The sequence below is a fragment of the Schistocerca americana genome, chromosome X (assembly GCF_021461395.2).
Source record: "Schistocerca americana isolate TAMUIC-IGC-003095 chromosome X, iqSchAmer2.1, whole genome shotgun sequence".
Lineage (NCBI taxonomy): Eukaryota > Metazoa > Arthropoda > Insecta > Orthoptera > Acrididae > Schistocerca > Schistocerca americana.
In genome coordinates this window covers 705,346,061-706,499,493 of record NC_060130.1, presented here as the reverse complement: position 1 = coordinate 706,499,493, position 1,153,433 = coordinate 705,346,061, and the positions used below count along the sequence as shown (strand labels likewise).

At 42.9% G+C, this 1,153,433-nt stretch overlaps 1 pseudogene; it reads right to left on the bottom strand.

The window, feature by feature from the left end:
- Window positions 1-1,101,573: 1,101,573 nt before the first annotated feature.
- Window positions 1,101,574-1,101,691, bottom strand: LOC124557042 (annotated as a pseudogene).
- Window positions 1,101,692-1,153,433: the final 51,742 nt, after the last annotated feature.

Sequence of the window (1,153,433 nt, the reverse complement as noted above, 5' to 3'; positions counted from 1 at the left end):
CTTGCTTGACGTATCAGTGTTATTACTGAGTGGGTGTAAGTCTGATTTGCCTCCATTCAGGTACACGCGGTCAACCTCTATACAAAAATCCTTTCTCTTAAGGTGAAGCCCGTCAACTTACCATAGTACAGGCTTTAAAGAGTATCGTGTGCAATAGCGCAGCGTTACAAAGAGACACCATGGATCCCGCAGGGGTATTCATATATCCGTAAGAGTACGCCGGGATGGAGACCTCTTCTGAACAGCACGCTGCGAGGCATCCCAAATATGCTCAATAATATTCATGTCATGGAAGTTCGGTGGCCAGTGGAAGTGTTTAACCTATTCTCCTGCAGGAATTGCCCAAGTCTGTCGGAATGCACAATGCACATGAATGGATGCAGGTGATCAGACAGGATGCTGACGTACGTGTCACCTGTCAGAGTCGTATCTAGACGTATCAGGGGTCCCATATAACTCCAACTGCACACGACCCAAATCATTACAGACCCTCCACCGGCTTGAACGGTCCCCTGGTGACGTGCAGGGTCCACGGATTCATGAGGCTGTCTCCATACCCGTACACGTCCATCCGCTCGATACAATACGAAACGAGACTAATCTGACCAGGCAACATGTTTCCAGTCATCAACAGTCCAGTGTCAGTGTTGACGGGCCTAGACAAGGCGTAAAGCTTTGTGTCGTGCAGTCATCAAGGCTATACGAGTGGGCCTTCGGCGCCAAAAGCCCATATCGAAAATGATTCGTCGAATGGTTAGCGCGCTGACACTTGTTGATGGCCCAGCATTGAAATCCTCATCAATTTGCAGAAGGGTTACACTTCTGTCATACTGAACGATACTCTTCAATCGCCGCTGGTCCCATCCTTGTAGAATCTTTTTCCGGCCTCAGCGATGCCGGAGATTTGATGTTTTACCGGATTCCTGATATTCACGGTACACTCGTAGAATGGTCGTACTGAAAAATCTCCACTCCATCGCTACCTCTGAGATGCCGTGTCCCATCGCTTGTGCACCGATTACAACACCACGTTCAAAACTTAATTCTTGGTAACCTGCCATTGTAGCCGCACTAACCGATCTAACAACTGCACCGGACAATTGTTGTTGACGGCAGCGTCGTAGTCTGCCTATTTATATATCTCTGCATTTGAATACGTATGCCTGTACCAGTGTCTTTGGCGCTTCAATGTATTTTGTTAACTGTGGAGCGTGTGTATATGCCTGTGTAATATGGGCCTAAGTGCTTCCCGAAAATGAAATTAGCCAACACCCGTTTTCACTGAGTGTTTCTTGAAGCATCTTAACAAATGTTCGGTCTGTTTCGTCATAAGAGTTTCACTTTCTGGGCAACTAACGAATCTATAGTTTTCCAACGTTATTTGGAACAACTGACACCATCGATTGCAACCGAAGGGTGTGTGTGCTTATCCAAGGCGACGTCCACAATTTTAGGCATATATTTCGGTTACATAGGATCAAAATCATTTTAAGACTTTCGGCTACCATAAATAAACACTGAAAAAGATGACCGCTAAGGTTACGAAGCAATGCCTTCACCTTAAACCTATTTCAATAAGCTGTTTCTTCATGAAAACAATTACGTTCTGCTGGAGGACGGGTACGAGTAATCGACAATGTTTACACTTTTTTTAGTGAACACACCGCAATTTCACTTTATTGTTGTTTATTTAATTAGGGCCAAGGTTTCGGTCTTTTATGCTATTTTCCTCGATGGGTAGCCGTGCGGTCTTGGGCGTCTAGTCACGGTTCGCGCGGCTGCCCATCCCCCCTCCCCCCCTCCCCTACCCCCCTCGTCGGAGGTTCGAGTCCTTCCTCGGCCATGGGTGTGTGTTGTCCTTAGCGTATGTTTGTTTAAGTAGTGTCAAGTAGTGCTTAAGCCTAGGGATCGATGATCTCAGCAGTTTGGTCCCATAGTCCTTAGCACAAATTTCGAAAAAAAAAATTTATGCCATGTCTAAGTGACTGAGTTTATGTCATTAACATATATTGCAGGACACTTTCCGCTGAAGTGTAGGTATTGCAGTCATTGTCGATTGGTGGTTGTTTATACTTTTAGAAAGACAAATATATTTTTGGCTCTGTATTCTACCGTTTATAGTGGAAAACTTTCTGTCCGATCGCTTGGAAAACTTTATACCTTCATAGTAGCTGTGGTTAGAATTCCATCCATACCAGTGCTTACGATATACGATGCCCTTCGCTGGACGCTGACACAGATGACGAAATATTGCATAATTTGTTGTAAACAGAGGCACACATCCATTACGTCACTTCTGCAGTATATATACGGCCATTGCATTGATCTTTAGTTTTGTAATATTTCTATCATATTTACGTACAGAGGCAGGTAGTGTTTCAAAAGGAAACTTCTCTTCCAATGTTGTTTACAAAAGTTGTAACTTCATTGATGACAATACTCAGTAAATGCTTGAAGATGGCCTTTTAAGCCGAAAACCGGTTAACACAATAAAAGTAATACTCTAGAACAAAAGCAAACTAGGGATTTTCATTTATTATAATGTTGTTCTACCAAGAACCGACTGAAGATTCAGTTAACATGATCAGTATCACTTTATTGTCATCTTCTCCTGATGTGTGTAGTGTTTCCGGTGCGGTACTATGTCGTTTCATCTGTAAGATACCCTTCATTATAGCTATCATAAACGCTTTTATGAAGTTCGTCTTTATATTCGTTACTGTAACAACTGAATCACTTTCCTATAATTTCTGGTAATTTTTAACCTCTTTTCTACACTGTAAAAATTTTTCTTTGGTTACCGACAATTAAAGCATATCAACGGTAGTGAATCGTCAGAGTTGTGCCTCCATCTAAGAAGTTTATTCTTTGTTTAATTATTTGAATCTGGTATCAGATCTCAATGAAAAATGCAGTTGGTCTGAAACAACAATGCCGAAATTTCTCGACTCGTCAGTAATGATAAACAGCAATGATTTATGGCGGAGGAATGGTCAACTGCTGCAAATAATAAATGATTTAATCTGTCGTATCTGTCAGAAAACCTATGAGGATGCAAGTAACCCAGGAAATGTATATGAATCCAGAATCGAAACTCTGCCTATAGCCTTGTCGGAGAATGAGAGAGATTTCTGTGACACCCGGATGATAAATTTTGCTTCAAAGTTAGTCGGTCAGCAGTTAGTCTTCTCGTGGTATAAGAAAAACACAGCTCAGTAGCATTCAGCATTCGGTCTCTACGCGTATCTTTTTGCCGCGTCAGACTTTCCACGACTTCTGTGCTCCTTTTTTCGTGAAGACCGTATTTCTGGCTGAGAGTCCCCTGTTGGCAGGATGTAGCGTCAAGAGACCACAAAGTAAAGTCGTTCTTTCTCAGTTTCCAAAGGCATTCTGTAAGTTTACCTTCTGTCATTGCTTCATATATATAATAGAAGAAATGGTAAAATTTTCAAAAACCCATTGTAAGGACGTAAGCTGCAGTACACATATAAGAGTGTAAATAATAATTGCTACTTTATAACAGACGATGCAGGTATAATGCATTGTTCATAGACTCTCGGGAATGATAAACCTTTCGAGGTATAAGGTCTGTTCCTGACGTTTCGTCCAGAAATACGCTGTACATGTTTAGAGGCGTTGCGCCTCCTTTGATTCTTTCCGACTGACGGGTCGGACCGCTTCTCGCCTATTTAAATTATCTCTATGTTTATGTATTCCAATGGCTTCTCTTCATAGCCGTGGATAAAAATTCGCCATCGCAAATACAATTTTTGTTTCAGAAAACTTCATTACGTGACTTCCTGATCAAAGAGCATGCTCTGCTAAGCCGATTTGTCTATTTTCCCGAATCGGCAAAGAAACAAATCAGATTGGGAAGGTATTAAAGTAACTTGACGTTAGATCGGTTTTTAGATCAACATGGAAAATAGATCAAGCACTCCTGCCTGCAAAGGATAAACGACCTCCTCTCTCAATATGTGGCGTGTGCTTGTGGTAACAAACAAAAGAAGCGTGAATACACGGCTACAGGAACACAAAAGTCTTTGCGGCCTAGGGTAAATAGACAAAGCAGCCACAGCAGAGCATTCTGTTCAATCACACAGTCATGAAGTGGAGTTTTCTGGAACAAAAATTGTATCTACGACGATGAACTACTATCCACAGCGATTTAGAGAAGCGACTGAAATATAGAAACATAGGGATAGTTTTAATACGAAAGAAGACGATGAAACAGATTTTTATGTTTGACAAGACGACTGCAGAGAGTTAAGTCTTATCTTCGAGAAGGATTTTCTGCTTGTCACGTGTAACTCCAGCCACGTCCCCTTCCTTACAGTACGTATGTCGCTCTCAGACGTCCGAACAGTCAGTCGGAAAGACTCTACGGTGGAGCAACGCCTCTGAAGATGTCTAGTGCAGCTCTGGACGAAACGTTAGGAACAGAAGAATTTCATGGACCACTACCTCATATGCCGAAAATGTTTACCAGAAGCAATGTCTCATCCGGTCGTGAAAGCCTTCGTTCTATCATTTCGGGAATGAGACAGTATATACGAGGCGTAGTAATGAAGTTTTAATTATACTCTCAGAAAAGTTACATAATTAATTTTTCGTTTATGTGGAGCTACGTGACTGCAGTCCTGGTACACAGTCAAATTCCTGGGCCACAGCACCGTAGCATGCAGCTAGAGGTGCCAGACGAATTGGGGCGGTCCAGTGACGACGTTCAGTATCGGGCAGTAAATCTATTTATGTATTTGAAGGGTACAAAGCTGCAACAGTCCGTGCTGAAATGGTGGAAGTATACGGCAACAGTGGACCGTCATGTGGAAGTGTGGCTAGGTAGCGCAGGCGGTTCCTGTCTGAATGACGAAGAACGAAGTGCCAGACCACCTCTGTGTACGACTAGGAATCGCTAGAATAGTACAGGTGAGGATGCCAAAACACGGACGTATCACAGTCGACGCGTTATTGGAACAAGTGAAAATGAATTTCGAATCAGCCTTTAAAATCTTGCACGATTCACTAATTTTGACACAGATCGTCGTTCACTGGGTTCCGCGATAGTTCACACCCACTGGAGAAGCTCTCCGAGCCGAGGCAGCATCGGACATGTTACAGCAGTGTCAGGCCAATCCAGAGTACTTCCTTAGCCAATTTTCTACCGTGGAAGGGAGCTCGGTCAGTCACTATGATACAAGACAAAGTATCAAACCAAACAGTCGAGACATGTGGACTCACGGCCACGAAAAAGACGATGAACCATCCATCATCAGGAAACGTGAGGCTGATCGTTTCTTTGGACTGCCGTGGTGTGGTGCTAATATATGATATTCGAAAAGAGGCAAACCGTCTCTGGATTGTAGTACCGAAATCTCTAGATGTGGTTACTGGAAGATGTCATTACAAAGCGTCGCGGGAAGCTGTCCGACGATATGTTTTCTGCTCCACGTCAGAGACCTATCTCATTTTGTACAGGATACAGTCACACAAGCTATTTCTTTGGGCTATCAAATTTTGCTTCCATCTTTCCACATCGCCCATCTCCTCCCTCGTATTCTGCTGAAATTACACCCAGAGACTTCTTCTTCTTCTTCTTCTTCTTCTTCCCGTGCGTGGAAAACCCATGGCGCGTCATCAATTCCAGAATCACGACGAGGGTTTTTCCAGATGAGACGTTTCCTAAACAGACAAAATACAGACGTCTAGAGGCAAAAGTCTCCACAATTTCATCCATCCTAGGGAATGATTTGTCGTACTGAATGGTGAATATGTAGGTAAACACTAACACAACCACCCGCTTCCAAAACCGTAGATTGACTTTTTGAGGTGATAATTAACACAAGATGACTATCCACTGTATTTGTCTAGGCCAAGCCAGAAGACACCGGTGAAACACGGGGTCACACTCTAGAGGGTGCAGTTTTACATACCCATACTGCCATACAGATTTAAATCCTCCTTGTTCTTCTTCTTTAGCCTGTCTTACTCCCTACTGGATATAGGCATCTTCCATATGTTTCTACTGTCTTCGATTCTGCGCAACCTGGTACCATCGTGTTCCAGCCACTAGCTCCACGTCATTAAGCCATGTGTTTTTGCGTGTTCCAACGCGTCTCTTGTGGTGCTATGGTCTTCAGGCAACGATTCTAGGGGTCCACCTGCTTTAATCTTGTGGAGCTAGGTGTCCGAACCATTTTCACTTCAGTTTTGCTATTCTCTCTACGATGTCTGTTACATCCGCTCTCCTCCTAATGTCCTCTGATCGAATCCTATCCCTGAGGCTGCCTCCTAGCGTACGCCACTCCATGGCTCGTTGTGTGTGCTTTTCTTGAAGAACAGCAGCCTTAGTTACAATCATAGTCTCCAGGCCGTAGGTTGTAACTGACAGTATGCACATATGATAGAGATTAGCCTTCAGGTTATTTGGGAAATCCTTGTTCGTCAGGATAAATCTTAGTTTCTGGAAAGCTGCCAGCTCAGTCCTCTTTTGCGAGGAATTTGTCCATTTTTATTATTTATAATTATATTATTTATATTTATTAATTTTGGGACCAAGGTAGATGCATTTATCAACAGCGTCTACAGGCTGGTTTCCGATGGTAAATGGCTGATTGTCTGGGCTATATACTTTTGTTTTTATTGATGTTCATTTCCAAGCTAATCTTTGCAGAGACAAGTTTTATTTCTTGGATCATACTCTTTAGTTTTTTCAGGTCTTCTCTTATGAGCACAACATCGTCAGCAACGCGCAGATCTTTCAGATATGTGCCGTTGATTTATATTCCTCTGTTATTCGGGCCTAATGATTTCAAAACATCTTCCAGTACAAGGGTGAACCGTATCGGAGCGATAGTGTCACCTTGGCGGACTCCTTTGCCTATTTGGTTCATACTGGTGATAAGGTCTTCATCCATTTATCGTTGCCTTTACATAGACATATTTCAGGAGCTTTAAATACCTTGAATAACCTGGTATTTTAAAGAGCCTCCATGAGTGCTCAAATCTCCACAGAGACGAAAGTTTTTCGATAATTTATAACGGCCAGATGAAATCTGATGTTACACTCAAGCGTTTTCTCAAGAAAGCAGGAACTTTTCCGAAACAGGATGAGGAAAATCCAGTTCTCTTGTGAGGCGGTTTGTTAAATTTTTTGTGAACTTGGCTTAAAGTTGATTTGAAAATGATGGAGCCAATTTCTTGTCCTATCCTTTCCCCATCTGTTCCTGTGCTCCGTTCGTAAAGATCTCGTCGTCGACGAAACGTTAAGCCCTAATCCTCATTCGTTTCTCCTTGTATTCGGCTAGATGCGTGTACACAGAAATGGCTGCACCCAAACATATTCACCGGTGATTAAAAGATAAAGCACGGTGTACTCAACGACAGAAAAACGGTGAGGGCGATATGGATAGGCATTAAAAATTCATAATTGATGGTACAACTGGCAGAGTTATAATGTCAGTTACGGACTTTTTTCAATGTTTTGGTGTATCAAGTTTCTCCCAGCAACTGCTTATGGGAGCAAATTTGAGAGTGGGAGGAGATCGGATGTGTTATTGGAGATGCTTATAGCTTACGACCTACTCCTTGAACCCAGAGGAATGTGGCTCTAGTAACACTGTTCGACAGATCGTATTTCGAATCAACAGACTAACACAAATTTGTATGGTCATGAATGGCAAGCAACTGTGGCAACCAGTGTTCGACAAAGGCCAGAGGTGTACACTGAAGAATACAGGAAAGTCATCAAATGTAAAAGACAGCATTTGGTAATTAATATTTTCTCTTTAGACAGAGCTGTCTCTCTAAACTGTTTGTTATACATTCAGTAAAGTAGGTAAGTCACGTAACGGGCTAAACTACAAAATGTTAAATCTCGCCACTACATTTTTTACCATCACTACAGGAGTAGACATCGAATCACTAAAAATATAACCAAATAACTTGTAACTCCGATAGCTGTACCTTTTAAATATCATTCTAAATTCAATCGTGGAGTATAGAAGTATTCCACGCTGCAGTACTCTACAAGCAAAATAAGTGGTTCTGGTCGTTAACTGGGCAGTGTAAATGAAAAATTTATGCTTACACTTCATGTCTTTATGAAAGGTACAGTATTTAACACATGTCTCTTGAAATAAAATACAACAAACATATTGATTCCATCCATTGCACTGAAACTCGCTGGGAAGATCACACGAGTTTCTTTAATAATACCATATCCAGCTGAAGTCACTCATTCATTATCAAGTACTACCGTACATTTTCCAAACTGTGGGGCTGTTGACTGCTCTTACAGGTAGTCCCCGATATTTCCTTTGGAGGTTACGATCTGGTGATTTATTAGGCCAGTCGAGAGTGCATTGGATGGTCATTCCCTTCGTATGCGTATGATGCTTATGCAAGTGCTTCCTGCCTGGATCTTCACAAGTTTCTGTGCAACAGATGTTGAGCAACACTGTCCGTCACGGGAAAATTACTCCCCTTTCGAATCAGCTTCGTCATTCCCGACCACCGCCGATTTAGGACTATGAGACTAACGACCCATCATCATCAGACTGAACAAAAGCAGACTTCATCCTGCAACTGGAAACTGCACCTGGCTGCCACAGTAGCGAACCGGACTAACACACAGGAGTAACCAAGAAATGATATGTTACAGGCGCCGATGGCGTGTGCAGTTCCAGGTACACTACTGGCCATTAAAACTGCTACACCTCGAAGATGACGTGCTACAGACGCGAAATTTAACCGACAGGAAGAAGATGGTGCATTCATACAATGTTGGCACCGGTGGCGACACCTACAACGTGCTGACATGAGGAAAGTTTTCAACCGATTTCTCATACACAAACAGCAGTTGACCGGCGTTGCCTGGTGAAACGTTGTTCTGATGCCTCGTGTAAGAAGGAGAAATGCATGCCATCACGTTTCCGACTTTGATAAAGGTCGGACTGTAGCCTATTGCGATTGCGGTTTATCGTATCGCGACATTGCTGCTCGCGTTGGTCGAGATCTAATGCCTGTTAGCAGACTATGGAATCGGTGGGTTCAGGAGGGTAATACGAAACGCCGTGCTCGATCCTAACGGCCTCGTATCACTTGCAGTCGAGATGCCAGGCATCTTATCCGCACGGCTGTAACGGATCGTGCAGCCACGTCTCGATGCCTGAGTCAACAGATGGGGACGTTTGCAAGACAACAACCATCTGCACGAACAGTTCGACGACGTTTGCAGCAGCATGGACTATCAGCTCGGAGACCATGGCTGCGGCTACCCTTGACGCTGCATCACAGTTAGGAGCGCCTTCGATGGTGTACTCAACTACGAACCTGGGTGTACGAATGGCAAAAAGTCATTTTTGTGGATGAATGGCAAAAGTCATCGTTTCGGACGAATCCAGGTTCTGTTTACAGCATCATGATGGTCGCATCCGTGTTTGGCAACATCGCGGTGAACGCACATTGGAAGCGTGTATTCGTCATCGCTATACTGGCGTATCATCCGGAGTGATGGTATGGGGTGCCATTGGTTACACGTCTCGGTCACCTCTTGTTCGCATTGACGGCACTTTGAACAGTGGACGTTAGATTTCAGATGTTTTACGACCCGTGGCTCTACCCTCCATTCGATCCCTGCGAAACCCTACATTTCAGCAGGATAATGCACTACTGCATGTTGCAGGTCCAGCACGGGCCTCTCTGGATACAGAAAATGTTCTACTGATGCCCTGGCCAGCACATTCTCCAGATCTCTCACCAATTGAAAACTTCTGGTCAATGACGGCCGAGCAACTGGCTCGTCACAATACGCCAGTCACTACTAAAAAAGTGTTCAAATGTGTGTGAAATCTTATGGGACTTAAGTGCTAAGGTCATCAGTCCCTAAACTTACACACTGCTTAACCTAAATTATCCTAAAGACAAACACACACACCCATGCCCGAGGGAGGACTCGAATCTCCCCGGGATCAGCCAGTCACTACTCTTGATGAATTGAGGTATCGTGTTGAAGCTGCATGGGCAGCTGTGCTGTACACGCCATCCAAGCTCTGTTTGACTCAATGCCCAGGCGTATCAAGGCCGTTATTACGGCCAGAGGTGGTTATTCTGGGTACTGATTTCTCAGGATCTATGCACCCAAATTGCGTGAAAATGTAATCACCTGTCAGTTCTAGTATAATATATTTGACTACTGAATACCCGTTTATCATCTGAATTTCTTCTTGGTGTAGCAATTTCAATGGCCAGTAGTGTATTGCGAGTTCTGTTTTAATATAATAATCTAGTAATGGAAGTAACATTACGCACAAGAGTGTTTCAAGATAATACCCGTCAAAATTAAACTACTTATTTCATGGAGGAAAGTAGTAATGCAACTTGACAATTAGAAGCTGCACTGTTAAATGTGATTTGAGACTTTCTCGGCGTATTCCATTCGTGAAATCTTCTCGGGTGATCAGCCGAGTAAAGGCGTCGTCTTCTCGCAACGTTTCGAGGGGTTTCGTACCCATCATCTTCGCTTGAAGATGATGGGTACGAAACCCCTCGAAACGTTGCGAGAAGACGACGCCTTTACTCGGCTGATCACCCGAGAAGATTTCACGAGCTGCACTGTTGTGAGGCGCCGGTGCGATGTAGATTCGGTGGATTTGGCCCTACTCTGTTATAACACTGGTCAAACGTTAAAATAACTTTGAAAACAATCCTGATGACAGGGCTGTACGTCTTAATCTCCTTCCAGTCAAAGAAAAGAACGTTCTTTATAATTAATTCGAGCATTAATTAGTCTCTAAAGACTGTGCTCGGTCCATCGACGTAAGTAAATCAGAAACTAAGGGATGTAGTGAACTAATGAAACTTTTTGTTAAAATCCAGAGTTCAGTAACGGTGTCAGTGACAAAGCGCAGGAATAAGTAAAAATAATGTACTTCATTCAAAATTGATTTGTAATTTCGCAGTGAGAGTCAGTTTAAGTGTACAAATGGTAAGGTGGTCTCAAACTTTTGTGATAAAGCGCTTCCTTACATCTAACTGGGCTAAAAAGGTGAAACTGATCGTATTCTGTTTCAGCGAGAATGCCTACAAAAATGTCAAGGGCTTTTGACGTTTCTCTTATTTCAGAAATCAATTATTTGACAATTTTCTCAGTATATTTGGACCCTGCATTAAAGATAAATTAGTGGCTATTTTCAGCACTGATACAGATCGAGACAAAGACGACTCGGGAGCCAGTTCCCACGGTTGTCAAGGAGACAGCGAGGCTGATCGCACCATTTCAATTCAATTTGCAGTAGCAGCTACACAAACTGACTCAAAGTAATCCGCATGTTGCTGTAGGTATGCTGGCGAGATGATAAATCGAGTCAGGTGTGAGTGTATCTCTCATTGCAGCCGAAGATGCTGGGGACCACTCGACATTTAGACATGAAACAACTACTTTTTCTCTATTAAATATTAATTGTTGGAACCTACTTTCAACATTATAAATGGCACAAGTGGGTCAAGACCCATTAAAGCTTTTTCCCATTATTGCACTATGCAGTAAACTAATTTTAATAAGAAATGAATGATGGTGAATATGCTGTCAGCAATGTGCAAATCCTTCAGTAGTTATAAGAAGTTGGCTATTAATAACGCATCTTACATTGAATTCCTGAAACAATTTCGCTTAAATTGATATCTCACACGACATAGTTAAGTGAAACTGCACAAATTTTATTGATATGCAGATCTAATAAGTAAGCCAGCATTTCGTGAACATAAACCACTAACACTCACATTAGTATTTGCATGCAACTAATTTCCCTACCCGCGCTACAAGACGTAACTGTTAGCGAATAAGACTTTTACGACGGCACGGCTATCCCGTGCGGCCAAAACCTCACAACTGGACATCTAGTGGACACAATGAGACGCCGGAGCCACTGTTTCAGCCGTCGGCAGAAGCAGCCCTTCTCCCTGCTTTTAACGACGACCCTTTGGAAAATCTTTCTGCAGGAACACGATGGGAGATGCAAGATAAATGTCCAGCGAAACCTAACTCAAAACGTTGGTGACTCACTGTAGCCACCTGTGTTACAACTCGCATGAAAGAAAAGCTGTTTATCTCAGTATTACGTAGCAGATTAAACTCTGCCATAAGAAAGAAACAACGCCTGTGATAGGCTACAAAAATTCTAATGGATGGAGTTATAACATGTATGATTGCTTCAATCGGCCAAAAAGAAAACGCGTGGTCACCAGCTTTGATACAGGCAAATTTCATACAGAGTAATTCGATTCTTCTGTTGCTGGAAATCGTCTAGTGTTTCAGCAAGGAGAGTCGCACCAACCTGAGACGATTGCGAGAGTCATTGTGTGAACACTTGCTTGTTCACAGGCTTGTCTTAACTCGTAAGGAATTAAACTGAAAAGTCTCCTAGTATGGAGAATCACATTGAGCACTGACAGTTAACACATGCGAGTGATTTGAGGGCAACAACGTACGCACTATTCCAGCCAAATAGCGTGTACCATGCCAATTACCTTAGCTAGAAAATAAATAGGAGTCTGGGCCACAACAAAGCGGTAGGAAATGTATCCAACTGGTGTTTAACAGTCAAGAGAGATTTAGAATAGATTATCAGGTTCACAGCTCACATCGACAGCAGTCACTGCCGCCGCCAACCAAAGGTAAACACACACGCTCGTACTACACCAGAAAGTGATATTCAATTGACACTCAGCACTGCGGTCGTCTCAATCCCTCCTAATTTTTGTAAATTCAACCACGCCCTCTAGTTAAACATATTCATAATTTGTCAGGATTAGTTGAAGCAGAAACGGGACATATCCGATCTACTGAAAAGGATTGATCACCCACTGTTGCGGGCTTCATACTCTTAAGTTTTGAAATTGTTTTAACTGTGTACCTCTTTTTGATTGCTCTTTACCGACCCCCATTTAATATTGGGTACTTTCATTGCGAATTTTAGCGTAATTGATATCTCTGGCCCCAAATGTATTTCATTTTTTTGTATTTTTATCGATGCCCAGACATAGTCATCAACCATCTTACCATTAAAGCACCTTATAATATTTAGGAATTTCACTTGACAGTTGTGAACACTCAATATCAATATTTTACAATCCTGTACTTAATTTTGCTAACATTGCTATGTCATGAAGTCATACTTAGAGTAAAAATAATCCTTAATAACGAAAACCAAACATTTTCGTTGTTGCTAACATGTAGTTACGCCTGAACCCGTATACTAATTTCTGTTAGCGATAATGTTTCCTTCACAGGGAGTGTAGTGGAACTGACATTGAGATCATTGTCTGATTACATCGTTGTCTGTTGTGCTGCACTCTTCTGAACTCTGCATGCATGAAATGGTATGTTCCTACCTTGCACCTCGTAGGTTCAACACCAAATTCCTAAAACTCTCAAACAGCGTCCTTGTACAACTGTGGTAAGTAGATAGATTAGAAACAGTCTCACACATGTTAGACAGTCTGCATTAAGATTTACTCCTGGTTCAACTACATGACCGCAGCCTTGATTTTCAATATTCTATGAAAGTCAGGGTATCAACATGAGTGACTGTGAATTATTTTGCGGTATTTATCAATAAATGCATCGCAACGGCATCCCGTTGTATTATTTAAATTAGATTTCTTATCCAAAGATCCAGTCATATTCATATACACTACTGGCCATTAAAATTAGTACACCAAGAAGAAATGCAGACGTTTTCAATTGATGAGAGATCTGGAGAATGTGCTGGCTAGGGCAGCAGTCGAACATTTTCCGTATCCAGAAAGGCCCGTACAGGACCTGCAACATGCGGTCGTGCATTATCCTGCTGAAATGTTGGGTTTCGCAGGGATCCAATGAAGGGTAGAGCTACGGGTCGTAACACATCTGAAATCTAACGTCCGCTGTTCAAAGTGCCGTCAGTGCGAACAAGAGGTGACCGAGACGTGTAACCAATGGCACCCCATACCATACCATTTCTAGGGGACTGATGACCATAGATGTTAAGTCCCATAGTGCTCAGAGCCATTTTTGAAGTAAAGCCTATCTTCCCTGTTTACCCAAAATAGCAAGGGTCAAGATAAACCGTTCTTGACTTCCCTCTGATAGTTGATGCTTATGACACTCTCTTATCTGTTCTGTACAGTGTTCTCGCTGATTCCATCTCTCGTAAGATTTTATGAGGATTATGCGAAAAAACTTGCTCTCCTCATAGCAGCAATCTATCGTAGATCGATGGAGCAGCGAAGGGTACCTAGCGTGTGGACAAAAGCACAGGTCATTACTGTTTCCAAGAAGGGACGTAGGACAGGCGCACCCTATTATTGGCCTATATCGCTGATACCAATCTGTTGTAGAATAATGAAACATTTTCATGCTCACATATTATCATGTTTTTAGAGAACAAAAATCTCCACCACAAAAATCATTATCTAGAGGTAGATGTAGATATGAAAGCATCCACGTAGATTCTGAAAACAGATATCTTACGAAACTCAGCTTGCTGTGTTCCTCCATGACATCCACAGTACTATAGACGTCGGCGCTCAGGTTGATTCCGTATTCCTCGACTTGAGGAAGGCATTTGACACTGTCCCGGATTGCCGTTTAGTAAAAATTCTACAAGCTTACCGAGTACTGGACCAAATTTGCGATTGTATTCAAGACTTTCTTGCAGAAACGTCGCTCTTAGTGGAACAAAATAGTCAGATGTAAAGGTAAATTCGAGAGTATGACAGCCGACCGCGGTGGCCGTGCGGTTCTGGCGCTGCAGTCCGGAACCGCGGGACCGCTACGGTCGCAGGTTCGAATCCTGCCTCGGGCATGGGTGTGTGTGATGTCCTTAGGTTAGTTAGGTTTAAGTAGTTCTAAGTTCTAGGGGACTTATGACCTAAGATGTTGAGTCCCATAGTGTTCAGAGCCATTTGAACCATTTTGAGAGTATGACAGGGAAATGTGATGTGACGGTTACTGTTTGCAATGTATATAAATGATCTAGTAGAATATGTAAGAAGCTCTTTAAGGCTGTTCTCAGATGATGCGGCTGTCTTTAAGAAGACAGCAACTCTACGAAAGGATAGTGACTTGCAGAAGAGCCTACACAGGACTAATGAATGGTTTAGGAACTGGCAGTTGACCCTGAACACAAAAAAATATAACACATTCCACATACATAGGAAATGAACTACTGTGTAACTACATTGTTGATGATAAATTCCTAGAAACATTAATTAACGTAAAATTTCTAGGAGTAACTATCCAGGGTGACCTTAAGTGGAATGACCACAAAAACGAAATAGTAGGAAAAGCAGATGCGAGACTGATATTCATAGGAACAATCTTAAGGGAATGTAATTCATTGACTAAAGAATCGTCTTAAAAGGCGCTTGTTCGACCGATTCTTGAGATTTGTACATCAATCTGGTATCCTTCCCAGGTAGGAATGATGGAATAGAAACAAAAGATCCAACGAAGAGCGGTGAGTTTCATCGGAGGATCGTTTACTGCTCGCGACAGCGTTACAGAACAGAGATGGTCGACAAACTCCGGTGTCAGATGCTTCAAGAAAGGCGTAGTGCATCACGGAGAGGTTAGCAGTTGAAATTTCGAGAGAGTGCTTTCCGGGAAGAAACGGATCTCATATTACCGCCTCCCACATACATCTCGCGAAATGACCACAACGAGAAAATTCGAGAAATTAGAGCTGATACAGAGGTGTGCCGATAATCAACCTCCCCACGCAAAATTTGGGATTAGAATAGATAATGAGGAATTAGTTAGTGGTACCTAGAGTACTTTCCGCCCTGTAATGTCAGGTGGCTTGTGAAATACTAATGTAGATGTAGTAGATCTTGTAGAACCTTGGAAACGCACAGAGCTGCAAAAAATCAAACAACACCACTGACCATTAAAGTTACTACACCACGAAGATGACGCGCTATGGAGGCGAAATTTACCGACAGGAAGCAGATGCTGTGATATGCAAATGATTAGCTTTTCAGAGCATTCACACAAGGTAGGCCTACGAAGTTTTGACATGAGGAAAGGTTCCAACTGATTTCTCATACACGAACAGCAGTTGACGGGCGTTGCCTGGTGAAACGTTGTTGTGATGCCTCGTGTAAGGAGGAGAAATGCCTACCATCACGTTTCCGTCTTTGCAATGGTCGGATTTTAGCCTATCGCGATTGCAGTTTATCGTATCGCGACATTGCTGCTCACGTTGGTCGAGATCCAGCAACTGTTAGCAGAATATGGAATCTGTGGGTTCAGGAGGGTAATACGGAACGCCGTGCTGGATCCCAACGGCCTCGTATCACTAGCAGTCGAGATGACAGGCATCTTATCCCCATGGCTGTAACGGCTCGTGCAGCCACGTCTCGATCCCTGAGTCAACAGATGGGGACGTTTGCAAGACAACTACCATCTGCACGAACAGTTCGACGACGTTCGCAGCAGCATGGACTATCAGCTCGGAGACCATGGCTGCGGTTACCCTTGACGCTGCATCACAGGCAGGAGCGCCTGCGATGGTGTACTCAACGACGAACCTGGGTGCACGAATGGCAAAACGTCATTTTTTCGGATGAATCTAGGTTCTGATTTAGAGCACCATGATCGTCGCACCCGTGTTTGGCGACATCGCGGTGAACGCACATTGGAAGCGTGTATTCGTCATCGCCATACTGGCGTATCACCCAGTCATCACGAGGCAGAGAAAATCCCTGACCCCGCCGGGAATCGAACCCGGGAATAGGCTTTACTGTACGTCTTCTATGGTCATCTTCTATGAACTGGTGGCTGTTCTAAAAAAAATTTATGGAGGTTTAGTGCACGATGTTATCTTGGAAACTACCGGCCGTATTCACATGTATAAATATGTTAGTGTCACCAGTGAACAGTTGAAACTGAACAAAATTTGTAATTTAGTTAAGTAACCGTTGTTAAATTGTAAAACCATTAAAATCGTATAACTGGTTCACAAACAGTATTTTAGGTATCGGAAAATTTTTGCAGCGGAGAATGTATGTGCGTTGTGTCACTCAATCAGGACGAGAGTGTTCATATTGTAAGTTTTGCCCTGTTACTTCAATCTGCAGTCATAATTCAGTTTTGCTGAGTGTTAGAGCATCGTGACTGCAACCTACATAGCAACAAAATAACTTTACGTCAAGGAATAAATTTAAGTATCTGATTCGACAGACATTCAGAAGACAGGAAGAGTAGAGAAGAAGGTGTATCTGATCCGACTGTTGGAGGTTCGAAGCTGGGAAGTGCTGTATATATGGTCCCATTTCTGCTTCCATACTCTGTCAGACGTAGCGGCCGCTATAGAAGGCGCCGTCGTTCGTAAAAGCCGAGAACGCCGATGATACCTAATGGCTCGTGCACCATAAAACCTGCCGTCCGTCCAGTATGATGGAACAAAACGCATGAGGCCATCACTTCTACCCAAGGGACTCGTTCTAAAAAACGACCTGTTGCAAATCCGCACACCTATTCCCAAGCTCAGGTGCCCAATGCAGTCTGAGGCTCTGCTGATACTGTCTAAAGGTAAACGGTCACAAGCGAATCCACCGCAATCTATAATGTTGCAGATGGCGTCGAGCCGTGAGAACGGAGAATATCGGACCGACCGCAGTTTCCTGTGGTTTGATAATACTGTTAAAAAAGGTTCACTGTCTGCCATTTCTATGCAAACGAGATACCCATAATTTCGTAATGAAGTTTGCTTTCATAGGTTACAATCGCATTTGCTGTTCCCTCAACTCATGCGATACATGCATCGTAGTAGTATTGTTATCACGCGTATTTTGGCGTTTATACTGATACATCACTCAGGTCGACCATTCGTCACGGCTGAAATGCTTTAGTTTGGTTTTATGAGGTCCTTTGACGCCGACGAAACATAATTGTCGTCGTAAAGTTTACAACTGGCTGGAGCTGATATATAGCTTGACCCTTCAACGGCCCACCACACTACTGCTAGTACGGCTTTATAAGGCCGAGGCGTACTTACTCACTCTGCATTCCAAACATTCTAAAGTATTCTGCTGCTTCGTACCTTTAAAAATTTGTGTCAATTGTACAAGAAGACACAATTTTCACGTATTTCAGGACACAAATGTTCCCTTTCTGTACTTCGTACATACGTAAAAGACGACCGAACACGTGATATCACGTTTTGACATAGGCTCCATTAAAATCATTCCAAGAGTGCCAATGCTTTACTAATGCCTAGATTCTACATAAAGGAAATACTTAAATGAATTGGATTAGTTTTCACTTTATTATCATTGCTAAACTTCTTGACATCCAATGCATCCTAGTGCCTCCTTCTATAGAGAGTTGCCTTGGTGCTACGCCACACGAGTCTGCATGATGTGACAGACAACACTATAAGGCCGAATGTTCTACATCTTTAACTGAACTGTTTATGGCCTGGCAGAATAATTAGCAATACCAAGGAAATCAAGCAACCACGACAGTTCTACCTGATTGTAGCTGTCGGTCGATTCGCAAACTGATTATAAAATGACACGCTATTTATAGCGTACCTTTTTGGTATGTATTATTTCAGGGCTACAGCTCTGTGTTTTCAAAATATTTCTTTCCCAGGCCATAGAATTTACGGAATTAATTGGGTTTAGGCGTAAATGTATATTGGCGCTCGTTCTTGGTTCTTTTATTCTTTGGTTGAATGTATTGCACTCAGTAAGTAGCAGGAGGAAGGAAAATGTTTTAAGAAAAGCTCTCCTTCAGCTACTGAATTTAGCAGGAAACATTCACACACGTTCACAAAAATTTCTTTAAAACCAGGCAAAAGACACTTTGGCATTCACCTAACAGAATCTTTGGGTTGTTCTAGTACGTCATGGGCGCTTTGGCATGGAAAGCGATGGTCAGTGTACAGATCTGTAGCAATTTTGTCGTGCATTACATGCCACTAAGCCTGTCATTTAACTCGATACGTAAAATGGTGTTACCCGACGTAGCCACATCGTGCAAGTGGCCAGAGCGAAGCAAACCAATCATTGCTCTGTATTAACATGTATACTACAGGAAATTAAAATTGCTACACCAGGAAGAAATGCAGATACTAAATGGGTATTCATTGGACAAATATATTATACTAGAAATGACCTGTGATTATATTTTCACGCAATTTGGGTGCATAGATCCTGAGAAATCAGTACCCAGAACAACCACCCCTGGCCGTAATAACGGCCTTGATACGCCTAGACATTGAGTCAAACAGAGCTTGGATTGCGGGTATAGGTACAGCTGCCCAAGCAGCTTCAACAGGATACCACAGTTCATCACGAGTAGTGACTGGCGTATTGTGTCGAGCCAGTTGCTCAGCCACCATTGACCAGACGTTTTGAGTTGGTGATAGATCTGGAGAATGTGCTGGCCAGGGCAGTAGTCGAATATTTTCTGTATCGAGAAAGGCCCGTACAGGACCTGCAACACGCGGTCGTGCATTACCCTGCTGAAATGTTGGGTTTCCCAGGGATCGAAGAAAGGGTAGAACCACGGGTCTTAACACATCTGAAATCTAACGTCCACTGTTAAAAGGGCCGTCAATGCGAACAAGGCCGGCCGCGGTGGTCTAGTGGTTCTAGGCGCGCAGTCCGGAACCGCGGGACTGCTACGGTCGCAGGTTCGAATCCTGCCTCGGGCATAGATGTGTGTGATGTCCTTAGGTTAGTTAGGTTTAAGTAGTTCTAAGTTCTAGGGGACTGATGACCACAGAAGTTAAGTCCCATAGTGCTCAGAGCCATTTGAACCATTTTTTGAATGCGAACAAGAGGTGACCGAGACGTACAACCAATGGCACCCCATACCATCACGCCGGGTGATACTCCAGTACGACGATGACGAATACACGCTTCCAATGTGCGTTCACTGCGATGTCGCCAAACACTGATGCGACCATCATGATGTTGTAAACAGAACCTGGATTCATCCGAAAAAATAACGTTTTGCCATTCGTGCACCCAGGTTCGTCGTTGAGTACACCATCGCAGGCGCTCCTGTCTGTGATGCAGCGTCAAGGGTAACCGCAGCCATGGTCTCCGAGCTGATAGTCCATGCTGCTGCGAACGTCGTCGAACTGTTCGTGCAGATGGTTGTTGTCTTGCAAACGTCCCCATCTGTTGACTCAGGCATCGAGACGTGGCTGCTCGATCCGTTACAGCCATGCGGATAAGATGCCTGTCATCTCGACTGCTAGTGATACGAGGCCGTTGGGATCCAGCACGGCTTTTCGTATTACCCTCCTGAACCCACCGATTCCATAGTCTGCTAACAGCCATTGGATCTCGATCAACGCGAGCAGCAATGTCGCGATACGATAAACCGCAATCGCGATAGGCTACAGTCCGACCTTTATCAAAGTCGGAAACGTGATGGTACGCATTTCTTCTCCTTACACGAGGCATCACAACAACGTTTCACGATGCAACGCCGGTCAACTGCTGTTTTTGTATGAGAAATCGGTTGGAAACTTTCCTCATGTCAGCGCGTTGTTGGTGTCGCCACCGGCGCCAACCTTGTGTGAATGCTCTGAAAAGTTAATCATTTGCATATCACAGCACCTTCTTCCTGTCGGTTAAATTTCGCGTCTGTAGCACGTCATCTTCGTGGTGTCGCAATTTTAGTGGCCAGTAGTGTACATACATAAGCCACATCCCACCTTACGGAGAGTAGCGAAGGGTAGTTTTTATTACTACTAGTCATTTTCTTTCCTGTTCCACGCGCGAACAGAGCGAGGCAAAGAAGATTGTCTATATGCCGCGTGAGGGCTCTAATTTCCGTTGTCTTATCTGTGTGGTCGTTACGCGAAACGCACGTTGACGGCAGTAGAATCGTTCTGCAGTCAGTCTCATTGCAACAGCTCCTCGCGAAAAGAGTGTCGTCTTCCCTCCAGGGATTCCCATTTGAGTTCAAGAAGCATCTACATCATGCATCAGTGCTGATCGAACATACCGGTAGCAAGTATAATAGCACATCTCTGAATTGCTTCGATCTGGTGGGGATCGCAAACAGTCTAGCTGTACTCAAGACTGGGTTGCACTAGTGTTCTATACGCGGTATCATATACAGATGAACCACAATTTCCTAAAATTCTTCCAATAAACCAAAGTCTACTATTCGTCTTCCTTACTACAATCACCGAGCGAAGTGGCGCAGTGGTTAGCACACTGGACTCGCATTTGGGAGGACGACGGTTCAATCCCGTCTCCGGCCATCCTGATTTAGGTTTTCCGTGATTTCCCTAAATCGTTTCAGGCAAATGCCGGGATGGTTCCTTTAAAAGGGCACGGCCGATTTCTTTCCCAATCCTTCCCTAACCCGAGCTTGCGCTCCGTCTCTAATGACCTCGTTGTCGACGGGACGTTAAACACTAACCACCACCTTACTACAATCCTTAAGTACTCGATCCATTTCATGACGACGTATAACGTTACGCTTAGATATTAAGTTTACTTGAAAATATCAAGCAGCACATTACTAGTGCTGTGTTCGAACATTACGGGACTGCTTTCCCTACTCATCTGCATTAACTTGCATTTTTCTACATTTATAGTTAGCTGCCACTCCTCATGCCACTTGTAAATTTCTGCGCCACTACACGCATGATTAAGCAACAGAAGTCCTCATCCTTTCCTTTATGCTTCGAAACACCTGGCCATTGCACGTTGATCTTTACTCGTACATGTCTCGACGTTGGAAAAGTATAACAGCATGCTTTGTTGTATCTACAGTAGGAGTACACTCATATACTTCCATACACGGGTACTTAATCACTGTGCTTAAAAATTCGGAACTTTATAACTTTAAGTTAATTTTTCACTCAGCCTTGCCAACAAAAAAAGCAATGAAAAGGTAGTCCCATGCGGTCGGTACACTGCATAGTGTATTTTTGTTGGGTAACTTGTATTTCAGTACATTTTACATCGTATGTAACGATAATATTGAGAAGATATGCGTTTAATTGGCAACGATATCTCAGAATCATGTAGGCTCACTATGGTGTAAAAGCCGTTTCTAAAATTTTAAAGTAGAATTTTATTACACTTCTATTTCGAAAGGAATAGAGCTTTAAGCGCCAGCCGACAGGAAAACTGGATTACGTGATCTGGAAACTAAGACAGAGTGAATGAAATTTTCAATGAATCAAGTGGAGATGTGATACACAAATTAATATCCGTATTATCAGAGCATATGAGATGTTACAGAAATACGTGCGTTAATAAAAAATAATCAGTGGAAGCAATGAAATATTTATTACAGATTTTTCAAATTCGTTCTTGGCCTCTTGATTAAAAATATATTCATCTGTGCACCCATTGACGTAATTATTCTTCCCTAAGACACTCTATTACGGGAACCGAGAGAGCATTTAATATTATTGATATTACTGGTCTAACAATAAGTATGCATAAAATGTTTTAGTTTCGTAACTGTATTATGTGACATGAATTTAGACAACATAATCTATGGAGAGAAGCGACCTGATGCTATATTTAAGTTAAAATGAACAGTCGAATTCACAATAATATTTGTTAATTTAGTGGTTTCGGCTTATGTTAAAACCATCTTCAGAATTTTCGGTCCTGCAAGGGTAGGAACAACGAAGTTATAAACAGTGCTATTACATATGTCCTTAAAATAAGATAAAGAAACTGCAGTAAAAATTACAAATAGCACTATTGTATGTGGCGTTGAAAATGGAGAATTGCACGCAATTTAACCTGTGGCTCCACAACCATCAGTCACTGTGTACAATTGTGGAATCACTAGAAAACTGAGGAACCTCAAGCTCCAGACATAGGGGTAAACGCTATAACCCTTCCCTATTTTTAACGCCACATACAATGGTACTATTTGCCAATTTTGCTAAAGCTTCTTCTGTATCTTATTTTAAGGCCATTTGCAATAATACTGTTTGTAACTTTGTTGTTCCTACGATTTCAGGGGCGAACATTTTGAAGATGGTCTTAACATGAGCCGAAACAAGGAAATAAACAAATATTATCACGATCTCAACTGTTCATTTTAACTTATGTATTTATATGTCTTCGAAATTTTTAGCTTCAACCAATAAATTTCATTTTTAATAACTAGATGGCTGAACAGGCAAGTTATCATATGAGACATGTTCTGTCTGATTTAAGGCTATATTCGATTTCAGTTTACACTGTATTGCTTGATTTTCCGTAGATATAGGTATCTGGCTATATATCAACTTAAAGTGGTGAAAATCAATTGAAGAACTGCTTTACTGAAGAATAAACAACACCTATTGGTTCTTCCCGTCATCAGAATCGCCTGTTGTTCCAAAGGGTAGTAGTTAGTGTGCATGATCCACATGATAATCGTGTAAATTTATATTTGTACTGTTTTTCACTACATTTATAAGGACGAGATGCGTATATGGTGGGGAACTGAAACAAATACGCCAACTGTACGGTGGACTTGTTTCATGACAGTGCTTGTTACATAATACACTAATTTACACCATACTTAAATGCCAGAAACAATTGCATGAGATCGTTGAATAACTCCTTACAACCTTTCATTTTCCATGTAGTTTAGATACATCTCTGTAAAGCAGCTGATCGTAATGTAAACACTTTCTCGACCTCTACTTACATTTTCATATGGTGGCTTTCCGAGTGAGTGAAGATGCTTTCTCTCTTTTCAAACCAGGAAAAACAGTTATATATTGATGTACAGCCTGTTCACCGAATGCTGGTTACTTCTGAAAGGCTGGAGTGGACGAACCATCAGAAATCCAGCAACTCTGTGTGGTGTGGGTGAGATGCTACGGCGAGACACACCTTACCATTTTGTCTGCCCTGAGGGAGACAATTCAGTTACAAATCTAGAAGCTGTTTCCGTAGTACAACTGGTGCGACATTCTGGCTTCAGAGTATTTCGACAAAGCTCTCCCTCACAAGCTATTCTTCGAAGTGTGCTTTGCTGCAAACATGCCTGCAGTCATGGCAGCCCCCACAAGGTCTATATGGGGAAGCAAGACTAGTGGTCGCATTCCAGAGTCATTAAATAGCTATTATCGTAACAAATTGGCGCCATTAAGTTCACCCAACAACAAACTTTTACAATAACGGGTGGTAAAATCGTATCAGCCACTCACTAAACTTCATTTGGGAGGGGACAGCAACTTCGCATTCCTCTCATCGAGTTGGAGGATCGAAAAATGTACGATTTTGATTGGTCTTATCAAGCTATGCATATTTCTGAGGAGAGGCTAAGTGGCACTGAGATACAACAGTACGAAAGACATTCCGGTGCGAGATTCCCATCGGGGCAAAAGTTTATTCTCAGCAACTGTCTTGGAGAATTTGACGCTGGCGTCCTTCATTGTGTTGGGTGGTACTGAGCGGCGCAGTTTCAGAGTCTTTGGGATCAGCGCCGAATGTGTGCAGACGATGACTTCTCTCTGCGATGAGAGGAGTTAATTTTATAAGCGAGGCATCGGTAAACAGGATGCTAGGGTCGGACGGAGTTTGTTGAGCTTCACGAAAAATGTGGAAGCATGGGTTTCACTTAGTTTCATTCCGTTAATTCAGTTGGCCGCTTGTCTTTTACTCGTAAATGGATGACAGATTTGTGATTGCTTACCCATTGTCGAGCATATATAATTCCACCTCATGCCTGGTTAACTAACATTTCTAGAGTACAGTATGGGAAAAGCAATTGTTTTGTACCACCGCACCGTAAAGATTTTTTCCAAACTTATTTCCGGACATACTTTTCGTTCAGTCGAGCCGGGATTCCTTGCTGCCTAGTTAGAAAGTACCATGTCAGTTTCTTAAGTTCTTTGAAGATGTTAATCAATATTCTGATGTCCCTTTGAGATGTAAATAACTTGTGAGATCCTTACTGCTACTGTGGTGATTACGAGAAATATTAAATTTTCTTCGTGCAGTTAAGACTATGCAGCCTAAGTCAATTTGGTTTTTAATAGATGAGTGCAGGAGACCTCCCATAAAACACTCTCAGACTGACCACTGTTGCTAGACCAGTGCCCGATAATCCAGTGAGCGATTTAATCCGAGCCTGGCTCACTTCACAGCATCTCAAGTTAGCACTCTGCGTGTTAGGCAATACACGAAGGTCGTTCGTTGTAACTCATACATGATAAAATAATAAGTCAAGCAAATACATCGCTTCCAATGAGCCAAGAGTCTTCAACAAATCTTTTTGAGACTCTTTTTCAAAGTACGGAAAATGACACAGTTACATATTGTATGTAGCGTGGTTGTCTGTAATTTTTTATTTTCCTGACAGCTTTAAAACACATCGACAGTCAAAATAAGTATAATATATGATAACGAATGTAACTACTCGTAATTCCCATCAGATGGCATAAAACTGCATTCTGAATATCTCTTTAAAATGAATCTCAAACTAACATCGACTACTGTTTTCCAGCTGAAATTTTCTACAACTAATAGCTTCAGCATTTTTTTTTTTTCGTTCCGAAACTCCACAAAGACTACTGTACTGTCACTGAAGTAACAACACAGTGTTAGACGGGAGGTAAAAGTAAATTATGAAGATATGGAATCTTAGAAACGATCTTTCAGGTGAGTGTTCATAGCTCTTTTGGCGGAGAATAATATACCGGAAGCCGTACTCCAGTCCTGATCAAATACGTGGTTTGGCTCCGTACGTGAGCTCACCGTAGAGTGCCTACTACTGCGATCTGTAGTCACTTTGAACTTTTCTTTTTCCACACCATTCTACAACTTTCTGTTAATCTGATCTCAAATACATGGACAGATGACAGCTGCGTAATCTGCTTTGGACTGTAATTGAACATATCTGATTCTTTTCTCTTATAAATTCAACACGATAGATTGCTACCCTGCCAATAATTTGATCTGGAAATTGAGTTTTTATCCAGATCGCTTCGTATTCTGATTCACCACGCACTGCGGTAGAGGCAATTGAACTGCTCACATCGTTGAATATTGCCTCAGCTTTGCATATACTCTGCCTCTTAACGAAACGTTTTTCTATCACGAGAGTTAATTTCAGACCACTCTCCTCACTCTTTCATACCACGTGGTGTTGTCTATGCCGTTACGAGTCCAAATGTCTCATTCACATCGTCGCAGGGGTGAAGTAAGCAATGTACACTATTTTAGGCACTCTTGCTTTTATAAAGCAGCTACACGCAGAGTTAAAACTTTAAAGACGTGTTCACAGACTATACCACACACGTAGTGAGTTTATTCTGTGAGTCATCCAAAAGATACCAGGATAAGAAATATGCATTCTTCTCTCTTTGCATAATATGATTAAAAATAGACCGTAATCTGTACGTTTCGTGATTTACTTAATTACCTATGTGCTTTCAGGATTTCTGGATGATGCTGTTACCTTGACGCTCACTGTCTTTCATCCCTAAATTTTATTGCACAACTAAAACTGAAGTACTCGAATAATGGTAATTGAAACCAACAGCGGGAGTGGCCGAGCGGTTCTAGGCGCCACAGTGTGGAGCCGCGTGATCTCTATGGTCGCAGGTTCGAAACCTGCCTCGGCCATGGATGTGTGTGATGTCGTTAGGTTAGTTAGGTTTAAGTAGTTCTAAGTTCTAGGGGACTGATGACCTCAGCCGTTAGGTCCCATAGTGCTCAGAGCCATTTGATCCATTTGATTTGAAACCAACTGCTGTATTGGAATCCAAGGTCGTTTATTCAAAACATGCTACTACGTTCGACGCCAAAAAGCGTCATCTTCAGGCTCCCGTATACAGAAAACAGTATTGTATTATAGAAAGTTATGAGAGTACAGACAACAAAAGTTAGCTAGTCACTCAAGAGGGGATTAGTCACATCACAAAATTACATAATAAAAATATACTATCGATATTCACACAAAAAACTAAGCATCTAACGCATATCGCTCATTCGTTTATTTATTGTAATTTTTTTATCCCGTTATCAGATACTCCAATGACGTATCATACCCGGGGGGAGCCCACGCGTACAACGAATTACACCAGAAAAGCAATTGAAATCGCATCTATGCCTATCGTTAACACATACAAAAACTGGATGTACCAATAATAAAAAAAGACTAAACAGACTAATAACATAATACCAAACGGCTGGCGTAAACAAATGCAACAAAAACGTAATGAACAGACGTTCATTGGATAATACAAAGTGAACGAACTAACCTGTACTCCAGTTACCTCCGAAACATAAACAACTGTAAAAACGGTTTAAAGCCTAGCATAAAAATAGCATTGAAGTAAAAAAACACATGCTCCATTCATATTACTATACAACAACCCAGTAATATTCCTAAGGTCTATGACCCTAGCGTAGCAAACGTGTAACTTATGTAAGTAAAAGCCCACAAATGCAATATCTCCACAGTAACAACGAAACAAGTCACCAATGTGTACTAATTCCCGGAAATTTACTGGACGTAAAATGATGTTGCCAACATTAGTAAAATTCACCGTCATTGAATAACTCCTTACAACCTCTCATTTTCCATGTAGTTTAGACACATCTCTATAAAGCAACTGTTCGTAAAGTAAACATACATGATGTATGTCGACCAACAACTACCGAAGACCATCTCGTGTGGCAAATCTTGTAATAATATGTGAGAACTGCCTACAAACTAACCTAGCAGAATTCAGTCAGTAAAACCAGTAGCCAAATATGTATAACATACACATAAAGGATCATGAACTCAGAAATGTCCATATGGAAACCTAGCGGAATAAAACCAAGAACAAGACAATGCACTACGAAGATTCTATAAGAAATGGAACACAGAGAATAACTTACACCAACGTGACAAGGGCCGAGCACATCCTTATATGTAGTTGCTAACCAAGAAAAACGTGATGGCAACCGTCTCATACCCAATCACAGCCTATGTGACGTAATATTATACAAAATGCATAATTCATGTATTAAAATTCCACACACCTAAACTACATTGTGACAGCGTAACACCAGTGTAAAACCAAACGATGCCCCCAAAACGCACTGCGCACACAGAAAACCAACACTGAACCCACTACCAGTTATTAATGAACCAGACTCAATTGTACATTTAAAACGAAAATAAAAGTGCCTCAGTAGTCAGTTCGAAATAACCACAACGACTATGCATATGTTAACCAGCAAAATGAACATCTTTTAGTCAATCACGACAGAAAACTTAAAAACAGAAAAACTTTAGAAAACTCTAAGAGGTAAATACGTATTCTCATCGGGAACAGTGAGTCATACGAAACATATTTACGAGTTTAAAAACACAGAAAGACGAAACATTTAAATAGAAACAAAGCAACGAGTGGTATACACAGAATCAACCGATGCAATTACTAAAAAGTACATGTGGAACGTAAAGTGACACTATGTGGTCCGGGGAACTGCCCACACCACGACGCTTCGCGATAGACAACACTACCACCAACCCAGATGCGTACGAAAATAACAGGTCAGCACCACGTGCCATGACTTACTTCAGTGCAGCAAACCAGGAGTCGTGTGAAGTTAGCACCCCTTTCACGAGAAATATGCATTTTTTCTCATAGTTCTTGATAGATGTGCCATAGTTCTAGAGTTCTTTATACAAAATTTCAATAGTTCTGCAGAATTTAACGAAGAAAACAACAATACTCAAAAAAATTTCGTATCGAAAACATTCTTTGTCAATTTCCGCAAAATGTAAATAAGTACAAGAGTTCTGAGCACAGTTTTGAACAGAGCTCCAAGAGTTCTATCGAAAATTCAAGTAACATTTTTTTGTGTGCAGTTAATAGTTTACGAGATAATTGCAATTTAAGGAGAAAATCCTTTCACTTACTGTGAAGTTGGCACCCTTTTTTTCAGAAATGTGTATTTTTTCAGAGTTCTTGATAGATATGCCATAGTTCTAGAGTTCTTTGTACAAAATTTCAATAGTTCTGCAGAATTTAGCGAAGAAAACAACAATACTCAAAAAAGTTTTCGTATCGAAAACATTCTTTGTCAATTTTCGCAAAAATTAAACTTGTACAACAGTTCTGAGGACAGTTCTGAACAGAACCCCAAGAGCTCTATCGAAAATCCCAATAACATTTTTCTGTGGTGATAACAGTTTATGAGATAAATTGATTTAATGTGAGACACACTTTCTCTACAGAAAATATAAATAGATTCGTACAACAGTTCTCATGACAGTTCTGGACACCACATGAAGAGTTCTATCGAACATCCTAGTAGCATTTTTTTGTGCAGGTAATAGTATAAGAGGTAATTGCAACTTAATTAAGAACTGCATAAGAGTCCTACTGTGAAGCTGGCACCCTTTTTTTCAGAAATATATATATATTTTTTCAGAGTCTTGATAGATAAGCCATAGTTCTAGAGTTTTTTGTACAAAATTTGAATAGTTCTGCAGAATTCACCGGAGAAAACAATACTCGTAAAAATTATGGTCTCGAACCCATTTCTTGTCGATTTTCGCAAAAAGTACATTCGTACAGCAGTTCTGAGGACAGTTCTGAACAGAGCCCCAATAGTTCTATCGAAGATCCAAATAACATTTTTTTGTGCAGCTAATAGTTTGCGAGATAATTGCAATTTAAGGAGGAAACCTCTTCACTTACTGTGAAGTTGGTACCCTTTTTTTCAGAGATATATATTTTTTTCAGAGTTATTGATAGATATGTCATAGTTCTAGAGTTCTTTGTACAAAATTTGAATAGTCCTGCAGAATTTAGCGAAGAAAACAGCAATACGCGAAAAAATTTTCGTATCTAAAACATTCTTTGTCAATTTTCGCAAAACGTAAATTCGTACAACAGTTCTGAACAGAACACCAAGAGCTCTATCGAAAATCCTAGTAACATCTTTTTGTGGCGATCATATTTATACGGCAACTGCTTTGATGTTAGACCCACTGTCTCCACAGAAAAATATAAATTCGTACAACAGTTTTGATGAACAGTTCTAGATAACACCCCAAGACTTCTAGCGATAATCATAATAACATTTTTTGTAGTTATAATAGATTGTAAGATAACTGATTAATTGTGGGGCTCACTTACTCTACAAACAAATTATGTCCAGTCGTACGTTCTGATGACAGCTCTGGATAGCATTGTAAGAGTTCTATCGAAAATACTAGTAACATATTCTGTGCAGGTAATTGTTTACGTAGTAACTGCATTTAATAAGGAATGCTTATGAGCATTTCCCGTGAAGTTTGCACCCCTTTTACGAGAAATATGCATTTTTTCATAGTTCTTGATATGTATGCAATAGTTCTAGAACTCCCTGCTCGAAACACGAATATTTCAGCAGAACTTTGGGAAGAAAACAACAACTCGGCAAAATTTTGGTATAGTAAAAAATTATTTGTCAGTTTGGTAAAAATAAATTTGTATAACAGTTCTGTTGGCAGTTCTGGATAGCACCCGAAGAGTTGTATTGAAAATGATTAGAAAATTTTTGTGGCGATAATAGTTTATATGATAATTATTTTAATCTGATACTCACTTTCTGTACGGAAACAAAATTCATAGAATAGTTCTGATGACAGTTCTAAATAGCACCCACAGAGCTCTACCAAAAACTATAATTACATTTCTTGTGACGATGACATTATATGAGATAATTAATGTGGGACTCACTTTTGTCATGTAAAAGTAATAAATTCGTACATAAGGCTTGATGGCATTTCTTAATAGGACCCTGAGAGTTCTACCGAAAACTGTAATAACATGTTTTGTGGGGATAACAGTTAATGAGACAATGTCATTTACGAGAGACCCACTTGGTCTTCATTATAATAAATTGGTACAACCCTTTTGCTGACAGCTCTGGATAGCATCGAAAGAGTTCTTTTAAAAACCTTCATAACATTTTGATGGTGCCAATAGATTATGAAATAGATTGTGTGTTCACTCTGCAGTGGGTGTGCGCCGATGTGAAACGTACTGGCATATAAAAACTGTGTGCCGGACCGGGTCTCTAACCCCAGGCTGTGAAGAAGGAATATCGTCACAATATCCTTTCTTCCAGGAGTGCTACTTCTGCAATTTTCGCAGGACAACTTCTGCGAAATTGGGGACGCAGGAGATGAGGTACTGCTGGAAGCACAGCTATGAGGACGTATCGTAAATTCTCACTTTTATTTTGGAATTTTGTGAGACTAAAAAAATGTTACAATGTGCAGTGCAGTACGCAAGAAGCTCTTTTATCCGGACTAGATGGGACCGGAAGTAATCCGGATAACCGAAAGTCAATATTCTAATAAATACAAAAAGTTGAAATGTTCAGCACTGTACAAATGCCGGTACATCTTCTTAAGACTGACTGTATTAACTGTAGGTGGAAGCGTGAGATGTGCACGCTTAGATGATTCAAAGAGAGAAGGCTCGTCAGTGCAAAACAAACAGACGGCTGAGAGAGCAGATACATTCTCACACGCCACTAACCAGATGGTGGCACACCTGTCGAGAAGCGCACCAGAGGTACAATGAGCTGTGAAGGAGTGCTGTTGGCGTGGTTCCTATGCAACTTACTTGATGGGCACCAATACACCGTTATATTAATGTACAATACTTGAGAAACAATGCCATTCACACACTCTGAGCTCCTTAATCACTCAGTACTAGACTAAATTACCGGCCTAGTGATAAGCAGTCTATGTACCTCACCGACTACATATCTTCGTGTTATAAGAAAAAAAGAGAAAAATACCAAGGGACACAAAATATGAATCCGGATTAGTGAGGACCTAATAAACGGGGCTCTTGTTCACAAATTTCGAACTCCTTATTAACGTTAATACTGTATCCCCTCAACATAACAACATCTCTATCAGTCGTGTACTGAATTAGGTTTTAAACGTACTACTTAGTTCATTTGTACAACATATTCATTTAAATATACTTACATTTCTATACATTGTAAAGACTTTTGACTCCCGCTGTAGTGTAACTCATCAAACTTCCACGCTTCCTTTCTAACTAGAACAAATGTTTGCAACAATATTAATGATTGCAATTTCAAATTTATTCGTTACAGACAGCACATGTTTTTATGTATCCTAGCGTCTGGTGTTGTTACCCCCAAACTTTCATCCATGAGGGTCTTGGGCATATTTTTAGCTGTTATTGGGTCCTGGATGTCATGAGAGCTCAAAACAGTTACTGTTTTACATAATAAAATTCTTCTGGTTCTTCCTGATTCTAAAAATATACACTTCATGTACAGTAGACTACCTGTCATTCTCGTGCTTAAATGTAATTTCGTTTAATTTGGGCGCCGCAGTTTCCGTAGAACCTCATTTATGTAATATCTTTGAAGAACCTGTCGACTGTCGTATGTGCAGAAAAAATGTTTACATGGCATAAAATAAAATGAGAATGCGTTTCAGCATTTGCAATATGTTTTAATGATGGAGTAAAAATTGTTCAAATGGCTCTGAGCACTATGGGACTTAACTTCTGAGGTCGTAAGTCCCCTAGAACTTAGAACTACTTAAACCTAAGTAACCTAAGAACATCACACTCATTCATGCTCGAGGCAGGATTCGAACCTGCGACCGGAGCGGTCGCGCGGTTCCAGACTGTAGCGCCTAGAACGGCTGAGATCAGCTGGAAGAACATGCAATTTAAATGTGACTCCCAGTTGATACACGTCATCTGAAACATGAATCTTAGACACTGCTATTGATTTGATGACAATATTTGTGCAACTGACTTTGATCTTTCAGCCAATATATACAGAAGAATGGGTCCAATCCAATTGCGTGAATTTCGTCCCGATGGGTTGTATGTTTTTCGATTTGCAGCTTTTCAACAGGCTCACTAGTTGTTATACCAAATCGTTTGTCCCTTTCCTCTTCTTTAGCCTTTCTCAAGACATCAGCATTTGGTAAATTTGGAGGAATCATGTCTCCGAAGACATATTTTTCGCTTCATCATTTCGCCAAAGAGCTGCAGGCATCCTGTTATCAACCAATTTAGCAGCTACCTGTTGTCTTCTCGTGCCACGAAGTTGTCTTCTTTTCAGGTGATTATTATCGTCTGAAAAGTTTGAAAGTCTGCAGTTCAGAATAATGTCGTCGTTCTTTTTTGGCTTCTTCAGAGCAATCCCTTCGAAAGTGGCTCCGCATTCTGTACATCTTTCTTTGATCTTCAAGAAGTACTTTGAACTTGCACTTTCACACCTTTCGCGTATTTGAAAGAAAAGGCACATGGAATTTTGTGATGTTCATAAATTTTATCAGCCATGAAATCGGTCCATTTCCCTATTTCCAGTCTTGAAGGCTTTCCAACTTTCCTCTTTGTTGGTTTTATGGTAGACCATTTTATTCCTGACAGTAGTAAGTCAAATTGCTTTATCATGTCCTTGTTGCACGAAGAACCAAAAACATTCCACGACTCATCTTTGCTGTCTTCGTCTTTTTCTTCAACGAAACATTCCAGCCTGAAAGTGTTTCTAACAAAAGTAAGCAGATCATGACGATCTTCTTTAATTGTTGTGTAAATATGTTTTGAAGACATTTTCGAGCCGATGTCGGTCATGGCATCGGACCGTTGTTTGGAAGACCGGATGAGACGGAGTGAATTGAATGCCTCTATCATCGATTACTTTAAATTCCTCCATGCTGAGAAGACGTTTCAATTCTGGTAGATTGTACATTTTTATTGGTATCATGGTCCATAAATATCATTTACGCAACATCACCGACTGCACAACAGGCACCGACTGCAGAAGAGCTCTGACTTAACGAGCGTAATGATTATTCGCATGATAGTGAGTAGTATTGTTTCGTTTAGTCATTAGGGGCAGATCAAGGAGCGAAATGCACGCGCCACCCAAAAAGTGCAGCTGTTGATGCTACCTCTATCGTAAATACTATGCTGACGTCACTTGCCGATTGTTTAGAAGACGCAGTTCACGTGTTCATTGTTTCCAGATGTAGTGCCACGACTTTTGCATTGTTGCTGTGCTTTGTTTATTATTTTTGGGTCTTGAGAGGTCTCAGGGACGTATCATAGTTTTTATTATCCTTCCATCGGGCGCAGCTGTTCAGATTGATACATGTCGAGATTTTCTGTAAATTACTTTTCAACAATTTGCAGTATTGGCGCCTTCTCTTTAATAGCTTCCGTTCTCCGTATGTTTTTCATTGTTGAGTGATTCTGTAAATTACTTGCCAACAATTGGCAGCACTGGCGCCTTCTCGTTATAGCTTCCTTTCTGTGTATGCCTCTCATTGTTGTATGATTCAGTATCGACGCTAATGCTCTCTTAATGAGATATGAGCCGATTGCTCGTTTTATCCACTGTGTCCATTCGTATTTCATTTCAGCAATTAATTTATTTATTTATCAACGTAGTAAGTAGTACAAAGCTAATCCAGAATGTAAAATGCTCTTAAATTCTGATTGAACTGTTTAATCGTCAGTGTCCGCTGCCTGAACGTCAAATATCAAATTAATACACTGCACCTGGTTGCGTTATTTTATAGGAATTTTATTATTTTAAGTGGGATGTAGTAGATCATGTTGAAGAAATCCAAAGCATATAACATTATTCGAAATTTACCTGGACCAATAGGCGCAGCCAAAGCAGCCTTTGTGATGCTGTAATTGCCTCATAGATAACGATATTTGTCTATTGTAGTTTTGTATTCCAATCAGCATTTTGAGAGCGTCAAAGCTTCATTTTAGCGTGTGAGAGGGGTAAAATCAAGCCTTCATCAGTCTCTTGTTTTTAATTGTTGTTAAAGCATGGAAGATCTGTGTGGAACTGATGAGGATGGCATTGAAAAATTTCACCTCGCAAATGAACATAAAACGTTTCAAATTTATTGTGGAGTGCCTTAGATTTTACAGTTGCGCTGTTCGTGATGAAAGGAGACAATTAGACAAGCTAATAGCAATTCATGAAATATTTACTGTGTTTGTACGCAAAAATAGCAGAAATCTTATACCCTCAGAGAAAATGTTACAGTAGACAAGAAGCTGGAATGATTCTGTGGAAGGTGCAGTTTTCGCCAATATGTACCTATCAAAACAAACAAGTATGGATTTAAAAATTATGATTTTGTGGGTTCTTAAGTATTTTACCTGTACAATTTGGAAATATACGCTGTGTTGCAACCAGAAGGATTTACTAACTGAGCAATAAACATTTTGATGTTGTTCTGTGACTGTGTAAACCCTTACATCAGTCAGGTCGAAATGTGAAAGCGGACAACTGGATTGCTAGTATTGGAATGGTAATAGAGCTATAAAGGGAGAATTTTTATTTTGTTGGCACGATGAAGAAAAACAAACGTGAGATTTCTCTAGAGTTCGCTATCAGTAAAAGAAGGGCTGCCCAAAGTTCATGTCTTGGCTTCCACAAGACTGAACTCTAGATTCCCCTGTACTAACAAAGAGGAAGTGTGTGATCCTGGCATCACGTTTGCATGAAGATAATTCGATAAATGCTGACACTGTAGAAAACGGAAGCCATCCATCGTAAATTTTACAATAGCATTAAGTGTGGTTTCATTTTCACAGCGAATATTTATTTATTTACTTAACCTGATCAGATTAGGGCCATCAGGCCCTCTCTTACATCGGACCAGTGTTCCACACATGCAGCATTTCACACATCAGAGTTACATCATGGCCATAGTTTAAATGAGAAAATTAGCTTACTCTAGTGACAATATGAATAAAAACTAGTGACTTAAGACCTAATAAACTAAATGCGGCAGTATTTTTACAACAGGTGATATACATACAGATTATGATAAAAGCAATAATAATAACAGTAAAAAAGAATCAAATAATAATGACAAACATGACAAATAGCTGAATGCTTTGTACAATGCTGCAAGAAATGTGCGCCGTTGGTCAATGGTTATATTTTTGTAATGATCAATACGGTTGGAATATATGTACAAGTGATTTATTGTGGCAACAGTAAGAATTGTATCAGAAGGAAAGGGTTCCTGAATCAGCTATGTTATACGTCGTTATTTTCTTCGCTATATTCTGCACAACTATTGAAATTGTGTACAAAGAACTCTAGAACTATGGCATATCTATCAATAACTCTGAAAGAAAAATACATTTCTGAAAAAAAGGGTGCCAACTTCACAATAAGTAAAAAGATTTTCTCCTTAAATTGCAATTATCTCGCAAACTATTAGCTGCACAAAAAAATGTTATTTGGATTTTCGATAGAGCTATTGGGGCTCTGTTCAGAACTGTCCTCAGAACTGTTGTACGAATTTACTTTTTGCGAAAATCGACAAAAATGGTTTCGCTACCACAATTTTTACGAGTATTGTTGTTTTCTTCGTTAAAGTTTGCAGAACTATTCAAATTTTGTACAAAGAACTCTAGAACTATGGCTTATCTATCAAGAACTCTGACAAAAATATATATTTCTGAAAAAAAGGGTGCCAGCTTCACAGTAGGAGCTCTTATGGAGTTCTTAATTAAGTTGCAATTACCTCTTAAACTATTACCTGCACAAAAAAATGCGACGAGGATTTTCGATAGAACTCTTCACGTGGTGTCCAGAACTATCATCACAACTGTTGTACGAATATATTTATATTTTCTGTAGAGAAAGTGTGTCCCACATTAAATCAACTTATCTCATAAACTATTGTCGCCATAGAAAAATGTTTTTGGGATTTTCGATAGAGCTATTGGGGCTCTGTTCAGAACTGTCCTCAGAACTGTTGTACGAATTTACTTTTTGCGAAAATCGACAAAAATGGTTTCGCTACCACAATTTTTACGAGTATTGTTGTTTTCTTCGCTAAATTCTGCAAAACTATTGAAATTTTGTACAAAGAACTCTAGAACTATTTCATATCTATCAAGAGCTCTGAAAAAATATACATTTCTGAAGAAAAGCGTGCCAACTTCACAGTAATAGAAAATATTTTCTCCTTAAATTGCAATTATCTCGTAAACTATCAGCTGCACAAAAAAAGTTACTTGGATTTTCGATAGAACTCTTGGAGTTCTGTTCAGAACTGTCCTCAGAACTCTTGTACTTATTTACATTATGCGGAAACTGACAAAGAATGTTTTCGACACGAAAATTTTTTTGAGTATTGTTGATTTCTTCGTTACATTCTGCAAAACTATTGAAATTTTGTGCAAAGAACTCTAGAAATATGGCACATCTAACAAGAACTGTGAAAAAAATGTATATTTCTCGAAAAAGGGGTGCTAACTTCACACGACTCAAACCAGGAGGCCAAATGTGCCACGCATACCACATACGGCTCCTGCAACGCCCAGCTGCCACAAGCAAAAACATAGTATTGTTTTGTATGGACGATCGTGAGTCTGGAGGAAAGCCATGTTCAACTGAAATTTAGCGTCTTTTTTTCTCGGTGGATTAGGAGATCTGGAGTTTTCTTATTCATACAGGATAAATTTCTAATATCTGACTTTGTCCAGGGATGATTTTAATTCTCTAAGATTAGTCACCTAAAAGAGTTTGATCGTGGCTTCATTGTTTCAATTAGTCAGGTGTAAGGCATCTATACTATTTAGATTTTTCAGGTAATGAACCTCTTAGTTAAACACCACACATCTCTCTAAGTTGCAGCAGAGGCCACTGCGTTGTAAGGTTTTGAAAAGAAGTCAGATGATATCCGTACATTTTCTCCTCATTTCAGAAGTAACTAGGATGTAAGCCAGGCAGTTAGCTCAGCACAGGTCACTGCGGATTTTACGCGACCATTTTGACGAAACGGTCCCGTTGCGTTGCGTTAAAAATGTATGACAGGATTTAATTAAATAAGAATAAACTAATCTCCACGAGATGATGAAATATGAATTAGTTCGAGGGCATGCTGAAAAGTAATGTCTCTGAATTTTTATGTGGAAACTCATTAAGCTTTTTAAATCAAACAAAGTTTATTACTATTCGACATTTTTATTGTTCATGCCTACATATTTATTTCTCAAAATAGTCACCCTGGCTATGAAGACACTGTGAGACCTGTCACTGTCGAATGTCTGACTTTGTTGGCCGAGCCACAATGTCGCGTCAGCTTGCACCGCTTCATCACTATCAAGGTGAAGTCATTGAAAGTTTTTGTTAAGTTTTGTAAACAGATGAAAATAGAATGCGACCAAGGAATGTACGAAGGATGATCGATGACAGTGAATCCAAGGTGTTGAGGGGCGGAAGAAGCCGCAGTTCTTGTGTGTGGTCTGTCACTGTCATGCTGAAGAAGAAGGTGCTCTATGTCTGAATAAACTCGAAAAATTCGTGCTTTCATTTTTCCAAACGTCCCTCACACACCAACGTAGTTATGTTACACACCGCTGTGTTAGTTGATACGATTCGGAACACTTTAGTGGCAGTGGATTGCCACTTCTGTCAGCGAAGTGATAAATTCGACTGAGTAATATGCATAATATGTAATACGCCTACAGATATTGAGCACAGAATACACAAATCTGACTGCATTACTTTTCAGTACGCCCTTGTATTAGTGAGTGCCAACATACAAGTACTTATATTTTGATTTACTATGTTAAACTGCATACTTACTTTAAAGAGAGTCAGCTATGGAAGCAGGTTGATCACCGCTGAGGACAAGGGGCGCCCTGTGGGCCATAGAACCCTAGGGAGTCTGTGAAATTGGTAGCATAACCAAGCCTGGGCTCGAAGAAAAGTGAAATCTCCTCACATGATCTCTTAAGATCATCGAAAGGAAACACAGGGGAACAATTTTTACTTAAAAGTCAGGCTGGAAAGCATGTGTATGAAATGGTTGAGACCAAAAATATTTGGAGCAATACCTGAAACAGTAGGGCATCACTTCTCAGAGATCACGAAGGATGATGTTATGTAGGTTGTAGCTCATTAGATGCTGATGGGCTGGATTCAATTGGAAAGAGCAAAGCTGAGCGCAGGTATTCTCATTTATGAGAGGCAAAGATACACCTGTATCCTCTCGAAATGTAATCAGGTGACCGAAAATTGCAAATACACTCCTGGAAATGGAAAAAAGAACACATTGACACCGGTGTGTTAGACCCACCATACTTGCTCCGGACACTGCGAGAGGGCTGTACAAGCAATGATCACACGCACGGCACAGCGGACACACCAGGAACCGCGGTGTTGGCCGTCGAATGGCGCTAGCTGCGCAGCATTTGTGCACCGCCGCCGTCAGTGTCAGCCAGTTTCCCGTGGCATACGGAGCTCCATCGCAGTCTTTAACACTGGTAGCATGCCGCGACATCGTGGAAGCGAACCATATGTGCAGTTGACGGACTTTGAGCGAGGGCGTATAGTGGGCATGCGGGAGGCCGGGTGGACATACCGCCGAATTGCTCAACACGTGGGGCGTGAGGTCTCCACAGTACATCGATGTTGTCGCCAGTGGTCGGCGGAAGGTGCACGTGCCCGTCGACCTGGGACCGGACCGCAGCGACGCACGGATGCACGCCAAGACTGTAGGATCCTACGCAGTGCCGTAGGGGACCGCACCGCCACTTCCCAGCAAATTAGGGACACTGTTGCTCCTGGGGTATCGGCGAGGACCATTCGCAACCGTCTCCATGAAGCTGGGCTATGGTCCCGCACACCGTTAGGCCGTCTTCCGCTCACGCCCCAACATCGTGCAGCCCGCCTCCAGTGGTGTCGCGACAGGCGTGAATGGAGGGACGAATGGAGATGTGTCGTCTTCAGCGATGAGAGTCGCTTCTGCCTTGGTGCCAATGATGGTCGTATGCGTGTTTGGCGCCGTGCAGGTGAGCGCCACAATCAGGACTGCATACGACCGAGGCCCACAGGGCCAACACCCGGCATCACGGTGTGGGGAGCGATCTCCTACACTGGCCGTACACCACTGGTGATCGTCGAGGGGACACTGAATAGTGCACGGTACATCCAAACCGTCATCGAACCCATCGTTCTAACATTCCTAGACCGGCAAGGGAACTTGCTGTTCCAACAGGACAATGCACGTCCGCATGTATCCCGTGCCACCCAACGTGCTCTAGAAGGTGTAAGTCAACTACCCTGGCCAACAAGATCTCCGGATCTGTCCCCCATTGAGCATGTTTGGGACTGGATGAATCGTCGTCTCACGCGGTCTGCACGTCCAGCACGAACGCTGGTCCAACTGAGGCGCCAGGTGGAAATGGCATGGCAAGCAGTTCCACAGGTCTACATCCAGCATCTCTTCGATCGTCTCCATGGGAGAATAGCAGCCTGCATTGCTGCGAAAGGTGGATATACACTGCTCTAGTGCCGACATTGTGCATGCTCTGTTGCCTGTGTCTATGTGCCTGTGGTTCTGTCAGTGTGATCATGTGATGTATCTGACCCCAGGAATGTGTCAATAAAGTTTCCCCTTCCTGGGACAATGAATTCACGGTGTTCTTATTTCAATTTCCAGGAGTGTATGATCCACACTTCCTGCAGTTTCTCCATGAAAGCATTGCACTGAGGAAAGATGACGTCAATGTGTCCATGCTCGCACCGTGGTTCAGTAAGACGTGTGTGGCTGCTGCAGGCGGTGACAACGTGGCCGAGATTGTGTCATTCCGAGCAGCATGCGTGTTTATGAGGATACCATTGTCGGTTGGGCATACGAAAAGACTGTAGACATCCAGGAAGGCGCAACAGCGTGGGCAGTCTGAATCTGAATATGATGTAGGAGACTGGTTATCTGCATGTGATCTATGAAGCCCAGAGGGGCGAGCTAGCTGAGTAAAGTCTCCGCTAAGGGTAAGTCATTGCAATCCGGATTCCGCAATTTGTCGTGGAAACAAGGAGCTTAAAATGTTCGCTTTTCCTCTGTTTATATTAGTTCAATTCTGAAATTCCACACCTAGTTTTTTTCCAAGAGGCATTATATAAAGTTTTAGTAATTGTAAAGTGAAGATTTGAGCAGTCTGAATCACAGATGTCCTTTCTTTTGAACAGACAGCTACACAGCTCAGTAAGACGTCAGCTCCTGTTGGTGACACATCAGACTTCTCTTTGTGCTATTATTGTTACTTCTTAATTTATTATTACTAGAATGGACAGGATGTGCAGATTCAGGATGACAGGAGGAGCTGGCCGCAGTTCGCCAACAGCTGAACACCCTTGTGCCCGTGTTCAACAGTACGTAAACTGCTGCCCCAGGTTATTGTGGTGGTGCAGAATCTGGCATTTCGCATGGAGCACGTCAGGTGAGCGCTTGTTTCGTTCATGGGCTCTGCTGCCGAGGTACTCTGCAGTGTATCCGGTTTGGAGGATCTGCCCTCACTGCAGAATTAGTGGCAGGTGGTGACGCGTTCGCATCAGTTGAGGCGAAGAGTTAGTGCGTAGGCTGGCCGGTTAGCTTCATCCATTCGCCCTAGACGTGTACAGGTGGCCGCTCCTTCACCAGGGTCCGAGCTGGCACACGGGAGGGGGGAGGCGTTTGCTAGTTATCAGGAGCAGCAATGTCAGGCACGCTATGGAGCCTCTAGGGCTGGAAAGAAAGCAAGTGTACACTCAGTACGGCTTCCAAGCGGCCTCATTCAAGATGTGGAGGACGATCCAGTTACAGCTATTTCGAGTGCATGGTGCCGTCGTCTGCAAGTTGTAGTACACATGAGCACCAATGATGTCAGTCGCTTGGATTCTCAGGTCATCCTCGGTCCATACGGACGGCTGGCAGAGGTGATGAAGACTGTTAGCCTCGCCTGTGAAATGCAAGCAGAGCTCACAATTTGCAGCGTCGTTCTTGGCACTGATCGATGTCCTTGGGTCTTGAGCTGATGAAGGGTCTCAGCCAGAAGCTTCGTCGATTTTGTGACAGTCTTGACTGCAGATTTCTGGACCTGCATTGTGAGGTGGAGAGCTGTAGGACTCCCCTTGATAGGACAGGAGCGCCCTACACAAAGGAAGCAGCTACTTAGGTAGCAGAGTACTTGTGGAGTGCACACTGGAATGTTTAAGGCTCGGCGGTAGTTTGAGATCCTCTGGTGCACACTCGGCAGTTGATACGCAGAGAGCAAAACTAGATCACGTACGGAGTACACACACCTCGACTGTCAAAATTTTAACAATTAATTTTAGAAGTAGTCGTAAAAACGTTCCTCAGTTTACAGCCCTCCACAAAAGTTGTCGCGCTCAAATTGTTCTCGCGGCCAAATTCTGGCTCAGACCCGATGTACAAAGCTCTGAAATACCTAGCGAGGCATGGAATGTATACTGGAAATGAGAGATCAGACGCCATAAGATGCGGAGTTCCATTGCAGTCGACAAAAATACTGTATGTAACGAGGTCGAAATTGAGTCTGACAGTGAAGTTATCGAAACGCGTGTAGCGGTTGGGTGAACTCAATTTAATTATTAGATGTTTTTACCGTCCACCATATTCCACAGTGACAGTTTAGAATGGTTCAAAGGAAGTCTACGACCAGTAGTGTGCAAATACCAATACGTATTTGGAGGCGACTTTAATCTATCGAGTATAGACTGGGAGCTTCATGGATACATTGCAGGTGGTACGGACAGGCAGTCTTGTGAAGTACTTTTCAGTACTTTTTTCTAAAAACTGTCTTGAACAGCTTGTTCGACAGCCCGTACGAAACGGAAATATTTTAGACCTTGTAGGTGCAAAGATGATTGATCTTATTGATCGCATCAATGTAGAGACCGGGTTTAGTTTTCATGATGTTTTCATAGCGTCGGTTATGAGTTAATTAATCCACCCAGGGGGCAGGGAGGCTGTTTTCGCTAGGAAGAGGTAATTGGCAGTTGTTAGCATCCCACTTAGTCAATGAATGGACGTCATCTACTTCCAACACAATGGACGCACAGGAATTATAGGTAAAGTTTAAACACATTGTTAATTTCAGCCGGCCTATTTGGCCGAGCGGTTCTATGCGCTTCAGTCTGCAACCGCGCGACCGCTACGATCGCAGGTTCGAATCCTGCCTCAGGCATGGATGTGTGTGATGTCCTTAGGTTAGTTAGGTTTAAGTAGTTCTAAGTTCTAGGGGACTGATGACCTCAGATGTTAAGTCCCGTAGTGCTCAGAGCCATTTGAACCATTTGTAAATTTCACTCTGGAGAAGTATGTGAGAAACACATGGATTAAAGACGGTAAAGATCCACCGTGGTTTTATCATAAAATCGGTAAAATGCTGAAGAAGCACAGATGTTGCACTTTCGGTTCAAAAAGAACGCCCGAACAGTGATATGCAGAAGTTAGTAGAAATTCATGAGTCTGTAAAATTATTGGTGCATGATGCATACAACAAATGCCGTGGTCGCACAAAGATAGATCTCACCGAGAACTCGAGAAAATTCTGGTCCTACATAAATCGGTATGTCGTTTGACCGTCGCGCACCCTCGGATCGAGTAAAAAGCGACGGTGGTAGGGGAGGCGAACGGTCGACTTCAGTTCAGTGGGAGAATTTTATGATCGTATACATAACTAATGAGGAGGTACTGAATAGGACTGGGGAGAAGAGAAGTTTGTGGCACAACTTGACTAGAAGTAGGGATCGGTTGGTAGGACATGTTCTGAGGCATCAAGGGATCACCAGTTTAGTATTGGGGGCAGCGTGAAGGGTAAAAATCGTAGAGGGAGACCAAGAGATGAATACACTAAGCAGATTCAGAAGGATGTAGGCTGCAGTACGTACTGGGAGATGAAGAAGCTTGCACAGGATAGAGTACCATGGAGAGTTGCATCAAACCAGTCTCAGGACTGGAAACCACAACAACAACAACAACAACAACAACAACAACTCATACATAAAAGAGACCCCATATAGAACACTAGTGCTACGCACTCTTGAGAACTGCTCGAGCGTTTGGAATCTCCACCATGTCAGATTAAGCGAAGACATCGAGATAATTCAGAAGCGAACCGCTAGATGTGTTACCGGTAGGTTCTATCAATCGCGAGCATTACGGAGATGCATCGTGAACCCAAATCGGAATCCCTGAATGAAAGAAGACTTTTTCGCGAGTGGAATAGGAAATGAAATGGCTAGTACTGGTACAAGATATCCTCTGCCATGCATAGTTCGGTGGTTTGCGAAGTATGTATGAAGTTGTAGATTTAGAAATTTCAACAGAAGACACGATGCTATTGCTACTGGAAGTTTTGCAATCCGATCCCGCGTTCCACAGTTTTTTGTAGGAACGTAATTATCTAATGACAAAAGACCTATATTGCTCCTCGAATGGGGTTATGGCTGATGTGAAACGTCGTGAGTATTGACTAGGATTGGACTGATTTAATATAGTGCTTGTAATCATATGGCCTGATCTGGAGTGGACCAGATGATTACACCTCCCACAAGCGAATTTGCATACGATTTATTGCAACTCGAGATAGTATATGTAAAACAGCATTTGTAGGTAAGACCTTGACGTTCAGCTTCTCATGTTTATGGATAACTGATTAGAGCGTTTGTGACTGTAAAATTTCTTCTCTGGCTGCTATTAAATCACACTTTTGTCAGAAATGCTAGGGAAGTAACATACAAATTTCAGAAAATTTAGGAGTGCTGGGTCTGCTGAAGGCTTAGGTTTGGAGGCCAATTCAACAATTTCGGTTCGGTAGACAGAAGATATGTGCGTAGGAAAGCCATAAAATAAATGTTACTTGCCTGGAAGTGCTGGGAGTGGTGCCGGTTACAGTTGCACTGTTCCATGACCCCTGGATGAACAGGTGTGGTTGGCCTCGGTGGCCGAGCGGTTCTAAGCGCTTCAGTCCAGAACCGCGCGACTGCTACGGTCGCAGGTTGAATCCTGTCTCGGGCATGGATGTGTGTGATGTGCTTAGGTTAGTTAGATTTACGTAGTTCTAAGTTCTAGGGAACTGATGAAAAATGGTCAAATGGCTCTGAGCACTATGGGACTTAACTGCTGAGGTCATCAGTCATCTAGAACTTAGAACTACTTAAACCTGCCGAGGCAGGATTCGAACCTGCGACCGTAGCGGCAGCGCGGTTCCAGACTGTAGCGCCTAGAACCGCTCGGCCACTCCGGCCAGCTGGGGACTATGACCTCAGAGATTAAGTCCCATATTGCTCAGAGCCATTTGAACAGGTGTGAATGGCGGCAGTTGGTTTACTAGCCTTCCTATTCGTACTAGGAGTTTCAGTATCAGCTTGTCTTGTGACTCTATCCATTGTTCCAAGCAGTCTTGTTGCTCTTGAAGTTTTTGCTGGCACAGCATTAATTGCCGCTGCCGAAATTGTAAGAAACATTGAGTCCATGTCTACTACGTTCACTAAATGCATGCTGGGTTCGAGTCTTGTGCCTTGAACTACGGCTGAAATCCTTGTCCCAACTTTCATACATGCTTGTGTGGTTCCTGTGTACCAACATTAACAGCCTTTACTAATCCACCACCGGAAAACCACAGGACGAAGTTATAGATTCACAAAAACTGACCGAGCTGTGTCGAGCAAACGTGATTGAGAATTCCAAAACGAAAATATAGTAAACTACATTTTCCGTTCTTCAGACTTGGTAGTTCTAAATCTAACCTGGCCTATCATCTGACAAAACTATATTGCTTACAAATACGTGAAAATAGTTTTCCATACAAAAATTGCTTTTTTCGCAACAATGGAACATCTACTTCCTGTGCATTTTACAGTATTTGTAAAACTTTCCTTTTTCGCTAAGGAGGCGTCTCTCTATTTTACACGAAGTAAATTCTCTCTTAACATAATTTTAACACTTCATTAGCGTCACAATATTTTTACACTCGTTTCTCACATATGTAGGGCACCCAGGTATGTGGCATCCATAACATTTAACCTTCAACTACAGTTCAGGCTTCAGTCAGAAATACGTAGTTCCTGAAAAGAGAGTTTCGTCTAAGCCTCCGAATAACAATTACATCTTCCTTAAATGAATCATTATTACATACGTTTCTTAAATTCCATCTTCCAGTTAACAAGGTTAACACAGACTTTATCCTAACTAGAGCATCGAAATAGCACCCAAATAAAATTACTTGAAATCATAAATATTTAAATCGAAATATTTTCATAACTTCAGCAAACTACGGTAGCTAACGCAAGCACTTTGTTCCTTTACTTAGCTAACTGAAATATTTAGTTAATTTTATTCATGTTCTTCCAAAATTGACTTACACATAGTACAAATAATTTTTTAACAATATTTACAACATATCATATACTATGTGTTCAAAAGTATCCGGACACCTCCAAGAAGATACGTTTCTCCTATTCGGTGCTCCAAATTAACGACCTCAGTAGTCAGTAGACGTCGTGAGAGAGCAGAATGGGGCGCTCCGCGGAACTCACGGACTTGGAACACGGTCAGGTGATTAGGTGTAACTTGCGTCATACGTCTGTACGCCAGATTTCCACACTCCTAAACATCCCTAGGTCCACTGTTCCAGACGTGATAGTGAAGTGGAAACGTTAAGAGACACGTACAGCACAAAAGCATACAAGCGTCTGTTGACTGACAGAGACCTCCGAGTGTTGAAGGGGGTCATAGTGTGTAATAGGTAGACATCTATCCAGGCTATCACACAGGAATTCCAAACTATATCACGATCCAAGGCAAGTACAACGACAGATAGGCGGGAGGTGAGAATACTTGGATTTCATGGTCGAGCAACTGATCATAAGCCACACATCACGCAGGTAAATGCCAAACGACGCCATGCTTGGAGTAAGGAGAGTAAATATTGGACGATTGAGAAGTGGAAAAACGTTGTGTATAGTGACGAATCACGGTACTCAATGTGGCGATCAGATGGCAAGGTGTGGGTATGGCGAATACCCAGTGAACGTCATCTGGCAGCATGTGTAGTGCCAACAGTTAAATTCAGAGGCGGTCGTATTATGGTGTGGTCGTGTTTTTCATGGTGGGACTTGCACCCCTTGTTGTTTTGCGTGTCATTATCGCAGCACAGGCCTACATTGATGACTTAAGCACCTTCTTGCTTCCCACTGTTGAAGAGCAATTCGGGGAAAGCGACTGCATATTTCAACACGATCGAGCATCTGTTCATAAAGCACGAACTGTGGTTACACGGCAATAACATCCCTGTAAGAGACTGGCCTGCACAAAGTCCCGACCTGAATCCTATAGAACAAGCTGGGGATGTTTTGGAATGCCGACTTCGTGCCAGGTCTCACCGACCGACATCGATACCTGTCCTCAGCGCAGCATTCCGTGAAGAATGGGCTGCCATTCCCCAAGAAACCTTCCAGCATCTGATTCAACGTACGCCTGCGAGAGTGGAAGCTGTCAACAAGGCTAAAGGTAGGCCAACACCATATTGAATTCCAGCATTACCGATAGAGGGTGCCACGAACTTTTAAGTCATTTTCAGCCAGGTGTCCAGATACTTTTGATCACATAGTGTAGTTACCACTCCTTATACCAGTTCCTTCATTATAACTCACGTACAGACGCTTCTTCTTTCGCTTGTGACTTAATCCCGCAGTTTGTGCAGGGTCGGCATGGTTACAATCGGATTTGGCAAGGGTAGGTGTCCGGATGCCCTTCCTGTCACAACCTCGCACCCCCCGAGATGGAATCAGTGTATCACAGTTGCCTGCATCCAGCGTAAATCATGAAATAGTGCGAATGTGTTTCGAATGTCTGGGAGTCATGTAACTGTGGCGGGACGCGGGGACCAGTCCAGTATTCACCTAGTGAAGTGTGGCAAACCGCCTAAAAACCACATCCAGGCTGGCTGGCACACTGGCCCTCGTCGTTAATCCGCCAGGCGGATTCGATCAGGGACCGCCGCGCCTACCCGAGTCCAGGAAGCAGTGCATTAGCGCTCTCAGCGAACCTGGTGGGAAACTCACATACAGTCGCTCATCTGGTATAAATACTATAGTGAAGTTGTAGTGCCTCTCACTATCTTTGCCATAATGTTTTGACTTAATATAGACATAGGTTACGCACAAATTCAAAAAAATATTACTTAATTTTTCCCTTTCATGTTCTTTCTGTCCAACTCTCTCACACATGAGTTTACCTTATGTCAGTATTAGTATTCTCCTTTTCAAATTTCATTAGATTCTTTACATCACCATAATCAGTTAATTTCAAGAGTCACATCCGGTATTTTTCTGTGTTACAAGAATCTATTAATAATTTTACACCAGAAAAACACACTGTATCCTTGTAACAGATCATGTTACTCCATCATTATCTGTTTTTCATTATGAAAACTTACTTTTGGTTGAAACCAAGTCCCTTATTCCTCATTAGTCTCCATTTGCTAATATATTCCATCACATGTCACGTTCAGTAAATTTTCCATAACCAACTCAAAATCCACAAACAATTTTTCATTTGCACAACCTCCCTCAATCTCCAGTTACCTCAAATCATCATTAATAACTTCATTCACACTACCACACCCTGTAATCACTTCAAATTACATCAACCCTTGCTTTCACAATTAAACATTTCTCTTTGTTTATAATCTTCAACACGACAATATCCCCTGCTGCTTGTACTTTACTTCAGAAGTGAGAAAAATTAAATATGACAGAACAAAGTTTAAAATGACAGAAGAGGAAGACTGACAACAGGAAAATATGCTGAAATTTTAGTATGTTCAATATTTTTACTTTATAAACACTCCTTGAACTGTTTTGAATTAACAGTGGGCCATCGTCTGATGACATGGTTTAGATACTCCCCACTGTAATTAAGTAGGCCTTTTGCAGTTTACTTACTAATTATTTTGCATTTGCTTACCTAACAGGGTTTAATTTTACAACTTTGATAAACCCATCAACTAGCACAATAACATATTCACATCCTCCTCTTTTAATTTTACAACTTTGATAAACCCATCAACTAGCACATTAAGGTATTCACATCCTAATCTTGATACAGGCAAAGGCCCGAACAAGTCCACAGCAACTAGATCAAGTTCGTTTTGTGGTTTCAAACCATACATTTGACCATGTATTATCCTGTTAGCTGCCGTTACTTTCTGATGTATGCCACACATCTCTACTCCTTTCTCTACAGGCCTCCACATGTAGTTGAAAAAACAGTCTCACTTAACTTGGAGATACATTTAGTTGCCCCATAGTGACTAAACATTTTGTGTACATAGTCGCCGGCTGGTGTGGCCGAGCGGTTCTAGGCGCTTCAGTCTGGAACCACGTGACCGCTACGGTCGCAGGTTCAAATCCTGCTTTGGGCATGGATGTGTGATGTCCTTAGGTTGGTTAGATTTAAGTAGTTCTAAGGTCTAGGAGACTGATGACCCCAGATGTTGGGTCCCATAGTGCTCAGAGCCATTTGAACCATTTGTTTTGTACATAGTCAATTAACACAGCCACATGTTGCTCAGGAAAACATATTTTCCCTTGAATTTCAGTGTTCTTTCTCCTCCCAAATAAGAGTTCTTTGCGCAGCTGACATTGAGGAGCAAAGAAACTGGTACACCTGCCACTGCGGGCACGCAGAAGTGCCGCCCCAAGAAGTGCCATGGACTTCACTAATGTCTGAAGTAGTGCTGGAGGAACTGACACTACGAATCCTGCAGGTTTCCATAAATCCGTAAGAGTGCGAGGGGGTGGAGATATCTTTTGAACAGCACGTTGCATCACAGATATGCTCAAAAATGTTCATATCATGGGAGTTCGGTGGCCAGTAGAAGTGTTTAAACTCAGAAGAGTGTTCCTTGAACTGTAGCATTTCTGGACGTGTGGGATATCGCATTCTCCTGATGTAATTGCCCAAGTCTGTCGCAATGCACAATGGACATGAATGGATGCAAGTGACCGGACAGTATGCTCACGTTCGTGTCAATTTTCAGAGTCAAATCTAGACGTATCAAAGGTTTCATATCACTCGAACTGCACATGCCCCACACCATTATAGAGTCACCACTAGCTTTTCAGCTTCCTTGCAGGGTAAATGAATTTATGAGGTTGTCTCCATATCTTGTCCAAAACATGTTTCCAGTCATCAACAGTCCAATGTCGGTGTTGATGGGCCCAGGCAAGCCGTAAAGCTTTGTGTCGTGCAGTCATAAGGGTACACGAGTGGGCCTTCGGCTCTAAAAGCCCATATCGATGATGTTTTGCTGAATGATTCACATGCTGACACTTGTTGATGGCCCAGCATTGAAATCTGCAGCAATTTGCGGAAGGGTCGCACTTCAGTCACGATGACGACTCTTTTCAATCGTTGATGGTCCGTTCTTGCAGGATCTTTTTCCAGCTGGTGCGATGTCGGAGATTTGATGTTTTACCGGATTCCTGATACTCATGGCACACTCGTGAAATGGTCGTACGGGAAAATCCTCACTTCATCGCTACCTCGGAGATGCTGTGTCCCAACACTCGTGCACCAACAAGGCCTTGTCCTACGTGAGAGACAGGAGCGAGCGACAGCGCGCGACAGCTTCAGGCGACAAAACATAACCGCAGGTATAGTTACCGAAGTGTTCTGTGTCGCTGTCTGCCTCCCAATGCAACTGGCGATGTTAGAATTCAAACGTGTTTGAATCTTGTCGCTGCAGTACGCGCGACAGTGAACGACAGCCACGTGTCTGGAGCGAACGCGACGGCAGCTATGAATTACTTAACATCCGATTTTAAGAAAACTGTTCGGTGAAGAAACCTGATTCTTCGGCAACCTATAGATTGATATATTTAAACGATGAAGGTCTGAATTTATTTTCGTTATTCGTCATACGTACTGTGCTGCACGAAATTGAGTACATGGCTGCTCGAAATTTTTAAGACTTTGCAGAGGTAAAATCACACTGTGTAGGCTCTCCGTATAGTTCATTTAAGGCCATACATTATTGCGTATGAAATGTAATATCTAAATTGTATTTAAAGTTGAGACCAGAATGATATCCCTCTTCATTCTTGAGGTATTGGTTGTTATATCGGCGGACGGGTCGTTCGCGGCGCGTTCGAACCTTTCCTGCGCTTCAGGGATCAAGTGGTCATAAAAATTGTCGTATTTCATAAAACCTTCAAGATATCGAAACGACGAATTTTGGAAATGACAGCATGCAGAAAGGACGGTTTTATCATATAATTAACACTCGATACGGTTTCGTAAACGCGTGAGCAGTGCGATAACAAGACTCCCCATAACTTACACCACGAGGTTTTGTCCAAATTTTCAAAGCCAAACTAAGCGAGAGAAACAGGTAAATGGGGTATCTAAGTGACTAGCATGAGGTCTAGTTTGGCAAGAAAATATTCAACTGTTTGAAAGTAATCAGGGTAATTAACGAAAACTTAATATAAGCTGATGAAAAATTGATATATTTCACGAAAAGGTGCTGTAAATGAAATGTCAAAAATTTCATGTGTTGACCTAGTTATTTTGCACATAAAAAGATAATAGGTGCGGTATTTAAACGTCAGAAAGGCTTTCTTCGAATCAAGTACGTTAGGAAGGCAAATGAGGAGTCAGTAAGATCATCCTTGCTGAATAAAACTTGAAATTAAAAAATGAAAGAAATCAGAAAAAATATTTTATGAAATGATTTGTGTAAAAGAAATAAGTAGATCAGAGAAACGTTCTGTGTGCCTTTGAATGAAGCTAAAAATCATGAACAGAAAACGAGGTGCACCGAACATTTCCGTGATATTTTTTACTTCATACTTTTAGACAAATCATGACACAAAACGTTTGACTCTTTTCAAAAATTTTGTGAGCTTCCCTTTTACAGACTATTTAGAATAATTGAAACGCTTGGCCTTAACATTGACTGCTGAATTACGTTTTCAACATCAAATATCTGTGAAATTTCATGGTTGATTGTAATTTATTAGGAATTAAATGTGTGTGATATAGTGGGATAGGTGTGAAAAATCAAGTTCTTTGGCAAGACCTCAAAAATATGCTTTGTGATGCAGTGTAAACACTATACATAAAACTTAGTATACAGTGTTGTAACTGAGTCAGTAAAACTATGAAAATGGCCCAGAATCGAACCTGGGACTTTTACCTATACCGTTATCATGAACTATATACACTACCTCTACAGCACATCCATCTTTTGTTCAATGATATTAAATTGTGTATTTATGTTTGAATTTGGAGTAGGTAGTCATTTAATAGTCATTCCCCTGCATTTATTGGCTGTTAAAAGTTCTTTATCATGTAAAACACATTCGTATTTAATTTATTGATGAGACAGTCGAATGCTCCCCTGCTGATTCACGTGTATGCGGAGAATTTGTCTGATGATCTTCGTAGTTGATGATATTTATGATATTCTCCATGGAGATTCTTCCCTTCGTAAATTTCATGCACAGCATTCCTTTTCGCTTTATTTTCTTAAGTATACCAAATTCTGCAGCCTTACTGTCCAGTTACAGTATTCTACAGGTTAGGGACGCCGTTTTGTAGAAACACCTGGTTGGATCTAAGCCGCCATCTTGTAGTGCGACTTGGCGTCTCGTACGCAGGACACCCAAGCTTTTCGCCCGATGTTGCTGCTTGTCGCTTGAGTGTCGCGTATCCAGAAGTCGCCTAACACCACGTTCAGACTCACTTAAATTTGATAACCTGCCATTGTAGCAGCAGTAACCGATCTAACAACTGCGCCAGACACTCGTTGTCTTATATAGGCGTTGCCGACTGCAGCGCTGTATTCTGCCTGTTAAATATCTCTGTATTTGAATACACATGCCTATACTAGTTTCTTTGGCGTTTCAGTGTATAATATTCTGCTACACTAGGATATTCTGGGTTTCCCAAGTAACTTTTAAGTAACTTCAGGTTATCATCAATATTCTGTTCTCGCCTTAGTTCTTTACAAACCCTCTTCAGTTGACCTTCCCCATCCACTTTGATCACTGGAGCAAAAATGTGTACACCTTCTTTATACAACAATGGATTCTCATTCTCACGCCCTTCTTCTACACTTCGATACAATTTATCAGCAAGCACATTTGCAGATCCATTAATGTGCTTAATATCATACTGCTGAACGCATTAAGCCAACCTAGTTAATCGAGGATGCTGACGTTTCCATATTTGTGAAAACGTCAGTGCCCTATGATCACTGTACACCATCACTTTGTGCCCCAGTAAATACTTACGAAATTTTGTAAGCCAAATATATCACCCAAAGGCTCCTGTTATGAAACAGAATAGTTCTTTTCAGATTACTGCAAAGATCTACTAGCAAACGTTATACTTTTGTGAACCTCTACCTCTTCTTCCTTATCCACTTGAAACAAATACAGCAACTCCATACCTACATGCTTCCATCATTAAAGAAGTGTGGGATGGGGAAGTATTTCACTGTTACATAAAGCTTCTCTCAGTTTCTCGAATGCTGTTTGACACTCCACAGTTCACTTAAAAGGTAATCTTTATTTAACAGATTTCTAAAACATGGAGCATTAAACAAATGTCCTGGTACAAAACAATGATAAAATCCGAATAGCCCATACATATCCTTTAATTCTTTTCTGTTGGTGGGAGCTTTAAATTCCCACTATATCCTCAATTTTCGTCGTATCTGGAAGAGTTCCTTCGCCACTAATGACATGTCCCAAAAATTTCAATTCCCTTTCAATAAATTCAGTGTTATCCAACTTCAATTTCATCCCCTCTTTCTGAGGTGCCTCCAAAATCTTGTATAATAACACACAATATTCCGTCGTCAACACAAACAGTTATTTTACTCATTAGTTCGTCACCTAAATCTTTTGACAGAGCTCTCACGAAAGCACAAACACTTGTATTTAGCCCAAATGGTACAATCTTATACTGATAACATTTACCTTCAAATGAGAATGCTGCATACTTCCTGGGTTCCTTTGCTAGTGGCAAATTCCAATAGCCACACATCACGTCCATTGAACATTAGGACGTAGCCCCTTTAAATTTTTGTAACAGTTTATCGATGTTTTCAAGCCTATCACTTTCTGGTATAACTGTTTTATTCAAAGCTCCTCCCTCAGGCATGGGTGTGTGTGTGTGTGTGTTGTCCTTAGTGTAAGTTACTTTAACTTACATTAAGTAGTGGGTAAGCTTATGGACCGATGACCTCAGCAGTTTGGTCCCATAAGGCCTTACCACAAATTTCCAATTTTTTTCAAAGCTCTAGCTTCCAACACAACAAGACAGATCGATTTCGTTTAATAACCACGATTAATGGACTATTGTACACACATCTTTCTCTATAGTGCCCCACTTAAGCATTTTTTTGGATTAAGTCCCTTACTGCATAGCTCTGTTTTTCTGCAATTGGTATAGGTATTCTGAAAAACTGTGCTTCTTCTATCTCAAACAAATAACATTCATAGTCTCTTACTAATCCTGGATAATCTGAGAAAACATTTTTATGCTTAATCAAAACCTCTTAACTCTTCCTTCTGCCTTTCATTTAATTCAGATATTTCTTCTACTTTCCCTTCAATCTTTTCCTGTACAACTTGCAACTCTTGTGGATCAAGCCCCATTTCCTCAGTACCACACTCATTATACCCTTCTATATAGTGCCTTTTTCAGCAATACCTAATGAGAAAACACTCATTCTCCTCAGTAGTTAGAGTGTTTTTCCTAGAAAATGGTATAATTACATTTCTTCCCTGTATTTTAGACATCGTAGCATCCTTATTGAAATTTAGCTTTCCTTCGTTTTTATTGAAGAAACCCACCCTTATCAACATGTCCACACTTAATTCTTGAATTATCAGGAAAGTATGATACAACTGTATACTATTTGTTTTAAGAGGCAGCAACACTTCATGTTTAAAAGGTTTCTTAATGTTTCTGGTTGCTACAATTATTTGAATCTCCATAACAGGCATTATTACTAATTCCTCTTTGTTTGGGAAAGTATCTGTTCACATATGACTAATAGCACAAAGATAACAATTACTGTAAGCTAAACACTGTTTTTCTTCTCCCTATACCACTAATTTAACTACAGGTTACACTGTCTTCTCCTCACTATTGGTGCCTTCAGATTCATCTAGCAAATTGTGTACAACTTCCCTGTTCTCAGAACCTTCCTTTTGCCTAGAAATTACACAGATACTTGTAGGATTATTTTCAATATATATCCTCTTAGTGGCAGTCAGTCTATCCCATAATGACAAACCAAACACAGTGACACATCACCACTCTCTTCCTGAACCTCCTCTAATCCATTACTTAACTGATCCCCACTATGGTCATGCTCTTCATGCACCTCTGACCGTATTACAAACAAATTCTCATTAATCAACTATACAATATTTCTCTCCTGCAATTCTTTACTGTATGTGCTCTCCCCTTCTATGTGGAGAGATTCCTAGTCTACTACATTCCACAAGTTTCATTGTTGATTTGAATCTGCGTCACCATCTGTACACACATATATATTAAATCCTCATTACTGCACTGTTTCCTTCGTCTGTCCCCATTCAGAAAGTCACCTAAGATACCATAAACACACATATTTTGATGTTATTTGCTTCATTTGTCTCATTCGTACTGCCCACATCATTACATCTTAATTCAGTCACTCCTCCATTCCATATCACAAAAGGAGTTTCTAAAGGTTTGAACTACCATTTCCCGCCCTGCAAACGCTAACATCTTCATGGAATGCATTTAGTTTCGCGTACTTTGTGATTCTACACTCTCTTCCACTCGAACTCCCGTCTGTTGTCTGTTCTGGATAACACTGTCATTATGTACTAAAGATCACAATCTATTAGCACGTTCTTGATGGGAGTTAGTTTGCCTGTATGCCTTAGAACGGCGCCAGCCTCTTGTGCCTCATCTTCTCCAACCTCGAGACACAGTCACATTGTTTACATGTTATACTCCGTCGACGTTCCATGTTATTCGGAGGCCTAAAGTTTCTATTAGCCCACTCCTCCTCTAGTGTTGGTCTCTCTACTCTTTCCAAATAATTAATACATTTATTAATGACGCCTTTGGGACCAGCAATTATTTTGTTTCGTCAGTTCATAGGCAGTTCCCATCTAAACCCAATGTAATCTGCTATAGCTGTAATTTGTTTGTGAGATACGATAAATTAGTAACCCACTTCAAAGAAAATCTTTTCACACTCTGGGTACTGGGAGTAAACGTTTCTCCAGCCCAGAAAAATTTTTGCATTTCCATCTGCTTTTGTTTACACCAACGTTCTTTGAAAAAATGCATATTTAAACTTCTCCAAAGTATCACATCGTTCAGTAGTACTCACACTCCAGGTCCTGGCTCCCCCTACAGATTCTGATGAAATAAAACCGATCTTTTCCCTATCGGTCCAAAATCTTGGTAACACATTTTTAAACCGTTTCAAAATTCCTTTGGATGCACATGCCAGCAGGATCAAAACGTAAAAACTTTCTGTTAGTAATGTAAGCTACTTCAGCTGATTCTTAACAGACAACTACCCATACTGTTAGCACCAACTTTTGTGATATGTTCTCCTTTAGTCAGTCTGTTGTGATGATCATGCAGTTCACTTACTACTATCCCACCTGATCAGTCTAATGATTCGTGTTAATTTCTACTTCTTCCTCATGGTCAGACACAACCTTTGCAGCTTTGAAACAATTTTCACTTTCCTCATTCATTTTACTACTCTAAACTGGTTACTCACTTTCACATACACCTAGAACTGTAGCGATTTTCTGCTCTACTTTCTGGACATTTTCTTGGATCTGACCTATTCTTTGCTGGCTTCCATTAGCTACCCTTTGTGTAGTCTGTTAATTCCTTTCTAACACTATCTGAGGATTTTGGGTTGGGTTGTTTTGGGGCAGAAGACCAGACAGTGAGGTCATCGGTCTCACCGGATTAGGGAAGGATGGGGAAGGAAGTCGGCCGTGCCCTTTGACAGGAACCATCCCGGAATTTGCCTGCAGCGATTTAAGGAAATCACGGAAAACCTAAATCAAGATGGCCGTACGTTGGATTGAACAGTCGTCCTCCCGAATTCGAGTCCAGTGTGCTAACCACTGCACCACCTCGTTCGGTATCAGTGGATTTCTTACAACTTTCCTCAATTTCTGAACCTTTAACTTCGATCTTTTCATCAATAGCCTTCAATTTATGTTGCTGTATTTCCTTTATTTCAGAAGTCTGGTTCTTAGCTTAGCATCAATTTCAACTCTGAACTGTTTAAGCTCTCCAACTAAACCACCGAGAGTATTGGAGTGTTGATCAGTTTTCCGGTTAAAACTGCGCTTCAGATCCGTAGCTAAATTTATATTTGCTTCATTGACGCTAAGATTTAATGCTGTTAACATCTCCTTTTTAGCATCCTGTTCAATTTGCTTTATTCGCAACATACCAAGTCTGGCATCTGCCTCTCTTGTTTACTGTTCATTTATGTCACTCTGGCTAACGTCACATAAATCAGAGTTACTAAAATCATTCAATTTACTATTGAAACAGCTTGTACCCTCTCCCATAGTTACGTCTGTTGAAACATTTTGCCGCTATTCCTCTCCCACAACTGCAGATAACTGTTGTCAATTAGGAACTGAAACAGCAGTAATTTCTAACTCACCTACATTTCTCTGCCTTTTGTAGTGCTTGTCTGACTGGCACTTCCATCAAACCGAATCATATCCTCTTCCTTCACAACTACAGAATTATCATCCCCTTCCGTTTTAAAAAGTCTTTTGATGCAAGCAAACAAGAGATGGAACTGAACTTATCTCTATTTGTGAGCTGAAACTGCAGGTCCATCCTCCACCTCCAGTATATGAATTCGTGGGCTTCCAACTACTGCTAACACCGTTAATGCAGTTGTTGTGATAGCTGCTGCCGCTGCTTCAGTCGTTCTGTCTGCTAACACCTCGCCGCTTCTTCTGTTGTATCTACACTACTGGCCATTAAAATTGCTACACCAAGAAGAAATGCAGATGACAAACGGGTATTCATTGGACAAATACACTCCTGGAAATGGAAAAAAGAACACATTAACACCGGTGTGTCAGACCCACCATACTTGCTCCGGACACTGCGAGAGGGCTGTACAAGCAATGATCACACGCACGGCACAGCGGACACACCAGGAACAGCGGTGTTGGCCGTCGAATGGCGCTAGCTGCGCAGCATTTGTGCATCGCCGCCGTCAGTGTCAGCCAGTTTGCCGTGGCATACGGAGCGCCATCGCAGTCTTTAAGACTGGTAGCATGCCGCGACAGCGTGGACGTGAACCGTATGTGCAGTTGACGGACTTTGAGCGAGGGCGTATAGTGGGCATGCGGGAGGCCGGGTGGACGTACCGCCGAATTGCTCAACACGTGGGGCGTGAGGTCTCCACAGTACATCGATGTTGTCGTCAGTGGTCGGCGGAAGGTGCACGTGCCCGTCGACCTGGGACCGGACCGCAGCGACGCACGGATGCACGCCAAGACCGTAGGATCCTACGCAGTGCCGTAGGGGACCGCACCGCCACTTCCCAGCAGATTAGGGACACTGTTGCTCCTGGGGTATCGGCGAGGACCATTCGCAACCGTCTCCATGAAGCTGGGCTACGGTCCCGCACACCGTTAGGCCGTCTTCCGCTCACGCCCCAACATCGTGCAGCCCGCCTCCAGTGGTGTCGCGACAGGCGTGAATGGAGGGACGAATGGAGACGTGTCGTCTTCAGCGATGAGAGTCGCTTCTGCCTTGGTGCCAATGATGATCGTATGCGTGTTTGGCGCCGTGCAGGTGAGCGCCACAATCAGGACTGCATACGACCGAGGCACACAGGGCCAACACCCGGCATCATGGTGTGGGGAGCGATCTCCTACACTGGCCGTACACCACTGGTGATCGTCGAGGGGACACTGAATAGTGCACGGTACATCCAAACCGTCATCGTACCCATCGTTCTACCATTCCTAGACCGGCAAGGGAACTTGCTGTTCCAACAGGACAATGCACGTCCGCATGTATCCCGTGCCACCCAACGTGCTCTAGAAGGTGTAAGTCAACTACCCTGGCCAGCAAGATCTCCGGATCTGTCCCCCATTGAGCATGTTTGGGACTGGATGAAGCGTCGTCTCACGCGGTCTGCACGTCCAGCACGAACGCTGGTCCAACTGAGGCGCCAGGTGGAAATGGCATGGCAAGCCGTTCCACAGGACTACATCCGGCATCTCTACGATCGTCTCCATGGGAGAATAGCAGCCTGCATTGCTGCGAAAGGTGGATATACACTGTACTAGTGCCGACATTGTGCATGCTCTGTTGCCTGTGTCTATGTGCCTGTGGTTCTGTCAGTGTGATCATGTGATGTATTTGACCCCAGGAATGCGTCAATAAAGTTTCCCCTTCCTGGGACAATGAATTCACGGTGTTCTTATTTCAATTTTCAGGAGTGTATATTATACTAGAACTGACATGTGATTACATTTTCACCCAATTTGGGTGCATAGATCCTGAGAAATCAGTACGTAGAACAACCACCTCTGGCCTTGATACGCCTGGGCATTGAATCATACAGAACTTGGATGGCGTGTACAGGTACAGCTGCCCATGCAGCTTCAACACGATACCACAGTTCATCAAGGGTAGTGACTGACGTATTGTGACAAGCCAGTTGCTCGGCCACCATTGACCAGACGTTTTTAATTTTGGTGAGAGATCTGGAGAATGTGCTGGCCAGGGCAGAAGTAGAACATTTTCTGTACGCAGAAAGGTCCGTGCAGGACCTGCAACATGCGGTCGTGCATTATCCTGCTGAAATGTTGGGTTTCGCAGGGATCGAATAAAGGGTAGATCCACGGGTCATAACACATCTGAAATGTAACGTCTACTGTTCTAAGTGCCGTCAATGCGAATAAGAGGTGACCGAGGCGTGTAACCAATGGCACCCCATTCTATCACGCCGGGTGGTACGCCAGTATGGCGATGACGAATACACGCTTCCAATGTGCGTTCACCGCGATGTCACCAAACACGGATTCGACCATCATGATGCTGTAAACAGAACCTGATTCATCCGAAAAAATGACGTTTTACCATTCGTGCACCCACGTTCGTCGTTGAGTACACCATCGCAGGCGCTCCTGTCTGTGATTCAGCGTGAAGGATAACCGCAGCCATGGTCTCCGAGCTGATAGTCTATGCTGCTGCAAACGTCGTCGAACTGTTGGTGCAGATGGTAGTTGTCTTGCAAACGTCGCCATCTGTTGACTAAGGGATCGAGACGTGGCTGCACGATCCATTACAGCCATGCGGATAACATGCCTGTCATCTCGACTGCTAGTGATACGAGGCCGTTGGGATCCAGCACGGCGTTCCGTATTATCCTCCTGAACCCACCGATTCCATATTCTGCTAACAGTCATTGGATCTCGATCAACGCGAGCAGCAATGTCGCAATACGATAAACCGCAATCGCGATAGGCTACAATCCGACCGTGATCAAAGTTCGAAACGTGATGGTACGCATTTCTCTTCCTTACGCGAGGCATCACAACAACGTTTCACCAGGCAATGCCGGTCAACTGCTGTTTGTGTATGCGAAATCGGTTGGAAACTTTTCTCATGTCAGCACGTTGTAGGTGTCGCCACCGGCGCCAATCTCGTGTGAATGCTCTGAAAAGCTAATCATTTGCATATCATATTATCTTCTTCCTGTCGGTTAAGCGTCGCGTCTGTAGCACGTCATCATCGTGGTGTTGCAATTTTAATGGCCAGCAGTGTACGATGTTCTTCTTCTTCTTACCACCGTAACACTACAGTTCTCGTTGCAGTCCTGCTTTTTGCCTTCGTCACACACTGTTCTATCCTGTCTTTTAATCACTGTTCGACTTTGTTCAATTTCACATTTATTTTCGACCACAATCTCTTCTTTGCAGCTTCTTATATTTCCCGGCCGATGCACCATTTGCGACGGCGCGCTGCTGCTGCTGCAGCCAATAAAGTTCCACTCACCTTGTAGTGAATCTCTTATCACACGCACGCTTCCTTGAAGTTAGCTCAATGCGGTTCTCAGCCAGAAAAAGCTACAGAAAAAAAATCAACTGTGCACCTCGTGACCCACAAGCCGCACTAAAAATTGTTTTGTCAGTGGAAGGTTGTTATTAGTTAAATTAAAGTATTTATATTCGTAAAATTCCACTCTTTTACGGTAAGCTTGCATACACTAGTTACTACCAAGCCTTACTTAAGCTGTGCAAAGTTTGAAAAGTCCACAAGCACGCATCATTCATAACTGTTGCCGGTTTATGTAATTATGATTGACGTTTAGAGAAAGATTACAAACGGATTGTTTCTTTTAGAATAGCTCTCTCAAACTTTCTGTAATCAGTCTCATGTAACAAAATGTTATCATTGCCGAGTAAGCAACACACCACGTGGAATTGTGTTGGTTAAAATGTCACCAAAAGTTCTGAATTTCAAACCGTGCACTAAATTTAACTTTATTCCACACTTTACGTAGGTTCTCAAACATTTTGTAACGAAATACGACAATATTAATAATTTTCATCGGAGCGTCTATAAATAGGTTTGGTCACCATGAGATCAAAGCCCCGACTCTACTCATCTCTCTACATAAAAGAAGTTCCTAGTTTCCAAAATACACCAGAATATGTTAATTTATGGTTTGAAGAGAAACATCGCATCCAATCGGAAAGCAGCATAAAATCCTCTCAGTCCCGCGCATATATATAGAGAACCAATCAAAATTTGTCACTGAATCAGAACAGTAAGTTAACATCAATAAATTTTGAAAACACACGAATATAAAATTAACTCCCTCTTAACAAAAGTACTGTGCCGAAATAATATTCTCAGTTCCCCAGTACCATAAACTGACGAAGCAGTTTATATCAAATTCCCCGGTACGAATTACTAACACACGTCATTCTCGAACATTTTTCATGAGACAAATTTCTTCAGCGTATAGTACAAAAACTTTTCACCCAACGTTATTTCATATTCAAACCTCCATTCACTCTCATAACTAAGCACAGTTATAATAGTAACTAATAAACAATTAGAAAATTAAACAAACAGATCTGCAAATAAAAATGACCGTATCTTGACTGCTGCTCAAACATTGTCAATCAGTTAGTGACCTTTACCTGATCACGTAGAAACTACATACACTCTGCCATCTGCCGCTACCTGTTCTGCGCTACTCATTCTGCACGTCTGTTTGCTGGTTTAATGATCTCAATAGGCACGATGTAAAGCGCTACGCCTCACAGGGCAGCAGTGAGCAGCCAGGTTCCAGGAGCGCCTCACGAGCATGATGAAAATCCTGGCTGCTGGCGGTATAGGCGATCTGGCCTCTAGTTGGCGGGAGCAAGCAGATCGCCACCTATCCTGAGTTGCAGTAGCCTCCAACCTCTTGGACTCGAAAATGTTTATATCCTCTGTAGTGGATTCGACCCCTTCGGTAGGGCGAGCTACAAGACTGTTGATATCAATCGTCTTACGGCTTCGTCGGTGTGTATCATGTTTCCTTGAACTAAGTGGGGAAATCTGCAGCTAAATGCATATTCCCTATACATAGCACTAAATCACAGTATCACCTTGCTTCTGGTATGAATAGTGTGAAATACTGTTCGGTTACTGTACGGTCTGGATTGATTTCAAACAGTGTATCGGCTAACGCTTTATATACCTAAAATTATTTGCATATGACGTTTCTCTGTTATATTTATTTTTTATGATTTCGTGATGCCTTCTGAGGCCACTTCTATATTTGTTGTAGGGTTGTACAATTTCGACCGTAGGTCACTTTCAAGTGCCTAAAACGAAAAAATTACACAATGGACACATCATCATCACTTACGAATTTAACATAGGAACAACTCATATCTCAAGATATGCTAGGTGGATCATATTCTATTTTATGGAAGATCCTTTAATGGTATATTGTGCCATGTACGTCAGTGCTCCTTTAACTGCATGTGAATTGTCATAAAATAAATTAGAAATAGTTTTACGCTATTTTAGGAGCATGTTACTTTTGAGCAGTTGTTGCAAATCTCTTGTAAGGAAGATGTTTTTAAGGTACTTACGCTAGCAAGATTATAAATATTTTTACATAAATCTGTTGATTAAGCTATAATTGATAACATAGACATATATTGCTTAATTAACAAATTTCAGTACAATAATTATAATCTTCCTAGTGTAAGTACGTTAAAAACACCTACCTTACATACAAGAGCTATGCAACAAATGCTGAGTAGCAACGTGCTTCTAAAATAGAGAAAAACTATCTCTAATTTATTTTGTGACAAATACATGCAGTCATAGGAGCAAGGACGTGCGTGGCATAACATACCGTAAAAGCATCGCCCATAATTGCCAGAATCCGGACATGGACTTCATGTCATATAGTATTCTCAGGTCAGTTCCCAGAAATGATGCGATATTGAATACTAAGTTACTGGAAACTAGAATGTCAAGCAGTTAAGATTAAATTACCATGCAGTGCTTAATAAGTAAAGTTTAAGATGAAACTGAAATTCCAGAGTTGGCTGTGACGGAGCACACGACAGTACCATTGTCACGTGACGGGCAAGTTACGTTGGATTCCTAGTTATTTTCCGCTACTGAAGACTTTCTTCAGTGCTCATTACGCCTATATACACGAGTGGTGTTACGAAATTTAATTCAGAGATACTGCAAGGTTCGTATGACGGTAAACGTACCCACATCACATTTGTCAGGACATCTGACGCACAAAGGGATTCCAGAAAGCCATTGCCACTTCATTTTAACTCTGGAATTCATCACAGAGGAAACCACGCGCTTTCTGTTACTACAGAGGCGTGTGCGTCAAGTAATTTCTTTCAGCGTGAGAGCGACGTCTATTATTGCATTCGAAAACAATGTGCCTTTGCCTGTACACTATCGGTCGCCTGTAATAATGTTTTTCTGTTACAGGGTGGGAGAAACTTCGATAAAATAATAACTGTTTCTGTATATTATGAATGAAAAAATACGGGACACTCTTTCAGTAAATAATTTGACATTGCATGAACATTGAGAGTATCCTGACACGCTACACAACTATTATACGTCAGAACACCACAAGTACTTAGACTCTTCGTCTATTTTAGATTTAGTATATCAGATGACAGTATGAAATGAGTGAGAGGTGAAAATATATGGGCACTGAAGCATTATTTTTCTGAACCAAATCCTATCTATATCTGAGACTAGTTCTACTTCAGACCTGTTTACTTTATCGAGCTTATTCAAGCTGTAGAGGAATACGATTTCCTTGATAACTTACAAAAATAAAAGCATGTATTTCTATCATGATGTCAAAAACGAGTTTCTTTATGTGAATGTAATGGAATCATAAGGAATGAAAATTGGGAAAATGTAATGGACGACACATTAATTCAGTCGGTCATTGCAGAATATGGCGAAAATGAGATAAGAGCGTCGTCGCTTTCTTGGACCCTATGCACGTCTCTACGCAGAATCGGCAGAATTCTCTTGATCTTAAACCCGGAGCAGACTACCGCAGCCATTCCAGGAATGGGATAATCAGCGACATGTCTCCTTTCTGCGCTGAAGTAACGAAGGCGTGCACACGACAGCCAATAAGGTGAGTTCTGGGAAAATGGCGGATAAGCTGGGTATAGCAACCAGTTCATAGGAAAAAGAGTGTTTGATTCGTGGTAAACGTTAGTGTAATGAGAGTGGTTATCACAGAAACGTAATCAGCAATGGTAGAGGAACGCAACATGTGAACTCGGTTGGAAAGACGCACCGAGTCGTAAAACAAGAGAACGATGAAGGGAGATAGCAAACTAACTTTTGAAAAAAGATTACACCGTGAGGTTGAATGTAACTGTCTATTAGTTATATAAAAACGTTTAAGGTAATATTACCCAGTATGCTTTAATGTTCGCAGATGCAAAAAAGATAGTCTGACATTCTAAATGACAAAGATCCTGTGCATTCTACTACAAAATGAACTCGTTCGCTAGCAAAGAGGAACAGGTTATTCATTTGCAAGGTTCCTGTAAATGACATATCATTAAGAGCGACAATACAAAGACAGAAGTGTATAAGTAAGCATCTGCCAGCCTGTACAGTATAGAGAAGAGGCAAGTCGAAGAACTGCGTAATTTCTCTATTAGGGACAATCCCAGAAACACAAAGGAAGGTTGAATGAAAAATTAAATACCATATGAGGGGAAAAATTGTATCTGATCCAACGATGTATTAGGTCTTTTCCAACTTGAGATGCTTACCATACAACTTCGTGAATTTTTATCACTGCTCTTCGGCTGGCCACAGGTGGATCACTGTGGCAAGTGTGAGAAGCAAGAGGCTATAATAAGAATTTCAGATTTGTGTCAATCGCGGCCTGCGGTTGCAACTGTGACGGTCCTAAAGCTAATAATTGACAAGTTGTTTTGTGCACTGTATCCGAATATTAAATTTGGTAGTTTTCAATCCTCATCCAGATATGAGCAGGGTGTACGTTTCACGGAGTACAACTGCAGTTGTATCGGTTCTTATGTGCTGACAATGTTGTTTGTGCCCTGTTATTTGTTTACTAAATTTATTAGTTTTCAACGGTGTCTCGCGCTGCTTCTGCAGAAATGGCGCTTTCCTATACTTTCGGCAACTTTCGCTCACTGTGTTTTATAGAGTTGTTTGTGGATTGAAGTCATTTATTAAATTTAGTACACTAGTTTTCGGCTGACGTTTCTAATTGTTTGAAGGGATATATTTCAGTAAAACTTTCGTTCACTATGTTTAATTTCGTTGAGAGTTCCAGAGGTCACTTGGATTTTTGGTTTTATATTTGAAGTTTTTGTGGTTTTGGTATTAGTTGTGGTTTAGTAGTTGCTTTCGTAGAAGAGAGCTACATTCAAGATCATTATAGTTAGTTCTTTAAATAGTTTTGCTGTTGTAACTGAATTCAGATAACGTAGATGTTTAGTTTTTTCAGTAACTCTTAACATTTTACTTTGAGCGAGAAGTGCGGGCTTTGTCCTAGGTTTGTGAGTAGTGGGTTACGGTGTGAGATTTGTTCAAAGTATTTTCGTTGGGGGAGTGCAGTGGGGAAGCCAGTGGTCATTCTAGCGAGATCCTTTCCGGGAAATGCAGAATTTGTAGCAGAAATAAGTTGGTAGAAGAGCAGGAGCGTAAGATCGGTGTCATTCAGACGCAGCTACAAAAGGAAGGGAGGAACTAAATAGGTTGAGGAGGTTGACGAGCGCTGGGGAATGGGTACTGGCAGTTGGTAAGAAGTCAGCTAGGAGGAAAAGATACTCAGACGGTTGTGCTTCATGTATAGCCGTCAGAGCTCAGTGGAGCTGTAGGTGTAGGAAACATACAGTAGTTCTTAGCAGTTAGGAAGCCTAAGTCAGTTGCAAATTCTGACAGAAAGATGAAGTTTCTGCTGCCAGGTAGTTCGCATGGCAGATGCGTGGGCCAGCAGTTGCAAGAAGTACTGGGAAGCGAGTACCAGGTCACCAGCATTATGAATCCTAGTGCAGGGTTGGTTCAGGTGACTGACAGCATAGGGGAGTTATGAAGGAATTTTACGAAAGAGAATCAAGTAGTGACTGTGGGTGGAGCTGGGAATAGTCTTCATCGGGACGGGTAGTATGGCGTAGGTGGTGACCTGGTAAAGATAGCTACTCAAACTGGTGGCACTAATGTGCACTTCGTACAAGTGTTTCAGCATCGGCGCTATGCGTGATAATGTGGGACTGGGGAAGGCGTTGATGGCGGAGGGCATGGCTCAAATTGCAGTGGTGCCAGTTGAGTCTATCACTAGATCGGGTTTCACTAAGCATGGCCTGCACCTCGATATGTATGGGAAGGGGAGGCAGGCAAAGCTTATAGGTGACAATATTGTGGGCGATGGTGGGATCATTCATGAGAAAATCCCTGTAGTAGTTGGTGTCAGAGCTGCACCATTTTTAGACTGAAGACAAAAAAAATTTCAAATGTGTGTGAAATCTTATGCGACTCAACTGCTAAGGTCATCAGTCCCTAAGCTTACACACTACTGAACCTAAATTATCCTAAGGACAGACACAAAAAACCCATGCCCAGGGGAGGACTTGAACCTCCGCCGGGACCAGCCGCACAGTCCACGACTGCAGCGCCCTAGACCGCTCGGCTCTTCCCGCGCGGCAGACTGAAGACAGCTGATAGTTATTTCTGCTTAAAGGAAGACCGTCTAACAAAGGAATCAGCTTCAAAAGAGGCCAGGTGTCCAATTAGTGAAGGAATTAGCATATTTCCTCATAATATAAGAGGTATTAGAGATATAAAGTTAATGAACTATTTACATATGTTGACTGACATTACTGGTATATCGGAGCACCACTTAAATAATTTGACAGTTCAGAGGCTTCCTTTACCAGGACACAGTTTAGATGGCTGGTTTTGAAGGAGTTCTTTGCGGAGTGAGGGAGTGCCATGTACATAAGAAACAGTATTATATCTGAGTCCATAGACGTTTCTCGGCGCTGCACTGAACAGACATTTGAATGTTTTGCAAGGGCAGTTGAATTTAGTGAAACTAAACTTCTAATTGTTGATGTTATAGGTCCCCTAACTCTGATTTCAGAGAATTTCTGTTCAAGTTAGAAAGTGTTCTTGGTTCACTTTGTAGGAAGTACCACAAACGCATGTGATTATGCAAGAAAAGGGATGTTGGAAGACCTCCTAAATTCATGTGATCTGATGAAAGCAGTATTTTTTCCAACCAGACTGCAGGGAAACAGTAGCATAGCCATAGATAATAATTTTATTCATTCTTCATTACTAGATGGGCATTCTGTTAGTAAAAGGGTGAATGGCCTTTTAGATCATGATGTAGAAATTTTAACAATAAAACGTTTTTGTACTCAAACAAATGTTGCATATAATTACAAACCATGTAGAAAACCTAATCCAACTGCAATAGAGAGTTTTTTAAACCTCGTTAAGGAACAAGAGTGGCAGGATATTTATAGTGCCGATAATAAAGATACCAAATATAAAGCTTTCCTTAACATATTTCTCATGCTCTTTGAAAGTTGCTTTCCATTAGAACGGTCTAAACACGGTAGTAGCAGTAAAAAGCAGCCTGAGTAGCTGACTAATGGGATAAGGATATCATGCAGAACGAAGTGGGAATTACATCAATATGTTAGAAGTAGTCACAATCGAGCTACAGTAGCCTATTACAAACAGTGTTGTAAGGTGCTTATTATGAAAACAAAGAGTATGTGGTACGCAAATAGGGTAGCTAATTCACAAATGGCTCTGAGCACTATGGGACTTAACATCTGTGGTCATCAGTCTCCTAGAACTTAGAACTACTTAAACCTAACCAACCTAAGGACATCACACACATCCATGCCTGAGGCAGGATTCGAACCAGCGACCGTAGCAGTCGCGCGGTTCCGGACTGAGCGCCTAGAACCGCTAGACCACCGCGGCCGGCGCTAATTCACAGGATGAATTAAAAACCATATGGTCAGTCGTGAAGTAAGTATCTGGTCAGCAGCACAAGGTCAACGACATAAAGTCAGTTCATAGTAATAATATTTCAGTTACTGATAAGTTAGATATATTTAAAGTATTTAACAATCACTTTCCGAGCATTGCTGGTGAATTAAATAAAAACACAGTTTCTACAGGGAATCATTTAACTCTCTTGGAAAATACCTTTCCGAGACTGATGTCTGAAATACTCCTCTGTGATACTGACAAGGGGGAGATTGGGTCAATAATTAAATCACTGAAGACTAAGGAGTCTCATAGGTATGATAGAGTACCTAGCAGAACATTAAAGTACTGTGCTGCATATGTTAGCACTGTTCTTATCCATATTTGTAATGTTTCCTTTAAGAATGTTCATTTTCCTGAATGATTCAAGTACTCAGTAGCAAAGCCGCTCTATAAAACGGCAGAAAGGGGGTGATTTTGACAACTTTAGACCTGTTTCTACGCCATCAGTGTTTATTAAAGTTATTGAAAAGGCTGTGTATGTGAGGATAATTGATCATTTAATTTCACATAAGTTGCTATCAAAGGCACAGTTCGGTTTTAGAAGTGGTTTAACAACTGAGAATGCCATATTATCTTTTCTCTGTGAGGTAGTAGATGGATTAAACAAAAGGTTTCGAACGCTAGGCGTCTTTTTTGATTTAACTAAGGCCTTTGATTGTGTTGATCCCAAAATATTGCTCCAGTAGCAGGACCGTTATGGAATACGGGGAGTAGCTCACAACTGGTTCACCTCTTACTTTAACAGTAGACAGTAGAAGCTCATTATCCACAATGATGAGAATGATTATAACGTGGGGTCTGAGTGATATGCCCACCAGCACTACAGGTGATTCTCAAATATTTCTGTTTGCTGATGTCACTAGTTTGGTTGTAAAGGATGTTGTGAGAAACATTGGAACTGTTTTAAATTGTGCAGTTAATGACATAAGTTCATGGCTTGTAGAAAGCAAATAAACGCCAAATCACAGTAAGACTCAGTTTTTTTCATTTTCTAACACACAATTCAACAAAACCAAACGTTTTAATTTCATAGTATGATCGTACGATTAGTGAAACTGACCGGTTCAAATTTCTTAGATAGGTGGTATACAGTAAGCTGTTGTCGAAAGCCCAAGTTCAGAGCCTTGTTCAAACGCTTAATGGTGCTATCTTTACTATTCGAAAGGTATCTGAAGTAAGTGATAGTTTGACAACAAAAGAAGTCTACTCTGCTTAGTTTCATTCGCTTATGACTTATGGTATTATATTTTTGGGTAACTCTTCCCACTCTCAAAGAATATTTTCGGCTCAGGAACGGACGGTTCAGACAATAAGTGGTGTAAGCTCGCGAATCTCTTGTCGACCACTGCGCGCTAGTCTGGGTATTCTGACATTGGCCAACCAGAGCGTTGTTTCACCATGTATCAGCATTATCCTTAATTTATGAGCATGAGTGTAGTATAAGCTGAGTGAAAGCTGCTAATTCTTGGGAATATTGCTAAAAGTATCAGGCGGGACAACTAAGAGTGAAACAAATGGTGAGCCCAACTACACTCGATCGGTCGGAACCCAACCAAGGGACAGCCACGGACTGACTGACAAACGGCTTGCTTGCCACCAATCAGTACATGAGAATTAAAACACAAAATGTTACTGGTGTGATTATCCACAATAAAATATGTATATGTATTACACTGTCAAAACTACACTCCGTATTGGACAGCAACAACAGGTGAGGAAAGGACACTGCCTGAAATTACGTTAATGGCCAGGGCAGGTAATCAGAATACTAGCGACCACAGGGCAGAAAATTCCGCTGGTGCACTTTATTTGTAGTCAGCCAATATAGTTAATTCCACCGCATGGCGGCTAAATTTCAGCAATAGAAACACTTGGTGTTGCTCACAGGAAAACCTCCCCAACAGCGAACCACCAAAACGAACCACACAACATGAATGGACGTGGATTGAGTTCTTAAAACCACTACTCAACTTTGACGTCCTGGGACAGTGAACCGCGAAGCTCGTAGCGATCGAGCAGCTCCACACACGCTCTGACACTGCGCAGGGACCGCCAGCGGACCCAGGCGACTACACTGCACGGAGATAACTCCCTGGTCCGCAGCAACCGACCGACTCCCCTCAGAATGCCGACAACATCTAAAATAGTCGTCACGAAATAACGCCAACTACACACTCAACCTGACAAACACTTGCACTAAGACCTGAACGATACCCAACAGTAATTAAACACGCATGAAGACAAATTGGGAGTGGATGCACACACACACACACACACACACAAACAGCCGGTGGCTCATGAACGATCGCTGAGCCAAATCACGTCGTCCGATAGGACGACTGGCTGACAATCCACCAAGACCGTGACCCGGCTCAAGTGATGGGTGGCGGTAATGGTTGGGCGAGCCATGTCGATGCAGACCTCACTGCTGCTCCAACCCGGCTGCACTAGTGCCGCATTGCAACTCCCCGACTGGCAGGGCCGGACAGTGCTCCAGACGCGTCCAGCCGACTGGCAGACCCGAACACGCAACCCGAACTCGTCTACAACAGACAACGACCGGGAAGTAATAGCAGTCGAGCAAAGATACTACAAGAGGGGATATATTGATACGCGCTGCTAGCGCCGGCCACTGTCAGGCAAAGCACCAGCTCAGTGACAGTAGTAATTTAAATTAACGTAGTGAGGTAGAAATACGTTAAAAACAGTGTGTAAAATACATGATGGCGGGAACACGAGTCACGCACCGTTCAAATATTGCACTCCTCCCCCTCCCACCCCTTACACACACACACACACACACACACACACACACACACACACACACACACACACATAGAGGGAGCTAGCCCACAGATGGTGAAACTGGTCCTTGATATTCCAGATATTGGCCCTGGAACGGAGTTGACGCCGGAATTGGTCCCGTATATATTACATATAAAACAGATCTGTGGATTTTGCTGGCCTCTGGAGTACCTCAACATCAAGAAGGCAGTTCATTGAGACCCGTGCCATGAGTGGACGAGCAATGTCCTTTTGAAAAATAGCTTCACATTACAGTCACATGAGGGGAAAAACACGAGGATGCTGCATGACCATGATGTACCATTCCGCCTGTTCATCGCTGAACACACTGCAAAGACATCCATCAGCTGCCCATTCTCCCCAGTCACAGCGCTATTCCAAACGCACCCGTTTGTGTTGTGGTGCTACAGCAGCTTACACATGTGACTGTAACTCCTTGGTCTGGCTGTTAATAGTCTCTGAACACAGGTGCGGGAGGGCGCAGAATTCTGCATGTTGTCCACTATTTGTTCTCAGATGTAAGTCCCAAATATGAAGAAGTTACGATGTGCATTGTGTATAACATAGCGACTGGAGGAGTGGGGCGGGTGTGTCAGCTGTATAAAAGGAGTATAGCAGAGGGAGGACCATCGACCCTAGTGGCATCAGAGCTCATGTCTCCACTCTGTAGACAGCTTGCCCTCTGCCGGAACATGGCAAGGTAGGCATAAAGTAGCGATCGGGGGAGATTGGGACCCTGTGCACAAAGAGTTTACATATCAGGTCGTCATCCCTCTGGGAGTTGAACACCCTAGGAACGTAAAGGAGAACCACCTCAAGGTACTCAGGACGCTCCAGCGCTCCCGTGGCCAGTTTCAAAAGCCACAGTAGCTGATGGGATATCGAGTGGCCTCTCCAGCAGCTGAACTATTCATCCATGATATGGGCCCTCTGCAGAAACCTGAAGAAGAAGCTGCCTGGTGTAAAGCCTCTACAAGACTGAAGAGGAACAGCAGTAAGCTGATCGATCAGAAGTGCTGTGGTAGCTGTGGTTCCTTTTCAGTCTTCAGAATGATCACTAATTATACACATTTCCATACAGAAGGCTAGTCACTGGGATGCAGTGTGGCCTTAAAGATGGTGAGCAACAGGCAATGAGCAGCAGAAGGGAACTGCTGCAACATGTGTTATCGATCCCATGAAAACCGCCACCTCCTCCTCCCTGATGGAGTGGATCACGTCATCGTTACCTATGGCAGCCAAGAAACTGAATAGCCACTCCTATGCCAAGTGAATGTGCTTGTGGTTGACCAGGTCCATCGCTAGCGTAAAGTTTTCCTTGAAGGCGTCAGACAAGGTGCTGATCGTGGCGTAAGGGGCTTACAGTCAACACCCTGTGCCACTTACAGGGCCAGAATCTGCTGCTGCCGATGGAGGAACTGCTCCATCAGTCACCAGGTGCTGCCATCGGCAATAGAAAGGGTGGCAATTTTGGCCACCTAGTCTCAGTGTCAATGCTTGTCGACTGCTGTCTGCATGACCCCAAACAACCAGTTCTGAATGCGCTTTGTTTCTTGCTGCCAGGTCAGTTATCACTGGTGGAAGGAGAGGGTAAGCTGTTTGATGCGTCGAGGATGGGAGGCAGCAACGAGTCTGAAGGCTGGGAAAGATGCATGGAAAAGGCTGCATCCACTGCCTGCAGAATCTGACACCTAAGGTAGTCCAGTGCTGTGCCAGCACCAGTGATAACAGGATGGCAACCTCGAGTACAGTTATAACTTGTGGCAGGAAACACTCTGTCAACAGTGCAAAGAGAGTGTTGGAAGCTAGGTCGCTTTGTGTTGTCTACATCCATATAAAACTGCACTGGTAAATTGCTAAATTGCAAGACAATAGTGTACAGTGAGTCAACACAGACGCAAAGTGGCCAAACCCATTGATAATGTCAGCTTCCAGGACATCAGATGGACGCCAGTTAGGGTAGAAGGCGGGATCACATGGTCCCAGGACATTTTTTCCATGCTGTTTGGAGACACAGTTGCTGTTGCTGCTGACCCATGAATTCCATTCCGTGTGCTTTGCTTAAAGTCTCCAGCACTGAAGAGCTGCCTCTCTATTTACATAAAATGTTGAAGTCTGCCTGCTCAAGTGCCCCTTTGGGCAGAACCATTTGCAGTAATGAAGGTGATGAGTCTTGCTGAAGTGTGGACAGCAACACCTATCGCCTCCACATGGTAACACCTGGTAGTTGCACCATGGTACTGGAGTGACGTCTTAACATAGACCGTGCTGCCACCACTAGCCATTGGTCTATCTTTGCAGTAGCTGAAGTAGTTCGCTGCATGCGTGGCGACTCACTATTTGTGATTAGTTTTGCAGATAAGGTAGACGTCAATGGCCTCATCAGATAGGAACAGACAGAGCTCACGAACATAGGTACAGAGGCCATTTGTGTACCACACACAAATAATACGTTCATAGGTGAGGGTGTAAACCATTGTGCTGCTGTTGGTGAGTAGGAGATATGGCCTGGACAGTGACTGTGACTCTGGAGACTAAGAGCCCTGGGAGCTACTGAATGAGCTCCCTGAGAGACTGCAGGAGCGATCAGAGCTGGCTGCTAGTGGTAGGTACCACATAACTGGGGTGGGAGCGACACTGGGCCCACTGCCATAGGTAGAACAGCTGGTAGATGCTGTTCAAGACAGGCTGATGGCTGGTCTGTACACTCAGGGGTGAGTGGCTGTGGAAGGGCACACTGCTCTATTATCTTCTCTGTGGACAATAGTTGAAACATTGGCAGAATGCCTGTGCCAGATGGTCTGGGCTAGAAGAGAAGCCCTGGATACACTTTGAATAATGATGAAGTGAGCGGGGCAGGTTAATTAGTCGGTGACACCTGTCGCAACATGGTAGCATTGAAGATCACACCAGGCTGCACCTACTGATATGGTGCAGTGTCTCCATTCTTCTTGGCATCAGGTTTCTTGACAGTTGGGCAGTGGCAGTAGCTCGTGGCGTATGGCTCGCTCCAGTTTCAGCAGTGTAGTGTATCTTCATGAAGATTCAGACAGTCTCTGTTGTGGTGTGGGGCAGCACACTTGATGCCGTGGACGGGCATCATGTAGTAGTGGCACATGTGATCCCTGTCATGAAAAGCAGTGTGTATGACATCCTTCTTGAAGTTCTTCTACCATGAGTGTCGGCCTCTGAGTCGAGCTGGAACATCTTTCTGTTATTCATGTCGTATATGAGTACAATGAGGAAGAGTGCTATATTGATGTGAATGTGAGAGGATATTATACAAGATGTGGAACACATGCCGAAGGTGAGCTCCTCCTGTTCTTCGTTTAAATAATTTGGAGACATCTTGACTGGAAGATCGTGGAACACCACCTTCAGTAACTTCAGAGGCTCTGAAGAGTATATATGACAATGGATGCCCTCCTTAGTAATTCCATGACCTTAAGGCAGTCATTGGAGTGCAGGATCACTTTCCAGAGATCCTACATAGAGATGAGAATAAAAGATGGCGTGGAAACTCCAGTGAGCTTCATCTGGAAGGAGTTAAAGTCCTGCCTGTACTGGATTACGATGGGCAGTGAGGAAGGATCCTTCTTCACCTGCATGGTGTCATCACAACCCTTGACCGAGTTAGAGATATTCCCGAAGCAGTTGACCATGTGCAGTGGTGGAATCTGATTTAGTACAGCAGTACTAGCGCTTGGATTGCGCTAGGGTAGTATAAAATCTAACTGAAATTGTGGGTCAGTGGCTTAGATGCTTTGGCGCCCTGCCTGGAGGCCTTCTTCACAGGGTAAGGCCTGCATGTAACAGCAGAAGAAGTGGTGGAATATGTTTTCCTCCTCCTCGGCAGTTGGATGACGCTTGCAGGAAGCATGCACCACATCCATCTGAGTATGATAGCTTGGTGGGTTGTAGATTTAAAGGGACGTGGTTTAAGGGAACGATTTTTAAAGGGAGGGTAGTAAAGCAGGGTGGGTTCAGAATATAGTGGGCTTTGTTGATAAGATGAGGACATGTGGTGCCAGTTTACACGATTCGATGACTTATATTGAAGATCATCCCCACTCCCTCCATCCCAGAAAACCCCCAGGAACTGATCAAGGTACACAGGGGAGTCCCCACAGGCAATTGTGCAATACTTGTCATTTGATATAAAACTGGAAGGAAACACCTCCATATTTCTGTGAACCTATTGGAGAATAGTAAAATGGCTGGCAACAATGCACCAATAAGAGTTGAGCTCCTACAGCTCCACCTGATCTTCCTTTATAAGTAACTCAGCTGTGTGTAGGTCTCTTCATTGGAGATTTGAGCATCATGGGTAGACATGCAGGTCTACTATAAATAAATTATTATTAACAATAACTCTTTAATGTCATGGCTTGGAAATGATATCAGTGATAAAACAAATTAAACGTTTTATTTGCAAAGCTATTTGTTTCTGATGATGTATCTCACAGCGGTTTTTTAGAAAGCTAGTTTTTGTATAAAGTAATTCGCTAAGCTAATTTTTGTTGATGTTTTTCACTGCTGAGTCTTTTTCACACATCATTTATATTTACAAAGTTCCTGCAAATGGTTAAAATGGCTCTAAGCACTACGGGACTTAACATCTGAGGTCATCAGTCTCCTACACTTAGAACTACTTAAACCTAACTAACCTAAGGACATCGCACACATCCATGCCCGAGGTTGGATTAGAACCTGAGAACGTAGCAGCAGTGCGGTTCCGGACTGAAGCGCCTAGAACCGCTCAGCCACAACGGCCGGCAAAGTTTCTTCTTTCCGATAACTTACGACTATTATCTAGGTACGAAAAGGTGATCGCTACCCTTTCAGTTACCTAGTTTCATCACTTTTGAAGACCATAGTATATAAGGGACATTTTAGGATTTTTAGTAGGGTAGCAAATAAGAAAGCATGATATATTCTCATACAAGAACTTTATTAATTATTGCATTTACATTTACACACAGAAAACAACTCACTCTTCATTTAGGGACCAATGGCCTCAGCACTTTAGTCCATAGGACTTAGCACAAATTTTCAATTGCCAATTTCTCTCTTCATTTTTATTTGGTGAAGTTTTAACAACAACCTGCTTAGTTTTTAGTTTATAGTTCAAATCTATATCTAATTCAGCCTTTTCCTTCTCCAGCCAGTAATCTCACAAATACAAAAAAGGAATATTCTCGATTTCTAGCAGATACCTTATTTTATTCCCTGTAAAATATCTGTTTTCTGGCTTTAAGAATTAGCCCTTTTCCTCCCAGTAGTTTTTTACGCGAGAGAAATCATAGATTTTAATTTTGCCTCTTATCTCCTGCATAACACTATTGTTAAAATCCTCCACATCCTCGTCGGTGAACCTTTGCAATCTTTCTGATTCACATTCTAGCTTAATTTTTGCACACAATTTAAAGTTTACAATTTTTGCAAACGACCGTCTATTAAATGTTGTTATTCCATCGGCTTGAAACTCCGTAAATGACTGTTCTTTTAACAGGTGCAGAACATCCAGGCTGCCACAGCTTGGTAGAATATAAGCATTAATTTAAGCAAATCGGAATGTGGGTCTATTAAAAAAATTGTGTATCCTTTAATGTAGTAAACAATCGCGATTCCATAGATTTCGGCCGGTACTCCGACATGTGACCAATTTCCATTGCCATTTACTGTGAATGTAGATATTTTATATTCCCCAGTTATAGGCAGGTTTCGACGTACACTGTGTTTAAAGCAATATGTAAACCTTGCTTACACATCTGCAATAGATTCATCATTTCCAGCTGCAGTTTATGTTCGTCCTTCGTGACAACTGTATTAGTCATACACTCAATTTTACTTTTCTTGAATCCGATATTTTCCGTTTCCAGTTTTCTTTGTCGTACGCGCAGCACATTAATTGCTTTTGAAGGTGTTATTTCTTTATGGGGGGATAACTGAAGCCTTTGCAATACAATTCCTATTTTTCTTACGACTTATGTGATAACACTCTTTGTGGGTACCAGACCTAATTTGTTGCAATCCCTATCTCACGACATTGTGGAATGTCCTAGATTGACAGAAATATGTTTTTCCTGCCTTAATATAACAATTCTGTATAAATCTTATTTAGTGTTTGTTGGAGTCATTGTCTCATTGTCAAGAAACTCCACATAGTTTGCAAGTAGATAACTGAAATTGTATTCAGACAGAATACAGCTTATAAGCTGTATCCGTATTCAGTGTCTGGAAGACCTATTTGTATACCAGACAAATTTTGGCGGTCCTTATTTCCCCAGTGGGCGAAATGCAGCACGTGTTAAACACAATACAACAGCTGTTATGTAAGTTATTTATTAGCTGACACCACATAGATATGACTGGCACAGAGTACAGTGGATCGTATTCTAATTACGGTTTTTTAGGGTTTAAAACACTGAAACAATCTTGCAAAACGTGAAGCAAACGATCCATTCTGTAGCTGTATTCTGTAGCCTCCGGCCTGGTAATACCATGATTTATAGACAAGGAGGACTTGATGTTCCTCGTAGTCGCATGACTGGACACGTTATAAAGATTGTAAGGTGGTTACTGATAACTTTATACAGGTACAGAGTTTGTCCAAAGGTCGACCCACCTGCAGTACGCTCTGTGATCAAGTGGATTTTGAGGAGAAATTAGAGAACGGACGGTCTGTGATATTAAAAAGGGAGATGTGTGCATCATTTAACTATGATCTACCTAGTACAATCTCCCAGTTCGTCAATGCGAGACATAATGTCAAGACGAAGCCACCGTTCCTCCTACACGGGAACAACAGTGTGACAGCAAGAGGCATACTGGAAAAAATTAGCAAGGAAGCACTGGAAACCATTTCGACGAAACATAAGCAGCCTTTGCGTGTACCGTATAAAGCGGAATTAGCCGACGTTAAATTGGATGTTCTAATGAAAGAACCGCCTGCGATATTGCAGCAGATTTTTGTAGGCGAATATTACTTTTGGATTCCGACAAAGGCAAAATTTCGGCGGAATATTTAATAAAATGGAGATGTGTAACTATCCTACATCAAACTACGACTCCTGCGGGAAGGAGACTGCCAGAAACAGCAATGTGGTTGTCGACAACCATAAGACTGTTGGGATACAATTAAGCAGAATGACCTCCAATTTTAGAGACATACAATGAATTCATACGCCAAATTACAAGCCCAGAAGTGTAAAAAGTTACCGGTAACCACATTACAGACTTTTTGTTCATATATAGGCCTACCAGGAACTTTTATGTCTTCCTTGGCTAAATATCATGATTTAACCAGGCTAGATGCCTCAATATACAATTATAGAATGGATTGTTTGTGTGGAGAAATGTGACTGCGACTGGGGAAAACAGAGAATCTTCATTTTCAGTGTACAGCAATGGAAATTGGTCATGTGTAGGAGTAATGCGATAAATCAATGGAATTGAGACTGTTTACTACATTAAACATACACGAAAAAAATTTCTAAACCTCCATTCCCACTTGGACCAGCTTAAAAGGAATGGTCAAATTTTATCACGTTGTGATGGCCTGGATGTTGCACACCTAGCAACAGAACAGCCACTTGCGGAGTTTCAAACCGATGGAATAAAATCATTTAACAGACACTCATTTGGAAAAGTTGTAAACTTTAAGTGCTATACAGAAATACCACCAGAATGTGGAGCAGAAGAGCTGCAAAGGTCCACCCACGAAGATGTGGAGGGTTTCAACAATAGTTTTATTCAGGAGATAAGAGGCGAAATTAAAATTCATAATTGCTCTCGTGTAGAAGAAATGCAAGAAGGAAACGGGCTAATAGTTAAAGACAGAAAACAGATATTTTACAGGGAAAGAATTAGGTATTTGCTAGAATTTGAGAATATATCTTCTTCGTGTTTCTCAGATTACTGGCTGGAGAAGGAAAAAGTCGAAGTAGATGTAGATTTGAACTACAGATTAAACACTAAGTTGGTTGTTATTAAAACTACACCAAATAAAAATGATGAGAAGGTTGTTTTCTGTGTGTAAATGCATATGCAAGAATTAATAAAGTTTTGGTACCAGACTATATTATTCTTTCTTATTTGTTAATCTGTCGAAAGTCCTAAGAACTCCCATATTTACGATTATCTTCTTGTGTGGGATGTTGCTGGCTGTATGACTTGAAAAGTAGCTGAAACTTGGTAGTTGAAGGCGCAGTAACACCTTTTCGTGTGTAAGACCGAGCGAGGGGCACAGTGGTTAGCACACTGGACTCGCATTTGGGAGGACGACGGTTCCATCCCGCGTCCTGCCATCCTGATTTAGGTTTTCCGTGATTTCCCTAAATTGCTTCAGGCAAATCCCGGGATTGTTCCTTTGAAAGGGCGCGGCCGAGTTCCTTCTCCACCCTTCCCTAATCCGATGAGACCGATGACCTCGCTGTTTGGTCTCTTCCACCAGATCAACCTAACCGAGAGTGTAAGGACATCTACAAAAGTTAGCTTTGCAGATTAATCTATACAAAAATTAGCTTCCTACAAAAAGCCACTGTGAGATATATCATCAAAAATATATAGCTTTGTGAATGTACAATTGTTGACAATCTACAACCAAATCATTTACAGAACTGTATCGAAGAAAAAAAATTGTTAATAATAAACCATAGAGTTAGTTTGTTTTATCATTTTTATTACTTCAAAACCCAGCTATTACAAAGTTATTGGTAATAATAATTTGTTTATAATAGACTTTAATGTCTCTCCATTACGCTTAGACGTGGAATGAAGCGGCTTACACACATTTGAGTTAGTTATCAAGGATGAGAAAGTGGCGTAGGCGAAGCTCTAATCTTATTGGTGCATTATGTTTTGCCACGATTTTATTGTGATCCCATTGGTTGACAGAGATACGGAGAGGTTTCCTTCCAACTTTATATCATTCGACCACTATTGCACAACTGCCTGTGGGGATTCCCCTGAGTTTAGCTCCTGGTGGTTCCCTGGTGTGGGGAGAGAGGCGGTGACCTTGAATAAAATTCGATCAAGTGTGTAACCTGACTCCGGATCATAACAACAACGTGCACTATTTTCCAAACCCGCTCTGGTATAGTACTCTCCCTTTAAACTGCGTACCTCTTTATATCTAGAACCCTGTCCTACACAAGTGTTCTTCCGAATGCCCGCCCTCAGAAGTTCAATGGGGAACGCGAGATTTACTTCAGGAGTGTCGCCCATGCCAGCGTGTTGGGCCACGGCATGTGTGGCGGCGGTAGACGACGAAATAACAGTGTCGCCAGCGAAACGTGCAAGAGTAGAATCCTGCCGATGTCCGCTGATATGAGACGGTAAGCGCCAAGCATTAAATCAGCTGAATCGCTCTGGTGTTGTGGACCACCAGTGGTCTGACATGATTTGCGACATTCATTGGCCCATTACTCTCCACCGACGTGCGCGGCAATGTTAGCAAAGAGCGCACGAAGCAGGAACTTCTTCCACGCGCCGTTCGCGTGGTAATGAATTCGGGTCCAAACCTTCGATTAAGACAAGAAAACGGGTTGTCGTAACTTGAGGCCGTATGGGGCCACGGTATGCCCATCCGCCACACAGCTCTCCTCCTTTATCCTCTTCCGCGTCGTAATTCTGAATGAGCGAGTGCGAGCGCCAACGCGAGCGGGAGCGAGCCGACCGTCAACATCTGTAGCTATTCACGTCCCTTTTATACCCTACCAGTCATGATAACAACACTGAACAAGAACAACACTGATGCATTCTTGTGGACTTTCTACTTGTCACACAGAACTGCAACTCTAATCATTTACATACACATGGATGTTGTGTACGAGTACGAAGCTAACATGCCGGCCGGAGTGGACGAGCGGTTAAAGGCGCTACAGTCTGGAACCGCACGACCGCTACGGTCGCAGGTTCGAATCCTGCCTCGGGCATGGATGTGTGTGATGTCCTTAGGTTAGTTAGGTTTAAGTAGTTCTAGGTTCTAGGGGACTTATGACCACAGCAGTTGAGTCCCATAGTGCTCAGAGCCATTTGAACCATTTTTTTGAAGCTAACATCCGACCATGTCTTCTTGTTGCTTCACTTTTTCTTTCAGTCAGTGAATATGAGTGAACGGACTGTCATGATGCACATGAATCACGTTTCTTGTGTAATGTAGTTATACTTTTTTCGAGTATTTGATGTGATATTTATATATCAAGGATCATCTCTATATATTTCAGGAATTCGATAAAGGAAAGAAAGCACTTGTAGCTGCTACAAAATTGCGCATGAGATACATGCTTGGTCTACTGTTAACGTAAGTGACGGAGTACTTAGGTAGAATAGACATTTTACATTTGCCATTCCCAAATGAAGTAGGAGGAGAAAGACTTGCAGAATGTCTACGGAGATCTAGCAGTGAACAAAAGGACGGTGAGTCGTTGGGCGAGACGTCTCTCATCATCGCAACACGGTCGGACAAGCCTGTCCAGTCTCCCGCAAGCCGGCCGGCCGCACACAGCTGTGACGCCTACAGTGTTGGAACGTGAGGTCACTCTCATTCGAGGTGATCGACGGATCACACTCAAACACTTCGCTGCGTAACTGGACGTCTCCGTTAGAAATGTTGATACACTCGTCCACCATTTGGGGTATACAAAGATGTCTGCCCACTGGGTTCCTCCCCGTCTGACAGATGACCATAAAGTGTAAAGAAGGACATTGTGTGTGAAATTGCTTGCACTTTACGAGGCTGAGCGTGACAATTTTTTTGTCGAATATCGTCACAGGCGATGAAACATTGGTTAATCAATTCGAACCGAAACCAAAACGGCAATCCATGGTATGGTGCCACACCACCACACCTCCGAAGGAAAAGTTCAAAGCCGCACCCTCAACCAGTGAAGCCATGGCGACCGTCTTCTGAGACTCTGAAGGGGGTATTTTGTTTTATGTTCGCTCTCATGGTAACACAATCAGTTCTAAAGTGTACTATGCTACCCTCAGGGAATTGAAGAAACGACTTGAGCTTTTCCGCCGCCATAAAAATGCAAACGACCTTCTCCTTCTCGGTGATAAAGCAAGGACTCTCTCACGTCCGCGCACCGGAAAGGAGATCACAAAACTTGATTGGAATGTCCCTCCTAACCCACTCCCCAGCCCGGATCTCACATCTTCCGACTTCCATCTGTTTGGCCCACTGAAGAATGCACTCCGCGGGATGCAGTATGTGGATGATGGGATGATGATGCAGCGAGACGTTGGCTCCGAAGTCGAGCAGTAGAGAGTTACTATTTGGTCTTACAGGCCCTCCCAGTAAGATGGCTAAGGCCGTAGCATTGGACGGAGATTATGCTGAGAAATAAGGGTTTTTAGCCAAAAGAGTGGGCTATAATATAATGTATTGGAACCCTAAATAATACCAACATGATTTCATATGGAAAAAACAAAAATGTGTTGCATTACTTATTGAATGTCCCTCGTAATTGTACCATGCTGTTACATACCAAGTTCCTGAAAACTACAAACGCTTATTTAGCTCATAAAAAAAAGAAGATTAGACTTTAACGTACCATCTACAGTGAGAGAATTAGAGACAGAGCACAAGAAAGCGAAGGGTAGGGAAGGAAATCGGTCTAGCATTTTCGAAGGAAATATCCTGGCATATGTCTTAAGCGACCTAGAGGAATAACGGCAAACTTAAATCTAGGTTGACGGACTGGGATACGACCCGTCGTTCTTCAGAATGCGAGTCCAGATTAATAACCATTGCGCTACCCTCCCCCGTATCTAAATCACACTGGAAACCTGACAAAGTTTTTGGTCTTTGGTCCGTTAATGACACATCTCGCAACTAATCTATCTGATACACACGTGAACACTTCAGAATTTCGACAGAGGGGGCTGTCGATGCAATATACATAATTTTGATAACTAAGTCAATGCGTTTGAGCTGATGTGAAAATTTTTCTGACTGATGCACAACAAATGTAAATTCAGAAATACGAATTATATTTATGTGCTTAAGAACTTTGAATGGTGGTGTGATTCGGTGTCTTTCACAGATCCCCAGCGCTATGAAAATGTAAACGTTTGCTGTAGACAGTAAGGACATTCCTGTAACACATTCGTTTGAACCTAGATCTTATCGATTTAAGGCGTTTTTGACGAGGTTCATGAAAATATTTAACATATCAGAAAGGATAGTTTCTATGTTTCCAGAAAGACAAACATATAATTTCTAACATATTGACGTACATGAGCTCTCTGCTCGAGCAGTGTTAATAGTTATTATTTGAAACAGTCTCGTTCCACTTGTAAGGGCCTCGCTAACACACCACCACAGTGTCCATGTATACAGAAGCGTGTAGCTCACATAGAATAACAAACAGCGCACGCGGGAACAAAGCAGCTCGTAGCTGTGAGAGTATGCGGAAACGTACCTCCACAGATAATGCTACGGATAGCGCACCGCTTTGCATATCTAACATGCTTTTCCTACGCCTTCAGCTAATAGCCTCTTGCTAATTCAAAACAAGATGAAATACAAGCGTAATCGGTTGTATCGTGACACGTATCGGTTAGCCATCAGAGACGGAACTGTAGTCTAGTAGTAGAAAAATGAGGATATGAGCTGCACGTCTCTTGTTCAAGGAACGCGTCTTAGCATTCTACTACAGAATTTGACTAAAAATACAGAAAATCGCAAGTGCCGTGGACTGACGTTGGATACCGCATCTTTTCCAGTATGAGTAACACAACAACATATAACTAAATAGTGACGAAAGTCACTAACATATTTAAAAAATGAAGATCCTACTCTGTTTTGAATTTTTCTGACAGATGAAAACCGTGTACCGAACAGGAATCGAAGCAGCAACTATGCCTTTCGGTAGTAATGCACTTAACAACTAAGCTATCCGGGTACGCCTCACGATCCGCCCTCACAGTCTCACCTGTGCCATTACGTCCCTCCCGCTTTCCTAACTTCATAGCAGCTCTTCAGCTTACCTTGCAGGAAGTATCAAAACACGGCACACTACACATCAGAATTAAAGAATCACTCTGGCAACAATTCGCAACACGGAGGACAAGCAATTTTTACGTAATATCCTTTCTTCCAGTAGTGCTAGTCCAGCAAGGATTGGACTCTTATTGACAGTTTATTTTAGTTATTTACCCTTTCGGTGCTTCATACTTTTGACAAACTGCTATGATATGCAGCATGAGAGCACGATTAGGGACGTTAAAGACCTCATCAGTGGTGATATGGCTATATGCTGGCTGCTTACATAATTCGGCTTTCACATTAATCTTAATTTACAGTAACATGGTGCACATTTCATCTAACAACAAAAATATAATTTCTATCCTTAAATTACGCTAAGAAGTAAAAGGAGTTATCACATAGAAACAAATGAAATTTGGATTAAAAATGTTTTCATTATCTGCCAGCGTCCTCAGTTCATAAAAACGTGATTACGTTTTTTGTTTGCAAGCTTCACTGCTTTCAGTGCAAAGCTAATGTTAAATTGTGCTTAATGGAGATAATTTTTGTTCTTGTTATATTTTTGAATATTACATGTCCCTTCAATCTGTTCCTGGTTCTTTAAAACCAATTTAATATGAGGTAAAACAATTCATGAGTCTGTTACTAATATGCTAGTTGCGACCACTTGTGGCACACAGTTTTAATCTGCCAGGAAGTTTCAGGCATAATGTTGCTTGGGCATGCAGATCTCTAGATCTTTGAACACGGTAGAAAAAAATGTGTTCAAATGTGTGTGATATCTTATGGGACTTAACTGCGAAGGTCATCAGTCCATAAGCTAACACAGTACTTAAGCTAAATTATCCTAAGGACAAACACACACACCCATGCCCGAGGGAGGACTCTAACCTCCGCCTGCACCAGCCGTACAGTCCATGACTGCAGCGCCCCACACCGTTCGGCTAATCCCGCGCGGCGAACACGGTACACTGAACGGTCAACATTATTGTGTACTCCTTCCCCATGTGGTTTTTTTCACGTTGGATTCGGTCCTGACTTCATTTTTATGGATAACAATGAGCGACCGCATCGAACTGTGCTCTGTAGAGGAGCTCTTGGAACGAGACGATGTTCGGCGAAAAGAATGGCCTGCCCGTCTCCCGACGTAATTACCATAGAAGACGTGTGGTACGTGATGGAGAGACGTATTGCTGCAGCGCGACGACATGTATCAGCGACCATGCAAAAGATTTCAGCCGCACTAGTACAGGAATGGAACGCCCTACCGTAAGAACTCTTTACCAGCCTAATGGCCAGCATGGGAGCACGTTGCAGAGCGTGTATTGCCGTCCATGCGGATTACACGACCTGTTAAGGTCAATGTCCCGCTTTTTTAGTGCCTAGAGGACCATCAAAAATCGCCGTGAGTTAAGTGTAATTACTGACTGAATAAATGTGTCGTTAGTGCTTGTCTCATTACATATTCTTTCAGTTACATTCCGTACTATACTGTAGGAGTTTCATCGAGCTGTATGTTACATGGCAGTGACACATAATGCGAAAGTTACTTTCAACCTTAAGTAATGCACATCAGTGTATTTTGGTTTGTTCATAAAGTTATACGCTACGTTACTAGGAATTTTTGTCAAACATACATTCTGATGACATTTTTCGCAGTTTCCGTGTTTCCCCCTACTATCGTAACACTTACTTTGATATAAAAGATGAAACTGATACAGAATTTTAATTTAATTAGCTTGAAAATTAACCAAAATGTGAATGACCACAGTGCTGCAGAAACAGTTGCTTTTCGTTTCTCGTTATTTACTGATCGCTGTTGACACATTCTGCGTTCTAAAGGCTAAAATATGACATGTATCACCCTTTTGTTTAAAAATTTATAATGTTTTTCTTAGAGAGTCATGTTGTAGCCGGAACGAGGCGTGAGGTTCTCCATGGCGCGAAATTGCAGCATCTCGGGCTCTGCCGATATTGGCTGCGCTCTTATGTCAGCACCGCAAACCGGCAAATTGCACAAAAGGGTAATGGGATGGGGAAAGGTGCGTGCCGCGGAATAAAAATTCAAATTAGAGGACTTTACCAAACGCCACCCTGAATTTCAATAGCTGTTTCGGTAACTATCGCTTTCTTGTGACGAATCATCGAAGGTTCATGACTGTACATTGTTTACCTTTCTTTCAGGGACGTGATTAGTCGATCAAAATATTATTGCACCTAGGAGTGAGGCCCCTTCAGTCGGCTTATCGCGAGCTTTTATCGTGATATTTCAAAAGGAAACGCTAAACGTGGTCGCCTGTCCCCGGCAACTGCCACTGAACGCCAAGTGCAATAAAATCATGGTCAGGTAATATTTCTGAACCAAAACTGCTGTCCAGAGCATACCGTGAATTATATAAAATACCATACTTTAAAGAGAGACACAAAGTGACTCATCACGGTCTACCACCTATTTTTACGAGAAAGGTTCTTCGATTCAGTTTACAAAACTAATAACTTCAGACATACAGGTATTTTTTGCGTTCGAAATTAAACGTTCTCAACAGGGAGTCACATAGCTTTTATTTAAGGGTCCATAAAATGCTACACTGAGATAAAAGAGTATTCAAACCCACATGACTTAGAAATTTTATTAACTTGCTGAATCTTCCAAGGAAAAAATAAAGCTGTAATTACACATTCATTAATTGTAGGTTCTTTCCGTAAACATTTTTAGAAATGACCTACTGTTGCAAAGATAAGAGAATAAATAATTAATATTTTATTTCAATTTATTTATGTTACGAATGTCAATTTCGTCCTGAAGGACAGAAAGCTGCTTGTTGTTATTACGTACTGTAGTACAATGAAACACATAAAAGCAATATTCCAATATAGCCTTTTGTGAGTGATAATTTCAGCGTACTTAAGGCACCCTTGGTGGACTGTGCATTTAGGATGTCAAAGTGTTGTGGAATTATCACTTTATTTTATCGCTTTCAGAGGCAAATGGGCTCGCTGCTGGACACTTCTTTCCTCTGTTGAGGATAGTAGATGAAGTAGCGTTTGTGTGCAATGCACATTCAAATGTAGCGAAAACCTCAACGATTCAAACCAATCTGTCCAGAAACTCAGTGCTACAGTGGCATTGAAACAGAAGACGACAGAGAGACGATCTATGTACCAAATTCCTTTTCGAAAACTATTTCACTGGGGAAAATCGTAATGCGGTTCTTCCTTTCAATCGTCACATGAACGCCACAATGACAGATTTCAAATAAGTGACTGTGGCATAGAAAATCTATTAAAATCGCTGAATAGGGAAAAGACGACCACACCTGTTGGGTTACTTATAATATTCCACAGCGAGTATGGGAAAGAGTTTGATAATGTTGTAGCAGTAGTCGACCGTAGGTTGTAGGAGGAACTAAGCTTTCCAAGTGATTGGAGAAATACTCAGAAATTCTCATTTTCAAGAAAGGTTGTCAAGAGATGTACGCAATTATTGTCTTATAACGCTGACGTCAGTCTTTTGCAGAAGATTAGAACATGATTTAATCCCGCCAATTATGACCTTCTGAGAACTCAAAATCTTGTCAGCAGGAAGCAACATTGGTTCCACAAACAACAATAATGTGCATCCCAGCTCGCTCTGTTCATGCGCGAGACCCAAGTGACAGTATATACCGACGCTCAGGTAGATGCCGTGTTTTTTGACTCCCAGAATGCTTTCGATACAGCTCCGCACTGTCGCCTAATAAACAAGTTACGAAAGTGTGGAATATAAAAGTAGCTTTGTGATCGACTGAGGAGTTAGTAGCGAACAGAAACAGTATGTCAGTCCTAATGGACATTAATGTTTATAGGTAAAAGTTACTTTGGAATGTTATATGGATGGTACTGTTCAGAATATGTCTGTAAATAACCTAGATGATAACATCGGAAGCACTACGAGGCTGTTCTAGGGTTATCTTTCTATATAAAAAGGAGTTGCAACGCTAGTAAATCGTAGAAAAATGTAGAAGGACCTGCACAGGGTCGATCCCTGAGGCAAAGACTGGAACTGACGCTCAATATAAACAAACGTAACGTATTGTGTCAGTAGGCGGAAATACCAGTAATAGTTTGATTAAACCGCTGCCGAGCAATCACTGGCTGCACTCACGTTAAGTAAAAATCTGTGAATACGCGTACAGAGCGAATTGAAGTGAAACGATCACATAATACCAACGTAGCAAAGGGAAATATCAGACTCAGATTTATTGGAAGCATCCTCAGGAAGTAAGTCCCTCATAAAACGCTGCTTCGCCGGCCACGGTGGTCTAGCGGTTCTAGGCGCGCAGTCCGGAACCGCGCGACTGCTACGGTCGCAGGTTCGAATCCTGCCTCGAGCATGGATGTGTGTGATGTCCTTAGGTTAGTTAGGTTTAAGTAGTTCTAAGTTCTAGGGGACTGGTGACCACAGCAGTTGAGTCCCATAGTGCTCAGAGCCATTTCAACCATTTGAAAACACTGCTTCGACCGGTGCTTGAGTTTGGCTCTTCAGTCTATGACCCTTACCAGATAAGAGCAAAATAATAAAGAGAGAAAATGCAGAGAAGAGCAGCTCGTCTCGTCAAAGGCTTGTTCAGCAAGCGCGAAAGTGTCAGGGAGAGGCAAATCCCACAATCGCAGATGCTACAAGAGAGGAGATTATCATCACGGTATGGTTTACAGATAAAATTTCGAGGGGGTTGTTCCGTAAAGATTCAGGCGACACGTTTCTTTCTCCTACGTATATTTCGCCAAATCATCATGAAGGTAAAATTACAGAGCTAGGAGCTCACGTGGAGGCTCACTAACAGTCGTCCTGTTCACGCACCATTCGCGACTTCCAACAGGAAATGGAGGACATAAAAGTGGTCTACGGAGCACCCTCCGCCACCGCAATGTCGCTTCTGCAGTATAGGTATAGCTTTATCTTCTCAAATTGTGTTCCATATCTTCATACCCTGCCAACTACCCGTTAACACTTACCAGGATCCATCGCGCCTCTAGAAGAGATACACCTGCTTTTCTGTATGCCCAGTGACTGTATTCAACTGTTCAGAATAGAGTATTAGGCCTACTTGGAAAATATGAGAACAAATATGCGAATTGGAATTCGTCGCCATAGTTCTCATACTACTGTGGTTCAAATGGTACAAATGTCCCTGAGCACTATGGGACTTAACATCTGTGGTCATCATTCCCCTAGAACTTAGAACTACTTAAACCTAACTAACCTAAGGACATCACACACATCCATGCCCGAGGCAGGATTTGAACCTGCGACCGTAGCGGTCACGCGGTTCCAGACTGAAGCGCCCAGAAACGCACGGCCACACCGGCCGGCTACTACTGTGGAGTGCATCAAATACTGTAGATATGTCTCCTAGACTCCTAGGTTCTGTTAAGTCTCCTGAAATTTGCGACTGCGCCTACAGATTACTGTATATCCAGCAGACGCGGTACACAGCGATAGAATTCAGAGGAAGCCACACTGCGAGCAGTCTCAACGTGGCGCCACAAACAGAATGATCACTCGTCACTTAGATGGTGAACATACTAGGAACTACTTCATGCTCCCGCTACAGGAAATTCAAATGGGTCATTCACCCGCCATTAGTAACGTGTGCCACCAGAGAGAACTTCGGAGGTGTCTGACGCATCTCGCAGATAGACTGCAGCTACACCTTAATAAGTCGAGCGAAGGATTTAAGCAAGCAGCATGGCGACACTGTGCCAGAAAGCACGCGGTTCTATCAGTTGTCGACCAGTTCCAGTGTCTGACAGTTAATGTCGAGTTTCGAAGATTGGCCAAAGAGTTCATCAGTTGAGAGACAGAATCTGAAACACCATACTCCACACTGAACTTCAGCTGGATTAGTTAGTAATCATGTACTGTGTCAGGCTGGATCAGGTTAAAAACCTTTACATTAGTGCCACTCTTTATAAACAAAGCAAAAGCTGAGTATATTTTTTGATATGCGTTCCATTAATAAATCATTGTTCTCCTTTCTCATTTGTTTCCTCTTCTGGTTTAAATATACTACCTTCTGACGTGGCCGTGGCAAGGGCCACTTTCCCATAGCTAAGGAACTCTGTACCTGGGGGTTTCTTTCCTCCTACCTTTTGTGTTGGGAACCTACGTCAATGGAGAATGCAACACAAAAGGAACAGCGTTAAGAGCACCTTAGATGAACTATCTTTGAACCTGAAGAAGCATTTACAATCTGCTTTTGTGTTCAGACGTTATCAGACCAATAGTCCTGTCCACTAAGTGTAGGTATTGTTGATAATTGACACCGATTTTTACGGGTGATTGCAGTTTGGTATACTTTACACATTCGGTAAGAACTTCCACAATTTATTCCATTCATACAGACTTTTGCGTAAGATGCAAATTTATCATACTTCAGTGTCACTCCAAATGTGGTAGAGAATACGCAAATAACACCGGACGTATTACTTTCATATTAAACATTGTTTGGAGACATAGAGGAGCTATGGTGTAGTTACGGTTACGATTGACAGCTCCTAAAATGCAAGAAAAAGTTGAACACTATGTGGCAACGTTTCTCAATCTTTCAGTATTCGATACCAAATTTTCGATCGTGATTTTCAACGCGCCACTCCGTCCTCTCCCCTCCACACACGATAACAATATATATATATATATATATATATATATATATATATATATATATATATATATATATATAGTAATTTGCGTATTTTTCATTCAAGCTACATAGTTACAACATTAAAAATTACCAAAAATAAGAAAATTTATTGCTATTTCGCAATGCCGATCCGCTGCACTGACAAACCCAGAATCGATGGCCCTCTATTGGTCTCTGTCTTAAAGGCAGCGAGCGAAAAGCTACATAACCTCGGGGAAGTGCGAGATGGAGTGGGAAAGTAGCACGACCGCTGTCTTCGAAAAACTTTGGTCTGGAAGCCAGACTCAAGGGAGTCATTAATGTTTACTATACTTGTTTTTAATTCAGCACTGAACTGTTAATTCCTAAATGAATTGTGCACTACTGATATAGTTCTATGTATATGTGGACTATATAAGTGTAAACGTGAATTTTAATTTTTTATTATATCAGAATGTAGTTTGCTTTGCTTTCGTTCCCCCCCCCCCCCCTCCACCCCCCCCCCCCTCCCAGCATTTAGTTGAGGACCTTTCTGAAAGTTATGTTTCATACTCAGGAATCTTTATGTAAATAAATTAAAATTTGTCATTCTGTTTTTGCCGTTGTGCAGCACCACCTGTTTATGCTTCACCGCCCCCTGGTGGCGTAAGTTGTCTACCTGGAAAGCATGATGTAGTTATGAAATTTGTCTGCCATGACAGCTGTATCAGATATAACATATATTTTTGCTTCTGAATACCTAGATGACGTTGGTGTAGGTGTTCGGTCTCTATATGACGGAAGGTTGTATAGCTTTGCATATTTTCTGTCATTTATATTTTGGTTTCCAGACTATCTGATGAGGGGTATTTCTTGAAACGCGTCAAATAAAGTCATTTGTTATTTAAGTAGGGTCATCTCATTTAGTGACCAATTCATCAATTTTGCAGCAGTCACTTTAATTCCCAGTTTTGCATTGAATAAAACCTTTTTAGAACCAGATACATTTTGTTTCTTATTATCTGAGAAACAATGAAAGGATTATCACAGCTGTTTCTATTCACACCCCTTGCGGGCTGAATAGAAACATCAAAACTAATTATAAGTTTAAAGAAATTCTTCCAATCCATCTGTGGCATAGAGAAAACCAGTGCCTAACAGTATTGGCTGAAAACAATCTTGGTTGCAATTCTTTTTTTATTTTTTGTTGAAAAATAAAAAACTAAAATTGCAACCTAGACTGTTTTCAACCAATACTATAAGTTTCAAGCTAGACATCAGACCCATAGTCTCATATAATTTTATTTTAATGAACTTTTTAAAATTATTATTTTTTCTTTTGAAGTTGAAAATTGTTTCTATTCACCCATTTCACTGTGATTTATTTAGTTCGGTTACAAGAGATATGTTTCCTTTTGTCAAGCATTAAACGTTGTTGATCAGAATTCAAAGTTCATTCACTGACTGCGCAAATTAATTTGTATGTAAGAATTAACAGACCTTCAACATAATATATGGTTACAGTCTAAAGATACATGTAACAAAACTGATTAATTCTGATATACAAGTGACAAAATCTACCGGATCCCCAAATTTTGTTGTAGCTCCTTTGTGATTTATGATGATGATATCTTTCCCTTTAATTTTGTTGAAAAGGTTGAACGAATAGTTCCGTCACACAGCAGTTATAATATTAGATGGATAACAGGATAAACATTTACGTCCACGTAAAAACTTCGTTATGTATTACATATCTCCCTCGTATTTACACAGAATTTTCTTTGCGGAAACGTATGGGCAAGAGTAGCGTTTTCGTTGTCTGATCGCATAACAATGGATATCATTCACTTTAAAGTGCTCCGCTAAAGTGCTGCATCACGTATATATTATTCAATGATAATTGCTATCTTAGAAATGTACGTTACCGTGAGGGTAGTCATCCCACTTCTATTTTTCGTTCTTCCTGGCCAAGTAACAGCAGAAAGGTGCGACGTCACCTGTAAAACAAATTTCCCATTATTTTATAAGGAAAGTGACAATACTCAAAGTATTTCTTTATTGAAAGGCTTTTACAATTTCATTACAAAATTATAAGACTTCACAGAAGACAAGATACTAGGTTTTCTTGTTTCTTGTTACGTGACAGTCTTCGGAGATAGTTGAGTTATTGATTTGTGTACAATAATTTATTATTTATTTAGTCATTGGGGCCATCTAGGACCACGTTAAGTCTTGTCGCACTTAGCACTGAGCCTGGCTTTTTCCGAGCCCAGATTTGTCTCATTCGTTGTGAGTGGGCCTGTTTGTGCCCTTCTGTCCAAAGCACACCGCGTTTTCGGTAGCTCGTCTCGGGTTATTCGGTTTGTCACTACCTTCTTCCGGAAAAGAACTCTGTCCAAAGCATCTGAAGGTCTTCATTGGTTTTTTGAAACAATGGCATAGTAATTTTTGGTTCTGAATGAAAAAAGAGAAATATATTTCTGATTAACCTGTTTCCGTCCATTCGTGTGAGGTGACCATAAAATCGAGCCCATCTTTTACGGATTGTGTCTGTTTTACTGTAGACTTCCTTGTTGGATCTGTTTTGATGGATACCATTCTTGTACTTGGATCCTAGGATTCTTCTAATGATTATGTGCTCTTTTTTCTCCAGTTCTTCGAGGACTCCTTTATCAGCGTTTAGGGACAAGGTTTCTTCGGCATACAAAACTACTGGCTTCAAAACTGTTTCGTAGTTACGTATCTTAGTGTTCTTGCAAAGACATTTTTTGTTGCACAACGTGCAGGATGTTCGGTAATTTATCTATATATTATTTTGTCTATTTTAGATATGCTTGTCCTGAAAGAATTACTGACGTTGCATGAGAAGTATACATCTGTTGAGATTATTTTGTATGGTACTTAAGAAACATGTAGCGTTGAAAAGATGCTGTGGACAATTCAGACGAAAAGATAATGGGGCATATCGGAAACGAGTGCTTAATCGTGGAGGTTGGTAAATACGAGAAAATTGCATAGTGAATCAGTTTCTCTAACTTAAGTGCTCTGTCTTGTAAGAGGGATATTCATATTCTCACATAAATTAGGTAAGAGCTGAGACTCTGACGAGACAACTGTACCGGACAACGTACTGAACCCCCTTACGGCCCTTCTGCCGATTCTCTGTAAGGTAAAGCAGTGACATGTATTCCTATAGGATATAGTATGTTACATAATACTGCATGCACAGGACTGTTAACAACTACTCGTGTTTCTATATCAAGTCTTTCAGCGAAACGCGGAGGGCATGTGTAAAATTAGCCATATTCAAACTGTAAAATGCTTTTAACACGGTGCACTCTGACAGTTCTGTAACTGTTATTAGAATCTCAAACAAACCCCCCATATAAGGTGTTAACTGATGTGGGGAGGGGAAGGGGGGGGGGGGGGGAGACGACTCATCGGATCTAAGTGTACGTCGAGATTTTCGTAGGAGTGGTTACTTTACTTTAAAACTCTATGAACGAAACTACAAATCGCCACCATTAGCGGTTACAATCTTATGATTGTAGGATAACTGATGTGAAGCCATCTTATAACTGTTACATATCCAATATGTAGGGTATTCAGCACAGTTGTCGATTGTGTGATTATAGCCACAACATGGTTTGGGGCAATATTATCCCATTTTCTTTTGCTATAGTCAAGGAGACAAAAGAAGATCTAGAGAAAGTCCTCAGAACAATGGAAAGGATTCTATGCAATCAGTATGGAATGAGAATAAACAAGAAAAAGACTAACGTGATGGTATGCAGTTCAAGAGCAGAATATGATCCTCTGAGAATGAGAATGGGAAAAGAGAAGCTGGAAGTGATAGAGAAATCTACTTACCTGGGAAGCAAAATCACAAGGGATGGTAGAAGCATCAGCCGGCCGGAGTAGCCATGCGGTTCTGGGCGCTACGGTCGCAGGTTCGAATCCTGCCTCGGGCATGGATGTGTGTGATGTCCTTAGTTTAGTTAGGTTTAAGTAGTTCTAAGTTCTAGGGGACTGATGACCTCAGAAGTTAAGTCCCATAGTGCTCAGAGCCATTTGAACAATTTTTTAAATGGTAGAAGCCGGAAAGAAATTGCGGGCAGAATACAAAAGGCCAAAATTGCATTTAATTGGAGGAGGAACTTACTCAGCAGCAAGAACATCAGTCTGAAAAAAAGGAAACGCATCATGAAAGCTTTTGTTTGGAGTGTGACCCTATACGGATTTGAAACTTGGACACTGGGAAGAGAAGAGAGAAGACGGCTATAGGCCCTGGAGATGTGGTGCTATAGAAGGATGATGAAGAACATCTGGAAAGACGAAGTAACAAATGAAGAGGTGCTTAGAAGAATCAGGAAACCATTTCTCTGTGGAGGCACATCCAAACAGAGATGAACTTGTAGGGCACATCCTACAACACAATAACATCGTTGGAACAATAGCAGAAGGAGCTATTGAGGGAAGGAAACGACGGGGGCGACCAAGGATACCATACATGCTACAGATCATGAATGACGTTGGATGTAACACATACGTGGAAATGAAGAGGAAGGTAGACAGAAGAGAGGAAGGGCAATCTGCTGTAAACCAACCTCAGGGTTCAACACTGAAAGAAGAAAAGAAGAAGAAAAACAAGGAAACTAGGTGAAACTGTCCTCCTTATACCTACACACATATAAAAATTACATACGTCCTTAGTTACAACCTACCTTTAAGAATTTTTTTATGCCATTAGGCCTTGTCAACAGCTTAAAAACAGGCTGCACACGTGTAATGTCCACTCAAACCATAAAGAATAAAACATCCCATGACAAGGTAGGTTATAACTCAGGACATATGTAACCTTTGTATGTCTGTCGGTATAAGGAGGATTGCTTATGATTCTGATTTTTTCGTGTCAATCAATAGCATGGTTACTGGAATCCTTATTAAAATAATGTGATGCACATGTGGTAGAAAATGGCAAGTGGTGCTAGATAATGAATTCTTCACGGTAACACTGCAATCGGGTCTCACTTGCATGTCCCCACAGGGTGTGTTGTTATCTTTAATCCGAAAAATGTTTGTATGCAGCTTTCGATGCTTGTCTATCCTGTGCAAGCCTTCGAATAACTACTGCCACCTACATCCACTTGGACCTGTTTACTGTACTCTTGTGCCGGTTCCAAAATGGCTCTGAGCACTATGGGACGTAACATCTGAGATCATCAGTCCCCTAGAACTTAGAACTACTTAAACCTAACTATCCTAAGGACAGCACACACATCCATGCCCGAGGCAGGATTCGAACCTGCGACCGTAGCGGTCGCGCGGTTCCAGACTGAAGCACCTAGAACCGCTCGGCCACACCGGCCGGCTGTACCGGTTTCCCTCGACAATTTTTATCCCCTAGACCTCCCTCGGATACCAAATTGACAATTCATTCATGCCACACACTGTGTGCTCTCAACCGATCTCTTCTTTTAGCCGACTTGTGCTACAAATATCTTTTCTCCCATGTGCAATTCCGTACCTCACACACCGAGCGAGGTGGCGCAGTGGTTAGCACACTGGACTCGCATTCGAGAGGACGACGGTTCAATCCCGTCTCCAGCCGTCCTGATTTAGGTTTTCCGTGATTTCCCTAAATCGCTCCAGGCAAATGCCGGGATGGTTCCTTTGAAAGGGCACGGCCGATTTCCTTCCCAATCCTTCCCTAACCCGAGCTTGCGCTCCGTCTCTAATGACCTCGTTGTCGACGGGACGTTAAACACTAACCACCACCACCACCACCACCACCGTACCTTACACTTAATTATACCATCTACAAATCTAGTCTTCAGTATTCTTCTGTAGCACCACATTTCAAACCCTTCTATTCTCTGCTTGTCTGAACTCTTTATCGTCCACGTTTAACTTCTGTAAAAGATTGCACTCAAGGATAAATACCTTCAGGAAATACTTCCTAATACATAAATTTATATTCGATGTTAACAAACTGATCTCTTTCAGAAACTCTTTCCTTGCTGTAGCTAATCTGCATTTTAAGTTGAAGTCACAAAAGACATGGGAAACCTGCTAATATTGTTTCGGACCTCCTTTGGCCGGGAGTAGTGCAACACCTCAACGTGGCATGGACTTGACAAGTCTTTGAAAGTCCTCTACAGAAATACTGAGCCATACTGCCTCTATAGCTGTCCATGATTGCAACAGTATTTCCGGTACCTGATTTTATGCACGAACTTATCTCTAGATTATGTCCCATCGGTATTTAGTGGCATTCATTCCTGGCGATCTGGCTAGCCAAATGATTAGCTAGAATTTCCCAGAAAGTTCTTCAAACTTTCCGTGGACAATTTTGGTCCAGTGAGGTGGCGCATTGTCTTCCATGAACATTCCATCATTGTTTTGGAACATGAAGTCCATGAATGTCTGCAAATAGCCGAACGTATCCATTTTCAGCCAATGATCGGTTCAGATGGACCGGAGGACCCAGTTCATTCTAAGTAAACGCGGCCCACACCATTATGAAGCCACCACTAGCTCGCACTGTGCCCTGTTGGCAACCTGGGCCCATGTCTTCGTGGGGTCTGCGCCACACTCCAGTCCTACCATCAGCTCTTACCACTTGAAATCAGGACGCATCTGACCACGCCACGGTTTTCCAGTCGTCTAGGGTCCAACAGATATGATCATGAGCCCAGAAGAGGCGTTGCAGGCGATGTCGTGCTGTTAGCAAGGGCGCTTGCGTCGGTCGTCTACTGCCATTGCTCATTACGATCAAATTTCACCCCACTGTTCTAACAGACGCGTTCGTTCCACATTTATTTCTGTGATTATTTCACGCAGTGTTACTTGTCTATTAGCACTGTCAACTCTACGCAAACGTCGCTGCTCTCGGTCGTTACCTGAATGCCGTCGGCCACTGCGTTGTCCGTAATGGGAGGTTATGCCTAGAATGTGGTATTCTTGACACACTCTTGACACTCTGGATCTCAGAATACAGAATTCCCTAACGGTTTCCGAAATGGAATTTGCCATGCATCTAGCTCCATCTACGATTGCGCGTTCAAAGTCAGTTAATGCCCGTTCTGCGGCCACAGTCACGTCGGAAAGCTTTCATGTGAATCACCTGAATACAAATGACAGCTCTGTCAATGCACCGACTTTTTTTACTTTGTGTACGCGATATACCGCTGTGTGTATATGTACATATCGTTATCGCATGACTTCTCTCTCTACTTCGGCCATCATCAGTTATTTTGCTGCTCCAATAGCAAAACTCATCGACAACTTTAATGTCTCATTGCTTAAATTAATTTCCTCAGCGCTGCCTGATTTAATATAGCTACATTCCATTACCCTAGTTTTGCTTTGGTTGATTTTCATCTTAGACCTCCCTCGGAAACACCGTCCAATTCGTTCAACGGTCCTGTAAGTGACCAACATGCTTGTATACACTCCCCCAAACATACAGAAGTTAAAACGAATAATATTGTCGCAAAATCTTGAAGACAAGTGGTAGTTCAGCTGACCAAACGCAGAGTCTGGATATGAGGCTTGAGTTAAAAACCTCTGCTGTCAGTATAATCCCGTGATGCATAACACAGAGACGGAGCCTCACACATTTATTTAGTAAGATAGTGTACACTGAGTGGTTTCAGCTAGAAGTAGAACGAATGTAACATGTGTGCCAGCACCAATAGACTACAAGTGCTAGCAAAATGTTTGCAGTGCAGTCTATGAACGATAACTATTATAAGTAAGTCGGGTGACCACAACAAAGCAGCACCAGACAGAAAGTTTGATGAAACACTGCTGGTACACAAGTGAGGCTTTGCGATTTCTCGGTTGGTGAGGTCCAGTCACTTCCGCGAAAGTCTGTAAACTGCCTCTCTGTCAGAGTCCGATTGGGAAATAACAATGACGTACAATGGTCTTAGGAAGCCGACCGATGTGGCCGAGCGGTTCTAGGCGCTTCAGTTCGGAACCGCGCTGCTGCTACGGTCGCAGGTTCGAATCCTGCATTGGGCATGAATGTGTGTGATGTCCTTAGGTTAGTTAGGTTTAAGTAGTTCACCATCTAGGGGACGGATGATCTCAGATGTTAAGTCCCATAGTGCTTAGAGCCATTTGAACCATTTGATCTTAGGAAACAACTGGCTACAATCCGAAAATAGTAAATATAACTGGGATTTAAAAATTGGTTTGATAAGTTCCTCAGACGTGGAATATTTGCTCCCTATTGTCATTGGCCTAAGCTTTTACTAAAATACAAGGGTTAGAATTTAAATAGTGGAGACTATTTATTCACGAGCTATACAAAACAGTTACATGTTTGCACCTGTTACTGTCCTTCAAAGTAGTCACCAGCGTTGTGTAGAACCCGTTACCAGCGATGTGGAAGGCGTATGCGAATTGAGCGGTCTAAAGTTATGTTAATTCTCGTGTACGAATGTGATGGAGTTATCCTAACGCATTCAAATGGTTCAAATGGCTCTGAGCACTATGGGACTTAACTTCTGAGGTCATCAGTCCCCTAGAACGTAGAACTACTTAAACCTAACTAACGCAAGGACATCACAAACATCCATGCCTGAGGCAGGATCCGAACATGCGACCGTAGCGGTCGTGCGGTTCCAGACTGTAGCGCCTAAAACCGCTCTGCCACACTGGCCGGCCCTAACGCATTACCTTCCTCCACGGCAGACCATCTATGCACAGTATTAGTGTTCGTTTTTGGAGCATCACCTGCGACTAGCATTGCGAAACTTTCTCCGCAACCTACCCACCGTTTTGCACGACAATGCGCGGGCGCATACGGCGCAAGCTGTGGCTGCTCTGTTCGGTCGATGGGACTGGGAAGTACTGCATAATCCACCATACTCCCCGGAATTAATTCCTTGTGTCTTTGATTTGATTCCGAAGATGAAGGAGCAGTTCGTGGCATTCGCTTCAGAACTATTCCAGAGATTCGACAAGCAGTAGACAGCTCCATTCGCACCTTCAGCAGAACAGGCTCTGCTAATGGTATACTACGGTTTCCACATCGCTGGCAACGGGTTCTATAGAACGCTGGTGACTACTTTGAAGGACAGTAACAGGTGCAAACATGTAACTCTTTTGTATTGGTTGTGAATAAATAGTTGCCACTGTTTAAGTTCCAACCCTCGTACAATACGTCATAGTAATTCATTTCGACATTTCGAGCAGTGTACTTCATAAGGATTTTAGGTAAATGAAAGGAGGAAAAAAGACGACGGTTAGATATGCCTACTGACGCTTGCTGCATTTTATTGATACATTCACTAAGATGATCGCAGTCTTCCCTGATTGTCTGCTCTTTAGTATCAACCATTGTGGACTACGTATGTTGAAGCGAATTCATAGTTCGCTCTTAAGCCAAATTTGTCAATGGCTGTAATTGAAATGGATAGCGTAATACTGTAGCATGGTCTGCTATATTCCCAGATTTAAAACCGAGAGACTGTTAAGTGTGATGTTGCCTAAAACTCAACATTTATTGCGTTTAGTCACTTCCTTACATGAGGATTGTTGTACTGAGGCGGCAGTACTCAAGAAGGAGCACAGCCTTTCTGGGCAGGTGAGAAATTTAATAGACGGAGACTTCAGCAGGGAACATCGCCTTTCACGAATTTCTCTCTTCTAACGTATTAGTCCGTGCTCACCTCAGGAGCTCTACTGAAGCGATCAGCCACTCTACATCTCATTTTATCTACATAAACGAGTTACTTTAATATCTTTTAAAGACAGTATACGGCGCAGAAAATTCATAACAAAGCACAAGGCGTTGGAGAACGATGTTTACTTCTGAACCCCACAATCAAGCTACACATTAGTAATTCTACGCTGTAATAACTGTTCCGATGCTACTTATCAAAAAGTTTATGTATAACAGGCTCTGCGCATGTAGGAAATACAAGCGAGAGGTTGTGAGACACTGAATGACAAAGTCATACCTTGGAGAGCTCTCAGACGATTCGATTATGAAGGTGGTCTGCAGTGCGCATGCCGATGGAGAATAGAAATTAAGTTCTGAGGTGGGTCGGTGGATGAGGGAAGGGGCTGTTACTGAATAACTTGTGCACTCTTCGCCATTCCTGTGCATTATTTATGAAAACGCTAAAGGCCAGAATTTTGAAAGCTTATGGTAACGTCGCAGTGTTTTTAAACTTTCCACCATCGAAAGCCTTGTACACAGCGTACATATTGAATTTTAGTTTCCAATAAACCATGTATTTATTGTGTTGTGTGAATATAACATTTCCCTAACTATTAATAAAGAAACTGTTTCCGGCGTGAAGTTACTGTATAATTTACGGTCTGTGCAGAAGGGCTACCTTAATTGAAACGAAACAAGAAACTAATCTGTATTAGATTTACACTGTCTTTACCTTTCACCAGGAGTGCTGTTTAGTGAGAGGAGCTCTGTTGTAATACATCAACAGTATTAACGTACTTCTGTGATGCGCTTTGAACCCCTTGATAATAACTGGTGTAGAAATGCTTTCAGCAGTTCTTCTGTTACATTTGAAAACCCTCAAAGAACCTACTGAAAATAGAATAAGGCGAATTACTGCAGGTTGCTTCACTTAATACTCAAGGAACGGACACTAGTAAAATATCTGTGCTCAAAAAATAAAAAGAAAACAGCAATGTGACAAGAAGAGAAATGTCACATAGTCATTATTGTTAGAATATGACTTAAAATAATGCAGTTCACTACAACAAGTGCCGAAACTTACACAAATATTAATATTAAATAACGCTAAACTGAAAAGAGATGAGAAATATATATTATTCCAATGTCTTTTCATCATTTTGGGACAAATATTGTGTGTTTTGCAAAGGTTAGGACTGTATATTCTAATGCTCAACACATTAGCTATGCTCACATGACGCAAGATTATTTGGTAATTTTTTCTTCCCTACGCACGTATGACATAACGAGTGTAACATCTCTGGACATCATTTCTATGTCCATTATCTCCGCTTTTCTTCACGTATTATTCCATATTGCTTCAGTCTCAGCTAAAGACCTATACGAATTCCTCCTGTACTTAAACTTCTAAAAGCCAAATGATACAGAGCTAATGCGTAACACAGTACTTTAAAAAAAATTGTCTTATAACACTCCTTTCGCTATTGTTTAGATATAATATTCGCGCATTTATTATACTGCTCATATATACCACAGAAAACCCATGACCATAGCCAGGCTGTTATACCAAGTGTACAAAGCGTCACTGGCTCGTACTCGACCACTGGTGCCGTCAGAGTGGAAAGATTCTGTTTACCCTACGTGCCGCATTCGTGTATCCTCACTTGTATGTAATGCTAGAATCACGCAAATTCCTTTTCAGGAACAACAGACACAAGTGAATAGTATGTTTTGAAGCTGAAGATTAAAACATTTCCTTTGGTGGTAGTGTACGTCAGTGGAATCAGGGGGTTGTTCTTTTTACTGACCCTCAAAATGAGTTGTCCTCATAGCACTATCACTCCAATATAAATAAATCAAATGCCAAATATTAATTACGACCTGGCTGATAAGTGGATACAGATAGTTTCTAAACACAATCCAAGTTTTGTTCTTCGAGTTCAAATTCCTTCTCCGATTTATATTTACTCTACTCAGGCTATTTCTCAATCCTTCCACTTATTTTATTCAATGATTTTATACTTTTCTTGCAACTTTCGTTGGTCAATTATATCTCATGTTAAGCGTTAAAGGCCTTTTAGGTAAAGTATACGGATATGGCGCGTCAGTTTCAATCAGTCCACAAATTCACGTCAGACCGTAGCAAAAAAGGAATAAAAAACGATTTACGTTTTCAAATATGTTGTATTACTTACTATGCAACGTAGATAAGAAACTAGATATACCGAAGACATAATAAATAACGTTATAAAGGGGATGTCGATCTATGAAAAATAATGGACAGAAAACTTTTCTGCCTGCCGGTGTGGCCTGAGCGGTTCTAGGCGCTACACTATGGAACCGCGCGACCGCTACAGTTGCAGATTCGAATCCTGCCTCGCGCATGGATGTGTGTGATGTCCTTAGGTTACTTAGGTTTAAGTAGTTCTAAGTTCTAGGAGACTGATGACCTCAGAAGTTAAGTCCCATAGTGCTCAGAGCCATTTGAGCCATTTTTTTGATTGTCTGGAAATGGTTATGTGCGGGTAATTGGAGATCATTTGCAACCATGCATGGACTTCCTGTCCCAAACAAGGATGGAATTTTTATGGATGACAATGCGCCATGTCAACAGGCCACATTTGTTCGCTACTGATTTGCAGCACATTCTGGACCATTCGAGCGAATGGTTTGGCCACCCAGACCACCAGACATGAACCTCATTAAACATTTATGGGCATAATCGAGAGAGCAGTTCGTGGACAAAGTCTTGGACCAGCAACACTTCAGCAATTACGGACGGCTATAGACGATTATGAAAGGTAGTAATCGTCTTCAAGATACTTTGGAGAAGCTCGTTTCATTGGATAACGCTATTCATTTTGTTTTCTCTGTGACGATAAATACGACGCAGATGTGCAGAGCTGTGAGGAATACTTATATTATGTGCAATCTGTTAGGGGTATAAGTGTAAATATTGTGATCATTGGTACCTTAATATGCATGCACTTCTGTGGGTTTATTGCTTTTTCTGTGCAGCTAACAGTCTCCCAAAAAACACGTCACGTAATTTACTACTTAATGTTTTCTGCAGTCATAACTATATCACTATGTGAGATAAGCTTGTCACTATAGACTAACTCTTTGGCGTCCACACGTCCACATTTCAACACCTCACCTGCTGCCAAAGGAAAATAAACATTAATGGCGTGCTCTTTCCACGTGTACTAGACGATACTAACCAACCCATAAACATACTATTCCTAATAACTATAATTATTAGTCGTAAATGAATGGGTTTTACGCAACTTGCAACGCCTTCAAATACCACAGGCAAGATTTTCGTATTCTCTCATTTGCTACATGTAAACCATTAGTCTTACCAAAAAATAAAAAAAAGTGTATTTTTGTACTAAGATCCGTTTACGCAAAACGCCAAAGTTTCCAAATTAGCAAGAAAAACGTAGAAAGTACCTTCAAATACGTATCTTTTGAATGTCTAGAAAACTGTAGACTCCAGCGAAAAAGTATCCCAGTACAAAATTTAACTGCATTAAATATCCTACACAGTAGTCCTGTTCATTTTCTTATATAGGTCTAATAGTTTGTATACAGCATGTTACACAGCATGAAAACCTCGTACGTGGTTTTCGAAGGCGTTGCGTGTTACTTAAAACCTATAGGTACGGGCAGCTGTATCACACTGTTTATACACTGGGTTAACCACCTAAAACTTTCACCACACATATTGCGGAAATTTAAATTGCTATTGATGTACGGTTTTCACATTATGGATTGGTACCCAGGGGCTCGTATAATTAGAAAATAACCAAATTGTAATAATACTTAGAAAGTGTATTTTTGTGAAACATACACTTCTTAAATGGAACAATGCCTATTGGTATTAACAAACTAAAAGTAGGGTACATTAGAAACTCAGTGGTGTTCGCTGTATCATTCTAATACGAGTCGCTTACGAGATATTGTATTTTGAAAAGTTTCACACCGACACTTGTCTGTCCCATTCAGCCTACGTAGTTGTTACCTGTGGTAGCACGGAACGACTGCTGCACATGTGCTAGCACTTCACTGCACACGTCTGAGCAGCCTGCAATAATATGTCGTTGCATATCATCGAGTGTAGTTGGTATGTCCTTGTAGACAGCGTCTTCTAGCTTTCCCCGCAGAAAAAAGTTTACAGGAGCCAAATCTGGGGAGTGGGCCGGCCTAGATACAGGTCCCCTGCGTCCAGTCCAGCCATCTGGAAACAATTCGTGAAGTCATGCTGTGGCATGTTGCGCACTGTAGGTTGAACAGCCATCATGTTGGTACCACAGGCTCCTCCTAGTCTGCAGAGGAACGTCTTCTTGCATCCGTGTAAGATGTTCTGTTAGGAGGATACGATACCTGTGAGCGTTCGGCGTTCCGTCTATCACACACAACACATTTACATTCCATGGTCGCTGACGTTCCGCCGGACGAAGCCAACGGGCGTTGCCAACAGTCCAATAGTGCATGTGTCTGCGGTTTACCTGGTCATGATCAGTAAATGTAGCTTCATCACTAAACAAGATAGATTATACGTTTTGAGTATGCTGTCTTAATGTCCGTGTACCGAAGTTAACACGATTCTGATAACCTTTTTTATGCAGCTCTTGACGGAGAGAGATGTGATAAGGATGGAACCCATGTCGACGGATAATGCGTAGGACACTTCCCTGACTCGCACCACTTCCTCCTGCTACTGCGCGAAAACTTACGTGCGGATCAACCGCAACACCGTTCTCTTCTTGGTCTAGATCTTACACTACCACTTTCACCTAACTGGTTGAAGACTATAGTAAATAAAGGCCGAGACGGTTGACGTCTACTGCGATATCTTGCCGCATACACTGTACAAGAACTAACTGCATTCTTCCTACACTCTTCATACAAAATTAGCATACATTCTTTTTCCGCATTGGTAAATCCCATTCTTGACTCACAACCTACTGCTTGGATTCTTGGATTGTCACACGCTAATTGACTAGCAGGTCACAATGCACTCAAGGAACACACAAGTGCAGCGTAAGCAACCATAACAGCATCGTACCTAACAACGACGCAAGTTGAATGACACAAACAAGTGTTCGCGTGGGAAATCCTCAGAAAATGACATATCGTAAACAATTCGCATTAGAACACTACTGACATTCCAATTTGCCCTGCTTTTGGTTTCTTAATGCCAAGAGGCATACTTCCATTTTAAAAAACGTATATGTTTTCATAAAAAACACACTCTCTAGGTTGTTGTTGCTGTGGTCTTCAGTCCTGAGACTGGTTTGATGCAGCTCTCCATGCTACTCTGTACTGTGCAAGCTTCTTCATCTCCCAGTACTTACTTCAACCTACGTCCTTCTGAATCTGCTTAGTGTATTCATCTCTTGGTCTCCCTCTACGATTTTTACCCTCCACACTGCCCTCCAATGCTAACGTTTGTGATCCCTTGATGGCTCAGAACATGTCCTAGCAACCGGTCCCTTCTTCTTGTCAAGTTGTGACACAAACTCCTCTTCTCCCCAATTCTATTCAATACTTCCTCATTAGTTATGTGGTCTACCATCTAATCTTCAACACTCTTCTGTAGCACCACATTTCAAAAGCTTCTATTCTCTTCTTGTCCAAATTATTTATCGTCCACGTTTCACTTCCATACATGGCTACACTCCATACAAATACTTTCAGAAATGACTTCCTGACACTTAAATCTATACTCGATGTTGATAAATTTCTCTTCTTCAGAAACACTTTTCTTGCTATTGCCAGTCTACATTTTATATCCTCTCTACTTCGACCATCATCAGTTATTTTGCTCCCCAAATAGCAAAACTCCATTACTACTTTAAGTGTCTCATTTCCTAATCTAATTCCCTAGGCGTCACCCGACTTAATTAGACTACATTCCATTATCCTCGTTTTGCTTTTGTTGATGTTCATCTTATATCCTCCTTTCAAGACACTGCCCGTTCCATTCAACTGCTCTTCTTCCAAGTCCTTTGCTGTCTCTGACAGAATTACAATGTCATCGGCGAACCTCAAAGTTTTTATTTCTTCTCCATGGATTTTAATACGTACTCCGAATTTTTCTTTTGTTTCCTTTACTGCTTGCTCAATATACAGATTCAATAACATCGGGGAGATGCTACAACCCTGTCTCACTCCCTTCCCACCCGCTGCTTCCCTTTCATGTCCCTCGACTCTTATAACTGCCATCTGGTTTCTGTACAAATTGTAAATAGCCTTTCACTCCCTGTATATTACCCCTTCCACCTTTAGAATTTGGAAGAGAGTATTCCACTCAACATTGTCAAAAGCTTTCTCTAAGTCTACAAATGCTAGAAATGTAGGTTTGCTTTTCCTTAATCCATTTTGTACGATAAGTCGTAAGGTGTGTATTGCCTCACGTGCTCCAACATTTCTACAGAATCCAAACTGATCTTTCCCGAGGTCGGCTTCTACCAGTTTTTCCATTCGTCTGTAAAGAATTCGCGTCAGTATTTTGCAGCTGTGACTTATTAAACTGATAGTTCGGTAATTTTCACATCTGTCAACACCTGCTTTCTTTGGGATTGGAATTATTATATTCTTCTTGAAGTCTGAGGGTATTTCGCCTGTCTCATACATCTTGCTCACCACATGGTACAATTTTGTCCGGACTGGCTCTCCGAAGGCTGTCAGTAGTTCTAATGGAATGTTGTCTACTCCCGGGGCCTTGTTCCGACTCAGGTCTTTCAGTGCTCTGTCAAACTCTTCACGCAGTATCATATCTCCCATTTCGTCTTCATCTACATTCTCTTCCATTTGCAGAATATTGTCCTCAAGTACGTCGCCCTTGTATAGACCGTCTATATACTCCTTCCACCTTTCTGCTTTCCCTTCTTTGCTTAGAACTGGGTTTCCATCTGAGCTCTTGATATTCATACAAGTGGTTCTCTTTTCTCCAAAGGTCTCTTTAATTCTCCTGTAGGCAGTAACTATCTTACCCCTAGTGAGATAAGCGTCTACATCTTTACATTTGTCCTCTAGCCATCCCTGCTTAGCCATTTTGCACTTCCTGTCGATCTCATTTTTGAGATGTTTGTATTCCTTTTTGCCTGCTTCATTTACTGCATTTTTATATTTTCTCCTTTCATCAATTAAATTCAATATTTCTTCTGTTACCCAAGTGTTTCTACTAGTCCTTATCTTTTTACCTACTTGATCCTCTGCTGCTTTCACTACTTCATCCTTCAGAGCTACCCATTCTTCTTCTACTGTATTTCTTTCCCCCATTTGTGACAAATGTTCCCTTATGCTCTCCCTGAAACTCTGTACAACCTCTGGATTAATCAGTTTCTCCAGATCCCATCTCCTTAAATTCCCACCTTTTTGCAGTTTCTTCAGTTTTAATGTACAGTTCATAGCCAACAGATTGTGGTCAGAGTCGACATCTGCCCCTGGAAATGTCTTACAATTTAATATCTGGTTCCTAAATCTCTGTCTTACCATTATATAATCCATCTGATACCTTCTAGTATTTCCAGGATTCTTCCATGTGTACAACCTTCTTTTATGATTCTTGAACCAAGTGTTAGCTATGATTAAGTTATGCTCTGTGCAAAATTCTACCAGACGGCTTCCTCTTTCACTTCTTTCCCCCAATCCATATTCCAATACTATGTTTCCTCTCTCCCTTTTCCTACCCTCGAATTCCAGTCACCTATGACTATTAAATTTTCGTCTCCTTTCACTACCTGAATAATTTCTTTTATCTCATCATACATTTCATCAATTTCTTCATCATCTGCAGAGCTAGTTGGCATATAAACTTGTACTATTGTAGTAGGTGTGGGCTTCGTGTCTATCTTAGCCACAATAATGCGCTCACTATGCTGTTTGTAGTAGCTTACCCACATTCCTATTTTTTATTCATTTTTAAACCTACTCCTGCATTACCCCTATTTGATTTTGTATTTATAACCCTGTATTCACCTGACCAAAGGTCTTGTTCCTCCTGCAACCGAACTTCACTAATTCCCACTATATCTAACTTTAACCTATCCATTTCCCGTTTTAAGTTTTCTAACCTACCTGCCCGATTAAGGGATATGACATTCCACGCTCCGATCCACAGGACGCCAGTTTGCTTTCTCCTGATAACGACGTCCTCTTGAGTAGTCACCGCCCGGAGATCCGAATGGGGGACGATTTTACCTCCGAAATATTTTACCCAAGAGGACGCCATCATCATTTAACCATACAGTAAAGGTGCATGCCCTCGGGAAAAATTACTGTTGTAGTTTCCCCTTGCTTTCAGCTGTTCACAGTACCAGCACAGCAAGGCTGTTTTGGTTAATGTTACAAGGCCAGATCAGTCAATCATCCAGACTGCTGCCCCTGCAATTCTGGCCCCGAGGAAGTAAAGCTTTCGTAGGGTGCCCTGGTTGCGAATTTAGAAATGTTTGGCAAGGATGAACTAGACCGTGGTTTTACAGCAAATTACAGCTGAAGCACAGGACACAGAATTAGTGGAAAAACTGTTGAGTGAGTACGTGGAAATATTTAATCCATTTGGTCCATTACCCGCAGTATCACTTGTTCAGCACCAAATTCTTATTGGAAGTGAAGCATCCATCTAAAACCGACTAATCAAGTTCCAATGCATTTACGACCCATGGAAGAGTTTATAGATCAGCAACTTAGAGATGACATCATAGAACCTAGCTGTAGTCCCTCGACTGTTCCGATTGTAATTGTAAGCAAAAAGTCACCAGATGGTGGCAAAGCATATCGTTTCTATCGTGAATACCGGTTCCTTAACCAGGAAACGGTGTCGGATGTCTATCCTATGACTAATATAACACAGATAGGGGACAACTTGGATCAGTGTCGGTACTTCACAACACTGGATTTGCGTAGTGGTTACCACCAGAAACAAGCGACGTTGTAGAATCGACCGATTGTTGTGCCAGCGCCTTTGGGACTTACTAAACCGACGAGGAAGGTGTAATTGACTATTTACTATCACTTGGCTCCTGTTATTAGCCAGAAGAGAGGGTCTCACTTGGAAGTTAGTGTACCAATACCACTAACTTGTAGATACTGCTATTTGGAGTGCTATGCAGTACACGCATATCCAGTAGCATGGGAGTCTTTGCGCAAGTGCTTCTCGCTGAAGGTGCAGGAGATGTTGCTAGTGGCACCAGACAGACAAGTCATGCGTTAATGTCTACACAAGAGCCGTTACACTGTGCACCGGACCAGTTACCATTTGCTCATTGAAGTTAGTTCATACAGTGCATAAATCTTGCTAGTTCGCTTTGTTTCGTTCTGAGAAGGGTGTCGCGGAATGCTCTAAGGAACTATTGACGGAGAAGGGGAAATACTTCCAGCGGGTAGGACAGCACTGGTTATATTTGGTGGCACAGCCGACAGTCGTTATTTGTACATGTTACAAGAATGGCAAGTTATATAGCACACAAAGGTTGGTTCTTCAGGGTCAAGGATTAATGGAGCTCGTTGTGAGATATCTTGATCCACTTTCCGCTTACCAGCTACGACAACAGGCTATAGCAATTAGTACCTTCCCCAGTTTTGCCTCCCTGAACGCCTTTCGTTTCTTAACGACACCACTGACGAAGACCTGCTCACCTCTCTGGGTCAGATCATCACCACCCAACCTGGTTGTGTTACCATGAAAGATCTCTTAGAGCACGTTGAAAGCTACAGAAGTAGTCAGCAGCAGCGATTGGAAGTCTCCGGTTCATCGACATCAGCCGCTTGCGTATTCCTTCTGGTGATCGGAGTTATATATTTCATGTTCGAGGAAAGAAATTCCAAACTTCCACTCCTCCCTAGCTCCAGAACGGCACTCCCTCCCCAAACTACACAGTGTAATGAGCGAACACTCATGAAGACAAAGACCAAGTGTGCTCAGTATCCTTAATGAAAAATGGTGTACAACTGTGGTGTATTTAGTACTGCCAATCCACAGTATATAATTTCAAATATGTGAACTGCGTAAATATGGTGTAAGTCCAGTGTTGATAGAGGGTTCTAAGCCATGTAAATAGAGTCAAGTGTAAATAGAGGTAGAATGAGGGGACGCAGTCTTCTCATAGAGCGGACTAATGTAGAGGGCCAAATGATTAGAACAATTAAGTTGACTAAAGGAAGAAGTTTTACAGTAACGAAATTTGTTAAAATATGAAGCAATAATGGGAGCCAGAAATTGTATGTGTGTTCCATTCTGTTGCACATGTCAGTGGTGTGGAATCCTGAAACAAGTGAGTCGGAAGACCGCCAAGTTAAGCAACATGGAGAACACTGCGTCGCCGACCAGTGTAGGACATGACAAGAGTCAGCTCGCCGTATCGAGAGGAGCAGTAATTGGGTCAGTTTCGCTAGCCGAGCAACACCAGAATATTCCACCCCCTACCGGGCAGGAAGAACCTCAAACTTCAGCAACTGAAAGCTGTATTAAAGGACCCGCCGCAAGCTCGTTATCATTGATGATTGTGAGGTGTAGTAGTGATGCAGTCTGTGTCACTCACCGCCAGTTCGGAGTCGTCACTGTCATCACAGTCATCGTATTAGTCACCATCGTAATGCAGGTCGACGCCTAGGAGGTATCAGATTGACGCCAACGCTGTGATTATCACCATCGCTGTTGTCAGCAATCAGCCACCTGTAATGGGAGTCATCACCTGAGGGTGCAATATCGCCATCGTCCTGGGATGCTGCCTCCGCAAACACCGTGACCGAGGCCAGAGCCCGGGACCCTGGCAGCCGACGCCAGACAGCCGCCACTGGGGATGGTCGCTGAGACAGGATACTGACATGCCGCCGCCACGACCCTCAGACGTGGTCACAACAAAGGTCCACAGCACGTGGTTCCAGCCACCGCGTTACGACCCAAGAAGGCCACAGCGCCGCTGTCGAGCCAGCGGATTCCGATTACGCCAGCGGAGCCACAGTCGCAGCAGTGGGCACACGTGTGAGCGTCAGCTGCCCCCTTCGTTGCCACCGAGAATATTACGAGCGGAAGCAAACTTCGCCCAGAGGGCCAACAACCAGTGTGTTACAGCTGATCAATAAATGTTGTTACTCTGTCATTAGGATCCATCCGGAGACACACCGCACCACCCCCTTCCTCACACCAAGCAGAGAACCACGTTAGAATCCAGCAACGGGCGGTTGAGTCTGGTGCCAGTTTACAGCTTTTTCTAGTACAGAAACGTTTTCCTTCAAGGGTATTCGTCAGGCGAACCGAAGTTGTTAGTAGAGGGAACACCTATAGCAGCTAGCATGTGCGAGGAAGCAAAGAAAATATTGTTAAATTGGGACGGAGATGGCAGTCGCATTATATAGTCGCACTTCGCTGGTTTGGATGTACTAAATACATTACAGTCAGTGGCAGCTGAAACTCTGAATAGTAAATTCCGGGACTGTGAAGGCCGTATTGAAGCAATGCATGCCCTAGGAGAAGACGTCACGGCACACTGTAATTTTCTCACTCCGAAAATTCTCGAACATTTTATGTTGAAATGTCTCATAAATGGGTTATTCCTGCTGGAAAAAGAACTATTGAAGGAAATGTACTCAAATCGCCGAACTTTTTGGAAGAAGAATTTCATGGTGCTCTTGCTGCACAAATGATTCGTGCCGAGTATCTGTCATCGTCTAACTTCACACTCACTGCAACAACTCTTCACATAAATTCAAATCAAGCTAAAAAGTCGCAGAAACCTAAACTAGAAGTACAACCATACTGTGAATCTTCCCAAGCTTGCACTCGTTGGCTTCAGCCCGCAACCGCGCTGCTGCTACGGACGCAGGTTCGAATCCTGCCCAGGGCATGGATGTGTGTGATGTCCTTTGGTTAGTTAGGTTTAAGTAGTTCTAAGCCTAGGGGACTGATGACCTCAGATGTTAAATCCCATAGTGCTCAGAGCCGTCTGAACCATTTACACTCATTGCGCCCAAGGCTGCAACATAGTAAGTGGAGCCAACAATGTATTGCTAAACTAAAGAGAAATAATCGTTGAAACTTCCGGCAGATTAAAACTGTGTGCCGGACCAAGACTTGAACTCGGGACCTTAGCCTTTCGCGGGCAAGTGCTCTACCAACTGAGATACCCAAGCACGACTCACGACCCGTTGTTTTATACGTCCAAACCAAAGTCACAGTCTGAAAAACTGCAGTAAGACGTGCCAGATATTGTGTTCTAGGTTCACGACACGTCATCACAACCGAGTGAGATGGCGCAGTCGTTAGCGCGGGGGACTCGTTTCCGGGAGGACGACGGTTCAAACCCGCGACCGCCCATCCTGATCTAAGATTTCCCGAAAACGCTTCAGCCAAATGCCGGGATGGTTCCTTTGAAAGGGCACGGTTGACTTCCTTCCCCATCCTCCCTAATTCGATGGGACCGATGACCTTGCTGTTTGGTCCCCTCTCCCAAATCAACCAACCAACCAACCAAGCATGTCATCACAAAGCTATCAGGAGTGACACTGCTACCTCTGTTTCATCTTTTCAGCAAGTGACCACTACTTGTGCAGGGAAAATCGATATACAGATTTCAATAGCTTTTACTTCCGCTGGGACAGCTCGAGTTAGGGCCAGTGGACCGGATGGATTAACCACACTTATTCGCTGCGTTCTGGATAGCGGTAGTCAGCCAAACTTCATTTTCTGCATCCTAATTGATGACCTGGGCTGAAGAACTACAGAACATCGCGACCTGTTTGTCGGCATCTCTGAAATTCTATCCGCTACTTCAACGCATTTTAAAGTAGTTGAATTCTCTTTAAAGTATATCTGGACAAATTTCAAGATGTCTTAACTACATAATCACTCTCCGCGTTATCAATTGCACCTTCCAATATAAGAAAACTAGTGCGCACTAGGAGACTTCTGTTAGCGGATCCAAAGGATGTTACGGACGTTCTTCCCATTCAGATCGTCATCGGGGCAAATCACTGTTGGAAAACCGTTAAAAATTCCTCTCCGGGTAGATTAACGTCAACCATTGTCGTAATATCTTCCATTCTAGGTTGCATTCTTAGCGAGAGGAAATCAAGCGCCACACGACAAAGCTCATGATGGCAACCTGGATCAGAATAGAGGCAGCAACGTCAAAAAACGATATCTTACGACATTTCTGGGATTTAGAAGCAATGGGGATCACAGCGGACGAAACAAGAAATCCGAATCCGAGGAATTGGACCTGTTGTAACATTTCTCAAAATCCTACTGCACTGAAGACGAAAGAAGATTGGTTTCATTCCCAAGAAAAAGCAAAGTTATGATGCCTAATAACGTTCAGCAAGTAACCTGAAACATATTTACGAGGCACAAATGATAGACCACATCAAAAAGATATATGTGGATTTCACCATCTGGGTAGACATTACGTGACACATTTTATATGCCACATCATGCAGTAAAGAAAGAAATGTTAGGTGACACAAAATGGAGGACTGTATTACAAGATTCGTCGCTTGAGAAGAATGCACATTCACTGAGTGCCTGTTAGAAATGGGTCCTAATTTACTCCCTGACATTCTTTCAATATTAATCGATGAAAGACCTTAGTGTCAAACCGTGTTACAGAAATACAAAGACTGACATATCCGTCACAGTAGAGACACTGCCTTGCTGAAAAAATCCCAGCTGATCTGCTCTGCAGACGTATCACAGCAAACTTCAGCATGCTACTATATTGTTCCATGGGCCTGCTTAGTTAACAAAGAACACAACGCTGTTGTCACAATTTACACTGAGAAGTTGTAACAACAACAACGCTGTACTATTGTACATATGAAAATTTTTTTCTTCTGATTTTCGATAAATTAGTGTAATCAATGTTCTGATTTCATTTCTTTTTTGTTTCATGTCATTATGTTAAAGAAGCTGTAAACAATTTTCCATGTGAATATTAATGTTTATGTCAAATTGCAAGCAATATTATAACAAAATTGAAATGTAAGAAATGTTGAAACTGTTGTAAGATGTTAAAGTTGTAATTGTGCGTCTGGTCCATACGTAGGCAATGTATTGGTATATGTAGAATGCAAAACCTCGGGTGAATACCCTGCCTGTAGGGGAGCGGTAAAAGGTGGATGGCAGGCGAGCGCGGGAAAATGCACACGGGCGCGGGATGGCATAACGGGCTCAGTAGTAGTAGTCGGAGGTGGGCATTGATCCGAGCAACACGTTCTGGATCAAGGAGGCTCTCCTGGAAAACGTGATTTCGTTGAGCCTCGGATGTGCCGTTTCCGACGCCTATACAGCATGGCAATATTACATAGGCACTAAACGGAAAAGTATTGCGACGCTAAGAAGAAGCAAAGTGCCGATACCTCAAGAGCTATTGCTGTGATTGTATGTGTGCTCTGTGCCTCGCCATCTCGCCGTCCGCCAACCGCCGCATCGATACGAACAGGTTGAAACTTTTAGTACTGTATTCGTGTGGGCCAGTGTTACTTTTGTTCCATACTGTTCAATAACAACTTAAATTTTACCAGAACTGTCCTATCATTTAATTATCCTCACAACTAACTTAGACAGGGTCCTTTCCACATGTTATGCATTCCGAGTGTCCCGAAATGAAGAATTAAAGTTTATGTTAATAGTAATCACCTGCAGACCTATCTATGTTAGAATGATGTTTAAAGAACTTTGTTGTTAATGAATATACAGGTAAATAATACAGGTCTGACAAAGTTGGAAGATAATGTTAAAATTGGTTTAGTAATGAAGTTTAATTAATTAGAGACAAAAAATAATGGTAGTTAAATGAGCAGGAAATAAGATAAAAAAGAGTAGTAACTCATATATTGGAAATCTTGAGCACTTAATGATTTTAATAATCAAAAGTTTCAATACAGTGATCATAACAGTTTAAGGTCACCCCCCCCCCCCCCTCTTTCTTGTTCAATTGGATTCTGAACTCTACTGAACTGATTTGACCAGCAAATTTAAAGTCAATATAAAACCAAAATTTATCAATGTTTTACCCTTTTCAAAATTGACATTGTATGTGTGTTTCAAAAGTGCTATATCCAGGGTAACCTATGCCTGATTTTAATCAGATCAATAGACAGTACGAAGCTTGTAGTAAACATTGCAGTGTATTGTTGTGTATTTATGGCTTGTCCATATTAGTACAGAAAGTGAAATTATTAGTTCAGTAGATTTTCTGGTTCTAAAATTTAGCATATTATGCAGTGTTATTACGTGTTGTTTTGTATGAACGTACATCAACTTGTACAGGGAAGAAACTCAGTTAATGCCTAATTAGGCTGGCGAAAGTATTATTAACAATTTCGTAGCATCTGCTGTGTTGTTTCTTGTCCGTCCTAACGTGTAGTTGCACTTCGGAATTGTTTGACGCTTCATTGTTATTACTGAGTGGGTGTAAGTCTGATTTGCCTCCATTCAGGTACGCGCGGTCAAAATCTACAGAAAAATCCTTTCTTATAAGGTGAAGCCCGTCAACTTACCATAGTACAGGCTTTAAAGAGTACTGTGCGCACGAGCGCAGTGTTACAAGTGGCTCCCGGTGACAGGACATCCAGTTGTTGTCGGCCACAAATTAATGTGAATACCGAACAGTGGATGTTCAGTGGCACGAATTGTAATAATATTCAGTAAAGTCAATAGCAGTGAACATCAAGTACGGTAGTGTGGTGTAATTTGCATTCAGTATGGACAAGAACGTAGAAACAGTAGATGTGCCGAGCGTAATGGAAAATGCGCATGGCAATAGCAGGAGCTTACGCGGCCAGATAACAGATGGCGTTAGCGGAAGACAATTGGCGTACATACAATACCACGAACACGTTAACGAACGGATTGAAATGTCGAGATCACCTAGAACACAGCAAGGAATAAAACAGGAAGTAGAGGATGACTTTGTAGACGATAGTGGGTACGTGAACGAATCCACTGACATATTTGATTCTCCACAGATAAAGAAAGAAAGAACCGAAAGGAACTTTTGAAGTAGAATCGGAACACACCGATTCCGTAGAACAAAACAGTGTGAAAATTTTAAGCATGAACGATTTATTTGAACAATTAACCAAACAAATTGCAGGACAGAGTGAGCAGCTCAAAACACAGAATGATCAGCTTAAAACACACGTTGGTCAGCTTAAAGCACAGGTAGAAGAACAAGGAATTAAAATTAGTAAACAAATAGAACAGGTAGAACAAAAAGTGGGTGGTTTAAGCTCTGTAGTAAACACTATGAAATTTGAAATTGACACAATTAACAAAAATATGGATACTATGCAGGGGGAAATTGACAACATTAACAGTAGGTTTGATGTTGAAATTCCCAGCATCCAAGAGAAAGTAGAGCCTCTGGTTGAAACAAAATTAGACGAAAAAGTTTTCGGTCTTAAAACTGAGATCGTAAACGAATGTCAACACGGACTCTCACAGTTGAAAAAGGCAGTTTCAGACACTGGAAGAGATTTAGGTGAGAAAGTTATCGGATGTGTACAAAAATGTGAACAAAATACTTCGAAAATTCAAGGCAAAATTTTCGATCTTGAGAGTAAAATTAAAGATAGACCTGGTGTTGTCTGTAATGGCACACCACTTACGAGGCCGTTAGAAGGTGAGGAACGCTTCGATCCCGCCAAGAAACATAACGGATGGCATCCGTTAGATTTCATCAAAAATTGCGAGAGGATATTTCCTGAACACTTGTCTGGCCAGGAAAAGATAAACGTAGTAATTAGCGCCTTAGCAGGTGACGCTAAGCGCTGGGGAATTAATTTGAATACCGAAAAAATGACGTTCGAAGAATTTAAGCAAAAGTTTACGGAAGAATATTGGTCCGAACAAAAACAGGATGATCTGTGGCACGAGTTTATCATGGCCAAACTTCATGATAACAGGGGCAGGAATTCTATGAAAGATTTCTGCGAATATTGGTACCGGAAATTGACGCATTTAAGAGGAAGAAGATCCGATTCAGAAATCATCTGGGAGCTATATAAAAAGCTTCCAGAAGATTCAAAGAGATACGTTGGAAGCAATCATCGCAGCTTCCAAGCATTTCTCGAAAGGGTCGAAGACGAAGACCATTGGCGCGAAGGTCGTGCCAATTATCAAAATTTTGGTAACAGAAATAATCGTAATAATGACGAGAGAAATGACGGCGATGGGTTTCGCGTAAGTATGATACAGAGAGGTAGAGGCAGAGGAAGAGGGAGTTATCCCGGTCGCGGTAGAGGGTACACCGCGCAAAATAATAACGACGCGGGAAACTGATTTCCGCGAACGTTGAGGGCCAAACGGAAGCGGACAGTACATACCGGCCCCGATTTAAGAAATGTTACCGGACTAAAAGTAAAGTTACGAGACAGGTTAGAGACAGGCGTGGAACGAGGCAACGTGTTGTTGCGAAACAAGCGTCAGGTGCAAGCGCGGATGAGTCACCTTCGCTGCGCAGAGTGCTACATGTTAACAGGCGAGTGGAGCATCAGAGGGCAACGGCCCAGCCTAGCAGAACAGATGTTCAGAGAGAAGCCGCTAGCAATGCGGCAGCATTAGGTACGAACATTGCCGTGAGAACTGGTGTATACATAACGAGTGATAATTCCGTGGCGAAGGAAATAGTAGATGAAACAGTGGATACACAGAGAGGTGCGGTTAGCAGTGTTAGCATTGAAATAAATGGCGAGAATGAATTAGTGGAAGTAAGCAATTGGCGTGTGCAGATCGACGATCTGTACAAGGGCCTCAAGCAATGTGAGTGGGAGGATTTTAAGAAGGATTATGAGGCAAGGAGGTTAATTAGTGGAAAAGGAAATAGTAGGGACGTCGATAAGGTGACGTGGCCCAAATTTGAAGAGGAGAGAGTAAATAGCGCCGCGCAAAGTACGCGTGCTGCCGATAGGACGAAGGTTAAAGATAGGAAGGAATTGGAGGATGAAATCCTTAGCATTGACGAGGAAGTAACTTCTGTTAATGATCCGCCAACAGTACAAGCTGCTACCGAAAGGCACCGTGAGGAAGAGGCAGGTAATTACCTAAAGGAATTGAAGTCCACGAGGATTACACTAAATATGAAGTAACAGTGGATGTGAGTAAAGCTGATAATGAGGCCGTTTTGTCGAAAGAGGATACCGAGTTAAAATCAAAGCCTGACGAAAATGCAGAGGGAGAACTCAGTGCCTGTCTCAGAAAAGCTTTTGTGTTAGAACCTGAAAGCGATCCAGAATGGTCGGATTCGGACGATAGTTAAGATGACGAATATTTCGATGCTAGTGAAAATAATGGGGATACAGCTAATTGCGATATTGTACCTAATGATGACGAAGTTTCAAAACAAAATCCAGATGTTGAGACTGAACAAAGAAAGAAAGGGCCACCTGACGACTCAGGGTCTATTTTACAAAGAGTTCAAGTAATTAATGATTTTGAACTCCCAGAACCAAAGAAACCGCCAGATATAGGTGATGTGAATGTTAAAAGCATATCTTGGGACAATGTTATCGTCGACCCGGATTTGCTTAGGGAAGACCACAACAATGAAAAGCATTTGACGGTTAAACAAACTGTATACCTGTTGAAATTTATAATGTGAAATTGCAAGTACTTCTTGATACTGGATCTCAGATAAGTGCAATCTCCCAGTCGCTTTTCGAACACATTTGTGATAAGCCTGGACTAGTAATTATGTCAGTGACGGGTGTAAAAGTTGTTGGTGCTACTGGCAAGACTAGCAAGCCGGTAAAGAACAAGATTTTGGTTGAATTTAGTATAAAAGGACAAAAGTTTGAACACGATTTTTTGGTTGTGCCAGACTTGAGTACTTAAATGATTCTGGGAATAGATTGGTTAGATAAAGAAAAGGTTATTATTGATTGTAGCCAGGAAGTGATTGAAATTAATAATGCATCTATGAATTTGGAATTAAAAGTTGAGGAAAATGGGAAGGTGTTCGATTCAGAAATTGATTCTTTATTGTTGGAGGCCGGCCGCGGTGGCCGTGCGGTTCTGGCGCTGCAGTCCGGAACCGCGGGACTGCTACGGTCGCAGGTTCGAATCCTGCCTCGGGCATGGGTGTGTGTGATGTCCTTAGGTTAGTTAGGTTTAAGTAGTTCTAAGTTCTAGGGGACTTATGACCTAAGATGTTGAGTCCCATAGTGCTCAGAGCCATTTTTTATTGTTGGAGATCGACCAAGGGAGTGTTGGTTTGACAAACATGTTAGAGGTGTACCATGTCCAGAGGTTAATAGATGAGAGTGACAAGCAGGGGCATAATTTTAAAGAAATTGTGGAACGTTTGAAGGAAATATCTCCTGATCAGAAAACAGAGTTGTTTGATATTTTAGAAAGTAATAACACCGTATTTTCGGACAAACCTGGCCTAGTTAAGAACTTTGAATACCAGATTGAGACAATAGAGCATAAACCTTTCTTTCTAAGACCGTTTTCGGTACCCATACCAAAGAGGCAGGCTGTTCAAGTGGAAATAGATAAAATGATAGAATGGGGTGTAATCGAACGGAGTAGCAGCGAATATAGTAGTCCCCTTATCATCGTGAATAATAGGGATGGGAGAGTGAGAGTAGTTATTGACGCCAGGACTTTGAATAAAATTGTGAAGAAGGAAATAGACAGACCTGAAAATCTGGACGAAATGCTCCAAAAATTTTATAATGTGAAGTATTTAATCAGTCTGGACATGACCGCACTGGCAAATTCCATTGAGCAAAGAATCCCATAAATATACCGCTTTTTTATTTGCCGGGAAATGCTATCAGTATAAAGTAGTGCCATTTGGGCTTAGCACTTCTGAGGCAGTATTTATTAGGGCACTGTACTTTGTATTAGGGAGAGAATTGAGTTCCTGGCTAACCATTTATGTAGATGATTTACTGATTGCTACAGAAGAATGGCAAGAACATTGTGAATTATTACAGAAAGTTTTTGTTGCTCTACAAGCAGGGGGCACGACACTTAAGTGGAAGAAATGTGAATTTGTGAAGTCGGAATTAAAGTTTCTGGGGCACATTATTACTACGACCGGTATTGGCAAGGACCCGGAAAAGTTAAGTGCAATAGCAGGGTGTCCCGCTCCTAGAAATAGAAAAGAGTTGAAAGCCTTTTTAGGTTTATGTGGGTTCTATTGAAAATTCGTCAAGGGGCAAGTTTTTAATAGTCCTCATTTGAATAATCTGCTTAAGAAAAATAGTGCTTTTGTGTGGACTGAAGGGCGCATGAGAGATTTTGAAAATTTAAAAAGTGAACTTTTGAATGACAATATTTTGCATCACCCCATACTGTCCAAACCTTTCCACATGAGTACCGACAGCAGTGCTTATGGAATTGGTATAGAAGTTTTCCAAGAAATCTGTGGTGGCAAAGAAATCAAACACAGGACTATCGCGTTTGCAATTAGAACTCTAACAAAATACGAGAGAAACTACACTATATCGGAAAAGGAAGCTTTAGCCATTATATGGGGGTTAAAGAAATTCAGAAATTATCTGTGGGGCCATAAGCTCATCATACATACTGACCATAAAGCTTTAACTTTTCTTAAAGAGTGTCATTTACTTAATGGCAGGCTAACTCGTTGGGCATTGTACCTGCAACAATTTGATTACGAGATTTGCTATGTTAAGAGTACTGAGAATTATGTGGCAGATGCTTTAACTCGATTGCCTAATGGTATGAGTGAAGTGCCCAATGAAAATTGTGAAGAGGGTACTTTTCAGATCAGGTATATGAAAGAGGTTTCAGGCAAAAGGAAAATTGAGCAAATATGTAAAGATATGAGATACCATCAAAATTAGGATCCGACATGGAAATCTGTGAAGGTAAATTTTGACAGTGTGCAGTATCCTCAAATTAAGAAATATTACAAAATCTTTAAAGGCATTTTATATAGGAGGAAAGATTTAGTCACTGAGGAATGGAGAGTATGTTGCCCACACCAGTTTGATACTGCGGTCATAGACTATTTTCATTTAGCATTGGGGCATAGTGGGCTAAAGAAATTTTTGGATAAATTGAATAATGTAGTAGTGATTGCTGGTAGTGTCAGTAAGAAGGTAAAGGAACGAATTAAGCCGTGTGATGTCTGTCAAAGGGCCAAAGTACCGAACAGAACTAGTAGAGGTCCAATGCAAAGTACACTCCTGGAAATTGAAATAAGAACACCGTGAATTCATTGTCCCAGGAAGGGGAAACTTTATTGACACATTCCTGGGGTCAGATACATCACATGATCACACTGACAGAACCACAGGCACATAGACACAGGCAACAGAGCATGCACAATGTCGGCACTAGTACAGTGTATATCCACCTTTCGCAGCAATGCAGGCTGCTATTCTCCCATGGAGACGATCGTAGAGATGCTGGATGTAGTCCTGGGGAACGGCTTGCCATGCCATTTCCACCTGGCGCCTCAGTTGGACCAGCGTTCGTGCTGGACGTGCAGACCGCGTGAGACGACGCTTCATCCAGTCCCAAACATGCTCAATGGGGGACCGATCTGGAGATCTTGCTGGCCAGGGTAGTTGACTTACACCTTCTAGAGCACGTTGGGTGGCACGGGATACATGCGGACGTGCATTGTCCTGTTGGAACAGCAAGTTCCCTTGCCGGTCTAGGAATGGTAGAACGATGGGTTCGATGACGGTTTGGATGTACCGTGCACTATTCAGTGTCCCCTCGACGATCACCAGTGGTGTACAGCCAGTGTAGGAGATCGCTCCCCACACCATGATGCCGGGTGTTGGCCCTGTGTGCCTCGGTCGTATGCAGTCCTGATTGTGGCGCTCACCTGCACGGCGCCAAACACGCATACGACCATCATTGGCACCAAGGCAGAAGCGACTCTCATCGCTGAAGACGACACGTCTCCATTCGTCCCTCCATTCACGCCTGTCGCGACACCACTGGAGGCGGGCTGCACGATGTTAGGGCGTGAGCGGAAGACGGCCTAACGGTGTGCGGGACCGTAGCCCAGCTTCATGGAGACGGTTGCGAATGGTCCTCGCCGATACCCCAGGAGCAACAGTGTCCCTAATTTGCTGGGAAGTGGCGGTGCGGTCCCCTACGGCACTGCGTAGGATCCTACGGTCTTGGCGTGCATCCGTGCGTCGCTGCGGTCCGGTCCCAGGTCGACGGGCACGTGCACCTTCCGCCGACCACTGGCGACAACATCGATGTACTGTGGAGACCTCATGCCCCACGTGTTGAGCAATTCGGCGGTATGTCCACCCGGCCTCCCGCATGCCCACTATACGCCCTCGCTCAATGTCCGTCAACTGCACATACGGTTCACGTCCACGCTGTCGCGGCATGCTACCAGTGTTAAAGACTGCGATGGAGCTCCGTATGCCACGGCAAACTGGCTGACACTGACGGCGGCGGTGCACAAATGCTGCGCAGCTAGCGCCATTCGACGGCCAACAGCGCGGTTCCTGGTGTGTCCGCTGTGCCGTGCGTGTGATCATTGCTTGTACAGCCCTCTCGCAGTGTCCGGAGCAAGTATGGTGGGTCTGACACACCGGTGTCAATGTGTTCTTTTTTCCATTTCCAGGAGTGTACATTACCTGGAGACACCCTAGAATTATTATCAGTAGATTTATATGGTCCCCTCCCAAAGACTTCGGGAAATTGTGCATATATTTTAGTAATTTTGGAAGTATTCTCAAAGTTTGTGAAATTATACCCCTTGAAAAAAGCAACGGCAAAAGCTGTATTTAGTAGGAGGGTCTAATACTTCAGAACCATCAGGAAACCCAGGGCAGTACTATCTGACAATGGACCCCAGTTCATATCCAATATTTGGAAAGAGGGAATGGAGCAAAATGGTGTGGAGGTTAAATATATCTCAGCCTACCATCCTGCTAGCAACCCGGTTGAAAGGTACATGCGAGAAATCGGGAGATTGTGTAGGATGTACTGCAGTCCTAACCATAGAGCCTGGGGTAGATTTATATCGGATTTAGAGAATGTCATGAACACCTTACATCATGAATCTACTGGATTCCCACCGGAAGAAATTTTGTTAGGCAGCAGAAATAAAAGTTTAATTGAAGAATAACTAGAGTATCCGCATTGTAAAAGTTTGGGGTTGAGTCAAAAGAAAGAATTAGTCAGAAAAAGGGCAAAGCAAAAAGCAGAATCTAGATCTAAAAGACACGATAAAAATCTGAAAGTTTCAAAATTTAAAATTGGGGATGATGTTCTTTTAAAAACCCACGAAAAGTCTAGTGAACTGAACCATGAAATTTCCAAATTTAAATATATTTATAATGGACCGTATACAATACAGAACATTCCACATGATAATGCTTACTAACTGATCTACCCAAAATCCAAAAGACCTTTAGGTGTAAGATATGTTGTGGACCTGGAACTGTATGTTCCTAGAAGTGAGTGACTTAAGTACAATCAGAAAGCAATTTGCAGTAAATATGCTGTATATTATGCTGAAACTAATTTATTCCAAATGTAACAAATCTTTGTAAATATATGTGTACCAATATCAGTGTGCTAATGTACTTATGTGAGTTTCAGATTACCAAATGTACTGTAAATGTAAAGATGTATGGAGAAAAGGGCTGAAAAGAAATAGCAAATGCTGCAAGCCAAATAAAAGATGGGACTGCCGAAAACCAAAGTGGGCAGTATATGAGTCATAATATAAACGACTGCCAAAAACCAAAGACGGCAGATAAATAGTCAATGGAGAATTGTAAGTGTGGTACAGGAGATGTGATAAAATGATGTGCAATGGACTGCCAAAATCTGAATAACAGGCAGCAAAAATATGTAGTGATCTTTCTAAATATTATTGTGTGTTTTTTTTAGTAAGTAAGGAAATGGACTGCAATTCAACGCAAGCAGCATCAAATTGTCTTATAGTGTATATAGATATTTGTATTTGCTTTTGTAGTTTCTTTGAGAGATTTAATAAAAATGAGTAATTTGCTATTTAAATCATGTTGTGATAGGAGGATGGACTGTGCTAAAGGCACATAAGCAAACGATAGGTAATTGTTCTTGATATGTCAAAAAGTATAGACCTAGATAATGTGAGTGAAAGGAAGTTTGTGGTATAAATTTTTTTGATGGAACAATCACACAAAGATTCAGAACCACTGTATAAATATAAAAATTAGTGTTCCCATCAAATTTGCAATTAGTGAAATTTACTGGAAACAGGGGCATGTGTATGTAACAACAACAACGCTGTAATATTGTACATATGATAATTTTTTCTTCTGATTTTCGATAAATTAGTGTAATCAATGTTCTGATTTCATTTCTTTTTTGTTTCATGTCATTATGTTAAAGAAGCTGTAAACAATTTTCGATGTGAATATTAATGTTTATGTCAAATTGGAAGCAATATTATAACAAAATTGAAATGTAAGAAATGTTGAAACTGTTGTAAGTTGTTAAAGTTGTAATTGTGCGCCTGGTCCATACGTAGGCAATGTATTAGTATATGTAGAATGCAAAACCTCAGGTGAATACCCTGTCTGTAGGGGAGCGGTAAAATGTGGATGGCAGGCGAGCGCGGGAAAATGTACACGGGTGCGGCATGGCATAACGGGCTCAGTAGTAGTAATCGGAGGTCGGCATTGATCCGAGCAACACGTTCTGGATCAAGGAGGCTCTCCTGGAAAACGTGATTTCGTTGAGCCTCGGATGTGCCGTTTCCGACGCCTATACAGCATGGCAATATTACATAGGCACTAAACGGAAAAGTATTGCGACGCTAAGAAGAAGCAAAGTGCCGATACCTCAAGAGCCATTGCTGTGATTGTATGTGTGCTCTGTGCCTCGCCATCTCGCCGTCCGCCAACCGCCGCATCGATACGAACAGGTTGAAACTTTTAGTACTGTATTCGTGTGGACCAGTGTTACTTTTGTTCCATACTGTTCAATAACAACTTAAATTTTACCAGAACTGTCCTATCATTTAATTATCCTCACAACTAACTTAGACAGGGTCCTTTCCACATGTTGTGCATTCCGAGTGTCCCGAAATGAAGAATTAAAGTTTATGTTAATAGTAATCACCTGAAGACCTATCTATGTTAGAATGATGTTTAAAGAACTTTGTTGTTAATGAATATACAGGTAAATAATATAGGTCTGACAAAGTTGGAAGATAATGTTGAAATTGGTTTAGTAATGAAGTTTAATTAATTTGAGACAAAAAATAATGATAGTTAAATGAGCAGGAAATAAGATAAAAAGAGTAGTAACTCATATATTGGAAATCTTGAGCACTTAATGATTTTAATAATCAAAAGTTTCAATACAGTGATCATAACAGTTTAAGGTCCCCCCCCCCCCCCCCCCACCCTCTTTCTTATTCAATTGGATTCTGAAATCTACTGAACTGATTTGACCAGCAAATTTAAAGTCAATATAAAACCAAAATTTATCAGTGTTTTACCCTTTTCAAAACTGACATTGTATGTGTGTTTCAAAAGTGCTATATCCATGGTAACCTATGCCTGATTTTAATCAGATCAATAGACAGTACGAAGCTTGTAGTAAACATTGTAATGTATTGTTGTGCCTTTATGGCTTGTCCATATTAGTACAGAAAGTGAAATTATTAGTTCAGTAGATTTTCTGGTTCTAAAATTTAGCATATTATGCAGTGTTATTACGTGTTGTTTTGTATGAACGTACATCAACTTGTACAGGGAAGAAACTCAGTTAATGCCTAATTAGGCTGGCGACTGTATTATTAACAATTTGGTAGCATCTGCTGTGTTGTTTCTTGTCCATCCTAACGTGTAGTTGCACTTCGGAATTGTTTGACGCTTCATTGTTGTTACTGAGTGGGTGTAAGTCTGATTTGCCTCCATTCAGGTATACGCGGTTAAATCTATACAAAAGTCCTTTCTTATAAGGTGAAGCCCGTCAACTTACCATAGCACAGGCTTTAAAGAGTAACGTGCGCCCGAGCGCAGTGTTACAAAGGTATTATTCCTTACCAGCAAAGAAGAAATTAACAGACGAAGCCATCATGGTAAAAACAGTACTCCCCATTTTAACAGCTACAAGGCTGTGGGAGGGGGTGGGGGGAGGGGTGGCGACAGGAAGGGCATCCACCCATTCAAACCAACCATGCAGGCCGATGTGGGACAAAGGCACACGAAATAAATGAGCGAAATACATCAAATGATCTTCTGTAAGAAAATTCTCGTCATTCTTCGTCGTAAAGGCCCTACCTGTATTGTATCAAATGCAAAGAAAAGTTGACCGTGGTGCGCTGCAAACACGGTTCTCGTTAGATGAAACTTTTTTATACCACTTTTTAAATAATGTACGGTGCAATTCTCCTCGAACCCCTCAACGAGCCTTCCTGGCGGAGGAAGTATAAGAGAAGATGCAAGATGGAAGCAGTCGATGATACTCTGGATTTATTCATTGTGTGTATTCATTACTTGGTTGAGGTGACTGTTACCTGTTTTCAGAAGTGAAATAAGTGATCGACTTCCAGCTTTTGCCGTTTTTAGGATATCTTAGGGAAGACCGTAAATTCTCCAGCCGTTTCTCTCAAAGATATTCACGTCCAATGAACAACGACTGCTATACATACACACACACACCTGGTATGATTTACGAAGTCCATGGTCCTTAGTCTCAGTGACTGTTTTAACGACTACGTGGAACAACATGCCAAACGTGTAGTAGCAAAAATATTTTGTGTTCCTTCTTGTATATGTGTAAAAGAGTTAGTAGTTAGGTTTAACGATCTCCTCGTCCACGCCTTGAAGACCCGATGGATGTCGTCGTGCCGCCGTGTCATCCTATGCCGTACGGAATCACTCGGATGCGGTATGGAGACGCCTGTGGTCAGCAGACAACTATTCTGGCCATTTTGTGAACTTTCAAGTCTGGGATCCGCTACCACTCAAAGAGCTTCTTAACTGTCATCACGAGGCTGAGTAAACCCCGTACACATCCTACCAGCAGAAAAAATCCTTAGCAGTACATTGAATCGAACCAGACTCTTCCACACTGCAGTCAGCTACGTTGACCATTCGTCTGTGGTGGCGTACTCGGCTGTGGAGGCGTACAGTAACTACCTACCTGACCATTTTTTACTTTTACACACTGTATAAACATTCTCTTTGCTATCTACACAGCAGATTTTTTTCTGTATATATTTTGTTGCTACACTTTATACATCTCACACAGCCAAATCTCGACAAGCTCTTCGCAAATAATACATGTCTTACTTTGCTCTTGCTCAATTTCATTTTATAGGTTCGAATGTTTTTATCTCATACGCTGTTGTGAAAAAATTTTTGGCAGTTTGTTTCGGACTGAGGAATCATCTGGCCTTCCTTGATACCTTAAATGAAAATTACTATACCAGGTGTGAGTATTTATCTGTATAGATTTGGATTCGTTTGTTTTCTCAAGAATTTATATGTATTGTTTCACGCCGTAACATTCTACATTTTTCCAGTTTTTTGGAACAAGAGCATACAGGACGGTGCGGATTGAATACATAGTTGGAAGGAGAAATTTTACCTAAGCCTCTCTGGCATGATGCAAGCTATGATATATTGTCTCCCAGTTTTACACAGACTTCACATTAAGGGTAATACTTTGAAGGTGAAAGAACGAAGGCGTGCTGAAAAGCGATGCTTTCGAATTTTGTATGTGAAAACTATTAAAGCTTTTAAAATAAAACAAACGTTACTAACATTCTTCTTCTCTACGTATTTGTAGCCCAACATAGTCACGAACACATATCTCCCAACGAGATATCAGTCTATTGGTTACTTTTGAATGTCTAGCTTTGTTGAAGGAGCCACAACCTCAAGTCTACTTGCACTGCTTCATCACTATAAATGTGAAGTCCTCGAAGGCGTTCTTTAATTTTTGGAAACAGAGCATAATCGAATGAGGCCAAGTTGGGACTATACGGACGATGATCGATGACAGTCAACCCAAGACGTCGGATTGTTGCAGATGTCGCAGCACTCGTGTGTGACCTGGCATTCTCTCGCTCAAGGAGATGGTGGTCCACGTGGACGAACCCTTCGAATTAGGAACGCGGTTACAACACGCTGTTTCTCACGCACCGACAGAGTTACGTTACACGCCGCCTTATTAGGCGCTACAATTCGGAGCCCTGTTGCACTAGTGGGCTGCGAATATGTAGAAATGAAGAATAAAGATGTAGAGTGTTAATAAAACTTGTTTTATTGAAAAAGTGTTAAAAGGTTGTCATATAAGAAATTCGTAGCCATTACTTTTCAGCAAACCTTCCTTTATTGAGACCGGTGGATAATGCGTACGATCTTGTGTAAAATGGAAAGTCATTGAGAGACTGTTCAGATTATAGTAGTTCATCATACCAGATGCAGAAAAAACTGAATTAAATGGGAAAGATAAAAGTGCTTCGGAAGCGGTTACAAAATTTGCAGTAACCATCTTAATTTACGTTCACAAACCAACCATAAAGTAGAATGTCAGATATTTCACGAAAATTCAACGTAGACAGACATCTTTCTATCACTATGTAATAAAAGGACAAAATAAATACATATTAATTTATTTGGTGCTGCATGAATTTAAATTTAGTGGTATTGGAAACATTCATCGTATAAACAAGGAAAATGATAAATACATATACGGTAGGTAGTTTACTGCAGAGGGCTGAGCATAGAGGATGCGCCTCTGTAATTTTACACGAAAGGCAGTAATACAGTTTTAAGTTGTGATGTTACCGTGGTACGTTCCTCTAGCAGCAACTGCCGAACTGTGTCCACAAGTCACATCTAAGATAAGATTTGTTACTTCATTGTTTCAAGAAAACAAATCAGAATATAAGTAGAGAATAATTTTTATAAAAAGATCACTTTGTTTGCAACGATTACTCAATACAGGTCGACATGTATACTTAATGATTTTAGTTTTGAACTAGTGTATATGACACGCGAATGGCTTCTGAGAATTTCAGCAATGGAAAGGTTTTGCTATCACAATATCAGAGCATCGTTGTACTGTAGAGTCACGTTGTCATATTTCTACGCTGCTTACACCAAGTGTAGTTTCATATTTTGCTAAAATCGTTCGCCTTAAAAATTAGCATGAACCTATGTGTAACTTGATGCACGTAATGTCTGTCTTTCATTGCAGTATCTCTACAGCAAAATCTGATTTGTGGTGGGAGGAAAATAGACCCAGTTTTTATGCTTCATCATAGCCGTTGCGCTGTTATGAGATGATAAAATGGAATCCAGAAAGCTTTACTGGAGTTCACTTAACGTTAAAAACTTGGACGGTAACACAGAATATTGTTTCAATTACATTAGAATTCTGTGTCAATGAAAACCACCAGATCAACATAATATAAAATAAAATTTTGTAGGAGATATGGAATGAGATTTCTTTGATTCTCCTACAGAACTGGTCAGTAGACTGAAACGAGAATTAGAGAAAGTATAAGAATATAGCGTCAAAAAAAAAAAAAGATCATGTGCTACAGAACTGAAGCATTACAACACTAGGTGCCAGAAAACTTACAAATTAAATGTTGATCATTTAGTAGATATCAATGAGCTAAAATACCTGACGTTTGTGAGGCAGAATACTGTCGCCCCTTCCCTCACTCAGTGCCTTTCATGGAATACATTCGCCCGTCCTATGTCTGAAGCAGCACACTCACAGAGTCCGATGATATCCGTAATCTGTCTGAATCTCTATAGTAATGCAGTAACAAAGAAATTGTAGGCAAAATAAATATCAATGTCTTATTACTGTTAGCTGTATTTCGTACTCTGCACGCAAAAATGAGACACTTTATTACGCTGGAACATTCTCAAATTCGTCCATACTATATGCCAAACATCTCACCGTCTAGTAAGAAAAATTATAACCACCGCCTTCGTCATATGCCCAGATGTATATTTCTGACTGCCAGAATGGTGGATTAGGTGGTCCAGTAAGAACGAAGGTCTTACACGTTACATAATAATTTGCAATTTTTACAGTCAAGATTAAAAAAGTATGTTTAACAATTAGTTACAATTTTTGTAATTTTGATATTAAAAATGGTGCAAAACGTAGCCCTGATTTGTTAATCCAATGACAACACATCACATTTTGCACAATAAGTCGAAGATGAACTAAAGAAATCAATATTATAATAATGAAAACGGAAGCTCAAAAACCAGTTGCTATAAGGTAATATATTTAGTATTTTACACGACAGGTCCGTTTCGGCTTCATTGACATTTTCAAGTGACCTGCGAAAATAACATAGTTAAAATTTACTATATGTAAATCAAGGTTGTTTCATGTTTACATTTGCGCTGGTACTTACATCTAGTTGTAAGCGACGACTGTATTGCATCTATAGCAATTTTTCTGTGTCAAGTGTTGGTAAGAACATAATAGGTTTTTTAGTTACGCAACGTTAAAATACGATTTTGACATATATCTTGACAGTTCAATGTTTTGACAGTTCTTTACTACAACGCTATATGTTTAAAGGTATATTCAGCTTAGCAGAGGTGTAACATAAAACGATTTACATATAGACAGACTACAACTACATTTACATGGATACTCCGCAAATCACATTTAAGTGCCCGGCAGAGGTTTCATAGAACCACCTTTACGATAATTCTCTATTATACCAGTATCGTACAGCGCACGGATAAAGCGAACATCTGTATCTGCCGGTGCGAGTTCTGATCTCCCTTATTTTATTATGGTGATCGTTTCTCCCTATGTACGTCGGTTCCAACAAAATATTTTAGCATTCGGAGGATAAAGTTGGTGGTTGAAATTTCGTGAGAAGATTCAGCCGCAACGAAAAACGCCATTGTTTTATCGATGTCCACCCCAAATCCTGTATCATTTCAGTGACACTTTCTCCCCTATTTCGCGATAATACAAAACGTGCTGCCCTTCTCTGAACTCTCTCGATATACTCCGTCAATTGTATCTGGTAAGGATCCCACACCGCGCAGTAGTATTCTAAAAGGGGACGGACAAGCGTAGTGTAGGCTGTTTCTTTAGTAGATCTGTTACAATTTCTAAGTGGCCTGTCAATAAAACGTAGTCTTTGGTTAGCTTTACCCCCAACATTTTCTGTGTGTTCCTTCCAATTTATTTTGTTCGTAATTGTAATTCCTACGTATTTAGTATAATTTACGGCCTTTAGATTTGGCTGATTTACAGTGTAACCGAAATTTAACGCATTCCTTTTAGTACTCATGTGGATGACCTCACACTTTTCCTTACTTAGCGTCAGTTGTCAATTTTCGCACAATATAGATATCTTTTCTATATCGTTTTGCAATTTGTTTTCATCTTCCGATGACTTTTCTAGTCGATAAACGACAGTGTCATCTGCAAACATCCTAAGGAAGCTGCTCAGATTGTCTCCTAAATCTTTTATGTAGATGAGAAACAGCAAAGGGTCTTTAATATTACCTTGGGGAATGCAAGAAATAACTTCTGTTTTACTCGATGACTTTCCGTCAGTTACTACGAACCGGGATCCCTCTGACAGGAAATCGCGAATCCAGACAATTCGATTCAATTCGTTTCAGTTTCCATTCCATAGATCCAAAAAGTGAGATGATTCTCGTGGGTGTGGAACATGTCAGAAAGTATAACATAAAATATTTGAATATAATACTTACTACCCTGACCATTTGTCAGGAGATTGACGAAATAGGTGATAACAATGCGGTAAAAGAAAACAGGTAATATTTACAGAATTAACACGCTCAGAATGAAACATTATTATGCACTATTAATAAATTTATCATACACAAAATACCTTATCTGGACTGTTGTAACCAACTGCTGTCAAAACTGAAATTTAACAGACATTTTTACTGAAGTGGCTTAATAGACTGTATTAAATATTCATCTACAGAGTAGAAGGAGTTGTCTATCAAAAAGTCTTTCAAACTCTGTTTAAAACGTGCTTTATCTGAAACGAAGTTTTTAGTGGTTACTGGCAGTTTATTGAAAATGTGTGTTCCCGAATATTGGAACCCTCTTTGGTCCAAGGTAAGTGATTTTTAGTCTTTAGGTAGACTGTTCTTTCTCCTAGTACAGATAATACGTATTGAACTATTGGTTGGAAATAGAGATACGTTACCTCAACAAATTTCATTAAGGAATTAATATACTGAGAAGCAGTGGTTAGGATACAAAATTCCTTGAACGAGTTTCCACATGATGTTCTTCAAATTACACCACAAATGATTCTTATCACACGCTTTTTCACCCTAAAAACTTTTTCACGGTTTGATGAGTTGCCCCAGAATATGATCCCGTATGTCATAATAGAATGAAAGTAAGCAAAGTATGCAAGTCTTTATATTTATATCTCCTACATCTGACCTCTTTCTCAATGCAGATACAGACTTATTTAGGCGCTTAAGCCGTTCTGTGATATGCCCTTCCCAACTGAATTTACTAACGAGTTGTAAGCCCAAAAATGTAACACTGTCAACCTCTTTGATCTGCATGTCGTCATATGTTATACACATAGTGAAAGTAAATCCCTTATATGTTCTGAACTGCGTATAGTCGGTCTTCTCAAAGTGTAATGACAGTGAATTAACTTTAAATCATTTATTATTGTCAGTGAAAATTTGATTAGCAGCTATTTCTATATCTGTACTTGACTTGCTACTTATTGCAATGTTTCTATTATCTGCAAACAAAACAAACTTTGGACAGGGCAGTGTTACAGACGAGAGGTCATTAATGAATACAGGAAAAAGCAATGCACCCAAGAAGAAACATTGAGCAACACCACATGTAATTAATTCCCAGTCAGAGGAAGACTGACTGCTTCTTGGAGAGGTATTTTGCAACGATAACCCTTGTTTCCTATTATAGAGATAAGACTCAAACCATTTCGCAGCATTGCCGGTAACACTATAATATTTTAATTTACTTAAGAGAATGCATGGTTCCCACAATCAAAGGCTTTTGACAGGTCACAGAAAATGCTAGTAGCCCTTACTTTATTATCTAATGAATTGAGTACAATCTCACTATAAGTGTAAATAGCTTCCTCTATATCAGAACCCTTAAGAAATCCAAACTTTGACTTGGACAATATATTATTTCCAGTCAGATGCTTAAGGAGACATTTGAACACAAGCTTTTCTAATATTTTTGAGGAAGCCGGCAAAAGTGAAATTGGGTGATAGTTTGATGGTATCTCTTTATCCCATTTCTTGTAAAGAGGCTTCATTTCAGCATATTTTAGCCAGTCTGGAAATGTTCCACTGATAGGAGATTGATTACGCAAATAACTTATGATAGAACTCAACTAGCATGAGCACTCTTTGATTAATTTAGTTGATATGTTATCATACCCACTGGAATACTTAGATTTTAGGGATTTTATGGAAGATGCTACTTCTTTGGCAGATGTGAGTATCATTTCCATTTTACTGAAGTTATTGTTGAAGACTGGTCTCAGATACTCCATTACACTGCTCACCGAACCTGATAACCCCAAGCTGTCAGTAACAGAAATGAAGTACTTGTTTAGGAGGTTTGCAACACTACGTGCATTTTTTACCAATGTCTCATTTATTTTTAGAACTATCTGCTCCTCTTTCTTTTTGATGCCACATGTCTCTGCCTTCACTTTATCCCATAAAGTTTTTATTTTCTTGCCTGATGTAATTATCTTTTTCTCATAATATAGCAGCTTCGATTTCTGGATTACTTGCTTGAAAATTTTGCAGTATTCCTTGTAATACATTAAAATTCTAAAATCAGACCTGTTCCTAGATAATAATAATTATTGTTGTTGTTGTTGTCTTCAGTCCTGAGACTGGTTTGATGCAGCCCTCCACGCTACTCTATCCTGTGCAAGCTTCTTCATCTCCCAATACTTACTGCAACCTACATCCTTCTGAATCTGCTTAGTGTATTCATCTCTTGGTCTCCCTCTACAATTTTTAGCCTCCACGCTGCCCTCCAATGCTAAATTTGTGATCCCTTGATGCCTCAGAACATGTCCTACCAACCGGTCCCTTCTTCTTGTCAAGTTGTGCCACAAACTCCTCTTCTCCCCAGTTCTAAGCAATACTTCCCCATTAGTTATGTGATCTACCCATCTAATCTTCAGCATTCTTCTGTAGCACAACATTTCGAAAGCTTCTATTCTCTTCTTGTTCAAACTACTTATCGTCCATGTTTCACTTCCATACATGGCTACACTCCATACAAATACTTTCAGAAACGATTTCCCGACACTTAAATCTATACTCGATGTTAACAAATTTCTCTTCTTCATAAACGCTTTCCTTGCCATTGCCAGTCTACATTTTACATCCTCTCTACTTCGACCGTCATCAGTTAGTTTGCTCCCCAAATAGCAAAACTCCTTTACTACTTTAAGTGTCTCATTACCTAATCTAATTCCCTCAGCATCACCCGACTTAATTCGACTACATTCCGTTTTCCTCGTTTTGCTTTTGTTGATGTTCATCTTATATCTTCCTTTCAAGACACTGTCCATTCCGTTCAATTGCTCTTCCAAGTCCTTTGCTGCCTCTGACAGAATTACAATGTCATCGGCGAACCTCAACATTTTTATATCTTCTCCACGGACTTTTATACCTACTCCGAATTTTTCTTTTGTTTCCATTACTGCTTGCTCAATATAAAGATTGAATAACATCGGGGACAGGCTGCAACCCTGTCTCACTCCCTTCCCAACCACTGCTTCCCTTTCATGCTCCTCGACTCTTATAACTGCCATCTGGTTTCTATACAAATTGTAAGTAGCCTTTCGCTCCCTGTATTTTACCCCTTCCACCTTTAGAATTTGAAAGAGAGTATTCCACTCAACATTGTCAAAAGGTTTCTCTAAGTCTACAAATGCTAGAAATGTAGGTTTGCCTTTCCTTAATCTATTTTGTACGATAAGTCGTAGGGTCAGTATTGCCTCACGTGTTCCAGTATTTCTGCGGAATCCAAACTGATCTTCGCCGAGTTCCGCTTCTACCAGTTTTTCCATTCATCTGTAAAGAATTCGCGTCAGTATTTTGCAGCTGTGACTTATTAATCTGATTGTTCGGTAATTTTCACATCTGTCAACAACTGCTTTCTTTGGGATTGGAATTATTATACTCTTCTTGAAATCTGAGGGTATTTCGCCTGTCCCATACATCTTGCTCACCAGACGGTAGAGTTTTGTCAGGACTGGCTCTCCCAAGGCTGTCAGTAGTTCTAATGGAATGTTGTCTACTCCCGGGGCCTTATTTCGACTCAGGACTTTCAGTGCTCTGTCAAACTCTTCACGTAGTGTCGTACTTGCCATTTCATCTTCATCTACATTCTCTTCCATTTCCATAATATTGTCCTCAAGTACATCGCCCTTGTATAGACCGTCTATATACTCCTTCCACCTTTCTGCTTTCCCTTCTTTGCTTAGAACTGGGTTTCCATCTGAGCTCTTGATATTCATACAAGTGGCTCTCTTTTCTCCAAAGGTCTCTTTAATTTTCCTGTAGGCAGTATCTATCTTACCCCTAGTGAGATAAGCATCTACATCCTTACATTTGTCCTCTAGCCATTCTTCCTTAGCCATTTTCACTTCCTGTCGACCTCATTTCTGAGACGTTTGTATTCTTTTTTGCCTGCTTCATTTACTGCATTTTTGTATTTTCTCCTTTCATCAATTAAATTCAATATTTCTTCTGTTATCCAAGGATTAATACTAGCCCTCTTCTTTTTACCTAATTGATCCTCTGCTGCCTTCACTACTTGATCCCTCAGAGCTACCCATTCTTCTTCTACTGAATTTCTTTCCCCCATTCCCGTCAATTATTCCCTTATGCTCTCCCTGAAACTCTGTACAGCCTCTGTTTCTTTCATTTCATCCAGATCCCATCACCTTAAATTCCTACCTTTTTGCAGTTTCCTCAGTTTTAATCTACAGTTCATAACCCATAAATTCTGGTCATAGTCCAAATCTGCCCGTGGAAATGTCTTACAATTTAAAACCTGGTTCCTAAACCTCGGTCTTACCCTTATACAATCTATCTGATACCTTCTAGTATCTCCAGTCTCTTACAGTCTCCTTTTTGTCTCACATGATATCTTTATGCCATGTGAAATCCACAGTTTACTTTTTGACTTCTGTGTGACTTGAGTTACTTTTAGGGGAAAACAATTTTCAAAAGAGGGGGTAACTATATTAATGTATACTTTGTATCTTCCATTTGAGTCGGAAGTAGTATAAACATCTATCCAGTTCATGTCTTTGAACAAGTTCCCGAATTTCTCAAATTTTTACCTATTTATTACCCTCCTGTACTCAGATTTAATGGATTTTTTATCCTGACAAGTTTCAACATTTAATACAAGATGCTGCATGTCATGATCAGATAGCACATTTAGTGTTGGTTTTGTGATATGACTCCTTTCCCGAGATTGGTCTACAAATATATTATCAATAGCAGTCTCAAAGCATTTACATATCCCCTAGTTGCAAAGTTCACAGTAGGAACTAAACTGAATGATAGTGTTACTGACTGCAGTAATTGTTCACTGACAGTGCTTTTCAATAAATCCACATTAAAATCACCAGCAACCATTATTTCCTTGTTATTTACCATGAAATGGGACATCAGAGCTTTCAAATTTTTTATAAATATGTTAAAATTTCATGAAGGCGATTTGTATGTCCCTACTATTATAAAGAACTTATTATGAAATACTACTTCTGTTGCACAAGCTTCTAAGAGCTGTTCTCAGCAAAATTTATTAATATAAATATTCTTGAAATCAAAACAATTTCTAACAAATGTGGAAATTCCTCCTTTCTCCATATATTCTCTACAGTAGTAAGAAGCTAACTTGAATCCTGTAATATTTAACAAATCTATGGCAGTGGTCACATGATGTTCAGAAAAGTAGATAGATCAACTGGTTTGTTCAACTCTAATTCTTCAACACAAGTAAGCAACTGATTAAGCTTACCCCTTAGTCCTCGGATATTCTGATGCAATAAGAATAACAGATTTTGTGCACTGGCTGATTTGTTTCTGACCTCCCTACACTTAAAAGACAGCTGATTTGTCACTTGTAACCACTGGTAATTTACCACCTGTGACAGTGCCCCCTCCCCCCTTAATTTATTTGCTATTAGGACCGACAATTTTCCCTACCCACTACTGTTGAAGTGAAGGCCATGCCTAGAATAGTCCCACCTACTGATGGAGGAACCGAACCGATACGAGACCCCATACCTGAACCAAGCAGCTGTTCCACCTCTAAATTAACTCTCCTAACAGAAGAGTTTAAATGATGCCGATCATGGCGCCTCAGAACAGACACAAGCGAAACACCTGTACGTCTAGTTGCTGAAGCTATCTTTACCATGTCACTCTCAGTTGAATAATTAGGGTTCCCATCTATGCTGTTGCCCACCTCACCCACTATTACCACGGTGTCTTCCTTTGTGAAGTCTTTGCAAAGTAACTGTACATCCTCTATTAACTGACCCAGACTTGCATTAGGTTTAAAAACCTTGTGACCTGGTAACCTGTCCCTACTTCATCCTGCAACAGTTGGCCTCTACCGTGTGAACCACCTAACAACAAAACTTTCTTCTTTTCTGACTTCTTACTTTTCAAACACTTTTTGAAAGTTAGTTCTGTCCAGTCTGCTCTTACAGCTACATGAGGCTCGTCAGTTTCCAACTGTGGCAACAGATCAAATCTGTTTTCCACATTCACAACCACACTGTCTGAGAACGTTCAATTCCTATTTCTTTTATAACCTGTTATCACTTCCCACCTCTCTTTTCATTCTCCCCCTTAACCTCTCCAGATCTTGTTTCACTTTATCTAGTTCCGCCTGAAGGGCAGAAATCTGCTCCTCCTGTTCCATTATCTTCTTATCTCTACAGCAAATCCTACACAACCAATTAGCCTTCTTTATTTCCCAATCTCTCACGCCGATAGTCAACCACATGAAAGGAACTGCAACAACCCTCACACCACACAGTGCAACTAACAATCCTACGGCAAGTCATACACTTCTCACTCATGGCAAACAATAGCTTTATTCTAAGATTACTCCATTAATATATTAAATTTCTTAGATAATTTAGGCCCAATGTTCGGATACTAATTCAAAACTTCTGGACAAACAAAAACGATTTAACCTGTATTGATTACGTGACAAAACAAAAAGTAAACAAAGAACTGAGCCTACACTATGTAAACTTTTCACTTATTTCGGATCTTTTCTCTTCGGCTACTTACTAGAGAACCGAATGGATAGTGTATAAGAATACACTAACAACACAAACTTTACTTTATTGAAATAATCACGTAACTTACAGCATACCACAACGTGAACAAATCCTAGTCCAAGATTCGCACCTATGAAATGTTTTCTTTTTCCATAAAATACGCAAAAAAATGTGAAACCTTCATCTGATAGTTTACAATCGGTATTAATTTACTTATGATGTAATACTACCTTATTTAATCGTTATTATTCAATTAAACACTTATCTTTACGTCTCATAACTGAGACGATATCCCATAAGCACGCAATTTCCCTACAATCCACTTGTGTGGTACAGTGTCAGAAGCCTTCTGGAATCCTAGAAATACAGAATCAATTTGAAATTCCTTATCAACAGCACTCAACATTGCGTGTGGGTAAAAAGGTAATTATGTTTCACAACAACGATGTTTTCTAAATCTGTGTTGACTGTATTGCATAAGACCGTTTTCTTCGAGGTAATTCATAATGTTTGATCACAATATATGTTCCAAATTCCTGTTGCACATCGACGTTAGTGATATGGGCCTGCAATCTAGTGGATTCTCCTACTAACTTTCTTGAATATTGGAGTGACCTACGTAACTTTCCAGTCTTTGATTAAGGATCCTTCGTCGGGCGAACGGTTCTATCGGATTCTTAAGTATAGAGCTATTGTATCAGCATACTCTGAAAGGATCCTAACTGGTATACAGTCTTAGCAATGGTATTTTCGCTGGTCGCTTGACAATAGAAATTAAGGGGAAACAAGCGTGTCGTGTAAAGTATTAAATATGTTATCTTACTGCTGCTAGTTTTGGAGATTCCATTTTCATTATGTCTTATAATGACGTATACTATGCTACGGACCCAGTGGAACGTAAAAAAATACATAATAGTAGAAACTATATGGCACCAACTATATGGCTCAGACCCGAAGTAGAAAGCTCTGAAATATCTAGCGAGGCATGGAATGTATACTGGAAATGAGAGATTAGGCGCCATAGGAGCCGCGCAGGATTAGCCGAGCGGTCTGGGGCGCTGCAGTCATGGACTGTGCGGCTGATCCCGGCGGAGGTTCGCGTCCTCCTTCGGGCATGGATGTGTGTGTCTGTTCTTAGGATAATTTAGGTTAGGTAGTGCGTAAGGTTAGGGACTGATGACCTTAGCAGTTAAGTCCCATAAGGAGTTTGTAACGGGTATTTCTGAGCACCCTGTATACAGGTCCAGTGATGGTCAGCTTACTATATCCTACTTTACCCAAGCTTCTGAGTCGTGTGTAGGAATTACTGTTCATAAGAGGCCACATCAGATTTCGCTCACTATATCGTTGCCGTTGTCTTAATTACAAGCTGATGACCTTTTAAAGTTCTGCGAGAAGTTTGTACATACTGATTGTTTCTAAGGACTACTCATCCGTTGGTTCTTATTTAGTTTTGATTGATTCATATACCACAGCTTCGAAATGTATCTCGCAACGCATGATTACACCTCTTCAATCTGTAGCATATATACTCGTAATTACTCTCTCCGACATGTTTCTTAGGTTGTTGCCTTTAGAATTAACATAAATTTGAAACAAAAAGTGCTGTAACAATTGTCCCTAAAACTACATATACTTTTTGATGTAGAAGTCCCTATTGCGTTAAACAAGTAGTTATAAAAAATTGATTCCAACAGAACCAAATTTTTTCATAATAAAATATTTGGAATACAGATTCTAGACAAGTTCTTACAGGCAGTGGGTTGCCAGTGTAGGCATTAATTCAGACTGTTGTACCTGCCACTCGGTGCCCACTGTTGGTGACTGATCTGGAGGAAACGCAGAGCAAGTGCTGGAGATAAAGGGGCGGAAGGAAGACGTCCACTATGTGGGGCGCCCACTGCAGTATCTCCCGCGTAAAGTGCTCCCTCTCGTCCGCGCTAAGCGACCTGCTCTCGTTAATGGAACTGGCACACTGAATGTCAGTACCAGTGGTCGCTTACTTCAAATAAAGATTTTCATGTCATGTTCCTAATAATGAGCTGGCCGGTGTGGCCGTGCGGTTAAAGGCGCTTCAGTCTGGAACCACGTGACCGCTACGGTCGCAGGTTCGAATCCTGCTTCGGGCATGGATGTGTGTGATGTCCTTAGGTTGGTTAGGTTTAAGTAGTTCTAAGTTCTAGGGGACTGATGACCTCAGAATTTAAGTCCCATAGTGCTCAGAGCCATTTTTGAACCTAATAATGAACTAACTGGGAGATTACTCAAGAACATTATTCAAGCATCTTCTATCGCTAATGTCCTCAGTAGAAAAAACAAAATAAAGAAAAAAGAAACAAAGAATGGAACTGCTACAGCTACACGAAACAAAAATAGCTTTTATAACTGCACGAGACTTAAGTACCGGGTGGTTATAATTAACGTGCAGCTACCCTCGAATGTTCACTGTGGGCTGTAACTGTCGTATGGAAGCGAAACTTGGTAGATGTTCTAATGCGTTAATGAGGAACCGTTTTACGCTGAAAAAAATTAGGTCTAATTTTAGCCATCAAACGCAAATGTGGCGCTGTACAGCAGTTCATAGACGTCTCCAGTGCTCACATTGAGCAAACTGTGTAAGTGGTGCTTAATTATGAAATCGACATTCCTTTTTAACTTGCTTGCCTTTTCTTCCCACATTCCGTTCCAAATCGATTACATATGTAAACAAATCTGCAACTGGTGGCCAAAATAGGAATTAATTTTTTTTTTCCAGCGTAAATCGGATCCGCAGTAACACTTTAGAATGTCTATCAAGTTTCGCAGCCATGCCACTGGACCTATGTGAGTAGATGCACTTTAATTATAACTACTCAGTACATGATTTGAGTTTGTATTTTGTTAATTTCCGGATATTTTCATCGCCGAAATTTTCTGCAACGTTAAACGTCCGAGGAAATGAATGAGGTAGCTCATGCAATTATCATTTTCACACTTGTAACTGAAACACGCAATAACGAAATAAATCCGTAGGGAACCGTAAACATTTTCCCATGAAGCCATTGACGGTCTTGCCTCACAGGGGGATAAATGTATTAACAGTTTTGGCGATTATTTTTGGAACAATAAACAGTTCACTTACTTATTTTCACCTGCGTCGTTTTCATTTGACTGCCTTTGATTATGGGCGATAAGAGCACAAGGGAATCAAGTGCATATTTGGTTGTTTTGGACTTATTCCACTTTTAAGTAGTATTTATGAAGCTGTTTCCAGAGCATAGAAGATTCATTTCCTGATATTAAAAATAACTACTACAGGATTAGCAATACTGTTGAGCATGGAGGGAAGCCGTCTTTTCTTCAGAGCACAATGTGAACATGTCCATTGTCACAGATTTTATGGTTTGTTTTGTTGGGGTGTGAGACTTGATTAAAGCAGATTGTTGTTTATGAGTGATTCTGAAGACATGGAAGGTAACGTATTGAAATATCAGTGCTCCAGGTCAGGTAAGCTAATAATTACTTTAATAATTTATTAAGTGACTATCAACTAACGAGTTAATATCTAGACTGGACTATTAAGTTTAAATGTATAAAAGAATTTTACGGCACATTTTTGTTTTCATGCAGGAGATGACAGGGCCTCTGGGACAGGTGGTGCTTCTGCTGCAGCTGAAAATAATATCTGCAATTAAGAAGGGGTAGAGAGCGCAGGAAGAAGACGTTTTCGACTTCGTGGCAGGTGGAAGAGGAATATGAGACAACGGCGGTGAAACTGTGGTGTAAGTGCACTATCTAAAAGCCTTCCTGCAAACGCCTCCCATTGCATGTTACAATGCCTCAATCAGCTAGAAGAAGAAGAAGAAGAGAGAAAAAGAAAATATATTTCATTCGGTCAGGAAACTTAGTGATTACAGTAAAAAAAAAAAAAGTGTACCTTCAGGGACTTGTTGAATCAGCTCCGATTATGAGGTCTTGGGAAATAGTTGGTTCGGAAAGACTTGACACGTTAGCTTCAAATATTTCTTAACGATTTGAGTGAGATCTGGAAGGGTGTGTAACATCTGCACATAATAAACTAATCTTGTATTCAGACTCTTGTACCGGCCAAAAGAAGAACATAAAAACGTCATTGTGTCTTATGAAGTTACGTCAATATCCGAGTGTGAAGTCACAGCCACTGATCATAAATTCTTAATATCAGGACATTCTTACTTTCCTGACGATGATGATTTTGGTTTAGTGGAGTAAGCCAGTACGAAAAGTTTGCACATTTACACTCCAAATGATTGGACAGATATCGTTAGATAAACAAAGGAAATTTTTCCCGAATTTGAGATCATTAAAAAGAAATTCTCACACTTCATATACACAGGAAACTCTGAGAATTCAGTAACAATCAGAAAAAAAAAATTGTTGATGGTTATTGCATAACTGGTTCACTATGAGATGATTACGTTATGGTCTACAGTCTCCTTTTACCCTTAAACAGGCTCTGAACCCAGAAGTGTAGTCTGACAAAGCTTACTTAAAAAACAAGCACGGCCACCTCGTATTATATTACTGTAATATCCAGCAGGGATCTCTTTACACCAGAAGTCGACCAGTAACCAGAGTGTAGAAACAGGACGTGAAGCATTTACTGCTATACAATGCATCTGTGCATCACCAATTTTTCAAAACCCTGCAGTGTTACACTGCCAAAAGAGCTTTCTCGGCTTTGCAACAGCAAGGAGGTAAAAGTGAATACATTTTTCCTGTTTGGAAATATTTGTTTTCAGCAAACACAGAGATTAAAATTATAATCACATATTTGAGTATATGCTATTTCCTTAACAAAACCCGAAGACTAGAATAGAGAGGAACAGATAGGAACAATATATTCAGTGGACAAAAGAATCAAGTCCCAAATTTTATTTTTCTAGTCAAGGTACCAGGTAATATCATTTAAATTTAGCCTCCTTCAGTATAAGATCGCATTATCCAAATTATCTTCTGTCACTAAAACATTTTAAAATATAGAGGAAATTTTCTTGTAATTAATTATTCAGCAAAACTTCATGTCTATTTTTCTCAACACTTCCGTAATATGACTTGATTTCCTTGTGCACTGGACGCCCCGTGTCTTTCCTAGGAAAATGTTAATGCTTCTAGAGTTAGTGCTTTATTTTAATATCACAAAAATAATGTTAGTTTCAGTCTTAGTAAACTCGAAGATTGGGTGAATACCTGTGGAGGAGTATTATCTTGTAAAATTTCAATAACATGCAGTCAAATATTGGCATAAAATAAGTCTGGTAAAACATTTTTAAACTGACTTAATGGGGAGAGCTATAAAGTCATGGAGTTCATGAAACGTAAAAATGTACAACTTAAGGCTCAATAATTCATGATTCACAACTAGAGCCAGTTATATCACACAAATTCCTTAAAGCGACACGTGTGTTGACATTTGATGAAAAGATCACATGGACTTAGTTCAGGCACAGCAAATGTCAAGCTTTCCAGTGACAATATACCGAAAACTGTGGTGTGCTTACTAACACATCGTTTACGAAATGCGTCACCATGTATGCTAGGATACAGCTCAAATGTGGCGGGCTCGTAATACGCGACATAACACGAATACATAAAAGAGAAGCACTAATTTCCACAGGCTTCCTTTACTTGCTGGAGAATAAAAGGCCACTTCGAAAATATTAAGCTTTCGAATCGTTCAAACGTACAGAAAAATGAGCTCTATTGAATCCACTTTACTGTACAAGGGAGGAAGCTGCATGGCACCACTACCGATTCCCCTATTGCTGTTGCATGCCACAGCTGAGTGAAGTTAATGACCGTCAGCAATGCTCCGAGGGATATCAATTTTTTCTGATTTTACAGTCATAATCATTTCGCGAGATGTATGTGGCAAGTTGCTCTACACTTCTTGAAACATACACGATTGGAACTTTAACTGTAGACCTCTCCGTGACGAATAGCACCTTCCTTACTGCATCTTCCAACGTGCTTCTGTACGAATCCGGAATGAAGTTGGCCACTATTATCTCAATCTTCTGTAATCTTATAAGTCTTCTCTATTCAACCTATTTGGTAAGAGTCCTACAGAGACTCAAAGTATTCAAGAACTGGTGTAACAACGGTAGTAGACGAGTATGCTATCCCCATCTTGGCTGTGTTATAGTATCCTAGGAATCTTCGAATGAATGACAGTCAGGTATCTGTCTCTCTTAAAACTCTTTTTAAATTGTTCTAAATGGATACGTCCAAATATTTGGCGGTTGTGACCATATCCAGTAACTTATAGTCAACTAAAACATAATAGGTGTCTCGAATGATTTACAAGCTCTATGTTAAATTGGTTTATATATCGGGTCAACTCCAGATGCTGCCCAGATGATGCGCAGATGCTGCACTTCGATACGGTCTTCTTCTTGCGACCTGACTCACTTAGCTTCAGATCGTTTATAAATATTGTGAACGGTAATGGCTCTAGACAACTCCCTTAGGATCAACCAGAAGCTACTTCCACGTCGAACATCTCGTTGAAAATTGCGTGCAGTCTGAACAGAAGTTCTCATCTCAATAAAAAATCTGGTCCAATAATCGGTAAACTCGTATTTTGTTCACAAATTGACTGCGGAATACCTTCCAAAGTTACGGACCATGGCACCAACCTATGCGTCGCCATCTAATTCCTTCTGCTTCTCCTCGATAATAAAAGCTCGCACAGCGACATATAATCAGTTATTCATGCAACAATGAATGTATCAAGAAGAAACAGTAACTTATGGCGCAATGAAGGGTATTATCTTCCATGTATTTAGCATATCTTTGCAGTGTATAGATGTAACGGAATACAACAACCTACAGGGATTTCGCTAACGACACAAGCGCTACTGCCGGGTTATCGCAAATGGGGCATCGGTTTCAGAGGAATTCAACGATTTAGGAATGGCCCCTCGAAAAACTCAGAAGGAATCGTTGCAAGATTTAGCGCTCCAGACTTGACTGACAGTTGGTATCCTGACCTCAAATACGCCTCATATTGGCGTCACAGACACCTTGGCGGTGTGTGCTCTTGCATTGCCAACAATGAAAGTTATTTTCGTTAATTGAGGCGCTGACATGGGGAGGGGGTAAATCGTGAAAAGCAAATTCGACAGGAGAAGAAATTTGACACTACGAAATACGAAGTTTTGGTTACAAAATGGTTACAGGAACCCCAAATTAAATTTACATATGTGTTTACATAAAGCTGTCATATTGGTATAAGCAATATAATAATGGTCCACAAAGACTGCATAAAAATGCATGATACTTTATGTACATGTTGTCCAACATCGCCACAAGGTCTCTCTTTTTAGCATTCCTAGTGATGGGTCTTCGTCCAATTGGTTGTGGAAAACGAAATGCAGAGATGTTCTTGAGAGATTTATCCTTTTTTCAAAATATTGTGTTCCCTCAACGGTTCCCTATCATTGAAAGAATCTTTTACTCGTATTTCAATATGGGACAGCTTGTTCCTCACAATTACAATCCAAGAACCAGAACCGGTCTGTACTGGTGCTGTATGCAGTTATGTATCACCTGCCGAGGTGAAAACACAGAAGGCTTCGCCCGTGACCTTTATAACACTGAATTGTTGTACATTCTTTGCTTCTTTAATCATATCGCCTATTTCGTCAAGTGTAAATGGTTGTGAAACCTTTTTTCTCTTCTCTATTACGCCGAAACCTCAGTCACAAGGCATGTACGAATGCCCCGACAATAGAAATTTCAAATTCATATTTTCAATCTTACTGTTTATCACTGCGTAGATTAAAGCCATTAAAATCTCCCAATTTTTAATTTGGCCGGCGCAGTCGTCACACTACACAGAGTCAGAGTAAATGATAGATATTTCAAAAATGTTCAAACGTGTGTGAATTCCTAAGGAACCAATCTACTGAGATCATCGGTCCCTGGACTTACACACTACGTAAACGAACTTCAATTAACTTATGGTAAGAACAACACACACACACACGCACACACACACACACACACACACACACACACACACACACACACACACACACACACACACACACACACACACACACACACACATGCCCGAGGGAGGACTCGAACCTCCGGCGGGAGAGGCCGTGCAGTCCGTGACATGGTGCCTTAAACCTCGCGGCCACTCCGCGCGGCTCGACAGATATTTGTCTTCTGCTGAAAGCACCTTAACTTCTCCAATTTTGGTTCCGAAACTCTTAATGCAGCTTCCGTATGTCATTCTCTTCAAAACTGCGGTAGCTATATTTGCTCTTACAAGAAACCCCCACAAAGGAAGTGTGTAGATAGGTTAGGTCGTTATAAAACACAAAACTAGGTGTTGTCACTGAATGTAAGGGAATAAACTTCATTGCGGACGTAAAATGTAACTTACCAGATTGTATGAAACAGGTTTTGGAGGCATTTTGTCGTATCCTAGTAACGTTACTACCGAATCGCTAACAACGTAATGAACAGTCTGTCATAGAGTAATAGCTGTTAACTCGGTAGCTTGTTGACTTACTCCTATATCCATTTAAGCTTACGTGATGTTATTACAAGTGCCATCTTTCAGCGTTTGTAAGAATGCAACCGTTCTCACCTTTGACATTCTATTGCTTCTGTGCCACTGGCGACATGTCGCACTACCTTTCCGATAAAAATATCTGAAAAATGATTTGTTTTAACTTACTACCATTCCCATACCCGTGCCTTAATCGTTAGATACCTGAAATAAGGTTGAAGTGTGTTGTTCACATATCTAAGAGAAGTTATGGTTTCCCTGGAAAAAGATGATTCCAGTAATTTGTGTTGCACTTTTGCTCACCAACCTTCTATTTTCACATTATGCAGAAGCTCTTGATTTAACTAATGGTGATTTTTCTAAGCTCCAGGGTAGATTGCTGTACGACCACATGCACCCTAGTAAATTCAGCAATATTACATTAGAAACGAAAGAATTTCTAGGGTCAACCTCCACGTCATGCAAAGATGAAATAGCCATTTACAGTAGTGGCGTCAAGAAACAAATTCAGAATCCATTAGCTGATCCACAGCCGTCACATTGTAAGGTTTCAGTTTTTAAATAGCGAAAGGATTTTCTCGAACGTCTCCCCATTGTATCTTGTAGCTCGTCCATTTCGGTGAGAAACTATACACCACCTAAGTGTGAGAAATGCGCTGATGCGTATGCGGTGGCCGACCCAGGACTGGTTCTCACCACACGCAGACACAGTGCTTACACCGCAGGTTGGACACCCATTATTTTTGAAATTACATATTTTCGAGAAAAAAAGTCTGTAAAATAAAACCTACGCGTCCTTCCTATAACGCTGATATTGTTATCTGTTTCAGCTAGTATATCGCGTAGTGTATCGCATCTGTGAATGAAATTATTGCTTTCGATGAAAACGAACCCAGCTATTAACAAAGGTGAAGGTCCCTGTTTACTGAACCTAGCCGGCCGCTGTGACCAAGCGGTTATAGGCGCTTCAGTCCGGAACCGCGCTGCTGCTACTGCCGCAGGTTCGAATCCTGCCTCGAGCATGGACGTATGTGATGTCCTTAGGTTAGTTAGATTTAAGTAGTTCTAAGTCTAGGGGACTGATGACCTCAGATGTTAAGACCCATAACGCTCAGAGCCATTTAAATCATTTACTGAACCTAGACAGGCAATAAATTTTGTTTGTTCGCGCTGAGACTGATACAAATTTGTGTCGAATGCCGGGATATGGATCGGAAAAGTAGCTAATTCTGTTACAAATTACATTCAGTAACGGGTAATTTCACTGTTGGCAGAGTGATTCAAACTTTTTGAGTTTCACTTATTTCTACTATCACGTACAGTCAATAGCAAGGTCATTATATAGACAGACAGTGAAAGTCACATGGACTGTTATTTCGGCTCTGTATGTTTCCTGCCGCAGGAGCAGACAGCAAAACATGAAATGTTTCTGTCTGAAGCCTAATGGTGGAATTTAAAATATGTTAAAACTGTTTACAAACTTATCGTGCCGCACTATTCTTCTTCTTCTTCTTCTTTTAGTGTTCAACTATGAGGTTAGTTCGCAGCAGAGCGCCCTTCCTCTCTTCTGTCTACCTTCCTCTTCATTTCCACGTATGTGTTACATCCAGCGTCATTCATGATCTGTCGCATATATGATATCCTTGGTCGCCCAAGCCGATGCCATCCTTCAATAGCTCATTCTGCTATTGTTCCAATAATGTTGTCGTGTCGTACGATGTGCCCTACAAGTTTGACTCTTCTTGTTTGGATGTGCCTCCACATAGATCTGGTTTCCTGTACTCAACTAATCATCTCTTCATTTGTTACTTTGTCTCTCCAGCTGATCTTCTTCATCCTTCTATAGCACCACATCTCGAGGGCCTCTAACCGTCTTCACTCTTCTCTTCCCACTGTCCAAGTTTCACATCCGTATAGGGCCACGCTACAAACGAAAGCTTTCATCGTACATTTTCTTATTTTCAGACTGATTGTTTTGCTGGTGAGTAAATTACTCCTCAGATTAAATTCAATTTTGGCCTGTTGTATTCTGCTCGCAATTACTTTCCGGCTTCTACCATCCCTTGTGAGTTTGCTTCCCAGGTAGGTAAATTCGTCTATCACCTCCAGCTCCTCTCTTCCAATTCTCATTCTCAGAGGTTCACATTCTGCATCTGTACTGCGTACCATCACTTTAGTCTTTTTCTTGTTTATTCTCATTCCATACTGAAGGCATAGAATCCTTTTCATTGTTCTGAGGACTTTTTCTAGATCTTTTGTCTCCTTGACTATAGCAATATCATCTGCATATCGTAGCATGTCTATCTTCTGTCCATTAATTTTGATCCCTACGTAAGCAGTTTCTCGAACTTGGTCTATAGCTTCCTGGATGTAAGCGTTCAATATAAGAGGAGACAGAGTACATAACGAAATTTATATTACTTTTTATTTACTGACAAAGTATATAAGCAACTTAACATGTATCTGCAAACAATTTCACTAATACCGTAATATACGAATTAAATTTGGTCCATATACGATTGATGCATGGGTTGATGTATAGAAAGGGTTAAATCTATGGAGCTATGAATCAAACTTACAGTCCGCAGCTCGTGGTCATGCGGTAGCGTTCTTGCTTCCCGCGCCAGGGTTCCCGGGTTCGATTCCCGGCGGGGTCAGGGATTTTCTCTGCCTCGTGATGACTGGGTGTTGTGTGCTGTCGTTAGGTTTAAGTAGTTCTCAGTTCTAGGGGGACTGATGACCATAGATGTTAAGTCCCATAGTGCTCAGAGCCATACTCAAACTTACATGCTGATAATCAGTATTTAATGAAATTTCGCTAAGAGCTTTTCCACGTCGAGTCTTCTAAGCAAATTTGCAGGGAATTCGGATGACTCTGTAGACGAATTTGTAGCACAGAGAAATGTTTTCAGTATACTTCCCTATAAATTGATGATCATTCTCATGTTAGAGTAAAATCCCTCTAACATATTGAAAGAAGGATGCCACGTGAAACTTCACAATGTCAGTCGTTGTGGAGAGCAGCTGCGAGTCTGAGCAACAACGTCTGTTCACGATAACCAACGCTTCAGAAGAGCGAAACCTCAGGCGATAGTTTAATATGATGTTCAGTAGTGAGATACTGAAATTGCGTCTCATACTTACTGTGTCATTGTAGTAAACAGAACTGAAATGCTCTTGTTAGAAAAACTGCTGTCTGCCATATATTCGATAAGGCATACGAATCAGGTATTTCACATCCGGCGCTGAATTCAGCTTTCGCGGTTCAAGTTTAGGTTTGGAATTCTTTCATTCTATTTCTATTCTTGTCTTAGAACAAAAATAACAAATATCAGTGCAGTGATGTTACGAAACATACAAGAAGGAAGCCCACGAAATGACAACACTCTCTGTAACTTGATTAGTACAAGAAAAAAATAAGAGAGTGGGCACAGAAATGAAGACAGCATGATACAACTTCGTTAGGAGCATACCATGGGCAGTGATGATTGATATATCAAATTAACCATTCCCAATTCGAACATGTCTGCTGATTTTCTTCTACATGTGTATGTTTAACTTCTTGTCAGCAGAATGTATGAGCGATAATCGAAAAATCACGAGCGTAATGAAATATTTACTGTAAGTAGTCCATGTAATTAATTTTACTTAAGTGCTCGAAACGACAGCAGATTCAGGCTTCTTTTGTAATATATACTAGAGCGCACTTGGAATATTTGTTACGTACTACTAACGTTTTTAACGACTGTTGAAGATAATATGGAAACAGCAAAAAAAGACTTCTTCAAATCAAAGTGACGCGCGCAAAAACTAAAATGACTGAGACCAAACTGGGAAACGAAATTGCTTATACCAAACAATAACGAGTCGCATGTATGAAGAAGAGTGTGAAGACTGAAGTGGTGTGAAGATAATATATTTAACATATTAAAAATAATAAGCATTAAGATAACATTAGCACGAACACCGCCTAACTGCAAGCCTGCACTAGCTAAAGTTAAGAACAGCGACCGCTACAGATCGTTGGGTTACAGGAGTTAATGTAATGCAGCTCCAGAGAGCAGTAGGAACCAGAACTTCTGATTCCCGCTCACGCGAATTGAATTGTTCGTCCGGAGATGCAGTCAGCGAGTCGGTGAAAGAACCTTTAAACAGTTTCAGAAATGGAAGACCAGAACTTCAGGAGCGTTGGGTCCTTGTTGCTGTAACAGGTCAGCTACAGAAAGTTTTTTAAAAAAATTTGTTCATTGTGTAAACGAATAATCACTCTTAGAGAAAACATTTTTATATGTAGAGAATTTGATTGCAATCTGTTTGTTTTGTGGAAACGGTCAGTCTGTAGAAACGAACCGCTATGGATATTAATACAGAGAGCTATCTCTTTAACAGACAGTTGTCATATATATGTATAGAGTAAAAAAAAGGTGAAATATAATTTATTTGAGATTTTATTTATTACTACCAATCTGGCAGTTTTAATTTGAGATAGTAATGTTATGCTGTAGCTACTGTAGTAAGTGTTGTAGAGATTATTTCAGGAAAACAGTACCATAATGTTGAGTTACGAGGAAGTCAAACCTACATTCCTCCATTCAGAGCCAGATTTATTAGTAGTCCTCTGGTCTGATGCGGCCCTCCACGATTTCCTCCCTGACGTCGAACTCTTTATCTCAGAAGTTGTACTTACGCTGAGTGTCTTCGATGCTCTGTTTGATACGTTCCTATCTCTGTTTCCCCCTACAGTTTTGACCATCTACAGCTGCCTCAAGTACCATGGAAGTTATTTCCTGGTGACTTAACACTACCTATCATCTTGTCCCTTTTTCTTAAAAATGTTTGCATAGCGTTTCTTTCCTCAAATAAATTCCTGAGAACTTCCTTTATCGTACCAATCAACCTAATTTACAACATCCTTTGGAGTACCACATATCAGGTGCACCGACTCTCGTATTTTCCAGTTTTCTCTCAGCCCATGATTCACTTCCACACAATGCTGTGCTACAATGGTACATTATCAGAAATTTCGTCGCGAAAGTAAGCCCAATGTTTGATGCTACTGGAATTCAGATAGTAAAAATCCATAAAACAAGAGTGGGTAAACTACTTATTGTCAAAGCTATGGCTTCTGTACACAAATATTTCTTGCAATATACAGGGAATCACTGTGTATGTTATCAAACCAGGAAGGCATATATTTCCATAGTTTATACTGTACCTGTGGAACTGGGTTCTGAAAACACTAACTGACACAGGACGTTAGACGGTGACGTTTCCATCGATGTTATGTCCATTACTGAACCTGTGAGAGAATTTGAGGATGAAAAAGGAATACGTCAGGAGTTATGATCCAAGAGTTCCGAACTTGTCGTCCGAAGATAAAAGCGAGCTGTGAATTTCGTAATCATGCCCACATGATGATGTGCGTTGATTTTAGTGAAATGAATTTTAAAAGCACCATTTCTGTAGACGAAGACGTGTCATAGGAGGAAGATTTGCGGCATCAAAGTAATGACAATTACAACTAATAATTTGACTGGCAGTACTGGCATCAACAGAAAGGAAACTAAATCCAAGAGAAAGCCTGTGCGAGATCTTCTGTAGCTATTACAAGAGACGGAGAGAAACTTCTCCTACCCCTGAAGCAGAATTCATGTTGAAAAATTCTACTTGAAACTTTGCTCAAGACTTTGGTCGTGAGCGTTAATGAGATGACTATCAGACAAGCTCATAGACGTGGTCCAAGTCCCCGTGGGTTGCCGTGAGGACCTCCTGCAACCGACGCCTACCGCACACTGATGCCGATACACAGTGACTGTTTCGGGGGCGAGCGGCATGTTCACTCCCACCACAATCTCTACCTGTCGTCTGGAAATGAACCAAACTAATACGCATCAACGGAAGTCGAACGGATAGTGTTAGAGATTATATCACAGCTGAGATTATTTAATACCTCTTAAAAATAATAATCTTGATATCATAACTGAAATTTGTCCATAAAATATCAAAGGATAATTTACTATAATGAAGTCTTTTACGCTTTAAATACTGGAATTACATTCTCCTGGAGACATATGAGTCTCACTTTTATCTTCGATAAGGATAAAAGCTGAAGCAATGAGATGAAGTTTAGGCCACAACCAGGACTTGAACCCAGGTCTGCTGCTTACTAGGCAGATATGTTAGTTACTACACCACTGCAGCTTTATGGTTACCACTGCTGCACGAATTGCACTAGTCAGATACCCTGCCTAACACAAATTTCAATTCACACCTTCAGCCCATTTTCCCCTTCTTAAATCGTAAGTATTGCCGAAACTGTCGGACAATGGAATAGCACCCAGCTTCGAACTGGGGAAATCCTGTCTGTACCTCAGGCGTATGTGATATGTTGATCTGATGGAGTTACATTTTCCTGGAGGCATATGAGTTTCATTTTATCTTCGATAGTATGCAGGAGACACGAGTTCAAGTTCGAGATGTGGCCTAAATTTTAATTCATTGCTTCAGATTCTATCCCTATCGACACTAAAGGTGAGACTCACATCTCTCCAGGAACATGGAAGTCAGTCATATCAATAGATCACCTACATCTGAGGTACACGCAGGATTTCCCCATTACGTACAAATCTAGGGTGCTATTCCAACGTCAGGGAGCTGCGACGATAAGGACGACTAAGGTAGTCCGTGCAGGAGTGGCGAAAGTGCCACGGTGGTGTAGGGCTAGCACAACTGCAGGAGACCGGTGTTCAAAATTGCCGGCGCGGTAGCTCAGCGTGTTCGGTCAGAGAGCTGGTTGGCCTCTGTAATACAAAAAATTAGTGATTAACAAACGAAATTCAACGGATGTCATGTGACGTCCGCAACGACCAAACACACACAAAAAAAACCAGGCTGTATCCCAAATTTTAATTCATTGCCTCAGCTTCTGTCCTTTTCAAATATTGTTAAAGTACTGTCTGAAACTTCCTGGCAGATTAAAACCGTGTGCCGGACCGAGACTCGAACTTGGGACCTTTGCCTTTCGCGGGCAAGTGCTCTACCAATTGAGCTACCCAAGCACGACTCACGCCCCGTCCTCACAGCTTTACTTCTGCCAGTACCTCGTCTCCTACCTTCCAAACTTTACAGAAGCTCTCCTGCGAACCTCGCAGAACTAGCACTCCTGAAAGAAAGGATATTGAGGAGACATGGCTTAGCCACAGCCTTGGGGATGTTTCCAGAATGAGATTTTCACTCTGCAGCAGAGTTCTGCAAGGTTCGCAGGAGTGCTTCTGTAAAGTCTGGAAGGTAGGAGACTAGGTACTGGCAGAAGTAAAGCTGTGAGGACGAGGCGTGAGTAATGCTTGGGTAGCTCAGTTGGCCGCCGGCACGGTAGCTCAGCGTGTTCGGTCAGTGGGTTAGCTATCCTCTGTAACAAAAAAAACTGAGTTAATCGATCAACAACGAACTTAAATGGATGTCTTACGACGTCCGCCCGGAGCAGATGAAAAACCATTCTGTCTCTACTACTGTGCCGTTTTCAGACGAAAAACCGTGGCGTAATTTAACCTTACTGTAATACTTACAATCAATAATCTACAGCTAAAAATAATTAATTTTTTCCCTAACAAAAGTTTCTCATACGGTTCCTACACTAGTACGCAATATTGAAAAATCAGTGTAACATCTATTTTGTAAGGTACCGCTTTCATGGGTAGCTATATTTCTTAAGAAGTCTTCGAATAAATTTCAGTCTGGTGTCTGCCTTTCTTATGATTAGTTTGATGTGGAAGTTCCGCTTAAAATCGTTCTATACGCATGCTACCTTTATTTTCTGAGTGTGACTGCTTGCAGTGATCGTTCGGCAATCGTGTTACATACTCGTATAATAATATAATTTTCCACCCATCTGTGTGTAATATGTTACTTTTGTCTATGTTGTGGGTCAATTGTCATCCCCGGAGTCAATATCGATCCTCTGCATATCTACCTTTATTGAGATACAATTTGCTAGCATTGAGACTTCTCTATGTACATCGGCATCATCCGCGAACAGTTTCGTGGAATTTCCGACATTATCCATTAGCCCCAGTATACAGTGTGAAACAAAACTTCACTGACTAAATTTCAGACGTGCTTCAGGGAAATTTTCCGAGTATTTTGGTATGTGGGACCCGTTGTCACCAGTGGCTCGTTACGGATAAATTGCATTTCGTTTGACATAACAGTTTTCTTTATTGGAAAACCAACGTTTCAGCTACAGTTACTGTGCCATTCTTCTGGATCTATTGTTCAGTAGACCTAGAAGAAGGCTACTGTAACCGTGACTGAAACGTTGGTTCTCTAGCAAAGCTTTTTTTGGATTATGATGCTGTACGATACACAGAAAACTATTGCGTCAATTGACTCTGATCCCGGAAGCCCACGAAGTTGTACATTTTGTTTCATCTATTGCCCTTGTGTTGGTATTACTTTGAAAATATGTGCAAAACAGTGCAAATATCGACCTTATGCGTTGTGTTTCTTGTTCGGAAAGACAACTGTTTCATTCGCCCAACTTGGTGTTGCAACGTAAGACCTATTTAATCCTTGGCCCTCCGGCTTGCATTCAGTACTGCTCGGTCCTGTCTCGGATTTGTTTTTCATGCAGTATCGTACGTTAACAGTGATACACAGTGGTATGGGTAGGTTTACTGATGAAGATTCGGCATGTATGTCTCACGTATATGGGTTCACTGGAGGCAATGGAAAAACGACACGATGACACTCTGCCTAAGTGTTCCCGCAGCGATGACGGCAAGTAGCCTCATACCTTCAAATAGCCGCGCGGGATTAGCCGAGCGCTCTTAGGCGCTGCAGTCATGGACTGTGCGGCTGGTCCCGGCGTAGGTTCGAGTCCTCCCTCGGGCATGGGTGTGTGTGTTTGTCCTTAGGATAATTTAGGTTAAGTAGTGTGTAACCTTATGGACTGGTGACCTTAGCAGTTAAGTCCCATAAGATTTCACACACATTGAACATTGAACCTTCAAATAGGAGGCTGCCGAGCCGTTGCTATTTATGCTGGCCAGCCTAAACCTTGTTAGGTCACTTACGTTCAAACTCAAACGTCAGATCACTGAACTTCCACCTCAGGACGTTGTATCTCCAGCAATGCCGACAATCCTCCCAGTAACTTACGTGGCAGCGCTCACATCTCCCCGCAGTGCCGAAAGCACCCTCCGCAGACCGATACCAGGCCGATAAGTCACACTGTAGAGTGGTAGAATTCTGTCCAATGTCATCGACACCACCGGAAATTGCAGGCACCCCTGCCAGCAGGATGGCAATCGATACACTTATCGTTCCTATGAAAGCCTTTGTGCTGTCGAGGAGTGAGTCAATGCCATCGTCCGACGCGGAAGGCCACACGCGAAAACAGCGCTCTCCGAAACGCCGAAAAGGATGTCGTATAACCACGTCTAAACACGGCAGCCCCACTCGCAGAAAAAGTGATCCATCAGGACGCCGACCATGAGGCCGACATCATTGCCACTGACTCTACCCCTGCAGAACGGACGGCGTGGCTGGTGGAGTTCATCTGTCAATCCTCTGCAGTGAACAATGATGAACAGAAATGTTGCAATGCAGGTTGCGAAGCGGGTCGGTCCCTTCTCATCAACCACCACGACCTTATGGAGCGTGAACAGACTTTCGCGCCCAAATCGTGGCCCGTGAACGTCGAGACTCAGCAAGACCCCCTTCCGATTCCCCCTGAGACCTGAACAAAACCGAGAAGGACACGGTCGGCGGAATGTGACGTCTCTCGCGACGTCCCCTTCTCTCCACCATCACCATTGATAACCCTGCCCAACCACTGCACCGCTAGGCTTACCGCCTGGCCATGATGGATAATATAGTTAGCTCTCCTGCCAAGATCCAACTTCTGAGAGAAACAATATGAGCCACAGGAGTCGACTTCACATCCCTGCAAGAGGAGCGAACGACCGTGCTTCCGCAATATTATGGCTACTCAACGTACGTAACGCGTGGTGGTCCCACAGACACCGGGGTGGCGAATTTAGTGCGTGACGGTATCGAAACCACCGACATCACGAATCTTCCCTCTGCACGAGGATTAAGGATCACGGCACTCGACACCAGATTCATTAATGTTTATGCACTGTCGGTCACCACCAAACATCGGTACCTGGCCAGGTTCTACTCAGCTGACATTTCCCAACCCCCCCCCCCCACCCCCCACCCCCCCCCCACCCACTTTTTCCAGGATAGTACGAACAAAGGGTCTTCGCTGGCGATTTTAACTGCGTCCTTCATCCCAAGATATACGGTGACGCATCTTACCAGTCATTCGGAGAGTCGACTGGGTCACTTATGTATGTGTGTGTGTGTGTGTGTGTGTGTGTGTGTCACAAGGTCTTACACAGGAAGCTGCCAAATGTTGACCTCAAACATTTTCTGACCACAGTGGCTACATCTGCGTGGTACATCTCCAACCTAAACAAGTCTAACAGCCTTTGGAAGGTGAATGTAACACACCTCCAGGACCCGGACTGCCGTCGACAAGTCGCCGCAACGTGGGCGAACTATGAACGCCGACTCTCACGATACCACTCGACTTTCACATGGTGGCTCCTCCTCGCCAAACCTGTAAGTCGCAAGACATTTACGCAGTTTGGTTAGGACGCGGCTGGGTGTCATCGGAGACCCTTGACTTTAACTATGTGGCGCTCAGAGACCTCAACGCTCTACCCCCATCGCCGGAGAGGCGACGGGAATGACACTCAATCAAGGCTTACACATTATCGTTGCCAAAGCACCGCTTAGAAGACGCCGTAGTCCACTCGCAACGACATGGCCGAACAGCTGCTAGAGGTCCCCACCATTCACCACACGTTGCTGGACATGTGCCGACAACGTGGAACAAGCCGTAGGCAACAAGGCCACTGCGGAAGCGCTACAACAGGTGACATGCACTATCGACATGGCTACGGTGACGGTATTAATGGAGGAAATCTCGTCTGAAGAGGGGGCAGGCGGAAGTCAATAAGTTGGGGGAAGGGGGACCTTGGATAAAAGTCACTAAGTCTCCAGGGCTTGATGGATTACCAGTCGAATTTTACCGGACCTCACGTGACATCATATCCCCCTGCTCGGTTAGAATGTACCGAGATATCATGTCCCCAGACTGCACAATACCTTCTTCCTTCGTCGAAGGACTTCTCATACCAGTACACAATCCAGCAGGAGGGTAATCGGTCAATGACTATCGACCATTTACATTGTTGAACGCTGACTGCAAGATCTGCGCCAGGCTTTTGGTAGGCAGCATTAAGAAGACCTTGGTAACGATTCCCAACCCAGAACAGACGTCGCAGGGTGGAGACGCCAACATACAAATGGCCATCGGCGACTGCAGGGACTTAATAGTCACCGCCTTGGCATGCCGCCTGCGAGCGGCGATCGTTTCCATCAATTTCAAGCGAGCATTTGATAGAATGTACCATAACTTCCTCCTACAAGCAGTGGACTGTGTGAGATTACCCCCCAGGCTCATTGTTATCCTGCGACGCCTTCTGCAGCACCCAGCTCTCAGGTCCAGGTCAACGGGCGGACGGTGGGCCCAATACCCATCAAGAGATCTCTATGACAAGGTTGCCCCCTTTCTACCCACCTTCATGCAATCGCACTCGAGCCACTCCTCGGGGGCTTAACCAAACGCCATCTGGCATCACCTTGCGAGACATTACGATGCTCTGTAGGACGTACGCTGACGACCTTTTACTGCTGATTCGTTCCGCCGATGAAGTTCGCAGTGTACTAAACTGGATCGGGTGATATGGATAGTATGCGGGCTGTCCATCAACAAGCCGGCTGCGCTGGATATCGGGTGCGATCTTGTTTCGGGCGCTGTCGCCCCCTCCTGCTAGTTACTGAAATCAGATATTTGGGAGTCACGTTTACGAAGGTGTGCGCGGAACGGCTGCGGAAGACTATCGACGGTTCCTGCATATTGTACGCATGATGGTGCGCCAGAACCTACTCCGGGACTTGAACCAGCTGCTATGTGTGGAATACCTGAATCTCTAAGTGGCATCAATACTCAGTCACGTGGCACAGGTCCTGCCCCTATAAGCTGCGATAGGTCGCAGAATTCTGCCCTTCATATGAACAACATGTGTAAACAATGGACCAGTGAACGCGTCTCCCTCACGGATTGTTTACCGGAGGTCCTGATGCCGTACTCTCACGTCCCGACGGTGTCTGTGGCGCATGTCGCGACAGAGCTCTCCCATGTATCGATATTCATTTTGGAATACAGCTGTGTGGCGTCGCCTCTCCCCACAATGCGCCCGCCGAAGGTGCAAGGTTTTCACACCACCCTTCTGTGGGCAGTTCCGCATAACTTTCAATTGGCCACGAGTGTGGAAAACAATATACCACCATTTTGTGCCAACCACAGTGCGCGTGAAGTGGTATTAAGTCATCAACAAGAAATATGCGACGAGGCACCGGCTCCAAGATATCGGATTAATAGACTCCACATTTCGCCCCGACTGTCGCCTCCTGGACACTGATGAACATCGCTTCACGCGCGTGTCCCGTCCGGTGTTTCGCAACTGACAGGAAGAGCTTACATTGTTACCTCTGTGGCACACCTGACGTGACTGACCCTCGGTTCCTTCTGTGTCCGGATGACTATTACCTTGCCTTCGCCAAGTGTCATGCGCTTACATAGACCTAGCTCAAGGAAATGACAATCGACTACATCTTTGGCGAAGGGGTGAAAGTGGAGCTTGATTACTGATGGTATGTGCAAAACTCTCACAACGCTCTAGAATACACACCGCGGTACCGTGCGCTCTCTGCAAGTTATTTACGAACTGTTTTTGTAAGTTGTAAGAGCCGCTCCCCCCCCCCCCCCCCCCCCTCCAGTTCGGGAGTTCCAAGCTCAGTGTAACGTACCGCGCAGCATCACATCGGAGACAGAATGACGTGCAGAGAGAATGGCTAAGTCAAGGGACGCTTCATTCACTGAGACATTAGCAAGACAGCATGAGTCTGTTGTAGAGATTTTAGAGGACAATATTGTAAAAAGAAAACGCCAGTGGTAATGGAAAAGGAAACTCTAGTTGCACTGTTTCTTGAAAATGATTCCTTCAGCTGAAGTAGCACTAGAAGTATACAAAACTATTATACTTCATGCTTTGATTCAAATTTTTATTGTGAGATTTTGTTTTATAGCATTTCATCATATGCATTTACTAATTGTAATCATGTAATTAAAAATGAAGGAACAAATAAATAAATCTTTGATATTAATAATCGCTTCAGCTTTATTTTGGTGCTTTATTACTGTACCACTACTGGTTTCTGATTACTGAAACCGAGACGAGAATACGACACAAGGTGGATTAACTGCTAACGACCATTGGCATGAAAAGGAAAACGAAAATTGGCTTTTGGAATACACGAACCTTGAGGGAGAGTAGCAAGCTGAAACAAGTGACAAGGAAAATGAATAACTATAAGCTTGGTATCCTGGGTTTGAGTGAAGTGTGGTGGCCAGACTTTGGTGAAATTCAGACATCGGACGGAATTACGTTTTTATATTTAGAATGGCAAGAGGAACACCGGGATGGAGTTGGGCTATTGTTGACTAAGGCAGCAAAGAAGAGCCTTCTAGAATGGATACCTGTGTGCAGCAGGATCATGACTGCCAGATTTAAGACGAAGGTCAGAAACGTGACGCTCATCCAATGCTATGCCCCACAGAGACATCAGAGATTGGGAAGGAGGAGGAGTTCTATTACCTGCTACGAGAGACTATAAGAAAAGTGAGCAAGAAAGATATCCTCATTGTTATGGAGGACATAAATGCCAAGGTGGGAGATAAGAATGAGGGTTTGGAACAGATAATGGGGATACATGGCTTGGGTGAAATGAATGCTAATGGGGTAAGATTTAGTGACTTCCACGCAAGTCAAGACCTTGTAATAGGAAGGGCCTCGTTTCCTCATCGGAGATGTCATAAGATAACATGGGTATCCCCAGACCATATTACAGAAAATCAAACTGACCACATATCATTAACCAGGAAGTTCAGGAGGAGCCTGGAAGATGTACGGAATAGAGGAGGAGCAGACACCAGCAGCGACCACCATCTTGTTATTGCGTTTCATAATTAAGATTGTGGCTTCCAGAAGGAAATTCGAGCCAAGGAATAGAAGATTCGACGTATGTAAACTGAAAGATCCGCAGATAGCTGAGGGGTTCCAGCTGGAACTACGGAATAGATTCCAGGCGCGGGAACTGGAGATGGCTGAGGATAAGGACAAGGAGGAAATGTGGACCGAAGTTAAGAATACTTTTGTGCAAGTGAGTGAGAGACAATTTGGCTTTGAAAATCGCCTGCAAAGAGATTGAATATCCGAAAATACTTGGAGGAAGATCACCCATAGAAAGGAGGCCAAGAGAAGAGTAAATCAGAGCAGGACTAGGCAACAAAAAGCACAGGCACAAGCTGATTACAGAGCGGCACATAATGAAGTGAAAAGGAGTGTGAGAAGAGCCACAGAAGACAGATAGATGAGCAGGTTGATAGAGCAGAATAGGCAGCGCGGAAAAGGGATGTGAAAGAACTATAAGATGCTCTCAAAGAAGTAAGGAATAAGAAAGGGGAGATACTTACTACACATGAAGAACAATCAAGTAGGTGGAAGGAAAACTTAAATGAAGTTCTAAATAGAAGGTAGAAGAACAAGAACAAACGGAATACAATGATACTAGTCCCAGCATTGGTGTAAATGCACCCACGAAAGCAGAAATTCGGATAGCACTGAAGCAGATCAAGAATGGGAAGGCGCCAGGACCAGATAATATAATATCTGAGATGCTGAAAACAGACTTGGACACCGCTGTCGAGTTATTGTACAGCCTCTTAGAGAAGAAATGGAGAGAGGAGGACCTGTCAACAGATTGGAAACGAGGTATTATCGTAAAAATACCCAAAGAAGGAGATGTTATTAACTGCAACAACTGGCGGGACATTACCTTACTGTCAGTACCGAGTAAAGTACTTTCGAGGATCATTTTAAACGACATGGAGGATTCTGTGGAAGCACAACTGAGGAGAGAGCAGGCGGGTTTTAGAAAACATCGAAGCTGTGTGGACCTTATCAATACTCTCAGAATTATTCTGGAACAATGTGCGGAGTGGCAACACACGCTCTACCTTACCTTCATTGACTTTGAAAAGGCTTTTGACTCTCTCAATCGAAGAGTCATTAGGGTATACAGTTGCAAAATATGGCATTCCAACCAAGATTATTAACATCATCAAGGAAATGTATGAAGACTATGAATGCCAAGTACTACATAATGGAGAACTAACAGAGCCTTTCCAAGTTATTTCGGGAGTACCACAAGGGTGTATTCTTTCTCCAACACTATTTCTTTTGGTGTTGGACTATGTGATGAAGAGAGTGATGGGGGACGTAAGAGAGTTGTGCAATGGGGGATGTGAAATAGGCTGGAAGATCTAGATTTTGCAGACAACCTCTGCTTAAAGGCACAGCGATATCGACATACCGAAGAGAAACTGGCCAGAAGAGGCAGAAGTTGCAGGCCTCAAGATAAATGTTCGCAAAACCAAAGAAATGCAGCTTAATTCGACCATCACGAATAGACTGGCCATTAAAGGAGAGCACGGAGAACAGGTCCAATCTTTCCTCTATCCCGGAAGTATAGTCACGACTACAGGAGGCGCTGTGGAGGACGTCCGTAATCGCATCCTTAAAGCAAATGGGGCATTTGTACAACTGTACCCTATTTGGAGAAATAGGAACATGTCGAAGAAGACCAAACTCTGGCTTTTCAGTAGCAACGTGAAGGCTGTTCTGTTGTATGGTGCGAAACTTGGCAGGTGACTAACCACATCAAAAACCAGTTCGAAGATTTTATCAACCGCTGTCTCCAGCGTTCCTGAGATATGAGATGGCCAGATGTAATGACAAATGAAGATCTTTGGAGGGACACAAATCAGCAACCAATCAATATACAAATCAAGGAAAGAAAATGGAAATGAATTGGGCATACACTGAGGAAACTAGCTGGAGCTCTTGAAAGGGTGGCATTGGATTGAAACTCTCAAGGAGTTAGAAAACGTGTTCGTCCCAAACAGACGTGGAATAAGACGATCGAGAGAGAAGCTGCAGAGTATGGGAAAACCTGGAGTGAAGTGAAGAGACTTGGTAGGAATCGTACCAGGTGGAGGAATTTCGTCACGGCCATATGTTCCAGAGGGAACGACAGGAACTAAGTCAGTCAAGTCACTGGTTTCGCGACGCTAAAGCGACATCTTCAGGTGACATACGATTTAAACATTAGAGCGGAAAAACTCGGAATCTCTTTTTCCCAACATTCGTTAAATGACGGTATGTTTTGGCTTAAAAACAGGCAAATGACAGAGCACGTGGCCGCCTCATCTGTACGCTGTTCGATATAGATTGGAGAAGCTATCACTATTGTACGATTTGTTTTGGGCCTATCCACTATATCGGAATGTTGCAGTTTTTAATCCATGAAATACTGTCTTTTAGCGGTGTTATGTATTTGACAGACAACGAATGTTGGAAAAAAAATATTCCTATCTTTTCCGCTCTAATGTTTTAATCATATGTCACCTGAAGATGTGGCTTTAACGCCACGAAATCGGTAGTGCTACATTAATAAAGGACCAAAATACAGCTGAAGCGATTATTAATACCCAAGATGAATACTCATAGCTGTGATTGCCCCACCTACAAGATTGTATGCAAATAAATAAATAACATAAATTATAGGCCTGTGGAGCCTATCGCCTTGGAAAAGTTTGTGGAAATAGTTGGGGGCAACACCATTATAGTCACTGAGAATCTGCACATGTGCTTCTTATCCGTTTCCTGATTTAAAATAAAGCTGAAGTGTCTTAAGAATATCTGCTAGATTTTTAGACAGAGTTGTTGAAATTATCATGCATAGGTCTCTTAATTCTTGTTTCAAACAGTTTCTGATTTCGGAACAGCTTGTGATACTGCTATCGAATTACGGCGGTTCAGAAGTGTATTACAGAACACGCTCGAACTCTATGCATTCATCCTCAACATTGTCATTAACGTTGCAACTAAGTTAGCTCCTCAGACATTCCGCATCTTATTTCCTGTCAGAGTTTTCAAGCAGAAATATCTTCTTACCTTTCCTTATATTCTTGTTTCATCTGTAAACAAGGACACTACACGGTCCAGTCACATTAATGTGACTACCACATTATGTTCCTCGTCAACGTGTAATAACCAACCACTCACAGACTGACGGTGTCAGCACTCCCAGTGGAGGGTATATAAATCTGTTCGAGTGCCGCCGTGGTTAAAATATGCCATACATAGCAAAATGGTGTTATCCAGAACCAATGCGGAGGCAACTGTGGTGCTCCATGGACCATAGATAACGTGGGTGAACGACTGTTGCGGAAATGTGTGTGGGCAAATACAGGTTCAGCTATTAAGCAACTGCCCGTCCAGACGAACCAAGGATATACCAGCAGTGTCTTCTCAACGCCCGTTCAGAGATCGTTGCTGCGTATGGGCCACCGCACCAGGCACCTGGTTGATGCACACACGCTGACTGCTGTTCTTAGGTGACGATTGTTCAACTTTGGAAACCAATACAGCAACTTGAATTCCACTGAGTTGTGAAAGGTGGCCTTTTAGGATGAATCACGTGTTATGCTCCATCTGACAGATGGTCGTTGGCGAGTACGGCGTGAAAAGCCATAAAGCAAACAAGGAGGGAATATTGTGGTCTGGGGAATGTTCCCGGGTATTCTTTGGGTGATTCGTCATTCTGAAAGGCACAATGGATCAACACATGTATGCATCTATCCTTGGAGATCATGTCCACCTCTACATGCAGTTTGTTTTTCCTCGGCACGATGGCATCTACCAGCAGGACAATGCAACGTGTCACTCAGTTCGCAGAATACGTTCGTGGATCGAAGATCACCAGGATAAGTTTACAGCGCTCTTCTTGCCATCAAACTCATCGAATGTAAGCCCTATCGACAAACTGTGGGAATATCTCGATCTGGATGTTAGTGCCGTGGATCCTCAACTGAGAAACCTAGCGGAGCTGGTTCCAGCACTGGAGTTGACATGGCTACTTATCGCTGCTGGTGCCTTTCAGAACCTCACATCTCTCATCCTGTACGTCTCGCAGCAGTCCGCACTGCAAAAGGTGAATACCCCATCTGCTGTCTTGCAAACTTCACTGAATTTCTCCCTCATACCATGTGGGATTAGCACTTCTACACGAGAAGATATTGCAGAGAAAAGGCTTAACCACAGTCTAGTGGATAAAGAGTCGTGCTTGGATTGCTCAGGACACAGAAACGTTCCCACGAAAAAAAAGGTCACGGGTTTGAGTTCCAGTCGGAACACAGTTTTAATTTACTAGGGAGTGTCATAGCAGCGCACATTCCACTGAAGAGCGAAAATTCACTGTGGACACTATCCCCTATGCTGTGGCCATGGAATGTCTCCACAATATCCTTTCTTCCCGGAGTGCTAGACCCACGACGTATACAAGAAAACGTCTATTAAATATGGAAGGGAGGAAATGAGGTACTGGTGAAAGTGGTGCGGGTTGTGAGCCATACATGGATAGTTCAGTTGGCTGAGAACTTGCCCGCGAGAGGCTAAGGGAACCACTTTCGATTCCTAGCCAGGTTAAAAATGGTTCAAATGGCTCTGAGCTTTATGGGACTTAACTGCTGAGGTCATGAGTCCCCTAGAACTGAGAACTACTTAAACCTAACTAACCTAAGAACATCACACACATCCATGCCCGAGGCACGATTCGAACCTGCGTCCGTAGCGGTCGCGCGGTTACAGACTGTAGCGCCTAGAACCGCTTGGCCACCATGGCCGGCTCCTAGCCAGGCACACAGTTTTAATGTGCTACTAAGTTTCAACATTATCTTTATGCGTTTAGTCATGACAAATGTTACTCTCTGTGACTGATGAGCCTGATATTATTTCCTCTCTGAAATCAGAACGGAGCTTATCGCACCTGAAGAGGGATATCTCTAATCTGAAAAATTGGCCATGATCACGTCTCACGTCCTCTGCTACCCATGTAGCCGTTTTCTGCGTGTAGCACACGAATGACCTATTTAGAGAGAACGTACACTTCTCCGCCCTGTACCGTAAGTCGAGCAGTCTGCATAAAAAATCCCTAAAAACAATCAGAGCCTCTGGTGTAGCCAAAATACTACCTTTCTAGGCTGCCTTCACGAACGTAGCCAGTCGCCAGTTTGAACCACGGGTGTTCTCCGCCCCCAGGTGCAACTGAAAAGGATAACCCCTCTCTTATTTAAATGAGAGCTTAATCGGAGGTTCGTTTGTCCTTAAGTTAAGACTTTTAATTGATGCATTTGGCTGTAATATAAATGTAAATGCATCATTCTCCATAATTTGTACCTGATCAATCGACTTACCTGTTGGAAATTTTGTTGGTTGATGTTTTTATGAATCGAATTAGAAGTGGTGTCACTTCTGGGCTACAGTATTATTACATGCATACACTGTTCTACAAACATTTTAATACAGAAAAAGACATTGATTATGTGGAGTGTGTACTCCACAATTTGCGTTGATTGTTTTAGTGATGACGCATATGCAATGATTTCAGTCGTCGGAGGTACACAAATGTTTCTGTTTTGCTTTTTAGGATGTGCAATGGTGAACTTGCTAATGACAATGACAGTATAATATAGTAGTGTTAAAAAATCTGATTATCTTGAGATTAAAAAGAAACTGTGTATGTCACACATCGATGTTGACGTCCACTTTAAAGAATTTTTCGACTAAAATGTGAATATTATCCGAAGGAGACGAATATGATACTGTATGGAATATTAAAATGATACATAAATTACATGTGATCAGTTGATGACATACAAAAATTTTGGATGAGTCAGCCAAACTCAAAACACACTACAAAAATGTGACTTTTAATAGTGGGAGAAGTGTGTATATTGGTTGGGTCTCTAAGACAAGCACCATACTATCTCACTTCGTTTAAATTAGGGCAGATCCCTAAATTGTCAAACCAATCTAATCTTGTCCTAAAATTAGAGTCGTTTAAGTGATGTGCGGCGCTTTCAGGGATCTGTACGCCGCAAGAGCAGCTCACAATTTTCGTGGGCCTTCTCTCTGCAGAAGAATACCGTGTGCCTCTGAGCAAGGTCTCAAATCTCCCACTCTCAACCAAATGAGGTAAAGTCCTCCTGTCATAATCACCTGGAAAGCTTACACTATGATGATATTCGATTTTCATTTGTTCATTCACTTTTTCACTAAGAGAAATTTATTTTTTCAGCAATCATTAACAATGAAGATATGGTATGCAATGGAACTACACTTACTCTCCCCCCAAAAAGTCCTCTTGGCTTCAGTCTCAGCTAAATCATTGCGTTGGATTATGATGTATCCCGGACCGTAGCATAAACTGTTTTGTTACAGAAAGGAAAAAAAACTGAACTTTCGTAATTGTGTTTCAGCACAGTACAGCTACAGGACTGCCTGAACAGTATGCAGAGACAAAGAGGAATTGAACTTCAAGTTCCCAATCATATCTCACTTGGCCCAATCCCGTAGGCATTACCCGTAATTTGGCATCAATTTTGTGACTTATTATGGAAGACTCTTCGCTACCACCTATGGAGGGAAACGATAAAACATCGGAGCATTTCTCTGTCTCTGAACTATTTAGTGTAGACCACTAAAAAGTCACGTCCTAATTCAAGGTTGAATTTTATGCACAGGGTTGATTTTAGTCAATTTAATACACAATTCACTTTTGTCTGACCACATAAAGTCATATACTCTTGGTACAACCTAGAGACAGTAATTGCACACCTACTTCATGGTAATAATTACTGACATTATATGTTGGATCGGTCGGCCTTCTCCCCAAGATACTTCAATTCAGACCCAATGAAATATTCATTGTTTCCAGAGTTCCCCACCGAGATTCTGCACGTCTGGCAGCTAAGCAATATTTTCGCAGCATCTGAGCTCCATCCAATTCCCCAAATTATTGATATACAGAATTATGGCGATGCAAATTTTCGGAAATACAATGAGATGTGAAGTACGCTGCAAAATTCGCGGAAAAACCATTTTTAGTTTAAAACGCGGAACCATTGCGTTCTGTTCAATTCTCGAGAGTATAAGGTGTCATTTTTAAATAACGACTCATGACTGCAGGTCTAGAGAAACTACAGCAACTCACAAGTCGCTGTAGAAGAAAGTGTTCTCCACTGTCACTTAACGATGTTGGATATGCTATATATATATATATATATATATATATATATATATATATATAAATTATGAGAAACACGTATTAAAGTGTAAGTTTTTTGAGTAAATGGAGCTTTCTGGACATAATGAGACAGCTACACTACTGGCCATTAAAATTGCTACACCAAGAAGAAATGCAGATGATAAACGGGTATTCATTAGATAAAGATATTATACTAGAACTGATATGTGATTGCATTTTCACGTAATTTGGGTGCATAGATCCTGAGAAATCAGTACACAGAAAAACCACCTCTGGCCATAATAACGACCTTGATACGCCTGGGCATTGAGCCAAACAGAGTTTGCATGGCGTGTACAGGTACAGCTGCCCATGCAGCTTCAACACGATACCACAGTTCATCAAGAGTAGTGACTGGCGTATTGTGATGAGCCAGTTGCTCGGCCACCATTGACCAGACGTTTTCAATTGGTGAGAGATCTGGTGAATGTGCTGGCCAGGGCAGCATTCGAACATTTTCTCTATCCAGATAGGTCCGTACAGGACCTGCAACATGCGGTCGTGCATTATCCTGTTGAAATGTAGGGTTTCGCAGGGATAGAATGAAGGGTAGAGCCACGGGTCGTAACACATCTCAAATGTAACGTCCACTGCTCAAAGTGCCGTCAATGCGAACAAGAGGTGACCGAGACGTGTAACCAATAGCAACCCATACCATCACGCCGAGTGATACGCCAGTGTGGCGATGACGAATACACGCTTCCAACGTGCGTTCACCGTGATGTCGCCAAACACGGATGCGACAATCATGATGCTGTAAACAGAACCTGGATTCACCCGAACAAAAAATGACGTTTTGCCATTCGTGCACCCAGGTTCGTCGTTGAGTACACCATCGCAGGTTCTCCTATCTGTGATGCCGCGTCAATGGTAACCGCAGTCATGGTTTCCGAGCTGATAGTCCATGCTGCTGCAAACGACGTCAGACTGTTCGTGCAGATGCTTGTTGTCTTGAAAACGTCCCCATCTGTTGACTGAGGGATCGAGACTTGGCTGCACGATCCGTTACAGCCATACGGGTAAGATGCCTGTCATCTCGTCTACTAGTGATACGAGGCCGTTGGGATCCAGCACGGCGTTGCGTATTACCCTCCTGAACCTATCGATTCCATATTCTGCTAACAGTCATTGGATCCCGACCAACGCGAGCAGCAATGTCGCGATACGATAAACCGCAATCGCGATAGGCTACAATCCGACCTTTATCAAAGTCGGAAACGTGATGGTACGCATTTCTCCTTACACGAGGCATCACAACAACGTTTCACCAGGCAACGTCGGTCGTCTGCTGTTTGAGTATGAGAAATCGGTTGGAAACTTTCCTCATTTCAGCACGTTTTAGGTGTCGCCACCGGCGCCAGCCTTGTGTGAATGCTCCGAAAAGCTAATCATTTGCATATCACAGCATCTTCTTCCTGTTAGTTAAATTTCGCGTCTGTAGCACGTCATCTTCGTGGTGTAGCAATTTTAATGGCCAGTGGTGTACACAAATTTGCTTTTATTTATTTAAAATACAGGTTATTTGTTGATCGAATAAAATTATTTCTTTTATTGCCTAAAAATATATTCACTTTTTTATAAATTAGTTTGACGTACGTGCAAATGTTTTATGAAAGTGAACTGACAGATGTTGTGTGGATGTCACCACTCACTCAAACACAACGTACGTCTGCCGTTTAGTGAGGAAATACCACACTTCCACGGTAAACCTGCCACATGTGCTGGATGACCGGGAACATCACAGTCAATTAAAACGCATTAGGAGTCTTAGTGCTCTTACTATGGCTGCAGGAAGTGGATGCTGCTTGAAAACAACATTGTCAATGTGGTTAAAATACTGTCCTGGTGAACATCATTCAAATTTGATTAACGTTTCATGGTTGGGGCTTTTAAACGACATCATATTTGCTTTTGAATGTAGAAATTATATATTTCACAATTGCAATTTCGACCGAAACCAAAAAGGTGCTCCAAGTGCGTTAAAGCTTTCTTAGTAGTCACATCCACCGTGTTCAGATTCTCGAAGGAAGTAACCTAATACGTTTTTATTTGTTCACCCTCCGAAAAAGCGTCATTTATTCGAGGCTTTTGATCGATATTACGTCAGATGCTTGTACAAGATGGCTCCTTTCCAGGGTTTTATAGCTGGTGTCACAACAGCTTACTGGCACGGCGCACCCTCTACCACGCACAGTGTTCGGTGGCTTACTAAGAATATGTAGGGTGTCCCTCCTGTGAATCTTCAGGCGCATTTTCTCTCGTGTTTTGGTCAATATTTGCAATTTCATTTTTGTAAGGCGTATCTACAGTCATGCGACGCACTGTACTGACCGATCGCGTCGGTTTGTTTCCCATCATAAAGAGAATGATTTTTATAGCGGAAACTTACGTTCCCACTTGACAGAGAGGTCCTAAATTACGCTAGTGGAATATTCTTCTTATCGATATGTATTAATAGGGACTGTTGCTCTTCCGATGCACATGGGGGGTCGTTAGCAGCTAATGTTTTTCCTGTCATCATTGTTAATACAACACTATGAACTGAGCATTGCTAAAGACTGAACTTGCGACCTTGCACTCAAGTGGTTCCCTGTTAGACTGCTAAGAGATTCTAAACAGAGAGAAAATCCACCTTCAGAAAGATCTGGGTCAGCAAACCTTAGTATAACTTAAAATTTTTACGCAATACTCATTCACTTTCATGACACGTTACTGACACTGAGGTCGAGGTTTCCTTTCTTTAATTTTTATTGAAATTACCAACGTACTCACGGTTGAGACGGTTAAACCTACATCCCAGATCTCTGTAACTCACCATATTGTTCCTGCCGCCAAGTAACTGATAATGGCTCTTCAAAATGGTTCCGATGGCTCTGAGCACTATGGGACTTAACATCTGAGCTCATCAGTCCCCTAGAACATAAAACTAGTTAATCCTAACTAACCTAAGGACATCACACACATCCATACCCGAGGCAGGATTCGAACCCACAACCGTAGCGGTGGCGCGGTTCCAGACTGAAGCGCCTAGAACCGCTCGGCCACTTCGGCCAGCCTGATAATGGCTCTCGAACGGAACTTACGGTGACAAAGTACAGCCAGGAACGACTGTTTTACGATCATCGGGTTCTCCAAACCTGTATCCTAGGCGAGACTGATGGACATCCCTGATGTGTAGCCGGTAGAGACATAAACGAGGAACTGCTAGAACACTAGCGATAGCAGTACAGCTAGATACGGTCTCCACGAGCCACGCCTCTGTTACACCGCAGCATATCCATCAAGTTGAGCCGCCATCGACGTACGAATGCCATGGCAAAACTCTCATCAGATTTCAGGACTGGTTGATTCTTCTTTGATATGCGTGCATCGCTGCCGTCTCGCTGGTATTTTTCAAGGGCTGATTGTATTTTCACGACAGACTTGGTCAAGAGAGGAAACTAGCATGAAGTGTCTTTATAGAAGATTGCTCTGTAAAGGCAATCTTTTGTTTTCTGCTGTTTAGTGTTTTAACAAATATCATCACTGAGCCACCACATCTGTCGACGTGCATGCTACGTAACGCGCTCTTTCACACATCTACGGCGGTTCTGCGTCATAAATTGTCCACCTACCTCGATACTCCTGCAGATCTGCCCACGTAACTCCTGACTGCTGCTACTTAAGGGATATCAGAAAAGCAGTGTTGAAGAAACTGAGATTTCATAACTACACGTCGGAGGCCGCTATAAGTACAAAAAGCTGAAAATAGTCTAGTGAACTCTAAAGAATAAATCGGAAACGGGTTGCTGTTCAAATTTCTAAGTTTGAAGGTCCTTTTAAACTTGCATTAGGATTTTTTTATTGCTATTAAGCAAGGTCATCAGCCCACATGTGTTCAAATCATTAAAGTTCCTGTTCACTGTCCTCGTCGCACTCAAACAGCCAGAACTTTTCCTATCCAATTCCGAAATCATTTACGAGAGTAACACAGTCAATAAACTGTTATTTACTTTTGCACTCGACATTCAGTGGTTGTCTTTAAATGTTGTTTCTGAGCACTATGGGACTTAACATCTCAGGTCATCAGTCCCCTAGAACTTAGAACTACTTAAACCTAAGTAACCTAATGACATCACACACATCCATGCCCGAGGCAGGATTCTAACCTGCGACCGTAGCGATCGTGCGGTTCCAGACTGAAGCGCCCAGAACCGCTCGGCCACCAGCAGCCGGCTGTAAATGTTTCATTGTCATGCAATATTTCATTCCAGTTAACCACTCATACCTTATTTTCTAAATCTGTCATTGGCTCTATGTTGAAAAATCATTTTTCACACTGATGTGAGAAATTTGCGTGGTGAAGCTAAATGTTGTAGTTCCTGTTGGCATCACTGAGCTTCGATTACGTCATCAATTCCCCTCACACGTCTCTACCCGCCGCAAAGACCAATATTGTCATTTACATTTTTGTTCACCATTTCGGCAACTGTTTCTGAAGAACGCCGATGCGAGGAAATAGCACACTAGTGGCGTCAAAAATGGTTTTTTAATACAACTGGTGTGCTATTTCTTCAAATCGGAAATCTTGTTATTTCTTTCACATCCCCACTCGCCAGTGCGATCGGACATCTTCTTTCGTGTCACCTATACTCGTTACACACAGTCAAAGAGAAACACTGGGCGTGATGAAAGCTTAAGAAAAAGTCAGACTCCTTCACACAGTGAAAGTAAACTAAGTTACACTACAATTACAAAAGAACAATTTCAAATATTTACCGAAATATGCGAAAAAATATAATATGAAATAGGAAAGGAAATATCGCCTACATGTATCGTTATTTTCTGGGGAAGTATCGATATATCGATATTTTATCTACAGTTCTAGTATGTACCGTGTAGAGACTTTTAGAATAAGATAGGAGGGACAGTCGTTTTCTCTCTACTAATATACAGGTTTTATCCGACAGAAAGTCATTAATACTGCCAAGGGGTTGTCTGTGACGTTCTGTGCAACAGGGTCTGGAGTAGGTATAAAGATGAAAATTGAGAAGAAGAAATGCATCTCTAAGTATGCTCCTTGTCTGTTAAGCTCTGGACATTGTCTTGAAATGGTATTACTTACGTTCCCATATCTCCTTGGTAAGGCATTGTTCGAATAGAGTAGTTTCTTAACTTTGTTAGAGAAGTAAGGAGAAAATCGGCTTGGCTTTCTGTAATTAGTCATCGTGGAATTTGCTATGAGCGATTGTACGAGTGTGAAACAGCAGAAATTCGAAACCAGTAAGTCACTCACGGGGACGAATTCCACCAATTATGACTGTAATGTGTTTCAGTTGAGATGATTTCGTTTATAACGATAAACTATCTAGCTGCCATACGTGCAACAGTGGCAGAATTTTGACACCACGGCATTACGTATCAGGACTGATAAAAGTTTCACATTAATTAGTTCTATCTGTGTGTTCTCTGGTTTCTTTTCATGAGGAGTGAAATTATATTCAAGAAAGAGTAAACATGTCTTGAGAAGGTTTACAGAGGAGGGAATATGAAGAGGAAACATGCCGTAATTCATATACATGTCCAAAACTACCCAGAAAACATGAGAGATAGTAGATGCCCTGGATACTTTGTACACCACTATGTATAATATTAAATACACTGAAGCGCCAAAGGAACTGGTACAGTATTCAAATACCGACGTATGTAAATGGGCAGAATATGGTGATGCGGTCGGGAACACTTTTATAAGGCAACAAGTGTCTGGCGCAGTTGTCGGATCGGTTACTGCTGCGACAATCGCAGGTTATCAAACTTTATGTGAGTTTGAACGTGGTGTAATGGTTGGCGCACGAGCGATGGGACATAACATCTCCGAGGTAGCGATGAAATGGGGATTTTCCCGCACGACCATTTCACGAGTGTACCGTGAACATCAAATCTCCGACATCGCTGCGGCCGGAAAAAGATCCTGCAAGAAAGGGGCCAATATCAAATGAAGAGAATCGTTCAACGTGACACAACTATAACCGTTCTTCAAATTGCTGCAGATTTTCAAATGGTTCAAATGGCTCTGAGCAATATGGGACTTAACATCTGAGGTCATCAGTCCCCTAGAACTTAGAACTTCTTAAACCTCACTAACCTATGGACATCACACACATCCATGCCCGAGTCAGGATTCGAACCTGCGACCTTAGCGGTCGCGCTGTTCCAGACTGAAGCGCCTAGAACCGCTAGGCCACACCAGCCGGCGCTGCAGATTTTAATGCTGGGCTATCAACAAGTGTCAGCGTGCGAACCATTCAACGGAACATCATCGATATGGGCTTTCGGAGTCGAAGGCTCACTCACGTATCCTTGATGACAGCATGACATAAAGCTTTACGCCTTGAATCCGTGGACCCTGCATGTCAGTAGTGGTGGACTGTCCAAGCTGCTGGAGGCTCTGTAATGGCGGTGGGGCTGGGGGGGGGGGGGGGGGGGGGGGCGTGCGCAGCTGGACTCATATGAGACCCCTGCTACGTCTAGATTAGACTCTGACAGTGACACGTCCGTACGTATCCTGTATGATCACTTGCATCCATTCATGTCCATTGTGCATTCCGACGGATCTAGGCAATTCCCCCCCCCCCCCCCCCCCCCCCCCACCAAGTTGAGAACTGCTACAGAGTGACTCCAGGAACACTCTTTTGAGTTTAAACACTTCCTCTGGCCACCAAACTCTCCAGACACGACCATTATATAGCATATCTGGGATGCCTTGCAACGTGCTGTTCAGATGTGATCCCCATCCTCTCGTATTCTTACAGATTTCTGGAAAGCCCTGCAGTATTAATGGTGTCAATTCCCTCCAGCACTACTTTAGACACTAGTCGAGTCCAAGCCACGTCGTGTTGCGGCACTTCTGTATGCTCTGGGTGCACTACACGATATTAGGCAGGTGTACCAATTTCTTTGGCTCTTCAGTGTATATGAAACGACAACACAAAAATTTAAGGTTCAAATGGCTCTGAGCACTATGGGACTTAACATCTATGGTCATCAGTCCCCTAGAACTTAGAACTACTTAAACCTAACTAACCTAAGGACAGCACACAACACCCAGCCATCACGAGGCAGAGAAAATCCCTGACCCCGCCGGGAATCGAACCCGGGAACCCGGGCGTGGGAAGCGAGAGCGCTACCGCACGACCACGAGATGCGGGCAAAAATTTAAGGAACGTAGGTATGTGTATGACCTAGAAAGTGAAATTTTTCTTCTCTGAAAAACTTTATATGCTAATACAAGACGTTACTTATACATTCACTGGGGAAAGTCTCTCCTGTTGAAGGCAGCAATTACAGATATGACTTTGTAACCAGTCAAGGAGTATGAGGGCCAGCCACTGCAGCCGGCTGTTGCAATGGTGCTCTGCACTCTGATCTGCAGGATTCTACCGTCAGTGGTAAACTGAACTGCTACATGCTGTAGTTCAGCCCGGCGTTTCCACCGCTGCCTACGTGATGGGGAGCTACCTTAGTCATAACACACCTGCTCATCCGATAGGAACATTCTTTCGGCCCTGTGTATTAAACCGGTGCAGTCTCCACGACTACGTTCAGCCAACCCGTTGTACCCTCATGGGGTAGCGTTACCAACTAGGTGGAGACATCGATCTGCACGCCATAAGCTAGCCCTGATGCTTCTGCGCTTCAAACGCGATCTACTGAAGTGAGGTCTTTCCGTGCGTGCCATCATCTGCCACACCAGCTGGTCTCTGAGGACCCTCGGATCTGTTTAGGGTGCCTGTAGATTCCTGTCAAACGCGTTGGGCCGCAAATGAAGCGTGCCGGAGCCGCTGCGCCCTTGAGCTGACACCTGACTTACGTCAGCAAGGGCGCCGTCATCGCCAGGCACTGTTGTGATGTGACTGCATTCCTCTTTCTCAGCATACACTGTCTCTCACTACTTAGCAGCGGTAACTGAGTTCTGGGCTGTATTCAGCATGGTGCTGTGTGAAAGTCTTATTGACTTCGCGTTCGGCATAGTGTTGGAAATCTAATCCTACAGCGCGCCGCAAACGCCTCTCTGGAGGCAGAAGTGGCCATTCTGAAACATAAGTCCCAGCCAGTTGCAACATATTCATTGTATAGTGTTAAATGTAGATGAGATGTAGACTTAATTGTTTGATTTTTGTCAAGAACTTTCTGACCAAACATACTGTGACTGAGTTTCTATATTATGAATATCATCACTTCATTATAGAGATAGTTAATAGATAGAAACATACGTTGTGAATCTTCAAACTACGTCAGCAAATATGCTAAGTGGGCGGTTCTCGGGTGTTCCGTTGCATTACCTTGTGTAAATCCCAAAGTCGTTCTAGCAGCAACTTGTCTACGTATTCAACTGGCTACTGACTTCAGAGTAGTAGCAATTGCTATTGCTCACACACAAGCAGTGTTCATATGGAGGCCACGTCAGGAAATCGTGCATTAACGATGTAACTCACTGTAGCATATCGAGAGCTCTGTACCTGGAACCAAAGTGTATGTTTGGCCTTCCGTTTGTGCGCTGTCAATGGTGGTGCCACTGGGCAATGTTGTGATCAGCAGTCGAACAAATCTAGGTTAGTGTGAAGAAGCTATCATACTAAGTTCTTGTCTTTCTCACCTCAGTCTGATGTTGCAAAGTGTAGGCTTCCTTAATGAAATTAGTTGGAATTTTGAGACACTATCAGATGCCAGCTGTTACTGCAAAATTACGGTATTGGCTGGAGATTTGAGGACCCTACTAGTATGCAATGGGCATAGGAACTGGTTGCATTGAGTTAAACATTTGAGGTTAAGTAGCACTCGGGTCTGGACTGAGACTGCTGCGACCATCTCACTATGAAAGTCTGGCCAGCTGATCTTCCTCAGTTTTCTTACTTTTCTAGCTTTTGGGTGTACCAATACAGCCAGTCCTTACAGTGCTGCCTTCGAAGGAATCACTCTATCGTTGCTACAGATACTGAGAAATTTAAAACAGATTTCAATGAGCCACTGACTAACACACAAATTTATCCTGATTTATATTTACTTAAATAAGTAAATTTACGAGCATAACTAAGAAATAACGGCTTTGGAATTCGTAGATTGTAACCACGAAACAGGGTCTGCTACTGCATATTTATTGGATCAGTACAGTTACTATCAGCGAATGCGGCAGACAAGAATATGAGAGGGTGTTATAAAGGAACTCAGACATATTCTCTTCAGTGGGTTTCTCCTACAAAATTCTCACTGTGTACTTGGCATCGCCTTACGCGGTGTACATGCAGCTGAGAGTTGCCACGGAGCAGACAATTTTTTCGGAGTGATTCAATCTCTTAACGACCTGTTCAGTTACAGTCCACAACGATGGCATGTTCTGGTGCGGAATGTTGGTAGTTCTTCACATTCCATATCCGATACCCCTTGGAGTGCTCTGGTTGATGCTGTAAGTTCAACTGCAGCTGCCTTCGATAAGATTGTCACTGTTGTTGAAACTTCCAATAAGTTAAATCTCTCAGCTGAAACTTATTTTGAGGTACAGGTTTCTATGCATTGCTGGAGGCATTTCAAGTGTTTAATTATGAAATAAGTTTGACTAACCTTGTTGGCACCAACTGACTACAGAATCAAATTACTACATGCTCAAAATACTACCACCGATGTTGAGGTAAGACACCTTGACAGCTTATTAAACCATTTCATGATGAAACCGGGTACGAAGTGACAAATGTAAATTCAGAAAATTTATTGAACATAGAAGTTTTTCATGTCGTAACCGACAATCCAGAATCTAACTTGAAAACAAGACGTGAAACATATGGGTTTTTATGGATATACGCACAGTTGACTGATGATCAGGTTGCTGAGGCATGCAAGTTATTTATCAAGGAACACCATAATGCGGTGAGGACAGATTTAGAAGAAGAAATTAAATATTTGAAAATATTCATACTTCCAGTTATGTGTACTTGCTTTGTAACAATTATACCTCCTGAATAAGATGCACGAGTTTAAAATTTCTAGCTCATTTCAGAACGTACGTATAGCTATGCACATTCTTTACACTTTTCCATTGCTGTAGCTGAAGCAGACAGATCATTCAGCACTCTGGTTCGTGTTAAAAAGTTTGTCACATCAGCTTCGCATCAACGACGACTCACAGATTTGCGGAGCTTGACAACTGAATATATTTTGGCAAGGCAAGAATTCGATAGTGTCATTCAAATACTGCCGAACGAAAGTCCCGCAGAGCGCCACTGACAGTGTTTTAGGCAACTACGTTAAAGTATGCTACCCACTACACAACACATTGCGATTTACATGCGAGTGCGCTGATGGATGTACACTGAAATGTATAATCACGCCAGGGAATGAGCGGGGACAGAACACTCCATATCGCAGCGTTACTTTTGTTTTAAAGTGATGTTAAAGTAAATTAAGTTAATCTAAAAAATAAAATTAAATGGTAGGTACATAATATTACAATAATTCATTATCGAGCAGCATCTGAAGTCAGACTTGTAAGTTAACCAGTAGTATCAGTTTTCTCTATTGCCCTGCACGTCTCGGTCGAGCTATCATCTGTTTTCATAGCTGAGGTGGTCTTTGGTTCCTGACAACTGTCTTAATTACTAATTTTCAGAACGATGTTTATTACTATTCACTCAGTATCCTGCTCCATGAAAGCGACACGGTGCTGGCATTCTTTCTTGATATACTTGTATTTAATCTTAGCACACTCATTCACTATTCGTCTGATTTGTGCATTCTTTCGAAGTGGCAGTGAGAAACTAGAGACATGGATTATGACAATTTTCGTATCTCTACATTCCAAATGACTTTGATTGCAACAGAAAATTATACAAGATGTATCACAATAACTGTTTACCGTTTTCTGAAATAAGAGGGCATAAAAAAATTTTCTTAATAAAACTATGTTCACTAATGAGGCGTTTCGGAGTTATACTAGGATGAAGAAAATTGTATATTGTAATAAAAGTGTTGGGAGGGCTTCACTGGAAAATTAGTGTAAAATTTTGGGGACGATCTTAGCAATGGAACTACGAACAAGTGTGATATAAACTGTTTTCTTAGCACGAAATTATCATACACAGATGGAAAAAGTCGCAACACCAAGAATGAGGTACACGACATAACCGAAAGTTAGGAGCGTTTCTACATCTGAAAGATGATTTCTATTCAGATTTCGCGCTAGTGGCATACGAGTGGTTCTAGTAACGCCACTATGAGGATACAATCAGGTTTGCTTCCAATATGCTCTACAACGGTCGTCATTGTTAGTTACCTTTGACACAGGACGTGGCATGTTTGTTACGGCGTAAAGTCAACCGCCGGGATGCCACTCGGGAACGATAGAGAAGAGATGGCTGTGAGAACAAGTCAGCCAATCGCACGCTGACCGGACCTCCTTTCAGGACGACAACGCGACAGCACCGGCCCCTATGTGAAGAGGACATAATCGCCACGACCGATTGGTGACGCCCCAGTTGAATAGCAGCTTCAAGATTAACGACTTCGATAGCAGCGTCACGCTAGTCCCTTTCCTTGTACTCTCTGTGTACCACAGACTTCGGATTGTCCATACTGATGAAGATAGATTATTTTGTATGTCACCCTTTGCTTGCGACACATCTGTTAAATTAGCAATGTTAAGCATCGTAGCCGCGCGGGATTAGCCGAGCGCTCTGAGGCGCTGCAGTCATGGACTGTGCGGCTGGTCCCGGCGGAGGTTCGAGTTCTCCCTCGGGCATTGGTGTGTGTGTTTGTCCTTAGTATAATTTAGGTTAAGTAGTGTGTAAGCTTAGGGACTGATGACCTTAGCAGTTAACTCCCATGCGTTTTCACACATTTGAACATTTAAGCATAGTAATTTTCTTATTGTAATAAAAATCATTAATACGACTTGTTTGATTGTTTGTTTAGAGAACAGAGTATGCTGGCTTCCGAGAAGCTACAATGCTGATGTTAGTCAAGAATGCCTTTAAGGCGACAAAGACGCTACTGTCATCACCTCACTGAATTCGAACGAGGTCATGTAATAAGGATACCAGAAGCGGGATGTCCTTTCTGCGACATTTGAGAAATCCTTAGCAGGAATGTAGCCACTGTTCATGGCTACTGGCAGCGGAGGTCACCAAAATGTACGGTCCCAAGAAGACTGGGCTCCGAAATGTCACGTGGTGCTACCGAGAGAGAAGATCAACGTGTTCGGCTCATGGCTCAGGCGCATTATACTGCATCTCCAGCAGCAATTTGAGTAGTACAGGGCATCACAGTGTCACAACAAGTTATTACAAGTCTGTTACTTCAAGGAAAGCCCTGAGCCAGACGCCCTGTGGTGCGCATTCCACTGACCCAAAACCACCGCCATTTTCGTTTTCAGTGTTCTCAAGCGAAATCTCATTAGAGAGCAGGGTGGAGGTCTGTTGCGGTTACTGGTGAAATCTGGTTGTTCCTCGGTGTCAGTGATGACCATGTTTTGGTTAGGAGGAGGCCAGTAGAGAGCCTGCAATCAGCAAGTCTGCGTGGTAGACACACAGGACCTGCACCTGTAGTTACGGTCTGGGGTTCGATTTCGTATTACTACAGGAGGAATCTTATGGTTATCCCATGTACCATGACTGAAAATATTTCTACGTCAATCTGGTGATTCGACTTATTCTACTGCCATTCATGAGCAGCATTCCAGGGATGTTTTCCAACAAGATATCCCATCCATCCAGCGGAATTACCAGCTCCAATGCAATCTGGAGGTCCACCACGAATAAACATTTCAGAATATTTGAGCCTGGGAAAAACGAGCATCGGTGAGATAAAATTACCCGTAGCGTTAGAGTCACAAGCAAGTGTTACAGGAGTTCTCCTCTCGGCCGATGTGATAGCTCCAATTTTCTTTTGGCCACGAGCAGCTACTATTTTCTTATATTTTTGAACCGCTGTGACCCCTGTTTCATCAATGTTCCATATTCGAGAAGCATTAGACTGATATTTTTGGAGAAGTCGTAGATATATTGCAAAGAATGAGATAACGTTAGTCTTAAAGAACGACGTCGCTCGACTTAAAGACGTCGCTTCTGGTGTCCTTAAAGATAACTGTGGATTTCTGCGCATAAAATTTTGGACTCAATCAGTACCAGCCATGTTATTTTGATGCCGAGAAGGAGGAATGTTTTTAGCATTAATGTGCACACCGCATTGGCAAGCTAGATTCCTTACTTCTATAGGAAGTAGTCCAAAATATATTTCGGCGCATTTGAGTAAGTAGGAAGCCATCTTACCCTCTTCTTCAGCAGTAAATACTTGTCTAGGCTTAACATAACCAACTCTTAAACATTCATTATTCTTCTTTTCCTTTATGTATCTACAAAGAGAGACGTGACGTAATCCGAAAGTCTGACTAGCTTTCCGAATACTGCATTTTTTTTCTACAACTTCAGCTGCCGCTAACTCGTACACTTCTTGGCTTTGTGTTGCTCGCTCTGACTTTCTTTTATACACCCTCATCCTAGAAGAACGGAAAAAAGTAGGTATCTACATCATAATGTGGGGCATGTTGTAACACGTTACAACAAGTCCCGGGATTTTGTTACAACTAACCCCATGGTATGATTTTTAACATTTATTAAGATAACCATTTAAACAATTCAGCAATCTGAAAAACTGTTAATCATTATCAGAGATAGATAAATTTGAATGTAGATAAGATATAGAAAGTTTACAATTAGTCGATAATAATAACGCAAACCAAAATGTTACAACAGTACAATTTTATATTATCTGGCAAAAGTGAAGCACGTGCACATTTACGCTCACTGCGCTGGCCGGCGGGACACGCTATGGCAACATGATGCGGCGCGGTTTATAGGTGAAATCGAGGCAAAGAAATACGTTAACAAAGTTTAAGATCCTAGTGAAAAGAGCCTGTTACTACTTACCCCTGTTACAACAAGCCCTCGCTTCCCTGAATTCATTATGTACATTCCCGTGCTGGACAGACGTTGTACTTAAAAGTTGCTTGACAATAAAATATTGCAGTGTATGTGTCATTCCCATTACGACGGAAAGTTCCTTTGGACATGCATGGATGTCCAAAGGAACAGGCCTTGCGGCGAATACAGCCGTGCAAACTTTGCATCATAATCAGAATAACACAGGCACTGCAATGTCTTATTTATATGCCGACTTTCAAAAAATGGTTCAAATGGCCCTGAGCACTATGCGACTTAACTTCTGAGGTCATCAGTCGCCTAGAACTTAGAACTAATTAAACCTAACTAACCTAAGGACATCACACACATCCATGCCCGAGGCAGGATTCGAACCTGCGACCGTAGCGGTCACGCGGTTCCAGACTGAAGCGCTTTTAAGCGCACGGCCACACCGGCCGGCGCCGACTTTCAAATACAAAGTCAGACCTGTACGGGTACAGGCCACAGACGCACGGTTGACGACATATGCAGGTTCGGGTCTAGCCGTAGATCGTGCACGGATAGCTAAATGATAAGGTGACCGCTCACGACAAGCGGGAAATTCGGGTTTGAGTCCCGGTCCAGCACAAATTTTCATTGTCGTCATTCCACTCTACAGCTGATGGTGTCCTTATTCGCAATTGCGAATTCATTTAATGTATTTCATAACGGCTGTAGTCGCCGCAGTGCCTGTTCCTTTGGAAATGCATGCATGTCTAAGCGAACTCTGCATCGTAATCAGAATAACACGGGCACTGCAATATCATATAGACAGATGTATTCCCAGAATTTCATTACTCTACATCAGTTAATTTTTGCTGTTGCAATTTTTTCCGTCGGTGTATTTAAATATAAAGAATACTGCAAATGGATTTACAAATGATAGCTAAAATTGTAGCAACCGCAGTCTGTTGTTGGGTTGGGTTGTATGGAGGAAGAGACCAAACAGCGAGGTCATCAGTCTCGTCGGATTAGGGAAGGGCGGGGAAGGAAGTTGGCCGTGCCCTTTCAAAGGAACCATCCCAGCATTTGCCTGGAGCGATTTAGGGAAATCACGGAAAATCTAAATCAGGATGGCCGGAAGCGGGTTTGAACCGTCGTCCTCCAGAATGCGAGTCCAATGTGGGAACCACTGCACGATCTCGCTCGGTACAGTATGTTGTAATTCTGGCTGAAAATGCGTGTGGAAATGAGAAATGTGGATGCAGAAACTGTGCACGAAGGATATTTGACTTTCAGTGTTAGTTCTGTAATTGGGAGATCTGTCTTTCCTCACTTTCGTAGAAAATCAATGTTAGGAATTTTAATACCCAAAACTAAGTAACAGATTTCATATATGGTATTCTGTGACTTATAACAACAAACTAACCTCTGTAGTTCATTGTTTCCATTTTAAGAATAGCATCTGAAGTTAAAGCGTGAAAAATATAAGTGATGAGCGCTGGCTTTTGTACAGGAAATGAAACATTTGTAGACACTGTATTATTGGGAAGTGGTGTTTATGTTCATTTTCTCAACAATATGAGAAACATGAACCATGGACCTTCTTGTTGGTGGGGAGGCTTGCGTGTCTCAACGATACAGATAGCCGTACCGTAGGTGCAACCACAACGGAGAGGTTTCCGTTGAGAGGCCTGACAAACGTGTGGTTCCTGAAGAGGGGCAGCAGCCTTTTCAGTAGTTGCAGGGGCAACAGTCTCGATGATTGACTGACCTGGCCTTGTAACACTAACCAAAACGGCCTTGCTCTGCTGGTACTGCGAACGGCTGAAAGCAAGGGGAAACTACAGCCGTAATTTTTTCCGAGGGCATGCAGCTTTACTGTATGATTAAATGATGATGGCGTTCTCTTGGATAAAATATTTCGGAGGTAAAATAGTCCCGCATTCGGATCTCCAGGAGGGGACTACTCAAGAGGACGTCTTTATCAGGAGAATTAAACTGGCGTTCTACGGATCGGAGCGTGGAATGTCAGATCCCTTAATCGGGTATGTAGGTTAGAAAATCTAAAAAGGGAAATGGATAGGTTAAAGTTAGATACAGGGGGAATTACTGAAGTTCGGTGGCAGGAGGAACAAGACTTTTGGTCAGGTGAATACAGGGTTATAAATATAAAATCAAATAGGGGTAATGCAGGAGTAGGTTTAATAATGAATAAAAAATATGAGTGCGGGTAAGCTACTACAAACAGCATAGTGAACGCATAATTGTGGCCAAGATAGACACGAAGTTTAAATGCCAACTAGCTCTGGACTCTGACCACAATCTATTGGTTATGAACTGTAGATTAAAACTGAAGAAATTGCAAAAAGGTAGGAATTTAAGGAAATGGGACTTGGATAAACTGACTAAACCAGAGGTTGTACAGAGTTTCAAGGACAGCATAAGGGAACAATTGACAGGAATGGGGGACATAAATACAGTAGAAGACGAATGGGTAGGTCTAAGGGATGAAGTAGTGAAGGCAGCAGAGGATCAAGTAAGTAAAAAGACGGGGGCTAGTAGAAATCCTTGGGTAACAGAAGAGATACTGAATTTAGTTGATAAAAGGAGAAAATACAAAAATGCTGTGAGTGAAGCAGGCAAAAAGGAATACAAACGTCTCAAAAATGAGATCATCAGGAAGAGCAAAATGGCTAAGCAGGGATGGCTAGAGGACAAATGTAAGGAAGTAGAGGCTTATCTCACTAGGGGTAAGATAGATAGTGCCTACAGGAAAATTAAAGAGACCTTTGGAGAAAAGATAACCACTTGCATGAATATCAAGAGCTCAGATGGAAACCCAGTTCTAAGCAAAGAAAGGAAAGCAGAAAGGTGGAAGGAGTAATGTAGAGGGTCTATACAGGGGCGATGTTCTTGAGGACAGTATTATGGAAATGGAAGAGGAGGTAGTTGAAGATGAAATGGGAGATATGATACTGCGTGAAGAGTTTGACAGAGCACTGAAAGACCTAAGTCGAAACAAGGCCCCGGGAGTAGACCACATTCCATTAGAACTACTGACAGCCTTGGGAGAGCCAGTCCTGACAAAACTCTACCATCTGGTGAGCAAGATATATGAGACAGGCGAAATTCCCTCAGACTTCAAGAAGAATATAATAACTCCAATCCCATAGAAAGCAGGTGTTGACAGATGTGAAAACTACCGAACTGTCAGTTTAGTAAGTCACAGCTGCAAAATACTAACGCGGATTCTTTACAGACGAATGGAAAAACTGGTAGATGTTGACCTCGGGGAAGATCAGTTTGGATTCCGTAGACATGTTGGAACACGTGAGGCAATACTGACCCTACGACTTATCTTAGAAGAAAGATGAAGGAAAGGAAAACCTACGTTTCTAGCATTTTTAGACTTAGAGAAAGCTTTTGACAATGTTGACTGGAATACTCTTTCTCAAATTCTGAAGGTGACAGGGGTAAAATACAGGGAGCGAAAGGCTATTTACAATTTGTACAGAAATCAGATGGCAGTTATAAGAGTCGACGGACTTGAAAGGACGGCCGAAGTGGCCGTGCGGTTAAAGGCGCTGCAGTCTGGAACCGCAAGACCGCTACGGTCGCAGGTTCGAATCCTGCCTCGGGCATGGATGTTTGTGATGTCCTTAGGTTAGTTAGGTTTAACTAGTTCTAAGTTCTAGGGGACTAATGACCTCAGCAGTTGAGTCCCATAGTGCTCAGAGCCATCTGAACCATTTGGATTTGAAAGGGAAGCAGTGGTTGTGAAGGGAGTGAGACAGGGTTGTAGCCTCTCCCCGATGCTATTCAATCTGTATATTGAGCAAGCAATAACGAAAATAAAATAAAAGTTCGGAGTAGGTATTAAAATCCATGGAGAAGAAATAAAAAATTTGAGGTTCGCCGATGACATTGTAATTCTGTCAGAGACAGCAAAGGACTTGGAAGAGCAGTTGAACGGAATGGGCAGTGTCTTGAAAGGAGGGTATAAGATGAACATCAACAAAAGCAAAACAAGGATAATGGAATGTAGTCGAATTAAGTCGGGTGATGTTGAGGGAATTAGATTAGGAAATGAGACACTTAAACTAGTAATGGAGTTTTGCTATTTGGGGAGCAAAATAACTGACGATGGTCGAAGTAGAGAGGATATAAAATGTAGACTGGCAATAGCAAGAAAAGTGTTTCTGAAGAAGAGAAATTTATTAACATCGAGTATACATTTAAGTGTCAGGAAGTAGTTTCTGAAAGTATTTGTATAGAGTATAGCCACGTATGGAAGTGAAACATGGACGATAAATAGTTTAGACAAGAAGAGAATAGAAGCTTTCGAAATGGGGTTCTACAGAAGAATGCTGAAGATTTGATGGGTAGATCAGATAACTAATGAGGAGGTATTGCATAGAATTGGGGAGAAGAGGTGTTTGTGGCACAACCTGACCAGAAGAAGGGATCGGTTGGTAGAACATGTTTTGAGGCATCAAGGGATCACCAATTTAGTACTGGAGTGCAGCGTGGAGGGCAAAAATCGTAGAGGGAGACCAAAAGATGAATACACTAAGCAGATTCAGAAGGATGTAGGCTGCAGTAGGTACTGGGAGATGAAGAAGCTTGCACAGGATAGAGTAGCATGGAGAGCTGCATCAAACCAGTCTCAGGACTGAAGACCACAACAACAACAACAACAACAACATGAGAAACTTATGAACCGTGCTCTTTCTTTGGGGGCCTCTGCTTTCTAAATACAATGCAGTGACATGTCGCAGTATGTGTCCTTTCTTCGAACGTTTACAGGCTCTGTAATACAGGATAATGCTACATCCAGCGTGCAACTGAACGTGGTGCTCAATGATACTTGTATGTATACTATCGCGTACTCTGATTCAACCTAATGTGCCACGAACAACTGTTTGTTTGCTCGAATTCCACCAGCAATATCTAGTGCAACACGCAGTGCCATTGTATACACTGCAATTGTGAACATAATTAGCTTAGTGTTTAATAAGAAACTATATTTATTGTATATTTAATCCCAATGAGTGCTTTTTGCGTACTTGCAATATCCCCCGAATTGTGTTACGTTTAAACCATGTCAGGCCTTCTTTAAGCTAACAATGTCGTTTTTTGGAATCCAGAATAAAACGAACCTACTTTCAGAAAAAAATATATCTAACCATAACAGCTAACCATATTGTAACACTCACGGACTCGCTCTCCACTGCGCAAACACTGACACAATTGTTAAGACCAAAGGGAGTTGTTACCTACCATACCGAGAAACTGCTGCTGTATCAGAGTTGCACAGAACCGATAGGGAGGGATCATTTGTGTGGATTGAGTGCCATGCTGGGATTTTGAGGAATGAGAAGCTGGCCAATTGCCTAAGGACGCAACGACGAATGGCATAAAAGAGCGATGCATTCCAGTGGATGACCTCAGTACTGTAGTTCGAAATACAACCAAAAGCGAATGGAACAGGGGGTGGGAGACCGAAGGTCTGTACAGGAGCACCTTTCGCAAAAAAATCTGTCCTCGATTACCGAAAGATCAATTGGTGAAAACTGGTCTGTGAAATGCAAGTCAAGCGGCATAGAGAATTAGAGACAATTTGTAAGGATCAGTGCTGGCTAGCAACTCACCCACACCTGCTCCTGTCAACTCCCAGGGCCACTGTGAGCCGAGGCAGCGCGCGAGACAGAATGAATGATTGTACCTCATCTCCAAATACAGCAACCGAATTTTATTGTTAGCTTAAAGCAGGTCTGGTTGTGTTTAGAACTACAGTAATTAGGTCATCCACTGGAATGCATCGCTCTTTCATGCCATTCGTCGTTGCATTGTGAAGTCTTTCACCGTCATAGAGAAGGAGAAATTCGCTTGCATTTTTGCGGCGATGAACACTCTGAAGTCGTTTCTTCAGTTTCCTGAGGGAAGTGCTATACACTTCAGAGTTGATTGTTGCACCATGTGGGAGGATATGGAACAGAATAACCATTTCAAAGACTCGGAAGGCCGTCGCTAAGACTTTACCGGCTGAGGGCGCGGCTTTGAACTTTTTCTTCGGAGTAAAATGTTCAAATGTGTGTGAATTCCTAAGGGACCAAATTGCTGAGGTCATCGGTCCCTAGACTTAAACACCACTTAAACTAACTTATGCTCAGAACAACACAGACACCTCCGGGGAGAGCGGCTTCGCAATCGGGACATAGCGCCTCGAACCGCGCGGCCACTCTGCGCAGCATCTTCGGAGGAGAGGTGGTGTGGCGTCATTCCATGGATTTTCGTTTTGCTTCCGGTTTGAACTGATGAATCCATGTTTGATGGTCTGTGACGATGTTCGACAAAAAATTTGTCACGATCAGCCTTGTAATGCGCGAACAATTTCCACAGATGGTCTTTCGTTCCTCTTTATACTCATCTGTTAGGCGGCGAGAAATGCAGCGGGCACACACCTTTGAGTACCCTAATAGGCGGACAAGTTTGTCAGGACCACGAACAGAGATGTCTAGTTGTGCAGCGAGGTGTTTAATTGCGAGCGGTCGATCACCTCGAAAGATAGTGGCCGTACCCTTCCAACACTGCAACAGTCACAGCTGTGTGACCGGCCGGTACGTGGGAGATCGGACTGGTTTGGCTACGTGATTGCAATCGTTACAGACACCTCGCCCAACGGCCTCCGTTGACATACGCCTAAGTATATCTGTGATACTCTGGTTTTCCGCCAAAAGATACTCAATTACATCTCTCTGTTTGAAACGCACCTGCTTTACACATGCCATTTTGAAGGTTACATATAGCGCCCTCACCTAACGGAATTTCATGAAACTATAGGAGTTCTAGCGGGAATATTCCATTATGACCTATAACAAATTACTCATTTCTTCAACCGAAAAAAGTGTTGCATTACATACTGAACGCCTCTCGGAGGTATGGCCGACAGATTCCTTGTATTTAGACCCATCGCTTACACACATGCAGCACCTAGCTATTGTTGGAGATGGCTGATTAAGTTGCAGTTATTGATTACTGGTTTCTCAGACTAATTCAGATTAATACGTCTGTCCTGTACCTTACTGATATATATTCGTACTCTTACTCAAACTAAGGTAGCAGTCACGTTCTTCGATAGATGTTCTGGTAATTGTTTAGAGTTGAAAATGTGGTGGTGGTATTGATTGTTTGGTACAGTAACGGTCGGCGTAGTATAGCACTATCACATCGCAAATTTTATCAGCTCATCCAGAAGCGTTATGGGTGTTTCAGAATAAACTTTCTTGCGAGATGTTTTCTACGTATGGTAAGGATGGGTCCATTGTTTTCACTAGCAATAAGTTCGTCAGAGAGGATTCCAGAGATCCTACACAAAATCTCAGCGCACCAATCGATTGCCTGCAGCGGCTGCCTGGGGGCTGCGATCCACAAGTCATGTGTTTGCCGTAGTGGCATGAAGTATATTCTGAGCACTTTCACGTTTGGCTTTTATGTGGTATATATGACGGGAATATCGAAGCTTATCTTCTATATGATGGCCTTGACATTTAAGGTACCCTTTAAAGGGAAACTGGCAAGAAACTTTCCGTATGGCTTCAAACATTATGAGTCAATACGTTCTGACTGACGACTTACTTGGTGTACTCCGTTCACCTGGTGCCAGTGTCCGATGTGGTGTACTGGTTCGCTGAGGTTATTTTTAACGACCTCCCAATATCACCAGAATCATAAAACCACGGATCATCGGCGTTCTGAAGTGTCTTAATTGTGTCTGACTGGATACATCGGAGGCCACTGGCATAAATGTTAAACAATATGGGGAATAAAATAATTGATCACTGTGCCAATGCCGTACTGGTCGGCCTCAGTGCGATAGTATCCTGATCTGAAAACATTATTAACCTCATCTCCGTTAACAGAGACAGAATCCTGTAGACGAAACTTCGTGTCGGCTATTAGTTTGTAAGATCTTGAGTGAGGATATGTAAGAAGACATTGTTGTATGCATGATTTAAGTTCGTATAAAACGCCATTAAATATTCATTCGTAGAATGACACAACTGGATGTCCACTTTCAGGAGCGATAACATATGCCGTGCCCTATCCACGCGGGAAACAGTTGAAAATTGGGTACCTGCTCTCTACATACCATTCGAAACGCCTTTTAATCATACGTTCCAGAATTTTATGAACACAGGATAATAGAAATATTTGTCTACATGAATCGGACCGCTTTGCGTTTTTCCCTTTCGTTAAAATGGGCACTACGATTATAGTTTTCATGCTTGTGACCTAATTCTGCCATTCCATGTTTTGTTTAAGATGCTTAATAACATCTGTTTGTTCCGCGCGTATATCAACTCGATAATGGGACAGCAGATGTTATTCGGTCCGCGGGCTGCACTTTTGGTTGATTGGACGATTATTTCTTGCTCAGTTAATGTGGAACTGGGCTGGAATAACACTCCGGCGGCGGCAGCGAGGCCAGCCAGCAAGGAGCAGTCGGGGGGCTTGTGAGCGGCTCCAATAAAAAATACTGCAGTGGAAAGTCGGAAGCGCGGAGGACTGCCGAGGGATGGGAGAGCGTTCTGCGTACGAACTACCGTTCTTCCAACTGCAATACTTGTTCCATGCCAGCCGCGGTGGTCTCGCGGTTCTAGGCGCTCAGTCCGGAACCGCGCGACTGCTACGGTCGCAGGTTCGAATCCTGCCTCAGGCATGGATGTGTGTGATGTCCTTAGGTTAGTTAGGTTTACGTAGTTCTAAGTTCTAGGGGACTGATGACCACAGATCTTAAGTCCCATAGTGCTCAGAGCCATTTGAACCATTTGAACTTGTTCCATGGTAACATTATAATACGCTTTATTATGTTCAATACATTTCTGCCTGAGAAATTTGTTGCAAATTCTATCCGTGGCCAGATGGGACCACGTCAGTACACACACTGAGTAACTCCCTTGAAACTGCATTCCATTATGCTGTGAGGTCCTCCACATTTTGCACATCGTACATCACTGTGACACTGTTTCTGCGTGCGGCCATATCTAAATCATTTATAGGCAAAGTGTGTCATTCTAACGCCAAAGGCCCTGCCGAAGTGGTAACACCGGTCCCCGACAGATCACCGAAGTTAAGCGTTGTCGGGCTGGGGTAGCACTTGGATGGGTGATCGTCCGTCTGCCGAGCGCTGTTGGCAAGCGGGGTGCACTCAACCCTTGTGAGGCAAACTGAGGAGCTACTTGATTGAGAGGTAGCGGCCTCAGTCTCGTAAACTGACATACGGCCGGGAGAGCGGTGTACTGACCACATTCCCCTCCATATACGCATCCAGTGACGCCTATGAGCTGAGGATGACACGGCGGCCGGTCGGTACCGTTGGGCCTACTAGGCCTGTTCTGGCGGAGCTCAGTTTAGTATGACATTCTAACAATAAGTACCTACGCAGCACCTCTTACTCGTAATCTAGACTGCTGTCTGAGGTCTCTGAGTGGTAGCAAAGAAATTTAAACTGACTGAGGCGAGACATATATAACTTCTCCGTGTCACGAACATTTTTTCAACATACGGTGAACATCAAAAATGTTTACTTTTTGAAGCCAGTTCCTACGTAAGTTCTTTGTCATTGATGATAATATCTACGTCTCGTATCAGAACTTCCTAGATGACAAAGAAACAACGTACATAAAAATTTGAGTGGGATGTGAGGTGCAGTAGCTGCAATACTGATAACCCATTGTGCGTGTTTCTCTTTTTCCGACGAAGACTGTGGCGGAAAGCTTTTAATTGTGCCTGTCTGCAACTTAGTGTGTCATCTCTACAGTAAGTAGCAATCTATTTCTTCCTACGTTGTTGATATTCCTGTCTGCAGTTTCCATGTTCCATTACTTCTACTAATTTTTATTTACGGTAAATAAATATGCAGAACAATATTATACGAACATAGATGGTTTGGAAGACGATATAAGTATGTAGTGCACGTGTCAACAGCACAGCGAATACACGAAGAAAAAAATTAAAATTAGGTCATGTGTTTCAACGACAGATGATCAGAGTAGAAAGGAAATATATATGAAGATGATATCTGTTCTTTCGGACATGTGCGAAAGAACAGATACCATCTTCATATATATAGTCAAGGCTCACTGGCAATTTGACCGTCTTCTTCAGTGGGATGCACAAACAGTGTCCGAACTCTCACGGGAATCGGCGGTAAGGCCGCGGGTAATGAGTATGATGGGCAGGGGTACTATGAATACAGTGCGGAACAATAAGTTGCAAATTTGGGTCTGACGGGAGGCGTGCCAGAGATAGATCCCTGCAGTTTCACTATTCTCTGTGTCCTCGGTGGCTCAGATGGATGCCGACACAGTAGCTCAGCTTGTTCGGTCAGAGGGCTGTGTGCTCTCTGTAATAAAAAAACCGAGTTAAGGAATCAGCGATCAACTTGAACGAATGTCTTTTGACGTCCACCCAGACCAAACGCAACGAACTGTACCGAACAAAATAAAAAAAAGGTGGATTGAGCGTCTGCCATGTAAGCAGGAGACCCCGGGTTCGAGTTCCGGTCGGGGCACACATTTTCAACTGTCCCCGTTGACTTATATCAACGCCTGTATGCAGCTAAGGGTATGCATTTCATTGTAATTTCATAGAAAGGAAACTCCGTAGCAACCTTTATTGAGAGGCAGAGTATTGAACACAAAATTATTGATACTGAAGGATCTTAAACAGAGCAGCAAGAGTTTTCTTTGAAACTAAACAAACGGTATCCCACGGAAATCATTTTTAGTGTTACGTACCTCATTCGGTAAAAACGAAATTCTTATAATCACTTCGTGTTCCGTCCGTCTGTCTTTCTACCTGTCAGACTGTTAAGCCCCTTTTATTATCAGGAGCCTGTAGACGTACAAAGCCGAAATTTATGTCAAATACTATGGTTCATGGTTTCTTGGCGGTGTAAATAACTTAAGCTTCAACGTCTATGTAGTCAAAAGGTAGGGCCATATATCTCACGTATTTTGATACCAGCAAACTCACTCCTCAGTACCTATAGATGAATTAGCCATACACATGTCGGGTCTAGTAGTCCAGTGCAAATATTCTCCTTTTACCTTGTAGTTAATAGTGATAGTTTTACTCATTATGTTACTTGTACTTTAATGCAACTTATGGACTAGAAGTATAATACAGATAGTGAAAAGAAAATATGTCAGAACGAAGTAGAAGAAATGTGTTTTATTTAGCCTCCAATTCTCCTGAAAAGAAACAAGAACCTTAGTTTCTATAGATGACAACGACTGGATTTCGACAAAGTATCAGAATTCTTAGCATTTACAAAGAAGCATACACTTAGTTTTTAGAAGGAAGGGAGACTAAGGATTTCAGGAGAAAGATAAATTGCTTTAGAGTTTAAAGATGATGAAATATAGAACCATCGAAAAAGACTTTCACGTATTATTACTTTCCGTTTTCGGTTGCACGAAATGAAACACTCTTCATACCATATAACTTTCAATTAAGAGTAAATCTTGATTAAGTAAATGACAAAAATAGGCGAAGTTTAATTTAAATAAATAACAATGAGTAGAAGTTGCCACATCCAACGAAATATTTTCGTAAATTAAATTCTTCAATTTCAAAGGAGAAATGTTATGTTTTTACAAAGAAAAGAAAAAAAGCGTTACAGCACGTACCTGGAAACCCAGAGATCGCGTAGTCGAATTTCCATCGGACCACAGAGTGTTCAGTTTTCGTTTGAATCTAGCGTTCATCTTTCTACGATGTGAGGAGTCGCCAGAAACAACACGTAGATCAGGTATGCCTCGTTAAACAGTAGGTCTCCATGCCCCGGTTGGATAACTGGGGTAGGTTATGAACAAACAAGTTGCCGAAGAGGCGTCCAATAGAAAGACTTCCAGCTGGCCACTGAGCCGGAAGAAATCATTATTATTATTATTATTTCTATTTCTCTCAGACCTTAGGTCTGGTTAAAAATGGAAAGTGACGCGGACCTTCATCAAGCGTGACTTCCTTTTAACTGTACGGTATATGTTACATTGTATTTAGGAACTTTCGGGTTATTGAACACGTATCAATAATTACGGATTTCTGTAGTTGTATATATAAGTTTGGATGTAGCTGTATTGCGTTGATGAACTGGTGTATATTGTGTGGTATGACTCCTGTAGTTGATAGTATAATCGGTATAATGTCAACTTTATCCTGATGCCACATGTCCTTGACTTCCTCAGCCAGTTGGATGTATTTTTCAATTTTTTCTCCTGTTTTCTTCTGTATATTTGTTGTATTGGGTATGGATATTTCGATTAGTTGTGTTAATTTCTTCTTTTTATTGGTGAATATAATGTCAGGTTTGTTATGTGGTGTTGTTTTATCTGTTATAATGGTTCTGTTCCTGTATAATTTGTATTCATCATTCTCAAGTACATTTTGTGGTGCATACTTGTACGTGGGAACGTGTTGTTTTATTAGATTATGTTTTATGGCAAGTTGCTGATGTATTATTTTTGCTACATTGTCATGTCTTCTGGGGTATTCTGTATTTGCTAGTATTGTACATCCACTTGTGATGTGATCTACTGTTTCTATTTGTTGTTTGCAAAGTCTGCATTTATCTGTTGTGGTATTGGGATCTTTAATAATATGCTTGCTGTAATATCTCGCGTTTATTGTTTGATCCTGTATTGCAAGCATGAATCCTTCCGTCTCACTGTATATATTGCCTTTTCTTAGCCATGTGTTGGATGCGTCTTGATCGATGTGTGGCTGTGTTAGATGATACGGGTGCTTGCCAAGTAGTGTTTTCTTTTTCCAATTTACTTTCTACGTATCTGTTGATGTTACGTGATCTAAAGGGTTGTAGAAGTGGTTATGAAATTGCAGTGGTGTAGCCGACGTATTAATATGAGTGATTGCTTTGTGTATTTTGCTAGTTTCTGCCCGTTCTAGAAAGAATTTTCTTAAATTGTCTACCTGTCCATAATGTGGCTTTTTATGTCGATGAATCCCCTTCCTCCTTCTCTACTGGAAAAATCAGAAAATATAGAGATGTCGAGCTTTTTTAAGATCAGTAGATGACGATTTAAAACATGCATGTGCAACACTGACAGTTATGAATGTAAAGCATCGGAAAATCGAGAGAAGGATTCTATCATGCTGTGGATATAAAAAGGCCGAAGATGATAAAGTATTCTCAGCACAATTCTTAACGACGTCACCCTTCCAGCGATTTCAACAAGGACGAGAGCTACAATTGTTCTGGTGTTCCAATCCAGCGTTTTCATATTTCAATGCTACAATATTATTTTGTTTCCTGGCGGATAGTTACATTAGCAACATCTAAATTGGAGGTGACGTTTGTTTAAGTTGACTTAAGAACAGTAGCAGATTTTAAAATGCTACAGTCGTTCAAAGATTCTGCACTGTTAGACAATTTACCCCAGTTAGGAATTCCAGATTGCAGAAGTTAATCAATGTATAATATACATCTAATATTTGAAAACTGGTTAGTTTCAATGAAAGGAAAGCTGCTATCCAGTGCAAAATTAACATAAACTAAAGGTTATTTCTTTTATGCCCTACAGCAGTTAACTCGTATTCTATGAACAGAAAAGTTAAATGAATATTTCTTTGTTCCAAAAACTGGCGGAAGCCTAAGTTTTAATGAGCTTCTGCTTCTGCATTAAAGGCAACCATTAGTTTGCACTTCTGGTTTGTAGACCTCCAGGAGCACGCTAGGGTACATTTTTAAGGTCGAAAGCTGTAGTCCCGTCTTTGTTTAGTTGACTGCGCGTTTTATATTAACATATGAAAAAGAGGAGTTATCAAAAATAAGAACAATGTTTATGTTTTAAAAGCCTGATTAGAGAAGACAGCTGACGAACCTTATTTTCCCGCGGCGTATAACGACACCCCAAACTTTGAAAGCAGCATCAATGAGAGGAGACACACTTTAAGCGGCTTACTGTTTCGACGCATGTCGCGCTGCATCACCTCTAATGAACGCGCTGTCGACAGGTGGTGGACCCACAACGGAACAACAGAAAATTAGCGAAATAAACGTGTCCATCCAGCAAAGTTATTTTTCTGTCAGCGCACATTAGTCACATTGTTCTCGGAAATGTTCGTTACGTTGCACTGTGGCCCTTTTACTGTTTATTTGCAATTTGAAATCCAGGTGTAGGGGAAGTGAGTTTCAGGATGACTAATATTCAATTTTTCTTATACTCTTTAGGGCTTAATACCTTGCCGATCAGAGTTGCAGCAAACGCATCATTTTCTCAATAACAATGATTCGGAATCTGTAATTATGGAGATAACGAGAGACTAAATGAGTGATAATGAACGAGGGTTGTAGTTGCAATTTTTGAAATTTCTAGAACGAAGTTGAGCAACGTTGAAGTGTAAGTTAATTACTGACGGAACAGTAACTTCAGCGGAAAAGGATAGCAGGGTAAGGAGATTAGAAACATGGGGGGGCATTCGTGCAAAGATATTTACAAAAAAACACGAAATACATGTATCTGAATGGCCAAACGGAAATCTGAACGTCACTTTTTTTTAATCCAGTGCCTTGACCACTGTCCTACCTCACTCGGTTATAAATGTAGAGTATGCAGGTTTCTGCTACAGCATTTCTTCTGATCATGTCTAATCTTGCATCATAGTTCACAATCAGGGAAATAAATACAATGTTTCCAACACCCTATTCAAATACGAGAGGAGTCAAGGTTAAATTCCAGCCCGGGCATTGTGATACTGAATATGAATGGTCGGCGGAACTGACTTCATGTTATCGCCAAGGTGTTGCTACAAGAAATTCCATAAACAATTATAAACCCAACATTGCTGGTATGGCGTTCATGTTTTGTTTTCAAGTGTTTATCTTTCAGTTGTATCTCAAAGTGTAAAGAAATGTATATCTAATAAAGAAATAAAAAATTCATTTACGCTGTTGAAGATTGTAATCGCTAGATTTTCCTTGGCTCGGTAAACAACAGCTATGAAATACTTTAAGACATATGGACACAGTTTACTCTTTTCCTGATCTAAGTACTGAAAACATACTTCTATGCGACAAGAAACGTTTATCCTAGGAATAAAACCAACTTGTTCATTGAGAGTGTTTTCGTGCTCTTTGTATGTTTAGCATGCTATCTTCCTCATTCTTTAAATATTTTGATGACTAGCTGTACCCAGATAGGATGGAAAATTCGGGTGTAATATTTCCTCCGCGACATGGTCATTAGAGACGGAATATAATCTCCAATTGGAGCACGATGGAGAAGGATACCGGCCACTTTCAGTCAAAGAATCTTACTGGATTAAGAAATAACACGGAAAATCTGAATGTAGAACTCCATGGTTCCGTCGAATACGAATCAAATTTCTTAACAATTGCACCACTTTTTCAGTTCCGAGAAAAATAGTTGCTTTGACAAGAATAGATTGTAAACATCAGCCATCCAGCAGATAAATACAGATTTATTAAACCTGGATCACACAGTTTTAAAGCTGTCTTTTTCAGAAGATACTGTACGTAGAATCGCATACTATCTGCACCCGATGTGGCAGTCGTTGACTCTAATACATATGCGTGTCATACACTTAATCACCATTTACAATACTACCGTAGGGCTTTGTCTTACAACTTTTTCAAATACCAAAATTTGACAATTGGTCCAACTAAATGAAGTGTGCCACTTGAAATATCTGTATATATTTCACATTTAAATATAAAACGTGTCATCGGAACCTACAGAGTGTAAATATGCCACATACGGAGTTAATGAGATACGCCGACTCATGTCTCATGAGGTGGAGCCATTGCCTATCGAGACGAATCAGTCGTATGAATGCGCGGTGTCTGTTCTTTCCGACATGTCCTAGCCACCACATTCAGTGCTTATACACATTTCTGTACGACTTCCTGCAGGAATCTCTGAGTAACGAGAATGGAGAATACGCACAGGGACTGCGGATTAGTGACGCTAGGTGGGAATGTGGGTGGGCTCGGAGCCGTGCCGAGGTAATCCGTGCCGTTGTGTCCGGATGACGCAGTGATTAACGCAACTGCGTAGTAAGCAGGAGATCCCGGGTTCTAATCCCGGTCGAGCACACATTTTCACTTGTCGCTGCTGATGCTGCACAAAATCGTCACTCATCTGATATCAACTGAAGAGCTTATTTCAGTTGTGGTACAAGTCCATTTTTGTTCATATAGAGGTGCAGAGTCCTGAAGTTAAAGGTGCGCTGAAAAATCTGCAATTGAGATATCAGAAATATTCAAGCATATGGCTTCTTGCTAGAGATGAACCTTTCTTTTTGTTTGTTTGGCTGATTAATGTCAGAAACAGTGTAGACAGAAAAGTGGAGGTAATGGACTTGTACCACTATTGAAATAAACCTTTCAATTATCCCTTCCCTTTATTTTCCCTTCCTTTCTTCCTCCTCCCCCCCCCCCCCGGTCCTTCAACGTGCATTATATGTTTCACAGCGGCGGATATCGAGTGGTGTCTGTTCTTTTGGACATGTCTGAATGAACAGACACCATGCATTCATTTGAGTACAGACATTGGCTGCCAGCGCTCATTAATTGAAATCAAGAAAATTTGTTGCGGACTGGGATCCGAACCAGGGTCTCCTGCTTACAAGACACACGCTCTGACCACTAAGCCATGCGAACGTAGTGGTAACTGCTACTCCATGAACTACCCTAGCACGCCTGCCGTCAGACCCCTATTCTCAAATTATCCACACGCTAGTAATGTAGCGCCCCCTGCCCATTATCCTCATTAGTCGCAGCATTTCGCTGAATTTCGCTGATTCCCGTAATAATTCGTGCCTGGTTAGCATCAGCACTGAAGCCATTACTGTATGTCTCGCCTTAAGTGGAGGGTAGGACGGGGGATGGCCTTGAGGTCCTCATCAGCAGATTTTGCACTAGTGTCCTGGATTAAATTCAAAACCTCTCCGCAATGTCTCGTGGAGTGAGGGCATGTGATACTGTTAGTGGGGATCCATCTGATGGATGGGGACGTTCGGTTCGCTATTCAATAGCGGTATTATCATAAAACAACGCAAACGTAGGACCACAATACACGCACATTACTTTCATCTACACGTAACGGATACATTTGAAGGGGAAGTTCATAAAAACACACACCATTTAGATGATGCACCAAATCCACAATTTTGGAAATACGACAATGAAATTTTTTAGCGTGCTTTACATTAAATTACCTAATTTTCAGTTACTACAGGGGCCTTGTGTTGTATATATTCAAATTTTTGATGAAATTTAAATATTTTATTTTCAACAAATAATGTATGTACGTTTTTCCCAGAAAATATTCGAGAAATCTCTGCAAAATTTCCACTGGTTAATCTGTTTGTGTATAGCAAAGCTTCACTCATGAGGTTTCCTTTGAATACATCGAATAGAAGAATTTTAATAAATTCTGTAAGTATTATACAAAATTCATGAAAATTTCCAAGCACTTTGCCCTCGTATCTCAGTATACACTCTGAATTTCCAGATTTACTCTTTAGACAACATTTATTGGGTATATACACTACTGGCCACTAGAATTGCTACACCACGAAGATGACGTGCTACAGACGCGAAATTTAGCCGACAGGAAGAAGATGCTGTAATACGCAAATCACTAGCTTTTCAGAGCATTCAAACAAGGTTGGCGCCGGTGGCGACACCAACAACGTGCTGACATGAGGAAAGTTTCCAACCGATTTCTCATACACAAACAGCAGACGACCGGCGTTGCCTGGTGGAACGTTGTTGTGATGCCTCGTGCGAGGAGGAGGAATGCGTACCATCACGTTTCCGACTTTGATAAAGGTCGGATTGTAGCCAATCGCGATTGCGGTTTATCGTATCGTGACAACGCTGCTCGCGTTGGTCCAGATCAAATGACTGTTAGCAGAATATGGAATCGGAGGGTTCAGGAGGGTAATACGGAACGCCGTGCTGGATCCCAACGGCCTCGTATCACTAGCAGTCGAGATGACAGGCATCTTATGTGCATGGCTGTAACGGATCGTGCAGCCACGTCTCGATCCCTCATTTAACAGATGGGGACGTTTGCAAGAGAACCACCATCTGCACGAACAGTTCGACGGCGTTTGCAGCAGCATGGGCTATCAGCTCGGAGACCACGGCTGCGGTTACCCTTAACGCTGCGTCACGGACAGGAGCGCCTGCGATGGTGTACTCAACGACGAACCTGGGAGCACGAATGGCAAAACGTCATTTTTTCGGATGAATCCAGATTCTGTTTACAGCATCATGATGGTCGCATCCGTGTTTTGAGACATCGCGGTGAACGCACATCGGAAGCGAGTATTTGTCATTGCCATACTGGCGTATCACCCGGCGTGATGGTATGGGGTATCATTGGTTACCCGTCTCGGTAACTTCTTGTTCGCATTGACGGCACATTGAACAGTGGACGTTACATTTCTGATGTGTTACGACACGTGGTTCTACCCTTCATTCGATCTCTGCGATACCCTACATTTCAGCAGGATAATGCACGACAGCATGCTGCAGGTTCTGTACAGACGTTTCTGGATAGAGAAAATGTTAGACTGCTGCCCTGGCCAGCAGATTCTCCATATCTCTCACCAATTGAAAACGTCTGGTCAATGGTGGCCGAGCAACTGGTTCGTCACAATACACGAGTCACTACTCATGATGAACTGTGGTATCGTGTTGAAGCTGCATGGGCAGCTGTACCTGTACACGCCATCCAAGCTCTGTTTGGCTCAATGCCCAGGTGTATCAAGGCCGTTATTACGGCCAGAGGTGGTTGTTATGGGTATTGATTTCTCAGGATCTGTGCACCCAAATTGCGTGAAAATGTAATCACATATCAGTTCTAGTATAATATATTTGTCCAACGAATACCCGTTTATCATCTGCTTTTCTTCATGGTGTACCAATTTTAATGGCCAGTAGTGTAGAAATAAGGGTACTAAAGATCACAGTTCTAGCCTTCATAGAATCGGAAAAAAGGTACAAGAACTTTAAAAACACATAAGTTTCAGGAAATGCAATCTGAAGTTCAACCTTACATTTTCTTCTTGTGTCATCTCTCCAGAAGGCCCCAGATGTGCGCAAAGGATCCTCTTTCCCTTCAATGCTTCTCTTCCGGTGTTTTGTTTTCTGTCTGCTCTCCTTTAGCAGGTCTACAACTGACTTTTCAGCTGCAGAGACGCGCCGTACATACATTTTTCTCAAGATTTCTTGACTGTAATTTCCTATTTCTATCATTAAATACAAGAACTTCATCATGAGTTGGAATTCAGACAACTGTAGCAGATAAAAATGTGATTTTACGGCACCGTTTCCATATGAGTGGATTTAGAGACACATTAGGATTCCGGGTTTTGTTTCTACGACACGGAACAGAGTCGCAGATGATCTATAAAACGAAAGAACATGTATGACATCCTTCTAGATGTATCCCGCACAAGTTTGTTTAAAAGTTATCTACAGAATCGTTATTCACCGAGCTGATGTAGAAGTGTTGCTCCAAAAAGTGAGTGTGGCAGGAAGGTCGTGTAAAACATTTAACTATTTTTCAGGCACCTCGCATGCAATTTCATCATTGAAACTTTGGGAACTTACTGTCCATGAGTCCTACCAATAAGTGGAAGCCCCTCCCGCCGGAGGTTCGAGTCCTCCCTCGGGCATGGGTGTGTGTGTGTGTGTGTGTGTGTGTGTGTGTGTGTGTGTGTGTGTGTGTGTGTGTGTGTGTGTTGCTCTTAGTATAAGTTAGTTTAAATAGTGTGTACGTCTAGGGACCCATGACCTCAGTGATTTGGTCCCTTAGAAATTCACATACACTTGATTTGAATAAGTGAAAAATAAATTGAAAATTGACGTTTCCATAAAGTTACCTTCCACTAGGAATGTAGGTTCATCTCAAAGAATGTGATATGACTTTCAAATGATAGAGCATAGTAATCAGTCGTCCTTTTCTTTTAGATTTTATTAGGCAGATCAAGATTTCGGCTAGTGCCTGGCCATTATCAATACACTATTTCATAGTATCACTGCATGTCCCAGTCAGTCCCTTGTTGTTCGGGCTTCTGTCACTAGTCGTTCAAAATTACTGACGTTTCCGGTCAATTTCATGAACTTCCATTCTTAACACACAAATTTCACGCTTTGCGAAGGGAAGGTGCCAATGTGCACGAAGGACAGAAAAAACCTTTCTAATTAGACGGCTTAACCCGCCTCTCGGTGTCTCCCAACAAATCGTGCTATACGCCTCTACTTTATTTGTATCAGACAGTAACTGTAGCCATTTTAGTCAGAAAAAGGTTCCGGAAAATCAATGGCAGACGCTATTTCATCGGCTACATTTTGTCGATCTGCAGAGATGCGTGAAAGAGGTTGTAAAAAGGGCACTCGCAGATCTGATCATTTAACATGCTTATATCGCTTGTGTCCCATTTCAGATAGACAGTTCAGAGAATGAGGAAAAGATATGAAACTTTTATTGCTTTATTATATCAGCTATGACAGGGCTGCTTGCGAATGTGGGGCAAGAGTCAAAGGGTTACGCCCTAAGTTCAAATAAAATTTTTTCGTCTGGCTGACGAAACGGCGAAAGAAGGACACTTCCACTTCTGAAGTAGCAGAACGGCCACAATACGTTCACATTTCGGAAGTTACAGCGCACGTTTTGGTGAACGCATCAATCCTCTTACTCCCACATATGACACGCTAGAGAAGTTTATCTAAAACTATTCTGAAATATTGTCAATATTTAATGTAATCACTTTTTAACTCAAGTCAGAGTTGCTCGTCATTGGTGGGCAGCGTATTCAGAATAGGACAGGACTGGTTCTTTACAACAAGAACGCTTCGATAATTTCATCTTGTTTGTTTTTTCCACAGATATTGGACTTGCGATGTATCTGAAAGTGACTTAAGCTGCTCCACAATCTTAAGCTGAAAATCATATACAAAATAAGAGTCTTGCGTTTCAGCTGAACACAATTTCCTCAGAGAGCACTGTTTAAACGTATCCGCCCTTGCTGCGATGTACTGACTACGGAATAAACGTAGGCTGTTAGTGGCTGGACCTTAAATGACGCATGTTATTTCACTGACGGTGCATGAGTAAAACCAATATTAATAAGATACATTGCAGAGTACGGCACCACTTGAAAGAAAAAAAAAAAAGTTAGGAAGCACGTTTAAATAATCGATGTGTAGGTGGAAAGGAATGTTAGCAAGGGCCTGTGGAAGACGTAAATCTACATTTTATTTTTACAAATTAATAACTCAAATACTCTATAAGAGGTCAAAAAACAAACAAATTATTTACCGACAGCTCTTGAACAGCGCTACCGAAATTCCGTATTAGATTATTTTTATATAAGCAGTACAATCTCAATAATGGCCAAAATTTTGATGCCCATGATAAAAGACACAATTACGTATAAAATAATCTGAAAAACAGTACATACATCGGCATTATGGGATAAAAAACATGAACAGATATGTACAGATTTATAATTCCCCGTAAGTTTAATAATTAGACATTTTAAATAGATACTAATGTGTAATACCAATTATGACTACTCAAAAACAAAGTCCCCCAGTATAAAAAAATGTCATCCTGTCAATGCTAGTGAAATTCTAGCTCTATTTTACATACTATACCTGTGATAGCGGTAAAATTAGTATATTATTTTGTTTGTGAGAGGTCCGTGCGTGTTCAGGTGTCAACGTGTCCGAAGTGTCTGCACGTTTGCCTGAATTACGTAAAATGTTAGTGCGAATAGTTTTAGCAAATAACTAGTATTCCCCCGCTCCCAACCCACTGTTCCCTGAAGAGTCGAACACTCATTTATAAAACTATCATTATTAAACACTGGATGAATATAGTGGCGTAATATGCGCCCCGTTTTAAGAAAATGTATTTCACACATCTAAATGTTCATGACGTAATATCTTCTGAACTATGTGTCGAACAATGATATAATTTTGCGGGTTTATTTAGTGGTATGTGTGAATCTGCTGAAATGTCGTGCTTGGTAGTGAAGTGTAGCAGCGTGAACTGCGAAAATGTAGTAAGGGATAAAGTTTTTTGCTTTCTATATTTTGTTTGGATATAAGCTAGAAAAACTTCTAAAAGGTTTGAGGCTATGTTTAAAGTTTGTTGGTAATCGCTACGTGCTGTCATTCTCAATTCCTTGATGTATATAGACTGGGTGATTTGCACTGCGTGAGTTAAACTGCATCAAGACAGATACAAACCCTCTAAACTGAATACATCGCATCTTATATTCTACCTTCAACGTAAGATTAAATCTCTCAATAAGTACATTATGACAGCATTTTAAACTTTTAAATTGGCAAAAATTACACGAAACAGCGACAATCAAAATTTTGTTTTTTCTATAAGCCTCTAGATAGGCAACTGGGACTGGGTGACTGATTATCTACACGGTCCTGTCACATTAGTGTGACCACTGCCTATGTTCTACGTAAACCTGCAATAACCGTTCACAGACGGCGGAAGCAACACTAGCAGTAGAGGGCATATAAAGCGTGTCGGGGGGACGCGACATACGTTGTCGTAAATGCGGAAACGGAACGAATTATCTGACGTGAAAGGGGCATGGTCACTTGCTTTCGGGCCAAAGGTGGAAGCGATTCCGAAACAACAAAGTCTGTAAACTGTTGGCTTGCAGACGCAGTTAAAATGTCCCGTGCATGGCAAAATGGGGCTATCCAAACACTGCGCCGAGACAACTGTGGTGCACCACGGGCCAAAGATGACAGTGGTGGACGAAGGTTGCGGAGATGTGTGCGGGTGAATAGACGAGTAACTGTTGATCAACTGACCGCCCAGACGAACCAAGGGGCTACCAGCAGTGTCTCCTCAACGATCAATCAGCGAACGCTGCTGCGTATGGCCCTGCTCAGTGGGTGCTTGGATCGTGTACCCAAGTCGACTTCAGTTCATTGGCAACGAAGACTGGAATTTGCACACCAATACCTCAGCTTGACGTCCATTGAGTGGTGAAAGTTGGTCTTTTTCGATGACTCACGGTCTATGCTCCATTGGACAGTATGGCTCTAGGGGGTTGGGTTGGGTTGTTTGGGGGAAGAGACCAAACAGGTCATCGGTCTCATCGGATTAGGGAAGGAAGTCGGCCGTGCCCTTTCAAAGGAACCATCCCGGCATTTGCCTGGAGCGATTTTAGGTAAATCACTCCATTGGACAGAGAACTGTTACGTGTACTGCGTGAAACGTCTGAAAGCTAACACCCTGCAACAATGGTCAGCCGGAGGAGGGGGCGTCATGGTCTTGGGAATGTTTTAGTGACATTCTCTGGGTGATCCCGTTATTCTGGAAGGCACAATGGATTAACAAAAGTGAGCATCTATTGCTGGGGAGCATTTCGACTCCTATTGCGGTTTGTTTTTACTCGGTGCGATGGAATCTACCAGCACGACAATTCTGTCTCGAAATTTGGCAGAAAACTCGAAGAGATTCTGGTCATACATAAAGCACACCAGTGGCAAGACGCAATCAATACCTTCATTGCGCGATAACAACGGTGAAGTCACTGATGACAGTGCCACTAAAGTAAAGTTATTAAACATGGTTTTCCAAAACTCCTTCATGAAAGAAGTCGAAGTAAATATTCCTTAATTCCAATCAAGAACAACTGCCATGAAGAGAAACATAGAAGTAGATATCCTCGATGTAGCAAAGCAGCTTAAATCACTTAATAAAGGCAAGGCCTCCGGTCCAGATTGTATACCAGTCAGGTTGCTCTCAGAGTATGCTAATAAAATAGCTCTATATTTAGCAATTATACACAACCACTCGCTCACAGGAAGATCCGTACCTAAAGACTGGAAAATTGCTCAAGTCACACCAATACCCAAAAAAGAGAAGTTGGAGTAATCCACTGAATTACAGGCCTGTATCACTAACGTCGATTTGCAGTAAGTTTTTGGAACATATACTGTATTCGAACATTATGAACCTCGAAGAAAACGATTTATTGTCACATTGTCAGCACGGATTCAGAAAATACCGTTCTTGTGAAACACAACTATTTCTGATTATACTCATGAAGTAATAAGTGCTATCGACAGGGGATGTCAAATTGATTCCATATTTGTATATTTGCAGAAGGCTTTCGAAACCGTTCCTCACAAGCGCCTCCTAACCAAACCGCGTGCCTACGGAGTACCGCCTCAGTTGTGCGACTGGATTCGTGATTTCCTGTCAGAAAGCTCACAGTTCGTAGTAATAGACGGAAACTCATCGAGTAAAACAGAAGTAATATCCGGTGCTCCCCAAGGAAGTGTTATAAGCCCTCTAATGTTCCTGATCTTGGTTCAAATGGCCCTGAGCACTATGCGACTTAACTTCTGAGGTTATCAGTCGCCTATAACTTAGAACTAATTAAACCTAACTAATCTAAGGATAACACACACATCCATGCCCCGAGGCAGGATTCGAACCCGCGACCGTAGCGGTCACGCGGTTCCAGACTGAAGCGCCTAGAACCGCACGGCCACAAAGTCCGGCAGTTCCTGATCTATTTTAACGTCATAGGAGACAATCTGAATAGCTGTCTTAGATCGTTTGCAGATGATGCTGTAATTTACAGTCTTGTGAAGTCATCAGATGATCAAAACGACTTGCAAAATGATTTAGATAAGATATCTGTATGGTGCGAAAGTGGCAATTGACCCTGAATAAAGGAAAGTGTGAAGTTATTCACATGAGTACCCTAAAGAAATCCGCTAAATTTCGATTACGCGATAAGTCACACAAATCTGAAGGCTGTAAATTCAACTAAATACTTAGGGATTACAATTACAAATGACTTAAACTGGAACGATTACATAGATAATATTGTGGATAGAGCAAACCAAAGACTGCGATTCATTGGCAGAACACTTTGAAGGTGCAACAGATCTACTAAAGAGACTGCTTACACAACGCTTGTCCGCCCTATTCTGGAGTATTTCTGAGCAGTGTGGGATCCGCATCAGGTAGGACTGGCGGATGACATCGAAAAAGTTCAAAGAGGCGCAGCTCGTCTTGTATTATGGTGAAATAGGGGATATAGTGTCACAGACATGATACGTGAATTGGAGTGGCAATCATTAGAACAAAGGCGTTTTTCATTGCGACGGGAGCTTCTCATGAAATTTCAGTCGCCAGTTTTCTCCTCCTATTGCGAAAACATTTTGTTGCCACCCGCCTACATAGGGAGAAATGATCATCACGATAAAATTGGAGAAATCAAGGCTCGCACAGAAAAATTTAAGTGCTCTTTTTTCCGCGTGCCGTTTGAGAGTGGAACGGTAGAGAGACAGCTTGAAGGTGGTTCATTGAACCCTCTGCCAGGCACTTTATTGTGAATAGCAGAGTAATCACGTAGATGTAGATGTAGATGTAGATAACGTGTCCCACAGCTCGCAGTGTACGTGCGTGGTTCGGTGAGCACCAAGATGATTGTTCAGCGTTCCCCTGGCCACCAAATACCCCGGATTTAAACCCAGTCTTCAGTCTGTGTGACCTCCTCGATCGGGCTGTTCCCTCTATCCATCCTCATCCGACAAACCGAGAAACCTGGAATTGGCATGGCTCTATAGTCCGTTCGGTAACTTCCTAAAACTAATTGACTTTATTCTTGCACGTCTCGCGCTGCAAACGCGTGGCTTTTCAGTCTTCTGTCAGGCGGCCACATTAGTGTCATTGGACAGCTTAGGTACGTACAGTAAATGCATTTTTGTGAGTTTTGCAACGAATGACTGAAGGTTAGTTAAGGGTGGAGACCATATTGGTCATGGGCAGTACGTTGAACGAGCATGTCGAGACAAAACTTATGCAGATGTACGGTGTCTGGCGCAACCAGATCCTGAACTTAGAAAGGTTTTCCTTAATTGATTTTCGTCGGACTCTATCTCTGAAAGCAGCATGGGGGCAGGACTTGGTTAATTCTGGATCAAGTTCGCCTATAAATCTGTCATTGCACCATCAGGAGTTAAACAAGGGTGATACAAATATTTTATTAGCACTGCCCTTCAAAAGTAATTACTCGACTGAATGGAAGTTTGGAAGCATGTTGCATAGGCGTAACAAAGAGGACTAGATCAGACATAAAACCAATTTTACATCCACAGTGTACTGAAAGTATTAAAAGACAAAAATGTAACAAAGGATACACAGGGTAGCCTACTACAAATATACTACTGATAATACAATAAGAAATAATAAATCGCCCATGGTACACATTTGGGGTATTTCTAACGTAATTCATAATTATTTCTATGTATTTAAATTAAAAATGATATCTTCTTTTATATGTCTGGTAAGAATTGTTTCACAAGCTGAGGAGAGAGAATTTGATACTTCTGCAGGTCTATAGGTACCGTCTAGGCAGAGCATGAGAACAGTATACAAGAACGAGATCTGGGTACTAAAGGACTACCTAATGATCCACTGGTATTCAGACGCATGAGGTACGTAGTGACATACATTATTTATAGATTGAGCGTTCCATGTCCTGTTGAGCAGCAGTTGGAAATATAGTAATTTAATGGTGCTTTGATTTTCACCTTGCGATATAATTAGCAAAAGCATTAGATTAGCAGCCCACGTGACGTTGGCACTGTTGAACTCGTGCAGTATTTTATAAGTTGCTATGTCACTTGACGCTAACAAGGTTTGGAGGCTACGTGGGAAGCGATGGCCAAGAGCTCTAAGATAGCTTGCAAGCAACTTTATGTGATACGTGTTCCGAGGACATTATAGGAATATATGTTTTAGATCTTCTTCTCTTCCATCAACACACAGTGGGTTTGCGCTTAATTAGAGTCAATAGAAGTGTTTTTGGAGCATTAAGCTCGAGCCGTGCTAAGCTCATCGATGTTTGTGTCTTGTTATAAGATGGTACTCTTTGAATCGTGGGATGAATTAGTGTGTAATGACTGTCTTTGAATTTAGATGTCCTCGATAATTCCTCTTGCCATTCCGAAAACAACAGATTTCTGAGGATGGGTATCATATCTGTGACAGGTAGTTTGTGATATTTGATAGTTCTATGTAGAGAGCTTTTCTTTCCAAGCATCCCAGAGCGCCCATTCATCCATACCATCACGATGTTGCGATAGCTACTCTGCACTCGAAACACAGCGTCGACAGTTGCTGGTACAAGTATTATTATGGTTTCTAACTAGTTGTAGGGCTGATATTCTATCAGAGGTACTGGGTACTGTGTCTGCTTTGGTGGTCTGTGTGAATATCAGGGCTTCCAAAGTGGCATTCAGCTCAGGTCATAACTGTTGAGTGTCGACCCATCTTGTATAGGCCTTGTCGTTTGCTTCGGGGTACACAGAATGCACTACTAGCGCCGTAAATATACTTTGACTCATCCGTATATATCACGCACGCATCTTCAAAGTGAGACAGGAGTTTCATTGTCGTTGCGTTGTTCGGGTCCTGGACTTGAAACGTTAAACTCGTCCTGGAATCGGTCTGCACAGTCGCCGTTTCGTATGACCTATTGTAGTGTAGTAGACGTGGACTTTTCCACATTTTGTGCCTTAATCTCTGCTTCTCCATATATTCAGCCGTGACGGGTTGGAGTTGTTTATTTGGCCTATATCTTCTGCACACACATTAGAATGTTCTCCGATATTTTCTACAAGGGACCCATATTTGTCGAAACAGAGCCGCAGAAGGAATTTCTTGCAGAAAAATATTCATCGCAGCTTTAACAGTGGTTCATTCGCTTCAACAAGTAATGCATTGTTTGGAGTTGACATGAACGCCCCAGTAACTATACGCAAAGTTATGCGCAGAACGTTGAACGTCACAAGGATTGAGGTCTGTTTGAATATTGCGCCAAATGAGTTGAAGGAACGGGAAAAGACAGTGTTTGTCAAGCAGAGAACAGTTAACGGTGAATTATGGTGGTGGTCATCATCATAGCACGACCCCGAGACAACATTTGGATATCTTCACACGGAGGGGAATTATTGGGAGTCTGGAAGAAGGACGAAGTATGATGAGTGTAGTCCAAGAGTTTGATACTGCTCACAGAATTGTTTCACGTGCATGAGTGCGTTCGGCACCACAGGCACTGATGCCCGAGGGAGATGAGGTTGTAAACCACGGTCAACTACAGCAACAGATGGCCGCTACATTGTGCGACAGGTACGAAGCGTCCCACCGCAAACAACGAGTGCATTTGCAACCACATTTAACAGGACTGCAAGGAACGCAATCTCACGCTCCACCGTGGCATGGTGACTGCGTGGGAGTGGTGCTTTGCCCGATGACCAGTACGTTGTGTTCCGTTGACAGCAGTACATCGGAGGCATCATTTGCTATAATGCTAAAAGCATGGTAACTGGACAAACAAGGAGTAGGGTCGAGAGCTCAGCTCGGATGATAGCGGATTCAATATGAAGACGTGGATGTGCCCTCACATAGCGAGAAATGTAAACAAATAATGCACCCAGGGACATTGTCGAACGTGATCGATTCGGTGGTCCAGCTGTGATGAGGCATAATGTTGTATGGACGCACTGACCTCCGAATCTTTGAAGATTCACCACTCCGCGTTACTGTGACACTGTACTTTTTCTGCCATGTTCATCTTGTCAGGGGGCATTCGGCTCTGACTTCGTTTTTGTAGGTGGCAATGCGCAAAGCATCGAGCTGCGAAAGTAAAGGAGCTCTTGGAACGAGACGATATTCTGCGAATGGACTAGCTTGCCCATTAACCCGACTTATATCCCAACGAGCACGCGTGAGATGATGTGGGTAGAGGTATTGCAGCACGTCCACATGCACCAAAGATCATCCAACAGTCGTCAACGACACTAGTGGAGGAATGGAACGCACTAACACAAGAGCTCTTCACCAACCTTGTGACCAGCATATGGGCACATCGCAGAGCATGCATTGCTTTCTGTGGTGATCACACAACCTATTAAGAACCATGTCCCGTGCCTTGTGAAATCCAGGGGACCACCGTAAATCGTGATGACTTCAGTGTATTTTCTGTCTTTTAACAAAAGTGTCATTTCTGTCTGTCTCAATGCGTATATCTCTGCGTTACCTTCTGTACTATACTGTAGGTGTTTTCTGTATAAGGATCATGATTCATCGGGCTACGTTACTTGGCAGTTACAACCTAAAGTTACTTTCATTTTTAAGTTTTGCGCACCGGTGTAGTTAATGGTATCCACACTGGGACAGTTTATTGCAAGAACGATATCGTACCAACGTTTTCATTAGTTATCTAGAACAAAGATCATTATAATTCAGTTTCGCATTTTGACGCTAACAGGGCGTAAGTAAATTTAAAAAAAAAAGTGTTACGTCGCATGAAATATTTTTTCTTTGCATTTAATAGTAACAATTAAACGAACAGGATGTCCCAGGAGAAGTGGTCAATATTCAGAGATATGACAGGAACGATCATTCAGAGCAAAAATATCCAGTAAATATGGGCTTTAAAAGGCACACCTTAAGAGTTAAGGGCACTTGATCATCTTCACTACTGTGAAACAAATCTCTTATACTGAAAAATTTGTGAGACACATATGAAAAAGAAGGAAAAGTCAGTCCTCGGTAAATTTCATTAATAAAACCTTGTCGGAATATCAATCGAGTGAGTGTCATCTTGACTCAACATATTAACTAGTTACCTTCAGACTAATGTGAAGAAAAGATAATTCGTTGTCATGATGGTTGAAGACGACGCTGCCAGTCGGATGACAGACCGAATAGAATTCTTCAACCACAAACCGTATTTAAAATAGGTAAAATACTAATAATGTCTGCCTGGTGGTTTTAGGAGAGACAGTGAAGAACAGTTTACGGTCTTCAAAGGAAAATCCCGTATTTCAGTCCAAATAGAATTCTTCAACCACAAACCGTATTTAAAATAGGTAAAATACTAATAATGTCTGCCTGGTGGTTTTAGGAGAGACAGTGAAGAACAGTTTACGGTCTTCAAAGGAAAATCCCGTATTTCAGTTCAAATTAAAACAAAATTATTTCTTAATAAACTGTAACAATCGTATCTGAAACAATACAATAAATACATATTCAACGACGATGTTAGTTTACATTTACCAAATCCTGACAAGTAGCAAAAATTATGCTGAAATCTTAGAGTATAAAAGTTTGTTTTGAGGTATCGACACCGTCTTCTTCGACTGCACATGAAGCCTCGCGCCCCTTTCTCATCTATGCAAAAGGGCCATTTACATCAGCCGCCGCGACCCATTGCTAGAGAGTGTCCGCCACAGGCCGCCAGGTGGAGCAAAACACGCCACAAGAAGACACCGAATTCGCTTCACATACTGCCTGCAAATGTGATTGGTCCACGCGTCTTTTTAAGCCGCTGCACTCACATCGCAGCCTTTATATCCTCATTGCCTCACTGTCCCATCTCACGCTGTACTCCTTCGTCGTGAACGCCGTCTCCTACATCGTTCCTTCCTCCGCACTCGTGACTAGGATACACTCACCCACCACCAACAAATACAACAACACATCAGCAATTTACTTAATGCCAATGAAACCCCGGGACTGGCGCCAAACACGCACCAGACTCAATGCCACACTCCCAGTAAACTCTTCCAAGTACTAGAAGAATTCCACCGACTTATTGGCACTCATCCCATCTTTCACTACCCGACCCTTCACAACAGCAGTTCCGTACCAGACGACCTGAGCAAAGCCAATCACTTTGCATCCTATCTTTTCGACATCATCTCCATCCCTGATGACACTCACTTTGACTACTCCAAATTACCTACAGGCCATGGATGCACAGATACCACGGTCCTACTCTGGCTCCTAGCTTACGTAACTTTTGTATTATTGCGAAATAGGGGAGATAGTGCCATAGACATGATACGTAAATTGGCGAAGCTGTCATTAAAACAAAGGCGTTTTTCGTTGCGACGGGACCTTCTCATGAAATTTCAATCACCAGTTTCTCCTCCGATTGTGAAATAATTCTGTTGGCACCCACCTACAGATGGAGAAATGATCATCACGATAAAATATGAGAAACCAGGGCTCGCACAGAAAAATTTAAGTGCTCGTTTTTCCCGCGTGCCGTTCGAGAGTGGAACGGTAGAGAGACAGCTTGAGGCTGGTTCATTAAACCCTCTGCCAGGCACTTTATTGTGAACAGCAGAGTAATCACGTAGTTGTAGATGTACTTGAACAACTCACCAGCAACAGAATTAACACACCAATCACAGGGCAGGACACAAAACAAGTAATTCACATAAAACACAACGCAACTCCTGGCCACGACCCTATTATTTATCGCCACCTCAAAGGCTACTATCTCGACCTGCGGTAAACCTCCCAAATCCTACTTTCCCTCAAACCAAACAAACCTACCTCTGATACCTCGTCGTAGCATCCCATCTGCCTCACCTCAGTGTCTAGGAAGATCTTTGAATCCATCCTGTCCCGATGCATTGACAGCCATATGCTTCCTGTTACGCAGTGTGGCTTCCATTACTACTTCTCTGCTGATAATCAACTCCTGAACCTCATCCATCTCCTCTCCCAACAGCTCTGCAACCTCAAATCTTTGTCTCCCTTGACCTAGAGAAAGCATACGACCGAATATAGCATTCCGGTCTCCTTTCCGAACTTCAGACTTACGCGCTTCCAGTCAACTGCACTGGTGTCCAGAATTAAAGCAACAAACGGAAATTTTGCAAGATTGCGTTTCTTTTTGCCACAAAAAGTGCAAATAGGTGATAGCAAAGAAGAAACAGTGGAAGAGTACACAACGTCAACTGCTTCAACATACATAACAGTAGAAGAAACTGTTCTTCGTTTTTTCCAACATAACAGATTTGCACGCACATTGCGATAACTGGTTAATGTGCTCACTATGGGGTGTAACCAACTCTGGAAGCAATACACGCCTGACGACAACGGAACATGCTTTCAATGATATCATCAATCTCATTTTGAGGCAACAATGCCCATTGTTCCTGGAGATCTGCTCGCAAGTCCTGGAGAGTGGTTGGTGGATGCTGACGTGAAGCAGCCCGTCTCCCTAGTCCATCCCAGACAATTTCTGTGGGGCTCAAATTGGGACAGCGAGCAGACCACGCCATGCTTGCCGTATCTTCCGATTGCAAGAGAACATCAACTACCTTTGCTCTACGACGTCGAGAATTATCGTCCATCAATACGAAGTCCCTTGGCGCACAGCACCTCGCAACAAACGTCAATGAGGTACCAAAACCTCGTCGCGATACCTGACAGCAGTTGAACATTTCTTGTTCTCCCGTACAATTTCATGAAGAGGTGTTTGAGTCGTCAACATAATCCCTTCCCACAACATTAATGATCCTCCTTGATACTGGTCTGTTTCCACAATGTTCGAAGTTCGAAATCGTGTTCCACATTCCCTTCAGATGCAAATCGTTCGAATATTACTCTCCAAATGAAATTGGGACCCATCCGTGAACAGAACATTGACCCACTCTTCAACTTTCCAGGTGGCATATTGACGACTCCACTCTACACGTTCCCTTCTGTGAAGACGTGTCAGAGGCACAAATACAACAGGTCTCCGACAATAAAGACCACTCTGTCGAATCCGTCTCTACGTAATTTGCCTTGATACAACATGTCTAGTGAATGCTGCGAGGACAGATGCCAGTTACTGCATAGTACTAAGGCGGTACTGTCGAGCCCTTACGGCAAAATAACAGTCCTCTCTTTCTGATGTCACACGTGGTTGGCCCTGCCCCGGTCATCGTGATACAGTTCCGGAAATTTTGGAAATTTGAGGTAAGTTCCTATGGGACCAAACTGCTAAGGTCATCGGTCCATAGGCTTAGACACTACTTAATCCAACTTAAAGTAACTTACACTAACGACAACACACATACCCGTCCCCCAGGGGGACTCGAACCTCCGACGGGGAGAGCCGCGCGAACCGTGGCAAGGCACCTAGACCGCACGGCTATCTCGCGCGGCACAGTTTCGGTGTCTATAAACTGTCGCCCCCTTCAGAGCAACAACACAACGATTCACGTGATGTGCCATTGGCCCACATGAGTTTGCGACTGTCCTGCTTCCATTCTTCCTACGGCCCTCCTCGCAGAATGTCTGGTAGGCGTCTTCTCTGTGCCATATTGCATTGTCTGTGGCTGTGTACACAACAATTGTGTGCCGCGCGGGATTAGCCGAGTGGTCTGGGGTGCTGCAGTCGTGGACTGTGCGGCTGGTCCCGGTGGAGGTTCGAGTCCTCCCTCTGGCATGGGTGTGTGTGTTTGTCCTTAGGATAATTTAGGTTAAGTAGTGTGTAAGCTTAGGGACTGATGACCTTAGCAGTTAAGTCCCATAAGATTTCACAAACATTTGAACAACAATTTTGGATGTCGGACTACAAGGCTAACACTACTCCGTTTAATAGCTGACCTGACGTCATCGTGGGTGTGGTTTTCCGTTGACCGAAATGCCATCTTTCGAGCAGAACACGATCATATGGACATCTGTTGACAGTTTGTATGATTAGATCGTTAATTAGACACAGGACGGGGAAACAGAAGTTTGTTGCTTTAATTTTGGACACTCGTGTATATCCGACTTATTGCATCCTTTCTCTCCAATCGCCCCTCCTATGCCACTGTTAAAAACACGAAGACCCGTACCTCCCACCTCAGTGCAGGAGGGCCGCAAGGTTCCGTTCTTTCCCCTCCCCTTTACCTCTTACACACTACCGATGTGCCCAAACCACCTGCTTCCATCCACCTCCTTCACTATGCTGATGACACTGTTTTCCTAACCCTCTATCCTAGGCTCCAAAAATCTCAACGATCCCTCCAAAGTCACTTCAATCAGCATACCTCGTGGTTTAACCAATGGCTCCGTAGGATTAACCCCTCCGAAGCCCAGGCAATAATTATAGGACGCACCACCCGCTCCTTCTGTCTACATCTCTGTTACCTCACTGCTTACGACCGTCCCATCCAGCTAACTAACACACTAAAATACCCTAGACTAACCTTCGACTGGCAATTAACATGGAAACCTCACCTACTAACCATCCAGTGGAAAAATGATGTGTGGAGTGACGAATCACGGCACACGGTGTGGTGATCCGATACCAGGGTGTGGGTATGGCGAGTGCCCGGTGAACGTCATCTGCCAGTGTGTGTAGTGCCAACAGTAAAATTCGGAGGTGGTGGTGTTATGGCGTGGTCTTGGTTTTCATGGAGGGGGCTTGCACCCTTTGTTTTGGTGGCACTATCGAAGCACGAGCCTACAATGATGTTTTACGCACCATCTTGGTTCCCACTGTTGAAGAGCAATTCGGGGATGGCGATTTCATCTTTCAACACAATCGAGCACCTGTTCATAATATACGGCCTTTGGTGGAGTGGTTACACGACAATAACATCCCTTTAATGGACTGGCCTGCACAGAGTCCTGACCTGAATCCTATAGAACATCTGTGGGATGTTTTGGAGCACCGACTTCTTGCCAAGCCTTACCGACTGACATCGATAGCTCTCCTCAGTACAGCACTCAGTGAAGAATGGGCTACCATTTCCCAAGAAACCTTCTAGCACCTGATTGAAAGTATGCCTGCGAGAGAGGAAGCTGTCATTAAGGCTAAAGGTGTGCCAACACCATACTGAATTCCCGCTTTACCGATGGAGGACGCCACAAACTTTTAAGTCATTTTCAGTCAAGTGTCCGGATACTTTTGATCACATAGTGTATGTCGCATATAGTTCTAGGGATACCTCGTCTGCAATGCTGTTTATAGAGTTCCAGTCATCTTATCTTGGTATTAACTGCCCTATGTCCTGGTTTCCTAAAATCTGTCTTATGTGTCCTAGGGCATGAGAAATGAGCACTATGAGTTCAGATGTGCCATTGTCACCACAGGCACAAGCGTGAGTCTGTTTTAGGCCAAACCTGTGGAGGAGAAGCACAGGATACGGGCCATGGCCCATGAGGAAGTGCACCATGCCACGTGTTGGGTTAGTGTACCTCAAATTCATCCGCTCTCGCATACTGGGGAAGAAAGAGTACACTCATCTTTCCTTATCGGTTATGTCCAATTCTGTCTGCCATGTATCAGTTCTCCACTTGCTTAATTTCCGTATGTCGGTTATGTCTGATCCAGTTATTTCTCATATTTTGTCACGTCTTTCCCTCTTCAGCCAGTAGTCAGCTGGTCTGTGGCGAATTGTAATGATGAACGCAAGGAGCCGCGTGGGTTTTCTCTCTAGTTGGGACCAACAGTTTGCAGGTTCCATGACCATAAGGTCAACAGCGAATTCAACAACCCCGTTTGCCATATCGTTGTCTCCTAATGCATTCAGTAGTGATTCTATGGCTATGTCCCAGAAAATCGTTCCGCATATGGATCCTTCCATACATCCCTTTGTTACTCTCTTTATTAACTTTTGGTTCCCAGTCTTCCGTTCCACTATACCGTTTTTACAATAATCTATCAGGCTGTTGAATAGAGCCAGTGGAACATTCATCTCTAAGTCTTGCAAACAGCGCCGGACACCAAAGGTTGTGAAAGCACCAGCTATGTCAATTAGGATTGCTACTATGTATTTGTCATTTATTGTCTGTGTCATTTCTGTGACCGTTTTCTGCGTCGTCGATGGATTTATGTGGTCGAAAACCAAACTGATGTGGGCTAAGGTCGAGGAGCTGCCGATACGACTGAAGTTTATGGCACAGAAATCTCGTTTGTTCCTTTGCCAGAATGTTAGTGACGCATATTGGTCTGTATATCTTAGGGTCGGTCGGGTCTTTGCCCTCCGCTTTCTTGATTATAACTGCATTTGGCGTATTCCATATATTCGGTACTGTCCTTCTAGTAGAGCATCATTCAGTAAGTCTTTCAGATGCGGTACGATAAGTGATGCAGCTTGTTTGATGGTTTCTGGGTGGATGCCATCAGGGACCGGAGCCTTCTTGTTCTTTTTACTGTGTATTGCCAGTAAAACTTCCTTGTGAAGTAAAGGAGGCGGTGATACCTTCGTTTCCTCATCGTCAAATGTAGTTTGTTGGGGAGTTCCTGCGCTGTGCATCTCCAGCCTCTTATGGTGGTACCATCTGGTTTCTCCAATGTTGGTCATACTGTAGGAGTCTTTATACGTTCAGTCTGCAGTTTAGACGGCTGTCCTAACAAATGTGTCGCAGGGCACTTTCCTAATCTTACGTAGTTCACCTTTGTATCGTGTTTTATCGTCACGATAATGTAGAAGTCTAATCTCTCTTTCCTGTGCCGTCTTTGATTTTTGATAACATGGTCGTTTGTCACGAACGTCTTTTCTTAGTCTGTTGAAAGTTCTGGCCATGGTGCCATTTGTTTGGGTGCGTCGCGTGCTGGAGGTGTTGCTGGAGCTTGTACTCTCTGTAAGGCGTCTGCAAGAGCGTGAGCTCTGTGATCTATGCTTCCTTGGGTGAGACTCTTCACTCACGTGCCTTAGTTTTTGTCCTTTTGCTTTGCTTAGCAGCAACCTTTAGTGTTGTAATGTGTCTGCGTCTCTGTGTTTGTTTTAGTGTATGTAATTATTGCGTTATGTTCAGTGAGTATTTTCTTATCGGGCACATGCCAGTTCGCTACCTGCATTAATGACGCGTTGTTTTCCAGACAAATGTCCATGTTTCTGCCTACTCCACTGTTTCCGTGTTAAGTTGGTGGCTGGACTGGTTTGTTTAAAACGAAAAGATTACATTCGTTTATAACGTCGACTATTATTTGTCCTTTGGCGTCCTTTCTGTTAGAGTGTTAGAGGTTGACCTAGAATTTACATCTGTTAAGATAAGTAGTCGTCTGCCATTTGTAAATCGAGCAATTTCTTTCATTATTTCAGCAAAACGCTCTATATCAAATGAGTACTGGGCGAAGGTCGACGAAATGATCCATGTTTCCATGCCTGAAGTTAGTTCGACTGTAACCGTACGTTGTGTGAATAATTGTGTTATTTGCGTTACTATAATGTTATTGTTTACTACAATGATTGCGCCCTTGGCCTTGTTCGTACCTGTAATTTGCTTGTACTTATTCTGAAGGCCTGGAATTCTTCCGTCTCGTGTGTATGGTTCTTGTACACACAGTATGTTCGGGCGTACCTCGTTCACCAGCCTACCAAGCTCTGCGGCCACCATCGTGCTACCCATACAGCTAAGCTGCAAGACTTTCATTATGGAAATTTAGTAAAAACATAGAACTTCGGCCCGCGCTGGATGTAATCGAGGTACACGCGTCCATGCACCCTTAACAGGCCCTTGTAGACCTTGTTAAGATTAAGGTTTTCATTTCTTCGTTCACATGATTTACGTAAAAGACTACGAAGGTCGAGTTTATCTGTTGGTAGATTTTCGGTTCGTAGAATCATTGTGTCAGTTTTTCATTCATGGGGTAGCGTATAACGTCGCCCAATGGGTGATTCAGTCTTGTCATCAGTGTTAGTGCAGTTTGAAAAACTCCTTTCCTTTCTAGTGGACTTAGGCGCAAGTTCTCTTCGATGTCATTTTATCCTATTTTGTTTCTTACTTCATGGTTTTGTAACTCTGTTTTTTGTGCTGGGTCGTGGTATATTGATGTCGTTCCCAGTTTTGTGTCATATGATGTCTCGTCAGTTGATGATTGTTGTGATTTTTTAGTGTGAGCTTTTTGTGTTTTCATGTTGTTCTTAGTATCCATATGGTGTGTGGTCACTTTTTGTTGTTTGAAGTTTTCTGTTTGCGTTTGTTTCTCATTGACAACTGTTTCTTCCACCTCAGCTGTCTTTTCGTGGGTATTGCCACCGTAGAAGAAACGTACAGTTTGCATGCATCGTTTATATTTTTATGTATGATATTCATTTTTTTTTTTTTTTTTTTTGAAATTGTTGTTTCATTATTCGGTAACTTATCCTCTGGCGAGGGAACAGTTCATTTGTGTTTATGTTGTTTCCGTGTGTCCAGATGTACTGGTGTTAGGCCTGTTTCATTATCCTGTTCGGAATGGGCTTGACTGTGTCTCGGATGTCCGTTATCATTGTTATGTACTTCTGTTAAGTGTGGTGTGTTGTGTTGAACGATTATGTCATGGTCCTGTTCTTGGTGGGTATGACCGTATCCTGAATGTCTATCGCCATTTTTATATTTTTCTGATGTGTATCGTATGTTGTTTCTAAGGCCTTCTTTACTCAAGGTTTCCTCTTCCAGTTCTACTCAAAGAAAGGCCGCCGTTTGTAGTGTTGGTCACTGGAAAAGTTCGCGTTCGATGTGCCACGCCGCATTGTGGTCTATGACGCCGTAAATACACGTGTCGTCGATGTAATCTGTTAGTATAAAATATTTTTATTGCACAATGTTGCAACTATTGAGGGGATTCATATCCGTTGGAGAATCTACGGTCAGCAGCAGCCCAAGTTATTGCCTCCAGGCTACTGCACATCACCACGCTCTTGTTTTGGTTGCTGGTGTTTTGTGTTTGCTTCGGCGAGGTGGGATGCTGACGTTCATATCCGTGTTTTGTTGGGAGAACGTCTGTACATCTCCATAGTTGATACTTGTATTCATATCCATATCTAGGAGTCCAAATAGTGTTGTCTCACTGCTTTTGTTTTGGTGTGTGCTAGCTGACATTGTTGGTGACCATCATACTCCGTTTTTTTTTTTTTTTGTCATTTGCAGAGTTCTTTGTAAGGCATTCTAATGCCCCAGCTTTATTAGATGCTCTTTTCCTATTCTTGCAAGGAATACTGCGAATAATTGTTACTTCATGATAGTCGATTTTTTTATGGCCGGGTTTCGCACATTTCTAGCAGATAGCTTCCCTGTCACATCATCTTGACAAATGGCCAAAATCCCAATAGTTGAGACACTTTTGCACTGACACATAATCCATAAAGCGTAAAGATTCAAATTGTATGTACAGCTTATCCCTCCGTATTAACAGTAATCTAATCCTTGGTGTCACGTCTAGAATATTATTTACCGCTCTTTCCGCTTCAGGGCCTGTTCTGCATCGTATTTTGAATTCTTGTTGGAGTTCCTCTTTGGTGATCTGGTCGCTGAGATTTATTTCAAATAGTTCTCCTACAAAGTCCTGATCTGTACGTGTTGTTGCAATGTAGTGTACTGCCAACAGTGGTCTTAGTTTTCTGGGTTCTTCGCATCAAATGTCCTCTAAGTTTGATGTTTTTTTTTAATAATCATCTTCTTGTGTGCTTGTATCTCAGTTTAAAGTATTACTATGTATGATGTATTCCTTATTGCTTTTATTTTATCAAGTCTAGGGTTTATTGCTTTATTTAAGGTTTCCCTTATAGCTTTAGCATCTTGGTTGTTCTCTGATTTAAAAAAGAGGACAGCTGCCTGTTTATTTTTTGCTAATTCGATTTGTTCTTCAGTTCTGGTTTTCAGCTTGGTGACAGGACCACCTGCCGCGATTGAAGAGAAAATCAGTGGCGTTGGCCTCGCTCAGGTGCGCAATTTTTGATTTTCTTCCTTTATGGGTGCGATATCCATTTCCAAAGTTTCAGTTCTGTCTATTGCGTCAGGGGCATTTTCCGCCGCTAATTCCCTACGCAGTCTTTCGATTTCAGTTCTTACTTCGGCAAAATAAAATGGCTCTGAGCACTATGGGACTTAACATCTGTGGTCATCAGTCCCCTAGAACTTAGAACTACTTAAAGCTAACTAACGTAAGGACAGCACACACATCCATGCCCGAGGCAGGATTTGAACCTGCGACCGTAGCGGTCACGCGGTTCCAGACTGAAGCGCCTAGAGCCGCACGGCCACACCGGCCGGCTTACTTCGTCATTTTGTCCACGAAATCTGATTTGGCCGATTGCTAAAGCCCATATTTTGTTCCTGACTGTTGCAGTAATTGTGGTCGACACCCGTATCTGCTTTAGCTCTGCTTGAAAATCCGCCAGAATTTCGTCTACAGCTGCTATCATTTTTGATTCCATGTTTGTACGTCTAGGCGTTACATCCCCTGTTGAGCTTGACTGTCTGATCGCTCCTTGTTCCCATGTTGGTGTGTTGTCATTCTTGTTGCCGGCTGATGTTACTGCAATGTTTAATTTCGGCGTCTGGCCGCCTTCTTCGGTGTTTGATGCAGCCGACACCAGCTTGCCCGCGATGTACGCTCCAGTGGCCGCGTACTTAAAATATTTCACAAAGTGAGGTGGAAGTGGCCTACACCAGGCAATAATTGGAAACCGACAGCCAGCTCCCGATGTCTGAGTCTGTGAAAAACGGTCTTAACTTCTAGTATATACTCTTAACTCTGCCTTCGTGTTCAGGCAGTATGCTAGTGTCAAAGAAGCGCGAGGAAATAAGGGCCACACGCCGGCTGAAAATACCTGCAGCCAGCTGGCGTATATGGTGTCCGCTGTGTCGGGCGCTACTGTCCGGGACGCCTGCCACAACGAACAGCTGTGGCTCGCGCAGTCAGCCCGCCGCAAGCCGCGCTGTCAGCGCCGCCCGCGTCCGACGTCACTGCAGCCCGCTGCACACCGCACCGTCAGCAGAAGGCGCCACGCGTCGCCGCCACCAGAGGACAATGGCCACCCGCTCCGCCGACGAAACTTGCCACACGGCTCACAAGAATAAACTCACTAACACGGAGAAAAAAAACCTCTCTAGCCGAAACTGCAGTCCCAAACTAGTCTTCATTGCGTAACGTGACAGACTACACCTTTAACTATCCGTGCACAAACTTGCACAGCACTCCAACCACGTTTTCCCACCACAATCGCAACAATAAGGGGAGCGCTCGCCGAACACGTCCGCACGCCAAGCCACACCACCTTAAGTCGTTGGCACACGAACCGTGCTGTCGAACGTCAACGTTGAGCGTGACAAGTTCAACGTGCTGCTGAACGCTCAGGAACGATGAGACTTGTGCATACGGTACGTGGGGCCCAACGTGGCACACGCGATCGCAACGCACTCCAGCGGCAGTTGAGGGATTTTTCTAGTTCGTAAATCACACTGTTTACTCAACGGGCGCCCGTAAAATTCCCACTTTAGCTCTATTAAAATGCACATTTCCTTCATCGTCCACGAAAAGGAAAGTACCCGGTCCAATCAATAGGGACACAGGCTCATAAAAGTTCCATTACAAACAGTGCGGTACAAATTTGGAATACTTCTCCGCTTAACATAAACGTTATTTCATCATTCCCACATTTTAGTAAAACCCCAAGGTCAGTCTTACTTAATCACTGTTCCTACCAAGTAGCAGAATCATTGCAACATGTGAATTACGAAGCGTAAAAGGAGCAAAAAATCTTTATACAAGTAGCGCAAGCTGTCCTGTAGATTAAGCCATTCGAACAAAGTCAGCCCTCAAAAAAAGGTGAGCTTATATTTAGATAACATCAAATATTATAACATATACTTATATTAAACTAATAATTAAGTATCAGGACCTAATAAAAACGCGTATGTTAGGGAAAGAAATGTGGAAGTGTTGAGACGCGAACAACCGCCCCAACCTAAATCCATTGCTGGGTAGAGACGCTACTCTTTACGCTGAACCAACATCTCGTAACGTATCCTTAGGCATATTCTGTTACCCGTTGCTAAAAACGTAAATCGTAGATACTTATGTTACTAATCGAAACTTAACTATAACAAATTGTACCATAACAATGCGTTTTGGATGAATTTTCAGTGTGTCGCTGCCTTCAAATAGCGTACTCTCATAATACGCAAGTTACAATAATTCTTTTGCCACGAATGTGATGTTTCTCATTATTTTATTGGAACGAATCACGCAGTTAACAACGGGTTTTCCAGTGATTTTCAATTAGCTGGTGCTCAGAAACGGAATATATACATTTAGGCTTGAAATGAATGCCAATATGGCGCCTCACAATTCTGTACTGAAGGGAGACGGCGTGCGTGTGACGTATGTGGCGTTGTCCCATCTCATTGGTCAACGCTCAGACGCACGCTCAGAATATCTGACATGCCGGATATTGATCTGCACGTTCGGAGAGACTCCCGAACGTGCTATTCCACGCTATGACGTCAGAGACTCGGCAGGCTCAACGCTCAACGTTCGGATGCACGGTCCGTGTGCCGACGGCTTTACAGTCTCGGTTGGAGACCAGCGGCAGGCGAAATAGGCAATTAATGTCCCATGCGTAAGGTAGCGTCAACACCACAAGGCAAACAGTTGTTTTTGGAGTGCTCCCGTGAACGGAAAGCACGGAGCGTTGATGAATGGCGTCGCATTGGGCTCAACATCACGCTTCCGGGATAGCCCGGACAACCACCCTAGGTGACTATGGAGGCGACCTGGGGTGTGCTCCCATTCGTCAAACGTTTTGGAGTGGATCAGCGCTGTTTCTCCTGGTGTCATGGTCTGTAAGCCAACGGGTTGATTTCAGGTCACAGTCAGTAATGACTGAGGGGGCTCTGGTGACGACAAAAAAGTGTGTCACGTACATCCTGCGTCCTCGTGTTTTATCTCTGATGTGACAGTATAATGGTGCCATTTTTCACACAACACGAGTCTCTATGTGTGTGCGATGTTAAGACACTTCTGTGGCCAGCAAGATTCTCAGATCTGTCCCCGATAGATCAAATGTAGGAACAACTCAGACGTCAACTATGTCTTAGTAGCAGTACCCAGGAGGTCAACGACCACTCGCGATGGTTATGGGCCAGCTTGCCTCAGGAGAGAAGGCAACGGATTTATGACACACTTTCCAACCAAATAAGTGTGTGCGTCCAACCCATAAGGGGTGCAAAGTCATCCTTATAAGTCGGCTCATACTGCCAAGTTCTTCGTAAATTTATCTTGGTTTTGTAGTCACTTGAATAACATCACAAAACCTCTAAAATCATGAAGTTTCATGTCATTTCTTCCTCCCCTCCTGCATGCTTCACATTTTTTGTTAAGAATTAGGGTGTATATATTGCCTTAAGAGCTTGCAAAAATGTAACAGGACATAGAGAATGATACACTGAAAAATTTGAGACAGGGAACCTGGGGTCGGAGAAGACAGCTTAAGGAGATATGGAAGCCAACTTATCTACCGTTTTGTCTTGCATTGCTGTTTTCCAGCTTATTTACAGCTAACATGCGTACAAGTTTACATGCACTGTGCTCTTTATTTACATGTACATTCTTTATTTCTGCAAGGAAACAAGGAGAACTAGCCTGATTACTGCACTGTAGTACCCTCTCTAGATTTTCGCACAGATGACAAAATGGTAGACATCGAAATAGACGACAGAGGGATAGAGAAACAATTAAAATCGCTCAAAAGAGGAAATGCCGTTGGACCTGATGGGATACCAATTCGATTTTACATAGAGTACGTGAAGGAACTTGCCCCCCTTCTTGCAGCGGTGTACCGTAGGTCTCTAGAAGAGCGTAGCGTTCCAAAGGATTGGAAAAGGGCACAGGTCGTCCCTGTTTTTAAGAAGGGATGTCGAATAGATGTGCAGAACTATAGACCCATATCTCTAACGTCGATCAGTTGTAGAATTTTGGAACACGTATTATGTTCGAGTATAATGACTTTTCTGGAGATCGCTCTTTGCAACCACGACACCATGGAGCGCGATGCAGATGGGCCCAACAACATGCCGAATGGACAGCTCAGGATTGGCATCACGTTCTCTTCACCGATAAGTGTCGCATATGCCTGCAATCAGACAATTGTCGGAGACGTGTTTGGAGCCAACCCGTTCAGTATGAACGCCTTAGACACACTGTCCTGTGAGTGCAGCAAGTTGGGAATTCCCTGCTGTTTTGGGGTGGCATTATGTGGGGCCGACGTACGCCGCTGGTTGTCATGGAAGGCGCCGTAACGGCTGTACGATACGTGAATGCCATCCTACGACCGATATTGCATCCATATCAGCAGTATATTGGCGAGGCATTCGTCTTCATGGACGACAGTTCGCGCCCCCGTTGTGCACATCTTATGAATGACTTCCTTCAAGACAACGACATCCCTCGACTGGAGTGGGCAGCATGTTCTCCAGATATGAACACTATCAAACATGACTGGGACAGATGGAAAAGGGCTGTTTATGGACGACGTGACCCACCAGTCACTCTGAGGGATCTACTCCGAATCGCCGTTGAGGAGTGCGACAATCTGGACGAACAGGTCACTGATGAACTTGTGGATAGTACTTTACGACGAATACAGGCATTCATCAATGCAAGAGGACGTGCTACTGGGTATTAGAGATACTAGTGTGTACAGCAATCTGGACCACCACTTCTGAAGGTCTCGCTGTATGGTGGTACAACACGCAATGTGTGGTTTTCATGAGCAACAAAAAGGGCGGAAATGATGTTTATGTTGATCTCTATTCAAGTTTACAGGTTCCGGAACGCTCAGAACCTAGGGGATGCAAAACTTTTTTTGATGTGTCTAATAACAACAATAATAATAATAATAATAAGAAGAAGAAGAATAAGAAGAATTTTAGGAGTGTCCTGATTTTTTATCAAGAAAGACATGTTCTGTAAGTTACCTACGAATATCATCCTTTTTGTCTTTGTACGGAGCCCTTAGCATGAACATCGGTGTTTGTACGCCACTGTTAATGGTATGTGGTGGTCAACTGAAGAGAAATCTTTCTACTTCATACCACCACTTCCAACCTCTAGATTGGCGGGTACCACACGCCGTCGCCAAAGAACAGCAGTCATAAAGGGAAGGGAGACTCAGCATCGTTCTAAAACAATGTTTGTCGGTATTCACGTTAGTGGCCACCCGATGTGAAGAAGCGAGATGAAAGGTGATGCGAGACGTAAAAGAAGATCCGGGGAATATAGTGTTTGCGGACTCGATGGCAACTCACCAGAGAGCGGTGGCCGGCGGTTTTACGACGCGCCGTAAACAGCAGAATGTCTTGCAAAGCCAGAAGCGTCGTGCGCAGGCTTAGCTAGCGCTGTGCGTTAAGCCAGCAGCGGAACTCGCTACGCGCTCCCTTCTCAACAGCTCTCCCTTCAGTTAGCTCAACTGCAGGGCAGTGGCTACACTCAATGCACACATTCTGTCTCATGAAAGAGGTATATCTGAGCGACGTTGGGTTACAGTTTCCGATTCATATTTACAGCTGTCATAAATGCCGAAGGCTGCGGAAAATCTGTAAAAGAGTAATGACCATAGAAAGTTGGTAGAGGATCTTACTCTAAGTTTAGCTTTTGAGAGTAAAATATGAGATACTTTTTCTTAACCAGTCGTATGTCTCTTGAAAGAAGTATCAGTCCTTGAAAGGCCATCGCGGCTCTGACTAATAATTCAAGACAAAAAGAAATACGGTACTCGGCATTCTTCTTACCTGCTTAATTTGTCTGCCCTATTTGCTTCAGACGCATCCTCTTATCCTTTTCTACCACGAAAGATTTCATGTCCTATCAGACAGACATGAGAAAATTAGAACTAAAAACTTTCTATAGTTATTGTGAATGAAGACTGCAGCGAGTATTTAAATTTTTAATCTAGTTATGGAGGTTTATTGTGCAATGACATCATACAACTTCATCTGTGTGGCTATAGAGATTTGCTGAAACTGTTTGCGATGGTAGCTTCAGTATGGAAAGTGTCAATTTAACTTTAGCCTACATTTCGACATTTCATCTCTTCTGTATTGACCTAAAACGTAAAGGGACAACCAGTCACATGAAAGTACGACAGTGCATTCTAAACAGCTACTGTTTTTAAGTGACAGAAGTACAGCCACAGTATTTTACATACATAGGCAAAACTAACAGTGGGAAATGATATCAAGTGTAACATGAAGCTCTCCCCTCTACGATGCGTTAACTGTTCCGGTCAGCGCCCTACGAGATACGAACGCTTGAAACAGAGAATGTGACGTTATACTGCAGAGAGAAAAATGAAAGAAATTTGAACTACCATATTTTTATCACATGGCGATATTAATAATATACCCGGAGCTACAGAATTTCAGAATTCAGTAATTTTATTTGACGTCTTTAAGAATCCGTTAATCAAAGTACAAGAGTTTACTTAGAGATGAGTTACTGACCTGTCAACCGGCACCTATTGCTGCAAATACACTGGCGGAAAGAAATCGCAACGCCAAAAAATAGCTAGTGTAGAGTAATGATATTTTGGGAATACATCTGTCTACGTAACAAAAATGGCTCTCAGCAGAATGCGATTTAACTTCTGAGGTCATCAGTCGCCTAGAACTTAGAACTAATTAAACCTAACTAACCCAAGGACATCACACACATCCATGCCTGAGGCAGGATTCGAACCTGCGACCGTAGCGGTCGCTCGGCTCCAGACTGTAGCGCCTAGAACCGCACGGCCACTCCGGCCGGCCTCTACCTAATATATTTAATTGATTAACACTGCATGATCACAGGTTAACGTAAGCCAGAGGGAAGCTATTGCAAATGTGAAATGCTGGCACATCAATAACCCGTGTAACGGCCACACTGTTGAATGCAAACATACAAAAGTGCATGCATTGTGTTGGCAATATTCCTGATGTCAGTTTGTGGGATGTAGTTCCATGCCTGTTGTATTTGGTCGGTCAATATATGGACGGTTAATGCTGTTTATGGATGACGCTGGACTTGTCGTCCGATGATGTCCCATATATCCATATGTGATAGATTGGAGACAGATCTGGTATCAAGCAGACCAAGCCAACATATCGAAACACTGTAGAGAATATCGGGTTGCAATAGCGGTATGTGGGCAAGCGATATCCCGTTGGTAAAAACCCTTTGGAATACTATTCATGAATGGCAGCACAACAGATCTAATCATCAGAATAACGTACAAATTTGCACTCGGTGCGCGTGGGATAACCACGACAGTTCTCCTGCTGTCATACCAAGGCACTCGCCAGACAACAACTCCAGGTGTAGATCCAGTGTGTCTAGCATACAGCCAGGTTGGGTGCAGGGCCTCAACTAGCTACCTTCCAACCACCACACGGCCATCACTGGCACCGAGGCAGGACGAGCTTTCATCCTGCCTTATAATAAGCACCTGGTTGACACAACTTGAGTCGCAGATGGCGGTGGTTTGGGGTCAATGGAATGCACGCTACAGGTCGTCTGGTTCAGAACTGTCCTTGGAGTAACCTCTTTGTAACAGTACGTTGTGCTACTGTGGTGCCAATTAGTACTCGAATCCCTGATGCAGATGCAGTACGGTGTGCCAGAGCCATACGCCAAACACGACGGTCTTCCTTCTCGTTCGTGCCACCTCGCAGTCCGGAGCGCGGTCTTCTTGTGACTTTACATGCTCGTGACCACTGCTGCCAGCAATCGTATACAGTGGCTGCATTTCTTCCAAGACTTTCTGCAATATCGCAGAAGGGAGAGTCGGCTTCTCGTAGCCGTATTACACGGGCTTGTTCAAACTCAGTGGCATGTTGATAATGTCGTCTTTGTCGCCTTAAAGGCATTCTTCACTAACATCAACTCACCACGTCAAATTTCAAAGGTAACTAACGCTCACAACCGTTACAGAGTGAATTTAAAGCAAGCCTGATTTGCATCCCCAGATGCTGATATTGTGATTTCGTTGAAAGCTGATACTGACATTAGCAAAAGTAATGTGTTGCTCGATATTTATTCTGCCCAGAACCGACAGTGATACCCTACTTTTTTAAAGACATTATTACAGTGTGTATAGTAATTTTCTATTCATCTTTTAAACTTCAGTTTTCGATCTGTTTGCTTCCTCTTCATATTACTGACAACTTAATATTTATTGTAATTATCAGACAACTCCCCGTAGCATTTATGCTGCACATAATATATAATACCTGCCCCAGAGTTGAAAAATTTTGTTCATTCTGTCTGAGGACGCCTGTCTAATAAACAGTGAAGAGTCGACCTATTTTTATTCTGACATTGGTTTAATAGGCACTGTTAATCTGTAGATGGTTTCACGCATCATCACTGATCATGTTGCCTCAGGATTTATGATGCAATGATATTCACAACGGAACTTACTTCACTTATTGGTTTTGTTGATCTGCTGACAAAAAATGAAAAAAAAGGGAGCGGGCCAGGAGAAACGGCGACGTCAGAAAGGGGCCTTCATGGAGAGGTATAGCCGCGAAAGACTAGAGGGCTGGGCACAGCAATGGAATACTGCAGTAAGAGGCGCGGGGCGCCCTCGGCCGATGCGTCGCTCAGGCGGCGTCGGCGTGGCTGGCACGCTCGGAATTGGAGTGGAGTGCTGGACGCACTCTGCTCACGGAACGGCTGGCGAGCGATGTCGCTGGAGACGTGCCTAAGGAAAGACGTACAGTAGAATGGGACGCCAGCAATCGGTGAGCTGGCTGTAGGAGACAGCGACCGGCAGTGACTTAGGGACGACGGTCAAAGCATTAGTGGTTTTGGTGTGTAAAACGAAAGCTTCGAAATTATGATCGAGGATGAAAATTTTGAAATATAGTGGTATTGGTCAGTTTGATGCTGGAGCCACTTCAAGTGACTCTACTCATTACATGCCACCAGTTTTCGTGCTCGAGCTCTGCTTGTTAATATTCCTTTAGTAACGCGGAAGTACTACGTAATCAGACTCGTCCCCTTACGCAAGGCGACGAAGAGCGAAAGCACTCTGTTCAAAAAATGGTTCAAATGGCTCTGAGCACTATGGGACTAAACTTCTGAAGTCAGCAGTCCCCTAGAACTTAGAACTACGTAGACATAACCAACCTAAGGACATCACACGCACCCATGCCCGAGGCAGGATTCGAACCTGCGACCGTAGCGATCGCGCGGTTCCACACTGTAGCGCTTAGAACCACTCGGCCACCCCGGCCGGCAAAGCACCCCGCTTGTGTCTTGTAAGGTGGATCTCTGTGTGATGTGAGGGTCATGCGTTGCCCGCCATTTTCACGTCCAGGGTAGGGGATCTAGTGCGGCTCCTTTGTGTCTACCTCTAGCACTGGTTCTGGTATTCCGCTCATATAATTTGGCCCCAAATCAGTAGTAGTGTCAACGTGCCACGTGATATTTGCGTTGGGTGACCATTCCCAACAGAAACCGCACGTCCGCATTCCATGCTTTTCGTGGCGGCTCCTCGCACGCACACTTTCCAGGTTTCGATTTGAACGAGGGGCGTTCAATAAGTAATGCAACACATTTTTTTCCGCCAGTTTTGGTTTAAGAACTGCGGAATTAGTTGTGAAGCATCGTGGAATATTCATCCTTCAGCCTCTAAAGTTTCATGAAGTTCCGACAAGTGGCGACGCTATACGTAGCGTTCAAACCGGATTCTGTAGCGGAGGTGTGTTCGAATCAGAGAGCTGTCATTGAGTTTCTTATGGTGGAGAATCAGAGCATCGGCGTTTTTCATAGGTACTTGCAGAATGCCAACAGAGACCTGACGGTGAAGAAACACACGGTGAGCCGTTGGGCGAGGCGTCTGTGTTCTTCACAATACGGTCGCTCAAACCTGTCCGATCTCCCGCTTAACGGTCGGCCGCACACCGCTTTGACTCCTGCAACGTTGGAGCGTGCGGACACTCTCATTCCATGTGACGGACGGATCACAATGAAACATGTCACTGCACAAGAGTGCAGTGTCATCATACAGTACTGTAAGTGAGAATATTAGTTGACGGCTTGGCGTCTTCACCAACCTTTTCGACGTTGGTCATGACCAACATATCAATTGTCGAACTTTCCATAGAACTGGCTGCCGATATGTCTGTAGTTCAAAGAGAGAGTGCAAAATCTTTCATACGTTTTCATTAGCTTTGTCTAGATACGTCATCGAACGATGTGTCAAGGCTGGGCAGCATACGAGACAGAACAGCTGCGTTTGCGTTCCCTACTGCAGGATGGTAATTGATTTCTTGTTTTAAACCACTAGGGCGATTGTCCCAACACTGAAAACGGCGAGTCATTCGGTCTAATATGTCTCTTGTGGGGTGGAAGGGAGCAAACTGTTGTTCAGATCTAGGATTGGGTGGAACATGACGCCATACGAATATTGGTGAAATTCAGTCAGCGAGGAAGTCATATCTAATGTACCTTTTTAACTTTGAGGGTAATTACGCAGAGCCTTAAATAGCGTCTTTGAGATGAAAGCGGTAGGGTGGTCTAACCCATCCGACTGGCGATGGGACAGCACTGTTCCTATGCCTAGTTGTGATGCATTTGCAGCAACTCTGAGTGTTTTCAGCTTCGAAACAGTGTAAACACTGAGCTGTTAGCAGTAATTCTGTAAGTCGGTTGTATGTCTTTTCGCATTCCGCGGAGCATGTATAACGGACGTTCCTTTGGCGAAGGAGGTTTAATAGAGCCATCAATACTGCCTCATCTCATACGAAATGAAATTCATTACTTATTTCTCCCTGAGTGACCGTAGCTTCTTTAAGTTTTGTGATGATATTAACTTTTGTACTGACTATAAACCTGAAGACGTAGGCTGGATTCTCGGAATTTCCAAATGTGCTGCAAATACTCTATTTCCGGTTGGAAAATTTGTTATTGCGAGAGACTCCTCATAAGGCTACGTTATTATTAGATCTGGAGCATTTTTTCCATACTTTCCATGTGATTTTCGTTGGTGACACCCTCGATCATAACATCAAGCAGGTACCGCCCCAGTAAGGAACGCTGTTGGTTAGCTGTTCGAGAAACATCTGAGAAATAACGAGGTGCTAGCTGTTCCAGATGGAGACGTTGATATTTGCAGAAACCGAACGGTGTGTTTACTACTGTGGATAGCGTGGTGATGATGTATAGTGATACCTCAAGACAAGCGTTTTAGATAAGCACTGTGTTCAGCGAAACTGGTTAATAATTTGTAATGGTTGTGGAATTGGTTAAGCCTAATCAACACTGGATATTGAGCAACACTTCAAAAATCTCTAAATTTCTAATTTTTTCTTTCCACTTCTAACTAGCAGCAACAGTAGTAGCCCACTGACTTGCTTGGCTAGTCATTGTGGCCGAGTGGTTCTAGGCGCTTCGGTCTGGAACCCCGCGACCGCTACGGTCGCAGGTTAGAATCCTGCATAGGGCATGGATGTGTGTGATGTCCTTAGGTTAGTTAGGTTTAAGTAGTTCTAAGTTCGAGGGGACTGATGACCTCATATGTTAAGTCCCATAGTGCTCGGAGCCATTTGAACCATTTTGAACTTGCTTGGATTTGTCGTAATACGCCTTGGAACTCCCAACGACACTACTTTCCCTTTGGAAACCTAGGCAGGAAGAAAAACAAATTGGATTATTTGTTACATAAATCTTCAAACCCTTGTATCAGATTCATTGTAGTACTCAGTGCAATCTCAAATAGTGTGAAGGTATCCATGCCATATGCACTCTAAAATAAAAAGGAGCAACGCACCGTGATGAATCAGCGTGAGACGGAAATCGGTGTAAGTGATCTACATGTACAGACAAACCAATGATTAAAATTTCACAAAGTGTGGGTGATTTGTTCACTACAAAGAGCTTCACAAATTTAGCAAGTCAGCAATGCATTGGTCAACTTCTGGTTGTAATGCAAGCCATTATTTGGCTTGGTACTGATTGACAGGGTTGTTAGATGTCTTCCTAACAGATTTCGTGCCAAATTCTGCACAACTCCAGAGTTGCTTGGACGGCGCTTCCCATAATGATCCAAACATTCTCAGTTGCGGAGAGACGCGGTGATATTCCTTACTAATGTAGGGTTAGATAAGTACGAAGACAAGCAGTAGAAACTCTCGGCATTTGCTGGCGGGTATTATCTTGCTGAAAGATAAGCCCAGAATAGCTTGCCATGAAGGGCAACAAAACGAGGCGTACAATATCGCTGGCATTCCTCTGTGCTGTGAGGTTAGCGCAGATGACAACCAAAGGGGTCCTGTTATGGAAAGAAACGGCATCCCAGATCATTACTCCTGGTTGTCGGGTCGTATGGCGGGCGACAATCAGATTGGTATCCCACCGCGGTCCGGGCCATCTCCAGACACGTATTCGGCCTGCAATCTCATTCACTGGAGTAGACCTGTATTCAGTGATGAGCCTCACTTCTAACTGAGCCAATAAGTAGAGAAGACGTGTCTGGAGACACAGAGAGCTGTGGGATGCCAATCTCACTTTCACGCCCCATCCTGCCCGACATCGAGGAGTGATGGTTTGAGTGCCATTTCATTTTATAGCAGGACCACTTTGGCTGTCACCCGCGGCAACCGTATAGCACAGAGAAGCGTCCATAATATTCTACCCTCCGTTTCGTTGCCCTTCATGGTAAGCCATCCTGGGCGTACATTTCAGCAAAATAATGTCCGCTCGTACACGAAGAGAAATGGTTCAAATGGCTCTGAGCACTACTGTGCCGAATTCTGGGACTTAACATCTGAGGTCATCAGTCCCCTAGAACCTAGAACTACTTAAACCTAACTAGCCTAAGGACATCACACACATCCATGCCCGAGGCAGGATTCGAACCTGTGACCGTAGCGGTCGCGCGGTTCCAGACTGTAGCGCCTAGAACCGCTCGGCCACCCAGGCCGGCACACGAAGAGAGTTTCTACTCCTTGTGTTCGCCCTTAACAAACCCTGCGTTGGTGAGTAAGGTCGTGGGACATCTCCCAAATGAAATCGTTTGTATCATCATGGGCAGGTCTCCCCAACCGTCTAGGGACTTTGACGATCCAGTGGATCAGTTGTAGAGAATTTGGCACGATATCTGTGAAGAGGACACCAATCAACTCTATCAGTGCCAAACTAAATAAAGGCTTTCATAATGACCAGAGGTGTACCTATGCGTTATAGACTTGCTCCATTTTCTCTAGAAGCTTTTTCTCTTGAATAAACCATCCGATTTTTCTGAAATTTTTTCTCAGTACATGTACACCACATCCACCAATCCATCAGATTCGGATATCTTCGTGGTGCGTCTTTTCTTTTTTTTTCGCCTACAAGGAACCTCTTGAGTGTGACGCCGCAAGCGGCTAATGACGTACATTGTCTACCATTAAACCGCAATATTGGCTGCTAATGACAACAGAGAGCGGGACTGGAGGTATCCAATCGTGATCACAGCAGGACGCTGCGGAGCGTAGTTGAACTGTTTATTCAACGAGTAACTCACATCACTTCTACAATGCTCGTAGTGTGGATACAAAGCAGAGCAATTGCAACGATACACAACGAAAACATTGCATTATATCTACAACAACAGTGGCCGAAGCTGACATTTCGTCTGAAAGGTTCCCGAGAAGAAACAAATGGCAGGTGAAATATTAGGTTTTCCGTTAGATGAGTCGGTGGAATGTGATTTCCGAACGTTCGACTGTGAAAACAATGTATATGAGGAGTACAGTGATGACGTTAGGTGCTTAACAAGTGAAAATGTTATTGAAACAAGTGTCGGGTCGTGTAGTTCATCATTCTTATCGAAAATTGAGCAACAAATTCAATTTCCAGTGAACCGTAATAAAGGACAATCATTGCTCAAGGAGTGGGTGCTAAACATTTTACAAAATCGGAATATCATCCACAGCGTATTAAAAAACAATTATGAACTGATTTCGATAAAGTGCGGAGCTATATGACCGTGTTGTGCATAAGAAAAACTACACATATTCAGGGGAGGAAAAGGCGCACCTGTTACATATATTGGTGCTTGTGCGTTTCAAGGATGCTCGATACTGTCTACAGGTTATGCATGACAGTGATCTATTCTGTTATGTACGTCAAATTGCGTTCGGCATAGATTACAGTGATTTCAAGGAAATGGCTCTGAGCACTATGGGACTTAACATCTGTGGTCATCAGTTCCCTAGAACTTAGAACTACTTAAACCTAACTAACCTAAGGACATCACACACATCCATGCCCGAGGCAGGATTCGAACCTGGACCGTAGCGGTCGCGCGCTTCCATACTGATGCGCCTAGAACCGCTCGGCCACACTGGCCGGCTGTGATTTCAAGGAAAGTAACTTCAAGCAATGCAACGGAATTTGAAGACGTAAGATCACGAAATTTCAAAAAAAGCGTCAACTGAACGACGCACAGTAAACTGAGTAACCGTCTCGAAAATTTGTAGGTGAGATAAACAAACCTATCCCACCGTTGAGTAAGGAATTTGTTTTCAACAAGAGGAAATGCATATCAAAGAAACCCTGGAAATTACAGTACCAAGAGTGTTCTTCAAAATCAACTAACATCAATGCCTTAACGAATTCGTATACAATTACGCCGACTGTTAATCAGGTTGGCAAATTGGTTGGAAAGTTATTTGTTGTGCAGCGAGATGTTGGATGTGCTCTACCCTCTACGATTCTCTCTGATGTGCGTGACCTCGCAAGAGCAGCAGGGAATATTTAAGTCACAGAAAGCAACAGCTGGGAAATGGGCATAAGAGAACTTCAACTACGGTATGAGCACTCCTTTTGGACAAAAGCTGGTCAAAATAGCTTGCTTTTGCTTGATTCCTGGTCTGACTATGTCAGAGATTTGATGTTTCACCGGATTCCTGAAATTCATGGTACACTCGCGAAATGCTCGGTGGGTAAAATCCCCACTTCATCGCTACCCCGGAAATGCTGTGTCCCATCGCTCGTACGCCGACTATAACACCACATTCAAACTCACTTAAATATTGATAACCTGCTATCGTAGCAGCAATAACCGATCTAACGACTGCGCCAGACACTTATTGTCTTATATAGGCGTTGTCAACCGAAGCGCTATATTCTGCCTGTTTACATATATCTGTATTTGAATTCGCATGTCTATACGAGTTGATTTGGCCCTTCAGTGTATTTGCATTCTTTAAAAGTGGATACCTAGCCGAATGTCCCACAAGGATTTGTAAATCCCAAGGAGTTCCCCTCCGATCATAATGGTTGAATCCTCTTGGTAACTATGATGCGCCATTTATGATACGGTTCGTTTTCAACATTTCTTGAAAGTCGACGACGTCCATCTTGTGAATTGTAATATGTGTAATATGTAAGTTATGTTTTATAGAAGGTTGATCTCTGTATATACCGGACACTCATTTTCTATCGCCCACCTGATACACATGGTCAGTCATTAGCAGCTACCATTTTTCATGTCACACTTTCAAACGAGCCTTACTAAAAATTGAACTAACGACCTCGCGATCAAGGTATTCCGTGTTAGAATATATATTAGGTATGGGGTGCCTAGTTACGAATGTTTACAGCAGGCGTCGTCTTTACTTCTATGGTAATGATGCCCTATATTTAAAGTTTGTACTTGTAAGAACACGATTTATCATGCTGCATATGTATGTTGCTTTATTTCTGGTAAATGGCGAGATTGGTCATGGACTTTTTGAAGGAATGAAACGCATTTATTTAGAATTTTTCTTTACTTATCTTGTAAACAGAACTGGCAAAGGTTTAAAAATTTTAAAGCAGACTTTTTCCGTTTTCCTATTGTAGATGCTAAAGATGGCCTACATATCCCCATAATCGATAATAATTGTGTGTGTGTTCCATGATTCTGTCTAATAGAAGCAAAAAGACGTGTGTATCAAGTTAGCCAACGGCATTGCCACAGTGGTAACACCGATTCCCGTCAGATCACCGAAATTAAGCGCTGTCGGGTTGGGCTAGCACTTGGATGGGTGACCATATGGTCTGCCGAGTGCTTTTGGCAAGCGACATGAAATCAGCCCTTGTGAGGCAAACTGAGGAGCTACTTGATTGAGTTGTAGTGACTACGGTCTCGGAAATTGACATACGGCCTGGAGAGCGGTGTGCTGACCACATGCGCTTCCAACAGACATACGGTGCCACCTGTGGGCTGAGGATGACACGACGGCCGGTTCGTACCGTCGGGCCTTCTAGGCTTGTTCGGGTCGAGTTAAGTTTTAGTTTTTTTGTGTATCAAGTTCGCAGAGCTCACTGGCCTCTAGCTGCTGCGTATGTTTTGGTCTGAGAGAACTTTGCCTATCAACATCTCCGTACGGACTGACTTGAAGAAGAGGATAGAATCAATTATTTTAATGAAAACGGTATTCTGCCAATGCTACTCGTTCGATGTAACGATTCTGCCCATAACTCTGTTTGGCTTCAGTTACTATGTTGAAGTTCATTTGTTTGGCCACTTATTGTTTTTGACGACATGGCTTATGTGTTATCATAAAACTACATACGGCTGATTTTAGTACATGTATTTAACACTGTTCATGTGGCATAAGGATTAGTACACGTCAACGCTGAAGATGAGCAAGAGGAATTATAAATTTTAAACGTGTATCTTGTGTAGTTGGTGTTAACTTGTACTCGCGAAGAAGTTTGTAATATTTCCAGCTGTGTTACACGCTGTTCAAAAAATTTGACTGTACAAGTGCAATGCTGCTATTAAAAGTTTAAACTGCAGCCTTGACGAAGTTAGTAGTTAGGCGGTAATGATCCTGTGGCTACTTCATGCTGTTTTCGGGGTGAGGAAGCCCTTTGATGTTCCCATATGTGGGAACAGAAGAGTCAACGTGCTTTGCTCTCTGCCACTAATATTGATAATACAATAAGAAGCAATACAGAACAGCTCGACAGCGGTACCTGATGTATGTTTCAGCAGCCTTAAAATCCTGAGTAGAGGCTTACTAATTCATCGGCGCCTAGCTGCAAACAAATTTTGACCAAGATACCCACATGACTAGCTGCGTTACTGTGAGTACCTGAAACTTTTACTTGTCTTCTGCTCACTGATAATGGAACAACTGCGTGAAATTCATCGTGGTAATCTCAACAATTCCCTAAAATTCCTACACTGTGAGATATCTCTCTCCTCATTTGCGTGATAGTGAAAGCATATAGGTTTTTCGGATCCGTTTCCTGCTATCTGTGTAAATCGAATAAAAGCAACCAATATTAAATTCGAACATATAATGTCACCCTCTAAGCTGCTGGCTTATCAGGTGGGATTCTAAAATGAATGGCGATGCCTCGTCCCTGATGCGAATTAACATGTAGGAGCGCATTAGTGATCAGAAGACTGTAATAGCGCCAGTGACTACGTGTGTTACAAGTATTGTTAAGATAGGTAGGAAAACGTTTTTGACTGGAATGAGTGACCGAAGGCTACTGGAAGAGCATCTCAGTAGTCGACAACAAATATTCAGTTCTGAAGACGAAGAAGCATAGTACAAATAAATAAAATATAAAAGAATTATCCAATACGCCTCAGAAACGTATGTGACGAATAAGGTCTTAAGCCATGGGAAGGATCAACCGTGATTCAGTAGCCTTGATAGAAACGTGCAACGAAAGCAAAGGGAGTTTCATCATAGATTTGCGTAAAGTCAAAGCCTGGCTCACAAACAAATGATGAAAGGGATGGTAATGAGCATAAGGAGAGCAATGAGAAAAACGTTCACTGGATTCGAAAGCAACCCTAAGAAGCTGCTCAAGTGTCCATGGTGGTAGTAAAACGGAAAATGACGGGTACAAAGGTGAAATAATGCATTAGGCCTTTCGAAACTGTTTCACTGCTGAAAATCGCAATACGATTTCTCCTTTCAGTCATCGCATGAACGCCGAAATGGCAGATACTTAGACAAGTGAAAACGGAATAGAAAAGTAACTACTTGGTACTTTAAAAATGATTTTCACGACACTTTTCTGTGTTCAGAAGAGCCATTTACTGAACAAACGAATAAAGGTTACATTGCATGTATTCCCCACCAATGTCTATGCGCATTTGTCATTGTTCTGGCAGCTATGGAACTTACGTAGCAAACCATTCTTTGGAAGGATCAGAGCGCCACTGGTGGACAACTGCATCAAGTTCGTCACTGGTGGTGAGCTTCTTACCCCAGGTGACCTCTTTCACTGCGTCGAATATGGCATAGACGCTAGGATAACATGATGCATGTAGCAGCACAGTAAATCCTAGTTCACGCACGGTAGCAATTATCTGGTGACTGGCATGTGACCGCGCATTTTCGTGTTGGAGTAGAGTGCGATGGGCCCATTTCCTGTGGCGACGTTATTGAATGTCTCGGCGGGGTTGGTGCAGCTAACTGAAGAACCGACTACTGTTGAGGGTCGTATTGGAAGACAGCCAATCCACCGTCAGTATCCTTTCTTGACCAAAGAAAGCAGTTGCCATTCGTTTCTGCACGAATAGTCCCGGCAGTGACTTCCTGGGACCAGGGCTTCTAGTACGCTTCCATCCCACCGACAGGTGTTTATTTTCTGGTGTCTTGTCGACGGTAACCAGATGCTCAACGAACTCTGCTGGATGTGCACTTGACTTTTGTATCAATTGTTGGCAATCTACATACGCTTCTGTTTCTACGTGATGAAGAGAGTATAGGGTACCCATTGTGTACACACCTTTCCAACCTGCAGATCTTCTAGTACATAGAAAGTGATTCACCTGTGCACCATTATTAGGTAATTGAAGCGTTGGGCGTTGTTTGGTTTATGTGTGGTTGCTGGACACCCAGTGCATTTTACGTTTTTCAGCATAGTACCTGCTGTCTCTGAACTCTGATACCCAACGAAACACGGAACTGTCACTTGGTACTATTCCCCCGAATGTGGCCACTAACTATTCGAGGATGTCTGAAGTAATCACTGCTTTCCTCCAGGGAAACCACAATGTCCACATTTGCTCATGCTTATCTGCTTCCATGTTGTCTTATCGAAGTCCACCACCATACTCACTAGCCGTAACAAGTGCTGCTGCATCATTTGGTGGTGGTAGATAGCACTACAGTCTATCTTGACGCATACACCGACGCGCATTTAAAATTGCCACTTTGCAGGAGGTATACAGGGAGAGCCAATCAGTACTGAACGAACCAAATACAATCATTTAATAACAAAAATATATGCGGTCTGGATGAGTACCTATGTGATCCTACGAAGATTGTACGAAAGAGCTTGCTCCATTTATGGAAGATTTTTTTTTTCTTTTTTGGTAGATTGCTAGAAATTTGTGACTGGATTCAAGACTTTCTTGTAGATAGAACTTAACACGTCGCTCAACATGGAATAAAATTCAAAGGCAGTTTTATAAGTACCCCGATATTGCTACTGCTGTTTGCAGTATATGCTCTGAGTAAAGAAAAAGCTACGCACCACGCACACGTCTTCGGCCTCGAATCTCATTGTCTGGAGTAGAACTGTCTTCAGTGATGAGTCCCGCTTCGAACAGATTCCGAAGACCAGCGAAGATGTCTCTGGAGACGCCGTAGGCAGCTGTGGGATACCAATCTGACTGTCATCAACCGTCCAGACCGAAAAACCAGGAGCGATGGGTTGGGGTGCTATTTCATTTCATAGCATCAGGCCCTTGGTTGTCATCCGCTACACCCTTACAACACAGCGGTGCTCCGACGATAATCTACGCCACGTTCTTTTGCCCTTCATGGCGAGCCAGCCTGGGCTTACATTTCAGCAAGATAATGCCCGCTCGCACACGGAGACAGTTTCTATTGCTTGTCTTCGTGCTTACCAAACCCTGCCCTTGGCCAACAAGGTCGTCGGATCTCTCCAAAGTGGAAACGTTTGGAGCGTTACGGGCAGGGCCCCCTAGTCATCTAGGGATTTTGACGATCTACCTCGCAAATTAGAAATTGGCACGATAACCCTCAGGAAGATGTCCAACAACTCTCAGTCCCAAGTCAGTCCCAAGATAAATAACTGCTTCTGTAAGGGTTAGCGGTGGACAAACGCATTATTAGGCTTCCTCAATTTTCCAAGCTGTTTCTCTGGAATAAATCATCCGAATTTTCTGAAATTTTACTCGTTCGTCTGTCTAGGCGTGTACATCATATATACCGTTGTCCATTCCATTCGAGTATTTTCTTCGTGGTACACCTTTTTCTCGTTTTTTGTGTTAGAGTGTATATTCTATGGAGCTAATTCGTCTCCGCGAACAAAAGGTTTAAATAGCATCTCACTGTGTTAAACTTAGGGCTTAAGAGCTACCGTGCGCGGTCACTCTCTATTGATTTTAGTGAGCCATGCTGAAGTTTTGGGTCGTGAATCGCCAACACCAAGCTGTCACATTTTGTCCCGCCGTAATTGAGTTTTTCGCTCCGAAAAGACAGCATTAGATATGTTGTTACGTAGCAATTGAGTTTAACTCGTTCAGGAATAAAACAGCAGGTGACAGCAAGTACCATTGTACCCCGCTTGATTATGACCCTCCACCTCCTCCAGGTGCTTACAGTGCCTTACGAGGTACATACCACGATGCGTCGCCGCCATCCGAAATGCGAAAAGAAGTCCTAGACGTTACTGAAATGCGTCTAATTCTATTACACTTCCTTGCGTGTAAAGATCTCAGTGTTAATAAGTTCGGTATTGTATCAGACCATAAAAAAGAAATGGCTTACGCATAAATACTTACCAGTCCAAGTTACTTGACGTAGATAGCTGAAAGTGTCTCTTCTTTTGTTAGTTTTCGGCCAATGATTCAACTCTGCGATGATAGTGATGTTGGTTCGAGTGGACTGAAACTAATATAACATTTGTGTAGTGAAAATGGTGGTAGTATTCCATTAATAGCACTTGTCTATCTGAATATTGGCGACTGCCAAAGAATATCCATTTGCCAACAGGTAACTTTGCAAATTCAATATTGAGTTTTAAACGAAGACGGTGTTTCTGGCCGACTGTAACGGACTCGGTAAATGCTGTAGGTTTTACTGTACGAAGAGTGCTGAGCCGATGATCAGTTGAGACACTTGTTCGGTTTTTCTCGGTAGTGAACATGAACTCAAAAAGAAAGGTTATCGTTTGACATCCCGTCGAAGTTCAGTTCATTGGAGACAGGAAACTAGCTCATCTGGATACGGATGGAGACAGTCTTTCTCAAGCTCCACAAGCTGAGAAAATGAACTATGAATATGAGAGAGTGCAAGATATGAAAGCCATTTTCATTTACCGAAGGACTTCGTACATTCTGGCGTTAGTCTACATATACGCACATCAAAAACGTTTTGCATCACCCGGTTTGCTGATCTCCTGAAGATAGACGTTGATTGTCTACATCTAAAATGTACGTGGATACTCTGCAAATCACATTCAAGTGCCTGCCAGAGGTTTCATCGAACCACCTTCACAATTCTCTATTATTCCATTCTCGTATAGCGCGAGGAAAAAATGAACACCTATATCTTTCCGTACGTGCTCTGATTTCCCTTATTTTATCGTCGTGATCGTTTCACCCTATGTAGATTGGTGTCAAAAAATATTTTCGCATTCGGAGGAGAAAGTTGGTGATTGGAATTTCGTGAGAACATTCCGTCGCAACATAAAACGCCTTTCTTTTAATGATTTCCAGCCCAAATCCTGTATCATTTCTGTGACAGTCTCTCCCATATTTTGCGATAATACAAAACATGCTGCCTTTCTTTGAATTTTTTCCATGTACTCTATCAGTCCTATCTGATAAGGATCCCACACCGTGCAGCAGTATTCTAAAAGAGGACGGAGAAGCGTAGTGTATGCAGTCTCCTTAGTAGGTCTATAACATTTCGTAAGTGTCCTGCCAATAACGCCCAGTCTTTGGTTAGCCTTCCCCACAACATTTTCTATATGTTCCTTCAAACTTTAGTTGTTCGTAATCGTAATACCTAGGTATTTAGTTGAATTTACGGCTTTTAGATTAGGCTTATTTATCGTGTAACCGAATTTTAACGAGTTCTTTTTAGCAGTCATGTGGATGACCTCACACTTTTCGTTATTTAGAGTCCTGCCACTTTTGGCACCATTCATTTGTCTTTTCTAAATGGTTTTTCAGTTGGTTCTGATCTTCTGATGACTTTATTAGTAGCTAAACGACAACGTCATCTGCAAACAACCGAAGACGGCTGCTCACATTTTCTCCCAAATCGTTTATATAGATAAGGAACAGCAAAGGGCCTATAACACTACCCTGGGGAACGCCAGAAATCACTTCTGTTTTACTCGATGACTTTCTGTCAGTTACTGCGAACTGTGACCTCTCTCACAGAAAATCATAAATCCAGTCACATAACTGAGACGATATTCCATAAGCACGCAATTTCACTAAAAGCCGCTTTTGTGGTACAGCGTCAAAAGCCTTCCGGAAATCCAGAAATACGGAATCGATCTAAAATCCCTTGTCAATAGCACTCAACGCTTCATGAGAATAAAGAGCTAGTTGTGTTTCACAGGAACGATGTTTTCTATACCCATGTTGACTGTGTGCCAATAGACCGTTTCCTTCGAGGTAATTCATAACGTTCGAACACAATATATGTTCTAAAATCCTGCTGCATCTCGACGTTAACGAAATGGGCCTCTAATTTACTGGATTACTCCTACTACCCTTCTTGAATATTGGTGTGACCTGTGCAACTTTCCAGTCTTTGGGTACGGATCTTTCGTCGAGCGAACGGATGATGAAGATTGTTTAGTATGGAGCTAATGCATCAGCGTACTCCGAAAGGGACCTAATTCGTATACAGTCTGGACCACAAGACTTGCTTTTATTAAGTTGGTACTGTATCACTGACACAGTCCCTTTGCCCGTTCAGAAATGTCCCTAAACCCGCCCAAACATTCAAACAATTATATATGAGCAGCGCCTATTAGACGGAGGGGGCCCGACAGCAGACCAGTTCCAGTCATTCCACCAGGAAAGAGGTACACGGCTCGTGTTGTCTGTAGTTCAACCATGTCTAGACGGTCAACACCGCGGTTCGATCGCGTCCGCGTTGTTACTTTGAGCCAGGAAGTCCAGGGGTCTCGAAGTGAATCAAAGCGATGTTGTTCGAATATGGAGGAGATACAGTGAGACAGGTACTGACGATGACACGCCTCGTTCAGGGTGCCCAAGGGCTACTACCGCAGTTGATGACCGCTACCTACGAATTATGGCTCGGAGGAACCCTGACAGCAATGTCACCATGTTGAACAATGATTTTCGTGCAGACACCGGTCACCGGGTTAAGATTTAAACTGTGCGCAATTGGCTGCATGATGCGCAACTTCACTCCCCACGTCCATGGCGAGGTCCTTCTGTGCATCCACGACACCATGCAGAACGATACAGATGGGCAAAACAACATGCCGAACGAACCGCCCAGGATTGGCATCATGATCTCTTCACCGATGAGTGTCGCATAAGCCTTCAACCAGACAATTGCCGGAGACTTTTTTGGGGGCAACTCGGTCAGGCTGAATGCCTGAGACACACTGTCGATTGAGTGCAGCAGGGTGGAGGCTCCCTGCTGTTTTGGGGTGGCATTATGTGGGACCGACGTACGCCTCTGGTGGTCATGTAAGGCGCCGTAACGGCTGTACGATACGTGAATGTCATCCCCTGACCGATGGTGCAACCATATCGGCAGCATATTGGCGAGGCATTCGTCTTCATGGACGATAATTCGCGCCCCCATCGAGCACATCTTGTGAATGACGAACTTCAGGATAACGACATCGCTCTACTGGAGTGACCAGCATGTTCTCCAGACATTCAAATTTTCTGTACAGGTTCCGGAACTCTCGCAACCCAGGTGATGCAGAACTGTTTAAGATGTGTGTACTTTATCACTGAATGGAATAACTTAATAGAACAACATTGTAAGCAGGACTGAAGACCAATGCAATAACAATATAACAATTTATTGAAACTATGAGAAAAAACTGAACAAATTAAATAAGAAGTCACAACAATGTAATTAATGTAGTATTAACGTCAGTGGAAGAAAACAGCGAGACTCACAGAACATAAATAAAACTGTGAAAATTTGATGTAGTGGTTCAAATGGCTCTGAGCACTATGGGACTTAACATCTATGGTCATCAGTCCCCTGGAACGTAGAACTACTTAAACCTAACTAACCTAAGGACATCACACAACACCCAGTCATCACGAGGCAGAGAAAATCCCTGACCCCGCAGGGAATCGAACCCGGGAACCCGGGCGCGGGAAGCGAGAACGCTACCGTACGACCACGAGCTGCGGACTTTGATGTAGTGCTTTTGACATACTACACAGATTTTTTTAAAAATTGAAGCATCTGATATATCGTATATGGAAAGAATTTGCACAATGCAGTGACTTTTAATGCCAAATAGCTGTAATATTGCGGGCTGATCAGCGAACTGTAGAGAATAAATTTTTTTAATTACTAAGAGAGACACGAAAACAAATGGATTAGGTAACAGATCAGAAAACAATCGTTTCTTTAAACAATCTAAATCCTGCTTTGCAAACGAGTTAATGTTTTAAATATTTGATGTAAAGGAACTAAGAGAGAGATAACGGTTGGTAAGGTTTGAAATTATGGTTAAAGCTTGTTGGATGTCACTAAGTTCTCTCATAACGAAAAACTGGATTAATGTAGTCTACGTAATTTGCACTCCATTTCAAGCGAAATCAAGCTTTTCACGCATCACAATGTTTATGACGTCATATGTCCTGAACTATGTACCACACAATAGTATATTTTTGCAAGTACATTCAGAAGTACATGTAGATAGTGTTTTGCGAATAGAGATTGTTGAAAAGGAATAATAAACTAAAACGTCATGCCTGATGCTGATGTTTTACTGCACGAACAGCGAAAATGCAGTAAGCGATAAACTTTTTCATGGTTTTGTAGCGGGTGTCAGAGACAAAAAGTTTCTTAATGGTTTGAAACTAGGTGGAAAGTCGCCAGGTGCTCTCAGTCTCAAATGCTCACTGAATACAGTGAGTAATTTGCGAGCCGTGAGTTAGGCAGGTTGAAGACATGCACATTGTTTCTGACACTGAAAGATGACTTAGTGTGTTAAAGCTTTCATAAGACTATGGCTCTGTATGAGAATATTATCAGAGCATTTAAAATTTTAATTTCGGTTGATAATTGTGCGAAATCTTGAAAATCAAATTTTTGTTGCCCCAGTAAGCCATCAGATATGCGATCCGCATCTGTCATTTGGTTCCGGGATAGTCGTTTAGCAATATACATTACAGAGGGTGACGTAGATTGAAAATGAAATGTCGACTTGTGGGAAATTCAGACAGGTGGGCGGTTGGTAGATGCACGAAAGAAGCCTTTTCCTGGATTTCAAAAGAAAAGAAAAGGAAAGAAATGAAAAGGAAAGAAAAGAGAAGGAAAGAATAGGTCGATATGACTCGGAAATGTCACATTAGAAACTTTACAGGAGATCTTTTTCTAGCGATGTATGTCCAAAAGTTCCTAATGCTGCTGCGTGCCATCAAGTTTCCGACTTTGATAAAGGTCCGATTGTAGCCTATCGCGACTACGGTTTATTGTATCGCAACATTGCTGCTCGCGTTGGTCGAGATCCAATGACAGTTAGCAGAATATGGAATCGGTGGGATCAGGTAGATAATACGGAACGCCGTGATGGATCCCAACGGCCTCGTATTACTATCAGTCGAGATGACAGGCATCTTATCCGCATGGCTGTAACGGATCGTGCAGCCACGTCTCGATCCCTGAGTCAACAGATGGGGACATTAGCAAGACAACAACCATGTGCACGAACAGTGCGACGACAGAATGAGATTTTCGCTCTGCAGCGGAGTGTGCGCTGATATGAAACTTCCTGGCAGATTAAAACTGTGTGCCGGACCGAGACTCAAACTCAGGATCTTTGCCTTTCGCGGGCGAGTGCTCTACCAACTGAGGTACCCAAGCACGACCCACGCCCCGTCCTCACAGCTTTACTTCTGCCAGTACCTCGTCTCCTACCTTCCAAACTTTACAGAAGTTCTCCTGCGAACCTTGCAGAACCAGTACTCCTGAAAGAAAGGATATTGCGGAGACATGGCTTAGCCACAGCCTGGGAGATGTCTCCAAAATGATATTTTCACTCTGCAGCGGAGTGTGCGCTGATATGAAACTTCCTGGCAGATTAGAACTGTGTACAACACCAAGACTCGAACTCGGGGCTTTTGCGTTTTGCGGGCAATTGCTCTACCAACTGAGGTACCCAAGCACGACTCACGCCCCGTCCTCACAGCTTTACTTCTGCCAGTATATCGTCTCCTACCTTCCAAATTTTACACAAGCTCTCCTGCGAACCTTGAAGAACTAGCACTGCTGAAAGAACGGATATTGCGGAGACATGGCTTAGACAAGCCTGGGAGATGTCTCCAGAATGAGATTTTCACTCTGCAGCGGAGTGTGCGTTGATATGAAACTTCCTGGCAGATTAGAACTGTGTGCAAGACCGAGACTCGACCTCGGGACCTTTGACTTTCGCGGGCAAGTGCTCTACCAACTGAGCTACCCCATCCTACCAGCTTTACTTCTGCCAGTACCTCGTCTCCTACCTTCCAAACTTTACAGAAGCTCTTCTGCGAACCTTGCAGAACTAGCACTCCTGAAAGAAAGGATATTGCGGAGGACGGGGCGTGAGTCGTGCTTGGGTACCTCAGTTGGTAGGGCACTTGCCCGCGAAAGGCAAAGGTCCCGATTTCAAGTGTTGGTCCAGCACACAGTTTTAATCTGCCAGGTAGTTTCGTATCAGCGCACACTCCGCTGCAGAGTGAAAATCACATTCTGGAAACATCTCCCAGGCTGTGCCTAAGCCATGTCTCTGCAATACCCTTTCTTTCAGGAGTGCTAGTTCAGCAAGTTTCGCAGGAGAGCTTCTGTGAAGTTTGGAAGGTAGGAGACGAGGTACTGGCAGAAGTAAAGCTGTGAGGACGGGGCGTGAGTCGTGCTTGGGTAGCACAGTTGGTAGAGCACTTGCCCACGAAAGGCCAAGGTCCCGAGTTCGAGTCTCGGTCCGGCACACAGTTTTAAGCTGCCAGGAAGTTTCAGTTCGACGACGTTTGCAGCAGCATGGGCTATAAGCTCGGATGCCATGGCTGTGGCTGTGGTTACCCTTGACGCTGCATCACAGACTGGAGCGCCTGCGATGGTGTACTCAACGACGAACCTGGGTGCACGAATGGCAAAACGTCATTTTTTCGGATGAATCCAGGTTCTGTCGCATCATGACGGTCGCATCCGCGTTTGGCGACATTGCGGTGAACGCACATTGGAAGCGTGTATTAGTCATCGCCATACTGGCGTATCACCCGGCGTGATGGTATAGGGTGTCATTGGTTACACATCTCGGTCATCTCTTGTTCGCACTGACGGTACTTTGAACAGTGGACGTTACATTTCAGCTGTGTTACGACCCATGGCTCTACCCTTCATTCGATCCCTGCGAAACCCAATATTTCAGCAGGATAATGCACGACCGCATGTTGCAGGTCCTGTGCGGGCCTTTCTGGATACAGAAAATTTTCGACTGCTGCCCTGGCCAGCACATTCTCCAGATCTCTCACCAATTGAAAACGTTTGGTCAATGGTGGCCGAGCAACTGGCTCGTCACAATACGCCGGTCACTACTCTTGATGAACTGTGGTGTCGTGTTGTAGTTGCATGGGCAGCTGTACCTGTACACGCCATCCAAGCTCTGTTTGACTCAGTGCACAGACGTAACAAGGCCGTTATTACGGCAAGAGGTGGTTGTTCTGGGTACTGATTTCTCAGGATCTATGCACCCAAATTGCGTGAAAATGTAATCACATGTCAGTTCTAGTGTAATATATTTGTCCAATGAATACCCGTTTATCATCTGCATTTCTTCTTGGTTTAGCAATTTTAATGGCCTGTAGTGTGCCACATCTACATCTACATGGATACTCTGCAAATCACATTTAAGTTCCTGGCAGTGGATTCATCGAACCATCTTCACAATTCGCTATTATTCCAATCTCATATAGCCCGAGAAAAGAACGAACACCTATATCTTTCCTTACGAGCTCTGATTTCCCTTCTTTTATCGTGGTGATCGTTTCTCGCCATGGATGTCGGTATCAACAACATATTTTCGCAATCGGCGGAGAAAGTTGGTGATAGGAATTTCGTGAGAAGATTCTGTCCCAACGAAAAACGGCTTTCTTTTAATGATGTCCAGCTGAAATCCTGTACCTTTTCAGAGGTACTCTCTCCCATATTTCGCTATAATATAAGACGTGCTGCCCCTCTTTAAATTGAATTGAAGTGTGCAGTAGAGTCCCAAAGAAACTGAAGTCCTGCTATGTAGTAGAACCATGAACGTTCCTCAGATTATAATGTCACTTTAGGTGATAACGAAGTATACCGGAGTTCACAAAGAATAGTATTACAAAACTACTTTTATCTTGCATTATTTTGATATGATGGATGCTAGATACAGAAATTGATAAAATAGCTGATACAGTTAGATTTTATGTACTCATAATGAACTCGCCGTCAAAAAAACATATCAGGCAAGATTTTTTTAAATTTTTTACTTGTGGAGCGAGTTATTTCATCAAGAATATTAGTGTGTGTGAATTTGAGCGATACATGAATTACTGACGATATGAAAAGTCACATATATTTTAAGTAATAATTAAATGGTTCAAATGGCTCTATGCACTATGGGACTTAACATCTATGGTCATCAGTCCCCTAGAACTTAGAACTACTTAAACCTAACTAACCTAAGGACAGCACACAACACCCAGTCATCAAAGTAATAATTATATGAGGTAAATTATGTACATTTATGTTAACTTCATCGGTTTTGGTCAGTGGAGACAGTAGAGAGATTTCGTCACGAAATTTGGCATAATTAGGCCATTACCCTCCGAGTCGAATCATTAGTATCAATGTAACCAGACACTGTCGATTAGTAAGAGAAGCAAATTAAAAAAAAGCAGCTGTGGATCCATTTGGCTCTTCCGGTTGCGGAAGACAAATGTGACCCGCTTTTGTTCTCAGATGTGAGATTTACGTCTACCGCACGAGGTGAAATCTAATTTTGGTAACTTACTTTTCACTCTACGACCATTTAACAGCAATGCCCTAATTGAATAACCGATAAAGTGGATGGCTGTTCGCTCCGTGGAGCCCATTAATAAAGAGCCCCTCACTGGTGGTGCCAGACTCTATTCCTTGCTTCCTGGAACCTTGCTGCCCACTGCGATGTCTGCCTTAAAATCGGCGGCCCCGCCTAAACTGCCTGCCCACTCAATCATGAAGTTGTAATTAGTTTCTGCGTAGACGACGGTTGTACACCAAGTTTACGACACGATACTGTACTACACGTTACGAGATACCACGACACGAGTGATTATCATGAATGTGGGCTAGTACTTCGGTAGATGTGACTTCATATTTGTCCTTAAGCACATTGTTGTAGAGTTGAAATGCGACGGTACTTATAACTATCAAGTGGTGGACGAAAAAGTGGCTTAGAACAAGAGAGCCAGAACGTTAACAGATTACAAGAACAATATACATCAAAACTCAGCTTAGAAATTCAGAAATTGTTCTTATTCATTCCATCACCAAATTTCAATCACGAACTTTAACCTCCGAAAGCTAAAATATTATGTTGTTACCCACCTACCCAGAGATAAAGTGTCATCGTAATAAAATAAAAGAAATCAGAGCTCTCATAGAAAGACTTAAGTGTTCATCTTTAATGGGCCGTTCGAGAGTGGAACATTGGAGAAACAGTCTGAAGGTTGTTAGATGAACCCACTGCCACGTAGGTAACTGTGAATTGTAAAGTAGTCATGTAGATAATGTATTGTTGATGTGATCTTTGATAACTCCCACAAATAAGTTTAAGGGGAGTAATACATAAATTAGAAATAAATTACAGATTTCTGAAGTCGGTTAGGTAACATGTAGCCGTTGGTTGGTCACACTTTCTTAGGCCATTGTGTATCATAAAGCGAAGAAGAAACTATAGGTGGACGAGAGGCGTCCTTTAATTCCGCAAAACGGCATCGACTTTATTGACGCTTGTAGAAACATTGTACCACATATTTCGTCCATCTTGAATCACAAGTAGGAAAATCAGATACTGAAGCAGCCTAATATTCATGGGATGCTCAGATAACTCACTGAATTAAAACACCCGTGGTTGAACTAAATCCGTAGAAATGCGTACCCATTAAAGGTTATTTATTTGTAGAGGCATCCGCCTCAGCAGCTGAACGGTCAGCGCGTTGGCGTGCCACGCACGGGGGCCGGGTTCGATTCCCGGCTGGGCTGGGAGATTTTCTCCCCTCTGGGACTGGGTGTTGTGACGTCCTCATCATCATTTCATCCCCTCTGTCGACGCAAGTCGGCCATTGTGGCGTCGCATTCAATAAGACTTGCACTTGGCGGCTGAACTTCCCGCCAGGGAACTTCCGGCCACTGACACCATACGATAATTTCTATTTTTTTCCCCCATTTGTAGAGGTACTAGGAAGCTGTTCTTGTTAGTAGTAGTCTTCGTACCTTGTTACTGTGCCATTCCTTAAGTCATTACCAAACAGTTTTCTCTCTCTAACCTAAATATTTCCATTTTTCGAGAATTAGCAATCGAGACTGAAAATATTGGTCGCACTATTTTGTGAATGTCGCAAAGTAGACCTTGGATGGACCATTCGCCAGTAATATCGTATTGATACAGCTGTAGAGGACAGTGGCAACATCGCAACATTTTCTTATCTGTTTGTTTGTGTGCTCAAGCCACTGAGGCCACTGCGTGTGATAAGCATTGTGGTTAAAGTAAATTGCGATTGTAAGTTTTCTTTATATATTCGTTAACCAGATTATAGTACAGGCACAGAGCGAGAGGGCGCAGTGGTTAGTATATTGGACTCACATTCGGGAGGATGGCGGTTCCAATCCGCGTTTGGCCATCCTGATTTAGGTTTTCCGTCATTTCTCTAAATCGCTTCAGGCAATTGCAGGGATGATTCCTTTGAAACGGCACGGCTGGCTTCCTTCCCTATCCTCCCCAAAGTCGATGGGACCGATGATCTCGCTGTTTGCCCCCTCCCACAAACCAATCAATCAATCTAGCATAGTTATCAACAACAATTACAAAGCATTATGTTATCGTGGACATCGCTTCTGCACCAAAGGAGACAAAGTAAGCAAGAGGTTTTGATCACAGAGTAAAATTTCACTCATCGACTTATTACTGCGATAGGACACACATCAACAGTACCACATCATATCTCCTTGGGGAAAATTTCAGTTTTCTCCAGGGAGTCGTCCGGGATGTTTGGGTGGGAAGACAACGCATGCAGCACTTTCTGCACATGTATCTTGATTCACGTGCAAACTTTTTCAAACCTAAATATAACAGTTCATATACATTTTCCTAGCTTCATATATCTAAATGTGTCTAATGTTCAGGAGCTAGAAAAAATAGGGTACCAGGTCTAGAAATGCACATGTCCATTGTATATCATGGTGCCCACTCACAAATTGCTTCTGATACTAAGCTGCACTATGTGTTACACGACTGTTTTAATGAAAATGTCGTGTAACTTCTATAAATACCATAAGAGTGTCAAATTAAATTAGAATAAATAAATCCCCACTGGAGATAGAATCATGAGTTAATAATAGTGATTAACAACACATATCTGCAAAGATTTTGATTTCCTGTGTTGAATTGTGTGCACAGCTAAATGAGAAGCCTCTGTAGAAGCATTGCCGGCCAGAGTGGCCGAGCGGTTCTAGGCACTTCAGTCTGGAACCGCGCGACCGCTACGGTCGCAGGTTCGAATCCTACCTCGGGCATGGATGTGTGTGATGTCCTTAGGTTAGTTAGGTTTAAGTAGTTCTAAGTTCTAGGCGACTGATGACCTCAGAAGTTAAGTCGCATAGAGCTCAGAGCCATTTCACTGTGGAAGCAGGCTGAATACCACTGGGGCAAGGGGCCCTTTGTAGGCCATAAAGCACCATGGTTTCCACCCATCATCCCCTCCCCAGCGCTATTCATAGATTTACCGCTCGCTTCTGTGCGTGAAGGAAAACATGAGGCAAGTAAAGATAGCCAGAGCTGTGTATTGTTGAACGGAAGTAAGAAAAGAACGCTGCGCTGACGCTGACCCTCTAGAGTCAGACAATGCAGAGTATATCTCTAGGATGTTCAGGACAACCGAGTTTGTTTTTAACAAGCTGTAGTCGTGGGATGCTGGCCTAATAATGACCAGAGTCCTGGAAGAATCGCTATTGTAGAGGGAAACAGCCAGAAGTCAAATTTTTGAAAAAAAAGGCAGGTTGTTAAGGTAACATCTTATGAAGTGGAACAGGAAAACGAAGTTGGAGCTCCTTTGTAGCGTGTGAAATGCCGACTGAATGTTTAGTGTAACGTAAAGGCGCTCCCATTCGTTCGTATAAATAATCTGGAAATGGGAATAAAGAGTGCGACTGTGCTTCCAAGGATCCTACCACACTGGCCAGTGCTTGGAGGTAGGCAGAGAGAGGGAGTAATCGTACAAGTATTATAGCCAAAGACTAATAATTGCCGGCCGAAGTGGCCGTGCGGTTAAAGGCGCTGCAGTCTGGAACCGCAAGAACGCTACGGTCGCAGGTTCGAATCCTGCCTCGGGCATGGATGTTTGTGATGTCCTTAGGTTAGTTAGGTTTAACTAGTTCTAAGTTCTAGGGGACTAATGACCTCAGCAGTTGAGTCCCATAGTGCTCAGGGCCATTTGAACCATTTGACTAATAATTTTTTTTAATTGGCTAACCACCCGATATTCGAGTAAACAAAGTAGATTACCGTCCTGTAAGACATGTTATTGGTAGACAGAATTAGTATTATGCTAATCAAAATTATGCAATCCCATACAACACATTACTGTAAATTTTCCGTATTGGACACATTCTGCACGTAGTCCATTCCAGATTTCATCTTCTCCGAGTCTAAAGCTTCTTAAAAACTCCTGCACATCTGGGATAAGAGACTCTCATCTGGTCTAATTGAACTGGCATAGAGGCCGAGATGAGTTGTCGGTACTGGGCCAATCGCTTACTTTGCAGCCATTTCAGCGACCATTTGCGTATTCTAAGTATGGTGAGAGCCAGCTACAATAGCAAAGCAAACCATAGGATAAACCGAAGTTTATGTAATTGTTTGGTGTAATTCCAGCCGTTATTTGGAGGACTTACTTGCAGTTAGAAGTTCAACATGCTTTCCACTCCGGCAATATAAGCATACGCAAATCCTTCTGAAGTATTTTCTATTTCGATATACTAAGCTATGGCAATTAGGTTAAGTTCTGCATCAATGTAAATGTTCTGATCAGATACGCGTTAAGTGAATTATTTTTACAGATTCTTTACGCAAGTTTCCAAGGCTTTAATTTAGATGTTTCAATTACCGTTAAATTAGTTTCTTATGAAATTTGATCATTTGTGAGCAATAAACCAAATTCATTGAAATCATTGTTTGATTTAATAGCCACGTGCTTTCCATAAGCACTGGTCTGATGAGTTATGATTTACTTGAATCAAGTGTAACACAACTAAATTAAAGTATTTTATTAAAGTGTCCAATTAAAGAACTTCACCCACTTGATAGGCAAGGGCTATACATGGTGTAAGCTTACAAACTGGTGGCTCTGCTCAGAATTCTTGCGAACTATTGACGTCCCAGTTAGACAGTGATGAACATTTGTTTCCAATCAAAACTTACTAATGACGAATGATGCTGTCTTGATAATTCTCAAATTAACTACAATAAGTTTTAAGTTCGCGATATTTGTTACCATTTCATGTGTTTTATTTCAGCTAAAGGAGGAGGTAAGGGTATGTCAATCCTTGTCCCTCTGAAGATCATCATTGAATTTATGCAGGGGATTTTATATGTTTTCTATTGCCTGTGTATTTTTGTGCGTTTTGTGTCGGCAGAGATGTGAATTGTAATTGTGTATGTGGGATTTGAGCATTTCTATTGAAGGTTATCATATTTTGTTCAAGTATTAGTTGTACTAAAAACGGAGATACTGTTAGGGCACGTCGAAATTCACAAGAACACAAGCTAGGAATTTAGTGACAGTGAGAGAACTAAAAAAAGAAGTTTAAGTTCATTCAGGAATAGCGGACAGCGGATTAGAAATGCAAGCGCAGTAACAGAACGCTAGATTTTAGTGAGCCATGGATTGAAGCATCTCAAAGGGAAACGAATGTAGAGCATGAACAAAGTTAGGCACAGAATGAAGAGATATTTTGAGAAGCTGAGTTTAGGAATGAGAAAAATATAGGAATTGCACTAGAAGCGGAGATATACGAAGTAATAACCCACGAACACGCAGCACATAGTGATGTAGCTCTTAGGCCTACACCTCAACAACCGGCAGCATTCGATCTGCAGAGTTTCTTAACTGAAAAATTTAAGAGAAGTGAAAAATTAACTACAGAATAATTCAAGAAAAGCGGGGAAATAAATGAAGAGCGATTCAAGAAAAGTGAGGAAATAAGGGATGCACAATTCCAATAATTGGAGGAACGACTCCAAAATATTGCGAATATAGATAAAAAGACAGAAATTTGGAGAGGAATTCCACCTTATGTAAGAAACATTTGTAGTTCTGTTTTCACCCAGACGTGTCTCAGAACTTTTTATGCTATCTTCATTGGGATTATTTGTTTATTTTTCTCCTGAAAAATTGTTTTTGCAAGTTAACCTGTAAGGAATCCTTTTTACAAAATATTTATACTTGTAAAATGAGCGATTATTGTCAAATTGTCTATTTTGTACCTTTTTTCTCATGGTTCACATACAATAACAGTTTATCAAAAGAAAAAGAAAAAAATTAATCCAGTGAAGATAGCGGAAAATGTGCTGAGGCATGTACGGGCGAAAACAAAATAAAAAGGTGTCTTGCATAAGGTGCAATTCCTCTAGTATTTTCCTGACAAGCACGGAAATAAGAAGGACTGTAACATTCACAGGATGATTGAACATAGAAAAAGAAATCAGGGCAGTAAATAAGAAACTGGACGTTCACGTAGAGAAATTAGAGGCACAAATTTATGATCATGTTATTAAAGGAATCACGGTGGGTGTAAGAGACGATACCAAACCTCAGAAAATCAAAACAATCAAGACCAGTTAGGGAAGAAGAAAGGTTGTACAGAAGAACGTTGGCTCATAGAATATTACCTTAGACAAATTTATGGATCTAATAAAAAAGTTGACCATCACCGTCAAATATTTATCAACACACAATGAAACAGTTTCTGATAAGACCGTACCTGTAAACCCATGGAAGCACGAAGAAATTATACTTAGTTCAATTCAAGGAGATGGATGCTCACATGAACCAAAGGAATAGAGCGTCGTTATATGAACTAATGAAAAAAAAAGAGAGCAGTGAAAACTCGAGCAAAAATGTAAGAAAAAATGAGACGAATGGAAGAGAAGCAGAAGAAGAGCAGTTATGAGAACTTAGACAGACGAATAGTGTTGCACCACGGGCGTAATAATCAAATTCGGAAAATACGGAGGAAACAAAGCTAGTTGCACTCTCGCTTCAAAACACAAAGCGCAAACATCGACAGGCTAAAGACAGAAATTCGTGCATCCATAAGAAGATCAATGCGCGAAGCTTACAACTACAACCATTATACGTTAGCAAAAAGTCTTGCCGAGAACCAGAGAGAATTCTGCCTATACGCAAAATCACTAAGCGAATCGAAGGCTCGTGTCCAGTCACTCATCAACCCTTCTGGAGTGTGAATGGAAGACAGAAAAGGAAAGCGGAAGTTTTAAATTTGATGTTTAAGAAGACATCCATCCCGGAGGGTCATATAAATATGCCCTTTTCGCACGTGAATTGCTACAAACTACGGATGAAGAGCAACAGGCAGATTCAATACTTCTAGATTTCAGGAAAGCATTTAACGCGGTGCCCACTGCAGACTATTAACGAAGGTATGAGCAAAAGGATAGGTTCCCCGATATGCGAGTGGCTCTAAGACTTGCTAAATAATGGAATCCAGTAAGTTGTCCGTGACAGTGAGTGTTCATCCGAGGAAAGGCTACCATCAGGAGTGTCCAAGGAAGTATGATAGGAGCGCTGTTATTTTCTGTATACATAAATGATCTGGCGGACAGAGTTGGAAGTAGACTCCAGTTATTTTCTGACGGTGCTGTGGTGTACGGGAAGATGTCAAGGTTGAGTGACTATAGGAGGATACAAGCTGACTTAGACAATATTTCTGGTTTGTGTGATGAATGGCGGCTAGCTGTATTTGCAGAATAATGTAAATCAGTGTGGATGAGTAGAAAGAAAAAACTCGTAGTGTCCGGATGCAGCATTAGAACTATCCTACTTGTCACAGTAACGTCGTTGAAATATGTGAGCATACAATGGTAAAGCGATATGAAATGAAACGAGCATGTGAGGATTGTGGCAGTGGAGGCAAGTGGTCGACTTCGGATTATTGGGAGAATTTAGGGGAAGTGTGGTTCATGTGTAAAGGAAGCCACATATAGGATGCTAGTGCGACCTTTTGTTGAGTACTGCGCGAGTTCTTGGGATCCGCACCAGGTCGGATCAAAGGGAGACTTAGAAGCAATTAAGAGATAGACTACTAGATTTGCTAGGGGTAGGTTCGAACGACATGCAAGTGTTACGGAGATGCTTGAGGAACCCAAACGGGAATCTCTGGAGGAAAGGCGACGTTCTTTTCGAGGAGCACTATTAAGAAAATGTAGAAAAACGACATTTGAAGCTGACTTCAGAACGATTCTAATGCCGCAGATACACATTTGGCATAAGGACAACAAAGACAAGACACGAGAAATCAGGGCTCATAAGAAGGTGTACAGACACTCGTTTTTCAGTCGCTATGATTCTGAGTGGAGAAGGAAACGAAATTACTAGTAGTATTACAGCGTGCCCTCCACCATGCACTGAAGGTGGCTTGCGATATATGTTTTTAGATGTAGCTAACTGACTGTCACACGGACTCCTACACGGAGGGCATAGAAATAGACATCCGTGCTGTAGAGAAGCTACTCAAAGACTTGAAAACAATTAACTCACTAGGTCCAGACGGAATTCCAATTCGGTTTCACAAGGAGCACTCTGCTGCATTTGCGCCTTACTTAGGTTACATTTATAGAAAATCTCTCGCCCAGTGCAAAGTCCCAAGCGACTGGAAAGAACCTCAGGTGACTCCTGTACATAAGAAAATTAAGGGCACGGACCAGCATAATTGCAAATCAATCTCCTTAACATCGGTTTGCTACTGAGTTCTTAAATGCACTCTGAGTTCGAATATAAAAAATTTCCTTCGGGCGGAAAAGCCACTGACAAGAAATGAGCACAGATTTAAAACGCATCATCTGAAACTCAGCTTGACCTTTTGTTTCATGATATGCTCTTCTCTCATACCAATGATGGAGCAATTTGCTGAAATGAGGTGACAGCAGACAATACAATATTTCAAGGAGATGGTCGACAGGAATCAATTCTTGGACTACCATATGAGCCAACAGAATTAATTCGAATTTGTTTGGCGAAACTGTTGCATCAGATACAGAGGAATATCATAGTAGCAAGAAGAAACATGCAAGTCCTATGAAGATTCTAACGCGTATTGCAAGAATTAGGATATAATTATTGTACAGGACGAAGGGATTCTGTGAACCTCATACAGACACATTTTTCACCAGAAAACTAGCGACAAAACAATCAAAAGTCGAGGGTGAGGCACGTTCCATAGAGGCATGGGAACGGTGGGCATTGGCAAAATGATAGTAGGCGATAGGGGCCACAGTATCTAATAGATTTTAAGAGAAACAATTGAAGACGAAGCGATCAGCGAGAACAGAGAGACGAAATAGGGGAAATACGTGGGAGCAAAAAAGAACAATGTAAGAAGTTAACTATTTACAGGGGCAGTAGCGACGGTAAGGCCACCAGAAACCCTATGTGTAAAGTGCAGCAAATGAAACGACACACTAGCAGCAGGAATCAAGAACTTCCATAATAGACCGGAGGACACTGCATATCCAATAATATATGTGACGTGGACGGCAATGTAGTACAGTGTAATACTCAATTCTAGAAGTCAAGTATCGGTGGTTGAAAAGGAAATCAATGAGCCATGCGACAGAGAAAAGAAATAACCAATTTTTAAAATGTAGGACGTGGAGATATGAGGGGTAGAGAATGGAGAAGTGCAGAGCTCAACAAGCAAATCAGAGCAGAATTCTGGTGCCACTCACATGTATTTAGCTAATGCAGAAGGATTGGGTGGAGGAAGGCGGTACCCAAATTGAATATCATGCTGTTTAATAAAATGAAGCTAACTTTTCACACCAGCTAGGAAAATGATCAGAGTGCGATGGATTATTAGGATAATAAGGAATATAATAGCGTATGACATGTACCTTTAGCAAAATCCCTATTCTTCTGCAAACAGTCAGCACACAATCCCAGTGCCACATTAGGTAAAATTATTTGACGCATTTACACTACAACAAGTTTTGAGCGCTACTTCCGCTGTATATATTTAAAAAGAGGAGGACAGTGTAGTGTTACATAACAATTTTGAAAAAACTGTCGGCCGGCCGCTGTGACAGAGCGGTTCTAGGTGCTTCAGTCTGGTACCGCACGTCCGCTTCGGTCACAGGTTCGAATCCTGCCTAGGGCATGGATGTGTGTTATGTCCTTACGTTAGTTAGGTTTAAGTAGTTCTAACTTCTAGGGGACTGATGACCTCAGATGTAAAGTCCCATAGTGCTCAGAGTCATTTGAACCATTGGAAACAAACTGTCCTGTAACTTACACAAAACCCATGAAGTAGAGCCAAATTAAATGGAAATGAATTAATCCCACTGGATAATTAGTACTAGTGATTTACAACACATCACTATTTATATTTTAATTTCCCGTGTTAAATTGCATGTGTAGCTAAATGAGAGGGCATTGTAGAAACAGGTTAAATGCCGCTGAGTGTGAGGACATGCTGTAGCCCATACAACTCCAGGGAGTCCACCACCAGCACAATTCAAGAAGTTCCTGCTAACCCCCACCACCTCCTCATGTGAAGGGCTGCGCAAGGCATGTAAAATTGGCCAGAGGTATACTTTGTGGCGCAGGAGTGAGAAAAGAAAGCCAAACTGGCACCCAGCGCCTGGAGTCTGAGAATGTAGAGCAAATCTTCAAGATTTTCAGGACAATACAGTTAGTTTTTAACACGTTCTGTCCACAGGGTGTACTGGGTATTGTGTAATGTCCTTAGGTTAGTTAGGTTTAAGTAGTTCTAAGTTCTAGGGGACTAATGACCATAGATGTTAAGTCCCATAGTGTTCAGAGCCATTTTTTTGTCCACAGGGTGCATTCCTCATGAAGGCCAGAGACCTAGAAGAACCGCTATTGTAGAGGGAAATAACACGAAGTTAAACTTCTCCTAGAAAAGCTAGCTACTATGGCAAAATCGTAGAGATTGGAATGGGAACGTGGAGTTGGAACTTCTTTGTAGTGCATGAGACGCCAACACCTGACCAGATAAAGCCAAACTGAGTGTTTGAAGAAACGTGAAGACAGCTCTTATTATTTCGTATAAGTACTCTAGGAGTGGACACGCAGAGCGCGACAATGCTTTCAGAGACCCTATCATATTGGTCACAGCAAGAAAGTAGACAGTGTGAGGGAATAAATCGTACACATTTTGAAGCTCCACTATAAACAAGTTCTTTTAATTGCTTAACCACCTGAAACTTGAGTAAGAAATGGCCAGCATCTTGTAAGACAATATCTTACTGGTCAGCACTTACATGTGAAAGAATTAGTATACTGTTAATGAAAATTATGCAACGGATTAAAACATACAGCTCAAAGTTTCACTTGTCGGAAGCGCTCTGCAGATAGCCACTTCACGTTCCACATTTACTTTTCTCCATGCCCAGGCTCCTTAGAAACTTCTGCACATTCAAGACAAGATACTCTCATCCAGCTGAGTTGGACTTAGACACAGGCAAAGACGAATTGTTGGTACCAAGCCAATTAATGATTTTTTCAGCTACTTCAGCCACCACTTGCAGATTATATGTACGGTGAGACACAGCCACAGCAGTATAATGAACCATATGAAAGGAAAGTTTTTGTAACAATGTTCAGTAATTTAAATCTTCATTTCAAAAACTTATTTGCAGTTATAAGTTCAATATTAATTCAACTCCGACAGCACATGCACATGTGTAGCCGTCTAAAGCATTTTATATCTCGTATATACAATCCTATAGCAATCATAGCACATGTAGAATACAATCTCCTTGGTCGAGCAGCCACTGAGATTTTCACTTGTGAAGGGAGTCCAGTCAGTACCTCGGTTTGAAGCAGGCAAAATTGCTATGGGCGTTGTAGCCCATAGTATTTGAAGATAAATGTAAATGTTAACTTAGAATTATCATTCCAGATTCTTTATCCAACTTTGCCAAGGCATCAGTTTATTCATTTCAGCTATTGTTAAAACCTTTCTTGTGAAATCTGATTATTTATGAGAAATAAACAGAATTGACTGAGATGACTGCCTGACTAACAGCTAGAAGCATTCCTTAATCACTGATCTGATAAGTAATGATCTATTTTAATCGAACATTACGGGACCAAATCCAAAAAAAAGAAGAGAAAGTTGAAGAGGTTTGCGTTGAGTATACACATGTACTCATGTTAGCATCCCTACTGGAGGCAGAGAGAGAGAGAGAGAGAGAGAGAGAGAGAGAGAGAGAGAGCACTCTGTCTCCACGGGGAATGTAGTCGTATATAGTATGACGAGAATGAGATGTCGCCAAACCTTGTACTGGTCGTCTGATTGGCAGTCGACTGGAGATGAGTAAGACACATGATATCAGTACATTTAATTTCGGGCAAATCGCGAGTGTCAGACATGTAGAATACAATCTCCTTGGTTGAGCAGCCACTGAGATTTTCACTTGTGAAGGGAGTCCACTCAGTACCTCGGTTTGAAGCAGGCAAAATTGCTATGGGCTACAACGTATTTGAAGAGATCTGTATCGACTATCGTAGATTTTACAAGTGAATCGGCAGCGTTTTTATCACTAAATCACTGTGGGAAACGTATGACCTAATTTGTTTGTCTGACTCGAGGTATCTAACGCATGGGTGTGCATCCGCTCTTTAAAGTTTATACATTTAACTACAGAAAAACGCTAGAAAAAATAATAGAAATACTTAAAAAAATTACTCCTTGAATCCTGTAGGGTTGATGAGGTTGACAAAACCAGACACTCATAGTTTAAGTACTAAAGTGAACATAGGAGAGAATGAGATCCTCACACGGATTTCGGATTCAAAATAAAAACAATTACACAATAGTTATTGAGTACTATGAAGTGCGAACGGAACATCGAATGAGGAACACACCTTATACGCTCCAAGTAACGAGTGCTATCGACAAGGGATGTCAGATTGATTCCATATTTTTAGATTTCCAGAAGCATTTTGACGCCCTTCCTCACAAGCGTCTTCTAACCAAACTACGTGCCTATGGAATATCGCATCATTTGTGCGACTGGATTCGTGATTTCCTGTCAGACAGGTATCAGTTCGTAATAACTGACAGAAAGTTATCGAGTATAACAGAAGTAATATCCGGCGTTCCCTCCAGGGTAGTAGAGAGCGCTAACGCGGTGCTATCTGGACTCGGGTAGGCGCAACGGTCCCGGATCGAATCCGCCCGGCGGATTAACGACGAGGGGCGATGTGCCGGTCAGCCAGGATGTGGTTTTTAGGCAGTTTTCCACATCCCGCTAGGTGAATACCGAGCTGGTCCCCATGTTCCCCCTCAGTTACACGGCCCGCAGACATCTGACACAGACAGCTGGGGTACACTAATTCCATCCTGGGGCGGGGTACAGGGTGGCGGCAGGAAGGGCATCCAGCCACCCCTTAAACATTAACATGCCAAATCCGATTAACAATGGCTGACCCTGGGTAACTGCGGGACAAGGCTATAGCGATAGAATATCCGACGTTCCCCAAGGAAGTGTTATAGGCCGCCTATTGTTACTGATCTATATTAACAACACAGGAGACAAATCTGAGTAGTTCTCTTAGACTGTTTGCAGATGATGCTGTTATTTACCGTCCTGTAAAGTCATCAGATGACCTAAGTGAAGTGCCAAATAATTAAGATACGATATCTGTAATGTGCTAAAAGTGGCAGTTGATCCTGAATAAAGAAAATTGTGTAGTTATTCAAATGAGTACCAAAGTAAATGAGCTAAATTTCGATTACGCGATTAGTCACACAAACCTGAAGGCTGTAAATTCTACTAAATACCCTGGGATTACAATTATAAGTAACCTAAATTGGAACGATCTCATAGATAAAGTCGTGGGCAGAGGAAACCAAACACTACGACTCATTGGCAGAACACTTAGAAGTCGCAACAGGTCTACTAAAGAGACTGCTTACACCACACTTGTCCACCCGACCCTGGAGTATTCCTGTGCGGCATGGGATCCGCATCAGATGAGACTGACGGATGACATCGAAAAAGTTCAAAGAGGGGCAGCTCGTTTTGTATTATCGCGAAATAGGTGAGATAGTTCCGAAGACATGATACGTGAATTGGAGTGGCAATCATTAGAACAAAGGCGTTTTTCGTTGCGATGGGGTCTTCTCATGAAATTTCAATCGCTAGTTTTCTCCTCCGATTGCGAAAACATTCTGTTGGCACCCACATACAAAGGGAGAAATAATCATCACGATAAAATAAGATAAATTAGGGCTCACACAGAAAAATTTAAGTCCTCTTTCTTCCTGCGCACCTTTCGAGAGTGGAACGGTAGAGAGACAGCTGGAAGGTGATTCATTGAACCCTCTGCCAGACACTTTATTGTGAACAGCAGAGTAATCATGTAGATGTAGATGTTCGAGTAATGTTCATTTAAGTGAACAGCAATTCACGAGAATCAATAGAAACTTTCAACGTCAGATTGTGCAGTTGCCTTCTGCTAATCGCGACGTAAGCAAAAGTTTCTTATTCTGAATAGTCATTGCGAAAAACACGTGACAATCCCATTTTACGTGACTATACATATCAACTGCGGCAAGTAATTAAAGTTCACAACTGCCTCAACTCACATAAGCAAATTATACTTCGTATAGGAACACAAAATTAATCACTAAAAGCACAGTCAGATATTCTAAGTGGAATGAAACTCTGAAGTCCATAACCTACACTTAATAAGTTATACGAAGTCCACTGAAACATAGAAATATTTAACTTATGAGTACTCGGCCGCATAATCTCCTCGATAAACTCCCCATCACTGACCGCTTGTGAAAAACACTGTTTAAAGAACCACCGAGTAGGAAAGATCCCGCACGCCATGTCATGTGTTCTCAAACACTATCCGTGACACCCCACATTGCTGAATCCCAGTTAGTTATTAAAATGACTGCCGTAATAATGTAAAACTAAATATATAATGTACTATATACCGACTATAATATAGAGATAATGTACTATAAAAGAGAAAAAATTACTGCGATCATTTTGCGACCTCTCACTATATTATCAATGCGCTATTGGACAAGTGTTAACAACGTTCAAGAAATATGCCTAAATCTGGTATTGCAATGTGACACAATTTAAGTAAAATTGTAAACTCAAATTAAATAGTAAATTATGGTTAGTCATCCGCTGGAAGCAGTACGCTGTTATTTGGAAAACTCACGATGTCTTGATATTAAACGTAATTGTGGAGGATTACTAGTATTGGTACATTTACATATAAGCTTTTAATACACTTGCCTTGTTGAGTTCTTTACTGAACTTATCAGCTTTCATACAACACACAGTTTGATCAGACTGGTTCAATTGGCCACTATTACTGATTTTACGATCTATCATAATTTAAGAAGTGTAAACTTTTAATACACTGCCCTAATTTGAAAAGTATCTTGAATTTCTTAATAAAATTACCAGACTGCTCCTGTTGACTATTCTTATTGATTATAATCCATCATAATTTAAAAATACTATCTTTTATAATAGTCATTGTAGAATCTTTATTTAACTTCTAATGAGCTCTTCTTGTCACCGTGATTTTTCTAACGTAGGTGGCTTTTCTGAAGTAGATTTCCAAGATACGTCACGTACTTTCGTTCGAAATGTACAATTTGTCTTTCCATTTTGTCCATCTTGGCTGCCACCCTGTCGTCTCTACCTTTCTCAGCCAGTTTCACGTAACAGCCTCATGGTGACCAGCTGGTCTCTCAGCCAGCTTGCCTCACCCAGCTTGCTTGCAAGCCATGAAATATTCACCACTGTGTCTCATACTATGAGCTGTCTCCTCTTGATGTCACAATTATAACAGCAAGTAGATGGGCCACATTGCATAAAACCACTTGGAGTTCAATAATAGACATTAACAACATATGGACATCAATATACATCTGAAACGACCTGCTCTTTATTGGGAAGAGAGAGACTGATGTCTTGCATTATACCTCTGCTGAACGCCCTTCATATGGCACAAACATTAGTGTGAGCGAGGAAATACTGCCGTTGTAGGTTCGAAGCTTGGATAAGGCATGTTCGAGAACTGACACACTCCGATGACTGGTTACGAGTATGTTGGATTCCGCATGTGGTGATGCATTCTCCTTGGCGATGCGGCACTGTCTCGGTAATTGTAGAATGTAGTCTAATGCAAGGAGTGCTTACATGACTGAAGGTGCCCCTGACACGTCAGTCATTGGTGAACATATATGAAGTTTATTTCTGATAGGTACACCAGATCACCAGAGACGACTTGTTCTTTAAGAAACAAAATGCAGCACCTCAGCGTTGCTGATTTCTATCAGACTGATTTGAGGGATACATCGCCGCCCAAGACGATTCTTGTGTACATCCCTGCTCACCTACTTCACTCATGTTTACCACACCTACGTAGGACAACCCTAGCGAGATGGCTATGACCAGCCGCTGTCAGTAATGTGCGTCCGTTTGGCTAAAATGCCCCATCCCGCAATATCAACTGTGCCTAGTGGAGCAGATGTGTCTATGTTTTTCCTCGGTAATCAACGAGAAAAGAAGTGCTACACGTTACTGAGCAGATGTGTTTCATTCTATAACACATGGTAGCACATAAAGGTCTCATTGCCACTGTAAGACGTGTATATTTCAATTGTCTATTGTCAACCCACAATTTATGAAAGATGTTTATATTTTATTAATAGGATTAAGTAGGAATAATTAATATTGTCATGTTGGAAATAATTGTGGTAGCAGGGAATGTCTCCACCAAAGTATTGTTGGCAAGAGAGACCGCAAATTGATATAATTTTAAAAAGGCCGGGAGAGACCGCGTATGGATACATTTTAAGAAATGAGCGGGAAAGACCGCACATTGATAATTTTGTAATGGTAGCAGGGATTGTCTGCACCAGAAAGCATTGTTGGCAGGAGAAACCGCACTTTAGCGTTTGTAGGAAGTCAGTAGTAAGCGAGAGGTGAAGCGAGTTGGTAGCAGGTCTGAAGCGAGAGGTTGAGAGGAGCAGTGTGCCTGCCAGCCACCAGCTATGATTTGCAAGAGTTATAAACGGATGAACAGAGACATCAACTAAATATTATCATAAGAGAAACTAATAATATTGAATTATTTTCTTTGCGAAACTAAAGACTACTGAAGGTATGTTTGCGCAATGCTAGTTGTAAGATTATTGTAAAATGTAAGTCCCATTTGAACGTTTGTAAAATCATTTCATTACAAACAGTTTATATTGAAGCGTTTTCAGAATATAATAAATTTTTGCCAGCAATGTTGCATTACTGATTACAATCCATCCCAAAAACCATCAACGTAAAACTTTGCAAAACTCTTATTGTTGTCAAGATAAAGTGTAACTATGAATTACGTAAATTCAGTCTAATTAATTAAAGAATAACATAAGCGTTGCTATTAAAGAATAATGTCAGCTTTGGTAATAAATACAGCCACTCATTATGACAGCCACCAGCAGTTAATATATAATATAGTAAACCAGAGCAGGTATATTCATGTCGACGTAACAGTCAGATGGCGATCCAGTAACAGTAAAAAGGTAAGGAACAGTTTTGGGTTGTTGCAGATAGCGACCGAGGGTCGCCACGACGACACATTCTATGTTTCGTCGAAATAATCAGAAAATAACTTTTAATAAGCAGCATTTAAATTTGTATGCGAAGATTGAGGAAGAGAATTACAAAGGGAAGATTTCATTTGTTATTATTAAACAAGAGGTAGGAATCCTAAGGGAAGGTTTCATAGGTTATTGTAGAAGGGAACAAAAGAGATATAGGGGAGACGGGAAGGTTTCACCACTTAGTCGGGTTTTCCGATATCCCATACAAAAGAAATGGCTTTTGCACACTCACAAGTTCAAGTTATTCGACATAGATAGCTGTGAGGATTATTTCTTTTTTGCCTCAGATTCAACTTAGCAATAACAGTGTTGTTGGTTCGAGTGGAATGAAACTAATAATACATTTGTGGAGCGAACGTGGCGCTAGTGCTCTACTGATAGCACACGTCTAGGTGGATACTGGCAGCTATAACGAAATTCAGTTTGCTGCCAAGTAATTTTGCACACTCAGTCCCGGGTTTCGCAAGCATAATGTTGCCGGTATTGGCAAATTCTAAAACAATTCTTAAATACTGTAGGTCTTATCGTTATAAGACTGATGGCAAGATTAGTTATAGTGACAGGTATCAGTTTTTTTCTTTATTGGACGTAAACTGTAGAGTAAGGTTATGATTTATCATCTTGTCGTCTTTCAGATCTTTAGAGACAGAAAACTAGTTCACTTGGATAAGGATGGGGTGAAAGTGAGCTTCACTTACACAAAGATACAGCTCGTCATTCTCCTTAAGTGTTGAAGGCAACGAAACCAACGTAAGGTAACAGTTTAACGTCTGGTGAGCATAAGCTCAATCGAGTAAGAATGAGGCAGCAAATCTAATGTTTGAAAGAACCATTGCGACATTCGCCTGAAAAGACGTACGAAACGCCAGAAAATATAAATTTCACAAAATTTATCCCCAATCATCTTGGATTACTGTGTTTTAATCGCTGTGTCCTCTCTCTCGGTGTTCACAGCTGAGGTGAACGTACATCGAATTTTTGTAGTTAATCATTTTAGTTCTTGCAGTAAAGTGTTTCATCCAGATAAATTTCACCTGGAACGTGCCCACGAATCACGCTGTACTATTTCAAATGCTCGTTTCTCCGTTTTAAGCAAACTTTCCAGCAGGGGGATGATATTGGGTGCCTATGGTAAAGAAATATGATCAATTTCGAAGCAATCGTATGAAGGCATTTAACATATTGTCTTATAATCGTTTCTGACTTATCATATGCGAAATGTTCACCTACCAGTTCAGATGAACATTGTCTTATAGGTATTTATTTTTAATACCCAAAAAATGGCTCTGAGCACTATGGGACTTAACTTCTGAGGTCTTCAGCCCTCTAGAACTCAGAACTACTTAAACTTAACTGACCTAAGGACATCACACACGCATCCATGCCGCAGGCAGGATTCAAACCTGCGACCGTAGCAGTCGCGTGGTTCCAGATTGTAGCGCCTAGAACCTCTCGGCCACCCCGGCCGGCTTTTAATACCCACTATAGGTGACCAATCTCGTACATAATATAAAGGGTGTTTCAAAATTACATACACAAACTATGGGATTTCCACTGTAGCTCTTAAGGTATGAATTTTAGGAATAAAGTATTGAATCAGGTGGAGTGTATTATGCAGTACACCATGACCACTGGTGTGGAAACTAACATATAGGTAAGTACAACAGAAGTTCAGGGAGTTATTTACGCTTAAATCCCAAGCAGTGTACACGGAAGTACGGAATGGGTATGGGGTGAGTTCAAAGAAGCGTGTGTAAGGTTCGCAAAGAATAGTGTGACAGAATGTCTGTAAGGGCGGCATATAAGGATACAATATGGCCGAAAGAGTAGAGGAAGGAAACAATTAAAGAAAATAGGAAAGAATGGCGATAATGGAAAAGAAACAAAAAGGAAGAAAGAAAAAGGAAATGCCAGAGAAGAAAAAAGAAATGTACGAAAAAGGTAGCGGCAGAAAATAGGAAAGATTGAAAGAAAGTGATACTGGAGTTGGATAAGGATGTTAATGTGGATAAAAAGATGCTATATACAATTACAAGATGGAAGCGAAAAGGAAGTACTTACACAAAGCTGGTGAAAGGGAGAGTGGAGAGTTAGTGACAGAACCTGAGACGATAAGGAAGAGGTGGAAATAGTACTTTGACAAACTACTGACCGTGAAAAATGGTGACGAAAAGAAATAGAGGACCTGGAACTGAGAGAACAGAAAGATATTAGAACGACAGAATCGAAATTAAGAGTTGGAAGAACGAAAACAGAAAAGGCAGCTGGGATTCATGATACAAGAATGAAGATTATAAAAGCATTTGCACCTGCTGGTCTACAATGTTTATATAGTTTGGTAAGGCCCATGTCGACAAAGAAAGGTGTGCCTAAAGAATGCGGAAACGGAGTAATATTCTATCGTTCTTTGGAGAGGATAATCGAAAGAACACTGAGTTAAGTGGAAGGTCAGTTATAAGAGGAGCAAAATGGCTTTTGACATGGTAGATCTAGAGTTGACACAGCTTTTAATATGAGGCACTTGATGGAATGGCATTGTGTGTATGGGAAACACCTGATGATGACTTTTATTGACTTAGTAAAGGCATCTTGTAGTGTATCCAGAGGAGAGGTGCAGGAAACCTTCACGATAATGGGAGTGGGAAAGCAAACAATTGAAATTCTTCAAGCAATGTACGAAAAAGCTTCAGTAGGAAGAACTGATCAGTGTAGGGATATTACAGGGATGAGACAAGGAAATGTATTGTCAACATTATTATTTATAATGGTGATGGATAGAAGAGTGAAAGAGAGAAAAGAAGCTTATAGATGGAGAGATGACGTTATTTTCATTTGCAGCAGGGACTGAATCTATCAAGGCCAATATAACATGAACGAATCCTGGCTGGAAGAAACTGAATAATGGAAATACAGGGCAACGTGAAGAAGTGCCATAAACGTCCCAATCCGACCTGAGGCTGGATAAATCAAAAGAAAGATTAGTTTAGCGTTCCGTCGACATCTCTGTCATTAGAGACTGAGATCAAGATGCCCTTTCAGAGAAATCATGCCGGAACTGGCTAAAGGGAAACGACTACAACGACGACTACGATTAAGACCACTACATGCATGAATGTGTAGGTTCCATGTTGTATAGGGTTTCGCAGTTATTGTGTTACGTCTTTATTATTTAAAAAAGTAAAGTCTCTTCTGGAAAAGAACACATTTGCCTGAAGAATATACCGTCGATGATATACGTCCTTCTCAGGAATGTATCGGTGAGACTATTCCGAAGTACACGGGTTATCGCTAACTTTTAAAGTCAGAATTGTACAACTGGTAGAGGATTAAAAAGTAAATAATAAATCAAGACACGAATTCATTATTTGCGGTTTATTAATGACGTCATGTTGGAGAAGAGCTCCCTACGACGTGATTCTACTGTAATTCAACACATATATGGTCAATTATATCTCGCATGTAACCACAATTTTACGCTACATTAATAGTCTTAATAGTTTGAGAAAAACTGTAACAACCCATAATTATCGCTACATGATAACTCAATTTTCTGTAAACTTAGGCGTTCCCCAAGTAATCTGCTGAATGAGAGAGCAAACCATCGAAACCGCACAGCAGTGCCCGTATCATTCGCGCCGTTAGCAGAAAGAGAGGGCGCTATCGAAGACCCACTCAGACAGCAGTTGGAGCGGCGGTTGCGAGCACTGCCGTCTTTATGAGCTCTTCCGGGCGTCCGTTTTAAACTTCGCCAGCCGGAAATGGCGTGGGGACACTAGCTGTGGGGCTCCTGGGAGTGCTCGTCTCGAGGAGTTCGCTACAAGCGGAGGAGGCTGTATTCGACAAGATTCACGGCAGATGCTCACTGCGCACACGTTTGAGGCTTGGGGAACAGTTCCAGCTGAAGTATTGGCGAAAAGTCTGAGCTATAAATGAAACTGCGTCTTCTGCCAAACTTCGTAGTCTCACACGGTTCGTAGATAATACCAATCAGTGAGGAAAATCTTTAAACATTAGCTGCTGACACACGTTATTAGACTCTTCAAGAAGCTCCTGTATCATTATGTACTCTTCAAATTCCAGTACGCCAGACGGTGGGAGCCAGAAATCTCTTTTGTGTACTCTCTATTCAGTGAGGTAGAAGACGCTTTACGTTGCCAGACACTAGAAACATCTAGAATATGATTCTTCGCAGCTTTTCTTCTTTTTGGTTTCCAACTTCTCCTTTTAATCACTGGGCGTTGCCTTAGAAATACTTATTGTATTAAGCCTACGCCACTGATATGTGTCAGTATACGAAGATAATTCCCATTGAGTTCTACGTTAAGCAGCTCGGAGCGTCCTCGGCCAGATAATACGAGGGTGCAACACTCATTAATCAGCTTACTGTGAAAGAAGTGTTTAGTAGAAATCGGACAGGTTAAAGCTTGATGGAATATTATATTTTAAAAACCGGAAATTTATATCCACTGAATATCGCTGATTGACCAGTGAAGTATAGTGAAAAGAAACACGCTACGTTTTTTTCTTCTTTTCTGGTACATCACTGAACTACTAATAGTTCGGCAACATATCTCTAAACAATCAAAAACAGAAGGGTTGACCGAGAGAGACAGACAGACAGAGAGAGAGAGAGAGAGAGAGAGAGAGAGAGAGAGGGAGAGAGAGAGAGAGAACCGTACAGAGTATTTTGTGGCTCATTGATCTATTTTTGCGACTTGGCGCATTCTCAAACATTTCTGTGTAAGAGGTTGAAATGCAATGTTCATCATGATATTTAGTTTTGTGATATTAATGAGCGTACCCAGTAAACTGTGTTCTAGATTTGGTAAACAGCATTGTCAAATCGTCTCTGTTATACTATTTGCAAGTAACTGTCCCTTGTGAGAAAGTACTTGACTACTTTCGTTACGACTTAAAACTATATCTTCAGTCCGTTTATTTCGGAGTACGTCTGTATCATAGTTAACTTTCTCAGTACGATCCATTTTACTTGCAAGCATGTAATAAATAACGCGGAAACTAACCCGAAGGTCCTCTAGAGACCAATGTCCTGGAAAACGAGACACTATTTGTTGCCATTAGGTTGCCTTTTGTTCAGCCAGTTGTTGGATAACTGCCCTTTACTTCTGTTTCGATTTTACAGAAAGCAGTAATGATAAGAAAACACAGGGTAGTACGTAAACGAAAAATGAAGTGAAGTTGTTGTCTACTTTCATCCTTAGCACAGGAACAACATCACACTGTAGAAAAATGTACTAATGCCATTACTGAATGAAGAAATCGCCAGGAAGAGCGAATCCAGTGCATAAGAAATGGAGAGGCGGTAGACCGGAAGTAGAAAAGGAAATTAGTTGCTTTCACGTTTTCACCTTGAGATTGTAACGGAGGGAATAGGTCTTAGTTTTCACAACAGTACGAGGAACACCAGGTTTCCTGTCATAAACCATGATTAAGTAGACAGGCAGTTATTGGTTACCAGGATAAGCAATGATAGCGAAATATTAAACTTTTTTTCACTTCATAGTAAAATTTCAGAGTATTCTACTAACATTTTTATAACGAGTGTAGATAATTAGTACGGAGTATTAGCTGAAATATTGTACAAAAAAGTTCGTCATGAGCGCAGGAAAAATGTTCTTAGAGGCAGGCTGTGTAGATAGAGATAGCGAAACTGCAGGGTTTCCGCAGACTGGTATCTTGCCGGAATGTGGGCGCGTTGGCAGGGCGCCCCGAACCGGAGTTTACATTCGTCGTTTCACAATGCAGACCCGCAGAACAAAGAAGGTACCACGCAGAGAATTTTCGCCGTGCGGATTCCCCTTCATTGTCTGCATTGCTGTGGAGGAATTTAATCGCCGCGTTTTGCAGCTCAAGCACCGTTCATATCTTAATGCGGATCTCCTTTCTTAACAAGGTCAATGTCCAACAGGATGTATGCATACAGCTGCGCGAAATGCACAGTTTCTTACATTGAAACAGTGTATATAAATGCTTTTCTTTCCAGATGTATATATAGAGCTATATACAAAACACTGAAACCATTGTATCGAATTACAGAAGACGAAGGATCTATTCATTTGCTGTGTGGAGATGGAAGGAATATTAGTGTTAATCGTACCGTCGATGAAGAGGAGTACGAGCTAGGAACATAACGTCGAATTGTGTAATCATGGCTGAGGAAAGATACAACATCGTTACTGGCTGTCCACAGGAAACCTCATCTAGAAATCTGAATGGGGATTGTTCATGAACTCTTTCGGAAAATGAGTCCAGCGCCTTGGCCACTGCGTCATCCAGCAACTGCGATATACATATCCAACAGAGGCAGACTGAAACAAAGATGGAATCAATAGATCTTTCCATTGGAAGTACGTTACGTATTTTGAGTAGCTTCACCGGCTACGAACTAAACCGTCCATTTAGTCAGCAGCTCATTTTGTACGTTGCAGTATCTTATTTTTCTGTATAATACAACATTGGATTAATGGAGTACATTGCGCTGCTGTACAATTTTTCTACATTCACCTGCCATTACAGGTAGGTTCGTTTTCATGTTATATACAGAGGATAGCGGGTCTAAGCAGTGATATACAGTATGATTCAGTTGCTCCTTTCCATGTGTTTTATGCAATCCGCAGCGCCTGCAAAAACCAATCGTGAGTTTTTCATATTCTCGCGCTCGCTACAATCAAACAATCAGTCACAGAAAAAATGAACATGATCTATTTACAAGAAATTTAATGTAGTTAAATTTTGTACTGGGATACGTTATGGATGGGAGCCACGGTTTTAAAGTTATTCGAGGAAACCACTTTCGTATATTTTTCTTGAACAATTTGAAAACTACGGCCTCTGTCGAAAACGTTTCTCCATTGAAAATCTAAATACATAAAATTTCCTAGAAAAAATTCCTCCTTATTTTTTTCTGTATGACTAACAATTGCGCATAATGAGCGAGTGAATATAAATATGTTGCACCTGGTATTTGAGAGCGTTGCAGGTTACACAAAATCCATGGGTAATGGCAGCTGAATAACCCTTTGTATAAACTATGTGATAAAAAGTATCCGAACACCTGGATGACAATTACGTACAAGTTAGTGGCACTTTCCATTGGTAATGCTGGAATTCAGTATGGTGTTGGACCACCCTTAGCCTTGCTGACAGCTTCCACTCGTGCAGGCATACGTTCAGTCAGGTCCTGTAAAGTTTCTTGGGGAATGGCAGCCCACTCTTCAGGGAGTGCCGCACTGAGGAGAAGTGTCGATGTCGGTCGGTGATAACTGGCAAGAAGTCGGCGTTCCAAAACATCGCAGAAAGGTTCTATAGGATTCAGGTGAGGTCTCTGTGCAGGGCAGTCCATTACAGGCATGTTATGGTCATGTAACCACTCCGCCACAGGCCGTACATTATGAACAGATGCTCGATTGTGTTGAAAGATGCAGTCGTCATCCCCAAATTACTCTTCAATACTGGGAAGCAAGAAGGTGTTTAAATCGTCGGTGTAGGTCTGTGCTGCGATAGTGCCACACAAAACAACAAGGGGTGCAAGCCCCCACCACGACAAGCACGACCACACTGTAACACCAGCGCCTCCGAATTTAACTGTTGGCACTACACACGCTGCCAAATGATGTTCACTGGGCATTCGCAATACCCACACACTGCCATCGGATTGCCACATTGTGTACCGTGATTCGTCACTCCACACAACGTTTTTCCACTGTACGGTCGTCCAATGCTTACGCTCTTACACCAAGCGAGACGCCGTTTGGCATTTACCTTCGTGATGTGTGGCTTATAAGCATGCGTTCGACCATGAAATCCAATTTTTCTCACCTCCCGCCTAACTGTCATGGTACTTGCAGTGGATCCTGATGCAGTTTAGAACTCCTGTCCGATGGTCTGGATGGATGTCTGCGTATTACAAATTACGACACTCTTCAACTGTCAGCGGTCTCTGTCAGTCAACAGACGAGGTCGGCCTGTACGCTTTTGTGCTGTACGTGTCCCTTCACGTTTTCACTTCACCATCACATCGGAAACAGCAGACCTAGGGATGTTTAAGAGCGTCGAAATCTCGCGTAAAGATGTATGACACAAGTGACACCCAAGCACCTGATCACGTTATAAGCCCATGAGTTCCGCGGAACGCCCCATTCTGCTCTCTCATAAGGGCTAATGACTACTTACGTCGCTGATATGGAGTACCTGGCAGTAGGTGGCAGCAAAATGCTCCTAATGTGAAAAACGTATGTTTTTGGGGGTGTCACTAATATTCACAAACAAGGAATCATTTGCTCAGTACAGTTTGCGAGTATCATTTTGGATTGTGTGGGAGCAGATTCGTCAATAAGCATCGTTAACATACCCGTGAAACAGACACTTCGCTGAAGGTACTGAAGCGAGTACTAATGAAGCAGCAATTACATCCCTATAATGAACAACGTTTGCAAGTAAAGAGGTCAATTGGTTATAAACCGGTGATTGAGTTCTGTTAAATGAATATTCTGTAAGTTATGCATTGAGACTGCCGGTTGTCAATTTGATCGGTTTCTATACGCTGAAGTTGTTGTAATGTTATGTTGTAATGTTATGTTGTTCACGTCAATAAAGTTCTAACGTTGGTTTTCGACCAACAGTTCTCAATTTCGAAAAACTAAGTTAAGTTGAAGTACATACGTAAATGTGTTCTCCTCGGCCTCTTCTTAAAAACTCCGAGGTATTCGCTGCTCACCGTTTACAAGCGATTTTAGTGAGACTGCTGCTGGCTGTACATTTCCATTGTACCTATTTATCCCATGTGTACAGACTGGTTAGAAACTTTATTGTTGTATTTGCCGGGTTATGAAATTACTTTCTAATTGAGCAAATATCTACACGCTCCTGATGTTCTATACCTTAACATATGCGAAGTAAAACAATATGGATAAAAATGAAAGTCCATAGCTAATATGTATATATTTTGTAGTAATGCTTAAGTTCGGCATTTATTTCTTAACTGGGTCGTAATGGTGGTGGTCTAGCATTGTATATTTGTGATCTACGAACAACATGTCGAACGTGTAACTATTTCTGTAATAGAAGCTTCATCAACTCCGTGAAGTACATAGATTTCACTGATTCCACCACAGCTAAATTTAATATCACAGTTATTATTCACCAGTCTCTCTGGAGCTTAGCATCAATGTCGCATGCAGTAGTATTAATAGTTTTATGGCAACCAAGGGTATGTTTGAGTGGATATTCCCAACGTCTTATTCCAGGAGCCCAAGAGAAGTTTCCAGCGATAGGCGGTACTTCATTAACAATATTATTTTTTATTTTATGAAGTGTTGTAACACTTCTCAATACTTTAGACCATACCTGCTGTTTCAGTTCTAAGTGGTAACCTTCTGCTTCCCGGGTATATCGCCGTTTCTGTTCCATAGTTCGCCGAACGATTTATTCTTGAACAATCTTACAGCCATTTTCTGCTACATCATTTCTGTCTGTTATACTAGACCGAGGACGAATTCACGAGAATTTTGGAAATTGAGAGTTAGAGATTCTGAACACTGTAGCTGCGACGGACCATTAAGAGTTTTCGGTTGATGGAGCCTTTTCTGTGAAATAAAACAATGCGGCATTCAGGGTAGATCCAACACACTGCTTTGTTTAAGCAATGACGGTGTTTACATTATGGTCACAGACTTCACGACTGCAAATTCACATTTAAAGTCCGTTCGCAGGTCGGTTTACTAAATCATAGGAATTTTGTACAAAATAGAATCATTCTACTAGGCAACGTTCCCCCCGGACCCGCAAGACTTTGTAAGAAGTGGTGAATTTTTGCGTTGGTTAATGTGTTTCACGTTATTTAGCATATCTGCACAGTAACACTAACACAAATTTTTGGCAGCTGTAAGCTACTGTAAGAAGAAATTATTGAAAAGAAAACGGCAAAGGTCTCAGTTGAACTATGCTTATTCGTCTCTGCTGATTTCAGTGTGTGACTCTTTGCAGTTGTGTGCTACAGCTGCCTCTGCTAACAGCAGTTAATCTCTCCCGTAATAAACAAACGGAAATATGAGGCGAGAGTCACGTGCAGACTGGCGATGATAATAGCTGTATCCCAGTGATGTGGCTGCTTCACTAATGGTGGCATTATTCGACTGACCGGCGCCAGTAAAAGTTTTACAGATACTTCGCTCCGAAACCGCCATTAACGAAGAGTGCAGATTTGCTGCGGAATGCGATATCGCACACTCCACATGTTGGACGCCTGTGTCCCAGGCCTAAGGTTAATTAATGGCCATACAATTCTGGGCGTTACAGTAGGATGGGCTCTGTTCAGCATGTAACAATACAACCACAGAATTCGGGGTTTGTGCTGTGCAGTTTAGAGGTTGTTTGAATTTATCGGAAAGCTGCCTTTTGCATCGTTCTCAGCTGTATTATGTCATCATTTGTGTCACACAGGTTTTATCAGTTTTCCAGTTTTTCATCATTCTTAATTTTCAGTTTTTATTGTTTCTCAATATTTTTTCTCTCCTCTTCCCATTTTTTCAGTAATATCATGAAATCTTAAAAATCTTTCATTCTAGTTCAATTTTTCTTTTTTACTGTCCACGTCAAATACCGGGTGATCAAAAAGTCAGTATAAATTTGAAAACTTAATAAACCACGGAATAATGTAGATAGAGAGGTAAAAACTGACACACATGCTTGGAATGACATGGGGTTTTATTAGAACCAAAAAAACAAAGTTCACAAAATGTCCGATAGATGGTGCTGGACAGCAAAACGTCAGTGACGGGTGAGAGGTACGCCGGTATGTTACAGAATCGCATCATCCTCAGCCTGGCTGGTAAACACCTGCTGGAACGTACGATGATTATGCAGGATGGCGCTCCACCCCATATTGCTAGACGCGTGAAAGATCTCTTGCGCGCGTCGTTTGGTGATGATCGTGTGCTCAGCCGCCACTTTCGTCATGATTGGCCTCCCAGGTCCCCAGACCTCAGTCCGTGCGATTATTAGCTTTGGGGTTACCTGAAGTCGCAAGTGTATCATGATCGACCGACATCTCTAGGGATGCAGAAAGACAACATCCGACGCCAATGCCTCACCATAACTCCGGAGATGCTTTACAGTGCTGTTCACAACATTATTCCTCGACTACAGCTATTGTTGAGGAATGATGGTGGACATATTGAGAATTTCCTGTAATGAACATCATCTTTGCTTTGTCTTACTTTGTTATGCTAATTATTGCTATTCTGATTAGATGAAGCGCCATCTTTCGGACATTTTTTTGAACTTCTGTATTTTATTTTTGTTCTAATAAAACCCCGTGTCATTCCAAGCATGTGTGTCAATTTGCACCTCTCTATCTACAGTATTCCGTGATTTATTCAGTTTTCAAATTTATACTGACATTTTGATCACCCGGTATATACTGATTTCACAGAAAGACGGAAAGATAATTTCGTTTTGAGAATGCAGTGAGAAAAAGAATTTCGATAATTTTCACGGACTTGTCCTATTTCTAGAACATAATTTTGTAGAAATATCACTGAAACCACAAGGAGCCTAACAGTACTGGTATCTGAGCCCAAATTTTCGCAGATAAATATCTACGTTCCTCTCCAGAGTCATCTCTTCGCTGTGGAGTCTGAATTACGTACTTCCCCCAACGAATTCTGCGCAGAAACTTACTGACTTTGTAACAGTTCAAGTTCTTCCCGCTGCAGTCCATCAATTTTCGAGACTGGATTAATAATAAATAGAAAACGATTAAGAGGGTGGTTTTAATGCTTCAGGTGTTCTACATAGTGTGGTTCCATTTGAGTACGATGCAGAGAACGCTCATACAAGGTGTGCAACCGTCAGAAAAGTTCAATGACTGCTCACAACTGACATGTCGAATGCATATCTGTTGTTTATTGATGTTAGTTCAAGCTGCCGCCAGAGTTACTCCGCTGACATTTATACACTAGAAATGAACACAGTCTCGGACTTTTAGACGGACGGTATTACTCTTCCCAAATATGTCAAGTCAGTTTGGCTTCCACTCGATATTTCATCTTCAGTTTGCCTAAGAGCCATTCATTGGACATCTCATCAATATCTACGTACTTTTCGTTTCCAGCTTTTCTCCGTAATCACATGTCAAAACTTACCTTATTCCTTTTTCCTGAAAGTACACGTTTCTAAGTCACAAACGACGACGCTCCAAATGTTGTATTCTAGGAATTGCTTCGATAATTTCAGCCACACCTTGGATCCTGCTGCTGTCTTTTTATGGTGAATGGTGTCTTTGCGGAGCCCATCATCTGTGTAACTCCTTTGATGCCACAGGCACATTTCGCAGGTCGACTCGGTAACTATTTGAAGAGATCAACATTCCCAACTGGTGATTTTAACGAAAGATTTGCTATGGTAAAAGATGAGGAAGGAAGAGCAAGGCTTAACGATCCAGCTACAAAGAGGTCACTGGAGACGGAACAGAAGCTCTGTTTGGGGTGGATGGAGAAGGAAATAGTCTGAAGCTTTTTTAAAAGAATCATTCTTGAATTTGCCACAAATGATTCAGAGAGACAGCGGAAAACCTAAATCTGGCTGGTCCTATGGAGATTTGAGCAGTCGTCCTCGCGAATGAGAGTCCAGTGTCGTATGAATACGCCACCTCTCTCTGTACTTGCATCAGCCTGTCGTTTTTAGATATTCTCATTACTTTCCACTTTACTGCGTTGATCGCTGTGCCATGTTTGTTTCCAGCTTCCACCAACCTTTTAACAGTCTTAACTTCCACGTCATCAGGTGGCCGTTATGCTTGTGTACGTAAATAATATACCACAAATGATGTTAAGGAAACATCTGATGTCTGAACGTAGTCTGCTTAGACTTAAACTATTGTTTCAGTGGGCTAGTCTTTGTTTTTAGTTTCTATTGACGAATGCCATGTAATGTAGTATATTTTGGTCTGCACACAAAACTGCAGCAAGCGACCCATAGATTAGTTACCACGCATCGTCTGTTGTGCTACCCTGCAGTGCACGTAATGATGATTTCGGGGTACGGCATTAGCTTCGAGCTCGTCGAATGACAATGAAAATCGTCGGTTCAGAAGTATTCTTCATGGTGGCATGAACACACAAAAGTTTGGAATGGAATATTGCTGTCACAGCTTCTTTTCCTTTATTGCTTATAATGAAAGAATTCTCATAAGAAAATTCAGATATACTCCTTGGGTCGCCAAAATATTTCGACTAGAATGCATGTATTCTTTCTACTATCATTTCTGAATATCCTAACTCAGATTTTCTGCTAGTTTCTTGAAATACAATGTGAAGAAAAAATTTCCCACTTGGCGGATGTCATACGATACCTCATCCCAATTCAACACAAAAGTGTATCTAGCAAAATCTAGTCCCGCCAATATGTTTAATAGAAACGCTATTTAAAGAACGAGGCACTGGCAACGCTGTAACTGCGTGCAGCGTGACTAAGAACAGGTAGCATTATCTCGATGCTATTCCGCAGCTGTCCCGTTAGCTCAGTGAGACTAGGCAATGGCGTTGGGAGCGAATATGCAGAATCGTCGATTTCTGAGTCGATGGTGCCAATCATCTTTTTCAGTTAAAGCATCAAATTGAATCCAATTCTGTATCCGCAATGAAGTATCTTGTGCACATCTTTCTGTTACTGTTACCTTTATTTAAACATTAAGGCATAACATTAACTTAGCCGCGCGGGATAGTTGCGTAGTCTACGGCGCCTTGTCACGGTTCAAGCGGCTACTTCCGTCGGAGGTTCGTATCCTCCCTCGGGCATGGGTATATGTGTTGTCCTTAGCGTAAGTTAGTTTAAGTTAGATTAAGTAGTGTGTAAGCCTAGGGACCGATGACCTCAGCAGTTTGGTGCCATAGAAACTTACCACAAATTCATTGACTTGTTACAGACGTAAATTACCGTTTTCTTTGTCCATAACACTTAAAATCCAATAGAAAATAATAGTGCTTACAGTTGGGGGGGGGGGGGGGTGTTGGGTTGTTGGGGGAAGGAGACCAGACAGCGAAGTCATCGGTCTCATCGGATTAGGGAAGGATGGGGAAGGAAGTCGGCCGTGCCCTTTCAGAGGAACCATCCCTGCATTTGCCTGGAGCGATTTAGGGAAATCACGGAAAACCTAAATCAGGATGGCCGGACGCGGGATTGAACCGTCGTCCTCCCGAATGCGAGTCCAGTGTCTAACCACTGCGCCACCTCGCTCGGTAGTGCTTACAGTAAGATCGTCTTTATCCAATGAGCTACGAAAAACACAATAGGTAGGTTTCTGTACGTCTGACGTTCAGGCTGACGGTCACAGGACCGGTACGTATACGTAAAAGCAATGTTCACTTTAGAGAAAATGTTCAAAGCGACTACCTTGCATTAGCAAACACTTCTCCACTTATAGGGTAATACTTCGTTGGATCCTGCGCAACACACCACGATTCACCATTACCGAAGCGGCATGCACGCAAACTATTAGTCATGTACATTCATTGGTGGAGTGCTATAAACTTGTTCTTTTAAGCGGCCTCACAAATAAAAATCTAGTGGATTACGGTTCGGAGAACATGGAGGTCAGAACATTGGACATCCACAACCAATCCGTTTCCCTGGAAACGCTTTTTTAAATAGTTACGCACATTCATTCTAAAGTATGGCAGTGCACCTTCATGCTGAAGCTACAGCTGTCGTCGAACGCCAATTGGAACGTTGTCTAGTGCGTCAGATAAATTATTGCAAAGAAACGTATGATGCAGGACCGCATTCAACTTGTCCGACAGTAAGTAAGAATCCAAAAGCATTCGTCCCACGATTCCAGCCCACAGGTTTATGCTAAAGCGTGCCTGAATGCCATGTTCAAGTGTGACATGTGGCTTGTGTTCCGACCAACAATGACAGTTGTGGAGGTCGAAAATACTTTCAAAAGAAAAAGCTAGATTCGTCAGTCATATCACCTTATGTATAAAATGTTCTAATGCACTCTTCTGGCTGCTGGTGTTGAGTTAACATGTAATTATATGGATGCAGTTATTCATCGTGCAACACTTCGACAGCCAGTCTTTGAGATATCTGGAGCTGTCTTCACCGAGGTGACTGGTCAACAGTTTCAAGAATCGCGTCCTGTGTTTGTGGGGTATGTTTAGTTCTTGGGCGACCTGTGTCCACTACTTGCGAGCGAAGATTACAGGTTTCCCGAAGGCGTTGCTCCAGGCGACAAAAAGCATTTTTGTTGGAAGGCGTCTTCCAGGGTAATGTGCAACATACGCATGAGCAGTAGCTGCAGCAGCTTGGTTATCGAACGCACCCTATCGACGTATTCATCGTTTGTGTATTCCATCGAGAAGGCTCCCTATATGACAGGACCAGTTATGATCGTGCAATGCGCAGTTAGTAGACACATACATGGAGTTTAATGGATCTCACTGTAATGTGATAGGTTATTTTCACGTGACAAAATGATATCCTGCTTATAAATGGCGAAATCTAGTGAACGGAAGTATAAAAAATAAGAAAAAGGAACGTACGATGATTTGAACCACAGCTCCACGGTAGATGTGGGTTGGATGTCCTAGCAGTCTACACAGTGCGTTACTACAGCTAGAACAATAGTGCGAGGTGATATACGTTCCTTCTACACTCCGATGCGCTGCACAATGTGACAGACTTGACAGCTTCTCGTTTTCATATACGTGTTTTCAAAATGACCTCGATCAGATTTTGCCAGGTAAACTTTTGTCTGGAATCTGGATGAGGAATCGCAAGCTGACCTGTATGTATGGCATTGTTCCTTCATCGTGCATATCGTCAGTTTCTTGCGAGGTGCACTTGTTATCTAGTTATCTACTTTCATTCATTAAATTGATGCTCTAAGAGGTGAGTCAAGAGGAAAGGCACATGCTATGACGGTAATAGTATTGGTGATTCTGGATAAAAATTTTAAATGAACATAGCCCTTTTCTAAATCCTATCCCCAACACAGCTGTTGAAAAATCACGGGCATCAGTCACACGTCCTCCTTCATCAGAACTCTCCCGATAATACAACCAAAGCGACATCAGGCTACACACTGTTGTATTTGCTGACCATTTTTAATGCGCACTTCACGTGCGCATGGTGTGGCGAAGAGTCCTGCAAGTGTATACGTTGTTCGCCTTACGTCTCAGTAGTACAGTGGTTGCTCCAGAGTACAACAGTGTTGTTACGGGTGCAGTCAAAACAGTACGAATCAGTTGTGTGAAAACGCCACAAGTCTTCACAAATGCGGATTACGGTAATATGATCTTTGTTAACAGGTTTTGCAACGTATCTTGGGCGTTGGATAGGTGTCCGTAGCGTCATTTCTTCGCCACTGAGGTCACCCGATGTTACTTCATGAGATTATTGGTTGTAGGGTTGGTATAAGAGAGAAGGCTACATGCGCAAAGTGAACCTAAGGTGGAACTTCTCGCTCGTATTTTTCATGCATGAGCTATAATGAAGGACCCTTCGAATGAGCTCGGATCAGCAACACAGTAGCTGTCTACAAGGTCTTCAAAATAGACTGCAATTAACGGTGGAGATTTTGAACGCCTTTGTGAGGAAAAGTGTACATTGAAACAAAGCATTATATAGCAATATTGCATTTTCTATCACGTGCATGAGTCCGGTTCCCCCACTGTTTTCATTAGTTTCCTCTGAAGCTGTTAAGAAAGGGACGTATATTCATAAGGGTTTTTTTATTCATAGTCACTAATAATAACACCCTCGAAGCATGTGTCTCTCCTCCTAACTTTCCCTGAATTCTTTCACATGCAATCCTTTTATATGCAATAATATATTTTGTTCAGCTGAAGTCTTCTTCGCCGGCCGAAGTGGCCGCGCGGTTCTGGCGCTGCAGTCTGGAACCGCGAGACCGCTACGGTCGCAGGTTCGAATCCTGCCTCGGGCATGGATGTTTGTGATGTCCTTAGGTTAGTTAGATGTAAGTAGTCCTAAGTTCTAGGGGACTAATGACCTCAGCAGTTGAGTCCCATAGTGCTCAGAGCCATTTTTTTGAAGTCTTCTTCCCTCTTTCAGATACACCGCTGGAAAACATACAACTGAAATATAATATAAATGACTTCAGAATACACAGAGGAGTCTGTTTACCTATAATCAAGGTAAATTATTTGTAAAATTCTCTATCAGTATACAATCGATGTTTGAAGGTTGACATATCTAAATACTGCAGGAGAACACTGCGCTGATGACCCAGTACCGCGTAACAGACTTTCATAAAGAGTACATTGGCAAGAGTCATAAATAACGTAATATTTGGCAGCACGTGTGGTCTGTTGTGCGTTCGAAGTACAAATGTGGAGTTTCAGTGGAATAATGTAAACCCTAGAGAACGCAACAGTATGCACACTTCGTGAGGGTAACGTGTGGACGTGTTACATCATTTTCGGTGTATCTGCACTGCGATGGTCCAGTACCAAAATTAACAGTGACCGCAAAATTCGGATCATGGGCACTATCCATTTCACTGTATTGTATTTTGATTTCATTGAAACTAGATGGCAAATGAGAAAGCAACATACGACAGTTGCGAACGAATGACAGAATACCGAATTAGAAGTGGCTGTGACCTATTGTAGAACGTTAGCAGCCGAGTTCTGATACTGTATATTATAGCGAAAGGAAATTCAAATATTCAAAACAAATTAAATCACTGTCATATAGCTGCAACATTACCTCATACTAAAGATATCTCCTTTTACAGGATAAAGCAATAATTTAACAAAAGTTTGTGAGACCGTAAAAGTTGTTATCTGGTTGCGAACTGTTCGTACGTTAACAGGGAAACGTAATTAGTAACGTACAGGGACTTCCGCTTGGTTGCGATGTAGCGCGATATGGTTTTTTCGTTTTCTTTCAGAAAACACTCGCTTACGCTTCTCTGATTTATCACCCGCTTCGAAATTTTGCGTTACTAAATGACTTTAAAAGTTAACTGGAGCGAGAATACATGAGGGAGAAGCTCAGCCACCAGTTACGTCGTCCTCAACTGTCTCTTCCCAATCCTCAATATACTCTGACGGCGAGCTCAACTGTTTCATATCTGTTGGCTAATAGCACCATGGATCATATGTACGAATTGAAAATGTCATAAAGCTGACTGACATGGATACAGAGAAAACTACATCCTTTGTCAGAACTAAAGTGATTTCATTCGTACGAGGGCGTGATGAAAAGCATTGCCTACGAATTTTCTTACGTGAAAACTCAAAGCTTTTTAAATAAGACAAACTTTATTTACATTCCACATCTTACTCTTTATGGTTACGTATATGCAACCCACAGTGCTCCGAATTGTTGAGTATAACATGGCAGTGTGAAGTAACTATATCGGTGTGTGAGAATCATGTTGCCGTAATTGGGTTTCAGATCCCATGACTTCGTACTCTCATGAAGCACATTGTTCTTCAGCACGATAATGCCAGACCACACACGAGAGCTGCGACATCTGCAACAATTCAGCTCCTTGGGTTCACTGTCGCTGATCGTCCTCCATACGTTCCAAATTTCGTCATATACGATTTTCATTTGTTTGCTAAACTTAAAGAACACCGTCGACGACTTCACTTTGATAGTGATGAAGCGATGCAAGCAGAGTTGACATTGTGGTTCGTCAACGAAGTCAAATATTCTACAGTGACAGTGTCAACAAACTGGTCTCTCGTTACGAGAAATGTGTTCGTCGCCAGAGATACTGTGCTGAGAAACAAATACGTAGACATAAAGAACAAAGGCGTAGACTATTAATAACGTTCGTTTTATGTAAAAAAACTTGAGTTTTTAACTAAAAAAATTCAGAGGAATTAAGTTTCAGCACGCCCTCTCATGTAATGAACATGTACATGAAATGAGTCTCAAATTCAAGTACGATGTCGATCAAGCCCTAGCAAAATATTCAGAGAGGGGAATAAGTAAACCCAGGAAAGGTGTGACCTTGGCACCCTTATTATACCACACACAATGTTAGAAAGCTTCTTATAGCACAGAGAATTCTACACAATTAATCCGCTGCAAGGTGTAACTTCGCCGACAGGTGGATTTTAATTGACTCGCACTAGTAAACGAGAAGAGGAACAGCGAAAGTTTTCAATAAAAGCATTGAATACTATGGCAGATACTGTCTAAAAACACAAAGCCATATTAGTCTTCAATATAGCTATTAGCGTCCCAAAGGTTATTATGCAGGCATTCTTTGCCGAAACAGAGACGAAAGCACTTAAGATCAAAACGAAATCTGAATATATCCATACAATTTATAAATATAGATGTACGTACGTATGTAGAGGGTGACAATTATTAAACAATATGAAAAAATACTCAAATTAGTTACAAACTGCGGCGTGTACACACTTTATTCAACGTGTAAATGTCACTAAAGGTATTCGTATTTACGTTATCACATGTTCGATATTCCTGCCATCGTTGGCGATGATGTGGCGCGGGCGAATAGCGAAATTCTGCTTGATCCACCTAAGTGTCGAAACATCGATCCTGTCGACGACCTCCTGAATGGCTGTTTTCGGCGACAATGGTTTTGTGGTTATTGTTGTACACTTTGTCTTCAATACAGTCCCGCAAAAAGAAGTCGCATGTTTTCTGATCTGGAGAGTATGGCGGCCAATCGAGGTCCATGCCAATGGCCTCTGGGTGCCCCACAGTCAGAACAAGGTCCTCAAGAAACATTAAGTTTTAATTTACTACTTCTTTCCTACTAATTGTATTCGTAACATATTTTGCATACAGTATTCACATATACCCCTGAATGTACCAGAAAAATTACACTCCTGTACGACACCTAGTTCAGGAGGTATGTCATACACACTGAGAAACGTGAGTAACTGCCGCATCAAGCATGACCTTTTTAATGTACTACTTATTTACCGTTAATTCTATTCAAAACACATTTTCCACACTGTAAGCACATATACCACTGGAAGTACCTGCAAAGTAACATCATTGTACAGCACATTGTTCAGGAGATACGACATCACAAATATTGAGCTGCGTGTAAATGAAACTGCAGTACGAAATTCGCTAGTCATAGAGGTGAAATACGTGTACAAATACGGGTAACACATGTTAAATATATGTGGAATATATTTGACATGTTCGAACGTGGGTAAGGCCAAGGATCAAAAGCTCATCTTAAACCCCTGGATCGATTTCAGTCACGTCTGGTCCACATATTAATAATTACAATCTGGAAAGAAATAGTGTAGAGGTAGAATCACGTTTCCTATTAGGATGAGTGTGATAATGCTGAGAGAGAAGGTAGGAAGAGGAGGTGGATAGATAGTGTGGGAGCACAAGGAGATGAACAGATATAGGAGAGGGGGAAGTAGACAGACAGAGGGGTAGGAGGCGATGAACAGATAAAGGAAAGAGGAGGAGATGGACACAGAAAGGAAAGGGGAGGAGATAATCAGGGAGAGGTGGAAGAGGAGATGGATGGAGAGAGGGGGGGAGGAGAAAATGGAGAGGGATAGATAGATAGATAGATAGATAGATAGATAGATAGAGAGAAAGAGAGAGAGAGAGAGAGAGAGAGAGAGAGAGAGAGAGAGAGAGAGAGAGAGGGAGGGAGGGAGGGAGGGAGGGAGGAGAAAGTGACTGACAAAGAGAGAGGCAGGAGAAAATGGAATTAGAGGTGGAGATGAAGTAGATTGACAGAGTGGTGAGCAGCAGAGTGACAGATATAGGGGGACGAGGAGACAGACAGGGAGAGGGGTAGGAGGAGATGGAATTATAGAGGGGAGGAGGACACTCACAGAGGGGTAAGGAGCAGATGGACAGGGGGGGGGGGGGAGGAGGTAGCTCCTATAACACTTCACCAAGACAGTGAGATATTCAGATCAAGAAGTGGAGACAGACAGAGAGATCTCCAATCAACAAAACTATTCTCAGACGACGTACACACGTTTTCTGCTCGAGCACAAGGAATGTAGGAAGCAAATGCGTCCGCTGCCACTGAGTTGACCGAGCAAGATGAAATTCTTCGCAGCGTGTAGATGCAATGTAAGACGAAAATTCAGTCACACCGTAATACACTGCAGCAAACTGTTCCTCAACTACTATTCCCGTCAGTTAGAAGATGCTATACACAAAACCAAATTACCTGTTTCAATAACTGATATTTGTAATTTTTAAAACGACGATCCCATTTTCTGTATAACAATGAGCACTGACCAATACAAGCGTTACTGTTTCATATTATAATAGGGGTTTTGCATTTCATTTGGCTACTGTCAAGCTTTTATGTCTGCATCCTGGCTGACATCAATTTTATAGGAATTAGGTAGACGGCTAAGATGCATTACTGTTCCTGACGTTTCGTCTCCCACAATGAGGGACGTACTCAGAGTCAATAGAGACATAGTTAGTTGTTTCTCAAACCTAAACTACTTTCAAAAGATAATCAATATGAAATGTATCAGCTCAGATGGGGTAAATTACCGAACTGTTTCTTCGTAACCACGCAACGCTGGAGTCGTAATGTCATCCTACTGTCTACAGAAGGCCAACTCGCATCGACAAATACCTTCACAAAAGTTCTCATCGCCAACCGAAGCAGACAGGAGTAAAGGCTACTCTGACAGGTATAAATACACACTACATCCGAAAAGACATAGAGCTTCTGTCGAAAAAAACTGCCAGTTAACGGAACGATTTCCTTCCGTTTCTCACAAACTATCACAGATACGATAAAGAGAGCGTTAAGAAAGCGAAATATGGACACAGTGTGTGACTCAACAATAAGTCGCGTCAGTATCTGAACACTGAAGGACCCACGTGCCACGGTAGGAGTGGGGAAAATCATTTTCACATGCAGTCAGCTGCAGGTAGGAACTACATAAGAAACAACACCGGGCTTAAAGAACACAATAGCAAATGTTGTCTGAAAAAAAAAAATATCCACAGCAGTGAATCATGCACTGGAGCAGGTGACCACAAATTGCTTTTCTCTTGAAAAAAAAAATTTCATCAGTATCCATTTATTACTCTGCTAGAATGTCGTAGAAATTCAGCAATACTAAATCACTGTAGCAGGAAAAGAAGACAACTGAAATTAGACCAATTGTGCACCCCAGTGCTAAATAAAGTAATCAGCACCACCTATATTGCCGTATAGGCTCCACGACATACGTCATAGCGATTCTGCCGTCTTTAACAACTGTGGATGTCTTCACAAATCGACCGTTCAGCGGATAAGAACTTGTGCATGTTCAGCGAATATTGTATCGCTTTTCAAAACAGTTTCGCTGGAGAATAAACTATCTATATCTTGAGTGCTTTGAGGATTAATTCCGCACTAGCAGACAAAATGTCACATACACAAAACTGCCTATTACCCGGCCTAATTCAGAGAAACCCAATGAGACTGAAGACGTAACCACCGCCGTGAAAGCCTGCGTTTTACGAGAACAGTATCATAATAATGAGTGGGGTATCGTTTCTTTCTCATCAGTCTTAGTACTTTTTCAGGTTACTTTGGAAACAATAATGTTACAGTGTTGAAGCATTTTAACATTAACTCTACATTATCTTAGTTAACTAGTTTCTAAATAAAGCTCAAAACGTAAAAATAATCTTATAAGTAAGTGCTCGGACTCACGATAAATCTTGGACTGCCTTTAACCAAAGGATGAAACCTCCGAAAAACCATATGCCCTATAATGGTAATATTTCGTTATTTTGCAGCTACTAAACTGCAGACAATATGTTTCGAATTTATACAAGGAAATGGCAAAATAGTCTGCTAACAAAGTTCTGAGTTAAATGAAAGGGCCACGCCAAACGAGTATGGAACAAACATGAAACCAAACTGAGAGAAAATGTGCGTATAAGTAATAATTCTCATGTACAAAGTTTAACGTAGCAAGCTGACTTATTTCAATTTTCTCACAAGCGATGCAACGGCTGTAAGTCTGTCAGTGACAGCTGTGGGCAGAGATGGGCTACCGATTCGAAAACCTAACGCTATGGTGGGCCCTTGTGTGGTGGTTCTAAAGCAAAACGTTACATGTATATTAAGGCACTATGCTTGTAAAATTCACAACAAAAATAAAGTGTGCATCGAAAGGACGATGAAACTTACTGACGATTACGTAACCAATATGTAAGAGTCATGTTTCTTTTCCCTTTATTGTCATTTCATCCCCCTCACCCCACATGGGAGGGCGGTGGGCTGTCAACGGATACAAGTCATCGCACTTCAGCAATATGAGAGTAAAAGTTCTGAGACATAGCATAACATTAGATATGGCAGTTGTCATAACGAATGTTTCACACAGTAAAAAGACACATTGTCAGTTGCCTAAGTTAAAATATAAAACGCTGATTAGTTTACTAATTAAAATATTGACACAGATAAAAGGGTAAATGACTGTTTCACAAAATATAAAAAAGATCGGACAGTTGCAAGGAGGAATTCGGGAGAGTGAAGCGGGATGCCATTCTTGACCAATGCTTAGGATGTGAGTGGAGAGGAGTTGTGAGAAAGTAAACCCTGCTCTGGGGAGCTGGAATGGGTTCTTTTAGATCGGGTAGAATGGGTATATTCAGGTCAGGTAAGGGAAGGCGATTAAAGTTTCGTTGGGAGACGATGTGTAGAGTGTGGAGGTGTAGTGCTGAGCGAAAGTGGTGGTAAGGCGCGGCAGGGAAAAAAGAGCATAGAGCGGGTGTGGGTAGTGTCCAGTTGACTGATAACATAGGATATTCGGAGATGTTAAAAATGGAATAGGAGGGAGGGAAACTTTATGTTTGGCAGCGGATGCAGCTAGGGAAGGGTAATCGGATTCCAATGGCTAGGCAGAGTGCATGAAATTTGAGGACCTGTAGGGCATGATAAAAGGAGGGATGAGCGAAAGTCCATGCCACATTTGCAAAGGAGAGGAAGGGTCGGATCAGGGATACATAGATGTGAAGCATTTTGGAAGGGTGCAATGCCCACGTTCCGCCAGTTAGTAGTTTTATTAATTTCAGTCTTCTGTAGGATTTCTGCTGAATGTTTAGTAGATGGTTTGATCGTACTAGCATCATCCTTAACGGAACGTGTCGCTACTAATGTGTGTGTGTGCGTGTGTTTGTTATCGGATAGAATAGCGCAGGATCATAATTCAGCACAATTAACTTTGACCTTCTACTGCCAAACTGCTAGTCTTACTGGATTGCACTGTGTAAGAACCATTCAAAGACTGTGAAAATATGCATCAACAACGTTAATACTATACAGTGAACGATTCACATCTTACGTAAACATCTCGCTATAGTATAGTTACTCAGTATCATGGATGACAATGTGACTACGGAGCTCAAAAACCAGTGGACTCGAACTCTAAGAGAATGAAGCTACGATTCTGTAAATGAAATTCAACATCGACTCTAACATTCACAAATCATTTATCGGTTCCCGGAGTTGTATATAATGAACCATTAATGAAATTAATATTCCATAACTGTTTTGAAATAATAACATCACATAGTATACAATGAACGTCAGTGATGGTAAACGTATGTGACGAAACAGCGACGTTTTGCGAGAGTAACTGTCTATTCTCTTCCCACCCATAATGTTCTAACACGAGAAACAGACACTAGTGCAAGACATAGTATTTTTCAGCACGAAAAATAGGTACTTACGTAAGACAGCAGACCACAGCACACCATGTGTTTAACACCGACCAGAAGTCAGGAACACTAACTTCATATTTCAACCCAGACTTCGGAACATAATCGAAGAGTAATTTAAGATATGACCACCACCCATGGCGATCCTGATTGCAGAGCACAAGTCACACAGGTCCAACACGCATGAACACTTAAATCTACTTGACAGAGAGACATATTCGTTCCCCCATGGCTCCATGTGCAGGTGGAATAGCAAAAGATGTCGATTAGCAGTGATGTAGGATACTCCCCACGACGTGTTGTACGCTGGGACGCTGGCTTCCAGAATATACATAGTCGTCTTTCTAAGGTTTTGAGGCTTAGTAGAAGCAATACCAAAGTCAAACACGGCACACAACAGACACCTCTCATTTCTTATTTACTGTGAAGGTGTTTGTACTGGAAAATGTGCTATAATATTTCACACATTTGTTTGTGTCGCTTTATCTAAGTTGGTATAGTACCATACTAGCATATGTAGTAGTACAAGTAGTACTACTAGTAGTAGTAGAGGCAGCAGCAGAAGTAGTAGTAGTCGTAGTAGTAGAAGAAGAAGAAGAAGAAGAAGAAGAAGAAGATGGACTGTGCGGCTGGTCCCGGCGGAGGTTCCAGTCCTCTCTCGGGCGTGGATGTGTGTGTTTGTCCTTAGGATAATTTAGGTTAAGTAGTGTGTAAGCTTAAGGACTGATGACCTTAGCAGTTAAGTCCCATAAGATTTCACACACATGTGAACATGTGTGTGAAGAAGATTCAATAGATTCATACAGTGAGCCCCATGGAGAATTCAGATTGCAATAGTTTCCTAACTCCAGGATTCTCACTCAGCTTTACCACAGCGACAAACACTGATTTGAGGGGTGAAAAAATAACATTTTATCTAACGCTGATCTGTGCTACATGGGAAATGTAAGATTTCCAACAGGTTTATACACCCTACTCATCTGTAGCGTCCAGGCTTGCTACTCATCATGAATGAAGTCTCTACTATGAATTTTTAACGTGTTACTCACATCTGACGTTCCAACACTGTAAACCACTGAACGGAGTAGCCATATTTCTATGATATCACCCTGCAGTTACTGACCTGCATGGATCTAAGTATCGAATTCATGGTGTCTTCGATGACATCAGAAACCTAGCTGGCTTACCCTGAGGACATGTACGCAATGCAAAACAATTTTTCCGATCCCCATGCCACTGCTACCATCTACCACCCCCCCCCCGCCCCCACCACTCATTTTCTGTACAAGCTTACTAACCATCAAGCAAACCCACCACTTGTGCTCTGTACTCCATACTGAAACGTTGATCATAATCATCGTAAAGAGTAATCAGAGATATTACTGCCTCCAGGCAGAAGAAACTACTTGCACATTCAATTATGAGTATAAACGATTCATCTGCCTCAATATTTACTACTCTTTATGTGTGTGTGCGTGTGTGGGGATGGAAACCAAGTACATTCCAGCAGCAGAAATCAAGTCAGCACGCAGACAAGCTCACCGATGCAGCTGCCAATATGCTGGAGTCGAAACTAAATTAGCATGGAGAATTGTTCCCAGACTATGTGTTTTCACTAGAGCCATCACCGGCACCAATAGGTCAGTATGCAGACAAGTACCCTGATATGGCGTGTGATATATAGGAGCAGGGCAGAGAATTGTTTCTGGTCCTTGAATTTCCACTATAATCAACATCTCCACCACCCGTCGAGGCTCGAGCCTCAGTCAGCTACATTACATACTTTCGCCATAAAATGAGTCTCTCCATCGTGTTCCGTACTGCTGCCCACGTAATTGCTCACAACTTATTAGGTACTGTGAAACTACATTACTTTTTGTCAACGGTACGAAGTGCAGTGTTTCGCCTAATTCAGAAATTTTTCCCTAACTCTACTCCAATAGAACTTTACTATTATCAGGTTGTAGATTCGCTAACTATTATGACCAACAAGTGAATGTGGTGGCAGCTAAGTACCAATTCTTGCGTTTGCAAGAAAAGGTCAGAACAAACTTATTTTGAGTGGGTAACAGATTTGCAGGGTATGATGAGGAAATGTAAATTCTAATGTGCTTGTGGTGCTTTATAAAATGGTTCAAATGGCTCTGAGCACTATTGGACTTAACATCTGAGGTCATCAGTCCCCTAGAACTTAGAACTACTTAAACCTAACTAACCTAAGGACATCACACACATCCATGCCCGAGGCAGGATTCCAACCTGCGACCGTAGCGGTCACGCGGTTCCAGACTGTAGCGCCTCGAACCGCACGGCCACACCGGGCGGCTGTGGTGCTTTATATTCAAATGTTCTGTTACGTGATGCAATCGTGTACAATGTAACTGATGTCAAACTTAGAGAACTGATTTTTAAACAGTCAGATCCATCATTTCAGCGCGTAGAGCAAATAATAGATCAGTAAGATTCAGGTGCCGTGTCGGCCGATAAAATTGAGCATCCACCAATTTGCTAGGTCAAGTCATGTCTGGCTCGCGACCGTCCCATTAGGCAGTGACAGCCTGCGTGCCCGCGCCGCGCCGTGTAAACAGCTCTCTAACAGGAAAATAGAATTAAGTCATGCCCTCAATGCCATTCACGATACAAACGCCCAGACTGCCCGTCTAGACAAGCACACTGTTTTGCTTGTGTCAAGATAGGTCCATACAATCCGTATGTTTGTAATGGAACAAACATAAGAATACTGCCCAATCACAAATATCTAGTCACAAGGCAAAAGTAATCAGTACTGTGTACTCAAGCCTGCAAAACTAGCAAGCAAACTGTTTCTTCAGTACTACGCCAGTCCAATAAGCTTTTTGCTCGTTTGCATATTAGTGGAAAACGTGCGAAATTACATTTGGACATGCGTGTCTCTGTTACATTGCTAAATCGTAACACATATGAACCATTAGACTCCCCACGCCTGTCTAAAACTAGCACGCACCTGACGGCTTACAATGGAGAAGACATTACCGTTCTTGGAACATGTACTTTGCTTGCCACGTATCGCTCACATACGCGAACTGTGACTTTCACTATGCTAAAATCACGCGAGTGTGAGATGATATTTGGCCTTGATTCGTTTGATATGTTTGGCTTTAAGATTCAGAACAATGTGTTGTCAGTGACTGCATTCAATGCTAAAGACAGTATATCCAGCTTTCTGAAAGAAATAAGTGAACTCTTTTCTAAAGCTTTAGCAAAGGCTAATAATTTAGTTGCACATACTCTGAAAGACGATGCTCAGCCGAAATTTTGACGGGCCAGAAGTTTTCCCACTGCATTATGGGACAAAGACGCTGTTGAACTTAAAGAATAGCAAGATAGCGGAGTTACTGCGCTCATACAAGCTAATCAATGGGCAAGTCTACTGGTTTTGCTCCCAAAACCTTCACGTCGCATTTGCCTATGTGTTGACTTTACGTCTACAGTCAAACCACAAAGTGTGATTGCTAATTACCCACTGCCACGGCCAGAGGGTCCCATGGACAAATTAGGCGTTGGTAGGTGCCTTTCAAAAACTGATTTGCTCGATGCATATCTTTAGATACCACTAGATGAAGGATCTCAAACCATGTGTGTTGTGAACACTCATTTGGGCCTATTTAAATATTTGCTTTTGCCTTTTGGTAGTGCTTCTGCACCCGCCATTTTCCAACGCTATTCGGAACAGTTAACAGCCAAGTGCCAAATTGTTCAAACTATTTGGACGATACTTGCACTTGAAGAACACATTGCAAACTGGCGTGCTTTGTTTCGTCTGTTATCTGAAGCAGGCCTAAAGTGTAGACTGGACAAGCGTGATTTTTTTTTAAACCTGAGTTACAGTATCTTGGTCATGTCATAAATAGTGAAGGTGTAAATTCTCTTCACTCACATTTGTTAGCCATACGAGACCTGCCAGTTCCTCGCAATGTCACAGAATTGCAGTCAGTCTTAGAGAAAATGAACTATTATATTCGGTTCATAACGAATGCTGCACAAGTCGCAGCTCCGTTGCATCGCAAGCGTCGCAAGAACGTCCACTTTGTTTGGACAGATGAGTGCCAAGAAGCTTTCCAAAAACTTAAGGATGCATTGCTCAGTGATCGGTGCTTGGTTCACTTTGATCCTGACAAACCAGTTGTGTTGCAAGTTGACGCTTCAAATGTTCAAATGTGTGTGAATTCCTAAGGGATCACACTGCTGAGGTCATCGGTCCCTAGACTAACAAATTACTTAATTTAACTTATGCTAAGAGCAACACACACACCCATGCCCGAGGGAGGACTCGAACCTCCGGCAGGGAGAGGCCGCGGAATCCGTGACATGGCGCCTCAAACCGCACGACCACTCCGCGCGGCGTTAACGCTTTCTCTTACGGAATCTGTGCAGTGCTTTCGCACAGATTTGGTGATGAAGAAAGGCCTACTGTTTTCGCATCAAAAGTGTTATCCAAAGCTCAGTGCAACTATTCAATAACAGAGAAAGAGGCACTGGCTACGGTGTCACCAAATTCCACCACTATTTGTATCCCAGAAAATTGTACTTAATAACGGATCAGAAGCCATTGCAGTCCTTGTTTCATCCGACGAAGCCGCTTCCTGTATGAACTGCAAAACAATTGTCAAGATGGGCTTTGTTGTTGTCTCAATACCAGTATGAGAATGTGTGTCATCCGACAGCTCAACATGGAAATGCGGGCGCGCTTTCAAGTCTTTCTATTGGTCCTGATACAGACTTTGACGCTTCTGCTGCATCTTGTTGTCACATCGATGCTCAGGATTCTGAATTGCTTCACTCCTTTTGTATGAACTATAGGAAAATTGCACAGGCCATGGAAGCTGATTCAGATTTGAACATTTTGCTAAAATACGTTGGCACATCTTGGCCTCGCTCATTGCATAACATGAAGAACTCTTTAGTGCGCCGATGCTTTGCACGTCGGCATAGCCTCGTTATACAGAAAGGTGTAATTCTTGTTCAGAGCGACAGTCGACTTTCACGAGTGTTGATTCCCAAAGCTTTGCAAAAATAAGTGTTGCAGTTACTTCAGCAAGGACACTGGGGGATTATTCTTACGAAACAGTTTGTGCGACGACATTGTACTCGGCAGGGCATAAACACCCAAATAGAACATATGACGAGCCGGCCGCTGTGGCTGAGAGGTCCTAGGAACTTCAGTCAGGAACCACGCGGCTGCTACGGTCGGTCAAGGGTGTTTGTCATGTCCTTAGGTTAGTTGAGTTGAAGTAGTTCAAAGTCTAGGGGACTGATGACCTCTGATGTTAAGTCCCATAGTGCTTGAAGCCATTTGAACCATCTAGAACATATGACGACACAGTTTGCGAAAAATCAGTCCGCTCCACCACAAAAATTATCTGCTTGGTCTACGTCGCAATCACTATGGCAACTTGCGCACGTAGTCTTTGTAGGGCCTTTTCGGAACACTCGTAAGTCATTGTGTTAGACACTTAGAGTATGTCTTATTTTGCTGTGCCAATGAACTCGACAACATCAGGAAGCACAGTTCAGGCGTGTTCCTCTATTTATTGCCTCGAAGATTTGCCTGAAGTTATAGTGTCGGACAACGGCCCTCAGTTCACGTCAAATGAATTTTAAACATTCTGTGAACTCAATGGCAACTTTTTCTCGCCTCCTATCGTTCGCATCCACGAGATGGACCATCGCCGGCTGAACTGCTTCAGTTGCTTTATACAGTTGCAGAAGCCTATATATGATTTGTGTCAGTCAGAAGCGATGTGTTTGATTCACAAAGTAGTAGCTCAATTCTCTTAGAGTTTGAGACCGCTGGGTTTGGAGCTCTGTATTCACAACATTACCAATTATACTGAGTAACTACTCTATAGCGAGGTCCTTACGTGAGATGTGAATCGTTCGCTGCATGATATTCTTATTGTAGCTGTATATTTTCGCTGTCCTTGAATGGTACTTATACACTGCAATCCAGTAAGACCGTCAGCACTTGAGAGCTGAAGATCACAATTATTTATGCTGCATTACGATCCTACCCTATTCAGTCCTACAACAAACATAAGCACACACACACATTGGAATGGCTCTGAGCACTATGGGACTCAACATCTTAGGTCATAAGTCCCCTAGAACTTAGAACTACTTAAACTTAACTAACCTAAGGACATCACACACACCCATGCCCGAGGCAGGATTCGAACCTGCGACCGTAGCAGTCCCGCGGTCCCGGACTGCAGCGCCAGAACCGCTAGACCACCGCGGCCGGCACACACACATTGGTAACGACGTGTTCTTTAAAGAATGACGCTAATACGGTCAGTTTTAGGATACATGACAAACATATATCGAACGGAGTCATAGGCATCCTGTTCACATACAACATTTATGTGTATCTCAGACGAAAGTATAGCGGTATGACACGAAATTTACTTCTTTCGGTAAAATTTTCATCTATTTAAGCACAAAGATGCATGATTTGTCTTGGATGTGTGCTAGATTACCTAAGGGGGATTTTGTTGCGCTGTATTCTTGCATCCTGTGTTGATGTTATTGGTCAATTTGTAATCGTAGGAAATGTGAGGTAGCACTACTTGCCTGCTGCTCTCGATTGTGTCAGTTTTATATCTAATCATTTTCAATAACATCTCGCGTAAAGTATGCCTGTGCACACATCTCAAAACTTGTTTCGGCTTCTTGCTAGCTTATGTGAAGTGAGGGTGCTGCTGTGTACTATAAACGTCGGTATGATCAATATTGTGTGCCTACACATTTCTAATAGAAGTACAAGTCCATCGCTTACGAGTCCAATTTCATATCAGCAAACAAATACAGCCGTGTACGTGGCTGGCGCCAGCATGCTGCGCTCCGCGCCGTACCACAGTTTGCGTAGGGGGTCGTGCTCAGCTGTTACACGGATGGACTGTGGATTCTATTCGCTCGCATTCACCGGACCATGTCGGCAGGTTGCATAGCGGTCTAGCGCATGTGTTACTGGTGACAGATTTTCGTGTTTAAATGCCCTGCATAAGTAATCTACATGCCATTGCTCTCGAAAGACATTGTTTTTCCGTTGTTCATACTGAACGCATCTTTGACCGTTACAGCTCGCCTTGTAAATAAGTATACCGTGTATCGGTCTAAAATTGAATAGCTCTCTACGACGGTACCTAAAGGCTACTGCTGCTCAGTTGTTCTTTCTTACAGCATCTCACGCGAACAAACCAGCTGCGTCTTTATCTGTTGTTACTCGTACTTTACGTACTTTGGCCTTGCACTGCTATGTTTCAGAAAAATAGCTCGATGTGGTCATATTGTCGAGCCGTGCACGTCTGCTTTGGTGCCCTGCAGTTAATTCTCGGCAAACAGTACCCTGTAACAGTGATCATGCAGTCAAGTAGACTACGCATTGGATAGAATTGCGAATTAACGAATTACACAGAAATATAAAATAAAATATAAATAATTAATTTAATAACAATTGTTCTATTCTAACATCTCCAAATTATTTAGACAACAGAGATGGTTCAAATGGCTCTAAGCACTATGGAACTTAACATCTGAAGTCATCAGTCCCCTAGAACTTAGAACTACATAAACGTAACTAACCTAAGGACATCACACACATCCATGCCCGAGGCAGGATTCGAACCTTCTACCGTAGCAGTTTCGCGGTTCCGGACTTAAGCGCCTAGAACCACTCGGCCACCGCGGCCGGCGAAACGGCGACACTTTCTGCGCAACCCGCCCATCATTTTGCACTACAATGAGCGGGAGCATACAGCGCAAGCTGTGGCTGCTGTGTTTCGTCGATGGCTGGAGAGTACTATACCATCCACCACACTCCCCGGACGTAAGTCCTTGTGACTTTTATTTGATTCCGAAGATGAAGGAACCACTTCGTGACATTCGCTTTAGAACTGTTTCAGAGATTCGACAGGCAGTAGACCGCTCCATTCGCACAATCAACAGAACAGTCTCTGCTAAGAGTATACTACGCCTTCCACATCGCTGAGAACGGGTTCTACACAACGCTGCTGACTACTTTGAAGGACGGTGACAGGTGCAAACATACTCTTTTGTATCGGTTGTGAATAAATAGTTACCACTTTTTAAGTTCCAACCCTCGTATTTGCCGCGCTTTTTGTGGCTGCTATTCGTGCTGTAAATAAGTATAAATGTGTTTCAGAGTTTTGTTGCTACATGCCTCGTGGATGTAAGTTCAAGTGCTTGACAGCTCTGTTATGATGGTTATGTTATTGTACGCAAATTATCATTTTCCCTTCTAAAAACACCTTATTTACGTAGTGAACTTTTCAAGCAGAGAACCTTACTATTTCTTGTTTTCTCTTCGCTTCTTTGCACGGCACTAAAGCTCATAATAGTGTTAGGTTATCGGATGGATAGTATGCGCTTGGTGTCGCTTTATGCCAGGAGCTGTCGCTGACGGTCGTTGGGCTGACTACCGGCTACCTGATTCTTATACCTTAGGCAACGCAGCGACCTTCGCAGTACAGAGTTCTGCCCATTCTTCTGAGTGCATCAGTACTGCGCGGTGGCGGATTGCTCGAGCGCAGAAAGGGAACTCTCCGTGCAAACACATTTGTTTTAACAAAGACTGAAGTGTTCCTACTGAACGGTTTGCAGGCGGGACTTTAATTTAAGGGAATAAGTTGAGCGGTGAAAGGGTGTGGGGGGGGGGGGGGGGGGGAGGTTTAGTGTTTGTTTGGATAAAAACGCATATGGTGACACGCAAACATACAGTTAGGAGAAGCAGTGACCATGTACCTCTGAGTGAATAGTAACCAGCAGGGAAGACGTTTCAGCTATGTCAGAACACAGGCCTCTACTTGTACAAAGATCCTTTGTTTCTGACGTCGTAGTGCCAGAATTCCATAACTCAGATTCTGGTGACATAGAGCCTGTCCCAGTATACCATGGTCGTCATGTTCGGTCGCCATCTCGTATTTCCAGGTCACCCATCTTGGACTCTGATGTCATAATGGAGCCACTCCAGTATCTCAAGTCTGGGACAGTATGCCAAAATTCTACACTTTTATAAATGGCCAACAGGTTTGAGCTGGATAATGACATCATAGGGCAGCACCAGTCTGCCCCCTGTCACAGTCTTCGACTCCCATCTTGCATTCCGGGTAAGACGTCTTTGATTCTCACGTCGGAATTACGCTTCAGCTCGTATTCCATGTCTCGGTCTGTGATGTCACGAGCCAGGGCCTGTATTTCAGTCAGTCGGCATGACAAATGACAATGCACCATTTTGAATTTCCCGGCAACTTATACTTGGGATAGAAGCCCAACGACAACACGAAATACACTAGTGCACTTGGGCTATTTTCTGAATTTCCCACCAAATATTTAAATTTCCCACCTAAAATTGAATTCCCTCTATTTTATACGTATGACAATTGGACTTTGTCAGAGTGGTGGGGAAATCCTATGACCATGGATGACATCACTGACGACGTCAAAAAGTTAAATATATCACAATTCCCATAGTACGGCGCTCTGACTGCTACGTATGGTAGAATGTTGGTACAACGCTACGACCAGTGTCTAAGTTGGAGCGACTATGTAGAGAAGTAGCTGGAAGATGTAGCTAACTATTACAAACAAAAAATTTTAGTTTTTATCAGTGGTTTCCTTTTCGTGTCAATCGCAGCTTACTTTCCGAACAGCCCTCGTACTAGACGTAGTAACCAAACTTCGCGACACTCATTCAAAGTTTAAAAACAATATTGTCATTTAATATGTTTTTAGGCACACTGGTATCCCATCACATATCCTGTGACACTTCTATCACGAAAACCAATTTAGAAATAAAATTAAAATGTAATTTACTTGTTTGTTATTCTACTTTGTCTATATAAGGGCAAGGCAACAGTACAATTTTACACCAGTAAATATCAGCTTACTACAAATGAAGCGAAAACTTTGAAGCTGATGTTGCCTGAGTTATATCCCTTGGGAAATCTGGAACACCCAGTTGGAACATATATTATTCATACATACCCGAGTTGTAATGATGTTGGTACATGTTTCAATACCATGGCACAACATATGAGATCAAATGGCTCTGAGCACTATGGGACTCAACTGCTGTGGTCATCAGTCCCCTAGACCTTAGAACTACTTAAACCTAACTAACCTAAGGACATCACATACACCCATGCCCGAGGCAGGATTCGAACCTGCGACCGTAGCAACAGAGCGGCTCCGGACTGGAGCGCCTAGAACCGCACGGCCACCGCGGCCGGCCAACATATGAGTGTTGACTACACCTGTCTCTGTACCGTCTCTCACGAATGAGTACGCAGTGCTGCAGAATTATTACATATGAGTGACTGAAATATAGCCATGTCACACCGCAGCATATATTCCTTGTATGACAATGGACATCTGAACAATACGACATTGTTCACCTTTCATTTTCATTGCACTCATGACATACGTTTATAAAATTATTTCATTTCCGATACGCATAAAATTGGTATTATGAAAACATGGCTTACACGTTACTGTTGTTTTCGCTGCTGCTGTTGTGGTCTTCAGTAGGAAGACTTGTTTCGTACAGCTTTCAACGGTAGTTTGCCCTTGATGCTTAAGGATGAACTTCATTCTTCTTTTACTCAATTTGTGCTATAAATAGCTTTTTACCTCTACTTTATTCACAGGTTGCGGTGCACTCAGCCTCGTGATGCCCACTGAGGACCTACTCGACCGAATAGTAGCAGCTCTGGTCACAGAAAACCATCATAACGACCGTGAAAGTGGTGTGCTGATCACACGTCCCTCCTATCCGCATCCTCATCTGAGGATGATACGGCGGTCGGATGTTCCCGATGGGCCACTTGTGGCCTGATGGCGGAGTGCTAGTGCTGCTGCTGCTGCTGCTGCTACTGCTTATTCACAGGTTCTTTTTCAGTTATCCAAATCCTCAGGATTCTTTTGTAACACGCCATCTCGAAATGTTCTAGAATCTTTTTATCTGCATTGTTCATTGTCCATGATTGAGAGTCATACGAGACTGAACTAAACAAATACAGTGGTAGTTGTGCTACACATAAACGTATTTCTCTTTTGCAGAAAAATTTTCTTGTTATTGTTGTGGTGCATTTTATAGCTTCTTTACCTGTGCCATGGTCTCATCTAACTGCCCTCATGTAATTCGACTGCACTCCGTTCTTATTCCCACAATTCTTTTAATTTTCATTATGTTCACGAGATAAACTTTTTTCAAGTCATTATTCATCCCGTTTAGCTGATTTTACAAATCTGTCGTCATCTCTGACAGAAGTGAACAGGTAACGGCAAACTTAAATACCTTTGCCAGTGTTCTCCTTGATCTAATTACAACCTTAATAATATGGAGGATAGATTACTACCCCATCTCCTTCTGTTCTCGACTCCTAACTCCTTTCCATGTTCTTCGACTCTGTTAGCTACAGTCTGGTTCTGTAAAAGTTGTAGATCATTTTTCTCTCCCTACATTGTATCTTTGATGCTTCAAAAGTATCTGAAACAGTGTATTCCAACAATACACGTCCTAAGTATTCGTAAAGATGCTATGAAGATAGTGATGCTATCTTCAGCGTGTTGAAGTCTCCGTCTGAATATGTGCCTTTAATCTGTGAAATATTCTTAAAAATTCTCTAGCTAGATAAATCTGTTTATAGCTTTTTCATGATCCATGGGAAATTTTTAAAATTGAAATTAACTTTTAAATGTGTAAAAGGAAGTGTATTGGTTCACCATAAAAAAACCTAATTCAGAGACTCCTGAGACTGACCCTTAGCAAAAAATTATTTTTAGACCTTTAATGTCTGCAGTTTTCAGTGACTCTACTGTTAATTTCGTATTATTTAAAAATATTTTGTCATTCCCTCTGCAGAGTGATTGCTGTTCCCCATACTGCCAATGATTTTTCTTTAGTAGAAAAATTGATACGAATTGTGCACAGCCTTGTGTGGTCAGTTAGTGATAGCTGGGCAAGAACTTGTGGCTCTGGTTGGAGATCTTGCATTATTGGCCGGAATAGTGGTGTGCCAACCACATGTCCCACGCTCACTCAATTATACAGTGGGGGACAAAGAGGTCGGTCGGCAGCGCTTGGTACCCTACATTGATTGCGGAGGTGTACAGGATTATTCATAAGTACATCCAGGTTTTCAAAAGACTACTGCGCGTAAACTACAAGACCACAGAAAAATGAAACGTATCAGTGGATACGGCATCTCTTCGAGTTTCGATTCGTGATACGCCCCGCGACGTAGTTCTATGCAGGCGTTTCTGAATGTGTAGACAAATCATGCGCTCGATATCGTCACATCGAATTACTCCGTGCCTGCAGGTAGGGAGCCCAATGAGGAGATTCCAAACGCGGGCTGCTGTCACGCCCTCCCATGAGATTCGTGTCAGCGATGTCAACGAATTTCACCCTCTTATTGTTTGCCACGTCACAAACGGTGCCCATATTGACAATCTGCAATGTGAGTTAACACTTTGAGAGATTTTCTATCCACTGACATGTGTCCATTTTCTGAATGTCCCGCAATTTACGTGCTGTCGTTTGCTGAAACCCCGTAGCTGGTTATGAAGAACTCTGTGCACCGTATATTAGTAAGCATCTTTTCTGCGAGCACCCTTTCGAGACCAAGTCAACAGTGTGAATTTATTAAAATATTTCAACAAACGATGGAAAGAGATATTTGAACTGAAGGGTTTTCTTTAAGCATATTATTCAATCTCATGGATAACAATAAAGCAGATTATCAAAGAAGCAGGAACAGATGGTCCTTAGCTGGCAGGCCAAAGGGCTTAGGATTCTTTGAATACCATTTTTTGTAAGCTGTTCGCGATGGCGGCCGAGCGGTTAAAGGCGCTACAGTCTGGAACCGCACGACCGCTACGGTTGTAGGTTCGAATCCTGCCTCGGGCATGGATGTGTGTGATGTCCTTAGGTTAGTTAGGTTTAAGTAGTTCTAAGTTCTAGGGGACTTATGACCACAGCAGTTGAGTCCCATAGTGCTCAGAGCCATTTTGTTCGCGATGGCGTTTCATAAATGTATATCACCACAAGAAACTGCGGAGTTCATATGAAAGTTGTGAAAGTACCGTAGGTTACCAATCACAATCATAATTAAACCAAGACTACGGTAATTTTCCTACAGGCATTCGTCAGTTAACATCGTAACCGTGTTACCTATAAGTAAAATTTGTTGCATACCCATCGGGAGTTACCTCATTTCGATTGCTTTGTTTGCGTATGTGATCAGTGTCTTACTACATTCCCCTAGAAAGAAGAATAGCTGAACATTCCAGAAACTGAGTGAAGGTATATAAAGGGCTGCATAACCTACAGAACATTTCTGTTCTGTATAATTATCTTCCTGTCTGTTACTCAAAAGTAAACAGTATTTACAGCAAAATTTAAATTGTCCACGTTTAATTCCGGTTTTATCCGAATATTGTTGATCTGCAACGTGAAACAGAGGAATGTTACAATAGAAAGAAAAGAAATAACACAGATTTGTCATATATAACGAGTAAACGCAATTTCCAGAAAAATGGTTAATGTTAAAAAAGAAAAAAGAAACGCGAAACTAAAACAAACCGAACATCGCTTGAATATTTAATTGAGTTTATATAAAACATGTTCCTGTTATTCAGAAACAACTTCCACCCTTATGAATAATAAAAAGAAACTCTTGAGTTTCACTATGATGAAGAACGATCTATTGACTACACAATAACAATTACTATATGGTTTTTATATATTTGTAAATGTGAAGTACTTGCATCCAAAGTAATTCTTTTGGTTACATAGCAGCGTAGAAGTTCCGCGATCAACTAATTTTTACGAACTTCCAGCACGCTGGAATAGCTGCGGTCAGCAACTTCTGTTAATTAGTACAACGAAAAACCAGTCTAAACGTGCAAATTCTACATTTTTTATTCACTCGATGTCTAGATTCGAGCCGAGACCCATTTTAAAATCACCGTTACAGTGACAAAAATTATATTTCTGAAGATGTGAAAACCATGTCAAAAATATGCAACGAGCAGTTATCTACGTGCACTGTAACTGTTCGTTGTGTATTTTTGAAATGGGTTTCACACTAAAGGAAACATAATTTTTGACTATGTTACAATTTACGATGATTTGAAAATGGGCGTTGACCCGAAACTAGTCATCGAGTGAATAAAATAAGAAAACTTTGCAAGTTTGGACTGGTTTTTCGTTGCACAACTAAGTATTATTACGTATAAAATATAATTTATATTCTTAAGGGTATCACAACTTAAATGACTAAAACTGAAAGATATGCGGTTCTAAATATGTGCAAAACAATCAAGCAACAATGCTACCGAAACTTACGGTAATCCTACTACTTACTACGTCATTTATCTGCTGAACCGATACTACCGAACCGTAGTTTTGGTAGAGTGCAACTGTATTCACATGCCACTGATATTGGGACGACGACTGCGGCGTTATGAGGAAGCCAACTGACTGACTATAATGGAATATCTCCAAATAATCCAGGTCTCAAACAGCTTTCTCTCTACTGCTGTATTTAACCCTGGTAAACGCCTATACAGGAGCTCGAAAACAGATGAATATCGTACGAACGCATGCTAATGTTGGTAAAATTAAGGAAAAAGTGATGAATTTGCTTGACAGTATTGGACCTGGACTGCTACCAATTGACAGCATGTAGACTTTCGTTTGAATCACGTCTCTATAAGAGATGGATGTGGGTGCCCCTGGAGAGAAACACCTGATGACAAGCATTCTTCAAGTATTGTTTGGAGAACACAGGATGATGGGAGAGGCGTAATAGCCTCACGTGTGATTTCGTGGACTTACCTAAGAGTATTAATCAATGTGGACGACGCTTCTGGCCGATTTGGTGACAAATCCAGAGTTTAAAATCATTTCATTTCACCCATACCAGATACAGTTTTCCTCTGAAGGATGGGTATTTGTCAGGATGTTAACACACACAAATATACTAAATTTTATTCATTTTCCCCGAATAAACAGGACTATAAATCAATTAACCGTTCGGGGGATCACGTCGATCGTTGTTTTTGTATACTGAAACTGTTAATCGTGGTAAGACCATGTATTTGTCTACTTCACAGACATATGAAATTGTGATCGTCTATAACTGGAGCCGGGGTATTCCGATATGCGGTAAACTTCGAACCATTCCATCCGTAAACTGTGAACTGTATCTTCATCTGTAATTTCTGCATGTGACCTGTGTTAAAAAGCCGCCGAGCAACACCATACTTCATAGTGTTCTTTGGTAAAACAATGTTTCAGTAACACAATTGCTTACTTTTAGTACTAAACATTGTAAATACGACAAATTAAGTTGTTGTTGTTGTGGTCTTCAGTCCTGAGACTTATTTGATGCATCTCTCCATGCTAATCTATCCTGTGCAAGATCCTTCATCTCCCAGTGCCTACTGCAACCTACATCCTTCTGAATCTGCATAGTGTATTCATCTCTTGGTCTCCCTCTACGATTTTTACCCTCCACGCTGAACTCCAATAATAAATTGGTGATCCCTTGATGCCTCAGGACATGTACTACCTACCAATCCCTTCTTCTAGTCAAGTTGTGCCACAAACTTCTCTTCTCCTCAATCCTATTCAATACCTCCTCATTAGTTACGTGATCTACCCACCTAATCTTCAACATTATTGTGTAGCACTACATTTCGAAAGCTTCTATTCTCTTCTTGTCCAAACTGGTTATCGTCCATGTTTCACTTCCATACATGGCTACACTCCATACAAATACTCTCAGAAATGACTTCCTGACACTTAAATCTATACTCAATGTTAACAAATTTCTCTTCTTCAGAAACGCTTTCCCTGCCATTGCCAGTCTAAATTTTATATCCTCTCTACTTCGACCATCATCAGTTATTTTGCTCCCCAAATAGCAAAACTCCTTTACTACTTTAAGTGTCTCATTTCCTAATGTAATTCCCTCAGCATCACCCGACTGAATTAGACTACATTCCATAATCCTCGTTTTGCTTTTGTTGATGTTCATCTTATATCCTACTTTCAAGGCACTATCCATTCCGTTCAACTGTTCTTCCAGGTCCTTTGCTACTTATGATAGAATTACAACGTCATCGGCGAATCTCAATGTTTCTAATGCGTTTGCATGGATTTTAATTCCTAGTCCAAATTTTTCTTTTGTTTCCTTTACTGCTTGCTCAATATATAGATTGAATAACATCGGGGAGAGGCTACAACCCTGTCTCACTCCCTTCCCAACGACTGCTTCCCTTTCATGCCCCTCGACTCTTATAACCGCCATCTGGTTTCTGTACAAATTGTAAATAGCCTTTCGCTCCCTGTAGTTTACCCCTGCCACCTTTAGAATTTGAAAGAGAGTATTCCAGTCAACATTGTCAAAAGCTTTCTCTAAGTCTACAAATGCTAGATACGTAGGTTTGCCTTTCCTTAATCTTTCTTCTAAGATAAGTCGTAGGGTCAGTATTGCCTCACGTGTTCCAACATTTCTACGGAATCCAAACTGATCTTCCCCGAGGTCGGCTTCTACCAGTTTTTCCGTTCGTCTGTAAATCATTCGCGTTAGTATTTTGCAGCTGTGGCTTATTAAACTGATATTTCGGTAATTTTCACATCTGTCAACACCTGCTTTCTTTGGGATTGGAATTATTATATTCTTCTTGAAGTCTGAGGGTATTTCGCCTGTCTCGTACATCTTGCTCACCAGATGGTAGAGTTTTGTCAGGACTGGCTCTCCCTAGGCCGTCAGTAGTTCTAATGGAATGTTGTCTACTCCCGGGGCCTTGTTTGGACTCAGGTCTTTCAGTGATCTGTCAAACTCTTCACGTAATATCATATCTCTCATTTCACCTTCATCTACATCCTCTTCCGTTTCCATAATATTGTCCCCAAGTACATCGCCCTTGTATAGGCTCTCTATATACTCCTTCCACCTTTTTTGCTTTCCCTTCTTCGCATGGAACTGGTTCTCCATCTGAGCTCTTGATGTTCATACAAGTATTTCTCTTTCCTGCAAAGGTCTCTTTAATTTTCCTGTAGGCAGAACCTACCTCAGCCCTAGTGAGATATGCCTCTACATCCTTACATTTGTCCTCTAGCCATCCCTGCGTAGCCATTTTGCACTTCCTGTCGATCTTATTTTTGAGACGTTTGTATTCCTTTTTGCCTGCTTCATTTACTGCATTTTTAAATTTTCCCCCTTCATCAATTACATTCAATATTTCTTCTGTTCCCCAAGGATTTCTACTAGCAATCGCCCTTTTACCTACATGATCCTCTGCTGCCTTCACTACTTCATCCCTCAAAGCGACCCACTCTTCCTCTACTGTATTTCTTTCCCCCATTCCTGTCAATCGTTCCTGTATGCTCTCCCTGAAAACTCTACACCCTCTGGTTCTGTCAGTTTACCCAGGTCCAATCGCCTTATATTCCCACCTTTTTGCAGTTTCTTCAGCTTTAATCTACAGTTCATAACCAATAGATTGTGCTCTGACCATTAAGTAATCTATCTGAAACCTTCCATTATCTCCAGGCTTCTTCCATGTATACAAGCTTCTTTCATGGTTCTTGAACCAATTGTTAGCTATTGTAGGGAAGCAGCATACTCACGCCTTATAAAATTCACATCAGCCTTTCCATTGTGTGCCAGCCTATTCCGCTGCAACTAGCTCTCATGTCATAAATATTGCGCAATACTTTGAAACGAAGTAAATAACCTGAAACGTTTCTAGCATGTCAGGAGTAATACAAAATCAATATTTGTTGGATATCAATTCAATAACTTTAACCATATTCGAAATTTGGATGTTTTTCTGTAAAAATCATTGGCGCAACAGAATACAGCTAGAAACTTAAAATTTTTTATTTATATTCCTTTTGCATAATAATTTAGTAGAAACAGTATTCTGGATCTCACAAATTAAAATTTTAGTTGAAATTCACGATTTTCTGGTTTTTGTCTTACAAATTAAGGAAACAAGATAGATTAAGTAGGCGAATAAATAAAGCTAGGATGTTTAAATTTAAGTAGAAAGGAGATCCGCTATAATCATAAAAATGTGAGATGTTTCAACGGAATAACTATAAAACTATAGGTATAGCGTATCTCCAAAGAGCAAGTTCAGAGCTCGTCTACTGCGTGTAGTGTAATTAAATTAATTCTCTCGCCCAAAATATTTGACTTAGCCACGTCAGACTTTTATTACGATTACTTACTTGTATGCTGATTGCACAATTAAATTGAAAGCTTCATCGGCCATGAGCAAAGGAAGCAATGATTTATACGGTAACTTAAAGTGGCGCATTACTAGCCAAGCGGCTAGTCGGGAGAGCAGATTTGATCAGGCATTCCCTTAGCCGTCTGCACCGCGGCTTTATATGTAAGAACGCTGCGCGAGAAAAAGGAAGGCCCCAGATCTCTCCAGACGCTGATTAGCGCACCACCTGTGCCGGGAGTCGCGTCGCGTTGGTATCGTTGATATAAACAGCCTCGGATGCAGTAATAAGTTACTCGGGATACGCGTAACCATGAAATCGTTTTCTAGTGAAGTGTTAATTTTGGGATGACGTTAATGATCTATCTTTACTTTGCGTATGTCGTATTTTCACGTGCCGCCGCGGGACAGACATTCTACCATTACTTAGCGTGGCGTTTGATGAACATTATCATCAAATTATGGCGAGCATTCACTTAAAAATTTAATTTGGACAGTTATAGTTCCTTCAGTGCATTAGACTCTGAACTGCTCTGGTAGTTGGATTGTGTGGATTCTTTTTTTTTATCTGTGACTTTCAGAATATAGCGAACGTTTTTACAGGATCGTTTTTGGTTATGAATCCCAGACAATCTCCTAATTCCTCAGAGCTATAAGCTGTAGCTATAAATGTATTTCTCAGATGAAGTGGGCACTAGGAATTCTAATTACAGGCTTTTCACATTTTGCTAATCACTTTCTGGTTGCCAATATTGTAGTTAGAGAGCCAGTGTTGAGAACGGCAAACAACAGCATTAAATAAATAATAGGGACATTTAACAATTATTCCACCCGCCGCCCCACACTATGATTAACTTATGCTCTGTGGAGAAGCCTACCAGGCGGCTTCCTCTTACATTTCTACTACGTTTCCTTCTCTTCCTTTTCCTACAATCGAATTCTAGTCACACATGACCATTACATTTTCGTCTCCCTTCACTATCCGAATAATTTCTTTTATCTCATCATATATTTCATCACTCTCTTCGTCATCTGCAGAGCTAGTTGGCATATAAACTTGTACCACTGTGGTAGGCGGGGGCTTTGTGTCTATCTTAGCCACAATAATGAGTTCATTATTCTGTTTGTATTAGCTTACCCGCACTAATACTTTTTTATTCATTATTAAACCTACTCCAGCTTTACCCCTATTTGATTTTGTACTTATGGCCTTGTACTCACCTAATCAGAAATCTTGTTCCCTTGCCACCGAACTTAACTAATTCCCACTATATCTGACTTTAACCTATCCATTTCCCTTTTCAAATTTTCTAACCTACCTGCCCGATTAAGGGATCTGACATTCCACGCTCCAATCCATAGAACGTCAGTTTTCTTTCTCCTGGTAACGACGTCCTCCTCAGTAGTCCCCGTCCAGATATTCGAATGGGGGATTATTTTACCTCCGGAATATTTTACCCAAGAGGACGCGATCATCATTTAACCATACAGTAAAGCTGCCTGCCCTCGGGAAAATTACGCTTGTAGTTTCCCCTTGCTTTCAGCCGTTCGCAGTACCAGCACAGAAATGCCGTTTTGGTTAGTGTTACAAGGCCAGATCAGTCAATCACCCAGACTGTTGCCCCTGCAACTATTGAAAAGACTGCTGCTCCTCTTCAGGAACCACATGTTTGTCTGGCCTCTCAACAGATACCCCTTCGTTGCAGTTGCACTTATGGTACGGGTATCTGTATCACAGGAACGCAAGCCTCCACACCAACGGCAAGGTGCATGGTTCATGGGGTGGGGGGCGGGGTGGAGCGGGGGGGGGGGAGGCTTTCGAATTAATTAATATAAATTTTAATCTAGCTAATGGAATATTTGTAAGGCATAGAGAAAGTAATATTATTTCTGCATTCAAGCCTAATGCAGAATTTGCTGAGCCAGTAGTTCATGAACTACATTATCCTGTATATATTCTAATTTTTGAACCTATTCAAGATTTATAAACTACTGGAACTGATGAAAATAATAATTTAATTGACTTTAATGGTGCTTTTATAACAATAATTTTAGAAATTTTTTAATAAGTTTTATCCTTATTAAATCATTAATAGAATCGAAAGTTTTACTCATTACCAGTGAATGAGAATAGCGAAAATAAACTAAATCTCCTCAACAGAACCGGAGAGATTCATATAAATATTGGAGTTGGTTGGGTTCATGCTAAACATGCTCAGTTGTACATGAGTTTTAGTATTATTGGAACTGATGGTACTGATTTTCCATCATGTGATGGAAAATCCAATAAAAAATCGATTGATAGCTTTGTGACAAAGTTGTTCGATGTCATCACCATAAAGAAAGGAAACAATATTTTGTCTAGAATAGTACATCCATTCATTTCTTCATCTGACCTTATGCAATTAAGTTCGACTCTAGCTCATAAGTTAACTAGTGAAGGTCGTATCCTCAATACGGTAAGGTAAAACGAAAGAAAAATGAAGTACATTTTCCACTAGATTTGTTTAGTGTATTTTTCAAAGATTATAAAGAAGTAGTGTGGGAAGGAGATTTAACAGTAGTTTTTACTGGGAGTTCAAGTGCTGAAGATCTTATTCTTGGGTGGGTTGATGAAAACTATACTAGAATTGAAATAAAGATACGCTTCCAAAAGAAGGCAAAATTGTAGTAGGAACTATGGAAATTCATGTTCCTGTCATGAAATATGAACCAGAATATTCACTAGTGCTAGAAGAAGATCATTAAATAATCCCTTAGTGCACTGAACCTGGCCACATACTACTGTTTAATGATAACTTCAGTACGACTGAGTAACTATTTCCTGTGGAATCAATGAAAAACACAAAAACAGTGGAATATTTGCTTAAGAAAGTTAAGGGGTGCCTAGAGAAACATCTAAACCAGTGCAGAAATCTGAAGTGCGCTATTACAGTTGGATCTACGAATTCAAATTGGGTATGTTGACCAACTGAACTAAATATAGTAAATTAACTGTGTAATCTATCCAGGCTACGAAGTGACTTTCGTTCGTTATTTATACACTGGGTAGCAATGTGCAAGACTTTATTACCAGTAAAAAATATTGGGAATGTATTACAAAAGAATGTGAACTTTATTAGAATGAGTGGTTTCAGAAACGTTCTTAGAGGCTGCTTTATTACATCATAAAGATTTTCGCTCTCTCATAAATGTTCAATAGCAGTAGTTACTAAAACAGTGTGAATGCTGCCAGCTGAAATTATTCAGTTTTTTTTAACGAATTACAGAGATCTCAAATAACCACTGCCGCACGTATACTTCCTTTCCTTTTGACGTCATTGAGCATTTAAATAATCTTAATTTGACTATGCACGGACAACATATCCTTGTTCGTACATAATATTTTATCATGGGTAGGTCTGCAAGGGAATTTGATCTTGTGACATTACACATCAAAGTTGCATAATCGCAGAGTGTGAGTGTTACGCTGTGATACAACGTCAAAGGGACGTTTGACGCACCGTAGGCCGAGTTTGACGTGCCCGCGGCCTGAGTGAGCTAATGATGGAAGCATGCTGCACAGAAACCCCATTGTTTAGCGGTCGACCAGGTACGCCACAATGGAGATTGTGGATGAGGTTGCGGTAATGATAATTATTCTCCCAATACATATTTACTGGAAGCTATATCTTCACAAAGAGGAATGGTATTTTCAGAAAGAAAATACGCTCCCTTAAGGATCTTCTAAAGAAAATTCTTAGGAATTTAAGTTGTATTTTTATTCTGGGCGCAAAACGTTCCCAAACATGTACTGATTCAGCAAACCACCTTAAATCAATAAAACTTATACATGGTGCAACAAAACAGCAGGTCATAAATGAAAGCCATTAAAGAGTGTTTCCATTTCACCTCAGGGCCTATACTACACATATTCACGCACAGCTACCAGTGGGCAAAGACTAGACCTGTTTGTTGCTAGACATTTCCGACACATCATTTGTGTGTTACCACACAAGTAAGCAACACTGTATACTATGCCAACAACAGCTGTAGAAAAAAGGTATTTTAATTAACTTGTCTTTGAATATTTTTCGAGTACATTTCATATTACTGCAATTTCATTGTTGAAACAAAAGGCACAGTTAATTAGTTAAATGATCCATAGATTAATTTAACGGTTTTTTTATTGCAGTGATGCGGAACGAGTCACTTTACTACGTGTGTATACATGATTAGTGGCAACATTAATGAACATCACGGTAAATGATAACAGCCAAACAGTTGTGGCATAGAGATTCATTAAAATACTTGACCAACATTTCGGTACATCTAAATATACCTTCATCAGAAGTAAAATGCACTAAAATCATATCCTGCCAAAGGCACGATTGTTTTATGTATCTAAACTGCAGGATGTGATTTTAGTGCGTTTTACTTCTGTTGGAGGTATATTTAGATATACCGAAACCGTGGTCAAGGATTTTAATGAATCTTTATCCTGCAACTGTTTGGCTGTTATCGTTTAAAGTGAAGAATTTCAACAGTTGCTGTTTCAGCCATGTTTAAAATCTTGAAATTAATGAACATATTATTTTTAGTTCTATGCATGCAACTACACTTTATTTGTTTATTTACTGGCTACCAGTTTTAAAGTAGAAATTAGGACATCCAATAGAAGGAGTTGCTCAGGGGAAATGAGTTGAAGGTATATTTGAAACTTGCTTTGCTACCTGTCACACATTTTACGTTATTTGGAAAATGATCAAAAAATTTTACTGTGGCATATTAAACACTTTTCTGAGCCATTGACAGCCCAAAGGGTAATAAAATTCATTTTCCCCCTGTAGTGTTGTAGGTAGGGACATCATTGTTCTTCTCAAATTGTGAAGGATTATTTATGACAAATTTCATTAGCGAATATATGCATTGTGACCGCGCTTTTAAAATGACTAGCTCCTTGAAGAGTTACCTTCATGACATCTGTGGGTGAACACCTCACATTATTCTTACTACTGCCTTTTGTGCTGTCAGTATTTTCTTTGCAAGTCATTAGTTACCCCAAAAATTGTTCCGTAAGAAGTTATTGAGTGGAAATATGTAAAATACGTCAAGAGGTTAATTCACTTGTTTAGAGAATCACCAATTCTACGAAAAACAAGAGAAGCTGAATTTAACAGCTTGATAAGCTCAGCAGTATGCTTCTTCTTGTTCAGTTTTTCATCAATATGTACACCCAATAGTTTCGAGCGTGCTGCCCTATTTGTGGACTCTTGCTCATGTGCTACATCAACTGTTGGTATGAGTTACTTGTACAGATCTGAAAGCAGTGCGTTTCTTCAACATTTAGAGAGAGTTCGTTTAAAGAGATTAACTGAATAATTCTTTGGAAAATGTCATTTACCAGCTCTTCTGTTGCCTTTTCTTTAATGAGATTTGTTACAACGCTGGTAAATTCAAAAGCGGTACAATCCTCAAATACTGGTAGTGCCACTGCAACCAACACATAATAAATAAGTGGTTATCAACATACCGCACATGCTCACTATATTGTTACTCTACTTTCCATTTTGACCGGTACATCAGTAGGCATCTAGAGCTGCTTTCGTCGTACTTCTAACGTTTATTCCAACTAGTACGATGTCCACTGCTTTAGGGTTTGGCAACTTTTAACTCATTAACTTTGTTGTCAGACCCACTTTCTGGCAAGATAGTCGTGTAGATAACCTAAGTGAAAATGAGCCGTGCGTACCATTTGTCTGTTTATCGTGCAGTCTTTGTTCTGTGTGTTGACGTATTTTAACTATTTGTGTATCATATTCTCTGGGGAGAAATTTAGGAACCTACCCGGAATTTTCCTAAACAAGCCTGGGAAACCTCCAAATCCCGTATTCAGTCTGGCTGATGAAGAAGCCCACAGTCGTTAATACGCCACGAGGATTCGATCCGGGTCTGTTTCACTTTCACGTCTCGCAAACTAGCGTACGCTTTACGAGCAGGCGCGCCGTACTTTTGGGTTAATTCCGTAAATATTATTGTATGTAGTAGTATGCCGTGATATTCGTTATTTAGCACGTGATGTAATGGAGGAACCCTTGTGATAGTTTAGGGCAGCGATTTTAGTTGCAGGCAGAAGCGGACGTATGCTGGTATCAGCAGTGAAAAGGCCGCTGCTTTCAGACTTTAAATATGTTACAGTTTCAGTTATTTTTGAGTCTATTCAAATAGCCATGAACATTTGAGAGAGACTATTTATTCATAAAAGGAAATACTGAGTCTATGGAACTGAGTGTAATCCCTCCTGTGAGAGATTGTGCGGTCTTTGAATAAAGTGAGGCCTTATGAGGTCAATATGTGCAAATGTGAATATTCCACAATAGTTTAAAAGTCTTTCGAGAGTCAAATAAATGTGGTAAAACTGCAAACTGTGGTAAAACTGCAAGCTCTTGTCGTTGACTTAGTCATATGTTACCTCTTAAACCTCAGTAACTTTTATAACTCTAAATCATATTACGTTACTTTCAGAGATATTTCACGCCTGTGATCGGCATTAAAATAGAACTAATGAACAGTGCGGGATTTGGCAAAGGAGCCCTTATGACGTTCTTAGGTAAGTCCCTTCAGAGCACTTGGTGCTTCATTCCACAAAGCATCAACAGTAGCTGCTAGAGTAAAGTGGGTGCAAAGCTGCCTATCAAGCAGATCTCAGACTCTGCGACGGTCTATACACTGAGACGACAAATGTCATGGGACACCTCCTGATATCATGTCGGACCACCTTAAGCCCGGTATAGTGCAGCAACGCTACGTGGCATGGACTCAACGAGTCGTTGGAAGCCCCCCCAGCACAAATACTGAGCCATGCTGCTTTTACAAGCGTCTATATTTGCGGAATTTTTTCCAGTGCAAGATTTTGTGGACAAACTGACCTCTCGATTATGTCCCATAAACGTTCGATGGGATTCATTTCGGGTGATATGGGTGGCCAAACCATTCACCCGAACTGTCCAGAATGTTCTTCAAACCAATCGCGGACAACTGTGACCCATGACATGACATCGGTTTTTGAGAATTTGGCGTCCATAAATGGCTGCATATGGCCTCTATGTAGCCGAGCATAATTATTTCCAGTCAATGATCGGTTCAGTTTGACCGGAGGAACCTGTTCATTCCAGGTAAACACAGCTGATACCGTTACAGAGCGACCACCATCGTGTCCAATGTCTTGTTGACGACTTGGGTCCATGGTTTCATGGGGTCTGCGCCACACTCGAACTCTACCATCAGCTCTTATCAACTGAAATCGGGACACATGTGCCAAGGCCAGGTTTTCCAGTCGTCTAGGATTCAAACGAGCGCAGAAACGTCGCTGCAGACGATGTCGTGCTGTTAGGAAAGGTCCCCGCGTCAATCGTCTGCTGCCATAGCCTTTTAACGACAAATTTCGGCCGCACTCTCCTAACGGATACGTTCGTGGTACGTTCCACATTGATTCTGCTGTCATTTCACACAGTGTTTCTTGTCCGTTTGCACTGACAACTATACGCAAACGCAGCTGCTCTCAGTCGTTAAGTGAAGACCGTAGGCCACTGCGATAACCGTGGTGAGAGGTAGGGCCTCAAACTTGGTGTTTTCGGCACATTCTTGACACGGTGGATCTCGGAATATTGAATTCCCTAACGATTTCCGAAATGGGAAGTCCCATGCGTCTAACTATAACTATTATTCCGCGTTCGAAGTCTGTTAATTCTCGTTGTGCGGTTATAATGTCGGAAACCTTATGTACCTCAGTGCAAATGTTAGCTCCGCCAATGCACTGACCTTTTATACCTTGTGTAAGCAATACTACCACCATCTGTATGTGTGCATATCGCTACCCCGTGACTTTGAAACCTCAGTGTATGCCTGGCGCTGTTCTGACAAGGATATAAGTGATAACCCGTCATTCATCTGATAAGCCTTACACGCGTCTCACCGTATGTGTCCGAATTATATCCCGCTAATAAACGGCATACGGAGCTGGCCGAAAAGGCGGTAGTAGCTGGAATTCTGAAGTCACCACCGTGGTCGTTACTGTTCGAATTACTCTCATTATTCACAAGTCATATTGAATGCAGCCAACGTTGACCCAAAGTACTGAGCTTGTCGCTAACTATTACGCCAAATCCAAATTACGTCGCCAGATTTTCAGAGCAGCGTTCTAGGGTATTCAGCGCGAACAACGCAACAGACGACGCGCGGCTTCTACAGTTACCTCACAGTTTGGTAACGCTAGTTGACCTATGCTTATGCAAATTCACGTGGTCTGCTACTGCTCACTCGCTTGGCGCTACATGACAAGGGAGCGGAAGTAATAAAAGGGGTCAACGCGGGCTCTGAAAGCCACTCTTGATATCGCGATTAAGCTGCTCTCTGGTGACCTAGCATGCTGTGAGCCCCTTTACAATTTCACTGGACCGCACGACAGTTTGGTTATCGATTGAGATACCAGCGCCAGCGTAAGATGAATTGATTTGATATCTGAAGTTTCCTCTTCTCTGTCTCTGTAGGGGTCTCAAATATTCGAATTTACCGAATGGCTTTTCTTTAACATCTGGTAGACCTTTGTGAACTGGTCTGAGAATGAACTCGCCGTTACGTTTTAAATATTGACTCAAATTGCGTTTATGTTTTTTCTTTACTAAAAAAATGGTTTGACAACAACGTCTAATACATATATGATCAAACACTGTAGGATAAGTTTAAGAAGCACTACTCGGAAAACATTTTACCACTCAGTACGCCGGCAACAGCGTTCTGTTGCCTCTTGCGGTCTGAGTCCTCTGTGGTTTCTGGAAACTGTAATATAATGTAATTACCGGTTTGACACCAGTACAGCCACCGACATACGGGCAGAACCTTTGACGCTGACATCCAAATACGTGGCAGTGTCCCAGCGGTCGTACAAAACTTGGACGAAGTTTTACGATCAGTTGCGACCATGTAGTTGTAGTGTAGTGAAAAACGGTCGTTCTGTCGTGTAAAATCCCACAAAATGCAAAAACTGCGCTCTTTGTCGTTTACGGTGCATATTGACACGTGATTTCACCTTTCCGCGTCGTTTGACGGTTGTCCGTGTCCTTAATACAGGTGGTTCCTGTCATAAAAAAAGAGCACTGCTGAGCATACTTGCAATTTGATGGCCTTCTTCCGGTGCACGGTCCACATATTATTTTCACGAAAACATCTGTATATTTCCTACAGGAGTTGTAAGCGTGTAGCCCATATTCAAGCTTTTTTAATGTTTTTCTTTAATGAATACATTGCGTGCTATGCTTATGACTGCTCCGAGACATAGTTTCGTATTTCATTAATGGATGAAATTCCTAACGTAAACTAACGTTCCGGTATTCTCAACAGCAAATAAGAAATAAAACGCATAGTGAATACTACTGATCTTAATCGCATAAGATCTCTAACTTCCCAGTTTCCGTGAATTCATGGAAGAACATGTATGTAACGAAATCTCAGAAAATTCAGTAATCTGTAGCTCCAGCGCAATCACTTATAGACGTGGAAAGACTTAAAGGTCTATGCGGACAGCTAACAACTTAGTAACCCACACACAGTCTCTGGCTCGTCTCTAGGTGTTTGAGTGACGATAGCACATTCCAAAAATTCTCGCCAACGCTAACCTCTGAAACGTGAATAGGGACACTCCCACATTTATCAGAAGTGCTACGTGCATGACACTACACAAATCTTCGGTCCTGTGGAAAGCTGAAAACGTCGAATACTTTGGTCTGAAGCATACATATCACCTTCAAGATGCCTCATTCGATGACAATATCTACCTGTCGGATCAAACATTGTCGACTGTAATTAAAAGAATTGATATGTCAACAAGACGTAGAGCAAATAAATTTAACTGTGTGTGTGTTTGGTTTGTTCCAGAAGAAATACAAGACATTTTCATGGAGATGTCTACGAACTTCGCCGGCCGGAGTGGCCGAGCGGTTCTAGGCGCTTCAGTCCAGAACCGTGCGTCCGCTACGATCGCAGGTTCGAATCCTGCCTCGGGCATAAATGTGTGTGATGTCCTCAGGTTAGTTAGGTTTAAGTAGTTCTAAAGTTCTAGGGGACTGATGACCTCAGAAGTTAAGTCCCATAGTGATCAGAGCCATTTGAACCATCTACGAACTCCATACTAAGTGTGTGTCATCCTTTCTGGAAAGTTGCTGGCAGCACAACAGACAGTAAAAGAGTACTATGAACAGTACACGGGTCTCCCCAAAATATTCTATAGAATTAAGATCTACTAGTCGGTACGGCACCTCCACGTTCTGAAATGTTCGCTATAAAATATGTATTGCTGGATTAGGTAAACCTCGCGTAATCGAGTGCTGTTCTCTTCAGAGATGAAATAATCGTCTTTTACACTTATTCGAGGACACACATAGGCATACATTTTTTTCTGTGTCGATCTGAGCAAGCACCCGTCAAAGTCGACGTGGAGGTCCCTGAATCCACTTACGATATCAAAACGCGAAGGCATCACTTTCACGAAGATTTTATGATTGACAGTGAATTTGACTCCAGCCACTCCTAAACATTGCTTACGTGCCTTTGCAGGATAAAACAGAATTCATGAGGGAAATGAAAAGCCTTCCAATGGTCTGCAGTTCAGTATATTTGTTGATATGTCCAGTGCAAAAGCTCCTTCAAACGGGAATGGTCTACGTGCACATGAACGAACTTTATGGACACTTTAGCGTGCAGTACTCTATGAAACCATTTGTACTATGGCTGTAACTATTGCGATTGGTCATTTTCTAGTCAGTTTCATTGCATAAAACTGCAGATTGCACGCTTCCATCTTGAAGTCCGAGGCCGCGATTGGTTTAATTTTATAGATGTGAAACCGCTATACAGAAACTGTTGTCAAGTCATTGAAGGCTGAGTAAAGAAGTAGGAACTACTCAGGAGTAGTTTAAATTTTTTCCAATCACCCAACGGTCATCCATAGCATGATAAATCAATACTACTGGACGAGGTCTACTCAGCAAAGCCATTGGAGTGATCGGTAAGTTTCCTTGGCCGGTAGCCTCGGAAATGACTGGGCGTTTTACTATTTCCACGAGGTAAGAAATGCACTACAGGGATTAATGGAAAATATTGTCACAGCTAAACCACAATAAAGTCCAAATCCGAACTGAGGGTCGTCAGTGACTTAGATATGAAAGCACGTGTATTATTAACACAAACGTACAGCCAGTAACAGAAATGCCGGCCGAAGTGGCCGTGCGCTTAAAGGCGCTGCAGTCTGGAACCGCAAGACCGCTACTGTCGCAGGTTCGAATCCTGCCTCGGGCATGGATGTTTGTGATGTCCTTAGGTTAGTTAGGTTTAACTAGTTCTAAATTCTAGGGGACTAATGACCTCAGCAGTTGAGTCCCATAGTGCTCAGAGCCATTTAAGTAACAGAAATGATCTCCTGGACGGAGTGCAGCTATTTATACAAATATCAAATATTCCAGAATATTGGTATTTATGCATACAAGCAATATTCCAGAATATACAAACATCAGAAAAATGAAATATTTGAAGAAGATTCCAGAAACGATAACTCGTTATCATGTTTGCACTATGGATATGCGTCACGCCAGCCAGAAATGCTAACCACTACGCCGCACTGCACGAAGTGCCTAATCACTGTTCTATTGAAAACGGCGAAAGGAGTGGTTTGAAAATGATGCTATCTTAAAATTCTCTTAATACGATACATGCATTGGCCTTTCTATTGTCATGCATGAAATAATGAATTGTAGGTCTCTCCATTTGTTGTTAGTTATCTGAAAATAGGTTGCAGTACATTTCATCCGCCGGCCGTAGTAACCGAGTGGTTCTAGACGCTTCAGTCTAGAACCGCGCGACCGCTACGGTCGCAGGTTCGAATCCTGCTTCGGGTATGGATGTTTGTGATGTCCTTAGGTTAGTTAGGTTTAAGGAGTTCTAAGTTCTAGGGGACTGATGACCTCAGATGTTAAGTCCCATAGTGATCAGAGCCATTTGAACCATTTTGAACATTTCATCTACATATAGATACACACTCCGTAAGCGGTGCGTGGCGAAGGGTACTCTTTACTACAACTAGTCGTTTCCTTTCCTGCACCACTAGCAGATAGGGCGAGGAAAAAATGACTATCTATATGCCTCCGAATCAGCCCCAATTTCTCGTATCTTATCTTCATGGTCCCTACGCGAAATGTATGTCAGCGGCACTAGAATCGTTCTGCAGTCAGCTTTAGATGCCAAATCTCTATAATTTCTCATTAGTATTCTTCGAAATCAATCTCTTCTTTCCTCCAGGTATTTTCACTTGAGCTCTTGAAGCATATCTGTAACACTCGCATGCTAATCGAACCTACGGCTATCAAATCTAGCAGCTCGCCTCTGAAATGCTTCGATGTCTTTTTTCAGTACGATCTGGTGCAGATCAAGACACTTGACTAGTACTCAAGCATAGATCGCACTAGCGTCCTATATGCAGTCTCTTTTACAGATGAGCCACACTTTCCTTAAGTTCTCCCAACACACCGAAGGCGACCATTCACCTTCCCTAGCACAATTCTCACATGTTCGTTCCATTTCATATCGCTTCGCAACGTTACGTCCAGACATTTAAACGACATGACTGTGTCAAGCAGGACACTATTAATGCTGTATCGGAACATTATGTTTTTTTTTCCTACTTATCCGCATTAACTCATCTATGTGTATAGAAAACAGCAACGGTCCTATCACACTTCCCTTGGACACTCCTGATGATGCCCTTGTCTCCCATAAACACTCGCCGTCGAGGACAACACACTCAGTTCGGTTGCTCAAGAAGCCTTATCTGGGAGTCTATTCTGTAGGCACGTACCTCCGTTAACAGTCTGCTGTGGGCTACCGTGTCTAAAGCGGTTTGGAAATCTAGAAAGATGGAATCAGCCTGTTGCCCTTGATCCATAGTTTGCAGTATATCTTGCGAGAAAAGAGCAAGCTGGGTTGCATTAATTTCATACCACACTCTTTTTTCACATCATGTAGAGGCTCTTGATGTAACTGTTGTGGATTTTGAGAAACCCAACCTCGATTGTTCGGCGAAATATCATACCCCGTAAAACGCCGATTAATCACAAAAAAGAGCATTTTAGGAGAAATTTCTCTCTCATGGACAGACGTACGTCAACTGGCTAGTCGATGAACTACTGTTTCTTTGAAAAATATTTCAGTTTGAGTATATGATACTGTAATGACACACCATTAAGAAGTGCTAAATCATGCAACGATTTTCTCGGACGTCTCTCTAAGGACGCTGCTAACTCGTCCAGTATACTCGCGGTACACTACCTGCCATAGTGTACACACGACAAGCAGGGATGTCATGCTATGATCGCAATCTGCGTAACGGGCTACAGGTTCAGCGCAAAGCCGGGTTCAGTGATTGTCTCGTTCGTCAAATACCCTTTACTCCGAAATTACCACCACCATGGCTGATTCTGAGCAAATAACATGCTTACGTGCAGAATCTTGGCACGAATATGGCTTAAACACTGGTGAGAAGTTCCTATAATGATAAGAGAACGTTAAATTAACACTTAAAGGTCAAACATTGGTCTTGTAGGAAATGTAACACGCTTGTAGGAATATAAGGTAATACGTTGGTGGTACAAGATAAGTACCAAAAGTACATAGCAACAGTCACTGCGCTCAGTGGTAAAGAAATATAGACTTAAGAGGGAATGAGAGAAAAAAGGAAGGAAAGAAGATTAGGGTTTAGCACCTCGTCGACGAGACGTAGCACAAGCTCGTAATTGCCAAGAGTGGGGAAGGAAATCGCCTCTACACTTTCAAGGGAACCATTTGGGCATTCCCATTAAGCAATCTGGAGAAATTTCCAAATATTTAAATCTGGATGTCTAGATGGGTTGGAACTGCCACCTTCCTGAAGGCGAGGGCAATGTCCTAACCACCGTTGCTACCTCGCTCGTTATGTGAAGTGAGAGAACGTCTGGCCTACGTGACTGAAGAGCCCCAGTTCAAACTTTTAATAGAATGATGGTGTGGTAAAACACAGTGAAGTACGTGTTTGCTTGATAGGCAAGTGCCCACAGCAACCACACAGTAAACCCATCGCTATTTAAAGTTGGTGTCATTTGTGTATTTCGAATATCTTTCCATTTATATACATGATATAGCTAGTTCTGTTCCTGTTCATTGAATCTATTCCCACTCCGCCGCCTCCCCCCCCCCTCCACCCCACCACCCCTTTATTCACATCTGACAACAGGCTTATTAGAATTTATCACTATTTTAGCTTGATACACTTATTTTTTCTGTACCGAGCCAACATGGCATCATCGTAGTATTAAGTATGAGTTTGGTGACGAAACTTTGGTACACAGTTCAAATGGTTCAAATGGCTCTGAGCACTATGGGACTCAACTGCTGAGGTCATTAGTCCCCTAGAACTTAGAACTAGTTAAACCTAACTAACCTAAGGACATCACAAACATCCATGCCCGAGGCAGGATTCGAACCTGCGACCGCAGCGGTCTTGCGGTTCCAGACTGCAGCGCCTTTAACCGCACGGCCACTTCGGCCGGCTTGGTACACAGTCTGTAAATAACTGTTAACTTATTATATCTTCATACATATTAATTGAAAAATTTCTTATTGACGTAACATAAACAATTCGAAATTTTAATCACATTTGTTGGCATGAATAGAGCTAATGTTCTAGCCTAATAACTTGGAATACATATAATACCCTCGGCTGTGACAGTATTTAACACGGTTCTGTTCAGTGTAGGCCTGAACTGCTGTGTTATACACTAAAGGATAAGTTATAATTGTGCAGTTTTGAAATAACGGAACTCACTTTCTTTCAATGTTATAAAATATTATCATCCGAGTTTTGTGCGATGTAGGAATCTTCACAGGCCGAAAACGTCACCATTGCAAAATCTATTCACTGTATCGAATAAATTACTGTGGCATATAACCCAGGACGTGAACTGGGTAAACTTATGGAAGGATATTTCCGGCGGGATTGTTGAAGGACTATACTGTGACGGAAGGAGACTGAAAAATTGTTAAGCAAAGTCAGCCTAATACCTAGAGACAAACGCCAACAGGCAACACAAGACTGAAATAGTGCGAAAAGCTTAAAAGAGTTTAGTATCTATCGTAGACTTTCATTCTGAAAAAGACTGCATAACAGCGGTCAGTAGCAGCAACATAATGCAGCAAGCTAGGTAAAACAGTAGCTTACCAAAATGGTAAGGACACATTTGTTTCAAACGGTAATGGCCCGAAATGCGCTCAGAAGCATCAGTGTACTTGGCGCATGGACTATTGTGATAATTTCTGGAAACGGTAAACATGCGTAATAATTAAAGAGACATAACACAATAACCTCACGAAAAACGAAATTTTGCAACAAGAGTGTATCTAAAATAGATGTCTGTGAAAGAAAGTACCACTTCATAAAGCATCTAGGTTGAAGAATTCTGGAAAGTATTTGGCGTATGAAAACAAGTCCGCTGAAAATAATAGTAATTATCTTTATTACATTCTTGCAGCTAGCGCACGTTGTCCTTTTATTGTTATGGGTCACATTCCCATACTCAATGGCTTTACTTACAATTCGTAAAATCAGTTGATCACTAGTCACATTAATTACCTTTACAACAAGGGACTTGGCACGCACGCACACACACACACCACACACACACACACACACACACACACACACACATAGAGAGATAAAATGTAGATAAAAAAAAGGGTAATTATATTCAAGGTTTCCTAGTAAACTGTATACAGTATGCAGTTCTATAATGCTTTTGTAAACTTTTATTCACGAAGTCCAATAATTCAGATAATGTTAAACTGAAATGGCATCATTTGAAACAACATTCTGAAATAATCTGTTCAATTCTCCTCCACACTTCATCACAAGAAATTTGCAGAAATTTGACATCGTTGAAGGGATAGTGGAAAGTGAACTATGACACTGAGCTACGATCTTGAAATATAAAAAATCGTGAACTACGGTAGCTCACTAAAATTAGACTCTGTCGAATATTTCTGTAAATAAATGACGGTAACGGTAAAGATAATTATCAGTCCGAACAGACCATTTAAGTTTATTTCTCTCGAAGAAAACTTTTCTACATGTTACGCTGAGGATGTTATAAACACGCAAAACACAAAATCGAGTAGCAAAATTAGCGTCTGTTACAGATAACATCCCTCATATAGCAAAGAAATCAGGATCTTTGCTGACAATTATTATCTGTTTTCCTCGTTACTTATGAAACAGGTACTTATTTCCCTGCTGGCCTTATAAGAGGAGAGACTTTCTTATGTTCTTTAGATACTATTCTTACTTTCACTTTCCTTCGTATACATGTGAAGCAAAAGCAGAATCTTTTGAAAGGGGGAAAAAATTCCAGAAATGCTTCTCTCTGCAGCTTTGATCTGAGGCTGAGGCACACAAATTGCGAAACAGCTCACACAGAGAAAGGAATGTGTGCTACGCTGTCGGTTACGAGATGTTACAGCCGGCAGCAATTTTGGGAATGAAGGATGAAACTGGCGCCAGTCAGGGCTTCACGCCAACGTACAGCTTGTGAAGTTCCACAGCGGTTGCTTTGGCATGACGGAAAAGATCAAACAGTTCGCGCTTATTCTTTTCAACCTTAAGACAACGAAAACTGAGAAAATATGTATTCATCCTTCCATCATCATTATATGTGAATACTGCGAACACAGCCACCCAAGTTAGCGAATTTGATGTGCTCATATAAGAACTGTTTTTCTACGAAACTATGAACAAAGTCTTCATTTCTGTCAGCTTTATTGGAACTTACTGCTCGGTCACAGGAAAATCGTATAACGAAGCAACAAAATTATTTCAGCTTAAACGATTGGAGAAGTATTCACTATTTGTTGACGAAATCGTTCCACGATTTATTCCATTTAAGAGACAAAGACCTCGAATCAGAATTTATAGTGCGATATTTGAAGTCTATTCCAGCCAAGCGACACTTCACTAATGCACGGGAACGCAGCTATTGACTTATTTTGGTTTCCTTAATGCCGGCATTTAGTAGTTCCTTATAATACTCGCACACCTGCACCTCAACCTAAGGTACTAATGTACTGCATGACGTACGCTACTTCCTACGAGTGCTCGTGGATCATTTTCCTGATCCAGTGGCACATCCAGCGACGGGGCCCCGAAAACTTCCTACTACTTCTTGACAAATCATTACTGTCTAAATTCGAAATGTGAGATAAAGATAGAAGAAAGTTAACGTTCATGGAAATACTCCTATCTAAAAGCCAGTGTATCTCTGTAATTTTTGTTGGGCCGTAACTACTACGTTATTAAAATAAAAACAAATTTCAAATTAGCTTCTCTGTTTATCTTAAAACCAACTTTACGTGCCGGAGACTCGAAAAGAAACAGAGGACATCAAACTCTAGTATCCGGTCTTACTCGTCGTTAGCGAAAATTTTCGCACAATTCTCCCAACAAGAGTAAACTTTTTTTCCACTCCCTTGTCATTGGTTTTATGTGTCCATTAGACTTAATTCGCCACATAGCGTTAAATATATATATTTAAGTATTTGAATAACTTATCGTGTAGTTGATATTTGGTATGGGAGTATTTTGCACTCATCTCCATGTATTTTGTCTTGTATATATGCACCAAGCGAACATCACAGCATTACCTTGAAATGACGCAGTAGTCTTAGATTTCTCTATACCTACATAGCGATGACACTTTTGTATAATTAACATCGCCTGCATTGGAAAATCTGACAACGTTATTAGTTTTGTTTTAGCAATCGTTTGTTTGCGGTGAGGTCAATGACACCAAGCCCACAACCACTGTTACTAAAATACACAGGGAATTTAGGACGATGTGTGCGATTCAAGGTTACTTTGAACAATCGCATACTTGGTAAATGATTTCATGTTACCGTATCTTTGCTTCAGTCGAAAATTCTGGGATAGAAATGAAAGCCATTCTGAAGATTTGAGGAAAATGAAGCCACATGTTCACTCTATTCCTTTCCATGAACAGACACACGCACACACACACACACACACACACACACACACACACACACACACACACACACTGATGATCCAGTAAAGTGACTCAAGCAAAGAGCACGCATTGTTTCTGAGAGACTGCTGTGGTTCAATAGTTTTGTCAATTTTGGTGCACAGAGAATGAAGAAATATTGATATAGAAGTCTATGGTTAAATTACGAAAAAATGGACGTAGTATTGCTACGAGATTCAGTCATTTGTATAGATTTTTCTTAAGATCGCAAGAAGCACTGATATAATCTGTAAATGAAGAAGATAAAAGATATATATGGCCTGTTAGGATTGTTGTCTTTACTTATCGAATTTAATTTTAAGTAATTATGTATTAATTAATTAACTGCGGTTTTATGACAATTCTGCGGTATGGAATTGTTTGTGCGTTCTTAGTCTTGTCATTAGGGCCTCCAGTCTTCGAAATTTGTTGTGAATATTTCCACCTTTTCAAATCAAAATGAAATATACATATCGCTGGTCGATAACGTGCCGAAGTTTCGTACATTGTACTACTTGCGATACTTCTTCAATCACAGAAGAAATTACATTCTGTTCGATGCACGTGTTTGTAAGTGACAGTGTAAAGCAACCTCGTACTCTTCCTTTCGTTTGGAGTATATACTTGTTTGCTGCCTGTATCTCGCGATACATATACAGGGTGTCACAAGAGGAATGCTCGATATGCAGGGATATGACAGAAACGTTCATTCGAAGCAGGAAGTCTAGTAAACATGTGCTCTAAAAAGCGTACCTTAAGAGGTATGAGCACTACTTCATCTTCTATACTGTGAAAAAAATCTTTTCTACTACAGGGTCTTTGATCTCCTTGTTTTGGGAGGATGCAGTATGGACCAAAACAATAAGAAATTGTCTGGTAAACATGGATTCTAAGAAGCATAACTTAGGAGCTATGAGCATTTGTCCGACAGAAGAGTTGTGGTTTCAAGTATCGAAGATGAAGTAGTGCTAATAGCTCTTAAAGTGTGCATTTTAAAGCCCATTTTTACCAGATATCCTTGCCTCGAATGATGGGTCCTGTAATATTCCTGAAAATTGACCTTTCATTCGGGACAGGATGGATAAAGGAAATGCAAGTTTTTCATACATTAAATATATCGCAGTTTCACTAAGTTTCGCTTTCATAAAACTGTACCTTTATGGAAAAAGCTAGCTGTATAGAGGAAGTATAGAGAAAGATATATGTGGAATGAATGTTTAAATCCAGTTCAAGGAGAATATGTGGAGGAAAATATTATTGACGCCATCCATAGTGAATAGATTAGGTAGTTGTGGTAAGTTCCTGTGGCACCAAACTGCTGAGGTCATCAGTTCAAAATGGTTCAAATGGCTCTGAGCACTATGGGACTTAACTTCTGAGGTCATCAGTCCCCTATAACTTAGAACTGCTTAAACCTAACTAACCTAAGGACATCACACACATCCATGCCCGAGGCAGGATTCGAACCTGCCACCGCAACGGTCGCGCGGTTCCAGACTGTAGTGCCTAGAACCGCACGGCCACCACAGCCGTCTGAGGTCATCGGTCCCTAGGCTTACACACTACTTAATACTGAAGCTAGCTTACGCTAACGACAACACACACACCATACCCGAGGGAGGACTCCAACCTTTGAAGGGGGGAGCCACCAGAAACGTGGCAAGGCGCCTCAGACCGCGCAGCTACCCCGTGTGGCTGATAGATGAGGCTTACTGCAGGTGCTTAGAAGACGATTTCTTTTGCCACAGGTGCCTAGAAGATCAGTTACATACTTGGCCTCTGTTCTGTGGCAGTGAAGCCATAATTTGTCATCCAGCGGCATCAGCTCATGGTGCGTCTGACATTTAATTTATTGACTATTCCAGAATCAGTGGCATATAACCTGTTGCTCGCCATGCTTTGGGATCGACTTTTACAAAATACCCGGCAGCAAATGGGCCATTTGGCATGTGACCAAAGCACGAATCTATGACACTAGACGTGGGGCATCTACGAACTATAGCACTGTCCTGGAGCTCGCAAGTATCTGATTAACGAAAGAGGTTGAGTATTATTTTTAAAGTACTGAGAAACAGGTGTGGTCGCACTAATGCACATGTTTTCAACATTTTATGAAATTTTGAATGAGCAATACAACTGTACCACTCTGTTTAGAGATGGTTGGAGGTAGGAGGATTCTCTTAGTTGTTCACAGTTGTCCTTACGCCTGACCTCAGAAATATATTATGGTTTAAGAGTTCCACTATTCGATTCATGTGGTGAGCGGAATGTTTAGGGCACGATATCCCTCATATTCATAGACATTGAATGCTCTTCAATCGACATAGCAGAACTAATTAGCAGAGATACAAGTCCTGGATATCCAGGATAGCATTTCCCGCATACAGAGTAGAGCACAAGGAAATTTGGAGAAACAAGGAGGTATACATGGAAATAAAGAAAGATTGTACTGGAAAACCCCAGTTCGATGACCGCTTAAATACTGTTATCCTGGTTTTGAGGTACAGCCATGCGTCACTGAGAACAAGAGCGATTGGCAGTTAGGTAATCCGCTCGAACACGACACAGTGTTTCGGGTCAGACAGATCAGATGAAGTCTCCTTCACAACATTACGAACGGAGTGTAATCCAAGGATACATAGCTTCTTGCTCCAGCGAGATCACTCTTTAGTTTTTTGTGCTTGTGGCGTACAGATATTTCAGTACACATCGTGAAATGGAGCGAGCATGCAAGAATAGCAGTAAGGAAGGCAAATTGTCGTCTTCAATGGATTTTAAGGATGTGTGGTTCACTAAAAAGGAGAGCGGGTATGCAACACTAGTCCGAAACATTCTTGAGTACTGCACGTGTGTATGGGGTCCTCATCTTTTTTTTAATCAAAGGAAGACATCGAAGCAATCCAGAGGTGGGCTGCTAGATTTGTTACCGGTAGGTTCGATCAACACAAGAGCCTTGCGGAGATACTTCGCGAACTCAAGTGAGAATCCCTGGAGGAAAGACGACGTTCTCTTCGAGGAACAATACCGAGAAAATTAGGAGAACCGTCAGTTGAAGCTGACTGCAGAACGATTCTATTGCCATCAAAATACAAGTACATTTCCTGTAATGACCACGAAGGAAAGATAAGAAAAATTAAGGCTCATACGGAGGCATATAGACCGTCGTTTTCTCCTCGCTCCATTTGTGAGTGGAACAGGAGAGGAAATGGCTATTAGTGGTACCGTGGCTTGCAGAGTGTGTACGTAGGGGTAGATATGAACATTATTGTGTATTATATTCAGACGAAATAGTAGAAGATACTTCACCTATAGAGCTACCATTTATTTTTGCAGAATCTTGTACAACTTTCGAGGTATCCTGAAACGTCTAACCTTCCCTGTGAGGTACTAGTTACGAAATTTTAATGAGTTTCTCGCTGGCTCGCTACTCCACGTTGTAAGTCAACACGCAGCTATACTTCCCTAATTTCTTATTTCAGCCATCCCTTTGTAACGCTAAACAGGTTACCTCTCAGTATATTAACAATTTTATCGTGTCAGTGACAGAGCGAAATGTGCGGATGAATATAGATCAAAAGGGTGTGAGCTTCATTGGGATTTTATACTGTTGATTTTCACATGTTTTCAACACAATCTTCTCTAATAATTTTAAGAAATGCGCTGATAAATTTGTTGTTGAATCCTCTGAGTCCCCGTCCCCCATCCTCCCACCCCAACTAATAAAGCTAGAGCTCGTGACATCGGGGTGAGTGCATGTTTTTGCTTAGAAGCTTGCAGAATGTCCGCAGAGAAGTAACTCTTGGCTTTGCTGTTCTTTCGTAATGAGATTCCTGGATCACTTTCTCAAGCAGAAGTCCTTTCTTCTGCAATAATTCTTTTTTCCTGCTGTAGCTGCGACGAGGGAGCGTTTCCCCGTTGAAATTGTGACGAAAAGGACGTGGTAGTCTAAAAGGAAATTTGGGGGAGTAAATGGCTGCAAACTAAAGACCACAATCTTTTAGCTATTTCTTCTTCCTGAACAGTGGGACACTAATATCGTACAAAACTAGCTTTTCGTAACGTACTGCGCTGATTTGACAGAATAAACGTGTTATCTCAAAAGCTACCTTTTCGTAACGTACTGCGCTGATCTGACAGAATAAACGTGTTATCTCAAAAGCTACAGCGTCAGTCAAGTCTAACTGTCTCATTGACGACTTCCTTCAAGCTTTTTGAATAACCTAATTTCTTCAGTTCATGCTCAAGCAATTTTTTCGGAAGTTACGATTTAAATGTTTCATTACTCATAACACGATTTCTCTAACACGTTAATTTTTTCTGCTCCATGTAGAAGCAGTAATACCAGACAGTAAATAACATTCTGGTGTCATTATATTTAGAACATTTCCAGTGCTCTTTAAAAAATTCCATATTAGTATAATGTAATTTTGAAGAGACAGGCGTCTCATTTTCGTCTTTTTTTCAGTATAGATGCAGAGTAATAGGCAAGCGGGCGATGTATGCTCTTGTTGTGCGAAGAACCAGAATATGGAAAATTGCTATATCACTTGTCTAAACGATGGTATTTCGTCTTTTCGAGGAAATATGAATCAAGTCCCCACAGACGTCAGTAATTGAGATAGATGGTCAAATATGAAGTTTCCGGTCATAAACCTTATGTTACTGTATGTCACAACGCGTGGCCGTTTCTCTAGGTTCAGTCGTTCTGTCGTCTTGATCAATGACTATTGGGTGATGATTTGTTTGCACAGCCGATTTATGATAGCGCCTAGTCATGATCAGCTTTCGTGAAATGTGAACCTGTAATTAAAATGTAATAGAACTCATATCAAAGTAATAAAAGTCTAGAGAAAGAATGTAGCGTACATCTCACTGAGGGTAACAAAATTTTCTATTTATGGCGCGGAGGCCATAGGGCACAGTGCCATCTACGGCACAGCGTTATCAACCGTTTCCGTACGTCGCTCGTGCCGGTAGAAACTCATTTTGTCACAACTACATGCATATGTTTTAGCTAATACGTGCACATTCGAACTATGTGCACATGATGTGCACTTGATACTTCAATTAACATTCACTTGCAGTTAATTTTAAACGTAAATTGTATTTATTACATTTCTAAATCTGGTAGAATATTTTACAGAGATTACGGGATGTCTATTCTCAATATGAAAAAACTGTGCCATTTAATAATCGTGCAACTGGAAGTACACTTTAGCCTGCTGGAAATGGTGTTTCAGGAGAAACAGCAACTACACAGTGCAAAAGAATGAAATGTTTAGTTTTTCAGAAAACCTGTAATTGACGGCCACTGCGATGCGGAAGTTTGAACTTAGGCTCAAACGTGCCTACCACCTTCCTCTGTAATAGTACAGAAGCATCGCGCCCAGAAACTTCACCTTCGGCGTCGGCAACGCTTCAAATAGCAAGGTGTCGATGCTGTGGTTGGCAGGAGAGCCAACACCGTGTTACTAGAGGAAGCCGAAAGGCACGCGTTTTAGCTCACGCAGGCTGGCGTGAGGTCTGGAACAGGACAAGGAAATTAGAATTTAGAAAAAACGGACGTAGCTGGTGGAATACTTAACTTTAATCCATTAATGGTGAACGTCGCTCTTGACGGTACATTATGCACAGTATCACTAGTAACCGGTAATGGCGCCTTGCTAGGTCGTAGCAAATGACGTAGCTGAAGGCTATGCTAACTATCGTCTCGGCAAATGAGAGCGTATTTTGTCAGTGAACGATCGCTAGCAAGGTCGGTTGTACAACTGGGGCGAATGCTAGGAAGTCTCTCTAGACCTGCCGTGTGGCGGCGCTCGGTCTGCAATCACAGATAGTGGCGACACGCGGGTCCGACGTATACTAACGGACCGCGGCCGATTTAAAGGCTACCACCTAGCAAGAGTGGTGTCTGGCGGTGACACCACAGTCAACACATACGAAAAAAAGGGCAAAGCTCAGAATTCAAGTCACCTCTAAGTTGAGGCAATGATTTCACACTGCCACCAAATTTCACCACAGTTCTGCCCTGTGCCACCACGGACGTGTCACGCGATGGGAAGCCGTCACACCTACCCGGCGTGATGGTATGGGATGCCATCGGTAACACGTCTCGGTCACCTCTTGTTCGCACTGTCGGCACTTTTATCAGTGGACGTTACATTTCAAATGTGTTACGACCCGTGGTTCTACCCTTCATTCTATCCCTGCGAAACCCTACATTTCAGTAGGATAATTCACGACCATATGTTGCAGGTTCTATACAGGCCTTTCTACACTCCTGGAAATGGAAAAAAGAACACATTGACACCGGTGTGTCAGACCCACCATACTTGCCCCGGACACTGCGAGAGGGCTGTACAAGCAATGATCACACGCACGGCACAGCGGACACACCAGGAACCGCGGTGTTGGCCGTCGAATGGCGCTAGCTGCGCAGCATTTGTGCACCGCCGCCGTCAGTGTCAGCCAGTTTGCCGTGGCATACGGAGCTCCATCGCAGTCTTGAACACTGGTAGCATGCCGCGACAGCGTGGACGTGAACCGTATGTGCAGTTGACGGACTTTGAGCGAGGGCGTATAGTGGGCATGCGGGAGGCCGGGTGGACGTACCGCCGAATTGCTCAACACGTGGGGCGTGAGGTCTCCACAGTACATCGATGTTGTCGCCAGTGGTCGGCGGAAGGTGCACGTGCCCGTCGACCTGGAACCGGACCGCAGCGACGCACGGATGCACGCCAAGACCGTAGGATCCTACGCAGTGCCGTAGGGGACCGCACCGCCACTTCCCAGCAAATTAGGGACACTGTTGCTCCTGGGGTATCGGCGAGGACCATTCGCAACCGTCTCCATGAAACTGGGCTACGGTCCCGCACACCGTTAGGCCGTCTTCCGCTCACGCCCCAGCATCGTGCAGCCCGCCTCCAGTGGTGTCGCGACAGGCGTGAATGGAGGGACGAATGAAGACGTGTCGTCTTCAGCGATGAGAGTCGCTTCTGCCTTGGTGCCAATGATGGTCGTATGCGTGTTTGGCGCCGTGCAAGTGAGCGCCACAATCAGGACTGCATACGACCGAGGCACACAGGGCCAACACCCGGCATCATGGTGTGGGGAGCGATCTCCTACACTGGCCGTACACCACTGGTGATCATCGAGGGGACACTGAATAGTGCACGGTACATCCAAACCGTCATCGAACCCATCGTTCTACCATTCCTAGACCGGCAAGGGAACTTGCTGTTCCAACAGGACAATGCACGTCCGCATGTATCCCGTGCCACCCAACGTGCTCTAGAAGGTGTAAGTCAACTACCCTGGCCAGCAAGATCTCCGGATCTGTCCCCCATTGAGCATGTTTGGGACTGGATGAAGCGTCGTCTCACGCGGTCTGCACGTCCAGCACGAACGCTGGTCCAACTGAGGCGCCAGGTGGAAATGGCATGGCAAGCCGTTCCACAGGACTACATCCAGCATCTCTACGATCGTCTCCATGGGAGAATAGCAGCCTGCATTGCTGCGAAAGGTGGATATACACTGTACTAGTGCCGACATTGTGCATGCTCTGTTGCCTGTGTCTATGTGCCTGTGGTTCTGTCAGTGTGATCATGTGATGTATCTGACCCCAGGAATGTGTCAATAAAGTTTCCCCTTCCTGGGACAATGCATTCACGGTGTTCTTATTTCAATTTCCAGGAGTGTAGATGCAGAAAATGTTCGACTGCTGCCCTGTTCAGCACATTCTCCAGATCTATCACCAACTGAAAACGTCTGGTCAATGGTGGCCGAGCAATTGGCTTGTCACTATTCTTAATGAACTGTGGTATCGCGTTCAAGTTGCGTGGGCAGCTGAACCTGTACACGCCATCCGAGCTCTGTTTGAGTCAATGACCAGGCGTATCAAGGCCGTTATTACGGCCAGATGTGGTTGTTCTGGGTACTGATTTCTCAGGATCTATGCACCCAAACTGCGTGAAAATGTAATCACATGTGAGTTCTACTATAATATATTTGTTGAATGAATATCCGTTTAACGTCTGCATTTCTTCTTGGTGTAGCAATTTTAATGGCCAGTAGTGTATTTAACGCTTTCTTTTGACGCCTCTGCGATGGCGATCAGTACGGCGATATGAAGCTTTGAAATCACGCTGTTTCTTTGTGGATGGCTGACGAAAACATTTCAGACACACCACCGCTTACAATCGGCACTTAAACGCCTCAGAAAGTGGCTTAAAGGGCGTAGAAAACACCCTGTCACTGGGGTGTTGATTCCCGCACATTTCGCCCTCGAAACGATAGTTCTCAGTCGATGAGCAACAGAGCGGCGTTCTTGACAACGCATGTTGCTGGGTACACCCCCGAACGTTTCAATCCTCCTCTAAGGACGCTGTATCCCCATGGAACATAATTGCAGCCCTTTGGAGTGCAGTGCGACCGCAGTTTTTGCTCTTGTGTACAGGCTGGAATCATTAGAGACCGTTAAAAATCATTCGGCGAAATGTAAACGTGATTGGAAGCAGTAAAAGGTGCTTATGCGTTTCCAGCCCTCATGTTACACGCCCTTCTGTGGTATAATTACGAAGGGGTGCGACATCGAGATACTTGCATAAATAAAATGTGAAAGGGCTCCCTTAAACCTTCTCCCCCAACCTCAATTTAGCTGCACACTCGATTTGACCTGCGAGCATGTACTGATAATTTTAAAAATGTGCCTTTAAAGATAAAACCTGCGAAGTAGCCCTACACACATGTAGACAGGCAACTGGCATCGGATGGGTGTCAAGTAGCTGCCTGCCTGCAGGCGACAGTGGCTACTTCGTTTCTCAGACTTGGTTTTCATAAATTGAACCTCCGACTTCAATGTTCTTTCGAATTCTCTTGGCAAAATCACGTGGAACTCTTTCGATGTCATCTTGGAGTTCTTGTGTGTGGGGAACACTATTCATTAACGGAGCGAATACTTCCAATAATAATTGAAGATCGTTTTCAAAAAATCCTAGAAACGATGCCTTGAAGGCAATGCACTAAAAATACAGTACCAATTGACTGACTGTCTATGATACCACACCACTAATTTATACAGAAGCGTTCTTGAAAATATGTCTACACAGAGGCATCAGCGTTATGTCGGACCATCGATGTGTGTTATGAATGTTATTCATACTGCTACGAGTGAAAGAGTGTTAATGGAAATAAGCGGCGATTTGAAATTAGCTAATGTTAAAATACAACTCATTTACCTTCACCTGGTTCTCGAAGGTGTTGAGTCCGCTGTAAATGGTAAGGATAGAGATCATGCATACGTTATATCCACCATATTCTAATATGTAGACTATGTAGATTTTCAGAGCGTGCTTCCTGAAAGACTGTGTTCTACTAACTGGGTGATTTCTTTTTCTTCAAAAATGGTTCAAATGGCTCTGAGCAATATGGGACAACATCTGAGGTCATCAGTCCCCTAGAACTACTTAAACATAACTAACCTAAGGACAACACACACATCCACACCTTAGACAGGATTCGAACCTACGACCGTACAGTCGTGCGGTTGTAGACTGAAGCGCCTAGAACCGCTCGACCATCGCTGCCGGCTGTAAATTACCGGTCAAAAGTTTTAGAACATCAGTGATTTCGAGGAAAAAGTCCAAATAGGAACCAGAAATTTTAGAAATACTCGTAAGTCAACTTTGGAATGGATTTTTATTGAAACTCAATACATGTGGTCAAATTCTAGTCTCCTCAAAGGAGCCTCATTTGGCTTTAATCACTGCTCTGCATATGCGAGGCATTCTTGCTGTCAGCTACATCAGGGTTTCCTCGATTATATGCCACCATTCCTCTTGTAGTCTGGTGCAGAGTTTATGAACGTTGATAGTAGTCCTTGATTTTACTGCTCTATCCAACTGATCCCAAAGCAGTTCAATAGGATTACAAATAGGGGAATGGGAAGATGTGAAGTATGTTTAGGGTCGTTATCTTGCTGTAGGAAGAATCCCTTGCCAATCAAATTTCTTCCACACGGCTTTGCATGATACTGCAGAATGCAATGGTAATCCACTTTCTTGATTTTTCCGTTTCTTTGTACAAGATCACCAGTCTTACCGCCTCCAAAACATCCCCAGACCATGTGGAAACCACTTCCATGCTTTAATGTTGGAGATACACATTTGTTCACCTGGAATGCGGCGAATTAACTTGTATCGCTTTGTGCCACAGACCTCAAAATTGGATTCGTCAGTGAAAAGTACCTTTTACCACTGATTCGTTGGCCAACATTCATATTGTCTTGCCCCGTGTAGCCCCTTCTGCCTATCAACAGACGTCAGTAACGGTTTCTTAGCCGCGACACGCCCATTAAGGTTCACTGCCTGAAGACGTCTTTTCACAGTACTTTCATTCAATGGCTTTTCTCTATGAAGGTTGAGTTTTGCTCCTAAAACTAAAGCTGTTTTGAAGCGATCACGTTTAATTGTGACTACTATATATTTTTCATCACTTTTTGTGTGGCTTTTGACCTACTCTTCCACCGAATGTCGATATTCTAGCCAGGATCACCTTGCCTCAGCAATGTAAGCTACTGGCCATTAAAATTGCTACACCAAGAAGAAATGCAGATGATCAACGGGTAGTCATTAATCAAATATATTATACTAGAACTGACATGTGATTACATTTTCTCGCAATTTTGGTGCATAGATCCTGAGAAATCAGTCCCAGAACAATTACCTCTGGCCGCAATAACGGCCTTGATACGCCTGGGCATTGAGTCAAACAGAGCTTGGATGGCGTGTACAGGTACAGCTGCCCATGCAGCTTCAACACGATACCACAGTTCATCAAGAATAGTGACTGGTGTATTGTGACGAGCCAGTTGCTCGGCCAACATTGACCAGACGTTTTCAATTGGTGAGAGATCTGGAGAATGTGCTGGCGAGGGTAGCAGTCGATCATTTTCTGTATCCAGAAAGGCCCGTACATGACCTGCAACATGCGGGCGTGCATTATCCTGCTGAAATGTAGGTTTTCGCAGGGATCGAATGAAGGGTAGAGCCACGGGTCGTAACACATATGAAATGCAACATCCACTGCTCAAAGTGCCGTCAATGCGAACAAGAGGTGACCGAGACGTGTAACCAATGGCACTCCATACCACCACGCCGGGTGATACGCCAGCAAGGCGATGACGAATACACGCTTCCAATGTGCGTTCACCGCGATGTCGCCAAACCAGGATGCAACCATCATGATGCTGTAAACAGAACCTGGATTCATCCGAAAAAATGACGTTTTTCCAGTCGTGCGCCCAGATCCGTTGTTGAGTACACCATCGCAGGCGCTCCTGTCTGTGATGCAGCGTCAAGTGAAACCGCAGCCAGGGTCTCCGAGCTGATTGTCCATGCTGCTGCAAACGTCGTCGAACTGTTCGTGCAGATGGTTGTTGTCTTGCAAACGTCCCCATCTGTTGACTCAGGGATCGAGACGTGGCTGCACGATCCGTTACAGCCATGGAGATGAGATGCCTGCCATTTCGATTGTTAACGAAACGGGGCCATTGGGATCCAGCACGCCGTTCCGTATTATCCTCCTGAACCCACCGATTCCATATTCTGCTAACAGTCATTGGATCTCGACCAACGCAAGCAGCAATGTCTAGATACGATAAACTGCAATCGCGATAGGCTACAATCCGACCTTCCTCAAAGTCGGAAACGTGATGGTACGCATTTCTCCTCCTTACACGAGGCATCACAACAATGTATCACCAGGCAACGCCGGTCAACTGCTGTTTGTGTATGAGAAACCAGTTGGAAACTTTCCTGTCAGCACGTTGTAGGTGTCACCACCGGCGCCAACCTTGTGTGAATGCTCTGAAAACCTAATCATTTGGATATCAGAGCATCTTCTTTCTGTCGGTTAAATTTCGCGTCTGTGACACGTCATCTTCGAGGTGTAGCAATTTTACTGGCCAGTCGTGTATAATGGACACATCCCAAGGAAATATGTTCTTGACGTGCAGTTGGTAACATAGTAAGACCGGCTGCACGTAAAAACCGTACTGGAGAACGTTTTTCTGTTGAAAGCTCCTTTCTTCGCCTCATTATCGATTTTTATAATGGGTAGTACTGAAGTTCTCTCTTTGATATCTTGTGCATAACTACATGCCCCTTTCTTACCAGTAATCGTGTTTACAGATTTTTTGACGTCCTATGAACGCTATCTAGTGAGGACCCACTATATTATGCCACAACAACACAAAATTATCGTCATGCAGTGCTTGGAACCTGAATAGGATAACAACTGGAAGTTACGTTTTCAACGATTTCATTTTTAGAAATGTGGAACACTACTCTTAAACATCACATTCAGCTTGACTCTGAGGAAACACTATAGCTAATTCGTATTTGAATCTGGTAATCAGCTTTCTTTATGCCGTGTGGCTAGGGCCTCCCGTCGGGTAGACCGTTCGCTTGGTGGAAGTCTTTCGAGCTGACACCACATCGGCGACTTGGGTGTCGATGGGGATGAAATGATGATAAGATGGACAATGATGAAAGCAGGTGTAAAGCTTAACAGTTACTGTAGCTCAGCCAGGTGGTGGAAAAAGCCGCAGCAATTCCAGGTCCTCAGGGGACGCTAAGATCTCCACCTCATCCTCAGATGCAGAATTGGAGTGGTGTTGTTGGGGCCACCAGAGGGTTCTTTTTCTTAGCTGACTTCTTTGTTTGCTTGCCCTCTCGCTTCTCTTTAGGGGCTTGCAGGGAGGACCTCTCCGAAGTAGGTTTAGGCACAAAGGAAGACCGTGAAACTCTTCATCTAACAGATTTTGGCTCCTCTAGCCACCGGTGAGTGCCTGATACCGCGTTAGTGGAGACCCTGGGAGACAAGTTCCCAAGGGACCCCTTCCGCACGAGAGGAGCCAGAGGAAACTGTTGCTTCTCCGGCTGGGAGGAGGGGACCAATGTCCCCTGCGTTTGAGTGGCCTTGCTCCCGAAGTAGGTACTTTGGGAGCAATGGAAGGAGATTGTAATGTAGCGATTGTAATGTAGCTGCAGCGTATCTGGACATCAACCGAATGGGGTGTAATCGTTCAAATTTACGTTTAGCCTCTTGCTGAGAACTGGTCCAGGGTCTTGTACTCCATGATTTACCGCTCCTTTTGGAGTACTGTGCAGTCTGGCGAGCAGGGGGATAGCTGCTCTCCTCAACTGATACAACTGGTAGGAGGCGCACATGGAGTGTCTGGATGCAGTGGACGTCTGCAGTCTCGGCATGTGGCGCTGGAAGTTCCACGGGAAGACAAGTGCACAAATTTCCAGCACTTAAAAAACCTAACAGGGGGAGGGACGTATGGTTTAACGTCATTGCGGTAAACCATCATCGTGACCTTTTCATGTAATGAATCACCCTCAAAGGCCAAGATGAAGAAATCAGTAGCAATCCTGTAGTCACTGGGCCCCCTATAAACCCCCAGATGAAATGAACTCCCCGCCATTCTAGACTGGCGCGGAGCTCGTCGTCAGACTGCAAGAGGAGGTCGCGATGGAAAATAATCCCGTGGACCATGTTGAGGCTTTTATGGGGAGTGACGGAAAAAGGAATATAACCCAGCCAGTCACAAGCTAGTGACGCCCGGGATTGGGCTGGGGATGCTGTAACGAGTAACGCCCAGGATTGGGCTGGAGATGCTGTCTAAATCAAGACTGCAGCGTTTCTCATCTTGGACAGCTCTGTCACTTCCTCAAACTTATCCTCAAGATGTTCAACAAAAAGTTGAGGCTTCTAGGGTAGAAAGGGACCCTTCCATTCTAATACGTACTAAATACCGAGGCGAATATGGTTCTCTTCTTTCTGTAGCCCTACATTCCTCCCATGGTGAAGCGAAACAGGGAAACGATTTAGGGCCATATCTATCAGCATTGTACTCGATCTTGCCCTTCTTAGAGACTGCTGGCGCTGTACAGTCACCAGCTAGAGATGACTTAGTCCGCTTCATTGTGGGTCATCCGCTCGGATGCCAACCACTTCAATCAGGATCTCTCCGCATGGGCACCACACAGCCACAGCAAAGGCAACCTGCCGTCATGGCTGTTGGCGGGAGTCCTGATGCCCCAGGAAGGCAGGCATCTACTCCTTGGCATACGTGGGGAGTTAACAGCTTAGGCATCATCAGTGCGATCCCTGTGTTGTCAGGGGGCTACCACCAAATGGGTACATGACGGTCCCACCACAATGGACTGGCTACCATGCTGGATATTGGGCGCAGAGAAATCCAATATTGTCATGGGGGCGAAAGAGGACAGGAGTCAACGGAAGAAAATGACATACGCCGCAAAGTGTCCTCGCCCAAATAGTTGAATCTCAGGTGGAGATATAAAGCCATGACAAGAGGTTCAGGAGATCGAATCTAAGGGCACTATGGTTCAAATGGTTCAAATGGCTCTGAGCACTATGGGACTAAACTTCTGTGGTCATCAGTCCCCTAGAACTTAGAACTACTTAAACCTAACTAACCTAAGGACATCACACACATCCATGCCCGAGGCAGGATTCGAACCTGCGACCGTAGCAGTCGCGCGGTTCTGGACTGAGCGCCTTAACCGCGAGACCACCGCGGCCGGCGGCACTATGGGTAACTCGTGCACCACGTTAGGCGTCCTCCCTCATATGGCTCGCACTTTTGTAGAATTTGGAAAGTGGCAGGTCAAACCATAAAATGGGACCTGAACTTATAGGGCCGAAAAGTCTGAGACTCCTTTTAGTCGCCTCTTACGACAAGCCGGCCGGAGTGGCCGAGTGGTTCTAGGCGTTTCAGTCTGGAACCGCGCGACCGCTACGGTCGCAGGTTCGAATCCTGCCTCGGGTATGGATGTGTGTGATGTCCTTAGGTTAGTTACGTTTAAGTAGTTCTAAGTTCTAGGGGACTGATGACCTCAGATGTTAAGTCCCATAATCCTCAGAGCCATTTCAACCCTTTTCTTACGACAATCGGGAATTCCTCGGACCTATTCTAACCCCCGGACCACAGGGGGTACAAATTTAGGAGTGTAGATTTACGCCACCTGCAGCACCACAGTCGGATGATGATAGTCAGTCTGTACTCCCATCTCGTTGTTTGACCGTTTGCTGTACAGTCGTACTCAGTGCTCTAGTTCTCATGTGGCAGCTTGCGCTTTTCGTATTGCAACGCCTTCAGCGTCATCTAACGTAAATCGCAGATACTTCTCATTTTTCTTTTTCAGCAGTTTGAAGAAGATAGGAACTGTGTTTGTTGTGAAATGTTTTTTTTTTTTTCCGAAACAGCTGGAATCTGCGTTATTCATGGTTGACAAGCCTCTGGCTGCTGCTTTAAGATGAAGAGATGTTTGGGCACCAGTGTCGAAAGCTGCGACATTTCTGTTACCGTTGAGATCCCCTTCGCGATCAAGATGTCTCTGCTTCTTTAGACGCGTAATATCTGACAGGTTTCTCCTCACTGGAAAATGAGTAGCAGACACTGGTGAGTTGGTGTAATTGTGAGCGGAAGGCGAAAGTGTGAACTGGCGAATTTCTGTCCGTTGTGCCATAACAACACGTACGAGGTGCTGCCATGTGTTGACAACATATCTGAGCGAGCACCAGAGCCTCGTCTGTTGAACCAGTGAGCGATATTGCTGTTCAATTTGGAAAATTACAGAAGGTGGGTTTCTTGTTGCCGGCGAGTTCCAGCGTTAAATTGTTAATAGAACCCCTCAGGAAACAAGCAGGTAGGTTGTGAGATGAGGCCACTGTGCACTGTGCTTACTGGGAGGTGTGTAGGGGGCTCGGCAAGCGGCTGCTAAAAGCAATGGCTGCAACCCGCTGCAAGTAGTAGCTCACGTGGGGCAGGAATGAGGCCTTCTGTCTCGGTTACTTAGACGGTTGACTGAGTTGATGAACAGAGCTGGCCTCGTCCCAAAAGTGGAAGTAAGACTCCCTATTTGTAGTACCCACCAATATAAAATAGCAATCTTTTTGATTTGGAGTGGAAGGTCTAAGCCAAGCGCTCAGACGATTGTGCGTCGATCTTGGTTGCGCATTTTTAGAATTTCGCTATCGGGTGGAGAATTGTTGGGCAATTCCCCCCCCCCCCTCCCCCACACCCCCACCCTCCTCTGCTTCTCTCTCTCTCTCTCTCTCTCTCTCTCTCTCTCTCTCTCTCTCTCTCTCTAACACACACACACACACACACACACACACACACCTATAGTTCAGGTGTGCATTACACAAAGGAAGCGGCTACTCGGATAGCAGAATACACTTCAAGAGCGCACGAGGGTTGTTTAGATGAAACCCTTTTTAGGGGCAATAATGAATTGCATATCCAAAACGAAGAGCCATCAGTGGTCACGTGAACATTCTCACACCCGTAGACGATGTTCTGGACGTCCACGCAGTACAGACGCCTTCCAGGATTGTCGTAATTTAAGTGTAGCAGTGGCATATCGTACAGCTACCATAGCACAGATAATAGGGCTTGTGAGCCAGACGTGTTGCGAAACGTTTATTAGCAGTGAGACTACAGGAACGCACGTTTCTTGACCGTCTACTACTCACGTCATAGCATCGACGTGCACGGCTCGACTAATGGCGTCACAGGATCACTAGGAAGATAGAATGGATCGCCACCATCTTCAGTTATGAAAGCAGAGCCTGCCAACGTGCATGTGGAGGTAGTTGGGGCATACGAGGTACACCAGGGTGAGCGATGTCTCGTAGAGTGCATTCGTCCAGGACACACTGGCTCCACCCAAGGCTTTATAGTTTGGGATGCGCTAAGCTACAACTCTCGCCCACATTTGGTGTTTCTGGAGGGGATGCTAACCAGCGCTCGACACATGCAGAATGTTATTAGTCTCATTCTCTCGCTGTTTTGCAACAGGAAGATGATTCGTTGTTCCAACAGGATAACGTTCGCCCACACACTGCGCGTGAAACTCTACATGCTCTCCAAGACGTGCAGCAACTCTTTTGGCCAGTCAGATCTTCGAACTTGTTACCAATCAAGGACGTGTAGGATATGATGGGTCGAAAAGTCACTTGTAACATTTGTCAACCAACATCTCTTATGCGGGTGAGCAGGCGTGGAATAACGTATCCCAGGATAGTGTTCACCATCTGTGTCATCGACTAGATGCCCTGCACTGCCGCCCATGGAGGCTACACCACGTAGTTGTATGGAAGTTCCAGCATGGGTTGATATCTGGTACCTCAGAAGCGCTTTTGCTATTGATATTTACATCGTGTACTCCACATGCACTGTTGCAACAATAAATCTTGAGTGAACTGGAAACCTCCAAATGTGTGTACTATTTTTTTTTTCCGTCAGTGTAAATTCAGACTGGAATACGTATCACAAGGAGATAAGCTAGACGCCAATGGTGGCGGTGTATTTATTGCCGTAAGCAATTCTATAATATCTAGTGAAGTTATAAGACAATCAGAATGTGAAATAGTCGGGATAAAATTTTAACATCAAAAGTGGAGCAAACATGGTAATGGAATAGTTTTATAGACCACCTGCCCCAGGAACCCTAGTTGCAAAGCACTACAGAGAAAACTTGGAAAATATAGGGAGTAGGTTTCCCTATCATGCCATTCTAATATGGGGAGTATTCAATTTGTCAGCTATGGAATGGAAGAGTCACGTGATTAACACTGGTGCCACAGGCAGGGCTTCGTGTGAAATTGTTTTAAATACCTTATGCAAAAATCACTTAGACCAGACAGAGAACTGAGTCTTCGCATTTTAGTAAGAACTTCGAGGTTTTCCAGTCAGTTAACGCAGAGGAGGACATCGCTGACCACAAGGCTGTAACTGCACCATTGACTGCAACTTTTACAAGGAATGTTTTTAAAAAAGGTAAGGAAATAAACGTTGCAGCACGAGTAAATGGTTCCTTTTTCAAAGTCCCGTCTTCCATTGCGACGCAGAAGTTTTAAATCTGGCTGAAGTTGCCTAAAACCCTCCTCTTTAAAGGTGCAAAAGCGTGTCACTTCGCAACGTCACCCTCGGACTGGTCGACGCTTCAAACAGTTACGTGCCGACACATGCGAAAAAAAGGACAGACCTCCGACGTTATGTGAAGTATAAAATGAGTTAATGACTCCACATTAGCACCACACAATCTTGCGTCTCCCGTAAAAACCGGCTACTGTTTTGGTGTAATCTGACGAAGGTGACCAAGTATTGGAAAATAACACAGATCATTGCTGTTTACATGAAGCGTTTCCCAACTGATACACATATTTTGAGACCTATATCGCTGACGTTAATCTGTCGTAGAATAATGGAACATGCTCTACACTGACACATTATGACGTTTCTGGAGAATGAAAACCACCTGTATAAAAATCAATGTGGGTTTCGTAATCAGAGATGCTGCGAAATACTGCTTGGTCTGTTCGTCCATGAAATTGAGAGTGCCGTGGACAAAAGTGAGTTCTTAACGGACGAAATCGACTGGCAATTTCTGGAGTACACTAAGGAAGTCTTACATTGTCTTCACTATTACAGTACACAGGGGGTAAGAAGCCAAGGACACTAAGCCAAATGTTAGAGTGTTTGGGAGGAAAGACTTTTTAATGTGATACAAACGTTAGAGGTGCGCGATCCCCCGATAGGGGTCCATGAAAGTTTCGACGCTATTGATGTCCAGAGACGGTGTTCAAATTTATTTCAGGTGAACAGTGTTGTAAGGTGTTCCCTCATTGATTTTATTTTTGTGGCGTGAGATTTAACGTTTAGGGTATGGGAGACGGATAGAGAATCAATAAGAGCTCTTTGTGTGCTGACTGAATCTGCAGCCAATATTCGTGCAATTCCTGATTGTTTCCGAACCTGTTAGACAATCATTAGCACACAGATACTAGTTATGCATTGACGTAAACGGACAACACCTCCAGCAACATCCCTAAAATTATATTCGCCACACGGCAGTTTATGTATGTGTGCATGTATATGCAGTAACACTGTCCAATCACATTAATGGGACAACATGTCAAAAGCCTGAATAACCACATTTTGCAGCGTAGATCATTGCAAGACATGCAGGAAGAGAGTCAATGAGATTTTGGAAGTTACCGACATGAATGTGGAGCCATGTCGACTCCAACACTGTGACCAGCTACACTAAGTTTCTCGACTGAGGAGCCATCGCGTGAACAACCCGATCCAGGTGGTTCAACATATTCTCGACCGGGTTTTAATCCGGGTAGTTCAATGGTCATGGGAGAAGGTAAACTCATTCTGGTGCTTTTCTAACAAGGCATGTACAATGAGTCTTGTGTAACGCGTCGAATTGTCCTGGTACATGCCATTGTGCAAAGGAAGAACAAACTGCGTCTGGGTGTGGATATGGTCCCCAGTGATACATGCATACATTTGTTATTCCACTGTGCATTCCATAATGACGAGATCGCCTAGAGAACGCCACGAAAACATTCCTCGGAGCATAACGCTTTCTCCGCCGGCCTACGCACTTCCGACGACTGTTGCAAGGAGTTTGAATTCATACGTTTGACGCTGTGCATTCCAACGGTCGTCTGTCCGACGGAGCATAAAACGTGATCCACCTGAAAATCCCACCTGTCGCCACACGGTGGACGGACGTCCATTTGCGGCAATGGCGTGCAGATTCCAGTCTTCATCGCGGATGAACAGCATTTAGTATGGGTCGCGATACAGGTGTCTGCTATGGAGACCCAGCAACGTTCGCTGAACAGTCGTTGAGGAGACACTGTGGGTAGCCCTTGGTTCATCTGGGTGGTCAGTTTCTCAACAGTTACTTCTTCTGACACGAGTGCTACGTCGGTTGTGGTTGTAAAGCACACGTTCACAATCATGGTGACCCATATAGGGTGATCAGGGATGTCCGCTTGTCACTTGTCGAAGATCGATGATGCGCGAAATGTAAATCGATGTGCGATGAGTGTTAGAGGCAGAGTGGGTGACCTATAGCAAGGTACTCAGCGGAAAGGTTGGTGGCGGTCATTGCTGGTGGTTGGATTGACGGTGTGCAAGAGTTGGCGCGGTCGTATGCTCCATGTAGTGGTCCACGCAGATCTGATCTCGGTGGTAGATCAGAAGTTCCTGACAAGCACAGTTTAGAACATTTGACTCCTCTTGTTTCTCACGATTACACCTATAAGTCGAGCCTAAGGAGCTGATCCATATGTGGTAGCAGTCTTGATAATCTGTGCGGGTGCATGAGGTGTAAACACGTTAGACCCAAAGCAGTGGATCGAGCAGCAAGAGGTGTCTGCACTAGTATAACAGCCCAGTTGAAATGGATCGGTACTTTGTCAGAGCGTCCTGCGCCATTGTCGGGCATATCGGCTTCCACACCAACTGTCCCACCTTGGAAATGGAAGGGGTCATGCGCAGAAAACTATTACGCCGGCAATATTAATTAAACTGAAATGATGTAAAGCGTGGACCGCTAACCGACGCTATGAGAATGATTGTGTCGTAGCCTGTATGGTGATTGTTAACACTGGGGGACATACACTGTCCAGTCATATTAAGGTGACCATCTACTAAAAGCCTGAATAACAACCTTTTGCCGCACGGAACAGCGAAAGGCTTTCAGAAAGATAGTAGCTGATGTTCTGGAAGGTACGGACAGGAATACGGAGCCATGCCGACTCCAGTGTCATGGACAGCTGTACCAGATTTCTCGGTTAAAGATCCATAATGTGACCAACCTGATCGACGTGTTCCGACAGACTCTCGATTTCGTTTTAATCCTGGAAGTTTGGTAGCCCGAAGAGAACGGTAAATTCACCCTCGCCCTCTTCGAATCACTCACTCACTCTGCGAGCTGTGTGACATGTTTATTTGTCCTTGTGTTACGTGCCAGTGTGCCGAGGAAAAAAAAATTGCATGTGCGGGTGGGTATGGACCCCGACGATAGATGCGCACTTGATTTCGTCCACTGTGCCTACCAGAATGATGAGATCACCGAGTGAATGCCACGAAGAGATTCCCCCGGCCATAATTCTCTCTCCGCCGGCTCGGACACTTCCGACGATTGTTGCAGGGTCTTCGCTTTCAGTAGTTTCACACCGTACACGCCAACGGCCATCTGTCCGATACAGCGCCGGCCGTGGTGGACGAGCGGTTCTAGGCGCTACAGTCGGGAATCGCGCGACCGCTACGGTCGCAGGTTCGAATCCTGCCTCGGGCATGGATGTGTGTGCTGTCCTTAGGTTAGTTAGGTTTAAGTAGTTCTAAGGTCTAGGGGACTGATGACCTTAGAAGTTAAGTCCCATAGTGCTCAGAGCCATTTGTCCGATACAGCATATAACATGAGTCATCTGTAAAGGCCACCTGTCACCACTCGGTGCACAGAGGTCCCGTTGCAGCACTGGCGTGCAAATTCCAACCTTCGTCGCCGACGAACAGCAGACAGCATGGGTGCATGAACCAGTCGCCAGCTGCGGAGGCCCAGAAGCTTTCACTGAACGGTCATTGACGAAACACTGTCGGTATCCCCTTGGTTCATCTGGGTGGTGAGTTGCTCAACAGTTGCTCGTCTGTTCGCTCGTACATATCTGTGTAGACGTCGTTCACCCCTGTCATCTACGGCCCGTGGTGCCCCACAGTTGCCTCGACGCCTTTTTGGGGTAGCGTCAATTTGCCATGCACGGTACACTTTAACCACGGCGGCGTCGAACAGTTTACAGACTTAACCGTTCAGAAAATGCTTGTGTCCTTGGCCCGGAAGCCAATGACATTACGACAACGACTGCACTGTTTTCCGCGTCCTCCCAACACGCTTCTTGTAGCCTCCAAAGCTAGTGCTGCCACCTGCAGTTTGTGGATGGTTATTGCACATTGATGTTCAACATAGGCGGTTGTCATGTGACTGTTTATCGTGTGTATCCACGAGCAACAGCCAGATTGTCCGCTGGATATGTCTGACACAGAGCATAGGCGGAACAATGGCAGACTATTCTGTTTCATTCGTAATCAGTTTTGTCTGTGTCAGTTTTTATGATCTGGCAACCGCACCATGTCATGGGGCAACTAAATATAAATGCGGAATCAAGGATTCGCAGTTTGAGATAGGTACTCTAGCCACCCATACTATGAGTCGCAGATCTGAGAACACTGCTTCCCGCCGATTCAAGTCACTACGTGGGACAATGGCTAGGTACGAGAAGGCATCGACGTTGGCTTACTAAGCGGTGAGACTATAGTGTGTATCAGAACGGTAACTGTTGAGAAATAGCGCCCACCAATGGCGTATCTTCAGGAAGCGAGTGCGCGAAATTGAACTCTGAATCAGAGGCTTATGGTCTGCGATTAAGTGTAATTTCGTATGTTACTGGTACACGTAAAACTGATTATTCACGGAGTCAATGTTTAACAAGGTAACGGCACGAGCGTGGGGTCGGGGATTTGTCAGAATTTTTTTGTGGTGAAAGAGGACCCCTAACATCTCACGTGGTTAAAATATTAGGACGCACTACCCGGAAAATCCCGGGAAAAATCGATCCAAAGTTTCTTAGGTGACTTATGAGTATAAAATGTTAGTCCACTGCCGAGCCGCCGTCTGGCCTAGATGTTTAGGGCTCGGACTCTTATGCCAGAGGTCTCGTGTTCCATTCCTCCTCTGGCACTTTTTTGTCTTCTGTTTCATTTTCTTTTGTTATTCCACCAATTATTCAGAAAGTTTCCCAAACCTACATTATCTTTAACAAATTAGTTACATTATTGAATAAAAATTATTTTCTTTTTGTCCAACAACACAATTCATGACGGTGGTTTTTCCATTTTTCATTGTAAAGTATATAAGGAGAACCATTGGGTTTGTAATCAAAATAACAAATTCGGTTGGGAAACATTCAATTTTTATACATATAATAATTATAAACAAGAACCGCAGTGGTAATTATCGTAAAAACAAACAAAGCAATAATTTATGCGACATCTTGCGCAACATATAAAAGCGGATATTTTACACTCACAGGGCGTTTGCAATAAATCTGTACAAAAATATGCCCCATTAACATTTACGAAAATGTTTTGAGTTTCTGATAATTTTGAGGCAAAACATCCATATTGAATCACGTCTCGGAATATTGGTGACGATAATTGATGGTCAATCATAGAATTAATTTTTATACAGTCTTCCCGGGAATTAATTTCACGATTCTCGTGTAACAATGCGCTGAAATTTGCAAGCAACAGAAGAAAATAAAAAGTGCCAAAGGAGGAATCGAACTTGAGACATCTGGCGTAAGGGTTCGACCGCTAACCATGTAGGCCAGACGGCGGCTCGGCAATGGACTAACATTTTATACTCATAAGGCATGTAAGAAACTTTGGATCGATTTTTCTCGGGATTTTCCGAGTAGTGCGTCCTAATATTTTAACCACGTGAGGTGTTAGGGGTCCTCTTTCACCACACAAAATTTCGGACGAATCCCGGACCCCACGGTCGTGCCGTCTCCTTGTAAGATCTCCTCCGCAGTTAGCGAATAATCAAGCTGCTCTGCGGTAAACATTTCTCAGGCTTACGCCGTTGGTTCAGTTGAGCAGTCAGCATATATGTGGGATGTAACTACATCAAAGCCTAAATGCAATATGACTATACGAGCGTGAGGACTTTGCCAGGTGTAAACATCGCCAGGCACGACAAGGATCTAAAACAGTTCTCGTATTGAAAAAGGACTTCTGATAGGCTGTGAACCATTGGAAACCTGCGTATTTCGTACGCAGCTAGGCTGTGGACCATTCGAAACCGGTGCAGTTCTTACGCAGCCAGCTCAATGGGTAGTCAACGATGGCTGCGTTGGAAAGTAGTTTACCATAATAGGCTCCCTTACTGAGAAACGAGCTAAGTTCTTTTCAGATTTTCGGGGACGGACAATTTATGGAGCCGAAATGTTCTGCCATCGGAAAAAAGCCATTAGGTTTTGCAAGTATTACTCTCAAGTTTCCCCTGTAACTATAATATCTTCGGAATTATTCATACATTCCAATATCCCTTCGACGAGTTGCTGTATATATTTTTAGAAAATGACTGGAGCATATACGAGTCCAGATTGTACTCGGTTGTCAATTGTACTAGCGTATCCCAAACGGTGTACTTAATACTAGTTCCAAATGTGTTCCCGCATCCACAGTCAGTAGTAAAAGGTATCTGTCATGTTGACCTTGGAGAAATAGTGGTTGCGAGCCAAGACACCATTCCACGCCCAAATTGATAAATGATATTGGTGTGACCCGGTCAGCCTGAAAATTCACTTGGACGGAGCTGATTTCCAGCGCAATCGTCATCTTACCGGGAGTTTCGGTGGACGCTGTGGCCACCGGCGTGATTGTGTGCAGTGGCACGTCGTACTGCAGCGCCAGCGTTGGACGGCTGAGGCACACACAAGCCTGGGATCTATTCATAGTGCAAGCGCAGCACACTGCGTTACGATGCAGGCATTACCGCCGGCTATGCCTGCTGTAGCATTCTGCACACGATGTATGGAGTATTGTTTACTATAGCACGCGGCTAGAGACAACGCCGAGGAGTTGTGCCCTACTAGTAATGTTGCTATTGTCGAGTGGAAACGAAAGTGATCTGCGTCGTCCGAGCCATGGACACCTACCAATATTTTACAGCTCTTATCACTAACTAGTGCTCCCTTTTATACATTACAGACTATTACCATTCTCTTGTTACGATACTGCTTATCACAACGAGAGGACGAAGTACTACTGCCATCACATGACCGAATTACCCAGTGCTAACTACTAATTACTGAAACATATACGTCGTCATCTAACGCTAGCTACGCCGATGACGCTACTTCGAGCAACTGCGTGATATGGGCAGCGTCACGGAGAGAGAGATCCGAAGTGGCGTGAACCTTGTACTGAATTCCACGGTTGGAAGCGAGACGAATCGTAACATCTCTGATAAGAGAGTCGAAATATGATGCTTTATAGTCATTGGTAACAAAATTACATTTCTATATGAAGATGGCATCTGTTCATTCGGACATGTCCAAAGAAACAGATACCATCTTCACATATATCCAGCCATTTGAGCATCTTCTTCTGTGCAGGTGCACAAATAGCGCCGGTACTCTTACGTGAATCGGCAGTAAAGACGCGAGTAATGAGTATAATGGGCAGGGGCATTATGAATATAGTGCGGGACAATTAAGTTGCTAATGTGGGTCTCACGGGAGGCGTGCCAAAGGTAAGTCCCTGCAGTCGCACTATCCCCTGTGGCCTCGGTGACTCAGATGGATAGAGCATCTGCCATGTAAGCAGGAGATCCCACGTTCGCGTCCCAGTCGAGGTACACATTTTCAACTGTCCCCGTAGACTTATATCAAGGCCTGTATGCAGCTAGGGGTATTCATTTCATCTGTAAAATTACATTACCTTTCATCCATGATGCATATGATTGGTCGACTTTTCTAGCACATTTGTTGCAGTCCAATGGAGTTATCACAACGCGCGATATGATGCAACCCATTTGAATGTGGTTTTGATCCAAAAAGATCAGCACGATGTAGGTTGGCAGGAGAGCCAACACCGTGATTATTAGAGGAAGCCGAAAGGCACGCGTTTTAGCTCACGCAGGCTGGCGTGAGGTCTGGAACAGGACAAGGAAATTAGGATTTAGAAAAACGGACGTAGCTGGTGGAATACTTAACTTTAATCCATTAATGATGAGCGTCGCTCTTGACTGTACGTTATTCACAATATGAATAGTAACTGAACATGGCGCCTTGCTAGGTCTTAGAAAATTACGTAGCTGAAGGCTATGCTAACTATCGTCTCGGCAAATGAGAGCGTATTTTGTCAGTGAACCATCGCTAGCAAAGTCGGTTGTACCACTGGGGCGAGTGCTACGAAGTCTCTCTAGAACTGCCGTGTGGCGGCGCTCGGTCTGCAATCACTGATAGTGGCGACACGCGGGTCCGACGTATACTAACGGACCGCGGCCGATTGAAAGGCTACCACCTAGCTAGTGTGGTGTCTGGCGGTGACACCACAATACTGTTCGTTCACCAAACCATCAGTATCATTGAATGTGATACTACTGCACAAATGCAGCGGTCGTCCTTTCCAAACTACACTCCTGGCCATTAAACTTGCTACACCAAGAAGAAATGCAGATGATAAACGGGTTTTCATCGGACAAATATATTATACTAGATCTGACATGTGATTACTGTGGTGTCACCGCTAGACACCACACTTGCTAGGTGGTAGTTTTAAATCGGCCGCGGTCCATTAGTACATGTCGGACCCGCGTGTCGCCACTGTGTGATCGCAGACCGAGCGCCACCACAAGGCAGGTCTCGAGATACGGGATAGCACTCGCCCCAGTTGTACGGACGACTTTGCTAGCGACTACACTGACGAAGCCTCGCTCCTTTGCCGAGCAGATAGTTAGAATAGCCTTCAGCTAAGTCCATGGCTACGACCTAGCAAGGCGCCATTAGCCTTACATAGCAATTGACACTTATCGTATAAAGCATGTCTCATCAAGAACGATGTATACAACAAGGATGGATTAAAGTTAAGTATTCCAAATGCTACGTACTTTTCTTTATAGCATTCATTACGTATCCTGTTTCAGACCTCACGCCATCCTTCGGGTGTATATAGCGTGCATTGCGGTCCCCTCAAATCACACTGTGTCGGCACTTCTGTCGACACATCATATGGCAACGAGGATGGGATAAGGGTCTTGTTCTTTCTACTTGCTTACATTTACTTGTGTCATGGCTTCTCCAGATGTACTGTCGGAATTTTATCGCTTGCAGAATCAGCAGACGCAGGCGTTATTGGATGCCCTTGGACAGCTCGTCCAGGGTCAACGTGCAATGCAAACCGATGCGGCGGCCGCCGCTTCACCGCTACCGCAGCCACAACATGCTGTTGCACCCCCGTTCCGGCCGTTTGACCCAGCTAAGGAAACATGGACGGAGTGGTCACGCCAATTTGGATTTCATCTCGCCGTCTACAGAATTCAAGGTAACGAGCGGCAGCCTCACTTATTGTCTTGTGTCGGCGTGCAAACGTACCGTGTGATAGTGAAATTATTTCCCCGACGCGACGTAGCAACTCTGTCCTATGAAGAAATTTTGTCGGCGTTAGATGCCTATTTCAAAGAAACAGTCAATGCAGTTGCAAAGAGGTATACTTTCTTTCGCACGAAACGTACGGCCGGTCAGACTAATAGGGAGTGGGTTGCAACTTTGCAAGGCCTTACTAGGGATTGTGCTTTTGAGTGTGAATGTGGACTCCCTTATTCAGATACTATGGTACGTGATGCAATAGCACAGAACGTTTCTGATGTTCGTATACGGTAACAGATTTTGAAACTAGTTAATCCCTCGCTTCAACAAGTGATAGACATATTAGATAGACAAGACACACTTGACTTTGCACAGGAATCATTTGAAACTTCGCCAGCCGTGTGTCACATTAACCGGCCCGCCGGGCGCGCTGCACGGACCGATAAACAGCCCTCGCGCTCGTCCGCGCGGCTGCCGCCTAGCTCTCCACGTGTGCCGCGCAAGCATGCAAATGCAGTGAAATCATGCCCGCGGTGTGCAACTAGACATTCGCGTGACAATTGCCCGTCACGCCAAGCTATTTGTTTTTACTGTAATAAGAAAGGACATGTTCAAAGTGTTTGCCAGAAAAAGCTCAGATCAGACACTCTTAACCATTCCAGGCCCTTTGCTTCGCGCTGGCATCGAACCAAGGACACTCGGGCTCGTGGACCTTCGCCCGTGGACATTCATGTAGTTAATTCCACTCCGTCCAGTGCCACATTCTCTAACAGTGACTGTGTTCGTCCCACAAAAAGTGTGCGTCGACGTCGCCGGAAATCACGTCAATTAGCAAGTGATGCTGTACCTGTATCAGTTCAAATTGCACGAGACAGTCGCTCTTGTCAGCAGGACAATAAACTTTTTGTAGATTTGGACTTTAATGGCACAGTCATACCATTCCAGCTCGATACCGGAGCTGCAGTTTCATTGATCAATCACGACACGTACAAACAACTGGGCAAACCTCCGTTGCGTGCTGCAAATGTTCAGCTCACTAGTTATTCAGGACAGCATATCCCTATGTTAGGACAGTGCAGCCTTCTTGCAACATACAAGGGACAAACAAAACTTGTGTCTTTTTACGTCCTTCGTTGTTCTTCTGCAGTGAACTTGTTTGGTTTAGATTTATTTCAATTGTTTAACATATCTATAGTCAATCAGGTCCTATCAGTGAATCAGACTGTGCCTTCAGACAGTGTTTCTCTTCTGTGTGAAGAATTTGCAGACATTTTTGCACCGGGCTTAGGTTGCGCTAAAAACTATGAAGCACATTTGGAACTGAAAGTCAACGCGCAACCAAAATTTTTCAGAGCGCGCAATGTTCCTCACGCATTGCGTGATGAGGTCGCAAGAACATTACATGATTTGGAATCACAAGGTGTAATTGAACGTGTGCAGGATTCTCTCTGGGCCTCACCCTTAGTAATTTTGCCAAAACCTTCCGGAAAATTGAGACTTTGTGTGGACTTCAAGGCAACTGTGAATCCACAACTAGTGATTGCAACTTTTCCTTTACCCCGCCCGGAAGATCTTTTTGATAAACTGTGCCTGGGTATATACTTTTCGAAGTTGGACCTCGCAGATGCGTACTTGCAAATACCGGTGGACAAAGAATCCCAGCGCGTCTTGGTGGTTAACACGCATCTTGGTTTGTACTGATTCAAAAGACTGCCATTCGGGTGCGCATCAGCCCCTGCATTGTTTCAGCAATATTTACAAACTGTTTGTGCGTCGGTCCCTACTGCTGCGAACTATCTGGACGATATGGTGATCTCCGGAAAGACAGCAGAAGAACATTTAGCAAACCTCCGGACATTATTTCAGGTATTGCGGCAAAATGGTCTTCGCTTGCGGAAAATGTGTGTTTTTTGCTCTTGACTTACCATATCTGGGACATGTCATCAATGCTCAAGGCATACCCCCCAGTCCAGAGCACCTCCGTGCCATCCACGACTTGCCTTCGCCGCAGAATTTGAAGCAGCTACAGAGTGTGTTGGGAAAAATTAACTATTATCATAACTTTATCCCGTATGCCTCTTCCATTTCAGCTCCGCTTCATCGTTTACGCCGTAAAGGTGTTCCGTTCGTCTGGACGACGGAATGCGAACGCGCTTTTCGCCAGTTGAAATCGGCGTTGCTTTCAAATACTTGCCTTACGCCATTCGATCCCCAGAAACCCCTTTTGTTGATGGTAGATGCATCGGATTTCGGGATCGGTGCTGTGCTTGCGCACAAAGATGGATCGCATGATCGCCCTATTGCCTTTGCGTCCAAATTGCTCTCGTCTGCGCAAAGACATTACTCGCAGATAGAGAAAGAAGCTTTGGCTCTCGTCTTTGGTGTTACAAAGTTTCATGATTTCTTGTATGGTCGTCACTTTACCATCATCACAGACCACAAACCTTTGACGTCACTTTTTCATCCGAACAAGCCTGTACCTCCACGTACAGCGCAGAAATTCATTCGCTAGTCTATTTTCCTCTCGCAGTACCGCTACGATATCTTGTATCGGTCCACTGCTAAGCACGGAAACGCTGATGCGTTGTCCCGTTTGCCTGTTGCTGAGGATAGAGCATTCGATTCTTCCGAACTTGCTTGCCTGTTCATTGATGCGGAAACCGATGACGTGGTCGAATCGTTTCCGATTGATTTTCGTCGTGTAGCTACAGCCACAGCTGCTGACCCTGTCCTTGCTACCGTTTTGCGTTTTGTTGCTACTCAATGGCCCTTGTCGAAGTCGCGGATTGAAGATCCGCTGGTTCGCCGATTTTTTGCTCACAAGGAGAGACTTTTTGTACGACGTGGTGTTTTGTTGTTGCCTTCCGATAATGATCAGCCCAGAATCGTGGTCCCGCGTTCGTTACAGTCCTCTGTTTTACGGCTCCTTCACCAAGGACATTGGGGTAGCGTGCGAACGAAACAACTTGCTCGTCAGCACTGTATTTTGTTCGAAATCGATGCTGCGATTACGAATATGTGCTCTTCTTGCCTGGCGTGTGCCGAACAACAATCCGCACCGCCGCGGAAATTCTTTGCATGGCCGAAGGCCACTTCCCCTTGGCAACGCTTGCACATCGATTTTGCTGGTCCATTCTGGAATGCTCGATGGTTGGTTGTGGTCGATTCTTTCAGTAATTTTCCTTTTGTTGTCCAGATGTCTTCCACGACGTCATCTGCCACCATCCAAGCGTTGTCTGCTATCTTTTGCATTGAAGGTCTTCCACAGACTATTGTTTCCGACAATGGCACACAATTCATGTCCGCAGAATTTCAGTCATTCTGCAAGGCCAATGGTATTCAACATCTGAAGTCCGCGCCGTTTTCGCCTCAGTCAAACGGTGCCGCTGAACGACTGGTCCGGACTTTCAAGTCACAGATGTTGAAGTTAAACGAGTCGCTTTCTCGGGAGGACGCGTTGTAGCTCTTTTTGTCTTCGTATCGCTCTCAGCCCCGAGATGGTCGCTCGCCGGCTGAGTTGCTCCACGGTCGTCCTCATCGAACCTTGATGTCTTTGCTGCATCCGCCGCATCAGGTTCCTGTGCAGCGGCAGACTCCTGCTTTTGCTCCAGGCGACGTTGTATTCTATCGCAACTATCGAGGTTCACGGCGTTGGCTCGCAGGGCGCATTCCTCGCTGCCTCGGCCGCGCTATGTATCTGGTTTTGGGGGCCTCTGGTGAGGTGCGTCGGCATCTCAATCAGCTGCGCCTCTGTCGTCGCCTGGGTTCTGCCGCTCCCCGTCTGCTTTCAGCGACGGTGCCGTCCGGTCGGCGCCCTGGGGACCCATCTACTGGCTCGCCTCATCCCCAGGCGTGCCCGACGCTGCCTTCCATTTTGCCCCATGGCGACGCGCCGCCGCCGCCGCCGCTTGGTCTCCCGCCGGCGCCGCCCGCAGTTGACGCTTCGCTGCGGCCGCCAAGCGCCTCCCTGGGTCACGCGCCGCCGATCGCTTCCCGTGACCAGCTGTCCTCCGCCATGGAACTCTTGCCCGCTCCGGACCACATGGCGTCTTCGCGCGTCGGGTACCCCGACGCAATGGAGGTCGACCCTTCGGCCCCTCCTGTCTCTTTACGGGCGCATACACCGCATGTTGACGTGCACCCTGGACTAGGTTTTCAGGCGTTTCCTAGCTCCCCTCGGACCGAATGGCCGCGTGCGGGTGGCACAGCCTCGCCTGTTGTTAGGCTCCCCACCTCATCGCATGCGTCAACATGGGGTCCTCCCCACGGCGGGCGGAAGCCTTATAACACGACCGTTCGCCGATTTGCGGGGGAGGAATGTGGTGTCACCGCGAGACACCACACTTGTTAGGTGGTAGTTTTAAATCGGCCGCGGTCCATTACTACATGTCGGACCCGCGTGTCGCCACTGTGTGATCGCAGACCGAGCGCCACCACACGGGATAGCACTCGCCCCAGTAGTACGGACGACTTTACTAGCGACTACACTGACGAAGCCTCGCTCCTTTGCCGAGCAGATAGTTAGCTGAAGGCTATTCTAAGTCCGTGGCTACGGCCTAGCAAGGCGCCATTAGCCTTACATAGCAATTGACACTTATCGTATAAAGCATGTCTCATCAAGAACGATGTATACAACAAGGATGGATTAAAGTTAAGTATTCCAAAAGCTACGTTCTTTTCTTTATAACACTCATTACGTATCCTGTTTCAGACCTCACGCCATCCTTCGGGTGTTTATAGCGTGCATTGCGGTCCCCTCAAATCACACTGTGTCGGCACTTCTGTCGACACATCAATTACATTTTCACGCAATTTGGGTGCATAGTTCCTGAGAAATCGGTACCCAGAACAACCACCTCTGGCCGTAATCACGGCCTTGATACGCATGGGCATTGAGTCAAACAGAGCTTGGATGGCGTGTACAGGTACAGCTGCCCGTACAACTTCAATGACGAGACGTTTTCAGTTGGTGAGAGATCTGGAGTATGTGCGGGCCAGGGCAGCAGTCTAACATTTTCTGTATCCAGAAAGGCCCATACAGGACCTGCAACATGCGGTCGTACATTATCCTGTTGAAATGTAAGGTTTCGCAGGAATCGAATAAAGGGTAGAGCCACGGCTCGTAGCACATCTTACATGTAACGTACACTGTTAAAATTGCGTCAATGCGAACAAGAGGTGACCGAGACGTGTAACCAATGGCACCCCATACCATCACGCCGAGTGATACGTCAGCATGGCGATGACGAATACACGCTTCAAATGTGCGTTCACAGCGATGTCGCCAAACACGGATGCGATCATCATGCTGCTGTAAACAGAACCTAGATTCTTCCGAAAAAAATGACGTTTTGCTATTCGTGCACCCACGTTCGTCGTTGAGTAAACCAGCCGGCCGAAGTGGCCGTGCGGTTAAAGGCGCTGCAGTCTGGAACCGCAAGACCGCTACGGTCGCAGGTTCGAATCCTGCCTCTGGCATGGATGTTTGTGATGTCCTTAGGTTAGTTAGATTTAACTAGTTCTAAGTTCTACGGGACTAATGACCTCAGCAGTTGAGTCCCATAGTGCTCAGAGCCATTTTGAGTAAACCATCGCAGGCGCTCCTGTCTGTGATGCAGAGTCAAGGGTAACCGCAGCCATGTTCTCCGAGCTCATAGTCCATACTGCTGCAAACGTCGTCGAACTGTTCGTGCAGATGGTTGTTGTCTTGCAAACGTCCCCATCTGTTGACTCAGGGATCGAGACGTGGCTGCACGATCCGTTACAGCCATGCGGATGAGATGCCTGTCATCTCGACTGCTAGTGATACGGGACCGTTGGGATGCAGCACGGCGTTCCGTATTACCCTCCTGAACCCACCGATTCCATATTCTGCTAACAGTCATTGGATCTCGACCAACGCGACCAGCAATGTGCCGATGCGATAAACCGCAATCGTGAAAGGCTACAATCCGACCTTATCAAAGTCGGATACGTGATGGTACGCATTTATCCCCCTTACATGAGGCATCACAACAACGTTTCACCAGGCAACGCCGGTCAAATGCTGTTTGTGTATGAGAAATCCGTTGGAAAGTTTCCTTATGTCAGCACGCTGTAGGTGTCGCCACCGGCGCCACCCTTGTGTGAATGCTCTGAAAACCTAATCATTTGCATATCAGAGCATCTTCTTCCTGTCGGTTAAATTTCGCGTCTGTAGCACGTCATCTTCGTGGTGTAGCAATTGTAATGGCCAGTAGCGTAGTTCATATAACACGAAGACAGTAAAACACCTCATTTAAAAGTACGTTCAAACAACTTATAAATCTGACATTATAAGAGGAAACAATATAAATGTGTGTCATTAGTCTTCTTAGACTTTTCGAAACTGCTGAATGACGTTGGTGGAACGCTAAATAATTATTTCGAACTATTTGCAGGAAAAGCGTCGTATGTTGCAGTTGTTCCCGCAAGAGAAGATGTGGCTATTGTTTGTGCCGTTTCTACTGGTGCAGATTTTATTAAAGTTAACTCATATCAATAAACTGTTTGTCCATAATGCGCACAGAGTACAGTCTTCGCCGACAAAAACTTTTGCATATCTACGTTTACACCAAAACATTGTGCATGGTGAACGACACTCAGCGGCGCATTAAGGCTGCAACAAGTTCGGATGTCTAAGATTCAAAGAGAGTGAAACAATGTCCAGGTTGTCCTGAGCTTCCGTAAACAGACTAAGAATATCCTATGGGAAAGTCAAAGACACAATAAGGGATGTTATCAAAAGAATAGTTATGGCGTGAACTGTTAAGCTCGCAGGATGGCAGCCATATAGTCTGACCTATATTGCTCCAGGTTGTTAACTAGACTGGCTCCGCCGATTTCATGTGCCTAATGCAGTGACGATAGGCAGAACGGGTATCATCCTCGCGTGCATCAGTATCTATGCCGATTGCAGCTTCGATATCAATATCGCTGACTCGTGGCGATGCAAAGAATTTTGTCGAATCAAACTGCACTCATGAGGAGTTGATTACAGACAACTGCCTGAGGTATAGAAGCACTCTGTTTCGTATCATTTATTCCACGAGATACTGAAAGCGCTGGGGAGTCACCCTTACCTATAACTTCAGAACCGCAACTCTTAACTTAAGGAGAACGTTCCTAGCCTGGTTGAATATGTTCTCCTATGTCTTGCTCAGATTGTTCTGAAAATTTTCAACAGCAATGAGGTATGACAACCGAGGAAATCATACATGTAACTTCATGTCCATATAGTATTTTTCCAAGCATTCTGACATAGGTCGGGAATTAGAGGGCGATGCATAATGTTGAATGAACATTTCGCTACAGGGAAGTATTGTCGATCAAATAGATGCATGTAATAGGAGACTAGATTCACCGCTGACAGACTATGACTGACGTATGAGGCATACCATTTCAAGCTTTGAAACGTTACTCGGATTGTAATAACTTCGCCAATTTCCTGGAAGATTCCCTGTTACCTAGGGAGATGCCACGCCACATTTTCTTTTAGACAAACTAGTGCCCTACTATCATTGTGCACCAACTAGTTCAGAAATTCGTTCTTCTATGCGTCGAAGGTGTTATGGGGTATTCCCGCACCCATGCTAATAAAGCCTGTGCCCGGTGTTGTGTGCATGGTTGAAGTACACATGTTTTACGGTAGCTTCCGTACCAAATAGCGAAGAATTAGTTATGGATGGTACGTTTAGCCACCGACTGTTAACGTCCAGTATTTGCCTGACAAGTAATTTCCTGCTCTGCAGACCTTCTGTCCTCTGTGATAAGCGACGTCGCCATATGACATCATTACGCTGTTGATCCCGGCAGTTGTCCGTTGTAGGTGGTAGCGGTGATTTCTTGCAAATCCATGTAGACCTACGCCTTTTTCGCCATTGACACGGCTGTACATTAAAATCTTTGCATCTGCGAGTGATGACCTCGTGCTCTCCTGCCTTAACCCGCATTGAACCAACCAACCCACCCACCCTTGCACCTGATCGACCTCTAAGGAATCTCGTATACGTTGGCCAATCCCGATCTAGTCGCAATTAATGCACTGATATCCCACCTTTTGTTGAACCTGCACTATACTATCTAGTCGATACCACTTCAATATTCAATAAAACCCAATCCGTATATACGAAACTTTACCACTGCCACCTGGCGGCTGGTTCTGTCTGTCTGTCTGTCTGTCTCTCTCTCTCTCTCTCTCTCTCTCTCTCTCTCTCACTCACTCTCTCTCTCTCCTTCCAGTTTGTCTGCGATAGCTTATTTATTTTCTCCTCAGTGTATATCGGGTGAACAAAAAGTTGCCATCTGAGGACGTCGTTGCTGTGTGTATGCAATCCAGTGAAACTCCGATGCGAGTGTATAAGCACTGAAATTTATTCAAAGGGTTAGTGAGGCCTTCGAAACGAAAATTTTTGACAGCCCTTCATACTTACACTTTCGCGTATCCTCAATTCTCGGAAAAAAAATTTTTAGCTTGAACTTCTTATGAAATTTTGGATGCCCTTTGTTGGCAGAAGTCAGTGAACGTGGATCTAGAAGTCAGAAGGCATTGCCATAATCCTATTGGACTAACCATTCTCTAGCGATGATAGCCCAAACACAGCGATTGGTTCACAGTTTACTCTTTGATCAAATGTGTGTCAATTCCTAAGGGACCAACCTGCTGAGGTCATCGGTCCCTAAACTTAAACACTAATTAAAGTAACTTACGCTAAGAACAATACACACCCACGTCCGAGGGAGGACTCGAATCTTCGAAGGGAGTTTACTCTTTCCTAGCAGCTGTATGTAAGTGTAAAGGACGCTAAAGCGTATCCAGCAATTTTTTTTATCGACTGTATCAGTGATGTTTGTCAAAAGCTATGCATCTTAAATAGAACGGATACCACTTGGGAACAGAAATTTCGTCCATGAAGCGGACTGTGAAAACTATGCCATAAACATAAATAAATAACTCCTGTGATAACTGGATGTGTGTGTCACTAATTTACACTAACCTAAGCTACTATGAACAGTATTATTCGCACTGTTTCGTTCATTTGGGTAAGTATACGGGCTGATTGATAAATAATAACCTTCATCTACTGTTCCTCCGTTCTTACAAAATTACTGTGACTCAGGGACTTTGTATTTAACATGGCTTGTACGAAACTACTGGGCCGATGCGGAACAAGTTCGATGCCTATCGGGTTAGTTGTTCGAGGCTAAAAGGAGCTTTCCATTTCCTGACGGAAGGAACAGCCAGAAAAAGAGTTCGCGATTGGGACGCCGATTGGAGGACTTCTAGGTTTGTGAGCAGTGAGTAGATACATTTAATCAACATCCTTCTGGGTGCAGCGGCTGACTTCTGGCATCGAAAGGGTGGCCTGGATGCCGTGCCTGCGGCGCAGGCGAGTAGGGAGTCGGTGTGACCGCAGCGCAGAGGACAGCGGACGGCCGCGTGGTGGCGGAAGCGATCGACCGCGCAGCCGTTTAACAGGCGGGGGCGCGTTGTTCCGCGCGCCACTCGCTTTACGAATCACCTTTCCTTTGATCAACTTCCGCTCATCTCCCACGCACGTTAAGACTGTCGTATAACGAGCTTAACGGGACGTGCTAATGAAGTAGTTAGAGATGCGCTTTTGGAACGCTGTTAGAACCAGATGCGCCAATTTTCTCTTTACTGGGGTACACCTGTTAGCAGGGAAAAAAAAGCTATGCGGTCAAATTCTTTCGATGGTTTTAACCGTCCAGCGTATATGTTCGTAGGCAACGTGACAAATCGTATGAGTATATTTTATCATTTCAAGGTCTAAAATAAATAATAGTTAAATATAAACAGCAAATAATCTTATCGATCACTGTTTCGGGTGATATATTTTCTTTTCTTTCCATATTACTCGATATGAACTTCTAAGATCACTACTAATAACTAGTTTTTATAGAAAAGGATAATTTCTACTCTCATCGTGCAGAAAGTCCTTTTAATGCGCAGTTGTCATTAAATCCAATAATAGTGTTACATTGGCTGCGTAGAGTGTTCACACATTAACAGTGGAGTTGGAGTTTGTGAAATTATTTTACGGTATTAGGAAATAGATGTTTTAATTTGTTGATTTACTTTAATTTTACAGATTCATCCACAGGGTGTGTGTGTGTGTGTGTGTGTGTGTGTGTGTGTGTGTGTGTGTGTGTGTGTATTGAACCGGAGACCTAGAAACCACAGAGGGGCTTCCTCCCGCCGTAGTCCTCAGTGGTTCGCAACCCCACAACAAGCCACAGCAGTCGACCCACACCACCGCCGCCCCACACCGAGCCCATGGTAATTGTGCGGTTCGGCGCCCAGTGTAACCTCACTCCCGGGCCCGTCTCATACCTGAAGAGTGTAACCCCAAATGTTTGCGTGGTAGAGTAATTATGGTATACGCGTACGTGGAGACTGCGCAGCAATCGCCGACATAGTGTAACCGAGGCGGAATAAGGGGAACCAGTCCGTATTCGCCGAAGCAGGTGGGAAACCGCCTTAAAAACCATCCACACGTTGGTCTGCACACCGGGCCTCGCCACTAATCCGCCGGGCGGATTCTCGCTGGGGTCCGGCACGCCTTCCTCCTCGGGAAGCAGCGCGTTGGACGTCACGGATAGCCGGGAGGGCCATCTACAGTGTACTAAACCACGATAATTAGTTCGTCTGTACGCGTTCACCATAATCACTCTACCACGCAAACATTTGAAGTTACACTCTTCTGGTATGAGACGTGCCCAGGAGCGCGGTTCCACTGGGCGCCGAACCGCACAATAACCCTGGGTTCGGTGTGGGGCGGTGGTGGGGTGGCTGGACTATGTGGCCTTTTGTGGGGTTGTGAACCACTGAGAGCTACGGCGGGATGAAGCCTCTCTGTCGTTTCTAGGTCTCCGGTTCAACACACACACACACACACACACACACACACTGTAGCTGAATCTGCAAAATTAAAGTAAAGCAACAAATTAAAACATCTGTTTCCTAATAATGTAATATAACTTCATAAACTCCAACTCCATATGACGTGAAATGACTGAATTTACATATAATTAAATTAATACGTGATACTTGTACAACTGTGATGCCGTTTTATCCAACCGCTGTAATTATTTCTAATAACATGAACTACATTCAATTTTCGTTTCTTTTGTTTTCCTTGCGTAACTTTATGTTTAGAAACATCTGTAGGGCGCCGTACTGGACACAAAATCAATCTGCGTGACAACAGTTTTCATGAGAAACATCATTGTATTTCTCTAAGTCACACCTAATGTTAGGCTTGTTTTTCATGATTAATATAAATCTAGATCGTCAGAAATGACATGAAACTGTAGGCCGGGTACAAATTAGCCTGCGAAATCTATAAGAGCAAACTTAGTTGAATAAGCGGTTGTACAAAGCTTTATCCCAATTCCTCCAAAAGACAAAGAGGGCAGATTATACCGGTGGTTATAATTAAAGTGCTATTACTCATGGAAGTCCATTGTGAGCAGTAATAATCTAATGACAGCGAAAGTTGGTGGTTACGCTAATGACTTAATGCGGAACCGATTTCTGTTGGAAAAATTTAGTTGCAATTTTGGCCACTAGAGCTAGTTTGGTGCTGTACAGCATCTTTTCGACGTCTCCGGTGCTCACACTGAACCAATTGTGTAAGCGGCATTTGATAATAAAATCAATGCTATACCTTTCTCAATTGTTTGAGATTTTCTGCCCACGTCTCGCTCCTAATCCATTACGTATGGAAACATTTCTATACCTCTTTCTTGCATTAAAAGCGTCAGACTAGCAGCTGGTGGCCAAAATTGGAATAATTTGTTTTCCAGCGCAAATCGGTTCCGCGTTAAAGCATCAGAATATCAAATTTTGCTGCCATACGATAATTACAGCCCATACTGGTCCTCTGTTAGTAACTGCATTTTGATTACAACCTCCTGGGACTTGACTGTTGTTACCGACAGCCTTTTGGACTTAACAGGCCGAAAACTCAAGCGGTTAATAGTAACAGCTCCAGTACCACGAGCAGTCACAGTGTCAGTTATCACCTTGAAAAAATAAAGTCATGAAACTGATTGTTTGCTTGTTTGGAGAAAGATGTCTGTCGTCCTAGTATGTTTCGAAATCCTCGCGCCGAAGTGCCACAGCACGCCGCTACAGGAGTCAAAACGAAATGGCGCAGCCCATTGTTAATTTGAAGTATTTTACCTAGGAGAACATAGTGGCGGAGGCCCCCCCCCCCCCCCCCCCCCCACTCTGTGTGTAGAACCGGTAATCACAAGAGCAGTGGAAAATGGCTCTGAGCACTATGGGACTCAACTGCTGAGGTCATTAGTCCCCTAGAACTTAGAACTAGTTAAACCTAACTAACCTAAGGACATCACACACATCCATGCCCGAGGCAGGATTCGAACCTGCGACCGTAGCGGTCTCGCGGTTCCAGACTGCAGCGCCAGAACCGCGCGGCCACTTCGGCCGGCTACAAGAGCAGTGGAGCGCGCGGTGCTCGGAGACAGGCGTATCATGGCGGAGACGGTAGTGGAAAAGCGAATGGCAGTTATAGATTTGGTTTAACATCCTGCACGATATTTTGAAGGTGACAGATGACGCAGCCAGCAGAGTTCCCCGTTTGCTCACACCCAACTCAACAGCCGGTGAACGGAGGCACCAAAAGAAAATTTAGCAGCTGTGTCAACAGAGCTGACTTCCTTAGCCGCCTCACCACCACCATGGGCAAGTGCTGGATCTAATACTGTGAACCCAAGTCAAAGGAGCCAAGTAAGCAGTGGAAACATGTGGACTTATCGGCGTCGCAAAAGACAGAAACATAACCATAATCGGGCAAGGTGCTGCTACGTGTTGTTTGAGACAGCCTCGGTGTAGTACAAACAGATCACGCTCGTAAGGAACAAACAATCGCAGGAACATTCTACTGAAATCTCCATACGAACTTCTGGTACACGGTCAAGATGAAGCGCAGCGGGAACCAGCCCTGGTGGTGTTTTTGCTCTACGGCAGCGCCACAGCTGAATACACACAAGATATAATCACACATTTTGCTTCTTAGGACTATCAAATTTTGCTTCTTCACCTGTAAAATGGTTCAAATGGCTCTGAGCACAATGGGACTTATCATCTAAGGTCATCAGTCCCCTAGAACTTAGAACTACTCAAACCTAACTAACCTATGGACATCACACATATCCATGCCCGAGGCAGGATTCGAACCTGCGGCCGTAGCGGTCGCGCGGTTCCCGACTGAGGCGCCTAGAACCGATCGGCCACTTCGGGCGGCTCTTCTCCTGTATTCTCCAGATATGGTACCCAGTGCCTTTTTCCTCGTTCTTCGGATGACGAAACCATAGCGTAGCAGGTAGTTCCAGAACTACGACGAGGTGATTTTCAAAATGGACCGGTCCTGAACAGTAAAAATACAGAGTTTAGATCCAAAGTATTCGCCAAATCTTCCAAATCTGAATGCCGTAGTATCACAGGTCCAAGCGTATTCTGAATTAATTTAATTACCTGTAAGTTCATTCTTTTTACGCCATTATGATATCTCATACAAGTATTGGTGTGTGAATACTCTACACAGCCAATGTAGCACTATTAGTCAGTTCATCGCAAAAAAATGGTTCAAATGGCTCTGAGCACTATGGGACTCAACTGCTGAGGTCATTAGTCCCCTAGAACTTAGAACTAGTTAAACCTAACTAACCTAAGGACATCACAAACATCCATGCCCGAGGTAGGATTCGAACCTGCGACCGTAGCGGTCTTGCGGTTCCAGACTGCAGCGCCTTTAACCGCACGGCCACTACGGCCGGCAGTTCATCGCAACTGCGCATTAAAAGAAGTTTCAGCACAATGAGTGTATAAATTATTTTCTGTAGGACCACGTTATTAGTAACAATCTTAGAAGTTCAGATAAGGTAACATGGGAAGAAAAGTATAACACCTGAAACAGTGACTCATACGGTTATAATTAAATAAATATTTGCGGTTTAAGTGTAATTATTATGTATTTAAAACCTTTAAATGTAGAATACGTCTAACGCCATCGCTAAGTTTCATGATCGCAGCTAGTTGTTTTCGCGATAATAATTATAAAGCTTTATGACTACCCTTCATAAAGATAGGTTATAGTTTCCAGAATGTGTTGAATCGACCAAGAAAAACCGTCACGTCCAATAACGTCTTATTTGGGAGGATGTCGCCGGATGCTAACATCCACAGCAGTCTTTCAAAGAAAGCGCGGTGTAAAGTTAATAGATACATCACAAGAAACAAACCAAACTCGATTCTGATAGAAAAACGTATTTTGAGAACGAAGGTTTCCGTACATGATGTAAGTTATACACTTGAAACAGACAGTGGGTGAGTCGAAATCGCAACGCTCCTTTAAATTGTGACTCGCCACGTTATTTGCTTCTTCGTTAAAAAAAAAAGCTACAATGTTTAGCTGGCGGAGTACAACGGTACATTTAATACCAGTCTAATACCACTTAAATACCTGTTAGGATTTCACACTGCAACTGAAAGCCTCAGCTATGCGAAACATAAGTTTTTAACGAATAATGGCACGTACAGCCGACTGTATTCACCAATACAAAAAGTTCTGTGTATCGAGAGACATTCAACTGAAGGATAATATCTAAGAACTTTATTATCAACCCTATAAAGCTTGATAATTTTTCACGATAGTAACGATGGCAGCCTGTGGTACTGAACACATCAAAACATACAGACATTTATTGCCCATAGACACTTGACTTGTCAGAAGCGCAGCAACTGCGCGAAGTTCTGTAATACACGATGTGGTCCGCAAAAATTTTATGGAAAGGAGTGCAGAAAATGATCAAGCCGGCTTTGTTGAATTGTACAGACATTACCTTATTGTATTAAATGGTTACTCCATTGTGAAGAGTACTATAAAAGCAGTCAAGTGTAAATAGAAAAGAAATACAATAACCAAGAAACACATGCATTGCAGAGATATGGATACGACAGAACAGAAGAGTTAGCGGGTAAATACAATTAAATAACAGGGCACAATGAATTCGTTATTACGATAACATATCATTCAACAGCAGATACCCAGAAACGGATGTAAAGATGCTACTAACTGTAACAACTTCGTAGGCTGTCTCTCCCCCCCACCCCCCCCCCCCCCCCACACACACACAGAGAGGGAGAGAGAGGGAGAGAGAGGGAGGGAGGGGAGAGAGAGGGAGGGAGGGAGGGAGGGAGGGAGGGAGGGAGGGAGGGAGGGAGGGAGAGAGAGAGATCGGTGGGATAAAGATGATTAGCAGAAGAGTGATACTGAATGTCTGTAATGAATGTACATAGCCAGTAATAAAGAGATGAAACTAAGATTAAACTTCACCTTTAATGCTACAAGTATTAAAGCTGTGAATGAGCATCGCTTTATCTTTTTTATGTGAGAGAGGCCATGCACCAATTTTGGTGTTCTGTGTTAGCTACTTTGTGCGCTGCGAGCAGTTGCGAACCGCAAGAACACAACGGGCGCTGGTCACGGCGAGCTATTGTTCCCGCCACCCTCTTCGACCAGGAGGAGAGAACAGAGCACGGAAAATAAATTCTCGCCGCTCGCACTGATGTATTGTACCGCCTGCTGACACCCCCTCCTCCGCAACCGATACAGGACTTCCCGTCTCTTTCCTGAAACACAGTGCTGCTTTTTGCGGTCAGACGCAGCGAGACGTAGAAGTGAGGCAGCAAAGGCATTTTATCTTTTTTGTTTATAATTTCCTACTTTATATTTTAGTATCAAATAGAAGGTATTTAGACTTAATAGCTCCCTAACTCCCTTGTGACTGGTTTCTACACTACTGGCCATTAAAATTGCTACACCAAGAGGAAATGCAGATGATAAACGGATATTCATTGGACAAATACATTATACTATAACTGACATGTGATTACATTTTCACGCAATTTGGGTGCATAGATCCTGAGAAATCAGTACCCACAACAACCACCTCTGGCCGTAGTAACGGCCTTGATACGCCTGGGCATTGAGTCAAACAGAGCTTGGATGGGGTGTACAGGTACAGCTGCCCATGCAGCTTCAACACGATACCACAGTTCATCAAGAGTAGTGACTGGAGTATTGTGACGAGCCAGTTGCTCGGCCACCATTGACTAGACGTTATCAATTGGTGAGAGGTCTGGAGAATGTTCTGGCCAGGGCAGCAGTCGAACGTTTTATGTATCCAGATAGGCTAGTACAGGACCTGCAACATGCGGTCGTGCATTATCCTGCTGAAATGTAGGGTTTCGCAGGGATCGAATGAAGGGTAGAGCCACGGGTCGTAACGCATCTGAAATGTAACGTCCACTGTTCAAAGTGCCGTCAATGCGAACAAGAGGTGACCGGGACGTGTAACCAATGGCACCCCATACCATCCCGCCGGGTGATACGCCAGTATGGCGATGACGAATACACGCTTCCAATCTGAGTTCACCGCGATGTCGCCAAACACGGATGCGACCATCATGGTGCTGTAAACAGAACCTGGATTCATCCGAAAAAATGACGTTTTGCCATTCGTGCACTCAGGTTCGTCGTTGAGTACACCATCGCAGGAGCTCTTGTCTGTGGTGCAGCGACGAGGTACTGTTCGTGCAGATGGTTGTTGTCTTGCAAACGTCGCCATCTGTTGACTCAAGGATCGAGACGTGGCTGCACGATCCGTTACAGCCATGCGGATAAGATGCCTGTCATCTCGACTGCTACTGATACGAGGTCGTTGGCATTGAGCACGGAGTTCCGTATTAGCCTCCTGAACCCACCGATTCCATATTCAGCTAACAGTCATTGGATCTCGACCAACGCGAGCAGCAGTGTCGAGATACGATAAACCGCAATCGCGATAGGCTACAATCCGACCTTTATCAAAGTCGGAAACGTGATGGTACGCATTTCTCCTCCTTACATGAGGCATCACAAAAACGTTTCACCAGGCAACGCCGGTCAACTGCTGTTTGTGTATGAGAAATCGGTTGGAAACTTTCCTCAAGTCAGCACGTCGTATGTGTCACCACCGGCGCCAACCTTGTGTGAATACTCTGAAAACCTAATCATTTGCATATCACAGCATCTTCTTCCTGTCGGTTAAATTTCACGTCTGTAGCACGTCATCATCGTGGTGTAGCAATTTTAAAGGCCAGTAGTGTAATTCCTGTGTGAAGAATGCAGAAGTATGTGCGTCTCACACCGGCTGAACTCTTCAGGTACACTATCTGCTGAAATAATTATGTAGCGGTCAAAGTAGCTGCATCTTTCACAGCTTTGTTAATAAAATTCAGCGCGTATCAGGAGTTAAAATACTACCTTCAGATTCAGATAAATAAGTAAATAAATAAATAAAATACACTTGTAAGATCATGAATGTAGTAGCTAGGATTTCAGCGCCTTGTTCACCGATTTATAACGTTTTTATGGCTCTTAATTATCAGGCTTTTGTTCAACGTCAGTTTGGCATTGGCACAGCCAAATAAACACTGGACTTATGTTGCATCGTCAGGAACGTTCCTCGAGAATGTAAAGTATTAATTTACAATCGAGACTGACCACGCTGATTCTTTACATATCCATGTTTATTCCTATACTGACAACAGTCGTCCAATTATGAAACGTGGACGCATATGAAAAATAGATACCTAAGCAGCGTTCAGTCGTGTAATACTCTTAGATTGGTACCAGCGTGAAAGTACAGTGCGCTGCAGTGGTCATCTCACTCTCGACACGCTCTCGAGACAATGACCAGTTTCCAATGTCAACAACATACTGGTCGTGAATTCGGAATGTGCTCCTCACCAGTGCGAGTCCAGGGTTCTACTCAGTGCACCGCCTCGCTGCATGAGTGGCACCCTCAGTTTGACACAGCTGTAACCATAGTTATGGCTAGTTAATGATGGTACTTCCACTACAATTACCTATGCTAAAGGTATTTGCACCACAGAGAAAGCGGGCCTACACGCCCGTTCACAAAGTTCAGAGACTGCTTTTACGCCGCTTCACAGTTGCTAACGAACAACTGTCAGTAGCCACAGAACAATCGACAACTGCTTCGGAACACCCGACCAATGACAGTAAAAGGAAACGTACAGGGCGGGAAGTGTTAAGTGCAGTGAAATCTATGCACCAACGCTCTGTATGCATTCATCAGTTCAACCTGTACGGTGTTTGACAAATACCGTCGTGAAACCGATTAATGGGACATTCCGTGTGGTCGGGAACATGTCTGCAAGACATCATTTGAGTGGTAATGACCGTGAACGAGCAGTAGGACGACACGAATCCTGTCAAAGTGTCGCTTCTACGTCCACAGTAATGGTGCCTCCTAAAGTGTCATCTCCCTTTTAAAAAAAGGGGAATGAAGATGGAAATAATACGCGACTGCATGCTGGTGGTCGTAGACGGGACACCACACTGCAATAGTATCGATCCGTAGCCCTAGAGGAGAAGAGGATTCGACATCCGACTCCCAGGCAGATCGCATCAGACCTCGCAGCCACTATCAAATGGTTCAAATGGCTCTGAGCACTATGGGTCTTAACTACTGAGGTCATCGGTCCCCTAGAACTTAGAACTACTTAAACCTAACTATCCTAAGGACATCACACACATCCATGCCCGAGGCAGGATTCGAACCTGCGACCGTAGCGGTCACGCGATTCCAAACTGAAGCGCTTAGAACCGCACGGCCACACCGGCCGGCGCAGCCACTATCATTCCACATGTCTCTGCCAGGACCATTGTGCAGAGAATAAATAAGGCTGGTTTTTACGCATTCGAATACAACCACACCCTTGCCGAGAAAGTGTTAGTTGGTGCAGGGAGCATGTTCGCTAAGATCAGTAACAGTGGTCTAGAGTGATGTTCTCCGACGAATCCCGCTTCACTGTGGCAAGTGATTCTGGTCATCAGGTAGTGCGGGGAGAGAAGGGAACACGCTACACGACACAGAATATTCATGAACATCATCGGTATGTCCTAGGTTTTATGGTGTGTGCAGGCACTATGCCCAATGCTCGACGTTCGCCGTATATCTTCGCGTGATGTACCGTTACAGCATAGTTATATTGCAGAGAGATTATTGTGGATCATGGTCGTCTGTTTAGGGCTCCGGTAGGTCCTGATTTTCTGTTAATGAACGACAATGTCCACCCACCCAGGATTTCTGAAGTATCGGACACTTTGTAAAGTAAGGATACTGAACGTGTGGAATGGCCTGCATACTTTCCGGAACTAAACCTTATAGAGCATGCCCGGGATGCTGTTTCCGGATGGGTTTCTCAACGGACACCCCCTCCCCGAACCATGCAAGAACTGAAAACTCCCTTGAGAGGGGTGTGGCTCAATATCACCCAAGGACTCATCAACAGTTTCGTAGCCAGCACAAATAACAGGTGCAAACGTGCGTTAGTGCACGAGGAGAGCACATTCCTTACTGAGAGTCCGATATCGACCTTTATGTTGTAAGTCTGACTTGTGTTAAATATGAACGTTATTTATGATTGCTATCTTGCTTTCCATACGCTGAAATCTGTTCCATTTTTCGTCATAAATATATTACTCCACCTTTATTATATATGAACTGTGTTTCGTGTTGTCCATCATTGATTGTGATTACTACTATGGTAGCAGCTTGAATTAACAACTACACATAACAGACGAGCATTCTACCAGTCATTTGTAAGCGGCCGGTGTGAAGTAGTGGACGTGCGGCCGTAGTGTGTCAGTGTTGTTGCGTCACAAATGGCCGTGCAGCAACATCTCAAAATCGAGTGTTCAAGATATTCTACAGATCGTTTTGAAGAAGAGAAAATTGTGTGCAAAGTTTGTACCGCACACCTTGACGCTCGAACGAAAACAACAACGCGTGGACGCCTATCGTGACTTATCTGGAATGAAAAACTAGGACAACTATTCTCTGGAAAAAATCGTCAATGGTGTGGAGACCTTCTGTTATCAATACAAACATAACACAAAACGAGAAAGTGCAGAAATTTTCATGAAGAGTCAACGCTTTGATCACATAATCCACATTAAAACCAATGTGATGCACGGGCTCAACAGCATCTCAAAGAAGGTTTTGTCTGGCAGTTTCACATGGTTGTATGAACGTTCAATGTATTGTAGTCAAGTGAGGGGAGACGTCGTAGTAACGTGATAGAGTGCGTAGTACATCTGAAGTATTAAAATCACCACCTTAACTATTCTCTAATTTTTATTACTCCAGTCACTAAACTTTTGAACTGGTGGGATATAATACCATCAAGTCAGTCAGCAGCAGCTGGTGGACACACAAGCAGCAACAGGTAAGTAACCGATTTTGTGACATTTTACGAGTTCCTAACCAGGAACGAATTATATAGTTTCTTCTGTGTGCTTTAATAGCTTAGTTTCTTGAGTTTCTAGGTGTTAATTTAATATTTGACATTGTTCTCGCGTTTATGTTTGCGTCGAAAAGTAAACTGATTTTGAGACATATAACAAATTCGTATTCAGGAGTGAATTTAGTCTCACCTGTGTGCTTTGGTAGTTCAGTTTTTGAATCGCTGTCTATTAATCTAATTTATAGAACACAGTTCTTGCGACTTCCTTCGTGTCTACAGTAGAGTTCCGTAGAGCGTGTCGATTATCCTTAGTTTGTGCAGTTTTGTTTCCCATGGTCTTTAATATGGATCGGGACTTTGATGGCTGAGTACGGATGCAAGCCGACTTGGTGACACTTACCTCTGGGCCACAGGCTTTGATGGCTTCGGTTACACACCTTTAAGCTGCAGTGAATGGGAATCACTGTTGTGGGCCGGCCGTGCGGATCCAGCGGACGTCCAGCACGTCTGAGTCCGCCGATCGGCCTGCACCGTTGACCAGCCCAGTTACTGCTCGAAGTGAGGTTGACCTCTCACCTGTGGTCTACTGGGAGGGGGCGTCGGGGTGTGGCAGGCCGCGAAAGACTTCCCAGGGGGCCACACCTCAGGCCTTCCCGGTTAGTCTGAAAAACTGCTTCCTGGAGCTGTCTGTGGCTGACACGGTCGCTCAGCCATATGCAGTCGCTTGTCTTCTTTCAGAGGGAACCTCTCAACCTGCAAGATGCAGGCAATCGCAGAGGGTCGGATTATTGGCAGTTCGGAGCTCCAATGTTAGGCGCATTATTGGGCTTCTTAGGAACATGGCTGACAAGAAGAGGAAGAAATTCAAGGTGCACTTCATGTGCATACCGGGTGGAGTCATTCCAGACGTGGAAATTGCCCTTCCAGATGCCATGAAGAGCACAGGGTGTAGCCAACGGCAGGTGGTTGAGCACGTTGATACCAACGATGTGTGTCTCTTTGTGATGAGAAGAGATATTCTCAGGTATCAGGCGGCTAACAGAGGTGGTAAAGGGTGTCAGTCTTGCTCGCGAGATGAAATCAAAGTTGACCATTTGCAGCATAGTCGACAACATCGATTGCGGACCTTCGGTACAGAGCCTAGTGGAGGATCTGAATCAGAGGCTCAGACTGTTCTGCAACTGTATAGGCTGCGGATTCCTCGACTTGCGCCAGATGGTGTTTGGGTTTCGAGTTCCGCTGAACAGGTCAGGAGTCAACTACACGCAGGAGGCAGCTACATGGGTAGCAGGGGCTGTGTTGAGTGAAGTGGACGTTTTCTTAGGTTAGAGATTATCGGGGAAACATAAAAAGTGCTGCCGTCTCAAAGGGTGCAGGTCGCACATAGGAAGAACTTAGATACAGGAACTATGGGTATAACAGTTGTAAACTGCCGTAGTTGTGTTGGGAAAGTACCAGAGCTCTACGCGTTAATAGAAAGGACTGATGCTCAAATCGTTATAGGCACTGAAAGCTGGCTAAAGCTGGAGACAAATTCAGCCGAAACATTTGCGAAGAACCTAACGTTGTTCTGAAAGGATAGGCTTCACCCAGTTGGTGGTGGCCTGTTTGTTGGTCTTAGAAGCAGTCTGTCTTGCAGCGAAACTGAAGCAGATAGTTCCTGGGAGATAGTATGAGCAGAGGTCATTCTTGGCCACCGGAATAAAACGATAATTGGATCCTTTTACCGACCTCCGAGCTCAGATAATACAATTGCTAAGAGGTTCAAAGAAAACTTGAGTTTAATTTCAAACACGTACCTGAGTCATGCAGTTATAGTCGGTGGTGACTTTTAATTTACCCTCGATATGTTTGTGATTATACATGTTTAAATACGGTAGTACGCATACGTCATTATCATCCGAAATTGTACTAAACGCATTCTCTGAAAATTATTTCGGGCAAAATCGAATAGTAAACGTTTGTGAAAAGACATTTGACCTCTTAGAAACAAATAATTCTGAGCTAACCACGAACATGAAAACTAATACAGGGATTAGTGAACACAGGGTTGTCGTAGCGATGTCTAACACTGTAATCCCCAAATCCTCCAAAAATAAACAAACAATATGCCTATTCAAAAATGCATATACAAATTCACCTGTAGCCTTCCCGAGAGACAGTCTCCACTTCTTCATAATTAACAATGTACCGGCAAGTGTAGACCTGATGTGGCTTGAAGTCAAAGAAATAGTATCAGCTGCAGTTGAGGGATTTATACCAAAGAAATTAACAAACGACAGAGCTGATCCCCTTCGTACACCAAACAGGTCAGAAAACTCTTGCAGAAACAACAAAAAAGCATTCCAAATCTAAGCTAACTCAATATTTACAAGATCGGCGATCTTTTACAGGAGCTCGAAATTTAGCGTGGTCATCAATGCGAGATGCTTATAATAGTTTCCACAACGCAACTTTATCTCGAATCCTGGCAGAAAATCCAAAGAGATTCTGGACGTATGTAAAGTATGCTAGCGGCAAGACACAATCAATGCCTTCTCTGCGTGAGAGCAGTGGAAATACTATCGACGATAGTGCTGCGAAAGCAGAGTTACTAAACTCAGCCTTTCGAAATTCCTTTAACAAAGAAGAAGAAGTAAATATTCCAGAATTCGAATTAATAACAGCTGCCAACACTAGTGAATTGCAAGTAGATTTCCTCGAGGTAGTGAGGCAACGTAAATCACGTAATAAAAGCAAGTCTTCTGGTCCAGACTGCATACCAATTTTGTTCTTTTCGGAGTATGCTGACGCAATAACTACATACTTAATAATCATATACAACCGTTCGCTCGACGAAAGATCCGTAACCAAAGAATGGAAAGTGGCAAAGGTCACATCAGTATTCAAGAAAGGTAGTAGGAGTAATGCACTAAATGACGGGCCCATATCATTAACGTCGATATGCAGCAGGATTTTGGAATATACAGTGTTAGTCACCTAACGTTACCGCTAGATATATTTCGTAAACCACATCAAATACTGACGAATCGATTCCACAGACCGAACGTGAGGAGAGGGGCTAGTGTAATTGGTTAATACAAACCATACAAAAATGCACGGAAGTATATTTTTTTAACACAAACCTACGTTTTTTTAAATGGAACCCCGTTAGTTTTGTTAGCACATCTGAACATATAAACAAATACGTAATCAGTGCCGTTTGTTGCATTGTAAAATGTTAATTACATCCGGAGATATTGTAACCTAAAGTTGACGCTTGAGTACCACTCCTCCGCTGTTCGATCGTGTGTATCGGAGAGCACCGAATTACGTAGGGATCCGAAGGGAACGGTGATGGATCTTAGGTACAGAAGAGACTGGAACAGCACATTACGTCCACATGCTAAAACCTTTTTATTGGTCTTTTTCACTGACGCACATGTACATTACCGTGAGGGGTGAGGTACACGTACACACGTGGTTTCCGTTTCCAATTACGGAGTGGAATAGAGTGTGTCCCGAAATGTCAGGCCAATAGATGTTCAATGTGGTGGCCATCATTTGCTGCACACAATTGCAATCTCTGGCGTAATGAATGTCGAACACGCCGCAGTACATCTGGTGTAATGTTGCCGCAGGCTGCCACAATACGTTGTTTCATATCCTCTGGGGTTGTAGGCACATCACGGTACACATTCTCCTTTAACGTACCCCACAGAGAGAAGTCCAGAGGTGTAAGATCAGGAGAACGGGCTGGCCAATTTATGCGTCCTCCACGTCCTATGAAACGCCCGTCGAACGTGTACCTCACCCCTCATGGTAATGTACATGTGCGTCAGTGAAAAAGACCAATAAAAAGGTTTTAGCATGTGGACATAGTGTGCTGCTCCAGTCTCTTCTGCACCTAAGGTCCATCACCGTTCCCTTTGGATCCCTACGTAATTCGGTGCTCTCCGATACACACGATCGAACAGCGGAGGAGTGGTACTCAAGCGTCAACTTTAGGTTTCAATATCTCCGGATGTAATTAACATTTTACAATGCAACAAACGGCACTGATTACGTATTTGTTTATATGTTCAGATGTGCTAACAAAACTAACAGGGTTCCATTTAAAAAACGTAGGTTTGTGTTAAAAAACATATTTCCGTGCATTTTTTTATGGTTTGTATTAACCAATTACACTAGCCCCTCTCCTCACGTTCGGTCTGTGGAACCGATTCGTCAGTATTTGATGTGGCTTACGAAATATATCCAGCAGTAATGTTAGGTGACTCACCCTGTATATTGTGTTCGAACATCAAGGAAAACATAATTCTTGTGAAACACAACTAGCTCTTTACAACACGAAGTGTTGAATGCCATTGACAATGGATTTCAAATTGGTTCTGTATTTAGAGATTCCCAAAAGGCTTTTGACACTGTACCACACAAGCAGCTTGTAGTGCAACAGTGTGCTTATGGAATATCGTCTCATTTATGTGACTGGAATCGTGATTTCCTGTCAGAGAGGTAACAGTTCGTAGTAATTGACGGAAAGTCATCGAGTAAAACAGATGTGATTTCTGGCGTTCCCCAAAGTAGTGGTTTAGGCCCTCTGCTGTTCCTCATCTATATAAACGATTTAGGTGACAATCTGAGCAGCTGTCTTAGGTTGTTTGCAAATGATGCTGTCGTTTATCCTCTAGTGAACTCATCAGAAGATTTTTAAAAATTGGAAAACGATTTAGAAAAGATATATGAATGGTGCGGAAATCGGTAATTGACCCTAAAGAACGAAAAGTATGAGGTCTTCCACGTAAGGTTTAAAAGGAATCTGTTAAACTTCGGTTATACGATAAACGAGTCAAAACTAAAGGCCTAAATTCAACCAAATACCAAGGAATTACAGCTACGAACAATTTAAATTGGAACAAACACATAGAAAACATTGTGAGAAGTCAAACCAAAGATTGCGTTTTATTGGCAGAACAGTCAGAAAATGTAACAGATCTACTAAAAAGACTGCCTACACTACGCTTGTCCCTCCTCAGTTGGAGTACTGCTGCCCGGTCTGGGATCCTTGCCGGATAGGATTAAAGGAGTACATAGAGAATGTTCAAAGAAGAGCAGCACATTTTGTATTATCTCTACATACAGGATTTGGCATGGACACCTTGGAAACAAAGGCGTTTTTCGATGTGGCAGGAACTTCTCACGAAATTTCAATCACAGACTTGCACCTCCGAATGCGAAAATATTTTTTTGACTCCGATCTACATAGGGAGGAACGATCGTCATAATAAAATAAGAGAAATTAGACCTCTCACAGAAAGATGTAGGAGTTCGTTTTTTCCGCGCGCTGTTCAAGAGTGGAATAATAGAGAATTAGTGTGAAAATTGTTCGATGAAACCTCTGCCAGGCACTTAAGTGTGATTTGCAGAGTATCCATGTCGATGTAGATGTAGAAGCTAAGTATGTTCCTGGCAATGAGAGGAGCAAGGACAGGACGCCTGAACGAAACAGATACCGCTGTTCATCGATTAAGACAAGTGAGTTACACAGTACTACGTATAAACATTTGGAGTTCACAGTTCCCATCTTCATAGTGAATGGATACGCACTTGTAAGGAAAAAAGACCACCTGGACACTTTCTATGATTCAAATAGTTACAAAATACAACCATATCTTTCAGGAACACTTAGTTTGGTCGCGCTGTAAACTGTAAAGTCGTGTTTATACTAGTGATCTAGGTAGAGCATGATACCTCGTAGGAGGTACAGCTAACGTTTCTTCAACAAAACCTAGCAGATCGCCGGGCTTACTGTTCCTATCCAATGGACAATTCACTCTCGATACTCGATAGCACAACGTACACCCACTCCATTAGACATTACAGAGATACTGAAGATTAACTCTGAAGATTGACGCACAATCGAGTGATCAGGAATGATGCCACTTACACTCCCCTCTTATCAGAAAAATACCAGGGAGAACAGATGTTTTTGCTTTTTATTCGAATCACCAGCACCAAAATAGCGTGGGTTAGATCAATTTGTTCGTTTTACATTCATTGATTTGTTTGATATTTCGCAAAGTAACCATTTCCATCCTTTCGAAATGTATAGCTATCACCATCCATAAAATAAATTTGACAATGTAGATAAGGTAGGAAGCCTTATATCAGTATCGAATATTGGGTTATTGATACCGATAACATCCATAAATAGCACTCACTTAGCGGAAGACGTTTAAATCACTGCATGTGAATGAGAAAAGTGATCGAGCCACTCTGTAATCACATAATCATTCTCGTTATCGTACAGTTTAGAATGAGTAGCTCTGGATCTAAAACACTGCACTTCATAGATTCTTTGATGAAAACGCAGTTGTCTGTTTAACGTCTACTGGCATATAGAACCTGGAATCCTTACAACTTATAAAATAAACAAAAATAAAAGAATATGCGTTATGAAGTAGAGAGATGTGATTAATTCACTGTCTGTATACGCACAGCCACAGCAGTTCAAGTTATCACACTCTTACACATCTGTCGTTCCGAGTAACAAAGAAGGATGCGGACAACTGTTGTGCTTTGCAAGGAAAACAAGTTCAGAACGGACAAAAATATTTACTGTGGATAACGTGCCGCAAAAACCACATAGCGGCAGCGTCATCGGTCAGCTCTAGTTGTTGCCATCTCTCTTTAAGGTTCGAAAAGCTTCACTGTGTCTCTGTCACAAAGCAGTCATCCGCAGGCAATGTAGCGTGGCCGATCTTCAAAAAAATGGCTCTGAGCACTATGGGACTTAACATCTGAGGTCATCAGTCCCCTAGAACTTAGAACTACTTAAACCTAACTAACCTAAGGACATCACACGCATCCATGCCCGAGGCAGGATTTGAACCTGCGAGCGTAGCGGTCGTGCGGTTACAGATTGAAGCGCCTAGAACCGCTCGGCCACAACGGCCGGCAGCCGATCTTCCGTTCTCGGAGATCTCTTTCTTTGAAAATTTCCACAAAATAGTAGAAGAGATATTTGGCTGAAGGTCCCAAATCTGTAATTACCACAGTGTAACCATGGCGATTGTAATAGAATTTATATGCGTCATATGCCTCGATACACCGAGTAAAAAGTACGGTAATATATTTAATAACTTTCAGTTATTCAAGGAAATCTGCATAAGAATCAGCGTTCTTAGGTTCATTAAATCTCAATAACTTAAGGCAACTGACAGGAAGGAGAGTGAGCATTCTATGTAATAAAATTGAACACCTACAGCCATCCTTATGATGTTATATGGCTACCAGTTTCGGTGATTCAGTGCACCATCTTCAGGCTTTAACTGGAGGTTAACTCCAATTGTACACACGATTCATCAGTGGCCAACATCTACGAACTGGTTTTCGCAGACTATTTGTAACAACGATGTGGTGTTTCGAAACATCAACTACCAACAGCAGCTGGTAGCCGATGGTTGGAGACACAACATCGTTGTTACATATAGTCTGTTTGCTGATAGTGACCTCTAAGAGAATGTGACGCAACATATTGCTGCATGGAGTAGAAAGCAAGGCTGTACTGTATCGTGAAAACGTGAAATCGCAACTTCTAAAGCAATTTTACGGATAAATACCTTCACAAAGGAGAAGACACTGCGCAAACAGTACGAGGAAATGTCGCTTTTAGGAGACTTGAACAGATACATCGAGCTATTCTACAGAGAGCCAGCGAAATGGTGCGCGTTTTGATATTTGTGTTAAAGCATGTTTACCTGGAATATTACTTCTGCCATCAGTAGCGGTGAAGCAGAAATTTAAACGCAACTGGTTAAAGAGTAGATGAAAGATTTTGCTCAAACAGCGGAAACGAATAGCCTATGAGCGATGCAGCCTAGCATCCAAGCTTATTTTGTAAGCTTTGTGACTACACAGTGTGCCTGAAAGAGAACTCGTCGCTCCGCCGGCACAAGGCAGCCGCAGCGCTCAACGTGTCTGTAAGCAGGACCACATTCCCATATCCCTGTGCAGACTTTGATTTCTGGCGACTGCTGATATGTATTTCCCTGAGCCACGTCTGTGTTATGTTACCATATCGCCATTCAGATTAACTACAAAAAGTCACGATAGCCAAATGTCTACGATCAGAGCTTGTAATTACGCGTATCGAAAATGCGTCTTCAAGTAGCGCAGGAGTTAAGCGCTATTTCTGATTGTTTGGCGAGGTAGGAAAGTACATTGTCATAATAGAAGACGATGCTGGTTGTACTTAACGCTAAAATATAGGACACCAAACTCTTTGTCAAGTCCTTGGGCGTCAACATGACTCTTTAAGTTAATTGGTAAGAGGATGCAGCATTGAATCACTGACTCCTGGAAGGCATTTAACGCAGTCCCGCACTACAGTTTAGTGAAAAAGATACGAGCTTACCTAGCATTGGGCCATATTTGAGATTGGATACAGGATTTCCTTACAGACAGAAATCAACATGCCGCTCTTAACGGCGCAAAATCGACAGAGGTAAAGGTAGTTTCCGGAATACGCCAATGAAGTGTGATAGGACCGTTACTGTTTATAATGTACATAAATGAGCTAGTAGAAAGCATTGGAAGCTCTTTACTAGTGTTCGCAGATGTTTCGGTTGTCTATAAAAAAGTAGGAGCGCAAGGAGATAGTATCGATTTGCAAAAAAAAAAAAAAAATGGCTCTGAGCACTAGGCGACTTAACTTCTGAGGTCATCAATCGCCTAGAACTTAGAACTAATTAAACCTAACTAACCTAAGGACATCACACACATCCATGCCCGAGGCAGGATTCGAACCTGCGACCGTAGCGGTCGCTCGGCTGCAGACTGTAGCGCCTAGAACCGCACGGCCACTCCGGCCGGCTGTCGATTTGCAGAATGACCTGCAGGGGACAGATGAATGGTGCAGGCTTTGGCAGTTGACCATGAACTCCAATGAATGTAACATTTTGCGCATACATAGGAGAAAAAATTCACCACTGTACAACTTCACTGTTGATGGAAAACTAATAGAAACGGTTTCTACCATAAAATATGTATGAGTAACTATACCCTGGAACCTTAAGTGGAATAACCACATAAAACAAATAATAGAAAAAGCAAATGCCAGACCGAGTTTCAGAGCAAGAATTTTAAGGAAATGTAGGTCATCCACGGAGGAGATGATTTACATTGTGTTTGTTTGGGCGATTCTTCAATAATGTTCATCAGTCTGGGATTCTTATCAAGTAGGACCGATAGGGGAGATAGAGAAGATCCAACGATGAGCGGGGTATTTCGTCATGGGATCGTTTAGTTAGCACGAGAGCGATACAGAGTTGCCCAACAAATGCCTGTGACAAACGCTACAACAGAGGCGTTGTATATTACAGAGCGGTTTGCTATTGAAACTTTCTGGGAGCAGTCTGACAACATATGAGTTCCCCCCATATACAACTCACGAAACGACTACGATGAGGAAATTCGAGCTAATGCAGAGGCTTACCGACAATATTCCTTCCCACACGCCATTCGCAAGTGGTACAGGGGAGAGGAGATCAGTTAGTGGTACACGCCGTTATGTGGTTTTCGGAGTACTGACGTAGATGTAGAAGTAGATTGTTGAAAGCAATGGTTGCTTGGCCCGGTATCAGGATTAAAGGTCAATTTAGGGTTAGCACGTACTCTATCAATAGATCAGACATGTAAATATTGTCAAAGTAACAATTTGGAGTAAGAACCGTCATCCAATTCCTGTCTTACACGGCTATCTTTAGAGAGAATTATGCTCAAAGGAAACACGCCTCGAGAGCATCTCTGCATGAACAACAGAGCAGGCGAGTGAAACGTAGCTACGGCAGCGCGTCTCCAGGGCGGCACTGCAGCGCCAGGTAAGAGCTGCCTTGTAAATGAGATTCCTCCTCTCCCACACACTATTAGGCACCAACAGGTTAGCTCCCGCTGTAGAGACGAAACAGTCCTTAGAGGGCACCTGCCTCACCGGTGTTGCATTGTGCTTGCTCAGGTATGCAAGGCGCTGTCTCAGACGAATTGAATTTCTCTAGCGTCTCGTGGGACGAAAGTGAAACTCATATGTTTAAATTAAAATTACAAAAAAACAGCCAGAGGCTTAAGTAGACTGCCAGGGAATATAAAACTCCGCCATCCTAAAAGGGCTTAACCACTGAGTCCTGCCGTTGATATGTTACAGGCAGCAAAAGGAAATAGTGCTAACAGAGGATATTACAGAATATGTTTAGTATCAGAACACAGCGTAAGGTTCATTTCACAAGCCCTCCTATCTCCTTCCTAGACCCAAAACAACATGGATGATATGCAGATTCCTTGACACACTCTCAAAACTGAAATGGTAACAGCAAGTTAGTCAACACGGTACTGAATGCAAGTACTTTACGAAACTATCCATTACCGTTTGAAGAACAAGACACACACAGTTACGCGATATGGGGTCACTAAATGACTCGGAAAAGTATTAGTGGACATTAATGTAGTAAAAAAGAAGTGGAGAATTAAGCCTGTGTTACCTGAAAACATGGCGATATGATTTTGTTGCGTTAAAGTACTTCCCAACATCTTTATCCGTTACGCAGCTAGATACAGGTACTTGGCCATACAACACAGAAATGTAGTGGACAGACCAACAGCGCGATGTATGATAAAACCTAATGTGAAGTCTGAACTCAGTGCAACTCCGCTGCCTATTAGCTGCTCGTATAACCATTAAGATTTCAGCAGAGACTGTGCTGCATATACGTATATTAAGGACTGGAAGATGCCGGAAATCAAAATTACTTTAGAAATACCGTACTCAGAGGTGCAAAACCTGTATAAGCCACAGAAAACATTTTCCTTTTCATCATTATTCACCAAAGTTATCAATACGTTTGTATCCTAGATAAGCTCATTGAAACCAGTAAACGTTTCTGAAAGGGTACAAACGGTTCCAAGTACGAGAGTATGACAACTGAAAATGTGACAGTCTTCAATGAGGAAGCATCGAATACACTAAAGTAAAGCAGTACACAGTCGACCAGTAACACAAATAGATGGAATTGAAACGGTGTGTTGACACATACAGTATGATTCCATTGTGACGTTACAGACTTTGAAGAATGATGGAGAAGGGTGAACCTATCAATTTGTGGTAAGGGACGCTGGTCGTGAGACAATCGAGTAGCAAGTTAAAAACGAAAATCGTTCTGATACCTCTGACAGTTGAATACAGGCACCTGTGTTGTTGTTGCAAAGACTGTGGGTAGCCTATTTTCAGAGGTGGTAATATGGAACAAGAGAAGAAAAAAAAGGTACAATAAACATGTGCTCTAAATTGATATCTTAAGAGCTACGTGCAATTGTTCATCTTTGATATTGTGAAACACATCTCTTCTACTGCAAGTTCTTTGGTTTCCCTATTTTTGGGGTAGGTATTACGGATAAAAACAGGAAACATACATCCAGTAATTATGGTCTCTAAAATGCAAGCCTTAAGAGCTATGGGCACTAGTTCTGCAGAAGAGATGTGTTTCGCAGTATCGAAGGTGCAAGAGTACTCACAGTTCTTAAGGTACACGTTTTAAAACCCACATTTACTGGATACTGCTTTTTTCATCTGTTCCGTACTGCCACCTCTGAAAGTTGCCTACCCTACGATCTTAGCAAAAACTGTAATGGTACATATACTGTCAGAGGTATCAGAACGATTTTTGCTTACAACTTTCAACTCGGTCGGTTCAAGGCCAGGATAGCGTACCTCAGATTGACAGATTTCCCTTCTCCATCTTCTCAGAAAGTTTGTAACGTCATCTTGGAATCATCCTGTATATGTGAACACACTGCTTTAATTCCACCTATTTGCGTTACTGGACGACTGAGTATTGCTTCATTTTAATTTATTCGATGCTTCCTCGTTGCAGACTGCGATATTTTCAGTTGGCATTCTCTGCACGTGGAACTTTTAGTCAGCATCAAGGAATCACACTGTATAGATCTACAGTTCTCCTCACAAGAAGTAACAGCTGTTGAAAAGTGTGCCCTGAAGGCAGTATACTGCAAACCACCTCATAGTAAAATGTTTCATGCTATCATATAGTAAAGGAAGCTCATCAGTGTATATGAAGTTATGTGTGCGGGATCATCGAATAGTCCCTCAGTTCTTCCGCAACCTAAATTTCCTCACCTTGGCTGAAAGGTCAGGGGAAGCATGACAGTAAACCTCACCAACTGGATGCCCCCAATTTTACTATGAAACTTACATGGTTACTGGATCCATTTGGAGGAACTCGGTCTCCTAACAGCGATAAAAACCCTTTGTATGTATCTCACATTTAAGGTCCTCATCAAAAATTTTCAGTCACAATACGAGCCCAGAGAAAGACCACAGCACGCTCGTTACATCTTATAGAATGTAGTGCTATGGGCGGCGGAATTTTCACTGATTAATTTCTCAAATCATTTCTCCTTTTCAGAATGTATGCGTACGTTAAGAGATTCTTTTTTAAGTTGGTCTAGGGCGAGAAACTCTGCAAATATTACGCAAACTGAGAACTAACGCCTCTTCGGCACTAGAAATTTGACTCATCTAGACATTACCCTGTAGACTTTCTCCATTAATGTCGTGTCGATGTGTTATCAGTCCCTCTCATATGTTACCCACTGAGAAGTAGATGCCACTCTTGAATCAGGCGATCGTGTCCCTATAGGGACTATCAACGCAGAACAGACGCCAAAAGAAAGTCGCTGAAATGGATACTGAGCATGGAAAACTTGATCATATACATCCAGCTAACTGGGTTTCTATAACGTGTAAGAGCGTCCAGGACTGAGAGGAATCCATTACAAACGAAAAGTGTTCAGCCAACTCAGAAGACACCCTGTACCTTACTGGTCCGCGATTTTCGCTCTATGATAAGGCGCAGACAGACGGTGTTGTGCAAGTACCATTACGGTCCAATTTCATACAGTTTTACAATCTTTGCTCATGACAGGAGGTGTTGAACTGAAATAAACGAACGACTCCCATTAAATTATGAGAAACGATCAAGATGATTTCCAAAACCCAGTCATCAATGTCACCTGTAATGACACAAGGCAGCCTACACGTCAGGGCTATGCACGACGACGAGGCCGAGCAGAACTGTAGGATGGTCTCACCGTCACACATGGCATACATCCAGTATTTCGGTGCCGCAAAGGAAATATGGAGCTGAGTAGCCATAAATTAATGTATAACAGTGAAGAACAGTACAACTGCTCTTTCCCAGTGTTGAAACGAATTTACTCTGTCCAGAATTCCGGACACTGACCTCGATAGGGCACAGATTCTGTACATCATTACGCTAATACTTACGAGTTAATCAGCGGAACATATCTTCCCACTTATGAACCAAATGTAGTACCTGATTTCGGTGGCACCACAGGGAAGTGGATAGGACCCTTACTGTTTACAAAGCTCTTTAAGTTTGTTAGCCAGATAATGCGGTTGTCTATAAGAAGGTAGCAATGCAAGGAGGAAGTAACGACTTGCAGAAGGACCTACAGAGGATTAATGACTGGTGAAGCGGCTGGCCGTCTTTTTCGAACGTAAATAAATGTAATATATTGCGTGTAGGTACAAAAACAGATCTACTGATGTACAACTGCACTACTGATGACAAATTTCTGGAAACAGTGACTACCGTAAAATATCTAGGATTATTTAACCGGAGCGACCCTAAGTGGAATGACCACATAAAACAAATAACAGGAAAAGCTAATGCGAGACTGAGATTTATAGGAAGGCTCTTAAGAAAACGTAATGCATCCATTAAAGGAATGGCTTAAAGGCCGCTTGTTCGGCCGATTTCTGAGGATTGTTCATCAATCTTTGATACTCACTAGGTAGTCCTGACAAAGGAGATCCAACGAAGAGCTGCATGTTTCGTCACTGGGTCATTTAATTGGTGCAAGAAACTTACAGAGATGCTCAACACATTCCTGTAGCAGACGCTATAAGAGCGACGTTATGCATCACGAAGAGGCTTATTATTGAATTTCGAGAGAGAAATTTCCGGGAAAGTTCGGAGAACACATTACTTCCTCCGACACACGTCTCTCGACATGACCACAACGAGAAAATTCGAAAAGTTAAGTTAATACAGAGGCTTACCGAAAATCATTCTTCCCAAGCGCCATCGCAAATGCAACAAGGAAGGGGGGATCAGTTAGTGATGCCAGAAGTACCTCCTGCCGGACATCGTCAGGTTGCTTGCGGAGTATCGTTGTAGATAGGTAAACGGGATATTGCAATATGGGATACCTGTCTGGCGGGAGAAATATTTCGCGCATTATTACCTTGATGGGTACTAGTAATCTACAATTAAAGAAAAGCGATTATCCGAATGGGACGGAATTTGGTATACATGATGTACATGCACAGACAAACAAACGATTACAATTTCTTAAATACTGGACTATTTATTCAAGACAAACAGCTTCACAAATTTAGCAAGTCGATTTCACGTTGACCGAACTCTGGTCCTTATGCAAGCAGTTATTCTGTTTGGCATTAATTGATAGAGTTTTTGGATGTCCTCCTGAGGGATATTGTGCCAAATTCTGTGCAACTGGCGAGTTAGGTCGTCAAAATCCTGTGCTGGTTGCAGAAACCAGCCAATAATGCTCCAAAATTTCTCAGTTGGAGAAGTATCCAGTGCCAACAGCACTGCGGTACGTTGACGATATTCCGCACCCCGCTTTGCTGCCTTCAGTGGCAGGCCATTATTGGCTTACATTGCAGTAAGATAAAGCCCGCCCGCACACGGCGACAGTTTCTACTGCTTGTCTTCGTGCTTGCCAACCCTGCCTTGGCCACCACGGTCACCGGATACCTATAAAATGGAGAACGTATGCAACATTATGGTCAGGGGTCTCCAACCAGCAACGGATTTTGGCGCTCTAACTCGCCAATGAGACAGAATTTCGCATAATATCCCTCAGGAGTTCATGCAACTACTCTATCAACCAATGTCAAGCCGAATAACTGCTTGCATAAGACCTAGAGTTTGGCCAAAGTGTTACTGACTTGCTCAATCTGTGAACCGCTGACGTTTCGGAAAGTTTTGATATGCGGTAAAATTCCAGCCATTCAGTAGCATTAGACGACAGATACTTTAGCGTCACTGCAGAAACCACGATGGCAGTTTGAACTAACAACTGTAAACAAAAGACGCGCGTTCGGCCAGTCATTTGTGAGCGGACAGTGTGGAGTAGTAGAAGTGCGACCACAATATGTCACTGTTGTGGTGTTACAAATCACCATGGCAACATCTCAGAATAGAGTGTTATGACATTCTCCAGCATGTTCTGAAGAAAAGAAAAGTACGTGCAAAGTTTGTACTGCACACCTTGAGTCCAGAACAGAAACAACGACGCATGGACGCCTGTCGCGACTTAATTGACATGCTAAACGCGGACAATTCTTTTCTGAAAAAAAATGATCAATGGTGAGGAGACCATGTGTCACCAACACTAATCCACCACGACAAGACAAAAAAGAAATTCGCATGGATAGTCAACCCTTTGATGACATAACCGACACTCAAGCCAACGTGATGAGAGAGTTGAACAGAATACCAAAGAAGGACTCTTATGACAGTCACGTGGTTATATGAACGTTCTGTGCGATATTCTCAAGTGGTGAGACTACCTAAAACACTTGAAGCATTAAAGCCTCCAAGTCAAATTTTCTCTGTTTTTTATTCAATTCTAGAAACTATTTAGACTTACTAGGTATCTAAAGAAGAAGTAAAAAGAGCAAAAAAGAAGGAAAACTAAGGTTGAGAATACAGTTGGTGAAACTTGAAAGAACGTGTCACAAGCATCATGCCCTTCCCATTTAAGGTTACTCATAATTCTGCTGACAATATGCAGGGAGCGGCCTATGTAAGAAGACGTATTTGTTGCAGCAGCTAGTCTTTGACAGTCTTAGGAGGAGCTGATTAAAATTTTACGGTCATATTCATAGAATATACCAGAACAGGCTGACCAAAGGCATTCTTATTCTTGTCGTTTCTATTAAAGTTAAGAACAACAGGCCGCCTTCAGCTGAAAGAGAAATACATAAAGATCATTTGCCAACAACCATTAATTTGCAAACTAACCAAGTACTGGAACAAATAAACCTTGAACAGAATAGCGGAATAGAGACTTTAGCGACAAGATGAAGAAATGTCGGGAGAACAGGAAAGAAAAATTCGCAGCTACGTAAGTTCCACCCCACTCCTCACCTGCGGACGACGATGTAATTAAGATTAAAATTAATAATAATCATAATCGTAATGTTAATAACAATCATAATCATAATCCTTTCACTGGACTCGCATTCGGGAGGACGCCGGTTCAATCCCGCGTCCGGCCATCCTGATTTAGGTTTTCCGTGATTTCCCTAAATCGCTCCAGGCAAATGCCGGGATGGTTCCTTTCAAAGGGCACGGCCGACTTCCTTCCCCGTCCTTCCCTAATCCGATGAGACCGATGACCTCGCTGTCTGGTCTCCTTCCCCGAAACAACCAACCAACCAACCATAATCCTTTCGTAACACCTATGGTTGTTATATATAAGTTACAGTTTTGTGCTGCAAACTTACATTTGACTCTCGCGAAGTGATGGTTGGAGTAACGTTAGTTAGCCTTAGCAGCATATGACCATTATCATCACTGATCAAACAGCGTAGATTGGAAAATAACTATTTGTTATGGTAACTGTATTTTTGAAGCACGTGTAAGGTAAGATAAATACACTAGTCTAAAAGTTAACAGTAATAGTGACTATAACGTTCAACTAGCCAAACCGAGGAATTCGATCGAAGAGCATTCTACGCCCCCCCCCCCTCCCCCCTCTGCCCTTGACAAGTAATGCTCTGCTGTTCCACTGTATGGCTGGATATGCGAGAAGGTACTGTAAGAGCGGTACAAAACGCCGTCTACCATGTACTTTTCCGCGAATCGATGAGTTTCGGTTCAGATATATGTGTAAAGATAAGAGCGAAGTGAGTGAACCGTTCGTCAGCGGAGCACGATAATGCGGTGCGCCGGGCCTCCAGTGACACAGATCGCCGCGGAGGAAATGTCGCAACTCTTTGGAACGACTTCAGCGGCGAACGATCCTGTGTTCCCGTTGCTCGCCGGGAAGATTCGAATGTAGAAGGGCGGGTTGGCTCGCAGCCGACTATCACCTTTCCTACAATCTGATGAAGGAACGACTCTCGGGGCACCGTTCTACTCATTTAATAACTATTTCTTTAATGTGGTCACATATTCCATGACATGATTCAACTGTTAAGCTGCCTATTGAAAACAAGGTGCAATACAAAAATTAACACATTAATAAACCCTGTCATTAGAGTTTACTGTAATAGTCTGCTAGCTATCAGACACGCTACTTACATAATGTCTTTCACGTATTAAGCCCATACATTTTTTTACAGTTCCAAAGGATGTCAATCGTTTTATTAGTTTGTGTACACGATAAAATGCAGGATACTGCTCATTTGTAGAAAATTATTCAGTAGGTGACCAGGCAGGTAGATTATGGAATATTCTAATGCACAATTTCATAATTTCTTGTCATCTTCTGCGCATTGGATTACAAACATTTTAAATTTTGCAAGGATAAGAAAAGTAACTGCAAATGCTCTGCTTAGCTTACTTATGAACTTATTTGCTCGTATAAATCAAGCAAAATGCCAAACAAATCAGATATATAGAAGTTCTTAAATGGGTGTTGAAAACTAATTTTCTACGGAAAAAACAGTGCGACACTGGCGTTGAAGTGCACTGTTATATAAATTTAGAAGTGTCAGAGTTGCAATGTTTCTACGACTTACCTTGGTTGAATGGACTGGAAAATATAGTTTTCAAAAACTTCAAAAGAGTCACTTCTTGTGAGTCAAGATTGCTTTAGTTGTTTACAGATTTTGAATATGAGGCCGAATGTCTCTGCAACTACACTTCGACAATTACGAGTTTCGTGGACGAGAAATATAGGCGAGTAAGAGGGGCATATTTTCTTTTCTTTGGCGCTTTCAACTTAAAGGTCATCAGAGATTTTGTATTTGGTAAGTTTAGGCAAGTCTGAGAGCGGGACTGTTGTTGGTTTTTGTTTGAGGAACTGTGCAGTACGTAAACTTCAACAGAGCTGTCTTTTGATAGCAAGAATTCTGATCCTACTTTTAAATTTACAGCTGGATTTAACGAAGTCATGTTTTAATTGGTCAGAGAACCCGGCGAGCTGCTAAAGGCAGTAATAGCGCCGCAGTTTCAGTGTTGTGGTGTCACCGCCAGGCACCACACTTGCTAGGTGGTAGCCTTTAAATCGGCCGCGGTCCATTAGTATACGCCGGACCCGCGTGTCGCCACTGTCAGTGATTGCAGACCGAGCGCCACCACACGGCAGGTCTAAAGAGACTTCCTAGCACTCGCCCCAGTTGTACAGCAGAGTTTCCCAGAGATGGATCACTGACAATTACGCTCTCATTTGCCGAGACGATAGTTAGCATAGCCTTCAGCTACGTCATTTGCTACGACCTAGCAAGGCGCCATTACCAGTTTATATCGATATTGTTAATAATGTCTAAACAAGAGCGATGTTCTCCAATTGTGGATTAAAGTTAAGTATTCAAGCACCTACGTTCTTTTCTTGATAGGATAATTACTTTACCTTGTTCCAGACCTCACGCCAGCCTGCGTGAGCTTAAACGCGTGCCTTTCGGCTACCGGTCATAGTGGATTGGCTGGCTGGCCAGTCCACTACAAGTGTCTAACGTCAACGACTGGGAGAACGATTCACTGACCACTTTGATAGTGAGGCCAGTGACGTCTTTGGCTGATAAACAATAATCGTCGGTCCACTGGCAGTGTCCACGAGCTTCATTTTAATTAATTTAAACAGTATTGTTCTCGTGGAAAATGTCTCGTGGATAAGACGATTACACCAACAGTCAGATACGCATTACAACGGAAAGCAGATTAGGGCTTAACTCCACGCCAATGAAGAAGTTGTTAGAGACGGAGTACATGCTCGGAATGAGGAACCAATGGGGAGGGCATCAACGATGTTCTTCTCGAAGGAACCTTTCCAGAATTTCACTTAAGCTATTTCGAGTAACCACGAGACACCTAAATCTGCCGTCCTTCCGACTACAAGGACAATAGCTTCTCGCAACGCCTCATACGATGTACGCATTAAAATCTTCGGAAAAATGCATTTATTATTTGATGTGTTTCTCGAGACGTATATCATTTACAATACTGCGAATTTTCGTGAGAGCCAGTGTTCTATACGTTGTAGGTATCACAATGAAATTACTCGCAGATTAGCAGTAGATTAATTTTGATTTTATCTAAATATTTGTTTGTAAATAGGGGTTAAAGTGGAATCTAAAGGGGAAATTACATATCAGTAGAAGGCTAATTAAAGTTTTGTCATCCCGAGAGGTCGTTCTACAGATTAGAATGCACAAATAACGTAGTGGAAGAACGAGTAGTGTTCATAAGTAATAAAAACATTGAGACTGCTAATGAATTTAAGGAAAAAGAATATCTGGCAGCCGCAATGACCCTAGTCAACACCACATTCATAGGAAATTATTGTTATTATCGGTACTGACAATTTTTTTTGCCTCGAACGTTTCTGCTGAAGTAATAAAACACCGTATTCAACACAAGTAACAACGTATCTTCTTGTACACACTAAATGTTTGTGTAGTGTAGTAAATTTTATGGTGTCCGCATATGTAATTATCGTTTTTTTAATCTAGGATGAAATGATACCTGAAAATCAAACCCAGTTTAATTATTGTTGAGGACTACTATACAACAATTCTTCGGGAATATCTTTATTTAGTAGCATACTCCTTATCGCCCATGTCCTTTACGTTCGGTATTGGTGTGCGGCGTGGTAGCTCGGTAGGTAAGCGTTAGGTTACCAGATCGGAGATACTGAGTTCAATCCCCAGCCGGTCTTCTCACTGATCACTTTTTTCTAATTTGTAAGTATGAAAAATGCCAAGTTGCTCTACGATTCGGAGTGCACGATATAGTGAAGGTCCTCAAGAACTGGCTAAGTGAGTCTTTCCTAAATATCTCAGGAAACTAAGGTATATCACCTCCAATAGAACCATTCCCCTAGCAAAGCACTACGACTTTAAATCAGTTATCAGATTGCAGTTTAATTTTACTTTATTTTAAGGCAGAGCCGTAAAAATCTCTTACTGTTGTGCTTTATCTTCTGGCTTATTATAAGTCGTCTTAATGTCTTAATGTCTTATAATACGTTAAAGAAGTTGTTGAAATCTCTGGCATGACACACCATTTTTCCAAGGTGTGTTTGGTAATTATGTATATCCAATAAAGTGTGCCTCATAGAGACATTCATTTGCAGAAAAATTTCCCATTTTATGACGAGTACTTAGACGCTGATGTAATGCTACTAACAGACATTCACCGATTTTGCTGTTAGTTCTTAAATTTGGTGCTACTGTAATGTGGAGAGGCAGAATAATCAATTTAAGTAACTATTTTCTACGTTTTTTATTTTTGTCGGGGTAATATACACTCCTGGAAATTGAAATAAGAACACCGTGAATTCATTGTCCCAGGAAGGGGAAACTTTATTGACACATTCCTGGGGTCAGATACATCACATGATCACACTGACAGAACCACAGGCACATAGACACAGGCAACAGAGCATGCACAATGTCGGCACTAGTACAGTGTATATCCACCTTTCGCAGCAATGCAGGCTGCTATTCTCCCATGGAGACGATCGTAGAGATGCTGGATGTAGTCCTGTGGAACGGCTTGCCATGCCATTTCCACCTGGCGCCTCAGTTGGACCAGCGTTCGTGCTGGACGTGCAGACCGCGTGAGACGACGCTTCATCCAGTCCCAAACATGCTCAATGGGGGACAGATCCGGAGATCTTGCTGGCCAGGGTAGTTGACTTACACCTTCTAGAGCACGTTGGGTGGCACGGGATACATGCGGACGTGCATTGTCCTGTTGGAACAGCAAGTTCCCTTGCCGGTCTAGGAATGGTAGAACGATGGGTTCGATGACGGTTTGGATGTACCGTGCACTATTCAGTGTCCCCTCGACGATCACCAGTGGTGTACGGCCAGTGTAGGAGATCGCTCCCCACACCATGATGCCGGGTGTTGGCCCTGTGTGCCTCGGTCGTATGCAGTCCTGATTGTGGCGCTCACCTGCACGGCGCCAAACACGCATACGACCATCATTGGCACCAAGGCAGAAGCAACTCTCATCGCTGAAGACGACACGTCTCCATTCGTCCCTCCATTCACGCCTGTCGCGACACCACTGGAGGCGGGCTGCACGATGTTGGGGCGTGAGCGGAAGACGGCCTAACGGTGTGCGGGACCGTAGCCCAGCTTCATGGAGACGGTTGCGAATGGTCCTCGCCGATACCCCAGGAGCAACAGTGTCCCTAATTTGCTGGGAAGTGGCGGTGCGGTCCCCTACGGCACTGCGTAGGATCCTACGGTCTTGGCGTGCATCCGTGCGTCGCTGCGGTCCGGTCCCAGGTCGACGGGCACGTGCACCTTCCGCCGACCACTGGCGACAACATCGATGTACTGTGGAGACCTCACGCCCCACGTGTTGAGCAATTCGGCGGTACGTCCACCCGGCCTCCCGCATGCCCACTATACGCCCTCGCTCAAAGTCCGTCAACTGCACATACGGTTCCCGTCCACGCTGTCGCGGCATGCTACCAGTGTTAAAGACTGCGATGGAGCTCCGTATGCCACGGCAAACTGGCTGACACTGACGGCGGCGGTGCACAAATGCTGCGCAGCTAGCGCCATTCGACGGCCAACACCGCGGTTCCTGGTGTGTCCGCTGTGCCGTGCGTGTGATCATTGCTTGTACAGCCCTCTCGCAGTGTCCGGAGCAAGTATGGTGGGTCTGACACACCGGTGTCAATGTGTTCTTTTTTCCATTTCCAGGAGTGTAGCTTACCAATACAAAATATACCTCTAAAATGCCGTAAGAGAATTTAAAGATATCGACAGCATTTTGAGAGATTGTTCTGCATTTCAGACTGTTGAAACAACTCAGTGGAGGAACGGGAACGGCTCATAAGGAATACTCGTAGAGCTGTCTGCGAAATCCCACGCGTATGAGCGCTGCAGCCGTTGCTCCTAATTAGTTGCCCAAGTAATAACTAGCTGGGGAATTGAGCGTGAACACCCGACCACCTGTGCTGCATGTATATACGAAAGAGGTCAGATAATAAAACGGCGGGATCTTTATTTTCTTTCTCAAATGTAAATAAAATAATCTCACTGAGTGTAGAGAAAATGCTGAATGTAGCCCTAGTGGTGCGTATTTATCGCAAGTGTTTTATAAGCTATCTGAAGATGAAATGTGAAAATACCAAGACGCTGACTGCGTAAGTCTGGTTAGATGCTTCGGACATCATCTTTAATCTACGATTATTTTTAAATGATGGCGTTCGGATGTTGTCAACCCTACTATCTAGGGAGTTCTTCAATCCAGTCTTATATATATATATATGTTTTAGAGTGCATTTGCAAACTCTTCTACAAAATAATACAATATTCTTTACTTCGCTTTCTCTACGATAATAGGTGTCTAGATGGAAAATTATCTAAACAGAAGAAAATACGTATAAACAAAATTACTTGGAATGCATCGCACAGAAAATATAAATCGCATTTTAAATCTGAAATAAAACAGAATATGGATGAACTACTGTGAGCAATATACCGAACACATTACCGTAGTCAAGATAGACTTTAGCCAACTCTCACAACCTCAAATGGAGAAGAGACTGACAGAATGTATATTAAGATAAAATAAATTATTCATATAGTTACGGAACTCTAAAATTTGATTGGGGTACGGAACTGAAATTAGATTGTACGAGAGTGAAGAGAAGGAAGAACACAAGGAGAACATTGACTGTAGGAAGAGAACGGAAGAGGAAGCCGAGTGGTAAAAGTTTTGACAGAGGATTAATTTAATCATTGTTAACACTGGTCTTAAGAATCGTAAAAAAGTTTGTACACATGAAGCAGATCTGGTAGGACAAGAAGGATTCAGAAAAAATACATAGTGATAAGATAGAGATTCTGAATCCAGATTTTAACCCGCAAAAGATTCGTGATGACTGGGTGTTGTGTGATGTCCTTAGGTTAGTCAGGTTTAAGTAGTTCTAAGTTCTAGGGGACTGATGACCATAGATGTTAAGTCCCATAGTGCTCAGAGCCATTTTTTTGAACCGCAAAAGATTTCCAATGGAAGACGTGGAGTTCACGCATAATTTATTGGTAATGAGCTGAAGATTAAAACTGAAGGAATACAAGAAAATTATGAAGTTAAGGAGACGTGACCTGTGTAAATTGTGAGAACCCGATGTTCCTTGAGAGCTACCGCAGGATCATCAGGCAATATTTGGCTGGAAGAGGGGGAAGGAATACGACAGACAGCGAATGGTTCCACTGCTATGAGTGTAAATCCTGCATCCTTCCTGGTCATGCTGACAAAGTTTTATGATTTATTTGTAAATGTATAGACAATGGATATTAAAATGTCCTGTGGTACTTCTCCTGCTCCAAGTTGGGCCATTTAACGTGCTACTCCCCCTTAAAGATGACATTCCTAATTAAACGTTCGGTTATATAACTATATATGGTAAAAAGAATGTAACTTATGGTGGACAACACAGAATATTGGTTGAAAATTTTTAAGTGTAACTAATTATATCCAATTATATTTAACTATTTTTCTGGTTAGCCCTTTTCATGTACATTATGTTTGTAATCTTAAACTTTAAACTGCGTTAATATTTGAGAAATTAACAAAAATTTGTCTATTCTGGACACCTGATATTGCATAATTCTGCCTCTTACATGCGTCACCCCCCCCCCCCCCCCCCCCCATGAACCAAGGACTTTGCCGTTGGTAAGGAGGCTTGCGTGCCTCAGCGATACGGGTAGCGGTACCGCAGGTGCAACCACAATGGAGGGGTATCTGCTGAGAGGCCAGACAAACGTGTGGTTCCTGAAGAGGGGCAGTAGCCTTTTCAGTTGTTGCAGGGGCAACAGTCTGGATGATTTACTTATCTGGCCTTGTAACACTAACCAAAACGGCCTTGCTGTGATGGTACTGCGAACGGCTGAAAGCAGGGGGGAAACTACAGCCGTAATTTTTCCCAAGGGCATGCAGCTGTACTGTATGGTTAAATGATGATGGCGTCCTCTTGGGTAAAATATTCCGGAAGTAGAATAGTCCTCATTCGGATCTCAGGGCGGGGACTACTCAGGAGGGCGTCGTTTTCGGGAAAAAACAAAACTGGAGTTCTGCAGACCGGAGCGTGGAATGCCAGATGCCTTAATCGGGCAGGTAGGTTAGAAAATTTGAAAAGGGAAATGGATAGGTTTAAGTTAGATATAGTAGGAATTAGTGAAGTTCGGTGGCAGGAGGAACAAGATTTTTGGTCAGGCGAATACAGGATTATAAATACAAAATCAAATAGGGATAATGCAGCAGTAGGTTTAATAAAGAAAAAAAAAATAGGAGTGCGAGTAAGCTACTGCAAACAGCATAGTGAACGCATTATTGTGGCCAAGATAGACACGAAGCCCACGCCTACTACAGTAGTACAAGTTTATATGCCAACTAGCTCTGCAGATGACGAAGAAATTTACGATGAAATTAAAAGAAATTAATCAGATATTGAAGAGAGACTAAAATGTAATTGTCAGCCGGCCGGTGTGGCCGAGCGGTTCTAGGCGCTTCACTGTGGAACCGCGCGACCGCTACGGTCGCAGGTTCGAATCCTGCCTCGGGCATGGATGTGTGTGATGTCCTTAGGTTAGTTAGGTTTAAGTAGTTCTACGTTCTAGGGAACTGATGACCAAAGAAGTTAAGTCCCATAGTGCTCAGAGCCATTTGATCCAATTTTTGTGATTGTCATGGGTGGCTGGAATTCGGTAGTAGCAAAGGGGAGAGAAGGAAACGTAGTAGGTGAATATGGATTGGGGGTAAGAAATGAAAGAGGAGGCCGCCTGGTAGAATTTTGCACAGAGCATAACTTAATCATAGCTAACACTTGGTTCAAGAGTCATAAAAGAAGGTTGTATACATGGAAGAAGCCTGGAGATACTGATAGGTTCCACATAGATTATATAATGGTAAGACAGAGATTTAGGAACTAGGTTTTAAATCGTAAGACTTTTCCAAGGGCAGATGCGGATTCTGACCACAATCTATTTGTTATGAACTGTAGATTAAAACTGAAGTAACGGCAACAAGGTGGCAATTTAAGGAGATGGGACCTGGATAAACTGACTAAACCAGAGGATTTACAGAGTTTCAGGGAGAGGATAAGGGAAAAATTGACAGGAATGGGGGAAAGAAACACACTAGAAGAAGAATGGGTAGTTTTGAGAAATGAAATAGTGAAGGGAGCAGACGATCAAGTAGGTAAAAAGACGAGGGCTAATAGAAATCCTTGGGTAACAGAAGATATATTGAATTTAATTGATGAAAGGAGAAAATATAAAAATGCAGTAAATGAAGCAGGCAAAGAGGAATAAAAACGTCTCAAAAATGAGATCGACAGACAGTGCAAAATGGCTAAGAAGGGATGGCTGCAGGGCAAATGTAAGGATGTAGAGGCTTATCTCACTAGGAGTAAGATAGATACTGCCTACAGGAAAATTAAAGAGACCTTTGGAGAAAAGAGAACCACTTGTATGAATATCATGAGCTCAGATGGAAACCCAGTTCTAAGCAAAGAAGGGAAATCAGAAAAGTGGAAGGAGTACATAGAGGGTCTATACAAGGGCGACGTACTTGAGGACAATATTATGGAAATGGAAGAGGATGTGGATGAAGATGAAATGGGAGATACGATACTGCGTGAAAAGTTTGACAGAGCACTGAAAGACCTGAGTCGAAACAAGGCCCCAGGAGTAGACAATATTCCATTAGAACTACTGACAGCCATGGGAGAGCCAGTCCTGACAAAACTCTACCATCTGGTGAGCGAGATGTATGAGACAGGCGAAATACCGTCAGACTTCAAAAAGAACATAATAATTCCAATCCCAAAGAAAGCAGGTGTTGACAGATGTGAAAATTACCGAACTATCAGTTTAATAAGTCACGGCTGCAAAATACTAACGCGAACTCTTTACCGACGAATGGAAAAACTAGTAGAAGCCGACCTCGGGGAAGATCAGTTTGGACTCCGTAGAAAGATTGGAACACGTGAGTCTATACTGACCCTACGACTATCTTACAAGCTAGATTGAGGAAAGGCAAACCTACGTTTCTAGCATTTGTAGACTTAGAGAAAGCTTTTGATAATGTTGACTGGAATACTCTCTTTCAAATTATGAAGGTGGCAGGGGTAAAATACAGGGAGCGAAAGGCTATTTACAATCTGTACAGAAACCATATGGCAGTTATAAGAGTCGAGGGACATGAAAGGGAAGCAGTGGTTGGGAAGGGAGTGAGACAGTGTTGTAGCCTCTCCCCGATGTTATTCAATCTGTATATTGAGCAAGCAGTGAAGGAAACCAGAGAAAAATTTGAAGTAGGTATTAAAATCCATAGAGAAGAAATAAAAACTTTGAGGTTCAAAATGGATCCGAGCACTATGGGACTTAACTTCTGAGGTTATCAGTCCCCTAGAACTTAGAACTACTTAAACCTAACTAACCTAAGGACATCACACACACCCATGTCCGAGGCAGGATTCGAACCTGCGACCGTAGCGGTCGCGCGGATCCAGACTGTAGTGCCTAGAACCGCTCGGCCACAAACTTTGAAGTTCGCCGATGACATTGTAATTCTGCCAGAGACAGCAAATGACTTGGAAGAGCAGTTGAACGGAATGGACAGTGTCTTGAAAGGAGGATATAAAATGAACATCAACAAAAGCAAAACGAGAATAATGGAATGTAGTCGAATTAAATCAGGTAATGCAGCGGGGTTTAGATTAGGAAATGAGACACTTAAAGTAGTAAAGGAGTTTTGCTATTTGGGGAGCAGAATAACTGATGATGGTCGAAGTAGAGAGGATATAAAATGTAGACCTGCAATGGCAAGGAAAGCGTTTCTGAAGAAGAGAAATTTGTTAGCATCGAGTATAGACTTAAGTATCAGGAAGTACTTTCTGAAAGTATTTGTATGGAGTGTAGCCATGTATGGAAGTGAAACATGGACATTATATAGTTTAGACAAGAAGAGAATAGAAGCTTTCGAAATGTGGATCTACAGAAGAATGCTGAAGATTAGATGGGTAGATCACATAACTAATGAAGAGGTATTGAATAGGATTGGGGAGAAGAGGAGTTTGTAGCACAACTTGACTATAAGAAGGGATCGGTTGGTAGGACATATTCTGAGGCATCAAGGGATCACCAATTTATTATTGGAGTGCAGCGTGGAGGGTAAAAATCGTAGAGGGAGACCAAGAGATGAATACTCTAAACAGATTCAGAAGGATGTAGGTTGCAGTAGGTACTGGGAGATGAAGATGGTTGCACAGGATAAAGTAGCATGGAGAGCTGCGTCAAACCAGTCTCAGGACTGAAGTTTTTATCGCTATCCGCTGCGGCGAAAAGACAGCGCAGGGCGACACTCAGGTCGCATTACCCTGTCAAACCAGGTACCTGAATGGCTTTAGCATCTGAAACTGGTTCAGGATACTACTAACGCCACATGTTTGTTCTCAAATAAACTTTGTCACTCGATTCCCAGTTATATATATAAAATTTGTGACCGCTATTTCTTTGCCCTGTGTATCCAAGCTGAATGAATGCCGTCACGGTATCTCAGCGTGTTCGGTCAGAGGGTCAGCTGCCCTCTGTAATAAAAAAGCTGAGTTAATCGATCAACAACGAACCTAAACGGGTGTCTTACGACGTCCGCCCCGAGCAGATGCAACGAAAAAAAAAAATAAAAAAAAATTGCAATATCTATTAGACTGAGCATCTAATTCTATTGTATTATTCGTCTGCCGCTGCCACCCATCCGGAAGAAGATGAGTCCATCAGATGTCAGCAACTCTTCCACCTACATCAAGATGCAGCCAACAAGAAGATGGGTGGATAGAGAGAACATCCAAAGCTGCAGACCAAAAGCGACAAAAAAAAAACCGGTGGAGAAAGATGATTAAATAGAGAGAATTCTAACAAAAACCCCACTATTATTCTCCTAGCATCAAGGTCTTACACCTTTTTGAGTATACATTTATTTTTTAATCTTATTTAAAGTCTTCTCTATACGGCAATTGAAAGGATTTTTTAAAAATAAAAGTGTTACGTGGTTTTAAATTTTGATACATATTATTAATGTTGGATATCCATCCAACACTAAAACAACGAAGATTAAACTACATAATAATTTTTATTTAAAAAACTAAAAATTATTTTATTACTTTTTTATTTTATTGGTTTTTATTTTAAAAAATTAAAAATTATTTTATATATAAACGAAGCAAAAACCAGACATGAGCAAAAATATTGATGCATTATTAAACGTGCTTAATAGTTTCAGAAATGATTTATGAGAGGTTTTACTAAATTCATAGAACTAAAAAAGTAAATCTTATAATATTTCAAAAGCTTAATTTAACCAACTAAATTTCGTTACGAAGTTACATCAGTTCTAAATGATAAATATAAAATTATTCTTCCACATCGTTATACTAAAAGCCTTTTGGATGATGAAGATAAACTAGAATACTTGTTGGTTTCATACTTATATAGAGAGTTAATAAAAGCAAATTAATAGTTTTCTAAGCCTGTTATCGATTTTGAAAAAAACATTGTAGTTTTCTAGTTCATTTTTTATTTCCTTATTTATAATTTTTAACTTACTAATTCTATCGTTTCTTCTCCCTTAATTTCAAAGGGTCTGTACAACAAACCCTTGGTTGGTATTGCAGCGTTAGGACCAGGAAGCTTTTTGGTTTGAAAAATTATGGTTTTAATGACAGGTAAAATATGGGAGGGTGATAACTAAGGTGATGATTTTGTTAGCTTTCGTTGCCTGCTCTAGAACTCTTAGATGATAACTACTATCCACACTGCCCAGTCACTTGACTTGCTTGAATATCATACTTGGGCAGCGTGAGAGCCGCAAGAAGAATGCTGGCTTCAGTGCTGTGGCCAGCTGTGTTAGGTCTCTCGGCTGAGGATCTGTGCTGCCAACATACCGATCGAGATGGTCCCACAGATTCTCGATCGGGTTTCAATCTAGGTTGTTTGGTAGCTAGGGGAATGCAATAAACACGCACTTACACTGTGAGCTGTGTAACACGTTGCACTGTCCTGCAGGTAGATGTCATCGTGTCGAAGAAAAACAAGATACATGTTTTGGACATCATGGTCCATGAGGCGAGATGCATGCTTGTGGTGATCCACGGCGCCCTCCATGACGAAATCATTCAGGGAATGCCTCGGAAACATCGCTCAGACTGTAACGCTCCCTCCTGGTTGCGGAGTGTTTGCTTTCAGACGTTTCACGCTGTACACGTCAACTGCTATCTGTCCGACGGAGCAGAAAACGTGATTCATCTGAATTGGCCGCCTGTCACCACTTACTGGGCGTCCAGTTGCGGTACAAGTGTGCCAATTCCAGCCTTCGTCTCCAGTGAACAGCGTCAGCATGGGTGCACGAACCACGCACCTGCTGCAGACACCCATAAAGCAGCAACGTCCGCTGAACATTCGTTGAGGAGACACTGTTGGTACCCCCTGGTTCACATGGGCGGCCAGCTACTCAGTAGCTTCACGTCTATTCACCCGTACAGTACTCACAGCCATCATTCACCCCTGTCAACTATGGCCTGTGGTGCACCATAGTTGCCTCACCGCTAACATTGAGTAGCTCCAATTTGCCATATATGCTATACCTTGGCTCCGGCGGCACGCAAACAGTTGACAAAGTTAGTCGTTTCGAAAATGTTTCCACCCTAGGCCCGAAAGCAAATGATAACACACTTATGGATAAATCGCTCCGTTTTCGCCCTACGACAAAGACTGCACTGTTTCCGCGTCCCCACAACACGCTTACTACACCCTCTACCGCTAGTGCTGCACCGGCCGTCTGTGAGTAGTTATTGCACTAGAAGTCGAACATTTGACTGGACGCTGTGTAAACACGTTTCCATTTTGTTATTACTAGCGAGACACAAGCAATGATTGTGCAACTGTTGACAGCATTTATGACATGAACATAACCTGCTTTGTATGCATTACCTTCACACTAGGAAATAATTAGCTATCAAAAACAGCAATCAGTTACTTTATTCGAGGAATCATTAATTAACGACAGAAAACATACCATATGGGACGAGTGAGATTACTTTCATACCACACTTGGTACAAATCGGTAAGCAGCAGTTATATAATCGTTCCTAGGTGGTGGCGCTGTATCAATACGACCATGGTACGGAAGACATACACTTAGTTTTTACTTCTCAGAACTCGATACGATCACGAAAGTTGATAGATATCCCCAATGGTCGAAACGTGGCATACACACATCACAGTTAAAGCACAGAGAAGTACATGAAATAGACGAAACTGTGGACATACCAAATGCGCAACACAAGGCCATGCCTAACACGGCGTAGGAAACCGGCTCGCATTTAAAACAGCTTCCTGCAATCTTGGAATGGATAACTATAAGTTACGTGCGGTTTTCAAGAAAACTTTGTACCATTACTCCTGCGAGATGGTGGCAAATTCAAGTAACGTTGACGGAGAGGGCTAGCGATCACGCGGCCTTCTCTCCAAAGTGAACCACAAACGCTCAACAGTAATGTCATCACGTGAGGGTGGTGACAGGGAAGATGGCACGATTCACCCATGTGCTCACAAAACAAGTTATGAACGATGCGAGCTGTGTGACTAGGGACCCTGTCGTCTTGGAACACATCATCATCACTGGCGAACAAACATCGTACCATGGAATGCGCATGATCATGTAAAATGACCACATAATAAAATGGTTCAAATGCCTCTGAGCACTATGGGACTTAACATCTGAGGTCATCAGTCCCCTAGAACTTAGAACTACTTAAACATAACTAACCTAAGGATATCACACACATCCATGCCCGAGGCAGGATTCGAACCTGCGACCGTAGTGGTCGCGCGATTCCAGACTGCAACGCCTAGAACCGCTCGGCCACACCGGCCAGCACCACATAATCCTTGGCAGCAATGAGAGCTTGCAGAGTTCTCATGGGGTTCTCGGAATACTTCAATATGGCTGCCCAAATCATCATCGAACCCCTACCATGTTTCACTATTGGGATATAAACTCGGCCGCAATGGGAACTGTGGTGTCACCGCCAGACACCACACTTGCTAGGTGGTAGCCTTTAAATCGGCCGCGGTCCGTTAGTATACGTCGGACCCACGTGTCGCCACTATCAGTGATTGCAGACCGAGGGCCGCCACACGGCAGGTCTAGAGACTTCCTAGCACTCGCCCCAGTTGTACAGCCGACTTAGCTAGCGATGGTTCACTGACAAATTACGCTCTCATTTGCCGAGACGATAGTTAACATAGCCTTCAGCTACGTCATTTGCTACGACCTAGCAAGGCGCAATTATCATTTGCTATTTATCTTGTGATGCATGTACCGTCAGACCGATGTTCACCAATTATGGATTAAAGTTAAGTATTCCAACAGCTACGCACTTTATTTGCTAGACTCAAATCCTTTAACTGTTCCAGACCTCACGCCAGCCTGCGTGAGCTTAAACGCGTGCCTTTCGGCTTCACCTCCTAGTGGCTTGGCTGTCTTGCCAAGTCACAACAAATGACGACGAGGATTTTGCGTTCGTATTGCTAGACTGGTTTAATTGTGTGATGGCTTCGCCACAATCTCCAGATGTACTGTCCGAATTTTATCGCTTGCAGAATCAGCAAACGCAGTCCTTACTGGATGCCCTTGGACAGCTCGTCCAGGGTCAACGTGCAATGCAAAACGATGCGGCCGCCTCCGCTCCACCGCTCCCGCAGCCACAACACGCAGTTGCACCACCTTTTCATCCTTTTGATGCGGCACTGGAAAGCTGGACGGAGTGGTCACGCCAATTTGGATTCCATCTCGCCGCCTACAGAATTCAAAGTAATGAGCGGCAGCCTTTTCTCCTTTCCGCCGTAGGCGTCCGGACGTACCGTGTGATAGTGAAATTATTTCCCCGACGCGACGTAGCAACTCTGTCCTACGAAGAAATTTTGTCTGCATTAGATGCATATTTCAAAGAATCAGTCAATGTAGTTGCCAAACGGTATACGTTCTTTCGTACAAAACGTATTGCCGGTCAGACTAATAGGGACTGGGTTGCAAACTTGCAAGGCCTTACTAGGGATTGTGCTTTTGAGTTTCAATGTGGACTCCCTTATTCAGATACTATGGTATGTGATGCAATTGCACAGAACGTTTCTGATGTTCGTAACAGGAACAGATTTTGAAGCTAGTCAGTCCCTCCCTTCAACAAGTGATAGATATATTGGATCGACAGGACACACTTTACTTAGCTCAGGAATCATTTGAAACTTCACCTGCTGTGTGTCACATTAACCGGCCCGCCGGGCGAGCTGCACGGAACAGTAAACAGCCCTCGCGCCCGTCCGCGCAGATGCCACCAGGCTCTCCGCCACGTGTGCTGCGCAAGCAAGCAAATGCAGTGCTAAAATCATGCCCGCGGTGTGCTACTAGACATTCGCGTGAGAATTGCCCGTCACGCCAGGCTATTTGCTTTTTCTGTAATAAAAAAGGACATGTTCAAAGTGTTTGCCAGAAAAAGCTCAGAACGGACGCTCGCAACCATTCCAGGCCCTTTGCTTCGTGCCGGAATCGAACCAAGAATAATCAGGCTCGTGAACCTTCGTCCATGGTAATTCATGTAGTTCAGTCCACTCCGCCCAGTGCCACTCTCTCTAACAGTGACTGTGTTCATCCCACAAATAGTGTGCGTCGACGTCGCCGGTAATCACGTCAAGTCGCAAGTAATTCTGTACCAGTGTCAGTTCACGTTGCATGAGACAATCGCTCTTGTCGTCAGCAGGACAGTAAACTTTTTGTGGACTTGACCATTAATGGCCAAGTGATACCGTTCCTGCTCGATACTGGAGGTGCAGTTTCCTTGATCAATCACGACACGTACAAACAGCTGGGCACACCTCCGTTGCATGCCGCAAATGTTAAGCTCAGTAGCTATTCAGTAGCATATCCCTGTGTTAGGACAGTGCAGCCTTCTTGCAACATACAAGGGACAAACAAAACTTGTGTCATTGTACATCCTTCGTTCTTCTTCTGCAGTGAACTTGTTTGGTTTAGATTTATTTCAGTTGTTTAACTTGTCTATAGTCAATCAGGTCCTATCAGTGAACCAGACTGTGCCTTCAGCAAGTGTTACTCGTCTATGTGAAGAATTTGCAGACATTTTTGCACCGGGCCTTGGTTGCGCTAAGAACTATAAAGCACATTTGGAACTGAAATTAAACACGCAACCGAAATGTTTCAGAGCGCGCAATGTTCCCCACGCATTGCATGATGAGGTCGCAAGAACGTTACACGATTTGGAATCACAAGGTGTGATTGGACGTGTGCAGGCTTCTCTCTGGGCATCACCCTTAGTAATTTTGCAAAAACCTTCCGCAAAATTGAGACTGTGTGTGGACGTCAAGGCAACAGTGAATCCACAACTAGTGATTGCAACTTATCCTTTACCCCGCCCGGAAGATCTTTTTGACTAACTGTGCCTGGGTAATTATTCTTCGAAGTTGGACCTAGCAGATGCGTACTTGCAAATACCGGTGGACGAAGAATCCCAGCGCGTTTTGGTGGTTAACACGCATCTTGGTTTGTACCGATTCAAACGACTGCCATTCGGGTGTGCATCCGCCCCTGCATTGTTTCAGCAATATCTACAAACTGTTTGTGCGTCGGTCCCTACTGCAACAAACTATCTGGACGATATTGTGATCTCCGGAAAGACGGAAGACGAACATTTAGCCAATCTCAGAACATTATTTCAGGTCCTGCGACAAAATGGTCTTTGCTTGCGGACGTACAAATGTGCTCTTCTTGCATGGCGTGTGCCGAACAACAATCCGCACCACTGCGGAAATTCTTTGCATGGCCAAAAGCCACTTCCCCTTGGCAACACTTACACATCGATTTTGCTGGTCCCTTCTGGAACGCTCGGTGGTTAGTTGTTGTCGATTCATTCAGTAATTTTCCTTTTGTTGTCCGGATGTCTTCCACGACGTCATCTGCCACCATCCAAGCGTTATCCGCTATCTTTTGCATTGAAGGTCTTCCACAGACTATTGTTTCCGAAAATGGCCCACAATTCATGTCCGCAGAATTTCAGTCATTCTGCAAGGCCAATGGTATTCAACATCTGACGTCCGCGCCGTTTTCGCCGCAGTCAAACGGTGCCGCTGAACGTTTGGTCCGCACTTTCAAGTCACAGATGCTGAAGTTGAAAGAGTCTCATTCTCGGGCGGACGCGTTATTGCTCTTTTTGTCCTCGTATCGCTCTCAGACCCGAGATGGTCGCACGCCGGCTGAGTTGCTCCACGGTCGTCCTCATCGAACTTTGATGTCTTTGCGACATCCGCCGCCTCAGGTTCCTGTGCAGCGGCAGGCACCTGCTTTTGCCCCAGGCGACGTTGTATATTATGGCAACTATCGAGGTTCACGTCGTTGGCTCGCAGGGCGCATTCCTCGCTGCCTCGGCCGCGCTATATGTCTGGTTTTGGGGGCCAATGGTGAGGTGCGTCGGCATCTCAATCAGCTGCGCCTCTGTCGTCGCACGGGTTCTGCCGCTCCCCGTCTACTCTCAGCGACGGTGCCGTCCGGTCAGCGCCCTGGGGACCCATCTACTGGCTCGCCTCATCCGCAGGTGTTACCGACGCTGCCTTCATTTTGCCCCATGGCGACGCGCCGCCGCCTGTTCTCCCGCCGGCGACGCCCGCAGTGGACGCGTCGCTGCAACCGCCGGGCGCCTCCCTGGGTCACGCGCCGCCGATCGCTTCGCGTGACCAGCTGACCTCCGACATGGAACTCTTGCCCGCTCCGGACCACATGGCGTCTTCGCCCGTCGGGTGCCACGACCCGATGGAGGTCGACCCTTCGGCCCCTCCTGTCTCTTTACGGGCGCGTACACCGCATGTTGGCGTGCACCCTGGACTAGGTTTTCAGGCGTTTCCTAGCTCCCCTCGGACCGAATGGCAGGGTGCGGATGGCACAGCCTCACCTGTTGTGAGGCTCCCCACCTCGTCGCATACGTCAACATGGGGTCCTCCCCACGGCGGGCGGAAGCCTTATAACACAACCGTACGCCGATTTTCGGGGGAGGAATGTGGTGTCACCGCCAGACACCACAAAATCTGTGTCACACTGTTTCCATATTCTGGCCGACTTTAGGTCCCAAAAGTGAAACATGGCGGGTGTTCGGTGACGATTTCCACATACATATCATGGTATCCCATGCGAGGTCGCAGTTCTTGCAAGAATTATGTCATCATTTTGGCAGATCAGGTCCATCCTATGGTACCTTGTTTGTTCCCCTGTGTTGATAATGATGATGATGATGCGTTTCAAGATGAGAGGACCCTGTCCACACAGCTCGCTTCGTTCAAGACTGGTTTTCGGAGCCCGACGATGAATTGTCACGTTTCGTCTGCCAGCACAGTCACCAGAGCTCAATAGTTTGTAGCCTTTATGGCGTAATTTGGAGTGAAGGGTGCGTGATCACTATCCACTTCAATCATCGTTAACTGAGGGCGCCACTATTTTGCAGGAAGAATGGTATAATATTCCCTTGGAAACCACACGGGTCTTGTATTAATTCATTGCGAGACGACTGCGAGCTGTTTTGAATGTAAACGGTTTTCCTATAATGTTTTCATATTTTTGTTCTTCCCGTGCATGTCGCATTAAGTCTCTCTTGCCGCTCAGCGCTAAAAGTGAGTGGATTCCTGACGGGGCCGCGACTGGGTGTTCATCCAACGCCAAGGAAGATCCGAGGACGGATGAAAGGAAAGTTCCAAACGTAACAGGAAATTTGTTTAACAAAATTTGGTAAGGTTTCATCGGCGGGAGCCATCGGGTAGAAGAGAATTTCATAGATAACAAATGTTCAAATGTGTGTGAAATCTTATGGGACTTAACTGCTAAGGTCATCAGTCCCGAAGCTTACACACTACTTAATCTAAATTGTCCTAAGGACTCGAACCTCCGCCGGGATCACATAGACAACAGAGAGACTTTAATAGCACTGTTAACCTGGGCGCCAAGTGCGTAACCTAATGTCCTTAGAAATGGGGGCAAAAGAACATTTGATTCAAGATATATGGCAGAGTGAGATAATGTGTATTTATGTCAGACAACCCTCATTCGGAGGGAACAGATTTCTGATCCTCTTTCGGTTCTCGCTAGTTTTGTTTACGTGGTCTTTGTCAAGCACATCACGTGAATGACGGAACGGCTGCTTTCATAAGGTACAGCAGCATTTATTTACCTCTCCTTACCAAATTAGCTATCTCTCGCTATCTGGCGACAATATGTTAAACTCTGATATTCCGAACAATTTTACATATGTGTCAGCAAGTGGCATAAAATCTAAAATGTAAGTGTCTCGTTCCCAAACCAGTTATTAGTGCTCTGCCCGCGGACCTAACCGAATCACGCGCGCCCTGCCGTCGCTCAGCCCGGCCGCATATGCGTGGTGATAGGTCTTAGCTTCACGTCGCGGCCGCCGGAGGTTCATGGCGGTATCTCCGGCTGAAGACGTCGCGCCATTCAATAGTTCTTGCCTGCAGCTCCCTCTATGGCCACAAGATATAACGGGAGCACAGACCTGATGCGACGGCCACTCGCTCTTGCTCGCTAGCTGTGTTAATATCGAAGTGTTATTCTATAGATCTTACATGACAACCTTGGGCTTAGAACCTAGTTACGATTTTGATTGCACTGTGGATTTGTGAATTGTATTGTGAACTTAATTACGTCGCTACTTGCTATGAGAGCAATAGACGGTGCTTGCTTCAGTGTGGAGAATGAAGATAAGTAATTTTCCTGATCTCTGGCGCCTTTCTTTGAGACTAATCTTTTCTCAGCCATGAGATCTTGCGTCACGCCCCGGTCACGTCCTGCTACCAATTCCAACTTATGTTTGCCAATCCAGGCAGACATAAAAAACAGGATTCAAGATTTGGTACGTAGGACATCCGCAAATGAGAGCCATGATAATTAATTTAGAGAAATCAGCTTCAGTTGTGCTAATACTTCTTTAAACCACGACCGGTTTCAAGATTTCAAAATCCCATCTTCAGGTGTATGAAAAGTGTGGTGTCACCGACAGACATCACACTTGCTAGGTGGTAGCCTTTAAATCGGCCGCGGTCCGTTAGTATACGTCGGACCCGCGTGTCGCCTCTATAAGTGATTGCAGACCGAGCACCGCCACACGGCAGGTCTACTCTAGAAGACTTCCTAGGACTCGCCCAGTTGTACAGCCGACTTTGCTAGCGATGGTTCACTGTCTACATACGCTCTCATTTGGGACTTATGGGACTTAACTGCTAAGGTCACCAGTCCCTAGGCTTACACACTACTTAACCTAAATTATCCTAAGGACAAACACACAAACCCATGCCCGAGGGAGTACTCGAACCTCCTCCGGTACAAAGGACAGGAAGGAAGAAATAGAATACGAAATACTGTAGGTGTAAAAACGAAAAGAACAAGGCGACTTACTTATAGTATTTGGTAACACATAACGTGTTGCCGGGCCAGTCAGTGCATGTTGGCGGAACTAGAAAAAAGAAAAAGGCTGTGGGGACCCAGTACTGAAACTGACGTTAAAATATAACGTGCGGCGACCGCTACGGTCGCAGGTTCGAATCCTGCCTCGGGCATGGATGTGTGCGATGTCCTTAGGTTATTTAGGTTTAAGTTGTTCTAAGTTCTAGGGGACTGATGACCTCAGATGTTAAGTCCCATAGTGCTTAGAGCCATTTTTTATAACGTCCGAGAGGGAGAGACGAAGTAAGCAGACGAAGAGAATAAACACAGTACTTCCACTATTGGCGTATCACACCTCGTTCACATTGGATTATATCTTTAAATGAGGTATTGTAAGCGCTCGGACCAGTCAGTCTAGATTTTTCTATATCATTGGTGATAACGTGAATTTACTTGCTTACACACAGTTGACGCAGGCGTTGCACCGTGCTTCCAGACCTCCGGCATAGTTCTCCACGCAGTAGGTGATTGGCGTTCCTACCGTGCGGCTGCCCAGCTGCAGACAGTGTGAGTACTGTGTTGTTCTCTTTTTCTGTTTACTTCGTCCCACCCGCTCGGACGTTACGTGTTTCGGTCAGTTTCATTACTGCACCACCCCCCTCCCCTCCCCCTTTTTCTTTTTTCTAATTTGACCAACAGGCAATGATTGGAAGTCCTGCACTCACTGGCCCGACCGCGTGTTATGTATTACCAAATACTACAACTAAGTCACCTTGTTTCGGCAGTCTGCTCTTTTGGTTTCTACTCAGACAATATTTTCCATTATATATTTTCCTTACCGTTTTTATCCGGTTGAAATTGAGATTTTAAAAACCTCGAAACTGATTGTGCTTTAAATAAATATCAGAACAACTGAAGCAGATCCCTCTAAATTAATTATCAGTTAATATGAGCACAAATGTGTTATATAAAATCTTATGTATGAATCATACAATACTAAATCACTAAAATAAGCCCGTAAACCTCATGATGACCAATCTTGTCCAGATGGTCCGGTCCAGATAAGTGAAACTACTGTTTCACGATACACGAAAATTGCGCGCAAGACACAACGTCGCCCTTGCTATCCGACTTTGCTGAATTTTTCATTAGCGTAAGGATCGATTACCCACTCACTCTTCCAAAACTATTGCTGTTTTGTTGGGTAAGTCCACTTTATACAATGAATGCGCCCCCCCCCCCCCTTTTTTTTTTTTTTTTTTAGGAGGAGTGACTGATTTAATGTATTTGGGCGTCTGTCAGTGGGGTCATTAGCGCTCATGCGTAATTCAGAAGGGGTGCTTTGAATAAAAGCGTTTGAAATAAAAGTAAAATAACAAAAGTAGCGGCGCTGGCTGTGATTTAAGCGCCCAAGTTGTCTTACACGAACAAATAGCCTACAAGCCCCTTCCTCCTACTCTCTTCACCACACACACACACACACACACACACACACACTGGAACAGAGTGTCCACCATGCGCGAAGAAATCCGAAGTCACATATTGGGATATGCATTTCAGTGTACGCTTGATCCGTCAACATTATAGACGTATTAACTCAGAATGGGGAGGCCGCCAGAATTTAGTGGCTCAAATGGCTCTGAGCACTATGCGACTTAACTGCTGAGGTCCTCAGTCGCCTAGAACTTAGAACCAATTAAACCTAACTAACCTAAGGACATTACACACATCCATGCCCGAGGCAGGATTCGAACCTGCGACCGTAGCGATCGCTCGGCTCAAGACTGTAGCGCCCAGAACCGCACGGCCACTCCGACCGGCCAGAATTTAGTGTTATCGAACTTGGCATGCCAGTAATATTTATTCATTACGCTTCAAGAAAGCAAAAAAATGAATTCTCAGTCTAACAGAACACAGAGAAATCCCATCTCTTATGATTTAATTCTGTAGAATTATCGAAGGAGGTCTACTCATTGTCAGTTACATAGTTAAATATCTGTGGTTCCTGGAGTCCGTAGTCTCATAGTATACAAAAGAAGAAGAAAACTGAAACAGATATCAGGAAGTACTGTAACTAAAATATATATTTTTCAGAACTTGAATGTAGCAAATATATATACACTCCTGGAAATGGAAAAAAGAACACATTGACACCGGTGTGTCAGACCCACCATACTTGCTCCGGACACTGCGAGAGGGCTGTACAAGCAATGATCACACGCACGGCACAGCGGACACACCAGGAACCGCGGTGTTGGCCGTCGAATGGCGCTAGCTGCGCAGCATTTGTGCACCGCCGCCGTCAGTGTCAGCCAGTTTGCCGTGGCATACGGAGCTCCATCGCAGTCTTTAACACTGGTAGCATGCCGCGACAGCGTGGACGTGAACCGTATGTGCAGTTGACGGACTTTGAGCGAGGGCGTATAGTGGGCATGCGGGAGGCCGGGTGGACGTGCCGCCGAATTGCTCAACACGTGGGGCGTGAGGTCTCCACAGTACATCGATGTTGTCGCCAGTGGTCGGCGGAAGGTGCACGTGCCCGTCGACCTGGGACCGGACCGCAGCGACGCACGGATGCACGCCAAGACCGTAGGATCCTACGCAGTGCCGTAGGGGACCGCACCGCCACTTCCCAGCAAATTAGGGACACTGTTGCTCCTGGGGTATCGGCGAGGACCATTCGCAACCGTCTCCATGAAGCTGGGCCACGGTCCCGCACACCGTTAGGCCGTCTTCCGCTCACGCCCCAACATCGTGCAGCCCGCCTCCAGTGGTGTCGCGACAGGCGTGAATGGAGGGACGAATGGAGACGTGTCGTCTTCAGCGATGAGAGTCGCTTCTGCCTTGGTGCCAATGATGGTCGTATGCGTGTTTGGCGCCGTGCAGGTGAGCGCCACAATCAGGACTGCATACGACCGAGGCACACAGGGCCAACACCCGGCATCATGGTGTGGGGAGCGATCTCCTACACTGGCCGTACACCACTCGTGATCGTCGAGGGGACACTGAGTAGTGCACGGTACATCCAAAGCGTCATCGAACCCATCGTTCTACCATTCCTAGACCGGCAAGGGAACTTGCTGTTACAACAGGACAATGCACGTCCGCATGTATCCCGTGCCACCCAACGTGCTCTAGAAGGTGTAAGTCAACTACCCTGGCCAGCAAGATCTCCGGATCTGTCCCCCATTGAGCATGTTTGGGATTGGATGAAGCGTCGTCTCACGCGGTCTGGACGTCCAGCACGAACGCTGGTCCAACTGAGGCGCCAGGTGGAAATGGCATGGCAAGCCGTTCCACATGACTACATCCAGCATCTCTACGATCGTCTCCATGGGAGAATAGCAGCCTGCATTGCTGCGAAAGGTGGATATACCCTGTACTAGTGCCGACATTGTGCATGCTCTGTTGCCTGTGTCTATGTGCCTGTGGTTCTGTCAGTGTGATCATGTGATGTATCTGACCCCAGGAATGTGTCAATAAAGTTTCCCCTTCCTGGGACAATGAATTCACGGTGTTCTTATTTCAATTTCCAGGAGTGTATATATATCCTACAACCACACACCATGAAATCATGTAGTTTTCCAGAGGAAGGTAGCAGGCTGCATTTAGAGCCTGCGAAGCACAGATATATATACAATCGGCCTTGTTCTACCTGTGATATTACATAGCAAATAGGGACTCTAAAAGAAACTGTATTTTCTTTCACAGCTGGCACTGTTGACTGAGCTAGTGACGAAGATGGAATGAAATTTTGTGTTTTCCAGTATCTTAGAGGGGTGTTGCAAAGCTATTAGCATTGTTTCACGCAGGGCCTCCTGTTTTTTCGCATACCCTGAAAGTTACAACGTGGCCAAAGGCATTGGGAGTTACGATAACTAAAGAATATGTTAGGAAGACCATGAACATGAAGCACCACAATAATAAGGTAATGGAAATAAACAATAGAGTATGGCATGCATAACGCTCTTGTACCAAAAATGAAACTGATAAACGATCTCGTAAACACAACTAACACATAATTGACAACTTTAGCCCCGAAACCAACAAAAATATTCAGTGAATTTAGTAAGTTGGTATGTCCTTATGACCTGATACCATTATAAGATTAACTGACCACCTCTATCTCACTGCTTTTGGTCGCTAATAACAAACTTCCACTTATCTTAAAAACTTATTTTTCTTATAAACGTATTTCCGTTCCAGAACTAGCAATCCCTGGTCATAAATTCCCAGTGGGAACACTGGACAAATCTTCGATTACAAGCAATCATGGTTCGTGAGGGTAACAACAGAATTACCCCAGGTGGTAACCAACGGACGGCAACTAGGTCTTATGATTCTGGGAGATCTCGGCTACCACGATCACAGACAAAGTCAGAGTTCTCTGTCAAACTACCAGCGAAGATACCCACTTACATCGAGACCTTCAACATCAACACCTTACGACAACCAGGTAAACTACACATCTCAATGTCAGAATTAAATCGATAAAAGGTACAGGAACTCTTCAGGAAACACGCCTTACAGATGAAAACTCACTAGACTATGGTAATGACCGTATCTTGAAAGGTAAAACAGACAAACGAATAGGAAGAGGTGGCACCCCACTCCTGGGTATGGAATTCACAAGAGAATAGTTGATTCGATTAACGAAGTCACTCCCGTAAGTAATATTTATTTATTTATTTATTTCACCTGGCAAGATTAGGGCCATCAGGCCCTCTCTTACATCTAACCAGGCATTCTACTCATTTTACATTCATACGTTTTAGTAGGCATGTTAAACTACATCTAGTACAGAAAGTCAAATAAACAATTAGAAAGGTACACCTGGAAAAATACATACATATAGAGTTTATATTCGTAGATCATAAGTACTGTTATAATTAGACATTATTGAAGAGGCAAATTTTAGATAGGAGTGCTGGCAGCAGGGAGTATGAGGGAGACTCATGGTGAAGGGAGTAGAAGAATAGACATGATGAAACATAGTTAAGGAAATATAAAGGAAAAGAAGATTGCCTGGCTAATAGAGATAGATGAAGGGGAAGGCAACTCAGGAGCAAGATAGAAGACGCTAGCTTTGCTATTTGACAGATGAGAGGATTGGCCTGATACATTAATTTTGTGGAGAACTTTATGAGGATGATAGTAGGAAATGCTTCAACTTCTTCTTAAAAGCAGCAGGAGATTGAATTTTGCGCAAGGTAAGGGGCAGTTTGTTCCAGAGGCGGACAGCGGCAACTGAGAAGGAGTTTGCAAAAGTTTTTGTTTTGTGAGTGGGCACAGTTAGGATACCAAATAAGAGTGACCTCGTGTTTCGATTATGATGGCATGACAGGTTTTTAATCTCTGAAGCAAGGTACTGGGGTGCTTGCGCGACGAGGAGTCTGTGAAGTAGACATAGAGTGCGGTAGTCACGCAATTTGTCCGGCCGCAACCACTTTAGCTCGGCGTATGAAGCACTAACATGATCATATCGGCGAATGTTGCAGGTGTAACGCTCACAGGCATTCATGGTTAGCTCTAGCCGTCTTTTGTTTTCACTACTCGTGCCTTGTTGAATCACATCACAATAGTGGAGGTTCGGTAGAACGATTGCTTGCACGAGCTGGCGTTTCAAGTCCTGTGGAAATATGTTCCGAAACTATTTGAGAGCATAGAGACAAGCAGACGTCTTTCGGCACACTGCGACTGTATTCTCCGCCCAGTTAAGATGCTCATCCAAAGTTACACCCAAGTTCTTCACTGTTTTCTGATATGGTATTGGAGTACCGTCGAGTAGAATAGGAGGTAGCCGTTCGCGGAAATCTGATCTTATTAATTTCTGATGGGCTATAAAGATTACTTTCGTCTTTTTTGCATTTAGTTTAAGCCCAAGGCTTTTCGCCCATGTCACTACCGAAGACAGATCATCATTCATCTGAGCGATTGCAGTGTTTACGTCTTCAGGTCTGACGCTTAGGTAGAGCTGGAGGTCGTAATAGACTAATGACAATGCGCACACAATGTAGAAACAAAAAATAGACAATAATTAATGTACATGCACCCAGGAACATTGAAAATAAGAGGGCTCTGCAGAAGGTAGAACAGTTCTGGTCCAAACTCTAGAAGATTATGGCATTAGTCCGCAAACAAGACACAAAGATATTACTAGGCGACTTCAATGCCCAGACTGGCAGAGAAAATAGATATCAAAAGACAGTAGGGAAATTCCAAGCCCATAAATTCACCAACAAGAATGACATGAGACTCATTGAACTGTGCCAACATAACACTCTGAAAATGATGTCCACCTCCCTGAGGAAACATCCTCGAAAACAGAAGACTTGGAGATCTCCTATACAGTCTCTCGGAGAATATCATATCGGCCCCGTGGCCATCACACACCCTTCACAGAAGGAAATTCATGATGTGCAAGTCCGAAGTGGAGCCAACATTTACTCTGATCACTATCTAACGCTGATCAAAGTGAAATTTACTCCGAAAAGAATTCATCACAAGGAAACATGTTCAAAAATTTGACACCAAAAAGATCAAAGACAGCAACATAAAAGAAGAATGGGAAAAGGAAAAGGCGGGCACCTGGCATCACTTCTGTGACAAGATAATCAAGAGAGCCAAAGAGGCAATACCATTGAAGAAGAATGCGAAACACCCGTGGTGGGACTCTGCATGTGAAGAAACACTGGAAGAACGAAAGAGTGCTTGCCAGAAATATAACTCTAAGAAGTCACTGGAGACTCAACATCATTATCTTCAGACCAGAAAAGAAGCCTTAGAATTTATCAGACAAACAAAGAGGAGGCACATGAAGGACAAGTTGGACCCGACAGAAAAAGACTTCCGAGATCACAGTACTCGAGACTTTATAAGACGTTCGCAGGGAGGATTCGAGGATACCCCACTCAGAACTTATGTTTACGAAAACCACGCTGCAAACTCGCACTGACCAACAGAGATAATTGTAGAGAATTGGCTCGATATTTTTCAGAGATACTCAGTTGCCAGCCGACCTCAAGGTGGCCCAAAAAGACTCCCGCACAAGTAAACCCAGAATCTCCACCACCTACCAAAGAAGAAATCCATAGACACATCTTCAGACTCAAGAATAACAGGGCACCTGGAGAAGATAGTATAGTTGCAGAACTGTTGAAGAACATATGCCCAAATGCACTTGAGGAGCTCACACAAATCGTCATAGACATCTGGAAAATGGAAAAGGTACCTGAAAAATGGAAATGTGCACTCATCCATCCGTTACACAAGAAAGGTGACAGAACAGATGTCAATAACTATAGAGGAATTTCTCTCCTGGAAGTCACCTACAAAATTCTATCCGCGTGCCTTCTTCAAAGAACACATGAACAGCTTGAAAACAAAATTGGTGACTATCAAGCTGGTTTCAGACCGGGGCGTTCTTGTATTGAACAAATTTTCAATCTGAAGATGCTATTGAAATAAGAGTAACCCGAAGTTCTCCGATCATCTTTATCTTCGTCGACTTCTAGAAGGCATGTAATTCGGTCGATCGACAGTCCCTCTTTAACATCTCAGAAGAACAAGGACTTGATCGAAAGACATTAAGACTCGTCAAGGAAACGCTCACGGGCAAGAAGTCGAGAGTGAAATTCATTGGCGAATTGTCAGAGCACTTTGAGATAAAATCCGGTGTGCGACAAGAAGATGCATTGTCACCACTGCTCTTCAACCTTGTTCTGGATAAAGTCATCCGAGAATGGGAGAAAAATTTGAAAACCCAGGACCACTGGAAACCCATTCAACTCGGCCGAAAAAATGATGACATCAAGGTCATTTGTTTAGCTTTCGCAGACAACCTAGCGATATTAGCCGCCTGCAAAAATACAGCGATCGAAGAGATTGAAGCCCTCAAGGAATGCGCTGAGAAAACTGGACTACAAAATTTCATTCGAGAAGACCAAGTTCATTTGCACTAAATTTGATATTCAGGAACTGAACACAAAATACGGGCAGATCAAACGAGTTCCACACTTCATATATGTCGGTGAGATCATAGAACCAACTGGGTTGGAAAAGGAAGCACAGAAAGTTCGGTTAAAAAAACTCAAACGAACATATGGAAGAACGCATGAAATCTACAACAAGATATGTATATCAATTCATACAAAGATCAACCATTATAATACAGTGATTAAACCCGAAGTGCTGTAAGCCAGCGAAAACTTGGTACTCAATAGAAAAGGCTGTCTGGAAAATATTTTGAAGGAAGAAAGAAAGATCATGAGGAAAATGCTGGGACTCAAATCGCTCAAAGCGACAGAAGAACTGTCCAACCCTGCCGCAGATATCAGGAAACGAAGGCTGAAATTCTATGGACACATTCGCAGACTCCCATCTTTAAGGCTAACCCACATGATTTTGACATAAACTGCAAAACTGAAGAACATTCCATGGACAGAAGAAGTGAAATACGACTTGGAAAAGTCACAGACAGAAATATCGGACATACTAGACAGGAAACTTTACCGTCAGAAGATAAATAGATGGGTAGTAAAGCCACAGAATGAAGTCCCAAAATGATCAGGGACCAAGTGCTCAGAAGAAAGGAAGAAAGCACACAGCGAAAGAATGAAAGCTATATGGGCTATCAGAAAGACGAATCATAAATGTAATGCTCGATCCGACATGGTCCATACGCACATAATAATAATAATAATAATAATATAAACGTATTTCGGGCACGATTCATTATAACAGATAAAAAGTGCTACAGAGAGATTTTCGAGTCAACGTAACATTAGTTGAACGTAAGTCTTACAATAAATGTCACTTAACACGATACTCTCCATTAAGTTTTTCTGTGATATTCTGATGACAGATCATGCCTGAAACGCGTTAATTTAAAAAAAAAAGTAACAACAGACTCCTGTCGTTAGCAACTAAAAGCTGTGAGACGGAGGTGTTCAGTTACTCACATCATGGTAACAGGTCTCCTGTGGAAGTTAGAGAGACATTAATAAGATCTTTTAATTATATCAGGCGATCTTTGTGTCATCTTGTAGGTTCCCACATAAGGCAGAGTCTAACTACGAAAACGGGCATAAAAAAGTTTCTTATAACTTAATGCAGAGTCCCTCTGGGATACTGAACTGAAAAAAGAAGTCTACAACTTCGAAATTAGGTTTCGTCGTATGTATTCATTCCAATCACGTATTACTAGGCAGTGAGAAAATTTAAGAAGTAAAAAGCTGAAATTTAGAAGTGTTTCAGTCACGAAGACGAACTGCTCGAACAAAGGAAAAAATAAAATACCTATTTTGCCAATTGAGAAAGTGACAGTCGCAATGCAGAATGGTACAGTTTTAGGCCTCTGATGCCGAGATGTTCAGGTATACTAGAGTTCTGAAGTGGAAGGTTTCGTAAATGTCGGTAGGACTCGGTTCTCACCGCCACCTAACTACAATGCAGTCGTCGGCGCTGGGACCGGTGGCCGTGCTGGCGTCATACCGTGCGGTGGGGGTGGGGGTGGGCGCATTCCTGGCCGCCAGATGGAGGCCGAGCGGCCGGTACTCATCGCCAAGCAGCCGCCCAGCCGCGCCTCGGACCAGCAAAAATTCCAAGCCAGGCCGCCGCTGGCTACCCGTATCTGCCCTTTACTGCGACATCTGCAGCTATTTTCCAGAATTGGGGCGTAAGAAGAAAGAGTGAGGAAAAAAACGAAAATATCACAAAAAAACCTTCGTATTTAGTCTCCTTTCAAAGACAACCGCAGCCCACTCCAAAAGGGTTTTGTAGACATTTGCTACCACAAAAAGGAGACCTACTGGTGTGGCTCAGCCCAATGGAAAACGACAGCTGAATAATTCGAAATCACAACAACGGACTAGTACTAATGGCTACCTCGGTAGTTATCTCATAATGCGCGCTCCGATGAATTAAAAACCTGCCCGAGGCAGGATTCGAACCTGTGACCGTAGCGGTCGCCTGGTTCCAGACTGAAGCATCTAGAACCGCTCGGCCACCTCGGCCGGCGGAGTGAAATAACACCGTAATGCCAAATATAATAAATGATCACAACGGATAGAATAAAGTTTCTGCAACAACGGCACTCCATCTGCTCCTTCCACAGGCATCTGTCTACAAATTGAGACATTATAACACGCCTCTCAGCCGAACCCTGAACCTGAGATAGGGATTATTCCTTGAACAAGGCCTCTGCAAATTAAACCCCTGCTATTTTCCAGTACGAGGTGCTCCAGCTCTAATGACCGCGAAGTCTAAGGAAGGGACACTGAATTATTTTCGTGTAAAATGTCAGTGAAGTAGTATCTACCTTTCACTTTTTCAGACTCAGAAACCATTGTTCTGCATACGTTTTTCGGATAACACTCCTGGGAGAAATAAAAAATAAATCACGGCTTAGAAACAACCTAGTGGTTTTTTCCAGAATGAAAATTTCTTTTATCAGCCGCGTGTTGAAACGAATCTATACCTTGTGGTATTTGTTCAGTAGTAGATGACGGTACAGCTGTATCATATGAACCGTTGGATAGCATTCATATCCCAACGATGTTTGCTGATAATGGCAAAACTTATTTACATTATGGATGTTTTCGGGTCTATTATGATATTTGTCAATTATCAAACGAAATTTCATTTCTCCCGTATTACATGTTTTCCGTTGTATTTATCAATTCCTTTTCTTCATGTTTTCAATTTATATCTGAAAACATTAACTATACTGCGAAATTGGACTTTGCCAGTTGTAAGCAAATAAACTTATTTTTGGCAAAAAGCAAATAGTATTTACGGTCACGAAATTATTTATTTTTTTACAAGACATGTTTGTATTTAGAATAATATTTTCTACGTGAAGGTTATCGCTGTCTGACTGGACACTTCCAGTAACACAGCGATAACCTTTACGCAGAAAATTTATGAAACATTTTATGCTATCGAAATGTAACATTTTCGTTAACTTCGCTTTTCTCTAGGAAAAGTTGGAGGGGGGGGGGGGGAGTCTGAGTGAATGGTTCGTAAAGAACGGACGTGGGGATTCAAGTCAGAGACTTGTCTCCATTCTAACAATAACAAATGAATTAACTGAAAATTCGACTATGTATAAAACTGTTATACTCTAGAATTATCTCTGTTTTGATAGTGGTGAAATGTACGAAGTGTGAAGTTTAAAAAGTGTTGCATTGGAGAATATTAGTAGTTTAGCCGGTCACATTATTTAGGAAGTGCACATAATCTTATTACTGACATAATATTTTAGTTATTGCATTACAAGGGATCATCGCCATCAGGGACGTGTCAAGACCTTAGCCTCTGCAGAGAACGTACCAAATCTTATCTTCGTTTTTTACAGGACAACAAGTTCAGCAGTTATTTAAGACTTCATGAATTCAAGATGAATATAACTTTTTATCTTCTCTTTACTACAATAATCAACATAATCACTGCCTATGTATCCACATCAAAGAAAGTTTTGCATCACCCCGGCTCCCAGAACTCCTGAAGATAAACATTGACCGTGGATATTGCACCACAGGCTCAGTCCGTTTGACTGTTCACAGATGTCACTAAACCCGCCCAGAGACGTAAACAACCATGTATGAACAGCGCCTATTAGACGGAGGGGGTCCGACAGCCGATCATTACCAGTCATTCCACTAGGAAGGAGGTACACGGCTCGTGTTGTCTGTAGTTCAACCATGTCTAGACGGTCAATGCCGCGGCTAGATTGCGTCCGCATTGATAGTTTGTGCCAGGAAGGGCTCTCATCAAGGGAAGTGTCCAGGCGTCTCGGAGTGAACCAAAGCGATGTTGTTCGGACATGGAGGAAATACAGAGAGAACTGTCGATAACATGCCTGGCTCAGGCCGCCCAAGGGTACTACTGCAGTGGATGACCGCAACCTACGGATTATGGCTCATAGGAACCCTGACAGCAGCGCCACTATGTTGAACAGAAACAGAACGTCATGTTAGGACTCAAACTGTGCGCAATAGGCTGCATGATGCGCAACTTCACTCACTACGTCCATGGCGAGGTCCAGCTTTGTACCCACGACACCATGCAGCGCGATTCAGATGGGCCCAACAACATGCCGAATGGACCGTTCAGGATTGGCATCACGTTCTCTTCACCGATGAGTGTCGCATATGCCTTCAACTAGACAATCGTCGGAGACAAGTTTGGAGGCACCCGATCAGGCTGAACTCCTTAGTCACACTGTCCAGCAGTGCAGCAAGGTAGAGGTTTCCTGCTGTTTTGTGGTGACATTGTAAGGGGCCGACGAACGCCGACCGATAGCGCAACCATATCGCCAGCATATTGGCGAGGTATTCGTCTTCATGGACGACAATCCGCGCACCATCGTGCACGTCTTGTGAATGACTTCCTTCAGGACAACGACATCGCTCGACTAGAGTGGCCAGCATGTTCTCCAGACTTGAACCCTATCGACAATGCCTGGGATAGATTGAAAATGGCTGTTTATGGACGATGTGACCCCCTAACCACTCTGGAGGGTAACGCAGAATCGCCGTTGAGGAGTGGGACAATCAGGACCAACAGGGCCTTGATGAACTTGTGGACAGTATGCCACGACGAATAAAGGCATGCATCAATGCAAGAGGACGTGCTATTGGGTATTAGAGATACCGGTGTGTACAGATATCTGGACCACCAGCACTGAGGGTCTCTTAGGGACTCATGACCCTAGCAGTTAAGTCCCATAAGATATCACACACATTTGAACATTTCTGAGGATCTCGCTGTATGGTAGTACAACGTGCAATGTCTGGTTTTCATGAGTAATAAAAAGGGTGGAAATGATGTTTATGTTGATCTGTATTCCTATTTCCTGTACAGGTTCCGGAACTCTCGGAACCGAGGTGATGCAAAACTTTTTTTGATGTGTGTACAACCTATGTTCCCACCTTAAATTGCATACATTATTACGTCTGTTACTTCAGACGGAAATGTCATAAGTAACTGATTTTGTGAATAATTATTTGCGTGATATTTTGGCCGTGAGAACAAGGTTGTTACAGTGAGCGGAAAACGACACTGCCTGCGAGATTAAAACTTCTTGGCAAACTGCGATTCGTGATTCGTACATGGTATAGGGTCCCTTTTTTCACTTCTACTCATCAACGCGCCTGTTCCACTGGCAAATGAAACAAAGAAAATGTAATTTCTTTATGCCAGTGTAAGAGCTCTGATCTCTAATGCTTTTCCTTACTGCCCTTACGCAGGCTGCACGTTGAATGGGGTAAAGCCGTTCTGCAGTCTGTCGAAAACATTGTGATTTAAAATTCATATGGAAGATCACCATTGTGAAAGGCACTGACATTAGCTATAAACCCGGTCAAATGCACGTTAATGTCTATCTTCAATTTCTTCTGTGAGAAAATAACGAAATGGAGTTCATAATGTGTGGAAACAAAATACTGAAAAGTATGCATCACCTGGAAAGCCAGAAAGAAATATATTTCTACGAAATTTCAGCGCCAAAATTTAGAATACACAAATTCGCTCTGTATAACATTGTCCATTACTCAACTACTGATTCCTTCATGATTTAAACAAAGTTAAATCCATGGTGCCAAGCAAAAGATGATAATATCCAATATGAGCGTGAAGAGAGCAAATACCAGAGGTGTTCAATGAATTCTGAAGCAAAATTTTTGTCAACCGCTCTGATTAAAAGTCATAAGAAATTTTGGTCGTAGATCACGTCCTCAAGCGATCAAATCCTGTATCGAGTCCCTCCTTAAACATACGTGCAGAAAAACGGAAGATGGAAGTACTGACTTCGGTCTTCCGAAAATGTTTTACAGTGGAAGATGAACAGCAAAACGACAGATATTGAAAATGTAATTGGTGAAATAGAAAAGCACCTAAAATTAATGGTTAGTTATTTTCTTAAAAGTTCGGATTACATTCCACAGAATAAGCTAAGAACACATTACAATGGTTGAAATATCCCGAATCAGTGGTATCGCAAATGAAAATGCACCAAAGAGACTTACATTAAACGTAATTGAAACGCACGACCTTAACAAAACTATCGACTGTCACAGTGATTATACCTATATCGATCACTTACACTGCAAGGAACACAGCCACTATCAAAATTTCAAGTCACATATTGTCCAAAAGCCGGAAATACCATAGGCAGTGGGAGTTCTTAGGGTAAGTTCTCCAATGCTAGAACTACCATTTCTGTGTCCATGTTCTAACGGTGACTTATAAAATCTTAAGTTCATAGTTAGAAGAAAATTCTTCCATAATTAATTTTGACCTAATTTCATCTGTAAGGTAGAACAATGAGTCTAAAGAAAGAGCGAAAAATTTCTAGCACATGTCAGTAACAGCCTTTCCGTCCTTAAACGTTTACAACGAAGCTATTACGGATTGTCTACTACTGAGCACAATGTCGTCTATCATTCTGTGTGGCCTTTGTTCATCAGAGGAACATTCACGGCCGCTTCATTTCCAATAATACAATACCAATCGCCGTTATTTAGGTTTTATTTTTAGGTTACCAGTTTCGACAATACATTATGTCATCTTCAGGCCTATACAGTGAAGGTTATAACAGAGAAATAAGTACATATTAAAATACAGGGAATATTGTCTAAAAGATTCAAGTGTTACATATTAATTTACATAAGAACTCATTCTTAATAAAAATCTACATGATACAACGTAATTTGTTCTATAAGAAATTAGTTAGTTATTCACACATACTGTGAAACCATCAATAACCTAATGGAAGTATTCATAAAACAGAACTGTCAAAGTAATGCAACCAACAGTCCCGTGTATCCATTGTCTGTAAATATGTATGGTTATGCGTGGCAGACTCTACTTGTTTTTGTCAAAACGTAAAAGAGGTGGGTAAAGCGACCGACGAATCACATGTAAAGTTGTTACACTATAAACAATGGCACTCTTTCTAGTAAGTATAGAGAAAAGAACAGTACATTAAAAAAGGCATTACACCTATTGAAGCACCATAGCTGTACTCAATGGTTATTAGACAATACTGTACAAGGAGGAACCAAGAGAACACTCTAGGATGATGACTGTAAGAAGCAAAAATAAAAATATGAAAAGTAAAAAATTAGAAGTAAAAATGGGTCCACCCATGTGCGAGTAATAAGACCATGGATACCACACCGAAAAGTGGATATTGCGTACGTTAACTTTTCAAAAAGCACACCTTTTTCAACAATAACACAAGGTTTTTATGCTTCTAATTGTAAGAGCACTATTTGGAAGATGGGAAACCAACATCAGTTATTTGGGCAGAAAATTCCTTACATCACACTTCTGGGGAGTATCTATGGAACGAAGATAATTAACGGTAGTATCGTTATATGAAGTCGCGAAAATAACAAATATACTATCAGATATCTCTCCACGGAATAGTGCCCAATCAAACCGGAAGCCGATTGTTCCATAGAGATCGCAGGGAAAACGCAAAAGCCAAGAGGTAAAATCAAGTACATACCACGAGGTGTTAAATCAAATGACAGTCCATATTGGGTCCAAAATCGGCATAGTAAAAGAATGATGTACACTTCATCATATAATATCCGAATATATCACTTCTTGATCATGTGACCGCGGAAAAGTCACTACAAAATAATGATCACTCCCCAGACCATCGTTACTACACTTAAATGCAGATGAAAATTGCATAGTTGTAATAGTTACATCCGCCATTAGGGTACCCTAAGACCGAATGGATTGAGCCATCTACGTAACTAAACCTAAAAGTACTCATACCCTAATGGCCTGCCTATATGAAACAAGTCATATAAATCCACAACTAATTGTTAAGTAGGACCTATATTAAGCCATAATTGTCCACAAAGACACAAATCGACAAGAGAGAGTCTACTCACCTGCTTAACTCGCGTAACCTTCGTGTCACAAAATACAGCAGTAGTTTTAACTGTTCTCGTGAAGATTATTCTGAAGAGAGAAGTCAACATGAGTAATAAAGTAACGAAGAATATATCACAGATAAGGTCAGGTACCCTCACAAATATGTACTTGCACGGGCATGCACGCTCCTTGATGGGGACGCGGCCTATAGTTTGAGAACTACTGCTCTAGAACACACTTACCACTGAGAACTACTAGCAGTGTCGTTCTCTGCAGACCGGCGATGAGCTCTTATTGCCGCGACTGCGTTGTAGCACAAGTTAAAAATAACGTGCCGTAAGGCAAGTTATTAACTGGGATTCTCATGCCACAAATACAGCTAGACTTCAAATGGTTCAAATGGCTCTGAGCACTATTGGACTTAACATCTGAGGTCATCAGTCCCGTAGAACTTAGAACGACTTAAACTTAACTAACCTAAGGACATCACACACATCCATGCCCGAGGCAGAATTCGAACCTGCGACCGTAGCGGTCACGCGGTTCGAGACTGAAGCACGTAGAACCACTCGGCAACAGCGGTCGGCACAGCTAGACTGGCGTGATTCTACATAACTAAATTTTACAAGGGCCAACCTCTCCTTTTCGGAAGAGAATGAAACATGGTTTCAAAAAAACTGACAAGAACGAACGCTATGGTGCGGGCCGCCGTCAGTTCAACGCCAGGCCGCGTACCACCCAGGGATGCACTATCTGTGCATCACTGGATTAGAGGGACTACTTGTGGACCGGCGGTCGTCTGTTACTCACCGACTTGGTGAGTATAAAGTGGTTTTTTGTTGTTGCTGTTGTATCATCTTTAATGTCTGTGATACACAGAATGATTACCGTGCAGTAAATGTTCGTTAGAAACACGGACAGGCTGCTTGCTTTTGAGAGCCATATATAGAAGAAATACACCGACGAAAACGAAATCTCAACATCAAGGAGTTGTACGATATAAACAAAAGTTGGTAGGTGTCTTTCTACATATGACAGATGATGTCTACTCAAATTTCGTGCCAGTCGCGTAAGAGTAGCGCTAAAAGCGCCACTATGAGAATGAAAATCGGGTTTGCTTTAAATACAAGCTGTAACGGTCCTGACTGTTAGTCACCTTTGAAATTGTACGTGTTGAGTTGGTGTTTCTCAAGAATGCCTTTAAAGCAACAAAGACGCCGTCATCAGCGCTTCACTGAGTTTAAACCACGTCGTGTAATAGGGCTACGAGAAGCTGGATGTTCCTTATGCGATATTGCAGAAATACTTGGCGGGAATGTACCCACTGTACTGGACTGTTATCAGCAATGTTCACGAGTATGTACGGTCCCAAGATAACATGGCGCCGGACGTCCACGTGGCATTTCCGAGAGGGAAGACCACCGTGTTCGGGGTATGGCTCTGGCGCATCGTGCTTTATCTGCAGCAGCAGTCTCAGCATTGGTCAGCAGCACAGTGGCACTGTAACTAATCAGTTACTCCGAGAACAACTCTGTGCGAGATGCACTATAGCGTGCATTCCACTAATCTCAAACCACCGCCATTTGCGACTTTAGTGGTGTCAAGCAAGATCTCATTTGAGGGCAGCGTGGAGGTCTGTTATGTTTTGTGATGAAAGCTAGTTCTGCCTCCGTGCCGGTGATGGCCATGTCTTGGTTAGCTAGAGGCCAATTGAGAGCTTGCAGCCAACCTGTCTGTGTGCTAAACACACTGGTATGACTGCAAGAGCACCTTCGTGGTCATCGCACCCACCCTGACAGTAAATTTCTGATGATTCGACCTCGCACACATGCCGCAGTTGTAGCCCAATATGCTATGCAGAGCGTCGATATGTTGCTTTGGCCTGCTCGGTCACTACATCTGTCTGAATTAGAGCACATATGGAACACCATTGGACGACAACTCCAGCGTCACCCACAACCAGAATTAACCGTCCCTGTCTAGACCGACCAAGTGCAACAGGCATGGAACTACGTTCCCCAAAAGACAAAAGGGCTCTGAGCACTATGGGACTTAATATCTGAGGTCATCAGTCCCCTAGACTTAGAACTACTTAAACCTAACTAACCTAAGGACATCACACACATCCATTCCCGAGGCAAGATTCGAACCTGACACCGTAGCAGCAGCGCGGATCCGAACTGAAACACCTAGAACCACTCGGCCACAACGGCCGGCCCAAAAAGACAACCGGCATCTGTACAATACACTGCATGCACGTTTGGATGCTTGCATTTAGTATTCTAATGGTTACACCGGTTATTAATGTACCAGCATTTCACATCTGCAAAGGATTATCTCGCGCTTACATTAACCTGTGATCTTGGAATGTTAATCACTTAAATATGTCACCTAGACAAATGTATTCCAGAAATTTCATTATCCTACATTACTTGTTTGTGGAGTTGCGATTTTTCTGTCAGTGTAGTAAAATGAAGAAAATGTGGGTTTAAGGATCCTTTGATGATGAGGTCACTGAACAACGGAAACACCTGTATTCTATCAAAGCAGCTATCCAGGCATTTACTTTCTTCGATTTAGGGCGTCTACAGGAAACCTAGATATGGAAGGGAAGAAGGTGCTTGAACCCTGATCCTTCCGAATACAAGTCCTGGGTGATACCCATTGCGACGCTTTGCTCGGCTCTGCGTAAGAATTCATCAACAGATTATATTTAATCTAGAACTGCATATTTTGAAGCTGTCTAGCGCTGAAAAATGCTAGAAGTAACTGTTTGCAATTGTTGATGTCAGAAAGTTCGACAAAACAAGAGCAAAGTTAATGATGTCACACACGGCGTGTGGGGCGTCAGAGTGTATAATCTGTTGCCACGATGAAAATTTATTTGAGAATTTAGATTAGTTACTCATTTAGAACAATCAGCTTTAGCACAAGCTTATTACAAACAAGGAAAGTAACTGCAGAGAAAAATCTTCACAAATGTTACGAATCTGTCCCGTACTGCACTCTTTTGACCTGGAAACAGTCCACGTGCGGTCTTGGGTCATGCACGAGTAACATTTCGCGACTAACAGGAATATGTGGAAACATGATGACGGCAGTAGATGTATAAACAAACCCAATTAACTAATTATCCGACATCACCCGTTAATCAATCAAATTACGTGTTCAGAAAAACATAAACTCAAAATTATATCGGCTTACGCGATAACAGAAAAATGGATGTGAGTAAATATGTAATTATGCAGTTTCACATGTCCTTTACCCTAATATGTACCACACGAAATTGATACTAATTAGACTATTCATTGCACTCGTAATGTTTCCTTTTCGCTTGCCTCCTAAATGACGTGAAACTACCATCTGATTACCTTTGCCATATAAGCATTTAACTAAATGACGTGTTTTACTGGGTGTCTCTGTGTGTCATTTCAATTTATACTATTTAATGAATAAATCTGTTTTATAGTATTAAAGGTAATTTGAGTGACAGTAATTGTTACTTCGTTGGCAACCACAATCAGTGTGTTTTGTGCACATATATCGTTCTCCAAAATATAGTTAACTATACAAGTTGTTAGGGCCACTAGTGTTCGTTTTTTCGTCCCATGTATAATTCTTTTGATACTGTTTTTTAAAAATATTTCAAGTCCTTTCCGTTTAAGAATATGTGTGTCTTATAGTTCTATATAGAAATTTTAGTTAGCTTTTACTAAATGTTACGGCTGTGAAACTAAGTATGAGAATCATTGCCTCTTTTTTGGCTACTTTTAACTATTTGTGTGACAGACAAAAGTAATTCGGAGGTATTTTTCTTCAAATGCTGGACTTTATTAATTTGATTGACATAGGTGGAGGTTAAAAAGTTTAGTTCATAGCAATATGACAGCTCTTCAGTTGCAGAAACAAGATACTTTTTGTAGGGGAGAATGACTGTATACCAAGGAATAAGTGCAATACACAAGCAACGTAACGACGAAACACACTCAGTGACAAAAATGGAAATTCCTAGCCAATTAGGACTGTTTACGGGATCGAGAATAGGACGAAGAATCTTGCATATACGAAAGCTGCTGTGAAGTTTGGAAACCGAGAGACTTATCGTCATAGTTAGATCTGTGAAGACAAGAACTGAAACGTGCGTGAGAAGCTCAGTCAGTAAGAGCGCTGCTTGCCAAAAGCTAAGTTCTCAATTCGATCTCCAGTGTAGCACACAGTTCTAATTTGCCAGGAAGTTTCAAAACAGTACACACTACGATACAGAGTGAAATTTTCATTGTGATATAAATTAATAATTGACATATGAAAACCGTATTTGGTGTCATGAAGAACCGAAAATCAATATAAAACCCTCCCGCTCAAATGTACACAGTATTTCTCACTCAGACGGAATGAAGGAACCTTTAAAGTGTGTCCCTTATTTCATAGCCGGCCGGAGTGGTCGAGCGGTTCTAGGCGCTACAGTCTAGAACCGCACGACCGCTACGGTCGCAGGTTCGAATCGTGCCTCGGGCATGGATGTGTGTGATGTCCTTAGGTTAGTTAGGTTTAAGTAGTGCTAAGTTCTAGGGGACTGATGACCTCAGAAGTTAAGTCCCATAGTGCTCAGAGCCATTTTTGAACCTTATTCCATAAGTGTCTCAGTGACTTCATGCAAAATATAACAAATCATATCAGTACATCTATAATGTTTCCGAATTCATACACACTCATTTGTTGTTAAATCTGCATTAGTACTTTTTTAAATAAACATTTCATAGTCGACGTTAGTAAGAGTTCTTATATCCGTCTCAAGTTCTCTCTTTGTTTAACTGTCCTTTTACGTAAGTGCTGTTTAACACGCCATTAAGAAGATTTGTTTGTACTCGACGACAGAAAAGAGGATAGCACTTGCACGATTTTAGTTTTGTCGGACGACACACCACCTGCCGAAATTTATAAGCGTGATCCAGACAAAGAAGTTCCAAATTAATTCAGTTTGTTGTCAGTGGATGAACTTGGTTTAAAGCTATCGTCGCCGACTTTATCATCTAAATATGGAATGATACCCAGTGTAGCAGTACGTTACACTAATTACGTTTTCTAAATTCTTAAATTTATGTTCTGATAGTCTAATTGTATGATAACTATATAATACCGAATTAAATCAGTAGCAATTAGCACGAATTTCGGTGTACTGTGTAGGAACTCTGCACCAATCTCCAGCTCGTGTAATCTCTGGCGTTATTTCTTCGTGAGAGAGAGAGAGAGAGAGAGAGAGAGAGAGAGAGAGAGAGAGTGTGTGTATGTGTGTGGCTTGTAATTAGTGCAGTTGATCAATATTCTAGAGCAACGGTCAGTTGACAAAGCTTCTCATTAGAAGCGTCTTACTTTACATTTTGTCAATGTTCTTTAGCTTCAACTCTACATTTCGTGTATGTCATCTCTGGAACTGATATGAATTGTGATTGCTGTGTTCAGATACAAGTCGAGTTGATGACCCTTCGCTTAAAGCTCCAGGCAGTGTTGGTTCAGTCTCACAGCGTGAGACTGTAGCCAATGGCCATCACTCTGGGGTATGTCACCCGATCAGTCAACTACTGTGGCCGTCCTGGGTACTGCTCGCACTGAGGCCGATCCCTCACCCACAGTCGACTTTGAGGTCGTTGCAATGTTGGCCGGCAGCGAATCACCTCCTGAGAGGTCGATCGGTGAGCCTCAGATTTCGGGCGCTATCTGTGGTTGACGAACCCTCCGGGCCAAATGACGTTGCTCGCCTTGTTCCAGAGGAATCCACTCGGCGTGCAAGGTCTGAGCATTTATAGAGGGTGAGATTACTGATAACTCGGAGCTCCAACCTTAGGTGCGTAATGGGGCCCTTTAGCAACATGACTGTGAAGAAGGTGAAGGGATCCAGCGTGCATTCTGCGCGAATACCGGGAAGAATAATTTAAGATGAGGAATGGGGGCTTCCAGACGCCATAAAGAGCACAGGGTGCAGCCAACTGTACGTGGTGGCTCATGTTGGTAGTAACGATGTGTGTTGCTTTCGATCGGAAGAGATGGTATCTGGTTTTGGGCTTCTAGTTGAAGAATTAAAGACTGCCAGACTTGCTTGCGAGATGAAGGAAGGTCTCAGCATCTGTAGCATCGTCGACAGAACCGACTGTGGTTCTTTGGTACAGAGCCAAGTAGATGGTCTGAATGAGAGGCTCAGACGATTCTGCGTCCGTGGAGGTTGCAGATTTCTTGACTTGTGCCACAGGGTGGTGGGATTCTGGGTTCTGTTAAAAAGGCCAGGAGTCTACTGCATCTGCTCTACATCTATACTCCGCAAGCCACCTAACGGTGTGTGGCGGAAGGTACCTTGAGTACCTCTATCGGTTCTCCCTTCTATTCCAGTATCGTATTGTTCGTGGACAGAAAGTTTGTCGGTATGCCTCTGTGTGGGCTCTAATCTCTCTGATTTTATCCTCATGGTCTTTTCGCGAGATATACGTAGGAGGGAGCAATATACTGCTTGACTCCTCGGTGAAGGTATGTTCTCGAAACTTCAACAAAAGCCCGTACCGAGATACTGAGCGTCTCTCTTGCAGAGTCTACCACTGGAGTCTATCTGTCATATCCGTAACGCTTTCGCTATTACTAAATGATCCTGTAACGAAGGGCACTGCTCTCCGTTGGATCTTCTCTATCTCTTCTATCAACCCTATGTGGTACGGATTCCACACCGGTGAGCAGTATTCAAGCAGTGGGCGAACAAGTGTACTGCAACTTCTTTTGTTTTCGGACTGCACGTCCTTAGGATTCTTCCAATGAATCTCAGCCTGGCATCTGCTTTACTGCCGATTAATTTTACATGATCATTCCATTTTAGATCGCTCCTAATGCTTACTCCCAGATAATTTATGGAATTAACTGTTTCCAGTTGCTGACCTGCTATATTGTAGCTAAATGATAAGGGATCTTTGTTTCTATGTATTCGCAGCACATTACACTTGTCTATATTGAGATTCAATTGCCATTCCCTGCACCATACGTCAATTCGTTGCAGATCCTCCTGCATTTCAGTATTACACGCAGCATACGGCTCCACTGGTAATAGGGGCATTGTAGAGGATATTAGGTGGTGTCTTAGGTTACAGGGTCTCGGGAACATGCTGAAAAGGCTTTAGGATCAAACGGCGCAGAACGAACAAAGGAGGCGTGTAGACACAGCAACAATCAATGTTGTAGTTGTAAATCGTCGTAGCTGTGTTGGGAAGGAATCAGAGCCCTATGGGCTAACAGAAAGCGCTGAAGATGAAATCGTTATAGGTACTAAAAGCTGGTTAAAGCCGGAAATAAGTTCAGCCAAAATTTTTACATAATCTACCCTCGATGTGATGATAAGCGTAAAACGTATTCCGAAATCGTACCGAATACCTTTTCAGAAAATTATTTTGAACAAGTAGTTCAGGACCCATTCGAACAGTAAACAGTTGCGAAAATATAGTTGAACCCTTGGCAACAAGTATACTTGACCAAACAGGGAGCTGCATGAGAGAAACTGTGATTTGTGCCCCCAAGTAATGTACCTAGTCTGAATACCGCAATATCCAAACCCAACAAAACTAAATGCAAAACACATCAAAATCCTCAGCCACCAACAGGTGTTGTTGATATACCTCAACGGGGACAGCTGAGAATGTGTGTCTCGACCGGGACTCGATCCCGGGATCTCCTGCTTACATGGCAGACGCTGTGTCCATCTGAGCCACCGAGGGCAGAGAGGATAGCGCGACTGCAGGGACTCATCCCTTGCACGCTTCCAGTGAGACCCACTTTCCCAACTGTCCACAACCTACATTTGTAATGTTCCTAAAGGATATTTGCCCATTCACTCATTACTCGCGCCAACTAAAGTGACGTTTCCCGTAAGAGTTCGGACAAAGTGTGCGCATTCGCACGGGAAGCGTGCAAGGGATAAGTCCCTGCAGTCGCCCTAACCTCTGTGACCACGGTGGCTCATATGGATAGAGCGTCTGCCATGTTAGCAGGAGAGCCCGGGTAGAGTCCCCATTGCGGTATATCAACAACACCTGTCGGCAGCTGAGGGTTTCGGTTAATTATCGTCTCCTTCTAGAGAATCTGCATGGTCATCATTGTTATCTGTTCTTTCGGAACAGTTACTATCTTCATATAGCAAAACACATCTATTTAAAGAAGACAGATAAAAATTCGTTTGACAGCTTCTCTTAAGAGACAGTCTCCACTCTTTCCAATATGTCTGTGTAAGGGTAGACCAGATGTGGTTTAAATCTAAAAAAAATAGTATCGACAGCAATTGTGAGATATATACAAAAAAAATAAACAAGCGATAGTACTAATCCCTCACTGTTCACAAAACAAGTAAAACACTAGTGCCGAAATAAAGAAAGAAGAATGCCAAATTTAAAAGCATACAAAAGCCCGAAGATTGTCAAAGTTACACTAAAGCTTTTAATACGTTCCACAACGAAACTCTGTCTCGAATTCTGAAGAAAAACCAAAGACATTTTGGTCATACGTAAAATACACCAGTCGCAAAATAGTGTCAATACTTTCACAGCGCGACAACAATGATGATGTTTTTTAAGATAGAGCACTAAAGCAGTGTTACTGAACACGGTGTCCCAAAATTCCTGTACGAAAGAAAACGAAGTAAATACTCTAGAATTCGAATCAGGAAGAACTGCCAATATGAGTATGTTAGAACTAGATGTCCTCGATACAGCAAAGCAGCTTAAAACACTTAATAAATGCACAGCTTCTGGTCCAGATTGTATACCAGTCAGGTTCCTTTTACAGTGCGATAATACAACAGCTCCATACTTAGCAATCATACACAACCGCTCGCTCGTAGAAAGATCCTTGCCCAGAGACTGGAAAGTTGCACAGGTCACACCAATACCCAAGAAAAGAAAGAGGAGCAATATGCAGAATGACACACTCTTATAACTAACGTCAGTTTGCAGTAGGAGTTTGGAACATATACTGTGCTCGAACATTATGAGTCACCTCGAAGGAAGCGATTTATTGACAAATAGCCAACACACATTCAGAAAATATCGTTCTCGAGAAACACAACTACCTTTTTATTCTCACGAAATAATGAATGCTATCGAAACGAGACGTCAAACTGATTCCACCTCTTTAGATTTCCAGAAAGCTTTTGATACCGTTCATCGAATCGACTGGACTTTTAATTAAGTTGTGTGAATATGGAGTATCGCCTCAGCTGTGTCACTGGATTCGCAATTTCGTATCACCATGGTGACAATTGATAATAACAGAGGGAAAGTCATCGAGTAAAACAGAAATCATATCTGGCGTTCCCCAAGGAAATGTTAGGCCCTCTGTTTTTCCTGATCTACGTAAACGATTTACGTGAAAATATGAGCAACCCTATTAGTGTTTGCACATGATGCTGTTATTTAGCGTCATGTAAAGTCATCAGGTGATCAAAGCGCATTGCAAAGTGGTTTAGATAAGATAACTCCAAGGCGCAAAAAGTGGCAATTTGTTCTAACTTAGGGAAAGTGTGAATCCATCCACATGAGCACTAAAACGAATCCCTTACAATATTAGTTACACGATACTACACACAAATCTAAAGATTGCATACTCAACTAAATACTTATGGGTCACAACTACGAATAACTTAAATTACACTACTGGCCATTAAAATTGCTACACCAAGAAGAAATGTAGGTGATAAACGGGTACTCATTGATCAAATATATTATACTAGAACTGACATGTGATTACATTTTCACGCAATCTGGTTGCTACGATCCTGAGCAATCAGTACCCAGAACAACCACCTCTGGCCGTAATAACGGCCTTGATACGCCTGGGCATTGAGTCAAAAAGAGCTTGGATGGCGTGTACAGGTACAGCTGCCCATGCAGCTTCAACTCGATACCACAGTTCATCAAGGGTAGTGACTGGCGTATTGGGACGAGCCAGTTGGTCGGCCACCATTGATCAGACGTTTTCAGTTGGTCAGAGATCTGGACAATGTGCTGGCCAGGGCAGCAGTCGAACATTTCTGTATCCATAAAGACCCGTACAGGACCTGCAACATGCGGTCGTGCATTATCCTGCTGAAATGTAGAGTTTCGCAGGGATCGGTGGTGGTGGTGGTTAGTGTTTAACGTCCCGTCGACAACGAGGTCATTAGAGACGGAGCGCAAGCTCGGGTTAGGGAAGGATTGGGAAGGATATCGGCCGTGCCCTTTCAAAGGAACCATCCCGGCATTTGCCTGAAACGATTTAGGGAAATCACGGAAAACCTAAATCAGGATGGCCGGAGACGGGATTGAACCGTCGTCCTCCCGAATGCGAGTCCAGTGTGCTAACCACTGCGCCACCTCGCTCGGTCGCAGGGATCGAATGAAGGGTAGAGCCACGGGTCGTAACACATCTGAAATGTAACGTCCACTGTTCAAAGCGCCGTCAATGCGAACGAGAGGTGACCGAGACGTGTAACCAATGGCACCCCATACCATCACGTCGGGTGATACGGCAGTATGGCGATGACGAATACACGCTTCCAATGTGCGTTCGCCGCGATGTCGCCAAACACGGATGCGACCATCATGATGGTCGTCCCCATCTCACCATATCTGAACCTAATCGAACACATCAGGGATGTGACTGAACTTGGCATCAGAGCTCATCGCACCCCTCCCCGTAATTTACGGGATTTTGGTGACTTGTGTTCCCAGATGTGGTGCCAGCTCCCTCCAGCGATCTATCGAGGATTCATTGATTCCACGCGACCACGCCTCGCCCCTCTTTTCTGTGCCGAAGGTGGATATACCGTCGGTTAGATAGGTAGTCGTTATTTTCTGGCTGCTCAGTGTATAAGGGGCAGTAAAATGAAAACGAGACAGACCAAAAAAGAAGTAGACTGTTTATTATTTCAAAAGTAATCATCGTAAATGTTACTGGATTTACCCCTGTGAGAGACCAGACAGTCAATGTCCTCTTGAAAAATGTTTGTGGATGCCTACGGAACCATGAATGTATGCAGACGGCCAACTATTCGTCCTATACAAATCGACGGCCACGAATGTCCACCTTCGGGACTACAACGATATTAAAACCGAATGGGGAGAAATCGGAATTAACCGCGCGACTGCTACGGTCGCAGGTTTGAATTCTGCCTCGGGCATGGACGTGTGTGATGTCCTTAGGTTGGTTAGGTTGAAGTAGTTCTTAGATCTAGGGGACTGATGACCTATGTTAGCTCTCATAGTGCTCTGAGCCATTTGAACCACTTTTTTGTCCTGTTAATTCTCAAAAGGCAACCCACCATTGTTTGGTAAGAAATCCTCAGTTTTAATGTCATTTTTTCAAAGTTCTGCATCTCACCAATATAAGTAAGAGATGGATTGAGATTTGTTTTTCAAATACATCAGAAACTAAGGTTTGATTACCCTATTTTGTGCCCTGGAATCACTTCAGGCTGTTAGTAATGATCGGTTTATCTCTTTTCGCATCCGTCTAGACGTCTTCAGGTGCCCTCAGCACTATAACTCGTCCATTGGTTCGGTGATTACATTGTTCCTTGCAATGATAATTGGTCCTTTTAATGAACGGACGGCAGTGTAGATGGTTCATGGTGATATTTCATAACCGACGGAACGAGTAAAAACGGACAAAAAGCTACACTTCCCCACGTACAAATGAAGGTAAGAGCAACAAGTTACTACAGTTACACTAATTTTGACTGCTTATGTTAACAATGTCACCCACTTTGTCCCTATGCTCGAATTTTAAAAAAATAAAAAGAAATTCATAAGACTACGAAAATGTGGCATGGCGAAACAATGAGATTTTTCTAATTCCCAGGACATTTTATTTTGTAATTAAAAGAGGCTTACTGATTTAAATTACTGTTTATTAAGAAAGGTGATTTGTTACATCTCTCTGGTCTGGAAACAAACCATATTAGAGTTTTATAGTGGATAATATTGCCGTTGAACTTCATATATTTTTATCAGTTTTGTGTAAGGTGAAGACTGCTGAAAGGTATTTGTACGCTGACAATCATGTGCAACGAACCGTCATTCCCGTTCAGTTTCTGTCTGCTTTTTAAGTTATTTAAAATAAAATTCGCGAGTTAACCGGCGTAGCCCGTAAGAATATAGATCAGGTATCCCAATCCTCAACTGCGATTACTTTAACACTGCCTGCGTTTTAATCATCTAATTTATTAACTACACACAAGATTGTTGTAAAATAACTTTGTGAGTGGAAAGAAAGTGGGAAAGTTACAGCATTTTAACCTACTTTAAATACATATGAATTCATCATAAAGTTAAATATATCGTGGTATGGATTGAATGATCGTCGCATGGTCTTCCAGTTGAGAAATGAGATTCTGTCCTCCACTATTTTCCGGAAGCTTTCATAGACCATATAAATTAAATAATGGACATAGACGACGAGGACGGTTGCACCGAAACAGAAATCCTCGACTTCTCTCTTAGTTTACATTTCTTTACATTTCACTGCACGTGTCAGTTCCACACAGCAGAGATTTTTTCAAGTGGTAGAGGTACGTTTCCTCTGGCCGGCGTATGGCGTGAGAAGACGGCCATTTTCTTAAATCAGGCAAATATCCACCCAAACGACAGGGCATCTGCCGCTCCTCCGCAGTTACAACAGCTTATTGTATTCTTCAAGCCGGGGATCTCCGTGAAGCGGCATGGCAGAATTCAGGAGGAGAGCTCATATTTGAGGGTGGCTTGGCCATTTCTCTCCGAGGAAACACAGCAGTGGAGAAAGCACGCGCTCCGCAACAGCCAGCCCCTCAAACAAAGTTTGTACTGCCTGCGGCATGCCGCAAAGTGTTATCGTACGTCACTGTGCTCGCGGAATGGCCGAAGGTTTTTCTTTTGTGTCTAGCGCAAATCTGAAGGACCACGCCTTGAAGAAAGGTAATGAGAAGGAACAACGCAGTAAATCTTTCATGTCTTTTTCAGCAAGCTGCGAAGCTTAGCTTAGTTTTACTTATTTATCTATTTATTCTTCTCGGATGGACCAACTAAGGACCACATGCCCATTTTAGTTATTTATTCTTTGTTCTCTTCTTACAGTACTCTTCCATCTGTTAACTCTGTTTCTTCTTCCAGTCTTCTGACTACATACCGGTTTTCTCGCTGTTCTACCTCGGATTCCTGCAGCATTCAATACTTTTCCCCTAAACACTTCTATGTCAGTTGTTTCTTCAGCTTTTATATAATTTTTATTTCAATCCGGTTTTTCTTCATGGATACAACTTCTTGTTGATTTCTTATCCGACAAATATTTGAAGATTGTTTTTTTAGCTACTCTACTCTCCTGCATTCCTTATACGAGAATGTGCAAAAAATACCATCCTGCTTTTTCTCATTACTTCTGATGTGTCTTCTATGTTTAGATAAATTTCATCATTACTACGTAATTTTTAGCCTTCCATAGTTTTTCACAGGCCTAATATTTTCCTGATTATTAGAAATTATACTTAAATTGCAGACATTCACTTGCATATACAAATTCTTAATTCACTACTGTAGCGTACTGCCAGCATTTAAACATGCGTTTTTTATTGTTGTAAGTCTTTGTTTATACGCTATACCCTACCCATTTTATGCGTCCTTTCTTCTGTAACAAATTTTTCCAAACCATTTTTTTGGATTATCTCCCCAAGGTATTTTAATTATTTTACTTTCCCAGTTGGGCCAATATCTGTTTTCAGGCATTTCGATATATTTCCAACGTTTGTAAAAATTGGGTTTTCTCTGGAAAACTCTTTGTTCAATCGTAATGGCTATTTCTTCTAAACGTTTAATTTGCGATACAGCTGATATCACATTTTCATAAAGTGAAGCAAATGCATCAGCAAATGTGAGACAATTTATTCAAATATTTTTGTTTCCTCTCCCCAGCATTATTGGTGAAATCTTACAGTTCATCAGTGTTTCATTCCGATTTCTGATGACCTGTAAAAGAATCGGTGATAGATAAACACCTTGCCGTACACCTGCGTTTATTTAGGAGGGCTGAGATAATTCTCCGTAAGTTTCACTTTAAAATACTGTGTTCGTAATTTTTTCAGGATTTATATTTTGTAAGTTAGACTTAACACGAAATTCTGTGAATATTTTATCTGTACTTTGTCTGTCAATGAAATCAAAGATTTTTTTTAAATCAAAAAACATAACCACGCTATCTTTTGAAGTCAGTAATTTAAGGCAAATGATTGAATTCAGGCTAAATATCTGTTCCTAAAACGAGGCTCCTGTTCACGTAAATGACTGTCCAGCGTTGTTTCTACCCTGTTTAGTAAAACCTTGGAAAATACTTCATATGCAATAGGTAGAAAAGAAATTCTTCTACATTCTATAACGTTCTGTTTATTGCCCTTCTTATGAAGTGGAAGTATGAAGGTTACCTTCCACTCTCATACGATGTTTTCTGTTTCCCAGATTTCCTTAAAGAGCAATTTCAGCTCATTACCTATTTTTGGTGTAGACCATTTCACATGTTCCGCTGTAATAGAGTCTTCTCCACCAGCTTCGTTCTTTTAAGGTTTTAACTAATTCTTCAATGTTTTTCAGTCGCAGGTAAACCTCCTTCTAGATTTTCAGAAATGTTTGAGAATTCGTGCTTATGGATTGATTATAGACGATTACGAAGCTGATCAAAATATTTCGCAAGTATTTCATAATTTTTAGCGTTACTTAACGAAAGTTTACTATTTTCGTTCACGAAACATATACTTGGGGTTAGATATCTTAGTCAGCCCTTCAAAGTCTGATGAAAATCTCTGGTATTATTTTTTGAAAAGTTCTCCTAAATTTCTGAGACTTTCCTCTTTTCCAAATCTCTTCTAGTTCTTCTAATTGTTCGTGCCGTTTACTTTTTTTTGCTATTTAAATTGATTAAAGGATTAAGTTTCTCTCGAGCATTTCCTCTTTTTCCATCTTTTAGTCGTCTCTGTTGAAGCTTCTTCGCATACTTCATTCCATCAAATTTCCTTTTTATTTGTGACTCATCCAAATGTTTTCTGTGCAATATTATTAATTTCTTTCGATAATTCTGGCCAGTAGCCATGTTTTGCCGTTTCAATTTCGTGTTGATATTTTTGAAATCCTTCATTTTCTATATAAGTCAATCTGTGTTATGTTTTATTAATTTTCTCTATTTATGTTTTATTTTATTAGGTAGTATCTTAAAATTAGTTTTACAGAGGTAGTGATCAGAATCAGATTCGCCATTTCTTATTACTTTCACGTTAATGGTTGCTCTAATACTATTTACAGAAACAGCTACTTGATCTAACTGAAATTCTCTCAACATCGGGTTTGAAGATATTGTAAGTAGCCTGTTAGTAAGTTTGTATGTTAGCTGCGCTGTAGACTGTATCACTATCGCTGACAGCGCTCTCTACGCCCTTGGCAAGAGACTCTGTGGTTGCATGGACTAGCAGTTAGCGAGTGGATAGATAAGCGTATGGACACGATTTTCTTAGTGGAGACTTTGTGTTGGTAGGATATGTATTGTAAAGTGAGACACAAGAAAATGAGGATGGATGTTGTTGGTAATGTCTGGGTAGTGGAATTATTGACAACAATACAATTTTTGTAACTGGTTGTCACATGAATACTGTAAACTTTTCTGAATACATTGTTTGCTCTTCAACAAAATCATCCTTTTGCTAACCATATGCCTGCTAGTAGTTAGAGTCTATAGCAGTGAAAATCTTTTTATTTAGCTGGCTGTAGTTGCTGCTTCGTGTAATTGCTGTAGTTCGTGTTATGAAGATTTTTTGTGGTGTAAGTGACTTATAAAAAATGGGGTCGTAATTGAAATGAGTTTAGGCAATTAACAGAGCTGGAGGTAGTTTCATATTTCCTTAATTTCAAATTCTTTGGATTTTTATTATTGTTAGGATTTCTTGCAATTCTGGGCCATTCTTTTATGTTATTTATTGGAAGTCATGTTGTCACTGTATAGCAGTCAGATTGCGCTATGCTTGTATATTGTGGGTAATCAATGAATAGGTTAAGTTTGAGTTGTATTTGTCAGTAAAATTCTGTAGGTCTATGTTTAAATGATAAAAATAAATAAAGAAAGAGTTTCACCTGGCCACCCTGCCAGGATGAAACTATGCCTTTACTTACTTTTATCATTTGAACACCGGAGATGTGTTAACAGGAAGAATATGGCGCTGCGGTGGGCAACCGTCTATATAAGACAACCAGTGTCTGTTGCAGTTGTTATATCGGTTACTGTTGTTACAACGGCAGGTTATTAAGATTTAAATGACTTTGAACGTGGTGTTACAGTCGGCGCACTAGCGATGGGACACAGCATCTCCGAGGTAGCAATGAAAAGGGGATTTTCCCGTACGGCCATTTCACGAGTGTTCCATGAATATCCGGAATCCGGTAAAACATCATATCTCCGATATCCCTGTGGCCAAAAAAACATCCTGCAAGCACAGGAGCAACGACTGAAGAGAATCATTCAACTTGACAGAAGTGCAACCTTTCCGTAAATTGTAGCAGATTTCCATGATGGGCCATCAACAAGTGGCAGCGTGCGAACCATTCAATGAAACATCATCGATACAGGCTTTCGGAGCCTAAGGCCCACTCGTGTACCCTTGATTACTGTACAACACAAAACTTTACGCCTCGCCTGGGCCCGTCAACACCGACATTGGACTGTTGATGACTGGAAACATGTTGCCTGGTCGGACGAGTCTCGTTTCAAATTGTAGCGAGCGGATGGACGTGTTGGGATATAGAGACAACCTCATTAATGCATGGACCCTGTATATCTGCAGGGGACTGTTCAAGCTGGTAGAGAGTCGTAACCAGTTGAGTGATGTGAGACCCCTGATACGTCTAGATACAATTCTGACAGGTTACACGCAGGTAACCATACTGTCTGATCACCTGCATCCATTCACGTCCATTGCACATTCCGAGGGACTTGGGCAGTTCCAGCAGTACAATGCGACACCACCCCACGTCCAGAATGGCACCCAAAAACACTCGTCTGAGTTTAAACACTTCCGCAACGACAATTTACGAAATCCGCGTTTTTTAAAACTTCTCGTGGTGGTCATAAAGTACTCCTCTCTGTGCACAACAATTAACGATTGTTTTTGTGGTGGGCACAAAGTACTCCTCACCCCTCTTGGTAGTACGCATTATTAAAAATGTGTTGGTACTGCTAGGCTTAACATAAAACTTAAAAGCATGTGTCCCAACAAAGTTCTTATGATCTTAGTCGTGTATCTTTGATACTAAAACGTACATTAGCAATAACGGTTATTGCACGGAGGACGCCCTGTATACTAGTGCATGGATGAGTCCTCAGCGTTTATTGTCACCATGCGCATTATTTCCTTACACTGTAAATGGAGGCATTCATATTTAATATATAGCGGAGTTTACTGAGGAAGTAAGAGTTGATAATTATGTGTTTCTGCTGTTTAAAAGCAACTGCTACAATTAATGTAGCTGTTACTTTTACAGAAAGGTACTAACATGAACACTGGTTTAAGGGTGTCACAACTCTGGTGGTACTCGAAACATGAGTTACGGGTTGGTAGCAACTCATGTTTCATCATTACGCTCTCTCATATCATAATAACGAAAACAGAGGGTGTTTGCAGTAAAAGAGTTGCTTTCCAGTTTTATGTCTAGAATGAAAGCTTACCGTTTTACGCGTTGTTTCATTAAATAAAGGTCTAGCTTTTATTTCCAGCAATAAAACCTTGGCAGGATGAAGCTGGAAGTTATTAGGTTAGGGAGGCCAGTGACATACACTCAGCTGAGACGGACGGATTTTATTGCTGCGTGTCGGACGAGTGGCGGCAAAATTGTAACAATAAGCAGCTCACAGCTCACACCTCACACCAGCTGTGCCTGACGTTTCGTGTGTCTAAGAGAAGCTGTCTCTCTCAACACGTAGCACTTCACAGTTATTACTTTTATTCCAGCGGTAAAGTTATTTTCTTTGTTGTTTTCCGTCCGTCACCCGCCTCCCTCAACATTTTCTGGGAGAATGAGTAAATTTAAATATGAAAGCCAATCCATCATAGATTATGCCACATGAAAAATGTACCGGATGCTTTCCAGATGAGATGAGGTATGCCTTTTGAAAGGACTTTATGATGCCTGTGATGCCTGATACATCGTTGTTTTGTCACCAGTTAGTCTGTCAGGAAGGAAGCAAATACCGTAAGAAATGGATTGTATATATAGCGACACCGTGTCGAAAGCACAAATTATCTCGAGATCTGTCCGTAACGGAAGGCGCGCTAAGCTGGGAATCCGTCGGCAGTGTGTTGAACGCTTTGACTATAGCCGGATCGTCGGGAAAGGGATTGGGGGGTGGGGGGGTGGAGGAGGGGGAGGACGGGTATTGTAACTTTCCTAGTTTCCTACTTCGTTCTCGGGCTACTGTATGCTATAAAGCGTGTGGTGGGAAATGTGATTGCTTGTGTAAAGTTTTGATTTTTTAAAGTAAAAAGCTGTGTAAAAACATACCCATATTCTGATGGTTGGTTGGTTTGCAAATTAAAGAGAGTAAACTGCATGGTTATCAGTCCCATATTCTGAGACATTCATAAAAATGTACAATAATTTGTGTTAGGGAAGGTTATGGGAACACATTTAGCACACTGGTTTATCACATTGATACACTTAATGAAGTTGATAGTAATAAATGAAAAGCACCAGTTTGCTTTTGTTCTACGATATTACTTTTATTGCTAACCGGTTTTCGGCTTACAAGGCCATCTTCAGACATTTACATTGGAAGAGAAATAACACATCTAGACTGTATGTTTCTACTTCAGTCTAGATGTGTTACTTCTCTTCCAATGTTGTCTGCTAACATTTAACTTCTTTGGTGATAATACTCAGTAAATGTCTGAAAATGGCCTTGTGAGCCGAAAACTGGTTAGCAATAAAAGTAATATTGTAGCACAAAAGCAAACTGGTGCTTTTCATTTATTATAATGTTGTTCTATCAAGAACCGACGGAAGATTCTGTTAATATGAAGCTGACAGTAACTTACAACATCAATAACTAATTGCTACATCTAATTTAATATGTAACACCCGCATTTTAGTGCTCTCCCTCCCTCTCTCTCTCTCTCTCTCTCTCTCTCTCTCTCTCTCTCTCTCTCTCTCTCTCTCTCTCTCTCTCTCTCTCTCTCTTTTTATTCGTTTAGTCAGTGCCGATTTTACGAGACTCCATGAATTAAAGCATGTATATTTCTTCTGTCCTGCTATACCTCCCGAAGATTTTCCAGGTTTGACAGTTGTGATAGAGATAATGTTATATCTCAAATGCATCTGATCTTACCCACGGTTTTTTGGTTACTGTGCACACTGTTGTGATATTGGTAGATTAAAAAGCTATCAAGGGTCCTGTAATTATTGAAAGATTCTATAAACCAACAGACGTTATTGCAAAGAGCCACTATAATGTGAAAATTTAGTAGTAGTTATATAAAAAAGGGAATAGTGCCACACAAAGATGATGTAATGTTGGAATGTATTAAAGGAGTTTGATGATTACAGCATCACTAGAAGGTAAACCGTTTCTACCAAAATGCAGTACAGGGAATAAAATAAAGCCGTGTTACATTTGGGGAAACGCTGCGTATAGGTTTAGCCACTTACTTCGGAAGTTTATCTTTCTTTATGCAGATTTCCATATTACCTTTATATCTGTGTCTGATGTGTTACTGTTTACTGCGGCTAATTATGATAAGTGCGTTCACAATACAGCGTTAGTTTCGTGTTTTTCATGACGATGAGAAAGCTCGTTTCTTATTTCGCACTGATTTCACAAATATACAGCCATCTCACATATTATATTATTATTTGCTTAAATTAATCACAAATCTGTAGTCATAGAGTCCTACTCTTTCCCGCATGTATTATACCACACACACGAGTAGAAGATTAGTATTTACCGCAATACGGACATCAGAGGCAAGTTAGTGCTGTAAGCACGTTGATATAGGTTTTCCTACCACTCTGCTTCAAATATTTTCAGTTTATTGCGGTGTTTAGTAGGTTGTGGACGAATCGGTTGGTCGCTCTCTGCGTAATTAATGTGCTTATTAGCACAGGTATACATTGTGGATATTAGTTACTGATTAAACTAACTTTTCATCTGTGCTCATACTACGTCCGAAACAAGGCTTATCGATCGATAGCCTATATTAGTTTTTAGCTATCATTCTGACCTACCATTTACAATTCACTCATGTATTTTGTGTATACAAAAGAGTTCATCCATTCGTCTGTATGACGCCAGTTGATGCTTTCTTTTGTTAGGTTTATTATTCGACACTATTTTCAGTGTCTCTGGTGGTAGGAGATTTGTCCGCCTACTTCATACTTTGGTGAGTGTGTTCAGGAGTTTTTGCTTCCTGTCTTGCCCTTCAAGAAGTACGGCCTTTTCCATCTCTGGGGTATTCAGGGGTTGGAGTAATTAACGAAAGTCGCTGCCATGACTGAGGTAATTCTCGATCGCCGTCCATGGAGCCATTTTATCTAAGATCGCCTCCAGCAGGTCTCTGCATTGTAGGTATGAATGTTGTTTATTCGCTTCTTTATTGCGAAAATGTCAGATTTTTTTCCACACTTCATTTCTTGAAAAACTTACGTATTTTCGAGTAAAAGTACTTACATAATTCATTTTACTTCTTTTCAATTTTTTTTTAATTTCACGACCATGTGGGTAAATTTTCTCACGTAGCATTCGTTTAACAGAACCGCTCAGATGGCTGTGCGTGTGAAAGCACCGCTTGTGGGATGGCGGGGTGCACCGGTCCCGGATCGAACTCCACGACGAGGATCAGGGTTTCAGCTAGACTAGATGTGGTTTTTAGGCGGTTTCCCACATCCAACTAGGTTCCAAAATCCCATCTCATATTCACGAGACGTGAAAATTTCGAAACAGTTCGCTCACTTTCACTTGAATAACACCAAACCCAGACGGTTGGGGTACGCACATTCCATCCGGTGGTGTAACGTGAGGGCATCCGGCCACCCCTTAAATAACCATGTCAAATCCCACAATAAACACACCGATCTTGCACCATTGCGGCACAGAGACACAAGAAAAAGAAGTTACATGTACACATGATACTCAGTCAAACATGTCAGCTGCTTCTCTGATCGAGATATTTTCTCATGCCATTAACTCCGGTATCTGTTCTCTGTCGTTCGTAGTTTTGTCAGTGTTTTATATTTGTTATATTACGAAAGCTACAATTTGCACAATATATTGTATCCGAACTACGAGACACTGTAGAGCGGCCATTGATATACATCTGCCATTGCTGTTTTATTCCAGCACTGTTTACTCAACTGTCCGAATCTCAAACAACTGTAAAACATTCATACCATCAGTGTATACTGTGTTACCTCTCACCTTGTTCCACGCAAATATATGTAATGTGAAATGGTCTGAGCATCAGAATTCGGAATACAGGTCTGTAATTTTATAAAGTTCTGGCATTATCGATGAAGACTGATTCAGCGAGTCTTCGTAAATCGATATTTTCACCTATGATATCACTGCTACTACTGACAATTCTTCCATTTCCACGTCCGTGTCTTACGACCTGTCTATGGACGATGCAGTTCGAAGGCGTTTTAAATTTCCTTTCCCTCACTAGAGCTGATGACACAGCGCTATCTACAATTACGTGATTACTCTGCAATTCGCAATGAAGTGCCTGGCAGAGGGTCCATCGAACCACCTTTTAGCTACTTATCTTCCGTTCGACTCTCGAGCAGCGAGCTGGAAAAACAAACACTTCAATCATTCCGTGTGGACTATGACTCCTTTTACTTTGTTATGATGATCATTTCTACCGTGGGCACCAACAAAATATTTTAACACTCTGACAAGAGAACCTCCCCATCGTATCCCCCTCAGATTTAGTTGTAAGTTCGCACAGTGGATAGGCCTTGAAAAACTGAACACAGATCAATCGAGAAAGCAGGAAGAAGTTGTGTGGACCTATGAAAAAAATTAGTAAAATATACAAACTGAGTAGTCCATGTGCAACATATGCAACATCAAGGACAGGGTAAGAGCAGGAGCGCCGTGGTCCCGTGGTTAGCGTGAGTAGCTGCGGAGCGAGAGGTCCTTGGTTCAAGTCTTCCCTCGGCTGAAAATTTTACTTTCTTTATTTTCGCAAAGTTATGATCTGTCCGTTCGTTCATTGATGTCTCTGTTCACTGTAATAAGCTTAGTGTCTGTGTTTTGCGACCGCACCGCAAAACCGTGCGATTAGTAGACGAAAGGACGTGCCTCTCCAATGGGAACCGAAAACATTTGATCGCAAGGTCATAGGTCAACCGATTCCTCCACAGGAAAACACATCTCATATATTCTATACGACACTGGTGACGGCATGTGCGTCACATGACATGAATATGTTGTCGACCCACCTAACTTGTACACTTGGCGAATGGGTAAAATGATTCTTCTACAATGCCCTATTTAGGTTTTCTTGTGGATGTGATAAACACTCCCAAAAAAAGTGATGAAAACATAAGAGTTTGTCACAAACTGAAAATAAAAAATTAAACTTTTCACTGGAGGGAAGACTTGAACCCAGGACCTCTCGTTCCGTAGCTGCTCTCGCTAACCATGGGACCACGGCGCTCCTCGAATCCCATTGTCCTTTATGTTGCCTATCTTCGCATGGACTACTCAGTTTGTATATTTTATTAATTTTTTTATTCGTTCCACACAACTTCTTCCTGTTTTCTCGATTGATCTGTGTTCAGTTTTTGAAGGCCTATCCACTGTGCCAACTTATAACTAAATCTGAGGAGGGTGCGATGGGGAGGTTCCCTTGTGAGTAGAAAGTTGGTGACTGAAATTTCATCAGGTTCAGCCCCAGCCAAAAATACCTTCGTTTTAATGGTTGCCACATGTATCATACACGTGAATCATACACGTGGCTGTCTCTCCTTCATTTCGTGATAGTACAAAACGAGCTGCCCTTCTTTGAATTTTTTCGATGTCCTCCATCAATCCTACCTGATGTCGATACCATACTGCACAGTAATACTCCAAAAGAGGGCGGACAAGCAAGTGTTGCAGTCTGTTTAGTAGATATGTTACAATTTCTAAGTGTTCTGCAGGTAAAACGCAGTCTTTGGCTTATTTTCCCCACAACATTGTCTATGCGATCATTCAAATTTAAGTTATTCGTAATTCTAATACCTAATTGTTTAGTTAGCTTTACAGTCTTAAGATTCGAGTGATTTATAGTGTAACTGAAATTTAGCTGTTTTTTTCTTTTTAGTTCTCATGTGAATGAATTCATACTTTTCTTGATTTAGAGTCAAATGGTTCAAATGGCTCTGAGCACTATGGGACTTAACATCTGTGGTCATCAGTCCCCTAGAACTTAGAACTACTTAAACCTAACTAACCTAAGGACATCACACACGCCGGCCGCGGTGGCCGTACGGTTCTAGGCGCTCCAGTCCGGAGCCGCGCTGCTGCTACGGCCGCAGGTTCGAATCCTGCCTCGGGCATGGGTGTGTGTGATGTCCTTAGGTTAGTTAGGTTTAAGTAGTTCTAAGTTCTAGGAGACTAAAGACCACAGCAGTTGAGTCCCGTAGTGCTCAGAGCCATTTGAACCATTGACATCACACACATCCGTGCCCGAGGCACTTTTTAACAATCTTAACCATTTGATGGCTTCACATGACTGTCGGCAGCACTCATGACTTCGTGAGAATAAAGAGATAACTTTGTTTCACAAGAATGATTTTCTGAATCCGTGTTGCCTATTTTTCAAAAATGGTTCATAATGCTCTGAGCAACATGGGACTCAACTTCTGAGGTCATTAGTCCCCTAGAACTTAGTACTAGTTAAACCTAACTAACCTAAGGACATCACACACATCCATGCCCGAGGCATAATTTGAACCTGCGACCGTAGCGGTCCCGCGGTTCCAGACTGCAGCGCCTAGAACCGCACGGCCATTTTGGCCGGCGCCTATTTTTCAGTACATAGTTTTCTTCGAGGTTATTAGCAATGTTCGAGCACAGTATATATTCTAAAACGTTACTGCTAATCGACATTAGATATATAGGTATGTAATTCAGTGGATTACTCCTATTTCGTTTCTTGGGTATTGTTGTGACCTGTGCAAGTTTCCAGTCGTTAGGTACTGATCTTTCTACGAGTGAGCAGTTGTGTATGGTTGCTAAGTATGGAGCTACTGCAGCAGCATACTGAAAGGAACGTGACTGAAACATGATCTGGACAGGAGGCCTCGTCTTTCTTAAATTTTTTAAGCTGTTTCACCATACCGAGAGCATCTGCTTCTAAGCTACTAATCTTGGTAACTGCTCTTGATTTGAATTCCGGAATATTTGTTATGTCATCTTTGGTGAAAGAGTTTAGAAAACTGTCTTTAAGAACTCCGCTTTAGTGGCGCTGTCGTTGGTAATATTAACTTTGGTGTCGTGCAGTGAAGGTATTGATTGCTTCTTTCCACTTCAGTAGCTTATGTATGACCAGTATCTATTATTTATCAATAATTTAAAGTTCCTTCCTTGTGGCGTCATGAAATGGTTTTCGTATGTCGGATATTAGGTTTAAATACTCTCTATGACCTCCTTGACCCAAGTCCTCGTTTCCAAACAGCTCTTGGAGAGCAATGAAGCTTTTCCAATAATATTTTCATCTTCTCGCACTATATTCAGTAACAATTACCAAAAATCATTTGCCCATACACTTTCTGCATTTCTTCTCCTATGATCCCTAAGGTGATTATAACTTTTATGAAGTATCTACTTTAACTGTTTAAGTTTTTGCTACATCATTACGTCTATTGTCCATCCTGTATTTTCTAACTTTTCTTTGTTTCTGGGAAATTTCCTTTATCAGTTATCTACAGGATTTTAAAAATTCAAAATCATACAGCTGTAGAGTATCTCAAATTGAGCACATTGTGATAAGGAACTGTTGTTCTTGTGGTCTTCAGTCCTGAGACTGGTTTGATGCAGCTCTCCATGCTACGCTATCCTGTGCAAGCTTCTTCATCTCCCAGTAACTACTTCAACCTACATCCTTCTGAATCTGCTTAGTGTATTCAGATCTTGGTCTCCCTCTTCGATTTTTACCCTCCACGCTGCCCCCAAATACTAGATTGGTGATCCTTGATGCCTCAGAACATGTCCTGTCAACCGATCCCTTCTTCTAGTCAAGTTGTGCCACAAACGTCTCTTCTCCCCAATCCTATTCAATACTTTCTCATTAGTTATGTGATCTACCAATCTAATCTTCAGCATTTTTCTGTAGCACCACATTTCAAAAGATTCTATTCTCTTCTTGTCCAAACTATTCATCGTCCATGTTTCACTTCCATACATGGCTACACTCCATACAAATACTTTCAGAGACGACTTCCTGACACTTAAATCTATACTCGATAAGGAACTAACGGATGGAAATGAATATTTAGCTGTTAACTGATCTCATTTTACAGCTTTTTCCCGCACTATCAAACAGTCTCTTCTCAAACTATACTGTGCGAACAATTCACGGGCGTTTTTTCCCAAAACTCAACAAATCCAAAAAATTCAAATTTTTGATAGGCATAGCAATTGCATAACTCTGACACTTTGCTTGGTTGCTGTCACAGACCTGGTTTACATTTTAATTTTATTTTTTCTTGTTTGCTGTATATTAACAATCTGTCCTATTTGCCGCGCGGTATTAGCTGAGCGTTCTACGGCGCTGCAGTCATGGACTGGGCGGCTGGTCCCGACGGAGGTTTGAGTCCTCCCACGGGCATGAGTGTGTGTGTGTTTTTGTTTTTAGGATAATTTAGCTTAAGTAGTGTGTACGCTTAGGGTTGGTTGGTTGGTTGGTTGGTTGGTTGTTTTGGGGAAGGAGACCAGACAGCGTGGTCATCGGTCTCATCGGATTAGGGAAGGAAGTCGGCCGTGCCCTTTCAGAGGAACCATCCCGGCAATTGCCTGGAGTGATTTAGGGAAATCACGGAAAACCTAAACCAGGATGGCCGGACGCGGGATTGAACCGTCGTCCTCCCGAATGCGAGTCCAGTGTCTAACCACTGCGCCACCTCGCTCTGTGTACGCTTAGGGACCGATGACCTTAGCAGGTAAGTCCCATAATGTTTCACATACATTTTTTTGCCCTCCTATTTCTACTATATCGTGATGCTGTAATTTTCTAAGCACCTAAGTGTACCTCCATCAATATTCGTTTCCAGTCCATCTAGATATAAGATATACGAAACGCTGAGTGTTATTTCACACAGCCGATGCTCCGAGCGCCCTGGTATTACCCAGATTATTATTCAGCATGCAGTTATCTGCCAATAAGCTCTTGCATGAATTTCGCTATAACACTTTGTAATTCTGATATGTCGTTTATGATTCTTCTGTCAATCTTTTATTGGCACCCACAATTTATTTATCATCATCTTATCTTTTATGGCTGTTCTAGGCTCCATTTTTTGAATTTCAAGTTCCTTTGCAGTGTTGAGCGTGCTTGCAGCTTGTATGACAGTGTCTGCGAGTGTTGATAGTTGTGATGGTCCACTTGCACGCTCCGCACATTCAGACGATATGATTCTTCCTCCTCTGTATCGTTCATCTTTCATTGCCGGAGGCTGCTGGGGAGCAAAGACGAAGGCTTGAAGTTTCGATACTGTGCACTTGTACCAGAAGTCCATTATACTTACACTACTCTTGGTCACGACTATACTGACATTTGCAAAAAGTCGATGACAAAGTTGGGGGACTGTGAAGCTCTGCTTCTGTAGACTAACTATGAATGATCTGACGGGCTTCATATACAGGGTGTTACAAAAAGGTACGGCCAAACTTTCAGGAAACATTCCTCACACACAAATAAAGAAAAGATGTTATGTGGACATTTGTCGGGAAACGCTTAATTTCCATGCTAGAGCTCATTTATGTTTCGTCAGTATGTGCTGTACTTCCTCGATTCACCGCCAGTTGGCCCAATTGAAGGAAGGTAATGTTGACTTCGGTGCTTGTGTTGACATGCGACTTGTTGCTCTACGCTACTAGCATCAAGCACATCAGTACGTAGCATCAACAGGTTATTGTTCATCACGAACGTGATTTTGCAGTCAGTGCAATGTTTACAAATGCGGAGTTGGCAGATGCCCGTTTGATGTATGGATTAGCACGGGGCAATAGCCGTGGCGTGGTACGTTTGTATCGAGACAGATTTCCAGAACGAAGGTGTCCCGACAGGAAGACGTTCGAAGCAATTGATCGGCGTCTTAGGGAGCACGGAAGATTCCAGCCTATGACTCGCGACTGGGGAAGACCTAGAACGACGAGGACACATGCAATTGACGAGGCAATTCTTCGTGCAGTTGACGATAACACTAATGTCAGCGTCAGAGAGGTTGGTGCTGGGCAAGGTAACGTTGACCACGTCACTGTACGGTGAGTGCTACGGGAGAACCAGTTGTTTCCGTACCATGTACAGCGTGTGCAGGCACTATCAGCAGCTGATTGCCCTCCACGGGTACACTTCTGCGAATGATTCATCCAACAATGTGTCAATCCTCATTTCAGTGCAAATGTTCTCTTTACGGATGAGGCTTCATTCCAACGTGATCAAATTGTAAATTTTCACAGTCAACATGTGTGGGCTGACGAGAATTTGCACGCAATTGTGCAATCACGTCATCAACACAGATTTTCTGTGAACGTTTGGGCAGGCATTGTTGGTGATGTCTTGATTTGGCCCCATGTTCTTCCACCTACGCTCAGTGGAGCACGTTATCTTGATTTCATACGGGATGGTCTACCTGTGCTTCTAGAACATGTGCCTTTACATGTACGACACAACATGTGGTTCATGCACGATGGAGCTCCTGCACATTTCAGTTGAAGTGTTCGTACGCTTCTCAACAACAGATTCGGTGACCGATGGATTGGTAGAGGCGGACCAATTCCATGGCCTCCACGCTCTCCTGACCTCAACCCTCTTGACTTTCATTTATAGGGGCATTTGAAAGCTCTTGTCTACGAAACCCCGGTACAAAGTGTAGAGACTCTTCGTGCTCGTATTGTGGACGGCTGTGATACAATACGCCATTCTCCAGGGCTGCATCAGCGCATCAGGGATTCCATGCGACGGAGGGTGGATGCATGTATCCTCGCTAACGGAGGACATTTTGAACATTTCCTGTAACAAAGTGTTTGACGTCACGCTGGTACGTTCTGTTGCTGTGTGTTTCCATTCCATGATTATTGTGATTTGAAGAGAAGTAGTAAAATGAGCTCTAACATGGAAGCTAAGCTTTTCCGGACACATGTCCACATAACATATTTTCTTTCTTTGTGTGTGAGGAATGTTTCCTGAAAGTTTGGCCGTACCTTTTTGTAACACCCTGTACAAATCAACAATGTCATATACCATCAGTCGATTAGATAGTGCAGGATAGTTTATCTTTCCTTGTGCTAAACATGTATTACTTTCTGAGGACATTTTCGCCGGCCAGCTTCACGTAGAAAATATCTCTCTTACCTCCAAGTTCAAAATGCAGAACGAAAGGAAGCTGAAATCTTATAAGAGAACTAAAAGTAATGACGTAAATTCTTAGTTTACCACAGTTTAAAGTACTATGCACCTTTTATTCAACAGACGGCAGTACCTTTAGATCATCCAAACTAAGGTACTCTACAGTCAACACCACTATTCGGTCGTTTCCAAATCACGCATTCCCAGTTCTTTTTTTTAATCTGGCCTTCCGACAACACATGATGGAGTGAGGTTACTGGAGAAACTTTAAATGTAGTAGATGGACTTTCTCTTTTTCAGCCCACGAAACTCCTTAAAGCTGACTGACTTCAACGCTGGGTGAACAGAAGCTTCCTTCGGAGATGGCTAAACAGCGATGGACTTCGCCCTCTCTGCGCGTGGCAACGTTCGATATGCCAACAACATTAGTACTTCCTCTATCTTGATGTAGAATACCATATGAAAAAAGTATTGGAATTTTCTCTCCAAAAAAGATCAGCTTGCACAGAGATTTCGTAATTTATTGTACAGGAGCGACATTACTAATTCAAATCTGATTAATACAATTATTACAAAACTCGCTAAGTAAATTATACATGCAAATAAACACAGAAATCATTATACAAACTACAGTTAATAGGAATAGACAATTTGAGACACATGCATGTGTTCAGCGGAATACGTCCAGAATTTGCCTAAACGAGCCTAGGAAACAGCAGAAAAAACACTATTTAGGCTGTCTGGTGCCCTGTCTACGGTCGTTGATCCACTTTAAGCATTCAGTCCCTGCCCAGCACACATCCCTGTCTCCGCAAGCTAGCGTGCTTTGTGTTACGCTATACGAGCAGGCAAAGGCCCCATTTCATTACATGGCGATGATTACACCACGAGAATATTATACCATTTGCCCGTACTTCGCACTGGTGGCAAACGCTGTTCGTCGCCTCATGTGGTATTCGTTCCCTGTAACAAGACGTACCGTCTTCCATCTATCCAAGTAGCCTTTCATACTTCCATACTTGTTGCCTATGGAAGTTGGCTCTGGTAACGGCTGTTCTCTCTAGATCAAAGAACTAACAATACGTCGTGAACGTACTCACACATGGATAGCCCAGTTCCTTTTCCACAGTATGAGGTTAAGATTCGACGACGTGGCAGCCGAATCATTCACGACCAAGTCTCAGAGTTTGAAGCAGTCCTAAAACACAGTGGACCTCATGTAATACTAGGCACAGAAAGCTGGCTAAAATCCAAACTGGACAGCAAGGAGTTTTTTGGAGTACATACATAGATTATAGACTAATAGGAAATGGCAATGGTGTATCTATTTGTTGCAGTAGAAAAAGAACTCACTCCACCGAGACAGACATTAACGGTGCATGCGAGATTGTGTAGGCACACTCAGTATCAAGAGTAGTTGTATCAAGTAGTTGTAAGTGGATCTTTTTATCCACCACTAGACTCACCTGCAAATGTAACCAAAAACTACACAGAGAAATGTCAATTAGCTCGTGCATATGTTCACCAAGTATACTTTCACTGGAAGAGAACTACCCAATTCGCTTAAATTATCTATGCAACATGAAAGTGAAGAGTTTGGCTCAAATGGCTCTGAGCACCATGGGACTTAATTTCTGAGGTCATCAATCCCCTATAGCTTAGAACTACTTGAACCTAACCAACCTAAGGACATCACACACATCCATGCCCTAGGCAGGATTCGAACCTGCGACCGTAGCGGTCGCGTGGTTCCAGGCTGTAGCGCCTAGAACCGCTCGGCTTGAATTTCTGCAACCTGCACTACTTTTGTGTTCTGGAGGTAGCGAAACGGTAATTTGTGGTAATGCAAGAACGAGGAAGTACCGGAATAGAACATTCGATTTAATGAGGCACTTATTTACTCTTTGCGAAGGTATAAAAATTCCCAGAAGTGTCTGCGACCACCATAGCTACCAACCCTCATGGCGGCACATGCAGTCGGAATGAAATACGAACTGTGGGTGGAAAAAAGTAAGCCAGATGTAAATACTGAGACAAGCTCTACCATTAAGTACCGGCGTCCCGATTTGCTGCAGCATCTCAATGATCGCCAGGCATGTCCACAATCTATTATACACACGGTTCATCACAGTGTAGGACAACATAGAAACAGAGGCAAGCAAACGGAAGCTGAAAGGAGGAATGTTGAGCCTAAGCCATATACGTAGCCAGTACATCGTATTTTGCAGAGGAATCTAAGGCGCCGATATTCCGTTGTCCATTACATCGTCTGTCGTTCCATCTATAACTGACACAGCTGAACTTCAAAAAAATATAGCTAAAGCAGTGTATGCAACAGATGGATCGTTTTGCTGTTGGAATCGAAATACTGGCGAAATGTTTTCCGAAAAATACGACCTAATTATGAGCCACCTACGCCCCGTGTACTTGCAGGAGGTGTTCTAGATTCTGCATACCAACGTATGAATGCAGATATTGTGCAGAAGACGCAGAAGTCGCATTAGCTTCAATTAATTGTGGACGGCTGAACGGATGTTAGGTAGCCGAGTGTTGTTAACTTTATAATAACCACTCCGGATCCAGCATTACAACATGGCATTCTTTCTTTAGAGCAAAAGGAAACGGCCCGATATTCTGTGGATACTATGACAGACGTTATCGATAAGATGGTTAATGGAAAGGTCGTTGCTACCATACCAAACACTAGTGAAAATATGCTGGCTGCAGGAAACATGTTGCACCAATGATATCCGCTCGTCGCCTGCACAAGCCGCGTGGTGGACTATATTAACCTACCGACGAAAGACGTTATGGCTGTAGAAGTGCTTCATGAACTTCATCGTGTAGACGAACTACAGTTAAATGCTTGAAGTACGATCATGTTCAAATTGTAGTATTGTAAGGTAAGAGGAAAGAGAAATACGATACATCGTCTGTCACATTCAAACCTTCATCTCGAACGCATTGAATTGCTGTACCAGTATGTTTTGATAGCTTGTTAAAGAACAGGTAGGCTATAGGAATGATTTGTTTGTCCCATTGCGCAGCTAGACAGGGCCACAAAGACCGCCGTGCTATAGAATGAGACATAACAGAAAGAGGAAGAGACTTTACGGCTACTGACACCTATGGAAGACACTATAACGTGAGGAGAAGCAGAAAACGCCGTTCTGTCAGATGTACATGAGTTCTTTACTGAGATTTGAGTCAATGTAAACGCAGTGCTGAAGGACAGAAAAATTATTTTCTGCAGACCACTAATAAGTTGTAAAATCTGCTGTTAAACGTAGGAAAGCGTTTACCTGCAAAACGTTCCTTGCAGTAGGGAAACTGCTGGAACTACGGTATGAGGGGTGGAGCTCTTCATGTAAATAAGGAAAGTAAGCAATGGACTGTGTAGTAACACTAAGTAATTTAGTCCAACATGATTCTGGAATTATTGTGACACACCTAGCGTAATTTCTGGACGTTGTTACCTTCTTTTCGAAAGGTTGTTTCTAGGAACTGTTAATCACTTGTCTCCATCGAGCTGGTGGCGAGGGATGTGCACTAAACAACTTTTGTGCATTTGGGCATTTACTGTTTTAAATGTATAGCAACGGTGTCAGAAAGCATCATGTCCACTCATTGTCAGATTCATACGAATGCCCAAACCCGATTGGCCCCATTACAGATGGAAATACTGCTCTGTGCAGCGGAACCTCAGATACAGTTCTCATCGAGCAGATGTACAAGATCCTCCAGAAAATATCGTTCTTTCATTGCACAAGGACTCCATGTAATGGTCATCTTTGCAGTGGACAGTGAATGAATAAATTTCTGAATTTATTTAACAAATCAAGTGATCTCTCTGTTCAATCTCTGAGGAAGTGCTATATCTTTTGTTTGCTGCAGTTATGTCTTCTAATTCAAGTGTGTAACTATTGCCTGGAATCAAAAAAATGGTTCAAATGGCTCTGAGCACTATGGGACTTAACATCTATGGTCATCAGTCCCCTGGAACTTAGAACTACTTAAACCTAACTAACCTAAGGACAACACACAACACCCAGCCATCACGAGGCAGAGAAAATCCCTGACCCCACCGGGAATCGAACCCGGGAACCCGAGCGTGGGAAGCGAGAACGCTACCGCACGACCCCTGGAATCAAGGAAACGAGCAATTTAAATGACACTTTTGGGGTAAAATAATTATTTTATACAACAACTGTAAATTGTGAACGTGATATATTGTATACAAACTCAAAAAACAATAATAAAAATAATTTCTTGTGATATTATACTTTCTCCAGTCCATTCAGTTATACATTTCAAATCGTTATTTAAAGCTTTTAAACTAACAATTTGTTTTAAACCATTGTAAGTGAATTGTTTTAAACCACTATCACATCACTAGTCTTGTAACATTTCAAAGCGGAGCTCAAAGCATTCACTTCTGGGCAGACTCATATAGAAGTACTGCGGCACACCTTTCAAAGAATAGTTAACCATACACTTGATATTATGCACCTAGTAGAATAGTTCATGGTGGGAGGGACCCCCTTGAGTACACATTCATTGTAAAGCACTTCTAAAGTTACAGCTAATTCCGCGTAATAGGTGTAAAAGCAAGCATTATGCCATACATCGAGAGATGGCTAGTGATACACGTTTGTCTATGAAGAGGTAAATGCACGAAGCCGTCAATCAATACCGCAGCAGAACATTATCGAAAGATCTCTAAAAAATCAAAGATATTCTGCTCATATACAAACTGTCAGTGTAACTGAACGTAGTGTCCAGACGCTTATGGATGACACATGAACTAAAATTTAAAGTACCAAAAGAAAAGGGTAAATACTGCCGCAGTTTACTTGTAGCTGTCATGGACCGTGCAGCTGGTCCCGGCGGAGGTTCGAGTCCTCCCTCGGGCATGAATGTGTGTGTTTGTCCTTAGGATAATTTAGGTTAAGTCATGTGTAAGCTTAGGGACTGATGACCTTGGCAGTTAAGTCCCATAAGATTTCACACACATTTGAACATTTTACTTGTTGCTACACTACAACGATGAGTGAAGTGTCAGTGTCTGTGGCGTTGAGAAACAGCTAAAATAGCAAAATTAAACTAGGCTCCAGAACCTGATAGGACCTCTGTCAGACAATATACAGAATTTGCAGCTAAATTAGTTCCCATTATAAACATGATATACCGTAGATCCCTTCAAAGAAACACTTTGCCCAGAGATTGTAATAAAGGATAGTTGGTCCCTATCTTCAGGAAGAATAACAGAAGTGTTCGATTTAACTACCGTCCAAACTCATCTACGTCCATCTATTGTAGAATCCTAGAACATGTTTTGAACCCAAATATGATGAGCTATTTCGAGCAGAGCGACCTCATCAACACCAACCAGCAATGCTTCCGAAAACATCGATCATGCGAAACCCAACTCGCGCTTTTCCCACATGACATCCTGAAAACCGTAAATCAAGGCAGACAGGTAGATGCGGCATTACTTGACCTGCAAAAATCATTTGGCTAAGTAAAACACCTACGCTTCCTGTAGGAAGTAAGATATTACGTGGTATCAACAGAATTTTTTGACTCGTCTGAATAATTCTTGCTTTACAGGACACACCATGTTATTACGAACTGTGAGTCACCGACAGGTGCAGAAGTATGTTCAGGATTGCCCCAGGGATCTTTGTTGTTCATGTTGTATATTGAAGACCTTGCCGACAGTTTTAAAAATAAACTCATAAATTTGGTAAATGATGTAGTTATCTACAATGGAGTACTGTCTGAAAAACGCTGCGCAAATATCGAGTCAGATCTCGATAAGATTTAGTATGTGTGTAAAGACTGACAACTTCTTTTAAATTCACGTAAGTGTAAAATTGTGCACTTCACGTTATATCTTATGGCTACAATATCAAAATTCATAATTAGCAGCAGTCAAATTATACAACGACCTGGGTGTAACTATTTTTAGCGACGTGGTTAAGACTGATAACATAGGCTCAGTAGTAGGTAAGGCAGGTGGCAGACTTAGATTAATTGGCAGAATACTGAGAAAATACAGCCAGTCTACAAAAAGAGACCAATTACAATTCAGGTGCGTGTCCCACCCTGCAATACACAATATTGGTGATGTGGTTGGGACCCAAACCAAATAAGGCGAACAGCGTATGCTGCACGTATCCGAAGGAGGGTGGTACAAGTGGTCTCAGGTTTGTTTGACTCACTAGACAGAGAAAAAAATTAAAGAAATATAAACTGGCAAACTCGTGGAGACAGACGCAACGTATTACGGAAAGCTTACAAAACAGAATTTAAGAACCGCTATAAACTGAAGAGTCTAGAGATATTCTTCACTCGCTTGCATATCGCTCTCGTGTACACCATGAAGAAAAAAATTAGATTAATTACATTCATCCAATGAAGAATTTCAGCTTTCTTCCCACGCTCAATACGCGATTGGAACGGGAAGACATCCCAAAATGCGTTAGCTTGTTAAGAGCCTTCTGGCATGCATTTCACAGTTCTTTGAAGAGTGTGTATATACAGGGTATCCCCGGAGAAATGGTGAGTACTCGAAGATATGACACGAACGTGCACACCAAGCAAAATTGGGCTTTAGAATGCGTACCTTAAGAGCTATATACACTTCTTTATCTTCGATAGTGAAAAACAAATCTCTTCTGCAGCAAGGTCTTTGATTTCCGTGTTTTAGAATGAGGTATTTCAGACCAAAGGAAAGAGTAGTATATATGAGTTCTAAAATGCATACCTTAAGAGCTATGAACACTTGTTCAGAAAAAGAGATGTGTTTCACAACATCCAACATGAACAAGTGCTCAGAGTTCCTGAGGCATACGCTTCAAAGTCCATGTTTATTGAACTGTAGTTGTTTTGGCTCCATACTACCAACTGTCAAAACTTAGAAAGCAAAGAGCTTACTGTAGAAGAGATTTGTTTCTCAGTATCGAAGATGAAGAAGTGCTTTTAGCACTAAACGTATGCATTTTAGAACCATTGTTTACTAGACTTTTTTGCATCGAATGATCTTTCCTGACTTGCCCCAGAATATTGACCATTCTTCCTGCGACATTCTGTATATGTAGTCAATATGGTGAGCCCTAAGCATCAGATATTTACAATTTATCAAGGGTGTGTCTCGAATAATTGTTGCTTAACTGTCATGTCAAGGTCTATTAAAAGCTCTTACAACATCGCAGTCAAGTGACATACCGACATTTCCACTTTCTGTAGGAACGAAAGCCCTTACTCTTTAACAGCCACTATCTATAATTCAATAGCTTGCGACTATAAGTTCGCAAACGAAACTTCCGTACACTAACACTTTCGTTACATTGTCCCCTAATACTATAACTATTTTTGCTCAACCTTCCCGTACTGAAGACAATCCACTATGAAGTAACAGATTGTGATAGTAGTTGTGTTACACGTTTCCAAACTTTCATGTATAAAGTATTGCTTGATCTATTCTAACAGCGATAGCTCCGCTTTTAGGTGACACAGTTAACTTAAATTTCTTATAGTTTGTAACGACACGTCTTAAACAACTATTAAATCCCTTTTTAGTCTTCCTTATAAGGAGAGCCTAAACTTTTTAATCTCCTGGCGGTAAATAATATAACAAGTCAATATTGTTCCAAACGAATTAGGAAGCAATTTATGCCTGTTTCCCTTATTTTGTGATTTCCCTCAATCACTCACGCTAACGCAGGAACTGATCTTTCCTCATTTTATGTCTGTATGATCAAGTTAATAATTTAATGCAGCGTTTAGTTCATCTTTCTTCATCATCAGTACTGGTGTGGTTTGTCAAGTAGCAAAGCGGTCAGTGATATTTCCAATCAGGGAAGCTGCATTTACGAATACGTAGACTTTCTGAAACAGAAACATTTATTTTCGCGTGCATTGAAAATGCAACTTAGTGTGACGTACTAATATGTGTGCTTTGAAAAATAAATAATCATCTTATTGGGACCATCACTAAGGAGAGGCAGATACAATATCAGAACGACGCTGGATGCTGATATTTACGTTTAATGCTCAACGAAGGTCGCAGGCACACCTCAGAAAAGGTCTGATAGAGGCCGGAGTCGTTTCGTCTCGAAGCAGAGATTTTCCCCTCGGGAGCCCCTGCGAAATAGCGCGGAAAGGGACAAAGGAGATACCGAGAGATTCCTCCATATTTGACTTGCAGCTTTCACAACTATTACCGTGTGCAGTGAAGCGAATTCCTGTTGAAAATGTGACAGTGTACTTTTCATCTTTGAGCATGTCTTACACGTCGTCAGGAATTTTGTCTCACATTGTATTCTCTTTTCGTTCAGTCTTACATATGGAAATATTCCTCACACAGTAGTATGAAATTCAATGAAAGAAATCTTACGTCCTAACAAAATGCGCTTGCTTGAGGTTTCCATGACCCAGCCTACGTTACGGATACGGTAAATAACGTTTAAACGGGTGATAGATCTATTTCATAACTGCAGAAAATAGCACATGGAAAGAAATGCTGACGGCAAAAAGTTCCCTTCCTTTTCTTCAGTCACTACTACTTGACATCGAATAAAGGGGAAGTATTGTTTCAACCAAAGGTTACATTTTTTTTGTCGTATATCTGAAACGAAATACTCACTCTAACAACTAGGATGGGCAGTGCTCCAGACACTCAGTCTCTAATATAAGAGAGAGTGCATTGAGTCTTATTACATAAATGTAAGCACGAAGACAGTTGTCTAATCTCAGAAACATTCAGGTTCAAATGAGCAAGACTTCGACGGGCCATAATAAACTGTCGTTCCTTAAAGTGTAAAGACAAGAATTTCCCTCTTTATGGAGAAGGTGCTGAAAGGCGATCTCTGCCATACAACAAAATTTCCAAAATAATTAATCATTTTCGTGATATTAACTAGGAACTACTGAACATAACGAATTTAGCGATAGGTATGAGTACCTAATGGATTTTCAACAGTTTTTGTCTGTTGAGACTGAAACACAGTTTAATGACACTTTCTTGCTTCATAGGTTTCAGATGTTACATGGTATGTAGGTCATTATGACTGAATTATTAATATGTAAACTACACACTCATTCTCTTCTAAAACTTAAAATTTCTAACAGAATATTCGATTTTTTAAAAATCTCTGATTGAAAAGTATAATTAACTGCAGCGAATTTAATTCTCACTATTTTATTCACGATTGTTATATGATTAATTTATCATAGATGTCAACAAAGTCTCGTACACCAAATGCACAGCCATGTGGATTACTTTCCAGATTTAGTTGTTGGTCAAACAGCATTTTGATGGAATGAATACATCGATCTTTCGTCCAGTTGGACTCGTAATCATTAATAAGCACTTTGTGCAAATCTTCAATTTTCTTTCTTCGAAGTAATTCATTCCTACATTTATGATACTGAGGTTATTTGTATTCTCCAGTAAACTTCGTGTCCAGTGTTTGATCCTCTATATTTAGATACTGGAGCTGTGACAAAACGTAGAATTTCCATTGCATGTGCTTCACGTCCTTCAAATTTCACGACAAGGAAAATCATCTGTAGCCCTGTAATGACGTGAAGGCGCTAGAGAAAATGACGGCGCCGTTGTTTATCTGAGAGCTAAAGGGCATTTTTATTGAGTTTACAGAACGTCATTCTCAGAGTCCACATTTCTGACAAACAGAAAGTTTTCTAATTACTGTTGTGTGCTTAAATAAGTGTTACAATTCAAATCTGATATGTGTATGTATATTAAAGTAGGAACGTTGGAAAGCTACTACATTCTCTTTTTTGCACTTCTTTTCCAATCATCCACTTTTTTCACCTCTTCTGGAAGTATTTCGATTTCATCTGCGAACGAATTGTGATGTCTTCTATACACCAATGCCCACGTAGCAGAAGTCGTCATGCATTTGTTGACAAAAATTGTCAGCAGTTACTTTGCGTGTAAATTTCACAGCTTAGAACAGGATTGGCAAGTTCAAGGCATGCATATTTTAGAACTTTCTATAGAATTCTTGCATATGAATCGAAAACAGTGTGTCCCAAAAATATTTTCGAAACCTGGGCAAAACAAATTTTGTAACAGTCAACCCGTTAAACTGATTTATTACTGAAACTTCCTGGCAGATTAAAACTGTGTGCCCGACCGAGACTCGAACTCGCGACCTTTGCCTTTCGCGGGCAAGTGCTCTACCAACTGAGCTACCGAAGCACCGTAGCACCGTAGCTCAGTTGGTAGAGCACTTGCCCGCGAAAGGCAAAGGTCCCGAGTTCGAGTCTCGGTCGGGCACACAGTTTTAATCTCGCAGGAAGTTTCAGATCAGCGCACACTCCGCTGCAGAGTGAAAATCTCATTCTGATTTATTACTGCATTTCACAACCAGTCGCGCAGCTCGTCCACTGCTAGACACATAATGTGTTTTGTTGCATTAGAACCATTTGAAATGTGTTATGTAGCAGTTCCAGTCTTTAAATACCTTTCACTTTGTGGGTTAAATGGAGCCTGTATAGTTCCTACACTTTAAGAATGTGCGTCTCGACGATCTTAAGAAGGTGGTTGTTTTATCACAGTTCACGTAAAGAATGGATATAACTGGTATTCCAACTGGACGACTCGGCGTTCCGATCATTCGGTGACTGATATTCAAACAATAGTAGCGCATTACTGCTGTGATATTAGCATTCAGCCGAATATTTTTGTTGTACAGCTGAAATCTAAGTATTCTTAATTCGTTTAAGCGTCGTCTTTTTAGCAGTTTCAAAGTAACACACTACGAACTAACATTGTATCACAGTAAGAGTAAACATAACCAACAACTTGAATAATTGTACCTGCAAAACAGACTGTCCATTGAAATATCCAAAAATACACGAAAACCTGAACTGCGGACAGCTTGTTTTTTAAGCAACCTGCATAATGAAACTTTGTTGTAGTTTCATTAACCACTTCGTGATACAGTCATGTGACTGCACAAAATTTTTAACGCAACAGATAATTGTTTCGAATGAAAATCGATACAGAGTTAAATTAATTGTGTGACACTGCATACATCGGAAAACAGGTTATTGCGGATGAGACAGTCAATATCGATTGTGAAGCCAAACAACTTAATGACATTGCACACATGTTAAGGCACTGATTAGGATCTGCTGAACGGCTAATACCCGTAACCCTATCAGCTAAATCTTTCAGTGCTTCCATGCAAAATTGTGGTTTTTTAATGAATGAAAGGTCATATGGATTCCTGACGTTATAAGATATTCGCAGAATTATTGTGCTTTAATACATTTCTCAGCTGTGAACTAACCATTGTTGGCGTATCCTAAAGTTCTGTACAAAACAGTTAATTAATTAACCCATTAGAAACATCACAGTTAACTACAGGAAGCTCTGTATGAAAACCTCAACATCAACCAGTCATACCAGGTTTATGCGGTCAGTCCTACACAATAGTTTTTGCGAGTGGTTTTGGTAGTGGTGTTTTCCCTACTTTCTTTCTATTCGCCCAGATGATGCTTGTTTCTTGGTCTATAAAGTTAAGCTAACAGTTGAAGCAGGTCTATTCATGCCTGTTAAAAATGCTTGCATACTTGAGAATTACTCCTAAAGCTACGTCACCAATCATAAAGGCATTTTTTCTGGAAAATAAGTCTCATTTTCGAAATGAATGAAGTAAGAAGTTACAGTTTACCTTCTGAGTGTTTCTACGACTGGTGCTTAAGAAACATATAACTGGCTTTCATGAAGGAAAACTGAAACTTCATTGGCCGGCCATTCTCGACTTCTTGCGAAAAACAAGAAAATTAAAACAAAATAAAATTGTCTACACAAAAACTCAATGTTTCATCGGCTTTTTGCTTCAAATAATAACTGACGTAATTCCTACATTCTTGATGGAAAAAAGGCCTTGTGAATGCTTGATTAAATTCGATAAACCATTTTGTAGCCGATTTTGCGTATGATTTGGCATGTGAGGCATCTTAAGGCTTATAGATGCGTTATGGCAGTTCTGATAACGTGAAGCTATATGTGAAGTGCGTTGTAATATTTTTTGCCGCATTTATTTTGGAGACATGAATATCTTCTCATCATGTATTACTATAAATCTTTTAGATCAGGAGCTGCATATGTTACATTATAATTTGTGGAGTGTACTAATAGCCAGTAATAGGTTTAGTGTTGGGCAGTGGGAAGAAGGTCTATGATGGATATATCACTCCTCGATTTCTGTTCGGTATTCTTCTGTTCATTAAATGATTATGGTCCTGATCGCTGAATGATTATGCTTCTCCTGGAGTGCTGTAATGTGCAAAACTATTGCTTTATATTTCTTTATCTGCGAGAGATTTTGTGGCAAATTTTCTATATCCTCATAATTTTCTGTTCTGAAAGTAGTTATTTCGCCCAACTATCTCCCTGAGACGAATAATATTTTAGAACAGTAATAATGTTTCGGTTTCGTAACTGATATCCACCATTCAACACTGCTAGAAAAATCTTTGGCAATTTCCATTTATTTATTCCAGAGATTGCTTTAGTCGACCTAAAGTTCAATGTCTTGTACACAGGTGATACTGAAATGCCAACGTCTTCTTGATTTGTACTCTGGTTTTTGGCAGTTTTGACTGATGACAAAAATAAGTGAGTTATGTATTGTACTGAATCCTTCAAAATTCTTTATGATATTACATAGCACACAAATTACCAATGGGACCGCCCTAACCTGGGAGACAATAACGTAGTGAATTGAAAATTCTTTTGATCTCATCCGGCAACCGATATGCAGATTACTAATCATATTGCCATACGTTAGGTGCCAGTAATTACATGACATCAGTAATGAAGTGAAATTAAAAAAAGCAGAGGTTATGATAGTAAGGGATTTACAAGCGAATGGAACGGATTGTAAAGACGTATGTATTTCAGTAGCTTCTACAACAAAACAAAATAAAAAAAATACAAATTTCAGGGCCGATTTGACTGGGCGTGAACACGGCTCTGACATTAAGAGAAATGAGGGAGGAATGAATCACATCACCATTCTTCAAGTCATCTGTCGTGTGGTGCTAACGGCTGCAGGCGGCTGCTCTTCTCGTGTCCCGCTGCTGTGCAGCGAGGGCGCGGAACGGTTTCCGCATTGACAGGTCGCCATGTGTTGCCGTAACGGAAACAGAGTTATCACGTTGTCAGAAGGTGGATGCAGGCGACGAATGTCAGAGACCGCCTGACCTCTTGCTTCCGCACTCACTCACTGACCATCACTTCCTCTCTTCTCACTCTGCTAATCCCAACAGCTGCTCGATAATTTTTCTCTTTTGGGCTTTGCCACTGACGGACTAAATTCGCTATGCCGCCGAATGAATGATCGCGTTTTCATGACCATGCCTCCGAGTGCAAGGTGGAAGTTTCTTGTCTTGGGTGGACTTGGGTGTTACTCGATGATTGGCATCTTTCTCATGAGTTCACTGTGAAGGCCTGGAGAGTATCACGTTTGCGCTTTCTCTAAGAATTTGCTGGCATTCGTGATTTCTGAGCAACCTCCAAAGTGTTCAGAAAACATTTTATTTAATCGGGCTCACTTCTTCTCCAGATTTTCAGTTTCACGCATCTCCCAGTAGGAATTCTTGGCGGTTTTTTGTCTATTGTCAGTCCCACTGCGTGTGGGGTACTTGAATGCTTGACATGTTCTTGCATTTTAAGACAGGTAAAACGGTTGCTGCCATCTAGAAGATTCACACGCTTCCACGTGTGCATTCTTCCTGCTTATATGTCTATGCTCCGTATCATTGGCTTCAGGGGTCCACAAGTTTTTGGGGCGCTTTTCATTGTCCGCCAGGCTTTTCACAAGGTGTACTTTCTTAAGTGAGTCTAGGGTATCAGCCGGGCTACCCTCTACGTATTTCCAGACTGCGTCTCTGGAACTCACTCTATATGGTCCGAATTTCCCCTCACGCTGGACAGCTGGTGCTGTGAGTCGGTGAAAGTGACCACCAAGGGAGGTATCACAAACCTTCTTTTGATGTGAAAGTGCGAATGTCACGCCAAACGTCACATTCACACTTCAAAAAGGAAACCAAAATATTCACTCCCTAATAGTAACACAAACACTTCACTCACTAATTTGATTTTGTGGAGATATCACATCTTCAGTTTTGCCCGAACGTATAAAACCCTGTCGACTATTTATACAAATGGTTGCCCTAGACAAATAGATACAAGATACGCGCAAAAAACAAAGACCAAAACAACTAAAAATACACGAAGAATACGAATCACGTTGAACGTGGTGGTAAAGTGTCAAAAGTACATAAAACATTATACAAAATAAAAATGGAACACGCGCGTGTGAAAATATGAGAGTTATATGTCTCAAATGCCAACATGGAAAACAAACCAGACACTTATATTTAAGAGATGTGACATAATGTTTATCAAAGAATTAATTATATGTCACAAATGCCAACATGAAAACAGACAGGACACTAAAAATTTAGACATATACACAGAAGTTGATCTTACACAGTAGTAATTTTCGTCAACGAACTCTATAAAATGGCTACATAATGGGTATCAGTTCAAACAGCCGGTCACGCCAAGAATAATTTTTTTATGACATACATTATTGGACTGCCATGGGCCAAACCGGACAGGACTGAATGGGTAACAATTTAACGTTTTTACCAAGAGTACACTATATTCCTTCTCAGTGAGCTAGTTTCCTGTATTATAACACGTACACAAATAAGTTTAGTACCGTACTTTGTATACTTGAGCGATCTTTGCCTTCCTTAACTTCTAACACGCAAAATTAGTTTATTAATTAAGTTTAATGGTGTTAACTGTGCGAGAACAGACTCGAATGTCAACAATAAATTCTAACATGCAAAATAATTGTAACATGCTTCAATCCACGTTTCATGGACTACTCTGAGAAGGTAAAATGTCTTCACCACGGACCACGAGGTGCTTCTGGGGCGTCTCAGTATGGTACAACAGAACTCTCATCAAATGTTGGTGTGTGTGTGTGTGTGTGTGTGTGTGTGTGTGTGTGTGTGTGTGTGTGTTTCTCACAATCACCACTAGTGTCTTTCAGTTCGACACATCGTATGGTAATACGATGAAAAAAGGACATCCAACACTGTATTACATTTAAGTATACATAACAAAAACGACAACAATAACGTACATGGAAATGGCAACATGCTTGTGTGAGCTGCGTTGTAATCCCGCGTGCAGGAAGCCTCATGTTATCAAATGCGAGCGGCTCCCCGCAACCTCGCGCAGCGCGTTGCGACGGAGCACCGAGCGAGGTGGCGCAGCGGTTAGCACACTGGACTCGCATTCGGGAGGACGGCGGTTCAATCCCGTCTCCGGCCATCCTGATTTAGGTTCCTATGAAAGGGCACGGCCGATTTCCTTCCCCATCCTTCCCTCATCCGTGCTTGCGCTCCGTCTCTAATGACCTCGTTGTCGACGGGACGTTAAACATTAATCTCCTCCTCCTGCGACGGAGCAGGTAACCAATACCTTAAAACACGTGACGTCATATCGTCTCTCAGTATTCACAGCCCACCTACATAGCTGAGTGGTAACGTGTCCGTGTTCGATTTCCGTCCGGGTTGGAGATTTCTCTCCGCTAGAGGACTGGATGTTGCGTTGTTCTCATTCTCACCGACACCCAAGTCGTCCAATGTGGCGTCGCCTGAAATAAGACATGCAATCCAGCGGCCGAACTTTCCCGGATGGAGCCTCCCGGCCATCATTGCCACACGATCAATTCTTTTATTTTAAGACTCCCACTAAGTGCCCCACAGACCAGGTACATACAAAATAACTATCTAAGCGCTATACATACATGCTAATTACTATGAAAAAATTCTATTCACAATTCCAGCATGTTGTTAACAGTTATCTACAACTGTCAGTACCGTTACGGCTGTACATTACTACACTGAACCACCTATGCCCTCAGGATGCGGGAGTTAAATACCCCAAGCTCGTGCTCGTCGTTATAAATAGCTTAAGCATTTGGCATTGTCTACAGTGTCCCCTGCTTCCGAGTGGGAGGTCATTAATTTTTCTCACCAATTCGATGCACTGAAACACCTGTGATCTTCCGAAAACAGTCTGACTTTTGCACATTTTTCGACCGTGGACGGAACAACATTGTCTTCTACTTCTGTGGAGTGGACTTATATTTCCGTCGCACACCTCAGAGTGCTTCTCTGTCACTCCATAATGTCCTTCGCATTCTCAGCTCCACCTGGGATGATCAGCAGCTGTGGAGCCTTCACCTTCAACCTATGTCTTGACTTGGAGCGCCTGCTGTCACGGCATTTGACTGTGTTATCTCTCTGAATATTATTATGTTCCTATGGACCGTCTCTTCCGTAATCTAATGGGTGGCGTGGATTGTCACTGGAGCGTACTCATCAATACCCTCTGTCCCTCCACAGCCTAAAAGTACATCTGCGAGGGTCTGTAACCCACGACCAGTCGCATCATGTCCGTCAGATTCTCTTTCGTCGCCTGCGTGTGTGGAATTATCATCACAATTTGTGGACGGCAAACTGACTTCATCTGGAACCCATGTTCCAAAAAATGTTCAAATGTGTGTGAAATCTTATGGGACATAACTGCTAAGGTCATCAGTCCCTAAGCTTCCACACTACTTAACCTAAATTATCCTAAGGACAAACATACACACCCATGCCCGAGGGAGGACTCGAACCTCCGCCGGGGTCAGCCACAAAGTCCATGACTGCAGCGCCCAGACCGCTCGGCTAATCCCGCGCGGCGAACCCATGTTCCCTACGTTATTTTGTCATTCATGTATCCCCCCAGAACGACAACGTGAGCAGTATGTCTTGCCATGGATTGGCCTGACTATGGCAGATACTGTCCGCAATATATGCTTATCTTCGCACTTTGCTGTGCAGCCATGTTCGGGTATGTTGCCAGAGACTTGCTGCGGAAATCCTTGTAACTACAGTTCTCTAAAATTGTTACGTCAAACCAGGCAGCCTCCTCTTGGTCAAGCGTCTGCGGTGCAGCAAGTAAGGCATTACATTCCGCCACTCCTTTCGCACGCAGATACTCGTCTCAATTCTTTAGGTACGCCGTCGGCTGGGTGCTACGCGTTCGGCTGAGCTTAGGCAGTGGTATGTCAACCCCTTGCATCGGAAATACGGCCTGCAAATTCGTTGGCGTGACCTGCATTGCAAGGTCACTACCTTGTCGTACTGCAAACTGTTCTTCCTCGAGGACTGACGCTTAGTTAGTGTTTCCTTGGTCGATTTTCTTTCCTCATCAATGCACTCGGAAATGTCAGTCATCTTCGCGTTTACCAGCTTTCCTAAGTTGCCACCCTTCGTTTCACAGTTTTTTCTCACCTCCTCCAGGCTGTTGGTGACCTGCGACGGTTTTTGGTTTGTGTCCCGAATTCGCGCCTAACTTCAGCGATCTGCCTACCAGTATTTTGATGTATTAGCTCAGCTCCCAGTCTTTCAAATCGTAGTTTATTCTCCTCCATCCTCACTGTTAACTGAGATGTGTGGTTTTATAATAACGTGAGAATTCGATCAAGTGGACCATGAGTTTCTGTATCCCGTATTAAGGTACCACGTGTTTCTGCTCTCACCCCTGAAGTTTCCTCATTTGGCCTGTCGGTATCTAGTGTACTCCGACTTTGCGTGCTCTCCTGGCGTTCCATTACTCACACCTGAGGTATCCTCCATTTGCCAGTCGGTTTCCGTATCTGTAAATCATCCTCACCTCATGTGCATAGAACGCATAAGCATAAACAAAACGTATTCCACTGAACGAATTGACGCAAACAGTACGACGCTGATGGCAACACTGTTGGCAGCAATCAGAACAATGGAAACGTGAAGCAGAATACTGCAACAACGAACTACAGGTTCTGAAACTACTGCACAAAATGGAGGGAAGGCTGTGGGAACCGATCCTAAGCACACTAGCTGCCGTTGCGTCTACTTCATACTGCACATTTGCGACGCATTTAGCACTCACAAACATACCACACCTGCGCCTGACACAAACAAAAAGAGGTCATAATGTGCTAATAAAAGAATGGGATGTTAATGATTTCTGAGTCGGGTCGGAAAATTTAGAAGATTTCATGCGAAAAAATAAGTGAGAATGAAACCAAATTGAAGCCAAACGTAGGGCGTCAAAAATGTAGTTAATCCATCTAAATTCTCTGTGATACCATACAGTATGCGAATTACCAATTTGATCGCCCCACCCAGGGAGACAATAATGTACTGAAATGAGAATTCATTCGATCTCTTGCGTAAGCTGACATGCAGATTACAAATTATCATGTCCCATGTTGGGAGCCAGTAATTAAGTGCCATCAATAGTTAAATGAAATCAAAGAAGCAAAATGACATGATATTAGGGGATGGATAAGTGAATGAAACAGATTGTATATATGAAAAAATAGATGAAACGACTACATTTATTTCAGTAACGTTTACACACAAAACACAGTTAAAAAAAAGAAAAAAAGCGAATTTCAGGGACCGATTGGCTGGGCGTGGACGCGACTCGGATATTAAGAGGAATGAGGGAGGAATGGATCATCTCATGATTCTTCGAGTGATCTGTCGTGTGGTGATGGCGGGAATCGCTCGGTCGCGACGATGCGACGCCACAGAGCTGTCCCGTAGCGAGTCGGCTGCTCTCCTCGGTGTCTCGCGGCTGTGCAGCGAGGGCGCGGGACGCTTTCCGCTTTGACAGGTCGCCATGTGTTGCCGTAACCGAAGCAAGAGTTATCACGCTGTCGGAAGGTGGATGCAGTTGACGAATGTCAGAGACCCCCTGACCTCTTGCTTCCGCGCTGTCTCATCGACCGTCACTTCTGTTCTCCTCGCCGGCCGCGGTGGTCTCGCGGTTCTAGGCGCGCAGTCCGGAACCGTGCGACTGCTACGGTCGCAGGTTCGAATCCTGCCTCGGGCATGGATGTGTGTGATGTCCTTAGGTTAGTTAGGTTTAAGTAGTTCTAAGTTCTAGGGGACTGATGACCACAGCAGTTGAGTCCCATAGTGCTCAGAGCCATTTGAACCATTTTTTTTCTGTTCTCCTCAATCTGCTAAGCTCAACAACTCCTCGAAATTTTCTTCCTCTCGGTGTTGTCTTTAACGGACTAAATTTGCATCGGCGCCGAATGACTGTTCGCCGTTTCGTGATCACGCTTCCCAGAGGAGGACTAGTGTGTGATGTGTGGATCGAGAACTGGCATGTTTCTCCGAGTTCCTCTGTCAAGGCTGTTCGCAAGGTTGATGGCAATTTGTTTCGATGTTCTTCTCCATTTCTGTGTTGCTTTCAAAGTAGCTATCCAACACTTCCTTGTAACGCCAATGTCTGCGTAAAGCCTGCATGGTCTCTTGGATGTGCTTCGTATAAGAATCTGCTGGCGTTTGCAATTTATAAGCAACAACGGCGTCTGTACGTATACGTGAGTAGCAACACAGCAAGGCCTAGGTATCTCATCCACACAATATGAAACATGGATGAGGTAAAAAGCGACACAGAGAATGCAACAATGCTCTCCACAAAAACGCCCGATCGCTCAGTAATGTACAGTCGGACGAACTTGACGATACGAGGTGCGGCTAGAAAAAAACCGGACTGATGCTGGAAAAAACATTTATTTACAGTTATTTACAATTTCATGTTATCTCCTTCAATGTACTCTCCTCCTCGGTCTCTACACGCTCCATACGAATTTTCCACTGTTCATAGCAATGCTGCAGATCATTTTCGGTAAGTCCATACATTACTTCCGTCGCTTTTTCTTTTACTGCTTCAATAGTCTCAAATCTAGTTCCTTTCAAAGCTGACTTGACTTTAGGGAAAAGAAAAAAGTCACAGGGGGCCAAATCAGGTGAGTAGGGTGGATGATCTAAGATGGGAATGTTGTGTTTTGCCAAAAACGTCTTCACTGACAACGCACTGTGAGCTGGGGCATTGTCTTGGTGAAGGATCCATGACTTTTTTCTCAACAAATCGTTCCGTTTTCTCCGTACTCGCTCACGTAGGGTAGCCAGGACGCTAATGTAGTAATGCTGATTCACTGTTTGTCCCTCTGGTACCCAATCAATGTGCACATTCCCTTTTATATAAAAAAAACAATCATCATTGCCTTGAATTTCGATTTTGACATTCGTGCTTTTTTTTGTCGTGGAGAACCAGGAGTTTTCCAATGCATCGATTGGCGTTTAGTTTCGGGATCGTAAGTAAAAAACCACGATTCATCGCAAGTAATAACATTTTGTAAGAAGGTGGGATCACTTTCAATGTTTTCTAGGATGTCAGAACAAATCATTCTTCGGCGTTCCTTCTGTTCAATTGTGAGACACTTTGGAACCATTTTTGAACACACTTTGTTCATGTTGAAACTTTCATGAAGAATCTGCCCAACACTTTCCTTGTCAACTCCTGTTAACTCAGACACTGCTCTGATTGTTAAACGGCGATCTTGTCGAACAAGTTTACCGATTTTTTCAATGTTTGCATCAGTTTTTGCTGACAATGGTCTGCCAGTGCGAGTGTCATCACTGGTGTCTTCGCGGCCATCTTTAAATCGTTTAAACCACTCAAACACTTGTGTTCGCGATAAACAATCATCGCCGTACACTTGTTGTAACATTACAAACGTTTCACTTGCAGATTTTCCTAGTTTGAAACAAAATTTGATGTTAACACGCTGTTCTTTCTGTACACTTAACATTTTCCGACGCACAGACAAAACGTCAACTACTTAAAACAGACGCCACGAGCAGACTGAGTGCAGGAGGCAGATGAAACTCGAGCAGTAGGCGGAGCGAGAGTCACGTGACTGGCCACGCGACTTTCAGCCTTATTGCATTCGTTTTATTCTTTCACCAGTACTAGTCCGGTTTTTTTCTAGCCACACCTCGTATAATACGAGGGTTATTTGGAAAGTAAGCAACGATCGGTCGCGAAATGGAAACCACAGTGAAAATCCGAAAAAGTTTTGCACAGGTGTGTTGGGCAGTGTCTCTAGGATGCCTGTCGATCGCGTTACGTTGTTCTTTTTAGTTCTGAGCACACCGGGAGCACAAAAAGATACCTACAACAATAGTGTCTCGCACCTAGTACGAGGGACTGGTGAGAAATTTCGCCTGAAGCAATGCAGCCAACATTACATAACTGTCGTGCGGTTTCTTCTTCAACACAATTCTCAGCCGCATTCTGCAGGGCCAATCAAGATGCTCCTGCATCGTTTTCAATTGGATATGTTTGATTACCCACAATACAGACTACAATTGTCTCCCTCTGAGTTTCATCTCTCCTAACATGAACCGCTGGTTATGATGACAACATTTTGGCACAGACAACGAGCTGCAGGCCAGCGTATCGAATTGGCGGAAAGCACTGGCGGCTACCTTCTATAACGTGGGTATTGGAAAGTTAGTACAACGCTTTGACCCACGTCTAAATCGGATCGGCGACTATGGGGATAAGTAGCTGGAAGTTGTAGCTAACTGTTGCAAATAAAACAGTTTTGGCTTTCACTTTGGTTTCCGTTTTGCGCCCTATCGTTCCTTGCTTTCCGAATAGCCCTAGTATAGTACGCTGATGAGGAGCTCCGCGTAACCACAGAGGTTAGAGCCGAGACAGTACCAGAGTTGAAATGCAAACACACTCATTGGACAATATCACACGCAAAACTGACCGGGCGTATATAACAATTAGAAAAAGAAAATGCGAGGCTTAGGTAAGAAAACAAAACAAAACGGTCCGTTCGTTCGCTAGAGTGGCAGCCACTGATCCACTAGTTCAGACAGTCGCCAAAAATCTAAGAATGGGACCACCCAAGCCAAGCTAAATAGCCACTGTTCATCAAACCCAAGGACAAGAGGCACCCAAAGATAATACAAATACGTCTGACAGAGCTAAATGACCCAAAGAAAGAAAAGATTAAAAATCAAGACAATGAAGACAGCAAACAATATAGTCATAAATGAACCAGAATCAGAAGAGCAAATCAGTAAGATCAAACTAAATTCTTTGCTAAATAAAGAAATGATATGCGAGCCACCTAGCAAGCTAAGATCAAAAGTGATAGTGTATGACGTACCATTTACCACGCCAGAAAGTGAATTATCTTAGTCACCGTACGAACAGAACTTGGAGGGAACGACAGGTAGGAAGCAATTCTTAGAAGAAACAAGAGTCTGGTTTAAAACAAGCCCAAGGTAGAAGCTGACAGTAAATTACATACTTGAGGTAAGTCCAAAAGTCAGAGCACGATTGGTTACGCAGGAATGAATATACATTGGATGCCAATCAATCACTGTGAAGGACTACGTAGCCAACACTGAATGCTAAAACAGCCACGACTAAAGGAACATTGCAGATTACTGTAAAGCAAACAAACAGACACGCTTCCATTGTGGAGTGTGTGAGCATCTAAAAAAAGAACTTTAAAAATACCAAGTGAGCTCCACTGTGAATTCCATGTGCGAAAAGGAAGGATTCATGCAGCCAACGAGGTAAAGACTATGCGACGTGTAAAATTTTCTTGGTGATGGAAATTCAAAAAACCGAATATGGATTCTGAATCACTGTGTAATCTTCTGGCAAGCATCACAGAGTAAAAGCAAACGGAGCAAATATCAGATCGACAGTTGAAGAAAATTAAACACTGTCCAGGAAGAAAATTATTAAAGACGAGCCCACTGATCAAACGGATTGTAGAATTATCTGTCACCTTTGCGAGGAATGGAAACCTTCATCGGAAAGAAAGCGAAATATTCAGGTCCAGTGTGAAGGACAGAATGAGAAGAGACATAGCGACACAAACCGGAAACGTGACTGACCGTATAGACAAGGGCGATAACGAGATGGACAGTAGAAAGGCCAATAGTAAGAAGAATGGAGAGAAGGAGTGGAGTTTCTGGAAGTGGCTAAGAAGAAAGGGAAGCAGTGAACAGACAGCATGTCTACCTCTAGAAAAGCAAGGCTTAAAGAAGGACAGACTATCAAATTGAGAAAAAAGTTAAAGTGTAACAAATGCAAGTTGTGACAGCACGCATCGTCGATGTAGCGAAGTGTGATAGCAAGAGGATATGCACGCATTAACGGTAACGATAAGACCTGGTTAGGCACAGAGATTGAACCACAAATTTTCCTGTCATGGAGGAAGCTAATCATATTCAGTTCACTGCCAACAACGTGCCTACAAATACGAAGGAACTGTAGACTCTACTTGACTTTGTCTTTAGGAGGAGTTACTTGATACTAAGCATCTGAACAAGCATTTAGTAATGACACACTGCCGAATTGTATATGACTGCATGTTATCCTGACCCCATAACTATTAGCTTACTGGGTTCCCATATAACTCACGCACAATCAAATTACGCCCAACGTCATTGCAACAGAGTCAAATGATTAAAATCGGCCAGATGAATGCGATACGCAGTGCCATGGTGATACAAGAACTGGGGAAAGGGTTAGAGGAGTTTGACCTACACATACTATGTATACAGGAGCTATATTCCAGAATCAGAGCATTATTCCGCATGCCAATTATAGCAAAGGTCATAACATCAGGTCAGATTCCAATGGCCGCGACTGTGGTACCATACAAAGACATAACAGTGATAAAGATACATCACTCTGTGACGAACACGCGGTGACAGTAGAAATAATGACTGCCTTAGGAAGATTTCACATAACTAATGAATATCTTCAGTACATTGAGGAGATACAACCACAGATAGAAAACCTAAAAACAGGAGCAATACTGGGTCGACACTACAGCCACATTTTCGTAATGGTCGCAATTGCTGAATGAACATTGTGACACAGCAGAGTAACGGACGAAACAGGACTCTGCCTTCAGGGCTTTATACAAGAACTTGTCCTTCATGTCATGAACAGGCCACTCAGCCCACCTACTTTCCAAAATCACGCAGGTGCGGCAACAAATATAGATATCACCCTCGCAAACTCAAAAGTCAGCCACCACATTTACTACTGGAAGGTCTGTAATGTATGGCCTGCCCTGTTCAAAAGGCTTAAACAGAGGGACTGTCCAAGGTGACTATATAACAGTCTCCGAGATTACTGCACAGGCAAGCAGGTGCAGTTAGAATGTCCTGGAAAGAACACTGTGAAAGACATTACAAAAGGCTGTCCAAAGGACTATTTTGTGGTCCAGAGTTCTGGAAAATTTGTAACAGAGCCATTACTGAAGAATCTTAAGAGTATAGCGAACACTAGAGGCTGCATTGCCCACGCAAACGATCTGCTAATTACAGTATCTGCTAACACAAGGGCTAAATTAGATGGAAACAGTAGGGTAGTTTTTGAAAGAGTAAGTAACTGCTGCGTAGAACACACACGAACGATAGCAGCGTACAAAACAATTTATATGTTACTAAAAGCAAGATTATCAAGAACAAGAAATCCCGTAACCACAATAAATGACCAGGAAGGTCTTTCTGAGACCATGACAGTCGTCTCCCAATCTCTATACGCTGGGTGGCGCGGCAGCACAGCCCCTGTAAATCCCGAGTTGCACCTCAGCGCGCCGGGACTAAGCATCCAGACAAATGAGAGATTTAACTTGGTTTTAATACCAAGTACAGTAGTGTAGCGTAGTGTAGTGCTGTAGTGTAGTCCAGATTTATAAATTTCAATATATGTGATCTATTAATGCCGTATAGTGTAACACACAAGTAATGTATATCTTCTGGACTCCTGATGGCTAAATATCTAAGCGCCAGGTGGCCAAATGGAAGTATGCAGACTACTTTTACTTATTATTACTATTTTCCAGCCTTAAACAGCAGAATGCTTAGTTATTACTAACACATCGGAAATTATGTTAAAATAATACGTGCTTAAAAAATGGTTCAAATGGCTCTGAGCACTATGGGACTTAACATCTATGGTCATCAGTCCCCTAGAACTTAGAACTACTTCAACCTAACTAACTTAAGAACATCATACAACACCCATTCATCACGAGGCAGAGAAATTCCCTGACCCCGCCGAATACGTGCTTAATTCATGTCAAAACATGTGCAACATTCTGTCGGTTCTTTTATATAGATAACAGAATAAGGGAAATAGCAAATAAATAAATAAAACGTGCCAAGCAAACATATTATTAAGCAGGCTGACTTCTTTCACAGTTCTTTAGTTTCACACGCCTCCTATGAGAATTCTTGGTGCTTTGGGTCTACGCTCTGTCCCAGGGGCCTGTGGGGTACTAGAATACTCGACGTGTTCTCACTTTTTAATGTAAGTAAAAATGACTGCTGCCAGGTAGATGATTCACACTCCTCCATGTATGTAATCTTGACGCTTTTGTATCTATGCTCCGTCACAGTGGCTGCAAGAGCCCATCAGTTTTCAGTACGGTTCTCATTGTCTCCAGGCTCTTCGCAAGATGTCTTTTCTTAAGCGAGGCTAGGCCATCTTCTGGGCTACCATGTGCGCGTTTGCAGAACGCGTCCCTGTCGCTCGCTCTGTGGGGTCCGACTTTCCCCTCCTGCTGGGCCGCAGGCACTTTGAGAAAGTGGCCACCAGCGGTGGTATCACAGTTCATTCCTTGTATCTGTCAATTAAGCACGCCTGGACCAAAATACAGGTAATCGGCTGTTTGACCGATTATTGATATAGGTGTATCCTCTTTCCTCCTTTTGGCTTTCTTTCCATCCGTCCTTAAAACGCTTGTTGTCCGTTATTAAATTTTAAGTAAAAACTAAGATTTGATCGAATTTCGTATTCGTACCGGAATGTGCGCAAATATTTATCAGTCTTTAAATCTGGCAGCAGTCGCGCATCTGGATCTGAGTAGTGTGATTGGATCGCAACTGATTACCCATTAACATAATATTGTGTTCCCTACTTCATTTGTCAAACTTAAAATACCGCAAATCATCTAATGTCTTTAACGCTTGGGGTTGATATTCGATTGGTTTTTAACATCTGCGATTGTGTTTTTAAGTATTTCGAGGCAGAAGTTTCGCCTGTTCTAAAACACTAAGCGGACACCTTTCTAATTGTGTATCCTCTTTTGTATCTCTGATATATTACCAATTTCTTTTTTTAACGTTCTCCTCCTGCTCCAATTGTGAGAACAAGACTTAATTCGATCTACCGCTTCTTTTTCTTCGAGCAGTAGTTTAGTCCGAAAGGGTTTCCGTTAATTTGTGTGACGAGGTAGTTCCTTTGAGTGGTTTCTCACTCGGTGACGAATGCTGGTAGAATTTTTGTGTTCCAGAGAATTGTTATGTCATTGCGTGGACCTCTTTTGGGTAGGTTCGTTTTAACCCTATAGTATTTATTGTGGTACTAAAATCTTATCTAACTCGCAGAATTACGAAACTTAAAGCTGATTCACCGCTGGTATTCGAACGGGGTTTTCCATGTGGTTGATTTTGGTACCATCAGGTTTTACTTTATTAGTTACCGCGAACGAATATCTTCTGGACTGACTGATTTATCAGAATGATCGTGATGCGTGTGACAGGTGAGTGGTTTGAGACCACGTTAGCCTAAACTGATGACGACGCCCTTAAAGTTATGTTACGTGAGAGTGCGGATTCCTCGTCCCTTGTACAAGGACACTGTGCCCGAAAATCTCGAACTTTACACAATGTGATGCACGTTTTAGGTTGATTACCGGAATTTATTAAGGCGCGCGTACCTGATGCATCAATATAAGGTTGGATATGTTTCTTACGCTCCATTCCCAAAAGCCACACGCCATTATCAAAATTGAATAAAATGATGGAATTCCATTGATCCTACTTAATGGGATGAATCCTACCGTACATCTTGAGCGCATCACGTATTTATCTAAAGGCACTTCGGGTGATCGTACTCACTCCCCTGAAAATACCTCAGTCCAGTATAAGAAACACGTACCTCACATGTTCCCCATTTTCAATAACAAAATAAGTTTTTCCGTGTGCTGCGTCAATTATAGGTGAACATACGCCAGTGGTAATAATATTTACATTTGTTCAACTGGAAAGAAAATAATATTTTAACCCCACAACCCTTAGTGCTTCTCTGTAATATTTTTCGTAATCATTAGCAGTCTGTTTTATCTATCCTCGGTCTTTCAATTTCGAATGGAAACGCAAATCTCACGCTGTTACACTCAAATGTCACCATTACGCCGCTATCTTGTTTAGAATTGCTGACATGTTAACTTTCGACATTTTCCTCCCACGCGACGCAAGGCAGGCCTCCTGTAGGTACTGTTTCGAGCAAGCTACTGAACCGTTATTTTACCAGTTGACGCAAAGGTCACTTGGAGAGTCCTCTGCTGGCGACTATAAGGAATGAAACGGGGAGAAAGAGATTTTATTCGTGCCTGTTAAAAGTTATCTCCAATCTTCATCATACAAATCACGCGTGATGCCACCAAACCACTAAAGGCCATGTTTGACTGGTTTATTATTTTGATGTACAAGAGGAAGCGCCTCGCAGGATGAGATTTATGATTCCCTGAAGATGGACTCTAAATTTTCAGTCCACTTCATTTCCTGGCTGTGTTCTAATCTTGTTGTACCGCATCGCCATTCTCAAACTACCTTAGCTACGCATTGCCCACTTTCGACATGCCTTAACTTCCTCAGATCCTACAATCCAGCGCAGTCTGAATGAGAATTTCCCCTATTTTTGTATGAAGTAGAATTAAACGGGCAAAACCGGTTAATATCTAGTTCTTAACCACTCACTGCCTATGATATTAGCACTGAAACAGTTTAATAATTAACCACGGCGGAGAAGAAACGGCATTCTGAATAACCAGTTAATTATTAGATAGCGGTTTATATTCCATCCCTGCTTTTGAAACGGATATTGTACTTCTGTCTTTGCAGCGGGACGCGAATGTGCTTCGTTCCAAAGAAGCTCCGATGGTCAGAACGTGTGTCTACGAAGCTCTAACGGAAAATTAAACTTTTCTAGAAACTGCGTAGCTCGCGAAATGACACTGCGGGATTACCAAATAATTCGGTTCTAATTTCCTTTATTCGACTGCTGCTAAGGTTGTAACGGGACATCCTCCTCTAGCATTACTTTTCGTCAACATTAGTTGTCGATACCAGTTTTTTTTCGAATTTAGAACAGTTCAATATTACCTCAGTTGCTTTTATAAAACTTTCGTATAATTTAATACACAGCATGTTATATTCCAAGCTAAAATTTATGAAAACGAATTACTTCATAAAATGTTTTAGTCTCGCTGTTATAATCGACAAGTTTTAGTTCTGAACGTATAGTTAAAATTATTTTTTAGAAACATTTAAAATTAGGGACTATTGTCACATTTAAAATTTTTTATTATTAATTACGCAACACTGTATTGTTCACTTCTGAATTCATTTATGAAATAACATTCGAAAGTTATAATGTAACAGCCGGCCGAGTGGTTCTAGGTACTTCAGTCCGGAACCGCGCTGCTGCTACGGTCGCAGGTTCGAATCCTTCCTCGGGCATGGATGTGTGTGATGTCCTTAGGTTCGTTAGGTTTAAGTACTTCTAAGTCAAAGAAACTGCTGACCTCAGATATTAAGTCCCATAGTGCTTAGAGCCATTTGAACGATTTGAATAATGTAACAGAAGCTAGTAGAAATTCATTTGTTAAGAAAAATTGTAAACCCTTTGGAATATTGTTCCTTCCGCGGAATGTGATATTCGTAAGCATGTCTCTGATGTGATCGGACATATTTTTCTATTCTTAATGTGAAAAATCTAAGGATGAAGTAAATTTTAGAAAAAAGATTTACGTAAAGACGAAAATTCTGTAACAACAATCTTCAAATTTTTTTAGATCACAGCAACCGTGAGCACCTAAAATGCGGTACTTTCAGCTTCAAGAATGAGACCCCTAGACAAGAAGAACTGGAGCCAACTCTATATGACAAGCTAAGCAAACTAGAAAGTTTATTGTAATCGTCGCTCCTCCCAAATCTTCATGAAAGACTAATGTGGACAATATATGGAATTATGAAGGAGGAGTGAAATCACAAGATCGTGCCTACAATAAAGCTTTCAGTTACTTTTGATTATTTTTAGAAGCAGTTGAATTGGAAAGATAACTGTGCAACGCTTAACTCTTAACTTATCTAGGGATCACTTTTGAAATAAATCTCACACATCTCCAAATGACTGAGCCGCATGGTCGTCAGAGCGCGTTAACACACTGCTTCCGGGATTCGGGGAGGCTGGTGAAGCCCAAAACGAATCCGCCTGGTGAGCCGGCCAGCCTAGATGTCCTTTTCAGGCGGTCTCCCACAACCAAACAGGTAAATATCGTCCTGGTACCTACGTCCTGCCTCAGATACACGCTACAGAATCTTTCAGAAAATGTTCTCTCACATGAACATGATATTTACTCTAAGCACAGACAGTTGGGGTACACAGATTCCGTCCTGGTGGGCTGGTGGCATCGGGAAGGAAATCTGGCCACCAACTGTCACTATCATTGCCAAAACTCAAATAACAATGCAGAACCCGTAGTAAAACTGCAAAAGGCAAAGAAGATGACGACGAAGAAGAATATTTGTAACAATTCATCGATTACATAAAAACTAAATTCTTTATTGAAGACATTTGCTCTTAGCAACAAATCTTGGAAAACGCTAAAATCGATGGAGATGCCAAGTCGAAAGGAATATTATGTTAACGTCTTTCGTTAAATATGGAGATCATTCTTACCAAATAACTTGTTCAATAAGAAACACATCACCAGTTTGATTAGTATAACATGACAAATACTATCAAAATTTTGTTGTTAGAATAAACTAAAATTATGGCTTGTCATGTGATTTAGTATAATAATCCCGGGGGACTAAAATTAAAAGCTGCCACAGCAACTATTGGAAGCTCTGTGATGCCTTAAATAGCTGAAACGATTACGTCATTCTTGCGGAATGGGTTTATATTTAAAGTTAACTTCCAAAATTTAGAAAAAAGGAGCTGAGAAGCTTTTCCGATTTCGGAAGTGGTACGTAGGGTAATAAGTTTCCTGAGAATCAGATAAACGATTTACCCCTCTTATTACAAAACACTTGTTTTAGTATTAAGCGAGGAAATATTTATTTTAGTATTCTGCTGCTTATGTGACGTCATAGCCAGTACAACACTTATCAAAATTCATGATGCAGCACCACACAGAGAATTTCGGTATTCCTTCACTATGTTATCAGCATATAAACTGATACTAATATTAGCGCTGCAAACGGAGTCTGTTCAGCCGCAGAGCAGTACTTAACACAGCCGTCTCTTCAATTACTCCTTCATGATTCTCATCGGAATATTCTGAAATCCTAAGGGCGTTGTTAACGCGAAAATAGGAACTGAGTTAGGAGAACACTGCAAAGCGCTAGCACTAACACTGCAACCCACACTCAGCTTCATCGAACTCCTTCTCTTACTTAATGCTTTTCACTTTTACAACAAACCATCCTTAACTGTGATGCCGTAATCATTAACAAGGGCCAATATGTTTGTTCTTTAGATTATTGTGCAATGAAGAACAGTTGAGTTGAGAATTACATACACCAGAAAGTGCGCTATGTGATCAAAAGTATCCAGACATCCCCGAAACATACGTTTTCAATATTAGGTGCATTGTGCTGCCACCTACTGCCAGATACTCCATACAGCGACCTCAGTAATCATTGGACATCGTGAGAGAGCAGAATAGGGCGCTCCACGGAACTCACGGACTTCGAATGTGGTCAGGTGTTTGGGTGTCATTTGTGGCATACGTCTGTACGCGAGATTTCCACACTTATAAACATCCCTAGGTGCACTGTTTACTATGTGGTAGTGAAGTGGAAACGTGAAGGTACACGTACAGCACAAAAGCCTACAGGCCGACGTCGTCCGTTGACTGACAGAGACCGCCGACAGTTGAAGAGGGTCGTAATGTGTAATAGGCAGACATTTGTCCAGACCATCACACAGGAATTACAAACTGCATCCACTTCCACTGCAAATACTGTGTCAGTTATGCGGGAGGTGAAAAAACTTGGATTTCATGGTCGAGTGGCTGCTCATAAGCCATACATCGTGTCGCTAAACGCCAAACGACGCCTCGCTTGGTGCCAGGACCATAAACATTGGACGATTGAACAGTGGAAAAACGTTGTGTGGAGTGGCGAATCACGGTACACAATGTGGCGATCCGATATCAGGGTGTGGGTATGGCGAATGCCAGTTGAACGTCATCTGGCAGCGTGTGTAGTGCCAACAGCTAAATTCGGAGGCGGTGGTGTTATGGTGTGGTCGTGCATTTCATGGAGGGGATTTGCACCCCTTGTTGTTTTGCGTGACAATATCACAGCACAGGCCTACATTGATGTTTTAAGCATATTTTCGCTTCCCACTGTTTAACAGCATTTCGGGGATGGCGATTGCATCTTTCAACACGATCGAGCACTTGTTCATAATGCACGGCCTGTGGCGGAGTGGTGACACGACAATAACATCCCTGTAATGGACTGGCCTGCACAGAGTCCTGACCTTAATCCTTTGGAAAATCTTTGGGGTGTTTTGGAACGCCGACTTCGCGCCAGGCCTCACCGACCGACATCGATACCTCTCCTCAGTGAAGCATTCCCCACGAAACCTTCCGGCACCTGATTGAACTTGTGCCTGAGAGAGTGGAAGCTGTCATCTACGCTAAGGATGGGCAAGCACCATACTGAATTTCAGCATTATCGATGAGCTAGGTGTCCGGATACTTTTGATCACAAAGTGTACTTTCTGCGGTTGTGCTAGTTTTTATAAGTTATGATGACAACTGATTCTCTTTTCGTTGTCATTATAGCGTGGAATCGAACAAGCACTACTTCTTCTCAGCCTTTTTAATCTACGTTATCGGTTTCTGCACATGGTTTTCTTGCATTGTTCGGTTTCTTAATTTGAACTGTTATACAGTTCATAATATACGAAATGTCGTTGTTGAGCTTCCTATTTCCCACTATGACCTGCGTTGTTGCCCTTTTCTTTGTTTCTCGGTGTTTTAGAGGTGGCGCCAATAATAATTCTCTTTGAATGTGTTTTGTGTCTACAATAAAGACATAACAAGCAGTAGTATCTATTATTGATAGCCCGGCCCCGGCAGCTGAGTGGTCAGTGTGACGGAATGTCATTCGTAAGGTCCCGGGTTCGATTCCCGGCTGGGTCGGGGATTTTCTCCGCTCAGGGACTGGGTGTTGTGTTGTCCTAATCATCATCATTTCATCCCCATCGACGCGCAGGTCGCCGAAGTGGCGTCAAATCGAAAGACGTGCACCAGGCGAACGGTCTACCCGACGGGAGGCCTTAGCCACACGACATTTCATTTCATTTCATCTATTCTTGATGTGTAGAGTATAGCTACTTGTGGTAATAAATAAAAGAATATTAATAATGCGTAGAGCAGATGGTGAATGAGCTTTTCAGTTTGCAGTTGTAACGAATCTTGTCTCATTAGAGCTTTAACACGTTAACCGAAATGTTCGATTCCGTATAAATTGTTGTCACACTTGGGTTAATTTTCTTACTTAATTTATATAATCTTCATCTGTACATATTTCTGATCATATTTCACTGGCAAAAAAATATGTTTCTCTTAACAGATTTTCATTACTCAATCGGTCTTTTACCATGAAAATTAGTAATAATAATAGTCAATTTAAATTATCTAAAAATTAATTTACTGTAAACATAACATTGTTCTGCTTCAATTTACAGCAAAAAACTTTCTGTCTTCATTTATAATTTTCGTAACTTTACTATCGATAGTAGTGTCTTGAAAGGAGGATATAAGACGAACGTCAACGAAAGCTAAACGAGGATAATGGAATGTAGTCAAATTAAATCAGGTGATGCCTAGACAATTAGTTTGGGAAATTAGACACTTAAAGTAGCAAATGAGTTTTACTATTTGGGAAGCAAAATAACTGATGATGGTCGAAGTAGAGAGGATATAAAATGCAGACTGGCAATGGCAAGGGACGTGTTTCTGAAGAAGAGAAATTTATTAACATCGACTATAGATTTAAGTGTTAGGAAGACTTTTCTGAAAGGATTTCTATGGAGTGTAGCCATGTATGGAAGTGAAACATGTACGAAATTGGAAATTTGTGGTAAAATCTTATGGGACCAAACTGCTGAGGTCATCGGTCCCTAAGCTTACACAATGCTTAATATAACGTACACTAACTTACGCTAAGGACAACACACACACACACACACACACACACACACACACACACACACGGCGTTGTGCATTTTGAAGACACCGTCACGAGTGAACGCTGCTTCAGCCGACCACATTTCAGTGCTTATGAAGTCGTCGTTGGCTTGTTGTTGTTGTTATTGTTGTTGGAACCATTCACTGAATTACATCCGAGGACGGCGGTCTGCAGGATACAGGTGCTCTTTTAAAGAATGGTAATAACTGTGCAGCTCACTCTCATGTAGAATGCCAACGACCGTGCCTTGCGAGACACGGAGCTGCCTTGCTACGCTACGTGCACTTTGCTGGAGTTCTTGGTGTATGACCTCTAGAATGGCTTCCTCAATAGCTGGAGTACGGCGAGTCCGTGGATGAACTCTGTAATGGGATGGTGAAAAGAGATAACCCATCTCCCGATGGTGAAGCTCGAGGCGACGAAACGCATATTTATCTGGATGACGTCAACCAAGATATCTAGCAGCATATTCACGAGCGGCATCAGGCTGGTTATCAGATGCACCAAGAACCAGAACCATATCCACATATTCATCGTTTGTGTATGCCATACGTCTGACACACCATTTTAGAATAACATAAGAAGAAAATACGATATATGTGCGAATGTATATGGAGGCTGTAACGGGCGCATTACTCCGCTAGCAACTAGTTCCTGTCTAGTGAACGGCGCATACCGTGTTAAACACGTTATTAATCACAGCGGGCTGTTCCGCCTACGTCCATCACCTCTCTTACATCTCTTGTTCTGCATGAATCTTCCCGGCACTGTCAATTGTGAAATGTTGGTTATCGAATTACACTGTTTCCCTAATGGTAATAATAATAATAATAATAACAATAAACCCCGTGGAGGCCCGGGAAAAGAATAGGCCGCCGGTATGTTCTGCCAGTCGTAAAAAGCGACGAAGAGAACAAACCACTAATAGGGCTAACCCCCCTTTTAGTGTGATTAGTTGGTTCAGGACAGAACTAAAGAAGCCTCAAACAAGCGCCGTCATGGTCGGGGACGACGTTTGAACCCTATGCCCACCCACAATGGTAACGACACTGCTAGCCAAATGGAAAATGATTTAAATCCAAATAGAGGTGTTTTGCAGGATATGTTTCCTGCAACCACCCTAGAAGGAAAACAAAGACAGAGGATGAGATGGTCAGATGAAGTTAATCGACACCTCATGTTCTGTTATTACCAAGCAACAAACCTAGGAACCAACACAACTGGATACAGATCACAAGTATACACAACATTTATTATCAGATACCCAGAATTAAAATTTTTAACAGAACAACGACTAGCTGATCAGATCCGTCTAATAATAAAAAATAACAGGATACCCCAGTCAGAATTAGAAAACATCAAACAAGTACAACAAATACTGGAACAAAATAATGTGCAATCAGAAGAAGAAGAAGAAAATACAGTAATGGACTCAAACATCCCAGAGAAAACAAACAAAGAACAAAACGCGTCAATTAAACAATCAGAGGAAAACGAAATATTAAGACAGCCACCAGAACAAGCACAAACAGAACTCAAAGTGACACACATGTTAGATATAGAAGAAAATTTCAGCTGACATATATAGAATACAAAGACACAAATACAGACATTAGACCATTCTTGCATAGACCGCCAAATAACCCACAAGTCGAAACAACAATAAAAACTGTCAGCACAATCATACACAACAAAATAAATGAAAACACAACTATGGAAGAGTTACAACTACTGGTTTATATAGGAACACTCACGACGCTAAATATACACAATAGGCAGAGATCAGAACCAACCAACACACAGAAGAAACCCACAAAACCAGCATGGCAACACAGGCTACAGATCAGAATAGAAAAACTGAGAAAAGACATCGGACAGCTAACACCATTTTTTAGGAAACGAAATGTCAGAAAAAAACGAAAAAGGTTAGGTAAAATCTCACAACAAGAAGCGATAGAGCAATTAGATGAAAAGAAGCAGAAATTACAAGCATTGGCCAAACGACTTAGAAGATACAAGAAAAGTGAAAATATAAGGAAACAAAACCAAACATTCAACACAAACCAAAAGAAATTTTACCCGACAATAGATAACACACACATTAAAATAGACAATCCACCAAACATAATAGTCATGGAACACTTCTGGAGCAACATATGGTCAAACCCGGTACAAAGTAACAGGCATGCACAGTGGATACAAGCAGAAACAGATACATACAAGATGATACCACAAATGCCTGAAGTGATAATTTTGCAACATGAAGTCACCCAAGCAATTAATTCAACTCACAATTGGAAAGCCAATGGAAAAGATAAAATAGCAAATTTCTGGCTAAAGAAGTTCACTTCAACACATTCACATCTAACTAAATTATTTAACAGTTACATTGCAGACCCATACACATTCCCTGATACACTTACACATGGAATAACTTATCTGAAACCTAAAGATTAAGCAGACACAGCAAACCCAGCTAAATATCGCCCCATAACCTGCCTACCAACAATATACAAAATATTAACTTAAGTCATTACACAGAAATTAATGACACATACAACACAGAGCAAAATTATAAATGAAGAACAAAAAGGCTGTTGCAAAGGAGCACGAGGATGTAAAGAGCAACTGATAATAGATGCAGAGGTGACATATCAAGCTAAAACTAAACAAAGGTCACTACACTACCCATACATTGTTACCAAAAAGCTTTTGATAGTGTATCCCACTCATGGTTACTATAGATATTGAAAATATACAAAGTAGATCCTAAAATGATACAGTTCCTAAACATAGTAATGAAAAATTGGAAAACCACACTTAATATCCAAACACATTCAAATAATATCACATCACAGCCAATACAGATTAAGCGTGGAATATACCAAGGAGACTCATTAAGTCCTTTCTGGTTCTGCCTTGCTCTGAACCCACTATCCAACATGCTAAATAATACAAATTATTGATACAATATTACTGGAACATACCCACACAAAATCACACATTTGCTATACATTGATGATCTAAAACTACTGGCAGCAACAAATCAACAACTCAACCAACTACTAAAGATAACAGAAGTATTCAGCAATGATATAAATATGGCTTTTGGAACAGCAAATGTAAGAAAAATAGCATAGTCAAGGGAAAACACACTAAACAGGAAGATTACATGTTGGATAATCACAGCGACTGCATAGAAGCCATGGAAAAAACAGATGCCTATAAATATCTAGGATACAGACAAAAAATAGGAATAGATAATACAAATATTAAAGAAGAACTAAAAGAAAAATATAGAAGAAGACTAACAAAAATACTGAAAACGGAATTGACAGCAAGAAACAAGACAAAAGCTATAAATACTTATGCTATACCAATATTGACCTACTCATTTGGAGTAGTGAAATGGAGTAACACAGACCTAGAAGCACTCAATACACTTACACGATCACAATGCCACAAATATAGAATACATCACATACATTCAGCAACTGAAAGATTCACATTAAGCAGAAAGGAACGAGGAAGGGGCTTTATCGACACAAAAACCCTACATTATGGACGGGTAGACAATTTAAGAAAATTCTTTCTAGAACGAGCAGAAACTAGCAAAATACACAAAGCAATCACTCATATAAATACATCGGCAATTTCATAACCACTTCTACAACCCTTTAGATCACATAACATCAACAGATACGAAGAAAGTTAAGTGGAAATTGAAAACACTACATGGGAAGCACCCGTATCATCTAACACAGCCACACATCGATCAAGACGCATCCAACACATGGCTAAGAAAAGGCAATATATACAGTGAGACGGAAGGATTCATGATTGCAATACAGGATCAAACAATAAACACCACATATTACAGTAAGCATATTATTAAAGATCCCAATACCACAACAGATAAATGCAGACTTTGCAAACAACAAATAAAAACAGTAGATCACATCACAAGCGGGTGTACAATACTAGCAAATACAGAATACATCAACAGCTTGCCTTACAACATAAACTTATAAAACAACACGTTCCCACATACAAGTATGCACCACAAAATGTACTGGAGAATGATGAATACAAATTATACTGGAACAGAACCATTGTAACAGATAAAACAACACCACATAACAAACCTGACATCGTACTCAACAATAAAAAGAAGAAATTAACACAACTAATCGAAATATCCATACCCAATACAACAAATATACAAAATAAAACAGGAGAAAAAATTGAAAAATACATCCAACTGGCTGAGGAAGTCAAGGATATGTGGCATCAGGATAAAGTTGACATTATACCAATTATACTATCAACTACAGGAGTCATACCACACAATATCCACCAGTGCATCAATGCAATCGAGCAACATCCAAACTTATGTATACAACTACAAAAATCCGTAATTACTGATACATGTTCAATTACTCGAAAGTTTCTAAATGCAATATAACATATACCGTACAGTTAAACGGAAGTCACGCTTGATCAAGGTCCGCGTCACTTTCCATTTTTGACCAGACCTAACGTCTGAGAAAAGAAAGAAATAACAATAACAATAGTAACAATAAGCATGGAATACTAAACAGTATACGCTTACTAGAGCCAGTGTGGAAACGCAGAATTAGTGGTTCCACACAAATGGTAACGGAATTTGGAAATTATTTGTAAAGCAAGTTGTTAGTCCTACTGGTGACGTAAGGCCCTAACGGAATGTAATGGATCTGAATGTGGCAAGAATAGCAGTCGGTACTAATCGATGGGACCATTGAGAGAGGGTAGAAAGAAAACAGATTTGGAATCCAGTAGATGCAGTGGTGCGAAACAAATTCGCGTCCACGATGTGCTAAAAGGCTTCTTTAAAAGGTGAACAGTGATAACGATTGTACTTCCATTTCTACGTTGGTAGTATGTAAGTGCAAATGCTTCGTAGAAGACTCATTGTAATCGCTATATGACAGTTAAGACGCCAGAAACCGTACCACGAAGATAACATTGAGTAAATAGAAACAAATACAGCTCGACCCAGAATAGAACCCTTGCTCTCCTGTACGCAAACCCAAAATGCTAGCCAGTGCACCAACTGCACAGTACTACTCTCATCTAATTATGGAGGTAGTCATCGTACATGTGATTCCAATGTTCAATCATTAACGTCCATATATTGCCGGAAATATGTGCAAGGCGAAATTTTGTGACGGAACTTTTTGTATTGCTAGTAGGTGAGGGCGATCGACTTCGCAAGATAAGCACTTTTGAGCTGCAAATATAATGTTTCTAAAATTACTAAATTATTTAAACGTTATTCATACTATGAGACAGTAAGTAGAATGTTATTATTTTTGCCCCGTTATATAGGGACAGGAAGCAGTGAAGGACATTGTACACTACACTTAATACATTCTGGTACTCCCTCTGGTATTAAGCATCCATGAAACAATCAGACGTGGCCTACACAATGGTCTGGTGGATTCATAGTTTATTTGTATGTTAAACGTCTGTTTCGGCAAGTGAATACCACCAGGCAGCACTGTGGTTTGGAATTATTGTTTAATATTTTGTGCCCCCCCTCCCCAACGGTTGGATGCACAGTTGCTTTAGTCCAGGTTACAAAAACTACATTACCAGTAAACATTGTTTACTCAAAAAATTTTACAAAGCAGTGATCGAACAAGGTCGCAAGACCATTATTTACTATTTGATTTAAATTTGAGGTGTTGAAATTTTTCATGATGGCATTCGATCTCTGATCTTCCCATCTGCCGGATCGATTTCATCCAGCATGATTCACTTCCATCATCTCGATTCTTTCCCCAATTTGTTGGAAAATTTGAAAATTTATGGTAAGTTCCTATAGGACAAAACTGCTGAGGTCATAAGTCCCTAGGCTTACACACTGCTTAATCTAACTTTAACTTACGCTAAGGACAACAAATACACCCATGCCCGAGGGTGGATTGGAACTTCTGACGAGGGTAGCCGCGTGAACCGTGGCAAGGTCCCCATAGACGGCGCGGCCCAATAAGTTGAACTCATCACCGTTTCCATATATGTGGGTTTGAAATCCAGTTCACTAAATGAAATTGGATGTCATTTCTATTTGAAATATGCGCAGGTCACACTAATGAGCTAGCATGATTATAGGTGCAAACTCTGAATACAGTTACAGAATAAAACGTTTAGTCATGGCATTTAAAGTTTAAAAATATGCGCGACTAGCTGCTGATGAATACAGGATTTATTTGAAGCCCCTTTACGTTACATAAAAACACCGCCAGCTTCCTCTTGACTTGCTTCTAGAGCCAGAGTCATTGTGAAAACTTTGAAATTGGTAGTTACACCATCGTCTTACCTTATCGACAGGAAAGAATGCAGCATCTGCCAGAACAGGAAATATGGAACTAAACACTGTTTCCAATATCACTTGTAAATAATTCTGTCAAAAACTCATAGCCGAAACGCAATAATGAGCAACTGTTTTGAGGTTTTCAGAGAGCGGTTGACACGGTAATACGTTGTTTTTGCTAAGGCTTATTTTATTAACTGCTATATGCGGAACAGCTGTACACTCGAACGATGCTTAACAGGCTTTTGAGGAAACCATTAAAATGCAATGATGCTCCAATTTACGTACAGCCTTTTGTGTCCATAAATTTCTGATGAATCTCATGTTCAGAAAAAATAGAGTTCTCTGTAAGTACTGAATGAATTGTGCAAATAAGTCACACCTATTTATTTTGCTGTCATCGACACTTCATATTATCCTAATCAGAGTTGTACTTGTTTGAAACTTTACTTACTATAAGAAATTTGAGTTTGCAAGTGATGAGGTCTGACGCATGTCTAAAACCGTGTTTTCTGGTATTTGCAACAGCGTGGTATTATTTTGCATTAGGAACGACTGCCATAATGAGCAGTATTTCTTGATGTTCTCTTAAGGTAACAAGTCTTTACAGTCGGCAGGTGATTAGTGGTCCTGCTAGGAAGTTATTTTATGTAGGCTGTATAAAAATTATGTGGTCTGCTCTTCATATAGATCGTATTCTTCTTCGCATAATATGTCTGAGTCTGTGGAATGAATTAACCTAACCCATACATAGGCGAGACATTTTGTAGAAAACAGGATCAGAAGAGAAACCCACTGTAACAGTAAACCACCCGCCTGCTCAAAAGTAGCATTGTAACACAGTGACACAGCTAGAAGGCCTACAAAAGCCCGCAAAACTTCAGACTACGTTCCGAATACGCTTCCGTTTCTTCAGAATGTTTTGACTCAACCGCTTCGCTATAGAAGCGTACATTGATGTAACAGAGTTTAAAAATATTTACTGGTTTTATGACGTTCATTAATTTTATTTAACATGCAGAGATCACTGTAACATTGGAGTTATGCGTAACATGGCACTGAAAAAAACATCCAGACATCCAATCTCTCCACAAAACCGTAATTCACCTCTTCCAACACTCGTACTAGAACAGAAAAAAATAGCCTACTGGAAGAAAAACAGTTGATAGAAAAAAAGACAATGAGGGAAGTCGCATAGCGACCATGACACTGAAGTCGTTTTCGAAGATATGGGTACAGAAGATCTGTAAGGTCAGCCAAAAAAACGATGTTCAAGGATTTTCTAAATTTCTTCAAGTAATATGTGCGTTGGTTTCCTTGAAAAATTCGGTCTTCCTCTAGTTTCCCGCCTCTATTTCTTTTATAAATTTTAAAGAAATCAAGAGCTTGGGTCATTTTCTCTTGCATGTCGTGGAACTACACTTCCAGTGATGCAAAATGCGTCTTCATTAAATCGTAATTAATTTAATAGTACCAAGATATTCTGTGTCTCTGAGCACTATGGGACTTAACATCTGAGGTCATCAGTCCCCTAGAACTTCTTAAACCTAACTAACCTAAGGACATCACAAACATCCATACCAGAGGCAGGATTCGAACCTGCGACCGTAGCAGTCGTGCGGTTCCGGACTGAGCGCCTAGAACCGCTAGAGCACCGTGGCCGGCTAGATATTCTGTCATCTCTTCTGTTCATAGACAGCTCAAAATGTTCATATTCAAGTCATATGACGAATGACGATACAATCATAAGACAAATGAAATATAAAAAATTTTTTACACAAGGTCTAAGAATCACCACCATAAATTTTATCATACATACTATGACATGTTTCACAGTAGTAAAATTTTATTCAATGTCAGTGCCAGAAAGGGGTTCATGTGAACTATGCATTGATCTGAAGCACAAGAGTACTCGTTAATTCCAAATGGGGTAAAATGCCAACAGACAACTGATGAAAACTACTTTTTAGCAATTATGGAAAAGTCATGGTTTCACACAGCTGTATTAATTAGTTTATTTCCCACTCAGTTTCAGTCATAAAAAGACCTTATTTAGGTGTATTTTGACATAATAATCAAATATGTAACAATTCATAATCGGTATCAAAAATTATGTTACAAATAACATCTCCATTGAACTATAATGAAATATCCCATATACAGTACAGTGAAACTGTGACGATGCACATAACAGTAAGTAGTAGGGAAAATCGGGCCCTGACTCATTTTCATAGTGGGGGTTACATACATTTAGGGGCAAACATAAATTCAGGGACAAAGAAGATTGATTTATGACCCCCTCCACCTCCCTTTAACCTATTGTTATACTAATTGGCTTGTAATTCTCTAACAGTTGTTTTATGACTCCCTGGGGATAATGCATTCTTCTGAGAAAGCCTTCCCTTCCCCTCCCCACCTCTCTGGGTGATCCCCACACTGTTACAAACACACTTTCGATATCAAATTAATTGACTAATTAATTAAAACGATAAAAATTATTCACCCCTGCCCCCAGTCCTCCCCCCCCCACAAAGAAAAAAATTGATGGGAAAATTACTCAGTCTGTGCAGAGCTGTTAGTGTAGAAGGCGCAAGCAATACCCAGTTTAGCAATTACATGTCCTAATTATGTAATTACACTGCTAGAGATTGGTGGTGTCTTGTTGGAAAATTTTCGTGTGTGTTGTCACTTTGACACACGGGGATTGACTAAGCTATTGCACAATACCACCAGCAGAGAACATCCCACCCATTTTCCACTCTCCCCTCACCCCTCCCAAAAAGACTGACTGGAAGAATCTATGAGCTGCTGGACTGGAAGGATCCTATGACAGGAAATTCAATTACATAGCAAAGGATATACTGTTAATTTATAAAATTCAATTTCCATGGGTTGGATCTCTCTTTTCTTTGGATGGAGAATGTCACCATTCTCTGGTGTTTCAGAAGATGCAGTCTTGTAAAATACTTGAAAAAAGTGATTGAATATATCACATTTTTCCGATAGCGCAGGGAATAACATCATCGAACACTCACCACACATAATTACACTGTCACAGATCGCGCTAAACGTATCTGGCGAAAAAACTGCCAGTCACAATGCTGACTGCCAGGTCAATCCAGCCACACTGTTTACACCCACGGTCAGGGACCACTGCAGCTGTGACACCGCACTAATCCTCTGAAAACAAAGCATCTAGTAGCAGCACCCCTTTGTAATTTGATACAAGACTCACTTCCTGCCTCTGTCTCTGAAACGGTTGCTTTTTGTTTTTGTGAAGCAACATATGCAAACACACACTAACAAAGATGTCTCCCCCACCCCTTCACCCTTGTGTCCACCTACCCTGACCCTTCCCCACTCACGCAGACCTGGCACTGCTAGTCAGTACATCCCTTTCTTCTCACACCGCCACTGCTATAGAAACTGTAGCAGACGGATGAAAAACATTCAAGTAGAAGTAGGTAGTATCTGCTGTGTGCCATACTAACTCCACCTTTGTACTGAACATTATAGTGGATATATGGTAAACCCTCAGCTGCGGATGTCTTGGAAATATTTCCTTACTCTGTCAGATGGATTGAAAATGGAAATTTGTGGTCAGGACTTTCGGATTAAACTGCTGATGTCATCAGTCACTTCGTTTATGCAATACTTAATGTACCTCAAACTAACTTACGCTAAGGACAACGCACACACCCATGCCTGAGGGAACACTCGAACCTCTGACGAGGGGAGCCACGTGACCCGTGACGAGACGCCACAGACCGCATGGCTACCCCGTGCAGCTCAGATGGATTCACTAATTAATTAAATCCACACCCATTGTGCATGGCCCATTTTTCCATGCATCCCATTGGTGAATACTAGGACTGGTATATCTGGCAGGATTCGAGCCCGCAACTGGCCAGTTTCCAAAACCTGCTTTTCCCCCTTCCGGATTTTTTTCCCTTGGTGAACACTGGCACAGTTAGATCATTTCGCAGGAAGTCTTTTACGTTGGAGGTAGCTGGAAACTTTACATTTCAGCTTAATTGCATGCTATACCCGTAAACAATTTGTGGGAGAGGCTGGACAGATGCTTGCTCACAGTATCACTTTCAGAAATAATAAATTGATCAATCGCAAATTTGATGATTTTTAAAGCACTATAGAACTCTGAAGTTCATTTTCCCACTTCATTTAGAAGGAGGAGAAAGGGTCTACTCCATGATACAAGCCTACTACAAGCCGTAGTCCACTGCGATGTATCGAGAAGCACTAAATGTGGTACACTTAAGCCACAATCTAATCTGTAGTAGTAGTTGTCATGGCTAAATGTCGGAGATCGCTGTAGCACACGCACTCATGTCCCGATGTCCACACACAGTGCCCCAGGCCAGATGTCACGCATGGCGAGTTGCCGCCATGGACGCACGTCTCAGCGATCGTGGCACGTCTGCAGCCGGACTCGGCCCGCCAGAGAGGACCGCCCACTCTTGGAGGGTTTCCAGGATGATTGGAGGGTTGGAATTCAGATGTTATCAATATGTCCAGCGCCAACATTCGCCATATTGAATCTTCTCAAATTTCTACGCAAAAATCGGAGAATTCTCGCAACACACGCGATCACGAAGACTGCGCGATGTATGCTGAATATCAGTTCACTATTCAGCTGACCAGATGGCGACACGGATAGGTCAACTGCATCTTCGGCCCCCACCTGAGTGCTTTGGAGGTTCAGTGACAGCTCCCGCCTTAAGTCGGAAATGTCAATTCGTTCCAATCACCGGATACCCCTGTCATGCACCTGAAGACCAGGCAGGATCGTCTTAGGAAACCAGCAACATATTTATCATTGTAATTATAATGAAATATTACGATTTTAGCCCCAATCTGGTGATTTTCGATAATGAGCAAAATATCGGAAATACCTTCTCCTGACGACTGTGGCTCTGAAATATCAAAAGCTATACCGTTACTATGACTGGGCGTAATTTTCTCACATAAAATCTTTCATCCCCCTTACGTCTAATGATGCTCTGAAACTGCACTCTCCCATGTCAAATCTATACCTCCCTTACGACCAGGCAGTGATTTTCTTTGCACATGTCTGAACCCTGACAACAGTAACTTTACACTGCATATTACACATTTCAGACAAGCCCTGCAGTTATCGTTTATATGTGTGTAGCACCTGAAAAAATTATGATATGTCCACACACCTGCTAGGTGTCTCTATTCTCTTCAGTTCTAGGAAATTGTTTGGTGTTTAAGTCTTCCAGTCAGCACTTCCGGAAGGTGCTGCATCCTGCGAAGACTCTGTCAAACATGTGTTGTAAAGTACAGGCGTCTGGCACTAAGTGATAATCAACAGCGCTGTGGTGAACGAAAGTGTTGGAAAGACATCACCGACATGGGTAGGTGTACTGCAATAGACATAATAGTCGATACTACAACAAAGAACATGTGAGGATCTGCTTAGGGGAGCTGATGAGAGGACATTCAGTGTATCCATCGTATTACAGCCGTATTGTCCGTCCTGTTTGTATACTATAGAGTATCCACTTGTACCCTTGCACTGCTACATTGTGCAGCTGTTTATGAAACTAATATATCAGCCCTTACGGTCTGATATACTCTTGAATATGTTGAAATTGTAATTCAACATGTCAAATCTATCCTCGCCTTGTAACTAGACATACGTTTTTTTTTTACATAAATAGTAATAGACCCCAGTTGCAGCACCTGCACCTCAAACCAGTATACCAAGATGGCCCAGAATACTGCGCTCCCATTGACCAATAGTGAGTCCAGTGTTCGAGAAAACTGTGTTCGTACTGGCTGAAGCTGAACGAGCGAAGGTATGTAAACCCTACCCCCCCTCCACTCCCAGTCTCATTCTGCCTTCATCCTCCGCCGTTGTGTGAGGTCGACTGTCTTGTTCTTACTTGTGTGCATTAATCATTAGTTTGGTTCGTCCCTAATACAACATGAAGCGTTCAGCAGCATCAAGCAGCAACAGTACCAGTGGCGGTAAGCGGCAGAGACCGCTAGAGGAGGATGGGGAATTACCTGGTAAGTGCAGATTAAAATAGAGAAATGCAACTTTTCTTGCACTACGAAGTTTGTGGTAAATGAATGCTTGTCGTCTTATTGTTTCAGCTTATCCACCGAATCGTCGATGAACAAAGTGCTGAGATGCATCAGCGCTAGCAACTGCAACGACAGATGCATCAACCGCAGAAAAAGTAGCAGTCATATCGTCGTAAGTATAAATTTTCTTCTTCCTCTTCGTAGTATATGTAATATGTTGTGACCAACCTGTCTGAGATTGTAATAGATGATTTTGGGGGACCAAAATCGATAAAAATAGCTTTCTCACTGGGAATTTCGTAGTATTGAATTCATGTCATCTTATTGTTTCAGCATTTGCCCAGTGGATAATTGACGATCTGGATGCTGAGAAGCAACAGCAGCAGCAACAGTGTCGTAAGTAGTACATTTTTTCTTCCTCTTGTTATTATACGTAAATTATTTCTAAAATTTCATCATATACGTAATATGTGGCATATTCTGTGGTAATGCAGATGATTTCTAGAATCAAAACTGAGAACTGTAACTTTTTTCTCTAAGAATTTCGCAGCGTTCTGAATACATATTCTAACATTCTGCGTGGTGTCTGTCTGTTTTAAGTCGTGTCTCCCTACCACTTTCGCGAAACGACGCTCTGAGTGTGTTTTTAAGGGAATTGTCTAGTTTGAACCTGGGACCTGTTGCTGGTAAGGAGACACATGACCACATGTGACATGTAGAGTTCAGTGAGACTAGCGATGATATAACCAAATACTTAATGATTTCAGCGTCAGCTCCATTGCACTCCCTGTAAAAGAATCTTAATACTAACTAAATTTAGTGGAAGGGGTTCAAGGCTTTCCTATTTTTAGTTAGCTGGTAAAATAACGTCGAAAAAGCAGTTAAGTTTACCATTGGAAATTTTATTCTACTCACAAAACATTGTTTATAAATTGCACTATTGATAAAAGGAAATGCTTTAATACAGGATGATAAAAACCAACTGCGTTCAACAAAAATGTGAATGAATATTTCTTGAATGGGTTTCCAAGTTCTACAATGGATCGAGGGATGATCTATGCCATATCACATCTATAATCTAGGTTTAAATTACGTTTTACAAGAAAGAAAACTATCAAAATGGTCTACAGTGACCTTCAATTATCTTTAATTACTTATCTAACTTGTCGTAAATAACAGTGGCTGATGTGACTTCTCAATAACTATATAACAGAAAAACCTTCGCGTTTCAGATTTTTACTTCAAGTGGCAAATGTGAACACCATGAGCTTTAATTGACGATCGACACTAGTATTACGCAAAAAGGGGGTTTAACAGATGAGACGTCTGCAGTTCTGAGTGAAGCTTTATGCGCTGTTATGCAGCATCGCGTGCGTTCATTACCTTGTCGGTGTTCGTCAGGGGGCGGTGGACAGCACAGCTTCATTCACCTCGCCGTCTCGGAAGCAACTCCCTCTTAACTTCTCCTTACTACAATTTACCGAAGTTGGTTTAAAAAAAAACTATCTGGCTGTGTTTTCATCTGACCAATCAGGGTCTCAATGTTAACCTTAAGCTCTGCCTACAAAAATTCTGTCTATCCAATGAGAAACGTTATACTTTTCGTAGTGGGGCAATGTTTTTAAAGTTTGCAACGTAACAGAGACGCGAAAAAGTCTCACGCTAAAACTTGCAGCTGGTGTGGTCCTTTTAGTGTTATCGTAAGTTCTATACTGTTCTTCTGGAGGGCTCTATCTCTTAACATGGGCTGGGGGGTGGTCCTGACGTAACCAGACGCGAAAAAGTCTCACGCTGAAACTTGCGGCTAGGGTGGCCCTTTTAGTGTTATTGTAAGATCTATACTGTTCTTCTGGAGGGCTCTAGCTTTTAACATGGGCTGGGGGGTGGTCCTAGCGGTTAGCTGGTGACGTGGGTGTCCGTCCCTTATCGTAGTGCCATCCAGCTTAACACGGTTCTGCTCTCGGCTTCTGTTCTCGTTTCTCCCCTCGGAACTGCGTCTGTCTCACGGTGGGAAGGTATGACATGCATTTAGGCATTCTTGTGTTAGTCTGTTGTTTTCCGTTTGCTCACTCGTTACTCGTATTACTTTGGTTAATTTAATGTCACGATTTATTCGGAGCTATGTGACATACTACTGGATTTGCTTATCATGTCAGGGTTTTAATGGAAGGTGTTGGATTTGCCTGACACCTTACAATATTGGCATACTGTTACAGTACTTGTACAGCGGATACCTGACCAGCTAGATGCTGAGACGCAGCAGCAGCATTGTAAGTAATATATATCTTTTTCTTCTTTGTAGTACTATGTATACGTAATATATTGCTGTATGACGAAAATTTCATCTTTTATACAATATGGTGCATATTCTATGTTGTTGTAAACAATTTACTGGTAGAAGAAGAAAAACAGGGAGGGGTATTTGCCGAGGATAAGCAAGAGCCATCGCAGATATCCTGTAAGTGCACATTCCAAAAAATACCTTTTTCTTGCAGTAGTTTGCGTGTGTACATGTTTTTATTATTTTATATATCTGTTAGATAATATCAGTGACCTGAGGGAGATGCCACGGAGAGAGATCGAAGTAGGATGTACATACTCATTCTGCCTAAAAATAACCAGTATTCTTTCTTTCCTTGCAGCAGCAGGCGCTGTCGAATGTTGTACTTAATTTTCGTTATTCTGCTTCTCTTCTACAGTGGTCGCGTCAGGAGAACAATTTCCGCAAATCGCTATGGCATAGGTACCGGGGGCTGGCGAAGCTTGCTTTGCCAAAGCAGGGCCCAGTGAGGCTTGCCTCGCCAACGAGGGCGCCGCTAGTCCAGCAGGAAGCCGCTGCGCCCTGCCGCCACCCCCACATCAACACAGCTCTGGCGTCCATTGGCCACCCTCACTCCGGCAAGCGGTCAGGGCAGTAGCTGCAGCTGGCCCGATACCTCAGCGTCTTCTCGTCTTCCACCTTCTCGTGCTAACCGATCTCGCTAGGTACAGTACATCGCCCTCAACACTTCACTACAAGCTGCTTCGTCATCTAGTTGTAGTAGTATTAGTTGTAATAATCGTGTGGCTAATGTGACTAGCACTTCCCTCTCCCGTCCCTTTACTCAGGGACATCAGGTTATTGTGGTGTGCGTACTGTAAGACCTTTGGTACACACACCATCAGATGAATTGACTTGTCGCTCTAACGAAGTAGGCGAGTGTCAGCAATATGTCTCGTGGTCTTATTGTGGCGTGTTTATCTTCTGCCATTAGGTCAGATGATAGAAATGCTACTTGCACGCTTAGAGTAGCAGATTGACAGTGACCAACTTTAAACAGAACTTCATTAATTTTCACACACATTTATTAAAATAATAAATAACATAGACGTTACATAACTTGATTCTGGATGCTGTTTCCAATTGACAATCTGAAGTTCCTTTGGTCTTGGTATGTTAATCTTATTCTCACATATCTCTGATACTTGACAAAGTGTCTATTCATTTATCTTCATGGCTATGTACAGAAATATGATAATCTTATTAGGCGCAGACTGAAACTTGACTATAGACTGGTACAGACTAATGCAGACTGACTAATCGGAGGTCTGTACTCTTGTTATAATACCTCGCGCAGTCAGGTATCACTGCGCAAGTGTGATCCATGAGGAGAAAAGGTTCTACGTTAGCAGCAATCTCATTGGCTGCATTACATATTAATATGCAGATTGGCGGAAGCAGAATTTGGTCCGTCTCTAAGGCAGCGCCATCTCGTAGCGCGGAGACGGACGAGCACTGCACCTGCACTGTTGTGCTTAGCAAGGCGCGCTCTAGTGGGAAAGTTGTGTACTCGCTAACTACGCGGAACTATGTATGCAACAGTTATACTGTACCGCACTTAGAATACTCAATGATGTATATAAGGATTGAATCTCGTTCATATAGGTAAGAAACAAGGTTTGCCTTGCCTTCACCTTCCTAGTTTCAACTACTTTTCAAGGTCATCCAGTAACCCACATCACATACAAGCAGATCACCGCAAATAGCAGTACTTTTCTTTATAGTGTTTGGCAGGGTAGAGATAATTTGAAAGCAAATATTCTTGTACAAAATCCGTATTAGCTTCTATATATACATTTATACACAGAAAACAACTCCTTCTTTTTTTTCGCTTCGTGAGTTTTTATAACACCCATCTCAATTTTTATCTGGTAACTTAAATCTACATTGGGCTCTCTAATTCTTTTCCCAACCAGTAATTTGACAGGTGCAAAGAAGGTATGTTCTCTAATGCCAAAGCAGATGTTAATTTTTCTGCAGACTATGTCTTTTATGGCGTTAACAATTAGCTCTGTTCCTTGGGGCAGTTCTCCTAGACGAGTACATTCGGCCATTTAAATCTTGCCTCTTATACCTTGCATAATACTGTTGTTGTTACACTCCACTTCTTTGCGTGTGTACGCTTCCAGCTCTTCCGCCGACATTTTTGTGGAATTTTCATCTAGAACTTTATAGTTCAAATGGCTCTGAGCATTATGGGGTTTAACTTCTGAGGTCATCAGTCCCCTAGGACTTAGAACTACTTAAACCTGACGACATCACACACATCCATACCTGAGGCAGGATTCGAAGCTGCGACCGTAGCGGTCGCGCGGTTGCAGACTGTAGCGCCTAGAACCGCTCGGCCACTCCAGCCGGCAGAACTTTATGTTAACAGTTTTTGCAAATGAGCGGTCATTAAATGTCGTTATACCGTCTGTTTTAAGTTCTGTAAACGGTTGTTCTGTTGATAAACGTGGATCACCCAGTCAAGCACACTTAGATTACTGCAATGTTACCATCCTTTTTAAGCAAATCCAGGTGGGAATAAAGATTTATAAATAGGTTTTTCGTGTGTCCATTATATAGTAAACGTGCTCCAATCCACCTTTGTCTCCCAGGACTCTAATATAAGGCCACTTACAATTGTTATTAACAATAAATGCAGATGTTTTATATCCTCCAGTGGTAGTCATTTTCCACCACACAAGGTTTTTAAAGTAGTATGTAAACCTTGCCTGTGTATCAGCAATAGCTTCCTTTTCCAATTGCTGTTCTCTTCGCCGTATACTCCAGTTTCCGTTTTCTGGCTTCAGTCCCTTCCATTTCCTATTTTCTTTTTTGTACACTCACCACATTAACTGCATTTAAAGGCGTAATTTCTTTAATGGAGAATGGCTGAAGTCTGTTCAATACAGTGCTTCTTTTCCTTAAGGCTTCTAGAATAACATTGTTTGTGGGTACCAGTCCTAACTCGGCGATCTCTGTATCTGACGGTATTGTACAGACCGATGTCATGGATTGGGAGACATATGTTTCTCCTCCTTTAATATAGCACTTTTGTGTGATACTTATACTGTCTACGTTGGAGTCATTGTTAGGAATCTCCACCTAGTTTACAGCTGGTTAATTAAAACTGTATGCAGACAGTGCGTAAGTTATAAGCTTTTCTCGGTCTTGAGAGTCTGGCAGACTTACTTATACACCAGTCAGTTTTTGGGTATTCTTGTCACCCCAGTGGAGAAACTGGAGAACGTTGTCAAACATCACACAGCAGCTATTCTGTAAGTTATTAGGTAACTGACATCACATAGGTTTGATTAACACAGAGTGCAGTGTAGTTCATTGTAAATACTGTTTGTTGATGTTTAAAACATTTAAACTGTCTTGCATACTGTCAAACGCACGATCCATTCTGTAGCTGTATATTGTAGCCTACAGTCTGGTAATACCATGTTGTTTACCCAAGGAAGACGTAAAAGTCTGTAGTAGTCTCATATCTGTACACTTTATAAAATCTATAAGAAGATAACCAATAACTTTGTTCACACCTGGGTTTGTGTTTTGACATATGCATTTGTTATATATTTTTACTCTGCAGGTGGAAGGCATACAAGTTAAAAAGTCTATTCCAGTGGTCTTACCGTCACCCACAATCACACTGCTGATTCCCTGGCGGTCTCCTTCCATGCTGAAGTGGTCTTTTGATATTAAGTAGTCACACGTCTTGAGTTTATTAAAAATCCTGACGAAACATTGCGTTACAAATCCAAAAGATAACAGGCGTCTACACTTAGCTGTTGCATTATTCCAGGCAGCTCCCCCATTAGAACGTCCATCTGAACGTCAGCTAATTCCACTTTATATAGCAAAACCACATGATTTTCATATTTCTTTGAAATGGTTTCCAGTTGTTCCTTGCCAGTTTTATCCAATACTCCTCTTACTGTCACACTGTAGCTCTCGTGTACAAGAAATGGTAGCTTCACCTTAACACCATGTCTTGCAATGACGAACTTGGAGAATTTACTACTCTGATAATAGCTAAATGAGCCACACATCTCTTTCTTTAACTTTACATATCGTCCCTTCTCTAGCTGAATCTGACAGTCCACTTGATCACAGATTTTAACTCCCATAATGTTATGGCAAAACGGTTCTGTAATAGGAGTATGCACATTTAAATTCTTCTTACTAACGAGCGTACAATTTTCGACGTAATTTATGTTTCCAATGTCAGGAACAAGATTATCCAGGTTCTCCAGTAGTAAGCATAAACCAAAGCGTTCGTTGGTTGCTCTCGTTCTCCTCCCTAATAGCTGAGACATGTCTAGCGCTTTGGAGGTATCCATGTTGACACTTTCAACTACCACAGAAGAGTGATGGGTTGCGATTGTCAGGCCTTATTTTATCCTCTAAAGATCCAAGATGGCGGCAATTCCGGTCAAGCGATCTTCCAGTCATACATTCTAAATTTACATTTTATTCTTAAAAATATTTCTATTTCGGCGTAAAGTGAAGCGCCGGCACGACAAGCAAGGACGTTAGAGCAGAGAGGGCTGTGACACGACGCCAGCCAATGGACCTCTCTCTAGGACAACGAGACAGTGGCGATATCTAGACGCAGAGGACATGAGCGTCGTGCCGTCCGGCTGCGGCCTTGTTGAAGATTAGCCGCTCTACTAACGCTACTGCAGCGACTTAGAAAGTGATTATTTGGCTTGTGCTCGGAGTTGTCTAAGCTGAAGAGACCTTCTTATTTTGTCTGTCCCACATTGCTTGCGATACTTCTGTATTTCACAGAAGTTAAGTATTGTAATCTTTTTCTTTTCTAATAAACTTTATTAATACGATTTGCTTGAATTGTTGTCTAACAATCCGAGAAAGCAGGTTTCCTAGGCGCCCCATGTTCGACGAGTAGGCAGAACACAACAGTTTCTTTCTGTTATTTCCGTTCGTATCATGCTAATTGTTTCTTGTTCTTTCCGAATTTCTGTAATCCATGATAGTGTCGATTTCTTGTTCCATAAATACGAGAATATTTGTTTCGTTAGCCTTTCGTCTTTCATTCGGTAGATGTGTCCAACAAAGTTTTATCTTTGCTTCCAATGTTCTCTCTATATTTTTGGGGATGTACTCAGAACGTCTCATTTCCCAATCATCTTTTGTTTGTACTTTACCAATCATTTTTCAAATAATCCGTCTTTCAAGTACACGTTTTTAGTCCAGCTTATAGTTCATCGTTAGGCATTCACATCCATATAGACATTCTGTGCATACCACTGTGGTATAGCGTTTCAGTTTTGTTTTTATAAATATACATTTATTGTTTTAAATTTTCTTTGTTAAACAGCATGCTGTTTCCATTATGGGTTCATTACTTTTTCTTGTTTCTTTCCCTTTGTCTGTAGAGTAACAGTTACTTACGAACCGCATTGGAAATTAAAACTCATTTCTATTTTTCTCTATATCAATCTAGGAAGCATTGTTACATTTAGTCGAATACAAGCCACGATCGGACATAGACAACCTTATTTTATGCTTCGAGAAAGACACATGCACCAATAACCTGCTCTTCGTTTGTTGGTCATGATTTATTTTTCCCTTTCACGCAAATGTCACTTGACTTTGTGAGGAAACTACGTAGCCAGTTCCTCAATCATCTAAATTCACAAGATAAAAGAAATTATTTTGTTAAATAAATACATCATGTGGCAGAACCTACCAGAAGAATCTCGGAAGCTTCGGTATTCAGATTATGGGTTGGTCATTTTTTTCTTGTTTCTTCTTTTACCTTTCTCTGTAGACCAAGAGTAGGAGAGACGCTTCCTATGACGTCGCCCACACTTTCCTGTGTATAGTAGCCTGAATGCAACTGCAATACATTTGGTTGGTGCACCCAGTAAACAACAGGTTATAGAAGCTCCTGATGTATTTAGATGATGTCATTTTGATTTTCCTGTTGTTGCAAGTGTTGTTTTCTGGAGGTAGTACTTTGATGACACTAGCAGTAGTGGCAGGTAGTCATGCTCAGTTTGTTGGTCTTGAAGCACATTTGTGGGCAGAGGTATGATGGCATGGAAGACATTTGAAATATCGGAGACAACAGATTTATTTCATAATAGCCCGTATGGAACAATAGCGGCAGACGAACCACTAACCATTCACATTAGCTTCATGAAACTTTTTGATCTATTTACAATGTCTCTACAGAATCGATGAATAAGTTTTATCTTTGACGGTCGACGACAGTTCGATAGTTATACAGGGTGTTACAAAAAGGTACTGCCAAACTTTCGGGAAACATTCCTCACACACAAAGAAAGAAAATATGTTATGTGGATATGTGTCCGGAAACGCTTACTTTCCATGTTAGAGCTCATTTTATTACTTCTATTCAAATCACATTAATCATGGAATGGAAACACACAGCAACAGAACGTACCAACGTGACTTCAAACACTTTGTTACAGGAAATGTTCAAAATGTCCTCCGTTAGCGAGGGTACATGCATCCACCCTCCATCGCATGGAATCCCTGATGCGCTGATGCAGCCCTGGAGAATAGCGTATTGTATCACAGCCATCCACAATACGAGCACGAAGAGTCTCTACATTTGGTACCGGGTTTGCGTAGACAAGAGCTTCCAAATGGCCCCATAAACGAAAGTCAAGAGGGTTGAGGTCACGAGAGCGTGGAGGCCATGGAATTGGTCCGCCTCTACCAATCCATCGGTCACCGAATCTGTTGTTGAGAAGCGTACGAACACTTCGACTGAAATGTGCAGGAGCTCCATCGTGCATGAACCACATGTTGTGTCGTACTTGTAAAGGCACATGTTCTAGCGACACAGGTAGAGTATCCCGTATGAAATCATGATAACGTGCTCCATTGAGCGTAGGTGGAACGAAACATAAAATGAGCTCTAACATGGAAATTAAGCGTTTCCGGACACATGTCCGCATAACATCTTTTCTTTATTTGTGTGTGAGGAATGTTTCCTGAAAGTCTGGCCGTACCTTTTTGTAACACCCTGTATTTTATCTCTGTCAAGGATTATCTCTGCCGATTACATGTAAACTGCTACCACATCTTCCTTCACAGTATTTATGTAGCTCTCCGACGTCAGATCAGTCAGTCGGCAAGACTCAGCGGAAACTCGAGCGCCTCTGAAGATCTCCAGCATGTACCTGGACGAAAAGTTAGGAACGGAAAGTTTCTCTGACCGCGACCGTACAACCTGGAATATTTGCAGCTAAGACATCCGGTCATGAAAGCTTTCATTGTGTGATCATTCTGTTCCTGACACTTCATGATGTCTGAATTTATAATACTACCCGAGAGTCAGTAACAGATGGATAGAAATGATATTGGTCGATATTTTTGTGGACGATAGAGCTACCCCTCTTTGATACCGGTGTAACATTTGATTTCCGTCAATTATTGGACAATGTTTTTTTTGTTAGCGGGATCAACGATGTATTTAAATTAAATTGGTGGCTAAATCAATTTCAAACTCTGTATACAACCTAACTCTGCAGATCTGTTTTACTATGAGCGATAATTAAACCCTAGTTTTTGAGCTTTGGGAAGTTGAGGCCAATGCAGGAAGCCATTAGTATTCTCCCACGTAACAGATGTAATAGAGTTTCAGGTTAATCTTTCATTTTACGGGTACTGCTGTTTTGTTGCGATAATTTCAACGTAAAACGTTGATGTTTTCAAATGCGAACATAAGTTTTAGGTTTGGCAGTTTGATCACGAAAATGGAAGACCCCATGTTATTAAAACCTAAACTCTTCAGCCCTCCCTCCCTCCCCCATCCGAACTCCCAAAAGAAAAACGAAAATGCAAGCGGGGAAATGAGATGGAGCTGAATACATGGACACTATCGATTATAAGATGAGTGTTACATTAGTCACTGTAATTGACGTCTGAGATCTTTCTGTCTCATCTGGTTGAAATTTATTTGTACTTTAGTCCAAGACATGATTGCTGAGTGAATTATATTAGGATCGATCTTATCCAGACAAATGTTGATATCTTCAAGACACTCGAAACTCCGTCTACGTAATGGGCGTTACTAAGAAAGAAAATGAGTTTCTACCGGAATTTTGCATAAGGAGAAACTTCTAATTTGCAAGAAAGTGCTGAAATCTCGCGCGTCTCCCTCAGTCGCACCTATAGGTGAAAGGAAATCGTACAAAGTGGCACCTGAAATACAACAAACATCATTTTGGTGAGTTCCATCGTGCGCTGATAGGTGCTCTACATTTATATTCCGTTGTCAGCTTTCAGAAAGAACGATAATTTGTTGCTTAACTTTATAGTATGCCATTTCACAGGCCTTAGTCGATCTTTTAACTACAAAATATCTGAAGACCGGACCTTTGTCAGCATCCTATGTCATCCATAACAATAAGAGTGAGCACGCAAAATAATAATAATAATAATAATAATAATAATAATACTGTCATATGGCTTGGATGTCTTTCTCTATCAAACGGCGGAATGATATGACGCGTTATTTATGGGGACACCAATGGATGTCAGTTACGTTAAAATTTTTGCGATTTCCAATTGTTAGATTAATAAATCGAGTTTCGTACTCTCTTTAATACTACAAAGTAGAGCTGATTCCCAAGTTACCGTATATCTTCAGCTTTACCTATTGGTCTATCATGTGGCACAACGTGATCATTTAGATACCTGGAAGTTTATTGCCTTTCAAGGAGCCATCTGTTGGTGTTATAAGTAATGGTGCAAAAGATTCGAAGCTAGCAGTTCAGTTACCCTATACACATTTTTCTGTGTCCACAAAATTATTTTATATGGAATGAATGAAGGTTCTCACACTATTTAAGTATGACATTCGGATTTCATTAGTCTTAACACAGCAAACATAAGTGAACGAAATGTTATATATGTACTTCAACCATGTTAGAAACGAAAAATCAGCAATTTCATTCCTTCAGTTCGTAGACAATAATTTCTTGGAATTCCATCAGGTAGTTATTTTTCACACTTATTTACCATTTTTGGTAATAAACGAAAAGTAGTCTACTGGGTTTTTCTGCACGTATCTCCATCAACTCGTAACTGTGACCTTACGCCGTGGTACTTTTAATGAAAATCGATCAACTTCATAGTACTGAACGAGTAATTTACCGCACTTGTTTTGTTGTGCATAGCTGGAGAATAAAAACGGCAGAGCCCCTGCACAACCTCACAAACGACGACAGGTAGAAGTATTTTGACCAGCGGGATAGACGAATGCAGTCATATGTGAACTCATACTACTTTGCAAGCGCCCACCATTAACTGCAAATATTTGCTTAGAACACAAGTTCGGAGCATTTGCGTAGACTCCTTTGTCACGTATCTCGTTACAGCATTTTACAGCTCTCTTCAATAAAAGCACATCCAGTACCAATGGAACGATCGATTTTGATGAATCTAGCAGCAGCGTATAGAATCAGCTCAAGGTGTAATATTTGCATGAGCCGCGCAGTAACACGTCACAACAGTTAGTTACGTATTTACGCGAATAGGCCCAGGTCTTTGCCGCGCGGGAGTAGCCGAGCGGTCTCAGGTGCTGCAGTCACGGACTGTGCGGCTGGTCCCGGCGGAGGTTCGAGTCCTCCCTCGGGCACGGGTGTGTGTATTTGTCCTTTGGATAATTTAAGTTAAGTAGTGTGTAAGCTTAGGGACTGATGACCTTAACAGTTAAGTCCCATAAGATTTCACACACATTTCAACATTTTTGCCTAGGTCTTTTATGTCAGTGTAGTATGATACCAGACACAACTCATATTGTTGTACTATTAGCTAAATACTTCTGGTTTCGGGTTAATATCCGTTTGTAACTCAATTGCACGACCTTCGTAATTACCTTCCTTCATTTCACATTGTATGTTGCAACTCTCTTCGTCAACTGAAGACAACTCTAAAATATTTTATACATGCAAGAATGTTGCTTATTTCGTTTTCCAATCAAATTTTACTGGAACTTAAAGTTACAATCAAAGCGTTTTCCAATCGTTTTTGAGTTATGAAAACTTTTAAATCTAGGCTCCTATCTCCACTGACCTAGTGCCGGTCCAAAAATCTTGCCATTAATTGCACTAGAATCGGACAAATGAGCATTTCTTATTTTGTAGGCATTCCGTGTTACAATAATGATAGATGTTTATTAAATATACATTTTACTCAGATTTTGGCCGAGTACAGACTGGTGATACAAGCCTTTATTTATTTGCCATCATCTGTCTTTACTCTGTTTGAAATAAATTTGCTTTTGAGTCAGAGAGGGAGCAATGTGTGATCTACGTACGAGAGGATCAGTGATGAAAGACTCAACATTTCCGAACTTGCTGATACTTATAAAACAGTGGTCGATAAATGTAACTGAAATTCAACTTCAGATAAAAGCATAGGACGCATTAAATAATGAGCCAATCCGAAAATCGGAATTTCCAAACCCACCACGAATTTCAGTTAGGTAACGGCTTCAGAAGAGCCGTTAGAAGGTTTTCCGGATACCTCTTCATTTCACACCTGTGGATCTTCGTGTATGGCAGGAGTCCAAGATGCTTGTCTTTCTCCAACCATAAAAATTCAGTGTTGTAATAAATAAGCAGCAATCGTTTAGGCAAGACGGCATAAGCACTACTTTGGTCCCGCAGAACCTGCGAGTTCCAAACATCTGTAAACGGAAATGCTGAAATACAAGATACCTGCCGAGAAGTAGAGATCTATTTGTATAATACAGCGCAATTTCAAGATAAGTGTCCACGCTAGCTGAAAACTACAGTTTACATTTTACACTACATTCCTGAATATCTACGTAAAACTGTGTAACCGAGTTTTCGTATCGTCTCTTTATGTTCCATTATGAAAGGTGAAAATTTTTTCTGTACTATCTGCTCTCAGTTATATGTTTTACATTTCTGACAGATGTAGCTAATATGTTCAGTACTTTTTAATCATTATTATCAGAATAGACTACCGTTTAACGAATCAGAGTTACGTGTGTTTGAAAGGTTGATCGAACAATCTTCGTATTGTTTGGTATCTGGAACCCTTGACTCAGTCTAATATTTCTGTTTCAGAATTTGTTCTTGTTTACAGTTCTGCAGTAGCACGATGATCGTTCTAAGAGTATCTTTAAGGACATTTAGAGCAGCAAAATTAGTTTCTCAGTTTGAATTGTACAGAACTAAAAGGAAATAAATTTAACAAGTTCGTTAGTGTGATTAGTTGCCGAAGCAAGCACAAAATATCCGTTTATATCGCAGTTGAATTTATAAACGAATATTCCGTTGCATTGGTTAACCAAGATCAAGGATTTGCTCACTGTTCTTGAGTGTCAAACACCTCGCGCACACTAAATTTCAGAGCTATAAACAGCTGAGTTGCTTTCACAGATAGCTTTAAAGCTTCATAGTGGTGTGAATATCAGCGCACACTCCGCTGCAGAGTGAAAATCTCATTCTGTTCATAGTGGTGTATTTATGATGTTTACAAATCCTCCGAAATGACGTTTGACACTGACAAGTGCACACTTGATGTTTACGTAATAATAATTATGTCACGTAATAAATCTGCAACTATCCCAACGCAAGCCACAGAAATCGATCTCAAAGAATAGTATGTAATGATTTTTCAACAGGGAAGAGAGTGAACAGCTAGCCCACAAATATATGAGACAAATGTGAAAACCAGTCGATAGTGTAGAAGGCTATGCACGTGTTTCAGAGTAATTCCAACGAGAAAAACGTGCACCTTTCAAATTTTAGTCATATATGAGAAGTGTGTGTTGTATGTATCTTTCCTCCACTTCATTTCGTTTTCATCTTGAATTATGATACCAGAAGTTCTCAACGCTCATTGCAGGGCAACATCTTTTCAACCGTTATTGCAGAACGCTCTGTCCCAGTTATTTTAATATTTCCTGTATTATCTCATTGGCAAAATTGCAGACACACGGACAGTAACGAAAGTAAAACGTGTTATTGATCATTTTTTTCCTGTTCTTGAGTCACACGATTTACAAGAGGTTCAAATACATAATTTTTGACGCTATTAACAAGCCCTTATAGACGACTCCTTTGCTAAAACCTAATAACACGACCCACTGTTAACGATTATTCATGCACATAGTTACAAAAGTCGATAAGGAAATAAAAGTTTAATGAACGTATTTTCAACATAACACAGTATTTGCGTTCTACTAAAGTGTGTGTTTCTGCTGGTGTACTTAATGAAGAAACGCTTTCATCTCAGCCGGCCGGAGTGGCCGAGCGGTTCTAGGCGATACAGTCTGGAACTGCGCGACCACTACGGTCGTAGGTTCGAATCCTGCCTCGGGCATGGATGTGTGTGATGTCCTTATGTTAGTTAGGTTTATTTAGTTCTACGTTCTAGGGGACTGATGACCTCAGAAGTTAAGTCCCATAGTGCTCAGAGCCATTTGAACGATTTTTCACGTCAGTGCTTCAATGACCTACTCAGTGATGGCAATATATTTATTTCAGAAACTGTGACTACTTTGTCTGGACGAAACATACGAAATAATTTTTAAAATACATAATGGTTTAAAACTTGTTATGAATCTATTTCGAGGTGTCGATGATTTGCAGCTTGTAAAAAGCATGGGTACCCACACCTACATTAATCAGTTTATTACACAACCAGTTTGTCATAAACAGACCATCTTCAGGCATATGATGACATCGCAGTCATATGTGTGACAACCCATAATCACCAGCAAGCATAATCGTACAAAGCAACATCTCCAACAATTATCGTTCATGACTGAAGGTCACATGCTACATCAGTACTGTAGTAGGGGGGGGGGGGGGGGCAAGCAAAAACGATAAGAAATTGTTAGTGCAGGGTTGCATACATTCAGGGAAAATTTGGGTGTTCCATGAACCCTCCCCCTCCCCTTAACCCTGTTGTTCTGTTAATTGATTTAAGACCCCCTGTGGATAATTCACCCTTCTGAGAAACCCACTCATCCCTCCCCCTCAACCTCCTCCTCCCCAACCCCTCTCCCCTCCCCATCGCGCATACAAACACACTTTTGATAGCAAATTAATTGAATAATTTATTAAACTGATCAATTAATTAACTCCTCCCCCTCTGGGAAACGCCCTGCCCCTCCCCTTCCCATCCCCCACCTGTAAATTGTCTGGAAAAAGACTTAATCTCTTCTGGAATGGAAGGGTTGCTCGATAGGAAATACAAATCAATGTCAATTGCATAGCAAAGGACATACTGTTTATTTACCAAATTTAATTCGCACGGGTTGGATCTCTCTTTTATGTGGTGGGAAAAGCTGATAATTCTCTGCTGTCTGGGAAAATGAAGATTTCGTAAAATACATAGAAAAGATGTAGTTAAATAGATCCTATTTTTCCGCTCGCACAAGAAATACTACACAAAATCGACGTCAAAATAACTCACCGGCCATAACTCTACCGTTGAAAATCTCTCGATTCCGTCTTCGCACCGACCGATCACTCAAAAATCTACGGATACCGGTCACTGAATGCAGGGAACTATTTTGAATGGACCCGAGATGGTAATCTTGCCATGCAGCGGCCAAGGGGCCTGAAGATGGCGAAATATATCACCACAACTGGTGGCCCAGTAAAATAACAATTTGGAAATTTACACAGCTGAAAGGTGTTTGACTTGACACATGGGAAGAAAGTGAGTGAGTTCAGGAAAAATAGGGAACAACCTCATATATTGATTCCAATAAACGTAATCGTAGCGTCTACGACAGTTAGGTATATCCCATACCGATACAGGCAGTGTCATTTGAATTTTATCCATAAAACGTAAGATTTACTCGTTTGGTGTAGAGACCTTCGTTTCTCAACATGATTTCAGTCCATTTTCAGTCAGTTGCAACACAGATCCCTTCCTTGTTCGTGATGTCTTTACTGAATGGTTAAAACCAGATCATTCTAGAGATCTGAATGTAGCTTAAACATGGTCTCATTTTGTTTACGTGAAATGATCATCGTTCAGTACAATGAAGCCTTGGTTTAACGTGGGCCCTGGCGAGCTCATTACGCTGGTGTAGAGTGTCGTTGTTTATCCTGCGAACTGGAGACGAGGATGGTGGTTCCCTTTAATGAGTGCGACAGACACACTACCCGACGATACCAAAGGAAACAACGTAACCTCTGGGTATACGTCTGTCGCAGGAGATTCGAAGTTTACGCTTGCTTCTTCTTCAGTACTTCTCATTTCTGTCTCGTGAGGCCTTAAAAGAAAATTGACTAAAGTGCATTTTCGTAATGGTTTCTTACATGAATCTGCTATTGTGGAGTATATTTCACTTATATTACTTATTTAACAAAAGCGGTCGGTGAATACGCGGAGACCAGCTATTTATTACACGTATACATGAATGTTTCCAACAAAATCAGTAAGAAAAACTGGTGATAAAACGGAGTGACTGCGTAGTTTTGTTGTTCTGAGTCTTGACAGATTTTCGTATACGAAAATATATTCGTTGTCTTTAGATCAACAATGCTTAGCATCGTAGAACTGCAGCATCAAATGAAGCTTCCACTAGAGTAGTACATCCATTAGTTCATTTATCACCAGCCCCAGAACGGAAATACGAATCAAATGCTTCTTACCTTTATAAAGAAGTTACCGGTACGCAGAGCGCACCTCCAGTTTCTCGTTAAAGAGAAGAAATACACTAATGAATCTTTTAGGCTTTCGAAGAAATTTCTTGGCTTTCGCTTCGTCTTCTGCTTTTACTTTTGAAGCTTGTTCGTTCCTTGTAGCGTCGCGTCATTACGCGCGGAGTACTATTACGGAGATTTTGCGCGGCTTTGTCTCCCATCAACAGCAGGGTCATTAAGACACAAAGAGAACTGAAGAACTGTGCGGCCGTGGTCGCAATTAGCAAACCGCCGTAACACTGACAGTCCTACAAAAACCTTGGGAAATCTAAATAAAGGTGATTATTCCCGACAGCTTACGCAACTGTTCCCTAATATGAGTCTTCAGACTGGCAGCTACGCTGTTCCGCACAAGTCGACGCTGATGTGGGGATAAGTGTGCAGGTCACGTTTCCCAGTTATTACACCGGAGAACACGGTTTATTGCAAAAAATCTGTAGAGGCATATGGCTGGGTTAATGGGATTCTTACGAATGCTGCTCAGTGCCTTACGCTAAACCAACTTTCTTAAGCCAAAATGCCATTAACATGACGACACCATCATTGTAAGTATTTTTCTGTTTGGCACACTGTTTGGAATCCAATATAATACAATAGATTATTTTCTGATAATAATAAACGGCTGCAAAATACTAACGCGAATTCTTTACAGACGAATGGAAAAACTGGTAGAAGCTGACCTCGGGAAAGATCAGTTTGGATTCCGTACAAATGTTGGAATACGTAAGGTAATACTGACCCTATGAGTTATCTTAGAAGATAGACTTAGGAAAGGCAAACCTACGTTTCTAGCATTTGTAGACCTAGACAAAGCTTTTGACAATGTTGACTGGAATACTCTCTTTCAAATTTTGAAGGTGACGGGGGTGAAATACAGGGATCGATAGGCTATTTACAATTTGTACAGAAACCAGATGGCAGTTATAAGAGTCGAGGGGTATGAAAGGGAAGCAGTGGTTGGGAAGCGAGTGAGACAGGGTTGTAGCCTATCCCCGATGTTATTCAATCTGTATATTGAGCAAGCAGTGAAGGAAACAAAAGAAAAATTCGGAGTAGGTACTAAAATCCATGGAGAAGAAATAAAAACTTTGAGGTTCGCCGATGACATTGTAATTCTGTCAGAGACAGCAAAGGACTTGGAAGAGCAGCTGAACGGAATGGATAGTGTCTTGAAAGAAGGATATAAGATGAACATCAACAAAAGCAAAACTGGGATAATGGATTGTAGTCCAATTAAGTCGGGTGATGCTGAGGGAATTAGATTATGAAATGAGACACTTAAAGTAGTAAAGGAGTTTTGCTATTTGGGGAGCAAAATAACTGAAGACGGTTGAAGTAGAGAGGATATAAAATGTAGACTGGCAATCGCAAGGAATGTGTTTCTGAAGAAGAGAAATTTGTTAACATCGAGTATAGATTTAAGTGTCAGGTAGTCGTTTCTGAAAGTATTTGTATGGAATGTAGCCATGTATGGAAGTGAAACGTGGACGATAAATAGTTTGGACAAGAAGAGAATAGAAGCTTTTGAAATGTGGTGCTACAGAAGAATGCTGAAGATTAGATGGATAAGTCATATAACTAATGAGAAAGTATTGAATAGGATTGGGGAGAAAAGAAGTTTGTGGCACAACTAGGCTAGAAGAAGGGATCGGTTGGTAGGACATGTTCTGAGGATCAAGAGATCACCAATTTAGTATTGGAGGGCAGCGTGGACGGTAAAAATCGTAGAGGAAGACCAAGAGATGAATACACTAAGCAGATTCAGAAGGATGTAGGTTGCAGTAGGTACTGGGAGATGAAGAAGCTTGCACAGGATAGAGTAGCACGGAGACCTGCATCAAACCAGTCTCAGGACTGAAGACCACAACAACAACAATTAAAGAGTTGGTATCTAGTATAGTACCTAAACCGGGCACTCCGAGATTTGAAAGAGAAGTCTCCCTGCTGTTACGTCTTCGGTCCGGCATCATTACGACAATGATGGTGAAGCTGATGATCGTAATGTACGAAGCTCTTTTACAGAGCATCTAAGGGATGGGTATTTAATGGACTTTTACTGTAATTATTTGACAGACGTTCCTAACTGCCAATGATAATATAATACTCTTTATCATGCGACAGGTGGGTTTATCCCTGCACAGAAGTTGCACAAAACACAACGTGTCGGAAAAACTCGAAAGCTTCATACAACAGTACAACTCACAGGTAGGTTAGCCTTTTAGATATCTAACTAACTCTTCCAGTTCCAACGAAACGAATGAAACTGAAAGCACGAAAAAACAAAAGTGCTAATAAATCATGAACTTCCTTTCATATTCCGTCGGTGTTACTCAGAGAATAATTCATATCTCCAAAATTATTTTAGTTGATAAGAGAGCATAAAAATGGGAATAATATATCTCAAGGGCATAAAAAGGAAACTTGAACTAAGTATTTGCACAAAATAACGTATGATTTGTCATGACAGCAAAATAGTAGCCCTCAGACATCGTAGGTGGCTTTATTTCTTATATCATAATTCTTAAGAGACTCGAGGCGTTAGCTCTTTTCGTTTTCCAGCAAGTTTCATTTAAAATATCATTCTTTGGACTGGACTGAGTTTATTGTTCACCTTTCCTTCTTTTGTACAAACTTTTAATATACTGTATAACAATACAAGGTGACTCTTCTTAATGTTAAAGAAAACGCTGAAGCGACGCAGATGAGCTGAGACAAGTGATGTAATATAAGACACAGGGGGCCGCAAATCTCGGGAAATTCCCCAAAAGTGGATCACAGGTGTTGAACGTGGCCAACGAGATAAACGGGCCAAACGAACTTGTGGTGTCACACTAGTCGGCTTGTACGCTACACCCCGCCAACGCTCGGTTCTGTGCAAGGCCCATGGGAAATCAATATTTAATTGAAAATGTAGCTTCTAAGGGTCGTAATTTTATCCTGTACTATCGAGAACTTGTGTGCATTAAAACACGTGGTCAAGAATTATTAAACCATTCTGAAATAGTTACACACTCCCAGCCGGAGACTGCTGCTAGCACTCGTAAGGCCTACAGTGTCACGTGCTGTGACGTATTCAGGACTGCCTGTTTTTCTTGTGGGCCTCCGTGTTGGACATTTGACGTCACCAGATGACGTACCTCACCGTATGTGCATCAGTTGCGCTTGTTGATCCTACTCTCGCTTGTAGCGGACAGTGCTACAGTTCGCTGTGCTTGGCTGCTCTGTTTTCTCAAATGTAAACACTTCGTAGTGTTGTGTCACCACTACTGCGAACACTACCACATCAGATCGGACAACACAAGTATGAAAACAGGGTAATCATTCAGCTTTCCTACTGTGGGCAGGTGCGTTGGCGTTGTCCTGCTGAAAATTTATGTCTTTATTTTTCAATCTCTTTCGAAATAGCTTTTTTAGAAACCTGCTCCAGAAAACTTGTGTAGTTTTCACCAGTTACAGTTCTGACCTTTGCATGGTACTCAATAAGAATATTTTCTTTTGCTTCTCAGAAAACACTTCCTGTAACCTGCTCGACAAGTGAAACCGATAGCGATTTTTTGCGCTGGGCCAGTGACTTCCACCCATCCCTTTGACATTTCGTTTCCCAACCATTTTAGAATGGCATTGTTCACTTTATCTACGTTTAAACTGCGGTGAAATGAATCTACAGCGCTCTGTCGCCCATTTATTAAAGGCTGTAGTAAAGGAGCAGACTGATTATAACCCTTCAAAAACTTTCGAACAATTTCCGTTATAGCTAAATATTTAACAACAAATAAATTTAGAACAGCGTTCTGTGGCCGAGCGGCTGTAGGCGTTTCAGTCCGGAACCGCCCTGCTGCTATGGTCGCAGCTTCGAATCCTGCCTCGGACATGGATGTGTGTGATGTCTTTAGGTTAGTTAGGTTTAAGTAGTTCTAAGTCTAGGGGACTCATGACCTTAGATATTAAGTCTCATATTGCTTAAAGCCATTTGAACCATTTTTTGAACAGCATTCTATTCCATCATATGGATTAGAACGAAATGCATGGAGATATTTTATGAAACCGTAAGAGAAGCTGAAAGCTGACGTTACTGCACATTAGTAGCATATGTGTGCTCGACCATTAAATTTTCAGATTACCCTCGTAAATGAAAAAGTGTATTTAGGGCTTACGGTCTCGTCGATGACGAGAACGTTGTAAGCGAAACACAAGCTCGGGTTAGGGAAGGAAAAGGGAAGGAATTCGGTCGTGTTCTTTTAAAGAAATATCCAGGACTTTGGCTTAAGCGACTAGGAAAACAACGGAAGTCAGGGCTTTGGCTTAATCGTTTAGGAAAACCGGGGAACCATAAATGAAGACGGCTGACCGGAGATTTGAACCACATACCAGTATGTTAATTACGAGTACTTCCTATCTTAGTTGGGTTTGCTATCGTAAAATAGTTTCACTTTACCATCTGGAAACTTTTCACATGTCATGACCTTGCGACATCTGGTGGCCATTGTAATTCATATAATCGCATTATCTCGAAGTGGAAGGCTATAATGTGGACTTTCATAAAACGGCATTCGCTCTGGAGTCTGGATGAAAAATTCAATAGCCGTGAGGCAAGTAACGTAATTTCGTAGTGCTCTATAAATGAATCACGTTGATTGCTTAATGCCATCACCCTAAAACTTCCATTCCGTGGATGGGATACAGACTTCAGAGCTAGATTTTCAAGTAATGTACAGTGCAGTGTCAGGTCCATAAGGAAGAGTAGAAATCACGTACTGGAATTATAGTTTTATTAAAATAAAATAAAAGCTTATATTACCCTTAAGCATCTCGAAAGTGCAGATTCGTCTTCAGAGCAACTGACCTCTAAAGAAAAGGCACCATTAAAATGGAAATGTTGTATCCTCATACCAATTTTCATCTAGTGTTATTTCTTAAAACCTATGCGGAACTCCACGTGCGTCCCTAACAGTGCAAGATCATTTTCCGATAAATATCTGTTGGTAAATGCTGCGTGTCAGACTAGAGTTAAACTTATTCGACGATGTTCACTTACCTTTGAAACTTATTTTGAAATTAAAACAGCTTGTAAGAGCTTATCATGCATAGACTGGAAAGTAAAGACATGAAAATAAAACCAACACACTTACTGAGCATCATGTTTTGTAGTTGCACTTCTTCACTACTCAAACTGCATACATAAGTGGAACTATTTGCTGAGATGAGATCATACCCGGTATATAGACAGTGCAAAGCTGACTTGGTTCGAAAGGACTGTAACTTATTTATGTAATAGCCTGCTGCTACGGTTGTGGTCTAGATGGTAGAGCGCTAGACTCACCGCCCACCCCTTACAAGTGCCGCGTCTCAAGAATGGCTGCACTCTACGTGCAGTCAGCCACAAGACCGTTCACGGATTGAGCACCACAGACTTTACTTATGTGCTGCTATGAGTACCTGTTTCCTCACTACTGCTTGCCGATGTACGCCGTTAAAACTATAATTTAGAAAATGAATTTGAAGAGATCACACCACATCAGAAATAATCCTATAGTTGTTACGGAAGTATTTTGGTCTTCAATAACAAATCACAGTAACACAGAGCCACATATTTCAGGAAACTGAGAGACTACACCAATCTCTTCATACTCCCTTCAGATTTATAATCTACACGTAACGTGGCATATGACACTTACTGAAGTAGCAAAAGAAAATTGGTAACGGTCCTTGTGATCTAACGAGATGTGGTCCCATTTGCCAAACAGTATGGACGAGACGACAATTCAGTATTGAGTACTGCAGAGTACACAGTATTTGTTATTTCCTGCTGTCAATTTTGAAATCTTGTAGGCCAAGTGTGTACAAAAATCTGTTGTAAACTGGTCAGAAGTCGTCATCTCTCGAATCTCTACGAATAACGTTTTTCTTACAAGTAAAATATCATATGTGCCTTAATGTTACGTATTTCGCAGCAAGCCTTCTTAATTCAACATCGCCACTCGCCATATGAATGCGTACCACACTCACAACTTTTCAGGGACAGTGTTTCAAGAAAATAAAAATAAGATAAATAAAACGTCCCACATAAGTTAGAAGTTTCTATATAAGAACCAGCTCACAGCAGCAAAATGTTGATAGTTTCGTCATAGTAACAGCAACCACATGTTTTGTTTAACATAACTACTACTGAATTTAGCTGGGTTAATATTCAGCTCTAAAGATATACTGTAACTTATTTAGCGAGTCGAAGTTGGCTCTGTAACAGTGAGAACGTTAAAGCGCTTCAAATGTTTAAATGTGTTGAATTCCTAAGGATCAAACTGCTGAGGTCATCGGCCCCTAGACTTACACACCACTTAAACTAACTTCTGCTAACAAGGGAACCTCCCCATCGCACCCCCCTCAGATTTAGTTATAAGTTCGCACAGTGGATAGGCCTTGAAAAACCGAACACAGATCAATCGAGAAAACAGGAAGAAGTTGTGTGGAACTATAAAAAAATAAACAAAATATACAAACTGAGTAGTCCACGCGAAGATAGGCAATATCAAGGACTGACTGAACACAGTAGCGCCGTGGTCCCGTGGTTAGCGTCAACAGCTGCGGAACGAGAGGTCCATGGTTCAAGTCTCCACTCAAGCGAAAAATTTTTCTTTATTTTAGCAAAGTTATGATCAATCCATTCGTTCATTGACGTCTCTGTTCACTATAATAAGTTTAGTGTCTGTGTTTTGCGGCCGCACCGCAAAACCGTGCGATTAGTAGACGAAAGTACGTGCCTCTCCAATGGGAACCGAAAACATTTGATCGCAAGGTCATAGGTCAACCGATTCCTCCACAGGAAAACACGTCTGATATATTCTGTACGACCCTGGTGACGGCATGAGCGTCACATGACAGGAATATGTTGTCGACCCACCTAACTTGTATACTTGGCGAATGGGTAAAAAGATTCTTCTACGTTGCCCAATTTAGGTTTTCTTGTGGATATGATAATTACTCCCAAAAAAGTGATGAAAACATAAGAGTTTGTCACATAAACTGCAACAAATGAACCCAAAAGACTCACACTCGCACACTTTTCCCTGTGCTCTGTCAAAACATACGTTTTTTACGTTTTCAAATTTTCGTGTGTAGACCGTCAAATCCTGCATATGTTCAAGCAAATCTGAACATGTCCTGGAATTTTGGAGAGCGAAGTTGATTATGTGTGAGTGCCTGAACTTTGATAATTGTCTGAAAATAAAAAATTAAAGTCTTTGCTGGAGGGAAGACTTGAACCAAGGACCTCTAGTTCCGCAGCTGCTCACGCTAACCACGGGACCACGGCGCTCCTGTGTTCAGTCTGTCCTTGACGTTGATTATCTTGCGCATGGACTACTCAGTTTGTATATTTTACTTATTTTTTCATAGTTCCACACAAATTCTTCCTGTTTTCTCGGTTGATCTGTGTTCAGTTTTTCAAGGTCTATCCACTGTGCCAACTTATAACTAAAATGGTTCAAATGGCTCTGAGCACTATGGGACTCAACTGCTGAGGTCATTAGTCCCCTAGAACTTAGAACTAGTTAAACCTAACTAACCTAAGGACAGCACAAACATCCATGCCCGAGGCAGGATTCGAACCTGCGACCGTAGCGGTCTTGCGGTTCCAGACTGCAGCGCCTTTAACCGCACGGCCACTTCGGCCGGCTACTTATAACTAAATCTGAGGGGGGTGCGATGGGGAGGTTCCCTTGTAAGAACAACACACACACCCATGCACGAGGGAGGACTCGAACCTCGGGCGGGAGGGGCCGCGCTATCCGTGACAGGGCGCCTCTAACCGCGCGGCCACTCCGTTAAAGCGCTGCACATGAAGACATCAATTTCACGGAAGAGCAGGTATTACAGCTAGTGGACACGTGAGCGATTTTGATGCAGTTACCAAACGATAGTAGTTTCTTTGCAGAGGCACAAAGGCGACCGTTGCTTGCAGATTAAACGTGTGCGCCTGATAGGGAACCAAACCTGGCTCTCTGGCTTTGGACGCCAGCGGCCTGCTTAATGAGATCGCGATGCGTGCCCCGCGGCCTGAAGCACGGTTTCAATCTGCCGCATGTTTTCCCCATCACTTCCCCGAAAGGCGCAGTTGGAGCCCGTCCACAATCGGGAGGTAGTTATTTCGTTTCATTTACGTTGTAATTATTTCGGTAATAACCTGGAAACAAAAATGCGAAAAGCATGCTCAGCCACTATGCTGCTCGCTCATTTTATTTCATATCGATTTCTTCCACTGTGCGCAGCCGTATAAAGATATCCCAGACTACGCTGATAGGAATGCAGTATCAGATAATATCCGAATGGGAGAGTATTTCTTCACCACTACTTTTGGTACCCCTCCTCTCAAAGACAGCCAATTTTATCTAAATTTCAACCGTTCAAAGAAGAAGAGTATGACAGGAGAGTGTGGTGTTCTGCCTGTATTGTTGTTGATGGTTGAAGGATAGAATGAGAGCTAGCACGTAGACTAGGTTCCCCGATAAACTATATGTTACGCAACTTATACCGAGACTTATCGATATCAACTGACAAAAGTTTACGGTGGCAGCTTAAACGTTTCGTCCCCATCTGCGGAGGATGTTTTGCACCCCTGCTCACTACTGAAGATTTGGTAGAAATCCAAGTAGTGAAATGGGCACTCATAGGAACTACTAACTTCTTGTTGAGGCTCTCCGCAGACGGAGACGAAACGTTGGGCTTTCTCAAAAATATTCCTTCGGCACGGCTTAATTACACTTAGTCTTTAGGTAACTGAGGGATTTTCGGCCGGGAATGTTTGCATTTTACAATCTTGTTTACATCAAATGGATCATTATATACACCTTGCATATACCGGGTATGCAAATCGTATGTGATGTTGGATGTACTGTAAATAAGGAGCCTGCGAGCACTGTAGTCGTATACACAACACATACATGTCCTATCAGTTCACATAAATCCACCTGATGATGGACGCTTAAACCTCTAATACGCGTAATGGAAATAAAAAATGGCTCTGAGCACTATGGGACTCAACTGCTGAGGTCATTAGTAGAACTTAGAACTAGTTAAACCTAACTAACCTAAGGACATCACAAACATCCATGCCCGAGGCAGGATTCGAACCTGCGACCGTAGCGGTCTAGCGGTTCCAGATTGCAGCGCCCTTAACCGCACGGCCACTTCGGCCGGCCAATGGAAATAAAATAAAGCGTTACTAGTAACATTAAAGTTGTTTCAGTTCAACACATACATGTCCTATCAGTTCACATAAATCCACCTGATGATGGGCGCTTATACCTCTGATACGCGTAATGGAAATAAAATAAAGCGTTACTAGTAACATTAAAGTTGTTTCAGTTCTGTACCTCCTGTAACCTATTTGAGATACCCTACAAAACTGTCACAGATTTTATCCAGTCGACACAAACGTAACTGAATAATTAACTGAAGAACATAAAGGGAGTTGCTCTTACTCCATACGACACTGCAAAAGTAATGTGTAGCCAAGACAGTATGGTGACCTACACAACTCCAAGTTCCCTTCCCTTAGCAGGTCAAAGTCCGATGAGGAGTCCTACATCTTGATCAATTACCAGTGCAGTGCCCAGCATTATAGTACTTGGATATGAAAGTATGGCACAAATCAGAGTGCTATCTTTGACGGGCTACGGCTCCGCTGCTACATAGGGGGATGAGCCGCCTGTGTCCGGCCCAGCGTGACTCTACTTCGACAAGTACTCGCTCCTTGACTGATGTCAGGACTACGGACACGAGAATAACCGATCATGAACATCGCCGGTCTTGGCTACGTCTCGCACCGCCTCGCTACGCCGCATTGCACAAATTAAACGCCATTATCACCCTTACTTTTTTCTTTATTTTTTAGTCTCTCTCTCTCTCTCTCTCTCTCTCTCTCTCTATTTTCAAAAAAATGGCTCTGAGCACTATGGGACTCAACTGCTGAGGTCATTAGTCCCTTAGAACTTAGAGCTAGTTAAACCTAACGAACCTAAGGACATCACACACATCCATGCCCGAGGCAGAAATCGAACCTGCGACCGTTGCGGTCTCGCGGTTCCAGACTGCAGCGCCAGAACCGCGCGGCCACTTCGGCCGGCTCTCTATTTTCAACACAAAAGAAACGTTTCAAGAACGCTTATATGCCACCATGCCACAGTTAATTGATGCAGTATACGGAAAGTAATTTGATATTTCAGTACAATCACAGGAAAAGATAAGTCTCATTTCCAAACACAAGACTTATTCTGCCTGTGATTAATAGGAAACTACGTACATATAAAATAAATATTATCGCTGATATATAGGAGACGACTGTTTTCCTGAATGAAACATACGACGCACGTTGTCATTTACAGCTGTAGCTTTATACACATTTCACTTGTTTGCAAAAGAGGAAAATTTATACTTACTGTTGATAAGCAGCGGATCACTAACGCGTTCTGGATTTGACTGACTGCGACGATTTTACAATAGCAAGCCAGCTTTACTGAAGTACCGTTCGCAACGTGCGATTGTTACTGGATCAAATGGCTCTAAGCACTATGGGACTTAACATCTGAGGTCATCAGTCCCCTAGACTTAGAACTACTCAAACCTAACTAACCTAAGGACATCACACACATCCATGCCCGAGGCAGGATTCGAACCTGCGACCGTAGCAGCAGCAGTGCGGTTCCGGACTGAGGCGCCTAGAACCGCTCAGCCACAACGGCCGACCGATTGTTACTGGGATACATATAATATGTCTTGAGACATCACTGTAGGGGCAAATTAACGTACGGACATCTACTTCATCTGCTGGCAAGGATTTGTTAGTCTTCCAGTTATTTTATCTCTCTTTCTGGCTGGAAGAGAGAGAGATAGAGAGAGAGAGAGAGAGAGAGAGAGAGAGAGAGAAGTAATATGGGACCGATGTGTACATCATTAATGCGTACTACGAAAAAAATGTGTTTTACGTTGATGAAATATTATACGAATTATATTACTTCCGTTTCTCTGTAAGACACTATGCACTGACTGTACAAAAGCGATCACGTTAGTGGTTGCGTGCTGTACCTGAATAGCTTGCACACATTTATCGAACACTGCTAGGGAATTCTTGTTTATGTCAAACATATATCGGAAAATCGGGCAAATAAACGTAACAATTTTATGGTTGGCTGTTTGGTGGATTTGGGGGAGAGGACCAGACAGCGAGGTCATCGGTCCCAGCGGATTAGGGAAGGATGAGGAAGGAAGTCGGCTATGCTCTTTCACAGGACCCATCCCGGCATTTGCCTGAACCGATTTAGGGAAATTACGGAAAATCTAAATCAGGATGGCTAGACGCGGGTTTGAACCGTCATCCTCCCGAATGTGAGTCCAGTGTGCTAACCAATGCGCCACCTTTCTCGGTAGCATTTTTATGTTTGGAAGTAATTTCAACTTTCCCCCGCAGAAAAATCGGGACTCTATTCTTAATCCCTTGTGCCCCTTAACAAATATGTATCTGCCAATATACATCAGCTACGCTAGTTAACTACAAATTTATCGTTTTCTCGTATCACATGAAACAGAATTAAAGTTTCTTTTTTGCCGTCAAATTGATTTGTGCCCTCTTTAAAAGGATTCTGGAAATCTACAGTTCTTCCTGCAAGTTCATCGTCATATCCCAATAATCTGTTAGTGGAATTCTTTTCTCCAGTAAAGCAGCAACTTCGTTACACCGACTATGTAAGGAATCCAGCATATTGTATAAGCAGTTCCAGCATGTGCAGCCCTTTGGTTTCGTAGATGATTCGAAGAGGAGCAGAGGCCACATTTCTTCGTGGACCATACAATGCATTCTGCAGTATTTGCTGTTGCTGTTATGTTCGAGGCTTCATTTAACAAGAACTTAACTTCTTCGAAACTGTGGATAAGTACTGTTACTCAGTGAGTAGCGCAAGGAGACCTTTTGTGATTTTTCCAAAGCTTTTATTATCTTGGCACCGTGATTGGAGACAAAAACAAAATCATGTAGTATGTCCGGTGAAATGTTACAATTAATCATCCTCTCCTTTGTATCTTTTCTAACATTTACTGCCGCCATCTTAGCGTCCTGAAATTTAATTGTAAATAAAATATTATTCCCAAGAGACAAATTAGTGTTTATGTAATGTGCTGTAAGCATCAAATTATGCACCTTACTGTACGAATCTGTCCACATATCGCCTGTCGCAGAACATGTTTTATTAGCAACTTCCTTAATAACCAGAAGTCTTAACGCTGTTTCGAATTACACCAACCCGTTCTGTGACATGTGCACGTGCAGTAAAGGGACGTTGTATGACATTTGAAACGCTAACTTCTCAATAATGTGCACCTGGATTAATTACTTATTGGACTAGTTCTTGCAATTCTTCAGTAGGAACAGTATTACAAGGCCTCACATCTTTGGCGCCCATTGGACCACACTTTGCTGTTTTACAACTTTTTACTACTGTCGATATTCCTGAAGGAGTTGTGTCAAAATCTGATTTCTTACAACTGTGTGTCTTTAAATGAGTCGCTCACGACTGGAACATAATAATGCAGATCAGTTTTTGCACGATACGTACCAACTAGACATTCTGTTTTCCTCTAAGACAGAAATTTATCCAAATGGTTTTTAGACTCTCCTCCTCCTTCGACACGTAGGCATTGGTTTCAGTTTTATTTGTTACTCCACCGGCTACATCACACCGTGTGATTACGAACACACCACGAATCAGAAGCCTGTGCTGGTTGTACTCGTGCATGGATAAAGACACGGTTAATGTTTTTGGAGTCAAATATTACCTACGATTCGGTCATGGCTTCTATGCTTGGTTACGGTAACAAGTGTGGGCAGTCTATTCAGTTGGGCTGTACTCGGTCCACTTCGCAGTTTGTAAAAATGAGGCCGATATGCCATTTTCCTGCCAGCTGTTGAGCCGAAGGACTAGAGGGGCAATAAGTTGCGACCGGTTAAACCATTTGTCTGCCGGTGACGTAGTTTACAAACTGCCAACCTGAAGAGACTATGCCGTCATGATTCGTCTTCAAACACAGGGCAGTCTATTAAAGCATGACGCTGTACTCCGGTGGAAAGGACCTCTATTTTAAATTGCGTACACACAAATACATGAGTTTGTTTCTGGACTGACATTCGCTATTTCATTGATCAATTCATTCATTTTAAATTTGTACCTCTTATAGTGAAAATAGCGCGATTACTAATGACAATGTTGTCTTAGGCAATAAACACAAAAATCATAATTAGCTACTTTCTAATTCTACAGTATTGTGAATGTTGATCGTGAACTTATTATAGTTCGATTTCATGTTCACTTTGAAAAGTTTTATCATTTTAATGTTTCCCGACACGGTAAAGACTGAAGCGCATTCGAGCTTTCTGTATGAGCAGTAGATACACTGCGAAGTTTTTTGCGACTATTCTTTTCGCCTCTCCATTCTTCCGACGTATCTGTGTTTGCAGGAGCATTAAACAAGGGAAGATTAACGGAGTTCAAGCCACGAGGGAGCCATTTATGCAAATATTTTGTATCTATGGTGCACTCCCGGAAAGAGGCGAGAAGAAAATTTGCTCCATCCCGCACATATATCTTCGCATAACACGACAGGTAAAAGTAAGGTGAAAGAAAACGTATGGCAACGCCAGAGCTAGGGAACAAGAAGGAAGGTGGCTTTACGGCAGTCACAGGGAAGTTTGGGAATGAGTCCCATGGGGTAAGCACGTAGCTGTGACGGAAATTCCCTCGCTCGTGGTAACTATGTCATCTTCTCACACGTGTCACAACTTTCTCCAGCAGCAGACTTGTAACTATGTTGCACGGCTTTCAGAGAAGTTCCGTCATGAAAACAGGAAAGGACGTCACACTTAGTGCCAATACATTTATGAAGTTGCTAAATTTGTCCCATAGCTTTGATGAGCGTCAGTTGTAGATAAAGAATGTGGATAGCGAGTTACAGATTCTTCACTTAACTTCAGAATTTAAACTTACCTTCCATAAATTTTGATATTTGTAAATTGTTCTGATGTAATTATACGTTTGTAGCAGTAGGGTAATAGGGGCGCCATGTGATACAATCTAGAATCCGATGGAGCGTGTGATAAATGTTTCAGAACATATCTTTGTATGTATATCCATACAACTTAAGCTTGTCAGTTTTTTAAAAAAAATATTTTTCTTTGGTTCTAGAGTATTCGAGGATAGAAGAGATATTAATGCTGTGATGAGATTCCATCGTCACTTGGGACACGATTTTTAAATATATATTCTTTTACTTATTCCTTAACATCATAATTACACAGTCAGTATCGAGCCTCAACCCAGTGGAAGACGAAGTCAACCTCTCTAGCGCAAGAAAACAGATACGCCGTTGCAACGTATAAGCTGCCCGGAGCTAGTTCTTGTGCGAAGTCGTAGTTAGTTGGCGTTCGAGGAGTACGGACATATTATCTGTGGTATTCATGGATAGTGTTCGTTACGGTTTAATGAGGGCTATATTCGAGACAGAACCTTAGCTACTTTGGCAAAATGGCAGTAAATGCAATTCATTTTCCGTGATTAAACGGAGAATTTCAGTGTGAAAGTGTGAACAGTAATCGTGGCACACAGTAGACTATTGTGTTGGAAGAGGCAAAATTTCTTCGGTTAAATAACAATCGCTTTTTACTTTAGTTATGTATCAACGTTAAAGAAACATCTCTTGTACCATCTTCATAAGAAAGAACGTCGGGTGATGTTAACATAACACTGGGTCACAGCTGTAGGTAATGGTCAGTAGCTCAAAGTCGAAGTAGTAATCAAAGTCACATATAAATTTCGTCTCACGTTCAAGATTGTACCTGACTTTGATTACCTCGTGGACTTCATGCTACTATTATCTACAGTCATGATCCATTTTTTTTCAACCACTCAGATTCCATTCCTTGTTCACGATGGCTTCACAGGAGTATGGTTCATGAAGGTTTCCTTTTGATAGCGTTGGAACACCACTAAAGTGAAAAATGACGCTAAAATCATCACATGTAACAGTCTACTAAGTGCCACGATTACTGCCCAACTTTTCACTCTGAATCTTTGCATTTGATCTTGGTAAAAATTGTCTTTACTTCATTTCTACACACGTCAGTACGCTCATGACCTTGCCATTTAGTGCCCTAGGACAGGATCGTACCAAATCATGCTATCCATGTCATTAACTTTTTACACGTTTTTGTCGTTCACAAAAAATAACTACGCGGCGTTTAAACGTATATTTAAGCCGAAACGTTATCACTAGCTGCTTAATAGCTTATTTGTTCGTCTTTGGAATGAAATAAATCACAGGGATCCGACAGTTTGTTGTTAGCTTTGTGGTGGTATGGCCATAGGATTTACATCAGCCGAAATTGGTCGTCGAGACATCAACGTGACTTCACTATCATGTTCTTCAAACCACTGTAGCACGGTTCTTGCTCCGAGACATAGACAATTATACTGCTGAAAAATAACATCTGCGTCGGGGAAGGCATCAAACATGAAGGGATACGGGTGGCTCGCAGTTGTCAGCGTATCTTCGCTTACTACCATAGATCACATGCCAGCACAGGAGTATGCCGCCCATAGCATAATACTGCTCCCATCAGCCGCTGCACGTTTCGAGCCGCCGTTCACCTCGATGACGGCGTTTGTGTAACGTCCACTGGCCTAGTTTAGCAAAAATGTGATTCACCTGAAGAGCCGATACGTTTCCATTGATCGACGGTCGAATCGCGATGGTCCCGTGCCCACTGCAATCGTATTTGACGATTTCGTTACGTCAGCATATGAAGGTGTAGGGGTACGCTGCTGCGGAGCTCCATGTTCAACAATATACAACGAACGATGTGCCCTGAAACACTTGTGCCTGCACCAACCTTTTGCTCTTTCGGCAGAGATGCCACAGATTACCATGTATCCTACATTACACACCAGACAAGAATCCGAATCCATCGTTCTTTCACGAGTCGTGGACGTCCAACCATTTAGCACCTAGTGCTGGTTTCACTGTCCTACGTCTTTCCGTAGATGCTCACGACAGTAACAGGTGAACATTCGACCAACTTCGCCATTTTGAGGTTACTCGTCCATAGATTCTCTGTAATAATAATCAACCCCTTGCTACAGTCGCTTATCTCAATGGATTTCCGCATTCTCAAACCATATATTCGCTAGGGTGATCCTCTTTCCATGTCTGTTCAGTTTACATACTTCTGCTGCCGCGTCAGATGCCCGCAACGCCACCTGGCAGGATCCCACGTCGCGGTGGGCAGTTCGGCAGTGGTCATAATATTTTGGCTTATCAGTGTCCATGGCGAATAACCTAAAATTTGCAACGAAAATATTGCGGAAATGGAAAATGCTAATGATGTGTGGCTTTCAGGATGGATTGGTAGTCAGGGGCTCGTACTGTTAGCCATTCAACAAGCTGTAATATTGCAAATACACAAATCCGGTTTATCCCCGGATCATATTGTGTAAATCCCACAATATATCCTCGATGCAGCTGCTCGACATCTTCAGCTGGTGGTAGTTTGGAAATTTGTGGTAAGTTCTGTGGGACCAAACTGCTGAGGTCATCGGTCCCTAGGCTTACACACTATTTAATGTAACTTTAACTACCTTACGCTAAGGACAACACACACACCCATGGCCAAGGGAGAACTCGAACCTCCGACGGGGGAGCCGCGCGAACCGTGGCAGAACGCGTACGACCACACGGCTACCCCGAGCGGCGGTAGTGGTAGTTGCTGCTGTCACTACTGCAAGACACAGCTGACGATAATTGCACGGTGACATCGAAATTTATCAAGCAACGAGTAAACAAAACGCGTGCGCAGGAAGACGCTGGACGTTGGAGGAAAGCGGCGCTCCTACGCCCTCTGCTGGGAGCCACAGGGCGGCCTTCCGCGTGAAATCTGTGGAACATGACTGTGCTGTCAGGCGCTGCTGTGGTTAAAATCTGAATTAAATCTTAGCATTATGCGGCGTCGAGTCATGCATCGGAATTTCTTGATTTCCCTCCTTTGATTTAATGGCAACGGCCGGCCGCGGTCGTCTAGCGGTTCTAGGCGCGCAGTCCGGAACCGCGCGACTGCTACGGTCGCAGGTTCGAATCCTGCCTCGGGCATGGATGTGTGTGATGTCCTTAGGTTAGTTAGGTTTGAGTAGTTCTAAGTTCTAGCGGACTGATGAGCACAGATGTTAAGTCCCATAGTGCTCAGAGCCAGCCATTTAATGGCAACCACTGCTGGATTCTGGCTGGCTCTTAACTGAAAACCTGCATCCCTGTTGATCAGATTGTTCGCCGTACGGATATACATGGCTTCCTTAACAACACAGTCCCAGAGAGACGACGCTTGGGGTAAAATTTCACTCTTTTCGTAAAATACGTGATGCGGTGTGTCCAAGCTGTGCTTCGCTACCGCTGACTTATCAGGTTGCCCCAAGCTTGTATGACGATGGTGTTCGACGCAACGTTCTTGCACGGTTCGGCACGACTGCCCAGTATAAGATTTCCCACACTGGCATGGAGTGTTATACACGCCACGTTTCCTGAGTCCAAGGTCGTCTTTGATTGAGCGCAATAAATTCCACAACTCTGCTGGTGGCCGAAAAACACACTTGATATGGTGCCCTTTGAGGACTTTTTCTAGTCTTGAAAACATGCCACCAAAATTGGGCAAGAACGCCGTTGAAGTGGGTGCCTCAGCACCTTCATTTACATCCCGGTTACCACCACCTGAAGACATCGAGCAGTTGTAGCGATGAAATATTGTGGGACTCACATAATATGATCCGGAAAAAAAGCGAGAAGTGTATTTGGGACAGATCCATCGGGAAAGCCTGGGAAGTCAGAGACTGTAATAATACTTAGAAACTGTATTTTATGTGCACACATACTTTTTAAATGGAACACTGTGTATCGTTAAAAAACAGAAACTACATTAAATGAGAATGTTAGTGGTGTTTGCTATATTAATCTAGTGCAAGCCGTTTACGAGTTATCGTATTTTGACAAGCTCCCACAGCGACACTTGTACAATACCTATGGTAGCACACACGAAGGAACAGCTCAAGTGCGTACACTAGTTACGTACATTTTGACCAGTGACGAGGCAGTTGACTATCACAGGTTGTGTTCAAAATTACCATTGGCAGCGTCAATACACACTTACAGCCTGGTATGGAACGACTGCTGCACACGTGCTAGCATTTCAGCGGAGATGTCCGAGCAGGGTGCAATGATACGCCACTGCATATCATCGAGTATAGTTGGTATGTCCTTGTAGACAATGTCTTTCAGCTTTCTGCACAGAAAAATTTCTATAGGCGTCAAATCCGGGGAACGGCGGCCAAGGTACAGGTCCTCTGCGTCCAGTCCAACGATTTGGAAGCAATTCGTGAAGACAAGTTGTAGTATTTCGTATTATATGGGCTGCACAAAAATGAATGTGTGTGAAATCTTATGGGACTTAACTACTACGGTCATCAGTCCCTAAGCTTACACACTACTTAACCTAAATTATCCTAAGGACAAACACACACCCATCCCCGAGGGAGGACTCGAACCTCCGCCGGGACCAGCCGCACAGTCCATGACTGGGTTGCACAGCCATCATATTGGTACCATAGGTACCTCTCAGTCTGCAGAGGAACGTCTAGCATCCGTGGAAGATGGTCTGTCAGGAGGCTGCAATACTTGTGCGTATTCTGTGTTCCATCTACGAAAACGGGCCTGTGAGCTGATGGTTCACTGTTGCACACCACACGTTTAAACTCCAATTCACGCAGACGTTCCACATGGCGAAGCCAACGGCGATTGTTAACAGACCAGTAGTGCATGTATCGGCCGTTTACCTGGCCTGACTGAAAAATGTGGTTTCAGAATAAAAACAGCCTTCGTCGCGAAATTATTTAATGTCAATGACGCGTTTCACCACCAGTCAATTAATAACAAGCATAGGAGGGACATGGTCCTATCTTGCAGGACTACGCAGGTAAAATGAACTGAAAGTAATAGAAACTTACGTAGAAGTAGCTGGATATGAAACCCATCCGTGAAATAGTTAAATAAGATAGTCACTGGTCGCAACAGTAACTGGACATGTAATACATTCGTCATAAAAACACATTAAATGGAAGGTCTGGCATATATACGACATTTCACAGTCAGTACACTCTAATCTGTATACTCCCGACTCTGCATACTTATTCAAAATTTTTAGTAACATTTCCGGGAAGCAGCGATCTTGTAAACTATACAAAATGAGTGCAAAAACAGTCTAGATCGCGATGGTACTTTATTAAAATGATCGATTTCGGCCATTAGACCATTTGCAGTTTCAGCGACTGAGGTCAACTGACTGTCCTACGCATCGTCAACTACAGCTGATGACGCTGTCTGAAGATGGCCGAATCCTGGGCCGAAAACGTCATTATAATAAGTACCGTAGCGATCTAGACTATTTTTCACAGATTCTGCATACTTATCCTTATGGAGAGCTCATTGTGAATTTAATCATGCTCAAGCTTATTACCAGAAGTAAAAAAACACGCATATCTTAGTTCTTAAAAAACTTAGCCAAATCGTTAGAGAGGTTTACCCATGAACGGAATTTTCACAAAACTGGGACCTCAAAAACAGCGATGCAGGGAGACCTATGAATGTTTAAAGACAGGTTTAGCGAGCAAATGCTACGTAAGAAAAGCCAGGTTAAATAGAATACTGCGTTTTCTGAACATCTTACGTCAAAAAGGCACCAGTCTCTCTGACTAGAAAACTTGAGAATACTATAGTTAGCTTAGAAGGCAAAAAAACTTGAATTAACTCTAGGAGTCGGAAATTGTTAAACATTTCTGTATCGATAAAGATAAGTTGCTGAACGATCAGTTGATTAACAGAAACCAAGTATGTTATGGTATAATTCTTCTAGTGTTTGGAATACTGTTACAATGATACCTTCCGACAGCCTAATTTTTAACTTTTTTTTGCTATGTATGAAGTTAGGGGAGTTAAATTTCAAAATGGAGGCTTATTAATGACCTTATTTTATTTTTTATATTCTGTAACTTACGTTTTCATTCTAATGACTAGAAACAGGTGTTTTGTCAATAGTTTGCAATGCTTACGACTGTCCCTGTTCCCCATGCTTGGATGTTTGCGATGTTGGTTTTGTGTACATACGCTGTGCAAGCACGCTAAAATTCAGCTGTTTTATTCCGTACGGCAGTTTTAATGACATATTCTGACTTGCTATTTTATGGCATCATTTTACCTAATTATTCTGTTTTACATAAAAAACTAAACACCGCCCTAACAAGCCATGAGGCCCGACCGCTCTGACCGGCCACCGTGTCATTCTCAGCCCAAAGGCGTGACTGGATGCGGCCATGGAGGGGCATGTGGTGAGCACACAGCTCTCCCTGCCGTATGTCAGTTTACGAGAAAGTCTGTTTTATGTGAAATACCTTAAAGTACTTTTGGTTTCATGTGATTAGAATGGTTTGCTTATATGTATCTTAATTTATTAGTTTTACGTCGTTCTTATGTTTCATAAATGTGCTTGTCATACGCGCCCCCTGGTCACCTCTCGCCACACTAAAGGCGGTGTTTACATCTTGATCTCTTACACTAGTACTTGTGTGCGCGCCATAGGATCATTGTGCTGGTTTGCCTAATACAACGCTTATTTTGTACTAATATGGCGGTGTCAGCTGGTGTGTTCAAAGTAAAAAAACTGGTTCAAATGGCTCTGAGCACTATGGGACTTAACATCTAAGGTCATCAGTCCCCTAGAACTTAGAACTACTTAAACCTAACTAACCTAAGGACATCACACAACACCCAGTCATCACGAGGCAGAGAAAATCTCTGACCCCGCCGGGAATCGAACCCGGGAACCCGGGCGCGGGAAGCGAGAACGCTACCGCACGACCACGAGCTGCGGACGTTCAAAGTAACGTGTGATAGTCTGTGAAATTTTTCCTCCACCTTACTCTACCTTCTCGATGCTATACTGGCGGGTGTTTTTCTTTTAACTAGGTCCACCTTGCATTTTATATGATTTTATGACAGATGCATTACATATCCAGTTACTGTTGCGACCAATTTCCATTTTATATGGCTATATGATGGATGGTTCATATCCAGCTACTTTTACGTAAGTTTTTATTGCTTCCAGTTCATTGCACCTGCGTAATCGAGCAAGGCAGGATCATGCTCCTTTCTCTATTTGTTACTAATTGATTGATTTCTGGTTTTAATGGACAATCTGATGATGCCCCAAAAGGCTGAAACGCGCCATTGGCATTCAATAATTTCGCAACCAAGACTGTCTTCATTCTGAAATAATTATAAACTGGTTGCCGTAGTATCCTGCCACAATTGAATGGAATAGTTTTTTTTGACAAATGTGGCTCAATCACTAAAAATGATACATAACACATCTGGAGTATCCTGTTTTCTTCCCATGTACAGAAGTTGACACGATTCTGATAATCGTTCCCATACAGCTCTTGATGCAGAGAGATGTGACAGGGATGGAACCCGTGTCGATGGACAATGCGTAGGACACCTGCCTGACACACGCCACTTCCTCAAACGACTGCGTGGGAGCTGATATTTGAATCAACTGCAACATCAGCAAAAACGTTAATTTCCTCCTTTTCTATCGTCACTTGTTTCCTTCTGTTACGTTGTCTACGCGTTACACTACCATTTTCACGTAACAGGCTGAAGAAGTTGGTAAATAATTGCCGAGATTGTTGAGGTCTACTGGAATATCTTGCCGCATACACCATAGAAGAACGAACTGCTTTCTTCCTACACACTCCATACACCATGAACACGTTGGCTTTTTCTGCATTGGTAAATCCCATCGTCTACTCACGACGTACTTTTTGGACTGTCACACACAAACTGACTAGCAAGTCGCAGTGCACTCGAGGAACACACAAGCACACACTAATCAAAAGTAACAACTTAGTACCTAGCAACTACGCATTCTGAATGGCACAAGTGTCGCTGTCGGAACTCTTCAAAATACGATATCTAGTGAACGAATCGCACTAAAATCCGGCAACAAACACCACTGACTTCAAATTTACGCTACTTTTAGATTGTTAATATCAACAGGCATTGTTCAATTTAGAAAGTGTATGTCTGCACAAAATATACCGCTTCTATGTATTGTTACTATCTGTCGATTGACTAAAAAGACGAGCCCCTGACTACCAATCCGTTTCTGTGAAAAGCACAGATCAATAGCACTTCCCATTTTCACAATATTTGCGAAGCAAGCGTCACTCGATTCTCCCAGCACACCGTCTGTCTCTCCTGAGAGTCGTCAGGCGCATTTTGTCTACTGTTTCAGCAGAGATTTGCAATTTAGTTTTTGCAGTGTGCAGCTGGAGGCAGCCCAGACAAATACTCCCTATCACACGTCTTTCATGCATTGGCCAGTTTCGACGGAAGGTGTCGGTTTGTTTACCGTTGCAAACAAAATGATCTTTAAAGCGGAATTTTATGTACTCATCCGATAGTGCAATCTAAAATTAGTCTAGTGTAATATTTGTTTTATTGCTGTGTATTAATGGGGCCGGTAAAAGGCGAATAATTAGCAGTACTCCAGCAGTGACAGCACCGTCCTGTCCCGCGCTCACTGCCATACGGTAGAGCCGGTTAGTCGCTGCTGGAGTCACTGGTTATTCTTCGTGTATTATTGTTAATACACATCGATGAAACAAATGTCGCACTAATTAATATAAGACCTCTGTATCCGATGGACTCGCAAAACTCCGCTTTAAAAATCATTTTGTGTGAAACGAGAAACGAACGTACGCTTTCTGTCAACATTGGGCCTCACATGAAAAAAAGTGAAGAACACAACTTTTTTATGCCGACTCCAGCTACACATAGCAAAAACGACATTGCAAATATCTGCTGAAACACTACGGAAAAAGCGCCTGACGACTCTTAGGAGAGACACACATTCAGTATGTCATGTCCCATGGGAGGAAGCAGTCCTCTCACAATGGGAGCAAAAGTTCTCATTATCATTGTATTCCTTGACATTCTAGATCCATAGAATCCCATTGCAAATAGTAATTATATTCCATTCAAATTGAAAGTAACAGTATACTTCTGCGAATCTCGAGTGCCAAGTTAAACATAAAAAGCGAGGAATCTAAATATATCAAATCATTCAGCAAAAAATTAGTAAGACCAGTAATAAGGAACATCTGTTGCGGAATAACGAGAGCACTAACATCCTAAAGGATATGTTCAAGAAACATGCTACTCTGTAACGAAATCTCTAAACATCTGAAAGTCTGAAGACGTGTCATGGGATAGAGGAAGACGAGAATCGAATTTCTGAACTCTTAGATTCGCCCAGTTAATCACTTAATGATAACATACCGTATTATTCAAACTCTGTTTATTACTCTGCATTCGCATGCAAATCAGCATTTTACAGTTCGGTTCTCTGGCATACTATTATTAAAACATCACAAAAACTGTTTACTACAATTTGAAACAACTGTTTTTTTTTTAATTCTCAAGTTGTATAACTTCCCAGTTTATTCGCTGACGTAAGAGCCGTTTCCGTTGGAAAACTCTCATCACAAGGCGTAAATGTGTCAGCGAACATTTTTCACGTGTTACTATAAAGTTTATCTTGCTATAAAAAGAAGTTAAGGCAGAATAAAGGCTCTTATAACAGCTAGGAGTCAGTTTTGTCAATTCAAAATGTATTTTTCTCTTTGATCTGTGATATAGAGGCCACACATTTAATATTGTAATGTTTGAGTATGAAAATAATGTTTATAACACGCTGGCAAAAAAACTGAAGCACCCAACAGACATAGTCGATTGTTAATCTAGCTTTGTACACGCACATACCATCGGCGGGTATGTAAATGATTAGTGATTCAGTTCACTGTGACAGGCAGAATGACCACCAGAATTCATCAGTGCTCTTTGTGTTTGTTACCAAGACTGATAGGTTGCATAAGGGCGTGAACAGCATCAGATGCTGAGTCCTCACTGTGAAGGACATGGATATGCCGCCTACTCGAGTAAGATACCGTTAACAATACCTAACAGTGTTTGAAAGGTGTCTCATTGCGAGTCCCCGTTTGGCTGACTGGTCGAATGGTACAAAATCCACATTTGTGGGGAATCCAGATGTGTCTGTAATGTGACGTTGGAGTGCATGGCAACATAAAGGAAGGCACATTCGTCCTCAAGGTTTCGACCATGTATGACCACCACCCACCACGATTTAGGGTCGCTATATTGTTCACCAAGCACATCAGAACCCCTTCACATACGCGCCTTCCATTCGAGAACAAGGAATGCACGCCCTGCAACATTGACATCCCGCACTACTGGTCAGAGACCACCAGCAGTGGTCCCGAATGTAGGTTTCCGGTAACACCACGACTCAAACGATTGTGTTTCGAATGGTGCTCTTGCCAGAAAGCTTGAATTGCTGATAAGCGACGTCGCATTGTGTTCAGCTATTAATCGTAGTTCTGCACTACCATCGTCGGCGAGTGTGCGGCGGCCTGAGTACAGGTCCCATTCTTCCTACAGCCATTTTACTCCTGAGGCCATAGTGTGGAATGTCATCGAAAATCATTCAGATAACTGTGACGCCACAACCGTACGCCTCGGACATCCTACGTCCTCATGTTTGACTTCCGGTGTGACAGTGTCGTGGTGCCATTTTTCATCAGGACAGTACTCATCCACAGATGGTGCCTGTCTCTGTAAACTGCCTGCGTGATGTCGAGGTACTCCCGTGTCCAGCAAGTTCCTCGAATCTGTCCTCGACAGAACATATGTGGTAACACCTCCCAGTAGCAGTATTCAGGACATCAAGGGCCCTTTATAACCGTTGTGTGTCAGCTTGCCTCAGGATACAATGGAATTATTACACCCTTTCCAATCGCATCAGCGAGTGGTTTGAAGCCAGAGGTGGTGTGCAAAATGGACCTTCCATACCTTATATCCTTACGAACTTTCTGTTGTGTTGGCAGAAGAGCCAACACCGAGTTACTAGTGGAGGCCGAAATGCACGCGTTTTAGCTCACGCAGGCTGGCGTGAGGAGGGAAGGACTATACTGACGTGAGGTCTGGAACATGACAAGGAATCAGAATTCAGGAAGCGGACATAATTAGTTTGATACTTAACTTTAATCAATTAATGATGAACGTCGCTCTTGACGGTACATGAGTCACAATATTATCTGTTCAAATTATAGTAACTGAATATGGCGCCTTGCTAGGTCATAGCAAATGACGTAGCCAAAGGCTATGGTAAACTGTAGTCTCTGCAAATGAAAGCATATGTAGACAGTGAACCATCGCTAGCAAAGTCGGCTGTACAACTGGGGCGAGTGATAAAGAGTCTCTAGACTAGACCTGCCGTGTGGCGGCGCTCTGTCTGCAATCACTGATAGTGGCGACACGCGGGTCCGACGTATACTAACGGACCGCGGCCGATTTAAAGGCTACCACCTAGCAAGTGTGGTGTCTGGCGGTGACACCACACTTTCATTGACTAATACTCAGCGCAGGCCGAGTGAGAGAGAACCGAGATGGCTATTTGAAGATAAACTTTTGTGGCGCCCCCAGGTGGGGGGATAAGAGCTGTGGGAACAGACACTGCGTTTTTTCTCTGCCAGAATATCCCATTCTTAGGACGAGCCCATCATGTGTCCAGAAATACTGCTACTTATCTCTCTTTGTTGCGATATGATCGTCACGGAAAACTACTTCCAGGATTGCCAAAATCACTCCCTCTCGCAGCATATTTTAGACATACTATTAAACCATTAAAAATGCAGACTTGAAACGAATATAAATACGGCGAGGGGTAAATGAGGTTATACAGGCCACCACACAGATACACAGTGAAGGAAGTTGACGGTAGAGAGAGGTTCTCGCCCGTCTCATATCTCCACTACCCTCCATCCTCACATGGAAGACAAGAGATCACAGCTGGCGGCTGTCGCCGTTGTTGACGTCACTACTAATTGCTAAGTAACTGTTTTTCCTGGCGCTTCCAGCACATATCTTTATTTCTGTAACTGCTTCTTAACCTAATGGATAGTGAGAAGGGCTATGAATTGAGTGTTTGAGTGAATTCAGTCCAGCGAATTTTAGCATTTCTTATTTCTCTTTCTAATGGAACTTTCACCTAAATCAGCGTGGCAGCTAGTCCAGTGAGAGAATACTCCGGAAAAGCGTATAAATTCTCTGTTTCTTAAACATGGTGGTATGAGCTCTGTTTTCGGCTCTCTCTGTATCGATACCTGACTTCCCCAAACTCACTGTGTTGGTTTCCGCTAGGGTAACATACCTAGAAGGCAGGTTCAAATGGTTCAAATGGCTCTGAGCATTATGGGACTTAGCTTCTGAGGTCATCAGTCCCGTTGAACTTAGAATTACTTAAACCTAACTAACGTAAGGACATCACACACATCCGTGCCCGAGGCAGGATTCGAACCTGCGACCGTAGCGGTAGCGTGGCTCCAGATTATAGCGCCTAGAACCACTCGGCCACCCCCGCCGGCCAGAAGCCTAATTCGTTGAATGAAATGTATACTTTCATGGGACAGAAATCACATGAGATAACTGATTGTTTATACAGTGCACCAAAATCTACAATGTTTCTTCTCTCTATGTACTATGACATTTGGTTAGCTTCAAATACTAAGAGACACGACCACTGTTACAAGTAAGTTGATCTCTTCCAACTACTTTGTGACGCAGCATCTGGCCTTCAGGTACCAAATTTACGAATAAATTCTAATCGGGGACAAAAGTGATTAATTTTATATCAAATGTTTTCTTGTCTTTCGTACGTCCATATTTGAATTTGAGTGATTTCATGCTCAAATGGATATTAAAAAATTGAAATTTCATTGTGACATCATTTTTACCACCATGGTTCATTCTTAGATAGTCGTTATGACCAAAACATTCAAGCAATCCTAAAATGTTTTACTCACACAGTATATCAACCGAATTCTTACGATATTACTGGGCAAAGATTTTGGAAAGGTGCAAATGTGATACAAATCTACTACAACGTATACGTAAATTTTTGTAATGCTATATGGTGAGTTTAAGTACTCTTCTTTCTTACCTTTCCTGTGTACGTCAGCTGCAGATTCCCGTCAGAAAGATATCTTAATCCTTTAACGTATTTAGATCTGAAAAAGATTGGAAAACACAATAACATCATAATTACGTATCGTTTTATCTTTATAATCATTAAAATAAGATATGAGAACGACTTTCCACAGTGACAGCTTTAGGCAGTACAAGTGGATCACAGTTTCAATACAATAAATATTATAAAATTTTGACGTAAAGCTTTTTTTTCAGTAGTTAGTAGGTACCTTAAGTATTGTAAGACTCCAGAAAGGTTCTAAAATATTCAAAAAAATGTTCCCAATAAGTGAAAATTAATATATTCAGCACTAATGTTGATGAGTTCAGTTAAAATTATCAGAGGCTGAAATTGTTCTGATAAACAGAGAAGCGGAGTTCTTGTTAACAAAATCTGACTGAGACCTCAAATATACAGGGTGAGTCACCTAACATTACCGCTGGATGTATTTCGTAAACCACATCAAATACTGACGAATCGATTCCACAGACCGAACGTGAGGAGAGGGGCTAGTGTAATTGGTTAATACAAACCATTAAAAAATGCACGGAAGTATGTATTTTAACACAAACCTACGTTTTTTTAAGTGGAACCCCGTTAGTTTTGTTAGCACATCTGAACATATAAACAAATGCATAATCAGTGCCGTTTGTTGCATTGTAAAATGTTAATTACATCCGGAGATGTTGTAACCTAAAGTTGAGCTTGAGTACCACTCCTCCGCTGTTCAATCGTGTGTATCGTAGAGCACCGAAGTACGAAGGGATCCAAAGGGAACGGTGATGGACTTAAGTACAGAAGAGACTGGAACAGCACATTACGTCCACATGCTAACACCTTTTTATTGGTCTTTTTCACTGACGCACATGTACATTACCATGAGAGGTGAGGTACACGTTCGACGGGCGTTTATAGGACGTGGAGGACGCATAAATTGGCCAGCCCGTTCTCCTCATCTTACACCTCTGGACTTCTTTCTGTGGGGTACGTTAAAGGAGAATGTGTACCGTGATGTGCCTACAACCCCAGAGGATATGAAACAACGTATTGTGGCAGCCCGCGGCGACATTACACCAGATGAACTGCGGCGTGTACGACATTCATTACACCAGAGACTGCAGTTGTGTGCAGCAAATGATGGCCACCACATCGAACATATATTGGCCTGACATGTCGGGACACACTCTATCCCACTCCGTAATTGAAAACGGAAACCACGTGTGTACGTGTACTTCACCCCTCATGGTAATGCACATGTGCGTCAGTGAAAAAGATCAATAAAAAGGTGTTAGCATGTGGACGTAATGTGCTGTTGCAGTCTCTTCTGTACCTAAGGTCCATCACCGTTCCCTTTGGATCCCTACGTAATTCGGTGCTCTCCGATACACACGATCGAACAGCGGAGGAGTGGTACTCAAGCGTCAACTTTAGGTTACAATATCTCCGGATGTAATTAACATTTTACAATGCAACAAACGGCACTGATTACGTATTTGTTTATATGTTCAGATGTGCTAACAAAACTAACGGGGTTCCATTTAAAAAACGTAGGTTTGTGTTAAAAAACATACTTCCGCGCATTTTTAATGGTTTGTATTAACCAATTACACTAGCCCCTCTCCTCACGTTCGGTCTGTGGAATCGATTCGTCAGTATTTGATGTGGTCTACGAAATACATCCAGCGGTAACGTTAGGTGACTCACCCTGTATATAAGTGTGATTTTGTGGTCACTCAGGGTGTTTAGTAGAAGATGGTACATTGAAGTTAAGGTGGACTTGTGTTAGGCCCGATAACACAATCAGAATCACAGAGGCAGAAGTTTAGTCCTCTAGTAAAGTAGTTTAAATGTCATGAGATCACTTAAAGTCGTAGCTGATACTTTCCAACGATCACGGGACTCATCGTGAGAAGAGGCATATATCTATGGAGAAGTCAATATTCATACCTTGTAAGCTCACCGTACAAAATATTAGTTACGCTCTTTGAGAAGCACATTGGTCACTTTATAGCGTTCTAAATGATGTACAAATGCTATCATATGGGTGCGTGACCATTCACCACTGACGTCAGCCATGGCAGTGAAAAGGTGTGTTGTACTTGTTGGTTGTATGAAATCAGTGCAGTAAGATTGTCGACGTGGAGAAGCGACAGAATGGCAGAAAGAAGCTGCCGTGTGATACGACGAGACACAGTTTTGCCTGTTTTCAAATGATGCAAGGCGACTCATGCACGCACGGCCCAACGAGGCGTTTAACCCGCAGTGTGCAGATGGTGTAGTTCAGACCAGAAGGGTTCTAAGATGTCTTTGGAGAGTTTTACATAGCATGAAGTGAAGCCAGTCATTCACGTTATTATGCACATGATTCCAGATGCTTAACTCATCATTATCTTTGATATCTACATAGATAATGGCTCTGAGCACTATGGGACATAACATCTCAGGTCACCAGTCCCCTAGAACTTAGAACTACTTAAATCTAACTAACCTAAGGACACTACACACAACCATGCCCGAGGCAGGATTCGAACCTGCGACCGTAGCGGTCGCGCGGTTCCAGACTGAAGCGCCTAGAACAGCTCGGCCACCAGCGGCCGGCCATTATCTTGATCAAACGTTGAAATTTCTTCTATAAGAGGTGATCAAAAAGTGTACACGAAGGCTGTACAGGCGAGAATCGGTATCCTAATGAGATAAAATCGCCGTCAGCATTGAATCAATCATCCCGCCAACACAACAGGTTGAAGACACCTGTTTGGTAAAACACTGTCTGCCGTTGCATTAAGAAGTCGGTAATCGACTGTTGCAAATCCTCGTCCCGCAGGATTCATTGACTCTTCAATCGCATTGGGAGAAGTCAGGGCGTAAGGCATCATCAACCGCCCGCTTGTTGTCAGTAATGGATGAGGCTGGCCTCGCAGATAAACCAGCGTCTTGTGTCGAATTGCGACCACCACGGATCTTGGCACACAATTCGACAACAGTGGTTTACGACAGACACGCTGCCCGCAGCACATTCTTCACTCTCCAGTGGATATCTACCGGTGTCTGTCCTTTGGCAGCCAAGAAAAGAACAACAGCACGAAATGGTTCAAATGGCTCTGAGCACTATGGGACTTAACATCTGTGGTCATCAGTCCCCGTGAACTTAGAACTACTTAAACCTAACTAACCTAAGGAAATCACACACATCCATGCCCAAGGCAGGATTCGAACCTGCGACCGTAGTAGTCGCGCGGTTACGGACTGAGCGCCCGAACCGCTAGACCACCGCGGCCGGCGATGGTCCTGTTTCGACGCATTAGGTAATAACGTCTCCGTAGTCTACGATTCCACATTAATCGTATGCAGGTCAGGAAGACACGAATGCCACACTACTCCTCTGTCTACCAGTCGGTGTTTATATATCCGCATCGGAGTCGTGCTTATTTGCATATACGCTGCAGCAGTGCCCCCAGACGGAAACTTTGATTGCCCTTTATTAATCTTCATTATGAGTATACCGTGGACACTCACGTCTTCCAAAATGACAACAGCTGTGTTCACAGGGCTGTAAGCATATATTTCTGATTTTACGAACACTCAGGCACTCTATCGCTCTCGACTAGCCTGCTTAATCAAGCGAACTTGCCGTGCGGTGTAGCCATGCGGTCTACCGCGCCTTGCCACGGTTCGCGCTGCTCCCCCAGTCGGAGGTTCGAATCCTCCCTTGTGTGTGTGTGTGTGTGTGTGTGTGTGTGTGTGTGTGTGTGTGTGTGTGTGCGCGTGCACCTGTTGTCCTTAGCAAAAGTTAGTTTAGGTGAGATTAAGTAGTGTGTAAGCCTAGGGACCGATGACCCTAGCAGTTTGGTCCCATAGAGTTTACCACAAATTTTCAATTTTTCCAGCCGAAATTCATCACATAGAAAATACATATAACGAAGAAATTATCTGAATGGGACGTAAATCAGTAGATATGGTGTTCATGTGTAGATAAAGAGATGATTACAATATCAGGAAAACTGGATAATTTATCCAAGAAAACAGACTTCAAAAATTGAGCAAAGCCAATAACGTGTTTCCAGAATGAGATTTTCACTCTGCAGCGGAGTGTGCGCTGCCAGGAAGTTTCAATAACGTGTTGTTAGACTTCTGGCCCTTATGCGAACAGTTACTCGGCTTGGCATTGATTGAGTTGTTGGATGTCTTCCTAAGGGATATCGTGCCAAATCCTGTCCAATTGGTTCGTTATTCCTCTTGAATAAAATACCGAACTGGTTGGAGAGTTCTGTCCATAATGCTGTGTTTGTGAAGCTCTTCCTCTTGAATAAAATCGCGAACTGGTTGGAAGGCCCTGCCCACAATGCTCCTGAAGTTCTCAACTTGGCAGAGATCTGGCGACCAGACTGGCCAAGGTAAGGTTTGGCAACCGTGAAGACAAGCAGTAGAAACGCTCGCAGTGTGCAGGTAGGCATTGTCTTGCTGAAATGTAAGCCCAAGATAACTTGCGATCAAGGGCAACAAAATGGGGCGCTGAATATCGTCAAAGAACCGCTATGCTGTAAGGGTGAAGCAGATGACAACCAAAGCAGTCCTGCGATGGAAGGCCAGATCTTAACTCCTGGCTGTTGGACCCCATAGCGAGCTACAATCAGTTCGCATCCCACCGCTGTCCGGGTGGTCTCCAGACACGTCTTCGGCATGGAATTTCATTGACGGAGTAGAATTATCTCCAGTGATGAGTCCAGTGTCCCGCATCGAAATGAGCCCCGAAGACCAGCGGTGGGATACGCGTTACTGACTTCCTCTGTGATGCTCTTCCTATTAAACAAATCATCCAATTTTTCCGAAATCATGATCATTTGGTAGTATGGCCACATCTACTGATTTCCACCCCATTCGTATAATTCCTTGGTGGAGCATCCTTTTTTATCTTAGAGTGTATTTAGTACATTTCAGAGGAGTTCGGTGTTACTCTAAACACCTGAATAGTGGTTCCAAGTGATGATGTGGATAAAGTATAAGACTCATATTCTGGAGGCTCGGACATCAAAAGCCTGTGATGTTATCGATGTATTGGGTTTCTAGGTTATTCGCAAATCGCTTGGTTCCCCTTCCTTGTATGAGATAGTATTCCGTTGATGGTGACTCCAAACGTGACGTAATAATGAACGCTATCTTTCATCCCTTCGAATGGATTATGCGGGATTGTTCTGCTAATTCGGGACTAATTCCACGAAATAGTTCGTTAGAGAATAAGTAGCAAAAAAAATTTTTTTTGGGGGCATATGGTCGAAAACGTGTTCCGTGGGAACTACACCGACCTCAAGGTGGAGATGAAAGGTATTTGATAGCGTAGGTTTCAGTGACTGAAATTACACATGAGAACACACCAGGCCTGCGAGAATGTTCTATCTGTACTACAGTTTTAGCTCCATTCTCAAGACGACAGTGAACTGACGTACCATCATGTAGTAACCATATTAGCTTTCCTACCACTAAAGGCAGGTTTCCAGCAGGGAGGCAGGGTCACCTGCGGGAATCGCAGATATGCCTCCTCGATCAGGCGTTCTGGAAGGATGGTTCAAAATGGTTCAAATGGCTCTGAGCAGTATGGGACTTAACATCTGACGTCATCACTTACCTAGAACTTAGAATTACTTAAACCTAACCAACCTAAGGACATCACACACATTCATGCCCGAGGCAGGATTCGAACCTGCGACCGTAGCAGTCGCGCGGTTTCGGACTGAAGCGCCTAGAACCGCTCGGCCACTGCGACTGGCTCTGGAAGGATGACTTGGCCCACGATGCAGTCGCCAATAATAAACGTTAACACATCAAGGCTGAACCATTGTTGATGGTTCCCTGTAAACATAGCACTGGGGATACTCCGTCGCCGATAGGTGAGTGTTGTGAAGGTTTACGATACTATCCTTCGTAAAGGTAGCCTAATGTGTGAACAAGGTGGATGACAAATCCCTTTACCATGCTCGCCTGGGTGACGAACCGGCGACAAAACCGTCGCCGCGAAGGCAGTTCCGTAAGTCATAAGACCGGCTCCCGCTGTAGGTGTACGGAGAGTGGCAGCTGTGTACAATGTTCCACACCGTCGTCTGGCTTACCACATGCTATCGACCCATATGCCTCGTGCTGATACTGGCTCACTGTTAAGGGTCTTCGGTCTCTACCTTCAAGTGGGTACACCTCGCTTGGAACGCATTTTCCGCCGTTTGTCCATACGCACTTTTTTGCTCCTTATCTACTCAAGGATCATTTCATGAAGTTCATTCCTATTTAGCAAAATTACCCTGTATATCCATATTTGTAAGTTGACTGGATGCTTAATTCCTTTACTTTGCTACCGACACTACCGAAAGAACATTTCATATTGAAAACGGTTTCCACCACGTTGTAGTTTACTCACGTCGTTTACAACCCAAACTACAATGATGAGCCAAAACATTATGACCAGCTGCTTAATAGCTTGTTTGTCCGTCAATCAATGAATCGGCTTATCAGGGATCCGACAGTTTGCTACTAGGTTTGTGGAGGTATTTGACATTAGATGTCAAACTACAGGTCATGTAATTTGCGTAAATAACGGACTGTTGACCTGCGCAGATGGTGATGGTGCCCTATAGCGACACAGATGTTTTCCACAGGATTTACATCAAGCAAATTTGGTCACCGAGACATCAACTTCATCACTATAATGCTCCTCAAACCACTGTAGTATGGTTCTGGTTCCGACACATGGACAATTATATTGCTGAAACATTTCATCGCCGTCGGGGAAGCCATCAAACATGAAGGGGTGTGGTTGGCTCGCTGCTATCAGGGTGTCTTCAGTTACTACCACAGGTCACATGAGAGCTCAGGAGAATGCCTTCCATAGCATAATACTGCTCCCACCAGCCTACGTCCGCGGCGCGCTGCACATTTGGACCCGCCGTTCACCTCGATGACTGCGTTTGTGGAGCGACCATCGACCTTGTGGAGCAAAAATGTGATTCACCCTAAGAGCCGACACGTTTGCATTGATCGACGGTCAAATCCCGGTGGTCCTGTGCCTACTGCAATTGGACGGAATTGAGGAATCGTTGGGTCAACATGTGAACACGTAGGGGTGCGCTGCTGCGGAGCTCCATATTCAACAAGGTACGATGAACGGTATGCCCCGAAACACTTGTGCGTGCACCAATATCGTGCTCTCTCAGCAAAGATGCCACAGATCATCATGTATCCTGCTTTACAGACAGACAATTCTCAGAATCCACCGTTCTGTGACGAGTCGTGGACGTCCAACGACTTATAGCCTACTTGTAGCTTCAATGCCCTTCTACCTCTTCCCGTAGATGCTCATGACAGTAGCACTTGAACATTCGACCAACTTTGCCCTTTTCGAGACACTCGTTCACAGGCTCTATGCCCTTTGTGAAAGTCGCTTATTTCAATGGATCTCCCAATTTGCAGCCCATATCTTCGGTAGGGTGGTCCCCTGTCCGTGTCTGCTCCGCTTATATACTTTTGTTACCGCGCCACTTGCCCGCAGCGGCAACAGGTGTGATCCGTCGTCGCGGTTGGTAGTTGGGCAGAGGTCATAATGTTTTGGCTTACCAGTGTACGAACATGTTAAACTTGTATGCATCACTTGTACGTGAATCTCAAAATGATCACAGTGTGGCTAAAACTGGCTACAATGTGAAATGTTCATGCAGTGGTTGCAATAACAGAATAACATTCATAACCTGTCAGGCATGATTTTCGTTGACAGAATTTCATTTTTTTTTCTAAGCTAAATGAAACTTTAACTGGTAGAAAGCATCACACAATTCTGAACGGAAGGAACTCTACAGAGATTGAAGTAATTATGAGTGTTCCAGGTTCTTATAATAAGATAATAAACGCCGTGTTAAATGTTAACGATATAGCGAATTGCGTTATTATATTATCTAATAATTTTCCAAGTAGCGTGGTCATTTACGACGAACTACTGTACACCAAACTTTGTATTGCTGTACCGTAAGATCTTGACAAAATATCAGTCTTGTGAGAAGATTAGCTGCAAACTCAAGTTGTGTGAAAATGTTAGATTGTGCCCTTTACTGCACTCATGCTCATAAATTAAGGATAATGCTGATACATGGTGAAACAACGCTCTGGAGGGTGGTTTGCAGGTTTAAATCACCTCGGTGTATGACCATGCGGTGCATTTGACCTGCGCTCGTCAGGCGGTGGCGCTGACAGCAGTCCACATACGCAGAGGCGTGTTGGTGCATGTCAGAGTACGGTGCAGCGAGTAAGTGTACAGACGTTTTTAGACATGATAATGGTGACTGTGTGTTGAAAATGGCTCAAAGAACACATATTGATGTCGTTATGAGGGGTAGAATACTAGGGCGACTGGAGGCTGGTCAAACACAGCAGGTCGTAGCACTGGCCCTCCGTGTGCCACAAAGTGTGATCTCAAGATTATGTCAACGATTCCAGCAGACAGGAAACGTGTCCAGGCGCTACAGTGCGGGACGTTCACAGTGTACAACACCACAAGAAGACGGATATCTCACCATCAGTGCCCGCAGACGGCCACAGAGTCCTGCAGATAGCCTTGCTCGGAACCTTACCGCAGCCACTGGAATAGTTGTCTCCAGACACATAGTCTACAGACTTAACAGACATGGTTTATTCGCCTGGAGACCGGCAAGGCGCATTCCACTGACCCCTCGTCACGGGAGAGCCCATAAAGCCTGGTGTCAAGAACACATTACATGGTAATTGGAACAGTGGTCCCAGGTTATCTTCACGGACGAGTCCAGGTATAGTCTGAACAGTGATTCTCTCCGGGTTTTCATCTGGCATGAACCAGGAACCAGATACCAACCCCTTAATATACTTGAAAGGGACTTGTATGGAGGTCGTGGTTTGATGGTGTGGGATTATGACTGGTGCATGTACACCCCTGCGTGTCTTTGACAGAGGAACTGTAACAGGTCAGGTTTATGGGGATTTCATTTTGCACCAGTATGTCCGACTTTTCAGGGGTGCAGTGGGTCCCACCTACCTCCTGATGGATGATAACGCACGGTTCCACCTAGCTGACATCGTGGAGGAGTACCTTGAAAGAGAAGATATCAGGCGAATGGGGGTAGTCTGCCTGTTCTCCAGACCTAAGCCCCATCGAGCAGGTCTGCGACGCTCTCTGTCGACGTATCGTTGCACGTCTTCACACCCCTAGGACACTTCAGGAGCTCCGACAGGCAATGGTGCCAGAATGGGAGGCTATTGCCCAGCAGCTGCTCGACCACCTCATCCAAAGTATGCCAACCTGTTGTGTGGCCTGTGTACGTGTGCATGGTGATCATATCCCATATTGATGTCGGGGTACATTCGCAGGAAACAGTGACCCTTTGTAGCACATGTGTTTCGGGACGGTTTTGTCAACTTATAACCAATACCGTGGACTTACAGATCTGTGTCATGTGTGTTACCTATGTGCCTATGATACTGGCGCCAGTTTTGTGTAGTGTCACATTGTGTGGCACAACATTCTTCAATTATCCTTAATTTACGAGCATGAGTTTAAATGGAAAGAAGTACACGACGACGAGTTAAAAAAAAGTAACATTCATATGACACCCGCCAGTAAAAAGCGTAGAGGTATGGGCGAAACCATCACTGGAGCTCACTGAAAGCATAGCAAATGGCAGGCCATGATTTACTATTACAGTACACGGAACCTGCGATTTGTCAAGCAGGTTGCTTAAAACACGCTTGAATGGGATATCTGGGAATACTGCTCAAATGTGTTGCATCTTTATTAGCTTTAATAACACGGGATATAAAGTAGAGAGTGACACCGCAGGTCACTCGTGGGAGAGTCTCATCCAATAAAACAGAATGTGAATTACGGTTTGCTAACGTCAGATTCAGATGCACAAGCAAGAAATAGGGAAGATGGCCACCACATCTCACAGTGAAAAGATATTTACATATTACTCCTGAGATTTATGGGGCAGCACTACTGTAAGGTAGAAAAGAGAAACAGTAAATGTGCTATTAAGTTGTGTTTCAGGTGATGCTAAAATATATTTTCCTTAAATCGAGATGGTATGACTGTGGCCAGAAGAACAGATCAATGCAGAAGATCCGTTTCTCTGCGAGCAACGAGTTAAGTCTCAGGTAGTGTACAAGAGACTCTGCAGAAGTTAACGGAGATTGCAAGTGGTCCACGGTTGCCTGTGTGGGCGCTTGTGCTACGGAGTAGGAGAATAATTCGTTCAGTGCATTACAGCGCAATACCCAAACCCGATTCCATTGCTGGTATCCGCAGAAATGAGATCACGAGAGTTGAAATCGTTTTCCAATAACTGACTGTGGTCGGAATAGTAGGAAACTGGTTGTGTGTCGCTCGAAATCTGTACATTGCCGATGTACCTATTTCATTTTGTAGGAACTACAGTTGTGTTGTTATTCGTCTACCAGCGAAAGAGCCTGGTACCGTCAGGGAACATCAATCATACAGGAACAGTTTGTAGGTAATGGACAGGCAACTGTGTATGTTTTACGTTGTTCAATCACATAAATAAGTAAGTCGACAAAATATCAATCTTTAAATGTGAAATTTTGCAGCGGAAAAGTCGATATGTTCTGATAGCGTATGACAGTTATGACGCACATTAAAATGCTGTAATGTACCTTCAGGTGGTTTTATGTAATAACGTATTGAAATTATTCTGATGGAAAAAGGTATTTTGATAATAGCGCGCGAATTTTAAGCGAAGACATTGTGAGATTTATCTTATACCCATTACGGATCCTTGAATTCTGTGGTTCACCTTTAGTGATACTGAATGTAATCTTTTCAACGTCACACCCAGGATTTCCATCACTGTATGCGTACTGAAGGTGTCGTTCTGACACACGTGGGGTTTATTGCAGGTAAAAAAAGAAAGGGGACTATAGAGTCCATTGAAGCCGACAATGGTAAAAATGCCATTAAAGCATTCTGCGAGCATTAGACAGAAATTTACGCTCATCATAAATGAAACTTATTCGAATAACGCAACTTCGTAATCAAAGCCGGTACATCTGTCGAGGATGTTCGTAGCGTGTTCGTTGTTTAACGAGACAATTTACTGCCAGGACGCTGTTCACTATTTTCTTCGAAATAGCATGTTTACTTTCCATGCTTTTCAAGGAAATTTTTGGTATTTGCGAGCGGGGGGGGGGGGGGGGGGGGAGCTTATGGGCGCTCAACGTCGAGGTTCGAGGTCATCAGCGGTGAGCTAAAGGATACGGACTGGCACGTGAGCTAAAAGTAACTATTCCTACCTATTTATGCTTGCGAACAGGATGCAGAAAAAAACTGCAGTTGTGCTGCAAGACACCTTAGAGCCGTCTACATGACAGATTACATTGTGAAAATCAAAATGACAAAATGCTTCTAATGTATGATAAGCTATTTCTTCGACTAGAGTGATCTTCCATCTTTAGAGAAAACATGGGACTAAAATTCTGATTCATGATGATACACGTCAGCCCAACAATGAAACTGAAGATGTGATGAATTGTAACCTGTCAACCAACATGTGCCATTTGAACAACATGGGAAAGTGTGAAGTAGCGAAAGTGTGAGTATTCCACGGATTAACAGAAAAATCGCAAGAAGTTAAAAGAAATGTCATGAATATTTAAAATTCATCACGTCTGGTTATTTGCTGGACTGGTTAATTACAATGTACTTATTTGTAGAGAGCTCTCATTGAAATATTATTTTCCAGAACGTAACAGCTACTTAGAATTCTTTAAATGTCAAACACTCTTTGCTTTCATGGTACTTCTAACGTAACTAGCCTGGTAGACTACAGTGAGGTTTCCATATCCAGTTTAAAGTGAGTATGTTAATGTAGCTACGTTTATAATGCTTGTGAAGCATCGCTCTTAAACAGTCCTTCCAACCTTGGAAGTCTACACAACTGTCACATTCTGCAACTAAAGCTGGTCAATGTTTGAAATACACGTGTTAAATTTGAAGGCAGATCAATCATAATGAGAGTGTAGGATTCATAAATTAAAATCAAGAGTAGAACGGAGTTTTGATTTTGTTTGCTGTTCGGAAAGGGAACGTCTTCCATAACATCAGCCAATAACACGCGACAGCAGTCAATAACAAGCGATGTAATAGAAAGAATTAGGCTCCAACCATGATTCCAGCTACAGTGTGACATCATTGCAGCCTCATATAGTAATATAATAAACTGCAGGGAGTAAGCATCATGAAAGTGGTAGGGATGCGATGTTCATCGCACTTAGCAGTCAGGACCGTTAGCAGTGCGAACACAGACATAAACATAGGTTCCAGTACGGCCTGAAGGTTACGCAGGTGCTTGAACCCGTCAATATCCAACAAACGTCACTGAAATGTTTCGTAACGACCAGGTGGACGTACACACCACTACGAGGAAGTTTGAATTCATTTCACTGTAAGCCAAAGATCGACCACACTCCCTCATGAACAGTTATCATTAATTGTAAAAAAAGAAAAAGAAGAAGAAGAAAAACAACGCATTGAGTGACGGCTGTATCTCCAGTCTGAAACACACAATCTCTGAAACGGTCTTAAAAAATGTTAATGATACTACATTCACCCCATGTTATTTTCTCATTGAGAGCAGTCTTGCAAGGAGAACATCATTAATTTCTAATGGAGTCCAACTGACTTCGTCAATAACATTATTTACGTATAGCTGTACGTACTGAATTTTTCTATACCAAACTGAGCACTGGAGACAGTTATATTTCTCAAGGTGTTCCTTGGTTCTGTGATCAGCTTTTGTTTATCCCGTGTCGTGTGCTCAAACCTGTCATGCGTCATATTCGATAAATAATATTTAATATTTTACATTACAACTATTTTTGTGCATGTTCCGTTATAAACCGAGTCGTATAAATACATTTTTGCACAACGCTTCGCGATAAATAATATTTAATATTTTACATTATATGCTACCGTCGCAGGTTCGAATCCTGCCTCGGGCATGGATGTGTGTGATGTCCTTAGGTTAGTTAGGTTTAAGTAGTTCTAAGTTCTAGGGGACTGATGACCACAGCTGTTAAGTCCCATAGTGCTCAGATCCATTTGAACCATTTGAATTTTACATTACAACTATTTTTGTGCATGTTCCGTTATAAACCGAGTCATGTAAATACATTTTTGCACAACGCTGTATAGCACTGAAGAAGATAAAAAGCGGATATCTGTAGCATAAACAACAAAAGCTTCTGTGCAGATACTTAGCTAACGTCGACAGCTTACGCTCATGACAAACGTTTATCGATTAAGGCGATTTTTTATGGTCACTGTGTTTCCTGTCAAACGGTAAGCCCAGCACCGGTGATAAGTACTATAATGGCCATATCTAATGAGCCAGCGCGGTACCCTTAATCACGCAGTTTGCAGGACGGGGCAAACTTGCGCTGGCGTTCCTAGCTGCGCCTGGATTATCCGGGACGAGACAAAGGAGTCGGCGCTGAGTTTGGGCAGGGCTCATCTAACGCGATATGCCAGCAGCCGACCGCCGCGTCGGTAAAGCACGCCAGCAACAGCCGCCGCTGCCCGCGCGACTCGTGCTGTCACGAGCGAGCACGCTGCTCAGCAGCGCATGTACATTCCCGCGCGCTAATTTGCGCCGACATTGCTGGCCCACCCTTTAGGCTACGTTCTGTCTATTTCAACATGCATGTACACCAGCAAATTATACATGTTCATGACCTCTTTTGGATTTAGATCCTCTACATCTGTAAAGACTTTAGCAGTGTGTTAGTGACACTATTTTTAAACACCGGTGCGGCCGTGAGGATAAGAGCTCACATCAAACTCATCCTCATTGCGAAACAGGTCTGCTTTCATCTATGTTTTTAGTATATTACGATTTGTTTCAATCGACAGTTTGTAGTGTAATGTATACAAACATATTTTCCTTGTTATCAAGATCTGCTATTGTCTATGAGTTTCCACATCTACATCTATTTTCGTATTCCACAAGACACATGACTGCGTGTGGCGGAGGTTACTTCTGCTACCACTGTATGACCCTACTGTCGCTGTTCTATTCGTGAAGCCGGCCGCTGTGGCCGAGCGGCTCTAGGCTCTTCAGTTCGGAACCGCGCTGCTGTTACGGTCCTAGGCTCGAATCCTGCCTCATTAGGTTAGTTAGGTTTAAGTAGTTTCTAAGTCTAGGGGGACTGATGATTCAAAAAAATGGCTCCGAGCACTATGGGACTTAAATTCTGAGGTCATCAGTCCCCTAGAACTGAGAACTACTTAAACCTAACTAACCTAAGGATATCACACACATCCATGCCCGAGGCAGGATTCGAACCTGCGAACGTAGCGGTCGCGCAGCTCCAGACTGTAGCGCCTAGAACCGCTCGGCCACTCCGACCGGCAGGGACTGATGACCTCAGATGTTGGGTTCCATAGTGCTTAGGGCCATTTGAACCATTCGTGAAAGGCGCGTGGGAAGAACGAATGCCGGTAAGCTGCGTATTTCGCGAAACGTATGTGGGAGGAAGTATTACGTGGTCCGACTCTTGCCGGAAAGTACTCTCCTGAAAGTTTAATAGTAACCTTTCCATGATGCACAACGCCTCTCCTGGTTCAATCTTCTCCGTGTATTCTATCAGTCCTACCTCGTAAGGGGTCCCACGTTGATGAACAACACTCAAGAATCAGTCGAACAATCGTCTTGAAAGCCACTTCTTTAGAAGATGAGTTATATTTTGTTAAGATTCTTCCTATGAATCTTAGTCTTGCATCTGTCTTTAATACTATTTGTTTTATTCTACGTAAGGACGCTCCAGGGAGGTAATCTCTGATGTTTTACGGTAGTTACCGGTTGCAGCGGTCTATCATCAAGAGCGTAGTTGTACAGTGGATTTCTTTTCCCATGCATGCGCAATATGCAACATTTATTTACGTTGAGTATTAATTGCCAGTCCCTGCACCATTAATCTGTCCTGTATAGGTCCTTCTGGCGATCGTTACTGTCATCTGGCGTTGCTGCCCTCTAATAGGCAACCGCATCGTCTGCGATCAAGTTTAAAGAGCTATCCACACAAACTACTAAATCATTTACATCCACTGTTAACAGTAACGGTCCTATTACAGTTCCTTGGGATACTCCCGAATTTACCTCTACAGCTCTCGATTCTGTTCCGTTAAGAGGGACGAGCTGGGTCCTGTCTGCAAGGAAGCATTGAATCCAGCCGCATACCTGGTCCAATATTCGGTAGGCTCTAATTTTTTTCTCTAAACGGCAGTGTGGGCCGGTGTTAAATGCTTTTCCTGAAGTCGAGGAACACGGCATTTACGTGAGCGCCGACGTCTATAGCGCTGTGGATCTCACGGAGTAATTGAGTGAGCTGAGTCCAGCAAGATCACTGATTGCGGAATTCAGTTTCATTGAGGAGATTTTCGTTCTCCAAAAACGTCATAATTCTTGAGGACAAAGCATACTCCATAATTACACAACCGACTTATGTCAACGATATAGGCCAATAATTATGTGTACCTGTCTTATGGCTCTTCTTAAAAATGAGAATAGTCTGCGCTTTTTTACAGTGGTTGGATACCCTTCGGAGCTCCGGCGACCTACGATAAACTGCTGCTACATGTGGACCAAGTCTTTTCGCATAATCGATCTAGAATGTTATAAGTATCTCGTCTGGTCCTGACGCCTTTCCACCACAAAGCATCTATAGAGAGTTTTCTATTCCACTAACAGCTACGTCAATATCAGCCGTTAAGTGTTCGTACGATGATTTAAAAGAGGCGACGTATTACGATCTTCTGTGGTGAAAACATTTCCGATCATCGAATTCAGTAATTCGGCCTTCTCTCTGTTATTTTATGTTTTGGTGCCATTATGGTCACTGAGTGACAGAACAGACGATTTCGAACCGTTTACAGATTTTACCTAAGACAAAATTTCTTGGGGTTTTTGTTTAGACCAGTAGACAAAATTTTACTTCAAAATCCACTGAACGCTTCTCTCATTGCTCTCATTACGCTCAACTTCGCTTCGTTCAACTTTTTCTCGTCAGCTATGTTCTCCATTCTTTTGAATCCGTGATGAAGTCCTCTTTTATTACGTAGCAGTTTTTTTACGTGACTGTTACACCATGGCGGTTCTTTCCCTTCTCTTAAGACCTTGTTCGGAACATGTTTGTCTACGGCATACTGAACGAGGCTTTTGAATTTCTTCCATTTATGCTCCGCAACTTCGTCCTCAAAACTGAATATTTGATGTTGGCTACTCAGATACTCTGCAAATTGTAACCTTCCAGTTCCGCTAAGCAAAAAATTTTCATATCTTTCTTAACGTTTCTTGTAATAACCACAGTTGTAGATGCTATTACAGCTTTATGATCACTGATACTCTCCTCTAAGTTAATTGATTCTATTTGTTGCTAGGAGGGCTAAAGGGTTGTCTTTGCGATTAGGATTTCTTTCTGCTCGAAGTGAATTTCGGACAAGATATTCATAATAATATCACACGAACACCTGTCTTTCGCACCAGCTTTGATAGCACAACTCTCTGAAGCTACACCTGGCAAGTTGAAGTAACACGCTATTACAACAGCATGGTCAGGATACTTACGACATTCAGTAAGTTTTCAATGAAGCGCTCTACCACTACAGCTCCTGATGCTGGAAGTCCGTAAAAGCCGCCGGTTACCATTTTTGATCCACCTTTGGTGCTTAACTACACCCAGATTAATTCACATTCGGAATCAGTGACGATTTCACCAGATGTTATCGAATTCTTTACTGCAACAAATACGCTGCCAACATTGACGAATAATCCTTGCGATAAATACTCCAACCTCAATTTAGGATTTCGTTGCTATTCTCTTACGGATTCAACCAATTATCTACACTATGATATCAAATGTAACCGGACACATGGCTGAAAATGATTTACAAGTTCGTGGTGCCCTCCATCGGTAACGCTGGAATTCAGTATGGTGTTGGACCACCCTTAGCCTCGACTGCTTCCACTCTCGCAGGCATACGTTCCATCAGGTGCTAGGACGGTTTCTTGGGGAAAGGCAGCCCAATCTTCACGGAGTGCTGCACTGAGGAGAGGTATCGATGTCGGTTGGTGAGGCCTGGCACGAAGTCGGCGTTCCAAAACATCCCAGACTGTAGGATTCAGGTCAGGACCCTGTACTGACCAGTACATTACAGGGATGTTATTGCCGTGTAATCACTCCGCCACAGGCCGTGCATTATCAACAGGTGCTTGATCGTGTTGAAAGATGCAATCGGCATCCCCGAATATCTCTCCACCAGTTACATGCAACAAGGTGCTTAAAACATCAATTTAGGCCTGTGTTGTGATGGTGCCACGCAAAACAACAAGGGGTGCAAACCCCCTCCATCAAAAACACGACCACACCGTAACACCACCGCCTCCGAATTTTACTGTTGGCACTACACACGCTGGCAGATGACGTTCACCAGGCATTCGCCATACCCACACCCTGCCATCAAATCGCCACATTGTGTACTGTAATTCGTCACTCCGCACAACGTTTTTCCACTGCTCAATCGTCCAGTGTTTACACTTCTTATACCAAGCGAGGCGTCGTTTGGCATTAACCGGCGTGATGTGTGGCTTACGAGCAGCCGCTCTGCCCTGAAATCCAGGTTTCCTCACCTCCTGCCTAACTGTCATAGTACACTCCTGGAAATTGAAATAAGAACACCGTGAATTCATTGTCACAGGAAGGGGAAACTTTATTGACACATTCCTGGGGTCAGATACATCACATGATCACACTGACAGAACCACAGGCACGTAGACACAGGCAACAGAGCATGCACAATGTCGGCACTAGTACAGTGTATATCCACCTTTCGCAGCAATGCAGGCTGCTATTCTCCCATGGAGACGATCGTAGAGATGCTGGATGTAGTCCTGTGGAACGGCTTGCCATGCCATTTCCACCTGGCGCCTCAGTTGGACCAGCGTTCGTGCTGGACGTGCAGACCGCGTGAGAAGACGCTTCATCCAGTCCCAAACATGCTCAATGGGGGACAGATCCGGAGATCTTGCTGGCCAGGGTAGTTGACTTACACCTTATAGAGCACGTTGGGTGGCACGGGATACATGCGGACGTGCATTGTCCTGTTGGTACAGCAAGTTCCCTTGCCGGTCTAGGAATGGACTGGAACAGGAAAGGGAGGTAATGACAGTGGCACGTAAAGTGCCCTCCGCCACACACCGCTGGGTGGCTTGCGGAGTATCAATGTAGATGTAGATGTAGATGTAGAATGGTAGAACGATGGGTTCGATGACGGTTTGGATGTACCGTGCACTATTCAGTGTCCCCTCGACGATCACCAGTGGTGTACGGCCAGTGTAGGAGATCGCTCCCCACACCATGATGCCGGGTGTTGGCCCTGTGTGCCTCGGTCGTATGCAGTCCTGATTGTGGCGCTCACCTGCACGGCGCCAAACACGCATACGACCATCATTGGCACCAAGGCAGAAGCGACTATCATCGCTGAAGACGACACGTCTCCATTCGTCCCTCCATTCACGCCTGTCGCGACACCACTGGAGGCGGGCTGCACGATGTTGGGGCGTGAGCGGAAGACGGCCTAACGGTGTGCGGGGCCGTAGCCCAGCTTCATGGAGACGGTTGCGAATGGTCCTCGCCGATACCCCAGGAGCAACAGTGTCCCTAATTTGCTGGGAAGTGGCGGTGCGGTCCCCTACGGCACTGCGTAGGATCCTACGGTCTTGGCGTGCATCCGTGCGTCGCTGCGGTCCGGTCCCAGGTCGACGGGCACGTGCACCTTCCGCCGACCACTGGCGACAACATCGATGTACTGTGGAGACTTCACGCCCCACGTGTTGAGCAATTCGGCGGTACGTCCATCCGGCCTCCCGCATGCCCACTATACGCCCTCGCTCAAAGTCCGTCAACCGCACATACGGTTCACGTCCACGCTGTCGCGGCATGCTACCAGTGTTAAAGACTGCGATGGAGCTCCGTATGCCACGGCAAACTGGCTGACACTGACGGCGGCGGTGCACAAATGCTGCGCAGCCAGCGCCATTCGACGGCCGCTGTGCCGTGCGTGTGATCGTTGCTTGTACAGCCCTCTCGCAGTGTCCGGAGCAAGTATGGTGGGTCTGACACACCGGTGTGAATGTGTTCTTTTTTCCATTTCCAGGAGTGTACATGCAGTGGATTCTGATGCAGTATGGAATTCCTGTATGACGGTCTGGATAGATGTCTGCCTATGACACATGACGACCCTCTTCAACTGTCGGCGGTCTCTGTCAGTCAACAGACGAGGTCGGCCTGTAGGCTTTTGTACTGTACGCGTCCCTTCACGTTTTCGCTTCACTATCACATCGGGAACAGTGGACCTAGGGATGTTTAGGAGTGTTGAATCTCGCGTAACGACGTATGATATAAATGATACTCAATCACCTGACCACGTTCGAAGTCCGTGAGTTCCGTGGAGCGCCCCATTCTGCTCTCTCAAGATGTCTAATGACTACTGAGGCCGCTGATATGGAGTACCTGGCAGTAGGTGGCAGCACAATGCACATGATATGAAAAACGTATGCATTTGGGGGTGTCCGGATACTTTTGATCACATATTTTATTCCTAACGCTATCTGAGCATCTTTGCATCATAACTTTCAATAAGCGGTACAGCATCTGGGACCTTGGCATTGATGCTCCTGCAGTTTCCTGATATTTTATTAACCTTTTCTATTGCCGATCTGCGAGGACGAGCATTTTCTGAGAATAATGTAGCCGATGTACTCGTATCTTCGATTTCGGCAGGCAATTCATCACTCAACCGAAGGAGAGGGGCAGTCCTCTAAGCCAGCAAACCCTCATGTACAAGTCACACGTACTCCGCTGCCGCTGAGATCTATAATGAAATAATATCCCAGTTTTTAATTTTAAAGTAACAACAATCATTTGCCAGAGTTTGCCACTATTAGTTGTAATGGTCACAAAAACAGAGAAGTTGAGTCTACTGACTTGATGATAATTACAATACGCGTTTCAATCACACGCGTGTATGCTGCGAGTTGGGTTGGGCAAAAATATGGACACACCACGTGAAATGAATGTTTAAACACAAATGTAAAAGCTAGCCAGGTCTGCAGTATGAGCTGTCGTATTTGACCTTGAACGTCACCTCTGAAAGGTCCTCAATACGTTCCAAGCGTCAGTTGTGGTCGCAACCGTGTTCTATGCAATTCTGAGCGCATCATTTCGGGAATGTTACTCCTATGGTGGGTGGTTCTGTAACCAAGGTGGCCATATCGAAGATCTATACCGCATACAGGGAAAGCGGAGAAACGTCATCCACTAAGTCACACAGCTCGCATCGTTCCGGACTAACTTTGTGAACACAAGGATGAATTATGTCATCCTCCCTTGCCACCACAGCCATCAGATCTTAATATTATCAAGTGTTTGTGGTATACCATGGATATAAAGGTGCATGATCGCTATCGACTTCCATTAGCATCACCCGAACTCTTCATTATTTTGGAAGAAGTACAGAATAACATTTCCTTGATAAAAATACAGGATCTTTGTTTATCTATCCCGAGACGACCAGAGCTGTTTTGAATGCCAACACCGTTTTAGGCATGGTAATGTGTTGGGTTTGTGGTGTTTCCATATTTTGTCTACCCCCTATACGTGGGCGTTTTACGAGTTTTGTAGTGCTCTTCGCTTGCGAAGATGAGGTAGTTACTGTGGTATTTTAGCAGGTGGATAAAGTTTAGCAGGTTGTTTAAGTTGTGTTCTGGCGGAATTTGGTATGCAAAACGTACTGGTAGGTAGTGACTATTAGGTTTAAAAATTACAGCTATTTGAATTTTTTTTGTTTTCCTAGTACTGTTCTGCTAAGAGTGTGTGTGTGTGTGTGTGTGTGTGTGTGTGTGTGTGTGTGTGTGTGTATTTAAGTGTATTTCACGGTATGCGCCTATGTATATTGCCCCTTCTAGTTATCTGTTTGGTCATTGAGGAGTTTCTTTTCATTTAAAAAAAAATATCGTTAACATTTAGTTGGGACTAATGCTTAATGTTACTAGGTACTATCTTCCCATTGGAATTAGTCATACTACATTATCTTTAATTTTCCTTTGTGACTCGTATCCCATATCCCTGCTATGGAATACCTTTTTCTGGCGAAAAAATCACACATCATACGTTGAAACCCACCGAAGTGGCCTGGTAGTAAGCCACTGGATTCATACTCGGGATGGTAGCGGTTCAAATTACTGTCCAGCTATCCAGAATTATGTTTTACGTAATTTCATGAAATCGCTTAAGGTGAATAGTAAGGTGGTTCTTTGAAAGGATAGGGTCTATTTCCTACACCATCATTCCCCACACCCGACTTGTGCCTCGGATCCAATGATGCCGTTGCCTAGGGGGCGCTAGTTCTCCTTCCTTCACCTGTTAAGCACTATTCTTTAACATTTTTACTATTTGTGTTGCAAAAAATTGACCTTCCTCCGGGAGATGGTGACGCCCTTACTTTCAAACACTATTACGACGTACTTATCATGAATGCTGAAAAGAACTCATGAGAAGAACCGAATCGTTAGTTCTCACCACAGTACATTAACTCGAATCGTTATATTCCACTGCGCCTGTAACATCCCATCACTGTAAAGCACTCTTATACACTGAAGTGCCACAGAAACTGGAATAGGCATGCGTATTCCAATATAGAGATATGTAAAAATGGCAGAATACGGCGCTGTGGTCGTCAACGCCTATATAAGACATCAAGCGTCTGACGCAGTTGTTAGAACGATTACTGCTGCTAAAATGGCATGTTATCAAGATTTGAGTAAATTTCAATGAGGTGTCATAGTCGGTGCACGAGGGATGGGACACAGCATCTCCTAGGTAGCGATGGAGTGGGCATTTTCCCGAACGACCATTTCCCGAGTGTACCGCGGATATCAGGAATCTGGTAAAACATCAGTCTCCGACATCGCTGCGGCAGGAAAAAGATTGTGCAAGAACGGGACCAACGAAGACTGAAGACAACCATTCAACGTTACAGAGGTGCAAAGCTTCTGCAAATTGCTGCAGATTTCAATGCTGGACCATCAATAACTGTTAGCGCGCGAACCATTCAACGAAGCATCACCAATATGGGCTTTCGGAGCCGAAGGCCCACTCGTGTACCCTTAATGACTGCACGACACAAATCTTTAGCCTCACCTGGGCCCGTCAACACCGACATTGGACTGTTGATGAGTCGAAACTTGTTGCCTGGTCGGACGCGTCTCGAGCAAATTGTATCGAGCGGATGGACATGTACGGGTATGGAGACAACCTCACGAATCCATGGAATCTGCGTGTCAGCAGGGGACTCTTCAAGCTGGTGGAGGGTCTGTAATAGTTTGGGGCGTGTGCAGTGTGACCCCTGACACGTCTAGACACGACTCTGGCTGATGACAAGTATGTAAGCATCCTGTCTGATCACCTGCATCCATTCATGTCCATTGTGCATTCCAACGGACTTGGACATATCCAGCAGGACAGTGCGATACCTCACACGTTCAGAATTGCTACAAAGTGGCTCCAGGAACAATCTTCTGTGCTTAAACGCTTCCGCTGGCCACCAAACTCTCCAGACATGTACATTATTGAGCATATCTCAGATGCCTTGAAACGTGCTGTTCATAAGAGATCTCCACCCCGTCTAACTCTTACGGATTTATGGACAGCCCTGCAGGATTCGTGGTTTCAGCTCCCTCCAGCACTACATCAGATGTTAGTCGAGTCCATGCCTCGACGTGTTGAGGCACTTCTGCGTGCTCGCTGGGACCCTGCACGCTATTAGGCAGGTGTTCCAGTTTCTTTGGCTCTTCAGTGTATTAAGGTGTGTACCACTTCAGATGTCCTCTAATGTTCTGCTACTAATTTTTAGAGTGAAGTAAAAAGTAAAAAAAGTCCGCACACTAGCTGCTGGCTCACTGTATTGGCAGAGTCGCCCAGTCTCTATCTCACATTCAGCTGGTAGTTAGGACTGTCAGGAGCAAGACCGAATTCCATTTGCACTCAAGGAAAATTTATAAACACAGGAGGTGTAACACTTCCAGCTGTTCCCTCACCTTACTGGTAAGGAGAAGATATGAAAAAATCCCTTTCTTTTGAAACACGTGGGACGACAAAAATATCATAAAATTTCAAAATGTCTTATAACCGGATATAAATAATTTAGTTCAAATAGCGTATTCTTAATAATGATGTGGCTGACACATAGTTACACTCACTGCTTCACCACTTACTCACAGGTTAGCTTCTTATGGGTTTGCAGTCGAAGGCCTCCATGTTTTACTGATGAGCAATAGATTGAAGGAATCATGTAATAGGGTTATCGAGTCTTTTCGAGTACTAAGATACAAACATATGGCAATCAACATCGATATTTTCCACCTTGAGCCAGTTCTTTGAAAGTTACCCAGTGTTAACTCTGGCCTAGATGTAAAGTGAACAGTGTAGAATGACACGAGCAATTTTAAAGTCACATACTGCAAAGCATGCGTTTGTATAGAATCGGTGTGTATCCTTCTGTGTATATGAATCATTTTTGCAAGAATCATGTGAGTGGCTTACGGAAGATCTTTTTAGGAAGGAATTAAGGCTATACACAGCGCACTACGGCATCATCTTACATCGAACACTAGGAGGCGGGAAAGTGTGGATTAGGGATATGGGTAAGACTTCGAACTCATTTCGATTCGTTGGTCGATATTCCGTATTCTGAGACGTTCTATATCAATTAGTACAAGCGCACATCCTCCGAGTTCACATTAATTCTGAATATTCTTTAGGAGTGTTGTAATACTTACAAATTTCAGTGTTGCACTGATTTACTTATAAATAAATTGCACCTGTAGTGTATAGATTTCAAGTGTGTGTTTGCGTTCAGTTGTACGTTATTTTGAAACGTGTTTTTGAATTTATAAATACTACATGGCGTTTTTAAGAACTGTAAATCCGACATCTTGCTACCTGTAATAGTATTAAGCATAAATGTTGAAGGAAGATAGGTTATGCAATGCTGATCTATGCATTACGTACCGGACTTTGGTGTAGTTTTCATCGTACTCGTATTTTGCAATCGTTTCCCGTCATGCGCATGTTACTTGCGAAACGGAAGTAGGGTTTAACTATTCTTCAGATAAACACTCAGAGACATTGTGCTGTGGAAATGTTTTCCTTCTTGTCTTCTGTCAAATAAGCCCGAGAGCATTTTCTGTATAACATGGGACTCATACTTTTTAAAACCATTTTCGCCACGAAGCGGTCATATTTCTTTATCATGTAATAAATTTGAAACCTCTTCCGCTGCTTCAACTGCGTAATAAAATTTCAGAACAAAAGCTAATTTTCTTTCTCATAAAAGAACACTAGCTGTCTAACCAGTAATTCTGGTAAGGATCCAACGTACGATGCGGATCGCAATTCGGATGAGAAAGCATAAAGGGGCTTCCGCAGATGTATATAGAATCTGTATAAATGCGTACCTGTTATCTGAATCCGCATTACATTTCCAAGAGAAGAAGAAAAACTCGAAAAAAGACAGCTCTTTCGGGTGCTCTTTATCTCTTTTGTCGCATCTCTTTTGTAGGAAGGTGTCTTATTACGTTTCGTTCCGTAACACTTATCAAGTTTTTCTTCTCGGCGCTGTTCTTGCTTGAAGTGAGGGAGGAACTTGAATTACAGCTTACCTGGAAAGTTGATATGAAACCCAAGATTAAGCTACGTCTCTAATTAGATATTAGCCTGACAGAATATGTTAAAACAAGTTACGAAGTTCCTTCTTCGTTCTCATTCGTAAACGCGAAAAAATTCGTTTACAGTGAGATCGTTACAGTTTATTCGATGCTGCATATTTTTATGTTATCTTGCAGTAAACCTATAACATTAGTCAATGAACTGCGTTACGAGATTGAGATCGGTTTACCACTATTATTAGCACTGTTAGTAATATGAATTATATCATTGGCGAGAGGTTTACCAAACAGGTTACTGCGGGCGGCCAAAAATTAATCGATGGTTTCAGGTATACACGATAAGTCAATAGCATCAGGAAGATGTATTCAGTCCATATCACTCAACGATCGTCATTCTTAGAAAGTTGTGTCCCGCTAAAATTAGTAGCGAGGAACTCCACGATGAATTTTCACTCTGCAGTGGAATGAGCGCTCAACTGAAAATTCCTGGTAGATTGAAACTGTATACCCGAGAAGGACCTGAATCTGGGAACAAAGGTTCGATTTCTAGTTTGGAGCACTGCTTTAATGTGCCAAGAGGTCTCAGTACGGAGATAATTTCTGATCTTTTCCTATTTCATATCCGCAACACTGACGCGGAAATATCTTTGGATCCCACGTCACTTGTACAATGGGACGGCATCCGAGAGGTTTACTAAAACTACGAAGAGCACGTGGCTATAGTTTTGACAGTTTACCATCTATGTAGTGAGCAATGCCTAAGGATATACGTGTGCCAACATGGTCTTGAAACCTTGTTTCAATTCACAGAACTCTCATGCAATATTTCGAATATAATCAAATTGCAACAGATTCTCGAGTATATAGCGTCTAATATTAATGTTATTTAGTCGTCCACCCTACCACAGTTCATGCATACCCAGATTTTATCTCAACAGCACTGACGTCGTTCACAGGAGTATGAAAATTTATTGAAAGGCAAAGCCCATTTAACGACACAATATAAGATACGAATTATGGCATGTAAAAATAAACATCTACCGCGATGATTATATATATATATACCGACGTACATGTTCGTCAAGCTACCATACGGTGCAAGCCGGAGAGTACACTGTACCACTACTAGTTGTTTCCCTTCTTGTTCCACTCGCAAACAATGAGGGAGGACCGACTGTCTTCATCCCTCCGTACGAGCCCTATTTCTCCTATCTTCTTGGTTCTGACGCGAAATTTACGATGGAAGCAGCTTCAAATGCTGGTTCTCTGAATTTTACCCGTAGTGTTCCTCGGAAAGAGCGTCACCTTCCCTTCACAGATTCCCATTTGAGTTCCCGAAGCATTTCTGTAATACTAGCATGTTGTTCGAACTACCGGTAACAAATCTAGCAGCCCGCCTCTGAACTGCTGCGATGTCTTACTTTAATCCGACCTGGTGCGGATCCCAAACACTCGAGCAGTACTCGAGAATGTGTCGTACTAGCGTCCTATATACTGTATCTTTAACGGATAAACGATATTTTCCTAAAATTTTCCCAATGAACAGAAGTCGACCGTTCACCTTCCCTACAACAATCCTTATATCGTAGCTCCATTTACGCCTCGATATTTTATCGACGATACTCTCTCAGGCAGCACACTACTAATGCTCTATTTCAGTATTATGGGTTCTTTACCAACTAAATTTCATTAACTTACATTTCATACATTTAGAGTTAGCTGCCATTCATCATACTAACTAGAAATTTTGTAGTCATCTTATATCAGGCTACGGTAACCCAGTGATGACACCTTCCCGTACACCAGAACATCGTCGGAAACAGCTGTAGATTGTTGCTCACCCTGTCAGCCAGATTATTTATGTAAATATAACAGCGGTCCTATCACAATTCCCTGGGGCGCACCTGACGATACTCTTGTGTCGGATGAACACTCACTGTCGAGGACAACGTAATGCATTCTGCTACGATGTCTTCGAGCCACTCACATATCTGGGAACCTACCTTGGCTAACAGTCTACATTGGGACACGGTGTCAAATGCTTTTAGGAAAACGAAAAATGTGGAATCAACCTGTTGGACTTCATAAGTAGTTTGTAGAATATCGTGTGAGGAAAGGGCAAGCTGAGATTCGCGCGATCGATGCTGATTCGTGGACAGAAGCTTTTCCGTCTCAAGGAAATTTGTTATACTCGAAGTGAGAATACGTTCAATAGTTCTTCAGCAAACCATTGTTAAGGATATTGGTCTGTAATTTTGAAGGTCCGTCCTTTTACCCTTCTTATATACAGGACTCACCTGTGCTTTTCCCCATCGCTTGGGATTTGCGATGGGTGGGAGGTTCGCGATAAATGCAAGCCATTAAGGGCCAATGTCGTAGAGAACTCTCTGTAAGACGGAATTAGGATTCCATCCGTATTTGGTGACTCATCTGTTTCCAACTCTTTCAGTTGCTTGTCTACACCGTGAATGCCTATGTCTCTGTCCTCCATACGAGAGTCTGTGAGACGATCAAACGAGGGCTCGTTTGTACGCTCCTCCTACGTGAATGACTTCTTGAACGTGAAACGTGAACCTTCGAAAATGCACCTGCTTATGATTGTGGGAATCAGCAGTAAACTTCGTGAAGGGAAAAATGTTTGCCGCCAGTTTCTCTGCCAACTACAAGTGGCGCTCAATAAGTAACGTATCATTTTTTTTACTGAAGCAAGATTCGTTTTATTCAGAATTCCAATACACCATGATACCGCCCATTCCTTTGGCTACAAAACCCTATTGTTTAACGTAATGTCCGTTCAAATTGACGGCCTGGCGTCACCTTACTAGGAGGGCCTGTACGCCCTCATGGTGCCACTGCAACGGTCGACGTCGCAGCCATTTTGCTGCATCAATAAAATTGTCACGATCAGTCTCATAACGCGCAAGGAATTCCACAGATAGGGTCCTTCGTAGCATTATGGTCTTATGTTAAGTAACGGAGTTGCGTACACGAACTGCTGGGCGAGTTTGTCGTAACTGCCAACAAGAAGTGCAGTTAAGGGGCGAGGTGTTTGGTTTTGATCCGTCGCACCTCGAATGACAGTGTCCGCACGTTCCAAAAGTGTAGGAGTATCAGCTGTGTACGACCGTTCGACACGCGCGAGATCGGACAGGTTTGCGCTACCTTGTTACAATGACGACAGACACCTCGCCTACCGACTCACCGTGCTTTTGGTCATTACCACGTATCCATAGACATTCTGCAAGGGACTCTGAACATCTGCGATACTTTCGTTCTGAGCGAAAAGGAACTCAGTGACAGCTCTCTACTTGGAAGGCAAATCCACTACAGACACCATTTTGATGGCTACGTATAGCACCACCATCTATCGATAGTTCATAAAACTATAGCGGCTGAAGCAGAAATCTTCCATTAAGTCCCACACAAAATTCTGCACTTTTTCAACCGAAACTGACCGAGGAAAGAAGTGTTGCATTACTTAATGCACGCCCTTCGCAGAAGGGAAATGACGCGGTAGAGAACGTGATAGATTGTCACAACGGGGATGTTAAACCCTACGTCCCGAGTCCGCAGCTCGTGGTCTCGCGGTCACGTTCTCGCTTCCCGAGCATGGGGTCCCGGGTTCGTTTCCCGGCCGGGTCAGGGATTGTCACCTGCCTCGAGATGACTGGGTGTCATTCACGACAGTGGCGAGTTCGGGAATTTGTACGAGCGCTGATAACCGCGCAGTTGAGCGCCCCACAAACCATACATCATCATCATCTTCCTACGTCACACTTGTTGATGTTCCAGAGGATTAATAACTGTGTTTGCGCCAGAGCTCGCCCTGTCTTTTCCAGTACCGTCTTCAACAATACGCACAACGTGCTCATATCTACCAGCTCTGCCAAACACATTTAAGACAAACCTTCGTTAAGGGTTGGATTGAGTTGGGTTGTTTGGGAGAGGAGACCAGACAGCTAAGTCACAGGTCTCATCTGATTAGAGAAGGAAGTCGGTCGTACCCTTTCGAAGGAACCATCCCAGCATTTGCCTGGAGCGACTTAGGGAAATCACGGAAAACCTAAATCAGGACTGAACCGTCGTCCTCCCGAATGCGAGTCCAATGTGCTACCCAATGCGCCAACTCGCTCGGTCCTCGTTAAGGAAAGGCAACAAATTGAGGGAAGTCCTTTCCATGAAAGCAGCCGAAAATGGCGGTCACGCCCTCGAGTACCCTATACGACTTTATTTTTTATGCGTTTCCTGAGAAAATATCGGGATCTATGCGCTCGCAGAGTAAAAATTCTCTAGAGCCTTAGAGAGTTGAACTGCTTCAGTGATAATCGTTAACTCTGTGAAATATACTAATGTTTCTTTATTAGCAGAATGAATCTTTAGTCTTGAAAATGGCAGTTAGAGCACATTAACTTATGCTTCTCAATTTCTGTAAGAACAAATGGTCTCTCTTTTCTTTTATGCCCAGTCTAAAGTAGAAATTTCAAGGTCTGTGCCTGGAGTTTTGAAATCGAGTCGAATCTATCCATTCCACTATTGTTAGATTAGTAGTAAAACGTCTCCACTAACTCGGTAGCAGACAGTGAATCGCAGAAAGAGCGGAAGGCTTGCCCAAATTCCAGAGCAGTGGTAGGGAATGTCTCCTCGCGTTTGCGTCTGGTGGTGGTGGTGGTGGTGGTTAGTGTTTAACGTCCCGTCGACAACGAGGTCATTAGAGACGGAGCGCAAGCTCGGGTTAGGGAAGGATTGGGAAGGAAATCGGCCGTGCCCTTTCAAAGGAACCATCCCGGCATTTGCCAGAAACGATTTAGGGAAATCACGGAAAACCTAAATCAGGATGGCTGGAGACGGGATTGAACCGTCGTCCTCCCGAATGCGAGTTTGCGTCTGAAGCTGCAATAAGTTGAAGTAGACAAATCGGCAGCTGTTGGAGTGTAAATTATATGTATTGCTTCACATCTCCTCTTCTTTCACGTATGAAATGGTAGGGTAACGTAGAGCATTTCTCCGATCAACCAAATAGCGTGCGGTCCATTCTGTCCTTATTTACGGAGATTATTTCCTAATCTGGTAACAGCTGTTAGGATACGAAAGAAGACGCGGAGGAGCAAAGCAAACCATAGTTCTGGAGACGGCGGCTATACTTTGCTAATGATAATCGCACTTATAGTCCCGTCCCAAACTTTCGCACGTATCGCGAGCTTTAGTTGTCATCTCTGTAATTTCATTTTAACGATAGGTCTCTCTGTTCCTACATATGACCTGTTACCAGCAGTTACTATTTCCTGGACCTGAGATGATGTTTTCAGTCGCTACAGTGCCATAAACCAAGTTTGTTCAACCACTAATGCTCATTTCACATTGAAATCGGATTTAACCTCCTGTGATGGAGACTTATAGCGAATTTCATTCTTACCCCCTAACTTCTCGCTGGAAAATACATAGAAAGCAGGATGTAAAGGCGAGCGAAAAGGACAAACCAAGCATACCGAAAAAATTAGTCACATGCGGCAAACATCACGCTAATACCTTGTAACGCCACGTCTAGCGTTAACAATGGTCTCATTCCACCGACGGGGAGAGTCCGAAAGTTTCTTCAGATACGACATATCAAGCTCAAGACACTCATTGATAATTAAATCCCACAGAACTACCAAACTGCGGTGATAACGACTGCTACGATTCACCCACTGTTCCTAATAGTCCAGACATTTCCTGTGGGATAAGGAGAGAGCGATATCACGGGAGAATCAATTTGCGATACGATAAATGACTATTCGCCAATGTATGCGTGCAACCCATTGAAAACAGCAGTAGTTCTTCTGGAAGACGACTTATGATAGAGATGTCGGCGAAAGGGTAACCCCTGGCCACCGATATTGCTGAGTTAAGCAATCGGGTATGGTCAAATCATTGTGCGATCAACACTTCCAATCCGTTACACATCCCCCTGGGGAGTGAACAACACGCCTCCAGTCTTTGCCGTTTAAAAACCGATTGGGCTGTTGGTGAACTAGACTCCACGCGCAATTCAATAACACTCAAAATCTCGACCCGCCGGACCATACTACAGACCTCCAGTTGGTTACTGCCCAGTTTCTGCGATATTTGTCGCTGTGAACATTGGCCTTGTGCAGGGGATAAAGGCCAAACAAGGTAACAGCTTTTTACCAACCTAAAATGGTTAAAATGGCTCTGAGCACTACGGGACTTAACTTCTGAGGTCATCAGTCCCCTAGAACTTAGAACTACTTAAACCTAACTAACCTAAGGACATCGCACACATCCGTGCCCGAGGCAGGATTCGAACCTGCGACCGTACTGTCGCGAGGTTCCAGAGTGTAGGGCCTAGAACAGCTCAGCCACACCGGCTGACTTTTTACCAATCTGTCACTTCTTCATGTCGATCCACCTTACTGCGCTGATACCGTACAACATACTGGCACATACACACCACTTTCACATCTGTCAACACCTGCTTTCTTTGGGATTGGAATTATTATATTCTTCTTGAAGTCTGGGGGTATTTCGCCTGTCTCATATATCTTGCTCACCAGATGGTAGAGTTTTGTCAGGACTGGCTCTCCGAAGGCTGTCAGTAGTTCTAATGTAATGTTGTCTACTCCCGGGACCTTCTTTCGACTTAGGTCTTTCAGTGCACTGTCAAACTCTTCACGCAGTATCATATCTCCCATTTCATCTTAATCTACATCCACTTCCATTTCCATGATATTGTCCTCAAGTACATCGCCCTTGCATAGACCCTCTATATACTCCTTCCTGCTTTCACTTCTTTGCTTAGCACTGGGTTTCCATCTGAGCTCTTGATATTCATACAATTGGTTCTCTTTTCTCCAAAGGTCTCTTTAATTTTCCTGTAGGCAGTATCTATCTTACCCCTGGTGAGACAAGCTTCTAAATCCTTACATTTGTCCTCTAGCCATCCCTGCTTAGCCATTTTGCACTTCCTGTCGATCTCATTTTTGAGACGTTTGTATTCCTTTTTGCCTGCTTCATTTACTGCATTTTTATATTTTCTCCTTTTATCAATTAAGTTCAATATTTCTTCTGTTACCCAAGGATTTCTAGCAGCCCTCGTCTTTTTACCTACTTTATCCTCTGCTGCCTTCACTACTTCATCCCTCAAAGCTACCCATTCTTCTTCTACTGTATTTCTTTCCCCCATTCCTGTTAATTGTTCCCTTATGCTCTCCTGGAAACTCTGTACAGCCTCTGGTTCTTTCAGTTTATCCAGGTCCCATCTCCTTAAATTCCCACCTTTTTTGCAGTTTCTTCAGTTTTAATCTACAGTTCATGACCAATAGATTGTGGTCAGAGTCCAAATCTGCCCCTGGAAATGTCTTACATTATAAAACCTGGTTCCTAAATCTCTGTCTTACCATTATATAATCTCTCTGAAGCCTGTCAGTATCTCCAGGCTTCTTCCAGGTATACAACCTTCTTTTATGATTCTTGAACCAAGTGTTAGCTATGATTATGTTGCGCTCTGTGCAAAATTCTACCAGGCGGCTTCCTCTTTCATTTGTTCCCCCCAATCCATATTCACCTACTACGTTTCCTTCTCTCCCTTTTCCTACTATCGAATTCCAGTCACCCATGACTATTAAATTTTCGTCTCCCTTCACTATCTTAATAATTTCTTTTATTTCCTCATACATTTCTTCAGTCTCTTCGTCATCTGCAGAGCTAGTTGGCATATAAACTTGTGCTACTGTGGTAGGCGTGGGCTTCGTGTCCATCTTGGCCAAAATAATGCGTTCACTATGCTGTTTGTAGTAGCTTATCCGCACTCCTATTTTTTTTATTCGTTATTAAACCTACTACTGTATTACCCCTATTTGATTTTTTATTTTAAACCCTGTATTCACCTGACCAAAAGTCTTGTTCCTCCTGCCACCGAACTCCACTAATTCCCACTATGTCTTACTTTAACCTATCCATTTCCCTTTTTAAATTTTCTAACCTACCTTCCCGATTAAGGGATCTGACATTCCACGCTCCGATCGGTAGAACGCCCGTTTTCTTCCTCCTCATAACAACGTCCTCCTGAGTAGTCCCAGCCCTGAGATCCGAATGGGGGACTATTTGACCTCCGGAATATTTTACCTAAGAGGACGCCATCATTTAACCATACAGTAAAGCTGCATGCCCTCGGGAAAAATTACGGCCGTAGTTTCCCTTTGCTTTCAGCCGTTCGCAGTACCAGCACAGCAAGGCCGTTTTGGTTAATGTTACAAGGCCAGATCAGTCAATCATCCAGACTGTTGCCCCTGCAACTACTGAAAAGGCTGCTGCCCCTCTTCAGGAACCAGACGTTTGTCTGGTCTCTCAACAGATACCCCTCCGTTGTGGTTGTACCTACGGTACGACTATCTGTATAGCTGAGGCACGCAAGCCTCCCCACCAACGGCAAGGTCCATGGTTCATGGGGGGAGGACGGTGAACATAAAGAAATTAATAGTCATCCAAGATTAGATGAAAGAGGAAGGATATGAGAAGATGGCTAGACTCCTAACAGACAGACCTTTAGAGGTCAGGTAGCACTCTATTAGTGAGGAGCTTCGAGTTCTTAGTGCCGGACCTTCAGAGAGAAACAATGTGGAAATTCTCATGTAATGAATGGCATTTCTGAATAACCAACTAAAGACCTATTAAAATGAAAAAAGGTCTCATAACATAAATGTCGGAATACACAGACGAATAACAAAAAATGTAAAGCGTGCGGAAATGATAGACATCCATGAACCGCGCAAAAAATCTATCTGAGCACTTAAGCATGTAATGATGTAACTACAGTTTTAAAATATCCGTATGTAAATCTTGAAAAACATAAGAATACTATACTAACTGAGTATGAGCCATACATACTGAACAGATTTCAACATAAGTAAGCCACGAAGAATTAACGGAAGTGTGATTAGGTTATAAATGTTTACAGCACTCGATTCGTCTTCCCAAAAACCATACCTAGCTTGCCTGTCATGAAGGGTATGCCGAAAAATAAAAATTACCTTGTTCTGTTTCCTCGGGTGCTTGTTTCGGAAGAGGTTATCTGGATTTGTTTGGTGGACAGGTTTATTGTCACTGGACACCAACAGACGTAATCACAGGGCGGAAGTGAACAGCGAGCGACACGTGAACGAGGCACTGTCGAAAGACCGATAACTCAGCGCGCGCTGAGTGACATGCGCTGATGGTTGTCTGCTGGCAACTCCCGAGGGCACAGTGACACGTCCCGCCGTAATGAGTGACGACATTGCGTCTCATCGCGAGTTGCATCGCTGTCCTGCTGCTAGCTCAAGCTCTCACGATGTATGGAGTCCTGCTCACTCAGTACTCTAGTTATTGGCGCATTATCCCCTCGAAGAGACTTTACGATTTCCTTATTATTTGCTAGATTAAAACGTAATCTAACTGAAACTTGAATCATTATATAGAACTGAGTTTTTTTAATACTAGCAAAATTTCTACCTGTCTTCGTATGATTATTCAGTAAGTATCGCAAGAAGAAAATGCTATACAAAATAAGAAGAGAAAAAACGTTTTAACGTGTTTTACAGATTGGATATCCCAGTTTCCATGTATATACAGAAAGGTAAATTATAACTTGAAGGATATATATATATATATATATATATATATATATATATATATATATATATATATATATATATATAATCCTTCAACTTATAATTTACCTTTCTTTATAAAAATGGAAACTGGGATATCCAATCTATAAAACACGTTAAAACGTTTTTTCTCAGGTGATCAAAAACAAAAAATCAGTATAAATTTGAAAACTTAATAAAACACGGAATAATGTAGATAGAGAGGTAAAAATTGACACACATGCTTAGAATGACATGGAGTTATATTATAACCAAAAAAAAAGTTCACAAAATGTCCGACAGATGCGCTTCCTTTGATGATGATCGTGTGCTCAGCCGCCACTTTCGTCATGCTTGGCGTCCCAGGTCCCCTGACCTCAGTCCGGGGGATTATTGGCTTTGGGGTTACCTGAAGTCGCAAGTGTATCGTGATAGATCGACATCTCTAGGAATGCTGAAAGACAACATCCGACGCCAATGCCTCACCATAACTCCGGACATGCTTTACACTGCTGTTCACAACATTATTCCTCGACTACAGCTATTGTTGAGGAATGATGGTGAACATATTGAGCATTTCCTGTAAAGAACATCTTTGCTTTGCCTTACTTTGTTATGCTAATTATTGCTATTCTGATCGTTTGAAGCGCCATCTGTCGGACATTTTTTGAACTTTTGTATTTTTTTTGTATTTTTTTTTGTTGTTGTAATGAAACCCCATGTCATTACAAGCATCTGTGTCAATTTGTACCTCTCTATCTACATTATTCCGTGATTTATTCAGTTTTCAAATTTATACTGACTTTTTGATCACCCGGTATATATCCTTCAACTTATAATTTACCTTTCTTTATAAAAATGAAAACTGGGATATCCAATCTGTAAAACACGTTAAACGTTTTTTCTCTTCTTATTTTGTATAGCATTTTCTTCTTGCCATACTTACTGAATAATCATACCAAGGCAGGTAGAAATTTTGGGAGTGTAGATAATTATAATGGGCAATTTCGAATCGGAAATTATATGTTATTTATTAACTATTTGCAGTAAAGTTTAAATAAAGCTTTAGGTTTTTACAACCAACTAATCTGTTATTATAGCGGCCGTTATTTGATACAGAACTGAAGAAAATTAAATTCTGAGGCCAGGCTTAAGCGGCGCAATCTCGTAACTATTCCATACTGGGAGAAACGATCTGGGTTTCAGAAAAGAACTTCTAGTCCATTTTCTGTTCGCCACAGGTTACAGTAAAGCTACTCCGTACTGCTCATCGAAGTCACCGAAACACGCCAGTTCCCATGTTAAAATATTGAGGTTCTGGGAGTTATCTGTGCTGGGTGCCAGTGGTCACATCTTCGTGGGGGAAAGTAGGTCAGTCTCTCAGCAATATCATTTATCGGAATCAAATTTTATACTACAACGCTGGTACGATACCAGGTTGTCATTCACAGTGAAAAGTGTTACATGAAACTGGAGATTCTTGAGGTGTAATTTCATGGCCGTGAAATCACTTCTAATAACGGTAGGTAGTGAAGATAGGGTTATATAGTTCACGAACAACCATAGCCAAGAAAGAATGCCCACAGCCAAGCAGAATGGGTACAACAATTCAGCTATCCTTACTAAAGACAGAAAACTTCATTCAGAGCTTGAAAATATTATTTTGTACTCTTAAATGACTTGATAAAGTTGCCTAATAGTTGCCCCCCCTCCCCCCATGAACCATGGACCTTGCCGTTTGTGCGGATGCTTGCATGCTCCAGTGATACAGATAGCCGTACCGTAGGTGCAACCACAACGGAGGGGTATCTGTGTAGATGCCAGACAAATATGTGGTTCCTGAAAAGGGGCAGCAGCCTTTTCAGTAGTTGCAGGGCCAACAGTCTGGATGATTGACTGATCTGGCCTTGTAACATTAACCAAAACGGCCTTGCTGTACTGGTACTGCGAACAGCTGAAAGCAAGGGGAAACTACAGCCGTAATTTTTCCAGAGGTCATGCAGCTTTACTGTATGGTTAAATGAAGATGGCGTCCTCTTGGGGAAAATATTCCGGAGCAAAAATAGTCCCCCATTCGGATCTCAGGGCGGGGACTACTCAGGAGGGCGTCGTTTTCGGGTAAAAACAAAACAGGCGTTCTGCAGATCGGAGGGTGGAATGTCAGATCCCTTAATCGAACAGGATGGTTAGAAAATTAAAGAGGGGAAATGGATAGATGAAAGTTAGATCTAGTGGGAATTAATGTAGTTTGGTGGCAGGAGAAACAAGACTTTTGGTCAGGTGAATACAGGGTTATAAGTACAAAATAAAATAGGGGTAATGCAGGCGTAGGTTTAATAATGAATAAAAAATAGGAGTGCGTGTAAGCTACTATAAACAGCACAGTGAACGCATTATTGTTGCCAAGATAGACAGGAAGCCCACACTTACCACAGTAGTACAAGTTTACATGCCAACTAGCTCCGCAGATGACGAAGACATTGATGAAATGCATGATGACATAAAATAAATTATTCAGATAGTGAAGGGAGACGAAACCTTAATAGTCATGGGGGACTTCAATTCGATAGTAGGAAAAGTCAGAGAAGGAAACGTAGTAGGTGAATATGGATTGGGAGTAAGGAATGAAAGGGGAAGCCGTCTGGTAGAATTTTGCACAGAGCATAACATAATGATAGCTAACACTTGGTTCAAGAATCATGAAAGAAGGTTGTATACATGGAAGAGGCCTGGAGATACTGGAAGGTTTCAGATGGATTACATATTTGTAAATCAGAGATTTAGGAACCAGGTTTTAAATTGTAAGACAGTTCCAGGGGCAGATGTGGACTCTGACCACAATCTATTGGTTATGAACTGTAGATTAAAACTGAAGAAACTGCAAAATGGTGGGAATTTAAGGAGATGCGACCTGGATAAACTAACAGAACTAGAGGTTCAAATGGCTCTGAGCACTATGGGACTTAACATTTGAGGTCATCAGTCCCCTAGAACTCAGATCTACTTGAACCTAACTAACCTAAGGACATCACACACACCCATGCCCGAGGCGGGATTCGAACCTGCGACCGGACTGAAGCGCCTAGAACCGCTCGGCCACAGCGGCCGGCCAACTAGAGGTTGTGCAGAATTTCAGAAAGAGCATTAGGGAACGATTGACAAGAATGGGGGAAAGTAACACAGTAGATGAAGAATGGGTAGCTTTGAGAGATGAAATAGTGAAGGCAGCAGACGATCAAGTACGTAAAAAGACGAGGGCTAGTAGAAATCCTTGGGTAGCTGAAGAAATATTGATTTTAACTGATGAAAGGAGAAAATATAAGAACGCGGTAAATGAAGCAGGCAAGAAGGAATACAAACGTCTCAAAAATGGGATCGACAGGAAATGCAAAATGGCTTAGCAGGGATGGCTAAAGGATAAATATAAGGATGTAGAGGCATATATCACTAGGGTAAGATAGATACTGCCTACAGGAGAATTAAAGAGACCTTTGGAGAAAAGGGAACCACTTGTATGAATATCAAGAGCTCAAATGGAAACCAGTTCTAAGCAAAGAAGGGAAAGCAGAAAGGTGGAAGGAGTATATAGAGGGTCTATACATAGGCGATGAAATTGAGGATAATATTATAGAAATGGAAGAGAAGGTAGATGAAGATTAAATGGGAAATATGATACTGTGTGAAGAGTTTGACAGAGTACTGTATGATGTAAGTCGAAACAAGGACCCATGAGTAGACAACATTTCATTAGAAGTACTGATAGCCTTTGGAGGGCCAGCCCTGACAAAACTCTACCATCTGGTGAGCAAGATATATAAGACAGGCGAAATACCCTCAGACTTCAAGAAGAATATAATAATACCAACCCAAATAAAGCAGCTGTTGACAGATATCAAAATTACCGAACTATCAGTTTAATAAGCCACGGCTGCAAATTACTAACACGATTTCTTTACAGACGAATGGAAAAACTGGTAGAAGCCGACCTCGGGATAGATCAGTTTGGATTCCGTACGTATGCTGGAATACGTGAGGTAATACTGACCCTACGACTTATCTTAGAAGATAGACTTAGGAAAGGCAAACCCACGTTTCTAGCATTTCTAGACAGAGAGAAAGCTTTTGACAAGGTTGACTGGAATACTCTCCTTCAGCTTTTGAAGGTGACAGGGGTAAATTACAGGGATCGCCAGCCTATTTACAATTTGTACAGAAACCAGAAGGGAGCTGTAAGAGTCGAGGGGTATGGAAGGGAAGCAGTGGTTGGGAAGGGAGGGAGACAGGGTTGTAGCCTATCCTCTATGTTATTCAATCTGTATATTGAGCAAGCAGTAAAGGAAACAAAAGAAAAATATGGAGTAGGAATTAAAATCCATGGAGAAGAAATAAAAACTTTGTGGTTCGCCGATGACATTGTAATTCTGTCAGAGACAGCAAAGGACCTGGAAGAACAGTTGAACTGAATGGTCAGTGTCTCGAAAGGAGTATATAAGATGAACATCAAGAAAAGCAAATCGAGGGTAATGGGATGTAGGCGAATTAAATAAGATGATGGTGAGGGAATTACATTAGGAAATGACACTTAAAGTAGTAAAGGAGTTTTGTTATTTGGAGAGTAAAATAACTGATGATGGCCGAAGTAGAGAGGATATAAAATGTAGACTGGCAATGGCAAGGAAAGCATTTCTGGAACAGAGAGATTTGTTAACATCGAGTATAGATTTAAATGTCAGGAAGTCGCTTCTGAAAGTATGTGTGTGGAGTGTAGCCACGTATGGAAGTGAAACACGGACAATAAATAGTCTAAATGTGTTGCTACAGAAGACTGCTGAATATTAGATGGGTGGACCACATAACTAATGAGGAGGTATTGATAGAATTGGGGAGAAAAGAAACTTGTGGCACAAGGGATCGGTTGGTAGGACATGTTCTGAGGCATCAAGGGACCACCAATTTAGTATTGGAGGGCAACGTGGAGGGTAAAAATCATAGGGGGAGACCAAGAGATGAATACACTAAGCAGATTCAGAAGAATGTAGGTTGCAGTAGGTTGTGGGAGATGGAGAAGCTTGCACAAGATGGAGTAGCATGGAGAGCTGCATCAAACCAGTCTCTGTACTGAAGACCACAACAACAACAGAGTGCTGCCATGTGGCTTTAAGAACCAACAATATGGTCTATGTATCTAATAGCAGCCCAAATAATCGAAGCGTTTCTGTTAATTCAGAAGTTGTTCTCCGTATAGCGCCGTACATATAGGATCTGAAGCGTCTGAAGCATACTCCTCATCCCTTTTCTCTTTGTTTTGTACGTATTTATTGTAAAATTTACATTTTTTTTAGTTTTCATCTGAAAAATTGGCCAGAAAACAGGAAATAGGGTAGTAGATAGAATCTGAACCCACAAATTCTGTCTACTAGTAATATATTGCCCGACTCATCTAAGAAAGAACTCATGGATTTTCGACAGCAAACCTCTGCATAATGCACAACGTCTCTCTTGTGTCTGTTATTGTTGATCATCTCCGTAACACTCGCAAGCCTACTAAACTGTATTGCTATGAAACGAACCGTTCTTTGTTGGATATTCTCTGTCTGATTGTATACACCTGGTAATGGTTTCAGACTGATCAGCAATCTCAGCCTATAATCTGATCTTTCTACCATTAGTTTTGTGTGTACATTTCACTCTACGTCCGTCTGATCCGATATTCCTAAGTATCAAATGAAACTGTATGATTCCAGACCTTTTCAATTCTTAAACATCTATTATATATATATATATGGAAACTGAAGCGACGAATGAAAATTTGTAGTAAGGCCGGCATTCGAACCTAGGTCTCCTACTCAACAGGCTGATGAGCTGACCCCTCCACCACCCTGGCACAGTGGCTTTGCATAACTGCACTGAATACCCTATCACGCCTCCCTCCTAAATCATTTGATGAATTGTCATTGATGCCTAAGCCCACTTGGTATTCCCCCTAAACACGGTGTCTGAGAACTGAAAAAGGCTCTGGAACCATATAGTTTCATTCCATTAAAGCATCTATGCCTCGGTTTCAGGCAGGATCTCCCATTTCCTTCGGTGCTGTGGCACTATTCCAGTACAGTTGTAGACCCTCTGCAATGCTGTTCGAGTTTCAGGGGAATACCAAGTGGGGTGGGCTGAGCATATATGGGAATTTGTTTGAAGGATGCGTGCTAGCGTAGTCACTGCAGTTATGCAAAGAAACTGTGCGAGGGTGGCGTAATGGTTATATCATTTGTGTAGTGAGCAGAAGACTCAGGTTCGAGTCCCTGGCTTGGTGCTAATTTTGATTCCCCGCTTCAGTCTGCATATACGTATCACTCCTGCTTAGGAGTGATGCATGTATGCAGATTGAAGCGCACCTGTTATTTTCCCCAGTGACTAACCGCCAATAAAGTAATCGAACATTAACGGACGTCTTCACCTTTTATTGCTCAATACGTTTTGTCTTTTCACGGTCATGGATCAACTGTCAGTCTCTACACCGACAGTCCATCTCCTTTAAGTCTTCCTGCCTTTGGCTCTAGCCTAATCCGACAGAGTTTTCCTACAGACAACAGATTCCGACAAGTAGTTTCGAAGTCATTCACAGGATCATTTATATGTATTGAAACAGTAACGGCCTATAACACTCCCTTGGGGTACTCCAAAATTTATCTTTACATCCGTCGAATTCTTCTTGCAGAAGATAGGTGTTGAATTTTATCCGCTAGGATGCCGTGAATCTAGTCACAAATATGGCCCTATACTCGATGAGTTTCTATTATTTTCACTAAGCGACAGTGCGTTACGATATAGAATGCTTCCTAAAGCCAAGGAACACGATAACTTTATTGACACCTTTGTCTACTGCGATCGAGTAATCATGGTCGAAAAGAGATAGTCGCCTATAACAAGACCGTTTTTGAGGAATCTATGTTGGTTTTCATGGACAAGATCATCTTCGTCCAGAAACATCAAGATGCATCAGCATAAATCTTCCATTATTCAACAACATCAACGGTACAGACTTACAATTATTTTGTTCACCTGCCTACGGTCCTTCATGAAAACGGAAACGAGCTACGCATATTTTTTCTTTTTTTTTCCCCATTCGTTTGGTAGCCTTCCTTGATCCAGCGATGTACGATAAACTGCTCCTAGAATGGAGTTATTTCTTGCGAATAATCTCTACAGAATAAATAGGTACAGACGCCTTTCTACCGTTGCGAAATTTTCTATTCGTTGATTTTCTGTTCCGTGATCTCTTATCCGAATACGTGCCATTTAGGGATTCGTTCAGGTATCAAAGCACAAATCCTGTTATGATCATCGACAGCGAAACAATTCTGGATGAATTCAGTATTTCAGTCTTCTTTCTGCAATCTTCCACTTCGTTCCCAGAATGGTCACTGAGCTACAGAACAGATGATTTAGATTATCCTACAGAATTAACATAAGGTGTAAATTTCTTAGGCTTTTTGGTCCGACTGGTTGGTAAAATTTACATTTCCATTCAGTGAACGCTATTTTCACCGTTCTTTTAATATCGTTTCGTTCAGATTTAGTTTTTGCAACTTAACTTTACTTCGATTAAAACTGTGACGAAGTTCAGTCTGCTTTCGTAGCCATTTCCTAACATGAGTATTCAATCATGGTGAGTTTTTCATGTCCTTCACAATCATTATCGGCATATAGTGGTCTAAGGCATATTGTACAATGCCTTTCATGTCCATGCGTTTGCCGTTCAACTCCTCCGAGCCGAATAATCGCTGTTGACTACTTGGCTAAACTGCAATTTATTTTCTGTCATTCTGCGTATGTAATTGTGTCATGCTTTCTTTGTCTACCGTTTGAAAATACATTTCGGTATTAATTAAATGTGAACAATACCTAATTAAAGCACATTTATTTCCTACGTTAAACTATGACTTAACTCGACATGGATATTCTTTAACGTTAATAATAGACAGTTGTAATTCTATTCAATGGAGGGTCCATTTGACTGTAGATGTATCTGATTTCGCTTAAGTTGAAATTAAGTCTTTGGATTAATGGAACTTCATTTTTTGGTGAGTTGGTGTGGTAAAACATCTTATTTGCCTGGTGTCCCTAGCAAACAATTAGCTTCATAAAGGTATCATACATACAAATGTACTTGATAGATTTCCTTAGATACCATAATTTCATTACCGTTATGGTCTAGCTTGTAGACCTCTAAACTCTGAGTCAGAAGGTCCCCGGTTCACTCTCGGATAAGCCGGCTGGTGTGGCCGAGCGGTTCTAGGCGCTTCAGTCTGGAACCGCGCGACCGCTACGGTCGCAGATTCGAATCCTACCTCTGGCATGTATGTGTGTGATGACCTTAGGTTAGTTAGGTTTAAGTAGTTCTAAGTTCTAGGGGACTGATGACCTCAGATGTTCAGTGCCACAGAGCTCAGAGACATTTGAGCCACTCTCGGATACATGCGGGGAATTCACTCGCTCCAGTCCGTCCAGGACAGCCCAAGGTCCAATCAAATGGTTCAAATGGCTCTGACCACTATGTATCTTAACATTTGTGCTCATCAGTCCCCTAGAATTAAGAACTACTTAAACCTAACCAACCTAAGGACATCACACACACACCCATGCCCGAGGCTGGATACGAACCTGCGACCGTAGTAGTCAGGCGATTCCAGACTGTAGCGCCTAGAACCGCTCGGCCACCCAGGCCGGCCAGGTCCAATCATCCTACTTTCAAATGTAGACTCGGTAGCTTTCCCGTGATGAAAATGCGACAAAAGTGAGCTGGAAAAAATCCCCTTCCTAATGCAGTGGCGAAGGAGGCTGGACTAAACCACCAATGAGACCTATACGCGCAGCCGAGTCGAGGGCTTGCGACACTGACTTGACGTTCACATTTAACATAACTGTAATTGGAGGGAAAACGAGCTTTATATTTATATTTCAACAGCAGTATTAAAAACACACATGTAGTTTTTCTTAGAAATAAAGTAACATATTAATACGAATGTTCTACAAAATGAAGCTTCCTGGCAGATTAAATCTGGTACTTGCAGAAGTAAAATTGTGGGGATGGGGCATCAGTCGTGCTTGGGTAGCTCAGGCGGTAGAGTACTTGGCCGCGAAATGCAAAGGTCCTGCACACAGTTTTAATCTGCCACGTAGTTTCATATCAGCGCACACTCCGCTGCAGAGTGAAAATCTCATTCTGGTTCTACAAACTGCTTGGGATTTAGAACTCCCTTAATTGCCAGGTGTGAGAGTTGAAAATTTGTATGCAAATGATGTAGGTGAGCATATAGCTGAACTGTATACTGAAATACCCTTGATTTGCATGAGAATTTTTTCCCGACAAGGCCTCAAAAAACTAACGGAAAAGTAAGTAAATGTCTTTAGTCAGCTATATTGATCTAACTACATTCAGTGAGAAAGCAACAAGTCACTCTTAACGGAACAACATTGACAGATGTTAGGGTAATGTCCGGTGCACTGCAAGGAAGTGTAACAGAATTGTTTGTTTACAACGTATTTGAATGAACTACTAGAAAGCATGGGAAGGTCTTTACGGCGCGGGATTAGCTGAGCGGGCTAGGGCGCTGCAGTCATGGACTGTGCGGTTGGTCCCGGCGGAGGTTCGAGTCCTCCCTCGGGCATGGGTGTGTGTGTGTGTGTGTGTGTGTGTGTGTGTGTGTGTGTGTGTGTGTGTGTGTTTGTCCTTAGGATAATTTAGGTTAATTAGTGTGTAAATTTAGGGACTGATGACCTTAGCAGTTAAGTCCCATAAGATTTCACACACAAGGTCTTGACGGTTGTTCGCAAATGTTGCAGTTGTCTATACCAAAGTAGGAAAACCAGAAGACAGAAGACAATAGAGATTTGCAGAATTTTGTAAATTTGTGGTAAGATCTAATGGGACCAAACTATTTAGGTCATCGGCCCCTAAGCTTACACACTACTTAATCTAACTTTATCTTAACGCTATGGAACACACCCACAACCATGCCCGAGGGAGGACTCGAATCTCCGACGGGGATAGCCACGCGGACCGTGACGAAGCCTCCAAGACCACACGGCTACCCCACGCGGCGTTTTGCAGTATAAACTACAGGGGATCAATGAGTAGTGCAGGCTCTAGCAGTTTGCTCTGTACGTCAATAAAAGTAAGACACTACGCATACACAGGGAAAGAAATCCACTACCATACAACTACATCATAGATAAAAAACTGCTGGGAACTGTATCTACAGTATAATACTCAAGAATAACTATCCAGAGGAACCTTAAGTGTAGTGGCCACATATCAATCTTGGACCCTTACCAGATAGGACTGATGAGAGAGAGAGAGAGAGAGAGAGAGAGAGAGAGAGAGAGAGAGAGAGAGAGAGAAAAGAAGAGCTGAGCGTTTCGTCATCGGTCGTTGAGTCGGCGCGAGGTCGTTGTCGTTACAGATACTCTCAAAAAACTGACTGCTATGGTGTACACTACAAGAGAGGTGCTGTGCATCGTGGACAGGTTTGCTATTGCTTTTCTGAGAGATTTTTTCGGGAAGAGTAGGACAACATATTACTTCCTCTCACATGCATCTCGCGAAATGATCACTCGAAGCAACTTCGAAAAATAGAGTGAATAGAGAGTTATACCGACAGTCATTCTTACCACGCACCATTCGCGAGTGGAAAAGAGAAAGAGGGAACAATTAGTGGTACCAAACGCACATTCCGCCTCACACCGTCAGGTTGCTTGCGGAGTATTACTGTATACACGGAAATATAAACTAATTTTGTCACTCTAAAAATCTTCCAGGCAAACCCTGTTAAAATCGAATTTGCTGTTCTGTATGCTACTCACACTACTTGTAACACAATATCCAACGTCTTCGATTTTAACGATATGTTACATATTCTACTTTTCTCTGGTTTCTGATTACTGCAGAATGTAATTATCCAAATACATCATCTCAATCAGTAACATTATAAGCAGCTATTCTGGGGCTTCTTGACCAGCATAATGCTGTTCATAAATAACAATAGGAAGTATTAGTTTTCTCTAAAATTACTCCTCTACACAGGACTGCGTTTTAACACGATTCACCGTGAATCATGGAATTACTTGTAACTGTAGCCTTCTGAACCACAGCTCGTAACCTTCGTTGTGTACTTTCGCGCTGTCTCGGGCATGGATGTGTGTGATGTCCTTAGGTTAGTTAGGTTAAATTAGTTCTACGTTCTAGGCGACTGATGACCTCAGAAGTTAAGTCGCATATTGCTCAGAGTCATTTGAACCCATTTGTACTTTCGCCTTAGGGCCATTTACGAGTGTGATTAGAGTTTAGAATATCACCGACACGAAGACCATTACGTGCGTAGCAGAAGGTCACTGTGAAAATATACATGCTTGGCAGTGGCCGTGATACCAGCCTGGCTGGATATGATTTAAGGAATCCGAGAAACCCTTCGTATACACTGTAGTCACAAAAGTCATGGAAAACATCCTAACATCGTGCAGGAACTCCTTTTGCCCGGCGCAGTGCAACAGCTTGACGTGGCATGGACTCAACGAGTTGTTGGAACTTCCCTCAGAAATACAGAGCCAAGCTGCCTCTTTAGCTGCCCGTAGTTGTGAAAGTCTGCCGGTGCCTGATTTTGTGCACGAACTGACTCATCGATTGTGTCCTATAAATGTTCGATGGGATTCATGTCGGGTGATTCTGGTAGCCCGATCATTCTTCAAACGAATCGTGAACGACTGTGTCCCCGTGACATGGCGCACTGACATCCATAAAAATTCCATCGTTGTTTGGGAACATGATTTCCATGAATGGCTGCAAATGGTCTCCAAGCAGCCGAACATAAGCATTTCCAGTGAATGATCGGGTCAGTTGGATCAGAAGATCAAGTCCATTCCATTTAAACACAGCCCACACCATTATGGAGCTACCACCATCTTCCACATTGAATTTTTCGCAAGTTGTGTTCATAGCTTCTGCGTCACACACGAACCCCACCATCAGGTTTTATCAGGTGAAGCTTAGCTCATCTCACCAGGCCACCGTTTCACAGTGGTCTTGTGTACAACCGATATGGTCACGAGCCGAGGAGAGGCGCTGCAGGAGATGGGCTGTTGGCAAAGGCACTCGCGTCGGTTGTCTGCTGCCATAGCCTATTAACGCCAAATTTCGCTGCACTGTCCTAATGGATATGTTCGTCCTAAGACCCACACAAATTTCTGTGGTTATTTCACGCAGCCTTGCTTCTTTGTTAGCACCGACAGCTCTACGTAATCGCCACTGTTCTCGGTCGTTAAGTGAAGGCCGTCGGCCACTGTGTTGTCCGTGGTGAGTGGTAAAGCCTGAAATTTGGTATTCTCGTCACACTCGCGACGCTGTGGATCTCGGAATATTGTATTTCCAGTCGATTTCTGAAATGAAATACCCCACGCCTGTAGTTCCAACAATCTTGCAGCGTTCAAAATCTATTGATTCACATCGTCCGGCTATACCTACGTCGGAAAAGTTTTCACGTCAATCATCTGGGTACAGCTCCACCATACATTGCCCCTTTATACCTTGTGTACACTATGCTACCACCATCTGTGTATATGCATATGGAATAACTATTGTATACTTTTTTAATTACACGTCTCAACTCGTGGCTACTGGACGAAGAGCAGAACCTCAACAGGCAGATATATGTAATAAAATAAATGAGGACTAAGCAAATTCATTATAGCCATCGTAAGTTCAATCACTACAGGGACTTCTAGTCGTCGTTGCAATGACACAAAATTTCAAGGACAGTCGATTTTAGTCTTTTGTGTATAATAGCCTGACAGGCTAATACACTGTCCTCTGACATTGATGCGACGACCTGTCAAAAGCCTGAATAACTATCTTTGGCAGCGTGGATCCACTTGAGAGGTGCTTGAGGAGTATCAGTGAGGTTCAGGAAGGTACTGAAAGGGATATGGAGACATGCTGACTTCGGTGCCGTGGCCAGCTCGCCAGGTTTCTCGACTGGGGGTCCATGGGGCGAACAGCCTAATCGAGATGGTCTCACAGATTGTCGACGGGGTTTAAATTCTGGAGGTTGGTGGCCACTGGAGTACGGTAAACTCATCCTGGTGCTCTTCGAACCACGCACGTACAATGTGAGCATTGCGACACGTTGCATTGTCCTGTTGGTAGATGTCACAGTGGCGAGGAAAATGTTCAAGTAAGGGTGGACTTTTGTTCAGCCATTGTGCCTTACAGAATGACGAGATCACTCAGGGACTGCCCTCCGGCGTGAACCCTTCCAACGATTATTGTTGGATGATTGCTTTTAAATGCTTCCCACTGTACATGTCAGCGAGCACCTGTCCGCTAGAGAATAAAATGTGGTTCATCAGAAAAGGCCACATGTAACCACTCTGTGGACGCAGTTACGGTACTGGCGTGCCAGTTCCAGCCTTCGTCGCTGAAGGCTAGCATCAGCAAGGGTGCATGATCGTAGCGTCTCCAGCGGAGATCCATACGTGGCCATGTTCACTGACCGGTCGTCGAGGAGACACTGTCGGTAGCTCCTTAGTTCATCTGGGCGATCAGTTGCACGTATATTCACTCATACACATATCCGCAGCAGTCATGCACCCTAGTCATCTACGACTCATGATACACCACAGTTGCCTCTGCACCGGTTTTGAATAGAGCTGTTTTGCCATGTACGCTATACGTTAATCACGGAGGCACGGGAACAGTTTCCAAACTCAGCCGTTTCGGAAATGCTTCCATCTTTGGCGGGAAAGCCATTAATCATGTGCTTATGGACGTCAGATAAATCGCTCCGTTTCTGCATTACGACAACGACTGCTCTGTTATCCGTGTACCCCTTACACGCTTTACGTACCCTCCACTGCTAGTGCTGCCAACTGCCATGTGTAAGTGATTATTGCACGTTGACGTCGAAAATGGTGGCGGCCACATTAATGTGGCTCCTTTAATTGCAAAGTGTTGAATTAAAATTGCATCAGTTTATTGTAACGTTACTTCTGTTACGGCTATTTATCTTAACGCGTTCCTAATGAAGAATGCTCGTGTATTGTGCACCATTAGCTCGTGTCATTCTCTCCTTGGATACAAGGGACTGTCGCCGCAGAAACTGTATTGATCATGACCTTATCTGTATAACATGTTTTTACCAAGAAAAGATTTCACACGTTGGGAGGAATTCCAAGAAGACATGAAAGCCCTGCCTTCAAGTGCCGCAGCCTGTTTTCTATAGCTGCTGGGAGAGGGCTTCTCCGGCCGTGCGCTAACGCTCCACTAATAAGAGGGTGGAGCTTCAGGGCCCTTCCTTTCAAAGGGGCTGAGAAAGCGAAGAGTATAAGAATTCCCAATCTTATTAAACCGCACTGAAACAGTAAAATACTGGGCTAAACAAGCACAGAGTGTTCTTAGGGAATGTGTCTCTTCTAACATCACTTTAGCTCCGTAATCGTATTTTACGTAACAAAACGTCTGAGATATATCAAGTGGCGAAGGAATCACTGACGCCGATCAGATGATACAATATTTGTTGAGAAACAAACATGGATTAACCAAACATGACGTAAGTAAGACATAATTTTAACGGAGATGTTAAAAATTCCATTTGACAAGTTCGATTGTTGGTGAATAAATAAAGCTGCAAAGTAGTTAAATGCAGAAAAACAAACAAATCATTTGCAACAGGAAAGGAGTGATTAGGGAAAGTACGCAGCAATTCTAGTTTGCCTTATGATTAAAACATATTCGCTACATAAAAAGAAGTCGGAACTTAACGTAGTTAGCAAATATCTTGGAAAGTTCATAAACAGTTTACTTCAAATTTTTATACGATACTGCAATAATGATTTGGACTGCCGTAGACTAAATATTTTTAAATATATACAGTGTATTAACATATGTAAGAAATAGTAGGAAATGTTGTCTGCAAAAATCTCGAAATATTCATGATCGATTCATTTAAAGTTTTTTGGACAATGCCCTAATGAACATTCAGGCGTACGTAGGTAATATATTTTCTAACAACAGTACACAAGTATTTTGCGAAAACCGATTTCGAGAAAAAAAAAATTGCTGTGCTGTGCTGCGAAAATGTGTGCACTATCAGAGTATTTCAGCCAGTAGACAAATTGTTGATACTGAATATATTCTTTCTCCTTATATAGTTTTAAGCAGAGTTGGTATATACAACAATGTGCTGTTTCGTTTTATTCCTTGCTGTCGGTTTTAACGGAAATTAGGAAAGTTGTATTTATAATATATCGGCTTATGATAAGAATATTACTACGAAATCTGAATCGTCCGAATCTTCGTAATTCTACCCGATCGCTGATTCAAACCATGCGAAATACTGTCGTTGAAGCTGCTATACTGACAGATCCAGCAGCTGGAAAGGCCTTTCTTAATACCCCGTATACCAATTATCTCAACCGATTCAGCCATTAATTTTAAGCGACTTCAGTTTTCAATCAAGGTATCCTTTACAACACCAATGAGTACAAACAGGGGAAAGGAGCAGACAGACAGAAAGAGGGGGGGAGGGGGGAGGAGGAAACGACAGAGAGAGGGAGGTGAATGACAGAGGAAGGGAGGATAAGGAAGAGATGGACAAGGACAGGGGGTTGGAGGGTCAGAGAGGGAGCAGGAGAGACGAAGATTATGACGTACATCCAATTCACGGACATTTAGCAGCTGCCAAGTACTTCCGGGTTCACTATAAAGTTTATAAGCACATGTCACTATACGAGGTCAAGGGCAGTAGAAAATAAGTCACTAGTTAAGAAATTAAAACACTCACTGGAATAACAGAAAGTTAATTTTCTAAGATAGTGACGAATAAAAAATGATGTGAAATGAGTGATTACAACAAAATACTGGATTTTACAGTGTGTTTGAATCACATCTAATAAACACATCAAAGACGACGATACAAACAAATGTACTAGATAAGTACGAGAGTATACAAAAAATAATCTATACTAGATGCATGCTACACAATAATGTAGAAAGCGCATCATAAAGTAATTATAGTGAAAAGTATGTGCATTTCACGCAACAATCAGCTTTGGGTATGAATGATAAAAGCTATCAAGAGTTTATTAAAATAGTGTAGTGTTTCATCAATTTAACGGTTTCGTTCATATGTGATTATCTCATGAGCAACTGAAATAGTGATAGATGCTTTGATGAGGATTGAGCACTTTTTTCACCGCTATGAATGGAACATTTCGACGTGTAACGTCGCCATGCTTGTGCTGGCCGACAGCACGGTAGTCGCAGGCGGGATAGACAACACGGACGATATCACTGCATGCGATCGCGGCTAGATCTCGTTTACGTGCGACACATGGGATACACCCTCTCCGAGGTCATGACGACGCTGAGCCATACAACAAATATAACACGCCGTACATCTTTATCTCTTCTCAAAGATCACAGAGATTATAATGAACGAAATAACACAGCAATTGGACACTCGAAACGCGGGAAAATGTTGCCGAGAGTGACTAGTCAGAATGTAAACTGATGGCAAGTTAACCCTTCGTCTGCAGCCAAATGAATCGATGCATCCTGCTTGCCAAAATGGAACTGTTTAATCAGCTGGTGGGTGAATTCTGGAACGGAGTGTGTTTATAGGGGATGAAATTCGGATCCACCACTGTCTCTCATCGGCGGTTGCGAAGGTAATCTCATGTTCGACATATGGCATATATTCCTTCTCCTACAGGAACCTTCACACTCAAACTGAACTGTAGATGCTTGTGCTCCCCTCACCCTCCTTCTGTCACCTGAGGTCCATATAAGTCAGCACGTCCTGGATGGAATAGAAGGAGACCTTGGCGTTGGATCTATTTCTGACCAATCGTATAAATTGTGGACAGTTCTGCAACAGATTTGGTTACTCGTAGCACCATCACTGCCTTCTGCGAGGAGGAGGATGCTAAATGGTACCAGGTAGGTGTTACTAATTTAGTTGTTCGCGAGAGTGAACTGCGACAAAAGAACCAAAATGAAAGGCCAGTGGCTGACTTACGGTGCAAGTGATAGAAACGTTCGAGAGCAGTGATGCAGTTTAGTCTCTGGATTGGAAAGAAGGGTTATGATTGCAGCTAATGAGGCAAGCAAATGAAATGCATGGAAAAAAAGACTTGGCTATAGCATAATCGATCATCGTTAAGTACACAAGAGCTAACTACAGAAGCAGAGGCAAAGAAACTTTCCTAATTAGAAGGTAGAATCACGCGAAATATCCAAAGCACTGACTAAATGTGAAGTGTGTTCGTATATGGATTTGCCAGTTTCACGTAAAAGGTTCGGAAATTACGATGCCGGTCATTTATGTCACAGCGCTACCTAGCAACGAAACATAATCAGGGATATTGGATAGGACTTCAAACATACCTGACCATATATGAAATGTATAGATGTTAAGAGGACTAGATCGGGATATAACTTGCTCTACAAATACCGAGGTAGTCAAAATTCTAAATCTGGCGCTAATAGAAGTAATGAAGATTAGAACATTAGATCCATAGAAATACTTGAATTAACTGCTCAACTTTTAGTAGATTTCAATTGTTAAATATGAGTCGGAAAGAAGATGCTGGAACGAAACAGAACAAAGTATAGTTTTACACCAAACAAGCTAGAAAATTAATAACTAAAACAGTTACAGTAAAGAAAGCACGTTTACAGTTCAGTACATTAAAATGACTACAGTAGCAAATATTCACCTTTAATCTACGTTTTACCTGAGAATGCAGGCAGTAGCTTAAGATCTGAATTACCAATTTATTCAACCACTTTGCATTTATATTATTTTGTTTTAAAACTATTCAAATAGCTCTGAGGACTATGGGACTTAACTTCTGAGGTCATCAGTCCCCTAGAACTTAGAACTACTTAAACCTAACTATCCAAAGGACATCACACACATCCATGCCCGAGGCAGGATTCGAAGCTGCGACCGTGGCGGTCGCGCGGTTCCAGACTGTAGCACCCAGAACCGCTCGGCCACCCTGGCCGGCTTTAAAACTATTTCAGTAGGAGTCATTACGTCAACTTACGTTTGTATTTACTATAGCATCGTATACATATAACCCGTACAGTAATTTGCGTTACATGCACATTTCTAATTAGAGCTGAATTTCGCCCAGTCCAGCATTTAGCTTCCACTCTTCTGGAAGATCGAGGAAGGTCACGTGTGATATGTCACTTTACATTCTCAAATTTCGATATGTAATAGTATGTATGGAACTAATTATCTTGAGTTGTGTATCTCGTTACTAAGACTAACGTTTAGGTTCATTATATTAATATTCAGCGTAGAACAATTACAGTAATACGTTCGCCGAGTGGAATGCTCTGGATGAAGAGAGAGAACACTTCACGCATATTCTTACACGTAGACTCAAATTACCACACTCTCATAAAAAAAAGACTGTGGCACCGAAGAAGAAAAATCACTGAGATTAAAATTGTTAGCAAAACCGTCTCTCTTTCAAAAGTTTATGAAGAAAACATCCTACCGTCAAATAAAAAGCACACTTTTAGGGGGGTGAGATATTTTTTCTTGTCAAAACGGCATGTTCTTTAGGTTCGTCGCAATGAGCGTGCCTACCCTTCACTTCCAGTGTAAAACCGAAGTAGCTGGTCAGAATCACTTAAGAAAAAAGCTTTGCCACACTCTAATTCAGTGTGATCGAGACGGGAGCTGAAACTGGTGGCCTTATCTTGAACAGAGCATCCGTGTAAACAAAGCGCCGGTGAGCTAACCGCTGCCTCTGTGCCGCAGTCTTTGTGGAGATTGAAATCAGATTTACGGGCGGGCTTACCCTGCTGCCAGACCGCACAAAAATCCACTCTGTTATCGAAGGCGCATCTTCTCCACTAGCTCCCTAAGTTACTTTTCTGTGTGCGAATATCGTGAAGCACTAGTGTTTACGTCTCGTGTACGGTAAATTAAAAATCTTTTACATTCAAGAAAACTAAAATTGAGGCTTTGCGGTTGAAAGATTTACAATAACCACACGTCTCAGTGTTGGTATCTAATAGAGATATTTCGACTCGAAATCCGCCAATATTAATATGTTCTAAAAGTGAGCCAGCTCATACAAGTTCACCCTAATATGCAAAAGAAAAGAAAATCACGTACCTTTTGAGAGTACGTATAAAGCCCTTATCACAAAAGTACTGAAATTCACTGATTCAAATGCACTGATAGCTCCGGACGTTGCGATTGATTTTTGTAAATCAGTTTTGCGGGTATGAGTGATTCGTAATAGTCATATCGCATTTCAGAAACAGCATTAACAAAGTTATGTAACATATAATTCACGCCATCGAAAAACGATACGCACCTTTTCAATTTGCAACATACTGTGTTCACGAGTGAGGCAGACACGAGTCTCTAAATATCATTTTCGTCCGTTTCCGAACTGTCCTCAGCTGCATGGGTTTTTGTAATCATCACTTGTAAAAGTTGGTAATAGATTGTGTATTTATGCTAGATGCCTGTCACATTTTATTTTAATTTTCCAAGATCATCGTCAATGGTCTGGAATTATATTGTACTTATAAGCACTTGTCCCTTGCTGCAGTACGTTTTCACGTTACCGTATTATACCGCATATTTTCGGCAGATTTTAAGCAAAAATCATTGTCTATAGTTTGTTAGTTTGCGAGAACATTTATTTCTGATATTCAAGGTGATTTTTTTAAATTTCTTACTTTCACACTGGTAGCTTCCCTGTACTTGTTCAAGAACCAGTAACTATTTCTCTTAGTTATGGCATTATAAGGTTTACGCTCGCGATCAGGTGATGTTTTGCATACTGTTCGCAAAATTCGACTGACATTGGCATGTATGCTATGTTCTTACTTTTCTTATGAATAGTGCTGGCAATGAAGGTGAGGCTGACGGCATAATGGTGGCGAACATTGCAGGGAGCTGAGAATATGGGATGGTTGGGGTTGAAGAAATGGGATGGATGGGTTGAAGAATAATTGTGTGTTTCCAACATTTATGCTGTAGTATATTGTGTTTTGGATTTGTTAGTTCTCTATTTTTATTCTTGTTGTACCTTTTACTACAGTGTAATTTTCGGTTCATCAGATTTTCAGGAAATGTTGCACAGCTTGTTTCTCCTTCACGTGGTATTTGTATCGAGTTTGGAAATCTGGTTAGTCCCATCTTCCTAATGTACAAAAAAGCTACCAAGTAGATGAAGAGTCACAATAAGCTCGCTGGTTGGTCCATAAAAAACTGGTCGGATTCTCGACGAAGAATAATAATATCGTAATATTCTTTAGAAGAGACAAGATGCTTTATTTTACTTCTCAGTCCCTTGGTCTGGAGGCATGTAGCTATAGCCAAGAACAGGAAAGAAGTAGCATATGTTATTGAATTCTGTGCTCTTTCTAAGAACGCTGTAAACACCTCCCCATACAACTGTTTTTATTTAGGCTACCGAAAGAATGTATTGGTGCCATCATTCGGTTGTTTCTAAGTCAGAGAGAAATTCCAGCAAAGCCGAAGGAACTTCACTGCAGCCTCTTGAAGATTCTGTTTTCAATCAGGTGTAGAAAACTATGCTTTCCTTGTTTTGCTCCTTAGTATGGATCATGATGCATACATTGCACAACCATCCCTGTCTGGCACTGACAATCTGACTAAAAGTTTTGGATTAGTCCAGTTTCGCTGCATGTCGGAGAAAATCATAGTGATAGTTGCATTATCTTGCTTAGTTATATCATAAAAACGCTTTGCACAAATTTTATTTAATCAGTGTCTAGTTCGTAGTTCATTCTTCATCTCCACTTATGTTTCTGCTCTTTATATCCTTTAAACCTATCTTACAAGTGAAGCAGGCGTCGTTGTGATTAATTCTGAGTAATAAATTGAAACGCTTATAATATATATGATTTTATTTTGAGAAGTAGTATTGATTTAGTCCCAAACTTTTTCTTTCTTCACAGACTATTGAATATTTTATTAACTGTGAGATATGAAGGAAAGTAGCCTCTCATAAATTTTCCTTTTCTGTGGTGGCTCTCTCTGCCTTTATATTTATTTAAATAATTATTAATGGCAATAGTTGAAGCCTTATAAACCTTTCCTGTTCTGTAGCCTCGTCTCTCTTCGTTTGGAAAATTTCCTCCTTCAACTTGCTGAATAGGAAACCCATCCTTCGGCATGCCAGAAACACAAACAAGCAGTACTTCACCACTCCTTATTGTATTAGCATATTTCCTTCTTTTTGCATCGTGGGTGTTCACTACTCTGTGCAGGGCTGAATAAATATTCAGAAATTGTAACAGAAACTTATCTTGATGTATTTTATTTAATGATGTCACATGATGATGAAACTGGGTAGTATTTTCGTAGCAAAGCTTAGATTTCGAAAACTAAACCTGAAGTCTATGATTGCATTTAATATCAGATTCGTTTTTACTCTTTCTGTTCTGAGTTTCTTCTCGAATCGGGATTTTCTTCTACTGGAACTGCTGTGACCGCCCACTTCACACATCGTAGCGCCTACTACATCGGCATCCCACTTCTCGTCCAACCAACACGGCGTGCCTGAATTATAAGGCGTATGTTCACCATGAAACCTACGTCGTCTGTGGTGTCACACAAATATTTACCGGTGGCCACAACACAACATGAGATCTCCACCAACGGCCGCCAGGAACCGCTATCCATTGGCGGAGCCTGCAGAGCACCCTCACCAGAGGTTGCAGCTAGCCCAGTAACTACTTTGATACGCCAGGCACGTGATCGCAAATAGATGCGGCAGATACATTCGCCAAACGGGCTTTATAGTGCGGCGAACTGCCGTTAAAGGGCAGTTCTACGTACCGCTTGGAATTCTACAGAGCTGCCACACCGGCAACCACGGCCAGACGCCTATTCTAGCTGGCTGATCTGCTACGAATGGACTTCGTACATTCGAAAAACCTCTTGACATTGTAGAATTGTTTCACTCAGACGTTTCCTTGTGAAGAGACGGGTCTTTTCTATTATTGTTTCTTATTTTATACTTTTGACTATCCACAGCTGGAATCGAGTCTCTTGTTCTTTTGGAGATTGTATTAATATTTCGTTTTTGATGAGTCCAATAAATTGTTTGGGATTTGTGTTTCCGCATTTCTAGTCTGCTAGCGCAGATACTTTAGGAACTCTATCTGATCAGTACGCCCTTTACAGAATCACAAGAAACGTCATCCATTCTGCTTTAGCTTGAAATACTTCTTTATCGACTAACACGACAGTAGTAAGTGAATATTGGTCTGAACGTAAGCTGTACATATTCTGACGACTTTGAATTCAGTTGCAGTACTATTCCCACCAGTAAATACTGCAACAGTAATGTGAGAGATGGCATACAGCAACCTGGCACGCCAGTATATTCCGTTATTATAAACTGGTTGCTATGGAAAGAAAGTTAAGCCACTTGAGAGTAATTATAGTGCATTTGTCGACTATTTTAAACTCCAACAATGCTTATGTTTAGTTCTGCTGTTACATTTGATCTACAATGTTTATACATGTATCGATATTCAACTTTTGCTAAAACTTTGTTCAGTGGTTGACGTAAAAGCTCAACGTTATGCTACTGCTGCGCCTCGCTCAGTTTTGAAATTTTTTGCATTTATCGAGTTTTGTAAAAGAGTTCCTCAATTGTTCGCAAAATACTGTTTGAGAAAATGATGTTTGATAAAGCAGGAAAAACTGTAAAACAACTCCAATTAAAAGCTAAATATTCATTTGAAACCATTAATTCCTTATCTAAGTGTACTCAATTTGAGATAGTCTTCATCTGTATAACTTTGACGCTACAAATTTCCAACACCCTGTAGGTAACTCCAAACTGAAATTTCCCGGAAACAAAATAAAGTTAAATAAGGCTGGATGGACAGCAGACGGTATGAGGTAGAAAAAAATTGAAACAGGTCGAAGTGGATACTGCATAAAAGTTAAAACTTACTGTAGGGACCACAGAAAGAGTGCAGTAATTAGAGGTGCAAAACGTTTCTTGTAATGGAAGTTGAATGTAAGGCGTGAAGATGGAAACAATATTGCAAAACTTTGCAATCGTCCACAACCGTTCGGGAATGAGGGCACAGACCAAGGAGGTGATAGAGAACATTTAAAACCTTATCTCTCACCTCCGAAACGTATTTCACTATCTCAGAAGGAACAAATTTTAAATTATTCACAAACAATAAATTCTGTTCATGTGTGAAATACGCAAGTGGAAAGACATAATCAATACCTTCACTACGCGATACCAATGGTAATATTACCGATGGCAGTTATTGAAAACATTATCCGAAATTACTTGACCAAAGGAAACGAAGTAAATACTCCAGAATTCGATTCAAGAACACCTACCAACAGGAGTAACTTAGAAGTAGACATCCTTGGCGTAGCGAAGCCGCTTAAATCATTTAGTATAGGAAAGACTTCCAGCCCAGGTAGTATGTCAATTAGGCTCCTTTCAGGACATGCTGATAGGATAGGTCCATACTTAGAAATCATTTACTACCGCTCGCCCGATTAAATAACCGTACCTGAAGACTGGAGAGTTGCACAGGGCACACCAATGGTGAAGAAAGGAAATAGGAATAATACGATGAACTACAGACTTTTATCACTGACGTCGATTTCCTCCGGGATTCAGGAACATATATTGTGTTAGAACATTATGAATTACCTATGCATTATCTATGAAGTACCTATTGCCACACAGAGAGCACGGATTCAGAAAATATCGCTATTGTGAAACACAACTAGCTTTTTATTTAAACGAAGTAATGAGTCTTTTCGGCAAGGGATCTCAAAGTGATTCGATATTTCTACACTTCCAGAAGGCTTTTTGCTCGTTTCTTACAAGAGACTTCTAATCATGTTTCATGCCTATGGAATATCGTCTGTTGTGCGACTGAATTCATCGTTTTCTGTCAAAGTTTATAATAAGTAGTAATCGACGGGATATCATCGAGTAAAACAGAAGTGATATCTGGCATTCCCCAATGAAGTGTTATAGGGCCTCTGCTGTTCCTGAACTATATAAACGATTAGCAGACAATCTGCGGAGCTCTCTTAGATTGTTTGGAAATAATGCTATCATTCACCGTCTAGTAAACTCGTCAGATGATGAAAACCAATTGCCAATTGGAGAATGAAGTAAACAAGATATCTTTTTGGTGCGAAAAGTGGCAATACGGAGAAGTGCAAATTCATCACCGTGAGTACTGAAAGAAATCCATTACATTTCAGTTACACGATAAACCACGCAAATCTAATGTCTGCAAATTCAACTAAATATCTAGGATTTACAATTACGAACAACTTAAATATCAACGATCACACAGATAACGTTGTGGGCAAGGCAAACCAAAAACTGCTTTTTATTGACAGAACTCTTAGAAGATGCAACAGGTCTACTGCTAAAGAGACTGCCTGCGCTATGCTTGCCCGTTTTCTGTTAGAGTACTGCTATGCCATATGGGATTCTTACCAGAAGGGATTGACAGAGGACATCGACATAGCCCAAAGAAGACACCACGTTTTGTATTATCTTTTTAGGGTGCTGTGGGGCGGCGGGTGGAATTTATTGTTGTTATTTAATGTTTGGTTTGTAATGTAGAAACAATTCCCGGCCGATGCACCATATGTGGGGCGGCTGGTGGAAATTTATTATTTGTTTATATAAAATATTGAATGTTTTACCCGGCCGATTAGCAACATATGTGGGGCGGCAGGTGGTTTTATGCTGTTATTTATAAAATGTAGAATTGTAATGTAGAAAAGAATACCATTCCCGGCCGATGCACCAGTTGCGGGGCGGCGGGTGGAATTAATTGTTGTTATATAATGTTTGGTTTGTAATGTAATGTAGAAAAGAATGCACGTCCCTGCCGTTTAACCATATGTGGGGCGGCGGGTGGAATTAATTGTTATATAAATGTTCCTGTTAATTACGCTGTCTTTTGCCGTTCTCAACACTGGCTCTCTAACTACAATTTTGGCAACCAGAAAGTGATTAGCAAAACGTGAAGTCTGTAATTAGAATTCCTAGTGCCCACTTCATCTGAGAAATACACTTATTGCTACAGCTTATAGCTCTGAGAAATTAGGAGATTGTCTGGGATTCATAATCAAAAACGATCGTGAAAAGACGTTCGCTATATTCTGAAAGTCACAGACGATAAAAAGAAAAGAATCCACACAATCTGACTAACAGAGCAGTTCAGAGTCTAATGCACTGATGCAACTATAACTGTCCAAATTAAATGTTTGAGTGAGTGCCAGCCATAATTTGATGATAATTTTCATCAAACGCCACGCAAAATAATGGTAGAATGTTTGTCCCGCGACGGCACGTGAAAATACGACATACCCAAACTGAAGATAGATCATTAAAGTTGTCCCAGAATTAACACTTCACTCGAAAATGATTTCATGGTTACGTGTAACCCCAGTAACTTAATACGGCATCCGAGGCTGTTTATAGCAATGATACCGACGCGACGCGACTCCCAACACAGGTGGTGTGCTATTCAGCGTCTGGAGAGAACTGGGGCCTTTTTTCCACGCGCAGCGTCCTTATTCACGCCTGGAAATGGAAAAAAGAACACATTGACACCGGTGTGTCAGACCCACCATACTTGCTCCGGACACTGCGAGAGGGCTGTACAAGCAATGATCACACGCACGGCACAGCGGACACACCAGAAACCGCGGTGTTGGCCGTCGAATGGCGCTAGCTGCGCAGCATTTGTGCACCGCCGCCGTCAGTGTCAGCCAGTTTGCCGTGCCATACGGAGCTCCATCGCAGACTTTAACACTGGTAGCATGCCGCGACAGCGTGGACGTGAACCGTATATGCAGTTGACGGACTTTGAGCGAGGGCGTATAGTGGGCATGCGGGAGGCCGGGTGGACGTACCGCCGAATTGCTCAACACGTGGGGCGTGAGGTCTCCACAGTACATCGATGTTGTCGCCAGTGGTCGGCGGAAGGTGCACGTGCCCGTCGACCTGGGACCGGACCGCAGCGACGCACGGATGCACGCCAAGACCGTAGGATCCTACGCAGTGCCGTAGGGGACCGCACCGCCACTTCCCAGCAAATTAGGGACACTGTTGCTCCTGGGGTATCGGCGAGGACCATTCGCAACCGTCTCCATGAAGCTGGGCTACGGTCCCGCACACCGTTAGGCCGTCTTCCGCTCACGCCCCAACATCGTGCAGCCCACCTCCAGTGCTGTCGCGACAGGCGTGAATGGAGGGACGAATGGAGACGTGTCGTCTTCAGCGATGAGAGTCGCTTCTGCCTTGGCGCCAATGATGGTCGTATGCGTGTTTGGCGCCGTGCAGGTGAGCGCCACAATCAGGACTGCATACGACCGAGGCACACAGGGCCAACACCCGGCATCATGGTGTGGGGAGCGATCTCCTACACTGGCCGTACACCACTGGTGATCGTCGAGGGGACACTGAATAGTGCACGGTACATCCAAACCGTCATCGAACCCATCGTTCTACCATTCCTAGACCGGCAAGGGAACTTGCTGTTCCAACAGGACAATGCACGTCCGCATGTATCCCGTGCCACCCAACGTGTTCTAAAGGTGTAAGTCAACTACCCTGGCCAGCAAGATCTCCGGATCTGTCCCCCATTGAGCATGTTTGGGACTGGATGAAGCGTCGTCTCACGCGGTCTGCACGTCCAGCACGAACGCTGGTCCAACTGAGGCGCCAGGTGGAAATGGCATGGCAAGCCGTTCCACAGGTCTACATCCAGCATCTCTACGATCGTCTCCATGGGAGAATAGCAGCCTGCATTGCTGCGAATGGTGGATATACACTGTACTAGTGCCGACATTGTGCATGCTCTGTTGCCTGTGTCTATGTGCCTGTGGTTCTGTCAGTGTGATCATGTGATGTATCTGACCCCAGGAATGTGTCAATAACGTTTCCCCTTCCTGGGACAATGAATTCACGGTGTTCTTATTTCAATTTCCAGGAGTGTATATAAAGCCGCGGTGCGGACGGCTAAGGGAACGCCTGATCAAATCGGCTCTCCCAACTAGCTGCTGGGCTAGTAATGCACCACTTTAAGTTATTGAATAAATCATCGCTTCCTTTGCTGATGGCTGATGAAGCTCTCAATTTAAATGTGCATTCAGCACACAGGTAAGTAATCATAATAAAAGTCTGACGTGGCTAAGTCAATTATTTTGGGCGAGAGAATTAATTTAATTACACTACACGCAGTAGACGAGCTCTGAACTTGCCCTTTGGAGATACGCTATCGCTATAGTTTTATAGTTATTCAATTGAAACTTCTCACATCTTTATGATTATAGCGGATCTCCCTTCTACTTAAATTTAAACATCCTATCCTTATTTATTGGCCTACTTAACCCATCTTGCTTCCTTAATTTTTAAGACAAAAACCTGAAAATCATGAATTTCCACTAAAATTTTAATTTGTGAGATCCAAAGTACTGTTTCTATTAAATTATTATGGAAAAGGAATCTAAATATAAATTTGTAAGTCTCTAGCTCTTTTCTGTTGCGCCAATGATTTTTACAGAAATCTAAATATAAATTTTTAATTCTCTAGCTCTTTCTGCTGCGCCAATGATATTTACAGAAAAACGTCCAAATTTCGAAAATGGTTAAAGTTATTGAACTGATATTCAACACATATTGATTTAGTATTACTCCTGACATGCCAGAAACGTTTCAGATTATTTACTTGATTTTTAAAGTATTGCGCAACATTTATGACGTCAGAGATAGTTACAGCGGACTAGGCTGGCACACAATGGAATGACTGATGAGAATTTTATACAGCGTGAGTAGGCTGCTTCCGTACAGTGTGGCTAACACAAGCGGCGATGAAAAAGTTTCCACTCGAACACCGTATCTACACCCACATGGATTCGGAGGAGAAAGTTGGTGATTGGAATTTCATGACAAGATTCCGTCGCAACGAAAAACGCCTTTCTTTTAATGATGTCCAGTCCAAATCCTTCTATATTCATCGATATGATGGTCAACTGTGGTCCTGAAGAGGACCGAGATTATGTTTCTGGTGCGAAAGGATCAGCCGCCAGAGAAACCTAACGCCCAGGGTACGCCCGATTGCAAGTCTTATCTTGGTCGGAAATCATTGCAATCCACAAGCTATTCGCAGTTCTGCAATGGCACTGTGCTTTTCTACTGCTGAATATGCTTCTCCAGTCTGGTACAGGTCATCTCATGCCAGACAAGTAGACATTGCTCCCAACGAAACCTGCAGGTTGATCACAGGTTGCTTAAGACCTACCCCAACTGATAAGCTCTACTGCCTGGCTGGAATAGCGCCACCATGGATATGCAGGACAGTGGCTGCCAACAAGGAGAGACAAAGTGGAACAGGACAGTGACCATCCGCTGCATGGAAATAATCCACCACAGCAACGGCTGAGATCGCGAAAGAGCTTCCTGAGAACATCCGAGAAGCTCATCATTTCACCAGAGAAGGCAAGGCTGGAGTTATGAAAGAAGTCGACGCCTCACTTGCAGACGCCAGAAGCTGAAGAACTACCACCTGGACACAACGAGAGCTGGCTGGTGTGGAAATCTTTAAACAGATTACGACCAGGAGTTAGACGATCCAGAGACATCCTGAAGAGATGGGGCTTCATAACAGAAGATACGTCCTGTGATTGTGGACAAGAACAAACCACAAGCCACATGCTCCACTGCCTTTTGTGCCCTACATCCTGCCCGAAGATTGATCTCCTGCAAGCCACTCCAAGTGCCTTGGAGGTTGCAAAGTACTGGACACATGTAATATAAATACAATTTGTGTGTATATATTTAATGATGTGTATGGCAACTGTAAATTTGTATGTTTCTGATTCGAGAATAAAGCCAAAATCCTGTATCATTTCTGTGACACTCTCTCTGATATTTCGCGAAATACAAAACATGCTGTCCTTCTTTAAACTTTTTCTATGTACTCCGTCAGTCCTATCTGATATGGATCCCACACCGCGCAGCAGTATTCTAAAAGAGGACGGGCAAGCGTAGTGTAGGCAGTCTCCTTAGTAGATCTCTTACATTTTCTAAATGTCCTGCCAATAAAACGCAGTCTTTTGTTTGTCTTCGCCACAACATTTTCCATGTGTTACTTCCAATTTAAGTTGTTCGTAATTGAATTTACGGCTTTAACATTAGAGTGATTTATCGTGTAAACGAAGTTTAACGAATTCTTTTTAGCACTCATGTGGATGACCACACACTTATCGTTATTTAGGGTCAACTGCCAATTTTGTGCACCATTTAGATATATTTTCTAAATCGTTTTGCAATTTGTTTTTATCTTCTGATGACTTTATTAGTCGATAAACGACAGCGTCATCTGCAAACAACCTAAGACGGCTGCTCAGATTGTCTCAGAAATAGTTTATATAGTTAAGGAACAGCAAAGGGCGTATAACACTACCTTGCGAAACGCCAGAAATCACTTCTGTTTTACTCGACGACTTTCCGTCAATTACTACGAGCTGTGGCCTCTCTGACAGGAAATCACAAACCCAGTCACATAACTGAGACGATATTGCATAAGCACGCAATTTCCAGTATCGGCATGCCAATCAGGAAAAATTACGGTAAGCACTGAGGTAATCAACCACCCGACGCACTAGGATGAAGATAACCGTTTGGTAAAACACCGTGTCCTGCTGCACTTCCACGTCCGACAGGAATCGTCGACCCTTCAAGACTATTTTAAAAGAGCGAAGACGTGATAATCGGATAGCGTGAGATCGCGACTGTTGTATCGTGCCTACTCGTCAAATCAGGGTTGCCTTGGAAACCTGCTTCTCGGTTCGCTAGACAACAATTCAAGCAAATCGTATTAAAAAGTTTTATTACGAAATGAATGAATCACAATACTTAACTTTGACGAATACATAGATGTGTTGCAAGCTAAGGGCGACATGCAGTACAATCAATGTCCTTCAGTATAACTATTGCAATACATGTGAAGTAATACAGTGGACGCTTCTATCCAGGTCGCTGATCTTAACGCTACTGTAGAACTGGGCCGTGACCAGCCGGAAGCGGTGCTTATGTTCTCTTCGCCTAGAGGCCGCTGCTGTTGCGTTGTGGTCCTAGAGAGCGATCGGTCAGCGTGCAATTGGCTGACGTATTCCTCACAGCCCTCTTTGCTCTAACGCTCCCATTTGGTGTGCCTGCGCTTGACTTTACGCCAGAACAGGGACTCGCGTGTCCCCCACATGAATTAGCGTAACTTCTGCATTACGACATTTGCAATAAGGGAACTTGCGTTATTATGAAACAGCAGCACTCTATGGCGCACTATTTCACATCGGTGATTTACGACACAAATGCTGCCCGTCTACATTCTTCATTCTCCAACGGATGTCTGCCGGTGTCTGTCCTTGGCAGCTAAGAAATTAATAACAGCACGTTGGTCCTGTTTGGAAGCATCTGATAATAATGTTGTCATAGGTCTCGTTTGCACATTTATAGCACGCATGTCGGAAAGACACGAATGCCACACTAATCAGTTGCCTACGAGTCCGTGCTCACATATCCGCATCGGAGCCGCGCTACGTTGTATATGAGCTGGAGGAACGCCTTCAAATGGTAACTTTTTGATCGCCTCTTATATTTGTTCCAGTCGGCTTATAAAAACAGCTGCAGTACTCACAGTAATAAAATCTTTCGAGGCATGTGAGGGTGTGTATGGGAGGAAGGGATAGCATTTTCAATTATCATGCTGAACCTATCCATGGAGGTACTCCAGCTACAATTGCCAACCTACTTATGATCAAACAGCCACAAGGGTGGATAAAGCGCACAACCAAGAGCAGCAGCACAGCTCATATTCGTAGCTTCTGTTAAAGTTTGTAATAGATCCGACGAGACGGAAGCTAGTACAGACAGAGCACCAGTCCTGGTCTCTCGTGCTGTCTGGAACCAAGAAGGAAAGAAGAAAGTTGCGTCGGTGGGTGGATTACATTGTAATATACTGGTGACGTCGAGGCCGTTAGAGACGGATTGCCGATAGCTGAACAACAATACGGCAGGAAATCAAAAGCGGACATTTAGAAGGAATAATCACTGCCGTCGATTAGAATAATTTAGATAATCGGTTGATAACTTAAGTCATCGTGACTGGAGGAATTGTCAGTTGATGAGTTATCTAATCAGTTACGGAGTGACTACAAACTAATGTCTAAGGCCTCAGTTGCGAACTTGTGTGCTTGCTGTAAGGCCTGTGACTGACAAGGAAACATCACCAACTTCACCTCTTATCCGATGGAGAGAAAAGCATGCTTGCAAGATAGAACCCCCGGCAATCGATGCTGCTCGAAAATTCGGGCCCTAATCACAACTGTAGTCAGTTATGACCTTATGAATGCACAGCTTTTAAACACTCGTGCGTACCGACTATTTGTCACTCTCTCTCGTTTTTACATTCCTGCCCTAGTGAACCAATGAAGCTGTTCAACGCAAGCGACTGTGGTAAAGAGGAGCCTCATAATCGTCATAATCGTCATCATCATCATCATCATCATCATCATCCAAAGTCAGTCCAGTACAGTATATCTAGCATTTCATTCGTGGAGTTGTGTACGATGTCTGCAACGAAACTGGACTGTATAAATAACAGCACGAAGAAAGTCAAGTAGCCTTTCATTTGCCTTGTATGAAAGTTAGCGAATAACCGCATGTGCTTACCAGTCATTACTTTCAGGAACTCTCGCTGTTCGATGTTTTAACTTTGGATTGGACCGTCATTCCTTACGATTCCTAAACATGCCGCACTATCGCTTATTGGTTCACCGACTTTATGAACACAAACCTCTTACTCAGTCCACTGTACCGTATTCTGCGCTTGGCCATTAGGCGGCTGCAGTGTGGCAGAACGAGTGACAACCGCTGCTCGCGAATGCTTAAAATCTGTACGTTCAGAAGGACGTTATGCGTACTATTAGAAATATGGCACAAATTTTCGCGCGGGATCGATTACTGGGGCTTATATCTAGCAAGTGTGCCTTTTTCTCCTCAAATTAAGAGGTCGAGTTGGTGATGATTCCTTGTTAGTTGATAAATTCTGTTTCTGGTATGGATAGGGTGTACATGTTCTTTTACGGCTGTCAGCTAGAAATTAGAACTCGTGAGCGACGTTCATAAGCGCAAGATGCGCCGTGGAAACTGGTAAGTGAAAAAATTCAGTTGTAAACAAAAATGGCTTCCAGAATGAGATTTTCACTCTGCAGCGGAGAGTGCGCTGATATGGCTTATTTGCGCAAACACTGCGTCACTGAAATAAGTTATAAGTTTGATTACTTGAAAGATGTACGATTTTGAGTGTAGAGTCTATTACGTATGAACAATCATCCGTAAATGATAGAATTATGAGGAGGTTACCATTGCGATTTTCGTACATGGATTAAACGTGATCCAACACTGGGGAAAGCGGTGAGTGAATTTATTTCAATAATACTTTAGGTATCAGGATCTGCAATAAGTAAATGAATACCATAGGCCGGCCTGTGTGGCCGAGCGGTTCTAGGCGCTATAGTCCGGAACTGCGCGACCGCTACGGTCACAGGTTCGAATCCTGCCTGGGACAATGATGTGTGTGATGTCCTTAGGTTTAAGTAGTTCTAAGTTCTAGGGGACTGATGACTTCAGAAGCTAACCCATAGTGCTCAGAGCCATTTGAACCAAATACCATAAAAAGCTAATAACAGAGGAATCGGTAGGTTTGGCGTGGAAAAATGAATGATAAGAATCCAAGGAACCTAGGAAGGAAGAAAGGAAGAAAGGAAGGAAGGAAGGAAGGAAGGAACGTTACATTTTAATGTCCCGTCGATGTCGATGTCCTTACAAACGAAACACAAGCTCGGTAAGTTGCAGGCATGGAGAAGGAAATCGGTCGTGCCCTTTCAAAGGAACGATCGTAGAATTTCTCTAGAGTGATTTAGGGAAATCACGGAAAACCTAAATCGGGATGGCCAGACGCGGAATTTAAGCGTTGTTTTCCTGAATGCGAGTCCAGTGTGCTAAACACTGCGCCACCTCTCTTGGTGGGTAAAATAAATGGTTTTCTCTGTCAATAGAAGTAACGATAGAGTGTGAACAGTGCAGCTACAGCTGTGTAGGTTTCTTCCGAATAAATGTGGAAGAGATACTCTAACAGTTCCTGTTTATTACAAGTGTGTGTGTGTGTGTGTGTGTGTGTGTGTGTGTGTGTGTGTTGTCCATAGCGAGATTAAGTAGTGTGTAAGCTTAGGGGCCGATGACCTAAGCAGTTTGGTCCCATAAGATCTTACCACAAATTTACAATTACAATAACTAGTGAGCAGTGATTTCTTTAGCAGTATGAACTGCACGGCAAGAATCCACGGGACATATAGGTTATTCTACATTTCTTGCACATCCATGTACTTAAGTACACTACGTAGGGCATTGCAGTTGTCTGGGGGAGTGGGGGTAGAGGGGTTAATCAGAGTACTTCCATTCATTCCTTATGGGCTGCATGCTGATTTGCAAACATAACACGGGTGCATAAAGAGCACATTACCGAGAATTTCGACTTAGTTACGGACCCCATAATTCCACTTATCCAGCTGGTTATAATTAAAGAACAGCTATTTACGAAGTCCAGTATAGGCCGTAATTGTCTTACGGCAGTAAAACGTGGTAATGAGCTAATGCGGACCAGATTTATGCTGCAAAAAAGACAGTCCAACCTTGAGTCACCAGCTGCAGTATTAGTCTCCGGTGCTCATACTGAAAAAGTCGTGAAAGCAACGGTTGATAACAATAGCAACATTATGCCTTTCCCATTGTTTGACCTTTTCCGTCGATATGGAAACATTTCTATAAGTCTTTCTTGCATTCACAGCGGCAGATTTACAGCCGGTGGCCAAAATCGGAAACATTTTTCTCCATGGTAAAGCAGTTACACTTAACGCATTAGAATGACTACCACGTTTCGCTGTCGTACGATAATTACAGCTCACAATGGACCCCTGGGAGACCTGCACTTTAATTACAACCACCCGCTAGCTTCGTTTTGTCTTGCTGGGAAACGGGGATATTGTCATTTTTCGTTCCCAAGTCTTCAAAATAGTTCCACACGTTCAGATTCTAAAGTGGAAAAGATAATGGGGTAAACTGACAGCCGGATGTAACCAAGCGACTGCCGTAACAAATGGCTCAAAGCAGTATGGGACTTCAGCGAGGTGGCGCAGTGGTAGCACACTGGACACGCATTCGGGAGGACGACGGTTCAATCCTGCGACCGACCATCCTGATTTAGGTTTTCCGTGATTCCCCTAAATCGCTCCAGGCAAATGCTGGGATGGTTCCTCTGAAAGGACACGGCCGATTTCCTTCCCTAATCCGATGACCTCGCTGTTTGGTTCAAAAATGGTTCAAATGGCTCTGAGCACTATGGGACTCAACTGCTGAGGTCATCAGTCCCCTAGACTTAGAACTACTTAAACGTAACTAACCTAAGGACATCACACACATCCATTCTCGACGCAGGATTCGAACCCGCGACCATAGCAGCAGCGTGGTTCCAGACTGAAGCGTCTAGAACTGCGGTAACCTTGTGTATGAGTAACCACCAAGGAATCGAAACCAATGTGGAAAAACCTAGTAATTTCGTTGTGTCCGAAATATACAAGACAATTAAACTAGAGTGACGTACGTGTTGCCCAATTGCGCGGTTATATAAGCGACGCTTCGAAGAGACGAGGGCGGCCGCTGCTGGGAGGTTCGGAGGAGAACACGTCGTGGCGTAATCACGATGGACGGCCCATTCTGCGGCCGGGGACAAGGCTGCTCGCTTCTTCAACTGCGTCCCGCTCCCGGAAATAACGATCGCAAACCCTAACACAACCCAAGCCCACAGACCAGCGCACGCCCCCTTCGTCTTCTCTAGAGGCCACGCCGCCACTCATTAACGCTCGATTGATTCCCCGCAGCTGGTTTGCTTTCTATTGTTGGCTGAAATTGAGAAAGATAAGAACGACCTTCCTTCCATTTATCGAAAAGCGGAGAAGACAGTGCATCAGCTACATGGGGCAAATTCTCTCTAGAACGGTTGTCACGTAAGAAATTAATTCAGAAGTTACCAAAAGCTGCTGTTAAATTTAACACACACCGCTATGGAACTCCAACATATTCTGGTTCTTTGTACTGATATTGCAACTACTGATTTTATAACGTTAAAAAAAGACCTTTAATCTTTTTTAGGTAGCTTTCAAACCCCAGCAGGCTCAAATTAAAGTGGTGAGTACTTAGGAGGTTTATATATTGTACCATGTTCAGTTATTTCACAGAGACCGTGGCAACAGTGAAAATTGGGGCATGTATATAGATTCTTTTGCTTTGTGGACATAAATAAAAAATTGCGGTATTATTTTAGTACTTACACGTTATTAGTTTGACAAGAAGTACTTTCTGCGTATTCTTAACTTCAGCCAGTGATTGCGTGAGGAAAGCGAGATAACTATAACTGAACAGCATTCCTTCCCCTGATCCTTTACTTATTTGTTTAATTACAGAATCTGAGGTGGAACTTCTTTCGAGTCTACAACTGTGTGATTCTGAGGCGTAGTACACCTTTTGATCTTATAATATTTCGTAACACTGGTAAAGCACATTTTCTCAGTGTGAATTTATTGATTTATTTCAAAGTTTTGGGACCCATATTTCTTATATCATGTTTATTTATCTTTGTTTAATGTGAAAATCTCTCTTTGTATTTTCTAGTTTCTTCTGAGATTATTGATTATCATATGGGCAAACTGAATTTCCATTTATCCGTCGTCAGCAGAGAATTTTGTTCTTAACAACATATACAACTGTTACAGACCGATCTTAATTTGTTTCTAAAATAAACTGATTACTCAGACTTAACAAAATTCGTTTGTTATTTGATGTAAACTATTTCACTTAAATGTCATCTGTGAACAAATATCGATACGAACCATATTCTGTGAGCTATCGACGTAAAGCTTTTGTGTGTTTGGTTTATGTGACTTTTCTCCGTAGAGTGTTGGCAGTGTGCTTGGAGGAGAGGAGTCGAAATGCAACGAGCCTCCGCTCTACCAATGTGGGCTATGTTGTCAATCTGTCAAGAAATGTGGAAAAATTGTTACGTGGCTATTTAAAAGTGAAGATGTATATACATATTATACTGAGATCAACTGGTATTTCATTTCAAGGGAGTTACGTTTATACCTGATTACGCAAGTCTTAGAACATGACTCATCTACATTATTTGCGATTTTGTTGGATGAACGAATTACACCACAGTACTGAGAACAGGAGGAATATTAACATATTTCTCTTAAACACGTTCAAGATGCAGGAACTCTCTTGGGGAAATCACACAACAATAAACAACAACTATAGCTGCAGCCACAATCAAAAGATGAGTACTATTTTCTGCCACTGACTATTCATAACGTTCAGCGTTAACGAAATAGTTCTTGCACACATGTCCTGCAATACATCTTAATCAATTCTATGCACACTGTCCACCGACAGAATTTGAGATGTTCTTTCATTACGTCAGTTATTCTACATTATTTGAGTTATAGGGAGGACAGGTTAGCATTTTGCCTTATATTCGATTTACTGTAACATCTAATAGTGTATGCGAATTCATTGACTATCTAAACAGATATAAATGTGTCTTGCAGAACCAAAGTGTTTTTCACCTGAATGTGACACTGAAATAAAAGTTTTAAACCAAACTTTCATGACCAGGGGTGGTTATATTGCCAACTGTGCGATCCATAATCAGATTTCCTGGGGTTGCGGTAGGAGCATGCTCAATAAATTCAATTAATACTGAGTTAACATTGACAGGTTAAAACTATTTTCCAGTTACGTCTCAAACACAGACCCTTGCCCTCTTCTGGCAACTCTCTTGCCGAATCAGCTACCCAGAAATGCTTCACTCATACGATTTCTGTCTGTCTTTGTTTCCAACTACACTGCTCTAGAATTTGTCTTTCATTACGTCCGGCGATCTATCTGCATGAAGATAATGTGGGTGTAGATGTGTATGGTAGAGGGTACTGACAAACTATCTGTCCCAGTCGTTGACACAACACATCTAATGATATATTATCAAGTAAAAATTTCAGCAGTGATTCCGTAACCACCGAGTCAGGGAGTTTGACGAAGAGGGTGTCAGTCATTTTAGTGCGACGTTTCGTCGTACATTGAATAATCTCGTGGCGTTATCTGAGTGATTACGATCACGGAAAGATACCATAATTGTAATTGTTCAGATGATAGACTCGTTAGAAATGCAGTAAGAGACAACTTTTTTTAATGGGCCCGAAACCAGCAAAACAATGATAATAGGGGTACCTCAAGCTTACTAAATAAGAGAATAAGAAAGGATGAGAGATTTTCTGGAGCTTCAGGCAGCCATGATAATTGTACAGTGTAGAACTGTATGCTTGGAAGTCCATGTAGTAATGTCCATCGACCACCAGCTGCCATCATGACACGTTATAGTGGTGTATTAATGTAACAAGTAATCTTATATACGTAATATTGCAAGCGGTGCTGCGTTCGTTACAATATAAACGCTTGCCATGTGGTCTTATTAACAAATTTTCGAATATCGGCTTCTAGAAGAGATATTTTGCTAGACATTTTTTGTAAATACTGTTTCTTACTTACACTCACTTTTTGTCTTGGGGAGTTCGTTACTGACTGAATACTTTGAATTATAGATTAATGAACTGTTGTTTAAGAGCAATATTAATGCTGACACTTGGAATGGTTTCAGTGCTCTTATGTCGGGACACTAATTACCAACGAAATATTTCAGAGTTTATTCGGCTTCAGATGAATACAAAGTTACTACTATTTTGTTGATTAAGTTTTATACAGTCAGTTCGCTTCGGTAGAAAATCGGCGTCAACTAGGTGATAGACCAGCAACAACCGTGAGTCAAATGAAATAATAACCGCTATAATGTGGTGATAGGCTCACATTGAGAGACAAAGCAGTCGATGCAATGTAAATATTACGTTTCTGATTATATAAATTTCTGAGTTCCGACCTTTCCGACCTTCATTACACATTAATAAGAAAGGTTTCATAATACTGGATTTAAAAACGATAATGATAGTAATGGTGATGAGCTGTCGACGGAAATGTTAGATCAGTAGATTATTTACGCCAATAAATGTGAGGAATCCCGTTCATTCGTTTCGGACCATGTTTTGTGTTGCAGTAAAATGTGTTGTGCTTGAAAGACAATCCTATTGCTCCACGCTGTCTTCAGAATTCACTACCAGTCAGTTAAATACTGCTGTATGGTAATACATAGACGACTGCTACTAGTTTCCACAGTAGATTATCAAACATCGAAAGAGACGGGAGGAGAGAATCATCACCTCATGGTTACATCATTTACATTTTTTGCTGTGGACGTCAAATGCTGCACAGTACATCAATAATTAGAAGTCATATATGGCAAGTTACGGCAGTTTACATAGTGGTCGTGTCGAATGCTGTACTAGCCTCTTATATTTCCTTGATTCGTTCATCTTACAGAAACAACATACTCTGCACGGATTTCATATAGATCACATATTTCTTTTTCTGACAGACGTAGTTCTGACACCTAGAGAACACCTCTACTGCTGACGTAAATGAGGAGTAGAAGGACTAGCCATTGAAAAACTCAAGCTGTCTTTCTCGTACACCGAAACAACTACGAGCTCAGCAGTGGACCGAAAGAATGCAATTCGTGCGAAATGTGAACGACAGGCAGCGTTACGCGATAACACGTGCAGCGAAAAGCGCTGGGTGCTAGCTTGGCGTGTAGTCATGATAAATGCAAACACATGGCTACAGACCCACTATGATAACTGTCACGGGAAACATTGCATTTTTTACTGTGTTGTCGAGTACAAAACGTTATATAGATCTTATGCTGTTACTGCTGCGTGTAAAATAATTATTTTTAAACGTCATGTCCAGAAATATTCAATTTTGTCGAAATATCAAACAATCTACAGAACCTCCATTGAACTAATAATATCCAGTAACGTTCGAAACTATATATTTGCTATGAAATTTAGAATTTGCTGTCAGTGTAAACTGTGATCCAGAATTAATGTTAATTTGTTTTATATTGCTGACGTTTTGAATGTCGTAAGTGTACTAAACGTTATGACTTAAAATTGGAACAGGGTGATTATTTACACAGACACGTTTTGGAATACGTAAGGAACGTATATTCCAATCGCAATCGTTTACTAATTGAAATCACCTCTCTTTTCGTATCTCAGAAGTACTGGTTGTTGCTGGGTGTAACAACAGAACTTTTTTCCCTAATGCCAGTTCATGAATAGCATACTTAATAACCCTTAACAAGTTGTCGACTAACATTACCGCTTCAGTGTATAAAAATATAAAGCTATTTTTAAAATCTTGTATCAACTGGCAGGGAAGTAGAAATATCACACACGATGGAGACCAGTTTAGCCTACTCTCTATCAGTAATGCTAGGAAGCAACACAAACAATTTCAACAACTAAAGGTATGGTATCATTGGCTTATCAAACATGTTTCAGAAAGCTTTCAGTTTTTCACTTCTGGTATTTAATGAACGAAGTGGCAAGGTAAGGGATTAGGTACGTGGGTTCAGTCGGGTTGGACTGCACACTGATTTTATAGCAGTAGCACTGACTTTATTTTTCAGTTCTCAGCCACGCTCAATAACTATTTCAACCCTTATCAGACCTGAGCAGCGTTCCCAAATCCATTAACTACATATTCAACGAAATCGATATGCTCTTAACGGTGCGGTTCACAGAATGAGGACGCGTAACGTGATTACGTTCAAAACAAATGAGAATGAAAATCTCATCTAATTCTTGTCTGAATTATTATACATCAATTACGAGGGACGCTGAAATGGCTTCCTTTCGCCTCACTTCTCAGTTCAACAGCGTTACATATTTTAAGGACTGTACGGAAGACAGTGGATTCTATTGCACGCCGTCAGTCTTAAGGATCGCGAATACGTTGGTATGGAGTATGATGGCTGTCTGCAGCTGTATACATCTCTATTGATCTGGCAATACCGTTTGCTAAGGCTTTATGTCCAGTGCCATTCAGATCTCAATACACAGCAAATGGGCAGTGATGCGACGTCGTTCACTGCCCAAACGCTTGTGGCATCGCAGTACTGTATTTCGTGTATTTACTGAGGCATTATGTTGTGTTAGTCTCTGTAATATAGCCCTCCTTTGCTTTCATTATAGTTCCTCATTGTTGTAGAAGTTGACACAATGACACGTAAACTAGGTTGTATGATGTGATGAGGAAGTTCATAGAAAATAGTATAGATAATGTGCAACATTCTTAGAAGCTGAATGATATAAATAAACGTATATTGCATAATACAACACACAAGAATAGATCTTCCGCCATAGTTAATAAATCGATGAATTCGCGAGCTGTTTAAATTCTTCTGTTGCCGACCATGCTATTTCAAAGCATCCTTCAGTACTATAAAAAATTCAATATATCGTAATTATTCACTCTGTTTCATATCATGTTTACCAAAATCATTTCTTTGGCGAGACGCACTTGTTTTAGCCTGTGAGTCAGATTGCATTTCCTCTACTTCCATCCATCTCCGTTGGCGCAGGTTGAACTTTTTTTACTTTGTTTTTACTGGCTCTCGGGACGTGCCCATAGAGCCATCTCTATAGTGCATCGGCAATTATGACGATACGAACATGAGGACAACACAATACCCAGTCCCGAGAGAAGAATTTATCCGACACGGCCGGGAAACGAATCCGAGCCTCCTCGGTTAGTATCCCCGCGCTGACAGCACCACTACCAAGGTGGGCACGTTGAATTTAATCGTCGGCGAAAGTACAATGTGCCTCCACCACTCTATCACTTTTTCAGCGTGGATTTTGTACATCCAGAAGCTCTGTTGTGAGCTTACTTCAGTTTTCCGGTTGCGTTGACGACAGATTTTAACTTACGGATTGTCTGCTGCAATTAAATGATCTTAGATGGTCCTGCAGACACCAAACCTAAGAAATCAGGTAGAGGCCTTAGAAATGGTCCTCCTGCACCTTCGATATAGACAAGTTTCATCCCATTTTATGTGAACCTTCTCTAGCGTCGCTGTTATAGTTTTTTGGACAAGTACAGCGCCTGGAAGATATTGTAGAGAACATACGGACCTACGAGTAGCACGAGGGTTTAATCCAACCATTAGTTTTAGTTTAAGAATAATAGCTATTTCTTCTCTTCTAAACGTTGCCTAATTTGCAAATACGACGGATGGTACAAGCAGCGTATCAGTAGTTTATCCAACAAATTACTGGTAAAAGTTCTCCAGCTGTCGGTTACCTGCAAATGGAATATCCTGTGTCCGCAGCTCGTGGTCGTGCGGTAGCGTTCTCGCTTCCCGCGCCCGGATTCCCGGGTTCGATTCTCGGCGGGGTCAGGGATTTTCTCTGCCTCGTGATGAATGGGTGTTGTGTGATGTCCTTAGGTTAGTTAGGTTTAAGTAGTTCTAAATTGTAGGGGACTGATGACCATAGCTGTTAAGTCCCATAGTGGTCAGAGCCATTTGAACCATTTTTTTGGAATATTCTGCACACCTAGAGTATGATACGTGAACATACTGCTTGTGAGATACCTTTCATGTGGTACTATGAGATATACGACATGCTACGGCAATGTGAAGATTCCTGATACCTTTAACTTCATCGACAGCCTGCAGAAAAAAACTGTGCACTATTTGATGTCAGTGCTGCTTGCTTTCTGCAAACACGTTTTAATACAATTGTGCCACAGTGCTTACATTACAACCCACGAAGCCGTACTTGATATCGTATATGCCTTTCTGCGTCTCCATCTGCACGCCACAAGGCACCTTAGTGTATGTGGTGGACGATGTTCCTGGTACCACTATCTATCGTCACCCTTCCCTGATCCCTTCGTAAAATGATCGTGGAAAAAATGATTGCCGGTTACTACTGCTGCTACTACTACTACTACTACTACTACTACTACCACCTACTACTACTGCTACTACACAGTGAGAAACGTTCAAGCACACACTTATCTCAACTGTACACAAGTATCAATGTAATTCTTTCTTCTTCTTTTTGCTGGCCTTATATTGTAAGAACAGTTTTCGAAATTATTAGTTTCTCCATATTCGGTGGGAGGGGCGGGGTTGCTGATTTCACAACTATACTTTCAATTATGGACTAGCCGCTCCAGTTGCTAATGAGAAGTATGTTAAGTCTAGGACCGATATCAGCCTTTATATTACGCCGTTTTCTTGTGGATTAAAAACTGTGGTATAGAGAAGCAACGTCAAATGACACTGCAGCACAACTTTCAGAATCTCCTTTACAATATCCTAATGTAAAGGTCCATACCAATAGTGGACTTAATGTAGTTCTTATTAGCAACCTGCCATTATCTTTTTCGAAATGTTTGTTACTTGTCTGAAGAGAGACGTGTGTACCAGCCCGATGTTCCCCTTGTCGCATTTTGGATACAGCCTGGAAACCATATCCAAGGTGGCGGGCACAATTGCTTTTGTTATTAATTCGGGTCCGGGTCTGTTACTGTTGTGGTCTTCATTCCAGAGACTGGTTTGATGCAGCTCTCCATGCTACTCTATCCTGTGCAAGCTTCCTGATCTCCCAGTACCTACTGCTACCTACATCCTTCTGAATCTGATTACTGTGTTCGTCTCTTTGGCTTCGTCTACGAGTTTTACCCCCACCACTTCCCTTCAGTACTAAATTGGTGATCCCTTGATGTCTCAGAATTTCCTACCAAATCGATCCCCTCTCTCAGTCTGGCTGTGCCAAAAACTTCTTTTCTCCCCAGTTTTATTCAGTACCTCCTCATTAGTCACGTGATCTACCCATCTAATCTTCAGCATTCTTCTGTAGCTCCATGTTTTAACATGTTCTATTCTCTTCTCGTCGAAACTGTTTATCGTCCATGTTTCACTTCCATACACATACCTTCAGAAGAAACTTCCTGACAATTCTACACTAGATGTTAACAAATTTACCTTCTTCAGAAACGCCTTCCTTGCCATTGCGTCTACGTCTTATATACACTCTATTTGGACCATCAACGGTTATTTTCGGTCCAAATAGCAAAACTCGTCTACTGCCTTAAGTGTCTCATTTCCTAATCTAATTCCTTCAGCTTCACTTGATTGAATTCGACACATTCCATTATCCTCGTTTTACTTTTGTTGATGTTCATCTTATATCGTCCTTTCACGACACTGTCGATTCCGTTCAACTGCTCCGCCATGTCCTTTGCCGTCTGTAACAAAATTACAATGTCGCCGTCAAGCTTCAAAGTTTTTATTACTTCTCTCTGGACTTTAATTCCGACAACAGATTTTGATTTTGTTTCCTTTACTGCTTGCTTAATATACAGATTGAATAACATTGGGGATAGGCTACAACCCTTTCTCACTCCCTTCTCGACCACTGATGTCTATCGGCTCTTATGACTGCCATCTAGTTTCTGCACAAATTGTAAATAGCCTTTCGTTCTCCTGCCTCCTTTGGAATTTGAAAAAGAGTATTCCAGTTAAGATTGTCAAAAGATTTCTCTAAGTCTACAAATGCTAGAAACGTAGGTCTGTCTTTCCTATCCTGTATGAGAAACCGTAGGGTCAGCATTGCCTAGTGTGTTCCTACATTTCTCCGGAATCCAAACTGATCTTCCCCGAGCTCGGCTTCTACTAGTTTTTCCGTTCTTCTGTAGAAAATACGTTTTAATATTTGGCAACTGTGACATATGAAACTGATAGTTTGGTAATTTTCACATCTGTCAGCACCTGTTTTCTTTGGAATTGGCACTATTATATTCTACTTGAAGGCTGAGGGTATTTCGCCTATCTCATACATCATGCTCACCAGATGGAAGAGTTTCGGTATGGCTGGCTCTCGAAAGGCTTTCAATAGTTCTTAACGGAATGTTTTCTACTCCCGGAGCCTTGTTTCGAGAAAGGTCTTTCAGCGCTGTATCAAATTTTTCCCGGAGTATCATATCTCCCAGCTCATTGTCATCTACTTCCTCTTCCATTTCCATAATATTGCCTTCAAGTACATCTCCCTTGTATGGACCCTCTATGCAGTCCATCCATCTTTCTGCTTTTCCTCCTTTCTTAAGGCTGGTTTATTCATGCATGTGGTTATCCTTTCTCCAAAGGTCTCTCTAATTTTCCTGTAGGTGGCGTCCGTCTTTCCTCTAGGGATATGTACTTATATATCCTTACATTGTCCTCTAGCCATTCCCTCTTAGCCATTTTGCACTTCCTGTCACTCACATTTTTAGACGTTTGTATTACCTTTCGCCTACTTCATTTACTGCATTTTTATATTTTCTCCTTTCATCAGTTAAATTCAATGTCTCTTGTGTTACGCAGCTCTCGTGTTTTTACGTACTTGATACTCTGCTGCCTTCACTACTACATCTCTCAGAGCTACCCATTCTTCTTCCACTGTATTCCTTTCACATGTTCTTGTCAATCGTTCCATCGCCTTAAATTTCTACCGTTTTGCAGTTTTTTCAGTTTTAATCTACAGTTCATAACAAATTGTGGTCAGAATCCACATCCGCTCCTGGAAATGTCTTACAACTTAAAATCTGATTCCGAAATATGTCTTAGCTTTATATAATTTATCTGAAACCTTCACGTGTCTCTGGGTCTCTTCCTGGTAGACAACCTTTTCATGATTCTTAAACCAGGTGTTAGTAATGATTAATTTATGCTCGGTGCAAAATTCTACCAGGCGGCTTCCTCTTTCATTCCTTACTCCCAGTCCATATTTATCTGCTACTTTTCCTTCTCTTCCCCTCCATATTATCGAATTAAAGTCTCTCATGACTTTTGAATTTTCGTCTCCCTTTAACTATCTGAATAATTTCTTTTATCGCATCATACATTTCTCCTATCTCCTCATCATCTGCGGAGCTAGTTTCATATAAATTTGTACTACAGCGGTGGGTGTGGGCTTTGTGTCTATCTTGGCTACAATAATGCGTTCACTATGCTGTGCATGGTAGCTTATCCACGTTCCTATTTCGTTATTCATTATTAAACCTACTGCTGCACTACCCCTACTTGATTTTTTATTTGTAACCCTGTATTCACCTGACCAGAAGTCCTGTTCCCCCTGTCTCCTAACTTCACAACTCCCACTATATATAACTTCAAACTATCCATTTCCCTTTTTCAATTTTCTACCCTGCCTGCCTGATTAAAGGATCTGACATTCGACTCTCCGACCCGTAGAACGACTTTTTGTTTCTCACGATAACGACATCCTCCTCAGTATGAAGGCGGCAACTGTTCTTTCGGACATGTCCGAAAGAACAGATGCCATCTTCATGTCGTTAAGGCTAACCGGCTCATGACGTTCTTCAGTGCGGATGCACACGAATTGTCTGAACTCTTACGGGATTCGGTAGATTGTCTGCCGCGAGTAATGGGTATAATGGCAAGGGAACTACGAGTGCATTGCGTGGACTATAAGTTGAGAATGTGGGTCTTACAGGGAGAGTGCCGGCGATAAGCCCTTGCAGTCGCACTATCCTCACTACCCTCGGTGGCACAAATGGATAGAGCGTCTGTCATGTAAGTAGGATATCCCGCGTTCGAGTCCCGGTCTGGGCACACATTTTCAACTGTCCTCGTTGATGTGTATCAACGTCAATCAGCAGCTAATGGTACTGATTTAATTGTAATTTCGTTTCTCCTCAGTAGTTCCCACCTGGAGATCCGAGTGGGGGACTATTTTACCTCCGGAATATTTTACCCAAGCCGGTGCCATCATCATTTAATCATACCATTAGAGCTGCATGGCCTAGGGAAAAATTACGGCTGCAGTTTCCCCTTGCTTTCAGCCGTTCGCAGTGCTAGCACAGCAAGGCCGTTATGGGTGGTGTTACAGGGCCAGACCCGTCGACCATCCATATTGTTGCCCCTGTAACTACTGAAAAGACTGTTGCCCCTCTTCAGGAACCACACGTTTGTCTGGCTCTCAATACATAGTCCTCCGCTGTCGTGGCACCTACGGTTGTATTGCTGAGGCATGCGAGCCTCTCCGCCAACGACATGGTCGATGGTTGATGAGGGAAGGGGGCAGGCTGAAAAGTAATGCCTCCGTATTTTTTGTATGAAAACTATTAGAGTTTCTTAAATATAGCAAACTTTATTAACAATCTACATTTCTGTTCTTCATGTCTACTTATTTGAAGCCTTCTGCCGCTAGAGGTCTCCGATTTGAATCGTGTAATATAGCCGTGTGTAATGTAACTTCTTGGTGCGTGAGAAACAGCGTGCTGTAATGTAATTTCAAATTACAACAGTGTGTGCACATATGGAGCACCCTGTTGTTCTGCATGCCAGACCACGCACGGGCGCTGCGACATCTGCAGCAATCCGACGCCTTGTGTCCATCGTCCAAACGGTACCGACTTGGCCCATCCAAATTTCATCTGTTTCTAAAATTAAAAAAAAAAAAAAGCCTTAGACGCCTTCACTTTGACAGTGATGAAGCGGTGCAAGCAGAGCTGAGGTTGTGGCTCCGTCAACAAATTCAAACAGTCTACAGTGATAGTATCAATAAACGTTACATGAGAAAGCAGGCTTTCTCGCCGAATCTCGATGATAAAATCTTCTCAGGCTGACAGCCGAGTCAATACGTTGTTACTTGCTGACACGTTGTTGGAGAACAACGCATTGACTCGGCTGTCAACCCGAGAAGATTTTATCATCAATAAACGTGTTTCTCGTTCTGGAAAATGTGTTCGGCGCGAAGACAGTTATATTCAGAAGTAAACATGTAGGCATAAAGGTTCAAATGGCTCTGAGCACTATGGGACTTAACTTCTGAGGTCATCAGTCCCCTATAACTTAGAACTACTTAAACCTAACTAACCTAAGGACATCACACACATCCATGCCCGAGGCAGGATTCAAACCTGCGACCGTAGAGGCCGCGCGGTTCCAGACTGTAGCGCCTAGAACCGCACGGCCACCACAACCGGCCTGTAGGCATAAAGATGTAGAATACTAATAACATTTGTTTTATTTAAAAAAGTTCAAAGAGCTTTAATGTAACAAATTGTAGTCGTTAGTTTTCAGCTCGCCTTCATATGTTTTCAACTGAACTGAAAATTTCAAATTCTTAGCATGTTGTAAAGTCAAGGAGTGAACGATGTTTGTGGTTTTTGCATATTGGAGCTTAAATGCCTTAACCACAATGCACATCTGAAAAGATCTCTCAGAGCGTATACTCGTTTGTGACCGGTCTCAAAAGAATTTAGTAGTTTTATGTTACAAGAGGGAGTGAGAATTTTTAATGGAGTTTACTCCGGGAATTTTTCGCTTTCAGTAAAAAATTACCTGACCACTGCTGACCGATGAAACTGCCATTACGAGCTATTCAGAGCAAAGTAATCTCAAAGCTGTCCACGCCATTGCACGAAATCTGCCCCTGTAGACTGTCCCCCTCACTGTGAGACAACAATTTTTGTAATTTTATTCACATTCGTTCTTTTAATTCGTATAATAAAGCAAATGATAACCTCGCCGTTGAGCTGCCGTAAGCTTCACAAACACACACACACACACACACATTTTGGACTACTAGAGGAGAAGTCGTTCGATGTAGCCACGTCCCTCGGCGCAGTCTCGAATATATTATCCATATCTACATCCATACTCCGCAAGCCACCTGACGGTGTGTGGCGGAGGGTACCTTGAGTACCTTTATCGGTTTTCCCTTCTATTCCAGTCTCGTATTGTTAGTGGAAAGAAGGATTGTCGGTATGCCTCTGTGTGGGCTCTAATCTCTCTGATTTTATCCTCATGGTCTCTTCGCGAGATATACGTAGGAGGGAGCAATATACTGCTTGACTCCTCGGTGAAGGTATGTTCTCGAAACTTCAACAAAAGCCCGTAACCGAACTACTGAGCGTCTCTCCTGCAAAGTCTTCCACTAGAGTTTATCTGTCATCTCCGTAACGCTTTCGCGATTACTAAATGATCCTGTAACGAAGCGCGCTGCTCTCCGTTGGATCTTCTCTGTCTCTTCTAGCAACCCTATCTGGTACGTATCCCACACCGGTGAGCAATATTCAAACAGTGGGTGAACAGGTGTACTGTAACCTACTTCCTTTGTTTCCGGAGTGCATTTCCTTAGGATTCTTCCAATGAATCTCAGTCTGGCATCTGCTTTACCGACGATCAACTTTATATGATCATTCCATTTTAAATCACTCCTAATGCTTACTCCCAGATAATTTATGGAATTAACTGCTTCCAGTTGCTGACCTCCTTTATTGTAGCTAAATGATAAGGGATCTTTATTTCTATGTATTCGCAGCACATTACACTTGTCTACATTGAGATTCAATTGCCATTCCCTGCACCATGCGTCAATTCGCTACAGATCCTCCTGCATTTCAGTATAATTTTCCATTGTTAGAACCTCTCGATATACCACAGCATCATCCGCAAAAAGCCTCAGTGAACTTCCGTTGTCATCCACAAGGTCATTTATCTCTATTGTGAATAGCAACGGTCCTATGACACTCCCCTGCGGCACACCTGAAATCATTCTTACTTCGGAAGACTTCTCTCCATTGAGAATGACATGCTGCGTTCTATTATCTAGGAACTCTTCAACTCTTCTACTTTTATAAATTTTTCGGAGTTGTGGTACCTAACTTTGAAGTTACACTTAGTGTGTACCTCTCACTGGCCATTTTCCGTAATGCAGTCCATGCAAAATACTGAGTGAAAATTTGAATGCTTTGCGTCTGATAAACGGAATTAGATTACTGTAGCTATATGAGGATGCCTATTTCGGACCACCAGTTTTAATTAGTGAACTTTAGCTAGTGCAACTATTAGGCAACTTTATCAAGTCATTTACAAATAAACATTTTCAAGCTCTGAATGAAGTTTTCTGTCTTTCCATTTTTAAAACAATTTTAGTGAGCAGGGGTCTTGGCCATGGTAAATGTAGAATAATCAGTTCAATAATATGATCTTGTTGTTTCAGTCATGTGTGTTTCTATTATTAGTAGCCTGTAGTGTTTCTATTCTTTGTATTAATTTGGATTAGAGAGCTGCTGTGATGGAAAAATTAGTTTTCAGGCAAGACAGCTGAAAGCGGTATACAGTAATTTTCCGGTGTCACTACTGTATGTGCTGTCACTGTAGCTGGGTAACTGGTGATCTACAAAAAAACACTCCACGGGATAAGTTTATGTGAATTCAAAACAGCGCCCGAGATCTTGCTGACAAAGAGTGGCCGCATCCCCACAGCTGAGGAGATTGGAATTTCTTTATTGTGAGAGAAAAATATCGGATGTCACTCCTTCCATTATACACTCCTGGAAATTGAAATAAGAACACCGTGAATTCATTGTCCCAGGAACGGGAAACTTTATTAACACATTCCTGGGGTCAGATACATCACATGATCACACTGACAGAACCACAGGCACATAGACACAGGCAACAGAGCATGCACAATGTCGGCACTAGTACAGTGTATATCCACCTTTCGCAGCAATGCAGGCTGCTATTCTCCCAGGGAGACGATCGTAGAGATGCTGGATGTAGTCCTGTGGAACGGCTTGCCATGCCATTTCCACCTGGCGCCTCAGTTGGACCAGCGTTCGTGCTGGACGTGCAGACCGCGTGAGACGACGCTTCATCCAGTCCCAAACATGCTCAATGGAGGACAGATCCGGAGATCTTGCTGGCCAGAGTAGTTGACTTACACCTTCTAGAGCACGTTGGGTGGCACGGGATACATGCGGACGCGCATTGTCCTGTTGGAACAGCAAGTTCCCTTGCCGGTCTAGGAATGGTAGAACGATGGGTTCGATGACGGTTTGGATGTACCGTGCACTAATCAGTGTCCCCTCGACGATCACCAGTGGTGTACGGCCAGTGTAGGAGATCGCTCCCCACACCATGATGCCGGGTGTTGGCCCTGTGTGCCTTGGTCGTATGCAGTCCTGACTGTGGCGCTCACCTGCACGGCGCCAAACACGCATACGACCATTGTTGGCACCAAGGCAGAAGCGACTCTCATCGCTGAAGACGACACGTCTCCATTCGTCCCTCCATTCATGCCTGTCGCGACACCACTGGAGGCGGGCTGCACGATGTTGGGGCGTGAGCGGAAGACGGCCTAACGGTGTGCGGGACCGTAGCCCAGCTTCATGGAGACGGTTGCGAATGGTCCTCGCCGATACCCCAGGAGCAACAGTGTCCCTTATTTGCTGGGAAGTGGCGGTGCGGTCCCCTACGGCACTGCGTAGGATCCTACGGTCTTGGCGTGCATCCGTGCGTCGCTGCGGTCCGGTCCCAGGTCGACGGGCACGTGCACCTTCCGCCGACCACTGGCGACAACATCGATGTACTGTGGAGACCTCACGCCCCACGTGTTGAGCAATTCGGCGGTACGCCCACCCGGCCTCCCGCATGCCCACTATACGCCCTCGCTCAAAGTCCGTCAACTGCACATACGGTTCACGTCCACGCTGTCGCGGCATGCTACCAGTGTTAAAGACTGCGATGGAGCTCCGTATGCCACGGCAAACTGGCTGACACTGACGGCGGCGGTGCACAAATGCTGCGCAGCTAGCGCCATTCGACGGCCAACACCGCGGTTCCTGGTGTGTCCGCTGTGCCGTGCGTGTGATCATTGCTTGTACAGCCCTCTCGCAGTGTCCGGAGCAAGTATGGTGGGTCTGACACACCGGTGTCAATGTGTTCTTTTTTCCATTTCCAGGAGTGTATTTTAATTTATAATAAGCTACAATAGTCACTTCACAAAACTTTCTACCAAACATGTCGGTAAATGCGAAATAGCATCCGGCTGCAATACGCAATGGCACATAGTTAAATTGTTCCCGGTTTCTCAGGAGTATGGCGTATTACCCACGTGGTCCCCCATAAGGTATTACCTTGGATGCATTTTAAGAATCAGTAAAAATCACTTACAAAAAACACTGTATTTCAGATTTTCGCTGCAAATGGAAGGAAAAAACGAAATAAAACAGAAGTGTGTCTGCGAATCAGCTAAAAGCCATCTATTCAGCTTTCACGTAGCGTATGCAACGTGTTGTTGCGCCAACACACCAGAACAGAAAGCCATTTCCTTGTACGAACGAATCAACTAGGCGTTAATTATCAAACTCTTAGATTCAGAAGTGAGAGCATGGACCAGAAGCCTGACACACATATTTTTCCCGTATACTCTATGTTCATAGGCAAGGAATTCGCAGAAGGGCAGGTAATTTCAGAGGCTGTAAATAGTGGACAAGATCTGGCCCTTTCCATTCAACTGGTCTTGAACTGCGTTATTCAGAAAAGTGATGGGCCTTAAACCGGGATGAAGCGAACAGTTTTACGTGAAAATTTAAATTTTTGAAGAAATGTTAGCCAGAACTTCTCCGAGGGGAAAATGAATGCTGTGTTAGCTTCGCTATTCGAAGTGACGCAAAAATACATTCACCGGACGAGTCTATTTCAGACTCACCACTCAGTGGTTTCTGCTTTCTTAAATCCTGCTTGTGGGGTGATTAAATATACCACAGACACAAAATGAAATTCTAGAAAGGTAGTTACTAGCTGGCAGACATGATATGCAACATTATTACAAGGGTACGGGGCTCTTATTCATATACAAAGATAATATCCAAATCCTAATCACTGCTGTTCTCTTTAGAAAAATCACACAGTACAACATTTACTTCATTAAAGATGTGTTGCTGCGTTACTGCAATTTTCGCACAATTGCAAAATTTTATTTGCATTGGCAAAGTATCTTAGATACAGATTATGATTTCGATAGATAGCAGTAATTATAGAGGATTATTCAGAACGATGTAGACACTTTCAAGTGAATGTAAATAAAAAATGCTTGTATTAAGGTCACGTACCATGTGATTATACGTATGGAAACAGCGACTCAAGAAGATTTTTGCACCATTTTCACCAATGTTCAATGTGTCAACCGTTAGACCAGTTCGGCCTACACTTACATTAAGTGTCCACACTGATGTCTGTAACAGCTGCCCTGATGCGTCATCGGAAGTCACCCATGTTGTGGAGAAATGGAGGTGTGACAACACCGTCTTTGATGTAACCTCACAGTTAAAAATTACAAAATGTCAGTTCCGGAGAACGTGAGCGCCATGATAGCAACTGCAAATCATGCGCTTCTGCGGTACTAACCCATCGTCGTAGTAGTTCAGTACCGGTACTGGTATCCAAGAACTCACGAACATCGTTGTGGAAATTTAGTGGAACGTCATTCTGTTGAAAAATGAAATTATCACTGTTTACTACAGTTGCGGCATGAACTGCGCAAGATGCCTCCTGAGTTGGTGTGGGAGCTATGTTGTTGAAGACCCCCTCTCTTCAAAGATCGTTTAGAATAACCCTGAATAGTGTTATACTAGATTATTTATAGCTGAAAGTACAGATAGGAGCGAACCAGTTGAAACGTACTTACAATATCTGAGGATATCGATACTGACGATACACTGTAGCTGATCACGTCTCTAGCCATGGACAAGGAATAAAGTCGACGAGTCTCCACTTCCCTCGTAGGGTTACTGACGGATCGTGTTATGAACTTGCTTCTAGCCATATCATCCCACAACAACCTTCGCTACACATTAACTCTGGCTACACTATTCCATGTATGTGTGCACGTGATGTTTCTGGGTTTTGACTGTGTCTGTAGAGTTTCTTCTAGACATATACAAGCAGTGCCAGTACAATATTCAGGGCTGTAATTCACCCTCACAACTTAGTGCAACTATAAAATATATTTACTTTTGTTCTTTGGGGAACGTGGTGCAATTCATTATACACTGAAGTGCCAAAGAAAATGATATAGCCGCGCGGTGTGAGGCGCCCTGCCACGGTTCGCGTAGCTCCACAGGTAGAAGGTTAAAGTTCTCCCTCGGTCCTGGGTGTGTGTGTTGTTCCTAGCGTAAGTTAGATTAAGTTGGATTAAGTAGTGTGTAAGCCTAGGGACCGACGACCTCAGCAGTTAGCAACTTACCACCACCAAAAAATTGGTATTGGCATGCGTATTCAAATACACAGATATGTAAACAGGCAGAATACGGCGCTGCGATTGGCAATCCCTATAATACAATAAGTGTCTGGTGATATTGTTAGATGGGTTACTGCTGCTACAATGGTAGGTTATCAAGATTTAAGTGAGTTTGAATGTGATGTTGTAGTCGACCCACGAGCGATGGGACACAGCATCTCCGAAGTAGCGATGAAGTCGGTATTTTCCCGTGCGACCATTTCACGGGTGTGCCGTGAATATCAGGAATCCGGTAAAACATCAAATCTACGACACTGCTGCGGCAGGGAAAAGATCCTGCAAGAACGGGACCAACGAAGACTGAAGACAACCGCTCAATGTGACAGAAGTGCAACAGTTCAGCAAATTGCTGCAGATTTTAATTACGGGCCATCAACAAATGTCAGGGTGCAAACCATTCAACGAAACATTCTCGATATGGGCTTTCGGAGCCGAAGGCCTACTAGTGTACCATTAATGGCTGCACGACACAAAGCTTTATGCCTCGCCTGGGCCCGACAACACCGACATTGGACTGTTGATGTCTGGAAACATGTTGCCTCCTCGGACTAGCCTCGTTTCAATTTGTGTGTGTGTGTGTGTGTGTGTGTGTGTGTGTGTGTGTGAGAGAGAGAGAGAGAGAATTTCTAAGGGACTAAACTGATCTGATGTGCATGGGCATTCCAGCAGGACAATGCGCTCCCGGGGGCCCTACACGATATTAAGCAGGTGTACCAGTTTCTTTGGCTCTTCAATGTATAATATATTGTATTGTCTGCGAATAACGTGTGAATGTTTTGAATTCTCCTTCCAGTAGCCACACTCATATAGTGAGTTCCGCCGAATATTTTGAACTCGTAGCTTTTGGCGGCGTATCTTTGTAGCATACGCCACAAGTGCAATTATTATTCCCAGATGTGCCAGCATTTCTGTGCTTACACTCTCGCTCGTAATTTTGTGTTGATACAGGCCCCAGATAAAAAAGATCGACATAAGTGTTTGAAGTTGGTAGAGCTCTCTTTAGAATCGCAGAAGATTTCGAACAAGCGCAAACATTGGATGGACACATGTAAAAAAAAAAAAAAAGATACCTAAAATTACAGAGTGAACCGACAGTTCAGCAACGTACATCAACGCCGTTAACGAAGATACATGACCAAAAGCTGTTGCGAAAATCGCGGCCTTGTGTTCCCAAACAGGAACCACTACCTCAGCGCGCGCAACATGGGGTAAACAAACCAAGCCGGCCAGTACATATTCGCCCCTGGCTGCCGGGAACAGCACGGCAGACTTCTTGCGCTGCTGTGAACTGCATACACCGTTAGGCGTTGTATCAGCCCTGCGCATGATACGTAGCTAGAGGTTGTCGGAGATACCCTATTGCACCACCTCCAACGCAAGCTTCATTCTCAGTCGAGAGTCTTTTCTCGTCCTCTCACTATCATTCCTGTTACAATAAATCTCCCGAACTTTCATCAACCGAAACATTCCAGCCATGTGTAATTTCTTTATGGAGGTAACGTAAAAACAGGTTTATTCTGAGTTACCTATTTTAGTCATCACATAACCTCACGAAATAAACATTTTTCGATTGAATGATTTCACGGTTCTCTACTTACAGATTCACGACATTGTCAACTTGATTTCGAACTATTTATGTTACGAATTTCTAGAAGCTGTTTTGGCATGTCTTGGATTTACGTCCATCTTCGAGGAAGACATAAAGCTTAAATCTTCCACAACGCCTAAGCTTTTACTCTGCTACGCGAATCGCTGTAACAATAAAGACGACCTAAGTGGATCATTTATAAACACAAGAGTAGCAAGTCTTTATCCTGTGCTCAGTGGATCTCGCCGTTAGCTGTCGGGAAAAAATGTTCGTTGTCGCTATACCGTAATTTAAAGTCCTAAATAAAAGCGAGGTGTACTTTTCGCCTTTCCTCCGTCCCATGCACAGATATGCTGCCTTTAGAACCGTTAGTAAACATTTTTTAACGATAGAACTCAGCAAAACTTTAATAAGATGTCCCAACAAACCACGGTTACCAACGCGCCTTGAGGTTTTGTTGATAAAGTGCCAGAATCCTGTTGCGATTCACACGTGATATACCGCGCTGAGCTCACTTTCTAGATGATATAGTTGGCAATGAAGTCGATTAACATGGCTACTTACACAACCTGCGGCCATTGTTCTCTCTTCTTCCAAATGCAGGCTGTAAGCGTTACTTGTCTCACAAGGATATGGACAAGCAGAAAGGCTTCGGATGTTCCGGTCCCCATCCCTGCACCGGTCGAGCCTATGTAGACCGACAACGGTTCACACAATTAAGTGGACTACGACCCGCTACTTACTCCCTAATTGGCATAGCACTTCAGGGAACACGGCTTACGGCAATACAATTCCCTGCTCTGAAAAACTACAAACGCTACTGTACCAACCGTATTAGTATCGAGAGAGCGACCGGTGAGTTCTTTAACGTCAGACGCTCTGATTCCTTCAGTGTGCAGGTTCCCCTTACCAGTGCACGAGAGGCCGTGGTCATTAGTGTCAATCTGTCTGTACGGATGACAATTTGTAATCATTATCTACCCCGACATGGAACTTCCAGTACCACGGCCTGTTATTTAGCGGAACAGCTACCTCCCCTCTTCCTCTTAGTGGGGGACTCTAATGGCCATAATCTTCTGTGTTGCGCGATACTATGTCTCGCAGAGGCCCTGTGTGGGTAGCTTAATAGCATTCAAGAGACTGCGGACGAAAGCGCTGTTTTTAAACAATAAAAGGAAGCAGGAGTGTTGGGAGCAATATGTATTATCTATGCGATACCACACCCTATCTTCCCAAGTATGTATTAAACTCCGTCGCATTTAGGGCCATCCACCGCCCGCAGCGGTTCCTGACATCCATGTCAATGGTGATACCTCCACCGAATCCGCTGTACTTCTTGGATGCTTTGCGGCACACTGCTGAAGTGTCCGCTTGCAGTAATTACCACACTCATGTCCTGACCAGTGAAAATCTTACTGAACGCCGCCCGCTGTCCTTCCATGCATACGGCTTTCTATCATATAACGCCCCTTTTAGTGAATGGGAGCTTCGCAGGACTTTGGCAAAGCGTCGAGATACGGCGCCTGGACCCGGCCAAATCCACAACCAAATGCTCAAACATTTTCGTGCCGACTGCATGGAACAGATGTTCCCTCAACGGCGGGAAGGTATTATTATTCCGGTCAAACTGGAAAGAGAGCCACATATTTTAACTAAATACCGGCCAATCTCTATGACGAATAGGCTGTGTAAGTTACTCGAACGAATGGTCGACAGCCGTCTTTGTTGGTACTTTGAAGCGGAAGGGCATGTATCATTATACCAAAGTGGCTTTTAGGTTTTCTGGTCCACTACAGATCTCCTGTTTCATACGGAATTTAGAGTGCGCAATGGTTTCGCTCATAGCCAGCATCTGATTGCTGCGTTCTTTGACCTATAGAAGGCATGCGATACCACCTGGCGACATCACATTGTATCTACACTGCATTAGTGGAGTTTACGTGGCAGTTTATCCCTTTTTATCAAGAATTTTCTATATCTCCGACTTTTTCGGGTCCAGATAGGTTATATGCTCAGCATCTAATATGTACAAGAAACTGGAGTCCCTCAGGGATCGGTTCTGAGGGTAACGATGTTTGTTATCGCCATCAGTGGTATCGTAAATGCAGTGGGCCCCACTGTCTGTCCGTCACTATATGTGGGTGATCATTGTCTGTTCCGTGCCCCTGCATCACTGCACACCGCTGAGCGCCAGCCTCAGAGGGTTGTCTGGAGATTACATGACTGGATCCTGAATCACGGCTATCAATTTTTTTCCTGTAATATCACGAGTTGTGCGTTTTTGCCGACTCCGGACTGTGCGCCCGCACCCAGAAATTTATTTTGGTGACCAGTTACTTGAAGTCATTGAAACTTTTCAACACTTAGATATTTTATTTGACAGCAAGTCATCTTGGTTGCTACATGTCCGCCGCTCAACTCAACTTGCATGACGAAGGTAAATGCTCTCCGGTTTCTTACAAACTCCCCGTGGGGTGTGGACCCCATAGTTCTCAGATTTTACAAAGCGATGATTTTATCCCTCTTTGACTACGCATATTTTACCTATGAGTTGGCAGCACCGTCCACACTAAGCTTGCCGGACGCTGTTCGCCACACTGGTGTGCGGTTGGCAACGGGATCTTTCCGCGTGAGCCCTGGTGACAGCCTCCTACCGGAAGCCGGTGTCCCACCACCGTGGGTTAGACAACGGCTCCTGTCACTGTCTGTCAGATGCCTACCCTCCCATGTCTCTCAACTCTGTTCCACAACCAACAGTTTAGACTGTTGGCGCATCGTCCAAAACTGGGCAGACCAGCTGGGATCCGACTTGATACTCTATAGAAGGACCTCCAAAGCCTCCCTTAGTCTGTGTTCCTAGAGCTGCCACTCGACACCCGCCTTTGCCTGTTCCCTGTCCTGTGACAGGGATGGACGTGTTTTGTGGCCCCAAGAAGGATGCTGATCCTACCCTTCTCCGACAGCTGTTTTGTTCGATCCCCCATGATTATTGTAATTCGGTATGCACCTACACGTTCGGATCGAAGCTCAAGGACAGGTTTGGGTACGCTTTTGCATATTCAAGGGGACACTCTCCGCCGAGTGCCTGCTGTGAATACACCACAGAGTTGGTTGCCATATCTCAGGTTTTGCGTTACGTCAAATCCCTGGCCACAGCAAACTTTCCGATTTGTTGCGATTCCATTAACTGCTTAAAAGGCATATTCCTGTGCTGTCCCAAGAATATTTTGATCGCCAACATCCAGGACCTACTGGCTGAACTCTATACCTCTGCAAAGACGGTGACCCTCACCGGAACGCACAGACACACAGACACACAGGAATTTCAGGCAATGAACACGTCGACCGTCTAGCTAAAGACGCAACAACAAGAGATCAACTTGACGTCTGAATACTGGGCACCGATTTACAACTTTGACGCAATTTTTTGTGCCTCTGCGATATGGAATGGCAGGTACTACGATCCAAAACAAGTTGAGAGCGATTAAAGGGTCCACTAAGGTGTGGCATGCGTCTTTCCAGGGCTCTCGGAAGGAAGCCATTGCGTTGTGCCGACTACGCATCGGGCACACACAACTCGACTATAAGTTCTTTTTGCGTCGGAAGGATCCTCCTCACTGCAACTATGGAAGTCTGCAGACGATAGCGCATGTTCTTGTTGAGTGCTCCCTGCTGGCCGATCTGCGGCACGCTCCCAGCTTGCCTGCCTCACTACCTCAGATGCTTGCAGATGATGTGACAACCACTACCAAAGCGTTGCATTTCCTGAGGGAGAGCGGATTTTGCAATTAACTATAATACTCCTCCACTCTCAGTATTAGGGGTGGTAGTGGGGACGGGGGCAACACCTCCCCCTGCTGCGGGTACCCCCCCACGCGATAGTTGGTTTACTTTCTTCCCCCCTCACCTCGTTGTGCTTTAGACCCTCTTGAGCAAGATGCCCCCTAAGTTATTTCTATTTTCTGCAACCTTTCGTTTTACAACTACTGTCATGGCATTTTTCAAACTCTTTGACCTGCTTATGTAGCTGAAGCAGGCAGGTCCCCACTTTTTTCGCTTTCTACCTTTCAAATGTGTTTCTCTCATAAAATGGAGGGACTGATGACTCAGTAATTAAGCATTTTCCTTCGTGAGAGCATCCCAGAACGCTACACAGCTTTTGCAGATGACAAAGAAAAATTATTCTTAGTTTCGTGCTTAGTTGCCTAATATCTGGGAAAATCCTTGACTCAAGCAGTGAACCACTTTTAATACGGCATTGGCTTCGGTTTGGTGCACTCAACATATGACAGTACGCCTAATATCTGGGAAAATCCTTGACTCAAGCAGTGAACCACTTTTAATACGGCATTGGCTTCGGTTTGGTGCACTCAACATATGACAGTACCGAGAAATCTACTGCATGTGCGTTGAAAGACCGAATGAATCATAGACAAATCAAAAAATAGCAATTGTTTACACTGTTAATTTTTTTACATTAATTTGCATGGTATTAATAATACACCGGGTTAATAAAAGTCATGGGTTTCAATGCCAAATTTCAGTCATTACCTCTCACCACGGACAACGCAGGGGGCGACAGCCTGCACTTAACGACGGAGAGCAGTGGCGATTGCGTAGAGTTGTCAGTGCTAACGGACTAGCAACATTGCGTGAAATAGCCGCACAAATCAATGTAGGACGTACAACGAACGTATCCGTTATGTCAATGCTGCTAAATTTGACAGATGACTGACGCGTGGTCCTTCGCTGACAGCACGACAATCGCCTGCAGCGCCTCTCCCGGGCTCGTGGCCATATCGTTGAACCCTAGACAACTGTAAAATCGTGACCTGGTCAGATGAGTCCCAATTTCAATTGTTGGTAAGAGCTGATGGTAGGATTCGAATGTGGCCCAGACTCCACGAAGCCATGGATCTGAGTTGTCAACGAGGCACTGTGCAATTTCGTCATAGCTTCGTAATGGTGTTGGTTGTGTTTACATGGAATGGACAAGGTCCTCTCCTCTAACTGAACCGTTCATTGACTGGAATTGGCCATGTTTGGCTTGGAGGCCATTTGCGGCCGTTCATGGAGTTCATGTCCCCAAACAACGATTGAACTTTATGGATGACAATAGGCCATATCACTGGGCCACAGGTGTTCGTGACTGGTTTGAAGAACATTATGGACAGTTCGAGTCATTGATTTATCTACCCAGATTGTCCAACATGAATCCTATCGAGCATTTATGGGACTTGATCTAGAGGTCATATCATGCACAAAATACTGCAATGGCAACACTTTCGCAGTATGGACAGCTATAGAGGCAACATGGCTCGTTATTTCTGTAAGGTACTCCAACGACATTTTGGGTCGATGCGACGTCGAATTGCTGGACCATGCCGTGAAAAAGGACGTGCGACACGATATCCTACGACTTTTGTCACCCTAGTGTATTTAAGAAGCCGCTAGTGTTGTTGGCCGGTTGGGTTTCAGAACATAAATTTAATGTTCTGTCTTTATTCCGTCCAAAGATTTTTTTGGTAACTTATCATTTCTTTCATCTCTTGCAATTAAATTTTAAGAAAAGTTAAGTGACACTTTTCTTCGTAGTCCACGTAAACTGTTGGTCCTCTTTCAAATGGCGTGATAAGTCACCTGAAAGGTCGGAGGGAAGAACGGTGCACCACCTTCAATAGCACCATGCCTAGTAAAGCACATTGCGTACAAATCAACTTTAGTGTTCAAGACAGCTATGCTTAGGCCACTAAATGATTTTCTTCAGCTGCCACACAGGCATTCCGAAGGGACAATAAAGCATCTGCAACGTTGAACGCTTTTCTTGATTTGTCACCTCATATCAGTCCACATGCACTGTCACTCCTCCATGCTCTATCCACAACCCAAAATCGACAAGAATCGAAAAGTTACTATTAAGTTACCTAACAACCGCCAATCCGTAGCAGACTTTTTCCTCACAAATGCCCATAAAAAAGCACATTTTGCAGCTAGAGATTCAGTGCTGACGTAAATTATATACATTTCCAAAGAATGGTCATTAGGAACACTATTTTAGTGCAACGCTCTTTCTTCAGTGAGGGCCATGCATCGTCAGCTTCAAAGGGAATCTTCATATTGAAGAAAGACTACGAACAATTTGGAATCATCATACGAAGGCCACTTTTTGCTGCGGTCCTCACGCGTGTGCATAAATGGGCAACTGCGGATTATCCACACCAAACTCTAATCATATATTAGGTCTGTTGACATGGACTGACACACTAAATAGGAGAATTATATTCGCTCATTCCGGCTGTGCATCATTCAGCGACACAGGTCTCTTTCGCCTCCTGGACGACCCTTCCTGTTCATGCAAAGAAAATACTCGCTGTTAGTAATTTTTGATGATCTTTCTAATTTTCGTTCGTGATGAATATGTGGTGACACCTGACTGTAACGTAACGAGCAAGGCACTTTTCAAAATCTTTGAAACGAAAAGTAGCCAAAAACCACTTACTAAGTAAGTGCATGCAGTTACTCACCTCTGTACCTCACCATGTCATGTATCACTGTGCTCTCCTGCACCCCCAGAGTAATGGTGAAATCCTTGTAAACATAGATGATCAAGGCAGCCAGCAAAACTTCACTACAAGCAGCCTGTACGAGATTTCCTACGAGCATGTGTATAACATGTGAAGACATGTACACAGAAGAATTTGACAGTGTAAAAATTTCTGGGATTACAACTCGATAGTAAATTCAATTGGGAAAGGTGTACCACATAAATCCCGAAGCGCCTAAACAAGCTTGTATTTGAAATGTGAATGATGTCAAATGTAGGAGCTATAAATACATACATAAAAAAAGGTTTAAATCACCCGGTTCCCAGAACTCGGGAAGATAGTCGTTGACTGTGGATATTGCATCACAGACACGGTCCCTTTGACTGGTCAGAGATGTCACTAAACCCGCCCAAAGATGTAAACAACCGTGCGTCAGCAGCGCCTATTAGACACACGGGTTCCGACGGCCGATCAGTTCCAGTCATTCCACCAGGAAGGAGGTAAATGGCTCATGTTATCCGTAGTTCAACCATGTCTAGACGGTCAATACCGCGGTTCGATCGTGTCCGCATTGTTACTTTGTGCCAGGAAGGGTTCTCAACAAGGGAAGTGTCCAGGCGTCTCGGAGTGAACCAAAGCGATGTTGTTCGGACATAGAGGAGATAAAGAGAGACAGAACTGTCGATGATGTGCCTCGCTCAGGCCGCCCAAGGGCTACTACTGCAGTGGATGACCGCTACCTACGGTTTATGGTTCGGAGGAACCCTGACAGCAATGCCACCATGTTGAATAATGCTTTTCCTTCAGCCACAGAAAGTCGTGTTAGAGTTAAAGTGATGTTGTGCGGTCATGGAATCGGTTCCAACTGACAGGTAGTATTGGCCTACACCTCACAGGCCGTCTACGCTCGACAAGGGCTGAGGATAATCGATATTTACGACTGTTGATACGAAAGAAACGTGGAATGAGGTGCCCAGAAGCCGCTACAGGGCGTCGTGTATCACATAAAACTGATAGGAAACGGTTTCATGATGATAATATCCATTTTTGACGACCATAGCGAGCACCACGCCGTCTACCACAACACCATGGACGCTCTTACAGATGTGAAGGAAATCATGCAGAACTCATGTCCCAGGATCGACTTCGGGTATTGTTTACGGACGAAACTCGGATGTGATTATACCCTGATAATCGCAGATAACATGTCTAGAGGAAACTCGGTGATAGCGAACATTTCCAACACTGTCCCACGCATGCAATAGGGGCCTGATGACCATAGATGTTAAGTCCCATAGTGCTCAGAGCCATTTTTTTGAACTCATGCAGTAAGGTGGTGGTGGACTGTCGTAAGGGGTGGCTTTACATGGAGCAACAGTACACCTCTCGTTATTTTTGAGGGCAATATCACTGCTCTGTGACGCAGGGACGAGATTCTACAACCAATTGTGGGACGGTATCTCCAACATTTTTGTTATAATTTCTTTTTCATGGATGATAACTCGTGCTCATCCCACTGTAAACGTTCCTTCAGCATACTAGAATCACCATAATGGTGTAAACTGCCTGTTCCCCAGACATGGACCCAATCGATTATGCGTGGGCTCCACTGAAACCAGCTGTTTTTGGACGCCGGCAACGATCACGTACTCTGCTCCATTTATGGAGAATCGTCACTTAATAGGAGGACAATTTGGACCAGGGCTGTCTTGATGATCTCGTCGATAGCATGCCATAATGGACTGAATTCTGCACGCGAGCAAGGGGGCGTTTCACATACTGACGTTGGCGAGGAGTGCTGTGAAACTCTCTCCGTGGGAAACATACAATTTAGTAGTTACAACTTTTTTTTTACTTGCTGACGTGGACATACTTCAGATGAATATATACGCATGCTCAAATTTTATTTTCTGTGACATGAATTTCGACATGATGCAAAACTTCCTTTGATATGTGTAGTATAGGAGCTAATGTACGTTGGAGACAGCCTGTCTTGTATTTGATTTTAGTTTGCTGACACCTGATTGTCTTTGTCGACCTGGTCTCCCACTTGATTTGATTTTCAGTGTGCATCAGCAGACAGAAGGCGCCAGTCTAATGTTTTGCAAATCTTTAATTCTGCAGTCACTGAGCAGATATAACTGTTGCCAATAAGATACAGCTCCTCCAAAGCTATTATGTAGGTGTTTACCGAAGTCTGTAGAAGATCTTCGTCGAAATGCCGTGTGGGAGGACCACAAGTTTACCTATGATAAGGTAACCATTTAACTCTGACTCTAATGGTTCACTGCCTTTTATCCCGACGCCACAGTTGCAGCAGACACATCGAACAAGCAAGATAATGAGATGTTCCAACATGGCGATACCAAGACCAAATCACTGTATTAAATGAACAACTACGTTAACTACCACCGCCCTAACAACTCTGAGGTATGAATTCCATGTTTCAGCAAACATTTGATTTCTCTATAAAAATTTATCATGCACAATGTGTTGTGAATAGCATTCTCGTGATAAATTATTGAATGCATGTTTTAATTATTTCATCTGAGGTCACACCCAAAGAATTTAAATCTACCATTTATGCGGCAAGTTGCAGGTTAAAAACTTATTTGCATATTAAAACTGTGTGCCGGACCGAGACTCGAACTCGGGTCATTCGCCTCTCGCGAGCAAGTGCTCTAGCGTCAGAGCTAGCCAAGCACGACTCATGCCCCGGCCTCATAGCTGCAATTCTGCCAGTATCTCGTCTCCTACCTTCCAAACTTCACAGAAGCTCTCTTGCGAACACTCCGCTGCAGAGTGAAAATACCGTTCTGTTACTTGCATATTTGCTTATGACACTTAGCGTCAGAAACTAAATCAATATGTTATCAGCGACACAAATTACTTTCATTTCTTTTTGTTTCATAACTTTGGTCACTAACGTGAAGCCTCACCTTTTGACATTAATGAATTGCATGTGCTTATTCTGCCTACAATATGTCTCATTTTCACATCATATTTTAATATGCAGCTACACAAAATGTAGAACTGCATTGATAAGATTGGCTCTGTGCGCGCTCTATAGCATAGAACAGCACAAAGAGTGAAATAAGTTAAATACAGATTGCACAGTGAGACAGAACGAATTCAAGACCATTCCTCGTCACGCGTTTCTTTTATAGACGCAAGAGCATGATCAGCGCTTTTGTGTCCTTTCCTCTACCACGATTTTTTAAATTTCGATGACGGATTTGTTCTTAGTTTCTTCTGTGCCTCGTTGAACATAATGTCGTATATATCTATCGTTGCCCTGTCTTGGTAGGAGGTACGATGTATTATATTTGCTGTTTCCATTATCATCTTCCGTCGACCACTTCTTTAATGTCCCGCTATTGTAAGTTATCTTCCTTGTCCTATCTAGGACTCTTTGAGTAAAATGTTCATAAATTCTTTTCATCTAGTAATCTTAAAAATATTTACAAGTTAGATGTGCTGTTTGAAATTCTTTTTCGCGTGATCGACAAGTGCTTAGTTCCCGGCTTGCATTCTTTTGCATTTTTACGAAAAGCTGCAAAAAGTAAGTCCATTTATGATCTATGGGAGCCTGCTCATATTTATTACAAATGCAAAGCATCCTCTCTTCTTATGAAATATAATATTGGAATATATTTATAATATTGGAAATTTACACATAGCTCAAGGTTAATGATGTTTCTCAATAAAACAGAAAAATAGAGAGACAAAGTGACAACTAGTTCGTAACACCACGAAAAAAACACACTCCCTGTCGGATTATAATTGTGTGCTTAACACAGTATACGCATTTTTAGAGCACGACCTCGTTCTCAGTGTGGTGTCACCGCAAGGCACCACACTTGCTAGATTGTAGGCTTCAAATCGGCCGCGGTCCGTTAGTACACATCGGACCTGCGAGTCGCCACTGTCGACGCTAGCAGATCGAGCGCCTCCACTCGGCTGGTCTTACGAGACAAGCTAGCTCACTGACCAGTTCTACAGCCGACTTTAATGGGATTGGTTCACCTGGTATAACTTCAGAGATCTCATTTGCAGAGACGCTAGTTAGCATTGCCTTCAGCTAAGTCAGTAGCTACGACCTAGCCAGGCGCCACATACAGTTTATGCATTGACAATTGATCTATATGTGCGAAGCAATCAGAATTGTAAAGAAGTATTCGCAGTTCAGTCTATAACTGCACTGCTGATGCTGAATTAAAGCTAAGTATTTCATTGTATTCCTGCCTATTAACTTTCTTATCACCTAGGATGTTATAGATACATCCCGTCAAGTATAGTGCATTGACCCTCAAGTCAGCCTACGTGATCAACGCATGCATTTAATTGCCACAACAAGTGATCAGACAGAGTCAAATTGCGTGACTCAGCTGGGTCACCCTTTTTCCATGAGACCCATAGTTCCGCCTCATACATAACACTCAGAGCAACTCGAGCACTCCACGAGCTTATGTGGCTGAAATTCAAAGAAGTAATGGTGACGACAACGTGGAGTTTTATACCAAATAAAATAATATGTGATAGAACATCGCCTTCATGGCACACCAAACAGGTACGGAAACTTCTACAGAAACAAAAATGCCTGGCAGATTAAAAAAAAAACGAATCTTCTGAACTGGCGACTATTTACATGAGCTCGAAACGTAATGAAGACTTCAAACTGAGATTCTTTTCATAGTTTCCATATCGACGCAATGTCCCCAAAGCTGATAAAATATTCAAAGAAGATTCTGATTTACGCTAAGTATGGCAGCGACAAGACACAACCAGTTCCTTTATTACAAGACCGAAATAGTAATATAACCGACGAGAGCACCACTCAAGCAGATTTAAAATACACAGTGTTCCACTCTTCCTTTACCGAATTAAGATGCAGCAAATATTCCAGAATTCGAATCTAGATGAATTACAAATATGACTAATTTAGAGGAAGATAAACTATTCGTAGCTAAGCAGCTTCACTCACATAATAAAGCCAAGGTTTCTGGTCCAGATTTTATACCAGTATGGTGATTTTCGGAGCATCCTGATGAAATAGCTTCAGTTTTAGCAATAATACACAAACTCGCTCGACGAAAGATCCGCACCTAAAAACTGGCAAGCTGTACAGATCCTACTTATACACATAAATGGAAGCAGAAGTAACTGGATAATCAACAACTTCGGTTTGTAGTATGATTTTGGAACGGAGACTGAGTTCCAACATTAAAAAATACGTCCTCGAAGAAATCCATCTATTGGGACAGCTACAGTATCTACTGACACAAAACGTTCATGTGGAACGCAACTGGCACTTTATGCTTGTAAAGTAATCAGTGCTATCGAATGTGGATGTGTAGTTGATTCCATATTCACAGATTTCAGTTCCTTACAAACGGGTCCAAACCAAATTGCGTGCCTTTGGAATGTTGTCTCCGTTTAGGGATCATATTTTCCTGTCAGAGGGATCGCCGTATGTATCAACTGGCACGAAATCATTTAGTGAAAGTGAAGCTATACCTGGGGTTCCCCAAGAAAGCGTTATAGGCACTCTGTTGGTTTTAATCCACGGAAACGATATAGGGGACAATCTGAGCATATTTAACTCAGACAGGATATTAACAGTGGTGGAAACGTGATAAGTTTATACCGAAATATCTACACAGATTCTGGAGTAAAAAAATCCATAAAACATTAACTGTTCTCAGATTGAACTAAATGATATACCTGATCAGACTGAACCGGTTTCTAATATCCATCTAACGAGTAAGCAAGGCTCCACAATGACATTGCAATACCATGGTGTGACCAATATTAATATGTAAGCAAATACAACGTATATATCTGATTCACTGTTTCGACGCCGTTTGAGCACTTTACTAATGGAAACACATGTATTCTCTTCTGATAGCCTATAACCAGCCATCGGTATGGCAAATGCTATACAATGTGCGTAATTCTGCCACACTGCAATGAAAAGCATAAACAACATACGAGGGTTGCCCAGAAAGTAATACACTACATTTTTTTTTCTCAGCCGAAAACAATGCTACGAATGTGAAACGCTACTTATGTATCATTTCAAGTCTCTTGAGTGAGCGAGCGAAGTTTCCGTCACTTCCGACAGATAGTGTAGCTACAAGACAGTTTCAAAATGACGCTTGTTGGTGATTAACATTACAAGCAACGTGCCGTCATTGAATTTCTCACTGCAGGGAAAGAAACTGCGGGGAATATTCACAAACGCTTGTGCAAAGTCTATGAAGCCTCTGCCGTCGTCAGAAGTACGGTTAGTCGCTGGGCACGGAGGGTGAGGTCATCAAAAGACGATTCGACGCAGCCCTACGACATGCAGTTGTCGGGGAGAGCATCCACGGCAGTCACATCTGACATATTGCAACGAGCTGATGTTGTCATTGATCATTAATGAATGCCATTCGTGGAAGACATTTTGAAGACGATGAGGTGGTGATTCACTCAGTGAAGCACTGGCTCTGCACCAGAGCAAGGACTAGTATCGACAGGGCATAGACGCCCTTGTTTCGTGCTGGAGGAAGGCCTTAGCACGGGATGGAGATTACATGAAAAAATAGCGTCTGTAGATAAAACATCATTCTTTCATGTGTGTAATTCTCATTATGTTCAATAAAGAACTGTTTCTGGGAAACCCTCGTATATTTTGGCTAAAAATCCTAAGGAAAGGAAACACACACGTAATACTGCAATTACACATTTATGTGTAACGAAAGATGAAAGATGGAAAAAGATAAAAGATGAAAAAACCCGAAAACTGAAAAAAATTGTATCACTGCAAGTAAATACGCAGTAAACATGGAAAGTTATCCAATAAAGGAGATTAATTTTGGTTAAAAGCTTTTGAAAATTATTGAAATAGTTACTCAAAATTTGCTTGGGATTTCGGTCACCTAATAAAGATAACTACAAGTAGAAGTTGTGCAAATAACTTAAGCACAAAATAATGGCTTATTGAAAAACTCCTTATGACATTTGTCAGCGGAAGAAGAGCTTCCTATCTTTTAGAAGGTCCGACGAGTAAACACTTAGTGGAGAAAATCGGCGTCTCCTTGTCCCGTCCTGGCGATCCACAAACAAAACAGTACCATTGCCTGTAGATGTAGGAAAAAATGCGATATTTACTGTCTCGTCGTTGATTGAAGTAACTGCAGTCAACAAGGTAGACCAGAGTGCTCTGCTAAGCAAACACGTGATGTTTACCGACGTCGCAGCGCTTGTTAACGTTTTTTTTTATTTCAGTTCGAATTTTCTAGATTTATCTTCGATTACAGCGACGAGCACTTTATGTATCACAGTCCGCGATGTGCCTAAATTCTTAACTTGTCACTGCAGATCGTGACATGAAGTTAACCTTTTTTAGTACAGTTTCACAGTCTTCACTCTTCAGACAAAGCATTTGACTCGGCATTTGTGTCTCTTCAGTGTCCAGATTGACAGTTTTCACATCATTTGTTTATGACACAATATGTTTTAATGGAACCACTGTGATATGAGTGTTGACTAAACTGAGAGTTCATTCCATTCATTTTGTGAGACGACTGTCCAAGATGTGAGGGTACTGTAATAAGTTGGTATTTCAAATCTATAGCCCACGATTTGCAATCGGAACATTTCGTGTTGTGAACACTGAAAGCTTTGGTTTCCACTTTTTCTGGTGTTGTTTACTTAAAAATTTATTTAGATGTAGTTTAAACCGTTTCTACGATCTTCGTAATAAAAAATTTTTAATTCAGTGAAGATTTTGAATATTGTGATCTGTGAAGAGAGAGGTGAAGCTTCAAATAAAGTAAGGAGTGATTGTTTGGCTAAAAATCCTAAGGAAAGGAAACACACACGTAATACTGCAATTACACATTTATGTGTAACGAAAGTTGAAAGATGAAAAAACCCGAAAACTGAAAAAAATTGTATCACTGCAAGTAAATACGCAGTAAACATGGAAAGACTGCAGGCATGAAAAGACTGCAGGCCACGTGACTCCACTGACTGCAAATCGCATTTCGAAGTTTATTTCTCGAGATAATAGTCCACGAGATGAACCACTGTATTACATCTAGTTTTTAGCCTCATCATCCGCGGCAGCTATCGATACCGCACGCATTATATAAAAAAAAAGGCAGCCCCAAAAGCTGCGGCCACGAACACACAATATTCCCGCGCTCGCGCACGAGTCGACAGTCAGTCTCTTACTCGCTTCTTTTGAGACAACATTGTTGTCGATTTTACCGAACAATCACTCCGTACTTTTTTTGAAGCTTCACCTCTCTCTTCACAGATCACAATATTCAAAATCTTCACTGAATAAAAAATTTTATATTACTAAGATCGTAGAAACGGTTTAAACTACATCTAAATAAATTTTTAAGTAAACAACACCAGCAAAATGGAAACCAAAGCTTTCATAAACATAAAGTAGAGAACGTGTATTGAAACAAAATTACAACAGCTATGCAACTGCAATCTTCTCCTAAGTGAGAAGAAGAAAACCATCGAAAATATCGTATTAAATGAGTATCTTCCCAGCCCTGCACATGAGTACTAGAAAAAAACCGCGAAATTTCGGTTTCATAACAAATAATAGAAATTTAAACCTTTTCGACTGAAGCAAATACTTAGGGATTACTATTACAAACAACATAAATTGGAACCATCACATAGAACATGTTGTGGGGAAGGTAAGCCAAAGACTGCGTTTTACCAGCAGATCATTGAGAAGGTTCAACAGATCTCCTAAAAACACTGCTCACAACACGCTTGCCCGTCCTCTTCGGGAGTACTGTTACACGGTGTTAGATTCTTACCGGATTGGATTGACGGAGGACACCCAAAAAGGTAAATCAAGTTTAGCTCGGTTTGTATTACAGCGAAATAGACTACAGAATGTCATAGATGTGATAAGCGAGCTGGGTTGCAATCACTAAAATGACGGTGTTTTTCGTTGAGGTGAGATCTTTTCACGAACTTTCAATCAGCAACTTCCTCCTTCGAGTACTAAAATAAACTGTTGTCTGCCACCTTTGTAGCGTGAAGTAGTCTTTGTAGTAAAATAAGGGAATCAGAGCGGGCAAGGAAAGATTTTGTTGCTTATATGTCCCACGTGCTAGTCAAGAGTGGAACGGTAGAGAAAGAGTCCAAAAGTGGTTCAATGAACCTTCCGTCAAGCAATTAAATCTGAATTGCAGAGTAGTCATGTAAATGTAGCGGTGAGTCCCTGTCTGTCATTCTGACAGGCAAAGCAGCTGAACACAAATAAGATAAGAAGCTACAGATTTCAGATTTGGAAAGCGAAATTAATTATTATAAAGTCACCTGGTGTAACGAATTAGAAAGAAAACAGCAAGTCGTCTGCCAAGAATCACCATGAACTACAAACCGACGGGGCACAGATGTGTCGGACATCCAAGGACAATATGGTTTTCGGAACAGGCTGTGAAACCTACACCATGGAGTGAGGATGGTGATGAAAATTTTTTAAACGGAGAGATAGAAACGCTTCATGATGTGCGTAGAGATTACAGTTGGTTCTCAGAAGTTTGGCAGTGCGATCAATACTTTACTGTGGCTCGACTGAAGAGGCAAAGGAAAGAAATCTATACTACTATATGAAAAGAAGTCGCTAACTAACGTTGTTTCGAAAGATTTCAAAAACTACTTGGCCGATTTGATTCGAATTTTTACATGGCTCTAACAAACATTAGGACGGACATAGGTTGCCTATTTTTAATATGTACGATATATAATACATTAATGGCAAACGTTGTTAGCAAATATCTCGAAAAGTTCTTGAGTTATACACTGAAAATTTATACACGATACTCTAATAAACATCTGGACCGCAGTAGGCTAAATATTTTTGAGCATATATTCTATAAATATGTATATATGCAACATTCAGGGTGAATCACATAGAACGTAACATGCCTTTTATTTCGTGAATAGTTACACATATGGAAACCCGATTTTTCGGCAAATATTAGAGCGTCGAGGGTCACGTATTTCTTTATTTGTTTAATGTTGTTAGCGCTTGTATCAACAGAGATATTGAAGCAAGTACTTTTTTAAATGGAATGGTATGATTTTTAAAACTATATTCGATACTTCTTGAGTAGACAGTTACATTGGTATAGCGTTCGTTAATGTTGACGTTGAAACCGGTCGTAAAAATCAAGAAATGTCCTAGAGTTTGAGAGCACGGTGGCCGGAATCGGCATGAGTGGTGCAAACACTGCCAAACGGAGCTCTCGTTCTTCGCTGTGTCAGAATGTCAACACATATGCCTTTTCACTTGTCTGCACTGCAGGTCCCTCATCTCTGCTTCAACATTCGTTGCATGCAAACATGTGCACCAATGTGAAGAAGTTGGACGTACCGGTACTACTTTTATACTGTGAATGTAAAAGAAATGTCGTGTAACAATACGGCATTATAGGGCTATCTATCCGGATCGCCAATGTCCTACGCACCAGGCAATTAAACGAATTATTAAGGCGCTAGTGCGAACAGGCTGCTTGAACGTCAAAAAGAGGACAAAAAAGAGGACAAGGAAGAAGACTTCAACTGACAGACGACATGAAGAAGCTGTTCAGGCACCGACGCTAGTAAGTCCGCCAAGTGGTACAAGACTTACTCTCAAGCCATGAGGAATCAGCCATAAGTGTGTCATTCCCATCCTGCGTCGACAGAATTTCCAGCCCAATCATCTGTCACTATCACACATTCGACGACCGCGATTTGGAACGTAGTGCAGAATTTTGTCGGTTTGTCGTTCAGCAACTGAGAGACGACGCTACGTTTTTCAGCATGTGATCTTTACGGATAAACCAACGTTTAGTAACAACGCTAATCTAAATCTGCATGATATACACTACTGGGCAACCGAACATCCACATTGGCTTCGTTAGGTGACACATCAACTGCCGTGGAGCGTAAACGTGTGGTGCGCCGTGATAGGAAATTACATTGTGGGACGTCATTTCATCTCAGGCGTTCTAATTGGACATTCTTACTTACACTTTCTGACGGACATTCCGCTGGTTATTCTAGAAGAGGTATCGCTGGATATTCGGCAGTGTATGTGGCTGCAACACGATGGTTGTCCAGATCACTCGTACAGTGTTGCAAAGCATATACTGATGATGATGATGATGATTATTGGTTTGTGGGGCGCTCAGCTGAGCGGTCATCAGCGCCCATACAAAGTCCCTATTTTTCTGCAGTCCAATTTTCTACACAGTCCAATGTAGCCACTGTCACGAATGATGATATGATGAGGACAAACAAACACGCAGTTCTCGGGCAGAGAAAATCCCCTACCCGGCCGGTAATCGAACCTGGGACCACGTGATCCAGAGGCAGCAAGGCTAGCCACTAGACCACGAGCTGCGGATGGCAAATACTGAATGAGAAGTTTCCTGGGCGTTGGATGGAACGAAATTCTGTTGACAAACGGCCTGCGAGGTCCTTCGATTTGACTCCTCTTGGGGAGCAGAGAGAGATGCAGTCCATGACGAAGCCCCAACTAAGGCAGACGGTAAGTGTCACCGAACCGCCAGTGTATGCTCTACATATCATCCACCGTAATTACACCTGTTCATCGTTCTTTCGAACGGCGATTTCAAATGTGCCTTTCAGTCCATGGTCAACAGTTTGGACATAAGCTTAAATAATGAACGAAGTTTGTTTTTTTACAAAAACAAGATTTATGTTATGTGGTTCAGGGGTGTTACCAAATCAATGCTAGTAAATTGTTCTCCTTCTGTTACATGTGTACGAAATTGCACTGCAATATCAAATAAGTCGACAGTGTGTATTGCACGTAGCCGGTAACACGGTTATTACGCGCTTACGTTCAGCATGAAACGACGTTTCGTTAAGAAGAATATTAATTTTTCTAAGTATTTCGCATAAAATGTTTCGTTCAACGAATGTGTCTCGTATGATATGATTTAGAGCAGTGTAGGTAGAGACCGTTATCCGACAGCACGTATTTTACCTTTAATAAGCACACAGCCACGTACAGCAAACAATAGGTTCAAATTGCTGAGCACTATGGGACTTAACATCTGAGGTCAACAGTCCCCTAGAACTTAGAACTACTTAAACCTAACTAACCTAAGGAGATCACACACATCCATGCCCGAGGCAGGATTCGAACCTGCGACTGTAGCGGTCGCGCGGTTCCAGACTGTAGCGCCTAGAACCGCTCGGCTACCCCGGCCGGCCAAACAATAGGTCAAACAATTCTTCTAACATTTAGATATTTAATATGGTAGTTGATTTTTGCAGCCTATAAGACCTTTTTATTTTTGAAGAAGGAACACTTGATTTCTGTGTTTCAGCTCACGTAAATCTAGAAAGATACACAAATGTGAAATAGTTGTCCTAAACACTTTGTGATACGCTAGATTCCAGCTTATGTCACTGTTCCATATACGACATTCTTAGGTTAATCTGCGTCTAGATTGTGAGTTGGTTCAAAGCTTAAGAAAGCTTCATTCTCGTAGCGCAGGTCAATCTTACGGTAGACAGCTATGCAGCTCGGTCCAATGTCCCTGCTTGACAGTGTTTGCGCCGCAAATGCCGTTTCCAGCCATCGTGCTCTCACATTATAGAAGATTTCTGGAATTCTTTTACAACATCGATATAACACTAATTATCTTCTGAAGAGCTATCGAATACAGCTACAAAAAGTGTACGGTTCCATTTAAAATAGTAGTTAACAATTATCTCGAAAAGTTCTTGACAGGCCTACTTCAACTTCTTACACGATGCACTAATAAAAGTTCGGACGGATACAGGCTGTATATTTTTGTATACGACCATGTCCAGGTTTCTCTGTTAAGTCTGGCTGCGAGAAACAAAATGCTGTGCTGTGAGTATGTGCCATTTCTTTTTCGCAGACAGTTTTATATACGATAGCAGGGCAAGTAAACCATTAGCCAAATTTTTTTGTCGCATTCATATTCTTTCACCTTATAGATAATCTTAACCAAAAATAATAGTCACAACAATTGTTTTCTTCCTCACCGTCGGTTTTACTGAAACAGGAACGTTGTAATTAAGGCTTATCGGCTTGTGATTAGAATACTACTGCGGGTTCTGAATCGTCCGAAACTTTGTCCTCATACCTGTTCGCTGCTTTAAACTATGCGAAATACTGTCACTGACACTACTATCCTCACAGGTCAAGCAACCGAAGAGGTTTCTCTCATACCCTGTGTAAAAATGCTCCCAACCTACACTCCTGGAAATTGAAATAAGAACACCGTGAATTCATTGTCCCAGGAAGGGGAAACTTTATTGACATATTCCTGGGGTCAGATACATCACATGATCACACTGACAGAACCACAGGCACATAGACACAGGCAACAGAGCATGCACAATGTCGGCACTAGTACAGTGTATATCCACCTTTCGCAGCAATGCAGGCTGCTATTCTCCCATGGAGACGATCGTAGAGATGCTGGATGTAGTCCTGTGGAACGGCTTGCCATGCCATTTCCACCTGGCGCCTCAGTTGGACCAGCGTTCGTGCTGGACGTGCAGACCGCGTGAGACGACGCTTCATCCAGTCCCAAACATGCTCAATGGGGGACAGATCCGGAGATCTTGCTGGCCAGGGTAGTTGACTTACACCTTCTAGAGCACGTTGGGTGGCACGGGATACATGCGGACGTGCATTGTCCTGTTGGAACAGCAAGTTCCCTTGCCGCTCTAGGAATGGTAGAACGATGGGTTCGATGACGGTTTGGATGTACCGTGCACTATTCAGTGTCCCCTCGACGATCACCAGTGGTGTACGGCCAGTGTAGGAGATCGCTCCCCACACCATGATGCCGGGTGTTGGGCCTGTGTGCCTCGGTCGTATGCAGTCCTGATTGTGGCGCTCACCTGCACGGCGCCAAATACGCATACGACCATCATTGGCACCAAGGCAGCAGCGGCTCTCATCGCTGAAGACGACACGTCTCCATTCGTCCCTCCATTCACGCCTGTCGCGACACCACTGGAAGCGGGCTGCACGATGTTGGGGCGTGAGCGGAAGACGGCCTAACGGTGTGCGGGACCGTAGCCCAGCTTCACGGAGACGGTTGCGAATGGTCCTCGCCGATACCCCAGGAGCAACAGTGTCCCTAATTTGCTGGGAAGTGACGGTGCGGTCCCCTACGGCACTGCGTAGGATCCTACGGTCTTGGCGTGCATCCGTGCGTCGCTGCGGTCCGGTCCCAGGTCGACGGGCACGTGCACCTTCCGCCGACCACTGGCGACAACATCGATGTACTGTGGAGACCTCACGCCCCGCGTGTTGAGCAATTCGGCGGTACGTCCACCCGGCCTCCCGCATGCCCACTATACGCCCTCGCTCAAAGTCCGTCAACTGCACATACGGTTCACGTCCACGCTGTCGCGGCATACTACCAGTGTTAAAGACTGCGATGGAGCTCCGTATGCCACGGCAAACTGGCTGACACTGACGGCGGCGGTGCACAAATGCTGCGCAGCTAGCGCCATTCGACGGCCAACACCGCGGTTCCTGGTGTGTCCGCTGTGCCGTGCGTGTGATCATTGGTTGTACAGCCCTCTCGCAGTGTCCGGAGCAAGTATGGTGGGTCTGACACACCGGTGTCAATGTGTTCTTTTTTCCATTTCCAGGAGTGTATTTCGCAATTTTTTTAAGCGCTTCAACTCCCAATCATGGTTTCGTTTCCAACAAGAATAAACATGGCTGAAGGTCAGAGATAAAGTACACGAGGAGATGGACGGATAGGGGGTGAGGAAATCGACATAGAGAGGTGGAAGAAGAGCATACACAGATATGGGGGGAGGGGGAGATGCCGTAGGAGAGGGGAGGAGGAGATGGACAGTTATGAGGGTGAGAAGGAGATGCACAGGGAGGAGGGGGCGGAGGAGGAGCCCATGTAGAGAGAGACGGAGACAGAGAGAGAGAGAGAGAGAGAGAGAGAGAGAGAGAGAGAGAGAGAGAGAGAGGAGGAGATGGACCGAAAGAAAAGGGAAGAAGTTCAGGATGTGTACAAAATTCCCATGCATATTTAGCAATTCAAGAGGCCACGGAAAATGGGGTAAGTCACGTTTTGTACGTATCTCTGGAGAGTTCAGGAGGTTCAATGTAAACAGTGGGATCAAATTTGGGACGTGCCCCATTTTCTTTCCATGACAATACTAACTTAGAACGTATTCCTCCGTTAACATTGAAAGAAAACCCCTTCGTTTGGTGACTTGCCATGTTATTTGAAAATCATTTCAACTGCCTTGTAGTACCAATGGCTGGCAATCATAATATGCCATAAACTCATTTCCTAATCAAATGCCAGCGGGTGTGGCCGAGCGATTCTAGACGCTTCAGTCTGGAACCGTGCGACGGCTACGGTCGCAGGTTCGAATCCTGCCTCGGGCATGGATGTGTGTGATGTCCTTAAGTTAGTTAGGTTTAAGTAGTTGTTAGTTCTAGGGGACTGATGACCTCAGCTATTAAGTCCCATTGTGCTCAGAGTCATTTGAACCTAATTAAATAGACTTATCCGATTTTCCGTAGATGCGAAACATTGCCGGATTCGCTAGAAATATGAAAGTATTAAAAAAGAAAGAAAACAGCTACTACGCTAAGTCGACTAAAATGTAAAAAGGAAAAAAGAATCAATATGTAATTACGAAAATTACTTATAACTAACATCATTTGTTAAGCAGTATACATAAATCATAGAACCGGTATTCATTCATAATCTGTTTCCAGGCACATCTACCTCAAGTCATTATTTTGTCGATTTTTCTACTCAGCAAAGCTAATAATGGTGTTTTACACAGTATGATTTTGTTACATAAAACGTAACACATGCCAATTAAATTTTGAAGAAACATTATCCTCTATATGAGGTTACTGTTACATAATCAGTCAGAGCGAAGCGGCGGTGGCCAGTGACTGGTTTAAATTGCGGTACTTACACGTGCTCCAGGCTGGCCGCGTCGCACGTGTCTCGCCCTCGTTAGGTAATTCATCGGACTTGCGCCCGCCCGTACACTGTCCCTATCGTACTGCTGGCCAGCAGGCCTTCCGACAAAGTGATGTATAGCGGACGAAGCCGTGTTCGAACACAAATCTGCGCCCCCGCTGCTACGCCGCCCTTGGAGTTACTACCGCTGGCGACGCACCACGTGTAAATTTGTGTCCGTACCTTTTTGCTTTATTTCTTACTTTATTATCCGCTTCTCGATTACAGCTGAGATATTCTAGATAAGAAGAGATGGTAAAACGCATAAACCTTTAGCAAAAAGAACACGGCAATATTTATCGTTGGAATAACAATGTTGAGTTTTTGGTCTCACTGCAGACCTTTCAACGTTAAAGGATTTGTGTTACAGTCAGGTCCTTTCGTCAGTGTACATCCGTATAGCCGTTAGAATAATGGATCGATGCTTATAGCTGTTTCAGTTATACACCGGTGAGTATCAGAGAGCGGAAGTTAAAATCGTTCAACACCGTATCAAGATTTTTGTAACCTAATTTTAAATGTGATGGCATACAAACAGTCCTGCATGTCGAGAATTCTAATTTCGTCTTAGTCTCTCTCAGCAGAACATTCCGCAGTCATTTTATATCGTGACAATACAGACATTTCTGACTTCAGACAGGCCCAAGGAACCAGTAAGGAAATTATTATCGGAAAATATCGTTCTCCAACAGTGCCCGAATCATGACCTAATGAACGTAAGTCTTCTAATGAAAGCCGAGGAGAAATCTAGCGTAAAGTTCAACAACTGTTATTCCATATAAGTAAACAGGAGTATGGTGATCCGCCCTGAGATTACAGATTCTACAGCAGTAGTTTCGAACCTGAGCATTAATTACCCGACGAGAGGTAAATAACAGTGTTCCATTTTGTTTCAGACAAAAAACTACATTTCTTTTTAAAGATCATTACTACAATCACTATTATGTAAACCTGTAGTACTGATCACACAGTCCTAAGTTACCAATATTTTTTTTTTTTCAAATACTAGCATTAACGGTTGACACAATATGATGGTGGTTAAAGTTTGTTAAACAAAAATGTATGCAAAACATCTTCCTAACACTGACCACCCACTACAGATATAATTTGTACTTTGTACCATGCACGTGTGAGAGTAAAGTTGAGACACATACGTCATACATGCCTACAAGAAGGACCTTGAGAGTGAGGTGACGAAAGGCTTATGATGTTTATGGCATTCGACGCCCCACGTATTGCGTACCATGCAGCCTTAATACTGGCTGCTATTAGCAACGGGGGCGAGAGTGGAGGTATCCAGTCGTTGGCACAGCATGAGGCTGCGGAGAACAGTTGAATTGCTTAGTCTACCAGCAGGTCACAAGAGTACTACAGTGTTAGTGGTGTTGATACAAAGCAAAGCAAGAGCAACGATAAACAAAGCAAATATTGCATTATATCTACAACAACAGTTGCTGAAGTTGACATTCCGTCAGATAGGAACCCAAGGAAATTTACAGAATGAGAAAGAAATGGTAGGTGAAATATTAGCGTTCCTACAAGATGAGTCAGTGGAAGGTGTAGTGTCGTATACGCTCAACTCTGCGGACAACGTACGTAAGGAGTACAATGATGACGATACGTGCTTAACTAGTGAAGTGATATTGAAACAGGTTCAATTCATCGTCCTTGTCGGACAGTGGCCACAAATCCATTTTCCAGTGAAACGAAGTAAATTACAATAATTGTCCAAGAAGAAGGTAGTAAACAACTACGTACATGGAAGATCTTAAGGAGCATGGCAAAAAATATTATGAACAGATTTCGAATAAGTCTCCAGCAATATGACCGTGTGGAGCATAATGAAAACTACGGGTACTCAAGGGAGGACATGCTGCACGTGTTACAAAAATTGGTGTTTGCGCGTTTCAAGGATGCTCGATACAGTTTACAGGATGCTCATGATAGTAACCTACTACGTTATGAAAATCAAACTAGGAGCGACATAGATTACTGTGATTTCAAGGGAGGTACTGGATGGTTGCATAACTTCAAACAACGCTATAGAATTGGAAGACGTAAGATAAGTAAGTTTCAAAGTGTCAGCTTGACGATGCACAAAAAACTGAGTAATCGGTCCGATTATTTCTAGATGAGAAAACAAACTTATACCATCGTTCAGTAAGGAATTTGTTTTCAACCCGACCAAACGGGATCTTATTCTCACATATCTGGAAATTAGAGGAACATAGAGAGCTGTATCAAGATCAACTAGCGCCAGTGTCTTAACTCTTTGGTACACAATTATGCCGACTGTTAATATGGATGGTAATCGTACTGCGAGAAGTTGGAGGTGCTCTGCCAACTACGATTCTTCCTCGTGTCCGTGATCTTGCAAGGACAGCAGGGAATATCTTCGTCACAGCAACCAAGAGTGGGCAAATGGGCGTAAGAGAACTGTAACTACGGCATGAGTCTTGTTTTGGCCCAATAGGTGGCCAAAATAATTTGCTTTTGGTTGATTCCGGGTCTGCGTATAAAAATCATAATCCTTTAGAGCAAACTGTCACTCTATAAAAATGTGTGACGCCGCGGTCTACGACGTATTGTCACGGTCCGCGCGGCTCCCCCCGTCGGAGGTTCGAGTCCTCCCTTGGGCATGTGTGTGTGTGTGTGTGTGTGTGTGTGTGTGTGTGTGTGTGTGTGTGTGTGTGTGTTGTCCATAGTGTAAGTTAGTTTAAGTTAGCTTAAGTAGTGTGTAAGCTTAGGGACCGGTGACCTAAGCAGTTTGGTCCCATAAGATCTTATATACAGGGTTATTACAAATGATTGAAGCGATTTCACAGCTCTACAATAACTTTATTATTTGAGATATTTTCGCAATGCTTTGCACACACATACAAAAACTCAAAAAGTTTTTTTAGGCATTCACAAATGTTCGATATGTGCCCCTTTAGTGATTCGGCAGACATCAAGCCGATAATCGAGTTCCTCCCACACTCGGCACAGCATGTGCCCATCAATGAGTTCGAAAGCATTGTTGATGCGAACTCGCAGTTCTGGCACGTTTCTTGGTAGAGGAGGTTTAAACAGTGAATCTTTCACATCACTATGCGTGAAACTTGCACGCACGCGTTCAACCGTTTCTTCGCTCACTGCAGGCCGACCCGTTGATTTCCCCTTACAGAGGCATCCACAAGCTTTAAACTGCGCATACCATCGCCGAATGGAGTTAGCAGTTGGTGGATCTTTGTTGAACTTCGTCCTGAAGTGTCGTTGCACTGTTATGACTGACTGATGTGAGTGGATTTCAAGCACGACATACGCTTTCTCGGCTCCTGTCGCCATTTTGTCTCACTGCGCTCTCGAGCGCTCTGACGGCAGAAACCTGAAGTGCGGCTTCAGCCGAACAAAACTTTATGAGTTTTTCTACGTATCTGTAGTGTGTCGTGACCATATGTCAATGAATGGAGCTACAGTGAATTTATGAAATCGCTTCAATCATTTGTAATAGACCTATATATATATATATATATATATATATATATATATATATATATATATACATATATATATATATATATATATGGCCCTAAAATTCGTACCACCTGGAACTAATGGAAAAATTTTGCCTCTGGATGTCTGTTTTTCCGTGCCTATAAAACATAATACCGCACTATATGCAGCTAAGTCTTACAGGATAGCCAGTTTCACTGTAACCTCTACGGCAGACTGTTTGGCATTCGGCTGCATACCATCAGAAGATTCCATCACTTCACATCACCCCATTAGACCAACATGATTCAATATGCATTCTTTAAGAGTGGATACCTAGCTGAACGTCCAGCACGGTTTGTAACGCCCGAGGAGTTCGCCTTCGAGCAAAGTGGTGTGATGATCACTTTAGCTAGCCATTTTTCGTTCGGTGTTCATGGTGGAAGTTAATGGTTTGTTTAGAATTTTTTTTAAATGTCGAAAATGTACATTTTTTCAAGTGTAATACACACATCCTACAGAACGTTGGTCTCTGCATCTCCTTGACATTCGTTTTCTGTCGCATTCACGATGGACATGGTGAGTTATTAACAGCTAATATTTTCCCTGTTAGAACTGCCAACACAACACTTTCCAGTGAACCTTACTAAAGACTGAGTGATCAGACACCAAACTCTGACAGCCCGAAGTCTTTCAATTTTTTTCCAGTTAAGAAGTAACGAGTCCAGCAAGCAAGCGATTCACAAAAAATAAGTATAGTGCACACATTAACATGGTTGAATTTAAGTGAGGGTACATGGTGTGGGTCAAGAACGTGTCACTAGGGAGTGAAGTGGTGCAGCAGAAGCATGGTCAGTGACATATGTCTGCTCTCTATGTGGGTAGTTAGGTTTCTTTTCCGGGGAAGAGCTGTAGATATAACTCGCGATACAACGAGAATTGCTTCATTATTCTAAAAGCGGCTGTCAGCATGTGGCGTGCGTACTGTAAGACCTTCGGGACACACACCATCAGATAATTTGACTTGTCGCTCTAGCGAAGTAGGCGAGTGTCAGCAATATGTCTCGTGGTCTTATCGTGGCGTGTTTATCTTATGCCGTTAGGTCAGACGATAGAAATGCCACTTGCACACAGAGTAGCAGATTGACGGTGACCAACTTTAAACAGAACTTGATTAATTTTCACACACATTTATTAAAATAATAACGATCATAAACCTTACTTAACTCGATTCTGGGTGCTATTTACAATTGACAATCTGAGGTTCCTTTGGTCTTGGTACGTTAATCTTATTCTCTCATATCTCTGGTACTTGACAAAGTGTCTATACATTTATCATCATGGCTATGTACAGGAATATGATAATCTTATTAGGCGCAGACTGAATCTTGACTATAGACTGGTACAGACTAATGCAGACTGACTAATCGGAGGTCTGTACCTCGAGCGTTCAGGTATCACTGCGTGAGTGTGATCCGCGTGGAGAAAAGTTACTACGTTAGCAGCAATATCATTGGCTGCGTTACATATTAATACGCGGATCTCGTAGTGCGGAGACGGACGAGCGCTGCGCCTGCGCTGTAGTGCTTAACGGGGCGCGCTCTATTGGGAAAGTAGTGTACGCGCTGACTACGCGGAACTATGTACGCAACACAGAAATAAGCAGTAACAACTGATTCATGGACCCATTAGTTTGCAGTTTAATATAAGACCTAAACAAAAGTACCACTTACTTCGTCAACTTAAACGTAAAGGTGTTCAAAGAAATTCTTTTTCAATCGAAAGTTCAGTTAGGCGCTAGGGGGGAGTGTGGGATACTAGTTAATACCTGCTCGTACTCAAGGGCAACGGTCTCAAAACGTTGAGAAACACTGCTCTACTGGAATAATGGTAAGTTATTATTCCTATATTGTGGAGATAGCGTTTGGGAGACAGAAACGAGGTCTGTTACTCTTGGCTAAGACACTTGCAGCGTTTCGAGATAAGGACTAAAACATATATGAAAAATGACACCACACCGAAGACGAACCTATTACTGGTAATACAAGCGGAAAGTTGGAAGTTTACAGTGCAAAGCCATCAGTGCTGGAGCATTAGCTTAGTTGGCTAAATGTCGGGAAGTTATTCGGTCATAATATTGCTGAAGAAACAGTCTGGCATTCGCTTTAAGTATTTAGGGAAACAGCGGACACCTTAATCAGAACTGCTCAACGCTACACCAGAACTCGATCCAGTCTCTTAATCACTGTCACATCAGTCGGTTTTCTCACCAATGTGCCGTTTTTCAACCTTTCTTATCGCTGGAACAATATACTCAGCAACACACTACAGGTGGAACGTCTTAGCTACGTCATTTAATTTCGCGAACATGTTCATATACTAGCATGTTTCAGCAATGTAAAGATACACACAACTTGGTAAAGCTCGGTGTTCACAACAGCTTAGTGGCAAGTCTTCTGTTTGATAGAGGGAACTTTCTGAGACACTTGCTAGTACTCGAGTGACAGAGAACCTGGCAATTTGCTACCTCGCTGGAAGAAATGGGCCAGTTGCTCCGCGCCATTTTCAATTACGGAGTTTTACTAGAACATAGTGTTCGTTTTTCTCAGCGTGTATTCTTTTGTCCTGTGATATATCTGTCATAATAAGTGCTTACTTTGGAACGACATTTTCAGGTTTTACTTGAGACTGCATTAATAGATTTTAATTTTGTTGAATTCGAGACGGAGGCGTATTTTTATGTGACTTATAATAGAAGCGTAGTACAGTTTCTAGCTCTTCCTCGTGAAGTTTCATTGAATATATAAATTTAATTCAACAGTTCAATTTAATTTTTGCTGTGCTGAACGCATTTTCTCGTCGCTCTAAATTCAGCATAAAGCGACTTCAGCCTGGATGCATTCGTTCTCCCACGTTCTCTACACCTGACAAAATTATTGCGCTACAGGCTTCTGAAATGCTACGTACAGAGAAGCAAACACTTACCATGCCACTCATAAAAACAGATATTCTATGACAGCGACTTAAAACTCCTAAGTCATCTTTTGCGATTTTATTTGAACATAAACCGCTAAAACTGTTGCACCAGCATCATTATTTGAGTAATTCGTATTGATTTCATCATACTTACTATTAACAGTGTTTTTTCTGTCAACAGGATATCGTTGTGTGCAGCTAGCCGACTAACCAATATGAAAGTAAACCTGCGTTCTGAGAGAATTTGATTTGACCACAATTTGTCTCTAATTGTGAACTGGTCACTGCGCCTTGTGTACACCGTTTAGTCTCGAAAGGATGTCAATTACACCGGTGGCTGTCAAGCGTTTCATTTTTGTTCTTCGGTGGTAGAGGTATTATGAAGCATCTACAAATATTTGAAAATATAGAGAAGGTATAAATAACAAAAACGGACGGGGCTGTGAAGACGGGGCGTGCCTGGGTAGCTCAGTTGGTAGAGCACTTACCCACCAAAGGCAAAGGTCCCGAGTTCGAGTCTCGGTCTGGCACACAGTTTTAATCGGCCAGGAAGTTTCATATCAGCGCACACTCCGCTGCAGAGTGAAAATCTCATTCTGGGAACATAAAGGGGAGACAACAGTAGTCTTAATAGTGAAATTGAGAGAACGCAAACACGCACTTTCTTACAAACAATTGGTACTATAACACGGGGAAGATATAAGTTGTAAATAATCGTCATCTTTTTGGGTTATGTTTTACTCAACAACCGGTTAACATATTACCGTATGGAAGTTATATGTAATGTTGCAAACCTAAACTGCATGGCAGCATGAAGGATCATTGCAGTAATTACAATGGAAGCGATAGCTGTAACTACTGACCTAAGTAGCAAATACGTCCCTCATGTTAGTTCTCATACAGCTTGAAACACAAACTAAGTTGTACAAAGTAAAGTCATATCGTGGTATCAAATATAACAATGAGAGAGATATGCATCTCACCGGCTAACTATTCAAGAGTATACTATAGAGTTTCAAACTTTTGACGAAGTCAGTGCTAGAAAAATGTACAGTTTGATAAAATGAGCTGCTTAACGATAAAAGATCTCACATTCCTTCTACATTATCTGACATTAAAAACAGTATAGTTCTCGTATATACAGGATAAAAATTATTGAACTATATAAAAAAAGTAAATTAATTACAAACTACGGCGTGCACATACTTTATTCAACATGTGAACGTTACTACAGATGTTCGTATTTAGGTTATGACATGTTTGATATGCCAGTCATCTTTGGCGAATATGTGGCACAGACGAATAACTAAATTCTGCATGACTCACAGAAGTATAGGAACATCGATGCTGTCGATGACCGCCTGAATGGCTGTTTTCAGCACTCAGCAATAGTTTTGGGGCTATTTCTGCACACCTTGTCTGTAATATAGCCCCACAAAAAAGGAGTCGCATGTGTTCAGATCCGGGTAATATGGCGGCCAATCGAGGTACATGTCAGTGGCCTCTGGGTATTCCGGAGCCAGAATGCGGTCCTCAGAGTGCTCCTCCAGGACATCAAACACTCTCCTGCTTCGGTGGGGTCGATCTCCGTCTTGCATGAACCACATATGGTCGAAATCAGGGTCACTTTGGATAATGGGGATGAAATCTTCCAAAACCTTACGTACCGTTAGGTAGTCACCATGCCATCAAGGAATATCTCACCGATTATTCCCTGACTGGACATTGCACACCACACAGTCACCCGTTAAGGTGAACAGATTTCTCGATCGCGAAATGCAGTTTCTCAGTCCTCCAAATGCCCTAATTTTGCTTAGTAACAAACCCATACAAATGAAAGTGGCCTTCGTCGCTAAACCAAACCATACAGCTCATATTACACTGTGTGATCAAAGATATCCCGACACGCCCTAAAACATTCGTTATTCATATTAGGCGCATTGTGCTGCTACCTGCTGCCACTTACTCCATATCAGCGACCTCAGTAGTCATTAGATATCGTAAGAGAGCAGAATGGGGCGCTCCGCGGAACTCACGCGACTTCGAATCGTGGTCAGGTGACTCGGTGGTACTTGGACCATACGTCTGTACCCGACACTTCCTCGCTCCTAAGCATCCCTAGGTCCACTTTTTCTAATATGATAGTGAAGTGGAAACGTCAAGTAAGACGTACGCACAAAAGCGTACAGGCCGACCTCATCTGTTGACTGACAACGACCCCCGACAGTTGAAGAGGGTCGTAATGTGTAATGGGCAGACATCTATCCAGGCCATCAGACAGGAATTCCAAACTCCACCAGGATCCACTGCAAGTACTATGACAGTTACGCGTGAGGACAGAAAACTTTAATGTCATGGTCGAGCGGCTGCTCATAAAGCCACACATCACGCCGGTGAATGCCAAACGACGCCTCGCTTGGTATAAGGAGCATAAACATTGGACGACAGAAAAGTGGAAAAACGTTGTGTGGAGCGACAAATTACATTACACAATGTGGCGATCCTATGGTAGGGTGTGGGTATGGCGAATGCCCGGTGAACGTCATCTGCCAGCGTGTGTAGTGCCAACAGTAAAATTCGGAGGCGGTGGTGTTATGGTGCCGTCGTGTTTTTCATGGAGGGGACTTGCACGCCTTGTTGTTTTGCGTGGCACTATCACAGCACATGCCTAAAATGATGTTTGTAAACACATTCTTGCTTCTCACCGCTGAAGTGCAATTCGGGGATTGCGATTGCATCTTCCAATACGATCGAGCACCTGTTCACAATGCACAGCCTGTGGCGGAGTGGTTACACGTCAATAACATCCCTGGCCTGCACAGAGTCCTGACGAAAGAGGACCATTGCTGCCGTGATATTGGACAACGGCACAAACAGGCAATAGCCGGAAATACAGCGCCATCGGTCGCCAGAAATACACTCTACAAGTGCTAATACTGTTCTGATACCGAGCGAGGTGGCGCAGTGGTTAGACACTGGACTCGCATTCGGGAGGACGACGGTTCAATCCCGCGTCCGGCCATCCTGATTTAGGTTTTCCGTGATTTCCCTAAATCAGTCCAGGCAAATGCCGGGATGGTTCCTCTGAAAGGGCACGGCCGACTTCTTCCCCATCCTTCCCTAATCCGATGAGACCGATGACCACGCAGTCTGGTCTCCTTCCCCAAACCAACCAACCAAATGTTCTGATAATTGTAATTTAACTAATGTCAGAGTCTACTTGAATTCAGAATTCTATCTGTATGACAATTTACTGCTACAGAAGGACCAGAATGCATACAGTGTAGCGTTTGATATGTATGCATGGTTCCGTGCTTCTTACTATGAAGGTGTTGAAGAGGAAGGATGCCTACTCAATCCACGGAAATTCAAGGAGCTAGCATCAGTAATCGTTATAAACTGTTCTAAGTAGATTGAGATAATTAAATCAAGACCAATAGATGTACGGAACGAATAAGAATCCTCATCAAATTTCCCAGAACACATTGCACCGTATGCTCTAATTCTACATGACAGTGTGATTAACTGCTACCCACTTACTGGTGTTGTGCAGCGTGCTGTATAAATGACGAAGTCCTGTGGCATATCCAGGGCGTTCCACAGTGACAACTTGCAGTGTGAACGTCGTTGCTGACGGTCAAGGTTTCTATACAAGTGACTGTAGGCAATTCATATTTAAAGATGTTTCATTCATAGCATACAGGGAAGATGCTAGCATAGTAGAGACATTCTCAGCAAGCATTGCATCACCCAGGCATATCAAGGATGTCAATTGTGCTAAAACACGGAGTAGTGCAATGTGGGTAACACGTTTCTTTCATGGACTCCGCTGGGAGAAACGTGATATACCTTATAAGAAAATGATGACGTCACCTAGAATATTCGACCATCCCGAGGCAATCGCCAACGTCAAAGGCGAGGAGTGGATCACATGGATGCATAGAATTTTCAAGTCTGCTACTGTTTAGGAACTGGAATTCTACAGGTGCTCTGTTATCCATCAGCTCAAGTAGAAAATGTGAAAAAATAGTGTGTCTGCTTACAAAATGGTGAAATTACTTTTAAGTTGGATTAATCAAAATAAATGAATTTTCTGCCTCACGTTCTGTGTTTCTCTTCCTTTCTACCTGGCTCCAACTTAGATAGTACGTAGCTTTCCCCAGACCCTATGTCTGCGGCTTTGTTCGAGCACAGGAGATATGACGTCAGACACGTTTGCTATGTTCTTTGGATGTGGACACGATCACGCACCGCCTGTTCACAAACCCCTATACGTCCAACACGATACGCGAAATCCCATGCAATCATTATATATAGTTTTCGAATCAAAGTAATACCTTCTGCATCTTGCATAGCCTTTATATCTTTATATACATTTATATGGGTAGGGATTTGTGAAATAACAAGAAAGACGTACGGTAACGAATAACATTTTTTTATTCAGACAAAAATATTCACAGTAGTAACACAGCTTTACATCCATAAATCTTGCTGTTTTTACAATACACGAAGTAATACCGCTTATACGGGATGTTCAAAAAGTCTCTCCGCAGTGTCATATGATTGTTAGGCGCGAGTGCCGTGTGCCGCAGTGAATATACCGAAATAAAACTCAGTAAAATACAAGTTATTAATTTACTGACTATTCATTTTTATTTGCAAATTTTCACATTGCATATAGAAAGTGTCTCCCCTGCTGTTGAATACACAATTCAATTCGTCTAATCATGTTTCCAAACACAAGCTGTAACATTTTTTCTGTAACAGGAACAGTAAAAGTGGATATTGCAGTTTTCAATTTATTGATGGATTTTGGACGGTTTTTATAGACAGTTACTTTCTCTGCACCCCAGAAGAAAAAGTCAGATGGTGTTAGGTCATGCGATTGTGGAGGCCAAAGTCCCTGTGAAACTATGTGATCATCAAAACATCAGCAAGCAGTGACATTGAAATGCGAGCTGTATGCGCGATTGCACCATGTTCTTGAAAATAAGTCTTGCACGACTGCCAACTCGTATGGAAAAATTTCTAATTTTTTCCTTACAGCTGTGTGGGCCGTTCCCACACTAATATCGATTTCTTGGGCGAGTTTTCTTACTGACTTGTTCGGCCTCATGGACATTTTATCGGAAATTTCGAGTAGGGTGAGCACTTCTCGGTGCATCTGTCACTGAACCCGTACTTCGAAATTTGTTAGTAAAATCTCGCACAGTACCGAAATGTGGGAGTGTTGCCTCCGGGAAAACTGAATTAAATGTTTGACGAACTGAAACTGTATTTACCGCCAGCTTTGAACACCTGTTCTACTAAAAACACACGTTATTCAATGGTTAGCATTATAACAGTGACAAAAACGAAACAAACGAACATAGGAACTAAACTTAAACGTTCACGTCAACACGTAACGACACACACCAATGATACCACTGATGCTGACTGAGATAAACGAAACAGTGGAATGTTGGGAGAGTAACCCAGGCGGGCGAACAATCGTACGGCAAGCGCGGCTAACAATTATACGGCACAGCGGAGAGACTTTGAGCACCCCGTATATTCAGTTCTTGTTAGTGTTTGAACTTTCTTGTTTGCAGTTATTGGTTTTACAAATAATAGTACTGGTTGAACAAATTTTTACTTACATTGCAGTATTGGGTAAAGATATTGCAGAGGTACAGTTTCTCCGACACTAATGTTGTTACTGTTACTAGTGAAATTCCACCGAAACAGAAGACTTTATTTATACATTGAGCTGGGTGGTTCTAAACATTTTCCACCTCAAGGAGCTGAAACAATTTAATAATACAATGAAGCGAATGGCCCTGAAATGTTCATCCCAGACAGCTGCACTAAAATGAACTGGGTGGAACTCTCACTTAAAACTAGTATGACTGCGATAGCTACAACTTAAAAACTAATCTATTTACACATGCACTCATGCAATCACAGACGCGCATGAAGTACAAAAAGAGAGATATAAGGTAAACTATTTTCTTTCTCTTAATTTACAATTTTTAACTCTTTTTGATCATTTTAGTCCAATTTTTAATCTTTTTATATATATTTCAAATTTTTAACTTGATAATTTTCGCAATTTTTTCCAGCTCATGGTTCTTATATATTAATGCATACATAGTATGCTAATTAAAGAGTAAACAGAATATATTTACACACAGCCAGCCATATTCAAACACACCCACAAGCATACATACAGACATATAAGCACTATCACATGCAGGCACACTATGCACCACACACACACAATTTTTACACTATGATAAAAGAGCCATACTACTCGGCACAAACTCTAACTCAGCCAGTCACGCACACTCTTTCATTCACATCGTCGGAATCCACCAACCCCCCTTGCGCTTCGAGTAAATAGTGTGAGTACGGGAGGGTTTCGATCCCTTCACCACAAATGTCTCTTATCATGAGGTGACAATAGGACTTTCGATTTCAGCGCAGTGTACACCATGTGACCTCACGATCGAGCATTAGTTTGCTGTGTGAAATGCGGAGGTTGCGGCCGAGCACCGTTAACACCACCATGCAGACATTGCAAGTAGTCTTCGCCCGTGAGGACACGTGATGCCGCTTCTCGCACACCCTTACCCCACCTCTGGGTGGCTTCATCCGTCGTACGATATCCATACATTTTCTATCTTAGACCAACGAACTCCACAATCAGCAATCCATCCGCCTGATCTTTCATCAGGTAGATAATCTTCTTGTTCTGAGAAACAATATAGCAAGGATTATCGGCTGTGTATCCCAATGTGTCGAATTCATTTCCATGACACCTAATTGCTTCCTAAGGATCGCAGTTCTTCACCCAATAGATGGAGCTGTCTTAATCCATATAAAGTGATATTGGTTGTACAAAATGAGTTTTAGCAAACTTATAGTGGAAGCGGTACATGTGGAGTTTGGTGATGTACAGTATAGACATACCCAAATAGGTATGTTTCTTAAACTCTACGGGAACCTTCGACATTTCCGCAACAACAAAGTTATAATTGAAAGTAGTCATCCACTTAAAATTTTGTCTGGTGTTGCACTTTCTCACTCCCCACGCCCCATCCTTTTCGGTTCTAATCAAAATATCGTGTTCCTTTCTTACATTCTGCATGGTTTTACAGAAAATGGAAATATTCATCAATTTGTAAAAATCATTTATGAAATCACTAGTCGCGCCTACCCCCTTTTCGGAACTGGAATCGATATTCTCCTTCAACCAGTGGGACTGTTTGAAGGAGATAGCCTGGGTGATTATACCTAGCTCCGTCCCTAAGATGAGGCACTGCTGGAGATTATTTTAATGAATTGTGTGCCTCTGGTTATGCTCAGTAGCGATCATCAGTTTAGGGATAGTGTCTCCTCACAGGACTTGTTGGTCTGGACATGATGGCAAGTCGCTTGTCGTTTCATGCCTACTAACACTGTAATTGAGGTCTACCTCCACCACATTAACTACATCAGAGTCAGCCGCCAGATCCAGTATTTTTCCAACTAATCCCTTTAATTCGCTTTTGGGCACGTATTGAAACCCACCAACCGGCAGTCGCTGCATCGTGGTGTGATCGTATAAGTTATTTACATCCAAATATAGAATGTAACTTGAATCGAGCGATGTGTTGAATCCGGCACCCATATGTGGGTTATTTACCTTGGAGTGTGTGTGGTCACACTGGCAAAGTTGTCCCCGGATCCTGCGCTCAAAGAAAGAAGCATACAACCATCAGTCAGATATTCGATGCTGCGCCTCTTTTTCTTAAGCATAGCATCCCAGGGCAATCCAGGTGCCATGTAATAAAAGGCAGGGTCCAGAGGGTGCATGGCCATACATATACTCTGGCACCTTACAAACACATCCGCAAGCAAGCGAACATCAGTTTCCATATATAATCTAGCGTATTCACCCAAATTGGGAATGTTGAATTCGCGGCAGACATTTACGGTATGCTCATAATCTGGACTAGTTATGGAATCGTCTGGGAGGCTACTGGTAATTGCAGATGTCAGGTAGCCTGATTTCGGCGAGTTTCGCTTTACTATCCATATACTCATAAGAGAAAACTTTTCTAGTCACAAGCTGAAACTTTTCCTCATTAGGGTATGCAGATCGGGTCATATCCATATCGTCCCGAGGTAGAGTTTCAACGACTTTCTGGGGTGGCACCTGCATAAAACGTAGTGTGTTAAGGATGCAGAACGTAACTTTAAGCATCATTCGTTTGGAGAACGAAATATACTTTCCAGCACTCTCAGGCAGGACACTGACCTGATTTTTCTCCCAGCCGAAATTAACCAGTTGCTCAACAAGAAGGTGAGCATCATACCCACTTCAATTATAGAAGAAAACTGGTATGTGTCGTGGTATTTCATACTACAATTGCATGTATTGTGAGCTGCACCGCGGAACTTCCCCGTAAAATGACAATGATCTTTACAGACAGTTTCAGCTTTTCTATCTAATGGCAGCTCATAAATATGACAGTTAACAGCAACATTTTTTAGTTTTTTATCCTCCTCCGATTCGGTCACGGGGGTGTTTTTGCTGTAAAGCCGGTCAGCATCCCAATGGAGTATTTGAAGCTCAGTGAGCAACCAAACCACAGGATAATCCCCGACATAACATTCATAGTGCTTAAGACTTCAATCATTTGATCACGCAGTTTGGTACACTGCAGCATACGGTACGTGTTTTTGAGTGAAGACGTGTGGGGGCGGCGGGTAGAAATTATATGTTGTTATATTTAAATGTAGAATGTAACGTAGAAAAGATGCATTTCCCGGCCGATTAACCATATGTGGGGCAGCGGATGGAATTAATTGTTATATAAATGTTCCTATTACTTATGCTGTCTTTTGCCGTTCTCAACACTGGCTCTCTAACTACAATATTGGCAACCAGAAAGTGATTAGCAAAACGTGAAGCCTGTAATTAGAATTCCTAGTGCCCACTTCATCTGAGAAATACACTTATAGCTACAGCTTATAGCTCTGAGGAATTAGGAGATTGTCTGGGATTCATAACCAAAAACGATCCTGTAAAAACGTTCGCTATATTCTGAAAGTCACAGATAAAAAAAAAAAAAGAATCCACACAATCCAACTACCAGAGCAGTTCAGTGTCTAATGCACTGATGCAACTATAACTGTCCAAAATAGATGTTTAAGTGAATGCTCGCCACAATTTGATGATAATGTTCATCAAACGCCACGCTAAGTAATGGTAGAATGTCTGTCCCGCGGCGGCACGTGAAAATACGACATACGCAAACTGAAGATAGATCATTAAAGTTATCCCAGAATTAACACTTCACTCGAAAATGATTTCATGGTTACGCGTATCCTGAGTAACTTATTACGGCATCCGAGGCTGTTTATAGCAATGACACCGACGCGACGCGACTCCCGGCACAGGTGGTGTGCTATTCAGCGTCTGGTGAGAACTGGGGCCTTCCTTCCTCGTGCAGCGTTCTTATATATAAAGCCGCGGTGCGGAAGGCTATGGGAACGCCTGATCAAATCGGCTCTCCCGACTAGCCGTTGGGCTAGTAATGCACCACATTAAGTTACTGAATAAATCATCGCTTCCTTTGCTGATGGCCGATGAAGCTCTCAATTTAAATGTGCATCCAGCACACAGGTAAGTAATCATAAAAGTCTGACGTGGCTAAGTCAAATATTTTGGGCGAGAGAATTAATTTATTTACACTACACGCAGTAGATGAGCTCTGAACTTGCCCTTTGGAGATACGCTATCGCTATAGTTATATAGTAATTGAGTTGAAACTTCTCACATTTTTATGATTATAGCGGATCTCATTCTACTTAAATTTAAACATCCTAGCCTTATTTATTAGCCTACTTTATCTTGCTTAATTTTTAAGACAAAAACCAGAAAATCATGAATTTCAACTAAAATCTTAATTTGTGACATCCAGAAGACTGTTTCTACTAAATTATTATGAAAAAGGAATCTAAATATAAATTTTTAATTCTCTAGCTCTTTTCTGCTGCGCCAATGATATTTACAGAAAAACGTCCAAATTTCGAAAATGGTTAAAGTTATTGAACTGACATTCAACACATATTGATTTAGTATTACTCCTGACATGCTAGGAACGTTTCAGGTTATTTACTTGATTTTTAAAGTATTGCGCAACATTTATTACGTCAGAGCTAGGCTGGCACACAATGGAAAGACTGATGTGAATTTTATACGGCGTGAGTAGGCTGCTTCCCTACAGACGGTATATGATTCTAAGGGGTTCCCTTCACAGAGGGTGATATGGGCAAGGAGACATTCGAAGTCAGAATATAAAAAAACGGACATCGTTCCTGGTGGTAAGCATTCTTGAATTTTATGAACTTGTTTTCTTGTGTAGGCATAAAATCACACACCGGTTTCTTGGCTTCACAGTTCTTCAGATGTCTTTTTAAACACTTTCCTTCTGAAATGGTATTTAGAGACCTGAAGCAAACTGCTGTTTACACTTGTGTTTGTTGAGTTGGGAGTTAAGAAGGCGGAGCTTGTCTTTGATCCAAACACAATGCTGGATATCACCTTCAAAGATAAGCAGCACGTTTTCATGAAGGTCACTCTCGCCTGTATATACAAAAAAATTGAGTGGTCCAACTACAGTATGCTTGTCCTGCTCATCTGGCTTGCTTTTCTGCTTCTTCTTCAGTCCATAAACGTGAACCAGTATTCTGGGATTTCGTGCCTCAAATTTTGGTATGGCCTGAATCTTTACGGGGAACCTGATACCATCAAAATTATTGCGCTTTGGTACATTACAAGTTTTTGTGAGCTCGGGATGGTATTTGTAGCAGTAATTTATCTCACAAGCCAGGATTGACCATGGAAAGCAAGCGTTATCCATTCCATTTTGGACATTAATACGTGCCTTTTTATCAGCTATATCCTTAGGGAGTTTCATATAACTGGACCCTCCAGTAATCCAGGGTAATTAATTGATCAATTTAATTAATTTGCATATCAATTTAACATCAGAATTTGGGGCAGGATCACCATCTCCCTACTACTCATGGTCGTAGGCATTTCCAAGTTCATTATACCTAATCTACTGTGTAAATGTAATTTACATGATTTGTGATGTCAAGTTATTTTCAACCACATGTACAGTAGTTTGTGTCACGGATCCTAAAACGTTCGAGTGGGGTACGGATCGAACACAGATATCATGTCTAAGGTAGGAACTGTTCGATGTAAGGTACTCACTTCAGATATACAGGGTGCCCCCCCAAAAAAAACACCGAAAAACTTTAGTGATCTGTTCCTTATTCAGAAGTAAGTAAAAAAGTCTAGTAAACATTGGCCCTAAAATGCATACCTGGAGAGATATGAGCACTTATTTATCCTCTATGCTGTAAAATAGATCTCTTACACTATAAGGTCTTTGCTTCCCCTATTTTATGAGAACGAAGTATTAACCAAAAGGGGAAATATATGTCTAGTGAACATGGATACCAAAATGCGTACTTTAAGAGCTATCAACACTTATTCATCTTCCTACTGTGAAACATCTCTTGTACTGAACAACTGTTCATGGCTCTTAAGGTATGTATTTTAGAGCCCATGTTTACTAAACTTTTTTATCTTTGGGTCCTTACTACCTCATCACGAAGTATGGAAACCAAAGAGCTTGCGTTAGAAGGGATGTGTTTCATAGTATCGAATATGAACAAGTTCTTATACATCTTAAGGCAATCGTTTTAGTGTCCTTGATTATTAGATATGTTTTTCTTGTTTCAGTGTAAGGAACCCGCCCCTAAAGTCTGTCACTGTTTATTTGGAACGCCCTGTATACACTCCTGGAAATTGAAATAAGAACACCATGAATTCAATGTCCCAGGAAGGGCAAACTTTATTGACACATTCCTGGGGTCAGATACATCACATGATCACACTGACAGAACCACAGGCACATAGACACAGGCAACAGAGCATGCACAATGTCGGCACTAGTACAGTGTATATCCACCTTTCGCAGCAATGCAGGCGGCTATTCTCCCATGGAGACGATCGTAGAGATGCTGGATGTAGTCCTGTGGAACGGCTTGCCATGCCATTTCCACCTGGCGCCTCAGTTGTACCAGCGTTCGTGCTGGACGTACAGACCGCGTGAGACGACGCTTCATCCAGTCCCAAACATGCTCAATGGGGGACAGATCCGGAGATCTTGCTGGCCAGGGTAGTTGACTTACACCTTCTAGAGCACGTTGGGTGGCACGGGATGCATGCGGACGTGCATTGTCCTGTTGGAACAGCAAGTTCCCTTGCCGGTGTAGGAATGGTAGAACGATGGGTTCGATGACGGTTTGGATGTACCGTGCACTATTCAGTGTACCCTCGACGATCACCAGTGGTGTACGGCCAGTGTAGGAGATCGCTCCCCACACCATGATGCCGGGTGTTGGCCCTGTGTGCCTCGGTCGTATGCAGTCCTGATTGTGGCGCTCACCTGCACGGCGCCAAACACGCATACGACCATCATTGGCGCCAAGGCAGAAGCGACTTTCATCGCTGAAGACGACACGTCTCCATTCGTCCCTCCATTCACGCCTGTCGCGACACCACTGGAGGCGGGCTGCACGATGTTGGGGCGTGAGCGGAAGACGGCCTAACGGTGTGCGGGACCGTAGCCCAGCTTCATGGAGACGGTTGCGAATGGTCCTCGCCGATACCCCAGGAGCAACAGTGTCCCTAATTTGCTGGGAAGTGGCGGTGCGGTCCCCTACGGCACTGCGTAGGATCCTACGGTCTTGGCGTGCATCCGTGCGTCGCTGCGGTCCGGTCCCAGGTCGACGGGCACGTGCTCCTTCCGCCTACCACTGGCGACAACATCGATGTACTGTGGAGACCTCACGCCCCACGTGTTGAGCAATTCGGCGGTACGTCCACCCGGCCTCCCGCATGCCCACTATACGCCCTCGCTCAAAGTCCGTCAACTGCACATACGGTTCACGTCCACGCTGTCGCGGCATGCTACCAGTGTTAAAAGACTGCGATGGAGCTCCGTATGCCACGGCAAACTGGCTGACACTGACGGCGGCGGTGCACAAATGCTGCGCAGCTAGCGCCATTCGACGGCCAACACCGCGGTTCCTGGTGTGTCCGCTGTGCCGTGCGTGTGATCATTGCTTGTACAGCCCTCTCGCAGTGCCCGGAGCAAGTATGGTGGGTCTGACACACCTGTGTCAATGTGTTCTTTTTTCCATTTCCAGGAGTGTATTTCTCAATCCCTCGGTATGTGTTGAATATATTAAGAAATTTGTTTTGGTGGCATTCATGTCACATCACCAATGTCATTAGCGTTATTAGCATTAATTTATTTTATTATGTGACCTAAGTAAACCATTAATTATTAATCGTCGTTATATTACGAATAATCAAGAAAACAAAACCGCAGACCTGGTGCGGATCTCAGTCATTATAGCTTGACTAAGCGACGTGTGTGCATGGAACGATACTTCTCTATACCAAGAATATTGGACGAAACGGAGCGGGTGGTCAGTCGAGCGACGTGAAGCTGGTTAGCGGAAGCAGTCACCTGACAAACAAATCTGAGTCTCTGACTTGTAAGCTTCCTCTCGTTATCCACAGTGCTGTCATGTGTGTCGATGAGGAAACTGTTGGCGCGGTCGTTTGACGAAAAACAGCATGCAGACACTGACACTGTGTGTATACTTTAAATGTCATACAGCGAAGCTGGTACGTAGAAATTTACTGAGGTCACGCATTCTCCATGCGACAGTACTTAATCTGAGAAAATTTCGACATTTGTTATCAACTAATCGACAGTACCACTCCCTTCTAAGTTATTCGTCTTCTTATACACGAAATTCGTAAATATGCTGCGGAACCTCAAGCCAGTCCTATGCAGAAGTCAGTGTTACTTATTTGTACATCTCTTCCCCATTGGTAAAAGAATAACAATAGATTGTAATGATTTTTAATTGTAACCCTCACCGTATTTCTAATCGCTCTGATACAAAAATGTACATGGAAATTTCTGAAGGTAGTCTTAGACATACAACTGAAATGAAGTGATGTATCTTAACTTCCTGTCTCAGTTAATTTTTAAGTCATCAGAGATATTTCTGGACTTCTCCCAAACAACGAAAGGCACAAGAGAAGCCCAAAGCTTTTTGTGAAGAATGATATTGTCACGTAGAAGAGGGTGTAATCAGATGAATGACGAACACTAACTTCACTTAACGAAGGTTTATTCAGCTCTTGCACATACAAGAGCGCGGAGCGAACTGCCTCCGGCCAGAACAAAAAAATGGTTTAAATGGTTCTAAGCACTATGGGACTTAACAGCTGAGGTCATCAGCCCCCTGGACTTAGAGCTTCTGAAATCTAACTAACCTAAAGACATCACACACATCCATGTCTGAGGCAGGATGCGAACCTGCGACTGTAGCAGCAGCGCGGTTCCGGACTGAAGCGCCTAGAACCGCTCGGCCACAGGGGCCGGCCCAGCCAGAACACATACAGTATATTTACAGCTACAGAACATCCCAGTACAATTATTCTTGAAATTTGTGGATACTTCTAGAATGTACTTGAACCGAATATAGAAATTAAAATGGTAGAGTCCAGGTCAGTTTTGAACTCAAGACAGTTTAGTATCATCACCACTACACTACCGTACTACTCAGCTTCTTCTGCGACAAGATCCCGTAATTGGACTATTAAGTCTTTTTTGTTAAATATGTAATTAAAGCCTCCGATCGTCGTAGCGTGAAATACGAAAGAAAGGAAAATCAACACATTTTCGCTACATAATCAGTGAGTAAGTTTCATAAACGGAACTTCGGTGCTTTTTGACCTGGAACAACAGATAAGTATGGGACGAGATTAATTGCAATTCTTCAAGCCGTAGTGGCCATCTAAACAGAACGCCTCGCCCAAGTTCACGTTAGTGTCCGCAGAAAATATCGTCGCCAAGTCAAGATATACGTGATTTTTCCTTTACACTAGACACAGTAAAATAGCTACAACGTTGAATAATTATTAATATGTAAATTTTCGTTGATTCTACAATGAATTTTACAGACTAAGAATTGGTCAGCAAGATACTAATTATGAAAAAAATAACTAAAAGCATCAAGAGAAGTAACAAAGTTCGGAGAATTGTTGTTATGGAAATAAAAAAAGTCACTCAGTTACAATTGAAAAGAACAGGTATCTGGTATCATAACTGCGTCTCGGTGATCAGTACGGTCAAGAAAACTTGTTGATTTTTATTTTACGAATCCTGTTGCAACTAATCAGGAAGTGAAAACAGATTGTTAATAATGTCAGTACATCAAAAAGTATCTCAAATGAAACAAACGCTCGACCCTCTACATGGAATTGGGGGATACGTCGGGCCTGGTGGTCTAGTACAGCAAGTGCCTGGGAACCGAAAAGTCATGGTATCCAATCCCACTTTTACTCAGAAATATTTCCGTTTGTATTTAATCTAGCCGTCACCTCTTAAAAATTCCAAAATTTGCTATGAACGTCACGTGGTTCGGAGTACACGTTAAACAGTAGGCCACCTTCTCCTAGTCTGTGCACGGTGACAAGTTAGGAATCTGCACGTCGGGAAAGTGACGTCCAAGTTACACCAGGCCGTTGAGCCACATGGAATTATTGTCGATAGAGGAAATGGCCCTACACAGAGGCCACAATGACCCAGAATTTGAAATTCCCCTCCTATCCATAGGGTGGCCGAAATAAAATCGATCCGGAAAATACTCATAAGACTAATGCGGCGTTGATGCTTATTAATGAACAGTAAAACTGACAATCACAAAAAAGGCTGTAAGCCATGATCCTGATGCCGCAATCGGTTTCTGAGTGAGGTGGGATCAAGATTTTTGGATCCTCAGCTTTTCATTTTTTCCCATGAGCCCAAATAAGCCCCTCAAGGAATGCGAAATCTGAGCATGCGCTATAATGCATCAGAAAATCTCCATCAGTACTTCTAACGCCTTTGCATTACCTCAAGATTAGTGTTCGGTATCCAATATCTGGTGCCTGCATCTTAAAATGATTTTTTCATTTAACTGTTAATGCTACCCAGTATGTCCACAAACTGTTTAATCCATATGTGGATCAACTCACAGAAGATTATTCACGAGTTCATGAGATATTCAGTGAGGAGACCACAGTCAGGAGAGGCAGTGCAGTATCCTAGTCATTTCGATTGCCTGATCTCACTCCTTGCGATTTTTACCTGTGGGGCAAATTGAAGTGTCAGATATACTCAAATAATCCCCACGAACTGGAAAAAACATAGCTGAACACTGAAAACGCAATAGCTATTACCCCTCAAGGCAAAGATGCTACGTGTTTCACACAGTGTGATAAATCGAGCATAGCTCTGCATAGGTGTCAACGGTGGCCATTTCCAACATCATCTGTGATGTTCATTAACAAAGGTCAGTCTCGTGTCAGTCTAATTGTAAATAGTTTCTGAGCAAGTTTTATTTAGCCCATCCTGTATCCAAGCAGAGGAAGTCGGAGGTTGTTCTAAGAAACCACTCCATGACCGGTGGTAACAGGAAAAGCATCCTCCCTTTTCCTCTGATTCACAGTACTGTACATTGTCGCCTTCATAGCGACCATTATACTTTTCCCTTAGTCTTCGATTACTCAAACATTCGAGGTGTTTAGATTTATTGCTATCACGTGGGAACGACCTTGACACGCGTAACAACGTTGAAATTAAAGAGTTCTGGCTCTAGACAGGTCAATCGTATCCGAACGACCGCCTGGTCAGCGTTTGCCACTGGCATCATTAGATGCGGTTGGAGGAGAATGTGCTCAGCACACCGCCCTCCCGGTCGTTGTGGGTTTCTTGTCCTTGAAACAGCTACTGACCGGTCGATTGGCCCCTCAGTTGGCCTCAAAAGGCTGAACGTATCACATGCCTGTCCTCCCACTAATGAAATTCCTGATACTACCAAGAACAAACCAAGATCACCTACACGGCAGTCAGCCGCGCTGAACACTCAGCTACGAAGACGGACTTTTAATATGATTATGTCAGTCAAAATTCGTTTCAGCACATAGGAATAAACAAGTAGCTGCGCATTATAAGACGGAACACATAATTCATGAGGTAAGTTGACCTCAAGTTCTTACTGTTCGCAAGGAGCGGAAATTTCGATGCAAAATGTGAATGACGGTAACTTAAATTGGAAATCTGTGTAAGGTCTTATGGGTCCAAACTGATGAGGTCATCGGTCCCTAAGCTTGCTTACTGCCTAATCCAACTTGAACTAACTTACACTAAGGACAACAGGGAGCTGCGCGGACCGTGACAAGGCGCGTCAAACCCCGAGGCCACCCCGCACGGTGACGGTAAGTTAGAGAAAAAAATGGTTGACAGTAGTGTATGAACCAGGAGACGTTCAGGTGAGGGTTATACCAAAACAGCAAGCGTTGTAGGTGTAGCTGTAGGTTCAGTCGAACTTCATCACAACAACAGTCCAAGGGAAAATAACTTCGTCGAGACAGCACTCTGCCAGCTGGCTGTGCATGTCTCCCGAAAATTTCGAAAAAACCAGGAGACGTTCAGGTGAGGGTTATACCAAAACAGCAAGCGTTGTAGGTGTAGCTGTAGGTTCAGTCGAACTTCATCACAACAGCAGTCCAAGGGAAAATAACTTCGTCGAGACAGCACTCTGCCAGCTGGCTGTGCATGTCTCCCGAAAATTTCGAAAAAACCAGGAGACGTTCAGGTGAGGGTTATACCAAAACAGCAAGCGTTGTAGGTGTAGCTGTAGGTTCAGTCGAACTTCATCACAACAACAGTCCAAGGGAAAATAACTTCGTCGAGACAGCACTCTGCCAGCTGGCTGTGCATGTCTCCCGAAAATTTCGAAAAAACCAGGAGACGTTCAGGTGAGGGTTATACCAAAACAGCAAGCGTTGTAGGTGTAGCTGTAGGTTCAGTCGAACTTCATCACAACAACAGTCCAAGGGAAAATAACTTCGTCGAGACAGCACTCTGCCAGCTGGCTGTGCATGTCTCCCGAAAATTTCGAAAAAACAAGGAGACGTTCAGGTGAGGGTTATACCAAAACAGCAAGCGTTGTAGGTGTAGCTGTAGGTTCAGTCGAACTTCATCACAACAACAGTCCAAGGGAAAATAACTTCGTCGAGACAGCACTCTGCCAGCTGGCTGTGCATGTCTCCCGAAAATTTCGAAAAATCTTCAAAACGTAGACATTTTTGTTATTTATAACTTTCTGAAGGAAGGCAGGAAGGAAGATCACGGTGTCACGTTTTGTAGACGATGGTGGTGTTAGAGACTGACCACAAGCTCGACATGTGGAAGGATGTGTATATTAATCGGCAGAGTCTTTTACCAGTTCATCGTCTTGGCGAGATCCAATAGAGATTTATGGGAACCACTGAAACTACTAATCTGGACTCCCGTACGCGCATTGGAATCACAGCGCCTAAATTACTATGCCGTCTTGCTCAGTGGTACTAAGGATGATGTACCTGTATGGTTGGGAAAATTGATAAGAGCATCTGAAATATGGAAGGAAACTAAAAACAGAAACAAAAAATCCATCACGAAATAAGGTGTTTACGACCCGCTGAGGAGACCAGTGACCTTTGAAGCATATTAAATTGCAGAATTCATTGTTATTTTACGAAAATAAATAACTGGCTCCACGTCTGGAGTCATCAAATGATACAAAAATTACGACAGCGACACATCACCGCACATTTTAAAGTGCCCCTGTTGTACCTGACGAAATAACACTCGTCGATACCGTGGTGGGTTACTCCTGTGGGGGCTGAGATGATTTTACAACATATAAAATATCAAATCACTTTGTTACAACTTGAACAAGATGAAGTACATAACTCTGTTGTAATCCAGTCCACACGAATGTTATGAGTATTGTACTGTCACACAACATTAGCGAATCACTTCATACAGAAAAGATAGTCTCTTCTCACAAAGTGCAACTGACAAACTTTTTATGCTGAGTTCCGTATAATAGAAATGTCGCATTGCTGGCTCGATAGAGAGACGATGCTGTCATCTTCGGCAATGATTGCTGACTGGGCTGAGCGGCACTGCGCTTAGACGTAAATAAGTGTGCCTGTGCCGTGTCGTATGTTAGACGCATCTAAGCTGTCGTCTTTCATTCGCCGTTACTTCTGGCAGCGACTATTTTACCTGTGGTTCCGTCGCGGGGTACCAAAATTGCCTTGGCACCTCGCTCTATGGACGACACCACATTGCTCCCCCCAAACCCTTCGCATCGTTATCGTGTAGTACTGTGTCTCGTGAAGACAGTGGATGGGGAGTTGGGGGAGGGGGTGCGGGAGACTAAATGCGTATGTAGGTGAGAAGACAGTGACTGATACGACAGCCGATGGCAGCTCCCTCTTCACATGCCGTATCCACATTGTGAGTAACCGGGAGCAACGGTCGAAGAACCGGCACAGGCGGACTCCGATATGCGGCGATGGAAATTCTGGCAGCGCTGAGGGCAGGTGCCGATGTCGGCGACGTGAGTGGCGGTAGTTGCGGTGGCGAACAGTCTACCTCCTCGGGCACCATTCAGAACGGTGCCGGCCACGGCTAGCGGATAGGCGGAGATGGCTGCTGCGATTGATCCCTTGGCGTGCTGGGTCTGTGGGCAAAAATTCTGCAGCAGACTCACTTACATGCTTGTAAGAGCGCCGTAGCTGGTTCTGGTGATGCCGATGCAGACAAGTTGAACCTTGTACGACATAAGAAAAACGTTCTGAGGTATTTGTTGTGAAAGCGTGCTCCCAACGCGGTTTCTTGCCAGAAACTTTCAAGAAGACTTTATCCTGTGTCAAACTTTGTCTGACCAGGTGGAAAGAATTGTTTCGGTGGCGACCACACAATATGCAACAGGGTACTGTGGGGACGATGGTGTAATAATTGTGCAGGCCATTTCCTGTCACGTAGTAAGAAGCGGTAGGAGAAAATAAAAATCTTTATTGCTTGCTCCATGTGGGGGAGCAACAGAGTTTCTCTCAATGACTGACGGCTCGAAGTTCGAGTTCTCCCTTGGGCATGGGCGTGTGTGTTTGTCCTTAGGATAATTTAGGTTGAGTAGTGTGTAAGCTTAGGGACTGGTGACCTTAGCAGTTAAGTCCCATAAGATTTCAAACACATTTGAATTTTTTTTTTTACTGTTCGAACGAACCGTTTAGCTTCACTCTTAGGATGGCCCTAAAAGGTGTAGTGGAGAAGCGATTGGTAGCACAAAGCCATTGAAAATCGGTTGACGAGAACTACAGTCCACTGTCCGAGACTTGGATTTCAGGACGACCTTCAAGACAAAAACTAGAAGACAAAAACGATACCATACTTGCAGTAGTGTTGGATGTTATGGGGTCGACAAAAGGAAAGTTACTATATGGATGTACCGCCCACAAGCTGCACGTGTTCCAAAATTTACCCGCAAAAAATCATATGGATCCGTTGCCATGGCCTGGACAGACGTGGCCACTCAAAAAGGCTTTGCGGAGAAGCTGATTGATGTTACAGTGAAATAGAACTTCCGACCGTACGAATGTTGGTGGAACTTGGTAACGCTACACATAACTGCGAGTCTCTCTTTATCATGCTCACTGTAATTACACTGCACTTCGACTGAATCTGCACGTGCTGGGAAATTTGATGGACGGGTATCTTTTACTTTGTTTACACGACACGAGGTTGTAACTCTCAATGAACAAGTTTTGTAATACAAGCTTTTGAAGTCCAGAAGATGGCAGCGAAGTATGTCGAAACCGTTTCTCGAAACTGAAGAAGAATTCATGTGATCCCAGCTACAAAAAGTTTTTTAAACTGGGCTTTGTTAAGAGTTTTTGAAGCGAAAGGAAGAGGCCTCACAATAGAATCAATTGTATAGGAAAGCACATCTCGAATCCAGTAAGAAGCTGCATTCGCAGCAAACACAATACTTTTAGATACATCAAAGTAAATCAAACAACGATGACCTACAATGCGATCTTCAATTACTGAATTGAATCGTGACGTTCTTTGGACCACACAAAGGGAATACCTTTCTGGCGCAGCCGGATCAGTGGAACAGCAATTCGCACAGCGTTTGCAATGAATTTCATATGCACACATCAAAAAATGTTTTGCTTCACCCCGATTCCCAGAACTCCTGAAAATAGACGTTGACTGTGGATATTGCACCACAGACACAGTCCCTTTGACTGTTCAGAGATATCACTCAACCCGCCCTAAGATGTAAACAACAAAGCATGAGCAGCGCCTATTAGACGGGGCTTGTCTGACAGCCGATCAATCCAGTCATTCCGCCAGGAAGGAGGTACACGGCTCGCGTTGCTTGTAGTTCAACCATGCCTAGACGGTCAATACCGTGGTTCGATTGCGTCCGCATTTTAGTTTGTTCCATGGAGGGCTCCCAACAAGGGAAGTGTCCAGGTGTCTCAGAGTGAACCAAAGTGATGTTGTTCGGACATTGAGAAGATACGGAGAGACAGGAACTGTTGATGACACGCCTCGCTCAGGCCGCCCAAGAGCTACTAGTGCAATGCATGACTGCTACCTACAGATTATAGTTCGGAGGAACCCTGACAGCAACGCCTCCATGTTGAATAATGCTTTTCGTGCAGCCACGGGACGTCGTGCTACGACTCAAACTGTGCGTAATAGGCTGCATGATGCGCAACTGCACTCACTACGTCCACGGCGAGGGCCATCTTCGCAACCAGGACACCATCCAGCGCGGTACAAATGAGCCCAACAACATGCCGAATGGACCGCTCAGGATTGGCATCACGTTCTCTTCAGCGAAGAGTTGTCGTACACGCCTTCAACCAGACAGCCGTAGGACATGATTGGAGGCAACCCGGTTAGGTTTAACGCCTTAGACACACTGTCCAGCGTGTGCAGCAAGGAGGAGGTTCCCTGCAGTTTGGTTGGCATTATGTGAGGCCGACGTACGCCGCTGGTGGTCATGGAAAGCTCCGTAACGGTTGTACGATACGTGAATGCCACCCTCCGACCGATAGTGCAACCATATCGGCAGCGTATTCGCGAGGCATTCGTCTTCATGGACGACAATTCGCGCCTCCATCTTGCACATCTTGTGAATGACTTCCTTCAGGATAATAACATCGCTCGACTAGCGTGGCCAGAATGCTCTCCAGACATGAACCCTATCGAACACGCCTGGGGTAGATTAAAAAGGGCTGTTTATAGATGGCGTGACCCACCAACCACTCTGAGGGATCTACGCCGAATCGCCGTTGAGGTTCGGGACAATCTGGACGAACAGTGCCTTGATGAACTTGGGGATATGATGCCGCGACTCGTGTAAGTCAATCTTGGAGAAGACAATCTGTCCATTCATTCCACCAGTCATGAGAGAGGATATGAATCCACAACAGCTTCAGGTGTTACTGTGGCTTTAATATCAGCACACAGCGGTAAACCTCTTGTTGGCTTTTTTTACAATGACCAAAGGTGATACCTATTAACTTGCAGTAGTGGGTTGGATAACTCCACGGTCTTTCCAACTTCGGAGTTCCCGAGCAAATTGCTGATGCATTGCATGGGGCACACGCCTTGTGCAAAAAACTCGTGCCCTCCCACTTGAGGTTCGGGTCCTCCCTCGGGCATGGATGTGTGTGTTGTTCTTAGCATAATTTAGTTTAAGTAGTGTGTAAGTCTACCTCAGTAGTTTGGTCCCTTAGGAATTCACATATATTTGAACAATTGAAAAACCCGTGACTGAACGTTATCTTTAGCAGTAACGTGTGCTTCGGAATCTTTAGCCCTTCCTGAATCTGGTTCAAAGAGTACGCTGAATTTATTATACAAGTCAGAGACATTAGTGTGAGGTACTGACAATCAACCCCCTTGAGTGCGACGTCGCAAAACAAAAATGATGTTTACGGCACACGACGCCTGACACATCGTCTATCATGCAACCACAATATTGGATGCTAATGGCAACAGGGAGACGGAATGGAGGTATCAAGTCATGAGAACAGCATGACGCTAAGGAGCGCAGTTGAACTCCTTACACGACGTGTTACAAGTGTATTAGTGGTGTTAGTACAAAGAAAAGCGGTAGCAACGGTAAATAAGCAAACACAGCATTAGATCTGCAACAACAGTTGCCGAGGTTGACGGTTCGTCAGAAAGGAACGCAAGGAATTTCACACAGTGAGAAAAAAGTGGCGGACTAAATATGAGCGTTTCTGCAAGATGAAACAGTAGAATGTCAGGTAATGTGTACGCTCGACTGCGCGGTCAATGACGACGATACGTGCTTAACAAGTGAAAGTGATACTGAACAGGTGTCGAGCCACGTATTTCATCATAATTGTTGACAAGGAGCTACAAATCCCGTCTCCAGTGAAACGTAGTGAAGGACAGTCGTTGTCCAGGGAGAGGGTAGTAAACATAATTACATACATTGAATATCATCCTCAGTATAGTAAAGTATCAATCATGGATAGATCTCGAGTAAGCCCACAGCAATATGAGCATATAGTCCGTAAGAAGAACTACGGATTTTCAAGGGAGGACAGATCGTATTAGTTACAAAAACTGGTGTTTGCGCGGTTTAAGAATGCTCGATACAGTTTACAGGTTGAGCACGATACTGACCTACCACGTTATGTACATCAAATATCGTGCGACATAAATTACAGCGATTTCAAGGGAGGCAGTGGATGGTTGCATTACTTCAAATAGTGCTGCGGAACTGAAGACGTAAGGTAACGACGTTTCAGACAAAGCGTCAACTTGACGATGCACAGCAAACTGCAGAATCGGTCTGATTATTTGTAGATGAGGTAAACAAACTTATCCCATTGTTCATTAAGGAATTTTTTTTTTTTCAACTGCGACCAATCGGGATTTGAAGAGGAAATGCATATGAAAGAAACCCTGGAAATTAGAGATAGCAAGAGAGTTGTATCAGCATGAGATATCATTAATGCATTAACGCACTCGTATACAATTATTACGACTGTTAATTTGGATGGTAAATTGGCTGTTAAGTTATCTATTGTGCTGCGAGACGTTGCAGGTGCTCCGCCTCCTACGACTCCTGCGTGACCTTGCAAAGGTGGTAAGGAATATTTACGTCACAGCAAGTAGGAGTGGGACAATGTGCGTAACAGTATTATGACTATGATATGAGCATTGCTTTTGTCCAGTACCTCGTCAGAATAACTTGCTTTTGCTTGATTCCTGGTCTGCGTGTAAAAATCATACTTCTTAAGAGCCAACTATTCCTCCTGCAAAGCGCGTGACATTGCAATTCATACCATCTAGAACCAATGGACAAATTCAGCCTCTGTATGTTTGTTTTATCCGTGCCTATAAAACAAACTACCCCACTATCTGCAGCTACGCCTTAAAGGATAGCTAGTTTCCCGATAAGCTCTACGACAGTGTTTCGCATTCGGTTGCAGGACATTACATTCTATCACTTTTCATCGTCGTGTTACACCAATATGTTCTATATGCATTCTGTAAGATTGGATAACTAGTTGAACGTCCCATACGATTTGTTACTCGTAAGGAGTTTGGCTCTGATTCTGATTTTGCGGACCTTTCTGATCACATTGGCTCTTCACTTTTAATTTGGCGTTAATGGTGCAAGTCAATGGTTTGTTTTGAACCTTTATTGAATCTCAAACATGTCCATTTTGCGAAGTATAACACATACATTCCATAGAAGTTTGATCTCTGTACCTTCAGGACACTAATATTCTGTCGCCTTCCTGATGCATATGATAAGTCATTAGCAGCTAATATGTTCTTGTCACTGTTAAAACAGCGCTTTTAAATGACCATCACTAAAAGTTGAACTTGCGAACTCGCACCGAAGGTGTTCCTTGTGAGACATTGATTTGTAACACATTGTGTTGTATGATCTGGTTGAACAAAATAAACAAATCTAAACCAGAAATGTTTTCAAGTCACCTAGAACGGAGTACATGAAACGGAACACACTTTTTAGCTTCACGAAAAGTTGTTGGCTAATGCAAACGAAAGTTACTGGTAATTCGTATCTGTTATATGCAGCCGAAACTCAAGTAGGCTTCTATAGCCGTGTGCTACAAATTTTTTCATACGTGTCTTTATTGATAAGGGAAAAAGAAATGACTGTCTCTCTGAACTTTACCTTTTGCACCAGTCTGTGTACTACAGCGAAAGTTTTCCGTCATGCGCAAATGAAAGTCTTCGCTAGTGACATCTCTAAGGGTAATGCTGACAAAACATACCCTTGATAGCTTGGATTGGATTGTTTGAGGGGAAGAGACCAAACAGCGAGGTCATCGGTCTCGTCGGATGAGGGAAGGACAGGGAAGAAAGTCAACCGTGGCCTTTCAAAGGAACCATCCCGGCATTTGCCTTGAGCGATTTAGGGAAATCACGGAAAACCTAAATCAGAATGGCCGGACGCAGGATTGAACCGTCGTCCTCCCAAATGCGAGTCCAGTGTGCTAACCACTGCGCCACCTCGCTCGGTCTTGATAACTTCGCTGACGCTGTGTGCCTGGACCTGACCCGAGCGTAGGCTTCCTTGTAAACACACTGAATACAAGGGATAACAAAAATGTACTGCAGAAATTGCAGGACGCATTCCTCATATGTAACCTAAGGAATTATAGTATACGAATATGGGTCTGGAAACGTTTTGTTTCCATGTTACAACTCATTTTCTCCATCTCATTAACCATGGGAAATACACACGAACAGAACGCACTAGCATACCACGAGCAACTCATTCTCTCGGAAATGTTCAATATGCTTTCCGTGGGCCCTGACATGCATACGTGAACCTCGGATGCGCTGATGTATCACTGGACTAATGCGTATGTTTTCGCCGTCTTCCATAATATGGGCACGGAAACTCTGAACATCTTGTACTGTGTTTTCATACACAACAGATTTCAAATGCCCCCAGAAATAAAAGTTCAGCGGTTTCAGGCCCAGAGAGCGTCGAGAGCACACAATTGGTCCATCTCTACCTATCCATCTGTCGCCAATTTATTATTTAGAAGCCGAAGGACATTAACACTAAAATGATGAGGTGCTCCATCGTGCATGAAGTGCATGTGTTGTCGCATAGCTAAAGACACATCTGCTAATGATCTGGTCTAAACATTGACAGAAAATCATTGCTGACGACTTGCTTCAACAGTTGCGTGAAGTTTGCCGTCTGACCATACACGCCGATTGTGAAAAATTACAATCCGCTCTTGTTGAAAAGACGTCTCATTTGTGAACAGCACCGTTACACCAAAATTACACGTTGCTGAATAAACCGTTCGTAGAAGAGTATCCATGCAAGGAGGAAGGGAAGGAAGGAAGGAAGATTGGGTTTAACATTCCGTTGATATCGAGGTCGTTAGAGATAGAGCACAAGCTCGTATTGTGTCAAGGATGGGGAAGAACATCTGCTGTACTGTTTCAAAGAAACCCTCCCGGCCTTTGTCCTGGAGTGATTTGGGGAAATCGTGGAAAATATTAATGGCCGAACGAAGGTTTGAACCCTCGTCCCCCAGAATGCGAGTCCAGTGTGCTAACCCCATGCAGGAAAATCAGCTTCTGATAGTGCCTGCACACGATGTAAATGGCAGGGTACAGCTGGTCCTTGTGTAATACTTGCCAGACAGTCATATATTCAACATTCAGTGTTGCAGCTACGTGTTTTGTACAGACTCGAGGGTCGCCGTCAATTGCATGAAGAATTGCCGCCTGTCGTTGTGGTGTCCTCGTCCATCTAGGCCTGCCCCGATCGCGATTATCAGGCTTCAATGCCCACGTTCTCCAAGTCGACGATCAATGGCTTCAAACGTTTCTCCGTTGAGGCATCTTCGTCCTGGAAATCTCTCCCGGTACAAACGTTGAGCGCGATCACCATTACCGTCAGCTAATCCATGCATCAAATGGGCGTCTGCCCTGCCATCTCTGCGTTTGTGTACAATGCCACTGTACGAGAAACCTGATTAACTCTGCGTAGTAACCCGTGTGGTTGCAACAGTCGTACTGATCACTGGAACATTTGATGCTACCTGTAAACAAGAGACGACGTACGTCCCAAGGCAACAAGGATATGCAAAACAAAACACTGGCGGTGCACAACGGAACCAGACCAAGAGTGCATGTTCCCCATGATTCTAACGCTCTGTTCTTGTGTGCTTCCCGTGATTGAGTTGGAGGAAATGTACTGTAACACAGAAACAAATCGTTTCCAGGCCTATGTTCATGTAACAATTTCTTCGTATACGCGTGAGGAATCTGTCCTGCAATTTAAGCCGTAAATTTTTGTTACACCCTGTATAACCTTGCCTATCACACTGAAAACATTTTGATTCACGACAAGGATAAGATTTTCTGACTTGACTTGAGAAGCACTGAGAACAAGACTTCCTCAGTGTATCTGTAGCACATCTGGTCCACTAACAAAATTTTTACCTCTACGCTTACTGTTAGCGTGAGCCCCGAGCACCTGTACCAACAAAAATATAGTGGGCCTTGAAATCACCTTAAGCTCCGTTCACAATAGCTTGAGACTCCACAGTAGACAGAACTATTTTCAGATCAGCTTCTGATAATTTGAGAATAGCAGGGCGAATATATGCGTGTGACTGGCTTAACGTGATAGCATCACATAACATGACATCACCATGATTGACTCCACAAGAACACTTGAACTTACGGTGGCCGGCAAGTGCACTAATTTCGACAATCCACTGTTTTAATGATTGCCCAGGCTTCTCCTTGAGACGGAAAAGTTTAAATCTTGCTGCGGCGACATGCTGCACTCACAAGGGAACCTCCCCGTCGCACCCCCCCTCAGATTTAGTTGTATGTTGGCACAGTGGATAGGCCTTGAAAAACTGAACACAGATCAATTGAGAACACATGAAGAAGTTGTGTGGACCTATGAAAAAATAAGCAAAATATACAAACTGAGTAATCCATGCGCAAGATATGCTACATCAAGGATACTGTGAGCTCAAGAGCGGCGTGGTCCCGTGGTTAGCGTGAGCAGCTGCAGAACGAGAGGTCCTTGGTTCAGGTCTTCCCTCGTGTGAAAATGTTACTTTCTTTGTCTTCACAAAGTTATGATCTGTCCGTTCGTTCATTGACGTCTCAGTTCACTGTAATAAGTTTACTGTCTGTGTTTTGCGACAGCACCGCAAAACCGTGCGATTAGTAGACGAAAGGACGTGCCTCTCCAATGGGAACCAACAACATTTGATCGCAAGGTCATAGGTCAACCGATTCCTCCACAGGAAAACACGACTGATCTATTCTATACGACACTGGTGACGGCATGTGCGTCACATAACAGGAATATGTTGCGACCCACCTAACTTGTACACTTGGAGAATGGGTAAAAAGATTCTTCTACCTTGCCCGATTTAGGTTTTCCTGTGGATGTAATAATCACTCCCAAAAAAGTGATGAAAACATAAGAGTTTGTCACGAACTGCCACAAATGAATGCAACAGTTTCACAGTCGCACAGTCTTCCCTGTGCTCTGTCAAAATATGTTTTTAACCTTTTCAAATTTTTCCGTGTGTAGACCGTCAAATCCTCCATATGTCCATCGGACGGACGGAAGAACAGATAATAATTGTCTGAAAATAAAAAATTAAACTTTTCACTCAAGGGATGACTTGAACCATGGACCTCTCGTTGCGCAGCTGCTTACGCTAACCACGAGACTACGCCGCTCTCGAGCTCACGCTATCCTTGATGTAGCCTATCTTGCGCATGGACTACCCAGTTTGTATATTTTGCTTATTTTTCTCATAGTTCCACACAACTTCTTCCTGTTTTCTCGATTGATCTGTGTTCAGTTTTTCAAGGCCTATCCACTGTGCCAGCTTATATCTAAATCTAAGGGGGGTGCGATGGGGAGGTTCCCTTGTCAGCAGCTTAATAAATTCGTCATAATTCACAAATTCTGAACAAGAATCGGGACACAGTTTTAAACACAGGTGATACTCTTCGGTTCCGACCGTCGAAAGAGAAAAAAAGGCACCGCGAGCCATATCAGTAATGTTGTACGCGGCGAAATGGGGCCCCATATGCGCCCGATGTTCTGACCGATCCTGTTCGTTACTACTGAATGAGCGAAACCTGGATACAACAACCGGTGGCAGAGCTGCTTGCTGCGATAGTAGCTGCGTCATCTGTTGGACTCTGAGCAGCAGTCGTTCAGTCTGCTGCGCCTGAAACTAAACGACTTAGTTTAGAGGTATTCCTTGTAGCGTCTCAGACATGGTTAAATGCTCTATATACTACTCAGAAAAATAAAAATACTCAAGGCAAACCCAGGGCGAACAGTACACAGGAACAATATGCAACATCACTGCTGACTTTATAACGACGCGAGTCAAGCCTAGATAATATCCAGACCCCTCGTCATTTTGTTGTACCGGATGAAAAAAAAAACACTCGTCGGTACAGCGGTGAGTTCTTATCTTTACTCCTGGAATAGCCGAGATGATGCTACAACATCGTATCACTTTATTAGAAGTTGAAAAAGATGAAATATTTAACTTTGTTACAATAAACATCCACACGAATGTCACGGTTATTTGCACTGTCACCAAACATTAGCTTGTTACTTTATACCGAAAACATATCAGTCTCTTCTCACATAACACAGTTGACGATAAACTTTTTCTGAAGAGTTGTAGCGGCACTGCCCTCAGACGTAGGTAAATAAGCGTGCCCATCCAGTGGCGTACGGAAACTCTTCACGGTGTGTCTACGTTACCGTCTCTCGTAAGTCGTTGATTCCGGCAGCGACTATGCGGTATTACACTATCATTTGTTTGTCAACGTTGATATGTCACATGTCTGTGTCAAAGAAATTTGATGGTGTATTAGGAAACTTTGTCAAATCTCACCTGCCGTCAAATAAATATGATCAAATCTATGGCCTCGCCGTAGATTTGATCATAAAAGTCGTACGTCTTCTGTTCACTGCAATGTCAAATGTAGTCGCATGGAGCGCTGGTGCCCCTACATCTATTTGACGTCACTGTAGTATGTTTGTAAACATGGCTCCGAAGTTGTCGTGTTCCTTCGACTCTTTTTTATAATAATTTTTAATAAATTTGCTTCGACTAAGGGTGGGGGAAGTGGGGTGGACTTGAGCGAGGCGCACGGTGTATCCTATTAATTGTGCGATGATGGGCAGATGAAATACGCAGTAGGCATGATCACAGCTATAGCCATCCACCTCTACACCTGGAAACATTCAGGCAGCTTTTCAGAAATCCTGAATAGAAGAAGTGGTCACACTCTAAAATAAAAAATACTTTCTTAGCTTTTCATTCTACTTTGTGTAATTTTTAACTCTGGATGCCGTAAGTTAAAAAGCGCTTCATCTGTTTCGTACTTTTTATTAATATTGTAGCACTTGGAACACTAATTCCGTTCCATATAATGTACTAAACATTTATGTACCTTCATATATTCCCCATTTAGAGCTTTATAAATAGCTTCACACGTTGTTGGAATTATTTTGGTTAGTATGCAATGTGATATTCGAGTGCTGAGCTACAAAATAGTGTAGCTCTCTCCTGTATCAAGAAATCGCAGCGTCATAGTTTGCCTGTCTTCTGCACAAATAGCATTTCTCAAGAGAGTATTCTGTTTTGTAATATGAGAAGCCACTTTGCTAAACAAATACTGAAGTAGACTTTCATCCATTCCTAAGTCGGGTGGTTGGTTGAACTGGGTAGTTTGCATATTAAGACTTGACTTCCTCAATTTGCAGCTCTCCTAACTAATTTTGCTGAATGCTTTAAGTATCTCGACGTAATACCTATGGCTTCACCCAAGTATGTTTCCTTTCATTCCACCGCTTTTCTTCAAAATACACACAAAACGCAGTTGTGGTACTAGCAAACTGAAGCTCTTAATAACAAGCTGTTGTCCATCATCTTGAAATTTGACGAAAAATATGATGACAGTGTAATACCCCTATTTAGCGCCACGTCAAAGAGATTTGACGAATATTTCGTCATATTCCTTTGTCACAGAAATATGATAGTGTAATACCGGCCTTACCTGTGGCTCCGTCGCGAGGTAGTAAACTTAAATTGGTACCTCGCTTTTCGGTGACACCACACCCACATCATAGATTCCCATCGCTAGGCGCACCCCATCTATGACTTAGTGTCGATACTGGCCTTTTCATGAGCCACCTTAACTGATGATAAAGATCGATTTTTTCAGTGTATTGACATCGTTTCTGTGTGTGAAAGCTGTAATTTTTAAATTTGATGATGGCCTCAAAGAATAAACCGTTTATCAGTTTTATTAAAATAGCATTTGACCAGAACACTGCCTTCTATAATCGAATCAAATAAACCATATTCAGCAAATTCTTTGATTTTTTGCGACGGTACATAATCGTTGCATCTACTGTAGGTGCTCTTCCTAACAGCATTCCATACGAGCAAATTAAATGCAGTAATGTTACGTTGAGAGCGTTTTGAGAACGGTAGCTAAATCCTCAGACAAAAGTAGTCATCAAAGATACATGAAATCTAAGTCCAATTCGTGATCATAACACACAAAATATTATTCACTCCAAAATAGTTCAGAGTTCAACATGATGTTCACAGATTCACACACACAATAAAAAGAATCGTAACTCATGTTTATCTATCAAAAACGGTTCAAATGGCTCTGAGCACTATGGGACTTAACTTCTGAGGTCATCTGTCGCTTAGCACTTAGAACTACTCAAACCTAACTAACCTAAGGACATCACACACATCCATGCCCGAAGCGACCGTAGCGGTCGCGCGGTTTCACACTGTAGTACCCACAACCGCTTGGCCACTCCGGCCGGCTTCTATCTATCCTCAGTTCTCTAATACATGCGGAAAAAGTTAGAGCCCTACCCAGGAGAACATTCAGACCTCTCGGAATGTAAACACTTTTCAGTAGTTAAAGAATGGTGGTGGCTGTTCGCCATCCAAAATCAATCACCCACTCGATTAAAAACCACAAGATACCACAGGCAGGTCTGCTTTCTTCCAGAATAAACACCCAAATGCCCCTTCAAGAGCTAACCGAAAAGCAGTCTCAGTAGACAAAATCTCATAGCAACTGTTCACTGTCCAGAATCTATCACCTACACATTCAAATAAAGCACGTTACCAGAGGTAGGTCTGTGTTCTTACAGCAGACACGTAAAAGCGTCCAGAACTGCTCCCTTGAGCTCTTCATTCGAAAAGTCCCAGTCTCCACTTGACTCCGGTAGTGTTCTGCTACTGTCTGCTTTTCCGTTGGCTGAAGGCAATGCCCACAAAAATATACTGTTCTTAAGTTCTAGAGACTTGATATGACCCAACTTGATCATTTCCTAGACTAAATTAAGGTATTAAAATAGTATTTAAATAAATAAATGTCACTAATTTTCAGTAAAACTCAGATCATTTACAACAAATATAAGTAACAGATCGTTCATATACAAATAAGCCAGCATTCTTGTGCTAAGTGTGTTCATGATAAATGACAACTCACTGTTATTAAAAACTGTTTAAACGCTTACTTAGGTCTGCTTACCAGAAGTGTCTTATCTCCCTTTTACAAAGGTGATGTTAGCTAAAATATGCAGTTTACCACTTGTTAACTTATCAGGGTTTTTTAATAGCACTTACAAATCATATAAATAGAGTTACTGACATAATAGTAAACTGTGCCTTAAATGACTACACAAGTATGACAGTATATGAGGTAATTATGCTGTATTCATCGTCCGTATAATTGTGGAGAATACGATGTTCTGACCACCATTCGCGTAGTAAAAACGAAAAAAAGACATCGTAAGTCAATAAATAAAATGGCTACAGATATATAGCTTTCAGAGATGATAGCTGCAGTGCAATGCTATCACCTGAGGTATCGTATGTTGAAACTGCATGAAGTGTTTAACAGTTGTTAATTCAGCGGTTCATTATGAAAATGTTAATTCGCTATGAAATATTAACGTCTTTAGGTTTAAAGACATAGAAATAATGTTGTATAATTGGATGTGCCTCATTTTTGTAAATGTATTCAAATTTGCTTTAATACTTGACTGTAAATTATTATAGATTCTCAAAGAGCTTGTCACACCCTCCAGGTATTTTTGGTGGATCTACAGGAGAAAGACCATGCTAGCAACAGCCATCCAAAATTACACCTTGGGATTTATCCATTTCCGTCGATGCGCTCCTTATCTGTGCACCTGAGCTCTTCTGGAGCCAAGCAAGCAAATTCAGCTCTCCTCAATACCTAACATATGTGGGCGAATAACTTGCATACGAACCCGCCACGTTACTCTGTTTACGCCTCCATTCCCTCTCCTGACTTTCGACTTACCCGAGCTCAAACTGGTAGCACTAAGTGTCTAAGGCTGGCTTCCTCTGGTGTAGTGATAACGAATTACGTACATAAATGCTCTTCGAGAATCAGTGTCAGCGAAAAAAAAAATGGTTCAAATGGCTCTGAGCACTATGGGACTTAACATCTGAGGTCATCAGTCCCCTAGAATTTAGAACTACTTAAACCTAACCAACCTAAGGACACCACACACATTCATGCCCGAGGAAGGATTCAAACCTGCGACCGTAGCGAGTCTGTAAGTGAAAGCCGCTTCGAAATCCCTGTAGTAGTTCCACCAATTAGGCCTCACATACAGACAAAGAAGAGGCGGGGGCTTTAAGTGGATATAGATTCCAGCGATCATGAATGTAACTCCAAGCTACATGGAGCTGAAACACTGCTGGCAGTACATTTAGACATCACATATACAAACACACAAAAAAAGCTTTGCATCACCTCGGTTCCGAGAGTTCCTAAACCTGTACAGCAAACTGGAATACAGATCAACATAAACATCATTTGCACCCTTTTTACTGCACATGAAAACCACACATCGCATGTTGTACCACCATACAGCGAGATCTTCAGAGGTGGTGGTCCAGATTGCTGTACATACCGCTGGCTCTAATACCTAGTAGAACGTCCTCTTGCATTGAAGCATGCCATTATTTGTCGTGCCACATTATCCGCAGGTTCATCAAGGCACTGTTAGTCCAGATTGTTCCACTGCTCAACGGCGATTCGGCGTAGATCCCTCAGAGTGGTTGGTGCGTCACGTCGTCCATAAACAGCCCTTTTCAATCTGTTTCAGGCATGTTCAATAGGGTTCATGTCTGGAGAACATGCTGGCCACTCTAGTCGTGCGATGCCGTTATCCTGAAGGAATTCAATCACAAGATGTGCACGATGGGGTACGGATTGTCGTCCATGAAGACAAATGCCTCGTCTGTCTGCTGCTGATATGGTTGCAATATCGGTCGTAGGATGGCATTCACGTATCGTACAGCCGTTACGGCGCCTTCCATGACCACCAGCGGCGTACCTCAGCCCCACATTATGCCACCCCAAAACAGCAGAGAATTTCCACCATACGGCACTCGCTGGACAGTGTGTCCAAGGCGTTCAGACTGATCGGGTTGCCACCAAACATGTCCTACGATTGTTTGGTTGAGGGCATGTCCGACACTCATCGGTGAAGAGAACGTAATGCCAATCCTGAGCGGTCCATTCGGCATGTTGTTGGGGTGGTCTGTACCGCGCTGAATGGTGTTCTGTTTGTGAAGGTGGACCTCGCCATGGACTTCGGCAGTACAATTGCGTATCATGCAACCTATTACGCACAGTTTCAGTTTCAGTCGAAACACGATGTCCTGTGGCTGCAGGAAAAGCATTGTTCAACATGGTGGCATTGGTGGTGGTGGTGGGTAGTGTTTAACGTCCCGTCGACAACGAGGTCATTAGAGACTGAGCGCAAGCTCGGGTTAGGGAAGGATTGGGAAGGAAATCGGCCGTGCCCTTTCAAAGGAACCATCCCGGCATTTGCCGGAAACGATTTAGGGAAATCACGGAAAACCTAAATCAGAATGGCCGGAGACGGGATTGAACCGTCGTCCTCCCGAATGCGAGTCCAGTGTGCTAACCACTGCGCCACCTCGCTCGGTGGTGGCATTGCTGTCAGGGTTCCTCCGAGGCATAATCCTTAGGTAGCGGTCATCCACCGCAGTAGTAGCCCTTGGGCGGCCTGAGCGAGGCATGTTATCGACAGTTCCTGTGTCTGTGTGTTTCCTTTATGTCCTAACAACTTCGCTTTGGTTCACTCCGAGATGCCAGGACACTTCCCTTGTTGAGAGCCCTTTGTGGCACAAAGTAACAATGCGGACGCGTTCGAACCGCGGTATTGACCGCCTAGGCACTGTTTAACTACAGACAACACGAGCCGTGTACCTCCTTCCTGGTGGAATGACTGGAACTGATCGGCTGTCGGACCCCCTCCGTCTAATAGGTGCTGCTCATGCATGGTTGTTTACATCTTTGGGCGGGTTTAGTGACATCTCTGAACAGTCAAAGCGACTATGCCTGTGATACAATACCCACAGTCAATGTCTGTCTTCAGGAGCTCTGGGAACCGATGTGATGCAATTTTTTTTTTTTTGTGTGTGTGCATTTCCACGTTTGTTTTCACATCTAAAATTTTTATAGGTGATAAAGAGGCAAATATTATTCATTTTTCTGCTAAGTAAAAAAAAATTGGTAGCGTATACCTCCCTCCTTAAATAACAAATTTGGTATATGCTGCCATGTTTTTGACTTACCAGAAGAATGAATAATATAACTGTATATAACGTAATCACCATTAAAAATTTTAGATTTGCAAACAAACGTGGAAATGTATGTGAGGACGCAATGTAATGCCACCAGCTTTTCAGCTTCATATATCTCGGACTTATATTCATGATCTTTTGAATGTATACCCCTTTAAACCCCATCTCGTTTTTCTTTCTGTATGTCACGACTAATATCAGGAAATACTTTAGGGATTTTGATACGATTTCACTAATTTACTGATTCACGGGGAACATTTATGTACGCGATTTATTATCACTTCACCAGAGAAATCCGCCCGTAGATCCTTAGTGCTACTAGTCTGAAGTCGGGGTGGGTCGCAAGTTAAGAGAGGAAGTGGGTCTGTCGCCATGGTGAATGAAATACCTCGGTGTCTCAGGTGACTTGATTCCGTGGCACTTGGCGCTGCCGATAGCTCGACCACATTTCATCGCGCCGAAGTCATAAGTGCCCGTCACATGAAGTACCCCGTACATGACTCCGTGCCGATACTTGGCTTTCTACGAGCCATCTAGATGCGGAGATCTTCGTGGGCAAAAACGTGCTGTTAGGGATTGCTCTCCTCTATAGCATATTGTAAAAGTGGATATACGGGCATCACTGAAGGAAATAAATCGCCAGAGCCTCGCCTGCAATCTATACATTAAGTAAGGCAATTCGCTACTCAAATGTAAAAGCTCCCCGCGAACACAAGTCTGATTTCCTAAAACCAATAGTGTCTTACACATCTTGCACGCCACTGGGCGAGTTGTGCTCACCTCGAACGTAGCTCCGACCCGTCTCCGTTAGTTATGGAGTGATTCTGAATGATGGACGACTCTACAATGATTTGCAGTAAATTACATTTTTTTACATTTAGAGCTATCTGCCGTTATCACACGAACTAGGAATTTCGTTTAAGTCACCCTGTATCCTCCTACAGTTACTCGACCACGGCAACTTCCCGATGCACCACATCATCAGCAGACAACAGCATGATCCTAGGTGTAGTATTAATCAAATCAATTATGATTAAACAGGAAATCTACAAATAATTTCACTTTTACAGTGGGAAATGAAATGCATGTAAGGATAGGAGACCATCAGGCTGGTTCCCATTTTTATCAAAACTTATCGGAGCATCGGAGAACGAATCGCGACTATTCCGCTGAAGATCAGGCTGCCGTTTTAGAATTATGCCATACGACCACTAAAACACCGTCTGTTTAGAAACACCCATTACTACCAACTTCCAATTTTTCGCTTCACACGACACGTGAATTTATACACCCAAGTCAGTGCACAACTCACCACTGCAAGTAAACACAAATCAGCCATTTGACACGCCTTTAGCTTGATGAATGTCTTTCTACCATCCTGGGAATCAAAAATGTAAAACTGTGCACTACACAAAGCGAAAACAAAGTGGTATCGTTTGACTACACCATCAATGACACATTTGGAGTCGGTCAACTCATATAAGTACCCGCATGTAACAATTTGTAGAGCTATGAAATGTAACAAAGACATAGGCTCAGTCGCAGGTAAAGCAAGTGGCAGATTTAACTTCATTAGTAGAGCACTAGGGAAATGCAGTGAGTCTATAAAGGTCATTCTTGACAATCACTCGTTTCACCCGTCTTAAATATTGCTAAAGTAGGTGGAATCCGTACCAAATAGGAGTAACAGGGGATACTGAAGTTATACAGGGAAGGGAAGAACGAATGGCCACAGGTTTGTCTGACACGTGGGACAGTATCACAGAGACGCAGAACAAAATGAACGGTCGGACATTTCGAGATAAGCGTAAAGTATTCCGAGAAAGAGCACTTACAAAGTTTCACTAAGCAGCTTTAAATGAAGACGCTTAGGAATATACTACAACCCTCTACGTATCGATCCAGATTACTTACAGTGAATACAGAGGCATTTAAAGAATCATTCTTTCCATGCTTTCCATGGAACGAGAAGAGGCCATAATAAGTGGTGCAATGGGAAGTTCCTTTTGCCATGCACTTCTCATTGATTTGCAGGGGAGGAATACGGACAGAATGGACCAAATTGTGACCAACTAATGTATCACGAGTTGCAGATAATGCCTAATCCAGCTCTCACAGGAGAAGGGTCAATGATACACATCAACCTAGCTTTCAGAAACACTTCTGTGTCTCTGGAAAGCTGGATCATGAGGCATTCGGAGTTACTCTGGAGAAAGACATTGTCCAGGCGATGTATCTCATTTTTCTGTAGAACTCCATTTCGCATTACATCAATGACATAACGCCTTCCACCTCTCTATGAAATTCTTCTAATTGGTTCTCATTAACCGTGCAGTACATAGAGCGGTTTAGAGCGTTCATTAACTGCTGCCACGATCTCCACGTGCTCGCCATTATAATTTTGTCCTATTTAACCTTCGCTATCGGAAAGGTTAAGACGTACTTCGCAGTTAGTCTGTATTTGCACGTACACACAATCACCTGCTGGTCGCTGATAACATTCTTCCTTCGTAGTTGCCTGAGGACTATGGAATGGTTGCTTAAGCATTGTCGTGAATCGTATTTATAGTATGTTTCAGTCATTTCTGGACGCTGTCATGGTGTTCAAACACAGTGCGTTGACTGTACAACATTAATTTCGCCTCACTTAATCCTTGTGCTGGTTTTCTTTAGCGAACAGTACTGTCAATCAGGTGAAACTAACTCGGGAAGAGGTCTCTTAGAATACAAGACACAGGCCATTTCTCACTGAGCAGTATGTGAGAGGTCCAAAGAGCAGACTGGGGACGAATGACAAAGAACGACTCCATAGCTGTGAGGAAGAATCTCAACAGCTCAACCATGGGGGCGTGTTCTAGTGTAGCACGATGACATACCAGATGCACAATAATTTGCACGCATGAGAAATGATCGGTGAAGCTGTGTGATGAGGCTGATCGGAGCCGCGTGATAAAGTGGCTGACAGTGGAAACATACAAGGATAATGACAATACGATTAACTTACATTGTGGTATGGCTGTTCAGAAAATGGTGATGAGGTGAAGATTCATGGAGTAGTCAGATTAGCACAGCCATGTTAGGATCCCTAAAACGTCTCTTTCCTCAGCACAAGCACAAAGGCTTTCCTGCGATAAAGTATTCCGTTCCTTCATCTTAGTCTTGCGTGTGCCGCAAAAACTGAAGGGGTCGGAAGAAGGAAATGCTAACTCACAAGGGGGTATTTTGAGGTGATGAATGTTTTAAGTTTCATTAAATTTAACATCAAGGACACACATGCAATACCACGAAGCAATTTCTGCAGCAGAGTCTCTTTTATTGTGGTACATATGAAACTACTTTTTATCAGAAAATGGCGCTTTCGAAACCACAACATATTATGTGGTCAGAACATTTCTTACTTAACTGAGAGTTAGCACCTTTTTCCGCAGAGCCCTGAAATTTTATCAGTGAGGGTCCCATTTCCCATGTGTCTCCGCCAGGGTGAGGATCCATTGATGTTTAGTAGTCTAACTTAGTGGTTACCTCATGCAGAATTAACAATCAATGCTATCAGAAGTGGTGTCATTAGACCCGTCTAACAGAATTAGATCTAAGTGGGTCGAAGCTCTACGACATGTTTTGTGTTTGTCACTTCGGTCTTTGTGAATTTTTGGAGGAGACGTGTAACATTCGTGACTCTGGCAAGGCTTACCTGCTTCCCTGATAGTTACGGAGTAGAAATCTCTGTATGTTGATATCTGCGGCCTATTGTTCTGTCACGGGGAAGCAGAAATATTGAGGCAAGTGCAAGTTTATAGTTTCTCTTGAAATTGGAGTGTTAGTGCTGGCGCATTGTACATGCACTTATTCTGAGGTGTCTGCATTGCAGTCTGGCTTCTCGCAATAAAAGCAAACTAAAAAGCGAATGAAGAAAGTTTCATAGCTGTCTAGATATTTTACTTTACCACAGGTAATATGCTTTGTTGTTTTCAGCTCCGGTGTCATCCTCTGTTCTAGGTATACTGTACTCTACAGAGGCTAGTCCCCAGAGCAATTACCACAACTCAGAGAATGCAAAGAAATGACTCAACTGTGGACCATTTCGCCCTTTAACCACAAATGGTCACCCTCTTAATCAGCAGAGAGGTGTGGCCAAAATATATTTCAAGTAGCGCTTCAGAATGTGTGTGCAATGTCTCACTTCATTGATAATATATTCTGCCCTTAACTGCAATGGTATTACTGGTTCATTAAATGTATCAATAACTGCTGCTGTTCATATTCATTCACTATGTGTTGTATTCATTATGTTTTACCCATCAATTATCTTCTTTTGCCCACCTGTCTTTCGCCCGCATCTCGTGGTCGTGCGGTAGCGTTCTCGCTTCCCACGCCCGGGTTCCCGGGTTCGATTCCCGGCGGGGTCAGGGATTTTCTCTGCCTCGTGATGGCTGGGTGTTGTGTGCTGTCCTTAGGTTAGTTAGGTTTAAGTAGTTCTAAGTTCTAGGGGACTGATGACCATAGATGCTAAGTCCGATAGTGCTCAGAGCCATTTGAACCACCTGCCTTTCAACTTCTCCTTTGGAATGTCCATTATATCTCTCCACGACCAAACCTAACTATATTTCAGGGTGTTGTGTATGTCTTTTTCAGTGTGTCTTGTCGGTAGGTTAATGTTTCCACGACCAACGTTCTACTTTTCTAAGGCTGTACCGACTTTAAAGTGACAACAATGCTCTCTAGATCCTTTTATGACGTAAAAAATTGAAACTTTTCAAGGCTTCCCTCTTTTATTAAGATAACAAATACATGGTGAAAAAAGCCTATATTGTGTCACACTATAGTACTGTTTCTCAATTTGTGAGCTGATCCGCTACTGTCAAAACGGCGAGATGCCTCAACATCTTTGTCAGTACACTGGGGCTTGAAATGATGGCTTATTATGAATCGGCTTTGAAGGACCAGACAGGATGTGCTTGCTTTTCCTTCTCATAAACCTCAATGTCCTCGGCTTTTACTGAATCCGTACATGATCTGGAAGAACTCGGCAGCACTAACTCTGTCGGAATGGGGAATTATTTCAAGTGAAAACCAATTAATGTCGTGGTTGATTTGTCGGGGTACATAGCCCACCAGGATGACATTACTGTTAAACACGTTGCCTACACACGAGACCGCAGGGGCCACGAGAACGCGCGGAAAACAAGGGGTATGATACAACACTAACAAGCTATATTTTGAAGAACTCCAGACGCCACCGCTATAGCTCAAAGCACTCGCTACACCGACAAACGGCAGCGACATCGCTCCTGGGAGGCGCAGCTAGTGTGAACCTATTCACCTCCGCTACGTCACGTTGTCACAAATAGTTTGTGAGCGGTTCATCCGTCCACCGGTACTTAAACCATCACCCGGCTCACATTCAGCAGTTACAGCCTGCCAGCCAGCCAGCCAACCTGCGATTGCATCCATGTGGAATTCCTAGAGTCGCCAGCAGTCATCGTCCTTGCTACACAGGGACTTGGTCTGCAAAAGGTGAGACCTCCATGGGCTTGGTGCGCTTGTGTTTACAGAATGTCGTCTCACCGAGTGGTCCTTAAGACCGGTGGCCAGCCCAGTTACTGATCGCACTGATGTTGACCCCTCACCTGTTGTCGAGTGGGAGTTCGCCGCAGGGCATGGCAAGCGGTGAAAGACTTCCTAGGGGGTCACACGTAAGGCCTCCACGGCTAGTCTGACAAACAGGTTCCACGTGCTGTTTGTGGCTGACACTGTCGCTCAGCCAGATGCAATCGCCTGTCCTATTTCAAAGGAAACCTCTCAGCCAGCACGACCAAGGCAATCAAAGAGAGTGGAATTATTGATCTTTGGGAGCTCCAACGTTAGGTACGTTATGTGGCCCCTTAGGGTCATAGCTGCCAAGAAAAGGAAGAAAGCCAATGTGAACTCCGTGTGCGTACCAGGTGGAGTCATTCCAGACATGGAACAGGTCCTACCGGATGCCATGAGGAGCACTGGGTGCAGCCAACTGCAGTTCGTGGCTCACGTTGGTATCACTGATGTATGTCAGTTTGGATCGCAAGGGATTCTCTCTGGTTTCGAGCGGCTAACATAAGTGGCAAAGGCTGCCAATATTGATTGCCAGATGAAACCAAAGGTGGTCATTTGCAGCATAGTCGACAGGATCGATTGCGGAACTCTGGTACACAGTCGAGTGGAGGGTCTGAATCAGAGGCTCAGACGGTTCTGCGACCATGTAGGCTGCAAATTCCTCGACTTGCGCCATCGGGTGGTAGGATTTCGTGTTCCGCTGAATGGGTCAGGAGTCCATTACACGTAGGAGGCGCCTACAAGGGGGGCACGGGCTATGTGGCGTGGACTGGGCAGATTTTAGGTTAGAGGATCTCGCGAAAACACAAATAGGGCTCCAGCCACGAAGGGTGCAGGCCGAACACAGGAAGAACGTGGATACAGGAACCATCGGTATAACCGTTGCAAATTGTCCTAGCAGTGTTGGGAAAGTACCGGAGCTTTAAGTGTTACTAGAAAGCACTGATGCTCAAGTCGTTATAGGCACTGAAAGCTGGCTAGAGCCGGAGAGAGGTTCAGCCGAAATTTTTGCGAAGAACGTAACGGTGTTCCGAAAGGATAGGCTAAACACAGTTAGCGGTGGCGTGTTTGTTGCTGTTGGAAGTAGTTTAACTTGTGGCGAAATTTAAGTACATACTTTCTGTGAGTTAGTATGGGCAGAAGTCATTCTTGTCAACCGGAATAAAATAATAATTGGAGCCATTTACTGATCTCCCAATTCAGACGTTATAATTTCTGAAAGATTCAAAGAAAACTTGAGTTTGATTTCAAACATGTACCCGACTCACACAATTATAGTTGGTGGTGACTTTAATTTACCCCTCAACATTTTTGCGAAAATACATGTTTAATTCCGCAGAGACGCATAAAACATAATCTAAACTTACCCTAAACGCATTCTCTGAAAATTATTTCGAGCGGTTGGTTCATGAGCTCATGCGAAAAGTAAACTGTTGCGAAAACACACTTACCCTCTTAGCAACAAATAATCCTGTGTTAATGCCGAGCATCAGAACCGGTTCAGGGATTAGTGAACACAAGCCTGTCGTACAGAGACTGACTATTTTAACCCCCAAATCCTCCAAAAATAAGCGAAAAGTACACCTATTCAAAAAAGCAGATAACAATTCACTTGACGCCTTCCTGATAGACAATCTCTACTCCTTCCGAATTAATAATGTAAGTGTAGACCAGATGTGGCTGGAATTCAAATAAATTGAATCTGTAGAAATTGAATGATTTATTCCCAATAAATTAACAAACGACGGAGCTGATCCCCAACTGTACACAAAACTTATCAGAACACTGTTGCAGAAATTACGAAAAAACATGCCAAATTTAAACGGTCTCAAAGTCTCTAAGACATACGATATTACAGAATCTCTAAATTTAGTGCGAGCTTCATTTCGAGATGCTTATAACAGTTTCCCCAACGAAACTGTCTCGTAACCTGGAAGAAAATCCAAAGAGATTCTGGTCGTATGTGAAGTATGCTAGCGGCAAGAAACAATCAATGCCATCTCTGCGTGATAGCAATGGAGATATTATCGAAGACAGTGCTGCCAAAGAAGAGTTACTGAACACAGCCTTCCGAAATTCCTTCATCAAAGAAGACAAATTAAACATTCCAGAATTCGAATCAAGAACCGATGACAATATGAGTAACGTAGAACTGGATACTCACGGAGTGGTGAAGTAATTTAAATCACTCAACAAAAGCAAGTCTTCCCGTCCAGATTACACACCAGTTAGGTTCCCCTTTCAGAGTATGCTGATACAGCTCCATACTAAACTATCATATACAACAGTTCGCTCGACGAAAGATCCGTACCCAAAGACTGGAAAGTTGCACAGGTCACACCAATATTTAAGAAAGGTAGTAGGGGTAATCCACTAAATTACTGTCCCATATCAATAGCGTCGATATGCGGCAGGATTTTGGAACGCATATTGTGTTCGAACATTATGAATTATCTCGAAGTAAATGGTCATTGACACATTGTCAACACGGATTTAGAAAACACCGTTCTTGTGGAACACAACTAGCTATTTACCCGCACGTTGTGTTGAGTGTTACTGAAAAGGGATATCAAACTGATTCCGTATTTCTGGATTTCCAGAAGGCCATAGACACTATACCACATAAGCGGCTTGTAGTAAAACTGCGTTCTTTTGAAATATCGTCGCAGTTACGTGACTGGATTCGTGATTTCCTGTCAGAGACGTCACAGTTCGTAGAATTGACGGAAAGTCATCGAGTAAAACAGAAGTGATTCCTGGCGTTCACCAAGGTAGTGTTATAGTCCCTTTGCTGTTCTTTATCTACATAAACGTTTTGGGAGGCAATCTGAGCAGAAGTTTCAGGTTTTTTGGAGATAACGCTGCCTTTTATTGACTAGTAAAGGCATCAGAAGATCAAAAAAATCGCAAAATGATTTAGAAGAAGTATTTTTATGGTGCTAAAGGTGCCAATTGACCCTAAATAACGAAAAGTGTGAGGTTATCCACATGAGTGCTAAAAGGAATCCGTTAAACCTCGCTTACACAATAAATCAGTCATATCTAAAGGCCGTAAATTCAACTAAATAATTATGAATTACAGTTAGGAACACCTTACATCGGAAGCAACACATAGAAAATGTGGGGAAGGGTAACGAAAGACTGCGTTTTATTGGCAGGACACTTAGAAAATGTAACAGACCTACTAAAGAGACTGTCTACGCTTGTCCGTCCTCTTTTAGAATACAGGATTGACGGAGTACATAGAAGAAGTTCAAAGAAGGGCAGCACGTTTTGTATTATCACGAAATATGGGTGAGAGCGTCACTGAAACGATACAGGATTCGGGCTTGACATAATTAAAAGAAAGGCGTTTTTCGTTTCGGAGGAATGTTCTCACGAAATTTCAACCACTAACTTTCTCTTCAGATGGAATTTTGTTTTTTTTTTTCACGCCGACCGGCATAGGGAGAAACGACCACCACGATAAAATAAGGTAAATCAAAGCTCCCACAGAAGGATATAAGTTGTCGTTCATTCCGCGTGCTATACGAGGTTGGAATCATAGATAATTGTGAAGGTGGTTCGATGAACCCTCTGCCAGGCACTTAAATGTAATTTGCGGAGTATCCATATAGATCTAGATGTAGACTTTGAGTGTATCAAATGGTTTGTGACAGACGTTCTAGGAAAACAGTTACACTTGACTATCAGAAGTGTTTGGTAATGAAACATTGTTAGTGTCTTGTGAATCTGTGCTCCAAGACAAAGTAGAATGACTTTATGTTACAATTTTATGACTAATTAACCTGTTGTTTACTGTCTACCTGGGCATCATTTTCTTGCTCGTCAAACCAGGTGCCGTTTACTTCAGTGTGGTTAAATGGATTTTCTATCTTGTTCACAGTATGAGCTTCTTTATTGCCTTAGCGCCTCCATTGGCATTCCACATTTTCCCTCAGCTAGTTATACTAATTAACTAGGACTCATTTGCAAGTCAAATGGTAGATGCACAATATGCTGAAAATAAATTAAACATTGAATAATAGGGTCGCTTCTAGATTTTACTACCCATAAAATAAAGAAGTTAGTTCTACCGCTTTTCATGTCCACCCCAGAGCAGTTACTGAGCTCACCGAACTATATACTACCAACTGGCGGAACTAACAAGTTACGTTGACACTTCCGTAAAGTGAGGCGCCATAAACATTTAATTTAAATAAATGTATTACCAATATCTGACAAAATACACAGAAATAAAAAAACAGGTAAATAAAGAAATATAAAAGTGACTACACAGGTACTCCTAGAGAGTAATTCATGTGTGTTACCGCACTCCAATGGATCCTACATTCGGCCAATCCTGTGCAGCACTACGGGCACATCCGTTCTCTGTCAGATCGCAGACAAGACTGAGCTTCTGCCCTTCGACTTTAGTTGGCTGGCGTCCGCCTAGAATTTAATTCCAAGACTGCATTTAATTTGAGCCAATGGGCGTTCGTCAGATTCCTCTCCACAAGTCCGGCTACATTCCATTGTTGCAGCTACTGATGTACACTACTGGCCTTTAAAATTGCTACCCCAAGAAGAAGTGCAGATGATAAACGGGTATTCATTTGACAAATATACTAGAACTGACATGTGATTACATTTTCACGCAATTTGGGTGCATAGATCCTGAGAAATCAATACCCTGAACAACCACCTCTGGCCGTAATAACGGCCTTGATACGTCTGGGCATTGAGTCAAACACAGCTTGGATGGCGTGTACAGGTACATCTGCCCATGCAGCTTCAACACGATACCACAGTTCATCAAGAGTAGTGACTGGCGTATTGTGACGAGCCAGCTGCTTTGCCACCATTGACCAGACGATTTCAATTGGTGAGAAATCTGGAGAATGTGCTGGCCAGGGCAGCAGTCGATCATTTTCTGTATCCAGAAAGGCCCGTACAGCATCTGCAACATGCGGTCGTGCATTATTCTGCTGAAATGTAGGGTTTCGCAGGGATCGAATGAAGGTAAGAGCCACGGGTCATAACACATATGAAATGTAACGTCCACTGTTCAAACTGCCGTCAATGGGAACAAGAGGTGACCGAGACGTGTAATAAATGGCACCCCTGACCATCATGTCTGGTGATACGCCAGTATGGCGATGACGAATACACGCTTCCAATCTGCGTTCACCGCTATGTCGCCAAACACGGATGCGACCATCCTAATGCTGTAAACAGAACCTGGATTCATCCGAAAAAATGACGTTTTGCCATTCGTGCACCCAGGGTCGTCGTCGCGTACACCATCGCAGGCGCTCCTGTCTGTGATGCAGCGTCAAGGGTAACCGCAGCCATTGCCTCCGATCTCATAGTCCATGCTGCTGCAAACATCGTCGAACTGTTCGTGCAGATGGTTGTCGTCTTGCAGACGTGCCATCTGTTGACTCAGGGATCGAGACGTGGCTGCACTATCCGTTACAGCCTTGCGGATAAGATGCCTGTCATCTCGACTGCTAGTGATACGAGGCAATTGGGATCCAGCACGGCGTTCCGTATTACACTCCTGAACCCACCGATTCCATATTCTGCTAACAGTCATTGGATCTCAACCAACGCGAACAGCAGTGTCGCGATACGTTCAACCGCAATCGCGATAGACTACAATCCAACCTTTATCAAAGTCGGAAACGTGATGGTACGCATTGCTCCTCCTTACACGACGCATCACAACAACGTTTCACCAGGCAACGCTGGTTAACTGCTGTTTGTGTATGAGAAATCGGTTGGCAACTTTCCTCATATCTGCACGTTGTAGGTGTCGCCACCGGCGCCAGCCTTGTGTGAATGCTCTGAAATGCTAATCATTTGCATTTCATAGCATCTTCTTCCTGTCAAATTTCGCGTCTGTAGCACGTCATATTCATGGTGTAGCAATTTTAATTGCCAGTTTTGTATTATGTACCAAGTATACAATACAACTCTTCCTTCAAGAAGAAAAAAAATGTTTCAAATGGCTCTGAGCACTATGGGACTCAATTTCTGAGGTCATTAGTCCCCTAGAACTTAGAACTAGTTAAGCCTAACCAACCTAACGACATCACACACATCCATGCCCGAGGCAGGATTCGAACCTGCGACCTTAGTGGTCTCGCGATTCCAGACTGCAGCGCCTAGAATGGCTTCAAGAAGAGTCTTTGTTTCTGATAATTCTTATTACTTCAGGCCGCTCATTGTGCTAATAATTCACAATTTAGATTTCACTATTGTTGTGCTGTTCCCATACTCTCTGCTTACTCAACATCTCCCTCCTCTTGATGGCGCGGATAGTAATGCACGTTCTGTAATGACTATTCAAGAAAAAAATTAAAGAAAGGAAAATAGCGCTCTTAATTATTGGAATGTGATTACTGATAGGGTACAGTTTTCTCTGGTGGGACAGACGCGAGCAACCGTCTCCGACCCACAACGCCAGTCACTAGGGCCGCCTGAAATAATAAGTTTCTTGCAAACTGTTGTCATATAGTTATCTTACAGTGTTTACTAATTTGTTTTTAATTACTGCCTTTTCATTTATCACAGCAAATGCAGCTGTCTATTCATTCATGAAACTCTTATGTAATCTTGTTTCAGGCTAAGCATTAGTAGCACCGCCTGATACTGTCCGGATAAGTATCGAAGTCGAGGCCATATACGTAAATTAATGAAGTTCAAGACTGAGCGCAATATACACTAAGTTCTGATTGCGTGAATAATAACCTATGTCCAAATGTACGCAAAATAGTACAAATACGTACGCCTTTCTTAAGAGTAAACTGTATGAATAACTTGCCGCGCATAACGACGAAACTGCTGCTATCTTAGACTGCCTGCTATAGACTGCCCATAAGTATACGCCCCGCTAGCTTACATTACGGCGGATGGAGTGGATACTAGAGCTAACGACCATCAAAATCACACACATGAAAAAAAGTTTTGCATCATCCCGGTTCCCAGAACTCCTGAAGATAAACGTTGACTGTGGATATTGTATCACAGACATAGTCCCTTTGACTGTTCAGAGATGTCAGTAAACCCACCCAAAGATGTAAACTACTATGCTTGAGCACCGCTTATTAGACGGAGGGGGTCCGACAGCCTATCAGTTCCAGTCATTCCACCAAGAAGGAGGTGCACGGCTCTTGTTGTCTGTAGTTCAACCATGCCTTGACGGTCAATACCGCGGTTCGATTGCGTCCGCATTGTTATTTTGTGCCATTAAGGGCTCTCAACAAGGGAGGTGTTCTGGCGTCTCGGAGTGAACCAAGGCGATCTTGTTAGGACATAGAGGAGATACACAGAGACAGGAACTGTCGATGACATGCCACACTCGGGCCGCCCAATGGCTACTACTGCAGTGCATGACTGCTACCTACGGATTATGGTTCGGAGGAACCCTGACAACAACGCCACCATGTTGAATAATGCTTTTCGTGCAGGCACAGGACGTCGTGTTACGACTAAAACTGTGCGCAATAGGCTGCATGATACGCAACTTCACTCCCGACGTCCATGGCGAATGAAATGGGCACATGACCATCGGCAATGGACGTTGACGCAGTATCAGAGCATAACATGATGTGATGAGTCCCAGTACCTCCATCATGCTGATGGGAGGGCGCGAATCTGTAGTCATTCGGGGAAGAGCTCTTTCACACCTGTACTGCGGGAAGCAGACAAGCTGGCAGAGGCTCCATCATGCTCCGGGTAAAATTCACGTAGGAATCCTTCGGTTTATTGTAGATCGTTCAAGACACCATGGCGGCCAAGGGGTATCGTAGACTTGTGCAGACCACGTACACCTCTTCATGACTATGATGTTTCCTAACAGCAGCTGCATTTTTCAGCTAGATAATGAGCCATGTCACACGGCCAGGAGAGTGATGTAATGGTTCGAGGAACAAAGTGGTTGGTTGGTTGGTTGGTTGGTTGGTTGGTTTGTGGGATTAAAGGTCATCGGTCCCTTTTGCCAAACAAATTAAAACCGCCCAAAGAGAATAAAAAACGAACAGCAGGAAACACGTCAGACGACACAGGACGAGAAAGACTCCGACAGAGATCAGACAAAACAAATTAAAACACACAGAGGGTGACGGTGGTTGGCCGACCATAGAGAAAAGAAGAGGAAAAGCCAACCACCAAGAACACATTAAAAACTCAGTTTAAAATCAGAGGCTAAAAGCCAGAATCAACACTAAAAAACAAACACTCAGATTAAGCCATAAAAACCCCCAGACCGAATAAAACGCAAAACTAAGTCCACCATGGCAGAGTCATCTAGTAAAAGGGCAGGGAGCGCATCAGGCAGCGCAAATGTCTGCCTGAGCACAGTTAAAAGCGGACAAGTTAATAAAATGTGCACCACCGTCAAAACCGCCCCACAGCGACAGAGAGGCGGGTCTTCACGGCGCAATAAATAACTGTGAGACAGTCGGGTGTGGCCAATGCGGAGCCGACAAAGAACAACTGAATCTCTGCGAGCGGCTCGCATGGATGACTGCCACACACGCGTCGTCGCCTTGAGAGAACGGAGTTTGTTTGGCGTGGGCAGATTGCGCCATTCAGTGTCCCAAAGCGAGAGAACTGCGCGGCGGAAGACTGCCCGCAAATCAGTCTCCGGGAGGCCAACGTCCAGGGTGGGTTCACTGGTGGCCTGTTTGGCCAGGCGGTCAACACGTTCATTGCCCAGGATGCCGACGTGACCGGGGGTCCACACTAAGACCACAGAGCGGCCACAACGCGCAAGAGTATGCAGGGACTCATGGATAGCCATCACCAGACGAGAACGAGGAAAACACTGGTCGAGAGCTCGTAAACTGCTCAGGGAATCGCTACAGATAACGAAGGACTCACCTGAGCAGGAGCGGATGTACTCTAGGGCACGAAAGATGGCGACCAGCACAGCAATGTAAACACTGCAGCCATCCGGCAAGGAACGTTGTTCAAAATGGTCCCCTAGAGTTAGCACATACCCGACACGACCAGCAACCATCGAACCGTCAGTGTAGACAATTCCAGAGCCCTGATACGTGGCCAGGTTGGAATAAAAGCGGCGGCGGAAGGCTTCAGGAGGGACTGAGTCCTTCGAGCCCTGTGCCAAGTCGAACCGAAGGCAAGGGCGACGAGCACACCACGGGGGTGTACGCAGAGGTGCCCGGAAAGGCGGTGGAACAGGGAAAAACCCAAGTCTGGAGAGAAGCTCCTTGACGCGTACGGCGATCGGACAACCCGACCGGGGCCGACGGACTGGCAGATGGACGACTGACTGCGGCAACAGGACACGGTAATTTGGATGCCCGGGCAAGCTAAAAACATGGGCAGCATAAGCAGCCAGTAATTGTTGGCGTCGTAACCGCAGTGGAGGGACACCTGCCTCCACTAGTATGCTGTCCACAGGGCTGGTGCGGAAAGCACCAGTGGCAAGGCGTATCCCGCTGTGGAGAATGGGGTCCAGCACCCGCAACGCAGATGGGGATGCTGATCCACAAGCCAGGCTCCCAAAATCTAGACGGGACTGGATTAACGCCTGGTAGAGCCGCAACAAGGTAGATCGGTCGGCGCCCCAGCGGGTGTGGCTCAAGCATCTCAGAGCGTTTAGATGTCGCCAACACGCCTGTTTAAGCTGCCGGGTATGAGGCAGCCAAGTCAACCGGGCATCGAAAACCACCCCTAAAGACCTGTGTGATTCCACCACTGAAAGAGGTTCGCCGGCAAGATAAAGCCGCGGCTCCGGGTGGACAGTACGTCGCCGGCAGAAATGCATAACGCAGGTCTTGGCTGCCGAAAACTGGAACCCATGAGCTACAGCCCAAGACTGTGCCTTGCGGATAGCGCCCTGTAGCTGACTTTCAACAGCTGCAATGCCAGTAGAGCTGTAGTAAAGGCAGAAGTCGTCAGCATACAGGGAAGCGGAGACAGAAGTTCCCACGGCCGCAGAGAGCCCGTTAATGGCTATTAAAAACAGGCAGACACTTAAAACAGAACCCTGTGGCACACCGGTCTCCTGGACGTGGGAGGAACTAGATGAGGCAGCGACTTGCAAGCGGAAGGTACGATACGTCAGAAAATTTCTGATAAAGATCGGCAGAGGGCCCCGAAGACCCCATCCATGAAGCGTGGAAAGGATGTGATGACGCCATGTCGTATCGTACGCCTTCTGCATGTCGAAAAAGACAGCGACCAGGTGCTGACGGCGGGCAAAGGCAGTACGGATGGCCGACTCCAGGCTCACCAGATTGTCGGCGGCAGAGCTGCCTTTACGGAACCCACCCTGAGACGGAGCCAGAAGGCCCCGGGACTCCAGTACCCAATTCAAGCGCTGGCTCACCATTCGTTCGAGAAGCTTGCAAATAACGTTGATGAGGCTAATGGGGCGGTAGCTGTCCACCTCCAAAGGGCTCTTGCCCGGTTTCAAAACGGGGATGACAATGCTCTCCCGACATTGCGACGGAAACTCACCCTCGACCCAGAGACGGTTGTACAGGGCAAGGAGGCGTCGCTTGCAGTCCACTGAAAGGTGTTTCAGCATCTGACTGGGGGTAATTCGCAGAAGCGGAACTCATAGCAAAATGCTCTGCTAAGCGGTTTGCAATGACGCCGGAGTCGGTACAAACTGCTCCATTCAGTGAGAGCGCAGGGACGCCGACAGGGGTCCGATCGCCATAGAGGCGTCGGATCTTGGCCCAGACCTGCGATGGAGAGACATGGAGGCGAATGGTGGACACATACCGCTCCCAGCACTCCTGCTTGCTTTGGCGGATAAGGCGGCGGGCCCGCGCTCGCAGCCGTTTGAAGGTGATGAGGTGTTCAATGCAGGGATGTGGCTTGTGACGCTGTAGCGCCCGCCGGCGATCTTTAATCGCTGCAGCGATCTCAGGCCGAGACGACCCAGAGGAACGGGGAATGGCAGATTCGGCGGCAGTAACGATGCCGGTGGTGACCGATTGAACCACCGCATCAATGTCATCATTAGAGAGAGGCTCAATAGCGGCAGTGGAGGAGAACAAGCCCCAGTCAGCCTTATTCATAGCCGATCTGCTAGGGCGTCCAGAAGAGTGACGCTGTGGTAGCGACAGAAAGATCGGAAAGTGGTCACTACCACACAGGTCGTCATGCACACTCCATTGGACAGACGGTAAGAGGCTAGGGCTAAAGATTGAAAGGTCAATGGCGAAGTATGTGCCATGCGCCACACTGAAGTGTGTGAAGACACCATCATCTAAAACCGAGAGATCGAGCTGCGACAATAAATGCTCAACGGTGGCGCCTCGACCTGTTTCCACTGCCCCATCCCACACAGGGTTATGGGCGTTGAAGTCGCCCAATAGCAAGAAAGGTGGCGGCAATTGGGCTATCAGCGCAGCCAGGACATGCTGCGAGACATCACCATCCGGTGGAAGGTAAAGACTGCAGACGGTAGCAGCCTGTGGCGTCCACACCCGAACAGCGACAGCCTCTAAAGGTGTGTGGAGAGGGACAGACTCGCTGTGGAGAGAGTGAAGGACATAGAGGCAGACGCCACCAGACACCCTTTCATATGCTGCCCGGTTCTTATAATAACCCCGATAGCCACGGAGGGCGGGGGTTCGCATTGCTGGAAACCAAGTTTCCTGAAGAGCAATGCAGAAGAAAGGGTGAAGGCTGATAAGTTGGCGGAGTTCAGCTAGATGGTGGAAGAAACCGCTGCAGTTCCACTGCAGGATGGTATTGTCCATGGCGGAGAAAGGCGTGACGGGACTGGGAAGGCAGATTACGCCGCTGGGTCACCTGCTGCCTCCGATGGAGCACCCGTGCAAGTGCTATCCATTGCGTCTGAGGGACCGGCGAGATCGAGGTCCTAAGCGGACGCAAGGATCTCCACCTCATCGTCAGACGCAGAGCTTTTAGGTAGCGGTGGAGTAGGTGCCACCGCACTGGTCTTGGTCTTACGGGTCTTCAAAGTCGTTTTCTCTCGCTGTTCCTTTGGTTGCCGTTGTTGAGAGGGCTTATTGGAGTCAGTCTCCGGGACCGAAGAGGATCGCGAAGCCCGTCGACCAGCAACCTGTGGCGTCTGCAGCCACTGGTTGGTGTCAGCTGTGCCGCTGGTAGGAACCTGGGAAGGGAGTGACCCAAGGGATCCCTTCCGAGCGAGAGAAGCCGAAAAGACTTACGCTTCTTCAGCTTAGAAGTGGGGACTGGCGTCCCCAGCGGTTTAGAGGGTGCTGCTCCCGAGGTAGATGGTGTGGGAGCAACAGCGAGAGAAGGGGCCCCCATCGTCAAGGGGGCAGGTGAGGTCCTCTGACTCAGAGCTGACGGTATGACTTACAGCTGAAGGAGCTGGAGCAGGAGTGACAGTGGAGGCATAAGATGACATCATGCGCACGGGATGTTGCCGTTCAAATTTCCGCTTAGCCTCAGTGTAGGTCAGTCGGTCCAGGGTCTTATATTCCATGATCTTGCGCTCTTTCTGGAAGATTCTGCAGTCTGGCGAGCAAGGTGAATGGTGCTCCTCGCAGTTGACACAGATGGGAGGCGGGGCACATGGAGTATCGGGATGAGATGGGCGTCCACAATCTCGACATGTGAGGCTAGAAGTACAGCGAGAGGACATGTGACCGAACATCCAGCACTTAAAGCACCGCATCGGGGGAGGGATATAGGGTTTGACGTCACATCGGTAGACCATCACCTTGACCTTCTCTGGTAATGTATGGCCTTCGAAGGCCAAGATGAAGGCACCGGTAGCTACCTGATTGTCCCTCGGACCCCGATGAACGCGCCGGACGAAATGTACACCACGGCGCTCTAAATTGGCGCGCAGCTCGTCATCAGACTGCAAAAGTAGGTCCCGATGGAAAATAATACCCTGGACCATATTTAAACTCTTATGTGGGGTGATGGTAACGTTAACATCCCCCAACTTGTCACAAGCAAGTAACCTGCGTGACTGGGCAGAGGATGCCGTTTTTATTAAAACTGACCCAGAGCGCATTTTAGACAAGCCCTCCACCTCCCCAAACTTGTCCTCTAAATGCTCTACAAAGAACTGAGGCTTCACGGATAGAAACGAGTCACCATCAGCTCTGGTACAGACGAGATACCTGGGCGAATACACGTCACTGTCATTCATTGCCTTTCGTTCCTCCCATGGCGTGGCCAGGGAGGGGAACGATTTGGGGTCATAAACGTTAGCTTTAAAATGAGCCTTCGAACGCTTAGAGACTGCTGGTGGCTGGCCGCCAGCGAGAGATGATGTACCACGCTTCATTGCGGGTCATCCGCCCTGATGCCACCTACTCCGACCAAGGGCCCTCCCCACGGGCGCCACCCAGCCGCAGCAATAGCCACCTGGCAGGATGGCCATTGCCGGGAGTCCTGATGCCCCAGGGAGATGGGCATCTACTCCTTGGCATACGTGGGGAGTTAACGGCGCAGGCATCAGTAGAGCGATCCCTGTGTTGTCAGGGGGCTACACCCAACAGGGTACGTGGCGGCCCCACCACAACGGACTGGCTACCGTGCTGGATCTTAGGTGCAAAAATGTCCAAGGTCGTCGTCGCAGTTAAAAGCAACACTGCAGAGTGCAGCGTGGGAATCGCACCCAGGGACGGATCCTCGCCCAAGAGATGGAAAACGAGTGGGACACCATTGCAACGACGAAAAAGCCGGCTAAAGGTCTCAATGCACGACGGATACAGTGCACCATGTAAGGCGCCCTTCCCCAATTGGCTCGCTCTTCGGAATAATTTAGAAAGATGGAGGTCAAACCCGAGAGGGGACCATCACATAAGGCCGAAACATGTGAGACTCCTTTTAGTCGCTCCTTACGACAGGCAGGAATACCGCGGGCCTATTCTAACCCCCAAACCCGCAGGGGGGAGGGGGAACACAGTGGAGAGTTCTAATTGATGTGCTCTCCCCGACCCCCCTCCCCAACTCACCACATCTCAACCCAATCGAACTCATGTGGGATGTGATTGAACTTAGCGTCAGAGCCCTCCCCGGAATTTACGCGAATTAGGTGACGTATGCTCCGATGTGGTGCCAACTCCCTCCAACGACCTACCTAGGCCTCATTGCTTCCCTGCCACTACGCGTCGCTGCTGTTATCCGTGCCAAAGGTGGACATACCGGTCATTAGGTAGGTGGTCATAGTGTTCTGGCTGATCAGTGTAGTTACGTAGATGTCTTGAACACCAACTATTTTACAGTAAATAAACCTTTCAGAAATCTATAAAATCATTCGAAGTTATTAGGTTTATTCTGGCACAAGAAGACGACTTGTCTGGCCGTAGAGAAGACGTTTAAAACGCCAACACATATGCTTGAGGAATTAAAGATTTCCTAATAATTGTATTTATAGTGGGAGAGATCAACACCGCCGCAAGCCGGTCCCAAGCCCGGGCCCATCTAAAAACAAGAGGATGGGGAAGTGTGGAGGGGGAGGAGTAACAACCTCGTAAAAAAACCAGGGTCCGTCCGGCTCCAGATGGTAGCACCCTGTCATAGGGCCCCTGCCTAGGGTTACTAGGTGAAACCCAGCCAACGGTCTCAATGGCGGAAGAGGAACAATTTCCCAACGGCAGAGAGAGCGGAAGAGCTAACTCCAGGGCTTACTACCTTGGTTTTAATTTCGGATTCGGGGCAACCCGATCCCCCAATTTATTATCCAACAATTACTGCAAAGCATGATGGGAACGTCGTCAAAGATAGACACTACTCCAAGAGGTAGACCGAATGGCAAATCCTCCGTTGTTCGTAGAAACAATGCAAAGGGGTCAAAGGATTTTGGAGGACCCCAACCAACATGTATGCAGCCCTCAACACTGAAATTTAAGAAAGCAACTATGTTTGCAACCCTAAATGTAAACTCTCTAATTAAAGTAGGAAAATTGAAATTATTGATTGAAAAGCTGAACCAGAAAGAAATTTTAATATGTGCATTACAAGAAACAAGGTTTTTAGATGAAACTGCTTTAGATTTTGAAAACTATCGTTTATTTAAAGGAAAACCAGGTAAAATCTTAATGAAACAAATGCCATACCTGGGAACAGCATTTCTGGTACATCACTCAATTTTAGATTCAGTTACTAACTTCTACTCGAGTTCTGAGAGACTATCCATTCTTGAGATTAAATGTAAAAACAAAGGATACTCTATAATCAACTGTCATGCACCCATAAACCAGGACAACAAAAATAACCCGGAGAAAGTTGAAGAATTTTGGGAGATACTTGAAATGGAACTGGATAGATGCTCAAAGAAAAACATAAAAATGTTAGTAGGCGATTTTAACGCACAAATAGGAAGGGAGAAAAAATACCATGGAACAGTAGGCCTCTTCCCAGGTCACAAAAGAACTTCAAAAAATGGAGAAAGGCTTATAGAGGTATGTAGGCATTTCAACTTGAAAATAATGACAACACATTTCAAAAAGCTGAGCCGAAAAACTAAAACATGGAGATCACCAAATCCACTTCTCGGAGAATTCCAAATTGACCATGTGGCTATCTCACTTCATTGTCAAGAAGAAATTCAAAACACTAAAGTGCTGAAAAGCCTTGATGTTGATTCAGACCACTATTTGACTACGATTAAATTCAGACCACTCCCATTTCGAAAAGAGAAGAAAACCTTTTACAAAATTCCAAAATATAACACAGAAACTTTAAAAAATGAAGAAATTAAACAACGGTTTCAAAGAGCATTGCACAAAGATAGCGATGGCATATCCACAATAAATAAGGAAGCGGGATGGGAGGAGATCAAAAACGAAATAGTTGAAATAGCAAAAGAAAATTGTCTCGTGAAAAGAGTAAGAAGACATCCATGGTGGGACAATGAATGTGATGAGAACCTGGAGAAGAGACAGAAATTGTGGCAGAAATGGAACTCCACAAAAGATCCTCAAGATCTTGACAATTTTAAAATCCAGAGAAGAGAAACAGCCAAGCTTTTCCGTAATAAAAAAAGAAGACAATTTCAGGATAACCTAGAACAGATTGAGGAAGACTTTAAAAGAAATAATTCTAGAGATTTCTACAAAACTTTTAGAAAACAGCTAACCAAATACCAATCCCCAAATTTATGTTTTAAAGATGAAGAGAACAAGCTAGGTTTGACAAACAAGACTAATTGTGAAATATTAGCAAAATATTTCGAGAATCTACTAAATTGTGAACCACCCAAAGATAAAATGAGTTTTGAAAACCACCGAAATACTAATACCGAGTCAAAACCTCCAGACGCTGAAGAAATAAAACACATAATACACAGTCTAAAAAACAATAAAGCCCCAGGTGAAGACTCCATAGTACCAGAAATCCTAAAAATAATGGATACCAACCTCCCACAAGTTTTGGAACATATGTTTAAGAAGATCTGGGACGAAGAAAGAATTCCTGAAGACTGGCAGTGTGCCCTGATACACCCACTACACAAAAAGGGGGATAAGATGAATGTTAATAATTATAGAGGGATCTCGCTACTACCAGTAGGATACAAAATTTTGTCAAGGAAATTACTTCAAATCGTGGAGCCAGTTCTGGATAAAAAAATAGGTGAATATCAAGCAGGTTTTAGACAAGGTAGATCCTGTGTTGAACAAATATTTAACCTGAAAACACTAATTCGTTACAGAATCTCAAGAGGCCAGAGATTTGCAATAGTATTTGTAGATTTCAAAAAAGCAAACGACTCGGTAGATAGAGAAACATTACTGAAAGTATTGGAAGAATTTGGGGTCGATAAGAAAACAATTCAAATTATCAAACAGACGCTAACAAACAGTAAGGCCAAAGTTAAATTTATGGGTGAAATTTCAAGGAAGTTCGAAATTAAAACAGGTGTTAGACAAGGTGATGGTTTATCCCCAATCCTCTTCAACTGCGTACTGGAAAAGATATTGAGAATATGGAAAGAAGAACTCAAAGGCACCAAGAATGACATCAGAATTGGAACAAAAAAAGAAAAAATAGAAGTGGACTGTTTAGCTTTTGCAGACGATCTGGCAATAGTTACAGAAAACGAAGAAATAGCTCAGAACTACCTGGAGAAACTACAAGAAGTTTCGGCCAGAGCTGGACTGCAGATTTCATTTGAAAAAACCGTGTATATGTCTAATCATAGAAATAACAAGAAAAATCTTATTACTAAATACGGCAATATTAAGAGAGTAGAAAAATTTAAGTATTTAGGTGAAATAATTCAAGTGAATGGTTTAGACAAGAGTGCAAACCAGGCGAGAGCAAGGAAAATGGAATTCGCTTTTCAAAAAACCAAAGACATATATAACAAAAAAAACATTTCGATTCAAGCTAAATTAAGACATTATAAAACTGTCATTAGACCAGAATGCCTGTATGCATCGGAGTGCCTAACTCTTAACAAAAAGGGGGAAATAGAAAACATGGAAAAGAAAGAAAGGAAAATTTTGAGAAAAATATTAGGACCGAGAAAGATTGGAGAAGAGTACAAGCTAAAGAGTAATAAGGAAATATACAAAACTATTGAGAAAGTGAGTGAGGCAATGCGTAAACGCAGACTAACGTTTTATGGTCACCTGTCGAGGATGGATGGAAACAGACTAACAAGAAAAGTGTTTGAACATAGTAACAGGAACGAAAAAACCAACAATAAATGGATACAGATGGTGAAAAAGGATTTGGCCTATTTTAATGTCACCCGTGAGTCAATCAGGGACAGGGAAAAGTTTAGACAAATAGTGAACGAAATTAAGTGTTTTCCAGAAGAAACGAAACTAAAGAATAATAACAGGAAATGGTCGGAAGAGCGGAGGAGGAACCACTCGAAAATGATGAGGAAATATTGGGAAGAGAGAAAAAAAGATCAAAAAGCCGGGCAAGTGAATTGTTGAACGTGGTCCAAAGATGGCCGAAATCGAAAGAAGAAGAAGAAAGAAGAAGTGGGAGAGATCATAATTGTATTTGTGGAGGGATAGGTGATATCTCCACTCCTCCAACTAAATCGAACTCACTCTCTCTCTCTCTCTCTCTCTCTCTCTCTCTCTCTCTCCCACTCTCAATTTAACGTATTGACTTGTCTACACTGGAATTATATTCTTATCAGTTTCATTGCGATACGTTTTAGAAACCAGGAATTACAACTTCTCACACCCGGGTCAGTCTGCCACCTAAAATAATGTTTTGGAAAAAAACATAAAATTTTATGCACTCTTAGCTAATAACGACGCCACAAAATTGTACCTGGAACTGAAATACTCTATTAATTAACAGAACACACGTGGAAGCCAGGTACGCTCACGCAACTGCTAATGCCTGAAACATTTAGCGCTGCGAATGGAATTTGCATGGTACAGTACCCCTTTACATGCCGATTTCCACCTCCAATGTAAAATTAAATTCACGCAGCCGTGAATGAGAACTTCGCCGTAATTTAGTCTTTGGCACCAATGAGTCTAACAAGCACGCCTTAATAATTCGTGATGAGTTTCAGTCTCCTGCAGCTTATACCGAATGTTGCACGATACTCCTAATTATTTTATTAAACTGCTGTAGCACACAAAAGAAGTATTAATTGCCATACAGTGGCTTGAAGATAGTCTTTACTCTGTGCATCACACAAATCAGCACACTCCATACAAGGCAAGAATATTTCTATCTACTTATTGACGAAAACACTCCTAAAGTTTTCTGGGAGGTTTAGTCTGAAATTAGCATTGGGTGGCACTACATGTTGTATGCGGGACGTTTGGCCTTTGACTCCCGCTACGATATTTTCCCGGCTTCGCACACTGTTCTCTTTTTGAATGGTAAAACAACCATGCGCAGAACTTGTGAGAAGATTGTCCAATATTCCAGTAACCCCACGCGTAGATGACGGTGCTTAAAACAACATTTTGTCCCAACAAATCCTCAAGCTGGTTCGTGTTTATTGGAAGTATATATATATATATATATATATATATATATATATATATATATATATATATATATATATATATATATATATATATATACTTCAATAAGGAATCTCAACGTAACTGAATCCTAAATGAATGCCAGGAAAAAGATCAAACACAAAGACATAGCATCATAATATTTATAACTGTTGAAGCGTCAGATAATTGAATGTTAAGAAGAGTTTGACAAACTGCTTGTAAAAGAAATACAGCAGCGATATAATTATATCACGAGCTGGTTTATTATCATCATCATGTCTTTTATTCTTTTCCTTTTAATGGGCCTACTTAACAACTGCAAACCGTCTCCGATTCTTAACTTCTTGGTTATATTTCAATCTTCAGACCTCCTGCCCAATTTCTTTTAGCGTTCTCCAGAATCCGTCAGTTCATATTTTATCGGTGAGTGGAATTCAAACTTTATCCCACGGTAAAGATATAGTTTTTCCTTACTTTTGCTCCAAAACGTCAGCCGAACGATGGGCAAGAAAGTAGAGTATATATCTTGCCTGACTTAGAATCAGCTAATCCTTTTTTAACGACCTCAGCCTGTTTCAGACGCGATGTCATGTTCCTCATTTCTTTCCAGATTTTACACAGTGTTTTCCCTACCATTATTTTACATGGGAGACTGCCAGCCTGACTAAGAGGCAGTTACATGTTACTGACATTTAGCTATCAAGCATTTTAGGTCCCGTAATTCACTTAAAACTCATTCGTGGACTTTTACTTCTACATTGTTTTTCGTCCTCTTCATTCTTTCAGAGCAGCACTCCAGATAGCTGTATTATCGAAATTCCTGTATAGTCAGTTTGTTAGAATTATTGCAAACTACAAAATGTCTATAAGTTACATTTCGTTCTTTTTCTATTATAATTTCAATAGTTTTCCCCTTTTATGGCTGCCCTTCCTTGGTAAGTCCAAACAGCATATTATGCATCACTTTTCCCTATGGGAACTCGAGATGTTACTATCCACTATTCAGCAAACTGTTACAAATTTAGTGCCTTAGGTAACTTCAGTTACCTCTGATTTTTTGCAAAGAAGCTGAAAATTCATTTAGAAACTCCTGTACACGTTTCTTTAAAATGTCGCTGGTTCAATTTCATCAGAAAATCATACTCATTACAGTGAGAAAAGATTGTTTCAATTCCGCATAATTCTTTCTTTTCTAACAATAATCTTATTCTGTTGTCTTCATTCTTCGTTTCGATTCCTTTCTGAAAACGAGCTATTGAAACGTAAATGGGTACTTTCGTGTTACACCCTATTTTTTAAAACACTGATGAATTGCACGATTAATGCATGACACCCACCGGTTGGCTGCGCTTGGACATTGCGAATGCACCGATGGGAGAGGAGAAATGGGATTGTTGTCGCCTGCCGTCGTAGGGGTGCTTGAAGACTGCGCCAGTCTGTCTGCTGCTGATGAAGCCTGTAAAGAACCCCAGACGATTACCTGTTCCATTATAGTGGGTGGTGTTCCTTGTCAAAGTTATACCTTTATTGATGTCTGGAGATCCATAGAGGAGACCGAAGTTGTTTTTAGTTTTGACGAACCCAACATTATGTGCATGATACCAACTTTTAACGAAATAACCTCACGAAAGAGAGAAGAATAGAAGGTGCTCTCTGTGAGTTTTTCATATGGAAGAATCCTTACCGGAACCAGTGTAAAACAGAGGTTTGAGTCAGTTGCATAACGTCGTTGAAGTTGCTACGACGACATATGTTGCCTAGGATCTGAGAATTTGTCCACTTGCTTTCGGAGACTGGCGGACATGAAGAATCACTAGGAGGATTTCAGCACAGCAGTCGATTTACAGCATTGTCCGGAGGACTGGTAGGGGTCCTCAGATTTAGAGCTAAGGAAGGTCCAAACAACAGAATATGTCTATACTATGACTCGTACGGTTGTATATTCCTTGACCTTCGTGATTCGACTACGAGTTGTAGAGTTTCTGGGGCTACTTCTGAATACTCGTTTACTGATAAACCGAAATATTATGATCACTGCTTAACGCGAGATTGAATGATGCCTGGTGGCGTTGTGGGCATATGAAGAGGTAAGCAGAGAGGAAAGGGAATCATTCTAGCAATAATATGAGTAGTAACTGGGGAAAACCACTGACGTAAGGGACTTTGACAAAGCTCAGTTAGCTATAGCCCAGCCTCTTTGAACTTTCATCTCGGGAAAGGTGAAGACGGTTAGCTGTTCACGTGCTTCTGTCATGAGCATCGACCGAAAACGGTTGAAGGATTATAAAACCGCAAGTAGGTGACAAACTGTTAGATCCGCACGCTTCATCACAAGACGTGGATGTCGCAGACTGGCCCGATCTGCAAAGCAGATAGGCGACGATCTGTTACTGACGTGACAACGAAGTAAAATGTTGCTGGAGGAACAATTATTTAGGATCGCATCGTTCAGTGCCATTTATTGAGCGAGTGGCCCCGCACCTGTACGTGTTATCATACTGACAAGACGACGTCGTTGATTACGATTGCGATTGCGGTGGTAACGGGGTCATCGAGATTGGACCGCGGCTCAGTGGAAACATATGGTCTTGTCGGATGAACCACTTTTCTTGCTAAGCCAGGTCGATGTTGGTGTCTGGATACGCTGTCATGCGGACGAACGGATGTTCGAAACGTGCACCGCGCCTCGAACGAAGGCCGGTGGGAGCAATATTACGCCAAAGGGGACGTTCACCTCGGCTTTCATGGGAGCGATCATTGTTATCAGAGGCCTCATAACAGCTGAGGACTACATGAACATTACTGTAGAATTTCTGCATCCCTTCTTGTCTGATGTGTTCTGAGCAGGACAGCTGTCTGTGTCACATGGCCAGAATTGTTATAAGGTGCCTTGAGGAGCACGAAAGTGAACTGCCGTTGATCTGTGGCCGTCAGATTCTCCTGATATGAAGTCGATGGAACACATCTGGAACGATACCGGATGCCAGCTGCGCGCCCACGAACGACCTGCCCGTAATTTACGGGAGTTGTGTGATCTGTGAGAAGACATATGTCACACGCGTCCGGAATCCCAACAAGCACTTGTGGACTGCTTGCTGGGCAGAATCGCTGATGTATTAAGCCGTATGTTATAAAAGTGTACCAACACGATATTAACAAGGCTATCATAACGATTTCAATCATCAGTGTTTGTTTATACAACAATAAGCGAATCAAAAGGAAACCCTCCAGGGTAGCCGAGAGCGCTAATGCGCTGGTTCCTGGACTCGGGTAGGCGCGCCGGCCCCGGATCGAATCCGCCCGGCGGATTAACGACGAGGGCCGGTATGCCGGCCGACCTGAATGTGGTTTTTAGGCAGTTTTCCACCTACCGCAAGGTGAATACCAGGATGGTCCCCAAGTTCCGCCTCAGTTACACGACTCACAGACATTTGAAAACGTTCGCGCTATTTCATGACTTATACTACACGCACACAGCTGGGGTACACTACTTCCGTCCCGGGGGGTTCAGGGTAGCGTCAGGAAGGACATCCAGTCACCCTCTGCAATTAACACTGCCAAAACCGTACTAACAAGCTGACCCGGCGTGGGGGCGGGACAAATGTCCCGAGAAAGAAAGCGAATCAAAAGGAAGAACACGATGGAGAGTGCAGTTTGTATGAAATATTTGGATTTCTTGTCGTCAAATTCCAAAATATCTCCAACAATGACGAACCCTTTGTGTAATTATTCGTTATCAGTGTAGAAAAATGTTAAATGTAAGGAAATGTCTGACCTATTTCCATTTCACTGAAGGTCGACGATGCCGGCCGGTGTGGTCGAGCGGTTCTAGGCGATTCAGTCTGGAACCGCGCTGCTGGTACGGTCGCAGGTTCGAATCCTGCCTCGGGCATGGATGTGTCTGATGTCCTTAGGTTAGTTAGGTTTAAGTAGTTCTGCGTTCTAGGGGACTGATGACCTCAGATGTTAAGTCCCATAGTGCTCAGAGCCATTTGAAGGTCGACGTCGGTGACAATGGTTTTCAAATATCGTAACATTGTGATGACAGTAATTTAACGAAGTGAATACAATGAAATACAGTAATAATGATATCTCACTAAGCAGTGGACACCCTGCGATCTGGGTGCTTAAACTGACACACGCTTATTCTTAGCGGTAAAAATAAAACAGCTGTATCTTAACTTTTTCCTTCTATACGGTGATATCTTGCAATTATTCCTTTAATTTTATTGTTGAAAGGCATTCTTGATTTGTAGAACGTGACTACGCGCTTGGAGAACACAGTATGTGTGGAAGGAAAATGAACGTTTATCAGATTGGCGAACCTAAAATCCTCAGATGGAGACACGACATATCAAAAATTTAATTATGAAAAAGGGTCAGATCTCAAACATGGAAAACGATAACATGAAAACACTGGTTGATACATGTTGGACAGTTACGAGCACAGTCTCAGAACTTACCTCTCCCCAATGAAGCACTCGTCCTCACACGATATTAGAACTGAAAGTTAGTGTCAGCCTGAAGTTGAATACCGCAAAATTTTCAACAACTTGGGAAATGGATATTGGATATATAGATTAGACTCCGCAAGAGTTGGTGCGTTTATGGGAACAAGAAGGACCATCCGATTTTCGAGGTGCAAAGTAAATCATAAAAGCAACGTACAATGTAAGAGTAAGAGAAGTATATAAATTTACATTAAAATCAGATGTTTCTATCAGATCCAGCTAAATTAATCGTGAAATCATTCGAAGACATTCTAAATTAAATCGCACTGTAGTTGACCGTTCGTAAGATGACATTAGGTAATAACTTTAACCAACGTCGAATGGCCAAAACACTCAGAGCTAGATGGAAGTCTTTGCACCAGACTTATTTTGTCTGGATCTCATTCGACAGTACTCTATTAGTTTTATTCGAATAACTTTCCTTACTAATACCTGCATAATCTGCAAAACTCAGAAATTGCAGATATTACAATCCGCTAAGTCATAATGCACTCTATATAATATTTCTGAGTAGATGATCTTCCATCATGGATAATGTGCTACGTTTTAAAAATTTTCATTCTAATCGCGAACCTGGTGAGATATTACATACAGGTTTTTATTTCGTATACTTCAGTGTGGTACTGACTCAATAGCCTTTTCAAAGTTTATATACATCCAGCCGGCTGACTTAACTCTATCCGTTGCATATAGAACATCGTGTGTGAGTTAAGAGTCAATGGTTCGCTTGATTGAATATTTTGAAATCGACAGATATTAACAATACTTCTTAAATGTATAGGTGTGTATGTCCTACATTAAAACAAGAATTAAAGTAAATATTATGCTTCGTTAGTGATTTATCACTGAAATAAAGATTTACATAATATTCTCAAGTCAAAAAAACACAAAGACGTTGAAACTGTCGTCCTCTTCAGACCATAAATGTAAGGAAACGTCGGTTATGGGCTGTCGCATCCCTTAAAACGTCTCCAGATGGAGTAACGTTTTTCCTAGTTTTCATGGAATTTCTATGAAGCGCTTGACCTTCACGGGACTTGTTTCAAGTGGCACCACAAACAATATTCTGAAAGTATTAGACTGAACGAACGCGTAGGAATGGGAATAGTCTTTCAGTATTCATCCATCTGTTGGGGTAGGTATTATAGAGTGTATCTCGAACAAAATGACTGATGTAGGCAGGAGGTCCGTTATTTATTAATGACACTCTTCTCATTTTCATGAGCACGTCCTGTAGTAAGTCTAAAAGTATAAGCTAAGTAGAGGCCATGAAGACAGCACATATACGAGTAGATGATAAATCATAATTGCCTGTTAGATAACTAGAATTCTAAATATGATGATTGGCTTGTGGGGCGCTCAACTGCGCGGTCATCAGCGCCCGTACAAAGTCCCAATTTCAGCGTTCAGTTATTACACATTCCAATCGAACCACTGTTACGAATGATAATAATGATGAGAACAAACTAAACACCAAGTCCCCGGACAGAGAAATTCACCAACCCGGCCGCAAATCGAACCCGGGACCCCGTGATCAATATACAGATTGAATAACATCGTGTATACGCTACAATCCTGTCTCACTCCCTACTTAATCACTGCTTCCCTTTCATGCAACCCGACTCTCATAACTGCTATCTGGTTTCTGTACAAATTGTAAATAGCCTTTCGCTCCCTGTATTTTATCCCCGCCACCTTCAGAATTTGAAAGAGTATTCCAGTCAACATTGTGTAAGGCTTTTTCTAAGTCAACAAATGCTAGAAACGTAGGTTTGTATTTCCTTAACCTACCTTCTAAGATACGTTGTAGGGTCAGTATTGCCTCGCGTGTTCCAACATTTCTACGGAGTCGAAACTGATCTTCTCCGAGGTCGGCTTCTACCAGGTTTTCCATTTGTTTGTAAACAATTCGTGTCACTATTTTGGAAACATGATTTATTAAACTGGTAGTTCGGTAATTTTTGCACCTGTCAACGCAAGTTTTCTTTTGGATTGGAATTATTGTATTCTTCTTGAAGTCTGAAGGTATTTCGCCCGTCTCATACATCTTTCTCAACAGATGGAAGAGTTCTGCCATGGCTGGCTCTCGCAAGGCTATCAGTAGTTCTAATGGAATGTGGTCTGCTCCCGGAGCCTTGTTTCAACTTAGGTCTTTCAGTGCTCTGTCAAACTCTTCACGCTGTATCATAACTCCTATCACATTTTCATCTACGTCCTCTTCCATTTCCATAATAATGTCCTCAAGTAAATAGCCCTTGTATAGACCCTCTATATGTTCCGTCTGTCTTTCTGCTTTCCCTTATTTGCTTAGGACTGGTTGTCCATCTAAGCTCTTGATATTCAGACAGGTGGTTATCTTTTCCCCAAAGGTCTCTAATTTTCCTGTAGGCAGTCACTATCTTACTCATTGTCTTGTATTGTATGTTAACCGAGGGCCTAGAAACGACGGAGAGACTCCGTCCCCGTCGCAGCCGCAGTGATCCACAACCCCACGACGACTACCGTAGTCCACTTCACCCCTCAACCGCCCCACGCCAACCACTCTTTCAGGGTTATTGTGCGGTGTGGTGCGGTGCGTTGCGGTGCATTAGGTAGGAGCGAAGTGAATTCGAAAGTGGGTAAATTGTTAACGCTCGTATGATGGATACTTCCGTAACAAAGATCGCCGTAGTCTTTGGTATTTCATGAGGTGACGTATCTAAGATTTATACCACACATAGGGAAAGCGAAAAAATATTGTCTGCTAAGTAACAACGCGGACGAAAGTGTGTGTTGAGTGGTCGTGACTAGAGGTCATTGAAGAGGACCTTGAGATAAAATTACATAACGACAGTTGCGAAAGTAACTGCAGAACTGAATGTGTCAGTCGCGAACCCTGTAAGAGCAGAAACAATGCGAAAGGAGATCCATAAGCAGGACATGGCAGGGGAGCTAGAATTCCAAAACTACTCATCAGTGACGCAGATGCCCGTAACGGGAAAACGTGGTGCCGAAGCTGTAAAAGCTAGTGTATGAAGCAACGGGATTATGTCATATGGGCGGGTGAGTCTAGTTACACACTGTCTCCAACTTCCAGCAGAGTTTACGTCATAAGAATGAAACATGGCAGGGGTTCGGGGACGATTTGGGCATCCATATTGTGGCATTTCATGGGTCCCATAGTTGCTCTGGAAGGTCACATTATCGACAAGGATTATGTGACCATTTTGATTGATCAAATGGTTGTCACCCAATTGTGATACTGTCTTCTAAGACGACAAGGCCCCTGTTCACACATACCGCATCGTTCACGACTACTTTTGTGAGCACGCGGATAAATTTTCGCATCTCCCCTGGCCACGACAGTGACCAGATCTCAGTATTATCGAGCCTTTTGGGATTACTTTTGGAGAGAAGTGTGCGTGACAGCTATCTACCTCCATCATCCTTACCAAAACTTGCCACTATTTTGCAGGAAGAATTGAGTAACATTCCGTTTAAAATCATACAGGACCCACATTTATCGGTTCCGAGATGGCTGGGACCTATTCCGAATGCCAGCGGTTATCTTACACTGTATGGGGATAGTACTGTGTTTTGTTTTTGGTGTTTTTGTCCACCCCCTGTTTATCACATGCGACGACACCGTGAAAGCCTGCGTACTGCGTTCTTCCCGGTCTGATAGAGAGCATATATGGGTTAACATCAAATCACCCAGTACGATCTAACCGATTTTCTAACTGCATACACGTTTTGTAAGGTCGAGTCACCTTGCGCCCTCACCATTGTGCTGTCCTACGTAAAAGTCATATCTGCGTGCAAACCGTATGAGTATGTTGCGATTGTTAAATAGAACATTTATCAATTAACTCAGAGTTACGGGTGCTTCCAGTATTAGTAGCACACACATCTAAAACAAGGCACACTAAACCCAAATGTAAATTCGTTTCCATATTGCCACTAGAATTTGAGTATTTCTAAGATATCCCTTATGCATGTGTAGTTATGTCACTCAGTGGTTCATATCCAATCGCTTTGACGAATTATAATGATTTCATCCTATAAAACATTTCATTAAGATTACGGTTACCTGAAGATTCTTCTCCTGAGCTTGAGTATTTATACCTTCTCTAGGGTAATGTCTCAAACAGACATCTGTGCCGTGTGAATGATTGGTGAATGCTTGTGCAGGGTAATATTTTATCTACAGTCATGAACAGTCATGAATGATTTTAAAAGTGAAAAGTATTGTTGGTGGGGAGGAGCGGGGGGGGGGGGGGGGGAGGAAGCGGGTGAAACTTGATTCCATCATTTACCCCACTCCTTCAAACATAATGAAGCTGGCAGTCGACTTGTGTGCTACCTAATGGACAGTTAGCACCTGCAATGTCAAAGGAACTTTCAACAGTATCAATTGTATATAGAATACGGAAAAATAGACTGGAAGCAAAACCTTTAATTACTGTCGAGGTTGTTTATTTCGATGCGGATAATATATTGAAAATATTCAGATTCACTACGACCCAACAGTCAGGTCTTGTCAGAAGTGACAGAGCCATAGCATTTTGTCTCACCTCCGTTAGCTGCACAGTAGATAGCTCACAGCAGACAAGTTTCATCACAGCAGGTTGCTCCATTGGTTTAATATATGGCTCAAGGTTTGATGCTTTAAATATATAAGAAACTCCCTTAATGAGACGAGCATGTCTTCCTCAATACTAATAGAAGGAATATTAAACTTATACTATCTGTGGATGAGTTTACACCGATAAATGTAAGGCAAGCGATGAATTTCGGAAGTAGTTGCGTAGAGAACACTACCACTACTTTAGAACGATAATAAATCAAATGAGGATATTGACAGGAGCTACAACAGATGAAAATTAGGGTGAATAGGTCCCTTATTGTGACCCTAACGGATACCGTACATTGATTATCTAGGTATCCCACGTAAGTCGGTGATTAAACAAGGACTTTGAACAATACTAACCAATACTCCTGAGTAAAAAGCCTAAGTACACCTCTGGGACTGTTTCCAGAGGATCAAGAGAGAAATTCCATATTGCCATCATAATAGCAAGTACCTATAACAGAGAAGACAAAGCAAGATGAGTGTCAATAGAACTGGAATTTTTATGAGGAGGAAAGCTACGCTTTTTCTTCAAATTCATCACATCTAGTCTTTCAAGTCAGCTAGATGTGTAGAACTGCAAAATAATTTGTGAATACACAAGAGTACAGAGTAAATTTGCGGCGAGAGACAATATTCGCGGTTCAGCGACGTGTAGGACATTGTCTCTCCGCTAGCGAAAGCCAAGTATACAGGGCATGCGGGTAGGCTTTGCCATATGCAGCTGAGGAGCGGCTTGCTAAATTTATCTCTCACACGGTGCCTCTATTGAAATCTGGCAACACCATTCAGAAAACTTAACAGTCGCACTTAACGCCGGAGATTAACACAGCTCCACTAGCTGCTTCATAGCGGCTAAAGCACAGTAAAAAGAAAATTACGTTGTTAAAGCAACTTCGTGCACGAATCTCGCGTAATGGCGTATGTTATGAAAATAAGAATGTTACTATTGGCAGTAGTTCCGAAAAGTATCTTTCAGTTTTTGCTTCCCTATGAACTTTTACTGTTTGTGTTCCAAGGAGACAACCGTTACAAAAACAAAAGCAACCCGCAGCGTCATTGTTGTTTGCGAATGTCGCGTGAAATAGACTTAACAATTAATGTGGTCAATATTATGACGGTATATTCCTACATGTCTCTTGTCAGTAGGAGAGCAAATGTCTGTAGCTAGCATTAACTTATTCATAGCCAAAATTTCCTTTTCATGTATTTTACAGTAGAAAGATTCCCTGATTTGTAGCCGTAATTGGTGTTTGGCCTGTCCTAAAATAACTAAAGTTTTCTCTAGCCGTTCGCAATAAATCCCAGCATATCTAATAGGGCAGAGAAACGTATAGGACTTATTTAATTTTCAAATTTGGTTCTACGTCTGTGTATCTGCAGGTTATAGAAGAAAGGTTGTAACTTGGCGAGTTTCTCTATGCCACATTTATACGTAAACCAAAATGCAGGTGTCAGTAATCTACAAACGAGTCTAGAAAAAAATAGTAAAAGTTTAAACAATAATATATCAGAAGAGTAGATTATTGCAATATCCTCTCCGGAGTTTACTAAACAAAAACGTAGCATTTGGACAGAAGATAACATCTGATAGAAGAATAGCAACGAAAAAACTAATTTTTCGTAATACACCAAGATAAACTCATTTATTATGCAGCCAAATACTGTAACATTGTGTGTGTGAAATCTTATGGGACTTAACTGCTAAGGTCATCAGTCCCTAAGCTCACACTATTTAACCCAAATTATCCTAAGGACAAACACACACACCCATGCCCGAGGGAGGACTCTAACCTCCGCCGGGACCAGCCGCACAGTCCATGGCTGCAACGCCTTAAACCGCTCGGCTAATGACGCGCGGCTACTGTCACATTGTTATACATGTTTGAATCTAGGTGGAATATGAGAGACGGGAACCACGAATGTAACAAAACGTTGATAATGAGAGAGGTAGAACTGTCCGTCAATAGCTGGCCGCGGTAGCAGAGCGGTTCTAGGCGCTCAGTACTGAACCGCGCTGCTGCTACGGTCACAAGTTCGAATCCTGCCTCGGGCATGGATGTGTGTGATGTCCTTAGGTTAGTTAGATTTAAGTAGTTCTAACTTTATGGGACTGATGACCTGAAATGCTAAGTCCCATAGTGCTTAGAGCCATTCTTTTTGTCCGTCAATTACACTGACGAACAATTTAAAACACAATTTCTGTTGAGCTCTATTTGTCAGCTATTTTAGATTTAAATAGGGATACTTATTTCAGAACTGGCTAGTTTTCTTCTACCACGCAAGTCTTGCTCTACACCGTATGCGATTATGACCACTTTCCTCGGGATCGAACGTGGAGCAAAGCAGGTTCTTTTCCTCTCCTATTGGCTAACAAACCTTCCCCGACCGGCGACGCAGTAGCAGACCAGGGCGAGTTTCATATTGTATAGACCAGTTCAGATACTTTAATCAGACGTTGTGTACCTTTCCAATACAGCGAAAAGCAATCCGATATGGAGTATGAGTTCCTGATCGTATACAACGTTAACAGTATTAGTTCTCACGCATATAGGAACGGAAACCTTTGCTTACGTCTGTCTCTTGCCGTTTGCACCGTGTTAAAAACAGCCCTCATTCGTTTTGTTATGTACGTAGCAGTTTTACCACTCCCAGCCACAGCAAAAAATCAGCACATTTTTCCGGCAAGCCTATAACGCCTACGTTAAAGTGAAAATTGGCGATCAAGATGTACCATGGGCCCCTCACAGTGTGTGCTCATTACATCGAGAGGTTGCGGATGTTGACGTAGGCAACATTTGATATATTTCCATTTGGTATTATTATGATCTGGCTAGAGTCCAGAGACCATTCATTGTATAGCATACATTCATTATAAACTTAAAGTATTTTATACAGTGACGCAGTACAACACCCAGAAGAAATTTAATGATCGTGACACCGGCCTTGAAAGCCTGTGTAGTTACGTCAAGGAAAACAAATATAAAATAGAGCATCCTAGATTACCATCAGCCATACGCCCAGTGGCTCACGCAGTTAAAGTACCAGTGACAACTTTCAATGAATTATATATTTCCTCTTTTGCGTATGTACACTACTGTCCATTAAAATTGCTACACTAAGAAGAAATGCAGATGATAAACGGGTATTTATTGGACAAATATATTATACTAGAACTGACATGTGATTACATTTTCAAGCAATTTGGGTGAGATATCAGTACCCAGAACAACCACCTCTGGCCGTAATAACGGCCTTGATACGCCTGGGCATTGAGTCAAACAGAGCTTGGATGGCGTGTACAGGTACAGCTGCCCATGCAGCTTCAACACGATACCACAGTTCATGAAGAGTAGTGACTGGCGTATTGTGACGAGCCAGCTGCTTTGCCTCCATTGACCAGACGATTTCAATTGGTGAGAAATCTCGAGAATGTGCTGGCCAGGGCAGCAGTCGATCATTTTCTGTATCCAGAAAGGCCCGTACAGCATCTGCAACATGCGGTCGTACATTATCCTGCTGGAATGTAGGGTTTTGCAGGGATCGAATGAAGGTAAGAGCTACGGGTCGTAACACATCTGAAATGTAACGTCCACTGTTCAAAGTGCCGTCAATGCCAACACGAGGTGACCGAGACGCGTAACCAATGGCACCCCATACCATCACGCCGGGTTATACGCCAGTATGGCGATGACGAATACACGCTTCCAATGTGCGTTCACCGCGATGTCGCCTAACACGATTGCGACCATCATGATACTGTAAACAGAACCTGGATTCATCCGAAAAAATTACTTTTTACCATTCGTGCACCCAGGCTCGTCGTTGAGTGCACCATCGCAGGCGCTCCTGTCTGTGATGCAGCGTCAAGGGTAACCGCAGCCATGGTCTCCGAGCTGCTAGTCCACGCTGGTGCAAACGTCGTCGAACTGTTCGTGCAGATGGTTGTTGTCTTGCAAACGTCCCCATCTGTTGACTCAGGGATCGAGCCGTGGCTGAACGATCCGTTACAGCCATGCGGATTAGATGCCTGTCATTTCGACTGCTAGTGATACGAGGCCGTGGGGATCCAGCACGGCGTTCCGTATTATCCTCCTGAACCTACCGATTCCATGTTCTGCTAACAGTCATTGGATGTCGACCAACGCGAGCAGCAATGTCGCGATACGATAAACCGCAATCGCGATATGCTACAATCCGACCTTTATCGAAGTCGGAAACGTGATAGTACGCATTTCTCCTCCTTACACGAGGCATCACAACAACGTTTCACCAGGCAACGCCGGTCAACTGCTGTTTGTGTATGAGAAATCGGTTGGAAACTTTCCTCATGTCAGCAAGTTGTAGGTGTCGCCACCGGCGCCAACCTTGTGTGAATGCTCTGAAAAGCTGATCATTTGCATATCACAGCATCTTCTTCGTGTCGGTTAAATTTCGCGTCTGTAGCACGCCATCTTTGTGGTGTAGCAATTTTAATGGCCAGTAGCGTAACTAGGCCTCATGAAACAATGTTAAGGCTTTTTCAAATCAAGGAGACTCTTTCACGTATCTCTTTTGGGCAGTAGCTAACCTCTCTTATGGAAGTTAAAGGCCGGTGTGTTTGATCATCCACAAATTCGGCAGCTCGTTAAAGATGAAAATTTCATCGGAACAACGACGGGAAATGAAAAGAATACTTGGTTGACATTCATAAATAATGCGAAAGACTTTCTTGACAATACATGAGTACTGAGTTACACCGAAATAGGCTAGGAAATCTTGGACAGCTTAAAAATGTTTGGCTGCAAAATAAGTATCAAACCGCATTTATTACGTAACCATCTTGCTGATTACCAGGAAACTCTTGGTGCAGTCAGAGATGAGTGGGATGAGCGATTTCACCAAGGTTTGAAGGTCATGGAAAAACGGTATCAAGGTAGTTGGTATGTTTATGTCATGGCTGACTTCAAATGGTTCAAATGGCTCTGAGCACTATGGGACTCAACTTCTGAGGTCATCAGTCCCCTAGAACTTAGAACTACTTAAACCTAACTAACCTAAGGACATCACACACATCCATGCCCGAGGCAGGATTCGAACCTGCGACCGTAGCGGTCTCGCGGTTCCGGACAGTAGCGCCTAGAACCGCACGGCCACTCCGGCCGGCGGCTGACTGTTGTTGGAGCATCAAGCGAGAATGTCCACAGAATTAACACTCCAGAAGAAGGTATGAACGAAAAATATATTGGGTAAGTTTTCCCTTTATTAACACATACATGCACAATTTGTATAGCTTTTGAGACAAAGAAAGTGTATTCTGTAGTTTAAAAAGATGATGTAATACGCAAAAGTTTCAGATAGGTTTGATTCACAGGCCAAAAGTTAGTAAAAAACAAGTAACAGATCTAAGAAAACCAAATTGCTGTTCTCCGGTGTAATTACCGTGAAGGAAAGGCTTATTTCGTCCGTTTCGCAAAGATAAACGTAAGTTGATAAATATTGAATCCATAGATAGAAGTAAGGGTGGTAGTATATCGCATAAATTAAATATGTACCAAGGAACTGCAATTACCTTATCGCTAATAATACTGGACACTTCAAATACTGTCATAAATATTGGGAAACTTCGTGCTCGAAAGAAAGCATATATATGCTATAAACTAGAGGTGTTAGAATACAGCACGTATTACATAAAATACTAGTAAATTCTTTTGGTGTTAAGGCTTTAATCTTTCCTTAAAACTGTGCATGATTTGTGCCGCCTCTGCATTTTGGATTCCTGTGAAATATTATAATACTTTCTGCTGCACAATACACTGAAACCCATCAATGCAATATTGGCTTACATACGCCTCTCACGCAGATCTCAGTTTTTCAACAAACGTTCGAAGTTTTGTTTATAAAGAGATATGTGAACGTTCTCACACTCCCAGCAGTCTTCGGGAAGAACACATGCAGAACATTTTCTATTTCGCTAATGGAAGAGATAACATAAAATTACGGTGTTTCCTTTACTACCCAGCCCATTATTTCAACTAACCACTTAATTCATACAAGGATCTGATCATTGCATGGCATACCAGCGTGTTCTTACTAAGAATTTAAATGGTAACCTCTTTTTAAGCTAGCACTTTCAAGTGACTGTACTAAGGGCACATCCAGGAACTATTACATCACTTACCAATGTAAACATTGTTTTAACATAAAGGACAGAATAGAGACGGAAATTAAACGACTGACGTAGCGCAAGGAGAAGGAAGAACTTACACTGACAAAGTGATATTAACTCCGTATAAAACAGGAGTGCTGCAACTGAGAAACTGTGTGTCTGATAAGTACAACGAAGAAGGTAAGAAGATAGCAGAAATTGAAAGTGCAGTAGCATAAATTTTGATACAAAGAAAGTGAAGAATTTCTAAGAAACTCAACTTGTTATCGGAAATAGATATTCATAAAATGCTAATGCGTCTATTATCGATTTCCATAATTTTCAGTTACGTTCAGTGTAATTGGAGTCAACTGCTAAACTGTGTCTACTAACGCAAATACGCTGATTTCGTATTCGTTGAGTATGAATGTATTTATTTCATAGCCTTCTGAGAGCAAACATATTACTTCAAAAAAAAGTATTGTTAGGTAACATACATTGCGTTTTGCGTCCGCTGAAACATTTTCCCTTCACTTTTTTTTTTTAATCTGAAGATGAATAAAACCGATTTACTCACTCCTATCAGAAACCGTTCGACATATTAACAGTAGAGTGTGGGATTGAATATGGGAATCCGGCAGAAACAATCCAACAGTCGTCAGCAGGCAGCAAACCGTTCTGCAGATTCAAGTGAAGTACATGACAGGCAGCAATTATCAAGTCTGCATCGTATTGGTGAGGAAACGTTCTGGATATGAAATTTAATTATTGAAATTGTTTCGATCAGTAGAATGTCTGACCGTTTTTAAAATTTCAACACCAGCTTGATGGTAGAAGATGTCAGCATTATGTCCATTATAATTATCCGGGCTGTTATGCCGTGGTCGGTTGATGAATTCTAAGGGAATCATCTCAGAATTCATCAACCGACCACGGCGTAACAGCCCGGATAATTATAATGGACATGATATTTCCGGCCGTGAAAGTTTACATTTTAGTATCATGTCAGCATTAACAGATTCATTTACGGGTAATACGTGCCACCAAATATGAGTAGCTGGGTGTTAAATGTATAGTTGTTTCGTAAGCTGAGCTCGCAGCCCGAGTACTCAAGACTCGATTTGATGTTCAAATTCATCGCGTGCCTCCGTTATACAGCAATGAATCTTTGTGGAAGCAACCCTATTCAGAGATCTAAAACCACTACGAGAAAACTGCGGTTTCCATAATTATCAATAGTGTTTAAGAGATTCTAAGGATATTTAGAAATATTCAGAACATACCAGAATAAAAACTGTAGTAAAACTTGCATACCTCGTGGAGAACTGAGTCTAGTCGTTATACTTTCTGCTTATAAAGGCTACATCTGAGCTACAGTGAAAGAATGCAATGTACTTCAAATTGACGAGGGAAATTCATCATTTTATCCCAGTTATGTACTTCAAACATGTACTTCAAATTAACGAGGGCAATTCATCTTTTTATCCCAATTATACATGTTTGTAAGTGCGTCACATTATAAGACGCGTTCCTATCTACGCTGTTCTAAGACAGCGATTCTCTCTTAACGAATATGCTCAGTTTGAAAGATAGAAAGCTTATATTCTGTAATATTCTGTGTGCAGAATTGAAGTGTTGTTACTTAACTCGTTCATAAATAGTAATTCTCCTCTAAGGACGATGTCGTTAGCAGGCTGGAAATGAAAAGTGATACCATCTTATAGTTAAAACTGTAGCTGCCAAATTTAGGTTCATTGGCAAAATCTCGTCTTATTCAGTTGTTAAAGCTCATGAGAAGTCAGAGGGCACAGTCTGTAATTTATTATATCTATCAAGTACGAAATACTTTCTTTTCAAGGGACACAGTCCTTAATTTCATTCATCGTAATCGAAGTTCTATATCTACATCGATACACTGTCAATCATATTTAGGTGCCTGGCAGAGAGTTCATCGAAACACCTTCACAATTCTCTATTAGCCGGCCGCTGGTGGCCGAGCGGTTCTGGCGCTACAGTCTGGTACCGCGCGACCGCTACGGTCGCAGGTTCGAATCCTGCCTCGGGCATGGATGTGTGTGTTGTCCTTAGGTTAAATAGGTTTAAGTAGTTCTAAGTTCTAGGGGACTTATGACCTCAGCACTTGAGTCCCATAGTGCTCAGAGCCAATTCTCTATTATTACAATCTCGTACAGGGTGGAGAAAGCGAACAAATATATCTTTCCGTGCGAACTTTCATTTCCCTTATTTTATTATGTTGATTATTTCACCCTACGTAGTTCGGGGCCAACAAAATATTTTCGCATTCGGAGCAGAAAGTTGGTGATTGAATTTTCGGGAGAAGATTCCGCAGCAACGAAAAACGCCCTTGTTTTAATGATAACCACCCCAAATCCTGTATCATTTCAGTGACACTTTCTCCCATATTTCGCGATAATACAAAACATTCTGCCTTTCTTTGAAATTTTCGACGTACGCCTTCAAGGATCCCACTCCGCGCAGCAGTATTCTAAAAGAGAACGGACAAGTGTAGTGTACGCAGCCTCCTTAGTACATCTGATATATTTGGTAAGTGTTCTGTCAATAAAACGCAGTCTTTGGTTCGTCTTCCCCGCAACATTTTATGTGTATTCTTTCCAATTTAAGTTGTTGGTAATCTTAATTCCTAGGTATTTAGTTCAATTTACTGCCTTTAGATTTGACTGATTTATTGTGTAACCGAAGTTTAAGGTATTCCTTTTAGCACTCATGTGGATGGCCTCACACTTTTCGTTAATTAGGGTAAACTGCCAATTCTGGCGAAACACTGACATAGTTCCTAAATGGTTTTGCAAATTTGTTTTGATCTTCTGATGATTTTACTAGTCGATAAAAGACAGCGTTACCTATAAGAAAACCTACAACGGCTGCTCAAATTGTCTCCCAAATCGTTTATATAGGTAAGAAAGAGCAAAGGGCCTATGACACTACCCTGGAGAACGCCTGAAATCACTTTTGTTTTACTCGATAACTTTCCGTCAATTACTACAAACTGTGACCTGTCTGACAGAAAATCACAAACTCAGACCGAGCGAGGTGGCGCAGTGGTTAACACACTGGACTCACATTCGGGAGGACGACGGTTCAATCCCGCGTCCGGCCAGCCTGATTTAGGTTTTCCGTGATTTCCCTAAATCTATCCAGGCAAATGCCGGGATGGTTCCTCTAAAAAGGCACGACCGACTTCCTACCCCGTCCATCCCTAATCCGATGAAACCGATGACCTCGCTGTTTGGTCTCTTCCCCCAAACAACCCAACCCACTAACTCAGACGATAGTCCATAATCACGCAGTATCTCTAAAAGCCGATTGTGCGGTATAGTGTCAAAAGCCTATCGGAAATACAGAAATACGGAATCTATTTGAAATCCCTTGTCATTAACACTCAACTTTTCGTGCAAGGAAAGATCTAATTGGGTTTCACAAGAACGATCTTTTCTAAATCCGTGTTGACTGTGTGTCTATAGACCATTTTCTTCGAGATAATTCATTATGTTCGAACACAACAAATGTTCCAAATTCCTCCTGCATATCGACGTTAATGATGTGGACCTGTAATTTAGTAGATTGCTCCCACTACCTTCCTTGAATATTGGTGTGACCAGTGCAACTTTCCAGTCTTTGGTTACGGATCTTCCATCTAGCGAACAGTTGTATATGATTGTTTAGTATGGATCTGTATCAGCATACTCTGAAAGGAAACTAACTGGTATGTAATCTGGACCGGAAGACTTGCTTTTGTTAAGTGATTTAAATTGCTTCACCACTCCTTGGATATCCAATTCTACGTTACTCGTGTTGTCAACAGTTCTTGATTCGAATTCTGGAATGTTTATTTCGTCTTCTTTGGTGAAGGAAATTCGGGAGGCTGTGTTTAGTAACTCTGCTTTGGCAGCATGGTTTTCGGTAGTATCTCCATTGCTACCGCGCAGAGTAGGCATTCATTGTGTCTTGCTAGTCGCATACTTCACATACGACCAGAATCTCTTTGGATTTTCTTCCAGGTTTAGGACAAAGTTTCGTTGTGGGAACTATTATAAGCACCTCGCATCGAAGTCCGTGCTAAATTACGAAAGTCTGTAAAAAACTATCAATTTTGGAGATTTTGCGTCCGTTTAAAATACACTCCTGGAAATGGAAAAAAGAACACATTGACACCGGTGTGTCAGACCCACCATACTTGCTCCGGACACTGCGAGAGGGCTGAACAAGCAATGATCACACGCACGGCACAGCGGACACACCAGGAACCGCGGTGTTGGCCGTCGAATGGCGCTAGCTGCGCAGCATTTGTGCACCGCCGCCCTCAGTGTCAGCCAGTTTGCCGTGGCATACGGAGCTCCATCGCAGTCTTTAACACTGGTAGCATGCCGCGACAGCGTGGACGTGAACCGTATGTGCAGTTGACGGACTTTGAGCGAGGGCGTATAGTGGGCATGCGGGAGGCCGGGTGGACGTACCGCCGAATTGCTCAACACGTGGGGCGTGAGGTCTCCATAGTACATCGATGTTGTCGCCAGTGGTCGGCGGAAGGTGCACGTGCCCGTCGACCTGGGACCGGACCGCAGTGACGCACGGATGCACGCCAAGACCGTAGGATCCTACGCAGTGCCGTAGGGGACCGCACCGCCACTTCCCAGCAAATTAGGGACACTGTTGCTCCTGGGGTGTCGGCGAGGACCATTCGCAACCGTCTCCATGAAGCTGGGCTACGGTCCCGCACACCGTTAGGCCGTCTTCCGCTCACGCCCCAACATCGTGCAGCCCGCCTCCAGTGGTGTCGCGACAGGCGTGAATGGAGGGACGAATGGAGACGTGTCGTCTTCAGCGATGAGAGTCGCTTCTGCCTTGGTGCCAATTATGGTCGTATGCGTGTTTGGCGCCGTGCAGGTGAGCGCCACAATCAGGACTGCATACGACCGAGGCACACAGGGCCAACACCCGGCATCATGGTGTGGGGAGCGATCTCCTACACTGGCCGTACACCACTGGTGATCGTCGAGGGGACACTGAATAGTGCACGGTACATGCAAACCGTCATCGAACCCATCGTTCTACCATTCCTAGACCGGCAAGGGAACTTGCTGTTCCAACAGGACAATGCACGTCCGCATGTATCCCGTGCCACCCAACGTGCTCTAGAAGGTGTAAGTCAACTACCCTGGCCAGCAAGATCTCCGGATCTGTCCCCCATTGAGCATGTTTGGGACTGGATGAAGCGTCGTCTCACGCGGTCTGCACGTCCAGCACGAACGCTGGTCCAACTGAGGCGCCAGGTGGATATGGCATGGCAAGCCGTTCCACAGGACTACATCCAGCATCTCTACGATCGTCTCCATGGGAGAATAGCAGCCTGCATTGCTGCGAAAGGTGGATATACACTGTACTAGTGCCGACATTGTGCATGCTCTGTGGCCTGGGCCTATGTGCCTGTGGTTCTGTCAGTGTGATCATGTGATGTATCTGACCCCAGGAATGTGTCAATAAAGTTTCCCCTTCCTGTGACAATGAGTTCACGGTGTTCTTATTTCAATTTCCAGGAGTGTAGCATGTTTTTCATTGCTTCTGCAAGAGTGCTCTGTCCCGGTTTGTGTACCAAGGAGTACCATCTCCGTCGTTTGTTAACCTATTTGGTATACATCTCTCAACTGCTACCGATACTATTTCTTTGACTTCAAACCACACCTGGTCTATACTTAGACTGTTAATTTAGAAGGCGTGATGATTGTCCCTCGGGAAAACGTCAAGTGAATTTTTATCTGCCTTTTTGAATAGGTATACTTTTCGCTTATTTTTGAAGAATTTGGGGGTTACAACATTCAGTCTCGCTACGACAACCCTGTGTTCATGTTGTGTACATAGTTCCACGTAGTCAGCGCGTACACAACTTTCCCACTAGAGCGCGACCCGCTAAGGACTACAGCGCAGGCGCAGCCCTCGTCCGTCTCCGCACTACGTGATGGCGCTGTCTTAGAGACGGACCGAATTCAGCTTCCGCCGATCTGCGTATTAATATGTAACGCAGCCAATGAGATTGCTGCTAACTTAGAACCTTTTCTCATCGCAGATCACACTCGCGCAGTGATACCTGAACACGCGAGGTATTATAACGAGTGTACAGACCTCCGATTAGTCAGTCTGCATTAGTCTGTACCAGTCTATAGTCAAGTTTCAGTCTGCGCCTAATAAGATTATCATATTCCTGTACATAGCAATGAAGATAAATGTATAGACACTTTGTGAAGTATCAGAGATATGTGAGTATAAGATTAACGTACCAAGACCAAAGGAACTTCAGATTGTCAATTGTAAATAGCATCCAGAATCAAGTTAAGTAAGGTTTATGATTGTTATTATTTTAATGAATGTGTGTGAAAATTAATCAAGTTCTGTTAAAGTTGGTCACCGTCAGTCTGCTACTCTAAGCGTGCAAGTGGCATTTCTATCGTCTGACCTAACGGCAGAAGATAAACACGCCAAGATAAGACCACATATTGCTGACACTCGCCTATTTCTTGAGAGTGACAAGTCAAATAACCTGATGGTGAGTGTACCGAAGGTCTTACAGTACGCACATCACAGTTCACTAACCCCTGTATCCGTTTTGATGCTCGTTATTAGCTCAGGATTATTTGTTAAGAGGTTTTCACAACTATTTACTATTCGCGTAGACTCATGAACTAACTGCTCGAAATAATTTTCAAAGAATGCGTTTAGCACAATTTTGGATGATGTTTTATGCGTACCTCCGGAAATAAGCACGTACCTTCACCAACGTATTGAGGGCAAATTGAAGTCACCACTAAGCATAATTGTGTGAGTTGGGTACATGTTTGAAATTAAACTCAAGTTTTCATTGAACCATCCAGCGATTGTATTATCTGCGTTGGGAGGTCCGTAAAAGGATCCAATTATTATTTCATTCCGGTTGCCAAGAATGACATCTGCCCATATTAACTTACAGGAACCATCTACTTCAACTTCGCGATAGCTAAACTACAGCAACTGACACTGTCACTGTCACTGTCACGCTTCTGTCGGAATCAGTTGCACAACGATTAAGATTCACGATATCCAGTTTTATGGCGCTATACGATAAGCTCTGATTCGAAAAAAGCATATGGGGCCTGAAGTTGGCAAAATGAATTGCCGAAACTGGTCCCTCTTGAAATGAAATAAAATATCTTAAAGTTTATTGAAGTGAAAAGCAAAATGAGGACATTGGATTGTAGTCGAATTAAATCAGGTGATGCTGAGGGAATTAGATTGAGAAATGAGGCACTTAAAGTAGTAAATGAGTTTTGCTATTTGGGAAGCAAAATGACCGATGATGGTCGAAGTAAGGAGGATATAAAATATAGGCAATGGCAAGAAAAGCGTTTCTGACGAAGAGAAATTTGTTAACATCGAGTATACATTTAAGTGTCGGGAAGTGTTTTCTAAAAGTGTTTGTATGGAGTGTAGCTACGTGTGAATGTGAAACATGGACGATGAACAGTTTGAACAAGAACTGAATTGTGGTACTACAGATGAATGCTGAAGGTTAGATGGGTCGATCACGTAACTAATGAGGAAGGAATAGAATTGGGAAGAAGAGAAATTTGAGGTACAACCTGGCTAAAAGAAGGGATCGGTTGGTAGGATACATTCTGAGGCATCATGGAACCATCAGTTCGGTATGGAGAGAAGCGTGGGGATCTGAGATGGGAACAAGGGATGAACACAGTAGCAGATTCAGAGGGATGTAGGTTGCAGTTGTCACTCGGAGATGAAGCTTGCACAGGATAGAGTAGCATGGAGAGCTGCATCAAACCAGTCTTTAGACTGAAGACCACCCTACCAACAGCAATACAAACATCCCATAGAAGGTTGATCCCTGCACCTCCTGGACACTCATTTCGTGTCACCCTCCTCATGCACATGGTGACTCATTAGCAGCAAATAATTTTCCCGTTACGCTTGTCAGCACAACACTTTCAAATGAGCGTTACTAAACACTGAACTTGCGACATCGCACTCATTGGGTTTCTTGCTAGCTAAAAGTGGTCACTGACGTGTATCGCAGTGTCCTCTACTTGTCTATCTGTAGCATAGTGTCTTAACATGAACTGCCCAGAATGGTGATCACAAAGGCGAACTGGACACTTTCCAACAGCCCACTTGCTGAGTTCATCGATCGTCTCAGTTTGTACACTATGTGATCAAAAGTGTCCGGATACCTGGCTGAAAATGATTTACAAATTCGTGGTGCCCTCCATCGGTAATGCTGGAATTCAATATGGTGTTGGGCCACCCTTAGCCTTGATGACAGTTTCCACTCTCGCAGGCATACGTTCAATCAGGTGCTGGAACGTTTCCTCTTCGGGAATGGCAGCCCATTCTTCACGGAATGCTGCACTGAGAAGAGATATCGATGTCGCTCGGTGAGGCCTGGCACAAAGTCGGCGTTCCAAAACATCTCAGAGGTGTTCTATAGGATTCAGGTGAGGACTCTCTGCAGGCCAGTCCATTACAGGGATGTTACTGTCGTGTAATCACTCCGCCACAGGTCGTGCATTATGAACAGGTGCTTGATCGTGTTGAAAGATGCGATCCCATCCCCGAATTTCTCTGCAACAGCTACAAGCAAGAAGGCACTTAAAACATCAATTTAGGCCTGTGTTGTGATGGTGCCACGCAAAACAACAAGGGGTGCAAGCCTCATCCATGAAAAACACGACGGCACCATAACACCATCGCCTCCGAATTTTACTGTTGGCACTACACACGCTGGAAGATGACGTTCACCGGGCATTCGCCATATCCACACCCTGCCATCGGATCGCCACATTGTGTACTATAATTCGTCACTCCACACACGGTTTTCCACTTTTCAATCGTCCATTGTTTACGCTCCTTATACCAAGCGAGGCGTCGTTTGGTACTTACATGGGTTATTTGTGGCTTTATCAGCAGCTGTTCGACCATGAAATCTAAATTTTCTCACCTCCCGCCTAACTGTCTTAGTACTTTCAGTGCATCCTGATGCAGTTGGGCATCCCTGTGTGATTGTCTGGATAGATGTTATTACAAAATACGACCCTCTTCAGCTGTTGGCTGCCTCTGTCAGTCAACAGACGAGGTCGGCCTGTACGCTTTTGTGCTGTAGGTGTCCTTCAAGTTTCCATTTTACTATAACATCGGAAACAGTAGACCTAGGGAGGTTTCGATGTGTGGAATCACGCGTACAGCCGTATGACAAGTGACACCGAACCAACTGACCACATTCGAAGTCCGTTAGTGCCGCGTCGAGCCCCATTCTGCTCTCACACCATGTATAAGGATTACCGAGGTCACTGATGTGGAGTATCTGGCAGCAGCTGACAATGCACCTAATATGAAAAACTAAAATTTTTGTGAGTGTCCGGATACTTTTGATCACATAGTGTATCTTATTAGAGACACGCTCTACAATGCCGCTAAAGCATACAACCGACAATCATCATCCAACTTCGTGGGGACACTACTTCTTTGCGGTAAGGGTCTGTGTATATCAGTTCATTATCAGAGCGAGTTATTGGGGAGTGAAAACAAAGTTAGTTACAGTTCAAGGGCATCATAATCAGTTCCGGTAAGAGTGAACTTTAATTATACGGGGGTTGTCCAGAAAGTAAGTTCCGATCGGTTGTGAAATGGAAACCACTGGGAAAATCGAGTAAATCTTTGCACAGATGTGTTGGGCAGTGTCTCTAGTACGCCCGTTGATCGTGCCACGTCGCTCTTTTCAGTTTTGAGTGAACAGTGAGCACGTAAAGATGCGTAGGGAACAACGTCTCCCGCCAAATGTGAGGGCCTGGTTAGAGATTTCGCCTGTGTCATGCAGCCCACATAACTGTCGAGCAGTTCCTTCTTCATGCCTATTCTCGTCCGCACACTGCAAAGGCAATGAAGACGCTCCTGTAGCGTTTCTGATGCGAAATGTTTGATCACCCACAATACAGTCCGTAATTGGCTCCCCCTGACTCTCATGTCTGCTCGCAAGAACCGCTGGCTATGAGGACAAATTTTTCCCACAGACAACCAGCTGCAGACCAGTGCACATAACTTGACGAAAGCAGAGGCGGCTGCTTTCTATGACGAGGATATTGGAAAGTCGATACAACATTACGACAAAACTCGAAGTTAGAGCGGCGACTATGTAGAGAAGTAGGTGGAAGGTGTACCTAACTGTTGCAAATAAAACGTTTCTGGTTTTCACTGTACTTTCCATTTTGCGACCGATCTGAACTTACTTTCTGGACAAACCTCGTAGACAGACAGTCCGCGGGATCTGTAGGATACGTATGATGTGCCTAGTTTCTGCTCTAATTGGAAATGAATGTCTCCAGACCATAGGTCGAGACATACTCTCTGGACTAAGTGAATATTTCGACAGAGCGTCCACCACAGCCAGTCGAGATACATTTTTCCGGGATCAATGAGTGGTTATCAGGAGGAGTGATAGGGATTTGGGTTCCACTACGACGTATACAACTGTCCCGTCTCCCTGTTGGAGTTACGAAACTTCCTTACTAAAAGCCTCAGCTCTGCATTGGCTCCCCTCCACTGCATTCAAAATTAGCACAGATCTATAGGAGCATGGCAAAAGCAATGAGCTTGATATCCCCAAAGACTCGGGGTGAAAGTCATTTATTCTTCACTAAGAATACATTAACTAAACACGTTTTAACGTTTATTAAAAAGCAGAAAAGTAAACAAGGAAAATCAGTCTAGCTGACTATTCGCTACATACTTGCACTTACGTCAAACAAAAACGTCGAACTTAGAGTTTCTGCTAACTCCATAGCGAAAAACTGTGCATTTACAAATCCAGCCATTACTCTTGTGAATTAGGTACGTAGAACACTTTTCAACAACAGCTACGTAAGTTGAGGTCAAGAACGTATGAGGAACATATCTAGGTTTACGGGTAAAATGTAATTAACATATCGAGTATATGCGATGGCTCCTATGACTTAATGTAAAAAATTATGAATATGTAATTAGCCAATGCTAGTTTCAGAGTTTGAAAATACGAGGATAATGGAATGTAGTCGAATTCAGTCGAGTGATGCTGAGGGAATTAGATTAGGAAATGAGACACTTAAAGTAGTAAAGGAGTTTTGCTGTTTGGGGAGCAAAATAACTGATGATGGTCGAAGTAGACAGGATATAAAATGTAGACTGGCAATGGCAAGGAAAACGTTTCTGAAGAAGAGAAATTTGTTAACATCGAGTATATATTTAAGTGTCAGGAAGTCATTTCTGAAAGTATTTGTATGGAGTGTAGCAATGTATGGAAGTGAAACATGGACGATAAATAGTTTGGACAAGAAGAGAATAGAAGCTTTCGAAATGTGGTGCTACAGAAGAATGCTGAAGATTTGATGCGTAGATCACATAACTAATGAGGAGATATTGAATAGGATTGGGGAGAAGAGAAGTTTGTGGCACAACTTGACCAGAAGAAGGGATCGGTTGGTAGGACATGTTCTGAGGCATCAAGGAATCACCAATTTAGTATTGGAGGGCAGCGTGGAGGGCAAAAATCGTAGAGGGAGACCAAGAGATGAATAAACCAAGCAGATTCAGAAGGATGTAGGTTGCATTAGATACTGGGAGATGAAGAAGCTTGCACAGGATAGAGTAGCATGGAGAGCTGCATCAAACCAGTCTCAGGACTGAAGACCACAACAACAACAACAACAACAACATAGAATGCAAAACACGATGTAATGGTAGATTTGAAAAACACAGTGTCTTTTATTTTCATTCGTTGATGTATCCAGACGACAAACAGTTATCAGTCATGCAATGACCAGACCACAGGAACTTACCACAAAAAATATTAACGTGTGTAATCGAAACACCGATCTAAGCAAAACGAACGAATAGTGATATTATGAAACAAAGCATCAAAAATATACCAAATTATGCCGAACAAAGTGCCTCGTAGCACTTGAGATGCATGCATTATCATACTTCCTCAGTTCATATATACAGGAGCTATCAAACGGATATACAGAAAACTGGGTGAGAATCAAACCCATAAATAAAATCATAAGATCAAAACACATTAAATACCCGTTTCTTTCTTTTTTATAAAGAACTTAGTGCGATTAAATTCACTAGTAACGAAACTACAATAAGCACGTTTATGATCAGAAAGATATTCTATGACGGCTGTTGCTGAAAATTTTAATATTATTCATAGAGACAGAAAGGGTCACGCTGTAATATCTAAGAAGACCTGGAGATTTACGCAGGGAATAGAGAGGAACACAAATTATGGAATGACCAAAACGAGTTGATCCGAGAAGCGTATTTCTATATTATGACTGTTTGCTCCATTCTTGTCTTCCAGCCCACTTACCGGTCAGCTGGTGGTGGTAGAGGGACGCCCGCACGGTCTGCTGCCTCTGGTACAGCTGCCCACGACGTGAACACGACTTCACCCGACGAAAAGTGGCGCTCCCTGGAAAACGAGAATCTTTCGTTTACGACAGTTCTTTTAAAACAATCCGTACTGATTATTGTATACCTTCTCATGTTCGTTACCAGTACTATAAATACACTATGTTGATGGCTTCACTAGTCTAGTATTCTAGAAGTTCATTCTGCTATCATGTTACCACATTGTCTTCAGAATTTCTTACTACGAATCACTCATGAAATATATTTTATCGGTCTTTTTTTATTTTAGCTTATAGGAAGCAACCAATTACATTTGCCGGCTACTGTGGACGAGCGGTTCGAGGCGCTTTAGTCCGGAACCGCACTGGTGCGACGGTCGCAGGTTCGAATCCTCTCTCGGGCATGGATGTGTGTGATGTCCGTATGTTAGTTAGGTTTAAGTAGTTCTAAGTCTAGGGGACTGATGACCTCAGATGTTAAGTCCCACAGTGCTTGGAGCCACTTGAACCATTTTTTAAAATTTTATTTTAGTTCACTTACTATTACAATGAAATGTAACGGTTTTATACAAATAGTAGTACATACACTTATTTGTCATTTAAAGTTTATTCTGATAGACAAAAACAGCTTAAAGTTGTATTAAAAATTTGAATCTTACCCTATGTCTCAGTATTAAAATGCAGATCAAGGACTTAATTCGTTTTAAGTTCGAAGCTCTGATCAATTACATACGATGTGCAAATGACGCCACCGTATCGGTTACGGATGTAGGTAAAAACAGCAGTGATGTTCCTTGTATGCTATTTTATTACTGGCATGCTACTGGAAGCCGACCTCGGGGAAGATCAGTTTGGATTCCGGAGAAATGTTGCAACATGCAAGGCAATACTGCCCCTACCACTTCTCTAAGGAGATTCGTTAAGGTAAGGCAATCCAACGTTTATAGCATTTGTAAGCTTAGAGAAAACTTCTGATAATTTATTCTTTACAATGTCTGAAGAAACAGACATTGGTGACTATCTTGCAGCTGTACTAAATTCAGGTATTTATTCACAATTACGTAATCTTTCTGACATTAGCTGTATTCGCAATCTTCATACATTTTTAAAAATATGTATTACAAGCCTGTCTGGGAAAAAGAGATTATCGCAATACTAACACTGAATACGTTTGTCTCCTTGAAAACCTGTCGCGGCAATGCAAGCAAAGTTGTCAGCGACGGGGTCGTTGACAGTATGATATATGGAAGCTTGAATCGGTTCCGAAAACGTGCTTGTTAAGGCGACCTCTCGCGGCGAGCGGGAAATCTGGGTTTGGGTTCCGGTCCTGCGCAGGTCTTCGTGTGTCAGCAAATGGCAGTATAATGATACCTGCAGTTGATGCCAGGAAAATTCCCCACTTGCGAATAAATTTGATGAAGCTATTGACAGTGCTGACTGGAACAAATTGCCTGAAATTCTGAAAGCAGCAGAAGTAAAATACCGGGAGCGAAAAGCTATTTAAAACTTGTGCAGAATGCAGTCGGCAGTTATAAGAGTCGAGGGGCATGAAAGGAAGGCAGTAGTTGGAAAGAGAATGAGACAGGGCTGCCGTCTATCCCCGATGTTATTCGATCTGTACAAGCAAGCAGTAAAGAGAGCCAAACAAAAACTGGAAAAGGAATAAAAATTTAACGAGACCAACTAAAAACTTGGAGGTCTGCCTATGACATTGTAATTCTGGCAGACAAAAGATCTGGAAGAGCAGCAGAACGGAATGGACAAAGTCTTGAAAGAAAGATATAAGGTATCAACGATAGCATAACAATGGTAATGGGATGTATTCGAATTCAGGCGATGCTAAGGAAATTAAATTCGGGAACGAGACACAAAGTGGAAGTAGTGCTATTTTTGCAGTAAGATAACTGATAATAACCGAAGCATAGAGGATATAAAATATAGACTAGCAATGACAAGGAAAATGTTTCTGAAGAGAAATTTGCTGACAACGAATGTAGATTTAAGTGTTAGAAAGTCATTTCTGTAGGTGTTTGCTTACAAATGAAACGTGGTCGATTAACAGGTTTTTTTTTTTGTTTTTAGGGCGCAAAACTGCTATGGTCATTAGCGCCCGGTCCGTGACTCAGGAAACAGTAAAAAACCGAAATTGAAAACCAGCAGCAATGGGAACGAAAGTCATAAAATTGGAGAAACTAAAAGCAGAAGGAAGGCTTAAGAATCCACTACAGAAAGGGGTTGGTTGTCCCCAAAAAAAGCTTCAAATGACTGACGTCATTTCACTGGCACTAATAAACTTGAGAACGCGGTCGGCTGAGCGCGTGTCATCTACTAAAATCGACGATATATCAGGCGATAGCTGTAGACGGGAGCGTAACGGATTAAAATAGGGGCACTCAATTAAAAGGTGTCTTACCGTCCACAGCTGAGAGCAGTGGGGACAGAGTGGGGGAGGATCGCCGCTTAAAAGATGTCGATGGCTAAAAAGACAGTGCCCTATCCGGAGTCTAGTTAAAATTACCTCCTCCCGACGACGCGTTCGGGAGGAAGAGGTCCAAGCACAAGGAAGAGCTTTCACGTCCCGCAATTTATTATGGGGGAGTGTCGACCAATGCGCGTGCCATAAATGAACAACACGATGACATAAAACGCTCCGTAGATCGGCGAAGGGAATCGATTGAATAGCTGGCCGAAGAAGAGAGACTGCAGCCTTGGCTGCAATATCGGCCGCCTTATTTCCACAGATACCAACGTGTCCCGGGAGCCAGAGGAACGCCACCGAGACGCCCCCCAGGTGGAGCAAGCGCAGACAGTCCTGAATCCGGTGGACCAGAGGGTGCACAGGGTAAAGAGCTTGGAGTCTGAGGAGAGAGCTGAGAGAATCTGAGCAAATAACATACTGTATCCGCTGATGGCGGCGGATGTAGTGGACAGCCTGGAGAACAGCGTAAAGCTCCGCAGTATAAACCGAACACTGGTCGGGAAGCCGAAAGTGATTTGGGGTGTCGCCAACAATATAGGCACTCCCGACACCTAACGATGTTTTCGAGCCGTCGGTGTAAATAAATGTGGCGTCCGTCATTGGTGCACATAGAGCAGCAAATGCCCGACGATAAACAAGTGAAGGGGTACCATCCTTGGGAAATCGACAAAGGTCACGGAGCAGGCAGATTCGGTGACGGAGCCAAGGCGGTGCTGTACCCCAAGTTGTCAAGAAGGTTTTAGGAAAGCGGAAGGAAAGAGAATGGAGCAGTTGACGGAAGCGGACTCCCGGTGGTAGTAGGGAGGAGGGGCGGCCTGCATACCCTACATCAAAGGAGGAGTCGAAAAAAAGGTCATGGGCGGGATTAGCAGGCATGGAAGACAGATGGCTAGCATAACGACTCAGAAGGACCGCTCGCCGATTGGACAGCGGAGGTTCAGCAGTCTCAGCATAAAGGCTTTCCACAGGGCTGGTGTAAAAAGCTCCAGACACTAAACGTAATCCAAGGTGGTGGATAGAGTCGAGACGCCGAAGAATAGACGGCCGAGCAGAGGAGTAGACTATGCTTCCATAGTCCAATTTAGAGCGCACTAAGGCGCGATAGAGGCGGAGAAGGACCACTCGGTCCGCTCCCCAGGAGGTACCATTAAGAACACGGAGGGTGTCAAGGGATCGCAGACAGCAAGCCGAAAGACAGGAAACGTGGGAGGACCAGCACAGTTTTCTGTCAAACGTAAGACCCAAGAATTTAGCGACGTTTGAAAACGGAAGGTTGACAGGACCTAGATGTAAGGAGGGCGGAAGAAACTCCTTACGTCGCCAAAAATTAACACAAACGGTCTTACTGGGAGAAAAACGGAAGCCGGTTTCGATGCTCCAAGAGTGGAGGCGATCGAGACATCCTTGAAGACGTCGTTCAAGAAGGCTGGTCCGTTGAGAGCTGTAGTAGATCGCAAAATCGTCCACAAAGAGGGAGCCCGAGACATCAGGAAGGAGACAATCCATAATTGGATTGATGGTAATGGCAAACAGTACAACACTCAGCACGGAGCCCTGGGGTACCCCGTTTTCTTGGGAGAAGGTACGGGAGAGAGTAGTGTTCACCCGCACCCTAAATGTGCGCTCTGCCATAAATTCGAGAAGAAAAAGGGGCAGCCGACCTCGAAAGCCCCCAAGAGAACAGTGTGCGGAGGATGCCTGTCCTCCAACAGGTATCGTATGCTCTCTCCAGATCAAAAAATATTGCTACCGTTTGGCGTTTCCGGAGAAAATTGTTCATGATATAAGTGGAGAGAGCAACAAGATGGTCAACTGCAGAACGATGCTTTCGGAATCCGCATTGGGCAGGTGTTAAAAGACTGCGGGATTCCAGCCACCACGCTAAACGGTAATTCACCATACGCTCCAAAACCTTACAGACACTACTCGTGAGAGAAATGGGGCGATAGCTAGAGGGGAGATGTTTGTCCTTTCCAGGTTTCTGAACAGGAACGACGACAGCTTCCCGCCATCGTCTGGGAAAAGTACTGTCGGTCCAAATTCGATTATAAAGGCGAAGGAGGTAACGCAGACTATAGGTTCATAAATGCAGCAACATTTGGACGTGGATACCATCCGGTCCTGGGGCGGAGGAGCGAGAAGAAGAGAGTGCATGTTGGAGTTCCCGCATGGAGAAAACAGTATTGTAGCTTTCGCGATTTTGAGAGGAGAAAGCAAGAGGTCGCACTTCCGCTGCACGTTTCTTCGGGAGAAACGCTGGCGGGTAATTTGAAGAGCTCGAAATCTCAGCAAAGTGCTGACCCAACGAGTTAGAAATTGCGACGGGGTCCACTAATGTGTCATGCGCGACAGTGAGCCCACAGACCGGGGAGAAACTAGGCGCGCCTGAGAACCGTCGAAGCCGACTCCAAACTTCCGAGGAGGGAGTGAAGGTGTTAAATGAGCTAATAAAGAATTTCCAGCTTGCCTTCTTGCTATCGCGGATGACACCACGGCATCGCGCTCGGAACTGCTTATAGCGGATACAGTTGGCCAAAGTAGGATGGCGGCGGAAAACGCGGAGAGCACGTCGCCGCTCACGTATTGCATCACGGCATGCCTCGTTCCACCAAGGAACTGGGGGGCGCCGGGGCAATTCGGAGGTGCGTCGTATTGAATGTTCCGCAGCTGTAAGAATAACGTCGGTAATATGTGTGACCTCATCGTCGACGCTGGGAAAGTGACGGTCATCGTATGTCGCTAGAGACGAAAAAAGTGTCCAATCAGCTTGGGCAAACTTCCAGCGTCGCGGGCGCATGTATGGCAGTTGAGGCTGCAGTCTAAGGACACATGGAAAGTGGTCACTCGAGTGTGTATCATCAAGGGCGAACCATTCGAAGCGCCGTGCTAGCGGAACAGTACCGACCGCAAGGTCCAAATGAGATGAATTTGTCGTGGAGGCAGACAAAAATGTAGGGACCCCAGAGTTGAGGCAAACTAGATCCGCTTGGTGGAAGACGTCTAGCAATAGTGAGCCACGTGGACAAGGATGTGGAGATCCCCAAAGCGGGTGGTGGGCATTGAAGGCCCCAACCAGCAAATAGGGGGGTGGAAGCTGACCAAGAAGATGAAGGAGATCAGCTCGTGCCATTGGTGTGGACGATGGAACGTATACAGTACAAAGAGAAAACGTGTATCCGGAAAGGGAAAGACGGATGGCGACAGCTTGGAAGGAAGTGTTTAAATGGATTGGGTGATAATGGAGAATTTCATGGATAAGAATCATGAGTCCTCCATGCGCTGGAGTGCCTTCAACAGAGGGGAGATCATATCGGACGGACTGAAAATGAGGGAGAACAAAGCGGTCATGGGGATGCAGCTTTGTTTCCTGAAGACAGAAGATGACCGGCGAGTAGGATCGTAAGAGGATCGACAATTCATCCCGATTGGCTCGAATACCGCGGATATTCCAGTGGATAATGGACATAGGGTGAACAGAAAATGGAGGAATGTGACCAAGGTCGCTGTCAACTCAACGAGTGCTCAGAGCTTGCGACCGACAGCATGGAATGGCATTCAGACGAAGGCAGAAGATCCTGATCCATAGGTTGGTCAGGAGCAGCTCCTGCCACCAGCGATTGGCCGATTGATCGGCTGCCAGCAGTGCGCCTCGGCGACACAGAAGACAGCCGAGGGCGATTTCCGCCAGGTGGTGCTGTAGATGGGACACGCCTTGGCGGAGAAGGAGAGGAACTGGGTTTCTGTGTAGCCTTCTTGGAAGTATGATGTTTAGATGAAGGAGGAACCGATGGTTGGGAAGTTGCGGTACGTAAAAGCTCTTCACGAGTATGCTCTTTTTTCGATGTCTTGGTGTCTGACTTTTGGGCTCGAGATTTAGCAGAACCCGACGAAGGGTGAGCCAGAGAGTGGGCAGGCGAAAGTGGTGAGGTTGAACGGGCGATCTTTGCGCTGGCCGATCGGACGACCGTGGCACTAAAGGTGAGGTCGCAAGTCTGCGTGGCCGCCTCCTTTGTTGGCCGAGGAGAAGCAAGGACAGTGCTGTATTTTCCTGTCTGAGGCACGGTGGGCTGTCGACTGGCGAATAATTTTCGAGCAGCAAAGGTCGACACCTTTTCCTTCACTCTAATTTCCTGGATGAGCTTTTCGTCCTTAAAAACGGGGCAATCTCGAGAGGAAGCAGCGTGGTCACCCATACAGTTGATGCAGCGAGGGGATGGAGGTGGACAAGCTCCCTCATTAGCATCCTTGCCACACGTAACACATTTGGCCGGATTGGAACAAGACTGGCTGGTGTGATTGAACCGCTGACACCGATAGCAACGCGTAGGGTTTGGGACGTAAGGGCGAACGGAAATTATCTCATAGCCTGCTTTGATTTTCGATGGGAGTTGAACTTTGTCAAATGTCAAGAAGACAGTGCGGGTTGGAATGATGTTCGTGTCAACCCTTTTCATAACCCTATGAACAGCCGTTACGCCCTGGTCAGTCAGGTAGTGCTGAATTTCTTCGTCAGACAATCCATCGAGGGAGCGTGTATAAACGACTCCACGCGAGGAATTTAAAGTACGGTGCGGTTCCACCCGGACAGGGAAGGTGTGTAGTAGTGAGGTACGCCGCAATTTTTGTGCCTGGAGGGCACTGACTGTTTCTAACAACAGGGTGCCATTCCGTAATCTGGAACAAGACTTTACAGGATCTGCAATTGCGCCGACACCTTTCTGAATAATGAAAGGGTTGACCGCGGAGAAGTCGTGACCTTCGTCAGACCGAGAAACAACAAGGAACTGTGGCAACGATGGAAGAACTGTCTGTGGCTGAGACTCAGTGAACTTACGCTTGTGAGCAGACATAGTGGAAGGTGAGGAAACCATTGCGGAAGAATCCGCCATGATTAATGGCGTCTCCGATGGCGTGCTCCTCCCTTGTGGGGGCCCTCCCTGAGGGCACTCCCGCCTTAGGTGATTGTTCACACCTCAGGTCACACCTCCCGACAAACGGACGGAGGGACCAATCGGTAATTTCGGAAGGTATCAGCTCGGGCAATCACCCCTCCCTGGGCCTGGCCGTTACCAGGGGGTACGTACGTGTCCTATCTGTCTACTCGGGGCGGGGAATTACGCGTTACCCCGTCACCGGCTACGCATGGAAGTGCGTGGGTCGGCCTTCAGACACGCACAGGGAGGAAAATAGAGAAAGGGAAAGGAAAGAAGAGGGGTCTCAAACGCCGCAGCGGAGAAAAGGGCAAAGAGAAGAGGGAAGGAAAAGAGAAGGACAGAGGAAGGACGAAGACTTGCAAGTATAGAAAGCAAGGAATTTGTAACAGTTTCGAGCGTCCGTCTCCGGACGTAGGCACAAACCATACTCCCAGAGGGGGAGAAAGGGAAGGAAAGAGCCAGAGGTGAGGGGGGGAGGCGAAGATGGGGGACAGGGAAGGATGCGGAAAGGGAGGGTATGCAGCCCGGAAAGGAAGGAGGGCCACATTATCTCGTTGTCCCGTGCTCGCTATGCACATATCCACAAAAGAGTTGTGGACCTCCTGGGGGGGGATTATCAGTTCAGACAACAAGTTTGGAAATGTGGTGCCACAGAAGAATGCTTAAGATTAGATGGCAAGATCATGGAACTACTAAGGAGGTGCTGAGTAGAAATTGGGGAAAACTATGGCATAACTTGAATAAAGGTAGGGATAGGTTGATAAGACACGTTCTGAGGCATCAAGCGACCATCAGTTTCGTTATGGAGGGAAGTATAGGACGGCGGGGTTAAAATTGTAGACAGAGTTTTTTGTTCGCCTGGAAAACCGTTTACAAGATTGGCTCAAAACCCCAGCTTTGTAACACCGCATTAAATTCTGTTCAATCATAACTGGAGCGATGCAGTCAATATTAGCGATCGACTCAGTTACGAAGAAAATGGCATAAAAGAAGAGCCAAGTTTGTAATAAAGACAAGGCGAGATGTGAACCATCAGATTATTTTGCTTACAGCATCAGATGAGTGGCAGAGCTACTGCACTTTACTGTCGCGAATGTGTGTGTCTCCAGCGCAATCTCGAACGCTATTTGTGGATATGGCACTAGACAGAAAATCAGGTCTCCCTGCCGATCCATTGATCGGCGTATTTCATAGCAATTTGGGAGGATTTCCCGAGATGAAATGTGCAGCCCCCCGATACGCCGGGATTGTGACGCAGCGCAGTGCTGGGACTACTGTGCTGCACTGTCGTCCATTCTCTCATCGATTCACAATCACTCAATGGAATTAATTCGATGACCTAATTCCGATTTACTTTCAGGAATTAATAACTAGGAGGTACTGCACTCTTCTGCTTCTCAGGTCTCGTTAGAATTTTTGAGTTCACGTAGGGTTTCAATACGAATATTTTCTGCAGTGACCTGCGTCAGAAAAATTTCAAGTTTTTTTACAATTGCTTTAACTGTTGTGGTAAGTCCTAGAACAGTGTATCTACGATTTTTATGGTTTATTTCATTTAAGGATTTTTTCTTTATGGTGGATCCGATTACGTTAGGTCTACCGTCTATTACTGTCAGGGGGTGTTTCCCACACTACCAAATACCTCCTGCGACATGTTATGCGGAGGTAATTTAGATTACGCATATCGTGAAACATACGTAACAGTATACGTAAGAAGTCGTATGGTTATTCAGATGCGTAAAACTAGAAATTTGGATTATTTATTGACGTAAACAAGCTGAAAGAACTCACTGATAATAAAGCAGACTGTATATTAAAGGTAATTAGTAAGGGATTATAAACAACGAATGTTTTTCACTTACTCCAACAAAAGTGAGTAAAACATGCAATTTCACTCGAAGATAGCACCGACAGATTGTTTCAGCAATCAGCCTTTCCTCGGATCCTACATAAATAGAACGGGTATAATCACATACAAGCCGTGAAGTACCGTCTGCCATGGACTTAACAGTGGTTTGCAGGTCAGGCATGTAGATGAAGAGTGCCATGAAGACGCGAGTTCTAGTATTTTAGCTCTCATCTTGTCCATGGTGTCGTAATGATAGATTTTTTAGGTCAGGCTAGGTAACTTACCCAGCCTTTGTGAAATTTTATATAACTTCTGAGCTGATGTTCTTGTATCTACCACACTACAGACTGACGATGACCAGAATTATTTTATAATTTTCCAGCAATGTCAATATTCTTACGGCTGTGGTTTAATTGGTTCAAGTGGCTCTGAGCACTATGGGACTTAACATCTGAGGTCATCAGTCGCCTAGAACTTAGAACTACTTAAACCTAACTAACCTAAAGACATCACACACATTCGTGCCCGAGGCAGGATTCCAACCTGCGACCGTAACAGCAGCGCGGTTCCAGACTGAACGGCCTAGAACCGCTCTGCCACAGAGGCTGGCTGTGGCTGTGGTGACAGGTCGTAAAACGTGGTCCTCTCGTATTTTTAGGCCTGTTTTTCACCTTTCCTAAAGTACAAACCGTCTATCAAAACTATTTTCACGAAATATGATTAAATTCTACTAACGGTTGACTTACCCTCACGTATAATAGGAAAACACAGAGCGATTTATTGTAAGGAAGAGCAACATTAGGGGGTAAAGTCCCATTGACGAAGTTAATAGAGACGAAACACAAACTTTTATTTAGTAATGAGGACAGAATTTGCTTGTGTTATTTTTATGGGAATCATCTCAGCTTTCGACTTAAGCACTTCAGGCAAATCTCAGGACACCTCAACCTAGATAGCTGGAAAGGAATTTCAAATTACGTCCTCTCCAATGCGAGTCGCCATTTTGATCGATCCCTTTCACGGTCCGAAAAAGCTGTTGGCAAGACAAATCCTTGTTATGTGCGACGATGCTAGGCTTCATTTTTTCCTGTAAATGAGCCATCCTTTCCGTGTATTGTGATTGCTGCTGCTCGATCGTCTATGTCGCAAGGACTCTGCCTTGCTTTACGAAAAATCTCAGTCCAGCCATCGCAATTTAGGCCCTCCGTGGTATTTCTAAATCGTTTAAGGGGAATGGCCTACGGTTCCTTCGTAAAGCACACAGCTTGTTCCTTTCCCTATCCCTCCAATTTTGCGTCGCTTCTAATGAATGATCTCGTCATCCACGGAGCCATAAATCATGTTGCTTTCTGCTTAGCAGTAAAACTTATTTTTTGATACTGTGTAAGTGTTGTATGTACTCCTTGAGTATGAGCCACCTCAATGAAGGAGCCGCCAATAGTATGTGCGAAAACATTTCTGTCAAAGACAGTTGAGATCACAGACGGTATTGACTGCTTCACTCAGTCACAGGAATGTATTGGTCACCCATGTCTGCTGTATTTGCCATCGACACTGACTCTTAGGTTACACGTTTATCTGGTACTTCTTGTTTTAATTACTGCGTACACTGAGTTCTCCATTTCGGTTTTACCAACGATGCATTTCGAACTTTTCCCCTCTCCTTATGAATACATCAGGTCGCAAGACATAAAGTATGATCAAGTTCCGTAGGACCAAATTGAGGAGCAGATCTCCAAGGTCATGGAACGTGTCAGTACGTGAAATTACAACATAAACGTAGTGACAGATAAAAGTCAATGTTCATGAACCTTAACGAAGTAACTCCGTAAGTTTAAGTAAACGCTATCAGCAATACTATAAAAATCAGCTTAACTTTTCAAGGAACAGAACACAATAGAAGGAGTGACCCATGAGGAAACTCTTCAGTTTCGATTTGAAAGCTCGTGGTTTGCTGCTAAGATTTTTGAATTCGAGTGACAGCCTATTGAAAATGGATGCAGCAGTATACTGCACACCTTTTTGCACAAGTGTTTAGGAAGTCCGATCTAAATGCAGGTTTCATTTCTGCCGAGTATTGACAGAGTGAAAGCTGCTTATTCTTGGGAATAAACTAATATTGGTAACAAGAAACGACAATAAGCAATATACGTATTGAGAGGGCAAAATCAAAATACCCAGACTCGTGAACAGAGGTCGACAAGAGGTTCGTGAACTCATACCACTTATTGCCCGAACCGCCCATTTCTGAACCAAAAATATCCTTTTAGAATGGGAAGAGTTCCCCAAAATATAGCATACAACAATAGCGAATGAAAATAAGCAAAGTTGACATTTTCGTGTCGAACGATCACTCACTTCTGATACCGTTCGATTAGTAAAAATGGCAGTATTAAGTCTCTGAACGAGACCCTGAATGTTGCTTTCCACGACAGCTTACTATATATCTGAACACCTAGAAATCTGAGGTGTTCAGTTACACTAATAATATGCCAATTCTGTGAAATTAAAACGACAGGTTTTGTTGAATTGTGTGTCAGAAACGGTAAAAACTGAGTCTTACTGTGATTTAGCGTTAGTTTATTTTCTACAACCCATGAACTGAGGTAATGTACTGCACTATTTGAAACCTAGCCAATGTTGGACACAACATCCTTTACTACCAACATAGTGTCATCAGCAAATAGAAATATTTCAGAGTTAACCGTAATACTAGAGGGCATATCATTGATATAAATAAGGAACAGGAGTGGCCCCAACACTCATCCCTGGGGCACCCCCACTTGACAGTACCCCACTCAGACCCCACATCACAGCCGTTATCAACATTGTGAATAATGACCTTTTGCCGCCTGTTGCTAAAGTGTGAGGTGGACCAATTGTGAGCTACTCCCCGTATTTCGTAATGGTCCAACTTTTGGAGCAATATTTCGTAATGGTCCAACTTTTGGAGCAATATTTTGTGATCAACACAATCAAATGCCTTAGTTAAATCAATATGCCAAGCATTCGAAACCTTTTGTTTAACTCATCCAGTACCTCACAGAGAAAAGAGAATGTAGCATTTTCAATCGTTAAACGACTTCTAAAGCAGAACTGTACATTTGATAGCAAATCGTTTGATATAAAATGATCAATTATCCTTACATACATAGCCTTTTCAATAACTTTTGCAAACACTGATGGCATAGAAATAGGTCTAAAGGAAAAATTACAAATATGGGTAAGTACAGGTAACATGTGCAGCACAGTACTTTAACATTCTGCTAGACACTCCATCACAACCATTAGAGTCCTTAGTCTTCAGTGATTTAATCATTGACTTAATCTCCATCTTGTCTGTATCACAGCGGAGTATATCCGACATCAATCTCGGAAAGGCATTTGCCAAGAAATGTATACGATTTCCTGTATGAAATAAGTTTTTATTTTATTTAATTCACCAGCAATGCTCAGAGAATGATTGTTAAATACTGTACATACAGGGTGATTCAACAAGAATACCACATCTTTAGGAATTTAAAACTCTGCAACGACAAAAGGCAGAGCTAAGCACTATCTGTCGGCGAATTAAGGGAGCTATAAAGTTTCATTTAGTTGTACATTTGTTCGCTTGAGGTGCTGCTGACTAGGCGTCAGCGTCAGTTGATGCTAAGATGGCGACCGCTCAACAGAAAGCTTTTTGTGTTATTGAGTACGGCAGAAGTGAATCGACGACACTTGTTCAGCGTGCATTTCGAACGAAGTATGGTGTTAAACCTCCTGATAGGTGGTGTATTAAACGTTGGTATCAACAGTTTACAGAGAATGGGTGTTTGTGCAAAGGGAAAAGTTCTGGACGGCCGAGAACGAGTGATGAAAATGTAGCACGCATCCAGCAAGCATTTGTTCGCAGCCCAGGAAAATCGACTCGCAGAGCTAGCAGAGAGCTGCAAATTCCACAATCAACTGTATGGAGAGTCCTACGAAAAAGGTTAGTTATGAAACCTTATCGTCTGAATTGAACGTCAACTACCCGAGGCAATGGATCGGCCGCCAGGCAGCCCGTGACAGAGCACTTCATCACTGGCCTCCAAGAAGCCCTGATCTTACCCCCTGCGATTTTTTCTTATGGGGGTATGTTAAGGATATGGTGTTTCGGCCACCTCTCCCAGCCACCATTGATGATTTGAAACGAGAAATAACAGCAGCTATCCAAACTGTTACGCTCGATATGCTACAGAGAGTGTGGAACGAGTTGGAGTATCGGGTTGATATTGCTCATGTGTCTGGAGGGGGCCATATTGAACATCTCTGAACTTGTTTTTGAGTGAAAAAAAAGCCTTTTTAAATACTCTTTGTAATGATCTATAACAGAAGGTTATATTATGTTTCTTTCATTAAATACACATTTTTAAAGTTGTGGTATTCTTTTTGAATCACCCTGTATATCTGATTTATCAGTAACAAATACTTTTACTGCAAACTGACTTTATATCATCGACCTTGTGCTACTGGCCAGACACTTCCTTCACAACTGACCATATGGTTTTAATTTTATCCTGTGAATTAGCTATTCTATTTGCATACCACATACTCTTTGCCTTCCTGGTAACATTTTTAAGCACCTTACAATACTGTTTGTAATGGGATACTGTAGCTTGATTGTGACTACTAACATTTTGATACAATTCCCGCTTTGTTCTACATCATATCCTTATCCCACCTGTCAGCCACCCGGGCTGCTCATTACTGCTAGTACCCCGTTTAGAATGTTCTAATGGAAAACAACTCTCAAAGAGTATGATAAATCTGTTAAGGAAAGCGTTGTATTTATCATCTATGTTATCGGCACTATAATGAACCTGCCACTCTTGTTCCTTGACAAGGTTTAAAAAACTATTGCTTTTGGATTAACTTTCCTACATAGTTTGTAATTAAATACGACATTGGTTTGAGTACAAAAGCCTTTTCGCGTTAAAATTTGTGCATCATGGTCTGAAAGCCCATTCACGCTTTTACTAACAGAATGCCCATCTAGTAATGAAGAATGAATAAAAATATTGTCTATGGCTGTGCTACTGTTCCCGTGCACCCTCATTGGAAAAAACACAGTCTGTATCAGATCGTATGAATTTATGAGATCTACCAACATCCTTTTTCTTGCACCATCATACAAAAAATTTATATTGAAGTCACCACATATAACTAGTTTCTGGTACTTCCTACAAAGTGAATCAAGAACCCTCTCTAGCTTGAGCTCTAAAGTTAGAGTTAGGGGACCTATAAACACCAACAATTAAAAGCTTAGTTTCACTGAATTCAACTACCGCTGCGCAACATTCATATAGTAAAAGTCTTACGTTACTTTCGTACGCTGTCAGTCACCTGAGCCAACCCTGCACTAAGCTTCACAATGCTGGTGACCTGGTACTCACTCCCAACACTTCCTGCAAGTGCTGGCCCACACCTCTACCGTGGGAACTACCCAACAGGAGAACCTTCTTTCTGCTAGACTTTGCAACTAACCTAGGCCTCCGAATTGCTGAGGACTGCTGCATGTTCCCTACATATACAGCTACACGAGGCTCCTCTGCACTCAACTCTTACAGTTGGTCATATCTATTGCATGTACGCAAAGTAAAACTGTCCGAATACCTCCTCTTCCTAGCTGCCTTCTTGCCAACTGCCAGTTCCAATTCCCCACCACCCTTTGCCCTCCTCAACCTATCTATTTCCTCCTTTGCGCATTGTAACTACACCTGAAGGGCACAGATCTTACGCTAATGCTCCTCTATCAACTTATTTCTACTACATATTCTGCATTCCCAGGAGAGGATTTCACTAAAATGACCACTGGCTTCCCCACTGCATTCCCCCCAATGAAAATAATTTTAACAAATCCCACACCGTAGCCCACTACTCACAAACTTACGACAGAGCCCACACTTCTCACTCATGGTAAAATTTTACAGTTACTGAAAAGAACTATACGTCTCCGTTACCAAAGTTCAGTTACACCAGTAGAACTATTTACGAACTATCACTAATGGTCTTGAAATTCTCTGCTTATTAAGAACGCAACTACTCGTATTAATACTAATACAACACTGCTAATAACAATACCAACAAAATTTCACCAAATTATTAGCTAAAACAAAAAAATTCAAATGGCCATTGGAACACTAGGCGAAGTTGAAACACTGAAGAAAATTTTACTGAAATATTTCACTAGAAACAATAATAAACGTCAGTTGAAAACTAAAGCACTAAATTTACTACAGGACTTCGACGCACAGAAAACTCAAAAACACAGCGAGCGAAAGACTACAAAAGTTTATTAAGGCATTATTTCGCCACAAACGGCACGCAACACCACTGAAAACTATTAAATTTAATAACTGTATCACAGATCACAAATAAGTTTGTCATTACTTAGCTTGATAACCGCTACAGCTGCAGCGCACGCCGCAAAACGTAAACACAGTAGTGAGGCGCGAGTCTTAGACGAACGACGCAAGCAACGAATAATAGACCACTCGAGTCAATAACACAGGAATAAAGACTGAGATTAATGAAAATCCACCAATAAGTTACTTTTACGGCAAATATTAACACAAATAAACTTCAAAACAAGTAAATGAAGTCTAAAATTTTATAAAATATTAACGAGCAACTTCAACAGCTGTGCAGCACACGTGTCGTCACACCAAAGATCTACACTTCTGAACTTGATTAAAGATACACATAACTAGTGACGAAACGAATAAATGGTACTCATTACCGCATGTCGCTTTTTTCTCTTTAAATACCTCTTCCTCAACTACACTAATCCTTTATTTACTGGGTAATTATTTGGAACGACGAAATAAATATAAATATATAACAGCGTAGCTGTGACAGTTTTATTTCTAGGAAATAAGTTCTTGTTAGATTCGGGCACATTATAAGCTTCTACTTTCAAAAATGCAGAACATTGTGAACAGCAAAGTACTAACTGTGTTTCATAAGTTTTATTGTTCTCTTATTCTGCGTTCGTAAATCACTGGTACTTTTTTTTGCAGGGCCGTTTCAAGTAAGTGGTAAGTTACGCCATCTGTTTTTTCTCAGTCGATGATATGTTCATTCAACAACAAGCTAGCGAAAAGACTATCTAACGTGTAACGAGAAGCATCGTCACTCCAAGTGAGAAAAAAAACTTTATGTTATTGTATTTAAATATCAGAGGTAACCATACCGTTGGGAACATCCGCAATCCGTACGGGCAGACTGCTACGAAATCCAAGGAATCCCTCACGAATGGATTTGCAATAGGTCTTTTTTCACCCTAAATGTAGCACTTTGACATCACAGTCAACTACTGCATATGTCACCATCATTCTAAAGAAATATGAGTTTGAAATGACCCAGTGCTGTGTCCTGTGCCCACTGAAAGAGGAGGCATCGTCGATTCACTGTCATATACCAGCATGTGTTGTGTGTTCTTATACTGGATGGATTACGAACATTATAATAAGGACCGCCCTGAATTATCATCAGTACTGACCGTGATTATTAAAGATTATCAGAGCTGTCTCACTCATCTGCTTTAGACGACCTGGTCGCACCCTTCCTTATACTCATTTTTGGCGCTTCATTCTAACAAATTTAACATCCATCTACATGAGTATCGTGCACTCCACAAGATTTTCAGTAGGGAGCAGGAAACTCGTCTTATTTGACTTTTTACTCTTGCAGCCTACCGAAAACGATTGGTACATGTTCTTTCAACAGCTGGCCTGTCGGCCTACTGTTACTTTGTATGTCATTGATGTCTGGACTGCAGTCTGAGTTACCCACCATACCACACATGAAATCCACCACTGATCTGATTATGTGACATACAGTAAGTCTTATTTCAACTCGTTGTAGCACTGGATTTTTTATTACAGTGATTCTCAAATTTTGAAACAATTTTTTTTGTCTAAGTGTATTAGAGATTTGTAACGCCAATATCATTCTCCGTGGATGTTTCATTCGCACGACGGGCTTTCAATACGTAACGCAACCGTTTCTTTCTCTCGGCCATTGTCGGTTGAAAAATATGCAGAATTTGTTTGGTACATAGTGGAATACTCCCGCTTCAGCCCCTGTAGTTTCATGAAGTCCCAGTTGGCAGTGACGCCATACGCAACCTTCAGAATGTTTTCTGTAACGGTCGTGCATTCCAAGCAGGGAGCTATAATTGAGTTTCTTTTGGCGGAAAACCAGAGAATCACTATGTTCATAGACGTTTGCAGAATGTCTACAGAGACCCTACAGTGAATAAAGCGCGGTGATTCAATGAGCGAGGCGTCTGTTATCATCTCAACAAGGTGGCGCAAACCTGTCCGATCTCCCCCGTGCCGGCTAGCTGTGACTCATGGACTCCTGCAATGTTGTAACGTGCTGACACTCTCGTTCAATGCAATGTAGACGAACTTCTCTTTCTTTATAGCAACATAGGGCCTCACACACGTCAGAACACCAGAGAGGAGCTCACAAAACTTCAATGGAATCTTCTTCCTTATTCGTCATACAGCCCGGACCTCGCACCTTCCGACTTCCATCTGCTTGGCCCAATGAAGAATTACCTCTGCGGAAAGCCGTACGTGGCTGATGGGGAGGTTATTCACGTAGCAAAACGTTGGCTACGACGTGACCAGTAGAGTGCTGTCATGCATGGATACAAGCCATCCCACTAAGATGGTTCAAGGCCGTCGCATTAAACGGAGCCGGCCACGGTGGCCGTGCGGTTCTGGCGCTGCAGTCCGGAACCGCGGGACTGCTACGGTCGCAGGTTCGAATCCTGCCTCGGGAATGGGTATGTGTGATGTCCTTAGGTTAGTTAGGTTTAAGTAGTTCTAAGTTCTAGGGGACTTATGACCTAAGATGTTGAGTCCCATAGTGCTCACAGCCATTAAACGGACACTATGTTGTAAAACAGGGTTCGTCAGCAAAAAGTGAGAGGAATAATACTATGTACTGAAATCCTGAATTAAGCCAACCTGCTTTCAGAAAAAAATGTGTTCCAATACTTACTGAACGCCCCTCGTAGTAGTGATGAGCAGTGTAATTTTAGTTTCAGTTTTAAGATAATTTTTGTGTTACTTGCAGTATTAATATACAGCCTGTCGTAAGCTAACTAATACTAATCTCCTGATCACAATACAAGCGACGGTAATGTTGAGAGTCCATTTAACTGATGATGGTTTTATATAAGAGGTTCACGGAAGTAGGAACGTTACGTGAACACAACAATAAAAAAATTACCAAATTCCGAGAACCTAAAAAAAAAAAAAAAAACAGTGTTCTTCTCGTCGATAGCGGTAGCATCAGTGGCTCAGCACTTTCGTGTGTGTTTTACCTTAAACCTAGTATGTGTAAACTGATAACAGTCCCCGAAGAAGGTCGTGAAATACGATCAAATATAAACTTTCTTTTGTTCAAAAATGGCTCTAAGCACTATGGGACTGAACTTCTGAGGTCATCAGTCCCTTAGAACTTAGAACTACTTAAACCTAACTAACCTAAGGACATCACACACTTCCATGCCCGAGGCAGGATTCCAACGTGCGACCGTAGTGGTCGCGCGGTTCCAGACTGTAGCGCCTAGAACCGCTCGGCCACCAATCTTTTGTGTCTTACATGTTTCTTTAAAGTGATACAATTTATTGCATTATTTTTCTTCCTACATCACTTCAGCCTTTAAAGTATTCCTACAGCTTATATCAAGATCAAATAGGTGCAACAAACGTCACAACACGACTTTTGTAATGAAGGGCCGGCCGGAGAAGCCGAGCGGTTCTAGGCGCTTCAGTCTGGAACCGCGCGACCACTACGGTTGCAGGTTCGAATCCTGCCTCGGGCACGGTTGTGTGTGATGTCCTTAGGTTAGTTAGGTTTAAGTTGTTCTAAGTTCTAGGGGACTGATGACCTCAGATGTTAAGTCCCATAGTGTTCGGAGTCATTTGAACCACTTTTTTTTTTCTTTCTTTTTGTAATGAAGGAACATGTGATGACATAGCAGCACCAGGAAAATAAAAGATAAGTGAATAAATAATACCTAATCCATAACAATTATTGTAATTATTCCCTCAGATTGTGGTAAAACGAATGTCAGTGTTGCCTGATCGCTATTGATAGATGACTTGTTCAATACACGTACGTATAGTCTAAAACTGTATTCGTATCATATCGCACCCAGGTTCACGACATGGCAGTGAGATATGGTCACCATTTACGTTCAGGGGTGTAATGTAGGTAAACAGATTTGATGTCACTTAAAGACAGTAAATAGATTCGTATTCTAATTCAATATAAATACTCCAACCTGACGCGGCCGGCCGGTATGGCCGTGCGGTTCTAGGCGCTGCAGTCTGGAGCCGAGCGACCGCTACGGTCGCAGGTTCGAATCCTGCCTCGGGCATGGATGTGTGTGATGTCCTTAGGTTAGTTAGGTTTAATTAGTTCTAAGTTCTAGGCGAGTGATGACCTCAGAAGTTAAGTCGCATAGTGCTCAGAGCCATTTGAACCATTTGAACCAACCTGACACCTTCTTGCACTTTGATATTCAGTTTCTTAAGACTGTCCGTAGTTCCGTGAACAGTTCAAGACATATGTGCAACACACTCTCATTTCCATTGCAAGACGTTTGGTGTAAACAGAAAAATATAGAAATTTTAATTACTTTAAGTGCAGCGATTTTTATTCAAAATCTCAAATGAATTAACTTTTGAAATCACACTATATACCAAGGGAAATGACTCATGAGCCACTGAATAAAAGATAGCTGCGACGCCGATTGCTTCCTCCCTCGACGCGATTGTAATGATTGTATGTTTCACGTGGCTGAAATGTTATACCAAGTAGTGAACATGGAGGGTGCATCGACCACAAGACAAGTGATCTCTACACATATGATCATATCGCCACCACATCGAAGGTGTGTGACACATCACACACCATCTTGGATGTCATGCAGATACTGATATCTTATTGTTGTACTGGGTCAAACGTTTTCCGAAAATACCCTCGTTTGGGTAAAAGAGCCGCCTCAAAGTCAACTGCCATTGACAACAACACAGGGGCCACTGTCGAGCACTGCGAATTGGAAAATGCAGAACATTATTCGCAATTTCGATGCTAACCAGTCATCACCAGTGAGCGCCCATACTATCCAGGACAATATCCTCGTTAGAGAGTGTAGAAACCACAGACCCATCGTGTACTTTTGATCACCGACCCAGGCAGGGCACGGAGATGCGTCCAGGAGCACAATTGTAGAACACTTGAAACACTGGCATGGGGTCGCATAAGCTAATCGGTTACAATAAAAACTGGTACTCGCCGAAGGCAAGATACCAGTAGAGTGCCTTTACTTAAACTGGCTTCTAAGGTGAGTCTTAGGGTCAGTAATGCCTCGCATGTTCTTACATTTCTGCGGAACCCACACTGATCTTCCCTAATGTCGGCTTCCAACAGTTTTTCAATTCATATGTAAAGAATTCATGTTAGTATTCTGCAAACGTGACTTATTAAACTGATAGTTCAGTAATTTTCAAACCTGTCAGTACCTCCTTTCTTTGGAATTGGAATTTTTATATTCTTCTTGAAGTCTGACGGCATCCCTCCTGTGTCATACATCTTTCCCATCACATAGAAGAGTTTGGTCATGGCTGGCTCTCCCAAGGCTGCCAGTAGTTCTAACGGAATGTAGTCTACTTCCGGGGCCTTGTTTCTACTACAGTGCTCCGTCAAATTCTTCACGCGGTGTCAGATCTCCTATCTCATCTTCGCTACGTCCTCTTCCATTTCCATAATATTGGGCTCTAGTACATCGACCTTATATAGACCCTCTATACACTCCTTCCACCTATCGGCTTTCCCCTCTTTGCTTTGGACTTGTTTAATATCTGTGCTCTTGATAGTCATACAGGTGGTTTTTCTTTCTGCAAAGCTCTCGTTAGTTTTTCTGTAGGCGACATCATTCTTACCCCTAGGGATATATGCTTCTACATCCTTACATTTGTCCTGTAGGCATTCCCGCTTAGTCTTTATGGACATTCTGTCAGTATCATTTTCGAGACGTTTGTATTCCTTTTCACCTGCTTCATTTACTGCATTTTTCTATTTTCTCCTGACATCAATTAAATTTAATATCTCTTGTGTTACCCAAGGATATCTACAAGCTCTCGTCTTTTTACCTAATTGATCCTCTGCTGCCTTAATTATTTCATCTCTCAAAGCTGTCCATCCATCGTCTCCAGTATTCTTTTCTCCTGTTCTTGTCAATCGTTCCCAAACGCAACCTCTGAAACTATATACAAACTCTATTTCTTTCAAAATGAGATTTTCACTCTGCAGCGGAGTGTGCGCTGATATGAAACTTCCTGGCAGATTAAAACTGTGTGCCGGACGGAGACTCGAACTTGGGACCTTTGCCTTTCGCGGGCAAGTGCTCTACCAACTAAGCTACCCAAGCACAACCCACGCCCAGTCCTCACAGCTTTACTTTTGCCAGTATCTCGTCTCCTACCTTCCAAACTTTACTGTGAGGACAGGGCGTGAGTCGTGCTTGGATAGCACAGTTGGTAAAGCACTTGCCCGCGAAAGGCAAAGGTGCCGAGTTCGAGTCTCCGTCCGGCACACAGTTTTAATCTGCCAGGAAGTTTCATATCAGCGCACACTCCGCTGCAGAGTGAAAATCTCATTCTGGAAACATCCCCCAGGCTGTGGCTAAGCCATGTCTGCGCAATATCCTTTCTTTCAGGAGTGCTAGTTCTGCAAGTTTCGCAGGGGGGCTTCTGCAAAGTTTGGAAGGTAAGAGACGAGATACTGGCAGAAGTAAAGCTGTGAGGACGGGGCTTGAGTCGTGCTTGGGTAGCTCAGTTGGACAGTCTGCCTTTGGCGGTGACACAGTGCGGACCGTGTTGCTTGCCAGCCGCGCTGTGGTGCGCGCGCCTGTTTGTTTACGTCGAAGCGGCTTCGCGTGTGCGGTGTAGTGATTCTAGAATGAGATGGCACACTCGTACAGAAAAACGACTTTGAAGTTCAGTTTTGCGAACTAATATACACGACCAAAGGCACACGAGATTGAACGTTTTTTAAGAGTAGAGGTAAAAATCGATCCACAGGAAATTGTGGGAATCCATTTATCGATCGTTTCAAGCGTCGTCTATGTCAAGCTTGTTGACGAGGCTGCTTGCGAAAGACTTCTACAACGATCACCGAACGGGTATCGTTTCTGTCATGCCGACGGGAATGTTGGTGCGGTTACGGTCGATCACGCGGGAATGGGGGTCCGCACTATAGGAGTCTTAGAACTTCCGTTTGAGGTCCCGTCTGAACTTGTTATCGACGCCTTTCGACCATACGGTACAGTTCTATCCCATGTGACCGAAAAATGGACGAGTTTTACCACATACCCCGTCCTAAATGGGGTGCAACAAATACGGATAGAACTGCGAAAGCACGTCCCCTCTTATTTGTACATAGGAGGTTGTCGAGCGATTATAATCTATGATGGACAACCTCGCACTTGCTCGGGGTGCGGGAAAGATGGTCACGTCAGCTCGGAATGCATCCAGCGACGTTTAGTGCAAACCCCACGGGATGACGTTCAAGTGCCACAACAGATGACCGTATTACCGTTGACCTTTGTGGAAGCCCTGAGAGGAGACGTGAGGGAGACTTCCGATGGGCACCAGCAGCTGCGTCCTATAGAGGACATAGACACCAACGGACTGGAACTCCGACCACAGGTTCCACCACAGCAGACACAGGACACCACACAAGAGATGCAGCTGACGGCCGCTCCAGGCTCATCCGTGGTGGCTGCCAGTGCTTCCACCGAGAGCGTGATAGGCCAGGCCCAAGGCGGAGGATACGCAGCCCAAGCAGCCGATGCGGAAGCAAGGCAACGGAAACAGCGTTCGCCGAAGAGAAGAAAGAATCGTCGACTGACTTCTGCTGACGATAGCCATAGTCCCGAGGGGACAGTGGTCGACAACGACAGTATCGACCTGAGACCAGCGGGTTCAGCAGATACCGAGATGACGGTGCAGGAATTGCACAGCGACGATAACTTCAACTCTCCTTCTGGTGACCGGATGGCAGAAGTGGAGATGACAACTATCCAACATCAGAGCGGTGACAACGTTGCCTACCATCCTTCGGCCAGTTCCGGAACTATGCTGGGGGACTGGGCGCAAGAAATGGACCAACTGGAACAGAATGAAAATACGAACGCGACGATTGAGGATAGTCCTGGCCAGACGCCGGGAGGGGCCGGGGAATGTTGAATAACTTAGTGTGGTGAGGAGCGCCGGGGGTGCAGATAGACGACAGCAGTCTGGTTTTCAACACCATCGCTTGATGACACCCTCGTACAACTGATGAACACACGCCACGCGTACCGCATTGCAGCGATAAACATTAATGGCATTCGAACACTGCCTAAAATTCAAATGCTGAAACATATATTACGCGCTGCGAACGTGGATATTGTACTCCTACAAGAAGTGCGTTTCACATCACCGCCAGAGTTCTACGGCCACGAAGCACATTATTCAGTACACGATGAAAGTGGATGCGGTGTGGCGATCCTCACCAGGGAAGGAATAGGACCGGAGGAAGTCATGTCTCTCCCTTCGGCACGTGGCATAGCGATCACTGTCGACGGCGTTCGTTTCATCAATTTATACGCGCCATCTGGCTCCACGAAACGAAGAGAAAGGGCGACCATTTCCACCGAAGAGATACCACCGTTGTTCGCTGGACGCTATGATAACTACATAGTGGGCGGCTACTTTAATTGTGTCGTCGACCAAAAGGACCAAGTACCTCATTATGTGCCATGCATGGAACTGCGTGCTTTGATTACCGAAATGGCGCTTCTGGATACCAGGGAACTGCAGCATGTCGGCAGACCGGGTTATACGTTTGTAACGGGACACTCGGCGAGTGGACTTGATAGAGTGTATGTGACACGAGCTCTAAGGACGGCGATACTGGATGCCGAAATCTGGCTATCGGCTTTTAAGGATCATATGGCGTACGTCTGTACGATTTCACTAACACGTCAGAAGATATGGCGGAGTAAGGATCACCGGAAAATGAATAGTGCTCTTTTACGTGACGCTGCATGTCGCCGGTCGATAGAGGCGGTCTGGCAGACCTGCGTTCGCCGCCAGCGAGCATACACCTCGGTTCTCCAGTAGTGGATCAAATGCGCAAAACCAACGTTACGGAGAACGTTGATACGATACGGGCAGGACAAATCGCAGTGGAACAGCACGACGGCTGATTTTTATTTTACAGCCCTGAGGGAGCTGATGACCCAACAACCATCGCCGGAAAGGCACACCGCCATGCGCAGGATAAAAGCCAAGTTATTACAGCTGACGAGACTAAGAATGGAAGGTATAATGGTCCGGGCGAGATTGGCAGACACAGTTGATGCCGAAACCCCCTCCACGCACCACGTAGTACGTGAACGCCAACGCCGACGAAGGACATTGATCAGGGAACTAATCTCTGAAACTGGCCAGCAAGTTGTGAACAAGCGTGATATTGCACATGGGTTTACTGACTATATCCGCCAGTTATATGGACCCGTACAAGTGAACCACGAGACACTACATTATGTCATCTCGGAAATGCCAGATAGAAGACCACCACTGGATGCAGAGAGTTTCATCACAGCGATAACAGAGGACGAGCTGACAGACGCAATTGCCAGGGGGGCTCCGAACAAGTCCCCAGGACAGGACGGCTTCCCAATTGAATTTTACCGCACCTTTGCATACCTCATGGGACGGACCTGGATTCAGATATTTTCAACGAACTCCTGTAACCGCAGACTGACATACCTGCTGAATTCACGGAGGGTATCATCATCCCAATACCCAAACCACGCGGTGGCAGAGGGCCAGGAGATTAGAGACTACTCACTCTCTTGAACTGCGACTATAAGATTTTCGCGCGCATCCTTGCGGATCGCCTGCGGTCTTCAATTTCTGATAGACTTCTCATAGATCAAACTTGCCTCGGCGGTAAGAGTAACATACATACGGCGCTCGGTGACTACCGAGATATCATCGCGTTAGCAGCGGCATGCCGTGTGGAGCGTAACACCGAGACATTTTATAGTCTTCACTAACATGACCGGGCCTTCCTCCCCCGGTTGTAATCCTCGACCGACATTCATGCAGCTTGACTTCTGTAGATTAAGCACGCTTCCTGCCGCCATCCCGTATCGCTGTATCCATGCCAACGCCGTACGTACTTCGTCGCCTGTCCTTGCCACCAGTATCACATCGTCAGCATAAGCGCGGCAATGAAAGGTCAGTTGTGGCAACGTCACTCCCTCCAACCGTCTTCGGAGACCATACAGACAGGCTTCCAAAGCCATTGCATACAAAAACGTAGCTATTGACTTCGATCATGCCTTCGACAGAGTGGATCATATCTTTTTGCACGCAGTGATGGGCAGATTGGGAATCCCACAGGCCTTCATTCTAGTGATCATGCGACTGTTACACGGCGTGCGATCAAAGGTCTCGGTGAATGGGCGGGGCACTGACTACATTGTCATTTCCAGGTCAGTTCGTCAAGGTTGCCCCCTTTCGACATTTCTGTGTGCAATGGCTTTGGAAGCCTGTCTGTATGGTCTCCGAAGACGGTTGGAGGGAGTGCCGTTGCCACAACTGACCTTTCATTGCCGCGCTTATGCTGACGATGTGATACTGGTGGCGAGGACAGGCGACGAAGTACGTACGGCGTTGGCATGGATACAGCGATACGGGATGGCGGCAGGAAGAGTGCTTAATCTACAGAAGTCACGCTGCATGAATGTCGGTCGAGGATTACAACCGGGGGAGGAAGGCCCGGTCATGTTAGTGAAGACTATAAAATGTCTCGGTGTTACGCTCCACACGGATGTGCAGCGGACAGCAGCGGATAACTACCGACGCATATTGAAGCTGATGCGGACAATGGTGCTGTTACAGAAATTAAGAGCGTTGGATATGATTCAGAGGGTGACCTATGTTAACGTATACCTAGCACCGAGACTCACTCACGTAGCGCATGTCCTGCCTTTACCGCGCACAATGGCATCGCGGATACAAGCAACTTTCGGAACCTACGTGAGTGTGGGATACCTGTTTAAGATCCAATAGTCCGCAGCTCGTGGTCATGCGGTAGCGTTCCCGCTTCCCGCGCCCAGGTTCCCGGGTTCGATTCCCGGCGGGGTCAGGGATTTTCTCTGCCTCGTGATGACTGGGTGTTGTGTGATGTCCTTAGGTTAGTTAGGTTTAAGTAGTTCTAAGTTCTAGGAGACTGGTGACCATAGATGTTAAGTCCAATGGTGCCCAGAGCCATTTAAGATCCAATACACAAACCTTTGCTACCACCTGGAGAGGGTGGACTTGGTCTAGTGAACCTATATGAAAAGGCACGGGCGTTATTCGTCAGTACGATTTTACGACAGTGGCGCGGTCAATTTCGCAATATCTCGGGTGCGTTGGCATATGTACTAGCGCCCACTTCATTGCTGCCCCGAGTCAATGTGGGACATATTTCACCGAAGATTTCACATTTCAAGTCTCTTTTTCCGGAGCTTAGCTATGTCAAAGAATCCTTCCCAACAACACGACTACTGACGACGCGAGATGTATACCAACTCTTACTGCCCCGGTGCCCCAGGAATACCCTGGAAAAGAAGTACCCAGACAAGAACTGGCGACAGATATGGCGCGTTATACGGAACGTTTACCTCCCAACGTCGATACGCTCAACATGGTATGTGGTGGTAAATAGGAAGTTCGCAACGAATCAACGGCGGCACGCGATTCATTTGGTAGACACTCCACTATGTTTAGGCTGCGCAACAGTGGACACTGATGAACATCGTTTAGCATGTAGTGGGACGGCTCTAGTGTGGCAGTTGGCACAACAGATATTGGCGTTCCTATTACGCTCCGCCCCTCACACAGTTTCATCAGACACACTTTTTTTTCCCCCAAGAATCTTATTTTCCGGTCCAAAAAACCGATGCAGTGACATGGGTACGGGGAATGGGGGTGGGCTACGTCTATAACGAATCGGAAAAGGACAAAATGGATATTTGGCACTTTCTCCTGGATGGACACACGAAGCTGCAACAGCATGAGAAATATGGGCAAGACTTCGCTAATTACTTGCGACCTACATTTACCGACCCGCCGGCCAGATGGGGTGTGACGGGTGAGAGATGAGATAGACGAAGAAGCCGAGATAGACATCTATCAGACTTACGGACCCTTAGTTAATTTCGAGAAGACGACCCAGTCTTACACCAACGTCTGGAGAGCGAGTCCATAGAGGGCTCTCTTGCTCAATTGAACGTCGGGTCGTGAGCAGGTGTCGCCCCTGACACTAATTTCATTTCATTGCTACAGGAGTATGTTTCTTTTGTATTTGTGCTATCCGCAATGTCTTCATGTCTTTCATTTGGACATTTTCAGTTTTATTTATTTCCTTAATTACTTTATTTTCTAATTAGCCATTATTTGTCAACATTTGGACAGTGTAGACACTATTTATGCGGTAGTACAACAAAATGTATGTCAACAAAGGTTGTAAGTCTGACATTAGAAAAAAAAGTTGGTAGAGCACTTGCCCGCGAAAGGCAAAGGTCCCGAGTTCGAGTCTGCCAGGAAGTTTCTATTTCTTGCAGTTTATCCAGATCCCATATACTTAAATTCGTACCGTTCTGCAGTTTCTTCAGTTTAATCTACAGTTCGTAACCAATAAACTGTGGTCGGAGTCCACATCTGCCCCTGGAAGTGTCTTATAGTTTAAAAACTGGTTTCTAAATCTCTGTCCTACCATTATATAGACAATTTGAAACCTTCCGGTGTCTCCAGGTCTCTTCCATGTATACACCCTTCTTTCATGATTCTTAAACCGTGTTAGCAATGATGAAGTTATGCTCTGTGTAAAATTCTAGCAGGCGGCTTCCTCTTTGATTCCTTAACCCCAGTCCATATTCACCGACTACTTTTCCTTCTCTTTCTTTCCCTACAATCAAATTACAGTCCCGTATGACTATTACATTTTCGTCTTCCTTAACTATTTGAATAATTTCTTTTATCGCATCATACGTTTCTCCAATCTCTTCGTCATCTGCGGACCTAATTGGCATATAAACATGTACTATTGTGGTAGGCGTGCCCTTCGTGTCTATCTTGGCTGCAATTATGCGTTCACTACATTGTTCGTAGCAGCTTATCCGCATTCCAATTTTTTATTCATTTTAAACCTACTCCTGCGTATTTTGTATTTATAAATCCGGTTCACCTGACCAAAAGTCCTGTTCCTCCTGACACTGAACTTCACTCTATCTAACTTTAACCTACCCATTTCCCATTGTAAATCTTCTAACCTACCTGCCCTATTAAGGGATCCGACATTCCACGCTCCGGCCTGTAGAACGCCCGTTTTCTTTCTCCTGATAACGACGTCCTCCAGAGTAGTCCCCGCCCGGAGCTCGGAATGGGGGACTATTTTACCTACGGAATATTTTATCCTAGAGGACGCCATCATAATTTAATCATACAGTAAAGCTGCATGCTCTCGGGAAAAATTGCGGCTGTAGTTTCCCCTTGCTTTCATCCGTTGGCAGTTCCTCCACAGCAAATCTGTTTTGGTTGTGTTACAAGGCCAATTCAGTCAATCATCCATACTGTGGCCCCTGCAACTACTGAAAAAGCCACTGGCCTTTTCAGGAACCACAGTTTGTTTGGCCTCTCAACAAATACCCCTCCGTTGTGGTTGCACCTACCGTACGTGTATCTGCATCGCTGAGACACTCAGGCCTCCCCACCAACGGCAAGGCCCATTGTTCATGATAGGTGGGGGGGGGGGGGGGGGGAAATGGTTATTTCATATAGTTTAATAAGTGTCACCCTGTATAGTACATCGTGAGGTGATATGTGCACTCATTTGACGCTGTTACTATCAAGATGGACTTTCGCAAGTGGTTCACCTGTCATGGCTCAGGATGGCTCCAGGAGTATCATGTAGTATATGCTTTCTGCCACAATCTCGGCTAATAAGCGCGTGTCCTTGACGCAATTACTCATGAGTACGTTAATACAGTGTGAGGCAGCTTATGCAGGCCATTTTAAATACATACAAAATGAATATTCAAAGTTTCATGATGTACTCCAAAGTCGAAGAAGTAGATATGGTTTTCTTTTATTGTGAACTTCTGCCAGTCGCTGGAGTAGCAGTGCGGTTTTATGCTGAAAGGAACACTGATCGAGCAAATCCTTCACGCTTTAGTTTTGAGAGAAGCACAAATAAATTTCAAAAAGGTGAATTGGAAAGAATAAAACACGCCAACGATAAAGAACGACAACTTACTAGAGAAATAAAAGTAACAATTTTGCAGCGTCAGAATACAGTCCACATGTCATTACTACAGAGTCTGAATGAGCGAATGCCATCAGCTCAAGGAGAATTCGTCGAATACTACATTCCAGCGCATTTCACGCTTTCCATATTTCGGGAAGGTTGCATACCCACCCACAGTGCAGCTATATCTGCCTGGTTGCTAGCTCGGCAGATGTCAACACCAAAGTAACAGCGGCACGAAAGTCGCCACAGACAGCGGCAAAGTCATCACAGTGTTTCCCTACTCTGATCACGTTTCCGCAAAGTGAGCGCTACGTGCAACCTTCTGCTCAGCTGATATTTAGAAGACCGCACTGCTGGATGTCAGCCAGGTCCAGTTGCGGAGCCAATTCTTGTTACAGCTCTGCTTAGGGAGTTACCTCCAAGTTCAGCGAGCAGGACAAGCCATGATCATCAGGTGACCGTCTAGCTCTCACCACCAATCCATGGTTTTCCAAACGGATATCCTACCTATAGCACACCTTCTTAAAGGCAAGAGTTGGAAATCGCTGGATTGGCCTTTCAGAAAGTACAAAAGGGCGTGCTGCCTTACCAGTCCTAAAAGTTATACATTTTTACGTGTAGAGAAAATTCAAACAGTAGGTCTACAAGGAAGCGTCGACGCCTTCTGAAGACATGAGATACCCTATATCATGAGTCTTTGCTCCGACAAGTTCCAAAATGACATCAGTGATCAAGGGCAACATTTTTGTGCTCTTCATATAACAGACACAATAATAAACACGCGACCTCTACATGAGTTAAATACCTTTCTTCATTGGTGGAGACGTTTGTTGATCCCCTTCTCGTGAGGTATGTACAACAGAAGCCAAATAACAATATTAATTCCATCAGTACTTATTCATTTTTCTACAAGCAGCCGGTTTCGGCACTTCACTAATGTCATCCTCATGTCCCTTTGCACACAAGGAAGGGATGTACCACAAAGGTTGGAGCAATACAGCAGGAGCCCTCAAATAAATCTGGATTCAGTTAATATTTTTGTGAAGTAAGTATCCCAAAGGTTAGACAGCAACCGACAAGGGTGTCACCAGTGAAGTGGCGAAAGTGGTAGCTTAAAGAAAAGTGAATAAGAAAAGATTGAAGTCCGGCTGTTGTGTGGTTTTTGTTCTACATACTGTTTGATTAGCGGCTGTCTCGAGTCCGTTATGGATGTAACAAAAGGGGAAAAAAAACTTCTCATGAAGGTGGGACAACGGTCTGTGGCGCTGCTATCTTTTTGCTATTCATTCGGCCGCGCGCTTGGAGGCGCCATGCCGCTGATTGCACGGCCACTCCCGCCGGAGATTCGAGTCCTCCCTAGGGTATGGGTGTGTGTGTTGTTCTTAGCATAAGTTAGTTTAAGTAGTGTGTAAGTCTAGGAGCCGATGACCTTAGCAGTTTGGCCCCTTAGGAATTCACACACATTTGAACATTTTTTTGCTATTCATTCAGGTTCCATTATTTATGCCGCTCGAAGTTTCTTCATAATGCTACAGAGAGAAAAAGTACATAGCCGCTTAAAAGATACCGCTGTGATTATTCAACATATTATGTAACTTACATAAACTAACGGACCACTTCATACTTACTTATTTTGGAGATATATGATGTGGTCTGTCTTAGTTTGCTCACCCTGCATTTATTTTATGTTTGTTTCCTCTACGTTGGACGAGACACACTTTAATAGCGAGTCGCTGGATCTTGTGGAGGTGGAGAAATTTTATTGCAACCACGCCAGGCGTAATACTGTTTTTATATTAAAAGATGACTTGACGAATTTGTATGCCAGCAGAAGTGAAAAGACTGTCTGCAGTGTAAGCCCTAACACTGCGCTAATGTACCAGTTGTTTTCCAACGTCGATATAATATTGACAGGTATTTGTTGTCTCCATCTGTGACGCCACTGCGTCGATGGTAAATGAGCAAAGGTTCTACGAATTTTACTTTCATATTTACCCTTTCATTTTATTAGGACCGAATTAGCTGATAAGTTACCTGACGATAGTGTAAAACCAAAACTGATTACAAAACAACAATAGTGTATGACGAGGGCTGGCAAATACTATCGGTTCTTACTTGGTCGCTGCTGTTTCTTGAGACATTGCATATTGTAATTCAGCGGACATTATACACGACCGGTGTTTATTGTTCACACGGCAGGAGAACCTGACAGGTAACTTAAGAGGGAAAGACGATCTGTGTTATTTTAGTATGTCATCAGATGTTAACAAATATTGCATTTGGCTGACACTTGCCGGTAATTTTTCTTTTCGGTGCCCTAGTTCCATATCGAAGAGCACCTAAGCTGAACAACATTATCGCGAAGTCCAGGAAGACTTATCTCCTAATATTCCCACAGGATTTGCAGGCGCCCATTATGATAAACCTCCATTATTACTGTTGAAATCTGTATGCTGCAATCACAGCTTCCACTACTGATTTTATTTAATGCATTCTAAACCTTGGAGCAATCGATCTCTGGAAGAATCACTCACTCCGGCATGGGCTGATGTGGTGAGACGCTTTTCTGGTTGAGGGAGGTTTAAGTAGAATGAAATAACAGTTTGTTGTTCAGTCTTAGAACTCCTGTGCCTTAGAATTGTTTGCCCATTCTCTGGTTCGTATCGTAAATCTTCTCTCATTGGTATTTACAGAATTTTCAGAGCTTTAGCAAGCACTGGTCTATGTTGAGTCAGTACGTTCGTTGTTTGGTGAGATGGGTAACTTTCGAAGATCGGTACAAAATTGGGTTTACATTATTCCAGACGAACATTTGGGAAGCCAAATTCACTACATTCCCATTTAGTGAACTAATTTTAATACTATCTGATGGAAGTAGAAATATTTTGTTTCAGTATTTCACTTGTAGTTATTCACTGTACCATTTGTTTCACGCACGAATGTTGTGTGTGTCATGGCGGAAATAATTGAATTTTAAAAGCTATTACATATTCTCTTATTCAAAGATTTATTCGTGATTTATTGCCACTAACTTTAGGTTCGAATATCTTTACGGCTGAGCTGCTCTTTACAATCGGCATGTTGTAAAATTTCTGCCTTCAACAGAGCTATTAATTTTCCTGAACTGTTACTGCAGTCAACATATACATTTCAAACCGCAGCTGAGCGGTACGCTTCATCTACACTCCTGGAAATGGAAAAAAGAACACATTGACACCGGTGTGTCAGACCCACCATACTTGCTCCGGACACTGCGAGAGGGCTGTACAAGCAATGATCACACACACGGCACAGCGGACACACCAGGAACCGCGGTGTTGGCCGTCGAATGGCGCTAGCTGCGCAGCATTTGTGCACCGCCGCCGTCAGTGTCAGCCAGTTTGCCGTGGCATACGGAGCTCCATCGCAGTCTTTAACACTGGTAGCATGCCGCGACAGCGTGGACGTGAACCGTATGTGCAGTTGACGGACTTTGAGCGAGGGCGTATAGTGGGCATGCGGGAGGCCGGGTGGACATACCGCCGAATTGCTCAACACGTGGGGCGTGAGGTCTCCACAGTACATCGATGTTGTCGCCAGTGGTCGGCGGAAGGTGCACGTGCCCGTCGACCTGGGACCGGACCGCAGCGACGCACGGATGCACGCCAAGACCGTAGGATCCTACGCAGTGCCGTAGGGGACCGCACCGCCACTTCCCAGCAAATTAGGGACACTGTTGCTCCTGGGGTATCGGCGAGGACCATTCGCAACCGTCTCCATGAAGCTGGGCTACGGTCCCGCACACCGTTAGGCCGTCTTCCGCTCACGCCCCAACATCGTGCAGCCCGCCTCCAGTGGTGTCGCGACAGGCGTGAATGGAGGGACGAATGGAGACGTGTCGTCTTCAGCGATGAGAGTCGCTTCTGCCTTGGTGCCAATGATGGTCGTATGCGTGTTTGGCGCCGTGCAGGTGAGTGCCACAATCAGGACTGCATACGACCGAAGCACACAGGGCCGACACCCGGCATCATGGTGTGGGGAGCGATTTCCTACACTGGCCGTACACCACTGGTGATCGTCGAGGGGACACTGAATAGTGCACGGTACATCCAAACCGTCATCGAACCCATCGTTCTACCATTCCTAGACCGGCAAGGGAACTTGCTGTTCCAACAGGACAATGCACGTCCGCATGTATCCCTTGCCACCCAACGTGCTCTAGAAGGTGTAAGTCAACCACCCTGGCCAGCAAGATCTCCGGATCTGTCCCCCATTGAGCATGTTTGGGACTGGATGAAGCGTCGTCTCACGCGGTCTGCACGTCCAGCACGAACGCTGGTCCAACTGAGGCGCCAGGTGGAAATGGCATGGCAAGCCGTTCCACAGGACTACATCCAGCATCTCTACGATCGTCTCCATGGGAGAATAGCAGCCTGCATTGCTGCGAAAGGTGGATATACACTGTACTAGTGCCGACATTGTGCATGCTCTGTTGCCTGTGTCTATGTGTCTGTGGTTCTGTCAGTGTGATCATGTGATGTATCTGACCCCAGGAATGTGTCAATAAAGTTTCCCCTTCCTGGGACAATGAATTCACGGTGTTCTTATTTCAATTTCCAGGAGTGTATTTTCTTTGAACATTCTTACAGGACAGAAGATAAGTCAGAAGTTGGAGTTGCAAATGGAACTGATTACTCATAGTTTTATATATGACGTGTTTACTTTGTGTCTTTGATTTTAGCTTTTTGAACCGAAAGGTTAGGCTAACACACTAGTCCAAGCATGTTCACTGAACGTAACTTGGAGTCAATTGGGTTACTTACACTTTATTAATGTTAGTTCGTGTGCTTATTTAGCTCATGGAATTTAGTAAAGTGTCTCTAATGGCCATTGTTGTTACGTTGCACAAACTAAACTAGTCCTGTTCTTTTTTTTTTGTGCTGTTCCCTTCAAGAAATATAGTCGGAAAGCTTTATTATACTATTTCATGGTTCTTAATTTTGTATAGATGAGGGAATTCCTTTCAGATCATGTTTGAGGATTCATATTTGCTTGTAATTCGAAGTTGAAAAGAAGATAGAAAATTTATACAATACGTAAGCACAGCTCACATAAGGGCTACGTTTGCATCATCTGCCACTTTGACCGTGATGGTACCTCATAAATCCAGATTAATTAGTTGTGAGCACACTCTTGACATCGTTAATGCTGCCTTCAACAGAGCCATTATCTTCGTCCTTCAGTACGTTTCTCAGCACGACAAGTATATGTTATCGCACCATAATAGCAACACGGGAACTAATACATCTAGTGCGCTGGTGGAATCCATCCATGCAACTAGAACATTCTTAAACTTGTTTTGAATTACTATTGTCCACCTCTGGAATGAGCTACCCTGCACACTACATACGATTCAACATAATGTTGCATTTAGCGAAACTGGTGAGCTACTTTCTTTTGTCGTCCTCGTAATTTCAGTATAAGAAATGAAATTACTGATTTTCTTTTTTGTCACACTAGAGCAATGCTCATTTCTTTCTTAATTACTTGCTGTTTCGTTTTTCGGTCAGTTACCTCATTTTTATTTTCTAGCTCTTATCTTCGTTACGAATGTTACACCACTTCCCTACGTTCCCCTCCCTGTTCTTCTCCCATTTGCTTCGAAGTTGAAAAGAAGATAGAAAATTTATACAATACGTAAGCACAGCTCACATAAGGGCTACGTTTGCATCATCTGCCATTCAAACGTTCTAACACTCTCACTCGTCGCAATGAGTTCGGACTACAGGGCGCTATTCGAATTAAATTCGATAAATTTTTTAACTTAGCGTCAGTGGTGGATGAAAACGTTGGCCGGCCGCGGTAGTCTAGCGGTTCTAGGTGCGCAGGCCGGAACCGCGTGGCTGCTACGGTCGCAGGTTCGAATCCTGCCTCGGGCATGGATGTGTGTGATGTCCTTAGGTTAGTTAGGTTTAAGTAGTTCTAAGTTCTAGGGGACTGATGACCTCAGATGTTAAGTCCCATAGTGCTCAGAGCCATTTGAACCATTTGAACCACAGATGTTAAGTCCCATAGTGCTCAGAGCCATATGAAAACGTTGGATTAGTACGCAGCCATCATGTAAATATCCCCGCCGTTAATGCAAGCCTGCAAAATCAAGGCTGCCACCTCTCCAACCCTCAACATCCTTGCCGGTTGTTCCCGCGAGGTTAAGTGAATAACGTTCTAGCTATACTACCAAGAAAAATACGTCAACTTCGAGTATTGCCATAATGTCATTTTATGGCAGTCAACCCGGCATATCGATCAGTGAAGGATGCAGTAAATCAAAAAAAGATGAATGAGATACTATGAGCCAATAACCCATACCCAGTCGGTATGTTTAATGTAGTGCCGATTACTGATAGAAAATATCTGCACACCTGATTGTAAAAAGGAGTAATTGCCATCTGATTCTGAGATACGAATATTCATGAACCGAGTGGCCCGATATAATTTTCATGATAGGAGACAAACTTGCAGGAAACACACGCTTTTTATATTACTTTAACCCTTTTGTCTTCACCGACATTCAGTCTGTTTTACACACAATCTGAAGCAATATCATACAACACAAACGAACTTCTTAAAACAGTGTAGTGAGCATACAAACATAATTTAATATGAGCTTCAATTCCCTGTGACAATGCGAACTGTAATTCAATAACAAGCAAAGCTTCAGACGTGTTAATGTTCTTAGCGGAAAGCTATTTCTTTCCTATATGCACTGAAGCATAGCTTATACCCACCTTTAATAACATCGTTATCTTCTTCCTTTTGACGAAAGAGTTCTGAAAAAAGCCGCTGACCGTTATTCCATACGTAGGTGTCGCGCATGTATTTACCTTAAAAATAGGTTTTGAAATGGGATGCTGATGAAGTACTAATAATTTACACATTTCTTGGATAAATTAAAACGACTGTACTGTGTTTTACAACAGAATCTGAATATTTTAATGGGTTTTCAAGAACAGAAAACATCATCTTTTAGTTACTCAACAGGAAAGAAAAACTTCTCTGAGCTCAGTACCATTACAGACGGAGTATTAGCTCCGTTATATCGTGATAGAATGACGTATCGGCCGTAGTCTGGCTGAAGAGAAACGGAGAGAAAAGATTTTGTGAAACTAAAAGCAGGAAGGATGATCGGGAAATTACCTGCCCTCCGGGATATGAGCTGTTATTTAAGAGCGAACCCGCATGTTTGCTAAGTATCTACATCTTTACATCTCCACTGCAGCGCGAACGAATGACGTTTCGTAGGAACAGCAGGCACTTCCACACTGAAATCATCATGTATATGATGGTATTGTGTTTCAGCTTACACATTGCTTAATTGTTTGACAAGTACTGTCACCTTGGTTTTTAACCATTGGAACACTACTTTGACTAAATTTATAAAGCAAGTAACTTCCTCCTCCCTTGTTAAATGTAAAGAATTTCCTCAGAATTAACTATGAGACGATTTAAATTATGAAAATGTGAGCAGCAGCAATGGGTACAACAATTTAATGCACGGATAAAAATGTTGGCTTTGTTTAGCAAAGATACATTGCAGTGAACACCTATCCTTACTCGATTCTAGTTTGACTCCCGTTTCACCTCTGTCGATAACGAGAAAAAAAATGACGAAATGCGTGCTCAGAGCATACATGTAACAAAGATGAAATCTGGGAAGTCAGCGAGGCGAATAATAAATTGCAGAAAATAGTGAGGGCCGGTTCACCACCCAGTTATAGTGATTTAGGTTTAACGGTGTCTCCCTATACCTTGAAGACACTGGTATTACCGTTATTTAACTAAGTCTCAGCGATGCTTCTCCCTCATCCGGCCACATTTCGCTAAGTAAATAGCTTTTACTTTCGTCGATGTTGGTCTGATAACCTGTTTTTGAGACGCTATCTATTCCGTTCAACTACTATTTCAAGACCTTGGCCTTCTCCGACAAAATTAAATTGTCTTTGGCAAACCCTAAAGTTTTTATGTGATCTTCCTGATATGTAATTCCCTTTCCAATTTTCTCCTTGGTTTCCTTTACTGCACTCTCAATGTACAGACTGGATAGGCAGGGGATATGTTACAAATCCGTTTCACTTTCGCAACTACTAATCCTATTTTATATCCGTCGACTCCGACAATAGCAGTCTGATTTCTGTAAAATTTGTAGGCAATCCTTCTTCTCTGCATTTTATCACTGTTGCCCTCATAATTTCAAAGAGTGTGTTCCATTCAATATTGTCAAATAATCTTCTAAATTTACAAATGCTATAAATTTTCGTTTGCTTTTCTTGAAATTATCTTCATAGGTATGTAGCAGGGTCAATATTATCTCTCGTGTTCTTACATTTCTGCGGAACCAAAACTGATCCTTCACGAGGTCGGAATTTACCGGTCTTCCATTCTTCTGTAAATAATTGGTGTCAACAGTTCGTATCAATGTCTTATTTAACTGACGGTTCTTTAATATTCACACCTGTCAGAACAGGCTTTCTTTAGAAATGTATAACTATTACAGTCTTCTTGAAGCCTGATGTCAAATATCCTGCAATTCACGTGGATAATTGTCATGGCGTGCTTTTCTAAGCATCGCAATAATTCTGAGGGAATATCGTGTACTCTATGTGTCTTATTTCAACTTTGGTCTTTCGGTGCCTTTCCGAATAATTCTCGCTTTATGATCATCTTCCGTGTCATATTCATTTGCATCCTCTTCCCTTTAAGTAATATGGTCTATAAGTTTGTTTCTTTAGTACGTACATTCATTCCACCTCTCAGCTTCCCCTTGCTGGCTCGATGTTCGCTTATCAGTTCAGCTCCTGATACATTCTCTTAGCTGCTTCACTTTTCTCCTAGTGTTTCTTTAATGTGCCTTTAGGCGATATCATCTTTCCCATAACCAAGCATGATCTGGTGTTTTGTATTTCTCCTCTAGCTAGTCCTGTTTCGATATTGTGTTTTTTTTGGCACTGTCAGTTTTCAGACGACATTTTTCCGTTTTGACTGCTTCGTTTTCTACCTTTCTATCTTTTCTCGATTCGTCAACTAAATTCAGTATCTCCTGCGTTATCTCACTGGTCCGTGTAGTTTTGCCAAATTTGATCCTCATTTATCTTACTAATTTGTCTCTGAAAGCTATGCTTTCTCCTTCAATTGTATTCCTTCCTCCTGTTTCAGTCAATCACTGTCTACCGCTTCTGCCGAAACTCTCCACAATCTGTGTCTTTTTCAGTATTCATGTTCACATCCCTAATTTACTACCTCTCTGCAATATCTTCAGTTTCAGTTGGTATTTCATAAATATTAAATTATGGTCAGAGTCCACACTGACCCTTGGAATGATTCTGCAGTTTAAAATGTTGTTTCGAAATCTCATTCTAATGCTTACAGGATCCATCCGAAACCTTTCTGTGTCTTCAGGTCACTTCTACACATACAAACTGCTATGATGAATTTTTAACTAAGTGTCAACAATGAATAATTTGTGCTCTGTGCCAAATTCTGCGAGACAAGATTTGCTTACATTTCCTTTCCCCAGTTCACATTCTCCTACTATTATTCCTTTCTTCCCTTTCCTATTGTCGATTATCACTCAACCACTACAAGTAAATTTTGGTCTCCTTTAATTAAATGAACAATTTCCTTTACATCACCATACACACATTCTTTTAATCTTTTCATCACCTGGGGGGCTAGATGGCAAATAAATTTGTACTACTGTTGTGGGTGATGGCTTTGTGTGTATCTTGGCTACGAAAATGCCTTCAATATGTTGGTCATAGTAGCTTCCTCACATACCTATATTCCTATTCGTTATCAGAGCTACTCCTGCGTTACCACTACTTCGTTTTCTATTTGTAACCCTTTACTGACCTTAGCAGAAGTCCTGTTCTTCCCGACACCTGATTAAGAGACTGACCTACCATACTCCGACCTGAAGAACGGTAGATTCGTTTTTCGTGACGACAGCATATGCCTTAGTAGTTCCCGCCCGAAGATAGCAATGGGGAACAGTTTTATCTCCGAAAAATTTTACCCTAGAGGAGATCATCATCAGTAAACAATACAAAGGAGCTTCTTATCTTGGGGAATTATAGCGGCTGTAGTTTATTCTTGCATTCAGCCATCTGCAGTACTAACATAGCAAGGCCATGTTGTCTAGTGTTGAAAAGACAGATCAAGAAATAATCCAGACCTCTTCACAGATTCCCCTCTGATGTTGTTGCTCCTACGGTACGGCTACCTGTCTCGATGCAAGATTAGTGGTTCTTGGGGCTAGTTACAATAGTGCCCCTTCACTCAACCACCTGTGTTACGTGAGTAATGGAGATGGATGAGTAAAGGGCCATCACTGATACCTTTACATCAAAAGGAGTCATACAGAAACAATAATAGGTCAAACGACTTACATGAAAGTGTGTAAAAATGTTTGGGGGCAGGTCTTTAATATTCCTCCACTAAAGATCAGGCTGTTAGGCACCGCAAAATTTATGTTAAGTGAGGAAAGGTATAAGCAGAAGGTAGTAGCTCTAAGGCTGAACTGCCGGCCGCTGTAACCGAGCGGTTCTATGCGCTTCAGTCCGGAACCGCGCTGCTGCTACGTCGCAGGTTCGAGTCCTGCCTCGGGCATGGATGTGTGTGATGTCCTTAGGTTAGTTAGGTTTAAGTAGTTCTAAGTCTAGGGACTGATGACCTCAGATGTTAATTCCCATAGTGCTTAGAGCAATTTGAACCATTTTTGAAGGCTGAACTTTTGCCTTTTTTAACTTATTTGGATGTAGAATCCAGACAGTAGTATGGCCATCTTAAGTACTCAAATAACCACTCATTTGCATGGTAAATTAATAGCTACACAAGCATGGACAGACAAGTGAGAGTTGTTGTTACATGAAGGAAGGAAGAAGGAAGAAAGATCAACCTTCAAAGTCCCGTCGAGGCCGAGGTGATTAGAGACGGAGGATAACGTCTAAATGATTCTTGTGTTCAACGTTACTGTGACAACTGCTTTCTTAACTAATGGAATATAGCGCCTACCCAACGGAACTTTTTTGTTTTGTTTTGATCACATCCTTCTTTTCCACTGTGTGAAATATTAAACTATCAGTGAATCTTCTTATGTCCTCTTGAGGACATTTGGGAATAGTTCGCTGAACTCGACATTTCCTGTTAGGTTCCTATTACCGTTTTCTTGAAAATAATAGCTTCCCCTTTAATAGCTTCTTCGCTCAATTTGAAATTTTTCACATCTTTCAGCGCAGTAAACCAAATTTTCTACTGATATTTTCTCTCTTATGACCAAAGAGGCCCTCTTATAATGTTATTTGGTTAATTTTTGTGTGTCTCCTCAGGTCGGTTCCCGTTTTGCCGTTGCTTTGATCTGTAGCCCCACTGCACTGCTGCATATCATATTCCGTTGGCTCACCCTCGTTACATAACACGATATGCGCCGCTGGTATATGAAGTGCATGCGATTTGATTCTAGCACGGTCTGCTCGCCACTCCATATTGACCAAGAGGAGAGCGTGGTGGCGCTACGCCAGAAGACTCCGGTTTGCTTACAGATTCAGTCCGTGTTTCGCTCTTTTCCTCTCACTTCGTCGTGAATTCCAATTATCTATGGTGAGTGCTGTAACTCGTTAAAACTATTCGTCAGAGCCAAAGCGTTCACTGTGCCGTTCTGGAGTGAGAGGCTCTGTTCAATTGTCTCGGTAAACCAATGGCTTTTACAGCCAAGGAGAGTGTACTCTAGAACACTTTCAAAACTAACAAAAACGTCTCTATAAATTGAAAGGAATCAATATAAAACCGATCTCATCTCTCATTTATTCGCAGAATTGGTTACCAAATTGATAAAAATCGTTTCAAATCAGAAAATGCCTCGTTCGTTCGTTACGTACTGCTTCATGAAGCGATTTTAGAGAGGTATGACATGACTGCTTTGGGACGAGATGGAAGAAACTCTTTACTATCGGGAAACAGTGAGCCTAAAACTATCCATCAACCGGAGAAACTGTAGCAGTATAAAAGCAAATTAATTCATTTACTTAAGTGACCATGTTAAAAAAAAACGGAAAAGAACCTAACACTGAACATGCTTGTATATCTCTATTATTGTGCTGAAGACGTTTGAGAGTATTTGCTATGAGCCATGCTGGGCTTTCTCTTTGATTACAACTACCGAGCGAGATGGTGCAGTGGTTACCACACTGGGCTCGCTTTTAGAAGTAAAACGGCTTAAACCGCGTCCTACCATCCAGATTTAGGTTTTCCATGATTTCAATAAATCGCTCCAAGCAAATGCCGGGATGGTTCCTTTGCCGATTTCCTTCCCCATCCCTGACACAATCCGAGCTTGTGCTCCGTCTCTAATGACCTCGATATCGACGTGACATTAAATCCAATCTTCTTTTCCTTCCTTCGTTCGTTCTTTGATTAGAACTGCCACCAGGCCGAAGTTGACTTCGACTTTAGTTCTTCTGCCCCAATATATTGAGTGTTCAGAAAAAAAAATTCATGTAGGTCACGGGTCACCCAAAACTACTTACGTACCAATAGAAGTTTCGCATCCGAAAAACGACGTTTTCCTTGTCGATAATGTGGTAGCTTCGGTGTTACACATATAACATGATGGAAGCTTTGCTGGTCAACGGCGTGTATGTGCAAAGGGAGTTGCTACTGCCCCAAAGTCGTTCGAACTTCCATCCAAACACAGCATTTTTTAATATAAGATGGACCACAGTTGGAAACAAACGTGGCTCCGTTGGTAGTCTAGTTTAAACAAATGTTTTGTGTACTGAACGTCTTTGCAGTGAATTAATTGCTTTAAACCCATCTATCACTTTCCGACTGGAAGTCCGTCCACTCCCACTGCATTTCCTCCAGCTCAAAAGAGTCGCATAAAATAGGGACCCCACGTGCAGAGTGATTACGGCTACCCTCTACACGATTTAGATGTAGGTATGCAGGCTTTCCCAGTCGTTGCCAATGAAAGGAAATCCTTCAGGCGAGTATGCCGCATCATTTTTATCTTACATTCTTTGACTCCTGGAGAACGTCGAAGCAAAGATTGCGATATGTCGAGCTGAAGAAACAAAAGTGGAAAGTAACGCTGCCTTATCAACCAAAACATATTACTTTCGTCTTTTATTGTACTGCCTCTGAAACATATGACATGTTAAATATGTTATCTTCACTAACGAATTAGACAGTTTTGTCTGTCGACGCAATTTATTCGTTACAGTTTGCGTTATCCCAATAACAGCTAAGTCGTTGCTTCTGGCCTACAGTTGCATTAGCGGTCAACATGAAAATTTCATCTCCAACACTGGCAATGTTGAACATCAATGTACAACGTTACAGAGTATTTCACAAAACGCTTTAGACATGACGAGCAAAACTGTGAGGGATAGCAAAGCAAATTTAAATCTATCCAAAGCCTCACAGACAAGCAAAAACTGGAAGAAACCACAGTCAACGTAAGGAGAGCCACGCCTTAAGCACTTAAGCACTTTGGAAGCAAAATCCTATCTACCGTCTTGACAGAAAATTCTATGAAGTACTTATATCATGTTAAATCAGTAAACGGATCCAAGCCATCTATGACCACAATGAGATCGAAACGATGGGTGACAGAGAGAAGGCCGAAGTACTAAACATCTTTCTCCAGAACTTTTTCACGGAAGGAGATCGTTCTGTAATTCCTCATTTAAATCGCCACAAAACTGTGAAACGACACATACGGAATTAAGAGATCATGGGACGGAAAAGCCACTGAAATTTCTCAACATAGGAAAGGCCACTGGACCTAACTGGATATGAGTACGTGTCAATATAGAGTGCGCAAAAGAACTTGATCCCTTTCTAGCAGCAGTGCACTGTAAGCCACTGGAAATGAATAGAAAAAAGAACGCAGATCATTCCGTTTTTAAAAAGGGTCAAGGAATAGATACACAAAATTACTGGTTAATATCTTTTGATGTTGGTTTGTTGTAGAATTTTGGAACTTGTTTTAAATTCGCGTGTTATGACACTTCTTGAGACAGAAAATCTCGTCTTTAGGAATCAACATGGGTTCTGAAAACAATGATCGTTTGAAACCCAACTCGCTCTGTGCGTCTGAGAGATTCGGGCTGCAGTAGATACCGGCACCCAGATTCATTTCGTGTTCCTTGACTTCCAGAAGACACCTAATGAACAAATTACGAGTATAGGGGGAATCAGACCAGCTGTGTGACTGGACTGAACAGCTTCTAATAAACACAACACAACATAACATCCTCAATGTAGAGGAATCCCTAGAGATAGAAGCGTCTTCGGCCGCATCCCAGAAATATTGTTTTTGGCCCATTACTTTTCGCAATATCTGTAGATAACTTAGTGGCTAACGTCGGAAGTCAATAAGGCATTTCGCGGATGATGCAGTTGTAAATAGTGAAGTCACAAAGCTAGAAAATTGTAATAAAGTGCAGGAGAAAATGCAGTCAATCAACGCTTGGTGCAGTGGTTAGAAGATGACTCTCAGAATAAACAAGTCTAACGTATAGCGCATAGATTAAGTGGAAAAATGCATTATTTGATGGCAACACTTATGCAGAACAATCACTTCTGCCGTCACATTCATAAAACATCTAGGTGTTTACGTGTGCAGCGATTTAAAGTGAAGCGATCACATTAAAATAATCGCATGTAAGGCAGACGACAGACGGTGATACATTGGAAGATTCCTCAGGAAATGTAGTCCACCCAGAAAAGGAGCTAGCGTATAAATGCAGGTGCTGCAGAGGAAAGCAATTCGTAAGCACAAGAATTATTTGCTGCCGTTTTTTTATATTTTTAAGACTTTAATGCTGCTATCGTTGATGGCACATATGCCGTCACGGCGTCTCCCAGTGCGCTGACTTCCCGCCCGCCCTCGTAGGTGAGCGTGCGGTACTGCGGTGGTAGCTGCTGTGTATCGGGTGTCACGCCGGGCCGCAGCGTGGTCAGTTCGGCTAATAACGGCTGTCACTGTGGATATTGGATATAGTAGGCTGCGTCTTGCGTCAGTGGTACAGGGCGATGAATTTCTCGGTTCACACCTTGGCAGTGCTGGGAACGGTTGGATTCCCGCGTGGTAGTTCAGGGAACATGGTGGAGTGCTGTGTTTCCAGAATACCTGTGTACTCCGGTCGTGGACAGAGGTTCGAAGCCCGGCGATGGTAATCGTGTTAGTGTCGTCGGTACGGTGATGTAGAGCACAGACTGGAAGTCAATAATGAAGAGCGAAAGAAATTGGAACACCTGCCTACTATCGTGTAGGGTCCCCGCGAGACCGCAGAACTGCCGCAACACGACGTGGCATGGAATAGGCTAATGTCTGAAGTAGTGTTGGAGGGAACTGACCCCATGAATCCTGCAGGGCAGTCCACAAATACATAAGAGCACGAGGGGTGGAGATCTCTTCTGAGCACCATGTTGCAAGGCATCCTAAATATTCTCCATAACGTTCATGTCTGGGGAGTTTGGTGGGCAGCGGATGTGTCTAAACTCAGAAGAGTCTTCATGGAGCCTCTTCGTAGCAATTCGGGGCGTGTTGGGTGTTGCATTGTCCTGCTGTAATTTCTCAAGGCCGTCGGAATGCACAAGGGGCATGAACGTATGCAGGTGATCACACAGGATTCTGGCCGGACGGGGTGGCCGAGCGGTTCTACGAGCTACAGTCTGGAACCACGCGACCGCTACGGTCGCCGGTTCGAATCTTGCCTCGGACATGGATGTGTGTGGTGTCCTTAGGTTAGTTAGGTTTCAGTAGCTCTGAGTTCTAGGGGACTGATGACCTCAGAAGTTAAGTCTCATAGTGCTCAGAGCCATTTGAACACAGTATACTTACGTACGTGTCACCTCTCAGAGTCGTATCTAGACGTATCAGGGATCCCATATCACTTCAGTTGCACAGACCCCAGACTATTAGAGAGCCTCCACCAGCTTCAATAGTGCTCTGCTGACATGCAGGGCCCATGGATTCATGAGGTTGTCTCCATACCCGTACATGTGGATGCACACCATACAATTTGCACGAGACGCGTACGACCAGGCAACAAGTTTGGAGTCATCAACTGTCCAATGTCGGTGTTGACGGGCCCAGGTGAGGCATAAAGATTTGGGTCGTGCAGTCATTTAGGGTACACGAGTGGGCCTTCGGCTCCGAAACCCATATCGATTATGTTTCCTTGTATGGTTTGCACGCTGACACCTGTTGATGGCCCAGCATTGAAATCTGCAGCAATTTGCGAAGGGTTGCACTTCTGTCACGCTGAACAACTGTCTTCAGTCGTCGTTGGTCCGTTCTTGTGAGCTCTTTTTCCAACCGTAGTGATGTCGGAGATTTGATGTTTTACCGGATTCCTGATATTGACGATACACTCGGGAAATGGTCGTACGGGGAAATCCCCACTTCATCGCTACCTCGGAGCTGCTGTGTCCCATCGCTCGTGTGCCGACTGTAACAACACTTCAAACTCACTTAAATCTTGATAATCCGCGATTGTAGTAGCAGTAACCGATCTAACAACTGCGCCAAACACCGGTCGTCTTATGTCGGCGTTTCCGATCGCAGCGCCGTATTCTGCCTGTTTACATATCTCCGTATGCCCATACCAGCTTCTTTGGCGCCTCAGTGTACTACCGCCAAGCTGTTCGACGATGATGCTGTGGGCTGGGGACAGGAGGGGAGGAGGATTTAAAGGCAGCTGCTCCGGCCTGACTTCGCAGTTCTGTCCACACGTAGACCGAAATTACTGCGCAAACATCAACACAGTAGACCGATAACACTACATACACGCCCAATACGTTTCCGAGAGGAAGCCAGATACCTAGGTGTCTGGCTGGACCAGAAACTTACATGGGGGGGATCACATCGAGTACGTTGCCAACAGAGCGCGCGCGAGGCTCAAACAGCTCTACCCAGTGCTCAACAGGGAAAGCACACTGAATAGGAGGGCGTCGACGTCCATATACATGACACTGATTAGACCTCTGATGACGTACGCAGCTCCCGTCTAGGGATATGCAGCTCCTACACGACTGCGCCGCCTGCATATCATACAGAACAAGGTGCTACGAATCATTAGCAACGCTCTACGCTACACACGCACAGTCGATCTTTACCAAGAATACCGCCTTGACACCCTCAAGGAAGTATTCAAAAAACACGCCACACGACTATACAGGAACTCGAGACACTCGAACAATCCTTTCATCCTCACTCTGAGAAACTACGATCACAACCATAGATAGAAGCACAAGCGGCCAAAGACACTACTAGCTATGGCATAGCCACCTATGTTAAACTAACATCCACTAACAAGCGACAAACGTCGGCAAGCCCCTGCATATCAGCAACACTGACTGGTAATTACCAACTGCCATTAGAGCCGACCAACAGGCCACAGCAGGGACACCAACGGGCTCCCCCACTGACGCACAAACAATTCGCCAACATCACCCTACACTGTGCATCCGATATATGACCTATCGGACACAAAAACGATAGTAAACCTAACTGTTGCAGGTTGCTGACTCTGAACGAGAGCTCTACACCGGCAACCAGCGGCAGCCTCCGAGCAACACCATCACACAACGTCAAAGGTATCGACATGCATGACACCCACTACTAACAAAGCCTACCCTTGCACGACCTATCACAGGCAGCAAGACATCCGCTACTGCTCTTACCACCCGACCTAACTATCGCAGAGGTTTTTTTTTTCCTTTGGCTCTTGCCTTGGCACTTTTTTTCCTCTGCCCTTCAAACCGCTACCCTTCATTCGACTTCGACCCAATCTATCTCCAAATGAGCGCGTATTAATCGTTAACCTTAACCAGACGTACGCAAACATCGCAGTATTCACACCCTGCGACACCTAGATGGCAGTAGACCTATTGAGTTGGCCATCATGCCGGTGTGGGCGTGGAGGGGCTCCACCTCTACTTTAACTAAAAAAAAAAAAAAACTGACTTCGCGCAAGAGGCCACGTTTGCGTGTCACGCAGAAATGTCTGGAACAGAGGGCAATGACGAAGGTCCAGCTATGGTGATAACGGCATTCATTCGACTCATAGAAGCTTCAGAAACGCTGGTCCGCTCTCAGGGCGTTGACACAAGGAAACGGCGTCACAGAAGTTGCTCGCTGCTGCTAAAGGTGCTGAAGAAGCAGATCGACTACTGGCGGCAGCCAGTGCCCGGTTCTGGAAGGCTGCTTTCGGCTGTACGTACTGCTGTTCTTTATCTCGTTACAACTCCTTGCCCCTAATGAAAATGTCTCGGTCCGAATTCCAACTGAAAACTGTCCCTGACTTAAGCAACATTCACTTACAAGTATTTACACTTTGTGGACTCTACTTCACTACAGTGACCTTCATACTGCTTACACTTCTTGACCGACCTTGCTAACACTTACCGTACACACGGAACTTTCGTTCATGACTGATTCTGTACTTTATCAGATTGGTCCTCGTTGGTGCCGTTATACATAGTTTGAAGGTTGGCAGGAATGGGAACTGGTCAACTTTCCTCTTGAGCCTGTAGTGCGCAACACATATTATGACTACAGTCACACAGGCTGCTGAGGTTGAGGATCCTACAGTTACGACTTGGCTATGATTTTCTGTATGAAACATTTTTATGTGGTCTAAAAGGTGCTCCATTGATATGTGGCCACTTTGCGCAGTTTACATCTGATCTAGGAGGAGAGCAGGGCCGGGTCACAAGTGTTATTCAAGTTTTTTCAACAAGTAGGATTCAAACGGTAGGTCGAGTAGGTAGACCAGCATGTTAGCAATATTTAGGGTGTCAGTTTCAGCGATGGTGACGGGTAATCGAAAAATTGGTCTCGAGATATCGCATCGCGTGCCACTGATCCTACAGTAATATCCACTGTGTTCCACTGTAACATCCTTGCCCATAACATGTGAAAATAGTAAACACTTTTGCTGTCTCTGCAAGTTTACGGTACTTGTATTTCAGTTTTCAGCCGGGTACCCTCTTGCGTATCAGTGACGGTAGCCTTGTGGTAGTACAGTGATAGTGTTTCTTACTTTCATTGTTGGTAATAACCGCTCGCAAGAGCAATTCCGGTTGAGTCTTACGCAGTCCTTCGAGGAACTGATCCGGAGTTAGGCGTATCGGTGTTAAACGTCCGCAAACGGCGGGAAATAGGACTTCCTGTAGTTCGGTGGATTTTATATGTACGTTAGTAACACCATTAGCGCCGGCCGTGGTGGCCGAGCGGTTCTAGGTGCTTCAGTCTGGAACCGCGCGACCCCTACTGTCGCAGGTTCGAATCCTGCCTCGGGCATGGATGTGTGTGATGTCCTTAGGTTAGTTAGGTTCAATTAGTTCTAAGATCTAGGGGACTGATGACCTCAGATGTTAAGTCCCATAGTGCTCAGAGCCATTTGAACCATTTTTTGAACACCATTAGCGAGGGTCGGAGTGGTTTTCCTACATTATCCCAACGATCCCTATGCATGTCCCAAAAGTAGTGAGTGATGTCCGCCGATGCACAAATGTGGGAAATTGGCGTTGCAGCCAAGGAGCGAAGCTGTCTAGTAATGTTCATTCATCCTTTCCCAGACCGACGAACTGCTTAGAGAGTAGATCTACTGATCCCTAGTTGACTTCTACATCCACTTTTGAATGATGTAATGCCTTACTGATCTTTTCTATTCCCTCTATGTCGGCAGCACCGAAAACGGTTTTCAAGATTCGACAGCCTGCGTCTAGCCAACCGGTTTTTCGTCAGATGCTCGGGACTAACTATTTAGTTTGGCCTAACAGGTTCTATTACCGTCAAGCTGACTGTAGTAACTGGTATTCTCCCTGCGTCTCGTTGAACCTTGTCTCGTTTTTCATTATGAGTTGTAATTTACAAAAAAAGTCTTTTAAGCGCCGCATTTCTTTCTCCATTGCCCAAATATTGCTATCCAACCTTTGGGTGCACTGATGATCTGACAGTACGACGTCCGGTTGTCATGTGAACAATATGCCACTCGTTGGGGGACGTACCTTGAGGGCTCCTGCCAGTATGCAACCGCACAGCATATTTACTATTGACCAGGCTTCTCCTGTTCTCTTTCCCTTACGTCCTGCGCTCAATACCTGGAGCTGGATCTGCTTCTACTTGTACTGAGGTGGAACCGTATACTGCCCCAAAAGACTAGGAACTGCTGTTGTTAGTTTATTGTGCCTGCTCTTGTCCTAACTGCATAGCGACGTTTCTGAATAACTCCAGGTATGTCTGCTTTTATTGCCTGATTTTACCCTTCTTTTCCTTTTCCCCAGGCACTCTCCTATCCCCGTCTTAAAGCGCCGCCAAAAATCTAGGCAGCGTGTCTGGTGTTCTTGTAAAAGGATGGACATGACTTAAATGAACCATTGTGGCGCATCCTGGAAGCTATACAATGAGGTGAGAAAAGTTATGGGATAGTTTTTTCCAATTATTCAGATGGCGGTAGTATCGTGTACAAAAGGTATAAAAGGGCGGAGCATTGGCGGAGTTGTCATTTGTTATCCGGCGATTAACGTGTGAAGGTTTCTGACGTGATTGTCGCCGCACGACGGAAATTAACAGACTTTGATCGTGGAATGGTAACAGGAGCTAGACACATGGGATATTCCATATCGGAAATCGTTACGGAATTCAATATTCCGAGATCCAGAGGGTCAAGAGTGTGCCGAAAATACTAAATTTCAGACATTACCTGTCACCACGCACAACGCAGGGGCCGATTCCCTTCACTTAACGAGAGAGAGCAACAGCATTTTCGTAGAGTTGTCATTGCTAACAGACAAGTAACACTGCGTGAAATAACGGCAAAAATCAATATGAGGTGTCGACGAACGTATCAGTTACGAGCGTGCGACGAAATTTGGCGTCACTGGGCTATGGTAGCAGACATAGCTGCTAAGGTTCAGTGACCGTGTCAGAATTATATTAGAACAAATAAGCTGCATGGTGATCCGACTCCTAAATTACAGAAAGAAGTGAGGCCAGCCATTAACAATGTAAAATTTCCTATATAACCTTTCCAAAAGAAACTACTTATCAATTTGAAACCTCAGCCCCCTAAACTTCGGTCCCAGTTCAAAATTCATAAACCTAATCATCCAATACGTCCAATCTCCAATAGCGTGAATAGCGCTTATGACGATGTGGCCCGATTTCTACACGAAACTTTGAAAAAATCTTTCGTTTTCGAAAATAATTATTCCGTTCCTAACAGCCACGTTTTGGTCCAAAATATTGAAAACTTAGTATGCAGTTCAGACACCAAGCTCTTTTCCTTAGATATTATAAATCTTTATACCAATGTCCCGGTATATGAGACGCTCATCATTGTGGAAGAAAATTTACGTCAATTTAAAAAAAAGATCTATCAGATGAACAGATTACCGATTTTATGAATCTCATTAATGTCTCCAGAATGAGATTTTCACTCTGCAGCGGAGTGTGCGCTGATCTGAAACTTCCTGGCAGATTAAAACTGTGTGCCCGACCTAGTCTCGAACTCGGGACCTTTGCCTTTCGCGGGCAAGTGCTCTACCAACTGAGCTACCGAAGCACGACTCAGGCCCGGTACTCACAGCCTTATTTCTGGCAGTACCTCGTCTCCTAACTTCCAAACTTGCCCGCGAAAGGCAAAGGTCCCGAGTTCGAGTCTCGGTCGGGCACACAGTTTTAATCTGCCAGGAAGTTTCATATCAGCGCACACTCCGCTGCAGAGTGAAAATCTCATTTTGGAAACATCCCCCAGGCTGTGGCTAAGCCATGTCTCCGCAATATCCTTTCTTTCAGGAGTGCTAGTTCTGCAAGGTTCGCAGGAGAGCTTCTGTAAAGTTTGGAAGGTAGGAGACGAGGTACTGGCAGAAGTAAGGCTGTGAGTACCAGGCGTGAGTCGTGCTTCGGTAGCTCAGTTGGTAGAGCACTTGCCCGCGAAAGGCAAAGGTCCCGAGTTCGAGTCTCGGTCGGGCACACAGTTTTAATCTGCCAGGAAGTCCCATTAATGTCGTTGTCAAGTGCAACTACTTTGAATTCAACGAACAACTGTACCAGCAGTCCGATGGGCTCGCTATGGGCAACCCTTTAGCCGGCATCCTTGCCGATATCTTTATCAATTACTTGAAAAAAAAGCTGTTGAACCGTGTCTCAGCCGCTTCACTAGGTATCATTTCTTACAGAAGATACGTTGATGACATTCTAGTCATCTATAACGGGCCCGCCGATAGAACCGATCATATATTTAAACTTTTTAACGACCTCCATGAAAAAATTTCTTTCACTATTCAACTCGAAAACGAAAACCGCCAATTACATTATTTAGGCTTGACGCTTACAACAGAAGACAATAACATCACTTTCAATATTTTTAGAAAAGAAACATATACTGACCAAATCGTGCCTGCTTCCTCTTTTCATCGGCAGTCTCAAAAAATGGCTTTTTTTCACTCTGCCGTCCACCGAGCCACCTCTATACTTCTTTCAACAGAAAAGTTTAATAAGGAGATTAATTTACTTAAAATCATAGCAGTCAATAATGAATATACGCCTAACATAGTAGACGATATCCTAAAAAAGAAAACTGCAAGAACTGCCACGCTCAACACCTCATGCACTGAAATTAACTCAAAAGAACGTTTTTTTATTCCTTTCATATGACCCATTTCGTATCAGATTCAGCGCATCCTTCCCAACAAATACAACTGCAATGTTGCCTTCTCCACTAATAATAATCTGAAGAGAAACTTCATTCATAATTTGAAATCCATTCACTCCCTACAGAAAGTTCTGGCGTTTATAAGATCATCTGTGATACCTGCTCCTCCTATTATATAGGGCAAACTGGACGTGCTTTCACCATCAGATATAATGAACATCTTTTGAGAAAGAACGGCACCAGTCCCCTAAATTCATCCTTTGCCGATCATCTCTTAATTACTGGACACGTGCCTAAAGCCATAGGCGATAGCAATATTCTGCATACCGAAAAGAAGGGGCGTAGGTTAAATGTTTTAGAGGAATTGGAGATTTTCAAACATCTCTCTCGTCATGATGGTTCAACGAACAGCTGCAGCTGCGAAATAAAAACTTTTTCGACTGTATAAAGCCATTGCTTGATCTTTGATTCAGATTTCCTCATGCAGTTTACCGAAATGGTGTTTTCCTGTTACATCTTTGCTGTTTTCTTGTATGTTATAACTGACGTTTTTTTTACGTTACAAAATGTATCTCTGTTTAAAGCAGACAAATATGTAACTTCATCCTATTATTATTAGTGCTTAGGTTATGCCTGAATCAGCTGCATCACAATTTCATGTGTCTAATTTTGAATGTACGGTAGCCTAGTTGTTTCTGCGGCTACTAGATGGCGCTCGTAGCAACACCATGTTTACTTGCCCACACTTTCTAACGTGGGCACCTCAGTCTTGTTGCAACCCTTGTTCACTCAAGTACGAGCAGCCCTTAGCGGCTCGCCATCTTATTTACAACTATTCATGACGTCGCCTTTCCTGCTTAGATTTTTTTTAAATGTGACTTGTAAGCACTGCATTTCTTTCCAGTCAGTAAAAACTTTAATTATATTTATGTATTATATACCTAATATGTTTTACAACAGTTAGTTCAATTCTGAAGACGACGCTCATAGTAGCGTCGAAACCTGGTCAATTTTGACTTAATATTTGTGACCGAGGGCTTATTTGTTCCTATATAATTCTGACACGGTCACTGAACCTTAGCAGTTATGTTCAAAGGAGTAAGTAACAGTGGTACACAAGAAACACTTCTTCACTCACCGTAAGGTGGCTTTCAGAGTATAGATGTAGATGTAGATGTGTAGACATATCGAGTATGGGTCGTTTGGCTGCACTAGTTACGCATACAATGCTGCTTAAAATCAGAAAATCTTGGTTGTCAATGTTCAGACAGTTTCACATACACAAAATCTTTGTTTGCAGTGCTGCTATCACGAAAATTTGTCAGGAAGCCTTACCACTAGAGCACCCTACACTAGATGAAGTCATGGTAACTGATCAGATTTCGTAAGTGCAGCAGGAGCAAAATGAATGTACGAACAATTATCAGATGTAGCAGTAGTAACATCTGTACTACAGAAACATAGTGAGTTTCGTCATTGTCAGATATTCGATGCCTTGACGTTGTTCATAATTTTCTGCGTAGTCTGGCTCTTCCAACCATACCGTGTTGACATTTAGCCGTGTTAGCGCAGCCAACGTTGGTGCATTGAGTGCTTCTGAAAAACCGACCGAACCCGCATCTCGTAAACACACACTGTATGCTGGTTTTGTCCCGATCGAACGTACGTGACTGTCATCTGCCTGAGCAGAGCTCAGCACTCGCTCACAGAGACAGAAGAAATCCCGAGACAAGTAAACAGTGAGTGAGCTTCGCCACTCCTGGAGAACTTTTTGCCGCAACAAATACGAACACCAATGCAAGTCGGTCATAAATCAAGTAAGCCACCGCCCTCTGGGATTTCTACCATTGTCGGCCGTTAAATGTTATTTGCTGTGTTGGTGCAAGAAACTATACCCAAAAACGTACATTTCAGAGTCGATGCTGTCCTCAAAGTCACTCAGTTACCCGCATTAGATATTTTAAAAAGAGAAATTGTTTTCGTATCGATGATTCCACTTTCTTCAGCTTAATAGTTAGGTGACCAACGACATTTGATTCCCAGATTGCAAAGACCTGCATTCAGAACTTGCAGTACTCTTTAATCCGAAATTGGTTTGTGTGCCAGATTGCTAAGACAACTAAGCATTGAAACAGACAGCAGTGCCATGATTCTGCCTAGTTAATCCTATACAGTTCGAATAAAAATCATTTAAAAAAACTTTGAGAATAAAGATGCAGAGATGCGCTGAAATCGTTTTATCTAAACAGTAAGTACCTCCCTTGGTTGTTGAAAATCAACAGAAGCTTCTTTCTTGTGTGTAGACTTGAGGGCCATAATCAATGTCCGAAAGATCGTTTATTCTCACATTACCCCACTGTAAGAGGAACTGCAAGAAAAATTAGCTGTCGCGCCTGTATTTACGCCCCTCAATGAAGCTTCTCCAAATGCTATATTCTTAAACGCACTATTCGGCCAGTTCATTATAATGCCATACTTTTTGGTGTAGCACTCTAGCTAAAATATTCAGAAAGAATAATGTAATTAACTTTGTGACGCAAGCCTTGATTACCTGTCACTGTAACAAAAAGCATCACAATGCAACACCTCGTGAATCTAGAGGTGAGAACAAAAAGAAATTTGCAATACTTAGACCAAATTCTACTGAAGGAAGCTATAGACAAATGAAATATATCTAGGCCATGATTGAAAATCTACCATACCTTTGAAACATTAACTAGTTTCAAACTCTTGCAAATTGTTTATTCAAGCTGCAGAAATCGCATGACAGCTAAATAGGCCTAAATGACAAAAAGGAAGCGCCTGTCAGGTGGGCAGCATGAATAGAAATGTGGAGATGGATTAATAATTGCTTGGTAAAAATATCAACAATAGCGTGTGGTACGAAATAATCACTGCAACCACTAAAATTGTCGATCTGTCACACGAAGCACAATATCTTTAGTGTAAGTAAACCAAGTTCAATAGATGCCTATCACGTCTGAGTCATTACCTTCACATTAATTCCATTGTGTTTAGTCTTGAGGGCCGCTCCTCCACATTATTTTTATCTGCAACGAACCTCTTGATGCTGGATCTCGGCGGCGAGTGAATGATGGACAGATAGGATATGAACTTACAACTGTGCGAATAAATATTCCTTTTCTAATAACTTTTTATAATACTTTAAATGAACGGTTAAATACACATTTTTAACAATTCTGGTACGACGGATCCAAGCATATGTCCGTACGCTACCGCTTCCCGAAACAAAACGTGGAAGACACGTGAATAAAAAATTTAAAAGCTCATTTCTTACTTCGCTTCGTACAGATATTTCACTATGTATCAAAACATTATCCTTTCCACAAAACAACTCGTTATTTTACCTTAGGCTGTGTCTTTGGTTAACAGCTCATTCAGTTTACATATAGCTTATATACAGGATGTTTCGAAGGGATGGTCAATATTCAGGAATACAAAAAAGTCAAGTTAATATAGGCTCTAAAACGCAGGCCTTAAGAACTATGAGCAGTTCTTGCTCTTTGATACTGTTCAACAAATCTCTTCTACTGCAAGCTCTTGGCTTTCCATATTTTGGGTAGCATGGACAAAAAAAAAAAAGAAAAAATGTCCAGTAAACATGTGCCCTAAAACGCATAGCTTAGTAGTTATGAGCTCTTAATCATTAGAAGAGTTATGTTTCAAAGTAGCGAAGATGAACAAGTGCTCATAGCTATTAAGGTATGCATTTTAGAACACATGTTTACTGTGTAACCTCCCCCTCACTTATCGACCCTAATGACAGTGAAAAATTAAACCGCGTGTACCTAATGGAAATTTGGGAAAAGCAATCGTCACCGAAGTTAATCTGTCGGTAAAGAGGGAGGAAAGGGTTACATCTAAATGAAAGGAAAAATGCAAATGAAACTGGTGGAAATTAATTTTGAAAAGGGGTAAAGTTAATGAAGAAAGTAAATGTGCCGCCGTTACGTTAACAATTAACTAGCGGTAATTAGATATTTGAGATTTGGGGGAAATTACGGTCGCCAGTCCTAAGGACAATTACTATAGTAACTGAAAAAGAAAGGTAATTACACGTATAATTAGCACTAGAAGCGTGGCAACTGAAGGTTGACACGTGTAGTGTGAAAACTGAAAGTTTGTCAGAAGTAATAACCTTCGCTGCACTCTCACTTAATTTAGCAAAAGAATTAATAAAACCGGAAAACTGAAAGTTAATTTAGTGACTGAAATTAATAAGAAGCTTTCTTTCTTAAGCACATCGAAATTCAGTAAAATACGGTTAGTCTTGGACTACCTCAACAATCATTTCAAAAGCTACTTGAATCTACGCAATTTAGAAATAAGAGATTTAGCTTTGAACTTGAATTAAATGATTCTGAACAATTAACAATAGTAAGATTTAGTACGTACCAAGCTGAGCTGCAGTCACAGGTAAGCTAAAATACGGTAACTAAACTCGCACTCTTAATTTGTGCTTGCGTAATCTAAATATTGTAGCCAGCTATGAATACTTAAGCTGAACTTTTAAATTAAAGCAGTGAAATGGAATTATGCTGGCGTTTGAATTTCAACGACACTCGGGTTCATTTCGGAAAAGGAAGGGACCCTGCTTGATAATGCACTTGGGACAATGAGCAACAAAGGTTCATGCTAAGTAGCTGTAATTTTGTGATGCAACAATTTTAAAAGTTTGAAAAGCTGAGGTCTGCCATACAGTTCTAAAACTTTACGTGCTTCCAGTCTTCCTTGTTGGTTGATTGAAGGTTTGAAGCCGTCGATCGAGGATGTGGCGACAGTCACTCACTGTCGGCCGTCGCTGTTGCAGAAGCTGGATGTTGGCGCGCCTTCTTCTCGACACGGTCACCAGACGAAACGGGCTCTTGATGTGCGCCAGCTAATGCTTCCCGTCCGCGACACCATGTCAGAAACTATCATCGCAAGTCGAGCGCAATTACATGCTGCCAAACCCCGAAAGCGCGGCAACTCGCGGGAGCTTCACACCACACACCTGCTCCACTCGCTACTCCAGCCAGACTCTCTCTGCTCTGCCCGCGCTCCACGCGGCAGAGTTAGCACTACCAAAGATCCTACACACTTTGATTCTTCACACGACCTATCGATGTAATCGTTCGATAGCAGTTTTCCCTAGGCAAGACCCAGCGTAAAAATACAAATAAAATTTACGAAACAAACCAAATATACATCGACATAAATGCATAAATATATATATATATACAAATAGTAAAACAATTACAATATGTAAAGACACAGAAATATCATATATTCAGGTAGCAAAAATAAGGAAAACAAATTATAGTACAATAGATGGAAATAGGAGGATATGCATTTCCGGCGTTACAACTGTACATTTTTTCTATGTTTTTTTTTCTCCATACTACCACCTGCCAAACTATGGCAAACAAAGAGAATGTGGTAGAAGAGATTTGTTTCACAGTATCGAAGATGATGAATTGCTCATAGCTCTTGAGATATGCGTTTTAGATCCATGTTTATTTGACATTTTTATTTCAAATGATCATCCACGTCGCATCCATGAATATTGACCATCACTTCTGAAACACCCTGTATAAGAAATGAAAGAAAAATAATATGATTCAATGACGGCATACGGAGGCGCACAGTGGCTGAGCTTATTTCCCTTTTTGTGGTTTGATAATCCTTGCCGGAATGGTCATAGCCTTTATTTTCGGCCATTGCTGTTATCCTGAATGCTTATCAGTTCATATGGCCATGCCAGCTTCTTTTAACCCATACATATATAAGTTTTCTCTGCTAACAAAGTGCACGCCTTAACCGCATGGTCCCGTTATTGTGAGTCAGCATCTGCAAAGTGTTCAGCTTGTGAAGTACGGGCGCGCAGCCCAACATCCGTTATCGTCACAGTTCGCTTTCACATGTCCAGAATGAGGCCAGTGTCGATGTCGTGCTTTTACAGTGGCTTTCACTGCACAAATTTCTGAAGCCTGTGTTCAGCGGCGTGATCCTTTCAGAAATCTTTGGTGTGGTGACAACTGGTTTCCATATCAGTGGGCCGAGGAATTTATTTCACCTCGTCGCTCTCAGTTATTCAGTGGAGACACCAGCCGTACATCCGACATCCGTCGACAAGGTAAGTTCCTTGCTACTTTTACGACATTGTCGAGCATAGAAAATTCGTGTTAGACGAAGTACTGCCATTTTAAATTTAACACACGCACACTCACGTATTGTTTTAACACAAATACACTTAACACTTTGCAGCCAGGCTTCGTATGTTTTTGCGCTGTTTTTGAGCGCCTTGCATACCGTTGCATTACATAAAGTTTTTGTAGTGTCCCTTTCACATATTGTACACATAACATAATAAAATACAAATACACTTACGAAATCACTTATCCTATTCATTTGCTGACATGCCACTATCGTCGCTCATATAAATTATAGTCTGTAAGACATTCTATCGCCTTTTTATACATAGGGTCATTACTTGTCATTTTGTTTCAGTACATTTTGTGAGACTTCATTTTCATTACATTATTCGATTACAATTGTACGAGTGCACACTTTGCCCTCATTGGGTTAGACATGCTTCATATAACATTCATACAATAGTGGATTCTGTTTCCATTTATATTATAAATTGACATACATTTCATTTCAATTTACAGTGACTTGTCGGAGCATGTTTATCAATTCAAAAAGAATCAAAAAAGTTAGCAATTGTCACTACAATAGATACTAAGTGCCGCTTAGATAACTATGCATGGCCTCGCCTCTCTAGCATTCTCCAAGAAGGATCTACACACTACAAGGATGTGAAAATTCCCCGGAAAGTCATTTATGTGCTCAGTTACATCTCGTTAATAGACTTAACTGTGACCCCAAGAATAAAATATTTTGTTGTATCTAAGGACAACTCAAATCTGACGATACCAATCGTATCAAGTACTTAATCAGTGTTTAAAAGAGCAGCTCAGTATTTCCTTATTATGTTCATTGTATAAAGGATAACCATTTCAATTGCTTAGGTATACAGAGTTGTATCATCAATACGATATCTTACGTAAATGAGCGTAAAACAATGTTTACATAAGTAACAAACGTGTATAAAAATTTCAATATAATTCAGGTGTTTGACGCTTTCGTGGGTAGTCGACACTCACAGTAGTTACGTTTCGACCCTTTGATTATTTGGTAGTACTCATCCTAGTTCAACATCGTGATATGTGACGTACTGCAACTGTTTTCTTCTTCACATACTTTTGCACAATCACAATTCATACGTAACGTGAACATGCAACTATCTTTACTTGCGGTGCGGTCCTTTCTTTTCTTTATATGGTACCTAATACTCTACAAGCATTTATCTTTATTCACTTTAGGACGTGTCGATGCATAGTTTCCTGGAAGGAAAAGCTTAATGCTAACTTAAAATTAAATCTTCACAGATAAGTGTATGGTGGCTCGATGGCTACTCATACTTGGTTCAAATGGCTCTGAGCACTATGGGACTTAACTGCTGTGGTCATCAGTCCCCTAGAACTTAGAACTACTTAAACCTAACTAACCTAAGGACATCACACACATCCATGCCCGAGGCAGGATTCGAACCTGCGGCCGTAGCGGTCAGGCGGTTCCAGACTCAAGCGCCTAGAACCGCTCGACCACTCCGGCCGGCACTCATACTTGCGTTGTATTTTCAACCATGTATTCGTTCACTTCAGTTTGCAGTCGTGTTATCACAGAACTTATTTCGTGTCATGTCTGCATCTCTACGTACCTTATAAATCTAAAAGGTAAAGTGTATTAGAGGCATGGTGCTACTTCTTATTCAGTTTTCCACTTAAACTGTACTCGCTTATTTACGTTCTGCGAAACTTTTCTCGTCTTTTACGTATGATTAGTGTGTGCACTTTCAATACGTAAATTTGTAAATATTATACATATATACATATAATGGATATAGTAGCGTAGCTTAATTAAATATTTCGTAGTTTACCGTCCCTTTCCTGTGTATATATGAGTAATACCTTATTGTGTAGATAGTAGTAGTTGTAGTATAGACTCTCCCTTAATTTTCTGTGCCTCTGTTTATTCGAAAAGCTTTACAAATGCTAGTGCGGACTGTAGCTCATCAGGCTTGTTTGTTTTGGGCGCTCCAACATTTCCAGCGATGCCTGTCTGGCGTACACGACCTTGCGGTTTGTTGACCAGCTTGCTTCCCAATGCGCATGCGGTGCCTCGCTCTGGTACTACTCGCGTCGCGGAGAGTTGTGTATTGCATTGCACGCTACCGTGCATTTCCCAAGTTCATTTATTTGTTTGCAACTGGGCTACGCGGAAGGCGAAGCTTTGTACTTAGGGTTATGTCGTTTCTAGACACATAAAAGTACAATTCTTCCTTTTTACAACCACTCATCTTATAGTTTACACATTAGACATAGGAGAACAAAAAATTTCCTTAACAACTAACAACATAAATTCTGGAATGTGACTTTCCAGCAACCTGAATCTAATAGTATTATAAATACGAGGGTTATTCCAAAAGTAAGGTCCGATTCGCCGTAACTATTGAAATTTGGCGCCAATGACAAAACACGCATGCGCGCCGACTCCCGGCAAGCCTTGCGCGTCAAACGCCGCCATTCGCTTTGTTACTGTTGCTGAGTGTAGTTCACAGTGTCACTTTACAATGTTTAAGACAATTGATCAGCCCGCCGATTGTGAAGTAAGGGCAGTGATACGGTTTTTGTCTGCAAGAAACAATTCAGCGGCGGAAATCCATCGGCAGATTACTGAAGTGTACGGTCCTAACATAATGAGCGACAGTAAAGTGCGCAAGTGGGTGCGAGCTTTTAATGAAGGACGGGATAATGTGCACGATGAACCACGGTGTGGCCGACCATCAGTGATTTCAGACGATTTGGTCAATGCGGTTGACAAAAAAATTCGTGAAGATCGCCGATTCACTATTACAGACGTAGACATGCATTTTCCGAATGTGAGTAGAACAACTTTGTACAGAATTGTGTCTGAACATTTGAAGTTTCACAAATTGTGTGCCCGTTGGTTTCCCAGGCTGCTTACTGAGCCCCAACGAATGAAAAGAATGGCTTTTGCTCTTGATTTTTTGGAGCGATATCATAAGGAAGGTGACAGTCTTTTAGACAATGTTGTCACAGGGGATGAGACATGGGTTTCTCACATCACTCCAGAGTCTAAACGTCAGTCAATGCAATGGCGTCACACGTCATCGCCAGTCAAGGTCAAGGCAAAGCAGACAATCTCAACACGTAAGGTTATGGCGACTGTGTTCTGGGATAGACGTGGAGTATTGTTAGTCGACTTTATGGAGAGAGGAACAACGATTAATAAAGCCGCCTACTGCGCTACCCTGACTAAACCTCGACGTGCAATCCAGAATAAGCGACGTGGTCTTTTGTCGTCTGGAATCTTGTTGTTGCATGACAATGCCAGACCCCACACTGCAAATGCAACGCAAGCTCTGATCAAGAAATTTTGATGGGAACAGATGGACCATCCTCCTTACAGTCCGGACCTGGCGCCAAGTGATTTCCACCTGTTCCGTTACTTAAAGGAGTTTCTCGGCGGCAAGCGCTTCGACACAGATGATGAAGTGAAAGAAGCAGTTAAGGACTGGTTATCGTCACAGGCGGCCGATTTCTATAACATGGGCATTCAAAAGCTTGTTGAACGATGTGACAAATGTTTAAATAAGTATGGAAGTTATGTAGAAAAATAGATAAAGATGTAAGGAATGTTAATAAAACAATTGTTTTGAAAAAACATTTTAGTTTTGATTTTTTTTTTTATAACCGGACCTTACTTTTGGAATAACCCTCGTATATATACAACTTAGAGGGTATGCAGCCCTTCTTTCAATATATTTAAACGTTTCCGCGTCTTTCCGTTGATAAAGGCACTTGTCTTTACCCGTGTTCGTGTGTACTAAACTGTACGCCCCGGGGAGGTGATTTTAGTAATTACGTGTATAGTAGTTGCCAGTTAAGGTTCAAAAAAATGTTCAAATGTGTGTGAAATCTTATGGAACTTAACTGCTAAGGTCATCAGTCCCTAAGCTTACACACTACTTAACGTAAATTATCCTAAGGACAAACACACGCACCCATGCCCGAGCGAGGACTCGAACCTCCGCCGGGACCAGCCGCATTGTCCATGACTTGAGCACCTGAGACCGCTCAGCTAATCCCTTGCTGCAGTTAAGGTTCAGTTTTCCAATTTTTGTGGATTTGGGATGTGTTGTAAGTGAAACCTTTTGTCCTATATAAAACTGTGTTGTACGTTTCAGCTTTCTGTCATAAATTCCTTTCCTATATTTAGCCCAAGTTTCAAGGATCGTATTTTATCCTCCAGTGATAATTCCTGTATCGGTATCTTGAGCAAAGGTTTCTCCTACTCGTCTACTTGTTTGCAATTGAGCATCAGCTCATTTGATGTAAATCTAGTTTATGTATGGGGAAGGTTGTTAATAACTTGTAAGAAGGGAGTGACACATTCATTCCACTTGGTATGTTTACGAGGTATATAGGTCCTAACAAAGCTGCTGAATTCCTTAAATGCCCTTTCTATGGGGGATGCTTCGAGATGAAATTTGGATACTAAAATGTGTTTGATTTGGTTGGAATCTACAATCTCTTTCCATTTATACCCAACAAAATACGAGGAAAAACCTCTTTGATTTGTCTTATAATTGAATTGGCTGGAGTGCTCTGTACAGCATACAATTTTACGTATTTGGTGAAGATATCATACAGACGTACTATACACTTTACACCACCCTTAGTTCTGGGATAGGTTCTAGCCACATCCAAAGATACCTTTTCTAGAGGTTTTTAGCCACAATGGAATGTAGCTGAATTTGTTTGTAGATGTTAGAATGTTTTGTTTTCTGGCAGACAATACACTTTCTTACCACCTGTAGTACTCTTCGTCTAAGGTTGGGGAAATAACAATATTTACCTACTTTGTCAGTGCAGCTTGCAATGCCATAATGGCCGCAAGTATTGTGTGTGTGCAAAACAAAATCATACACATATTCCTCTGGCAAACACACACGCCATTGTTATTTTTCGAGATGGTCCCTATGGAACAGAACACGTTTGTGAATAGTGAAAAACCATTTTAACTTTTCATCACCGTTTTGACTAATTTTCGCTCTTATCATACTCCAGCGTGTGTCTTCCTGCTGTAATTGCTCCATGTGTTTACACATGTGGACACAGTATGGTCGGAGTATTTTGCCTTCGATCTACATAGCTCTTATTTCACCTTCCTGCTCTAAAAGATTGCTAAATTTCTCTAAGCCTTGTGGTAATCGAGAAAGAGCATCGGCTATTATGTTTTGGTTTTCTCTTATGTACAATATTTCAAAACTGAATTCTTGAAGGTACGTGCGCCACTTGGTTATTCATTGGTGTAGCAATTTACAAGTTAAGGAAAACGATAGGGACTCATGGTCATAGTACAGTTTTGTGTGTTTACCCCAAAGGAGGTATTCAAACATTTTAAAGGACCAAATTACAGCCAAACTCTCCAACTCCATAACTGAATATGAACATTCAGCTTTGGATAAGGTGCGACTGGTGAAACTAATTACTTTACAGATGAGTTTTCCCTCTTCTTCTACCATTTGAAAAAGGTATGCATCCAAACCTTGAGAAGACTCGTCGGTGCATAAGCAAAAATCCTTCTTCGTGTCTGGTTGAGATAGAATATTATCATATAATAAGGCTTCCTTGATGTTCTCGAAATCGGTTTGGCATTGCTTGTCCCATAACCAAGGTCTATTTTTCCAGAGAAGATTGAGTAAAGCATCACTGTTCACCAGCTGGTTAGGGATGAATTTCCTGAGAACTGAGAAAGGGACTTGTTTTGAGGAATTGGACTGTTCCTAATGGCATCAAGTTTTTTAGGATCTGGCAGTTCTGCTCCCCAGAACACGAGAAGAAAGCAAAGAAGAGAAGCTTCCACTGGTACACTTACCATATGTAAAGGGCGTCAGTGAACGGCTAGGCAACGTCCTCCGCCGACGGGCTTCCAAACCGACTTTTCGAAGCAGTCACAGGATCCACGAAATGATAGGTTCCACCAAGGATGTAGTCAACACAATCTAAACACTGCAGGTGTTACGAACAACGGAGTGAGTGCGGCGCTGCCTACATAGGAGAAACAGGGAGACCTGTCAGCTTACGAGTAGCAGAACACGAACGCTATGTACGATTACAACATAATAAATCGTCGATAGCGGAACACCACCGTGACTGTGGACAACCTATCGGGTTCCAGGAAGAAAGAATCGTGGATGCGAGAACGCAAAATAAGGAAGGCGATCGAAATTATTAAGCAGCCTGACAACATCAACAGAGGAGATGCCTACAAACTCCCGGCGTCCTGGCTGCCGGCCATCCCAGTCCAACGGGCCGCGAGCGGTCGCGGGGCAGAAGCTGCACGGGACACGGACGTATCTGTACAAACAACTGTAGAGCAACTGTCAGTCCACTTCCGCGAACACCGGGAGGAAAACTTGCTGACCAGAAGCCGAACGCTGATTGTCGGACAGCTACCAATCGTTGACGACATGGACATCCATGAATAGCCTGTTTCCTTCCATCTTCCCTTACGTTATGACTAGCCAATCATATTAGAGGGCCAATTAAAATTTTTACAACAGTGACGTCAGACATCGATAGTCTGTAATAAATAGAAGCATCTACCCCAATGCAAAACCAGTCGTGCCCTGATGAAGGCCGTTGCAATTCGTCCGAAACGTTGGTTTTAGTTTATTATTGTTGTTATCTTTTAGCAATGACGCGGCGTAATACCCAGAGGAATTTTAATCGCTATGACACCGGTTGCGGAAGCCTACGTTCTTATATCAGGACTATGTGATTTACCAGTTGAACCTCAAAGTCGTGAGTAACTTCATTTTTACGCCTCCGTCTGAGACGTCTTGCCACAGTTCGCGCGGCTCACCCCGTCGGAGGTTCGAGTCCTCCCTCAGGCACGGGTGTGTGTGTGTTATACTTAGCGTAAGTTAGTTTAAGTTAGATTAAGTAGTGTTTAAGCCTAGGGACCGATAACCTCAGCAGTTTGGTCCCATAGGAACTTACCACAAATTTCCAATTTCCAAATTTGGTATGTCCTAAATGTATCAATATCGATTAAACAGTCAACTACTAATTTCTCTACTATCAAAAATTTGCATCGGACAGAAAACTGTTCTAATTTGACGGGAGTTAAAGGTTGTATTTTGATTCCTTTCGATTTTTGAACATTCGCAGTGTGTACCTTGCAGTATTGCACTGGCAGTGTCATTATACGTCCACGTTTCTTCAGTTCTTGAAAGAATTCCTGTGACATCAAATTAATCGTAGCACTTGTGTTAAGCGCAATGGGTACATCAAGGTCAAATATTTTGGCCCCAATAGTACCTTGTACCTTGCCCTCAGCCAGGTTTTCCTGTGTATCCTCATTACTTTGATACAGATCATTTTTCACATCACTACCTTGATCGTATCTGATGAAGCAAGTGTCGATCAAGCTGGTGCCCCCACTCCCCTCCCAGGTCACCGAACGGGAGCCTACCTTGACCGGTTCAAGTTTACTGGCCTCGTGGTGGCATCGATCTCTGGGCGTTAGGCATAACGTCTACTATACGGACTGTTGGTGTTTGATTACGCCATTTAGTATCCTGTGAGGCTCTCGACTTAAATTCCCTTTGCCTTTGCGTGTTATTCGGCATGTGTGCGTTACTTTTCTGGCCGAAGTCCGCTGGCTATGGATTACTCGGCTGTCTGGTATTGTTTGTGTTTGCCAAGCGATCGGCTGATTATTGCCGGTAGCTTGTGTCTATCCATACTGTACAAACTCGCCAGACGCTACTTGCCCGTTCTAGTTGTTTTTGTTAAAATTTTTGCCTATTTCTTTTATACTCACCGTGAATTTATGACTTTTGCCATTGCCGTTGTGAATACCAGTACCGTTATGACAGGTCTGTGTGGGGTGAGGTTGTCAGCCGTGTTGTACTACAAATCCGTTGTTCTCTTGTTAGTCAGTAAATCTCTATGGCACAAACTGCGTATTAACAGTCTTGGGTTGTGTTGATCTACATCTACATGGAAACTCTGCAAATCACATTTAAGTGCCTGGCAGAGGGTTCATCGTACCACCTTCACAATTCTCTATTATTCCAATCTCGTATAGAGCGCGGAAAGAATGTACACCTATATTTTTCCGTACAAGCTATGATATCCCATATTTTACCGTAGTGATCGTTCCTCCCTATGAAGGTCGGTGTCAACAAAATATTTTCGCATTCGGAGAAGAAAATTGCCGATTGGAATTTCCTGAGAAGATTCCGTCGCAACGAAAAACGCCTTTCTTTTAATGATGTCCAGCCCAAATCCTGTATCATTTCTGTGACACTCTCCCATATTTAGCGATAATACAAAACGTGCGGCCTTTCTTTGAACTTTTTCGACGTACTCCGTCAGTTCTATCTGGTAAGGATCCCACACCGCGCAGCAGTATTCTAAAAGAGGACGGACGAGCGTAGTGTAGGCAGTCTCCTTAGTAGGTCGGTTCTTTTTTCTCAGTGTCCTGCCAATAAAACGCAGTCTTTGGTTACCCTTCCCCACAACATTTTCTGTGTGTTCCTTCCAATTTAAGTTCTTCGTAATTGTAATACGTAGGTATTTAGTTGAATTTATCGCCTTTAGATTTGACTGATTTGTCGTGTAACGGAGGTTTAACGTATTCCTTTTAGCACTCATGTGGATGACCTCACACTTTTCATTATTTATGGTCAACTGCCGCTTTTCTCGCCATCAAGATATTTTTTCTAAATCGTTTTGCAGTTTGTTTTGATCTTCTGATGACTTTATTAGTCGATAAACGACAGCTTCATCTGCAAAAAACCGAAGACGGCTGCTCATATTGTCTCCCAAATTATTTATATGGGTAAGAAACAGCAAGAGGCCTATAACACTACCTTGAGAAATCACTTCTGTTTTACTCTATGACTTTCCGTCAGTTTCTACGATCTGTGAACTCTCTGATAGGAAATCACAAACCTAGTCACATAACTGAGATGATATTCCATAAACACGCAATTTCACTACGAGCCGCTTGTGTGGTACAGTGTAAAAAGCCTTCCGGAAATCCAGAAATACGGAATCGATCTGAAATTCCTTGTCAATAACACTCAACACTTCATGTGAATAAAGAGCTAGTTGTGTTTCACAGCCGGCCGCAGTGGCCGAGAGGTTCTAGGCGCTTCAGTCCGGAATCGCGCGACTGCTACGGTCGCGGGTTCGAATCCTGCCTCGGATATGTATGTATGAGATGCCCTTAGCTTAGTTAGGTTAAGTAGTTCTAAGTTGTAGGGATGACCTCAGATGTTTAGTCCCATAGTGCTCAGAGCCATTTGAACCATTTTTTGTTTTTTGTATTTTTGTTTCACAGGAACGATCTTTTCTAAACCCATGTTGACTGTGTGTCAATAGACCGTTTTCTTCGAGGTAATTCATAATGTTTGAACACAATATATGTCCGAAACCCTGCTGCATATATCTCTTCGTATATGAAATCTATCGAGTCCAGTACAGATAGAAAGTATTCGGTGTCGTGTTCCGGAATGGTAATGAGTTTTTCCCTAATGTGAGCAGTTAGTTTGCTCTTTAAAATTTTCTGCATGTCTACTTGAGATACCGGGTTCATCCAGGTATCAGGTTTTATTCAAATATTCTTCAAAATAGCACCTTAAGCTTCCATGTCTGCTATGGAATGAAGCTGGGTCTAATACCTCACGTCTGAGCCTCTCTTGTACGGCCTCAGACCAATATTTATTCGGAAAGGCTCTCTCAAACTGTTCACAGTAGTGGCAACGTTCCTCATGTCCGTAGCCCATAGCAGAACGGCACCCTGTGTGTATCCAACAACAGATCTAGCCTTCTGGGCTTCGGTCCAGGTACGAGGTAAAACATTTCGAAATGCTCTGATAAAGACCACGGGGATTGTTTTTTTTCCCTTCATAGGTAAATACTGGAAATTTTCGATGTCTAAGCAATCTTTCATCTCCATGTAACGTTGACAAACACGCCGAGCTGTCAGTGACAGGCATGTTTATGTTTGCTTGTGGCTTAGCGCATAGCAACTGCGCTTGCTCGACAGTTACAGCTGCCGGTAAGTGCTGTTGCATCACGCAACCTTCGCTATTTTCCTTCAACGGGCTAGCCGCCTATTGTGGGTAACCAGTTAAAGTATCAAACTTCTCTAAAAGAATGAGTTTGTTTTCTGTCAAATGTTGTTTTGGAATGTCAGTAGTTTTAGCAATACTGCCTAATAACCTTCCCTGTGCTTCCTTTAAACCTGAACCTATTTTAGATAGAAAATGACTTTCTTTCTCTTTTAGAGTTTCTTCTGCTGTACCTACATAAATCTTGCACTCTGACACTACCTTTTCTGCAAGGGTGCTGCCCTTACCCAGCATCCCGGGAGCAGCTTTCTCAGTTATTTCCTCTACGTCTGCACATATCTTATGTCTCTGTTTTTTTCGCAAATTTTGACTATAAACTTAACTGGTCCACTCAGACCTAACTTTTGTAGTTCTGTAGGTAAGTTTCTGCACACGTCTTGCAGCTCGCTGACTGCGTCCGTCACATTTTTTACCGACGCACCCACTTGGGATTGCGTCTCCTGAATTTGGGAACATGTTTCACTAACGTCTTTTACCCACCTACAAGTTGTTCCTGTTTCTCGTCTACTGATAATACTCTTTCCGCTAACGTATTTATATCGCGGGATATGTCGATAATTATTTCTTGGTTGGTTTTGGGGAAGGAGACCAGACAGCGTGGTCATCGGTCTCATCGGATTAGGGAAGGATGGGGAAGGAAGTCGGCCGTGCCCTTTCAGAGGAACCATCCCGGCATTTGCCTGGAGTGATTTAGGGAAATCACGGAAAACCTAAGTCAGGATGGCCGGACGCGGGATTGAACCGTAATTATTTCTTGTTTTAGTTGTTTAACTATCTATGTTAACTTCCCGGAGAGTTCGTCAGATAATTCAGTGCGTATAGTTTTCCTCACCTCACTGGGCTGTTGACTAATACTATTCTTGAATTCGTTAAATGTCCGATTTTGCTATTTTCCTGATGTTTTGTGAACTGCTGTGTCATACCCTTAAGTTGTTGTGTTACACTTTCCTGAAACTCCTGTTGTTTTGTCCACTGTTGTATTATTTGTTGCATAAAAATGGTTCAAATGGCTCTGAGCACTATGGGACTCAACTGCTGAGGTCATTAGGCCCCTAGAACTTAGAACTAGTTAAACCTAACTAACCTAAGGACATCACAAACATCCATGCCCGAGGCAGGATTCGAACCTGCGACCGTAGCGGTCTTGCGGTTCCAGACTGCAGCGCCTTTAACCGCACGGCCACTCCGGCCGGCTTTGTTGCATAAGTTGTGTCAAATTGTGTCTCACTAGTATTTAGATTGTTTTTACGATCTGTTTCTTGTTCTTGCGTTCGCGACGTCGTGAGCAAGTAATCAAAGGAATTTTCGCTGTCGCGCCCTTCAGTTTCACTATTTGAATAAGTGTTTCTCGGTGAGAACTGAGAAATTGTCTCATAGAGCTTCATAAAAGTGACATCATGGTCAGTTACATTACCAATGTCATCATTTATTGATAGTGGGAGGCCGCGCGGAGTGGCCGTGCGGTTTGAGGCGCCATCACACGGATTGCGCGGCCCCTCCCGCCGGAGGTTCGAGTCCTCTCTCGAGCATGGATTTGCTTGTTGTTCTTAACATACGTTAGTTTAAAGTAGTTTAAGTAATGTGTAAGTCTAGGGACCGATGACCTGTGCCGTTTGGTCCCTCCGGAATTCACACACATTTGAACTTCTTTTTCTTTTTTTTTTTTTTTGTGACAATGCCGATGCAGGAACGCTCCGCCAGGTACGGTGTGAATTATTCTTGTATGCACCGAACCTCTTGATTCAGGATCTCGACGGCGAGTGAAATGGTGAACAGAAAGGATTTGGGATTTCCGGCGGGGTCAGGGATTTTCTCTGCCTCGTGATGACTGGGTGTTGTGTGCTGTCCTTAGGTTAGTTAGGTTTAAGTAGTTCTAAGTTCTAGGGGACTGATGACCATAGATGTTAAGTCCCATAGTGCTCAGAGCCATTTTTTTAGAAAGGATTTGGACTTATAACCGAGCAAATAAATATTCCTTTTTCTAATAAATTTTTATAACACTTTTAATGAACGGTTAAAATACATATTTTTACCAATGCTGGTACGACGGATCCACACATACGTCCGTGAACTACCACTTCCCTAACCAAAACGGCGAAGATACCTGAATTAATAAATTAATAACTACTTTGTTTCATACAGATATTTAACGATGTATCAAAACACTATCCTTGTCCCAAAACAAATCGTAAATTTATCTTTGGCAGTGTCTTTGGTTTATAACTGACTCAGTTTACGTATAGTTTATATATGAGAAAAGAAAAGAAAGAAAAATAATATCATTCAATACAAGCAGAACACGTCAAAGCGTTTAGATCACTAAAGAGTAGTCTGAGGTAGTCGTCATATACGGCAATACTTTCATGAAATATATGATGCTTACAGCAAATGTTTTGCGGTATCATGTTGGAGCCGTTATGGCGCATAAAGTGTCGACGCCCCAGTTGATACGATCACTCATCTAAGCACACATACATCTCTAGAATTCGGAAATCAAAATCAAGGACTTGAACATGGCTTGAAACGGAAGAAATAGGGAAAAAACCTAACTTTATCACCAGTCGCATTACCTTTCGGCACATTGTATCGCACAATCGTGGTTTTCAGTTGAAGTATTCCACATACTTACCATGTACCCACATACTTCTTCCAACACGGAATAAATCATGTTGTCTCCAATTGAACAGAATTTTCTGATAACATTGAACTCATAGCCCAGACCACTCATCTGGTGACTTTCTCAGGTGGTTTGTGCTTTATGTTGAAAACTGTTGGCCCGTGCGACTGTCGGTGACGATTAGAGTTGTAAAACTACTGAAGGCTGTCGTAGACAATCAAAAGAAAGCATAGACTATGGTAGACTTCCTAGCACCCGCGTCACCTCTGCATTAGGTGTGTTGCATACCTTTCGGGCTTTACCTCATATCGACTACTTTTTTTTTAAGGATGAGTTCTGTGTCCTACTAGATTCACACAGAAACCAGAAGCGACGAACTGCGTAGAAGCTGGTTGTGGATATATAAAGGGCCGTGTAATCTAGTGAACATTTCCGTTTTATATAGTTACTCTCCTATCTGTTTCTAAAGTAAACATTATTTATAGAAAAACTGAAATGGTCAATGTTTAGCTCTGGTTTTGTTTGAAAATTGTTAGTATGTAACGTGAAACAGACGAATAATGAAGGTAAAATTTAAAAAAAAACTACACATTTATTATGCAACACTAGAAAACGCTATTTTTAAAAAAAAGATAAAATAAAAAAACACAAAACAAAAATACATCAAAAGCCGCTTCAGTACTTCTTCGAGCTTATATAAAGCATGTTTCTGTTATTCATAAATAATTTCCTCATTTATAAATAATAACAGGAAAATCCTGTCTTTGATTATGATGAAGAACTTTCTATTGTGTACAATATAACAACAATAACTATGTAGACCTTTTTTATGTTTGTGGGTGTAAACCGTTCTTGCATCAAAAGTAATTGCTTTGGTTACATAAAAGCGCAGTACTTACGAGATCAATTTATTTTTAATACTTATAAAATGCAATTTATATTCTGTAAGGATTTAAAATACGAAGTGGGCTAACATCTATATCTACATTTATACTCCGCAAGCGCCCCGAAGGTGTGTGGCGGAGGGCACTTTACGTGCCACTGTCATTACCTCCCTTTCCTGTTCCAGTCGCGTATGGTTCGCGGGAAGGACGACTGCGCGCTCAAATCTCTCTAATTTTACATTCGTGATCTCCTCGGGAGGTATAAGTAGGGGGTTGCAATATATTCGATACCTCATCCAGAAACGCACCCTCTCGAAACCTGGACAGCAAGCTACCCCCACGATGCAGAGCCCCTCTCTTGCAGAGTCTGCCACTTGAGTTTTCTAAACATCTCCGTAACGCTATCACGCTTACCAAATTACCCTGTGACGAAACACGCCGCTCTTCTTTGGATCTTCTCTATCTCCTCTGTCAACCCGACCTGGTACGGATCCCACACTGATGAGCAATACTCAAGTATAGGTCGAACGAGTGTTTTGTAAGCCTCCTACTTTGTTGATGGACTACATTTTCTAAGTACTCTCGCAATAAATCTCAACCTTGCATCCGCCTTACCAACAACTAATTTTATAAGATCACTCCACTTCAAATCGTTCCGTCGCACTCTCCCAGATATTTTACAGAAGTAACTGCTACCAGTAATTTTTTCCGCTATCATATAACCATACAATAAAGGATCCTTCTTTCTATGTTTTCGCAATACGTTACATTTGTCTATGTTAAGGGTCAGTTGCCACTCCCTGCACCAAGTACCTATCCGCCGCAGATCTTCCTGCATTTCGCTGCAATTTTCTAATGCCGCAACCTTTCTGTATACTACAGCATCATCCGCGAAAAGCTGCATGGAACTTCCAACACTATCGACTAGGTCATTTACAGGCTGTTACAAAAAGGTACTGTCAAACCTTCAGGAACATTCCTCACACACAAAGAAAGAAAATATGTTACGTGGACATATGTCCGGAAACGCTTACTGTCCACGTTAGAGCTCATTTTATTTCTTCTCTTCAAATCACATTAATCATGAAATCGAAATACACAGCAACAGAACGTACCAGCGTGACTTCAAACACTTTGTTACAGGAAATGTTCAAAATGTGCTCCGTTAGCGAGGATACATGCATCCACCCTCCGTCGCATGGAATCTCTGATGCGCTGAAAAAATTGGTTCAAATGGCTCTGAGCACTATGGGACTCAACTGATGAGGTTATTAGTCCCCTAGAACTTAGAACTAGTTAAACCTAACTAACCTAAGGACATCACAAACATCCATGCCCGAGGCAGGATTCGAACTTGCGACCGTAGCGGTCTTGCGGTTCCAGACTGCAGCGCCTTTAACCGCACGGCCACTTCGGCCGGCTCTGATGCGCTGATGCAGCCCTGGAGAATGGCGTATTGTATCACAGCCGTCCACAATACGAGCACGAAGAGTCTCCACATTTGGTACAGGGGTGGCGTAGACAAGAGCTTTCAAGTGCCCCCATAAATGAAAGTCAAGAGGGTTGAGGTCAGGAGAGCGTGGAGGCCATGGAATTAGTCCGCCTCTACCAATCCATCGGTCACCGAATCTGTTGTTGAGAAGCGTACGAACTCAACGACTGAAATGTGCAGGAGCTCTATCGTGCATGAACCACATGTTGTGTCGTACTTGTAAAGGCACATGTTCTAGCAGCACAGGTAGAGTATCCCGTATGAAATCATGATAACGTGCTCCATTGAGCGTAGGTGGAAGAACATGGGGCCCAATCAAGGCATCACCAACAATGCCTGCCCAAATGTTCACAGAAAATCTGTGTTGATGACGTGACTGCACAATTGCGTGCGGATTCTCGTCAGCCCACACATGTTGAATGTGAAAATTTACAATTTGATCACGTTGGAATGAAGCCTCATCCGTAAAGAGAACATTTGCACTGAAACGAGGATTGACACATTGCTGGATGAACCATTCGCAGAAATGTACCCGTGGAGGCCAATCAGCTACTGATAGTGCCTGCACATGCTGTACGTGGTACGGAAACAATTGGTACTCCCGTAGCACTCTCCATACAGTGACGTGATCAACGTTACCTTGTACAACAGCAACTTCCCTGACGGTGACATTAGGGTTATCGTCAACTGCAAGAAGAATTGCCTGGTCCATTGCAGGTGTCCTCGTCGTTCTAGGCCTTCCCCAGTCGCGAGTCATAGGCTGGAATGTTCCGTGCTCCCTAAGACGCCGATCAATTGGTTCGAACGTCTTCCTGTCGGGACACCTTCGTTCTGGAATTCTGTCTCGATACAAACGTACCGCGCCACGGCTATTGCCCCGTGCTAATCCATACATCAAATGGGCATCTGCCAACTCCGCATTTGTAAACATTGCACTCACTGCAAAACCACGTTCGTGATGAACACTAACCTGTTGATGCTACGTACTGATGTGCTTGATGCTAGTACTGTAGAGCAATGAGTCGCATGTCAACACAAGCACCGAAGTCAACATTATCTTCCTTCAATTGGGCCAACTGGCGGTGAATCGAGGAAGTACAGTACATACTGACGAAACTAAAATGAGCTCTAACATGGAAATTAAGCGTTTCCGGACACATGCCCACATAACATCTTTTCTTTATTTGTGTGTGAGAAATGTTTCCTGAAAGTTTAGCCGTACCTTTTTGTAACACCCTGTATATATATATATTGTGAAAAGCAATGGTCCCATAACACTCCCCTGTGGCACATCAGAGGTTACTTTAACGTCTGTAGACGTCTCTCCATTGATAACAACATGCTGTGTTCTGTTTGCTAAAAACTCTTCAATCCAGCCACACAGCTAGTCTGATATTCCGTAGGCTCTTACTTTGTTTATCAGGCGACAGTGCGGAACTGTATCGAACGCCTTCCGGAAGTCAAGGAAAGTGGCATCCACCTGGGAGCCTGTATCTAATATTTTCTGGGTCTCATGAACAAATAAAGAGAGTTGGGTCTCACACGATCGCTGTTTCCGGAATGTGTGTTGATTGCTACAGAGTAGACTCTGGGTTTTCAGAAATGACATGATACGCGAGCAAAAACCCTGAATAATGTACGGTCCTAACCACGTGCAAGACAAACGACCAGACAAACAAAAAGCAACGAAGTCGTCCGCTCCCAGTTCTGTTCGTCCATCATCATTTGTGAGTATATCCTACTAATGCTGCCAGTGTTACCGGTAATCCTACTATTTACCACTTCATTTACGTTTTGCACCATAACTACGAAACCGTAGTTTTGGGAGAGCGCAACTATATTGACAATGAAGGGTCCTTTAAAATTTGCTGAATGGCAGCACGCCATTGCTTCACAGTAGCTGATGTAGCATTGTTCCAATTAGGAAAAGAAAAGAATATCGTATATTAGTTCCCCAGGTTCCCTGGGTCATGAGAGTAATATTGTTGTACAATGATCTTTGGGGAATAACTCGAATGAAATGTCTCGTTCGGTACCATGTGTACTCATCGTGTATAGTGCTGGTTCACTTCACCTCCACGCAAGTTAGAGCTACACTGATTGTCAGGTCACACCAGAACATTAATTCTGTCGATGACTTGTCCCCTAACAGCACAGAGGCCAGATACACTCCTGGAAATGGAAAAAAGAACACATTGACACCGGTGTGTCAGACCCACCATACTTGCTCCGGACACTGCGAGAGGGTTGTACAAGCAATGATCACACGCACGGCACAGCGGACACACCAGGAACCGCGGTGTTGGCCGTCGAATGGCGCTAGCTGCGCAGCATTTGTGCACCGCCGCCGTCAGTGTCAGCCAGTTTGCCGTGGCATACGGAGCTCCATCGCAGTCTTTAACACTGGTAGCATGCCGCGACAGCGTGGACGTGAACCGTATGTGCAGTTGACGGACTTTGAGCGAGGGCGTATAGTGGGCATGCGGGAGGCCGGGTGGACGTACCGCCGAATTGCTCAACACGTGGGGCGTGAGGTCTCCACAGTACATCGATGTTGTCGCCAGTGTTCGGCGGAAGGTGCACGTGCCCGTCGACCTGGGACCGGACCGCAGCGACGCACGGATGCACGCCAAGACCGTAGGATCCTACGCAGTGCCGTAGGGGACCGCACCGCCACTTCCCAGCAAATTAGGGACACTGTTGCTCCTGGGGTATCGGCGAGGACCATTCGCAACCGTCTCCATGAAGCTGGGCTACGGTCCCGCACACCGTTAGGCTGTCTTCCGCTCACGCCCCAACATCGTGCAGCCCGCCTCCAGTGGTGTCGCGACAGGCGTGAATGGAGGGACGAATGGAGACGTGTCGTCTTCAGCGATGAGAGTCGCTTCTGCCTTGGTGCCAATGATGGTCGTATGCGTGTTTGGCGCCGTGCAGGTGAGCGCCACAATCAGGACTGCATACGACCGAGGCACACAGGGCCAACACCCGGCATCATGGTGTGGGGAGCGATCTCCTACACTGGCCGTACACCACTGGTGATCGTCGAGGGGACACTGAATAGTGCACGGTACATCCAAACCGTCATCGAACCCATCGTTCTACCATTCCTAGACCGGCAAGGGAACTTGCTGTTCCAACAGGACAATGCACGTCCGCATGTATCCCGTGCCACCCAACGTGCTCTAGAAGGTGTAAGTCAACTACCCTGGCCAGCAAGATCTCCGGATCTGTCCCCCATTGAGCATGTTTGGGACTGGATGAAGCGTCGTCTCACGCGGTCTGCACGTCCAGCACGAACACTGGTCCAACTGAGGCGCCAGGTGGAAATGGCATGGCAAGCCGTTCCACAGGACTACATCCAGCATCTCTACGATCGTCTCCATGGGAGAATAGCAGCCTGCATTGCTGCGAAAGGTGGATATACACTGTACTAGTGCCGACATTGTGCATGCTCTGTTGCCTGTGTCTATGTGCCTGTGGTTCTGTCAGTGTGATCATGTGATGTATCTGACCCCAGGAATGTGTCAATAAAGTTTCCCCTTCCTGGGACAATGAATTCACGGTGTTCTTATTTCAATTTCCAGGAGTGTATATTTGAATTTTGGTGGCTGTAGTCTCTCTACCATAATATCCGTATGTCGTTAGCATTTGGTACATAACCACAACTGACACTATGCAGGATCTAACCAGAGTGAGCGTAGCCCTTCTATTGACACGATTGCAGTGATTGACAGTAGCCCAGAGATAGTTTCGGTGCAAGTTAAACAGTTCGAGTATGAGAACGGAACACAACGTTTATCAACTTCAGCGTTCCATCCGCAACCAAACGATGATGCCTGTGTGATTTTTCCTCACATTTATAGATCGGTAACAAAATTCTCTATAAGAGGAACGCCGCGTGACTCTTTTGACGTTGTTTCTGACATGATATAGAATCACGTACATCAGAGAGACGAACTCGGCAGTGCGTCTTCACAGCTTGCTGCTCAGTACTCTCCTATATTTGCTCTACCATATCCGCACATCAGGTCTCTCGCTCATCAGCATCCTGTAATTATCCAATGTACGGTATGTCGAGGGTATACAATCGCAGAAGAAAAGTTATACGGCAGAGCATAATTATATTACAACAATACAAAGAAGTCGTGATCTGGGACAAAAGGACATGCTGGAATAACCTGTTAACATCATCTAATATAAAGTAACTCTTGGCCTGTGTGTGTAATTGTGTGTATAGAAAGATAAAGCATGTTTGTTGGTTAGACGAGCCACTGTCGGCTGTTGGTAAAAAAATAAAGAAGACAGTATTATGCTTTTGACGAAGGGTAGTAGGAGTAATCTATCGAACTACAGACCTATATCATTGACGTCGGTTTGCAGTAGGGTTTAGGAGCATATACTGTATTCAAACATTATGAATCACCTCGATGGGAATGATCTATTGATACGTAATCAGCATTGTTTCAGAAAAGATCGTTCTTGTGCAAGGCAGCTGGCTCTTTATTCGCACGAAGTAATGGCCGCTATCGACAGGGGATCTCAGGTTGATTCCGTATTTTTGGATTTCCGGAAGGCTTTTGACACCGTTCCTCACAAGCGACTTCTAATCAAGCTGCGGGCCTGTGGGGTATCGTCTCAGTTGTGCGACTGGATTCGTGATTTCCCGTCAGGAAGGTCGCAGTTCGTAGTAATAGACGGCAAATCATTGAGTAAAACTGAAGTGATATCAGGTGTTCCCCAGGAAAGCGTCCTGGGACCTCTGCTGTTCCTGATCTATATAAATGACCTGGGTGACAATCTGAGCAGTTCTCTTAGGTTGTTCGCAGATGATGCTGTAATTTACCGTCTAGTAAGGTCATCCGAAGACCAGTATCAATTGCAAAGCGATTTAGAAAAGATTGCTGTATGGTGTGGCAGGTGGCAGTTGACGCTAAATAACGAAAAGTGTGAGGTGATCCACATGAGTTCCAAAAGAAATCCGTTGGAATTCGATTACTCGATAAATAGTACAATTCTCAAGGCTGTCAATTCAACTTAGTACCTGGGTGTAAAAATTACGAACAACTTCAGTTGGTAAGACCACATAGATAATATTGTGGGGAAGGCGAACCAAAGGTTGCGTTTCATTGGCAGGACACTTAGAGGATGCAACAAGTCCACTAAAGAGACAGCTTACACTACACTCGTTCGTCCTCTGTTAGAATATTGCTGCGCGGTGTGGGATCCTTACCAGGTGGGATTGACGGAGGACATCGAAAGAGTGCAAAAAAGGGCAGCTCGTTTTTTATTATCACGTAATAGGGGAGAGAGTGTGGCAGATATACGCGAGTTGGGATGGAAGTCATTAAAGCAAAGACGTTTCTCGTCGTGGCGAGATCTATTTACGAAATTTCAGTCACCAACTTCCGAATGCGAAAATATTTTTTGAGCCCAACCTATACAGGTAGGAATGATCATCAAAATAAAATAAGAGAAATCAGAGCTCGAATAGAAAGGTTTAGGTGTTCGTTTTTCCCGCGCGCTGTTCGGGAGTGGAATGGTAGGGACATAGTATGATTGAGGTTCGATGAACCCTCTGCCAAGCACTTAAATGTGAATTGCAGAGTAATCATGTAGATGTAGAGATGATCCAATCACTGCCTAATGGCACCAAAAGAAGTCTCTCACAAAAATAGTGTAGGCTTTTAAGGTTAGCGGGAAGGGTTAAAAAGGCTAACGGAAATTCAGAGATTCAGATTTAGGATATGGTGGGACGTCAACCTGGGAGTTATTAGAGTCGAGGCAGTAGCTCAGAAACAAATGATGAATAGGTTCAGAAATCTTTTAAGCATCATCATGTCACTAACGGCAGTTAGTATAGGAAAAGTATGTGAAGCTTTCATCTAGTTGACAGGCTAAGTAACTAAATTCTGTCACTGTCGACTATCAATCTACTTCCATAACCATCGAATCTCCTGGCTCGGTTTAGTGGTACAAAATACCTAGCCAAAGCGGACCAGTGGCTTTGAGTTCAAACTATATATATATATATATATATATATATATATATATATATATATATATATATATATATATATGGTTAGTCAATCATGTTTGCCGAAAGAAGAAGTAAATTATACAACAAACTCTAATAGCTGTAGTTTGAAAACTTAAAATATGTATGATACAATATGAATGCATGCAGTTTTAGGACATCGTACTGTAATGGCCACTCATTACCATTATATACATAAACAACGGCGGTTACGTTCGTTTAATGGAAGTTATAGAGTTAATGACAACAATAGGTGATCTTGCTGGGAATGACAACTACGTTTGACATAACTGAATTAAATGACATTATGCACACATTAAACGCAAACACGTATCCAAAGTGATAAGACGATTTATACTCGTATTGTATTCTCGTAACAAATACCAAGGAAACATAGTTATCTTCTTTAAATAACCCATACCAATAAACTAAACTGAACCTCCTCTGGTAGTATATTTCAAACCATCAATGAGCAATAAACAATAAAATTTAGATATATCCTGAGAGCACTTTGGTTGCCACAGTTATGACTGCAAATCGAGAGAGCACATATACCAACTCTTTCTCCAAACTCGATTCCAGTCAGTATGTCTTACTTCATATTTCAATTACTTAGTGCCGTTTATCTGGACTATCTATTGGGAAGAAAATCTATTTTAACTAACCCTCTGAAGGTGAGACTATTTCTGCAATATGATTGTAGACAGCCTCTTATTTTGGTGTGGTATTTCTCAAATATTTTCCCTGTTGTATTGTAATATCGCTTCCAATTAACATGTTATTCTGACGTCATCTGTCACTATGACCTCTTAGGTGAAAGTAAAGTCGTATGGATAGTGACGGATAAGACTTTTTTAAATACACAATGACTGAAAATCGGCAGATAGATGCACTCAGCGTTGATTTCCTTGTGGAGCAGATATTTGCGAAAGGGCATGCCCTACTCATGCGTTGTCTTACATATACGTTGAAAACTTTGTTCAAAATCTGAATATATGGAGGTTTTATAAATGAAAAAACGTCCAGCAGAGGCATTAAATGACACGAAATGTGCCGCACTCACGGAATCAAAGCGTTAAAAGGGACAATTAATTTCTGCAAATGTTCTGGAAAACGAGGGATATCAGTATTATGAATGACGTTTCGTTGCTGGAATCCTTGCCCACGTTGGTGGAAGAAGAGCTGACTACGAGTGGAAGGGGAACGTTACGCATATTAGACCATTACTCGTTACGCATCTACCAGTTCTCTAGTGTTCACGTTATGCACTGTAAAAACGATATTATCATAGCACTAACATTGTGCTATGCGTTCGCTTTGAGTTCCGTTGTCCTTTATGGCTATCTATAAAGGAAGACCTTGTCTGTAAAGCGTGACTTGAAGCACAGACAATACAGATAAGCCTTTTCCTGATTATTTGTTATTGCCTCATTTGAAAATCGGTCAAAACGCTCAGCACTCTCTTTATGAAACACTGCACTTTTTGTAATTTCTGCATGATGCATACTGAATTTGCCATTAAATATCCGTTCACTGATGAGTGTCCCCGCATCTCGTGGTCGTGCGGTAGCGTTCTCGCTTCCCACGCCCGGGTTCCCGGGTTCGATTCCCGGCGGGGTCAGGGATTTTCTCTGCCTCGTGATGGCTGGGTGTTGTGTGCTGTCCTTAGGTTAGTTAGGTTTAAGTAGTTCTAAGTTCTAGGGGACTGATGACCATAGCTGTTAAGTCCCATAGTGCTCAGAGCCATTTGAACCATTTTTGAACTGATGAGTGTGATTTTGACGATAAGCATACAGCTAAGCACAGCACAACAACGATTGGTTTTCGAAGATTCGTTATTCACCCCAATATTTTTTAAAACAATACAGACCAAGTGGCCGCCTTTGTTCTTACAGCTATGATGACGAGTTGAATATACGTTCTATTACGATTTGCTGCCCCACTGGCAATGTTGATCTAAGGATGGAATATGAACTCCATTGCAAAAGACTGAAAGACTAGTCCTCCACATTACTCAGAAAACCATCAAAGAAATTACGATGAATGTCTTAAAGTATAACATGATTAAATGACGAAGATCGAAATTGTATTCATACAATGGTCCTCTGCCAATATGAGAAGGGCTTCCAATTATCTGGATCCAAAAGTTCAACAAAGTGAGATGCTGCTATTGTTAAGACACTGGGCTGATACTGGAGAAAATTCTGTGGGTCCCTTACCTTACTAGAGGTGAATATGGAATTTGTTATTCAAGCCCTCATCTGACTTCCTTGCCGTATTTATATTATCCGAGATTTTGCTCCTAGTCAGACAATCTAGATGTTTCCGGGGTGTTCAATTCCAACTTTGGATTTGCTGTGCTGTCACGAGTTACTGTAATTATCATCATTACTCCGATCATGTCTGCAGCTTGAAGAAAATGATTGTTTGCATGCCTTTACACGGGGTTTGTCTATATTACTCTGAGTGTAGCACACATCGTGCCTATGGAACTGTGCGAATTTTACGTAGTTAATCACAAAAAGTAATTCTAGACCATAATTTACTTTTTACTAAAGCCTTAGATTCTGATTAGTGATCGCGAAAAAATACGTGCGTTAAATTTGACAGCAATTTCTGTTTATCCAGAGTGTGCCGATTAGCGATAAAATTTCTCTGTGGGAAAAAGGAAATAAGATTACAATTTAAAATACGGTCTAACAGAAGGTCATTAATGACGGAGCACAAGCACTGGTTAGAGAGCGATGGGGAAAGCAGCTATACAGCCATCGCCTTGAAGACATCAGGGAAAACCTAAACCTGGCTGGCTGGTCAGGATTTCACACACACCCTCCTCCCGAATACGAATCCACTGTCCTGTCACGTCTCTATACCTCGCAGTTTTTCTCTCTAAGCAGTGAAAACTTTCAGCCGTAGTATATAGCTAAAACTTTCACACATCATTCTTTCTTTTAACCGCACTAGTCGTGCAAGTTTGCAAAAAGGGTTTCCGTTGATTTTTTAAAAAGAACAGAGGAGGCAATGCAGATTGATGCCCTGTGATTGACCTTGAAACTATTTCGGTGTGTGAGAAACAGGGTGCTATAATGGAATTTCGAATCCGTACATGGGGCACCCCCTACTTCAACACGACAATGCCGGACCACGCACTAGTGCTGCGAAATCTGCAACGATCCGACGCCGTGTGTTCACTGCTACCGATCAACTTCCATACGGTCACAACTTGGCCCCATCCTATTTTCATCTGTTTCCAAAACTTAAATAAAACTTTCGAGGACTTTACTTTGATAGTGATGACGCGGTGCAAGCGGAGGGAGGTTGTAGCTCCGTGAACAAATTTAAACATTATATAGTGACGGTATTAACAAACTGGTCTCTCGTTGTGAGAAATGTGTTTGTTCAAAAATGTTCAAATGTGTGTGAAGTCTTATGGGACTTAACTGCTAAGGTTATCAGTTCGTAAGCTTACACACTACTTAACCTGCCAGGTGAAAATGTTGAGAAATATGTAAACTTAAAGAATACAGATGAGAATGTCAATGAATTCTTTTATTTAAAAATTTTTAAAAGTTTTCACATAAAAGATGCGGAGGCATTACTTTTCACCAAATCTTCATATTTGAGTGGTTGGTATACACAATTTAATACATGGGTGCGTACTAAAGAGGTTTCGTTGCTGGCAGAAGATTTTTGTTTACTGACTTCGCTACTGCATCTTATTTGCTAACGTATTTGTGCAGCTTTTAAACCACGCATTCAGACGCCAGATTTCTAATCCTATTAATGGTGTATTTCAGTTACTTTCCTTATCACACCATCATTTCTTGTACCTGGTCAAGCCGGCCGTGGTGACCGAGCGGTTCTATGCGCTTCAGCCCGGAACCGCGCGACTGCTACGGTCGCAGGTTCGAATCCTGCCTCGGGCATGGATGTGTGTAATGCCCTTAGGTTGGTTAGGTTTAAGTATTTCTAAGTTCTGGGGGACTGATGACCTCCGATGTTAAGTCCCATAGTGCTCAGAGCCATTTGAACTATTTGTACCTGGTCACAACAAGTTTCATTCCCTAATCTTAACTAGATCTTAACGACCAGAAGCAGGATCTCTGACTGGAATGTCTCGTTCCATGAATTACAATAAAAACGATATAAATGACGTCTTTTTTAACAATATGGATGGAAACATCACCTATTTTATTCTGGTTGTATTATCTACTTATTTTGCTTTTAGACAGATCATGGATCACACACTTAACAAGATTGTCCAGGTAGAGATTTCTGTCCCACGATTAACCTCATCTTCTTTTCTTGTTGACTTAAAGTGGAAGTAGACGTCGTTGCAGAGATGTCTGCTTATTCCGACCCGAGTTCAAACGGCACATCTCTGCTCAGGCCTGGAATCCTTCCGGCCGCGGTTTACTGCTGCGAAGCTGCAGATCAAAGCAGGGGATTACCTTACCTTGGCTGCTGTGACTGCGGTCGGAAAGCGGCTAGCCGGAGATTAGCAGTGGTCAAAGCTGTACTCGCAAGTACTGAGTGCTGACAGTATAGCCCTGTTTTGCTTTGCAGCATCTGTTCAGTAAGTATATACGACAAATTAAGTACTCATTTCTGTAAATGTCTGTATTTTGTATTTTTTCCATTAATAGCCTCGCCGGGTAGCTGCGCGGTCCATGGCGTCCTGTTACGGTTCGCGCGGCTCCTTCCGTCAGAGGTTCGAGTCCTCCATCGGGCATGGGTGTGTGTGCGTTGTCCTTAGTGGAAATTAGTTTCCATTGGACTGAGTAGTGTGTAAGCTTAGGGACCGATGACCTCTGCAGTTTGGTCCCATTAGATCTTACCACAAATTTCCAAATCGTACATAATATCTTTCTTTGGTTCCCTATCTAAGATGTGTTCCGAACCATCTAGATTTATGTTCGCAGCGTTTTCCTAGATCTCTTAAGGCGAACAGCGGAATAGTTCCTCTATAATGGACGTGACTGACTTTCATCTCTGTCATATTCCAATCCGAGCACGTACTCCGTTAACATGACGTCGAACCACTATCTTCCGTCCTTCCGGAAACTGTTCTGAAGGGAATAGGAAAATCTACATTTCAGCATTTATACCTTACAAACTTTATGACATTGTAAAAGTTTTAGAGTCTGATATTATTGCTTTAAGAGACGCTACAATTATGGAATTAAGAAGAGATGTGCAGTCTGGAATTACTATCTTACTTATCTTCAACACATGTGTGAAAAGCATGTCTTAGAGGGAAGCAGTAGTGGTAGATAATTGTCCGTAATCTCATATCTCCTTGCCTAATCTGTCAAGACATTGTTGTATCGTTAACTTGTCATAGGTAACAACAGATTTATCAGGGTACTAGTTCATCCAGTGTGGGCACCCCAATCAGTGAATACCGACACTACCAGCTTTAAAGGTGCCTTGTTGGGCAGCGGTGTATGTTGTCTCATTTGAATTTCGACCTGCTTTCGTCCTCACATCGCCATGATCAAAGTTTACTTTGCCTGGGCCATCAAGTGGCTCTGTTCACGGTTCACAAAACCACTGTATCTTGTAATGTGTGGTGAATAGATCTACACGTTTCCCGCAGTTGTCTCTGTGACACACAGTGATGCGAGGATTCGTTGCGGATTTTTTATTTTTATGGGACTGGTTTTGCGAGACATTTGTTGCACTTTGGCTACTCTTTCCTCCAATAAAATATTCAGCAGTCGGCATGTGTTGTTATCTTTCCCGAACTGAAGTATTCACGGTACACTATGTATACGTTATCGCGTCTAAAGCCCAGTTCCGTCACGAAGACGAAGCTGCAGTGTTCAACACGCTGGACACCCACAATGTTACCTCTATCAAATGTGTTGACATTGTGCGATTTGCACATCCTATAATCGATTGTCACAATGTCTATTACAACGTCTGAGGACGCACCAGGTACGTGTAACACAGAACTAATCCATTAGCAGTGGCGGCAGGAGCACTCCCTCTGCAACAAAGAGGCTATCTAAAATGTAACTTCTCGCAGTCGTTCTTACGGAACAGTGCTCTGCATACACAGTCACAAATAAATAGCAACAAGGATTTATTTAAGAAAATTTTCGCCGTAAGTCGTAAAATATATTCGTTATAAGGAAAATCTGTAAGTTCTAAATATTTTACCGCATGTGCTGAGCTGCAACACATTTTTACAGATACAATTTGACAGTGGTAAATGCTCTGAATAAAGTGAATGATGATGTAAGAATTAGTTGTGCACTGTGAGTATTTATGTAAGTATAATACAATTCGTGGGCACTGTGTTTATGAGTAATATTAATTCTTTGATATTCGAAATATCAGATGACATACACTGATCAGCCAGAACATTATGACCACCTATCTAATAGCCGGTATGTCCACCTTTTACACGGATAGGCACCAAGTCTGCACTCGTAAGTCACCTAGTTCTCGTAAATTCCAGGAAGGAGGGCGCTGAGCTCTGACGCCATGTTCAAAAAAATGTGTGTGAAATCTTATGGGACTTAACTGCTGAGGTCATCAGTCCCTAAGCTTACACACTACTTAACCTAAATTATCCTAAGCACAAACACACACACCCATGCCCGACGGAGGACAAAAACCTCCGCCGGGACCAGCCGCACAGTCCATGACTGCAGCGCCTTAGACGCCATGTTCAATCACATCCCACATGTGTCAGATCGGGTTCAGGTCTGACGAGATAAGGAGCCAGAACTACAATTATGACACTCCATTGTGTGCCTAGAAACACTCCATCACACTCCTGGCCTTGTGGCATTGCGCATTATTTTACTGAAAAATGCCGCTGCCGTCGGGAAACATGATCGGGGTGTATGTGGTCTGCAACCAATGTATGATACTCCATGGCTGTCATGGTGCCTTGCACGAGCTCCACTGTACCCACGGATGACAACGTTAATGTTACCCAGAGCATCATGGAGCCGCCGCCAGCTTGTCTCTGTCCAGCAGTACAGGTGTCGTGGTGTTGTTCTCCCGGAAGATGACGGATTTGCGCCCTCCAATTGGCATAATGAAGAAGATTCGAGAGTCATTAGGTCATGCAATGCTCTGCCACTGCGCCAACGTCCAGTGCCGATCCTCACATGCTTGTTTCAGTCGTAGTTGCCGACATCGTGATGTTAACTTTGGCATATGCATGGGTCGTCGGCTTCGGAGGACTACTGTTAGAAGTGTTCGGTACACTGTGTGTTCAGACACCTTTTACTCTGCCCAGCATTGAAGACTGATGTTAGTTCCTCACAGTTTACCGCCTGTCCTGTTTTACCAGTTTGCTCAGCCTATGACTCCCGGCATTAGTAATGAGGAGTGGCCGCCCAACCCCACGGCATCTGGACGTGGTTTCACTTTGATTTCCTCGCTTGTTAAAGGCACTCACCACTGCAGTCCTTGGACGCCCGACAAGCCGTGCAGTTTGCGAAAGTTTTGTGTCGAGCCGCCAGGCCATCAGAATCCGCTCTCGGTCAAACTCAGACGGATCCCGCAGCTTCCCCATTCTAGACACAGGCAGCACGCTCACTGATACTACACACTGCGTGTGTGTGTCTGACTAGCAGTCATTCCTCTCCAGGTAACGCTGATATCGCCTAGATGGGTTTATATCAATAGTACGACGGTGGCCATAATGTTCTGGCTGATCACTCTATATTTCATATTTCAAATAATCACCCTTTGAAACAATTTCTGCGTTTGCTGTTTTCAATCTTCGTTAATTGCTCTAATACTCCATAACTGTTTCGTTTCACTGCAGTTATGTTAAAATAAATATTTTGACACTGCATCAGTATACAGGGTGTTAAAAAAAGGTATGACCAAAGTTTCAGGAAACATTCCTTACACACAAAGAAAGAAAATATGTTATGTGGACATGTGTCCGGAAACGCTTACTTTCCACGTTAGAGCTCATTTTATTACTTTTCTTCAAATCACATTAATCATGGAATCGAAACACACAGCAACAGAACGTACCAGCGTGACGTCAAACACTTTGTTACAGGAAATGTTCAAAATGTCCTCCGTTAGCGAGGCTACATGCATCCACCCTCCGTCGCATGGATACCCTGACGCGCTGATGCAGCCCTGGAGAATGGCGTACTGTATCACAGCCGTCCACAATACGAGCACGAAGAGTCTCTACATTTGGTACCGGGGTTGCGTAGACAAGAGCTTTCAAATGTCCCCATAAATGATAACCAAGAGGGTTGAGGTCAGGAGAGCGTGGAGGCCATGGAATTGGTCCGCCTCCACCAATCCATCGGTCACCGAATCTGTTTTTGAAAATAGTACGAACACTTCGACTGAAATGTGCAGGAGCTCCATCGTGCATGAACCACACGTTGTGTCGTACTTGTAAAGGCACATGTTCTAGCAGCACAGGTAGAATATCCCGTATGAAATCATGATAACGTGCTCCATTGAGCGTAGGTGGAAGAACATGGGGCCCAATCAAGACATCACCAACAATGCCTGCCCAAACGTTCACAGAAAATCTGTGTTGATGACGTGATTCCACAATTGCATGCGGATTCTCGTCAGCCTTCACATGTTGATTGTGAAAATTTACAATTTGATCACGTTGGAATGAAGCCTCATCCGTAAAGAGAACATTTGCACTGAAATGAGGATTGACACATTGTTGGATGAACCATTCGCAGAAGTGTACCCGTGGAGGCCAATCAGCTGCTGATAGTGACTGCACACGCTGTACATGGTACGAAAACAACTCGTTCTCTCGTAGCACTCTCCATACAGTGACGTGGTCAACGTTACCTTGTACAGCAGTAACTTCTCTGACGCTGACATTAGGGTTATCGTCAACTGCACGAAGAATTGCCTCGTCCACTGTAGGTGTCCTCGTCGTTCTAGGTCTTCCCCAGTCGCGAGTCATAGGCTGGAATGTTCCGTGCTCCCTAGGACGCCGATCAATTGGTTCGAACGTCTTCCTGTCGGGACACCTTCGTTCTGGAAATCTGTCTCGATACAAACGTACCGCGCCACGGCTATTGCCCCGTGCTAATCCATACATCAAATGGGCATCTGCCAACTCCGCATTTGTAAACATTGCACTCACTGCCAAACCACGTTCGTGATGAACACTAGCCTGTTGATGCTACGTACTGATGTGCTTGATGCTAGTACTGTAGAGTAATGAGTCGTATGTCAACACAAGCACCGAGGTCAACATTACCTTCCTTCAATTTGGCCAACCGGCGGTGAATCGAGGAAGTACAGTACATACTGACGAAACTAAAATGAGCTCTAACACGGAAATTAAGCGTTTCCGGACTGATGTCCACATAACATCTTTTCTTTATTTGTGTGTGAGAAATGTTTCCTGAAAGTTTAGCCGTACATTTTTGTAACACCCTGTATGTAAAATATGAATTTAACTGTTACGGAGCTTTTCCTCAAGATATTTTTCTGGGGTATACCGTCCTTCAGAAGAGAAACGTGGATGTTAAACGCATATGAGCAGGGAACTCTTCAAGCTGGTAGAGGCTCTGTAATGGTGTGGGGCGTGTGCAGTTGGAGTGATATGGGACCCCTGATACGTCTAGATACACCTCTGACAGGTGACACGTACGTACGTAATATGGCTCTACAGAAGAATGCTGAAGATTGGATGGGTGTATCAGAGAACTAATGAACAGTCAGTCAATGGAATTTATTTTTTACGGCGTGGGGAAGAAATGTGTGGCACAGGTTGACTGAAAGAATGGGTCTGTTGACAGGACACATCGTGTGTCAATTTGTTGATGGACTGAAGAATGTATGTGAGGGTGGGGGGCTGGGGGAGGTGGGGTAGAGGTAACGGGTATCAGGTATTAAATTTTAGACGGGGATCAAGGCTAAACTGTTGTAAGTAGGTTAAAACGGATATTGGCTTCAACAATTACGCAGAGATGAAGAGGCTTACACAGGATAGAGAAGCCTGGAGACATAAGTCAATGAGTGCATCATCGAAATCAAGACTACGACAACACCATCAATATGTTTAATTCGTTTTTCCTTTTATGACTATCGTAAGTTCACCTTATTTATTTCTGTGACTGGAAGTTTTAGCTATACATCTAAGTCATGTAAATAGTATATGTGCGGATTGATTTGAGTAAAACAGCCGTTACCAGATGATGATGTGTCTGCTTTCTATTGAATGAGCTAATTTAATATTTCATGTATAAAACAAACTTTTGAACTTAAAAGTCTAATTATTGAAAGACCAGAAGTTAACTGCGACAGTGATGTCCCTCTAAGGAGTGCTTTCACGTTATCAGCTTATATACACGTGTCAATAAATAAATGATATTTCACTACTTGTAAAATAGGCATTACATTCAGACAATGACAACTATAGTTTACGATAATAATAATGAAATTACATTTCCACAACGCATATGAGCAGGGAACTCTTCAAGCTGGTAGAGGCTCTGTAATGGTGTGGGGCGTGTGCAGTTGGAGTGATATGGGACCCCTGATACGTCTAGATACACCTCTGACAGGTGACACGTACGTAAGCATACTTTCTGTTCACCTGTATCCATTCATCTCCATTGTGCATTCCAACAGCCCTGAGCAATTCCAGCAGGACAATGAGACACCCCACACGTCCAACACGACGTGGCATGCACTTGACTAATGTCTGAAGTAGTGCTCGAGAGAACTGACACCATGAATCCTGCAGTTGTGACCACAAATCCGTGAGAGTACGAGGCTCTTCAGAACAGCACGTTGTAAGGCAGCCGAGATATGCTCAATAATGTTCGTATCTGGGAAGTTTGGTGGCCAGCGGTAGTGTTTAACTAAGCAGAGAGTTCCTGGAGCCACTCTGTAGAAATTCTGGACGTGTGGGGTGTGGCATTGTGCTGCTGGATTGCCCAAATCCATCGGTATGCACAATGAACATAAATGAACGCAGGTGGTCAGACAGGATGCTTGCGTACGTGTCACCTGTCAGAGTCGTATCTAGAGGTATCAGGGGTACCATATCACTCCAACTGCACACGCCCCACTCCATTAGAGAGCCTTCGGCAGCTTGAACAGTCCCCTGCTGATATGCAGGGCCCATGGATTCATAAGGCTGTCTCCGTATCAGTACACGTCCATCCGCTCGATACAATTTGAAACGAGACTCGTCTGACCAGGCAACATGACTCCAGTGATCAATAGTCCAGTGACGGTGTTGCCGGGCCCAGGCGAGGCGTGAAGCTTTGTGTCTTGAGTTATTAAGGGAACAACAGTGGGACTTCGTCTCTGAAAGTGCATGTCGATTGTGTTTCGTTGAATGGTTCGCATGCTGACACTTGTTGATTGCCCAGCACTGAAATCTGCAGCAATTTGAGGAAGGATTGCACTTGTGTCACTTTGAACGATTCTCTTCAATCGTCGTTGGTCCCGTTGTTGCATGATATTCTTCCGACCCCAGCGATGTCGGAGATTTGATGTTTTACCCGATTAATGATATTCACGGTACGCTCGTGAAATGGTCGTACGTGAAAATCCCCACTTCATCGCTACCTCGGAAATTCTGTGTCCCATCGCTCGTGCACCGACTATAACACCACGTTCAAACTCACTTAAGTCTGATAACCTGCCACTGTAGCAGCAGTAACCGATCTGACAACTGCTCCAGGCTCTTGTTGTCTTACATAGGCACTGCCAACCGCAGCGCCGCATTCTGCCTGTTAACGTACTTCTGTATTTGAATACGCATGCCTGTACCACTTCCTCTGCGCTTCAGTGTATAATGTGAACTCAGTTACGATATTTTCTAAAACCTTTACGGCATACTGAGCCAGTCACCTTTCAGCTAAAATTTATATTGTAAAGAACATACACACACGCACACACACACACACACACACACACACACACACACACCACATTGTGAGTGTGAGTCATCCCGTATGCACAAGGTTTCTCGTCTAGGTATTGTCGGCACATTTTCTCAGATATTTCTCTTTGTCTTTATAATTCTGTTTCCGCAATGTGTAAATGGAATCAGCTCACACAAATACTGTACACGCAACGCTCGGTGGCAACGGTAAATTTTGGTATGTTTTGCGTTAAAAAAGCGATTGTAATGGTGCTTATCAATCATTAGGGTGGTTCCCAATTAATTTAGTGCGATACTCGCTTTAAAGATATATATATTAACAGGGGCATTAAACACGAGGTATAATCACGCTTCAGTAGCGAACAAGTGGTACTTCTGCTTGTGTGGGAAGTATTCTAAACGTTGTCTTTCCTGGGGAATATGCGGTTACTCAGCATAATAGTATGTCTTATTGCACATCTAAAGGTGTTCCGTAAAGGCTGGAAGAGCACGGTAAAATTTTGTGAGGTCACGGTTGGAAGGTGCTCGTGAGAGGGACGTGGTGCAGATGTTTCGGGCAGCGCAGCACGTCTGATGCGAAGCAACCGCCACAACCGAGTGCCTGGCCATAACGTGTGTCTGTCAAATCGAGCTGTGACCGTTGATTGCGTACGTTTGAACGAAGTGCCGGTTGAGCTGTGTGACAGCCCCCAACCTTTTGTGATACACTTAATTACTAATACCACTGCAACCACGCGTGATACAGAAACACACAGTAAACTGTACCGTAGAGCGCAACGCACTGAACAGTTCGATTCTTTTGTGACACTGTTTCTATCTGTAAGATATGACTGACGAGAGAAATTCAATTTAAAAGCAAAGATTAGCTGACTAATCTACTTTATACAGAAATAAGGCACGAAGACGATCGATAAATCCAATTAAAAACCTCAAAGAGACGAATTTCGTGCGTTACGCACGTTTACGGCAAGATGATATTTTGCAGGTGACATGCAATTACATGCAAAATTACTTAAAACCAGTTTACTGAATCAAAGACAACTGGTACATATGTAAGCGGCGCAGCATGCGCCGGAGTATCAACACACTCCACACACTGTTTATAGATCAAGCAATTTCGAAGATTTAATTAATTTTTATAACTAATAAACTTTTTATAGTTAAAATTTTCCGTTGTACAAATTCTATTCATGTCACAAAACAATCCTGATGCACCATTGGAAGGGAGATGTAATTTACCGTCTGAATAACGTACCGTTGGGTTTTAAATTTACGGTCCTCAGACATAACATGTATAGTAAACCACGCGCTGCTATACGCACAGTCATTTTATGAAGATGTTATTTACTGGTGCTATCAGAAAAGATATGAAGTTGTAAGTGCATATATCTACATCTATTTTAGTATTTTCTGTAAGTGTGACAGCATCAGTTGACAGTTATTTCAACGACGTTATGTAATTAAACAGCTGGCTTACTCTTCAATGGAGTTGTTTGTGGTAGTAGTAAATTTTTTGCTAATGGTAGCTGGTGTTGTTCAAATGGTTCAAACGGCCTTAAGCACTACGGGACTTAACATCTGAGGTCATCAGTCCCCTAGACGTAGAACTACTTAATCCTAACTAACCTAAGGACATCACACACATCCATGCCCGAGGCAGGATTCGAACCTACGACCGTAGCAGCAGCGCGGTTCCGGACTGAAGCGCTAGCCCGCATCTCGTGGTCTTGCGGTAGCGTTCTCGCTTCCCACGCCCGGGTTCCCGGGTTCGATTCCCGGCGGGGTCAGGGATTTTCTCTGCCTCGTGATGGCTGGGTGTTGTGTGCTGTCCTTAGGTTAGTTAGGTTTAAGTAGTTCTAAGTTATAGGGGACTGATGACCATAGATGTTAAGTCCCATAGTGCTCAGAGCCATTTGAACCATTTTTGAAGCGCCTAGAACCGCTCGGCCACAGCGACCGGCTAGCTACTGTTATTTTTGCCTGAAAATATGTTTTGTCCATAACAGTGGTCTATAATCTCAATAACAATGTCAGAATAATTTTTATGTTTTAATTCCTTTTGTTTGTTGAGAATTTCGTCTGGATAGGCTTGGCGGTAGATTGAAAATGGCCATGGAGAGGAAGTAAACTTGCAGCACTAGAAGATAACATCTTAATAGAAAGTCCTTAAATAAAGCAGCGTTTTGGCTTACTGTATATTATATTATAATGTCCTTACAAGACATCGACACGTTAAATGGTTCAAATGGCTCTGAGCACTATGGGACTCAACTGCTGAGGTCATTAGTCCCCTAGAACTTAGAACTAGTTAAACCTAACTAACCTAAGGACATCACAAACATCCATGCCCGAGGCAGGATTCGAACCTGCGACCGTAGTAGCCTTGCGGTTCCAGACTGCAGCGCCTTTAACCGCACGGCCACTTCGGCCGGCACGTTAAATGCCCAGAAGAAAATAGATCCTTACGAACTATTCTTAATATTATGGTATCATGCTAACTTTTTGTTTCATTATTAGCACAGTTCTCAAACTATACCTTAGCCAGTCATACAAAATTAATCAGCGGAAATGCTAGAATATTTCCGGCCGTTGTGGCCGAGCGGTTCTAGGCGCTTCACTCCGGAACCGCGGTGCTCCTACGGTTGCAGGTTCGAATCCTGCCCCGTGCATGGATGTGTGTGATGTCCTTCGGTTAGTTAGGTTTAAATAGTTCTAAGCTTAGGGAACTGACGACCTCAGATGTTAAGTCCCATAGTGCTCAGAGCCTTTTTTCTTTTTTTTTTTTTTTGTTTGCTAGAATCTTATTAAAAGTTTCGATTTAAACTAGCCTTACGAATATTCAAGTTGTAATTTTGGACTAGTGCATAATGTGAAGCTAACCACAGCTCTCTGATTTATTTCATGTTAACCCTACTAGAGGTGTTTTGGGGCACGCGAACGTCTTTACTGCCTTGTGGATCCTCAGCCACAGACCAGGCAACGCCCTGTCAGTACACATCGGATCGGATCAGCTGCAGACTGGGAGACGTCTAGCAACTTTAAATACTGTCTACGCAACATGACTAGTTATATACTACAGTGGCATGTGATTTAAGTGACGTAACTTTCTAGTGAAGCCTTTAGAATAAAGGTACAACTTGTTCATTCTAGACCTCTACTATAGTCTAACATTTATCATATGATGTCTAAATTAGAAATTGTAGCAGTCATTCTAGTTACAGTGAACTGTTTCGTTGCTCAAAAAATTTATGATCTTGCTATTGATGACTCAAACTAAATTTTACAACATGGTAGGTATTGTGTAGGCGTTATTGGTAATACGCTAACTACGCACTCTACACGGTCCAGATATATTAATGTGACCACTGCGTATAAAAAAACCGACGAACGCTGGTGATATGTTTTTGCTTATGTTTGGTATAGTATGGCGAATATTAGTGGGACCTTTTCTCCTGAAAGTGGAACAACGAAACTTTGTCTCGAAGCCTGAAAGAAAATCCAAACAGATTCTGGTCGTATCTGAAGTTTGTCAGTGGCAAGAAACAATCAATGCCTTCTCTGGGCGATGGCAATGGAGATACTATCGAAGACAGTACTGCCAAAGCAGAGTTTCTAAACACACCCTTCCGAAATTCCTTCACCAAAGAAGACGAAATAATTATTCCTGAATTCGAATCAAGAACCGCTGACAACATGAGTAAAGTAGAATTTGATGTCGTCGGAGTAGCAAAGCAACTTAAATCACTTATTTAAAGACAGTCTTCTGGTCCAGACTGTATACCAATTAGGTTACTTTCAGAGTATTCTCATGCATTAGCTCCATACTTAACAATCATATACAACAGTTCGCTCGACGAAAGATCCGTACCCAAAGACTGGAAAGTTGCACAGGTCACACCAATATTCAAGAAAGGTAGTTGGAGTAATCCACTAAATTACAGACCCATATCGTTAACGTCGATATGCAGCAGGATTTTAGAGCAAATATTGTGTTCGAACGTTATGAATTACCTCGAAGAAAACGGTCTACTGACATACAGTCAACATGGGTTTAGAAAACATCATTCCTGTGAAATACAACTAGCTCGTTATTCACATGAAGTGTTGAGTGCTACTGACAATGGATTTCAGATCGATTCCGTATTTCTGGATTTCCGGAAGGCTTTTGACACTGTACTACACAAGCGGCTTGTAGTGAAATTGCGTGCTTATGGAATGTCGTCTCAGTTATGTGACTAGATTTGTGATTTACTGTCAGGGAAGTCACAGTTCGTGGTAATAGACGGAAAGTCATCGAGTAAAGCAGAAGTGATTACTGGCGTTCCTCAAGATCGTGTTATAGGCCCTTTGCTGTTCCTTATCTATATAAACGATTTGGGAGACAATCTGAGCAGCCGTCTTAGATTGTTTGCCGATGACGCTATGGTTTGTCGACTAATAAAGCCATCAGAAGATCAAAACAAATAGCAGAACTATTTAGAAAAGATATCTGTATGGTGCGAAAATTGGCAGTTGACCCTAATTAACGAAAAGTGTGAGATCATCCACATGAGTGCTAAAAGGAATACGTTCAACTTCGGTTACACGATACATCTGTCAGATCTAAAGGCCGTAAATTCAACAAAATACGTAGGTATTACAATTACGAACAACTTAAATTGGAAGGAACACACAGAAAATGTTGTGGGGAAGGCTAACCAGAGACTGCGTTTTATTGGCAGGAGAATTAGAAAATGTAACAGATCTACTAATGAGACTGCCTACACTACGCTTGTCCGTCCTATTTTAGAACACTGCTGCACGGTGTGTGATCCTTACCAGATAGGACTGACGGAGTACACCGAAAAAGTTCAAAGAAGGGCAGCACGCTTTGTATTATCGCGAGATATGGGAGAGAGTGTCAATGAAATGATACAGGTTTGCGCTTGTCGTTATTAAAAGAAAGGCGTTTTTCGTTGAGACGGAAATTTCTCACCAAATTTCAGTCTTCGACTTTCTCCTCCGAAAGCGAACATATTTTGTTGATACCGTCCTACATATGGAGAAACGATCACCATTATAAAGTAAGGGAAATCAGAGCTCGTACTGAAAGATATAGGTGTTCGTTCTTCCACGCGCTAGGCGACATAGTATGGAACCGAGCGACCGCTACGGTCGCAGGTTCGAATCCTGCCTCGGGCATGGATGTGTGGTATGTCCTTAGGTTAGTTAGGTTTGATTAGTTCTAAGTTCTAGGCGACTGATGACCTTAGAAGCTAAGTCGCATAGTGCTCAGAGCCATTTTCTTCCGCGCGCTATACGAGATTGAAATAATAAAAATTGTGAAGGAGGTTCTATGAAGCCTCTGCCAGGCACTTAAATGTGATTTGCAGAGTATCCATGTAGATGGAGATGTTCTGCAGCGGAGTTATCTTCTTACTATCTGATCAACTTCCACGTACGTCAGGGATGGACAAATGCGGTAACGAGTGCATGGGCGCCCATGCGCGCCAGCACTGCTTCCCTGCCGGATGTGTGAGCCTGCAGATCCCCCTCCGCCTCTCTGCTAACATCGCTCGTTTGTTAACGACACGCGCGCGGCAAAGCGGGCTTTTCTACTTCTTGCAGTTGGTGTTGTCGGTGTGGAAGTCTCACTAGCGTTCGTGGTAGTGCAAAATTAGTGAGAAGAAAATTCGTTGTTGTTGTTTTGGGGAATACCGGCGCTCAACGGCGAGGTTTTTAGCGCCCGTACAAATATAAAATGAAAAGATCACGGTTATAAGGGCCAAAATTTCGGCACACTCACTCACTCCTACTTGAATCCTAACTCATTCGTGAAAGAAAATGGCTGCAGATGATTTCAGACCTTGCAAACGAAAATGATGACACCCCCAATCAGGGTCTTACATTTCTTACTGTCCTTAAAATGGTTATTCTTCAATGGAGTTGTGTGTGGTAGCAGTAAATTCTTTGCTACTGGTAGCTGGTGTTGTTCAAATGGTTCAAAGGCTCTAAGTACTACGGGACATCTTAGGTCATCAGTCCCTCAGACTTAGAACTACTTAAACCTAACTAACCTAAGGACATCACACACATCCATGCCCGAGGCAGGATTTGAACCTGCTACCGTAGCGGTCGCGCGGGTCCATACTGAAGCGCCTAGAACCGCTCGGCCACACCGGCCGGCCTACTGTCCTTAAAAAGCACCTGAATGTTGCCAGTGCAACTTTGCATGTAGTCATCAACTAACTACCGATTTTTCAGAGACGGTTTTGAGTTTTAAAAGAAAATTGGAGTTGTGCATAAAGCAACCTTCAGAAAGGTCAGTAACGCACTTTCCGAATGTTGCACTAGTTATTATTATAAATAAAATAAATTTTGAAAAGGAGGCACTGAGCGAACTGTTCATGAATTTGTTACTGCGCTACAGGCTTTGTTAGAAATCTTTGGTAGTAAACTTAATAACTAAAATCGATTTGAAATTGATTTTTATATTTGGAATTTCTTTTGTAGTGGGCGTTCGAACTGCCCCTCCTGAAATTAAGTTCGAGTTTATTGACGTTCCGTGTTGTCGTGAACTTAATGACCCGTTTCGCACTGCAGAAAATATTAAAATGTTTTATAAGGACATCCCTCGAGAACTGTTCCCGCAGGTGTTTCGAATAACTATGTTCGTGACCACACATTTTCCTGAAAGTGTTTTCTCAACGACAAAGATACGAAAATCGAAGCTTAGGAGTAGTCTTGCTGACTTTCATACGACTTTGGTGACAAGTCATCTGACTCCAAACATCAAGATCTTACAAAGAGACACTTAAAAACAATTGAATAGTGGCGATAGTAGATATTTCTTTCTCTTTCATCAGTCGTGTGGTAGCTTTAAACTTAAAACCTCTGTTTAAGATTAAATGCGTGAAGTTAATATTTGTTTAATGAAAAGCATGTGTTCATTGATTATTAATTTATGCCTATTATTTGTGACCAGGAAATTAAGTCGGCGAAAGGGACTTTTAGTTCTTTTGTCCTTGGTCCCTGTACGGTCCCCCCCCCCCCCCCCCCAAATTCCTCCGTCCCACCACCCGCCACCATTTCTCCACTCAACTGAACGACAGAAACTGGATGATTTTGTACTGCTTTCAACTGCTGTCAACCAGCGCAGTGTATTACCTGGGAGGGGCGCTGCAGTACACATTACGTCATTAGGCAGCGAAAACACTATTTCATATTTGTATTTTAGTCACTGTGTTGTCTGTCTGCCGAACTGTAGACTGTTAATTGCTTTTCTATAGTCTTCTGATGCCATCGGAACGTGTCTAACGGAAGATGCGGGACACGGCACATTCGCCATTAAAAGGAAGTCGAACATGATCTATGACCTGCCCGCAAAGTGAAAAATACCAAAAGTACCAAAAATAAAATTTTATTCACTATCGAACGTAGGAAAATAACACGACTATTTTACGACTTAATAATTACCATACACTACCTTGTGTGAAGCGGTGGCGCATAAAAGCATGGACACTAACGGCAATTCCTTTCTTTTTCTTCAAATGGTTCAAATGGCTCTGAGCTCTATGGGACTCAACTGCTGTGGTCATTAGTCCCCTGGAACTTAGAACTATTTGAACCTAACTAACCTAAGGACATCACACATACCCATGCCCGAGGAAGGATTCGAACCTGCGACCGTAGCAGCAGCGCGGCTCCGGACTGGAGCGCCTAGAACCGCACGGCCAACGCGGCCGGCTTCATTTTCTCCCCGACAGAATTGTTTTTGATTCGATGGCACTTTTGCACAACACGATTGTTCATTTAAATCACACGTTCGAAAATACGATGCACATGTTACATTGGCTCGTAAGTGTTCATTGCGTTGTCGTATTGTTATAATTACGACAACGCAAAAATACTTCTAACATGAATACAAACTCGAGATAGTATTATCGGGAGACGTCAGTTCTGTACACTAATAAGAGAACGCGAGCCGCGGGCGCACCGTGTTCATACGGTGACATACGAGTTGGCAGTTATTGAACTATATGAAAATAAAACGTAAATTAGTAACAAATTACAGTATGCACACACGCTATTCAACACGTTAATGTCTCTACAAATATTCAGGTTTAGGTTATGATATATGAGTCTCATCACCGGCGACGATGTGGCGCAGACGAATAGCGATATTCTGCATGACCCACTCAAGTGTCGGAACATCGATGCTGTCAGTAATGCCTTTGGGGGTATTGCTGTAGACCTTGTCGCCTGTGTTCAGATCCGGAGAATATGGCGGTGAATCGAGGCCCGTGCCAGTGGCCTCTCGGTGACCCACAGTCAGAATACGGTACCCAAGTGTTCCTCCAGGCCATCAAATACTCTCCTGCTTCGATGGGGTCCCGTTCCGTCCTCCATGAACCATATATTTTCGAAATCAGGGTCACTTTGGATAATGGGGATGACATCACCTTCCAAAGCCTTCACGTACCGTTCGGCAGTCACCGTGCCATCAAGTAATATCCCACCGATTTTTCCGTGACAGGACACTGCACACCACAGAGTCATACGTTGAGGGTGAAGAGAGATCTCGATCACGAAATGCAGATTCTCAGTCCCCCAAATGCGCCAGTTTTGCTTATTGACGAACCTATCCAAATGAAAGTGGACTTCAACAACAAGGCGCGTGCGCATGCGCATCGAATTCCCATCATGTCCTGCGGTCAACCGCGCAGTTTGAACGTCCTAACCCAAACCGCTCAGAAGTTATGACGATTTTATTTCATATAGTTGAATGACTGTCACCCTGTAAAAATGGTTGAAGTGGCTTGAGCACTATGGGACTTAACATCTGAGGTCATCACTCCCCTAGAACTTAGAACTACTTAAACCTAACTAACCTAAGGACATCACGCACATCCATGCCCGAGGCAGGATTCGAACCTGCGAACGTAGCGGTTGAGCGGTTCCAGACTGAAGTGCCTAGAACCGCTCGGCCACAGCGGCCGGCTGTCACCCTGTACATGCCCACAGTGCCTGCATATAGCTCACGTTCGAAGCCCTGACGTATGTGATGTCAATGAAGATATATCGAAGGCTTTTTCCAATGCCGCAGAATGAAATGTACATCATTCTATTGAAAAAACAATGTCAGTTTTATAAATCTGCAGCTATTAATGTTAAAAATTACAAAAGTATAGCCACATTGTGTAGTATCAATCAATGGAAACCTCTCTTCCACATGCACTGATGATCTAAAGGTAATTACTACCCACTTCCTAATGTACTGTTTCACCGCTGAAAAGCAAAACATGAGCGCTTCTGCATGGCACATATTCCACAAGATTTTGGTAAGTTTTCGGAGGTATGTAGCACCTGGTGTCTAAGCAAAGGTCACGCAATTAGCGTAAATAGCAGACCCTTCATTTGTGAGCGCTAAGCTGACAACAGGTAGCGTGCCAACTGTTTCGTTGGATTTCTATTGGGCGAATTTGGAACATAAGACACTATCGTGCATCGCTATTGTGCCCCTGAAACCTCTGTAGAACTATTTTGTCCTTGTGACACAGATAGTTACCCTGCCAGAAGATGCCTTCGTCTTCGGAGAAGGTATCAAAAGTGAAGGTATGCAGACGCTCCACAATAATGTTGGCGTATTCCACAACAATTGTTGTGGCTTCTATTACTAACACAGGTCACATGGAAACCAGATGAATGTGCCCAATATCATGACACTGCCTCCACCGGTATGTGTCCATGACGCAGCATATGCTTCGAGTGGTCTTTCTTCTGGGTGATGGCGTATTCAGACACGACCTGCTATAACGGGGCGTGGTTCACTCGACCAACCGAACCGTTTCCTTAGATCCACGGTCGAACTTCAGTCATCCCGTGCCTACTCATTCATAACTGACGATGTCGTTGGGTGAACATCGGAACACACAGAACTCGTCTGCTTCCAAAGCACCATATTCAACAATGTGCGCCGAACGTTATTCTCCGAAACTCCTTTTTTGCGCCAGAATTGTGCTGTGTCGTCAGATATGCCGCAGATCGGCGCCCATCCTGCTTTACACAACTTGCAAGCCTCCGATATTCATTTACTCTGATGACGCGTGGATGTACAACCATTTGTAGAGTACATGCGGTTTTACCGTGCTTCAACCACTTTCCATAGATTCTCAAGAGAGTAGCACGCAAGCAGCTGACCAGATTTGTCATTTCAGAGATGTTCCTTCCCAGGCGTTGGGCCACCATTTGTCCTTTGTGGAAGAACTTATGTCAGTGGATTTTCCTATTTGCGGTTCATGGCGTCAGCGTCTCGGCTCCGATTGTATATTTTCCTTAGAGCATCAACGCCACCAGATAACATTCAGTCTGGCGATGGGCAGAAACCATGATGTTTTCTCTCATCAGGGATTCTACTTGTTCTTGATATACAGGGTAAGGCAGCTACGACAGTCCGCCACAAATACACACATCAAAAAATGTTTTGCATCACTTCGGTTCCGTGAGTTCCGGAACCTGTACAGAAAATTGGAATAGAGATCAACGTATACATCATTTCCGCCCCGTTTTTTTTCTGCTTATGAAAGCCACATATTGCATGTTGTACCAGCATACAGCGAGACCTCCAGAGGTGGTGGTCCAGATTGCTGTTCACACCGGTACCTCTAATACCCAGCAGCACGTCCTCTCGCACTGCTGCATGCCTGTATTAGTCGTGGCATACTACCCACAATTTCTTCAAGGCACTGTTGGTCAAGATTATCCCACTTCTCAACGGCGATTCGGCGGAGATCCCTTAGAGTGGTTGGTGGGTCACGTCGTCCATAAACACCTCTTTTCAGTCTATCCCAGGCATGTTCGATAGGGTTCATGTCTGGAGAACAAGCTGGCCGCTCTAGGCGAGCGATGTTATTATCGTGAAAGAGGTCATTCACAAGATGTGCACGATCGGGGGCGCGAATTGTAGTCAATGAAGACGAATGCCTCGCCAATATGATGCCGATGTGGTAGCACTGTCGGTCGTAGGATGGCATTCACGTATCGTACAGCCGCTACGGCGCCTTCCTTGACCACCAGCGTCGTACGTCGGCCCCACATAATGCCAGCCCAAAACAGCAGGGAACTTCCATGTTGCTGCACTCGCTGGGCAGTGCAACTAAGGCGTTCAGCTTGAACGGGTTGCCTCCAAACACGTCTGTGAGCATTGTCTGATTGAAGGCATATGCGACACTCATCGGTGAAGAGAACGTGATGCCAATCCTGAGCTGTCCATTCGGCATGTTGTTGGGCAATCTGTACCACGCAGCATGGTGTCGTGGTTGCAAAGATGGACTTCGCCATGGATCGGGAGTGAAGTTGCGCATCATGCAGCCTACTGCGCACGGTTTGAGTCGTAACACGACGTCCTGTGGCTGCACGAAAAGCATTATTCAACATGGTGGCGCTACTGTCAGGTTTCCTCCGGGCCATAATCCGTAGGTAGCGGTCATCCACTGCAGTAGTAGCCTTTGGGCGGCCTGAGCGAGGTATGTAATCAACACTTCCTATCTCTCTGTATTTCCTCCATGTCCGAAGAACATAGATACTGGTTTTTTACATCTTTGGGCGGTTTTAGAGACCTCTCTGAGCAGTCAAAGGGACTATGTCTATCATACAATAACCACAGCCAACGTCTATTTTCAAGAGTTCTGGGAACGGTGGTGATGCAAAACTTTTCTTGATGTGTCTACATCCAGAATGAATAAATACAGGATGTAACACGTGTAAGTGCAGATATTTTTATAAGTGTTACGCTAATATATACATATATCAATTTGTTGATTGGTTTTCGTCTGTGTCGAACAGTCTTTCCGCAAATACGTCACGTGCTTGACGACCTGATATTTTCTGCACTGTAGCACTGTACCACTAAGTGAACTACGCATGTCAGTACAGACTAACCGTTTTACGTCCATGCAACCATACATAAACACCTATCCTGCTGTCAAGGGGAAAGTAAGCACTAGTGGCTTGCTCTTGCCACATGTACTTGGAGGTACTAACCAACCTAAAAACAAACGACTTTTAATGGCTATAACTATTAGTTTGCGAATGATGTAAAAACTGATGTAATATTGTTCAGAAAACCGTCCTCTGTCATCAAATGAAGTATCTCCACTTATGTCCGTTACACCCTGTAAACTGATGTAGAGATTCCCGAATTTACAGGGAACAACACAGCGGATTTCCAGACGTTTGCAAGTAATTTCCATCGTTTCTGCTTGCCGAATTACGATACCTACTTTTTTTCTAATGGAAGTATATACTTTATTTCTATGGCAATTGAAAGACGCTCCTAAGAGAACTTCAGCGACACAACATGGATGAGACTTGATAAAATAGTATCAAGATAACAGCGTCTTAAACCACTGTCACGCTGTCAGGAAAACAGGTTCTCAAAACGCTTGCCCCGGTGTACCAAACGTAAGCAAAAACGTAACTCAAGTATATTTCTGCGTTTACCTGGGCGCTTGAAGCCCATCAATCTGTGTTCTGCTGTTGTAGCAATCAGATAACTTGCTGTTAAGCTACTGAGACGTTCACAGCGTATACGACAGTAAAGAAAGTGAACATCGTTCATAGCGAATGTCGCCAAACTACTAGAGCAGTGGTACGGTTGTATGCTGAAGAGTATCCAAAACGTGACAAGCACCCATGATTTGTCTTTACAGACATAATTAATAAAATATAGAAACTGGAAGAGTAGAGAACAAAATACGGTGAGGAAAAAATAAAAGAAACTGATGAAAGAAACGAAACTAATATTTTAACAGCAGTAGTACACATTTCAAATGTCACTAAGAGGCATCTCAGTTGTACGAGAGGGATCAACCAAACGAGTGTTCTGCGAACGCCACTTTCCCTCGCATTTCATCCTCTTCACATTTCGCTGCATCTATAGCTTCATGGCAGTGACTTCCAGAATTGATTGCAGTTCAGTCCAAAGATTTCTTACGAAAAGTGCAAAGTGATGTGGCATATCTATGGAAAATTTTCTTCAAGAAGAAGCATCATTTACAAACCACGGGCTAGCCAATGTTCGAAATTCACACTGGCTCAGAAAAGTGGATAAAAACAACGCTTTTTGTCTATCAACTATTGATACGTGCTTCTCAAGGCCCACAACATTGGTCCCCGTTTTATTGACGGGAATCTAAATACGCTCAAGTATCTTGAGTTCGTAAAATATGCTGCTGCCGCACCTACTGGAAGACATCCGACAGGTCATAAAGCAATCGGTGTGGTACCAACATGACGGATGTCCCTCCCATTTCGCACATGTAATGGCAGATCGTCTTCACAGAGCATCTAGAGAGCTCTAGAACGGTAGCTCAGGAAACGCAAAATGTTTCTGCGCACTCACCAAATTTGACATTTCCGCACTTCCATCTGTGGCGAAAATTAAAATAAGAGGACTACTGGGAAACAGCGACCACTCCCGAAGGCATGAAATGATTTATAATACGGGTCTGTGGTGCCGTTAATTCCAGATGAAACTCAACGTGCGGTACTGTTTCCTCGGAATCACTTTATGGCATGTAGCAATGCTGTAAGTCCATATTTTGAGAACTTGGTATGACATCCATGGTAATAAACACAAGAACGATGCCCGAGTTACATGTTAGCTTACATCGCGTATAAAGAGGCAAGCGATTGAGGAACCTCTTCTCCTGACGGCGTGACAATGATCTGCTGCACTGTTATGTGTGTACTATCCGATCAAGTCCCATACATGTTATGTCACTGAAGTTCTATTCGAAGTTTCTTTCATATGCAACAGAAATAAGTATATAGTTAGAAACAAAACCAAAAACGGTGTCTTAATAAGGCGACTATAGACGATAAAAACTACTTTAGAATGACAGCTGTCCACTGCAACTTAATGAAAACCGCACTTCGATATATTAATTCATTCTGTATATATTGTGGATGGCCTATCTTAGCTGTCTTACCCCATATAAAGGGTGACGCGTTTTAACTGATTCATCCTGTATTCAGGGTGTCCCGTTTAAATCCATATCGATCGATACCTTTGGAGCGGTACAATTTTGCAAAAAAGTCTCTAGTTAAAGTTGTATCGTTCGAAGGGGGGTCATGGAATGGTTACCACGAAATGACCTTGAACCCTGTTTTCAAGGTCTAACCAAGGTCAAGTTCATTTTTGCAAATGAAAATGGAAATACCGTGTGGCTAGTGCCTCCCGTCGGGTAGACCGTTAGCCTGGTGCAAGTCTTTCCAGTTGACGCCACTTCGGCGACTTGCGTGTCGATGGGGATGAAATTATGATGATTATAAGGACAACACAACACCCATCCTGAGCGGAGAAAGTTCCGACCCAGCCGGGAATCGAACCCAGGCCGTTAGATATGACAGTCCTTCGCGCTGACCACTTAGCTACCAGGGGCGGACATTTTTGCAAATGGTAACGCCTATTTTTTGTGTCATATTCGTATTGTACATAAAAAAGTGCATTGTTTATACGGAACTTTTATTTCGAAAAACCAACGGTTTGTCGCCAGGAGCCACTTCATTGTAACTTTCCCAGGTTACCCGTATCTCGAGAACGAAGCGAGGTTGGTAAAAACTTTCAATGAAAATCTTCTGAACTCTGTCCACTGGCGAAATTTTCGTGAACTTGAAATGACCTTGAAATTCTCAGAAGGGATTAACCTGAAAGCAGAACCCATTGTGCAGCACTTGGAGGGTGCCGAATCAGAGACCAGCATTGTGCTTGTGCTGGCACAATCAGAGAAGAGAAGGATGGAGTTTTGAGGCTAACTAATAACCGTCACTGTTCGGGAATTTGAAATCATGACTGGGGGTTCAGAGAAATTTTCCCTTTGGAGACTCTGAAAATTTGCCGGCTGTGTTCACATAGAATGATTCTTGAATGATGTGACTATCAAATTTTTCTTTTGTGGACTTAGGAAAAATGTGTGATAAGAGAATTAGAAAAATTCCACCTCGTCGAACTCTGATGAATTTCGCCTCGTGGGATTCTAATGTGTTCCTACGAAGTGAAATTTTTCCAAATCCATACATGCAATATTATTCTCAACACGAATGTTTGTAGCCCATAAGAGAAAAATTTATCTGAGTCACCTTGTTTCGCAATCGACTTTCTCGGGCCCGTCTCTGGTTTCTGCCTTCTATCCATATTTGAAAAGGACGGATTACCATGTGTTATTTCATTATATTATTATTTACGTCACTATCGAGATATGTAAAGGCGCCCTCTAGAAAAACACACATCGTAAGAAATTTTCTGAAAGAGGGCACTTGAATACTTTATGTTTCGGCTTCACTTTGTGGCTTAACCAACGGCGAGCATGTGTAAACAAACGCGACGCGTGCATTGCAATAAGTCAGTCATCCTGCAACAGGCTTACCGGATGTTTCGTTGAAGTAAAAGCCTAAGAAAACCAATAACAGAAATAGTGATCAGTACAATTTGTTTTTGGACTCTAATCTGTTCGAAATGGCTGATTATACTCCGTTATAAATAGTGAGAATGATAAAAATCGTTGGCGAGTGTCTCGATAAGTGTGCAGCAGCGCACAAACTGTATGCCGAAAGATATCCCGGTGCCTGTCATCCTAAGGAGGTTACAATTAGGTCTCTGGTAAGACGAGCTGAAAGAGGGACCCGAGAGAGGCGATTGTTCTGGGTGTTCGTGCTATCGTCGTTGAAGATCAACATCTTTCAACTCGCCAGATTCAGCGGATGCAAGGAGTGCTCGATCAACGGTATCACGTGTCTTAAGATACTTTAAACTCCACCCACATCGCTTACGTATCACACAAGCAATTGAACCTGAGGATCCTGAGAGACGCCTGGCACTTTGTCGATGGGCCGATACGCAAATACGTCGTGACCTTTTTTTTTTTTTTTTCGCGCACACTCTCTTTACGAACGGGGTAAACTTCGACTATTTGTGGGGGGAGTCAATCTCCATAACGCACAACACTGGGTGGAAGCAAATTCTCGTTGGCAACGATATCACTGAACACAGAGACGCAGGTCAATCAGTGTCTGGGCTGTCATAGTTGGAGCTTACGTGATAGGTCCTGTTTTTATGGCGAAACGATGAACGGATTTCGGTTTCTTCATATTCTCCAGAATCTGGTGCTTCCTTTACTAGAAAATATCCCCGAGATATACGACCACATATGTGGTTTCAACAAGACGGTGCCCCTGCACCTCAGGCCTTACCTGTGAGAAGGTAACTTAATGCAACTTACCCGAATCGATGGACTAGTATCGGTAGTGCAATTCATGTATTCCCACCAAGATCGACAGACTTAACACCATTTGACTTCTTCTTTTGGAGAGCCGCGCGGGATTAGCCGAGCGGTCTAGGGTGCTGCAGTCATGGACTGTGCTGCTGGTCCCGGCGGAGATTCAAGTCCTCCCTCGGGCATGGGTGTGTGTGTTTGTCCTTAGGATAATTTAGGTTAAGTAGTGTGTAATCTTAGGGACTGATGACCTTAGCAGTTAAGTCCCATAAGATTTCACACACATTTTGAACATTTCTTCTTATGGAGAGCTGTGAAGCAGAAGGTGTGCTCCACTCCCCCGACGACGCCAGAAGATATGAGAGAAAGGATTGTGAGAGAAAGGATTGTGGCGGCTTTCCAGGCAGTCACCCATCAGACATTGAATGATGTTGAGACCAGTTTCCGACAGAGTGTGCAAACGTGCATTATGCAAAATGGGCAGTTGATCGAGCATCTGAGATCTTAAATTTCCAGTGAGAATCATGTTAATTAGCACTTTTCAGGGCTAACGATGTGCGAAGTTCGCTGAGCAACCTCCGTGTGGTGCACACTGGGTTCCGCAAATGCCGACGGTATTTGCTTTAAGGGTAATCACTACGGAAGAATTTCAATGCCATTTCATGTTCACGAAAATTTCACCGTTGGATGAAGTTCAGAAACCAAACATGAATTTCATTGAAAGTTTTTCTCGATCTCGCTTCGTTCTCGGGATACTAGTAAACTCGGAAAGTTACAATGAAGTGCTCCATGGCGACAAACCATTGGTTTTCCTAAAGAAATGTTCCCAATGCGTATTTTTTCACGTAGAACACGAATATAGAATAAAAAATAGAGGTTAACATTTGCTAAAATGAACTTGACCTTGGTTTGACCTTGAAAACAGGGTTCAAGGTCATTTCGAGGTAACTATCCATGATCCCCTTCAATCCTAACGACTTTTACAAGAGACTTTTTCTGCAGAATCGTACCGCCCCAGAGATATCGCCCGGTATAGGTTAAAATGGGACACCCTGTATAGGAATGACCTTCAGAGATCTCGTTTGGTCGAGACCGGTAGTCAGGCATGAAAATTTCCGGTTTGTGTTGATGTCATGGATGAGTTTTCCGAATCACAGCATTGCACGTGCTGGAGACAAAAGAAGCTTTCCAGCCCAGAGACCAAATTAAAATGGTTCAAATGGCTCTAAGCACTATGGGATTTAACATCTGAGGTCATCAGTCCCCTAGACTTAGAACTACTTAAACCTAAGTATGCTAAGGACATCATACACATCCATGCCCGAGGCAGGAGTCGAACCTGCGACCGTAGCAGCAGCGGGGTCTGGGATGGAAGCGCCTAGAACGGCTCGGCCACAGCGGCCGGGAGACTAAATTAAAGACTATATGACAGTTGCAGAGATTGTTCATTTTCTCACAACGTCAAATGTCTGACACGTAATAATAAAAATAGTAACTGTCCTTTGTAACAATAAAAATCAATAATACAGTCATAAACGTAAATTACGTAAACAACAACCGATCGACAAAGTAAACTCTGATAAGAGCGGTTTGAATGTTCCCCTCCAGCCTGAAAACATATGTATGTCATGAACGATGCACTCACGTGCTGGAATATTTTCTTACCTGTACGAACCACTGCAGGTTCTGGATGTATCCTTCGCTGCAGTTGAGCGGCATCTGCTATCTCTCTTTCGTACGCCCCACTTTACAAGTGACACTATTAAAAGTAACGCATCAATTAATAGTGGCTGTGCCCCTATCAGTTCAGTTACTGCCAAATATTATGCTAATGTGGGATATCACATGTCTGTAAAATAAGCAAGAACAGCGTCCGTCATGAACCACACTTTCAGTCTTGCACTCGACCCGACGTGTCTCAACAATTCTGGAAATTTCTCATGTAGGAACTTTATGAAGTCTGCATCATCCGTCTTGGACATAGGAGATTATGTCGAATTCATTTTTAATGATAATATCGAACGAAATATTCCCTGCAAGTTGAGGTTGATGGACTGGTTACGCTGTGGGAGATCTCTGTCGATCACATGTGAGAGCTGTGTGTTTGGAAAAGGCCGTCACGTGTTAAAGCTATTTCATAGGTGAACTGTACTTTATCCAGGAATGAGCAACCCTGAATGAAGTCTTATCCTGTTCATCTTGCTGTAGCCAAGGGGCTGTGCGGCCTGCAGCGGTATAGCTCTGTATGCAGGGTTGCGTGCTCGGCAGACGCCTACAGCGTAACAACATTTTACTTTACAGCCAGACTTACGGATGGCACCAACGTGGCCGCACTACACTTAACGTCAGTCACATGTATTGAACCAGGGTGTGGCCACATCCTGAAGATCATCTAGTATTTACGGGGCCATACGGCCGAAAGACAGCGAGTATTCCAGTTAGTGTTCCGCTAAGCATTGTTCGCAGCACTCCCGCGTTCGCTACAACTGCTTCGGAGTCGGCTGATCGCCGTCTGGCGGAGCTCGCATCGTCGGCGGCCAGATCGGTAGCTCCACATATGACGAGTCGGCTCACCACTCAGGCAAATGAACAGGTCAACATTAAGAATGATAATGATAATGCGTGTGGCTAGGCCACGAGGCCCAGCTGGGGGAACCAGGCCGCATGGAGTAAGTATTTTTAGTTGACGCCACTTGGGCGACTTAGGTGTGGATAAGAATGAAATGATGATTAAGATAACACAACACCCAATTCCCGAGCGGAGAAAATTTCCGTCCCGGCTTGCAATCGCACCCGTGCCTTTCGCGTGGCTTTCTGCCACCCTGACCACTCTGCTATGCAGGCGGAGAACACTAAAGGAAGTACACCCGTTTGCGCCCGCTCATCGGAAGAGATTTCGGTTTCGGGCTCGGCCGCGTCTACGCTCCGGATGGAAGACACTTCATGAAACGTATTCGCAATTCCGAATATGGACAGCGTCAGCTGTTTAATGGAATGACGACAATGAATATTTGTGCCAGATTGGGACTCGAACCCGGATTTTCCATTTATCCTTAGCTGTCGTGTTAACATTAGGCTATCTGAGTACGACGCACGGCCAGCCCAAACTTCCATATGTCGTCAAACATGTGTCTACAACCTGTACTCGTGCATCCATTATGTATATTCCCGTACGGGAATTTACTTGGAAATCGTTTGCCCACTGTCGGTGGGTAAATACAGTATTGCAGTGCCTGTGTTATTCCGAATTACTATGCAATGTTCCTTTGGACATGCATGCACGCATGCTCTCATCTCCAAAGGAACCATAGGAAATTAGAATACCGTATTTATTCGCCGACACTGGACAAGCGAATTTCAAGTAAAGTGTCTCGCATGTACAATAATGTACATAATGGATGTACTAGTACAGGCATGCATGTCCAAAGGAACGTTGCAACATTATTAGAAATAAAATAGGCACTGCAAAATCGTGTTTCCGCACTCGCGGCATCCGAGATGAAAGCCGTTCTCGCTGCACCGTTACCGGAGGCCATCAACTGCGGCGACGACACCGTTGATGCCGCTTTTGACAACGTCGACGCCGAAGCATAGACTTAGGCTAGCCGCAAATTGAGACGCGTATAACACGTGTGACGTGACACGACACTACAGCGCGACACGCACGTGCCGCACGAGTCGCGCGGGTGCAGTGCATATTGCGACGCGTACACCATACTTCGCACGCGCCGCCTGGCGACGTTCTGCGCTGACAGAACCGAAGCGCGCGCACCCTGTTATCTACTTCAAACGATTTTACAGACGTTCTCGCTTCCCGCGCCCGGGTTCCCGGGTTCGATTCCCGGCGGGGTCCGGGATTTTCTCTGCCTCGTGATGACTGGGTGTTGTGTGATGTCCTTAGGTTAGTTAGGTTTAAGTAGTTCTAAGTTCTAGGGCACTGATACCATAGATGTTGAGTCCCATAGCGCTCAGAGCCATTTGAACCATTTGATTTTACAGAAACCATTCACTGAAAATATTTGATTTTTGCCTTACTTTTAGCGTTATGTGTCAGCTTCGTGGCGAAGTGCCAATGATCTCTCTAATAACCATTCTTATTGTGATGTACACATTTTAGTTAGACACTACGCAAAACTCAAAAAGTTTCCAACGAAAATTAGGTGTCGCTATGATTTTGCGTTTGGTGCGTATTACACCATATGTTGCTGCGTATGAAATTTAGCTAACATGTTGGATTTTTGTTTACACTTGGGAGGAGGTCTCTATCTGCCTCCGATCTCGAGAAAATGGATCCCATGTAGCACGCTCACTTCCGATCACACGCCCACGGGAATGAAACACAACATCTCTCATATCTCATAAACCGCTCGAGACATCGAAACGAAATGATAGCAAACAAGGAAGAGAGTGTTTTGCCAATTCTCAAACACACGGAACTTTCTTATCTATGTATCAGTACTTACCTATATATCAGTACTTATACTTCCCTTTTTATTTATTTCTCTCCAGTGACTGTAATTTCTTAAGAGTAATCGACAGCTAGCGAAACAAGAGCTTTCTAGTATGAAAATAAACATTAAATTTCTTCTTTTATGTTACTGCAAATCGACACTATGAGGTTTTCCGTAAGCTATTGAGCTCTGTGATTGCCAATTACTTGTTTAATGAAGCACTCTGTTTCGGAATTCTGTCTCAATAGCTGCTGTGAGATGAGTTTGGCCAATTACACTGTGATAAAGAAAGTACAATTACACCAGTCACCAAGAGAAATGTGACCGTTACTCACAAACGGTGATGCTTCTTCGAATGAGAAAAGGTTAACAACTCAGTCAAAAATAGATTGCCAACTCTGTTGGAATTTTGATGGAATCCCCGTAACACGTAGTATTTTTAACACTGCGCAACTGGAATGGAAACTTGCAAACGGATTTTATTCCTCCTCTTGATCTGAGCAGTATTAAAATAATGACGAGCGTTCCTTCACGCAGAATGATAGGCACATGCCAGATACTGGTTACTCACCTACGGCTTGCCAAATTGACAATATGTGATCGCGAATAAAATAGTTGTTATTGAGAAAAATATACAACTGATCTGTCGCACAACACAATGGTCAGTGTATTGTCAGCAGCGGTGGATAATGGGCGCGACAGGAGTGCACAAGCTAGCCATATGTGCCTTGTGAGTTGGAGTTCGAAAAACACTGTCTAGAAAGTAGACCTGCCATTGTCAGCAGTACATTTCAACAAATGAAGTATATCTAATCATAACACTCTCTTAGGATATTCCTACTTTCGTAACAATACCGACCATTTTCTTCATTTGTGTAGCCTGTTGTATAATTAGTTTATTAATGCTGATAATGTGCATGCAACAATTAAAATGCTTTTTCTCATCACGGCGAACCAATTAAAACATTGTTATTTGCGACTTCTTTTCGACTGTTTCTAGCTTGCAGTAGAAATGTGATGTTCACATGCATGTGGTACAGTGTGTCGTATTATATTATTACATCCATATCCGAGTAATCACAGTCAGACTTCTATACTTCAGATCTTGGCGCTTTTTGCCAGGAGCACAAAGAGACCATACCGCGGAGATTATACTTTTCTAAATTTTTGTACAGATCGTACAGATACATGGATGTATGTGATGTCCTTAGGTTAGTTAGGTTTAAGTAGTTCTAAGTTCTAGGGGACAGTGCTCAGAACCATTTGAACCATTTACTATGCCGCTCCCCGCCTTAAATTTCCCACGGTGGTAGCGAGGCACGCGCGACGCGCGGCGCGAGAAACTGTGCCGTTAAGGCTAGGCGCAAAATGAGACGCGTATAGCATGTGTGACGTGACACGACACTATAGCGCGACACGCACGTGCCGCACTAGTCGCGCGGGTCCAGCGCATACTGCGAGGCGTACACCATACTTCGCACGCGCCGACTGGCGACGCTGTGCGCTGATAGAACCGAAGCGCGCGCAACCTGTTATTTTTCTCAAACGATTCTACAGAAACTATTTGCCGAAAATATTTTATTTTTGCCTTACTTGTAGCATGTCAGCTTCGTGGCGAAGTGCCCATCATCGCGCTAATGGCCATTATTATTGTGATGTACACATTTTAGTAAGGACACTACGCAAAAGTCAAAAAATTTACGACGAAAATTAGGGGTCGCTATGATTTTGCGTTTGGTGCGTATTACACCATAAGTTGCTGCGTATGAAATTTAGCTAACATGTTGTATTTTTCTTTAGACTTGGGAGGAGGTCTCTATCTGCTTCCGATCTCGAGAAAATGGAACCTAGGTAGCGCGCTCACTTCCGATCTCACGCCCGCGAGAATGAAATACTCGCAACATCTCTCATATCTCCTAAACCGCTCGAGACATCGAAACGAAAGTTTGGCAAATGATAGCACACAAGGAGGAGAGTATTTTGCCAATTCGTAAACACACGGAACTTCCTTATTTATGGCGATATAACAGTACTCATACTTCGGGTTTTACTTTTTTCACCACCGTGACTGTAATTTTTTAAGAATTGTCGACAGCTAGCGAAGCAAGAGTTTCCTAGTTCCAAAATAAACGTGAAATGTTTTCTCTTATATTACTGTAAACCGACACTACGACGTTTCTCGTAAGCTATTGAGCTCTGTGATTGCCAGTTACTTGTTTAATGAGGCACTCCGTTTCAGAATTCTGTCGCAATAGCTGCTATGAGGTGAGTTTGGCAAATTACACTGTGACAAAGGAAGTACAATTAAACCTGTCATCAAGAGAAATGTGGTCGTTACTCATAAATGGTGGTTTCTTCGAATGAGAAAAGGTTAACCACTAACACAAAAATTGATTGCCAATTCTGTTGGATTTTTGGTGAGATCCCCGTAACCCATCGTATTTTTAACACTGAGCGACTGGATTGGAAACTTACCAAAGGATTTTATTCCTTCTCTTGATCTGAGCAGTATTAAAATAATGACGAGCGTTCATTCAGGTGGAATGATAGGCACATGCCAGATACTGGTTACTCACCTACGGCTTACCAAACTGACAATGTGTGATCGCGAATAAAATAGTTGTTATTCAGAAAAATAAACAATTGATCTGTCGCACAACACAGTGTTCAGTGTATTATCTGCAGCGGAGGATAATGCCCGCAACAAGAATGCACAAGCTAGCCATGTCTGCCTTGTGAGCTGGAGTTCGAAAAACATTGTCGTGAAACTAGATCTGCCTTTGTCAGCAGTACATTTCAACAAATTAAATATATCTAATCAAGACACTCTTTTACGATATTCCTACTTCCGTAATAATACCGACCATTTTCTTCATTTGTGTAGCCTGTTGTATAATTAGTTTATTGTCCGCATCTCGTGGTCGTGCGGTAGCGTTCTCGCTTCCCACGCCCGGGTTCCCGGGTTCGATTCCCAGCGGGGTCGGGGATTTTCTCTGCCTCCTGATGGCTGGGTGTTGTGTGCTGTCCTTAGGTTAGTTAGGTTTAAGTAGTTCTAAGTTCTAGGGGACTTATGACCACAGCAGTTGAGTCCCATAGCGCTCAGAGCCATTTGAACCAATTAGTTTATTAATGCTGATAATGTGAATGCAACAATTGAAATGCCTTTTCTCATCAGGGCAAACAATTAAAACATAGTTATTTGGGACTGCTTTTCGACTGTTTCTAGCTTTTAGTGAAAATTTGATGTTCATATGCGTGTAGTACAGTGTGGTCGTATTACATTATTACATCCACATCCAAGCGCCGGCCGGAGTGGCCGAGCGGGCGCTACAGTCTGGAATCGCGCGACAGCTACGTTCGCAGGTTCGAATCCTGTCTCGGGCATGGAAGTGTGTGATGTCCTTAGGTTAGTTAGGTTAAAGTAGTTCTAAGTTCTAGGGGACTGATGACCTCAGAAGTTAAGTCCCATTGTGCTCAGAGCCATATCCAAGTAATCACAGTGAGACTTCTATACTTCAGATCTTGGACGCTTTTTACCAGGAGATTACCCCTTTCCAAATGTTTGTAACAGATCGTACAGATACGCCAAGGGCAGCGAGAGGATAACATTGTTTTACTTTCCTGCCTTGCTTCTTAATCACATGATTTTATAATACTCCTTGCTTCCTTATACACTACCCTCTGTCCCTTCTTGCGATCTGAAAACATCGCGGAGGTATATGATACAATTCCAGCGGCCAATGGCTCACCAGTTACCGAAGTATGCATTTTTCTTGACAGAAGAAAAACAAAACAGAAGAATACAGATATAAATAACAGAAAAGTGTAATGTACTAACGAAGAAAGCTGGAGCGTTTAATTGTGAAAAACGAAACACTACCCAAAGCCAATAAAATTTAGTATACAGTAAGGCAATTATTATCGAATGGATAATACTAGCACTGCTCATATGCGCCGTGCCGATGTGAGCATATGGCCGGGCTACTTTTCCGCTCCCCGCCTTAAATTTCCCACGGTGCTAGCGAGGCACGCGCGACGCGCGGCGCGAGAAACTGCCACAACAACAAAGCCGCGCGACCTGGCGTAGGCGCGTGTCGCGACCCAGTCGCGTCGCGTCGTTATTTGCACGTTCCTATTTGAACCTGTGAAGTTACAAAAATGAGCGCTGCGCTGCGTCGCGCAATACGCATCTCAATTTGCGCCTAGCCTAGGCTGCGCCCCGCGTATTCACGCGCTGCGTCAGCATGCCGCGACCGACACACATGGTACAACTGACGGTGCTACCGTCACGTCACGCTCCGCAAGGTGCTGCTGCTGCCACCCGCCGCCGCAGAGCTCGCCGAGGTCTGGGAAACAGCACCACTGACTTCGATGGCTTCAACCTGGCGAGGAACACCGTGCCTGCTGCCACACTTGCCAGTGCACTGCGTCAGCAACCGCTGATTCAAATGGTTCAGATGGCTCTGAGCACCATGGGACTTAACATCTGAGGTCTTCTGTCCCCTAGAACTTAGAACTACTTAAACCTAATTAACCTAAGGACATCACACACATCCATGCCCGACGCAGGATTCGAACCTGCGGCCGTAGCGGTCGCGCGGTTCCAGACTGAAGCGCCTGGAACCGCTCGGCCTCTCTGGCCGGCGCAACCGCTGACACGCAACACTTTCGACACCGTAGAAGACAAGGACGACGGGCCCCAGACGACTGTGGGCGCGCCGAGGAAGCGTGACTCCACTCCGGATACAACGGACAATATATGCAGCTCTATCACTTCATTAAACAAAAGATCGCAAACCGCCCATCCTCAGTCAAGACAGCGTGAAAGATCTATACAAAGTCGATCACCAAAAAGTTGAAGATCATTACACCGCTGTCACTGTAGTTTCAGGGGCGAGGAACGGATGTTATACCTATGCGACGATTCCTGAACACTCTATCAAGGCAGATTCGACGCCTCCCCTTCAAGATGGATTTCCAACACGGAAGATGCTTGAGTACAAAGGATTCCCAACCCGATTTGTTTCCAGATTCATGGAATCCACAACGAAGTCAATAATGCCATTGGTTCTTGTTGTACTTGCTGTCAAAGAGCAGAATCGTACGATCCTTCTAGCGACGTCTGTTGTCGCATGCAATGTGACCGTCGAACACCTTCGCTCCAAACGAGACACAGTAAAATGTTACCTCAGACAGCCTGTGGAGCAGGTTGCTCGCCATTGCGCAGCATCTCCCAGGTGCGTGAAATGCGCTGGACAGCGCCTTCCCAGGTACTGCTACATGCTACGTTGATATCACACTCGAGAAACCGATCTGTGCTAACTGTGGAGAAAATCATCTGGCCAGTTACCAGGGCTGTCACCTCCACAAAACCAAACGGCCAAGGAAACGAGGGATTCGCCAACCAGCCAAAGTTCGAGTAAGTGTTCCTCACGCCGCATCCACATCCACCGCGGATGCAACGCTGCCATCTACTTCACTTGCAGAAGTTCGAACTCAGAGGAGGCATCACCCAAGTGACATACCCCCTAATAGACGACAAAAGCCACTACCATCAGGGAAGAAACGCCTCATCCGAATGCGCAGATTGCCGCCACCTCTGCTCAGCATACGGCTGGCAACACTCTTGTGACATAACCAGCAGAAGTGAAACCTTCGACATCTGGCAGCAGGTTTTGTAGCAGCTGTGCCACTCACCACTGCCCCTGCCTCTAAGTAAGTTTCCGTCTCAAGTGCACTCTAATGAATGAGACGCTGAGAATGGTCAACAGCTTCGTGAAGTAAATCGTGCAGCTCCTCAGAACTGCAACCAATACTGGCTCTCAGGCCAACACCAGATGCAACCGACGCGACGACAACGGACATTGAACCACTAAGAACAGTTATTGTTGTGTGGAATGCCAACAGCATCCACTTACAGAAGACGGTATTCCGCCAGTTCTTGCATGAAGGGTCGAGGTCTGTCTCCTAACAGAAACGCATCTTAGATCTGGAATACATGTCCGAGTGACAAACTACGCCTGCTTTCGAATGCATCGTCTTCTGCTGGAGGTGGCACAGCCATTTACATCCTCAACACTCTCTGACATCATCAACTACATCCACCAGTGCTTCAACAGGTAGAAGCAACTGCTGTTGCTGTTGAAAGTGCACAAGACTGTATCACCTTAAGTTTGAATACCGTCAGCCGCGAATACCACACGATACTACCGAATTTGATGCGCTGCTGTCTTTTCCAGGGAAAATCTTCCTGTGGAGGCGGGGGGATGAGGGGGGAGGCTTAAAGGCAAGGTCCCAAATGCGGCTTATCATTCACGTATCACGAACACTCACGGCTGGTGCCTCCTTCTGTTCATCAACAGACATGACACAGATGCGTACGGACAGCATTAACCAACTGCCATTCCTCACTATGGCCAGACGTACTGGATATCTGCATGTCAAGGACATACCTCAAGATGTTACGAGGAGTCAAACATATGTTGTCTCCCGATCACATGTCAGTGTTTTTCCGACTCGCTGTCATTGCAACACACGTACCATGCCGAGGTCTTAACGTCAATCGCACTAACTGTGACAAATTTCAGGGAAGACTTTCTGCTGACCTTGTTGTGCAACACCAGCCTGAAGACAGAGATGAAATAGAATCACACGTGAGTGGAAATACACACGCAATCCTGCGGCGAAACGCCCATTGAATCAGATCCAACCAGAAATCCGGGAGGAGTTCGAATACCACCGAATCCAGACCTGGGAGCAAAGTGTAGCTGCACTCTGTATCAATAACCACATCGCCTGGCAAGCTGCACGATATTTCTGTGGTATTTCCACGGCATACCTCTACTTAAAGTCGACGACAGGATCAAGAGTGAGTTCAACGCCAAGGCCAATTGGCAGACGTGTTACAACGCAACGTTACCCCGATCAACCATCCGTCAAATTAAGAGCACGTCGACCTCGAAGCTGACCACCCCTCGATGTTTCTTGACGCATGAGAAGCTGACATCGTTATTCCATCAATCACTGCAGCCGAAGTTACACGACTTGTGTGCAGCCTCAACTGCACAAAGTCGCCGGGCTCGGACATTGCCTCCAACACGATGCTCAAGCAACTACCGCTTTCTGCCGCCGACTTCCTCGCCAGTATATTCTACAGCATCCTGATAACTTCGAACAATCCAGCCGCTTGGAATCATTCCGAGATTGATGCAGTTCACAAGACAGAGAAGGATACACGGTCTCCATCACGTTATAGACCCGTAAGTCTCTTTCCTGCGATCTCATGCACAGACTGACACGTCTCGTCGGGAAGCAGAGGTTTCGCTCCTATGTCCAGTTTGGTTTTCGGCAAGGTCATTAAGCCACACCTCAGTTGCCCCGCTTGGTGGAAGAGGGAAGAGGCGATAGAAGCTGCAGACCCTAGTGGATATCTCTGTGCCATCCTAATAGGCTTCAAAAAGGCTTATGACTCGGCGTGGCATGATAGTCTCATCTATAAACTCTATACCCTGGGCATACCTTCATCACATACGCGGCTAATCAACAGTTTCCTCCAGGACCGGACAGTCCATATCGGAGCAGAAACACGAATCTCTACGCTGCATACCATCCGAGCAGAAGTCTCATAGTGCTGAGTACTAGGATCGTTACCTTACATTCTTTCAAATGTGTGTGAATTTCTAAGGGACCAAACTAGTGAGGTCATCGGTCCCTAGACTTACAAACCACTTAAACTATCTTATGCTAAGAACAACACACACTCCAAAGCCCGAGAGAGGACTCGAACCTCCGGCGTGAGGGGCCGCGCAATCCGCGACATCACGCCTCGGACCACACGGCCACTCCGCACGGCTTACATTCTTTACACATCGGATTTGCCACCCTTTGTGTGTTATACGCTGACGATTCGGTGCTCTACATGAAGTGCAAAACGATTAACTTGGCGCAGAACAGTCTCCAACGAGTAGCAGATGACCTTACAGCTTGGGCTTCAGATTTTCTGAAAACCCTCGCTTCTCTAAAATAAAATATAGAACATTATTCTGATAAAGTATCTATTTGAAGGAAAATATCATAGTAACTGCAGGTTTTCTATGTTAATCACATTTTTAAAAAAATACGATAAAATGTTTTGAATTATGCCACGTGTTATTTCCAGCATATAAAGATATTTACGTTAGGGCGTTTCACTCTAATGTTAGAGTATGTTTTCTTAAAGCGAGTCGTCCTCGGGAATCTCTCTCTGTACAGACGACGTGTTGTTCCGGCACTGCCGTCCACCTGACCATCCGTCAGATATTTGCCTGTTTAAGTCTCTAGGGAGAATTACAGCATACTAAAGCTGCGGCGCAGTTTCCGGAAACAAAGTTTGCTTCGTGAAACTTGAGTTTTCCCAGCGTATAAAATGTTCAGGTAACTTACGGGAATGCAGCTGGATGGCGTTTTCCACAAAAGCCAGTATTTCGGCAGGTGCATACCCTGTTACTTCCTCGGCATAAATGCAACGAGACAGCGCTGTGCAACCAAATTTGAAACCTCGATATGAGTGACACACACACACACACACACACACACACACACACACACACACACACACACACACACAGAGAGAGAGAGAGAGAGAGAGAGAGAGAGAGAGAGACTATAAATACTAGCACCCTTACACAAAACAAAGATGTCCGAAACCAGACGTCATCGGCAGTGAAAATCGCTGAACAACGGGAGAGGTAGCATTAAATCTGCCACTCTATTTTTTGAAGATGGAGAGAGCAGAATTCCACGCAGGACACAAGTAAACACCTTCAACTCTATTTAAAAGGTTACTTGCTGATTTAATTGTTCAAATGGCTCTGAGCACTATGGGACTCAACTGCTGTGGTCATAAGTCCCCTAGAACTTAGAACTACTTAAACCTAACTAACCTAAGGACAGCACACAACACCCAGCCATCACGAGGCAGAGAAAATCCCTGACCCCGCCGGGAATCGAACCCGGGAACCCGGGCGTGGGAAGCGAGAACGCTACCGCAAGACCACGGGATGAGGGCTACTGATTTAATTCCAACTGCTTTCTTAACAACAGTATTCCAGTAGCTGGAATTGCATGTCAGATTGTTTTGCACATTATTATCTTCCATAGGGTGAGCGGTGCCAAAACAACGTTCTGCAACAGCCGATTCACTCGTCTGTTCTAAGCGTGTGTGTCTCTTATGCTAAGTACCTTGGTCCTCCACTGTCCTGATAGTCTTACCAATGTATGACATGCCACAATTGCAAGCAGTACGTTAGACGCCCTCCTTACGCAAGCCAAGATCATCCTTAACGGAAGCTATAGGGGCCCTAATCTTAAATGAAGGTTACAATACACATTTCACATATTTCACCGAAACATGACCAGTCTTATTGGAAATGCTCCTGAGTAAGGCAGAAAGGCCGTAAACCTTGGCTCAATCTCGGTATTATCACCACTCGCCCTGTGCATGCCTGGCCGATAGTGTAACACACATCTCAACTATTCTCAACTATATCCGTTTTCGCTAAAGGTGACCTCAAGAAGGATTTACTCAGCAAACTTTCAGGGTGTGAAATGACATGGGACCTGTGAACCAAAAATTAGCAAATGGCAGTCTAAATGGAGATGGTTTTGCTTAAATACTGCTGACTTCTGGCGTCGTACATCGCTTTCCGCTACATTTTTACTTTGAAAATGACAGGGTAGTGTCCTGCCGAAACATCGGTGGCTGTCGACGACGTCATCCGATTGCATTCCCGTAAGTTATTTGAACATTGTATACTTCTAGAGAAAATCGGGTATCATTAATCTCAACTTCTTCTACAATAACACTATCCCAGTAGCTCGAAGTGCTAGCCAGAATCTCCGTGTTGTTATACTCCAGAGGATGAACGATGCCAAGGCAATGTTCTGGAATAGCAGACTTGCTCGGCTGTTCTAGCATGTTTAATGCTTACCCTGAACACACTGGTCCTCCACCGTCCTGACCAGTGTATCTCATACCACAACTGCAAGAGTCCACATTACGCAAACCAAGAACATCCTTTGCAGACACTAAAAGGGTCCTACCCTAGACAGAGGGCGAAAAAACGCATTTCATATAATGTTTACGCAGAATACGACCAGTCCTGTTGGAAATTATACTTGCGCAAAGCGTAAACGTCGTAGACCTAGGTGCTACCTTGCTGTTTCCCATCATTCCCCCGATTCATGGATGGTCGACAGCGCATATGATTTCTCTGTCACTGGTCTCTCCGTGTTCAAACAACCGATGGCCAAAGTTAATGCAACGTAATCCTCTGGTAATTAATATTCACTACCGATATCTCCCGACGTTGGTCATCTTTGTTTATGTGGTGGCGATAGCATTTATGATGCGCGCGCTTGTGTGTGTGTGTGTGTGTGTGTGTGTGTGTGTGTGTGTGTGTGGGTGGGTGGGTGGGTGGGTGAGAGAGAGTAAAATTTGTTGTACTCGCCAGAACACTTTCCTACAGACACTAGCACGCTCATACACAAGGAAACATATGCCACATCACTCGACGACAGTCACCAGGTACCAAAACTAGTGGATCTCGGAACGAGTCCGGCGTTAACAAACTAACCATCCTCTTTTGCTTGGCTGACGACAAAAGCTTTTCGATTATTTAATGGCCAACATTCACCGTTTAGACGAAACAGAGCCATGAAATCTCTACAGTATGAGTATTTCACGTGTGACTTAGTTACTTCTACGTTCTTCTGATTTTTAGTTTGTAGCTTACCGAAATGTAACGATAGCTATGTAAACACCATTATGCGTGAAAAACGTGACATAATTTTTCGATTCCTTTCAGCATTATCTGTTGATAGTTTGTTAAATTCACCTTTTATAAACTGCTTTTAATTCTCATAATATGGTCTTTGATGGTTTGCGCCGGCCGGGGTGACCGAGAGGTTCTAGGCCCTACAGTCTGGAACCGCGCTACCGCTACGGTCGCAGGTTCGAATCTTGCCTCGGGCATGGATGTGTGTGATGTCCTTAGGTTAGTTAGGTTTAAGTAGTTCTAAGTTCTAGGGTACTGATGACCTCAGAAGTTGTCCCATAGTGCTCTGAGCCATTTGAACCATTTTGATGGTTTACCTTCATCAGTTTAGCACTCAGTCAGTAGAAATCTAGGCGGTTAAGAAACGAAGGATAGTAACTAACTGGTGCCCACTATATTGCTAATGCATGTACCGTACTACAGTTTATTTATAAGCAGCTTGTACATAGATATGTAACATTCCTTTGTTAATTTGCACAAACTATTTAATTACATCAACATTCTTCGAGGTATCACCTTAAGTCAATTTTTGGAAATACACTGTTTCACAATTAAGTGAAGCACACAGAAGATACGGTCGGATGTCAATGAAACTTGGTACACGTACACACCATCAGTTAGTATGAGAATGACTGGAGTTGCAATTCTCTGTGACAGGAGAACAGCCGCAAAAGAGCATCAAAGTTGTTAGAGACTAGTTACCAGGCCTAATAGGGTATATAAGGGCCGTTAACAGTGTCATATGTTTGTAACTGTGAAGAACACGGAGAAGCCGCGCACTCGAATGAGATGGCGTTGTCAGCTCTCGACAGACATTGAAAGTGGCCTGTTTGAGGATCCATTTTTCCCAAATAGGACGAATCGTGCAATACCCAGATATTTAGATCTTTCCTATGTGACAGTGCACCGATTTTGGACTGCATAGCCGGCCGCTGTGGCCGAGCGGTTCTAGGCTCCTACGGACGCAGGTTGGAAACTTGCCTCGGGTATGGATGTGTGTGATGTCCTTAGGTTAGTTAGGTTTAAGTAGTTCTAAGTCTAGGGGACTGATGAACTTAGATGTTAAGTCCCATAGTGGTTAGAGCCCTTTGACTGCATAGGAACACGGGAGCCGGCATATTGGTCGCCAAGTTCACGATCCAGCAGCTCTGACCACAAGGGATGACCGTCGTATAGTGCACTAGGCACGTCTTAACTCCTACACTGCTGCCCCTGCCATCCGAGAACAAGTAATGCACTCTCTGCAACATTCTGTATCATCCCGTAGTACTGGTCGGAGAGTAGCAGCACACGGACTAGGATATTACCGCCCCATGTGCAAGCTGCCGTTAACACCACAACACAAAATGAAGCGTTTGAAGAGGTGTCGTATCCGGGAATCATGGATATCTGATGAATGGCGTCGCGCTGCGTTCATCAACGAATCGTGGTTCTGCACTACGGAAGATGGCCACGGCGGAGAGAGTGACAGTATATTAGATTGAGATTAATTCAGTTTTCGTTCCATAGATCCAAAAAATGAGATGATTCTCGTGGGTGTGGAACATGTCATATTTCCAGAATGACCACAGAAGATACTTCATAAAAAGGAAGTGAAATGTGTCAGGTGAAAAACACACTTTAATTATTTACAGCAAGCTTAAGATCGGAAAACCAATAATAATAGATTACTCTTTTTTATTTCAAAACTGTTACACAATAGTACTTATTTAACTTACATGATTTATGGGGATGGATTGATATGTCTGGCAAATGTCTATAAAATAGTACGTAATGTTAAATAACTTGAGTGTAGGTGAGCGAGTGTGATTTTTGTTAACTATTCTGTTCACTGACAAATAGTTTAAACAAGCAAATGCTGGCTAGTAGCTGCCGTGAGTATTGATGCTGCATGTTTTGTAGGAATGTATGAAATTAGATAAAAGATAAATTAAAACTGTTATCTGTGTCAGTCATTTTTATTTTCCCCAACGCTGTGTTTCTAGGGCTTACACACTCATCTTCAGGTTGATGAGTGTATTACTTTACGTTTTTATTTGCTGGAAGTACCAAGTTATGTTTTAGACTTTCTTTTCACTGCAGATAAAGTATGATTGACACTTTTTACCTTAATATGGTACTAAAATTACAACAGTAATAAAGCTACTTAAGCCATTTCTGCAGAAAGAAACCTGAGTGATACTATGAATGTACATTTTCCTCTTCAGATGCCACACAAATGTGAAACGATATCATAAACAGTCCAGAGATTGAAAAGATGTAGAGATGAGTGTCTTGTAAATCAAAGAGCTATTGTGACCAGCTTAGATTACAAAATAAAGATGCAAATAATATATTATTTTGTAATATATCAGTTTGGTGATTTGAGGGTTGTTTTCGTGATGTAGGTCATTCAAAAATAATAGCAAAAATCAGTCATCCAGTGGGCTGAAGAAGCTCCACAGTGCCCTTGGGAGACGTCCCATTCTTCCGATGTCTAGGATAGGCACAGTGGTGGTACTCCTGGTGACATATAGTGGGAGCCCATTGTGTATGACTATAGCTGATGCCTAGTAGTGACTGAGGGAACTCTGACTACACAGCGGTACTCTAAGAGCGTCCTGTGTCCTCATTGGTTATCTTTCATGCGTCACTATCATGGTACAGCTTTTCAACGGGACAACGTTTGCCCACACACCGGGCATGTCTCTATAAACTATGTGTGTGATGTTGAACAACTCCTGCGGCCAGCAACACCTCCAGTTCCGACCACAGTAGAAAATGTGTTGGACCAGCTCGGACGCCCATTTTGTCCCAGCGTCAGTAACCGTGATGTCGAGGACCAATTACAAACGCTGTGAGTGAACTTGCCTCAGGAGAGGATATAACGGCCTTATGACAACCTTCCCAACTGAATCCACGCATGCAACCAGACCAGCGGCGGGTGCAATGCAATACTGACAACGGAGCTCGAAGTGTCAAGTTCTTTGTAAATTTGAATCGATTTTGTAGTAACTGAATAACATCACATACGTTCTCAACCCATGACGTTTCATTTCATTTTCTCCTCTCACTTCGTGTGCTTCAGTTTTTTTGCCAGACAGCTCTCGACAGACATTGAAAGTGGCCTCTTTGAGGATCTATTTTTCCCAAATAAGACGACTCGAGCAATACCCACATATTTAGAGCTTTCCAGATAACGGATGCACAGAATTACCGGGCATTTTCACTGACATCGATTTGTTGTAGAATCACGGAACATATTTTGTGTTCAGACATAATGACCTTCGTAGACTCTGAGAAGCTCATCTGCAGAAACCCATACTGTTTTAGGAAACAGCCGTCATCCGAGACACAGCTGGCCCTATTTGTGCATGATATATAACAGGCTCTAGGTACCGGCTCCCATGTTGATGTCATATGTCGACAGGCGTTAGACTCAGTTCCGCACTGTCGCTTGCTACAAAAGTGCGCACTTACGGTCTATCCAATGACATATGCGGTTGGATAGAAAGTTTTCTAACAGACAGGGAGCAATATGTCGTCCTGAACGGGGTAACTTCAGGTGTGCCACAGGGCAGCGTAACAGGTCCTCTGCTTTTTACGATTTACATAAACGATCTGGTTGATAGTATTGACAGCGGCCTTAGACTGTTTGCCGATGATGCTGTAGTCTACAGGAAAGTACTATCACACGATAGTTGTGAAGAAATCAATGAGGATTTGCAGAAAATAAATGCGTGGTGCAATGACTGGCAGTTATCTCTCAAAATTGGTACGTGTAACCTACTGCGTATAACAAGGCGAAAATCCCCATTAATGTATGAGTACAAAATAAATGATCTATCTTTGGAAGCGGTATCTGGGTGTGACTATTCGATATGATCACAAATGGAATGATCAGATTACACAAGTAACGGTTAAGGCGAACTCTAGACTGCGGTTTATTGGTAGAATCCTGTAGCGATGCAGTCCTTCAACAAAGGAAAAAGCTTACAATACGTTAGTTCGTCCAGGCTTAGAGTATTGTTCGTCTGTATGGGACCCGTTCCAATTGGGACTGATTCAAGAGATTGAGAAGGTCCAAAGAAGAGTGGAAAGATTCGTAATGGTACATTTAGCCATTGCGAGAGCGATACAAATCTCATAGAAAGTTTGAAGTGGGATACACTTGCAGATAGACGACATGCTAAACAGAAGCGGGTGCTCACTAAATCCGAAATCCAGTCTTCACTGAGGATGTAGAGCATATATTACTACCACCAACTTTCAAATCGCGTAATGATTATCATTCAAAGATAAGGGAAATAAGAGCTCGTACTGAGGCGTTCAGACAGTCGTTTTTCCCTCGCCCGATCCTCGAGTGGAACAGAGGGGGGAAATATGACTTTGGCGCGAATTGTGCCCTCCGCCACACACCGCTTGGTGGCTAGCGGAGTATATATGTAGATGTAGGTGTAGAATGTAATAGGTTTTTGTCCCAGCTTGTGTTGTGGTTTGAATGCAGTGGAAGAAAAATGTAAGACACTTTGGAGAACGTTTTCTTCTTTCTTTGCCACCAGCACCTATAAAATAATTTAAATAAGGGAAAAAAGAATGGTGGCAGATAGTGGTCTCTGTGAAGTCAGGTTATGAATTTTTACCAATAGTCACGGTCGAGAAATACGGATACAAACTGATACTACGGTAGTAAACAAACTGTTTCATGTAAAACGATCCGCGATTCTGCAAGTCATGCTTTAGAACTTAACTATTACCGCAAGTAAAAAGAGCATTTGAAGGCGGGGTCTTATATATGTGAGAAGAAAATGACAATTTTGCGGCAGGCAGCGTGCGGCAGGCAGCGGCGGTCGCTGGTCGGCAGAAGTGGCCGCAGCTGGCATCGCGCCAGCGCCGCTGCGACGCTCCGCTTGTTCACATTCCGTGGTTAACCCCAGCTCTCTCACTAAACCACGCCCGCACCACTCTTTGCAAGTTCGAGTGCGAAACAGTGCGTCGTACTTCCAGCAGACGTATCTCACTGATTGACAGGAGCTCTCAAAAGAAGAAATAACGTACGCCGTACGCTGCGCTAACACTGGGAGCCCTGATAGAGACGTTCTCCGGAGACCCTGCACGTTGACTTGTAACCGAAAAGCAAGAACACAGTCTTTAGCTCTACTGTTTTCAATATGACTGTTTTCTGAAACAGAAAGTCCTTCTTATACTGTTTGTAATCTCCAATGAAGCTGTCTTGCTCTTAAATGCAAACGTCATGAGAATTTCGTTGCACAAGCACACCAGAGACATATGTACAGTGCTGTGCAAAACCTCGGGACGAAAGTAGCTTTCGTATTTCTATCGCTGATAGGTAGCACAACTCGATGAGACTTCGACTCTACAGGGTGGTCCATTGATAGTGACCGGGCCAAACATCTCACGAAATAAGCATCACACGAAAGAAACTATAAAGAACGAAACTCGTCTAGCTTGAAGGGGGAAACCAGATGGCGCTATGGTTGGCCCGCCAGATTGTGCTGCCATAGGTCAAACGGATATCAACTGCGTTTTTTTTTTTTAAATAGGAACCCTCATTTTTATTACATATTCGTGTAGTAGGTAAAGAAATATGAATGTTTTAGTTTGACTACATTTTTCGCTTTGTGATAGATGGCGCTGTAATAGTCACAAACGTATAAGTACGTGGTATCACGTAACATTCCGCCAGTGTGGACGGTATTTGCTTCGTGATACATTACCCGTGTTAAAATGGACCGTATACCAATTGCGGAAAAGGTCAATAGTGTGTTGATGTATGGATATTGTGATCAAAAAGCCCAACGGGCGTGTGCTATGTATGCTGCACGGTATCCTGGACGACATCATCCAAGTGTTCGAACCATTCGCCAGATAGTTAACGTTATTTAAGGAAACAGGAAGTGTTCAGTCACATGTGAAACGTCAACCACGACCTGCAACAAATGATGATGCCCAAGTAGGTTTTTTAGCTGCTGTCGCGGCTAATCCGCACATCAGTAGCACACAAATGGCGCGAGAATCGGGAATCTCAAAACCGAAGGTGTTGAGAATGCTACATCAACATCGATTGCACCCGTACCATATTTCTATGCACCAGAAATTGCATGGCGGCGACTTTGAACGTCGTGTACAGTTCTGCCACTGGGCACAAGAGAAATTACGGGACGATGACAGATTTTTTGCACGCGTTCTATTTAGCGACGAAGCGTCATTCACCAACAGCGGTAACGTAAACCGGCATATTATGCACTAGTGGGCAGCGGAAAATCCACGATGGCTGCGACAAGTGGAACATCAGCGACCTTGGCGGGTTAATGTATGGTGCGGCATTATGGGAGGAAGGATAGTTGGCCCCTATTTTATCGATGGCAATCTAAATGGTGCAATGTATGCTGATTTCCTACGTAATGGTCTACCGATGTTAGTGCAAGATGTTTCACTGCATGACAGAATGGCGATGTACTTCCAACATGATGGATGTCCGGCACATAGCTCGCGTGCGGTTAAAGAGGTATTGAACAGCATATGTCATGACAGTTGGATTGTTCGTCGAAGCACCATACCATGGCCCGCACGTTCACCGGATCTGACGTCCCCGGATTTCTTTCTGTGGGGAAAATTTTAATGATGTTTGCTGTCGTGATCCACCGGCAGCGCCTAAAAACATGCGTCAGCGCATTGTCAGTGCATGTGTGAACACTACGGAAGGCGAACTACTCGCTGTTGAGAAGAATGTCGTTACACGTATTGCCAAATGCATTGAGGTTGACGGACATTTTTTTGAGCATTTATTGTATGAATGTGGTATTTAAAGGTAATCACGCTGTAACAGCATGCGTTCTCAGAAATGATGAGTTCACAAAGGTACATGTATCATGTTGGAACAACCGAAATAAAATGTTTAAACGTACGTGCGTTCTGTATTTTCATTTAAAAAACCTACCTGCTACCAACTGTTCGTCTAAAATTGTGAGCTATATGTTTGTGACTATTACAGCGCCATCTATCACAAAGCGAAAAATTTGGTCCAACTAAAACATTCATATTTCTTTACCTACTACACGAATATGTAATAAAAATGGGGGGTCCTATTTAAAAAAACGCAGTTGATATCTGTTTGACCTATGGCAGCGCCATCGAGCGGGCCAACCATAGCGCCATCTGGTTTTGCCCCCCCTTCAAGCAAGATGAGTTTCGTTCTTTGTAGTTTTTCGTTTGACGCTTATTTCGTGAAATATTTGACCCGGTGACCATCAATGGACCACCCTGTATATAGAAAGAACTGCTACAGTACAAACAGAGCGAAGTTGAAAGAAATACGCAATGAGACGAACAGAAATGACACTTCTGTTCACCGCGATTTATTAGGGTCCCCTGGACATTAGAAAACGTGGGACGTTGTTTTTAACAGGGTCTGTGACCAACACAGACAGCAATTACCAGCGTGGTTGACAACTGCTGGACGGTCATTGGTGCATGTGGACAGGCAGCAATAAGTCGCCCCAACGCATCTCACACGCGTTCTATGGGATTATTTAAATGAAGGGAACGGGCACACCAGTCCATTCGACGAACATCCTCTCGTTCCAAGAGCTACTCCACCTACACTGTTCGATGTTGTCGCACATTGTCATCTGTAAATATGAAGACTGGGTCAAATATACCCCAGGAAAAATGCCCAAGGGGAAGAGGTACAGTTTAAAAATAACACTGATCGGTGAGCGCACAGCGTTCAAAAATTTGAAGATCAATATGCCCGTTCAACATTGTGCATCCTCGCACAATATAAGGACCACCAAAACGGTAATGTCCGAGAATGCTTGACGTAACCTAATTTGGCGATAGGTGGGAATGCGTAATGCAACGGTCATTGTTATTGTGACACTGTACTACTCCTTCATGTGCGTCTTTGTAGGGATGCATTCGGCCCTGAAGTTTTTATGGATAACAACGTATGACCGCTTCGAACACTGTATTTGGAGCAGCTCTTGAAACGGGAGGGTATTCTGCTAGTGGGCTGGACTACTCATTCCCCACTTACATCGAAGAAAGTACGTTTCTGATGCGTTGGGGAGACACATTGCAGTACGTCCACAAGCATCAACAACCATCCATCAGTACGTCAAATTGGCGTCGGAGAAATGGAACGCCCTGCCACAGAACGGTTCGCCAACTTTGTAGTCACCATGCGAGTACGTTTCAGAGCGCGTATTTCGGTCCGTGGTGATCACACACCATATTAAACACCATGTCCCGCCTATCGTAATGTCCCGGGGACCATAATGAAATGCCGTGGCTTCGCTGTGATTATTGACTTTGAATAAAAATGTCATTTCTGTCCGCCTCATTGCTTATTTCTTTCAGTTACCTTCTATACTATACTGTAGCAGCTCTATGAATGATCCAAGATCCACCGAGCTGTGTTATTTGGCGGCAACACCGTACTAATATTACTTTCAACCTTAAGTCTTGCACGCCATTGTATTTTAAAAAGGATGACAGATAATGTATTTTTGTGTCTTGGCTCCGTAGAGCCGTTTCACAGTCTTTTAGGTATCTAGTGAGCCTTTACAGGGAGAGTTAATTTACCGGGTGATCAAAAAGTCAGTACAAATTTAAAAACTTAATGAACCACGGAATAATGTAGATAGAGAGGTAAAATTGACACACATGCTTGGAATGACATGGGGTTTTATTAGAACAAAAAAAAAAAAAAAAAAACAGCCCATATTGCTAGACACGTGAAAGATCTCTTGCGCGCGCCGTTTGGTGATGATCGTGTGCTCAGCCGCCACTTTCGTCATGCTTGGCCTCCCAGGTCCCCAGACCTCAATCCGTGTGATTATTGGCTTTGGGGTTACCTGAAGTCGCAAGTGCATCGTGATCGACCGACATCTCTAGGGATGAGAAAGACAACATCCGACGCCAATGCCTCACCATAGCTCTGGACATGCTTTACAGTGCTGTTCACAACATCATTCCTCGACTACAGCTATTGTTGAGGAATGATGGTGGACATATTGAGCATTTCCTGTAAAGAACATCATCTTTGCTTTGTCTTACTTTGTTATGCTAATTGTTGCTATTCTGATCAGATGAAGCGCCATCTGTCGGACATTTTTTGAATGTTTGTATTTCTTTGGTTCTAATAAAATCCCATGTCATTCAAGCATGTGTGTCAATTTGTACCTCTCTATCTAGATTATTCCGTGATTTATTCAGTTTTCAAATTTATACTGACTTTTTGATCACCCGTCATATTCCAGAATTGTAGAATAATTTTTAAAATTGTTACTTTATTTTAATGCGGAACAATTGTCAAATTGTTCGTTAATGGTTGATGGTATCTGAAGTGAGTAATTTCTGCACGAAACCTATTTGCTAGTTTGCGTACAGGTGTAGTCTACGTGCGACGAAAATGTGATTTATATAATAAAATTGCAGCTACTCACGTAGGTCCAGTGTGGGCCATATTTATCGTGTGGCGGAGAAACATGGTAGGTATGCTAAAGCGATAATGTGGAACTGATTTACGCTGGGAAAAAATTAGAACCAAGTTTGGCCACTAGGTGCAAATCTGGCACTGTACAGCATCTAGCTTCCGACGCTCAGTCTGAAATAATTGTGTAAGCAGCGGTTATTAATTAAATCAACATTATGCCTCTCTCGCTTGTTTGACGTTTTCTGACCACGTCCCGTTCCTAATCTATTACATTTCTATACGCCTTTTTTGCATTCACAGCGCCAGATTTGCACCTATCGGCCAAACTTTGAACTACTTCATTCCAACGAAAATCGGTTCGGCATTACCGCATTAGAATATCTATCAAGTTTCGCTGCCATATCATAATTACAGCTCACAATGGACCTCTGTGTAGGTACACATTAATTACAACCATCTAGTACCACTTACCGTACTACATCACATTCAGATTAAGCACTGTTCCGTACGTGAAATGGCCGAAGATGACAAGGAATGATTCACTATTAAATCTCACTCAGATTAAGGAACTTACAGTTTTTCATTCTGTTTAACAGCATGGAACCAGGTTTCGAGAGGACAGTCGGCTCTATTTGCCCATAATATTCCTTTTCACCGCCTTCCGATACTTGATATTCGTCTTCTCATTGACGTCCTGCTCTTCTACATAATGTAATATTTAGGTCTGATGGCAATAGTTTTATACTTCTGTCCTTTGCAACAAAAATATTAAAGTTTAATGAAATTATAAAGCAGCCCCAAGTCGCATAAATTTTCCTTTATTACATGTCTCGCTCATCAGACGTAAGCATCTTCATAAATTTAATAGCCAACGGCCACACGTTGAATACTTCTGGCTACGTACAGCGCCGACGTCAGACACAAACTGGAGTAATTTTATATTCTACGGTCGCTGTTTCCGCTGCGGGCTGTCTCTGCGCTCACTGACATTTGAGTTCCAGAAGCATTTTTTTTTACATTCAACTAACCATTACAGCCACAATAAGCTGCACTACACGTATCTGTAATCTAAATACCTCCTTGCGAACGCTTTATATTCACTTTACTTCGGCCATTATCAGTCATTTTACTGCTTAGAGAACAATATTCAACTATTCCTTTACTATCTCATTTCCTAAACTAATTCCCTAAGCACAGCATGATTTAATGTTGACGCCCGTTTTATATCCTCCTTTCAAGACACTGTCAATGAAGCTCAACCGCTCTTCCAAGACTATCTGCCTCTGACAGAATTACAATATTATGGGCAAACTGAAAGTTTATATTTCCTCCTCCAAAACTGTAATACCCCCTCGAAGTTTTCCTTTGGTATCCTTTATTGCTTGCTCAGTGTACAGATTGAATAACGTCAGAGTTAGGTACAACCCTGTCTCACTATCTTCTCAACCACTGCTTCTCATTCATGTCGCGCGTCCTTGTAACTGAGGTTTAATTTCTGTACAAATTTAGCTTTTCGCTTTCTGTATTTTACACCAACTGCCTTTAGAATTTGAAATAATGTAATCCAGCCGACGTTGTAAAAAACCTGCTTTATATCTACGTATGCTATAAACGTAGGTTTATCTTTTCCTTAATCTTCTAACATAAGTCGTAGGGTCAGTTTTGCATGCTGTGCCCCTACATTTCTCCAGAACCCAATCTGATATTCCCCGTGGTCGGCTTCTCCCAGCTGTAAATAATCCGTGTCAGTATTTTGCAACCATGACTTATTAAACTCATAGTTCAGTAATATCCCCATCTGTCAGCACCTGATTTCTTTGGCATTAGAATTTTTACATCTCTCTTGAAATATGAGGGTATGTCGCCTGTCTCATACAAATTGGCCACCAGGTGGAATAGTTTTGTCATGAATGGCTCTCCTAAAAATATCAGTAGTTTCGACGGAACGTTGTCCGATCGAGGGCCCTTGTTTCGACTTATGTCTTTTAATCCCCTGTTAAATTCTTGCAGTATCATATTTTTCATCTAATCTTCGTTTACGTGCACTTCCCTTTGTGTAATATTGCCTTCAATTTCAGTCTCCTCTCATTTCGTTACGATGTGTCCAATGCGAGGTGCTCGGATGCACCAGGTTGAGAAGCCTGTTACAAATACTCTTGTAAGGAATCTGTTTGGAGCTAAGAATGTGCTGTTTATTTGCAGAAGTGAAACAGAGGAATTATAGATGTAAAAGCGTATTTCTCAACTCGACAGCCTCTTTCCTAACGAGAGTCAGAAGGATAAAAAAGAATTTGAGTTTATCTAACCAAATGAAAGCAATTGGTGCACTCAGCAGACAGATATCTATAATGTTAGCTGCACCGGTGAACCAGTTGTGCAGCGAGGAATATCTTCAAGAAATGAAAGATACCTACAAAAAATATTTGTGCACTTCAGAGCTGCAGTCCAGCAGGCACGTAAACAATATTTACCATGCCACAACTAAATCAAAATCTCCAATTAATGGTAAACATGTAGCAAAGCAACGAGATAAGGCTCAAAGCAGTTGGGCTGAAATCGAATACGCGTCTTTAATTTGCGATATCATGAAGCAGCGCTTATGCAGAATATTTTTAACGACGACAACCCGGAAACAGCCTGTGATAACAAACAGTTTCCTTTACCTTTAGTTTAGCCACAAGACGTTTTTAAAAAATGTACCGGGCGACGTTGCATAACCGTTAAAAGGCATAACTCGAGTTCTGGATGAATGGGGTTCACATCATGGTCAAGCTATCCATGTTTGGATTCTTCACGATACCTCTAAATCAGGCCAGGCGAATTGATTCTTGAACGATGTCGCGATCCACGAGCAGTTAAGCCTTTGCTTCGTCTGTTATGGACTCACGATACTCCCAACGATTTACTCCAATTATCTCCTTATTCCAGTCCTTGCGTTTGAATTACTGAACTGGAATTCACATGAGAAGGAAAAAGAAATTCTGTGTTCAGCTTTCTTGGTAGATGCATGGCACTGGATTTTGACTTAGCAATACAGGGTTTATGTTTAATGACATGAGGGAACAGCAATCGAATGTACATATTATGCACTTGTAGCGCTGATCATTGAATGACTTACATTTATTGATAGAATTTTGGGATGGCTTTCTGCCTCAGTAAAGAAAGAAAGAAGATACACTACAGTTTTCCGATCTGTCTCCATCAGGATCGTTAGTGTCATAATCTACCTCAGTTGGGAAAAGAATCGTGTGTTAGCATGTTCAAGAAACTGTCTCCGTATTGGTATCTAGTGATTTCGTGAATCCCCTCAAAACTTAAGTGAGATTTGAACTTCGCTCTTCATAAATGTGAGTACAATTTCTGAAACACTATGCCACCTCTATAAAGGATACTACCTACAAGACTCATTGTGACACTTCTTTTAAGTACTGCTTGTAGTGTGTCCGGCACGCGTACCGGCGTGGACGAAAGGAGGTGTGTTCAGTACAAAGACAGTTGTTATATATATTCTAAGGAATATTCTATGGTGACCTTTGGAAGAATAATGACAGTCTTTTCATGAAGTGGTGTTGCAAAACCTTAAGAACTCTGTAATTGAAACCGACTAAAAGTTAATTGCCTCCAACGTAAATGTCGTTTAAAGACGCGGAGAACGAGATAACGAAGTGTAAAGATCTTTATAAGACAGACTAACACTCAATTTTCCTGTGCTCCATTCGCTGGTTTATCAGCAAATGGAATTACATAACATTTCTGAACCCAACTCGACCTGTAAATAACTACCGTAATAGTTTTGCTCAGAGTAATGGAATGTTTGCTCGGTCCATCGTATCAACTAAAATACCCTTTTTACAGTCAGACTGTACATTGAGATCGCTATATGCGGTCATATCCTGGAAAAAGATTGTATCAAGTGTTGCATAAGTTACATTAAGAAGACCACTTTTGCCGCAATGACTATATTCTTACATCACTAGCATTAAATGTACAGGATTGTAATTTCTACACATTTGTAGTGTATAACTGGTACACTCTAAGACAAAACAAACGACGCACAACGAAAAATTACCCGAATGGGACGAAAATCGTTAGATGTGGTGTACGAGTACAGACAAACAAATGATTATAATTTCAGAAAACTGGATCATTTACATAAGGGGAAGGGCTTCACAAAGTGAGGAAGTCATTAACGCGTTGTTTCACGTCTGGTCCTTATACAAACAATTATTCGACTTGGCATTGATTGAAAGAGATACTAGATGTCGTTCTGAGGTATATTGTGCCAAATTCTGTCCAACTGTAACGTTAAATCGTCAAAGTCTAGAACGTTTTGGAGGACCTTGCCCATAATGCTCCAATTGTTCTGAAGTTGTAATTACTTTTTGTCTGTACATGAACAACACATCTATAGATTTCAATGCCGTTTGGATAATTCCTTCGTGGTGCGCTTGTTTTCTTTTCCTTTTTCCCTTAGGGTGGGTCTTTAACAATATTAGAGAGATGAAAATGAAGTCATGGTGCTTTATTTATGGTAAAACTGCGCATTTTTATTATTATACTGCGTGGCGTCAATAATTAGAAGTTAAAAATAGCACGAGTGATAAATTACGAACGAATTGAGTAATTCCAGAAGAATAAGTATAATATATAAGGGAAAGAATGAATAAAAAACGTTTTACGTGAATGAGAAGTATAAAGTTTTCTCTAAAATAATAATAGACATCTTTGAAATTAGTGTCTCTAAAAATTAATCTGTTAGGGAGCAAAAGGTTAAAACAGTCTCTTCAATTGTTACTAGAAATCGAAAAACCCTAACATCCAAAAAAGTTTCCAGGTGAAGGAGAAGCGAATGAAGACATGTGTTGATTCAATGGGTCTTACACTTAAGGCGACCAATATTAATTTGATACATTTGGTAACCGAACAAATTAGCATCATGAATTTCATTTATGCTACTTTTGTCATATAACGACATTACTACAAACATGAGACTGTTAGGTGACCCAGATGTGTGACCCAGATGGTTCACACAGCAACCAGTCGTTATCTGATTCTGGTTTACTTCATTAAGAAAACATTGTTACCGATTGCGAGTTGATATATTCGTATTCAGACGGTTTACAAAGTTTTATCATAACGCTGGTTCAAGACAAGTTGCACTAAGGTAAACAAAAATGCATAGTTTCAGAAGTGTGACAACGATGGCTGCCTCCAAGCTCGTGTAAGAATGATACTTGCGTGAAACTACCACAAATAGTATGTGTTTTTATCGTCTTTCTTGAGAGAACAACATGTATGTTGTTCTTCATGTTGACATATTCACTGCGGTGTTCTTACAACTCAAATTCGTTGAGAAACAACAAAGACTACATCTATTTTTCACATATTTTGACTCACTTGTATTAAATGAAAACAAATGCAGTGTCGCCATGAGTTACATAAGCGTCAAAGATGCTGCAATATAACGATACAGCAAAAATATATGTCACTTCAGAAAAAAGCATTGCATATTAAATTCGTATAGGTATTTGAGTGTTTTTCTTTAGCAATGTGGGCTGAAAATGTGTACTTGTGTACATTAGCAAGTCTTAAAATATCAAGGTGTTATTTGTCTCTTAAAACTTCTATCTGTCTAACTGATATAGGGCTTTGGGGACGAATCAAGTATGAGGTTGCATACGGCTGGTTTACGGTAGGGAGAATGGAAGTTTTATGGCAGTTCATTGTTAGTCGACATGCTGATTTAAATATTCGACTTTTCTAATAAGTTTACTACTTTGTATGACAGAGAACCTATATATGGAATTACTGTATATTTAGGTTTGATTTCTGTGAGGTATCGAGTTGTGTTGAAGTCACTGTTGCGGAGTTTACTATTCTGTGAATTTGTGGTTTTTATTTCTATTTTGGTATGGCACCTGCCAATTATTTCCGAATCATAGCCATTTTCAAAGGTAACTGTTTTTATTCTATTAGTTTCATTCGGTTGATAAATGAATTTTATAGGACCCTTTTCGCTTACGGTGTGATATGGCTCTCAAATAGATCGTTTTATACTGGGCGAGCTAACATGATATGTTGTCAATACTGACATCTTTGCGATATGAAGATTAGTTCAGAAATGTTTCTGTTCTCTGTGGTTGATATATAAATGTCAATTAACAGCCCAGTCGAACTAAACATAATTGACAAGCCATCAAGTTGGCAGAGCTTGTTGGTGAAGCTAAAGTAGTTCAGCGTGTTTGTCCAACGAACTTTAATTACATAATGAAGAACGCAGTGAATGTACATATAAACATGAAGAATAAAGTAAGTGTTACTCTTTCAAAAAAGATGGGAAAAACAAATGTTTATAGTGCTAATTTCAGGTAAGTAACATTCTAACACGAGCTACTAGCGAAACCATGATTTTCACACTTTCGAAATCATGAATTTTTGGTCATCATAGGGCAAATCGTCTTTAAACCAACGTCTACGTGTTTTGATAAAAGGATGTAATCCGTCCGAAGATGAATGTAACGATTCGAAACCGGTAATGGTTGTTTTCTTTCCTTTTTTTTTTTTTTTTTTTTTTTTGATTTAAGTGATCCAAAACGAAATTGTGGTTGGATACTGGTGTGTACTACCAAACATTATAATTCCATTTCTGTTTAGAAAGGTCTAGTATTCGATATCTACCACCGGAGCCCAAGAACACGACTACTGGAAATAGCTCATCCATTACCTCAGAGTTTAAACGTTTTAATGAAGCCGGCCGCTGTGGCCGTGAGGTTCTAGGCGCTTCAGTCTGGAACCGCGTGACCGCTACGGTCGCAGGTTCGAATCCTGCCTCGGGCATGGATGTGTGTGATGTTCTTAGGTTAGTTAGGTTTAAGTAGTTATAAGTTCTAGGGAACTGATGACCACAGATATTAAGTCCGATAGTGCTCAGAGCCATTTGAACGATTTTTTTTAATGAAACTTTTCACAGCACAGTCACTCAGTTGAAGGTCGAAGACAGTTGGACACTAATAAGCTTCAATACATAGTTCCTCAGTAATGTGGGCCATGAAGAAAGTTATCACAGTCACAGTTATTATAAAATCAGTTGGCAAACCACTTTTTAATATTCATTTTCCCGTTAGAAGGCGATTGTTATTAGAAACAATAACAGAGGGGCCAAATACTGAAGTTCATAGTTGCAGGCTAATGAGAAAGATCACATGTAATTGTGAAATGAAAATATGACAGTACTAAATCAGGTAACACTAAGTTTAAAATCACGTGGGAGTGTTGTCGGACTGTACATGAGTGGTTTATTTGTTGGAGTTCGTATAGAACTAAGTCTTAAGTTCAACGATTACAACAAAACTACGCCTCACACGATAGTCTCCAGTTTGTTGCTATCTCGGCTTGCATGTTTCCGTCGGTGTTCAGATGTCCAGATTCTTTATATGTGTTATTTCACTGCGTAAATTTCATGTGTAACTTGTTTCAGACACTTTAACTATACCAAAACGCGTCCTTCATCCGACGTTATCCAGTGTTTAGTGTACTGTTTCTATGTACGTTAGTCATGTAATCTGTTTTGCTGAGTTGATTTTTTGTATACAGTTTTGAAAAGACGCTGCTCGAAGGTTTCACTGAATGATCCACATGATATCCGCCAAATTCGCACATCTTACTTCCGCAATGCTTTTCTTAAACAGATGCTTATGCTTGTGTCAGATCGAGTACTCCTTACGAAAAATTCACGTGTGGTCTATGCCCAGTTGTCTTTTAAGTCCCAACATGTCGACTTTCGGTGACGCGTTTCAGTTCTTAAAGTAATATAGGCGCCACTGAGACTTTCACTGATGGGACTCGGTCTGCGTTTTAACGTTGATCGTGGCTATGCGATCGAGAACCGCTATGTTTTCCTCCGTAGAGCTCCTAAATAATTGACGTTAACAACACTGTTGTTATCTTCAATGTTCATAAAATTATCAATCACATTCGTAAGACAATGACCTTATATACGTCACAAACATCTATTGTAGCTACTTTACTAGCGAATTATTTTCGTTTTCTTTTATATCCCCCTCACACAGTTATTTACCCCTCGAAATCCAATAAGAAGGCATTGCTATAGGGGTGATTTCTTCTGTGGGTTTAATCTACGTGTCATTCAACGTCGCAGTGAGTCGCCCTTCGATAAGCATGTGTTTCTAGGTATCAGAATCCTGCAAATTCTAATTTCCACGAATTCAATTATTTAGGGAAAATGTTTACAGATAATTCACATCATAATACACAGAGATGAAAATGAGTAACCAAGTCAATATGAATATCCGATCCGTGAACGAAGCAACGCAACTGCGTGAAGCACCAGGACAATAAAGGCGATAGTCATTTGATTAAAAATTATACAACTCGATCATTTAGGAAGTTGAAATGGAAAACTGACTCAAAAGCCGAGAAATATATTTTCGTGTTCGTTCCAAAGAGAATTCTCTGTCACATTATTACTGCTCCAGCTATTGCTTGGAAAGCGCTATTGATAGCGATTCTTGGTGTAGTCATTTGAAGTCACTTGCCATGAGTTGGCCTGTTCGGTTTCACAGAAGGCAGACGAATGTGGATTAAATGCCCGAAAGAGAAGTACGGATCTGTACTTTAAAGTAAATTGTAAAAAGGACCCACTTCTGCGTATATTAGCACAAAGCAGATACACCTATTTTTTATGACTCCGTCTGCTTTAGGATCCAGCACTGCTGCTATCCAGGTGAGCCGCTAAGCGTAGGTTACTGTTCACAGGGTTGGAAATAAGCGATTCCAGTGTTGCACTCGTATGATTCCATAGGGGTGGGCTGGGATTGTGAGTTGGGCAATTTCCCTAAGGAGCGCAACCCTCGCGAAAACCACGACGGCGGCCTTGGCGGGCAGCACACTTCCCGCTCAGACTGGGTCTTGTGCAGGAGTTTGGAAGCACTTCACACAGGTGTATACTGCCGCTTAACTGTACCACTCTACTGTATTAATTTTAATTATATCTGACAAACACTGCCCCACGATTTCCTGTCGGGCAGAACTTGTACAATAGAACTAATGAACTGTATTATGACGCTAGGTATAGGTACCGGGTGGTTAGAATTACAGTGAAGCTACTTTCAGAAGTCCATTGTGGGCTGTAATTTTCGTATGGCAGCAAAACTTGGTAGATATGCTAATGCTTTAACGCGGAATCTACTTAAACTAGAAAAAAGTTCCAATTTTCGCCACCAGGTGCAAATCTGGGGCTATACATCATCTCGTCGACGTGTTCTGTGCTCATTTTGAACAAATTTTGTAAGCTGTGGTTCATAATAAAGTCAACATTATGCCTTACTCACTTGTTTGACCTTTTCTACCCACGTACGGTTCCTAACCCGTTGGATATGGAAAAATTTCTATACATCTTCCTTAGACTCACAACGCCAGATTTTCACCGAACAGACAAAACTGGAACCAATTTTTTCCAATGTAAATCGATTCTGCATCAATGCATTAGAATATCTGTCATGTTGCGCTGCCATATGATCGACACGGAAGTCGATCACTTTATAGGAGTAACCTATTGCTTATAAAAGAACAGAAAATTAGCAACTGTTACTGAACACACAAGTAACGCTGTGTGTTTGCATGGACTGCAGACCTGTGAATGGCACGTGATGTGATGAATAGAACCCCAAGACGAAACAGTGGCACGAAATATCTAGATGCTGAACATAATAGGGTACTGGCTCGGCAGGTTGTTAGGTCAGTCAACTAGAAATCATGCTGTATGGTGTTGTGTTTGATACAAATTCCGCTTTAGGTGAAGTTTGTATACAAATGTTTTAATGTGTAGATAACATCATTCAAATGGCTCTGAGCACTATGGGACGTAACTTCTGATGTCATCAGTCCCCTAGAACTTAGAACTACTTAACCTAACTAACCTAAGGACATTACACACACCCATGCCCGAGGCAGGATTCGAACCTGCGACCGCAGCGGTCGCGCGGTTCCAGACTGTGTCACCTAGCGCGCGGAAGAACGAACACCTATATCTTTCAGTACGAGCTCTGATTTCCCTTACTTTATCATGGTGATCGTTTCTCCATATGTAGGACGGTATCAACAAAATAGAACCGCTCGGCCACCCCGGCTGGCGTAGATAACATGAAATCAACAGGTCTTCCCTATGAAGATATTTTGGATCCTGGTAAAACGCAATACTGCGTTATTCACCTCGTCTTCGTGCCTTGGGTTTCAAGGACCATCTTCATCGTACGAGCAAAGTAGTTTGTGAGATGGGCAACGAATAGTTCGTTCTTAGCGTCTTCTCACATTCAGATATGATGAAGTTACAAATCTTATCTCTTACAAGGCCAGAACATTTTTCTCTGATCGTCCGTTTCTTCTCTGCCCTACAGTCACTGATAAAAAATATCTGGCTGTCGGCCTACCGCACCAGCGATTAATCCCGAGCTAGTCGATAGCCCGACATTCACTTGATCGCTACCAGAATTCTATGTCTGTCAACGTACACAATTTGCCACGAATGTAGACTGCTGCAGTTTGTTGAAGTAGTTCTCTACCACTCTGCTGGCCGTTATTGTATGACACTCACAGGCTAATGAGTCTTGACAAGTCTAAAAATCATTCGTTTAATCTTGATTTTATCAGGGCCTCTAACATAAAGAGCCTTGGTTGGTTTGCTAATTAGTGCACGTAGTAAACTGAAGCTACAATTACACGATTCACCTAACTATGATAGAGAAACACTTCCCATTTTTTATTTTGTTCTGGATGTGTGTCCGCATAGCACTGGGTGAAATTCGTGATTTAGGCAACGGTCAGGAAGGATCAGAATTAGTTCACAATGTCGTCGATGAATGGAACGAAATCAAAATTTATTATACCCACTGAATAACGTTCAGCCGAAGCTTTAGTACTACTCCATGGAAAAACTTGTTCTGAAGCACACATCTCGATAATTCTCACGCGAGTTTTTTGATAGCATAAATGTTTTTGTTAACTGGAACGTGTTACGAAATAAATTAAACTGAAACTGCACCGACTGTAGGGATCAGTGTAAATCCCCGTGGGAGGCTGTTTGGTATGCCTACCACTGAAACTGACCCACTACGAAAACATAGGCTTCCAGTATCAAGTCTGTTCATACATAGCCACATAACAATTATACAGCGTGTATTAAAAAGAATCATACGATTTTTAAAAAAATCGTTAACTATTACGTTATTTGAGATAGGTGAGTGAACAACGTACTGTTGGAAAGAGCAAACTCTCGAGTCTTACATGGTTTCCGCTAGGTAGCAGCAGCGTGCGCCCACTTCAGTTCTGGTAAAAATAGTGTCGGGACATCAAAATTCAAATGGCTCAAATGGCTCTGAGCACTATGGGACTTAACATCTATGGTCATCAGTCCCCTAGAACTTAGAACTACTTAAACCTAACTAACCTAAGGACAGCACACAACACCCAGCCATCACGAGGCAGAGAAAATCCCTGACCCCGCCGGGAATCGAACCCGGGAACCCGGGCGTGGGAAGCGAGAACGCTACCGCACGATCAGACATCAAAGTGTTTTGTGCTGTACGTTTTGCGCAGTATGGCTCAGTAATAGCTGTACAGTGTGACTTTTGTACTAGGTAGGGTGTGGATCCTTCTAAAGCACAGAGCTTTAGACGGTGGCATGAACAATTCCGAGAAGCGGGTTGTTTGTGTAAAGGCAAATTGCCGGGCCGTCCCCGAGTATCTCACACAGACGTCGAACGCATCCGCCATAGTTTCACAACCAATTCGCAGAAATCCGTTCGCCGTGCAATTCGAAAGTTCAACAATCCCCGATGTCCATCTGGCGTGTGTTGCGCCTACGTTTACACATGAAATCACACAAAATTCAGCTAGAACAAGCGCTTTGTGAAGGTGACAAACAACGCGTGGAGTTCTGTAATTTCGTTCTTGACAAGCTGGAGCATGACAATTTTTTTTTCCTCGCTTAGTGTTTACTGACGAGGCAACGTTCCATTTAAATGGAAAGGTGAACCGTCAGTGTGAAAATATAGGGTGCGGAACAAGCACATGAAGTTGTACAACACGAGAGGGACTCTCCAAAATTTAATGAGTTTAGTGCAGTTTCACGGGAAAAGGTGTATGGTCCTTTTTTTTTCCGGTGACACTGTTGTAGGAAGCATATATCTCGATATTTATGAGAGCTTTCTTTTCCCAGAGTTGGAGATTGATTTGAACGACTTAATTTACCAACAAAATGAGGCACCACCACACTGGCATCTGCAAGTGAATGAATTTTTAAATCAAACGATAACTGAACGGAGGATCGGTTGCACTGGACCAAATGATTCAGCTTCACATCACTGGCCCCCAAGGTCACAGGACCTGACTGCATGTGATTATTATTTGTTGTGGGGGTTTATAACACATTCTCTTTATGTGCCTCCATTACCAACAACAATGAAGGAACTGAGACATCGCATAACAGCAGCTGTGGAAGCTGTAACTCAAGACATGTTCGCTGCAGTGTGGGAACTATTGAATACTGCATTGACATATGCCGTGCACCTCAAGGGAGGCAGATTGAACACCTATGAAAAGGTATGAAAAAAACTTTTTGAGTTTCCCGTTCATAAAAAACAAAATTCATTGTATACGTTTATTAGATTCAGATATATAGACGTGCCAAATCGGATAATTCCTTTTGATACATCCTGTATTTTCGCTAAGATTTTATCCACATCCTTCAGCGCCTGACGTAATGTGATCTTATTGCAATTTCTTTATAAGCGGTTAGTACGAATCACAGAAAGAGATAGGAATATAATACAGGACAGAAACAGAGGAATAGAATAGAGGGAAGTTTAGATGGATTAGATATATGAGACACTGACCGGTATTGATTATAGTCTACATTGCACTGTTTGCCACGTATTCACTATCAGTACATGTAGATTTGGCTGCAGGGCAGTTAAATAAATTCCTGAAAAGCGCGCTAGCAACGTTTATCCCTAATAGACTGGTAAATAGGTTAAGGTCCCTCTGAGCATTTAACTTTCCATATTAAGGAAAAGCGTAATGTCAAAAAGAAGAAATATCAGGATGACGTTTGCTGGATTAGAATGCGCAGCAGGGCTTAATAGGTTTATTCAATAAAGACTCTTTATAAAAGACAAGTGGGAGAGATCATCTTGAGGAACCGCAATATGATATAGGCGAAGACCGTACATGTTATTAACCTGATGTATCGTCAAGTAGCCGGCCGTTGTTGTCGAGCGGTTCTAGGCGCTTCAGTCTGGAACCGCGCGACCGCAACGGTCGCAGGTTCGAATCCTGCCCCGGGCATGGACGTGTGTAATGTCCTTAGGTTAGTTATGTTTAACTAGTTGTAAGTTCTATGGGACTGATGACCTCAGATGTTAAGTCCCATAGTGCTCAGAGCCATTTTTTTATCGTCAAGTCTACAGTTCGTAGATACGGCGACTCGCTTACAACTGGTCGGAGGGGCACAGCAAAATACCTATTGACGACTGTCCAGTCTGATAAAAACGTGAACAAGGATGCACTGACATTTATTCAACTTCGAAATAAACTAGAAAATGAGTATGACAATCTGATGCTGACGTTACCTTTTACGCAAGAAGAAGTTGCAGTCATTATTTTCAGTCTCAGGAAAAGTGAAGCTTGAAGTTCGTGCACCAAATTATAATTGTGCAGTTTTAGATTCCATTACATAAATAATTAAACCACAGCATGTCCAACAGTCTGGGATATAAGGAATTCATTAGATTTTGTGCTTACGGCTGTAGAGGTTTCCTTCCCATTTTGCCAATGGCACGAATATTAGTGTGAATTCAGATCCGTCACGCTCGTTACACACAGGGTTGATATGTCTCTCGTACTGAACAAGTGCTTATATCTCTTAAGGTATGCATTTAAAGCCTGTATTTTCCAGACAATTTTTTCTTGTTCAGTAGAGCAGACGTATCTCACTCTAGCGAAAGTGAACTAGTGCTTATAACTCTTAAGGTATGCATTTCAAACTCCATGTTAAGTAGTTACTTTTGCTTCTAATGATCGTTCGTGTTACATCCTTGAATACTGAACATTCCTCTTATGGCACCGTGTATTTGGTCACGATGTTTCCTTACAAAATGAGGATTGTGGCACATTTTATGTCTACTGTTAGTCAGGTGTGATATTATGTAATAGCGATGTTTGCAGTCACTTCTATGGAGATTTTCTGGTACCCTCAACAACACTAATCAGTGTGGTATATCGAAACGATGCTGTTACTCGACTAGTAAACCGAGGAGAAATTGGCAGTGAAAATTTCCGAGAAAGATTGCATTGCCGGATATTTATTGCTGTATTCACCTTTAGAAGCACAGGAAATTGCGAATCATTAAATCAGCATTGTCGGGCGTTAAAAACAATGTAATGCAATACTCTGACACTAGAGGGCTGATGTGTTCGCCAAAACTGACTGTCTCTGTGGAACAGTCTGTGTGGATGAAATATTGCTTCTGCGCCGTATTCATTCTAATAGAACTAAGTAATGTATCGTTACGTCGTACATCACTCCCTGAAATTGTATGGCAACTTCAAGGGGCCTTTAAGTGCAGAGGGGTGCCTAGCAACTGAATTCTAAGAAGAATAGCTTCGTAACCATGACTTGCAGTACTCCATTCAAACCTTAAAAAGAGCAGGACAGACAACAATAATTTCACAGTGATTTAAAGTATATTATTAACTTTTATGCAGGGCATAGTTGTAATCAGTCTGTTACTTTCTGTAAAACGTATGTCTGGCGTGTCATGCGGATGGAGTGAAGCGAAGCAAAGTGTTATTTCCCAAAGTAAGAACGTCCTATTCACAGAAATGAACAAAAGTAACTTACTTGCGTCATTTGTTAATACTTCACGTAATGGTGTAAAATATTAACTGGCAAGTGATTGATTGTCTCTACACCTCCGTTGGTAATGTGGATTGTTTCAGAAGCTAACGTCCCGTCGACGACGAGGTCATTAGAAACACTGAGCCAACCAGACCAGGAAAAGAACGAGGAAGAAAATCGGCTGCGTCTTTTCCAAATGGCTCTGAGCACTATGGAACTTAACATCTGAGGTCATCAGTCCCCTAGCACTTAGAACTACCTAAACCTGCCCGAGGGAGGATTCGAACCTGCGACCGTCGGGGTCGCGCGGTTCCAGACAGAAGCGTCTAGAACTGCTCGGCCACACCGGCCGGCCGTCCTTTCCAAAAAGTATTTACCTAAAGAGAAGACCTTGTTAGTTGACACTGCAAGTACGATGAAATATCGTCGTCCCACGACCTTCGAATACTAAAGGACACCCAGCTTGCCTGGGAAGCGCCGGCGAGCATTTAGTCTCTAATAAAAGTTATTTCTCATGACATGAGCTATCATCTCTAGACATTTGTGGCAAAGGTTTTGACACACACACACACACACACACACACACACACACACACACACACACTCAGAAGAAGTAGCGTTTTGTAATGATATACCGAATTCCATAACATAGGAAAAATTCTGGACGAATTATCTTACAACGTAGAAGAGGATATCCAGTCATACTACCGCGAATTTCTGCTCTACAGCACTCTCCTTTGTGATATTCTATACTATCATCTGCGTTCAATTTTGAGACGATGGCAGAACATCTATATAAGGAGGTAACAGCGGCTGCAGCGATAGCTTACCTGTGGGGGGGGGGGCGGTAGAAAGTCGTCGCGTTTCCGCGCGCAGGAGCAGCGTGTCCGTGAGATAGTGAGAGAGTTCTTGATGAGCGCAACTTGATAGGTCTGTTGCAAGTACTCTGTGAAGTGTGGATAAGGCTCAAAGGAGCGAGAGAATCCAGACGTTCTCTCTTAGAGGCCGAACAAGTGGAATCAGACGCAAAAAGCTGGAAACCAGCGAAACAGATGGCGTGTAGAGTGTCGTCTGCAGAGTGGACGGCTTTACGAGAGTAGGTGTAAGAAAGGCGGCACTCCATCTAAACGCCAAGACACGAATGTGGCGAAGGGAAAGCTTCCGCGCAATGTAATGCGATTCCTTCCCACATCTCGGTAAATACCGGACGCACGAATCATCAAGGACACTTCGACTACTTTGCAAAGAAATGAATGTGCACAACAACAACAACGCACAGTACTGACAACATAGTTATTCGATAAAAATGGTGTCTCCGTATCAGCCTTAAAATCCAACATCCACGTGGTTGATGGCAAAGCATACGTAAGCCATATTCTCAACATTTTTTTTTTTTTTTTCTTTTCCGTGACGCAAAAGACTAAAGGCAGGTTGTGCCAAAGCCAAAACATTATCAGAACGGCTGAGGAACTTTTTCTGGATAGTTGAACTTTACTATATCATGTTTCACGGCAGTATTCAACTGAACATAGCTACACGATATCTGTCGAAATTACATGTAATTCTTTTTGCCGAGAAACCCGTATATCCTTGAGTACCATTCCGCCTGTTGTAAACGTACAGCATTGTCCAGGGAGAGAGGCTGAAGACAGGGTACGAGACATTTCGCCAGACACTACAATTGGAGGCCAACGAGAAAGACAGGCTCGATGCGTGCGTCACGAAGGTAGGTCCGAGCGTGCTCACTCGCTCAACTCAGCAGACAAGCTACGTTTCTACACATGTAAACTCCTAACTAGGTGTATACGTGTAAACGGCCTTGCCACAGTGGTAAAATCGGTTTCCGCCAGATCACCGAAGTTAAGCGCTGTCGGGCTGGGCTAGCACTTGAATGGGGGACCATCCGGTCTGCCAAGCGCTGTTGGCAAGCGGGGTGCACCTAGCCCTTGTGAGGCAAACTGAGGAGCTACTTGACTGAGAAGTAACGGCTCTGGTCTCGTAAAATAACATACGGCCGGGAGAGCGGTGTGTTGACCACATACCCCTCCATATCCGCATCCAGCAACAACTGTGGGCTGAGAATGACACGACGGCCGGTCGGTACCGTTGAGCCTTCCAAGGCCTGCAGCAACGCCTGTGGGCTGAGGATGATACGACGGCCGGTCGGTACCGCTGGGATTTCCAAGGCCTGTGCGATAGAAGTTTTAGTTTTAGGTGTATACGTGGCCGCCAGGCTAGCCATGCGGTATAACGCGTTACTTCTCCAGTGGGAACGCGTGCCGGTCTCCAGCACGAGTACACCCGGAGGATTGGTGTCGAGGTCAGGTGTGCTGGCCAGCCTGTGAATGATGTTTAAGGCGGTTATCCACCTACCTCGGCGAATGCGGGCTGGTTCCCCTTATTACACCTTAGTTACGCTATGTCGGCGATTGCTGAGCAAACACTGTCTCCACATACGCGTACACCATAATTAATCTACCACGCAAATTTCTGGGTTTACACTCTACATCTACATCTACATCTACAGCTACATTTATACTCCGCAAGCCACACAACGGTGTGTGGCGGAGGGCACTTTACGTGCCACTGTCATTACCTCCCTTTCCTGCTCCAGTCGCGTATGGTTCGCGGGAAGAACGATTGCCGGAAAGCCTCCGTGCGCGCTCGAATCTCTCTAATTTCACATTCGTGATCTCCTCGGGAGGTATAAGTAGGGGGAAGCAATATATTCGATACCTCATCCAGAAACGCAACCTCTCGAAACCTGGACAGCAAGCAACAACGCGATGCAGAGCGCCTCTCTTGCAGAGTCTGCCACTTGAATTTGCTAAACATCTCCGTAACGCTATCACGCTTACCAAACAATCCTGTAACGAAACGCGCCGCTCTTCTTTGTATCTTCTCTATCTCCTCTGTCAACCCGATCTGGTACGGATCCCACACTGATGAGCAATACTCAAGTATAGGTCGAACAAGTGTTTTGTAAGCCACCTTCTTTGTTGATGGACTATTTTTTTAAGGACTCTCCCAATGAATCTCAGCCTGGCACCCGCATTACCAACAATTAATTTAATATGATCATTCGACTTCAAATCCTTCCGTACGCATACTCCCAGATATTTTACAGAAGTAACTGCTACCAGTGTTTGTTCCGCTATCATATAATCATACAATAAATGATTCTTCTTTCTATGCATTCGCAGTAAATTACGTTTGTCTATGTTAAGGGTTAGTGGCCACTCCCTGCACCAAGTGTCTATCCGCTGCAGATCTTCCTGCATTTCGCTGCAGTTTTCTAATGCTGCAACTTCTCTGTATACTACAGCATCATCCGCGAAAAGCAACTTGGAACTTCCGACGCTATCTATTAGGTCATTCACATATATTGTGAAAAGCAATGATCCCATAACACTCCCCTGTGGCACGCCAGAGGTTACTTTAACGTCTTTAGATGTCTCTCCATTGAGAACAACATGCTGTGTTCTGTTTGCTAAAAACTCTTCAATCCAGCCACACAACTGATCTGATATTCCGTAGGCTCTTACTTTGTTTATCAGGCGACAGTGCAGAACTGTAACGAACGCCTTCCGGAAGTCAGGGAAAATGGCATCTACCTGGGAGCCTGTATCTAATTTTTTCTGGGTCTCATGAACAAATAAAGCGAGTTGGGTCTCACACGATCGCTGTTTCCGGAATCCATGTTGATTCCTACAGAGTAAATTCTGGGTTCCCAGTAATGATATGATACGCGAGCAAAAAACATGTTCTAAAATTCTACAACAGATCGATGTCAGAGATATAGGCCTATAGTTTTGCGCATCTGCTCGACGACCCTTCTCGAAAACTTGAATTACCTGTGCTCTTTTCCAATCATATGGAACCATCCGTACCTCTAGAGACTTGCGGTACACGGCTGTTAGAAGGGAGGCAAGTTCTTTCGCGTACTCTGTGTAGAATCGAATTGGTATCCAGTCAGATGCAGTGGACTTTCCTCTGTTGGTGATTTCAGCTGCTTTTCTATTCCTTGGACACTTTTTTCCGTGTCTGCATATGCTGCTTCGAGCCACTTATTGATTTAACGTAAGACCAAACTTCCTAGTATTTTCTGTCAAGTCGGTACATAGAATTTTACTTTCGAATTCACTGATCGCTTCACGCATAGCCCTCTTTACGCTAACTTTGGCATAGTTTAGCTTCTGTTTGTCTGAGAGGTTTTGGCTGCGTTTAAATTTGCAGTGAAGCTCTCTTTTCTTTCGCAGTAGTTTCCTAACTTTGTTGTTGAACCACGGTGGGTTTTTCCCGTCCCTCACAGTTTTACTCGGCACGTACCTGTCTAAAACGCATTTTACGATTGCCTTTAACTTTTTCCATAAACACTCAACTTTGTCAGTGTCGGAACGGAAATTTTCGTTTTAATCTGTTAGGTAGTCTGAAATCTGTCTTCTATTACTCTTGCTAGACAGATAAACCTTCCCCCCTTTTTTCATATATTCCTATTTACTTCCACATTCAGGAATGCTGCAACGGCCTTATGATCACTGATTCCCTGTTCTGCGCTTACAGATTCGGAAAGTTCGGTTCTGTTTGTTATCAGTAGGTCCAAGATGTTATCTCCACGAGTCGGTTCTCTGTTTAATTGCTCGAGGTAATTTTCGGATAGTGCACTCAGTATAATGTCACTTGTTGCTCTGTCCCTACCACCCGTCCTAAACATCTGAGTGTCCCAGTCTATATCTGGTAAATTGAAATCTCCACCTAAGACTGTAACATACTGAGGAAATTTATGTGAAATGTATTCCAGATTTTCTCTCAGTTGTTCTGCCACTAATGCTTCTGAGTCAAGAGGTCGGTAAAAGGAGCCAATTATTAACCTAGCTCGGTTGTTGAATATAATCTCCACCCATAATAATTCACAGGAACTCTCCACTTCTATTTCACTACAGGGTAAACTACTACTAACAGGGACAACCACGCCACCACCAGTTGCATCCTTTCTAAACACCGTCTGTGCCTTTGTAAAAATTTCGGCAGAATTTATCTCTGTCTTCAGCCAGCTTTCCGTACCTATAACGATTTCAGCTTCGGTGCTTTCTATCAGCGCTTGAAGTTCCGGTACTTTACCAATGCATCTTCGACAGTTTACAATTACAATACCGATTGCTGCTTGGTCCCTGCATGTCCTGACTATGCCCCGCACCATTTCAGGCTGTTGCCCTTTCTGTACTTGCACGAGGCCATCTAACCTAAAAAACCGCCCAGTCCACGCCACACAACCACTGCTACCCGTGTAGCTGCATGCTGTGTGTAGTGGACTCCTGACCTATCCAGTGGAACCCGAAACCCCACCACCCTATTTCGCAAGGAGGAATCTGCAGCCCACACGGTCGCAGAACTGTCTCGGTCTCTGATTCAGACCCTCCACTCGGCTCTGTACCAAAGGTCCGCAGTCAGTCCTGTCGACGATACTGCAGATGGTGAGCTCTGCTTTCATCCCGTTAGCGAGACTGGCAGTCTTCACCAAATCAGATAGCCGCCGGAAGTCAGAGAGGATTTCATCCGGTCCATAGCGACACACATAATTGGTCCCGACATGAGCAACCACCTGCAGACGGGTGCACCCTGTACCCTTCATGGCATCCGGAAGGACGCTTTCCACATCTTGAATGACTCCCCCCGGTATGCACACGGAGTGCGCATTTGTTTTCCTTCTCCTTCCTTGCAGCCATTTCCCTAAGGGACATTCGTCTGTTATGAGACGTTCACCGGGGGTGGGTGGAGGGGTGTCCACTGGAGGCTGAACCGCACAATAACCCTGGCTTCGGTTTGGGGCGGCGGTCGGGATTAGTGGACTGCTGTGGCCTGTTGTGGGACTGCGAATCACTGAGGGCTTCGGGGGACGAAGCCTCTCCGCCGTTTAATACACAATACAATACAGGTGTATACGTACAAACAAGAATTGCATCTTCTACTGGAATCCGCTATTACGGAGTCTTACTTTAATTAGACCTACAATGATCATTAGTCAATAGGCCCACTTATAATTTGTTACGACTGTACTAGGGAACAATAAAATTAAAATCTTGCAAAAATTATTATCAGTTGCATAAAGCACCATTTGTCGTATGAAATGTTAAGCGGAAGAGACTAAATGCTATAAACAAGTAGTTATATCATTTATACCATTTATATTTCTTAAATTAAATTTTGTTGCAGTACTGTTAATCAGTGAAACTTTATAAGGGGAAACTCCATCATAAGATGTAATTCTCGTTAGTATGTACACGCCCAGCTGTGAGTTAACGGATTTAGAAACGCATTTAGTCTCCTGAACTGAGCGAACGAGCGGCCGAGAGAGTTCAGGCCTACCTTTGTGACGTACGCGCCTCGGCCTGTGTTTTTCGTGGGATTCGCTAAAATCACTCGGGTGGTTAATGGCCACCAGTGTGCCTCAGGAAGTAAATGATGTCACAATAATGTACTCTTAATCTGGATCTCACAATAATGTATTCTAAATCTGGATCTTTTGTTAAACTCTGTTCCACGACTTATTTTATTCCTGGCGTATAAGCGACGTCTGTGCGGTTGAACACGTTGGCAGCCTGAAGAAACCACTGTAAACAACAGACGTCCATTCATCCACTGAGTCATCCAGTGCTAAGTCATGGACGTGTGGCTGTAGTGCGGCAACGTTGTTGCCTCATATATCATATTGGAGAAAATGTTCAAGACATTCTTCAGAATGAAATTACAGTTACATCCAGACCTTTAGTTGATAAATATCAACGGGTACAGTCAAAAATGTGTGCCACGGCCGGCCGCGGTGGCCGAGCGGTTCTAGGCGCTTCAGTCCGGAACCGCGCGACTGCTACGGTGGCAGGTTCGAATCCTGCCTCGGGCATGGATGTGTGTGATGTCCTTAGGTTAGTTAGGTTTAAGTAGTTCTAAGTTCTAGGGGACTGATGACCTCAGATGTTAAGTCTCATAGTGCTCAGAGCCATTTAAACCACTTGTGTGCCACGACCGGGACTCGAGCCCGGGATCTCCTGCTTATATGGCAGATGTTCTATCCGACTGAGCCCTCGAGGGCATAGGGGATATTGCGACTGCAGGGACTTATCTCTGGCACGCTCCACGTGAGACCCACCCTTCCAACGTACTGTCCACTCACTGCATGTGTAGTGCCCCTGCGTACTATAATCATTAGCGCGGCAGTCAATACACCAATTCCCGTAAGAGTTCGGGCAATGTGAGTGCATCAGCACTGAAGAATATCATTGGCCGGTAAGCCTTATCTATATGAAGATGGTGTCTGTTCTCTCCGACATGTCCGAAAGAACAGATACCATTGGTGATCTTGCAGCTCTCGAAGAATGAAATTATAATGAAATACAGACCATTAGCTGCTTACAGGCGCTGATAAATATCAACGGGGACAGTTGAAAACGAAAGAACAATTTCTGTGTCCTCTCGCTTGCGTGAGGCGTTTGAGATCCTTCGTGGTGTTGGTTTATGGCTCTCTTTAACCGTTCGATTCCATATTTGCATGACAGTCGTGTGATCCCGACCAATGCGAGCAACAATATTGCAGTCTCGAAACTCAAGATCCCCGTCGGTGACGTTGCAGTTTCGATGGCTAGCAGTATGTGTGGGAAGGCGTCGTCGTTGAGTGACGGCAGGAGTATACAAGATGACTTAGACAGAAATTGTAGATGGAATGATGAATGTAAGCCTGCTCTAAATTTAGAAAAATGTAAGTTCAAATGGTTCAAATGGCTCTGAGCACTATGCGACTTAACTTCTGAGCTCATTAGTCGCCTAGAACTTAGAACTAATTAAACCTAACTAACCTAAGGACATCACACACATCCATGCCCGAGGCAGGATTCGAACCTGCGACCGTAGCGGTCGCTCGGCTCCAGACTGTAGCGCCTAGAACCGCACGGCCACTCCGGCCGTCAAAAATGTAAGTTTATGCAGACGAGTAGAAGAAACAATCCCATAATATTCGAATACAGCATTAATAGTGCCCAGCTTGTCACAGTTATGTCAATTAAATAGCTAGACGCGACGTTGCAAAACAATATGAAATGGAATGATCATGTAAGGACTGTAGCAGGGAAGGCGAATAGTCGACTTCGGTTTATTGGGAGAGTTTTAGTAAAGTGTGGTTCATCCGTACTCTAGCTCTATTTGCAAGTGCAACAGGAAAAGAAATGACTAGTAGTGGTACATGGTACCCTCCGCCACGCAACATACGGGGGGTTGCGGAGTATGTATGTATATTAATGGGACGAGATTCTTCGGGTTCTAAAACTCAAGTGATGAGATCCATCAATCAGGATAGTAATTATCAGAGATTACTGTAATGAAATCGCTGAAGAGGATCAGACAACTTACTTAGCTTTCAGGGTATGCTATTTTACACGATGCCAGCAACTTACTTGGCATTGTTATGAAAGCAGCGGTACGAGCTGTTATAATAGAACGAAGCTCTCAGTCAAGAAAAGGCGTCACTCCTCAAAGGAACTTGAGATGCTAGGGTAAGGGAACGTAACTGCACGCCCATTACGAGGCGGATACGTTCATAAGGACCATCACGTTCAATAGCGGTTAAGTTATACGCTAAGCTATGAGCCCCAAGAGTACAATTCGGAAACTGCGTCATGCCAGGGAAAACCGAACGAAGTATGAAACTGCTTTAGCTTATAGCTGGCCTCTAAGTTGAGAACAACAAGCACTGCCGACAATCTAACGAGGCGGAACGGGCAGCGGTGGTTTTGCAGGGTACCATAGTGCATCCACGACTGCAGTATAAGAATTCAAGCCACAGAAAATTCCACAATCTGACATTAAAAACTCTACACAAACTTCTGTGTTTGAGTAGATGGAATACACGGAACTTAAAATCAGCACCGCTGTGTATACTGGCACATGCTGTGTGCATTAAATACCGTATCATCGAGGAGAAATGAAGAATATCGTTCCCGAAGTAACTTCACCATTATGTGGTAGACCACCAGCATGGCTATTTTGAACAGTTCACGGGAGAAATACTCCATCAGTGCTTTGATATTCTGACGGGTAAATCTACTCCGGTAGGTGGAAAACCTTAGAATGAGCTGGCGGAGAACGCGAGTATCTTTTTCTCGAACTGACAATGGAGGAAATAATTTGAAAACGCAGACATTAATTTTCTCAGTCAATAGTTAGGAACTGATAACAAATTGTGTGAGAGCCCTATTTGTAAAAACTGAGGGTGAACTTCAACGTTGTGGCACGACGATGATGAAGAAGAAGAAGAAGAAGAAGAAGAGGAAGAAGAGGAGGAGGAGGAGGAGGAGGAGGAGGAGGAAAAATAAGAAGAAGGACGCATGGTTTAAGCGTCTGCTCGCAACATAGGAGCCATACTGTAGTATGGATTACCGACTAGTTTTATACGTACTTTCAAATTGTGAGCCACACAGCGGGCGTAACTATTACGATATAATAAAACAAGAATATTTGTTACTGAAGGCGATGGTTATTATACTTCCTGACAGTTTGCCAGTATAGTCTGAAAGATGCGTAACAGATCTCTTGTGGACTCAAAATACTTTGGATCCAAACGTATGGGCAGTGATTTGTGGGGCGCGGAGTGGCCACGTGGTCTTAGGCGCCACGTCACGGATTGTGCGTCCCCTTCCTCCGGCGTTCGAGTCCTCCCTCTGGCGTGTGTGTGTGTGTGTGTGTGTGTGTGTGTGTGTGTGTGTGTGTGTGTGTGTGTGTGTGGTGGTTGTTGTTGTTGTTGTTGTTCATAGCAGAAGTTCATTTAAGTTAAAGTAGTTTGTAAGTCTAGGGACCGATGCCCTTAACAGTTTGGTCCCTTAGGGACTCACACACACGTGAATTGGGATCTGCATTTCTTGGAAAAACTCCCGTTCGCTCATTTTGTGCTGTAACCTTTGCTTCGGGATGGGCGAAAGTCTATATTAGGTTTAATGGATAAAATGAATTCTCCTTAGTTCACTCAGACACAGACACAGCTATAGTCAGACTCTGACAGCCCAGATCTTAATCCTAGAACACTAAAGGGGTGAAAATGTTATATCTCTACTAAACCGTATTAAATTTTACTACTCTAGTTATATTAAAAGAACTTCATAATTTATAGGTTATGCATTAATTCCGATGGTTAGATCTCCATTGGTGTCTTACTCACCATATTACGTACAAAATTTCCCTTTCTTATGTCCTACTGCAACAGTTAAATTTTACAAGGGTTTCTTACTCTAGGGTAAATAATGCAGGTATAATTCACTTTGCTGTTAATAAGGCACATATAATTGCTTTGCTGATGATGCAACCATCATAAGCAAGTCTATCAGAGATGTTCTAACATAAAGTCTGGTATATTAAAGTTTTAACGAAATTATTGAACCGTACTGTGTTAATGGATTATCATTTACCCTAGAATGAAACTGTTCATTCAGTAGTCTTGTAAAGCAATAATAGTAGAACTGAATATTTAAAATGAATTTCTAACTTTTGGCTATGCTATACATGTTCTTACCCGACTATGTTCGGCAACACTTACCATATGCGTGACTGACGAATACGATATGCCAAATAACTGATCTGCTTTTGACACTTCCATTCATTAACTTCGAATGAAACAATGTTCTGGAGAGGCTGTAAAACCATTAATTAAAAAAACCTTGCAATGGGTGTTGTGTGTCGTGTACTAATACTGCTCCACTGACAAACATTTTTAAGAATGAACGGCTTACGTATCTGTTTTCAAATAGAAAATGGTTACAACTACTAGGCATATCTTGGCAAACGTCACTGCAGAGACTCTAAACTTGCTCGTAAGATATTAATTTGTGCATTTGTTAAAATGTAAAACTTTATTAGACAGCTAGAAGTGGAGGCTCGTATGTCATATTCACACATGGATGTAACAATGCTCGGGGAAATGATGTGGAATTAGATCATTGCTAGGCAAAGCGAAAGACAGGCTCCATTTCAAGGGTGTTGAGATGTTGCAGAAAGTCTGCGAAAAAAAATTTCAGAAATGCAGGAGGACAGAGTTCCGGCTGAGTGCCTAATTAGGGAATGCGTCTGTCATGAGACTGTCGTCGTTGTTAAACAGTAACTTACTTTCCTTCAATAGTCACGCAGTGCATATAAGTAAGCGAAAAGTTACGACATAGTTCTACTACAACAGAGTTAGGTCGTTATAGTGTATTGTATCTATCGGTTACCTATAAAGGCCACTGAAAGCAAAAATATGATTACACGGCCATGTCAGTCTAATCATGTTAAAGATAACTGCGTGTGATCTTATTTTACTGGGAACATGGCTTCTATATACAGAGAAGAAGCTGCACCCCGATATATTCGGCTAAATACAATAGTGCATGAGCAAAAGAAAGCACACTAAAGAAGTGTCACACGAAGAACCCATCCTCAGATACCAACTTAAGAAGATTATCTATCTCCATCTTCCAAGCACCTGTCACGAAAGAATGACGGCTACAAATGTAGCGAAATAGTAGGACACACACATTCAACAATTAGTCATTTACGTGCCAGGAACGAACTTTAACAGAATTAGAAGGAATAAATAACAGATAATACACTACTGGCCATTAAAATTGCTACACCACGAAAATGACGTGCTACAGACGCGAAATTTAACCGACGGGAAGAAGATGCTGTGATATGTAAATGATTAGCTTTTCAGAGCATTCACACAAGGTTGGCGCCGTTGGCGACACCTACAACGTGCTGACATGAGGAAAGTTTCCAACTGATTTCTCATACACAAACAGCAGTTGACCAGCGTTGCCTGGTGAAACGTTTTTGTGATGCCTCGTGTAAAGAGGAGAAATGCTTACCATCACGTTTCCGACTGTGATAAAGTTCGGATTGTAGCCTATCGCGATTACGGTTTATCGTATCACGACATTGCTGCTCGCGTTGGTCGAGAGCCAATGACTAATTAGCAGAATATCGAATCGGTGGGTTCAGGAGGGTAATATGGAACGTCGTGCTGGATCAAAAATGGATCAAATTGCTCTGAGCCCTATGGGACTTAACTTGTAAGGTCATCACTCCCCCAGAACTTAGAACTACTTAAACCTAACTAACCTAAGGACATCACACACACCCATGCCCGAGGCAGGATTCGAACATGCGACCGTAGCCGTCACGTGGTTGCAGACTGTAGCGCCTAGAACGGCTCGGCCAACCAGGCTGGCCGTGCTGGATCCCAACCGCCTCGTATGACTAGCACTCGAGATGACAGGCATCTGATCTGCATGGTTGTAACGGATCGGCCGAGCGGTTCTAGGCGCTTCAGTCTGGAACCGCGCGAATGCTACGGCCGCAGGTTCGAATCCTGCCTCGGGCATGGATGTGTGTGATGTCACTAGGTTAGTTAGGTTTAAGTAGTTCTAACTTCTACGGGACTGATGACCTCAGATGTTGAGTCCCATAGTGCTCAGAGCCATTTGAACCATTTTTTTGTAACGGATCGTGTAGCCATGTCTCGATCCCTGAATCAACAGATGGGGACGATTGCAAGATAACAACCATCTGCACGAACAGTTCGACGACGTTTGCAGCAGCAGGGACTATCAGCTCGGAGACCATGGCTGTGGTTACCCTTGACGCTGCATCACAGACAGGAGCGCCTGCGATGGTGTACTCCACGACGAACATGGGTGCACGAATGGTAAAACGTCATGTTTTCGGATGAATTCAGGTTCTGTTTACAGCATCATGATCGTCGCATCCGTGTTTGGCGACATCGCGGTGAACGCACATTGGAAGCGTGTATTCGTCATCGCCATACTGGCGTATCACCCGGCGTGATGGTATGGGGTGCCATTGGTTACACGTCTCGGGCACCTCTTGTTAGCATTGTCGGCACTTTGAACAGTGGACGTTACATTTCAGATATGTTACGACCGGTGGCTCTACCCTTCATTCGATCCCCGCGAAAACCCTACATTTCAGCAGGATAATGTACGGCCGCATGTTTCAGGTGCTGTACGGGCCTTTCTGGATACAGAAAATGTTCGACTGCTGCCCTGGTCAGCAGATTCTCCAGATCTCTCACCAACTGAAAACGTCTGGTCAATGGTGGCCGAGAAATTGGTTCGTCACAATACGCTAGTCGCTACTCTTGATGAACTGTGGTATCGTGTTGAAGCTGCATGGGCAGCTGTACCTGTACACGCCATCCAAGCTCTGTTTGACTCAATGCCCTGGCGTATCAAGGCCGTTATTACGGCCATAGGTGGTTGCTCTGGGTACTGACTTCTTAGGATCTATGCACCCAAATCGCGTGGAAATGTAATCACATGTCAGTTCTAGTGTAATATATTTGTCCAATGAATACCCGTTTATCATCTGCATTTCTTCTTGGTGTAGCAATGTTAATGGCCAGTAGTGTATTGTATGGGGATCATCCGACACACATTGCGTCAGTAGTTGTAAACAGTGATGAAAGTGTAGGAATATTTGAAGCAATTTCGACGAAGACATCCAAATAAAAATCCAGCTTCATATGTACGATTTAGTATAAACATATAAGATGCGGTAAAAATAGGAGTAGCACGCAGTGGGGGATGTGAGAGGCACAAGCGAATAGATAACCACATTGCTGGGCGGAAAGTGGAATATAAAACCACGCTGAGTTCTCTCACGCTCACATGCCTCATTTGGTGACACATTGGCCGGTGTGTTCCCCTGTTTCAGCAGATCACAGAATCGCACGGGTTTTAAATTTTCGGCCAGAGGATTCTGTTCCTTTTCAGTTGCCTGAAAGACAATAAGATAAGTTTGAAGCCAAACGGGTCAATGTGAACCGAACCGTTGGACAGAACGGACATACCGTAGCTCAATTTGTCAGTGCGAAACTGCTTATTGTTGCAGGTGTCGGCAAAGCGTATTTTTCTTTTTCTGCGGTGCATCCGTTTGTGACAGAAACGCAAGATACGCGCGTGGCCTCTAACACTCGATCCCGTAGCCAGTAGCAGGCGTGAAGGGACATGGGGGAGGGGGGAGGGAGTGGGCAGGATAGGGCAGATGACAAATGGAGCGGAGGGTGTGTGCATGCGGCGCAGAGCGGCGCCACGCGCTCTTTTTATTAATGAGCTGCAGAGTAGTGACGCACGCCTGACATAGATGAGAGCGCCTCTGCATCTGTTAATTCGGCGCATAAATCTTTAAAGGAAAGTAGCTGCCTGCTTAAAGCAAAAACAAAAAAATATGATATACAATTTTGTCAAAAATTTATTAATTTTAGCAGATTCCGCAGCCATCCGTAAACTGAAACGGGAAATATTGGCACAGAAAACCACTTCGACTGATAAAAAGCTGTGTTATTTGTTTTAAAAAAAGCTGCCTGTTTCAGAGCGCAGAGCTACCTTCACGGAAAGAAGTGTGCAAGCAAAATACAGATCACTTGGAACAGTGCCAAAGAAATTCACATGTAATGGCATTACAGTAATGTAATGGCAGTACAGTAACCTCTACACAGGTTCCAACATGTGCACGGGCTGTACCACGAGTAAACCGGCAGTCACAAGTCTCCTTTTGCAGAACTCACAAAATTATGTATCCTGTTGCACATATCAAGCGTGCCTATATCCCACTAAAATTCATGGATACTAATCTCCTAACCAGTTTTTACGGGTTTTAGTTACTTTTCATTATTGATGAAGAAAACAGTAGGCCTGCCTGTCATATTCTATTCAGAAGTGATTAAAACATTTACTGAATTAGTCTATAGAAAGGAACCGTTACGTACTTATAATACAAAGTTGGATGTTTTGATCGTGATATTGACAGTGTGACCAAGTCAATAATCTATAAAATAAATAAATTATGACATAGTTTTGTCACGTACTGTTTAATTATAATGTGACATCGATATGAACTATTGGAATAATAAGTAAATGTATTTTTCCATGTCTGTAACAGAGAACTTCGTATAGAAACCGAAAAGAAAAATAGTCCCTAGAAGGATTTGTGACGATACCTTGGCGTTATACTAGATGAGAAGCAAAATACTCAACCATATTAACAAAAGATTTCAGAAAGTTACTAAAAATGATGAGAATTACGAATATCAGTGAAAACAACTTCTGGCGATCATTTACATTAGTTTAAAGTTGATGACGAGACAATACTAGTTGCTACAGTGAGCTCTGAAACTTTCAAGTGCGCGCACAGAATGAGAGCACCAAAATTCTTAACGATAGCGCATAGGATGTGAAGAAGAGTGCTGGTGTGGATTACTAGGGCCTTCATGTCAATATCTGCACGGATTGGAAAATATGAAACACAGTGAGAGATGCTTACTTGAACCTAAATATTGATGCCAGCCAAGGCTGCAGGTTGCGCTATGTGTTTGACAACAAACTGCACCTGTGTCGTTTCTTCAATACGTTGCAGGTGTCAGTCATAGGTAGAACAGTGTTGCATATTGTTATAAGTACACTATGTCGGAACTAAGTAAACTTGCATATGGGCAAACTGTTGGAGCTCAAATGGTTCAAATGGCTCTGAGCACTATGGGACCTAACATCTCGGGTCATCAGTCCCCTAGAACTTAGAACTACTTAAACCTAACTAACCTAAGGACATCACACACATCCATGCCCGAGGCAGTATTCGAACCTGCGACCGTAGCGGCCGCGTGGTTCCAGACTGAAGCGCCTAGAACCGCTCGGCCACATCGGCCGGCTGTTGGATCTCATATTTTGGGTGTTTCCGCAACCAAGGTAGCCGAAGCGTTCGGTGTTTGAAGAGGCACCGTACTGTAGATTTATACCGCATATAGGTAAAGCGGAAAAACAGTATCCGGGTGAAAGTGTCTGCCGACTGATCGTAACGGACAGGCATTGAAGGGGATTCTGACGAACAATAAGACGACGACAACTGCGAAAGTCACTGTAGAACCCCGGTAATAGCAAATCAACACAAAGCTATCCCATCAGCAGGGAATTTCAGGGCTAGCTGGAATTCCAAAATCACTTATCACTAATGCAAAAGCCGGTAATAGGAAAACGTGGTACAGCTGGACGATGGAAGACTGACATTCGGTCGGATGAGTCTTGTTTCACAATGTTTCCATCTTGTGGCTGATGATACGACCCAAGAGTGGTGATTTGGGGAGCCATATCGTGGTATTCCAAGGGCCCTATGGTTATTCTGCAAAGTCGCATTACTGTCAAAGATTATGTGACCAGTTTGGCTGATCAGGTCAACCTCATCGTACAATGTTTGTTTCTCAATCGTGATGCTGTGTCCCAGCACTCCAGGCCCCTGTTCACAGAGCTCGCGTTGCCCGAGACTGGCTTTGTAAGCACGAGGATGAGTTGTCGCATTTTCCCTTGCCACCACAGTTACCAGATCTCAATACCGTCGAGCCTTTGTGGCCTGCTTTGGAGAGAAGCGTGCATGATCGCTATCCACCTTCATCGTCGTTAAACTTGGCACGTTTTTGCAGGAAGAATGGCACAATAGTCCCTTGAAGACCTTACAGATCCTGTGGTTAACTTGACGCCTAGAAGCTGTTTTGAGTGCCAACTGTATTCCTACACCGTATTAGGCATGGTAATGTGATGGGGTTTTGGTCTTACCATACTTTTGTGTGAATCATGTGAATAAGATGGCAGTGGCGTACTGGTTACCCTTACCTGCCCAATCTACGAAAAACTGTGACAAAGGGTTTAATATTCGGGAAGAATATTAGCAAAGCAATGAAAGGCAGGATAGCGGATAGTGATACACAAGTGTTTTATGTTATGTACAAAACAGAATTGGCACTGAGTTCGGTCAAGATGGTATTCATCATATTTCATCTGGTTGTTTACTTATTACGTTAGCAATTTTAATTTATCTTCATTAAAACAATACAAAAGCTCATTACAAACTTCGAAACACTCACAATAATGTCCTTTTACGTCAGCTGTGCCCGTAAACTCGAGTGATGAAATGATCAACAAAGCAGTACACTTATCCGACGTTTGTTTCTGTCCTCTGTCAGCAGAGATATTGAGCAATCACAGCAAAATAGTTTTCTGTGCTACAGAAGAGCACACAGGATTCGTGTACGAATTCAACTCCATGGTGTTTTAGGACTCTGGAAAGTGGACGAGACTTTTAAGTCTCGTCGGGCAGAAAGGATTAAAGAAATGATACCGACAAAGTGAAGTGGGAAGAAGAGTGGATCTGATCTAGCCAGACGTACTAGAAAGACAAAGAGTCCTACACATGGACCTCAAATAAGGCCTTACATATTTTCTGTCTAGAAATTACACTTTTCCCTCTTATATCCACATAAAAATGAAAAAATACAAACTATACTGAGAAACGGGTGAAGTTTCCATACAATATCAACAACCACGAAATCGTGGGGCCAGATAACAGTAATAAGCACCTTCCAGGGAGGCAATGTGTATGCTATAACGGAGGTGAATCCCTGTGAAAAGTGTTTCATGGAAAAGTGGAATGCTAGTTTAATATCCATGTATATATCTGGGAATCACGGCCACGAGACAGTGAGCAGCTGCTGTTTACGTGAGAGACGGGTGAATCTGAGAACAACCATCGGTTGCAGGAAGAAAGACGCGAGGCTAGACTGCTGAACAAGCGCCACCGACAGGAGCTACTGGAGACACGGGAGCAAACCGCTACCACGGCGGCATGTGCCGCAGCGGTATACACCACACCTCCATCGCATATCTCTTCTTAAAACGTTCATTTCTACCTCGGCTAAATATTTCTAACAGTAATATCACCAATTAATTTACAAAACATTTCAGTTTCACAATTTATTCTTGATTTCAGAAATGTTATTTACTTTTACTTACCTTCATTTACAGGGTGACGATTATTGAACTATACGAAATAAAATCGTCAGAACTTCTGAACGGTTTGCGTTAGGACTTTCAAACTCTACGGTTGACCGCAGACATGATAGGAAATCGTATGCGCACGGTGTGGTTTTGTTTAACGACGAAGCTCACTTTCATTTGGTTGGATTCGTCAATAAGCAAAACTGGCGCATTTGGGGGGCTGAGAATCAGCATTTCGCAATCGAGAACTCTCTTCGCCCTCAGCGGGTGACTGTGTGGTGTGCAACGTCCAACCACGAAAACTTCGGTGGGATATTACTTGATGGCATGGTGACTACCGAACGGTACGTGAAGGTTTTGGAAGAGGATTTCATCCCCACTATCCAAATTTACCGTGATTTCGACAAGATGTAGTTTATGCGCGACAGAGCTCGACCCCATCGAAGCAGGAGGATGTTTAATGTCCTGAAGGAGCAGTTCGGTTACTGCAGTCTACCACTAGGGGTACCCAGAGGCCACTGGCATGGGCTCGATTGGCAACAACATTCTCTGGATATGAACACATGCGACTCCTTTTTGTGGGGCTATATGAATGACAAGGTGTACAGCAATAACCCGAAAACCATTGCTGAGCTGAAACAGCCATTCAGGAGATCATCGACAGCATCGGTGTTCCGACACTTGACGGGTCGCGCAGAACTTCGCTATTCTTCTGCGCAACATCATCGCCAATGATGGCAGGCATATCGAACACCTAAATCTGAATATCTGTAGTGACGGTTCACGTTGAATAAAGTGTGTGCATGCCGTAGGTTGTAACTAAATTAGTTTCCGTTTTTCATATAGTTCAATAATTGTCACGCTGTATCTTTGCCATATCTGTGTGCAGTGTCCCACGAGGAATGGCCAATATTCAGAGATATTGTTGAGGAATTACTTGAAAAATTAAGCTGATTCTTATGTTATATTGCTCATTGCGTTTACTTAAACTTATGGCTTGACTTTTTTTGGGTTCGTAAACATTTAACTTTATGTGCTATTACTTTCATGTTATAATTTCATGTACTGACACGTTCAACGACCTCAATTTGTTCCTACGGAACTGGGCATGCAAATAAATGAATAAACAATCACTCGAAGCAAAAATGTCTAGTAATACCTTGAGAGCTATGAGCACTTGGTCAACTTCCAGACTGTGAAACCAGTCTCTAATATTGCAAGCTTTTTATTTTCCACATTTCGGGAGGAGGTTGTATGGATCAAAGTAAGAAAAAATTATGTAGTAAACATGGGCTGTAAAATGTACACTTTAGGAGCTGTGAACACTTTTTCAGTAGAAAAGATGTTTTTTCACAGTAGCGAAGATGAGCAATTGTTCATAGCTCTCAAGGTATGCAAGAACCCATGTTCACTGCACTTTCGTGCTTCGAATGATAGTCCCTGTCATATCCCTTAAATATTGACCATTCCTCCTGGGAGACCCTGTATAATACTAACAAATGTGCTATTAAGTCATTTTTTCCGATTCCTGTCGTTCCTTAATTGCTTCAAAATTCATATGTTCCGTCCTTGCAACTAAATGAAAGTTTGTTTTCTGCTATATGCGTTTCACTCCTTTTATTTATGAACTATGTTCAGTGTTCTGTAAAACACGTTTGTTTTTATGTATATAATAAATGCATCATATAGAAATTACAAGTATGTTGAAATGATACATTTCCTCATGTTACTCTCTTGTTTTACAGGGTAGAAGCAACTATTGCAGCAAAAGTTACGTAAAGTTTAATTATTGTTTGGTGTTACTTACGACTTACAACGATGTTAGTCCATGTGTGTCTTCCTGGATATGTGTTTACTCCGTCTCCATACTGCAGATGACCTATTTTCGGCGTTTTTTCACCCACATTTATTATAACTCCGAAAATTGGCCATCTGGAGTATGGAGACCGAGTAAACATCTCTAGGACGACACACATGGACTAATAACATTGGAAATCGTAGCACTAAACGATAATTTAACCTCATGAAACTCGTGCTTCAGAAGTTGTTTCCAACCTTAAAAACAAAAGAACTTGAGAAAATGTAACTTATATTCACATTTGTAATTACTACATTACAAGCTGGATGCTTGATAAGCAAGAGAAGCGAAATGCGGATGCAAAATACAAACTGCCTTTCATTTAGTTGACGGAAGATATCTCCACGAAAGCTGTTAAGCTTTTCATTTCGTGTTAATTGTGTGAAAAAAAACTAGCCAGGTAGTGAAAATGGAAAATTGTTTCAGTGATCTGATTTTACATACATACTTTTAGCAGCTGTAGCACTAGGTCAGACAATTTGTGGCAATAAGAAACGTTGCCTTCTTTATTCACGGTTTCGTTCATAGCTACTAACAATTTCACTTACTATTAATTGACAAGTACACCAGTCATTTATTTGATATGTGGATATTTCATTTATATTTGTTGTGTAGTAGTAGTAGTAGTAGCAGTAGTAGTAAATATTACTAATTGTTGGGTAAATTAAATGGAAAAAATATAATAGTGATAAATTCAATATGTTATAACCACAAGATGGCACGAAAAGTAAAGAGCAGTAAATAAATAGACGCCTAATTAGAGAACCCATGAGCACGTTGCATGCTGAATAATAGCTGGCAATGTCCATCCCCTCCCTGTCCCCCTTCCCACCCCTCTCCGCAACTGATATCAGTCACCCACAAAATTATTTTGTTAGAACTACCACTGTACTTATCGTCAAGAGAGATACTGTTTCCAATGTATTGTGGATTTTGAACATGTATGTCGTTACAATCGCCAGAGCACAGCCTGCCGTTTCTGTAGGGGTATGTCCTCCAGTTCAATTCGTGCTATAAACTATAATTTACTTTTCTCACAATACTTCAGCGACTGTTGACAACTACAGCTGGCATAAATATTTCTTTCGACGATGTCATATCATTAAAGTGCTTATGAATGGCATATGTATGCTGCCGTATTTTTTCTAGAAATCTCCGCGCAGGTACCATAAGTGTGTATATATAATCAGCGAAATATCCAGAAAATTTCATTCACCGATCGCTGTAGCGTTCCTCTAGTCTCGTAACATTACAAATAGAGAACTCAAATGAAAATTTCTTTCTCGCCACACGCATTTGGAAATTACATACGAGATCAGAAACGATGTTACTTATATTTATTATGAAGTCATGATACAGTTTAACGGATACAATATGAAATGCAAAATTAGCAAAATATGCGGGCAACCAAACTACACAATTTTTGTAGTAGTTAATGTGGAAAGTGAAAATTTCTTCGCGTCAGTGCTTCGGACAAAGAGAGCAGGACTCAGTCGTCAGAATGTAATGACAGGCGGTGCATTAATCACGAGCGCGCCGTCATTATTTCACTTTAGAAAATGAATTAATGCTGTACACGTTTCAACGATTCAATCAGAACTGAGTTATGGCAATGTCACAATGGATACTGTCGAATACTGTTTTCATTGATATCAATTTGTTCCTTTAATTCTGTAGCGTCGTTAGCATCTCCGAAGTGATATATCTACGAAGCAGGCTGCACGCATTTAAAAGGGTAGCCTTTAGTCTTTGATGGTCGTATGGAATACTCGTCTGCTAAATAACGCATAGAGCTCTTACGTGAGAAATAGGTTTGTGAGCTTGACCAGAATGAAATCCGCGTGGTGGATTAATGAGCAACAGTTTGGTACAACGACCAGCTTAAATGTAGTTTCTCAGCGGGTTTTTCTCTCTTATTTAGGCAAATGATCGGTTGTTCCCGGTTCCATCTCGTTTATTATTTTTGTAACATTTTTATGAAAGTATTTTTTGTACATTAGTTAGTAGTTTGGTTAGTTTATGGGGTGTTCCACAGTTCCTTTAATCGCTGAAATGAATTTTAATTTCGGCACCGATATGAGCTGGTGTTCGAGAAATATGATTCCAGTTCCATGTTGCATTTTCTCACTTGCAGCGATTTTTTGGAGAACTGGCGTAACGAACACTTCGTTCGAAAAGGAATAACGATATATCAAAATAGAGTTTCATAATAATGTTCGGCATACTACAGAGCTTGCCACTATGTAATATTACCTGAAAATAGTTACCTCTGGTGCTAGAATGTTCCAAGAATCTTTTTCTCGACATTCCCATGTCAACAAATTTATAAAAGATGAGATGTATTTTTTCAGCGAATGTATTCCGAATAAACGACCAGTCGAACATTAGCGAAGGTACTAATCAAACAGTAAGTAGACAGGCTGGCTCCTTTTTTCCGGCGTCCATATACGAAGGTGTGCACAAATGTAATGGCCCTGAACTTTTTATTCTCACCTCAGTATTTGTAGTGTATTACATGTCATGCGTATTATTCGGTCAACTTTCCCGCTTCGCTGAAACAACTTGCAACCCCCTGCCGCTAGAGGACTCCTAATTGTAGCTTGTGGCGATGTGTAACGTAACTATGTCTGTGCATGAGAAACCGCGTGCTGTTATCGAGTTCTGAATTCTAAGAGTTCGTCCGCACATGGAGCACCCTCTTCTTCAGCGCGACAATGCCAGACCACACACGAGCGCTGCGACATCTGCAAATATCCATCGACTTCGGTTCACTGTCATCGATCGTCCTCCAAACTGTCCCAACTTGGCCCCATCCGATTTTCACCTGTTTCCATAACTTTAATAACACCTTCCAGGACTTCACTTGGGTAGTGGTAAGCTGTGCAAGCACGCGCGAGGTTGTTGCTCAGTCAACGAAGTCAAACACTCTACAGTGACAGTATCAACAAACTGGTCACTCGTTGGGTAAAATTTTTTCATCGCCAAGGTGACTATGTTGAGATACAAATATGCAGACGTATAGAATAAAGATGTAAAATGTTAATAACGTTTATTTTATTTAAAAAGTCTTAAGAAATTCGGAGTTATTGCTATCCAGCACGTCCTTGTTTTATATTTGTCCTACATTTCATGTCAACGCTGGTCATCATAAATACGCCAGCTAATGCAGCGTTTCGTACCAGATCCACAGAAGTAATATTCACCGCCATCGTTGTTTACTCGTTTTTGCCTCCTAGCACTCTACTAACACTAGTTGACTATGAGTCCTCCGAGTCAATGGACTTTGCCTTGCAGTAAAGTTTATCGACCTCATTCAAAATAGTTTTACATGACCGTTGAACCTTCGAGTTCATTTTTTCCGGCAACTCATTATCCGATACTCTGCAAAAGACGACACTCCGCATAAACGGAATTTTCTGCAAAAGGAAGGATTGTTACAGTGTAACATTTAATTTTATTTCTCACATGATGAATGATGATCTGTTTCTGCGGCTTTAGAGATCACTATGCGTTTTTAGTGTCTTTCTGGAGGCTCATCTGATCGATGCAGACTATGTGCCAGTGTTCATGGATTTAATACGCGGGCGCTCTAGATTACTGCAAATACGTTCTTATGTGACTTGGAGCTGGTGACACATACAGCTCTGGCGTTCTAACACTCCGACTGCCTTCATGAATATGTCTATGAACCACGCTTGTGGAAAGGGTAAGGAAATGATTAGGGCAACGTGTGCAACATATTTGGATTCACAGGGAGAACACGCAACTTAGAGCACTTGTTTCAGTTTAACGTAATACCCTGGGGAAACGTTTTATGTGGTGTTCTCTGTAGTTACCATTACCCTTAAGTGGATTCTTTTTCTGCAATCTACAAATTGTCGAAAGACGCACCTTGTAACATTTAAAGTTTCCACAAGCGTGGTTCATAGACATATTCATGAAGGCAGTCGGAGTGTTAGAACGCCAAAGCTGTATGTGTCACCAGCTCCAAGTCACATAAGAACGTATTTGCAGTAATCTAGAGCGCCCGCGTATTAAATCTATGAACACTGGCACATAGTCTGCATCGATCAGATGAGCCTCCAGAAAGACACTAAAAACGCATAGTGATCTCTAAAGCCGCAGAAAAAAACTATAGACCTATATCTCTTACGTCGATCTCTTGTAGAATTTTAGAACATGTTTTTTGCTCGCGTATCATGTCATTTCTGGAAACCCAGAATCTACTATGTAGGAATCAACATGGATTCCGGAAACAGCGATCGTGTGAGACCCAACTCGCCTTATTTGTTCATGAGACCCAGAAAATATTAGATACAGGCTCCCAGGTAGATGCTATTTTTCTTGACTTCCGGAAGGCGTTCGATACAGTTCCGCACTGTCGCCTGAAAAACAAAGTAAGAGCCTACGGAATATCAGACCAGCTGTGTGGCTGGATTGAAGAGTTTTTAGCAAACAGAACACAGCATGTTGTTATCAATGGAGAGACGTCTACAGACGTTAAAGTAACCTCTGGCGTGCCACAGGGGAGTGTTATGGGACCATTGCTTTTCACAATATATATAAATGACTTAGTAGATAGTGTCGGAAGTTCCATGCGGCTTTTCGCGGATGATGCTGTAGTATACAGAGAAGTTGCTGCATTAGAAAATTGTAGCGAAATACAGGAAGATCTGCAGCGGATAGGCACTTGGTGCAGGGAGTGGCAACTGACCCTTAACATAGACAAATGTAATGTATTGCGAATACATAGAAAGAAGGATCCTTTATTGTATGATTATATGATAGCGGAACAAACACTGGTAGCAGTTACTTCTGTAAAATATCTGGGAGTATGCGTACGGAACGATTTGAAGTGGAATGATCATATAAAACTAATTGTTGGTAAGGCGGGTACCAGGTTGAGATTCATTGGGAGAGTGCTTAGAAAATGTAGTCCATCAACAAAGGGGGTGGCTTACGGAACACTCGTTCGACCTATACTTGAGTATTGCTCATCAGTGTGGGATCCGTACCAGGTCGGGTTGACGGAGGAGATAGAGAAGATCCAAAGAAGAGCGGCGCGTTTCGTCACTGGGTTATTTGGTAACCGTGATAGCGTTACGGAGATGTTTAATAAACTCAAGTGGCAGACTCTGCAAGAGAGGCGCTCTGCATCGCGGTGTAGCTTGCTCGCCAGGTTTCGAGAGGGTGCGTTTCTGGATGAGGTATCGAATATATTGCTTCCCCCTACTTATACCTCCCGAGGAGATCACGAATGTAAAATTAGAGAGATTAGAGCGCGCACGGAGGCTTTCAGACAGTCATTCTTCCCGCGAACCATACGCGACTGGAACAGGAAAGGGAGGTAATGACAGTGGCACGTAAAGTGCCCTCCGCCACACACCGTTGGGTGGCTTGCGGAGTATCAATGTAGATGTAGATGTAGATGTAAAGCTCCCTAACGCTGTTCCTATCTTTTGGTTTTCATTCCTTCAGGTTCACAATCACATTACATAGGAAGGGAGGTAAAAAACACTGGGCGCTGGTCAAGACACATCATAACTCTACATCATAAATTATTTATAATCAATATCAGTACCTTAAAAAATGCACAACCCAACTTATACATCACAATGGTAAGTACTACGAAATGACTTAAAATTAACTTAGATACAAATGTTGTTTTGGGCCGATATGAGTCGAACATTCAATTTTTGCAAATCAAAAAATTTCTCCATTGCCAATATTTTTCCGGCAGAACTACAATGTTAATCTCAATCTGTAATTTGATTAGTCAACGGTTTTCGTTTATTTAACTTCTTGTACATATGAAGGCGTGCAGGAAAGTAATGCCACCGAATTTTTCATGTGAAAAATCTTAGAGCGTCTGAAATAAAACACACATTATGAACATTCTACATCTGTATTCTTCATGTCTACGTATTTCTTTCTCAACATAATCGCTATGGTGACAAACACATCTCTTTCAACGAGAGATCAGTTTGCTGATACTGTTACTGTAGAATGTCTTACTTTATTGACCGAACCAAAACCTCATTTATGCTTGAACCGCTTCATCACTTTCGAAGTCAAATCCTCGAAGGTGTTCCTCAAGTTCTGGAAACAGATGAAAATCGGGTGGAGTCAAGTCGGCACTGTGTGGCAGATCATCTATAACAGTGAAAACAAGGTGTCGGATTGTTGCAGATGTCGCAGGGCTCGTGTGTGGTCCGGCATTGCCCCATGCATTGACGAACTCTCCCAATTAGAGCTTTTTCTCTGAGTGTCTCTCACACATCGACATAGTTACGTTACATAGTGCCCCGTTGTTGTTGTTGTTGTTGTTGTGGTCTTCAGTCCTGAGACTGGTTTGATGCAGCTCTCCATGCTACTCTATCCTGTGCAAGCTTTTTCATCTCCCAGTACCTACTGCAACCTACATCCTTCTGAATCTGCTTAGTGTATTCATCTCTTGGTCTCCCTCTACGATTTTTACCCTCCACGCTTCCCTCCAATACTAAATTGGTGATCCCTTGATGCCTCAGAACATGTCCTACCAACCGATCCCTTCTTCTGGTCAAGTTGTGCCACAAACTTCTCTTCTCCCCAATCCTATTCAATACTTCCTCATTAGTTACGTGATCTACCCATCTAATCTTCAGCATTCTTCTGTAGCACCACATTTCGAAAGCTTCTATTCTCTTCTTGTCCAAACTATTTACCGTCCATGTTTCACTTCCATACATGGCTACACTCCATACGAATACTTTCAGAAATGACTTCCTGACACTTAAATCAATACTGGATGTTAACAAATTTCTCTTCTTCAGAAACGCTTTCCTTGCCATTGCCAGCCTACATTTTATATCCTCTCTACTTCGACCATCATCAGTTATTTTGCTCCCCAAATAGCAAAACTTCTTTACTACTTTAAGTGTCTCATTTCCTAATCTAATTCCCTCAGCATCACCCGACTTAATTAGACTACATTCCATTATCCTTGTTTTGCTTTTGTTGATGTTCATCTTATATCCTCCTTTCAAGACACTGTCCATTCCATTCAACTGCTCTTCCAAGTCCTTTGCTGTCTCTGACAGAATTACAATGTCATCGGCGAACCTCAAAGTTTTTATTTCTTCTCCATGCATTTTAATACCTACTCCAAATTTTTCTTTTGTTTCCTTTACTGCTTGCTCAATATACAGATTGAACAACATCGGGGAGAGGCTACAACCCTGTCTCACTCCCTTCCCAACCACTGCTTCCCTTTCATGTCCCTCGACTCTTATAACTGCCATCTGAGTGCCACGTTATACCCTAATATTCAGAGCCTTTTAACGGCAGAGGGTTACAACTTACATCAGCGAAGTCGACAGAGTAATATGCATGACATGCAATCGATATTGTGAATATAATAAAAATTCGGAAGCATTAGTTTTCAGCATGCCTCGTAGAAAAGTTAATATTGCCTTGCCTTTCATATTGTAAGAAAATTCTGGCAGTCTGTAAGGCAGTTTCCGTTTCTTCTGAACAGTCAGCTACATAGCTCATTGAGGCATCAGCGTCCAGTGGTGACACATTGGGAAGGCAGCAAGTTTCGTATTTAGGATTCTGCTAGCTTTTATAGTTTACTTCTCCGGTAAGACTTGCTAGTATGAGAAGGATGTGTGCGGATGCAGGAGAAGCTGGCCGTATTTCGCGAACAGCTGAATACGCTTTTGGCTGCAGTCAATCGTTTTCATGCTGCTGCCTCGGGGTGTAGCGGTGACGAGAATCAGGCGCGTGGCATGGGACAATTCAGGTGTCGCTTGTTTCGCCCACGGGCCCTGCTACCGAGGCACCTTGTAGTGTACCCGACACTGTGGACCCGCCCTCAAAGCAGAGTGAATGGCGGGTGGTAAAGTGTTCGTGTCGCTCGAGGCGGAGGACCAATGTGGAGACTGGTCGTCTGGCCTCGCCCATTCAACCTGTGAGTAGATGGAAGGCCGTTCCATCTGCAGGGGCTGAGCAGGAAGACGGGGTGTGGAGGGGGGGGAGGGAGAAGGGGGGGAGGGGGGGAGGGGGTTTATTAGTTATGTTGAGTTCCAACGTTAGGAGCGTTATGGATCCCCTTGGGCAGATAGCGTTCTTAGCTGGAAGGAAACCCAATGTGTACTCGGTATGTCTACCGGGGGTCTCATTTGAGATGTGGAGGCGGCCCTGCCTGGGGCTGTCGAGCATGCAGGGTGCAGTCTCCTGCAAGTTCTGACCCACGTCGGCACCAACGATGTCTTTAATGGTTCTGAGGTCATCCTCAGCTCATACAGGTGGCTGGCGGAGTGGTGAAGGCTGCTGACCTCACGTGTGGAATGCAAATAGAGCTCGGAATTTGCAGCATTGTTCCCAGAGTTAATTGAGGTCCTTTGGTTTTGAACCGAGTGCAGGGTCTCAGCCACAGGATTCGTCCACTCTGAGACTTTTTTCGTTGCAGATTTCTAGACCTGCGTTACCAGATGGGGGTTTGTAGGACTTTCTTGATAGGTCATGGGTGCACTACACAAACGTAGCAGCTATCTCGGGTAGTAGAGTACTTGTGGAGTGCTCATGAGGTTTTCTTTAGGCTACGCAGTAGTTTGAGGTACTCTGACGAACAGTCACCAGTCGATAGGTAGCAAGGGAAGTTAGACAGTGTTCCGAGTAGAGACACTTCGACTGTCAAAATTTTAGCAGTAAATTGTCAAAGTACTCGTAACAAAGTTCCGAAATTTACTGCGCGTTTAGGAAATTCTGGCGCTCATTTTATTCTTGGGATCGAGATCTGGCAGAAACCCGAAGTGGAGAGCCCTGAAATATTAGAGAGTCCTGAAACGTATATCGGAAAGACATATTAGAGGCCACAGGAGGGGGAGTGTTCACTGCAGCTTACAAAAATATTGTCTTTGTTGACAACTGGTCGTGTTTAACAGGTCTAGGTGAAAACAAGCTAATTGTTGAACGTTTTTTCCGGCCACCTGAGTCTGCTGTGACATTTCTAGAGACATTCACGGAATGTCAACGACCAGTAGCGGACAAATACCCAGGTCATGCATTACCAGTTAGGGGCTACTTTAACCTACAGAGTATAGACTGAGATGCCTATGGATTCATTGCAGAGGGCACAGACAGACAGTCATGCAAAGCACTTTCGAACACGTTTCCCGAAAACTGTCTTGAGCAGCTAGTTCGGTAATCCACACGCAATGGAAATATCTTTGACCTTGTAGCCATTGATAGGCCAGGTCGTAACGACAACGTCGGTACGAGTATAGAAGGGGGGATTAGCGATCACGATGTCATTAGAGCAACTATGGTTACAAAAGTTAATAAATCAATTAAGAAGGCTAGGTAAGTGTTTCTGCTAGAAAAAGCAGATAAGGAGTTGTTAGTACCTCACTTAGGAAATGAACTTACACTTTTCAGTTCCAGTAACATGGCCGTAGAGGAATTAAGAGTTTAAGCAGTTCGTAAACCGTGGTCTGAAGAATTACGTGCCTAGTAAGTGGATTAAGGACAGAAAAGACCAACCATGGTTTAATAACGAGATTCGGAAAATGCTGAGGAAGCAGAGGTTCAAATGGCTCTGAGGACTATGGGAGTTAACTTCTGAGGTCATCAGTCCCCTAGAACTTAAAACTATTTAAACTTAACTAACCTAAGGACATCACACACATTCATGCCCGAGGCAGGATTCGAAACTGCGACCGTAGCGGTTGCTTGGTCCCAGACAAAAGTTGTCAGAGATTCGTGCGGCCATGAAAAGATCGGTGCGCGAAGCATACAACCACTACCACCGTGGTTAGCAAAAGATCCGGTGGAGAACCCGAGAAAATTTTGACCCTATGTAAAATCGCTAAGTAGATCTAAGACTTCTACCCAGTCACTTGTTCACCAGTCTGGTGTGGCAGTTGAAGGTAACAAAACGAAAGCCGGAATTTTCAACTTCACGCTAAAGAAACCGTTCACGCTGGAGTCATACAAACACACCGTCGATTGCCGGCCGGAGTGGCCGTGCGGTTCTAGGCGCTACAGTCTGGAGCCGAGCGACCGCTCCGGTCGCAGGTTCGAATCCTGCCTCGGGCATGGATGTGTGTGATGTCCTTAGGTTAGTTAGGTTTAATTAGTTCTAAGTTCTAGGCGACTGATGACCTCAGAAGTTAAGTCGCATAGTGCTCAGAGCCATTTGAACCATTTTTGATACCGTCGATTGACCATCGAACAGACTCCTGTATGGACGACATAGTATCAAGCATCCCTGGCGTCGAGAAACAACTGAAGGATTTGAAAACAAATAGGTCACAAGGTCCGGTTGGAATCCCAATACAGTTTTTCGAAGAGTTCTCTTCAACATTTGCCCTTACATACGTTGCATTTATCGTTAATATCTCGCCCAGTCCGAAGTCTCAAACGACTGGTAAAAAGCGCAGGTGATTCCTGTGTATAAGAAGGGCAAAAGAACGATCCCGCAAAGTTACAGACCAATACCAATAAAACCGTTTTCAGTTGAATCCTTGAACGTATTGTCAGTTAGAATATAATAAATTTTCTTGAGACCGAGAAGCTTATGCCCAAAAATCAGCATGATTTTAGAAAATATCGCTAGTGTGAAACTCAGCTTTCCCTTTCCTCAGCTGATATACTGTGAACTATGGACGAAGGTCAACAACCAGATTCCATATTTATATATTTCCGGAAAGCTTTTAACACGATATCCCACTGTAGACTGTTAAAGAATGTACTAGCATACGGAACATGTTCCCATATATGTGAAAGGCTTGCAGACTTTTTAAGTTATTGAATATAGTATGTTGTCCTCGACGGCGAGTGTTCATCAGAGAGGAGGATATCGTGAGGAGTGTTCCAGGGAAGTGTGATAGGGCCGTTGCTCTTCTCTATATACATAAATGAATTGGCGGGCAGGGTGTACAGCTGTCCGTTGTTCTTTGCTGATGATGCTGCAGTGTACGGTAAGGTGTCAAAGTTGAGTGACTGTAAGAGGATACAAGATCACTTAGATAAAATTTCTAGTTCGTGTGATGAACGTCAGCTAGCTCTAAATGCAGAAAAATATAAGTTGATGTGGATGAGTAGGAAATGAGAACCCCTAATTTTCGAATCCATCATTAGTAAAGTCCTGCTTGACACAGACACGTCGTTTAAATATGTGGGCGTATCGTTGCAAAGCGATATGAAATGAAACGAGCACGTGAGTATTGTGGCAGGAAAGGCGAATGGTCGACTTTATTTTATTGCGAGAACTCTGTGAAAGTGTGGTTCATCTGTAAAGGAGACTGCATATAAGACGCCTGCGTTATTTATTCTTCAGTACTGCTCGAGTGTTTGGGATACGTACCAGGTCGGATTAAAGGAAGACATCGAGGAAATTCGGAGGCGGGCTGCTAAGTTTGTTACTGGTAGGTCCTAAGAACACGGAAGTGCTATGTAGATGCTTTCGGAACTCAAATGGGAATCTCTGGATGAAAGGCTACCTTCTTCTCTAGGAAACACTTCTGATAAAATTCAGAGAACTGGTATTTGAGCCGGCCGCGGTGGTCTCGCGGTTCTAGGCGCGCAGTCCGGAACCGTGCGACTGCTACGGTCGCAGGTTCGAATCCTGCCTCGGGTTATGGATGTGTGTGATGTCCTTAGGTTGGTTAGGTTTAAGTAGTTCTAAGTTCTAGGGGACTGATAACCACAGCTGTTAAGTCCCATAGTGCTCAGAGCAATTTTTTGAACTGGTATTTGAAGCTGACTGCAGAACGATGTTGCCTCCAACATACATTGCGTGTAATGACCACGAAGATAAGATACGAGAAATTTGGACTCATGTGGAGGCATACAGACAGTAGTTTTTCCCTCGTTCTGTTTGCTAGTGGAACAGGAAAGGAAATGACTAGTAGTGGTAGTGGGTACGCTCTGCGATGCGCAGTATGGTGGATTGCGGAGTATCGATGTAGATGTAGATGTGGTATTTTTCTGCCAACAGTCACAGTATGGATGTAGGACTGGCTCAGGTTAATGCCTCTACGAGGTGGATATGTTGTGGGCTGATATATACAGTTGGTTCAGTCAAAGAAAAGGTGGTAAGACTCAGTCCTCCTCCATTTTCACACTCACAAAAGTCACAGTGCTCTGTCATAATAACTCTTTGCTTACCAAAGTCTTACGGATATTATTGATAATATACTAGTATAATATCGTCATTGTTCCATGATGTTCGAGCATACTTTTACAGGAAACAATTTCTAGTTCCTTCAACATATTACCGTTTGGTAATATTTTTAGCAGTTCCGATTTCTTTCAAGAAACAATGCAATGTGATCCAATTTAATTTTAATTCACATTTATTATTTTCGTCTTCGGTGAAAATGTCCAGCTTATATTTTGTGTTGCTTATTTCACCAGTTGGATTATTCCTTAGACAGAACAATACTGATTTAGAAATCAACAGAATGCTGGTCATGTCGTTTCTAAAACTTTAAGTATCAAGAAGTTGTTAGAGTGTTACAATTAACTCAACTACCATTGTAATATTGTCCTTAGTAAGTACAAATTTTACTCCATTTCACGTACACTATGTGATCTAAAGTATCCTGACACCTGGCTGAAAATAACTTACAACTTCGAGGCTCCCTCCATCGGTAATGATGGAATTCAATATGTTGTTGACCCACCCTTAGCCTTGATGACAGCGTCCACTCTCGCAGGCATACGTTCAATCAGGTGCTGGAAGTTTTCTTGGGGAATCGTAGCATTGAGGAGACGTATCGATGTCGGTCGGTGAGGCCTGGCACGGAGTCGGCGTTCCAAAACACCCCAAAGGTGTTCAGGTCAGGACTCTGTGCAGGCCAGTCCATTGCAGGGATGTTATCGTCGTGTTACCACTCCGCCACAGGCCGTGCATTATGAACAGGTGCTCGATCGTGTTGAAAGATGCAATTGCCATCCCTGAATTGCTCTTGGACAGTGGGAAGCTAGAAGGTGCTTAAAACATCAATGTAGGCCTGTGTCAACGCAAAACAACGAGGCGTGAAAAACACGACCACGCCATAACACCACCTCCTCCGAATTTTACTGTTGGCACGACATACGCTGGCAGATAACGTTCACCGGGTATTCGCCGTACCCACACCCTACCACCGGATCGCCACATTGTGATCCGTGAGTCACCAGTGCCCACAACGTTTTGCCACTGTTCCATCGTCCAATGTTTACGCTCCTTACACCAAGCGAGATGTCGTTTGGTATTTACGTGCGTGGTGTGTGGCACGAGCAGCCGCTCGACAATGAAATCCAAGTTTTCTCATCTCCCGCGTAACTGTCATAGTACTTGCAGTGGATCCTGATGCAGTTTGGAATTCCTATGTGATGGTCTGGATAGATGTCTGCCTATTACACATTACGACCCTCTTCATCTGTCGGCGGTCTATGTCAGTCAACAGACGATGTCGGCCTGTACGTTTTTGTGCTGCACGTGTCCCTTCACGTTCCCACTTCACTACCACATCGGAAACAGTGGAGCTAGGGATGGTTAGGAGCGTGGAAATCTCCCCTACAGGCGTATGACACAACTGACATCCAATCAGCTGACCACGTTCGAAGTCCGTGAGTTCCGCGGAGCGCCCCAATGTCCTCTCTCACGATGTCTAATGACTACTGAAGTCGCTGATATGGAGTACCTGGCAGTAGGTTTGTAGCACAATGCACCTAATATGAAAAACGTATGTATTTGGGGGTGTCCGAATACTTCTGATCACATAGTGTACATCTGACGTAACATGGGTTGCCTTTGTCATCAAAGATCTGGCCCCTTCTAATGTATACACTGTTAAGCCAAAACATTATGACCCCTTACTAAAGAGTTTGTTAGTCCATTTCCGGAACTCAATTCAGAACCGATCCTTCTTTCCATGCCTTCGACAAGGACTTGATAGGTTTCCAGATGTTTATGGCACCAGATGCCTACGCACAAGTCACACACTTCCCGTAATTAACGATCGGTTGGTTTGTGAGGGCGGAGCAGGCTCCTGGAAGCATGCAGATAATCTGAATTTGTTGGCCAAGACATCAACGTGAGTTCACTCTCACGCTCCTCAAACCATCGCAGCACGATTCTGTCCTTGTGACTCGGACAGTTATCTTGCTGAAAGATGCCATCGTTGCTGACGAAGACATTAAGCATAATAGGCTACAGGTGATCCCTAATAATCTACACATAGTCCACAACTGTCAGAGTGTCTTCCATTACTAATGCACGTCTCATAGAAGCCCAGATGAATGGCCCTCATAATATAATACTGTTCCCAGCGGCCTGCTTCCGAGGCACGCTCCATGTTTCGAGCAGTCGTTTGCCTAAATGACGGCGAACTGGGACACGACCATGGACCTCATTTAGCAATAAACGGGATTCATCGGACCAGGTGACAGGATTCCATTAATCCGTGGTCCATCCTCGATGATCCAGTGCCCACTGGAGTCATAGCTGATGATGACATTGGTTCCTCTGCTGCGGAACTCCATGTTCAATATTGTGCGCTGAACTGTGTGCTCCAAAACGCTTGTGACTGCGTTAGTACTGTACTCTGTCTTCATATTTGTCACTGATCGCTGCCCATTCTCCTTTAGAGAGCGGGTAAGCCTCCGGTCCCTATGTTCCGTGACGAGTATGGACGTCCAGCTTCTTGTAGCCTACTCATGGTTTCAGCATTCTTGAACCACATTCCATAGAAATGGGCCGCAACGATCTGGGTTTTTCAAAGTTTTTTAAGTCGGTGGGTTTCCACGTTTGCGTCACATCGTCGCTAGAATTATTCCCCATTCGTCCCTACTTCTCTCATATACCGGATGGTTATAATTAAACTTACCCTATTTAACACGTTTAACACGGAAACTAACTACCGTACGAGGACCAAACTTGGTAGCATTAATGTCAAGGACATGGGAAAGAGAAATAAGGCAGAATCAATTCAAATTAAACGCTTTTAATGTTCTGCTACGGTATATCGTACTACTACATACCGGTACCAATACTGCTACAAACGGTGCTCAATATGACGCCCATCAGCAGGCCGGAGTGACCGAGCGGTTCTAGGCGCTACAGTCTGGAACCGCGAGACCGCTACGGTCGAAGGTTCGAATCCTGCCTCGGGCATGGATGTGTGTGATGTCCTTAGGTTAGTTAGGTTTAAGTAGTTCTAAGTTCTAGGGGACTGATGACCACAGCTCAGAGCCATTTTTTTTTTTTTTTTTTTTTTTTTTTTTTGGCTCCCATCAGTGTCCAGAAGAGTCTGAAAGCGCAGTACTGCATTCTGCACAGCAGAACGAAGCACGTCCGTAGGTATGCTGGCTAGCTCTTTTTATATGCTGTGATTCAGATCAGAACAGGTGTGAATGTTTCCTTGGTAAACCCTGTTCTTCAGGTACCCCCACAACCAGAAATCACAGGGAATGAGATCAGGTGGTCGTGCCGGCCAAGCATTTGGAAACTACCGCCTGATAATTCGATCGTTTCCAAATGTGTTGCGGAAAAGCAGGTGAACTTCACGAGCGATGTGCAGTGGGGCCCTTTCTTGCATGATAAACTGTTGAGTTCAATGCGACTCTCTCCTGTATGGCGGGTATAACATGCTGGCGAAGCATATCGTAGTAACGCTGGCCAGTCACACTGCACGTCTTTGGTCCTTGAGTGCCAGCCCGTTCAATAAAGAATGGCCCAATGATGAACGTAGCCGTAAAGCCACACTATACGGTGACACATTCACCATTCAAAGGAACTTCATGCACTGTGACTGGAGGTGAAGATCCCCACACATATAAATTCTGTGCGTTAACCTCACCCATCATAGAAAAATGAGCTTCGTCTGCCCATAGTATGGTCCAGAGACAGCTCTCGTCAACTTCAATCCTCGCAAGAAGGTCTAGAGCGAAGTCAATATGTCGTTGTGCGTCTTGTGGCGCAAGCTGCTGTGCGATATGGATCTTGTATATATACCACTTGAGAATGGGTCGAAGCACCTTCCGTATAGTGGACCACGGGATGTTCAGCTCTCGTGACACAGCACGCGCACTGCCTGACGATCGGAAATTGCGCCTAGCGTTGTCTGCCACAGCAACAGCGATTTCGTCAACCAACTGTGGTGCAGCCGATCGTCGACCTCAGTTCTCCAGTTGATTCGAACCACTTCATGATGCCCTGCCCGGCAGGTGGAGGACCCTTCCATAATCCTTTCAGCTGCCGATATTCTCGACGTCCAGCTGCAGAGTTACTGTTGTTTTGATAATAGAGCTTCATCAATAATGCCCTGCTGTTTCTATCGAAGTTCTTGTTGACAAGTCAAAAAATGCAGTGCGACTGGTCAGGTGTGTGAGACTATGAATCGCGATGGCTGATCACGGCACCTGGTGGCCACAGTTGGAACTGGGCTGTGGCACTGTAACGCATGGAAATCATGCACCCCACACTATGGACATTAATGCTACCAAGTTTGGTACTCGTAAAGTAATCAGTTTTTGTGTTATAACGTGTTAAACAGGGAAAGTTTAATTACTACCACCCACCACATCTCTCACCACTTCACGTGCCCTCAGCACCACCAGGCACCGTACAACCGCGCGGTGGACATGTGGACAGTGGTCATACTGTTTTGGCTTATCAATATATATATATACCGGGTGAACATTAATAACACCAACACTTTGCAGGGATGAATTCCTGACTGGAAATGGAGGAAAAGAGGTCATCTGAGCATGTATCCGGGAACTTATCGTTGATGGGGCTGACGAGTGAAAGTTTCTCTGACCACGTGTCGTGTGTTCCCAGTGTGTTGCAGGCTGTGTGATTGACGTAGAGTACTGTAACCAGCAGAATGGTCCGGTATTCATATCGACAACAAGCGGAGAAGGTGTCTGTGTACGGCCAAGTACTTACAGACGCAAACGACCAAGAGACAGCACCGCTATACCGATACAAGTACCCTCACAGACTCCAACTACATCAAACAACTCTGAAGTTCTCACTTAATTAGACCAACGTTTAGATTTTGAGGACCAGTTTCTGCAGGATATTGAGATGAATAATAGTAGAAGCTCCAGGCAAGTGTCCTGCCAACATGGTTTAAGCCAAAATGCGGCAGCTCATGACGCGACGTGTGAACGCGTGCATTGTATCCCATGGAGGCCACTTTGAACATCTACTGTGACGTGGGTGCGATGCAGCTGTGTACTGTTTTCCGGGAAGATTTGTTATCGTTGCACGCACACCATCCACTTCCGGACACATGTTTACACGACCTTTCTTCCTTTATTTGCAGTCAGCAACCAGTCCCTGCAGTTTGTTGGTTTTGTTAATGTTTAGCCTATATATTGGACACAATCGGAAAACCAAATACATCTCATAATTATGATGTACCTGTGATTGACTTTGCTCCTGGTAGACCCAATATGACGTTTATTTCAAGGACATACATCGTCCAGTCACATTAACATGATCACCGCCTGTGTTCGATGTCAACGACCAATAGCCACTCATAGACGGCAGATGGCAGCACTAGTAGCGGAGGATGTGTTGGGCGTTTCCGGGGAACGCAGTAACCAGTGCAGTTTTGCCGTAATCCGGAAACGAAGCTATTGATCTGACGTCAAAATGAGCGTAATCGTTGGCTTTCAGGCCAAGGGTGAAAGCATTTCAGGAAGCTCTAAGTTTGTTAACTATTCGCGTACCGCCGTGGTTAAAACATACGGCGCTTGACAAAATGGCGCTACCCAAAACAAGCGCCGAGACAACTATGGTGCAGCACAGGCCATAGAGGACGTGGGTGAGCAATGACTGTGGATATGTGTACAGATGAACAGACGTGGAATTGTTGATTAGTTAAATGCCTAGATAAACCAATAGGCTACCATAAGTGCTTGCTCAACGAGCGTTGCTGCGTATGGGCCTCTGCAGCAGGCGCTTAGTTCATGCATCCATGCTGAATGTTCAGATGGTTCAAATGGCTCTAAGCACTATGGGACTTAACATCTTAGGACACCAGTCCCCTATAACTTAGAAGTAATTAAACCTAACTAACCTAAGGACATCACACATATCCATGCCCCAGGCAGGATTCGAACCTGCGACCGTAGCGGTCGCGCCGTTCCATAGGAGAGATAACTGAAGGGAGTCTAGCGCGTACTTATTTCTACACGATGCCTGTGTCTATATTTGGTGACGATTAGCTTATTCTCACTTAATTAGACCAACGTTTAGGCTTGATTAGTTTAATATGTTGGCCATTATTTATCAGTACTAGACTTCCTTCTTATAACATTTTGGCTGCAGTTCGTCCTATATCAGCTTCATGTTCGTTGCCCAGGGAAACATGGCCGGCTTTAAAATTTCCCCATTACCAATTTATGATTATTTAGAGCATATCCGCAACAGACTCTGTCATCCAGTCGTTTGTGGCCTAAATGAGATTACATTTACTTATGTCTTTGGTGGCGAGTTATTGCTGCCGTTGCTTGAAGATAATTATTTTAGATACTTAGTTCGACAGGTCGGTAGACAATAACGTTTCTGGGCATTAGCACTCTACCGCCATATCCGTCTTCCATATCATGCGTAGTACTTCATATCCAATCAAATTAATTCGCTCTCATCGTCCGAACCACGTATCGATATATGGGCATACTTATATTTGATGTTGTTTTTGTGAATATAGAGACACTGTCTTTAACAGCTGCTACTCAGAGTGTATTCGATGGAACGATAGTTGTTTTTGTATGTGTAGCTATACTTCTTTGTAGGTGGGTTTCCACTCGCACAAATTTGAGTATAAGATGATTTACATTTGCTGTGTGGGTAAAAATCAGGACAATTAATGTCACACAAGGTATTCAGAAAGGTTATTTTGTTGACGATAAGAAGGTTACTGAGAGATGTCCGTGTTCTGTGCAGTTGGAATTAACGTAGAGTTACTTTATTACCGACTGGTAATCTTACATCAGTACTGTGAGTCATAATACTGCTGTGTTTGTTTTTGGGACTTCGCTCAACTATCTGCACGCAAAGAACGCCCAGTTTCACTTACCAAGGGCCTTTCCCTTGCGGCATATCACACGCGTCAGCCATGCCCTCCTGTATTAGCCACACTGCAGAAATTAATGGTGCGAGAATGTTTGGGCCTTACCTGTCCATCGGTCAGAGATGCGGGAAGAGTTGCACAAATTGGAATGCAAAGGCAGTTGCCACCAGAATTGTCATATGATCCGTTCACAAAATAGACAAGTACTTCTCGACAGACCGAGCGAGGTGTCTCGGTGACTAGTGACTGCACCCGCATTCAGGAGGACGACGGCTCAGATCCCCCCGCCCGACAATCCAGAAACAGGTTTAACGTGATTTACCCAACAAGCTGCAGGCAAATGCCGGGACCGTTCTTTTGAAAAGGGACGGAAAATTTTCTGCCCTAGTCTTTCGTAATCCGAGTTTTTGTTGTGTCTCTAATGAGCACGCTGTCGACTGGACGTTAATTTCTATTCTTCCTTCATTCTTTCCTCTTCGACAGGTATTGTACTGTGAGTCATGAACAATGGACACACGTCGTTTGATTTTGTTCAAAGCAGTCTTCGGTACTATGGGAAAAAAAAAGGTTCAAATGGCTCTGAGCAGTATGGGACTTAACTTCTGAGGTCATCAGTCCCCTAGAACTTAGAACTACTTAAACCTAACTAACCTAAGAACATCACACATATCTATGCCCGAGGCAGGATTCGAACCTGCGACCGTAGTGGTCACGCGGTTCCAGACTGTAGCGCCTAGAACCGCTCGACCACCACGGCCGGCTGGGCAAAAAAAGATTAGAATTGTGTTATCAGTGACAGAGTGCGAAGTTGGATTGGAGAAGGAAAAGGCAAGGAGATCGAGGATATCCTGCTCGAAGGAATCATCCGCTATTTGCCTTATTATATTTAGAAAACGCACGTAAAACTTAACACGAGATTTTCGGACGAGGATGTGTAGGCCGGTCCTTCACATTGTTCCCGACTCCCAGTTGCATGAAACAATAGGTTGATGGAAAGAAAAAGGCCCTGAAGACCACGAAGTAGTCGACTGACTACCGAGTCATCTTCCGTCATTCATGATTAGATGTGGTATGGAGAGAGTTAAATCACACCCACTCCCGGCCGTTGTCGGCGTTTCCAGCCTGGAGCCGCTGCCTCCCAGTCAGGTATCTCTTAAACAGGGATGCATTCATGTCCCAAGGAACATTATAGGGTACTTCTGAACAACAGAGGCACTGGAATATCGGATTTATCTGCCAACACTTGAACACCGGGCAGGCGACTTTCAGTTAAAATATCACTCCTGTACAGGATGTATGACTAAAGCATGTAGACAAATGGCTGATGACATATGGAACTTTGGGTCTCACCGTTAGTCGTGGTTGGATAGCCTAATTGTAAGGCGACCGCTCGAGATAAGCAGGAAATTCGGTTTAGAGTCGCGGTCCGGCACAAATTTTCATTGTTGTCGTTCCATTATACAACTGATGGTTATCCATATCCGCAACCGCGAATAAATTTCACGGAAGATTTTGTTTTTCGTTTCTCCCAAGTGCTATTCGAGAGCGGAACGGTCGAAAAATACTCTGCAAGCGGTTCGGTGAACCCTCTGCCAATCACGTAATTGTGAATTGCATAGTAGTGATGTAGATGTGGAAAAAGCAAGAAATGACTTTTTTTCGTATTTTTCTCTGATTTTTCATCCCTTTCAAATTTTTGCAGGTTTAAATTACTGCGTCACTATATCACGTCTCACTTGCATGTCCAGTTACTTCTGTCTTCGGCGTTAGAGTCACAGATAAGGTGCATTTTTTATTATTTTGCAGTTTTTACTCATGTATCATTATTTTCAGCCAGTGCTTGCATACTGTCTGATGAAAAGTATCGGGCGCGCCTTCGTAATTCGGAATTAACGACTGTCATGAAAGGCGGATCGGACAACACAAAAGGAGGCGGGGAGTAATGTGTTGTCAGCAGAGAAGCAGTGAAGGCGAAGTAGAGGAGCTGAGTGAACTTCGAATGTGGATTAGGCTTTTTATGTCAGTTTAGCGAAAAATCCATCAGGGAGATTTGAACTCTTATAAACTGACCAAGTCGACCGTTCGTACTTTAAGTGTGAAGTGGAACAGCGAAGGAAAAACAACATCTAAACCGCACAATGACTGTGCGCAGCGAGTTTTAAAGAAAATGGGATACGATGGTCGAGCAGTTTCACCTAAGTCACACATTTCTGCGGTCTGTACGAAATGACGTTTGAGGTGGTGTGAAGAGCGACACCGCAACGGTTGACTGGAATCGAGTGTTTTCGAGGTATGACTCGCGCTATACCCTGTGGCAATCCGATGGAAGGGTTTGGGTTTGGCGAATGCCTGGGCAACGTTAGCAGCCAGTTTCGTAGTGCCAATAGTGAAGTACGGAGAAGGTAGTGTAATGGTATGTATTGCACTTGAGAAAACGCTAATTGCGGAATGATATGAACACATATTACAGCTTTGTGTGCTGCATACATTACAGGAACGGTTCGGAGACGATGCCCGTATCACCATGATGGTGCACCCTGTTATAAAGCAACATCGCTGAGGCAATGGTTTGTGGACGGTAACATACCTCAAATGGATCGTCTTATCCAGATTACCTACCGGAACCCAATGGAACTCCTTTGGTTTTTTCAAATATCTGAAATTACGATTAAAAACTAATATTTACATGTATACAAACAGTAAAGAACATTCTTTATCTTTAACAGCCACAAAAGAAAAGCCCACTGAAGATGCTGTAATTTCAGTGAAACATTTTTGGGTTAAAAAACAAAATTGTGTTTTGCGAAAGGCGGAACCTATCCAAAATCATACGTATTGTTAAACCAAACACGCAAAAAAAGAGCTTCTACCCCAAAATGATTCCTTCGGCATGAGTTAGAACGCCGTCTCTCCTCGTGAAAACAGCATCCAACATCACTAGCTTCACTGGTTTCGGCTCTTGAGGAATAATGGGCTGACATTCTGACATTCCTCCATAGACATTCAGACTCGTCACTGAAAGTGTCCCTAGGAGAGTTGAAACCGTGTAAAGTCTAAGGGTGGACACATCCATATTAATGTCCATTAATACGTATACGGATATTTTTGAGCAGATAGCGTGTTGCTCAAGTGACTTAATTCTGCCCATCTGCCGCTATTAAGGCCGAAACTACGCTATTTTTCCAATAAGTGTCTTCCCCTACCCTTTCGATCTATTGACACGGATAAGATGCAACTTCGTAAGCTTGAATCAGAGCAGCAATAATTTTAAAGAATTTCCAGGTATGTTAGTAGAAGTCGCATACTGGTGAAAAATCATACACTGTTAAGACCCCGATAGATTCACATGAAGCTTTCCCTCTCATAACCAGAAACAAATTGAGGTCTCACATGGTAAGGGTGATAACGAACAATACAATACATTATTTACTCCTCGTGTACTCCAGACCCAGCGTCAACGAATTGGTCGCAGTGATCGGTCAACTGTAACTTCACATGTTCTCAATATTAAATGTCAGAGATTAATGATAAGATTTAGCAAGTCCGCCTCAACAGGCTGCATCCATTAAGGCATACATCAGTCGTTTACATAATATATGTATATCGTTGGACATTGTTTTCCGCAGCATTGCCCCTTCTCGGTTTCACATTCGATGGTGCACATGTACTTTCAGACTAATTAAGGCATATAGTAATCTCTGTTACACAAAATTTACAGTACGTTAAAAATGATAATCCTCTATACTTCATCATTACTAAAATGTGTCTAAGTGATAGAAACTGTAGCGTTGTTTCTATTTATATTACTGTGAATTCTGTAATATAGTAGCACAGCAAAAATACAGCTTACTGTGGCAGTTATGTAACAGGCTTCAATGTAGGACAAATAAAATTCGAAATTCGTTTGTATGAGTTGATAAGTATTGAAACACTTATCCAGTACTTATGAAATGTGAAAATGACGAAAAATGGTGAAAAACTAAGATTAGCGATACGATGCCATACTTGGACTCCAAACCGGAAGTAAATATGTGAGTTGCAAAACCACGACTCAGATTTTTATAACTTTCATAAAATTTCCAAATCTAGAAGAAGTATCTAATCAGCGAAAAACGCCGTCACCAAGACCTGGACCCAGAAAGTCGTGCACAAGAGCTGGTGGTTTCAAGGACCGGGACGCGGTGGTGGGGAGGAATCCCGTATCATTGCACCTACAGTACTACTTGTTCAGAAAAACCAGAAGAGTAAGACGGCGGTAAAGCAAGTTGAAACAGATTGATAAGCGATGGGTGAGCGAGATTACACATGCTCACGTTGAGACCAACACTATTCCGGTAATTATAGCTTACTGAAATTGGATTAATTTGAGTTTAGCGGCCGGCCAGAGTGGCCGTGCGGTTCTAGGCTCTACAGTCTGGAATCGAGCGACCGCTACGGTCGCAGGTTCGAATCCTGCCTCGGGCATGGATGTGTGTGATGTCCTTAGGTTAGTTAGGTTTAATTAGTTCTAATTTCTAGGCGACTGATGACCTCAGAAGTTAAGTCGCATAGTGCTCAGAGCCATTTGAACCATTTTTTGAGTTTAGCGTAAATTTTTAATTGTTGCAGCTAGTCTAGGTCTGCACTCTAACTTTTTCCTATCCTTTTAAGTTACCGGAAATTGTTCAATTTTTCCGAAAATTGTTAATTTTTGTATTTGGTATATTTTTCCATCACCAAAGTAATTTTAATTCAGTCTCACTTTTATATAGCACAGATTTGCTACTTCCATCATCTTGGCTTTTATCTTGCCATTTTTTCTGTGAATGACGTTGTGTGAGTGTTGTGTGGGGAAGAGTCAACTGCTGTGGCAACAGATATGACCTAAATGGTTGAGAAAGACTAAACTGTGAAACAGGGACTGTATTGTCATACTACCGTTCCTGTTGTTTTCCCCCAGCCCTGTAAAACGCATGGAGGTGTACTGAGCCAGAAGGATGTCTGTGGTTGTTTTTGTGTTGCATTTTGATACAGTAAGTCCCCTAGAACTTAGAACTACTTAAACCTAACTAACCTAAGGACATCACACACATCCATGCCCGAGGCAGGATTCGAACCTGCGACCGTAGCGGTCGTGCGGTTCCAGACTGTAGCGCCTTTAACCGCTCGGCCACTCCAGCCGGCTGTCATGCAACATTACAATATATTGAACACATGAGAAAACTCATCTGCTAAACCTTTTGCTTCTGAACACACGAGGGCATTCAAGTGGATTATTTCATAAAATAAGAACAACACTTCTACAAATGTTACTAAAGATTACAACAAAAATGGTAAGACAACAGCATAGCCGGCCTATGTGGCCGTGCGGTTCCAGGCGCTTCAGTCTGGAACCGCGTAACCGCTACGGTTGCGGGTTCGAATCCTGCCTCGGACATGGATGTGAGTGATGTCCTTAGGTTAGTTAGGTTTAAGTAGTTCTAAGTTCTAGGGGACTGATGACCACAGATGTTAAGTCCCATAGTGCTCAGAGCCATTTGAACCATTTGAACAACACCATAATTAAAACTAGGAGGGAGCAATAAAGAGGCTTTCGACTGGTGGAAACAAATATTGCCCGACAAATAGCATTATAGGAATATAAATGAAGGCGTATGAGGCTATGTTGCGGTTTGTGTGGTCACATTATGGTTTTAAGTGAGTCCTAGGGCCACAGTTAACATAAAATCAGCCGAAGAGGTCGGTGACACTATTTTACGTGTAGACTTTATTCCCAGTAGCAGGTAGAATCTTCAGTATAGTAACAGTGTCTCTATTACGTGACGACACGTCTTAATTAGTATCATGAGCATACATTAAAACAGACGTAAGTGATGGCTGACTTGTGTGTTATGTACAGGAGAATTTAAGAACTAAAACTCCGATAGCGAGTCCTTAGCAGGGAGAGGAATAGTGCTTCAGTTTTTCATGTAAAAGTTTCATCCGACGACTCCATAAGTGAAATCACATAACTTAGACTCTACAAAGAAACAACCAGGCTCAAATGGTTCAAATGGCTCTGAGCACTATGGGACTTAACATCTGTGGTCATCAGTCCCCTAGAACATAGAACTACTTAAACCTAACCAACCTAAGGACGTCACACACATCCATGCCCGACGCAGGATTCGAACCTACGACCGTAGCAGTCCCGCGGTTCCGGACTGAGCGCCTAGAACAGCTAGACCACTGCGGCCGGTAACCAAGCTCAGTTTCCCCCCAGTGATACAGGCGAATCAAATAAAAAAAGACAACACTACAATTTTTTATATATGTAAGTCTTGACCGCAAAGTCAAAAATATTTGGAAAAAAAGACAGCTCAGGACATCAGAACATTCTAGGGACCCCTAAAGAGAAACTGCCAGCGTATTATGAAAGAGTTATACTTGCTGTTCTTACCTGCCATACAAGAAGAAATAAAGCAGATTTTGGGCATTAAAATGTATTTATCTTAAAAAGGTCTGACAGGAAAATTGAGTTATAGACGTTATTGCGCACCTGATTCCTGTACTGAAATTTCCAACTCGTATACAGCCACACGTATATAACATTTTTACAGCGTATTACGACCAAGAGAAAAATTTCATTTACCTTACTTAGCACTAATGTGCTATATGACTAGGATAGAAAAGTAATGTGTCTAAACAATGTAGTACCATATCCACAGAAAACCTTATGGCTTATGAACGATACCAGGGTACAACGTTTTAAGACATACTAGTTTCCTTTACCATCCACTCACATGGCTTCATGCCCGAATTTCCTCCACTTCATTTCCGATGTAACGTTAATTAATCCTTCCACTCTAATTTTTTCCTGATTCTTTTGTTAGTTTTCCTGCCTCTCCCGGTATTTTGCTGCCTGAACAACCTTAAGTTGTTTCTAATGGTTTTCGCATTTAAAGCTCATGTCTCACTATGATAGTCAACACTGAATACATTCACTATCAGTAACCATTTTCAAGGAAAATGGAAGCCTTTGTTTTGAAAATTCGTTTTCAGTTTGCTAAGAAAAGTCGTTGGCCATTTCTATAACACTGGAGAAATAAAAAAAGAGAATTACACGATATCCAAACGGTCAGTGACGCAGGGAGGTCGTCAGAATGCAACCAAAAGATCTTTAATCATGTTCTCAAGTTGAAAATAAGCTTTCAAATATGTAATCAAGACATTCAAGTCATTTGATGTTGATAAATCTCCATGTTACATAGACTAATTTTTTATTAAAGTTTTTAGCATGTGTAGTACATAAACAAAAATGATTAGTTAGGTGTCATATAAACAAATTATGGATATGTAGCGTGTAAACTTCGTAGTTCCCAATGTTTTTACTAGAAATCGCGAAGAGCATGTGCAGGTCGCTGAGTTAACTTACTAAATAACGGTTATTGTGAATACTCCGCTAATAAAGCAACCTTATACCAGCAAAATAACATGTGGCTGCAGCTGCTTTTGTCAATTTGTTGGTTAACAACTTGTATGCAGTAAAGTATTAACGGCAACAACTCATTCTTGCTAATGGAATGATTACGTATGGTCTGTATACGAGACTATAGGTACGGATCGTTATGCACTTGAGTGATGGCGTGGAAATGGAAGGATTGTATTTATGATGCTCGAGTACATATACTTATCACTTGCGACGTTCAAATTAGTAAGTAATTATTGCAACACGTACCTTGTTACACATGATGGGAACTACCGTCGCTTACCATTCAGCATGAAATAGGCAGTGACCTGCCACTACAAGAACAATTTCCGTCTGTTGCGTACGAAAGACTTTCACCGACTCATACGCCCACACTCCGAGTGCTTCCATATAAATTCCGAGCCCCATGTCTGCTACTGGACTGTCCTTGAACTCGTTCGGTCAAAGCTCAGCCGCGCTGGCGTCCGAGAGTCGCGCCTCTGCAACAGGAATGTTGCCAACTGCTGAAACTTTTTCTCCGGATCTAGGCGAAAGGCGACTATAGCACTGCTCTAAAGGAATTGCTTCGCAGCGCGAACCAAAAGCCGGAATGTCCGGCACAGTGCATTTTTTGCTTTCTCCTCAGCTCTGCTCTGGTGATGAAATGGCATACCGCAGTTTCCGGCACCGACACAGAAATTAATGAATAACTACTGTTAATAAGTCACGTGTGACTTTCTTGGCCTTGACGTGCATATATTTCCTACTCGAAGTGAGTAGCAGAGGATAATATGTGTCGCATGATGTATTAGATTTCTTGCAGTCACATTGAGGATGGATAGTGGTAGAATGATTCCTTATGTGCCTCTGTGCGAACTTCCAGTGGTTTCAGTTTCTCTTCAAGCAAGTAGCAACCTGCAGAGTATTCGTTGAATACGGTGTGGAAATCAGATCTTCGAATCTCCCATGAAAAGTTTCGTGAGGTACATGGCGTCTTTATTGATACGAAACATTAAAAATAATGTTGAAATGTGTGTGAAATCTTATGGGACTTAACTGGTAAGGTCATCAGTCCCTAAGCTTACACACTACTTAACCTAAATTATCCTAAGGACAAACACACACACATTCATGCCCGAGGGAGGACTAGAACCTCCACTGGGACCAGCCGCACAGTAAATGACTGCAGCGCCCTAGACCGCTCGGCCAATGCAGCGCGGCAGAAACATTTTAGATTTATTATTATTTACTTTACAATTTCATCATTCAAGGAAACCTGAATTCATTTGCAAAACTGTTTCATGTAGTCAGTCGCCCATGAAACACAGAGAGAAACTCAAAGAATGCTACCGACGATATTTTTAAGGAGCATAGACCACAAATCGACTGCTGTGTTCTCTAAGTGTTTAATATCCACTTACCATTATCCCGCTGTTCATGATAAACAGAGACCTGGTTCACTTTTCCCTAAAGTATGACATGGGAATAAACTGATGCGATCATTGCCGATTTCATCTCATGTAATTTATGAAACATATGAACTCCTAAATCACTATTATTTTAGTGTTGATAGTGTGCAGAAGAAAGTAAACCTACCGAAGAGCAAAATATTAACACATAAGACCACCGTTGTAACACCACTGTATTGGTTAATTTCAAAATGGTAGGGAAGACGCAGGAGTCTTTCTCTAAATGTCAGTAGAGAAATGAACCAATGCTGAAGATGGATTATTAATCGGATTCTGAAACATAAATGACATTGCCTGAAGAACTAATGTTGCCATTATTTTTTATAGTATTCACCGTAACCCCCTACCCATAATACGTCTGATGCTTTGATACTTAGAATATATGCATTGTTTTCAAGACTGAATTTCCTGTGGAATTTCACGAATATGTAGTTTGTTGCTGCCGAAAAATAAAATTAGTTTCTGTCATTCCTCAGAACAGCGTGGCAATCACCGAGCCCTCTCCACACAAGCCAGAAGCCAAGGACCTGGGGCGAGGTAGGCTCAGGTAATTGCAACATGTAACGCGGCCAGAGGCCATCCAGTGTCGGCTCTTGGCGCTGTAGTAGTGGCACGAGCACAAACATCTCGCCAGTTTCAACTCAGGTGGATTTTGACGCAACACGAACTTGTGCAAACACGCACAAAGCACAGTGGAAACACCTCTACATGATCACCAGAATAGCTGGGAGACTAGACACCTGCTTCTAGAAGTGCGCAGACACGTTAAATTACTGGTGTTCAATCATTCTCACATTCTACCACACATATACGTTTACCACATAAAAGTCTTAATTCGCATGACTGACTGCTCTTGAGATGTGTGCCTACGATCGCTGTCAACTGAACCCAGCGTGTTCCATGTTTCATTTTCAATTTTTTTTTTTTTTTTTTTGCAACTTAATAGAAAATATGTAGTGCTTTTTGCTGCCTGTGTTCTCATATTTGTCATAGTTCTGAAATATCTCATGAGTATCGGTAAATCAACAAATATCTAGATCACATAAAATTTGTCACCTGGAGACGTAACACTAAGGACGGCTATGTCAGAGACAGAAGTAAACAGGTTTTACGTGATCATCTGGGAATCGTGTGTTGATTATTTAGTAACTGCATCATTTATTGTCCATGCAATGAACGACTCAGTTAACTACATACACTACTTTGCAGACAGATGGTAGTGATATTTAAATAAGCTTTAAAAAGACGTGTTTTCTTCGTCTCCAGCGACCTCACAACGTGGCTCTGAGCACTATGGGACTTAACATCTATGGTCATCAGTCCCCTAGAACTTAGAACTACTTAAACCTAACTAACCTAAGGATATCACACAACACCCAGTCATCACGAGGCAGAGAAAATCCCTGACCCCGCGGGGAATCGAACCCGGGAACTTGGGCGCGGGAAGCGAGAATCTCACAACGTGAAGAAGAATATAACGTAAGCGCGACGAAAAATTTGTGTCTGGCCTGTAAGTGTGCTCAGGGGACTGCTCGTGATGAGCAGAAAATTCCGTTTCGAATATCGGTCCGGTATGAATTTTCATTCATTACGACATACTCATTCCATTGCAGGTTCAGCATTTTCAAACGGTTTTCGCAGATAAAATTTCATGCCATTACATTTCACTGATTTCATTCATTTCATTTCACTTAATTTAAATCAAACCGGTCCGTATCTGCGTAATATATGTCAATCAAAGGTAACTGGTCTTGTGATCTCGCCACTGACGAAATAATTTGTCAGGCATTTAATACAGAGTGACTACAGGGAGAGATACCGTGTACAAAGTATTTTTTAAACTAACGACGTATCGATAAATAGGTGTTCGAGTTGATTTAATTGCGAACAGAGACAGATAATTTAATAATGTAGTTCACGTAAATTGTTTATTTCTTTATGAGCACTGTTTTATATCAAACAGCCATAATCCAAACACGACAGACTGAGTTTCGATACGTACTGAGCAATTTATGAGGATGACTTCCACACCGTACTTGGGAAACTAGCCTTGACAGCTTTTACGCGCGGGTTCATCACTCGACAACTTGATGAGTATTACACAGCTATATATTTAATGTAATTTCGAAACATCAGACCTCGTATTTTGCTATGAAACTGCAACTCTGAATTTTCACAACCCTGAAAGCTGTTGGTATTCGCCAGTTTGAAAACGGAACGGGAGGGAACGTACATGGTCATATTTCTATACAAAGTAGTCGATGGACTTCTCCATATCTCAGCAGCTGATGAGAGTTTGATGTATGATTTTTGTATAGATGCTATTCACGAGTATAGTAAGATATCTCCCACATATTACAGTTATTTAACTTAAGGCGAATTATCGTCTCCAGGTCGTTTGTATGTGTTGCAAAAGAAACTAACACAAATGTGCTCCTTATTGTACATCTGATGTGAGGGTACGGGGTCTAAGTACTTTTTATTTCAAACAGGAAAACGTTATTCTAGATTCTACGGATGATTTTAATCCTAAAAGAACTTTGAAATGCATTCCATTGTCATTTGTCTTTATATTAACGTCATTACGTGAACAATATCCTATACCAGTGTGAAAAACGCTACTGTTGGTGCTTAATTCCTATGAGCAGTGACACGTAATTACGCGTACAGGATGCTCGAACTAACCATTTCTCCTTTCCTTCTTCAGAAAGAAACATTTCACTGAAGATGAGGCCAACACATCACTAAATCAGTAACTTGACGAGACGCCATAAGGTTTTTGAAATGAATGAGAAGAGGGTGCAGGTGGATGTGACTGCATGGTGCAGGATAACCGAGCTACGGACTCCGCGTTGTGCGGCGCGGGAAGCTTGACCGACCACTGGGTGAGGACCCCAACGTATGAGACCGTTCGTGCTGTTAGTGCTGTTAGCCTTCATTGCAACCAACAATAAAATGCTGTAGTGTAGCCAAAGCTGTTTCTCTCGCTACAATGAAAAGATATCCCGTATCACTCCTCATCACCGTTCTCGTCGAAATTTATGACATATGCAGAGCTCGGCCAGAAATGAAAGTGACAGATGTGGGACCTCCAGACGACCAAGCGTTTCGAAAAACAGCAGTTTTGGAGCAGGTCAAGCGACGTATTAGCCATTTATGTTATCATAATTTCCAGAAAACGGTTATCGCAGGGAAAAAGAGTACAGAATGATATTCCGAGTGTCGTTGCGACGAGTACCCCTGGGGGAAATATTTTTCTTTTAATTTTCAATTTTTAGTAATTTATACAACAAATAAACCGAAATAATGCTTAGAATACTGTATTAATTAGTGTTTTAATGAAAGGCACGAAAAGGGAAAATAAAGGGGTATCTGGATTCCAAATAAATTGCCAATAAAAGATTGTACTTACAGCGTCCACGAGTACTTTGCAAAAACTTTCCAAGAAGGGACTGTAATTAAAGTACATTAAATGTATTCGCATCTGCAAATATGGACAACCGTCAGCTGCGTAATGGAATTACGACAATGCATTTCATAACGGCTGTAGTTGCCGCAGTGCCTGTTCCTTTGAAAAGGCACACACGTCCGAAGGAACTTTGCGTCGTATCTCTAAATAACACTGGTACTGCAATATCGTATGGCGTAAATGAAGTATCCGATCAGGCAGTTATTTCGAAAATTCTCATTCGTTGACGGCTGTCGAGATACTCCTTTTAACCTCAATAATAATAAAATATTTTCATTCGTATGCTCGCTTTCCAGGTTGTGTCAGCTGACTGTTAACCCAACCCCAAGCCATCAAGAGACATATATAGCTCTCGTGAAACGAGGGGATATGAACCCAGTAACGTACTCGCATGCAACACAATATGCTAAACCATTTCTGGAAACTGTAGCCAACATGTTAGTCCCGAGGGAAGCAGTAACGGTATTGATGTTTCAGTGTTAGTTACACATTTTAATTACGTAAGATGTTTCGATATCTCTGCATCATCTTCACATGTAAATAGTTGCTTCAGCAACCCGTCTTGTCTGTGCCAGAAACTGATACCAGACTGTGAGGTTCTGATACAGACAAGACGAGTTCGTGTTCCAACTACTTCGATCTGAAGATGATAAAGACAGAAAGAAACATGTCATGTAATTAAAAATGTGCAACTGAAACGTTTGTGGAAAATTATTGCAAGGAGTTTACGTAAGCGTACAAGAGAACGCTGGCACTTTTGGACAGAGGATTCAAAAAATGACAGATGAGTATGTATAGGAATGTGGTCATTAACGCATCAAAATCTGGGAAACCTACAACAGCCTTATACAAAAGTTTTTGACGGATATGATTAAGCCGTGCGTGTGGGACGCCAGTTCTCTTCTCTTAATTGACTAGTAAGTAGGACAAACAAATCCACAAGTATATGACGAGATTTTTCAACATGAAGAAGGATTGCCATTGTGCAGTATTAAAGTGGTTCTATCCAAATGCGCTCCTCTAGTGCAACTCTGCAATGTCAGTTTTTATGGTCAGCTAAATAACTGATCAAAAAGCTTCAAAATTGCCCTGATCTCAACGAGAAAGAAAAGTAAATGAAATCCCGAGAAGACTGCATCGAAATACATTCCTCTGAACATCGTCAACTATCCTCGTCAAAACTGGCGACGAGATGCGTTACACTTGGTTTGACGCCAGAGTATCCGACGAGCGAGAATCTTTTATGAATGGGAACCAAGATGGTCTTTCTACTGACACATTAAAACAACCACGTAATTGTAAAAATACGTCGTTTATTGCGAGTGCAATACGCCGAGAAAACAAAAGTTTCCCCAATTTTACGATGAATGTTACCCCAACACGTGTAGATAATCAGCTTTGAAATAATAAAATTATCTGATTTTATCTTCGAAGTTATCATGTTCGTCTTACAACACTTTCCTAGAATTATATTTGTAATCCAAAACTTCCCTTGCCTTTCCTGTTCATGTCATTTATGAAAATATTAGTGCAATATATTTAGCACCATTTCGTTTTATTTGCTGTATACGTATCGTACAAAATCGAAAATAAGAAACAAGAAATTGTTTCTGCGTTGGGGCTCGACCCCACGACCTTCGCTTTACCGTTCTCTACTCTTCCAGCAGCACAACTCACTGCCGCGCCCGTCTCGCGCCAAAAATGCTATTTTTTTCCAAACGCTTGGCCGTCTGGAGCTCCTACATCTGTTACTTTCATTTTCGACCAACTCTTTCATATATCACAAACCTGAACATCGGCGATGACGAGTGGGCAAGGTCCCGTTGTACGTTAGTCTCTACACCAAAGTCGATGTGGCCGAAAGTACCTTTACTTTGTGTCGTGTCTCGTATGTAAATAGTGGTCAGCAACAGCAGTTTTTTCTCGCTTATCTAATCTGGTATGACACTTGTGTTGAATGCATCTATTTTTAGCAGTGCTGTACGTTTGTCTACTGCCACAATTTTGCACCTGACTACTCCATACGTTTCACACGCAGCGACTAAAACCTAACCAGCCAGTGCCTCAGATCTGCTTTTCTGAACTTCAAAAGACTTTACTGAGAATCAAGGTTTCCATTCTAGCTCTATTCGAGTGGACAGTTTTAATAGCACATGAAGTTTATTGTATCTCCGTCAAGCAGTGATCCGGAAACAGAAGTATTCTTAAGCTCGCTGGCCATTGACATGAAATGAAAGGAAGGGTTATTAGCTTTCGACGCCCCTTGGTAGGTCGTTACTAGACCCTGGATTTCCATGAAAAAACCCGTTGCGTGCATGTTTGCATGTGTTTGCAATTTGGAGAGTAAACGTGTATTTCGAAGTTTTCATCAATATTGGTGCATGAATTTAGAGATTTATATCACACGTTATATCAGTTTTCTGGCACCTGCATAACTTTTATGATAGCACCTGTCTTATGTTTCTTTACGTATGAATTACGCCAAAAGTGCAGATCATTTCGCGAATTTTGTTACAGCCTGTAAATTTCATAGTGAGCTCAAGCATCCCCCTTCGGCTCCGTAGACGTTGGTAGAATTTATATACTTCGTGGATACAGAAGTCAATAAAAAAGGTACCTATTGTTGTAAAGCGATGCTACCCGTGCATGACGAAGGACAGGAAAGGTAATAAAATTTTTTATCCATACCTAACGCACGACATATGTTTAGCCCTTACCCTATATCCAGTAGCGGAAACAGTACGTCTAAAATACGACAGTGTCAATACGCTGATATCCTCCACAAACAAGGTAAATAGCCGCACAAAATACAAAATTTCATTGCTCTGACAGCATTTATTAAGTCATACCGATCAAATTCTGATATTAAGTTTATGAAGTTGAGAAAAAAATATTTTGTGGTGAAAATGTAAAAGACTTTAAACTTGATCTGAGTCTGTCTGAAATTTCTTTATTGAAATATGCACCTGACACTTCTTGGGATAAAGAAAGGTCATTTTCTATGTACAAAAATGTTTTGTCCAGAAAAATGCATGAATTTTAGTGAAGAAAATTTGGAGAAATTGGTTGTTGTGCATTGTTGTAGAAGGAAATAGAAATAAATATGTAACGTAATTTTTATAACGTATATTTTTATTGTTTTGGTACTAGTTTGTACATTTTAATGCTATGGTACTGCATGAATGCATGTAAGTTTTACGGTTTGACGCTGCATTGCAATCCGGGTTCTAGTCATTGTTACGACCGGGAAAAGATAGAAGAAGGAAATCGGCCGTGTCCTTCTTAAAAGAAACGGTACAGGCATTTAAATGAGGTCTAAGTGATTTACAGGAAGATGGAAAAACCAAAATCCAGATACTCGAGTGGAGATTTCAATTCACTCCTCCACAAGGCAAGTGCAGTTCCACCTTTACAGCGCCAGCTGAGGTCGCAGGCATACAAAACTGGACTGGGTGAACGACTCTAAATAAAGCTTCGATGAGAGCAGAACGCAGTCGTGCACACACAACATCGTCTGCGATCGGCAGCGACGTAGCTACACCGCACTCACCGACCATGTCAACTTTACCCTGTGTACACATAACCAAGTACACTTTCACGCCGCGCGAGGTAGCCGCGCGGTCTAGGCACATGGTCACGGTCAGGGCGGCTATCCTCGTTAGAGGTATAGAGTCCTCCCTCGGGCGTATATATATATATATATATATATATATATATATATATATATATATATATATATATGTGTGTGTGTGTGTGTGTGTGTGTGTGTGTGTGTGCGTGTGTAGTCCATAGCGTAAGTTAGTTTGATTAAGTAGTGTGTAAGCTTAAAGACCGATGACCTAAGCAGTTTGGTCCCATAAGATCTTACCACAAATTTAAATTTTACACTTTCACATGAACTTGGGTTGAAAATTTTAAGCTGAGATCTATTCTCTCACAGTTAAATTGATGGTATGTCACATTCTGACGTTCTGACCAAGGTTTCTCGTAGCTTCCTTGTTCCTAAATAATATAAAAAAACGCAAGTAAAGTGTCAGATTCACTTATGAAACACTTGTGTTTAGATAGCTTATTAGAAGAGTAGTACAGTCTGCGTTTCTGTAGAATGGTGAAGTGGAATACTGTTCCCCGATAATATGTTCTTGTGATTTACCAACAATGGAAATTCGTCCTAATTTTTAACAGTTAACAATTTTGATAATGAATATTTCCATGCTTCTTTTTAGAATGACCCGTGTGAGGTTTCACCCAAAACTACAATCACAGGTGAATGTGCAGCAAAACGATTTTGTCCAATTAGCGATTAAAGGTGTAGGAAAGAAATTGTGTCATCCATAAGTAAGCTTGGTACAAGATAGATATTGTTAATGATGATCCAAAGCGAATCAGAACCTAAATGTTTGAATCGATTGCTTTAAATAAACTTACTTCATAGAATCGGTTCTGTGGATTTGACCTGAGACTGTCACTTCACACCAAAAATGAAACAGCAGTCACAGCTGTACGTGTAAGACAGTGGGGCTTCCGCTAGAAATAGCGGAATCTATCTTATCAACACGAAAGTGTACTGTTTCTTTCTGAAAAAGGAAGATATATGTATATCGTGTTCTACGAAGAGTAAATAAAGAAATACTATGTCTTCTCCGACGCCGATGGCATCTTCCAGCAGGACAACTGTTCGTGTCCCAGAGTCAGAATCGTACTCTTCTGATTCGAATAAGTTTGATAGTGAAATTGGGTTGATACTCTGGCCACCAAATTCGCCTCGTCTGAACGTGATGGAATACATCCGAGACTCTACTAGGCGCCAGTTCGACGCCCTCCGACCACTGGCCCTACTTGCGTGACATGTGCGTAGACGTCTGGTTCTAAGTATCTCCAAAAACCTACCAAGGACTTATCGAACCACGCAGAGTTGCTGCTGTGTAGTGTTACAAAAGTAGACCAATACGCTGTTAAGCAGGTAGCCGAAAGTTCATAACTGTAGTTCTAGAAAGAGAAGGGTAGCTGAAGTCAGAAGTTAAGAGTAGTGAAATATAAAGTTGTGATTGGAGGTGATACCGAAAGGACAGACTCGATGCCAGTAGTGGCAGCTTATTTCTTGCCGTAACTAATTATTTTTTATGCAGTAAGGTTCTTATAGACTCCTAATGCTACATAATCTGAGTGTAGCTAATTATCAAAGATGGATAATTTAGATGAATCGGATATTTTTATAGAACTCATGAGTCAGCTGAACGAAAACTAGGTGAAACTCGGTTGAAAATTGCAAAGTGGCGCTGTGGTAATAGGTGATACTTTAATTTTCCACATTAAGATTGCATGACTAGAAGATATGACATGTAAATAATGTCTAGGCATGATGTAAAAGACCAGTTTAAATAATTTATAATAGAATCAGTTCGGTAGGATAATATCTTAGATCTCTTGGCACTGAAAATGTAGAGCAACAGTGAATAATATTCAAGTGTACTGAATAGCCTGCCTTAAATAAGTGTGTACCAAGCTAGGATGTGGAAGATGTAAAGTGTCTGCACCCGATACGAACGCATAATTCTGAACCAAGCCAAGGTTTTCGTAAGCCAGGAATTCAATGTCCAAAGCAGAGTGGGCATCCGAATAACAGCTGAGGCGTGCTAAACAAGACTGGCTCATGATTGTTCCCTTACGTCCCAGCTGGTATCGGCCTCGGCCACGTGACCCTGCGATCACGCGTCTGGTGGCCCCTGAGAGACGCTACCTGTAACGCGTCTAATCCGCTATCGACTGCGTCTGCTGGCGGGGATATAGAAGAACGGAAAATACCGGTCGTGGTGTGACAGCTTCGTAGAAAGTTGTCAAGACAGAAAAAAATAGCTCCGATGTAGATGCAAAAGAAACGAAACATATTTTCAAATACATAAGCTGACTGAAACCAAAATCAGCGTAACGAGAGAACGCGAGAAGAGTTCATTGAATTACGAAGTATAATTCTGTGTACTGATCTGACGAAATATATTTGAAGTGCTGTTCATCCTTTAGGTCACTTAATGGCCAAGTCATCTACTGAGCTGATCATCGATCATGCAGGCAACGAAACGAAAGATTACACAGAACGTTGACAAATGAAGTCTGTAAGTTAGAAAATCCGCGTTCGACAAATTCTTGAGTATTGCAAGGCAGTCTTCGCCGCTTACAGAGTCCGATTAATAAGATGGATGGAGATAATTATGTGGAGCACCATACAAAGTTTTAATGTTAAAGTGCCAACGCTCGTTTTATGATGAATGTTTCGGAAAATGACCATCACGCTGAAGTCCTATAAAATCCATCCCGTACGGAAAATCATCAACAGTCGTCCTTCCTTCACAACCTTTGTAAAAACAGAAGTTTCCGCCTGACCCACTCGTAGATGTAGACATAACCACCATAAGATTGAAGGGAAAAGCAGACGTAGCTTTTATTTTAAAGTGGTTTTTATCAAAGTACAAATATAATTTTCAGCTGATTGTTTTATTAGCAAGTAAAATGCGACTCGTTCTCTAATGTGAATTGATTATTCCTTTCTGTAACTATTTTATGGCTTATTGATCAGACAAAACATTGCCACACAACATTTTCTGTTTCGCATTTTCAGGAATATGGTGACTTGATTCCCCCATACCGATACTTTGTCAAGTTCGTCACATATGTTTAGCCTGTGCGTGTTGTTCAAATTGAAAATGTTATTTCTTTCTGCAGACTGTAAGCCGAACGCAAACGAAATGGAGTTTGACGAGCACGTTATATTGTGGATTTCCTGTAATCTGTAGATATTGCTTTTCATTGAAGGTAGACGTTTTAGATTCATATTGGAAGCATATATATCGGCACAGCTTAAAAGAGCAATTGCGCGGGTGATGTTCCTGCAGCCAAGCGTTTTACCGACCATTGTGTTCGTATTTTACATTACATTAAAGTGTTATCAATAATGCTGTCGATACTAATCCGGAAATACCCACCATCGGGAACTCATTTATATTTTACGATATATGTATTAATCTGGTGATTGTAATGTCAATGAAGAACAACCGACGAATTAATATCAATGTCCAATTCCTATGAATGATGGATGTTACGATTATGCATAAACTGCAGATTTTTATCGTCCTTGTAGGATGCAAGTCCCAAAGTGGGATGCCATGATACTCTATGGTAAGAAGACGTAGTTGTGTTTGTTCTTTATACAATTACACAATTGTATATTTCCATGGGAATCGAAGAAACTCAACGGTTAAATATCTCGTCTGGATCCTTATAAACGAAGCCAAAATTCGCATCACGCAAGAATGGGAAAAGGAAATACACTGTAATAGTGTTTAATTAACAATCTGGTCATTTGTTGTACATAACACGGGAATGTAAGACAGATTATCAAAACGCGAACTTCAATACCTATTACTCCACACGCGAGTTAGTTACCACCATCTCCCTTTAACAAAGATTTATGGGTGAAATAATACACACAGATTAATCACCAAACAAATGTCTTCTTTTTGTAAAACGAAAAATTTTGTAGAATGTGTAATGCCTGACGATCCTTTGGCTTGGCTATGCATAACGCTTGTCAAATAAATTCACAATAAACATTTACTGATTTGTCTTCAAGGGCTGTAATAGGCATGAAGATTCGCCCAGAAATTGTATCGTTCCACACTGGAGATAATGGAACGCAAAGTAAAACGTCTCAACAACTTCCCTATCACAGCAAAAACTGAAACTATTAACTCTGTCAAAAGTGTCAACCACCAGCCTCACCGCATGAGCTTCACAATCCATCGATAGACCTAAATAGGAAGTACATCATGATTTGGCCCACGTTTTTCATGTGTTTATGAAAACGATGCTATTTCTGCCTGTCTGATGCTCTCCTCTGAATCGTGCAAATCTTTTTGGAAATTTGTGGTAAAAACCAATAGGACCAAACTGCCGAGATCATCAGTCCCCAAGCTTACACACTACTTAAACTAACTTACGCTTAGGACAACACACACACACACACACACACACACACACACACACACACACACACACACACACACATCCGAGGGAGGACTCGAACCTCCGACGGAAAGAGCCGCGTGAACCGCGATAAGGCACCCTTAGGCCACGCGGCTACCCCACGCGGCTATGAATAGTGCATCTCAAATGGTAGTTGACAAATGTTTTCGCAAACGATCTAATAACAGCTCCTCTAATTTTATCCGGGGAACAACACTGTTTCGAGAACCGTGGCCTGCTCTGAAACTCCAACGAACTAGTTGGTATTGAGTTTCCATACACAATGACAAATTTCTTCCAGTTTAAAATAACATTTGTCGTGGTAAGTTATTCCATTTATTCGGTAGACTTAACGAGCACTACATAATACAGCACCATACACTGAATGCCTTTCTGTAACATGTATTGCTCCGTTTTCGACGATCAGTCCTTACATGTAAACAGGTGTACACTCTATCGCGGATGTATCAAAAACGTTTGTGTATTGTTATTCAAGGTCGCCACCAACATCCATCCCGCAGACTTGTGACTGGTATGTAACGTAAGCAGTCTACGTACACGTGACGTATATACATTGGCCAATCAGGATTTCATATCGCCTGAAATATTCATTTCCTCACTACCATATTCTCACTACAAAAACTAAGTTTAGAGTCCACTTCTATCCGTGTAATTTTGACCTAAAAGCTTGTGACACCCGCTATATTATTTAGACTGAAGAGCTGTTGTCTTCTTTCAGTTTGTAGCCGATATAATTGAAATAATAGCTTACCACCTAAATTTGTGTCAAAATCACCTTGATTTAGTAGGTTTTGTCCATTTGTAAATATTACGTCATTTTATTACTTCAACGTGAGATTAGAACTACTCAACCAATTGAAGACCTAGCAATTAATGAGGGACTTGAACAATAAACTAATTCGGTAATTATACAAGGTGATTCTTATTAAAGTTTAAAAACCTGTGAAGCGACGTGGATCGTACTGAGACAAGTAATTTAATATAAGACACATGGGGACACAAATGTCGGGCAGTACTCCAAAAGCGGACGAAGATGTCGAACATGTGACGTCACCAGATGACGTGCAGTGATTGAGTTTTTCTATCATATCCTCGCCGGTAGTGGGTAGTGCTATTCTGTTTTCATACGCTTGTCATAAATGTGATGAGTTGTAAATGCAGAAGCTACAAAATTATTGCCCTCGCTGTAACCAAGTAAAAACATTTTTTTCCATTTCTTTACTTTTGTTCCTTCCTTTTTTGTTTACAGACTTTATTTAGTTAAGAATACGGAGGACATGTACTTGTGGAGACGCAATTTGGAAGCTCATGCCTATTTACTTGTTATGCAGTATGGTAGGTTTCCGTTGCACTGTACATTGCAATGAACCAGCCGAGAGCGCGACACTGTTAAATAAAATAACAAATATTGTCTCAGTGTAAACACGTAATTCTCTAATGCAATGCAAAAAAAAAATACTGCCTGCCAGAGCAAGACTCTAATCCTGAGCTCAACGCGCTGAAGTCGCGCAGGTACGCCCGGAGCTACACACACACACACACACACACACACACACACACACACACACACACACACACACACACACACACACACTTGGGCGACGAAGCGATACGCTCTACCGCTCCGCGTTCGACGAGATACGTCTTCTGGTGACGTCCCATGTTCAATGTATGTCATCCACTATTGGACATTGCCAGGCATTTGCGGCCCCATATGTCTCATATTCAATTACTTGTTCCAGCATCATCTATGTCGCTTCGGGGGTTTTAAGTGTTAGTAAGAATCACTCTTCACACAGGGTATTATCACAGATGACAGTCACGTTACGTGTCGGGAGAAATGGGGAACTGGATAAAACAACTAAGATTATAGTTTACGCCAACAAAGTGAAAATCTCCCAGCCTACCAGTGAAAGGATTTGCTTTTTAAGTTAAAAAAAGGCGGGTTCTTAATTTTTAGCGTACATCCATTGTACATCAGTGAACTGGGTCCATAGTATTTTCAGTGAACAGATGCCAACCCTCAAATGTTTTTCGGGAAGGCATTAAGCTTGAAGGGATGCAGGTGGTCTGCAATAGTGTGTACGTGGACCACAGCCCACATGATGCCTTCGACCTGGTGCAACAAAGAACGTGATTCATCGACCCTAGCAATAGTTTTACACTGATCCACAGTCCTCTCGCTATCCACTTGTACACCTATATCCACCGAGCTAGGTGGCGCAGTGGTCAGCACACTGGACTCGCTTTCGGGAGGACGACGGTTCAATCCCGCGTCTGACCATCCTGATTTAGGTTTTCCGTGATTTCCCTAAATCGCTTCAGGCAAATGCCGGGATGGTTCCTTTGACAGGGCAGGGCCGACTTCCTTCCCCATCTTTCAATAATCCGATGAGACCGATGACCTCGCTGTTTGGTCTCTTCCTCCCAAATCAACCCAACCCAACATGTATATCTACATGGTTGCTATGCAAATCACACATAAGTGCCTGGCAGAGGGTTCATCGAATCACCTTCACAATAATTCTCTATTCTTCCAATTTAGAACTGTGCGCGGAAGAAACGAACACCTATATCTCTCCGTGCGAGCTCTGATTTCCCTTATTTTGTTATGATGATCGTTTCTCCCTAAGTAGGTCGGCGTCAAGAAAATATTTCAGCAATAGGAGGAGAAACTATGTTATTGAATTTCGTGAGAAGATTCAGCCGCAACGAAAAACGCCTTTGTTTTAATTATGTCCAGCCCAAATCCTGTATCATGTCACTGACACTCTCTCCCCTATATCTCGTTAGTAAAAAAGCGTGCTGCTCTTCTATGAACTTTCTCCATGTATTCCGTTAATCCTATCTGGTAAGAATCCCACACCTCGCAGCAGTACATCAAAAGAGGGCGGACAAACGTAGTGTAGGCAATCTCTTTAGTAGATCTGTTGCATCTTCTAACTGTTCTGCCAATAAAGTGCAGTCTTTGGTTCGTCTTCCCCACAACATTTTCTATGTGTTCTTTCCAAATTAAGCTCTTCGCAACTGTAATTTCTAGGTATTTAGTTGAATTTACGCCCTTTAGATTAGACTAATTTATCATGGAACAGAAGTTCAATGGATTCCTTTTAGCAGTCATGTGGATTACCTCACACTTTTCACTATTTATGGTCAACTCCCAATTTTCGCACAATACAGATATCTTTTCTAAATTATTTGCGATTTGTTGGGATTTTCTGGAGATATATATATATGGAACAGCAGAGGGTCTACAACACTAACTTAAGAAACGCCTGAAATCACTTCTGCATTACTCGATCACTTTCCGTCAGTTACTAGGAACTGTGACCTCTCAGACAGGAAATCGAAGCCATTGAATGATAATACAAGGAAGTGCTGAAAAGTAATTCCTTCGCATTTTCTGTGTGAGAACTCCTAAGGCTTTTTGAATAAAAAAAACATTATTACCATTCTGCATCTTCATTCTTCATGTCTACATATTTATTTCTCAGCATAGCTACCTTGGCGACGAACACATTTCTCCCAACGTGAGACCAGTTTGTTGATACCGTCACTGTAAAATGTTTGACTTTGTTGACGGAGCGGCCACCTGAACTCTCTTGCATTTCTTCATTGCTGTCAAAGTTAACTCCTTGAAGGTATTCTTTATGTTTTGCAAACAGATGAAAATAGGATGGGGTAATTCGGGACTGTTTGGAGGATTTCGGAGATAGTGAATCCAAGACGGCAGATTCTTGTAAATGTCGCAGCATTCATGTGTGTTCTGTCGTTGTCATGCTGAGGGAGAGGTTGCTCCATGTGTGAACAAACTCTTGGATTCGTGCTACAAGTTTTCTGAGAGTCTCGCAGTATCGTGTTTATGGTGGCGCCGCTAGGAATGAATTCCATATGCATCACACCTTGAACTTCCCAGAACACTGTCAGCGTGACTTTGCCTGCTGATGGCAGGTTGCTGAACTTTTTTGGCGTGTTGATCCTTTGTGGATGTAAACCTTTGATGCTCCCTTGTTTTCAGGGACGAAATAGTGAAGCCATCTTTCATAAACTGTCACAATATTGTTAAGGAACTCATCACCCTCACGCTTTCATTCTTCTATGGGTTTCAATTGGAAGCATGCTTTTTTTGCGGTTAGAATCTCTATTACAGCACGATGTTTCTCACGCATTGACATAGTTACGTTACACATCGTCATGTTAAATGCTACACTTTGGAGCTCTCCTGTGGAAAATTGTTGCAACTTGCGTCAGCGAAGCGGTGAAGTTGACCGAGAAATATACAGGGTGTTACAAAAAGGTACGGCCAAACTTTCGGGAAACATTCCTCACACACAAAGAAAGAAATTATATTATGTGGACATGTGTCCGGAAACGCTTACTTTCCATGTTAGAGCTCATTTTATTACTTCTCTTCAAATCACATTAATCATGGAATGGAAAGACACAGCAACAGAACGTACCAGCGTGACTTCAAACACTTTGTTACAGGATATGTTCAAAATGTCCTCCGTTAGCGAGGATACATGCATCCACCCTCCGTCGCATGGAATCCCTGATGCGGTGATGCAGCCCTGGAGAATGGCGTATTGTATCACAGCCGTCCACAATACGAGCACGAAGAGTCTCTACATTTGGTACCGGGGTTGCGTAGACAAGAGCTTACAAATGCCCCCATAAATAAAAGTCAACAGGGTTGAGGTCAAGAGACCATGGAGGCCATGATATTTGTCCGCCTCTACCAATCCATCGGTCACCAAATCTGTTGTTGAGAAGCGTACGAACACTTCGACTGGAATGTGCAGGAGCTCCACCGTGCATGAACCACATGTTGTGTCGTACTTGTAAAGGCACATGTTCTAGCAGCACAGGTAGAGTATCCCGTATGAAAACATGGCGGTGAATCGAAGAAGTACAGTACATACTGACGAAACTAAAATGAGCTCTAACATGGAAATTAAGCGTTTCCGAAAACATGTCCACATAACATCTTTTCTTTATTTGTGTGTGAGGAATGTTTCCTGAAAGTTTGGCCATACCTTTTTGTAACACCCTGTATATGGCATGTAAAACTTCAACCGACATCGAAAACACACAAAAAAATTCGAAGGCATTACATTCCAGCGAGCACTCGTAATTCACGATGTCATTGATTCCGTATGCGCTGTACAGTGTGCTTCGAAGCACTGCATCACCGTTGTACTCTGTCTTCATATCTGCCAAAGATCACCACATATCCTACTTTACGGACCGGGCAAGCCCCCGACCGCCACATTCAGTAATGTTTGTAACAGGTGCTCCGAAAGTAGCACGCATACCGTCAACCGGCGTCGCCATTACCGAGATGCTAGTTCCCAGGCATCGACCTCCCGACTCAGCAGCATTAGTGGCAGAACAACTGAGAGAAAATTTGGAATACATTTCACATAAATTTTCTCAGCATGTTATAGTACTAGGTGGAGATTTCAATTTACCAGTTATAGACTGGGACACTCAAATGTTTAGGACGGGTGGTAGGGACAGAGCATCGAGTGACATTATACTGAGTGCACTATCCGAAAATTACCTCGAGCAATTAAACAGAGAACCGACTCGTGGAGATAACATTTTTGACCTACTGATAACAAACAGACCCGAACTTTTCGACTCTGCATGTCCAGAACAGGGAATCAGTGATCACAAGGCCGTTGCAGCATCCCTGAATATGGAAGTTAACAGGAATATAAAAAAAGGGAGGAAGGTTTATCTGTTTAGCAAGAGTAATAGTAGGCAGATTTCAGACTACCTAACAGATTAAAACGGAAATTTCTGTTCCGACACTGACAATGTTGAGTGTTTATGGAAAAAGTTCAAGGCAATCGTAAAATGCGTTTTAGACAGGTACGTGCCGAGTAAAACTGTGAGGGACCGGAAAATCTCACCGTGGTTCAACAAGAAAGTTAGGAAACTACTCCGAAAGCAAAGAGAGCTTCACTCCAAGTGTAAACGCAGCCAAAACCCCTCAGACAAACAGAAGCTAAATGATGTCAAAGTTGGCGTAAGGAGGGCTATGCGTGAAGCGTTCAGTGAATTCGAAAGTAATCCTAGGAAGTTCTGGTCTTACGTTAAATCAGTAAGTGGCTCGAAACAGCATATCCACACACTCCGGGATGATGATAGCATTGAAACAGAGGATGACACGCGTAAAGCTGAAATACTAAACACCTTTTTCCAAAGCAGTTCCTTCTCTAAATCCTCGCACAAACGAAAAAATGGCTGACATCGAAATAAGTGTCCAAGGAATAGAAAAGCAACTGGAATCACTTAACAGAGTAAAGTCCACTGGACCTGACGGGATACCAATTCGATTCTACACAGAGTACGCGAAAGAACTTTCCCCCCTTCTAACAGCCGTGTACCGCAAGTCTCTAGAGGAACGGAAGGTTCCAAATGATTGGAAAAGAGCACAGGTAGTCCCAGTCTTCAAGAAGGGTCGTCGAGCAGGTGCGCAAAATTATAGACCTATATCTCTGACGTCGATCTGTTGTAGAATTTTAGAACATGTTTTTTGCTCGCGTATCATATCGTTTTTGGGAACCCAGAATCTACTCTGTAGGAATCAACATGGATTCCGGAAACAGCGATAGTGTGAGACCCAACTCACTTTATTTGCTCATGAGACCCAGAAAATATTAGATACAGGCTCCCAGGTAGATGCTATTTTCCTTGTCTTCCGGAAGGGGTTCGATACAGTTCCGCACTGTCTCCTGATAAACAAAGTACGAGCCTACGGAATATCAGACCAGCTGTGTGGCTGGATTGAACAGTTTTTAGCAAACAGAACACAGCATGTTGTTATCAATGGGGAGACGTCTACAGACGTTAAAGTAACCTCTGGCGTGCCACAGGGGAGTGGTATGGGATCATTGCTTTTCACAATATATATAAGTGTCCTAGTAGATAGTGTCGGAAGTTCCATTCGGCTTTTCGCCGATGATGCTGTAGTATACAGAGAAGTTGCAGCATTAGAAAATTGTAGCGAAATGCAGGAAGATCTGCAGCGGATAGGCACTTGGTGCAGGGAGTGCCAACAGACCCTGAACATAGACAAATGTAATGTATTGCGAACACATAGAAAGAAGGATCCTTTATTGTATGATTATATGATAGCGGAACAAACACTGGTAGCAGTTACTTCTGTAAAATATCTGAGAGTATGCGTGCGGAACGATTTGAAGTGGAATGATCATATAAAATTAAGTGTTGGTAAGGCGGGTGCCAGGTTGAGATTCATTGGGAGAATCCTCAGAAAATGTAGTCCATCAACAAATGAGGTGGCTTACAAAACACTCGTTCGACCTATATTTGAGTATTGCTCATCAGTGTGGGATCCGTACCAGATCGGGTTGACGGAGGAGATAGAGAAGATCCAAAGAAGAGCGGCGCGATTCGTCACAGGGTTATTTGGTAAGCGTGACAGCGTTACGTAGATGTTTAGCAAACTCAAGTGGCAGACTCTGCAACAGAGGCGCTCTGCATCGCGGTGTAGCTTGCTCGCCAGGTTTCGAGAGGATGCGTTTCTGGATGAGGTATCGAATATATTGCTTCCCCCTACTTATACCTCCCGAGGATATCACGAATGTAAAATTAGAGAGATTAGAGCGCGCACGGAGGCTTTCCGGCAGTCGTTCTTCCCGCGAACCATACGCGACTGGAACAGAAAAGGGAGGTAATGACCGTGGCACGTAAAGTGCCCTCCGCCACACACCGTTGTGTGGCTTGCGGAGTATAAATGTAGATGTAGATGTAGATGTAGAATCTTCCCTTTGTCGAAGTCGCATATGTGAGTGGATTTCTCCATTTGCAGCCCGTATCTTTGCTAGAATGATTTGAAAATCGTCTCTGCTCCACTTATGCACACTATCAAAAAGTCTCCTTATGAGGGCACTCTTGCAGCATAAACACAAAGCAGCTCGTATCCGATTCAGATATACAGGCATCAAAAAAAGTCTTGCAACACCCCAGTTCCCAGAACTACTGAAGATAGTCTTGACTGCGGATATAGTATCACAAACACAGTCTTTTTGTCTGTTCAAATATGTCACTAAACCCTCCCAATGTTGCAAACAGCCAGGCATGAGCAACGCCTATTAGACGGAGCGCGTCTGACAGCCGATCAGTTCCAGTCATTCCACCACGAAGGGTGTACACGGCTCGTGTTGTGTATAGTTCAACCATGCCTAGACGGTCAATCATACCACGGTAGGATCGCGTCTGCATTGTTACTTTGTGAAAGGAAGGTCTCTCAACAAGGGAAGTGTCCAGGCGTCTCGGAGTGAACCAAAGCGATGTTGTTCGGTCCTGGAGGAGATACAGAGAGACAGGAACTGTTGATGACATGCCTCGCTCAGGCCACTCAAACGCTAAAATTGCAGTGGATGACCGCTACCTACGGTTTATGGCACGGAGGAACGCTGATAGCAACGCCACCATGTTGAAAAATGGCTTTCGTGCAGCCACAGGACGTCGTGTTAGGACTAAAACTGTGCGCAATGGACTGCATGATAGGTAACTTCACTCCCGACGTCCATGGCGAGGTCCATTTTTCGAACACGACACCATGCAGCGCGATAGAGATGGGCCCAACAATATGCCGAATGGACCGTTCAGGATTGGCATTACGTTCTCTTCACCGATGAGTGTCGCATATGCCTTCAACCAGACAATCGTCTGAGACGCGTTTGGAAGCAACCCGGTCAGGCTGAACCCCTTAGACACACTGTCGAGCGAGTGCAGCAAGGTGGAGGTTTCCTGTTGTTTTGGGGTGGCATTATGTGGGGCCGACGTACGCCGCTGGTGATTATGGAAGGCGCCGTAACGGCTGTACGATACTTGAATACCATCCTCTGACCGGTAGTGCAACCATATTGACAGCATATTGGCGAGGCATTCGCCTTCATTGATGACAATTCGCGCCCAGATCATGTACATCTTGTGAATGACTTTCTCTAGGACAACCACATCGCTCGACTAGAGTGGCCAGCACGTTCGCTAGACGTGAACCCTATCGAACATGCCTGGGATAGATTGAAAAGGGTTATTTATGGATGACGTGACCCACCAACCACTCTGGCGGATCTACGCCGAATCGCCGTTGAGGAGTGGGATAATCTGGACCAACAGTGCCTTGATGTACTTGTGGATAGTATGCCACGACCTATACAGGCATGCATCAATGCAAGAGGACGTGCTACTGGGTATTAGAGATACAGAAATCTGGACCACCACGACCTAAGTTCTCGCTATATGATGGTGCAACATGCAATGACCGGTTTTCATGAGCAATAAAAAGGGGCGGAAATGATGTTTATGTTGATCACTATTCCAATTTTCTGTACAGTTTCCGGTATTCTCGGAACTGAGGTGATGCAAAACTTTTTATGTGTCTACTATAACCACCAACATGTAGGCAAGATATCAGTGTAGCATTCGTGTCTTTCTGACGTGAGTGTGGTAAATGCAGAAACGTGAAGCGTGATGACGTTATTACCAAATGCGTTCAAACAGGACCAACGTACTGATACTCTCTTTCTTGGCTGCCGAATGACGAACACCGGCAGATATCCACCGGAGAATGAAGAATGTATATGGGGCAGCATGCCTATCAAAAAACCACGGTTGTGGAATGGTGTTCCAAGCGCTGCTGCTGCTTCATGATAATGGACGTCCCCAGATGCCAAATGTCGTAACGCAAAAGGTACGCCAACTCAAGTGGTATACACTCGAGCACCCACCCTATAGTTGCCATCTCTCCCCATGCGATTATTACACCTTCAGTCCCTTGAAAACAGCTGTGAAGGGTCGACGATTCCTGTCTGACGAGGATGTGCAGCAGGCAGTGGACTTCTTCACGTAGCAGGACACGTTGTTTTACCGATAGCGTACCTTCAACCTGGCGCATCGTTTGGACGATTATCTCAATGTTAAAGGCGATTTTGGCTGATAGGCATACCGATGTTGGAATTTACGGCTTTCTAACGGAAGCTTTATGATCGTCCCTCATACATTACTCACCGCGTCAGGTGCTAGCAACGCCACCAGTGGGTATTCATTCTAGCTGTGGACACTGATAATAATGTTTGGGCTCATCAGTGTACTTCGTCATTATTACAGTTACTGCGTGAGCTTCATTCTGGGACGTTGTTATGCAAGGTCTTGTTGTTAACTAATTTATTAAAATTTTCTTTTCTTTCCCTGAGTGAGACGAATGTTGTTTTCTGTATTCAATGTGCCTGATCTACTTCTCTTTCCGAGTAAGACAAGTGTATTAACATCGGCTGCTCGGAGGGATTTATCTAAATTAGAGCACATTTGCATACAGGGCTTACCCGAGTTGTCATATCTGTGTATGGAGCACGCCTGTGCTAATAAGTGGGAGTTACACTTCTGACACTGGAACAGATACATATCATCGCAGAATCGTCTGAACCTGTGAATTAAACTAAGTACCTGGTTCCAAAAAAAGGCGTGCAATAGATCGTCGACACTGTAAACCTGGAAACTGTGAGTCTTACTTTCACCCCACGTGTCTTCATCACTTCACCCAGCCATCTAACGTAACGAAGGATAAACTCAGAATACTGGCGGTAGGTAAATTCCGTGTCGACATGCGGTTTGATTTGTAGGAGGCTGCATCCAATCTGCCTAATAGCCTCCCGCTGCCCTTGCTCTTCATATCAGACGATATCCCCACCAGACATAATGAGTACACTCTGGCCTTACTTGTTACCATGACAGTTGTTCCGCGGAGGGTCTCAATTATACACCTCTCGTATTTTAAAATCAAAATTGAAGTAACAATTTTGTTACACTGTGATGGACCCCCTGCTAGATAAATCTGGAATCACGGCATCCGGTCGCTATTGAACATGTCGGTCGGCCATGTACGGCTGTCGTCTCCATACTTCGCGTGGGCGCCGTCACCAGCCAGCCGGAGGCCTTCACGCAGAGTGAGGTCGTCGCTGCACAAGGAAGCGCCCACCTGCCGGGTGAGAAACCAGTTACTGCTGCTGTCAGCCGGGAAATTGGTTCACGCGGCAGACAGCTGTAACGATTCACTTTGCGCAGATTTTCCACCGAATATCATCCGGCATCTCCGAGCCTCGGTTTTATCTTCCCTTCTGTAGGCTCATTAGTTGAAACACACTACTGAACACGGTCTATTTCTTCAGGGTTACAGGGGAACCTTCTACCGTACACATTGTAGAACCTCTTCACCCAGTTCTGCGAAGCGAGAGCAACCACACGCCAATATAGGATCAGAGGCGTGAACTTGGGTGAATTTTAACTTTTATTTACTATTAATTCCTTTAACTCATTTTGTAGAGTATAGGTCTGCAACAAAAAGTTGCCATCGTGTTCTGTCTTTTGCTAGCATCTCCACTTTTTCCCATCCTTTTCCTTGCTGTTTACTTTCTGCTTGAACTGACCGTCTCACATCGAAATTAAAAGTTTACCTCCGCGGTTGGTTTAAGGAGCTGGTTCAGGTGGTTTTCGGTAGGAGTACCCTTGGTGCTGCTATCTGGGTAGTTTCGTCGGTCGTTCGCTTGTTCATTCATTAAGTACACTACTATTTGTGTCAGAAACAGAGCAATAGAAGGTGTTTTGCGTTTACCGTCGCTACAGGGGCAATTCAGTTAGATCTGTGGGACGATACTTTCGTTGAGATTATGGTTCCGTGCCTCCTATGGCTCAAAGCATTCGTCGCTAGTATTAACAGCATCAGCTGAGTCGTTGTCTGCATTAGGAGAAAATGTACATAATGGTGGTAAACAACAATCCGTAGTTCAATATACAAGTTTTATGGGTTTATTGTTGCGTTGTATCGTAAAGCAGTCACTGAATAAAACCGATGTTTCTGCTACGACTACAGTGTCCTCCTCCTCCTTGCCGGAATGTCGTTTCCAGTCAATGACATTTACTTTACAATATGTCGTGACAAAATACCCACAAAACATTTTTGGTGACTGATTGGCAATGAAAGCTTACTTCCTTACACTGGGGTGATAAAAGTAATCTATTACTTTCTAACATCGTGTCGGACTTCCTTTTTCCCGGCGTAGCGCAACTGCCCGACGTGGCATGGACTCAAGAAGTCTTTGGAAGTCCCCTGCAGAAATACTGATCCATGCTGCCTCTACAGCCATTCATAATTGCGAAAGTGTTGCCGGTGCAGCATTTTGTCCCAGAACTGAGCCCTCTATTATGTTCCATAAATGTTTGATGTGATTCATGTCGGGCAATATAGGTGGCCAAAACATTCGCACGAATACGATACTGCAGTGCCTGTGTTTTTCCGTTATTCGTAATTCGGAATAACACAGGCACTGCAATATCGTATTTATCCGCTGACACAGGGCAAACAGCTTTCAAGGAAAATGTCTCGCCTGTACAGGAATATACATAATGGATGTACGAGTACAGGTTGTAGACACATGGCTGACGACGAATGGGAGTTTGCGTATGGCCGTGAGTCGTGCTCGGATAGCCAAGATGGTAAGGCGACAGCTCGCAATAAGCGGGAAACCTGGGTTCGAGTACCGGTGCGGCACATGTTTTCGCTGTCGTCATTCCATTATATGGCTGACGGTTGTCCATACTCGCAACTGCGAATACATTTCATATATTCACACGAATTGTCCAGAATTTTCTTCAAGCCAATGTCGAACAACTATGGCCCCGTGATATGGGGCATTGTCATCCTTAAAAATTGCAACGTTGTATGGGAATGTGAAGTCTATTAATGGCTGCAAATGGTCTCTTTGAAGCCGAGCATAACCATTTCCACTCACTGACCAACTCCGTTGTACCAGAGGGCCCATTCTATTCCGTGCAAATACAGCCCACACCATGATGTAGCTACGATCAACTTGCACAGTGCCTTCTTGGTTACTTGGATCCATGGCTTCGTGGGGTCTGAGCCACACTAACTCCACTGAAAGCTTTCATCAACTGAAATCGGGACTCATCTAATCAGGCCACGGTTTTCCAGTCCTCTAGGGTCCAACCGATTTGGTCACAAGCCCAGGACAGGCGCTGCAGCCGATGTCGTGCTGTTAGCAAGGGAATTCGTGTCGGTCGTCTGCTGCCAAAGCCCATTCAGGCTAAATTTTGCCGCATTACCATAACGGATAAGTTCGTCGTACGTTCCACATTGATTCTGCGATTATTTGACGCAGTGTTACTTGTCTGTCACCACTGATAACTCTGCGTAGACGTTGGTATCCTCGGTCGTTAAACGAAGGTCGTCCGTCACTGCGTTGTCCGTGGTGAGAGATAATGCCTGAAATCTGGTATTCTTGGCTCACCCTCGACACTGTGCATCACGGAGGATTGAACACTCTAACGATTTACGGAATGGAATGTCCCATGTGTCTAGCTCAAACTATCATTCCGCGTTCAAAGTCTGTTAATTCCCATCATGCGGCAGTAATCACGTCGGAAACCTTTTCACACGAATGCCTTGTGTACGTGATACTACCGCCCTGCTATGCCATGATCTCTGTCAGCTCCGTATGTATCAATAGTGTATATATTTTTGTGCGTTTATTCTAGACGTGAAGATCGGCGACATAAATTTCTTTTCACTTTTAGTATTTAGTGATGAACTTACTTTCCGCTGAAGTAGAAAAGTGAACTGCCATAGCAACAGCAGTGATTTCTGTAACTACAGACAAGCTGTAGACGTGTGGGGCGATTATGACTGTCACCTGGATGCTGGTTGGGCGTCCGATGGACGGCACACTGAACATTTTTATAATGTAAACGCAAAATCTGGTCACTAACGTAATTTTAAAAAGTCTCTTAAGGTTATACGTGCATCCACGTAAAAGAAATATTCTTATAAAATCAAAATTTAGAAAACGGTTACTTGTGGCTTTGAAGTTATGTGCGTAAGGTAAAGCCACCCCAAGCTTCTGTCTTGATTCATTGACAAGTTATAACTTGGTGAATTCGGATGAATCTTTCTGAAACCCCACTGTATGTATTGATGATTATCCAATATTTACCACATTTATCAGTCATATATTGTAAGCCCCGTTGTCTCCTATTTGCTTTAAAGGTCATTCAGCAGTTGTACGTGATTATCCTTTAGCATTACAATTGGAGTGCAGGAAATTGTACAACTACTCTGATCGGCCTTGCAACGTACAGCAATATTCTCAGCATTACTGCTTCGAACTGTCAGCCCCATTAGATAGGCAACAAATAAGTGAACAAAAAACGTTATCTGAAGCAAACACAAAGATTTTTATAGAACTAACGACGAGAATCGTTATATGCCTTAATTTATGAACTGTAGAGGAATCAAAGCTAACGGAGATACCCTTAAAAGAGGAATTCGAATTTAGGAAATAAACTACATTTTCATAAGAATGTCTGAAATGGCTCACGGCAGAGATCTTCAGACTCAATGAGCCTAAACCGAAAACAAGTACCTATACGATCTGCCAGTGCACGCAGTGAAATTCACTTTAATTGTGATTTCACTACGAACTGTTATCTGAATCGCTGTTTAATTCACGCAGTATGGTTTCTTGCACCCGTAATATGACATGATCTGAAGCATGAGTGGGAAACCGACGCCTGGCAGGCTGCATCCGTCCCGCGACTAAATTAATTCTGGCCCGCGAAAGAAACCCGTTGGAGAGAGAACGAGGACGTATTAGAACTCTGCAACTGCTGAAATCGAAAGTAGTTTATAATGAATTAGCTGCAACCAGATGCTATTATAGTCATTTACTTTTCTATGATGGCAGTTCAAGATGCCTGGAATCCCATTTTCAGATGTTTACATTTATTTACGTGTCGTGAGCATTATTTCCTCTCTAACGGCGTTGCCGAATTTTGCAGTGGCGGTTTTTAAGATAGCTATTGTGAAACGTCGTAAGTAAAGAAACAAAGCTCACGACGCTTAATAGTGGCCGAATGGTTCTACGCGCTTCAGTCCGGAACCGAGCTGCTGCTACGGTCGCAGGTTCGAATCCTACATCGGGCATGGGTGTGTGTGATGTCCTTAGGTTAGTTAGGTTTAATTAGTTTGAAACGTCCCCTTAGAAAAATTATACATGGCTGTGCTTAAACTGACACACAATATTTTTTAGCGCAACGCAATCTGGCTTTCAATAATCCCTACAAAAGAATGGCCCTGACTAACATTAACCTATACGTTTCACAAATCACTTACCTCACAAAAATCTTCGTTACTCGAACTACTGCAATACAGCGAGCGCCACTACTCCCAGCTAAATAAAAGATTAAAACTACTGAAGGCACTAACTACTGATAGGCATAGTTAGCAAATGAAAGATTTTGATAGAGAACAAACAATGTACTTACCTTAATATTGTTCAAAAGTCATATTATATATGTATCAGTTCATGACATCCAGTGTTACAAATGTACTGTTTCTGATGGACACGCGTCCAGATCACCCGCTCTCAAAAATCCGCTTCCCCACATCCACCACTGCTGGCGGCTCACCTCCAACTGCGCAACGCTACGCGCTGTTAACAGCCAACAGCCCAACACTACAATAGCGAACAACAATGCAAACCAGCCACAGACTGCACACAGTACATCCAGTGATTTTCATACAGAGCGCTACGTGGCGTTACCAATATAAAAACCTAAACAGCCTACTTACAAGTTCTAAGTCTAGGGGTCTGATGATCTCAGATGTTAGCCGGTCGGAGTGGCCGTGCGGTTCTAGGCGCTCCAGTCTGAAACCGAGCGACCGCTACGGTCGCAGGTTCGAATCCTGCCTCGGGCATGGATGTGTGTGATGTCCTTAGGTTAGTTAGGTTTAATTAGTTCTAAGAGAAGTTAAGTCGCATAGTGCTTAGAGCCATTTGAACGCGTAATTAAATGTAAACATCTAAAGGGTCAAATGTGTGCGAAATCTTATGGGACTTAACTGCTAAGGTCATCAGCCCCTAAGCTTACACACTACTTAACCTAAATAATTCTAAGGACAAACACACACACCCATGCCCGAGGGAGGACTCGAACCTCCGCCAGGACCAGCCGCACAGACCAGTAAACATTTAAAGATTGAGTGAATGAAAAATGAATGCAGTCTCAGAAATGTTTGTTTTGAGGTATTATTTGCAGGCGTGGCGTGTCGGTAAAAGGGAAGACACTCATATCAGTGGGTTACCCCATATACATTAACGTCATGGACGCTACGGTTTCCACTTTATGTGCTAGGAGCGCTGCTGTCACCTCACGTGACGAAGTGACCTGCGAGCTTAATTGCGTAAATGAACCAGTCCCCTGGGCCACCAGGCCATGCCCTTGCCTGATCTAAAGCAACAATAGTCCGGGAGTCAGCTATATACAACAAAAGGCAAGACTAGATCGACGACCTTTGGTAAGATTAAAGATATAAATTACACAATAATTTCATCGATAGAACTCGAAATGTTTGGATATCTCAAATCCCGAATCGAATGTTTCCTTTACAAAATCTGAACCGAAAGTTTTAGGAAATTCATGATGGTAGATGAAGAAAAAAGATTCGATTGAACAGTCGTTACAGAGGTAGCATTCCGCTAAAACAGTTAATCTGGTTCCAGTATGGAACACTGCCAGTACCTTAGCTTACTTACAGTAGTGATCTATAACAGAAAATAGTAAATTTCTCATTGATTATATCTTTTTAAAAGCACCTCACGTTTCAGTATCTCACGAAATTCAGTTGAAGCTCTTGCGTGTGCTTTATTCAAATACCACCCACTTATTAAGTTTTACTTGATGTCAGGTATTCACACATTGCGTCCGTCTCCGTAGATGTGCGATCAGGGCGGCTAACTGTCATACGGCTGACCCAGGTTACATTCCCAGAAGTGCCAGGGACTTTTCCCTTGTGTGAGGACTGGTGGGGGATGTACGCAGACTCATGAGGCCAATTGAGGAGCTACTCGACCGATTAGTACCGGTTCCGAAGCCAAGAAACCCGACAACGGCCGGGAAAGCTGTGTCCTGACCACATACCCCTCCTGCCCACATACAATGACGTCATTGGCAGAGGATGAAACGGCGGTCATTGGGACCCGATTGACCCGTATAGGGGCAGAACGCGGAATTTTACATTTTTATTCACATACTGCATACACTCTAACCCACATCGGTAGATGGCTGAGACGTCAATACAGACTGAAACATAATTTCTTGTCTCTCATTCAGTTCAAACAAAAATGATAGCAAATCAAAATCGAGAATATTCCCACACTAAAAGAGAAAGTATGTAAAGCGCTCCTTTGTGTTATCCGAACGATAACTTGAAGCCGGAGCAAAAATATTTTCACATTTTACAAAATGTACACTAGATTCCACCGATCATACTACGAAGAGAAATGAAAATCATACGGAGAAGAACAATTGCATTCTACATGTTAAACCCGCTTCTGACCAAAAAATTATCACCAGTTGTAGTTGAATCTTAAAAGCAGAATGAAGCACTTTTGTTTAGTAGATATAAGGATTTGCTTAGAAACCAATCAAAATATCCCGACAGATTTGACTTTCTATACGCCTGAGCTGCGTATAAAAATGATTGCTTACTCACTCTCAGTAGGAAGCCTCCAACGCTTGTTACAGATACTCCAGCACCAAAAGATATCTACATCAGTTCACGGTACTACTCAACTGTGAAACGATCTATATGCCAAGAATTTGTGCGTCTTAACTATATTTTGTGTTTAAGGATATCGTAATGATTTCTCTCAGATGAAATGTTTATGCTGAAAAAAAAAGAAAAAAAAAGAAATTTTAACATCCACAAGTCTTTCACTATACTGAAGTTCAAGATGATCATACATTCTGTTCGGTACTTAAGTCACTACGTATAAACACCTTGCCTGGAAAAAAATGAAGCACTCAGAGATACGGTCAGATGTCAATTTAACTTGATACATTTATACCCCATTGGCGAGTATGTGAATGATTAGAGCTACAATTCTCTGGAACTGGTAGAATGACCACCAAAGTGGATTAGTGTTGTTCGTGTTTAGTGTTTTTACCAGGCCCCCGAGGAGTATATAAGGGGAGTGAGCGGGTTCAGATGTTGGGTGATCACTGTGAAAGACATCGAAAAACCGCATAATCGTGTAGCGTTATCAACATACGACTGAGTCAGAAATGGGCATCATTCTGGTTCAAAATGGTTCATATGGCTCTAAACACAATGGGATTTAACTTCTGAGGTCATCAGTCCCCTAGAACTTAGAACTACTTAAACCTAACTAACCGAAGGATATCACACACATCCATGCCCACGGCTGGATTCGAACCTGCGACCGTAGCGGTCGCGCAGTTCCAGACTGAAGCGCCTACAACCACTCGGCCACAACGGCCGGCCTACTCGGGATGTGATTTCTTTCTCTCTCATCGAGATAAGAGCAGTTTTGAAGCTTTCTGATCAAATTCTTCACCTGATGTTAAGTGTAGACGTTTAAGAATTGCACTAGAGGTGTGAATTTGTGAGGAATCACTATAATACTGCACTATGGAAAGTCTTCATCTTGAAAAATTTTGTCGTATAATTGTGTATTTTTTTGTACTTCCCAAGAATCAGTTAACAGAAGCAAGCACATCGTAACTACTTCGCCTGCAGTCCGAGAACTAGTAATGGACTCCCAGCAACCTTCTGTATCGTCCCGCACCATTAGTCAGAGACTAGCAGCAGGGGACTGGGGAATTACCACCACACACCTAGGCTGCCGCTGGCAACACAAACGTCTGCGAATGGAGTGGTGCGGTGGCCGGGAACCACGGACTGCTACTGAATTGTGTTGCATTATTTTCAACTCTGAATCGCTGTTCGATAGTCCTCAGGATGACCATGGCGGAGAGTGTGGCAGCACCCCTGGCAGACGCCTCTTTCTTCCAATGTTTATGAGAGGCACAGTGGGGCTAATCCTCATGACGATGTTTTTCAACAGGATAGCGCTCGCTCACATATGACATGTGTATCTACGTACTCTCTGCGTCATGTTGAGGTATTCCTGTCGCCAGCAAGAACCCCGGATCTGTTCCCGAGAGAAAATGTGTAGGACCAGCACGAACCTCAACTCCGTCACCGTTCCAATACCTCGGATATCAAAGACCCTTTAAAAACATTTTTGTGCCAACTTGCCTCCAGAGAAGGTTCAACGACTTCTTGACACTCCTCCCAACAAAATCAGTTCACGTATCCTGCCCAGAGGGAGTGCAACGTGATATTCATGACTGGGCTGTTACTGTTGAGTTGTTTTTAAACTGGACTCAAAATTTTAATCACGGAAGTAACATCACATTTCGTCTCAACCAGTGAAGTTTCAGTTGGTTTCCTCCTCCCCTTCTGGGTGCTTCACTTTCCTTGACGGGCAGTGTATTTTCTCCCGAAGTCGCTTGTACTTAACAATGGCTCTCCGTGACGTAACGCAGCGCCTTGGCTTGCTGAGCAACGGCGAACGCGAGGCGCCGGTTGGAAGCTTAAATCAGCAGCAGCACCAGCTGACACACCACCTGCTGCCGGGGAAGATGGAGTCCAACGATCAGTGGACAGTTCTCACTGTGAATTCACCTACTGTCATACATAATTGTTTCACCACCGGCAATGGAGGGTGAAGCTTTGACAATGCCAGCCACTCGTGCTGGCGAAACGTCAGAAAAATCATTAGATGAACGTCGGCCGAAGAACCCGAGACAGAAGCCAATAGCCAGTTTGTCGTACTGTCATACAGTTACGCGTAGCTACAGTTAATTCTGAACCGTTCTAAAGATGATCTGATACAATCGAGCAGAACTGGAAACACATAGTGATACCAACAGTTCAAAAGATAACAACATGAAGCACCACGAATTAATATCTAGAGGTTCCACGACGGTTGTAGAGGCATACTCAGAACTTCATTACATGGGAATAAAAACATATTTGTTAACCCTGCAAAGACGTCGGGTCACAGAACACACGCCACGCGGCAAGGATAACAAAAAATAAATAGGTACGTGATGTATTCAAAGCGTGAGCGTTCATAAATTTGTAATAATTTTGTGTTAAAAAGAAAATTGACTCCAAATGTGAATGCACAACCTTGACGTATTTCCGTATAAGTTTCCTTTTCAGTTTTCATTGAGTGCTCTTATTGATTACGTTATATCTCCATTCCAGATGAAGAGGATAAAATGCAGTTCAAATCAAACAACTTGCCAATTAGCACAGTGTAGCTGCAGTTCTTGCTCGCCAATGTTCTTAAGAAAATGGATGAGGCGCACGATAGTGATGTTCTCTGAAACACACGGTGTAGACATACTGGGTGATCAAAAAGTCAGTATAAATTTGAAAACTGAATAAATCGCGGAATAGTGCAGATAGAGAGGTACAAATTGACACACATGCCTAGAATGACATGGGGTTTTATTAGAAACAAAAAAAAATACAAACGTTCCAAAAATGTCCGACAGATGGCGCTTCATCTGATCAGAATAGCAATAATTAGCATAACAAAGTAAGACAAAGAAAAGATGATGTTCTTTACATGAAATGCTCAATATGTCCATCATTCGTCAACAATAGCTGCAGTCGAGGAATAATGTTGTGAAGAGCACTGTAAAGCATGTCCGGAGCTATGGAGAGGCATTGGCGTCGGATGTTGTCTTTCAGCATCCCTAGGGATGTCGGTCGATCACGATACACTTGCGAGCTCAGGTGGCCCCAAAGCCAATAATCGCACGGACCTGGGAGGCCAAGCATGACGAAAGTGGCGGCTGAGCACACGATCATCACCAAACGACGTGCACAAGAGATCTTTCACGCGTCTCGCGATATGGGGTGGAGCGCCATCCTGCATAAACATCGTACGTTCCAGCAGGTGTTTATCACCCGTAACGGTAGCAGTTTTGCTGTCTAGCGCGATCTGTCGGACATTTAGGGAACTTTGTTTTTTTTTTTTGGTTCTAATAAAACCCCATGTCATTCCAAGCATGTGTGTCAATTTTTACCTCTCTACCTACATTATTCCGTGGTTTATTAAGTTTTCAGATTTATACTGACTTTTTGATCATCCTGTACTTCGGCATAGAATTTTATCCCTACTTTGGCTGTAATGCAACATGCAAACAACATATCCCTATTCTATTACACTCGTGGAGACTGAAAAATCAGTATCATTGCGTGGCCTACGTACAGCGTTTAGCTTCTCTTCAATGTGTTTCTGCGTCCTTCTTGTCTCTTTCGTAACCAAAAAACTTATACAAACGTTTGTAAGCTCACCTCATCAAAAATTTGCCACTCCAGTGCACACGCACAGATGAATCGTTAAGCCTAAACAGATGGCGCAGCGATAGAGACACGTGCTCAATCATGTGTGCACTGCTTCTGCATGAGAATAAGGCAGTGGCGATCAGTGAGACATTTATGTTTGAAGGGAATATTGTACGAAAACATATGTAATGTAAGAACGTGACAGAATGGCAAAAACGGAAAGCGTGTTTGGTCTTGCCCATGGCTATAAGACGTGCGAAGTTGCTGGATTTGTTGATGTTTCACAGCGGACTGTTCAACGTGTCGGCAAGCCGTAGTGTAACACACGTGGCCACGAAACACGACGTCAGAATTGTAACTGGAGAAAGTTCCTGACTGAGAGGGACTGGACACGCGTTTCACGGCTTGTGAATCAAAATCGCTTCCAAACCTGAAATAAATTGTTGCAGGCAGTGAATGAAGGTCCATCCCAACCTGTTAGCGACATAACGTCTCAAAGGAACTGCATGCAATGAACACTGGCGTCAGTCACCTCTCAAGGGGCCATGCCCACACAGGCACATAAACACGATAACAGTGAGGTTCATCAGCTTGCTAAAATATGAGTGGTTTTTTGAAGACTCCCCCAAGCTGTTACATCTCGATCTCGACTGATCTGCAAAATCAGTCACTTGAACACCAGTGAAAATCTGTTAGGCATGTTGGAACAGTGGACATCCCTGCAATTTGGTGGAATTGCGCGATCAAATCCTCATCGATTGGCTTAACCTTGATGTGACGTACCTATACGACCGCCTGGACTCGCGTCATAACCGAATCCAGGCGGTTATCAAGTGCCGAATAACATGGTATCAAATAATGCTTGCAATGATTTTGCTACGGGTGACTAATTTTTTGTACAGTGAGCTTATTTCAGATAACTGAACGTGCCATTATTTGACAGTGAATTTGTAGATCGAGCAGAAGAGGATATGTGCTATTTTTATGATACCCCCTCACATTCACACGTCTTTTCGTACGTAAAGTACACCAGTGGCAAAAAACAGTCAATACCGTCATTGTGCGATAGGGATGGAAATGTTACTGATGATGGTGCCACTACAGCGGTGTTACTAAATACAGTATTCCGTAATTCCTTCACGAAAGAAGGTGAAGTAAATATTCCAGAATTCGAAACCAGAACAGCTGTTAGCAGAAGTAACATAAAGGTAGATATCTTAGGTGTTGCGAAACAACTCAAATCACTTAAGAAAGACAAGTCTTCCGGTCCAGATGGTATACTAATCAGGTTCCTTTCAGAGTATGCAGACGCAATAGCGCCTTTCGTAGCAATCATATACAACCGCTCACTGGACGAAATGTCTGTTCCTAAAGACTGGAAAATAGCACAGGTCACACCAATATTCAAGAAAGGAAGTAGGAGTAACCCATTGAATTACAGACCCATATCACTGACCTCAATTTGCAGTAGGATTTTGGAGCATATACTGTACTCGAACATTGTGACTCACCTTGAAGAAAATAACTTATTGATACATAACCAACACGGATTCATAAAATATCGTTCTGGTACAACACAGCTAGCTCTTTATTCCCATGATGTAATGAGTGCTGTCTACAAGGGTTCTCAGATCAATTCCATATTTCTAGATTTCCAGAAGGCTTTTGATACCGTTCCTCACAAGCGACTATTTATCAAATTACGTGCGTATGGAGTATCGTCTCAGTTGTGTGACGATTCGTGATTTCCTCTCAGAGTACAGTGATAGACGATAAATCACAGAGTAGAAGAGAAGTGATATCTGGCGTTCCGCAAGATACTGTCATATGCCCTCTGCTGTTTCTGATTTACATAAATGATCTAGGTGATAATCTGAGCAGCCCCCTTAGATTGTTTGCACATGATGCTGTATTTTAACGTCTAGTAAAATCATCAGACCATCAATACCAATTACAAAATTATCTAGAGAAAATTTCTGTACGGTGCGAAAAGTGGCAATTGGCACTAAACAAAGAAAAGTGAGAGGTCATACACATGGGCACTAAAAGAAATCCAATAAATTTTGTGTATACGATAAATCGCACAAATCTAACGGCTGTCAATTCGACTAAATACCTAGGAATTGCAATTACGAGCAACTTAAATTGGAAAGTCCACATAGATAATATTGTGGCGAAGGCGAAACAGAGACTGCGCTTTGTTGGCAGAACACTTAGAAGATGCGACAAACCCACTAAAGAGACAGCCTACATTACACTTGTCCGTCCTCTGCTGGAATATTGCTGCGCGGTGTGGGATCATTGGCTAAATGGTGCAAATGGCTCTGAGCACTATGCGACTTAACTTCTGAGGTCATCAGTCGCCTAGAACTTACAACTAATTAAACCTAACTAACCTAAGGACATCACACACATCCATGCCCGAGGCAGGATTCGAACCTGCGACCATAGCGGTCACGCGGTTCCAGACTGAAGCGCCTCTAACCCCACGGCCACACCGGCCAGCGTGGGATCATTACCATGTAGGATTGACGGAGGACATCGAAAAAGTGCAAAGAACGGTACAACGTATCGTGTTATCGCGCAACAGGGGTGAGAGTGTCACTGATATGATACGCGAATTGGGGTGGCAGCGACTGAAACAAAGGCGGTTTTCTTTGCGGCGAGATCTGTTTACTAAATTTCAATCACCTACTTTCTCTTCCGAAGGCGAAAATATTTTGTTGACATCCACCCACGTAAGGAGAAATGATCATAATAAAATAAGAGAAATCAGAGCTCGAACGGAAAGATTTGTGTTCCTTTTTCCCACGCGCCATTCGAGGTGGAATGGTAGAAAAGTAGTATAAAAATGGTTCGATGAACCCTCTGCCAGGCACTTAAGTGTGAACTGCAGAGTAACCATGTAGATGTAGATGTAGATGCATCATGACTGATTGTCTGGCTGTGTGCAGTGCGGTCGCGTTTGCAGCTGCTTACGGTTTTGTTTTTGTGTAAGTTTCTTTTTACTGCTGTTGCCACTGTGTATCAGAAAACGGAGCTCATTTTTATATTCATAAGTTCATTATGTATAGATACATATTTTTAACAGTGTAGCTTTGCGACGCGGCAGTGCTATAGCGGTATGATCTCTTCTTGTGGTCGTCTCCTCCTAGAATTCGGTTAACCCACAGATTGCTTGGATTAATACTTCCACATTATTATTTTGTTTCACATGGAGGGATATGATTAGGGTCTCTGTTGTGTCCTAATAACCATGCCGGAAACAGCTACAAGCAGCATTGTCTACTGCCAACGTTGCGGCACCTCTGCTGTCTCAGAAATTCCCTGAAAACTTCCTATGTCATTGTAACTTTCAGGTTTCTTTATCTGCTCACTTCATCCTCATCAGAAGATGAGTGAAAAGCTGGGTTGGGCTTGCGAATTTCTCGGTGGAAGGCAAATGTGTGTACCGGCCACATGGGGCTGCCTAGTTCTTAGTAACTGGTATCAGGTGTTGCCAGTTATTGAACCACATTTGAGCCAGCACCGGATGTATCTTCTGTTGGGCTATTGAAAAATCTCGTGAAGTTCAGGAAAACACAGGGAGTGGTATGTTAGTCATTGCGATCTCCAACGTAAGGTCGTTAGTAGAGCTAATAGCTTGCAGTTCTGGACAGATAGCCATTGTACACTCTGTGTATTCACCAGGAGTTCTCTTATGAGATGTAGACGAAGCTAAGGCGGTAAATATTGAACGAAATTCGTCAAGTCAGCTGAAAGCTGAATCTCGTAGCAAGACTAATATTTAAGGTCCAGTCGACTACAGGGACATTAGAGACGGGGCACAAGCTCGGAATGTCTAAAACTGGAAATAAATCTGCCGTTACGTTTTACTTAAGAACAATCCCGGTACTTGCTATTAGCTGATTTACGGGACAGCACAGAAAAACTGTGATCGGGTTGGAAGAAGAAAGGAAGATTGGGTTTAAGTCCCGTTGACATCGAGGTCATTAGAGACTGAGCACAAGCCTGTATGGTATGAAGGTTGAAGCAAGAAATCGGTCATGCCCTTTCAAAAGAAACCTCCCGGCATTTGCCTTGATCGATTTAGGTGGATCACGGAAAATCTGAAACTGATGGAAGGGGGGGGGGGAGGGAGGGGGATGGGGTGGAATCACAGCTCACAGTTTACAGAATTGTATCCAGCATTAACCGTGAACCTCTGGATTAGAGTCGAATGGAGGATGAAATGTATTCTCAAATAGCGAATATAGCACCACCAAAGCTTTACAGTTTACTGGAAACGAATTAAAATTGTGCTGGATCGGGACTTGAAACCGGATTTCAGCTTAAGCGCTCCGGCTATCCAAGCACGCATCCTGGACAGAGCCAAACGTCCATTTGTCCCAGTATCTGCTTCTCATATTGCCGGCACAATTACGTGATTGTCGCACAGGGAGAGACATATTTAATTTTCTCGCCAGATTTCCATTTCTTTAGCATCAAGTACTTAGTGCATTGTCTGTCTTCGACAGTGTCTGGAAAGTTCGATGCATCGAACTATAGAGAAACTCTTAAATACAAACGCTGCATTAATGAATTTCGCGTCAAACTCAAGGCAACCCGTCGAGAAAAATTAATAAATATCTCCCTCCGCGAGAATCACATAATTGTTAGAGCACGAGAGGAAGCTGACACTGGGCCATATGTAGTATTGGTCGGTTCCTGAAGACGTGCTCCAATTGTCCAAGCGGTTAAGCTGAGAGCTCGCGACAAGCGGGAAATCTGTATTTGGGTTTTGATCGGGCGCAAATTTGAATTTAATTCCAGTAAATTATATAGCTGTTGTGATACTGTATTCGCAGTTCGCGAATACATTTCATGTGTAAATCTCCTGGTAACTAATAAACTATAATTATTTGATTCAGGTAATGTAGACGTGATTCAGTAACAGTGAGGCTGTTGTAGCATCAGTGACTACTCCAACTGTTGAAAGGGACGACAAGAAAGGCAGGAAGGTATAATAAGGTAGTAAAACAGTCTGCACATAATCTGAGCAGTCAACGTCAAGACTTCACTTCTGAAAACTGTGATGAAGAGTATTAATTGGTGAAATCAAAAATTAATGAAAAATATCCTTTACACTTGAATGTGACTAACAAGTTGTGGAGGACGGATCTACACAATGTGGCTAAATAGCATGTCAGAAACTGAAGAAAGTTTTACCGCAGATATGGACAACGTCGATGTCTAGTTGACAAAGAAAAGCAGAATAAAGCAAAACCGTGCGTAAGGAGAGCAATGCGGAAACTGTTACATTTATTGGACATATAATTTTGCAAAAACCATCAGATAAAAAAACTTTCGTTCTTGCATAAAGTCAGAGGACGGACAAATTACAATACAGTCGTTAAATGATTATACTTACACCTAAATTAATAACACTAATAAAATAGGGAAAATGAATTCGTTTTGCCGAAATTGCTGAAACAATTTCGTTTCACTGATGAAGATCGTAACATGCTTCTTCCTTTCAGTCATCGCACTAACGTCGAATTGTCAGACGTTGAGATAAGTGTTAGCTGAATACAAATCAACTAAAATCGCTCAAAACACGGAATGGAACGGGACATGAAGCGATACCTCTACCAAAATACCCAGATTATATGAAATGATATACTTCTTTCCTAACAGAAGTTTAATGTAGGATTCCAGAAAAATATAGCACTCCAATAAATTGGATAAATGAGTAGCCGGCCGCTGTGGCAGAGCGGTTCTAGGTGCTTCAGTCCGGAGCCGCGCTGCTGCTGCGGTCGCAGGTTCGAATCCTGCCTCGGGCATGGATGTGTGTGATGTCCTTAGGTTAGTTAGGTTTAAGTAGTTATAAGTCTGGGGGACTGATGACCTCAGATATTAAGTCCGATAGTGCCTAGGGCCATTTGAACCATAAATGAGTAGATCATTTTTGTTTTAAAGAAGATTTACCGAAAAAATGGTCATAATTACTTGCTCAGGTTGAGACTGTGTTCCTTAACATCCAGAAGGCATTCCAAGAAGATGGAAAGAAGATTAGGGCTTAACGTTCCGTCTATAACTTGGTCCTTAGAAAGAAAGCACAAAGTCGGATTGTTTTAAGGCTGGGGAAGGAAATCTACCATGCCCTTTCTAAGGAACCATCCCAGAAATTGTCTGGAATGATTCAGGGAAATCACGGGAAACCTAAATCTGCATGGCCAGACGCGGATTTGAACCATCATCCAGAGTGTGCTAACCACTGCGAAGACGTTCGATAAACATCTATTCCCCCGAGAGGACTTTCTCTTCCACCCGCCGTTTGAGAGTGCGAAAGGCTGGGGGGTAATTCTCCGACGCAGAGGCGCGAGCATAGTGCTCAGCCAAGTGCTCAGCAATCGCATTTGAGTCGGTAGATAACACGCCATTTATGTTAACACCAGGAACACCTGTTAGGGTCTAGTACCCAAAAACTCGTTCTATCTCTGCCCACACTTGGGAAGGTGATGTATGGCACCCAATGGTCGACACATACCTCTACCAACACTCCTCTTTCCGCCTTTTGATAAGCTGGCGAACGTGGGCACGCAGCCGTTTAAAAGCTGTGAGGAGCTCCAGGAAAGGATGCCGCTTATGCCGCTGTAGAGCTCGCCGACGCTCCTTAATTGCCTCAGTGACTTTCGGTGACCACCAAGTGACCGTCTTTCCCCGGGGCACCCTAAAGAACGAGAGATCGCGTTTTCCGCAGCAGAAACGATCGCTGTAGTTACCTGCTCAACCACCACATCGATGTTACCGTGTGGGGGATATTCAACGGTGACATCAGAGGTGAAAGTTTCCCAGTCAGCCTTGTTTAAAGCCCATCTGGAAAGGCGTCCATGGGCCTGACGCTGGGGCAGTCACAGGAAGACTGGGAAGTGGTCACTACCACGCAAATCGTCATGTGCTCTCCAATGGATAGATAGGAGAAGGCCAGCACTGCAAACCAAGAGATCAGTGATCGAATGTGTGCTATTTGCCACACTGAAATGTGTGGCGCCCCAGTATTTTAGAGGGAGAGGTCTAGTCCTGACAGTAAATTTTCGACATCTCTGCCTCGGCCAGTAAGAACTGTGCCACCCCAAAAGGGGTTATGAGCGTTAAAATCTCCCAAAAGTAAGAATGGTTTAGGGAGTTGATCAATCAGTGCAGCCAATTCACTCAGGGGTACTGCACTATCTGGAGGAAGATATACGTTGCAGACACTTATTTCCTGCGTCGTCCTTATCCTGACAACCACAGCTTCAAGAGGGGTTTGAAGAGGCACAGGTCCACATCACACTGAGTTCAGGTCACAGACGCAAACTCCACCTGACAGTCTATTATAGTTGCTACAGTTCCTGTAATATCCCTTGTAACTATGGAGGGCAGGGCTCTGCATTGCCGGGAACCAGGTTTCCTGGAGGGCAATGCTGAAAGCAGGTGTAAAGCTTAACACTTGCGTTGCTCAGCCAGGTGCTGGAAGAAACCGCCGCAAATCCACTGGCGGATGACGTTATCTTGAGGCCCGGAAGGCATGAAGCGCTCAAGAAGGCGAGTTATGCATCACAGTCACCTGCTGCCTCCGACTGAGTATTTGTAGCCATTTCAATGCATTTGTGAGATCCAGGTACACAGGGGACGTCAAGTTCTCCACTGAATCCTTAGATGCAGAACTGATAGTGGGTGGTGGTGTTAGGGCCACCAGAGGGTCCTGTTTCTTAGCAGACTTCTTCTCAGTTTGCTTGCTCTCTCGCTTCTCTTTAGGAGTTTGCTGGGAAGATTTCTCTGATGAAGCTTCAGGCACAGACGAAGACTGAAGATCTTAGTCCAGCAGCTTTCGGCTCCTTGAGCCATTGACGAGTGTCCGCCGTGGCCTTAGTGGAGACCTTGGAAGAGAGGGCCCCAAGGGATCCCTTCTGCACGAGAGGGGCCGGAGGAGGCTGTTGCTTCTCTGGCAGGAGGAAGGGGACCGATGTCCCCTGCGTTTGGGGGCCCTTGCTTCTGAAGTAGGTGCTTTGGCAGCAACGGAGGAAGATTTGCCCCCTACAACCAAGGGGCAGATGCATTCTGGTTGCCCTGAGGGCCCACTATTCGTGGCACACAGTGAGAAACCATTGGCACTTGGGACAGCAATGGTGATGTATCTGCAGTGTGTGTCTACGTCCACCAAATAGGGTGTAATCTTTCGAATTTACGTTTAGCCTCTATGTACGTCAACCGGTCCAGTGTCTTGTACTCCATAATTTTCCACTCCTTTTGGAGTACTTGGCAGTCTGGCGAGCGGGGGAAGTGGTGCTCTCCACAGACGTCTGCAGTCGCGACATGTGGCACTGGAAGTGCAGTGGGAAGACATGTGCCCGAACTTCCAGCACTTATAGCACCACATAGAAGGAGGGACGTATGGCTTAACGTCACAGCGGTAAACCATTACCTTGACCTTTTCAGGCAATGATTCACCCTCAAAGCCCAATATGAAGCCACCGGTAGCAATCATGTTGTCTTTGGGTCCCCTGTAAACGCGCCGGATGAAATGAACAGCCCGCCGTTCTAAATTGGCGCGCAGCTCGTCGTCAGACTGCAAGAGGAGGTCACGATGGAAAATAATCCCCTAGACCATGTTTGAGTGACGGAAACACGAATATCACCCAGCTTGTCACAGGCGCCGTTTCGCATCTTGGGCAGCGCTGTCACTTCTCCAAACTTATCCTCAAGGTGTTCAACGAAAACTTGAGGCTTCGTCGGTAGAGCAGAGTCCCTATCGGTTCTGCTACAGACTAAAAACCGAGGCGAATATGGCTCTCTCCGTTCTGTAGCTCTACGTGTAGCGAGGGGGGGGGGGGGGGGGGGGGGGAACGAGAACAATTTAGAGTCATACCTGTCGGCATTGTATTGTATCTTGCCCTTCTTAGAGACTGCTGGTGCCGTACGGTCACCAGCAAGAGATGACTTAGTCCGCTTCATTGCGGTCATCCGCCCTGATGCCACCCACTCCGATCAGGGTCTCTCCTCACGGGCGCCACCCAGTCACAGCAAAGGCCAACAGGCGTGATGGCCGTTGCCGGGAGTCCTGATGCCCAAGGAAGACAGGTGTTTACTCCTTGGCGTACGTGGGAAGTTTAAATCTCAGGCATCAGCAGTGCGATCCCTGTGTTGTCAGGGGGCTACCATCAAATGGGTAAATGACGGCCCCACCACAACGGACTGGCTACCATGCTGGATATTGGGTGTAGAGGAATCCAATATTGTCATGGGGGCGAAAGAGGACAGGAGACACCGGAAGAAGATGACATACCCCTTAAAGTGTCCTCGCCCAAATAGTTGAATCGCACGTGGAGATGCAAAGCAATGACAAGAGATTCAGGAGATCGAATCTAAGGGCATTCGTTCACCACGTAAGGCGTCCTTCCACAAATGGCCCGCACTTCTGTAGAATTTTGAAAGTGGCAGGTCAAACCATAGAATGGGACCTGAACTCATAGGGCCGAAAAGTGTGAGACTTCCTTTAGTCGCCTCTTACGACAGGCAGGAATACCTCGGGCCTATTCTAACCCCAGGACCCGCAGGGGGGAAGAATCTCTGTGAGCTGTGGCCTGTGGTTCAGCAGCCTTATCAGTTTGGTTTCCAAACGATTTCGGTACCTTGTGGAGTTTACACCGCGACGCATCGCTGTTGTCATCGGGGCCAAAGTGTGAATTATAAGCTGCTACTTAGGAACTAGTAATTAAATCGTTAATATAATTTTAATATTAAATTTGCAAACTTGTAGTGTTAATCTTCCTAAAAGTATGTACGTTTTCTAACGGAGATGTATAGCAAATAGCGCAACGAGGTAATTTGAAGCTCCCAAACAAATATTTCCGTAGATGATTACCCAGATTTCATCGTTTGGTACCACTTTTACTGCGTACAACGTGAACTGCAACGAACATGATAAATAGCACGTATAAATGCTTTAATCTGTCGGTCCGTGATAAAATAATTTCATGTTTGTGAACAATTCACAATGTGTTAGTATGTCCTTATAGAACAGAACTATTTGTATCGTAATAGTACTAATGAATCACCAATCTTAATTGTTTTAGTGTTCGAAAGCTATCTCCTTCGGACAACAGTACGCTTCACACAGTTCAGTGGCTATCCTGACGACTATGTTCCACAAGACGCTGCTCTTGGTATGGGAATAGCGCCAAGAATGCACACATTTCTACCGAAAATATAAAGTGGAAGACAACAGATTGAGCTGATAATGGGGGATGTTTTCTTGATCTGATAGAACCGAGGTGGCGAGCTTGTGCCAGTTAAGGGAAACCATTACATATAACAACACTTATGTTTCAGTTTGCTACAGTTTCTTTTCATATTTCTTTTTTCTTGAAGGAATTCTTAGACCCACCGCAACCTTTGACATCAGCCATACAATTAATCCTTTAATCACTAAAGCACTTGTGTTCTATATAAATGCCCAATCGAGTTTAATTATCACTGGGATTAGTTGTAATATACATATCCATGCTTAGTTGTTTACCTGAAGCCAGATGTTGTAAGATTATCATCGCTGTTCGTAAAACATACTGCAATACTTGCATCCACTACTACAATTATTGTAATGTAAATTCAAGTTTGTACTACTGCTTTTTCGCCGGCCGCGGTGGCCGAGCGGTTCTGGGTGCTTCAGTCAGGAACCGCGCGACCGCTACGGTCGCAGGTTCGAATCCTGCCTCTAGCATGGATGTGTGTGATGTTCTTAGGTTAGTTATGTTCAAGTAGTTCTAAGACTGATGACCTCCGATGTTGAGTCCCATAGTGCTCAGAGCCATTTGATCTATTTTTGAACTAGTGCTTTTTCGAGTGGTTTCGAAATACAAGTACAGATGCAGTATGTGTTTCTAATATATCTTTCTTAAATTTTAGGCCCGTTTTTGATTCCTATTTAGGACTACTATTTGGTTTTGGCATTAGAAGTTCATAGAAGGTTCGAGATGCGGGACTGTTTTATGAAAAAATGCGAAATTATTTTCAGATACATCACATGAAATGATCGATGGTTGAAAATTATGTCACAACGATTAAAAGGTGAAACGCCTCTTTGAATTTGTTGATTTTTTACTCTATACTGGTTGCTTCTTTTATTAGTTGCTTGCTGTGATACTAAAGCTTTATTCTATGAAACATTTTAAATTATCTTCCAAAGTAAATCCACATCCTTTTAACAACTGGCTGTTTAATTTTTGCTAATTTCATCTTCTTTCCGTTGCTTACCACGATAATAAAGGTTGATTTTGTGAAAAAAATTTTAATTATGTGTTCTCAAGATGATTAGGACTCAAAGGGTTAATCCACATGTAAGGTAAGACACACTCATTTGTTTCGTTAACGTTACCACGCGAAGCTATAGTGTGAATTTCCCAAAGTTTGGAGTTGCTTTATTTACGTTTTCAGGTCTTCTCTATTTTAACAGTTTAACTCTTTCGTAGTACCTCATTTTCGGCTGACATGGAATGCTTTCGTTTTTGAAAGTAGTGTATAATGTGTAACCTGTATTATGTTATTCTGTGTGTGGTTGTGGTAAGTGCTTGTCAGGGCTGCTGTTGAGGTGTTGGCGCATTATGACTGTGTGGTATAGGACAGTGCAGCTCTGTAACAGGGACAGTACATCGCTGATATCTCTTGATAGCACTAATGCAGTTGCAAATCTTAAACATTCCACCCCCTCCCCCCCCTTCCCCGTGCCCGCCTCAATTAAGCGCCTCAGCAACTCCCAACGAGAGACCACTTTGATTCCGTCACTGTAGGATGTCTGACGTCTTTGACGGAACCACAACCACACCATTGCTTGCATCGCTCGACCACTACCGAAGTGAAGTCCTCGAAGGTGTTCTCTAAGTTTGGGAAACAGATGAATATCGGATGGGACCAAGTCAGTACTGTATGGAACATCCTGTAATCGGTGACATGGAACCCAAGACGTCGGATTGCTCCAAATGTCGCAGCGCTCGTGTGTGGACTGTCATTGTCATGCTGAAGGAGATGTACTCTTCGACCTGAAACTAGATTACAGCATACTCTTTCTCGTGCGCCGACGTAGTTACGCTACAATTCGGAGCCGTCAACTTGCAGAGGGCTGCAAATATGTAGAAATTAAGAATAATGATTTAGAATGTTAATAAATCTAGTTTTATTTAAAAACCCTTAAGGGTTTTCAAGTAAGAAAATTCGGAGCCATTACTTTTCAGCACGTCCTCGTAATACAATACTATCTGTAATTCTGTTTCTTTAGTCATATTGAATGGCTGAAGACCTGAATCGTGGTGCACTAGGAAGGTAACGAGATATTCTGAGAATTCTGAGAGCGAAAGACGATGTTTGTGTCCCAGGCAGAGCAGCGGCGTCAATTAAGGCGGCTGTTCTTGCAGGGCTGAAGCGCCACCCGTGAGTCAGGTGCCTGCCGCCTGCGTGACAGACGGCGCGCTAAGTCGCAAATATGCAAGAAGCTCTCCATCTACCTTCCTCCTCACTATCCTCTCGCTCTTCCCACCAGTTCTCTTGCGTCTCTGCTCCACAGGATGCTACATTGTCTTTGTCACTTCCCGTTTATGCCTGCTTAACCCTTTGAATACCAGTGGCTTCTGGCTCAAACCACCACGTTAATAATTTCATTTTAAAATACCAGTGCTTTTCGTATTAAACACCACAGCTATTGCAAAACAGAGACATCTAGTGATACACTACGATGCTTCTACGAATGTGGTGCACTGTAACAGTCTTTTAAGCCGTTCAACGCTACAGTCGGCACGGAACTGTTTTACATGATCGTAGGACAATGTGACATTTGTGTTTGTTTCTGTGGTGATCATATTGAGGAGATCATTGACAGTAAAAGTAAGTTTATCTAAAGTTATTGTAACGTAAATTTGAGTGTATGCTATTGCTTTTATGAGCGGCTTCGAAACAAATGCACAGCGGCAGTATGTACTATTGATGTAAATTTCTTAAATTTTGGCCCACGTTGGCTTATTATTTAGGACTATAATTTGCTTTAGGCCTTATCAGTTCGTTGGAGTGTCGAGGTGTAGGACTGCGTCCAAAAAAATGCGAATATGTTTTTAAATATATTACATGATGTGATTGGTGGTTGAAAACTGTATGCCATAGTGAATCAAACCTGCAACCACGCCTTGAAAGCCTTTCATTGGTTCCTTTTGGCTAGTTTGTTTTTGTATTCGTCGCCTGCTATGATAATAATGCTTAATTTTGTGAAATATTTTAAAATTATATATTTTTTCGTGTTGCTGGGCATATGGTCGTGTTGCTGGGCATATGGTTAATCGATGTGTGAATGAAGACAGCCCGTTTTTTTGTTAACCTTGCCATGCGAGGCTGTAGTGTGAGTCTCCCAATGTTTGGAGTTGCATTTTGAGATCTTCTCAAAATTATCTTTTAACATATTTTCAGCACCTCAATTTTGGCTGCCATGGAACGCATTTGTTTTTCAAAGTTTCAGGACGACAGAGTTTAGTTATCAAATGAACGTGGCTGAAATTTATATTCTTAGTTTCGTAAAATCAATTTCACCCTAAGGGATTCTAACTGATACAGTGAACGTCAAGGCTCTTAAGACAATCCAGTACTTCTCCATTTCTATGATGAACTACCTCTCTTATAATTTTACTGCCGCTGCTGCCCTGTATACTTATAAGAGTGTGGTTTTCTCAGATTTTGATGAAAATAGTGCAGTGTACCTAGACAATTAGACAACTACGTAGTTTAAGTGCTGTTCGTCCTCTCTATCCCTAAACCCATTCCGTGAGATGGAGATATTGCGGAAAATAATTGCGAACAAGATCTTCTTTCACGAAAAGAAGCATCCCGTGACAAAGAAAGCATTAGAGAGGGAGCTCGAGGTCGGATATGACTAGGACGATAAGGAAATCGACTGCATCATTTTCAAAGAGAGAATCCAATCTTTCGCCTGCCGGGCGGGAATTTCGATTCTCTCCTCACGAGTAACGTACCCAACTCGCATTCGGTAGGACGCTGGCTCAAAACCTTACCAGACCATCCTGATATAAGTTCCCTGAAGTTACCATTAATCGACGGCGGTCAATTCTGCGATAGTTTCGTTTATAGGGCACGGTCCTTTTCTTCTCTATGAGCTTGTGTTTCCGTTAAAGGCTTCGTGGGCGACAATGGAACAAGCCCTACCCACCTTCCTCCTTTCTCTCGAAAAGGAGTTCGGCATATTAAATACTTTCACCTCGCTCGGTTCGAGTTGTTAGAGTCGTATGAATGAATAAATCGTTCTTCACGAATACGTCATACAGGAAAGTAGCCTGTCAAGTGACTGCTGCTCCATCTTCTGTCTGTTTCTTCGGACGTGATTGAGCGTGGATTATGCTTGCAGCGCACTAGATGTAACTGTCTCATCTGGAAATCAGAGCCTAAATTTGTCCCTTAACAGACTGCGTATCCGACCACGGATGCCGAAAGTTTGTTTTCAGCGCCTGACTTTTAGAAAATGATGAAAATGTGCTTGATGGTCCCTGTATGATTTCATAAAGACTGTTCAAGAGCACTCTAGCGTCCTTAATATTTTCCACAGTATCTTTTTCAGGTTCTAAACATAAACTTTAACATGTATCTTCGGAATCGGAAAAATAGCTGCTGCAGTCACTGTTTTGTAAGTACTTCAATACTTCTCCTTCAAATCACGTTTCTTTGCACTGCAAAACTTTTTACCTTTATTAATAGTACGCCTTTTATATACACTTGAAGGTCCTGCTGTGGTTCCCGTATTTACTCTCAAAATTAGAAACTGCCCATGACCAGCTACGCTATATTTTTAAGTAAATGTCAGTCAACCGCACCGGACGAACAACAACCGCTTTAAGTCAATGTCAAGTTCACAATGGCGCATTTTAAAACCTACGGCACACTACTGCAATCAGAGGTTCATGCACTGGTAAAAAGGTGCATATGTAATCTAATCAGAGTGGTAGCGAACGACTTCACTGTTTCCCCCACTTATTACAAAATTGAGATGATCTCGATCCTTTCTGCTAAAAGAAAAAATTTCCTGGTACAAATGGGCATCAAACTGCATTCACCATTGTCGTGTTTGATAACGTGATAGAAGCGAGAGAAATGGTTGCTGGGAAAGCAGAACCTTCATAAAAGAAGTCAATACATTCGGACACCAGCGACGAAAGTATCGACACCTTTGGTGCCGTTGGAACCCCAAACTAACCCCACTGGCATTGCATATTCCCAAACGCAACGTCTTACCGGGCTGTCTTTACTCGAGGGCGAATGACGGGCAGTGGTGGATTAGTGTGCCTCTGAGCGGACGGTGGAAATGGGAAGTGGAAGGAAGCGGTATTAGGGTTTTGCGTCCCGTCGACAAGGCTTTCATTAGAGATGGAGAACTAGCGCTGAATGATTTTTCAAGGTGAGGAATGAAATGGGCCGTGTTGTTTCAAATGACCCACCGCTACATTTGCCTGTAGTGATTTAGGTAAATCACGCAAAACCTAAATCTGGATGGTAGGACGCGTATTAGAACCGTCGTCCCCTCGAAAGCGACTCTAGTATACTAACCACTGCACCACATCGCTCAGTAAAGTGAGAACTGACTGCATGGCTGCCTTTATACGCCTTAGCAATATGTGCGAGTTGCTAGCTAGTGTTGATAAAACATGTGAGCCAGCACTGGATGCCTCTCCTGTTGGCCCCAGTGGTCAATTTCTTGCCCCGTCCGTGCAAGTGCAGAGGGCACGTGTACCAGTCACTGAGAGCTCCAACTTTCGACGGATAATGAAGCCCCTCAGAGAAGTAACGGTCTGGTCGGGTCTTGGTATACACTCGGTATGTCTGCCTGGAAAACTAGTCCGAGATGTAGAGGAGGCTCAGCTGGCGGCTACCGAACACAGTAGCTACAACCGGGTACAAATCATGGCTCATGTCAGCATGAATGTCGCCTGCCACTTGGGATCTGAGACCGTTCATCGTTCCTTTCGGTGATTGGCTGATTTGGTGAAGGCAGCCAGCAAAGCACGCAGCGTGCAATCTCAGCACACTATTTGCAGCATCGTATCCAGATTCGATCGCGGGCCTCTGGCTTGATGTAGTGTGTGAAGTCTAAACCGGAGGTCCAGACGATTCTGCGACGATGTTCGACGCGAATTTCTCGACTTTCGATTTTACGTGTAGAATTGTAAGTTCCTTTCAATAGACCAAGCGTGTACTACGCGCAGGACAGAGCTATCAGGGTGGCGGAGTAAGTCTAACGTACACACAGGGGTTTTTAGGTTATAGGAACCCTCCCACCCAGCTACACACACACACACACACACACACACACACACACACACACACACACACACACACACACACAGGGGGGGGGGGGCGGGGGGAGAGGGAGAAAGAGAGAGAGAGAGAGAGAGAGAGAGAGAGAGAGAGAGAGAGAGAGAGAGAGAGAGAAAGAGAGAGACAGAGAGAGAGAGAGAGAGAGAGAGAGAGAGAGAGAGCCTGAGATCTGTGACGAATCGCTCGTCGAAATGAAAGATGTTAATACGAAATGTTACTGTGATTTAGTAAACTGCAGGGGCATTCATGGTAATGTCGAAGAATGAATATTTCTTATTATGCTCAGGTAGTATTAGGAACAGAAATTTAGTTGAAGAAATAAGTGAACAGCAACAAAATCCTAAATATAGAATGAATCATACAGTTTGTATCATAATTAATGGCGTAAATGCACACAGTAGAAAGCACACAATACTACAAGCAGAAAAGTCTCAGTAAATATAGGTCCAGGAACGAAGCGTCTGCTAGATAACTGCAACATTGAGGTTACGAGCCACTACTAACATTATTCCGTGTAAACACTGCATGCTTGTCGTAGCGTGGTCTTTGTTTTCCATTTTCGAGACATGGGAATGTAAACAAAATGGTTACACCAGTACAGTACATAGAGTGTCACTCATCTCAGTTGTTTGCGGAACGTCAGTTGTGTTGTACGTGTGATGGTAGTAACATTAAACATTGGAGTAACGACGAGTATTCGGATATGCGTTTCATGTTTCTTAGGGCTAACGCCAATGCGTGAGTGGCTACTCACTTTTGCTAGTAGCATATCCTATCCGAAGGCGCCCAGAGAGTCAAAAGCTTACAAGGGTGCAGCAACGCCTCTGAAAAACTGGGAGCTTTGCACATGTGGGAGCGGGAAGGCCTGAACGAATTACACATGTGCATTAAGATGTAGTGCTAGAAACAGTCGAACACTGTCCAGGAATCTCGACAAGGAGACTTGCCACCCAAATTCCTGGAATGAGCCACATAGTGTTTGAAGAATGATTCATCATAATGGAATGTAACAGTACCATCTCCTATGAGTTCAGTATCTTAATGACTTTGGTTCTAGACTAACTTTCTGTCAGTGTAGGTAACAGCAAGCTGTAAGCAACCGCCGGCCGCTGTGGCCGAGCGTTTCTAGGCGCTTCAGTCCGGAACCACGCGGCTGCTACGGTCGCAGGTTCGAATCATGCATGGGGCATGGATGTGTGTGATGTCCTTAGGTTACTCAGGTTTAAGTAGTTCTAAGTTCTAGGGGACTGATGACCTCAGATGTTAAGCCCCATAGTGCTCAGAGACATTTGAATTATTTTTGTCTTGCGTACTTGATGGAGCACCTAGACATTTTGCTGCTGTGGTGAGTCGGCATCTTACACGCCGATATGGCGAAAGCTGCACTGGGCAACAAAGACCTGTACCGAGGCCTCCTAGATTATCCCTTTAGTGACCAAATTATTTCCGGAAGTTGTAGACTTTTATGAACACTTTATTGGGCTAAGAAACCGTTCATAAAATCATAGTTTAAATCTTTAAAGTGAGAGTTTAGCCCACGGGTATAAAATAATTAGTGGGAACTATTGTTCCCACCGAACTCTGGAGTAACTTCACTTGCTAATTTAAAAAAATGTATTTCCTTTATTTTTTAGTGCAAAAACATGTTAAGCATTACATTTATATTTGTATTAGTTCATATTGTCCTTTGAGTTCACTAAGGTGATGTACTATGGAACTTAGAGGAGCATGGTGCTACACACAAAGGTACACGACAGTTGCTACACATTATCTTTGTTCTCTTTTCTTTGTTCTTGGTGCTACATTGGCGGCATCTTCTGTTTGTTGTACCTTTTGTAGGGATGTGAGTTCCAACTTCCTCCAGACGAACTTCATCTGGTACTCCAGACACACCTCTCTTTGGTGTTTGAAAATGAACAGGCCTTCCTCTTCTCTTACGACTTGAGAAGCCAGAGATAAGCTGCCTTGCTAAGTGCAATCTAACTATTAGCTGGTCTGCTTCTGTCTTCTGTAGCTTCCACATAACGTAGGAATTGACAACTGCCAAATCTACAAGAAAGAAAAACAGTCTGTGCCACCACTTCCATGAACGACGGCCTACAGCATACCGTTCAGGCAGCTGATCAAATCTGTCCACTCCTCCCATTATTTTATTATACTCTGCCACAGCCAATGGGCACAATACTTCACTTCTGCTTCCATCTTTGTTTCTTCTCAAAACAGTTGTAACGTGTTTGGGATTGTGTTAATTTGATAATATACAAACAAGTTTACTATCCTGCCACTTCACTGCTGCAACACATGACCTGACAGCAAATTCGAATTCTCCCCTGCTAAGTTTGGAATTTTTTTGCAGCATATCAGGCAGATCCTTCCTGTTTGGACGAACAGTTCCGATGTCATAAAGTCCATGAGACTGTAACTCTTCCATTATTCGTACTGTTGTAAAATAATTGTCAAAAGCTACCAGCCTTTTGCTGCCATCCATTGCCTTTGTTAGAGTAAGCACAACTTCTTCACCCAAAGTAAATTCGGATGTGTCATTTGTATCTCTTTTTCCAGCGTAGATGTCGAAATTTATGATGAACCCAGTACTAGCGTCAGCTAAGCACTACACTTTATATCCACGCTTCACTGGTTTCATTGGCATATATTGTTTGAGTGTTGACCGTCCTTTGAAAGCCACCATACATTCGTCAACTGCTAAAACAGAAGATGGTTTGTAGACTTTACAAAGCTTATTTGATATTGCTCTGATGACAGGTCGAATTTTGTGTAACTTGTCATAACCTGGCTTCCCTTTTTTGGCACACGTGCTGTTGTCATTGCAATGCAGGTTCTCAACAATTTTTTTGTATCGAAGCTTTGTCATGACCGATGAGATAGCAGTTACTCCAAGAATAGGATCACTGCTCCAATAATTTCCGAGTTGTGGAAGCTGATGAACACCCACTAAAATAAGCATTCCCAAAAAAGCTTTTAGCTCAGAAACAGTAATGTCCTGCCAGTTGCAAGATACTTTGGCTGTTTTCTTCCCTGACTTCACAACACACCCTTCCTGCCTTGCATATAAGTTCGTCTGATTGCAAATATGAAGCAACAGCTCTTCTGTAAATATAGACTCGAAATATTTTATTTCTTTATCAGACTTTGAGAAATTTGCAATATTTTCTGCGCTTTCTTCCAATTTTTGTGGACGATTTTCAAAATAGGAAATATTCTCATTCCACATTTTTTACCTAGAAGAAAATGTTGCAGAAGCTGTTTCTGGGGTTGAATCGGATACACTTGCTTGACAAGGAGACATGTTCCCAATTTCACTAGTCTCTATTGTCAGATTGAAATAGTTGTCTTCATTTGAAACAATAACGTTATCACTATTTTCGTCCAAAATCTGAGAAGTATTTGGTGATTCAGAATCATCATCAGAGTCAGCATAGATATCTGAATCTTCTACATCTTCTGGTAAAGCATACAAAATTCTGAAAGCCTCTTCTGGTGTCAGTCCAGGCATTCTAAACAATAAGAAACAAACAATAACTATGATGCCGATTGCGCAGCCATATGCATTGCACTTCACACAAGTTCAGTGGGAAAAATAGTTCCCACTAACTTACCTTGTAATATTTATCTAATTTTAAGTCAAATCCAGCAAATATACATGAACACTATCTCCCTCATAAATATAAAAGTAGATAAATACAACACAAGTCACTTCACACGCAAAAGGAAAGCACACTATCCAAAAAATGCTGTAGTGATCGAAACAGCGACTCGTTTTCACGGGGGAGCTGCGCTTCTGCATTGATTGACTAACAAGCTAGAAATACAACAGCTTTCGCCTAACCGTTGACAATCTACACGTAGTTAACACACTCTAACAGAGATGGTAGCACAAGTTAGAACTATTGTTCCCACTGGTCACTAAAGGGTTATTTGATCCTACTTTCATGTATTTCTATGTTTTGGGCCACTTTAAATATGTATTGTACGCAACTCCCGTCAATACGGTCGAAGAACTGGAACAGAGACTGGTCAGCGCTTCTCAAGAATTTCGAAATGATCCACGGGTATATGAAAAGATTCGAGACTTAATGTGGTGATGGGTACAGTCTTGCATCTCGGTACAAGAACGACACTTTGAACACATCTTTCAACGACGAGTGTAGTCATCTTACTGTTGCATTCATTGAAACCTCCTACACTTCTGCCAGAATATGTCTAATAACTTTTCTTAATGTTGTACGCTATTTTTACCTTGTCGTAATTGGGGGTGACGTTTGCACAGGAACAACTCAGTGTGGTTGGTAACCACAAAGTCTCAATTATTTCGCAAATGGCTCGTTTTCGGACATATCTTTTACTGAGAATTTTTTGCTTCCAGTGTTGTGTACTTTCCGTTGCATGCGTTTACCCCATTATTTCTGAAACACCCTGTACATCTCATGGAAAGGGTAGACACCAATGATGCCGGCGTACTTATTGCAGTAACTATTTGATAATATTACTGATTCCGAATGTGAAATGATCTGGGTGATGTGAATCATGAAATGTGGGTCAAACATTTCAATCTGATGCTGTTGTAGACCGCTAGCATCAGAAGCTGTTGGCAGGGTGTTTCAGAGAGAACTTACAGAATATTGTGAATAACTTGCCTGATCACGTAATTGTAGCAGGACAGACTTCGCTTTGGTGGCTCTAGAATGGGAGAATCGTGTGATCAAATCTGATGGCAAGGACTAAGATCGGTGTGACATTGTTCTGAATGTCCTGTCCGGATATTACTTCGAGCAGATAGAGAACCAACACTTGAGAAAAACATGTTAGATCTCCTAGCACCAGACAGAAACCAACTTTTCTAATCAGTTAACATAGAGGAGGACATTAGTGGTCTTAAAGTTGTCGCAGAATCAATGACTAAGGATGTTATAGGGAATGTTAAATAAGCTAGGAAAATATTTTATGTTTATCAAGAATGGCAGGAAATGCATATTATCCGAGTAGTCAACATCAAATATTAAGTTCTGAGGACGAAGACGTAAAGTAGAAATCGAAAAAATTCAAAATAGTCATGTAATGTGTCTTAGACAAATACGTTCCGACTAAGGTTTTAAGGGATGGGGCCGGCCGAAGTGGCCGTGCGGTTAAAGGCGCTGCAGTCTGGAACCGCAAGACCGCTACGGTCGCAGGTTCGAATCCTGCCTCGGGCATGGATGTTTGTGATGTCCTTAGGTTAGTTAGGTTTAACTAGTTCTAAGTTCTAGGGGACTAATAACCTCAGCAGTTGAGTCCCATAGTGCTCAGAGCCATTTTTTAAGGGATGGAAAAGATGTATCATGGATAACCAGCCGTGTTATAAAGTTGCTATGGAAGCAAAGAGACCTTCATCCCAGATTTAAAACTATTCAAAACCTAGCTGCCAGAGAAAAAACTGAACGAAGCGAAAACGAGCGTAAAGAGAGCATTGAGAGAAGCTTTCAAAGAATTTAAAAGTAAAATTTTGTCGTTTGAGCTGGCCAAATTCCATAACAAGATTTAGTGTTATGTAAAATCAATAGGCGGATCTAATTAGTCTTTTCAGTCGTTCAGAGACCATACTGGCAGGGAAACTGGAGATGAAAGAAAGTTCGAACGCTGACTTTGGTTTCCCGAAACTGTTTCACTGCGGAATATCGCAGTACTGTGCCCCTTTTCAGTCATCGCACGAACGCTAAAATGGCAGGTATTCAAGTACGTAATCGCGGTATAGGAATTCTAATACATTCGCTTAGTTTTGGAAAAGCATCGGGACCACATGAGATACCTTTAAAATTCTACAAAGACTATGCGAAAGAACTTGATCTCCATCTAGCAGCAGTTTATCACAAGACAGTGGAGTAACGAACGGTACTTAGCGTCAGGAAAAGGGCGAAGGTCATTCCCGTTTAAGAAGGGTGGTAGGATAGATGGACATAATTATAGACCTGTCTCGTTAATCCATTCTGTTGTACAAGTAGGGAACATGTTTTATGCTCACTTATTGTGACATTCTTGAAAAACTAAAATAATATCATCTGTCTCAAAGGATAGATGTTTACTTTTGTTGATCCGTTACGCCTTCCAGAATGATGAGATGAACCAGAAAATGCCTCGAAAAGAGTCCCTAGATCACAACGCTTTCTCATCCAGCCTAGACCCCTTCAACAATTGTTTCAAGGTGTTTTACTTTCAGACATTCCACGCCGTACATGCCAAAAGCCATCTGTACGTTGGAGCATAAAATGCGATTCATCAAAAAAGGCCACCTGACCCTCTCAGTGGACGTCGAGTTGCAGTACTTGCGTGCAAATACGAACTTTCGTCGCTGATGAATAGCATGCAACATGGATGCACGACCCTGGCCCTGTTGCGGAGGCCCATACACAGTGCCGTTCGCTGAACAGTCCTTGAGCGGACACCGTCAAAGTTAGCGTAAGGAGGGCTATGCGTGAAGCGTTCTGTGAATTCGAAAGTAAAATTCTATGTACCGACTTGACAGAAAATCCTAGGAAGTTCTGGTCTTACGTTAAATAAGTAAGTCGATCGAAATAGCATATCCAGACACTCTGGGATTACAATGCATTGAAACAGAGGATGACACGCGTGAAGCTGAGATACTAAACACCTTTTTCCAAAGCTGTTTCACAGAGGAAGACCGCACTGCAGTTCCTTCTCTAAATCTTCACACGAACGAAAAAATGGGTGACATCGAAATAAGTGTCCAAGGAATAGAAAAGCAGCTGGAATCACTCAACAGAGGAAAGTCCACTGGACCTGACGGGATACCATTTCGATTCTACACAGAGTACGCGAAAGAACTTGCCCCCTTTTTAAACAGCCGTGTACCGCAAGTCTCTAGAGGAACGGACGGTTACAAATGATTGGAAAAGAGCACAGGTAGTTACAGTTTTCAAGAAGGGTCGTCGAGCAGATGCGCAAAACTATAGGCCTATATCTCTGACGTCGATCTGTTGTAGAATTTTAGAACATGGTTTTTGCTCGCGTATCATGTTATTTCTGGGAACCCAGAATTTACTCTTTAGGAATCAACATGGATTTCGGAAACAGCGATCGTGTAAGACCCAACTCGCTTTAGTTTTTCATTATTAAAATATTAGATACAGGCTCCCAGGTAGATGCCATTTTCCTTGACTTCCGGTAGGCGTTCGATACAGTTCCGCACTGTCACCTGAAAAGCAAAGTAAGAGCCTACAGAATATCAGATCAGCTGTGTGGCTGGATTGAAGAGTTTTTAGCAAACAGAACACAGCATGTTGTTTTCAATGGAGAGACGTCTATAGACGTTAAAGTAAACTCTGGCGTGCCGCAGGGGAGTTTCACAATATTTATAAAATGACCTAGTAGATAGTGTCGGAAGCACCATGCGGCTTTTCGCGGATGATGCTGTAGTATACAGAGAAGTTGCAGCATTAGCAAATTGCAGTGAAATGCAGGAAGATCTGCAGCGGATAGGCACTTGCTGCAGGGAGTGGCAACTGACCCTTGACATAGATAAATGTAATGTATTGCGAATACATAGAAAGAAGGATCCTTTATGTTATGATTATATGATAGAAGAACAAACACTGATAGCAGTTATTTCTGCAAAATATCTGGGAGTATGCGTGCGGATCGATTTGAAGTGGAATGATCATATAAAATTAATTGTTGGTAAGGCGGGTGCCAGGTTGAGATTCATTGGAAGAGTCCTTAGAGAATGTACTCCATCAAAAAAGTAGGTGGCTTACAAAACACTCGTTCGACCTATACTTGAATATTGCGCATCAGTGTGGGATCCGTACCAGGCTGGGTTGACGGAGGAGATGGAGAAGATCCCAGGAAGAGCGGCGCGATTCGTCACAGGGTTATTTGGTAAGCGTGACATCGTTACGTAGATGTTTAGCAAACTCAAGTGGCAGACTCTGCAAGAGAGGCGCTCTGCATCGCGGTGTAGCTTGCTCTCCAGGTTTCGGGAGGGTGCGTTTCTGGATGAGGTGTCGAATATATTGCTTCCCACTACTTATACCACCCGAGGAGATCACGAACTTAAAATTAGAGAGATTCGGGGGCGCACGGAGGCTTTCCGGCAGTCGTTCTTCCCGCGATTCATACGCGAGTGGAACAGGAAAGAGAGGTAGTGACAGTGGCACGTAAAGCGCCTTCCGCCACACACCGTTAAGTCGCTTGCGGAGTATAACTGTAGATGTAGATGTAGCCTCTAGGTTCATCTGGGCTATCAGTTGCTCTACAGTTGCACGACTATTCGCCTGTAGTTATCTCCGCAGCCGTAGTTCGCACAAGTCATCTATGGCCCGTTGTGCACCACAGTTGTCTCCTCACCCCGTTCGAATAGCGCCATTTTTCCATGCACCCTATATCTTAACCACGGCAGCGCACGAACAGTTTACAAAGTTAGCCGATTCTGAAATGCTTCCTCCTTTGGCCCGAAAGCCAATGATGATTGCCTTTTGGAGGTCAGATATATCGCTCCGTTTCCGCATTACGACTACACTGTTTCCCACGTCCCTCCAACACGATTTATATACCCTCCTATGCTAGTGCTACCAGCCACCGTGTGACAATGGTTACAGCACGTTGACGTCAAACATAGATGGTGGTCACATTAATGTGACTAGACCGTGTACAACTCAACAAGTTGCTTTTAACGGAACAAAACTGACGGATGTAAAGGATATTTCAGGAATATACCAAGTAAGTGCGATAGGATAGTTACTGTTAGCAGTATACATAAATGGGTTAGTGGATTACGTCGGAAGATCCATGTGACTGTTTAGAGATGATGTGACTGTCTACAAGAAGATAGCAATAGCAGAAGACTGTGGCTACCTGGTGGAAGACCTGCACAGGGCTGTTTAATGGACTAGCAGTGGCCCTGAACGTAAATAAATGTAACATATTGCGCATACATAGGAGAAGAAATTGACTATTGTATAATTACTCTATCAGTGACAAATTGCTGGAAACAGTAATTAATGCAAAATATCTTCGTAACCATCTGGAGCTATCTTAAGTGGAATGGCCACATAAAACAAAGAGTAGGAAAAACTAATTTCAGACCGAGATTCGTAGGAATAATTTTAGCGAAATGTAATTAGTCCACGGAAGAACTGGCTTACAAAACCTTTGTTTGACCAATTATTGAATACTATTCATCTGTCTCGGACACTTACTAGGTAGGATTGATAGAAGATGTAACTTAGAGTTGCGCGTTTCATCACTGGATCGTTTAGTCTGCGCGAGAGCATTACGGAGATACTCAACAAACTGCAGTGGAATGCACTATAAGAGAGGCGTTGTGCATCAAGGATAGGTTAACTATTGAAAGTTTAGAGAATAAGTCCCAGGAAGAATCGGGAAACATATTACCTCCTCCATCATACGTCTCCCGGAATAATCACAGCGAGAAAATCCGGTAAATTAGAGCCAATACGGAGGTTTGATGACTGTAATTTTTTCCACGTGCCACACGAAAATGTAAAATGGGAGGTGATTAGATAGCGGTACCAGAAGCATCCTCCGCTACCACACTGTAGAGTTGCTTGCAGATTAGTGATGTAGGTGTAAAAGTAGAAAAGTCTATTAACTGAGTTCATTCAAAAGAGACCCCGTATATGAATAGTTTGCTTAAGAAGAATATGAATTTACTGTAAAATGGGCTTCATTCTCAATTCAACGCTGTCCCCACAAATTTGTTTCCATATCTACATTTCGCTGAAAATAAAAGCGTGGCTTCGAAACCACCCACTTTCTGTGTCCATGTTCAGCATTTGTTATGATACATGGTGTTTCCGGACGATACAGACTGGTTGCCAAGGGCAGTGTGCTTATTTATTTTTCACAAATATGACAGAAGGAGGCGTCAACCGCTTTAGAAACTTGGAGGAACCTAGTGTCTGACAGATAAGTGTCCAGAGTTTCATCACTGCGCTTTCTACTGAGGCATTGGTTTGGACCAGTGAATTCACTCGTTGAAACATATGCTTTATTCCATATTCCTTTAACAACTTGCATTTAGGTACTGTTACTTGCGCTTGGTATGTTACAACACTTTCAATTTTTACAGTTGCTCCCAATTTTTAACATCAAACCACACTGTAGTTTTATGAGGTTCGCCATTAAACTTTCACAATTGTAAACTGTGTTGCATAGTAATGTCAGTTCGTTGGTTTGTGCTGTGGCTTCAGTATGTTTTATGCGTAGCCGAAGTTGGTTTTCAGCCACAGGCGACTCACAAATAGAAATAAGGCCTTCCATTAGAGACTACATTCAACATAAAGTGTATTGTTTATATTACAGGACAAATTTACCAGCTTTAAATTCTGGTGACATATGAGAACAAGAACAGGCATAGAAATCTTCAGTACAGATTTTATGACCTGAAAACATTCTTGCTAGCTCTTGATACTTCTGCCTCGCAGGTAGTAACGGTGATCTGGTCCATTTTGCTACAGGCTTCTTTTGCTGCCCAGGAGACTGTCAAATCACCTATTTACATGCTTTTATGCTTTAAAATTAAGATTCTTGTCGTCAAGAACGTGCACGTTATTAGGAAAACGTTCTAACTTGTGTAGGGTGGATTTAGTAGTTCTCGCCCAATCTATGTGGTGTGTTGGTCGCTAGTTCATAAGTGTAGCGCTGACTGTATGAGGGACACAGTGGTAACGGCGTCCAAAAATATTCTAAAATATTTGTAGTGACTGGCACGCTTACGTGTGACTCATGGACGAACGAATATGTTTGTACAAAGAATAAGAAAATGGTTCAAATGGCCCTGAGCACAGTGGGACTCAACTTCTGAGGTCATTAGTCCCCTAGAACTTAGAACTAGTTAAACCTAACTAACCTAAGGACATCACATACATCCATGCCCGAGGCGGGATTCGAACCTGCGACCGTAGCGGTCTTGCGGTTCCAGACTGCAGCGCCTAGAACCGCACGGCCACTTCGGCCGGCTACAGAGAATAAAAATGAAATGAACGTATGGCATCGTTGGCCGGGAGGCCCCTATTCGAGGAAGTTCGACCACCAAGTGCAAGTTTTACTTCATTCGACGCCACATTGGGCGAATTGGCGCAGGTGATGAGGATAAAATGATGATGACGACACCACAACACCCAGTCCCCGACCGAAGAAACTCTCTAACCAGGCCGGGAATCGAAGCCGTTTGTATGGGAGGTGAGGACGTTACCACCCAGCTAAGCAGGCGGACGTACAAAGAATAATATTGACAAATCATTCAAAAAGCTGCATGTGCAAGTTTCAGTTTAGTAGCTTAGATAGCTGCCTATTCGTTCTGAGATAATTTTACAATGATGTTAGACGTGTCACCTTAATAAAACTATGAAACATAGATAAAAGTTAACACAACATGCTAGCGTATAATGAAATACAGATGATGTTATGTATAATACTTTTATATGCAAAAAAAGAAAAAAGCACTTTTACGCGTCCGCTGCCTTTTTCATGTGCTCTAGATCTTAATGCAGCAGTAATATGCATACAAGAAAAAAGGTGTATTTTTCCTACTGGTGTGACAGGGAATGAGTCAGAGGTATACTCATTCTGTACTTTTCCTGTCCTTTTGTCAGATGATTTGGAACGAACATTAAGTTTTACAACATTTCTTGCGTAGTCACAAGAAACAAACCATTTGCGACAACATATGGATTTTCAGAGTGTTTCAATCTACCATAAAGGGGTCTCAATCTTAATTCCATGGCCGCTCCATGTTCCCATAGTTCAATTCTCTTTCAGTTCGCACCTCACTAATGGGATGTGCAAGTGTAAACCGCCTGTAATCAAATCTAAGTGCCAGACATAAGATGCAAGAGACGGAGAAGCAATATGGCTCAGATTTGTTCTGCGGTGGTTTTACATCATCAATCCTTTGCAGCATTCGTACTGAGACATAGCAATGCATCCATATTATTCCCATAATGGAGTCGGTACCGAGTGACTTGCTGCAATGACTATGAAACTGTACTTACACTCCAGAGAACCACTGTCCCTATCTCCTCATTTTCATTCAGGTTTGCTGTGGTTTCCCTTAAATGACTAGAGGTGAGCTCCAGTACGTTAATTTAACAAAGTCGTTGTTGTTTTCTTTCCGCATTAACGTCGACCTTTGGTAGTACTGCAGATGCAATGTCTCGACGTCGACCGAAATTTAGCTATCTTTCTTCTCTTGGCTGGACAAACACTCATTTCAGCCGCGAGGCGCACCGCTGTCGCATAGTGCCTCCAAGCACTCCAATGCGCAGAAGTGGCGTCAAACACTTCTGCGAAAAGGACGGCCATACGCGGGAAGTGAACGGCCAACCCTCAGGGGGGCGATACACATTCCCCAGCACGCTAGTGCAGTGTTAGCGCAGCTGTGGCCCCTGAGCATACGACTACGCCATCTCGTGGAGACACGAAAACTACCACCGTAAAGAGCTTCTTATACTGCTCGACCAAGCGTGTGCTTGGAAGGGTAGCGGTGGATTTGGGAACAACACGAGTCTCACAAGGGGGCCGCGTCTACTCGTCATCATCGATTTCTTCCAGATTTATGTATGTGAAGGACCTGACCAGAAATGGAAGTGACATAATTGGGAGCTCCAGAGGGCCGAGCGTTCTGTACCTTCTTTTTTTTTTTTTTTTAAAAAAAAAAAAAAAGAAAACAACCACAACATTTTTGGTGTGGGTCAAGTGAGGGATGGGCCACTTATGAAAGTGTAGTTTCCAGGCATATTTTGACACAGCGTAAGGAATACGGAATGGTAAGCTGAAGGCATTGGGTTCAATCCCCTACGAGGAATCTTCTCTTTTATTTTAAATTCTTACATTACTTACACTGGAAGTAAACCGAGATAATGCTCAATATATTGTATTTGGTATGGTGCAACTATGTGCTGCAAAACAAATTCAATCTGTTAACTGATTCGTGGGAAGTATAAAAAAAAAAATACCCAATTATACCACAAAATTGTTCAAGATGAAGAATTGCCACAATGCCGTATTATGGTGATTCCTCTCAAATTCACACCTCTAGTGCAATTCTTAAACGTCTGTACTTAACATCAGGTGAGGAATTTGGTCAAAAAGCTTCTAAACTGCTCTTATCTCGCGGAGAGAGAAAAAGAAATCACATACCGAGAAGGCCGGCCGTTGTGTGCGAGCGGTTGTAGGCGCTTCAGTCTGGAACTGCGCGACCGCTACGGTCGCAGGTTCGAATCCTGCCGTGGGCATGGATGCGTGTGATGTCCTTAGGTTAGTTAGGTTTAAGTAGTTCTAAGTTATAGGGGACTGATGACCTCGGATGTTAAGTCCCATAGTGCTCAGAGCCATTTGTACCATTTTTGAACATCCCGAGAAGAAGGCATCAAAATACAGGGTGGTCCAAAAGTCCGGAAACACCCTGATAAAATCCAAAAGGAGTAGCAAACAAGGAAACAGAGTCCCTACACACGAGGAGCGGGAAGGCGGAAACTTTATAGGCTATGCCACCAACATGGCGGCCATCTTGAAAGCCGCCATCTTGGATTCAACTCCGAAGTTTCAAATGGGAATGTGGTCATGTGACATATGAAACAGACAGAGAATTTCACCAGAAAAACAATGCCGTTGTTATTCTAAACATAGCTTTATTTATTCTCTTGTTATAGCCAATTACTGGCGGCAGCAGTGAGACGCTCGGCATTGTGAGTATTTCGTACTGAGAAGTCATAAAATGGAGTGCAAAGTGACTATCCCATGCCTGATATGTTACGTGTGTTTAACTGTTAGGTATCCTTTACTCATGTTAACGTTTTAATCATTGTTTCCTTATTTACAGGTTACAAAATGTCCTTAAGACATGAATAATGCATTGAAATCATCTTGTTATCAGGAGAAAGAAGCACACGGCTCATTGCTGAGGATTTCAACAGGCGTAATCCCAACCAGACAGCCCATCACTCACAGCGCAGTTGCCAAGCTTTTGGCCAAATTCCGAGCAACAGGTTCTGTCGCACATAAACCTAAGGCTGGAAGACCAAAATCCGCCACCGTTGCAGCAACAACAGTGAGCGTGTTGGCATCATTTAGCAAGAGTCCGCAACGGAGTACTCATCACCTGTCACAAGAATGTGGTGTTAGCTGTACCTACATACTGCGAATTTTATCGCAGCACATATGGCACCCGTGGCCGGCCTGAGTGGCCGTGCGGTTCTAGGCGCTACAGTCTGGTACCGAGCGACCGCTACTGTCGCAGGTTCGAATCCTGCCTCCGGCATGGATGTGTGTGATGTCCTTAGGTTAGTTAGGTTTAATTAATTCTAAGTTCTGAGCGACTGATGGCCTCGGAAGCTAAGTCGCATAGTGCTCAGAGCCAAGTGAAACATTTTTGAACAAATGGCACCCGTACAAAATTCAGCTGCTCCAACACCTGAACGAGAATGACCCAGACCGTCGGGTACAGTTCGCAGAATGGGTGACACAGCAGCTGCAGATAAACCCACGTTTCCCCGATCAGGTGCTGTTCAGTGATGAAGCCAATTTCTTTATCAATGGTGAAGTGAACAAGGAGAATCACAGATACTGGTCCGACACAAATCCCCACAGGATTGATGCTTCCAAAACGGTCGACTCACAAAAAGTGATTGTCTGGTGTGGTGTGTGGGGTACCAAAATCGTTGGACCTTTTTTTATTGATGATACATTAACAGCCAACGGTTATCTGAGGTTATTGGATGAAGAAGTGTTTCCCTCATTGTTAATGGAGGACAGGACATTTCCGGAATTCTTCCAGCATGATGGAGCCCCACCACATTGTGGGCACAATGTGCTAGCATACGTGGATGTGCAGTTCCCTCAAACGTGGATTGGTCGTAGGGGTGCTGTGGAGTGGCCACCACGTTCACCAAATTTGGCACCTTTGGATTTTTCTCTTTGGGATCATGTCAAAGCACTAGTTTATTCTGTGAAAATACGGGATTTACATCATCTACGCATTGTTGATGCGTGTGGTCAAATTCAGCCAGATGTGTTGGTCAAAGTTCATCAGGACTGGGTTCGGAGGATAGCGTTAACAATCCAGAATAATGGACAACATATCGAGCCATTCCTATGACTGTTGGTGGTCTCTCGGGACTGTGTAACATCGGCGTAATGTCTCTTCGGCACATAACACACATGCTGCCGAGCGTCCCACGGCTGCCGCAAGTAATTGGCTGCAACCCGAGAATGAATAAAGCTATGTTTCAAATAACGACGGCATTGTTTTTCTGGTTTAATTCTCTATCTGTTTGATACGTCACATGACCAAATTCCCGTTTGAAATTTTGGAGTTGAATGCAAGATGGCGGCTTTCAAGACGGCCGCCATGTTGGTGGCATAGCCTATAAAGTTTCCCCCTTCCCGTTCATCGTGTGTAGGGACTCTGTTTCATTGTTTGCTACTCTATTTGAATTTTATGAGGGTGTTTCCTGACTCTTCGACCACCTTGTATATTCAATTGTACATGACAAACTGTCCTCGCCAATATTTGGCGAAATGATGTGTTATGCGTAGTATACTGCCAATCTGTACATTGAGAACGAACCTTTTTTGAATGTAAACCAAGTTAGTTTGTTCACAAAAATGTAACTGTAAAATTCGGTGTATACAGTGTATGCAAAATGTGGACAAAATTACTGTTTTCCCTGTTTCTACGTTGAATATTACCGCAGCAAGCGTGAATCACAAAATGTAAAATAATAAAACTTATTAATTTCTCTTGTATATGTTACAATTTCTTTCTGAAAATTTATTTTCAATCCCAAATATTCCTCTCCCTTTCCTCTTCATGCCTTTTTACGAAAATATTAACAAATAGACTATGTTGAGCGTTATTTAACTTTCTTTGCAGTGTAAATAACGTAAAAACTGAAAACAAAAATGTTTTCTGTGAGGGAAACGAACCCAAGACCTTAGGTTAGCCATTCCATACTCTTGCCGCCATATCCGTGAAATTTTATTCAATTTTTCTTTGAGGATGTCAACACTGTAACGACTAAGTGTCTTACTTATTCTCTTAATTTTGAAACCGCATGTTTGTATCCTGGTGTGTACTCCTAACATCTTTTGCAAAATTATTCTTGTTAATGCTACTTCATTCCGAAATATTTCTGATTTGCGACCTTTTATAACAACTTTCGAATCTGAAGATGACCGTTTAAGAGGCTGAAACGTGTAATCACTGTTTTCTGCATTGTGGTCTTGGCCAAATACAGGTTTAAATAAAATCTACAACATTCAAGTCTACAGACAGCTGTCTACATGCAGACTATGTCAGCTAAATGCGTAATTTATTACTTTTTCAAAGCATGTATAGTCTAGCAGTCATACAACACTTCTGAATCACGACATACATCTTTTCATCTGAGAGACGGCTAGCGCATAATACACGGTAATTCTGAGCCTCATGAGGATACGCTAGCCATATTTTGATTCCAAGATTCGAATTGAATCACTCTGGATTAGAGTCTACATGGTACAGGAGCTGTCAAAGCGGGAAATAGATTACAACAGTTAACTGTAGATTAACATTTTTGTGTGAAAAGAACAAGCAGTATAAAGGAACCAATTGCCTCTGGAACTCTGATGAAGCGCTGCGTCGAAGTGGGAATTGCGACATGTCTGTGCGGCCGTTCGAGCTTGTAAACCCTTAAAAGGGACTGTATTTGGAGTAACATTTTCTAATTGTTACCTGTACATTAATTTTGATTCTGTGCGGCAAAAACTATGATGGTTCCACTGAGTGTGTATTTCCCTACTTCATAGCGCATCATAGCAAACGGACCCTTGAAAATTTAAGTGAATACTTGTCATAGTTTCTAACCTCGCTGGAAAATATATTCAAATGCCACTCACCTCTGCTTCACATGCACTACTCTGTGTTTTACATGCAGTTGTTCTGTAATGCTTCAGTACCTGGGGTAGCGTTCTCGCTTCCCACGCCCGGGTTCCCGGGTTCGATTCCCGGCGGGGTCAGGGATTTTCTCTGCCTCGTGATGGCTGGGTGTTGTGTGCTGTCCTTAGGTTAGTTAGGTTTAAGTAGTTCTAAGTTCTAGGGGACTGATGACCATAGATGTTAAGTCCCATAGTGCTCAGAGCCATTTGAACCATTCAGTACCTGGAGAACGCGTCTTACAACCCTTACCATTGGTACTTCTTTTTTTTTCTTTTTGCTCTCGTCAGTTAAAATAACACCGTTAGCAAAGAGCTGTAGCACATGTGAATAAACTGGTTTACTGGTAATACATTCTATCCTTATACTACGATGATGATGATGAGGTCCCATACTCCGAGGAGCGTAGGGAACGATGCGGGAGACCCGCACCGCCAACTAGGCAAGGTCGTAGCGGAGGTGGTTTGCCCTTGCCTTTCTCCGACTGTAATGGGGATGAATGGTGGTGATGTAGACAGCACCACAACACGAAGTCATCTCGAGGCAGGGAAAATCCCTTACCCCACCGGGAATCGAAACCGGGACCCCGTGCGCTGGAAGCGAGAACGCTACCGGACTTATACTGCGAAATAATAGTGAATATCGCTTTGCACCTGACGCTGCATAAGTTTGTCATGAGATTAAGCGTATTTTCTGCTACAAGCGGGAACAGTCTTGACTTTGTCGAGTTACCTGTAACCATGCGTTTCTCTGCCTCGTGATGACTGGGTGTTGTGTGATGTCCTTAGGTTAGTAAAGGTTTAAGTAGTTCTAAGTTCTAGGGGACTGATGACCATACATGTTAATTCCCATAGCGCTCAGATCCATTTGAACCATTTGTAACCATGCGAAGGCAGGAAACAGAGTCGTCCTTTGTGATTATGGCCAACAAAATTGATTCACAAGCAGAGCTCGTTTCATTGACATGTATCACATATTACACGTGAGGTTTAAATGAGAAACCAGGTCACGTATTTCAGGTATTGGTGTAATAAAATGCCAATCACAGTCAAAGTGTATTTTATTCCAACAACTATTTACTCCCAAGCCATAGGCATACAACAATTCTCAACGTGATTCTGCTTTGTGGAGATATTTTGCCTTTAACGAGTGCACCTATACATCGGTAATATACACTCATTTCAAAGTCTTCTCCGCAGCCGATATGTCTCTTCGTCACATGAAGTGTTTTAATATGGTGGTTTCGGGGAAATTGTATTCACTAAAGCCGAGTTTTTCTGTCCGAAGGGTTTCAGAAATGTTCTGGTATTTTACTCATATTCCACAGTAACACCCGATAAACTCTTTGCTGGAATATTTTTCGAGAGAGTGCATAAGACGATCGTTGTTGACAGAGCCAAGAAGCGGAGCTCATGAAGCTACAGTCACGTGCTGACAGCGGAACAAGGGACATAGTCTTCCACTGCCATGAAAATTATAGAAGAACAGATGTGCACCCATAATTGGCACACTACGTATGTCCTGCCAACGCAATACGGGCTGAACTTGGTCCATCTGAGCTAACAAGGAGAGAGGAATGTCCGAAATAACGATTCCTGCAACAACTGAAAATTTTTTGGTGAGTTTTAATCTTCATATTACCTAAACAAAGATAACGTTCCTTTTAAGAAAAACAGAAAAACACAAATACTACAAACTGTCAGCTCCGACTTCAAACACGAAGCGCCAGAGTTCGTAGGGGTGTAAGTAGATCTTTTCTCCTTCGCCGCCAACAAAATTAATTTTGTTTAAAACAACAATAATATACGAATTTCCTAAGTTTTTACTCTCCTGACAGGGCGTGAAAAAATCCCAAAAATGTGTGATTCGAACCTAGGTGTATCTGTACTGGTTGATATGAACGCAGGCCATATACAGTTCTTTCAATTGAGACATACTTCCTCTCCCTCCCCACTCCCTTCCCAGTTTTGCCTTTCTCTCGTGTGGTTTTTACATTTCTTTCCGACAGTTTTGGCCGTGGATTTGCTACACAAGTGTGTCTGGAAAGGACCGAAATCATTAATTCTTACACTCCTCAGAAACCAGATTGCGAGACTTACACAGCATGTTAATAAAAGGTGTTCCATATTTTGAGAGATGATGGTATGGACCGAAACAAGGAAAACAAATTCCTGTAAATGTGGGCTCTAAAAATGCATATCTTAAGAGCTATGAACACTTGTTCATCTTCGCTATTGTGAAATTTATCTCTCTTACTTCAAGCTCTTTCCTATTGTAAATGATCTACAGAACACAATAACCAAATGTGTAAGCAAAGCAGAACATATTCTGTTACCGTGAAACAGCAGAGCTTTTAATGTACTCTATGTACTCTGCTTGCTCTTACATACGACATGCATATGTGAAACATGGCGAGGGGAAATGCTCAATATGGTGTCCATTCATAGTAAGGAATGGTTTTCCCCGACGTCTTAGAGAATCAAGTACACACTGGAAAATTCCATATTGGTCACACATACACAGACTGGCTCCTATGACAAGTTTGTGTGCTGTTTTTTCGTCACTAATGGGGATTGCATACACCAAACATTTAGAATATTCCCAAAACCATAAATCCAAGTGATCAAGAACTGAGGATCAAACTGGCCAACGTACTGGGCCTCCTCGACCAATCCATTTCCCATTAAACGTCAGTGTTTTCGAATATTTTGGAGAATGTAGATTGACGCTCCATCAGGCATGAACCAAATCTCGAGACATTGTTGGAAAGTTACCTGCTGCAGTAGCATAAGTAAGTCGTTTGATAGGAATTGATGTATCTTGCACTAAGCAACTGGTTTGGTAGTATGTAAGGTCTATTAGCCTCAGCTAATAACCCCTGCCCATACAGTAACTGAAAATCGGCGCTGATGTTTTGCTCCTTCAACCGCATGTAGACTTGCATCAACCAACGCATGTTGGTTATGAAAATTGACAATTCCATCTCATGTAAAATCAGTCTCCAAAGTGAACAGAATCCATGCTCTGGAATGTTGACCTTCACCACACTTTTGCAGCAGTCACTGACGGTGCTGCCTTCCGGCAGGCTAATCTCGTGGCCAAATGGTTTGAACACACTATACATATACACATACATCTACTTGATTACTCTTAAATCCGTAATAAAGCGCCTGGCAGAGGGTTTATCCGACCACCTTCAAGCTATTTCACTATCGTTCCACTGTCGAATAGCGCGCGGAAATGTACCATAAGAGCGGAATATGCATTTATTTGTTAACTGAATTTGAAGGTCATTCGTAATAGCAAAGGGCTTGCAACAGAAGAGATTTTTCACAGTAGTCAAGATGAAACAGTTTTCATAGCTCGTAAGATATACGTTTTAGACCCCATGCCTGGCCGAATCTTCATAACTCCATTAAAAGAATGTATAGACAGCCACAGTGTGGTGAAAGGTAACAAATCAACAGCAGGAACACACACTGATGACAGAGGATATTCTTTGAAAACTGCAGATAACTTTGAAATTTCTCCCAAAATCGGAAAGACTGGGTATTATTGAAGAAACAGAAATATTCATTCACAGTATAAGAATCTACATAATATTCTTAACGATATAGCTGAATTTAAAAACTTAGAATTTCTTAGGAGACTTAAGCCAGTTCTAATGCACGAGAGTTAAGATGCGCCTCTGTGAAGCAAACGACTACCAGACTGTTGGTATCGCGAATATCATCGTAGAGAAACGATACCCGATACTCATCCACTTGCTGCAGGGCCGTCATATTCTTTTAAGTTTATACTGTCTAAATCTATGTAGAAACGTTTTGTCAGTGAAATAAGTCGCAGTCAGTGTCAGATTAAACAGTGCAATAGTATAATATTACACAACAAAATGGTTCTGAGCACTATGGGACTTAACACCTGAGGTCATCAGTCCCCTAGAACTTAGAACTACTTAAACCTAACTAACCTAAGGACATCACACACACCCATGCCCGAGGCAGGATTCGAACCTGCGACCGTAGCACTCTCGCGGTTCCGGACTGAAGCGCCTAGAGCCGCACGGCCACCGCGGCCGGCATTACACAACGCCTCCGCCAGTTTACCAACGATGCGAAAGCTGCTTTGAGGCATCAAAGTTGTCAGTGAACTACTGCATTATGAGAAGTGTATAATCCGTTTATTGCACCACAATAAGTTAAGTAAAACAATATGCATCTCACACAGGCTGTGTGTCAGTGCAAACAAACTACGAACAGCAGTTACACACTAGCAGAAGACATCACTGGACATAGATTTCTGTCCACCCATTGCCCCCCTACTTCCCCCAAATTACCATATATCTAATCCAGTACCAGAACGGTGAACAAAGCAGTTCTATGCAAATGTATAAGCACACATTCTATCTTTAAGTAACATTTATCTCTATGCATAAACGCCTGATGACGAGGAAAACATACTTGAAACGCGTTCCATTATGTTAAATTACACATAAAGTAAATGCAACTAATTGCAGAAAGATACGAATAATTATATACCTAAACTTTTATTTTAGAATCGCAGCATGTTTAACTTAAGTCTAACACATATTATATATAGTATATTATAAATAGTCATTAATGCATTAGAAACTCATCACAGCTACAAGAGGTTACACAGAAATGACTTGCGTTCTGTACGCAACTTCTACAGAAATGTTCTTTCGACATACGCAGCGTTCGATGTTATACAAACATATAGTTGGTCAAATTCTCAACGGGTTCGCAGAGAGGAGATTGTTCTTCTTGTAACAAAGACTGCGTTGCCAGCAGGAGAAATATCACCGTTTTTCTCACTTTTTGCTTCTAACTAATGGAAAAAAGGCGAAGAGAAAATACAATAGCGAGGGAGTGCTCAGAATTCAATTTGCCAGCGAAAAGCCACGAAATGTGTCAGCTTTGCGCGACGTCTTTTTCGTCCGAGAGAGCGTGTGTGACGAACGCAGCAGATATCGGCGCAGCGTACATTCCACGTGCTATCGGCCAAAAGGAATGACAGATGGGAGATGCGCCGGCGCGGGCCGTCAGATAATACTTTTATTAATGAAGGGGGAGAGTTACGGAATAGGGAGACAACGTGGTGGCGGATAGGACCCTGTGTGTGCGGTGCGGACAGGGGGACGTGAGAGGAATGTTTTTTTAAAGCGGCCCACTCGACTGCGGTGATTCCGCTTGAAAGCCGTTAGTTCTGCACCTCTGAAATCCCTGACTTAAACCTTAATGCCTGAAAAATGAACTGTGCGGGAGAGCGAAAGTTACTACACAAACTTCCTTCTCCTCCCCTCTAGTTCACAAGGAGGTTTCCACGCCTCTCGGTGGGCTCAGAGCGGATAATTGCGTTGTCTTACGACGCGAGAGTTGAACATAATTTATGAGACATGGCACAACCTTATTAGCATCACCTTTCATTTTTTCTGGAATATTTTAAGTTGTATTACAAGCCAATCAGTCTGTGGGACTGGCAACAGTGAGCCCAGCGACCTCTAGTATAAAGAGATGAACAACGCCGATTGAATGTTTGCATCATAAATTGTGGTGTGAGCGTTGTACGTTCGAATTATACACGTCCAAACTGTTTTCCCCACAGCTCACGTGAAGTGGAGCCATTCACGAATGGTTTCTCTTCGATAGATTTATCAGTTTCGCTCGCTAGTTATATTTCTCTTCCAAGTACTCATCTGTTAGCTTTCTTTTTTGTGACGAGTTCCTCTCTTTCCCCATCTTCTTCATCTGAGAGTTTCTTGGGAGTACTTCGATCTCTGTCGCCCCTACAGTTCCTACCTCCTAAAACTCCCTGTGGTGCCATGGAAGTTATTTGCTGATGTCTTAATACATCTTATATTACCCTGTCTCCTTTCCTTGTCAGTGTTTTCCACACATTCCTTTACTCACCGATTTTGAGAAGGGCTTCCCGATTCCTTTTCTTGTTAGTCCACCTAATTTTCAATGTCATTCTATAGCATCACGTCAAGTACTTCGATTCTTTTAATGCGTGATTTTCCCGCAGTCGATGATTCATTGTTAACAACAGTCTACAATTACATGTTTGATGTTACTAAGACTGAATCATCGACATTCACCATTCTCTCAGCAACTCAACCTCGCGCTCTCTGGGAAGGAAGAATGGTTAAAATGTTGAATCTCGTCGACGTATATGGCAGACGTAGCTCATGTACTGAGAGTTGCTTATCACGAATGTGACTGAATAGTATCAATAACGAAACTTACAAGCTCGGTAGGGATTCACAGTTAATTTTTTGACTAATAGCGGTATGATGGACCTTTCACTGATGATATGGTGGACTTTTCACTGTCTTAAAGTGACATATGTACATTCATGAAACGACTTTTTTGTTATGTCCGTTTGCCTTTGGATAGTTTTCTGCACGCTCGACGGGTTATGGTGATTAAAATAGCCCGACTGACCGATGCCTGGCAGCTACGAACAACTGAACAGTTTCTCCTCCAAACCCGCCTCCTAATCTTTATAGACACGCTGAAACCTCAGTGCGTCCTGCAATAACGTTTATGGACCGTTGCTGGTATAATATAGACTCTGTAGATTCTGCAATACCGAAATTAAAGTCGAAATAAAGTTTTAAGTAATGTATCTAATTAAAATTTGTAATACAGATCATTTTGATTATATTCTTAGGTACAAATGAATTAAAAACTCTATCATGTTCAGCTAAAACTAAGTTAAAACACGAAATAAACAAAAACCGGTCCATGCTTATACAGTAAACATAGATTTTTTAAGAAATTAACTGTTCATATTGCCTTTATTACACAATGGATCATTGAATGATGCTTTGCAATGCAAATAAACACCAGTACATATTCCTTTTACATTAAAGTACCTTTTGGCGAATAACAATAATGTTATCATTCACGACCTGTATCTGCATTACAATAAAAACACTGCCAAGCCTGATACTCTGCGGCATATAAGATGTAGAACGAGACTTTCGCCATCCTATTGGAGTTTCTACGAGTATCTCATTGCGAAATAATGAACACAAACTAATTTTCTTTAAACAGTATTCAGAAAAGAGTGTTCTAATATCTCAAAAACATTTACTCAGCTTCACTTTAAGTCAGAAACACTCAATGGAAACGAAAATCTTTTCTTTAGTGAATGTTACTTTCTCTTTAATATCAGTTCACTTTGCATAACAGAAGCTGAAACACAATTTAATAAGACAATCTTCCTCTCCGCTTCACGGGAAGAACATATTCAGAATTCTCTATACACCACTAGGGCTATGCAGATGACAGAAAAATACAAAGAGCGAGTTGACTGGAAATACAAGGTTACACATCAGAAATTCTAATAATAATCAATCCAAAGCCTACGTGGTATACAAATTACGCGAAGGGTACCTCATGTCGCCCAAAGAGATCAGAAGCGCATTGTTGCTAGTTCCATACGTGCCAACCGTGTCACAAATACGCTTTAGGACCTACATTTAATGCTGCTACAATGTTTAACTTTCAAGAAAAGTTTTCAGCCACGTTATCATGCACATAAGATAGAATTTTTCGTTTTTTTTCTGAAGCACTATGCATAATTATTACTGGTTTTTGGACGATCTGACACATCAATGCACTAACTATTCATGAAGATTGTGTATGAAGCTTTGACAGGTCAACACAGGACAGGACAAAAAATTTATTTTATATTCTGCATGCAATGATTATTTTTTTGAGGGTGGAACATATTCGTATTCGATGCTGAATGGTTCTCGCAGCCTGAAGGTGTTTTCTTTCACGTTAATTAATTTCATAAACAGATACGATTTCGTTCATTTTTCTGTCGACCCATGGTAGTGATGAGTATCGAAGTCAGGAATAACTGTCCCAGAGCATCATGTGACCTGCACAGAATTTTACGTTGTCGGTACACATTCTGGTAATGCCTTTCGTTAGACACCCACCAAGCACAAACACACCTATTCGTATGTAGCAAGGATGTCCAGACAGCATAATACCAGATGAAGAATTTTCGAATAGTGGAGCACCTCATCTTCGTTCATTCGATTGTAACATATCAGAATAAAATTGTTTTAATAGTGGCCATATTCAGGACCATTCACGGCACGAGACCAAAATTGTTAACGGTAATAGTGTCTACGTTGAAATAGGAATAAGGTAACTAAAGCCAGAAGTAAATGACTCAGAACTCTTCATTTCCGCTTCGAATATATAGGCTGAACGCTGAATACGAAAGCGTATTTCTTGCCTTAAAGAAGTAGATCATATCTGGTGAGGTTATTGCTGATTCAGAGTACAAGATAAGCGACGAAGCTTGATCAAACTCGATAACCAGGACCGCTGTTGCCGGTAGTGGCTGAATATTACAGGCGAAACTTTAAGAATATCACGTGTAAATTCCATAACAATTCTGTGGCACCAATTAGCCACAGTCTGGGAGGCTCCTTTGATTGTCTCAGATGGCAGGGACTGAATTTCGTGTGAAATTGTACTGATCGTCTTCTCTAGATGATACCATTGCAGTTAACTTCTGAACCGACTCATATGTAGACTGTCGTGCGTGCCCCAGTCACAAACATACCCAACCTTGAAATCTCCTGAGACGCTGAAACTGTGCGCCGGGCAGGGAATCAAACGTTTGATCTTTGCCTTTCGCTAGCAGTTATTGCACTACTGACACAAATATCCAAACACGACTCACGACATTCTTTCACACCTGTAATTCCGCTAGTACCTCATCTCCAATATTCCATCCTTCACAGAAATTCTCTTGCATTCATTCTGGAGTCAATCATTTATAGGGTTGAAAATGTGGAATATTTACGGATAAATTTAAACGGTAGTGTGCTGTATTCCTTAGAAACACGAGTGTCGAGCATGATTACGAAGAATGGGAGAGATCTAGCATGCTTCAATATCTGTCTCAGTAAGATGAATACATCATACAGACATCTACATCATAGATTTCAACAAACCTTGTCTGAGAAACTAAAGTCAAACGTTGGCAAACTGCTGAAATATTTCGATCAACAAGGTGTGGACCGGATTCCTGTTCAATATTTGGTTGAGCCGAGATAGGACCTTGAACACAGGAGAAAAATTCTTCCTGGGAAACCTCAGTTCGATCACTCTAGTAAATCTTAATAACATAATTTGTCGTTTTGTATAAAGGAAGATGTACTTTTAATATCGTAGTGATGTAAAATCGCTAAGTGGGTCTAAGGCTTCCCTCCAGTTACTTGGTGACCAGTCTAATGTGACAGCTGGAGATACCAAAATGAAAACAGAAGTTTTAAATTTCACATTCAAGAAATCGTTCATTCAGGACAATCGTACAAACATGCCGTAATTTGACCATCGAACAGATTCCCTTACGGACGACATTGTAATAAGCATACCTGTCGTGGAGAAACAACTGCAGGAGTTGAAAGCAAATAAGTCAGCAGGTGCAGATGGAACCCCAATTCGATTTTTCAAAGACTACTCTACATCACGGGTCCTCACTTAGCTTGAATTTATCGCGAACCTCTCACCCAGCGCATAGGCCCCAAGCGACTGGAAAACAGCGCAGGTGACTCCTGTGTGTAAGAAGGCCAGAAGAACGGACCCGCAAAATTACAGACCAATATCGATTTGCAGCATAGTCCTTGAACATATTCTCAGTTCGAATACAATACATTTTCTTGAGACCGCAAAGGTTATGTCTACGAATTAGCATGATTTTAGAAAGCATAGCTCGTGTGAAACCCAGATTGTCCTTTTCTCACATAATTTACTGTGAGCTATGGATGAAGAACAAGTGAATTCCATATTTCTATTTTTCAGGGAAGAGTTTGACACCGAGTCCCACTGCAAGCTGTTAAATATAGTACAGGCAAATGGATTAGGTTCACTGATGTGTCAGTGTCTCGACGACTTCTTGAGTAATAGAAACCAATAGGCCCAATATGTTGTCTTCGACGGCGAGAACTCATCAGAGGCAAAGGTATCGGCAGGAGTGCCCCTGGAAAGTGTGGCTGGACCTCTGTTATTCTCTGTATATATAAATGACTTGGCGGTCAGTGCGGGCAGCAATCTGCGGTTGTTTGCTGATGATACTGTATTGGAAGGTACAGAGTCGAACTTCAGTGACTGTACGAGAATATAAGATGACTTAGACCAAATTTGTACTTGGTGTGATGAACAGCAGCTATCTCTAGCTGTAGAAAAATGTAAGTTAATGCGGAAGAGAAGGAGATACAAACCTGTAATGTTCGGATACAACATTAATAGTGTCCTGCTTGACGCAGTCACGTCACGCTAATGCGACATTTTCTTGGATACTGCTAGAATGTTTGGAATCTGTACAAAGTTGGATTAAAGAGAGACATCGAAGCTATTTAGATGCGGGCTGCTAAATTTGTTACGGGTAGGTTCGAACAACACGCAAGTGTTACGAAAATGCTACGGGATCTCAAATGGGAATCCCTGGGTTAAAGGCGACATTCTTTCCCAGGAAAACTGCTGAGAAAATTTAGAGAACTGACTGTTAAACTATTCTGTTGCCTCCAACATACATTACGCGTAAGGACCACGAAGATAAGATACAAAAAATCAGGGCTCATACGGAGGCGCATTGATAGTCGCTTTCCCCTCATTCTACACTACTGGCCATTAAAATCGCTACACCAAGAAGAAATGCATATGACAAATGGGTATTCATTGGACAAATATATTAAACTAGAACTGACATTAATTACATTTTCACGCAATTTGGGGCATTGACCCTGAGAAATCAGTACCCAGAACAACCACCTCTGGTCGTAATAACGCCCTTGATACGCCTGTGCATTGAGTCAAACAGAGCTTGGATGGCGTGTACAGTTACAGCTGTCCATGCAGCTCCAACACGATACCACAGTTCATCAAGAGTTGTGACTGGCGTATTGTGACGAACCAGCTGCTCGGCCTCCATTGACCAGACGTTTTCAGTTGGAGAGAGATCTGGAGAATGTGCTGGCCAGGTATTCTGAAAGGCCCGTACAGGACCTGCAACATGCAGTCGAGCATTATCCTGATGAAATGTATGGTTTCGCAGGGATCGCATGAAGGGTAAGGCCACGGGTCGTAACACATCTAAAATGTAACGTCCACGGTTCAAAGCGCCGTCAATTCGAGCAAAAGGTGACCGAGACGCGTAATCAATGGCGCCCCATACCATCACGCCGGGTGATACGCCAGTATGACGATGACGAATACACGCTTCCAATGTGCGTTCACCGCGATGTCGCCAAACACGGATGCGACCATCATGATGCTGTAAACAGAACCTGGATTCATCCGAAAAAATGACGTTTTGCCATTCGTGCACCCATGTTCGTCGTTGAGTACAGCATCGCAGGCGCTCCTGTCTGTGATGCAGCGTCAAGGGTAACCGCAGCCATGGTCTCCGAGCTGATAGTCCATGCTGCCGCAAACGTCGTCGAACTGTTGATGCAGATGGTTGTTGTCTTGCAAACGTCTCCATCTGTTGACTCAGGGATCGAGACGTGGCTGCACGATCCGCTACAGCCATGCAGATAAGATACCTGTCATCTCGACTGCTAGTGATACGAGGCCGTTGGGATCCAGCACGGCTTTCCGTATTACCTTCCTGAACCCACCGATTCTATATTCTGCTAACAGTCATTGGATCTCGACCAATGCGAGCAGCAATGTCCTGATGCGATAAACTGCAGTCGCAATACGCTACAATCCTATCTTTATCAAAGTCGGAAAGGTGATGATACGCATTTCTCCTCCTTACACGAGGCACCACAACAACGTTTCGCCAGGCAACGCTGGTCAGCTGCTGTTTGTGTATTAGAAATCGTTTGGAAACTTTCCTCATGTCAGCAAGTTGTAGGTGTCGCCACCGGCGCCAACCTTGTGTGAAGGCTCTGAAAAGCTAATCATTTGCATATCACAGCATCTTCTTCCTGTCGGTTAAATTTCGCGTCTGTAGCACGTCATCTTCGTGGAGTAGCTATTTTAATGGCCAGTAGTGTATTTACGAGTGTAATAGGGAAGCCATGCGCCGTTACGTGGATTGCGGTATGTAGATGTATATGATGCTATACGGGTGTAGTATGTGACAACGCACAGAGAGTGTCACACAGGAGTTCACAAATAAAGTTTCTTTATTGCTTAATCTTATACAGAAGTGCCTTATACTTCCCCTTAAGCGACCCAACGGCAAAGGTAACGACAGCGTTCCCGACAGGTGCGTTGGCAATTAAACTTTCATAGCTCCATCACGCTTGGCAGAGTACCTGTGGTTCACTGTACGTCAAGGCAAGCCGCCGAGCTATTACAGCACTAAGGACGCGCAACATAGCAACAATACGGCAGTTAACGAAGAGACTAGTTTCCCAAAGCGAACCTCACCTTTGTGCTGACAGGCACTTCTAACTTAATTACTGCCTCTGTTGCGGCATTATTCTGTGGGAATTTCTAATTTAATCTTCCTGTAACAGGTCCACCGACAGGCACAGTACCCACGTGACTGTAATATGTATTTACATATTTCCTAAATCATATGAAAAATGTGTACAAACTTTGAGAAAGAAAACATAAGAAAATCATAAGGAATTTTAAATATTTATCTTTCTGGGAAATATAGATTATCAGAGATAGAGCATTTCCTCCTATTTAACGAAACTTCACATATTAGTCATACAGAGAGTGTATTTCTATGAAATTCTAAATCAAACAATATATTTTCAGTGACATATCACGTACTGAATTAGGCAGATAGTTACTTTGAAAGCATACAACAACATAGCTCTATTATTTCATCACGTCCATCACGTCTGAACGTCTTGAGCACTCACATTGACATGAATATATTGTTTTCAGGAGAATGGAAATTTTGCCACATGAACGTCGTTTCAAAATCTTTATATGAGAGCATAACTGTTGGGGTTGGCTTGTCTTACGAAGTGGTGTTGGAAAGTTAGCTTTATAACCCATTCCTTCTATGTGCCTTCTAGTCTGGTATTTCAGTTTTTGACGTTGAATAAAACTGTATTTGAAAATAACGGCTATTGCATATTTTATTGTGAGTCGAAGTGTCCATACTACTGGCAGGGAAAAATAATGCTGACCCAAATAGTAGTTAAATAAGACAGACGTGTGGTTGATTTTTCTTAACAAAAATCAGAGAAGAAGTTGGAGATGGTTGCAATTGCAGCACCGTGCTCGAATTATCAAACTCTGAGACCCGCGTAGCAGCTCTACCAGAGAGAGAGAGAACAGCAATAACGTTTTCAATTTTGTGCTGTAGCTCTTCCAGTGTGTGAGGATTATTTGAGTACGCCTGACCCTTCAGTTTTCGCCACAGATAAAAATCACAGAGAGAGAGATCAGGCGCTCGAGGTGGACAGGAAATTGCACTGCCTCTGCTGATTGCCTCTCCTCACCGAACACCTCATGCATTCGAGACAAGGTTGTCCAGGCGATGTGTGCTATTATTCCGTCTTGTGGAAAACATCGGAACAATAGTTCATCTTCTGTGAGTTGATCCACATACGGATTAAACACTTTTTGGACATATCAGTTGACATTATTTGTTTGGTGAAGGAATCAAGTTACCTTGCGGACACCGGAAACTGAGCACCAGATACCAATCTCGAGATTATGCCGCGGAGATTTTATAATGAAAAATGGCTCATGTTCTGTGAATTTATGGCCACGCGGGGTAGACGTGCGGTCTCAGGCGCCTTGCCACTGTTCGCGAGGCTACCCCCGTCGGAGGGTCGAATCCTCCCTCGGGCATGGGTGTGTGTGTTGTCCTTCGCGTAAGTTAGTTTAAGTTAGATTAAGTAGTGTGTAAGCCGATAGACGGATGACCTTAGCAGTTAGGTTCCACAGGAACTTACCACAAATTTCCAATTTCTGTGAGTTTATGTACCCTAGCATGCTGAGAGGGTGTGCTATGGGCAAGGCTCGCGCGGCCATTCGGCTAGGTCCTTATCAAAGGTAAAGGTCTCAGACCGCTGCAGCACTTTGAATTATCATACGTAATCTACTGAGAACCCAGAGCACAGGATACAGAGCAGAGCTCCAAGATTACAGCTTCGAAAGCGGCGAGGTGGGGGAGTCACCTAGTTGCGGATTCCTGTCCTTGACTCTATTCGGAAATCGCTTCTCGGCGTTTCAAAAGATCAATTTGTAGTTTATTTATCCAAATGCTACGTCCCTTATTTCTGCAGGTTCGCGATGTGCGTGAACTTAATACTATAATACTATTATTATGCCTGAAATTATGTCCCAAAAGTAGAAGTCCGACATGAGATTATGTCGTAGGTCACTTAACCAACTGTCGTATCCCTTACTTCTACAGGTTCCCGATGTTCGCTAACTAAATGCCATAGTACTACTATTATGATTGGAGTTAGGTCACGAAAGTTAAAGGCAGACGTGAGATTACGTCAATAAATTTAGAGCTTCCCGCCACCCAAAAACTGGACAAAAACAGTAAATCATTTCCAATCGCTATAATAATAGTATTGTGAACGAAAACACACCACTGGTGTAATATTCTACCGTATTGTAGAACATTGCAACAGCGTTTTATCTTTCATTCATAATGTATAAATTATTCTACCTAGAACCGATGGAACATTTTTTTTGTTTTTTTGTTTTTTTTGTTTTAGGGCGCAAAACTGCTGTGGTCATTAGCGCCCGGTCCGTGACTTAGGAAACAGTAAAAAATCGAAATTGAAAACCAGCAGCAATGGGAACGAAAGTCATAAAATTGGAGAAACGAAAAGCAGAAGGAAGGCTTAAAAATCCACTACAGAAAGGGGTTGGTTGTCCCCAAAAAAAGCTACAAATGACTGACGTCATTTCACTGGCACTAATAAATTGGAGAACGCGGTCGGCTGAGCGCGTGTCATCTGCTAAAATCGACGATATATCAGGCGATAGCTGTAGACGGGAGCGTAACGGATTAAAATAGGGGCACTCAATTAAAAGGTGTCTTACCGCCCACAGCTGAGAGCAGTGGGGACAGAGTGGGGGAGGATCGCCGCTTAAAAGATTTAGATGGCTGAAAAGACAGTGCCCTATCCGGAGTCTAGTTAAAATTACCTCCTCCCGACGACGCGTTCGGGAGGAAGAGGTCCAAGCACAAGGAAGAGCTTTTACGTCCCGCAATTTATTATGGGGAAGTGTCGACCAATGTGCGTACCATAAAAGAACAACTCGACGACATAAAACGCTCCATACATCGGTGAAGGGAATCGACTGAATAGCTGGCCGAAGAAGAGAGACTGCAGCCTTGGCCGCTGTATCGGCCGCCTCATTCCCACAGATACCAGCGTGTCCCGGGAGCCAGAGGAACGCCACCGAAACGCCCCCCATGTGGAGCAAGCGTAGACAGTCCTGAATCCGGTGGACCAGAGGGTCGACAGGGTAAAGAGCTTGGAGACTGAGGAGAGAGCTGAGAGAATCTGAGCAAACAACATACTGTATCCGCTGATGGCGGCGGATGTAGTGGACAGCCTGGAGAACAGCGTAAAGCTCCGCAGTATAAACCGAACACTGGTCGGGAAGCCGAAAGTGATTTGAGGTGTCGCCAACAATATAGGCACTCCCGACACCTAACGATGTTTTCGAGCCGTCGGTGTAAATAAATGTGGCGTCCGTCATTTGTGCACATAGAGCAGCAAATGCCCGACGATAAACAAGTGAAGGGGTACCATCCTTGGGAAATCGACAAAGGTCACGGAGCAGGCATCCGGGGACGGAGCCAAGGCGGTGCTGTACCCCAAGTTGTCAAGAAGGTTTTAGGAAAGCGGAAGGAAAGAGAATGGAGCAGCTGACGGAAGCGGACTCCCAATGGTAGTAGGGAGGAGGGGCGGCCTGCATACCCTACATCAAAGGAGGCGGCGAAAAAAAGGTCATGGGCTGGATTAGCAGGCATGGAAGACAGATGGCTAGCATAACGACTCAGAAGGACTGCTCGCAGATTGGACAGCGGAGGTTCAGCAGTCTCAGCATAAAAGCTTTCCACAGGGCTGGTGTAAAAACTCCAGACACTAAACGTAATCCACGGTGGTTAATAGAGTCGAGACGCCGAAGAATAGACGGCGGAGCAGAGGAGTAGACTATGCTTCCATAGTCCAATTTCGAGCGCACTAAGGCGCGATAGAGGCGGAGAAGGACCACTCGGTCCGCTCCCCAGGAGGTACCATTAAGAACACGGAGGGTGTTAAGGGATCGCAGACAGCGAGCCGAAAGATAGGAAACGTGGGAGGACCAGCACAGTTTTCTGTCAAACATAAGACCCAAGAATTTAGCGACGTTTGAAAACGGAAGGTTGACAGGACCTAGATGTAAGGAGGGCGGAAGAAACTCCTTACGTCGCCAAAAATTAACACAAACGGTCTTACTGGGAGAAAAACGGAAGCCGATTTCGATGCTCCAAGAGTGGAGGCGATCGAGACATCCTTGAAGACATCGTTCAAGAAGGCTGGTCCGTTGAGAGCTGTAGTAAATCGCAAAATCGTCCACAAAGAGGGAGCCCGAGACATCAGGAAGGAGACAATCCAAAATTGGATTGATGGCAATGGCAAACAGTACAACACTCAGCACGGAGCCCTGGGGTACCCCGTTTTCTTGGAGAAAGTACGGGAGAGAGTAGTGTTCACCCGCACCCTAAATGTGCGCTCTGCCATAAATTCGCGAAGAAAAAGGGGCAGCCGACCTGGAAAGCCCCAAGAGAACAGTGTGCGGAGGATGCCTGTCCTCCAACAGGTATCGTATGCTCTCTCCAGATCAAAAAATATTGCTACTGTTTGGCGTTTCCGGAGAAAATTGTTCATGATATAAGTGGAGAGAGCAACAAGATGGTCAACTGCAGAACGATGCTTTCGGAATCCGCATTGGGCAGGTGTTAAAAGACTGCAGGATTCCAGCCACCACGCTAAACGGTAATTCACCATACGCTCCAAAACCTTACAGACATTACTCGTGAGAGAAATGGGGCGATAGCTAGAGGTGAGATGTTTGTCCTTTCCAGGTTTCGGAACAGGAACGACGATAGCTTCCCGCCATCGTCTGGGAAAAGTACTGTCGGTCCAAATTCGATTATAAAGGCGAAGGATGTAGCGCAGACTATGGGTTGATAAATGCAGCAACATTTGGACGTGGATACCATCCGGTCCTGGGGCGGAGGAGCAAGAAGAAGAGAGTGCATGTTGGAGTTCCTGCATGGAGAAAACAGTATTGTAGCTTTTGCGATTTTGAGAGGAGAAAGCAAGAGGTCGCACTTCCGCTGCACGTTTCTTCGGGAGAAACGCTGGTGGGTAATTTGAAGAGCTCGAAACCTCAGCAAAGTGCTGACTCAACGAGTTAGAAATTGCGACGGGGTCCACTAATGTGTCATGCGCGACAGTGAGCCCAGAGACCGGGGAGAGACTAGGCGCGCCTGAGAACCGTCGAAGCCGACTCCAAACTTCCGAGGAGGGAGTGAAGGTGTTAAATGAGCTAATAAATAATTTCCAGCTTGCCTTCTTGCTATCGCGGATGACACGACGGCATCGCGCTCGGAACTGCTTATAGCGGATACAGTTGGCCAAAGTAGGATGGTGGCTGAAAACGCGGAGAGCACGTCGCCGCTCACGTATTGCATCACGGCATGCCTCGTTCCACCAAGGAACTGGGGGGCGCCGGGGCAATTCGGAGGTGCGTCGTATTGAATGTTCCGCAGCTGTAAGAATAACGTTGGTAATATGTGTGACCTCATCGTCGACGCTGGGAAGGTGACGGTCATCGAACGTCGCTAGAGACGAAAAAAGTGTCCAATCAGCTTGGGAAAACTTCCAGCGTCGCGGGCGCATGTATGGCAGTTGAGGCTGCAGTCTAAGGACACATGGAAAGTGGTCACTAGAGTGTGTATCATCAAGGGCGAACCATTCGAAGCGCCGAGCTAGCGGAACAGTACCGACCGCAAGGTCCAAATGAGATAAATTTGTCGTGGAGGCACACAAAAATGTAGGGACCCCAGTGTTGAGGCAAACTAGATCCGCTTGGTGGAAGACGTCTAGCAATAGTGAGCCACGTGGACAAGGATGTGGAGATCCCCAAAGCGGGTGGTGGGCATTGAAGTCCCCAAACAGCAAATAGGGGGGTGGAAGCTGACCAAGAAGATGAAGGAGATCAGCTCGTGCCATTGGTGTGGACGATGGAATGTATACAGTACAAAGAGAGAACGTGTATCCGGAAAGGGAAAGACGGACGGCGACAGCTTGGAAGGAAGTGTTTAAATGGATTGGGTGATAATGGAGAGTTTCATGGAGAAGAATCATGAGTCCTCCATGTGCTGGAGTGCCTTCAACAGAGGGGAGATCATATCGGACGGACTGAAAATGAGGGAGAACAAAGCGGTCATGGGGACGCAGCTTTGTTTCCTGAAGACAGAAGATGACCGGCGAGTAGGTTGGTAAGAGGATCGACAATTCATCCCGATTGGCTCGAATACTGCGGATATTACAGTGGATTATGGACATAGGGTGAACAGAAAATAGAGGAATGTGACCAAGGTCGCTGTCAACTCAACGACTGCTCAGAGCTTGCGACCGACAACATGGAATGGCATTCAGACGAAGGCAGAAGATCCTGATCCATAGGTTGGTCAGGAGCAGCTCCTGCCACCAGCGATCGGCCGATTGATCGGCCGCCAGCGGTGCGCCTCGGCGACACAGAAGACGGCCGAGGGCGATTTCCGCCAGGTGGTGCTGTAGATGGGACACGCCTCGGCGGAGAAGGAGAGGAACTGGGTTTCTGTGTAGCCTTCTTGGAAGCATGATGTTTAGATGAAGGAGGAACCGATGGTTGGGAAGTTGCGGTACGTAAAATCTCTTCACGAGTATGCTCTTTTTTCGAAGTCTTGGTGTCTGACTTTTGGGCTCGAGATTTACCAGAACCCGACGAAGGGTGAGCCAGAGAGTGGGCAGGCGAAAGTGGTGAGGTTGAACGGGCGATCTTTGCGCTGGCCGATCTGACGACCGTGGCACTAAAGGTGAGGTCGCAAGTCTGCGTGGCCGCCTCCTTTGTTGGCCGAGGAGAAGCAAGGAGAGTGCTGTATTTTCCTGTCTGAGGCACGGTGGGCTGTCGACTGGCGAATAATTTTCGAGCAGCGAAGGTCGACACCTTTTCCTTCACCCTAATTTCCTGGATGAGCTTTTCGTCCTTAAAAACGGGGCAATCTCGAGAGGAAGCAGCGTGGTCACCCATACAGTTGATGCAGCGAGGGGATGGAGGTGGACAAGCACCCTCATGGGCATCCTTGCCACATGTAACACATTTGGCCGGATTGGAACAGGACTGGCTGGTGTGACTGAACCACTGACACCGGTAGCAACGCGTAGGGTTTGGGACGCAAGGGCGAACGGAAATTATCTCATAGCCTGCTTTGATTTTCGATGGGAGTTGAACTTTGTCAAATGTCAAGAAGACAGTGCGGGTTGGAATGATGTTCGTGTCAACCCTTTTCATAACCCTATGAACAGCCGTTACGCCCTGGTCAGACAGGTAGTGCTGAATTTCTTCGTCAGACAATCCATCGAGGGAGCGTGTATAAACGACTCCACGCGAGGAATTTAAAGTACAGTGCGGTTCCATCCGGACAGGGAAGGTGTGTAGTAGTGAGGTACGCAGCAATTTTTGTGCCTGGAGGGCACTGACTGTTTCTAACAACAGGGTGCCATTCCGTAATCTGGAACAAGACTTTACAGGACCTGCAATTGCTTCGACACCTTTCTGAATAACGAAAGGGTTGACCGTGGAGAAGTCGTGACCTTCGTCAGACCGAGAAACAACAAGGAACTGTGGCAACAAAGGAAGAACTGTCTGTGGCTGAGACTCAGTGAACTTACGCTTGTGATCGGACATAGTGGAAGGTGAGGAAACCATTGCAGAAGAATCCCCCATGATTGCCGGCGTCTCCGATGGCGCGCTCCTCCCTTGTGGTGGCCCTCTCTGAGGGCACTCCCGTCTTAGGTGATTGTTCACACCTCAGGTCACACCTCCCGACAAACGGACGGAGGGACCAATCGGCACTTTCGGAAGGTATCAGCTCGGCTAATCACCCCTCCCTGGGCCTGGCCGTTACCAGGGGGTACGTACGTGTCCTACCTGTCTACCCGGGGCGGGGAATTACGCGTTACCCCGTCACCAGCTACGCATGGAAGTGCGTGGGTCGGCCTTCAGACACGCACAGGGAGGAAAAAAGAGAAAGGGAAAGGAAAGAAGAGGGGTCTCAAACGCCGAAGCGGAGAAAAGGGCAAAGAGAAGAGGGAAGGAAAAGAGAAGGACAGAGGAAGGACGAAGACTGGCAAGTATAGAAAGAAAGGAATTGGTAACAGTTTCGAGCGTCCGTCTCCGGACGTAGGCACAAACCATACTCCCAGAGGGGGAGAAAGGGAAGGAAAGAGCCAGAGGTGAGGGGGGAGGGCGAAGATGGGGGACGGGGAAGGATACGGAAAGGGAGGGTATGCAGCCCGGAAAGGAAGAAGGGCCACATTAGCTCGGGGTCCCGTGCTCGCTACGCACGTATCCACAAAAGAGTTGTGGACCCCCTGGGGGAAACCGATGGAACAGTTAATCAGTGTAATGGTATTGTTATCGGAGTGAGAAATGGTAGAAGACAGCGTATCCTGAATATCCGGTTTTCAGAAAACGAAACCAATGTCAGCGCATGGCCATGCCAGAGGTGGGTTGGGTTGTTTGGGAGAAGAGACCAAACAGCGAGGTCATCGGTCTCATCGGATTAGGGAAGGACGGGGAAGGAAGTCGGCCGTGCCCTTTCGAAGGAACCATCCCGGCGTTTGCCTGGAGTGATTTAGGGAAATCACGGAAAACCCAAATCGGGATGGCCGGACGCGGGATTGAACCGACGTCCTCCCGAATGCGAGTCCAGCGTACCATGCCAGAGGTGTCCTAGCTGGAACGGCCTAAGCAGCCATGCCTTGGACCATGATATATCGACTAATGACCGCAGCAGTTGAGTCCCATAGTGCTCAGAGCCATGATACATCATAGGTGTAGGATTATACCGTTGTGTCGCATTCCTAATAACAAAAAGGCAATCAGCAAAACCAGCAGCATGTTTATGAAGTGGATCAATGAATATCATTTGACCTGTCTTCAGTTCATCCGTTTGCAATCATTTTTCTAAAATATTCATAACAACAAATTTAAGTAGTAGCTAATATACTACTCCTATCTTTTTCTTTATCTCCTGCCTTAAACAATGACGCAGAGGACATCTTCATCACTGTCTCAACCTAATATTCCCTATTTGCAGTACCACTCTATTCAGAATTACTTTATTAAATGACAATTTCAAGGTTCTAATTTAATTACATTCAACAGGCTGGAAAGAATCAGCATCAATGAAACACAATGACCACTCATCAGAATCATTACCAGAAACAACATACCAATTGTAACTGATGACTGTCTGAAATTTCTGATTATAACAATGCCTAAGACTTGGAGGACGATAAATAGCAGAGGCTCAGGCCGTGTCAGCTAGAATTCGCTCTGACGCGGGATGAGGAATAAGTCCCGCTGACCTGAAGAAATAAACAGCTGAGGATCCGAAAGTCCTGAATCCACTTCACCCACAGACCCATGTCACATCAGTAACGAGATCGGATGTTACTCTGACGACGAAACAGGAAACCAAACTTAAGATCTTTATAGATTTATTGAAACATCTATACAGTGCTCTTAAGAAACGGACATTCATATAACAGAGTGTGAGAATTACTGCATTCCGGAAGTACTACCAGAAGGAATACGTATAATACGGTGCAAGGAAACAGGAACAATGGCGGGCAATGATGTAACAGTAGAGATGATAATCTTAGGGGAGAGGTGGTGAAACCATAACTTGCATAGTTATTCATCGAAAGTTTGTATAAAAGGGTGTTAACTAAACAAAATCTGTCTTCATCAGCTTGTTGAATAATGTTAACGAGAAGGCTACATCTTTCATTCGAGTTAATGAAGATGGCACCATTTTACCGTAACTATTTTCTACAGACTTGGAAAAGAACTTGGAAAAGACCTCCAAAACACTGAACTTGGACGGAAAATGAGCATTGATAAGTGATCTTATCGGAATCACCTTCGATTTGCAGATGACATTGTCTTGTTTTCTTCGAATTCAAAAAAAAACTTCAGCAAAGGATATAGTACTTGGCTTGGTTTTATTATTGGTTATAGAATGTTAGTATTTATTTAATTCTCCTACGCGGCCAAATTAATTTATGTAGATCTATATCATGATATCAGGAGAAGTTGGTGGGGACCGTTATGTTATTATAGAAAAAGATATCTTTCAGGCAGTTTCCATTTCAGTTCAAGGTTGCTTCATCCTGATGTCCTACAATATTATTATTGCGACAGCTCTGTTACTTGGTACCTGCAATACTTGCCCTGGTTGAAATACTCAGATGTGTGTGATTTCCTATGTGACCAAACTGCTGAGGTCAGTCCCTAGACTTACACATTACTTAAACTAACTTATGCTACGAACAACACACACACCCATTCCGAGGGAGGACTCGAACCTCCGGCGGGAGGGGCCGCGCAGTCCGCGACATGACGCTTCAAACCACGCGGTCACTCCGCGCGGTTTGCCCTGGTTGACTGGCTGAGAGAGCCAAGGTTAAACATTTTTGCACTAGAACTTGGTCCAGGAAAACATTGTGATCAACCATCGGGTTGACGCTAGCCTTACTTCAGTTGGTGTGTCGAGAGAAGCCTGATGATCTAAAAAGCCACTGCTCTGCATATCTTAACCCTGCATAGTGCGTACGTTAGGCCCAGAGACCGCCGAGGCCAAGGAATTCGTCCACTTCTTCTAATCTGTATATCTCGGAGTATATTTCAGGGGTGGACATAAATATGGAAACATGAAAAACACAACACATTCATGTTACGATCACGACGAACGAGTCGTCACCAATGTTGACTGGTAGCCAACGCCAAACTGAAACATATAAATTACAGAAGGTTTGTCAGTAACGTCTATAAGGTGCTGGCTGCATGGCCTGGATCTGCAACGACTAAAACAATTAGAAGTCGTTCGTAAAAAATAGTATATATTTTACTTAATTGGTTGTACAGGATTCTTCTTGGTTGCATACATATAATTATAAAAAGGTAGCTATTGAGGCCTCACTTAGGCCATACGTTATTAAGTGCCTTGTTAGAGGTTGCTTCCTATCAGCTGAAGGCTATACTGCTTTACTACTTGACGTCCTGAGCAAGAGTGGACGAGTGTTCGCTAGAAACTTGATAGAAGCTACGGAGCGACGCTAACGGCGCTGGTCGCGACTCTCGGGTCCAACGATACTAATACGTACAGCTGTCGATAACTGCGACCCCTAACAAGTGTGGTATCGAACGTTGATACCACAATTCGCATGCTCAGTATGCTGTAGGAAAACAGCTGGCATTCAAAACAGCTTGCAGTCGTCTCTAAATCGATAAATACAGACCCTGTATGGTTTTCAAAGGAATCCTGTACCATTCTTCCTCCAAAAATATATCGTGTATAGAACAGTAGTGCGACCCTTTCTTGAGTACTGGTCGAGTGTTTGAGACCCCCACCAGGCCGGATTAAAGGATGACATGGAACAAGTTCAGAGGCGGACCGCTAGATTTGTTACCTGTAGGTTCGAACAACACGCAAGTATTAGTAAAATGCTTCAAGAACCGAAACACGAATCACTTTTCGAGGAACACTACTGAGAAAATTTAGAGTACCGGCATTTGAAGCTGACTGCAGGATAGATTCTACTGCCTCCAACATTCATTTCGCGTAAGGACCATGACGATAAAATAAAAGACATTAGACCTCGTAATGATAAATATAAACAGTCGTATTTTCCTCGCTTACTTGAAAATGGAACAGGAAATTAAATGACTAGTAGTGTTGCAAGGTACCCTCCTCCATGTAGCGTTTAGTGTTTTGCACTGTATAAATGTAGATATAGATGTAATTGTAGATGTAAAATGGAGGTAGTCTGCTCATATAACCAGGCGAAATGATTAGAGATGAACTTAGGAGATGCATTACTCGATTCCCCGTAATAATGAAAGACTTAGAGGAAGGCCCAAAGGTAACGGAGTGACAAACTAAAGAAACTATCAAGATAAATTTTGGTGCGAAAAAGGAATAATCGTAGTCTATGGATTGCTCTATATCCATCTGTGTGTGATAAATAGATGAGGACAATGATCATGATGTCACAAGAGAATATGTAAAAATTGATTCCAGTGCACAACAATATGAAATAGTGTGTGACCGCTGGAAGGAAAAAAAGTTTGATAGTTTAAGGACTACGAAACAGAACTCAACAGAAGTAATTCCTAACATTTATTCCACACTTTCAAATGCAGCTGAGGATCTATCAAGCGACAAATATCAGGTTCGAGGATGAAATATTCTTAAGAGGCTTAATCAATACAAAACATGGCGAATAACTTGCATAATATATTTATAAAGTCGTAAAGTGAACACAAATGGTTCATTCATCGCATTTTGAAAAAGTTTAAGGGAAACTTGAAGAAGGTACATCTGATACAACTGAATATGTGAAACAGTGATTCGCAATAACAACAATTTTTTCTCTAACCCGTCACACACGAATGTTAAATGATCTGAAATGTAACTTTCAAAAACAGATGGAAAGTTGAAACGATTTCTAAACACTGAAAGCGAATTCGTTTATCCACTTCAACCAAACGACGTTGGACAGAAATCTAAACGCGGTATACGCATGCGTATTCAGACACAGATATGAAAATGAAGTCCCATGCTTCTTGACAGAGCGTAGAGGAACGATGCATGAGACCCGCACCACCGTACTAAGCAAGGTACTAATGGAGGTGGTTTGCCGTTGCCTTCCTCTGACCGTAAAGGGGATGAGTGATGATGATGAAGACGACACAACAACACCTAGTCATCTCGGAACAGGTAAAAATCCCTGACAAATCGAACTCGGGACCCCATGCTCAGGAAGCGACACTGCTACCGCGAGACCGCGAGCTGCAGACCAAACACACATATACTGTATGTAAACGTGAAGAATACGGCGCTGCTGTCCGCAACATCTATATAAGACAAGTATCTGCCGCAGTTGTGAGATCGGTTACTGCTGCTACAATAGCATAATATCAAGATTTAAGTGGGTTTGAACGAGGTGTTATAGTTGGCGCACAAGCGGTGGGACACAGCATCTCTGAGGTAGCGGGGATTTTCCTGTTCGACCATTTTACGAGTGTACCGTGAACATCAGGAATCCGGTAAAACATCAAATCTCACATCGATGCTGCCGGAAAAAGATCCTGCAGGAACGGGACCAACGACGACATAAGATAATCCTGCAACATGACAGAAGTGCAACAAAATTCTGCAAATTGCTGCACTCTTGTACCGTTGATGATTGCAAGACAAAGCTTTACGTCTCACCTGGGTCCGTCAACACCGACATTAGACTGTTGATGACTGGAATCATGTTACCTGGTCGGTTGAGTCAAATTATATCGAGCGGATGGACGTGTTGGGATATGGAGACAATCTCACGAATCCATGGACCCTGCATGTCAGCAGGGGACTGTTTAGGATGGTGGAGGCTCTTCAGTCATGTGGGGCGTGTGCAGTTGGAGCGACATGGGACTCCTGATACGTCTAGATACGACTCTGACAGGTGACACGTACGTAAGCATCCTGTCTGATCACCTGCACTCATTCATGTCCATTGTGCATTTCGACGGCCTTGTGCAATTCCAGCAGGACAATGCGACGCCCCACTCGTCCAGAATTGATACATAGTGCCTCCAGAAACACTATTCTTAGTTAAACATTTCCGCTGGTCACCAGACTCCCCAGACATGAACATTATTGAGCATATCTGGGATGGCTTTCAACGTCGTGTTCAGAAAAGATCTCCAGCTCCTCGTACTCTTACGGATTTATGAACAGCCCTACAGGACTCATGGTGTCAATTCCCTCCAGCACTACTTCAAAGATCAGTCGAGCAAATGGCACGTCGTGTTGTGGCACTTCTGCGTGCTCGAGGGGGGCCTATACGATATCAGGCAGACGTACCGGTTTCTTTGGCTCTTCAGTGTACATTAATGGCCATTGAAATTGCTACACCAGGATGAAACGCAGATGATGAACGGTTATTCATTGGACCAATATATTATGCTACAACTGACATATGATTACATTTTCACGCAATTTGGACGCATACATCCTGAGAAATCAGTACCCAGAAAAACCACCTCTGGCCGTAACAACGGCCTTGATACGCCTGGGCATTGAGTCAAACAGAGCTTGGATGGCGTGTACAGGTACAGCTGCCAATGCAGCTTCAACACGATACCACAGTTCATCAAGAGTAGTGACTGACGTATTATGACGAGCCAGTTGCTCGGCCACCATTGACCAGACGATTTTAAATGGTGAGAGATCTGGAGAATATGATGACCAGGGCAGCAGTCGAACATTTTCTGTATCCAGGAAGGCCCGTGCAGGACCTGCAACATGCAGTCGTGCATTATCCTGATGAAATTAGGATTTAGCAGGGATCGAATAAAGGGTAGAGCCACGGGTCGTAACACATATGAAATATAACGTCCATTGTTCAAAACGCCGTCAATGCGAACAAGAGGTGACCGAGACGTGTAACCAATGGCACCCCATACCATCACGTCGGATGATACGCCAGTATGGCGATGACGAATACATGCTTCCAATGTGCGTTCACCGCGATGTCGCCAAACACGGATGCAACCATCATGATGCTGTAAACAGAACCTGGATCCATCCGAAAAAATGACGTTTTGCAATTCGTGCACCCAGGTTCGTTGTTGAGTACACTATCAAAAATGGTTCAAATGGCTCTGAGCACTATGGGACTCAACTGCTGTGGTCATAAGTTGAGTACACTATCGCAGGTGGTCCTGTCTGTGATGTAGCGTCAAGGGTAACCGCAGCCATGGTCTCCGAGCTGATAGTCCATGCTGCTGCAAACGTCGTCGAACTGTTCGTGCAGATGGTTGTTCTGTTGCAAACGTCCCCATCTATTGACTCAGGGATCGAGACGTGGCTGCACGATCCGCTACAGCCATGCAGATAAGATACCTGTCATCTCGACTGCTAGTGATACGAGGCCGTTGGGATCCAGCACGGTGTTCCGTATTACCCTCCTGAACCCTCCAATTCCATATTCTGCAAATAGTCATTGGATCTCGACCAACGCGAGCAGCACTTTCGCGATACGATAAACCGCAATCGCAATAGGCTACAATCCGACCTTTATCAAAGTCTGAAACGTGTTGGTATGCATTTCTCCTCCTTACACAAGGCACCACAACAACGTTTCACCAGGCAACGCCGGTCAACTGCTGTTTGTGTATGAGAAATCGGTTGGAAACTTTCCTCATATCAGCACGTTGTAGGTGTCGCCACCGGCGCCAACCTTGTGTGAATGCTGTGAAAAGCTAATCATTAGCATATCACAGCATCTTCTTAATGTCGGTTAAATTTCGTGTCTGTAGCACGTCATCTTCGTGGTGTAGCAATTTTAATGGCCAGTAGTGTATGTTAAAAGGCTTAGCACTGGATTTAAAAATAGCTTAATTAGAAATATTTTGTGAAAGAGTTACAAGGAAAACGACTAGAGATACGCCATGCACTCCGTGCTAAGCAAACTTGAAACAGGGGTGTAAATGAAGATGCGGAGGCACTCACTGCAACATCGTTGCTGCCCTATTTTGGCGGCATGTCCTCAAGAATAGAAAGATTCGTCAGAAAGCACGGTATCAAGTGTGTTTTTCGGCCACCAACAAAATTGAGGAATTAATTGTGCTCGGTCAAAGACGACCTTGGCCGTAGGAAACATGGCATGTATAAAATCGCATGCCAGTGTGGAAAATGTTATATTAAACAGACACGCCGAACCGTGCAAGAACGTTGCGTCGATCACCATCGTCATACAGGCCTGGGGCATCCTGATAAATCAGCCGTAGCGGAGCATTGCCTGGACGCGGTACATCGTATGCTTTACGAACAGACGGAAATCTTATCCCCAGCATCATCTTTCTGGAACTGTGTTGTTAAGGACGCCATATATATCCGTACAGCGGGCAATCTTATGAACAGGCAAGCAGTTTTTCAACTAAGCGCAGCCTGGAATCCAGCACTGGCTGCCATTAAATCAAAACTGGGAAACAAGAACTTCGGAGTCATCAAATGACGCAACGCGCAACTGAGGTTTATTTCAGACTTTAACCGCAGGAGCGTCCGGTAGCATAGTCATTGCCAATTGCGCACTTTCGGATGGCTTTTCTGCGGCTTCCAGCAGGAGTCACCAGGAGCGCCGCTTTCCTCCTACTACGAGTGTCTTCCCGCGCACCCGTATTGCCTGCTCCCAGCATAATAAATTCCGACGCCGCCACGTGATTGTCATCAGTCGCGTCTTGCAACAGTGGCAGCAGGAGCTACCACCACCTGATGATGTCGAGCAGCTGCATCGATGAAATATTGTACTATTTACACTATACGACCTGCTGGCAAATCCGAAAAGTGTATTTGTAACAGATTCGTGAGGAAATTATGAAAAGTCACATGACTACAATAGTCTTCATGTTAAAGGAGATGATGAATACATTCAGAATATTAGAAACAGTAACAAGAAATGAGGGTATTATTACATATTTTAAGCCTTTCAAAGTACGAGGTTAAATCAATTATTGTCCGCAATTTATTTAAATTTTTGTTTATTTTGGTACTACTGTCGTTTTACGTTGATGACTCATGCTTTGTTTATTTGTTGTTATATCTTTGCAGTTTTCAAGATACTAGGTTAGTTTTGTTATCGCTGCTGTGCTGTTAATCGTGGCTGCTCCGCTGTCTATTTGCACCGAAGAAGAGCAACGTTCAGTCACCCGTTTTTGTATCAGGGGCCGAAATTCATCGATGACTTTCGCTACAGTACGGGAACAGTGTTTTGCCACAACGGAGTGTCTACGAATGGATTGGAAAAATTCCGAAATGGTCGCACAATGAAGGAGCCGGACGACCGTTTTCCGCCACAAATGAAGAAACCGTTGAGCGTTCACGTGAAATGATTCTCTTAAACAGACGATTACCGATTGACGAAGTGGCACATCGTCTGCAAATTAGTCACGGTTCTGCCTACGAAATCACGCACAACAGATTTGGGTTTCATAACATTTGTGAAAGATGAGTCAAAAACAACTCACACAGTTGCATAGTATGCGCCGGCCGATGTGGCCGAGCGGTTCTAGGCGCTTCAGTCTGGAACCGCACGACCGCTACGGGCGCAGGTTCAAATCCCGCCTCGGACATGGATGTGGTTGACGTCCTTAGGTTAGTTAGATTAAATAGTCCTAAGTTCTAGGGGACTGATGACCTCAGATGTTAAGTCCCATAGTGCTCAGAGTCATTTGAAGCATTTGAACAGTTGCATAAACAAACGCCCTTAGACATCTGCAAAAAATATTTAGATCGCTGTACTAACGAAGACAGGATCATTACTGGTGACGAAACATGGATCCATCATTACGAGTCGGAGAGTAAACGACAGAGGATGGAATGGAAACACTCAAATTCGCCGTGCAAGAAAAAGTTCAATCCAACCGTCTGCAGGAAAACTGATGCTTACTGTTTTTTGGGACGCACAAGGTCCAGTACTGGAACATTATGGGGAAAGGGCACAGCAACAAACAGTGTACGTTACAGTGAGATGCTTATTGCCAGGCTAAAGCCTGCAATTCGAAGCTAACACAGAGGATTGACGTCAAAAGGTTTTGTGCTTCTGCACGAGAATGCCCGTCAGCATACTGCTGCCCACACTGCTGAAACGCTCCAGAAACTGAAATATGAAGTATTGGATCATCCTCCATATAGCCTCGATCTTGCCCCTTCTGATTATCACTTGGTTGGTCCACTCAAACAGGCATTAAGGAGCCTCGATTTGCTTCGGACGAAGCAGTGAAAGAAGAGGTGCATTCCCGGCTCGCAGCTCAACCGAGAACCTTCTTTTATGAGAGCATCAGGGAGCTTGTGCAACGATGGACCAAGTGCGTTGAAACGCAAGGAGATGATGTCAAAAAATGATGTTCTAAGTTTCCTATTTGATTACAATAAAATTTTATAACTACTTTGCGGATAATAATTTACTTACCCTCGTACGAGTGATGAAACTATAAGAAAATCGATGATAGAGAGGTTTTTTTTTGTGGTTTTAGGGCGCACAACTTCAACGGTCATTAGCGCCCACACTACGTTAGGAATGCACCGCAAGTCACAAGTTTAAAACAGAAACGAAACGGAAAACACGATAAAAGACAGACTGACAGGCATAGGATTAAAAAACAGCATAATCAAATGTCCTTAGAGAGGGTTGTCAAGTTGATAAAATGAAGAACGCGAGCAGCTGCTCGTGGGTCATCCGCTAAAATGGCATCTAGAGTACATGGCAGGCCAAGATCAAGACACAGTGTGTTAAAATCCGGACAGGACGTTAAAATGTGGCGGACCGTCAGCAATTGCCCACACGGGCAGAACGGCGCCGGCGCAGCCGTCAGCAGATGGCGATGGCTGAACCGGCAGTATCCAGTTCGTAACCGGGCCAAAACTACCTCCTCCCGCCGAGAAGGGCGGGAGGAGGACGTCCAAGCCGCGGGAAGAGGTTTGAAGGCCCGAAGCTTGTTGTCTGTAAGTGCAGCCCAATCGGCATGCCACAGCGATAAAATGCGCCGACAAATGACCCTGCTACAATCTGACGAAGGGACACAACAAGAAGCTGTCCTAGGCTGGAGGACCGCAGCCTTGGCCGCGGCATCTGCAGCTTCGTTCCCAGGGATACCGACATGGCCAGGAACCCACATAAAGCTAACCGGAGAACCGACGTCCACCAGCTGCTGAAGAGAGCGTTGGATCCGGTGCACGAAAGGGTGAACCGGGCACGGATCACTGAGGTTCTGGATGGCGCTCAGGGAATAGGAGCAGATGACATAAGCAGAATGTCGGTGGCGGCAGACGTAAAGAACAGCCTGGTAGAGTGCAAAGAGCTCAGCTGTGAAGACCGAACAATGGCCATGGAGCCGGTATTTGAAACTTTGTGCCCCGACAATAAATGAACAACCGACCCCTTCATTGGTCTTAGAGCCATCTGTATATATGAAGGTCATATTAATTAACTTCGAACGAAGTTCGACAAAACGGGAGTGGTAGACCGAACCGGGGGTAACCTCCTTCGGGAGCGAGCTGAGGTCAAGGTGAACGCGAACCTGAGCCTGGAGCCAAGCTGGCGCGTGGCTCTCGCCCATTCGAAAGGTTGCAGGGAGTGAAAAATTAAGGAGTTGAAGGAGGCGACGAAAGCGAACTCCAGGGGGTAGCAGGGCAGAGACATACAACCCGTATTGATGGTCGAGAGAGTCGTCAAAAAAGGAACGATAAGACGGGTGGTCGGGCATTGCCAGTAGACGACAGGCATACCGACAAAGCAGTATATCGCGCCGGTAGGTGAGTGGCAATTCACCAGCGTCAGCATGAAGACTCTCGACGGGACTAGTATGAAACGCTCCAATCGCAAGTCGTAAACCCCGATGTTGTATGGAGTTGAGGCGGCGTAAGATGGATGGCCGTGCAGAGGAGTATACGAAGCTCCCATAATCCAGCTTGGAGCGGACGATCGACCGATATAGGCGAAGTAGGACGGTTCGATCCGCTCCCCACGACATACCACTGAGAACACGGAGGACATTTAGAGAACGGGTACAACGGGCAACCAAATATGACACATGTGGAGACCAGCTAAGTTTCCTGTCAAATGTAAGACCTAAAAATTTTGTTGTCTCCACGAATGGGAGAGCAACGGGACCGAGTCGTAAGGACGGTGGGAGAAACTCTTTGTAGCGCCAGAAGTTAATACAGACCGTCTTCTCGGCAGAAAAACGGAAGCCATTAGCGACACTCAAGGAGTAAAGACGGTCAAGAGAACGTTGAAGACAGCGCTCCAGGAAACATGTACGCTGCGCGCTGCAATAGATGGTAAAATAGTCCACGAAATGGGAGCCTGATACATCAGCTGGGAGGCAATCCATTATTGGATTGATCGCTATGGCGAAGAGAGCGACGCTCCAAACTGAGCCCTGTGGCACCCCATTCTCCTGGCGAAAGGTGTCTGACAGGACAGAACCCACACGTACCCTGAACTGTCGATCCATTTAAAAGGAACGAATAAAAAGAGGGAGACGACCGCGAAGGCCCCATTTATGCATGGTGCGGAGAATGCCCGCCCTCCAACAGGTGTCGTAAGCCTTCTCCAAATCAAAGAACACAGCCGCGGTCGGGCGCTTCCGCAAGAAGTTATTCATAATGAAGGTCGACAAGGTAACCAGATGGTCAACAGCAGAGGGGCGCCTACGAAATCCACATTGTACATTGGTAAGTAGGCGTCGAGACTCGAGCAGCCAAACCAAACGAGAGTTAACCATTCGCTCCATCACTTTACAGACACAGCTGGTAAGCGAGATGGGTCGATAACTGGAAGGCAAGTGCTTGTCCTTCCCCGGGTTAGGGATCGGGACAACAATAGACTCGCGCCAGCATGCGGGAACATGTCCCTCAACCCAGATGCGATTGTAAGTACGAAGAAGAAAACCTTTACCCGCAGGAGAAAGGTTCTTCAGCATCTGAATATGAATAGAATCAGGCCCTGGAGCGGAGGACCATGACCGGGCAAGTGCGTTTTCGAGTTCCCGCATGGTGAATGGGGCATTATAACTTTCACGATTCGAGGAGCGGAAGTTAGGTGGCCTAGCCTCCTCTGCCTGTTTGCGGGGGAGGAAGGCAGGGTGGTAACGAGCGGAGCTCGAAACCTCTGCGAAAAAGCGGCCGAAGGCATTGGAGACATCCTCAGGGGCCACAAGGACGTCATTCGCGACCGTCAAGCCAGAAACTGGTGAGTGGACCTTGGTGCCAGATAGCCGGCGCAGGCTACCCCAGACAACAGAAGAAGGAGTAAAACTGTTGAAGGTGCTTGTGAAAGCAGCCCAGCTGGCTTTCTTGCTTTCTTTAATAATACGACGACACTGTGCACGTAATCGTTTATAATTGATACAATTCGCCACTGTAGGGTGGCGTTTAAAGGTGCGTAAAGCACGTCGACGAGCACGTAAAGCATCTCTACATGCTGCGGTCCACCAGGGGACCGGTACGCGACGTGGAGAAGAAGTAGGGTGAGGGATGGAATATTCAGCAGCAGTGAGAATGACTTCCGTGAGGTGTGCGACCTGACTATCGCAGCTTGTGAAGGTTTGATCCTGAAAGGTCGCCCTGGAAGAGAAGAGCCCCCAGTCTGCTTTGGAGATCTGGTCGAAAAGGTCTGCTAACAGGGAGCCCCTCGGGCAGGATGCTGGAGAGCCCCAAAGGGGATGGTGGGCATTGAAGTCTCCAGTTAACAAAAATGGTGCAGGTAGCTGAGCAATAATTTGCATCATGTCTGCCCTGGTAACGGCAGACGACGATGGAGTGTAAAACGGTACAAATGGAAAATGTAAAAGTGGGGAGAGTAATTCGGATGGCAACTGCCTGCAGGCCGGTGTGCAACGTGATGGGATCGTAGTAAATATCATCCCGGACCAGCAACATAACCCCTCCATGAGCCGGGATACCTACCACAGGGGGTAGGTCAAAACGCATAGAGGTGTAGTGTGCCAAGGCAATTTGATCGCATGGGCGTAGCTTCGTTTCCTGGAGGGCTACGACGAGCGGACGGTGCAAGCGGAGCAGCAACTTCAAGTCCTCTCGGTTGGAGCGAATGCTGCGAATATTCCAGTGAATAAGTGCCATCGTAAGAAGAAAAGGAAGATGAAAGAAGGGGTCACCTCGAAGGCCGCTGAGGGCCTGGCTTCGAGCGAGCACTGCCGCCGCTATCAGTAGGCGGTTCTGTAGGTTCATCGGCCATCTTGGTATGATGGCTGGGAGGGGGAGCTTCCTCCTCCGGTGAACGGCCAGATGTTCGTCTATCAGCAGTGCGGCCAGGCGAAACGGATGACGGCCTGGGGCGGCAACCGCTGGGTGGCGCAGGAGAAGAAATGCGCCGTGGCGGAGAAGGAGAACTGTGCTTCCTATGAGCCTTCTTGGAAGGTCGTTTGGTGGAAGTACCGGTCGATGGCTGGGAGGTCGAGGTACGTAGGAAGTCTGCACGGGACGGTTCCTTCTTGAAGGCCCGTGCATCTGACTTCTGGGTCTTCGTCTTAGCAGAAGCTGATGAAGGGGCTTGTGTCTGTGGGGTGGTGGGAGGAAGAGGAGACGTCGACCGCGCGATCTTAGCACTGGCCGAACGGACGACTGTGGTGCTGAAGGTCAGATCGCATGTCTGGGTTCCCACCTCCCTGGTAGTCCGAGGAGAGGCGAGGACAGTACTGTATTTCCCCGCTGGGAGCAGCGTGGGCTTCCTACTAGCCAATAGCTTGCGAGCAGCCTAGGTGGACACTTTCTCTTTGACCCGAATTTCTTGGATACAGCGTTCTTCCTTATAGACGGGACAGTCGCGGGAGGATGCTGCATGGTCACCCTGACAGTTCACACAACGAGGAGACGGAGGTGGACAGTCACCCTCATGGGCATCCCTGCCACAAGTGACACATTTAGCCGCATTGGAAAAAGACAGTCGAGGTGATTGAAACGCTGAGGCTGGTAGCAGCGCGTAGGTGTCGGGACATAGGGGCGAACAGAAATAACCTCGTAGCCCGCTTTGATGCACGACGGCAGCTTAACACTATCAAATGTCAAGAAAAGTGTCCGGGTCGGTACAAGGTCATTGTTGACCTTTTCATGACCCTATGGACAGCCGTCATGCCCTGCTCAGCGAGGAAAGACTGAATCTCCTCGTCAGTCAATCCGTCGAGGGATCTAGTATAGACCACACCACGAGACGAATTCAAAGTTTGGTGAGCCTCCACCCGGACAGGGAACGTGTACAGGAGTGTGGCTCGAAGCAGTTTCTGTGCCTGAAAGGTGCTCTCAATTTCTAGTAACAAGGTACCATTACGCAACCTCGCACAAGACTTAACAGTACCGGCTATGGCATCTACGCTCTTCTGGATAACGAAAGGGTTGACAGACGAAAAATCCTTTCCGTCCTCAGATCGAGAAATGACGAGGAACTGTGGGGTAGGCGGTAGTACTTTTGTCACTGGGGGCTGGTCATGTTTCCGTTTGTGGGCATAAGTCGAGAGAGAAGAAGAGAAATCCATTGCGGAGGAATCCCCCATGATTGCCAGCGTCTCCGATGGTGCGCTCCTTCCTTATGGGGACCCTCTCAGAGGGCACTCCCGCCTTAGGTGAATGTTTACACCTCAGGTCACACCTCCCGAGAAACAGACGGAGGGACCAATCGGCATGGTCAGAAGGTATCAGCTCAGGCAATCACCCCTCCCTGGGCCTGGCCTTTACCAGGGGGTACGTGTGTGCCTTACTTGTCTACCCAGGGCGGGGAATTACGCATTACCCCGTCACCGGCTACGCGTGCGAACGCGTGGGTCGGCCTTCAGGCGCTCACAGGGAGGAAGGAAGAAGAGGAAAAGGAAGAGAGAGAGGACAGACTGACTCAAACGCCGAAGCGGAGACCAGAGAAGGCAAGGAGAAGAAGGCAAGGAGAAGAAGGCAAGGAGAAGAAGGCAAGGAGAAGGAGGCAAGGAGAAGAAGGCAAGGAGAAGAAGGCAAGGGAAAGAGTAAGACAGTGAGATGGAGAAGAACAAAGAAAGGAACCAACCAAAGAAGGAAGAAACGAGAAGTGAAAAACCAAAAAGACCACAAATATAGGTCGTGGGACCGTCCGTCTCCGGACGCAGGCGCTAACTACCCCCTTGAGGGGGATGGACTCCTTTTAGTCGCCTCTTACGACAGGCAGGAAGACCTCGGGCCTATTCTAACCCCCGGACCCGCAGGGGGTAATGATGAGAGAGAGTGAAGTAGATCGGGTTAAAAGGGGAAGAAATATATTCTCAACTCTAAGCTACAGAACTTGAAGGTTTACTCTGACAAAAATACTGAGAGAGCAAGGGTGAAGTGGTCTGAAGAATTAAAGCTTAGAAGTAATGAAAAATGAAAGACTACTGGTGAAAAAATAAACAAAAAGTTTACTGGGAAGGGGTTCAATTTAACATGTAGTCCTGAGAAAGTGGTAATAAAACGTCCCATGTATGGTACCATTTTTCATCACTCAGTCTCATTCTCATCCAGGCTCTCATTCACACTTAACACTCCACATATTTAATCGTATAGTCCCTCACTCATATGTGCTCCAAATAGCAAATACGATAGCACAACAGGCTGCTCCCACACAAAAAAGATAATTAATAAGTTATAGTGCTGAATGAACACCAAAATCTTCTAACAGTACTTACGATAGTGGGTCACCACATAGGAGGAAGATCTAGAGTGTAAGAGAGAGACATTCTTTCCAGATCTGTGATAGCATCGATCCTCGTTCGAGTGGCTGAGAGCTGGCACACCACTGGAAAAGCATTCTATTACCGAGTATGGCTTATTGCTTCTCACCCACAGTCACTTTTCCTTTCGTGGACGTATGACCCTGTTAGTCACCAATGATGTTATAGCTCACAGGACAGTGGTACAGAGGACCACATTGTATTTCATGCAAGTCTACTTCACCTTTGATCATTAAGCTCGTGTCCCTGAATTATCATATGCCCGTGATCCCAGCAGAGTTACGAAGCCTTTTTCTACCTGGTGACATCAGGCCAGTTTCGCAGCTGTATGCAGCACGTGGCAGAAGCGGGAACGGCACTCAGGGTGACGAAATAGGTGAAATACTTTGAGGCATGACGGTATTTGATCTGCTCAAGTGCCATCAAAGTCACAACACAATTTTGTTTCAAAAACTATTACTTGGTTTGGGAAAATACCACATATCACATCGGGAAGTTCTCCCATTTAACTCCATCAGTTATTCGACATAGATGCGATAGGGCATCCTTGAACAGTTCGTGTTGTGTTTTATTTCCTTTCCACCTAGACGGAGAGTTAACTTGAATGGAATGTACTGAGGTTTTGTGACGTTGTCAGCATGAGGCAGTCAGAGTTTATAAAGGAATCATCTTCCTCATAAAAAAATTTATGTTCTACTGTCAAACTATAAACAATATATAACTTTATGTTCAACTTCTACTTGCCCGCAGTTTGCTATGGCATGGACTGTAGAGATACACATGATAAAAGTTCTTCCTGTGCTGCTTCTGTGTTTCGTTTCCTAATTCCTGCCTTACACAAAATTTCATCTGCACTGGCAAGCTTAGCATGAGCTCAGTTTGCACAAGACACTAACGCATTTGGTCTCTCGACACCTTCAGTAGCCATCGTCGGTGTGCAGACGTCAGCCTTTTTATTTGGCTTCTTCAAAACTGATGTAACAGATCCTGCAATTATGAGAAGCTCATGCGCATTTCACACCTTTTGTACTTCAGCACAAAATATTTATTTGCTTATTTTCAATTCTTGACTCTATTGTTTTATAAAACTGTCGGACGTTCGTCACCTCCTACTAAATGACTTGTAAAACAGGTAACGCGAAGTGCTGCTAGCGAGCATTTTGTGCAGCGCTCTAGAGCAACTGCGCACCGGAATTCTAATACACTAATTAATTTGTCACTACCTTTCACACATTCTGACAGAAACCGAAACATAAATGTAACTATACCGCGGGAAATTAATACAGGGAAGGGAAAAGGCCAAGCCGTTTTAAAGGAACAGTCCTAGAATTCACCTTACGTGATTTATGAAAATTCACGGGGAATCTAAATCTCGATTCCCTGATTGGAATTAAACCCTGCTCCTTCCGAATAAGTGTCTAGCGTATTATAGTTTGTGTCACTTAGCTATTTACTAGGGGTGACGTTTCGTTTAAATAGTAATTTACTTTATTCGTTGTTATTTCTTACGTCTTGCACATTGTAAACTCCCTTCTTATATTACCTCTGGGAGCTTATAATTCTCATTTCTACGAATTCTCTGCGTACAACGGAGATTTTTAACTCTACTACAGTATTCCTTTCAATCTAAACCGTTTGCTAAACTGTTTGGAAGATGCAGTTTTCACAAGAAAACTTACATTACTCATATGTTTCCATTATTTCAAAGCTCCACGCAGGCCTCATAGACATTTTATTATGTAGAAGAGAGCCACTTTTTCAAGTACACCTTCCTGTCAGTTTCTTATAGAGATGGAATTGCGACTCAAATATACTGTGTTACTTTCTTTCTTAATGTTTGTCTGTTCAAGAAGACTAACGTATTAAGTTATCATAATAATCTACAGGTTAAGAAATGCTCCGCAGTCGATTTCGTCTACGGTAGTGTTGAAAAATACATCATCAACCACTTCTTATAAACATACAGGGTGAAGAAAAAAATGGTGCACTTGGAGGTCGGCATGCGATTCCTCATCCAGTTCAAGACAAAAGTTTATCTAACAAAAACGGATCGGATGCATTCAAAAACAAGCATGTATGAAAACCAGGAGCTGGCAACATCGTTATATCGTGCAACGTACAGCAGTTTACGGGGGAAAGTGTATCACCCCGACCTACTGTACCAGCCGTGGTAGCTTACTGAGTACACAGTTGGCACATCAAACCCACATCCACTATGGGGCTATGGTTAAAATCCAAGTCACGTTCCCATTTTTTGTGTTAGACGTCTGTTCCCCGGTTCTCGTCGTTTATAAGCAGGGCATCATGTTTTAACATGACAGTAGCCTATCACATGACAGTGGGATCCATTAAATTGCATGCATGTACCTACTAACTGTCCAGTGCACAGCCATAAGTGGTCCTGTCATTTTCATGTGGGGCGGCTTCCCGATGGAATACACGAACGATGAATACGTCGATATGCTTTTTTTGGTGCTGGGTGCATCCGATAACCAAGCTGCTCTTGCTGCTGGTGCAAATGCTGATTTTTCGTCTCCTGGAGTAACACCTTCGGGAAACCGGTAATGTTCATCCACAACTGATGGGTAGGCGTCGTCCAAGGACTAGACGTACTCCACAGAGGAGGCGATTGTTGGAACAGTTAACCAATCATCTCCACCAAGTATCCGTAATAATGCAACACAGTTCAAAATGGTTCAAATGGCTCTGAGCACTATGGGACTTAACATCTATGGTCATCAGTCCCCTAGAACTTAGAACTACTTAAACCTAACTAACCTAAGGACAGCACACAACACCCAGCCATCACGAGGCAGAGAAAATCCCTGACCCCGCCGGGAATCGAACCCGGGAACCCGGGCGTGGGAAGCGAGAACGCTACCGCACGACCACGAGATGCGGGCTGCAACACAGTTCCCGATATCTCAAATACTGCTTGTTGAAGTGTTGCACGATGAACAACTGCATCCATATCGTTACACGTTAGCCAGCCAATGTGGGCGAGCGGTTCTAGGTGCTTCAGTCTGGAGCCGCACGACCGCTACGGTAGCAGGTTCGAATCCTGCCTCGGGCATGGATGTGTGTGCTGTCCTTAGGTTAGTTAGGTTTAAGTAGTTCGAAGTTCTAGGGGACTGACAAACTCAGATGTTAAGTCCCACATTGCTCAGAGTCGTTTGAACTATTTCGTTAGACGTTAACTTAACGCCAGCGGCCAGAACGCGGAATTCGACGAGAACAGTTTTATAAATGGCTTTTGCACCTAGAGGAAGATAAAGAACATTTTATAATAATATGATATAGACTGACAAATCTAGCTTCACTCCTGGAGGTACTTTCAATCTCCGCTATTACGGCGTAAAGTCAAGTGCCAGCTCGCCAGTCTGGAACGATAGAGAAGAGATGGCTGTGAGAAGACGTCAGCCAATCGCAGGCTGACCGACCCCTCTCCAGAACGACAACGTGACAACGGAGACCCCTATGTGAAGAGGACATAAGCGCCGAGACCGGCGGATGACGACCCAGTTGAATAGCAACTTCAAGATCAGCCAGTTCAGTAGCAGCGTCAGCTCTAGATACTTCGCTGGTACTATCTATGTAGCACAGAATTGGAACTGTTTGTACTGAAGAAGATTACTTATTTTGTATGTCGTCCTTTGCTTGCGACACATCTGTGTAATAGCAAAAGTTAAGTATTGTATCTTTTCATTTTGTAATAGAACTCATTAATACGACTTGTTTGAATTGTTTGCCTAGCGAACCGAGTACGCAGGTTTCCTAGACACCACATATTTGACGACGAGTGTGGAGACATAATATCCACAATAGTCATTATTGGTCAGGCAACGACCAACATGTCATCCGTGATCGTGGCTTTCGCGCACGCTTTGGCGTGAATATGTGGGACGGAATCGCGAGAGAGTGATTGTAGGCCCTTCCTTATTGCCAGACAAGTTGAATTCTACCCTGTATCGTACGTTTCTCTGTAATTCTTTGCCTGGTACATAAAAAAACGTTCCACTTTGTGTTTGGTGAGAGCATGATTGTGCACCGCCACGCTTTTGAATGAATTTGCGAAACTGTTTGAATAAAACGTTTCCATGGAAGTGCATTTGTCTTAAAGGTCTGATATTCTGGCATCCACGTTCCCTGGACCTTAATCCACTAGATTTTTATTTGCGATGACACTTGAAGGAACGAGTTTATAGCGCCCCAGCCATGGATGTACACGACCCAATAGCTCGCGCGTATACCGCTTCCGTAATGGTGGATGCAGGTATGTTGCGTATGGTCCAGCTAAGTACAGCCCAGCGTGTTACGAAGGGCTTGCAAATGCAAGGTGATCGCTTTGTACATCATCTCTAAATTGACGTTGCTTTTATGTGCACTTACCGTCTCTGTGAACATAAGCCTGGACGTCAAACGTACAGAATGGAGTTAGCGCGCGTAGCATAATGTGAAATATAGTGTAGACAACCTACTGTGTTTTTTGTACCTCATTGGATACAGACGATATTACTGTCCCCACTATTATATTCTGTTGGCTTTATTTGTGTCATAGACGATACAAAGTGGTCTTTTCTCACCAGCTGCGACATGGTCGCGAATATAAGCAGTGATCCAGGTACTGCCAAATGATTTTATTCCAGTCTTTGATCACAATATAAAGTCCTTCAACGATGACCGGTTTCAGTCAGTAATGACCATCTGCAAATCCACAATATAAAAAATATACCAGTAGGTGTATATTTTTTATATGGTTGATCTGAGGATGATCATTACTGACGGAAACCGGTCTTCGTCGAAGGACTTTATATTGTGATCAAAGACTTGAATAAAATCATTTTAAAGTGGTCTTGTAAGTCAGTAAGAAATTCATGTTGTGTCGTAACATAACATTAGCAGAATGAAACACACAAGATACCACACTGTGTAGGCGTAAACTGGATACAACATGGTGCCTTAACTGAAGAAAGAGGAAAAAAAAAAAGTTGGCGCGAGCGCGACTCGAACATCGGCGAGTCAGTGTAAGCGTTCCCCACGGCGCTGCCTCGTCTCACTGAGTTACTTTTTTCCCTTTGTTTGTTTTTTTCTAAGTTTTCTTAAGTAACTAAATTTTTCTTCTTTAAATTTGACCAAAAACTTGAAACCAAACCCTTCTTCTTCCTAAGGATATGTTTTCATTTTATTTGTGACGTTTCAGCGGAACGAAAATTATGTTCTGAAAGTATTTGAAATAAGGGAACTAAGATATGTGACAGCTCCATAACAGCACCGAGTTCATGCTACCTGTTCTGTATTACGCTGCACGCAGACACATCATTTCCAGAGATTCGTTTCTTTAAATCGCACTTCTGTTAGACTTAATGGCGGGACTAAGTTTTGTTAGATGCACTTTTGTCTTAAACTAGGATGAGGAAACGCCTGCCGACCGCTAAGTGTGGTATTTTTTTCACCCTATATATAAATATGTACATATTCTCGACTTTGGGGGTTGACTTACATCTCTTGCTCTCTGAACTGAACAATATTTAACCATCGCGCTTATCGTCGGTGAGGAACGTACGCAACTTTTGTTACAGTTTACATCCACCTGCAACGAAAGAAGCAGGGAAAACACATTGAAACTTGACTTATGGTTGTCTCACTTTTGACTGTGATATTTTAATCCAAGTGCAGTATACTTGTGGTCCTCTGTCTTATAGTCTGACACTTTATATACAGTTTAGTACGCTTATGGTCTCCCATCTGAAGAACGTTCATTGTCTGTGCGAAACAGAATTTTATAACTGTTTGTGTTATTGAATATGACTGCATTTTTAAATGAAATTTGACTGAGCATCTAAAATGGATTTGCCTGCAAATGGAGGTTCCAGTAGGTTCTGAAACACGCAAGCAACAATAACACAATAAAATATCTAGACGAATTGTTCTCTTCGTCTGTTGAATTGTATGGTAAGTCTTCTAAATTGAACTTTCTGTTCCTTTTGTACCTTGAAATGGCATGGGTGTGTGACAGGTTGCGCCGGTCCTTTATGTATAATTTGTTCCCTAACGACTCGTATGAAGTAAGAAAGATATACAATCCTTCTTTATTTCTTGTCACTGGTACTTCCGTATTATAACAGCAACTAGTGCCAGACACTACTTAAATATTAGTGTTTTGATTAAGTGACAACCAACAGCCGTTAAGTAACAGAAAACGCGTATTTAAACATCGGCGATTTCTTTTAAAATGAAAGTAAAGTGAACTTTCTGGAGCTAGAAATATCTAAAATGAACAACAAGCAATTTTTTAACACATGTAGGAAACCAACTACCTATAACACCATCATCCATAAAGCATCATGTTATCCTATAAAGTAGAAACATGCATTTTTCCCAGCATGATTGATAGGCTGCGACAAAACCTAATGTCCACTAACAATTTCAGTTATGAGGTAAATGCATTCAGATTTATAGCCACTAGTATTTGGTATCAGGAAGAAGTACTGACAGTATTTTACGCAAAAAAACAGAAGTTAAATTTAAAAATGCCTACAGGGATCAGGCAGTTACTCTTATTACAAATGAAAGTAATAAGAAGACCAAGTATCTAAGATTCCCATATGTAGAGGTAACAGCTGACAAAATCAGTCGCAGTTTTAGAAAAAGTAACGTAGAAATACCTTTTAAGGTCAAAAATGAAGTAAAAACCAAGCTTCAAAAGAGGTGATAAAAGATCGGTATATGATCATAGAGGAGCATACAAAATTAAGTGACAACAATGTGGTAAATTTTATAAAGTTACACATTCAGGAAACTAAGGCGGAGATTCCAGTGACATACTCAGCTGTCAAACACTTCTTTATGGTTGTACACCTCAAGTCTTCCACACACTCATTAGGTGACACTGAAGGTAATATAAAATTCTTACATAAATCTAATAATGCCTAGGGATGAAGAAGCTTTAAGAAACATCCCTATACTACACTACATGAATATAATGCTTCAAACAACAGGAACTTCCTGGAAGACATCACTGATATTTCATAATTACCGAGTTCACAACCCCACCCGACACTCGCTTTTCCCTCTTCTCCACCTCTCCCCCTTTCCTCCTTTCAAGAGTCCCCACCCTCTCCTACTTTCATTTTTTAGTGTTAATCTGAAGTTGAACTATCACAGTGACATATAGGTGTTTCTGTACTCCGTTTTCTGGTATTTCACTTAAGCTTCTTATGTTTTAATAAAGGAAATTCGTCCAGTGTAGTCTACATAGGTTTTTACTTTACACATGAGACTTAATAATTTTTATATTACTTATTTTTACTAAATACATTTTCCAACTACTTCCCATTAGTTTCATGTCTATATTAATAATTTGTAATCAGCTGTATTTCTCTATTTGAGCTTGTACTTTTGGTTGTGTACAAATAATCATTTTCCACCCAGTGCAATTCTTGCCATTTTTGCGTTCTGTGGTCCTCTTATATTTATAATGAGTACCATTATCTGAATATAGCTCCACGATTTAACTTTCGACAGTTACACGTGATTTATATTTAAGACTAAGTTCTTCAACAATTTGTGGTTCAAGGGTATACTAAGGATTGTAGGCAAAATAAGTTGTGTTATTTATTCAAGTTTGTTACTTTCTGTAGACCATTACTGTGTGCCAATGTTACTTTCTGTAGATCATTACTGTGTGCCAAGTTCTTACATGCTGAACTTTTTATAGTTACTTGTATTCAAGTTGCTACACATGTTTTATATAATGAGCAATATTCACTATCTTATACTGGCTAGGTATGTTTGCACTGCATATTCAGCGACACAGTGGGCGAACTTTTTGAGATGCACCCTGCTTTGGTTTAATTTTATGTAGCAATGAGACCTCAAGGAGTCACATACTTCTATATCTGTATAATGTTGGACATTGGTTCATTATATTGTTTTATAATCTTTTTAATGATGTAAACATTGTGGTAACTTCGTTTTAGATTTACATCTTAAACACGGATAATATTCAACATACTACACTACCGACCATTAAAACTGCTCCACCAAGAAGAAATGCAGATGATATTCATTGGACAAATATATTGCACTAGCACTGCCTTGTGATTACATTTTCACGCAATTTGGGTCCATTGATCCTGAGAAAATAGTACGCAGAACAACCACCTCTGGCCTTGATACGCCTGAGCATTCAGTCAAACAGAGCTTAGATGGTGTGTACAGGTACAGCTGCCCATGCAGCTTCAACACTATACCACAGTTCATCAAGAGTAGTGACTAGCGTACTGTGACGAGCCAGTTGCTCGGCCACCATTGACCAGAAGTTTTGAATTGGTGAGAGATATCGCGAATGTGCTGGCCAGGGCAGCAGTCGAACATTTCTGTATCCAGAAAGGCCTGTACGGGACCTGCAACATGCGATCGTGCAGTATCTTGCTGAAATGTAGGGCTTCGCAGGGATCGAATGAAGCGTACAGACACGGGTCGTAACACATCTGAAATGTAACGTCCACTGTTCAAAGCGCCGTTAATGTGAACAAGAGGTGACCGAGACGCGTAACCAATGGCACCTCATACTTTCACGCCGGGTGATACGCCAGTATGGCGATGACGAATAAACGCTTCCAATGTGCGTTCACCACGATGTCGCCAAACACGGATGCGACCATCATGATGCTGTAAACAGAACCCGGATTCATCCGAAAAAATGACGTTTTGCAATTCGTGCACCCAGGTTCGTCGTTGAGTACACTATCGCAGGTGGTCCTGTCTGTGATGTAGCGTCAAGGGTAACCGCAGCCATGGTCTCCGAGCTGATAGTCCATGCTGCTGCAAACGTCGTCGAACTGTTCGTGCAGATGGTTGTTCTGTTGCAAACGTCCCCATCTATTGACTCAGGGATCGAGTTGTGGCTGCACTATCCGTTACAGCCATTCGGATAAGATGCCTGTCATTTCGACTCCTAGTGATACGAGACCGTTGGGATGCAGCACGGCGTTCCGTATTACCCTCCTGAACCCATCGATTCCATATTCTGCTAACATTCATTGGATCTCGATCAACGCGAGCAGCAATGTCGCGATACGATAAACCGCAATCGCGATAGGCTACAGTCCGACCGTTATCAAAGTCGGGAACGTGATGGTACGCATTTCTCGTCCTTAAACGAGGCATCACAACAACGTTTCACCAGGCAACGCCGGTCAACTGCTGTTTGTGTATGAGAAATCGGTTAGAAACTTTCCTCGTGTCAGCACGCTGTAGGTGTCGCCATCGGCACCAACGTTGTGTGAATGCTCTGAAAAGCTAATCATTTGCATATCACAGCATCTTCTTCCTGTCGGTTAAATTTCGCGTCTATAGCACGTCATCTTCGTAGTGTAGCAATTTAAATGGCCCGTGGTGTACGTAAAGATCATCTTTAATACTCTTCTGAACATATCGATGAGCGCTTGTCAACTATCAAATCAGCATTGCTATCAGCATGTGAAGAATCAGTAGGGTCCACGAATAGAAAGCACAATGACTGATTTGGTAAAAAACATCGTGAAATTTTGGGCTTCATAGAGAAGAGAAGGAAGTTTCTTACCTGGCATAACAACTATAGCTCTTCTTGTAAGAAACTTCATCACCAGAACGTCAATGGTGAAGTACACAAATGAGTTCTAGAGCTAAAGAATCAGGAGTACGTGGTCAGATCACACCAAATGCAACACCTGACGAAAACCAACAGCAACTGAACTTTTTACTAAGCGCTATCACAAAATCAAAATTAGTGCAGCCTATAACATCCCAGGAGAACAGAGTCAGTGGAAGTGATAGTCGAGGCTGCGGCTGCTGGCTGCTTGTAGCGGTGCTGCTGTGGTGATCCTCCTTGGTTGCCAGGCAATTGGAACTGTCCACTCTGTGGTCAGGTGGACATTTAAATACAGGCTTAGTGGAATGATATTTGCTCAGTGTTCCCGCGGGCATGAGATCAGCAGAGGCAAGTAGACCCAGTCCTTTGGCGGCACCTGCAGGGATGCAAGCGCTGCTGGTGATGAAGCTGGTACTGCACATATCTGCGGTGTCCAATGAAATATAACTTGAAAAGGAGCTGGACGCCTTTATTTGCTTTTCTGCTGATAGATGCTCTTGCCTGTGCTATAAAGTCGGCGGAGAACCTGAATGATGGCAACCTTCAGATCTTGTCCGAATGCTGGGTAGTTATAGAACTGGGTCGCCGGAAATTAACTTGGCGCTGATTTTGTGTGACTGGGTAACTAGGTGCTCACTTCAGTGATTTCTAAGTCTATACGGATATTAACCTCTGGGAGACTACATCTGTATTCATGTGCTCTGCACCGAATGTCAGTAGCCCACCATTGGACACATCGTGCTGTTTTCGGTGCAACATAGGCTCCCATATGGCGCAGGGACAACAGTGGCCTGTGGTAGTTCAAGAGGATGAACTGTTGGCAACAGACATAATACTGGAGTATTTGAGAGCAAAGATGGTTGCCAGGGCATGTTTCTGATTGTGGTTGTAGTTGAATCAGGCTGTCGTCAGACTTGAAATGAAGGTAATAGGGCATTCTACGCCGTTTGCTTGTGGGATTTAATAGCTCAAAGTGCATAATCTGATGAGTACGCAGCCACCGTTAGCAATTTCTGAGGATCATAAACTATCAGGTAGGTCGGCTGGAGGAGAACTTGCTTGAAGTCTTGGAAGGCTCTTCGGCAGGTGGACGGCCAATGGCACTATACGTCTTTTTGCAGAAGGTGATACAAAGACACTGTGTTGGCTGCGATATGTGGAATAAATTTCCGAGAATAGTTGAACTGATTCAAGAACTGACCAACTGCGCCGGATCAATGGGTGCTGACAATATTTGTAGGGTCTCCACATATCGAGGTTTTGGGAGGATCCACGAAATTTTAAAGACATATCCGAGGTATTTTACAATTTGGACAAAAAAACCACACATTTCTCGTTGTTTAACTTGAAGTTGGATTTTTTCGAAACTTGAAAAAGTATCTCCAGATTCCGTGATAATTCCCTCGAGTCCTTTCCCATGACAGTAGTGTCGTCTAAACTGTTCGCTGTTCCTAGGATATCCTGTGTCAACTGTTCCAGGTAGCAATGGAAAGTGGGGGGAGCACTTGAAATTGCAAATGGCAACCGGCTATACCCGAATAATCCGAACAGCGTATTAAACAGTAGGATGTGTCTGGCCTCTTCGTCTAGTGGTAATTGGAGGTACGTTTCCCGGACGTCTATTTTAACAAATATGGTGCTGCCCGTCAGTTTGCACATGATGTCTTTCAGAGTAGGATACGTGTTGATAACAGTGTGGACGTCCACTGTGCAGTCCCTAGGTCTCTGCAGATGCACAGGGACCCATAGAGTATTCCAACGAATATAATTCTGTTTGCCATAACTGTTAGATATTAGCAACAGGAAACAACAGTCCTGCAGCTGTTGGATATCTAAGCTTAATTTGTCCCATAAAGTGAATGGGACATTCTATGGATTATAAAACTTTGTGACAGCTGACATTTACAGCGTGATGTGGGCCTCACAGCTGCGAACACGTATCATTTGTCGATTGAAAACGAAGGCATGCCATATAAAGGGACCTTTAGACCTTTAGAGTGCGAACTGGGCAAAGAGCATCATATCTGGTCAAGGTACAGGTAGAAGAAGGCAACAAAGCATGAACTTGGAGCACGTCAGGTTCTTCCCCTGGAGTATCAGGCTCACTGTAGAAGTTTACGTCCAGCAGGACTGTATTGTGCACATCCATTCTGTGGGAGTAATCCTTGACCTCAGCATTTTGTCCTGACTTACTACACAACGTACAAATAGCTTCCGTGAAGTAACTCTGCTGTCGCCAATGGGTGATGAAACAATTAGCACAAGGATGTCTCTTGCTGGAGGGTCGTCTACCTGAGTCTCCGGAAGATAGAGTCTAGAGGAACCATGTTCACACAGAGGTGGGAGCAAGCATGGCTGTGACAGGGCTGGTGAGTGAAAAAAAAGAAAACCTTGGATGTGTCCACGAGGGCCGCTGATGACCTCGCCGTTTGTTCAAAAGTTCGAATGAGTAGTAGTCATGCTGCCAAAGAGGTGTCACTAAATTCAGAAAGTCATTTTTAAGGCCCTCATCTGTCGAATGAGCTAGGAACATAATGCACACCAATGAGTTCGCCAATGATTATTCAAATTTAGGATTTACACACTGAAATCTGCAATCGCTAGACAGGCATCGTAACTGTGCGATTCACTGGTACTAGTTTTGGCCGTTCTTTTTATCACAAATAAGGAACTTCCGGAGAACTGCGGCCACATGACTGAGTAGAGAAATGTCTGCTAACTTCGTTTTAAGTTTCTCATAATTTGATGTGTGAGGTTCTACATCTAGGTTTAACTGTTGGAGCAGCTGTACATTTCACCAAAGAAGTTAGCTAATAAAAGAGGTCCTTTATACACTACCGGCCATTAAAATTGCTACACCACGAAGATGACGTGCTACAGACGCGAAATGTAACCGACAGGAAGAAGATGCTGTGATATGAAAATGATTAGCTTTTCAGAGCATTCACACAAAGTTGGCGCCGGTGGCGACACCTACAACGTGCTGATATGAGGAAAGTTTCTAACCGATTTCTCACACACAAACAGCAGTTTCCCGGCGTTGCCTGGTGAAAAGTTGTTGTGATGCCTCGTGTAAGGAGGAGAAATGCGTACCATCACGTTTCCGACTTTCATAAATGTCGGATCGTAGCCTATCGCGGTTGCGGTTTATTGTATGGCGACATTGCTGCTCGTGTTGGTCGAGATCCAATGACTGTTACCAGACTGTGGAATCGGTGGGTTCAGGAGAGTAATACGGAACGCCGTGCTGGATCCCAACGGCCTCGTATCACTAGCAATCGAGATGACAGACATCTTACATGCATGGCTGTAACGGATCGTGCAGCCACGTCTCGATCCCTCAGTCAACAGATGGGGACGTTTCCAAGACAACAACCATCTGTACGAACAGTTCGACGACGTTTGCAGCAGCATGGACTATCAGCTCGGGGACCATGGCTGCGGTTATCCTTGACGCTGAATCACAGACAGGAGCGCCTACGATGGTGTGCTCAACGACGAACCTGGGTGCACGAATCGCTAAACGTCATTTTTTCGGATGAATCCAGGTTCTGTTTACAGCATCATGATGGTCGCATCCGTGTTTGGCGACATCGCGGTGAACGCACATTGGAAACGTGTGTTCGTCATCGCCATACTGGCGTATCACTCGGCGTGATGGTATGAGGTGCCATTGGTTACACGTCTCGGTCACTTATTGTTCGCATTGACGGCACTTTGAACAGTGGACGTTACATTTCAGATGTGTTACGACCCGTGGCTCTACCCTTCATTCGATCCCTGCGAAACCCTACATTTCAGCAGGATAATGCACGACCACATGTTGCACGTCCTGTACGGGCCTTTCTGGATACAGAAAATGTTCGACTGCTGCCCTGGCCAGCACATTCTCCAGATCTCTCACCAACTGAAAACGTCTGGTCAATGGTGACCGAGCAACTGGGTCGTCACAATACGCCAGTCACTACTTTTGATGAACTGTGGTATCGTGTGGAAACTGCATGGGCAGCTGTACCTGTACACGCCACCCAAGCTCTGTTTGGTTCAAATGGCTCTGAGTACTATGGGACTTAACATCTGAGGCCATCAGTCCCCTAGAACTTAGAACTACTTAAACCTAACTAACCTAAGAACATCACACACATCCATGCCCGAGGCCGTTCTCGAACCTGCGACCGTAGCAGTCACGCTGTTCCGGACTGAAGTGCCTAGAACCGCACGGCCACCGCGGCCGACCAAGCTCTGTTTGACTCAATGCTCAGGCGTATCAAGGGCGTTATTTACGGCCAGAGGTGGTTGTTCTGGGTACTCATTTCGTAGGATCTACGCACCCAAATTGCGTGAAAATGTAATCACATGTCAGTACTAGTATAATATATTTGCCCAATGAATACCCTTTCGTCATCTGCATTTCTTCTTGGTGTAGCAATTTTAATGGCCAGTAGTGTAGATATCATCCGTTATGCCACGGATCATGAAATGCGGCTTAATCCACGCCGTGTAGTTCGTACGTAGTTCCACTTTCTTGTCAAATTTGGGGAAAGGTCGGCAGACCAGCCGGAATCCTTTTACTATGCAGTCATCCGCGACGACGGTTTGACACCTCTGGCACTGTACTAACGCGTGTTATCTTCTATAAGAACCATTCCTGTGTCTGCTACAAGTTTTGTAAGGAAAAAAGTACTTGAGTGGTCACGTTCCCATTGGTTGCGGCCTGAAATGAGTTATTGCAGTGTGTCTGCTCAGCATAACACTTACTTCCAAAGTGAATAAGGATCCACTTAACAAAATGCTATCTGACGGTTCTCACTTGTAGCTCCACAGACATTCATACCTATGTAACGCAACGGAACATTTTGTTTCATTTAATATCTCCTGTCGTCTAGAAAGTTGTTGGTTGGTTGGTTGGTTGTTTTGGGGAAGGAGACCAGACAGCGTGGTCATCGGTCTCATCGGATTAGGGAAGGATTGGGAAGGAAGTCGGCCGTGCCCTTTCAGAGGAACCATCCCGGCATTTGCCTGGAGTGATTTAGGGAAATCACGGAAAACCTAAATCAGGATGGCCGGACGCAGGATTGAACCGTCGTCCTCCCGAATGCGAGTCCAGTGTCTAACCACTGCGCCACCTCGCTCGGTAGAAAGTTGTTACATTTCGCTGAAATGACCTCTCAACACCAAAACACCACAAAAACGTGAATAAAATGTCGAGTAACCGCCGTCTCTAAGCTCTTAAAGTGACTAAACCTAGCTGAATTTGAAACACACTGCGTGAAAAATTTACGTATCACTTTTACGAAGGCCTATAAATATCACCCACTGCGACTCACAAGATTTAAATTTGGTTCAAAGCGCCTACAAGCTTCCTCTGTAACGGCGAAAAAGCGTGGCGCCTTAGTGCCTCACTCTTTGGTTCAGCAATGCTTCAAACAGCAGCGTGTCGACATACGTGCAAAAAACACCACAGCTCAGAAGCTCACATGGGGTGTAAGGTGGACAAATGATGTTCCATTGACACCAGATTTCACCACAATTCTTCCGAACGCCATCGTGGACGTTCCACACGATAAGAGGGTAGTTATACACCATCTTACCCACGTTTCAACTTTTTTTGATGCCTCTGCGATGGAGGTCAGAATAGCTACACCCGCGATGAAATCAAGTCGTTATGTTAAGAGTGACCAAATAAAACCTCAGACACACCACCACTCAGACTCGACCTGAAAAGCCCCCGGGAGATGGCATAAAGGGTGTCAATTACACCACCCTTTCCCTTGGGGCGTTGATCTCTCAATCGAAAACGACAGTTCATAGTGCGATGAGCAAAAGGACGACGTTCTTGACAACATTCGACACTGCTGACAGCCTTCAGCAGCTTCAGTGCTACTCTTAAGGACATCGTGGGGCTGCAACCACAATGAACGTGATCTGACCCCTTTGGAGTGTAGTATAGGAAAAATTTTAGCTGGTGTAAAGGGTGGAATCACTAGAGGCCTTTCAAAACCGTTCGACGAAATTTGAGTGTGTTCTTAAGCAGCAAATGGTCTTTATGCTTTCCCAGTAACTCTGTTTGACGCTTTCCTGCAGTGCGACCATGGAGAGGTGCAAGATTGACATCAGCGTGAATAAAACGGCAAAGGGTCTCTCTAACACCCCCTATCAAATACTTCGACGCCCATCCAGCTTTACGGTGCCACATGGCTGCTGTAGCGCCTGAGGGCAGGCAACCCCTTCGACTCCTCTTATATGCAACTGTTAGGTTGTGGGGCTGACATGTATAGATAAAATATACGTACTGTCCAATGTTCTAACAATTCCATCTCGTCTGAAATGGATGCTTTGGCATCATCTGCACCATGAATTGTTTTTTTGACAAACCGATAATGGTGTCCTAAACACTTCATCAAGAGTTAGTTTTGATAGGTCCACGATTAGTGTGCCAGTGTCATCGAAATCTGTAGTACATGGGGGGTCTGACCTCTCTTGGTCAGTGAATGGACAGCCATAAACTAAAATGTTTTATAGAGGTGTTTTTCAGCTTTCATGAATGTGAAGACCTGAAATACGCAGTACACAGCTGTAACGGTATATTTTATTAGAGATGATAGATATCAGTCAAGGAGCAGACCATCATCAAGTCCAAAAACCATCTCACCTATGCATCTCTGTAATTATAGTACCAGCTATCCGTTGTGCAATGTTGTTTCATTTGCAATAGCTGTATATGTGTAACATATCTGTTATGTATGACATACATATAATCCTATCAGTAATGATAGAACATTGTACATATGCTAACTGGTACTGTAATTACGCAGATACATAGCTGAGATGGGTTTTGGACCTGATGATGGTCTTATACTAGATCTACATCGATAGCCGGTAATAAAATATACTGTTATAGTTGTGTGTTGCATAACGCAGCTCTTAATAATTTAAATGACCGAGGGAACGTCACGTGTAAGGCATATATTGCGTACATCTAAGCTAAAAAATTCAGTAACAAAATAAAGCTGATATCACGGACTACAAACGTCATAATCACAATATTTATTTGCCTACACTTAGTAGCTATCTGTTCCTACTGAGCAGATGACATTTCGCTTAATAAGGATCAATAGCACGAGCAGGCGCCAAAATCTCTTATTGCGTTTCACAATAACTTCTTGCACAATCTTCATCTTTCCACAATGCAACAACAAAAATTTTATTTAAAACTTCTTTAAAACAATCGTTACTGAAATGTGCCGTAAACTGAATATTATCGTTGGGAATAATCATCAAATATGCAACGGTTTCATGAACTGACATTACACGGATGAATGAAACCCGCCAGGGTAGCCGAGCGCGCTAACGCGCTGCTTCCTGGACTCGGGTAGGCGCGCCCGTCCCGGATCGAATCCGCCCTGAGGATTAAAGACGAGGGCCGGTGTGCTGGCCAGCGTGGATGTAGGTTTTAGGCGCTTTTCCACATCCCGCTAGGTGAATACCGGGCTGGTCCCCACGTTCCGCCTCAGTTACACGCGTCGCAGACACTTGAAACACGTCCGCACTATTTCACGGTTTACACTAGATGCAGACAGTTGGGAGTACACTGATTCCGTCCGGGGGGGCACGGTGGGCGGCAGGAAGGGCATCCGGCCATCCCTAACACTAACACTGCCAAATCCGTTGTAACCACGCCGACCCTGCGATCGCTGCGGGACTATGGCATAAGCGAAAGAAAGAAAGAAAGAAAGAAATTACACGAATGAATGAATCACTTATCTTTGGAAAGCAGACAGACTGCCTTTTTCATATCCTCAACAATAATGTATCAGATGAAATCAAAGAAAACAATTCCCTTGTAATTCAGTAGGTACGATTTATTGTAGGATCTTATACTGTTCGACAAAACAATATTTTCCGCTGTATAACACAGTAAGCCGTCTAAGAGCCCTTTCATCAGACACTATGTGGTTTACATAGCCCTTTTTTTTAACTTAGCTCGGTTAATGAAATTATAAGTCGGAAGCAGTCTACCTTGGCTCTCAACAGAAACCCCTTGTTAGCGAAAACGTCAACAGACGACTACCCAATATAGCATATATGAAACCTGTCGTGATTAGTTATATTTATATTTCTTACTGTATGATATAAACATGTAAAATCAAGTACTCCTAGTTTATTTGTCTCAATCCAAATGGGCATATTACAGGCAGAACGGTTTGACGTAACAAAAGAATGAATATTTAAGAGGTCGATTGTTCACACTGATGAGATACGACATACGTAGGAACTTCCACAACTAAGTTACACAAGTCGCCTCACGCTGAGACCACTGCGCAACAGGAGTGTCACAATGTCAGAAGAGAGTACATTTTCTACAGAGACTGTTCTGCTGCGGTGCGGGTAACAGGTGTCTCACAGTGTGGGAGTGAAATGACATGCCATCTGGAAAAGTATCGGTGCTCCAAAGTTGAAGTACACGGCACAATACGATTCTTGTGGGAAATCGTGTGCGCAGCATAGATTCACGGTGAAATTCGGTCGGTATAACGTCGCGTCCAGCAGCAGTGAAGTGGAATCATCAATTTCATTACCGCCCCACAGACGCGGTGGTGCTGAACAGGAAAGAAGGCCATCGTCATCGACCCTTTAGGGCAATGCCCAGGCAATTGAGGAAAAACATCTCGGGGGAAAGAGATTTTCGAACAGCGAGGACGCAGCGGTTCTCGAATGGCTCCCTGACCAAGTAGTGGATTTGGGTCGTTGAGGAATCGAACAACTGGCAGTTAAGTGGCCTGCTGCAATAAAGTGTAACTTAATATTATCTGAAGCCCCCTCGTATATGTCATGTTAGCGTTCATGTGGTTTCTTGGAATAATATTCGCAGCATGCTGGTTTTGCTAATTTCCAGGTGTAACCGTTACGTACGGGATCCTAAACTCTCGAGATCATGGCTAGATTGTCAGTGCAAGAAGCGCAGCACACTATGGAACTGTTAAAAGATTAGAGTTGAACCATAGGTATAGATACTAAATTAGTTCATTCAGCCAATCACTCTCCTACCATATCGGGATATACACGCAATTAACACTCCAAGAAACAACAGTAAATCCATTCTCTTGATAATGAAATATTGATTAAAGCTAATTAATTCGGGTCTGTGTCACAGCCTAACTGTATATCTCACTAAACGGTAGAGTAGTTTTAAGTACAGGTTTACGTATGAAACTTCCTGGCAGATCAAAACTGTGTGCCGGACCGAGACTCGAACTCGAGACCTTTGCCTTTCACGGGCAAGTCTTCCACCATCTGAGCTGCCCTAGCATGACTCACGCACCGTCCTCACAGATTTTACTTCTGCCCGTACCTCGTCCCCACCTTCCAAACTTCACAGCAGGTGTGCAAGGTTCGCAGGAGAGCTTCTGTGAAGTTTGGAAGGTAGGAGACGAGGTACTGGCAGAAATAAAAGCTGTGAGAACTGGGCGTGAGTCGTATTAGGGTAGCTCAGATGGTAGAGCACTTGCCAGCGAAAGGCAAATGTTGCGGGTTCGAGTCTCTCTCGGTCCGGCACACAGTTTTAATTTGATAGCAAGTTTCAGACTGGTTCATTCTCAAGCCTGACATACTGAGGCATTAACCATCTAAAATCTACCGTCACTGTGTTGCATGTATTGCCAATTTTGGATGGCTATCATTAAGATGAGCCACCTGTAGTGCAGCCGCAGTAGGTCAGGCTTCAGAATAAATCAATAGGTTCGGAACTAGTCTCCAAAATATATGTACTGCACCTGTGACGACTTTGTAATAACAACTTGATGAAATAAAAGTTTTGCTGGTCCTACGTCAACAAAATGTTGAAACTGCAAAATTGATGACTTTGATTTGTCTAAAAGAAACAACGTCATGGAAACATTTTAAGCAGACGCATTACACACAGCCCCATTGGCCGCTGTTGTTTTTCATGTAACGTACCTTAATGTTGACGAGGTGTAGTGAGAGCTGTATGACAGCTTATAGTCTACCAACAACGACACAATTCTGCCTCACCTCTATGGATATTTTTTGTGGAGGCATGAAGCGTTTAGTAACAAGATACCAGTAAACACTAAAAAAACATCTGACTGCCCGTTTGCCTGAAGCTGCTATCATTACTCGTGACACACGTGTTTGTTTTGAGAATATTAGACAGCATTAGTACGCAGGTCCCAGTGGTGCATTAACGTTAACGAATGACGTTTTCTGTGACGTCTGTAAAACAATATTCATCTCTAATACATACTCACCCTCTCTGAATATGACTAGCGTTAAAACTTCATCGACCCCTAGTAGTGAAACAGAGTACCTGTGACATTTTTCTCGCTTCGAAAAAGTGTTTCATTCTATCTCCTCTAAGTACTCCAAAATTTGTCGTACTTTGTCTTTTTACGCCATGTATATCTGCAAACGCTACTCAGTAACACTGTGCTGTAACACATTTAATGGATCTCCAGTGACAGAAAATCAGACTTGAATTCACTGTAATTCGTAATCCAGTTTCAGCAGTTGCAGAAATATTAATTACACTTGTTGAAGCAATACTAAATACAATTCTGTAGATGGAAGACGGTAATGACCGCACATACTGAATCATGCAAAGCTGTATAAATACAGTTGTAAAGCCAGTTTTTAATTTCTGTTAACACGAAGAACTCCATTTTTCTTAAATTACTGCGTAGAGCGTTGAAATCCTTGTGAAATTAGTTCGTACACCGCAGCGTAATAACTACAAAGAAGAACAGAATACCGCACACGAAAATCTAAAACTCCAAAGTACCTCATGTACTGATGGTAGGAGTCCAGAGTTATAATTAAATACTAGTTTTTAATGTATTCCGATGTGCGACAGCATTCATCCAGTTTCAGAAGGACAGCGTTCCCATCTAAACCATAGCGCTGACAAGCACTGGTAATATGATTACGGCCGTTAAAGCTTTATATGCGTTAGCACACAAACAATACTCTGAGTCCAGTGAGCTGACATTCATTTCAGATTTTTTCGGATATTTACACTGAATCACTTCACCAATTTTTTTTATTAAACGGTCACTTTTGAATTTTATCTATACATAGGGAGGAACAGTTCCAGTTTGCTAAGATGTAACTGAGAACGAAAAGGGAAATTACTGGGAAAGAAAGGACTGATAGCTAAGTAATGAACACTAACTATCTAAATTTCACTTCTGTGAGAGTAAACCAAAAACAAATCCCGATAGTAGCTATGAGAGGACGTGTATTTTTATCTCCATTTCGACGTGTGACATTTTATTGGTGTAAATCATGATCAGTGCCATCTAAGGAAACATCTATACAATTGTGTTTGCTTCATAGATCTAAAAATATTACATTACAAAAGATATTGACTTGTGTTTCTACTTACGCTATTTTAATCCTGTGACTACTTGTATCAGGGAGAGTCGTCTGCTACCATTTTTTTATGTCTTTCTTTGTTTGTCACAGTGGTTCGCAAACCAGTGCTGGAATACAGCCTGTTACTAGTCGTACAATCCAGAACCATCGCAAAACTATAGGTTTTAAAACATACAATACCTCAGATTGATCAAGGTGACTCAAGAGTTGTGACACTGAATTCACATGCGGAAAGAATGTGACTCAGATCAAGACTGGATGGGTGTTCCGACATGTTTCCCCTGCTTGTTTCGAGTACGCTATAGGAGTTTCAGGGAGAAGCATTTACACATCATCCATTCGGTCCCGATTGCTCCTCATGCCATGTCCATATTTTTGGAAGCCTGGAAAAGAAATTCGTGGCTGTCGATTTGCTTCCGACTGAACAGGTGCACGCCTGGGTACAGTTATGGTTCCATAGACAACAGCAAATATTTTTCTGTGATGGCACTCATCGTCTTGCCTCGCAATGGGATAAATGTATTAATAGTTATGGCTGTTATTTATGAAATAATGGACAGTTTACTTAATTTTTTCCACCTGTGTCGTTTTCATTTGACTGACCCTTATACTTTCCAGTTACATTTCCTTCGATGTGAAAACATGCACTGGTAAGAACTGATCATCGTGCTGGCAATTCAGGTAACAGTTTATTTCAGAACTAAACAAAAGACCACCTGCATAAGACTTCGCTCCCGACGAAAAATGGACAAACATAATATAATTAACCTTGTGACATTTATGCTCAAAACTGTACACACGGGACACTCTTTTCACTGTTAATTTTATCAAATATAAACTGGTTAATCTGATTACTGTACCTAGCCACGAAAATGGAAATACAAAAATACTCGAATCAAATAGATTAACATAGCAAACGACTATCATTCAGTTCAGGAAAAAAACTATAAAGATACGTGTTTCTTTCCTAGTATTTATTAGACCTTAGTGAACTGTGATGGGGCATTTTTAAGTGCAGTTTCACACGTTAATAGGCTTCGTTCTTTGGCTACACGAAGATCAAGAGCTGAGAACGAGGTAAAGAAGGATTAGGACACGTTTCTCTGTATATTGTATTATAGTACGTAAAAATACTTCTCTTTCGCACATAGGCGAACTGTTGTGCCCATTGCAAGATTCTTCCTCAATGGTCGAATCCGTGTTGTTGTCTGCTAAACCATCCTTGTCTGATAGATTACCAAACAATAAAAACGTGTCATTTAAATTTAGTTTTCGTTTTATCGGTCAACCGAGTTTTTCAGTAAAATTCAATCTCCAGTTTGGGCATACACTAGCGAAAACTGTGTGCTCATAACAACATGTAACGAATTGTGGTTTCATCGGCAAAAAATTGCATTTTTGTTATAAAATTACAGAATTACCGTATGTAAATCAGTCACACACAAATCAGTTCTGGAACTCTACAAATACTTTGTCGCCCTTGAGAAAAAGGTAGCCAGCTCAAAAGTAATGATCACTTGGGTAAATTGGAGAAATCGCTAACACCTGATCTCACGTTCCAGCACGAAATCCAGGATATTTTTAACAGATTGATTTGGTCTGTAACAGAGTGCTTTGATCCAAGATACCATATAAATGTTAGAGATTTAGAAAGTTACTCCTAGTTTTAACAGAAAATCTGCGGTAATACTACTGAATTATGCATGTTGGTATGAAGTGAATGTGGATACGAAGAGTTTGTTTTAACTCTCGAGCCATCTTGCTCAGTCTATTTGCTGAGACGTTGTGTCCCCCAAAATTCATAGTTTTGAGGTGGTCCTGGATGGCATGACTGCTAACAGGTTGTATTCCAGTATACATTTGCTAACCATTGTGAGATTAGTCAAAAGATGCTTTGCCTACAACATATTGGGGTTCATAGCTAATCCCATCCATAGATACCGACCGACCGATGTGTCATCTTCTGCCAATGTCATCATAGGACACAGTACAGAGGAGCTATATTGGCCGTTGTCAGTTTTCGTGACTTGGAGCCATTACTATTCGGTCAAGAAGCTCCCCAACTGACCTCACGACGGAGGGGTTCTCCGCAAGGCATTGAGCCGTACTGACCACACAGCTATGGAGGCGGAAATATTGAGGTTAATATAATATGGAGTTCTCTAAGCCATATATCATGTGTAATCCAGTAATCCTCATAATTGGGGTATTGCCAAGTACCTAATTTCTTTTATACTGTTCTCTTTAATATACCACTTCGTTCTTGATAATAGGACTAAAAAGGTGTTAACATGTTTGGCTGTTAACACTTGAGTTATGCGCAATAACATTATTCCCCGTAGAAGCTGTAGATTGCCGTCCAGCACGGAGGGGAAGAACAATTAGCATCCTTCACAATGTTATCTCTGTGGGTCTGAGACTGCTTTGTACAGTATTCATGATTTGATGATAGGGTCGTAGATGGTGAAATTGGATTCCTCATTAGTATGAGTTTGTGAACCGCTGACCCGCGATAGCACGCAGCTTCCGAGATTAGGAGAGGCGCGCCGTCCCCGGATCGAATCGGCTCTGTGGATTAACGACGTGTGCCGGCAAACCTGGATGTGGTTTCTAGGCGGTTTCCCACATCTGACTAGGAGTATACCGACGTGTTACCTAAGTCCGGCATCCGTTAGAGGATTCGTATACACTTTGAAAACTCTCGTACACTTTCTACACTAGACTGTTGGGGTTCACAAACTCTGTCTCGGAGGGTGGTGAGCGGGAAGGCGGGGAGGTGGGGGCGGGGGGGGAGGAGGGGGGAAGGCGTGTGGCTAGTGGCTGAGGCGAGGGCGGGGGGGGGGGGGGGGGATAGCAAGTGCATCCGGCCGTCCTGTACCACTAACATTCTCAAATTCAGAAATTAACGTGCCAGCCCCCTGATAAGGCTACGAGATAAAGAGCAGGAAAAAGAAGAAAATTGATGTCTGTTTCTAGCTGTTTCTAGCATAAATTTTCTGACTGATTTGATGCGGCCTATCATGGTTTCCTGTGCTGTCCCAATCTCTTTATGTCAGGGGTGCCTGCACCCAACGTCCTCAATACTTCGTTCTTTATATTTCAGTCTCTGTCTTCCCCTACTAAGTTTGTCCTCTGTGGTTCTTTCTAGTGCCGTGGAAGTTACTCCCTGATGTCTTGACATATGCCCTGTTAACTTTTGCATTGTTCTAATTTGTGTTATCTGCATGCCCCTTTCCTCGCCGATCCTGTGGAGAACCACCTAATTTTTATCGTCAGTGCATATAGTTTGCAGTATCTCTCTGTAAAACCTCATCTCAACTGCTTCGATTCTCTTCTTTCCCGGTTTTACCACAACCCATCACTATTCTGAGCAATATATTACACGCCAACATTCACAAAATTTTATTTCTTAGGTTAACTACAATGATTAATACTATCGCACTTCTTTCGGTCTTTTATGATCTCTTTTCCTGTGCTAGTCTGCGTCTTACGGCGTGACAATTATTGAACTACATGATAGGAAACGTACATTAGATGGAGTGCACACACTTTATTCAACATGTAAACGTCACTACAGATATTCGAATTTAGGTTATGACATGCTCGATATGCCTGCCATCATTGGCGATGATGTGGCGCAGACGAATAGCGAAATTTTGCGTGACCCGCTGAAATGTAGGGTATCGATGCTGTCGATAACCACCTGGACGGCTGATTTGAGCTCAGCAATGGTTTTTGGGTTATTGCTGTAACCCTTATCTTTACTACAGCACCACAAAAATGAGTCTCATGTGTTCAGATCCGGAGAATATGGCGGCCAGTAGAGGCCTCTGGGTACCCCAGAGCCAGAATGCAGACCCAAAGTGCTCCTCCAAGACATCAAACACTCTCCTGCTTCGATGCGGTCGAGCTCCGTCTTGCATGACCCACACCTTGTCGAAATCAAGATCACTTTGGATAATGGGGATGAAATCATCTTCCAAAACCTTCACGTACCGTTTGGTAGTAACCGTGCCATCAAGGAATAGCGTACCGATTATTCCGTCACTGGGCGTAGCACACTACACAGTCACCCGTTGGCGGTGCAGAGACTTCTCGATCGCGAAATGCGGATTCTCAGTTCACCAAATGCGCCAATTTGGCTTAGTTCACGAACCTATCCAGATGAAAGGGGTCTTCGTCGCTAAACCAAACCATACTAATTCTCATCATGCCCATGGCCAGCCGTGCAATTTGAACATCCTAACACAAACCGTTCAGAAGTTATGTCGATTTTATACCATATAGTTCAATAATTGCCATCCTGTATATCCTCACTGAACGGTCCGTCATGCGTTATTTTGCTTCCAAGGGCAAAGAATTCCTGTACTGTGCCTTCTTCGTGGTTCACAGTTTTGATGTTAAGTTTCGCCGATAATATCATGTCTTTTGCAGTCAACACTTTCGTCTTCCTGTTGTTTGCTCTCGACACAAAATCTGTGCGCAACAAACTGTTCATTTCATTCAAAAAATTCTGAAGTCTTTCGCACTTGCATAGAGAATATCGATTTATCAGCTAATCGTCTTGAGGTTGAAATTCTTGTGTCCTTGGATGCTTAGAAATAGATACGTGCCTGGACAGGGTCCGCCTTGACCGAAACACAATTTCTTATCTTTTCTTTTATTTGCCACATATGTTTCGCTGGAGCTAGAGTGCATCATCAGTGGCATTTTATTTCTTTCTATTAAAGGGGAAATATGCTCTTTAGTACTTGTACACCAATATTTGAGTTTTTAGGATAGTATTTACAATTTTTAAAACAGACAAAATTTTTGTATGTATACCTCTGTTACCACATGATATGATTTTTCCGGGACTTTCATGTTCTTTAATTGCAGATGTGTGCGTGTGTGTGGCTGTCTGTCTCTCTCTCTCTCTCTCTCTCTCTCTCTCTCTCTGTCTCTCTCTCTCCTCTCTCTCTCTCTCTCTCTCTGTGTGTGTGTGTGTGTGTGTGTGTGTGTGTGTGTGTGTGTATGTCTGTGGTGCAATATGTTTCTCTTACTTTTTCTAGTTTCTCCATTATCTTCATTGTGAAGATCTGCACTAAGTAACTTTCACTGTCGTTGTGTACAAACTACAGAAACAAGATGGTGGACAGCTATACAGTCAAATATTTTCCAGGCGGGAGTTTTTGTATTTTTGTGACGTGCATCTGCCACTATATATATATATATATATATATATGTATATATATATATATATATATATATATATGTGTGTGTGGTGTGTGTGTGTGTGTGTGTGTGTGTGTGTGTGAGAGAGAGAGAGAGAGAGTTTTATTTATTTTACTACACACACACAAATAGCAGATACATCTCACAATGATTCAAAGAGTCCCACGCAGAAAACATTCAACTCTTCAGTTGTCCGTCATCTTGTTTCCATAGTCTGTAAACAGTGGTAACAAGATATAGATACAAACTTTGTTTGCTTTGAAATCTGTAAATACCGTCTCAGAAACTGAAATTTGTATATGTACATGCAGTGAAGAGCATTGTTCCTGTTTAATAGAAAGATAATAAAAGGGACCGATGATGCTCTCATTTCAGTGGAACATGTCTCGGAAATAAAAGGAAGGATAAGAAATTGTGTTTTGCCCAAGGCAGACCCTCTCCAAAAGCAAATCTTATCAGCTAATCTTACTCTTTATGACGCTATTCCTGGACATACACTGCCTGACAAAAAGGTGAACCACCTTGAAGACATAGTCGGCTCTCAATGTAATTTCACACAGGTACACACCACTGGTGGGTACATAAATGACTGAACTGTTTTTCTATGGAGTTGATAGAACTGCCTGACGAGTGCGTTAGACTTATTCGTGTTTAGTATGGTTACCACGCTTGGTAGAATATCTAAGGGACCGCGAACACCGTCAGATGCTGAGTGCTTGCTGTGAAGGACATGGAGATGCAGCGTGCTCACGCAGACAGCGTTATCAGCAACTGAAAGAGCTTCAAAGGGGCCTTCTTGTGGTCTTTGTTCGACCGGTAGGTCGAATCGCGCTGTATCCATGCTTTGGGGCATTAAGATATGACAGTGTTCCAGTGTTGGAGTATATGGGAACGTGAGGGAAGGCATATTCGTCTTCAAGATTCCAGTCGACCATGTCTGACCACCTCAAAGTAGGATCACCGTATTGTGCAAAATGGTTCAAATGGCTATGAGCACTATGGGACTTAACATCTGAGGTCATCAGTCCCCTAGAACTTAGAACTACTTAAACCTTACTAACCTAAGGACATCACACACATCCATGCCCGAGGCAGGATTCAAACCTGCGACCGTAGCAGTAGCGCGGTTCCAGAGTGAAGCGCCTAGAGCCACCCAGCCACACCAGCAGGCGCTGTATTGTGCACCAAGCACTTTGTAATCCTTCCACATTTATATCTCACACCGAAGAACTACTAATGGACTTGCAGTCACTTCGTGTGTCTTTCCATACCGCTGAACGGAGACTAGCAGGTGCCAGGCTGGGCAACTGCTGTCGCATGCATCAGTGCATCGAGTGCCGTTAACACCCACCCCAAACGGCTGTGTTTGGAGTGGTGCCGTGACCGAAAAGCGTGGACAGCTGATTAATGTTGTCGCATCGTGTTCAACGATGAATCGAGCTTCTCCACTACCCCAGATGACCCTCGCTTCTAGCATTATGACGACGTGTGGAGAAGTCCATTCTTCCACTATAGTGGAGACGCACAGCCGTGTTGCTCCTGTTGTTACTACAGGTCAAGACTGGTGCTGACTGACGGAACTGACTGCACAACGATACGCCACAGACGTCCTGCATCAACATGTGTTACCTCTCATACGACAGTGCCGAGATGCCATTCTTCAACAGCACACATTAAGGACCAGTTACAACAGTTATGGGTCATCTCGTCTCAGGAGAGGATACAACGGCTTTACGATACCCTTTCCAGCCTATTAGCGAATTCACCAGGCCACATGGGGTGCAACGGGATTCTGATAAGTAGGCTCATACTGGCAAGATATTTGAAAATTTGACTGGATTTTGTTCAAATGGCTCAAATGGCTTTAAGCACTATGGGACTTACTATCTGAGGTCATCAGTCCCCTAGATTTAGAAATACTTAAACCTAACTAACCTACAGACATCACACACATCCATGCCCGAGGCAGGATTCGAACCTGCGACCGTAGCAGTAGCGAGGTTCCGGACTGAAGCCTGGATTTTGTAATCACTGAAATAACATCTGTGATGGTATCTTGAGTAGCTGCTCTTCCAAACAGCAGTCCGTAAGAGCAAACCAGTTGCGTCTTTACCTGTGCTTACTCGTACTTTATGTATACTCTCTTCGTCCGAACAGGCCTTGAAAGGCCCAGCGGTACCAAATGGCTGCCACGTCATCCTCAGCCCACAGGTGTCACTGGATGCGGATACGGAGGGGCATGTGGTCAGCGCACCGCTCTCCCGGCCGTATGTCAGTTTATGAGACAGGAGCCACCACTTCTAAATCAATTAGCTCCTTAGTTTGTCTCACAAGGGCTGAGTGCACCCCGATTGCCAACAGCGCTCAGCAGTTCGGACGCTCACACAACCAAGTGCCAGCCCAGCCCGACAGCGCTTAACTTCGGTGCTCTGACTGTAACCGGTGTTACCACTACGCCAAGGCCATTGGAACTTTAGGTATGGCTCAGTGAAATAAAAATTACCATTATGTAGCCATATGGCCAAGCCGCGCAAGTCAGCTTTCATACCACACAGCCAATTCGCTGCAAGCAATAACTTGTAGCTGTGATCCTGCCGTCAAATAGTCTTTGTGATGATTAGAATTGCGAGTTAATAGAATACACAGAAATATAAAATAAAAAAATGAATAATTTAATACAAATATTTTTATTCTAACTTCTGTACTTGATGTAGACAACAGAACTATGTTGGATAGTGTTTATTCAAGAAAGGACATTTCAAATAAACGGGAGTACTCCTACGTTATTCAGTCAACACACAGACAGAAAAAATCTTTGAGAGCGTTACAAGAATTGTAGCAAAATTCCCATACTAAATAGTCATCCAAGATATTCGAAAACTATGTCCATATCGTAATGACGATTCAGGAAGTATTCATTGGCTCAGAACAGTTCACAAAGATGATTCACAAAGTACGACACGAGATATATTGACTGGTGAATCATACTCTGTCGATCCTCAGTTCCACAATACATTCGGAAGAAGTTAGAGGCCTACACTGAGCACATTCATAGCTTTCGAATTACACTGAAGCGCCGAAGAGACTGATATAAGCATGCAAATTTAAATAGAGAAATATGTAAACAGACAGCCGGCCGTGTTGGCCGAGCGGTTCTAGTCGCTTCAGTCTGGAACCGCGTGACCGCTACGGTCGCAGGTTCGAATCCTGCCTCGGGCATGGATGTTTGTGATGTCCTTAGGTTAGTTAGGTTTAAGTAGTTCTAAGTTCTAGGGGACTGATGACCTCAGATGTTAAGTCCCATAGTGCTCAGAGCCATTTTTACCCATAATATCAGAAATCTGGTAAAACATCAAATCTCCGACATCACTGCGGCCGAAGAAAGATCCTGCAAGAACGGGACCAACGACGACCGAAGAGAATCGTTCAGTACGACAGAAGTGCAACCTTTGAGCAAATTGTTACAGATTTCAATGCTGCGCCATGAACAAGTTTCAGCATGCGAACCATTCGACGAAACAAAATCGATATGGTCTTTTGGAGCGAAGGCCCACTCCTGTATCTTTGATGACTGCATGACAGAAAACTTTACGCCTCTCCTGGGCCTATTAACACCGACATTGGACTGTTGATGACTGGAAACATGCTCGCTGGTCGGACGACTATCGTTTCAAATTGTATCGAGCGGATGGATGTGTACGGGTATGGAGAGATCTAATGAATCCATGGACCGTGAATGTCAGCAGGAGACTTTTCAAGCTGGTGGAGGGTCGGTAATGGTGTGAGAGCGTATGCAGTTGGAGTGATATGGGACCCCTGATATGTCTAGATACTATTCTGATTGCGTTGGCTTGATTTGGTGGAAGAGCCCAAACAGCGAGGTCATCGGCCTCACCGGATTACGGGAGGATGGGAAAAGAAATCTGCCGTGCCCTGTCGAAGGAACCATCCCAGCATTTACCTGAAGTGGTTTAGGAAAATCACAGAAAACCTAAATTAGGATGGCCAGACACGGGATTAAACCGTCGTTCTCCAGAATGCGAGTCCGATGTGCTAACCACTGCACCACCTTGCTCGGTATATGACTCTGTCTGGTGACAAGTATGTGAGCGTCCTGTCTGATCACCTGCATCCATTCGTGTCCATTGTGCATTAAGTCGGACTTGGGCATATCCAGCAGGGCAATGCGACGCCCCACACCTCCAGAATTGCTACAGGGTGGCTCTAGACACACTCTTCTGAGCTTAAACACTTGCACTGGCAACCATATTCCCCAGACATGAATATTATTGAGCATATCCGGGATGCCTTGCAACATGCAGTTCAGAAGAGATCTCCATGCCCTCGCACTCTTACGGATTTATGGACAGCCCTACAGGATTCATGGTGTCAGTTCCCTCCTTGACTACTTCAGACAACAGTCGAGTCCATGCCACGTAGGTCTGCGGCACTTCTGTGTGCTTGCGGGGCCCTATACGATATAAGGGAGGTGTACAGTTTCTTTGGCTCTTCCATGTGTAAAGTCCCTTCAGAAGTTAAAGTATGGTAGTGGCCGTTCACCGCCCAATATCAAAAATGTCCACAATTGCAAAACCACTCGTCACCACAGGCAGGTCTGCCTCCTTCCAAAGGGAACATCCAAGTCTCTCCTTTGTGAGGTAACGTGCGAGTTGTTGCGACCTGAAAATATTCTTAGTTCGGAGTTGACATGGCCGCACGGGCAGCTCGGCAAACTGGGGCTCGTCAGCAACCACGCTGTGCCGAACATAAGCCAGAGCAAGAGGGGTAGCCCCAGCGCATGGTCCAGGCCGACCACGTGGCGGGGAATTCCATGTTGACGCTATGTCAAGGACTGTGCTTTATATCGATGAAGGAGATTTTTATCCCAGGAGTGCCAAAGATGACGGACTTTGTGAAACCATAAAGGCAGACTTTTCACAGCTCATGTACAAATTGATTATAGCCAGAGGAATCATGATACCTTAAAAAGAAACATGTACTTTACCATTATTTGCACGAGAATTATGATGGTGTAATTAGATTTTCAATATCTTTATTAGTTTACAAATTAGCATCTGACTGAAATTAAGCAAGTAACACCCAGCAATTAATTTCCAAGATCTAAACCGTTCCTCCGATTTTGTCGATCGACGTGTCTTTAGAAAGCTGTTAGTGTAAACCTACACTGGTATGAATTACAGGCATGTAACTTGAATAGTATATGAGTTACTGGATGTCAAAGTGGACGATTACTATTGAACGTGTCAGGCCATAAGTACTCCACAGTTAGAAGAAAAAACGGTAGCAGCATGCTTATAAATACATATTTATTAATCTGGGTCTTTGTTTATATCCGATATACACTATTCATAAAGAAATTGGTCAAATATTTACTGTTTTTTAGAAAGCACAGGGACATTAGGCGGCCGGCCGAAGTGGCCGTGCGGTTAAAGGCGCTGCAGTCTGGAACCGCAAGACCGCTACGGTCGCAGGTTCGAATCCTGCCTCGGGCATGGATGTTTGTGATGTCCTTAGGTTAGTTAGGTTTAACTAGTTCTAAGTTCTAGGAGACTAATGACCTCAGCAGTTGAGTCCCATAGTGCTCAGAGCCATTTGAACCATTTGGACATTAGGCTACTGGCCTACTTCTGTTTCTATTCCTTTGATATATGTTTATTTGATTTGTTTATGTACTTAATAATGTGTGTTAGAGCGTGTTTATGGTCTGACCATATGAATATTTATTTAATGTCAAGTTATTTAAATGTAAATCCGCTATTTTGTATGTGTTTCAATATGTTTGTGGGTGTGCATTGGCTTGGAGACATGGTGGAAGCGCCGTAGCCAATCACAGCGCTTGTTACTACGGTAGGCGACTACTGAAGTCAATGGAGAGACTATATGGAAGTGGGGGAGGAGCATCGGCTCTCGGAAGGCGCGAGAGAATGCTGGACGGGAGGGCGCGACGGACGGTCGCAGGAGATACTTTAAGATTGCTGAGCAGTTTGCGCTTGGTCGCACTAGATAGAAATAGTTCGTAGTGCCCACTGGTGCACTTGTGAGATTTCCGTGGCTTCTCCAGTGAAGACATAGTATGCGTTTTGAAGTGAATGTCTTGCGAGCTCTGTTGTTGCTCATAACTAATTACGTGAAGTAGGAATCTATTTTTTATCTGTTATTCAACTTATATTTTATTTAATTGCTGTACCATCGACACCAATAAGTGTTTTGTAGAAATAAGTGGCATTCTTAATGGTACTTCTGCTATTGTACTCATCATTTAAAGTCGTTAAAATAGTACCTGCAGATTTTATTTAATTGCAATCTTTCACTTATAAATTTCTATGTTACATTCAAAATTAGCAATTGCCGAGTGATAGGAACCTTTGATTATTCGATTCACGTGTGTATTCGTATTGTATACTGTAGACTAAGCAGTATTGGACATGTAATGCGCCAACTACGTATCCCACCCTCCAGACAACGAAACCAGCCAAAACTTTAAAAATTTCAACTCTGAGTCTGAGGGTACGTAGTTGAGGGCCATATTAAAAAAAAAAAAAAAAAAAATCACGCATCTTCAAGGTCTAACCAAAAAGTGTCCTTAAAAGCACAGCCTCCTGCACAAAGGCCATGCGAGGAACAGCAGTCAAAATTCCCCGAACTGGAATTTTCTCTGTTTACTTTGACGCTGCTAGTCTTTACACCTGGACTCCCTCACACTGGTTACTCAGCCGGAAGCCGCGGAGCACCCTGAGTCCTGGGTGCGCTAGCATTCAGCCGTACAACAAATTCATTTTACCTCGTATCAATTGTGGGTGGCAGATTATTCTGGATATTTGTGGTAAGTTCGTATGGGACCAAACTGCTGAGGCCACCGGTCCCTAGGCTTACACACTATTTAGTTTATGTTGGATTAACTTACGCTATGGACAACACACACACCCAAGCCCGAGGGAGGGCGGCCGATTAGCTCGCCTAAAAACGTGTAACGTTACACATCACATACCCTGGCAACTCATGAAGTTTCATTCAGTTTTCTCCGCCCGTTTAAGTGCTTCACTTTTTGTCAAGCATTGTATCTTCTAATTCCTTCTTTGCTTCTCTGATACACAGATTTAACAGTGGAAGCCGTCTTTACCTATGGGAGATACCGACGCTTATGTTGTCGGACTCTTTTCCTAAGTCGAAAAATTGTGTAAATGTGTCCTGATTAGTCTTAAGATTTGTTTGTCATTATCAAGCTTAGTGTGAAAACTGCCTCTCTGAGCTCTTACCTTTCGGGAAACCAATCTAATCGTCATCTAGAATACGGATAAAATAGAAAAAAGAAATCCCACACTGGCCCGATAACGAACCTGGGTGCACGAATGGCAAAACGTCACTTTTTAGGATGAATCCAGGTTCTGTTTACAGCATCATGATAGTCGCATCCGTGTTTGGCGACATCGCGGTGAACGCACATTGGAAGCGTGCATTCGTCATCGCCATACTGGCGTATCACCCGGCGTGATGGTATGGGGCGCCATTGGTTACGCGTCTCGGTCACCTCTTGTTCGAATTGACGGCACTTTGAACAGTGGACGTTACATTTCAGATGTGTTACGACCCGTGGCTCTACCCTTCGTTCGATCCCTGCGAAACCCTACATTTCAGCAGGTCCTGTACGGGCCTTTCTGGATACAGAAATTGTTAGACTTCTGCGCTGGCCAGCACTTTCTCCAGATCTCTCACCAATTGAAAACGTCTGGTCAATGGTGGCCGAGCAACTGGCTCGTCACAATACGACAGTCACTACTCTTGATGAACAGTGGTATCGTGTTGAAGCTGCATGAGCAGCTGTACCTGTACACACCATTCAAGCTCTGTTTGACTAAATGCCCGGGCGTATCAAGGCCGTTATTACGGCCAGGGGTGGTTTTTTGGGTACTGATTTTTCTGGATCTGTGCACCCAAATTGCATGAAAATGTAATCACATGTCAGTTCTAATTTAATATATTTGCCCAATGAATACCCGTTTATCATCTGCATTTCTTCTTGGTGTAGCAATTTTAATGGCCAGTAGTGTAACTTGAGTGAAGGAAAGTCACAGGTTGGCTCAAGTATGGTCATCGGATACTTTATTAAACCCCATACCTCAGTAGCAGCAGTGGCGGAGAAGTTGAGGGGAACCTGGAGACAATTTCGTGTTAATTCCCAGCCATGTTGTATTATTGAGTGAGGATTTCTAGTAACCACTTATAGACTGGTAGTCTCATGTGGTTAGGACGGATATTAGGGGCAGAGAATCATGAGAAATTTTTGTAAGTGGTCTACCTGAAAATTACCTGGAGCAGTTAGAGAACTGATTCGTGAAAATAACATCTTAGACCTGCTGGTGACAAATAGGCGCTACAGTCTGGAACCGCGCAACCGCTATGGTCGCAGGTTCGCATCCTGCCTCGGGCATGGATGTGTGTGATGTCCTTAGGTTGGTTAGGTTTAAGAAGTTCTAAGTTGTAGGGAACTGATGACCTCAGAAGTGAAGTCCGATAGTGCTCAGAGACATTTTTTGACAAATAGGCCAATGGTCACAATAACATTAAAGCATCATTGAATACGGCTGTAAACAGAAACGCAAGGAAATGCAGGAAGACCTTTCTGCTTAGTAAGAGCAACAAGGAAAAGATTTCATACTACCTGAACGGTCATCACGAAATCTCTTCTCCAGCACTAACAACGTTGGGCATCAACGACCAAAATTCAAGAGCATTGTGCAATACGCCATAGACAGGCAGATGTCGAGCAAAGTTGTGACGGATGGAAAAGACTCGTCGTGGTTCGACAGCCATTTCAGGAAACTGGTACGAAAGCAAAGAGAAATTCACTGTAAATTTAAACACATCCAAAGCCTCACAGAAAAACAAAAATCAAAGGAAGCCAAAATCAGGCTAGATCAAGAACGCTAACAGATTTCAAATGCCACGTATTATTCACATTTTGTGTACACGACAAACACTATGCGGCATAATTCATAGGCACCACACTAAATGCGTTCTGTAGAGGTATCGATTGTTATGTAACTGCTGACTTTGTGTGCCACAATCAAAGACCAAGGATTGTATGAATGGTGCAGGCTCTGGCAGTTGCCACGGACGTACATAAATGCAACGTTTTGAGCATACACAGAAAAAGATTGCCACTAACGTTGAACTACACTGTTGATTAGAAACTCCTGGAAACAGTATCTACCGTAAAATATCTAGCGTACCGCAAACTGTGTGCAGTGTTGACCTGTTTACCTTGTATTTTGATGAGCCTTAGGTACGTTGTAGAGGAACCTGCCTTGAGTACCTGGCAAGCGGGTTTTCTTGTGACGGCCTATAGTTTCCCATAAAATCGATGCTGAAGTTTAATGCGTACCTCCTCTATCAGTAATGTTTTTGATCTGTCGCGCAAATGAGCGTAGCGCAGTGACTCATTCCCATGGCTTTCATGCTCGTGGAACGTGTTCATATCTAGCCAGTGCATTTTTCTTCAATTGCATCGTACAGAATGTCATTAAATAGCATACGTCATGCAAATATATACAATAAGAATCACCTTTGCCGTATTAATTTCATTAATAAATCAATCATTACAGCACACTTTCTTCAAATGTGTATTCCGTTCTTGACAAAATAGATTACGCAATGGTCTTACTTTTATCACTTGCACCCCTTCCAGTGCTAGAACAGAGTTCCGAATGGTATATGTCTAGAATTGAAACGTCCCCTTTGAACAATTATACAAGACTGTGCTTAAACTGACATACAATATTTTTAGCGCAACGCAATCTGACTTTCAAAAATCCCTACAAAAGAATGGCCCTGACTAACATCAAACTATACCTTTCAGAAATCACTTACCTCACAAAAATCTTCATTACTCGAACTACTGCAATACAGCGAGCGCCACTACTGCAAGCTAAATAAAAGATTCAAACTACGGAAGGCACTAACTACTCATAGGGATAGTTAGCAAATGAAAGATATTAATAGAGAACAAACAATGTATTTACCTTAATAGTCATAATATATGTAGCAGTTCATGACAAATTACGAAACTCCGCCATCTCTCTCCCCACATCCACCACTGCTGGCGGCTCACCTCCAACTGCGCAACGCTACGCGCTGTTCACAGCCAGCTGCCTAACACTACAATGGCGAGTATTACAACAATGCAAAGCAGCCACAGACTGCACACAGCACAGCCAGTGATTTTCATACAGAGGTGGCGTTACCAATAAAAAAACCTAAACAGCCTACTTACAGAATCAACCGAAATACAAGTTCATAGAGCACCATGCACATTTAATGAAAGCTGCTGCCTTTGCAGGCACACGAATTTTTCAGACGCAACACTGGAAAATACAGTTGGTTTCAATTTAAAAAGATTCTTCTCTGTTCGAACAACTTCGATATGAACCAAGCGTATTTCATAATTCCTGTTATGGCAGGTGCACTACATTGATGCAGAACTGAAGAATCTATACTGACGGAAAAATAATCGTAACACAAAAAATAATTAATGTAGAGCAATGGAATTTTGGAAGTCATTTGTCTGGGTAACATATGTAAGTGATTACATTGCAGGATCGCAGGTTAATGTAAGCAAGAGATAATTTAATTCAGATGTGAAATGGTGGTACAATAATAACGGGTGTTACACCGAATTGTTGGATAGAAGCATGCCAACGTGCGCGCATTATGTTGTACAGGTGCAGATGTCAGTTTGTGGGATGGAGTTCCATGCCAGTTGCAGCGGGTCGGTCAGTACAGGGACCGTTTGTCTGTGTTCATTGTTTGTGGATGACGCTGTAGTTGTCGTCCGATCATGTTCCATATGTGTCGATTGGAGACAGAACTGGTGATGAAGCAGGCCAAAGCAATACGCTGACTCTCTGTAGAACATGTTTGGTTACAATGGCGGTATGTGGATGAGCGGTGTGCTGTTGGAAACACCCCCTGGAATGCTTTTCAGGAATGGCAGCATAACAGGTCGAATCACCAGATGGACGTACAAATCTGCAGTCATACGAAATCGCACCCCAGACCGTATCTCTAGGTGTAGGTCCAGCGTCTCTAGCGCACAAGACAAGTTGGTAGCAGGCTATCAACTGACTTCCTTCTAACCAACACACGGCCATCACTGGCACAGAGGCAGAACCAGCTTTAATCAGAAAACACTAAAGACGTCCACCTTGCTCTTCAATGAGCTCTCACTTGATACCACTGAAGCTACAAATGGCGCTGGTTTGGTGTAAGTGGAATGCACCCTACAAGACGTCCTGTTCGGATCTTTCCTTCAAGTAATCGATTTGTAACAGTTGGTTGTGTCACTGTGTTGCCAACTGCTGCTCAGATTGCTGCCGCAGATGAGGTAAGATGCGCCACAGCCACATGGCGAGCACGATGCTCCTCCCTCTCGTTCGGAGCCAAGTCTTCATTCGACCGTACATTCCCGTGACCGCTCCTGCCAGCAATCATATACAGTGGCTACATTCCAGCCAAGTCTTCCTGCAGTATCCTAGAAGGAACATACAGCTTCTCGTAGCCCTGTAACACGACGTCGTTCAAACTCTATGAGGTGGTCGTAATGTCGTCTTTGTCACCTTAAAAAAGGCATTCTCAACTAACACCAACTCAGCCCGTCCGGTTGGCCGTGCGGTCAAACGCATGGCTTTCCGGGCGGGAAGGAGCGCCTGGTCCCTGGCACGAATCCGCCCGGCGGATTTGTGTCGAGGTCCGGTGGACCGGCCAGTCTGTGGACGGTTTTTAAGTGGTTTTCCATCTGCCACGGCGAATGCGGGCTGCTTCCCCTTATTCCGCCTCAGTTGCACTATGTCGGCGATTGCTGCGCAAACAAGTTCTCCACGTACGCGTACACCACGATTACTCTACCACGCAAACATAGGGGTTACACTCGTCTGGTGTGAGACTTTCCCTGGGGGATCCACCGGGGGCCGAACCGCACAATAACCCTGGTTCGGTGTGGGGCGCCGGAGGGGTGAAGTGGACTGCGGTAGTCGTCGTGGGGTTGTGGACCAGTGCGGCTGCGGCGGGGACGGAGCCTCTCCGTCGTTTCTAGGTCCCCGGTTAACATTCAGTACAATACATACAACGCCAACTCACCACGTCCTGTCTCAAAGGTAACCAACGCTCACGACTGTTACAGTATGTATTTAAAGTAAATCTGATGTGTGTCCTCGTTTTGGTGATATTATCGTTTAAGTAGCACAACTCCTTCTTGATGTTTTCTGTCAATTTATTTTTATGGAATCTTCCGTCGAAGCGATTTCTCTGTTGGGCTTAAGCAAGTAGGGAGTATTTTGATTCTTTTCCTGAAAATTTTAACCTGCTTTCAAAAATAAACGTCACAAGATGACAGAGCGGAGTACATGTGGGACAACTTCTACGGTGGACGTGCATTCTTTTCCTTCATCTACAAAGATTACATCGTGAAGTGTGGTCGGTGTGTCCTACCTACGTCTCAATATTGGAAACAAATTTTTCTTGTGCCACGTACGGTAGAATGACAGATTTAAAAAATCCTTCTTACAGCTCTTTCGTGAACTTACCTGATTTCGTGCGGGTCACAATCAAGGTTCTGTAATTTATTGATCAGCTCATCAACTCTTTTTGGAACAGTCTGACCAAACTTCCCGGATGGTTCCTGCGTGCATAAGAAAACGAAAGGGAGTTTCATTCCTGACGCATTTATAGTGAACTATGCTATGAAGGAATGACTAATCTTCTTTTTCTGCACAGGGACGGATTTCGCTCCTTGTTCCGCGGGGGACTTGTTTTACGTCGAACTGGTACTGGCAGCTGGTTTAATCGGTATTAATTACATAATTGAGGTCAAAATTGGGGTTGAGTACTTCCGATTACATTTGGAATCCTCCCGCAGCTGCTAATACTTCGTCCTTCATTGCGAATCCTTAGACTTGATACATTTTGTGATCTTCTTATGTCTGATAAAGTTTAAAAAAGTAAGTGGAGGACGATCTGAACGTGTATCCCAGTGTGGTCGCCGTGAACCTCTTACCCGCTGCGCTACACTCGCTTCGTCGAAACATTTCTAGTATAGAAGGTATGCGTAAAACATCAACATCGATTTTCTTGAAACTATAGGCTGTCGCGTGAAAAGCGGCTAGCCAGGTAGTCAAGACAGTTCCCTCTACACCATACCTAAGACTACTCAATATCCGTGATTAATAGGTCTGAGGATCTCCTTGTCAGATATATCCGAAAGAACGTACTCATGAAAATACATATTACGAATAGAACGGATCGATATGAAATTACTTAAGAACAGCGTAAACCAACAATTACCTCAGTTGCATATCATTTTTTTCCTCAACGCAAAAGTGAAATAATTTAGTTTCAAGCAAAATTATCCATCGCACCTTATTCTGCCTGTCGGTAGGCCCGACCAGCTGTTCCCGCAAATTATATGGTTCTCTATTTAACTGCTGCACATTAGTCGCAGGCCGTTAACGCGTTGCGTGACTTTACTATAGGATCCCGTAGTCGATGCGGAGAAGTTGCTAGAGCAGCGGCACATTTCATGGCGGCCTCATAGTTCGGTGTCGGGCCTCGTTAACGAGGTAATGCTGCAGGTGGGCGCAGCGACAGCGGTGCGGGCTACGCTCGCTTTCCGCTTTGCTCGCCGGCCATGCGCCGCACCTGTTCCCAGCACCCACGCCTACACCTCCCACACCCACTTACATCCTCCCCAATTACCGACAAAATTCTTCGCGCTGCTCCTCTACTCCTAAAGTGGAATTACCCACTATTACAACATGTCCAGAGGGAAATAGTCCCTCATTCAGCAAATATGCAAACGAATAATGTGACAATCGAAACACTTAAACCATACGCGCGACAATATTAGCTCTCAGTGAAGTTTTGTTTCCTCTGGCATTTTTGTGTTGCGAGACACTGTTTTTCCAAAAGCATTTCCTCACAATTTCGATTTACACAATTTCCATTTACAGACCTCCTTGCCCACCTGTAATTCTTTCATCTACAATAGTAATGCCTAAAGAGAAATTCACACAACATGATGCCAAGAAAGATTTTTTTCGGTTACAAATAAACACTGCTTAATTTTCATTTAGTGCACTTTAGTAACCAACAGAATGAACTATCGCGTTGCAGATCTTTATTGGAATGCTATCGAGCCTTTGGTCGTCAGTTCTGCCATTCACCATATTCAGTGTATCTTATCTATTCCACATTCAGAGAACTTGTTCTTCTAATAGCAGTCGATGGACTAGTTAAGAGAACTAAGCAATGTACGTAAAGATATAAGACGTCCGTCTCTTAGAATTTCTCAAACATTCTTTAGTAAAGCTCTTATGAAAACACAACCAAACTGACTCGATGACTCGAGAAATGATTTGTACGTGGAACTGAAAGGGCTTTAACGATTCACAGAGACTGAAATTGTTCTAACTATCAACGATTGTAGAAGATACCGTCGTGGTGTACAGTCATGAAAGGCAGTTCTATGCTTTGTCCGGAATATAGAACAACTGAGCATAAGTAATCATATTATCATAAGTTGTTTACAACGTTTTATTTCTTTTTTCTTTTTAGTCTTTCCAATCTCTTTATACTACAATAGACTGTTTATTAACTCACACATGACTAAGCGAACAAATTAAGGCTAGAGATTAATGTGAAATGGTTTTACTACAAAAGACGTCAAGATTTAATACAAACCAGCTAATTGTATTTTCGATAATGTTATTTTCTGCTTAATAACACCACTGCTTCAAAGCAAGGACTAAGCGATCAAATACTACAGCTATCAGCTAAGCAGGTAAAGCATGCTGATTTTATCAGTACAACCGTTTTCAATAACTACCGAGCGAGGGGATACAGTGGTCCTCTAGACTAGTATTCACAAGAGCGTTTTCAGATTTCCTTCCATGTTTAGGATTCCTTCAAGCGAATACTGGGATGGATCCTTTGAACGAGCGGCAGTTGATTTTTTTCTTCTGTCATCCTACACATTGGATGGTATCACCATTTTTAATGACATTTGATGAAGTCAAATATTCTGAATGCAGTGAAGTATATTGTGCTTGGCTCAAATGGCTCTGAGCACTATGGGACTCAACTGCTGAGGTCATTAGTCCCCTAGAACTTAGAACTAGTTAAACCTAACTAACCTAAGGACATCACAAACATCCGTGCCCGAGGCAGGATTCGAACCTGCGACCGTAGCGGTCTTGCGGTTCCAGACTGCAGCGCCTTTAACCGCACGGCCACTTCGGCCGGCTATATTGTGCTTTTTGGACCCCAGGTATAGCAGCGTTGGTAAGTAAACAAATATTTATCAGGAGTTAAGTTACTTGTAATCACAGCACTTAATTATGACATTGTATGGATATCCTAGAGAGACATGGAATTCCAAATATAGTAGTGAAAAGCTATGTTAAAGTAATTCCTCTTGTGGTGTCACCGCCAGACACCACACTTGCTAGGTGGTAGTTTTAAATCGGCCGCGGTCCATTAGTACATGTCGGACCCGCGTGTCGCCACTGTCAGTGATCGCAGACCGAGCGCCACCACACGGCAGGTCTCGAGAGACGGACTAGCACTCGCCCCAGTTGTACGGACGACTTTGCTAGCGACTACACTGACGAAGCCTCGCTCCTTTGCCGAGCAGATAGTTAGAATAGCCTTCAGCTAAGTCCATGGCTACGACCTAGCAAGGCGCCATTAGTCTTACATAGCAATTGATACTTATCGTATAAAGCATGTCTCATCAAGAACGATGTATACAACAAGGATGGATTAAAGTTAGGTATTCCAAAAGCTACGTACTTTTCTTTATAGCATTCATTACGTATCCTGTTTCAGACCTCACGCCAACCTTCGTGTGTTTATAGCGTGCATTGCGGTCCCCTCAAATCACACTGTGTCGGCACCTCTGTCGACACATCACCTCTCATATTGGTATCCCTCATCCTCACAGCTAATTCACTTTAAACGAACTGTAATAATAATGATTATTTTGTGTCAACTGCCCTTTTTAAAATCCGACGTGTCAAGCAAAATACATCATATTTGCAAGGCAATTTGTTCGTCTCTACTTTCAGTATCAACCGCTACGCAGTACCTATTTCAGTTTGAATTTTTTTCTTATCTCTGTGCTTCAGTTTGTCCCACTTAAAACTCCTTTACAGTTTGGATTTTCCTCCTAACAGCCACAGAAAACACGTCAGCGTTGTGTCATAAGCTTGCACAAGTATGTAAGTAACTGGTGCCCTCTAGTTCTCTAGAACGAAAAAGTTCCATACCGTAAAAAGGGCTATACACGAATAAATAAATTTTCCATCAAGTACCAACAGATGTAGTGCATATGCCGATTTCTGGAAACGTATGCATTCACAAAAACATAATACCACCGACGTTAAGCTACTACTAGCGTTACGACTAATTTCCCCCCTTAAGTCAGTACATTTATCGTATGCATATTGCACTTATTTTTTGTCTTCTTCAGAAAATACATTTTTATTGGTAGTTTAAACTCTTTGTTCTAGTTTAACGGTACATACATGATGTAGTACTTCTTCGCTGTGCGTATTCTTGCAAAAAAAATTAGCCAAATAACCGGAAAAGAACGATGAATTTAGTTAGCTGCCCAGATTTACTTGCTAGGATTTGTGTGCCAGATTAACTGGAACTACTTATGCAGTATCGGTTTTTTTCTGCTAGATTAACTGGAACTATTTATGCAGCATCAGTTGAAATAATACGTATTTTTCACTAATCTACGCCATACACATAATGCGTGCCAAATAATGTGTTCTAATTACAATTACACAGATAAAATATCGATAATGAGAATCTGTAATGTTTCACTCAATCGGTAAGCTCCTTTCTTGATTCAAATGCATCTAATAATGCTAATGTATCTAGTAACAAAATATTTGTCAGAACAGAACGGCAATGACAATCACATTAATAATTGTTTTGTGAAGACAACTCTGAAAAATGAACTATGTCAGAAATATTATTGATAGTTAAGTGTACGCATGGTAACTATCGGCAATGTCACTTATGGCAGACAGTGAGGAAACTAGTTAACGCATTCAGGTGCTTAACAATAAACTGACAAGGCGGTCGACACAGAACCATTGATTTTATCGTATACTGAGACTTCTACAAGATAAAAAAGTGAGTTATAGCATGTGCAACGCTCATGGCGACTAGTTTATGGAAATAATGGAGGACATTGCTATTCACAACTGCCCTACAGCCCGCATCTCGTGGTCGTGCGGTAGCGTTCTCGCTTCCCACGCCCGGGTTCCCGGGTTCGATTCCCGGCGGGGTCAGGGATTTTCTCTGCCTCGTGATGGCTGGGTGTTGTGTGATGTCCTTAGGTTAGTTAGGTTTAAGTAGTTCTAAGTTCTAGGGGACTGATGACCATAGATGTTAAGTCCTATAGTGCTCAGAGCCATTTGAACTGCCCTACAGCTATGAACTACACTTACATCGATAAGTTAAAGAATCTTCGGGACCCAAAAAGCAATATTAGGCATGGTGAGAACCTGCGTCCTTAAATGTGCTCTGTCTACATTGTTCTATGTGGTGCAGTGATACGGATACATGTGTGACGTAAAATAGGCTACGAAACGTGTGCGGTAATTACCGTACGTGATGCCCATCCGCTGGGGGTTATCAGTAATATTTGGGAGCCTACAATTCACAGCATGACGTTAGGCATGCGTTACAATAGCTGTCGCAATATCTCTAGCCGGCGCAGATTCTGTGTGTGCGGGACGTTTTCGGCGACTCACGTGCAAGATAACTATACTGGAGATGGGATGAAGCTCTTGGTTGAACAAGCCTGCACACTCAGTGAATGTTTGCTCCCTTCTGGAATCATATTCACAGTCGTAAAATGACACTGCGACCGACATTGAACTTCCTGTCTATCTCGCGCTGATTTTGTACAGGCACGTATCTTTGAATGTATTCACTGTTTTGTCCAGCTGTGTCAAACATATACCACACACAGAGCCACTAAATAAAGGAAATTTGCTTACACCAAATATTGCAGACACACTTGTCGGTCACATCCATCTTAAACACTGTCTTAGTTTCTGAAGTATGCCAGCATGCTCAGTTGAATAGCACGCGAAGTGAGAATTCTAGACACCATTGGTTACAACACGTGATCTATCACTTTAAAGTAATGTGGAAAGTAGCCACTAACATCATGGAGCATGCAGAGTACTATATCATGTTCCTCCATAACAGATTAAAGTACACTGAACAGAGTTTACAATATTGGAATACAGATGGAATATATAACTCCCTCCAGCTGCTAAGGGTATAAGATCCACTGACGTAGTCGATCGCTCAGAGTATCAGTCTGCCATGCGGGTAACACGTTTCCGATGAGCTGACTGGATCAGAGTGAAGACCTACTTTTCCGAAACGTAGTGAACTGCATCTGATAAAACACACATTAACGGCCTGGATAACTAAGTGCTTCCATATGTTCTCTACGCTGATATCCTCGTGATCTGACACCCTTGATCTGACTGCGTAGCTATGTTATATTTTACGGTAAATCGTAATATGTTGACAGGAATTTCATTTGGCCACAGGAATACCATACTTTCTATATCCGCGAAAGGCAAGTGTTGACACTTGAAATAGCATCAAGTGATGAAAGTAACGCAAAAGCTGTTCAGCGGCGTTTTGATAGTAAATATACTCCAGTCAATCGTAACGTGAAACGTTGTGTAGTTGCTTAATGACAATTTGAGCAGCAGTAATGATAACTAATCTTGCAGCTTAAGGATCAGGATATTGAAATCGGGTCATTAGTGATAAGGGCGGTACATAGAGCAGCAAAACTATTTATTCCAGTTTCCCATAGTATGAGAATAAGAGACAGGGGTTAGAGATAAGCTTGACGTGCGTGTGTGGGCCGAGTTTGGCGCTTTTCCCGCTGCCGCGACAGTTTTTGATGCGGCGTTTGGAGGGCCCTCGTTAAATCGTCGCTGAAAGCGACGTCGCTCGATTTAATGGTCCACAGGGAGCTACCAGCGCAAACTCACAAATTAATTGTCTGCCAGTTTGTTGCGGAAATCACAAGTGAGTGCGTTATAAACAGCATACCAACATTTATATTGTGACGTTACCGTCTTGCACGAATACATTCGGCCACGGGAGCTGACAGCCGCACACAGATAAGGTGTAACACTGTCACAATTTTCTTTCCAAGGTTTGACAAAACTATCTGCAAAATAAAGAGTGCGTTATCATGCAGAAAATTTTACTTTTAGATATTGCTCAGAAGAAATCTACTCTTTAAAATTGTTTACGGCTATTGGCGTATCATCTGATTACTAATGAACGAGTTTTAACAGGAGAATTACGATATTACTAATTTAAAAAGGTACGAGTCTATTTCTTCAACAACCAACTTCGTGCTCCAGATCTCAACGTTGATGAATCATTGCAGAAAGTCCGGTTTGATTACCGTTCGTGAACCTCAGATAGTCGTCTATACTGGGATGGCATGGTGCAGGCACTACCTAACTACAAGAGGCCAAATGAAATACTATTATAAAGAAGCAGCTATTGGCATAGAAGCTATCGAAGTGAATGAAAAAGCAGGAGCTTACCCCTATCCCTGAGCCGTACAACAGTTATCTATGTCCATAATTTAGAATAAAGCGGATGAGTTTGTCGCATGTTCTTAAGATAGCTAACCAAGAGAGATGTCTGTATGGTTTACAAAACTAAACTGGTCTGCTAGAAGAGAGGGTTTTATCTCCTCTACCACCTACACAGATTCTATGTGCGCCACAATTTCACAAAATTACATGAGGAGAATGCCAGGATGTTTTCCTTAACAAGGTCGCTTATTGGTTAATCGCTAATGAGCGATCTGTCGGCGGCGAACGGAACCCAAGTCCAAGCCAACTTGCAGAACGTGTGCACAGTGCAATGAAGATATTAGATTTTATGTGTAGCTATAAGGAACCAACCAATTTAACTTTCCTATTACTAAATATATAGTTTAAATACGCTCACAAGGAGTTTTTCCTTAAGTAGATCAAAATTCCTTACTATAAATGTAAAGTCCATAGACTTTTTGTGCCTGCTTCGCTGTTTAATTCATTTGGAAATGGAAAATTTGCATTCCAATGTTTGCATTAGGGCTTAAGATTCAAATACTTTATCTGCAACGAAATCAGATTTACTAATAAATAACTGTTGGGGTTAATACCTTCCATTCGTTGAAAGTTCTTATTAGGTAACGTGATGTAGAGTATAACGAACCAGTATGGAAAATAAAAAACCTCTACACTTCGAGTCTGGTTTGGTGAAATAGACAATGGATTACATATAACTGGCCTCTGACAGTTAAGTCAGACTTTTTTCATTTGTGCAGATCTGAATCATCATCTTTTCGAGACTACAAAATCCCCGCTCCTCCTGCACCAATGAATAAATAACGTAAAAATGTCACCCGAGGCTTTCATAACGACATGCAACATTCTCTTGGGATTAACTGCGAATAAAATCAAAATTTAGTTCTCGGTTGTTATGTGAAAAACAAATTTGAATGTAATATTCAAACCTTCGTAGAAAAGCTAACAAATTCTACGATGTAATGTAATGCAATGTGTTCGTAACACAGAAGCACCTGGATTTGTACAACTGTGTTTAAATGTACACCTATTGAAGGCTTTTACATTCCAGTGACAGCATTGTCAGAATAAACATAATTAACTTCTCTTCAGTGTAGCAATATCGCGGCTTACGTATTACTAAGACATTTTCCTACAGACGTCCTAGTTTAAAAATAGCTGATTTTTGGCGTATAACTGAGTCAATCAGAATTAATATTCTGTACACAAATATTTGCCATTTTCAGAGGGTTTAGAATACATTTACGCAGCGAATGGTATGCTGATTCTTCAGGTAGACCCCAAAGAAATATATAAACAATTAAATGTCGTAAAGATCTAATAGCACACGAGACGAGACATTTGTACTTTCCCATCTTCCCACATAAATATTAATTCCACTCTCTGCTGGCAAAGTACTATAGTAAGCAGAATATGATGGAGAGACGTCAGGTATCTAAATAAGACGAGGACAGATAAACAGTCCTCCTGTGAAATTGACACAAACTCATAGTTGGCGTTATCTGTTACAGTATATGGTTATGTACATCATATAAGATGAATGTTCCGCAATTCCGCGAAATTCAGTTACCTGCACTGTTTCTTAAAGCGTAGAAACCAGCCAAGTAACAAATTTACGCCGTCCGAGCAGGCCTCGGAAGACCCAACGGTACCGACCGACCGCCGTGTCATCCTCAGCCCACAGGCTTCACTTGATGCGGGTACGGAGGGGCATGTGTTCGGCACACCGCTCACCCGGCCGTATGTCAGTTTCCGAGACCGGAGCCGATACTTCTAAATCAAGTTCGTCAGTTGGCCTCACAAGGGCTGAGTGTACCCCACTTGCCAACAGCGCTTGGGAGACCGGATGGTCACCCATCCAAATTCTAGCCCAGCCCGACAGGGCTTAACTCCGGTGTTCTGACGGGAACCGGTGTTGCCATTGCGGCAAGGCCGTTGACAACAAATTTACGCTAAGATCATTTAAATGCCCATTCCTAATATCTAAGAAATCAACAAATGGTTCAAATGGCTCTGAGCACTATGGGACTTAACATCTATGGTCATCAGTCCCCTAGAACTTAGAACTACTTAAACCTAACTAACCTAAGGACAGCACACAACACCCAGCCATCACGAGGCAGAGAAAATCCCTGACCCCACCGGGAATCGAACCCGGGGTAAGAAATCAACACTAATGCTTTAGAAAGCTGCAATAAAACGAACGAATCATTATAAATAAATACATATATGATACAGTAGTTACTAAAGGACACGTTTGAAATTAACATAAATACTGTATTTCAATATACGGCAAATCTGGAACACTCTACAAAATGAGCCACTAAAACAGGCTTTAAAAGTCTTTAAAGAATAGAATTTCGAGTAGGTTTCTGGTACCTGGTAACATACGTCGTCCCATGACAGCGGAGACCATCGAGGCAACAATAACGTTTTTCAAAGGTATGTTCGCACCAGTGGGCATAATGTGTCAGTGGGATTCCTCGATTGTATGGTATCCTCTTTCATGCGACTTGCAGAACGGTGTAGACTAAGGTGTCAGTAAGCCACGACATTTCGTGTGTTTCCATCTTCCGGTGACAAAATACGTCTACAAGCGACGGAAAATTAACCCACCCTTAGCCACAGAGGAAAACCGAACCGAAAAGTTCGGCGCTTTCTTCCTTCTCCTACTGAGGCATCTCTTGAAGTTAACACAATAAAACAAATACTAGACGCTAAAATGAATTGCAAAAATATCTAAACAATAACAGAAACCATTCTGCCTTGAACTTCAGATAGCGAAATTTTCCAAGTTCCCTTTGTCCTCTATAACGTACTTGGCGGTAGCTTCTCAAAAATAATCTAAGAGTCTGTGGGCAGGGACGCAATATTATCTGTGATATTCACCGGAATTTTGTTTGAGAGTAGCTGCCTCTCATGTTCTGTATAGAAGACTGACGTCCTACTATTCTGCTCTGTTTCGTATTTATTGCGGCATGTAAACAATTACTACTAACTGGTGTGAAATACAGAGTACCTAAATATGCAAAATGACATTCCTGTCAGCATGTTTCTTGCGCGTAGAGCAAGGCAATGTTTCTGCTCCCTCAGCAGTTGCATTCCTGCCGCTCGGTACGTGAAACTGGAATTTCTAGAGCACGCAGGACCAGCTCGGTGACAGAGAATGCAAATTTTTGCGGTGATTTACGTGGAAAGAGCCGCCACTACGACCACCGGATGTCATTTTGCAAATGCTGTATATTAAAACGTTTTGTAATTGCCACAATCTTTCGACAGCGTATGTTATAACTGAATAAATATTTAGCTATAAACTTTGTTAATTATTTCCATCCTTCACCATTTCTTTGAATAAGTGAGAGGTGAGTGAGGTGTTTAAATGAATGAAAAAGTTAGAAAAAGCTCAAGTTTAATTTCCTCCAGCTCATTAATTTTCTGCCAAGCTCTGCCAGTCGGCAGTGTACTCTCTTGTATGAAATATGACGTCCGTCCCGCTTCGTTTAACTAAAGATCTGAACGAAATGGTCGTTTCGGCTAATCAACTTGATTAATCCTTCAGAAACTCAATCTATTACGTAGAAATAATCGACGCGAACGAGCTGAGACAGGAATCGTGTGCAGTGTCATTTTCTTTATTAATTTCATCGGTGACAGTGACGTACACTCTCCACCTTTCCCTCCTGTTCCGGACGTACGAAACCACTGCAAGCGAATGGAGAACCGTTCGTCAGTTACTTTCCACAGTCTTGGTTTCTCACGAGTAGCACTAAAGATCTACGGCCAGACGACTTATTGCTAATATGTAGTGATACACACGTACCTTCCCTGCAAATGTGTTTGTGCAAACCATATAGAAAACCCTACAGGAGCTCCTGAGATAAGCTCGAAAATAAAGATAGGCGGCGGTGAAAAAAAGGGTTCAAATGGTTCTGACCACTATGGGACTTAACTTCTGAAGTCATCAGTCCCCTAGAACTTAGAATTACTTAAACCTAACTGACTAAGGACATTACACACAGCCATGCCCGAGGCAGGATTCGAACCTGCGACCGTAGCAGTCGCGCGGTTCCAGACTGTAGCGCCAAGAACAACTCGACCACTCCGGCCGGCGGCGGCGGTGAATTTTATTTATAGCGTGTGCCGAAGATACAGATGTACAAGCGAGACTTTTGCTAAGTTTCAAATGAAGCTTCTACTAAAGGCAGTCTGTATTTCATCAAATACCTCTGGTAACATATACTTCTGCGGCAGGTTCTTTTCAGAAAGAAAGCTCTAAACACAAACACCTTAGAACTGAGGGGCTGATTGAATAAATAAATAAAAATAATAACTTTGACGTTTACTGTCTCTATATTGGTCTAAAAACTTCGTAGCAGTCGCGCGGTTCCAGACTGTAGCGCCAAGAACAACTCGACCACCCCGGCCGGCGGCGGCGGTGAATTTTGTTTATAGCGTGTGCCGAAGATACAGATGCAACAACGGGCACACATAGGAATGGAAGAATAACGATATAACGGTGTTCTTGAATAATAACGTATTAGAACAGTTTACGATACATATAATTATTTGACGAGTTTGAGAACACTCGGGAATATAAAAAATTGAAGAGAAACATGGTATAAATGTTGCTGATATATTTATTGCATAACTTCGAAGAAAACAGAAAATTTCTTACTAGAAACCATTTTCTTTCCTAAGAGAATGAAGTATCTTTCGAGCAGCTGTAAATTCTAGTAAACCAAATGCTCATTATGAGTGTAAGATCACTACGAAATACATACACACTTGATGAATGCTGCAGTTTTTCGATCGTGAATTTTTTCCTACGACTCTCAACAGAAATACAAAACTTTAACGAGGACGCACGACACGTAATTGAAAGTGCTCCTCACAGTCCCTATAACCTCGTCAAACACATTTTTTACAAATCATTTTGTTTCGAAACATTTGAATTCAGTACAGCTTCAAAATATTTCTTCCTCTCGTTGGTGGAGCACGACAACGGCTCTCAAGCAACTACGTTCGTAAAGCTGCTGCGGCGTGTGATCTCCGTCTCTCCCTCTGTAGTGTTACGTGAAGCTTCTGCCGGGTTCAGCGGAACGTCACCCTTTGTGGCTCCTAAAGCAACTTTCCAATATGTCCCTCGAGGAAAATCCCCGCAGAATCGATTGCCCGTGGACACCTCTCGACGGAACTTTATGCCTTCCGACAACGAGAGCGGTCCCCTGACGAGCGACGCTGTAGTGACATCGTAACGACCTTGAACGAGCGCAAGACGGACGTCTACAACTGCCTACCACCTCCTTCCCTCGTTTTATTACCCTTCAGGGAAGAACAACTGAGTCTGAACAGTTGCAAATTTCAACCTTCTGATAAACTTTCAAAGAAAAAATCAAAAATGAAATGGTCGTGTGACATTGATGGCGGGGAGGTCTATTCGGGGAAGTTCGAGCGCCGGGTTACAAGTCTTATTTCAGTCGACGCCGCACTGGACGACTTGCGCGCCAGTGATGAGGATGAAATGATGATGAGGACAGCACAACACCTGGTCCACGAACAGAGATAATCTCCAACCCAGCCGGGAATCGAACCCACACATGGTAGGCAAACACGCTATCACTCAACGAAGCAGGCGAACGCTTTCAAAGGCATTATGTGGTCTATCAAAACAACTGTCGTACTGAAAAAGTTGTTCCTATCGTAGAAATGGTATAAGGGATGCAGAAAAAAGACAGATGCTCTGAGACTGACTTGGTAGCAAATGAAATATGACAGCTGGACGATATTTAGTGCACAACCGAGGCAATAGCGGGAGACAATATCCTCCCTTATTGGTAGTGTACTCATCGTGCCGAGTGGTCAACAAAACTTGACCAAAGATCCAGACACCTGTTCGTTCACTCTACATACGCCAAGAAGACGATCTTACGGGATCGACGCCTAAAAAGAAATCTGAAGACGTTGAATTACGCAACCGCACAACTGTGAAGACTAGTAACAAGCTTATGCTCACTGATTCATAAGAAACACGAGGAAACAAAGAGGCTCAACATCGATGTGAGGAATGTGATGGAAATAGCTGGTACTATTGTTAAGTATGTGGTACAATTGTTAAGAAATTCTACGAAATATTCATTCATGTTTGAAAGCATGGTAAATGCTGAATGATTTCGGGATCAAAATTAATAGCAGAAAGTTAAAGACTTAGTTTAAAAGCACATTGCAGCCAAGGCACTTCGAATTGCAAACTTAGATTGAATAATGGTGTACTTATCTTGCTCCAGAGAGCTGCAAGATTTGCACACGTAGTGCTTACCAAAATAAATACAGATATCAGACACTATGATATGTTCTCTTAAAAAATGATACTCCTAAGTACATGGTTTCACACTTCAAAGAGGTGGCTGGGATCTATGATTAATAAGCGATCTGTAACCACATTTCAGTTCGTGGAAAGCCACTAAACAAGCTCATAATGTTATAAAACTGATTGGAAGGGTATTTAGATTAAGTAAACGTGCCATCAGATAGCTCATTACTCAGTCTCCACGCGAGGGGTCCCTCAGCAATGAAGTAATTGTCGACAGACAAACGAGCCAACAGGTGGAGATGTTGACAACGAATAAGAGATGGCTTTCTCATCACAGGCGCTGATGGGATCTAAATCCCCTAAGCACGTGTGTAAGCTGTTGCAGGCCACAGAGCAAATAACGATTACAATTGGAAAAGACATTTCGAGCCATACTGTCTTCTTGCTATAAGAACAAATGTGTAACACAATGTGTTCCACTTTTCTACGTCTATTGCGTGAAAGAGCGATAGTAATTTACTAAGAATCTGGGAACTGGAAAAATTTACATGCTCTCTATGGTGACTGATTCACGTACTATTACGACTGTTACGAACTTTCTCATTCAATAACGTGTAACGTTAACTGATTAAGTTGTTTAGCAAACAGTAGACAATCAATGGAAAAATATCACCGACTGTACAGCTTGACACATGATCTCTATACGATTAGCGTGTAACTGTGCACTGGTCATTTTCACCATTTTAGTTAGCTGCTGGTGACTCTCCACTTTAACGAATCAAATTCCCATGTATAAAACTTCTTATCTCCCACACTATGAGTCGTACAATGATATAATATTGCAGCTACGTTCAGTGGCATATGTGGATACTGTATGAAAAATATGTAGCGAATAGAGTTTGTAGGAAACAAGTAATAAATAAAAACATCGTGCCAGATGATGCAGTTTTACTACGTGAACAGCGAAACTGTAGTAAGGGAAAAATAGTTTTTTCCGTGTTTTTGTGATGGTGTCTAAGTGAAAAGGGTTGGTAGAAGTTTGAAATTATGTGTAAAGTTCATTGTAAGCACTAAATTCTCTCATTCTCAAATACTGCTTGGGTTACGCAGCCTCAATATATGCACACAGTTTCAAGTTGTAACACTTGACTCAGAGTGTTAAACCTCTGGCATAGGATTATAGCACGTAATGAGTTGATTATGACAGCATTTCAAACTAATAAATCCGATCAGTAACTGTATGAAATATTGAAAATAAAATTTTGTTGATCCTAGACGATGTTAGAGAGGCAAACTGCAACTGGGACCATGACGCTGGTTATCCGTTTAGTAACGCAGATTATAACCCTTACGCTCACCACACGCGAGACACTACAGTACATTGTTTCAAACGTTCGTGTCTCCAACACGGAAACTGATAGTCACCAGATTCAAATCATTATGTATTGTTTACCATCTACATGTCGAGAATTAAGTACTTCGTACAAAAACCTCCCTAATGTTGGATAACCGTCTCATTTCGTGTTCGGTCTTATCAGTATGAAAAATAACTGCAGGAGGAATGGTGGATTCACTAAGAGATACTTAAAGAGAGCACTGCTATTCTTCATGTTTCATCCTTCGCTCAACCCCGCAGCATTTCGTCTTCCTGTGTTATCTCTGCAGGCGTGCACGACGTGTGCCAACATTTTTCTCGTACAGTTACGCCACTCGGAGAGCGCGGTGTTTTCTTGCAAGCTGTTCTTCTACTTCTGCCTCTTCTACCCGCAGTAATTGTTAGAAACAGCGGCACGAGGCGTGTAGGCAGATTTCTGTTAACAACGGCGGGCGGGCTTAATTTAGCGCTGGTTGCATTCTGCGCTGTGCAAGGCGGCTGACAGCCGCTATTATTCATACGAGACGCGCGGAAGCGCCGGAGACGCCACGAATGCCGGTGCTGTTTGAGGACGCCGCTCTCCATTTCCGCGCCGGACGCGCTTGCATCGGTTTCACTGCGCCCATAAATCTCGACTCCGAGACACTCCTTTACCACTGTCGATTACCGCTGGCTTCCACTTTCCTGTCATTATCGAGTAAATAAGTTGCCGCTTTGTCCTCTTCTGTATTTACATTATAATTGCAAAAGCAGAGGGCGGACAGTTCCCCTGCTTAACTACTGTTCTGCCCTTCAGTCTCTTTAAAGGAGAATACACTTCGGGGCATAAAAGTGAAGCATTTTTGTTATTGAGTCAGTAATGGGGAGTTGGTTTCTGGCCGTCCTTCAGCACGATTTTTATTGTCGAGACAATTTTACTATTGTACTAATTCAAGACTTGCGGACACATTAATTCGGTAAGAAGCTCTCCTACTTTAAGAAAATATCATAGTACTTCTAGAGCAAAAATTCCAGTGGTTCGTAGAAGAGAAGCCTCCGGTCGCACAGCATACTCAGTAGTGACTTTAAATGCTCGACAGTACTGTTGGAAAATATTCGTAATAAAATCTGAGACTGATTTCGAATGAGTCCTGAAACATCTTGATGCTGACCAACACTGTACTGCATCATACTTTTTACATGATCTGCAATTAATAATAATAATAATAATAATAATAATAATAATAATAATAATAATACAATCAAACAACATCTTCATCGGAAATGCCTAAACGAGAATACTTAATGAAAGTACAGAAAATCGTAGGATTTGATTATTCACGGTATATCGGCTTCAGCTATAATACACAATATGCTGTCAGCGACTGTAAGTTTCTTTTGAAGTTTTGTGGAATTGGTCAATACTTTGTAAGAAGAAAAATTTTGGGCACAGAAAGATGCATTTTAAATAATAAGAATTTCAAATTTTTAAAGACTGTGATTTTTGCCTACAAATTTTCGGAATGAGCAAGTTCTCAGGCATTCGACTACTGCTCAGTTACAACGCTTGGAGTAACACTAAAAGATCCCTTGAGAAACTATGGTAGACGAATTAATACCCTCAAGTGTTAACATTGTCCTACAGTCTCTGATAAATAACAATAAGTTCATCATATGAGGGTGAAAAGAAGGAAAACAGTTCACGCAGAAGAAGTCATTATTAAAATTTAGTGATCAATGGAGTTCGATGACATAAAAGACTTTGAGAAAGAATGATTTTAATGCTAAACTAAAACCCGCTACGTCTGCGACCTTCATAAATCGAAACAAAATTTGTAACAGGAAAGATGGTCTCCAAAATATGGGCTGCTGATAGCTTTACATCGCGAGTAATCATACATTAGCGGCTATACTCATGCTCTCCGGGAGATTAATTGTCGTCAGCAGTAACAAAACATTTCATAGTTGAAAAAATATTTACATTCGCTATGAAAAGTACTTTTTTTCTTACAACACCCTGCGCGCTGTAGTTAATGCTCCTACCGTAGTAGGCACAAAGACGTTTAATGTTTATTTGAAATATGCGACAACGATAGTGGTAAATTCCTATATTAAAGGTGACAGAACTTATTTCAGGGCGAGAATTGCTTGTTGGGAGAACGGAATGTTAACAATAATTAGGAGGTCCATTGATTTCATCACTTCATGAAAGTGTCTTCGAAAATTTGAACGTAAACGTTACAGAAACTACAGTGATGCTATGGAGATGAAAATAAACGTTACTTAACCTACCAGTCACTAATTTTCCGGGCGGGAGAGTAGCAGTTATGTCAGTACGTAAATGGACAAGGTAGACTTTATATCTAGTTTAAACTAGGGACAGTTATGAAACTGGTCTAGTGTTCGCGACGACTGTGACGTTTAGTTCCTTCTGGTGAGAAACAAGGATGCGCTAATAACGAGAGACGGAAAACGCAGGATGCGCCTGGGAAGGGACACGTGCCGTGTTAAGGCGACGGCCGCCTCAGCTACAGGTATAACACCTGGGCGCAACGCCTCAATCACTGGCGTCCTGCGAGCGCTAACGGCGACACAACTTCTTTTCGCGTCGAAAGCAAGCTGCCAAGAAGAATGAATTTCAAATACTAAGTTTCTCCAAATCCATCTACTTTATTAGGGACATAGTTTACGGAGGTAATTGTGTAGTATTTTGTTATAAATAAAAATAATTTATCACATCCCAGATGTAACAACTCATCGTTAGGGAGCAACGAGTAAGTTTCGGAAACATATTTTTATTGAAGAAAACAGGTATTTTAGCTATAAGTAAAACACGCGTTTTGACTATCTCATTTGCCGACTAAATTTTGGTGAATGATAAATATAGACCTTAAGTGCAAACATCGGTAACGCATTTGAGCCGTGAAAGGAAACTACACGCTGCACACAAACCTTTATAAAAGCCATATAATTCGAAATGGAAATAATTGTTTCGAAAAGCGTTGTCCGCGTATCAACGGTATTTATTTATGGTTTATTAACCAATTAGCGATTACATGGGTAATTAAAGAACATCATCACACATCATATGGCTTCATGCGACGACTGCCAATTAATTTTCGACTCTAGCGCCGCTTCCATTTCATAATTTTATAAAACTGTACTCAAGCGCTGATAATACAGAATCTTACCGAGTTGTACGTAAAAAATAACTCGAGGTATGTTTCCCGAAGACATTAGTAAGAATGAATAGCACTCTACAGTTAAAGTACACAACAGAATGTTTTGTCACAAATATAACTGAATAAATGTAGAAAATTTTTAGCTCTCTGTAGGTGCAAAGAAGATATATAGTATTATTCCACTTTTCACACGACGCTATGAAATTTTATATCCTATGTAGGATGACACGTTAAGAATAAAATATTGCTTAAATAATGTAAAATAGAGAGATAAAAACACAGTAAATGTTTATAATGGAATTCTCGTCCTTGCGAAAGCTTAGAAAAAATATTACACTGAGGAAAAGGACGCGCCTGCAAAAGAGCGTAAGTGGGAAAAGTGTAGCGCAGGTGGCGCGACGGACGCGCGGCGTGGAGCGTACCTGGACGAGCGGCGCGGTCGACAGCCGGGGACGCACTGAGCGCCGGTCGCGCTCGGCGGTCGGCGGTTCGCCTCGGCTGCACATGGCGCATGGCGCATGGCGCATGGCGCAGGCCGCACCGCGCACGCGCTCGCGCAGCCTGCACCGCACTGCACCCGCACAACCCTACCTAGCCTGTTGCGTGTGCACACTCGGCCGGCGATGGCCACCCTTCATGGGTACCGTCCAAACTGGGAAAGTCCTCGACGTCATACAGACGGAGCACTAACTCACATGGAGAAGTTCGTGACCTTTCCGACGAACTATCAAGGGGGCATTCGCCCCTGATGGTTTAAAGGCACCAGGTGTGAACTGCGTGGACTGATGAGCTCAGAAGTTAAGTCCCATAGTGCTCAGAGCCATTTGAGAACTGCATTATAGTGACTGAGGAGAGATTTGGACTCCAAAGCTCTTGAATGTGAATCTAGTGTAACTGATCATTTTCGAAGGTGATAATGAGTTGATATTTATTCTGTGTTTGGGTACTGATTCGCGCGTTTTAAGTCTTACTAAAAACAGTGATTCAGATTTTGCCAGTCATCTACTTTTACTTTCAACCGAAGTCGGCCAGCTTACGTAAGTATTGCACAACAGAACGAGACCTAACAAAACGCTCTGTACTCTATCGACAAATGATAGCGATAATTTTCTTGTAGAGCTGAACATTTCTGTACCAGCTACAAAGTCATTTCTGATTTTTCCTCTTTTATATTCTGTTGTATAGTTACTAAGAAACTTCATTACAGCAGTAAATTCCTCATTTGGATGGACGAAGAATCAAAAAAGAAGACAACATGTGCGATAGCTCACACTTAGAGCACTGCTGTTCAGTGACAACAATTATCATCACGGAAGAGAAGAAAGTTGACGATTAACCTTCCTCCGACACAGAGATGAGTACAGATGTTGGATAAGCGAGTGTAATACAAAAGTGAGAGTAGGAAGTCTTCTTGACCTACCTGGAAGAACCACCCAAGAAACCAAAATCTCTGGTCAGGTAGGAACCAGTGTTCCAGTCCTCTCGAATACGAGTCGACGTCCTAAACTCGGTGAAATTATAGAATTGGTGCGCTTAGGTCGTACATTTATCCTGGTTATACACTACTGGCCATTAAAATTGCTACACCAAGAAGAAAGCAGATGATAAGTGGGTATTCATTGGACAAATATATTATACTAGAACTGACATGTGATTACATTTTCACGCAATTTGGGTGCACAGATCCTGAGAAATCCATACCTAGAACAACCAGCTCTGGCCGTAATAACGGCCTTGATACGTCTCGGCATTGAGTGAAACAGAGCTTGGATGGCGTGTACAGGTACAGCTGCCCACGCACGATACCACAGTTCATCAAGAGTAGTGACTGGCGTATTGTGTCGAGCCAGCTGCTCGCCCACCATTGACCAGACGTTTTCAGTTGGTGAGAGATCTGGACAATGTGCTGGCCAGGGCAGCAGTCGAACATTTTCTGTATCCAGAAAGGCCCGTACAGGACCTTCAACATGCGGTCGTGCATTATCCTGCTGAAATGTAGGGTTTCGCAGGGATCGAATGAAGGGGAGAGCCACGAGTCGTAACACATCTGAAATGTAAATTCCAATGTTCAAAGAGTCGTCAATGCGAACAACAGGTGACCGAGACGTGTAACCTATGGCACCCCATAACATCATGTTTTCTCCCTACTGGTGCTGTTGCTAGCAATGCGAACAACAGGTGACCGAGACGTGTAACCTATGGCACCCCATAACATCATGTTTTCTCCCTACTGGTGCTGTTGCTAGTGGTGACGAGGTTAGAAAACGGGAATGCAGTGCTGCAACTTCTGAAGGTTGTTGAGGAGGTGGTCTGTAGTGAGTTGGGGAAGGTCAGTGATATGACAATGGTGGAGTTTCTGATGGTGTGCCTAGAGGGAGTTCGTAAGAACGACGAGAAGATATTTTACATACTGAACTCCGTGTGGATCTCCTTGTATGGAGGTAAGGAAGATTGGGTTTAACGTCCCATCTCCTTGTATGAACTGGTGATGCAGATGATAGGAAAGTTTAGGTAACAGCGATGTTTCTCGTATGAGTCATTTACAATGTGATTGTGAGGGGTGTAGGAACAGTGACTGATGAAGAACGGTATATATGTACAAACCAGCACGAGAGTGACGGCAGTGTAACTACTGCAGCTGAAGTCCTGCAAAATGGTGGTCCCGATCGGCAGTGAGGCCATCTGTCGATGAGTGGATGAGTGGCAGACCTGTTCGGCATATAGTACTAACTAAGAATTCCTCGGTAACGAAGGACACTGGTGCTGGCGGCAATCACCATAGCAATGACAACAATAAACTTTTATAGGTGACATGCGAACAGGCACAAAAGAATAATCCTTGCCATTTGTACGTTCATGTGCCTTATCCAAGTCCAAACCCTTCCTGAGTTCTCTTTCCTGACACACATTTCCTTCTGTATCCTGAAGGGTACAGTGAGCTGTTCGAGGTTGTAATCGCTGAGCACAGATGTTTTATTTTAGGTCTCTGCAATAGAAGCTGTGGGCAAGAGGAAATACCTACATCTACGTACATACTCGGCAAACTACCGTATGGTTCGCGACGTAGGAACCAATATTAGTAATTTCATTTCCTATTCCACTCGCAAATGGAGCGAGGGTAAACGACTGTCTATATGCCTTTGTACAATCCCTAATTTTTCTTACCTTGTCTCCACATTCCTTACGTACAATGTACCTTGACGGCAGTAGAACTGATATATACATGTATGTGGTGTCTGTTCTTTCGGATATATGACCTAGTTGACATACAAATGCATATTCAAAGATTTTCGATGACGTTAGAAGCATTTGGGCACTGACTGAAACAGAAGTAATAGATGGAAATTTGTGCCAGACTGGGAATCGAACCCGGATCTCCCGTTTATCGCGAGCGATCGCCTTAACCGCCTTCACCATCCGAGCACGCTTCCCATCTGACCAAAATTCCCAGCCTGTTACACACTACTACCGTAGGGTCACTTACCCGTGAACCTCCTACTCTGCGTCCGCACTGAATGAATGGATCTTTGTTCGTCGCACCACATTAATACATAAGTATATGTGGTGTCCGTTCTTTTAGACATGTCCATAAGAATAGACACCTAATGTGATCCAGCGGCCATGCAAATTCTTATACAAAGCTTTTCAATGACGTTAGCCACATTTGGGCGTTGAAATGAAACAGTGATAACAGATGATAATTTTTGCCAGACAGGGCCTCGAGCTCGGATCTCTCGCTAAAAGCGAGCGGTCGAATTAACAGCCTTCACCATCCGAGCACACTTCTTATCTGACCCGCATTTCAGGTTTTTTACATACTGCTAGCTACCCTTACTATGGTCATTTCGGATTCCCACAAGAAATCGGGCTTGGAGTGCATCTACAATGAATGAATGGCTCTTTAGTCATCGCACCGTATTAATTTATACATGTATGTGATGTCTGTTCCTTCAGACCCTACCGATGATACTCTTGTCTCTGACGAACACTTGCAGTCGAGGACAACATACTGGGCTCTATTTCTTCAGACGTCTTCCAGCCAATCACGAATGTGGCAACCTATACCGTATGGTAGGACCTTCGTTATGTCTGCATTGGGAGACCGTGTCAAACGATTTCCAGGAATCTAGGAATATGAATTCTGTCTGTACTTCAGGATAGTAATCTGTGAAGAGGCTCGTGTTCTGAAGTGTTGTATCTGTTACTAAAACGGAAAGATGGCATTCTTCTAGGCGTCTTTGCTAATACAGTTGTGACCAAGTACAGTTTTCCGTTTTTGTAGTAGTTGTTTTATGTGGTGTGCGTTCTACTCTGTTGGCGTCACATTGTGCAAGCGGGAGCCATGCGTGGGCAGTGGTATTCATACGTTAATGGACTGTATGGAATAAAGAGTAATTGCAGTAGCAGTCGTCAGGAATTGTGAAGATGTCGCAGAAAGAGGATTCTAAATTATCAGCTTAGATCAGTTATCAGGTACAGAATGGTTTTTGCGGAACAGCGGATTGAGAGATATAAAATTACTGGCGGGGAGTCGATGGAGTGCTTTCCAAACCCTGGACGAAATAATGAGACTGCAGTCTTGTGCGAGGACAACTGCACCAAGGCTGTGTGACTGCTCTGTGAAAGCCAACAGGAGATTGCAGGTTCTTACCCCACAGTATTTCTACCTAGATAGTAAGTAGTACGTGTTCCAAGTTTAGCTGAAATCGATCCAGCGGTTTAGTAGATGCTTCGTAACCGTGGCCTTGCCCACTATGCACATGTTACATATATTTAACATATTTCACACATATTTCTACACATTGTTCATCTATACATCTAGCGAATATCGTCCTGCAGTTTCGTTTTTACGTATCTCAGTATTTATGACGTCATATCTCGTGAACGATGTATCGTACAATCACATAATTTTGAAAATAAATCAGTGGTGTATGTGAATACTGCCTGCGAAATGTATCGCCAATGCACTCCGTAATAAGGAAGTAATAAATTAAAACATCAACCTAACGCGGCAGTTGTAAGGCACCAACAGCATAAGTCATTTTGTGGGGCTTGTCAGCGAGAGTTTTGCAAAGGCTTAAAATTATGTGTTAAGTTTGTTACAAGTCACTAACTGCTCTCATTTTCAAATACTGGCTGAATAGAGTCTTTGTATTCATGGGTCATGGACCGCCGCCCGTTTGATACGCTGTCGGTTGTTATCCACAGAGCGACTCTTCTACGGACAGTAAGTGATATGTGCGCCAAGTTTTGTTGAACTCAGTCGAGTGGTTTAGGAAGAGACATGGGGTATAGATACATACATACATATATCCAGTACTGTAACTGTGGTGTCACCGCCAGACACCACGCTTGCTAGGTGGTAGCTTAAATCGGCCGCGGTCCATTTAGTACATGTCGGACCCGCGTGTCGCCACTGTGTGATCGCAGACCGAGCGCCACCACAAGACAGGTCTCGAGATACGGAACAGCACTCGCCCCAGTTGTACTACGACTTTGCTAGCGACTACACTTACGAAGCTTTCTCTCATTTGCCGAGAGACAGTTGGAATAGCCTTCAGCTAAGTCCATGGCTACGACCTAGCAAGGCGCCATTAGCCTTACATAGTTTGATAGTTATCATATGAAATGTCTCATCAAGAATGCTGTATTCACATCAAAGAATAAAAGATAAGTATTCGAGGAGCTGCATACTTTTCTTATGAGAATTCACTACTTATCCTGTTCCAGAATTCACGCCCGTCTGCGTTAGATAGCGTGCATTTCGGCCTACTCAATCTACAAGGTGTTGGCACATTTGCCAACACATCAGTAACATTATGGATTCACACAATAGCATGTGACTGCTTATATGCCGATGCGTCGTACTAATACTGCTGTGGGTATTTTTTATATGAGATGTAAAAAGTATGAGGACCAGCAGTCACAGGTTAAGAAAAAAGAACCGCACATACATGCATTCACGCAGGAATATATATACAAGCACACAGTGTGCAAAAAATTAGTAAAAACTACATATAACAATAACAATGCATACACACATACACACAACTATGACAAACACTTCATCTATGTATTACACACACACAATCAGTGAAATCACTGAAGCGAATAATGTGAGAATGTGTCTTGATCCTATGTGCACAGATGAAGCATTTGTCATCAGACCAACTTTTAGTAGCAATGCAGTATGCAACTCATGACCTCGTGACTGAAGGGGTATGCACATGAAGTAATTAGGTACAATCGCAAGGAATTCGCCATGTATCGATATGCACCCAAAAATCCTTGCGGTATAACATCTCAGAACAATAAAGGTTAGCACCCTGGCGAAAGACAAGGCTAATGGCTCGAAGACTATAGAGCTTTAATACTTATTTCCAAAACGTATGCCTACCATATAGATGCAGGTGCTACCCATAGATGGACTAAAGTTCAGTCTCACAGGCTCTTACAATTAAAGACTGCACAGATTGTCTGCACAGTGGTTATGCATCTCCGCATATGATGCACCAAGTAATCTTTCGGTCACAAAGACATGATGTCCATACTACACTGCAGCTGAAAGTCAGACAGGCAGATTAAGCATTTCTCATAGTTGTGTGTATGTGTGTGAATGGCTGCACATTGAGTATGTCTGGAATTTGTACAATATTATTATTATGTATACTCAGTACATGTTATTTTTGTAGAATATGTGTGCTTGAACATACTCTGTATATGTGTGTGTGAATGTGTATGAGTGGTTCTTTCTCCTCAAAAAAAAAAGATTCAAATGGCTCTGAGCGCTATGGGACTCAATATCTGAGGTCATCAGTCCCCTAGAACGTAGAACTACTTAAACATAACTAACCTAAGGACATCACACACATCCATACTCGAGGCAGGATTCGAACCTGCGACCGTAACGGTCGGGCGGTTCCAGACTGAAGTGCCTAGAACCGCTCGGCCACTCCGGCAGGCTCTTTCTCCTTCACCTGTGGCTCCTAGTTCCAATACAGTGTAAGTGCTGTATACAAAACGATCCATAGTAATATTAATACTATGTATCTTAGCATGTAAGTATTTGGTTGCTACAGTCTGGAGCCGCGAGACCGCTACGGTCGCAGGTTCGAGTCCTGCCTCGGGCGTGGATGTGTGTGATGTCCTTATGTTAGTTAGGTTTAAGTAGTTCTAAGTTCTAGGGGAATGATGACCTCAGAAGTTAATTCCCATAGTGCTCAGAGCCATTTCAAAATGTTCAAATGTGTGTGAAATCTTATGGGACATAACTGCTAAGGTTATCAGTCCGTAAGCTTACACACTACTTAACCTAAATTATCCTAAGGAAAAACACAGACACCCATGCCCGAGGGAGGACTCGAACCTCTGCCGAGACCAGCCACACAGTCCATGACTGCAGCGCCTGAGACCTGTCGACTAATCCCGCGCGGCCCTCAGAGCCATTTGAACCATTTGGTTGCTGGCGTGTAAATATTATATGTAAAATCACTCTCTTCCTCCATTAATATTTCTATGAGGTATCTGCATATAAACAATCACATATTTCCAGTCATGAATGAGAAGAATGACTGGAATTAGTGCAATGTATTTCTGAATGGAAGTGACCTCTTTTGAAAGAAAAAGAATAATTATTAAAAATATTGTAAATAATTTTGAAAAATGTATTCTAATGATAACAAACTGTAAGGCCGTGTGGTTCTAGGCGCTACAGTCTGGAACCGCGTGACCGCTACGGTCGCAGGTTCGCATCCTGCCTCGGGCAGGGATGTTTGTGATGTCCTTAGGTTAGTTAGGTTTAAGTATTTCTAAGTTCTAGGGGACTGATGACCACAGCAGTTAAGTCCCATAGTGCTCAGAGCCATTTGAACAAACTGTAAATTATTTTGTTATGCCAGTGTTTCTTTTGTAAAAGACCCTGATCCATTCACATTAAAGTTATTGTAATGTGGAAACAAATGACACCCAATTTTTGTAGAGGATTTTTATTTACAGTTAGGGAGTGTCTACATACACAAAATCACTCACTTTTACAGTGCCCTCCAAATAATTCTTTTCTGCATGCCTTGAACTAGGCCCGAACCGAAAGTGCATTTACATACATAGGCATTCCTTCAGTAAATTCAGCCGCCACAGATTTTATGCTTATTCGGTTTTTAGAAGTATGTTTTGAGGTATACGTTGTTCTAAATGATTTATATTCACACTAAGCTCACGCAAATAGTCGGTACAGTCACCGATGCAGCTGTAATATAAGGACACCAGGAGTTCGGCCTGTCTGCCTCCGTCAGTTGTGAAAGTTGTTTAAATTCACCAGCATAAATGTTATGTGTATGAATGCACCCTTAAATTTCAGCTCAAGCATTGCCTCACAGTACATATCGACAACTGACACCTCACCCTTTGACATGCTAATGTTAATAGGAGTGTGCCATGGCTTGTGCCCAGTCGTCACTGTTCCGGCATAACGACAAGCGTAGGCACGAAGATGAAGAACGCAAGAACAGAGAAGGCTGTGAGAAGACGTCAGCCATTGGTACGTTGGCTAGGACTGCACCAAGACAGGAGCGGCTTCTATCCGAAGAGAATACAAGCGCCGCTCCTGGCAGTCTGAGGGTGGACTGTAGAAGAGGGGCACTAGCAGACCCGGACTAGAAACAACGCGCTATAAGAGAGACAATAGAAGAGCCGTGGCATGTGATCCATATGAAACTGTGTGATAACTGGCATGGACATTGTATAGAGCGAAGGACATTGATTTTTTGCGTGTAGCCAATTTCTTACGACCCAAAGTTAAGTATTGTCAATCAACTTTAGTGTAATAACAACCATTAAGGTGATTGGCTTGAGTTGTCCTTTAGCTCAAATGGGTCTGAGCACTATGGGACTCAACATCTTAGGTCATAAGTCCCCTAGAACTTAGAACTACTTAAACCTAACTAACCTAAGGACATCACACACACCCATGCCCGAGGCAGGATTCGAACCTGCGACCGTAGCAGTCCCGCGGTTCCGGACTGCAGCGCCAGAACCGCTAGACCACCGCGGCCGGCATGTCCTTTAGCTATTCGAGAAAACAGCTTCCTAGGCACCGTATAAGACACTAGTAGGCAGGACATCACAGCCACCCTTCTCGCTATGAGCCCTATCATTCCACATGGATAGTACATTTCAAACCACACATTCTGCACTCTAATACCAAGATGATGAATGTTCTCTATCTTAGTCACCACATCAAACTCACTGTGAGGAGCTAGGTCTACATTGACAAGTCAAATTGTATGTATTGATGAACAGCAATATTCTGCTAGCACTTACCTGAGACTCAAGTTCCAGTAGCTGCTGTGGCTGTGCTACAGCATAGTCCAATAACACTATGTCCAAAATATCGGAAAGACACTCTGTGGACCGTAGCTGATGTTGCTGCTGCTGGTACTGCTGTTGTGGTTGAGGCAGCAACACCTGTGCATCCTCGTCTGTAACCATAATAAAACCTAAGTAGCGAAACACACACACACATAATAATAATAATAACAATTCGAGATGGATCGACAACATACTTACCGCATATCAGCGCACTCTCCGCTACGGAGTGAAAATCTCATTCTACTTACCGATAGCCCGCAGCTCGTGGTCGTGCGGTAGCGTTCTCGCTTCCCGCGCCCGAGTTCCCGGGTTCGATTCCCGGCGGGGTCAGGGATTTTCTCTGCCTCGTGATGACTGGGTGTTGTGTGATGTCCTTAGGTTAGTTAGGTTTAAGTAGTTCTAAGTTCTAGGGGACTGAGGACCATAGATGTTAAGTCCCATAGTGCTCAGAGCCATTTTCTACTTACCGATAGTTTTCTACTTCTCATCTGGTCGGTGCTGCTGCTGCTGCCGGCGGCGATTCGTGCTGGGTAAAGTACAGATAGTAAGATGTTGACGCACTTGCAGTCGATCCATAAAAATTAAAATTTCTCGAAGGTTGCGGGTCTGAGCTTGAACGCCATTGTCAGACAGCGAGACGATTTCGACGAGTGGGGGCACAGGAGCATGGGGTTGCCGTTGGCGCGAGGCGGGGTGTGCAGGGTCGAGATGGGCTTTCACAGTGAAGTGACATGTGTAGTATCATAGCTTATCGATATCGCCAGAGCCTGCGCATCGATGAAGATTCCTGTGGGTGCTGCAAGCGGCACTTTGAACATCGCCATCAATTGGATGACCTGACCGATGAAGAATCTCCAGGCCACCGACCAATGAAGATCACTAGGACGGTGATATAAGCGACGGGCATCTGAGCACCTTCTTCTGGTTCATACCGGGAAACATTCAATGTACGTAGATCTACAACCGCGTCGGGCCTCTGGTTAAAGTTAGCCATGGTTGTCACGAGCTGTCAACTGCGTAGCAGCTCTTTAGCAACATGTTGGATGAAACGTATTTATTTAAAGGGCATTTGTGTCGACAAATATTTTGCTTGCCTGGCAGATTCCTACGGCAGTAGATCCACCTTCCATCCGTTTATCATTAGCAACGAGGGCATAACTCCTTGCTCCTCGGAACATAACGGTTGCCGACTCGTATCATAATACATGGCGACGAACCTTGCTCAATCTTCTTTACTTCAACGTTTCACTTAGTTCGTCGCTTTTTTTTATCGCATTCTGGACTTTTCTCAGTTTTTACCATTTTTCCTTGTGAATATTTCTTTTTCAGATCTGTGCTTGTCATTTTTGCTCAGTTGACTTGTTTCTGCTGCCACATTTTATGGTTCAAAGGGCTCTGAGCACTAAGGGACTCAACTGCTGTGGTCATAAGTCCCCTAGAACTTAGAACTACTTAAACCTAACTAACCTAAGGACATCACACACATCCATGCCCGAGGCAGGATTCGAACCTGCGACCGTAGCGGTCGTGCGGTTCCAGACTGTAGCACCTTTAACCGCTCGGCCACTCCGGCCGGCTGCCACATTTTATTTTTGCTGTAGTATTTCTTGTTTTGCCATTGTTACCCCACCGCCCCAGGCGCAACGCGTGATTGCCTCGCACTTAGCTACACTACCATTATAAGAGCCTTCGGCATCAACGCTCGAGCAAACATAACTTCTTCAGTTAAAGACTGAACAAATGGCGCAGCTTACTGAGATGATGAAGGGCTTCATTCAAATGCGGATGGCAGCCATTGAGAAACGTAATCAGACGCCACCAACTACGGCAGCGCCACAACTTAAGCAGCTATCATTAGTGCCTTCGGTTCGTACTTTTGAAGAGGACCAAGAGGGCTGGGTTGACTACAGGCCCAGTATGAAACTCATCTATATGCACAGCAGGTACGAGATAGAGTTAGACAATATTTTTTCTTATCAACGGCCGATGCATCAGTGTATGGGATACGCTGAAAATTGTTCCCCACTAGGCGGCCAAAACTTGTGACCTATGAAGAAATAATCCATGCTTTGAATAGATCCTATGACTAGGAAGTCCATATGATGGATGCCGGGTTTAAATTTTTTAGACCAAAAAGGCAGACTGGACAAACAGTGAGTGACAGACTTGCAAGGGCTTACGTGGCTGATAGTAGAATAAGGGAACAGATTCACAAGTATCCAGACCCTTCCTTGCAGCAAGGTTTATTAAACTTACTGTCTATCAAGACTCTTGTGACAATGCCGTAGACAGTTTTCAGTCAGTAAACATACGTGCTGTAACGCCTAGCAATAGCACTGCGCGGCGGCGTAAACAGGCCGCTTCCAAGTCAAGCTCACAGCGGCCCACGCGGGCTCAGGATAGCCAGCCAAGTAAAAAGTAAAGCCCGTGGGATAACGGTGAGAAATCTTACTAGCGCTGCTTCTCATCGCATAGGCATCACTTATGCCCTTCACGAAACGCAGCTTGTTTTCCGTATGGCAAGAAAGGACGTGTTCAAGGGATAAGCTTCCAATAAAGGAAGGAATGCTCACCTACAATACGCCCACGGAAATCAAACTTTGCTGTTCATGTTGTGTATTCTGAACCAAACGGAGCTTCTAGTGCGGAACAGAAGTGTGGTAGTTTGCAATTCAATAAATATGTAGACTCTTCTTCGGTGCAACGCCACTCTAAAAAACTCTTTGCGTACCATATGATAGCTGCCCAAACTATTCAGTTGCAATTAGATATGGGTGCGCCGGCTGGGGTGGCCGAGCGGTTCTAGGCGCTACAGTCTGGAACCGTGCGACCGCTACGGTCGCGGGTTAGAATCCTACCTCGGGCATGTGTGTGATGTCCTTAGGTTAGTTAGGTTTAAGTAGTTCTCAGTTTTAGGGGACTGATGACCTCGGTTGTTAAGTCCCATAGGGCTCAGAGCCATTTGATATGGGTGCCTCGGCTCCTTCGGCAAATCGCGATACTTATGATATTCTTGGCAAGCGTAATCTGCAGAAATCACACACTACTCAAGAAATTCCAGTCTACCTGCCGTACACCAGAATTTACAAAAGACTGTAACATTTCAGTTCTGTGTTCACAGAACAGTGCAAATATATTAGGCCTTGATTTGTTTGATTCGTTTTGGTTGTGTATGGTAAAATTTGCAAAAAGAGTAGGAGGTTCTTGCCATCATATATGGAGCGACTAAATTTCGTCAGTTTTTGTGTGGCAGGAATTACTGATTGGTCACGGACCATAAGCCTTTTCAGTTCCTTTTCACCTCAGGAAAGCCTAGTCTGAATTGTACTGTGCATAAATTGTGACGTTGATATCTCATCATCGCGCAGTACCTCTTCGGTCGTCGTTGCCACGTAGAGTCTTGTAGCAAGAGTAGAGTCTTGAAGCAAGGACAGGATATTGTTTGGTGGCCGGTACGCTCTTTCTATAACACAACTGCACACATGTATTAACAGGGTCCCTTTGTCATAAGAAAAAGAAGTTACTTACCTTTAAGCAAGTTGTTGTAGTACAAGCTCTTCCATAATAGTCCACGTTAGCCTCACTGCTGGTGAAGTACAAGTCCCTTTATAAACACTGCACTCTTGTAGCCGGTAATGTAAACAGACGGACGCGAAACAGAATAGTGGCTGAGCTAGGAACTGAGCTGATTCCACTGCTACTCCGACTGCGACTAACTGGGCCCTCCAGTCCTAGGAGGCGATCTAAATACTGACAGTCGAGAAGGCGTTGGCGGTACATTGCTTGAGAGACTGTCTTTAGCCTCTCTCCTGATAGGCGCCTTGATTCAGCACCTATTATCGATCTTCTTATAACCTCTTTGCCGACCGCTGTGCTGGCGACAGCTTACACCAGCACACTTCTCCCCCCCTCCCCCTCCCACCCCTCCACAAATGCCGCACCGTTATCGTGTAGGGAGGCTGCGAACGACAACAGGAAGGGAAGCAGGATGCAGGACGTAGAGATGAGCCGGGAGCCGTGACTGTGTAGGACGGCATACTCCCAACCGTACCCACTTTCTGGCTTGCAAAAAATGGTTCAAATGGCTCTAAGCACTAAAGGACTTAACATCTGAGGTCAGCAGTCCCTTAGACTTAGAACTACGTAAACGTAACTAAAATAAGGACATCACACATATCCATGCCCGAGGCACGATTCGAACCTGCGACCGTAGCAGCCGCGTGGTTCCGGATTGAAGCGCCTAGAACCACTCGGCCACAGAGGACGGCCTCTGGCTTGCAAGGCAACAGGAACATCCTCCGGAAAACTGTTGCCAGGGCACACGTCCTGGCCTGAGGGCGTTTCCTGGAGCGATGACGCGACGGTGACGGCGACGGCGATGGCTAGTCCAGGGCCATGAGGTCAGTGAGTGGGGACGGCGGTGGCGAGGGCGCATCGTCCATCCGCTTATCCTGGGGTGCCATGATGGCGCCAGTGGACTACTGCGAAGGCCGCGCGGTTCCGTGAGGCCGTGAATCTGGGAGAAGAATGGTTCAAATGGCTCTGAGCACTATGGGACTTAACTTCTTTGGTCATCAGTCCCCTACAACTTAGAACTACTTAAACCTAACTAACCTAAGGACATCACACACATCCATGCCCGAGGCAGGATTCGAACGTGCGACCGTAGCGGTCACGTGGTTCAAGAATGTAGTGCCTAGAACCGCTCGGCTACTCCGGCCGGCCTGGAAGAAGAAAAATAGCACAATCACGGGGCAAATGACATATGCGGAGTTGGTTTCGGTGGCGGTGCTGCAAAACATCGGAGCCTGCAGTCAAAAACATAGAAGAGCCAATACTTTCCTGTATCACGCCTCTTACCCAGCGCCCACGTTTGCCACAGTCCCTGAAAAGAATAAGATCGTGAGCCACAAAGCAATACTTGCGGACCATTGGCGGCGCCGAAAGCTGCGGTGGGTGTAGCAAGTGTAGCAGCGTCCAAAGGCGGCGGCCATGCAGATGTTCCGGCGGTGATGATCGGTCTCGTGAATGGGAGTAATAGGAGGTGAGAAAGAGTTGCAGCGCCTGTTCCCGTGTGTGGGTGGTGCGAAGCTTGGCCATCTGTTCCTTAAAAGTGCGTACGAAGCGTTCTGCTTCTCTATTGGACTGCGGGTCAAACGGTGCGCTTGTTAGATGACGAATGCCATTTCGTTCACAAAACTGTTCAAAATCACGTGAAGTGAACTGTGGTCCGTTGTCCGACACTAATACTTCTGGCAAAACTTCTATGCAAAATATGGAGGACAAGGCTTGAATGGTGCTACGTGATGTGGTAGAAACCATAGGCACCGCAAATGCTAACTTGCTAAAAGAGCCTACCACTATGAGCCAACGAGTGTTCCAAAATGGTCCTGCAAAGTCAATGTGCACTCGTTGCCATGGTGGTTGGGTCTTTGGCCAAGCAGAGAATGTCTGTGAAGAAGCGGATTGGTTTTTCGTGCATGCGTGACACTGTGACGTCAACTGTTCGATGTGGGCGTCCATGCCGTGCGAAGTACAGTGTCCAAAGGTTATGCCGACGAGCAAAGTATCGGCGCACAACTCAGTTTCGGATACTGTTCAATGAACGAGGCCAAGACGTGTGACTGTAATGCAACAAAATCTAGAGATCTGGATCTGCTTCCGTGGCCTGTGCTATTTTTCTGTAGTGCAAGGGATAAGATTCCATCAATTCAGAGGCCTGCGCATCGATTTGGCAACAAGATACGGCAGATGCATCAAAATCAGAGTCTGGTCCAACCGGAAGACAAGATAGGGCGTCTGCATTGCCATGCTTTGCCGTACGTCTGTACACAATTTCATACTGATATTGCGAAAGCAACAACACCCATTGTTGCAATTTTTGAGCAGTGCTTGTAGGAATCTGATTTAGTGGGTGAAACAAGGACTGCAAAGGCTTGTGATCTGTCACTAAATATAATTTGCGACAATACAAATAGTGATGGTATTTTGTCACACCATACACAATAACCAGAGCTTCATTTTCAATTTGAGAATAACTGTACTGAGGTAAAAGCAATAGGTCTGTCTTGTGCACCATTTCTGTGAGACAGTACAGCGCAGATTCCGTAGGAAGAATGATGAACTTGGATAACCACTGGATTGGCAGGGTCAAACTTCACTAAACATCTGTCAGTAAGCAAACCATTTCTGAGTTTCTGAAATGCGTCTTGATAGTCATTAGCCCACACGAAAGGTACATTTTTGCGACGCAAGCGATGCAATGGAGCCGCGATCTGAGCGGCATTCGGTATGAACCGAATGTTGTATGTCATCTTGCCGAGTACTGACAGTAGTTCACACAAATTGCGAGGAACCGGCAGGTCACGGATTGCAAGCAAATGAGATTGGAGGGATTACACACCCTGACTGTTCATCACATGACCTAAGTACTATAGTTCAGTTTGAAAAAAGTCACACTTTTCTAGACGACACTTGAGTCCTGCTTCTGACAACACTCGAAAAGGAGTGCGCAAATTGGCAATGCGTTCCTCTGGTGTACGACCTGAGACGACAGAATCGTCAATGCAGTTTAATCAAAATGGCACTTTTGCAGTCAGCTGTTCCAAGTAACGTTGAAAACTGGAGAGTGCGCAAGCACTGCCGAATGGGAAACGCAAATAGTTGAACAGTCCTAAGGGTGTACTTACAACAAGAACTTCCTGTGATTCTTCATCCAATGGAATATGCAAGTTGGCATGAAGCAAATCTACCTTAGAAAAGTAACGTCCTGCACCAAGCCTGTCCATGAGTTCCTCAGGGCGAGGTAACGGATAAATCTCAACTACTGTCAGTGGGTTGACTGTAGACTTTAAGTCAACACAAGTGCGAATGCGACCAGAAGATATAGGCAGCAAAACGAGAGGACTTGCCCATTGACTTGCCTGAATGTGAGCAATTACACCATTATGTTGCAATTCTTTCAATTCATTTGCTACTTTGTCTCTTAAAGCAAATTGGAACGGGGGGGGGGCCGAAAAAACTTAAGCTGAGCATTATCTTTCAATGTAACATGCGCTAGAAAGTTATTAGCTTTTCCCATTCCGTCTGAAAATAGTTCAGGATATTCTTTAAGCAAGCTAGCGACACTGTCTTTTGGTGCAAATGTAGAGACTGACAGTACATTGTCGTAGATGCTAAAGCCAAACAAATCAAAGGCATCTAAACCGAAAATAGTCTCACTGTCTCTTGATTTCAATACAGTAAAATTCACTGTCCTAGTATGAGAGCCGGCCGAAGTGGCCGTGCGGTTAAAGGCGCTGCAGTCTGGAACCGCAAGACCGCTACGGTCGCAGGTTCGAATCCTGCCTCGGGCATGGATGTTTGTGATGTCCTTAGGTTAGTTAGGTTTAACTAGTTCTAAGTTCTAGGGGACTAATGACCTCAGGAGTTGAGTCCCATAGTGCTCAGAGCCATTTGAACCATTTTTAGTATGAGATTTCTAAGTGGCAGGTAAACTACACGGTCCATGCACTGGAATTCAGGTGAGCCTAACTGTTCGTACGTGGCACGATTAAGCAAAGTTCCTGAGGCACCTCTGCCTAACTGAAAGTCCACACGGCGGCCAGCAATTCGTAATGAGACTATTAGTTTGTTACAGCGTCGTTGCACAGTACTAGGCAGAGAATGATGCACAACCTTAATCTTATTGTTGTCAGAACCTGTTATAGGTTTTAGCCGGCCGTAGTGGCCGTGCGGTTCTAGGCGCTGCAGTCTGGACCCGCGAGACCGCTACGGACGCAGGTTCGAATCCTGCCTCGGGCATGGATGTGTGTGATGTCCTTAGGTTAGTTAGGTTTAAGTAGTTCCAAGTTCTAGGGGACTAATGACCTCAGACGTTGAGTCCCATAGTGCTCAGAGCCATTTGAACCATTTGTTATAGGTTTTGAAAACACAGCGTTCACTCCATGTCAACGAGGCTGTTTTTTTTTCTGGTGGCGGGCAAAATTGGCTTTTTTGTGCCGTTGCAAACGAACTACTTGGACATGGCCTTTTTTTCCACACGTGTAATACGTTGCGTTACGTGATGGGCAATCCTGTCTTTTATGGCTTGCAAAATATCTGGGGCGATACTTCACTAAGTTAACAGGCTTGCTTAACTGCCTACGTGTATGTCCGTGCGGCTGTGTACACGCTCGTTGTTGTTGCTGCTTGGGGCGCTAGCGATCAAGAGGCGATTCCACCCGACAAATCGTGGCCTCGACAAACGTATCGGCCGCTATGGCACCTGAATCATATTGCCCTAAGATTTGCAATAGTTGGAGAAGTGATGTATCATAGTATTTTAAGATATCTTCCCGTATTCTTCTGCCTAGGACACTGAATGTTATAGCATCCCTTATGATTAAATCACTGTAAAAGTAGCCACAACTACACTTAAATTTACGCTTCCTAATGTTCAAATGTGTGTGAAATGTTATGGGACTTAACTGCTAAGGTCATCAGTCCCTAAGCTTACACGCTTTGTCCTATGGACAAACACACACACCCATGCCCGAGGGAGGACTCGAACCTCCGCCGGGATCAGCCGCACAGTCCATGACTGCAGCGCCCAAGACCGCTCGGTTAATTCCGCGCGGCTACGCTTCCTACTCATGCCTGTTAAATCTGTGTACCACTGACGGTACGTCTGTTCCGGCTTTTTCTTCAAGCGAAAGAACTGTTGTCTGGCTGCAGCTACTTGGACTTGTGGACTTGCTGGTCGTAATATTGACTTAATGCAGTGATTACTTGGTCATAACTGAGTTCGTCGAGAGACGCAGTTGGGAACCGATTTATTTATTTATTTATTTAATCAACGTGCAACGTGAAGGCTGGGGACCCCGCAGTCGATGGGAAGTATTGTAGTTCTACAGTAACTTCAACACGTCGAACTTGGCGATGTGCTTGGAACTGTGTCAGATGTTGTAGCCATTCCTCTTCGGTGTCATTAAATCGTCGGAACGGTGGTATGCTGGCCGGCGACACTAGTTGGGCTGATTTGTTGGTCTGTTGTGCGGCCGACGCAGCTTGTACAGCCAGTAGTGTTGTACCGTCTTCAGCAAGGTAGCAATTTGTTGGTTCTGGAACTGAAAAATTTGTGTCTTTGCCGTCTGCGACTGGGGTGTGGGGGTAGGGGGTGGAGGGGCAGGGTAGCCATGGTTTACAGAAATATTTTATAGCCAAAACCAAGCAAAGCCTCTGAAAAGAGAAATTTAATTACTTCTGCGGCTCCCCTCCTGGAATACATACAATAACACAACAAAAAAATTAGCAAAATGATCATACCTGCAAGCTAAAACACAAGAGAAGCAAGCAAATGCTTCTTCTGCACTGATTTATTCTCGTCGCCACATTTGTGTCGTTGTACTATGGATGTTTTTTGGTGGCCGGCATCTTCTTTCTGTAACACAACTGCACATATGTATTACCAGGGTTCTTTATTCATAAGAACAAGAAGCTACTTACCTATAAGCAAGCTGTTGTGGTACAAGCCTCACTTCTAGTGGAGTATAAGTCCCACTATAAACACTACACTCTTGTAGCCAGTAACGTTAACTAACAGATGCCAACTAGAATAGTGACTGAACTAGTAACTTGGCTGACTGTGACTGCGACTTCGACTGCGACTGACTGGATCCTGCGGTCCGTGGCAGCAGTCGATAGGGCATTGGTGGCGCGTTGCTTACGACTCTGTCTTTGTTCTCTCTCCTGATACGCGCGCTTGATTCAGCACCTATTATCGATCTTCTTGCAAACTCTTTGCCGACCGCTACCGATATAATGTAATGTACTGGCCCAAATCCAAGCATGCCACTGCAGACATGCTTCCGAACCGCGCGGTCTGGGGCGTCTTGTCACAGTCCTTGTGGCTCCCCCCATCGGAGATTCGAGACCTGCCTCAGGCATGGATGTGTGTGTTGTCCTTGGCGTAGGTTAGTTCAAGTTAGATTAAATACTATTTCAGCTTACGGACCGATGACCTCAGCAGTTTGGTCCCATAAGACCTTACCACAAATTTCCAATTTACACGTTTTCGTATCTTTCCTAGGGATCAGATGACTTTGAGGCATAAGAAGCATCCTGTTGCCAAATTGGTTCACAGGACTCAGACACACTGCACCAGTTTATATTAGATCACTGGATGATCACCCAGGCAACGTTAGCGGATCCAGACTTACAGATTCTCTTGCGCTATGTCTGCACTGGTTGGCCTTTCTCTATGAAACAAACTGTTAGCCCAGTGGTTTACAGAAACTTTGCCCTCCGGCATGAGTTGTCTGTCCTACAAGGTGTCCTGCCACTATGCACTGAACCTGAACAACAGTGTGTGGTGATTTAAAGGGCTCTCCAGAGACATGTTCTTAGTATGCTTCATCACCGCCACTGTGGCTTGTTCCACACCAAACAATCAGATCTCCGACATTGCACATGAACTGGTATGGACTCGCAAATGGAGCAAATGATGGCTCAGTGCCATGCATGTATGGAACACGAAGAAGGCCCTCTTTAAAGGTTCATTGACTGGCCTAAGCCTCAAGCACCCTGGAAGCTGGCATTTGGAACACTCGTTGACATATTTGTCTTCGATGCATATAACTAGTCCCATGCACTCTACGACGACATGTTGCATCATTTATCCTTGCAATTCATATTTTGCCTTGATTGAGTACCACAGATGCATGTAACTGGCAACAGACCTCAATTTTCGTCAGCAGAATTCGAGGACTACTGTACAGCCAATGGAATTCGTCACATCACCAGCTCGCCTTTTCATACACAGTCCAACATAGATGCGGAACGCTTCGTCCGGCCTTGAAAGATGGATAAACTACGCAGTCACCATACGCAGGATCAAGTTTTTCTGCTCTTCTTGTCGTCCTAGGGCTCCCAGCCTCCCAACAGTGCCTCGCCGGCGGAGTTGCTTCATGGATGGTGCAATCGAACCTTGCCCCAGTTGCTGCAACCATCGCAGCGGCCGGCCTCTACTCCGGCCACTCAGGCAATGTATCACACTAATGACCCAGTTTTTTTTTTTAAGATCATGAGACGCGGAATCGTTGTAAAGTTGCTTGGCAATTGTATATTGTTGATCATTGTAGACGCGGATTGCAGCGACGGCACGTGAATCAACTTCGCACCTGTAAATTGCGTAATCCAGATGCAGCCAGCATCCCTTACTGCTACGTGGGGTCCTGCGTCACCTGACTTGGCATTAAACGATGCACCTGAACACTACGCCACATCCTTTGCCAAACAGACAGCAGACGTCCACAAGCGTTAGCCTTCCCATTCTGCGGCCCACTAGGGGACCGCGGCACCACTTCAAAACGCCGTTGTGGTTCGACCACCAGAAGACCTCGGACCGTCACCAGATGCACGGGCGCGCCCTTCGTCTCGTTTCTCGGCTGGTGTTCTGGGACGCTCTCAAGGAGAATATTGGAGCGCGTACTGGAGATCAGCACCAGCCACAGCTGCGGTTCCCGTTGAAAGATTACCATCAAACCTCCTTGCCTAGGCACGCCTGATGAAAATTGATGTTTTCAAGCCATGAATGAAAATTGCGCAACGGATGACTGGGGAGGAGAGCTTGAGAGCGCTACCTAAGAGAGCGTGCCCTTTCTGTATGATACTAGGCAAGGGGCTGGAGGGCTCACACGCTGATGTGTGGGTCCTTGCATTCAATATCTTTTATTTTAAATGAATTCCTTTAACTTGACTTCTTTGTGATTTTTAAGGTGTGTTAAAGATTGATGACAATTGATTACCTATTTATTTTAAACATTATCACTCGACTTTACAGCGATTGCAGCAATTGTTCCAGTTTACAGGTATTACAATTTTACAACTTATAGCTCGGGTATATTATATACTAATCTGCACTCACATTTCTACGGGCAAGACGGAACTGCGTTGGCCAAATGTATACCACCAAAGTCTCCCAATATTTTACATAGGACATCCACTATGTGAGGAGGATAATGGGCAAACTGGGGACCAGGGGGACCAGGGGGTCAAATTGCTGAAATTAAACTAGAACATTCATTTCCTTACACAATCCGAAGCTGGAAATAAAAGAATTAGTACAAATATTCAAATACTTCTCTTCTACTCGTGAACATAGAGACAGACGCACTGAGGGCACGTCTGCTCACTTACCCGTCTTCTGTAACACTCCCCGAATATGGCGGGCACCCAGAGGTCTTCCTGGGCCCCGGTGGAGGGGATGGTGGAACCACTTTGCCGTGACCTACCTCTCCACCCCAAATCTTGTGACACTAGAACGTCTTTGACTTTTACCTGCCTGTGCTGTCTCTCTGATTCCCTACCCAGGAGCGAGGTTGGCACTACTATACTACAGAACTACTTCCCAACTATGATTTGCCCACGGTTTACGGAAAGGTGTGAGGAGGATTAAGAAAGTTCATGTGCAGATTCACATTCACGTACAAGAAATGCATAATACACGACACATATAAATACGTATTATAAAGATTGACACTTTTCTTTCCACCCGTCCACATGGGTTCTGTTACACCCGCGGCCGGCGGCGTCGTGCAATAAAATTGGCGACGCAGCCGCCTCTGTATTTCCCGGTGCAAGCGAGCAACGAAACCTGCAGCTTATAGAGCGGAAACTACTGTACCATTGCACCGTCTCCCCGTCACTTCCTGCATTCACGCCAACCCCAGTCCCCACCGTAGTTGAAGCAATCGTCACTACACGATGACAGGTTCTGCGGGGATGAGTGTAGTATAGCTTATCGATACTGACAGAGCCGGGGCCGCGATGATTCCAGGGGATGTCGCAAGCTGCACGAACGTCGGCATTAATAATACGACCTGATCAATGAATACCCCGGCCTGTCGACCGATGAAGGCCGCCAGGTCAGTGTTATAAGCGGTGGGTACCTGGGTTGCTTCGTCTAGTTTCACATTAGTCGCGTGTTGCCAATTGATGCAGAGTGTTACACCGAGCTGTGGGTAGCCAGCTCTATCGGCAAACATTCAGTGTATGAAGACGCATGCTCGTGTCGGGCCTCGGTTTGTAGCTAGCCAAGACTGCCACAATTTGTCAACTTTGTAGCAGTTCTTCAGCAAGAAGTTGTGTAAAATATATTTATTTTATGTGCACTTGTATCAACCAGTCTATTGCTTGCCTGCCCAGATTAATGCGGCAACAGACACCTCTGGCCACCTTCCACCCGCGGTTATGTACCTGAGTGAGCAGTGGTCTCTTGACATACTCCAAATATTTGTTGTATGTAGTTCCTGTTGCACTGTTCTCTTACTAACAGGTTGGGATGGACTTTCATTCAATGTTGTAGCTGACTGTTGGAAGGTACTGTGGTCTGAAGAATCACGTTTTTACCTACATTCAAATGATACACGTCGTCGAGTCACCGATGACCAAATGAAGCGTTTAATCCAGAATGTGCGCAAGGTCAGGTTCAAGCCAGAGATTGGTCTGTGATGTTTGGAGGTGTATTTCTTATCATGAATTGGGCCTGCTCACTGAGATGACCACTAACATGAACTACAACGTTTATTTAAATGTTCTGAATTATCAAGTGTTACCTTTCAGTAAACACTTGCATGACGACACCCATATTTTTCAAAGCGACAACACCGAAGTTGATTAGGCTGGAAGAGAGTGTGGCTGGTTTTCTGAACACTCTCCCGCCCTGTTACAACACGATTTGGCCTGCGGAATCACCTGACTTGAACGCCATAGGAAATATGTGGGACATATTGAAACAACAGGTAAAACATTGACGTCAGCATCCCCCCAATTTGATGGAATTGCGCGACTGAATCCTCAGCGAGTGGCTTAAACTGGATGCGATGAATGTGCGCAACGTCGTGGACTCACTTCCTAATTAAATCCATGCTGTGATCTAGTATAGGGGTGGAAGTAAACGGGAGTTAAACGATGCGTGTAAAGATTACTCTGGGGGTGATTAATTTTTTGTATGAGTGAAATTTTTCGGAATGAACATAGAAAGCGATACAGAATACTGTCTGTCACATCTGGTACTTAAAATTTCTGTAGACAAAGGACAGCTGTCCTAATTACTGAAAACATTCTAAAAAATCGTGATAATAACACTATAATAGGTCAACTAAATCGTCACTGTGCTATTACTCGCGTAGAGTAGTGTGATATATATGTACTTCCTTCGCATACAATAGGCATTGTACGAAGCATGTTCAACGGCTACCGCAACAGCACCCAGTTCCAATACTCCTCCTACAGCATAAAAAATTCGGAACCATAAACTAAGGATGTTAGTGGTATAACAGCTGATTCCCATAGATCAATAAACGTCATCAGATATGACATCGAGATCACCACAATGAAAAGCATTATTTTCCTTAGTTTTTAAAAGAAATCGCATGTCTTTTCATGCGTTTCTGTAAAAGTAGCGTCGAGCTACAAACAACATTTTTAAAGTATTCATTGCTCGCTTTTTTGTTACTTTTGTATCACGCGATATATAATGATTTATTCGAACTTCGTACTCAATATATTCTGCATTCTATGCACATCTCCCGGTTGATTGGCATCGTCATATTAGGCGAGGCGCACGATGCTACGTTTTGGTACGATCTTCATTCGTGAAATCATTTGTTCCTAAATGAAAAATTATTTCCTCTATGAAGCAAGTTTTACTGTTACGTACCTGTTGATATATGTGTGAAATTCCTCTATTATTTTAATTGCAATTAACGTTGAACCATAATCAGTTCACGGGGGCCTAGGTGCAATAAACGAGCAGGCCAGTTAATCCACTTACTTGCCATTTATTAATTAAGTATGGACCACACAATGATTATATAAATTACTAATTTAAAGTGTGTCGCTATCATAACCATGTCCTTAGCGATACAGTACACCAGATTAATTTAAAGTCCTCGTTTTTATTATTGACATCAGTGATTGTCATAACATCGCGTATTTGCTTACAAAAGTAAAATGAACACATATGAATGCCACTAATGTCCGACCGTTAATGCGACAATCTGTGACTGCTGAACCATTCTACTTTCGATATAATTGTTACTTTATTGCACTCAGTTTATTTAACATCCCAACTGGCGCAGTTGTCTCTGTAATAACTGCAACTCTGCATAGCGATATACTTCGTACAGTAGTGAAAACGAGATACGAAGAAAGTAGGCATGCATTACGAGCATTTCCTATGTTCCCGACTGTGATATGCTCTGTCTAAGCTGTAGTTCTCTACCACAACTAACAATATTCTCAAAGGTTATAGTGACACTGTCTTTCTCTATAAAATGTGCAAGCCATTTGCGCCTATAGCCTTTTTCGCAGGAACAACTACTTCTTCACGTTTTACAAATTTTTACAACGTTTGTTGGCGTTAAATTTACGTACTACAACTCGATAGAATTACAAACATAGTTTTTAATAGCATAATAACTATTTGGGTGGCAGTTGTCGATGTCGGGCGAATATTTAATTCACCTGGTATTGGTACTTAATGTGTCTGCAACCGACAGTCCAAAGTTTCGCTGTCTCACGGCGCGAGGTACGCACTGCAACTTTCGTAAGCCAATATTACTAAGGATTCGGTATGTATGCCAATACAGAAATAAAGTACGTCGTATTGTCACACAAATGACGCTTAAAATTATCATCTAAAAACGAAGTTTCGTTAATGTAGGGTAACAGAGGAAGTTTTTTTAGCTTAGGTTCAAATGGTTCAAATGGCTCTAATCACTATGGGACTTAACACCTGATGCCATCAGTCCACTAGGCTTAGAACTACCTAAACCTAACGAACCAAAATTTTAAAAAACAATACGCCAGTGAATTTTGGATGTTTCCTTAACCCCTTCGTCTGTTATGTGTTATACGTACATTTTAAATTTGAATTACTTCATAAGTCACAAAGACAAAAGAGTTATTTTGTGTTAATATCTTGCAAAGCCAGTAATATTAAGTCTTCACGTGACCCATGTCACATAGAGGGCGTTCCAAGCCCTGTCACACCGAGGTCTGCTGTACAGGTGCATGTAAACAGCGGCCTCAGTTTATGTGATCGCTCTAAGCTTGTGGTTATAGCTTGATACCAGTGCCTACCAATTTTAATTGTGTATTACAGGTATGCTCCTACCAACTGTTATGTTCATACGCAGATGTAATTGTGATTTTTGGTTTTATACTTTCTGATCGTTATGTAAAAATTTTTAACTTCTAGCACTGAGGATGGTCGCTAAGTGACCGAAAATCGATTTTGCTGCCAATAAAACATCAAAATAATGCCAATGCTGATTTTCCTTCCAATTCGAACCTAAGGACATCACACACATCCATGCCCGAGGCAGGATTCGAACCTGCGGCCGTAGCAGCAGCGCAGTTCCGGACGGACGCGCCTAGAACCACTCGGCCACTAAACTTAGGAACCAGGAAGTGAAACTGCAGTTCACTGACATACTCAAATCCCAAAATTATGGATGTAATCACTAACGGACAGTTACAATTAAAGTTCATCTGCTCACGGTGGTCCAGTATGCGCTGTAATAATCGTACGACAGTAAAACTTGGTAGATATGCTAATGCACTGATGCGAAACCGATTTACTCTAGTAAACAAGTTAATTCCAAGTGTGGCTTCCAGGTGTAAATCTGGCGCTGTACACAGTTTGTATGGTAGTATAACATCCACGCCGTCATCTGATAAGCCGTAACTTGAGTGAACAGTATGGCTGTCGAGAAGAGCGCTGTTATTAAAACTGTTTAACAGTGCTGCATTGAAAGAGTATCACTGGCTGAAAGATCTGAAGTGAGATCCCATGTTATTAAATTGATTAAAGAAGATGATAACGAGATTGGAGAACACGGTGAGCTTGGAGTGGCACCTAGAAGAGGAAGGCGTGCTATGCCTTTGGAAGTTTTGACGATTTGTTGCTGTGGCTGACCGTGCAGCACGTATCCTGTTAGTGCTGGTGCTCGTGCAGTGTCACGAGATTGTCCATCCCATGGTCAACACTACGGAAAGTTAGGTGGTCTGTATGTCCGGCAGCGACGTTCGGAATTTGCTATTCCGTTTCTGGCACGGCTCGAAGGAGATGACATGAAGCTGACAAATATTTTATGGAGTGACGAGGCACACTTTACACTACAGGTTGCAGTGAACACACACCTGCCAAATTTAAGACACTGTTAAACCACGTGGTGTGTACGAAGTACATTAAACTGGTGTTAGCGACTGTATGGCGTAGATTCATAAGTACCTTCATTCTCTGTCTGTTATTATTTGAAGCGAATTCCTCCCAGAGGGCCTGTCGTGTGGATCGTGACGTCTACACGCTAACGAGACCTCCTTGTACAGCATGTGACTCCTGCTTTCGAAGTGCGCAATTTTGCATAAAACCACTGTTTATATGCAAGATAAGGCAACACCTCATGTCGCTTGCACAGTGAAAGACCTGCTTAATGCAACCTTTCACGAACGTGTTACATCCAGACATTTTCCAGGTGCATGGCTTGCAGGATCACCTAATCTGAATCCATGTGACTTTTGGCTCTGATGATCTCTAAAAGAACGCGTTTACCATGGACATTTTCGGTCTCTACTTGATTTGAAGGAAGTATACAGGAACACGTTGCTCACATTCCACCGAAACTGCTGCGAGCAACTGTCGATCAAGTCGCTTTACTGATGCAGCATCTCGTCGGCGTCTCCGGTGCTCATATTGAACGAACTGTGTAACTGGCACTTTCTTACAACATCGACATAGTGCCTTTCTCATCTGTCTGAACTTTTCTACCCATGTCCTGTTCTTCATAAAGTAGATTACATATAGAAACATTTCTATTTGTCTTGTTTTGCATTCACAGTGCCAGATTTACATCTGGTGGCTAAATTTATAACTAATTTTTTTTCCAACGTAAATCGGTTCCGCACTAACGAATTAGAACAAATACTAAATTTCTTTGCCATACGATAATTACAGCCCACACTGGATCTCTGTGAATAACTGCACTTTTCTTACAACCACCCGGTATCTTACAATAACTTATTACCTTTTCTCAACAGCACAAATAAATGCAAATTTAGAATTCCACAATAGAATGATTACTGCATGTATCTGATGGACGGAGAAACTTCTGGGTATAATACATTGTCATAAATAACAGTGTCATTAACTAATGGCCAAATTTTTAGAAACGAGTTTTTCTGTGTGTTACGAGTAGAGAGCTTGACCAACAACAGCCTACACACCAGTGAAAGTCGATGCCCTTGTTATAATTCTTCTTGGAAGACGAGGCCGCTAATGTAAACTTGTGCGCGATGTAACTGACCTGGATGTAGAAAAACAAAATTCATCATCGTTATGTTCTCACCATCGGAAAGTATTGCGTTGGTGTACAGCTACCGATTACCAGACTGGTTCTCTACGTTCTTGGTCAATTTCCAAACCTCCTCGCATTGTTCAATGCACGCTGTAGGTGTTGGTATATTTGTTGTATGGGGACAAATTCGTGCCGCCCACCGTATCATCCGTCGAGCATGATCAGTGACAGTACCGGATTCCGACATCCTCTTATTTCTTATTAACTACGTTCTTCGTACAGGCATAAAGAGGAAGTTGTTCTTACGACACCTGATTTGTAGGACATCGAAATAGTGTGAAGTCGACCATGACTAGGTCGTAAGTTACCTTACCACCGAATTAGTGACTTTTCTTTCCTTAGAAAATTGCAGTGTTGCATGTCAAAGGACTACACAATGTGTCAAACACTAATTCGCAAAGTAAGTTACCATTAAATTCTCTTTATTATGTTAATATTTTCAATAATTCTTTGTAAATCATCCTATTGTGTATTCTGTAACAAATCAGAAAGATGCGTCCCACGACCAAGGTTTTCCCAATAAATATCTCACGTGTTAAAAATGAAAGAAAAGAGCCTGAAAACTTTCACAAAAAGTTGATTGTATCTGATGTATGAATATAATTGAAATATAACGATCACTTTTTCTCTCTGGTGTTTAAAATACGACAGTGTAGACTCACTCATGACTTATATAAGTCCTAATACTGACTTTTTCATTTCTGATGTTTACCCTCCGTTACTGCCTTCCCAGAAGGTGAATAATGCCACATTTTTCTTGCAGCATATTCCCTCCCTCCCCCCCCCCCCCCTCTTTATTTGTGTGTGAAATTCTGTAGAGTGTGACTAACGTTATATTTACGAAAGGAATTCTTTCTTTGAACATATGATCAGTCTGTAAGAGCACGTATGAAGATTTAAGCATGGATCCTCAGCTGAACAATTAAACGTGATGAGATCTGCGAAGTCGATTACAGGATGTAGAGGATGTCATGAGGTTGACTATTCGGCAATTTATTTTTAATTTTACTTGTGTTGTTTATTAATTAGATTTACATACGTTTATTGCTTACGCTCATGCTCCCTTGAATGATAAAATGTAGCTACAGCGTAATGGTATACAGGAAGAGAATGTCCAATAACCTAACAATAAAAGAAATTCGCCTTAAACCTCTCGATGGTTTGTGATCGTAATTATTATATTCGTTTGTTTATGAAACTGTATCAGACATGAAGATGGTATTCGAAGCCGTGTATATGTAGGTACGTGTGGTAGGGTTTGTGAAAAAAGGAAATATTTTATGGAATGCAACAAGATCATACACGCCGATATCCTGTGTACCTTGAGGATAGTAGTCCAAATTTAGAGTAGCTGTTTTGAAATACGAGAGGAAAAGAGATGCAAAATCAGACATTACTACAAAACCACCAAAACTAGAAATGTAATATAATATCGTTATTAATTATATGAAAGCATAGCCTTTGATTTGTAGAGCACGAATGTGTAATCAGGTTTTGCCCAGGAAATATGCTTTCTAATTAAATGTTGGTAATTTTAGGCATAGTTTCTAAAAAGGAGATCAAAGGCGAAAACTTGCACCACACGTTAAAGACTGGTACAGGAAATATAAGTGACTGTTATGAAAAAAGATAATTTCAAGCAGGTTTTATTGTGTAGCCCAAAGTGTCTGTTACGGTACATTAGCACCAGCGATCTTGAATTGATAAAAATAGTAAAGAATTCAATAGAATTGGGACAGAACTACACACACTGAGCATCCAAGCTCAGAATGAGTAATTCACCATTAAAAATGCGTAGCTTACACCCATTACTGGTGAACAAGTTCACATGGTTTCCATGAGTCATCATACATTTAATGATGTATTGAGTCATAAACCATATACATACCTCTAGCCACATAATTCTGAATTATCATGTATTTAGTCTGTACTGTAAAGCTAATTTCAGTCACGTGTATTCTTTTTGGTGTCGTTGTTGTTGTTGTTGTTGTAGTACTTGTTGTTGTTGGTAGTGGTAATGGTGTTATCAGTAACGTTAGTGGAAAAAAAAAACTTAACTACTAACCACGCGAGGCTACGACGTTGCCGCGCGGAGTGGCCCCATGTCACTAATAGTGCGGCCCCTCCCGCCGGAGGTTCGAATCCTCCCTCGGGCATGGGTGCGAGTGTTGTCCTTAGCGTTAAGTTAGTTTAAGTAGTGTGTAAGTCTAGGGACCGATGACCTCAGCAGCTTGGTCCCTTAGGAATTCATACACAATTGAACATTTGCTGCGACGTTACGTACAATATAGCCAATGAAGGGTACCGATAATCATAAACTTATAGTCACCATATCTAGCCACCGTAGAACGGCCGTAATAGAATGGCCCAGGTAACGTTGGAAGTGGGCTGAGTCATTTTATTTTGGTTGATCGCGCGGTATGCTACGGTACCGTGGCGTCAGTATTTCAGGGTGTTCTATGACTGAAGGCATTCACTCAAGAAAATTACGTATTTTTAATTTTTTCAGGTGATAATTAAAACTGTATGAATACCCATCATTACTTCACCATTGCCAAGTTCATTATAGATTTTACATAAATAACTGTTGAAAAACTTCCTACTAACGTAATAGTTCAACAACTCCCTGTTGGCAGATACGTTGATGCTGTTCTATAAATGGCTTTGGCATTTCACTGGCAGACATTCAACGCCTAAATTGGCTACCTGTTATGCTTTCTGCCTGACATCGTCCCACTGGATCATTTACAAAAGAACGTAACATAATGAAATAAGTGTAAAATTCCTATTTTCACTAACTAGGGACAGTCAGCTCTAATAACTGCACAGATATAGATTTTACCTTGATAGTGGTTTTGCCGGCCGGTGTGGCCGAGCGGTTCCAGGCGCTTCAGTCTGGAGTCGCGTGATCGCTACGGTCGAAGCTCGAATCCTGCCTCGGGCATGGATGAGTGTGATTTCTTTAGGTTAGTTAGGTTTAAGTAGTTCTGCGTTCTAGGGGACTGATGACCTCAGATGTTAAGTCCCATAGTGCTCAGAGCCATTTGAACCATTTTGATTCGATAGTGATTTTTATAAATCCTTTTGTTCAGTGGGAAAGATAGAACCAAATGGAATCATTCCTATTGACTGTCAGAGAGATATTTTAACGCTGCTATAAAATACAATTTTACAATAAAAAAACATAAACAGAATGCTCAGGAATAACTAACGTACCATCACTTTGAGTATGAAGGACTTTCTACACGATATTCGAGCCTCGAGCCTACATGTCAAAAACATAAACATCTATCGGATTCCGAGCGGTATCCAGGCTTCTTTATCGTTTGTTTTCTCAAGAACCCAGCATATTCGAGGCCTTGAAATTTTTGACAGTTATAACCACGGGACCCATTCCTTCACCTAAATCGAAAAAGCGTGCTCTCAAGATGGATAACTGGTCGAGGGGAGGACGGCCAGCGATATCAACGATTATTTATTACTATTTCCTGAAGTACCTGTGACCCTATTTCATTATTTGTTATTTCATACACTGTCTAACTGGATGATTATCGTTGCTTAGAATTCAATTTTTCTCTCATTTTCGGCGCAACTTTTATATGGAATCATACGGTTCTCTCCTGGTTTCATTCGTATAGAATGTTACAATTAAATTCTAGATTAAACAGATGAAATTTGATACATGGTACACAACATATTATAAGTAGTCGTTCACAATATTCGTATTTTGTCACGACCCACTGGACGTTGCCGCTAGCACAAGCTGCGCTAAGTTATAGTAACATGAAATATATGTTATCTAGTTCACTTCCTGTAGCTGGAAGTAATCTGCAGATATAAGTAATTAGCACTCCATCGTTGCGGTAGATTCTAGGAAGCGGTCGTGAAATGAAACTACTTAAACTGATACACGTTTGTGTACAATACTGTTTAATGTCCTCTATGTAACATTTTTTACGGAAGTTTTATTGTGAATTTGGTTTCGTTTGAGGTTATGAGGGAAGTTATTGATATGAGCATGCAAAAAATATGCTCGAGTTTGCAAAACGTTTTGCGGTTGTGTGGCTTTTGGTTAATATGTTCATCTGTCTCTGGCATATACAAGTGAAAATTACGAGAATTAAATGAGTTCACTGCTTCCTGACTGCATTGCTTACACCGTATGAAGTATTTACTGCAGTAACCTCCAAATTGATACCGCAGGTAATTAAAGGGAGTTTATTTCCTCGACGAACAACAACGCAGATGTCAGTGCGGGTAATTTTCGTAAGGTGACTGAAATCGTTGATCGTTTCCGTCATTCCACACGTGTGAACCATTGCTTTGTTTTAAAATAAAGACAAGAAAAACAAATGAAAGTAAAAACAGACACAGAGAGAGAAATTTTTCGTAGGTTTGTTGTGAAAAATATTTCCTAGTATTTCCAACGAAGTGTTATGCTGGAATTTGTATAAAACTTCATATTTGTAATTTACTTCTTGGTTATAAGAATGCATAGGAAATAGGTGAAGTAATTAGTGCAGATTAGGAATCATGTTGCAACAGGCAACATATTTTTAACAATCTCTCGAAAGAGCCCCGAGAGATGTCTGTTATCATGAGTAGTGGCCAATCATATCAGTTCTGAGTAGCTGTAGTAATGATGAGAAGAACACGGCAAACGTCACAACCCGATTTTCCACACGCTTCGCTCAGTGGAAGAGGGGTAACTCGTGTCTCGGTTTATCCTTAGATAATCGACAGTTTCTAAAAAAAAAAAAAAAAAAAAAAAAAAAAAAAACGTAAGGCAAAGATTTTTAGATAATTTATGTGCCTTTTAGCGGGCAATAACGTCAGCCGAAATGGTAGATCAGTGAATCCCAGCCTTGGTACAAACTTAATAGCGGCACTGGGTTCATATGTTTGTCACGGCTATCTCACGAGACTCTCACCATTCTGTGGTGCAGGGGTGGTTTAGGCCTGTATAATGTCCCTGATAGAGCGATAGCCCTTCTCCTCAAGTCTCAAATGTTGCTGTGGCGCTGCTGGCCCACGTGCCTCACCAGCCTGCTGCTGGAGGCCCTTGCACCACGCTCTCTCATAGCGATTATCCAACTTTCGGACATATCGTCGCCCTTCTTTTACTTCCGCCATATTTTCCTTGAACTATATCCGTACTGAAATACTGCCAGCGCACTTGATGTCCATGAAGGCGATCTATTGCTTTCATCATCAAAAGAGGTCACTGAATGTGATTGAGGAGAAGCATCCCCACGTCGAATGACGTCTGAGGATGGATGTGCGCTCCTTGTCTTGTCACTGACATTCAGTCTGCATACTACATTACGGTCAACGGGAAGCAAGTACGTCGGTCACTCCTTCAGGGATTCACATCGCAGACGCCCCGTTTTACCACATGTGATGTTGTGGACACGAACTAGCATCACCTGGTTTACGGATCGGCGGTGGGTGTCTGGTACAGATGCTGACCTTAATTACATGTACGACTCCTCATGAGATACCTCCCCACCTGATCCCCTTTCGGGACTCGAGATACTTCCCGCAAACGAAGACGGATGCCGTGAAGTGGATTTGTAGACACGCAGTTCACTACTCGTTTGTTGACGGCGAGAAAAATTTCCTTGATTTTTGGCACTTTCTTAATGAACGACATTGTGCAGTTGTCCACAATCCCCAATACAGACAACATTTCTCAAATTTCCTTTGTAGCGTCTTTCTTAACCGACCCTGGAGTCGGGGAGTTCCAGCAATGAGGAGTTGATCCACTGTGCGTTAGATAGTTACACCGAGTGTGATGAATTGCCACTCCACCCTCCTCACTATGTCGGTTTCCTGCTACGTTCCGTGGTCTCATAAAAGTAAAATAAAGTAAAGTAAATAAAATGAAACTTGTCTCAAAGATGTGATTTGTATCTCTGTTCCACGTCCCTACTCTTTCGTTGGTCCCTGGGCGTAAACGGGACGTTGTGGCCAGGCCTTGGGTTGCGACCCCTGCCTACTTTGCCCTCACCCCTCCCTTTGGGTGCCAGGAAGATGCTACCAGAGAAGAAGGTAAATGTCGCGGCTTCTCACATTTGAGGCCTGTGTTCGAACCCGATGATTGTTTTTATTTTATTTGTATTTTTCCATTATCTACCGAAGTCCGTAGAAGATAACTACACGAATGTTTCTTATCAAGCTAGGTGATATAACGGTGTTATATTACTTGTAAAATTACAGCCGGATTTAACAATACGTATCATGCATTTATTACAAATATGTGTGGGTATGGTATTTTCAGGGGGTTAAAATCTTTTTAAATGCCCATATTTCATTCCTATACCAATAATTCTACTAATTCTAAAATTTTATTGGTATATTTATTCTTCAGGAAGTTTTAGTGCATTCCCTTGGACGATAACGATCGTAAAAACATTGGAAATATGGAAATCCCGAGCACCACGAGGACTGCGCGAAGGCAAGTTTGCCACAGTGATATTTCTTCGTATGCATCTTACTCAGAAAAGAAACGTCGTTGACAGTGGTGAAGATTTCACCTGATGGCAATAATTTCAAACGAATCACTTTTCCTAAGTCTTGGGCTTGCATCTGATTATGAATCAGGGTAAGCTACAGAGATTTCACCCCTCATCAGACAAACAATTAGTAGAACAATAAGGGCAACGCTCTTCCAGTATACACTGGAAAACTTTCCTATAGTAATCTTCAACTGAAATGTGTAGATAAACTAGAAACAAAAATAAAAATAATAATCTCGTTTCGAACATGGAGAGCAAAATTTTGAAGCCGCAATACAAGCGACTATGCAACCACTTTAGGTGAAATATTAGCTCGCTAAAACCAACATAACGTACTTCGAAATTTTGACCGTCGTTTTCTCAGAAACGGTCGGTATCCTCGGATATGCCGAGACACCTGTTGCATTATTTTGACTCCTCTTCCACTAAGCGACGTTTCTAGGAAATCAAGTTATTGTGAATATGGACATACTAGCTAAGTTTAAGAACCGTAGCAATGAGGAATAATTACTTGTATTTCCTGCTACCTGTCACACTTATTTATTTTATGTTTAACTTACTGCAACGCGTTTCAAGCAGGTTTTTCTGATTATCAGTCGTTTACGCATACAGAATAATATTATTTACAGAGAAATTGTCACATCTAAATTAACACAGTACTGTTTTGTTAACTGTCCGATGCTGGACTAGGCTGGCCGGAGTGGCCGTGCGGTTGTAGGCGCTACAGTCTGGAGCCGAGCGACCACTACGGTCGCAGGTTCGAATCCTGCCTCGGGCATGGATGTGTGTGATGTCCTTAGGTCAGTTAGGTTTAATTAGTTCTAAGTTCTAGGCGACTGATAACCTCAGAAGTTAAGTCGCATAGTGCTCAGAGCCATTTGAACAATTTTGCTGGACTAACTACTGGAGTATTAAGACGGAGTGGAGCTGTGCCTCGTTGTTTATTATGATTGACACCACAGACTGTGTGGGATGCAGATAGTTTTACATTAGCTGTCACGGTGAGATAATCGTGTGATACACGTTTTATAAGTCATTTGTTATTTTACGACTTTAACGTCCCAAAGCTTCACTTGTATCAATGGTGCATTGGCGAAGCTGTTCTGTATCGTTACAGATGGAACTGAAGCTACACTATGGAAAAGTATCCGGACACCTGGCTGAAAATGACTTACAAGTTCGTGGCACCCTCCATCGGTAATGCTTGAATTCAGTATGGTGTTGGCCCATCCTTAGCCTACATGACAACTTCCACTCTCGCAGGCATACGTTCAGTCAGGTGATGGAAGGTTTCCTGGGGAATGGCCAGCCCATTCTTCACGGAGTGCTGCACTGAAGGTATCGATGTAAGTCGGTGGGGCCAGGCACGAAGTCGGCGTTAAGAAACGTTCCGAAGGTGTTCTGTAGGATTCGGGTCAGGACTCTGTGCAGGCCAGTCCCTTACAGGAATGTTGTTGTCGGTCGTGTAACCACTCCGCCACAGGCCGTGCAGTACGAACAGGTGCTCGATCGTGTTGAAAGATGCAGTCGCCATCCTCGAATTCCTCTTCAACAGTGCGAAGCATAAAGTGCTTCAAACATAAAAAAATGGTTCAAATGGCTCTGAGCGCTATGCGACTTAACATCTGAGGTCATCAGTCCCCTAGAACTTAGAACCACTTAACCTTAACTAACCTAAGGACATCACACATATCCACGCCCGAGGCAGGATTCGAACCTGCGACCGTAGCGGTTGCGCGGTTTTGATCACGTAGAACAACTCGGTCACAGTCACCGGCTTCAAACATCAATGTAAGCCTGTGTTGTGATAGTGCCACGCAAACCAACTAGGGGTCCAAGCCCCCCCCCCCCCCCCATGAAAAACACGACCACACCATAATACCACCGCCTCCGAATTTTATTGTTTACACTACAAACGCTGGCAGATGACGTTCACTGGACATTCGCCATACCCACACCCTGCCATCAGATCGCCACATTGTGTACCGTGATTCGTCACTACACACAACGTGTTTCCATTGTTCAATCGTCCAATGTTTACCATGCTTACACCAAGCGAGGCGTCGTTTGGCATCTACCGCCGTGATGTGCGGCTTATGAGCAGCCGCTCGACCATGAAATCCAAATTTTCAGACCTCCGCCTAACCGTCATAGTACTTGCAGTGGATCCTGATGCAGTTTGGAATTCCGGTGTGATGATTTGGACAGATGTCTGCCTATCACACATTACGACCGTCTTCAACTGTCAGTCAACAGGCGTGGTCGGCCTATACGCTTTTGTGCTGTACGTGCCCCTTCACATTTCCACTTCACTATCTCATCGGAAGCAGTGGACCTAGGGATGTTTAGGAGTGTGGAAATCTCACGTACAGACGTATAACAGAATTGACACCCGATCACCTGACCGCGTTCGAAGTCCGTGAGTCCGCGGGGCGCCCCATTATACTCTCTCACGATGTGCAATGACTACTGAGTTCGCTGATATGGAGTACGTGGCAGTAGGTGGCAGTGCAATGCACTTAATATGAAAAACGTATGTTTTAGAGATGTCCGGATACTTTTTATCACACATTGTATATACAGTGTCCTATCACATAATGTGACTACCAGTCAAAATCCTAAATAATCACCTTTTGTGACTCGGGTCGCTGCGAGACGTTCAGGATGACAGTCGATGAGGTTCTGAAAGGTATTGACAGGGATTTGCACCCATGCCGTCTCCAGTGCCGTGGCCGGCTGAGGTAGGTTTCTTCGTTGAGGGTCTGTGGCGCGAATTGCCAAGTTGAGGTGGTCCCATGGGTTCTCGATTGAGTTTTAATTTGGGGAGTTTGGTGGCTAGGGGAGTACGGTAAACTCCTCCTGGTGCTCTTTGAACCACGTACCTACACTACTAGCTGTGTGACACGTCGCATTGTGTGTACAAGAAAAATAAACTGCATGTAGGGGTGGACATAGTACCCAAGGATAGATACGAGGGTCACTCCAAAAGAAATGCTCACTATTTTTGTAAAAATATAGTTTTCATTCTGCATGTGTGACAGTTTTACAGCGTGTAAATACATCCTTCCCGCTTGCTTTCAAACTTAGTCCAACCTGTTCCAGTGAGTGGCACCGTCGCAGCATGGCTTCAAGATGGCTGCTACGCTTGACGTTCGTCAGAAGCAACGTGCTGTCATAGAGTTCCTGTGCTGTGAAAACGAGACAGTGGGAAGCATCCACAAGAGTTTGAAAAAGGTGTATGGAGATGCTGCTGTCGGTCGCAGTACAGTTAGTCGGTGGGCAAGCAGGTTACGTGATGAAAGCGGGCACGGCAATATTGAGGATTGTCCTCGCAGCGGCAAGCCTCGTACTGCACACACTCCAGACAATGTGCAGAGAGTTAACGAATTGGTGACTGCTGACAGACGCATCACAGTGAACGAATTGTCACGCTACGTCGGGATAGGGGAAGGAAGTGTTTGCAGAATACTGAAAGTGTTGGCGTAAAAAAGGTTTGTGCCAGGTGGGTTCCCAGGATGTTGACAGTGGCTCACAAAGAAACAAGAAAAACGGTATGCAGCGAACGTTTGGAACAGTACGAGAATGGTGGAGATGAATTTCTTGGAATAATTGTGACAAGTGATGAAACATGGCTCCATCATTTTTCACCAGAGACTAAGAGTCAATCAATGGAGTGTCATCATGCAAATCCACCCAAGAAAAAAATTCAAAACCACACCTTCTGCTGGAAAAGTTATGGCTACGGTGTTTTTCGATTCCGAAGGACTATTGCTTGTGGACATCATGCCAAGTGGAACCACTCCATGTGACTATGATCTCTTTGGGAGACTGAAAGACTGTCTTCGTGGAACAAGGTTTCAAGATGATGACTCCCTTGTGCACGCTGCCAAACAGTGGCTCCAACAAGTTGGTCCAGAATTTTACTGTGCGGGTATACAGGCGCTGGTTCCAAGATGGCGAAAGGCAGTTGAGAGGGATGGAAATTATGTGGAGAAATGAAAATATTGTTCGTAAAGGATGTATCTACACACTATAAAACTTTCAAACATGTAGAATAAAAGATGGATTTAAAAAAAATAGTGTACATTTCTTTTGGAGTGACCCTCGTACATACTTGTGTTGAACCACTGCACCTCAGATTGACGAAAGCACCCAGGGAATGCCACTGAATTATTCCCCAGACCATAATACTCCCTCCTCCGGCCTGGACCCTTCCGAAGGTTGTTGCAAGGTTTTTGTTTTCAGACGCTTTTGCCATTAACGGCATACTATAACCACGACGGCACGCGAACAGTTTTATATAAAGTCCACTGCTAGTGTTTCCACCTGCCGTTTGTGAGCGCTTATTGCACGTTAAAGTTGAACATTGACGGTAGTCACATAAATGTGTATGGATCGTATATAAGGTGTTTTTTCTAAGAGTCGGTAATTATTGGTAGTTTCATTTTTTCAGTGTGCATCTGGAGTCAGCCCATACAAATACTGCTCATCTCGTATTTCATACGACGCCCAGCTTCGATGTAAAGCATCGGATTGCTTCTCGTTATTTTTAAAGCTGAATTTTATGTGATCATTCTATAGAGCGGTCCCAAGTGAGTCCATTGCTTATTCGTTTTATCGATACGCATTAACAAGGACATTAAAACACGAGGAACAACAAATACTGCAGCAACGACAAAGCAGCGCTGCTGCAAGTCGCTAGCAGCCAGCGTGGGGCAGAGGGGCGCGAGAGTCGCTTTTGGAGTACTAGTTATTCTTTGTGTTTTAACGTCCCTGTTCAACAGGTCGATAACATGAATATCGCACTATACGAACTTGGGACCACCCTATCGACTGGACACATAATCGTCAACTTTTGCTTTGTTTGTAGCGGGAAACAAACCGAAGCTTTCTGTTGACACAAGGCGTCGCATGAAAGACGTGATGAGTAGTATTTGTTTGGACTGAATCCAGCCGCATATTGCTGAAACTAAATTGCAAATACCAGCCTAAAATGCGTCTTACAGCCCTTGTGAGATACAAAAATGGGTCAAATGGCTCTGAGCACTGTGGGACTCAACTGCTGAGGTCATCAGTCCCCTAGAACGTAGAACTACTTAAACCTAACTAACCTAAGGACATCACACACATCCATGCCCGAGGCAGGATTCGAACCTGCGACCGTAGTGGTCTCGCGGCTCCAGACTGCAGCGCCTAGAACCGCACGGCCTGTGAGATACATCATATATTTTTGTGTAAGGGACTCGTGGTCCCTAGTCTCTTGCTACAGAGTAACCACGTTATTATGATTTATACGGTCTGTTATCGAAATAACCTTTGAGGCAAAAGAAGTGACTGCCGTCGCTGTAGGAACAGCTCAACGTAGAATCGTGGCGTCGCTCTTCCACTTCATTCAGTGAACCCGTGCACGAGGTTCATATTGACCAACTCCTCATCAGTGAACTTGTCCATACTCCTGAGTATCACTGTCAACATACATGAAGGATTACTGCCAAAAACCAACATTTTACATATCTGACCACTACTGAGCGGAAGTTAGAGTGTGAAGAGTAAAGTAGGCATTACTGTTGCCAATAGGAAGTACCTCGAGTAAATGAAATAAATTTGTTTCCAAACAACACGCACTAGCACATACTGTCAACATCTACAATGTTGTTCAGATGTTTTTAGTACAATACAGGCACAAAGATGAAAACATCAAACGAAACGCAGTTACTCCGTGACGATCCATTATAGACCACGGGTCACTCATACCAACGTATTTAGCAAATATCCCTGAACACCCTCCAGAATTTCGTCGGTGGAGTTCTGGCTCGTCATATATATATATATATATATATATATATATATATGCCTAAAACCGCAATGAACGTGACTGCAACCCTGTGGAATGTAGCGTGACCAGCCTTTTTAGTCTGTTGCACAAAGTAGAACCACCAACGATCGTTAAAAACTATTTGACGAATTTTAACATGATACGACTCAGCAGACGGAGTTTTTCCATTTTCAGCGTTCCAGTTTTGCACCCCCTGTAGCATGATCATGTCGAGGTGTGACTCTGACACATGCTTCAATAAAACACGAAGCGTCCTTGTTAGAAACCCCTTCCCCCAGTTCGACAACCCCCCCCCCCCCCTCTACCGAAGCCACCAGGGCATCTTTCATCTACATTTCTATCTGCATTATTACTCTGCAGTTCACAATCAATTAAGTCCGTGGCAGGCGTTCTATGGGAGAACGCATCCACGGTGGCGCTGGGCAAAATTTCGACGAAATTTGGTGATAATGTGACATCATTAACCCACCATACACCTCACATGAGATTCTGAGTTCTGGTCATTTTTACGCATGAATCGACACCTTGCAGTTTTAAGCGTCGTCAAGCCCTAGGGTGACATCGTCGTGCGCCACGCTTTTGCACCTTTACAGAGGTAGGCGTAGGAACCTTTTAGGCGAATTTGAAGCTTTTGCGTTGCAATGGGGGACAATTACGAGGTTTCAAAAAAGTAAACCCTTAATCGTGTTAGACAGCGTAGTATCACATGGCTAGTGCGTGTCAGACTGTTGGACCGTGACCAATTGCCTCCTCTTCTGTTATTTGTGGAATATCACTTCTGACATCATGTCCAAACTATCGCCTCACATGACACCACATATTTCTTACTTCGCCCACAACTGAACATCGAGGAGAACATGTGTCAGTTCACTTAGCCATCGAGAGACACCTCGTCCGCACCGCTTCATGGGATCTTGCATCTGTAATTGTCTCCAATCACTCTGCCTTGCGAGACTTCATCCTACCACTGACTGAGGTCACTAAAAACCATCCCAACTGCATTCCAGTGTACAGTGAAGGACTCTAAGCCAGCACCAAGTTACCCAGATAGAGGACGGGGGTTAGGATAATAGGTTTTGGGGTTGTTTTCCCCAGTGACAGGCATAGTGTTCACCAGGGGTAGCATCTCTTTAGTGATTTTTTTCCGGATTTATTCATTATTACACAACAGCCCTCAGTTGTTTTGGCATAGTTGCTCCTGTTATGATATGCTGCTGTGCAACACCAAGGTCATGCAGCACAACACTGAGCTACTCCTCCAGTGGCTCACCCATGCATTTACAGCCAGTTCCCGCCACAGTTCCTGCCGTATTTGGCCTTCAATGCTGCTGGGGGTCCCTGGCGAGCTTTCTTTACCCATCTGGATCAATATTTTGTGGTCTATGTGACCCACGAGAACTACTCTTTTCCACTTCTGGTCTGTCACTTCAGCACACGACATCCTGCAGTCTCTTAACTCTGAGTTAATGCTTCCCTCCGTTTCCTGTACTCACTTGCAGGACCAGCTCGTGGCCTACTATGCTTTGGCATCCCCGTCCTCTTCCGGGGTATCTGTCTGGCAGGATCCTTCTTGTCCTCATCTCTGGGACCTTCCACATCTTCAGTCACCCAAAGCGCTGGCGACAGAGTCTCCAACGCTTGTGGATGCACTGGTGTCAGATTGGGCATTTTCAGAGGCACCTTCTCCTCCACCACCTAGACACATATTGCCGCTGCTGACACAACTGTCGCTGCAGCCACTGCACCTAGCCCTACGATCACTAACTCGGCCTGCACTGTCACTGGCGTGGCCTTCACTGCCACGATATTGGCCCCCACACCACTGGCACGGCCCCTACTGGTACCTGAGCAGCCCCCACCACCAACTACTTCAATAAGCAGTTTTGCCATGCCTTCACCTGTCACCACTGTCGCCACCTCCATGGCGGCCACCAACTGCACTGCTAGCATGGCCTCCTGTGCTGCCAGCCTCGGCACCACTAGCCCTCTCGTCGCCAGCCCTCTCGCCATTGGCCTCCTCGTCGTCATCGCCAGCCCTGGCGACACCGACACCAGTTCTGTCACACTGTCCCTGTCACCATCAACTAACACCTCATATTCTATTTTTCTCGTTCAACAGGCGACTTTCTGGCGCACTCTTTCGAAGGTTCCCATCTGGTACTTTCATTGCTGTCGTCATGGAAATAACATTTCAATTCTTGTCTATGACTCAGTTGCCAGCATCAACAGCTGAGCCATCCTTCCATGATGTCTGTTGTGTCTAGGCACAATGCGAGGAAGCCGAAAGGTACGCGCTAAGCTCGCGCAGATGGGCGTGAGGTCTGAAACAGGATAAGTAATGAATGCTATAAAGAAAAGTACGTAGCTTCTGGAATACTTAACTTTAATCCATCCTTTTGGTACATCTGGAGATTGTGGCGATACAAGTGAGACTCTTTAGATACATGCAATGTTACTAATGGCGCCTTGCTAGGTCGTAGCCATTGACTTAGCTGAAAGCTATTCTAACTATCGGCTCGGCAAAGGAGCGAGGCTTCGTCAGTATAGTCGCTAGCTACGTCGTCCGTACAACTGGGGCGAGTGCTAGTCCGTATCTCGAGACCTGCCTTGTGGTGGCGCTCGGTCTGCGATCACACAGTGCCGACACGCGGGTCCGACATGTACTAATGGACCGCGGCCGATTTAAAGCTACCACCTAGCGAGTGTGGTGTCTGG